General features: G+C 39.7%; 4 protein-coding genes and 1 pseudogene across 16 annotated transcripts; 1 reads left to right on the top strand and 4 right to left on the bottom strand.

The window, feature by feature from the left end:
- Positions 1-22,345: 22,345 nt before the first annotated feature.
- On the bottom strand, positions 22,346-43,167 carry ANKEF1 (ankyrin repeat and EF-hand domain containing 1). Its single transcript, XM_026012257.2, has 9 exons — positions 42,806-43,167; positions 36,770-36,969; positions 35,798-35,947; positions 34,625-34,748; positions 30,292-31,114; positions 29,131-29,357; positions 27,775-27,938; positions 26,230-26,367; positions 22,346-25,396 (listed from the first exon to the last, which is right to left on the bottom strand). The coding sequence occupies exons 1-9, from the start codon at positions 43,149-43,151 to the stop codon at positions 25,238-25,240; spliced, it is 2,331 nt and encodes a 776-aa protein (XP_025868042.1). The 5' UTR covers positions 43,152-43,167; the 3' UTR covers positions 22,346-25,237.
- A 143,052-nt stretch (positions 43,168-186,219) lies between these two features.
- On the top strand, positions 186,220-462,740 carry PAK5 (p21 (RAC1) activated kinase 5). Of its 3 annotated transcripts, XM_072736385.1 has the most exons (11): positions 186,276-186,699; positions 222,646-222,801; positions 305,015-305,159; positions 362,407-362,619; positions 419,432-420,217; positions 436,824-437,315; positions 439,422-439,555; positions 443,924-444,050; positions 456,186-456,311; positions 458,179-458,313; positions 460,512-461,043. In XM_072736385.1, the coding sequence occupies exons 4-11, from the start codon at positions 362,416-362,418 to the stop codon at positions 460,665-460,667; spliced, it is 2,160 nt and encodes a 719-aa protein (XP_072592486.1). In that variant the 5' UTR covers positions 186,276-186,699; positions 222,646-222,801; positions 305,015-305,159; positions 362,407-362,415; the 3' UTR covers positions 460,668-461,043. The 3 variants fall into 3 exon arrangements, with proteins under 3 accessions (XP_025868069.1, XP_072592486.1, XP_072592485.1); XM_026012284.2 differs by lacking the exon at positions 222,646-222,801 and having other exon boundaries at positions 186,220-186,699; positions 460,512-462,740; XM_072736384.1 differs by lacking the exons at positions 186,276-186,699; positions 222,646-222,801 and adding an exon at positions 232,410-232,918.
- A 6,979-nt stretch (positions 462,741-469,719) lies between these two features.
- On the bottom strand, positions 469,720-485,126 carry LAMP5 (lysosomal associated membrane protein family member 5). Its single transcript, XM_026012285.2, has 6 exons — positions 484,295-485,126; positions 483,570-483,742; positions 483,065-483,196; positions 482,822-482,927; positions 481,211-481,399; positions 469,720-470,588 (listed from the first exon to the last, which is right to left on the bottom strand). The coding sequence occupies exons 1-6, from the start codon at positions 484,356-484,358 to the stop codon at positions 470,410-470,412; spliced, it is 843 nt and encodes a 280-aa protein (XP_025868070.1). The 5' UTR covers positions 484,359-485,126; the 3' UTR covers positions 469,720-470,409.
- Positions 485,127-540,786: 55,660 nt separating this feature from the next.
- Positions 540,787-955,012, bottom strand: PLCB4 (phospholipase C beta 4). 11 transcript variants are annotated; one of them, XM_072736376.1, is made up of 42 exons: positions 954,921-955,012; positions 952,513-952,586; positions 952,320-952,432; positions 947,619-947,774; positions 793,801-793,858; positions 710,892-710,990; positions 681,330-681,410; positions 680,447-680,506; positions 679,033-679,176; positions 650,996-651,075; positions 648,425-648,478; positions 641,330-641,411; positions 640,038-640,138; positions 639,341-639,398; positions 632,449-632,557; positions 627,898-628,108; positions 626,783-626,876; positions 624,666-624,745; positions 624,009-624,093; positions 620,969-621,059; positions 618,952-619,047; positions 613,578-613,678; positions 609,389-609,424; positions 606,722-606,863; positions 606,013-606,097; positions 605,566-605,690; positions 603,641-603,692; positions 595,720-595,822; positions 594,008-594,172; positions 591,535-591,739; positions 577,326-577,414; positions 576,573-576,723; positions 571,535-571,584; positions 571,333-571,398; positions 560,206-560,321; positions 558,860-558,935; positions 556,776-556,951; positions 553,537-553,638; positions 548,031-548,088; positions 547,518-547,604; positions 544,455-544,491; positions 540,787-542,311 (listed from the first exon to the last, which is right to left on the bottom strand). In XM_072736376.1, exons 6-42 carry the CDS (start codon positions 710,973-710,975, stop codon positions 542,223-542,225), a joined length of 3,621 nt encoding a protein of 1,206 aa, XP_072592477.1. In that variant the 5' UTR covers positions 710,976-710,990; positions 793,801-793,858; positions 947,619-947,774; positions 952,320-952,432; positions 952,513-952,586; positions 954,921-955,012; the 3' UTR covers positions 540,787-542,222. The 11 variants fall into 11 exon arrangements, with proteins under 11 accessions (XP_072592477.1, XP_072592478.1, XP_072592475.1 ...); XM_072736377.1 differs by lacking the exons at positions 952,320-952,432; positions 952,513-952,586; positions 954,921-955,012 and adding exons at positions 802,732-802,778; positions 953,573-953,638; XM_072736374.1 differs by lacking the exons at positions 952,320-952,432; positions 952,513-952,586; positions 954,921-955,012 and adding an exon at positions 953,573-953,729.
- Positions 955,013-955,079: 67 nt separating this feature from the next.
- Positions 955,080-1,070,604, bottom strand: LOC140595261 (immunity-related GTPase family M protein 1-like; annotated as a pseudogene).
- Positions 1,070,605-1,077,177: the final 6,573 nt, after the last annotated feature.

Genomic DNA, 1,077,177 nt, shown 5'->3' with positions numbered 1-1,077,177 from the left:
CAGTGTAGCCATCCTTTCTGGAGGTTCTAGAAGAGAATCTGTTTTCTTCTGTCTCTACCAGCTTCTAGAAGCCAGCCACATTCCTTTTGGCCCCTTTATCCATCTTCAAAGCCAGCAAGATTACACATCTTTGGCCATTCTTCTGTAGTCATATTTCCCTCTGAATGCAGCAGGGAAAGTTTGTATGATTTTAAGGATCCATGTAATTAGGTTGGACCTACCCAGATAATCAGGATAATGCCACATCTCAAGAACCTTAATTTAATCACATCTGCAAATCCCCTTTTTGCTATGCAGGGTAACATATCCACAGGTCCTGGGGATTAGGATGTGGACATTTTGAGAGAAAGGCCCATTATTCTGGCTACTATGATAATTTATAATAGAAGATACACTCCATCTGTTAAACCAACGGCTCTCTCCATCTATCTAGCACGGATGTAAACCCCTTCATTTAGCATGCTATTTTTCTGAGAAGGCAACATTTTTATGCATGTTCAAGTCTATAGCAGTGAGGGTGTTCCTCATCTGATTATGCATAGCTGAGCAGGAAACTTGCTATACATTTTTACAATAGAATGCAATGAAAATTTTACCAGTTCGCTAAGATGGTTCTCATCAGGACAGCCAGGCAGGTCTCAAATTAAAGTTATGACAGAGCTGCCTTGCAGATATTTCTCCCAATGAAGAGACAAGCATCACTTGCTCTAATTGTTGCTTTGCTGTCGCAAAATCATTTTGCGATAATGACAGACTAACACAGTTCTATGAGATATTACACTTTGTACTAGTTGCAGAGATTCTGCTGAAAATAGGTCAGTTTCTTAAGAAGTAAAATTTTGCTGAACTGGTTAGTTGTCTAGAAACTGGGGCTTGGAACTAATTATTAGAAAATGCTCATGTTCACTGACCTATGAGGAGCAAGCCTTCCTTCCCAAGCAGATCAGCTTCTCTTTAAGGAGAGAGGTAATGAAATTCAGAACTTTGCAAAGAGATCACAAGTAGACATTTGATTAAGCAAACAAGATAAAGCAAAGTTGGTAGATAATCATGAAAACAGTTCTTGTCAAGTCTTTCCACATTTCACTGAGCAATTGCATTCCTCCAGCAAACAAAGGAATAACACATTAAATGTTCAAGAAGTTGAATTGTGAATATTCAAGCTGCTCTTCCAGTTTATCAGAGGTTAACTGCTTTTTTTCCTGTCATCCTTTTGTAGGGCTTTTGTATGCTTTGTTTCTGAAAAGTGATTTCAGGAGCTAGAAATTGTTTAGAAACTTAAGATATGAGAAAGGGGACATTTCTCTGACTTCATAGCTCAAGTCAAACATTGTTCATGAATTTAGCAAAACATCTAATCATAGTTATTTTTTTTCCTGGCTGATTTTTCTTTTTCTTGGACTAGTGCAAACCAAGACAAGTAGGGGTATTGTTATTGGGCTGCGAAGACCAATAGGTCTTCCCATCCCAAATTGAGCTGGCAAGTTGTGGGCAGCTGTATTGTCGGCACCTGCTTTCTCTAGGCCCAGCTGTAGGCTGTGAACTTCACAACTGCCCCCAGGATGCAGCGTTCTTGGTTTTAAACTCATTCTCATGCAGCCTCCCTTTTATGGATGCTTCCACTTTTGAGGTTTGCAGAGTTGAGTCTTCTATTCTCCCAGTCTTGAGAAATTCAACCCTGTCCCTGGCCTGGCTTCTCTGCAAGGGAGAAGGTAAAAATTGCCTTTTCATTTATTCCATAAATATTTATTCAGTTTCATCTTAGATTAGGTTCACTCAAAAGTAGACCCAGAAAGAAGATAAAGCAAGCAGTTTTTTTGGGAGGTGATCACAGGAAACACTTAGTAGGGAAGTGGGGAATGAGATAGGAAGGGAAGGCAATGATAAAGACTGCATTACCGGGATGCCTGAGTGGCTCAGTGGTTAGGTGTCTGCCTTGGGCCCAGGGTGTGATCCTGGAGTCCCGGGATTGAGTCCCACATCGGGCTCCCAGCATGGAGCCTGCTTCTTTCTCTGCCTACATCTCTTTCTCTCTCTGTCTCTTATGAATAAATAAAATCTTTATATAAAAAAAAAAACTGCATTACCAAGTTAAGTTACCACTATGGGCAACTGGAGCCCAAGCCCACTGGGGAACTCTGGGAGCCATGTAGAAGACCCAGAGTTGATCTGTCTAGGACAGGGGAGCTGGGCTGTATATCCACCAGTCCCTAAGGATTGTTGGTGGAGGCCTACCAGTAATTAATTTCCCAGACTGTCAGTCAACTGTGCTGAGGCCAGAGTGGCTTTCTGCTGTTTGGAAGAAAGCCCTCTGGCAAAGAGATGCAGATACTGGCAGTTGGAAGTAGAGCAAACTCACATTGTAGTGGTAAAATTTGAGACAATAAGACAAACAACTTTGTGTTTCAGCCTGAGTAAGGCATTGAAATAAGTGTTGGAGAAAAGGCTAATCTACTCCAACTGGCATGTTAAGCAGGAGCAGCTATGTTTTGCTGTGTGCTCAGAATGATGCAAGGTGCTGTAGAGGAAGCAGCAAAAGTAGGAGGCATGGTCTCTCCCTGATTCTGAGGTGCTTATCAAATAGCGAAGATAGCCCTGACTTCATTATTTAATCTGGGCAAATGAGCAAAATATAATGCTGCTATAGGTGTTAGGGTAGGATGGGAAAAACTTCATGGAGAAAGCAAGAAATAAAGGAAGGAAAGTGTTTGCAGAAACAGAGACAAAGCCCGTATAGCTGGAGGAACTGAAAAAAAAAATTCAGCATGGAGACAAAGTTAGCCTAGCGTGTTGATAGTGAACAAGCCCATGTGATTGGAGTAGATGAGACCTATTCAAGAGTGAGAATCTTCATGCTGTAGGACAGGGCCATCCTGAGAGGTTTGAAGGCAGAACAAAAAAAGTCTTGGCTTACTATTTTCCTAGAGATGTCTGTCATTGCCTTAAGCCTATAATCCCATGTGAAAAAGTCCACCCATGCCACAGTACTGCTGAAGAAGTGGCTGTGTCTCAGAAGAGGACCCTGCTTCCACAGTTGCATCTGATTGAGATGGGGAAGACATCTGACCTCAGGTGGGCTAATTAGATTCTGGTGTTTGGGTTTTGGGGTTTTGTTTTGTTTTGTTTTTCCCTGGTATTTGACATTTGGACCTAAGGCAGTAAGAGTTCGAATAAGCTGGTTTTCTGTAGAATGAGGGCAAGTGTTTTTGTTTCCTTAGTAAGCCACAGCCATGTACAAACAATTACATTAAAGCTTCACAGGAAATACTGAACTGCAGCAAAATGAGTTTATGCATTGAGAGAATCAGAGAAGGGAGGAGAGCATGTGGCCCCCAAATTTACAGATAACTTTCTAATCCCCAAACCCCAAGGCATGGTATATTTCTGTAAACTTCCCATTCAAACTAATTAGAGTGGGTTTCTCCTCCATGGAAATCAAGGACCCTTGACTAAGACAAAATGGTAGCCATTAATTTGCATATTGCCAGTGCTCCAACTCTTTAGTCCTAAGAGTTGACCTCCTAGCTGGTGATCCACAGAAGAAAACCTTGAGATGAGAATCATGTGCAAATGGTTTCTTAAAGGAGAGCTCCAGGGAGACCATAAAGAAATAGAGGAAGCAAGGGGGGAGGGAATGAAGTCAAGCAGGGTGTGGATTCAGACTAAGTTGGTGGAGCCTGCAGGAGGTGCTGCAGTGGAAGTCAGGTCTCAGGTTTGCTTTCGTCCTTAACCCCAGGCAAGGGTGGTGTTTTCACTCTGCCCTGTCCCAAGGATGCATTTAGGCAAGACCCTTGCCCTCAACTTCTCTGTAGCCTAGTAGCCGGAGATGAACTTGCAAAACACATAGGCAACTAGAAAAATGGCTTCCAGGTGGTAGAGGAAATCTAGACCCAAAGGAAGTTCTCTGCAAACAGTGAATGCTTTAACATCTGTGTGCCCCACCTTCACCCACCCCAAATAGAGAACCAAAGAACAGCATAAGTGTGGCTGATTCCTCCCGGGTACTTTCAGGTTTTCCCTCTAGAAAGCAGGATTTCCTGAAAGATGACTGTTGAAGGAATGTGATAAGGATCAGCCAGAGCCCAGTGTACACTCACAGCCTTGACCCAAGAAGAGAGAAAAGTAAATATTAAACCCAACATCAATAAGACTGCTGTGTGCTTTTCATTTCCTCTTTTCCCTAAAGGCATGTTTGCTCTTTCAAAGACTAGGAACATACTGTTTTAAAAAAAATAAACAGGGTCAGGCTGCCAAGAAAGCAGTGGGCATTTGCTTGCAGTAGTGGGGTTTTTACCCAACGTGACCTCTATGTAGGGTGGGAATTGTCGAAGTATGGACCAGAATTTATGAGGCTTTCAGGAGTCTTAAAGGCTCAAACTGTAAAATGTTGAGAGCTTTTTCTTTATTATGAGCAAATGATACACCATATATCACTTTATTTTTTTATATATAAGCAAGTGCTATATACTAGTAAACTACTATATGAAGAATCCACTATTACTAAACTTTGGAATTCATATATTTTAGGTAGTACACTATTGAAGTTTACTGAAAACAGTAATTCAGGATTCCAGTGAAAGTCAGCTTCCACTAAGTATTTCACAGCTGCACACAGGTGGATAGAAGGAATTCCCACAAGGCTTGGGGAAACCCTGAGAAGTCCTCCCCAGTGGGATCATCTATAGCTCTTACTTGGAGCAATGCTTGCTTCTTAATCATTAGCTGTTGTTGGCTCAAACTCCTCTTAATCTACTTTCTTTAGCATTTGGCTCATTTTCTCGTGTTGTTCTCCCCAGAAGTAGAGTGTGAGATAAGGGTATAAGTGCAAGTAGTTTATATGGAGAGTGGTCCTAGGAACCACTCAGAGGTGAAGGTGAGTAAGGAGGTAAGACAAGGAAAGGAGGAAAAGCCATCAAAAGTGTGTTAATGAGCAGAATTAACCATGGTGGGCAGCAGGAGCTCGAGCCTTTGGGGGCTTTGGAGAGATTTTGCATGACATGCCTCAAAGTTGCTCTACCAGAGAGGTGAGGATTGGGGTATTTACCCAACACTTCCCACTGGCCAGGTCTTAAGAGCTACTTCTGGAGGCATCAACTCACAGATACTTCCAGCCTTCCTTGCACACTGGATCATCCTCCTGCAGCCAGAGAAAGCCCTTAGGGAGAGTTGCAGATGGTTTATTAGAGACTGTTCCATGAAAATAACAATCAGAAGAGAGGGCCAGCAGAAGCTGGGCAGGGCACAGGTGTACTATCAATGAATGCATATTTCAATGAACAGAATTTGGGGCGGATAGTTTTCTAATAATTTCACTTTGAAACACCTGTGCTTTGCATTCCAAAGAACTATGTAAGCCCACATTGCTTAGTAGTCATGGAGAACTTTATGTAAGGATATAATTTTAATGTTGACCTTGGAGGATGGGAAGAAGCTAGACATATGAAGAAGGGAGCATGGTCCTAAAATCTTGGGCATTAGTTTGTCCATTCAATTTTTGAGTGTAGAACATGGAGATTTATTTTTTTTTATTTTTTAAAGGTTTTATTTATTTATTCATGAGAGACAGAGAGAGAGGGAGAGGGAGAGACAGAGACACAGGCAGAGGGAGAAGCAGGCTCCATGCAGGGAGCCCAACGTGGGACTCGATCCTGGGTCTCCAGGATCAGGCTCTGGGCTGAAGGTGGCGTTAAACCGGGGAGCCACCCGGGCTGCATGGAGATTTAAATCCTAGATTGCTTGAAGAGTGATTCTTAGCAATCCTGTTCTCATTCAGAATGAAATTGTTTTGTTTGTCTCCTGCAGGATAAAATTTCAGATTTTTCATTTGATCCCATTTTAACATTGTGCTTCGCATTTCTCTATGCCCACCCATTAGTCACATTTGCCAATTCCATTTTCACCAATCACTGCTTTGACAGTTTCCATCTTCCATCCTAGGTTTCTCTAATCTAGTTTCTTTTTTGTTTTTTTAAGATTTTATTTATTTATGAGAAAGAGAGAGAGAGAGAGAGAGAGAGAGAGGCAGAGACACAGGCAGAGGGAGAAGCAGGGAGCCTGATGTGGGACTTGATCCTGGGTCCCCAGGATCAGGCCCTGGGCTGAAGGCAGCGCTAAACCGCTGACCTACCCGGGCCGCCCTCTAATCTAGTTTCTTTCTTTCTTTTTTTTTTTCTAATCTAGTTTCTTAGAAAAAAAAATCTCATTGGAGACACACAAATTCTCAATCTACTCTAAAACATTGGTGGGAATGATAATTCAGATACCTGGGACTGGACTTGCCCCAATTTGTCTGGTTATAAACTTTCCCACTTTGTCTTGCCCCTCAGCCCAAAGGTAATTCCGTATGTCTCAGATACTAATCTTGAAGTTTTTCCTAGGTTCTTGACACTCTGTGAGTAATTGCAGGGCATTGAAAAGGACTTAAATGAGAAAGAAAGTCTTCCCCAAAGACCTTGTGCCACAGATTTTTTTCTTGCAATGGGAGTCACTGTCAAATTGCCTGAGTCACACATCTTTTCTTTCCAGTGTAACACACTCCCAAGGGACTTGTGGCTTCATCCTGAGCAAATTCAGTCAGCAGTGTTAGAGGGAATACTAAAAACTTCAAAGAATTACGAATCCAGCTCAGACCTCAGTTCCTAAAAGATTTCCTGAAATCTTCCAGGTAGAGACAGCATTACTTGTCATCAGACAATGGAGTGTCCCCTTCCATCGTATTCCACCATTGATGGCATTGCCCTTCCTTGGGCTTTCTCTGATGATTCTGACTTTTGAAAAAATCATAATCTCCAATACACATAATGTGTATTTGGACTTGTCACCCTCTCTGCACATGATGGTTTTCTACTTTATCACACTGTGATGAATTTCCTTTGATGGAAAACTGTTTTTACATACTATTATGGATTATTTCCATCAACTTTTCTTTCATTAAAAAAGCTTTACAATGAGAATAGACACTTGTACTCTGTAATTTGATTCAATTTTCAATAGCCCTTTACTGTGACCTATTTTTTTCCGTATCTAGACATAGAGTTAGCTCTCAATTAAGGTTGAATGAATAAAACATTTTCTTCTTTATAAGATCCAACCTAGTCAAGCTGTATGCAGACTTCAAATATATGTGTTTAAGGAATTCTAGGTATCTGGGTTTCTGACCTTATATCTGAAATCTCATACCAACTTCATTGACTTTGTTTATGTGGTACTGGAGAACAGGAAAGAAAAAAAGTAATACATAAGCATATCTTTACGTAACTACAACAAGAAAAAAAAATCCTCACCTCAAAGCTGCAAACCAGTATTTTAATCCACCTAAAACCTCTCCTCCTGTGGTTTTTCAGCCCTCTTAAAAAAAATACTTCCAGTGATGGCAAGCTCATTATCCTCCTCAAGGCAATTCAAACAACTTTCAGTTTAAAGAAAAGTATTCGGGGGCCAAATTACAGACAGTTGTAAGTGCTGTGCTAAAATATTTGGATAGCTTTCTGTGTTGGTCATCTTAATTAAGGGAACTCTGCAAAATAAACCACATTACCAACCCACATGGGAAAAGAAAACAATTTATATTGAACCTCAATGTCTCCTGACATCTGTGAAATCCTCATCCCCTAACCAACGTATTTGTTTATCCAGCAAATGTGTACCCATTTGGGTCACCATCTCATTAATGTACTATGAATGACTATGATTCAGTAACTGTATTGAATAGCTTTACTCTCCTTTCAACCTGAAGCTCCAATAAAATCATCCTGACATAAAGGAGTATCTTTCTAGTTCTGCAGTGGTCACATTGCTCTAGAAGGGTCTTTGAGGTAACCAACCCAAGCCATTTGTTCTCCATATGTGATCTAGCACAGGTTCCTTGTGTTCTGATTTCAATTATAGTCAACATCTAAGGTTGATCCCCAAGGGGCACATGAAGGGGTATGGGATACCCTAAGCTTCTTTGACAACCCCAGTAGTCACTGTCACAGCTGCCTTCACACAGGCCCTCTCCATTTCTAGTCTGAACAGTATCATAGTTTATTGTGCCCCCTCACCATCCCCCCTTGCCAGGTCTCTCATCCCTTCCTACTAGAATGCACTCTCTTACATGCACACCTGATCATGTCATCTTAATTTTTTGCCTCCTTGCCATCTGCATAAAATTCAGACTCCTTACTATGAAAATACAAAGTTGATGCTAACTTCTCCCTTCTTGATCTATCTTCCAACCTTGTGGGGTTAACTTTGTTCTTGGGTAGAATATGCTCCCTGCTGGTTCTCTTCCTCCCAGTCTTTGGCTACACCCATCCCTCAGAGCAAATCCCTACTGCATAGCTTCCAGGAAGCTGGTTTTCCCTCACATTTCCTTCCCCAGCAGGATAGGTTTATGCTCCACTGCATCTTGAGCTTATCTCAAATGCTAGCACTAATCACTCTGTATTGAAATAATTTCCTACACTACATCTTCCCCAAACCTGGAGTTTTTTGGTAAGAACAGGCTGGGTTTATCTTGTAACATCAGGATGTAACATAGTGTAGTTGCCTCATATTGTGAATTCATGATGAATGCAGGTGCTCCAACTAAGAAGTGAATAAATGTTCAGCACACTGGAAAATCTAATCATGCTGCTGAAGACGGTTCTATGGAATATACCTTTTGATTGAACTCTGAAGTAGCTAGGTAATGATTGCTTTTATTGGAAGCACTAAAATATTAATAGTAGTGATCTCGGGTAGTTTTACCCTGGATGATGTCTTTGTCTTAATTTTTATATTCCCCAAATTCTGTATAAGGAGCCAAATGGATTACATTTATAACTAGAAACAAAGGTTAAGAAACATTGTATGTTATATTGCATTTGCATTTACCTTTATGGCAAATGTGTGCAGAGCAAAAAGACTGGAATAAAGTCCTTAAGGGGTGATCAGTGGTTTTCTCTAGAGTTGGATAAGAGGTGACTTTTTTTCTTTTTCCTTCTAATTTGCCTTTTTCCTGTATGAGTATGTATTCCTTTTATAATAAAAAAGTTATATTTAAGTATTTAAAAATTAAAGAACATGATTTAATAATTGGAATAGTCAAATAATCAAACCACCTTCTATCAAGAGATTACTGAACTTACTCAAATCATATTTATTGTCAAGCCACTTAGTTATTCTGAGAACCCATGGAAAACAACATACATACAAGAATCTATCATTTAAAATGGAAAAATATAACTCTACAAATTATAAAACTAAAAAATTTGTCTTAGACTTTTTGGAAGTTAAGTGTATCATTGGACTGGGAAGAGAACCTAAGTCCAGTTGTGAATTATAGAGTTGGTTTTTAATGGAATGTAACTATTTCTGTTGCCAAATCTATTATCCTTTGGTACATGATATACCAGAGATTAAAGTTCCATATATTTAGTAAAATATTAGTAAAAAATTAGTAAAAATTTAGTAAAAATTTACTGTGAAGCAGTAAAAATAGCTTTAGTCATAATTTATTCAGGTGCATATTTATAAGTAGAGCATAAATATTTGAGAAAAAAGCAAAGAGAAAGGTAGAAACCAACATTATTTTAGAATTTCTTTTTATTTTCTTCTTTAAATCCGTATGCTTTGCATTTATTATAAGTTAAAACTAAACACTCCTTTGCTATTTATCAAACAAGACTTCTCTCAATTGCATTTGGTGAGAGTGGAGTAAAAATCAGTTGATTATGGTTATTTATTGAAAAGGAGATTAGATATTAGTTTTTAGCCATTATGAGTTATCTTAAAGTTCTTGAATATTATCAATTATCAATCAATTATATTATTAATTATTGATAATGAATTGAAAATATGATTTACAAACTCATCAATAATTTTCATGAATGATTAAATGTCAAAGTAGACACTTCTAAAGTGTCCTCTAATCCGAGGCCTGAGAATGCTGTCCTTAGAGCTACACAAATGCTAATACTTAGACACGGAAGGCCAGCAATGATTGAGCAATGGGAACATGGATGTACTTAGTACTTCATAGTGGGCTGGGTAATATTTATTGTCCCACTGTGTCCTCAACACAATTCTATGAAGAAAGTCTATTAGAGTAGTCAACACCTTGTAATCTTAGCTGCTTATAACCTACCATGACAGAACCTCTTTCTGTCATGTCCATTGACAGGCAGTTCTGGACCTTGCTCTGTGTGTCCTGGGCTGACAGAAGAGCCAGCAGCAAAGGGAAGTGGAGCTTAAAGACTCTCAAGCCTCCGACTCAAATTGCAGCCTGGCCATGACAAACATCACTTATGCTCACAACTCATTGTTCACCACTAGTTGTCCGGAACCACCCAACCATAAGAGGGCAGGACAGGAAGTACAGTCCTACAGTGTGTGGGGACAGTCAGGAAATATTGGTGAATAGTACTAGCCACTACTACAGTGAGTGAATGTCACTAGTTTACACACGAGGAAACAATCTGCGAGAGGTCAGTTTGCCAAGTCATATAGCTAGTAAGTGAAAGGGCTGAGATGCTATTAAGGAATTAAGTGTGAATTCCAAGCCTACCCATTCTATGCCATCTAGAAAGACATAGATATATTAGAAGTTGAACAGAGATTAGCAGGTATCTCACTGGTCTCACTTTTGTGAACTCTGAAATCCCTTAGCTATACTTCCGGCTGCCTGCCTCAAAAGCTGGAGACTAAAAATAGTGACTTTTTTTTTTTAAGATTTTATTTATTCATGAGAGACACACACAGAGAGAGGCAGAGACACAGGCAGAGAGAAGCAGGCTCCACGCAGGGAGCCTGATGTGGGACTCGATCCTGGGACTTCAGGACCACGCCCTGGGCCGAAGGCAGGCGCTAAACCGCTGAGCTATCCAGGGATCCCCGTGACTTTTTTTTTTTTTTTTTAAATCAGAGCTGAATTCCTTATGCTAATGTTCTGGCCCATGGAGTTCTTGGGTAATTTATTGACTATCAGGAGCAATGTGACTTGCAATGACTTGGAAGATGTTGTTAGCAAGATAAAGCCAAATAACCCTCAGAAGAGTCAATACTATCCATCCAATTTGCTTCCGTGATGTGTGTTTTTCATTAAGATGACTTACAGACAGGGCTGTTGCTTGCACAGGAGCATAGGAGCACAGGAGCACAGTTCATATAGTACCCTGTGGTCCTGGCATAGGGTTGTGCAATGCATTGTTCAAAAAACATCTGTCCTCCTCCAGGGCACATGTCCTACTTTCCCTCCGATTTCAGCCCCTCTCCTCCATGGCGTTTCACCTCTTATTAAGTAGGTGTTAGAAGGGAGGAAATTATCAGTAAAGCATTGAGAAGTCTATACAAATTTTGCCTTCCTGTTGAGGGAGGGCTTAGCCAATGAAAGTTCTTTCTGTCATTTCCCTTTTAGCATTTGACAACTTGTGACTTTCAGCACCTGCTGTAGATGGTGCAGCACCAAGCAAAAACACATTCACATTGCTTCTACATAATCTCCAGGAAGTGATCTCCACCTAGGCTGCACAAGAATACCCCGGGTGTTTTCAGAAAATCCCCTTGCCCTTTTCCCCACCCTTGGGATCTGATTTGATTGGCCTGGGATAGGGCCATGGATAGTTTACAAAGCTTCTCAGGTGGCTTTAATAGTAGCCTCTGTTGAGAATCACTGACGTAAGAAATAGTTAAAAAGTATTCTGAGGGATCCCTGGGTGGCGCAGCGGTTTGGCGCCTGCCTTTGGCCCAGGGCGCGATCCTGGAGACCCGGGATCGAATCCCACGTCGGGCTCCCGGTGCATGGGGCCTGCTTCTCCCTCTGCCTGTGTCTCTGCCTCTCTCTCTCTCTCTCTCTGTGTGACTATCATAAATAAAAAAAAGTATTCTGAGACAAGGTTACTACTACGAAGTTCAACTTCCTAGACGACTGTACATTGGAGAACTATAACAGTGCTCTGTGAAAACAGCAAAGAAAGATGAACTGTAATAGATTTGATTACTGCACCTACCAATTTGGTGTCTGGCCCACAATTTTGCCGAAGCTCATTAGTACAGCCACATTGCCAAATATGTTAGATCACTGGTTCTCTCTCTTTTTTAAAGATTTTACTTATTTATTCGTGATAGAAAGAGAGAGAGAGAGAGAGAGAGAGAGAGAGAGAGAGAGAGAGAGAGAGGCAGAGACATAGGCAGAGGGAGAAGAAGGCTCCATACAGGAAGCCCGACGTGGGACCCAATCCCGGGACTCCAGGACCACGCCCTGGGCCAAAGGCAGGCACTAAACTGCTGAGCCACCCAGGGGTCCCCAGATCACTGGTTCTCAACTTTGTACTTAATGGTGGTTGTGAAAAGCTTTTAAAATTCAGACACCCTGTCCCTACCCAAGCCCAATTAAAGCAGAGGCTTTCTGGGTAGAGGACAGGTATGTTTTGTTTTGTTTTGTCTTTAAATGTTCTCTCGCTGATTCCAAAATGCAGCCAAAGTCAGGAACTACTAGTTACTTTTAGTCAATATTGTACTAAACTTCATAGCAACTTTTTAAAATTGGCTCTTCCTTCATGGGAACCAGTTACCTTGGCTTCCATGACTCCACACTCTCCTGTGTTCTTCTTTTCTTCCAATTTCTCTATTTTACGATGTCACTAAACATAACACCTCCCAAACAGGACCCTTGATCTCAGATATGTACTTTTTGATGCCTTCTTTGCTCTCCTATGCAATGCAATATCTCCAGTTGTATAAGCCAGAAATCTGGGAGGTGATTTCAGTGCTGTCACTCCTCAGACCTCACCCACAAATCCAGGCCTTAGTCATATCCCATCTTGTCTACCTCCAAACACACTTCAAAGCCACCCTCTTCTCTATGCCTCCCTAACTGCTTTAGGCATTTCTTGTCGCATCTTGTTGCCCTAAAACCTAGTGCCTTCAAGTGTCCACCTCAGTGCCCGACACTTGACGGGATGAGCACTGGGTGTTTTTCTGTATGTTGGTAAATTGAACACCAATAAAAATTAATTAAAAAAAAATAAATAAAACCTAGTGCCTTAAAACCATGAATGTTTTATATTGCATACAGCTTCTGTTGGTCAAGAATAAAGGAATGGCTTACCTGGATGATTCTGGCTAGGGGTCTCTCATGAGACCAACATGAGATATTGGCCAGGGCGGCAGTCTTCTGAAAGCTTGACTAGCACTGGAAGATTGGCTTCCAATGTGGCACACTCACATGGCTGGAGGGTTTGTGCCAGTAGGTGGTGGGAAGCTTCAGTTCCTTCCCACATGGAACTCTCCACAGGGCTGCTTGAGTGTTCTCAGGACATAGAAGTTAGATACCTCCAAAGTGAGTAATCCATAAGAGAGCAAACAGGAGCCTGCAGTGTTTCTTTTGGCTGATTTTTAGTAGTCACACACCATCATTTTTGTATGGTCTTATTGGTTACCCAGATTAACTCTGTTTAATGTTCTAAGGAACCACACCAGCACGTGAAAACTGGGAGGAAGCGGATCGTGGGGACTGATTTGGAGACTGGCTAACACAACTGCCAATACTCTAAGCTGTGCTACAATCATTTCTCACCAATAATATTAAAATACCCTGACTGATCACTTATAACTTTGTCATTTCAGCGTTTTCTATAAAGCAGCCATAATGATGTTTTTCCCCCCCACAATGACCTTTTAATAGAGAGAATTGGATCATGTCATCTGTCTGCTTGCACCCTTTAAATGCCATTATATTGAACTTAGAAAGTCACACTCCTTACTCTTCTCTGCAAGTCCTCAACATCTGATTCTAGCTTCTCTTTCAACCTCATCCTCCACTCTCTCCCCTCCACCACTGTCTTTGTTCAAGGCCATTCTGGTCTTCCTTGGAGCGTGCTCCTTACCAAGCCAGGCTCTCTCTCACTTCAGAGACTTTGAGGTGATTTCTTGTGTACAGTTTGTCTCCCTCGCTCTCCTTTCAATCTGGCAGCTGCCGCTCATTCTTTAGGTCTTAGATACTTTCTCAGAGAAGACCCCTGGGCCTTCCAATCTAAAACTTCACCCAGTTACATTCATCACAATTCATAATGATACTTTGTGTTTACTTACTGTCTTTACCCATCATGGCAGCAGGTGCCAAGGGAGCAGTGAGTGAGCTTTGTTCAGATTCTACACCAGGTGCCTAGAATGCTGACAGGAAACTAGAAGATCCTTAATATTTACTGCAAGCAACGAATGAACGAATGACTTATAGTCTTTAAGTGAAGATTCCACTTGAACTCCCCCAGTTTCAATTTGTGTTTCTCTTAAGCTTTGCCATCAATTCCAATGCTAGAGGTGAGAAAATAGAGCTGGGAAAACCAGACACAAACAGAGAAGTTTAGATAAAAATGAAAACTATTCTCTCTTTATTCTGGTAATACTTTTTCCTCTAAAGCCTGAAAAGGATTAACCTTTTTGGACTATTGATTTTTAAAAATGGTGCAGAAAAGATTTAAGAACATTCTGCTCTATTCAAAATGATTTCTATAAGTAGAAAAGGTGATCTAGAAAAGCCCCAAACCAATTACCGCATTTGAATCGATAAGTACATTTTATATTTTTTTTTGTCAGACACTTCTCACCAAATGGCTTAGAGAATATCATCTGTTCTTGTTTTTTTGTGCATTCCTACTCACACATATCAAATGAGGAAAAGCCCAAGGCGAGGTGCTCACATTTGCATCATAAAACACGTGGCACATTTAGAAATTGGCACTATAAGAGTAACTTTCATGCTGCAGAACACATTTATCTGCTGATGTGTGGTCTAGGAAGTGTTTTTATCCTACCAGTTCTGCCTCCCACCCTACCCTCCAAAAAAGAAACACTCTTTTTTTTAATATATAAAGATTTTATTTATTTATTCATAAGAGACACACAGAGAGAGGCAGAGACATAGGCGGAGGGAGAAGCAGGCTCCATGCAGGGAGTTCATTGTGGGATTTGATTCCAGGACCCCGGGGTTACACCCTGGGCAAAAGGCAGCCTCTCAACCACTGAGCCACCTAGGCATTCCCAAAAAGGAAACACTCTTGCAAAGTCATTTGTAAAGGGGTTTTTGAAACCCCTTGCGCACTGCTAATGTGCAATTCCTTCATTTTTTCAGAATGATTGACAATTTCTACGCATATTGGAGCCTGGGGTAGAGTTGAGACTCAAATAGAAGCATGGTGGAGTAAGGGGAGCCCTTGACCAGAGGGCACTGATTTAGAAGACTTGTTTCAGACACATACATAGCTGTGTTAGGAGTGGCAGAGGGGAGGGCTAATATAGTCCAGTAGAAAGAAACAGGGAAACACCAAGAAACAGATGCAGGAACTCGGTAGTGTAACAGGGATGGATTAGCATAAGAATAAACCTCTCTACAGGGGACCAGGCACTAAGGAAGTAGTACATGCATGATTTTCAGTTGCTTACCAAGACTAATTTTAAAATAATTTAAGTGTATATTACCTTACATTTTTGATATGGCAGGAAAATCCCTTCAGGGATTTATAAAGCAACCATATGGATTTGGGTAAGTATTTGATTCCTATTTAATTCTGCTGATTCTCCCCTTACCCTAGGAATTTCCTTGATTTTAGTAACACCACAGTCGCTGGCACTTTTCAAAATGCTTGAAGGGCAGCCCTTTTGTACTAGGGCCCATAACACAAACCAACTTAATCAAAAGAGAAAGTGATGGCCCATGAAGCTTAGGACCTCCAGGGGTAGACCCAGAGAGACTGCACATAACACTTGAAGTGTGTCTCCTTCCTGGGCTTGGGGGCAATCACTCTCCAGTTCCCCTGCTCCTTCAGCTCTACTTAAATTTACATGAGCTCCAATCTCAGACAGAATGTGCATGTACCACGGCACAGAGGTCCACCCACGGCACCAGGCTCACAACCTGTCAGAATCTCAAGTGAAGAGGTAGTCTTTCCCAATCAGGTCAGTAAAAACCCTGGTTGGGTTTTCAATGGATCTGGTTTGGGCCTCTTTCTCCACCCAGTTTCTCTTTCTGTTCTCATTAGACTGCCTTCCTTTCATCTCTTGGAACAAGTCTGCCCTGCAAAATGCTATTCGTTCCATCAGACTCTTCTCTTCCATCAGGGCCAACTTAATTCCCCATCCTTCAGATCTCAGCTAAAATGCCATTTCATTGGTGTGAAGTAATCTGATGTTGTAGTGAGTTTCTACATTGTCTCAGGATAGGGTACCTTGCAGCTATACAAGGCTAGCACTATGCTGATCTCCTGGGATGCGTCTGATAATGAGAAAACATGACATCTAGGACTTTATAATGTATGGTTTAAAATTCAAAATTCCTCTGGAAGCAACCTGTATTAACTTAACTAGACTTTCTAGGATGTATAGATTGATAGTTTGCATCTGTTTTTAACAGGTCATACAGTCTTCCTGCATTTTCATATGCCTAGTGGTACAAAAGACCCTTCAACAAACATGTATCTGGGCCCATGGTTCTTTTTCTTTTCTTTTTTTTTTTTTAAGATTTTATGTATTTGAGAGAGAGAGAGAGAGAGAGAGAGAGTACAAGTGGGAGTGAGTGGCAGAAGCAGAGGGAGCAGACTTCCTGTTGAGCAGGGATCCTAATGCAGGATCCCAAGATCATAACCTGAGCTTAAGGCAGATGCTTTAACTGATTGAGCCTCCCAGGCGCCCCTGGGCCCAGTTATATTGATAGTATATAATCTGAAAATGAAGTGTATCCTATCCTAAGTAACTAAGAAAGGCCCTGGGGGTGGAGGGGTGGTATGCCTGGAATCTTAAAGCCATATATTATTGCCTATGCTCTGTCTTGCTATTATCATACCCTTTACCTGTATTAAAACCTACCATCAGCATTGGTGAGGATGTAGAGAAAGGGGAACCCTCTTGAACTGTTGATGGGAATGCAAACTGGTGCAGCCACTCTGGGAAACTATATGGAAGATCCTCAAAAAGTTAAAAACAGAACTACCCTATGATCCAGCAGTCACAGTACCAGGTATTCCCTCAAAGAATAAAAAAATACTAATTCAAAGGGATACCTGTATCTCAAAGTTTATAGCAGCATTATCTACAATAGCCAAATATGGAAATAGCCCAAGTATCCATAGATTAATGAATAAAGTTGTGACGTATATCAACAATGGGATATTAGCCATTAAAAAATGAAATCTTGCCATTTGCAATGACATGGGTAGATCTAGAGAGTATTATGCTAAGCAAAATAAGATAGCCAGAGAAAGACAAATACCATATGATTTCACTCATGTGGAATTTAAGAAACAAAACAAATGAGCAAAGGGGGGAAAAAGAAAATCAAACCAAGAAACAGACTCAATTATAGAGAACAAACTGATGGTTATCAGAGGGGAGGGGGATGGGTGGATGGGTGAAAGAGGTGACTGGCATTAAGAGTACACTTATAGTGGTGAACACTGAGTAATGTAGAGAATTGTTGAATCACTATATTGTATACCCAAAACTAATATTACACTGTATGTTAACTAACTGGAATTTAAATGAAAAAAGAAAACCTTACATGAGTATATGCTGTGGAATCTTGTCTTATGATAATTATCCAAACTTGTGTGATTATCAAATATGTATTTTGTGGTTATTCTATTAAAACATGTCTCTGCTACCAGACTGTAAGCTCTACAAGGCAGGAGCTATGCCTGATTTTGCATTTTATTTTCTCCTCACATGTTTGATACGTGGCGAGTCAGGATTCAACCAGGGAAACAGAAAACCACTTTGAGTACTATCGGAGGGGAAGTTAATGTAAGGATTTGGTGGTGCAGTTGATAGAAGTTGGGTAGCTACTAGGACACAAGAAGGCAGTCCAGATATTAACAAGCTGGCATCCCCAAGCTGGGGGGACAGGAGGAGGTGGTGATACCACCAGAACCCAGGAACCAGTTTCACCTGGTGGGACCTGGAACCTTGGTGGGGTGGTGAGGGGGGAGCTAGTGCCACAGGGAGACAGATACATCTATTGCATGGGAGCTACCCAAGGCAAACAGAGAAATTTCTCTTATTCCTTTCTTTTCCAATCTTTTATGAGTGTCTGCCTTTGCCTAAATCCATCTGGAAGCCAGGTGATGCAGAAACCTGGGCATCTCTCCCTGATAGACCACGTGGGGAAAGCAAGAACAGCTCCAGGATTGTCAATATCAGTGCTCAATAAATATATGCTGAATGAATATGACCAAATTGTGTGCAGAGAAAGTGTTGCTGGTTGATTCAAAATTCTAGTGGTGCAGTCTTGAAAAGTCGAGATCTACAACAAAAATGCACATTTTACAGAGAACAGAGCTCTCCCATGGAGGGCAGAATCTGGAGACACATAGTCTGCCTGGCTGTGGTCATGTCATGATAATTCTATTCTGACCAATCCTCCTTCTGGCTGACACTCTTCTTTCTTTAGTTGTGCAATATGTTGCTTTAGCTTGGGATCCATTTAAACTTGTCAGGAATACTTTTTCTATTGCTCATTACATTCTTTCTGTCTTAATTTCATTACTTAATTTTTGTGAGGGAATTCTTATTTTTCTTATTTCCAACTTCCTTAAGAGAGGAGCATCATGTTGGAGCTTCCATGCCTCAACAACAAAGAACATAATATCATCCCAGGTTTAAAGACATACATGGATATGTCAAATCATCTTATAAAAAAGTCACTAAACCTATGGAAATCAAATCATCTTTTATGTATTAGTTCTTCAAAGTCTTATTATTGAAGATAAAAGGGAAAGGCCATCATTATTAATCCTGAATACACACACACACACACACACACACACATATGCATCACATAATACTCAACTATTTATCCGGTATAAAAAAATTCTCCAGTGAGTTCCAGACTATTAACAGAATATTCAGTTCTTCTTTGCCCAGATAAAATTCATGATGTAGTAACAATTACCTAAAGATCTAAGAATGTTAGCATGAGCTTATCTGATGTGCACAGATGCCTCATCTGCCTTCATTTATAAATTCCCCCCAGGATCCAAATATTTGGAAAATAATAACACAGTTCAGATGACTATTTACTTCAAACTTATAACTGCATGTAGAAAGCATCTAAATTCTTCACTTTCTTTCTTGTTATATCACCTTCCTCAAAAACAAACTACAGCCTGAGTGGTTCTCTTGGGCACTTTCATGGCTACATAAGGAATATGCTAAACTGTGAATTCAATAAAAATTGCTAAATTAACTGCACTAGGAGTGATTCACTTGTACCAATTAGACATGACCTTATTCTGAGCATCCTCTGTCTCTCATGGTTATAATTTTCAATGATTGATAATGCTCAACTCAAGCTTGAAGAAACAAATTATTTTCTCCTTTTACATAGCCGCTGAACTGGTTCTCGTTGCTGTACTTACTCATTCTTTATCCTATGGGAATGATTTCAACAAGTTTGAAAGTTTGTAAAAGTTACATTTTTTTTTAAAAGAGCTTGTCATACAAAATGAACCTCAAGAAGTCACCATCAAAAACTTTACACCCCAACTTTGCACCCATAAATGTGTCCCTTGTAACAGATGCTACCAGATTGCCCTTATCAGCTGGCACACCCTTTGCTCTATGGCTGTGGCTGGCAGCTCAGAGCTACCTCCTCTAAAGGACTGCCTTTGGCTGACCTTAGCCAGCTTGTCTCTGTGAGGTTTCTGCCCCCCCAGGAGGCCGGCCAATGACTGATGCAGGGTAGACACAACAGCCAGCCTCCTTCCCTTGGGCAGGGCAACCCCTGTGGTACAATTCATCCTCCATGGCTCCCTGTGGAATCAGACAGACTCTGACTTTCTTTTCCTAATGTCCTCTCCCTGCTTTATCCTGGCATCTCTCAGGCCCAGTCCCCGCTAGGAGCACTCCTGCAATAAAGCATTTACACAAGAGTTTCTATCTCAAGCTCTATTTCTACGGAGCTCAAACTAAAACTCCATTTTAATAACCTATTTTGATTCTAGAAGAAGTTGGTTTGGCTCTAGAAACAAAAAAAAAAGTCAATGTTTGGGCCACTAGAATTAGTATGGCTGGAATTAGTAACTATTTTCATAGCAAATGGACAATGTTCCTTCACCCAATGTTTCTCTATTAGAAACTAGATGAAGAAAATGTCTATGTGTTTAAATCATTTCAACTGACAGTCTGAAGGTTATTCTGCTTCAACAAACCTTTACTCTTCTGATTCTCTAGGTTGGATCTTCATCCCTGTGACTTCTTTTGGTTTACCTTGCCCCTAGAGACTGGAAGAAGGTAAAAAAACAAGTCATTTATTGAGCACTGACTGTGTAGACACAAAAGTAGAAACCTTACACGTGTAACTTCATTTGAGTCTCATGGCGGTTTGTTGAGGGGCAGATTATTATCCCTACTTCATAGAGGATGACCTTGGGATTCAAAGACCATTTGTAACTTGATCCATGTATATGCAGCTAGTAAATGGTAGAGTGAGGATTCAAATCCAAGTCTGCTGACTACAAAAGCCACATTCCTAACCAATTTACACAGTGTCAATTTAAAGATAAGAACAAGCATAGAAGAGAGTATTTCCTTCTAAACTTAAGCATCTACATCTACATTTCTGCATCACTGTTGGTGTCTCTTTTCCCATACTGTACCCACCCTCAGCTTCTGCATGCTTCCTAACCAGCAGTTCCCACATGACCCACAATTCAACTCATTGAATTGCTGTTGAGCACTGGAATAGCCTTACCAGTACCCCCAAGGCTGGTTATTAACAGATGTAGGAATCTAAAAGCTCAGTCCTTTTTGCCTGTTCTCTATAGCTCCCCATGGGTTAAAATGAAGCTGGGGCTTCACCAGTAAACTTATCCTTATCTGGCCTCTTTAACTTCTCTGTTTTGTTTACCTTTGCACCCCAACTGGTTTCCTCAGTTGCATTTTATCAACAAATCATCTGCTCCTGAATTCCTGGCTCAGTGTCTCCTTCTGAGTGAATCATAACTGAGTCAATATACATAAAGGAATAAAACGGGCAAATACTAATAAAATTACCTTGGCATTCTGGACTTCTGGAGGAACTTGTTTTGTTTTCCCAAGAAATAATTTTGTTGTTAATTGAAAAGTAATACACACTCATTGTTAAAAAGGATAAAAATATAAATTAAGACAATAAAAGTCCATTCAGAATTCTAAAGCCCAGAAAAACTACTATTTGAGTGTTGCATATTTACATGTCTGAGATTACTATACATACCATTTATACTGTTTTTTTAAAGATTTTATTTATTGGAGCACGTGAGTGCACAAATGGGGAGAGGGGTTAAGGAGGAAGGAGAGAGAGAAGCAGACTCCCCACTGAGCACAGAGCCTGACTTGGGGCTCAATCCCAGGACCCTGGGATCATGACCTGAACCGAACCCAAATGCCTAACTGACTGAGCCACCCCCAGTGCCCCTATACTGTTTTTTTTAAATTTCTTTGACATGTTGTTTTTATGCCAATAAAATTTCCTTTACAAAATATTTTTTAAGCTTACATAGTGTTCTGTACTATAATTTTTGGGGGTGGGACCAAGCCCTCAGGTGATGTTGCTGGTCCATGGACCACTCTTTGATTAGTACTGATGGCATTATAGGGCCATCAAAGAACTCTGGCTTTGATCTGTTTGGGTTTAGTGTTAAACGTGAAATAAACTTGGACACTTGAATGTTCTCTCAAACAATTTCCATTCAGACATGTTGTTGAGCCATTTAAATGAATATAAACATATTTGGGAAAGATAATGAAAGAACTTGACATTAATACTTCCTCTCAGTGTACATTTGTAAAGGGCTGAAGGTGATCACAGAAGACCACTATATGCAACTAGCACTGAGGAAGTGTTGTATTCACTAGGGTTACAGCAGAAAGTTAGACCCTTTGAAAGTCTGCAATACCAACTTGTTCCTGAATAAAACCATGGGTAAGGCATTTCTCACCATATTTAAGAAATAAAATGTCCAATTATTTGTGGAAACAATCTGTCTTGTTCTCAGGAGCTGCCTTGAAGGGGCTTCCACTAGCCAAATCAGGGAAAATTTGAGCATCAAAATAACGTTAATAAAGGCTGATAACTCATTTATTCTAAAAAAAAAAAGGAATACATGGGTCCATACTGATTTAAATATATGAGTTAACGGGGAAGAAGAAATAGCTCTGCCCCAAAGTAGAGAGCCAACTAAGAAATGTAGAACGAATGATGAAACTAGAAAATCATGACAGCTATTACCATAATAACTACTTTTAGGCAAAAATCATGAATGTTAAAACTAGGTGAAAATTATGGGGGTAACAGAATGTCTATATAGTTTTATAGGTTCTATTCATAAGATACTAAGTGCAAAGGAAAAAATAATTTTACAATAAAGAAATACCACTTTACCAGATGGATACCACTTTGACCAAGAGATTAAAGTTCACAAACTTCACATCAGATATCAACATCGCATGCCTCCTGATACAATGTACTGAAAAGGGCATAATCTCACATCTGTGGTATCCTGCCTAAAATGTATCACTTGAAACTATCTTGAGGAAATATAAGACATCAAAATTGAAGGACATTTTACAAAATAACTGACATATATTCTTCTAATGTATCAAAGTCATAAAAAAAAAGGATTGAGGAACTGTTTCAAGTTAAAGAGATAGATGGGACAACTATGTAGCTGGTGATCTGGGATTTTCTTTTGCTATAAAGGATATTTTTGGGACAAATAGCAAAATATGAACAAGGTCTATAGACTAATTAATTCAAATATTAATTTCCTAATTTTGACAGGTATAATATGACTTTGTAAAAGAATCTTTGTTTTTTGGAGATATGTACTGATGTCTTTAAGGTAAGGGACAACTTATCTTTAACTGACACTCAAGTAGTTCAGAAAAAAATCACACACACACACATATATGGAGAGAAACAAAGAGGTAAGCCATGCGATTAACATGTAGGTAATCTGGGCGAAGAATATAGAGGAATTCTTTGTAAAATTCTTGCATCTTTTCTGTACATTTGATGTTAACTCAAAACTTTAAAATGATTAAGAATAAGCATCTACATACAAAACTCATCAAACAAACAAAGTTTAGTTCTAATAGCGAACCTCCAGGCTCCATACTACAAAACTTGTAAGGAACTCCAACTTCAGCCTGCCTCAAGGGAAGGTGACCTGGTTAGCTTCTCTCTCACTCATCCAGCCTCCCCCCATCCCCACCCCACCCGCTAGCTCCATTAAAGGTTCTTCCACAAGTGGAAAGTGACGGAGGGGATAAAGTAAAGGGCTTTTGTCATATATGGCTGATAGGGTTGTAACCTAGAGTTGATGCTCTATGGGAAGGCAATGTACTAAAATGAACTCTTTCTGTCAATGGGGCTTTTGCGGGTATTTTTGAAGCTCTTGCCCAGCACTCACTGCATTTCCTACCGTGGGTTATGCCTCACCTAGCTTTTTACTCAGTAGTCCACCTCCAGTGATGGTTAGTTTTATGTCTCAATTTGGCTACATTATAGTTCTCAGTTATTCAGCCAAACACTAATTGTAGGTATTGCTATGAAGGAGCTGTGCAGATGCAATTAACATCTACAATTAGTGGACTTAACTAAAGGATATTATCCTCCATAATCTGGGTGAGACTGATCCTCTCAGTTGAAAGGCTTTAAGAGCCCAACTGAGGTTTCCCTGAAGAAGAAGAGATTTCACTTATGAACTGCAGGGACAGCTTTCAACTAAGAGTTTCCAGCCTGGACTTCCTGATGGCCTGCTCTACCAGTCCTCACAATCATGTAAGTCAGCTCCTTGCAATAAATCCTATCTATTATCTATCTATCTATCATCTATCTATCTATCTATCTATCTATCTATCTATCTATCTATCTATCATCTATCATCTATCTATCTATCTATCATCTATCATCTATTACCTATCTATCTACACTACTGGTTCTATTTCTCTTGTAGAATCCTGACATATCTCTTTTCCAGGTATAAGGCCCCTGGTCCAGGTCCCAATGGATAACTGTAAAGTTTCATGGTGAGTCTTTTAAATCCTGCCCTCTTTATCCCTTGCCCCCTCCCCACCCAGGCACTTGCCTTGAGAAAAAGCCACATATGGTGTCTGGTCATTCTTTATCATATATACATTATTTGGCATCTGGACATTTTGCTCGAAGTTTCAGCTAGTGTATGAATACCATTTAAAACTGTTTCTCAATTGCACGAGACCCTAGGCACATCCCTTCTTTCTGGGGAAATGCTTATTTTATAGTAAACAGATGATAAGGGAATGCACTTTTGCAGTATTTGCTAGGGGGACTCAGAATTATAACTAGTACTGTAGCTGTTATCTTAGTTTGGGTCCTTCCAGAAGGAACCTTGATACAAGGGTTTAGGTATATGTATTTCAGAGGTGATCTTCAGATAAAGACCCGAAGGTATGAGAGAAATGTAGGAGGATGGGGGAGGGAAGGCAGCCGATGGGAAGGGAATATTATCAAACTACCACTGTGGCCAATGTGATCTTAACCTCTCAGGGGAACCTCTAGGAACAAGCACTTCCAAACAATCCAACCAGAGCAGTAGGTTGCTGGGGAGTTAATACACAGCATCTGTCCACTCATTGGTTGAGAGCTGCTTCCTCCAGGAGGCTCCTATTCTCAGGAACTTGGGTCCTACTGTACAAAGTTTAAGTGTCAGAGGCAGCCTTCCAGCATTTGGAAGTCAGGCCTGCTTCAAACCCAAAGCTGAGGAGAAAGGGGGAGAATGCTGACAGCATCTACCAGAGGTGTTAAAGTTTCTTTGACTCCAGGTGTCTAGTACATCCCAGTATCTAGTACATGTGTTGTGTAAAAAACAAACTCCTTCCCTAATGTATTACAACTACTTCTCTTCCCTACTATTAAATTTTTTTCATCAATTTCCACTAGAATTATATCTTTATCAAACATAATGATGTACATCCTGTAAATTTTTTGACAATAATGCTATGTTTATGAACAAATTGCCATTTATTCCATGACATCCTTAAAGAAGATGAGTGGGTTTGTCCAGAATTATATGTAATTCATTGCAAAATAGAATACACATTCTCTAGACAGCTTAGAACATTTATAGTTGTTAGAGCAAAAACAAATATTTGGTTACAAATTCTTAATTTGCCAATTGCTTTGGCTTTGATGGAAATACCAACTTTCTCTCAAGTCTGGTCCCCGGGCCTCAAAACGTTGATCCCAAGAAGCAACTGCTGTGATTTAGGTCTTGAAGGTGGCTTCTATGGCTTTAGCTTTTTCTGTGATGTTCTTCTGAAAGGGCATCATGAAGTCTTCAAAGTCCACCTCATAACTGAACCTCTCTCGCAGCAACTCCCTTTTCCTGATCAGCTCTGCTGTTGTGGCTTCAGGACTCCAGGTCTTAAATAAACCACCATATTCAGAGCAGACATGAGTAGGAGAGCCAGCAAACATGCCAGTATCCAGACAATGTCCAGTATGGTTAATTTAAAACTGTCAAATTTACTTCTAAAACAATATAACTTATGTTTTCCTCTTATGTGACATCAAGTGGTTATATGGGCATCACTATTTCTGATGGTGACTAGTTGGATGACTAAAATGCTTTTCAATTACCTCTGATGATCCTCTGCTATTCATTTTTAGAATGTCAAAACAAGGAAGCGATGGAGTTAGAAGATCATTTAGGTGTGCCACCTTTATGTCTTATGGGGAAGTCCTAAGAAAATTATTCTCATAGTAGAAGGTAGAGGGGACTGGTGGTCTCTTATTCAGCATGGTTTGATGGGCATTGGTAAGGCCACACTTGTTCTCCAAAGATGTCTCCAACTCCTTAATTGTGGATATTTTAGGAAGCTACTGAATTAATCCAGTGTTGCTTAGTATGAAACTCCCAAGTGAGATGGTAGTAAGGGTACAAAGAGGAAGGTTAAGGTCTGAGAAGTACCAAGAAAATATATCTATAGACCTTGGTGACCAAATGGCTATAGGGAATGGCATTGATCAAAAAATAATTTAGTTTTTCAAGGACAATTAAAATGTCACTATAGAAATGGTGACAAGGAAAGTAGATATTGGAAGCTAAACAAGTTGGATTACTTGAGTCAAGGTAGCAGGACCTGGCAAAAGGATACCTTTAAATTATCTTTGGACATTTGTTTGGGTGCTCTGCATAAGAAGTATTTGGAAAATGATATGAGTTTATACCATAAAGATCTTTCCAAAGTACTTACCCTCCGTGGAATAAATGTGATATCCACTTTCTTGGTATGACCACTGGTAATCAATGAATTGAGATAAACCACATTGTCTTTACGTTTTTTCTTTTCTTCTGATACAGTTGGCACAGTATAAACTGATACAAGTGGTTCCTGGAAGTGAGACAAAAGAAAAAACAACTCTATCAATTGTAAAAACCTATATATACTTTCTAATGTTATTTTTTGCTCTATAAAGATAAGAATAAAAATGTTACCAAACAGGGACACCTGGGTGGCTCAGTTGCCTAAGCGTCTGCCTTTGGCTCAATTCATGTTCCCAGAGTCTCAGGACTGAGCCCCACATGGGGCTCCCTATGCAGGGATAGTCTGCTTCTCCCTCTGCTCCTCCCCCTGCCTATGCTCTCTCTCTCTTGCTCACACTCTCAAATAAATAAATAAAATCTCTTTTAAAAATGTTACCATATAAATTAAAATTTGAAAAATTAGAATATTATTTTAACTTTGGACAGGGAAAGATAACTAGTTTGCTTTGTTTAACTCTTATGTAATTAGTAGTATCAGTGACAGATCATATAAGTCTCCAAGATGTCCATCCTTGACGTATGGCCATTTGACTAATTAGAAGAATTAAATTATCCTACTAAAAAGATAATGACATATGTAGTAGAAGCTTAGCCAACTGATCTTCCTTTACCTCTGGCCATCCTTATTCCTGTCTTCCATGTTTATTACTCTCTACTGATTTTGTTCTCCATGTTTGTTACAATCCCTTCACCCTCTCCACTTCCTACCACCTACATTTCTCCAACCCTTTCCAACTTGATAACGTTAGGGCTTTTCCTTTTTGAATTTCATACCTGTCCTCTCTCTGCCAAGAATCTCCAGGGATCCTCTGTTTCCCTAAAAGAAGCTTCTAGCCTAAAAATGCACTCAGGTGTCCTTGCTAATGACAATGTCTTGGTCTCTCAGTAAATTCCCTGGGAAAAACCTCAACCTTCTGCTGGTAGTTTAGAAGTACCACATCACTCCAGATTACCAGGAACAGTCACTTTGGCACCTTTAAAACTTCCTAGAGTCATTCTGCAGGATATCTAAGTCATAACTGGCCCGATATCCCCAGGGTTCAGTGGTAGTTATTAAAATTCCTTAGAAGGGGGTTAAGGTGGGTCATGAAAGATTGAGACCAAAACTAAGGAAAATGGTGCTTTGCTTCATTCCTCTTACCCCCCTTCCCTGTCTGGGCCACCTCACAAAATCTGTATGACTCAGAATCCAATATATACATATCCAATACCAATTCCTTTTTCAATGTTCTAATTGTATTCAGCTGACCCAAATTGGCTTTTACATGGATTCTATTTGCAATGAGCATTTTTTAGACTTTTCAGTAGCAGGAATTTCTTTGCAGAACTTTTTTTCAAAGTACTACATAATAGTGCTGAATATATGGATTGCATATTATTTTGTCCATGTTGTGTAGCATAGTGATGCTGCACTACTCCCAACAAGTTTTTAAGGAGTTCCAGTTACTAATGGGTAGTTGATCACTTTTCTTACCTCTTCTTTCTTAATTTCAAGGCCTTCGCTCTTCACTTTAGGAGGTGGCTTGCCTTTCAGTTTTTGATTTTCTGCTGGTTTTGGCAAGTTATCCAACTTTTCTTGAATCAAACTAATTATTCTATAGTCAGCGTATGCCTTTGCAATATCCATGGCGGTATGTCCTGTTGAAGACATAAGTTCAGAGTTGCAATACACAGACTGATAATAAAGAATGCAGAAAAACCTCAGCATATCAGCCCTCAGCATGAGGTAGCAAGGGTGATTACTACAGTCAATAGTTATGTTCAGATACCCTCTAAGGTGGACCAAGCTCTGAAATCTCATAATTTAAAGTACCATTTACTGGCAATACAACTTTTTCTTGTTAATTTTTTGAGCATGTTTCTTGAAAAGTGGGTAGGAAATATTGGTAGAATCTTTACATTTGAATATTTGACTGATGGTTCTCTTCCCGTCTTGCACACATTTCCTTTTGTGTGACAATTATCCTCCCCTTTCCCTGATATGAGGAGGTATATCCAAAAAAGCCTGGGGAAGCAGATGGCTAGGTATTATGACACCTGTAATATCCTCAGGCAGGCCTGAAACAATACTACCAGTGACTCAGAGGAATCCTGAAGCAGCCAGAAATGTTAATGCTCTCTTCTCATCAAAAGGAAGCAATGGCTTCCACTATAAGAAAATGATACCTCCAAGAAATGAGGTAAAATATTTATTCAAATGTTATTTATTTTTCAGTTCATGATATTTATGACTTAAGAAAGGCTTCCCATCTACTTCCTAGAGAGAGCCTCAAACTCCTAGGAATTACTTTGTTTAGCTTTAGAGAAAATCCAAATTCTACAGCCTTTAAACTCTGCTACCTCCTCCAAACTTCCAGTTATGACAGTGATAACTCAAGGTATAGTCTGGAAACTGGTGCAAGCTCACAAACTAATGCTTCCTGAGCCACAGTGAAATAACTACAGAAATTAAGACTGGGCGTTTAGAAATTTTTAGATGGATTTGATAGAAGAATCTTCTGTCACTTTAATCTAGGGATTTAAAAAAAACCTTGTATTTCGTTCCCCCCCCCACACTGTATTTTCTAGTAAATCACTTTTTATTGAGCTTTACAAAAGTCTCCATCCATGACAGATTGTAAACATAACATAAAGGACTGGTGCTTTCACACCAGTGATTTGTGAGGCTCTGTGTATAAAACCAACTTTTACAACCATCAACTTAGGCTTGTATTTGCAATAGTGACTTGTGGGGGAAATGCAGCCTTACAAGAATAGAATCAGAAGAGTTTTGGAATCTAACATAAATTATCCTCTTCTGACTCTAGCTATTGATAATGCAAACACTCACCCTTTCTATTTTCCAGCTGGAAGTTAGCCCCAATATCAAGGAGGTATTTTACAGTATCCAGTCTACAGCTCTCGATGGCTCTAGTTAAAGGAGTGGAATTGTTGATTGAGAGAGCATCTATCACTGCTCCGGATTTAACAAGAAGCTCAACGATGTCTTGTTGGCCTGCATGGCATGCAAAATGAAGTGGAGTCCACAGGAAATTATCTGTTGCATTAACATTAGCCCTATAAAACAAGATAGATGCACAAGCTAAAAATAGGGGTTGTTCTAAGCACCAGAGGATGAAAATGCAAAGCAAAATTTCATATTAGTTTTTCAACTTTAAACAGGGAAGTTCTGAGTAAATATTAGTCCTTTTTAAAAATTCACCATCCAAAAGTTCAAATTCTCATTAATTGCTTTATACTCCCTCTCGATAATATACAAATCTGAATGTTTCTTTGACCCTAACCAATATAGTAATAACAATAATATCTTTTATCAAATATGCAATTGCTCATTTAATCTTCAAAAAAATCTGCAAGCTGAATCCTATTAGAGCCCCCCCTATAAAAACGAGAAAGGTGAGACACAAAAAAGAAACTTATCCCAGGTTATTCAGTTATGGTAGAAGAATTAAACCTGAGTATTTACTTTAGATTACAAAGTTAAATAAAAATGTCATGCTTTGATATTTTGAAGGAAAAGACTGCTCCTTTTGGAGGAGGGAATGAGACCTGTCCTTAGTCATCGTGGCCACTACACCTCTTGTTTGAATTTGTTAGGATCCCTCCCCCCCCACAACACAGGAGACAGATTAAAAAGCAACACATAAAATGAATAAGTTCTAGAGATCTACTATACAATATTGTGACTATAATTAACATTGTACACTTATAATCTGTTAAGAGGGTGGATCATGTTATCTGTTACTATCACATAAAAAAATTCTTTTGGTAATTTAAAATAAAAAGCAACCCCACACCATATAGGTAAATCTCTAGGTAAAGCAACTTCATGCATAGTTGTTATTGACAAACTATGTGTACACCCATTCCCAGGTTTCTGTTACCCCACCTTCCCATACAAGATCTCTCTGTAATCCAGATGTCAGGAATGAAACACTTTGTTTGTCCTAGAATTCTGGAGTTGGATGTGAACTCAACCAAGAAAACATACCCTTTTTCAAGAAGAAACTTGACCGTGTCTATGTTTCCACTAGCACATGCAGTCATCAGTGGTGTTTTGTAATAATTATCCTTCATATCCACAGGTATTCCTGATTCAAATGCCTTTTTCAGAGAAGCCAGATCTCCCGCCTTGGTGATGAAATTAATATTTGAAAATACTTTCCCTGGGTCATCAATGTACCAAGCGGAGTCATCCTGAATGGGATGTTCTGGTGGCCGGTCTCGGTTAAACCGATTGCAATCCGTTACATTCTTGTAGGTTTCGATCATGTAATAGGGCGGCCCCCCGTCACTCCGGCGGGGAAATACGTGGTCGGGGATGATGCAGATGGGGAGGGGTAAAACAAGCTTGCCTTTCCTTACCTTTTTAGCCATTCCTTTTTTTTTCTTCTTAGGCCCATAGGATCCCAAGACATAAGACTTACTTAAGTACCTGGTTCCTTTAAAGAAATCATTAATATTGACCCCACCTCCCCGTACTTTTTCATGAAATTGAGCTATTGTAGCCAGCTGTTCGGAGGTCACAAATTCTTGCCTCTCCTCTAGCGTCAACACGAAATCCTCCTTGCTGACTGTCCCATCGCCTCTGTCCACAAACGAAAAGGCTTCCCGAAGGAAAGTCTCATGTTCTAGCGACCAGTCATGAAGTCTAAGGGCCCAGAGTGGATTTGGATTTTTGGCTCCTGGCCATGCCAGCTTAGCAGCAGTTCGCTCAGCCCGCCAGATTTCTTTGCTTGCTGCTTTGAAGCCACCTTCCCTGGCCACAGTCCTGGGTGTTTTGTGGTCTAAGTTTTTCCATTTCAGGTCACATCCTAAAACATGAAGCATCAGTGCTTAGGCATCTGCAGGGCTCTACAAATGACACTCATGAAACCATGTTCCTAATTTTGAACTACTGGTCAAAAGTTTATCCCTAAATTATTTGTATATAGAGATGAGCACATTTAGCTATTATAATTACAAAATTAAACTGTGATTTTTTTTTCTGAAAGCTTTACTTTGGTGAATTCTAAGGGAAATATGTTTCCAATTTACATTCTCTGTCCCTAAAGGATTAGGACATTAATCGCCATAGATACTTGAAGTAAATTTCATATTGGGGTACTGGCTAAGGAGACTTCATGCCGAACAGAAAAAGAGTAAGGGTGGTATTTGAATTTGGAAAGAAGCTGAGTTCAGACAGCTTATCAGGCCCTTAGGAACTCAGAATGCTGAATACCTGCTTCTTTTTGAATGATTATGACTATAAATCTGTGTACAATCTCAAACTCTATTTATCTGTATTCTCCATGCAATCAATGTAATTTATATTGATCTGCTGTTTTTGTGATAGGTCGTGTGAACAACCTGACAGAGGAAAAAGTAATTTGTTCATCAAATCTGAATGGATTCCAGTATGATGTTTGTGCAAATTAGGCACTAAAATTCATTTTCCTTCTTGGTCCCTTCCTTAAAATGACGACACCAACGGTTATGTAAGTTTTCCCCAAATAAATAAGCTTCTCTGAGTGCATTGGGGAGTCTACTTAGTGCCACTAGGTAGTCGTGCTGTCTGGAAGTGTCTTGAGACATTAAAAATCCATTATGTAGATAAGCAAGTCAGACTATGAAGAAACTCTTTCTAGCATTTTGAATCCAAAAGAAGGCTTTTCTGTTGCTTTGCCAACATCATATAATCAAAAAAGATTGCTACTCAATCAGTATGTCTAGCAACCAAAATCTATAGGCATCTGCATGCAAAAATAAAACATGCCCCTCCAATACTTTATAGTTTTATTCCTTGTCAAAAAGAAAATGAGTCACACCAGTGCTTTTTCAAGATTATTACTTCTTTTGGCATTGTCAAAATTTAAAATCTGTATTAAAGACTGATAATTTTACTAGTGGTAGAAGACTTCAAAAAGAGTATTAGGACAATAAGGATTAAAAAATGCCCATATTGAAAAGTTTTAAGAAAAGAGACTTATTGAAAAGGGGACCCGAGACTGGTCTCAATAGTATAATTCCATAGCGATCTCTAGAATGCTACTTTTACTTAGCATTTTTGCTTATTCAAGGTGTCTAGGTGTTCCCAAGCCACGCCTTCTATATTCATCTCTAAGGATCAAAGGATTTTAAAGCTATTTTATCTTGCCTCCTCCTGCTCCCACTTTTCTCTGAGTTAGAAATCTTTATGTGGGGGCACCTGAGTGGCTCATTGGTTGAGCGTGTGTGCCTTTAGCTCAGATCATGATCCTGGGATCCTGGGATGGAGTCCCACATTAGGCTCCCTGGGGGGAGCCTGCTTCGCCCACTGCCTATGTCTCTGTCTCTCTCTCTGTGTCTTTCATGAATAAATAAATACAATCTTAAAAAAAATAAAACCTTTATGTGGATAGAAGAGTGCAACATCCCAGTTTAAAGATCTAAAGGCATTTTGCCTTGGGGCTTTTTGTCTTCTCCTTTATAATTAGTAAAAATTAAGATCCATTCATTCCCTTTGTGATTTAGGATCCTTTGTGGTCAAAGGTACTCCCCTTACAGCTGGTGTGCTGCTGCAGAACACCAGTAGCCAAAGGCCCTTGAGAAAGAGAAGTTTCACAGGGGTGCTTCTCTAGAATTGCTCCAAACTCTGTTTCTGCCCTTGGACATGGCACTTGCACTGTAAATTGCACCAGGAACAGGACCAGGGGTAAAAGAGGAAAATACTGAAGAAGATAGTTTAATGTAGGAACAGAATCCAGCCTTCACATTTAAGTACAGAAGACACTAAACCCAGGGAGTTTACTCAGAAATGAGAATTTCATTGCTAATGCATTGTTGTTGCTGTCTGATTGCCTTAGATCTAAGATTCAAAAGGTGGACATATAACTGGTTAACACTTCTGCTATGGCACTGGGTCACCCACATAAGATCTAATGGAGTGGTTATACTTCCAAACATGCTACAGAACTTAGAATGCTTTTGGACACTTCTTTTAGAAACATGATCCAGTCTTATGACTGCCAGGAAGATGATACTTTTTTGCACGACTGGGCAAGGCCTTTGTCGTGGTCCAAGCTCTGGCCAAATGTGCTTCCCAGTTTGCTTTCTGTGACTATTTCCCAGGAGTACATAAATAATAGAGTATGTTTCTGGTGATGTTTGTCCCAACATTAAAGCAGTCAACATGTTAAAGTTGAAGAAACTTGTCTTAATCTGGGTAGATCTTTACTTTTTACAAATATGAAATGTTAAAAATGAAATGTCAGAATAAATTGCTGATAGTGACAGATTTGAAAACAAGATTGATGAGACAACTTACTGGGGCAAAAGCATGACTTGATATATTTTCTTTTATTAAAAGTGTTTATTCTTGGGGGGATGGAGGGAGAATATGAGCTTTTATAAGTTCATAAAATCAATGATTACACTATTAGTTATGCAGGCACATTAGTCCTATTTATATTAGTGGGTACAGTATAGGATCTTTAGGTCCCAGGGACTTCTAAAATTCTCTGCCTGTGTAGAGGACTGAGAAACAAAGCACTTTGCTCTATTCTAGAGTCATAGGATAGACTCTAAGTTTTGGCCTATTTTTCAAACTGGAAAAAAAGAAAAAAACACTACCATAAAGTTCAGCAGAATGCAGTTCCACTTCTAACAAAACATTAAAAACTTTTAATATACAGCCAGTAAGCATGTAATTAACACCAAATTGATCCATAAACTTCATTAGCTAATATTACCATTTTAAGGAATACATTAAGCTATACATACATACTTTATATGCTGAAATTAATACCTAGAAACTACAGGGAAATCTAAACTATTACTTACATTTCAAATATTCCATGAAAATTTTTATTTTATTTCATATTTCTCCCTAAAGTATTTTCTCCCAATTTCAAAGTATTTAGAAAAGTTATCCTTTGCACTTGACACAATTAAACATTTTAAAAATAAAATAACTAGGGATTCAGACTAAAAGGCATGGTTTTAAAAAGAAAAGACATGGTTTTTAGTGTTTGTCCTTCAGATTAAAGTTGACATTTTTAAAAGGCTTTTAATAACTATAAGCATTTTAATTAGTTGACCCATGAATCGTCCTGTTTAGATTTTTAACAATGACCTAAAAATATTTGAGAAAATAAGTTTTCATCACTTTAAGATCAGATTCATGATTTGACAGAAGGTAGAGTAAGAAAAAGTTTTCAATTTTCTTTCTACATGTATAACTAAGATTAGTCTATTGAAAAAGATAAGCAACTGACAAGTGATAGGCCTTGATTCATGGGTAACTCATGTTGTAGATGAACACAGAATTTAAGCATGTTAGGTATAAAATTGCTAGACAATTTTACCTCGCTGAGCTATGTATTTACAGCAATCTGCAAAACCACCCATGGCAGCATAATGAAGTGGTGTGTTCCCATTCATTGCAATCAGCCCCATGTCTCCGTTGTAAGCAAAAAGAAGCTTCAATATCTGTAAAATAAATAGTAGATATTGTAGAGGAATAGCAAGGTACATTTATTGAGTGAAGGCTGGCATCTAAACCTGTTTTCCAATAGTTGCTTAGGCTACATGTGGCTATTTAAAATTAAATTGAATTAAATAGAAAACAATTTTAAAAAATCCAATTCCTTAGTTTCACTAGCTATATTTAAAATACTGAAAATCCACATGTGGCTACAGTTTTATACAGCACAGATATACAACTTTTCCACCATTGCCAAAAGTTTTATCAAATACTGTTGATCAAATTTAGAAAATTCTATACTCAGCTGGGGCACGCATCTTGGTGAATTCTAACAATTCTAGAAAGTATCGGCCTATAGGAAACATCAACAGGGAAGCAAATTCTTTACCAAATGTGACTTCTATTATATGTGTATTTTTATTACAGGGAAGAGACTCAATGACAAAAACAAAGATAATTGTTAAAACTCAGAAAATTGAGTCAATACATTTTAGATGTAAATCAGAATTTAAAAAAAATCAGATAGCATTGATTCCTATCTCATTTCTGCAACATCACTACATCTATGAGATATCTCTTTGCTGGTATAATCAGATAACTGGAATACTTGAGAGTTTAAAATTGAGATGAGTCATTAGATGCACGCAAAAAATCAGGGAGATAAGAGTATGTTGGAATTGTTCTCCCCACAATTCAATTTTGCCATATTTTGAAGATTCTAATAAGTAATGGAGGCATAAAATAAAGTAGTCTTCATTGGCAAAATTTTTAAATTGCTATAGTTAAGAATACAGAAAAACATTATTAGTAATATTAAATGAATAAACTTGGCAAACAGATAAAACTGAATAAAGAGCTACAAAATGTTTTTAAAAATAATATTTGGTTTAAAATATAATTTTAGAATTGTTCAGGGAAATCAAAATGGTAACTTGGAAAAATTCTTAGTGTAATCCATGTATTTAAAAATTTTGAAGAAAGGGAAGAAATGGGGTGAGCAACAAATTTTAAAGTAAAGAGCAAAAAAAAAAAAAAATAAAGAGCAGATTATTACATCAAAAAAGCCTCCTTTGGCAGCAAAATGTGCAGCACGTTGTCTGTCATTGTCAAAGGCATTCACTTCACCTCCTCTTTCCAATATCCCTCGAACTAGTTCTATCACTCCTTCTCTTGATGCTTCCATTAAAGCCGTTCGACCTGTGGACTGGATGGGAAACAGATCAAACGCTGGTTAAACCTATCATCTTAAACAATACGTTTGGTATAAATATGACCTGAATCTATTTGGCCCCAGATTCATACTAGCATGTTTAATTCTCTACATCTTTATTTTACATAGCAAATAGGAAAAATGAAATCGGCATAGAGGTCAATATAGAGAGTTCCAATATCAGAGTCAAGGGTATACCAGATGTCCCCGTGAAAAAGATCAGGCTAAAAAGTGTTTTTTTTTTTTTTTTTTTTTGCAAAGAAAGTAGAACAAAAGGGAGAAAAGAGGGTAAAATATATGTTAAAATTAGGTTATAGGTGTTTTCTAATGAGAAAAAAATTGATTTCTATTGTCTGGAAATGCCTATTAAATAATTAGAAAACTCAATAAAATGGGCCAAATGAGGAGAGGTAGCAAAATGGATAAAGGAAATAGCAGAACTACATATTTTCCTTCCAAAAAGATACATTTTTATTAGGTATCAGTGATAGCTTTTCTATTTCCTTTAATGATCTTTTACCATTATGCATAATAAACACCAATTTTCCAAATGTAATTAGAATTAATAAGGAAATATTAATTAGGAAATATTAATTAGGAAATAGACTGTTAATTTCCTATTAATTAGGAAATAGACTGTAGAATCTCGGCAATATAAAGATAATGGGAGTATATCATCTTAAAAACATTTTGAATAGAAATGAACAGGCTATAAGTTAACAGGATAATTTTACCATATTTAAATGCTAAAATTACACTACTAAAACACTATAACTGAAAAAAAAAGGAATATTATAATCACAGGAATAGTCATACTGAGTTTATAGCATTTGGATTGGCTCCTTTTTCCAAAAATGTCAGACATGTCTCTTTAACATCATGTGCTTCTTCACAAGCTCTAAGAAATATTGGTTTTCCTTCATAGGTAGAGTTGTTGACATCTGCACCATGTTCCAGGGCAATCAATGCACAGCGATAATGCCGCTTAGTAGGTAAAATGCAGTAAAACAAAATACCTGTAGAAAAATAGAATTCCAAAGAGAGCTTAATTAATAGTGTCTATATATTTGAACCAGATAGCAAAGAAAAACAAATAATTTTGAAATTCATAATTGCCTAATTGAAGGTGGCCAAGCAGAGGTGTAGCTGCCTTACTTTTCCTTCTGAAACCAACTGAGACAGAGGGAAAAATAGTCAACCTCTGATAGAAAACAGTCACAATCACAATGTGATAGGACCTGATTCAGGGAAGAATGTGAGTGTTGATGTGAGCCCCTGTCAACCGGGTATTTGGCATCTTGCAGTCTGTATCCCACATATAGGACTGTGTGTGCCAGAGGGCTATTGGTGGGTTGCTTTGTGCCCTCTGAAACTGCAGAGTGACAAAAGAGATGGTACTGAATGATTAAATGTGCAGACCGCTATGTTTATAAGAAGCAGACTGTCAGCCACATGCAGAAGAATGAAACTGGACCGTTCTTACACCATACACAAAGATAAACTCAAAATGATTGAAAGATCTAAATATGAGACAAGAATCCATCAAAATACTAGAGGAGGACACAGGAAGAAACCTTTTTGAACTGGGCCACAGCAACTTCCTGTAAGACACATCTATGAAGGCAAGGGAAACAAAGGCAAAAATGAACTATTAGGACTTCATCAAGATAAAAAGATTCTGCACAGCAAAAGAAACAGTTAACAAAACTAAGAGACAACCTACAGAGTGGGAGAAGATATTTGCAATTGACATATCAGATAAAGGGCTGTAACCAAGATCTATAAAGAACTTCTCAAACTCAACACCCAAGAAACAAACAATCCAGTCATGAAATGGACAGAAGACATGAACAGACATTTCCCCGAAGAAGACCTACACATGGCCAACAAGCACATGAAAAAATGCTCCACATCATTTGCCATCAGGGAAATACAAATCAAAACCACAATGAGATCCCACCTCACACCAGTTAGAATGGCAAAAATTAACAAGACAGGGAACAACAAATGTTAGAGAGGATGTGGAGAAAGGGGAACCCTTCTGCATTGTTGGTAGGAATGCAAACTGGTGCAGCCACTCTGGAAAACAGTGTAGAGGTTCCTCAAGAAGTTAAAAATAGAGCTATCCTATGATCCAGCAATTGTACTACTGGGTATTTACCCCAAAGATACTGATGTAGTGAAACCATGGGACACCTGCGCCCCAATGTTTATAGCAGCAATGTCCACAATAGCCAGACTGTGGAAGGAACCTCGGTGTCCGTCGAAAGATGAATGGATTAAGAAGATGTGGTCTATATATGCAATAGAATATTACTCAGCCATCAGAAAGGGCAAATACTTACCATTTGCTTCAACTTAGATGGAACTGGAGGGTACTATGCTGAGTGAAATAAGTTCGTCAGAGAAGGACAATCATCATATGGTTTCACTCATATGTGGGATATAAGAAATAGTGAAAGGGACTATAAGGGAAAGGAGGGAAACTGAGCAGGGAAAATTAGAGAGGAAGACAAACCATGAGAGATTCCTAACTCTGGGAAACAAACAAAGGGTTGTGGAAGGGGAGGAAGATAGGGGATGGGTAACTGCGTAATGGGCACTAAGGAGGGCATTTGATGGGATGAGCACTGGCAAACTGAATTTAAATAAAAAAATTTTTTAAAAAAGAGGCTGTCAGTATAGCAGCATTAAGAAGAAAAAGTAGATGACAAAGGGCTCTGCCATTTTGGCAACTCATTTTGTTCCAATGAAGAGAGGAAAATGCCAAATCTCCCCACCTAGGAACTCTGACATACAGGCCCTCCACATAATCCATGTAAAAAATGTACTACAAATCAGGGGTATTATGTAATCTGAGCAAACAACAGTCAAACCTCAAACTGACTTTGTAATGACCTCACCCTAAATAGAGGCTTCATTCAAAGAGGAATAGTAATCACCAAGAAAACCAGCATATTACCAATGAAAAACACAGATACTATAAGAAAGAAACCTGATAATAAATGCTAGGCAAAAAGTACATGTTAGAACAACTATATGCACGAAACAACTATATGCATGAAAATTATTGACTGACCTATTTCTATTAGAGCAAAGAAGTTAAATATAACTTTTTTCTAAAACAAAAGTGCAAAGATAGACCAGGAGTAAAAGCAGGGCTGTTAGGACAATAGAAGATAAATAGAAGAAAAAGATGAAATTAAGCCAGCTGAATTTAGGAAAGAAATGGTAGAGGAAAAAATAAAACCACCAAAGAAAGGAAAGTCAAGCTGGAGAAAGGAGAGCAAAACCATGGTCTCAGGCATGGAGGAAAAACTCTAAAAACTAAGGAAAATGGTGGAAGAGCTGAAATGGTCTAGAGAGGCAAAAAAAAGTTAACATGTATGTATAATTGGCATTCAATAATAAAACACCATGTAGAACAGAAAAAAATGTAGAGATATAATAGAAGAAAACTTTCTTGAAGCAAAAACTTGAATTTGAAGATTGAAAAAGCATAATGGGGTCTCAAAAAAAAAATACATGGATTAAGAACAGTCATCAAGGCATGGTAAAGCAAGGTAGAGGACTTGTCCCGCGAACGTCTGGGTAACCATTCAAGTCATCTAAGGAGAAAAAGTCAAGCCAGCCTCCAGATTTTGCCATGGCAACATTCAATGTTAGAAAATAAATAAAGGATCTCTACAGTATTTCTTAAGAAAACAGGGAGTTTTTTGTATCTATCAAGCTGATTGTTCATATATAAAAGCAGCAGACATGTAAATTTAAGGATGCAAAAGGTTATTGTACTAATCTCTTCTTTCATCACAAAATGTTAAGAATACCATGTAAAGTGCTAATTCAATAAACAAAGGTTTATGTATATGGATATGAAAAGCTATCAAACTTGCCATTAAAATAACCAAAAAGAGTTCTCTCCCCAAGAAAAAAATCTGTAACTATATATGGTGACAGGTGTTAACTAGACTTATTGTGATGATCATTTTGCAATCCATACAAATATGAAATTATGTGTACACCTGAAACTGATTATACCTCAATTTTAAAAAATTAATCAGTAAACAATAAAAATAAATAATACTACCATTCTAACAACCAAAAAATAAAAGAACTAAAAGCAGACCATTAACCTTAGAAAACATGACACACACACACAACAAAATAAAGAGCATATGGACCATATAGGAAAATATTTTCATATGTATTTGTTTATATATTTATATATGTTAAATATATTTTACCTTAATTATATAAAAATAAATGACCATTCTGTAGCCAAACCTTTGGGCCATCTAAATAAATATAAATTGTAAGTAATTCTACCATTAAAAGCCACAATTTATATAAAAGCAAAATCTATATTTCATATAAACTGATATATCTAAAATAGGGTTACTCAGAACAGTTAAAAATGGAAATATGGCCAAGGACATGGTTGCAAATAGAAATTCAAAGACCCAAACAAGTCATAGTAGGCAACAGTGGACCAAAACAACAACCAACAACAAGGTCACCTGGAGAATACCAGTTGAGGCTGAATTCATTAGAAAAGACCCTAAAGTACTTGGGAAATGGATATTTATAATGAGGCATGTGCAACTCACAGTTGAAGTCTATCTGGACTGACTCTTTAGGCCACAAGAACATTAATTAACATTCTAAAACTGAAGCAAAAAAGAGGGCAAAGATGGTAGACCGTAGAATTCGCATACTGCATTGAGGACTGGGTATGTATTCCTATAAATGGGAGAACCAATGGAATGGGTGCTGTTAGCAGCTAGTCTAGCTTACCCCTTAAAGAGAACAGACAACACTCTTCTGTTCTCCAGAATAGACAGACACGAATTAATCCCCCAGGACAACATACAGGAAAGAGCTTCTTGTTTTAGAGATTTACCTTTTCCATGTTCTGCAAAATTGTTCAAAAGCACAGTTTAGCCTAGAGTATGTCCCACATCCTTCTAAAGATCCAGTAAGTATTTTAACCATTTAAATCTTGGCTTATCCTTTAGGAACAATGTGCGGTGAGTCATATATCAATCCCTGGAAAATAGGATGTTAATGGCAGAAAGGACTGTGGAATAAGCAAAGCAATGGGGCTAGTGGCAGCCAAAACTGAGAGCTGTGCAAGGCGAGCTAGATTTGTTGATGTGGGGAAGTCAGGGCTCTCGGTGCAATAAGCATTACCATGGGTTATATAGAATCAAGTCTCTATGGGGCAGTACTAACAAGGTGGTTATGCATGTTACAAGATTTATATTTGTTCCAAGTTTTATATTTTTAATTCTTCCTATGTGATTTATCAGATTGTTTTCTCATACATTCATCTCCCAGGACCTTGATAGGTTTAATATTAATTTGAAAGAGCTTAGAAATTAACCATATGGCTGTTGCATTTGCTACAAGAATTCACTTGATCTTGTTTCTAATTTTACTTGCTTAGTTTTAATTTTACAATTTTAGAATTTTATGATATAATATTTCTCAACTTTTTTTAGATTATATTTGATTCAAATTCCAGAAGACAAACCATTCACCACTACAGTTTCTCCAAAGTATTTTTTTTTTTTTACAAAATTCCAGGTATATAATATTCCATAAGGAAAAACTATTTCAAGTGTCATAGACAAATGGATAATGTCACTGTCTTTAGTCTGTCTGACAAATGTGAAATCAACATGTCTCTGTTTTATTTAATGTTTCTCTAACAAATTTGACAGTAGAACCAATTTTGCATGTAACGCTTATCAACATCCCAGTGATTCAGTGGCCCATGGAACACGCTTTGGGAAATGATATGCTATAGTTTTGAGAGGCTTCTTTTTTTTTCTTTTTCAGAATTTAACATTTTAAAACACATTTGACCCCTGAATACATCTGACATTCATTTCATTACGCAACACTATTAAGTAATTAAATGAATGTTCCTTTTCTTGTCCTCAGGTTCTATTGTTTTAAGAAAGTCACTTATCAAATACCAAGTCTGAAGAGAGTTACAAAAGCAGATTTTGTTCCTCTCAGAAAACATTAACACTAAAAAATGGAATTTATTTCTCCAGCACAGGACTGATGTTAGTGGCTTTGTATTTGAAGCAACTCCTTGGAACAACTGATTAAATTTACCAATTTATTTTAAGACTGGTGGTAATTTTCATGAGGCTGTGTCAAGTCCTTCTGGAACCTTGAGTTATTTGGGCAAGAAACTCCCAAACATGGTACTAAGATGAGATTAGGGAGAATAGAGTGAAGTAGGGTAGTTTCACCTGAAAGAGCATGGAAATGCCATGTCTCCAGTTTCAAGTGCTATTTCCAAATACATTTCAACTGACCCTAAAAAAATTGGATTTTATGCCAGAATTCACCTTAGCCCTTCCAGTTCCCAACTACAACCCCTTTCTACAGCAGACTGCTATTGAAAGGGGACAAAAATCCTTTTGGAGTACAGATCTAGTACTATTTGAAGTTCTAAAGTATAAAAAGGAATAAGAAATACTCTCCCTCATCTTTTGTTCTAAACAAGAAATTTTATATTTTATAATCGGTGATCATGAATCATGAATTTGGTAATACCAAATTTATCATGCTAAAAATTCTCCACATTTTGAAAAACCACCAAACACAGATTAATCTAACTCTAATTTTCTTTTTAAGCGAGTAAACTCTCAGCACCTAAGACCATTTTCAAATTATAAGGAGATGGGGTCCTTAGGTATAGCAGTGAGAACCTGGCTTTTCACTTAAACTCATGACTAATTCACTTCTAAAGTTGGAAAGCAAAAAAGTCCACTTTATTGATTTCTGGCTACAAAGTGGATTGCACCTGCCAGGTGGAATCTTGGGTTTTCTTACCTTTTCCTTCATTATCAACCTTAGTCATGTCAGCCTTTGCCTTGGCTAATATTTCCAGGGACAACTCATGACCTAGTTCTGCAGCCCTCATTGTCGGAGTACAGCCCATCTTGTCTTGCACATCAGGGTGAGCACCAAGGCTAAGAAGAAAGCTGACCATATCGATGTCATTGGAAACAGAGGCCAGGTGCAGAGCACTGTGTCCATTGATGGGGTCTGTGAAATTGATTAGTTCAGGGTATCCAAGCCTGATCAGCTTTTCTATCTGCTTCGTGTCTTTGTTCCGAACACACTGAAGGACTTTGTAGATTTGCAAGTTCTCGAGTCTCTTGTCTGCTAAAGCCATACTCGACCCCTTCTTGAAAATGCTTTTCTAGACCAAAACTAAAACTATAGCAGCAAAAACAAAAAACAGAAACATACAACTCCAAGTTAATTTTGTCATCTTTTGTGGGGGCTAAATAATATCAAGTCTTCCCTGAGACACTGTTTCTTATGTTATTACTGCAAGTTATTGCAACCGATTTTATGAAAAGGATAAATTACACATAAATACAGAGAATTATTCAGCTAGCATAAAGTTAAATATTTCAAAATAAATCTTTCATCATAATTAATATTAGCCTTGGCAATGCAGCTTTCTTGTTAATTTCTTGTTTCATTTAATCCCCCTTCCTTGACACAGCCTATTTTAGCCATGAAGGTAGGGCTAACAAAAGTGCCAAGGTAAGAATTTGAGCTCCCCACTCTATGGCTCTGTACCAGCATGTCCTCCCAACATAGAGACCATACAGGCTTTAGTAGTTAACAAATGTTATAAAGAGCATGTGGAATTTTGAGGTGCTCATTATAAGTAAGAATCTACTGGGCTTGGTGAGACACCAAATGTGATGGATGATTACTGTGTCATCTAGCACACGAATGAGGTTAGGTAAATGATCGAGAGACAACTGTAATTCTCCTAGATAACCCCACTGTTAATTGTGATGAACATTCTAATATGTAATTTTATGTCCCTCTGCCAATGGAAAAACAATCTTTTGAATTGAGTAGTAGGTAATACTAGGTATGCCCAGCTTGCTTTTTTTTTCCCTCACTTTTTCTGGGAAAGGTACCCCATTTACATATTGGGAATCCATTCCAGATCCTGCAGTCATGCTATCCTAGGCCAAATCATTGCCACAGACTTCTAATTTGTCTCACTGCTTCCACAACTGGCCCCTAAGGTCTATTCTCTGCTCAGTCCTCAGAAGAATATTTTTAAAATGTAGATCAGATAAAGTCAAGCAAGCTTCAGCCCCAAAATTTTGGATAGGGCTGCCTCTTCTATCCCCTGTGGTAGGAATGGGTCTGAGACTGAGGCTTCACCAGTGTGAGTGACTTCTCTCCCCGAGGTGCAGTGAATTTCTCAAGCATGTGCTCAGGAAAGACATGAGCCAGTCAGCATTCTAGGAGATGCTTCTGCTAGAACTATATGGAAGACTGCTGTGTGCTGAGGCAGTTAAGCAGCAGGATGAGGGCCGCGGCTACATGAGCTGCCGTGTTGGCTGTCAGGGAGAGTGCCTATTACAGAGCCGGAGACCGAGGGCAGAGGTTGCCCTCAGGACATGCCCTCCCCACCCCTCTTAATTTAGTATAAGCTAGTCAGCTGAGTTTCTGTTGTTTGCAATTGAAAAGGTTCCATCTTACTACAAAATCTCAAACTACATCACGTTCTCTCCCACAAACATGCTCCCTCACCTACATCCCCTGTGGCAGTGAGCTGCACTGGGGACCGCCTGCTCCTCTTAACTGTGTCTCTCTAGGCAACCACAGCATCTCCGTTGCCTAGTCCCCTCCTCCCTCACCACCCACTCTTCATTCTCCTTTTCTGGCTCCCCTCTTCTGTCAGAAGCCTAACTGTTGGGGTGCTCAGGGCTCAGCCCTCAGGACTCTTCTCTATTCTCACACACCGTCCCAATGGTCTCATCTTGTCTCATGACCTTCATCCCAATGTGAGGCGTCTGGTTGCTCAATCTCAGATTCACAGACATCTCCGACTCTCCGCAGAGCTTCACAGTGATGTCTCTACCTGTTGACACTTCATTTTCACATGGACCTCTAATAGCCATTCAAAATGTAACATGTCCGGAGCAGGACAGCTGATAGCACCCTGACTTTCTCCAGTTTTCCCCACTTTTGATTTTGGCATCACCATCCATGAGTCTACTCAGATGAAAATACTAGAAGTTATTCTTCATCCTTTCTTTCCCCATAGATCCCCTACTCTTTAAATCCATCAGCAAATCCTGTAACTCTACCTTCAGAATATAGCCTGACACCAGCTGCCAGTGGTGCTGTCCTAGGCCAAATCCTTGCCACAGGCTCTAGGTTGTCTCACTGCTTCTTCAGCAATCCCCCAGAGCCCCTTCTTTATTCAGTCCCCAGAGAAATCTTTTTAAAATGTAGATCAGACAACTCCACCTCCAACATTTTAGTATAACTATTTTTGAATGTAAAGAAAAGTTGAATATCCATTTATCTACCACTGAGATCCTATTGTTAATGCTTTACTTGCTTTATCACACCTCTACCCATCCCTCTGTCTATCCACACTCATCCATCTTATTTTTTGATCCATTTCAAAGTAAATTGCAGGCCTATTCCAGCACACAATATCCTTAGCTGGGGTTCGATATTTGCTTACAGTTCTTTTTTTCCCTTTGTCTTTTGAATATATAGTGAAATTACAAGAATTAAGTGTACCATTCCATGAGTTTTGACAAATGCACATATCTATGTAATCCAAACTCCTATCAGGATATAGAATACTACTTTCATGCCAGAAACTTCTCCCCAAACTTTAAAAAGTAGTTCAAGGGACACCTGGCTGGGCTCAATGGTTGAACATCTGCCTTTGGCTCAGGTTGTGATCCCGGGTTCCTGGGATCAAGTCCCACATCAGGATCCCCACAGGGAGCCTGCTTCTCCCTCTGCCTATGCTTCTGCCTCTCTCTGTGTGTTTCTCATGAATAAATAAATAAAATCTTAAAGAAAAAAAAGCAGTTCAATAGCTTTTCGTTGTAATCAGAATAAATCCAAACACCTCATGATGATCTTGTAAGAACATTTTCTCTGCCCTTGATCTTTACTCCAAACACCCTTGATAAGGTGATCTCCAGCCACACTGGCCATATTTCTGTTTATGGAGCAGAAGTACATTCCTGCCTCTGCACCTTCTTGTTCCCTCTGCCTGGAGTGTTCTTTGCCCTGAAACCAACAGGTTGGCACTTCTCACCATTCAAACTGCAGCCACCATGTCACTTCATCCCTTTTTTTTCCTTCATAATGAAGTGAAACATTAGTGTATGTTACATTTCTATAGATCTCTAGATACTGATATATTCAATTTATGTATTGTGTGACTTCCCCACAGTTCCCCTTCATAGAGCAGAAGCTTTTTTTTTATTATAATGACCAAATTATTTCTCCATCACCCAGAACCTGGCTCATGCAAGGTATTCAAGTAACGGTTGCTCAATAAATGATGACTGAAAAGTATAAGATTGAGGAGCAGAAGGAACCAAAGAAAATGCCCAGAAAAGGACAAGGTTTCTGGCTTGAGCAACTGGCTACCTGTGTCTGAGATGGGGAGCTCAAGATGCAGTCCAGATTGGTCAGAGAGTTTAGACGGTTATGCGTGGGACATGCTGAGTCAGAATCCACAAGGCAGTAGGGTACAAAATTCAAGATAGAGAGAGATCTGAGCCTGGCCTATGGGGGCACTGGAGGTTTTAGTGGCTGCAGAGAAGCCTGAGAAGGGCCTGAGAAGTCAAGGAGGAGAGCATGGTAAGCGAGAAGAGTGACTACCACTGTCAAATGCACATTGCTGCCTCGTCCTTTTCTTTCCACTTGTCTGCCTGCTGGCTTTTCTTTGTGTTTCCTCCTTTGCCCCTGGGACGTCAGTCATCACATGGCCTGTGGCTTCAATGCCCTGTTTGCTGTAGCCCCTCTCTTCCCTTCTAATCTGTTTATAACATGTGATGGACTAGGAAACCAGATAACACAGCTGGTTAGAACTATGGTGTAAATAGGCTCCCACTGAGTCCTGAGCTGCCCCACGTCACTTGGCCTCCGCTGCACGTCTGGGTGATATTTACTTTAGCAGCTGTGTATGGTTTGTTCTGTTATTACCAGCCATATTCTAGGTGGGTGCCGTGTCATACTGCATACATAGGCACAATATACGCAACAGGATGTCGTGCTTCCAAATAGCTCATTGACTCTCCTGAATCTATGTCACCTCACTTGTGTGAATAGAGACGTCCTAATCAGGGACTTGACCCCAACAAAGAATTAGCAGCATGCGGCATCGTCCAGGCAAACTATAATGATGAATTCCACAGTCCACGGGCCAGTTCTACAGTGTGCACTCTTCCAGCTAAAGCCCTGAAGGGCTGGGGAGCGAGTGGTGCCCTGTGCTGATCTTCACAACCTGCTGCCAAGACTGACCAAGAGCCTCGCCCCACTGGAGGAAATAACAAAAGTCCTGCCCTCCAGTTCTGGCCTCTTCAGTTCGTTTATTTATTAGTTTTAGAGGTAGAATTTAGTGATTCATCACTTATATATAACACTTGCATAAAACAATTGCCCTCCTAATGCCCAACACCCAGTTACCCCATCCCTCCACCTTCTCCTCTCCAGCAACTCTGTTCCCTATAGTGAAAGAGTCTCTTATGGTTTGCCAACCCCCCCCCCCCCTGGTTTTTATCTTTATTTTTCTTTCCCTTCCTCTATGTTCATCTGTTTTGTTTCTTAAATTCTGCATATGAGTGAAATCATATGATGTTTGTCTTTCTCAGACTGACTTATTTTACTTAGCATAATACACTCTAGTTCTGGCTTCCTCAAAAAATTGTGTAACATCTCTGATCTTCGGGGGGGAGGGTTCATCATATATACACATGCTCCACTATGTATACTTTACCTTTGTTTGGCCCTGGAGCCACCTTGTCATACCCCCATCAGATCATCTGTATAGACAGTCTCAAAAGACTGTGGAATCGAACAGGATTTCTTGACCCAAGGTCAATGTTTGGGTCTGAAACCTCTAAAATTATTTGACAATCTGCAGTGTGTGTGTGTGTGTGTCCAGGTCCATTTTCCTCCTGTGGGGGATCCACAGAACTTATCAACTTCTCCAAGGAATCGTTATACAAGGGTGGTTTGCTAGAAAGAGGAATGAAGGGAGCCACGCTTGGAACAGTGGTGAGTGTGGGACTGCAGGCAAGGAGATCTGGTTGTTGGTGATTCCTTCCTTCTCTGTGTCATTTATACAAACTGGTTGTATAAATCTGGACATATTATCTACATGGTTTGTGCCTCAGTCTCTTTATCTGTGAAATGGAAATGACAGTACCCACTCCATGGGGCTTGTAAAGAGGAAATGAGACAATCTTAGTAAAATATTTAGCAAAGTCCTTTAACACAGGCTGGTTATGAATAAATCAAATTTCTGTGGGTTTCAACTCTGCCATAAGCCACGGTGTCTATTTCAGTTTTATTTATTTTAAAGACTGTATTTGAGAGAGAGCAGAGCGAGCAAGAGGGAGGGAGAGAGAGGAGGAGCAGGCGGGAGGGGCAGAGGGAGAGGGACAGCAGACTCCCCCACGGAGCAGAGCTTCAGATGGGCTCTGTCCCAGGACCCTGAGATCATGACCTGAGCCTAATGCAGACACTTCAGCAACTGGGCCACCAGGCGCCCCTGTCCCTTTCAGTGTTAAGTCTCAGAAAAACCCGCAGGGGAGGGAGGTTAAGAACTAATTTCAAGGGAAAGGCCAGGTGGGCAGGGAGCAAGATGCCAGGCTCACCTCCTAGTCGTGGGGGTGATCAGGAGCGGCGGATGGCCAGGCACCCCCGCCCCTCGGCCTGCGGGGGCGCCGGGCAGCCCCAGCCCTAGGTCTCTGCCACCCGGCGTGGGCCCCGGCCGCGACCTCGGGCTCCGGGAGCCCGGCCTGGGCGCCCAGGCGTGAATGGTGTCTCCGCGGGCAGAGCAGGCGAGCGGGCGCGCGGGGCAGCAGGGAGCGGGTGTGTGTGTCCATGGGCCCCGGTCCGCCGTGGCGAGCTCGCCGCCAGGGGGGCGCAGGGGGCGGCGTGGGAGCCTCCGGGACCGGGCGATTGTGAGCTGCTGCCACGCCCGCCCCGCCCCGCTGCCCGGGCAACCGCTCGGGGGCGCGGCGCGGCGGGGGTGGCGCCGCCAGGTGGTGCCCGCCAGGTGGTGCCCGCCAGGTGGTGCCCGCCAGGTGGTGCCCGCCAGGTGGTGCCCGCGGGAGGCGCTGCGCTCCGACGCCGCGGGCCGGGCGGGCGCGGGCTCCCCAGTCCTCCCGTCCGCAGCCTCTTCTCCCACCCCCTACCCTCCTACTAAAAAGCATTTAATCCGAAACGTAGGCCTCCTATAGTGAAACCAACCAACCAATTGATTACAATATAGAACACAATCATTTTAAAAGTAAAGTTAAATGAAAAATACATTGTACAATAAAAAGAAAAAAATCTACTTGTCGGAGACAACTGCTGTAGGTTCTTGTCGATCTTCCCAGAATTTTTCTTTGTATACTCTAAAATTAATATAGGCTCAAACATACTTATGCAATGGTATAAGTGTATGCAAATCAATGTAGCAAAAGGGAGCAAATCTATCAAGGAGACCACTTTATTTCAGGGCCTGCAGGTGTGAGCTAACATCCCAACCCCCAACACACACTTTTCTTGCAGGCCAATTCTGAAAGCTTTTGTTTATGTGAGTGCAAAGCCTGTATGCTTTTAAAAGTAACGTGCAAAAAGAAAAAAATAAATAAATAAATAAAAGTAACGTGCAATAGCTTCCGATTAGACACAATAGTTCTCTCATTCCAATCTATTCTATTTTCTATCCAGAGATTGTGTTTGAAAATATAATTAAAGACTATTTCATGAACGCAAAGGAATATACTATATGACATGTGGAAAGTACGAAGGAACAAAACAAACCATGGCTAAAGAAGTTTGCTTCCACTGCTGGATTCCCTGTACATTTCTTCTCCATATCGCGACCTCCCACTCCTGTCCCCATAGGTAACCACTATTTTGAAATTGGGATTTATCACCTCCTTGCCCTTTAAAAATATGTTGCTTCATATGAATGCTTCCCTTAAGAATGTGTATTTAGTATTGCATATTTTGAGAATTTATAAAAGTGGAGTAGAAAGGTATGTATCATTTTGACTTTTTTTTGTTCCAACATCTTATTTTTGAAATATACCTTTTTTTTATGTTTGATTATAGCTCTTTTTTTTTCAAAGATTTTATTTATTTAGACACAGGCAGAGGGAGAAGCAGGCTCCATGCAGGGAGCCCAACGTGGGACTCAATTCTGAGACTCCAGGACCACGCCCCGGCCAAAGGTAGGCGCTAAACCGCTGAGCCACCCAGGGATCCCCATAGCTCTTTTAGCTTAATAGCTGTATACTATCCTATTGTATTGCCATTCCTATCTCTTTTGAATCAACTCTATATTGATGAACATTTGCGATTTATCCGATAATTGGTATTATAAGGAATGCTGCCATGATCATCTTTTGTACGTGTCTACAGATGCATGAATTCAAGAGTTTTTCTATATGCCTAGAAGTGAAATTTCTGGGTCATAGGTTATTTATAACATCAAGATAATGTTGACTTGTTTTCAAACAAGTTCTCCATCAGACTCTCCATCAGCAGTGTGTCTAGGCCAAAACTTAGTTTCATCATCCTAAACTTTCTGCCAATCTAGTGAGTGTAAATTGGTATTTCATGATTTTATTATGCATGATCTGATTAATAACTGTTAGTCTGAGAGCTTGATTTTTTGGAAATATTTGACTTTAACTTTACTAGCAAGTGACACTATTCACCCTTACCTATTTATCACATAACTCTCTTGGGTATTTTAGCAGGATCGGTGTAAACTGCACTTGAATTTATCAGAACTCTGGTGCAAATATTGAGTAACTGTAGGGTAGACATTTGTTAGTTGAATGAAATCTGGGAGATAACTAGCCTGACTCACTGTCCTCACTTGGTTTGGGGACATTTTTTCCCCCTGAAGGGATATGCTCTGAGTTTCACAAAAATGCCTTTTGTTTTTATGAGCAAGTAACTGAAAAGTAGCTTCTCAATGATAATCCTATTTGATTTCAGACTTTTTGCAGTCTAAGGAGGCTAGGTAAACTGAGCTACAACCAGAGCTGCTTCCTGTTAATGAGGGGACAGGCGTAGCATGGGTGAAATGTTAGAGGTCCTGCAGATTGGTAAATAGACACAAACTTTCCCCTCTTTCACCAGAAGTCTTCAAACCACTGAAATTCTTAACTTGAACTTTGTTTATATTTTTGCTTTTAGCCATTTGGCAGTGGAGTCATCCAAACTTGAGTAACAGGAAAAATGAGAGTAAAGGGAGATAATAATCCTACTGCTTGAAATAAAGCTAACCGACTATGAGACAGACTAATACTGGCTAAGTTCTCTGCCAGTGATCTTTATCTGGGATTCAATTAAATTTTATCTTTAAGTCACCACTCTGCAAAGTGATTATACACTTAGTACTTCTTATGTAGTCCCAGACATTCCGTAAAATGGTAAATAAAGTGATTCTATTGAATTACTTCCCACATCTTTTAAAAATTGTCCTTAAAATCCACTAATAAATTGCATCAATTACCAGAGCCCTTGAATTCTTATTTACTTGCCTGAAAGGCCAGCCACAGAGTAGTTGTTCCATAACAATACTATATTAATTAATTTAAATGTGGAAATAATTGAAATATGAGTTAGTAACTGGTGTGGTATACCAGTGGATGATGGTATATTTAACCGGAGATAAAATCTGTTAAATTGTAATGGATCTTTTCATAAAATTGAGGCAAAGTTCATAGAGCTTATTGTTGTTACCTTTTCAAATATACTTACAAAATGCATCTTTTATATTGCCCATGTGTTAGTGTTTTCTCCTTCTAAAAATAAATCTTTCGGGGTGCCTTCAAATTATGGGGGAGACTGTTTACTATTTGTACTGCACATTGACTTAAAGCTTTATGTATTATACAAGTAAATGATGGATTGCTAACATATTTAGTTGTTTCTTTCCAAAAGAGAAATAAAAACATGTCAAAAAGCTTTGAAATGGAAAATAAATTCTTTGACAACACAGAGTACTGCTTTCTACATTCATTAAGGATTTGCATAGCTTCTTTTATATCATAACAATTATGAAACACCTCTTGAAGGAATGAATGTCAAGCAGGAATAGAAAAGTCTGTGGATAAATGTATTCATATCAGGATCTTTACTTTTCTCTGGCCTAGGGCAAGGCTTTCTAAGATCATAGAGAAAAATGTTTGTGAACCTGAAATAAACACCTCAAAACTTCTCTTGTCCCTGAGCATTTTTCATATTTGTAGGCCACTGCTATATTATTCAGATTTCTTAAGTACTTGTTTATTTTTAAATTTTGTATAAATCTAATTCTTAAATTATATTAAACCTCTCACAGTATATTTTTATCAAGTTCTTCTATTTCTAGTAATTTTCACTGCCATACTGTGTGAGCATATAGATTTATGACATATCTCTTCCTAGTTTTGCTTTTTAGTATCATGCAATGTGTCTCCTTTTCTTAGGGGGTGTCCATAACCTTTCATTCCTCCTTGTCTAATAATCTTTTTGTTTGCCATCTGTCCAATGTTTTATTTTTAAACTCTCATTATCAATTTACAGATATGTTTCTGTAAATGCTATATAGCTAGCTTTTTCTATTATTATACCTAATCTATCTGTCTTTTGATGAAAGAATGGAATATATTGACATTTAATGTAACAAGGGATATGCTTCATTTTAGTCTCTTAATCCTATTGTTTATTATATCATTTTCTCTGTTATAACCATTTTTTCCTTATTTTTCTGGTTGGCTCAAATTCCTCCTTATTAACTTTGGAAATCTGATGAACTTTTCCATCTCATTAATAATCATCTTGCATTTTCAGGTGCTAATATTCCAGTTTTTTCATTTTTTTATAAAAATAAGATAACTCTTCCCCACTTATTTCCGGATGCTCTGTTCACTCAACGCTTTTCCCATTCTCCTTTCCTGAAATACTCTTCTACGTTTCCCTAAATACTCTTCTACTCCTGGATCTTGGGGATGTCACATTTCTCCACATCTCTCTAATGAGTTGGCACCAACTGTTGAGTTTGGCCAAAATAACTTAGAACTTCTAATTCCAGGTATTTATTATGTTATCACTGGCAGTATGCATCTTCCATGTCAATGTGTATGACACTTTTCTAGGCAATCTAACTTTTTTCATTGAAAGGCAGTTTCACATTGTAGTATGAACTTGGGCATGCGAGTCAGACTCCTGGGCTTGTGTCTCAGTACCTCTGCCTTCTAACTACATAAATTTGGGGAAGTTAAATAACTTTTTTGTGCCTCAGTGTGGAAATAATACCATTGTGGTGAGTTAAAATGTCCACACATTCTTTGATCCTCCCCTCAAATAAATAGTCTAATTCTAACCCCCCCCCCCACCTGCATACGTGCTGGATTTTGTCTCTTGCTTCTAGTGACTAGAATAAAGTGGTAGTGACATTATGTGACATCTGAGATGAGATCATAAAAGACATTGTGGCCTCTGAATCTCTCTGTCTCTCACAATGTTTGCTGGCTTCTCAGGGGGAAGCCAGCTGCCATGTCACAAGGACACTCAGGTAGCCCAATGGAGAGACCCATGTGATGAGGAGTTGAAGCCTCCAGCCAACAGTCATGTGAGTAAAGTCATCTAGGAAGTAGACCCTTCTGCTAAAGTCAAACCTTCAGATGCCGACAGCCGTGGCTGACATTCTGACTCCATCCTCAAGAAAACCCTTGAGCCAGCACACTATTCCCAGATTTGTGACCCATGGAAAGTGTAAAATCATGACTGTTGTGTTAAGGTGCTAAATTTAGGGGTACTTTGTTATATAGCAAAAGATAACTAATGCATCCAGTTCCCAGAATTGAGATGAGGAATGAGTAAGACAGAGCATGTAAAGAACTTCACTATTATTTTTATTATCTGACCCAGCAAGTTGTGTTGAAAGATTCTTTCCTAATCACTTTCTCCTTTTCATCTCCCTCTCTTGACATTTCTGTCTGAGTCTTTTGTTTTTAGTTAGAGTTGTGTCTCCAGAATTTTCCATAGCTGGGTACATAAATGCTAGATTTTTCTGAATCTTTGCATATCTTTGCAAATATTTTTAGTGTACCCTGACAGATATTTTAATGTACCTTAGTTGTGTATTGAATTTCTGGGGTAGGCCTTTTTCTGTCAGCACTCTGTAATGTTATACCCTACCTTCTAGCTGCTGCTCCATTTCCCTCTAGTGAATAATTATTCTACTCCTGTCTAGCGGATGATGTCTGTCAATAGTTTTTCCTTTTTGCTTTGCAAATCAGTTGTTATTTCTTTCCTCCAGGTTTTGAATATTTCCCTTTGTTATTTAAATTTTGGAATATAACCAGGGTGTGTTTAGGTTGGTATCTTTTCTTACCAATTCTGCAAAGAAGTTCAGGAACCTTGGGGATCTCTGGGTGGCTCAGCGGTTTGGCACCTGCCTTTGGCCCAGGGCATGACCCTGGAGTCCCGGGATCAAGTCCCACAACAGGCTTCCTGCATGGAGCCTGCTTCTCCTCTCTGTGTCTCTGCCTCTCTCTCTGTGTGTCTCTCATGAATAAATAAATAAAATCTTTTTTAAAAAAAGAAGTCAGGAACCTCTTTCAATATGCGAACTTGGGTGTTCAGCCCAGATTAAGTGTTATTTTATTGATTGTTTAATTATTGCCTTTAGTTTCTCTGAACCCAGAAAAGCCTAGAACTGGTTAGGCAGTGCTTTTAAAATTTTAAAATGCATAAGAGTTATCCAAGGATCTTGTTAAGATGCAGATTCTGATTTACAGTATGTGAAAGGCAAGTACTTGTTAGCTAAGGGAGTCAGGCACTTCTGTGGCAAGAGATAAGTCAGTACTAAAACAATATGTGCATAAAGTTACTTATGATATGCATTGGAGACATGGGGCTTTTTTCTCTTTCAAGACCATCCCATGACCCAGATGACTCATGGCTAGGATAAGCAGGGACTGCCACAAAACGATTGACTTGTTTCTATCCCATTCCCACCTATGACACAGGAGGTATCAACAGGAAATAAGGGAGAGAGAAATATTCTGGGGGAGGCAGAGTTTAGGGAAGTTAGTTTGGTGCCTGAACACATCCTAAATCCAAATGGATCAGTCAGAGTAGACAGAGGCCTGAACGTAAAACTTTTGAAGTGTTCGTGTATGCCAGACCATGTAGATGGTACCTCCTCCTCATCTGGAGATGAAGGAAGGCAAGGGTCTTCAGGAAGGATCTGAGCCAACAGGATAGGCTGGGATCTCAAAGTAAGCAGTCACTCATCCCCTCTTCACTCTCCTAAGCTCTTGGAGGGCAGAAAATTTGACCTCACAAGTTTCTGCCTTTCCAAATGGGAGATTTCTGAGCTGAGGAGCAGGAGTTGTGGGCTACTTCGATGGTGGTGCAATGGAACAATGGGAAAGACCCTCAGAGGGAGTGTGAGAGATTTATGAGTTCCAAATGAAGATGCAGCCAAGATAAGGCTAAATGGAGGTCTAGAAAATCATGTCCACCAGTTATGTTGAAACCAGCATGTCAGTAATAATTTAAAAATCAGACACCCCTGGAGCTCCAGGGTGGCTTATCAGTTAAGCACCTGACTCTTGATATCAGCTCCCATTTTGATCTCAAAGTTCTGAATTCAAGCCCCATGTTGGGCTCCATTCTGGGTATGAAGCTTACTTTAAGAAAAAAGAAATCAGACTTCTCTATCTGCCCAGCACCTGGGCAGGACCAGCTGATGACTCCATCAGTAGAAGATAGCATAGTCCAGCTGTGTCCACAAAGGTCATCATCACTCATTCAAACAGATTCTCTTTTTTCCATTTCCTCCCCTCTCTCTCCAACCAGCATATATCAGGGATGGACAATGTGCTAATTCTGATAATACTTGGATTTCGTTCACTAGTTGCTTATGACTGTTATAACAGGATTAGACAGAAAAACCTAGATTAGATTGTTGAATAGGAAAACATTTAATTTCGCCATCACTAAGTGAAAATGAGGACTTTATTTACAAAGGATATGATTGATTAAAGACAGGGTGATCATGTGTAAATGGTTTGACTGGGACAAGCTAGTTTACACCTTGTATTCAGGTTTCATTGTTAGGAGGTACCGCAACCATTAGACCATGAAGGGACTGGGTGGTGGGCACTGAGGGGGGAACTTGATGGGATGAGCACTGGGTGTTATTCTGTATGTTGGCAAATTGAACACCAATAAAAAATATATTTATTATTAAAAAAAAAAAAAAAAAGACCAGGAAGGGGATGAGCCTCGCGATAATAGCCAACCGGTTAAGATTGGCAGAGCAAATTCCAAGAACTTGGAGGCTTTACTTAACTTGAATTAACTTGGACCAGCTCTCTCTGACTTCATACTAAGTGAGATAAAAATTGCCTATATTTTTAAGCTATCTTGAGGTGAGCATCTTCTTATAGACAAAAACCTCATGACACAGCATCCTTTTGGTACTGAATAAAATGCTCATCGATGATGCATTTATTAAATAAATCTTTTGATGTCTATCTTTTCCATATATATGATAATACATATGATCTGAATATCTATCTAGAAGTTTTGGCTGGTCTGAAATATACAATTACTATAGGCCCTATATTAATTGATGGTTATTCCTTTTCAACCTTCTTTTACTATTCCATATGGCAGAGTAAATCTGCATTGTTATGTCAATTAAACAAAACATAGCAGTCAAATCAGGAAGTTACTCTTCATTGTACATATATATCAGTAATGGAAAAAGCCAAAACCTTTCTCTCTTATTTAAAACTTCTCAGTGGGGCTACTGGGTGGCTCAGCAGTTGAGCATCTGCCTTTGGCTCAGGTGGTGATCCTGGGATCGAGTCCCACATCAGACTGCTGGTGAGGAGCCTGCTTCTCTCTCTGCCTGTATCTCTGCCTCTCTCTGTGTCTGTCATGAATAAATGAATGGGATCTTTAAAAAATAAATAAATAAATAATAAATAAATAAATAAATAAATAAATAAATAAATAAATATCTCTAGAAAAGCAGTTAAGATAAGCTAGTACAATTCTAAAATAATTTGTGGGGATCCCTGAGTGGCGCAGCGGTTTGGCGCCTGCCTTTGGCCCAGGGCGCGATCCTGGAGACCCGGGATCGAATCCCACGTCGGGCTCCCGGTGCATGGAGCCTGCTTCTCCCTCTGCCTGTGTCTCTGCCTCTCTCTCTCTCTCTCTGTGTGTGACTATTATAAAAATAAATAAATAGGATTAAAAAAAATAAAATAAAATAAAATAAAATAATTTGTGTACAGGATACACCAGACTATAGGGATGTACCTACAAAAAATATAGGCACAACTGTTCTAGAAATTAGATCTTTGTGAAAAAAACTTAAATGATTGACTAACTCAAGCTGATTAGATATTTTTATTAAATTCCTCCTTAACCAGAGCTTATTTACATGGCTGCAATAATTAAAATATAATACATATTCAAATCAGTAATTGAATTTGTTAAAAGAACATGCTCAACTCAGTGAAGACCTTTGAATAAATAGAATTCAAGTCCCATGTTTTCATACTTCATAACACTTGCTTCCTCTTAATTTAATGATTGCCATTAAATTGTCTTATAAGATTTTATTTTAAATTCCTTTCATGCTATTCATAAACTCAGATATATGTGAGTACAAGGGTCATTTAGGTGTAACTGTGGACTGAGAATTTGTTAACTGCACTTGAGATCAGAAATATTCTAGAGACAGTCTGATGAGTTTTGCATATTCTCATATTGCCCACTCCCTTGTCCAGCTTTGCCAGTAAGACCCATGACATTTTCATGTCATACGACCAAGCAGTGAAATGATGGTTGCATTGAGAATTTTGTTTGTTTTTCTGTGCTAAGTTCTTAGAAGTTTAAAATAACTCATGTTCAAAACAGTGAAGGAAGTCTTTATAAAACACTTTGGAAAGTATTGGAGGTTGCTATTCTCAGTATATTAATGATTTAAAGTGTCTTTCAGACATTTTAGGAAGACCATTTAGGAAAAAAATATAAATATTAAACTCCTATTATGTTAAACTGTTAACATTTTTTTTCTCTTCAATTCCTTTGAAATTATCTTTACGCATCTGGTGATACAGAAAGAAGAATCCAAGAGAGTAACATAACAGAGCAATATAAATTTGTGTCCCAGTTCCTATCAGCTGCATCCTTATTCATATCTAAAAGAGATCCAGCCATGACACAAAGCCATTACAGTGGTTAAGGGTGGTGGCCAACAATAAAATCAAGATTTTGGTCTTCATTGCATTATCATTTAACTTTCATTGGCATCACAGCAATTCACTCATCATTCATTTTTTCTAGGGAATTTTGAATAATTGAAAATTTTATTTTATTTTATTTTTTAATAATTGAAAATTTTAGACATGAAGTTCTGTGCACAAGGATATTTATTCATTGACTCACTCATTTTACAAATCATTATTAAGTACCTATCATGTGTCAGACACTGTTTTCGACACTAAGGATACAGCAGTGAACAAAAGAAATGCCTTCTCTATTCTCACAGAGTTCATAAACATGCAACAAAAACACATATGTCAGGAAATGATAGGTGCTGTGAAGAGAAGTAAACTGTGGTAGAGGTTACATAGAGTGCTGGGTGGACATATTAGTTTATATGGGTGGCCAGAAGTCAAACTATAAAACTTTTAGCAAAAATATAGGAATGAATCTCCATGACCTTGGATTAGACAATGGTTCCTTACATGTAACATCTAAGTACACCTAAAGTACAAGCACTCAAAGAAAAAATAAATGTTTTAATAAAATAAAAATTTGTTAATCAAAGGACACTATTGAGAAAGTGAAAAGGCAGCCCATACAATGGGAGAAAATATTTGCAAATATATGTCGGATAATGTTATAGAACCCACAATATATAAAGAACTCCTACAATTCAACAATAAAAGACAAGTGAGCCAATTTAAAAATGGCCAAAGGATTTGAATTTTCTTCTCCAAAGGAGATCTACAAATGGCCAAGAAGCCCATGAAAAAAAGTTCAGCAGCAATATCTAGTGGAAATGGAAGGAGTTAAGGTAATAAATCCAAGAGAAATTGGACGCTGAAGATAGCACCACAAGAGGCAGGACTGAGGATAAGATTACATTTTTTTTTACCTTAAAAATAAGCATAATGGGGGTGACTTGGTCAGTTAGGCAACCAAATCTCAATTTCCACTAGGCCATGATCCAGGTGGGGGCTGGTGCATGACATAGAGCCCCACCACAAGGGGCTCAGCAGAGACTCTGCTTAGAATTCTCTCTCTCTCGTCCACCTCCTCCCCCTCCTGCTGCTCATGCATGTGCACTCCTCTAAAATAAATAAATCTTAGAAAAAAAGTAAGAGCGTAACAGAAAAACTAGAAGTAGGGTCCAGTCAATAGACACAATGGATGTGCTGCTTCTGGTTGCCCACACAACAGGAGCCCTTTCCTCCTTCTAATGATATCTGATGAGGAAACCCTCATGCAAATAATGAATAATTAGAGGTGGAGTCACACTAGGTCCAGGGAACTACCTTTGGAAAAGACAAAAATTGGGATTGATGTGACAGGCTGTGAAAGAGATGGATTTGACTTCCATGTGAAAGCAGGAAGTTGAGGCCACTCCAGTCTGGTGATGGGGAATTAACTAGGTGGCTACCTCCTATTGTCTCTGCGCTACACTGTGCAAGTTCACCTGGGAATGTAGAATCCAGACAGCTTGGGTTTGGCTGGCTCTCCGCTCAGAAAGGGGAAACATTGATTTTTGATGTGAGAAGAAAAAGCACAATTCACAAAATTCACCCTTCATTTCTTAAAATATGTAAACACTCACTTTTTTTGCTTTCATTATGTTACTGAAAAATTCAAGTTTTAACACTTCACCTCTTTTTTTTTTTTTTACTGTTGTGAAAGGATAATTTTCACAAATTATCTTTTCTATTTGAAAATACTTCCAAATACTTTTCACATATTAGGAAAGAAATTTAAATAAAATTTTTTACTTTTTAAACCATTTCTTTTTCAGTGATTAAAGCAAAAATGAAAATACTTAACTTTTTACAACACTGGTTCTCAAATTTGCCTGTACACAAGGATCTGGGGATCTTGTTACAGATTTTGCTGGTCTATGTGAAGCCTAAGATTCTGGAATTTTTAAAAAATGATTTTATTTATTTGACAGAGCACAAGCAGGGGGAGTAGCAGAAGGAGAGGGAGAAGCAGGCTCCCTGCTCAGCAGGGGCATGATCCCTGGACCCCTGGATTAGGCCCTGTGCTGAAGGCAGACGCTCAACCAACTGAGCCACCCAGGTGCCTTAAGATTCTGGATTTCTACCTAGCTCCCAGGTAATGTCATTGCTGCTGGTCCAAGGATCTCACTTTGAGTAGCAAGACTTTAATTCATTACATAAATGATAATTTGGTAGTTGAATGTTAACCAAATATAATATATTAATATAATTTTTTGTTTCTTTTCCATTTGTGGAAACAGTTTTTGTCAGATTTCCTTTCACAAATCATACTATTGTAATGCATAGTTATAAAAAATGGACTATTTATAGAAATAGATGGAATAAAAGTAAAAAGTCATCTTCATTCTCCACTTTTCTCCCCTTAGTCTCTCTCCTCTGTTGATAATAAATGCTTTGGTATAATAAACACTTCATATACATAAATAAAAACAAATGGAAGTAATATAACGAATACTTTGGTATTTATTGAGAACTTTTATAATGCCATAATAATGCTGCATAATAAGTTCACCCCAAAATTCAGCAGTTTACAACAGTAAGCATCCGTCCGCATGCTTGAGTTCTCAGGTAGACTGCTCTTGTCTCATCTACAATAAGCTTGGCGAGGCAGCTTTACTCCAGGTGTTCATGATGGAAGCTCCCGGCTGGGATTGGGGTCCAGTCAGCTCCCAGGTGGAAGGAGAAGGAGGAGTGGCAGTTACTGAGGTATGTTTTTCTCATGGAGGATCACAGCTGTCAAGAAGACAAGCCCAACATTCAGGTTTATGTCATGGCTGTTGACATCATTTAAAGCAATCTATGTGGCCAAGCGCAGATCAGAAGGAGGGACTCTCTTCATTCACTCTAAGGCTATGACAGAGGTGGGTAAAGAAAATGAAGAATCTGGGGAACTTTTAATGTATGAAGCCACTGAAAACATTTCCTTTGTAGCCTCTCTCTTGTGCTCTGCAGTCTTCCACCCACGGTGAAATCCAGCAAATCCACAGCAAGCTGTATACATTGTCATTGAGCTTTTCCAACAAAGCATTCGGTGGACAAAAGAAAGGTTAAGCCCCTTCTGATTTTTGAGTGACTCCACGTTGGTCTGGTCCAGAGCAATGATTAGTACAAGAGGAACACCCCCGACCTTCATCATCACCATTAGGTTTCCACATGTTCACATAGGAACAGACCCCAGTGGTTGGTATTTAACAGGGGTTGGTGAGGTCCTTGGTTTCTTGGCCAGAGCAATAAACATGTTGGTTTCTTTCCCAATTACTGGTTTTAGTAATAGCAAAGGGGATTTTTCTTAAGGAGATTCAATGCTGTTTTGAAGTTTTTTTTCTGCAAAATTTAATAATCTCAGTGTCAAAGCTAATTTTAATTCCTTCTGACCCTATACTAATGAACTGTTCTTTCCATCTAGATGATGCCACCAGGAGGTTGTTGCTGTTATTTTTCTACTTGTTTGGATATTTTGCCCTTTGCAACATCATCTCAGAGAGCATGGTATATGCCCACCCCCTCCACCTCAACCACCCACAATTTCCTGCTTGCTTTCTCTGCCTGAAGGGCTTCTTAGTACTAGGGGAGCTTGCTCTGCCTTTGTACAGGGCAGCTTGGAACTACAGTGGGCTCATGAAGAATTGGAGCCAGTGCCTAGACACCCCAGCTTCCCTGTCACTCAGTGCAGCAAAGTCCCAGAAAAACTGGATGTCAAAAATGTGCTCATGTACACATCCTCATTGGCCTCCTTTCTTTCCCTCCCTCCCCACTCACAGAAATTCCTGGGGTCTTGTATCCCAAGAATGGACTGCTTGCCCATACCCTTTCCTCAGGGTCACCTTTTTGGAGCAATCCCAACTAAGGTTATGAGCAGAAAAAGCTGAGAGCTTTCCCTAAAACTCAGAGTACCTAAAGCAATAAAGTAATTTAATTAATGAGCACATTAAAAATGGCTGGTAGATGGCATTGCTCTATCAGAGCTGGCAAGTTGAAATAAGTAGCAACTAAATATAAAAAACCTAAATAGGAAAAAAAATACCACCTAGGTGTTAGTCTGTGTCTGAAGCATAGAAAAGGTGGAGTTTCATTCGCAGTGTCCCTGATGCTTTGCCTGGCTTCATCCACTCCCCAAGTAGTTTCTCTCTCTGGCTACTCCTTGGTCTTCATGCCCTTTTCTCTGACTTTTGTTCCGAAGGGATTGGTATGATTCTGTGCTCATTATTGCCAGGCCACACGGATTTGCATTAGACTCACGTGCTTCTATGAGCTAGTGTTGGCCACCTCTTGTGCCCTAGATCACATCCTCTTTACCCTCCTTTTTACAGCAACCAGCTTGGTGAAGGGGTCACCTGCTAGCACCTTATATCAGTGGCAGCACCTATCTCTTGCTTTCTGCTCTGGAGCTTTGTTTTTGCCATGTCTTGATACCTTCTGGAAACCATTCAGCTATTCTGAAGCAGGTACAATCCTGGAAGTCCCAGGTCATGAACACTACTCCCTTACACCCCTGTCCCCATAACTCTTGACCAATGGGAAAAGACAGCTGATGGATAGTTTCTCCTTGTCCTTCTGGTGGACAACTCTGAGGTGTATTCTCCACATTTTCTCAGAGCGCCCCCTGGAGGATGGAGCCCCAGTTGCCCTGGGTAATGTTTAGCCTGAAGACATATTTGCCTTGTGGTACTCTTTGAAGTCTCCCAATCCAGTTCCCTGGGATGGAACTTCCCAAAGTAAACTTCTTGGATACACACTCTTGTATCTAGCTCAGCTTCCTGGAGAATCTGGTGCCGGTTAGGTCCACATTCCAGGATGCCAAGCTTCCCTTGTTTCTCCTCTCCCAATGGCTCCTCTGACACTTTCCCAACCCAGCTGCTCTTCTGACACTGTCAGAGTCTCCTCTTCACTCCCCATTAACAACAGTGGGAACTAGAATTCTGCTTCTGATTAACTACTCTTGGGGAGTTAACCATCAGTAAGACATGAACAAATCTTTAAGACTCTAACTTCTGCTCCTTTCTACTGAATTTTTGAGAACTCTGATAAGTTCATTCCTCAGCTGGTGGTCCTCCATCATTAATTTTCACCTTTCTGTGGAATATAGGGCATTTCTCCCTGTAGCTGTAGATTTCATTGGTATTTATTGATTCAGACACGTGGTTATTAAGAATCACAGCACTTGAATTGGCACTGTTGACAACACGGAGCAGCTGAGATGCAGTTGCTAAAGCTTATGGATAATCTAAGGATGAAGTAGGAAAAACAGCAAATAACCAAAGCATATAAAACAGAGAATGTGATCTGTGACAAGTACAATATTGAGAGGGCGTGATGGGCAAAGTGTAAGGAAGCATGGACTTGACACTGGTCTCCAGTGGGGCAGTGAAGGATGCCCAACTTGGCCCAGGCTGAGACCAGCAAAAGCAATGGTCAGTTTTGCCATGATAGCAAATATGTTCATGTTTGGTTGGCAAAGGCATTTTGAAGAAACGTTTTTCAATTTCATTCTTGAATATTTTGGCAGCTCTAGGTATTTCAAGCTCCAAAGGCATTTTGACAAGTTTCAGTACCCTATTGGTGAATAGCATGCTTATCCTCTCCAAGGTTGAGTTTTTACTGCTCTCAAATCCATCTTTTCTGCATCTGTACTGTCGTAAGACCCTTCCGCATTTTTGAAGTATTAGAACTCTTCATGCCTCTTGGGTATTTTTGCTTGTTTATGAGAATTTCCTTCTTATTCACGTGTAGATGGCAGTTTGAATGACCTAGAAAGAACAAAACATTAAAAATAATGATTACATAATTCATGCGATCCCTAATTATGTTTTATTTTCTAAGAGCTACAGTTGCTGTATTATTCATAAGTCTGTTCCCATATTATTTATGTCACACAAATAGGATGTTCGTTAGCTTAAAACAAGCAAATTCTGTGTATTTCTTTACATTAAAAAAGTGGATATCAAGGTATGTTAACCATTTCTTGTGTGGGTCTATAAAATGAGGAACTAAAGTGGTTGAAATCTGAAGCCTTCCTGACTCAGAGTGTGGTCTTCAGAGGCCAGTAACAGCAACATCACCTCCCAGCTTTTAGAAATGCAGGGTTCTGGGCCCCTCCCCACAACTACTGATCCGAAATCTGCATTTGAGCAAGATGTCCAGTGATTTATGAGCATTTTAAAATTTGAAAATGCCTGATCTGTTTTTTAGAGCTATATTTCTGCATGGTTTAAGAGCTAAATTTGGCCTTAATTGCAACTATATCTGACACATGGGACACTCTCTAGAAACCTGATGACCATGGTACTTGGGTTTTAGAATATATCAACATATTTTGAAATATTAATTTCTAATAAAAATATTTTTGCTTCTGTTTAAAAAAAGATTTATTTATTTTAGAGAAAGAGAGTGTGAGCGGGAGGAAGAGAGAGAGAAAGAGAGAGAAAGAAGCAGACTCCCTGCTAATCATGGAGCCTTATGTGAGGCTCGATCCCACCACTCTGAAATCACAACCTGAGCTGAAACCAAGTCAGATGCTTAACCGACTGAGCCATCCAGGCATCCCTATTTTTGCTCCTTCTAAAACAAACCAGCTTATAGACTTACAGGACCTTTCATTACTATGGTCCATTTTCTATTCCTCTAATCATTTGTGTACTGATAGGGAAGAGTTTTGGATTTTAGAAACTTAGAACCACTATAATGGTCACATATTTGGTATATCTCTTGGAGAGTAAAAACATTTTTCAAATGATAAATGTCCAATATTCAGTGATGCTCAACCATATATAGAATGTTTTAAACTCTTTTTTAAATTTATTTTTATTTATTTATTTTTTTAAGATTTAAAAAAATTATTCATTAGAAACTCAGAGAGAGAGGCAGAGACATAGGCAGAGGGAGAAGCAGGCGCCTCACAGGGAGCCCAATGCGGGACTGTATCCCAGGACCCTGGGATCACGGCTTGTGCCAAAGGCAGACACTCAACTGCTGAGACCCCAGGCATCCCTAAACTGTTTTTTCAAAGATAGACTTTTTTCCTACCCGTCAGATTGAATAATGAATGGCATCATTGCTCCAGGATTTGGGAAGGGAAGCCAGCCTGATGTACAACTGGACTTCCCTTGTTCTTCCCTCCTCCCCTCAACTTCATTACCCTAAAGCCTAGAACATTATTCTGCTTTATTTATATGGCTTTCATTTTTATTTTGTAGCATGAGTTACATTGACTTTTTTACTAGAGAACTTTACTAGATCTTTGTCACTCAAGTTTTCACCTGCTTTATAATTGATACATCCCGAGGATCACTTTTCTAATACTTTTACTATAATGTAGTACCACCTCAGCCCTATTTAAAAATATTTGTACCTAATGTCAAAAGCCTTTTTCCAATTAACTAAAAGTAAAACTTATGTACAAAAGGATTGCTTGTAAATATGCATGTAAATAGTTCTGTTAATAACCCACTGTTTTACATTTGGTACATCTGTGTCTGCTAATACAGTTAGCTTTCTCACTTTTCTGCTTGTTTGTTCAGTCTGGATTAAAATTAGACTTTGAAAATAAAATTTAAATAGTTTTGATTCCTTTTTTAAAAAAAAGGATATGGATTGACATGAACATTTTGGAGGACATATCTACTAACTTTTCAGGGGGCATACATTCTAACCAAAAAGTTACACTTTACAGATTTGCTCTACAGATATATTCTCATATGTTTGCAAAGAAATACATACAAGAATGTGCAATGAACCATTTATATAAACATGAAAGCTGGAGTTACCTAAATGTCTATCATCACTAAGAAATAATTTAATAAATTGCAACATGTTCATAGTGAAATATTATGTAGCTATTAAAGAGGAAGAGATAAGCTGGAGTCTAAGATATATATAATTATATTCAGATACATATGGAGATTACAGACACAGATTAGATGAGCTATAGATATAGGTCTTTGAATATAAAATGCTCATAAGAATAAACACCAAGCTGTTCACAGCGGCTGCCTCTGGGAAGTGGTATGCAGGAGGATGGAGGACTTTTTATTTTGCAGTTTATCTACTGTTTGATTTTTTTAAATCAAAATAAATGTATAACTTAAAAATAATTATGGTTTTTCTTTTGAATGTCTTCCTCTTAGCCAAAAGAAGAAAATTATGCACAGCTAGATGAAGATAGACTTATAAATTTCAGAATCTGTATGCAATCCAAAGAAATTAAAAATAGAAAAAAATTCAAGAGTTGCTCAAGAAAGACTTCTCAGCAATTCTCAGCTGTAGAGTTTCTGAGAAATATCTGAATTCTGTGTTAATATGTTTTCCATTACTAGATTAAGGTATTTTGGAATATAAGCAACATTAAACTCACAAGTAACTTTTCTTTTTTTCTGATATTCATTTTTTATTATTTTATTTTACTTTGTTTCCTCACATTTGTATTTAAATTCTCGTTAAAATACAGTGCAATACTGGTTTCAGGAGTAGAATTCAGTGTTTCATCACTTTCATAGAACATCCACTGCTCATCACAAGTGCCTTCCTTAATGCCCATCACCCATCTAGCCCATCCCCCGCTCACCTCCCTCTATCAACCCTCAGTTCGTTCTCTATAATTAAGAGTCTCTTATGGCTTATCTCTTTCTCTCTCTTTTTTTAAATTTTTATTTCCCTTCCCCTATGCTCATCTGTTTTGCTTAATTTCCAAATATGAGTAAAATGATATGGTATTTGTCTTTCTCTGACTGACTCATTTTGCTTAGCATAATACACTCTAGCTCTATCCATGTTGTTGCAGACAGCAAGATTTCATTCTTTTTGATGGCTGAGTAATATTCCATTGTATGTATATGTACCACATCTTCTTAACCATTCATGGACATCTGGGCTCTTTCCATAGTCTGGCTATTGTTGATAATGCTGCTATAAACATTGAGGTGCATGTATTCTTTCTAATCTGTATTTTTTTCTAATCCTTTGGGTAGTAGTAGTACAATTGCTGGGTTGTGGGGTAATTCTATTTTTAACTTTTTGAGGAAACTCCACATTGTTTTCCAGAGTGGCTGTCCCAGTTTGCATTGCCACCAACAGTGCAAGAGGGTTCCCCTTTTTCCACATCCTCTCCAACACCTGTTGTTTCTTGTGTTGTTAATTTCAGCCATTCAGATAGATGCGAGGAGATATCTCACTATGGTTTTGATTTGTATCTCTCTGATGATGAGTGATGTTGACTTTTCAAAATGTGAAGTAAAATGACATCATTCTCCACTTACCAAGTTGGCAAAACATTTGCCAATATTAAAAAGATTGCTAATGTTCAGCAATCATAAGTAGGTATACACATAATGACTTGGGAAGAAACACATTTTTAAGTAGAACAACCAAGTTTAATTTGATATATGTAGCCTAATGCCATTTTGTAAGTACATAATGTATTTCAGAATAAGCATAAGAGAAAGTTGGGAAGAGCAAATATTAAGCTCTTGACAATGGCTATCTCAAAGGAAGCCTTTGATTTGAAGAACCTTTTGACTTTTTCCTTTCATAAAACTTTGTTTTTAATGTGAGAATATGGTAGGCCTTTTTCCTCCCAAATATTTTCAAATTTTAAAGATTTTATTTTATTTATTTGAGAGAGAGAGGAAGTGAGTGTGAGTGAGTGGGGGAAGGGGCAGAGGGACAAATAGAGTCCCCACTGAGTGGGGATCCTGACTCAGGGGTGGATCCCAGGACCCTGAGATCATGACCTTACTGAAGTCAGATGCTTAACCAGCTGAGCCACTCAGGCTCCCCCAAATATTTTCAAATTTAAAAAAAATGTAAAGAGAACTAATGAAATTGATTTACTTTGTCTACATCTTTGTAGTTATAACTCTTCCAGAGTTTTCAATCTCCGTTTAAGAATAACACAAAAAAGTTTTCTCCTTATAATGAGGCTTGGGAAAGACCTAAGGGGTGAAGTAGAAGGGGTGAAGTAGAAGTAGAAGGGGTTTATATAAGGTGCTTTCCAAACTGGGGACAAAGAAGTGCAGGGAATTTTATCCCATATTCTCAGTTCATTTCATCCTAATGGTATTTTGAAGGGAAAAAAAAACATTGAGAGAAGGGATATGATAGTGTGTTTTCCATAACACAAAGGGCATAAATTTTAAGTAAAAAAAAAAAAATCCTATCTTAAAGTGTTCTGTGGTGCTTTTTTGAGGGTTCTATGTATGTTTTTCTAAGAGCTCTGATTTTAAGAAGGGAAAAGAGGCAATGAGAACACTGAGCCAGTATCATGATTCTAGTAATTTTTATTGAAAAGTAGAGTCTCTTAAGATTGAAATAATTCTAGGACAATTTCACCTTTTTTTTTCTTTTTGATGAAAACTTTTTTTTCATTGTAGTTGACACACAATGTTACATTAGTATCAGGTGTACAACATAGTGATTCAACAAATCTATATTATGTTCACCACAAGTAGCTACCCCCTGTAGCTACTTTATCCTATTACAGCACCACTGACTGTATTTCCTGTGCATTTTTATCCTCATGACATTTTTACCCCTTAAAGCATCTAATAGGGGTGCCTGGGTGCCTCAGTGGGTTAAACTCCTGCCTTCGGTTGAGGTTATGATCCTTCCTCCCTCCCTCCCTCCCTCCCTCCCTCCCTCCCTCCCTCCCTCCCTCCCTCCCTCCCTTCCTTCCTTCCTTCCTTCCTTCCTTCCTTCCTTCCTTCCTTCCTTCCTTCCTTCCTTCCCTCAGAGTGCGAACAAGCAGGGGAAAGCAGCAGCCAGAAGGAGAGGGAGAAGCAAGCTCCCTGCTGGGAGCCTGACATGGTGCTCCATCTCAGGATCCTGGGATCATGACCTGAGCGAAGGCAGACGTTTAACTAATTGAGCCACCCAGGTGCCCCTTGTAAGGAATTTCTTATTCTTCTTGGGTATCAAGGAAAGCTTTATTAGTGATCATGGCAGACAAACAGATCACCTTGGGGTAGTAGGATTCATTCTTCTCAAACACCGAAAGCTGCTCTTTCATTACATATTAGGAATCCAAATATAGTCATACGTATTCATGTGCTAGATAAAAGAAGGAGTGAACTGGCATATTTAAAACCATGGCTCTCTTCAATCAAACCTAATTGGAAAATCTAACTAATAATCATAATAGAGAACAATTACTGCCTCTGGAAAGATAATCACCTTGATGTATTAAAACTATTTTAATTGACTAAAATTTGGAGTAGACCTAGCAGAGCCAAGTACCATTACCATTACTGCAGTGCAAAATTGAGCACGTGGATCAAAATTTAATGTGTGAATACATTTCCGTTTGTTCTAAAAATACTTAAGTACTTAATTTGTAAGCATTTATCTTAACATTTAAAAAAAATCTCTAATATTTCAGAGACTGCAGATTCCTGCCCTGGACCTTTGAAGAGCTTGTGATTTAATAGGAGGAGACAGGACTACAAATAGTCATAATATAAAATTAGTGCTATGCTTACAGATGTGAGGAAATAATAGGAACTCTTGGCAATGGTGGTTTATTTTGCCTGGAGTTACTAGGAAAACCTTCACTAATAATGGCGATCTCTTAGTTTAAACTTAAAGCTTTTTTTCTAAGTTTGAACCTGGTTTGGAGTTTACCAACTAAAGAAGAGAGGAAATGAACAAGTAAATGTTCTGCTCATGAAAAATAGCAAGAGGAAAGGCAGGGAAGAATTAACACTCATTGTGAAATGGGAACTAAGATACAAATCCTATATTGTTCTTCAGTGTCAAGTGACTGACAGGCCATATGGTATCTATTTCGCTTGTTTAAAATGTACTTCCAAATGGAAGAAACAAAATATTGTATTTCAACTGCTTACTTTTTTTTTTTTTTAATAAGTGAGGAACCTACTCTTACTATTTTCCCGTTGTCCTGGAGGTATCAAAGAGGTTTTGCATCCGCGACTATCCTACTGGTATAATATGCGTGTCCCAAAACAGGAGCACCAAATCAAATCATATTAACTATCAATTATGTTAAACAGATCTCATTCAGATATCTGTGTTTTGTCTCTTTCAAGCTTCTCTTCCTTAAATTTGAACTTCTTTAATATTAATATCACACCCTCAATTTTTTTAATGTTTTGTTGGTCTGGATTTGTTCATCCCTTCTATTATCTGCATTTTGTACATGTATCTGTTGTCCTACCTGTCATAATTTTTTATTCATTTTAATGTATATGATGACATTTTGAGAGAAAAGTTATATTCAGACTTAATTCTGTCTCCTTGACATCTTTTCTGCTTTCATTACTATGAGATCAACTGAGCCAGCCTTTAAATCTGCAAAATGATATTCATTTTACTAAACTTTTCCTTTCTTTTTTTTGGAGGGGGGATCCAGACTCTTCACTTTTTGAAATTACTTAGTTACTTCTTTCCCAGTAGCATCATCAGGTTTTTTGTAGCCTCGGTTAGCATCATCAGGTTTTTTGTAGCCTCGGTTATGGGACAAAACAAATCACACAGGAGTTTCTGTGAAAGTAGGATTAAACCAAGGAATTCTCTTCAAAACTACAAAATCAATGTGCATTTGAGCAAATCTAGCAAGAAAATAGTTTCTGCGGAAAAAAACACCACCAAAAATAAACAAAAATAAAAACAAAATCATAAAACATTTAGATCTTCTAAGAAACTGCATTCTCCACATGACTTAGAGCAGCCCAAAACTAGTTCCTAAAGAATAATAAGTATTTACTGCTCAAAGGTTTAGGAGCGAGTGGGGCAGGTCTTCTGGTCTCATCGGACTCCTTTACACATCTGTGGTCATGTGTGGATGAGATAGATCGGCTCTCTCACATGTTTGGGGGGTGCCGGCTATAGGCTGGACTAGTATGGCTTCAGCTAGGACAGATGGGCTCTTCCTCTGGCAGCCTGGCAGGGGCTTTTTCGCAAGGTGCTGGCAGTACTCCCGAGAGAGTGTGGAGTGGGAGGTCCCTTGACAACCAGACTAGGAACTGGCTCCCTCTCACTTCTGACGCGTTCCATTAGCCTAACGAAGTCCAAAGGCCAGCCCCCATTCAAGAAGTGGGAAAACAGACCTAGCCACCTTCTGATGGTGGGTGTAAAGTCCCAGGGCAAAGAGCATGAAGGCTTGAAGAATTGAAACACAGTAGCCAGTGAGATGTTACTCCTGGGAATTAAAATCCTTTTGCATTCACCTCCTCTACTTCATGCACCTCAGGCTTTCTTAGGAGCTTGAGCATTCTTCATGAAAAGGAAGACTAAAAAAATAATAATAATAAATTTAATAAAATAAATAAAAGGAAGACTATTTCATCATGTTTTAAAAATGGAAAGAAGCCTATGGTGCAGCAATTCGTTTGGAGGCTCTTAAAATGTATTATCTTATGTCCTGATATCAGCATTTCTACTTTGAAGTTTTGAGATTTTCTTAATTCTGAGAGTAGCAAAAATGTTTACATGGCAACTTAAAAACTTTGCAAGCGTCTGTGCTTTTCATACTAAAGGAATAGAAGAAAATTAATATTTATTCATATATTGGTGTTTATAAAACACTAGTTTAAGTAAGATGGATTTTATGCAGCTGATGGGTTTCATTATAATCATGTCCATTTTCAGGAGTTGTGTTTTTTTTCCCCTGAATGATTAATTTACTTATCTGAGATTTGTAAGCATATAAATGATTCCCTGATTCCATGAAAGTTATGTTTATATTATTTTTCTTATTCATGCTGTAAGCAGTCTCCAGTTAAATAAACCTGGCTGTGAAGAGCATAACCCTTAGGAATAAAGAGCCTTTCCAAATATATTTGTCTAAATTCGGCAGACCTGTTTCAGATACACGAATCTTGTTCTAAAAGAAATCTGTGATTTGCCCCTTTTGAACTTGTCAAGAACCAACAATGACTTGAAATCATAGTATTTCATAGAGATGTTATTTGGTAAAACTGCTAGAGGTTGAAACTGGAGATGAAAAGAAAATATCCAGAATGTATGCATCAGTCACACATTTTCTTGTTCAACAAACCATTCACACTAAAAAAGACAAAAACAAAACCATTCACATGTAAAGTGAAATGGGAAATTCTGACAATTCTTAAATACTTAAATAAGAAAGTGCTTGATTAGGTTTTAGTAAGGCTTGAGTTATATATTGGAATAATTATCATTTTTAAAAAAGATTTATTTGAGAGAGGAGAGAGCATGAACAGGGGGAGGGGCAAAGAGAGAAGCAGGCTGAGCAGGGAACCTGAAGCAGGGCTTGATCCCAAGACCCAGAAATCATTACTGCATCAAAGTCAGATGCTCAGCCAACTGAGCCACCTAGGTGCTCTGGAATAATTATCATTTTTAATAAAAAACAGAAAAATCACTTGCTTCAATGTTATCTCTTTTGTGGTCAATACACAATTAGGTGATATTCACACACCTAACACAATTAGGTGTTAGGTGATATTCTGAAGTAGAAATTTTGAAACCAGTATGGTATCCCATATTATTAAAGCCAAAGTTAAATAATTTGCAATTGGTCATCTTTATTATAATCTATTTCTGTGGTGGTCTCAAAGAATTAATCAATACAAGGTGCTATTTAGCTATTTTTTTGCTCTGCTCTTAATGACACCTTACTATAAGTAAATTGAAATTGAGTAAATAAACACAGTGGAAGAGAATTAAAGCCCAAAGAGATTGTAGTCTAGACAAACTATAAACAAGGATATGTATTTTATGGTTAATGTTTTGAACTATATTTTCATATTTTATCTCATTTAATCAACATAGTAACCTATTTGTCAGTTTGGGCAATTTTACTAAGTAAACCATGGACTTATGAGTTTACGTGACTTGCGCAAGTTCAGAGCCAGTCTATGATAGGTAGACCAGGATGTTGCCTGGCCCAAAGCTCCTGTTCTACCAAGACAGAACTGATATTTGGCCTTATCTGTGTACACTTGTCAGGGAGCTGAGCCACCAGCAGTGATGATGGAGGCTGAGGAAGGAGTTCAGAGGACACAAGAGGGAATACTTTCCAGCCTTGAGAAACTGCCACAAAAAGGGCAGCTACAGCTTCTACACACTTTTTTCCAGCAAATAGCCCCAATTTCTTTTTAACTGGAATCATGGAAAATCGCAGAAAGTAGCCTGTGGATTTCAACTCCTATATTTAACTTCACTCTGGCAATGTTAATTCTGCATTTTATTTCACAGCAAAGAAGGACCAATGAATAATATGGATAATGCTATTGATTATAAAAATTTTATTCTATTTTATATCTTATGGGTATCTTCAATTATTATTCAACAAATACTCATCCCTCTCATGACCTCCATGGAAAAAGGAGTACACTTCTTTGTCCCACTGGTATCATGTGACTTTCTTAGGCCATAGAAATATGACTCAACATGACAGTGTGCGAACTCCCATCTATACCTTAGTGTCCCCAAGTGTCCCTCTGTCCTTCTTAAGATCATGATTCAAGTAGCTGCCAGTCCAAGGAGGATGAGAGACATGTGGGCCAGACATGGACCCAAGCTGCAACCTAAAGCCCAGCCTACAATGTATAACCAGCTGTTATACATGGTATATACATGTATACCAGCTGAATCTCAGCCAACCTTCAGTGGGATAATTGGTGATAAGTGGTTAGGAGGCTAAGACTGCCAGATTATGATATTCACATACTCTCCTTCAGGGGAGTAGGAGCTACAGAAAGTCTTCAAGTACCCACATTAGGTTTTACCAAGATTGCTCTGGCAGCAATGTGTGGACAAAGACTTCAAATGGAGTTTATTCCTATAGTTCCTCCCCCAGAAGAGGCAGGGAAAAAAACCATGATTTCAATTTGATGCCAAGATCTTTATTTTTTATTTAATTTTTAATTTTTTAGAGAGGGGGGTTTGGCAAGGGGAGAGGGAGAGAGAGAGAATCCTAAGCAAACTCCATGCTCAGCACAAAACCTGATGTGGGGCTCAATCCCCTAAACCTGAGATCATAACCTTAGCCAAAATTAAGATTTGTTTGCTTAACTGATGGGGCCACTCAGGATCCTCTAATCCCAAGACTTTTAGCTGCATTAGCAATGTGAGGAATGCTACAGCTATGTGAAGAACTTAGGGTAGGACATTTGCATGATGGCTTGATATCCAAAGGAAATAATGAACCCAGAACCTCTGAGAATATAGTTGTCACCTAGTCTGAGTGTCTTGAATAAGAACAATTACATAGTAAATATTCTCTAATTGTTTATTTTCTGTTGTTCTCACTTGATCTGTATTGATAAGAGCCTTCAAAAGAGGCCTTCATTAATTGTTGTTAATTAGTTAATTGTTGTACTTTCTCAAAAGTATTTGAATGGCCTTTCTAAGAATTAACTACATCTGAGCATCGAGTGAATTATTGACTTATCTTGTTCAAGACTGAAAGCAAATGTAATAAATGCTGTTGAAACCTGTTATGAATTGTTTTCAATTTGCCTAAGAACCTACAGTACTTATTCGTAGAACTTCCATGGTGGGGCCTACCAGTATTAGACTCTTCATCATGAGGAGCTAGTTAATCAATGGGGGAGACCCCATGTTTATTAGTGCCAAGAACAAACCAATGATCACTGGTTAATAAAGATAATTGAGTAGTGGAGAGCTTAGATTATTTTTTTCTGGCCCAGTCAATTCTGGCCATACATCACAACCACCTGGGGATATTTAAAAAACAAAACCAAGCAAATCTACCCATATTGGAGCTTTACTCAGACCAAAGAATGATTATTTTTTAAAAGCTCTCTGGGTGATTTTACTGTGCAGCCAGAGTTGAGACAAGGCATGTATGTTTTATGCAATTTTTAAAAAGCCAAATAGTCTGGAAAGTTTACCTATACAAAATGCCCCATGAAGAACATCATCTCCTATAGCCTAGTTTTTACAGCCAGGCTCTAAAAAAAAAAAAGAAAAAAAAGAAGCCAAAACCAAAAACCCCAGTTTAGTTTGTGCACCATTATATATATTGATTCAGAAACTAATATGATTTTGCCAATATTACAGTTCATTTACTTCTTTTTTAAATTTTTATTTATTTTTTAGATTTTATTTATTTATTCATGAGAGACACCCAGAGAGAGGCAGAGACATAGGCAGAGGAAGAAGCAGGCTCCCTGCGGGGAGCCTGATGAGGGATCTCGCCCTAAGCCAAAGGCAAACGTTCAACCGTTGAGCCACCCAGGTGCCCCACAATTCATTTACTTTTTGTTTTTTGTTTTTTGTTTTTTTTTTTTCATTTACTTTTTTATTATTATTTTCAATTGTGGTAAAATACACATAAAATTTACCATTCTAACCATTTTTAAGTGTGCAGTTCAGTATCGTTAAGGACATTCACATTGTTTTGCAATCATAACCACCATCCATTTCTAGAACTCTTTTAAGATTGTGAAACTAGAACTCTGTGCTCTTCATTTTTCCCCTCCCTCCAGTCCCTGGCAACCACTATTCCACTTTCTGTCCCTTTAAGTTTGACAATTCTAGGTACCTTATGTTCCCTTTAAATTTGACAATTCTAGGTACCTTATGTAAGTGGAATATTACCATATTTGTCCTTTTGTTAACAGGTTTATTTCACATAATATCCTCAAGGTCCATCCATGTCGCAGCACCTGTGAGAATTTCCTTTTTTTATAAGGCTGAATAATATTCCACTGTATATACACACTACGTTTTGTTTATCTATTCATCTGTCAATGGACAATTCTACCCTTCAGCCTTGTGAGTAATGCTGCTATGACCATGGATGTCTAAATATCTTTCCAAGATCCTGCTTTCAATTTTGCAGGATGTAATAGCCAGAAGTTGAATTGTTGGATCATGTGGTAATTTTTTTTTTTTTTACTTCTTTGGGGAACTACCATGTTGTTTTCAATGGTGCCCAAGGGGTCCAATTTCTCCACATCTCTACTAACACTTTGTTTCTTTTTTTTCCTTTTTTAAAGATTTTATTTTTATTTATTCATGAGAGAGCGAGAGAGAGAGAGGCAGAGACACAGGCAGAGGGAGAAGCAGGCTCCATGCAGGGAGCCCAAGTGGGACTCGATCCAGGGTCTCCAGGATCCCGCCCTGGGCTGCAGGCGGTGCTAAACCGCTGAGCCACCGTGGCTGCCCTAACACTTTGTTTCTTTCTGGTTTTCAATAGTAGCCATTCTAGTGAGCGTGAGGTGGTATCTCACTGCAGTTTTGATTTGCATTTCCCTAATAATTAGTGAGATTGGGCATCGTTTCATGTGCTTGTTGACTACATATCTCTTCTTTGGAGAAATGTCTATGCAAGTCCTTTGTTCACTTTATAAATAGGTTGTTTTGTTGTTGGTGATGGTGGTGAGTTGTAAATGTTCCTATGTGTTTTGGATATTAACATTTTATCAGATACATAATTTGCAAATATCTTCTCCCATCTCATGGGTTGCTTTTTCAATCTGTTGTTTGTATTCTTTGATGCACAGAAGTTTTTAAATTTTGATGCAGTCCAGTTTATCTATTTTTACTCTTTTGTCTCTGCTTTTGGCACCATATTCAAGAAATCGTTGCTAAACAATCCATTTACTTTTAGCAACGTCTGTCTTCTAAGGCACAGAGATGATTTACAATGCAAATCAATTGGATAACCTGGATTAATTTGCTCATTCAAAACACAGGCTTTTAAAAATGAATAAATTAAAATTTGGGAACTTTGTGCTTTTACTGAAACTTTAACTTTTGAAAATGCATTAAATCTTATTTAAGTAATTGATTACTTTGCATGAGTTTTCTAATTCATGTCAAGCTTATAGATTCTTTTAAATTGGAACATAATAGGACCCCATACATCAAAGTTTACACATTACATCTTTGTTTTTTCAAATTGTCTATTACAGTGAGTAGCAATAAGCATCTACTCAATAAACTATTACAATAATAAAATATAGCTCAGGAGTGGCAATTAATATTATTTATACAAGTATTTATTTTGTGGATGAATTATTTGAGATCCTGAAGGAAAAGTAATGTATGTGATCAGTATAGGATACAAAAAAGATGCCTTGCTTGCGGATATGACAGGAATGCACAGATTTAGAAGTTTGGGCAGCCTGTCTGAATTAATGGGATAATTGATGCCTGTAGGATGCAGGTGTGCATGTGATGTCACCCTTTAATTATGAGCAGGTGGTGCAACAGGAACATCGGGATAAATTTTGGGTCCGTAAGAAAACTTATTTCAGGAGTTTTTTCCTCAGTTCCATAAATGTTCCAAAAAACTGTCACCATGTCCCTTGGTGGTTCTCACATCTCATGCATCCCCTGGGTATTGGCAAGACATTTTGAGATGCTAAGAGATACTCTGTGCAAGTTGCCATCTTGGTTGACCACATTTCATATTTCGAACTCATGCTATTATATAAAGTTTACAGTATTATAGCCCTGAAGAAGCCTTCCAAGTCATGGGGTTCACATTCTCCTCAGATTGGGATACAGAGGCCTAAGGAGGCAGTGACTGGACACAAACTACCAATAAGGAGAGTGGTCAAGATCCTATTTGGGCTCCCAGATTCAAAAACTTAGTATCATTAGAAATGTCACCAAGAGCAGAAACAAAAAAGAGATAATGCATTCCAGGAAAGCATTCCAAAACCTAAAGTCCCTCCTTGTCTTGCAGCTTCTGAAAGCTTGCTCTCCCTCAGCCATCCACAAAGCCAGAATATCTTTGACTTCTAACCTTCTAACTGCCCCAGCCTAATAAAGCCACAGGGATCCTGACCACGAGGACTCCCCCTCACCAGCCTTACATAGGCTCTAGCTGGTCTCTGTGTCATCAGAAACCGAATGGCTGGACCTTGTCCCAACTTCCTCCACTTTTAGCTATCTTTGATAAAGGGGCTTCCTTCTCCAAAGATTAGTCTGCTTGGGGCAGCCCAGGTGGCTCAGCGGTTTAGTGCTGTCTTCAGCCCATGGCATGATCCTAGAGTCCTGGGATCGAGTCCCACGTCAGGCTCCCTGCATGAAGCTTGCTTTGCCCTCTGCCTGTGTCTCTGCCTCTCCTCTCTCTCTCTCTCTCTCTCTCTCTCTCATGAATAAGTAAATAAATAAAATCTTTTTTAAAAAAAAAAGATTAGTCTGCCTGAAGTGTTGCTGTTTCTGAACTCACACACTCAAAAATTGTATTGACAAGTTTGCCAATTTTCCAAAACGTTCAAATTCATCTGACCTTCTAAATAACAACATCCACTGGAAAATTATTGGACATCTGGAGAGTCATCTGGGGTTGAATTACATTTTTGATGTGCTGTGAAATTGGGTCAGCGCATTAGAATTACATTTTAATAGTTATGAGTGCACTAATAAAATGCTGCTCTTTGGTGCAAATTGGCAACTCTCCCAGACTTCAGGAAGCTTCGAAGAAATGAAGTTCAAAATTCTTGATTAACAAATATGTACAAGAAGTCAGAAAAGACAAATTAAGAATCTTCTATTAAAGTACATAATAAACCCTGGATTTATTTTACAAGTTATGATTGTAAATGGGGCCTATTTGCATTGCAAAGGGCAATGTTGTTCAATGGTATGAGTAGCAATAGAAAATCAGGAGGGAAGCTCCTTTTTCCTCTTAGGATTTGTTGTTCCAGTGAAGGTATTGTACTTAATCAACTATTTTCTAGACTATTAATACAGTAAAAATAGGACACAGAGATGGAAGTTGTAGGGGCTCACAATTCTACTGGATGTTATAAAGAACTTAACAATGGGATGTCTTGTGCATCTCATGAAAAATGTTTAAGCAGAAGTTAAACAGCCATATTTCAGGGATATTTCAGAATATATTTCTTAATTGGATGAGAAGTGTATTCAAAGACTTTCAAGGTCCTTATGAATTTTAAGACTGCGCTGCTACATTCTATAAAATAAAGGTAAAAGGAGCCCTCGCTGAATCGCTGGTAAATAATATGACTTAGAAATGAAGTCTCACTTAACAGCATTTAGAATTTACCTAAACTAAAGCTAAGTTTCTGGAATCCACATAGTCGCTAATGGATAGTTATGGCATTGGATGCAAAAAAGACCTCAAGGGAGCTGCTTCAGCCTGGCAAGACATGCACACCCAACACCCTACGGGGCCAATAGGTATCTGAAGACACCTGTAAGGCAGGTGTGCAGTGGAGACGGAGGGCAAGCCTCAAGATATTCAAAATGTAAGGCACTTTTGGTTTCTTTTCTTATCAAATCATTACCATTGACCTAATCCTTTATGTTAGGAACACATAGAAGATAAGAAAACTCTGGGACAAATAGCAGAGACCATACCATGCAAGAAATCTTTGTTGGGGTACAAACTGTGGCTCATTACCCCTTAATGCTAGCACAGTAGAGTGTAGAAGTTTCTTAGCTATCCAAAAGCTCTATGAGGAAAAATTGTATGTTCAACTTGGTGCCCTTTGGTTTAATCACATTCAAGGTTCACATGTCATGGCCTTTCTCTCCGTCCCCGTGCTCTCCTTCCTCATTCCTGCTCCTTAGTCCGTCCCTATGATCTCTGACTTCAGGCAATGTCTCATACTCAGGACCACTTCTTCTGCCTCCTTTGAATCAAAATTGACATAAGCTGTGGTCTCATCCTTCTATGTCTTCCAGATAAGGAAGTGAATTAATACTTAAAGACAAATATATACACACTCTGCATATATTTTTCATGATATTTCACAATAGTTGAATTTTCTTAGAATTGAAAAAACATTAAACAAGATAATGCCTCTGTGGTTGTAAATTGAATGCAGGTGGGCAACAGTTAGAGGCAAAGGTTCAAAGTGTGGTCTGGAGGTACACCACATCCCACCAGATAGGTTACCAAAGCTACATCTGTATATAAAATTGGAAACTATGTACTGGAGAATTATTTTAAAATCCCTTGCTACAGTCTGTACTCCTTCAACAAAATGTATCAATTTCTTAAGTGGATTAGTTATTGTACTTTTGAACAAACACCATGACTGAAATATGGGTAACTTTATTAAACTAAAGTCAATTCATTGTTTTCTAAAAGTTTTAGTATTTTTTTCTTTCTTCGTGCATTTATTTTTAATTTTGTTCCCATTCCTTTTCTTTTCCCTTTATTGATTAGGAATTTTATCTATTTAATGGTACAACTTGATGTTTTATGTGTAGTATATATTTATAATAATGTAATAATAATATAATTACATATTTAGTATATACTTAAGGTGTATAACCTGATGTTTTGATATACACATGTGGAGTAATCACCGCAATCAAGCTAGTTAACACATCACCTCATGTAATTATTTTCCTTCTGTTTTATGAGTGTGTGTATATGTGGCAAGCATGCTTAAGATCAATTAAAAGTTTAAATATTTTTTGTTCATGGGACTAAGGAGTTCATTTAAGTCATCTTACTTATAGACTAAAATGATTTTTTAGTTTGTTGAGAGGAAATACTTTAAAAAGTTTAGACGTCAAAAGTCCACAAGTCAATGGAGATGAAATATGAAGACAGGGCTTGGTTTTTAAGAAGCTGCAATCATGGTGGCTAAAATTGAATCAATTTACTACAGTCTTCTGCAAAGTAGCCAGATATTTTTCCTGAGAAAATAAGTCTGCATGCCGTATACTATATGGATTTACACCATAAACACCCAAACATGGACCACCTATGGTGACCATTTATCTGACAAAAACTAGGACAAAATTGATCCATTTACTGGACCAAAGCAGTAAAATGGAAAAAGCAACCCAGAATTCCAAATGAGCCTAGTTTCAGAGTTTGGAGCATTATCATTACACTGCCATGACTTTTTTCCCCTTAAAATCTCTAGTGTTCCAGGGCACCAAAGAAAGAAAAAGAGTAAGTCTCCTTTCTGCCATCTCACATATTTCAAGTACTGCTTTTCCCCCCAAGGACCATTTTGAAAATACACTGTCCACTTGAGGACAGCCACCTGGAGTCAAGGAAAGAACACATAAATAGAAAGAACAGCCTTTTTCCCAAACTTCCTTTTCTACCAAGCCTTTTAGCTAAACTGTTAGAGAAGACTTAAATGAAAGTTTCAAGTACTTTTGACCTTTGGCTAACCAATTCTTGGGAGAGAAAATAACACAGGTAGAGATCCCTGATTTGCTGGGTGAGACTTTCAGCTGAAAACAAAAATTGTTTGTAGTCCTTATAGAGGCTGCTGACTCCATTTTTGAAAAATGGAGGGCAGTGATAAGAAGCACTGGTTTTCCTCCTCTTACCTCAAACATCCATGTTACTTGTATGACCTCATTCACAAATAGGATAATTAAAATGGACGTGACACACGATCACCTTAAAAATAACCTCATACAGGGCAGCCCCGGTGGCTCAGCGGTTTCATGCCACCTTCGGCCTGGGGTGTGATCCTGGAGACCTGGGATCAAGTCCCATGTCAGGCTCCCTGCATGGAGTCTGCTTCTCCCTCTGCCTGTGTCTCTGCCTCTCTCTCTCTCTCTCTCTCTGTGTGTGTGTGTGTGTGTCTCTCATGAATAAATAAAATCTTAAAAAAAATAACCTCATACAAAAAAATAACCTCATAAAGAAGAAAAGATGCTGGTTGACCCAAATTCACTAAGGAATAAGGTGTAATATTGTATACAAGTTTCTTTTATTTAAAAAGAGGTATCACTCAGTGATGGTAAATCCAGAATTAATGGGACCAGAAGTTTATCTAACTTGGAGGACAAGATGTCTTTAGAAAAATACCTCTCAGTTGGGTGGGTGCCGTGTTCTGGTAGGTCCGGTTGCACACCTCCTCCACCATAGAGGGCTCCTCGCTCTCTAGCAGACAAAAACACACTCCTTGGGCCTCTTCTCTTGCAGCCAGAAAATAGGTGGGGAGCATTCCAGACCTGACTCTCCATGTTGCCTGCAAATGCCTTCCCAGGAGCACTGCTGGAATCTGGCACCTGGATTCTTCCCTTGCTGAAGTCACAGTTTTTATCCATCCCTTTGAAAATATAGAAGAGGACAGAGATGAATATACCTGTAGTTGCTATTAGGGAAAGAGCATAGAGGATACCAAAAATGGCCAAAGCAAGTGTAAGATCCACCATGAAAATGACCAGCTTGGCCAACATGTCCACATTTCTCCTCATTCACAGAAGATATTTAAAACTTCCCAAAGGCTCCCACTATGCAATTGTGTCTTTGTAAGCTGTGGGCAGGGAAAAGGACATTTCTAAACATGCTAAAGTGTGTTGTAATTCCTCCAAGCGTCTACCAGGAGGGCCGTATAGTGAAACTTTGATTTCCCAACTGGCATGAAACAGTGACTAAAGGTAAAGTGTGGGCTATTGCTTCACCATGAATACTCCAGTGGAGAAAAGTACAGGGATTTATTTTATTCCCTTAACTGTGTAACTGAGTCACTTGGATTGTCATTTCCAAAGAATAGGAACACACTAATGTGCATTTACAACTTGTAAGGCTATGGTAGAAGTTTGACGTTATTTGGGAAATTAAAATATGCCAATAAAGTATGAAAGGAGAATAACGCCATTTTCAAACATGCAAAGACTCAGTTTACCTCTCCTGCATGTGTTTGAAAAAAAATTCATTAGAGGGTATAGTCCAATAAAATATTTCCTTTTTAAAAGGGGGAATTTGTGGCATATTAAAAAACTGGGAATTTAACCAACAAAGCAATGGAATTAAATCCTAGAATCATAACCACCTTCTTGTATTAAATGGCATGATTAAAAACTGTGATGATCTAAAAACAAAATAACCAGGATATTTCTTAGTTAACGAGGTAAATGAAAGATAATAAGAGAATCCAAGAAAATATATAAAGTTGAATGATGATGATACTGTATCTTCAAATGAAGCTAACTAAGCTGAAATGTGCTTTTTTTTTAAAGAAAAAAAAGATTTTATTTATTGATTTGAGAGGAAGAACATGAGTAGGGGGAGGTGCAGAGGGAGAGGGTAAAGCAGATTCCCCACTGAGCAGAGAACTGATGCAGGATTGATCTCAGGACCCTGAGATCATGACCTGAACAGAAGGCAGATGCTTAACCAACTAAGACACCAGGTGCCCCAAAATGTGCTTTTTAAAAGATTGTATTTATCTAATTTAGACAGAGGGAGAGAGAGAGAGAGAGAGAGAGAAAGAGAGAGAGAATGCACACTTGTGCAAGAGTGGGGAGAAGCAGAGGGAGAGGGAATCTCAAGTGCACTCCCTGCTGAATGTGGAGCCTGATTTGGGGCTCAATCAATCTCATGAGGCACCCAGGTGGCTCATTTGGTTGAGCATCCAACTCTTGACCTTGGCTCAGGTCATGATCTCAGGGTGGTTTCTGCAGATAAGATTAAACAATAAACGTAAAATAATGTTGATAATGGCATTTTGACGTTTAATACAGGTATGTGTAGCTTAAATAATACACACATGATCTAATTTAACAGAGAGAGAGACCTGGTTGTGCTTTTTCATTTTACTGAAAAAGCTTGTCCTCAACTAAAAGAACCAACAAAGAAATTCAAAATCAAACACCTTTAAATATTATTCCATAAATTCAACCTCCTGACTTTACAAAGCTTCTAGAGAAGTAGGTCAGGGGAAAAATTCAAATTTTCTATTGTAATTACAATTAAAAGACAGTTAATTTTAAAGGAATATTTAATAAAACTGAATGTGTATATTCAAATGAATGTGTATTATTTAATGAATGTGTATATTCAAAATTTCTCAGACACATTATTTATATAAAGTTAAATTAATTTTAGTATTAATAGAAAAAAACACAAGTTTAGACTTTCCTTCCTGATAGAGAGTATGTTTTTAGAGGACACACTAGGGAGGGAGTTTCTCTGTTTCCCTTAAAAATTTGTTCTATCAAAAATTCCTGTAAATTTTTCAGAGGTGGCAGAAACATAACATCAGTACAAACCAATTATCCTTTTGAATCATTGCTTTTAAATTTTCTCCATTGTACGATTTTACAAAAGAGAAATATATCCTACTTTCACTTTTAATTGTCTTTAATTTCCCATTAGAACATCATTCCTTTGGCTAAAATATTGGGTTTTTTATTGATAGTTGATGCACTGGCCTATGCTAACATATAATTTCCTGTCAGTGAGGTATTAAGATCTGCTGAAAAAATTGTAATAAAAATAATTCATTCTAAAGAATAGGTTTTGATAGGAAAAGGGAAAATGAGGTATTAGAGATTTAATGAGAGAGGTTTTAACAAAGGAAGCAATCCAGAAATGGTTGGGTTTTGAGAAAATTATAGCAAACCTCATCTACTTTGTAGGCTTAAAATTCAAGGTGCCTGCTAGTGCGAGACCCTGAGGTCATAAATTGGGATAGTAGCCTTTCATGACCCTTGGTGTGAAACCTGGGATGATTTTAAATGTAAACTGATCTCAGGCTCAAGACTATACGGATATGGGAAATTCACTCATCCAACACTAGGATCTTGGGTTTGTGTCCTAAAGTAGATTTATGTAAAAATCAGTAGACCTAAACAAAAGTTATGGTGGATAACACTGCTTTAATACATAAAAAGGTTTGCTGACATACATTTCTATTGATGGATAGGTTTCTTTCTTTGTGCAAATGAGATCTTCGTTTGGACTGCCAAACATCACACTCAACTCTTCATCCTAAAGTGCCCCCCAAATATATTTCCAATAATTTAAAATACATTTTAATTCAGCAGCAATCAAGGTTTCAGTCGATTTAAAACTACTGCCGTGACTCCTGAAGCAAAATTATACATTTAATATCTCTTGCCTTTCAGATCAGCAAATCCCAGAAGACTTGCTATAAATCTCTCGGCTTCCATCCCGTAATGACTTGGGCAGAAACATTCTGAATTAAACGATGCTGTGACGTGATTTATGTACATCTGGACTTTCAACCCAATGGCTTCCCAGCACTCTATCAATCTTTATAAAGTCCTGGCAATGTACTTGAAAAGAATTGCAATGCAGTGAGTTAAAAGCGAGGCCTGGATTTTTGCCAATGTGACAAGATAAGAAGCTGTGTGACCTGGCCCATGCTGTGAAGCTGGTGCGGGAGAAATGATTGCACTTTGGGCTCAGAAGCCCCCTGAGCTCTGCTGCTTGCCCTCTCCAGTCAACTGCCACAGCTTGAAATGACTACTGCCGGGAAAGGTTAGGAGAAACTTCAACGCTGGGGCTTCTTTAATATTTCTTTCATGACATTAAGTTGAAGCTGCTGGAGCATGGCTTGCATTTTAACCCTGTTAATTTATTCAGATTGGTGCCTTCCTAAACCTATACAATATAATTCAGCAAGCCTACGGATTGTATTATTGTTCCCAGTATAAGGTAACTCTTACTCCCTATAAGGGGATTAAACCTTCCAGGCCCATGGACAGCAGGCTTGACTATGTGACTTGGTTTGGCTAATGAAATGTAGTCAGAAATGCTAGATGAGCATTGCGAGCAAAAGCTCTATGAGCTGTTGTGGTATTTCACCATCATTCTTTTCCCAGAGGCAGGTCCCAGATGGAGGCTGCTCATTCAACCTGAGTGGGCTCCAGATGAAAGAGCCCAAGCCAACCTATGATTGACATATAAAATGAGCAAGAAGAAAATTCTGTTTTAAGATATTGAGGTTTGATGGTAGTAGGTGCCTTTTGTTACTGTAGCATAACTCAGTCTAAGCTGAGTGATAAAATCAGTATCCTTTATAGAAACTATAATAACCTACCAAACATGAATAAACCAAAAAAGCTCAGCAAACTTTTGGCCAATAAGAGTGTTGTCTTATTTCTTATGATTTGGATTTCTGTACTCCCAGTATATCCTTTTTATTTGTCCTTTGAAAAATATTGGAGATTGGGCTTGTTGCTTTCAGGAATGCTAGATGCCTGCACCCAAAGGGATCTCTCACTTTCCCTTTTTCTTGACAGAATGGAGGTAGGTCTGGACTCTTTAAGTCCAGAGATCTCTCTCTCTCTTACCATTTACCCCCTGATGGCAGCAGTATGCCAGTCACAGTAAACTTCTCAAGTGAAAGCTGATGTCTGGAAAAATTCCTGGGAGAACAGGATAACTCAAATTACTGATCAAGTGCAGAGAAGTATCTGTGGTAGACCAGCTAGACTGGTACAGACTAGGGAAGATGTAATTTTTGGCAAGTCTAGGGTTGTCCAAATCAAAATGGAATGTAATTTGAGGAAGGCCACAAATCATGAAGACCTTAGTTCTAAATTCAGTACCATCTTTAATAACTTATAAACTTCAATGCTTTTTTTATCCCTAAAAATAATGATTGAATGATTGCACAAGTCAGCTTGACTGGGTTTTAATTCCAGGAATGCCAATTACTAGTTGTAAATGCTTGGGAAGCTACTTAAACTTTTCTGTGCTTAAATGGGTTCTGTCAGGAAAGGAGGACAATAATATGACCTATCTCATATGGTCATTGCGAGGATTATACGTGTTAATAGATGCAAAATGCTGAAATAGTTCTATAAGTATTCAATTATTTAAGCTAACTTCATTAGCTACCTTGCTTATCTCTAAAGGCTATAAGACTATGAGTTGCCTAAAAAGAACTTTATGAAATTTATAAAGCATTATTTTTGTTGTTTCTTATTTTTCACCTTGCTGTACAACATGACTATTTTTTTGTTGATTGTGATTCTTTGAGGGATAGCGATAATTTAGGATGCTTACTAGATTCATTCATGAGGCCAGTATTTTCTTGTGAGACCACTGGAGTAAAAAACAATTTGTATCCACAAATCAGTCTTAAAATGCATGCCAAATGTGGTAGAATTTCCACAATTTGGTTGATTATTTGTGTCAAATATTTATCCCAAGGTGACTTCCTTTCTGCACCTGGGCCTCTATTCAAACCATGAAGACTGATTTCAGAAAACTAACGTTAAGATGATGAATCCTATCACAAAGGAAGAAAGAAAAAAATCCATTCTCTGTGCATAACTCAGTGCTGGAAAGATTCTTTACAATTTATTAACCACCTACATTGCCCTCTTTCTCTCCCCATGGCTACTGCTCCTTTTGAGAACTATTCCAAATTTTACAAGACTTTACTGAAACTTGTCTGTCATTTTATTTTGGGAAGTTAAGGAATTATTTCATTCTAGTCCACCCCCTCGCCCCCCCACCCCAATTACTGTGGAATCATTCTACCAAAAGTTGTAGAAATCAGATGCCTCCAACCTGGAGCTTCCCACTTTCCTCTATTTTTATTTATTTATTTTTATTTATTTATTTTACTTTCCTCTATTTTTAAAGACCTCTGTCACAGTGTGTATTTACTTCTGCATGTGGGTTAAGATGTCTTTTCAAGCTAGGTGAGAAATGTCAGAGGTCTATTGAAATAGATATCCTTCCTTACAACAAATGTATGAAATGGACATGGCATTGGCTTGGGACACAAAAATTGAATACTTCAACTCAATGAGTTAATGATAAAGTGATGGTTCAAGCTCAAACAGGAAGTATGAGGAAATGATAATGCCACCTCTTGAAGAATTCAGAAACTGGGGGTGTGTTCTTTTCCTGTCTTCTTTCTGGTATTTTTCCCAGAGCATATTCTTCCTTTTGTCTTTTTTGGGGCATTCCACATAGCAATAGCACCACCTATTGACCTATTCCATCTGCTCACTTGCTGTCCTGAAGATTTTGCTAACTGCTCCCCTGACAGGTAAGAAGAATTCAGCTTATGGTTTCACTGTTACCATCCGACTCGACTCTTGTTTTCTACTAAGCAGCTTTCTTCTACAGCAGCTTTGCGGTTAGTTCAATAGCTCATGGCTATTAAAAAGAAATTTTAAGATATGCCATTTCTTAGCTCCTAGACTTTTTCAAAATTTTAAATTGTATAAGTACCATAAGTAACAGATTCTTCCATCTTTCTCTTACAGTCAGTATAGTGTGAATAAATGAGCCATCCCAGGAGGCATATAAAGTTAACTGCTTAATAACGCTGGCTAATTAACCCAATTCAGCTTTACGTCTTTAACCTCAAGTATTATTTCGGCTTGTAAGAACAGACATAATAGACTTCAAGTTATGAGTTCCTATTAACTTCTTGTGTAAATGGATCTAGAGAGTGTCCTAGGTGTGTGTGTGTGTGTGTGTGTGTGTGTGTGTGTGTGTGTGTGTGATCTTGGAAGAGAATCTTGGAAGAGCCTTATAAATAGATTACTCATGAGGGTAAAGATCCTGCTTGCAGAGGGCATGGAAATTCTCTTTTATTCCTATCTTTGCTGAATTGTGAAATCAATTGACCAGACTAAAAATAAGTCAAGATTGTTTTAAAGTTGGATGTAAAGATCTCCTGACCAAGACTGACTTCTAAAGAAATAATTAAAGTGAGTTCTTACAGTCTCACCACAGCTTCCTGATGTTTGGCTACATATAAACAAATGTCTTGCACATAAGAAGGAACTGATAAATATTTGAAAAACAAGGGAAGAGAAGAAGGGATAAGTACAAGGACTATCAGACCATAGTGCATGAACGTCAAGCCCAAAGTGGAGCCTGAGAAGGGTATCCATGTGTGTATGATGTCCTGAAGGAGACCCCTTAGGAAAAACACGTAATGAAAGGGATGAAGTAAGATAGCAAGGATGTGACCTTACATAAGGTCTAGTCTCACCTCCACCCTATGGCTGAACTCTGGAGTATAAGCCACATCACAAATGGGTATCCCCATATTGGTCAGTCATTGGCTGTATGTTTGTCCCTAGTTGCTTAGGGGTAGACTATAACTTCCTGGCAATAAATCTCTTCTAAGAGTTGAGGGCACTTCTCTGGAGAGGGAGCAGCTGGTAACCTTTAGTACATTAGTATCTAATATTCATAGCACCTAAGAAATGGGCACTCTGTTTCCTCTGGGGCATCCAGGTAAAGGCCTTCTGGGTGGGACTCTAAAAGTGTACTTCCACACTGCACCCTTTTGGTTTTAGTTTTATGTTCAAATGCATTCAAGTTCACCATCAGTCATTTTAACTTTCCTGTTGCAAGCTAGGTCCTTTATTTCTATTCAACTCTGAATTGATTGGACTTCATCGTCAGGAATTTCCTTTTCCCAAACAGAATTTATGGGCATGATGGCTTGTATATTTGGAATGTTTTGTCTTTACGCTTGAAGGATAATTTAGGGGGTATGAAATTCTTGAGTCTCACTTTTTTCTTCTCAGCTTTTCATTAATACTACTTTAGCCTTCTGTTATTATTTCCAAAGAAAAGTATGAGGTAAACTAACTTTTCTTTTGTATGTCACTTACCTTTCCTGCCTGTGATTCCCATGTGATTTTTTTAATCCTTAAACTTCTGAAATTTCACCAGGATATATGTTGGTGTCTATGGTAGACAGAGTAGTGCTTCCCACTCCCACCCCAGAAGATGACCACATCCTAGTTCCTGGAACTTGTTATATTACATGGAAAAGGACCTAAGTAAATGCAGTTAAGAATTTTGAGATAATGAGATTATCCTAGATTATCCAAGCGAGTCCGATTTAATCACAAGAGTCCTTTAAAACATCAGAGAGAATGTGTGAGGATGGAAACTGAGTCAGAAATGTGAAATCACTGCACTGCTGGCTTTGAAAATGAAAGAAGGAGGGATCCCTGGGTGGTGCAGCGGTTTAGCGCCTGCCTTTGGCCCAGGGCGCGATCCTGGAGACTGGGGATCGAGTCCCACGTCGGACTGGGTGCATGGAGCCTGCTTCTCCCTCTGCCTGTGTTTCTGCCTGTGTGTGTGTGTGTGTGTGTGTGTGTGACTATCATAAAAAATTAAAAAAAAAAAGAAAATGAAAGAAGGGGCTATGCATCAAGTAATTCAGGCATCTTCTAAAAGCTGGAAAAGGCAAGGAAATGATTTTTCCCTACAGTGTTCAGAAGGAATGCAGGCCTATAGACACCTTAATTTAGGTCAGTGAAGCCCATTTTGGACATCTGACTTCCAAAACTGTAAGATAATAAGTTTGTGTTGTTTTAAGCTGCTAAGTTTGGGATAATTTGTTACAGCAGCCATAGGAAACTAATACAGTGTCAACCATTACTTCATCTCCTTTGTATGTCTTCCATATCTATCACCTCTTCCTACATTCCTTTTCTTTCCTTTTTTTTTTTTTTTAAGATTTTATCTATTTATTCATGAAAGACACAGAGAGAGGCAGAGGGAGAAGCAGGCTCCCGGCCAGGAACCTGATGTGGGACTTGGTCTCAGGACCCCGGGATCATGCCCTGAATAGAATCAGGCACCCACTGGGCCACCCACATGTCCCCACAACAATCATTTTCTTTGTTCGTTTTCATTTTGTTTTGTATGATATTCTCAAAACTGACCATTGCAATCCCAATCACATTTTTAGTAGGGATGTTTCAATGTTTGTTACTATTCATATTCCCTTTGTTTCAATAATGCTTTCATATTTCTATTCCATTTTTTCCTTTGACTTGACCAACTAATTTTTCATTTCCTTCTGTTGTCTTGCAACATCCCTGAACTTGTGCACATTTTGATTCCAGGCTGTTTTTTCTTTTTCTTTGTCCTTTCTTTCTTTTTTGAGTCATCATGGTGCATGTCACTTCTTTTAAAATATGGAGAACTATATGTATCCCTGGGATTCCCTTTGTGAGATATTTTTCTTCATCTACTTTTTTACTTTGTTCTTTCCCACCCTCATTTTGATTTGGTAATATCTGCCAAGAGGTGTCACACTTTGTTAAAATAACACTTGTTAAGTGGAGCACAGGGTGCCAGTGGCAAGCTGCTCAACAACAGGCCACAAGAGAAATAGAAATAGAGAAGTTTGTTACTCATAGGCCCTGGAGAAAGAGCAAAGCTTGCTTCTAGGAGTCTCACGTGGTGAGGTCAAGGTAGGGTGCAAAAGTGAGGCAAGATATGGGGCACACACCTTTATTAGGGTCCATAGATGGGCTGATTTAGGTTTTCCAGGCTAAGGCTGGATTGGTTAATTCAAATCCAAACAGCAGGGTTTTATCTAAGGGGCACAGAAAGCATACTGGTACTGGGAGGCAAGGCCAACTGTAGATCACAAGGATTATGGGAAAATCACATCATGAACTTACATTTGCTTGTAATAACTCTGAAGATTACTATCTAGCATGTACTTGCATGAGGGGCTAGTATCCGTTTAAGGTCGCTGCAGGCCACCTGACCAAACAAAATAGATGCTGAGGTAGCAATGCCCTGGAGTAACCTAGCTAAACTCTGTGAACAGATCTCAAGCTGGTCCCTAACTCTCATTTTGAATAGAGACAGCTATCTGACGGATAATACTATGGCGGGGGGCGGGGTGTGAGGAAGAAATAAATGCTCTGGGACAATCTGTGGTTCTACCAAGATCTGTTATTTTCAGCATCCTCTCAAAAAATATGTTTGTCCTTGGGCCTTACAAGTGTATCCCACAACTAAATACCTGAAATCCAATTTCTCATTAGAAATCCACACTCTCTCTCTTCCTTTAGCATTGCAAGGAGAAGTCTTGCATATGGTATCACCACTGTGGTAATGTATTGCCATTTTAGTGCAGATTTGATAGTTTGGGGTATTATATTTCTTAGTCTGATTTGAGGTTGTAGCTCCTTTTTTAAAAGTTTGTTTATTTAAAGTAATCTCTGGGGGACCTGGGTCACTCAGTGGTTGAGCATCTGCCTTTGGTTCAGGTCGAGTTCCCAGGGTCCTAGAATCAAGTCCTGCATCAGGCTCCCCACAGGGAGCCTGCTTCTCCCTCTGCCTATTCTCTGTCTCTCTCTCTCTCTCATGAATAAATAAATAAAATCTTAAAAAAAAAAGAAAAAAGAAAGTAATCTCTACACACAATATCGGGCTTGAATTCGTGAACCTGAGATCAAGAGTTGCATACTCTTCTGACTGAGCCAGTCAAGCACCCTCCCTCTTTTTTTTAACATTAAAAAAAATAGGTATATAATTCACATATCATAAAATTCATCCTTTTAAAGTATAAAACCCACTGTGGTTGGGTTATTTATTTTTTTTTTTGTATATTCATGATATTGTATAGTCAGCACAACTATCTAATTCCAGAGTATATTATTCCCCCACTCAAAGAAACTTTATACCTGTTAGCAGTCACTCCCAATTAGACTTCCTCCCCCAAGTCCCTGAAAACCACTACTCGACTGTCTATATGGATTTGCTTATTCTGGACATTTCACAGAAGTGGAATATTACAGTATGTGATTTTCTATGGCTTCTTTCACTTCACATGTTTTCATGGATTATTCATGCTGCAACATGAATCGGTACTTTATCTTTATTGCCAAATAATACTTCATTGTGTGGATATACCACATGTTATTACTTCACTCATTTTCTGATGGACATCTGGATTGTTTCCACTTTTTGGCTGTTATGAATAGTGATGCTATGAACTTAGCAAACTTTTGTATAGATATGTTTTTAATTTTGCAGTGTACTTTTTTTATTTTTACGGATGGAAACTTTCCCTCTCTGTTAGTCTTTTTCTGGTGTGTTTCAAGAGAGAAGTGAGATGAAAATGCTTTTACTGTTCCATTCTTAATTAGAAATACTCATCTAAACTACAGTTATGAAAACTAAGGTCCAAAAACTTACATAAATTGCTCAGCGGCACCAGACTGTTAACAACAGAGCCCAGAATAGAGGTTTTCTTGACTTTTTCAGGGAGCTTTATTCCCATTTTCCCTTATGTTTCCATAATACCTTGATTCCTTTTTTTCCCTGAAATTCTTTGGTTAGCTATTGCTGCATAATAAAATGCCTCAATGATATTCATATAAAACATCAGCCATTTATCAAGTCTCGTGAGCCTTCAGGTCAACTGAGTGGTTTTGCTGATTTGAGCTGGACGTGGTGGGGCTCCCTCATTCATCTTAGTCAGCTGCTGGTTTGTGAGGTGGTTTATTGATCGTTGCTATATTCTTTGACACATTGGGGATCTTGGCTGGGATAATTTATCACTGTTCCTCATGGCCTCTCATCCTCCAGTGCACTAGCCTAGACTTGGTCTCATGGGAAACTCAGGGTTCCATAAGAGAGAAAAAAACACACAAGTTTTCTTGAGGCTCAGACCCTGCATACTATAATTCTCCTGGCCCAACGAAGTCAGAAGGTCAGATCCAGATTCAAAGGTGAAAGTAATAGCTTCCACCTCACCCTGGGAAGAGTTGTAAGCTCACACTGGGAGGGGTGTGGATTTGGGGGGTGGAGGGCAGCAGGGGTTAGGGGGTGGGGAATCAGGGCCATTTTGCAATCACTCTACCGCAATCTTGTACTAAGAATTACCTTTTAATGCTTATATAAAAGTTGACAAGGAAGTAACAGAAAATAGTTCAGAGAAATACAAAATTAACACTGGGTATAAACTTCTTACTGGAGTAAAATACCTATTCAGGGCTTTCTACAAACCTTCTCTTCTAGACGAACCAGTATGCCTGCTGTCTTCAAATATACCCCCTCAGTCTTCTGACCTATACCCCTGTTCTGGTGGTGACTGATCTACGGCATGGCCTTTTTGCCTTTCCAAATTTTTCCCATGCTTCGAGTCTGGCTTCAGACTCTCATTAGCATCCAGAGCATTCCTCTCATAACACATTCATATAATAAATTTACTTGTCTGCCCACCATATCCTGTCCCACTGGACTGAAAACTCCTTGAGAACAGAGGTTTTGCCTAATGCAACTTTGAATCATCTAGCCCAGTGCCTAGCACATAGAAACAGTGTAACAAATGTTTGTGGAATTTATAAACTAATGTGCCCCCTTCAGCACATTGTGATTTTCTCCTGTGAGAAACCTTTCAAACCTATGATGAATTGTCTTTATCATTCACTGCATACTTTTCCTTTTGTGATATATTCTATATATGTATGTATACATACATATATATATATACATACACAAACACACATATATCTTTATGTATATATACACATATGAATACATATGCATACACACATATTTTTATGTCTTATGTGGTTAATTATTCTATTGCTGTTTAGCCTAATTAACCACCTCATCATAAATAATACTTTAAAAAAAGATTTTATTTATTTATTTGAAAGAGAGAGAGAGTTAGAGAGAGAAGGAAACCACAAGTAGGGGGGAGCAGCAGAGGGAGAAGGAGGAGCAGACTGCCCGCTGAACAGGGAGCCTGATGTGAGGCTCCATGTGGGGCTCCATCCCATGAGACCATGACCTGATCTGAAGGCAGATGCTTAACTGACTGAGCAACCCAGGTGCCCCATCATAAATAATACTTTTTTATTAAAGTATAGTTTTTTAAAAATTTTATTTATTTATTCATGAGACAGAGAGAGAGAGGCAGAGACACAGGCAGAGGGAGAAGCAGGCTCCATTCAGGGAGCCCGCATGGGACTCGATCCCGGGTCTCCAGGATCACACCCTAGGCCGAAGGTGGCACTAAACCGCTGAGCCACCGGGGCTGCCCTATTAAAGTACAGTTGACATGCAATATCTTATTAGTCTTAGGTGTACAACATAATGATTCAACATTCACATACATTATAAAATGTTAAGTCTAGTTGCCATCCGTCACCATACAGTTATTACAATATTATTGACTGTATTCTCTAATGTTACTGCCTACCAATCAGTAAGGATACATAAGCCCTTGCAAGATAAGTAAATTGTGGATCAGAGAGCTTAAGACACTTGCTCAAACTTCACTGCTAGGTAGTGGTGGCACTAGATTTCAATTCTAGGTCTATTGAATGTGAAGCTATTATATATTTTCATTAAAACTCTTCAAAGTATTTGCCTTACAACTAGAAGTTTGTACCTCTTGATTTGCGGTTATAAGATAAATACATTTTGGAAGTGTAATGTACAACATGATGACTATAGTTAACATTGCTGTATGGTACATTTGAAAATTGTTTCAGAGATTAAACCCTAAAAGTTGTTATCACAAGATAAAGATTTGTAACTATATGAGGTGATGGATGTTACTAAATTTGTGGTAATCATTTTGCAGTATATGGATGACAAGTTACCACACTGTACTTCTTAAACTTATACAATGATTATGTCAATTATATCTCAATGGAACTATAAGAAAAAAATCCCAATACTATGGACTATATTCCCTATGCTGTACTTTATGTCTCTGTGATTTATTTATATTATAACTAACTCTAATTCTCCATTTATATTCAACTTTTTCTAAAAATAATTTGAGATGACATGCTTTTCAAAGATACAAAATAGGTCATTATGAGTAAATATTGAAAAGAATGGAGGAACCATTTTAGGGTAGGAACATTTCAGAAACCTGACATATTTCAGTTGCTTTAGCAATTATGTCAAATAAAAGCAAAACTAGAAACCTCATTTTCAGAGAAACTTTTAGGAGGAGTTTATATGGCTTCTTACATGAGGAATATCACAGAATATAATAGATGTCATGTATAAATGTGGCTTTGTAGCATAGGCAGAAATGTGTTTCACATGACTATTTATCATACTGACCTTCAATTTAGCCTAAAGTATTAAACCATAGCTTAATGACAGCTTTTCTGTGGAGAGCGAGGCCACTTTAGGAGGGTGTGTTTCTGGGGTATACCAACTCAACATAATGATAGGGTTTTAAGAATATAAGCTAAGAAGGAATTTCAAGTTCTTGAAAAATTTGCCCTCAAGTTTCTGTTATGTTGCTCGGTATTGGAAGGTTTCTAAGATAAACATACTTGACACTGGACTCCCTAAAACATGCCAGAAATATAGGTTTTGAACACTAATTAAAATGTGATCTGCAATAAAGTTTAGATACAGATTGCCAGGAGGTAATCTTGATATATTTTTATGAAAACAAATTTCATGATGAGGCTCACCATAGAATACAAGAGAGTCAAGAAAATGTTTCCAAAGTATATCTAACCAAGTATATCTTCTCTCATGTCTAACTCACATATTCATTAAGATAAATGTTTATTCCATATATTGAATTCATCTATATTTTCCATAATTTAATAATGTAATCAATGAATCCATGTTGAAAGCAGGAATGAAGGCATCAGGAGGTACGATTTTGCCAAAATGGGGCTATTGTTGATGGTAGAGATCTATGGAACTAGGAAGATAAATGTGTTGGCTATTTTTTTATTCCCCATCCATTCTCAGCTTTCCCCCCTCTGCTCTGTGTCTCAAGAGGCTGATCATTCTGGATTACATTAGCTGTTTCTCTTGTCAGTTTGTCCTTCCCTGAATTTGACCAATGGGAAGCTCTGCCAGAGATCATGGGGAGAAAAGCGCTGAGAATGTTTTTTTTTCCCTACTCTCTCTTGTCCTTAGTTTTTCATTTCTGGAAATGGCTGAGTCCAACAATAATTACAGGGACTACTCATCTTCCATGGCTCCATCATAACATCTTCAATGCCCCACATCCTTTCAAACCTATGGATGATGGCAGCTTCTCATTGTTACCAGTTTCTGTATGCTTCATCCTTCCTTGTTGCTTCTTTTAATGCTGCCCATACCTCTGTAAATAGTCTTTTTGTTGAATCATTTGGAAAAATGTGCTGTGTCCTTGTAGAATACTGATTAAAATAGTAGGAAGTATTATACTATAGTAGGAGGTATTATACTATAATCAAATAGGAGTTTGCAATAGATTATTTGTAAGCAAAGGGAAATGGCAATGAAGTTAGATATTAAGATTATGTAATCTTGTTGTCTATATATATACTGAGGGTAGATCTCAGAATATTTGCTTGACCACCATAGAGGTAAGATGTGAGTGGAAGGCAAGACTGAGGTATTGCAATGAAAAAATTGGTGAAAATAAAGATGCAAGTCAGCCCCAACATGGGTGTGAGCCAGTGTGTGTGTGTGTGTGTGTGTCTGGGTGTGTGTGTCTGGGTGTCTGGGTGTCTGTGTATGTGTGTGAATCAGATTAGGTGAAGGGGCTGGAAAATCTGGATATTTGTTTTCCCATAGAATATGTGAGAAAACGCTGAATTTTAATGTAGAAATCATGATAAGAAATCATATTAAGCACTTTTTAAATTTCATAATTTGTGGTAAGAGATTAAATGATATAGGTTCAGGGAGAATTAACTGGCAAGATGGTGGCTACAAGGAAGAAGCTTGTTTTTTTCAGCAGCCAGAATGTAACCTACTTTTTCGTCTCTCCCTGGACCTTCCACTACCAAGCCTATCCAGACAACACTTAGAAGAACTATAAAGCAGACAGATTTTTCCTTGTAACTCTGCAAATTAATCTTCATAGAGTGATTTAATCAACAGATCAAATTAACTTAGGGGTACAGAAAAGGGTCTTAACCTAAAACCACCAGCAACTCTTTGACAGAGTTCAGATTTTTTCTCTGTGGTCTGCTTTCCCTCCTCATTAATATTCTTTCCTTCCCTGATGTTACAAGAAAGCCCCAACACTGTTTTTGGGCCAGAGAGGACAACCAGTAATTTTATTTTATCTGTTGTGAAGGGCTGTGGTGGACAGCCTAAGGACACAGAGCTGAGGTTGAATTTAGCCTCTGCCTTACTTGCTATGAGTTCTTGAGCAAATTACTTAACTTCTCAGAGTTTCAGTTCATCATCAGAAAAATGCAAGATTACACTCTAGTGTGAGAAGATATATAATTCACATGTAATAAACACTGCCCCCTTCTGAGCCTCCCTTACCTCATCAGGATAATTCTGATTCCTTTGGATCGTTGACTAGGAGTAAATGGGATAATATATGTGAGCTTCCAGGCACTCTCAATGTACATTCATCTTAACTGTTCCACCAACACTTGACTGTGGTCAAGAATGACAGGGGACAGGCCATTAGAGAAGACAGCAGTGGGAGGGGAGCCTCTTGCCTAATGAAATTGAGTATAGTAAGCCAACCAGACTAAGTGACATTTCATTTGGCCCTTAAAAAGTAAAAAAGTCTTACAAGTGGACATAGGTAAAAGTGTAGGTAGAAAGATGGAGAACATATTTCAAACTGACTACAACCCAGGGTTCTTTTTGAGAAATAGTAACGGAGATATCTGGGGATGATGGATAAAGCCAATCTGTGGGTGGTGAATTTGAATATAAGGCAAATATAGGATTTTCTTCAAAAGAAAGGACTATGGAAAGCTCTTAAGAAGTTCAAAGGTATGACTATGTTAGATCTAGACAGGAAGTCAGATGTGAAAAAGGATCATATGGACTTGACATTTTGAATGAAATCACTCAGCTCATTTATTGAAATGGAGGAAGGGGTAATAATTCTGATGGCATGTATCTGAGTCTCATAAACACAAGTAGGATGGGTGGGGTGGGTGGGGGTAGAGGAAAGATTATTTTGCCAACTATTGTATCCTCAAAGCAGCGTGGAAAGGGACATTGGAGTGACTTACCAATATGTCACAGAAAACATTCTATAGGTTGCTTTGTAGGTTATTTTCCTGTTGCCTATCTTCTTCTTCTCCAGCCAAATCCATTTTCTTCCTTCTCCATTCTTGCTATGTGCTCTAAGAGAAGGGGTTATGATTCCTATGGACTTCCTAGCCCAGACTCCATTATTTTCTGGCTTTTGGTTAGATTTTGGAGACAGCAGTAGACGCATGATGGTAGAAGAAAACGAAAAGTCAGAGTAGCCATTCTTCTGGCTCCCTCCCTAATTTTGCTTCATTTGTGGCAATGGTTGCCAATATGCCTCTACACTCATTAGGCTCCTCCCTTTGACCCTTTAGGCCTAGATCCAAGGTGACAACAACTCCCTACCATTGCTAGCCCTCTGGACACTGTAACCTCCCTGTGGGTTCCCTTAGCCCCACCTACACCCCTGTAAGCAGTCTGTTTATTAAGATAGCTTGAACAGGGGTACCTGGTGGCTCAGTCAGTTGAGCATCTGCCTTCAGCTCAGGTCATGATCTCAGGGTCCTGGGATCAAGCCCTGTATCAGGGTCTCTGCTCAAGAGGAAATCTGCTTCTCCGTCTCCCTCTGCCTGTTAACTCCCTGCTTGTAATCTCTCTCCCTCTCTCTGTAAATAAGTAAGTAAAATATTTTTTAAAAAATAGAATAAAATCTCTTGAACAATTGCCATTGGGTTATATTTCCCAGCAGGATCTTGGCTGATACAGTTGCTAATCCCTGATCTGCAATTTCCCCTGAAACACCACCCTGATTAACAAGATTTGAGAAAGCCTTCAGGGCCTTCTGTATCCTCCCACTGGCATTAGTGCCAGGACATTCAGCTATCTAAGAGATTTCGCATTTAGCACCAATTATTCCTACTCATTCTCACTTCCTCTGGTCTTGGCTGGTTTAGTCAATGGTTCCACCATTCACCCTTGTTCAAAGCTGAAGAAATCATTTTTGATTATTCTATTTCTCCCAACTCCCACAGCCTGGCCAGCCTATCGCTGATCCTGTCACTTATGTCTCCAAAGTATGTCTGTATCTGCCCATTTCTCCTCATCTCCACAGCTAACAATTTAGCCTGAGCCCCCATCATCTCTAAACTGGATGGTTTCAATGGCCTCTTCATGGTTCTCCCTACTTCTTCCTTCCGAGTCATTTTTCACCTCACAGTCAGAGTGACATATTTAACAAGTAAATCAGACTATATTACTCCCCTGTAACCACCAAAGCCTTATATTGCTCTTAGATTAATGTCAAAGCCCTAGCATGTTCCTGTGACATCTCTTCTCTCCTTGGTCAGGATGGCTACTCTGACTTTTCTTTTTCTTCTACCATCATGTGTCTACTGCTGTCTCCAGAATCTAACCAAAAGCCAGAAAATAATGGAGTCTGGGCTAGGAAGTCCATAGGAATCATAACCCCTTCCCCTAGGGCACATAGCAAGAATGGAAAAGGAAGAAAATGGATTTGGCTGGAGAAGAAGAAGATAGGCAACAGGAAAAAAACTACAAAAATAACCTCCTTGCCTTTTTATTACTGGGATGCAACCATTCAGGGGTTCAGTCCTTCCTTAGAACATTCCATGCTTGTGTTTTCAGGACGTTTGCACTTGCAGCTTTTTCCTCCAAAATCATCACCTACAGTTTATGCATGGTTGGTTCCTTCTTGTCATTCAAATCTCCATTTAAATGCCACCTCCTAAGGGAGTCTCTCCTGATCACACACTATAAATTACCACTCCTTCACTGTTACTATCACATTATGTATTTATTTTCTTTATTGTCTTGAATCTCATGGATGCTTTCTGAAATTTCTTTGTTCTTTCATTAGTTTATTTCCAGCCTCCTTCAGTTCTTCTGCAATAAAACCTCCAAGGGAGCTGAGGGTTTTGTCTAATTCACCATTGTATTAATAGGACCTAGAAGAGGACCCAACCATAATAAATGACCTACCAATATTAGTTGAATGAGGGAATGAGCCAAACAGTCTACAAGTTAGGTGGAGAAAGGGGGAAAAAAAGCAAAGAGATAGCATTTTCATTTATTTGGTGGGGAAAAATTGCTAAAACCAAGCTTGGCAAAATGTTGAAAAAAGTGAAACTTTCAAGCATTGCTCTGAGGATGTCAAATGGTACACCCATTTTAGATAGCAATTTTGCAGCATAAAATTGAAAATGTGGTTAACATTTGACTCATTTGACTCAGGAATTCCACTTATAAGAAGCCACATTACCTTGCATATTTGTACAAGCAGATGTTAGGAGAATGTTTTTATATTTTCATGTTCACAGAAAAATTAAGCCCCTTTAAATGGAGGAATAAATAAAATGTGACACATTTACTACACAGCAGCCAAAAGGAGTGCCTGTTATGTATATGTGTGTAGATGTATAAATATATAAAATTCAGGTGGTATCTCCAAAACATAGTTTAAAGTAAAAAGAGTAAACATGCACTTTTTCATCATTTACGTAGATAAAACACACATATATTCTATTCTACTTTTTGTTCATGGAGTGGAAAGAAGCCCACCAGTGACTATTGTTGGCTTTGGGGAGGGGGTTAGGGAATGGGACTAGGGGATCTCTGATGAAAAGGGAATGTGTAATGTTTTATTTGTTTCCTAGAGTAAACATAACCAAATATTAACAATTGCTAATTCTGAATGATGACCATATGAGTGTTTTGTCCTATTTTAAAAATCATATTCAGTAACTTTTAATTTGTAAAATTAAAAGAATAACAGATAACAAAACTGAAGTCAACTATTTGGTAATGGAAGCAGATTAAAAAAATAAGAAAAATAAAAAAAAAAAAAGAAAAGTGCAAGAGTTGAGTCAGACTGCTGACTGGGCACTGAAGGTGGGCAGAAAGGGGATGCTATTAGGATCTGATCCCTTTCACTTTCTGCACCAGTGCACCCATCACCCTCTGCTGCAGGAGTTGGCTGCAAACAGCTCATGGTTGTCCTCTCTTCTCGACAAATGCATCATGCTGCAGTCCCTGAGCTATGCTGCAGGACACCTGAGGTCCAGGTTTACTCGGTGGTTCCACTCTTCTCACGGCCTATGTGAATGGCTATTGGTATGACAGTTGGTATGTTCCTGGTATTTTTATCTCAAATATTTTACTGTCTTCCAGCAGTTAAGACAATATCTATGCACCTTTCATGAAAAAGAAAAAAACCTAACCCAGTGAGTTTAGGGTGTGTGTATGTACAGAATTGGACTAAAAGTGGTTTAGAATAATTCAAAATAAATCCTAAACCCAAGAAGGTATTCTTATATCCCTCATTTTATCATATGTCACCATCTGATCTCAATTGGCTGAGCTCCTTAATATGAAACAAACACACCATTCCACACTTAGAACAATAAAAGTACAGACTGCCAAGAACCAAGAGATGTCAGCACACTCAATGGTGTGAATTTATTCCTAAAATTGGACAGGAATTCCCTGATTATCCATGGACAGAAGATCTGAAATCTAAAAAGGAGCTGGGCCCTGCATATGAGGGAAGCTGAGTGTACCACACAGCAGAGAAGGCTACACCTGCCAGAGACACACACTGCTGCCTACATCATGATGCCAAGGGCAGGCCCAGCACACTTGTATCCAAGTAGACAAAAGCTATGTCCAAAGGTTCCTCATCTTGCTTCCTAGGAAACCATAGTAGCAAGAAGTCCTTACCACTGCTCAGATTTGTGGTTATTTTTATATGGTTTAAAGAACTAGACAAAATTGGATGGGATTCCCAGTTTCCCCGTTGGTCAGCCAATGGGGCCATGAGTAAATTACATTACTTCTCTGGCCTTCCATTTCTTTGTATGTAGAATGGGGTTACTATAAGTTTTCAATGAAATAATGCATTACAAGAGTCTATATTAAGCACAAAGTCAAGGTTAGTGTCTTTTCCCTGAGCTTACATGGGCATGGCTTGGCCTTGATGACAACACCTGTTGCTTTTCTGGCCAGGGCCTACCTTATTGCCTCCCCAAATGGTCTGTAGACAATGCATGGGTTCTCAGCAGAGTGTCCTATACTTCTACACCCATGAGGGTTCTAGATTTGTACATGTTGCCAAAATCCTTCACTACCCTGAAATGTAGTATGACTAGGAACAGAGGCTGAAGTGAAGCTACAGTCTGTTTTTTTGGTGCCATCCCAAAACATTTCATCTCCTAAAGTTTTTTTTTTTTTAAACATATGTGTTACACCATTTGAGAGCTTGTAGTTGCCTTTATCTTTCATCTATATATAAAGCAGCACAATCACTGTAGCTTATCCCCAGCAGAGGTTGGAAATAATGTCTTGGAAGGAAATCCAATTCCCTTTGCTTTCTCAGCCCATTCCAGCACAGCTGCATGTTTGCCTGATATCAAACATTTAGTGGCAAACAAACTGGTAGATGTTATCTCATGTAATTTCAGGATATTGCTTCATTAGTGGAGCAATGGAAATTGACTGTTTCTTTCTCGATATCTCACACACACTCTTACCCCAAGTTTATTTTTTTTCTTTCTGTTTACTGCTTTGCTGGAAATGTTTTGACATTTCAACTTCCTAGCAAAAATGGGTGATTGAGTATACACATTTGCTTTCCTTCTCTCCAAAGCTTTATTCATATGAAAGTAAAGCAATTTTTTAAAAAAAGAATAAGACCCACAAAGGACAGGAAAAGCAACTACTTGGATGTTGGAATCTGGGAAATGGATGAATGAGAAGAACCTGATTTAGCAAACTAAAGAAAGCTACATTATAAATCTCTAGTTGAGACAGGTGAGAACCAATCCAATTAATGATCAGTGTTGTGACTTCTGGAAATAGGAATAAGGATAGGGCCAGGATAGGTGATTGGTTGAAGGTCTCTTAATGAGATTTGATCTAAGATCCTATTGTCTACTCCGTGTAGCTGAGCAGTTGCCCCTTTGCAACCTGGTAACATACAAGGTGAGTCATAGGAGTGTGCAATTGAGAGGTCTCTGGATTGGAGGGCTCTAGGCACAGTTGGGAATGGGGTAAATATCACAGTGAAAGCAGCAAGGTTCAGGTCTTTGCCTGGCATTTGCAGAACCCATGGGAACCATGGCTCCTGGTGTACTCTCCCTTTTCTTCCCATCTTGGTCCCTTGCCTCACTGTCAAGGCTTCAAATGAGCACCTTTGGAGACCCAGCCCTTCTGTTCAAGCTCTATCAAATCCCCACAAACTCTCACTCCTTGTCCATGCCTTGGTTTCAGGAGAATATACACTGGTGGGTAGAATTATTCACCATAAGGAGGATAGATTGATACAAGAGGCCTATATAGTCCCTGCAGCAAGCTGGAGGTCATTTGGGCAGAAATATTGAAGCATGGTCTAGAAATGAGGGGAGAATCCCCTAACCATGGAGAAGGGCATTCCAGGGAAGGGCATTCCAGAGAAGGGCCAGAGCAGAGTCCTTTAAAAAATATATAAAGTGATCAACTGTCTCATACTGATTTTAGCACTGAAAGCCTTGTATCTTGGGAAACTCCTTAGTCCTAGGAAAACCATGATGGCTGTCACCCTACCGGGCTCAAGAGTAGTACTATATTTGCATACATAACTCTGAGACCCCTTAGCCCTCTTTTCCCATTTGGTTTTCAGAGTGCTGGCAGCAAAGCCCATGTTTTCCAGGCAGGAAATTAGAATTCTTCTGGGGAATCTTATCCATCCAAGAAGTAAAAGCTAAAGACTCTGACATTAATGATTCTCCTTGGGAACTCCCTTAGATGCTTCTACAGTAAAGTCCAGAGTTGACAAAGCCCATCCACTAGTTCAGAGCATCCCATCAACTTTTCAGTGGCCTATGCTTAGATATAAGCAGACAGCCAAGGATCACCAGACATTCAGGAAATCCTTGGCATGAGAGATTAAGACCAAAATAAACAGAGAAAACAACTACTTAGAAGGAAAGATATGCCAAGAGGAGAAATTTTAAAGCATATACATTAATATATTCAGAATCCAGAGGCAGATGTTGTATTCATGGGCAAAAGAACAGGATATTATAACAAGAAAGCTCAGATAATAAAAAGACCTCTTAGAAATTGAAATGTGAGAACATATATAAGAACTCCATTTAAGTATTGGAAAATAAAGTTGAGCATATATTCACAAAAGGAAGAATAAAAAGACAGATATGTATAGTAAGAGAGAAAAATAAAGAGGGCCGCATGCAGCCCAAGGTGTGATCCTGGAGACCCAGGATCGAGTCCCTAGTTGGAGCCTGCTTCTCCCTCTGCCTGTGTCTCTGCCTCTCTTTGTGGGTCTCTCATGAATAAATAAATAAAATCTTTAAAAAAAAAAGAAAAAGAAAAAAGAGAAAGCTAGAGTACTGATCCAGCTCTAAAAATTAAAAAGAAGTAGGAATTTCAGACAGTGATATCAGGGAAGCAGAGAGTATGAAAACATAATTCAACAAATTCCCCAGAATGAAGGGACACAAATTTCTAAGTTAAATAAACTCAGCAAGTGCCAAGTATAATGGATGAAAATATTCCTATGCCAAGATACAGGAGATACATCACAGGCATGGGACAAAAAGAAGGCACTACATGAGAAAAGAAGTCGCAATTAAAGACTAAAAGTTGAGAAGGGTCCTGAACTTCTCATGATGAATGCTAGAAGCTATAGATAACACTTGAAGCTACAGACAACAGAAACATGCCTTCAAAATTCGAAAAGAAATTTATTTTCAACCTAGAATTATGTACCTTGGTAACATGTCATTCAATGTGAGGACAGAATATTTTCAGACACATATGATCTCCAAAATTTTTCTTCAAGCGACTATTGGAGGATGTGTACCATCAAGGCTAATAAATAAGCTAAGAAAAAAAAAGATAGGGACAACTGTCCCATTGAAAGGATGTCAGAAGGTTTTGGGGGAAATTTATTTGAGATAATGAAATTACTGGATAATGACATATCTGAATTTTTTTATTTATTTAATTTTTAAAGTAAACTCAACACCCAATGTGGAGTTTGAACAGATGACCTGAAGATCAAGAGTTGCATGCTCTACTGTTTGAGCTGGCCATGTGCCTCAGTATAGCTGAACATCTAAAAAGGAGATATAAGTAATTAGCAGAGTATTCAGGTTGGTTTGCTAAAAAAAATATTACATGGAGAATTAAGGAAACAAACAGAACACGATTATTATTTATAAAAAAACAAAAGTTGCAAGAAATGAAAAGTAATTATATTACATGGATCAGCTGTCAATAGCACATGCACAACAAATACATATTGTTCTAGCCCAAATTGGGATATAACTATCCTAAGAAGATGGGGAAAGGGAAAAAGTGCATTTGGTGGGGGATAAGGGAGTGGGAAGATGCAGGAGAGGTCATGCAAAGTTATCTTTTCCATAATAGAGAGAAAATAGATAATGCCCAAGAGTGAAAATTAAGAGGGAATAAACATAAGCATGCAATTTTAAGTAATAATGATGCCTAAACCAAAACAAATAGAAAAGTTTTGAAATACTTATGTGTTGCATGGGCACAGTGCCTGCAAGGATATAGGGGACTGGTGTTTTTGATGATAAACATTGGGAAAATACTCTTTCAACCATGTACATGTATAACTTCATGCAATCACCCCCTTAAAAGAAAAGACACATTAAAGAATTCTAAGTTATAAATTAGCTTCTTTGGGGCACCTGGGTGGCTCAGTGGTTGAGCATCTGCCTTTGGCTCGGGTCATGATCTCTGAGTCCTGGGATGGGGTCCTGCATCAGGCTCCCCTCAGGGAGCCTGTTTCTCCCTCTGCCTCTCTGTGTCCGTCTCTCATGAATACATAAATAAAATCCTAACAAAATAAACTAGCTTCTTCTTTATTTTTTTCTATTAACTTTTTTATGCAACCATTTAAATATTTTTTGTTTAAATGGATTCAATGGTAGGGGTACCTAAGTAGTGTAGTAGGTTAAGCATCCAACTCTCAGGTTTGGCTCAAGTCATGATCTTGGGGTCCTGAAATCAAGCCCCATATTGGCCTTTATGCTCAGCATGGAGTCTGCTTAAGATTCTCTCTCCCTCTCTCTCTGCCCTGCCCCCATGAGTGCATGCTTTCTTTCTCTCTCTCTAAAAGTAAATAAATAAAACTTATTAAAAAATGAACTCAATGGTATTGACCAAAATAACTGACAGATGACCACAGTGGTACTGTTTTAGCTTTAGGTTATATGTAGTTTATTAAATTGAAAGGAATCCAATGTAGTTGTTTTAGTTTTTCATTAGAGAAAGTACAACATTTTTATTTATTTATTTATTTTTTAAATTTATTTATGATAGTCACACACACAGGGGGGGGGGGAGAGGCAGAGACACAGGCAGAGGGAGAAGCAGGCTCCATGCTGGGAGCCCGACGTGGGATTCGATCCCGGGTCCCCAGGATCGCACCCTGGGCCAAAGGCAGGTGCTGAACCACTGTGCCACCCAGGGATCCCGAAAGTACAACATTTTTAAATGAAGTGTGAAGTTTAAATAGCTTTGTGTTCATGAGCTGAATAAAGTGAAAATTTTATTTATTTAGAATTATAGGAAAATTTGATCTTTTAATTAATTGAACATTTAGATTTTATAAGTGTAGTAGACTGATTTTGAAAATGCACTGATTCTTCACCTTTCCTATAAGTATTCTCTATATAATGTGACTTTGTAGCAATTTCAATTGATGAGTGCAGTCTTTCTCTGTCTTGGAATTCAGGCTAGTCTTGTGATTTGCTTGGTCAATGAATGTTGTGGAAGTGATGGTCTGCTAGCTTGTAAGGAGCTTTGTGTATGTACACACTTTCTCTTGGACTCCTACCACTTCCAAAAAAACTGCCATGAAAGACCAGACTATTTGGTTGAAAAATGTAACATAGATGAGAACTCTGTTGTCTTAGCCAAGGCCATGTTAAAAGGGCCTACATCCAAGCTATGTGAGGGAGCCTGGCTTAGGTCAGCATAGATGTCAACCAACCAACCAACCAACAGTTAACTGTAGAGACAAGAGTGAAACCAGCTGAGGTCAAAACTGCCCTGTTCACCTGAGACCTCATGAACAACAACAACAAAAAAGTTTGTTTAGCCACTAAATCTGGGATAGGTTTGTTACACAGTACTAGCTAACTAGTATACACTATCAGCTGTCAACTTGTACCATAAATGAATATTCAACTTTCAAAGAATTGGGATTTAAGGGTTTGTTTTTTTAAATAGTATCTTTATGAAGAAAATGTCATATGCTCTCTAAGCAGGGAAAGTAATCTTGACAGGAAAGCATTTGTTCTGCTTTCCTGAGTATAGAGGCACCATCAGGAATAGCAGCCAGAAAGAGCAGCCAGTGTATGATTCTACTCTTGTCTAATGCAGTTGCCCTGCATATAGAGAAAAGATAATTGCTTTAGTGTTGGAGAGAGGTTAATAAGACTAGCTCCTTAAAGGGCAAGAATAGAAATAAACCTGAATGGTGAGTGTCCAATTTGGGAAGCCCATGAAAGAGCAGGGATTAAGATTCAATTTTTATTTGTTTTATATGGGATGTAAAATATCACACTTTAACCCACCCAATTTATGGTTCCTATGAACTTTTAGCAAAATCTATAATGCTTGCTCGTGTTTTTTTTTGTGACTGGGCACTATATAAACAATTGGAAGGTGTTGCAAATTTTGAACCCAGATTATTAGCAATGGGCTGGTGGGATGGTGGGGGAGGGCATTTTGAAAGGACCCAGAAATCAGATTCAGTGGTATCCTTCAAATTGAAATTCCCCCCAAATAAGGCTATATTAGGGGAGAACTTGGGGTGCCTGGGTAACTCAGTCAGTTAAGCATCTGACTCTTGATTTCAGCTCAGGTCATGATCTCAGGGTTGTGAGATTGATCCCACGTCAGGCTCTGCAGTGAGTGTGGGGTCTGCCTAAGATTTTCTTTCTCCCTCTCCCTCTGCCACTCCCCATCCAATGCACAAGTGCTCTTCCTATCCTATTTCTCAAAAAAAAGAGAGAATTTATAGACATATTTTGTAGTGGTCTGAACCAATTTTACCCAGACTGTTAAGGGAAGGGAGCCCAACTAATGTCTCAATTGCATAAGACAGCATACAAAGTTGTGGGGTACATTAGAAAATACAGAAGTTAAACATACCTATATTATAGGACCCAATAATGTGACTCCCAAGTATTTACTTAAATGCAATGAACACTTGTACTCACACAAAAACCTATACTTGCATGTTTATAAGTTATCATGTTCATAGTCACCCCAAACTGGAAAACAACTCAAATGTCCTTCAACTAGAGTTGGCAAACAAATGGTGCTGTATCTATAAAATGGAATACTAGGGCACCTGGGTGGCTCAGTTGGTTAAGTGTCTGACTCTTGATTTCAGCTGAGGTCATGATCTCAGGTCATGAGATCAAGCCCTGCCTGGGGCTCTGTGCTGAGAATGGAGCCTGCTTAAGATTCTCTCTCTCTCTCCATCTGACACCTTTGCCCCAATTTGTGCTCTCTTCCTTTAAAAAGTAAATAAATAAAAATAAAATGGAATACCAGTCAGCAATAAAAAACTAATTGCTGAAATATGCAACAACAGAGATAAATCTTAAATGCATTATATTACATGGAAGAAGCCAGATTCAGAAAGCCACTGTATGATTCCATTTATATGACACTTTTGCAAAAACAAACTATGGGACAGAAAATAGATTTGTGGTTGCCAGGAGCTAGGGATGTATGTATGTATGTATGTATGGGTTGACTACAAAGGGGCGTAGAGGAATTTTTTGAGGGAAGGAAGTGCCCTACATCTTGATCATGATGGTGGTTACATGACTGCATACATTTATCAAAACTTGTAGAATTTATACAACAAAGGGAGATTTAGATCTTAGTTTTAAAAATGGAAAAAGTGTTCCAGAATTGGTATGTTAGCCTAAAAGGGTTTTTAATCTACTTTTGACAGTAGGTACTATTATTATTATAAAATTATTACTGATAGAAGTGTAACAGAGCTAAAATCTCCTTGAAGGCTACAGATATGAACTGATAAAGCAGGAAAGGATTTCCAAACCACAAATGCTTAAGGAATCTTAAAAGTATTAGTTGGATCTAAGCTGGCTCTAAATGAAGAGTGGGAATTAGGTAAATGGAAAAAAGGAGGATAGTGAGTAAAATTCAATTTTATTCTTGTGACTGTGGTAGTCATTACTGTTGATAAAATCTAATGCCACAGGCAGTGTGACATCCTCCCTTGCCCAACCTCCTTTGCCTAAAACAATCCTCCAGAATGGTCTCCACAATATAGAGGACCCCAAGCTCACTGCTTCTTTCCACATCTATGTGATTCAAGACTAACTTCATTTAAAGGCATCCATTTGCAAAGATCATGTGGGAAATGTTCAAAATCAGGTTCAAAGTGACATAACTTGAGACTTTGGGAATTAAGACTTGCTTTTACCTTGAGATTTCCCTCAAAATAATAAAAGGATAAAAGTTAGGGGAGATTAAGAAATGGATTCATAATCATCAAATCAAGATGGATCAAGTTTTGTTTGCCTAAGATGACTATCAGTTGCAAAGGAGGAAAAATATGTATTTTAGTTAACAATAATTTCTAGAGAATGTGTTTATTTATATGAAGAATTCCAGGGGACTAAATGAAATTCTATTTGGGAATAATATGTTGTTTTTGTTTTAAACTCTCCATTTGTTATGATAATGATCTGTCTCCAATAGACAAATTGTATTTCTACCTAGTTCAGAGATTAATTTATTAAGATGGTTCCTACCCAAGGCTTATACGTATGAGTGTAAGTTCCAGTGAATCTTAGACTTTAAATGGTTTGGACAGCTCTTCTAATCAGCTTCAGAGTAAAGATTTGTACAAAACAGAAGTTGATATAGCTCCTTGAAAATATAGTCTCAGTTTGGGTTTGGCCTCCTGGGCTTTGATGAGAGTGGGACATTTGCCTATAATGATAATGGCCAATGTCATTTCAACAGTGATGTCTAGTATTGGTGACTTAAGGGACCAAATGCACCCCACCCCAAAGTTGCATTATATGATTTTCATTCTCATTAAATACTCAGGGCCAAAAATAAAACACAGGGAGTTGTGAGGAAATCAGGCAGCTTACTTAGAGCAAAAATAAGTGCAGACTTATTAGCCCTTTTTATTATTAATTTTAAATGTCTATTATTTATTATTAATTTAAAGGTCATGTTTACTTTTTTAGGTCAAGGAGTAGCCAAAATAATTGCACATTTCACTGGGGGATTTGTATTTTTGCCCTTTTTGGTAAAGTTCTGACCATGTATTATCAGATCAGAATTTAGTAGCAGCATTTACTGCTATTGCCAATTGGAAACAGAGCACTAAAATGGGCAAAGTGTGCCATGTGGGCAGGCCCTTGGAAGGGTATCAAGGTTAATTAATTTAAGTTGAAAGTTTTGATGATTATCAAGCAGGCAAAACTCAGAAGATTTCATAGTCAAGTTTTTAGGCCTCTAGGATATTCTATGAAGATAATGTTGGAAATTATTGTTGACAGCATTTTGGAATGAGGATTTTAAGAAATGGTATAACAATTGGAGTAAATGTTGACAGCGTTTTCCTTGGTGCATCATGCATTTTTTAAGTTACAAGAGCATTGTTGTAACTTGTAAAATATTCAATGTAAACAATGTAAAAATATGCAGGGTAAAAACCAAAGTCTCCCTCTCCCTTGTCTCCTTATCTTGAAGTACTCATTAACTATGTAGTGTATATTCTTCCAGAATCTTTCCTCTTTCACACACACACATACATACACACACCACCACACACACCATATCAGCAATGTAAATACTACTGAGATATTTTTGTAGAGAAATAGAGATGAATAGATTACATACATTTTATTTTTTTTAAATACAGTCTCTTTCTGACTATTCAGCTTGCTTTTATAGTTACTAATTTTTGTGAGACTTTCCCATGACAGTCCTTGTAAATACAGTTCTCAAAAAATCTGTATAAGATTCTATAACCTGATTGTACAATATAAGTATTTCCCTTCTGATGAACATTTAGATTATTTTTTAGTTACCTGATATCAAATCATGATACAATGAACTTTTTATATATACCTCTTTGTGCAAATTCAGGTATTTCTAAAGGACAGATTACTGGATGAAGAACTGTTGGGTCAAAAGATATTAAATATTGATTGATACACAGAGGAAGACATAGACATGGCCAACATGCACATGAGAAAAACTCTGCATCACTTGCCATCAGGGAAATACAAATCAAAACCACAATGAGATACCACCTCACACCAGTGAGAATGGGGAAAATTAACAAGGCAGGAAACCACAAATGTTGGAGAGGATGCAGAGAAAAGGGAACACTTTTACACTGTTGATGGGAATGTGAAATGGTGCAGCCACTCTAGAAAACTGTGTGGAGGTTCCTCAAAGAGTTAAAAATAAACCTGCCCTACGACCCAGCAATTGCACTGTTGGGGATTTACCCCAAAGATTCAGATGCAATGAAACGCCGGGACACCTGCACCCCGATGTTTCTAGCAGCAATGTCCACAAAAGCCAAACTGTGGAAGGAGCCTCGGTGTCCATCAAAAGATGAATGGATAAAGAAGATGTGGTCTATGTATACAATGGAATATTCCTCAGCCATTAGAAACGACAAATAGAAACGACATCCACGTTGCTTCAACGTGGATGGAGCTGGAGGGTATTATGCTGAGTGAAGTAAGTCAATCGGAGAAGGACAAACATTATATGTTCTCATTCATTTGGGGAATATAAACAATAGTGAAAGGGAATATAAAGGAAGGGAGAAGAAATGTGTGGGAAATATCAGGAAGGGAGACAGAACATAAAGACTCCTAACTCTGGGAAATGAACTAGGGGTGGTGGAAGGGAAGGAGGGCGGGGGGTGAGGGAGAATGGGTGACGGGCACTGAGGGGGGCACTTGACGGGATGAGCACTGGGTGTTATTCTGTATGTTGGTAAATTGAGCACCAATAAAAAAATAAATTTATTTTAAAAAATAAAAATAAAAATAAATATTGATTGATAATAACAAATTGACCTCTATAAAAGGAAAGGAAAAAAATTTATACAAACTTACTCTCATCAGAGTTCCATAGGTTAATGAGAGTTCCTTCCTGTCAATATTAAATACTACTTTTTATTTCAGTCAATCTGATTTTGTTTAAACTATGTAAAGTTCTCCCCTAATTGCTAGTGAAAAGAAACATTCTTTTATAGTATAGAAGTTGTTTTTTTTTCTGTGAATTACTTTTAGTAATCAGTTCATCATCCTTTTCTTATTGATTCATAGGAACTCTTTGCATAGCAGAGATTGTGGTAGACACTCTGAGTTGACTCACTTAACTTTCATTCCAGCCTACTTCTGGCATACAAAAATAGAAAAGTCAAAACAGCTATCCCAGGTTTTCCTTAAACTTTAGTACTGAACATAAGTTAGGAGCCACACGTCAGATGTACTTGCAGAGTAATTTGTTCATAAAAGAGGGAAGAAGCAGGGCCCAGGACACTTATTTTGCAAATGTGATTTGTGGTGGAGGTGGTATGATTTTCAAATCAATGGCTGTAGTGTAAACATTCTAATCTATATCCAGCTTTTTGGGAACAGGCTGTCAGAAAGAAGGAAGGGAAGATAATCTGCCTGCCACTTTCATCTCCTCTCTCTTATTGGTCCAAGGGTGCTCCATTGGGCATTAATACCCATGCATTTCTGGATTGTATTGCACTGTCCTCCTGGCAGACACCCCAGGGAAGCTGAAGCTCATGAAAATAAAGATGAGAGCAGCACGCTGGGTGTGGCCAGACTGCAAAGATGGCCTTAATACTCTACTTGGTCTTATACCCATACACTTTGCAATTCTTCTCATTAAGTGGTAGAACTTATTTCGACATGCTTTGCATCTGGGCTTGCCTTTTTAACTTGCTTTAGCCTACAGAATGTGCCACTTCTGAGCTTAGACTGCGAGAAGACTTGCTTTCTTCTGCTCTCTCTCTCTCTCTTTAGACCCTTGTCTCTCGATGTAAACAAACCAAGACTAGCCTGGTGGCTGATGACCCAACCATCCCCATTTTGTGCCAGCCAACAGCTGGCCAAATACAAGAAGTTAAGCCACCTAGTTGATCTACTGCTGGCTGCATGTGCATATGGATGGATGCCTGGCCAAGATATGAATAACCATTCAACTAGCCTAAATTGCTGACCCACTGAATTAAGAGCTAAATATATAACAGTTGTTTTAGGCTACTAAGCTCTGGGATAGCTTTTATGCAGCAATAAATATCTACTTTATGCAGCAATAACTGATAGAGTGAGCTCATTAACTGAGTGAGTAGATCATACTTATGGAATCAAAACTTGAAAAGGTTCATATTTTCATACTCTAAGATTGGAACTTGCTTATGACATTGTATCTTGGACTGAAAGGTGTTGTTACAAATCAGTTTTCTAATTAGTCAAGTTCTAACATAAGGAGTTTTAAAAAACTTTCTTTTAGAAGTAATATATGATACTGGCAAGCAGCCTTGATTGCTTTTTGTACTGAAAATGTGTTAATAAAATGTTCCCTTGTTTTTCTGTACTGAAAAAGTGTTAATAAAATGTTCCCTTGTTTTTCATTAATTATTACTTAATTTCCTGTGCATTGGGGTGGATTGTTTTTTATAACAATAAAACCTGCTGGAAATGTTTGCTTAGATCTGTCATCAAAAACAATGGACATATGTTACTTGTTTTATGGGCAGAGAGGTATTATCCCCATCTCCAGGAATAACACTCTTATATAAATAATTATGATTGCTTTTATTAGCTCTAACATAGTTCTAATGGTAGCATAACTAGGAATTTGGATCATAATTGATTCAGTATTTTCAGAAAATGGTCAAAAGTTTTCCTTTTGCCTTAGAACTATGTGATAAAGTCAGTGCTTTTGACCCCTGGCTAGAGGAAATGAGGACTAAGTGTGTCAAGACCCAATGGAGGACACAAACGAGACAACTAAAATGTTCTTTCTAATTAGCTCTAGGTAAGCAGTTAAAGGCAGAAAAGAAATGCTATAAGCAGCTACTCAGAAATGTCAGTATCAGAGAGAAGTTCTATGTTTTCACCTCATAATAAAACAAAATATTTAAATGGATTTTTTAACTCAGCCTCAAAAATGGGAACAAATTACATCTAAGTGTTTACATCTCTTTAAATCTTGTTCCAATTCCAGGTCTCTCGATCTATTAATATTTGGAGCCAAGCAGTTCTGTGCTGTAGGGCCTATCCTATGCATCGTTGGATGTTCAGCAGCATCCCTGACCTCTACCTGCTGGATGCCAGTGTAACACAGTGTGACTCACTGTACAGGGTGACAACCAGGAATGTCTGACACATTGTCAGATATCCCCTAGGACACAAAGCGCCTCTAGTTCAGAATCACTGCTCCAAATCAATATCTTTTTGTGGTCTCTAGAGTTATTTATGGTTCTTTGAGGCTACTTTAGAAAGCAATGAGAGAACCAAGTGAGAGAGACTCCAGATTCCCCAATCCTACTTCAACCAGAGAAACTCTGGTTTTGCTCTGGTTTTGTTTAGTAAGTCATGTTTTATTGTACAATTTGTCTGAAAATAAATTGATGCTAACTCAAAAAATTTTAAATACCTATAAATATAGAATAATATTAGTATAAAGATTCAGGTATTAGCTACTAAAAATCACCTTTATAAAAAGAGTATTTGAAAAGCATGCAAAGTCCATTATATTCTACAGTGCTGGTTATGCACCTTATGAGAAAATTTGGGGCCTCTACATCATAACCCAAGTTTATGGCAACAACATTATCTGTAGTCAGCGTCTCCAGGGAGACATAGCAATCCCTTAAGATTTTGAGTCATGATTCCCATTCTGAAAAGGAATGTCACTGTTCACAAAATTGGCTAATCAAGAGAGGATGGAGGGTATGAAGAACCCACAACTGCTACCTACTGTGTGTTACTGGTAAAAAAAACCTCAAACATGCTCTCTTGTATGATTTAGAAGAATTAAAATACTAGTTTTACAATGAAATTCAGTCTTATTTTAGCCACAAAACCTCTTTTCCAAATGAAATTTTATACAAAATCTTAATATATAAAACAGATAAAAGAGAAGTTTTATTTCACTAAGCTTAATACTTCTAATTAGAAATAGTGAAAGGGACCAAAAGGGAAGGGGAAGAACTGAGTAGGGAAAAATTAGAGAGGAAGACAAACCATGAGAGACTCCTAACTCTGGGAAACAAAGGGTTGCAGAAGGGGAGGTGGGGGGGGGGGATGAGGTAATTGGGTGATCGACGTTAAGGAGGGCACATGATGTGATGAGCACTGGGTGTTACACTGCATGTTGGCAAATTGAATTTAAATATAAATAAATGAAAGAAAAGTTTACAAAGTAAAGCTGAAAATCATAATTCCAGAAGCTCAGCCAGGAACTTAACCTGAGCACAATCTTGGAAGATTAAGTTCTCACAGAAATACAGACATGAATGGTCTGTATGAATATTTATGCACCTATATGATAGCTACAGTCATTACAAGGCACTACATATGGAATGGGCCAGTCTATTCTGTCACAATTGCACACCCATAATCTCTACATGTATACTTGACTTTCTACCAAGGTTCACAACGACTTTTTTGTGAATTTTCCTATTGCAATACTGAGGGATATTCCCAGGAAAGCACATATAATTAGTCGACCACCATTTATTTAGTGCTGTGTGTATTTGGATAATAACTGATCCCTAGCTGGGAATATTATTTCTGGTTATAAAATCAACCTTTGTTCTTTATAATCAGAGTAACAAAACTAAAATTATTTCTGAGTGCCTGATTGTTGTCATTGTTATTGAGGTATAATTTACATAAGATGAAACACAGTTCTTAAGTGTTCAATTCAATGAGTTCTGACAATTGCATAGGGCTGTGTAATCACCACCCAAAACTAGATATAGGATATTGTCATCACCCCCAGAAATTTCTCTTGTGCCCCTTTCTAGTCAAATTCTTTTCTAGAAGCAACCTCTTTTTGAATTTCATCACCAAAGATTAGTTTTGACTGCTCTAGACTTCACATAAGTGGAATTATACAGTACACAGTTAACCCTTGAAAAACATTGCTTTGAAATACCTGGGTCCACTTATATGCAGATTTTTTTCAGTGTATATAGTACAGTACTATAAATGTATTTTCTTTTTTTATGATTCTCTTAACAGTTTTTTCTTTAACTTACTTCCTGGTAAGAGTACAGTATAGAATACATATAACATACAAAATACATGTTAGTTGACTTTCATTACCACTAAGGCTTCTGGGCAACATAAGCTACTAGTTATGGTTTTAGGGAGTTAAAATTATACATGGATTTCTGACCTTGCAGGTTGGTGACTCTAATCCCCGTATTGTTCAAGGGTCAACTGTGTCTTCTTTTGGTCCATTTCTTCCCCTTGTTTCAATGGCTATAAAATTTATCTGTGTTGTTAAGTGTATCAGTAATTGGTTCCTTTCTATTACTAAATAGTATTGCAAAGCTCCATGAATCCTTAAAAGATTATTTTCATATACTTCTTTGTGTGTTCACAGGATACTTTTTGAGCACCAAATGTGGAAAATCTCACCAAAGTGGATTTTTTGAGCAATTTTCATTCAGATATAGTCTTCATATGACAAACACCCATTTGAAATTAATCTAGCATGGAGAATGGGCCTTTGCTTTTAATTTGCTTTTGTTTTTCTAAAAGCATTTCAAAATCATGATTTTAAAAAAAATACAGACAGAAAACCTGTGCTTGTGGCTCAGTGGTAAACATTCTAGCAATTTACCACTGTCCTGCTAGCACGATCATCAGCTTTTAAGGCAATTAGGCTGTGTAAAAATAATCAACATAAAAGAAAAGAGCTAAATTCACAGCAGTTGGTCTTCAAAAGCATGTCACTTTTGCATGACACAAATGATGTGGGCTTAATGTGATGTGCCTAATGAGAAAAATTCTACCTCCTTGAATTTGGGGACAAAAATTATTTTGATACATCACTTGGGACTGCTATAAATTTTTTAGTGATAAAATGTGATAAAACCACATCAGTTTATAGGAACTGCATATTATTCTGGGGATAAGTACTTAATCCAAACATTGATGTTGGCAATGCCCACCTGTTTAAATAGGTCTCTAGGAATGTTCATTTTAAGTCAGTTGCTCCACAAAAATTTCTTGGTGACCTGCTACATTCCTGGCCCAAAGCCCACTACAAGTCAATAAAGGTCAATGAGTCATGGTTAGTGATATATATCTGTAAATTTATTACACTTTTAGATTTATTTTTCTTCTGCTCAACTACTGAGACCTTATTGGAATAATTAAACTAAATAAAAAGCAGAGGTCCAAGAGAAATTTAGCATATGCTCCTTCTCTTTTATAATTTCTGCTTGCTTGGTTTTCCAAGGACTCTGTGCTAACACAATGTATGGGAGTGTATATAAAAGAAGCACATTGCTTTTCTCTGAATAACAGCATAAAGAAAGATTCCTGGAGATGTAGTTAGGAAAAACAAATGTTGGTAGAGAAGCACAGGTTTTGCAAGTTGGGGGAAATTGGAGTAAGTTATTTCTAAAGCTTTCTCTCACTCTTACAAACTAAGATTTCTCTTCATCTGGAGAGTTGGAGAGACCAATAAGGGCACATATGTCTAATTTTAATAATCAGAAAATGAAACCATCAGGTACATTGTCTAAAGTTAACTGGAGCTGAAAGACAAATCTCTGCATAGTCTGATTCCCATTTTTGTTTTACCCTGAGAACATATGTTTAATTCATTGAATTCTTTTTTTTTTCATTGAATTCTTAATTATAAATTAAAACGTACTATTTCTCTACAGATCTAAACATTTGAGGGTTTCTGTGTAATTGTCATCTTAGCAAAAAATACTGTCCTTTTCCCAAATTCTTAATCTCTATATTGTTTATCTGTCTACCTAGGTGGATATATGATAGATAGGCAGATAAGATAAGCCATTTGTATTAATTAATTACCAAGCCATTACAGAATCTAGTGGCTTGATAGCAATCATTTATTATTTATCAGGAGTGGCCTGGACGGTTTTGAGGATTAAGACCTAGGCTCAGCAGTGCTCACTCATGAGTGTGTGATCTGGTGTGAGTCATCTAGGTGGTTTGGTGATCTTAGCTGGAATTTCTCACGTATCTGGACCTTGGCCATACTGAGACAACTCAGCTTTGTTCCACATGTTTCTCATCCTCCAGCTTGCTGCCACAGGCATGTGCTCACAGGGAAGGCAGGGAACCATGAGTGAGAGTAGAAATGTGCAAATGCTTTTTCAAGCCTTTTCTTGCCGTATGCTTGCTAATGTCCAAAAGCAAGTCACATCACCAAGCCTAAGGTCAGTGTGTAAAGACATTACCAAAGTGGTGGGTAGAGGAGAGAGTAAGAAAATTATCTGTGAACCTCAGTGGAGAAACTCAGCCTGAAAGAATTCCTATAGAGAGCAAGATAGACAAACAAATACCCTAAACAAGGAGTTTGCTTAGTTATTCCCTTAGCCCAGAAGGCTCCTGTTTGGTTTCTCTCATTCTTTCAGTCTCAATTTAAATGTCCTTTCTTGAAAACATCTTAACTCATCATTATATGTAACTAGACATTCTTCCTACCTTATAGTTTTCTGTCACAGCATCCCTTCACACTTATCACTAGCTATCAGTAATTATATAATAATAATAATAAATAATAAATAATAATAATAATAATATTTACTTTCCCACTTTATATCCTACCACTGACTTCTGTCTCCCTCACTACAATTTCAATTCCAGTGAGGCTGGGCTGGCTTTACCAGCTCATAAGAACCAACTGTTACATTCCCAGGGATTCTGTGAACCAGTTGACAACATGTTGGTCACTTGAAATCAACCATAGCAGTAATATTTACTCCATAGAAATTGGCATAGCCCACAAAACAGATCTTTGTTGTGGGGAGAGGAGCATAAGCACTGGTCATGCTTCCCATGAAAGCAGTAGCTTGTCTGTCTCTTTCCTCATTTCTTCAGCATATAACGTATAACCTTTCCATATTAGCACTCAATAAATATTTGTTAAACAAGAGAATGAATTGACCATTAATAGACAAGTAAGTGAATAAAGGAATGAATGCCATATAGCCAACTGGCAGAAAATGGATCTAGATCACAAGCTTTCAGATTCTTCATCCTCAGAGGACTCTGATAATCCTGCAACACTGAAAATCTCCACCTACCTGACACTAAAGTGGGTTTCAATTTGCCCCAGTGCAGCCTTCCATGTCTGTAATTATAACCTCATTTTCCCCAGAACTTGGCCTTAAATATATGGGTGATATAAGTTGTATTCACTTAACTACCTCAACTACCCTCCTGCCCCCTCTAATGCCATAATATATGATGATGTATGTTCTGCTCACTCTGCCCTATAGCCTAGGTAACTTCTGGATTCCTTATGATTTACTCTCATCCTCTGGGGACTATTTAAGTTCACATTTCTACAGGAGACTCAAGACCTAACAATCTCCTAAATACATCTTGAATTCTTTCATCCTTTCAAACTCCCCTGCCACCACCATCACCACCCCTCCCCCTGCCACTGATCTCACCTCATCCACTAGGGATCCCTTCCATCCACTCACTACTTTGGAGCCAGACTGATCACACACTCCTAACTGCTACCCTGACTCCCGCTCACCCCCACCCCACTTATATTTCTTTAGATTTCTTATACTTCCTCTTACTCTTAGGATAAAGTCAGCTCTCTCTAAGATAGCCAGCAAAGCCTGCATCTCTTGACTGCCACCTAGCTAGTTTGTAGATCTTTTTTTTTTTAAGATTTTATTTACTTATTCATCACACACACACACACACACAGAGAGAGAGAGAGAGAGAGAGAGAGAGAGAGAGAGAGAAGCAGGCTTCATGCAGGGAGCCTGATGTGGGACTCGATCTGGGGACTCCAGGATCACGCCCTGGGCCAAAGGCATGCACTAAACCGCTGAGCCACCCAAGGATCCCTAGTTTGTAGATCTTGAACTGGGCTCATTTTGTTCTAGTCCTTGGAGCCTTCTTTTAGGCTCATATCTTGTCACTCTCTCTCCCCTCAGAGGCTTTTTGTTCATGCTATTCTCTCTTTGTTTAATCCTTTTCCACTTTGGTCCAGATTTTCCTTCTGCAATCTGGATCCTTTAGTTTACCTGCTTACTGCTTCTGGGGGAGCTTTTGGCATCTAAAAAATTATCAGATGTCTTCCTGCTCCTCTAGTCTTAACTGTGGCTAATTGTGTATGACTCCCTCTGCTTACCACTTCCACCCCCCAGTTTGGTTAATGGAACTGTGAGTGACTCTCTTTGTCTCCTAGGCCAGAAATCTGTCAGTCATTTTAGAGCCTTCCCTCACCATCTCTTCTCAAAGCTAATCGGTTATTAAGAGCTGTCCATTTTAATCCTTGAAAAGCTCTTTAATAGAGCTCTTCCACCACCACTGTTACTGTCTTCGTTCTGGTTCTTATCTCTCACGTTGACTACTGCAATATCCTCCTAACACGACCTTCCTCTCCCTCAACTTAAACTTCATCCAGTCCATGCCCTATTCAGCAGGGAAAGTGATCTTCTATTGTGCATCTGGTCACCGTATTCCCCTCTACATTCTTTTAATGATATTTGATTGTTGCAGTCATTTTAAAACTCTGTTTTATTTTGTCAGTTATAGGGAGGCAGACTTTTCATTTTTGGTAGTTTCTGAAGAAAGTGGTAAATAAAAGGAATTAATGATCTTTTAAATGTTTGGGAGAAAATACTTATAAAATTGGTTAGACATTTAGACATGGATTGTTTTTGAAATCTTTGACAATCAATTCAATTTCTTTAAACTGTATTGGTTCATTTAGTTTCTGTCTACATTGATTATATTTGCAGTTGCTCTCCTAAAAATTTGTTTATTCCACCTAGTATTCAAATTAATAGACAAAGAGTAGTTCATAATATTCTTTTTTATTTTAAATTTCTTTTGCATGTATAGTCTTTCTCCTTTATGGTATGGATTTGTTTTTTGCAAATTCTCCCCCTCCAGTCCGTCTTGTCAGGAATCTATCTTTTTTTTTTTTTTTTTAAGATTTTATTTATTCATGAGAGACAAGGAGAGACAGGCAGAGACACAGGCAGATGGAGAAGCAGGCTCTCCATTGAGAGGTACTCAATGAGGTATTCCATTGAGTACCGGATGTGGTACTCAATCCTCGGACCTGGGATCACTCTCTGAGCCAGGCAGACACTCAACCTCTGAGCCACCCAGGTGTACTGGAATCTATCTTTCTTATGAAGCTTTTCAAAGAGCTAGCTTTTGGTTTCACTTAATTATTGCCATTTGCTATTATCTCTATGTTCACAATTTCATAGGTTTCTGCCATTATTTTAATATTTCCTTTGTCTTTGTTTTATTAGATTTGCTCTCCTTTTTTTCTTTAAAATATTCTTTATTTGCATGCTTAGCTAACTTTTTTTTAACCCTTTTTGTTTCTTGATGTATATATTAAAGCCATACATTTTCTTTTTTTTTTTTAATTAACTTTTATTGGTGTTCAATTTACCAACATACAGAAAAACACCCAGTGCTCATCCCGTCAAGTGTCCACCTCAGTGCCCGTCACCCACTCCCCTCCAACACCCGCCCTCCTCCCCTTCCACCACCCCTAGTTCGTTTCCCCGAGTTAGGAGTCTTTATGTTCTGTCTCCCTTCCTGATATTTCCCAACATTTCTTTTCCCTTCCTTTATATTCCCTTTCACTATTATTCATATTCCCCAAATGAATGAGAACATACACTGTTTGTCCTTCTCCGATTGACTTATTTCACTCAGCATAATACCCTCCAGCTCCATCCACGTTGAAGCAAATGGTGGGTATTTGTCGTTTCTAATTGCTGAGTAATATTCCATTGTATACATAAACCACATCTTCTTTATCCATTCATCTTTCGATGGACACCGAGGCTCCTTCCACAGTTTGGCTATTGTGGCCATTGCTGATAGAAACATCGGGGTGCAGGTGTCCCGACGTTTCATTGCATCTGAATCTTTGGGGTAAATCCCCAACAGTGCAATTGCTGGGTCGTAGGGCAGGTCTATTTTTAACTCTTTGAGGAACCTCCACACAGTTTTCCAGAGTGGCTGCACCAGTTCACATTCCCACCAACAGTGCAAGAGGGTTCCCTTTTCTCTGCATCCTCCCCAACATTTGTGGTTTCCTGCCTTGTTAATTTTCCCCATTCTCACTGGTGTGAGGTGGTATCTCATTGTGGTTTTGATTTGTATTTCCCTGATGGCAAGTGATGCAGAGCATTTTCTCATGTGCTTGTTGGCCATGTCTATGTCTTCCTCTGTGAGATTTCTCTTCATGTCTTTTGCCCATTTCAGGATTGGATTGTTTGTTTCTTTGCTGTTGAGTTTAATAAGTTCTTTATAGATTTTGGAAACTAGCCCTTTATCTGATACGTCATATGCAAATATCTTCTCCCATTCTGTAGGTTGTCTTTTAGTTTTGTTGACTGTATCCTTTGCTGTGCAAAAGCTTCTTATCTTGATGAAGTCCCAATAGTTCATTTTTGCTTTTGTTTCTTTTGCCTTTGTGGATGTATCTTGCAAGAAGTTACTGTGGCCAAGTTCAAAAAGGGTGTTGCCTGTGTTCTCCTCTAGGATTTTGATGGAATCTTGTCTCACATTTAGATCTCTCATCCATTTTGAGTTTATCTTTGTGTATGGTGAAAGAGAGTGGTCCAGTTTCATTCTTCTGCATGTGGATGTCCAATTTTCCCAGCACCATTTATTGAAGAGACTGTCTTTCTTCCAATGGATAGTCTTTCCTCCTTTATCGAATATTAGGTGACCGTACATTTCAGGGTCCACTTCTGGGTTCTCTATTCTGTTCCATTGATCTATGTGTCTGTTTTTGTGCCAGTACCACACTGTCTTGATGACCACAGCTTTGTAGTACAGCCTGAAATCTGGCATTGTGATGCCCCCAGCTATGGTTTTCTTTTTTAAAATTCCCCTGGCTATTTGGGGTCTTTTCTGATTCCACACAAATCTTAAAATAATTTGTTCTAACTCTCTGAAGAAAGTCCATGGTATTTTGATAGGGATTGCATTAAACGTGTAAATTGCCCTGGGTAACATTGACATTTTTACAATATTAATTCTGCCAATCCATGAGCAAGGAATATTTTTCCATCTCTTTGTGTCTTCCTCAATTTCTTTCAGAAGTGTTCTATAGTTTTTAGGGTATAGATCTTTTACCTCTTTGGTTAGGTTTATTCCTAGGTATCTTATGTTTTTGGGTGCAGTTGTAAATGGGATTGACTCCTTAATTTCTCTTTCTTCAGTCTCATTGTTAGTGTATAGAAATGCCATTGATTTCTGGGCATTGATTTTGTATCCTGCCACGCTACCAAATTGCTGTATGAGCTCTAGCAATCCTGGGGTGGAGGCTTTTGGGTTTTCTATGTAGAGTATCATGTCATCGGCGAAGAGGGAGAGTTTGACTTCTTCTTTGCCAATTTGAATGCCTTTAATGTCTTTTTGTTGTCTGATTGCTGAGGCGAGGACTTCCAGAACGATGTTGAACAGCAGTGGTGAGAGTGGACATCCCTGTCTTGTTCCTGATCTTAGGGGAAAGGCTCCCAGTGCTTCCCCATTGAGAATGATATTTGCTGTGGGCTTTTCGTAAATGGCTTTTAAGATGTCGAGGAAAGTTCCCTCTATCCCAACACTCTGAAGGGTTTTGATCAGGAATGGATGCTGTATTTTGTCAAATGCTTTCTCTGCATCTAATGAGAGGATCATATGGTTCTTGGTTTTTCTCTTGCTGATATGATGAATCACATTGATGGTTTTACGAGTGTTGAACCAGCCTTGTGTCCCAGGGATAAATCCTACTTGGTCATGGTGAATAATTTTCTTGATGTATTGTTGGATCCTATTGGCTAGTATCTTGTTGAGAATTTTTGCGTCCATGTTCATCAGGGATATTGGTCTGTAATTCTCCTTTTTGGTGGGGTCTTTGTCTGGTTTCGGAATTAAGGTGATGCTGGCCTCATAGAACGAATTTGGAAGTACTCCATCTCTTTCTATCTTTCCAAACAGCTTTAGTAGAATAGGTATGATTTCTTCTTTAAACGTTTGATAGAATTCCCCTGGGAAGCCATCTGGCCCTGGACTCTTGTGTCTCGGGAGGTTTTTGATGACTGCTTCAATTTCCTCCCTGGTTATTGGCCTGTTCAGGTTTTCTATTTCTTCCTGCTCCAGTTTTGGTAGTTTGTGGCTTTCCAGGAATGCGTCCATTTCTTCTAGATTTCCTAATTTATTGGCGTACAGCTGTTCATAATATGTTTTTAAAATCGTTTGTATTTCCTTGGTGTTGGTAGTGATGTCCCCTTTCTCATTCATGATTTTATTAATTTGAGTCTTCTCTCTCTTCTTTTTAATAAGGTTGGCTAATGGTTTATCTATCTTATTAATTCTTTCAAAGAACCAACTCCTGGTTCTGTTGATCTGTTCCACAGTTCTTTTGGTCTCAATATCATTGAGTTCTGCTCGAATTTTAATTAACTGTCTTCTTCTGCTGGGGGTGGGGTCTATTTGTTGCTTTTTCTCTAGTTCCTTTATGTGTAAGGTGAGCTTTTGAATTTGAGATCTTTCCAGTTTTTGAATGGATGCTTGTATTGCGATGTATTTCCCCCTCAGGACTGTAAAGCCATACATTTTCTTCCAGGTACTGCTTTTATATCCCTTAGAATTGATGTGTGGTATAAAAAAGAAAACTCTATTTCACTCTTTACCACACATACTTTCTGACACCAAATGTGTGGCTTTTTTTCTCTGAGTATTCTATGATTTAATTCAATTCTGACACTACTTGGAGACAGCATTGGATGCACCAAGAGTGTCCTACCCTCTCTCTGCTACGTTGGATGCCAGTCACAGGTCTAGATCTCCCATACTTCTGACTGACTGGCTATAAATTCAGCTTTCCTATAACACCCCTCTCGTGTTTATTTGCTTGAAGAGCTTACATAACTCAAAACTTTACTTGCTATTAACCATTTGTTATAAAAGCATACATCTCAGGAAGAGCCAAATGGAAGTGATACATGGGGGAAGGCATGGAGAAAGAGCTGTAGAACTTCCATACCCTTCCTCAGGGCTCCACTCCCAGAACTTCCACAAGTTTACCAACCTGGAATGTCTCTAAATTCCTTCTTTAGGATTTTTATAGAGGCTTTGTTACATAGCCATGATTGATTAGATCACTGGTCTTTGGAGATTAGGTCACCTCCAGTCCCAAGTAGGGCTGAAAGTTCCAATCCTCTAATCATGTGGCCAGTTCCCTTGGCAACTGGCCCCCATCCTGAGGTTATCCTGGAGCCCCCAGTCACTAGTAACCTCATTAGATGCTTGTGACTCTGGAGATTCCAAGTGTTTTAAGGAAACAGAGTCAGAGGCCAAATATATAGTTCTTATTATGTTACAGGTGTTTCATTTCCATCTGTTTATAAATGCTTTTTAATTCAATTGTATTGCAGAGTAGGGACATGGGAGTTTATGACCTGACCTCTTAAATCCCTGAATAATGTCAAAGAAGGAATTCCTCTTGAGGCAAATTCCATGAGAACAAAGCAAAAAGATCATAAGAAATAAGAAAATCCAAAATACCAACTTCTTTCATGTGTTTAAATGTAAATCATGCCTACTCTCAATCCTCATCCCTAGAAAAGAGAAGAGAAGAACCTTTGAGTGAAGGACGACATTTCAGTGATTCTAATTCATTTAAACATGAACTAGACTGTTTTCTGGGAATATCATCTTGTTCTGGGTACAAATCAGAGGCAAAATTTTGTGAGACTTCTTTTACATTTGTTGTAGTTAAATAAGAGAATTAAAACCTATTTTATCAAATGATATCATTATCTATTTATCTTGATTACAGTAACCTTATCTAGTTTCATCTTATAAATGTCACATTGTTTTCCTTGCAATTAAAAGAATTGAATTATGTGCTGGTTGTCAGATCAATTTGTTTTCAGCAGTTTAGCTATCCTTTTAAATTTAATACATAGAGATAGTTTGATCATGATATCTAATGAAATTTAAGAAATTCTTTCTAATTTGTAATACCTGAGTCTTATTTCATTATTCTCAAAAACAGACCACCAGAATATAACACACACACATGCACCCATACACATAAACATGAATTTCAAAGAAATATATGCTATCATACTCCTTGCTTCACAAATAATTTATAGTTTAGCTAATGTTAAATAATTACAAATTAAGAAATGAGAAGCAGGCTATTGACTTATCTTGTTTTTATAATTTACCACAAAATTAATAAATTTTGTATCATGGTTTCAGTAATACGCCTTACCTGATGCATTGTGTAAGATGGTTATTTTGAAATGCATCATAACATATCTATTTGTATGGAAAAATAATGTCATACTTTTTTTCTTACATATAAGATGGCTTTGGCTGATGAATTTAAAAATGAAGCTTGGCTTTGTCAATGAGGTTACACAGGGAACTTTTTCATGATTTGATTTGTAACTGAGATTTTGATAAAAAGGAAAAATGTATGTAAGGCATAAAATGCATTAAGACATTTTATAAAATATTTCATTCAAAAAGATATATAGAAATTAGCAATATTTTGATTTCCCAAAACTTTTAAAAATATATCTCTAGTTGAAAGAGTAATAAGCTTAGTTAATAGGATCAAGACAGTGTGGTACTGGCACAAAAACAGACACATAGATCAATGGAACAGAATAGAGAACCCAGAAGTGGACCCTGAACTTTATGGTCAACTAATATTCGATAAAGGAGGAAAGACTATCCATTGGAAGAAAGACAGTCTCTTCAATAAATGGTGCTGGGAAAATTGGACATCCACATGCAGAAGAATGAAACTAGACCACTCTCTTTCAACATACACAAAGATAAACTCAAAATGGATGAAAGATCTAAATGTGAGACAAGATTCCATCAAAATCCTAGAGGAGAACACAGGCAACACCCTTTTTGATCTCAGCCACAGTAACTTCTTGCAAGATACATCCACGAAGGCAAAAGGATTTGATTATTCTTGGTAAAGCCTTTTTGGTATCCCTCCCCAAAATTGAGATACTAAACAATGCTAGTGAATGGGATAGAAATCCTTTTGCAAGGGGATTTCAGTCATGGACTTTCAGCAAAATTAAATGAGGGGTTTGTCTGGTTCATGGCTAATAGCTGATAATTAAAAGATTTTTTTATGAAAGATCATAATGTGACCTTGTCATGTATTTGGAAAGTTCAAATAACTGAACACAATTGCCATAACAAAATTCCTTTCAATCCTGTGTACTTATCTATGAGAACAAGCTTTCACAGTGTTCATATTTATAAAAAAAGAATAGAAAGAGAAACCATGATTAGATACATGTCCTTTGAGCAATAAAAAAATATTTGTATTCTTCATAAATAACCACAAATATATAAATTGAGAAAAAGTCACTTTCATCTCATTAAAGAGATGCACTTAGAAAAACTTTGTTTTTATGTTTAATGCTTACTTATTAAAATTTATTATAGGTGATGCTTTTATCAATAACCAATAATTGCAATGTTATTTGACACATTTTAAAACATATTAACCTTTATGGTCATTGGGAATAGAAAAGAATTTCAATTTATTATACATATTTTTAGTGCTTAGAAAAATATAGAAAGATAAATAAAATTTTTCAAATATAAACAAATTACCTTTGGATAAAATCATGCAGGCAGACCATAATAAAGATTTGATTTCAAGTAATAAAAGAAATAACGTAAATTTTCTATCACTGGAGAATTTCTTCTTTTTAATGGATGATGCTAAATTTTAAATTGCCATTTGTATTTAGATTCCTTTCAATAGTTTAAAGTATGATGTAATGGTATTATTATCTCATTGGACTTAAAATTTGAGAGGGGATCTTTTATTTTTCACAATTAGCTTTGGAATATGGCAACAAAACACTTCAAGGCCATTGTGCTGGGATGTCACTTGAAGAGAAACAGTCTCATGTGTTGGCAGCACCAGGTCATATGGCATCTCAGTCACAATAGAGTAGAGATGTTTTGAACCTGGGCCATGGTAAAAGTCCAAGCAAATATCTCAGAATAAACATTTGTCATAGTAGCTGCCAGCACACCTAAACTCTCATCTCAATTTTCAATGTTCTCCTAATGAAACTCCAAGTTCCTGAAATTCATGCCTCCTGCTATCAAAGAAAATTATGCAAAACTTTGCCTTTTTGGTATCCTGGTATTTATTCTTTAACAAGCCTGCTTGAAGTTCACCCGATGTTCTAGGGAAGTGCATCCAATTGAACATTCTGTGATGACGGAAGTGTTCTATATCTGAGTTGTTTAATACGTAGCCAGTAGCCCCATGTGTCTATTGTATATTTGAAATATATGCAACTAAGGAACCTAATTTTTGGGATGCCGTGGGTGGGTCAGTGGTTGAGCGTCTGCCTTGGGTTCAGGTCGTGATCCCGGGATCCTGGGATCCTTCCCCACAGGAAGCCTGCTTCTCTCTCTGCTCATGTCTCTGCCTCTCTCTCTGTCTCTCATGAATAAATAAATAAAATCTTTCTTTTTTAAAAAAGGAACCTAATTTTTAACATTGTGTAAGTTTAAATAATTTCATTTCAAATTAAAGAGCCACATGTGACTTGGCCACCATCTTGGACATAGCAACTTTGGCATAAGGTACCTTTGTTTGATTTACTATTTACCAATGATTAGGGCCGAGACTCTCCAAAGTTAAATGTTAACTTCTAAAAGACTGGTAAGTGGTAAGTGATTCTGTCCTGTCCCATAAAACAGCTTTATTGCCCTGTAGCATGTTAACCAGTTTTGTATTTAATTAACAATCTCATTTCAACAATTTTTCTCTTACTGACAGTACATGCTTCAGCATTTTGAACTCTCCTTTGAACCAGCTTTACCATCCTGTTAGTACTGCCATTAATGAGTTTCTGCTATTAATTGACATATATTCCCTATATATATATATTTGTGAGAATGTAGTGCTTTTGAAGTTTTTGAAAATTATATTCTTATGTTGCTTCTCATCTGACTTCATTTACTATTTGAGTTCATCTATCCTTAGATTTTGTTCCTGGATTTGATCCAGAAGTACCCACCAATTAGTTAGCTCTGTCTCCAAACCCAATTCTTATTTGTATTTGTTAAAGGAAAGAATATGAATGTCAGACAGACTGGCATAAGATCCCAGCTCTGCTACTTGTATCACTACATAAACTGGACAAAACTATTATGATAAAAATAATAAGAATTACCTAATAAGGTTGCTGTGAGAAACAAATGAGCCATCATAGTAATAAGCTCAGTATAGTGCTGAGCAATAGTCAGGGTTCAATTAAAACTAATAGCTTCACTTGGTTTGGTGTCTAGTCCTACTTTTTCTATATTTGTTGGCATTTACCCCTGCAAGGTCCTGCACTCTGGAGATTTTTGCTGTATGACATTCACTGAAGTCATTGTTGTGGGTTTAGTTTTGTCCCCTACCCCTGCCAAATTCTTATGTTAAAGTCATACCCCCTACCCCCATACTTCCAAATGTGACTGTATTTGGAGACAGGTCTTTAAAAAGGTAATTAAGTTAAAATGAGGCCATGAGGGTGGGCCCTAATTCAACATGAGTGGTCTTATAAGAAGAGATTAGGGCATAGATATGTACAGAGAGGGAAGACCACAGGAAGACATAGGGAGAAGACAGTCATCTAGAAGCCAAGGAAAGGCCTCAGAAGAAACCAGTCCTATTGACACCTTGATCTTGGACTTCCAGCTTTCAGAACTATGAGAAGGTAAATTTCTGTTACTTAAGCCACCCAGTCTGTGATAATTTAGTACAGCTGCCCTAGCAAACAAATACAACCATTTAAAAATTAAACATCTATTACCTCAATTAAAGTACAGAAGCCCCATAAGAAGAAAATTACTTCGGATCCCTGGGTGGCTTAGCAGTTTAGTAGTTGCCTTCAGCCCAGGGCATGATCCCGGAATCCCTGGATTGAGTCCCACATCAGGCTCCCTGTGTGGAGCTTGCTTCTCCCTCTGCCTGTGTCTCTGCCTCTCTCTCTCTCTCTCTCTCTGTGTGTCTCTCATGAATAAATAAATAAAATCTTTGAAAAAAAAGAAGAAAATTACTTTAATCTTTAGTTAGTCATTAACACTTTAGCATGAATTAAAGCCAAACGTTGGGGTGAGAAATTAGGGACACAAAACTGGAGACTTTGATATCTAAAGAGTTAATGAGGAACTACCATTTGATTAGGGGAAGAGTCAAAGAGAGGGAGAAGGGATGTGAACACCAAGTATATACATTTGTAATAAATATGGGCTGGCCCAGCATATCAACTCAACTGATGGATTTTTATAGGAAACTATTACATGAGTTAACTATAGCTAAGTAAAACTCTCCAAAATTTGGTAGCTTAAAACAATAGCTCTTTATTATTTCTACTGTGTCCACAGATTAGCTAGTTGGTTCTGATAATCTGGGTTAGGTCCTTCATGACAACCTGATCTACTGTTTGATTAGTGTGAGGCCAACTGATCTAGAATGGCTTTGACCTAGAAAATTCAACTCTCTTTCTTATGGTCTCTCGTCTTTTGGCAAGTTAGCTCAGGCTTGCTCTCAGGGTGGTAGCCAGGATCTAAGAGTAAATGGAATAAAAGCAAAGCCTCTTGAGGCCCATGCTCAGAACTGGTACAATATTATTTTTGCCTCATTGTATTGGTCAATGTCAACCCCAGGGCCAGCCCAGAGTCATTAGGTGGAGAAATCTCTTGGTAGGAGGAATGGCAAAGTTGCCTTAGAAAGGAAGTGGATTTAGGAAGGCACAGAGAATTTGAACCATTTCTATACAGTAGTCCCTTTTATACACACAGTTTTGTTTTGTTTTTCAGTTTCAGTCACCCATGGTCAACCATGAGCCAGAAGCAGATGATCCTCTTGTCAATGGTATAATGCTTTCACATTGTCAGCATCATTTGCCTTATTTCAACTCATCATATAGGCATTTTATTGTCAAATATCACAAAAAGAGGGTGAGTACAGTATAATAAGATATTTTGAAAGAGAGCCACATTCACATAACGTTTATTATAGTATATTGTTATGATTGTTCTATTTTATTAGTTTTGCTGTTAATCTCTTACTCTCTCAAATTTATAAATTAAACTATATCATAGGTATATATGTATAGGAAGAAACAGCCTGAATAGGATTCAGTACTATCCATGGTTTCAGGCATCCACCAGGGGTCTTAGAATGTATATCTCTATAATATGCTAAACTGTAAGCCCAGTATATATTCTATCTTGATGTTTCTGGAACTTTTGTACTTAACCTTTTGCATCAGTGCCTTCTCAGGATATCTTTATATATCGTCAGAGCAAAATGTGCATCAAAAGATGCAGAATGTGGAAAATGAACAATTACATGGGTTGAATTCTCATTCTTTTTGGTGTTCACCTAACACAAACAGTTATTTTAAGTAGAAAATAATCACAAGAGTCAGTTTCTGCTCTCAGAGCTCCTATGATATTAATAAATGGACCATTCAGATATCCAAATGTACTGTGCCTCCAGGGAATCTATTTGTGCATGGTTCCCTCCTACACGCTGCGCAGCGCACTATCTCCCATCACTGTCCCTCCTTCCTCTTCCCTCAGAGGTGGCCTCCTTTTTCCAGGACACTAAGTGTTCCCTTTGAACAGCACTCACATCTTCTCTGAGACTTTGCACCTTCTGTTACTTAACAATGATCAAAGTGTTATATGAGGTGATCAGCAATTATAGAATAAAAGGTACACATTTTCAAAATCAAAAATATTCAAAATTCATATCACTGTTTTCAAATGATATAACTTTATGCCTACAACAAATAAGAAACTCAGCCAAAATCACTAACAGCCTTATTCAGAAAGCTCAGTAAAATGGATAGATACATGATAAACATATACAAAATGTATGTGGTGTGTGTATATTCATTCCACTTCTGGTTGGACACTCCTCTCCATCAAATTTTCATAGACATTAGAAACTATTATTTATCAATGTATTCAATACTATTTTGTAGTCAATGGTTATATTCATTATTTAATTTTGGCATCTTAATGCATCCCAGACTATGAAAATTTAATTAGCGTCCTGTTACATATACGTGAGGTCTTGTCAATATTTCTAATATGATCTTAGGATTGATGGTTCACATACACATATTCATGACTATTATGATTTCAGTATAAAACAACATTGTTTCATTCTATAATTTTTACTGTTAATTCTACTTTCCAGATATTAAAATTGCATTGTTAGCTTTTGTCAATATATATTTATCCACCTATTTGCATTCACTAACACAAGGATACAACACTGCTATCCTTAGTAAATATCTTAATTCTGGATTAAAGGGGAAAAATCACCTCCTCAATAGATAATTACATTTTGGTAACTTAATTTTTAAAATTTTAACTTTAACTTTTTAAAAATGTATTTATTCTTTTTTGTGTGTATTTTTTATTGGAGTTCGATTTGCCGACATATAGTATAACACCCAGTGCTCATCCCATCAAGTGCCCTCCTTAGTGCCTGTGACCCAGTCACCCTATCCTCCCACCCACCTCCCCTTCCACTACCCTTTCTTTGTTTCCCATAGTTAGGAGTCTCTCATGTTTTGTCACTCTCTCTAATTTTTCCCACTCATTTTCTCTTCTTTCCCCTATAATCCCTTTCACTATTTTTTATATTCCCTGTATGAGTGAAACCATATAATGATTGTCTTTCTCCGATTGACTTACTTCACTCAGCATAATACCCTCCAGTTCTATCCATGTCGAAGTAAATGGTGGGTATGCATCCTTTCTGGTGGCTGAGTAATATTCCATTGTATATATAGACCACATTTTCTTTTTTAAAAAAAAGAAAATTATTTTATAGTCATTGAAAAATAAGAAACAGAGCTCATGAGGCTCCTAGAATTTAAGTCTCAAGTGAATAAAGTACAATGTGAAGAAGACATCCAGCTGGCCAACAAACACATGAAAAGATGCTCAGCATCACTCATTATTAGGAAAATGGAAATCAAAACTACAATGAGATATTACCTCACACCTTTCAGAATGGCTAAAATTAACAACACAGGAAACAACAGGTGTAGAGAATGTGGAGAAAGGATAACCCTCTTGCACTGCTGGCAGGAATGCAAACTGGGGCAGCCACTCTGGAAAACAGTATGAAGGTTCCTCAAAAACTAAAAATAGAACTACCTTATGACCCAGCAATTGCGCTACTAAGTAATTACCCAAAGGATACAAAAATACTGATTCGAAAGGATATATGCACCCTGATGTTAATAGCAGCATTATCTACAATAGCCAAACTATGGAAAGAGCCCACATGTCCATGAATGGACAAAGAAGATGTGGTATATATATATAATGGAATATTACTCAGCCATCAAAAGAATGAAATCTTGCTGTTTGCAATGCATTGGATGTAGCTAGAGAGTATTATGCTAAGCTAAATGAGTCAGTCAGAGACATAAATACTGTATGATTTCACTCATGTGGAATTTAAAGGACAAAACAAACAAACATGAGTGTGTGTGTGTGGAGGGGGGGGGGGGACCAAGAAACAGATTCTTAACAAGAGAACAAACTGATGTCCACCTGAGGAGAGGTGGGTGGAGGGATGGGTTAAATAGATGATGGGGATTAATTAAGGAGGGTACTTGTGATGAGCACCAGGTATTGTATGTAAGTGCTGAATCACTAAATTATACATCTGAAACTAAGGTAATACTGTATGTTAACTGGAATTTTTTTTTAAATTTTTATTTATTTATGATAGTCACACAGAGAGAGAGAGAGAGAGGCAGAGACATAGGTAGAGGGAGAAGCAGGCTCCATGCACCAGGAGCCCGACGTGGGATTCGATCCCAGGTCTCCAGGATCACGCCCTGGGCCAAAGGCAGGCGCTAAACCGCTGCGCCATCCAGGGATCCCTGTTAACTGGAATTTAAGTAAAAACTTGGGGGCAAAAAGCAATTAGGAAAGTTATCCAGCAGAGGAAAACAAGAGGCCTCCTGAAAATGTGGAAATTGAGCTAAGAAGTACTTGAAAGGTGATTTATTGAAAGAGATTATTTGAATCTATGTGAACTAAGAGACAAATAATATAGAAGCAAATCCAGAATAGCCATGGCATGTGTCAGGTGTGGAGAGTGATTTCAGCCAAGGTTGGCCTGAAACAATAGATCTAAGATAATGCAAGCTACATTCCTCAGAGACCACCAGCCAGGTCTGATTTTCATGAAGGGCCACATGAGTCAATAATTAATAGTACTTATGAGAAATCATTCATTGTCCATTTTCTTCAGGAGAGTATTCCTTTCCATGAAGAGATGAGGATAACAAATATAGCACAATTGATGTATAGGACTTTAAAAATACCTTAAGATAAATAAAAATTGTTAAATATGAATAGAAAATTAAAGTAGTGAATACTTTTTTGGGGGGAGGTGGTTAAAAATCAGGATATGAAATAAAGATTTCCCTGAGGAAGAGAGCACATAAATGTTCTGACTGGAATCTTTAAAATTGTGTCAAATAGTAAATGAAATGTTGCTAGAAAGTGTCCTTGTTTTGGGAAACTTAGTAAATATAAAACATAAAAGCAAACTCATGAAGGAAACAAAAGTAAACAGAACAAGGCACTGGAAATATCCAACAAATACTTTCAAGGGATCTAATAAAAATTTCAAAGGGAAAAAAACCTTAATGGAGCAAAATTCAGCAAAGAGAAGAGGAAGTCTGTCTTCTGGCAGGCTCTAGAGAAAGAAAAAAATCAAGACCTAAGGAGAGCACAGTTATGCCAGAAAGCAGAAAATCAGAATGAAACTTTGCTGAGAGAACCAATCAAATTAGTTTGCTACAAAATTCAGAAAGACCTCGAGAAAACTCTTGTTTACAAAAAAAATGAATTTGAGGTTTTGAATAATTGCATTGGGCAGCTGAAATAATGGGTAAATCACCAGAGTGAGAAGATAAAATAAATCAGAGATGACAGATGATATATATCTCCTGGATATAATCTTTGTTAACAATGGCTGGAAAAGATTGAGGCCATTTCCTATCCAAACTGAGTGATGAGGTGTCAACCGGGCATGGGCTGGAAGAACAAATAAAGAACATGAGATTTGTTCACTGAGTTGAGGAAAGTCCTTCTAGAAAATGAATGCAAAACCTTGCAGCACAGTGTAAGAATCCTGAAGACACAAAAAGAGATGGCTCTGTAAAATAAGCTGATTTACAAAGAGGAACATGGGAAAAGAAAGAGCAAAAGATATCAACTGCAGAGGAGATGAAAACGTACAGGCAGAGAATTCAAGAAATGGAAGAGGAATTACAGAAAACAGAAATGACATATGTAACTCACAATAAGAAAGCCGTCACTGCTTAAGATCAAAAGTAGGGGGCACCTGGCTGCCTCAGTTGGTACAGTGTGTAACTCTTGATCTCAGGGTTGCAGGTTCGAGACCTACATTGGGTATGGAGCCTCCTTCAAAACAAAACAAAACAAAACAAAACCCTAAATTAATACCAGTATATAAAAAGAAGAATGTTCCAAAAACCAGAGACTTTAAAACCAAATCCAGGAATACTTGGACCTGAAACAGCCCAAAAGAACTAAATTAGTGGGCAAACTATATTGTGCATCTGGATGGTTTATTGAAACAAAGATGGCTAGATCCCATCCCTGAGTTTCTGATTCAGTAGATCTAAGGGGAGGCCTGAAAATTTGCTCAAGCAAGTCCTCTGGTTATGGTGATGCCATTGGTCTGAGGACTATGATTTGAGAACCACTGCTTTCAGCAAATTCTGGTTGCATATTAGAATTACCTTGGCTCCTCATAGACCTATTCAATCAGAATCTCTGTGGGAGGGGGAGGCGCTCAGAAATTGTTATTTTTTGAAGCATTTCAGATGATTCCAACACAATCAAGTTTGAGAACTACTGCAGTTACTCAAGGTGGTTCTTTTTGACCAGTTCATGGAAACTTGCAGGATATCACCTCTCATCCCTAGTGAGAGTGTTTTCACCTTTGCTGTCTTTCTTTTCTCTTAACAGAAGAGGTTTGTTCAGAAATGAACAAATCCAATGCAGGGGCCTCTAACAAGTCTTAGGGAGTAATCTGGTTTATCAGTGGAATAGTAACTACCTCTGTTTATGTTCTGATAAAGCTTCATTGAGAAACCCAAGGAGCCACTCTGATGATAGTTTGTGAGTATTATTATGGTGCCAGAGGCTGCCATGTGGCCTTCTGCCCTCATCACTTCCAAAGAGGAGAATGCTCACCACTCTTTGGTCTATTCAGACCTCTACCTGAAGCCTGGAGACTTCAGCTGCTTTCATTCTTCCTTCCATCTCTAGCTTGTCCAGACCTCAGTAAATTACTTGGCTTTTCCCAGAATAAGAAACTTACCTTCTGACTCCGTGAGGATAGGCTTGGGCATTCAAGTTTTAAAATGTTCAGACTCTCTTGGTTCATGAAAGAGCATCTTATCTAGTCCCAGATCAACACTTTATCCCTGAACCAAATCCAAGCAGCTCTCTATCTCTAGCCTTTGCAAGATCTTTGTCAGCTTCAGGTGTATTAGTGCCTCTACGATGTGCATGTACACACACACACATACACACAGTGCAGAAGACAAGTCTTAGACTTCTCTTAGGCTTTTGTGTAGGAAAATGAATGGACAATTTAAACATTTCACTTGATTCAAAATCCTATTTTTTTATTTTTATTGAGATAAAATTTATGGATAAAGAAATGCAGTTTCTTCAGTGTTAATTTCAACAAGTTTTGACAAATGTAACATCACACAAATAGAATATTTGCATCACCTTAGAAAGCTCCTTTATGTCTCCTTTCAGTCAGTCCCATAAACAACCTCTGTCCTGATCTCTATCAGCACATACTAATGTCCATTCTTGAATTTCGTATAAATAAAAGCCCATAGTAGGTCTTTGTTTGTGTCTATCTTTGTTTTGCTCAGTGTAATGACTGTGAGATTCATTCACACTGTTGTGTTTCACAAGTTTATTCTTTTGTGTTCCTGAGTAATATTTCATTATTTGAAAATAACATAATTATTTTATCCATTTCCATGTTGATAGACATTCGAGCTATTTTCAGATTTTGGCTATTTTCAATAAAGCTCTATGAAGATTCTTGCACAAATATTTTTGTGGCTATATGTTTTTATTTCTCTTGGGTGCATTTTCTCCCAGAAGGGCAATTACTGTATCATAACCATAAGTGTCTAACTTTTCAAAAAAAAAGTATTTATTTATTTATTTATTTAAGAGAGAGACAGAGAGCGAGAGAGAGAGAGAGAGTGTGTGTGTGTGTGTGTGTGTGTGAAGAGAGGGAGGGGCAGAAGGAGAGGGAGAGAAATCCTCAGACTCCAAGCTGAGTGTAGAGCCTGACACAGTGCTCTATCCCAGGAACCTAAAACCACTACATGTGCTGAAATCAAAAGTCAGACATTTGACTGGTTGAGCCACTTAGATGCCCTATAAGTGCTTAGCTTTATAAAATACCTTTTTTTGAGGATAATTATAGCATTTTACACTCTGAACAGTGATGTATGAGCATTCTAGTAGCTCTGTATCCTCATTAGCATACTAGTGTGCTATTTTTAACCATACTAGTGGGCTATTTTTGCAGATTTTTTTCCCAATATATACTGACTTGAAATTGTCCATTTTTGAGCCAAGTTATTTAATTTTGAGGTTTGTAATGTTTTTAAAGTTTCCTATGGGTGGAAATCATCTTTTGAGTTTCAGTCTCCTATAAATCTGATTGGACTAGTTTATTTTTAATTATTTACATCATGTAATTTTAAATAAGTTACAATGTTATGGAAATAAATACATTTTAAATAAAAGTTTTGAAATCATCTGAAAAGTAAATTGGGCTGGAAGAGAAATTTGGAATATGGAGTGTGGGTGGCCTTGTTTTAAGGTTAGAACTTAAGTAGCAAACAGAAGAAAAACTAAATAAGAGATGGTTATGATATTCTAGATCAGTGTTTAATAAACCACTATTCTGAAAATAACTTGCAGGTTTTCCATGAGCATTTAGCACACAATTCTAGTATAGGTTCTTCTGTGTCAAAACAAAATGAAATATTCTTAAGTAGACTAATACTCAAATTGCTTCCATTTGATTTTGCAATATACTTTTTTAATTTTCTTTTATTATTGTACTTTTTTATTAAGTTTTTTGGAGTGATGTAAATTTAAAGCCTTTTTTCATAGGTGTTTTGAATAAAATAATTGCTAAAAATATTTGAGAAAAACTTGTACGAAAAAAAAGAAAAAAAAAGAGAAAAACTTGTATGTATAATCAACAGCAGTGATCCTCAAATTCAATGGGTATGAAAGCTTGGTAAAAATACAAAGCCCCAGGCCTCCTGTCCTCTTCAGGAAACTTGGTTCTTCAGGTGATTCTGAGACCCACCAAAGTTTAAGAACAATGGCTTTACAGCACTTTCTAGCACAAGGCAGGCCACATTGAAAGAAAAAAATAGGACTTAATTTTGGTGTAGTTGTCAGCAGCGACCAAAAGGTGGCTCACTGGATCACAACACTGGTTAGGAAACCAAGTTCATTTGCAAGGCATTTCCAGAGAAATCAGTAGTACGTGGAAGTAAATACTACAGTTATATCTCTAGAATAATTCAAATGCCCTTCTTCTTTAATATCTTTTAAGGTGTGAGGCTTCTAGACAAATTTATAGGAACTTCCATTCTTGCATCTGAAAATATTTAGACTTCATGTTAAGCTGCATTTTTGCTCAAGAAAGATTCAGCAAGATAAAATGATAAAATGATCAAGAAAAAGCTCCACCCATTATACAGCACTTGACTTCACCAAAAGGTCAGGAGGTGATTCATTCTGCTCTGGTTTCTTACTAGGGCAGATATCTTTAAAGGTTCAGGTTGGGAATTACGTCAAAGATAAAAAGTCTGCCTCTTAGGCCTAGTTTTAATTACTGCTGATCAATTGCTGTGATTCTGGCTGCAAAGCTGGCTTGCTTTGACTTTACTGGGAGGAAAAAACCATGCTGGGTGGAATTGTACAGAGTGTTCTTTCTGGGTGACAGCTAGTCAGGGATTACTACTTCACTTAAATGTTCGCAGTCAAGGTGACACATTCCAAAGCAGGCAGTGATTTCCCAGATCTGTGCTTATTGGTAGAGTTTAAATGCCCAACTCAACTTCTAATTGTTCCTTGTGCTCACAATTTTCAAATAACAGGTTCCAAATAAGCCCAAGGAATATACTTCATTTTTTCACTAATCATTGGTAAACATTCATCAAATGCTGCTCTGTGCTGGATAATGAGTAAGATCTGATAATTAAAACATCAAGGATATTGTTCAGACTTGGAGCCAGACACGTGGTTAACTTTCTATAGTTGTGTGATGCTCATACACCTGCAACTGATGCTTGAATGCCTGCTGTTTTCAATGTTACACCCTTGTTGCCCAGAACAATGACCGGACCATGGCACCTACTTAATATTTTCTCAAATTAAAGCTAATATGTTGATTGAAGTTACCACAGCTACTAAGAGAGCCTGATGGACAATTACTTAAGTCAATGGGGGAGAAAAATCTTTGGTGAACTTCCTTTGGGTTATTTCCTTTTTTGGGTATGCTTACCAGGAATCTGTACATTTGGGGTTTTATAGTTTTATAGTGTACATCTGGCATCACTTTGCTCACTTTCCCTCAGCACTCAGTTCTATGCCACAGGCAATTTTCCTGGAACACCTAAGACTTACCACTTGAGGGCTTTTCCCTTGAAGTATATCCAATTGCTGCCAAAAGTCACCCCTCAAAGCAGCCTTCAACAAGTGATTTCCAGGAATTGGTGGATAAACACCCCCGCTTCCTGGCTTTATAGATGAGATAACTGAAGTTTTATTTTTTAAAAAGATTTATTTCAGAGAGACAGAGGGCACATGCATACATGGGGGCATGCAGAGGGAGAGAAAGAGAATCTTAAGCAGACTCCCCTCTGAGTGTGGAGACACAAGGTTTGATATCACGACCCTGAGATCATGACATGATCTGAAATCAAGAATAAAACGCTCACCTCGCTGAGCCACCCAGGCATCCCATGAAGATTTTCTACACTGTCAGAGTTCCTCAGTGTGCTGGAGTCTTTCTAATTGCCCACAGCAGTAGCTGTCTTGATAAGGTACCTTTTACTGGATTCTTCCCATTCTCTGTCTCACTTTTCTTTCTCCTATAGCTTATTCCTGGCATCAACTCCCAAATAAAACACACTCAAGTCCTTATCTTAGGGTCTGCTTCTGCGAGAACTCAATTCAAGGATAAATATGAGCTGTCCAGATGCAGATGAGTCACAGGTGGGGAGAAGTGTTGGTGACATGTGAACAAACATGGAAGCATAAGGAAATCTGACACTGAGGAGTTACAATGGATGGAATATAGGGTGCAAGGGCTAGAAATTATGAGAATGGATCCTGTGTGCTAATTTTAAATATCTGCATTTTACTTGGAAGGCAGTGGGGATCCACTAAAATATTTTCAAAAGGAGGGGATGGGAACAGGTTATGGCCTAGCTGGGAGATACCAGGGTATCTGCAAGCATGAATGACGCTTCAGGAGTGAATGGAATAAGCCAGGACAAGGGGGACAACTTTTAAAAGTTGATAAAAATTAGGGCAGCCTGGGTGGCTCAGCCGTTTAGCACTGCCTTCAGCCCAGGGTGTGATCCTGGAGACAAGAGATCAAGTCCCACATCAGGCTCCCTGCATGGAGCCTGCTTCCCCCTCTGCCTGTGTCTCTGCCTCTCTCTCTCTCTCTCTCTCTCTCTCTCTTTTTGTCTCTTATGAGTAAATAAATAAAAAATCTTTTTAAAAACAGAAGTTGATAAAAATTAGAAAGTCCTCCACATCCAAATGCACATCAACACGCACATCAACTTTTGCTAAGTTCACAGACCCCCTTTGAAGCATAGCCATGGACTTCCTCAAGGTTTTCCGAAGAGTGGTGAAAGATATTGAGTGAGAAGACAAAAGGGTTAAGGAACTGAGGCCTTGAGAACAATAACATTAAATATAGACAGGAATAAAGAATGTAGAATAAGAAGCTGTCACTGGTTTGGGAAATAACTCAAAGCAGAGCTGTATAGGGAAAAAACAAAAGATGCTCTTGGTCAAGCTACTTTTGACCAGCAGTAGATGACAGAGCGTATCACCCTCTAGTTCTTCCTATAGTGGTTGTTCACTCAAACAAGAAAAAGTGTTAATCATCAATCAGGAAATACTTCACAGCAGAAGATACAAATCAAAGGCTCCCACATGAAATTCAGCTAATAAATGTAGTGCATGGCTCTGACAGTGTTAATTGTTTGGCTTTCTTTCAGTTAGTCCTCAACATTTAAAAATAAATTTCAAGGTGCCTGGGTGGCTCAGTGGTTGAGCATCTGCCTTTGGCTCAGGTCATGATCCTGGGGTCCCTGGGATTGAGTCTGTCTGCCTGTGTCTCTGCCTCTCTGTGTCTCTCATGAATAAATAAAATCTTTGAAAAAAATAAAGAAATTTTTAGATTATCTTGAAAAAAGTCAAAACATCTAGACTAGCATATGTATATATGAAAATCCTGGTTGTCAGGCGTACAACACCAAAAGGGTCTCAAGGCACTATTGTGTTTTGATCACGAAATTCAGAGGTCTATCCTCTCCTGATATGCCATTATTCACTCATGAGTTGGGTCAATTATTCAAGGAATAATATAATCATTCATATCTCTCAGGAGTGGAACAGGAAAGCTTGAGCACTAAAGGAAAATGAAAAAGGAATTGTGAGAGAATACTACAACACAAGGCAAGCAGGGAGATTTCCTGGATAAAAAAAAAAAAAGAAAGGGGAATGTGGATGCTTTTAGATCACCACTGCCAGTCTGGTGTACTCATGGGCCAGCACTCTGGTATCCCAGCTTCTCTAACTATTGGTTGCTTATGGCTCACAGCTACATAGAAATGCCCTTAGTAAATGAGGTGCTTTCTATGGGAGGTTATAAACCTTTTTCCTGGGAGAAAAGGGACTTCCTACAGCTAACAATTGATAGGCACAGGAGTTCAAAAGACTAAGTAGCAGAGATACAACTCACGCTCCTGAACTCCCTATGGTATCAGACTGAGACCTGATTCCAGCTAAGACCATGTCTTTGCTTATTTCCACAATCCCCACCCCTCATTCTAATCCTTTTTTCCTGAGAACTCTTCTACAATCACCTACTCCTGAATCTATTCCCTCAGGCTCAGAGTTCCAGGGAATTCTGACCAACATACAACACAAAGACTGACAAAACATTTATTGCTAATTTGTCTCCTCAACAGAGAATAGCAAAATATCAGCCTGGTAGGGTACAATCAGATTTTGCAAAATTAGATCAGGGTAAAATGATATAGAAATGGCCCTTCATGATTTGTATATTTAACACTTCAGCTCAGAATTCAATTTGTAGTTCTCTTTAGAGGCAATGGTATACGATCCTAGAGATATCCACATTTCCACACTGGAGATGAGATGTTATTAACTTTAATTCAAATGATAAACATTGCCAGTCACCACAGGCTTTTGAGGGACTTCCTGTAACTGATGACAGGAAGGTTGTTTTCTGCTGGTTTGTGCTAGGCAGATGGATTTCCCTGCTAGAACAAAGCCTAGGACTGTTAATTTCTTATCTCTAGAAAATGCTTGACCTACAGATCATCTGGATTCTTATTTATTCAGTGGATGAGAACAAAGAAATTGAGATGGAAAAAGCTACAAGATCATTTCTTTAAACAGGAAGGACAGTCTTCCTGCCCTTTTGCAAAAATGTTAAGCACAAAAATGTGCCTCATTATCTTTCCTTCTACTGCTTTCAAATCTTCTCCTACTTCTTTTTCCATGTCCTCTTACTTTTCAGACCACATAATACTGAGAGCAATGTTATGTCTTGCATTTAAAGAAGCATGAGATCAATTAGGGTTAGGAAATAAGGAATATCGATCTTTTGACCAAATATCAGGAATACCTTATCTATTCTGGCTCTCATTTTTTATGTTCTTGCACATCTGGGGGTAGGCACCCACACTTCCATGCACACTCATTATTCACTTATTCAATTCTCTTCTCCAAGGTAGTTTAATAAGGTACAATCCCATTTGAGGATGGAAGGAGTCGGGCTCCTAAGGGAATGACATCACATTCATAGCAGGAAAAGAAAAGAATAAGCAAGCCAGTTATTGACCATATGGGGTAACAAATGCTTACGCAAGTCCACGGAAAGTTTTTCGAGTCCACGAAAGTTTTTCGAGTCCACGGAAAGTTTCGAATAATCTAGAACATTTTCAGAAATGTATCACTACTCTGTCACCAGGATATATATTCATTTTCAAACTAAAAACGTATGTGGACAGCCATATATGAAAAACAAATGTTCATTGATTTGCTCTTTTATCCATTTCAGGTAGCTACCCCAGTCCTCACAACACTATCCCCTTTAACTACCCGACTTACCATTGGCTTGTTTATTATTTGCCCTCTCTCCATATCCTCCTCCATCCCATAAGATTACAAACACCATAATTTCAGGACTATTGTCTATTTTGTTCACCCTTCTGTGCCCAGCAACTAACTGATCCCTGGCATATTATAGATGCTTAATAAATATTTGCCAAGTGAATATTCACAGGATATTTGCAACTTTAGATGAATGAATTGCAAATGGGAAAAGTGTGGAGTACAAAAATACTAATAAATAAAAAAAGGATCTTGACAAGCAGTTCCAATATTTAAGAAATAACTTATGGCATTTTCTAATTGTTTAGGTGATGCTTTCCATCTGCCAGATCTTCAAGGAACTCCAGGGAAGGGTTATTTTAGTACAGAAAACACACAGGTTTTTTTCTTTAGAAGATGTTCACTCTTGTAACCAAACTAAGCAGATCATATAAAGTACATATCATGCAGTTCAGCACAGAGGGTAGGAAGAAAATAGAAAATGTCTGATACTTAGTAAATATTTCATTGTTAACTGATGCAGTTGTTCTTGTTACTGTTTTTGACCTCCAAGAGTATAATATTTTCTAGGGGAGATAAGTCAAGCATGGGAAATGCACAAATGATGGTGAAATCCAGTAGAGTATATCTCTAAATCAGTAGGGCTGATGAATATAATAGGTGCAAGTAGGGACCTTGGAGTTGGGGGGGGATTTTAGCTATGCGCTGTGAAGTCAGTGAGGTATAAAAAGAAAGAGAAATTAGGTGCCCTAAAATTTCTTCCAAAGTACTTTTTTACAAAAACCTTTTTATGCTTGTAACTTAGTTTGCTGAGAACAATGCACTAACATGTTGCCATTGGTAGGAGTCATATTTTCATTTCAAAGCAGCTAGCAGCCACTTTGTAGAAATTCACCCAAATGGAGAATTTCTTTATGGAAAGTAGTCATTGGAATAATTCTATGATTAAGAACCATAATGAACAGCTGTGAGATACCCTTACTCTTACAGATGATCTATCTAAAGCTAGACTGGGGTTACTCATGTGGTCCATGGACCAGCATAATCAGTAATACCAGATAGGCTGTTAGAAGTGCAGATTCTCAGGCTCCACCCCAGACTTGCTGAGTCAAATTTTGCATTTTATCAGGATCCCTTGGTGATTTGTATGCTCTCAGTTTGAGAATTACTGTTGTACAACATACTCCTGCTCTCATGAAGTTTATATTTGGAGAGAAATAAAGCATAAACCCATTAAAATGAGCAAAACAATGAAGACACACATTTCAAGTGATTCCAGAATAACAAAGATTTTTACATCAAACCTATCCAGACATTAAAACTGTGCCAACTCTGAGATAATTTCATGAAGACAGCCATTGTTTGTTTGTCTAACATCCCCAAATTTTGTAAGAGGTTCACCATCTCCTTCTGGCAACTTCTGGCACTTATTCCATCCACATTGTTCTCATGTTGTAATCAAGAAAATCTTTTTATCTTATATAAGTCAGCCCATAGCCCTGTTCATTACATTCTGGGAGAAGCAGGTCTTTTGGAAAACAATCATTGATTATCAACAGAAGTACCAGGTTCCTGTTGGTGGCTCCTGCTTCTTTTATTAGCATTGTCCTCAATCAGAATTACCACACCCTTTCCTTGCCCCAGAATTTGAGAAAAAGTGTTGAGTTATCAAAGGAGACTCACAGTCATAGATCTTACCCAATAGCCAAGCTTACTAAGTCAAAGGAAGCAGGAAGTCACCAGTCACTGGTGAAACATTCATTTCTTGGAGGAATCTGAATCACTGAGATGCAGATCCCCAAAAGATCACTATTGTCTCTCATTTCACTGAATTTTGGTTTCATATTTAATTGAGAAGACTCTTCTGAGCAATGTATATGGAGATACTGAGCAATATATATGGAGATACTACTCACACAAAGAGACTCACTTCCATCTTCAAAAAGCCCATTTTAGTTTAGTAGTTTTGCCAGTTTTGTGAACAAGAGAGACCACGTATATATCATGGGAAAAAAATCATAGGTAAGGGCTTCCTGGTATTGTTCCACCAATAAACAACATTAGTATCTTTACGGGGAGGTCTTGTCTTCGAGTTCTTACCATGTTTAATGGAGATTTGACTGAATTCATTATTTCTGGGTATCTCTGCTAAGAAGGGAATCGGTTACTGGCCTGCTGTTCTTTCCTGTCCATTAACAAAGCTGTTTGAACTCCTGTATATTCCATTTATCATAGCCAGATTTGTCAGTAATCTAAGCTAGAAATCATCAAGCTATCCTCAGCTCTATCTCCTCCTTCATCCACATCCAACAAATAACTATGACCTATATCCGGTATCACTCTTGAATCCATTTCTTTTTTTCACTGTCACTGTAGTTTAAACCCTGATAATTTTTTTGGCTAATTATTGTGATTTCTTGGCTTGTCTGTCTATGTCTAGTCTCATCCTCTTCAAATTTACTGTCAAAATGGTTTTCCAAGTGATCCTTCTAAAATATACATCTGGTAAACTATTCAACAGCTTCAATTCAACAGCTGACCACAATAATTTGTTTTTATGTATCATGAGGTCAACGATAAGCTGATCTCAGCTGGGCTTTCTCATATATTTGTGTGTCAGTCAAAGGTGCTTCTCTAGGCTAGCTTGACTAAGATAGCTTAGTTGGAGCACCTTCATTCCACTTGTCTCTCAATCTCCCCCTGGAATCCATAGGCTGATCGGAACATCTCTTTATAGCAATGGTAGCAGCACAAAAGCACAAGTCCTATTATGCAAATCCATTCTGTACCCCTGCTTGTATTATGTCCACTCATTTCTCAGAGTTAAAGGATATGACAGGGAACTGCCCCCATGAAGTCATATCAAAAAGCATATACATATATGAAAAGGTGTATATTGGGGCTAATAATTAATCTAACCCTGTTCATTATCTTTTAATTGCCAAAGGATAAAACCCAGACATTATGGTTACATGGTCACCACACATGAAAACTAGGTCATTTCCATTTTTCCTTTCAGATGGTTAACTATTCTTTCCTGAGAGCTGCTTCTCTCTCTGACTAGGTATATATGTCTAATTCTTAATACATATTTGTGTAGTGTATTTGCATTGTGGTCTCAACAAGACTAGGAACTTTTTGAGAACATTATTATGTTTCATTTATCATTATATCCCCAGACTCTAGTATGGGCCTGGGCTTTGAAGTTGCTTAACAAATCTTCGTTGAGTTGAATTCAGTAGAAGTGAGAGTACATCACCTAGAGTCTGAACACAGTTCATCTTTTACACAATATTTCTAGTAGTTCTGAAAAATTCAGCCAGGTACCTGAGTTCCTGATAAGATTCCTGAGGAGCAAACCCCAGACTCTGGGAGGTTGACTTATAATAGGAAGGCAGATTCTCAGAGAAACATGAAAATCAGACAGTTTGCAATAATAAGGAACAACATGAGATTCAATAGTAGGCAACTGGGGTGGAAATTGGAAATCTAGCCTCAAGAAAATGTTGCAGAGGCCCAGCATCATTCAGAGTTAGAGCAGGAAGGATTTGATTCTAAGTGCCAGAGAGTTGTGAACACTTTAAATATTTCTTTCTGAGGTCAAAATTGGTTCTAAAGGACTGACAGTGGGTCAAATGACCCTATTTCTGAGAAGAAAAGGCAAGTGGGGAAGACAAACTGATCATTTTCTGGCAATTCTTAGAGCCATGCTATTTATTAACCTTGTCATCCACAATAACATATGGTCTAGTGCCAGGAAATAAAATCAGAATCACAAAGTAATAAAGATGTTTGACTGGATGCTGAATGAATGTCTTGTTGGCCTAGGGGTGAAATATGATCTACATGACATAGTGTGCCAATTAGGTGTTATAGAAAAGGAAAAATAGAACTTACAATAAAAGAGTTTTTCTGCACACACATACACCCCCCAAATACCCCTCAAAAGAATTTTGATAAGATAGCATACGGTAATATGACCAGTTGGGCCTAAATAGTATGTGCAAAAGCAGAAAAGAAATAAAAGGGCTTATCAAACATCATTTAAAGAGTCCAACTTAATCAGTATCTTAAAATTATAAAAATGGAGGAGAATAAGTCTCAATATAAGCAAACTGCCAATGTTGGTAATTTCTCATAATTAACAAAACAAACATTACAGTCTTATTTATAAAATATATCTGTTACAATACTTAACCAGTTCTGTCCTATTTTTTAACGCACTTCTAGTGGCATTCTTACTTCTTTAGGCATAATAAGGGATAGGAAGCTAGCTGCTTTCTTAGAATAGATTAATGTATTTAGATTATTAGAAGATTATTAAATCTTCCTTGTGAGAAAGTAGTTTTTATAAGGGACAAGAGAAGTAATTCACATGTATTTTATAACTACAGTGTTGTAAACATTGGTCTACATGCTTCACTAATTTTGTTTCCTTGTAAGCTGCCTTATTTTTTTTTTAAGATTTTACTTATTTATTTATTTGAGAGAGAGAGAGAGAGACAGAGAGAGAGATAACGAGAGAGAGCAGGAGCAGGGTGGAGAGAGAGAAGCAAACTCCCCACTGAACAGGGATCATGACCTGAGTTGAAGGCAGACACTTAACCAATTGAGCCACCCAGGCGCCTCTTAAATAATCTTATTTTATTGAGAAAATCTGAAGTGCTTTTTGAAATTCACTTTTACAAATAAAATAATTACCTGTTTCAAAATGTGTAGCTCCCCAGAAAAGGTGGCTCTTCTGTTTATTCTATATACAAAAAAAAAAAAAACAAAACCCTATAAAATCTCCTATAAAAAATTAGATCCTTCTTTGCCCTTATGGTCTAACATCAACTATAATGTGGATATAGGAATTAACATAATCTATAGGGAAAGTAACATGTGATACAGATTAAGATCTATGCAATTTCAGAAAAGCAAAATATTTCTAGCATTGGTCTAAAGGTTGATTTCATGGGCTGAAGGAAAATTACATTGAGACTTAAAGAATGGGTTAGATATGGACGTAAAGCAAACACTTCATTCAAAGCTGAGGGAATATATATGTAGATATGTCCACTGAAAGGAGCTAAAAGCAATGACAACCAAGTAGCAATGAGCACACCCAGTGCCCATATATTGGTTTCTAAATACCACTCTTCAATAAAAGGAACCAGGGAACCAGGGCTCCTTATAAAAGTGGTTGATTCCGGGGCCGAAGCAGGGAAAATATAAGATTCCTGGGCCGCAAGCCCAAATCCTCAGAATATCTTATAGTGTATAAAAGTAAGAAAGTGCTTGAAAAAAGATGAGTCATTTTAAAAGGGTACAGAAGTCACCTGGATAAGAAACTAATGGCCAAAGCATAAACTGATATGATAATATTTCATGATAACTCATAAAATAAATACCCATGAGTCCATGCTAAATATATAACTAAATGGGGGAACACAGCTTTTCCTTATAATTATAATTCATACTATGATATTATTAAAATATTAATATATATTATACAACAGTATTAATATATATGAAAAATAAGATATATTAACATAACTTAATATTATAATTAATACATGTAAAAGGAATGAGGGAAATACAAACTTATCATTAGGCAAAACCATAGTAATAATTGCTGGAGGCATAACCCACCAATGGATGCTAACATTAATGGGTGAATTTTTGAGGAGAAACAGGATTTTTACATAGTCTCAAAATATCTCCTGCAAGACAGTCATTAAAGAGGAGAAAATAGGAACTGCATGTAGAGAACAATTTGAATAGACACATCTTATACACAAAGATTTACAGAAACATTGTTTAGTAACACAAAAACGTGGGGCGGGGGGGGGGGATACTCTGAATGCCCAAAGAGAAAGAAGGCATAACTTGAGATAAATCAATCCCCCAAAATATTATGCAACAATCCTATGGATGAATCTTAGGGACCTACTAGTGAGTGAAAAAAGTAAGTCTCTGAAGACCACATAGAACACAATACTCTTCTGTAAAAGTCTAAGAACAATTAAACTAATCAATATGTTGCTTAAACATATACATTTTTTATAAATCCATATAAATGTTTAAAATTTATGTAAGTTATCAATGCAGAATTTAGAATTGGGGTTCCTTTTGGGGAGGAGGAGGATAGGAGAGGGAAGAAGCACATGCATAGATGCAAATGTTTGTTAATTTCTAGTTATTGAATTGAGTGAAGGAGCCAAGATTGTTCATTATGTCATCTGAAAGTAAGTGAATAATAGATAGATGATAAATAAATAAAAGAGGACTGTGTATGGATTGGTGATAGCATATCAAGAATTATGATTGGGGCGGCTACACGGTGCAGGTGGTTGGATGTCTGACTCTTGATTTCGGCCTGGGTTGTGATCTCAGGGTCGTGAGATCAAGCTCCCTTTTGTGCTCCCCACTTAGCAGAGAATCTGCTTGAAACTTTCTTTCCCTCTCTCTCTGCCTCATCCCCATGTACTCATATGCTCACTCTCTCTAAAATAATTAAGTAAATCTTTTTTAAAAAAGAATTATGATTATGCTAAATCCCATCCTGAGTACCTGAGGTCAAATTAAAATAAAAAGCTAATGAGTATACACAGTGGGAAAATATTCTCATGTTTATCATTAGTAACCCCACTACATACATGTACTGGAAGTCATCAGCCAATGCCTCTTTCTCCAATCTTTATTTAAAGACATAATAAAGATCTTTATTCCTGACAGACTAGCCCTAAGCACTGAATAAGGTAATAGAGTGATTCTGAAACTTAGTATATTTGGGTTTTTAATTTTTTTAGCTTATAGATGATATTATCATGGCCTTCTAAATTGCTACTGCTGATAGATTGTATTCTACTTGGCTTGAAAGGCTTTTTCCCCTTTATTCTAACAATTACCTTTATCTTCCACTCTTCTTTAGGAATGTCTCAAAGAAAAAAAAAATAAAAGGAATGTCTAAATGACATTGAGATCCTTTCATTACTGCATACCCTCTGTTTTGTTTGAGCTGCATTTGATTTTGCAATGTAGTTTCTCAACTCTCATCACCATCCTGTATCCACTTAACTCAGCTTCTCCCCTCTGGCTTCTTCCTTTTCAGTCAAAACCAATTTTATGGCCCTAATTCCTGTGCTTCCTGAAACCCAGAGTAAAGTAAAAAGACGAAAGAGGGAGGAGAGGGGAGGAAGGGTAAGGAAGGAAGAGGGAAGAAAGAATTAATCTCTCTGGCAAAAATGTGGCCCTTGGAGACGCTAGACTAGAGGCAGGAAGATTGGTTTGGTAGATACAGTTTTAATCCATGCAAGAAGAGATTCCAGCTTGGCCCTCATCAGTAGTATAGATGGGAACTATGGAACTTAATACCTCATAGCTGGAGGGGATGAGGGAATGCAGATACCTAGGCCCTGCTACTCAAACTGTGGCCCCTGGATCAGCACTCATAAATCTCACCTTGTAGCTTGGTAGAGCTATAGACTCTTGGGCCCAGCCCAGACCTCCTAAATCAGAAGCTGCATTTTGATAATATTAAGGTTAGAGAAGCACAGCACTTGGATGACTCTCAGGGCTATGGTTTGGGTGACTTGATGGATGGTGGTGTCATTTGCAAGATAGGGCAGGGCTGAGATAGGATGAGTCAGAGGAACACTTCATGGCCAGCACTGAAATGAGAGTATGACATGGCAGGAAAGGCTTTCATCTGAGCCGAGAACAATAGCAATGTGAAGCTTAGTGGAATTACGAGTCTACATTTTCACCTGGAATGCTGAGATAACATGTGCATCTGTCTTCACATTCATAGCAATCACATGGTGAATGGTATGGATGCTCCCATCCTTCACCAGCAGCCTTTGTTAAGAATTTCAAGGGCAGCCCCGGTGGCGCAGCGGTTTAGCACCGCCTGAAGCCCGGGGTGTGATCCTGGAGTCCCGGGATCGAGTCCCACGTCAGGCTTCCTGCATGGAGCCTGCTTCTCCCTCTGCCTGTGTCTCTGCCTCTCTCTCTCTGAATAAATAAATCTTAAAAAAAAAAAAAAAAGAATTTCAAGAATAGCACTGGAAATTGTTTTCTATCTCAGCCACAGCTGCCTCTGATGGAGAGTGGCCTGGCTATTGTCTAAATGAGGCCCAAGTGTGAATGGTAAAGCCCATGATTATGAAAGTCTTCAGGTTTTTGCAGAGCTCGGCCAAAGTGAATGTCACAGGTGAGTTCTCAGGTTAGTAACTTAGAGCCCTGACCATACTTGAGAATCAAGGTTATTGTTTTGTTTTGCTTTTCTGAATATCTGAATATCATCCATACAAGTGAATGATTTTCTGAATATCATCCATACAAGTATATTAATTTGAAATGTGTTTTTTTTTCCAAAAACCAAGTAAAATAGGTGTGGGTGATTCAGTTAAGTTTCTAACTTTTGATTTCAGCTTAGGTCATGATCTTAGGGTAGCAAGATAGAGCCCTGTGTTGGGCTGTATGCTGGGGGTGAAGCCTGCTTAAGATTTTATTCTTAAAAAAAAAAAAAAAAAAAAAGATTTTATTCTTTTCCCTCTGCCCTTCCCCCCTCTATACAAAATCCAAACAAACAAAAAACCCCAAGTAAAACAACTTAGCATTAGCTAATTTTCCTATATTTCTATTTTTATTTTTATTTTTGGTTACCTTTCTGAAAGATTTTCTAACCTTCCAGTATGTTTTTATATTTTGGCATTCATAGTTTTTGAAAAAAATCACAAAATCTCCTTTTTTGCCCTTCTTTTTTTTCTTTTTCATGGTATTTCTTTCCTTTACTACAAGTGTACATTTTCTTCTTCATCTGAGGGATGATAGCTTTCATTTTAAGGGTTTTTTTGTTTGCTTTGCTTTTTTCTCTTTCCCTCACTGTTTTTCTCTACTCCTTGGCTCCTTTTTTCTATATATCTGTTCAACTCTTCCCCCTGCCTTTTCCCTTTCATCTAAAAGTGTTTCTTCAAATATCCTTTATTTTTTATTTAAGAGAGGCATTAAGAAGGAATGTGGGGGTGGGGATTTTGCACCATATATAGGTCTTGAAATATGGCCATCTGTTTCTCAACTCCAGCCTTTCACCTCTTATTTATTTATGTATTTATTTATTTATGTATTTATTTATTTGTTTATTTATTTTTAATTGGTCACCATTCCTTCTGATATACTGTACTGGTGCCTCCAAACCCGGAATCTTCAATGTTCCACAGAGTGGATCAGCTTTCTTGTTGCTGCTCTATTCTCCTCCCCAGCTGAGTCAGCTGTCCCTTCAGGGACCTTCCCTTCACTAAATAGCAGGGGACATTACTCACCTGGGAATATCTCTTCTCCTGGTCTCTCTTCTTATGGGTTTTGGTTTAAAAAAACATACCTGTATTTTATCTTATGAAGTTTCAGGAAGTAGAGGAAAGAAATGCATATGGTCATGTTGAAATCAAAAGTTCTGGACTTTAACATTTAAAGAAGCAAATGTAGAGAAGACATCAAAACAAATGAGCCTCATTGTCCCAAGGAGGGACAAGAAGAGGGTGACTGCTCTCAGCCTTGGGCTAATAAAATCCCACTTAAGACGTAATTGTCTACCTCTGTATATTACAAGTCAGACTTATATTTTAAATCTGTTTGTATGTATTTATATAATTTTTATTATGAAATTAAAAGCCATAGTTTTGACAGATATTAAAGGAATCCTAGCATTTTGGCAACATAGCTGCAAAAGAGAGATAGGAGAAGGGGGAATCCAAATTTCAGGCATCATGAAGTTCAAGGGTGTTTTGAGCTACCATTTCCATCCAGAGGACTTCATGCAGACAGGCGGGACATTGCATTGTGAGATATTCAGCAAAAAGGCATTATCCATAGACCATAGGCTAGCAAGGAAAATCCCTTTGGTTCTAGGGATCGGGCTCCTCATCACCAGATCCCGATCCAAGAGCAGGTCACTGCCAAGCCCTTCAGTTGGGGACCAAAAGAGGGAGGTGCAAGGCATAAACAGTAGACTAAGGTTTGGGTAAAGTGGCTAGAAGGACCTAGTGCTGTGGGCTGGGCCACCATAGAATGAGTGCTGGCCGAATTGGAGTGGGGACATTGGAGTGGTTCACTTCCTCCAGTATACTTCCTCAATTCCAACCTCTCCCCAGAGTTTTCTTACCAGATATATCAGTTTTCTCACTTCCATCAAGAGAAGTATGGCATACTTTAAGTTCCCTTTCTGAATCTTTCTTTCAGGTACAAGACATCAATGATTCCAGTTCTGAGGGTCCAAAGATAAGAGTTTTTTAATTGAGTAGGTGGGGTGTTAGAAACTAGTTCTCAAAATATGAGGACCTTTGAAACATGCAGAGAGATCAGCCCTTCTTGATGTTAAGGAAAATACAACTCTAACCACATGGCTAAAGCTGTAGCTTATTCCTATCATTGTACTGCCAGCCAATCTAAATCATCTGACACTTTCAAATGATTGTTGGGCTTGAGTCAGAGACTAATTACCTTGTGGTGTAAAATCAGAAATGAGTTTCTAGAAACTCAAACTTCTAGCTTCCAAAAAGCTAACGTTTAGTCCCTCCAAAACATCATAATATTTTCCACAGCTTTCTAGCTGACACCTCTGCCATGTCTGACATTTTAACTACTCACATTCCACACTTGATAGTTTAAATTGGCTACTTGTCCAAGTTGTCCCCAGATAAAATTTCACTGAGGAAATTTTATTTCAGTAAATTAGTGGACTTTTTAAATATTTATATTGTTTTCATGTTATGAAAATGAGTCAGGAGTGAACCTAATGTAAAGCATGTGGCATGATGGACATTTTCTTTTCTTTCTTTCTTTCTTTTTTTTTTTTTTTTTTGAGAGAGAGCCTGAATGGTAGTAGAAGAGGGGCAAAGGGAGAGGTGGAGAGAGAATCTTAAGCAGGCTCCATGCTCAGTGTGGATGCAGGGGCTTGATCTCACAACACTGAGATCATGATTTGAGCGGAAATCAAGAGTTGGACACTTAACTGACTGAGCCACCCAGGTGCCTCAGCATGATGGCCATTTAGACATCATACACTGTAGAAAGGGTGAGGCATAAGCACAGAGCCCACCACAGGCTCAATCAAGAGTATCATATACTATACCAAAAGGAGACTTTGGGCCCTGGGGATGGAGGGAAGTGGGGGGAGGGGGCAGGGCACAATAAAGTTCCTCTCTCCATTACATCACAGTTACTCCAGAGCAGCAAGGCTGGCTTGTGAATTTATATTACAGAGGTGAAAAAAATCAATATAATCAAGGAAAGTGATAACATATTATGCCTCTGGTAAAAAGCCAGTTGCTTTAAATATGGTCTCCATGAAAAGTACATTCTGTGAATCATGATTATTACCATGTATTGGTTGTGTGCTGAGCTCTTTGTATTTGCCATTTATAATCCTCAAATCATACCAAAGCATATGGACTATATTATTTCTTTTATATAAATAAAAATAAAAATTTATTAAAAGCTAAGAAAACTTCCCAAGGGCATCCATGCAGTAAGTAGTAGAGTTAAATTTGACTTCAAATTTAACTCCAACTCCAAAGTTTACTTTCTAGCCATGGGCCACATTGTCTCTTTGAAGGATAGCATGATGACAACTAATTGTATGAGCAACAGTCCACCATCAACTCTTCTCTCAAAGATGCCTAAAATTTGCTTCCCTTTGAACTTGTTACTGCTTAATTTATATCAATATCAAACCCTGCCCTGTTCAAATTGGGACAACCACGAGTCCACCCATAAGTATTAGGATTTTGCCAAGGCTTGCCCTAATGTAAAAAAAGGAAGAAGAAGAAAGAAAAAAATCCCATCTAAGTCAGTATTAAATTTGTTACCTTTCAATTAAATTGAGTTTGAGTTTTCTCCCTACTAACATGCTGGGAGGAAGTGTGGTATGTAAGATAGAACTGTACAGTTCTGGCACCTAATCCTAACTCAGTCAATTACTAGCTAAGCTTGCCTTAGGCAAATCACTTAACTCTGGGTTTTTATTTTCTCATCTGTAAAAATATTATAATAATACCTTCAATCTTGTATATGCATAATAGATTGCTATTATTGGCCATTATTACTTTTTAGTAAACTTAATTTTTTAATTCTGTTTTTTTTTTTTTTTTTTTTTTTACCAGGAAAAGTGATCTTTTACCATAGTGGGCCTCAGTCTATGTACGTTGACATTTCCATAGAATTTTTAAAGGTCTTGTAAAGTACCCTATATTTAAGCAAAGCTAAAGCAAGTTTTAGCAAAGTGTGGCTTTCCACAATTTATGACACCCTGCAGTAACCCTGTAACATAGGCCAAAATAATAACATATTGTCAATATGACATATTCTCAAGTACTAGTAACTGTGTTGTGCTAAAACATTTCAATTCTCTGTCTTCTATGTAAAACCAATGGCTTTCAATCACACAGGCATCTGTTGGCTACTTACCATATGAAAAGTCTCAGACTACATATTTTGAAGAACACAATCATGAACAAAATGGGGGTTAGGAGGTGTCCCTATTCTCAAGAAGTTTAAAATCTAGTGAGAGAAAAGGGCTAGGCTCATATGATAAAGTACAGATATGTTATGCTGTGTAGTAGAGCTGTGTGTTGACAGAAGCTCTAGGAGCACAGAATGGATGTAGACTTATTCCAAAAGAAGATGATCATAAATTCTTTTATAGATCGCATTGTGTTGGCTTTGGGCCTTGAAAAATTGATGGAGATTGCCCAGGCCAGGTATTTAAAAACAATTAGAATAAGGCTGATATTTGGTACAAACTGGTAAGCTTGTTTGCAACAAATTCAGATTTAATTCCTTGGCTGTTATATTTAGTTGATGTCCACTTCAGGTTTAAATAGCTCAAGTAGTATCCCTGAGAATCAGTCTTTATTCATGGCTACCTTTCTAGTACCTAGACACACAGTAAATGTTTAGAAGGAATGCCTGTAGCTAAGAGTGTGCTTCAGTAATCTTGAGTGTCCTTTATAACCAGCATCTGAGGTATCTATGTGAACTAGAGACTATTGAAACACTGGCAAGATTCATTGGCATCAGGAAAGAGATATTCCGATTCCACCCTGAAAAGCTTTTACTTTATTCCATAGCATAGGGTAATGTTGAAGTGGTTTTTGGAGGAAGAAATTACATCGTTATTGCTTACATTTCAAGAAGTTTACTCTGGAAGTTATAAGAGTATAAATCGGAGGCACAGCATCATGATTTGGGGGAGCAGAGGGTAGGTAAACAATAGTAGATCATTCCCACTTCCTAAAAGAGAAATAATGAAGGGACAAATAACACCATGGGATTAGAAAGAAGGTTTAAGACACAGTACAGAAATATTCTCTCCAGAATTCAGTATCAGAATTAAGGGCCTGAAGCCATCCATGCCATCAATTTACCATTATGACTATTACTTTTTGTGGTTATTAGCAACCAAATATCCTTCCAACTTATTGAATATCCCCAAATAAGTATAATATAGATCTTAATTCACACCATGGAAGATAAAGAGGTAAGCATTCTCCTTCTTCACTCTCTGGCACCTAGGACAGGATCATGCTACCTGATTTGGGACAATGGAATGCTCTCATCCAGGATTTTGAAAAAATCCAGACCATTTGCCATGGCAGCTGTGGGACTGAGAGCTGGAAGTTCAATGAGAGGTATCTGGTGCTCAACAATGGTGCCTGAAAAAGAGCCACATGATGCAGCCTTAGTTGCATCCCTAACCACCTAGCTCCTTTTGATTACTGTTCATTTTCCAAAATTGGCTCTCCAGAACTTTTGTTGATTACAAAAGCTAACAAATATATTTCCAAACCTTTCTTTATTAAACTTAAGGTAGTCAAAGTTGTTGGTTTCCACCACGATCTGTGGTCGGCCATACTAATAAGGCAGCCCACACTATCCTGCCCTCTTTCAAACTGTCAGTATTGCAAATGCAAGCTCTTGGGTAAAACAGCTATTTCTCCAGAGCAGCTGATGTCGACTAGGCAAGAAGCATCATCATGATATAATTAATGAAATGTCCATTTACATATTTACCTTAGTCAATTTTCATTTTCAAATCAGAGCTTACTGTGAAAATGAAGGGAAACCTCATGGTGTCTGGAGGCCAGAAGGGGGAGCTCTCATGCCGTACCATTTGAGATCAATCACAGGAAAAATTGTTAATTACAGACCCCAAAGAGAAGAATCCTCAACAGGAAAGAATCACCAATGACAGGCCCCAACAGGGCAAAATGTACATTGCATCTCCTACAAGAAACCAACTACTTCAGCAACTTAGCCATTGAGAAACCATCATTACCCTGAACTCTTCCTTTTTTCCGATGGACTTTTGTTCAAAATAGCCCTTCCCAATTTCCTTCTTCTCCATAAAATAACATTTCTCTCCTTTGCTTTTTAGACTTGCCTGAGGTTTTGCCATAGGTTGTATGTCCTGAATTGCAATTCTCTACTATTCCAAGTAAACCCATTTTGGGCTGGTAAAATAAATTTTATTTTTAAGCTTTATTTAACTCAAAGGAATTGCTCATTCAACAAACATTTATTGAATTCTTACTATGGATTAAGTTGCTTAGGTCCCATGAATAAAAAAAGACAAATAAGATATCATCCCTTCTTTTCAGGAGCTCAGAACATCCACTAGAAGCTTAGATATGACCAGGTAATGGTAAGACCTTCTCCAGGTGCCAAGATGGTGCTACCCTCAGAGAACTCAGAATGTACCAGGAAAGCTAACCGTTCCATAGGGTCTAGAAGGATGAGTCTAGAATGATGAGTGTAACTAATCATTTACTAATGTAAGTAATGTAACTAATCATCATTTATCATGTTGAGCACTGAGTAATGTATAGATTTACTGAATCACTATATTGTGCATCTGAAAGTAATATAACTGGAATTAAATTTTTTTCCAGATATATAAGAAGCAATGTAAATATTCATGAGTTTAAGAACATACTTTAGAAGAAATAAACTTTTGAGTCATATACATGTGACCATTCACTCACTACTTGCTCATTGATTTTAAATTTCAGTTTCCTGATGTTTAAGTTGGTGATTTCTGGAGGGATTCTTTATTCAATGAGAATTAAATGAGAAAGCACAGAGGAAGTACCTGAGATGATGGAGATATTCACCAAATATTAGTTCTTTTCCTTTGTTATTGTTATGTTTATTTTAAGAACATTTTTCACCCACGTTGTTCTAGTAGATTCATGAAGCCCACTGCTATTAAAGAAAATGGTTTTTTCCCTGTTAAATCAATGTAATACACTACCTTAAATTTTAAAAAATGATTGTTTATATAGGAGAACACATAGTAGAACTAGTAACTAAAAAATTATTGAAGCAGCTTGTTGAAGAGGAGGACAGGGAAATGCTGGAAAGGTCCTTCTTACAATTACCAAAGACAGGAATGACACATCATCTACTCTCCGAATTTCTAGTTATTGTACCTTTCAACCAGAATTTCCATTAGGTTCTTTTTTTATAATTTCTGTCTCTTAATTGATATTTTCTATTTGAGGCAGCATTGTCATTATACCTTTTTTCCTGCTTAATCATGATTTCCATCCGTTCTTTGAACATCTTTATAATGGCTATTTTGAAGTTTTTGTTAAATTCAATATCTGGTTGCTCCCTAAACTATTTTCAGTTGCTTGTTCTTTTTCCAGTGCATGGGTCATACACTCCTGTTTCTTTGCATGTCTTGTGACATTTTGCTGGAAAATGGATGCTTTCGACAGTATATTGTAGTCACTCTGGGTACTTCTCCCCACCTCTACCCCCACTCCCACATATTCCAGGGCTTGTTATTATTATTTGCTTGTTTATTTGTTTAGTAACTGGATGGGGTATTTTTGTGGAGTGTATTTCTCCCACACAGTGTGAAGCCTCTGATGATGAATCATGATCTGATGATCTGATCATGGTGGGGCAGGGGGTGCTTAGTTAAGTCAGTAGTCACCAAAGTCACCCTAAGAGCATAGAGATATTCTCTTTGGCTGTGTCTTTCCCTGACAACACCCAGCAGTTAAGAGCCACTGATTTGGAGGCCAATTGCTCCATTGTTTACAACATGTCCTAAACTCTACAAATAAATACCATCAAATTTAGGCTCCTTTGAAAAGACAGTTTCTAAAGTCAGTGTTTTAGATTTGTTCTAACCCCAGGAGGGATTCTAGTTCTCTCTAGCAAACTACTTCAATACAGTTGAATCTGTATTTCCAATGAATCTACCATCTCCTTCTGATTACCTTTCAGCACAACTTCTGTTTTTGAGAGCACCCTAAGGTTTGAACTGTCTCCGCACTCTACTGCAAATGAAGTCCATTCTTTTGTGAAGAGACAAGGAGCTATCTATTTTAAGGCCTGTTTTGTTCCCCAAGCAACAACTGGGACTATGGAACTGGGGGTGGGGACTCATACCTCTGCTTTAGGAACCAAACCCTAGGTAAGAGGAAGAGGCAGATGTTTCAGGCCATCTCAGCTTGACTCTCCTGGCATGGAACCATGGCCCTGCAAGCTGAGGCAGAGGACCTCAGCATTCTCAGAGGTGCTGTGCCCAGTAGAGCCTGGGACCTCCCTCCCATCAGTGGGGGCTGGCGGATGAGGGACCCCCACCTCTTGGGTAAACTCTCCTAGAATTTAGTCTTAGCAACAAGTAGCTGGGGGTAGGGTGAGGAACACCAAAGCCTATCCCTCCTAGTAAGATAGGCCTGGAGTAGGAACAAGGGGACCCTGTGTTTTGGCTGCACTGAACTGGAAGACAAAGAGGGAAAAGTCTTGGTCCAAATACCACAGACTCTCACTGTTCTTAACTAAACTTGGTAGATATTTTTAAACAGTTATTTCTTCATTTGTTATATGACCTTATCATTTCTAGAGACTTTAAATGTCCATCTATTTTTTAAATTAAAAATATTTATTTATATATATTTTTAATAAAGATTTTTATTTATTTATTCATGAGAGAAAGAGAGAGAGAGAGAGAGAGAGGGGCAGACTCCATGCAGGGATCCTGACATGGGACTCGATCCCAGGTCTCCAGGATCACGCCCTGGGCTGAAGGCGGCACTAAACTGCTGAGCCACCTGGGCTGCCCAAAATATTTATTCATTTATTATTATTCCACCCCTCCACCCCACTGCTCAGAGCAGATCCATTGAGTTTCTCAACTCTCAGCTGTCATGATGAAAAATTAATGCCTTTTAATCTAATACTTTCTAAATTCAACTTTGATATCAAGACTGTGATTTCTGTTTCCAACTTCATTTCATATTAACTTTCTCCCTCTTTTGCCCAATTTCTTTGTTATTCTGTTTTAGATCTGTCTTGTATATTATGCAGATTGTTGAATTTTGTTTCTTGATCCTAATATATGATCTTTTATTTTTTAAATTTCTTTTTTATTTTCAAAGCCTAGCACCATACCTAGTGCTCATTACATATCTGTGGAAGGAAGATTGTTTTTCTCCTGAGGCATACATGGTGAGAGTCCTCCCAGGACTCCTGGGAAAAGCTCCAGGATTTGCCAGAATCCTGTATCATTCCTGCCAGAAGCTGTTTAGAAATCATCAATTTCATAAAAAATACCATCTTTATTGATGGTATAAATGACATACCACAAATGGCCCATATCTAAAGGGCATAACATGAAAGTATCCTGGTATGTGGATACCAGGAAACAGTCTCTATAGTCAAAGTGTAACCAGGGCACAAAGCCCAATTTCACAGGGGCTGCAGGGGTTCCACACAGACCAGGTTCATCCATTTGCCACTGACAAAATCTAAAGAGAGAGATGAATGGAGGTGAAATGAGAAATATATATTTTGATGAGACCAACACCAGGAAGACAGTAGACCAATGTCTCAAAGACTGTCTCCAAAGTGCTGAAAATATTTCTAAGTTCATATGAGGAAAATGTAGAATAAATGTTGGTGGGCCCATGCAGGTGGGCAGAAAGATTAGATTGATCATTGTCTTGGGGTCAATCTTGCTAACATCAGGACAATTCTTACTGCTTCAGGGGGTTGCCATTATGTGATGCTTTGCCCACTGTCTTTTTTTTTTTTTTTTTTTTTTGCCTGAGTTAAGAGATAAGCTGGAAAAAAGAACTTAATCAGTTAGAAAGTACAGCCCAAGGTCAAAATGGAAGTGGTTGAAGTCCTCCTTCAAAGATATCCTCTCCATCATCCCCAAAGATTTCCGGGTGCCCCTTATGATTCTTTGTGTTCCTTCCCCAAACAAAGCATACCTTCTGTCTTCATGCAGCTTGGTCTAGTGCTTTTTGACCACGATACTGCATATATCGAATCCAATTGAAGGAAAACTTCATCAGAGACAGAGACAGGCTCCTTCAGTGTCTCATGCTATAACTGCTTTATCCTCTTAGTCCAATGACTTTTGTAAAGGATATGGGATGTATCTTCCAATGACCTTGTGTAGTGCTGGTTAAAACAAATAATGGAATTGTTCAAATTAGTCCTAGGAAAACCAAATCTCATGCATGTGATCTTACTACTTGTTGAGCGGCAACTCTTCGTCTCTTTTGACTTTTCCATATTTTAACATTTCTTTTCATATTCATCTGCATGATTCTTTGAAAGATAATTTTTTGATGGGGATGAAAAGGGGAAAAGAGGAACCTTGCTAGGTACTGTCAGCTGCTCACTCTACTTCTCTGAAGACTCCAAAATTAATATATTTTTAAAAATCTTCCAGAACGTATTTCCCAGAAGCATTGTGCCTGGCTAAACTTGCCTAGCTGGGATAACAGATGTTAATTTGTTTATCAAGACTAATGTAGAAATCTAAGTATATTTTTCATAGAATAGCCCATTCAGATGACACATTTAATTAGTCCAAATAGAGTCCATGTTTTATTTTTATCTGACTATTTTACCTAATACATTTTGGATATGCTCAAATATTATGTCATAGGATATATTTTTTTAAGATTTTACTTATTCATTCATGAGAGACACAGAGAGAGAGGCAGAGACGCAGGCAGAAGGAGAAACAGGCTCCACACACGGAGCCCAAAGTGGGACTTGATCCCAGGTCCCCAGGATCACACCCTGGGCAGAAGGCGGTGCTAAACGCTGAGCCACCCGGGGTTCCCAGATATTTTTTAAATGCAAAGGGAAATGTATACAATATCTCCATTGAATCAAAACTTCTCTATTGTGTTTAGCTAATTTCAAATCTTGGTGGGAGTGGAGGAGGAAATTAATATTTGAATTTATTAAGAGCACAGATTTGGAATGACACTGTCGGGGATTGAGTGACTACTGTGCTTATTAGCTGTGTGATTTTGGGCACTTGGGTACTTAACATCTCTTAGGGATGACTTCATCTTTTTATTTTATTTTATTTTTAAAATTTATTTATTTTGAGAGAGAGACAGAGAGAGGAAGGGCAGAGGGAGAGAATCTCAAGCAGACTCACTGCTCAGCATGGAGCCCCACACAGAGCTCAGTACCATGACCCTGAGATCATGACCTGAGCTGAAACCAAGAATCACAAGGTTAACTGACTGAGCCACCCAAATGCCCCAGAATGATTTCATCTTTGAAATGGATATAATAATATCTACACACAGGGTAACAGTGAAAATTAAGTGAGGCAATTTATAATGCTTATAACAGTATTTGGACAATAGTAAGTGCTGTTTATGAATAATGAAAATACTACTTGAAATGAATGTTTCCTTGATATCATGATTCATAAAGCAAGCCATGGTCATATATTTGAATTTGAAATTTGGCCTTGAAAATATGAACATTCAGGGATCCCTGGGTAGCTCAGTGGTTTAGCGCCTGCCTTTGACCTAGGGCGTGATCCTGGAATCCCGGGATCGAGTCCCACATCGGGCTCCCGGCATGGAACCTGCTTCTCCCTCTGCCTGTGTCTCTGCCTCTCTCTCTCTCTCGCTCTCTCTCTCTTTCTTTCTCTGTCTCTCATGAATGAATAAATAAAATATTTAAAAAAAGAAAATATGAACATTCAAATATGATTTTATATTTTACACTATCCTTGAATATTTTCTATCATTTAATTTTTAAGATTTATTTATTTGAGAGAGAGAGCAGGAGAGGATGCAGAGGGAGAGGGAGAGAATCTCAAGCAGACTCTCCACTGAGCACAAAGTCCTAAGCAGTGTTCAGTCCCACAACCCTGAGATCATGACCTGAGCAGAAATCCAGAGTCAGATGCTTAACCAGCTAAGCTACCTAGGCACACACCCTCCCTTTTTTAAAGCACTTTAGCCAAAATAATAGCTCTAAAACCAGGCAGCAAAGGTTGAAAATAGCTCAAGACTATTTAAGGGAAGCTCTGTCCAAGACTATTGAGTGAGAAAAACATAAATTCATTGTTTCACCTCATTCTTCAGAACACTTGTTACTCAAGTAAACTCAGCTTTGTGTCAGAAGCTTTTGCTTCAGGTGGTTCTACTTTTCCTTTGTATTTCTTATCCCAGTGCATACACGTAAAGGGGAGTCTGTAATCATCTGTTAACTGAAGTAGAAAAATACTTCCTCTACCATGCTTCTATGCTCCTTGATTCCCAGTATCCTTGAGCCCAATGTGGCTGTGAGGGAGCAGGTGGGAGAGGAGGGGCCATGACGGAGGAAGTGGGACAGTCCTGAGCATGAACCTGAGCTTTTTACTTCCTGCGATTTTGATGCTCTGGAAATGGTCCCTAGTTCCTGAGGAACTGTGCCTATAAAATGCTGTGATAGCCAAAATCACAAGTGCTCACCAAAGTTACTGTTCTTTCCTTTGGTGTTACATCGCCCTGTCTCTCTTTGGACTAGCAGCAGTCATGTGATGAGTTCTGACCAATGGCATGTGAATAGAGGGCAGGAGTGCCATGTCTAGTCCTCATCCATAAGGTAACTGGGACTCCTAATACTCATCTTATTTTTCCCATCTACTGACTGAACGAGAACTGACTTCCAGGACGCTGATGGAAGATACACATGGAAAGAGCTTAGATCCCTTCAGTGACTAATTAGATGTCTAATCTATTTTAAATAATGCCATGGCCATATTGTGGCTATAAAGGAGATCCTACACAAGTCCACTGCTAGATAAAATTATGAAGGCAATTTTTTCCTCTGATTCTCTATTCCTCTTTCAATACCCTCCTCCTTTTGATGATAATAATTAATATTGATTGAGTGTTCAACATATATCAGACATTATACTAATTTCCATACTAATTATAGGTATTGTCTCATTTAATCTCCCTATCAACCCTATGCAGTATAATCTATTATTAATCTCACTTCACAGTTGAGGAAATGAAGCACAGAGAGGTGAAGCTACAGTTCCCTAGGAGACAATGGAATCAAGATTTAACTCACACCTAATCGCTAAACTGTACAACTTCCAAATACATTCTAGCTGTCCTGTTTCCTCAGATGCACATAACCCTCTACAAAAATTTTCCCAGATGACTTATCAAACGCATTTTCTCCTTTTTTATGCCCTTCAAAGCACCTTATTCTAAATTCTGTCTCTTTGGACATCTAATATGTCAGGAAAGTAATATATTGATTAAAATTTTATTATTAAGGACTCTCTATGTTGAAGGATCAGTATTAACTGTAATGGGCACAAGAAAATGTACAGGACTTGGCACTTGATGTCCAAAGGATTTCAGTTTCTTCATCAGCGGGCCACCCTACCCTGAACTGGAATCCAGAATGTTAGAAAGTCCCAGGGTAAGGTTTGAAGTATCTTTGACCCATTACACTGAAATGTAGTATAAATCATATCCAAAAGTAGTAGAGACATGTGTCTGCAGGACTGCAGAGGTGGAGGGTCAGTGGTGAACAGAGTGTCAGGAGCATATATGATGAAGTATATGAGAATTAGAAAGCAGGAGGTGGGAGAACAGGAATATGGGAGCAGAAATAGGTGGGTCTGGCATAATTGCAGAAATGAATCCCTAAACATACTGTGCATTTTTACCATCTCCTATGTGATGGATCTGGGATCACTTCCAGGAGATAGAACAGGCTGAAGTATGAAAAGATGTCACATAATTATCATACTTATGCATAGGAAAAGTAATAAAAAATGTAGGGGTTCAGATAATGTAGTCTGAGGGATAAATGTCTCTGCCTGAAGGACACCTGGAAAGATTGTGTGAAGGAGGTCATTATGATGTTAGTTAGGCTTTTCTGAATGTATAGGATTGGGAATGTGGATAGTGGAGAAAGGGCAAAGGAAGCACCATATAGGCAATGGAACCTGCATAAGCAAGGGCATGGATGTAACAAAGCTCAAGATGTGCTGGAGAAACAGCAAGCTGTTAAATTTTCAAGACAGCATAAGTTGCACAGGGGTAGGTAGCACGGAGAGACAAAGGTGAGAAGCCACACGGAGGAAGAGTTCACAGGTGCCCACAATCATAGACCTAGGAGATCTGGAGTGATAGTGGAACCTATTCAAGCAGAATTCCCACCTGAGATGATTTAGAGAAAGTAGGAAAAAGACCACGGGCAGAAGAAAGCTTTGGAAGAAGTGTATCAGAAAAAGGACCTAGAGATGAAAGGCTCTGAAGCAGCAGAACGAAAACAGCAAAGGAGATTTTCAACAAGCAGTGGGGTGGGAAGAAGATGAATTGCCAAGTGCTGACTGGCACGCCCTCACAAAGCCATCAGTCACCACCTATCAGGGCACTGGAGCTGCCCATGAGCTGGGTATAGAAGATTATAAGCCAGACTTCTTATATACAACTTCTTCTAAGGCAAGAGGGATTAATAAATAAATGAGGAGGAGGATGTGGAGGTGTGGATGGAGGTTATAATTCTCCAGAGAAGCACTTAGATGCTCCGAGGAGTAACGAGAGAGAGAGAGAGAGAGAGAGAGAGAGAGAGAGAGAGAAGATAAATTTTGAATCTAGGGGACATTTGAGCAGGTTTCTAATCCAGAGAATGAGGGAATGATGAGAGTAAGCTTAACATGCAGGAGGACACTAGGAAAAAACAATTGATGGAGGGAGAAGGGGGAATGGTAGGAGGAGAGAATGGTGCATTATTCTAGAAATTCCTTTGGTGGAGCATGAAAATGAGGGAAGCCAAAATCAGTGATTTTGAACTTAATAAAGTTGGATATCAGGTTATCTTCAAAGAAGAGAGGGTGAGGATGGAGGCCCAAGAGAGTGGAAAGTTTGGCATAGGGATCTATGAGGAATGTCTATAAAGATTGTGCTAGATTTTAATCCATCAAGTAAAAAGTGCTTATAGAGCATCTAGTCTATGCCCAATGGTACCTTAGATATTATATTTTCACTTTCCAAAGTGCTGGTGGTTACTACCAACTTGGCAATATCAGCAAAAGTTATAAAATGTGTTCTCTATTCCATAATAGAAGTAACTAATAAAAATAAGGAGTAATTTGGAATTAGGTCTTTAAGGCACTCCATTTGCTTTCTCTTTCCAGTTTAAGACCAAAGCACTGACAGCTCCATTTGAGCATTTTTAAGTCAACATTATTTATAGCACTCTTTTGCTGTAACCTATATTTCATATGTTTGGCTCTGAGTCCATCTTAGCTTTTCATCACAACTTTCTAAGAATCATGTGTGGCTTTACACTTAATAAATTACTGTCTCATAAAAAAGATAAAGTTATGGGTGTGGAAGGTTACAGAAACTACCATTTTAACTTGAAGTTTGAAGAATTATAGACTCAAAACATGGCAATGAAAGAAGACTGAGAAATGGACCAGTAATTGAAAAGAACAAAAGCATCAGGATGGAGAAAATGCACAGAGAAATGCATTTTGACATCTTAAAGGAGGGAATTCAAGGGCAGCAGACACTGTCCATGTTCCTCTGGTTTCCATTCAGCCTTTCTTATGCCAACACAAGCTGATGTCTTATTGAGAAAGCCTGAGGTTTCCTCTGGATTCCAGAGCATTATTGACTAGAGCATAGGACAGGCCATAAGTGCCATGAATTAATGCTGTAGGACTGTCCTTCAACCAATAATGGATAGAGCTTGACACGTAAATTCCAGATTCCTCATCTTCCAGATAGGACAAATCAGAGGCACAGTCTACCCATCTCTGAGAGATCCCCCGCAGGAGGAGCCTCAGATGCCCATAGTGCTAACCTGTTCCTCAATAATGTATTTCTTTCCTCACCTTTCTTATTTTCTTCTTCCTTACTCATTTTCCACATTTGCTTTCCCAACACAATAACTTGCATTCAAATCCTTGCTTCTGGTAGAATTGAGCCTAACACAGAGAGTGCAACCAAATTCCTCTGCAGAAGAGGAAAAAAATAGAATACCTCAACATAGCCTCTACCTTCCCTGTTAAATCTAGTCCACATCCACTAAAATCACCATCTATCTACCCAATTCCCCAAAATAGGAACCTAAAAAGTATCTTTGAAAATTCCTCCTCCTCATAACTTCTATTCAAATCATCAAATTCTGTAGGTTTATATCATAAATCTGTTTCAAATTCACTTGTCTCCATTTTAGTTCTCACAGCCCGAGGCCCAGCTACCTCATTTCCCACTTAGACTTTTGTACCAGCTTCCTAACTGGTCTGTGTCCTCCAATCTGTGGTCCTCCTCCAATCCATTCTCCACTTACATCCCGAGGTGAACTTCTCAAAGACAAATCTGATTTTTCACATCCCACACACTGCTTATAACTCCTCAATGGATACTACAGACTGTTTATAATCCCTGTGTTCATATGTGAAATCTTAATGCCCAATGTGCTAATATTTGGAAGTGGGGTGTTTGGGAGGTGGTTAGGTTATGAAGATGGAGTCCTCATGAATGGAATTAGTGCCCTTATAAAAGAGACCCCAGAGAGCTCCTTCAACTCTTCTACCATGTTGGACACAGTGAGAAGACAGCTGTCTATTTTTACTAGTAAGTGGATCTCACTAGATACCAAACTTGCCAGTCCCTTGATCTTAGACTTCCTATATTCCAAAACTATGAGAAATAAATGTCTGTTGTTTTTAAGCCTCTTAGTTTATGGTATTTGATTACAGCAGCCTGAGCTGACTAAGGCAATGGATTTTCATCTCTCTTGCATTACAGTTAGCACTCCTGCAAGATTTTACATGATCTGAACTCTCCCCCATCTCCCCCATCTCCCACATCTCTGGTCTCACCTTAAAGCATACTCCTCTTGTTTTCAATTTTCCAGCCACTCAAACTTCCTCTCTTTTTCAGAAGTTTTTATTTTAATTCCAGCTAGTCAACATACAGTGTTATATTAGTTTCAGGTGTACAATATAGTGATCCAGCAGTTCATTATAATGTCCAGCAGTACATTACCTGGTGCTCATGATGACAGTTACATCCTTAATTCTCATCATCTATTTCACCCATCCCACCATCCAGCCTTACATTCAATCCTCCAAATGTCTTGCTCCCTTGCACCATGGGATGTTTGTAATTACAGTTTTGTCTTCCTAGAAAAATCCTCTGCAATCTTCTTCTCACCTAACCTCTTGCCTAGTTAAGTTAATCTTCAGATTTCAGATCCAAAGTCATTTTCTCTAAAATTTTCCCAAACATGCCTTATTAGATTCAATCTTTCTATTATAGACTGTTCTAGAACTATGTAATTCAATGTTCACTTTTCCTTATTTTAGTTTTTATATTTATAACACTGGTTGTTTGATGAAAGTTGGTCTTGCTTATGCTCTATCCTCTACAATGCCAACAATTGGGTCTTTTTTGGATCAATTTTCTATTTCTAGTTCCTAGTAAAACTGCTCATTTTGCAGAATGAATGAAAGAAGAGATGAGTCAAGGATATATGTGTGATGACTTTGCATATATCACTGTAGAAGTAGATGTGTTTTTGTGGGAATAAGGAGCATAGCTTTTGAAGGAACAGAAAAGGACACATAAGAAGGAATCTTGAGTTTAGCCTTCATCTAAGAAAGAGTTGCCTTTTTGCCCTAATAGCAGAAAAATTAGAGAGCAGAAACATGTAGTAAATCAAGTCTGCTTACACCTCTGACTTTCTCCAGCAAAATGATAACAGGATAAAAATAAAGCAGATTATTTACTACTAAGGATGGTGCATGTAGCAAATTAGAAGCCTGAGGGTGTATAGGATGTTGGGAGATGATCATTCTTGTATGGGTCATTAAGGCATCCTCAAGGTGTCTTATTTTCTCTTTCCCCCTTCCATAGAAGAGATCTCTCCTTGGCATAAAATTGTCCTCAATGTATGTTTTCAGAATTGCTCTATATTAACAGGAGAACGTTTTGTTGAACATGGAAGCATTTTTCTGGGAAGACCTGGAGATATTGAAACCGTCTCCAGAGGCTTCACAAAATTGAATGACCTAATAAAAATTCTTCATTTCTATAGGGTGGATGGAAGACCAGGGAGAAACTATTGTGGAGAAGAGAGACCCTGGCAGTGGATGATGGTCCAGAGGGGTGAAATGTGGAGGGGACCAGCAAAAAAGTATGAACAAAATATACAACCTAATGTCCACCTCAGATGGATGCTGGAGCTGATTAGTGACTTGATGAGAAAAATTCAGTTTTTTACCAAGCTTCAGCCTCTGTGGTGTTTTGTTTTGTTTTGTTTGTGAACACCTAATAATGCCTTTTTTAAAAAAAATGCCATTATCCCATGCCTCTCTGTACTTGAAATTTAGGGACAAAACCAGGGGGCTACATGAATCTTTACAATTTTGTCAAATATGTAAACAAATTCAAATGTGGCCCTTGTACAGCCTGGGAAGGCAGTTTCAAAAGAAAGATTAAGACCTTGATGAAATGAATGGGGATCTAATATGGACATAAGCTTCTTGGGAGAAGGGAACTTACAGTAGATGAAGAGGTTCTTTCTGTACGACTTGGAGAGAACTAATTTGGAGACCTCAGGAAAACTGCAGTAGGCTGAAACCTGTTTGGTAAGTCTAGAATGTAAGGTGAAGACAGAAGTCAAGGAAACAGGAACAAAGTGACTAATATTAAAGATGATGAAGGTAAAAGCAGATGATAATGAGATCTAGTGAAGGAAAAAAATGTTAACTAGGTCCTGAGGACTGCTGTAAATATAGTTTGGGGTACATGCTGATGAAGATTTGGGAAAGGAGATAATCACAAATAGGTGAGACCAATTTAATTTAACATATGATTTAATAACACATTATATGTTACTAACACATATTAGTATATGAGAACTAATGTACAAATGAGAAAGTTCATTTGCTTTATTTGGCATAATTCACTTAAGCAAATAATTATTGCTTCTCATGAACATACATTTATTTTCAAGGTGTCTACAAATGAGCCTTTAATGAATTGCTTCAGAACCTTTTCAGACACCAAAGTCATGCTGGCTGGTCTCTCCTTATTTTCCAAATTTAAAAAAGGAAAGGACTGAGAATATTTAAGAAATGTTCTCTCCTGGAATGGAGAATGCACAACCATAACAGATCCGAAGCTAAACCATAAGAAAAAAATGATCTTCCACGTCTCCAGTACTGTTATTCTTACAAAGAACACTAGTGATGGGTTACAAGAGAGAGAACAGCTCGTTGTCATGTGGTACACAACTCCATCTGCTGTCCTTTAGCGAACGTCCAGATGGATTCCATTTCTGGTCTCTGGAAAGGCGAGGCCAATCAATATAAAAAAGCTGCCTTTGATTATCCATCACAAATTACCCAAGGAGAATCACAATTTTTTGGTTTCTACCCATCATTCTTGTCAAGAGGCTCACGGTTTTATTTTTACCCATGAAATACGCTTCCGAATTTATGAACAATAGCAACCCCAACCTTCTGTTTTTCCTGGCCTTTCTTTCTTATGGTGACCAGGAAGTCTGGCTTGAAAATGTCTCTTTCTTGTCAATATCTTTCACTCAGTTTTCTGAGGGACTATTTATGCTTTCAGGAAGTATGGGGCATTAAAAGGTTTATATTACTATGGTTTAAAAAGTACCTCAGATTCAGGAGTCAAATAAATAGCTTGAACTGAAATATCATTCTAATGAGAAATGAGACCTATTGAAGCAGATTTATGTTTGAGAATTTTCCCCCATATGCTCATTGTACTTATGTCATCTCCTTTTCACACAGTTTAAGTGGTATGACCATCGCTATAACGTGTTGCTGGTATCAAAAAAGGATTCTCTGTAAGATACTAACACACACACACACACACACACACACGCACGCACGCTCCTTGGAATAGGTCCATGCTGTTTGCAGACTATATTTTGATTGAACATATACATTTTTAAGTTAATAAGTTTTTGACCTAAGTATGAATTCAGGAGTCATCTAAGGAAAACTGGTTTTCTCTTAAGTCTAAATAATCACTGGTTTAAGCTGCAACTTTCTGCTAGAAGTTATTTATGCTTTAAATTTTTAAGAATCCACACTTCCTATTTTTGAATTTGTGAGGGGGAGAGTGAGAGTTGTCCTGAATATCTCTTTCCCCACTTCTTCAGTAGTAAAGCTTCCATTTCATTTGGGCATGTGGCCACTTGGAATAAAGGTCTTTTCCCAGCCTCCCTTGCAACTAGCTCTGGTCATATGGTCGAGCTCTTGGCAATGGGACATAAGCAGAGGTAGGATGTGCAACTTCTAGGAAGTGCACTGCATCTCTTTTATAAACCTTCCTCCTTTCTTTAGGCAGCAGTGAGAGACTGGAGTGGCTAAAGTGCCAACTGCCATGGAAGACAGATAACTTTGGGAATAGAAGCCATGCCTAACAGGGCAGCAAGATAGCAATCGCTCGGATCTCTCACTTTAACCCTGGGTTGACAGACTTCTTGAATCAGACATCTTGAATGTGAGGGCAAAATAAATTGCTATTTTTATATCCTTATTATTTTGGGCTCTTATTCATAGCCTATTATATGTTTTAAAAATTGGATAGTGTCCTACTAAGGAAAGATTCTAGCAGATGTCATTTCCAGTTAAGATCCAAGTACTGATATGTATAATTGCAATAGAAATTTTTAAGAAAAAGAATTATGTAGTCAAGATCTTTTTACGTGAAGACCAAAAGACAATGAAATTTTGTGCATATTTTATCCTTTATGATTTATTTTCTTTTTCAAGTTCCTCTTTAGTATTCTACCTAGTGAAATAAAACTTACATAACTCAGTACCAAAAAATCTGACTTCCAACTCCCAGCACCCTGTACTTTTGCTGAGTGCTTGATCTGGCAACGGAACTTGTTCTTCCTGAGGATGGACAGGCTGGATGAGTTGGGAGAAGTAACACACATACCCCCAACTCAGCAGCAGCCCTGAGCCAATGACTGAAAGGAGATCATTTATAAATACTGCAGCTGCTTTGCCCTACCATGTGGATTAACTTAAAGGCATTTGTTCTACGCTGGTTTCTAGAGTTTCCCTCCAGGATTGAGATCCAGTTATCTAGAGTGGTAACCAGCTTGATAGCATATCCTTTATTGGCTGCTTGTTGTTGTTGTTTCTGCCTCACTTCTCTATTCTTCTACCAGTGTTTTCTGTGTTCATATCCTAAATACATGATATACACACACATCCTTATTTCAGGGACTGTTTTTAGGGCATTGGAACCAAGAAATAATATTTGCATATGGTGTGAGTGGCAGTAAAAACATAATATAAACACGGACATGACATAATTGCAAAGTAGGCCTAGAGTATCTTTCCCCTTCCTTACTTTCCAGTCCTCAGTAGTAGAATAGAGTAAGGCTTTAATACACCCCTATAAAAACTGGTTAGTAAAAAATGTGCTTGGAAAATATAATCCTAAAACACTGGGAAGAGTATATTCCCACATCCTTTAAATAATTCAGTTGAATTAGCTCAGGGTGAAAGCAAGCTACATTAATTTCTCTAAGAAGAGTATAAACAGGAATCATTGTGCTTATTATTTCCCTCCAATATCTACAAAGTGTCCAAGTACATAGCAGTTAATTGTAAATATTTGTTGAGTAAAAATATGGTAGGGGGGAATTGGAGTAAAGTTAGCAGATCTGTTGGTCAAACACACCATTAGGGATAGACAGGCAAACCACTGAGTTGGAGAAGTACATATTAGCAATACATAGCCCATAAAGGATTTCAATTCAGAGTATACAAAAAAATAAAATTAAATATAAAAGCACAACCCCACAGAAAAAATGGTGAAAATTATCTTCATATGTTATATCTCATTGGCTAATAAACATGTGACAATGTGCTCAGCTTCATTAGTTGTCAGAATAATGTAAATTAAAACATTTTGCAATGCCATGTCTTCTAACTAGACTGGTTTAAAATGAAAAGAGAAACACAATGCCAAGTATTGAGGAAGATGTGAAGCAGTTGGAATTCTAATATACTCCTGCCAGAAGGATAAACTGGTACAGCTGGTTTGGAAAAACTCTCTGGCAATATCTACCAAAGCTCAACATACATATTCCCTGTGACTCAACAGCTCCACTCTTGAGTATATAACTGACTGAAGTGCATACACATGCTCATCCAAGGACAGGAGTCAAAATATACATAGCAACAATGCTGATAATATCCCCAAACTTGGAACAACCCAGATGCCTATCCACAGAGGCTTGAAAACATAAATTGGGGTACAGTCAATGGATTATTCTGAGGCAATAAAAATGAGTGAATTATAATTGCATATACTATATGCATGACTCTCACAAATATAATATTTGAATGAAAAAATCTCAATATAAAAGAATGCAGACTGTATGATTCCAAATATGTATAGTTCAGAAACAGGCACAATTACTTTATGCTGCTAGAAGCCAGGATGGTAGTTATTCTTGGGGGACATACTAATTTTAAGGGGGCAAGAAGGGGACTTCTTCAGAGGTGCTAGCTGTCTCCGTTGTCCTATGATCATCCACTAGTTTGGAAATTTACTGGAAGGACTGTATGACTCAACATAAAGTTACAGTCATGGTTTAAGATTTATTCCAGCAAAGGCTACAGTACATATAGGCAAAATACATATTGGCAAAGACTGGAGAAAAAAATACATATAGACAAAGACTAGAGACGTCAAATGGACTTTCTTGAATGTCCTCTGTAGGGAATGCATGAGTGCATCTCCTTCTCCAGTTGTGAAGTATAAGGACATTTATGAGACTCTCATGTCCGGGAAAGTTGGCTTGCATGTTAGGGTCCAAAGTTCTTAAATAGAGTTGGTCATATCCCTGTCAAATGACTAACTATGGAGCAAACCCTAAATCATCCCTGCAGTGCTTAGTATTAAGCACTATACTTCTACTATACTTCTGGGGGCTGGGCAACAAGTTCTTCCTTGAACGAGGAGGTAGATGACACATCACACATCCACCTCATCAAAATTGTGCTTTGGAATCACTCAGCCTTCAGAGACTTAGGCTTCACTCTGAATTGGTAGACATGAAATAAAACCAGACACTTACATTAAATAAGCTTCTCAGGTGATTTGATGCATGGAAGTTTGTCATTATTCTTTTAGAAAGTCATTCAAAACCCTCGAGTGAAGACTCTGGGCCAGGCCTATGTCCTTTGCTTGTAGGGCATCTTTCCTCCCTCAAAGTATCTTCCTCATGACAACACCATGAAAAAAGCAGAGCTGAAGTCTGTATTTTTCAGGAAAGGAAACTAGTTTAGAAAGTTTAAGTGACATGCTCAAGGTCAAGTAGCTGCTAAATATCACCGAGGCTCATATTCTTCCATTCTCCAAGCTTCCCCATCCCATCTCTCTCCTTCTCTCTTTTTTATCTTTACTTAATCTCCTTCTCTCTCATACATTTAAACTTTACTTGTGTATAACTTATTTTTCTTAAAATGAAATGAATGCCCTCATTATCCTTAGAAACTTTTCTAATGTTATATTAGTGGCCCTTCTTATAAAAATGAAAGCATGTCCCTGTCATGGCAATAATAGATTTCCCCCTACAGTTTATTCAGCATAGATGGTCACATGGTGCCGACTTTGATCTTGGCAATAGCTTTTCCTTTAACTCACAAAACCAGATACTGAAAAGAAACTGCAACGCTCTCTCATCTGTTTGCTCTGAACAAATCCCTCCTAGATCTTTACAAGACAGAATCGGGTTTTCCAGAAAAAGGAGAGCCTATTAAATTCTCCTCCAAGAGGCAACATAGGCTTTAGGTGGCATCAGCAAGGATGTGTCTTAAATAAAAAAGCAAGTTAAAATGAAGATGGGGTGGGTTTAGTGGGCAAAGAACCTGGTTTTGTTTTTGGTGGATTTTTGTGTTTTTGTGTATTTATTTATTTATTTATTTATTTATTTATTTATTTATTTTGGAGCAAGCACGTGGTGCCTCCTTGAAATCTCTGATCAACTCTCTGATCCTGTCTAAACCACTAGGTCTGTGCAACACAAAGAAAGGTGGCCAATAATCCCTCCAAAAGAACCTATGCTGCTCTTTACACTGACAACTTTGCTAAATGACAAGCGAGTTTATAATCTTTTATCACCTAGAATGGCCCAGGGACCATGACTAAGTTCCTGTAGATTGCTGTAGATATGCTTCTGGTAGATGAGATTGTACTTTATTTTCAACGCTTGCACTCTTCAACCTCAGTACTAAACAATGGTTTATAAAGGCATTAAGGGATAGCCTTTACATCGTGCTGTTGATGACAATGTTTCTCTTACAGAAAAAAACAAAACAAAACAAAACAAAACCCAGGCATTGATATTCATTGGCATGCTAGGATTTTAGCAAGATGGAAGCAATTATGCACACTTGTGTATGAGCAATTTACACAAGCAAAGGCCTTAATTACTTGGCTGTCAGGCTTTGTACTTTCTGAGTATATATAATATATAAGCAGTGAATATTTTAATTTTCCAAATTCTGGCATCTCATTCAGAATTTGTAAACTTGTTCTGAAGTGAAGTTCGACCTAAATCATTCAAAGGGATTTCATACAAATTTCACTGAAACCCATGACCTTACACGGTACACGGGTTTCCCTTTCAGAAAGAGGATAGTGCTCACTAAATTGAATAAAGTAATTTACTGTTGCTTAAGGCCACTGGCACCTACAGCTCAATCCCACAGAACTTCAGCTGTACGTTTTCACCAATAAAAATCCATTTTTTCTCCACTGATGTACAATCCCATCATTATTATAAATGAAATTCCCATATAGATTTGGGTTTATTTCTGAACTCTTCTGTTGATGTTTATTTCATGTGCTTATCCCACAATGTTTTCATTTGTGTTTCCTTCAGGCCAGAAAAAAAGAAGAAAGGTCTCTGAGTATTTGTCAATGCAGACTCCTCTTGTAGAATCATGCTCCGTGTGTTTTCTCTCGCTCTATTCCTGCTTTTCTTCACACATCTCTCCAGCCACTGCTTTTATTTTGTAGCCACTTTGTCCATCTACTGCTCCCACACTGGTGTTTGCCTGAGATCAATTCTTTGACCATTCTCACTCAATATAGTTTTCTCAGCTGTGTCTCTCTTTTGAGCTGATACCCAAACCAGTGTGTCATCTGCCCTTCCTCTTGGAGCCTCAGATTTATTCTTCTTACAGACTACTTGACTTTGCCAAGTCCTGGGGGATTCTTAGTCTCTTCAATCTCAACACATCTAAAAAGTCAAGCCACATATCTTCTGCTCCAAACCCATTCTTTGTGTTTCATTAACTATCTTAGCCAAGAGTACCACCATCCAGGAAGTTATCCCAGTCAACTGCCTGGAAACCATCTCAATTACTTGTTAGCCCTTATCACCTACATCCATTTGGATACAACATCCTTCTACTTCTACTTTTTCAGTGTTTATTGGGTCTCTTTCCTTGTTCCCACTCTTACTTCCACAGGGCCATATTTGAGCCTTTGATTATTCCTCTCAGAAGCTATACCAATGACTCCCCACAGAGTCTTGCTCTGTTCCAAGGCATTGCTGTGAGAATGGTATTTTAAAGATGCCAACATAATTAGGTCATCTGTTTTGTTTTATTTTGTTTTTATTGTGGTAAAAGATACGCAACATAAAATTTACCATTTTATTCATTTTTAAGTGTTGCAGTTCAGCGGCATTAAGTACATTTATCTTCTTTTGCAACCATAACCACTCTCCACATCTGGAAATTTTTTCTTATCTCAAACTGGAACTCTGTATTCACTAAATAATAGCTACACCCCTCCTTCCCGCTGCTGCCCGTTCCTTCTCTCAGCCCTACAGAACACTGTTCTATTTTCTGTTTCTATGAATTTATTTTCCTCATATAAGTGGAAGCACATACTTTTTGTGCTTTTGTGTTCGGTTTACTTGCAGTGTCTTCAAAGTTCACCTGTATTGTAGCACATACCCATGTTTCATTCTTTTTAAGGAATAGTATTCTATTGTGAGTATATATCATATTCTGTTTTCCCATTCATCTGTCAATGGATGTTTATTTTCCATCTCTTGACTATTGTAAACAATGCTGTTGGGATTATTGGTATAAACATATCTGATTAAGTCCCTGTTTTCAATTCTTTGGGCATATACCCAGAAGTGGAATTGCCAAGTCCTATAGTAATTTGATGTTTAATTTTCTGAAGAACTGCCATACTGATTTCCACAGTGGTTATACCATTTTCCATTCATATCAGTTCACAAAGGTTCCAATTTCTCCATGTCCTTGCCAACACATGTTTCTGTATTTTTTTACACACATACATACTTATTTATTTATTTATTTATTTATTTGTTTGTTTATTTATTGCTATCCTAATGGGTGTGAGGTAGCATTTCACTCTGGTTTGGACTGTGATATTGAGTGTCTTTTCATGTATTTGTTGGCCATCTGTATATCTTCTTTGGACAAATCTATTCAAGTCCTTCATTTTTAAGTTGGGTTGTTTGGTTTTTTGTTGTTGAGTTTTAGGGGTTCTTATATATTCTGCATAGTAATCTTTAACATATGTATATGCAAATATTTTCTCCTGTTCCATGGGTTACCTTTTACTCTGTTGATCATGTCCCTTGCATAGATGATTTTAACTTTGATGGAGTCTCACTGACTTTTCTTTTGTTATCTGTGTTTTTGGTGTCATATGTAAGAAATCAGTGCCATATTGAACCTCATGATAATTTTTCCCCATGTTATCCTGTAAAAGTTTTATAGTTTTTAGCTCTTATATAGATTTTTGACCTATTTTAAGATTAATTTCTGTATATGGTATAAGGTAAGTGTCCAACTTCATTCTTTTGTGAGTGGATGGATATCCATCCTAGTCTCCCTAATACCATTTGAAAAGATTGTTCTTACTTCATTAAATGGTCTTGGCAACCATGCCAAAAATCATTTGACCTTATATGTGAGGGTTTATTTCTGGGCTCTCTATTCTATTCCATTGGACTTTATATCTGTCTTTATGGGAGTACCATACTGTTTCGATTACTGCAGCTTTGTAGTAAGTTTTGAAATCAGGAAGTGTGAGTCCTCTAGCTTTGTTCTTCTTTTATAAGATTGTTTTGGCCGTTTGGGTCCTCCATGAGATTCCATATGAAATTAAGGATAAATTTTAGTTTTTGTCTCAAGGGAATAGTGGCCTTGTAAAATAAGTTAGGGATTATTTTCTCCTCTTCCATTTTCTAAAGGAGATTGTGTGAAAGAGGTATTAATTCATTTTCCTATGTTTGGTAAGTTTCTCCAATGAAACATCTGGGTCTGGAGATTTCTTTCAGACGTTTTAAATTATGAATTCAATTTTTATTGATGATTACATTAATAAAATATTAATTTTTTAGGACTATTCTGATTATGTATTTCATCGCAGTTGAGTTTTTGTTAGTGTGTGGTATTGAGACATTGTCCATTTCTTGTAAGTTGTTGAATATATGAGTAATAAAGATGTTCGAAGTATTTGTTATCCTTTTAATGGCTATAAAATCTATAGTTATTGTAGAGGCCACTTTAGGCAAACAGGCTTGAGTGATAGACTATAGAAAGGCCCAATGTGACCACCTGGCTGAATACAAACAGGCTCATCAGGCAACCCACCTGAAACTATCCATAGACCCTAACTAGCCAATGGACTACTAACTAACCAACAACTAGGCACAGTTACCTAAAAGGGAAAGTTCCGTATGTTGCCATACCTCTTCATTTTCCCCTTTAAAAAAAGCCCCACCCACTGCTTCACAGCAGACAGCCTCTCCCCTTTCGCCCTGCCCACTGTTCTCTTGTGGTGTATTTAACAAACTTCTGTCTCCTTTGTTCTGCCTCAGGTAATCCTTTCACTGACCATGTCACCAGCCTCCACAGGATCTTTGCCCCACATTTGAGTCCCGCATCCCATGGGGAGACACACCCCATTTAGGACACCACAGTCCTATTCCCTATTTTATTCCCAATACTGGTGATTTGTGTTTTCCCTTGTTTTTTGTCTAAATGAGTCATTTTAATCCAAGCTGATTTTAATGATCTATTTTCATTCAATTTGTATATTTTGTAAGTTTTACTATGTCATAGAAAGGCATTATTTTTTGAAATTTTTTGAAAATAATGATTTATTTTAAATATATATATACAGTCATTAAAAATTTCAAGTCATTCTGAAAAATGTAGAGAAGAGAGTAAATAATCAACCAAAATCTTTCCATCGGAAGTATCCCTTGGTTTATAATATTCTAAAAATCTTCCTCTAAAGAGAAAAATAAAAGTATAAGTTTATAATGAAAATAAACTGAAAGGTATACTTTTTGATATATGGGTTGTACCACTCATTTTATTTTAAAACTGAATTATATTTAATTTTACTAAAATTTAAAAATAAAAGGAAAAGAAATGAAAATGTTCCTGCAATGTTTTCAAAACTTCAGAAAAAATGTTAATTTCACAGAAATAAAAAGTTCTTTTCATAAGAGAAATGAGTTTCTAAACTATTTCTTTAGAGATAAGGGAAAAAGACTGTGAAAAAACACAATGAGATCAGAGGTGGGATTTTGTAAGAAAGATATGTATATCTTACATATATATATATATATCAGGTGTATATGCAACATGTAAACTATGTGCTTCAATATTAATAATACTCATTGACCTCTTGCTGAGGAAAATGAGGAAACCATTGTATGTAAACCTTCTCATAATTCCCCTCTTTTTATCTGCAGAATTTAGTACATTACACAAAAACATTTATATTGTCAAGGTTTATAAAATTTGTTTTGTTTTAAAGCTCCCAAACACATAGATTTTAGTCTCAATTTTATTTAAAAATAGATATAATTATCATTATCACATTTGACCATGGCTTCACCATTCTTAATATTTGTTTTTTAAATTTATCTCTTGGTTGGGTGAATGCCATGGTCAAACAGAATTTGTTTTTAAAGGTTTAAGTGTGCCATATACCCTGATTTGTTATTTGTATGAGAACAGTTAATTGCTGTCTTGAAAAGCTGAAGAACAGCCTGGCTCGGCAAAACAGACATCCTTGGGTCACTGTTTCTTTCTCTCAGAACATTCCCCTAGGCATTGTATGATGCCATGAAGCAATCTAAATGCAGCCTGATTTTCTTTTCTTGTATGTAAATTGCCTTTTCTGCCTGGATGCACCAAAGATTATTTGTCTTTGAAATGCTATACCTTCAGTAGAATATATTTCAACTGTGTCCTTTTGTTCAGAAGATTTAAGACTCTATTTCAAGAAATTAGCTTCTATCATATCTTTGATTAATTTTTCAGTTCCATTTTATTCTCCTTTTCTTTTCCTGGGTTTTTACAGCACAGCACAGTGGTTGGTATGCTGATAAATGAAAACAAACAAAAACCTCTGATATGTACTGTTTGTCAGTTTATGTGCTGTAAAAATTCCCACAGTGGTTGATTTCAAGCTACCAATGTTGATACCAAAAATGGAATTAGGAGCTCTTGCAAACTGGTGCAAGCCCTTATATGTACATGTGTTGGATCTCCTTTGTTTGACTTCCATATGATTTTCCTACAATTGGTTTTATATCTTTTTTTTTTTTTTTTGGAAGCTAAGTTTTATCATTGGGTTTCAGTTGTGTTTAGTCTTATTTCCTATGCTTTTACCTTTAGAGCTATTTAATGCTTCTCTCCCCACTCCTGCTCTAAAACTCTACCAGAGTCTCTTTCATTTCTGGTCACATTGTTTCTTCTTTAAGTCCTTATATTTCTTTAAAAAAATTTTTTTGGGGTCAGATCATATAATCTTTAACTTTTTAGAACTTTGGAGAATTTTTCACCTGATCTTTTGTTCTGTTTCCTGGGGGTAATTCTCCTTCAGGTGCATTTTTCTCTTATACTTTTTGTTTATTTTCCTTGAAACATTCTGTTTCTGCCCTGGGTTCTGCACTTTTCTTGTTTTCTGAGCAAGTGACCTGTTTCTTTCTGGAGTCCATGCTGGTTCCTTCATAATTGTGATTAATCTTTGAGGGATTCTAGCTATTTGCTAATGAATAGTACGGATGAGGGGGAAAGTAAGCTGGAGTAGTCTGAACCTTGACTCTAGGGTGTGGTCTTAAATGGCCCTCTCAAACAATCTACCAAATTCTTTATCCCTCATGTACCTCTTTTCACAGCTTTGTGTGTGTGTGTGTGTGTGTGTGTGTGTATTAATAAGGTTGGTTGAGATTATTTTCTCATGAAATATTCACTACTATGTAGCTTTATTATGTTAGAAAATACATACTTCTAGTACTATTTAACTGCTGTCTCCCCCTCCCAAATTATAAAGCACAAATACAGATTTTGGCAGTGGATAAAATCATGTCTTAAATGTTAGCTTAAGAGATCATAATTAATCATTTCACATACAAAAAAATATATGGAGCCAGATAACTAAATAGAAAAATGTACTCCTGGGGTGCCTGGGCGGCTCAGTCAGTTAAGTGTCTGATTATTGATTTTGGCTCATGTAATGATCTCATGAGTCAAAGGACTGAGCTCAGAATCTGGATCTGTGTTCAGTGTGGAGTCTGCTTGATATTCTCTCTCTGTCTGCTTCTCCTGCTGGCAATCACACTTTCTCTCTCTCTCTCTCTCTCTCTCTCTCTCAAATAAATACATCTTAAAAAAGAGAGAGAAAGAAAGAAAATGTACTCTTGTTGGAGCTTCCTGAGTGAAATCTGAAACTGGTCCCCAGGCACAGAGGGCAAGGGGAGAATGAAGAAAGAGGCCACTCCAGATTGGTAGGTGACAATTTTAATAAGCAAGGGAATCTATATGTGAGGCTTGTCTTAGGTGGTGCAACATGAGCGGCTCTTCACACCTACTCACCAGAATCTTAGAAGTTTACAGAGGCCTTAACTGGGTTAAGTCACATATTCAGCAGGTGGACCTGAGAATACATTACCCTCTAAGGTTGTGTCCTTGAAACTGGCTCTTACGGTGGGAATGGTGGGCCAAATGTACATTGCCAGGACAGGGGAGAGTGTGAGGAGAGGTGAGACCTGATTGCCCAGGTCCAGATTGTGGGTCAACCAAAAGTTACATCCTCTCAATGACCAACTCCAACAACTCACAATTGCTGATTATAGGTTATTTTACAAATTTTAAATCTCTGAGCCATGGGGAAAGTCTATTACTTATTTTAGTGTAAAGTTTTTTAATCCCTCTGACAAATTGGTGCAGTCCTACTTTGTGTATTCAAAAGTGCCATATTTGATGAATACATTCGTGTGGTGGACAAACTGACGTTCTACCCAGATCTTCCTTAAGTGAAGGACCTGTTACTCTAGCTGCAGGGACAACTGCTGGCAGATGGCTTTCAGATGTTCTCTCCTTCGGGGACTGCCTTAGCTTAAGAGAGCTGCCTCATTTCAAGTTCGTGCCTATTCCAATGCAGCCAAATGATTAATGTTAGTGTATAAAGGACTAGACAACTCGAATCAACTCGAGACAACTAAAGGATGATCCTTGCTCCAGAGCTCCCTGGAGGGCTGGCCAAGACTGCCATTGGCCCACACATGTTAGTTCTTAATCAACACCCTGCCTGCTAAACTCTTAAGACATGATATTATATGAAAAGAACCCCCCTAGGACTTAATGCAATGCAGTGTGTGCAGAAATAGCATTATTATTCATTTATAAAGTTTACCTTGCCTAACTCCTAAATGAATTTGAGGCAAATAACAATAATCATAGTATTAAACCGGTTGAAACAGCCACACAAATGCAAACTTTATGCTTAACAAGTAAGACTTCTTCCCTGTGATTAAAGTTCAGTATTTCAAAATTCTAATTGAATACCAATCACAAATGAACAACACCTCTATATTTTCTAGCTCTTGCATCTGTGCAAGCACACATACAAGAAGGTCACAAAAAATAGAAAATATTTATGCAAATAATGATGGGAGAGGGGGTGGGAGTGGTGGGGGTAGAGTTAGGGCTATGTGTGTGGCTTAGAGAATAAAGAGGTAGACTTAGAGACTCCTATTCCTTTAAACAGAAAAATAAGGCATGATTTACCAGGACATATTTTACTTTTATACACAGGAGTATTGAGGGAGAAAAGTAATTATCCATTTATCCTATGGCTTCTGTTTTGATACCACAGCTACTACATGGAAGGTCCTGAATGAATGGAAAACAAGCAAGAGAGAAATGATAAATATTATACCATTAACTCTAAAACTGTTTAGAGTTATTGAGTATAATAGGGTATTGATGGATACAAACCCTTCTTTTTAATCTGCTATGCAGTTATGGAATCAGATACCATATCATTAGCTCACGAAAATATTGTTGGGTTAGCTAAGGACAGACAAGGGTAGAACTTCTTCATTTCCAAGGTTGGAAACTCATGACTGATTTTGTGAATGTCTTTCTCACTATGGCATGGACAGTGAATATTCTTGACAATGCCTGGAGCCTTCAGAGGCTGGGAAGAGAGTGGACAACTAGAGGATTTAATATAAACCACAAGGTATCATTGCAAGCTTCAGCCCAAACATTACTCATTCATCAGAAAGCCTTGTCATCTCTCAGTATATAAACGTCCTCCTCTTGTCACAATCTGCCAGTCTTCTTAACGGGGCTAGCCCAACCTTACCATGGCACGTGTAATAAATTCATCACTTGGATGCCTAGTCTGACTTTCTGTCCCAGGTCAGGAAAGGCAGGGGACAGCCAAGGGAGGCTGGTTTGGACTCGAGCAGAGCAGCTCATGTAGCAGCTAGTTTGCTAGCCAACCAGCAAAATGAGCATGGGGAGGTCCAGGAACTCATATTCCCCTGTCAAATTCTAAATCAGAAAGTAGCCAGTTTGTGCTGGATGCTCAGAGCCTAGCCCTAGTGTGATTTCTTCCAGGGCGGCACAGCAACCCAGTTGTGTGTGTGTGTATGTGTGTGTACGTGTGTGTAGAGTAGGGACCTTCCCTCCCTAGCCACCACACCGTCTGTAGGCAGGAGGGGCCTCCGTGGATGCCACAGACCATTTCTGGGCTGGCTTATTGAAGGATGGCCACACAGAGGTCATAGGGGGTGTTCTCTAGATTCTTGTCACTTAGCCCGCACAGGGGACCAGTGGCAACAACATCACCTGGAGGCTTATTTAGCTTGCAGAATCTGAGGCACCTGGGCAGACCCACGACTACGAATATGCCTTTTAATGCTCCGGCACATTGAAGTTTGGGAAGCCAGGTCCAGGTGGTAGCAAGGCGGTTAGCGGAAGGATCTGCCTCTCGGCCCCGCCTCCTCCCCCTCGGCTCTCCCCCCGGGTAAGGCGCAGCCCGCATTGGTCCTGCACAGATTTCTGCGAACCTGGAGCGCGCGTGGAGGGGCCGTGCGGGAGCTGCGTTGGCGCGGGCGGCGGCGAGGGCTGCGTTCCCCGGCTCGGGGCTCCGCGGCGTGGAGACCCTCCCCGTCCCCTCCCCTCCCCCAGCCCCCCGCAGCTGCCGCTGCCGCTGCCTGCCTCCCGCCGGCTGCCGCGAAAACCCGGAGCAGCTGCGTGCGCTCGTGGAAAGTCCTCCGAGGGGCGAAGCCGGGCAGCTGGGCATGCTCAGTAGCTGGCGAGGCTTGGGTGGAGAGTAGGGAGCCGCGGCTCTGCCTGTCCCCCTCCCTCTGGCCCGCGCCTCCTTGCCCCTAGCCGGCCCGTAGTAGTTGCCCGGCGTGGCTCGCGGGGACCGGGAACATGGCGCTGCGGGCGATGTAGCGGCGGCGGAGGGGGAGCGGAGAGGGCGCCGCCAGGTAGGCGGGCGGGACGCGGCGCGGGGGGGGCGCTGGCGGGGATGCGCGCGGCCGGGACCGGGCATCGCGCTCCCCCGCGGAGGCTGCGGAGCGGGCGTCTGACAGCGCGCGGTTGTGCACCGCCTGGGAGACGCCGGGGCTGGACCGGCGGGCTGCGGGGAGGGATGGGGACCGCCCCCCCCCCCGTCGCTGCTCCCCAGCCTGGGCTCTCCGCGGGTCAAATAAAGGATGGGTCCTTTATACGGGGTGACAGGGCGTGGGGGCACCCCTGGCTGCCAGCCCTGGGACTGTGCCGGCCCCCGGACCGCTGGCCAGCGCCGCACCGGCTCTTTGTGTGCACGGCCGCGCTCGCCCGGGGCGCCAGGGTGCCTGCTTCGCCCCGGCAGTGTGGCACGTATTGCCAGGGCACGGTTTCCCTGTGGGTTTGTCTCTTGGCAGGTGTGGACTGGAAGATGCGCTAGCGGAGCCTTCATGGGGCTGTGTTCTCCTTTGTTACTTGCCTTGGTGCGTGTGTATACGTGTGCGCGCGTGTGCGCGTGGCGGGTGGCGGGTGGCGGTGGGGAGAGAACTTCTCCTGGGCACGGGCGTGGGCAGAGCGTGGAGGAGGATCTGGGTCCCAAACTCTGGTCAAAATCGCGTGTGATGTTGGCCTCCCGGAGGGTAAACTTGAAAAGTCCAGAAATCGTCTGTGCCCCGTTTGGAGGAGAAGCGTGTTTGCCCTCCCGGAACCCGTGTGTGTGTGGCTGGAGCTTGAACCATGGGACGCCAGTTAATTCAACATTAGGTATCGGTTAAGGGAATTTGAAGCATTGGGGCTGTCTGTGGTGGGTGGTGGTTGTTGTTGTTTGTTTTGGGGTCAAATTAATAAATAGAGAAGTTGGCAGTGAGCCAGAGGAAAGTGCCATCCTTAATAGCTGGTGACAGGTTGGAAGGCTAAATACACTTTTGGGGAAATTGAGAAACCTGGCATTGCACAAGGTTCGACCAAGAAATAGCCATTGGCTCACAGGTAACTCAGAATACCCGAGCACATCCCATTTTTCTTCTGGGGTTTGACGGTATGTACACACAATCTCTCTCACCTGAGTCCAGATGGACAAGACAGTCTAGAAAAGCCCCTCCTACACTAGAATTTTATGAAACTTGACACCCCAGAATAACAACTCTGCCACCTTATATTTCTATATCTGTTACATTCAGCAGCACAACTCACTGAGTTAGGGAGGGAAGGTAAATTTAGAATGTGCTTTTATTTTTTACTTCATAATTTAAAGGATGGACATCTGTGACTATGAAGGTTTGAGACACTTTCCTCCATACTTAGAGTATTTATTCACATGGCCTCCTAAGGTGGCAAGAATGAGTCAGTATCATCAAAATGAAATGGGGAGTGCTTGAGGAAAATGAATTTTAGTAAACGAAAGCCATAAATGTCTAATCTGATGGTAATACCTTGACTTGGAATACATATGTGCAAAGCAGAAGCACTGCTAATGGAAGCAATAGAGTTGATGGCAAGTTTATTGATAGCATTGATCTTAGAATAAGATTTTTGTGTTCCTCTGGGAATGGGTAAAGATCGATTATACTAGGTGCCTGCAACTCGGTATTTTGTTAATAAATGTGAATTTTAGTTGCAGGCATTGAAAACAGTTTGGCAGCTCCTCTCCTTTGTCAGAGTTTGCTTCAATGCTGCAGGTGTACGAGGCAGGTGTTCTGGGACGTGGTATCCTCTTGGTGATGAGACAGCTGAGTTTGGGCTCTGACTTCTCCGTTCTTAGCTTTGTGATCTTGGGCAAGCTATTTAACTTTATAGAGCCTCCGTTTCTCCCATGTAAAACAACCCCGGGAATAGAGAGACTTGCCTAAATGGCCGGGTGTGTGGATTATTCATAATAGAAACCACCAGGAAAATGGTGGTGGCCATTAGAAGAGGAAGGGAAATGGTATTTATTGAACCTCTACTGTGTGCCCTGTGTTCTGTTACGCCCAAACAAGTAATCTAACTCTCTAAGCCCAATTAGTTTCCTAGGGCTGCTGTAAGAAATTGTCAAAAACCAGGTGGCTAAAAACAAAATTTGTTCTCTCCCGGTTCTGGAGGCTTGATCTCCTTAATCAAGGTGTAGACAAGGCCATGCTCCCCCTGAGGCCTCTAGGGAAGAATCCTTTTTTGCCGTTTTCAGCCTGTGGTGGCCCCAGGTGTTCCTTGGTTTGTGGCAACTTCTCTCCAGTTTCTGCCTCCATCTTCACATGGCAAAGTTCCCTTCTTAAAAGGACACCATTCCTATGAATTTAGGGTGCATTGTAATCTAGTATGGCCTCAACTTGATTATATCTGCAAAAATCCTATTTCCAAATAAGGTCACATTTATAGGTTTTGGTTAGGCATGAATTTTTGGAGGACACTATTTAGTCCAGTGCATCAACATCTCTGTGATCTGTATTTCATGACATGATAATTTCAGCATATGAATAGAAGGTCAAGATGGAGTATTATGGGTTGTGGAAAGACTTTAAAGGTTATTGAATCCAGCTAACATGTATGGGGTTTCCCATCCTGGTAGGGAAGAGCAGCATTCGAAGGTACCAGACAAATGTCACTTATCTGGACATCCCCCAGATGACCCAGGATCTCAGTCTCCTATAGGCTACCTAACCTGACACACCCTGTCCCAAATGTGTTCATTAATGTTGCCTCCTCCCTTTTTGCTACGCCACCAACACAATGCAAACAAATAACAGAAGATCAAATTGAACAAGAAAAATGACAGGAGAAACAAGAACATCCCAATCTGAACACCTTTCTGATCTTTCTAATCTTGGTAAATGGCACCACTGTTCATGGAATTGCTTTTACCAGAGACTCGAGAATCGTCTTTGACACCTTCATTTCCTGTGCCCTCTATATCCCAAATCATCACAAAGTTACATAAACTTTGTCTTCTACATGTATATATCTTGATAAATTCTTCTTTCAATCCCTACCACCACACGATCAAACCTCAGGTCATCATCTCTCCCCTGGATCACTAGTGTAACTTTCCAGCAAGATCCGGAGCTCCTTGCTTGGCACCTCCAATCATTCTTCTAGAGCAGATAAGATCATGTCAATTCCTTGCATAAAATACATTCACATACCTGGGACAGGTTCCAGAGACTGTCTGAGTCTTGGGTACTTGGCCAGACTTATGTTAGTCACACCCTCTTGCTGCTGTTAACATGGTCTCCTGTCTGTTGAGTATCACAAGCACTTCCCCTATACTTTTTCAGTACAAACTATATTCATCCTTTGGGCACCCTTGCTCTCCTTTTCCCAGCAGCCTCATTCTCCTTATCGCCTTTCTAATTTGCTTCTATAGCACTCACCTTAATTTGCAATTTCCTATTTATTTGTTTGGCTATTTGTTAAATGTCTGTAAACTGATGGCCATTTTTTTTTTGTGTCTTGCATGTAGAAGATGCTCAATAATGGCAAATGAGTGAAGGAATGAATACTCTTACAGCATTTTTCTGTGCCAACTTAAAGATCTGATTTTTTAGAAACTTTTTTTTTTTTTTACTAACTTGTATAAAAAGAGCAACTCATTCTGACTTCAAAAAAGGAGTATTCTTGGCTTTAACAAGTGCATCTTCTAAGAATTGGTTTTAAGCAAGCAGTTAAGAATTGAGTCAAAATATTTTCTGGCAACTGAGGTTTTTGTAAAAACCCATCAGTCAGTCAACAAACATTTCACACGTGTATATTGGACTTTTATACTTGCATGCTAGGCCTTAGGGGGACAATGGAGAGCTAGACTTTTAGCCTTCCAGAGATTAATCATAAATAATAATGTGTAATAATAACATTATTTATTGAGCTGTTACATTCCAGCTTCTCCTCAGTCCCTACCTATCCCTACTCATTCATTACTAGATAGTCCTCCAATCTCTCCCAGTAACACAGAACCCAAATCAGATGCTCAATAAATACTTCATGAATTAATAATTAGTAGATACTATTATCCTGATCTTTTAAAATAGGAGACTTAAGCTTATCTGTGGAAGAAAGGAATCTGCTCATATACAGAAGAGCATGCAGTTGTTTTTTTTTTTTAATATATCCAGGTGGGCTCTGTTCTACTTTTAAAATCATCCTGCCTATTGTCTCTGGGGTTACAATAAGAGACAAATTGCTCTTTACACAAGAGCAAGTTCCTGGTGTGTTTCTTTGTCTTTCATAGTTGTCACAATTCTTAATCAGCAGCTGAATTGTTTTTGACCTGTTTAATCCAAGTGAGAAGTGACTGAATGTCTCCTTCAGAGCATTTTTGGGTAGTTTTGAAAACAAGACTGAGTACCCTGGAGAAAAGAATGTGGCTCAGCGCAGGAATACAGGGTTACATTTTGAATTTCTGGGATGGCCTCAATTTCATGTAATTTTATTTCATGAAAAGTGCTTTTTTAAAGTAAATAACAACATTTAATGAGTATCTTTAACTTTTCACCTAAGTAACAAAAAATGTGTCTTGATTTTGTTTAAAAGTGATACACAACCAAGTCATCTAAAACCTGAAGGAACTAGGAGCTATTTCAGTAAGATGGTTGGGTATAAACTACATGTTGAAACATCAGTGGCTACCCCCCAAAATGCCTGTTTTCACCAACTACAAAATACAATAGGAAGTGATTTTGCTTATAAATCCCACAAAAATATAAATTCAAGAAAAATAGAAAGTGTATGTAAAATACTTGGGGATAATAAGAAACATCTAAAGACTTGTTTAGAAAGCTGTAAAATTTTACTCAAACACATAAAATAAGAAATGAACAAATGAAAACATACTATTCTTGGAGTAGAAAAATATTATGAAATAGTTATTTTTCCACAATCAATCATAGAGTTTTATTGCTTTGGGAGTTGGGAAAACTTGACAAAATGGTTCTAACATCAACCCACAAGAATTATAGGACTATAGTCAAGAAAATTGTGCTAAAGAATATATATGTGGTGGCGGCAGGTTGCCCTCACAGAAATAAAAATCTGGTCATCGAACTATATTATAGCAGTGTAGTACTGGTGTGAGAATCAATAGATAGCTCACCGGAATGGAGTAGCCTGGAGACAGGCTCAGGTAGTTTGGGGAAACAGAAGTGTGATGGATAAAGCATTTTGATACAGAAGTATTAGACAAAACCAAGGCACTACACCAAGTATGTAGAAAACCTGCAACTAGGAACCTCTGTTTACACTAGTCACCAGACTGAATTCCAAATACATTGGGAAGTTTATCTGCCAGGTGAGACACAAAGCTAGAAGAAAATCTTTGACAATTAATGCAAAGAATCAGAGCAAAAGATAGCCTTGAATATATTTTAGACTTCGTATGCAAAAATATACAGTTTAAGGCAGAAAATAATCATGGAGAAAAATACTGACAGCAAGCATGACAGAACAGTTAATAGAATAATTGCACTGAAGAATTCTTGCGTATCAGTAAATAGAAAATAACACCCAATAGAATTGTCCAATTATCTGAATAAATGATTTGAAAGGATGAAATAAAAAGGCTAATACACATATTTAGTACTCTTACTATTAACCACAGAAATGCAAATTAAAACAAAAATGAGATGCCATGTCTCATGTATTAAACAACATATATGTCTGTGTGTGTATATGTATGTTTATATACATCTGTATATGTATCAATACAAATACTCAGTACCAGCAGGGATGCAATGAGAAGGACATTTTCATCACTGTCAGTGGGAGAATAACATGGTACAACGTTCCTGGAGGACAGTTTTAAAAGCTTTTGACAACTATTTTCAAAGTTCAAATTATTTGGCACAGTCATTTCTCTGGATGTTAATTTTAGTTTTTGCTGAGGAATTAGTGCAGGCAAAAACAACAAAAATACCCTTTAGAACTGAAAGTTGGGAGCTGGTTAAGGGTATTTTTTTTAAGTTATTTATTTATTTATTTATTTATTTATTTATTTAATTATTTAATTTATTCATGACATACACAGAGAGAGGTAGAGACACAGGCAGAGGGAGAAGCAGGCCCCATGTAAGGAGCCCAATGTGGGACTTGATCCCAGGATTCCAAGATTGTGTCCTGGGATGAAGGCAGGTGCTTAAACCACTGAGCCACCCCGGCTGCCCATGGTTAAAGGTGTTTTAAGGTCCCCCAAACAATTATGGAGATATTAAAAGTGATCATTTCAAAGATCATGTAATTATATGGAACAACTTGAGTGTTAAGTGGAAATAAGCAAGTGCACAATAGTACATGTTTTGTGAAATGGAAGTATCCTATAGGTACATAAAAATGGGAACAAAAACAAAGGCCATGTCTGGATAGTAGAAATATGACTTTGCTTTTCTCTTTTTGTGATTTCTCTTTTTTAAACCTTTCTGAATTAAAAAATTTTTTTAGTCAATAGCATTGTCTCATGAATCAGAAAAAAAAAACATTCTTTTACAAATATGGTAGTGATACGCATTCAGGTTATAATTATTCATTTATGTAACACACATTCATTGATTATCTCTGTGTCAGGAGCTCTGCCAAGTGTATTAGCAATGACTCTTAGTTTGCATGCAAATGAAACTGTCTAACTTGAGCAAAAAAGAATTTACTAGAAGGTTATCAGATAGCTAAGAGAATTGCCAAGAATGGGGGTGCTGACAAAAAACAACAACCAAAAAAACAGGCTTGGAAGCAAACCAGAACCTAGCCAGCTCCAGGCTCTAAATATCAGGTGCTTAGAGAAACAGGGTCCAGCCAAGAGCAGGCTGCTTGTTGCTAGGCCATGGTCTGCCAGTAGTTTATACCTGGGATCGCCTCCTCCTCCCCTCCCAACCTCCTGGGCATCAGGCACCTAGATTAGCAGGTCTGCTGCCCCCTTTCTGAACAAAGAAACAAGAAAGATGGGTGACAACCCTCCAAAACAAAAAGACAGAACTAAAATGCCCATTACCCGAGGACTTGTAGGCCAGCGGGTTGAATAGCAGCCAGCTCTCCTCCTCCTCAGGGAGCATCTGAGATGCAGAATCATAGTTACCACAAGGTTCATGGTACAGTGTGTGTGGTGGTCTTTACCCAGGAGATGCTGTTTTCTCCTATAGTCAGCAGTGACATGTCTGGAAGAGCAGGCTTTCAGACTTGATCTTTGTGTACTGGCAGGATTTTAAGGGGAGGTCCCGTTCTCAGGTAAGGTAAGAAGCAGCAAAGGGATTATCCAAAAACAGTTTAGCAGAAGCAAGAACTATAGTTTGGAAATGGATGGGACACCAGCTCAAGTCTAAGCCTGTTTTTATTCTAACTTCTCTTACATTTAGCGAGTCTTGTAGTGATGTGTGAGTTTGGTCCACCATGAAAACTGTGGTCTCGGTTCCAATAGCTTGGTACATAATTCCAAACCTCCATAGAGAAGTTGGTATTCTTTCCATGGTTCTTGTCATAAATAGGAAATGTCTGTGGTTACCTGGGTAATCTAATGCTCAGTTTCATGTTGCTTTTATAATTATAAACTCTTCCCTGAGGAAAGACTTGGAAATGAAAGGGAAAAGAAGGAAATTGTTCTTTAGTTGTTCTAAAAAACAGGATCTAGGAAATCTTAAATTACCAGGAGGGGCCCCCACTCTGAGCACTACCCTACAAAGAGCTCAGCTACTCTATCCCACCAGCCTCTGTGCAACTTTACAGCCACACCCCTCTGTTCCAATCACAGACTTCCTGGACTTTCCTGCTCAAAAGGCTCCTGGGCCCAAGGGTGGCTGAGGAGACTGTTCATGGGGAGTGTGGATGGAGCTTGGACAGATCGATAGTGTTGGTGCTAGAGGTTAGGTAGAAAGAGCCAAGAGGGCCAGGTAGGAGGCTGATTCTCCTTACTTTGCTGGGTTCTGGAATTCAAAAGATCTGAGTTTTTTAAAAAGCTTTTATTCATTTGAGAGAGGGAGAGAGAACACAAGGAGGGGGGGCAAAGGGAGAGGGAGAAGCAGACTCCCCACTGAGCAGGGAGCCTGACATGGGGCTGGATCCCAGGATCTTGAGATCATGACCTGAGCCAAAGACAGACACTTAACCAAATCAGCCACTCAGGGGCCCCAAGAGATCTGAATTTAAACCTGGCTTCTACGTTGTTTTGAAGGCGTATTTGTCAAGCTAGGCGGGTAGAACATATTTAACAATTTTTATCTTGATTTATCATATTTAAATGTATTATAATTAAGACTCCATTTGTGCTCCTACTCCCTCAAATGTTAGGATTGGGCATGCTCAGTTAAGTCTTTTAGAAAGGTGGTACTCAGTTGTTCACACACACACACAATTAGCTACTTGTGCAATAGTATAGATCAAAAGAAAAGTGGATTGCACTCCTGTGATTATAGCTAATATATTGAACAAGATGCATTAAATCCTCACCCCAGTATTTCACCTGTGTATCTTAATTAATCTTCATAATAGCTCCATAAAATAGGTCATTCAAGGCAAAATACCATGCAGTTAGGTAGGGTAATGAAGAGGAGTCAAACTCTGGCTCTTTGAAATCTGATGTCAGTAGATAAGAAAAGTTTTGTTTGGAGTCCTTGAACCTTCAATAATTTACAAATCACTGGATTAATCAACCCATTCTGACTCTCCAATCCTCTGATTCAGCATTTCTGTTCGTGCAAATTTCCCCATGAAAAGGGAAAAGTAAATGCCGTGATGGCCTCCCTGTGTTCAGTATTATGATTAACCAAATGATCAAAAGCAAAAATCAATATCTGGTTGCTGTGTAAGAGACACATTTAATTTACATCTTAAAACAGATGTCAGGGGATTCCTTTTGCCAGTTTTCAAAGGAATTGCCAATTACCATCATTAGTGATGAAGGTAAATTAGCAATGAAGAATACCTTTGTTTTTCGTATGAAGCACTGGTTCGTAACCCCAAGCCTCCATTTTCCCCCGCTGTCCAGCTGAATCAAGAGGACTCTATCCAAGTTCCATCACTCTTTTAAAAACAAGTTATAGGAGGGAAAGAATGGGCATGAGCTCCCTCACACCTTCAGTCCCAAATATAAACTCTATGATAGATTCAACACAATCACTTTTCAAATTCAAGGTTGACATCCTATTTAAGAAACTCTTTTTTAGCTGTTTTCTGGAAAGAACTTGATCCCTTTGCTTTGAAGGGTGGTCATTTGAGTCATGCAAATAGATATTTGTAGAGTACACTGATTTTTCAAACTAAGTTGTTCTCAGTCATTAGCTGGGTTGCCCACCTGCCTAATTTAGTTGCGCTGCCTGACCCAGGAAAAGAATTTCCAAGGAGGGAAGAGTAGAAGACTTCATTTGTTTAAAAAATTCTTCCCCCAAAGTAGAGACAGTTGCTACGTGGGTATGATTTAATTTCTAAAAATATAAACACTGATGGGAGGGGATGGTGGTTAAAGGGAAAAAACTCTTAAATGTAGAGTTTTCTTGTCTAGGTTTCAGAGACATGGAAACAAATAATAAAAGGAAATTTCCAATAATATTTGAGTAACAGCCATTCATGACTTGAGTTAAATAGTAGTTTGTTTTACCCCTTCACATCCAAAGAGTACCTAAATTTAATCAACCTTCTTGCATTTCCCCCTCCCTATCCCCACTGCCATAGCATCTCTCAGTTAGACCTTGTATCAGCCTCTTACCTGTTTTGTCTTCACTCCCACCTCAAAAGGAGCATCTGATTATCACCATCTCATTGAAAACTTACTGCCCAGCTTCTGCTTCCCGACCCTACCTCCTACCCCCAAATCTTTCACCTGATTTTCAGTTGCCCTTAAAGCAATCATCACACTGTTGTATAGATGTTTTCTTACTTGGTTCCCTTCTTGCACTAGACTGAGAACTCTTCTAAAGCAAGTAACTTGTCTCTTAGTGTTTGTATCCCCAGCACCAAGCTTTATGCGTATGTATGTCAGGTCTTTAATAAATGTTTGTAGGAGGAAAAAATGTTTGTGGGTAAATGCCTGTTACTTAGGCTAAAAAATGAGTCTAGATGCAGAAAAGGTAATGTCATGGTTTAAAATTCTAGATTGGGACCTAGCAATGGTCTAATCCATTTCCTTCACTAATATTAGCATAGAACTCCCCCCCCCACTACTTTCTATAAATGAAAAACATGTGGAAGGAAAGATTAATACTCTGTTTCTGGTTAGAGACAAATTCTCAAATTGGATATGGGTATAAAGTAGACCTTATAAATACATTGAAAAGAAAGTAATGAAGCAATCTGTAAACTAAGAGCCAGAAATAGAATAAATAGACTGTGCTTCTTAAAAAATAGTAAGAAAAATTATTTGATTTCTAGATGCAACTTACACTTCTCTGATGTCTCAAACCTGGTGTGAATATGCATGGTCAATGATGCTTAAATATTAGTTGGTTTTTATATGGAAAGCTGGGGTTTTATTTACTTCTGCTCTGTTGTTTGGTACCACGTGTTTCCATAGTAACAGATGCACTATAAAATGAGAAAAACCTGGAAGGCTTGGGAAGGAAATGAATCAAAATAAGTGGTTTGAGTAAGGGGTCCCCCAGTGTGGGGCTGGGGTCTCATCAGGCTTCTGGTCTCAGATACTTGTGGCAGGATGCCCAGAAAGAGAGGATTCTAGGGTAATAACTGGAAAGGATTTTAAAGGCAGTGTATGTAGATACACCGCAATGGCAGTTACTATGTTGACTTCAGCTTGGATTCCCGCGGAAGGTACCTGGATTGCCATATTAGCAGTCTACACTGGTTGAAAGAAACACTCAATACCCAGAGTCCACTAATAAAGAATCAGAGAACAATTTTACTATCTGTGAAATATAGTTGAGGTGTCCTTTTAAAGCTGGAAAGTGTAGGAGAACACTGTGAATTAGGTACTAACATTTGACTGCCATTTTAGAGCAGAGTCTTGTGGCCTAGATGTGTTCTGTTTGGCACACATAGTGTGAAATTTCCCCTAAAAATTCAGGTTTTTTTCTCTTATAAAAATGATATACACACAAATACAAAATTTGCCAGTATTGTGTTCCCTTATGGCATCCGTCCATTGTGCTGAGTAACAGCTGTCTCCATCATCGACAGGTAATGGAGGCTTCACTTTGTCACAATTTCCATTACTCCCTGTAGGATCCCATCAGGCCATTTTAATTGTTTATGTTGCCCTCTTGTCCCTTGAAGCCTTTGAATTAGTCATTTTTGGATTATAGGAGAGGATTGCTTTATGGTTTTGAACCATTATTATACAATGTTCCTTCTTAATCTCATTTCCTGAAAATATAAGCCGATTTATTCAATAATTTAAATATCAGGCAAATAAGATTTCAGAAAGATACATTTTTTTTAGAATGCTATCCTAGGGGAAAAATATTGATTTAAGCCTTCTTACATATTTGGTGGGAATATTTGCATAGTTAGGCTTCAGCACCTCAAATTCTTCAGTATTTTTGCAATACTGGATAATTATTAAAAACTTCCTCATGTATTCCATTTGAATTAAACCAAAATAGAAAAGGAAATCATAGGGTCTGGAGCTTCCTGGAGGTAGGGATTATCAAAACTCAGAAGAAAGAAGAATGCTATCATATTTCATATGATACTATCATCTGGAAAATATAAAACATTCAGAATGCAAATATGCCCACAGAAGTGAAGTAGAACCTTATAAATGATGTGCACTCTATAGAATAGCTGGAAGAATCTCAAAATCAATATTGGAATCACCCAGGGCGACTGAGAATAATGATATCACTGTACCTTACTAAAAAAAGTAATGAAAAACAAATGAGATAGAAAATTCCAGAGTTGTCCCTAGAGTTACTATTTGTTCGAGATAGGAGAGAGAGCAAAGACTTTAGAAAGCTTCCCAGGCAGCCTGAGTGGCTCAGCGGTTTAGCGCCGCCTTCAGCCCAGGGCCTGATCCTGGAGACCCTGATTGAGTCCCACGTCGGGCTCCCTGCATGGGGCCTGCTTCTCCCTCAGCCTGTCTCTGCCTCTCTCTGTCTCTATCTCTCATGAATAAATAAATAAATACAATTAAAAAAAAAAAGCAGTTTCCCAGTTCTTTTTAGACCTCAACTTGATTTTAAACACAGAGCACAGCCTGCCTGTTGAAGGGGGTTTTCTTTCCTAGGTAAACCTGGGTGTGCAAGGACTGTCGATGTCACTATAAAACAAAACCTTTGGTTCTAAGTTAATTACTTAACTGGTAGGATTAAAATAAAAATAACTGGATCTTTCAGGGTTGTGCCTGCTTGCTTCTGCTTTGTTTTTGCTTTTGGACAGTTTAGATAAAAAATAGGATTAAAGGATAAAAATTTAAAAATAGGAATAAAATAGATAATATAGTGACCATTCGTAACCAGTCCTTCATTTATTCAACAGACATGCATAGAGTACTGCTGCGTTTACTAGGGAGGCACTTCAAGGAACATAAGATAAAAATCCCTCCTCTGCAGGGAGAGGTAGTAAACAATAAATCTAAGAAATGGAATGTTGGAAAGTGATCAGAGCTTTAAAAAAGAGTGGGATCAAGGGGTTAGGAAGTGGGTGAGATGGTGACAGGAAAGGGTGCAGTTTAAATAGGGGGTCAAGGGGCACGTGTGTGGCTCAATCAGTTAAGCGTCTGCCTTCAACTCAGGTCATGATATCAGGGTCTTGGGATTGATCTCTGTGTCAGGCTCTGTTCAGGGGGGAGTCTGCTTCTCCCTTTCCCCTCTGCTCATTCTCTCTTTTGTGCTCTCATGCTCGCATGCTCTCTCTCTCTCAAACAAATAGATAAAATCTTAAAAAAAAAAAAATAGAGGGGTCAGGATATACCTTGTTGAGAAGGTGACATTGAAGAAGGGGAGATCTAACCATGTAGATCTATCTTGTAAGGTACATGGGAAAACATCCCAATGGAGAGAACCCAGTGCACAGGCTCCAAGGTGCAATGCCTAGCTTGTGGGGGGAAGTGCAGGGAAGCCAGTGTGGCTGGAACAAAGTGAAGGAGGGATCAGAGCCAGCAGGGCCTGACAGGCAAAAGTTAACTAAACCTTAGCCTTTTCTTTGAGCAAGATGGGGAGCCAGTGGAGAGGTTTGGGGAGAGGATAGGATCTGGTCAACAGGAATCTCTTCGGCTTCCCTGTTGAGAAGGGGAAAGTATGAAAGTGGGGACACTGATCAGGGGAACATTGTGATAATTCAGATGAGAGAGATGGTGCTGTGACCAGACCATAAAAGTGGTGAGTTGTGACCCAATTTTTAAATATTTTGAAGGTAGTGTTTCCTCAGGATTAATTATGGATTATGAGACGAAAGGAGGAATGACTCCAGAGTTTTTGACCTCAGCAACTAGGAGAATGAGATTGTCTTCACCTAAGAAAGAGAGGACTGTGGGAGAAGAAAGTTTATGGAGGTAAATTAGTTTAAACAGTGGGTATCTACTTCTGCTGGAAATGTTGAGTAGTTTGTGAGTCTGGGATTAAGGAGAAAAGTCTGGGCTGGAGGTAGAGATGAGACCTCACCAAAGCAAGTGAGTTTAGATATTGAAGGAATCCAAAGGCTGAATCTTGGGAAGTTCCCAATGAAGAGTTTGGATACAAGAGGTGGATCCAGCAGAGCCAGCTACTCTAGGATCTACCCCATCACATATGCGGTGGTTGACTGGGTACACTTTGGGGTGATGGGACTGACTGGGTTACATGACCCTGATCCTCAGCAGGCTACCCTCAGCCTGTTCACAGGGCACCTGAGCAGAGATCCAAGGGAAAAGGGAAGCACACAGGCATTTTAAGGCCCAGACCAGGAGAAGGTACACTGTAGGCACATTCTCTTGGTCAAAGCAGATGTCAAGGCCAGCCCAGATTTAAGGGTTAGAGAAGAAGACTCTACTTAAAGTTACTGCACAATTACATTGCAAAGATTGTGGACACAGAGGTGGAGGTTAGGGCCATTTTGCAGTGTATTCCAGTTTGCATAAGATTGACCTCTTGACCTCTTGGAAAAACTCTCAAAATTTTTCATTTGGAAATAGAATTTTAGTTTTGGGTCAAAACTCAACGTTGTTCTTGAGCTCCTGAGGATACTATTACTGCAGTCCTGCTAATTCTTTAGATTTTTCTTAGTGAAAATTGCTTTTCACACAATTATATGTTGATAAAATTTGAACTAGTGTTCTGTCTCCTGGGGTTTTAATAATTCCCAGGATGAAATTATGGCACATAGTAGGTGCTCAAGAAGCTATTTATTTCATAAAAAGAAAAGCTATACTTCAGAGTTAGAACAATGATATTTACCATAACAGATTATTTAAGCACTTGTTATTTGCCAGATATTGTTATATGCATTATGTGCACTATCTTATTAAAACTTTCCAATTGGGTTATAAATTAGGTGCTGTCATTGGCAGAGTCCCCATCCAGTAGCAGATCTTCTCCCGCAAGCATAAAAGATTAAGGCAAAAAGTATTTTCTCAAGTTCTAAAACCTAATTCCTCTGACCTCTATTTTAGGTTGGGATTCTCCACGCCCCCCAAAAAAGCCGACCTTGAGCCACCAAGGATTCAGGAGCAAGTAGTTTATTTGGAAAGTTACAGGAACACCATTAGGAGAGAAGGGGAAGTAACGTAAGGAAGGAAAAAGCTACCAAAATTGGAATTTACTACTGGTGGAACTGGAAATGGTGTATAACTCATGCTTCAGAATTATTCTATCCAAAAAGGAAGAGCTGAGATATCCATACACCAAATCCCATCTGTAACTGGTTGAAGACTGTACCCAGGGGATGTTAGTTCATCTGTATTTCCAACCTTCCATGGTTTGGAAAAGCTCCTAGGAACACAGATACAGGTAGTTGCAAGTCAGACATATGGGTGGCATTAACAAGGGTTGACATATCCATACCTGTTTCTTCCTTAGCGTATGCCTACAGAACTTCAGAGGTCATTGTTTTTTTTTTTTTTTATTAAAAAAACAAAACCAAACCAAAACTGAGTGTATTGATTGCGCTCTCTATTAACATAGACAAGGACACTACATGTATAATGGGTAAAAGGACGTTGAACCAGAGGTAAGTTACACTCATGGTCATTCCAAATGAATGCAGTAATATAACTATTGGTGTTGACTTGGGGTCTTAGATAATTAAGCATGCAGTTGTTAAATGTATCTGATATTGAAAAATGGGACAGAAGTAAGGCTACAATTGACCTTGTGACAAAACAGTATAAAATATTCCCCAGGAGTAAATCATTTACCCATGTAATGCAATTGCATTCTTGTCAGGCACTGGTAGACCAGTTGGTAAGCCATCTCCTCCAAGGCATTAATGGAACTCTGTGTCCCAAATAATGTATTTCATGCCATGGTCATTTTTTAGTGACGGGTAACAGGAAAGCAGAGAGACTTCAGAGAAAATATAATAAAAGTCGTGTCTATTGGCATGAATAATAAAAATGGTCTTGAGTCTGGGCCTGGCTAAGAACTCCAAACCAAAAATAATTTTGCATAGAGCAAGAAGGGAGCGAAACACATATGCTGAGGGCAGAGAGACAAGGCTTAGTCATATTTATATATGGATATACAGTAGACATTGGTGCATTTTAACTGGGGATTGAAATGTACTTAATCAGCAAGAAATGAGGAATGGGTATTGGGCAGGCAGTTAGAGCCTACAGTGTAGTTTCAGAGAAATAACCCAGATGGTTCCCTTGAGAATTATCAGTTGAAGTGGTTTGGGATTCTAGGGAAAGTGTTTTAAGATTGACCATCTGCCTCAGATGGTGTGGTATAAGAAGGGGGAACCAAAGTTGATGTGGTCATATCAGGCTTAGCAGGTCCCAAATCATTGTGCTTTTAAAATAATATCTGTTAAGCCTTGGATTTTTGAAGTATGGTTTTAAAAAACTCATCATCATCAGTATAGCAAGGAGCCCTCTAGGTTTGCTTTTTTCTCCCCACCCCCACCATCAGAAGCACCTTGGCAGCTGGAAGTTCCCACCAGGAATGGCAGAAACATGTAGAGTCCTTTTGTAATTTCTGGTGTGCCTAAAGGGATAAGGAGGAGAAATCTGAAGAGCGCTATCAGGGCCAGAGGAAGAGAGGTCCTCAGTGGCTTTGGACCATCAACATTGAGCCCTTCTTTATCGTCTTTGGTTGCTCTAACTGTTGAACCCCTGAGGATTATAGTTTCACCCTTCCCTATTCAGAACTTTAGCATTTACCATTCCGTTCCTTTATATTTAGGACATCTGTGTTGTAAAAAACTTCAGGGATACCATTCACATCTGGTCTGTATGAATGGTGCCTCCTGGTGGTGTAGTCCACAGCCTGAAGGGCCACCTGCAGTGACAACACTTAGAATGTCATTAGTTGGATTGAAACTTTGTGGAGTGGATCACCATGCCTTGTAATCCTGTGTTTTCTATTCCCCTTCCTTCTCCCTCCCTGTGGACTATAACGAGGCTTGAGAGAAGGTAGATCTTAATTATTTATAATAAAGCCTCTCACATGGCATCCTCTGTGTTGAGTTGTTCAATACATCTTTATAAAATACATGAATGAGAATAATGCCGTGACTTGTGCGGCTTGATGAGGTGTTGGGCTCCATGCGGAAGTATTTTGCAAGTTGACGTTGCTTAATCCAATCAGCATCTGTGTTGGGTGTTTTCAAGAATTGGTCATTGATATTGTGGAGAGGTGAATTCAGAGGGCTCCTGAAGGAGTAGCCACGATGACTGTTCTAGAAGAGGAGTAAAGGACAGGATAGGATAGTTTCAGGGCAGCTTGGTGGTAGGAAGCTGAAAGTTCCTGTTCGGAGCCTTCTCTTTTTATCTTTGAAGATGGAGGCAAAGTTACCTGCTCATTTTGAGGAGGAAGGGTGTGGTGGTCTTGGCAGTGGCAATGGCAGTTTTAAGGAAAGTGGAGAAAGTATGTACTGGTCCTTGCAGAAGTTTGGAGAGACTTAGATGCTCAGAGGCCCTGGCATTTCTGTGTATTTCCACCAATTTTTAATGAAACCATGGCTGTAAGTGAAAACCCCAAGTATACATATTCTTTGTATCTACCAAAAAAAATGAGATTGGCCCACTTAATTAGAATCTAAAAGAAATCACAGAGGCTTTGTGTACCGAGGGGAAATTTGAATTTTGTCAAATGCATTTAAAGAAAATAAGTATTATTTCCACTTCTGTTGATTCATTTTCATGAAAGGTGGTATAATGAGGGGGAAATACTGAATGGACTCCCTATAGGCTGAAGTTGTATTTTGCAGCCTGATGCTATGGGAAGCACAGACTGAGTGTCCTCAACCAGATTCTTTTCTTGAAAAAGGCTCAACTCAAAGAGATTGAGCTCAAAGTGTACCAAGCAAAGTAGGATTCCACCAACCTGAAATGTCCAGGGATACATCTGGATCAGGAGCTCAGAGGTATGATCATGGTGCCATTTCTTGCCATTTCCCAGCTGAATGTGTTTCTGGATGGGCTTCATTCTCAAATAGGTTCTCCTACTTTTTTTCTGGCAAGATGGGCCCCTACAACTCTAGGTTTAGATCCCACAAATGTTAAAATCCAGAAAATCCTTGCCAGCCTAAGAATTCCAACAAAATCTTGGGATTGGATTTCTGTGTTACTTTTGTGGGTCACATGAAAGTGCCTCTTTCTAGTCTCATTACTTGGGGGATGTATTGCCCTTTGACCCCACTTGAGCCCAAACCTGTCCCCAGAGTCAGAGGTCAGAGTGGAGTTATTTCCTCCTGAACTGCCTGGACCATGGATTGGCAGGTAGAGAGGATTCGTAAGGAATATCAAGATGTTGTTATCAGAAGCAGGGAGCAATGGATGTAGTCATGAAAAAAAATTTCCTTAGAATGGATAAAAGTAAAATTGACCATTGTAATTCTATTCCCTACAAAGTTTTCTGGCCCAGTGAAATTTCTCTGGTCACATGATTTTGGCAGCTCTAATTTATTGGACTGATTGTATTTGAAAATGTCTATTTTTCCTGGAAATGAATTAACAGCTTCCAAAGACACTATACATAGATTCTTTTTCCTCATCCTCTTGTGATCTTCGCTTTTTATCTTTGTGTCCTAATTTTGCCATTGTACTGCTGCTTCTATTTTGGAACCTTGGTAAGAAATAGATTTGTGTGCATATACTGGTTTAGTATGAAATTAAAATGAAAATTCATTTGCATATTCAGAACCTAACTTAATGGGAATAAAATCAGTGATAATTGGAACCTGTTTCTCAGGGAAATGAACATATGTGGGTTAGTGGGAAAATAACGTCCTACCAAACTATGATGCCATGTAGGCACCCAAGTTCTCAACCTCTCCTGATATTTTGTCTTTGGTTTTATCCTGTTCTGTATATTTTATCTCCATGATTTAAGTGATTTGCTATCGCAATGCCCTGTGTAGCTTCGTGTTTGGTTAGATCTGTTCTACTCTTGGACGGGACAAATTGGAAAGCACCTTTGGTAATTATTCTGTTATTATTTAGTTGAAATGATGTCCAGTACCATTGTTTGTATTATTTCTACTGTCCTCTTGCCAGCCTATGTTATATTTTAACAGTGTACACCTACCATTATGTTGGTTTTGGATGTCTGTGCATTTTTGAGAAAATGGCAAACTTAGTATCCCTTGTAGTGATTGCATTCAGCCCCACTGAACCCATAATGTTTTCAGTCTTTTCCATGGAGCGTTGTCAGATATATGTACTTTATGTTAAATTCATCTCTTATTCAGAGATTAAACATCAGTGGTCTTCAGAATATCAGGTCTGTGCAAATCTTTAGGTATATTCGCTTTCCTTGATGTGGTGTGTGTTGTTGGTTCTTGCAGATAGCTTTCTATAAAACTGCTGTTAGCTGCTGTTCCCAGGTTGATGGATTGGCAGTTCCAGGTCCCTCTCTTTCCTTTCCCTTTCCCTTCTTTTGAGTTGCCTTCTTGGAAAATCTGTATGTCTATTTTCTCCTCCAGAAAAGAGAATATGAGGTCCTCTTCCCAGGAAAAAAACATTCTTCCCATGGGACAATTTTCCTCCAGACCAAAGAACAGAGAGAACATTGAATAGAAAAGTGTTTGACGGGATTATTCATTCTGAATTTGCATTTCTTCATTTTTCATTTCTTCATTTTGTTTTTCTTTTCAAAAGATTCTGCAGCCTTTAATTTTCACAACAGAAGCAATTGAATATTTGTTTTGGAAATGGCAGCTGAATTTTTATGAGACAAAGGTAAGCTGATGACCTTAGCTGCTCTGTGACCCTGTGGGGAGGAAGGTTCCGCTCCTGGAGTCTGGTTGTGTCTGGCATTCACCTGGTTCAACTTTATTAATTCAGAATTGACAGTTGGGGAATCTGATATAAATCGTAGGGGCTAATGTGCTGTGTATCTCTGTACCTGCCATGACAGTTAACTAAGCAAAACCTCACTATTACAAAGGCATTTTGAATAGGGGAAGACATTGGATCCTGAGTTTGGCACATGTGGGTTCCAGGACCTGTTGGGACAATTGCAGACTATGGAAATTGACCCAATTTATTAGTTACTCTGAGCATTGATTTCCTAAGCATCAAAAAAAAATGTGACTATTAGGTAACTCATTAGGGCATTAAGGTTGCTGTGGGTTAGCAGCATCCCTGACCTCAAATGTGATTCTGACCTCCTTCTACACATTTCTTCCCCACCATATGAAATTATCTCTTTCAGTGATCTGTTTATCATTTATTACTGTTATTTTTTTACTTTATTTTATTTTATTATTATGCTCCTCCTTCATCATTAAAACCTCTTCCTCACAAGATCAAGGACTCTGTCTATTGTGTTTAGCCATTTATCACCAGGGCCTGGAACATATTTGAGGACCAGTAAATATGTGTTGACTGAATGAAAAAAAAAAACATGCTTGGCACTGCACAGGCACTCAATAAATGTACATTGTCATTTGCTGATACCTGAGGCTCTTCTGTGTGTAGTCTTGAAAGTCTTTCATTTGGATATGTTTTTTTTGAGTGTACAGATTTAAAACTATACCAAGAGCTTTAAGCTTTAGTGGTTTTGAGATCCCACTTCTGCCACAAACTGTTATTATGTTGAATGCCCTTATGTGTATATTGTTAAATTCATATTAAACCATGATTTTGCTTCAATAAAAGAAATACCAGAGAAGTTAAGAGAATTGGTTCAGTTACATGTGGTTAGTAGCAGGTACAAGATGAGTGTTCAGATATCCTGTCTCCTAGTATTGTCCCTTTACTTCATGTCTATATAGTACTAGTTCTAATAGAATAATAAAACCAGCAATAATAATGGGAATGGCAGTCAACCTTTATTTCGCTCTTCACTGTGGCCGATGTGATGCTCACAGTAACCCCCAGAGGTTGATACTGTAGTAATCCCCATATTTCAGATGGCGAAACTGAGGCTTTAGAGAATTTACTTACCCAAGGTTACGCTGCCACTTCTGAACCCAGTCATATTCCTGCAGAGCCCGCCTTCATAACCACAAAGCCATACTGACCCCAGAGTGCCAGTTCCCATAATTGAGAACTTTTATTAAAGCAGAATGACCTTCGCTCTTCAATTACTCCATACCTGCAGTTCCACTATAGTGTGACTTTTGAGTTCCCCCAAATGGTGCAGTATTTTCTGCTTTACAAGAGCAGTCTTTGCATTGTGCTGTGAGAAGCTGGGGGTTTGGCCTGAAGGAAGGGAAAACCAGAGAAGTAACTCTGGTTTGAGTTGTTTGAGAGTCAGGCAATAACTGTCACCTGGCATGTGAAATAGAAGTGTATTGGATTGTATTTTCCCCAGAGTAGGTTGGTGGGATTAAATTTAGTTACCATTTTAGTAGGCAGAAGAAAGGAAAAATTTCCACATAGTAGAGGAAAAAAAGAATTGCTACAGTAGGCCTTTAATCATAATAAGGACTTCATGTGAATCACTAGAGGCCATAGTAAGAACAGATTATCCAGAGCACAAAGAATCAGAATAGGACCATGATAAAATTATACCTGAACAGTGATTTGGCATATGGAAATAATTATTGTTCTGTGTAGGACTTGAGGATGGTCTGCTTTTGGGGATGGAGCAATGAGTATGTGCTCAAGCTGAGTGTGTGATTTTGGAGAGTGGCTCCAGGTGAGAGGGGATGGCCCAGTAGCATCACCTGGACCCTCATAGTGCCTTTCTTCCCAAGAACCTTTAAGCATTCTGCAAATGGATTTCAGTTTTTCACTCTATGAATTCCCAAGAAATGGTGGCAGGTAATCATATTTCTGTTTTCAGTGCAGATGTTAAACCAGATTTATATGGCTAACAGTATGGATAGCAAAAGTACTGCACGACTTCCAGGTGGCCACCCTCGTGCCATTACTATCGCCTTGCACAGGCGCTCAAAACATGGAGTTGGAGGGATTCTGAGTCCAAAAGGGATTCAGAGCAGTGAGATTTTGAATGGAAGATGTTTTAGTAGGAACTTACATTTTTACTTTGTATACCTAAACAGTGACAGAATCACAAGCTTTTGCAAGGTAAACTAAAAATCCTAACTGATAAAGTAACAGTGTGATATTTTACTGGCAACTTTTCTATAACGCTTTCTAAAACAAGAGTGCATCTTGTAATTCCTGCTATCTTAAATTCAATGAAATATGTTAATATTAACCATTAGCAAAGGAATTATCATTCTCATTGTTATGTAGTATTTCATTGTATGGCTTATACCACAATCTGTTTAGTTTACTGTCTATGGGCATTTGGCTGGTTTTCAGTTTGGGAGTATTACAAAGAGTGCTGCTGTGACATTCCTGAATATATATATATATATATATATATATATATATATATATATATATGGCATCATGGGAATTGGTCTTAATTCTATTAGAAATGTGTGGTATGTGCTTTTTTTTTTTTGATATGTACTTATTTAAACTTTTCTGTCTAGCTCTACCTCTATTAAAAAGTAATCTTAGGAAAGTAAAGAACTTGCCTAGAGTTTGTCTTGTTTGTGGTTATTTCTGAGCTTTATTGAGAGATAATTGTCATATGATAATCTGCATATTTAAATTTTATGATTTGGGTTTTGATCTATGTGTATACCTATGAAACCATTGCCACAGTCAAGATAATGAACAAAAACCCCAAAAGTTTGTTTGTTCCTTACAATCTCTTCTCTCTTATCTCCTGTCCCAGACAACCACTGACTTGATATCACTATATGTTTGCATTTTTTAGAATTTCATAGAAATTGGACCATAAATCTTTGTTTCTTGCAGCATAGTTATTTTGAGATTCATCTTGCATGTATCAGTAGATTTTTATTCATGAGTACTATTTTATTGTATGGGTTTACTACAGTTTGTTCATTCATCTGTTGATGGGCACTTGAGTTGATTCCACTTTCTGTCGCTTAAATAATGCTGCTAGGAACATTGATGTACGTAAGCTTTCATGCATGTGCTTTCACTTCCCTTGGGTACGTAGCTAGGAGTGAAATGGCTGAATCATACAGTGGGTGACTGCTTAATTCTATAAGAAACTGTCAGCCTATTCTCTGTGTAAGAGTTCTAGTTGCTTCCTATCCTTTCCAGCACTTTGATCTGTTTTTTTTTTCATTTTAGCTAATCTAGTGGGAGTGGCAGGATCTTGTAGTTTAATTCACATTTCCTTAATAACTGATGATGTTGAGCATCCATTTATGTATTACTTGCCATTTGTCTTATTTAGTGAAGTATCTGTTAAAATTTCTTGTTCCTTTTTAAAATCTTTCTTGTTAAAGATATTAAGAAGCTTTTAAAAATATACTTGACATAAAAGGCTTTGGCTAGATAGATATTTTACAAATATTTTGTCCCAGACTGTGGCTTGCCATTTCATTTTTATAACAGTGTCTTTTGTTTTCTACTGTTATGAGAAACTAGAACAGTGGTTGGCACATGTTGGTGCTCAAAAGTTGTTCCTTGGAAAGCAGACTTAGTGAAAGGTGGTCCCCTTGCAAGCATCTCAGATTCCAGATCAGGTTTGACCAAGCGAGGGCTCCTGATCTGAATCCTATAGATTACACATATAGGCATGTGTAGTATATAATGTAATATATTTACTTGAAGGAATTTTTGACATAATAATAATAATAGCTAACATGTTCTTCGGACTCTGTGCTAAGCCCTGGTCTAAGCACTGTTATTCATTAAAAAAAAAAGAAGTAAGAGAGAGAAATTATAGCCCCTATTATGAAAAGAAGGAATCTAAGGTTGATGGAGATGAAGACCTGTTGTCCAAAGTCACGAAGAGGGAAGCTGGTGAAGATAGCATTGGCAAGCTATCCTGGCTCCTTAGTTCACAGAGGGCAGATGTGTGGAAGGCATAAAGGTAATTAGAGGGAACATCATGATTTTTCTGTGATACCACTTGGCATTGTTTTACTGGCTGTGTGAGCCATATACTTTTATTTTTTGAAGGGTACTTAAAGGTAATATTGTAAAACGGTTACATGCACTCAGGAGTTGGACTACTTAATTTCAAGACATAGACATGTAGGTACAAGATGGTCTAAACTTCTTGTGGAGACCAGTTAGGATGACTGTGGCTGCTATGACATTACCCATCAGCCCCTGGTCTTAGGGGCACCACTGCGTTCTCTTAACAGTCTGTGTTGTTAGACCTGATACTGCAGATTACAAGAGGTTTTCACTGTGCCAGCATTGGATTGATTGGCCTGCTTTTTAATGTTTCAGGTTTAGATTTAATGTACTAGATTGTTCTTTATTAGTAAAATAAAAAGCCTTTTATCTCTCCTTTTACCCTAAGTTATCAGAATACATTTGTTGGGGACAAGAAAAAAGAGGGTATGTGTTTCAGTAGCATTTAGGAGTTGCTGGGTGGTCTTTGGTAAGTCTCATCAAAAGGAAAACTGGGTAGGATTAGTATGTTTCAAGAAATCACATTTGATCAGATTTGGAGGGAGATTAATTTGTGAGGAGGAGATCATTGGCCAGTACTTTGTAAACAGTCTGGTGTTCATTTTACTTAATTTAAATATTCCAGTCATTAAAAATATTCAAGTAGTGCTTAGGCAGCACAGAATGTATGAAAATGTGCAGCAAATCATGCTATCTATATATGCTGTTATACTTCTTCCATTGCTGATGTGGTTACCAGATGTCTTTTGTGAACTGACTTGAATAGGGTTTCCTTATCACTGGAGTTATTTGAAGACATTTCCTGAAAGTCTCTGACTGTGTATGTGCAGTGTGTATATAGTGAAACTTTGCAAAGTTTTCATTTGTGTGTCTCAAGAAGTGGTGAAACCTGACCTTGCCAGTCTTTATTGGTCTATATTAAGAAACTTATTCTTCATTTGAGTAATAGCAAGTAGAGTACATTTTGCAAAAATAGGGTTTTTTTTTTGAAATTCTATTTATTTATTCATGAGAGACCCAGAGAGAAGGCAGAAACCTAGGCAGAAGGAGAAGCAGACTCCCTGCAGTGAGCCATATGTGGGACTTAACCCTGGAAACCTGGGATCACGCCCTGAGCTGAAGGCAAACACTGAAACATTGAGCCACCCTAGTCTTAACAGCTAATGTCAAAGTATTATTTCAAGTTTGGTATCACAGAGTTGGAATTATAAATTGTAGTGTCTAGAGATGTCAGAAAAGCAAATGTCTGCCAAATTAAGTTTAGTTGAATACTACCTTTAATATGTTCATGGTTTGTGTTGCTGATATTTGTGTCTTTCTAGAGAAATAGCTGTCAATTTGGGCTACGTGCTAAAGTCATCTGGGGAATTTTAACATCGCTGACATCTGGGCCCCATGCCAAGTGATTTTGGTTTAATTGATCTGTGGAATGACTAGGACATTAGGATTTTTTAAAGTCTTTTTTTACTTAAAAAAATCTTAATTCCAATGTAGTTAACATACGGTGTTATATTAGTTTCAGGTGTACAATAATATAGTGATTCAACAATTCTGTACATTACTCAGTGTTCATCATGAATACCCCATCACCTATTTCACCCATCCCTCATCTACCTCCATATCTTTGGTAACCATCTCTGTAGTTAAGAGTCTGTTTTTTGATTTGTCTCTTTCCAGGTTTTCTTTGTTTGTTTTCTTTGTTTTGTTTCTTAAATTCCACATATGAGTGAAATCATATGGTATTTGTCTTTCTCTGATTTATTTCACTTAACATTCTATCCCAGATTCATTCATGCTGTTGGAAATGGCAAGATTTCATTCTGTTTTATGGCTGAGTAATATTCCACTGTGTGCGTATACCACATCTTCTTTATCCATTCATCGATGGACACTTGGGCTGCTTCCATAATTTGTCTATTGTAAATAATATTTCAATAAACATAGGAGTGCATATATCTTTTCAAATTCGCGTTTTTGTATTCTTTGAGTAAATACCCAGCAGTGGAATTACTGGATTATATGGTAATTCTATTCTTAATTTTTTGAGAAACCTCCATATTGTTTTGCACAATAGCTGTACCAGTTTGTATTCCTACCAACAGTGCACAAGAGTTCCTTTCTCTACACATCCTTACCAACATTTGTTGATTTTTGTGTTTTTAGTTTTAGCCATTTTGGCAGGTATGAGGTGATATCTCATTGTGGTTTTGATTTGCGTTTCCCTGATGATGAGTGATGTTAAGCATCTTTTCATGTACCTGATGGCCATCTGTATGTCTTCTTTGGAGAAATGTCTGTTCATGTCTTCTGTCCATTTTTTAATTGGGTTATTTTTCCATGTTGAGTTGTAGAAATCTTTTATATATTTTGGATAGTAACTTTTTAAAAAAATTTTATTAATTTATTTGAGAGAGAGAAAGAGGGAGAACATGAGCAGAACATGAGCAGAGAGAGAGGGAGAAGCAGACTCCCTGCTAAGCAGGGATCCTGACACGGGGCTCAATTCCAGAACCCCAAGATCATGACCTGAGCTAAAGGCAGACACTTTTGAATCACCCAGGCACCCCAGATAGTAACTCTTTATCAGATATGTCACATGCAAGTATCTTCTCCTGTTCAGTTGCTTGACTTTTTAGTTTTGTTGATTGTTTCCTTTGCAGTGCAGAAGCTTTTATTTTGATCTAGTCCCAATAGTTTATTTTTGCTTTTGTTTCCCTTGCTTCAGGAGACATATGTAGAAAAATGTTGCTATGGCTGATGTCAGAGAAGTAACTGCCAGTGCTCTCTTACAGGATTTTTATGGTTTCAGATCTCACATTTAGGTCTTTAATCCATCTTGAGTTTATTTTTGTGTATGGTGTCAGAAAGTGGTCCAGTTCCATTGTTTTGCAATGCAGCTGTCCAGTTTTCCTAATGCCATTTGTTGAAGAGATTTTTTTTCTATTGCATATTCTTGTCTCCTTTGTTGTAGATTAATTGACCATATATTCAAAGGCTTATTTCTCTGCTCTTTAGGCTGTTCTATTGGTCTCTTTGTTTTTGTGCTGGTACCATACTGTTTAGATTACCACAGCTTTGTAGTATATCTTGATACTTGGGATTGTGATACCTCCAGTTTTGTTCTTTTTCAAAATTGCTTTGGCCGTTCACGGTCTTCTGTGGTTCCATACAAATTTCAGGATCATTTATTCTAGTTCTGTGAAAAATGGTGTTGGTATTTTGATAGGGATTGCATTAAATCTGTAGATTGCTTTGGGCTGTTTGGACATTTTAACAATATTCTGTAAATCTATGAGCATGAAACATCTTTCCATTTGTGTCATCTTTAATTTCTCTCATCAATATTTTATCGTTTTCAGAGTACAGATCTTTTACATCCATGGTTAAATGTATTCCTAGGTATTATTTTTGGTGCAATTCTAAATGAGATTATATTCTCTTTCTGTTATTTCATAATTAGTGTATAGAAATGCAACAGATTTCTACATATTGATCTTGTATCCTACAATCTTATTGAATTATCAAGTCTAGAAACTTTTTTGGAGTCTTTTGGGTTTTCTCTATTTAGTATCATGTAGTCTACAAATAGTGAAAGTTTACTTCTTTCTTACAACTTGGATGGATGCCTTTTAATATTTTTTTCTTGTCTGATTGCTATGACTAGCTATGACTTCCTTTCACAACTATGAATAAAAGTTGTGAATGTGGACATCCTTGTAGGACATCAGGATTTTTGAAAGCCCCCCAGGTGCAGAGGAGATATAGAACTATTGACCAAAAGATAGAGGAAGCAATGAGGGGCATCTGTGACCATGGACTTAACTCTGACTAACAAAGGTAAGATGATGAAATGAAGCTAGTGAGTCTTGGGAGGAAGTCATTTTAGTGTTGGCAGGTAGAGCTTCAGTGTTAGGAAAATGCTTACAGAACAGAAAGTCTGAGTAAAGATAAATAGGATCTGGTGGCCAGAGGGTTTACAAACTTTGGTAATTCAGGAGGATGAAGAGGCTTCCTCAGAATAAAATTCTGACCTTGCAGCCTTTCAAGCAATGTTCTGTAAAAGATAGTTCTTATAACATAACATTATGATGTCACGTAGTTCACAAACTTAAAAATTGTTATTTATGTATTTATATAATACATAACTAAACAAAAGAGGCACGTTAAACTTGTGAATTTATTTGCAGTAGGTTAGGATAACTTTTTTAAGTGAGTTAATTTAAAATGGATTTAAACAAAATTATAATTTCATAGATGTTATAAATAAGGAATGTGGGATGTGAATAAATTTAAAAACATTTGAGAAATATTAAGTCAGCAAAGACAATGCAACTTTTTAAAAAACTGGCATCCTGAGCTCAGAGTTTTGAAGGAACAGTGCTTACAAATGTGAAGGGACCAAAAAACAATGACAACATCACGCCATGAACCCTCAAGAACATTTTTCATGTGGTCTATAGATGGCACAGTGTGGGTTTCAAAAATGCAAAGCCAATAATTTAAAAGCTTGAAGAAATGATGTGTGAAAAGAAACACCAGGAAGGCATAGGCCTACTTCTGAAGAGGCAGATGGTAGAAGGTAGAGATGACAGGTGAAATCAAGACTATATTCAAGTCAAAACTATTCAAGTCTGATTTTAATATCAAGTAAAATGAACTAGAACCAAACTTAAGCACAACATAGATTAGACAAAGATAGGATCCAGTCACATACCCAACTAAATCCCTCATGGTAGGAGAAAGCAAGTTTTTACCTGCATGATCATTTAGTTGTCTCACCTGTTCCTTTCCTGTCTAAAATCAGATATTTGTGGTTTCTTGTTCCTATTTCCCCTCTCCTGTTTTTTTAAATTTATTTAAATTTAATTTATTTAACATATACCATATTAGTAGTTTCGGGGGGTAGAATATAGTGATTCATCAGTCCCCTTTAACACCCAATGTTCATTCCATCACACACCCTCCTTAAGGCCTATCATCCAGTTACCCCATTCCCCTGCCCCCTCTTCCCTCCAGCAACTCTGTTTCCTATAGTTAAGAGTCTCTTAGAGTTTACCTACCTCTCTGTTTTTGTCTTATTTTTCCTTCCCCTTCCCTGTGTTCATCTGTTTTGTATCCTAAATTCCACATATGAGTAAAATCATATGGTATGTCTTTATCTGACTGACTTATTTCACTTAGCATAATACCCTCTAGTTCCATCCATGTCATTGCAAGTAAGATTTCATTCTTTTTGTTGGCTGAGTAATATTCCATTGTGTGTGGAACACACACACACACACACACACACAACACATCTTCTTTATCCTTTCATCTGTTGATGGACACCTGGGCTCTTTCCATAGCTTGGATATTGTGGACATTGCTGCTATAAACATTGGGGTGCAAGTGACCCTTGTAATCACTATGTTTGTATTTTTTTGATAAATACCTAGTAGTACAATTTCTAGGCCATAGTATAGTTCTATTTTTAACTTTTGAGGAACCTCCATACTGTTTTCCAGAGTGGTTCCACTAGTTTGCATTCCTGCCAGCAGTGTAAGAGGGTTCCCTTTTCTCTGCATTCTTGCCCAGGCATGAACATACATTTCTCCAAAGAAGACATAATATGACCAACAGATACATGAAAAACTACTCAACATCCTGTGGCATCAGGAAAATAGAAATCAAAATCACAATGAGATACCCTCATGCTGATCAGAATGGCTAAAATTAACACCTCTTTTCTATTATTTTAAACATAGGGCTGTCCCCTAAACCCAGAATCTTTGTCATTATCCTTATGAGGATGCCAAAAACATATGACATTTTTGGATGGCCTCAACAGATAAGTAGTAAGAGTTTTTACTCTAACTGAATTGTTCAGCAAAATGACCTGGCCATTTTTCATGGTCTGTTTACCTTTCCAGAATCTCTGAGTTGATTGATCTGGTGTGAGGCCTTGCTATCTGCACTTTTATGAAAATATTGTAGGTGTATCTGGTGCATACCAAAGGTTTACAGTGTTGGTTGAAAGCTTGGAAGTGATGGTGATGAGGTTTCCCAAACTGGTCAACATGCATATCTCCCTTCTGGGAGCATCTTTTAAATAAAATTATCACAACTGATATTGACATCTAATATAATGGGGATAATATAATGTTCCCCATATACCCACTAGCAGCATTAAAAGTAAAATATAACTAATATAAAAAAAATATATAACTAATATAATTGAAATCCTGCTGTGTACTAGTCCCCAATTATATTGCCTTCTCTCCCCTAGAAATAATCACTTCTGGTTTCTTTTTAATTAGCAGGTTTATTGAGATATAATTAATATTCAGTACAATTGAAGTATACAATTCAGTGATATTCAGATTTGTGTTAGCATTTCCATAATCAGCTTTAGACCATTCTCATCCCCCTTTAAGAAACCTAGTAATCATTAACAGTCCATTCCCTTCTTTCCTGCATTTCACCAAACTCTAAGCCCTAGGCTATCACCAATCTCCTGTCTGTCTATATGGATTTACCTATTTTGGACGTTTTATATAAATAGGATCATCTAGTTGTGGTACTTTAGTGATTAGCCTTTTTTCCCACTTAGCATAATGTTTTTCATGTTTTTAAGGTTCATCCGTGTTTATACCATCTATCAGTATTCTATTTCTTTTTTGTGACTAAAAGATTGTTGTGTGGCTACACCACATTTTGCTTATTCATTCATCAGTTGATGGACATTTGAGTTGTTTTCACTTTTTGGCTATTGTAAATAATGAAGCCTCTGTCAATACTTGAGCACAATTTTTATGCAAACGTGTTTTCCATTCTCTTAGGTATATACCTAAAATGGAATTGTTAGGTTCTTTTGGTCACTGTGTGTTTTGAAAAACTGCCGATTTTCCAAAGTCCGGTACCATTTTACATTACCATAAGAGATGCAGTTTCTGCATGTCTTTGTCACTTGCTATGATCTGTTTGATTCAAGCCATCCTAGGTGGTGTGAAGTGGTATCTCATTTTGTGATTTTCATTTCCCTGGTGAGTAATGATGTGGAACATTTTTTTCATGTGCTTATTGGCCATTTGTATGTCTTCTTTGAAAAAATGTATTTTTAAATTGAACTACTTGGGAACTCTTATAACCCAATAATAAAAATAAAAATTATTGAAAAGAGTTCTTATGTTCTGGATACTACACCATTATCGGATATATGATTTGTAGATATTTTTCCTATGCATTGTCTTTTCACCCTCTTAATAGTGTCCTTTGCACAAAAGTTTTTAATTTTGGTGGAGTCAACTTTATCTGTTCTTTGGTTGCTTGTTTCCTATCTATGATACTATTGCCAAATAACCTGAGATAATGCAGATTACCCTGTATGTTTTCTTCTATGAGTTTTGTAGTTTTAGCTCTTGTATTTAGGTCTTGATCCATGTTTGGTTAAATTTTGCAAGTGGTGTTGAGGTAGTATGGTCAGATTCATTCTTTTGAATGTAGTTGTCTCAGCGTTATTTGTTGAAAATACCATTCTTTCCTTCATTGAACTGTCATAGCAATTTCCTGGGTATACTCAATTGAAATCAGGATCTTGAGAAGACACCTACACTCCTGTGTTCATTGTAGCATTATTTACAATAGCAAAGACATGGAAACAACAACCTACGTATCCATCAACAGATGAGTGGATTAAGAAAATGTAGTATATATACACAATGGAATATTATTCCACCTCAAAAAGAAGGAATTATGCCATTTACTACAACATGGTTGAACTTAGAAAACATGCTAAGTGAAGTAAGCTAGACACAGGAAAACAAATACTATATTATGCCAGTTATATCAGAAATCTACAATAGTCAGACTGTTATTTTTTTTAAGACTTATTTATTTTAGAAAGCTAGAGACAGCATGCTCAGGTACACAGGCAAGCTGGGGGAGGGGCAGAGGGAAAGAAACAGACTCCCCACTGAGTGGGGAGCCATTCATGGGGCTTGATTTCACAACCCTGGAATGACAACCTGAGCTAAAATCAAGAGTCAGAGGCTTAACCAACTGAGCTATCCAGATGCCCCCACAAAAGTCAGACTCTTAGAAGCAGAGTAGGATGGGGTTACAGGGGACCAGGGGGAGGAGGACTTGAGGTATTGGTGGTAGGATATAGTGTTACCTGTGCAAGACTAGCAAGTCCTAAGGATCTGCTGTATAGTAGAGTTTAATTGATAGTGTTGTCCTGCATACTTAAGAATTTGAAAGGGTAGATGTTGTACTAAATGTTAAAAAAAAAAAAAAAAAGGAGAGGAAACTTCTAGAGGTGATGATTGAGGTATGACATTGTATATGGTGGTGGTATCAAGAGTATATACCTCAGAATAATCAAGATATATATATTAAGTATGTACAGTATTTCAATATGTCAATAATGACTCAATTAAAAAAAACCCTCTGACCTGCCAAGATATGATTTTTAAGAAAAAAAAAAGGAATTGACCATAGATACATGTTTTTGGTTTTTATGGACTTTCATTTCTATTTCATTGACATATATATCTATCCTTTGCCTGGTTTAAAAGATTACCTAAAGTGCTTACTTAATATATCTTTGTGGCTGGTGCCTGAAAATTGAATAAGTATGAGAAGGTGCTTGGAAATCTATATTTTATATAAGTACCACCAGATGACTATGGAGTCAAGATTGAGAAACATAGTGCTTCTCAAAACTCAATGAACATACGACTCACTAGGGCTTTTGTTAAATGGAGATTGTGATGCAGCGAATCTGGGTTGGGGTCTGAGAGTCTGCCTTTCTAACAAGTACCCAGGATGGGATGTTGCTGCTGGGCTAGGAGGTCTCCTGCAATAGCCATGACCCAGGCCTTTCAGGTGGGCTTCGAAGATATTAGGCTTCATCAGATATTTGAAATTTCTCCTGAATTAGTCTTTGCCTTTATTTTAATACTGATGATGTGATGAACTTCTCTAGTTGGTATATGATGTCTTCCATGTCAGATTTGGAAGATGGTTTTTGAAAAGGCTTTAGGACTTCATCTTGGCATGTAGAAGACCTGTGGAGCCAGGAATGCCTAATTGCTAAAGGGATTTATTAGTTTCTGAACAACGTTCTGACCATAATGTTCCCATTTATTTTAATTTTACCTTTTCCCGGAAGATATCTATTGGCAGGTTATTTTTCTCTTACAGTTGATACTTGAATGCAGATAAAATATTGCAGCCTGTTTGTCTAATATATTGGTTTAGATAAGTCACTGGTGATGGGTTACATCAGCTTTTCCAACATCCTCTTGATCTGCCCTTATTTCAGAGATATGTTTTGAAGGCTAATGTATTATTAGAATTTTCCCAATTTTTTCTTTTCTAACTCTTTGCCTTCAGTGAGTCATCCTAATTGTTGGGATGTTGAATATCTCATATTCATGTAAGGAGAATTTATCCCTTTCCTCTCTGAGAAACTGCTGTTTCTCAAGTACTTTGGTGAGGCTGGCACTTTACAGTCCTCAAATGTGTGCTGGGATGTGCCCTTGCATATCATTTCATGCTAATCTGGGCTCAGTGCAGTAAGTGGTCATTGATTTGACCTGGTAAAGGGGCTTTGTCATTTCAGGCAACTGCAGCTGTTTATTCTGGATGTCAATTTCTAATAAACTCACATTTTAAAAATGAGCTCTTTTTGTGTGGTGTTAGTGTTCATAACAGTGGCAGTGTTCCGAGTTATAAGCACTGGTTTTGTTGTTGTTTATTGTCTTGTCCTTCGTTGTTTTCTAAATGCTTCAGGAAGCTTTGGTACTCTTCAAATAAGTGTCTTTAGGATTCATGGTGATCTTCTGATTTGAAGTTGTCTTGGTGGACCTACCTTTAGTGGCTCTGTCTTGAGGAGGAATGGATTAGAATGTATATTTTTCTTCCTTAATTCTTACTAAACTGTTTTTAATATAAGTAATGCACGCACATGTTTAAAATGTCAAATAGCTCAGAAGTGAATAAAATGACAATTAACTGTTCCCCTTCTGAGCCCATCCCTCTTTTTGGTTTCTGCTTTGTTTTAAACACTGTTCTGACTCCATTCTCTCTTGGCTGATACAGAATCTCTTCAACCCTTACTAGGGTGGGGCGGGGATGGGGAGGAAGATGGAGAATTTGGAGCAATTATTTCATCTCTAACGCTTCTCTTCCCACTCGTCACCAATTCTCAGGCTCTCCACCACTTCCCAGGGTTATATGTTTCTCCTTCATGACCTTAAAATATATGCTTAAATCCTATACCTTTTTCAAAGCTCTGAGTTTTAAAAAATTATTTTTGAATAGGAAATACATTCATATGATTCAAAATCAAAACATAAAAATTTACACAATCCAGGTTCCTTCTCCCCCTCCCCCAGCCCACCCCATTTTCAGAGTTACTTCCCCCAGTAGGTAAGTGACGTTAACAATTTCTGGGCTACTCTTCTAGATGCTTTCAATGCACATGAAAGATATGGGTATATCCTAGCTCTTCCACCATATTTACAGTGCTGTCCACATGAAGTGTTTTTCATAAGCTACTTTAGGTCCTCTTGGGCTCACTTGTCTCTCCTTCCAGTCACTGCTATGGCCACTCATTGTGGTCTTCAGCTATTGTCCCATGCATCTAGCCTGGCCCCACCTCATGTTGTGCATGAGCCACATGCCTTTTGCCTTCCTTGTTGATACCCAAAGCATGAGACTCTGTGAGATTGCATTTATTGCACACAAACACACACCCCAGAAATATGGGCAATGAATGCCCCATTGTGCTAATCTTTGCTAGGTGGGGAACAAAAGCCAGTTGAAAAAATATTCTACCGCCAGAATGACTGTCCTGAGCAGAATTTTTTAATGGCTTCTCAGAGGATGGCTCTACAAGATCAAGCGAAATTAGTCCCCATTAGTGGTGACTAGCATTGTAAAGCATTTTTGTATTGACTCTTTACTTTCCTGTTTTAGTTTCTGCATCGCTCACTCTCCCTTCCTGAGATGGCACTCCCTGATAAAGTAGCAATGCACAAACCTTTGCCTGAGGCCTTCCTCCTCTGTGGTATTTTGGTGGCCTTCAGTTTGAGTTACTTTGATACATGGAATTAACCTTAATTTATCACTAGCTATTTAGAATTGAGATACTATAGTTTACACTGGCCTTTCCTACAACTAGTCTGAGTTAATAAGAGTTTATTTATACTTAAATGTTGAATTATAAGTCTTGCCATTATCACATTTAATTAAAATAGAATTTGAAATTATAATGGGGATGGAGAGCAGAAGAAAATTTTATTTTTTCTAGCCAGCAGAAGTAGTTTACCTGCTTATGTGTTATACATACACAAGTACATACTTAAAATCTACCTTGTGTTCTCAGGGAGCTGAGTTTCAGAGATATTTTCAAGTGATAAACTCTTTAAGAAGCTTTGTCCAAAAATTTGCTACCTCTTTAAGGACAGAAGAAAATCTTCATTCAGAATATACCAGGATATTATTGTGAGATACATGGGGTGTGCTAATTATCATCTTCAGCAAATAAAAAATTTTAATAATGACACTAGCAGAGTTTGAAAATTTGAGACTTTTTATGGACAAGAAGACAAGGAGGAATTAGTTGCATGCTATGCCTAATATTTTCCCCCATGGCAAATAAATGTGTCTAGCTAGCGTCCCTTTTCTCCTTGCAGGTTGCAGTGAAGGGAGGAGTGACCCACTAAATTATTCTCAGCCATGACCTGAAAATCTTCTTGATAGGGGTTATATATAAGGTTTTCATGATTTGTTTTCCCATTGGGACTATAGTAATATTGAAGTAGGAATTCTCTATTCATGTTTTCTTTCTTTGCTGATTCTGTATCTTACTGTAAAGATAAAAGTTTATGTGCTAAGTGGTTATGTAACTATACTATTGTAAGAACACTTCTCAAATTCTCCTACAGTCTTTGAATTTTTAGAATGTATCTTTATTTTCATGTGCTGTTCAGTTTCTGCAATGAATTTTGCCACTCCTACTGGTGTCTGTCCTTTCTGGAGCTGGAAGTATGATCTAGAATCAAACTCCTTTAAAAAAAAAAATCAAACTCCTTAATGGAGGGAGTTGTGTAGATGAGAGAGGCCAGTTATGTCTGTGATGTTGATTTTGTGTCTTTAGGAAAACAGGTTCATAGTAGGTTGACATGTGTGACTTAGATTCACTTCTTAGAAGGTGGAAGTAGAGATAGCAGAGGTTTTTAGGCCATAATCAGTCATTTTGCCAGCCTTGGAGATGTTGGAAGTAAATCTATTAGAAGAACCACTGTGAACTGCATCATGATAAATTCAGATTCTGAGTCTGGTATTACACATTTGCTTCTTACTAGCTGGTCATATTTATCATTCTGTCAAAACTAGTCCTACTGCAAGAGTACTAGAAGTAGAAAGTCTCTGAGTGTATTTTTCATACTATCTCATAGGCACAAAGTTCAAATAGATGTTAAGATTCACAATAAACAGTTACTAATTTAAATATAAACTTTTTTTTTTTTTTAATTAGAGGGAGAGAGAGAGAAAGGCGAAGGGAGAAGGGGGAGAGAGAATCTTAAGCAGGCTCCACACCCAGCAAGAAGCCTGACTCGGGGCTCAAGCTCACAACCCTGAGATCATGACCTGAGCCACAATCAAGAGACATTTAACTGACTGAGCCACTCAGGTACCCTAAATAAGCTTTTTTGATAGTAGTTGGATAATAATGTTTACAAAATGAAAGTGACCTTTATCTCCTTGCTTACAGCTAAATGAGAAACTCAGATTGTTTGGCTGGGGAACAGGTGCTGTTTGAAATTTAAATAACAGATAAGGTGAATTTATGTCTACAAAAATGCAGTTTGAGATTTATGGTGCTTTGAGGGCTCCAAAGTTTGAGAAGAAGGTAGAGAATCTTGTTCTAGATCTTTACTAATACCATTCAACCTGAGCTGAAAACCTAGAGGATTAGGAAAGATGGTTCTGTTTTATTAGGAAGTATTTTTATAGGCCATAATAGAAGTTGTGTCCTTATAAATTTTACCTTTGAATCTTTTAAAAAGATTTATTATGATGAAGTCTATGCTGTCTTCCATTTGTAAATTATTCATGTATTTCTTTATGGGTGCCATGCTGGTCTCTTTTTCTACATTCTCTCCACAGAAATCTATATTTTAGGCCAAATATTCCCCAAACATCCAACTATACCTTATGTTCGGTGGTCTTGGGAAGGAATTTTGTCATTATGGTAGAGTTTTAGATTATAAATCTCTTCCAAAGTGTGATACCCAGAACTGAATAGGAAGACCCCTAGGAATTTTCCTGGGACAGAACTGAATGGGAATATTGCTGGAATTGAACAGGAAACACATTCCTATTAATGGAGCCATACCATACTCTGGACATATAGCCTGTTCCACCTCACTCTCCTTTGGTTCTTTTCTTCTATATTTCTGTGAGGTACCTCCCCATACTGTTCTTGTACATTTCATTTTGGGGACATAAGTGCAATAAAAAGCAACAGCAACACAGAAATAACAACCAAGAGATAACTCCTTCACTATTTAAATGGATATGAATTAAAAAAGAATTTTTCACCTGAAACTAATATAACATTGTTAATTATACTTCAATAAAAAAAAATTGTTGGGTTGGCATACAGCGCAAGGGGCATTTTTTTTTTTTCTCTGTGGACAGGTATATAGAGTTTTTGGAGGGCTATTGTCTAATATGTATCACAATTTAAAATTTAAAATAAGAATGATATGTTTTAAGTATTTATCTAAAAAGGGCCCAAGTATTTATAAAGGATGCCTTCGCGGATTATCTACTTTTTATTCTGTGGATCATCAGTATAATTACTCTTGCAGATGCATTTTAATTATTTTGTGCTCTCTTCTTCCTTTGCATTCACATGGCAAAAAAAAAAAAAAAAAAAGAGAGAGAGAGAGAAAATAAAGGAAAAAAGAGCTTTTCCTAGATTAGTGGTTCCCAAATTCTCCAGTGCATCAGAATTACCTGGAAGGCATAGTAACAGATGGCTGGGCTCCACCCCCAGGCATTCTGACGCAAGTAGGTCTGGGGTGGGGCTGGGTATTTGCATTTCATAACTTATCAGGTGAGGCTAGTGGTGCTTGTCTGGGTGGCACATTTTGAGAAACACTGCCCTAGGTGAACCCTGTATAAATGTTAACTTGACAGAATCATGGCTGGAAGATAGCTGTCACTACAAATTAATAAGCCCCAACTAAAATGGAAGCAAAGCACTAGCTGGAGAATCTACCAAGCTTCCTTTTCCAGTGCCTACAAAGAATTCAGCATCTTGCTCTCCCCCTACAGACTTGCCTCTTCTTATAGGCACCTAAGTACATGCACTTGAGGCTGACTCACCTCATGCTTTCTTGAGAAAATAGAGACCATCCGAAAGAAGATTCTTGGCATCTTATCACAAATCCACACACCAGCTGGTGTCTGAATCCCATTTTCTCCTTCATCCATCCTCTTCACTGGAGGAAGTCAAAGATAAGCCCTGTACTTTGAATCCTATCCTTTCTAACTTTTTCCAGATTTCATTGTTTGCTTGGTTGCTCTCCTCTTGCCATATTGGATTACTCCCATTCATGCCCAGTGACTCCTCATGTTACAATTATACACACAACAACAACAGTTTTGACCTTATAACTCCTACTGTTACTCTATTGTTAAGCAGATTTTAACGTGAAACTTCTAAGAATTGTCTTCATATACATCCTCCTACCTTCCAATAACTAGGAAACTCATTACAATCTAGTTTTGCCCCCAAAGTGCCACTGAACCAGATTTCCCTGCGGTCTCCCTCTCACTGACTTCTAGTTCTCTTTTGTGTAGCATTTGAGTTAACCTGCTGTCTTCACCAGAGCAACCTTCTCCAAACGGTCTCTACCGGTTGTGTTACTGCTGTCAACCCACTTATCCTACACAGTCCAGTTTGTTTCTCTGTGGATGACAACCAAACATTCATAAGTTGAGGAATCATTTCTATGTAGCATAGAACTGTGTGCTGAAATCCAGACTCTCATGCACATGTAATTGGCACCTTCAGTTGGTTGTCTAATAAAGAAACAAAAGTGATATATCCGAAGTAGAACTCTACATTTTCCCCCAACCCTATTTCCCTTTTTCTTCTGTTTCAGAAAAAGGTATCTTCCTGTTGCTCACAGCCCAGCCACTGTCCTTTGAGAATTCCGCATCTCCTCTGCTCTTATCCATACCCCAAACTGTGACTTCAAAAATGATCTTCCACGCCTTTCCCCATCCATTGCCCCTACTCTGGACCAAACCCCACCACTATCTGTTTGCTTCCTATAATAACCTGCAACAATTCCCTGTGCACACTTTCCCACAGCAGTTAGAGGGATCTTCTAAAAATGCAACTCAAATCCTGTCACTCCCTCACTAATTGCTCCTACGTAGTTTTCTGTAACATTTGGAAAAGAATTAAAACTTTTTTAGCATCCTGTAAGATCCACCCATTTTCTCCCCTCTCCAGCTCAGCCTTGGTCTATATTCTCTATACTGTAGCCATGTTTACTGTCTTTCCTGGAAACAAGATCTCTCACTGGGCTCTTTGCATTAGCTGTTGTCTGTGCTTAGGTGCCCCTCATACCTTTGCAGTGGACTTAATTTTCATCTTGCTGGTTACATCCTCAGAGAGACCTTCCTGCCTGTCCGTTATCACATCACTTCCTTTTGATTTTTTTTTTCTCTCTCCTCCTCCCTCATGGTACCAGTTAAGGTTGGGAAGGATAGGTTCGTTTTTGTTTTCTTGTTGTCACTCTCCTCTTGTTAACTTTGTGAAGTTAGAGATCCAAGGTGTTTTGTGAACATCTCAGTCTCCAGAGTTGGGTTCATGGCATGGCATGTGAGTGCTTAATAAGTCTTTGTTGCAAGCCCGGATAATGTTTATTCCAGTCTTGTTTTTAACAGCAAAAAATCTGGTCACCACAAGAAATTCCATCAATTTAATAGTGAAGTTATAGGACAATTCATATGAAGCCTTTGTGTAAAAAAAAAAAAAAAAGTAAATTTGCATGTGGATATGGGAGACCTATTTAAGCAATGTGAAGTGGAACAAGTACACTGTTAAACATCCTATAGCATATATACCATTTGTTGTTAAATGTAGCTCCATATTGATATCTGCATGTGTATTTCTCTATCTCTTTCTGTGTGAGTTTCCAGGATTTCTACTGGGATTTCTTCCAGGGAATGGCAATATGGAGTGAAAAGAATTTCTTATTTCATCTCTTTTTTGGACTATTAGATATTTAAATTTTTATAATTTACAAATGGTCCTTTTATAATATCCTAGTTTTAGAACAGAGATTTTTAAATGGATTACAGAAGTGTACAGATACTATATTCATTCAGTCTGCAAATACTTATTCACCATCTATGTTCCAGGCACTTCCATACAGTAGAAATCCATTTCCCCCCCATAATTGGGTATCTGAAAAATAAGGAAAATATTTTGAGTGTTTATCTCTGAGGGTGGTGGAATTGTGGTTGGATTTCATTGTGCCTTCTTCAAATTTTTGATGGTAAACACCATCAAGGTTGTAATCCAGTTATTTTTAGAGGCATTTAAATGCTTGTGAGGGAAAACATTCATTAATCATTTTAGAACCATTTACTTGGCCAGGTGCATCCTTTTTGATGGAAAAAAATCATAGATTGTATAAATATCTTTGGTGTAGATACGGTTATAAAATATGTGTAGTACTTACAGCTTAGAAAATTTATAAATATGCAGTGGTTCCCAGTAGGAAACATGAAACTCAATCTTGCTTTTTTTTTTTTTTTTGCCTGGAGACTGATTTAACAGGCCTGGTGACACGTTCATCTTGGAAAATGAGTACCCAAGGGAGAGTCAGGATCTTCTGTTAATTGCTAATATTTGTAACACACACCTGAGGGTATTTATGGAAGCCACATCTTGAATCCAGAAGGGCAAAGCTCTCTGGGTGGTGGAAGCTGAGTTATATGTAGAATGGATGCAGTGGGGGCCTGGGGATGAAGGGAATGTAAATGGGGGGAAAAGATAAAAATGTGCAGTAGGAAAGGGAAAGCCTGTGGAATGGGAGCCAGAAGGAAAGCCAACCAGGGAGCCTCCTCATAGACTAAAGTTGTGGTTCTTCTTTTATTGAAATATGTAACTTGGTGGTAAAAAAAAAAAAAAAAAGACAAGTATCAGATTTGGAGACTCTTGCCTTAATGGAAGATGAAATATTCTCTTTCTGCAAGTGTCATTGTGACCAACTTCTCAAAAACACGCAAGCACAACGTGTCCACATTTCTTTTCTAGTTCCTCCATCTTCTCATTTACAGTGACATTTTGATGCATTTTACTTTAACCACACTCTCCCAAGGTCACACTGGGGTCCTGCCATGACTGGAAACCCCACTACCTTTAGCATCATGGTTGCATGTGTCCTGCTCTGTGCCTCCTATCCTGGTCACCTGCTATATATTCCCATAAGAGACATTTCTGCTTCATCAAGACCTCTGGTCTGCTAATCTATTTTTCTTTCTATTCTGCAGTCCTGTCCTGTTTGTCTTTATTACATATACAGAGAGATTCAATGATTTACATCCACATCTTTTCATCTCCCTCAACTTTTGTGCCCTTTTCTCCATCTGCAACTTCTCGTAATTCTAGAATTCTGAGTCTGCTTTCTTGCCAGCTTAAACTGACACAGGTCAGTACATAGGTACTTCTAGGTAACCTATTGGTGTAGGTACCAATAGGTACTCACAGGTTATTTGGTACCAGCACAGACTAATGCACTTTATAAAAAATCATTTTTATCTTGGTATACATATCTAATGGAATATTACTCAGCCATTAGAAACGATGAATACCCACCATTTGCTTCGACGTGGGTGGAACTGGAGGGTATTATGCTGAGTGAAGTAAGTCAGTTGGAGAAGGACAGTCATTTTATGGTTTCACTCATACAGGGCATATAAAAAAGTGAAAGGGATTATAGGGGAAAGGAGAAAAAATGAGTGGGAAATATCAGTGAGGGTGACAGAACATGAGAGACTCCTAACTCTGGGAAATGAACAAGGGAAGGGGAGGTCAGCGGGGGGATGGGGTGACTGGGTGATGGGCACTGAGGGGGGAACTTGACGGGATGAGCACTGCGTGTTATGCTATATGTTGGCAAATCAAACGCCAATAAAAATATACAAAAAAATCTTTTTCAAACACTTGTTTACTCATTTGTTTCATGTTTTTGCTGCCAAAGATTGATAATCACAAGGTTAGGATAATAGTTCATATCCCCAGGAAGTTAGCCCGTTATAAACTGTAGAATAAGTACTCAAATATTTGCTGAATAAATGATTGAAGTTAGCCTTAATGAAAGTACTGAAAAGCAGAGAGAGCAGCCACCGATTGGATAGGATTCATAAACTCTTCTGCCAAAGGGACAAAATGGCATCCTCATGGTACTCAGACATTGATGAGGCACTGGTACAAGTATTTAAGAAACCTTCCCCCTAAGTTTCCAAGGTACTCCTGATGCAACAGAGTGAGCTTGATTTAGTCCTGTTCTCTAATCTAGCAATCTGATTACCTGTCTGCTAATTCTCTGCCAGCATGTTTGATTGATTGAGTCATACCCTGCTTGATTCCAACTTTGACTTGATCTGAGGTTGGTTAATTATATCTCCTGTAACTGACGAATCTCTCACATAGTCTCACATTCTGAAAATACTGCATTGCTGGGATTACTACTATAATATGTAGTAAAATATAAATGGGTTGTCAGTCATCCCTGAAATGGTAATATCTTCTCTAGCTTTCTATTCAAACATGTTTATCTGTGCTTGTTTATTGGGGGTCTGTTATTAGGCATTCTCAAAAAGATTGTCTCTGTTTACGTTTCTTGAAAATTAAATTGGAGATGTGTTCAGATATGTGTCTGCCAGAAATTACCATACCACTTAAGAAGTTCCTGGCAATTCTTGGATACATTTTCATGGGAAAATAACCCCTGGTACCATTCATAGGATGAGGAATATAATAACTGCAAGCAGCACTTCTGAAAGGCACTTGACTCAGCTCTGTTGTAGACCTATTGTGACTTGGTAACAAAAGATGTCATTTCAGTTCAGGGTCCAGGACCAGAGATCTTATTCTCTCTGATTACCAAGCTGTGTTTCCTCTGTAGATATGGTATTTGGTATTCTGTGACTTTCTCATTACTTAAAATGGATCCTTTAAATGTTCAACATCTCCTCATGTATTTTCCTGCCAACAAAAAGCTGTCAGAAATGTTGTCTTCTTTTCATAAATCATTCACTCATTTTTAAACCTGTCCTTCTAATAAGTACAACATGTATTGCATGCAGTGGGAGGATTCAGAATAGTCATCAAACTCAGTCCTGCCCCTCAAGCTGCTTGTGGTCTGACAAGGGAGCTAGGCAGATAAAGAACAATAACATGATAGAGATTCTGAGCTAGAGTATACTTGTCCCTGCCAAATACCCCTGACCCTTGAAGGGTTTGCAGGCAGAAGCAGCTTTATAAACTTGTATCAAGTCCTTGAAGATAAACTTTCACCAAACAATACCAGTAGAACCAGCAGCTTGAGCAAAACCATGGAAGTGTGACCCAGTTGGTAGGGTAGGGTCCCTGGAAAAGTTGCTTTTATGAGGCCTGTGGCTCATCCACAAAATGCCCTTTTAAAAGGACTCTTTCTTTGCTTCATCTCCAGCTCATAGATAGTGTTTGTATTATATAAAGCAGATTTGAGCAAAGTAATTGTAAGAGTGGTTTGGTCTAAGCACCAATGTCTTGTTTGAAGCTATAATTTTTAAAAGGATTGATGATTTGGGGCATTTGGGTGACTCAGTTGGTTAGCGTCTGTCTGACTATTGATCTCCACTCAGGTTGATCTCAGATTGTGAGTTCAGCCCTTGTTGGGCTCCATGCTCCCTTTTAAAAAAAGGATTAATGGGTTGTTTTTACCTGTTTATACCATCCCCTGAATGTTGTGATGCTTTGCCAGTCTGTTTTACAGGTGGGCAAAGAGACTTGATGGCCAGAGAGAAGTGGGGCTGGTTATTTGAAAATCCCATGTGTGTGAAGTGGTGAGGACCAGAGGGTGTGAATGGGGCACACCCCTGCCTTTGTTGGCATACATCAGAAAGACACTGACTCCAAAATGATTGGAGGTTTTTCTCTGGGTGATTAAGTGGTGGATCACTCACTAAACTACTCATGGATGAGAAGATGGAGCATCTTTGTGAAGACATAGCAAGAGTTCAGTTGTAGACAGATGTGTGGATTTGAGGTGCCTAAAGGCTTGCTGATGGACCTGTCCAGGAAGCAGGGAATTTAGAGTATATATCTAGGGCTTAGAGGTGACGTATGGATTAAAAATTAGGGTTTTTAGGATCTATAAGGGAGTTGTGACTAATGGCAGCAAACATATACAATAGAGCAAGGAGAGAAAGATGCCAAATATTGGATGCTATTCCTGTGTAAAGGGAAGGCAAAAGAAATAGGCCTGGAAAGGTGATCTCATGAAGGAGGTGCAAAAACAGGAGGGGAAGGTCAGGGAAGACAGGTAATGCAACCCACACATTTCCAGTTCTGCAGAGAGGCAAGGAAAGAGGAGGACCAGATCCCACCCTTTTGGTAAATAGAGAATCACAATCAACCTTTGTTGTAAGAGAAGTATCAAGGGGGCAGTGGCACGGGGTGATACAGAATGAGATGTCTCCAGAGAATGCTGCACTTTTATGGAGCTTGATGATAAAGGGGAGGAAAAGCGAAATAATGACCAGAGGGGGCAATGACAGGATAGGGATTTGGAGAAAATCGTAAATGCCATTTATAACATAAAAAGGAGTTGAGCGGGATAGTGCCAATGGCCTATCCCTTTACCTGGGTGGCTCTGCATATCTGATTAGAAGCTGCCCTGAGGCCCTAGAGGGTGGCATTATTTCCCATTACATGTTTAGACACCTTAAGTTTTTCTTTTTTTCTCTTAGCCTGATTGGATCGGAGACCAACTGTGAAGTAGTGGAAGGTTATTTTCAGAACTAGTCTCTCCCCTTTCCTCATCTTTGATCCAAGATCAGACTATAAAATAGAACTCTTCACAGGTGGCTTATTTTAGCAGCCATTCTCCCTGTGGGTAATGTTCTCACCTCAAGCCTTCTGTCCTCCCTCTCACTCATGTCCTGGAATATGCTTCTTGCTCCCCTTTCTTCCTCTTCCCACACTTCACCTCAAAATAAGAACTTCTCTTGCCATTTGCTCTGTGACAGCAAACCAGTCTGATAAATTGTTTTGTGCAAGGTGCTGTGGCTTAATAATGGTGTGACATGGCTCATGCCTTAACCTTGGATCCCAAAAACTTGAACCAAAGCAGTTGGTTGCAGGAATTTCAAACACAATAGCAGGGCCCATATAGGAACTTTTGGGGGTGCAGTTTGCTTTGCCTCAGCAGGCTTTTTGGCTATCATGGATTGCTATTTGGCAATTGGGATAGAGAGTTTTGCTGGGGAAGAAGGTTCCTTAAGTTGAATTCTCTGACAGCTCTTGCAACTTCTTAAGGCTGATGCTTACTCATTTGCTTGCATGTTGGGTATGGAGGTACCCCCCTCCTTCCCTGATTTGCATAGCATCTTTTTGTAAACTCATGTGGTTAAGATTATGGGGAAATGAGCCATTTAGTCTTGTTGATATCATTCCTGGGGAAGTTTTTGATTCATGATAGCCTATATGGTCCTCAGGAGGAGGAGGAGGTTAAAAGTCTCTGGAGGTTCAGGGAAAGGAGATGCTTTATTTCAGCCTTTCCCGGAGCCTCCGCAAGAAATTCAGGAGACACTTCCTTTGGCTTTCCCTTAGAAATCCTGTCTTCTCAATCTTTTCCAGACCACCATACATGGTACCAGGAATTCAGGGTGGTGTTAGCAACATCCACTAAATGGGGTGAACCCTTCTTGGCCTGGAGAGGTCAAGCTTGTGTTGTTATTGAAGTCACCTTGAGTGTTAACTCCAGATGGTGAAACAGTTAAAACTTCATTTAAGTGATGTTTAATGAAAAACAGAAAAGAAAATCTTAAAGGAAACTTTCTTCTTCCTATTGGAAGAATTGAAAGCTAAGTAAGTTCTTAAACTTTAGAGGGTAAGTGCTCACACCTTTAATGCCTAATATTTCACTGGAATTGGGAGGGCATCTGGTGTGTATTCTGAAGGGAAGAGCAGTTTGATAGCCATCTGTCCTCAGGAAGTGCAGCCTTGGCAGCAAGATGAAGCAAAAATGACACCTGCCTGGATTGAGAGTCATGAATTAGGTGTAGCTTCCGTCACATAGAGAGCTCTGTAAAGAGAGAAGACAGCACACCCAGTAGAGATCTTACAGAAATTTTCAGAGTACTTGAATGAACTTGAATGTTCAGATGTGTTTGAATAACCAAGGGCCTGACTTGGTGGCACTGAACACATACTTCTATAAATAATTAATTCAGCCCAATTTTTATACTGACGAGTTCTAATATAGCTCAGCTGCAAATGCTCTTAAGGCTTTCTCGTGGCCTTATTCTGACAGGTGCATCACCTTTTGGAGGCCATGCTCTGATAGTTGCACCTAAGTGAATAGATGGAGAGATCTCTGAGGACAGGGTCTAGGTCTTTATTCACTTGTATATCCTCATATATCTCAAGCTTGTGTTTGATGCCTATTGGAAGCTCTAACACCTGAAATTCACCTGCACGGCTGTGTTCCCTTGCTACCTAGCTCAAGGTAAGTTTTATACCTCAGGTTTAACTGCACTTCTGTTTGCTTTGTGGTGGTGAGACAACTCTAGGATTAAGCCGAATCTTGGAACCTCTTTGATTTTTATCACATGAAGAATATGATGGAGGACTTCAGGTGATGGATGGAGTCATGCACAAATTAGTCTAAATATCTAATTTCCACAGAGATAAAAGCATGTCAGTGACTTAGATATGAGCAGAGATTATGAAGGCAAGACACTTTGTATGATGCTTTGGCTTTTTTGCAAGGTAATAACCATGTTTATGTGTGTGCTGCATCTGCCAAGCCTGCCTTTGAGTAGAAGAACGTTAGCCTTCTCTTGGTTCTCATGTTGGTGGCCAGCACATAATGCTTCTCTCCCCTGTTGTGATCACATTTCTCCCGCTGGGATTTTAACACAGCTGAAACAGGTTGGTGCTTCCGGATTTGGGTGGTGGTGCGGAAGGATTGCACTCTGACCTTGATTTAAAGCTTGCCTGTTTCACTCCTATATGGAATTTAAGAAAGGAAACAAATGAACAGAGGGGAAGGGAAGGAAAAATAAGATGAAAACAGAGAGGGAGGCAAACTGTGAGAGACTCTTAACTGTAGAAAATAAACTGAGGGTTGGGGGAGGGGAGTGGGTTGGGGAGGTGGGGTAACTGGGTGATGGGCATTAAGGAGGGCACTGAATGGAATGAGCACTGAGTGTTGTATGCAACTGATGAATCAGTTCAATCTCTGAAACTAATAATACACTGTTCATTAAATTGAACTTAAATAAAACATTTTTTAAAATAAAGCTTGTCTGGGTCTGCAATGTGTCTTGACAAGCTTTTTGGAAATCTGTCAGGGTGAGGTTTCAGTGAAGAGACCAGGTATCTACTAGGACAAAAGGCTAAGCTGTGATAGATCCCTGTCTTTTTATTGGAGGCATATCTTCTGAAGTTCCTTCATTGAGATTCCTTTGTAATTCTCAGTATAATGTATTCCAGAGTTTCTGCTTATTAGCATCGGATTTGTTGCTGTACCCCGATGATTAAACCTGTTATTACATCACTGGTACAAGATCACATTCAATGAAATCAATGCTTCCTTTAATTTATGTCTGTTTAGAGAAAACAAAGAAAATACTGTAGTTTTTCATTTTCGTAAATAGCCTTGGCTTTGGTTTTTCCAGTGGTGTTTGTACCCACACACAGCGATACGCCAGAGCCAACTAATTTTCAGCCATTATTATAAATGAATCAAACATACAATTACATTTTATTTAAAAAGTAATAAACACTTAAAACCTCACCACTTCCTTATTATTTTACTATGTTCCACTATTTATGTTCTTGCAGTTTTTAAGTCTGTTGTATGTATAGGGAAAAGCTTAGGTACATAATGGTGTGTTACTGCATAGTTGTGCTTAGCATCAGGTTTTTTTTTTTTTTTTTTTTTTGAGAACAAGTTATAAAACATTCACTGGCATGGCACTGGGAACTTACACTCTTACTGTTATATGTCACACAAATCCTTTCCATAACCATGCAGAGTAGGTGTCAGTTTGTTTTGTACATGAGGAAATGGAGACTCAAGAGTCTAAGAAACTTGTCCAGGGGAACTACTCCCATGCTACAACTCTCCTAACTCTCACAAATGTAAAGTAAGCAAGCACAGGGAATGGTGAGGGAAGACTTGCAGCTGTGCTGAAACAAAAGTAAAGAAGAGAGATCTGAAGGAAATACAGGAGGTAGAGATGGGGGAGGGGAGAAAAGAGGGAGGCATGGAAAGAGCGAGGTACAGCCAATGCAAAGGTCAAGAAGTGGGATTGTGCTTGCTGTTTTTAAGTGCAACCAGGGTGCTCTTGAGGGCTGGAACAGGGAGAGGGAGGGGGAAAATTTGAAGAGGTGATAAAAGTAGATTAGATCACTAACCAACTTTATGAAACCAAATAACTTACCTCTTTATGCTTTAGTTTTCTGATCTGTAGTATGGATCTCTTCATGCTTACAGTAAGAATAAACTGATGGTAAAATCTGTGAATTCAGTGGGTTTTTAGATAGTTTACTATTAATAATGCTAAGTCACCACTGTGCTTCTATCAGTAATTTTTTTCTTTTGACTTAAAATTATTATTCCTTAAGATCCTATTTTTCTTGCTATCTTTGGCAGCTATATAATGAATGGTTTGGAAATACTTAGATATACCCCTTAAAACTAGTACCTCTTAGCCTAGTTAAAGCTGTGTAAAATCCACAGGGCAACGTAGCTTAAATCCATCTTGGATTACTAGGGCCTTTTTAAAAAATATTTTATTTATTTATTTGACAGAAAGCATGTGCACAAGTAGGTGCAGTGGCAGGCAGAGGGAGAGGGAGAAGCAGACTCCCTGTTAAGCAGGGAGCCCAATATGAGGCTCAATCCCAGGATCTCAGGATCATGACCTGAGTCAAAGGCAGATGCATAACCAACTGGGCCACCCTGGTGCCCCACTAGGGCCTGTCTTTAGCCATGATAGAATCACAACAAGATGCTCTGTGACACTTTTCAAATGGCCAGTCACATGGATCATATAATACTAAAAAAAAAAAAAAAAAAAAAAAAAAAAAAAGGATCCTGTATTTTGAAAATCTAGGTCTTCTGATTTTTTACCAGTCATTCATTATCCATAAAATAGTTTACCTATTTCTCTTATCCACATACTGATATGTAGGTATATCTTATAGTTAATAAGTTAATAAAGGTACAACATAAACATAATAGGCTTCTGTGGCTTTGGCAGTGTTCTGTTTCTTCTTACATGAGTATGTTCAATTTATCAAAATTGAGCAGGCTGTATGTTTTGTGCACTTTCCTATATGTGTGTGTTATACTGCAGTTTTCAAAAATATTTATTTTAGAGTGAGATAGTGTGTGAAGGAGGGGGGGATAGGGGGAAAGGAAGATAATTTTCAAGCAGACTTCCCACTGAGCACAGAGCCCAACAGGTGGTCCATCTCACAACCCTGAGATCATGACCTGAGCCTAAACCAAGAGTCTAGCGCTTAACCAACTGAGCCACTTGGGTGCCCCTGTTATACTGTAATTTAAAAAAAAATTCTTAAAGAATGAGTAGGGTTTCAACAGAGAGGAACATATTTGCTCTACTGGACCACAAAAGCAAGACACAAAATGAAATGAGGATAGGGTTAGAATGGACATGACATTCATGTGTCACAGCAAGGGGATGGATCGTTGCACAGTATGTAAATGTTCATTGGGCACTTATTATGTCCCTGCTGGAAGACCATGTGGGATGGGTACCCTAAAATAATTTACAACCCACATCTCTTTTGCCTATCCTTCTTTATCAAAGTTAGAAAGCTCAAATACTCCATTTCTTAACCTTTCCAGCTAGGCTCAGCAATCTGAAGTTGTTGAACAGGTATCAGCCTTTTAAAAATGGAGAGACTCACTGCACATACCTTCTAATCCCTCTGTCTTTTGTTTTTTCTTCATCCTGCTGAAATAGGCAGTAGTGTCAGCTGTTTTCACCTGTGACATGACAAGCTTCAGGAAAGAGGACTATGTACTGAGAATGGAGGGTGCACAGATAGGAGGAGTGAAGTCCTCTGGACCAGTGCTTCTCATGGATTGGCCAGTCTGACTGTCAGACCCCATGGGTCAGGGATGTGTGGGTCAGTCTATTTTAGGACACTGTCTTTCTGACCTTGAGGCTGCCCCAAAAGTTGCCCTTTGGAAATTGACACCTTAGTACGCAGACATGTTACTTTTTCTAACAATCATCTAGGTGTTTGTTTTGACATTACTGAACATAGGCTTACAAGCAAGAAAATGTGATCAAGTTAACCCAAGTTTTGTTGATCTCCCAACTTTTTGAAGGCCCTGGTAGAAGGTTTTTACTGATTCAAACGCTTTTCTCTCCTACTCCTTGGATTTCCCCTTCCTTCTTCCAAGATGGTAATCTTATGTCCTCTTAATCGTGGAGCAATTCTGTATAATGAAACATTTGCAACATTTCCATAACTGGAGAGGATATTTTATCTTTACTTGGAGACTTGATAATTTTCCAAGGAGATATACTCAGAGGGAAATGGAAAGACTGGAAAAGAATTTGATAAACTTGGAAAGTTGACAGAACAGATGCTGTGATTTTTTTTTTCAGTTGAGCTAGCACATTTTATCACAGCCATTTTGAAGCTGAGCATTAAAATTCTTTGCTTGCTGTCATTCATCACTAAACTTTTTGTTTGCAGTTTGTTCTAATCATGCAAGTCATATGTGACCATACAAAGGCATGGTAATAATTTAAATAATGTAAATGTAGTTATATGATAATTTGTCAACTTTAAGTAGAAAAATGGATTCAATCTGCTTAATAATTATGGATGGTTTTTTTACATCCTTTCCTAGGATACTGTTAAGGTCATGACTTCTTATAATCATAGGATACAGACTGGAAAAATATTTAGGGATTATGATATTTACTAAAGCTACATATAAGTTGATAGAGGTGTTTTGAAAGCCAGAAGGTACAATGTAAGTATAGGAGAATCTACTACAATATGAAGAGGTATTGCAGTCATTGGAAAGGGAGTATTGTATTAAAATGAGAATGTTTTTCACTTGAAACTAAACCACATTTAATTCTATTTAACATGAATTTGACCAATCTCTTCCCTTTCTTCGTTTGTAAAGAGTGAGTGAGTTTAGATTAGATGGATTATCAGATTCCATGCAATGGTTGGCTTATGAGTCTTATAGTTGCCTCCTTGCTTTTTTGCTGGTGGTCCTGCCTTCTACTTGGCATCAGATGTAGTCCCTCTGTGGCTCATGTCTCTGTGTCCCTCCAATCTACTCACCCTGGCATCTTGTATTAACACCAAACTTACTGCAAAACCAGAGCTCTGACCTCACCTATTCCTACCTGATCTTGGAATTTGCGTCTCCAGATGGGCCCTACATTTTACCGGTATATTCAGAGTATGTCTTTTCTTCTCATCCTCAACCCATATATATACCATTAGATCTTCCCACAAATTGCCTTTCCCCTCAGGCAACTGGCCTCTTGAGAGGCTTTCTTCCAAACATCTTGAAATGTCTGTGCATTCTCCCATTTGGCTTCAGGCAAAACTTTTTCTCACCTGCCCTTCTCCTAGGTCTCCATCAGCAGCCAAGTTCTTCCTGAAAGCGAAAAAATAGCCCCAAACCCAACAAAATATTTTAAGCCTCTGTCCATCAGACTTCTGAAGATTCTTCATCACTCTCTCTCTCGACTCTCCCCCTTACCATTCCCTTGTGGTTTTCTTCACCCTTTGAGATTTTTGTCTGCCTTTTTCCATGGGCTGTTCTCTCCCTCTATAATCATGTCCAGCCTTGTGGTTCTCCATCATCACAATACTTGTCATTCAGTCTGTTCTCCAACTCCATCCTCTTACCTGAGCAGCAAAGCTGCATTTCCGTCTTGTGCTAGATTATCTGGGTTATTATCTTAAAAATATACCCCAAACTATTTATAACCCCCATCACCTTTGAAGCCACTCTCCCATTCTTTATCCTGTAAGATAGACAGTAACAGGCCCAAAGCCAAAAATTAAACAAGCTTCTGTATAATACTATAGAAATATAAGATCAGGAATAGTCCTTTTAATAAGAGTTTAAGCCAGTAAAAAAACCTTTATTATCTATATTCTTTGTTATGTAAGATTCATGTCGTTGGTCATGTCATTGTAGATTATTGAGAGGATACTAGCACCTGCTGTTTAATTTGTTTTTTATCTTTTCATGTGATTTAAATTATGATTTCACTGTAGAATTGTAGTTGATTGATATACCCCATAGCTTGTCAAAGTTTTACATTATGAAAAATTTGATTCATGCATTGATGGGCAATTGGGATAGTTAGAAGAATTTTACAGATGGAAGATTCTTAGCATGATTAAATCTATTAAGGAGATGAAAGTTCTTTTGGCCTTCAGAATCTTCAAGAGCATCATGTTAAATGAGACCCAGCCAAAAGAATATTTCTAACTCTTCTTTCTGACTTTAAAGTTCACATTGTATTGTGAATTAAAAATTAAGTCCTAGAGTTAATGAACTTAGACTTGGGTTTTAGAGATTCATATGTGATATTTTTTAACCTATAAAATAAATATCATTAGTCTACATTTCAACACAATGTTCTATGACATATCTTGGTAGGACAAGAAAAAAAATAGACTCCTTTCCTGCAGGCAAAGATAACCTTCTTGAGAGTTAATAATAGAATCCAAGATGTTGAGATGGAGCGGTTCTCAGCATTTCTAGCACCTTGCTTAAAATGGGTGAATCAGAAATTCAGAGTATTACACAATGTGTAGAGTCAGAAATGGAAGGACAGAGTGCCTGAATTCATACGTGAGAGTGGGGTAGGAACAAGCAAATATTATGGACTTGGAATAACTATAAATATGTATACATATGTCTAATGATACTTTAGTTGGTATATTAATTGATATTATGTCAGTACTATAATTTGTTCCATTTTGCAGTTTGGAAAAAGGAAAAAAGACAACTATGCATATTCTCTAGTTAGTTTTGGAAATATGTATGTATTTGACAATGGTTAGGGATCTCCTCTGGGACAGTATAGTCATCATAGCAGTTAGCACAGTGTAATTCATTCTCTGATTTATAGTCAGGCTTTCTGCTGGACTCAAATTCCTCTTGGAGCAAGTGCTGTGCCTTCATTTCTGTATCTATGATGCCCAGTGCAAAATGAGTTCCCAGGAAAGACTTGTTTAATGAATGAATGAGAATGAGCCAGAAGTTGGAGTCTCCAGTGTCTCTCCTCCTATCATGCTGCTATATGTTTTACATAAGAGGTAAGGGAGGATGCTCTCAAAGAATTGCCTGCCACCCATACATCATTGACTTTAAAGTACTTGCACTTTTACGTTTTAACATCCCTAAAATCAAGATATATCATACAGTCAATGGCATGTCATAGTTTTGTGTATCATAGCAGGATAATGGTATGATTCACAACTGATGGTATCTGAGATTCAGTGAAGTACATTATGTTGCAATTTGGTCAGGGCTATAAAATGAGAATAAGGTAAGAGGCCTTGGGTGGGCTGGATTGGAGTGGTTGGGGGAAGGGAGGTTGCAGTATTAAATAGGATGGTCAGGGTGGGCATCATTGAGAAGAAGAGATTTAAGAAAGACTACAAAGAGGTAAGAAAAGGAACATGTGGGTATCTGTAGGACGAATGTTCTGGGAAAAAGGGACAGATGGTACAAAGGCACAAGTGCACCTGATATCCTGACACCCAAGGAATTGATCAGGAAGCAACTGTGGCCACAGCAAGAGGGAGATTAGTGTAGGAGATGATGTCAGAGATGGGGTGGGAGTGGGAAGTGGTTTTGTATGGTTCTGAAGTCATTGACTTTTGCTCTGGTGACATATGGGGCCCATGCAGTGTTTTGAGCAGAAGCTTGACATGATTTGAATTATGTTTATTTCTTAAAGCTTATTGTGCCTGTTGGCTGAAAGCAGAGTATATAGGGACAGGGAAGAGATTAAGAGATCTGTCCTAAGACTTTGACACTGATCTGGGGGAGAGAGGATGGTGGCTCAGGACAGGTAGTGACCATGGAGGATGCGAGAAGTAGTAGTTGGAATCTGGCTATTTTACGAAGATGAAGACAGGAGACCCTCTCTCCCCCAAGGGATTACATGCTGATGTGAGAGGACAGTGTCAAGGATAATGCCAAGATTCTTGGCACAAGAAACCTCAGTAAGGATGGCTGTGGATAGAATGAGTTTGGGAGAAAAGATCAAGAGCCCAGATTTGGACACGTTGGATTTGAGTTGTGTCTCAGACACCTGATGGCAAGTGATGATGAGACTGTTTGATAGTAATATATTTCCATGCTGGGAAAGAGGTCTGATCTTGGTAACTGTTAACTTAGTGCATACTGATGTAAGCAAATATAATGTGTGGTATCTGCTATAATTTATTTGCTCCTTGAGGCTCCAGAGCAAGCAAAGACAGCATCCTCTCAACTGTATACTCTCTTGATCAGATAGTCTTCTCTGGGGGAGCTGTCACAATTAGACCTGTCCCACAAAAGCTTTTCTAAAATGTCTCCTTCCATTTATTTACACCTTGTTTTAGACTGTCCTTTCCTATCAATGATAATTCACAAGGGATCACACGTACCTTTCTCTCAGGCCTGCCCACTTCTGTTCCTCACATTCATAATTGAGGCAGTGATGGGATCTATTTTGAAATGTAGCCAATTAAGATTTAATACACCAAAAAAGAGGTCTTTTACCCCACACTACTATACGGCGATATTTGTATCAGCAATAGCTGCCAGCTTAAAAATTAAATGGACAATATACAGTTTTTCTTTATTGCAGAGGATGCTATAATAGGCACTGTCCATTTCATGAAAAAAAAAGAGACAAAGTCTGAGACCTCTGTCAATAAAGGAAATATAACCCTCATCATGATAGTAGATAAGTAAAGGTACAAGCACATTAGGTTTATGGTGATCAATGAGAAGATTAAGTCTTAACTTACTCCATGACTATAACCTTTAAAGCACATGATATATGGATAGAACACACTTATAGGAAGTTAAATCTCTATATGCTTAACATTCAAATGGTTATAGCATATAAAAAGCTTATTCAGAGGAAGCTACTGTTCAATATTTGTACAGTTTAGATGCGCAGTCTCCAAGGGGTTATGTGTGAACTAGATGATATAAGGGGTGTGGAAAGAAAATAACTAAGATGTGTAGTTGTAGAAACAGATTTTAACAAAAATACAGAAATTTTTCTAAAATTTGAAGTATAGATTAGCACTAAGACAAATATGGTCTAAATAAATGTAGATTATATTGATGGATATGCCCAATTGTATTTGACTGATTATGTATATGGCATAAATGTCTCAGCATCCTCTAGGACCTAGATAACATTTGCTTTTGACTGAGAGAATATTTTATATTCAAACTGGAAATAGAGTTAGTAGCAGAATAAGTAAATGTTGCTTTGAATATCAAAGCTGAAGAAGCATGAAGTGATTTTTTTTCTTGTTTTGGCAAATATTAACCTAACTTTCTAAATTGCACCCTGTTATATCCTACTTCTTTCTGTTCTATCTTTGACTTTCCTGATATGATTCAGTGTTTGAGGAAAATGAACCGGAGGTGAAGAGAGTTCTGAAAAAGATTAATGTGTATTTTTCATCTGATTTTGTCCCATACTAATAGCAACTCACTAGGAGCTGCCTTTTCCCCATGAGCCTAGAGAATTCATTTTTGGCCTGGACTCCAGACCTTGCAGAAAACATGCCTGGTGATATCAGTAGCTCCACGAGAGATTCTCTTAGAAATGTTGCTCTTGAGAGTTGGAAGTTTAGTTTCATATGATAAAACATGAATCTATGATATAATATATATGTTAGAAATGGATATCCAGTATAAATTCTTATATATGTTATTTTTATTCAGAACTTATGCTTTTTTCTTTGAACTATTAATAAAGAGCATATTTTTAGTTAAGGTGCATTGTTACATTTCCCCTTTGCTGCTAATTGAAAAACCAAGGTCTTCAATAAATGATCTACTAACAATGCTATTTAAATATTTTTAGTTATAATAGTGGAATGGCTTTCAGAGGCTATAATTAAAAGGTGGGTGTATATGTGTTTAAATATAAAAGGTGGGAAAATATATAAGGGAGGGACTTTCCACCCTTTCCGCCACTAATATCAAGTTTTTAGAACTGACAGGAAGAATTATAATCTATTAATTGAATGCAATACTAATCAAGATGCTAATGTATTTTGTGAACTATAAAATCTAGTTCCAGGATGTAGCTGGAAAAGAAAATGCTCCCAAAACAAAGCAAAGGAAAAAATGTGAAAAAATGAATACTGAAGGTTTACCCAGCCAGATACCAAAATTTGCTATAATAGTTTTAAAGGGGAAGTATAAATAAACTTTATTGTTTAGGGATATGTGTATTATATAAAATGTGTATATATATATATATATATATATATACACACATATATATACTTATATATGGCATAAATATGTATGTGTGTGTGTGAATGGTTATCTGAAAGTTCACTTTATACTATTCATTAAACTGTACCTATGTATGGATTGCCCTTTTCTGTGTTATTTTGTATTTCACAATAGAAAAAGAATATGGCCTAGACAAATATATCAGTGGGAAGCATTGATAGTTTAGAAACAGACTCATATTTATATGAGAATTTAGTGTGGGTAGCATTTCCATTTAGAGAAGGTAAACAATTAAATCGGACCATGTATAAAGATGATCTGTTTTATTGTGTATACTAGAATAAAAGTCAAAGAACTAGGTTTAGAAAAAAGATAGAAGTATTAAAAAATAACATTGGAGGAGTGCCTGGCTGGCTCAATTGGCAGAGCAGGTGACACTTGATCTATGGATTGTGAATTTGAGCCCCATGTTGGGTATAGAGATTCCTTAGGAAAAAAATAACCCTGGAGAACCTGTTCAGAATCATGGTAAGTTACACTCCTGAGGCATAGGAGATGTTAAGAAAGACACAAAACCCCAAATCAGTAAATTAAAAATTAACCCATTTACAGTTCTTATGGTTAATGTTGTAGTTAAAAGTTTTAGATTTATATATTTTTTAAACTTTTTTTATTTTATTTTATTTATTTATGATAGGCACACAGTGAGAGAGAGAGAGAGGCAGAGACACAGGCAGAGGGAGAAGCAGGCTCCATGCACCGGGAGCCCGACGTGGGATTCGATCCCGGGTCTCCAGGATCGCGCCCTGGGCCAAAGGCAGGCGCTAAACCACTGTGCCACCCAGGGATCCCAAAGTTTTAGATTTATAAATGAATAGACATTGTTAAAGGAGTTTTACCATACTAATAATACACTAGCCAGAAATTCTTTCATCTTCATACTCACAGAGCTTCACGGAAACCTTACCCCAGGGCTCAGCCTTCTCAGCCCTTGTTACGATGCAGGAAATGCTCTTCCTTCTCGATCCCACAATTTGTGCTCCAGATTGCACATCCTCAGCTTGGTAATTTCCTCCTTTTACACTGGTTTTTCTCCTCATACACTGTATGTATGCGCTGATACCGCTCATCTCAAAGGAGCAAGTGAGACAACACTGCCAACAATGGTCCTCCTCTTCCAGCTTAGCTTCCTGCTATTTCTGTTGTCCTTCCTCCTTGAGATTTAGGAAGATCCATGCGTACAGTTATTTTGCTTTTTTCTATTCATTTACTCTTTATTTTACTCTAATTGGGCCTTGGTTTACAATTACTGTAACCAATCTTGTCAAGGGAACCAGCTACCTCATGCTGCCAAATCCAGAGAATAATTCTCTTTTCTCATCCTTTGTGTTTCAAGTGAAATATGAAACCCACAGAAGATGCCTCCTGTGTCCACCATACCTAAAATAGCACTAGCACCTTTGTTTTTTACTTCCTGGCACATCTTATACTATGGGCTTATAATGAATGGATCTTTATTTGTCTATTTAATTACTCTATGACAAATTACCCCCAAACTTATTGCTTTATTTTTTTATTTTTTTATAATAAATTTATTTTTTATTGGTGTTCAATTTGCCAACGTACAGAATAACACCCAGTGCTCATCCTGTCAAGTGCCCCTCTCAGTGCCTGTCACCCATTCACCCCCAACCCCTGACCTCCTCCCCTTCCACCACCCCTAGTTCATTTCCCAGAGTTAGGAGTCTTTATGTTCTGTCTCCCTTCCTGATATTTCCTACCCATTTCTTCTCCCTTCCATTCCTTTTCACTATTACCCACCATTTGCTTCAACGTGGATGGAACTGGAGGGTATTATGCTGAGTGAAATGAGTCAATCGGAGAAGTCAAACAAACATTATATGTTCTCATTAATTTGGGGAATATAAATATAAACTTATTGCTTTAAATCGACAAATGTTTCTCATCTCATGGTTTCTGTGTATCAGGAATTCAGGAGGAACTTAACTGGATATCTCTGGTTCTGGCTCCTCTTGAGATTAAATTCAGAGTATTCTTTTTTTTTAAATTTTTTTTTAATTTTTATTTATTTATGATAGTCACAGAGAGATAGAGAGGCAGAGACACAGGCAGAGGGAGAAGCAGGCTCCATGCACCGGGAGCCCGACGTGGGATTCGATCCCGGGTCTCCAGGATCACGCCCTGGGCCAAAGGCAGGCGCCAAACCGCTACGCCACCCAGGGATCCCCAAATTCAGAGTATTCTTAACTAGGGCTACAGTCTCTTCCGAAGATGTTGACTGGGGTTTAGGGGCCTGCTTTCAAGCTCACTACCATGGCTATCGTCAGGAGGTCCCCATTACTCACCACATGGGCCTCTCTATAGGGCTACTCGAGTGTTCTCATCACAGATAGCTGCTTTCTCCCAGAGCAAACCAAGAATACATGGAGGTAAACATCTATCGAATGAGTAAATGGATGGATGTCATTCTAGGCAGAAAAAATGTAGGCTGTGGAGTTATGTAGACTAGGGATGAAATTCTGCTTCCACCTTTTATTGACTCTGAACTTTGAGCATATTAATTTCTATGAGCCTCAGTTTTGTCACCTACATTCTATTAATACCTATTTCGCAGTGATACTATGAGGACGAAATGAGATTGCATATGCAAAGCAGCACCTTAAGTGTTCAGTACAAAGTAAGCATTCAAATGTTAGTTTACCTGATTTCCCCCCATCTTTCCATTTTTCCCATTTTTAACAATAACCATTTCTTTACTATGTAAAGTCAGAATTTTAAATGTAACTCTTCTCATGATGAATGGCTTATGTTCAGTTTTGGAAGAAAAATCAATTTACGTTACATTGGAGGAACTTTAGCATGAATGCACAATCTCTACCTCTCTATTAGGTGCCCCCAAGAGAATTCTAATCTGTACATAGGGAGAACAATGAACAAATGTGTCAGATGGACAGTTTTTTAGTATAGGGAACACAGCTATAATTAGACCTGATATTCTGTCTGAAAGAAGCAGATGTGATAATACTTGTACCTGAAGGAAAATCAAAGGATTCATCTGTAGTTACACCATTTATTCCTGTGTGAAATGACAGCAGGGTGAATTTGGGAAATTATTTAGTGGAGGGGAAATGAGGTCATGATACTCTGTGCATGGGAGGGTACTGTTCAACAACTTTGATGGAATCCCAAACTGCAACAGACTTTCACCCAAGCTGTCCTGAAACTTGACAACATATGAGTGAGTCTACTGATGCTGTTCTTTTTTTTTTTATCAAAAGAAATCTTGTTTGTAATTTACATTAATGAAAGGCAGAGATCTAAATTTTATGGTTCTGAGTTTTGTATAGATATGTACAACCCATACCCCAATTAAGATAGGACATTCTATACCCTAAAATATTTTTATTCCCCTTTCTAGTCACACACTATAACTCCCAAGGTAACTCCTGGTCTGATTTCTATCATCACTTAATTTAGCCTGTTCTAGAAAGTGTGCACTGCCACACCTCTATTATAATGCCTTTGAGGTCCATTGTTGCATATTATCAGTAGTTCCTTTTCTTTTTGAAAATAGTATCCCACAGTTTGTTGATCCATTCATCTGTTGATCAGTTGGGTTGTTTCTGATTTTTTGCTGTTATGAATAAAGGCTCCACGAACTATTTTGCATATCTTTTCTTTGGGGGTAAATGCTGAGGAATGTAATTGGTGGGTAATAAGGTTGGTGTTTAAATTGGTAAGGAACAACCGAGCTATTAGAAGTGGTTGTGCCATTTATGCTCCCAGCTGGGTCAGAGCTGTTCATTTGCTCTACATCTTCCTAAAATTTGACGTTGACTGTCATTTCACTTTGAGGCATTCTGGTAGGTGTGAGGTGGTATGCACAATCTCTTCTACTTAGGTTACATGCATCATGGCTTTTGCTTTAGTTTCACAAAAGAGATGTTGGGCTTTGTTTGCTTTGTTCCCCAAGCTCTTCTGGTCAGACACTATCTAGTTGTGGCAATGAGAGAATAAAATAATAAAAAAGTATTGTGAGAATCAAGTATTCGAAGCAATTAACCAAAGATACCTTGGGGCTCCAGCTCTGCTGTCTGTTATTGCCATAGTGGCTGTTAGAATGTTAACGTCTCTATTGTCTCTTCTGGTGTCCACTAACTTGGCTCCTTCCCACCTTCTGCCATTGTTTCCCACATGCTTTTATTTTGTTTCTTTCTCTCTTCTTTTCCGCCTACTCCCTAGCCACATTAACTCAATGTGTAATCTTTTTCACTCATAAGACCAATTTTGAGAAATGTGACCTCTGGCCAAATGGGAGAAAGCAGTAACATAATTTACAGAATAACGCACACTGTCTAATGCTTACGAAGAATTGAAAGAGGAAAAAATACAAGGACAAGCCACGTCTCTTTCTGTTGTTGCATGCTGTAGTTCTTTGGGCAAAGCCAGCTCATCTTCCAGACAGATCCTCATGGGCGGCCTTCCTATCTTGTTGAATTCACCTTTGCCCTTATTTAATTTTCAAGGGTGAGGAATCAGTTTTCTCAGCATGCTGACTTCTCTTAGCTTGAGTTTTTCCTGAAGACCATTGAGGAAACATTGTCAGGTGTACCTGAGTTTTCTCACCAAAGGGTGTGGAAGTTGAGATATTTATCAACACCTTCTTGGCTTGAGGGTTGCTGTTGGGCTGTTAATTCCCTGGCCTTGCACACAGGCTGAGCACCGTGTCGACCCTCCAGCCAAGAGATGCAGGAATGCCTTGGCATGTGAGGAAATTCTCTGCTGATGCCTCCAGTGTGTACCCAGGGGCTGTGCATGGGCACTGAGCTTTCTTCTCAAACACCAAGCACATTAGCCATGTTTATCAAGTACAGAGACTAATGTATAAAAAGTAATAGTGATTTTTTTATTAATATTCAATGAGAAACATAACCACCAGGAATTTGGTGTCATCTGACAATGACAGCCTCTTTTAGTGGTCATATCCTGGTGAGAAGCCAGGTTGTCTTCACAAACAGATTGGGGATGTCAGAGTTGATAACATGAGCTTCTTGGCTGGTATCATTGAGCTCTGTAGAGCAATGGTGTCCATCTCCAAGTCCCTCCCAGGGAGGAACAGCCTTGGAGACTCCTGCAAAACCCTCTTTCTTGGATCTGATTCTGTTTTTCTACTTTTACTATAGAATACACTTTGCTGACCACTCTCCTCTTCCTAACCGTGCAGTTCCTCAGCCATAAACATTAGATTTATAATCATAATCCATGTATACTTCCCCAAGCTCACCTTAATTTCATTCTTGGAGTCACCAGTAATCTCTTAGTCACAGCCCCAGATGGCTGCTCTTCTCTGTAACTTTTGGCTTCTTTGTCATCTCCTAACTAAGATAAACGTCAGTTTTGGATTCTTTGCTGTTCAGCTAGTTTCCTGCAAATATTTTCTTGACAAAATTTAGAGAGTTAGTTAGAAGCAATAGTTTTTTTTTTTTTTAAATCATTGATACCTGTTCATTCTAGCAGAGTGGAAAGAACTCTGGAGGTCATTAGGTTGAACAATGTGGAAGTGGCAATATTTAGCCACTTTTGACTTATAAGATATCAGTTTCATATGGGCCAGTTGATAGAAAGACGCTTCCTTTTAAAAACTGAGTCAAGATGTCTGTGTTATATCTATGTGGCTTTTATGTGCCCCCCATCTATTTGGGTCTTATTTACCCATCTGTAAAATGGGTTTGGTTAGAAAAATTCTAAGGAGCTTTCCAACAGCAGCAGTCTCTAGTTTTATGAATCCTGGGGAGATGGCAAGGCTCCAGGAAAAGGGTCACTACCATGACTACCACATGGAAATCCTGCTTCAAGGATGTTTTTATTTCTTGTTATCTTCTTTATATCTACAATCTTAGAGAGGAACATGTTTTTTCAGGTATATGTTTATGCCTAGGAGTTCTCCCCTGTCCTTTTCTCATGTCTTCTTACGGGACAGTTTTACCTTTCCCTCACTGCTCTAGTCTGAGCTTTATGTTCCCACAGCAGACTCAAGCAATAGGGGACTATCTCCACTGTTTATCCTTGACCCCTTGCTTCTCCATTTATGCTAATATGAAAGTCCTGTGTGGCAGTGAGGATACTCTCTTGAGAGACCTTGTTCCCTGTAGTGGCTCCATTCCAATAATTCTTCAGTCCCTCTGTGACCTGGAATCCACTGATGCTACCACCTTTACACCATTCCTCATCCCCCTCATCCCATTTATCTCTGCCATGTTCCAGCTCAGATTCTAGTCCCCGACATAATAACTACTCCCTTGCCTATGTGTGGCACATATTGCCCCTTTCTCCTTTTCACCTGGCCAAAGTCTAGCCCTGATTCCTTTTAACTCTTGACTCATTACCTATACTTGCCCATCTAAACACAGCTGGAGAAAAATCTACCACTGTGTTGGCTGGTTTCCCTTTCTATTCATGGCTACAAACCACTCAGGGGCCCTTTGAGTGGCTGGGTAGTCTGATCATATTTCCCACATCCATTTAGTCTCTTGTTGGCTTAGGTAATTGTTCCATATCTTCTCTTCTGTCTCATTTGCACTTCTCTTCTGTCTCATTTCCACTGATACTTTTCTTGTTTCATGAAGAAAACAGCAGCCTCTGTGAATAGAATGTCCCCTCACCCCCACCATCACACTACAGACCTTCCCTCTGCACCCATGGTCTCTGCCTTTGTTCCCTTTTCTCTGAATGAACTGAGTGCTCCTGCCAGGATCAGGGTCACACCCTCCACTTAGGAAGTGGAATGCCATGCTTTCTTGCTTGTTCTCACAACTCTTCCCTCTCTCCCGGATCATTGGGTTTACCTTTCTGTATCACCCACATATATGTATACTTTTCCCTTTTAAAAAGAATTTCTGGAATTTCCAGCTATCACTCCATTTTGTGATCCTCTTTAAGACCAAATTCCTCAGTAGAATCATTCACACATTTCTGTAATAATATCATTCCACGGTCTCCCCATTCTGTAATCTTTCATCAGCTACTACTGATTTCTTTGTACCATTTTTAGTTTTTTTTTAAATTTTTATTTATTTATGAGAGAGAGAGAGAGAGAGAGAGAGGCAGAGACACAGGCAGAGGGAGAAGCAGGCTCCATGCACTGGGAGCCCGACGTGGGACTCGATCCCGGGTCTCCAGGATCGGGCCAAAGGCAGGCGCCAAACCACTGCGCCACCCAGGGATCCCCCCATTTTTAGTTTTTAAAGAGCTTATCTCTTTAGAAATATTTCATCTCCATTCCAGAGACTACATCACATGGGGGAATGGCTGGTTGGTAGTTTAAAACAGAGAAAAAGCAGCTAAATATTTTAGAGAAAAGTGAAACCATTCCATTCCATCACCTTTGTTGAAGCATTTCAATTTACTCTGTACCTTGGATGTGCTCTCTCTAGCCTGCAGCTGAGCTGAAGGCACATTAAGTTTGTGTAACTGGGCTTGAAGGAAAGCTTGGAGACCATTTGTTCTCTTCAATCTCTTTGGTTTGCAACTGTCAGATTCAATTTTGAGGGGAAGAGTCCAGAGCGTCATTGAAAGTTAGGAAAAGGGAAGAGCTATAGCCCAATCTGATAGATTATGTCAAAGTCAAAGTCTTCACCCTGTAGCAGTTGTAGCAAAGAAGTATTTTTAGCACTGATAGCTGAGAGGTAGAGCATGTCACTGGGATACCTGTGTATTGATGCAGACTGGCAGGGATACAGACCAATTACTAGAATCTCTGCCTTGTATTTTGATGGAATGTTTTATTCCATGGGCAGACTTCTCAGGCAAGATTTGCCATACTGTTGATGAGAAAGGTAAGCTTCATATTCACACACTTGGAGATATGTCCTGCTTCAGTGTTAGTGTATTCATGCCGTGGTTCAAGTCATGCCCTGTCTGCCTGTATTTTCACTCATCTAACAAATGGTAATTGTGCTACATTTGTTATGCTGTGCTTCTGATTAGTCAGAGGCTCAGGCCTAATAAGGTATAGCTCTCTTTTCTTGATTTGTTAAAAGGCATGCTTGTCACTGGATTATTTTGAAAATGTTTAAAAATTGCAGATAGAGGGAATTCTGGGTAAGTGTCAGTAGTCTGGAAGGCATAGTTTATTATATTTTACAATCCTCTTACAAACACGGGGCAATTAGATAGCAAAGCTGGAAACCCACAGACAATGGTTAGAACAAAGCCAGGTGACAAGATGTCCCCTTGAATCCCAGGAACAGGTAGGACAGACAGACCCTAGTGCCACAAGACCTGGCTGGTAACTGTGTGTGGCAGGAAGAAGTAAGGTGAAGCATCTGGGGGACTGAAGGGGTTGCAGAAGAGGGAAATCCAGAATTAGACGGGAGGTATCCAGTGGAAAGCTTGAATATTGCCTGGAAATGTGGGTTCCTTCTTCATTCATTTTTTTTTAAAAAAGCACTTACTGATTGTCCATACTGTGCCAGGCACAGTTTCAGACATCAGAGAGGTCAGGTCAAACCAAATGGAAAATCGCTCTCTATTCTTGTTTATTCTTATATAGAGCTTATGTTCCAGAAGAGAAACCTACAGACAAATATGATTTTGGAGACAAAGATATGCTGAAGAAAATAAAAGGGCAATGGGAAGGAAATAGGTGACAGAGGTGAGGAAATTCTGATATTACAGAATAAATATTTTTTAAGGAATTCCATTTACATTGGAGTTGACAGGTGAGTGAATGTAACTTAGGGAACCCAATTTAAAAAAAACCAGAATTATCAGGAAAACCTTTGCTATGGTCTGAATGTGTCCCCAAAAGTCATATGTTGACATCATGACCCCCAAAAGTGATAGTATTAGGAGGTGGGGCCTTTGCAAGGTGCTAAATCATGAGGGTGAAGCCCTCATAAATGGGATTCGTGCCTTTATAAAAGAGGCTCCGGAGAGATCTCCAGTGCTTTCCACCATGTGAGGATACTGTGAGAAGATGCCAGTTTATGAACCAGGAAGAGGGCCCTCTCCAAAACATGACCATGCTGGTGACTTGATCTTGGGCTTCCTAGGCGTCAGAACTATGAGTAATAAATCTGTTGTTTGTATCCCACCCAGTCTGTGATATTTTATTACAGCAGCCCTCATGGACTAAGACAGGCCATTTGATTGTTTGATACAGTGTTGAAAATGATTAACTTATATAGGTTAATCATTCTGCTCTGCAGTCATGACAACAAACATTCCTTATCGAATGCCAAAGGCTGCCTTCATCTAAAATCAGAATCAATAATTTTGATAACATACTTATCCTAGGCTAAAAAACAATGATACTATTTCCAAAACAAGAGATCCAGAGGAACTTCTAAGATTGGTGCAGTGATTCAACCTTGTCGTTAGTGATCCAGCTTTGCTACCCACAGGATGTTAAGCTGGCGGCCATAGTTCTGGACATCCAGGTCTCACATAGCCATGTCTTAATGTAAGGAGGAGAAATAAAGTCTGTCCCATCTCTTTTTTCTCTCTTGTCGCTTCTCTTTCTCTCTTAAAACAATTATTTTATTGAAGTATATTATTCATACAGAAAAGTGTGTGTATCCTAAATATACAGCTTGTTATCTTTTCACAAACTAAACACATCTGATATACAACACTCAGATCAAGAAACAGATGATAATTAGCACCCAAGAAGTCTCTCATAAGCCCTTTTTCTATTTCTACATTCTCCAATTGTAACTGGTTGTATAATATTAAATTCCTAACAATACAGATAAATTTGCCTGTTTTGAACTTTAAATAGAACCACATACTATGTACTGTCTTGTGTTGCCTTTTTCACTCATTGTGTTTGTGAGATTCACAGGAATTTTTTTTGTGTACAGTTGTAAATTGCTTTCATTGCTTTATAGTACTCTATTGTCTATTCTGTTGATGAGTATTTGAATAGTAACCAGTTTTGTTGTGAGTAGTGCTGCAATGAACATTCTAGTACATATTTCTTGGTTGTATGCCTGTATTTCTTTTGGATATACTGTATAGACTATTTCATTTTTATTATTTATTTATCTTTAAATATTTTACTTATTTATTTGACAGGACAAGCAAGGGAGCAGCAGAGGGAGAGGAATAAGCAGGCTCTCTGTTGAACAGGGAGCCCAATATGGGACTTGATCCTAGGACCCTGGGATCATGACCTGAGCCAAAGGCAGACACTTAACCGATTAAACCACCCAGGTGCACCAACTGTTTCATTTTTAGTAGGGAGACAAGTCTTTCTTGATGTTCTGTATTCTATTTCCTTTTAAGCTTTATTGGTAAATATTGAGTCATATGTCCATCTCCTATTTGCGGCAGAACCAGAGAAAGAAAGTAGCCAGTCATGTGCCATTAAATCTTCAACAACCAGCCCTCTCTGTATGAAGATTTGGGAAGTGGGGCTGACTTGTAGCATTTGCCAGTTGCTTTGATGTAAATGCTTCCACCGTGGCCAATATCAAGGTACCAATGTTACATCAACCAGCTTACAAAGCAGCTCTCCTAAACTAGTACAGGCCAGCTTCTAATACCACTAGGTCTCATTTTTGTTCATTAAAGTTTGGCTCTGCCAGAAAAAAAGAGGACAGGGGAAGAGTGGAGAAGTTTCTTCTGTAGGTAACTAGTGTTTTCGCATTAATGATTGAGTTATTATCATGGATAAATTAATAAAACACCATTCTCTTCCAAAGGTTGTTCTTGTAAAATTCTGACTGTTGGTTAAAACGGGCTTTTAAAGATGTTAGGATAGACTAGACTTATGCTGTGGTTATAACCCAAAATACAGCAGCTCAACACATAGGTTGTTTCTTACTCATGCCCCATCCTCTGTAGTTAAGCAACCCTCCAGAGCTGCTGTTCTCAATGCCATGATTCAGTGGCCTGGATGACTCCTGGGTTAGGACTCCTCATTTCAACACTCAGGCTCCAAGGTCATTGCTGAGCAAGGGAGAGAGGCAATGGCTATGCATGGATTTGTAGGAAGAGCTTCTGTTCAGATGTGACTTATTACTTCCCCTCAGAGGTCATTGGCTAGAACTGGTTATCTGGTCCCTTTGGGAGGACATATGGGATATTTGATGCACTGTAAATTCTGTCTGCCACAGAGAATGTCTACATAGGGCCATTCGTTTTGGTTTTGCTTGTTAAGGCTTATTTTAAAACCTTTATGTTTATTTCCATTCTTGAATTTGTCTGAGTTATTTAAGAAAATAACTGAAGCTGAACTCACAGAATTATCCACTAGTAATGCATTTTCTCAGAAAATAGAAGAGAGAAGAAACTATTAAACAATAGTAGGATCAATTGTAAGGAACGTTTTCTTTTTTTTAGATTATTTATTTATTTATTCATGAGAGCCAGAGAGAGAGAGAGAGAGAAAGAGAGGGGGCGGAGGCAGAGACACAGGCAGAGGGAGAAGCAGGCTCCATGCAGGAAGCCTGATGTGGGACTCGATCCTGGGTCTCTGGGATCACGCCCTGGTCTGAAGGCAGGCACTAAACTGTTGAGCCACCCAGGCTGCCCCGGAATATTTTCTATATACAAGTAACAGGCATTTGTGTTGGACTCTCTCTCCAGTGTATAGAATGCTTGAGGCATAATACTTATTTTGTAAATACCATAGTCATCTAGGCAAGTCATCAGCGGTTGTTAAAACCACTGGGTTAAAGGTTGTTTGGCAAGGGAAATATTCATATAGTCTTAAAAGTGTCATCCACAGATTATTTATTACTTACAATGGGGGAAAGTACAATTAAAATGGAGAGACTGAGTAAGACATTGCCTTTTCCAAGTGATCAAATTTAATATTGTCAGTAATGTGTCACAGTGAAACTATGTGCCCCATAAGATGCATTGAGAAAGGATGTAACGTCATTTATGCAGAATTCATGCCAAAATTTAAGGTAATCATGAGGGTAAAATTGGGTGGACTAAATTGAGGACCATCCTTGAAAAAATTCAGTTACAATGAATGTCCATGTCAGAGGGACACCCAGGTGGCTCAGTCCGTTAAGCGTCTGACTCTGTCTTGGCCCGGGTCTCAATCTCAGGGTTGTAAGTTCAAGCCCTATGTTGGGCTCCATGCTGGGTGTGGAGCCTACTTAATTAAAAAAAAATATATGTATAAAAGTCAGTGCCACAAAGCCAACATATTGATATAGATTAAAGGCATCTCAAGAATCATTGTGATCATATGCAGTGTGTGGTTTTGGATTGGATTCTGAAAAAGTGAAGCTATAAAGGACGTTATTGGGACAATCTGGAGATTTAGATTACAGACTAAATAATAGATAATATTGTATCAATGTTAAATTTCCAAATTCGATCAGTATATTGTGGTTACATGGGAGAATGACTTTGGTCTTAGGAGAAATGTGCTGAATATTCATGAGTGAAGTGTCATATATACAAATAGCTTTCAAATGATTCCCCTAAAAGGATATGCATATATTTATATACATAAGTATGTGTAATTGTGTAACAGCACACACAAATGTAGAGATAGGGAGACAAATGGGAAGAAAAGGCAAATATGGCAACTTTTTAACTTTTGGCTCACGTAGGTGAAGATTATATAAGCCTGGATCTTCTACTCTTGCAACTTTTCTATGGTTATGAAATTTTTCAAAATAAAAAGAATTAAGAAAATACTGTTGCTCCCATTTATTCTGAAGTTTCACAACTCAATTCATTCTCTAATATTTGGGCCAAATCTTAATGGGATCAACTCCACTATGTTTAACCTATACTTATCTGGTAAGAACTGAGCTTTAAGAGGAAGGATTCTTAGCAATCTACACCTTACCCTGAATATCTGTGGAACAAGGGTAAGAGCCCACCCAGAGAAAATGTCATGTGTTCGGATTAATATGGCATCATGACTGGAAATGAGGATTAGTTTTCTATAAGAAACAATGACATCAGGAAGAGTAAAACTAGAGATAATTTCCCCTTTATCACTTTTGTCAGTTTAAATTGTGGTATTACCCACAATTGGCAGCGGGGGCGGGGGGGGACGTTGTTTAATTCTTGAATAACAGTGGTGATACTTGATATGCTTACGTTGTGAGGAAAATGAGTTAGCATAATCTGGTGCTAAATGAATAAACTGTCTTTTTACAACAGGCCCTGTAATTTTGTGAGAAGAGTATCAATGTCAGTTGAACCGATACAGATGATGAACTTCAAAAAGAAGCAGAATTCAGATAAATATGTATTTTCTCTAAAATAAAAAAACTTGAAATTCTGTGCTGGGAACTTCTGGGAGCATTCTGTGAGAAAGAGGTTGATGGATTTGTAGAAGCAATATTGATACCATGCCTTTTATGAGTCCAAATCCAAATGGGAGAACAGCAGATTTGTGTGGGATAGTTTTGCTCAGAACTGAAAACAAGAGTCATTTTTTTCGGTTGTTCAAGGTAATCGTTAAAGCCTCAATCCTGGACCTTCTTGTGAATAGCATGGAGAAACAAATGATGATGTTTTAAGATGTTTTCATTATTTTGTCATTGCCTTAAAAGTCTGAAATGAGCTTTTTAACCTTCCCTTTTTTAATTTAGTTTTTGTTTTTGTTTGGTTTGGTTCTACTTTTTGAAATACATTGAGAACAAAGCATTATTTGTGGTAAATATGTCTCATAGGGCTGGAACACTCTGGCTGCCACAGCTTCTCCTAAAACCACGTGGGAAAGGCATCCACACTGTTAGATTTAATTACAAATATTTAAATACCTTTCAGTACAAGCCCTGGATAAAATGAGGGCAGAGGGACACAATATGGAGTTGTGCACTTACCTAAAAGTTTTTATTTGATGAAATGGCTCATAGATAGATGTTGAATAGAGAATAACATGGTTGGTGTATATTATGACCTGCATGTAACCTTAGATGTGGAGCTTAAAGTAGTCTCTTGGTGTTTTATAAGATCCTCTTCTCCAGGACCCAATAGCATTCTGTCACCAGGCAACATTGTACTTCTGCCTGCAGGGTATCATTCCCAGCTGTGTCTGAGTAAATATTATGACAGCACTAATTATGGGGTTCATGGAAGTCATATGCATGGTACTGGAAGCACCTCCTTTCTGGGTGTTGTTCAGTGGGCATCATCTGCACTCCAGGTGCGGCATTGTGGAGAGCAGTTACTCAAATTGAGGTCCATAAGCCCGCAGCAGCAGCAGCAGCAGCAGCATCACCTGGGGGCTTATTAGAGATGCTAGCTCTGGGCCCCACCTACTGACTCAAAACCCTGGGAGTGGGGCTCAGAAAGGTGTGTTTTAACAAGCTCTCTCTGGGTAATTCTGTGAAGTCTAAGAACCTTAGATTTCCAATAGGTGTGAGACAACAGACATATGACTTTACACTTCTCTGAAGAAAGTCATGAAAATCATGTTTGTTTACCCTGCAAACAAGAGTTGTTGTGAGAAACTCAAGTGAATAAACACTTATCTATAAGATGTGATAAGAAATAGGTTCTTACAAATGGAAATGTGCTACAAAGTAATTTCCTTAAAACATGGCATTATTGAAAAGAGTAATATAAAGAGGCAAAGCTAGATTTTGCAGCATCTAGCATAACTACTATATACTTAAGATTAAAAAAAAAATTTCTTGTTACATTGTGGGACATGGTAAGTGAGATCTTCCTCATTTGAGTTTCTTCATATAATGGCTCCTTCTTTCTCATTAAGAGTTCTTAAGGAACTGAACAAAGATTACATTAGTATATAACTCCTCAAGGGACTCTGTTGTGTCTAGAATCACAAAGCGTTCAAACCCTTTTGGAAAGCAGATGTTGAACTAAACTCAGTCCTAGAACCTGTTTCTATGTTGATAAAAGCTTTGCTGCCTTTCTTTTCCTTAGACATGTCCCCTGAGCAAATGTCAAAGACAATTCGTGGATAAGGGAGCCTGTTGACTGGACTGAGGCGTTTCTTGCCCTTATTGTGGAGGGGGTTTCTCCTGAGTGGGCAGGAGAAACTTCTCTGTTGTTTTTAATTCCCCAAATTTAGTAGTGTGCTGGTAAATGTTAGCTAACTGCTGTGCAGGGGTTGGGGAGGTAGTCCTGGATTGTACCATTGGCTAATTTTGGTGATAGTAATACTCCCACTGTGGCCAATTTCAGGCTAACCAACAATGATGTCACTGGAATGGAGCTGGGACAGCCGGCTGTCACTGTCCTGTGCCAGCTGGCCTGAGCATACTACTGCCTAAAGTACATGCTTCCCAGCACTCTGAGATTGAAGGAGGTGAGAATTGAGTTAGCCCTTGGTGGATGTGGGTAGGAGAGGAGGAATCACTTTTGGTTCACAGGCTTGGCCTGTGGGGAGAGAGACAGATCTACTGGTTTTCAGTAGATGAGAAAATATATTTGTGTGTTTAAGCCAACTCCTTTCCATGCTAATGTGTTAGCCCCTATGTTAGGGGAGCTTTAAAATGTTGGATTCTAGGGTGGCTGCTTCAGAAAACCCCAAAAAGATTCTGTGTTTCTATTAATGTAGTGAGTTCCAACATAAAGTGTAAGGCTAGGAAGAACTTCACACCTCAGATTTTCAGATAAATGACTAGCAACGACCCTTATTCCCAGCTAAGGCTGCCCCAAGAAAAAAAGGCATGTGCGTGAACAGTTCTTCATTGTTCTAGAAGGCTATTGCGTATGTATATTTGCTCTTGTAGGAACGAATAAGAGAGTCTGCAGTCCAAATTAAGACTTGGAAATAGTTTCCAGGGCAGCATAATTTTTGAAGCAAACTCCTCCTCCTCAAAGAATCATGTTTATATACCAAGAGCAGCAAATGTACATATTTACTTTTGTTAGTACCTGAGTAACCAAGGTATTTAGAGAGAAGAGGAAAGGACTTCAAATAAATGTTTAACAACAGACCAGCGTAAAGGAAATCAGTAGAACTGGGTGGTAAGAATGCTCTTGGAAGGCCTAGAATGTGGAAGGTTTGTTTTATAAGTCTATTGTTCACTTACACAGTTCTTGAAATAAGGCCATTTTATGGGGGGGGGGGAATGATGGGGTACCTGACCTACAGATCTATGTTGAAGTATGACAAAACTCTTTGTTGAATCTCAGCATTTCTGAACTTTGTATCTCCCAAAAGTCAGAACTTTCCAAACAGAATCAAAGAGAACAGAGCTATAAAAATCTTAATGAGTGAGTTGAGTGGAAATCAATAAAATATCTAGGATAAAAACAATTCCATATTAGATTTGTTGAAATTTAATGTTTATGTTTTTGTTTCATATTCGTATTTTTTAAATCTTGTCTTGGATAAAGCAGGACAATAAGTGTTGTAGGAGAAGATTATTACTACACTTGCACGTAAAATGAGTTAGGCTTATGAAGGGTTGGATTTGGAACTCCTGGGCAGATTAAAAGGTATGGGAATGTGTCTACAAGGTTTGTTGTGTCTTCTGTATTGCTGAGGTTTGTGTTCATCCAGATACAGACTTTAACATAAGTATAATTTCTTGGGAAAGAATCCCAGGAAATATCTGGATGAGTAGAAGTTAGGGAAGGGAAATAATTCAGTGAAGATATGTTATCAAATGAGTTGCCCCTATGAGCAGCTGGTACTCAGTCCTGCTGGAGGTTTCAATGAAACAGGTAGAACATGCCTCTGAATTGTCCCAAATGAAAAAGCAAGAAAACTGGTGTATTTATTCAGCTCACTTTCTGCCACTGGTTGAAGGTGGCTTCCAGAGTCTTTATTTGAAATTCCCATCTTGCTTCAGCCTGATAGAAGCTCTCTGGACAGAAAGTTCCATGGATTTGTAGTAAGGATTTGTCACTACACAGAGGCAGGACATTCCTTAGTGCAGCAATGTCCAAAAAAGTTGAATGGAGCCATTAATGTGAGTTACCTACGTAATTTTGAATTTTCTAAGAGCCAGGTAAGTAACCCTGGTGAAATTATTTTAATATAGATTTTAGGCTTGTACATCCAAAACCTTATTTCAACCTGTAGACAACATAAATATTATTGAGATATGTTATTTTTTTGCCCCAAATCTTTGAAATTTGGCATGCATTTTACCTTGACAGCATAGCTTACATCTCAGTTCACACTAATTACTTTTCTAGTGCTCACATGGGGCTAGTGGCTACTGTGTTGAATAGTGCATTTCTAGGGGAATGGATTGGTGCTTGACTCACTTTTTACTGCATTTGGGGGGAATGTGTCAGTTATTCTCTAAGCAACCCCCAAAATTAATTCTACTCAGTACACCAGGGAGCCAAATACTTAAATTGAGTTTTTTGGCCCAACTAATGATTTACTTTCTCAACTGGATTATATCCCTCTGATTTCTCAAGATACATACCCTAGGAAATGCAGTCTTCTGTTTATTTTACAGAAATATTTTGATTTATCAACATTTTGAAAACTTTAACATTTTTAATGTCTTTGAAAATTAACATTTTTAATGCTACTGTTCTCGTTAATATATCAGTGTAGAATTTTACTAGTAAAAATTGGTGCTCATTTACCTTTTGCTTTCTCCCTCCACCAGCCAAATATTTGTGGAACACCTTCTTTGGGTCATGCATAAGTTAGGCCATGTGGCCTTTCAGTGAAGAGATAAAAGGCCTGCCTTCACGGAGCTTACCATTTGGTAAGGAAGGCATAGTAAACAGAATACTATATAAATAAGTTCCATGAAGAACGGAGTCCTTGTTTTGTTTTTTGGGTGGGTTTTTTTTTTAAGTCATTAGAATTTTAGAGTAGTTTTAGGTTCACAGCAAATTTTTTTTTAAGATTTGAGAGAGCGAGAGCTAAAAAGAGAGAGGGAAAGAGCCTGAGCAGGGGGAGGGGCAGAAGGAGAAGCAGACTCCCTGCTTAGCAGGGAGTCCAATGGTGAGGGGAAAGGAATTCAGGACCCTGGATCATGACCCAGCTGAAGGCAGATGCTTAACTGACTGAGTCACCAAGGCACCCCTGGTTCACAGCAAAATTAAGAGGATGGTGCAGAGATGTGTATGAACCTTCTACCCCCTCATATGCGCAGTCTCCCCACCATCAACCTCCCTCACTAGAGTGTACGTTTGTTACAGTTAGTGAACCTGCAGTGACACATCCATAATCACCCAAAGTCCATACTTTGTTAAAAGGAACAGGTCTTAGCAAATGGTTTTTACAGGGTGTTACTAAGCTTTATCTTATTTAAATCAAATGCCATGTGTAAAACTCAAGTATCATACGTAATAATAAGTTGGATAGTGGTTATTTAAAATCCTCTTAAAAGAGTATTTTCAGAACTTGTCACCTTGCAGTTCCTTTTACTTAGAGCCCTGGTTTAGATTCTTTGAACTAATTTACAGGGAACTTTTAGGGACTCACCTATACTGTAAAATGAGTTTCAGTAAGTCTGTTTAGGAGGACATTTACACTGCCAAATTTTGCATCCATTTGTGCCTAGTCTATGGGGATTCAAGTATCTTGCTTTCCCTGGGCTGTCAGATGCATGGCTGAATCACTTTTGTGCCATCTTTCTGACCTAAACCTTAGAGGACTTTGAAAAGTAGCTGCCAGCAGGGCAGGTCAAAGACTTTGTATTTCCATATTTCCAGTTGAGCCCTAAGAGGTATTTGAGTTGCTAATGTGAACAAGGCTATGGTTTCTCTATTAATTAAGGTCATTTTATTCGTTGGGTGAAATGTGAAAGCTTTTAATAATTTAAAGATGTTTTCAAGCATAATCGACTTTTAAGGTTTCAGATGCTAAAGAAAAAATGATAACTAAAGCATTGGCACTTGGAAAGGTTTTACTGCAGCTGATTACATATGCAGGGTATTTCTGGAGTTATGCTAGGAAGATTCCTTCAGTAGGATTTAACAGGCTGAGCATAATAGAATGTTTTATTACATAATAATTGTCTTTAATGGGCGTGGGCATTTCATTTGGCTACTGCAATCTAGCTAATGTAACTCTAATCGAAAAGATTGCATTTACTTTTAAATATCTTTAACACATCAGACTGGGTCAGTGGATTCAGTATTGGAGATCATCTGTTTTGTTTTCATAGATCTCATTTTCCAGGATGTATCACTTTCTGAAGCTTCTTTAAAAGTCATTTCCCAATAGACAAAGGTAGCAGGTTGGATTCCTTTCTATATATCTGCTAAGTTTTTCAATGGTTGTGAGCAAAATAGAAAAGGATGCTGGCTACCTTAAGCAAAAGAAGACTTCCTAGAAAGAGAAGGATTAAGAGAATTGATAGAAGGCCTGAGCCTCAGGCTTTGCAGACAGTCAGGAGCCAAAGGGTACAACAAGGATAACTTAGGTTGGGGTTTCTAGAACCTGAGATGGAGATTTTTGTACACATGACTTATGGAGGGAATGCTTTATGGAGAAAATTGTAAGGGAGTGAGGAAAACAGAAGTTTCCCTGAGGAAGGGAAGCAAAAAATGAGGGTTCAGGTGAAGTCTAGCTTGAGCTGGCTTCCACAAGGAGCTCTGGAGCTTTTCATCAGAGAATAAATAGTTCCACATCCTGGTATAGTGCCAGTGTCTTGTGCTCCTCTGTCACTGGCTATGGATTGCTTCTAGAAGGAGCATAGCCTCCCAGGCAGCCATGTCCTGGTGAAGTAGCTCTCTGGAGGAGGGGAGAAATAGATTTAGAGAATTGTCCAGTTTCCATGATATCCATACTCTTATCATCACTACTTTTAGGCTACCAGGGTGACGATACTGGATGTCAAGCTGGGGAGAAAGGTGAGCCAAAGCGTGCACGACAAGCTCTTATGAGCCAGTATGAGCTGGATCTAGCAAATTACTGTTCCCAGGCATCTCCTGGAGAGGGACTAGTTGTGTGTCAAGGGCAGTTCTTTGGAGAAAGAGGCAGTTGTAAGCTGATAGCAGTTGGGGATAGGTGCACTGGTCCACAAAAGGTCTGAGAAACATCTAGAGGCTGATGCAACATAGGGAACATGGAAAGCCTGACACCGCAGGAATAGGAAGGCCAGCAGGCCTGCCCCTCTTGCTGCTGCTTTCACTGCTTCCTTAGCAATCCACTCACTGCCATTGTGTCACAAACTGAAAATGCAAAGTCTTCAGAGGTATAAAATGGTCCTGCTTAAGGCACATGCCCCCCTGTGGTTCCACCCAGAAAGTATGAGAAAAGATGTAGCCTACTGTCTTTCAGTAGCAGAGGGAAGCATTCACTTTCACCAAGAGACCATGACTGGGGGGAATGGTGATTCCCAGAGAGGAGGCTGGGGAACTCTTACCAGTGGGAAATGGAGGCTGCTTAGCATCAATGGTAAGGTTTACTACAGGTGGAGGGGAAGTTGGCATAATTATAACAAAAGGAACTAACGTTTATCATTTTTTACTTAATGCCCATACTTATTTGCTGGTAACTGTTTTTAGCTATTCCATTTAGGGTGATAGAAATTGTTGGTTGCCTGCTTCTCTACGAAGCCTTTCTCCTAAACTTCTTCTTTGATGGCAGTATCCTACTATCATCATCCTAACTTTAAGAAGCTAAAAAATGCCATGTAGTGGCCCTGATTGGAGGTCTTTAGGGAGGTGAACTTTCTGGGAAAGATTTGTCCCTTATAAAGTAGGTGGGTAAAGGGAAACTCCCAACACCTTTTCTTCCTGCTTTGAATGAAGTCATATAAGAACCTGGTGCTTGGAGCTGTGGTAGCATCATGTAATGAGTGGAAAGGCAAGAAAAGCACAGAAAAGCTGACTGGTAACCATGATGTGATACTGTTAGATGAATCTGAAACCACTCATTTTTGTTATTACACAGACCTTATACATTCCTATTATTCTTTTATTTGGGGGTTCATTTATAATATGTTATTTCGCAGTATCTTATGAAGGATATATTATTTTTAAAGATTTATTTGAGAGAGGGATAGCATGTGTGTGAGTGGGGGGAGGGGCAGAAGGAGTGAATTTTCTAGCCACTCCCTGATGAGCACAGAGCCTAATATGTAGCTCTATCACATGATCCATGAGATCATGACCTGAACCTAAGCCAAGAATATGAAGTTCAACTGACAGAGCCAACCAGGCTACCCTGTAAGGCATATATTCTTACTCTGATTTCACATAGAGGGAAACTGAGGCAAAAATTGTTAAATAACTTGATCTGAGGCATGACAAAAGTTCAGACTTTTCTGTCTGACTCCAGGGTCTGCAGGTCTTCCTCTGTACCAGACTACTTTCTTAAATATTAACAACACTTCCCACTGACATGTTCAGTATAGTAAGACCTCTGTTTTTTCTTTTTTTTCCTGCTTTGTCCTTATGGCATCCCTGCTGGTTATATATTGAAACCTGAGTTATCCAAAAATCAGTCTTGTAGAGCTATCAGGCTGATGGTGAGGATCACATCTCTATAGGAAGAAAACCATCTATGACAATAGGGAAACAACCCATGAATATCAAATTCCATTAGAATAGCTCCAAACGAAGAGTGTGAACAACCATTTCCAACTGAGGCCTGGGTCAACTGTGATCTACATGGGAAAGGTCTACTTCATGAGAGTTCCCAGTTGTAGTGTAGGGAGGCCTTCACTGCGCAGTGCTTCTCAGAATTTATGGCTAACATGAGAGAAGTACTGGTACATGATGGTAAAACTCTCACTTAGAGAAAACTCAATACTCCAGAATGTCAAACTACTCATACTCAGTGATGCCAGCATTCTCAAAATTTCCTGTACCTGGATACTAATATCATAACTGCTATTGTTCCTTCTTTGAGTTTTGCTCTTGATTATGTCTTCATTACAGACTAAAGATTTTCCCTTTTTATGGTAGTCCTGATGATTTAGTTACTCCCTCTAAACACATACTAAAATGTGTTTAAATATAAAATAAACCTTTTAGATAATATATTGGTGATAGGACAGTTGTTAATAGAAAAATGAAACGACATGAAAGCATTGTCAAGCATGTTATTAAAACTTCTTTGGCTAGAACTTGAGTCATGCTGAGAGGGTATCCAAAGGATGTCATTGTTTTTATGTGCTCATTCCCTCACCAGCAGATGGTTCTGTGCTCCCTCACACCCCACATACCCTTAAGTTGTGAAAGTTAATGAAAATCTAACTTTTCCTTAATCCCTTTTGTTCATTTTACTTGAATCAATGGTGGGATTAAACTGAGACAACATTCTAAGACTTCATGACATAACTGGCAATTTTCTTTGGTGACTATGTTGGGTCCCACATGAATATTGATAGAAAAGATCAAACACTAAACATATCTATTTTCTAGACATTATGCTGGGTAGACCATGCCAAGAGAACCTAATAAATGGAGTTGTTCTCTTTTGGTTATATAGTGTCAGAGTTGGGGTGGCCATCAATCATATTCTGTATTTGTAGATAAGTAAATTGTGGGGCAGAAGTTTAAGTAACCTTGAACACAAGGGCAAATTATGGTCTGAGTGCTCACCTCTGTTGTCCTGTCATGATCCCTCTTCTACAATAGTCGTAGGTGAGTACCTGTTTGGGATGATGTTTTTAAAGGTCTTAGAAAACTACAAAAAAATGTGGAATGCTTGTCATAAAATTGTTTCATTGGAATTTCTCTTGTGGAGTATCACCTTTCATAAAAGGGGCAGGAGAAGCAGTTGAGTATGTAAAATGTCCTTAGTAAAATAAGAGGTAGATGACTATGTTAATTGACACCTAGAATTAAAAAATATTCTGTGAAATGTGATAAGTAAACTCCTGCATTCTTACTTGGCATTATTAGTTAATGTGAAATTTAAAGAATAGGAATTTCTCATCACTTTCCCAATTGGTCATATATCTTAATATAAAGCCACCCTCCAAAGATATATATGCTTGAGTCACGTAACCTTTCTCTGATTATAGTAAATATTACCTTAGGCCTGCCCAAAGAATAAGAAAATGTCACCAAACTTTCTTGAGTCTGTTGCTGTACTTACATAAATTATGTAGTGTCAACATTATACCCGATTCTTGGCTTTTCCATTGTAACAGTACATTTTTTGCTGGGTAATACACTATACCTCAAAACTTACTGATTTGAAATAATGAGCTTTTATTTAGCTCATTGGTCTGTGGGTGTTCTGGGTAGTTATGCAGTTCTAGGCTGGATTTGGTTGTGTTCTGCTGGTTGGCTTCTGTGGTGGGGGGGGTCAGGTGGAGATCAGCTTGGGTTTGGCTGATCCATGGTTTGGGATTTCGGGATGCCAAGGGCCTTTTTCCTTTTTTTGGATTATTTATTCATGAAAGACAGAAAGAGACAGAGGCAGAGGGAGGAGCAGGCTCCCTGCGGCAGAGCCCAATGAGGGACTTGATCCCAGGACCTGGGATCATGTCCTGAGCCAAAGGCAGATGCTCAACCACTGAGCCACCCAGGTGCCCCCCAAGGGCCTTTTTCCGTGCAATATTTCCTATTCCAGAAGACTAGTCTTAGCATGTTTTCATAGTAGCAACAAGGTTCTAGAAAAGAGTAGAAGCTACAAAACTTTTTGAAACCTTGCCTTAGAATTGGCTAGGGTGTTGCTTCTGCCTCATTCAGTTGACAGAAGCAAGTTACATGTCCAAGCCCTGATTCATGGGGTGATGAAATAGATTCCATCTCCTGGCAGGAGGAGGTGCAAGGTCCTGTGACAACAGGATGAATTAATTGGTGGTTATTTTTGCAGTCTGCTGCATGCTGATTCCCTGATTTAACAGTCAGTAATCATTATTTATTCGACACTAAAATATTTTTTACAGAGAGCATGTGTGAGCATGGGGGAGGGGCAGAGGGAAAGAGGGAATCTTAAGTGGGATGGGGCTTGATCCCATGACACTGAGATCATGACCTGAACCAAAATCAAGAGTTGAATGCTTAACCGACTGAGCCACCCAGGCACCCCTCACTAAAATACTTTAAAAATTCGTCTCTCACCGCAACTGATCCAAGCCACCATCTCACCTGTCTGACCACAATAACTCCCTGACCTACCTCCCTACCTCCACTTTGGGCTATCTCTAATCTGTTTTCCACACATCAAGCATGGTGACCTTTTAAAAATATAAATCAATTCTTGCCTCTTGTCACCCATAGAACAATCTGTACTCTTTTCCTTGGCCCAAAATATCCCATAGTGACCTGGCTTCGATCCAGCTGCAACCTTCTTTGCCTCCTATGAAGTCCTGGAGCATATCATACCCATTCTGTCTCAGGGACTTTGTAATCACTGGACCTTCCCCCTGCTGTATTCCTTTCCAGCTTTTCATAGGACTTCTTTCTTCTTGCACCCACATCCTCAGCCACCTGGGTCAAATAGGATTCTTCTGATTACTTTCCATCATATTGCTTTGTGTACTTTCTTGATAATCCTGTTTGATTTGTTAATTTACATGTTTATTACTTATCTCTTCCACCAAAATGTGTGCTTCGTAAAGTCAAAGACAGTATCTGATTTTACACATCACTGTATATAGTAGTCACTTATTAAATGTTCATTGATTTCCTACAGAGCAAACCTTACATGAAAGTTTTACTAAATAATAAAATTAAGTAATACTTGTAACCTTCCTTTTAAAATGTGTTTTATTTTCCAGATTTTTATGGCAACATACCCAGTGACACATCACAAAGATTGATCATGACAAATGATCTTTTATTTTGGAAATAGAATTGGGATGGTCCAAAGAATTACAAGTGGATGCATCTGATGCTTCATATATATAGTGATGACATTTACAGAAGAAACATATTAGTACCTTGCTTAATACAACACAGGTAAACATTTTCAGAGAGGAGTCTTTGTCAGATAAAGGCCTCAGTAGTCAGAGCCTGGTTTTCCAAAAGGAGAAGAGAGCTCTCTGAAATTGAATTTTATTCGTGCTTCAGAGAGAAATGAAATCTCTCCATCATGAAAAATGAGTATCAGGTGCTTTTGATTTGCTTTGATCAGCTGCTAATCAGAAGAGATGAAGAAAGAGATGCAAGTTAATGAAGAAGCCAGACATTTGATAGGCAGTTGTGTTGCAGGAGGGTTTATGGTTGTTAATTAGATGATGGCCTTGGGAAATCCACTGTGAGAGGGAGAGATGGAGGAGGAAGTGGTATATTACACAGCCTCTCCCTAGGTCATCCCGTCTTGAAGTGTTTATGCGAAAATGCTTTGAGTCACTTAAACTACATTTTGAATGAGACACACCTGGCATTTTGAAGATGCCAGAGGACCTTTTTATAGGTCCTCTATATGTTAGTAATGATTCACATCTATACCTTGGTAATTAGTCATTTCCTCTCTTAGCATGAATAGTTTGGAAACACATTGCAGTGTACATTTGTAATTCAGGATGGCTGCCAAATATCCACAATCCCTTTTCTAGCTGGGAGAATTCCTTCCTTTTGGAGTCTGTTGATGCCAGAGAAGCCAGACACTTAGTTTCCCAGCCTCCTTTGCAGCGAGGGCATCTGCATGTGGCTTAGGTTTGGGTTTAGGTGATCAGATAAACATGGCCTAGACTATGAGGAAAGCAGAGCAGGAAAGAATTCATTTTCTTGGTGGAAGTGGTGGCAGTTGAGGTCATAGGGCCGGGAGGAACAATGATTAGTGCAGATGCTGGTGGCATTACAAATTATGAGACAACACATACATGCCCTCACTGGGCAGACTGGAATTCAAGCCATGGTCCATGTTAGGCTCCTTTGCCTCTCCTTGGTTCTTTCCTCAGGCTTTACAGCAATGTTACATGTTTCCTATTACTATCCTTTTGATAAATTCTTTTACTCTTTAGTAAAACAGGGTCACTTTTTGTTGCTTATACATAAGAGCCATGACCAGCTCCCTCTAATTAATAATGCTTATGAGGCAGTAATTAGTTATATTTCATTAAATATATTGCCCCTTATATGGTAAACACAATTATATGTTAGTGTGGCCAAGTACCACCCAAATATTGAGAATTTTATTTGGGAAGATTTAAAAGTTTGGTTTCATTGGTTTCTAGGTTCTTTATTAATTAAATCATAACCATAATTTTAAAATTAGGACACTTTAAGTCAATGTTATGCTTCACTCTTGAAAAAGATGTCACTTTCTTCTGAAAATAGTTTCATTAAATAGAATTAGTCTATTTAACAATTTTCTGTGGAGTCTGATCATTCTCATTTTATGTTTTAGGAGATATCAGGGAGGCAAACGTTTGCTGCTGCCACAAAGAGAGTAATTACCTTTGGTAAAAAGTTTGAGCAGAAGCTTATAAAGATTAATATATATTTAATACTTGAAGATCTATGTGGCTCGATAACTATTTAAAATATTTTATTGGAAACTTGCTAAAACCAAGAATTATGAAGCACTAGAGAGTAAGAACTGAATAATGTTTGTGTAATTCCTCTTTGCAAAACAGCTCTTAAGAATTTATAGTCTAAGGGGACACCTGGGTGGCTCAGTAGTTGAGCATCTGTCTTTGGCTTGGATCATGATCCTGGGGTCCTGAGATGGAGTCCTGCATCAGGCTCCCTGCAGGGACCCTGCTTCTCCCTCTGCCTATGTCTCTGCCTCTCTCTCTGGGCCTCTCATGAATAAATAAAATCTTTCTTAAAAATTAAAAAAAAAAAGAATTTATAGTCTAAGGCACTGGTACTCAAAGTCTGGTCCACAGACCTGTGCTGTCTGCATACTATGACTGGTTAAACAGTGAAATGTGAAATTTCTGCCAGAACATCATTCAGTACACTGTTCAGTCCAGCTGATGTTTTGCATAAGAACTTCTTGAAGGAAACAGTGATTTGATTTGTATCCTTGTGCAAGTTCCTTATCTTGTCATTGATCATAACAAAAAGTTTGTATACTGGCCACTTTGAGTAGCAGCAGTAATTGAGTGATAATAGATACGACAAAAAACAATAACTAGTGATTACATCAACCTGTGGAACAGCAAAATACGATTTTACATTAATGTTCATTTCAAAACAAATATTTAAATCAAGTACTTAATTTTTTTTAAGACTTTTTATTTTTCCATGAGAGTGAGAGAGAGAGAGAGAGACAGAGAGACAGAGACACAGGCAGAGGGAGAAGCAGGCTCCATGCAGGGAGCCTGACATGGGACTCCATCCCAGGTTTCCAGGATCATGCCCTGGCCGAAGGCAGTGCTAAACCACTGAGCCATCCAGGCTGCCCTCAAGTACTTATTTTAAGACCCTATTATCCTCTTTTTATAAGCGAACTTTGGACAAGTGCTAAATGCAAAACAGTACTCTGGATTTTGTTGAGTTTACAGAAACATCTGAGATAATCATGATCATCAGGATTTTTCCAACCTTATAAGCAGGAAAAGAGAGAAAAATGGTTGTATATGTTTCAAATACCAGATATGGTGAATGCTCAAGGCTGTTTTTAATAAGAATTATAGCCCATTAGAAAGGTCTACATAGTATCTTAAATAAATATTGGGTAAGTTGATTGTTAACATTTTTACCTCAAATATGTGTGCGTGTGTGTATGTATGAATTGGTAGCTCTTAAGAGATTAAAAAAAAAAAAAAACTATTTGCCCCAGGGCACCTGATGGCTCAGTGGGTTAAATGTCTGACTCTTGATTTCAGCTCAGGTCTTGATCTCAGGGTCATGAGATTATGCCCTATATCTGGTTCCATGCTGAGCATGGAGCCTGTTTAAGATTTTCTCCCCCTCCCCCTCCCCCTCCCGGCCCTGCTTGCATGCCTCCTCTCTCTCTCTCAAAAAACTAAAACAAAAACCAAAACTTTTGCCCCTGGAGGAGTATTTATAGATAAAAATAATGATAATAGTAAAGTAAGACATTGGCTTTTTTGTTAATAAAGAGTTATTTTCTAATATTTACCCATCATTCTTTCAAATAAAGCACCAGATCTAAAAATAAAAAATATTTTTTATCATTATTAAACTAGAAACAGCCAAAATTCACCTGTGGTATTATATTGGAGGTTAGAAGAGTGGTTATGTACATCTGAAATTAACCATAATTCAATTTTTAAAAAAGAGGGGTTGTGTTTGGAGAATCTTGTCAGGAAGAAGGCACAAGAAACTTTGAGCTGCTGAAAATGTTCTAGGTCTGTGCTATGCAATATGGCAGCCAGAGCCACTGTGGCTATTTAAATGTAATTTAAATAAAGTTACAAGTTAAATTCCTCAGCAGTACTGGCCACATTTGATGTGCTCAGTGACATGGTGGACAATAGCTAATGAATGGGGCAGTACAGAATTATATTTCTTTACAGAACTTTTCTATCATTGTAGAAATTCCTATTGGACAGTGCTGTGTTCGATGTGGGTCTGGGTTGTTGCTTGAGTGTACAAATATTGAGTGTCAATATTCGTCAAGTCTTACACTTAAGACTTACTGTAGTAAGTTATACATCAATGTGAGAAGTATATAAAGAAAAAATCAGACATTTGTCTCTATTGGCTTTTTCAGTCCAGCTCAAGAGATGTCTGTGCCATTTCCGAATACTGAGAAGTCTGGGCAGGGACTTAGTTGAAATAGATAAGATGTACTTCCAAGACCTATACCACTAGGTACCCTCCGTGGAGCTAGGTGACCCTCTATGAAGCATGTGTCAAAGGTGTATGGGGCAGGGCAAAGGCTGCCTCAGATCTACCAGCCTAAAAGGGGGATCCTGGGACACCTTAAGAATAATAACAGTCTTTGGAATATCATTACCAGAGGAGATCTTATTCTCTGCATGGGAGATGGAAAAGTTGTTGAAACACTTTTTACTAATGTTGGGTTTGCTGTTAGTCATTTTAAAACCTTGCTTTTATGATGGAGACATTCTTCTCATCACTCATGTCTATGGCGGGTGGGTGGTGCTGGGGCAACAATTAATGAGAAAATAGTATATAAATTAGATTAACGGTTTCTTTTTTCTAGTGGTTTTTATATGAACACTTCCTCCTTTTATTTTTTCTTTTCATATTTTGAGGATGTCAGCAGGGTTAGATCACTTTTCTGGTTTTCTTTCTTTCTTTTTTTTCTTTTTCTTTTCTTTTCTTTTTTTTTTTTTTTAACTTTTCTGGTTTTCTATTCATTTAAAACCCTATTATTCAAGATGTATTCTGGTAAGCAGCAGCATTGATATCACCTGGAGTTTGGTAAAATGCAGATTGTTGGGCCCTCTCCCAGACCTAAAAGCCAGAGCCTGTATCTCAAAAGGAGATTCCTGTGTACCTTGTCATTCAGAAAAAGCACTGTGTAAGAGTCTAAAATTAATGGGTGAAAATAATCAGAGGCACCCAGAATATTTCATTAACTAAACTACTATATTAGGTTGATTGTTTTGTAGTCCATTAGCCAAGATGAGTTATAGCTATTAAATTGACCATCTAATGTCAGCTAAATTTAACAGCTGTAAAAGGTTCTTTCCTTCTTGTGGGATTTTTCATCTTACAGAGAAACTGAGTACCCTATGTTGTAGTCCATCTTCTAATAGGCATGTGAGATGTCATATGTATTTTATATAATAAAAGTGAAAAGTGCTTTTTTATGTAGTGTCATTCACAGTGAAAAATGACATATAAAAAGATAAGTGCACCATTTTAAGCCTTTAACTAAGGCAATGGCAATTTACTAAGATGGCAATTTAATAAGAAATAACTATACTGACAGCTTTCTATTAATCTCTGAAATTGAAAGAAGAAAAAGAATGAATAACCCCAAGTGTGAGATAATTAATTTTACTTATAGTTAGCTTTATGTAATGTATGTTCTGCTTACTTTTGACAAGGGATGACTTCATTTCAAATCAAGTACTCAGGATGTATCAGAAAACCTGACTTGACAGGAACAAAGCTTCCTCAGTTGGGAAGTTTCCTCTCTACACCCATTCACCTGCTGTTGGAACTTCTTTAGTAACTCCCATCATAGGCAAATAAACTGTGCATCCCCCAAGAGGCTTCACATCTTAGTCAGAATGAACTTATTTTGCTTAAATCACAAACATGGACAGTAAAAGTTGATATTGAGCATGACATGGAAACAAAATAAGAACCAATGTTGAGTGCTGTGGGTGTACCAACTGCTGAACCTAAACGCAGGATCAGCAGAGGCCTCAGTCACAACAGAGATAACTTTGAACTTGTATGGAACATCATTCAGGACTGTCATCCTACCACATGGCCCTCATAAGGGGGAACGAGTGCTGCCAGAATATCGCTTGTCATCAGGGAGATAGCCAAAATGGTCTGCCAGTCTTCTGTACAATCCATAATCCACCTCTGTCTATCCATCTGGTCCACCAGCATGAACCTGATTTTTTTTTCCGCCAAACTCTTAATTTGTTCATATTTCTTTAACCCAATCATTGTACATATTTTGAATGCCCATGAAGTGGGCATGTACAGAGAGGATGCCAGTGTAATCAGAAAAGCCCCTGCTTGTAATGAGCTTACATGGTTTAGCTCCTACATAGCCTAACTCTTATAGACCACAGACTTTAGAGCACAGGCCAGTGTTGCCAGTTAAGTGAGCTAATAACAAAAGTCATTTGTCCCAGAAGAACCCATATTGTTTTCTCAGGGTTTTTATTTAATGAACCACTTTAGGGCATTTTTAGGATATGTATCATTAGTTTCCTATGATTGCTCTAACCAATTACCACAAACTTGTTGGCTGAAAACAGCAGAGATCTGTTCTCTCACAGTTTAGAAGGCCAGACATCTGAAATCACTATCAATGGGTTGAAATAGAAGTATCACTAGGGACACACTCTCTCCTGAGGACTTGTCCCTTGCCTCTTCTAGCTTCTGGTGACTGCCAGTACTTTTTGACTTGTGCCCACATCACTCCAGTCTTCAAATCTCTCTCTTCACATTGTCCTCTCCTCTGTGTCTTTCTCTCCCTCTGCCCACTCCCACCCCCTAATGTGATGGCTAATTCAGGATAATCTCCCCATCTTAAAACCCTGAATTTAGTCACATCTGATCATTTCTCAGCCTTCTTCAGACTTCAGGGACTTAGGAGCTTCCCCTTTAAAATGTTTATTAAAGAGCAGACACTGTCTAGCATGTTCCACAAAGGAGCATGGGTGTTACCTAACATCAGGTGTTACTAATAATTAATGAAGTATATGAGCAAAGAAAGCATAAGCACAATCTCAGCATTCCAACGTCTGTCTTTGAAGGGGTCTGGAACCTCTGACACAGCTTCTATTTTTATGTACTAGGATGCATTTTGGTTTAGGAGTAACTGGTAATATGGCCTGAAAGTGTGATACAACTTAGTTCAGGCAAAGCCATTTAGATTTAGGGCTTCTCATTTTCTCATACTTGATTAGTTACATAGGTAGAGAGTCTATGACTAATGTCCATTCCATGGAAGGCTGTACCCCATAAATCCAAAAATTCTGGGTTAATTTTTTGAAGCAATTTAGGCAGACCAGGAATGACCTGCTAAAAACTTAGATAAGAAACTCTGGGTTATCTTCCTGCTAGTAAATCCCAGCACAGTATTTACAAGAAGTTCTGGTTTTGTTAAGATCAGCACTTCCTAGGGCAAGCGGTGGGAGGAACATCCTAGGGAGGGAGGGAAAGAGGGAGGAGTGATATACCCGCAGTTAGTTTTTTTCTCCCATACATGAATTATGGTTTAGATGTACAGAATATTCACTTTTGAAACCTTACTATTTGGAGACCAAGTATGAAAATAAATCCAGAAAATTATTTTCTTAGGTCCATCCTGAAATGACTTCACTGGTGTATTTTCTACAACAAGAGTATAGTGAATGGGAACTATTTAAAAATAAGGGTTGTAGACATTATGTCTGAACAAAATTTAGTATATTTGCTTATACTCAGGTTACCTCAGAGACTTTAAGAAAATGATCATCAGTGTGTGTAATTTATTTATGGGATATTTAGATGCCTTTATTGTGTGAGATTAAAAACAATTAAAAATCTACTTGCATCTGATGAATGAGAGAATTACTTGGATAAAATAATGGAGCTCCTATTTTTATTTATGGGCAGATCTACTTTAATTTCAGTTAACCTTTGTTATGGAGACAATAATAAGAGTAGGATGATTCTCTTTCACTTTGATTTTGGCTTTTGCATTGAAGAAACAGTGTATACTTGGCACCTGATATTTACACTGCCATCTGTCTGTTGGTTTTCTTGCTGAGAACAGATTCACAGTAATGTGTGGGGAGGAAATCATTATCAGAATCTTTTCTAAGAAGGTCAGCTCTGTGTGGTATCTGAATGCCCTTGGGCAATGAGGGTTGAAGACCACATTGCTCTATTCAGCTTTCCTTGCTCTCTGCCTTAGGATGACCTGCTCATCACAAGACCACGGATGGTTGGTCTCCAACTTCTCTTTAGATCTTGTTAAGGTAGGGTTTAAAGGAAGGACAAAAGGGCAAGATCTCTGAGTAGCAACTTTTAGTATTTGACTTGACGTTTTTCAAAGTATCACTCTCAGGAGAAGAAAGAAGGAGGATGTTTTTCTCTGCTGGATCACTGGAATCCTACTTAGTGTTGCTTGAAAAAATGGGTCTCAGAGATTGTGTGCAACACCTCAAGAGACTCCCAGGTTTTAACTAGTTGCCTTATCATTCCCCTAACAGAGACCTTTGCCCTTAGCAACTGTGCTCATGATAGAGCCTGACATTTTGTAGAGCACCTTAGGGTTTTAAAAGCATTTTTATAAATGTTAGCACATTTTCTCCTGGAATAACCCTCTGAGGTAATCTGGGCAGGTACTAATCTTCAATTTATAGATGAGAAAATGGAAGCTAAGAGAAGTCAAGCAAATTGCCCAAAGTCATGTCATTCTTAATCAACAGAATGGAGGTTGGAGCTTATTCCTGCAGGAACTTAATCCAAAAGTCTTACTGTTAACCATGATAGATATACTCACATTCCTTCAGGGGCCTTGTGGATAACAATTGAGTGACATTGGGTGGGGGAAAAATGGTATGCTCACAGGTGATCTAAAGGAGTGTGAATAATTTTATAGGGTATGGTACTGTCAATCTTCTTTCCTTCTTTTCTTCCTCTATTCACCATCAGCAATATTGGAGGCTTCCTGGGTCTCATGCAGCCAGACATTTGTCACTCCTGTCTTTCAACTTTGCAGGCAGTGTGAATGTAAGTGATGGTTACCCGGGAGGGGACCTTGTGTAAATAAGGTTGACTAGAGGCTGATTGCCAGTAGTGTTTGGCAGTATAGTATGTGATAGGTAGATCTAAAGTGACAAGGAAAAACTTTTGACAGGTGAGCCCAAGACCTTCTGTTGTTTCAAATACAGAAATCTGAGCTCTATAGGATCTGAAAGGCCATCTAGTTAAACTCGCATTTCAAGCATTTCAAAATGTGTGGGTCTTAGAGTGGTTTTCTACTATCACAATAATGCCTCATAACAAACACAAATCATCAGTGGCATAGTGCAATAAATGTTTATTGCTCACGGGGCTTGGATGAGCCAGGGGTCAACTATGCAGCTTTAATGATCTCAACTGGCTGTTGGTTGATCTGGGCGAGCCTCAGCTGGGAAGAGCAGGGCCGCTCAGCCCTGCTACATCTGTCTTTCATCTTTCAGCACTCACCCAGGCACATTCTCAAGGTGGGGCAGTCGTGTTGCCAGAACACTAGAGGGAGCTGACAAGGTCTCTCAGGACCTAACCTTGGAGTAGTCAACTGTTGCTCTGTTGGACAAAACAGGTCACCTGGGTAGAGAAATACACCTTACTGTTCTGGGAGCAACTCCAAAGTCAAATGGCAAAAGGTATGGGTCCAAGAAGGGTAATTACTATATAATGGAGGTGTTATTACATCTTTCAATCCCAGTTACATAACAGTTTAGGAATAGAAATAGGATAGAGCCAGGCCGTTACCCTACCCCCCGCACTAATACCTTCCACTTTGTTTCCAGAGAATCTCAATTTGTCTTAGACATGCCCCTCACCCCAAAGAAACACCAGGTATTTAGAGCCTTGGGTTTGCTACCAGGCTTCCTTCTAATTCCCCAGTTTGTGCTGTGGTTTTGTTTTCTGCCAACACTACCCTAATCCCTGCCACAGTAGAGAACACTCTTAATTAAGGTGTTCACTGATAAAGTCCAGTGGTGGCTCCAACATTTTTACCACCAAAGAACATTTATGATTTCTTTTTCCTGTAGTCTCCATGTTTGGAAATTACTCTGTAGCAGAGTTCTTAACAATTATTTTTCCCTTTAAAAATATGGAGCATATACAAACTGCCAAATAGAGCTTCTGGTTGGCATGAGCTACTGAACTGAGCCAAAGCTAGACAAAAATAAAGACTGTCACTGCTTCAGCCAGCTTGGACCTGTACTTCATGGCTAAATGCCCAAGTGTGGTCAGGCCTCTTGGTTTTCATTTCTGTCTTCACTGATTTCAGGTTGAGAGTCATAGTGGCGAGGTACGCTTCTGTCTTGAGCATTTTCTCATAACTGGACCTCTCTGAAGACAGAAGACCCTTCCCTTCTCTCAGCCCCTCAGTCTACAGTTTTCTCAAATGAGGCATGGGACCTTGATTACTCAAAAGATAATTATTCAGTCTCAGTCACAAAGGTCATTAGTCTGCCTTCTAACAAGTCAAGGCAGAGGTACAGTTTCATATTAAAAACTGATGTCATTTAGTTCTGGGAAAAGACTTTAAAAGAATCAGGAGAAAGGGTAGGATAAATTAAAAAGAGCGCTCTTTTGGGCAGGTAATTTAGTTCATGTGTTTCTGAATTTCTGGCGATTTAAAATTCAACTTGCATAAAATATGCTGAGTGGTTTTTAGAAGTTTCAGCAATTGCAATTTACTGCTGTACTTCACATGCATGAATTGTGTTCCAAATGCATGCAAGTTGCCTTTTATCTCTCTATCATGGGAAAGGTCAAATATGGAGATCATTTTACACAGCTGGAATATTTGATTCTTTGTATGACTGTAGCCAAGTAGAGAAGTCAATGAGCATTTCGAAAATAGTTGCAAGCTGTGATTTAAAAAGAGAAAAAAACCTCGTGTCGATCCAACTGGGGGAAGACGAATTTTTCAGTGTGGTGTGGCATCATGATATTTGAAGGACTTTGCACATATTATGGAACATTGCAAATAGTGGGTAAAGTACGTAAGGCATTTTTGAGGGAGAGAGCAATTCCCATATGCTTTTGAAAGTTTATCACTCCTTAATTAAGATACAGGACTGAGAAAAGTGTGTCTAATAGAACTTTTTGCTTTGATAGAGATGTTTCACTTAAAATTTTTCCTCCAAAACATGTATCCATTGTATAATGTATGTAAGGTTATCATATTTTAGTTCAGAGAAGCAGAATTTTTTTTCTTTAAGATTATGAGCTGAACAAGGTACAAATTTGGTGTTATGACACATACAGTGGAGGAATAATGGCTTCTCCTTTTTATACTCCTGCATGGCTGCTCCTGTACTGTATCTGACCATGTAAACACTATCCTTTTCAAACTTACTAATGCAGTTGACCCTTAAACAATGAAAATTCTAATTGTGTAGGCCTTTTTATATGTAGATTTTCAAAAAAGATTTATTCACTCATTTTAGTGAGGCAGTGTGCCCAAATGGGGAAGCAGAGAAAGGGAGAGAGGTCTATTCCATTTTATTCCCAATCAGACTCCCTGCAGAGTGTGGAGCCAGATGCAGGGCTCAACCCCAAGACCCTGAGATCAGATGATGACCTGAGACTAATTCAAGAGCCAGCCACCCAACTGCCTGAGCCACCCAGGTGCCCTATATATGCAGATTTTTTGATAAATTTGATGCAGTACAGTAAATGAATTTTTTATTTTCTTTCTCTTTTCTCTAGCTTACTTTTAAGAATATAGTATATATTACATATAACATACAAGATGTGTTATTTGACTGTTAGTCAACATGAGCTGTTCAGGGGTCAGTTGTAATTATGTAAGATACATCATATCTGTTCTTTTTTAATTTAAACACAATAAATCTTTCCTCCTCCTTAATATAAACATAGCACATCATTTCATTATTTGTTCATGATGCACCAGCTCCTGGTACAATCCAAAGGCAAGGAAATGTACTTGCTTTTTATATTCTTAAATGTATTTCAGATTTAACCAGAATTCTTAGTAGCATTATAGATTTCTTTTGGATTATATCAAATACGTAGAAAGAGATTACTTTTTTTTTTTTTTTATATATATAGAGGAGGCTCTATGCCCAGCACAGAGCCCAATGTGGTGCTTGAACTCATGACCCCGGGGTCAAGACCTGACCTGAAGTCAAGAGACCAATGCTTAACTGACAGAGCCATCCAGGTGCCCAGGAAGAGATTATTTTTTATCTTTATCTTCATCATTTACTATATGGACATTAATGTAACATGTTAATTGGACTAAATTGGGAATCATGCCACATTTTGAGTTTTGAGTAATTCCACATGATCTTCTAACTCATCTCTGGCACAAAATATAGCAACATTTAAAATCACTTGCAAGACAGTCTATTATTGTTGGGTTTCTGACTGATTGGAATCTTTTATATCTACACTGACAATACAGTAGCCATTAACCTTATAAGGTTATCAAGCTTGTGTATGTGGCTAGTACAACTGAGGAGCTAAATACTCCTTTAAAAAAACAGGGTGCCTGGGTGGCTCAGTTAAGCATCTGCCTTCAGGTCAGGTCATGATCTCAGAGTCCTGGGATCAAGCGCCATGTCAGGCTCACTGCTCAGCAAGTCAGCTTCTCCCCTCCATTTGCCCACCCGCTCCCCACTCTGCTCTTGTTCTCTCTTCTCTCAAATAATAGAATAAAATCTTAAAAGAAAAAAACAGCTTTATTGACATGCAAATAAATGCCCTTACTTAAAGCATGCAATTTGGTACATGTTGACATATGAATGCAACCATGAAACCATCAACATTAATCAAGACAGTGAACATTTCCATCATCCCCAAAATTTTCTTGTGGCCTTTCTCAATCTCTCATTGCCCACCCTATCCAACCTCTGTCCCCAGGCAACCATGAATTTTATTGTGTCACCATATATTAAATTGCATTTCCTAGAGTTTTATATAAATGTAATCATGTATGTATGTATACTTTTTTGGTCTGGCTTCTTTCATCATTATTCTGAGATTCATCCATGTTGTAGCATGTATCAAGAGTCTATTCCATTTTATGGTTAGACAGCAGTGTATATAGTATGTATATACCACAGGTGGTTCATACATTCACCTATTGATGGACATTTGGGTTGTTTCTAGGTGGTGGTTGTTGGGGAAGGGGTTATTTGGTATTTTGTTTTGTTTTTGTCTGTTACCAATAAAGCTCCTATGAACATAAATGCACAAGCCTTTATGTGGACTTATGCTTTGATTTCTCTTGAGTAAATACCTAAGCATGAAATGGCTAGAACATAATAGTAGACATATGTTTAACATTTTAAGAAACTGCCAAAATGTTTTCCAAAGTGCTTACAACATATTACATTCACTGAAGAATGTGTAAGACTCTTTTTTTCCACATCCTTACCAACACTTGGTATGGTTAATCTTTTAATTATAGCAATTCTAGGGGGAATGTAGTGATACCACATGGTGTTTTATGTTTTCCTAATGACTAGTGCTATTGAACATATTTTATATGAATGCTTATCAGTATGTAGTATATTCCTGAAATCTGTTCAAGTCTTTTGCCCATTTTTTGATTGGATTCATTGGTTTTTCAAGATTATTATTATATTTGAATATTCTTTGGATATTCTCAATACAAGCTTTTTATCAGATTTACAGTTTTAAAATAAGTTTCTCAGTCTTTGGCTTTTGCCTTTTCATTCTCTTAACAATGTCCTTTGAAGAATAAAAGTACTTAACTTTGAAGCTTAATTTTTCAAAATTCTTTTTAATGTTGTATCTAAGAAATCTCTGCTTATCTATGACTACTAAGATTATCTTGTGTTTTCTCCTAGAAGTTTTCTAGTTTTAGGTTTTATTTAGGTCTTTGATCCATTCTGAGTTACCTTTTTATGTGGTAATAAGTATGACTGAAGTTCATGTTTTTGCAAATGGGTATGTAATTGTTGCAATCACAGTTGTTGAAAATACTTTCTCTACTGCATTGCCTCCCCATCTTTGTTGAAAATCAGTAGTCCATATATCTGTGGTTCTACTTCTGGACTCTATTCTGTCTATTGATCTGTTTGTCTTAACTTCAACACTACACTACCTTGATTACTTATTCCTCTAACTGTTGTTTTTTCAGCCTTGTTTCAGCTATTCTAGGTTGTTTGAATTTCAGTATTTTTAGAATCAATTTGTCATTTTCTTTTTAAGATTTTATTTATTTTATTCATGAGAGACAGAGAGAGAGAGAGGCAGGCAGAGACCCAGGCAGAGGGAGAAGCAGGCCCCATGCAGGGAGCCTGATGTGGGACTCAATCCCAGTACTCCAGGATCGCACCCTGGGTCAAAGGCAGGTGTTAAACCACTGAGCCACCAGGGATCCCAATTTGTCCATTTTCTATTAAAAAAAGAAGCCACCTGGGATTCTGATTGTCATTGCATTTCATCAATAGTTCAAATTGGGGAGAACTGATCTTGTAACAATAGGACTTGAGACTTAGGAGCAAGATATATTTCTCCACTTACTTAGGTCTTTAATTTTTCTTGGTAATCTTCTAAGCTTACAGTTTAGTTTTGTCACATTTATTCTTAATTATTTCATAGTTTTTAATGCTATCTTAAATGACATTTAAAAATTTTGTTTGCTGCACAGCCCTGGTGGCTTAGCGGTTTAGTGCTGCCTCCAGCCTGGGACGTGATCCTGGAGACCTGGGATCGAGTCCCACGTCAGGCTCCCTATATGGAGCCTGCTCTAACCTCTGCCTGTCTCTCTCTCTCTCTCTCTCTCTCTCTCTCTCTCTCTCTGTCTCTAATAAATAAATAAAATCTTAAAACTTAAATGAATAAAAATTTCATTTTCCACTATTTGTTGCTAGTATATAGAAATACAATATATCTTAATATATTCTTCAGTTTTGATAAATTAATGTATATTATGTAGATTCCAGTAGACCACTTTTATGAATAAAGATGGTTTTACTTCTTATTTCTCAATATGGATGCCTTTTATTTTGTTTTCTTGCCTTATTACCCTAACTAGACTCTCCAGAATGATGTTGATTAAATGTGGTAAGAGTAGATGTTCTCGTCTTATTCTTCATCTGAGGGGAAAAAGAAGTCTTCTTATTATATATAATATTAGCTCTGTTTTTTACAAATGTCCTTTATCAAGATAGGTAATTCCCTTGTATTTCAAGTTTGCTAAGATTTTTCATCAGTAATGAATGTAGAATTTTTGTTAATGCTTTTTCTACATCTATTGAGAATAGAATCTTTTGGCTTGTTAATATATGAATTACAGAGGTGCCTGGGTAGCTTAGTCGGTTGAGTATTGGACTCTTGGTTTTAGCTCAGATCATGATCTCATGGGTTGTCGGATTGAGCCTCTTACCCCCCCTCTCCTCTCCCTCTCCTCCTCCCCCCCCATTGGCTCCTCACTCAGTGAGGTGTCTGCTTAAAAGATTCTCTCCCTCTGCTCCTCTCCCTGCTCTTGCACTCTCACATGCATGCTCGCTCTCTCTAAAAATTTTTGAAAAAAATATGTGAATTATATTAGTTTTTCAAATGTAAACCAACTTTGCTCTTCTGAATTAAATCCTATTTGTTCACAATGTATTATCTATTTTATACACTGTTAGATTCATCTGAAATTTTTATTAGAATTTGCACATCTGTGTTCATGATGATTTTGGTATGTAGTTGTCTTTTATTATAAAGTATCTTTTTTGTTTTGGAAACAGAGTGATGTTTACTTAATATAATGAGTTGGACAGGATTCCTTCATTTCAATTTTGTGGATAAGTTTGTGTAGAATTGGTATTATTTCTTTAAGTGATTGAAAAAGTTCACCAGTGAAGTTATCTAGGCTCAGAGTTTTCTTTGTTGGAGGGTTTTAAATTAACAAAGTCAATTTCCCTAATAGCTATGGTATGGTTATTGAGTGAACTTTGGTAGTTTGTGTCTTTCATGGAATTTGTTCTTTTGTCCAAGTTCAAAAATTCATTGTCATAAGGTTCAGAACATTTTGTATCCTTCAAATGTTTGTAAAATCTGTAGTGATGCCCTATCATTTTTGAAACTGGTAAATAAAAAGTCACAATTGATAAATCATGTCCCCTCTCTTTTTCCTGCTCAGTCTTCCTATCAATTTTATTAATCTTATTAAGAACCAGGTTTATATTTCATTGATTTTTTCCATTGTTTTTTGCTGTTTACAGTGATTGACTTTTACAGTGATTTTTTTTTATTATTTACTTTCTTCTACTTTGAGTTTGTTATTCTTTACCTACTTTGTTAAGGTGGAAGCTGAGGTTATCAATTTGATCTTTCTTAAGTTCTCTTATAATTTAGTGCTATATATTTTCCCTTAGGTACTATTATTGTGATATCCCACTAGTGTTTATATTATATCCCACAATTTTATATGTGTACCTATAAAATCACATGTATATATAATTTTATTTACTTCTAAATACTTTCTCATTTCTCTTTTGATCTCTTCTTTGACCCATGGTTTATTTAGAATTGCATTATTTAGTCTCCAAATACATGGAATTTTCCAAAGATTTTTCTGTTACTGCTTCTAATTCCATTATAGTCAGTGTACTTGGTATGAATCTTTTTTTTTATGAGTCATGCTTTGTACTGAATCCTTTTAAACTAATTGAAACTAATTTTATGGCCCAGAACATAGTCCGTTTTGATAAGCATTCTGTGTTTTTGTCAAGAATGTTTATTCTGCTTCAACCAACAAGGTTGAGTATTCTATAAATGTTAATTAGGTCAAATTGGTTGTTAGTGTTGTTCAAGTCTTCTGTAGGCTTACTAAGTTACCTTTATGAAGATAGCATTGAGTCTCTAACAATAATTATAGATTTGTGTATTTCTCCTTACAGCTTTATCAGCTTTTGCTTCATATATTTTGAAACTGTGTTTAGATGTATAAATATTCAATATTGTCAGGTCTTGATGAATTTTCCCTTTTATTGTTACAATATGACCATTTTTAATCTTGGTAATATTCTTTGCTCTGAAGTCTACTTTCTGTGGTATTAATATAGCACTTTAGCTTTCTTTTGATTAGTTTTAGCATATCTATTTCTAGTCTTTACATTTGTCTATTTATCTGTAAAATGTGTTCCTTGTAGGCAGCATATAGTTGGATCTTTTTTATCCAGTCTGATGCCTCTGCCTTTTAATAGAGTATTTAGACTATTTACATTTAATGTGGTTATTGATATGGTTAAGTCTGATGCCTCTTGCTATTTCTTTTCTATTTGTCCCAGGGATTTGGGGGAGACGGGTTCTCAGAATATTTTTATTTGATTTTTAATGATGTAAACTTTTTTAGATAGAAAATTCTAGATTGACAGTTTTTCTTTCAGTACTTTAAGGATTGTATTCCACTATGATCTTGTTTATATAGTTCCTAATGAGAAATATGTCACACTTATCCTAGTTTTTCTGTACATAAGTATCTTTTTTTCCACTGGCTTCTGCTAAGATTTTCTCTGTATCACTGTGTTTGAGCAATATAAGTGCCCCTTGGCTGGCCAAAGGTATAGCCCAAATATTCTGTTTAGACTCTAGATCAATCAAATATTGCCATCAGAATTGAGACTTCATCTAGATGTCCCTAGAGTTGCCTTTTAGTGTAGCTGGTTTGGAGGGTCAGTAGATTTCAGGTATAGTTAAATACACAAGTAGAGTGCCTGCATACTTGTGTGTGTGTGTGTGTGTGTGTGTTTGTTTACTTTGTGTGTGTATGTTTGCATTTTATTGAGGTTTTTAAATCTGTTGATGTATAGTTTTTCACTATCCCTCCCTTCTTCTTCCCTTGCTGTCTCTCATTTCTGGTATTTCCTGCTGAAAACGCCAGCTGCTTTGCTCTCTTTGGTCCTACAGCTTAGGGAGTGTGCTGGTCCTCTCTTGGCTTCCCCCTCCCTGCACCACAGCCCGGAAACTTACTCTTGGTTTTCTGATGTGAAAAAAATCAAAATATGTAGAACCAATTGGTAGGGTCATTTTGAAGAATGAGATTGTATCTATAAAGCACAGAGGTAACAGGTACTCAATAAATATGAATTCTTTTTCTTTTATATAGTATTATATATCTCATAAATTTTTCTCAAGAATAATTTTGAGGAATGGCAGTTCACTCACCACTCCCAGGGCAGCCCATGGGGAAGCCTGTTTCTCCTATTCATTCTTCCATGGCCCTTGGATCTGATAACATCTTTTCTCATAAGCTTGTTTGCCCCACTATGGTTACCTCTATTCTATGTTCATTTGTCAAAACACTTCTAACCCTAAAAAAAAATTCCTAGCAGACTTTACTAAAGATTCACAGAAAGAAATTATAGCGGACAATGAGAGAGAACTTTAAATTTAATGTTAGTTATTAATATTTTAGACACGTCAAATGTTCTTAGCCATGGGGGAATTCTCAGTGGCTGTGTGCTTACAGTATTGGTCTCAACTTTGTTATCTTTTGTCTTGGAGTTTCTTCTCCCACTTCTATCCCCTGCTTTCTATGTGTGTTTCTCTGTGTGTGAATGCATGTGCATATGTGGATGCCTATTTTATGTCTTTCTCCCTTTTCTTTCTCCTTATATCTCTCTCTTTAGGTCTTATTGTCCTTCCTGTCTCCCACCTTCATTCTCTATTAGACTTTATGTCTCTGTTTGTCTCCCTACTTCTCCTCTGTTCTCTCTAATTTATCCAGTTGCCTACTCACTTCTTCGAAATTCCTTTTACTCTTCCATGGGGGCCAAACTAGCTCTCCGCCTTATCCCATCAACACTGTAGGCCTTCTTTGTGTATATGCACATTTAGGATAGTGCTTTTGCTCAGCAAAGATCCAAAAATTTCTTCAGGTTTCCATCCTCTCTAATGCAAAAATGTGTCCTAAACTTTGCAGTTATAGCTTTTTTTAAGCATAATTGAGATCAGCTTCCTAGGCAGGGTGCCCACAATTATGTTAAAGGGAGACATTCCCCTATTATAGTAGGAGTCTAATAGAAGCTTCCTAAATTACTTTAGGGATTACTTTTGGTCACTGATTCAAAAATTGTTGCAACTAGTTTGTTGTCTCTCAAAGAAGATAGTTCTGTTGGTCTCTTTAGCACAGTGGTTTGCTGCTGGGCAGAAGGTCAGTGTTGATGAAGTGGGTGGGGAACTTCTTGAGTTCTTGCCAGTCTTTCAAATAGATCATTGTGTCAGAAACTAAAATAGGCAATGTTCTATTCTCTGTCTCAACATCCATATTCATTGCCTTTGTAGCATTGATCCCAGTATGTAATTATGAATTTATCTGTTGACTTGATTGTAAACTATCTTCTCTACTAAAATATTACTTCTTAGAGGCCAGAAGATCATGTCTGCTTCATCCACAATTCACTGTCTGGTCCTAAACCCAATGTTTGCCCTTTTAAGTACTTGACAAACATTTATTGTTGAATCTAAAGATTCATCTGAGAAAGTAGATTCTTTCAGGCACAAGGTAAAGCCCACTAAAATATGACCAAAATGTTATGTTTATCAGCCAGTAGCAATGCTACTAGTGAGAGCGAAGAGAGAAGATGGTGTCTTTTCCTAATAATTCTGTGTTAGGGTTATAAATAAGTAGACTGGTAGTGTATGTTTCTATGAATCCCCATCTTTTCTTAAGAGAGCAGTACAGAGCTCTGAGCTAACTAGAAAAAAGACTGTATAGACAGAGATCTTACTGTATGGGTTGAGGGGGATGGAGTGAGAGAAAATGGACAGAAGACCATTGAAAGATAAACCTCAGATCAGAGTGCCCCTGAATTCCATACAACCTTTGAGTAGACAGCTGTGGAGGAGAAGGGAATGGTGTGGGTATATATGTGCCAAGTGGAATTATTAGCTCTGTTAAGAGAGTCAGATCTACAAGAGAGCTCACATGAGCTTATTATAACACTAAGACTTGTCAGTAATGATTATACTAGCATAAGCATGGAAGAATATAGACTAAAATGTCAGTAGTGACTTAGGTGCTGGGATTCTGAGTGATTTTTTTTTTTACTGTTTTGTGCTTTTAATATGTTTTTCCAATTTTTCTACAATGAACACATAAATAGATAATTTTTTTAAATGTCTAAATTTGCCATTTATATTTGGTGCCAATTATTTGTTTCACAATATCTGGAATGCAAATTAAAATCTACTCTGAGGGACACCTGGGTGACTCAGAGGTTGAGCATCTGCCTTTGGCTCAGGAAGTGATCCTGGAGTCCCAGGATCGAGTCCCACATTGGGTTTCCTGCATGGAGCCTGCTTCTCCCTCTGCCTATGTCTCTGCCTCTCTCTCTCTCTCTCTCTCTCTCTCTGTCTCATGAATAAATAAATAAAATCTTTAAATAATAAAAAAATAAAACATGAAATAAAATCTACTCTGAAAAGCACACAGTGTTACTGAGTTACCAGGTAATTTGACAGTCTTGATGCTTGCAATGTTTCATTGATGTTAGAGTACTTAAGCTGTTTAAAAATAAATGCCTTTACTTAAAAAAATTTTAGAAAGATTTTTCATTTTCTGTACAGGACTTATTTTTACTTGGAGGCATTATGGCTTTTTGACATGCAACCAGACCTCTATGCCTTATATTTGATCTACTGGATATATATATCATTTTAATGAACTAATTTGACTCTGAAAAAAAAAATATTCCCATGTCTGTTTTTAGTGTAGATAAATCTGATCTAAAGGCTAATAATTGGATTGGAGGCTATGATTATAATATTGTGCTATTAGTTTTGATGTTTTATATTAACTTCAGGCTTCCTGTATTTTATTATCCATGTTGCAGTATATAAATAAATGGGTTTCATTATTTGCTTGGGATATTTCACTAAAGTTGAATGGGTTTTATTTTGGCATTCTTTAATGTCCCAATAATTTATCTACCTGCAAAGAATCTGCTTTGAAATGAGTGTATTTAAAAACTAAAATAAAAACCCCAGCTAGTTGGTGTTAACTTTTGAATTGCTAATATAATTTCTATCAATTTTTTCTTGGAAAATTCATTTACCCATTGTATTTGAAATATTCTTCTCTAGTTACTGTCATTCTTTAGATTTTTTAATGATCACAGTAAATCACAGTGACTACTGAGAGTTTTAAATATGGCTACTACAAATTGAGAGATACTATAACCACAAAATTGGGAGACTATCCCAAAATACACACTGGATTTCAAAGACTGATTTGAAAAAAAAAAGTGAAAATATTTATTAATGCTGAAATTATATTTTAGCTATATTTAAGTAAAATGCATTGTAAAAATTAATTTCACCTGTTTCTTTTTACCTTTTTAATGCAGCTATTAGGAAATTTAAAGTTACATTTGTGACACATGTTTGTAGGTCACATTATGTTTCTATTGGGCAGTGCTATTTTAGAGCCTACTTCTTCACCAAGAAGACAGGTTCTACCAAAATATGTTGGTGAAATGAATGCCATAGGACCTGGAAAAATGGTGTCCAAGTTCTCTGCCATCATGTTAGTATCCACGGGGAACTCTTTGAATTGCATCTTGCTATATGTTGCAGCACAGGAATTCTCCTTGTTCTGACTTTGAGGTATTTTTTTCAAGAGACTTTTCCTATCAGTCATTGACATACATGAATCTGACTTACACTGGATAAGGCTGAGTCCCTGTACACTAGATAAAGGGTTGGCACAGAAAACTAGCTGACAAGAATACGAACTCAGCAATCAAGAACTCAGTGAAATAGATGGTCACTTGCTAGGGCTAATAGTGGTTGTTGGTACCTGTAGTTTAGTGCCGAAGTCCATGTATATTCGTTCAAATGGAGTCAGCATACCATGTCAGAACACATCCACAGTATTTTTTTTTTCAGATTTTAAGAGATTTTCTGTTTTGCAAAGGAACATAAAACACTTAGAGCCTAAGACACTTCTGAGCATGCTTATATATTTTTTTTGTTTATGTTTTTTGTCATGCAGAAAGAAATGATAAATGCCTAAGTTTAAAACATGGGCTTAATATTCTTGTGTTTCTCATGTACCTGAGATAATATGAAAGAGTAAAGGTCTGCATAAGAGAATGTGTCTATTAATTTTTTTCTGAAAACATAGCAGTAGAATACCAGTTACAAACTGAAGCATCTTTTTGGTGGTAATTTTAGCTAGAAACAGCTGTTGGGTTTAAAATAGTAAATATAGGGCAGCCCCGGTGGCACAGTGGCTTAGCACCACCTGCAGCCCAGGGCGTGATCATGGAGACCCTGCATCGAGTCCCGCGTAGGGCTCTCTGCATGGAGCCTGCTTCTCCCTCTGCCTGTGTCTCTGCTACTCTCTCTCTCTGTATCTCTATGAATGAATAAATAAATAAAATAAAATAGTAAATATAAAAGGATAAAATTCTACTTTTCATTAGTAATATAATTAATTGCTCCTGTTATTTTAATTGATAGGTTGTCACTTCTTGTATAAAGATTTCTTTTTTTTAAGATTTTATTTATTTATGAGAGACAGGCGGAGGCAGAGAGAGAGAGAGAGAGAAGCAGGCTCCCGACGAGCAGGGAACCCCATGTGGAACTCAGTCCCAGGACCCTGGGATCATGACCTGATCCAAAGGCAGATGCTTAACTAAATGAGCCAACAAGGTGCCCTTACTTATCTTTTTAAAAATTGTTTGTTTGCTTGTTTATTTAAGAGAGAGAGAGAGAGCATGAGCACAAGTAGGGAGGAGAAGCAGACTCCCCTCCTGTGCAGGGAGCCTGATGCAGAGCTCAATCCCAGGACTCTGGAATCATGACTTGAGCTGGAGGCAGATGCTAAACCAGCTGAGCCACCCAGGCACCCATATTTATTTATTCTAGAAAGAGAGAGAGGGAACATGAACAGGGGGACAGGTAGAGGGTGAGGGAGAGAATCTTTAGTGGACTCTGAACTGAGAGTAGATCCTGACGTAGGGCTGGATCCCAGGACCCTGAGATCATGACCTGAGCCAAAATTGAGTTGATGCTTAACTGACTGAGGCACCCAGGTGCCCCACTTCTTGTATATTTTAAATAATCACTATGCTAATAATTACTTTAAGTCTATTATAATTTACACATAGCTAATTAATTTACATGTACATTTTTACAACAATTAGGACAATGTGCTTAGTGTTTATTTGAAATTTGGAATTCTTTTGGTAGATAGTCCTATGTACATATGTTAAAAGAAATTGTAGCCTGGATTTTCTTTTCTTTTTTCTTTCTTTCTTTTTTTTTTTTTTTGTAAGAATATTTGAAGGCAGATTGGTACTGCTCTTTTCCAGGAGAAATCTTTTCTCTCTAAAGGGATTTCATTGAACTTCCAGTAGCACTTGTCAACATAGGGAGGCTGACATGAATTTTAGTAAGTTTCAAATGCTCTAAAAAAACAACATCATTTCAGTTATTTCTTTTGTTTCCCATGAGTATTTTTGCAGTTGTCCTGAGCCACAGGCTACCAGCTCAGGTGGTTTGGGGTATGGTATGAGTTTTATAAAGCAAAATATATAATTATCCTCAAATATGCTCCCTTCAAAAAATCCACTAAATTAAGTGAGCCTCAAATATAAAGAGAGACCAAAAGATCCTCTTTCTTCCTCTTTTTAAAAAACGTGGCTGTAAAATAGAAGTCACACATTCAAGTGCCATAGGGACAAGGAAGGTAACATAAATGGATGACAAATGATGCATGGGAATTGTAGAAAAGTAGACAGCTCATGCCCCTTATGTATCAATTAGGAATTCTATTTGGTGGCAAGAAAGACAGATTGAAAATAAACTGATTGACAGTTTAGTCAAGATGGCTTTTTTCTCTTATAAAAGTGCTGGGTCACCTGGCTGCTTCAGTCAGTAGAACATGCAGCTCTTGATCTTGGGGTCATGAGTTCAAGCCCCACATTGGGGATAGAGTTTACTTTAAAAAAAAAATGACCTCAGGCTAGAAGCCTCTCAGGCCACAGTGGTAACTTCATGGTTATCAGAGATGTAGGTTTTATATGAGGCCACTAACACCACATAGCAGACTATCCCAAACTCACTGTATAGATCAACTGGGAGAAATTCTGGTCTTGGTTTCACCTGCATCTGCAGTCAGCATTGGGTTCAGTAAGTAGCTCTGTTCATCTTGATTTGGTTCTCTTCTATGTTAGGGGGCTTACCTCTGGAATGTCCTAAGCTAGGACAAATGGGTCCCACCTTACATGACCTCTCACCATTCTCTAGCACGGGATATTTCATATTTCAGTGGAAGGTTTTCAAGAGACAGTAGGGCCACTCAGGGCCTGTTGAGATCTAGGTTCAGAACCGATTCTCTGGTACTTCTGCCACATTCTCTTGACCATATCAGGTAATAAGGCCAGCCCAGGTTAAACATATTGGGAGACAGTTTCTACTTCTTGATAGGAGATGTTGTTGCAAAGGGTATGAATACCAAGATGCATGAAAAATTTGGTCACAATAAATCTACCATAAGCTTCTGTTTTTGAGCTCTACTTGAAGTAGCGATGGATCCATAACTGCTTTTTTTACCTCATGGTCAAAAAACAGTTACTTAAACTTGATTTTCCAGGCAAGAGGCAGTAGAAAGAGGGGAGTGCAAAACAGTACTCTAATGAGGGTTCCTTAAAGTCTCACTGAAATACTTATGCTTATTATTATTGACCAGCCTTGGCTATCATAGAGATTAGGAAAGATGGTCTTTAACTGACACCTTGTACCATACAAAATTAGAGTTCCAGTGTCATGGAAGCCAATAGTGAGTCCATAACCAGCAGTATCTGACACATTAACCACAGGTCCCAACTTTCATTTTACTTTGATTGTTGGACTTTATGAAATGTCCTGGCTTAAAACAAAAAACAAAACAAAACAAACCTTACATAGACATTTGATGTGAAATTTTCTGAATTTTATATGTTAGCATTTAATTCAAATATTTTTGAATTATTGTTTTGAAATTGTAGATGTTGAGAAAGGTTGCAAAGATAATACAAAGAGTTTCTGTCTACCTTTCATCCCTAATGCTAACATTTTTTGTAACTATAGTACAATTACCAAAAATAGGAATTTAAAAATGATGTAAAACTATAAGCCAGAAGTTAGCAAGCTTTTTCTGTAAAAGGCCAGATAATATTTGCCACATTTTAGGTATCTGCCACTACTGCTTAACTGCCATTGCACAAAACCAAAACCAAAACAGACAGTATGTGAACATATGAGAGTATCTGTGTTCCAATAAAACTTTATTTATAAAAATAGGTAGCAGACCAGATCTGGCTCACGGCCTGTAATTTGTCAACTACTATAAAGTAAACTTACAAACGTTATTTGATTTCATCAGTTTTCCCATTGATATCCTTTTTCTGTTTAAGGTCCCAAATTACAGTTAGTTGTCATGTCTTTGTCTCCTCCAAAGGAAGTCAGTTGTTCACTACTTCCTTTCATGAACTTGACAATTGAAGTCTAATAGTCTATTATTTTGTAGAATATCTCTCAATTTTGATTTTTCTGATGGTTTCTTATAATTAGATATGCATGAATGCACGTGTGTGTATATGCATGGGTTAGTATGCATACATGCATTTCCTAGCTCTGTCCACAGAGAGAGCCTAAAGTCAATGACCTCTTAGCAAAAAAAACATACCTAGCATTCAGATCTTGATTTCTTAACACGGTTTAACAATAAAAGAAACCAGGGCTCTTTGCAAAAGTAATTGATCCCATGCCTGGGGCAGGGAAAATATGAGTACTGTCCAAAATATTTGTGTTGTTAAAAAGTAACACTCTCAAAAGAACAATAGCATGTCCACAGGCCACGTGAACCAACCTGACAGCGTTCCAAATGGACAAAACTGGGATAATTTGAGCAACCAAATACATAATGAGAGTTTTGAATTATAACGCATAGAGAAAAAAATCCCCAAGGACATGCGGATATAAATAAATAATTGAATAGAATGAAGGGTCAGTTCTCCTTTAGGGAAGAATTCCAATTAAATAAATGGAATTAAATAAATTCCTATGTCAGAGAAGAAAGAACATTACCATTAGGCAAATACCCCAGTAATCATTGTGGCAGATACAATCCACTGACAGATGCTAAAGTTAATGGGCTGAAGTTTGTGGAGAACAGGGTTTTTTTGTGTGTGTCTTTTTTTTTTTTCCCCCACACTCCTTTCCGTTCTTTTATTTTTGTAGTTAACTCTCTGGAGGTGGCTAGTGGGGATTGTGGGGAGCTGGTGGGGAGGGGCCCCTCCCGGGCAGGGCCTGGGGGTATGGTTATTGCTCTGAGCTCCCTGTCCCCAGGGGGCCTGTGTGGGGAGGGTGTCAGGACTGGAGCAGGCCAAGGTGAGACACATCTGCACAAACACGCAGGTCACAGCGCGGCAGGGGCGGGGTGGTGGCAGGCTGGAAAGACTGGGTGCCATATTGCACTTTGGGAGTAGGGCCAGGCGGGGACCCTTCTCAAACTGAAGCCCAGTCACAAAGTATCTATCTGCTTAAGGTATTTACTGATTACAGAGGGGGAGAAATAGTAACCTTTTACTACATGGCAGATACCACCTTAACCAAATGATCAAAAATCCTTATGCGTTTTTCTTTCAGTCGAATAATCAAAGTTCTATTCATATTTTTCTTTGCTTAAAAAAATTTCTGTATTCCACTTTGTCATGCATTTGATTAATTTCAATTTCACTTAGAATCAGTTATCTTTATCAGGATTTCAATTTGACACACACTACCCAGCTGAATTCCAGAAGTGAAATTGCTGTGTATAGCCATTACAAAGACAGACGGGGTCACCAAAGTTACTGCTTTTTAACTGTGACATTTATAATTTGATTGAACTGATAATCCTGCTTTGTATACATTTTAGTTAACTTTTTAAATTTAAACTTTGAGCAATCATATTAAGGAAAAGTAGCCAATGGCCCAGCAAACAAGACCTGTAAATCTAAAGATCCATGAGTTTTAGAAGGAGTGCCAGTGGATACAAAATTAAGTGGAAATAATCCACAACAAATTGCAAAGTTAAAAAGCTAACAATGGAAACATCACACAATATATATTTTTTTAGTAGACTGCCTATTCCACCTCTGTAATACCGTGAGCCATGTACATTTTGGCTGAAGTGCTTTATCTCTTTACCTTTAAATATAAAAATTATTTTGAGGGGTGCCTGGGTAGCTCAGTTGGTTAACTGTCTGCCTTTAGCTCAGATCATGATCCCAAGGTCCTGAGATGGAGCCTCATGTTGGGCTCCCTGCTCAGAGGGGTATCTGCTTGTCCTCTTCCTCTGTCCCACCCCCCACCTTGTGCTTTTTTTCTCTCAAATAGATAAAATCTTCAAAAAATAAATACATATACAAATTTTTGAAATATATTTTTGTAGTACAAATAGAAACATAATGCAGCCCTTCTGTCAAGATATCTGAGATTTATTTTACATAAATACACTTTAGAAAAGTGTATTCTAGCATATGGCTTCTCAGTAATAACATATAAACTTTATTTGAAATTATCAAACTTTGGAAAATATTTATCACATTTTTTAATACAGAAGGCCTAAGATTCCAATGTCTTTGAAGTTTGCTTGTGCAATACTAATCTTAAATACCCTTTGATGAACTGCATCACCACTTACTCAATTATGTCTTCCTTGTTATAACTGTGATAGGTTTTATCTTCTCTTCATAATCTTCATTTGTGTAAAATCTGGAAGAATTTCAGTGTTTTTCCAGTATTCACATGATTAATCCTTCTTTATTGAATTATCAAACAAGAACCAAAGTCTGAAAATTTTTTTTTTAGTACCAGAGGCTTCTTCAATGTCAGAATGATTTTTGTTGACTTAGTTCAATTGTTTGTCTCATATTCTTTTAATTTTTTCCTTAGTTTTCCTCCATTCTTTAATAAATATAATGACATAAAAAGCTACCTTTCTTATACAACTGAAGCAGAGAGTGTTAACATTCCACTTGTTTTAATGATACCTTGAAAACAACATACCAGATTGCAGTTAGATGGTATGTTCAAACCTTATCAACTTTCTAAACAAAAATTTGGTGAATCTTTGAAAGTACATTTTAGTGTATGAAGTGTTGTACCCATGTTGCAGAGCTTAAGAAGCTTTCTAAAAGGCAAGTTTCCTCCATGCACATCCAGAACTGTACGGAACACTTATGCTGCAATGTGCTTTCAAGTCCTGCGTCTCTGTGATGTGATGCTGGGTCAGGCAGTACATGGAGGTGTTGAAGAATTCCTGAAAGCCATTGGTGCATTGAGATGGCCAACAAAAACTGAACTTTAATGGAAATTTACTGCAAAACTCATGAATATAGCCCACTAATTACAAACCAAATGCATCCTCAGCTCAAGATCCCCCTTAGCTAGAACCCCAAAATAACCATCACCACCGCAACACATAGAAAAGTGTAATGTAGGAAGTTGAAATGTAAAGAGACAGCTGTCTTAACCTGCTACTGTTAAAATATCTTACTTTTGTATGTTTTGTGAAAATACAACCATGTGAACATATTGCTAAAGTCCGTTTCAGGGTCTTGACGTCCATAAACAATTGAATGGCCTTGAGCCTTTAGTTTCATGATACATTTGTCTCTGTTCCTTATTGTGCAGGAAAGTTACTAAAAGCCAAGTCAACGAGGGTATTGATGACAAATTAGTAGTTGAATGTTGGCAATCCAGAGAAATCCTAAAATGCTCTAAAATCTTACACTTGAGAGAAATATCTTGAATTTAACAATAATTGTTAAAATATACTCCATATTTAAAAACTTAATAAACTTCCCTAACCAATAAATTTTTAAAAACCTAATTTCAGTCACTCAGGCTGGGCCTTTCTTGGGATGGGCCTATACAAGTGAGGGAGTCTGGATTTTATGGTTTGTTCATTATTTATGATTCAGTTTTTGTTACTAATTTCCTACCGCATTCTATTTGTAACACACAAGCAGTTTAGAATATAAGAACAGGATCTAACACCCACAGGCTCTTTGGATGGCCTGGGATGAAGTGTATTTCTCATATTTGAGTAAAGGAGGAACATCCTGTGTCATCCATATATTGTCATGAAAATGCTGTATGACAACCAGCCACAGTTATTTACATGTCCATTAGGTTCACAACTCTGCAAGGTTCAGTTGATCTGAGCTAGGTTGCTTATACATCTTGGATCAACTATAGGTTGACCATGGCTCCATTAGTAGTCAGCTGGACTTGGATATGTTTGTCAGGTATCTGTTAACTCATCTAGGATGGCTTTGGCTGGGGTGATCAGGGCCATGCTGTTTCTCTCCTTATGTCTCTTTTCTGCATCTAGCTATCCTGGACATGTTTGCATGGTAATGGAAGACACGCAAGAAAAGTCAGAATGCACAAGTCATTGAAAATACAAGAAGGCTGCTAATATCCCATTGGCCAAATCAAGTCACATAGCCAAACCAGGGAGAGAGGGAGGGACCTAAAATGTTACTTGGTGAAAAGCATGGATACAGTGAATGACAAAGAATTTGGGCCATCTTTTGCAATGAAATCTTTTATGTGTCAAACTAAACCCTTGATTTTCTTGACCAACACATGGCTGTAGTCTGAATGTTTGTGTCCTCTACACAAAGCATGTGTTGAAATGTGTAGGGCTTTGGGGAGGTCATTAGGTTGTGAGGGTAGAGCCCTCATGAATGGGATTAGTGTGCTTATACAAGAGATCTTACAGAGCTCCTCGCCCCTTCTACCATGTGAAAATGCAACCCAGAAAAGCATCATCACCCAGCCATGCTGCCATCCTGATCTCAGACTTCCAGCTTGTGTAACTGTGAGAAATAAATTTCTGTTGTATATAAGCCATCCAGGCTGTGATATTTTGTCATAATAATTCAAATGAACAACAGCACCATTTAAATCTGCTCCTCTCCAAATGCCTCCCAGCTTAGTAAGTGGCACTCCTGTCCACCTGGCTCAGGCTGAAGTACCTTTTCTGGCACTATAGCCAGCCCATCAATGGGTCATCTGTAGTTTCAAAATGTATCTAAAATCAGATTACTTTTCCATGTCTCTCCTATCATTTTTTGCCTGTACTACAAATAGCCTCTTAATTAATATTTCAACTTTGCCCTCGTGTTGTGTTTCCACTACATCTGTGAATAGTTTTAGAATGTAAATTAGATCATGCCATCTTCTGCTCAAAGCTCTCCAATGGCTTATCCATCAGATTTACAATAAAATGCAAAATCTTAACCATGGCCTATTAGGCATCCACAGTCTGGTTAATGGCTACTTGCTCTTGCCTTATTTTTATACCATTCTTTCCTCACTGGCTCCACTGTAGCCACATGGACCTTCAGTGTTATTCCATGAACATTCATGACCTCAGGACATTTGCATATGCTATCTCCCTAGCATGGAATACTATTGATCTCACTGTCTATTACTCAAATGAATATTGATGAGTATCAAACTCACTTTATTCAAGTTTCTGTTCCAGTGTCACCTCTTGGGAGTTTTTTTCTTGATCTCCTTTTCTAGTAACTTTCTGTCATTCTCATTCCTGCTCAACTTTTTTTCTTTCTCCATAACATGTGTTACTAGTGGATATTATAATGTGTATTTGTTGAATGAAAAAAAAAATAACAAAGGATGATGTAGAATAAAGCTCTAGGAGCATTACACCTAACATGAAGATATTCCTAAAATGGTACGTGGGAGAACTGATAGATAGCATGGGGAAACTTTACTGTTAACAAAGCAATGTCTGCTACTTCTGGCCATTTAAAATGTGTAGTTTGTTATAATAGCTAATAGCCACCTTTACCTGGAAAGTTTTTGATCATTCTCTCTTTTCTGGAATATATCTGTAAGAGTATATGAAAAATATAGGGGCACCAGGGTGCCTAAGTCAGTTAAGCCTCTGCCCTTGGCTCAGGTCATGATCCCAGGGTCCTGGTATCAAGCCCTGTATGGAGCTCCGTACTCAGCAGGGAGTCTGCTTCTCCCTCTCCCTCTGCTCCTCCCACACCACTTATGTTCTCTCTCATTCTCTCTCAAATAAATCAATACAATCTTTTAAAAAATGTAGAGGTAAATATGAATTGTTTAACAGCAAGCTTAATGTTCATTGGCTGTATCCTTACTTCCTGCTAGTTTTAACTTCAGACCTTGGGGTGCTCTGGTATGCTAGGAAAATTTGCATAACTGTGGAATAAGGGCAGTATCTTCAGCTGGGCCAAAGGAAGAGGAGGCTTTTTTTTTTAAACATACATATTTAACTTTATTTTGTCATCATTTAAAGCTTGATTTTATAAAACATAAAAAAAAATTAAGAGTTCTGTATCACAGGAATTTAAACAGTGGCAATATACATAGCTTTGTAGGTTCAAGTTCTACAACAAATTAAAATCAAATAATTGGAAATGTTTTCAATATGGAAAATATACAAATGAAATAAATGGCAGAGACCTGTTATGAGCAATGTTTCATTACTTGCAGATTATCATTAGATAATTTCAGAATCTAAACAAAGACTCTCAATATTCAGATTTCTGTTGCTGTATTTTACATTTAATATCTCCCTACCTATATTCCAGAGTCAAAGTCCTTGACCAAAAGGTCTGATTTAAGAAGGCATTTAGTTTTATGGCAAAAGTTATCCATCTACAGTTACCACTTTCAAGGAATTGACAACAATGCTGATGTGATCTGCTAGTTCCCTTTTGAATAATGTGCAATAATTTATGCCAACCCTGTATAAAGTCATACAGGTAACAAAAAAATGGGACAATTATGCACAGTTCAATAGATGTATAATGTTAAGTTTTCCCAGTCTAAAAATTAACCAGTAATACAAAATTATCAACTATAGTTGAAAGTTGACTTCTTTGGCTGTCTCAGGAAGACTGGGAGCCAGTTTTTAACATCGTGTTTGGTTTTACTTGTCAAAATGAAATTCACATGACATAAAGTTAACCATTTTAAAGTAGACAAGTTACTGGCATTTAATATATGTAAAGTTATACAACTGCCACATCCATCTAGCTCCAAAATATTTCCACCATTTGAAAATAAAACCCTGTACCCATGAAGCAGTTCTCTTCATAACCGTGACCCCCAAGTCCCTAGTTAGCATCCATCTGCTTTCTCTTTATGTGGATTTACCTATTTTGGATATTTCATATGAGTAGAGTCATACCACATGTGACTGTGTCTGGCTTCTTTCACTTGTGTGTGTTTGAGGTTCATCCACACTATAGCATGGAGCATACTTCATTCTTTTTTATGCCTGAATTATACTCTGTTGTATAAAAATGCCATATTCTATTTATCCATTCATTTGTTGATGGATATTTGTATTGTTTCTACCTTTCAGCTCCTGTAAATAATGTTGCTATAAACATCCCTGTACCAGAATATTTGAGTGTTGGTTTTCACTTCTTTTGGGTAGATAGGTAGATACCTAGGAGTGGAATCACAAGGTGACCATGATGACAATATACTGTTTTAAAATGCATAAAGTAAAATACCTAGGGTCATAAAGGAAGCTAATTATGTTGACATAAAGTTACCAGAACATCAAATAAATGTGTTACAGTGATCTGTGTTACTTGATTTAGAAATATAATGTCTAATGGCAGACCTAATAACTGCCGTATATTTGTGGTAGCAATGAGTGCAAGTGATGTTTCAAGGTGTTTGCAGCAATTACAACATGATACGAAAGGCTTATGTGTTTCAATCACAGCTCCTTAGGATATTCCTGAGTTTTGTTGCCTGTTAAAGCCTAATGAAAATAGGTAATTTCTCATCCAAATTCATGGAACCTTTAAAACCTAAGTGATCCCAGGGACTTGAAGTGAAGACCCCCAGTTAAGAACCCCAGCTTTAGACAGGGAAGTGGTTATAAACTGGGGTTCCTTGGTGGCCCCTTCTTTCTGTATCTCTCTCTTCCCACTCTTTCCCCATGTCATCATCTTGCTTAGGAAATCTTAGCAGGATCATCTTGGACAGTTTGGATCCATTGAAGTGGAAGCTAGAGAATCCTCATAATTCCATTATCATCAAGTTTTGAGCTGTTATCCTGTTTTCTGTATCAGATTAATGTTTATATAACTCAGACACCTAAGAATTAAAATAACTCTTCTAATGTTGTATAGTACTTCTGAGTATCTAAAGGTCTTACATGTGTATCTTCTCATTTAACCGTCTGAAAGCTATGTAATTGTGTGTGTCATTACCAGGAATGTGAGATGAGGAATCCCAGATATCATATGATTTAGTCAATCAAGTTTGAAAAGCAAGTGGTCACCATTGGAGCTAGAACTTGGGGCATCTTGCAAATAAAAATTCAAAGTGCCTTTTCTATTCAACTAGAAAACCAATATATCCAAACTTAATTGTTTACTTGGTTGTTAGCATAAATAAATAGTTACGCCTCAAATAAAAGCCAACACAGAAACTGCTCTTGCAGATGAAAGAAACATTAACATGAGAATACTATTACAGTTCAGTCCTGAAAAGCTCAGTCCTTCCATTGTCTCAGGGGAAGTGTTTTACAGCTACGGGCCAGACATTCAAACAAGATACTTTCCTGTAGGAAAGGATGAGATTAGTTTTAGAAAATTAGGCTTCATTATTCCCTGAAAAGAAAAACAAAATAGTGCTCAATCCATATTAGAGGAAATCCAAAGAGAGCAAACAGTTCTGTAGGCTCCCTAGAAGTTTCCCTAGAGGGGATTCCATGCACTTGTCAAGTGCATAAATAATTACTGAAAAAAAAAATGCAGTCCCATATGTCACAGTTACCTTGCCTTGAATGAAAGAAAATCTGTTTTTCAGTGGATGAGGCTTTCTTCTCCCCCCAAAGTTATGTATTCAAATTTATTGGGTTGCTATTTGTTCGCTCCCAAGGAGCAGAACACCCCTTATTCCAACAGTGAAGAAAGAGGAAGGGATGCTGAGCTCTGGCTATAAATATTTTATTATATAGAGACACAGAGATCACAGAGGGGCAGATGAGTAGCAGAAAACAAATGTGATGTTGTTTGCAAGTCCTCAGAGGAGGTTTATATTAAACTGTCTCTGCCAGCTTGTTTTCTGCTTGGCTTTTACACTGTCAAACCTGGTAATGAAACCATTTTGTGTATCTAGGGTTTTCCCATTAGATGAGGAGTGCTACATCTAGTTGAAAGTATAGAATTATCCACATTATAAAGTATACACAAAGAAAAAGCTATTTTAAAATGGCACAGTGATGAAGATATATTTTCAAGGATAGTCCGTATTAATTTGATTTTAGAAAGATTCTATCCTAGTTAAAAAAAAATAGGTTAAGAAATAAATTATGGGTTTTCTCCATACAATCTTATTACAGTCTTACATACAGTTTTCTCCATACAGTCTTATTTTCTCTTACCCAAATGCCTCAGAGTTGTTGGAAGACTTTGACCTGATGCTATTTAGCATCTTTCATGATTTCATAATCCATTGGACTTCATTTGCTCAGAACTCACTATTAGAAATTCTCTTAGAGAAAAAAAAGTCTTTTTTTTTTTTTTAACATAATAGCGCAGACCATATATGAAACCTGCCACTCACATGTTCAAATTTCTAGGTACAAGGAGAAGTGGATAAAAGAGTGAATAATGGAACAAACATTCTATGGGGTTCATTTCATCCTGGATCTAAATTACCTGAAATGATCTGCATCTGCATAAGTGCTGATGGGGTTCATTTCATTCATCCTGGATCTAAACTACCTGAAATGATCTGCATAAGTGCTCTTATTCTTGAATGAGAGGAGTAAACAAAGTAAACAAGGTACAAGAAGTATTTGTACTAATATAGTTGATAGCAAATCTTCTGTTTTATATAAAATAGAATTTTAGAGTTTTGTTTTTTTGTTTTTTTTTTTAGTAATTGGCAGGTAGGCCAAAAGTATACCCGTTCTCTGAGTCAGGTGCCATTTGAGTGAAGTTTTTTTTGTTTGATCTCATGGTCAAGAAGCCCAATATGAAGGGGCCATATTAAATCTATGAATCTATGAAAATGAAATATACAAAATGGCATAGAATTATGGGTGAAAAACTTAGTTATGCTTCTTTGGGTCCATCTCTATTTTTATAACACACACACATTTAGAGATGCTTATTTTGCTGATAAGAAAAAGTGTGGGTAAACTATAACTTGTTTTGTTTTGTTTTTTTACAAAACCAGTGGCAGGTCACTGATTTTTGGTTTTAACAGCTAAATTCTGTTGTCTGAAATGCTGCTTGGGTTGGTTTTGTACTTAACAAAAACCAGAATTAGCATTATTTACTATTCACTATTGGCCAGGTACTTTACATAGGACATTTTCACTTTATCTTGAGGATCCCTTTGTGTTACAGAAAACTGCATCCATCTCCATTTTTTCAGATGCATAAATAAACCTGAGGAATGATGGATTGGCCCAAACTGTGCAGCTAGTACAAGCTGAAGCCAACTCTGTTGGTTCCAAGGTCAACCCCCTTCCTCTTGAAGTTTGGAAATATTAAATTTAATTGGCATCAGTACCTCATGTTAGGATGTAAATTATCAGCAGGTTCAGAGTATTGTCGCTGTTATCTTAACATAGTCTACTGAGCATTCAGATTGCTTTTTCTAGGTCAATAGTGGCAATTATGGCTGTATAGAGATAAATAGATAAAGATTTCTTAGTAGCATGTGTAAAGAAAAAGAAATTTGAGAGGAGAATTTTAGTGATGATCAGGGCATATATTAAATTTATGGCATCTGGGCACCTGGGTGGCTCAGCTGGCTAAGAGTCTGCCTTTGGCTCAGGCCATGATATCAGGGTCCTGGGATTGAGCCCAAGTTGGGCTCTCTGCTCTGGGGAGCCTGCTTCATCCTCTGTCTGCTTGCCCCTCCTCCTGCTTGTGGTCGGTCTCATTCTCTCTGTCAAATAAATAAATAAAATCTTTAAAAAAATTTCTGGCATCTGATGTTTTTTATTAATTTGGTTATTATATAAATAGAAAAATAAAAATAATGCTAATTACAAAATAAAGTGTAAAACCAAAATACTGGTTAAGTATAGAGAACACATAATGTAATGGTACTAATAAAGTATAAAAATAAGATGCATTTATTTTGTTTTACTTTTCTGGATCAAGGTCTTTTTGTTGTAAAATATATTGAATTATTATTATGTAAGAGACCCATATGGCTATGTCAGTCTTGAAATTGCATTTGCTGACAAGGTGGCTTATCTTCTGTTACTCTGAAATATATGAAGAGACTATCACAAGACTGTAAAAGGAAGTTTTGTCTACTTATGTTTTAGCTGATTTTGGACTAAATTAAAAGCCTGTTAAAACAAGAGAAGCATTCAAGAACTGAGCTTTCAGAATCATCTAGGATTTCCCTTTATCTATGCAAGACATTTATTTTTAGCAAGTTCTGATCTTAGCAATGGTAGTTTAAAACATAGGGCAAGCTTTTAAGAAGATGATTTTACAAGCAAATTACTTTCCATGAACTACAAATAAATCAAGTTTAAATTTAATCAGTTTTTAATATTAAGAAGTAAACTTAATGGGAAAAATCCTTGCAACAGCTTTTAAACATAAATCCCTGTTCCTAAGGAAGTCTTAAGCATTTTTTGAATGCACAGGAAGGTCGAAACTTAAAGTGTGATACCTCCATTTTTTTATGTCACAGAATACTGGCATTATTACAGAAAATACAAGTATACTGAGTATGTACATTGTGTACCTACAGTTAACTGATGCATATAATGAAATAAAAGCAGGTATTTCTTATTATTCAAGGAGAAAAATGGAGCCGTCTTCTGGAAACAGTTTGGGTTGTCCCATAATGGATAAGGTAGACTGTCAACCTATAATTATTTTCAGGGACGTTTTCTTTGGACTTGTCTGAAAATTGGATGAGTGGTGATTAATATCAGGAAGAAGAAAAGAACTAGGACCTGGGATTTGTCCTTTTAATAGGCTGGAAGAGAATAACTGCTTTCAATTTTTGGATCTTTTATGAAGCATATGAAATCTATGTTTAGTCTCTTTGTACCCTATCAGTAGTATCTATTATTTACTCATTTAAATGACAGTGCTGTGCTGGACCATAAGCAAGGCTAGAAACTTACAGATCCGTATATAACTTTGAATCAGCCAGTGTATATATAGCCAATCTTTATTATTCATGGGTTTTATATTTGCAAATCTACCATCTCGTGTATTTTTCTATTTCTATGCCTTTGCTTGTGGTTCCACTGTTTGAAATGACCTCCCAGCAGAGTACTGAAGTGCTGTCTAGTATTCCTCAGTATGATGTGCCTCATGGAAAAAATACATGGTCTCTGGCAATTTTCATTCAGGTGTAAGTTCTGATGCTGTTGGCTAACTTGAATGTTAATGAATCAACTATATACATTAAATGTGTCATAAAACTATAAAACAATCTTCTGTGTTGATTGATGAGCATGTTTTGAGGTCAGAGACTTGCAGAATTCTAGATTTCTTGTAGGAGCAATGGGTTCAGTATTTGCTAATTTGGTGTTTGCAGCTACTTTATATAACATGACTACTGCAAATAATGAGAATCAGCTCTATGAAACATGCAATTGCTAGAGAGTGGCCTCAGCCCCAGAGAGTCAGAGACCAAGGGTACAGTTCCTTCTTCCATAGAGCTCACTACTTGTTGAAGAGCTGGACTCACAGTGGACCAGTGTGAGAAATTGCTATGACAGATGCAGGCAAGGTGCTAAGGGAAGCCTAACACTGATTGGGTGGGGGAGGGGAGCCCAGGGAATCACAGGTCAGTAGCTGAATGCCTGAGAAAATGAAACAGTAGAGAAAGGATGTGAGGCATGTACAGAAATGTGAAATAAATGAGATTTATTTTTAAATGGAGCATAATGTTGGTGGGTTTCTGACGCATGTTGATACCATGTTGTTACAGAAATATACTGTGGCAAAAATGCTTCCACCTCTTGCCAAAATGAACACTGAAGAAAAATGAACACTGAAGAACTCCAACATAAAGTTGCAGAACAGAAATAGCCAACTCCTCTGGAGTCTGATTCATCCATAGCCATCAAAAAAAGGTAGGAGAATGAATTATGTTACAGTTTTGCTCTTTTAAATTTTGTTTTAAATCATGTACACAGACATATGCACAGTGGAATACTATTCAGCCACAAAAAGGGAAGTCTTGTCATTCGAGACAACATAGATAGACCTTGAGAGCATTGTGCTAAGTAAAATAAGTCACATGGAGAAAGACCAATATGGTATGATCTGATTTACATGTGGAATAAGTTACAGATTGTGTTTAAATTTGAGCTAAAAGTTACATAGAACACATTGCTGGTTGCTAGAAGTGGAGAGAGGATGGGGAATCAATGGAATGATGGTAGTCAAAAGATACAAACTTTCAGTTATAAGATAAGTCATGGGGATGTACTGTGTGGTAAGGTGACCATAGTTAACAATACTGTATTGTGTACTGGAAAATTGCTAAGAGAGTAGATCTTACAAGTTCTCATCACAAGAAAAACATTTATAACTATGTGAGGTGATGGATATTAAGTAGACTCCTTGTGGTGGTCATTTTACAATAGATACAAATACCAGATCCTGTTGTATACCAGAGACTAATGATACATGTCAAGTGTATCTCAATAAAAAATATGTAGGAGTGCCTGGGTGGCTCAGTTGGTTAAGCACCTGCCTTTGGCTTGGTCATGATACTGGGGTCCTAGGATTGAGCTATCCGCATTGGGCTCCCTGCTCAGTGGGGAGTCTACTTCTCCCTCTGCTTCTGCCCCTATCCCCCCTCTGCTCATGCTCGTGTTCACCTACTCTTGTGCACTTTCAAATAAGTAATCTTAAAAAAAAAAAAAAAAAAAAAAACTAGGGATCCCTGGGTGGCGCAGTGGTTTGGCACCTGTCTTTGGCCCAGGGCGCAATCCTGGAGACCGGGGTCGAATCCCACGTCGGGCTCCCGGTGCATGGAGCCTGCTTCTCCCTCTGCCTATGTCTCTGCCTCTCTCTCTCTCTCTCTCTCTCTCTCTCTCTGTGTGTGTGTGTGTGACTATCATAAATAAATAAAAATTAAAAAAAAACTAAAAATATGTCATAGTAAAAAAAGAAGAGTACATTTATCCAACATATATTCACTGAGTGGCTTCTACATGTCTGCAAACTGTTCTAGATGCTAGGGATGTGGTAGTTACAGAAAAGGAAAAGGGTATGGCCTTGAGGGAACTGACATTCTGGTTGGAGGAAATCAGTAAGTAATGCTTACTTAGGAAACTAACAGCTGTTCATAGCATAGGCAAACACAGTGAACAGCATAACAAAGTGCGGGGCTACTTTATTTGAGGTGTCAGAGCAGACTGCTCAGAGAATCTTGGCTTGAGCATTGAATGATGGAAGAGAGTCAGTTGAGATAAAACCTTGCATGTGCCATGAACCAGGATCTAGACAGATATGCTCAAGGCTCAGAAAGCAGGTATGCATTGCTTAGATTTGGAGAAGCATGAGATAGACAAAGTTGGAGAGACTTTTCAGAAAAGTGTCTGGATTGTACTCCTATGAAGATAGAAGTTATTGGTGAGTTATTAGCAGAGGAGTGAGTTTATATTACAGTTTTAAAAGGCCTTGCTGTTATGTTTAGCTAAGGGCTCAGTAATAGTGGAAAACAGAGTGCCATCACCTAAGCAAGAGATGGTGAATTGGCTTAGGGACATGGCTTTGGGGATAAATAGATTTAAAATATATTTGGGGTCTGCTTCAGCTATATTAAACTAGATGACCAGCAATATTGTTTATGAATCCCCAGACGTAATTCTAGGTTCCATATGAAGGGTATGCTTATTTGTATTTAAACATATAGTTGTCAAGTGGTACTTTTTTTTTTTTTTTTTCAGTTTCAAAGAGGAGTTTATGATGTGTTTGTTTGTGGCCTGGTTCTGAAACTCAGAGGAGGTTGATGTCAAGTTGTGAAAAAAAAATTACACCCTGAAAGCTCAGGTTCTCTAGACAGGTTATCTCATAACACTTGGAGACATGAGCCTTCCAGATGCTTGTGCAAATTCTCTCTGGTTCCTAGCAGGGTTCCTGAATTCTGAAAATGTTGTTACTCCCATCAAGGAGAGGCTGCCTGTGTGACGGGTGCCCTTCAAGATAAGAAACCAATGCATTTTTTAAGGACTAGTGGTTTAAGTCACTCAGGCATGACTTCAAGACTAGAACTTTATACTGGATTGCTCCTAGATGGAACATTGAAGCAGAAACTAAAATACAGCGTAAAGCTGATGTTACATGAAGACAAGAATATGTGGCTTTAAGCAATGTTTGCCAGAGAATCTAATGCTCTCTGGAGGTGAGGGCTTCATGTCTTGTGGTGAGTGAGCATGTGCAAAGCCACAGGAAAGGAAGAGAGGATGAAGAATTGTGCAATGACCTTGGCAGGTAGGTCCAAGAAGCCAACAACCACTTTTGGAGCATGGACTAACCTCAAAGCCTATCTTCAGAAAAATTTTTGTAATAATTCAGGCAAACAGTATTTTGAGAGCTTCAGCAAAGTACAGAGCTCTGCCTTCCGGTACTTACAACTTTCTGAAACGGTTTTAAAATTGGGGTCATGAAAACCCTTCCTTTCTCCACCCTAAACCCTTCTCAGAAATCGTCATCAGAAAACAGTCCCAGTGCAGCAATTATACAGTGTCAGGTAATGGAAAAGATTGTTGAGACTCCACAAGGCATAGAGGCTGTAATAAAACAAAAGGAGGGGTACAGCAGAAGGAAGAAAGCCCAGCAAGTATTGGTGGGGACCAAAACTTCTAGGTGCAACTCTCAGGGTCCTTTCTCCACTACACACGATGCCCTTAGTCTTTAGATCATGAACCACCAAGATACATGTGTGACACTTTGGTCTCCGGGGAGCCAAGAATCAAGCTTACTGAGGAGAATTTTATACCCTACAGCTCAGGTAGCTAAAAGCAGGCTTTGTGAACAGGTAAACAGGTGTAAACCATCAATCCATTCAGTTTCAATAAACAGCATAGACAGGCTAGCACAGTATACCTTTGGGGGGAGTTTTGGACTTCCAACATCACATTATAAATAACTGGGTATTATATTTCACTTCAGTCTTGGCCAAGAATCAATACTATGGTTCCAGGTACCCTTTGCATAAGCACAGAACTACCCAAGATCAATTGCAAGTTAACCCTATCCTGATGTACTTAGAGAATTGAACCATGATGAAATATCCACAAAAACCTTAAGGTGGTATACCACATTCTGTGTTTGGTCTCATCATCCACTGGGCTTGATACAACTCTTTGATTACCTGGAGAGATCTTTACAAGGTTATGCTTTCAAATGGAGTCAAGGTTCCTGAAAAAGTAATTGTATTTTGAGGTAATAAGGGTAAAATAAAACAGAAAGATTAGTAGTTGATTTAGGTTGATTTCCCGGGAATCAAATAGGGAGACAAAAAATTCTGGATAGTGGGATTTATTTGGAAAGTGATGCCAGTATACCTTTGTAGGGAAATGGGGATGTGGGGTGAGGAAGAGAAGGAAAACAGAAAAAGTACCTTATCATTACTATGATCAAGAGGAGCAAGATCCCATTGGGCAATACTGGGATAAAGTATAGAACATGCCTTGGATTTATTCTAACCAAGCAAAAGGGAATCAGCTACCTTTTCCCATTTGTCTTGATGGAAGACTGCTCCCCTGGATGGAAGTGGAGGGTATTAATTCCCTGGCATCTGTGGCTTGCCATAGATGTGGGCCAGGGGGACTCCAGCAGCCAGAGGAAGCCTCAGGCAAAGAACCCCAGGTGTTTGCCATTGGAAGCCACCATCAGATCAGCATCCAGAGAAATAATAAATACCAAGAGGATATGAATGGAGCATTGATAGTTTCTGCTATAAGAAGTGACAACAACAATGATGCTCATGATCATATTAGTAGAGCTATCATTTATCGAGTATGAAGCTGTGTACCATAATAAATGCATTATATACATTTTACCATTTAATTCTTATTTGTTCAAAAAGTCACTCAGTACCAGATGCGGGGAAGAGGAAATATGTATTTTATCACTACAATTCTGTGGCATATATATATAATCCTAGTCTTCCATATATAGATGAACAGATAAAGTTGAGCAAGGTTAACCAAATTTCTGGAGTAACCCATATAGGGTATAGAGGTAGGATTCATATTCTGGTCTTCCTCCAAAACCATCCCTTGGGCATCACTGTAATCCTTAATTAGTTAATTAATTATTTTTCTGATACCCATTTATTTGAAAGTTGGCAGGAGCCATTTAGATTTAGGGATACAAAAATATTTCCCATGTTCTCAAGGAGAGCAGGAAGAAAAAGACAAGAAAACATGTAGTATAATAAGAACCATATGGAAGTGTGTTATTGCTATTAAGTAGGATCAAGAAAGGGTATCGCTTGTTGCTGCATAACAATCCTACGACTTAGTGGCTGAACAAAATAAGTATTCTGCTGAGTCTGTGGGTGAGTTGAAGAGTTCTGATGTGGGCCAGGTTTAGCTGGTCTTAGGTAGTTCAGTCATTTATCTGCAATCAGCTACCATTGACTGGGGACTGGCTAGTCTAAGATGCTGTCTCTCACACACCTGGTAATTGATTGAATGTAGCTGGATCATTTCTCCAGTGGCTAGCCTGGACTTATTCCCATGGTGGCTCCAGAGGTTTGAGAGTGAATGATAGTGTGCAAGGCTTCCTGAGGCTGAGGCTCAGAACAGTCACTTCTGCTGCATTATATAGCCCAGAGCAAATCACAAGACCAGCCCAGATGTAGAAATAGACTCCCTCTCTTGGTGGGAGGACTTTGAGGTCACATGGCAAAAGGGCATTGACACAGGAAGGAGAGAGATCTACCAAGAAGAGAAACATCTGTATTAAAGCTTACAGGGTGAGTAGGTATTCCCCAGACAAATAAAGTAGGAAGTAGATTTGAGGCAAGGAGTATGTGTTTGTAGCCCCATAATGAAGGCATATAGATAGTGTTGAGGGAAAGGGACAAGCACCAGGAGAGAGAGCAGTATTAAGGAATAGAGGTATGTAAATGTACCAGAATTCAGGAAAATAAAAGTTAATTTGCAGGAAGAATAATGTTTAAGAAAAAATGTTAGGCAAATGGGAAGACGAACAAAGTCAGGTTAATGAGCGGAGGGATGGGTGGTTGTCCAGGTTGCTGTAGCATTAGAGCTAATGAAATCATAAGATTTCCTCTTAGGAAGTGATTTGTATGATTGATATTTATTTCAGAAAAGGAGGGAGGGGGGGGGAGGGAGGAAGGGAGGAAGGAAATACCTTGATAGGGAAAGAGGTGAGGTTGAGAGAAGACCTGGATGCCAGGACAGCTGCGGATATGACTCCATATCCGTATGCACCTTATGGCTTCAGAGAGGAAGGGTGACGTATGCACGTATGCACCTTATGGCTTCAGAGAGGAAGGGCGATGATGTAGATTACGGGATAGAAACTTTTTCTGTGATGCACCTTCCATAAGTGTACTGAGTGGGTTTTTGCTGAAACCCACAAAATAAAAGATCCCCAAAATAAAGGATTTTTGGATTATGGTCCCAAAGTGAAATACCAAGGCTCCAGATTCTCACAAGGACAAGTTTCTTGAGTAGGTTTCTGAGGCAGCTGACATCAGGGATGTATTTAGAAAGAGCTGTGTCCATGTATGTTTCCACTGGGATGTATGTGTGAAATGGTAATTTTCAGTTCATGGGTTTTTCACTTTGAGACTGAATTGTGTGAATTAAATAGAAGCCTTATTCTAGTTTTCCTAAGTGACTTCAATAGTTCTCCTGGGTCTGTGTTTTAGTGTGGTGCTCTTCTAAGCCACCACGTGCAACAAATTTTAGTATGAGTCTTCACAGGCTGATATCAGATAGCATCACCAGCTCTTTGGAGGCAGAATGGGAACTAGACAATGGAAATAAATGCTGGCCAGAACTCATGGGGCCAAAATACCCACCCCGGTCAGCTTTGGGAATGTATTGTATTCACTCTTGTCTTGCACATATGTTGGTAATTATTTGCTACTATTTCTAAAAAGTGAGATAAAGATTATCTTTTTTTAGGGATCCCTGGGTGGCGCAGCAGTTTGGCGCCTGCCTTTGGCCCAGGGCGCGATCCTGGAGACCCGGGATCGAATCCCACGTCGGGCTCCTGGTGCATGGAGCCTGCTTCTTCCTCTGCCTGTGTCTCTGCCTCTCTCTCTCTCTCTGTGTGACTATCATAAAAAATAAAAAAAAAAAATTAAAATAAAAAAAAAAGATTATCTTTTTTTAAATAAAAAGGGTAAAATAACATAGCCAAAAGAAAATAAATAACATAGTTAAATCTGACATCAAAGATACAAAATCCAATGGACACTCTCTGAGGACCTAATTATTACTAATTTTTCTTTGGGGATCAGTGTCTCCCCATTCCATCTCCTCACCTACCCTCCAGAGTTTACCACTATCCTAAATTTGCATCTACCATTTACTGTTATTTTGGTTAAAAAAAAAAAGGCCCAAATGTGAATATATTCCTATGTAATGTGCTATTAATTTTTGCTTCCTTTTGAACTTTATAATATTTTGTAGTCTAAAGATTTGCTCATTTCCCAGAACATAAATGTTTCTAAGGTTCATCCATGTTGTTACATGTAACTACAGTTTTGTTTCACAACTAAGTAATATTGCATCATGCGAACATATCACAATTCTTCTGTAGATCAATGTTTCTATTTTCATTTTCTGCATTTTCTACTGTAAGCAGTAATACTACAATCATTTTTATATGTCTCCTAGCATATGTGTATGTTTTGCAGGGCTATCCACATAGAAGCAAAATGCTAGAATATACAGTGTACAGGAAACCACCCATCCTAGGTTGCCTGGAACTGCATGGTTTCTCAAGATGGAGTATTTTCAGGGCTAAAACCAGGAATGATGTCATGCAGATTGGCATGAGAGGTTGCCTTAAAGATACACATGTTCAACTTTACAACATAATACTAACTCTTTCCTAAAGAGTTGGTAGCAAGTTATACTCCCAACTTGCAATAAATGAAAATTACCCTGAAACTCATTCTCTCTATGCATGGTGTTCTCGATGTCTTAATTTTTGTTGGTCAGTTGAGTGTGAAATGGTATTTTACCATGATTTGAGTTCTCTCATTACAGTGGAGTTCATTATTTTTTCATGTTTTGTTCTCCATTTGTGTTTTCTCTTCTGTGAAATATATTCCATATCTTTTGTCTTTTTCTGCTAAGTAGTCTTGTCAAATACATCTTATGCACTTCTTTGGATTCTCTTAGCTTTACCATCACCTAGAATAAGGTTTATCAATAGAAGCAGTAATGACATTTGGACTGAATGATTATTGTTGTAGGGAACTTCCTGTGCATTGTAGTATGTTAGTATTATACTTGGCCTCTACCCACTAGATGCCAATAGTTCCTTCTGGCTGTGACAGTAATAAAAATCTACACAGACACACACACACACAAATATCTAGTGAGATGTCATTCTGGGGGACAGAATTATACCTCGCAGACAACCACTGACCTAGATTTTAGCAGCTTGCTCCTATGAGACAGAAGAGGAAGCAAGGCAGATAAATTCCCTCTCCATTTCTCTGATGCCCTCTTCCAGGGCATATGTCCCTGCACAGCATGTTTAAAGGTGTTCTATGTCACTTCACAGTTGCCTTTGCTGCGCTACTGGGTGTGCTTCTTCATAGTTCATGGTAATGTAGTGGTCAGAGCAGTAACATTACCTTGTCTTCTTCCTATCCTTCCCTGCCCCATTTTCTTTCTCTTCTTTCTCCTACCTTGGGATTGCATGTTCCAATTAAAGCATTAGCACTTAGTGCTTGTCTCAGGTTAGTTTCTTAGGGAAACTAAGCTAAAATAAGTGGCTGTAGAAAGGGATACCCTGTGGATAGATTTTGGAATTGGATTACAAGCAATAGGGACCATATTTGTTGTGGCAAATTGGTATGAAAATAAACCCTGGCATGTAGCAGCATTACAATTATTGAAGCTTTCACATGTAGTAAATTGAAATAAGACTTACATGGAGGGTCAAGCGTTGGGAGATTTAGCAACTGCAGCATACAGTAACTAGTAGATCAGTGGTGGGTATATGGATTGTCCAGCAGGGTGACTACTTTTGACCTGCAAAAAGGGAATGTTAGGCTGAGGGCGGTTAATTGCCAACTTAATGCAAGCTCTGGAAGCCAGAGGGCATCTCTGGCAGCTTTACAGGAGACTTCTCTGTGGCCGTTGCAGGGCAGACTCTGATGAAGTTTGGCAGAGCTTCAGAGGAGACTACACAGCTTTGTAGGATCTCCTGTTTCAAACTCAGGGCCCCAAGAAGGATGCTAAGATGGAACGAGTTCATTGAGGTCAATGACCTTGACAACCTTGAACTCCTAAATGCCCCTAAACTGTCTTGGAAGACAGGAACAATCCCTCCTCCCTTGACAAAGAACAGCCACACTAACCTGATGGCTGTGCCAGAATTTTATCTGAAGGAGGTGCCTCATAAGACCATTCTCGTTCTCATTAAAATTTTTCTCAGCCACTTCTCATTGCTTCAAGCTGCTAATGAGTATAGTCTCAGCAGAAGGAGTATCAGCCCTTCTTCAGGAAGAAAGAGCCCACCCACTGAAAAATTGAAGTACCTGGCTAACAGGTGCTGTTAGAACCAAGGAAACCTGCGTGGGAGCCAACCTTGAGTGTATAGGGGAAGGGAGGGTGAAACCCACATGGAAGCTGGGATAGCAAGGATTTATTGGTATGAGAGCACTCACACATAACTCAAGATTTAATCTTTTTTTGAAAAAGATTTTATTTATTTGAGAGAGTGAGCACGAACATGAGCTGGAGGAGGGACAGAGGGACGGGGAGAGGGAGAAGTAGACACCCCACTGAACAGGGAGCCAGGCTTGGGCTCAATCCTAGGACCCTGATATCATGACCTGAGCCACATGAAGATGCTTAACTGACTGAGCTACCCTGGCACCTCAAGATTTAATCTTTTGTAAAAGACACTTGAAGTTGGCCCTGGCAGTTTTCTTAGGATGGATCTTTGAAGCCTTTATGCTATGATGGCTTGTAGAAAGTGAGGAGGAAATTGCCTAGTATCTTTGATAGTTTTGTTAAAGCGTCAGATGGCTCAGGGAAGATGAATGTCAAGCTGGTTTTAGGTACAATCTGAGAACCTATCACTTGACTATGTGTTTAACTGACCAGAAGGGCCCGGAGGGTACTCCCTTCACAAAGGCAGTAAGATATTCCCTGGAGAAGAGGTCTGGCATCTTTGAGAATCTCTTTGAAAGCTGCCATCTGTGGCCTGAGTCGATGTTCAAAGATGCTGTCTAGGAGTTGAGTTTCCTAATATTACTGAGAGAATGGGACCCAGAACAGCACAGTTGAGTAGCTGCACTTACTGTTAGAGGTGAGTGGACTTAACTGCCATAGGGAAGCACAATTAAAATGCCTATTCAAGTACCTTGAACCATAGGAATCTAACAGTGACCATAAGAGCATGGAAGTGTTGGGGATAAAATAATTGGACAGCTGATGGGGATGTTGTGTAATTTAGATAATCAGAAAAAAGTCAAGAGCTTATAAATCATGGAATACCATGGTCCTTTACCAATTTTCCACATCTAAGTTCATAGATGGCAAAGAGATTACGTCAGCTCATGTGCTCCTCTTCCATTTTTCTTTTTTTTTTACATTTTAGATATAGTTATTTTGTATTTAGCTGCTCCTTCTATACATGAAGTGCAAAGGATGCAGAAAAACAGTTCTTTTGTCAGCTGTTATCCTTGGTGGTGTTTTTCTTCTTGGGATAGGGAATGTTTGATTATTGATATTAATATATGGGAATCCACAGGGCCTGAATGGGGATGTTTTTCTCTGGAGAATATTGCTTTGCTTCCTCTAAGAGTCAGACAACTTTGTTCCTTTTCCAAAGTTCCATTCTGGGTTCTGTCTCTCAGGTTTGACTGCCCTGCCTTGCTTTCAAAGGGATGAGAGTTGGCCTCCAGATTGGTGGTGTTATTGCCATGTTCCCTTAGGACTATCCTGCCTTTTTCATTACTCTTTCTGTAGATTCTTGTGGTGCTTTTCTCTGTCCTTTGTTTTGGCAGGGCAGGGAGTGGTCAGATATTTCCTTTAGTGTCTGGTGAGCCTAGCAAAACTTACCATTTAAAAAAATGTAACCAGGATATATTTGTAGTTTAGCATAAGGAATCTTCAGATTATCCAGAATGCATACTGACAAAATAAAATAACATTGGCTCCCTACTAGTGTCTTTGGCACCATGAGAATATATGAATGCAGTTAGCTACTGCCCAGTGCACTCATCATAATGGATTGAGTTTGGTCCAGGAAGTATTTAGCTGAATGGATCAGAGGGGCTGTTTTTCTCATCTGTTGTCAAATATCCTGCTCACATGGTTAACAGATGTTGATCAGAAGCCTAGGCTTGTGGGTGTATATCCTGAGTGAGGTTTCTCCCATCAGAAGAAGCAAGCTCAGCTGGCTCTGCTCTCCATATTCCTTCTGATGCATTTAGCACACAGATTCAATGTATTCTGAGCTGTCCCTCTGATTTCATCCATTTCTTGGAAGCAGGTTAGTATAACAGTACTTTTTAGAAAGATTTCCACAAATTTTGAAGTTGAACATGTACAAAGACAAAATTTTAACTCTCTAGAACACTCTCATCTTTGGAATTGCCAAATCTCTGTACTCTAAATGAGACAAATGTGGATGAACTTGACTTTCAGGATATAGGGTAGAGGCTCTCATGCCTACAGAGACCAGGCAGTGTAAGAAACAATAGGTAGTGGTAGTCACTGTGCAAACAGGAGCATGTGTGCCTATCTAAATACAGTGGAACCTACTTTACTCTGTTATTTCTCTATGGCAGTGAGGCCTCAGGTCTACCATATTCCATTTTTTTAGGAGAAGCTTGAAAGCTGGAGTTTTCTGATATGAAATCGCCCAATTTTTGACCACTGGTTTATAAAAAACAAAAATATGCTAACAATGAAGAATCTGATTATGTAGGAGGAAAAAAACATTTGTAGGCAACCTACAAATGCAATCTAGCCTGCGGACAAGTTCAAATAAACAACATGTAGCTCAAGATTGACCAGTTTCATAAAGTAAATCCTATCTGCATGGCAATTTGATTATTTTGTGTCAAAGAAAATAAGTATTCCTTCTTCTTTATTTTTGTTTTTGCTTGCTTGATATTTTGCTTGGGATTTTCCCCCCTTTGACAAAACTTAAAAGCCCAACGGATTATATATCAATTAAAGTTGCACATGCATTACACACATGGCAAAAATTCTGCATGTGTGTAACATGGAAACACTTAGAATCTTGATAAAGCTACACTATGACTCAGCAATAGCCCCCTAGATTTATATCCAAGGAAAATTAGTGTATCATAATAGTCAAGAACTGGAACTAAGCCAAATGTTTAACAATAGAAGAATGATAAATAAATCTTGATTTAATCATTCAGTGGAAGAGCATACAACAATAAAAAGAACACACAATTGATAGACACAACAACATGATGAATCTTACTGGTACTATATTGAGCAAAAGAAGCCAGATACACAAAAAGGATGTATGTGTGATTCCATTTAAATACAGTTCAAGAACAGATGAAACAAATCTGTGGTGATAGAACTCAAAAAACTACTTCATGGGGACACACAGGAGCCTTGTAGGGTGCTTGTGATGTCTATCCCATCCAGGGAGTGGTTTTGTGGCCACAAACAATTGAAATGTCTGTTTTCTATATGCAATAAAAGTAAGTGACTAAAATGGGCAGCAGTGGTTGATTCATTGAGTTCACATTCTAGTCTTGGCAGCTCAGGGATGACCACTGAGTTACGTGAAATAGGTTTTCAGGTATCTCCATCTGCCTAGATGTTTGAGGACTGGGTGCTTTCAGATTAATTCTCTCCATTGCCCTCCAACCTGAGATGTCTCCATGGCAAATACACATATACAGAGGTGAAGGCTGTCTGCTTCCCCATGTGGTGTGGTAGTTTTTCCAGGTTCCCCATCTGTGAAGTGTGAGTTCCTTTAGTCATAATAGAAATTCAGAGTTTTCTATAAAACTTGGTAAACTGGCAAGAGTAGTATCTTTAGGGGCATTACTTGTATATTGTCACCTGCAGCAACCTAGTGTCTGCACACTTAAAAAAAAAAACCATAGCAGAATAACCCTGCTCCCTTCACTCACAAGCTTAATGTTTCCTTAAAATTCCCTGAGACATAGACTTGGGGGAAAAAATATACACCTCAGTCTTTCTCTACTACTAGAAATTCATTACCACACAGATTGTTTCTAATGCTCCTGGAAGGGACTGATAAATGCAGCTCTGGAAGGAAGCAATGGGAATGGCCTAAAAGAGCTCCCAGTCTATTTTGCCCAACATTTCCACTTTTGATTGGACAGTGGGCCAAGGAGAGAGTCTGTAGAAACCCGAGAAATAACTGAAAAAGTGCAACCACATGCTGAGCCCTTCAGCCAGGAGAGGGCTCTAGTGGTATAGGCAAGACTGTATTCCAAGTTGTTTGTTGTAGTTTATTGCTTGTATGGCATGAAGTGTGAGAGCCTGAGAGTTGATTGGAGTCCAGGGCATGCAGAGAAGGGTGCTGTGCAACCAGAGCTAGACGTTGATGCTCCTGCTGCTGTTCCTAAAGGTGTTGTTCCTAATGGAAAGTTCCAATTATATCAGCATGTGATGCTCAAAACATAAATTGACTCAGAATCTCTCTAAAGCACTTCACTTGCTTATCTGTAACATAAAGACAGGGAAAATTTAAAAATTATCTTTGTAAAAAAATAAAATAAAAATTATCTTTGTGTCTATTTCCTTTTTTTTTTAATTTTAAAGACAAATTAAATTTCATTACAGGAAGCTTCCTGGGAAATTTGGCATTTTATTCCATGACATTTTTGTTTGGCAAAGCAAAAGGTACCTGGACTTGGGAGTCAGGTAACCTGAGTCATTTTTAGCTGCACCCCTTACAGGCCACAACAGTCTCAAGCTCACTTTTTCACCTTTCTTGAGTGCTGAGTGAAGCGAAGTCAAAACACCTAGTCCCTATTCTTTGAGTTTGGTATGAAAGAAAATAAAAGGCACCCTAGAAAGTGTAAAGAGGCGAATGGAAGGTGTGATCCTTTTTACCCTTAAGACTTAGAAAGCATTCCAAATGACATGTCTGCAAACATTCTGTAGATGAGTTCTCTTTGATTCTTGCAACTAATATTTTCATTTTTATTGGAAAAGGATGTGAATGTCTTAAGGTGTGGAAGGATAACTAAAAAGCATGTATTTTAATGGAGGGAAAGAAACTGTCAAGTTTTAATATAAAATCCTGACTGTATTCTAATTTCTGTCTTTTGCTGGCTGGCCAAATTGTATTAACTCCACCGTTTATTTTATTTCTAAATAAAATAAACGCATTTTATTCTAAACGTGTTTTATTTCTAAAACAGGAAAACCAGTATCTACCACCTTGATCTACTTAAGAGGAGTGTTGTAAATACCGAAGGAAATCACATGTGTGCAAAGGCTTTAAAATTACAAAGTAAGAAAGCATGTTGATGAGGGTTTCCACCACTTTTTCCTATTTTTCTCAGGAAGGTTTCTAAGCAATATGTTGAGGGATCAGAGAAGATTGATCAAGCCAGCCATCCCACCTGCTGTACTATTTGAATTTTTTTCCTCTCTTATAAATCCAAATAAATATAGTAACTAGCAAAGACATTGCATGGGTCAAATTCATTACAATGGTCCAACAGTTCTAAAATCATGGCCTATTATCTAGAAGTCAAAGACACTTTATGGCCAATGTTTTATTGTATCAATGTTGGCTATAACTTGAAAAAAAAAACATTTTTTTGTCCAAACCAGGACTGGCTTGAGAGAAAAAAATGGAGAGCAGTTTCATAGTTACACCAGGATAACAGTAGTGAAATAGGGGACTGTTCTGGTATCCCTCTCAAAATTATTGGAAAGGTTCCCCTTTAAGTCAAATCATAATTATGCCTGATATATTCTAAGTATTCAGCTAGCTGTAGGGAAGATTTAAAAAACCACAATAACAACAGTCCCAACTAAGTGTACAGCATGATTCTAGTTTTCCAGAAGCCAGAGTCTATATGAGAAAGCTTATAGAATGCAGTGATGCAGAAGGAATGAATGAAAGAAATCATGTTAGCAAGTGTTGGATAGAATACAGTAGAAGTTTGAAGCTTAGACAGGAGTGTGGAGGCTTAGACAACCTTGAGGTTCTGGGGAGCCTGTCTGGGAAGGGAAGACTTTAACAGCATTGAGGGGACTGGTGGGATCTCAGTAGATGTGGAGAAAGCAGAGTGGGTGGCATTGCAGGTGAGAACAGCCTGCCAAACACCAAAATGGATTGGTTTCCTGGCTGTGTGCAGAAGGCAGAGAGAAAGCGGTTATAAAGAAATAGTAAAAGGATAAAATTTATTTTTTTGACAAATATTTATTGAGCATCTGTATTATGAGCAGTGTCGTCAACGTTAGGGATTCAGTAGTAAACCACGTAAAATCCTTACCCTTAGGGAGTTTGCAGTCTAAAATATTTTAAGAACTGTCCTTAAAATTCTCTTTTATGAGGACTTCTCATAATCCTATATGAACTTTTAGATAGGAGGAAGTCTTTTGGAAATAAGGGGAATGCAGTTTGAAAAGATTAAAGCAGGAACGCCTAGATGGATCAGCCATTTGAGCATTCGCCTTTGACTCAAGTCCTTGATCACAGGATCCAGGATCAAGTCCTGCATCAGGCTCCTTGCGGGAAGCATGCTTCTCCCTCTGTCTATGTCTCTGCCTCTCTCTCTCTCTCTCTCTCTCTCTATCTATCTCTCTGTGTGTCTCATGAATAAATAAATCTTTTTTTAAAAAAAAGATTAAAGAAGAATGATTCAGCTCATTTTGTGTTAAAATTATGAGGGAATCCCACTAACTGAGCTAACTGGTCTTCCTAAACCAGAATCTGAGACATGGAGAGGGGTTTATCAAGCATCCATCCATTCATTTAACAAACAATTATTTGAGAACCTACTGGGTGCCTGGCACTGTTCTATGAGCTGGGGTTACCACAGTCAGAAGCCTGGGCAAAGCTCCCTGCCTTTAAGGAAACATCAATCTAATAAAGTTGGGTCTTCCAAGATCATATATCCCAAGCCAGAGGAATGAATATTAAAAAATCATAAAGGTTCTTCAAGCATCTCTTTACATATTCACTTTATTCATACAGAGCTAATAAGGGGGAAAGTAGTTATTTGATTTTCTCTATGATACAATATTCTTGCTCTGGTTATTACTATGTAGGCCCAGGTCTTCTGCAAATTTAATAGATGCCTCTGGCAATTGGCAATCATCAGCAAACAAAAAATTTTCTTCCGTATATCTGCCATGGAGACTAGTAGACCATATGTCATGCAATGAGAGGTCTCATTTGGAATATGCGAGATGATAGCCTAAGAGGTTATACAGCCCCTAGAAACACTTCTGCTTCGGATAAGACAGTATATTTAATGTTGTAATACAAAATACCCTTTTTATTTGACTTTCTTAGAATAACAATTAATAAGATAATATTCAGTAGAAGATTCCTTCAAGAGATACTTGGCCATCTCTTTACCTTAATGTAGCTATTGGATCAGTTTCTCCTGAGTTTTCTTTAGATCCTTGGAGTTGCTAAGAACTGTGGTCCTTCAGAAGCAAAGGCTAAGAGGTGACTGAACTCTTCTTTGAATCCATTTGGACCCCCTTTGTAATTCACATAAATCAGTTATAGATGAATTGTAAATCTAAGCTTAGGAGAATATACTCACCACTTTGGTGGAAGCAAAGACTATTAAAACAGGGCACAGAGAGTAATAACTACAATGAAAAGATGTCCAAATTGGACTAATTAAAATTAAGTACATGTTTTTCAAAAGAATTACTAAGAGAATGAAAAACAGAGGGATGTCTGGGTGGCTCAGTGGTTGAGCGTCTGCTTTTGATTTGGGTCATGATCTCAGGGTCCTGGGATTGAGTCCTGCATCAGCCTCCCCCACAGAGAGCCTGCTTCTCCCTCTGCCTATGTCTCTGCCTCTCTCTGTGTATCTCATGAATAAATAAATAAAATCTTTTAAAAAGAGAGTGAAAACATAGTGTCATAGTGTGAAGAAATATTTCAACATATATATACAAGAAAAGATTTTTATCCAGAATTCATGAAGAATTCCATCAAAGCAGTAAGAAAAAGGGATAGAATCCAATAAGAAAATGAGCAAGGGACTTGACCAGATATTTCATTAAAGAGAAACTCCAAATGACCAGTGTATATGAAGGATGCTCAGACTCATTAATCATTATGGTAATGCAAAATTAAACCACAGTGAGATGCCATTATACAATAAAATGAAAAACGGATAGCTATAATGAAAAAAATGGACAACAAGTGGATTGAAGATATGAGCAATTGATAAGGTGCTGATAGGAATATGAATTGTGGAACCACTTGGGGAAGCTGATGGGGACTATCTACCAGAGCCAAATAGACATATAATCTTGACCCAGCAGTTCTCCCATGTACTTATATACCCAATGGTAGCATTGCATGTGTGTTCACCAAAAGACAAAGACTGGAACATTCATAGCAGCATGATTTCTGATAGTTCCAAATGTCCATCAACATGAGAGAGAACTTGTAAATTATGGTATAGTCATGCAGTGAAATACTACACAGCAATGAGAAAGAATACAGCATCATGAATTAATCACATGGACAAACTGCTGAATCAAAAACATTTGACCTAAAAAAATACATGCTGTGTGATTCTATGTATATAAAGTTCAAAATCAAGCAGAACCAGTTTCTGTTTGGAGTAGTCAGGATAATGGTCTTTCTTTGGTAGGATGCCTGGGTCCTCAGCGGTTGAGCATCTGTGTTTGTCTCAGGGCCTGATCCCGGAGTCCTGGGATTGAGTCCAGCATTGGGCTCCCTGCATGGAGCCTGCTTCTCCCTCTGCCTATGCCTATGCCTCTGCCTGTATGTGTGTGTGTGTGTGTGTGTGTGTCATGAATAAATAAATAAAATCTTTAAAAAATAAATAAATAAAATGCTTTAACAGAGAAGTCAAAATCCACAGCTGCCCTCCAAAGGTAATTTACCTCTTTAAAATACAGTTATAGTTTGTATTGGACATCTTAAAACTCTAAGTTGTAATTGACTTACTGAAATTGTTCAAGAAGAATTTTGGAACTATTGATCCATTTTATTTATCCTAAATTCCTCATTAAACAGATTACTGGAAATCAGAAATATAATAACCAATCAAGTATAGAAGTTTAAAGTTTAAGAAGTGTATTCTATATTCAATTTGATATCATGTAGCTGATAGAGATTTTACATGATTCAACATGTCTTAAAAAATATACAGAACCTTGATAGCAAGCATGTTCTATAGATTATAGGATTTGAAAAGTCCTGTATAATTCCAAAGATTTATAACAATCACACATTTATACAGCTGTCATCCAGGTATTTGCATCAGATTAAAATAATAAATTATATAGAGGCATTAATTTAGAAAATATAATTTGTTCAATAGCACCTTCATAAGTGTACGAATGTATTCTTCACTGAAAGAATGCTGGTTTTAATGCGCATTTTTATAAAGTACTAATGAACTAAAATGATATGGCTCAAACTCATTTGATCAAATGTATTTTTAGTTTTAGTATATGAGTTTATGATTGCAATGAAGTAACATAGTATCTATGCATGACTATTTTGAAATGCTACATTACTGATAAATTTCCACTAATTAAATGTGTTTATATGCCTCTGAGTTAGAAATGACGTTTATTACTGTTCTTGGGCTTTATTAAGGTTGCACATTGGGGCTTGTGTGGGTGAGAAAGGTAGAGACACAGGGAGGGAAAGATGGAAACAGAGAAGTAAGGCAAGGGGAGGGAAAGAATGGAGGAAGAGAAACTTACTATAATTAATCGAACTTATTTCTGCATTGACTTCCTCATTTGGTGGAATTAAAAAGTCAAATCAATTTCTCCTTGGCATACTGTGTTTCAGAGCATCACTCTAAATGAAGGTCTTATCTCGCTTTTGGGTTATCAAGAATAGTATCAGATTTATAAAAAATGAGGCATCTATCTCCTGTCTGAAAAGGGAATACCAATTACCTTCACAAATGGTCAATTACATTCTCTCATCATAAATGGCTTATTTATCATTCATGGGACCAGATGTTAATTTACTCAAATTGGATGGTACATAGAATAAAATAAAATATAATATTGATCTATGATATGCTAGTTGGGAGTAACTAGCATTGCTACTTTATATACTTGATTTTATTAAGTTCTGTTAGAAAATCCAAGGGATAGACTTGTGTGTGTGCGGGGGGGGGGGGGGTTGTGTTAGTGGGGAGAAGGAGGAGGCATTTCCTTGTTTTGTTTTGTTGGGATGAAAAACTATTCCAAGACTTGCCTGTGAGGTTTATATGGCTAGCAAACTGGTATTAATCCACATAAAACTTGCACTCTTTCCAGGATAACATCCAGCCCTCCAGGTATACAGTTTTGTCATTACCACTCCTAAATCTTTTAAAATGCCATTAATTGTGTATTTTCAAAGTTTGTTAAGTATATATATATATTTTTTTTTTTTTGTTAAGTATATATTTTATAACTACATAAAAAAGGAATCATGTTTGTGTGAAAGTGAGTAATAATGAATTTCCAGTGTGCTTCTCCTTTCTAAAATAGCTAATTGAATGAAGCTGAATCATCTACTTCAAAAAATCGCTGAGTTGGAGTTCTTAGCATCAGATAACTTAATTTAAATCATATGGAAGTTTATCCATGGAATAAAACATAGCCTAACTCCCAATAAATAAAATCATGATTAACCCTTAGATAAATTCCTATACATACAGTAACAAAGATGGATGGATACTTAACACTTCTAGATCCTGTTCTAGGAGTGTATGTGCATTTTAATATAGAAGATGTAATACAAATAAGCAACTTAATATGAATGCAACAATGATCTTTAACTTCCTTGTTGCTTTCATACAATAAATGTGGCTTTGGTATTTCTTGTCATTAATGTCAAATTAGAAGCAATACTGGACCAGCAGGTCCTGTTGTGATTTTTTATTCCACATGAAATGTTTATTTACTTTTTTGTTTTTGTAAAGTTTCTATTTAAATTATAGTTAGCATACAGTGTAATATTAGTTTCATGTATATAATTTAGCGATTCAGCAACTTATATACAATACCTGGTGCTCATCACAACACATTCATTCCCTAATCCCCATCATCTGTTTAATATCCACCCCCTATCTCCCCTCTGGTGACCATCAATTTCTTCTCTATAGTTAGGAGTCTGTTTCTTGATTTGCCTCTTTTTTTTCCTCTATGATCATTTGCTTAAATTCCACATACGAGTGCAATTTATATGAAATTTTTAAGATATGCCCAAGAATTATATTAGAATGAGCAATTACTAAATGTTAATTCTCTGAAAGAGAGGATGTATATAATCAGAGTTTGAACAGTGAGTGATGTCTGTACCTGAGCTGGTACAGTGATCTCTGTGCATAAGGATTTAAATTTGTTCCTGATAGTAAAGTAGGCTTAGCCAGTTTAGGAGATGATAGAGAAGGGACTAGCAATTTGTTTCAAGGTAAGACACAATGAAGACTTGTGACCACAAGATCTTATGGAAACAAATTGTTGCTTTTAAATCAAAGGTTAGGGCACCTGGGTGGCTCAGTGGTTGAGCGTCTGCCTTGGACTCAAGTCATGATCTTGGGATCAAGTCCCATATCAGGCTCCCTGTGGGGAGCCTGCTTCTCTCTCTGCCTCTTTCTGTGTGTCTCTCATGAATAATTAAATAAAATCTTAAAAAAAAATTAAAGGTCAAAATGACTAACCCCCAATAAGTGTTTACAAAAAATAAAATATCTTAAACTGCAGACTGAATATGAGATGCTTTTGAGAGGAAATAAGTATTGTTCCATAATGAAATAATGGATGGTATTCTTTGAATATAAAGAATATTAGAGGATCAGGTACTTGTGGTTTCGTTTTTTTTTTCCTTATAAGACATAGAATAAGATTTGTGACTTAATTTGTGTGAATCTTAATTATTAAAATTAGATGACCCTTATATCTGAGAGTGGCTAGACATCTATGTTGTCTTCTTAGACATTTTTTTTGGAGGGAGGGAGTAAGTGTGAGCACATGAGCATGCACAGGTGCAAGCATTGGGGGAGGGGCAGAGGAAGAAAGAGAATCTCAAGCAGGCTCCACCCTCAGCAGGGAACCTGATGTGGGGATTGATCTCACTGACTTGATATGACCTGAGCCCAAATCGAGAGTCGGACACTTAACCAATTGAGCCACCAAGGCACCCTGTTTTCTCAGATTTTTTTTTTGTCAGAGCTAGGACAGAAAGGACAAGGACCATGCATTACTTAGAGTGGTCGTAGAAAAATAGTGCTTTTTTCCCATTTATACTCTACCAATTCAGGCCATTTGGTCACCGTATTACTGATTGGATGGGAGGTTGAGAATGCAACCATAGGTCCTTTTCTTTCCAGACAGGCTATGATTTGGGTGCCAGAGTTGTTTTGGGGATGACTTTTCACTCCCCCAAACAGCATTTCTTCTGTACTCTTTTCCTTTCCTCACCCTTTCCCACCCCAACTGGGTATTCTCAGTAACCAAGTGCAGCCATTCGTTCGTACAAATGTTATCAGGTTTATGTAACTCAGTGGGTTTTCTCTTGGTGGTTCGTACGGGCCCCATGTATTTGAAACCTCTACGAGTACATCTCTTCTTAGGCATGCCTGAGCCTATGTTTCTGTGATGCAGCTCTAAGACACACAGATGTGTTGTCACCCTGACTGTATCCCTTTGGCTTTCTCTGGCTGCCCAACCTGTATGTGTGACCTGTATGTGTCTGCAGACAGAAGTGGGGAATAACTAATTCCCCCAGGGGCGTCTCTCAGCCATCTTGCCCCAGCCAGTGGTAGACAAGAGCCAATGTATAAAAATTGCAGCTTCCTAGCTTCTGGCTGGGATGTAGGGAACAGGGGTGGTAGAGAACCCTGAAGCTCTTTATATGGTCTTCCAGTGTCCAGTAGGATTGAGACTTAGCTGCCCACAGCAGTAACTTGTTCATTAACTTAGCTTGTGTCGGTGCCTTCCTTTCCCTGAAACATTTCCCTACTTCCCGGCCATTGTTTCTTGGGACTACCTCACAGCTCAACTACTTGCACTCAAAGCTCTGCTATAGGCTCTGCCTACTGGGGGAATCCAACCAAGGGCAATATATTTTTCCTTTCAAAAATGCCATACCAATGTTGTGGTCAGAAGGTAATTCTCTTTGGGAATTAGTGGTCCACAGCATTGAGCAGCGACCACAAATCCCCAGTGTTAGGGTGAAGAGAGCGATCAGATTTGCCATTGTTAGTTAGCCTGCCCTCCACGGGTCTCTGGCTGCTCCTGTGATTCCTCCTGCCATGACCACAGCTTTCCTTTGTCTTTCTGACCAGTGGCAGACTATTGGCAGTGTTTCTATCAACTGAATTAAGTGAGTTATTTGTAAATAGCCTCTTATTTATATGATATTTAGCTGACTTACTGGACAAAGCTGGGCAGTTTTATGAGGGTGGTGTCAGGTGTGCTTTTTCAAAGCTCTAGAATAGAGCATCTTGTTCTCAAAGAAGAATATTACCTGTAGGCATCTGTATGTGAGGGTTCCTGAAAGCTCTTACAGTGCACAGGTCAGTTTAGCAATCATGTAGAAATGGCTGAGAAGCTCAGATGTGTTCTAGTTGTCATTACACAGGACTATAAATACACATATGTGTCTACCTATGAATTCACAGATTACCTAAGAGGGATATGGCTCTTAAACTCTCCTCACCCTAAATTCTAGTGTACTTCAAACCCCACAGTAACAATTATGGATAAAGACTTAGAATAAGGTCTTGGATAAAGACTTAGAATCTCAATAATCCATCTATCTTGTTTGAGTTAACCAGTGATAGCTTTCTCCAAGCCAGTTTGCAAGATGCCTCTTGCTTATTGGAAGTTTCATTGCTAGGTTCCAAGTCATTAAACGCTTGAAGCATGAAAGCTGGGGAAAGGACTAATTGTTGGTTTGGTGAAGTTGCAAGGGAGATTAGGGAACCCAAGAGAGTTCGACTGCCAGATATAGACACAAAGGAAGAAGAGGGGTATAGAAGGAGAAACAATTAAGAGTCTGTGTGAAATCAATTGAGTGCCCATCTGCCATTGAACTTCACGGTAACACTGATTACAGGTAATTGGTATTTGGCTGAGTAGATAATTAGGCTGGCCGCAGAAATGAAAGGAAGCAACCGACTGCTGAATTCATCCTGCATCCCGATTTCCTCCTCTTTCTGCAGCAGGGTTTGAGGAGCACAATGTGGCAGACAACCTCCCACATCTTCTGCAGAGGGGAGGGTGTTTACAGAGCAGTGACACCTCCTGACTCAGGAGACAAATGAAGCAGTACCTGAGAAGAGAAATATTCAACTATAGACCTTAATTATAAGAAACAAAGGCAATAAAGGCCCATGGTTCTTTGGGAACAGTTTGAAATATCACTTTGATGTAAATGTAATTGTTAGGGTGAGAGGATTGTTTTCTAATGATTCAGAATGCACATCTGCAATAATGGGATTGAATCCTCATTGCCACTGCGCCTCCAGTGCTGGGGCTGTGTCTTCACCGACACTGCTGAACTTTACACACGGAAGACTCTCATCAATTGGCTATCATCACTTTTGTAGGACTGACCCAAAAAGAGGATGAGTTAAAATTCAGGTAGCACTCATTTTTGATAGGCAAAATTGTGTCTTTGTATGTTAACACATTTAACACCAAAGCTGGGTGGTTTTTTGCAAGGAGGCAAGAAGATCTAAGGTTGAAATCTTTCAGAGCCCCTAACTCGCTCCTCATTCCTATCTGTGTGTAAACTCTGTGTGCTTCTACACCCCCCGCCGCCCCGTGTGTTGGAAGGAACTACCAAAGTTTCCCAGACTCTGCCTGCACCTGACTTTGCTGGGAGACTAAGAGGAAAGGGCCATCAGCACCTGGGAAGAAACCCCAAGCAGACTGCCCTTGGGTAGTCTCAACTTTACTTTTAAGAAGTTGCTGAAGTTCATAGAGAACTCTCTTCATCTCCTAAATGACACACGTGTACACAGAAGAAGAAAAGAATCTCAACAAAACCTCTCACTTGCTCACAGAAGAAATCCAATTTGGAAATAGAAAAAAAGCAAGAGAATCTGCCATCTGCTAACTCTGTATTTTCACCCATCCCTTACCCTTGGTTTCCACCACGGCTATGCTCCAGCCAGTTTTAGACTACTTCCACCACCTGCCTCAAAGGTATCAGCCTCTCTCTAACCTTGGTGTCTATTTCAATGTTCGGGGCATCCTTATTCCAGTTTCTGTCCCACCCTAGCACCCCCCAGCATCCTCTCAGTCCGCTTATCCCCCATCTCAGCTCAGAGACTTCTTTGAACGATCCCTCAATTCCAGAACATCATCTCCTCCTCTCCCTCACCCCCTCCTCTCTTTCTCTCTCTCTCTCACACACACACACCACACACACACACACACACACACTCCAGTCTTCTTTTCATGCAAGCACTTGTCACATTCCACTATAATTATCTTGTTTGTCTACTTGTGAAGACAAAGACCCTTTAAGGTACTTCGATATATTCTCAGTGCTGGGAGCATAGTGAACACAACATAAGTGATAAATGGATAAATAAATATGCCTTAGTAACCCAGAAATGCACATGGTCATACCCAGAGCCAGAGTCTACAGCATTTGAAATTAACCACATATATATATTTATATGTCTAGCCCCATACTGTGGAAAACACAAAACCTGGGGAAACCCTCAATCAATATCCAGAGTAGCCCTTAGATGGTGAGAATCATGGAAAGTAGTATTTTTAGTATGCACTGGAGGAAATCAGAACTCAAAATGACATGGTAAAATGGGTAGTGTCAGAATGAAACCCATATGGAAAAGCACAAGGAATCATGGTTGGGGAGAAGTAGTTTACAAGTGAGATAGAAAATTATCAAGTGTCATTTGATAATATCCAAGAGGGGTGATGGACCGAAGCTTCCCTAAAAGGAGAATCTTGACAGTATGTAGACTTGATGTATGCAGTAGCTGGTCTCTGAGTACCACCCGCATACCCTGAGCCCTCCCGTTGGCTCCCAGCTACCAATTTGTGCAGCTCTAGTGCTGAAGGTCCTTTTCCATCCTGAGTGAAGCTGTACAGCCTAAGGCCAAGGTAGGCTGGCTGTTCCAGTGAATTAACACTCCCAGGAGTGGCTCCCCTCCCGTTGACCTAGGCAAGATAGTACTGAGACCTGTTTTCTACCCTTTCTCAGAGTTCCCGGGCAGGAAGGAGCCTCCATCACACAGTGTTGTCACTGGCTAATTCATTCACTTAGCCTTAATTAGCCATCTTTGTTTTCCCGTATAAATTCCCTAAAACTGATACCTGTAGTTTCCAAATTAACTTGCATTCAATCCTGGCCTCAGCATCTGCCTCAGGATCTAACTTCACAAATGTATCAGGGTGTAGGTAAGAAAGAACCCACCCCACGTGGTTCAAATGAAGAGACTTCAATGCCAGAGATGCCTGCAGAGCTGTGGCAGGTTCAAGGAAGCAAACAAAATACAGTAGGGCCCCTTGGGACCAAGAACAGCAGGAAGCCTTTTCTGTCCCTAGGCCTAATGAAATAAGGAGCTTAAGTGTTTTTCCAGGCATTGCCATTATGGAAAGATGCAGCTGCTTCCAGAGACAAGGTGCCAAAGGAAGAAGGGATAAGGGAAGAAATACCCCAACCTGCATTGCTTCCTGCCCTTGTGTCATCTGCCAGTGCCGCCCCAGTGGCCAAACCCGTCTGGACATCAGTCACCAGGGAAATCTGGGCCACATAGTTCACATGGGTCAGCCTGTGAGGCCACAGAGAAGAGCAAATATTGGATTTGGCAGAGCACACAAAGAATAAAGAGCCCATATGGTACTCCCCCTATCACATTAGAGTTTTGGCTCCTGCTGGTACCACATCAGATTATAGATTCTTTTACTAAAGAACTTGGAGAGCCTGTCTTAGCCACTATAGAGGCGATTAAAAAGTTAAAGCATTAAGACCTATTAAGAAAAAAAATCAAGGCTCATTTAGCTCAAAGAAAAGAAGTCTGAAGGATCAATTAATATTGTTCATTGCATGTAGCAATGCTTTGCTAAATCAAGAAGATGGGTTCCAACATAGTAGACTTTTTAATCAGAAACTTCGAGGGCAGGGATGGAAATAATACAGGCAGAATGGGGCCTCACTTCAGAACATAGATGATGCAATTGACAGATGAAAGGATCAGAGAATAAGTAGCAGCAGAAGTAGCATCAACAGCTGACATTTACTGAGTGCTTGCTATGGGCTAGACACTATGCTGTGAGCACCCTAAGTGTTACCTCTTGAAATCTGTAAAACTACCCAATTACAAAGCCATTTCCTTTGAATGAGTTTGATGGGGCTGCTATAAACAAGTATCACAGATTAGCTGGCTTAAACAGAAGTTTATTGACTCTTAGTTCTGGAAGCTACAAGTGTCCAAGATGAAGGTGTGGGTAGGGTTGGCTCTCTTCTGAGAGCTTTAAGGGAAAAAGCTGTCCCATGCCTTTCCCCCTAGCTTCTAGTAGTTTGCTGGCAATCTTTGGCATTCCTCGGCTTGTGGGTCTCTTCCTTCATTTCACTGGTGTTTTCTGTGTGTGTTTGTCCCCTTTCTGGAAAGATACCAGTCATATTGGATTTGGCCAATGCCATTGTGACCCCATTTAAGTTTATCTGAAACAACCTTATTCAAAGAAGGTCATGCTCTGAAGCATGGGAGGTTAGGATTTAAATATAAGAATTGAGGGAGGTCACAGTTGAGCCCATAACCATTGTCAGATGAGTCTGTGAGAATTTAAGCAACATAAACTTTATCCCAACTAGAAAATCCCTTAAGGGTATCCAGTGTGCTTAAAAAAAAAAAAAAAAAAGTCAGTAAAACAGAACCAGTATTCTGTAAAGGCAAGGACAGAGTTGGACTGAGATTAGAGGTATTAGGACCAAGCCGTGCTCAAGAAGGAAAGAGATTAAATGTTGGGCTGGGAGGAGAGCATTGTGTCTGCAGATCCTGAGAGGTTGGAGCTGGCAGGAATTCCTAAAAGAAGGAAGAGAGTCAGGGTAGAACTTCTGTACAGTAGCTCTTCCAAGAGGGAGGGGCATCTGCCATGGTGACCGTGCTCCATCCCCATCCCAAAGGCCCCACATTGCCATTAGATCTGCCTTTGAGCCAGCTACTAGTCTTAAGAAAATCTTGCACCTATTTACTGGAACAGGGGAACAGCAATACTTCAAGCTAAGAGGCTTAAGAAAGCAAATGCATGATTGAAGAAACACTTTGCAAGAATGGGTTTAATTAGTTTGGTCATTTGTTTTTGATGGAGGTAGAGTACAGAGATTTATTTATAGAAGGCAAGAGAGGCCATTGAGGATGTGGTAAGAACATCCTGGGAGGAGGGAAAAGAGGGTCAGCATGTCACCATAACAAACCAATATGCCCAAATTTTTCATGATAAAGAAAACCGGAACATTATCAATAGCTTTCTTTCTGCACATTTTCAAACCTTCAACACTGCCCATTCTTGCAGACTTCCATACCTTTCTGACTTTCATGTCTTCAGTGCTTTCTGAGATAGTCTGATTTTAGGTAAATCACTGTAATAAACAGGTTCAAAACTCAGTGGTTTAATGCAAGAGGTGTTCATTCTTCATTTCCCAGCTTAACACACAGGAGTTCTGGCCCAGCAACCTTCCACATACTCATTCAGGAACCAGAATCCTCAGGGAATTTCCCAGAGTCACATGATTCATGCAAGTGGCAAACCCCAGGATCTGAACATGGGCTGTTTCCAGAGAGTACCTATGCTCTTAACAAGCTCCAGATCCTGATTCTGCTTTCTCTAGAGTGATAACTAGATAACTTCTGTAACAAAAAGTCCTAATTCCCAGTGGCTTAGCACAATAAAATGTATTTCCCATTTGCTTTATATTGAACTGTGAAGTCCTGCTTGGCAGCTTTCCTCATGCTCCATCAGGGACTTGCACTGTTTCTGTCTTATGGTTCCACTTCTACTCAACTAGTGAATGAGGAAAAAGAACTGAGAATCCCTCAAGGGAGTTTTATGAGTCATGCGTGGAGGTGGGATAAATCACCAGATTTCATTGATCTGAACTTCATCACATGACCACACCTAACTGCAAGGGTGGCTGGGAAGTATAATTTAATGGTGTGCCCAGGAGAAAATGGAAACAGTTTCCACCACAACTGCCTATCTCGGACCAAGGCATCTGTACAATAAAAAAGGGAAGGAGGTAGAAGATGGGACCCCTCCCCGCCAGGTTTCACAACAGTAGAAATCTTACTTAACTTCAACGGTCCTGCGTTAATAGAAACTGCATTGCAACAGCAAGCACAGGCAGCTTTACTTTCCAAGATTTCTGAAAAATAGAAATTACCTTCAACATGGATGATCTAGTTTATAGGAACTTCATTCCCAAGAGAATGGCTAATTGAGGTCTCACCCTATGTAAAAAATAGAGTTATTCAATGTGTGAGACATGTATTTTTCCATTCCTTCTGAGTACAGAACCAGAGGCAGGAGCCTAAATTGCAACATGAGGTATTTTTGGTTAAATAGAAGTTTGAGACAGAGACAGAGAGAGAATATGAATTTGTGACTGTTTGAACAGAATTCCTCTGTAGGTTTGTGAAATCTCCTCTGGAGGTTTCTAATGAACAGTGTAGGATCGCAACACTCTCTCAAGAGTATCAGCCAGCCTCTTAGTACTCGAGTGTTCTGAGATTGCAGTTTACTTAAGTGTGAAGTTTTAAAGCCTGGTACCTTAACGTCTGGAAGGATTAGAGAAAATGCTAAACCTGCAGCAGCTTTCACAGAATCCATAAAGCTCCCTTCTAGAGCTTGAACGCAATTAGGATTTTTGATCCATGGATCCTTCCGTGTATAGAATGTTATCATTCCAGTGGGTGAAAAGCTGTTCTCAAGATGGTAGCCACCTCTTTGCCTCCTGCTAAGGCAATATGTAGTGATAGACTTCCCTTCTTAAATCTGTGTAAGAACCTCAAAAACACAGGTGGCACAGACTGGGGGGGCTTACCTCAGTGGTTCCCATTTGTTCAGGACCTTGAGTCCTCAAGTCTTCGTAGCCCTGATATTGAAGTTTTAATTCCCCAGACTAATAAGATGACTGTACCCTCGGTTTGGCATCTCAGCCTTTTGGCAACTGCTTTGTGCGTGGCTTTGGAGGTTTCCGTTCTGTCATTTTTCTGCATCAGTAAATGCCTTGAGGGGAAATGAAACTCAGAATGTCACCTCCTATACCTCCCTTCTCTCCAGCAGCCTGGTCTTTCAAGTTCTGGCTGCCTTAGTATCTTTCTGGTGCCTATGAATAGAATTTCAAAAATTGTCAAGCTTTGTTAGTTATTTTAGGTGGAAGAGTTTGTACTCTACCCTTTTCAAAGATGAAAAACATGTTTTTGAGGGTATATTTTAATAGTGGAATTCTAGCCACAGGGAAAGGTAAAAATGCTTATGATAAGGGAAACTTGCTTGAGATTTTCCAATCACAACCTGTCACTGACCAAGAATTCTACTTACCTGCCTAGCATTCATGGCTCCAATTTGCTTATGCACCTCGAAAAGAAATGCATGAAATAAAACTCTATAAACAAACAAAAAGCCACGAAATAGTCATATGCTCTATGACTTATTTTATATCATTTACTAAGTGCCGTTAGTATGCCAGGCAAAAGACCATATGCATATTGGTTATTAAAATTGACACCAGGGATCCCTGGGTGGCGCAGTGGTTTAGCGTCTGCCTTCAGCCTGGGGCATGATCCTAGAGTCCCAGGATCGAGTCCCATGTCAGGCTCCCTGCATGGAGCCTGCTTCTCCCTCTGCCTGTGTCTCTGCCTCTCTCTCTCTCTCTCTGTGTCTGTCATGAATAAATAAATAAAATCTTTAAAAATAATAAAAAATAAAATTGACACCATCCGCTTTCTTTGATCCTGGAAATTTTGTTAATTTTTCCGTTCAACATTTCTGTGCATAAGGCTTTGGTAACAAAGAGTAGGGTGGAATCTACACTCTGCTAACTTACCAGCTGTGTGACTGTGTCCTATTTCTCTGTGTTTCATTCAACCTTTTCATCTGGAACATAGGGGTAATGCTGTGCTATTATAGGATCAAATAATACAATTATAAAATGTGCTTGGGTTTCTCCTCCCCATAGTTCTCAGAGCATTTAAAATAGGTGGCTCAGGGCTGAGAAACTGAAATCCAGCAGAAAGTATATCTAGGAGCTTACAAAACTAGGAGCTTTTAGCAGTCTCAGTTTCTTGGGGCCTGACTGATAAAATAAGGGTTCTAGGTACAGCAGGAAAAAGGGGCTCAATAAACAAGAGGACTCCAGCCCAGGATTGTGGAAATGAGGCACACTAGTTACAGACTAGCCATTTAAGCATACACTCTAAAAGCAGCATAGAGCAAGCTTGGTGCCAGACATAATTCACTTTTTCTTGCCTATTGTAACTACCTGCCATAAGAAAGTAATACTTCAGTGTAAAAAGAAAATGTCAGCGAGAGTTTCAAATTAGTACCATTTTCTTATCCATTGTTAAGCATTTAATAAAATTTTACCAGAAATGCTAAGAATAGGAATAAATGATTAAAAAATACAAGAAACAAAACAGGTAGTAGAAACAGCACCCAGTTATTGGTGTTGTTTTATATGGACTTTAACACAGTGGTGATCAATATGCTCAAGAACAGAGATATTCCAGTGGAGAACATCTTTTGAAAACTGAAATCTGATGGAAGACTCACTCAGAGATTATGTAATTGACTAAAAGAATGACTAAAATTAACAACTCGGTAAAAGGGTTTACATTTAATTTAACAGATGAAATAGAAGGCATAACTAATGAACTAGAGCATAGGTCAATAGAAAATCCCTACGCTATACCACAGAAATGAAAATGGTTGACACCTATAGAAAAGAACATGAATTCAGGCTGGAAATTATAAGAAGTTAATATGCCAGCTATCGTTCCCAACCAATAAAACAGTGGGGATTGCTGCACAAATGTATGACTTTCCATGGGTGGCTCAGCTGATTATGCATCTGGCTCTTGATTTTAACTCAGGTTATGATCTCAGAGTCATGAGATTGAGCCCTGTGTTGGGTTCCACACTACGGGTGGAGTGGAGCTTGCTTGAGTTTCTCTCTCTCCCTCTGCCCTGAGAAGCTCCCCACTCATATATGTGTGCATGCTCTCTCTCTTTCTAAAACAAAATAAATTAAAAATAAGTAAATATATAATTTTACCCCTCAGGTAGGACAACTCTGGGGTGGATTCTCCACACCTCCAAGGATCCTCATCAGGATGGAACCCCAGTGGCTCCTGGCATAATAATTTACTTGAAAACACCCTCTGCTGGCTGCTTTTTTCTTTCCATCCATTCCCTCACACATGCTCTCCATGCCTCCTGAGGATACCCCCCAAATAAAAGATTTGGACTCAAACTCTTGTCTAAGGGGGCCTGCTTTGAGAACCCAAACTAAGACAGCACCCATCTGTGCTTCCTAATATAGTAGTAACCAACTTAATTACAATTGCCCATTTCCTCTGGGAACTCTTTAACTGCAGGGACTCTGCCTTTGCCTCTGTATCCTAGGCCATGGCATGGCACATGCTACAGATGAAGTGTTCAACAGTGCTCAGTAGCAGTTGTCATGTTGATGAGTGAAGCTTGATTACAAGCCCATCCTCCATGCTCAAGGCAGGGCTGCCGGAACAGACCACACAGACTGGGTTTTAAAAAGAGAATAGAAAGACTTCTGAACTCCTAGAAGGACAGGCCTGGATTACATGCTGCAGGGAATATCCTCCATCTGTGTAATGGGATGTCAAAAGGGCCCTGGGGGCTTAGGAGATGCACATGGAACCTTCGCGGAAGAAGGGCAAGGCTGATGACAGGGATGTCAAGGTTTTGGAAATGGGCTTTTTCCTATCACACTTTTGCCTGGAGCCAGCCTTGCTTATAACATGAAAAGGTGCTTTGTTACATTGGGATTTTATTTGCAATCAATCGGTAATTTGATTTTAAAGGAAACCGTGACCAAAAAATAATAAATTAATAAAAGAAACAGTGATGTTGGGAAATGAAAGCACTGCCCTATACTCAGAAATTGTCACTGAGAGCCAGTGTGTTACTCTGCTGTTGTGCCCTCTTTGGAATGCTTTCTTAATCTGGCATCCCTGGGAAAGTAGCTCTTCCTTTATTCCTTTAGCATCTTTGGAGGTTGGCAATGTGACAATTGCTATGCCAATAGTTGGGAGGTGAAAAAAAATGGTACTTATCGTCTAGAGAACAGGCCTAAATGGTAGAGACAGACATACAGACTCAGAAAATGCTGAAGGCTGAAGATAAGGAAAGCCCAAAGGAGAGAGATTCAAACTATGCTTGGTAACTTAAGGCTTCGTCACACTTATTCTTCCCAAACCACTATTCAGGGGCACATTTTCCAACAGAGTTGAAGATCTCAAGCAAGGAGCTATGACATCAAGACATGAGGTCGTGAAAAGACCAGAGGATGTTTTGGGAAGAATATGCATCTTGTTATAGCAGAAGCATGAAGTAGGTAGAAAGAATCCATACCAACTGGACTGGAATGAGGTTTTTACCTTTTGTTTATACTACAGGTGGCAATCTGGTGAGGTCCGTGGGCCCTTCTCAGAGCAATTTCAATTATATTGAGCTTATACTCATCAAAACATTGAAAAAACCTTCATTTAACTGTGATTCCCACGATTGAAAGCATCACTCTTAGTGGCACTATTACCACGACTATGGTATGTTGCTACATCCATAATTTAAGGGAATAATCAGTTTCTATTAATGGTTAATAGTAATAAAATTATGAGTTTTCCCATCCAGCCCTTCAGGATTAGGTTAAGAACCCATGGGTGAGAAATTGGCTGGTGTTCAAAAGAGTTCAGACTTTTTAATCTACAAGCACATGAGAGCCAGTGAGTGTTTACAAGGGTGGGATTGTGGTGATCAACATTGTTTTAGAAAGAAGCATGGTCATACAGGCCTCTTAATGCATTCCTGTGTAGGGTTGCCCTCTGTGGCAGGGGTGCAGGCCCAAGCTCCCAATCATTCAAACTGTAACTGGAAATAAGAGGCAATGCTACCAAGGGTCACCTCAGCACTCTTCTGTTCCTTCCAGCAGGTGCAGAGTGCTGAGCTGGGGGTGGAGTGCAGAAACCAGGGTATGAATATGATGCATCTCATTAGAATGCCAAAGTCAGTGAGATTTGTCAGAGGATAGAGTTCAAGTGTGAAGGAAAAACTGAGCTTTGTATTAATGCAGAATATAGTATCAAGTGAAAGGCAATATTCTTACTTTGTAAAATGAAAGAGAAGGTGCCCCTCTTCCCCTTGTGCAGAAAAAATTACCCATCTGGTGTGCCCCTAAGGTGTGGCTTCATTGTTTTAGGAAGATACATTTGTTTTCCTCTGACTTTAGGTATTCTTCAGTGGTAAAATATTAGAGCCCCTGAACCACCAGCCAACAGCCATTTGGACACACTCTTCTCTCATTTTATTGTTAGAATAACAGTTATATATTTCATACCAAAAATTCATCACCTGAAAGTAAATATGTATGCAGCATATAAAATATAAAAACATATAGGCATTTTGAATATCACCCAATGTGGAAAACTGTAAACCAAATTATGAGAGTTGATTGACACAATTTCTTTTGCCCTCTGGGGAACAATTCATCACCAATCAGAGTGATTTTATATCAAATAAAAGACTGTATTTCATATATATGTACATATTTATATGTCTATACATATACCGACCTGCCCTTTCCATATTCTCTTAAGTCTTTTATTTGTTGCTTTTGAAAGAATTTTCATACTGAAAAGAAATGTAAGAATTCATAACAGTTTTTTTTCTCCATGTCTCTTTCCTAACCATGTTTTCCAGCAAAGCTAAAATGGAAACCACCTGCTTTTCTTTCTTGTTTGTTAAAAAATGACATCAGTAATGTAAACACCATTCTGAGGAATAGGGATCCCCCTTATTTGGGGGAGGTGGACAGTAATCATAGTTTATTAGGCCTTTCAAAAATAAGTTATAAAATTTAAAAATTATTATGTTGTGATATTGTATATATTCACAAAAAAAACAATGTGTATTGATCTGGTTTGAGTAATTCATATATTGCCTAAAGCCATTGTTTCATTGTCTTGCTTTCCTGATTTACAATTATAGCTATGCTGCAAGCAAGTGTTATAGAATTGGAAAATAAACATTTCTCATAACAAGTTGTCACCAAATAGCCTTGTGACTTACAAAATAAGCAGCGAGACACATGGTATTAGTTGACTGATTTATTAGCCATAAACATTTTGGATGGCTGTGTACCTCCCTTCTTTAAAAACATTCCTTTCTCTGGTACATTTTAATTTAAAAAATATGAACTGAATGAGAAAGAAATGAATATTGGTAATGATTATTATTAACCTATTTAGAGTTTTATTCATTCATTCACTATTATGACCAAATGTTGAGCAAATCTTTAAAAGTATACCCACCATGTCATGCTTTTTCCTAAGTGCCATTGGTCCTATTTGCTCTTTCAATTCCACATTGAATCTTGTCACTGCCAAATGTGATAACCTCTCATTTTCTTTTTCTTGCATTAGAGAAAGGTGTCTCTGCTTCTGTGGGTGTTCCACTGGACTGTTTTTGTTGTTTTTCCAAGTTTTTATTTAAATTCCATTTAACATACAACATACAATACTTATTTCAGGAGTAGAATTTAGTGATTCATCACTTCCATATAACACCTGGTGCTCATTAGAAGTGCTCTCCTTAATACCCATCACCTGTTTAACCCATCCCCCCTCCAACCTCCCCTCCAGTCACCATCAGTTCTCTATCATTAAGAGTCTGTTTCTTGGTTTGCTACTCTTTTTAGCACCTCTATGTTCATTCGTTTTGTTTCTTAAATTCCACATATGAGTGAAATCCTATAGTATTTGTCTTTCTCTGACTGATTTTGCTTAGCATAATACTCTCCAGCTCCATTCTACTGGACTGGTATGAACTTTGTCCTCTCTGTATTTTATTTTTTATTACTTGTATTCAGTTCTGCCTACTTAAGAATCTCCCAGGATCTCCATATCCTCAATCATTCTCAATCTGAGGAAATTCCTTTGCTTGGTTCGGTACTTAAAATTTTTAGATGTACCATTTTCTCCAGGAACTGGAGTTCCTTTTTAAGAAGTGTGTGGTGGATGTGGCAAGTGCCCTATGTGGGTCTCCATGTCCTCTTACTGGGCCTGTGTACCATCCCTGAGCTGTAATGAGTGCTGGCTGCCATAGCTCACAGCTGGCCCCCTGGATGCAGAAATGTTTTCAGCCAATGGGAACTTCTCCACCCAGGAAGCTATACTCATAAGCAATGACAGACACAACAGTACAAAATGTTGATCCCCTTGCCTGTGAGGCAGCTAGTGTTCCAGAGCTCCCCACTGGGATTAGGCTGAGACCACACTCCCAACTGAGACACATCCTTGCTCAGCTTGCCTACCCTGCTTCCCTGAGATCAGATGTTCAGTAACTAAATCATAAGCATCCACCAAATCCCTGCTTCAGGCTCTGCTTTTAAGAAGCCAACTTAAGAGGAGAAGAATCATGCCAGGTTTTGCCAGACCAGGGGGTGTCCTAGTCTCTTCCACATGACTCTCTATGAAGAGAGTATTCAAATAACAGATTCAATTAAGATTCCAGTGGCAAATAGGTTTTTTTAAAAATGGAGATCTTCTGTGATTTTCCTAGTCTGTGCATTTAATATTGTTTCTAGTCACTAGCTGTTACACTGGCTCTAATTGTTTTGCATCTCTTAAAATGAAGGGAGTATCTGCCTGCAGGTGGTACAGTCTATGAAGTACTTTATAAGAATTAAGTCCTATGAAAAACTAAAGAAGTGAAAGCACTAACAAAACTAAGAAGAGTCTCTCCAACATTAATACAAAATAAGATTCTGATAGCAGACATTACTCAGCAGCAACACCTAGTGAGGCAAGACCCTCAAAGAGAGACCTATAAGAAAAAAACAGCCCTCTCTATGAAGCACATGTCTTCCTCTAGGATTGATCCAGGTTCATCAACTATAGGACCATGGAGTCCCAAGTTCTTATTGTTTTAGTGATGGATTCAATCCATGTAAGTGTGTCACATCTATGTATCTTAGTAAACGGAGACTTTCTCAGATTCAGCTTAGCTCAGGGAAGAAGGTGATTAGTTCTTCTTAGAATTGTGTATCTCAGGAATATGTTAAACAGTGATCCCAGTAAAAACAGATTTTTGGAACTAGTCCTGCCTGTCAGGAGCTGAGGCAGCTCTGTCCTTCCTTTAACAAGACTGTGCCATTCTCATTCTATTTCTTCTTCCATGTAGCTTTTCTTCGCTCATAATTCCAGTTTACATGGTGCCATGAGGCTGCACAGATCCTTCCATAGTACAACAAATCATATTGCAGTGCTTTCACCCCATTTGCATGTTAACTAGCGGAATTTTCCAGAGTTCTGATTGTGAATCCATGTCTCTGATGAGACCGGTTTAACTTTTCTCACCAATTTTAAGTTACTAATTAGCCAGCTTATGAATGAATGGAACTGGGGTCAGCAGCCTTCCCGGGAGTGCTGGGGGAAGTCCTGTAGTAGACCACAATTAGGTTCCTATTCGGTAGGATGTGAATGGAGACAAATTGCCCAGAGGGGGTCTGCGGGCATTAGTGTCCCATAAAATCAGTAATACAGTACACCGATTGGCAAGTAGAAGTTAGAAAGGAATTTTCAACTTGATGGTTGTAACAACAGATACTTGGAGAAGTTAGGAGGCAGATCAACTCAAAGTCAGATGGTAAATTATAAGGGAATTATTCGTATTATTAACTTCCCCTAAAATACCCTATAAAGTCCTTGTCTTTAGAGATGTACTGTCCAGTGTAGTAATTACCAGCTACATGTAGCTTTTGAAATTTGATAGAATTAAATATAATTAGGGGACGCTTGGGTGGTTCACTCGGTTAAGCATCTGACTCTTGGTTTCAACTCAGGTCATTATCTCAGGGTCCTGGGTTCAAGTCTCACTTTGGGCTCTGTGCTCAGCAGAGAGTCAGCTTGAGGATTCTCTCTCTCTCCTCACCCCACGCCTGGTCCTCTGCCCTTTCCCCATACACAGGTGTTCTCTCTTCCTCTCTCTCTCAAATAAATAAATCTTTTTTTAAAAATTTAAATAAAAAGCTAATTTCCTCGTTTGCACAAGCATATTTCCAATGCTCAAAAGCTGAGGTGGCATATATATCATTATAGAAGGTTTTGAACAGCCCTTTTAAAAAAAAGTTATTTCCTTTATTTAAGGGAAGAGATTTGAGAGGTTCATTTCTTTTGAGTTCTTTTTCTCTTTTCCAATAAATATGATAACAAACACATTTTGAACCCCTTTTGTGGAAACACATTAAAGATAAGGTGTCAGTTTCTTTCCATCTGTTATAATAGGAAGGACAATTGGCGTTTTATAATTATTTTAAATATAATAGGATGTCAAACACACTAAAAAACATTCTGTGTCTGTCCCTCCATGTTAAGATTTTTTTCCTGCCCATGTAAATCTTCCTTTTGTGTGGAGAATAGTTTTTGCACAGAAATGAATAGATAGAAGAAGAGGTGGAAATTGTTCTTTGAGTCTATATCTTAGCAAAAGGACCTCATGGGTATTTCTATAACTATCCCTATCTAATACAGCAGCTATGTTCCTGCATCCTTTATAGAGTGAGCTGTTTCTGCTCAAGAGTTACCAAAGGTAGACCATGATTCAAGAACCATCTGTTTGTATTTATACTCAATTTATTTATGTGGACAGAGTTAAGAAAGAAAAGAAAGAAAAGGAAAAGGAAAGGAAAGGAAAAAAGGAAACTCACTACTATAATTTTGGGATGGATAAATTTTTAACTTTTGCTTTTTAGAATGTACTAAGTGTCTGTTATGTGCCAGTATTTTGCATATATTAGATAAAATAACCAGAAGTACTGACCTATATCAGGTATACAATAAATGTTAAGTGTATACACGGATTGCATTTCCAGTGACATTGGGTAAATATAATTTGGAGTAAAAAATGTCATGTCCACATTTTGAAAATTGATATATTAGTTTTAAGGCTGCCTTCAAAAGCTGAATTAACCCATAATGTATGACCATTTCTACCATTGCTTCTATAAGAACATATGGTTCTTTCTTCTTCACTCTGATTCTTTTCCTTTCTTCTTTTGTTTGTTTTTCCTTCCTTCGACAAATTCTACATTCAAAGAATAAGAACAGAGTTCTTGCTAATCTCGATTTCTGCAGGGTATAGTTGATTTTCTTGGAAGAATCAGGAGTTCAATAACAGGAGCAGGGTCCATTTTAAACTCAGAGCTACTTTTACAAGAACTTACACTTGTATGTGTTTTTTTTTTTTCCTCTTAGGGTAAATTTTTAAAAATTGAAAATAGCTATTTCTCCAATTCTGGCACCAAACCAAAATGACTGATTCTCCTCTCAAACCACAGTAGAGACACCCCAGCTTGGATGTTGCTTAGATGACACATAAAGTTCTTCCTTTCCTTGGGAATAATGAAATCCCTTCTTTGACATACCTTCTTATAAACGCACAAGACGGGATTTATTCAGTTTATAACCAAGAAGAGACAAGAGGAAGGAAGACATTTAATATGATTGCACCTAAATATAGAAGAAAAGGCATATGTGAACCACTTAAAAATAAGACAACCACCTAAAAATGGAAGAAAGAAAACTTAGTTTCTCTGAGATATTTTTAAAAGTATACTAGTTATATATTTTAAAATGCCATGTTTATGGATAAATATGTAAAAATTAAAAATAGGATATAAATAGTAATCTGAGTTCAGAAGAACCTATCCTAAATATACTTAAATAAATATAAAATAATAACCAAATCACTTTTTTACCACTAAAACATGGATAAGGCCTTCCAGTAGATATATCCTTTGTATGTCTTAAAGGTGTGTCATACATGTATTACAACATGTATATTACAATCGTAACCATACTTACACCAAATGCCTTTTGTTATAGAAATTTCCACTGACTTCCACAATTTGCACCAGGTTGAATTTTGTATTCCATGATATGTCAAAAATGTCTCTTGGGCGCCTGGCTGCCTCAGTTGGAGCAATGTGAAACTCTTGATCTTGGGGAAGTGAGTTTCAGCTCCATGCTGTGTGTGGAGATTACATTAAAAATAAATAAATAAATAAATAAATAAATAAATAAATAAATAAATAAATAAATAAATAAATAAAATTCTAAAATAAAAATTTTAAATAAATAAAATTCTAAAATTAAAAATAAATAAAAATAAAAATAATTCTAAAATTAAAAATAAATAAAAAATAAATAAATAAAATTCTAAAAATTCTCTTATGCTGCAATCCAAGGAAGGGACCTCTCTTGAGTATCCTGTGGCTGTTGGGCTCAGACAAGCCACTGGAGGAGTCTGTGCTGGTCTGCAGGAGGCCCCGGCTGGGGGCCTACTCCAGTAGAGTGTCCATTATGTAAACAGACCTTCTTTTTCATTTCTGCATTCTGCATTTTGTGTCTTAGATGCAGCAACCTCAAACAGAATTAACAAAATTGAAAGTACCTTAATAAATTTTCCCAATAGGATGGAGATCATTACATTGTCAAGTAAATGGCGCTCTCATGTCCAGAAACAGCTAATGCAGCTTCTAAAAGGTGCTTTTGGTTATTGGTTGGAGCGAGACACTAATGAAAATGTACAAAATGTGTTCTCACTCTCAGTGTTAAGCTCTAGTAAAGTTCATGGGTTCACTTTGCAAGTGACCAATTACCTTTTTACTGATCTATCCATTGACTCCCCTTATCCTGACCATTTTTCCTGGTCATAAGCAAGGGCAGGAGAGAAAGAGTGAATGGCTCGGCCCCCATGATATGCCATCTTGCTGAAGGCACATATGTAAATGCAACATTATATTATTATTCCAGCCATGGAGGATTTACATTCAGCCAGGAATTGAGGTTACTTAGGGAGGTGGTCGTGCCTGCAGTTAATTGTGGGCTACATTTTTGTCCTATAAAATAACTTGACTTTTGAATAGCAGATACCCCATGATGACTACCCAGTTGTTCCACAAGTTATACTGCCAAGTTATAGATGCCTCTGTGTGCCCATATTTTGGAGACTGTTTTTTTAGTAAAATAATTTGACATTTATGGGTTAGGGCTTTGTGTCAGTGAATATTTTTCTGATTTTTAAATACCCTTTAGCCTTGTATTTATGATGCTCTGATATATAACATGAAGCTGGAGGCCATGAACCATTTTCTAAAAACAACAAACCATCATCCATGCATGATTACTGTCTTTCATACAGCCAAGGATACAGGATGGGTATGTAAGAGTGTGGGAGAAATAATTAAAAACAATAGTCACAACAAATACTCCTTTGGTTCTTTGAAAAAATGAAATGATTTGCCATAATATTTAAAGGTTATCTGGCAAATTTCCATTGTCTGGCCGAAGTGGTGGTTTCTGGATAGACATTATACCATAATATTGCCATTTTCTAACCATTTTTTACATACATCTTATTAATTTTCAAAGTCCCAATTCCCAAAGCATCAAGGGATCATAAAATTTTAAAGCTAGTTGAGATCATTGGAGGCCTGATTTACAGTAGGAAACCATTAGAGGTTGAAGAATTTCTTGTGATCACTTTGTTCACATGGAAAAGAGGGTGTCCATGCACTGAACCCTTTGGAAAGATAAGGGGAAATGCTGAGCTTTACATTTGGATTGAGGCTTTGTACCTTGGTTAGGATCTACAGGTTCTCTCTTTCAAGCCTTGCTCATGTGAGATCACTGAGTCTCAGAGTTCTGACATGTTTTCTGGAACTCTTTCCCATCATATAGTGTAAGCTTGATGGCAGGGACTTACCTGCCTGTGTCTGACCTGTTATTTGCAAAGCCTCCTATTATAGGATAAAGAATGCATTCATTTATATCTGGCTTTCCTCAGTCAGCATTATGTTTGCGAAATTCAACTGAGTATTTCTCTATAGTTCCTTCTTTTGCTCTATAGCATTCCACTATAAGAACTCAGCACAATGTATGCATTCTACTACTGATGGCTTATATGGATACTTTCCAGGTTGGGGCTCGTGAGCAAGTAGGCCATGAAAGCCAGCTGCCTGTAGAAAAGTAGAAGTGTAAAGTAATAACGTCATATGCTCTTTTCATTCAAAGAGCTCCCCTCCTAAATACTGAGGAAACTTACTTTAAAACTGCCCCCGTCAGGGCACGTGGGTGGCTCAGTCGGTTAACCATCTGCCTGCAGCTCAGGTCATGATCTTGGGGTCCTGGGATGGAGCCCTGTGTCCATGGGACTCCCTGCTCAGCAAGGAGTCTGCCTTTCCCCGCTTCCTTGCCTCTCCCCTTTGCTTGTGTGCACTCCCATGTGCACATGCGCTCTTTCTCTCAAATAAATAAATAAAATCTTTAAAAAACAAAAACGAAAAACAAAAAAACATCTGCCCCTCTAAGTGGTATTCTGAGTTCCCTATCTCTACTCCAGAGTTCATAGAAAGCCTAGACATGGGTTCCACAGTGCAGCCCTGCCTTACATTTTCTTTTCTTTGTTTCTTTCTCTTATTTTGTTGTTGCTGTTGAACGTGGGTTTATATAGCATCTTTAAAAAAAATTATCATCAATGTATAGTTGACATACAGTGTTCTGTTAATTCCAAGTGTACAACATAGTGATTTGACAAGTCTGTACTTTACTCAGTGCTCACCATGGTAAGTGTTGTCACCATCTGTCACCATATGACGTTATTACAATATTACTCTGTTTTCTTTGCTATACTTTTCATCCCCGTGACTTATTTGTTTTATAACTGGATGTTTATGCCTCCTAATCCCCTTCACCTATTTTGCCTTCTCTTTTCAAGGAAAGGGCAATCTTTGCTGAGTTTACATATTTTATGATTCTGACATTATAGAAAGTGGGAACAATAAACCCTGTTTCCATTTGAAAAGAGCCAGAAATCCCACCATTCTCTGCAACAAACCTCCCCAAATTAAACAGTAGCATTCAGTTTGAGAGGAAAATGCATTTTGGCATTTTTTCAAAGATTTGAATTTCAAAAGGTTATTATTATGCATAACAGAGACAGGGAAATGACAATACTATTTAAATAACCCTCTCTAGAAACTTCACATTAAGTACATTTTAGACACAGTTTCAAGATGCAGAAATTAGGAGTTCCTATTCTGGCAATACTTTCTTCCTCCAGGTTATTTTACAGGGCCCACTAGCCACTGCCTGGTAGGATTACTTCATAGGAACACAAAACGTCTAGATTAAAATCAGGGTTTGGTGAAAACAAAACATTACTCCAGACCACCACAGATTTTACCATTGCAGTGGTTTTGCCTTTATCAATTTATACGTGTAAAAGAGCAAAATTTCCATCCACTGTCATATATCAGAGAAGAGTCCATCTCTTACAACAGGCAATAATTTTATTAGCAACTGCATTGGTCATCTTCTTTAGGTCATCTTCTTCTACTGAAACTTGGCGTAGTGGCTGTGATCACTATTGCCACTACTTCATATTTGTGTGTCCCTCTTTGACTCACTAAATATAATGTTAAAACCATACATTAAAAGCCAGGAGAGTTAAATATGGGCCCGATATGTGCTCAAGAACCTGAGACAATGAATTCGTTCTGATTCTCTGCTCTCTCCTGTTTGATAGGAGGCTAATGCTATTTGCTGACAGTATAGTGTTGATATAAGAAAAAAAAATGACATAGATGTTAGGGTAATGCTCGCTGTTAGAATGGCTAAGCCCTAGAGTTTTATTAGTTCAGTTGAGATTTTATTTCTCTCTTGCTTGAAGTCCAGTGCAGGTACTCCTGGTCAACAGGAGGATCTCTCCCATGCAACAGTCCAGGGACCCAAGTCTCTTCTACCTTGAAATTTTACCACCTCCTTGCACTTCATCTTTGCCTACATCCAGCCAACATGAAAGCCCTGTGTTAGAACTGTTTGACTTGACTTCTGCACACGTTCCATTGGCCAGGCCAAATCACATGACAATATCTGACTGAAAAAGGAGTTGGGCCTGTAGTCCCAGTCTGGGCACACACTTTCTAGGGTGAACTCCATGAAACTGAAGGGCCACCATGTGAAATCTTTATGCATTATGAAACATTTGGTTGATGTTGCCATTAACATTTTAAGTACTGTTCTCTATAGTACTGTAATTTCATACCAGCATCCCATAGTCACACTGAATATCACCATGTCATCTTACAAAAGAATGACCGAGGAGTGATCATGGCAGGAAATATGGTTGCTGTTAATATCCAGTGCATGGTACACTCCACTGCCAATATTTTGCTATGAGTCAACAAATGGTTCCCTATTGGGTAGAAACCAAACTATACTAAATCTTAGATTACCATGTATAGAAAAGTTTCTCTGCTACAGTGATTCCAGTGTCACAGTGAAGGAAACCTGACAATAAACCCAGCCTTTCATTGCAGTGTATTGATATCAGAGGGACATCCTCTTTTCCAGGACCAGCCACTGTCCACAGAGGCAAAAAAGAGGCCCACAGAGGCCATGCTATGGAGGCAGGTCCTTCATGACCATCTCCTCACCACACTGTCATTTGAAGTCTAGGAAAATGATTATACCTGTAAAACTTACAATCAGATAATCATATCCTAACCCAAATCAAATACTGCTTCAAATCAAGTCACCAAATATTCAGATCACCTCCCATTCCACTCAGAGGGAAAAAAAAACATACACAGCCACAAACCAAAGTTCTGCAGTGGTGGCTGATACCATAAGTCACTGCATACTCAATCTTGAGTGTGCCTCAGAAATCATTTGGAGAGCTTGATAAAATACAGACATATGGATCTTATCCCTTCAAAGTTTGCTGGCTCAGTAGGCCTGGCATGGGGTGCCAAAATTTGCATTTTTGACAAACTACCCATCGATGCTGATGCTGCAGGTCTGGGGACTGTACCTAAAGAACACTGCCCTATGCTGACTTCTTCTTCATCCCTTTCCTCATGTGTCTTTGTCCCCTTGCTCACCATTCTCTAACTCACCAGCCACCTTGCTATTTCAGGAAGGCACAGCCACATACCCAGTCCTGTGCATTTGGTGTTGCTTCAGTCTAGAGTTCTTTGCCCAGATATTCCTATGGTTTATATCCTTTAATGCCTTCAGATACTTGCCCAAATAGCACCTTCTTAGGGACACCTTCTCTTCTCTGACCACACAGTTGAAAATTTCTACTCCCTTGCTCCACCACTCACTATCTGCCCTTCCCTGCCCTTCTTTCATTTCCCCTGGTCTTATCACCTTCTAATACATGATGTAATTTACCTATTTATTTGTTGTTTTTCTCTCCTGTTGGGAGAGAGATGAACCCCTTAGGGTGGCAGGGATCTTCATCTCTGCATTGAGTCTTCAGCACCTAGAACAGTGCCTCACCTTTAGTAGGTGCTCAGTAAAATATTTGTCGAAAGACGGAGTGAACACCAAGGAAAGAAAAAATGGAAAGATGAGATAATCTTGCTCTGCAACCAATTTAGCATGGAATGCAAATCACATCTCACTCACACACAGCCAGCTTGCTGTACAGTTTACAGCATCTCTGCCTTATTGTATAATTCTGAAAGTCTTTAGCATACCGGTTACCTTTATTCCCCTGTAACCAGTATTGTCCTCAGGCACTTTGGGGGTTTTAAAGCCATAGGAGACAGACATTACATGAGATACTCTGGAATGGTCTTGTAGTAGGAGTGTCTTCAGGTTTGGAAGGGAGTTATGATCTCACAGGCTAATTATTGTTTTTGCTGCTATTATTGGACATCTCAGGTGGTCTGGCTTGGGCTGCATGCACCAAGCCCATTCCAGCCCTTCCCCTTGGCATGCTTGCTCTCATGGAGAAGCAAATGTGATGAGGAGAGCCAGAAGCTACAGATTACACCTTAAAGCAGGAGTTTCTATGCATGGAAACTTGAGTGTAAAGCTGACACACCATCAGGAGTACAGTTCTTGTTCAGAATGTTGGATTGTTTGAAGACAGAGCAATATCCAATAATTTTAAGTGCTTCAGATCTCAGAGTAGGTGCTCTGTGAGGTTTTCAAATAATTGGTAAAATAACAATAACTAACTTTTGGAAATAAGACTGGGCCCATTGCTTTGCCCAAGTGAACCCATATTCTCACCAGGAGATGGTGTCAGCATATGACCCTCAGATGAGAAAAAGCAAAATTAGGGAAGTGTGGATGTGACCCATATGACCAATCTAAATAAAGCATAATTCAGGTTACTTAAGGTTATTAAGGTTATTTTGCTCAGTGTGAAATTCCAATGCATCAAATTTTATATCTTAGAGACTGAAGGAAAGAAAGCAGTCTTTAATGTTGTTAAATTTGACAGTGTTTCCAATTATGATTTATGAAAGATCTGATTTTGATTGCCAGCTCCTGTATATGTGCAAATACAATCCTATTTTCAATCACCTGGGAAGTTTGAGAATTACATGGTAAGACCAGCTACTGTGTATCTCATCATTTCTGTTGCAAAGACTTCTAAAATCTTTATACCCCTCTGGGACTTTAGAGGCCTTTGTACCTGTTTCCAAGGCATGTGCATTGATGCAGTAGCCTTTGTAAGAGAGGGTTGGGATCTTAGTGTGCTATTCTGAATAGGTGAGTGCTAGAAATTAGAGCATTCCACTGCCAGCTCTCAGATTTATGCCGGAGCTCGCTTACATGAGCTTATTTTCATAAGAGATGCCAATTGTGCACATCTTTTAAAAATCCCTTATTCAGCAATGTTGCATTGGTAGCTTGAAATCAACCATGGTTGGGAATATTTGCACCACAGAAATTGACAAACACTGCAATCAGGGCTTGGTTACCCCCTTCCCAAAGCCAACTGTTAAACATTTGCCAGCATACACTCTTACTAATTGTGGTAGATTATAGACCTGGTCCTAAATCACTGCCTCTCCCTGTGACCATACCCTTTGTAATACAACTTTGCAACTCCATTCTTAAAAAGGTAGACTCTTTTCCCCATACTCTGAATCTGGGCTGGACTTAGGATTTGGATTGGTTATAGAACATAGTGGAACAAACCATGTGCCTATTTCTTGCCTAGGTCTCAAAAGGCTTCATTTCTTTCTCTTGTAACTCTGACACCACTATAATATGCCTATGCTATCCTGCTGAAAGACTAGAGTCCATGTGGCCATCATAGGCCAGTAGCTCTTCAGCCAACTCACAGCTGACTGCAGAACACCTGAGTGAGCACAAGCGAGACCAGAGGAACCACCTGCCTGAGCTCAGCACACATTGCCAGCCCTGTATTGTGACCTATATAAATGGCTAAGTCACTAACCATTGGATGGTTTGTTATTATAGCAAAAGCTAACTGGTAAACTAATCTGAAAATTTCCAGTAAGTTTTAAGCAAACAGTCATCAGTGGTATTGCTAGAATTAATATATGAGCCATTGTCTATTTGGGGAAAACTGTTCCACTTAGAATCACTTTGGAAAAACTTTCTACCTGCTAAACTCAGTTTTCTACCTGTTACTCTCAGAAAGTTGGTGAGGATATTTGGGCATTGGTATCATTGAGGTGGAATAAAAAGGGAAACTAGAGAATCTGGCGCCACCTAGGCAATGGCTGTTTCAAGAAGGTGAGCCACCTTCATCAGTACTGCCTAGCCCAAATGGGCTGCTTCTGTTTCTTGAAAAGGCAAGGCAAGTCCTTTTCTCTTTTGGGGCCATTATCCTTGGTCTTCCTTTTGCCAGAAAGGCCCCCAAAGGTGTTTCTTTTGTCATGTCTCAACTTTGCAAGACCTACACCTTTTTATCCATCCATATTCTTATCTTACCTAAGCATTCTTCACCAATATCCATATCACAAGAGCCACACAATTACTTTCCTCAAAGTTACTCTGTCACAGCTCTGTTCAATAGAAATATGATGCAAGGGGCACCTGTGTGGCTCATCAGTTAAGCATCTGTTGATGTCAGCCTAGGTCTTGATTTCAGGGTTGTGAGTCCAAGCCTCACTTTGAACTCCACAAGAGAGGAAAGGGGCCCCAACCATTGAAAAGGCAGATGCAGTTGGGTTAGGGCTCAGGTGAGAAAATCAGGCATGAGGCACAATCACAAGTGTATGTGCAATAGAAATGAGGACCAGATACAAGAATAATTTTTTTTACTGACCCAACATGCTCTGAAGTTTTTCTGGAGGGGGAAGCACCTACGGGAACACAATGACTATCTCATGGGTGATGTCCAGGAGACACAGCAATAAAAGAATCTGAGGAAGGAAAAACATGACATTTATGTCTTTTCAGATGCAATAATAATTTGTCTGAGAAAATAACTTTATTTTTAGATTGAACCATCCCGTTTTTTTATATATTTTCCCCTGAATCACAAATATATGATCCATGTTATATTTTACCTGAAAGCAACATAACATAAGCCCAATCCTGAAACTATGACAAATGTGTGTCTGATCGTTGGCCTCTCAACATGGGGATGATAGGGTTGGATGCCATCCCCTCTGCAGTACAATTTCTCAAACAACCATCCTTCTTCTACCAATGACCAGCCAGTCATTAAACCTAAATTATCAGAACATGGCAAGGTATTTCTGAAGTCCTTAAGTATCCATTATTATATTTACCAAGTTCTTCAAAATAGCACTGAGACTAAGAAAAGAAAAATCTTTTCATGAGAGAGTCGATGAGGAAAGAATCATTTTTGAGATGTACATTAAAGGTACCATATTTAATTCTGTGGTATTTAAGTATCCAGCTGTCAGTCTAGCTCAAAACCTTAATAGTCCAGTAATTACATTGACTCCTCACTTCAGCTGTAGGACTTGCAAGCATACCTCCAAGTAGTTGTCAATGCTAGAGATTAGACCAATACCATTTTGATGGTAAGGAGAGATAAGAACAAAAGATTATCTAGTAGATTGGCTCATACTCTGCTCATCTTGTCCCTACCTCATCCCCTCTTCACCACTGTCCTTCTCTGCTACTTCCCCTATACAGGTCAAAGCTCCTGAAACATATTTATACTATTATCTGTTTGGTTTTTTTTGTACTTTTTGGGTTTTGTTCTATATATAACTTAAAATTCACCATTGTAGTCATTTTTAAGTATAGAGAGTTCAGTGGCATTAAATACATGCACATTCTTATGCAACCATCACCTCCATCCATCTTCAGGACCTTTTCATCTTCCCATGCTGAATCTGGATACCATTAAATAATAAGTCCCCATTCCTCTTCCCTCCCAGCCTCTGGCAGCCACCATTCTACTTTTTGTCCCTATGAATTTAACTACTTTAAGGTACCTTATGTAAGTGGAATCCTACAATATTTGTCTTTTATGTCTGGCTTATTTCATTTAGCGTAATGTCTTCAAGTTTCATCCACAGTATATCATGTATCTGAAGTATCTTTTTAATAATTTGAATACATGAGAAAAACAATAGCTTGTGAACTTGTACCCTGTGGCCTAAAGTCCATTCAGAACCTCTTATGAGGGCAGCCTGGGTGGCTCAGCGGTTTAGCGCTGCCTTCAGCCCAGGGCCTGATCCTGGAGACCTGGGATTGAGTCCCGCATTGGGCTCCCTGCATGGAGCCTGCTTCTCTCTCTGCCTGTGCCTCTGCCTCTCTCTCTGTCCCTCATGAATAAATAAATAAAAACTAAAAAAGGAAAATAAAAAAAAAACCTCTTATGAGCATGCCAACATTTTGGAAACTGCAGATGCTCCCCGTAAATATACTACTATTCTTACTGACTCTTCAAACTCTACAAATTAATAAAGAATGGCAGAAGTGGTACAAAAAATTAACATTACCAGGCATGTGTGTGTGTGTGTGTGTGTATATATATGTGTGTGTGTATGTGTTGTGTGTATATATATATATGCCAGACACACACACATATAATATACATATACCAGACATATATATACAAATACTTATATATATTACTTATATATTGCATATATATGTACATATATATGTATGTATGTTATATATACATACACATGCATATATGTTATATTTATTAAACTTTGAGCAAGAAAGTTGAAAATAGGATTCATGGTCCTGAAACTGACATTTTGCTCTAAAAATATTGAAAAGAATCAAATGTTAGAGGCAATTTTCTGGGCCAGTAAGCATGCTTGAATCAGGTAGAGGTTTAAAACCTACCTACAAGGTCACTTCATTTCCTACCTAAACAGGAATGTTCTTAGAAATTCTTCCCTACATGCCTGTGATATTTAGTATTATGTGACAACTTGACTGGAGGAAGGGATGCTCAGATAGCTGGTGAAGTGTTTGTGGGTGTATCTGTGAGGCTGTTTCTGGAAGAAATTAGCATTTGAATAATCAAACTGAATATAGCAGATGACCACTCTCCAAGGTTGGTGGGCACCATCCAATTCCTTGAGGACCCAAACAGGAAAAAAGAAAAGAAAAGAAAAAAAGGAAGAGGGAATTCACTCCCTCCCTGCTTGAGCTGAGACATCCCTTGGACATTGGTGCTGCTGCTCTTATGTTTTCAAATTCAGACTAGGACTTACATCATATGAGCCCCTGGTTCTGAGACCCATGGACTCAGACTGAATTCCACCACTAGCTTTCCCCCAACTTATAGACAAGCAAACCATGAAACATTTTGGCTGATATAACCAGATTAGCCAATTCTTATAATAAATCTCCTCTTATAAGGGCACCTGAGTGGCTCAGTGGTTGAGTGTCTGCCTTTGGCTCAGGTTGTGATCTCGGGGTCTTGGGATCTAGTTCCACATCAGGTTCCCTACAGGGAGCCTGCTTCTCCCTCTGCCTATGTCTCTGCCTCTCTCTGTGGGTCTCTCATGAATAAATAAATAAAATCTTAAAATATGAATCTCCTCTTATATACATCTATATAAATCCTATTGGCTCTGTTTCTCAGAAGAACCCTGATCAATACAATGCTTATACTATAAGCTGTAGGCAATATGCGCTAAGAGATCTCCTAGAGAAGCAAGAAATGGGGGATTCCAGTTTATGTCAGATGTGGTTTCTTTACATGTTTCCATCTGCTCATCCACTTGTAAGTGTGCAGTTCAACAATCAGAGGAGATATTTCTTTTCCATGCTTCAGGGCACTTTTAGTGAATGTAGCCACCACAAAATTAAGCAGGCTTTTCCAGTACTCAAAAACCTTAGCAAGTAATGTAGAACAGTGGAAACAAGAGTAAAAGGGCTCTGGATTCAAACACCCTAATGAATACTTCTTATGTATGAACTGCCACTTCTCAGGCAAAATGAGAATTTGAGTACACTGGTACCATTTGTAAACTCAAGCTGTCATTTGTGTATTTCTCAAGAGCTAGCAGCTTCTTCAGTCATTCATGGGTGGCTCCTCTCCATATTTCAAAATGCTGGTTTGGAAGCCCCCATTTTACTGTTACCCCTGTAAGTCTCTTTTTCTGAACATGAACCCAAAGGATGGATTTTTAACATTTTATTTGGATATGTTTGGTTACATGTTAATTTAACAAGTGTGTCTTCTGTTAGTTTAAAAATATTTTGGGAAAGAAATATACCACATATGGTTTAGAAAAAAGTATAAGAAATCTAGTGATTGCCTGACCCAACCTCTGTGATAACCCCAAGTTCTGCTTACCAGAGGCCATCATGACATTCCTTCCATTTTAGTCATTTGTTTTGTTTTAGTTTTAGGGTTTTTTTTAAGATTTTATTTTTAAATAATGTATATACCCAATGTGGGGTTTGAACTTAACAGCCCTGAGATCCAGTTGCATGCTCTACTGACTGAACCAGCCAGACACCCCTCAGTTTTTTTATATATAGCCAAAAATATATGTATGCAGCTATAGCAATTTTAGGCATCTCCATCCTTGTATTTTCTGCTCTGTAGATAGAATTTAGCTCTATTACATAATCTGCCCACCTCCCTTATTTTCCCAATATAATTTTTCTGGCTATTTTTGGTTATATATGCAAATGGTCCTTATATTTTGTGATCTTCATCATTGCTTATTGGTAAGCCAAGACTTACATTAAGATTATCTTTTCTTTCCATTCCAGTTTTTGGTTTTCCCAAAGTTTCTTGTTGTCTTTCTCTTCTTTTTTAATGGCTTCTTTATAAATAATTTATTTTGTGAAGAGCTTATTATCTTGCAAGGTGACATGTATTTTTGTTTATCTCCACATTCCCTGCTACTTTGTGATGTCACGCAGGGTTTGGGAGAGTCCCTCAGCCTGTATATGTACCCCAGGCTTTACCAGATACACAGTTACTGGTTTTGCCTAAAATTCACCTTAAATGACAGTAATCACATACTGATAATGGAGTAGGACTTTGCAATCAAACATGGCCCATACAAGCCAAATCTGAAATTAGGATATATTTGGATTTCTCTCCATTTCTGCCACTTCCTAACTGTGGTACACATGGTTTAACTCTCAAAGTTTTAATACCTGCACTTGTAAAATAATGTAATACCTCACAGAGTTGTTGGAATATAAGAGAATGACTATTCTGCTTAGCCTAGATAATGTGTGATTCCAGGAAATACTCATCTCACATTACCTACTATTGCTTGTGCTGATGTTTTTAAAGGACTTCTTCCAGTGCCTTCTCATTTAGTAATTCTAATTACTCCAGAAGCAAGGCAAATCTGGAGTCATCTTCATTTAGCCAGGAGGACTCTATTTCTGGCTACCAGGGACATAGGGCATGCCACATAGTAGAAATGGGGACAGGTCTGGAATTCAAGGCAGCAAGTATAAAGCAGAGTATACAAGCCTGTTCTCAGGATGTGGACGGCTTAGGCTTGCATCCCATTTCAGCTGCTTCTTACCTCGGTGAACTTGGGAACTCCTTAACCTCACTGAGACTATTTCCTTATCTGTATGGTGGGAATAATAATAGTCCTTACAACATAAATTACTGTGAAGAGAATACATGAGTTTTTACGGACAGAACAGTGTCTGACACAGTTAATCCTAGATAAGTATACTTGAAGCAGCATTTTTTGGTCCCTAGTGAGGTGCTATGCCACCACACCAGCCTGACACCAATGATCCCAGGTGCCCTTCACTTGTTTGCCAGTCCTTTGAATCTCTCCTCATTATCCCAGCTAATAAACCCCAAAATGGAGATGCCACATACAAGAGCTTTTAGGCTAGGCATGTGCTTATTAAAGCAGCACTAAGGTGGGGCAGAGAGCTGTGGTGTTGCTAAAAGCAGCTCGAGGGCTGAGATGACAGTGAAGCTGTCAGAGTATTGCTTTGGAGTCTGGGAATTTGGATTTCCTTCTGCTTCTTCTGTAACACAGCTTCCATACGAGAACATGTGGTGACCAAACCATCCGTCAAAGCAGTGTTGTTTGCTCTGAATTTTGCAAGAAACTTTCAGAAACAGGAATTCTGGAGTCTGTTTACTCTCTTCCTCTAGGAGTTTAACTACACAGTAGCATAGAAGTAGTCCCACAAAGGAAATGTATATAACCCATTGTTTCCCAAATTTACTTGACTCACGAACCATCCTTCATCCTGCAAATTTTTCACCTTTCAGAGAGCTGGTGTCCTCAGGAACACACTTTGGTTAATGTGTACTTAACCTAGCAGGTGAGCACTCACATGTGTGTTTAATAGTGAAAAAGTGATTAGGAAATAGTAGTTATTAAGTCTTGAAATGTCTAATTTAAAAACCTGTAGCAGGGGTGCCTGCGTGGCTCAGTCAGTTAAGTGTCTGGCTTTCGGTTTCAGTTCACGTCATGATCTCAGGGTCATGAGACTGAGCCCCCACATCAGGGTCCATACTCAGTGGGGATTCTGCTTGAGATTCTCTCTTGCTGTCTCCTTTTGCCCCTCCCTAAAATAAATGGATCTTTTTTTTTAAATTAAAAAACATGTAGCAAAATTTTCTATGCTGAATAATATCTACCAAAACATTTTGGAAGTTGGTCTGCTGGAACTGTAGAGCAGAATGAGGCATTCTGTGCCCTTACTTGCCATGGACGTGAAGCAGCAGTTGTCTTGTTTTCTATGTGAGGTCTTGTCCTACGTCCCAGCGGCCCTTTGGCCCTTGCTCAGTGGCAGAGTTCTGCTTAGTCAGAGAAAGGGTCTTTCTTGGAGAGACATGATAGGACCTCCAACTTTCCAGAATCTCATAGTTACCTTATTAGAGCTCACCATCCCCCATGCATATCTCTAGGGCAACAAGCTTCCTAAGAAGGACAAGGGTGGGGATGTCTGGTAACACACAGGGCAACGTTGCATTGTCTAGTGATTAAAAAGCAGGTGTTTTAAGGTTCTGAATCTCCAGCTTTGCCATTTTCTAACTTCTTAGCTTCTGTCTCTCCATGGAGATGTGATAATAACACCTTCTGCACAGAGCAGAGTTAACATAGCAGGCCTGAGCATATCTTAGAAAAACCAATTTACAAGGTTGGCCCTTGGGTGGCATCTGGGAGCTTGGATTTCAGGAGGATTCCCACCTCTCCCTGATAAGAATGGTTATGTGACTAAACTGTTTATGCAAACAATATTGTTTATGCTGAACCCCTACTTTTCATCTGGAGTCAGAAATTTTGGCATGGGCCAGGCAAAGAGTACCTATGTGACTAACACTCAATAAAATCCTCAGACATTGAGTCTATAACAAGCTTACCTGATAGACAGCATTTTTCATGTATTGTCACAATTCACTGCTAGACGAATTAATCACATCCTGTGTGAGTCCACAGGGAGAGGACCCCTGAAAGCTTATGCCTTGGTTCCTCCAGACTTGCCCAAGTGCCTTTTTCCTTTGCTGATTATGCATATATTCACTATATTAAATCACAGATGGAGTGCAACTGTATGCTAAGCTTCGGTGAGTTCTTCTAGCAAATGAAACTTCATAGTGGTCTTGAAACATCTACCTCCTGCCCTCATTGCCAACATAGGGTTATTGTGAGTTTTAAGTGTGAGTAGACACAATGGATCTTGAACACTATGCCAGCTATAGGCTAAGCCTGGACACATCAGAGAGAAGAAACCAGATCTTGGATTTTTACAAGAGTCCCCTACCAAATATGTCTCTGCTTTATGGTGTAAAAAGCATCAGGACTCTTTCACCTGAGTGTGAGATTCCTCACTGCTGTCAGAGCAAATGGCCATCTCTAATGAATTATCAGCATACACTATAGAGGTTCTCTCTCTACATTTAGTCAAACGTGACCTTCACAGAAACGTTGCTTGAAAATATAGGACTTTTTAATTTTCCTTTCTGGTTCCTTCCTTTATAACTCATTAACTCAGACTTATTAGATGTGTAGCACTGTATATATAAGCATTTAAATTACAGTTGTATAGTATCACAGGATTCAGTGTCGATAAATTCAGCCACAGGTTTCCTCTCCACAACTGCCTTATTTTAGAACAAGAACAATATTCATTCATTGATATTTTCTTTTTTACATTTTCATTTGAATGGCATGGCAACCACTGGGACATGCACAGTCAGGAAGGGAATAGTAAAACATTTCTATTCTGGTGCTAAATATATTTGACCTAGCATTTTCAGTGCTTGTTCATGTATGAATCCATGCAAAAGAATTATTCTCATGTGATTTTTCTAATAAAATTGCTACCTTGACTTTTAAAAATGGTCATAAAGTTTATTAAAACATCAAGGGGACTCAGCCAACACATGACCAAATTATATTTTCAAATTATTTTTGTTTTTGGTAAATAACACCAAGAGATAGTATATGTATGTATGTATATATGTGTGTGTGTGTGTGTGTGTGTGCATATATATATATATATATATATACACACCCACTGACTTATTTGGCATAATTTCCTGGCCACTGAAACCTTCCAGGCCTTTATCCAGCCAGAGAGTGGCATCAAAATCAAGATTCCTCTGAATTAATGCAATTGTATAACAGCTAATGTAGTTACACAGATTGGACATTATTACTTAAGACTTTGAAGCAGCTAAAGTAGAAAGAGAAAAATGATGGGCATCTGAAGATAAAAGGTATAGGATGATAAACAGGTCTTTGCTATTAGCATTTTCTGTGCCAAAATTTACTCCACTATGTAATGACTTAGAGTGACAGCTATTTATTGTATTCTGATTCTGAAGATGAGAACTTTGGGTCTAGCTTACCCGCATGGTTCTTCTGCTGGTTTTGACTGGCTCATCTGGTAAATAGCCACTGGTCAGCTACATGGCCCTGCTACCAGGGTTGATAGTTGTTGGGCTGATGGGTGGCTGGACCACATGGTGTGTCATCCTCCAGCAGGATGGCCTGGCCTTGTTCTCAAGCTGACTGCTGGTTCCAAGTGCAGCAAGAGAGCAAGGCCAACATACAAGATCATTTCATGCTTGTGTCATGGTTTCTTTTGACCCATTGGTGACAGTAAATTACATATTCAGGCCCACAGTCATTTGAGAGAGACCCACTCAGGGGCATGGATGCTGGGCGGTGTAAAACATCTGGGGGCCATTGCTGTGATCCTCTACCACAGCTGGACTCCTTTAATTATTTACATTTTACTTGGGTGTTCTCAAATGTTTAAAATCAGCTGACTAATATTTATTAACCATGTTATAGTAAGGTACTTGAAGATTTTTTTTTTAATTGTGTTATGCTCTCCGAAGGAGAGAACACATCAAGGTGTTTTGAGCCCCTTGTTATCTTTTATTGATTTTTGTTTATTACCTTATATTAGTTTTCCAAATTAGTCTGAAGTAACAAGCAGGATGGATGGGAAAATGGGTTTTGATAGTGTCTGGGGAGTTAAAGCTGTGAAGAATCTGATCACTGTCAAGAGAATACATATCCATCCAGTGATGTGGTCTAAATGTGTCCCTCCAAAGCCCGTATGTTGAGCTAACCCTCAAGGGGATAGCATTAGGAAGTGGGGCCTTTGGGAGATGACCAGGTCATGAAAGTAGAATCTCATGAATGGAATGAGCATCATTATTAGAAGAGGCCAGCGAGAGCTCCCTTTTCCCTTCAAACATGGGAAGTTCCAGCAAAAAGACAGCACCATCCAGCACTGTCTAGGTACTCACTAGACACCAAACCTGCCAGAGCCTTGATCTTGGAATTTCCAGAATCCAGAACTATAAAAAAGAACTCTTGTTTATAAACCACCCAGTCCTGGGTATTTTGTTATGACAGCCCCATAAACTAGTAGACCTCAGCAGAGGATGGAATAGCAACTTGAGAAAACTTGAAGGCAGCAGGAAGACTCTCTTTGCCAAGCAGTGATAACTGGTTAAAAGGTGAAACAGTTAAAAGGGAGAGGGCAAGGGAAGATGTTATCTATGGAGCTCCTACCCCAGGTACTGGTCACTGAATAAATGTATTGTGCTTGTGATTTTAGTCCATCAGCAAATATTTCTTGAGCCCTACTATCCCAGGCACTGGCCCACAGTAGTGAACAAGCCAACAGTATCCCTTCTCTGGTGGATCTTCCATTCTAGTAGGCAACACAGACAGCAAGCATGCCGTTACGCCTAATTAACTGACAGCAAGTGGATATGTGCTGAGAAAAATATGTATATAGAGCTGTACAAGTATATCACCCACCCCTTCAAGCCTAAGGGCTGAGATGAGGCTTCTCCACCAAAGCAACATCAAAGCCAAACCATTTTCATGTATAGTACCTGCAGCAGTGTTGTCAGGATTTCCCTAATGATCATGATTGTCCTACTCACAATAAATTGAGAGAGGGAAAAGCAGTCACACCCAAGATCATAGTGAGTAGGTGAATCAGCCTGGGATTCAAATCCAGGTGGTCTTACTGTTTTCAATACCATGAAGCAACACAGTGACTATTTTACTTATTTTCTAGAGGTATCCTGGTCACAGACATGTTTTAATTAGGTAAACTATTATTGTTTCAAAGAGGCAAAATACATTGTACAAAATCCTAAATATAAAAGTGGCTTTGTCCCCCTGCCGGCTCCCTTCTCTCCTCTGCAGGCAATGCCAGTCAAGTTTCCTGTGTATTTGTTCACAGATCTATTTAATATTTGCAGTGCTTACTTTGTGCCAGGTGCTTTTCAGAGTGTTTTACAAATGTTTACTTATTTAATCCTAATAATAATTGTATGTGGTGAATATGATTATTAACCTCACTTTTCATATATCTATTTGTCCGAAGGTTTTTAGATTTTAAGTGCACACCAAACTTTGATGTGCTTCTCCCTGTGCATTAGTCAGTTTTTGCTTTGCTAATACCACATAACAAGTCAGGAATCTTAGTGGCTTAATTATAAACATTGTTTTCTTAGAGTCACCTGTGGCTCAGCTGGGCATGGCTCCAGACTAGAGGTTGGATTTGGGTCTGCTTCATGCATCTCTCCTTCCAGGATCCAGGCTGAGGGAGTATCATCCACAAAACAGATCTTCTTGCCAAGTGGCAGAAACACAAGGAGGCAAGTGGAAACACACAGTATCTTCCAAACCCTCCACCCTGGGCTGTACAGTCCATACTAAAGCAGGTCACATAGCCAAATCCAAAATCAGTGGGGCAGGGAACTATATTCCGCATGGTAAGTTCAAGGAGAAAAATTAGGAATGAAATATCTAATTTACATATCCTGAAAATCCAACTTTCATCTTTTGAAGCTGATACATAGAGGAATAATTGAAAATATAGAAGTACAAATGAATAATTTTCCTATAGTCTTCTGTCATCAAGATCTAAACAGCAATCTCTTTTCTGTTTGCATTTCCCAGGTTTGCATCATGTTTGGAAAGAAAAAGAAAAAGATTGAAATATCTGGTCCCTCTAACTTTGAACACAGGGTTCATACTGGCTTTGATCCACAAGAACAGAAGTTTACGGGCCTCCCCCAGCAGTGGCACAGCCTGTTAGCAGACACGGCCAACAGGCCGAAGCCCATGGTAGACCCCTCCTGCATCACACCCATCCAGCTGGCGCCTATGAAGGTATGGCGAGGATTCTGTCTTAAGTTGGCTCAAGAAGCATGTTCTCTCCCTTGATGCAGTGCACCATCTTTACAGGCAAGCTAGAAAAATGCCTAAATCATGCACTTGTTTTTAAATATCCAGTGATGATCTGCACTTCTTCTTCAATGATTATAATGTTCACCACTTATTGTAAATTGCAGCACATGAAAAGGAACCTCAGCTTTCAAGTGTGAGATTTTTTTTAAAAAATCAAACACATAAAATGCAATCACAAAGTAGAAAAGTCTCATTTCTACTTTAAAATGGTGTTTGCTAGTCTTTTTACTGAAGAATATTATTTACCCCCTCTGGTAAGTGTTGGCGATAATCTCTGATTAAATAGGCAACCTTTACATGTTTTGCATTTGCCCTCAGATGCTCATTACATTAGCTCATTACATTAGCAGACATCTGAGCTATGAATACCTTTTTCTGTGTAAACATGAATATTGACTACATTGTATTTAAGTGTTTAGGCAAAACAAAAGTGGTTGCATTTTTAGAGAATTCAAAGAAAGATGCCTAGCTGATAAGTTACAGGAAAGTCTTATAAAAAATATCATGTGAACTTAGAATTGTGATTCCATCATTCATGCATAGTCTTGGTCAATCTATTCTGGTTTTGTCCTGTTTTGTTTTCTATTCTGGTATTGAACAGGTAGGTGTGTTCAACCCAAAGATAATTACAAATTCTTCTCTGTTATTTTGTGAATTTGATTTTCTGATAAGATTCTGAAGCTTTTCAGGCCAGCTAAAATGTAGAATACTCAAAAGATGGGTATTTGAGAAGATATATCCTTAGGGACAAAAAGGAACCCCCGATTTAAAGCAGGTATTGATTCATATTTATTAGAAACTGACCAATTAACCAATTCTGCTTGACATTAGGCAATATACTATTATTGAATAGGGTTTTCTCCTAAGAGAAGGCTAATTCTTCACTAATGAGTAAATAATATGGTGGGCAATATCTAATAAGAAGTTGAGATTAGAAAGAATTTGCTTTTTATTTATGTTTATTTTTCTCCTATCCCAAGTTTTTATAAAACTCAGACAATGGAATGTGTATTGTGCCCAGAAAAATTCTCTGCCATTGATCCTCATGGTGAAGGAAAAATGCCCAAGTAAAGCACAATTAATGAGTGTGGTTATCATTTGATGAGGAACATTCTAGAAGGAGCCAGAGTCTTAGTGTAGCATCCTAGCTAAAGGCCCAGGACATGTGCTGTCTCATTAGAGAGTGTGTTTATTATTGGATAAGGACAGAGATCGTTTATTCACTCATCTAGGTGGTTCTTCACTCATCTAGCAGGTCCTGGCTGGCACTGAAGGAGGAAGCTCCTATCTCAGTGATAATCCACCACGCTTGGTGGATGTAGGACTTAACAGGACTTCTAATTTACTTCTTCCATTTGACAGAAGGGCTGGCTCATTATCCTCCCTGACAGAATTTGTCAGCCCCATCATGAGTCAGAGCAAGGTTTCCTAACTGCCGAGCTCCTGAGCCCCAGGATTCTCATATTCACTGTATGGGCTTTCTAGCCCTGATGCCCCAAAAGTGAACCTCCAGCCTGTAGGAAATGAAAATATGTGTTATAGACACTTGAATACAAACCACAAGATGACTAGAAAATACATCTTCAGTATAGACCTACGCCTAAATTTTGCCTGTGAGAAAGAAAATAAATACAGGTGAGGAGTGATAAAACGATAGTCAGTGAGGTTGAATTTTTCCCAGAAAGAGTAGAGTTAATCAAACGCTTTTTAACTGAAGGATACCCAATAAATCCATACTTGATACTCTCACCAACTCATTTGGATTGATCTTCTCCTCCAGATCCTATGAGTGAAATTAGCACTATTGGACCATATCAGTGGTCCAAGAGAATCCTGCTGACTCCACCAGCCTCTCTAGAATAAGGAAAATAAAAGGCTCAAGAGGCCAAAGTATGCCATGTGGTTTGGATGATCCCACATTTTGGAAATGCCTCCTCTGGAGAAGTCTTCCCTATTTTTAACATATTATAAATCATGCAGAATATATTTCACAAGTCAGAACAATCCTTGAAATAAGCTCTGAAGGAATTGGCAAAGGAGTGAAAGGAGTTGTGCAGACTTAAAACCATTTTGACAAAATTATTTAAAGTAGAATCAACAATTTTAATTTCTTCAGGTTGTCCTTTAAAGGGGACAAAGAAAAATAAGAGATCATGACATGAAATCAGTAAATGGGAGAAGCCTATAAGTGCCTTGTGTTATGGCAAAGTGCTGTTTCTCAGGCATCTGTTAGTCAGCTTCAGGCGGGCTGGTTCTGAATGGAAATTCACCATTGTAATGAACTCTTCTCTGATTAGAATTTCAACTGTTCCTATTCAGAATTTTCTTTAAATTGCATGTCACTCTTACCAGGACACCCTCGTTCTATGTAATTTATTGAGGTCAGTGTTTCTCAAACAATATAGTCCATAAAAGTCACCTGGAGGGCTCGATCGAACAAGATTTCTGGGCCCATCCCCAGAGTTTATGATTCAGCAGGACTAGGATGGGGTCAGAAATTTGCATTTCTAATAAGTTACCAGGTGATGCTGATGCTGCTGGTCTGGAAACCACACTTTGAGAACTTTGATTTAGGCAATTATAAAGGACTGTATCCACGTACACTATAATCAATACAGGTTGATGCTGGCCAGGATTTCCAAACACTCAGAAATGTAACCAGAAACCACAGGTTAGTTCAGACTTGTGTCAAAAGTTAAAGTTCATGTACTTAAGCCAAAAGCATGTAGGCAAACTGATAAAACTTAACACTTAGAGGTGGAGAGTGCAGGAAGATCCTTTAAAACACTTGGCAAGTATCTTCAAGAAACTCCTTTTCCCATCTAACATCATTCTGTCCACAAAACATCATAAGCAATATTACCAAAAGTACTTCCAAATTAGATGCATTTATAAAATGGCAGGTCGAAGGGTCACGTTGTTCTTGGCCCTTGCTTCTCAGACTCGGGCTTTCATCAGAATCTTTTGAGGAGTTTGTTACAACCCAGACTCCTCAGCCCCAACCTAGAGATTCAGATTCAGTAGGGTCTGGGGTGGACCTAGTGGGTTTTGTATTTAACAAGCCTTCAGATGAAGCTGATGCTCCTGAGTAGGAGGGAGGGGCACAATATTAAAAAGTCTTTGTAACTTCTACCTAAAGTAAACAGAGCATATTTTAATATTTGCTTCATGGTTTTTTTCAGTTTCAAGTAGAGGTATAGAAATAATAGTATTTGGCATGTTGAAATTTTATTAAATTATGTCATATAATATTCTTCAACTTGCTTTTTTGCCTATCATTGTTTTGAGATTAATTTCTAAATAAACTCATTTTCTACATATCAATATGATTTGAGTTTGTTGGGATTTTTTTCTTTTTCTTTTTCTTTTTTTTTTTTTTTTTTGTTTATCCATTTCTCTACTAAGGGATACTGGCAAATGCTTGCTATTTATAAATAATATTGTCATAAACATCCATGTTCATGTCTCCTTGGGTACATGATGAGAAGTTTTCTTGTAGCAGTTCTCAAAATGTGGTCTAAATTCCTCTCTTGAAGGGAATCTACAAAATCAAACCTATTTTCATACTACTAAGGGGTCATTTGCATTTTCTGCTCTCACTCTCTCCTAAGTATACAATGGAGTTTCCTAGAAGCTACATGATGTGTCTTGACATCATTGGTCTGAAAACTATGTGCTTTATATTCTTATGCTTAAGATGTTTCTCAATTTTAATGTCAAATACAGTAAACATTGATATATAAAACATAAACCAAAGTATTTTGGAGTCTGTCCTCAATAATTATAAGAGATTCTTGAGATCAAAGAGTTGAGAACCACTGTGTTTGGACAGACATCAAATTTTATTATATGTGTCCCTACAATTTGCTCCTCACACTCTACTGATGGTTTGGGGGTGGGTTTTTTTTTAAATAGAGATTTTTGTCTTCTCTAGCTGACTGATACTCTTCTTGTCTCTCTATCCATCTCAGATTATTCAATGTAATGCTCCCTCCAGTTTAGTGTCACAATATAATTTGTCTAAACCAAGAATTTCAACATCAGTGAAAATCCCTACATCCTTGCTCACCATCCCCTTCTCTAATTTATCTTTCATCAAATCCTTTCTGACAGTCTGCTTTTTATCTTTTCAAGTTTGAAGATACACAGAAAATCCCAAAGCGAAATTGCTATGCCTGGGTTTGCTTTGTCTTTGTCATCTTTGGTGTTTTATAGTCTTCTGAAGTGAGGTTCTTCTTCCTCATTTACCCCCTACCCTTGGCCATCACATCAAAAACCACCTTACTCTCAGAAACAGGGAAAATCAAGAATGGTAAATGCTCAGGTCTGGACACCCTGTTCTTGAGGACTTGTGCCACTGTTTTGTATTCTCCCCTAGTAGAGCTTGTGTAGAAAGCTCATCAAAGAATGCTTCCAACATGATTACTCTGTAATTCTCCACTCTCTTTTCATGATTCACAATTTCACATTCAGGATTTATGTCTTTAGAGCCATGTCATCCTTAGTTTAGTTCTGTTTCCATGGGATTCACCATTTCCTTGAAGAGTTTTGTGTCAACTTTCTTGAAATACAAGGCAACTCTCTGACATTTTCTGGCATTTATTTCCTTTTGACACAAGGGAATAGTGTCTCCCAAGGATCCTTCTCATTTCCACATCACTGATGGGCTCTTTCTCACTGGTCAGAATTAAATTTGGAGGGATAATTTCTTTTAGTGCCACCTCCACCTTCTGAGAGTTGTAACAGAGGGGTTCATACTGGACATCAGATGGTTGTGCTCTTACCTGGATGATACCTGCAGCAATTCTGAGAGCTGAAGGCTGCCCCATCATGACTTCTTTGGCCCTCATGCCTGTTTCATGTCTTCTAACATGAAAGCCTCATATGCCATCAGCTGTACTGAGTGGCTCTGGCCCTTTTATTTTCATCCCAATATTTTCCACTGGATGCCCTCTTAAAGCTCATAGATTCCCCATAATTCTCTTCTTAAGTCCCTGTTACTGTACATTTTCTTCCTTTTAGATCTGTTTCTAATAAAATATATTATTGAACATAGAAGCACCTTTCTTACAAAATGAAATTCAATGCCCTGGTGTTCACCCAGCTGGACACTTAGAAATGGAAACAGGAGAGCCCAAGGAGTCAGCACACTGGAATAAAGGTCCGGGATCTGCCAATTCACAAACTGCGTGGCTTTAGATAAGTGGCTTATAGACCTCTTTGAAAAGAAGTCTCTTTATCTGTAAAATGAGGGTGCTAACATTTCTCTTTCAAGCTTATATGGCCAGATCCTAATTGTCTAGGAACTTTCGTGGGTGAAGAAGAATACATTCTGTTGTTTGAACATTAGATTAATAATGTCATAAAGTTACAGATCTGTTATGCATGTTTTTTTAGAAAAATATCCCTTACTATTAAATTAATTCTGTCAGTCAAATTATATATTTAGATATTCATCAAATCTCCCAAGAATTCCAAGAAAATCAAGTTTTCTTGGTTGCTTCAACCATAAACACTTTTTAAAAAAAGAGTAAATGCACATAAACGAAACAGTAAATAACATAAGATAAAAACAGGGAAGCAAACCATAAGAAACTCTTAACTATAGGGAATAAACCAAGGGTTGCTGGAGAGGAGGTGGGGGGGACGATGGGTAAGTGGGTGATGGGCATTAAGGAAGACACTAGTTGTGTTGACAACTGAGTATTGTATGCAAGGGATGAATTACTAAATTTTACCCCTAATACTAATACTGCACCATATGTTAGCTAACCTGAATTTAAATAGAATCTCAAAAGAGAAAAAAAGACATAAAATATCACAAGATCATGAAATGTATTGTTAACACCAATACTTGAGCTTCCTATAAAAAATATTGATAGTGCCATTATTAAGAATATACCCAGTATTGTCAACCTTTGTTTATTAACTCAAAGCCAGTTCTGAGATCTGTATCTTTAAAGACAACAGGATGCAGAAAATTTTACATTAATTCACTCATTCATTCATTTATTGAATGCTCACTCTGTGCCAGGCATTATTCTAGGTGAGGAGTTGCCTATGTGAATAAGAAGCACCAGGTGCCTAGTCTGGGGAGCTTGAATTTTCATGGGAAGCAGGTAATAATCATTTAAATAAGTAAACAACATAGTCTCAGTAGCAGTAAATGTGATGAATATCAAACATAATAATATAAAGGAACTGAGGATTTGGGGAAGCTATTTGGAGTCTTTGAGTAGAGTCCTTTTGGGAAGGTATCAAGTGAACCAGGAGAAGCCCAGAAGGATAGAAATTCACAGATGGAAGGAAAAACCAGTGCAAAGGCCCTGTGGTGGGAACAAGCATAGAGATTTTAAAGGGCAAACAGATTCCCATGGGGCTGGAGCACAGTGATTCAAGGAGAAGAATGGGAGTTGTGGTCAGATGGGTAACAGAGTCTGGATGGTTTAGGGCTTTTGAAAGCCACAGTCAGGAGTTTGCCATTGGTTAAACCACCATGCATGAAGGACTCCAGTCTCAGATCAAGAAATTGTTCTATTATGAGATGAATTGATTTGTTTAAAAGTCAGATCCAATTTAAAGTGTGCCAACTCTACTGATTTGATAGGCCATCCAGCAGATTTTAGGGACATTATTAATTAAATGACTGTGAAGAGTTGAGATTCAGAGAGTCCTTCTGACCATATGATTGTGTCAAACCTTCCTAGAGAAGAAATTGTGTGTTCTAAAGATTTATTTTTTTTGAAAAGGGAAATGTTATCAGAAAATGAAATCTGGGGATGCCTGCCTGGCTCAGTGGTTGAGCATCTGCCTTCAGCCCAGGGCATGATCCTGAAATCCTGGGATTGAGTCCCACGTCAGGCTCCCTGGAGGGAGCCTGCTTGTTTCTCTCTCTGCCTCTCTCTCTGTCTCTCTCTCTCATGAATAAATAAATAAAATCTTTAAAAAAAAATTTAAAAAGACAATGAAATCTTTTGGGCAGATTACCTGTATTTTAAAGCTTCTCATCAAAATCACCACCTGCAAAGACCTACAGCAGTGTCTTGACTGAAACCAAGGCATTTACTAGGAGAATGGGTTATTAATCCTTTGCTGAAGTTATCACTAGTTTCTCCACACTTGCAAAAACAGTGAGGACAACAATTCTGGTTCCTTTTGCATTCTAGAATTCCTCCTTCCATTTTCAGTATACTTACTCAGCCTTCCTACAGCCACAGAGACTGTGGAAAAAATCATCACACTGGCTTGCCTAAAGTCAGGGGATTTGGGCACGATATACCCTTTGTTCCAAAGGAGTAGACAAAGCCAAGACCAAAACCAAATGTATTGTATGCCTTCATTTCTATAATCCAGTCATTTCTGGAAGCTTTTAAAAGCAGTTTTCCCTTGTATCAATGAGGTTAGTACTTGATGAATCCCATGCCTACCCCCGTCAAAAAAGTAAAACCCGTCATTAACCACTTATAAGTACTGGTACCTATTTCTTCTTTTACTGCAGTGTTTTACTGAAGCTACCTTAACATTACCTTTACAAGGTGGAGCAGCCATAAACGCAGATGGCCTAGTTGTTACTCTAGAAACAGCAAAGCCTGATGTTTTCCAAGGAGAGGGATCCCTTGAAGGAAAGCGATCACCACCGGTACTCACCCCTTCTTTCCTAAAGGAGGAAATTAGCCTCGCTCCTCTTCCAGGCCTCTGGGTTGTTCTTCTCACACCCAGGCAATTCTGTAACCACAACCAAGAGGATCCCACACCTGCAAATCACTGAAACAAAGCACAAAATGACTGGACTTCCCTATTCTGTGATCCTGGAACTTGGGAGATGGATTCTAGGCTTCCAGTTAAGATTGGACCACTGAGACCTCATGAAAGAATGGTCACAGTCACTCCCTCTCAAGAGTTTAGTATCTGCAGTCACCCTCAAGACCAAGGTAGACATAAATAGAATGTACCATTTATTAAATAATTGTCAATAGTGGGTTGTATTAGAAAGTAATCTATGACTAATGGATGGTTAGGTCTATTCCTGAATGGCTCCGCATGTTTGCCAGCATCCCTGCAGTGACTGGTCTCCTCTAAGTCTGGAGGGAAGGTAGAGCAGCTCCCACATAGTGACAGGATACAGGCAGGGGTTCTGTGTCCACCTCATTGTGATTATTTGATCCCAGGACTAGTGCTGTAGCAGATGCTGGTGTGAGGCAAAGCAGGCATCAAACTTATGGTAATCTGTGGATTTTGCAGAAATATCCTAAGAAACAGTCTGGACCTTTACTAAACACTGGAGACGTTTGTACAGAGTACAAAATCTTTAATATTATTTTGTGATGATCTCATAATAACCATTGAATAGTTTGAATTCAGTTGTGTAGATGATGGAACCAGTTGTATAGATAAAGAAACTCATGTTCTACTCCAAGTGGGTGCTGAGCCCCATCCTTGTTTCCAGGCAGATTTGTGGGTGGTTGGTGGGTGAAGCCTCTCAGTTTGGGAGTCTGGGTTGAAGACAAGGAGAAAGAGACAGGGCCAAGACTGTAGGCCAGGGTGGCTGGGGCATTACCTGGCCTGGATAAAAGGAGAGTCTGGATTCAGGGTCAAATTTGACAGGGCTAGAGATCATGGGGAGATGAGAAGCCCTGGGGGAGGCATCAAGGAGACCTGAGGGATGGGGGACTACAAATCCTTCAGTCCAACCTCTAAAGTGTTAGAGAATCCCGCCCACAGGCAGCGTGAGAGGTAACATTTCCTTCTCTTGCATTGGGAATCAGAGGGAGTTCGTTAATTTAGAGATGCTGAGTTCATTCCTCAAACCAGTGCTCCAGAATTTAGGCCAACGTTTTGGACTCCCTGAGAGGTCAGAGAGAATTACCTCTTTCTTGGAGAGGACTGTGATTGATCAATTTGTAAAATCCACCCAATTTCTAAGTCAAACATGATGCTAATATCAGAGACTCAGCTGCATTTGACTGTCCCATACCCTTTTTCTCTTCCTCCTCTACTCTTATTTCCAAATGGGTTAATGATTACTTTGCATACCCCTCACCTCCAAGGTATTTGCTTTTGATAAGAGGACCATAACAAAAGACAATAATTCCAAGGAGAGAACCTTATAATGCAGTATCAGGTGAGTAGAGTAGTGAGCCAGAGAAATTTTCTAGTTTGTTTGTGTTCAAGTAGCACAGGAAAGATTGATTGGCCTAGAGGAGGTTGGGGAAAAAAAAAAAAAAACCAACAACCACAAAAAACAAACAAAAAACAAAACAAATCAAAAACATGAGAAAACAAACCATAATCAGAGATGTCAGTGATTGATCATGGCTCTGATCAAGCACGGCACATGTTGCATAGGTGCTTCACATAGACCATCTGTGGTGAACTGAATTATTAAATTCAGTTCTTCATTCCTCTTGCCACAGCCTCATGGAGGACTAGGTAGTCCTACATGCCTTGATTTTGGATTTGCCCATGTGACTTGCTTTGGCCAATCAGGGAATGTGAACAAAGGCTTGAAAGGTACAACTTAGCATTGCCTTTGTGCTTTTGCCATCACCGTAAGAAGTACATGCCTTGGGTAGCTGGGGGAAGCCAGAAGAGGTAACAGCACATGGAGCAGAATCACCCTTAATCTCTACAGCTTGAAGGGGTTACTCCAGCCCCAGACACACTGTATGACACCAAGTGTGGAGTGGTTTGTCACACAGCATTATTGGACAACTGATAATACTGTCTCACTTGGCCTTCATACCAGCTTTTCAAATGAGTGGTTTTTACTCATTTAGGTGAGGAAAGCAAGACTCATCAAGGCTAAAGAACTTGCTAAAGGTCCCACAGCTAGCCCAGATTCAAACCCCAAACCTGTCAGACCCAAAACCCATGCTGTAACCACCACACAACCCTGCCTCCTGATGATAAGGGTGTGTTTAGGCATGAACAGGTGTTGCAGGCATAAATGATGCTAAGTCAAAAAATTACCTCCTTCATATTTAGTCCTTGCCATTTCACCTAACAGATGATGCCTCTGAGACCCAGGTAGGTAAGTGATTTTTCCAAGGTCACAGAACAGGTTAATTCTAGATGACAGATATTGTTTTTGAGTAGAAGTGATGCTTATGATTCAAGCATTTAGAGAGCCTAGATACAGCCCACAAACTAGCACTGCCTTGAGAATCTGAAAGGCTATCATTTAAATGCCTGCCTCCTTGTGATTTCTCATTACTGCCACAGACTCTACTTTCTAGTTGCAGAGTACTCAGTGCCCTTTGCAGGGTCTTTAATTCACAAAGTTTATCAGGTGATTTAGGCAGAATACTCAAACAGGAAATGTCAGTATGAGTGTGCACCAAGAAGCAAATGAGTACGCATCCAGATGTGTGCCTCTCACTCTCTCCAGGACAGCCTTGCTACTCCGTGAGCTGATCATGTCGAGGTCAAACCATGGAACCCTCTGATCACAAGCCTCTCTCTCCAGACTTGTGTTGGTTTCCCATTGAGTGACCTACTCTCCACTCCTGACGGCTGAACTCAACAAATGAGGGTGGTTGTGCTTTGATAACTGAAAAATTCTATATAAAGGAAGATGATAGTCTCAGGAATGCCTTATTTGCCCCAGCTCTTCTCGCCTGGCAGAGGTGACCTAACTGAAAATAATCCTTCTAACTCAAAAGAAAAAAGCATGTGGCTCTCTGTAACTCCCACACATGCTTGGAACTTGAAAGATTTAATTTTATCTCTCATTTAACATCTTCTAGAAATTGGGGCACTGAAATGGCAGCTGCAGGCTTCTTTGGGGACATGTCAAATTCTACAGTTTTTCTCATTCTGTTAAGTCATTTTAAATGGAACAATTATATCGCTGACTCTATTTAAACCAGTGATAAAGCAGTTTATCAATGCTTGGATCATTTCTAAGCAGCATACCACTATCCAACTTATTGGATCTACTACTGTTATCTATAAGGTTAAGATTTCAATAAGAAAGCTGTGCCCAAGTTGGTACTAGTCTAAGTGTTTTTTGTCATGACACAATCTATCACCTGTGGAACATCTTTGTATTAGCTTTCTCTTGCTGCATAACAAATTACCACAAACATAATCACTTAAAAGAACAGACATTTATTCTCTCTGTTTTTGTGTCTGGATTCCAGGACATGACTGAACTGGGCTCTCTGCTCAAGCTTTTACAAGGCTGCTGTCAGGAGGTCAGCAGGGCTTCACTGCCATCTGGAGGCTTAACTAGGCAAGAATCTACTTGCGAGCTCATTGAGGCTGTTGGCAAAAATCATCTCTGTATTTATAGAACTCATGGCAGCGTGTTTCTTCAAAGACAACAGGAGAGCAGAGCTACTTTGCTTGCAATCTTATGTATATATCATAAAATAATCATGAGGCTGTATCCCTCCCTGTTGCCATATCATGTAACATCACCATGGGAGTGACATTCCATCATCTTTGCCATATAATATAGCACAGCTGTGGAAGTGACATCTGATTCCCTTTGCCATGTTATGTTGGTTACAAGCAAGCCACAGGTCCTGTCCACACTCACAGAGAAGTAATTAGACAAAGGTATGAGCACCAAGAGGTTGGAATCATTGGTTGTGAGGGGGTCACCCTGGGATTCATCCACTTTGGTCCCCAATATCCCTCCCACATGTAGAGTGCATTCACCCTGGCCCTAGTTCTCAAAGTCTTTTCCCATTATAGTGTCATCTAAAGTTAGCATGGGATAGTGCTTTATCCAAAGCACTTGGGTGCAATCTATTAAGTACAGCTACTGGGGCTGGATTCTTCTCCAGGTGTGGACTTCTGAAACTAAAAGACATCTATGCACATTCCGCTCCCCCCCCCCAACCCGCCCTCTGCCTCCCAACTTATGATGGTGGCAAAGGATAATAGCTATAGACATCCCAGTTCAAACAGGGGAAATGAAAGTTAGAAGGAATCACTGGCCCAAAGCTGTTCTGAAATCCAGCCTAGCAAATGTTGGGAGTTCTTTGATTAGGTTTTAAGTCTTTGAGATAATCCTCTGTGGCTCAACTCCACCCATGAAAGCCTGTGTTTCAACAGAAACATTTTATCAAGCCTGCCTTCTCCTGCCAGTAGAATTTAGGGAGTCTGAAAATCCCCTTTTCTGTTATTTATTTGACCCTTGGTCCAAGCTAGCAGTATTTCTATAGAAATAGTTTCTCAAGAACTTTGTAGACTCTGTATGGATTTCACTGTGGTTCGCTCCATTCAACAAAAACTCTATCCACAGATATTTTTAAGATAAACCCTCCTATACTTTGGCCTCCTGCTAAGATGGCTGAGGGACAGTGCCTTTAAGCTCCCTAGAGGTTCTCTGGTTTGATTGAGATCTGTGGGCCATACCTTTAATTTCTCTACAAGGCTCTTTGTGTGATTGCATATTCTGACCTTTGGGTTTTCTCTGTTTTTAACAGAGTTCTATAGATATATTTCAGCCTTTTCTCTGGAGAATGCTTTTCCAGGAGTCCAGCTCTGCACTTTTTCTCTTTGCCATCTAGAGAGGCTTAGAACTTTTTAAGACCCGGGATTCTGGTTCCTTTTTTTTTTTTTTTTAAGTTCTTTTCTCTTGCATTTTACTGTAAGTGGAAAGACTTCAGGCAGCACCTTTCTCACTTTTCTTGGAAATCTCCTTTAATCTGTCACCAAGTTTATCACCTACAGCTTCTGCTTTCCACATAACTCCAGAAGACGATTTTATCAAACTTTCTGCCACTGCATAACAAGTTTCCAGTTTCTTCAGTTTCCAGTAACATTTTTCACTTGCCCCTGAGCCCTCATAGTCAGCATCCCCAAAGCCCAGATTCCTACTAAGAGTCCGTTCGTGGCAGTTCAGACTTTACCTACCACATTCCTCAAAGTTCCCCCAACCTCCCCTCATTTTCTGGTTACAAACCCAATGTGTTATTATGGACTGAACTGTGTCCTACCAAAATCCTTACTTTGAAGCCCTGCCACTGTTGAGTGCATATGGAGATGGGGCCTTTAAGGATGACATTAAGGATAAATGAGGTCATAAGGGTGGGCCCTGATCTAATAGGACTAGTATCCATGTAAGGAGAGGAAGAGACTCCAGGGGCATGCAGGCAAAGAGGGAAGGACCAGGTGAGGGCACAGAAGGAGGTCATCTGCAAGCTGAAGACAGAGGCTTCAGAAGAAAGAACCATGCTAACACCTTGAGCTCTGATTTCTAGCCTCCAGAACTGTGAGAAATAAATTTCTGTTGTTTAAGCCTCTTCATCTGTGGTGCTTGTCATGGCAGCCCAAAGTAAACTGATACACATATTTTTAAGTATTTGTTACAGCAGCACCCTAATTCCAGGTACCAAAATCTGCATTAGTTTTGTATTGCTGTGTAATAAATTACTATGAACTCAACAGCTTAAAATAACACATATTTATTAACATCCTCCCAGTTTTCATAGGTCAGGAGCTGGGCACAGCTTAGCTGGATCCTATGCTCAGTGTCTCCTAAGATGGAGATCAAGGTGTCAGCTGGGCTGCTGTCTCATCTGAGGGCCCAACTAGGGAAGTGTCTGCTTTAAAGCCCATGTAGGCTGTTGGCAGAATTCATTTCCTTGTGGCTCTGATGGGAATGGAGTACCCAGACCACTAAAGAAGAAAAGTCAGGAAAGGGTGTTAAGGAACAGGTAACTGCTGTGGGCACCTGGGCTCTGGGGATGGCCTGAGAGTCTCTGTAGAACACACCTCAAAGCTGCCCCATCGAGGAAGCTAAGGCAACTCTCCACCAACTTTAATCCCAAGTTTAATCTTGGATTTTGCAAACAAACAGTCATATATTCATGCCTAGTGGAAGGATACCCCTAATTAAGGAAATTTACAAAGAGGAAGTGACAGTGCCTTGCTTAAGAGCCTTCTGGGGGCCAGACTATCCAAAATCATTCCAAAATCTTGGTTCTACCAATTCCACATATTTGACCTTGTACAAATTCCCCAACTCTCTGAGTTTGTTTCCTCATCTGTTACAAGTGGGTATAATAGCACTCCCTCATAGGTCTAGTGTGAAGATTCAGCAGTCTAATAGATTTAAAATATTAGCAGACAATAAAGTGAAACAAACTCAATTATCACAAGTACAGAGTATAATGAAAATTGCCCCCCCCTTTTTTTTCGAGGACAGCAATGTTTGTTTTCCGTCACAGTTCATAAAGACTATATGTCTCAATGTTATAGGTAACTCTGTAGGGTATTGAAAAGGTGAATTCTCAGGTGTTGGTCAGGTTTTTTTCAAGATATATTTATTTATTTGAGGGGGAAGGGGAAGAGGAAGAAAGAGAAAACTCAAGAAGACTCCCCATTGAGCACAGAGCCAATGTGGGGATCGATCCCATGACCCAGGAGAGATCATGACCTGAGCTGAAACAAGGATTGGTCAGTTTTAACAGCAAAACACCCCATACATTTCTGTCTCACTCATGGGTGCTTTCAAGTATGAGTTTCCTCAAGGCATGTTTCCAGTGCTGCCAGCCATTCTTTTCCCATGAAGCAAGAACCAGAGAAGTACAGGACCCAGCAGCACCATCTGCACATCGGGAAGCGCCACTTCCCCATCCAATCAGGAACAGCATCTTTGTCAGACCTGCTGGCCCTCAGGCTGGGAAGCCCCAGAAACTGAAAACCCCAAGCTACATTCACTTCTTGAAAGCTGCAGGGGTAGGAAATGCGCATTTTCTAACAGCTCTGGGTAGAGATGTAGGCAGAAACAGGTTTCTTCAAACTCTCAGTGCCCTAAAGCCAGATCCCAAATACGTGGAGCAGGAAGCAGAAGTTTAGCAGAGTGCAGTGAAAACTTCTCCCAAAATTAAATTCTCTGGTATGTTTAACAGATATTTTTATTCCTAGAAGCAAATGTTCCCCTTTAGGGAGTCATTTTTAATAACCTTTAATTTTTTACAGCATATGAGAGTAATAGCTGTTTACATTAGTAAATATAGAAAACTATGGAGAAGGAAGACCCAGTATAATTTCCACAGCCCACTGTTTAATTTTGATATATTTTTGTTTTTATTTTTTTAAAGATTTATTTTATTTTTAAGTATTTTTATTTATTTATTCGTGAGAATACACAGAGAGGAGAGAGAGGCAGAGAGACAGGCAGAGGGAGAAGCAGGCTCCATGCAGGGAGCCCGACATGGGACCCGATCCCGGGTCTCCAGGATCACGCCCTGGACTGAAGACAGCACTAAACTGCTGAGCCACCCGGGCTGCCCATAATTTTGATGTATTTTTCCATTTAAACACATTCTCCAAAGAGAAAGACTGATTACAATGCTTTTGCAGTTTTTATTTCACTTTTTCACCGACTGCAGCAGTTCCCGAACTTTCTTCATTGATGGCACCCCCTCAGGGGTTATCAGTTTTGTCACAACATCACCTAGTAAAAAGAAATACCCATTCCATTTATTAAGTAGTGTTGTGCCCAAGATTGCGAATCCAAGAAACCACCGAGGAGGTGACACCGATGCAAACACACGAGGGTTTATTTACAAGCTCGAGCTTGGGTCCAAGTATACTCCACACAGCAGAGCAGGGGCTTGGACCCCGAGGTTAAGAGGCCTAGCAGTTTTAGAGGGGCCAGTTGCAAATGAGATTGTAACACACACAGGAAGTTGCATAGTCATGTGGGTCCGCACACAGGTGGCCAATTGAATTACAATTTACCCTATAGTGACCATTTGAACTAGCCTATCACTCTGGTCAGAATTGGTGCGCAGGTTTGGTGGGCAAAAGGCGGGGTTTACATTCTTTGGCGGTTAGGGGTTCCGCATTACTATATGAGCCGGGTTTTTTTTAATAATAAATTTATTTTTTATTGGTGTTCAATTTGCCAACATACAGAATAACACCCAGTGCTCATCCCATCAAGTGCCCCCCTCAGTGCCCGTCACCCATTCACCCCCACCCCCCGACCTCCTCCCCTTCCACCACCCCTAGTTCGTTTCCCAGAGTTAGGAGTCTTTATGTTCTGTCTCCCTTTCTGATATTTCCTACCCATTTCTTCTCCCTTCCCTTATATTCCCTTTCACTATTATTTATATTCCCCAAATGAATGAGAACATACAATGTTTGTCCTTCTCTGATTGACTTACTTCACTCAGCATAATACCTTCCAGTTCCATCCACGTTGAAGCAAAGGGTGTGCTCAGCAGCTTGACTAGAGTGGGGGAGCGCCTTAAGCAATAAGCAGGTCATGTGGGGGTTATACATGAGATGGCGGGTGTAGCACAAAATGGAGTTGTCCAGGGGTAGGGGATTTTTGTTAAATTCCTTGGGTCCCACAGTTCAATCCAAACAACTTATTAAGTAAAAATAGCACATTTAAATTGAGATTTAAAAAAATTCATGTAACTCTTGGGGCACCTGGATGGCTCAGTTGGTTAAGTGTCTGCCTTTGGCTCAGATCATGATCTCAGAGTCCTGGGATCAAGTCTCACCGTGGTGCTCCCTGCTCAGCAGGGAGTCATCTCTTCCTCTGTGTCCCCCATCCTGCTCACTCTTCTCTCTCTCTTTCTCTATCTCAAACAAAAACTTCTAAAAATAAAAGTAAATTGATGTAATTCTTAAAACACTCATGAAATGTGCAAATCTGTTGGGCACACATGACTTCTTCAACCATGGAACCAGGTTGGATACTGCACCCTCATTTCCTGTTCCACATTGATTTTCACACAGAACTTACTTTTTTGACATGACAACTGCCAGAGACACAGTCATCTGGCATTCAATGCTGTCATCAAAAGGCATAGAGAGGAATCAAATGTAGAAATGAATTACCTGGAGCTAGTGATTTGCAAGGCTTCGGACAGGCTAGATCTTGCTATTTCCTTCAAAAGTTTAAAATATCCTGTCACACTTTGTGAGTTCATGGCAATCTTCTGGGGTATCTTGGCATACAGTTTGGGAACCATGAAATATATTGTTATATTCTCTGCAACATTATTTTTAGTGGCCACATTAGGATGGACATACCATGATTTAAACACCTTTCTGTTGTTGGAAATTTATGCTGATTCCTAGTTCATTTGCTACTGATAAATTCATTGCCCTCAAAAGGGTAAGAAGTTCCATTCTTTTATGTAAAAATAGGCTTTCTGAACACAGTTTCTACCCATAGCCATTCTGCTATACTCTCACCTTGCAGAATCAGAACCCAATTAATCCAATTAGCCAGCCACACCTGCAGCCTTGAACACTTTGATTTTCCACCTTTCACATCCTATATCTTCTTGGCTTTGTCAGTGATTCAGCTTTAGGAACAATGAGCTTATAACAGGAAACATTTTTTAACCCATCAGCAATGCTTCCAATTTTCAAGTTAATGAATAAAAATAAAGCCAAGGAATTGACAGGACTTTGTAAATTAGCAACAGCCGGAGAGAACTCATCCTGGAACCCAGGGGGGGAAAAATGCAGACAAGTAAAAATAATTGTAAAATTCCTCAAACCCTGACTTTTTTTTCTAATTTTGTTTATTTATTAGGGAGACAGAGCATGAGCTGGGGGTTGGAGGAGGCAGATGGAAAGGGAGAAGTGGACACCCCACTGAGCAGGGAGCCCAACTTGGGGATCAATCCTAGGACCCTGAGATCATGACCTGAGCTGAAGGTAACCACTTAACTGACTGAGCCACCCAGATGCCCCCAAACTCTGACTTTTGATAACTTTACACTGAAAACCTAGGAGGGTTTCACTCATTGGTGAGTTTAGCTCATCAAGGAAAGATATCAGCGTGCTACTCAGCATGTTGCTTCTCCCCATGGAGCAGTGTTTTAGACAAAGATTTAGGTTTGGAATTAGCTCTTAAGAAGACATCCCTTCCCTGTGCTGGGTTAACATTCTCTCAGCTCTAAACTACATCTTCCTGCCTTTTAGGGTTGTCATGTGGATTAAGTCAAACAAGAAAGAAGTTCAAGGAATGCTTCCTGGGTGGCCCAGTGGTTAGTATCTGCCTTCAGCTCAGGGCGTGATCCCAGAGTCCCTGGATGGAGTCCCATGTTGGGCTCCCCACAGGAAGCCTGCTTCTCCCTCTGCCTATGTCCCTGCCTCTCTCTCTTTGTATCTTTCATGAATAAAAAAATCTTAAAAAAAGAGAGAGCTCTCTGTAAACTAAGGTGGTGGTGGAGGTGATAATAGAGGTGATTAGTCATAGTGGGGAGGGGGTACAGTAGAAATAATCTTTTTTTTAACCTTCAAGAAAGGCTACCTGTAGATGGAAAAGGCCCACACTTGTCTTATGCCCACTTAGAAAATTCCATTGTCCATAAACCAATGTGCCTATGGAGTATGCTTGCTCCTCCCAAATTTGCAGGTAACAGGTTCACAGGTCAGTTTTCTCTGTAGGATACGAACTCTGGGGTACAGGGCTGGGGCTAATAGTACTTATTCATTTGAATAGAAATGACCTAAGCTGGGCCTTCCTCTGCAAGGGTAGGTATTGTTATCCTTGTATTACAGACCAGTTATCTGGGGCTCAGAGAATGCAAGAGACTTGCCAAACGTGACACAGCTATCAAATGGTAGAGCTGGAATATACTCCCACCCAGCACATGAGATGCCAGGGCCTTTCCAGGCAGCAAAGCTGTGTTTAAGATGGATAGTAGTTGCTGAGGGTATAGCAGCTTTAATAGCATATCACAAGACAGGGATGTGAGGAGAAAACCAACCTTAATTTCAAGTAAATAGATAACTTGGAAGAAACTGTGTATCTCTGTAATATATCCCTATCTTAAGCATTGCAGGAAAAACCTCCCTGTAAACACCTTCCAAGTGTTCAAATTCCATTGTTTTCTAATTTATTCACCGCAGCAATACCTTTGTCAGGCATTCAGCATTTATTTGTTCTGCAAGCTAGGCTCTGTGCTGGCACTTGCTGAGATGTGAAATGTGTATGTCCGTGACTGAGATATTGATAACCAAGAGAGGTTAAAATTTTTATAGGAGTGGACCAAATTTGAATTTCCTGATACAATCCTCCTATGCCTTATTTATTTTTATAGCAAAAATTCTCTATCTATGCCAAATTATGAGAGAGAGATGTAAGTCTCTGTCTAGGATTGTGATTTTTAATGTGTCCCCTATAATCTTTCATTCTCTAAAGTTGGACCTTAGATGCAGCTTTGAATTAAAAATTTCCTTGACTTGGAAGGTGGGAGGGATAGGTTAAATGGCTGATGAGCAGCAAAGAGGGCAACTTGTAATGAGCACTGGATGTTATACATGAGTGATGAATCACTAAAGTCTACTCGTGAAACTAATATTACCCTGTATGTTAACTAACTGGAATTTAAAGAAAAACTTGAAACTATGATAGATAGATGATAGATAGATAGATAGATAGATAGATAGATAGATAGATAGATGATAGATAGATAGATTGATTGATTATTTCCTGGTCTGTAGAGCATATTATCACCCTAGAGTAGAACTGCTGGATCATAGGTATATATACCCTTAGTGAGTACTGCCTCATGGTGCTCCAGAATGAGGATACCAGTATATCCCACCAGTAAAGCACAGGAGTACACATCTCCCTACAGTCTTTTTTTAAAAGATTTATTTATTTATTTGAGAAAGAGGGTGGAGAGAGGGCATAGGGAGACAGAGAGAATCCCAACCAGACTCCCTGGAGCTTGATCCCAAGACTCTGAGATCATGACCTGAGCTAAAATCAAGAGTTGGTCGCTTAACCAATTGAGCCACCCAGGCGCCCTTCCCCATTTTTCAGTTTCATTAATGGATTCTCCCCCTTTTCTATGCTCTTGGAATCACATACCTCCTTCCTTACTATTATATTTTCTAAGCAAAATCCTGACTAATTCTCCCCAGTGAGATGCACTGGATCCCTCCCAAAAGATGCCGTGTTTCCTCTGTATCTCCCACTCTAATAGAAATTTCCATTTCCTTTTCCACTCCTTATGGATACCTTTATTTTCCTGCTACCTCCCAAACTCTTAAATTTTGATGGAATTATTTGACATTTCTAGCACAAAACTGTAATTGGGATTTCACTCATATTATTCCAAGATTCCTTATTTAGCCATTTTGCTATACACCATGCCTAGAGAGTTGTCTTTATCTGTCAGAATTAATACATAGAGAGACACAGAGAGACAGACAGACTGCATGCTGGGTGCATTGCTCAAGTTCTCCTGTGCTTCTCATGTTTATCTCATCTCATGTCAGTGTTCTGTGATATTGTTATCCAATAGAACTTTCTATGATGATGGAGATGTCTTGTTTATGTACTTGCCAGGACAGTAGCCACTAGCAACCTGGAGCTCTGGAAATGTGGCAAGTATAACTCAGGAATTAAATTGTTAATTTGATTCAAGTTTATTCAATTTAAATTTACAATTAAAATAGCCATATATGGCTAGTGGCTGCCCAATTGAATAAGACAAATATAGATAATTTGTTTGGATAGAATCCTGACTTTAGTATTATCTCTAAGATGAGTATATGAATGTTTGGCTTTCTTTCTTTTTAAAAAAATTTATTAATTTATTTAAGTCCTCTCTATGCCCATCATAAGGCTTGAACTCACAACCCCATGATTAAGAATCACATGCTCTTCTGACTGAGCCAGCCAGATGCCCTTGTTTCTCTTTCTTAATCCTAACATATGATCATGTATACGTTTGGTTTCGGTTTTGCTGAAGTACGGGCTCCTCAGGCCCTTTCTGTCAGCTTGGGCGTCCTAGAACCTGAGATGGGATTCTTGTGCAAGGAATTAATCCAAGGGAAGTTCTCAGGAGAAAACCGTGGCAATGCGAGAAGCCAGACAGGGCAGTAGGAAGAGCTGGGCAAAGACATGGCATCCTGAGGTCCAGCTGCAGCCCAGACCCATGAGAGCTCTAGAGTGTCAACAGCTCCACAGGGGATTATCGCATGTTGGGGTAAGGACTCTGACCTTTACTCTCACTTACCAGTTGTTGGTTGCAAATCACCCCAAAGAAGGGCATAACTTCCTAGGCCATGCTGGGTGAGGGTGTGAGCCCCTTTCCAGAACACTGTTCCCAGAAGAGGGGAACTGTTCGCCACCAGCACTCAGCCTCTGGTAAAGGGGACATGGTCAGGCACCATGTTCTTTAAACTTTAGCAGATAAGCCCATTGACATTCTCATTATTTTTCTCTTCCTAGAAGTATATGTTATTCTTAGAGTTAAGGAATTTCAAGGTTTGCTGAGGTGGTCTTTTTGTTTTTTAATCAGTTCTGCCTTGAACTCAGGGAACCTTTTTAACCTGCATACTCAGGTCTTTCTTTAGCTTAGGGAAATGGCTGCCTATGATTTGTCAAACTATGTCCTCTGTCAGTTCCATTTTATTCATTTCTCACTGCTATTATTTTGCACATTAAGTCTCTTTTTTCTCATCATGATTTTCATCTCTTCGTGTTTTTGCACAAGTTTCTTTCACTTGTCAAGCTCTGTTTTATGTGACAGCAGCTGACCATCCTCTCTTTCAGTCTGCATGTTGAATTATCTCCTTCCAGATGCACTCTTGGTGCCATGCTTGAGTCATCAGAGATGCTCTGCTCATCACATGGAAGTTGTCATCTCTCACAGTCACTCTGTTTTGCTGGGTGTGAGTTTAATTTGCTGTTAGTGAACATCTTCTCTCTCTGGCTGTTGGGAATATATATATTTTACACACACACACACACACACACACACACACATTCATATACCAGTTCAGTGATACCCAAGTCTGACTATTTTCTTTCCAAATGGCAGTGGTCCCACCATTAGAGGCAAGCAAAGTGGACTCTTCCTTGGGACTAATGGTCGGATGCAGGTGTGCGGACAGATCCCCACAGAGACACCTGGGGAAAGCTACTTCCACAGTTTTTTTGTGTCCCCTAGCCTCAAGGGCAAATATTGCATATTTCTATTTTGTGTCAGCTCTTGAAGGCCAGGAAGACCATCCTTTTTTTTTTTTTAAGATTTTATTTATTTATTCATGAGAGACACACACACACACACACACACACACACAGAGGCAGAGACACAGGCAGAGGGTGAAGCAGGCTCCATGCAGGGAGCCCGACGTGGGACTCCATCCCAAGTCTCCAAGATCACCTGAGCTAAAGACAGCGCTAAACTGCCGAGCCACCAGGCTGCCCATCAGGAAAACCATCCTGACAAAGCCCACCTTTGTCTGGGTCCACATGTGGCTGTAGGCCGTGTTCTTTCTGAGATCTGCTCCTGCTTTCTACTCATACACAGCCAGGCCTCGGGCTCTCTCCCAGCCCAAGGGAACTAAGTCCACTAGCTTCCTCTGTTTGGATGTCCTCCTCACTCAAGGCTGACTAATGTCCATTTGCCCATAGTTCCACAAGTCTTTTGGTGGAGAGAAGTAGACACACTGGAATTGAAAATGGAGAAGAGGGATCCCTGGGTGGCGCAGTGGTTTGGCGCCTGCCTTTGGCCCAGGGCGTGATCCTGGAGACCCGGGATCGAATCCCACATCAGGCTCCCGGTGCATGGAGCCTGCTTCTCCCTCTGCCTGTGTCTCTGCCTCTCTCTCTTTCTTTCTCTCTCTCTCTCTCTCTCTCTCTCTCTCTCCTCTCTGTGTATTCTCATGCATAAATAAATAAAATCTTTAAAAAAAATAAAAAAAGAAAGAAAATGGAGAGGAAAGAAGTGATGTTTTGGATTATCATGGTTCCAGAATACTCCTTGTACCTTCTATGATCCATCTGAAGAGACCTGTATTCAAAATAACATTCTTCTATTTCAAGTCACTTGTTTTTTCAACAAATACTGCCAGAGGCCAGGCTCACTGCTATGTGCTGGGGTCACAGCAGTGAATAACTCAGGCATAAGTCCTTCCTTCTGGGAACATTTACTCCCGAGGGGAAATAATTATAGATGTGACCCAGAGACATAATTGTCGAGTGTTGTGAAGGGGCATATAAAGGGTATGGTGAAATGGTGGTGAGTCCTAGCTTACATTTCCACTTTCAGTACCCACATAGTTGTCACAACAAAATCTCCTGCCATGTTAGCTGTACTCTAAAGATGTCAGTTTCCTTCTATTTCATCCCTGCACATTACATAAGAAGTGTACCTGAAGAAAGGTGGCCAAGATGATGGGGATTCCAGAGTGGAGGCAATTTGACAACTGGTTGAGAACACTGACTCCAAAGACAAAAAGACTCCAAAGTCTGTCAAAGACTCCAGGGAGGGAGGTACACAATGGCTTTCTTCCATCACTGAGAGGCTGCCCTATGGGAGTGGAATTCAGGATCCTCTAGGAATCCCTAGGGAGGAGAACCAAAAGAGCTAAGTGCAGAAAGCACAGAGAGGCACCAGTATGCATGCTCTCTCAGTTGAGCAGGACTGGGACACAGTGTGCATTCTCTAGCAATGGAAAGGACCATCTGGGAATGTAGTGAGATCCTCATCATTCGAAAGTTTCCAACTGTACACATAAGAGACACCTGGACACAGCAGTGGAGTAGGAGTAAAACTAGGGACTGGAGTGGAGAATTGTGCCTGGCAATTTAGTATCTGAGAGGGAGGAATATTGAGAGGAGGGAGAAGGGAGTCGGAGATGTGAGAAATGAGGCTGTGGTTTGGCAGCTGTGTCTCCTTCAAGGAGAAGTCAGCCAAGAATGGAGTTCATTGTTCACTTCTCTCTTGTCAAGTCCTAGGTGACATCTGTGGTTCCTAAGATTGAATACAGCCATGACTTTTTTTTTCTTCCAAACTTCTCTTTCTTCTGTTTTCCTCTCTGGTCTGCCAACAGTAAAGCAACAATAAAGAGAAGAGCCTTATCTCTGCTCAAAACCTTCAGTCGTAAACCATATGCCATGTTATAAATATATTCATTTATCTGAGCTTTGTTTAATTTGCTTGTACATTCTACTTTTAGAAACGTGCCTGTCACCAAGCAGGTGCTCAATAAATATTTGATGATTGAATTGGTACATTCCAGCCCATAATAGTTTGTCATATGTATTAACATATGCCTCAGCAGTAACACTGGGCAGGAGATCTCAACAAAGCAAACTCTACAGTCACATGGAATGGAACCGTGTTCCTTCAATCTGATTATAATGCAGTAGGCTGAGAAAATTTGGGAGGTACTTGATTTTTTTTTATGTTTATGTACATAAAGTAATGCTAAACTTTATACATTGGGCATTTACCTCCTCTGTTAAAGCTATATTTACTCTTTTACCTACAGCTTTGCTCTCAATGGGGGTCAACTAGCACTGTTATTTCCTTAAAGCATGCTGCCATCTACTGGAGTCAGGGCCACTTTACAAGCCTATCCATCTTTCATGTACTTATAAAAAGTTTTTTTGGTTTTTGTTTTTAAGATTTTATTTATTTATTCATGAGAGGCACAGAGAGAGGAAGAGACACAGGCAGAGGGAGAATCAGGCAGGAGCCCAATGCAGGACTCGATTGCAGGACCCCAGGATCACAACCTGAGCCAAAGATAGACACTCTACCACTGAGCCACCCAGGTGCCCCTAAAAGGGTTTGTTGTTGTTGTTGTTACATTAATATTAGCCTAATTGCAGGTTGAAACAGTTACGTGATTTCTTTTGATAGCTATAACTCTTTATTCTATGATGTGTCTTTGATTTCAGGATACAATTTAGGGTTTAATGATTTCAGATGCTCAACAGTAAAACTCATTTAAGTTTTTTACTTTTTGTTTTCCCTGATTTGGTAGAAAAGCCATTGAAACAAGAGTCAGGATTCTTGAGTCCTTATCTCCTCCTAGCAAAATGAGTAAATCTCAGGCTCTGTTTCTTCACTTTTCAATTAAGGGTTTAATGGTGTCTGCCATTTCTAAAGGCAGCTCATGGCAGCCCCTCAGCCAACTGTATAGAAAAATCATTGGGGGCACTTGATGGAATGAGCATGGGGTGTTATGCTATATGTTGGCAAATTGAACTCCAATTAAAAAAAATATGTAAAAAAAAATGAAAATAAAAAATTGAAGTGAAAAAAAAAAAAGAAAAATCATTGGGAAGAATTACTTATACAACTTCCCAGGGTCTAATCCCTGGAGTTCTCAAAGAACCTCTAAACTAACGGGTTTCTTTCCCTGGATTCCAGCTTTAAATTCTGACTTGGTCAAGAAAGAAAAAAATGCAAAGATGCCACCTAGTGTCCCTGAAGAGTTTGTACAGCTGCACACTCAGAATTAACTGGATACAGCAGTGGCTGGCACCCTATGTTTTTTATGTTGCAACATCAGATATGGACATATTGAAACTTTAACTTGTCAGTGATTTCTTTATAAAGGCAATCGAATTTGCATTTAATTAGGGAAGCCAATGCTGGCATGAGATAAGCAAATGTTATCCCATCAACTCACTTGGAGTATAATTGATGTTCATCTCTCTTTTGATTTATGAACTGGCCTTTTTTTTTAATTCAGTTATGCCTCTCAGCTTTGTTGTGCCTGGAATCCTACACAACAATCCAACCTCAGTCCAGCTTTTTGCTGTTACCTATAGTTTCACACAACTCTGGGAAGACTGAAGTGAAAGACTGAGAAGACAGGGCTTTGGCAGAGGAGAAGGATGATTCCTTACTCTCCATTCTTAGTGGCAATGAGCAACAGATGGCTGAGGAATTCAACAGTACTTGACCTCCATCCACCACCCACCCTGGATTTCTATCCTCAGGTTCTGACTGCCCACAGAAAGCTAACATTATCAGGTTCCTCGAGAGGGAGGCATATGGTCACCTGCACCACTACCCCCATCACCCCAGAGCCATGCTTCCCACACAGGCCAGGAGCCTCCCCAGTCCTGGAAACTTGTTAGGCGCAGATTCTCAGGTCCAACGCCAGACTTGCTGGTTCAGAATCTGCATCTGAACAAGATGTTTAGGCAATGCAGGTGCGCATTAAAGTCCCATCATGGAGGACACAAAGGTTTTAACCAAGAGAACTCCGTTTCCCTTCCCAACATGCTGCTTCCTTTGCTGTGTCCCCAAGAATATAAACAGGCCTGGAAGGATGAGCATCTGGTAGATCTGGCTTTGGCATCAGGATTGGCCACTTACCGCCCATATGATTTGGGCTAGCCCCTTTATCTCTCTCTCTCTCTCTGCTTCTAGTTCCCCACTGTAAGGTGGGAGTTCTGGTACATACTTCAAGAAATGTGAAGGGCTGACCTGTATAAAGTGCTGGCATCATGCTTGCCTCATAGCCATCCCTGATAAATATTCTCTTCCTTCTATACCTACCCACCCCTGCTTCAGTTGAAAATATAGTTGAGGATAGTGTCAGCATTGCTTTGCGTGAGCCAGCCATGTGGGTGAGCATCTTGTATGTCTCCGCCCACCTTGCAACCTCTGACTGCAATTACAGACAACTGCCCAGCCCATAACCTTCCCAAACTCCCAACCCACACAATTACGAACAATTAGTAAAACAGTTGTTTTTATGCAGCAACAGTAATTGTAACACACTTTGATTTTTTTTTTTCGTTCCTTTAACGAAGGACCCACACTAGGAGTCAACAAGCTATGACTTACTGGCCAAATCTAGCCTGCCATCTGTGTGGGGAGTTGGGGGGTTATTGTTGTCATTGTTTAATGGACCTTTATTTTTTATTTTTTGCATTTTTAGGTTCATAGCAAAACTGAGCTGAAGGAATAGAGATTTCTCATACATCCCATTCCCCTCTCACATAGAATCAGCCTCCCCAGCTATCAGCATCTCCCACCAGAGTGCTTCCTTTGTTCAGTCCATGAACCTACACTGACATGCTGTTGCCACCCCAAATCCATAGTTTACATTAGGGTTCACACTTAGTGTTGTAGATTCTGTGGATTTTGACAAATGTACAGTGATATATTTCCATCATTATTGTACCCTGTAGAATAATTCCACTGCCCTAAAATTCTCTTCATTCCATCTATTCATTCTCTCCTCTTCCTGAACCTCTGGCAACAACTGATCCTCTTACTGTCTCCATAGTTTGACCTTTTTCAGAATGTCATGTAACTGGAATCGTATGTAGCCTTTTCAGGCTGCCCTCCTTCATTAATAATGTGCATTTAAGATTCCTCCATGTTTTCTCATGGTTTGATAGCTCACTTCCTTTTAGTGCTAAAGAATACTTTATTGCGGGGCACCTGAGTGGCTCAGTGCATGATCCCAGGGTCCTGGGATCTAGTCCCATATTGGGCTCCCTGCAGGGTACCTACTTTTCCTTCCACCTGTGTCCTTGTGTCTTTCATGAATAAATAAATAAGTAAAATCCTTAATAAGGATATGTGACCCATTTTTTTAATTGAGTTGTTTTCTTGTTGAATTTTAAAACGTTTTGTATGTTTTGGCTAACAGTTCTATATCAGATGTATATTTTGCAAATATTTTCTCCCAATCTGTGGCTTGTCTTATTCTCTTGAGAGTGACTTTCACAAAGCGGAAGTTTTTAATTGTAATGAAGTCCAGCTTATCGATTATCTCTTTCATAAAATAGTGCCTTTGGTATTATGTCTAAAAAGTCATCATCACATGTAAGGTCATCTAGAGTTTCACTTATGTTATCTTCTAGGAATTTCATGGTTTTGCATTTTATGTTTAGATCTATGATACCTCATGAGTTAATTTTTTGAAGAGTATAAAGTCTTTGTCTAGATTTTTTTTTTCCTATGGATGTCCACTTGTCTCAGCACCATTTGTTGAAGTGACTGTCTTTGCTTCCTTGTATTCTCTTTTGTCAAAGATCAGTTGACTATTTTTGTGGGGGGTCTATTTCTAGACTTCCTGTTCCATTGGTGTATCAACCATTCTGCCAATACCACACTGTCTTCCTTATGATAGTTTTATATTTAGTCTTGAAGTCAGACAGTGCCAGTCCCCTGGCTTTGTCCTCCTGCAAGTTGTGTTGACTGTTCAGTATTTTTTGCCTCTCCGTGTAAACTCAAAACTGAAGTAGTTTGCCAATACCCACAAAACAGCTTGTTGGGATAATTTTGATTGGGATGACACTGAATCTATATAGATCAAGTTGGGAAGAATAGACATCTTGGCAAAATTGAGTTTTCCCATCCATGAACATGGAATATTTCTCCATTTATCCTTCTTTTTTCCACCAGAGTTTTCCTTATATAGGTTTAGTACATATTTTGTTAGATTTATACCTAGGCATTTCACTTTAGGGGATGGTAGTATAAATGGTATTGTATTTTTAATCTTAAATGCCATTTATTTATTGCTGGTATATAGGAAAGTGATCAACTTTTGTTTATTAACCTTGCATCCTGCAATCTTACTGTAATCACTTATTCCAGAGGGGTTTTTTTTTATTGTTGTTGATTCTTTTGGATTTTCTGCACAATCATGTCATCTGTGAAAAAGACAGTTTTATTTCTTCCTTCTCAAACAGTTTGCCTTTTATTTCTTTTTCTTAGCCTATTGCATTAACTGGGGCTTCCAGTAAGATACCTAACAAAGTGGTAAGAGGGGACATCCTTGCCTTATTTCTGATACCAGCAGGCAAGCTTTTATTTTCTCACCGTTAAGTAAGAAGTTAGCTTCAGATTTTTTTTAGACATTCTTTACTAAGTTGAGGAAGTGCCTCCTATTCTTAGTTTGCTGAGTTTTGATTACGAATGGGGGCTTGATCTTACCAAATGCTTTTTCTTTTTTTTTCCAAATGCTTTTTCTATATCTGTTGATGTGATGGATTACAGTAATTGATTTTTGAATGTTGAACCAGCCTTACATAGCTGGGATAAACCTGTGAGCATGTTGTTTAGTTCCCTTTATACATTGTTGGATTCAGTTTGCTAATATTTTCTTAAGGACTTTTGCATCTGTGTTCATGGGACATATTGGTCTATGGTTTTCTTTTCTCATGGTATCATTGTCTGGTTTGGGTATTAGAGCAATGCCAGCCTTGTAGAATGGATGAGGAAGTATTCCCTTTGCTTCTACCATCTAGAAAATGTTGTAAAAATTTGGTATAATTCCGTCCTTAAGTGTTAGGCTCTGGGAGGGGAAAAAAAAAAACAATAATTTGGGCTCTGCCAAGATCGTCTCTCTTGAGGGCAAGCCTTGTTAAGAAGAGTGCTCTGGTATATTTCAAAATGGTTCATTTTCCTCCTGCTACTGCTGGAAGCACAAGGGCATATTTTTTTCATATTCACTGTGAAAACTAGGTTGAGCTCCTGGTGGTAAAACTCACAAAAGTGTGGAGCCCCCACCCATGACTGGGTCCTTATGAAGTTTTTAACTCTCAGACTTATCCAGACGGAGTCTCCAGGAATTTGTCAATGACAGATGAGGCTTTCCCACCCTGGTTCTTGTTCCAGAAGGGGTTTCTGTTATGGTCAGTTGTGATTCTCCGTATCTGCCTGTCTTTCCAACTTAGTGACCTCATGCCTCTGGGAGAGTTAAGGAGACTTGTTGATTTTTCAGTTTGTTCAGCTTTTTCACTTGTTCTTGGGACAGAGTGGCAACTTCCAAGCTTCTTACATGCTGGACCAGAAACTGGAAGTCTGATTTTTGTGAACAAAGTTTTATTGGATCATAGCCACACTTGTTCATGGCCATATTCTCTATGGCTGCTTTAGTGCTACCATGGCAGAGCTGAGGAGCTGTCACAAAGACTGTGTGGCTCACAACGCCAAAAATACTTACCATGTGGATATTTACAGAAAAATTTTGCTGACTCCTATCCTAAGTGATAGGGATCTAATGGTGTGTAAAATGAAGTTCCTGATTTTGTGGAGTTTATATCTTAGTGAGGGAGAAATGGTTTATATCTTAGTGAGGGAGGAAAAATGAAGAATAGGAAAGTAATAGGCAGAGTAGTATGGGAAGATAAGGGGACATTTCTGCAGAGATGGGAATGGAGCAAGGGTGCAAGTCTGGGGGTAGCTGGGAAATGTGCTTTCCAGACAGGGATGACAGGTGTTGTTCAGTGGTGTGTGCTCAGAGAAGCAGCTGGCCTGCAGCCCAATGAGAGCCAGGAGGACATGTAGCAGGGGACCGCCAGAGCCCAGAGGTCAGGCCTCAGTGAAAAGTTTGGATCTGGATGTTTGCTGTCCATTGTGCTTCAGAGTTTAATTAACTCATACCAATGAGGCATTTTCCATAATGGACCAGACAGCTTTTGCCTGAGGGGTTGGTTGGAGGGTCATGGTGGCAGATTGACATTGTTCATACTTGTTTAAAGAATTTTAAAAGAACAGGGCTGTCTCAGATGGGGTTGCCTGGAAGGGGACCTTATGGCACAAATTGCTTGTGCAAAGCATTTTCCAAAGACATGCTCCCTGGAAAACTGGTAAGAAGGTGAAAGAAACAGGCAGGGAGAGAAGGCAGAAAGGAGCTAAGAAATGGGCAGCTTCTGAAAAATTTCCAGCCTCAGCCCAATCCCATGGGGAGTTCTGGAGCATAGATCACTCCTTAGAGTTTATTCCCACTTGAGACGAGGCAAGGCAAGGCATGGGGCTTCACACTCCCACCATGAGCAGAGCAGTTGGAGCAGATCGGCTGAAGATAGCCCAGGAACGAATGGGGTGTAGCATGAACTCCCACGCACCACTGCTGTCTGTCGATGCAGACAGAGCGGCCCCAACAGCCCCAGGGTAGGCCCTCAAAGATCACTCGTAGGAACAGTGTTAGCAGCAAGCAAAGCACACAGGAGCCAGGGAGGGGACCCATGGGAATGGTAAAAGAGACCCACATCGATCCAAGCAGATTATCCACAGCGTTTGCTACAAAGACCAAAGGGGAATTTACAGAAAGAAAGAGGAAATACCTTGGGGTCCTGTAAATATGCCAGCACCTTGTATTTACCTCTTTGAAATTCAAATATCAGGCACATCTCCTGTATTATATTCAGTTAAAGATAGGAAACATAGGCTTCCACATGTGACAAACCCACTGCACTGTGGAGCTGGCTCTCTGGTCAGGGAATGGCACCACAGCACCAGCTCCACCCCATGCCCAGCAATTTTGTTGGAGAAAGCCAGAAAATACAGTGGAGACAGCTAGTAGTGCAGCCCCTGTGTGCTGCCCGTGTCTACCTTGGGGAGCCTCTAAGGGAGCCCTTTATTTTTTTATATTTTAAAGATTTATTTATTTATTCATGATAGAGGCAGAGGAGGGAGAAGCAGGCCCCATGCCCGGGACTCCAGGATCGCGTCGTGGGCCAAAGGCAGGTGCCAAACTGCTGAGCCACCCAGAGATCCCCTAAGGGAAGTCTTTAATAAGAGTTTGATTATCTGTAAGGTGCAGGCTGATTCTTCCATTCCTCTAGTGATCTCCATAGCAGCTAATCTGGTTCTGAATACGTTCAATGCAAAAACAGTGGTGGGCTGTGTTAGCCAGTTAAACACAATGAGTTTTGGTACAGGAATTTTATCTTTATCACCAAGATACTTTAATAATAGACCTTTTAAAAAGCATCTTAAATACTTCCAGTTGCTTTTATCTATTTTCAACACCAGAGGGCAGAGTTGAGTCTTTTTGAACTCTGCTCGATGTGGTTCTTAGAAAACAATACTTGGGTTTAATTTAAAAACCAAAACCAAACCAAACCAAAAAACCTACTACACTTATCTACCTCAAGAGAAAATTAGCAGTCTGCATTTCACTTCTTCCACTGTCAGTTGCTGATTGCAAACCTTTTCTGGGCTGGCTTTCAAAGGGTTAATGTCCATCTGCCCTATCTGTGTTTCTTTTTACTCAGTTAGGGATAGTTTTTGAGGATTGACTTGAATTTCAAACACAAAGCTATTCCTTTCTGTGTTAAAGACTAACCAGTTAATATTTGGGCCACAGTTTCCAAACTCCTAGAATAGAAAATGTGTCATTTTTAATGTGTTCTTATTTTGCTAGTATAAAATCTTTCAGTAAAGCATGCACAGTGGCCAAATGTCCTGTGGTGAAAAGCCCTGGTGCCCTTCCCTCTAAAGGTTTTGAGTGCTGGTGGCTGAGGGTTGGTCTCAGAGCTCAAGGATGATGAGTTCATCCTTGTACTCCCTCACGATAAGGGAAAAGGAATGGTTTGCCTGCTGAGTTCCAGTTGCTGTCTTTGCCCGGAAAATATCATTGTTTTCGTGCTTATGCTTTGCTCATGGCTTGGACATGTGGCACCTGTGCAGGATTAAACTGTGGTGTCTCTGATTCTTGTCAATCTGGAAGGTGATGCCCTAGGTCAGTTGCTTAGGGTGGCACAAATGGACTCCAGTTATAGGTAACCTCTTCATTTGACTCATTCTCATGGCTCAGCCTGAAGGCCAGTGAGTCAGCTGGCAAATGAGAGTCATTGGTCTGTCAGGTATCTTGTCATTCCTAGGGAGACTACAGAGTGCAATCGACTGCCTCCCCTGCAGCACTCTCCACCCTGCTCCTCACCTTTCATCCCATTATCATGATGTTGCCAGAACCCTGTCACACAAAGCCTTGTGTCTAGCTGCAAAGAGAACCCTTTTTCCCATCCTGGGGAGGGGATTGAGTTCATACTTTCAGATAAGGGGCATAAGTTGGTAAAGAGGTATCATTAATTTGCTAAATTTGCAGGTGTTTTGCTTATCCTCCATCCCACTGAATATCCTCCATTACTAGAGTCTTCCTTTTCTCCTCTTTCATTCTTGTGTCTGTTACCAGATGAAGGAGCAGCAGCTGGACAGTTTAATTTATTAGAGTTGTCAGGAGCAATCTACCACCGATAATAGAACACTGTAGAAGTGGACTTGTCCAGCAAAGCAGATTTAATCTGAATGATTCAAATAGTGTTTCAACAGCTTCCTATAAGTTAATTCATTTTAGACTTTCCCCTATTCATCTTGTTTTAATTTGAGAATATGTACACATTACATACATACTTCTCTTTTAAAAATACCCTGTCTGGTTTTGCAGAGAAGATATTTGATATTTAAAATACTTTTCTCATGATTTTGAAAATGATATTGAAAATCAAACAGAAAGACATTTGTGGGATCCAGGGGTATCTAAGCACCTTGTCCCACATAGAAAACCTTAAGGCTTGATGATCTGTTTAGATCCATCCCAGGAAGGAACCCTTCCACTTCGTGTTCTTGGACTGCTTGGCTGTCCTCCGAGCTTTACTCCTTGATTCCTCCACTTAAACTGGCCATGTGGGTTTGACTGAGTAGAGACTCATACTTAACCTTCTCCAAACCTCTATTTCCTTATGTCCTAATGTGAATGATAATTATGCCCATCTTACAGAGTTACGGATGGATTAGATATGACAGTATATGTAAAACACAGCTCTTAGGAGATAAAGTACTTTGCTTTTCTAACATTAGCAATGGGACTGTGTTGGCTAAGGTATGGAATCTGTAGCCAGATGCCTGGGTTCAGCTCCCCAGCTTTTGTATTCACTGGCTCAGGCCTCAGTTTCCACATCTATAAAATGGCAATTAATGCTAGGACAGACCTCATTGAGTTGTTTTGAAAATTAAATACAGACAGAAAAACAGACAGAGAAAACTTCAACAATGCATAGCACATCAAACACACTGTAATGTTATCCATAGATCTAGAAAAACAACTTGAATCCAAAAGCTGTTTGGAAACAGGAAGATGGATTCCAGACCGTTTGGCCTGACTAATCTACAGGAGACACATTAGCTGGTCAAGAAGAACAATGCAAGAAAAGACAGTCCTGAATTTTCCCCCGGGGGCAGAAGCCCTGAGTGAATTGGACACTAGCTGGGGAGAGGCTCAAACCCTTATGTGCCAGGATTTGCTGATTCTCTGATGAAAGTAGGGCAGAGCTTGAACCCTTTGGGAAACAAGATGGCATAAGTAGAAGGGATTCTCAGAAGTAGGAGAAGAAGATAGATGAGGTGGAGTTGGCAGAGATTAAGAAAATGGATCACCGCCTCCTCCTCCCACCACGTAATGCTGCCTGGTGCTTCCATGTCCTTCCTCACCACCACAAGGCACTTCCCAGAAGAGGCCAAAGGTTGGACTGTTCCCTGAGAGCTCCATTAACCCAGAAAGCCATTGTGTCACAGGACAGGTAGCTTGTAGGTGATTTGGCTGCTTTTCTGTCTAGAGGCATCTATGATCTTTCCTCTTCAGGCCCCCGTACCTACCAGCTTGCTATGCTCTCTGATACTTCTGTGTTGAAAGTGGTCCCACCCAGCTTCCTGGGTTTTGTGCCAAGGCAAAATGAGGCAAAATAAATCAACTTGGCTTTCCCATCAAAGCCACCTCTGTCTCAACCATCTGTGACTCAGAGGAATAGGAACCAAAATGCATGACTGATGATGCATTTTATTTTTGTTTTGTTTGTTGCTTGCTTTGTGTTTTTTGTTTGTTTGTTTGTTTTGTGTTGTTTTTCAGTTAGAGACTAGAGTAAGCAAATGCATATTTTTGCCTGAAAACACTCAATGACATATACATTCAGGCAAGATGAAGAATTGGAATCTTGGATTAAGTTCAAATTATTCCCTAAGAGAAAACCCAACTTCACTTGATGGAGGGTCCTTTCTGCATTTTGCTCAGATGCTGTTGTCACGTTTGGCTGATTTAGAGCAGCTCTTTCAAATGTCACACGTAAACCAAGCTTTTTACTAGCTACCAGTCTAGCATGCAAAGTCCTGCAATGCAAAACAGAAAGAATAGAATGAATCACAAAAGGAACATTTAGATTCTTAGGACCTGAGTGCCAAATCAGCCTGAAGCTCTGTCCATAAATATGACTAATATATGGCAGGTGAGCATCTGTACTAGACACATCCCAGACACCAGAAGGCTCTGCTCTCCTGAGTACAAGTGGGCCATTCATGTGCATTGTTATTACCTACATCGTGTATTAGGGAAGTTATAAGCATGTGCTATGAATTCAGACAGCCACGTGCAGAAGAATGAAACTAGACCATTCCCTTACACCATACATTCTTGGATTTTCATCCTGACTTCACTACTTTACTAGATAAATCTGGTTGTAAAAATGCTGTATAACAAACCTATTACCTCAACAGGTAATGGCTTAGAACAACAAATATTTTTCTTTCTCATGGGTCTGCAGGTTGATAGGGCCATTCTACTTCAAGCTTCAGGGCAGCTGAAACTGGCTACTGGGTTTAGGTTGGGTTTAAGTTTGCTCTGGATGCCTCTTGGAATGACTTTTGGATAAGCAACTACCCAGATCATGTTCTTCTGAGCAAAGATGGCAAGAATGCAAAGAGCCAAGCCAAACCAGGCAAGCACATAAAAGCCTCTACTTGTGTCCATTCACCAACATTCCAGTGGCCAAAGCAAGATAAGTGGCCCAGCTCAACGCCAACTGGGAGGAACTAAAATGTCACGTGCAAAGAGTGGGATATCTAATCATTACAGGGAGGGGTGAAGAATTGCAGCAGCATTTCAGTCTACTACAACCGTTAACAAGCTATAGAACCTTGAATAATCTTATAACTTTTCTTTTCTCATTCATAACTGAAGCTTAATAATACTTACCTCCTAGAGCTGTTGGAAAGTGTAAAAGGAAGAGACAGAGGGTAGCACATAGTGAGTGATTCATAAAAGGTGCCTTACGTAATGAATCCACACTTTCCAATTTGGACTCTTTTTCTCCTAATGAGGACATCATATTTGTTGTTCTAAGCCATCCCACCAATAGCACCTACCTCCCCCAATTCCTAAATACTTGGTCTTCTCTCACTTCCAGGACTGATTCAAATTATTATACTCATGCATGAGGTTAGGATAGTATGCTGTCTCTGCAGACTCTCCCTTGTATGTAGCCTGCAGGAAAGGTAGATTGCAATGCAGATACTAGCTTTGTGATTATGATTGAAGCCCCCTTTACTAATGAAGCCTCTGACAGTACACACCTCTGCCTCATCCCCCAGCTTAAATATGAGAGAGAGCTCTGCAGAGCTGCTATTGACCCTGCCTGCTCCAGGGAGAATTACTTGCACATACTCCTCATCAGCCAGCATTGGGTCAGTGAAACTGCTGACTGTGGAAGCCCTGTGGAAGCCATGCAGACAGGAAGACTGTCCAGAAAAAGAAGGAGAAAGGCCCTGGAGCCATGCATGTGCCCTAACCCTTCTCCATTATCCCCCATCAGATAAGTCACATCCAGACAAGTGAGTGGACTTGATAGAGGCAAGATAGAACAAAAGCATCACACCAGTGGAAGACCCTCCATGGAAACACAAAACATGAAGACAAGGAAGAAACTGTTGCCCTGTTTGTTAGTTTTGAAAGAGAGCACACATGAGAGAGGCCAAGTGTGTATGAGAGAGAGTGCAAGCAGACTAAGAGGAAGGGAGAAAACTTCAAGCAGGCTCCACACCTACCATGGAGCCCCACATGGGACTCAATCTCATGACCCTGAGATCAGAACCCAAGCCGAGATCAGGACCTGAGCCAAAATCAGGAGTCAGACACCCAACCGACTGAGCCACCTGGGAGCCCCCTTACAACCTGTTTTGCAAATGAGGAAGGTTACCCCCTTGGTAGGAGCTTTCTAGCTGGCAGAGGAATCTATAGGGTTAAAGTCACTGGCATGGCTTAATATAAATAAGGGATCAGCCAGCTATTGTCACAAATAAGGTTGTACAGGAAGCACTCTGAAGCAAAAAAGCTTAAAACACACTCAAAACTACAAAAAAAAATTCTGAAAGAAATTAAAGACATAAATAAATGGAAAGACATCCTATAGGGTGGATTGGAAGTCTGTTAAGATGGCAGTACTTCTCAAAGCAATCTACAGATCCAGTGTACTCCCCATCAAAATCTCAACAGCCCTTTTTTGTAGAAGTAGAAAAAAGACATATACTAGGGGCACCTGGGAGGCTCAGTCACATAAGCATCCAACTCCTGATTTCAGCTCAGGGCATGATCTCAGGGTTGTGAGATGGAGCCCTGTATGGGGCTCTGCAATGGGTGTGGAGCCTGCTTAAGATTCTCTCTCCTGGGACACCTGGGTGACCCAGCAGTTGAGCATCTGCCTTCAGCTCAGGGAGTGATCCCAGGTCTGGAATCGAGTCCCACATCCGGCTCCCTTTGGAGAGACTGCTTCTCCCTCTGCCTATGTCTCTGTGTCTCTCATGAATCTATAAATAAAATATTTTTAAAAAAAGATTCTTTCCTCCCGCTGCCCCTCCCCCATCATGCACAAGCTCACTCTCTCTCAAAAACAAAAACAAAAACAAAAACAAAACAAAATAAATGCATCCTAATATTCATATGGAATCTCAAGGACCCTGAATAGCCAAAACATTCTTCAAAAAGAACAAAGTTGGAGGATTCACATGTTCTGATCTCAAACCTTAAGCAACAATAAAAACCAAAGTAGTGTGCTGCTGGTGTTATTGTAAACATCTAGATCAATGGAACCGAATACGGAGTCCAGAAACATACCCTTATATATATTATGGTCAAATGATGTTTTACAGGGTGCCAAGACTATACGCTAGAGAAAGGACAATATTTTCAACAAATGGTGTTGAGAAAATTGGATACACATACAAAAGAATGAATTTGGATCCTTACCTTTTACTACATATGGATATTAACTCAAAATGAATCAAAGACCTAAACATAAGAGCAAACAACTATAAAACCCTCAGAAGAAAACATAGGAGAAAAGCTTCATGACATGGATTTAATAATGATTTCTTGGACAGGATGCCAAAAGTATAGGCATCAAAAAATAAATGAATTGGATTTTGTCATAATTTAAAATTTTGTACATCAAAAGACATTATCAAGAAAGTGAAAACACAACATAAAGACTCCTAACTCTGGGAAACGAACTAGGGGTCCATGGAAGGGGAGGAGGGTGCTGGGTGGGGGTGAATGGGTGACGGGCACTGAGGGGGGCACTTGACGGGATGAGCACTGGGTGCTATTCTATATGTTGGCAAATTGAACACCAATAAAAAATTTATTTAAAAAAAAAGAAAGTGAAAATACAAACCACAGAATGGGAGAAAATATTTGTGAGCACTGGGTGTTATTCTGTATGTTGGCAAATTGAACACCAATAAAAAATTTATTATTAAAAAAAAAGAATGTGAAAATACAAACCACAGAATGGGAGAAAATATTTGCAAATCAAGGATCAGATAAGGCATTAGCATCCAGAATATATAAAGAACTTCCACAGCTCAACAGCAGACAACTCAGTTGAATAGTAGGCAAAGGACTTAAGTGGACATCTCCAAAGAAGATATGTAAAAACCCAATAAGCACTTGCAAAAGATGCTCAACGTCACCAGTCACTGGGGAAATACAAATAAAAATCATAATGAGATACTGCTTCATATCCATTAGGATGGCTATTAAATATGTAGAGATATAGATAGCTAGATAAATATTTTTAATTAAAATAGTGGTTTTGAGGATATAGAGAAATTGGAACCTTCATGGATGGCTGGTGAGAATGTAAAATGGTACAGCTGCTGTAAAGAACAATGTGATTGTTTCTCAGAAGTTAAAAATGAGACTTATCATATGCTCCAACAGTGCTACTTATCACTATATACCCAGAAGAATTGAAAGCAGGGACTCAAATAGATACTTGTACACCAAAATGTTCACAGCATTATTCACAATAGCCAAAAGATGATCCATCAACAGATGAATGGGTAAACAAAATGTGGTCTTTACATATAAAAGAATATTATTCAGCCTTAAAAAAGAAGTAAGTTTTGACACATGGTACAACATGGATGAGCCTTGAAACCATGCTAAGTGAAATAAGCCAGACACAAAAAGGCCACATATTATATGATTCTACTTATATGGGGGACCCAGAATAGGCAGTTTCATAGAGATAGGAAATAGGTTAGAGGTTACCAGGATCCAGGTGGAGGGAGGGGGAGTTATTTTTTTTAACAGGTACCGTTTCCATTTAGGATGATGAAAAAAGTTCTGGAAATGGTGATGGTTGAACAATAGGGTGTACATAATGCCACTGAATTATGCACATTTGAACAGAGTTTAAAAGGTAAATTTATATCCTGTTTTATCACAGTACTTTTTTAAAGAGCTTGCAACCATAAGTGTTTGCTCCTCACAATTCTGCAAGTTAGCACTTTGGCTGCGCTCAACTGGCAGTTCTTCTAGTCTCATCTGGACTCACTCATGGGTCTATAGTCAGCTGCTGAGGGCGCTGGGGACTGACTGGCCTATGATGGCCTCAGCTGGGATCCCCTCTCAGAGCTCCTCGAGTCTCTCACCATTTCCCAAGCTAACTCAGGCAACTGGGCAGTGCCACAACTGGGCAGTCTCTAGAAATGCAGACTCGAATAGACAGGGCATCACTTTGGCTGCATTCTATTGGCCAGAGCAAGTCATGGGGTCAGGGCCAGCCTCAGCCAGGGGATGGGAGGAGCTGCAGGGTCTCATTGCAAAGGACCTGGATACAGACAGGAGGGGAGAATTGGCAACATTTTTGCATCCATGTACCATACTTTGACCTTGTTAATAGAGAATGGTGTCAGGACACCAAATGGTTTGTGACTGGATGGGCTCCTGTATCTAATCTAAGACTTGTTAGCAGCAGAGGGGCAGTACTTGTTCTAGGAATTTAAAAGTGTAGGAAAGTATACACAGACTCCACCTAGTGCCCATCATATTCTCTCCCAGACATTAAGTACCTCTCAGATTGTTTTTTCAATCAAACCAGCTACTTGCAGAGTTAGTACTTTTTTAAAAGATTTTATTTATTTATTCATGAGAGACACATAGAGAGAGGCAGAGACATAGGCAGGGGCAGAAGCAGGTTCCCTTTGGGGAGCCTGACGTGGGACTTGATCCCAGGACTCTGGGATCACGACCTGAGCCAAAGGCAGACGCTCAATCACTGAGCCACCCAGGTGCCCTGAGTTGGTGCTTTGTAGGAGCTGTAACTTTTTGGAGAAGTGGAGACATGGAGAGGGTCTTCAAGACAGTAGAAGTTTGGAGCCTGAAGGGAGCCACGAAGATCAACTCAGCAGAGGTGGGATCCAGAGACCCAGCAAGGTAAACAGGCACTTAATGAAGCCTTCAGAGCTGCCAACAACAAAACTTGGACTAGAGCTCACAATCCGGTGCTCTCTCTATGACACCGTGGTGATCTTTTCCTTGCAGTATGCAAATTCCAGCTCAGCCACCCGAGGAACTTGATTCCCTTCTTTGGGACCTTGCAACTGATAGTGCCCCGCAGACCAGCCCCATCAGCCTCACCTGAGAGCTGGTTAGAAATTTAGAATCTTGTGCCCCACACCAGACCTGCTGAATAAGAGTCTGCAAATTAATAAGATACCTGGGATATCTGCATGAATGGTAGTGCCAATGATGCATTTCCCCAGGACACTGGTTTTCAACATTGACTATTCATTGGAATCACCTGGGAGAGGTTTAAAACCATTCATGCCTGGGCTCCACCTCAGAAATTCTTATTTATTTGTACCGTCTGAGCATAAGGGTTTTTGACAACTCCTTAAGCCACTATTTCTCCATAACCCACCTCTAATATGCTGGCAGCTTTTTATTATATTTTCCTTCTGTGCAATGGACCAGTATTTTCTGAATGAGTGAAAAAAACTTCCAGAAGACCCTCACTGATGACCTTGTTCTAGTGTCCTGGATAGGATTCAGGGACTTATAAATCGCTGACAATTATTTAAATGTGTTTTTGTAAGAAAGGAAGGTCAAACAGGGGAACTGGTAATTGAGAGGAGTTAAAAAAAAAAAACTACTTTGTTCCCAGAAAAAGGATTGGCACTAATATACAGAGAAAATCCCAGATGATAACAATTCGGCAAGTTATATATACAATAAATGATGAAGGTCCCAGAAAAATATACCTCATGGAAGAGAGAAAAGACAATAAAAAAGAAGACAAATGTGCTAACTTGACACCTGAATATAATAGTTAAGCTAGGAATTTGATTTTTTCCCAGCTTCCTAGGAACCCAGTAGCTACAAAGTTTTTATCTACAGAAAAGGGGAGTGGGGAAAAGTCTTTCCTGCAAGAAAGCAAAGCTTTCTAACTCTAATTTGTAAATAAAAGTTCCATGAGGTCTTTCTGTGGGGAAACGGAATGACATTAGTGAACTGTGTCTTCAAGAAGGTTCCTAGGGAAAAAGCAGGGCTGGATTTCATGCATCTTACAACATCTTGTTGTTGTTAAATCTCTTCATAATGTGAAACACAATGGATAGAAAAGGGAAAAATGTTTGGGTCTCTTCTGATGTGTGTGTGTGTCCAGCTTCATCTAAGCTGTAAATCAGAGAATGGGAGTTGTAAAACCCCTTTACATTTGTCCAGGGAGCTGGCATCCCACTTAGAAGAGAGAAGTGGATTATTATCTCTCTGTGCTGGTGCAAGGGCTCTTGCTGGTCTGTTAATATCCTTGAGTGAGGGGACAGGATTATCCAGTACACTCTTCACACGTCTGCATTCTAGCCTTAAGTGTGCCCTTGGGGATTGTTGGAACACAGTCATAATGGGATAAATACGCTCTCACATCAGAGTTCTAGAACAGGTTCTAGGGACGTGATACCTCAGAGCTCGCCTTTGAGTTATGCCCCAGTTGTCTTCCCCTTTCTGTTTGAGAGTGTGTCTTCCCCTTTCTTTTTAAATATAGAACAAAGAAATGACCCTATTAATCTGGAGTTCAAGGATTAAGAAATATTTTGTCTTTGATTATATATATATATATATAGACACACACACACATATATATACACACATAAACACACACCGAAACATGTGCATGATAAATTTATGTGTCTGTGTGCATTAAGTGTGTGTTCCTCATAAAGAATTGACTGATGTTCAAACTCTATTGAACTGAAATCATTTCAGTTGTGAAAACGGGACTTGAGGCAAGTGAAACCAGTGCTGCTCAGACTTTAATGTATGTATGAATTCCCTGGACATTTTGTCAAAATGGAAATTCTGACTCAGTAGTTCTGGATGAAGGGGCTGAGGATCTGCAGCCCAAAAAGGCATGCAGGTTAGTCCCAGGCTGTCAGTCTACAACCACACTTTGAGAAGCAGGGGGAAAACGTTCCCAAACTTGGCTGCATGTCGGACTCACCTGGGAAGCCTTAGAAATTACTGACACCTGGAGCTACCACCAAAGATATAATTGGTGTAGGGAGAGACTTGGCCTTATAAGTGTGCAGAAACTCTCGCAGGTGACTCTGGTGGGCGACTATGGCTCAGAGCCACTGCCTGTGAAGCTGCCAGGTAAAGCAGAGCCTCTCACTGCCTCAGCTGTTCGAAAACCTCACAGTGCACTCAAACCTTTTGTGGAGTTGCAAAGAGATAAAAGCTTTTAAATGTAAACAGTCTTATATCCTGAATAGATAGAAAGATAGTCAGATGGAGAGACAGATATCTTTGGGGGAAGGGGGATCTCATTTTGCAACAGACAAGAGGAACTACATAATTCTGTCCTGTACATAGCTCGTATAAATCAAAGATGTGAGGCGTTAGCACCTCTGCTGTGCAGAAGGAAAGCCTCACAGACTTTCTGCTCTGAGCCAAGTTAGCAGGGAGAGAGGCACTAGGCTCCACTAATGGGAAAGGTGAAGAAATTAAGGAATGAAAGCAGCCTCCCATCTTGTAATAGTATTATTTCTTTCACATTTGCTAAGTTCCTAAAATATTCTGTGTGCAGTCTCATATCCTTGATTAGATTTGCTTCCTTGCTGACTCAGTCACCCTCTCAAATCCATGCCCACAACTTGTTCTTCTCCTTGCCACAGACCTCCAGTCTTCCAGTGCTGCTGCATTATGCTTACCTGTCAGCCCCCTTCTTGATTAATTGCCCTCCATCTTAAACTCCCTAATTCATCCACATGGTAGCACTTACTGACCCTACCTGCCAACACCTGGCAAACACTGATTCTGGGATATATCTAGTGTCCCACTTTTGCAGAAGCTGCCCTCAAAGTGCTACATAGTTTGCTGGAAAAAAACAGCAACTGCTTGGTTTGGTGCCTCCCCAGTATATTTTAACAAAAGAAAAATTTACATAAAAGACATCATAAATGTCCAGCTTTCTAGATTTTTACATATGCACACACTCATGGGACCGCAACCTGGATGAAGATACAGAAATTTTCATCACCCAGAAAATTCACTTGGGCCTCTCTTCCTAGTGAACATCCTTCCCCTGGAGGTAACCATCATCACTCTGACTTCAATCACTAAAGGGAAATAAGTGACTAATAGCTAGGAATGTTCAGTAAAGCTGACCTTAATATTTAATGGACTTTGAAGTTCAATGTTCCTGAAACTTTTGGAATATTTAGAGCCCAGCTTTTCTCTACTTTTTTTTCCATGGCGGGCATAATTTTTTCTTGCCATCTAAGACCAGTCAGTCCATCTCTGAAATATTAAGTACATAATTACAATATCAACTTTATACTCTAAAATGTTATTTAAGTGCCTAGCCATTTTATTTCCAGATTAGTAAGTTTCTTAACATTTATTATGCCTTGAAGAGATCTTTTTCGTGTTTGTTAAAATTGCTTGAAATGTCAGGTGGAAAAAAAAATTAAGCTTCAGACACTCAGAGGTAAATTTTTTTACCAGATTTAAAATAAATATGCCTTGTGCATCTTTATATAGTCTATAAGAAAGCAAAAATTTTTGACATTTAGCATTGCATAGTAGCAGTATTTCAAGAATTGTGTAATTAGTTGGTTTGTTTCTACAGGGGGAGGGTAGCAACTGATGTGTAGACCACACATTTTGTTAGCTATTAATTTTTAAATGTCAGAATCTTTAGCAAATGCAATGTAACAAGATGTCTCCTTTGTTATGGTGACAGAATTTTGAAGTTGTTATAAAGGCTAATTATCCCAAAGAGCAATCAACTTGTTTTTCCCCCAGTTCCCATAATTCTGAGTTTTAAACATCTTTCCTTAAGAAAGTTTGTTTCTTTTATTTTTAATAATTTTTTAAAATTTTATTGGGGGAGGCAGAGGAGAAGGAAGAGAGAGCATCCTAAGCAGGCTCCATGCCCAGCACAGAGCCCAACGCAGGGCTCAATCTCACAACCCTGATCATGACCTGAGCCGAAATCAAGAGTTGGACACTTAACCGACTGAGCCCCTCAGGTGCCCCCAGAAGGCTTGTCTCTGGAAATATTTTATATTACCATGCCTTGGTGTTTATGCTCCTTTCATTGTATCACAGAGGGGGTGGGGCTTGTTCCTGCATGCTTTGCTTCCTTTCCCACACTCTCAGAGGTTAAATTGAAGAGGCTGAGGGGCTCTGCTGTGAGTTTCATACATATCGAGAGGCAGTACTCTACCAGCTGAGTGACACTGGGCGAATTTCTTGGCCTCTCTGAGCCTCATTTCCCTTCTTTGTATAGGGGTAATAATGCCATCTATCTCAGGGTCTTGTAAAGGTTAAATATGGGGATAACACTTCTAATGGTCTTGGGCACACTGTGTTTAGATCAATGTTAATGACTAGAAGCTTTTTGAAGGTGATTCATGGAATATTGGCAGTCATTTCATTGATCTCACAAATTATTTAAAGCTTAGATCCTGTATGGAGGATGCTCAGCTCTTGTCTATGGCATCAGACCTGTGATACCTAACATTGAACAAGAACCCAAGCAACTTGCATCCCAGATTGCTGTTGCTTGAGAATTCCTTTGAGAACAGGATATGATATCTTATTTTAGTTGATTAACTTGGCCCACAAACAAAATAGCTTCAGGAGTGGACAACCTGTGTTTCATGTCCTCTTCTGCCATAGAATCACAGATTATAAATGAGCTAAGTCTTTTTTTTTTTTTTTTTTTTTTTGGTCCCAAGTGACCCTATCCCACTGACACACAGCATTATCAGCTCACCAGGAGGTTTTGTTTTGTTTTGTTTTGTTTTGTTTTTGCTTTTTGATGCAGCCCATAAATCAAATACTAGAACAGTTCTCCCCCAAAATGAGACCAGGACAACTGGTGACAGTCTAGTTCAAGAGTCAGCAGACTTTTTCTGTGAAGGGCCATGGACCATGTGGTTTATCTGTCTATTGTGGTCCAAAAGCAGCCATATACCATACATAAATGCATGTGGCTGTGTTCTAGTAAAACTTATATACAAAAACAGACTTGATTTGGCCCATAGACTGTAGCCTGGCATCTTCCACTTGATTTTTTTAAGACTTTATTTATTTATTTATTTATTTATTTATTTATTTATTTATTTATTCATGAGAGACAGAGACAAGAAGAAACATAGGCAGAGGGAAAAGTAGGCTCCCTGTGGGGAGCCTGATGCAGGACTCAATCCCAGGACCCCAGAATCACCATCTGAGCCAAAGGCAGATGCTCAACCTCTAAGCCACCAGATGCCCCATCATCTCCCACTTTTAGAGCAATGCTGTCCAATAGAAATATAATGCAAGCCAATATTTATATATTAAAGTAATATATTAAAACATGAATTTTTAAGGACTTTTAAAAGAAACAAATCTTAAAATAGTAAGGGACAGATATCTTACAAATAACTTAAATTTGCTAAAGCAACCTGGTATGTAATAGCTTAAGATTTTTTTGAAGGGTGATGGAAAACTGCAGAGTTGCCAAAATGCCCATTTTTGACTGACTTTTTTATAGTCTATATAAATAAGACCAAAATTCTAACCATGAAGCGATGCCAATTTCAAATAATTTTAGCCATAAAAAAACTAAAAGCAACTCAGAGATAAGTTTTGGCCATGCCCCTGTTGGTACTTCATGTTGATTCATCCTTTATGGGCAAAAGTAGAGTGGTTCAATTATTAGCACCACCTAAGAGAAGCCTGCTACCCCAGGAGTCATGTCTAATCAATTTCTACTCATACAAATGCCTTGTTCTCTGGCCACAGTAAGATTACCATCCCTAGCCATATGCTCACAAGCCTTTCCTCCCCTGGCAGTCTGGTTCACCTGCCCTGGTATAAATGGCTCCTAGCTGTATTGACTCCTCTTCTGCATCTCCCTGCTCTGGGCAGCATGGAGGAAAGGGGCATATGGATGAATCAGGGCTAGCTGATGTAGGATGGCTCATCTCGGATCTTCTAGCAGGCCAGTCCAAGCTTGTTCATATAGGAGAGGCAGGGAGCAGAGAGGGCAAGCAGCTGACAGGCTTCTTACAGCCCAGACTAAGAATTGGTATACTCTTGCTTCTGTCCATGCTCTTTTGTCTAAGCCAGCCACATGGCCATCTCAGAGTGAAGGGTGGAAACACTGAAAAGAAAATCTTTTATTTTTTTAACTTAAATTCTATTAGCCAACATATAGTACATCATCAGTTTCGGATGTAGTGGTCAGTAATTTATAAGTTGCGTATACCGGTGCATCTTTATATACTCGGTATATCATCACATCACGTGTCCTCCTTAATGTCCATCTCTTCTATATTAAATTCTTATACTTGTCCTTAAACTTTCCATGTGCTATAGTCACATCTTAGACTGGGTCCCTCAAAAGTAGAGGTGAGACAGGCTTGTATGTAAATTTATCTTGGAAAATGAGGTCAAGTTTCATAATTCCCATTGCTTCCCTTGGAAACCCTAGAGCTGGTATGCGTGTCCCACTCCCCACGCCCAATGCCAGTTCCAGAGTCTGCATAGGCACACATAATAGGAACACTAAGATCAAATCTGTCCCTACTTACTCTCTTTAATTCCCGGTCTGCTTTCTAATTCTGGACTCACTATAATCATTATATTAGTTAAGGTAATTCCAGCTTCTGTAACTTATTAATAACCCTTACATCTTAGTAAATAAGCTCAACAAAATAGAGGTTTATTTCACACTTACTATCCAATGTGGCTTTTCCTAACCAGAGCATGGTAGCCCGTGTGGTCATTCAGCAATGCACATTCTTCCATGTAGCTCTGGCCTCCTTTGGCAACTAAGAAGAGCCCGCCAGGTCTTCTCCATTCAGCAGGCAGACAGAATAAAGAGAAGAAAAGGCATTCCTTTGTAGCTTTGGCCCAGAAGGGATGCCGATCACATCCTGCTCACATTCTGTGGGTGAGAAGTGGTCCCATGGTCTGTCTAGATCAAAGGGTGCTGAGAGACATGGTCCTGGCCGGGAACAGCTTTGTAGTAATACCTTTACACATGGAAGGGGAGTACATATCTTTGGTGGCCATTTAGCATATCTGCTACATCAGTCAAGCATACTGATATCCATGCCCATTGGTTTGTGAGAAGGGGACACTGTCTGTCTTCATTTTTAATTTCTTATTGTGAAATTATGTCTAAAAAGGTGCACTGGATGCCTCTTGTGTCCCATCTCACATATCTTAGGCAGCCTTATGTCCTCTAGCCATTGCCAAAGCAATGCCAAAGCTCTCCTCAGTTGGCACCACTTAACCTTTGCTAGTGGATATGGTGGTGTCTTCACCACCACCTTGTGGGGACGCACACGGGAGTCCTCTTAGCCATTCTCACACAGAAGATGGAAACAAGTCGATTAGTCCATCCATCTTCATTCCTTTGAGAGGTCAGATCTGAGGCTTCAGAGCTCCTCAGGAGAAGCGAGCCCCAGTTGTCCACAGATAGCCAGCTTGATAACACACCCTTGACTTCACTTCCTTTCCTCTGTTTCACCCCCTTACTATTCCTAACCTCATTTTGCAAAATAGACTACTCATGTGTGAGCCTTTGCCTCGACTCTGCTTTTGAGGAACCCATGAATGTACCACATGAAAAATTTAAAGAGTAATACTAAATTCTTATATGTACTACCCAAGTTAAGAAATAGAAGGTGGACTGCTGTCTCATCTCCAAGTACTCCCTGTACTTAAGAATGATTTTTTGATTCAGTAAATCAATAAATTAATGAACAGAGATACTTCCTTAGATCTTATTGCTACCTAGACCATGAATCAGAAAACAGCAAATGAGTAATAGTTAAGGTCCCAGCTAGAATACTCAGACTCAAACCAACTTGAAACACATCCATGAACCATTTCTATTACCTCTGGGTAAACTGACTTCCATTGACTTCAGCCTGACTGCCTCACATTCTAAGCAGCAAGAACCAGGGCTGTAAACTAATTGCATTTGCTTTGCCAGATTAACAATAACTAGAAAGTCACCCTGAGGGATTATCCTTGTGTGGAACTGGTCACTACATGTGTTGGATTCCCTGTGCTTAAAGAGGCAGTTAATGAGGAATCTTGCTTTTTACTAAATTCAAAAAATCCTTCTTAGATACATTGTACTTTATTATAATTGGTGCAGAACATGACAGTTTTAGTTAGTAAAGGAATCGGCTTATTTGGATTCTATATGATCATTACATATTTACTGAGATCTTAATGACTAGAAATCCTCGCCACTGCTGCCACTTTGAATTGTCCTGCCCTGATTCTCATATTTTCCAGGAATATGAGATTGTAACTATTCACCCAATTAGCCCCGCCCCCCATGGGTACCAAAAAAAAAAGATGTATGTAGAAAGCTGAAAGAAAATAGAAGATCCCGGGTCTTCTGATGTGAGGAAATCCAGCTGAGAATTAGCATTTCTTGCCATAAGGATTCAAGTGTGTCAGATCTGTCTGTTGTTGTTATGTACACAGCTGTTCTCAGCCACATCCCATAATAAAAACAAAGGAACTCGTTCTCTACAAACAGGGTGGGAATTCGGATAAATTGTTAAAAGTAGGTACTTTCTGAGAGACTCCTGGTTTGTTCTTGAGTCATGGGAATATTTAGCTTATTGACCTCCGGAGAAGTGTTTACCCAGAACGACGAAATGGAACACATTCTTGAAGAGGATAGAAGACAATGTTTTTTAAAAAGAAATGCAAGGTCTCATTAGGGCAAAGCTGTTAATTACACACTTCATTATTGTCAAGGTTAATACAGTCTGTGAGAGCAGAGGCCCTTTTTCATCTCTTCCTCGGAACAAGGGGAGACAGCTGTTCTCAGGGACAGATCCATTATAGCTTATCACCGGCCGGCAGCCTGGGGAGGGAGCACCATGAAATATGGCCGCTGTCACCAAGAAGGCAGACACCGAGCTGGGCCAGGCACAGTGGAAAAACAATGAGAACCAGGGTGTCAAACTCAAATAGATTGGGTTGCATTGATTTTTAATGCCTGGCTGTTTCGAAGCATGAAATTTGCCGATACTCTTGCAGTTATTATATTATTGATCGCTAAAGCTGCACAATCTTGCTTTCTTAAACGTCAGACACTGACAGCCATAAATAGTGGTTCTTACATTTTGAAGCCTGGTTAAACCATGTTGTAAAACTCTGCATGTTTGAATTTCATTATTGTTGTTTTGCTGTTATGATTCCTTAAAGTAAAACCTGTGTCAGGGAAACAAATACTACCTCAGTTCTAGTTGGACTGGTCTTTCTGATTAAATGAGGTTATTAAACCCTTCTTTTTTTTCTATTCTTTTTAGGGTGGTCAACAATTTCTTTTAAATAGATATTTATATTTTGTAAGCTCCTGCTTGTTAACAGCGATTTAATAGTTTTCATTGACAGGGAGAAAAGCATGTGCTTCCTTTAAGTGTGATACATTTATACCATCTGTAAACATCTCCAAATGTTAAAAAGGAGATTCGGGGAAAGAAAGACCATGTACTATATAGCCTGCTAGAGTATCTTTGGGTTTTTGCTTGCTTGCTTGCTTATTTATTTATTTAGGATTTTTGGTTTTGCTATGGATAAAATTTTCTTCTTTTCAAATATCCACATCACACCTTCACTTCTATGTACTTAAGTTTTATTCATCAGTATACCCTAATACTAAGATCATGATGCTATAGAAACTGGTGTACCAAAATAGTGAAATCTATTATTCATTTTGGTTAAACATTAGAAATACTTCACCTTCACAGGGAATGGGAAAATGTTGAACAGTGTAGCTCCTAGTAGCCAACTATAACATCAAATAATTTTAACACAATATATATGTGTAATGCTAGATATGTGTACTTACATATATAATATTATCTAGATGTAAAATATATTTAACACTATACTATATATTTAATAAAATACATATGTGTGTATGTATATATACATATATACATACATATGTATATACATATATGTGTATACATATATACATATCTGTGTGTGTATACACATATATATACATACACACACATATGTAATCCTGAATCCTATTAAACTGAAAAGTATATGCCAGTCAAATGTTTTTTATTATGAAAGTACCCTAGTTGTGGAAAATCTGGAAAATACACTAATCCCAGTGAGTACACAGTGTGAACAGAGCAGCAACATTATCATTGCCTGGGAGTTCGTTCAAGATGTAGAGTCTCAGCCCTTTCCTCAGATCTTTCCAATGCGAATTTCTCTTTAACAGGATCTGCAGGTGATTATATGCACATTAAGATCTGAGAAGAAAAATAAAAAAGGATCTGAGAAGTACGGGTCTAAAATATATAGTATTCTTAATCTTCCCATCTATTGATGGCCAGTGTCGCCACTTTACTGTATTTCTATTAACCTTACTCTTCTGTACATATCTTTAAATATGTTTAAATAATTGAAGTCTAATTTTGCTAATTTTTATTATTCAGACATTACATTTTTAAGAAAGATACCAGTCGAGTGCTGATCATGACTTGAAAGTATTCCATTTTTTTACATCTATTAGGAATATTTAGGGGATCCCTGGGTGGCGCAGCGGTTTGGCGCCTGCCTTTGGCCCAGGGCGCGATCCTGGAGACCCGGGATCGAATCCCACATCAGGCTCCCGGTGCATGGAGCCTGCTTCTCCCTCCGCCTGTGTCTCTGCCTCTCTCTCTCTCTCTCTGTGACTATCATAAATAAATAAAAAATTAAAAAAAAAAAAAAAAAAAAAGGAATATTTATTTGACATATATAACAATTGTAGTTAATTGAAGATACATCTTTAAACTCAAAAAACATTGTGTTTTGTATCTAAAGTTACTAATAATAATTTTTAAAAGTATAGAACAGGGCAGCCTGGGTGGCTCAGTGGTTTAGCACCACCTTCGGCCCAGGGTGTGATCCTGGAGACCTGGGATTGAGTTCCACGTAGGGCTCCCTGCATAGAGCCTCCTTCTCCTTCTGCCTGTGTCTCTGCCTCTCTCTCTCTCCCTCTCGCTTTCACTCTGTGTGTGTGTGTGTCTCATGAATAAGTAAATAAAATCTTTTTAAAAAATAAAAGTATAGAACATCAATTATTCCATTGTATAAAGTTGAGATTTATCCTGTTATTTGCAAGTTTTTCCCCTAAATTATCAACCTAACTTAAAAGTACATTTTAACTTATAAAATAGCTAAATATCTACCATTTGTTAGTACTTACTGTATTCCAGAAATTATGCCAACTGATTTACACATATTATTCAATCACATTAACCCAATGAGGCAAAGATTTATTCTTGCCATTTTATGGGTTAAGAAACCATGGCTTTAAAAGGTTAGGTAACTTAACCACTATCACACAGCTGGTAAGTGCTTTGAGCCTGATTCAAAACAAGGATTAAAAAATAATACTTTGTTTTTTAAAAGTGTTTCTTATTCAATAAAAGTCTTCCTTTTTCTTTTAATTAGCATTTAGCTCAGCACATAGTAATAGAATATTTCTTCTTTTGTATTAACAAATATATAGAATTCTGTTTACTGAGTTAACTGCTATAATTTTAAAGGTAAACTGAACATACGTCTCTGGGTATCCAATAATAAGTGCATGGAAACAGCAGACCCCCCAACTCTGAAGTCACAGATTAATTCATGTATTGGAACACTGACCCCCTAATCTCCCAGAAAAATCTAAATGAGCTTACTTGGGGGACAAAACTGTGAAATAGTTCTTTATGATTGTTTTTTCATTTTCCAAATGTAAGATATTTATAGCATATTGAGAGAAAAAAAGCGCTCTCTCAAACAGAACTTCATTATGTTATTAGTCATTTAAAAAAATGCTTGCTGATACTGTGGATATAGACATATTATAGATCTCGGTTACAGCTTTAACTGTTATTGTATGGATAGGTGGGTGGGTGGGTGAGTGGATGGATGGTTGGATGGACACATTGATAGGTCATAGACATCTAAATTCCTTTCTCTCAGTATTCCCCAGAAACAAAGTGACTGAGTCTCAAGTCTGCACATTTCAGCTCATTAATGAAATGGGAAGAGTTTTAGCGAGAAAACAGGAAGATTTAAAGGACTCAGCAGTTTCAAAGGAAGTATTCAATAATGCTCTGATCACAAAAGAATCACACAGGAAAGGAATTTTTTCCTTCTAAATATCCGTGTCCTGGTAATGAATTTCTAAGACTAATAGTCCAGCCCAATCAAAGCTATTTATTAATTTTCTGAAGATGATATAATTTTCTGAAGATGGTACAATATTCTGAAGATGATTTTAATTTTCTGAATAAAAATGCCACAGAACAAGTGATCGAAATGCCAGTTTAATATGGGCTGAGGACTCTTTCTTCTGTTATCACAGTTATCCACATATCCCCAAAGATGGTGGAATCTTAACATACTCCGATCATCTGTGCCTCCATCAATTGAGTAAGTGATGAGCTGGTAACACCTCTTTTTTTGGCCATCTGAGTCCATCTATTACTTCCTCCTGGACTTAGCTCATGATTTTCCTCTTCCTGAAAACTTATCAGGATTTTTAGTCTGTTCTTCTCTCATCTTTTCTTTATAAACTTCACATTTTAACTTGCCTTTATCAACGAGTTGTATTTAGTGCTCTTCACGCATTTCAGATTTACAAATGTGTGTCCACTGGAATGGAGTGCATACATTGGTATGTTTCAAAACTGCTACATAATCCCTCCCTCTGTCAGCCTCTACAATTCCTGGAGGCAACTGGAGGGGTATCACTAGATATCAAACGATAGTATCTTTTTTTATAAATTGGAGACTAGGTAATGGAAAAAAAGGATGAAACTAAATCACATAGCAAATGTGGCTAAAATTAAGACCAGAACTATTAGCACCACTTAATACTATTTTCTTAAAAATCTGTACAAAACATGGGGTGCCTGGGTGTCTCAGGTGAGCATCCGACTCTTGATTTCGGCTCAGGTCATGATGTCGTGTCATGGGATCAAGCCCATGTTGGACTTCCCACTCATCAGGAAGTCTGCTTAGGATTCTCTCTCTCTTTTTCCCTTTTCCCCTCACCCCCTCTCATGCTTTCTCTCTCTCTCTTTCTCTCTCTCTGCCCTTCTATCTCTCTCTCTTTCTCTTGTTCTTTCTCAAATAAGTCTTTTTTTTTAAATTTGTACAAAGGATTATTGAAGAGAGGAGGCCAGCTGTTAAATACACAGAAAGTAACAGTACCTATGTTTAAGAGCTTGAAGAGTACCTGAGCAAATAGGGAAATGGTAAGTAGGTAAGAGGCAACTGAAATGCAGTAGGAAGCTTCTCAGACAGACTTGAGGATGAGTTACTAGCACTCAAACTTAGTGAATCAAAAGATGTCCATTCCTTCCTTTCCTCTCCCCAGTTCTTACTCGTCCCTGTCCAAGGTGTTGTTTCTCCCAAGTTCATCTGCTGGGATGGGCATGGATATTGTTGCCCTGAGAAGAGGTCCTGATGTATATATGATAGGTGATTCTTTTTCTCTCGAGGGGATGCTCACACAGAACATCACCTATCTGGACAATCAATCCATATATACCCCTCCCACACACATAATCATAACACTCCATATACTGGAATACTATTCAGTGATTTTTAAAGAAGAATGGCGGCAAATAGGCTATTAATTCACAGAACAACCTAGATTAACCTCAAATACATTATCTAAATGAAAGAAGCCAGACCAAAAGGCTCTGGACTGTTTGATTCCATTCCTAGGTTATTTGGAAAAGGCAGAACTATACGGATAGAAAACAGATCAGCAGTATATCAGAGGTTTGGAGAAGAGGCAGTATCCGACCAGGGAAAGCCCAGGAGAGGGCAAGTATAGACCTAATCTGTATGGCCCTGTAATGGTGAATATATGATGCTTTGTATTTGTCAATACCCATAGAACTTTCCAGCACAAAGAGTAATTTTTTAAGCTAACCAAATCAGAGGATCTCAGGATGGAGTACAAACTGTGACAGAAGAATTTAACTATTACACATGTGTGAGATAATCTCATAGAAGGGGGCAGGGGTAGGGGGTGGACACTAACCTAAGTAACTTTTTAAAACAGGGCTTTCTTTGAATGGAAACTGTAAGCCCTAAGTCCAAAACACCATACTAAACACTGTACTCTAGCTGGCAATGTTGTTTGCCATGGTGATGTGGGGTAATAATTCTAAAACTGCTATATTTGTACCCTCAGATTGAATAACCAAAATAATGGCAGATGGGGGGATCCAGGTTTTTCACCATTTTTTTTCACCAACAAATACAGGGAAAGCTAGAATGAACCAGGTGAGACTGGATTAGATTCAGAGACAATAGTACAAATTCATGTTTAGCTTAATATAGGAACAGATGGATAGTTATATTTACAGATGTGTGTGCATACTAAGGGAAGTGTATGTACATGTATTGCCTGGCTCTGTTCGTGAGGGGCTCTATTCGCTGGAAGCAGTGACACCCCAGTAACAGTGAGCATACCCGGCATCCAGATATTAGTTTCTAATTTTAGTTTCTAATATCATTAGCCAGTTAAAGGAACCAGGCCCCTTGGAGACATGGTTGATTTTAGGGCAAGGGCAGGGAATTTACAAGATGAACCTGGAGTCTCTTGTAGTGTCAAAAAGTAAGGACGGGCTTAAAAAATAAGAGGATGGAGGCTTATGAAAGGGACAGAGCAGCCAGTATGAAAGAACTCTAGGTAGCTAAAGCTAGAACAAACAGTTAGAGAAACAAAACAAAAACATAGTTTGGGATTACAATCCAAAGTATGAAATAAACACCCATGATTCTATCCATACTGACACAACTAAATGACTGAATAAGTAAATAGAATATGCAAGTCTCCTGTGCAGAAGAATTCTGTATACTCTATGTAGGTGCCCCCTCTCCTGGAAGTAGAATGGTTTACTTCTAAGGATACGGTTTGGAAAGCAACAAAGGAAGGGAGGAAGGGGAGTGTAACTTTGTAGTGCGGAAACCTGGTGAGCACAACCTGGGTCAGGTGACCAAAGTCAGCATCATCAGTAATAAGCCACTGATGATGATAGGCATGCTGGATATGATGGGATAAAATTGGTACCTTAATCTGTGATCTGCCCCTACCCCCCAAACCAATAACCTCAGTTTAACCATGAGAAAAACATCAGACATTCCCAGTTGAGGGACATTCTGCAGAACCCCTGACCACTGCTCCTTAAAACTATTAAAGTCATCCAAAACAAGGAAAGTCTGAGAAACTATCACAGACCAGAGGAGATTAAGGAGACGTGAAAAATAAGTATGAGGTATCCTGGATGGAACCCAGGAACACTGGGGGGGGGGGCAATGAAATTAACATAAACTGTGAAGTTTAGTTAATAGCGCAAGATATTGACAAGACAGTAAGGGATAGATGAGAGCTCTATATAGTCTCCTTGCAATCCATTAATCTAAAACCATTCCAAAATTAAAAGTTTATTTAAAAGAAAGGGTTATAGGCCAAAAGTCTTAGTCCAGGACTGATTGGGTGGAAAAAAACAAAACCTTGTCTTTCATCATAGATACTTCGGGAAGTACTGATGTATAAAGCATATGCTCTAGGACAATTTGACTTGTTCCTCTAGTTTGAAATCCTCTATTATACTGAGATGGTTTTGAACTCCTTTGCTACTTGCTCAAATGTATTTTTCTCTTAAAATCCTGGAAGTATGAAGTCACAACACTTTGTTCTTTGTTCTTTTATCCACCCCCATCATATTTTGCTGCAAACCTTGTCATTGTCAAGGCACAGCTGACTGGCTTTGTAAGTGGTTTGTGATTTCTTTCTGTTCCTAGTATTCCAGTGTTATTTAGGTTCGTTAAAGGGAACATTTGGGCTTGGCAGTTTGTGTCACTAAGATTCAAGTATAACCACATCAATTACTAAGCCATCCACACGTCAGCGATGATGATACGAAAGTGTGGCTCTAGCAAGCATTATAGTTAGATGCTTAATGAGAATATCATATGTGATCACAAATAAAATCTCACAAGTAATCTTCATGCTGTTCCTTACTTACAGTTCAGAAAGTGGCTCTTCCAGAAAATCTGATAACTTCAGTTTTCATATGTATTTCATAAAAGGGTTAAAAAAAAAAAGTGTGTGCCCATTTCTGGGAATGTTAATATTCAAGTTACCGCGTTTACTGGCTTTGCAAATAATCTGGATAAGGAATATAAAAGTAATAAATATGCTTTTTCTAACCAGTTTTAGACTTAAAATTATAATTAGCTTATTGTTAGATGGTTAGGGTTTATTATTTAAGGAGGGGTAGGAGTGAGGAGGAGGTTTCACTTAACCTGGTAAATAAGACAGTGATTGCTTGTATAGTCTTCTAAATGGCTTTTGATGTTTAATTGATCTCTCTGTTGAGATAGGTAAAAGAAATTTTGCAATTTTCAATTATGTAATATTTAGCTTATTTCACCACTGAAATCAGTCAACAGGTTTTTTTGGTTTTTTGGGTTTTTTTTTTTTTTTAATCACTTTTTAGAGTATGTTCCTAGGGTCTTTTCTCCTTGTGGTTGAAATTAGATGGAGTTGGGGTGGGATTCCAACATCAACTTGAGAGCATGAAATGTTTTCTTTAAATGGCATTCCTTTTACTATTCCCAGACAATCGTTAGAGGAAATAAACCGTGCAAGGAAACCTCCATCAACGGCCTGCTGGAGGACTTTGACAACATCTCCGTGACTCGCTCCAACTCCCTACGGAAGGAAAGTCCGCCCACCCCAGACCAGGGGGCCTCCAGCCACGGTCAAGGCCATCGTGAAGAAAATGGCTTTATCACCTTCTCACAGTATTCCAGCGAATCCGATACCACTGCTGACTACACAACTGAGAAGTATCGAGAAAAGAGTCTCTATGGTGATGACCTGGATCCATTTTATAAGGGCAGCCATATGGCCAAGCAAAATGGGCATGTCATGAAGACAAAACATGGGGAGGCCCACTATCCTGAGATGAAGCCTTGGAAATCTGATCTTGCCAGATTTCCCCTTGATTATCACACACACTTGGACTCCCTGAGCAAACCAAGTGAATACAGCGACCTCAAGTGGGAGTACCAGAGAGCCTCAAGCAGCTCCCCTCTAGATTATCCGTTCCAATTCACGCCTTCTAGAACTGCGGGGACCAGTGGGTGCTCCAAGGAGAGTCTGGTGTTCAGTGAAAGTGAGTGGGGACCCAGCCTGGATGACTATGATAGGAGGCCAAAGTCGTCCTACCTGAATCAGACCAGCCCTCAGCCCACCATGCGGCAGAGGTCCAGATCAGGCTCGGGGCTCCAGGAACCCATGATGCCCTTCGGAGCAAGTGCATTTAAAACCCACCCCCAAGGACACTCATACAACTCCTACACCTACCCTCGCTTGTCCGAGCCCACAATGTGCATTCCAAAGGTAATGTTCACTGCCTCCTTCCCTCCCATGGGCAGGCACCTCACAAAGGTGGTGCTAGCATGACCTTCTCACAGAGTCAGATTCTAAGGTGAAGGTTTGCCTTTTAAGTGAGAATCCATATTGAAACCCTACCTGATTTCCACGCACCAGCCCCAAGGGCAGAGGATATAGGGCAAGGAACATATATTCATTAAAATCAAAGTCTTTGGAGATCTCCTCGAGGGTTTCTGATTAAAAGGCAAAAAAAAAGTTTATTTGAAAGATATCCTGATATACTACTAATAAATATTGTGTGCTCCTATTAGACTAAGTCCTCTTTTAAGGAGCATACGATTATAAACCATTAGATGGACTAATATTGTAGTTCCCACTTTCTGGCAAAGTTTATAAGGATCTGTTGAAAAGGAAAAAATAAAGTCAGGATTATCATGGTAAGTTTTTAATAAAGTTCATTTTTAAAAATTTAATAATTTTTAATAATTTTATAATTGTTAAAAATTTTAATTTAATAATTTTATAATTTTTAATAAATTTTAATTTAATAACCATTCTAACAGGTATGGGGTTGTATCTCATTGTGGTTTTGATTTTCCCTGATGTTGAGTCATGTCTAGAACCTTTCCATGTATCTGTTGACCATTTGTATATCATCTTTAGAAAAATGTATATTCAGGTTCTTTGTCCAAATTTTGATTGGGTTATTTGGGATTTTTTTTTTTTTTGCTATTGAGTTGTATGAGTTCCTTATAAATATTTTTAACCCCTTATCAGATATGTGGTTTGCAGATATTCTCTCCCATCCCATCAGTGTCTTTTCATTTTGCTAACGTTTCCCTTCATTGTGCAGAAGCTTTTTATTTTGATGTAGTCCCACTTTATTTTTGTTATTATTGCCTTTCAGTGTCAAATACAAAAAAGTCATTGCCCAGACCAATGCCAAGGAACTTACCCCTATTTTTCTTCTAGGAATTTTATGGCTTCAGGTCTTACATTCAAATCTTTAATGCATTTTGAATTAATTTTTGTGTATGGTATAAGACAGGGGTTCAGTTTCATTCTTTTACACCTGCCTGTCCAATTTTCACAGCACCATATATTGAAGACTGTCCTTTCCTCATTTGTATATTCTTGGCTGTTTTGTAAAAAATTGACTGAATCTATATATATTTCTGGTTTGTGATCTGTTCTATCGATCTGTGAGCCTGCTTTTTTGCCAGTACCATACTATGTTGACCACTATAGCTTTGTAATATAGTTTGAAATTAGGAATCTTTGTTCTTCTTTATCAGGATTGCTTTGGCTATTTAGGGTCATATATGATATTTTGTATGTGATATATTTGAACACTTATGGTCAGAAGCTCTTTAGGTCAAGATCACAAAGTTCCATCCAGAGGCAATAATGTTGCAGCCCTGGGGCCATACTTGGCTTCTTGACCTGTTGAGTCCACCAAGTAGTCATTTTCAACTTCTGAAAAATCAAGATATTTCACTTAAAATCTTCAACTTCTGGGTTTTAGGATTCTCTTTTTAAAAATGGGATGATCTGGGCAGCCCCAGTGGCCCAGCAGTTTGGCGCTGCCTTCAGCCCAGGGTGTGATCCTGGAGACCCGGGATCGAGTCCCACATCAGGATCCCTGCATGAAGCCTTCTCCCTCTACCTGTGTCTCTGCCTCTCTGTCTGTCATGAATAAATAAAAATAAAATCTTAAAAAAAAAGGGATGATCTGATACCCCTAGGCCCACATTTTCACATAGCATTGGAAATGGAATTGGCTGGAGACAAAGGCTGCCCCATTAGAGGGGATAGGCCCTGCCCAGGCCACTTCATTCATTCTGCCCATTAGCCTAATCCCTAGAGGCATTTGAGGATTTAATATAACTCCCCAGGAACCCCTGCCCACTCATTTCATGGAAGGAGAAACTAAGGTCCAGAAAGTCACATGGCGCACTTAAGGTTTCATAGTTTGTTGGTTGTAAAACAAGGATAAAATCCAGTCTGATATTTCTCCTAGTCCCATATTTTTCCCTTTATGTGGGCATATGTTACTTATGAAGTTCAACTGTATTTGCCAGTAAAACCCATGAGAGGCTACTCTAGGCTAAAGAGAGGAATAGGAAGAGGATGGAGAGAGGGGATAATTCATTCCATTCATTCTAGCTTCATTCCTCCCTAGATCCCTCTTCCTACAGACTTCCAAATATAAGGCAAAGCAGACCTGCTCTGAAATCTGGTTTTGTTAAGCCCAGAAACAATGCAGAAATCTATTGTGGCTCAGAAAAAAATAATAACATATTTACCCTTGGGAACTTTTTTTTTAAGGATTTTATTATTTATTTGAAACAGAAAGAGAGAGACCATGAGCAGGATGGTGGGAATGGGAGGCAGAGGGAGAGAGAGAAGCAGACTCCCTGTCATATGGGGCTTGGACCCTGAGAACACGACCTAAGCCAAAGGCAGACACTTAACTAGCTGAGCCACCCAGGCACTCCTGCCCTTGGGAACTTGTACCAGGAAGTTTTTCAGCCCTTAAAATAAAGGCCTCCAGAGGAGCAAGCTGCTATTCCATTTCATAGGAGACCCGTGAGAAGTTCACAAGCAGGTTTTCTAGGAGAGTAGGAGGTGGGAAGCATGTTAGTAATTAAAACGTTTACTTGATTAAAAATATAACATCTCTCTAAAAAGATTTAGGTGCCTGTGCCTTTAGAACTGTATTCTAGGGCAGCCCTGATAGCTCATGGTATAGCGCTGCCTTCAGCCCAAGGCATGATCCTGGAGACCTGGGATCGAGTCCCACATCAGGCTCCCTGCATGGAGCCTGCTTCTCCCTCTGCCTGTGTCTCTGCCTCTCTCTCTCTGTGTGTGTGTGTGTGTGTGTGTCTCTCATGAATAAATAAATAAAATCTTAAAAATAAAAAAAGATGATGATGATGATGATAATAATAATAATAATAATAATAATAATAATAAAAGATAATAATAAAAGAACCGTACTCTAAAATATTCTCCAATCACATTTGGATTTCCTGCCAAGGGAAGAAATAAAGATCATGACTCAGATAATTTGTCTTTGCCTCATGGAAAGTCCTAGAGGCTGGTGGGTAATGTTCACATCTCAATAATAAGAGAAAAGCATGAAATTTGTGTGGGTCTCCAGGCAGAGCAAAAATGAGAAGGAGAGATGTATGTATGTGAGAGATACAGGGAGACAGACACCGGGTTTATATTTTGGCTTGAAGGAGATAAAATACTGTTAGTCCACAGAAAAAACTCCTCCAGTGTTATCTACTTACCTAATTTTCATGTTGACATGACAGGAATCAAGGATGTTATAAATCTATAGGTATGGAGTCTGTCTCCCTACTTTTAAATGTTTTTGGCTGGGGCTGGGCAGATAAAACCTTGAGGGAAAAATAAAGTCAAACAAAATCCATTCACAGCACACAACTATAAAAACAGCCTGATGTGGAGAGAATGCTTTCCACCCTCCCCTGCAGACAGGTCTGCTTTACAAGGAGGGAAACTGCCTAGAAATAGTGTCACCATGCACCTAGTTTTGCACCTTCCTGTGCTCTCCAGGGAACAAGCAGCTGCCAGCTCGTGTATGTGAGTGCTGACCCAGCAATCCATCCCTTGCTCTGGCTCCCTGTGTCATCACACAGTTCACTAAGCACTCGCTGTGTGCCAGACTCATGGGTTGCCTCTTTGAGCCTCTCAGTCCTGTAAGGAAGGAATTCTTGCCTGTTTTGTGCGTATGAGGAACCTGGGGCTCTGAGGGGCTCAGTAATAACCAGGTGAGTCAGCTGAGCTCATAGCCGGGCTGGGGTCCAGCTCTCTGGTCTCAACCCCTTTGCCAGACATTGGAGACAGCCCCAGAGGCCCAGGAATAGCTTCTGCAGGCACCAAGCCTTCAACTTGCCTTCTTATAAGCTCCTTTAACTACATAGAGCCATGAAGTTCCCATGGGTAGCATGGTTCCTGTCACACTCAATAGCAGGGTTTTTAGCCTTGATGCTGTGGACATTCTGGGCCTGATAGTACTCTATCACGGAGGGACGTCCTGTGCACTGAGGATGGTTAGCTGCATCCCTGGCTTCTACCACTAAGTGCCAATAGCATCCCTTCCTGTGACATCCAAGATATTTCCAGACACCATCAAATGACCTATGGGGCAGCAGGGAGCAAAATCAGCTCCAGTTGAGAACCACTGTTCCATAGCTAACTATTTCTCAATAGTTTTGGGCATTCAGTGGTGTAGGACCTAGAGGTAAACTGCCTGGGTTTGAGTCCTGACATTACCACTTATAACTGGGTGAGTCAATTGCTTGACTCTGCTTCTCTATATATAAAATAGGGATAATCATGTTGTGTGAGGGTTAAATAAGTTAGTAATTAACAGGAGCCTAATTATGAATACACATAGTCTACACATTAATCTGTATGTGTAGCATGTGGACAGGAGACAGCTGTGATGTGAATCAAAGGGTTGCTATGTGCAGGCAGTGTGCAAGCATTACCTGATTTAGCCCTCATGGGAATTCTGGAAGACTTCAAGATCATCTCCCTTTTACAGTGAGAAAGCCAAGATTCAGAGGCTAACTCCTTACAGACATCCCAAGGATATGAAGGCAAACAGTTGGGTCAGGATCCAAAATTAGGTCCATCTTACTCCAAAATCTATATATTCCGGATCATTCCTATTTTTCACAGAAGAAAGCCACAGAACAGAAAGATGGATGTGAGGCCTTGGGGCCCAGATATGCACACTGCAGGCAGCCCTAACTTTCTGGTGAGAAATAGGTGATTAGTCACAGAGGGTTTTGGGTTACACAGGGAATGTAGTTTATTCTCTCTGTTCTCAGTAGGGTTGAATCCTCTGAGAAGCTCCTTAACCTCAACAGACTATGATTTGTGGATAAAAAGCGGGGATCACAGTCCAAAGGAAGGCATTAAAGACTAAAGATCCCTGAGACTCTCATACACCCTCACTCTGCTTTGAATGATCATCATATTCTGTTTTACAAATGACCATCCAGATCTTCTTACCCATAAGAGAGACATTTAAGAGCACAAGTTCTAGAATCCAGCTCCCTAGACTCCAGCTCCCTAGATTTGTGCCCTCACTGGCTATATGATCTTGTCTGTGCCTCAGTTCCTTCCTTTATAAAGTAGAATGTTTCCATAACCTACTTTGACCGTATTCTATGGATTTAAAAAGATGAGTAAACATAAAGGAGTTCTCACAGGGCAGGCACTCAATATTAGCCCCTGTTCCCTGGAATATTTCTGGTTGGAGACCATGTCACCATATCTGCTAACGCCAGCCATAGAAACATCTTCTCTGGATAATCTTTTACATATTTTCAAAATATGGGGACAAGCTCCATGTGACTTCACCCTCATGGCCATTCTGTGCAGCCTAACGTACAGCTGTCCTCACCTCAGAGATGCAGGTCACAGAAGGCTAGATTGTGGGACATCCTCAAGGCCCGGCAACCCCTGAGTGACTGAGCTAACCTGAGGACCCCAGTCCGGCCATGCTGCTGCTTGCTCTGCCCTCTAGAATGGACATGAAAGTCTCAGACTTCCCGTAGAGGCCAGATGTGAAGAGAACATAATACCTAACAGTATTCAAGCAAAAAGCATCGTCCATGACTGCATCTGTAGTTATGATGGTTCTTGCCAACCAACCCCTCCACATTACCTTCACCATCTCCTCTGCACCAGGCAGCAAAGTGACCGGTGTGTAGCCCAAACAGATGACATATTAAGGAGTTCTGAGTGAAGATAGAGGGTGTAAGAGAAACTGGCATGATTCCCCAGATCTTTTGCCTGGGATTTTCAGTGCAATGGTTTTTCATTGCTTAGCTGTCACTTGCTTTCCCTAGAAGGAAAAAGCAGTCGAGACTGTGCTCAGTCTTCCTGCACCAATATCTGAATGACTCACTGTTCTTTATGGCACTTGCCAACCTAGATTCAGCCAAGGTCTAGGAGCAAAACTGCAGCTCCTTATCTACTGAGGATCCCAGCTGAACACTTTCAGAGATCCCCAAGCCCTGATGGGTAACAAAATGACAATGCTTGTGAAATCTTACAAGCTGCAACAAAAATCATAGGTCTGGGGGAGGGAGAGGGGAAGAGGTGCTAATCATGTAATATAATGGTAGATATTATTTTGATTTTTTTTTTGGCATATAGACTCTTATAGGATGTTCATTAAGGTTCATGAAACATCCAAAGAGGTGATTCAGAACAACATCTCCAATGTCCATCCTTCAGATGGAGACTTCACGTGTCCTTTGCATATGAATGGATAAATCTTCCCATGAATATTCCTGTGGTTCAAAGTAAACTGTGTTTTAGTCATTATGAGTGAGTTTTCTATTACCAAATTAAAATGAAATTAGTCTGACCTGGCAATATCTGTCCCCGCTGTCTTGGAGGCTCTGACATACCTGAACTATATTCTGCAGCAGGGATCCAATCCCCAGAGGTACAGACACCCCTCTCCTCCCCACCCCTGCAGATGCAGGTGGTGGCAGATCTCAGGTCAGAGTGATCTGCTCTTGAACAGAAGATGTGTTCTTTGAGTTTGGAGCAACAATTCCAGAGGGGGAAGGAGAGCCTATAAAGTACCTGTATGCTTGAGCCTGCTGATTGAGCGCAGACTTATTCATTTCTTTAACTTGGCTTTGCCTACTTGTACAGGTGATAAGCCACTTGTCCAAACTCTCTGTGTCCGTTTGCTGTATATTTTATAAGGCAAACAAACACACAACTCATCCAATTTCACCGCATAAGGTATTAGTTCCTACGTGCCTAACTAGGAATCCAGTGTCACGGTTTGGGAGATTTCCTTGCAAAACACTAAAGAAGGTGAATGGCTCTCTGCTACATACAGTTTACAAATCCAGCGAGTGTCTGAATATCCAGAACTTAACCTACCTCCTAAGTCCCCTGCATTAGAACCTTACGCAGACACCTTGATTCTTTAGGTCCCAGGAGGGCCTGCTCATGACCCCTGTTCCTTGGCAGTGAGAGCGTGTGCTTGCTGCCTCTCTTACCAAAATTGAACAGCAGCTCATGTTGTGCGCTGTGTCCCTTTGTCATCTGCGAAATAGGGCCACTCCATTTTGTAAATGAAAATAAGTAATTCGGAGGAAACTGACCGTGACTGGGCATTTGTGGAAGCCTTGCCTCAAGCAGGAGCAGCGGCTACGATTTTATTAGGATGCAGTAACCTACCCCCACCTGAGGGGAGGTGGGGAACAGCCCCCATCGGTGGCATTCCTGCCCGTGGCAGGGAGAATTGCCATGGCAAAACCCAACCAGAGGGACACAGGAGAGTAAATACATGTTCAAGTCACGGGATTTAATGAAACCCTTTCTCCTAATTGCCAGCCTCTAAAATGTCCCTACAGAGAAAGTGAGTTATTCTCTCTGGAATTCTCATAGGTGCTCATTTTCCTTCCCCAAAGCCGAGGCTGGTCCTCTTACATTTCCCTTTGAGTCAAGTAAGGACAATTTAAGATGTCCTTTCCGTGCTCAGATAATAGAGGCCTGTGATTCACTTTTATCCCACATTTGATTTATGTACAACGAACAACACCCAATCTGGCTTTTTTTTTTTTTCAGATGAGCAGTCTCTGCTTTATTGTACTCCGAAAAGGTGTATTGGAGCATCTCGCTGGCTCACTGCAGCCAGCCGCCCCCCATCCCTTGTAGCTCTGTGGGAAGTAGAAGGGGAGACTGTCCATCTTTCACAGAGCGTTCTGCGGTCCCCATTCTTTGGGCGCGCGCACACACGCACACCCAGTCCACCACGATCTAGCCGCAGCCTCCCTGTCACCAGTACAGACGACCACGGTGACAAATAGATGCTGCGGCAGGATTTTTTTTTTTCCTCCCCTTTCTCCCGCCCTCCCCCCACCAAACCTTTTTTTTTTTTTTTTTCCAGCCTTGGCATAAAATGGTCAAATGATGTTCTACTGCAGAATTCAATTTCACAGTTCAGTTAGGTCCTTGATTACACTGCCAAATTCAGATTAATGTGCATTTAACGAACATGGATCAGGGGAATTCTGGCTGGCAGCCAGCTGTAATCGGAGCAATTGATAGCTGTGTGCAGTTTTATGCCCGTGCACCCCAGCGTACCACTGGTGAAATTGATTGATTAAATGAATTCATTGCTATAATTATTTATAATTTTGATACATCGCAGGCCTGTGTCTGACCCCATCCTTGGAGACATTGTACCCATTGTGGAAGGGTAGTCCAGCTGAGTTGTTAGCCCGGGATTATTTTTTTCCCATATAATATAGCCTTTTGTTTGTTTTGTGCACTGATTTTTTGGTTTGAGTTGAGACCTGAAAAGCACATTCCTTTAAGAATTCATTTGTATGGTATATTAAAGGGCAACTAAAATGGAAACCCTCCTATGAATGTACGTTATCAACCATTTCAAAGGGGGAGGAAACCAAGACTGCTTTAGATGTTCTTTCAGTATTTTTAAATACTCCTGTAGAGAGAATTCTTTTTCAGAATGTATTTGATTTTTCAATGACAATTAGTGGGCCCGTAGAACTGCCACTATGCAGTTTGGCAGGCTGAGTGATAATTTGCAAAAATGGTCAAGTCTTCTCTTTTCACATTTTGCCATATGGAAATCCCCTTAAAAATATGTAGTTTATGATCTCATTTCTGTGAAGTTAACTCTTTCACAAAATCCCAGGACCATTCTCTTGGGAGGGGCGGGAAGAAAGCCGAAAGGTTTTCACCAGAAATGATGTTTCATCATTTTCCTTCTTGCACAGTGGCTTTCCCACCCATGCTCCCTCCCGGTCCTGTCCTGTGTCATGCCCTTGCAATAAGGTCTTCAAAGGTAAACTGCATTCATAGATCTTTTGTGTGGTGAGAGGGACATTGGATTTGCTCATTAAATACTTGTACCTCTTACTGGCCCAATTCCACTGCTTTGTGGTTTTGCTAAATGATTAACCCCTACATCTCTCTCAAGATGCTATACTCCGAAGGTAATCTTTTTTTTTTTTTTTTCTAGAATAGTTTGTAAGTCAGGTTGTAAAAAAGATCACACAGGTCAAGCTTTACTCCTTTGAAAGTCTTGCTTACATGAGCGAACGTGTGTGTCTGTGCAAAACAATATACATGAACAAATTCATCAGATTTTTTCACCCACTTCCAAATATAGGATATTGGAAAGATGACTTAGAGTAGGACAGTGAAATAATTATAACAGTTTAGGGGCCAGGAGGCCTTGTTAGAGAAGAAAGGTTGGGCTTGCTTTCTTCTCCACGAAAGAAAGGACGTTATTGTATCTGAACACAAAGTTCTGGTCTGGCCAATGCAAAAATGAAAGCGATGAATTCTGTACATAGATGATCAGCTCATTTTGCCATGATGGTTTTTTCTTTGTTGTGTATTTTGAGCTGATTTCTCTAAAGCACGACTGTTCAAACAAAACGACTTAATTTTCCTTCACCTCCCCCCTCTCCAGCCAGGCATTATCATTCATCACTTTCTAGCCCTTGCATTTCTTGTATCCTGCTTCCAGTTGGCCAGACATTGACATCTGAGCCCCCAGAGAAACACCCTAACCAGTCTTTTGCTCTGTAGTTGTCTTTCCTTACTGTGCCCACCTCTGTCCTGACCATGTCTACCTTCTTATCATTGAAGTATATCTCTAAGACATATCAAAGGGCCAAGTTCTAAAGTGACATTATCTGGATTTAATCCCAACTCTGCCTCTTAATAGCTCTGGGAGCTCTGCATGAGCTATTTTAACTCTCTGTGCCTCCGTCTCCTTATCTGTAAAATGGAATAGTCATGAGCCCTGTCTTATGTAACTTGAGATTCAAATGCATTCACAAATATAAAGTGCTTAGAACAGTCCCTAGCAAATGGAAAGAACTCATCAAATGTCAAATATCATTAACATTCATATATATTATTCCTACAAAGATAGACTCCTAACAGAGTAGTTGGTTAATGTCAGGGCCCTACATTGGCTCCCACTGACATACTCCTGCATTATCTTGAGGAGTGAGTGCCCTAGCCTTGATTATACAGACTGGGGAGGTGACAACTGATGGTAGAAATGCCAAGGCAGGTAAGAAAGCAGGCCTGTGGTGCCAGTGTGCCTCGACCTGGGATATCTAGACACCCTCCTGAGAATGAATGACTGACCTGAACAGAAGAACAGGTTGTACAGTTCACTTGGGGGTACGTGGCCATTCGCCTTGGATTGCTGGTAGGGGGCAGTTCCACCTCCCTGAAACTCCATTTTATCAACAATAAATTGCCCCCTTCTTGACTCTCAGAAGAAGAAGGAGGCTGCCACAAATATGTAGGCTAGCAGTGCCATAATGGAACCCACAGTTGGGTTGTTAAGACCCAACTGAGGGCTGTAGGTCAGTAACATAGTGCCCCTGAACAGGGTCACTCATGCACTTCTCCTTCCCAAAGTGAGCTATTTGTCTGTCTGCCGCCATCTCCTTGAACGGACGGAAGCCCAGAGGGCGGACCATGTGTTCTCTCACTGGGGGCAGTCAGTTCCCCTCCCAAGAGTGCACCTCAAGTATGGTTCCCAAAATTGTCTCTTGTGAGAGTAGCTGCTCCTCATCCATCACGTTTTTTGAGTCTGTGCCTCTTACTGGCTGCCACGAAAAACAATAGCATGATTTTGTCTCGAAGACCTGATTTCAAAGACGTTTATCTCCCTGTGAACAACTCAGCCTCCCCTCTCTGACTGGAAATGGTCCCATTCGTGCAGGCAAGCCTCCCTTTCTTTATGCCACACGTTAGCTGTGGAGAGGAGACTCTGATAATGCTGCTGACAGTCGATAAAGAAGAAAAGTGGCCTGATGCAGCGTGAAGCAGTTTGTGATTCCTACTGGATACAGCTTTTTTATTTTTAATATATCTTCAGAGATCAGTTATACATGCTTGTGGGGAAGGAATTCAATTTTGCTTAAAGTATAGGAACAAATCCTCCACAGAAGACACCGGGGGATGATGCCATGTGATAGTTCCCAGGACATACTTTGAAAAATAAAAGGCATAGACCCCACTTCCTTCACATTCTAGCCTTGTAATTAGCCTGGACCTGGCTAATCTCAAACTTAATTTAAGGGAAGAACCCAGTTGTTTAATTTACACTGACATTTCATCCCCTCTCCCCACATCACATAAACACACCAGTGTTCCCTGTGTGTAGCACAAATCCAGGGGCTTAGCAAAAAATCAGTGACTTCAATACAGCATTTCAAATATAATGCAGTGCTTGATATAATTAAAAGCATCTTTTCTGATTGTTTAAAAGGTTAATGTTTAGGAATACATATGCTGCCAGTACATGATCTTAAACAAATGCTAGCTGGTTGGGCTTTTTTTTTCTTAATATTTTACTATTTATTTTCTATCGCATTCTTACTCTAAGGACTTTCTATAATGATACCAGCATCTAGAATGTATTGGTCAGTCACTATGCAATCTTTTGATGTGTATTCAGTCCTTTAGAGCTCATAGTGACCTAAAAAAGTAGTTATTATTGTTAGAGCCCTCATTTTACAGGAGAGAAAAACAAAAGCACAGGTGTTTAAATAACTTGCCCAATGTCACACAACTGATAAATGGCAGATAAGGTCTTTGAACCAAGAGTTTATTTTCTTAGATACTAGGGTGCTCTAAGTTGCCACTGTTTAGCTTCATAAAAGCCCTACAAGAAAGGTATTTATGATTACTATTTTACAGACAAGGAAACTGAGGTTCAGAGAGGCTTTGTGATTTGACAAAGCCATCAGAATCTGAATTGAACCCTAAGTATGTCCCTCAGAAGCATATGTTCTCTTACTGTACAACAAGGATAGAGCCCTGGCTTCACAGTACCTGGTTCCTGCTGGTTGGTGCAGGGCTGTCTGAATGGTGGACTCACCAGAGTAGATGATGGTGTTCTCAAGACTAGGAAGGGCTACACTTCTGGATATGCACAGGCCAAAACTGTCATCTGGGAGCCAATGAACAGTGCAGAAGAAGTGAGAATGGTGCCATGCTAGCAGTGCCACTCTATGGCAGCTCTTGCTGCCAGACTTGTGGAATAGACATTTGTTCATGCTGTGTGATAGGGCAGGAGCTTGGAACACCTGCCGCCTTCTAGATGGTCACCATGTGGCCATGTTCAATGAGCAATATGCCCCATCCTACTTCACTTCTCTATGGCATCTGATATGAGTTATTACTCCTTCCTTCTTGAAATGCTTTTCTCCCTTGGCTTCAGGAACCCCTAGTCCCTTACTTTCTTTCCAACATCCCTGGTCACTTCTCTGCTCCTTTATGCAACAGCCTTCTGCTATTTCTGGTCTCTGAATGTTAGGGTCCTTGGACCTTCTCTTACACATGCAACATCAAGGCTTTTAATACCAACTAATGAAATTACTCTCACCAATGACTCTCAGGTGCATGTCATGAGCTTCAGCTCTTCCCTGTACTCAAAACATATCTAAGTCACCTCAGCAATGTTTCTGCTTGGTTGCCTAATAGTTCTCCCAAACTTAACATGGCCATGCCATAATTCTTGGTTTCCCTCACATGATAGTTACCTATTCTGAGTAACAAACTATCACAAAACTTAACAACTTAATACAATGATAAACATTTATTATCTCACATAATTTCTGGGGCTCAATTTTTTGTGACTAAATTAGCTGGATGATTCTGGCCTTGAGACTCTCGTGAGGTTGTAGTCAAGATGTCAGCCAGGGCTAGTCATCTGAAGGCTTGACTGGGGCCAGATGATTATTTCTAGGATGGTTCACATGGCTGTTGATGGAAGGCCTCAGTTTCTGACTCTTGGCAGGAGGTTTTGCACTTGAATGTCTCTATAGAATTCTTGAGCGTCCTCATGACATGACAGCAGGAGGCCAGAGCAAGTGATCCGGGAGAAAAGACAGTGGAGCCACAATATCTTTTTTAGTCTCAGAAGGCACTTGCTTTCACTTCTATTGTATTCTTTTGATCACACAGATGAGCCTGGTACAGTGTAAGAGGGGACTATACAAGGATCCTCAGGCATCTTGGATAGAGGCTGATTACCACACTTCACAAGCCTACCCCTGCCCCTCTGCTCCTTATATCATTAAATGGCTTGTTGCCCAAGTCATAACCTTTGGCTCTTTTCTTTCACATTTTAATCCAGTCCATCAGCAAAACATGTTAGCTCTATCTTCAGAACCTACCCTGCATCCCAGCATTTGTCATCCCAACTATAGCACCCATTCTAATCTCAACTTACATTGACCACAATAAGCTAACTGGCATCCCTGTTTCCACCTGTGCCACAAAGGTCTCTTCTCCTCTAGCTCCCAGAGATCAACATCAAGCTCATATCTCTCTTCTCTCCTCAGCAAACTCCAGGGGTTCCCATTTCACTCAGAGTGACTGCCAGTGTCCTTGCCATGACCTACAGGATCATCCCTCTGACTACTTTTCTGACCATCTTTCCAAACCAACACCCCTCCATGCCAGAGGAGCCTCTCTTCTATTCTTAAAGCCTCTATTTGCCTAGAATCCTATGTGTGCTGTGCCCTCTGCCCAGACTACCCCTCCCCACATAGATGTTAGGCCTATTCCCTCATGTCAGCCAGATTTCTGCTCAAATGGCACCCCCATAGAGAGACCTTCCTTGGGACGCTTGGGTGGCTCAGTGGTTGAGCATCTGCCTTTGGCTCAGGAAGTGATCCTGGGGTCCGAGGATCGAGTCCCGCATTGGGCTCCCTGTGAGGAGGCTGTTCCTCCCTCTGCCTGTGTGTCTGCCTCTCTATGTGTGTCTCTATGAATAAATAAATAAAAATCTTTTTTAAAAAAAGAGAGAGAACTTCCTTGACAACCACATCCAAGATGGCATCTCATTAATCTTAAACCCTTTGCTCTATTTTCCTTCATATCTCTGTTACTACTGGCTGCATACTGTACATTTATTGGTTTTCTTGTTTATTGTGTGTCTCCCTCTCTAGAATGTAAACCCCAGAAGGGCAGAAATACCATCATTTTTTATTATTGCTGGACCTTCCCATGGCACCTGAAAAGGTGCCTATCACATAATAGTGGCTCAAAAATTAACTTGTGGACAAAACAAATTCATGAGTATACTACATGGGAGCAATGGATTTCCTTCACCCAATAGAACTTTCTGCAATGATGGAGATGTTGTATATCTATGCTGTCCAATGTGATGGCTATTGGATACTTAAAATGGGACTTCTATGATGAAGGAATTGAGTTAATTTAATTTTTTATTGATTTCAGTTAAGTAGCTACATGTGGTCAGTACCCGCCATACTAGAGTAGATCTAGATCCTTAGATGGGGTATGGGGGCATGTACATGTCATTTCATGTACATCCCAGGAGAGTGTAGAGATTTCCCAGGGTGCTGTGTTAAGAAGGAGCCTGAAGTCCAATAAAAAATCTTTTTTGAGCACTTTTGGGGTACCCAGCACTGTGTCATCATCAGGATATCACACAAGGGTGCAGTGATTGATTAGTGTATTCTGTCCTGGGCAAGGAGGTGAAGACGTTATGAAGTGGTATATTTACCATACCTGCTGACCTAAGTTGTTCCAGAGCTAGTCAGAGGTCCTCCCTGATTCCTCCCAGGGAGTGATTGCTGGAATGTACACCTAGTGTTGTACAAAACTCCCGCTGACTTCCCCCATCCCTCCTCTTTCTGCTGTCCCTATTCTCCACTGAGTTCCCTGAATCTAGTCTTCAAAACTAAAGTAGAATGTTCTTTGCTGGAATCCTTTTTTGGGATGATCAAATTCCCTTTCACACACACACTCCTGCAAAATTTGACAACTCTCAATTATATTTCTGCTTATTTGGTGAGAACATTGCATGTGTTTACCATATGGTCCATACTGAAAAGCTGCTTAGCAGAGCCATATTTTCCCTTTTACATATATCTGCTAGGTTATGCATGTGGATAATACATATCCCCCTTCTAGTATATGAATTCACAAACATGGGGAAAGGCATTCTGCCCCTGAAATTTCTTACTGAAGACTAACATCCTTTAATGACAAATGGGATCTTTTATTCCTGCAAAGGAAAACAGAGCCTATACACCAAGTACACCTTGGATAAGGCAGATTTTTTTTTTTTTGCATAAGGCACTTTTTAATTAAAACTCTCCCTGTGTTTCACATGAGTGGGAGAAGGCCCTTTCCTAGGAGCAGTGGGTATAATTGGTGCCCCAACCATATCCCTTCATCGCGTATTGTTTCTGTCTGCCATCATAAAGCAGTAGTTTTCAGCCAAGAGCAATTTTGCCCATATTCTGGGAATATTTAGCAACATCTCAAGAAACACTTTTGGTCATAACTGGCACAAGTGGCTGCTACTGGCATCTAGTAGGTAGAATCTAGTGATGCTGCTAAACATCCTGCAACACACAGGACAGTTGGCCACATCAGAGAATTATCTAGCCCCCAAAATCAGTGGTGCCAATGCTGAGAAATTCTGGTCTAAAAGCTTTCTCTATCCGCTGGAGGCTAGTCAGCCCAGGATATGGCAGATCAGGAGTGCCAGGAAATTAATATTCATGGAAGCAGATATTAAACAGTGTTTTGAAGGGATCTGGTGCATAAATACTTCATCTTTTGGGCCCTCAGATGGGATAACTTCAAGGTATATGCTTAATATAGTCTCCCAGGGTACAGAGTTAGCTGGTGGGATTAGATTCCAATTGCTTCATTGGTAACTTGCTGTGCATATTGGGGCTTACCAAAGAGATGACCAGTAGGGGGTGTGTTTGTGTACACAGAGAGAGTCTCTTTATGGATGACATCAGTCTTTTCATGTAAAGCCTTCATCTGATTGGATGCAGCCCACCCACTTCATGGAGAGCAATCTGCTTTGCTCAAAATCTACTGATTTAAATGTTAAACACATCTTAAAAAAAATACCTTCCCAGAATATTATTGACCAAACAACCAGATACCATAGCCTAGCCAAGTTAACACATAAAATTAACCATCACACTCTATGACTTGCCCTTTATTGATTTTCCGCTTCCTTGTTTCACCTCATAACTCCTGGGATCACCTCCCACCAGTTGCATTTTTTTTTTTTAAAGTTTCTTTTTTTTTTTAATTTTTTTTTTTTTTTTTAATTTATGATAGAGAGAGAGAGGCAGAGACACAGGCAGAGGGAGAAGCAGGCTCCATGCACCGGGGGCCCGACGTGGGATTCGATCCCGAGTCTTCAGGATCGTGCCCTGGGCCAAAGGAAGGCGCTAAACCGCTGTGCCACCCAGGGATCCCCCACCAGTTGCATTTAAATTCAGGTCTCATCGTCTGCTTCTGGGGATTTGAGTAGAGAAAGGGGAAGAAATAGACTAAATAGGGAGGTTGTAGGGTAGGTAAAGGATGGAAGCAGGAGCCATCTGGGACCTCACAAGGTAAGCATCACCCACAACTATGTTGTGTATGGTCCTCTTCATTCAGGCCAGCTACAGGTTGATTCAATTGGCTCACTGACTGCAGCGTTCAGATCTAGCATGTGATATTTCTCCATCTGTGTCTGTCTTCCCAGGTGGATTATGATCGAGCACAGATGGTCCTCAGCCCTCCGCTGTCAGGGTCTGACACCTACCCCAGGGGCCCCGCCAAACTACCTCAAAGTCAAAGCAAAGCGGGCTATTCCTCAAGCAGCCACCAGTACCCATCTGGGTACCACAAAGCCACCCTGTACCACCACCCCTCCCTGCAGACCAGTTCACAGTACATCTCTACAGCTTCTTACCTGAGCTCTCTGAGTATCTCATCCAGCACCTACCCCCCACCCAGCTGGGGCTCCTCTTCAGACCAGCAGCCCTCCAGGGTGTCCCATGAACAGTTTCGGGCTGCTTTGCAGTTGGTGGTCAGCCCAGGAGACCCCAGGGAATACTTGGACAACTTTATCAAAATCGGAGAAGGGTCAACCGGCATTGTATGCATTGCAACTGAGAAACACACAGGGAAACAAGTCGCAGTGAAGAAGATGGACCTCCGAAAGCAACAGAGACGAGAACTGCTTTTTAATGAGGTAGATGGTGTGTTTGGATCACTCTTTCTCTCCCAAGTAACATGTATTTCCCCATTTCAAAAATATTACATGTACAGCTCAGAACATCAGAAAGCACTGACAATAGAAATACAAAAATAATGTTCCCATAATCCTTCCTTCTGGACTTGGTCTGTATGTGTACAGCTGCTACTTTTATAAAGTACTTCATACAAATCAACCACTGTGCTAAGCTCTGATATGGCTTGATTCACACAACAAACCTGTGAGACAGACATTATCAAGCCCAGGGTCATACACCAGGTCGATGGCAGAGCTGGGATTTGAATTCTAGCAGATTCCAGAGCCTTATGCTACACTGTCTACATGGGTATATATACATTTTGTTACATGGTTGTGATACCATGTATACCCTCTGTAGCCATTATTTTTAATCTCAATAAACAGAAGTTGGTTTACCAATGGATTATCACTCTTGAGGAACTTTAAGATACATTTTCTAACTATAGGAATAATGAATTCTTCCTGTGGAAAATATGGAAGATAGAGAAAATATCCCAAAATCTTACAACCAAAAAATAGCCTACATTAATATTTCAGGAGTTTCCTTCTATATTTTTTTCTCTTTAGAAAAAGTAATATGTAATACTGGCTTCCAGAAAGTTTGTAACAGTAAAGACCCTCACTGATAGACCTGTATCATCCTCACTAGCACTGGATACTGTCATGTTATCTCTGTTAATCTGATAGACATGAACAAATCTTCCTGCTTTAATTAACACTATTATTACCAGTGAGGGTGAATTTATTTTCATGTTTATAGGCCATTTTTACTTCTTCATTGAACCATATGTCCTTTGCATAGTTTCCAATTAGGACGGTAGCATTTGTCTTATTGATAAATGAGAGCTCTTGATATGTTAAGGAATTAACCATTTTCTGTGTGTTTGTTGCAATGTTTTTCTACTTCCTTATTTGCCTTTTACACTTATTACTTGAGACCTCTAAAATGCACATAAGGGGGAAAACATGAGCACCTATGTCTAGGAACATAAAACATTTTGGAGTAATATTAATCTATTGATTTTATGAGAGTTTAGGGAAGAGAGATGGATTTTTGCAGATGGAAAGTTTAGGTCTTAAGGATAGTAAATCAGGATTCCATTGTTAGATAATATGTCAGTCTCTAGCAAAGGATGTACCACTCACATCTCCTGACAGACATTATAAAAATGCAATCAGGTGTGACTTTGGATCCTTCTTCTATGGAGGCTCATATGAAGCCACATACATCTCCAGCCCTCATGGGAGTTCATTTTTTCCCTATGTTCCACATCTTGTAGAGAGCCCACTCACCAGGTGAGTGGGCTTCAGCTTGTCACTTCCATGATACTGACTTCTGGAACTTAATTCCAAATCACAAGACCAAAACAGGACAATATAATGTAGATTACTTAGTGATTTATTAATTAAAACTAAGTCTGAAAATGTTACCAGAAGCAGCCACAGGGCAGCAATTCTTGGAAGCTGTCTCTGGTAATTAAGTTCAAGTTAGCCTGAATCATATTTGCTTTTACCTTCAAGACCTATCCTTTGTATTCAGCCCAAACCTCTCTCACACTCAACCCAGACCTTCTCCCAAGATGTTAAGTTACCCTGATGTGACCCTATTCCTACTGTTTACTTCATTTACTTGTGAGACCTACTCATCATTTACCACTTAGGGTTGGTGATCTTTTGCCAGGTTATACAATGGTAGAGTATGGATCGTGCATTCTAAAGGAGACCCTTAAGAATATCTGATCATATCCCCCCACCCCAGAACGGTCAACAAAACTCCCTCTTGTGAGTACAGACCTTGCCAGGGTTTTGCCTATTTCCACTCTCATTATTCCCAAACCCAGTGCCTGGTTGCTCTGCCATTTTCTCTGAATTGACTAACTCGATTCCTTTTATTGCTGCTAGCTACCCTCAATACTGTCTTTTTATCTGTAGTAGACTCCTGAATAAGTCCCTCCCAAATCAATATTTCTTAATCAATTGTACTCATAGCACAGATGTGGCCACAGAAGGACAGGAAGCCAAATTTCACATCACAAGTCAAAAAGCATCTTTCCATTTGCCCAGGTTGTTATAATGCGAGATTACCACCATGACAATGTGGTTGACATGTACAACAGCTACCTTGTCGGCGATGAGCTCTGGGTGGTCATGGAATTTCTAGAAGGCGGTGCCTTGACAGACATTGTCACTCATACCAGGTATGTCTCTTCATTATCCAGACAAATAATTCCAGCGCTTATTATTCTTCTCCAGGGTAAAGCCTCAATGACTATATCTATGAACTCTTTATAAATTGTAAGCCTTTTGAAGTCAGGGGATATCAGGACCCTTTTTCTTTATATTCCCTAAGTGCCTATTGTAATATCATGTATATATAGGTCGTTCATTTAATTAACATTCTCCTTGCCCTCCAGAAATGCATTAATACTTAATTATTTTAAGTCAGCCAGCTGATGACAAATGGATTTTTGGTCCCAAATAGTAAAATTTCCCATTCCTACACATTTTCCTAAGAGTGAATTATATTCTGAATTGCCTTGCTATTGCTCTATGGTGATGCCACCAAGGGTACCTGGATAAGGAAGAGGCTAATGGAACATAAGTCAAAGTTTTATGTCATAATAAGAAACCTACATAATTGAAATTCTTTAATTCGGTTTTTAAATAGTCTTACAAGTAACAACAGTTAATTATCATTATTAATTTTGTTACTTGCTTCCCTGATGTGTCAGCTGTGGTCATTTGCTTAAGTGTGTTTTTTTTTAATTTTTTAAAATATTTATTTATTCATGAAGATACACAGAGAGAGGCAGAGACAGACAGAGGGAGAAGCAGGCTCCTCGCAGGGAACCTGATGAGGAACTTGATCACGCCCTGAGCTGAAGGCAGATGCTCAACCACTGAGCCACCCAGGTGTCCCTCCTTAAGTGTTTATTGATGACCTTTTATGTACCAGGCTCTTTCCTGAGTGCTGGGGACACATAAGATAAAGACACAAAAACGATTAAAGTCTCAAATATATTCCCTCAAGGATGTCACAATTAGAAATACATAGATTATAATGCCTGTGCAGAATTAGAAAGAGGTATATAAGTAGCAGAGAGGAGTATCTGAATATCTCTAACAGGGAAAGTAAAGAAAGATTTCCAATAAAAGGTGATAACCAAAATGAATTTTGAGAGATGCATAGGAGTTTACTAAGAAGGCAAGTAGGAGGAAAGAACATTGAAGGCAGGCAAAGTGTGTGCTAAGACAGTGTTCTTTACATTTTAATATGCATACAGATTACCTGTGGATCTTAGTAAAATGCATATCCTGATTCAACAGGAAAGAGTATGATGCTCTATTCTAACAAGCTCCCAGATGACACCAGTGCTCCTGGTTCATGGTCCACCGTGGAGAAGCAAGTTTCTAAGGAACAGACATATTTTTAAAATGTTACATTTTGAAAACTTTAAATTTGCTCTTGGTAGTAAATACATTTCCAAAGGATTGGGAGATGATTGTCAAGAAGTAGACGCACTGGACGTTAGCTGATATCACTGAAATGGCACCTAAATCACAAGTAAATTCAAGTGAACAATAAGGGGAAAGCAAGATAGCAAGAAGGCATGGGGAAGCACTGAGGGATAGAATATGCTGCTGTTTCTCCACTGAAATCAGGCGATGTTTCGATCATGACCCCCTATAGCTCTCAGTCTATAATAAACTATCTAAAAACAAAAGAACACGAGGGAAGACACCTGTATGTTTATCACCAACATTTCAGATGGCAGATCCCTGTTGGTATAGCCATAGGACACCCCCCCTCAAATACATAAGATCATCTTAACTTATAGAAACAAATATACAGAGGAAACCTAAGCATAAGACAAATGTGACTTACATCTAAAACAATTATTACAAATATATCCAAGGGAGAGGATTCTTTTTCCTATCCCAGGGAGCTTCAGATAGCTACACGTGTCTCTCTGGAGCTCTTTTCTTGTCAAGGTTGTTTTCAATTTTTATTGTGTGTCAGTAGATCCACTTAAGAGCTAGCCTCTCTGGGATCCATTGTGTTCTCTAAATCTCTTCATCCAGTTTTGTCAATAATTTCCTATGAAAGGCAGAGAGCTCCAGAGAGTGGGGAGAAATTGTATGCCACTGGGCAGCCCGGGTGGCTCAGCAGTTTAGCACCGCCTTCAGTCCAGGTCGTGATCCTGGACACTCGGAATTGAGTCCCATGTCGGGCTCCCTGCATGGAGCTGGCTTCTCCCTCTGCCTGTGTCTCTGCCTCTCTCTTGTGTCTCTCATGAATAAATAAATAAAATCTTTTTTTTTTTAAAGAAAGAAATTGTATGCCAAGGAGCACTGAATATTTAGGACTTGAAATCCTTTGAATCTTAAATTTAGAATTTAATCATTCAGAGTTTCATATAGTAGATATTCAATAAATGCTTTATTGAGTGATTGATTAATAAAACAACCCTTTACTACTCCAAGTGTGGTCTGGAGAATAGTAGAATCAACATCATCTAGAAGCTTGTTAGAAACACAGAATAAGGCTCTACCCAGACCAACCACACACAAGGTAGCCAGGTGCTCAGACATTTCCTATGCATACCAAAAGTTTGACCCCAACCTAGCATCTTGTTTAATTTACCCTACTGATTTCCAGGAAACAGAGAGTTCTAGAAGACAAAAGAAAGGGCTAAGCACTTCAAACATTAACTCATGTAACCTTTACACACCTCTACATAACAGAGCCAGGACTTGAATTTGGAGTTGACTCCAGAACTGAGGAATCTTTATCCCAATTCAGGCTTCCTTTCTGCAGAAGTAGGAAAGGGCAGTCTTTCTATAGTGGTTCCCGTATGTTTGAAAGCCATTGAATTCAGAATAAGCAGTATTTGTCCCATATGACAGTTAAAGGTGATTTTTCAGTCAATGATGGGGGCTCAGATTCCAGTAACATTTGTTGATATTGACCTGTAAATAATCTTTATGTCTGCTTCAAACAACTTGAATCTTGTAGAATCCAAGAAAAAAAACAATTTTATTTAAAAAAAAAGATTCTTGCTCCTGAATTATTTTTTAAGGTATATTTGAGCTTATCCCTGCTGACAATGCTCTAAACCTCTGAGGGCTCTGCTGTGGGCAGATGTGAGAGTTGTCATCTATTGTTTTCACAATCCAGCACAATGACCAGCCCACCCACACAAAACTGAGAACACAGAAGTTGTAGGTTTCCACTCTCAGATAAGAACATTTCTTCTTGCCTGACTTAGTAGGAGATCGATGCATTGCTAGAAGAAGCCTCTTTGAAGAGAAGGAATACCCATCCAACTTATAATTTCAACATTCTCCTAATTGGCCACCTCCTTGGATGCTACTTTGAATCCTAATTTTACTCAGTCACAGTTTGCTGGAATCAACAAGACTGATACAAATTCAGGGCTGCCCATTTCCTTGTCCAGCTGAGCTTGGAGTTCCCTGGGATTATTTTCCAACACAGTCCTTGGAATTTGGGCTGTGGTCAGTTACACCCTCTGTCTCTCCCAACAGTCTCCTCTGTTTGCATAACAGTTTGTTTTAGGAGCTCTTTCGCATTTGCTAGCCGGCTTGGACCTCTCTCATTGTCTCTGTGAGAAGGAGGAATTTTTTTATACCCAGATGAGTTAGGCTTCTGTGGGTTCTTTTGAGGGTACTGATGTCCAAATAATTCTTCCCACCTAGGTTCTTCAATGGCTTAAAAGCCATTCATATGACACACTGTACTGGTGATGTGATACAGGGAGACAGCAGGAGTCTGAATTCAAAAAGAGGTGGAGTTGGAATCATGGTCTGATCACTTTCTTAGCTGTGTAGCCACGGGCAGGCCATGTGACCTCAGTCTCCTGTGAAGCCAGATCCCTTTTTTCCGAAGGGTACAGCCATGAAATGAGGGAGCACATATCCACTGCTGTGCTTGCCTTTCTCATTCCCATGGTCCATTTGTTCAAGAATCATTCATTCACACTTAGCTATTAGTAACTAACTAAGTCCAGTTTTCCTCTTGATGGAAGGATGTAGGGCAACATCCAGTCCTAGAGGCAGGGCTAATCCTACGGGATCTTAAAGATCTAAAGACAAAGTTGTCCAAATCCAACCTTGAAGAGGATGTTCCCATTTCCAAGATGAGGATGAGGAAGTTAAAAGGGTTTGCTCAAGGTCACCTATCAGGCATCCTTGGAGCCTTGGCTCTATTCAGTGCACTCTCTCTAGGACCCTGGAAGTTTATCAATACCTAAGGAATTACCCATGAGAGTCTAAGGAAGTGCATTTGCATTAATGACCCAAAAGCTAGCAAATAGGGGTCTCTTTCCTTTGGCTTGTGGTTGGCCCCTGTCATCCTCAGTGCCAACCCTTAGGTTCTAGGAGTCAGATCCTAAGACTTCTTTGACCTTGCCTGTAGATTTTTCAGACATGGGCTGAAGAACATGGACCTGTTCACTGGAACCCAAGGGAGCAACCTTACCTCTCTTGATCATTTCAAAGATATCCTTAAACCTGTCTTTGCTCCTGACGTGTTATTTCCTTTCTAGAATGAATGAAGAACAGATAGCTACCGTCTGTCTGTCAGTTCTGAGAGCTCTCTCCTACCTTCACAATCAAGGAGTGATTCACAGGGACATAAAGAGTGACTCCATCCTCCTGACAAGTGATGGCCGGGTAAGATTCCATGTTTGACCTCTCCATGGCTTCCCTTGTCACTTTGTCTGTCATGGGCATTGTCCTCCTTAGAACACTTTCTCATAATTGTAAGTTTCCTTGGTCACAAGTCACCCACTACCCTTCCCAGAAGGCTTACCAAGAAGGAAATTACCATCCTCTGTGTCATCCTGTTATGATTATCTGTGATCTGAATTTGATGAATGACTTTCCACTTTAACAAAGAGTGTAAGAAGTAATAGAAACTTCCATGTTCTCATTTTTGTTGGAGAAGAGATGAGTTTTCCAGGGCTTTGTCCACACTGTCCATGGAGTTGTGCATGTCTGCAATATTTCTCAGCATTTCTGCAGGAAAGAGAAAACAAACTCCAGTGGACCACTCAAGGAGAGTTTAATAAAGGTGTGGGCAGATGTAGACATGTCATAAGGAAGAGTACCTGAGGATTAGTGTGGCACTCTAGAATGGAGTGCAACTCTTACTACCCCATGCCTGAGAAGGTAAGGCAGGAAACTGGCTACTTGAATCTGAAAATAGAGATTATTGTCTAAAGAGGGATGCCTGGCAGGAACTCTGATCTTCAGTGGAAGACAGACCACAGTGAAGCTGCAGTATGGGACCGGAAGGATAAATACCTAAGCCTTACTCCATCCCTTCCTTCCAGTCTCCCTTTGGTGCTCCCCATTGGCTGAGCCCAATAAGAAGCCATCAGTGCAGTCAACACAGCTTGGCATCCCAGGGCTCAGAGAAGGGAGGAGAATAGATCTGGAAAGGCAAACAAAAGATATTTATCACACTAGCTCATCCCCAGGCCCAACACTGCATTTCCCATCACTGCAGCCTGCTCAAGTGATTCTGCTGAAACTCATCAACCACACCAGGTTACAAAAGAATATGGAATACAATAGCCAAGGAAATAATGAGTTGATATTTCAAGGCAGTCTTAGTTAGATGGAAGATTTTTGAAGATTTTTACCATCTAGGCCCTTTAAATCTCCCTGAAACTCCTAACAGAGGAAATGGCGCTGGCATGCAGGAAGTCAGCTGTCCCATTGATAACCTGTCTTTTACAACCCAGCAACCTCAGCCATGTGGAAAATATTCATGTCACAGCAGAATTGCCTAGGAACAATCAGAAGACAGATAAAATAAACTGCCCAAGCACTTTGGCCTTTCTTCTTTTGTTTTAAAGAGATTGTCAATTCTATTGTGGAAAATCAGAAAAGTATAAAGGATAAAATAAAGATCACCCCTCATATATCTCCCATTCTCTCCATATTTCCCTATATACACACTTGCAAACTTGGAATTATTTTTAATGGGTATTTTTAAGTCCTGCTTTTTGCATTACTCTGGCTGAATTTCTTTCTTTCCTTTTTTTTTTTTTTTAAGAGAGTATGGGAGGATGCATCAGTCAGCTTTTGCTACATAACAAACCACTCTATACTGGCTTAAAATAACAACCATGTACTAGCTCACAGTGTTGTGAGTGAGCGTTTGGGCTGACCTCTGCTGGAACGCTTGTCTCTGCTCCATGTGGCATCAGCTGAGCTCACTCTTGCATTTGTGGTCATCATACCGTTGATGGCCTCACTCTTTTGCCCGGTGCTTTGCCATGTGCCCCTCATCTCCTAGCAGACTATCCCAGGCCTGTTCCCATGGTGCCTATGGCAAGGTTCCTCAGAGCAGCAAGAGAGGCAAACTCCACTGCCCAGTTTTTAACCTTCCTGATACCTTGTTTTTTAATATCCCTTTGTCCAAAGTAAGTCATACAGTCAAGCCTAGATGCAAGGGATGGGGAAATAGATTCTACTTCTTGATAAGAGAAGATGCAGAGTCACACTGCAAAGGGATATGGGTGCGGGGAGGGGAAGGATATGTGGCCATGTTGCACATTCTTCCAGAAAGTAGGGGAGCTATGGGAAAAGGATTGGGATCATCCACTGACCTGACTCAAGAGAATACTTAGGCAAGATTCCCTGACTTCAGAACATAATTTGCAAAGCACTGAACTGGTCCACAAATTGGCCCTGAGGACTGGTGCTTGCAGAAAAAAGAAAAAGATAAAGCAGGGCAGTTTCAAGGCAGATTTTTCTCCCTTATTTCTGGGGATTGATGAGAAAGGCTTCCTTGCTGCAAGTACATGTCAGATGTCAAAATCAGGCCCAAGATTAAGATAACTCATTGTTTAATCAGCTTAAAGGCCTCCCCTCCCCACAATGTACAAAAAGTTATTTAATCATTCAGTGTCATTCTCAAGGGCAGAACCTATGCTTCAAACATTTCCTGAATTTCCATATACCTGACAAAGAGTTCACAGGGGCTCTTCCTTCCATAAATATTCACTAAATGTCTACTGTTATGCCAGGAACAGTTCTAGGTCCTGAGGATGAACACAGCAACACCCCTGCTTTCATTAAGCTTAATTGGGGCATGGAGGTGGGATAAATAGATGAATAAAATCAGCTCCAGACAGGCTGTGATAAGCTCTAAGTTTTCTATAATAGATTTAAGCAGAGTAAGGATATGGTGGAAAGTGATGGACGGTGAGATCAGAGAAGGCCCCTTTGAGGTGATGATGTGACAGCAGAGACTGAGAGAGTGAGTCCTATGGCTGTCAGGGATCAGAGTGTTCCAGACAAGAACACTCAGTGTTGCAGGCAGCACCAAGATCATGTGGCTCTTGGCCATGTTGCCCAGAGTAGGCTTATTCACATTTCAGAACAGCACAGTGGGCTTCTTCAGTTTCTATAGAGAAAGGAAACTTTTTTTTTTTTAAGAATGAGAGCAGAGACATGGTGTGGCTACTTTAAAAAAATTTTGTACTAATCTATTTTGTACTAATTTAGTAGAGCATGAAGTTTTATAGTGGAGTAGATCTCCTCATTTATTTGTTGTCATTGTAACAAATCACTCCCACACTTAGGGTCTAAGTCAAAAGTCACTGTAGGGTTCTTCATGGCTCTGAAGGTTGGCTGGGCTCACCTAGCCAGGGCTGCTCTGACTTGTAGGCTAGATGATGCATCTAGAAGTCTTCCTCACTTACATACTGGAGGAGTGAATGCTGGCTAGTGGCTGGGCATTCAGCTGAGAGGTCAACCAGAACACCTATGATGTGACCTCTCCATGTGGCCTTCCTCTCAGAATGGAGGCTGGATTCCAAGAGCAAATATCCCAAGGTAGAAGCGCATGGCATTTTTATGATCTAACCTTGAAGTCTCATGATGCCAGTTCCACTGTACGTATAGCCCTTCCAGTTCAGGAGGAAGGAATGTAAAACCTTCGGTGGGAGAGGAAGATTGACTTATGATCAGAGGAGCTCATTAGCTGAGGAATATTTTCTTGGCTTTTTCTGGAAAAATATTGTTTGTTACACAAGCTGTACTGATTTTTCTTCTTGTTGGGAGATGTGCAGCATCATTAACCCTTAGAGAAATACAAATTGAAACTAGGAGGTATCACTTCACATCTGTCAGCATGGCCAAAATGAAAAGTAGCAATAACACCACTTACTCATACACTGCTGGTGGGAATGTGAAATAGTACAGCCACTCTGAAGAAGAGTTCCTTTCAAAACTAAAAATTGCATGTTGTTGGTCAACAATTTCATTCTTAGGCATATATTCCAGAAAAATGGAAACTTATTTGCACACATACATTTGTAGCCATTTCATTTATAATAGCCCAGAACTAGAAACTACCTGAGTGTCCTTCAAAAGGTGAGTGGTTAAACTAAGTGGGAGGTCTTTGTACCATGCAATAACACTCAGAAAAAAAATTGTGTGGAGTGGAAAAGAGTCAATCTTGAAAAGATACATGCCACACAATTCAATGAGGGAATGCAGGGTGAATGTAAAAGGGTAGCATGAGGAGTCTTATGGTGATGGGACAGTTGGGAACCTTTTTTAAAAGACATCTATTTATTTATTTTAGAGAGAGAATGTGTGCACATGAGCAGGGGAGGGGCAGAGGAAGAGAAAGAATTTCGAGCAGACTCTCCACTGAACTTGAAGCTGACACAAGGCTTGATCTCACAACCCTAAGATCATGACCTGAACTGAAATCAAGAGCTGAACGCTTAACCAACAGAGCCACGCAGGTGCCCCAAGGAACAGTTGGCTATCTTGATTGTGGTGGTGGTTACTCAAGGCTACAGTGTGATACAATTGCAAAGTGTATACACACACTTAAACACAACACACATAAATGGGTTCATGTAGAAATGATTAAATCTGAACAAGATCTATGGACTATACCAACATCAGTTTCTTGGTGTTGATATAAGATACACTCTAGTTGTATAAGATACCATTAGGAAAGACTGAATGCACATTTCTTTGCAACTTCCTATGAATCTAAATTATTTCAAAATTTAAAAAAACTAAAAGAGACAGTGAATTGCTTAGGGATTTTTAAAAGGATAAATCCTGAGGCAGCTGGGTGGCTCAGTCTGGTAAGCATCTGCCTTCCAGTTCAGGTCATGATCCCAGAGTCCTAGGATTGAGCCCCACATTGGGCTCCCTGCTCAGTGGGGAGTCTCTCCCCTGCCCCTCACCTCTGCTCTTGCTCTCTCACTCTCACTATCAAATAAATAAATAAAATACTTAAAAGAAAAGATAAATCCTTGTGGTGCCTGGGTAGCTCAGTCTGTTAAGCATCTGACTCTTGATCTCGACTCAGGTCTCAATCTCAGGGTTGTGAGTTCAAGCCCCAGCATGGAACCTACTTTAAAAAAGGGGGGTGGGGATAAATCCTTTGTGGCCGCTTCAAAGACTAGAAGGGAGATTGTTTGCTTTCAGAGTAAATTGTTCATTGTTTGTCTATAGCAGAAATAATCTCTAATGAGTCACTAATCCATGTTAAGCAGAGGGGGTATGTGGTATTTAGAGTTCGAAAGGGAAAAGTAAATAGCATGTCATAGAGTGGTTGCAAGAATTACATAAAGTCATTCTTGTGTGAAACCAGGAGAAGTAACCCAGGTATAAATTAGATGCTCAGAGAAGGTGATCCCCGACCCTTGCAATTAAGGGTTGCATAAATTCATCTATGATCTTTCCTCGGCCTGAGGTTTGCATTTGAGAGATGATACTTAGGAGCCACTAGACAGTGAGTGAATTAACTTTTATCAAATTCATTGGCTAGAATGGAAACCAAAACCATGATCTATTAAGCCCAGTGCCTGTATTGAAAAGGGAAATACACAGTGATTGTTGTGGTCCTTTTTTTTTTTTTTAACTAAAAATTGCCATAATTTAAGAATCAGGAAATGTCACATAAAATTTCAGATCCCTTCTTCCTTTAAAAAATCAAAGTATCTGGGGTGCTTGGGTGGCTCAGTCAGTTGAGTGTCTGCCTTCCGCTCAGGTCATGATCCCAGGGTCTTGGGATAGGACCCCACATCAGGCTCCCCACTCAGTGTGGAGTCTGCTTGCCCCTCTGACCCTCCCCCTACTCGTGTTCTCTCTTGCAAGCTCTCTCTCTCAATAAGTGAATAAAATCTTTAAAAGAAATCAATGTACCTGACAACACTGTGCCTGAATTCACATATGCTGGTAATGGAGGTAGTGTGGGGAGGATGCTGTTGAGGCCGCACCCATACCTTCACCGGACTTCCTCCTTTGGTGCTCATAGCTCCACCTCCCAGTGCTGCCACTGGCATCTCTTTTCCTGGGGACTTTGTCCAGCCATGCATTCCGTTCTTCCAGAACAGAGCAGGCTAGAAATTCCAGGGAATTAACATTCATGCTCCCTAGGGGCAGCCCAGGATCAAGTGAGGGGAGTTGCTGTATAAGTACCCCAGCTTTCTTGCCCTTGGGTAGACTAGCTCTGAGGCACATGTTCTACCCAATATCCCAGACTTCCTCATCAGGAGTAAGCTCTGGTTCCTACATTGCTGACTAATCCTTGACTAGCTGCCTTCCCTGCACTACTCTATATTCTCATTTCACTACCAGTTGCCTTTTTCTCCTCAATAAATGATTTGCACTGAGTCTTTGTCTTGCCATGTCCTCCGAGGGAGAGGGGCCCAGGCACAGTGTAATGTGTTTGTGCCCTCTCTTTCACAGGATTGCAAATGAGGGTAAAGGATAGATATGGGGCCATAGATGGTGACCAGGGCTTCATGACTGTTCCACACTCCCTTTTCCTGGACCCTGACAGCTAGAGGTCAGTGTCTCTTTACCAAGGACATGTACCTCTAGTTTTCCATTGTCTCCACATGGTCTGTTAAATTCACTGATAATTTTTCTGGCACTCTTAGGCATTTGTATGTTTTTGTCTCCCAAATAACTAGAATTTTCCAATTAGAGGAAGACCTGAAGATTACCTCCAGAAGCTCTTCGTAAATGAAGAGAGACATGAGTATGTTACATAGCTTGCTTAAATTCATTCCTTTCCCACGGTGTCTGAGATGACCCCAGACTCTATGCCTTTTCCTTTCCCTGCTATTCCACACAGGTGGCTTTTCCTCTGCAGGCAGTTCAGCCTACAAGTCAGGAGACCAGGTCTGAGTCCTCCTCTCTACTGTCCTCCTACTGTTGTACAGTCTTAGGCAAGTTCCCACCCTGTCCCACTCTGTCAAGTGGTAGAGGAGCTGGCTGGGGCCTCCATACCAGTGCAGCTTCACAACTCTGACGTCCTCCCTCCTCTCTTCAGTTTAGCAGCTGAAGAAGTGGGCTTTACGCTGGAGACATCTTTATCAGTCTGGCCCCTTCTCTTACCTCTTTCCATTCCTGGGTCATTGCTCTTCTTAAAACAGAAGTTCTCAAACTGGAATGAACATGGAAACCAATGGAGACCTTAGCCAAAAAAACAAATTCCAGGATCGCTCCCCAGAGATTCTGATTCCAGCCAGACTGGGTAATACCCCAAAGCCTGCATCTCTCCCAGATTCCCAGGGGATGCCGATGCTACACACTTTGAATATCATTACCTCATTACCTGGGAGCCAGGCACAAAAACAGCCATCTTTTTGCCTTGGCAAAAACCTGAAGCAGATGCATGAATTCTTTAGAGTGTATGCAATTTACAAAATGAGGGTTTTACCTTCTCTCTTAAACCTGTAGCTATCTTGTGAATACATCCCCCCCACCCCCGCCTCTCCTCCACCACCCACGTTTTTGTGCGGCCCCTGATTCCTAGCCAGGATCCACTGTGATGAATAGGATCACAGCTTTAAAGAGCCGCTTTGAGCTCTAAGCTCTAATTTCTGGCCCCTGGGGAACAAGCTGCATTGCTTGCTGTTAAGAGATTGGCAGTGTGTTAGTTGCAGTTCTCTTAACCTAACTGCATTAGTGAGACAAAGTATTTCCTAATCCACTATGTGGTACAGTTCTATCTGAAATAAGGCTCAGCTTAGAGTCTGTGTGATTTGAAGACCTGCCTATAGTGCTTTATTATACTCAGTACTTGAGTTCTCATTATCTACTTGTAGATTTGTTTGGACGAGTGTTGTGTGCAATTATGTTCTTTTAGAGAATTGTCTTTTATGTCCTTGAATGAGTAAAAAATTCAAGTAAAACCACTTCCACGTCTACAAAAGAAGAACAGACGTAGCTTCCCGTGTTGAGTTTCAGTTTTTCATTTTACATATTGTCAGGAAATAATTATTAGTCTGGCAGGTTTGGGGTCTTTTTTATGTCTGGAAAAAGAAAGCCACACTAGAAGTGTTGAAATTAAAAACTGCCAATGCCAAAATGCTGATACATTCACCTGCTTAATTTAGGTTTTTAAAATTTACAGGCAAAAAAAAAATGTTTTGGCAAAATTGTTCCTCCTTCACTGCGTAGTAGGGTTACGAATTTACTCACACTAGAGCTCTGGAGATAACCACTAACATATAGACACACAATTATAGTTTTCCCATTTTTAAAAACTGATCTAGACTTCTTCACAAAGTTCACCTGACTAAAAAGACAAAGCAAAACAAAAAGCAGCTCTTAACTCAATCTATTATATTTAGTCTACTTAAATAAACATTGTCTATTAAAGTTCAACCACGTTATTTTTTTAAATTTTATTTATTTATTCAGGAGAGACACAGAGAGAGGCAGAGACATAGGTAGAGGAAGAAGCAAGCTCCCTGTGAGGAACCTGGTGCAGAACTTGATCCTAGGACCCCAGGATCATGACCTGAGCCAAAGATAGACGCTCAACTCCTGAGCGACCCAGGAGCCCCACAACCACATTAATGTAAGCTTTAACTGATACCTTTAGAACCTCAATCTTTCAGATTTGGCTCCCATCCACTCCCTCTTCTCATTTCCCAGCCCTCTCTTTCTCAAGGAGTCTAGAATAAGGGACAAATGTGACTTCTGGGAACTCAAGGTGAAGGATATAAGACCCATCTTCTTGTTTCTCTCTGCTCCCTGCCTTGGCATAACTGGCCTCTTCTGCTACAAGGACTGGTGACCACTGATGATTAACAGGTCCCACAGCTGCTGGGCTTTTTGGGAAAGTGCCTCTGCAGCATTTCACAACTTCAGCCTCCTGTTTCAAGTCTTGAAAGCCATCCTGAGACTCCTCATGCCAACCATAGGCTTGTGCCAGGCACTTTTCCATTCCTTCATTGAGATCCAGAGGAGTTCCTGGACCCCTGCACAACAGACAAAGACCATGGAAGCCAGTAACATTGCCTCAAGTTTCCTGCCACCCACTCTGTTGTGCCATCTCTTCAGGAGGCCACATTTGGCATAACCAAGGCTGATATTCAGCCAGCATTCAGTAGTATATCCATACCCATTATTGAAATATTACAATCTTTTCATTCTTGTTGGTTAATAGCCACTGTTTCAAGTCATTGGAGTATCCCCCATTATAATAGCTCTTTACTGGGATGCCCTTGCCTCATTAAAGATGGTAAAGCCCCCAGGGATCACTCCAGCACACAGCTCAACTTCGTGTCTAGACTCCAATTGGTCTAGATGATTCTGGTTATTAAATACTTAGAATATTACCTCTGAACACAGATGCATGTGGCTGTTCATTTCCCTTGTTTGGGGATATTTACTACTTAGGTATTTCTGAAGGCCACCACCATCTGCTTGGAGTGGCGGAAGTGATGTATAATAGGGTTGGCACCTGCCATAACCAAATGGCTGCTCTTTGTCTTCTCCTGCAAATAATCTCAGGCTAAAAGGAATGAACTATAGGATTTTAGCTTCCCTGAATTGTAGACTCCTTTTACAATAGGACAACAAGGATTATGGACCAGCTACTAAGGCCCCAAGGCTCTCTTCTTTATACCACATGAGAAATCTATGATCTTACATATCTGGGTTTGATTCTTGACATGCCAAAGCAGTTGAGAAAATCATCTCTCCAGTAAACCAGCTTTCTCTAGCATTCCATCTGGAGCAATCTAATTTCTTCCCACCCCAAGCCACACCACCACTAACCTTGGCCTGATTAGAGAGGAGATCATGAACAACGAAATAGAAAAAGACACAAATAATTTCCAATACATTACCCCTATTTCATCTGTCTTCCAACTTTGATTCTAAAGCAGCTATCCTCAGTTAAGTTAATAATGGTTTCAGAAAGAGTACCAATATGTCCTCTACCACATGATCCACTATGATATATGTATGTGTCATTATAAAATAAAATACATCTAGTAACATGTGTTTTTTGGGTATCTACTGTTTTCCCAGCTCTTAAGGAATACAATGAGGCTTCACAATGAGGACTGTCATTTCTAGCTGGAGGAACAAAATCAGCATCTGAAAATAGTTCAAGATTGAATGAGTGCTAAATTCTCTCACATTTGGGGAGGGGAGAGATCAATATGGGCTCCTGAGAAAAATTCTGGAAGAAGTGAGAAGTAACCAGGGCCTTGAAGTATGAATTTCATATTCTTGAATTAAGAATTGAATATACTTTCCCACTAAGACTAGGAAGTAGACAAAGATGTTCCCCTTCACCTCTCCTTTTCAATATCTTACTAGAAGTACTAACATATGCAGTAATTCAAGGAAAGGAACAATAAAAGTTATACATATTGGGAAGGAAGAAATACAACTGTCTCTCTTCACAGATGACATGATCATCAATGTAGAAAACTCAAGAATTAACAAGAAAAACTAAAACAACTTACAAGTATAACAAGGTTAAAGGATATATGGTTTTATACAGAAGTCCATCATTTTGCTATATCGTAGTGGCGAGTGAATGGAATTTGAAATTAAAAACACACCTCCACTTACACTAATACCTTAAAATATTTAGGTATAAGTCTAACAAAACATACTGGATTTATACGAGGGAAACTACGAAACAGTGATGGCTAAAATGAAAGGACTAAATGAAGAGATACTCAATGTTTGTGGATAGGAAGACTCAATATTGCCAAAATGTAATTTCTTCCCAACTCAATCTATAGATTCAGTACAATCCCAGTCAAAATCCAAGCAAATTATTTTGTCGACAAAATGATTAGAAAGTATATAGGGAGAGGCAAAAGACCAACACATATTAAAGAAGAGCAAAGTCATGCAAGACTACCACTGCTTGACTTTAGGACTTAACGGGAAAACTATAGTCATTGAAACAATGTGGTATTGGCAAAAGAAAAGACAAATGGGCCAGTGGCACCAAGTAGCCCAGAAATAGACCCACATAAATTGAGTCAACTGATCTTTGGCAAGGGAGCAAACGCAATACAATGAATCTAAGATAGTCTTTTTAACAAATGGTGCTGGAACAACTGGATATACATCTGCAAAAAATTCATCTAGACACAGACTTTATGCCTTTCATAAAAATCAACTCCATGTGGAGTACCCAGAGTACCCCAGCAAGAACATATAAAGAGGTGAGGATAAAGACCCCAAACCCTGAGAAGCCCAGTATTTAAGGTGCAGGCAGCAGAGAAAGAGCCAGAGAAAAAGACTGAAAAAAGTTCAGGGAGTTCTGAAGAGAATTAAGGGAGAATTTGTGCTGTAGAGACTATATCTTTAATCTATGGAAATTTTTATTTTTAAATGCCCATTCTGAACCATTATTTTCTTTGAGTGTATTGTTTCATCACCAGCAACCCCAAGTGGCAGTCCTCTTCAATGAGGCCATCTGAAGTTCAGATGAAGTTGTCATGAACCAGAATCATGGCCCCCAGAAATAAACTGAATCCTGGTCATCTGGGGTAAATAAACCCACAGTAAACTTAATGGTGCAGTAGGTTCTTAATAGTAATCTTAAAAGCTCTGTGCAAGAGTTTTCAGGGTTTTTTTTTCCTTTTTGATGACATCCAAGATAAATAACATATATATACACTGGGTTAGTAGGATGGCCACTTTAAACCCCTAGTAACCAAGTGCTAATACCAAGTTTCTACACTCATATTTTTACCTACACTGATGTTCACATTAGCAAATTCAGTTTGTCATGAGCAAAGGAGGAAAACAAAAAGAAGAGCCCAAACTTAAAAGTGATATCTCAGCATTCTATATAATGGGGTCTTGCATTAATTCAAATACAGAAATGGGGCAGATCATTTTAATCATCTCATGGTACTTAGAAATCCAAATGTGTTCAATGCAAAACAACCTAAACAGCAACAGTATATATAAAACTCTCATTAAGAATAGCAATTTACTGGGGTACCTGGGTGGCTCAGTCGGTTATGCATCCGATTCTTTTTTCTTTTTTTTTTTTTTTTTTAGCATTTGATTCTTTTCTCTCTTTTTTTTTCTTTTCTTTCTTTCTTTTTTTTTTTTTTTTTTTTAAACATCTGATTCTTAATCACAGTTCAGGTCTTGTTCTCAGGGTCATGAGTTCAAGCCTTGTGCTGGGCTCCAAACTGAGCATGGAGCCTACTTTAAAAAACCAGCAATTTATTTATACCAAACCATCATCTGTATATTAAATTAAAGTTGTGGGTTTGAATTTTAACAAATTTGTTGTTTGGAGTGTAATTTGTAACTTTTTTTGGTTTCACATTTGCAAGTGAACCCTGGTGGAGCCATGGGAGGTTTCTTCATTAAAATGGATCATCCCTTTCCAATAAAAAAAGGTCTGACAACCACCAATATTTCCAAGGCCTGTCCATGAGACTGTTTTGTTTTGAATTTGAAAGTCTATTCCTCCATCTGGAAGCTGATATTTTTAGATTGTTAACTTTGTTGTATTTCTTTCCCTTTCAGATAAAGTTATCTGACTTTGGTTTCTGTGCTCAAGTTTCTAAAGAGGTGCCAAAAAGGAAATCACTGGTTGGCACTCCCTACTGGATGGCACCCGAGGTGATTTCGAGGCTACCTTATGGGACAGAGGTAAGGGGGTGACAGTCATTGTTTGGGAGTGGCTGGACAGGCTCAAGGGTGTATTGGTTCTGAGAAAGTTAATGACCACAGATCGTGGATGATGAGTTTGACTCCATATTTCACTCCCATTGTTAGACTTGTCACAGAGTAGGTTGTGGCAGGGGACTGCCACAATATTGATCCAGAGGCATTTACTGAGGCCCTAAACATACATTGGGGGTGGGAGGGAATCAGGCAAACTCTGATCCCACCACCCTCAGTGGCAGCATACTCAAAGCAAGGCAATGCAACTTGAAAAGTGGCTAGAGATGCACAGATGAGCGGGTATCATGATTCAAAGGATAGAGGCTCAGAGAAACTCTGCAAAATAGAGGTAGTATTTGGCTGAGTAGTAATGTTTTCCCATGGAAAAAGTAAGATACGAATATTGTATTTTAAAATAAGGCCCAAGTTCTGTTTCCCTTGGAAAAGAACCAATTGTTTATAATCTATTAAGAGATAAGCTTTGGGTATGTGAAAATGAGAGGCCGGAAGGAGTGGAAGAAAGGCCTTCTAGAGAGGGAGTGTGTGGTGTGAGCGAGCGCTGCGGCAGCAGGCAAGTCCACACGCACCACCGCGAGGAGCTCGTTCCGGCCGGGCACACAGCGTTTCCACACATTATGGTGCAGAAGGTGATTCTAAGCGAGGAGAAGCATGAAGAAGTGGCATAGGCCAGTGGACTAAGGGTATTGGCATAAGTGAAGGCAGACTCTGCTCTCTTTGCCTTGTTTACTTGCCCTTGAAGAAGTACTCGACTTGGTTTTCTCCCAGTGGTCCCAAGAGCATAAATTCTCTGTGAAGATCACAGCAAGGGTTAGAGCAGGCCCGCAGCTGGGAAGAGGTGTGAGGAGGCTGTGAAGGGGAAGCGCCCTGAGGGGACTTTACAGACCAGCTCTGCCTTCTCATTGTCCTGACTGCCTGTTCTTTACTCAAAAAGAATTTCTTGTTGTCTCCTTCTTTTCTTTTCTCTGTTCCTTGAAAATGGTTCTATAAAGCAGGGTTTTGCACATGCTGCTTCAAAATGATAAAATGCAAAGGAAAGAGCCGCAGCAGCGCAGCATAGGGAAGGAAGAATTGTTTTTAAAAATCAAATTGGGGACCCCTGGGTGGCTCAGTCAGTTAAGCGCCTGCCTTGGCTCAGGTCCAGATCCCGGGTCTTGGGTCTTGGGGCAGAGCCCTGCATGGGGCTTGCTGCTTAGTGGGGAGTCTGCTTCTCCCTCTCCCTCTGCCCCTTGCTCATGCTATCTCACTCTTTCTCTCTACCTCAAATAAATAAAGGAAAATCTCTAAAAAAATAAAATTATAAATAAAGGGATCAGCATATATGGTGTTATGCAATGTAGCAGTGTGTTATGAGTATGTCAAATGCCTTTTTCATGGTTTAAATACAACTGTCTTCTCTATGTTCAAAACATAAAACTGTGGGTGTTTTTCTCATCTGCCCTTAGGTAGGTAATCACCAAATTTGGCAATTAAAAAAAAAAAAAAGAAGAAGAAGAAGTTCTAAACTCCAGAATGCTAAGATTGTCCTGTGTACCTAAATGGCAGAAATCTCACTGAAGTTGTCTTTAAAAGGCAAATGAATATGCTGTATATTAATTAAATTGAGTTTAAATAAAATAAAACATAAAATAACAATTTTTTAAAAAGCAGATGAAGACCATTAGCAAAAACTTGGTAACTCGGCAGTTCACTCTAAATCTATTGGCATTATAAACCTTCAAAGTTTACAAATATCATATTAATTTATAAGTGGGTGTGAATCTGTTGGGTCCCCTGGACACACATTTCAGAATGTTCTCCTTGCCTGAGATAACCACTGGATTGTGCCTGACAGGTGGACATCTGGTCCCTTGGGATCATGGTGATAGAAATGATCGATGGCGAACCCCCCTACTTCAATGAGCCTCCCCTCCAGGCAATGCGGAGGATTCGGGACAGTTTACCTCCAAGAGTGAAGGACCTACACAAGGTGAGAAGCAGTATCTATTGCTGAAGTTCAAAATCATTCTTAGATTTTTTGCAGTCTTTCTGTAGCTTCAAAGAATGGTATCATATCCAGGAGTAGATCCTGGTTTATGGGAATGGACTTTGGAATTAGAATCACTTGGATTCAAATCTCTGCTCTTCCTATTCACTCAATGGGCAAAGGACTCAGCCTCTCCATCTCTGGAGTTTGTCTGTAAAATGGGATGCAACTGGGTCCTCTGTTGAAGGGTTGGCTAGAAGAGTCAATCAGACAAGATTTACCTTACTCCAAGAGAATTACCTCGACGAGCACTGGGGACTATTCTAATTACTGGGGATATTGCAGCAAAAGACATCAGATTTCCTGACTCTCATAGAGCTTGTGTTCTAGTTGGGTTGGGGAGGCAGATGGTAAACTACCAACAAATGGATAAACAAAATCATTTCAGAGAATGGACTATGCTATGAAGCAAATCACACATTGTAATGCAATGGAGTATGCAAGAGAGTGGATTGGAAGTTTGTTTAGGTTGAAGGGTGAAAGAAGCCCTTCTGGGGACAGAGTATCTGAACTGGACTAGGAATACAAGGAAGGAGTAAGGTACGCAAAGATCTGGGAGACAAACGTCTGAGGCAGAGGAAACAATAGATGCAAAGGCCTTCTGCCAAGATGAAAAGCTTCTGTGGCTAGCAAAGTGAGCCAGGGGAAAAGGCAAGACATGTCAGAGGGGTAGGCAGGGGCTAGATTGTACAGGGCAATGAAGGGCATGATTAAGGGACCAAGTAAGATCTTTCCTGTTTTCCAAGGATTTCCACGTAAAGTCAAGCTCAGGAAATAATGGTGCCGAGTCAAAGAACCACCACCCTGGGAACTGCTGGTGGGAGTGAAGGGAGAGGGCTTACTGGGAGGGAGTAGCCATTTCCACAGGATCATATAAACACTGACACCACACATACCTCCCCTCTCTCTGCGTTATAGCATTGAGAGGAAGTGAGGCTGCCTTTTAGGGGAGAATTACCCTCTCCCCTCACCCCTAAATCTTAGAGAAGAACACCAGTAGAATCACTCCTATAGTTGTGTGACCTTGCAAGAAGACAGGGACTGCTTGAACTGAACAGATTAAAACTTTAACATCATTGGACTAAGTTTAGATAATTAAAAGTGAGTAAAAAAGCATGGTATCAAAATAGTCTCACACCCAATAGAGATGGTGTGTTGCTCTTCCAAGTCACATACAAGAGCAGCCTTAATCCTAATGGTCAGAAACTAGACACTAAGGTTGTTTTCCAAATAGATAAATTATATGTGGTACAATGTAACAGTGAGTGCACACAGCAATGAAAAGATTAAAGCTTTTACTACACATATCAGAGATGAAGCCCACAGACATGATGTTGAGTGAAAGAAGCCAGACAGAAAAGAATTGACAGTATATGAGTCCATTTATGTAAAAGACAAAAGATACAAAATTCATTTATGCTACTAGAAGTCAGGTGAGTGGTGACCCTTTGTAGGGAGATGTGTATTAACAGGAAGGGGGCCCGAGGTAACCCCCTGCAATGGCAGAAATGTTCTGTATTGTGATGGGTCTGGAGAGTAAATAGGTGTAAATATGTATACTATGTAAGACATACACTTAATAGTTATGAATTTGAATGTATGTAAGATATACTTCAAAAAGTAAATTACAAGAAATTACAGGAAAACATGGTATCTGTGTCAGATATCCTTACAGAACTTTGTTTGTTTTCAAGAAGGGGGAGTCCACAAAGCCTAGATGGTTGCTATCGTTATAAAAATAAAAATATTCCATGTTTGTACCATACTTCATCAGATGTGTGTGCCTGGTGCCTATAAATAGTAAGCACTTCATAATGCAATTCTTCCCATTATTTAATTTAGCAAATCAATTGTCATTTTTCATTGCCCTATCATTAGCTCCTATTATTTCAAACCTGAAGAAGGTAAAAAAGTGCTCGCTTCAATAGCACGTACACTGAAGAAAGTAAAGAAAACAGCATATGTTAATAAAGTCAGCACCTGCTTTTGCTTCCATAACTTCTTTCTTCTCAAGCTGACTTTCCAGAATTTTATGTTGTTTGATAGAATGACTTAACTGAGAAGTGGCCAGAAAACCACTTTAGGGAAACTGGGTTGGGTTTCTGTGTTAGTCCTCAGGCTGGGATCTTGTGTTCTCACAGGTTTCTTCAGTGCTCCGGGGATTCCTAGACCTGATGCTGGTGAGGGAACCCTCACAAAGAGCCACAGCCCAGGAACTCCTTGGACATCCATTCTTGAAACTGGCAGGTCCGCCATCTTGCATCGTTCCCCTCATGAGACAATACAGACACCACTGAGCAGAGGATTCAAATAGGTGGAAGAGCTAGATGAGGACATGAGAATAATTCAGGAGAATATGAAGAACATGAAAAAAGGCCTGTGTACTCTAACCAGCTGGCCGGTGGGACAATGTGATGACAGGCAGGGTTCAACAGACCAGGGCATCTTCTTGTGTCTTAAACAGGCATCTCTCCACTGACAGCTGGCGTGGTCATTTGGAACATGGCTTTAATAAGTCATTATTATATTTTTCAGCCCTTCGTCCAGCAAATCAGAGAAGGACTCAGTACAAACTCCGTTACGACATATCCTAGCCACATGCAGGGTAACGCATAGGATTTTCTATATTGAAAGAATACTTTTCTGGCAAAAAAAAAAAAAAAAAGAAAGAAAGGAAAACAAAAAGCACTTTTTTCTTAATGGTAGCAGTGTAATGTATTTTGCAATGAATTTGTAATTTTTCTGTACTATAGTTTTGATAATTTATAGTACTTTGATGTCACGTAGCCATAGTATCAGTTGAAGTAATACTTGTTTACTAGCAAGAGTTTGAACAAAGCCTTTCCTACTTTTTTATCCCTTTCAGAGAACCAACGATTCTTTAGGAACTTTGAATACTGAATGACTCTCAATCACCGTCAGCTTTAGTAGAATATCTTTCTTATCTTAACAAGTGTCTTATGTGTTGGAGGAAGAATTAAGAGTGATGGTGATAGAGGTGCAGATTTCATTTATCCAACCAAAAATAATAAAATTTGAGCCACAGGAGACCACCAAACTACTCCTTAAGATAAAGCTAAATATTCAGAAAAATCAAATTTTCCTTCAAGGCTATTCACAGGCCAGTGAGGTTTGCACAGTGAGGCGTTCCCCACAGTGCCCTTTCTCAAATGGGTATGACGTCTCCGTGTGGCCAAATTTCCCATCAAGGGAACCGTTTCAGCACTAGGATCATTGGACTCAGTTCCCCAAATTGAATGTGTAAGTAAGACTGTGAGAATTCCAGTCTCACCAAGGGAAAGGAGAGAGAACAGGGCAAGATGTTTGGTTTTGTTTGTCATTGTTTTTAAAACTGTTTGCTAGCACACCAAACTCTTGTCTGTATTTACCTTCGTACCACAGTATTAATTGCTATTGTTCATGTATTGTGCTGGAAGTCAGAACTGACTCTAGAGGATGAATTAGGAAGGGGTGTTTTACCAGGTGTGCTCTGACTTCAGTTGTGACCATGTTATAATGTGTTTCCGACATAGGGGAGTTGTGCTGCTGACTAGGTCTTCTTGAATGTTGATAAAAATGAATGACTACTACAATACATTTTGTGTTGCTTGTTGGATGAATTTGCATGTTAACTGTAGGCCAATATAGATTTGCCTTTAAAAACTCTGGAAGAGCTACATAGTCATCATTAGTTTCAATTAATTATGCATCAGAAAAAAGCCATTTGTTACCAAACTGGAAAACCGGAGGCTTTTCTTAATGATGTTACATACTGTAACAAATAGGAATTTAAATCTGTGAAAATGCTCTCTGGTTACTCTAAGCATAATTAAGAATTTTTGTAATTAATAGGTTGCTAATTATTTATTATAGCTAAAAAGGAAAAAAAAAAGGCATAAAATGACCTTCTACAGATTAGATTTTCAGTTTTTCCCCCAAACTGGAAATGTCTCACCATGAATGGGATCTATAATTTTGTTTCATAAAACACAACAAATCAATGTTTTATGTAAAATATTGAAATATTAATATAAATATGTATGAATAAAAATTTAAATGCAGAAAATGACCGTCCTAAAAGTTCATGGAACAGATTGTATTAATTTAACCAGGACTATGTAGAAGTAGAAAGCAAAAGAAAATCTTTTTTTAATGAGAACAAATATTAAAAACCATTGCAGAAAATTGTGGATTTTGGATTCCAAACATTTTCAACAGTGTAATGGAAATTTTTCTGTAATTTTCTTATCACTGGGTATTTTATAAATATTCATTGAGTTTACCAAAAGTTACTGTAGCTTAAAAGGTTTTGTGAGCACTAACTATTGGCAGAAACTGCACTTGCAAATAAAAATAAATGTTTGCCTTTTTCCCATTGTGTTATTAGAAAATCCAGTGATTTCCTGAATTTATTTTATTGAGTAACCAAGAATGGTTTCCTTATGACTTTGGGGAATGCAAATGGGTTAGAATAAAGTTAGATGTAACATCATAATGACATGAACTAAAGATAAATATTCCCATCCCCAGAGGTCACAAACAGTGTAAGACTGTGGCAAAGGTACCACAACTGATTTTTTAAAATTACTAAATTCTGGAAAGCCACATGCAAGGAAAGCCAGATTGATAACTGAAGACTCCCACTTCACTTCCCTGTTTCAAAGATGCTGAACTGGTCGGAAGACTTTTGCCAACAAAAGACATTAAAAGGAGATTATTCTGGATTAGAGCAGGTGTAGTGAAGGCTCTCTGGTAAGACTGGAAGACAGTATTGGGTGTCTCCTCTTTTGGGGGGACCAGGGAGTCATTAACATTTATCCCATGATGTTGAGAGTGATGCTTGTATATCAACAGTTCATTTCTTGGGGTGTGTAGGTGGCTCAGTAAATTAAGCATCTGATTCTTGATTTCAGCTTAGGTCATGATCTCAAGGTCATGGGATCAAGCCCCATGTTGGGCTCTGTGCTCAACTCAGAGTCTGCTTGACATCTTCCCCTTCCTTCCCCTGCTTTCTCTCTCTCTCTCTCTCTCTCTCTCTCTCAGATAGATAAATAAAATCTTTTTTTAAAAGAGTTCGTTTCTTAACCTGGAAATTTCAGAGGGTGGAAACCCTCAGGAAATAGCCTGAGAAAGCAGGCCAAGAAAGGATGGGCCATGTGCCAGGGAAGAGAAAGATGGAAGCATCCCCCACCCCCCACCCCAGGCAGGAAGTCACTGCAGGACATGGAAGAAGACACCAGGTCCCTTTGTGATGGGCCACGGAGAGGGAAAAGGGAACAGGTCAAACCACTTAGCCAAGTAATGAGATGCCTAACTATGAAAGTGCATTGGAGGCATGCACCACAGGGGAACTAAAGGGAAATAAGGCAACTTTTCTGCTGGGGGAAAGGGTCAGGATGGAGCTGAACCTTACTCTAAAATCTACATGTACCATCTATAACTAAGACCACTCTCCATAGCAGAGGTTGTAGCCTTAAGACTGACACAAATGACATTCAGGCATCTCCCCTTCTTCCCACAGCATCTTTAAGGCAGCGGACTGCAGCCAGCTCTTTCCTGGACCCTCCCTTCCTGGTTGCTCCCCATATATTTGGGCCATATGTTAGTGTGAGACCCCCATGGCTTGGGGGAAGAAGAAAAAAAAGGGTAAGAATGCATACCATGTCTCCTGCCACTACCTATCTACTGCTGTCTCTTAGCCCAAGCAAAAGAGAAGGGAGTAATTTTGAATTAGAATGAGATTGATTTTTTTAATGGATTAGACAGATGGAATCAGACTGAGTTATGGTTGTATCCCCATTACCCACTGGGAAGAACCCACTCAGTAGCAATTACTGAAAAAATAAAATCATTCCACGAAGTTAACAACTCAATGAATTCAGATTCTTTGGTCAAACCAGTCAAATGAATAGCACTGTGTCATCAAAGAAACGGTAATGAGATTCCAGGCATAGAAAAAATCAATTCAGTCTGAAGCAGGTACAAAATGTACAAGCAGGAGCAGTTCTGTGTAAGTGACACGATGTAGTACAAATCCAAATTGTTCATGAAAGTCGGCCAACTTGAGCCTTCACATGTGTGCATTTTCAGTTGTATTTCCAGGTCAAATAAATATATTACCTTAGTGTGGATTCTGTCAAAAGGAGAAACTAAGAGACTTAGATACAAGTATTTTGTTTGGGAGGTGATCCCAGAAAGCTCACTCCACATGGCCGAGGGAGAGGTGAGAATGAAGAAGGGAGAAAAAAATTTTTCAAAAGTCCTTTTTAAGGAACGGCTTATAATGGGGGGGGGGGGGGGGAGGCTGGTAACTGGGGCTTGGCCCCACTGAAGACTTTCTGGGAAAAACACTGTAGGATTGTCCTCTTAGGGGTGAAGATACTTGGTTATTTATCCACCATCTCCTATGCCTCATTGGTTCAGAGTTGCTCCAAGGACATCAGCTCTTAAACGACTATCTTGCCTTGTATACGGACAAAGTTTGTTCCCTTTGGCAAAGAGAAGGTGAGGATGGGAAGCCTATATAGAAACTGTCAGCAAATGGCCTCCAAGAAGGGCTGAGGGAATTTGGGCGAGACCCTGACAATATCTCCTACGTAAATAGATCTGATGGAGGACAAAATGAGAAGCATTGGATTGCCAATTTCTGGATCAAAATACACTGTTTTAAAAACAAAGGGACTCCTTATCTTGAAAGGTTTGCCCAAATGCTTTGGTAAGTGTGTCTCATCATTGTCATTGAAAAAATTTGAAGCTAAAAAAGACTCCAAGATCTTATATGATCCATCTTAACTGAACTAACAAGTCTCCCCAAGTTAGGCAATGTCTGTACCTAACTAGACCACACACACACACACACACACACACACACACACACACACAGACTTCAGCTCTTAGGGCAGAGATTTTTACCTATTTTATTCACTCGTGTGTCCTTATCACCCAGACCAGGGTCCAGAAAACCCATGGCCAGTCAGTGCTAACAAATACTTGTTATGTCATTGGTTGTAGGAGTCTTTGTGAATCCTTCCCCAGCAGGCAACCTGACAAGCTCCGTCACTTTATTTTTTATTTTTTGAGATAATTGACATATTAAGTTTCAGGTGTACAACATGATTTGCTATATGTATATGTTGTGAAATGATAAGTCTAGTTAACATCTATTAACACACATACTTACAATTTTTTCCTTATGAAAACTTTGAAGACTTATGTGTGGCAACATTCAAATATGTAATACAGTATTATTAATCATAATTACCATGCTGCACATTATCTTACAGGACTTATTTATTTTATAAAAATAAAGTCTGTACCTTTTAACTCCTTTATCCATTTCACACACCCCGTATCCCCTACCTCTGGCAACCACCAATCTGTTCTCTATGTCTATCATCTTGGGATTTTTTTTTTTAACTCCACAGATGAGTTTTTGTCTTTCTCAGTCTGATGTATTTCACTAAGCATAATGACTCCATCCATGTTGTCTCAAAAGGCAGGATTTCCTCCCTTTATTTGGCTGAGAATGGTGTGTGTGTGTGTGTGTGTGTGTGTGTGACACATTACATTTCCTTTATCCATTCACCTATTGTTGGACACTTAGGTAATTTCTGGACGTTGACTATTGTAAATAATGCTGCAATGAACATGGCAGTGCAGGCATCTTTTCAAGTTATTGTTTTTATTTCCTTGGGACAGACAAGTAGGATTTCTGGATCATATGGTATTTCAATTTTAATTTTTTGAGGAATGTCTGTAGTCTTTTACATAGTGGTTACACCAATTTACATTCCCACCAACAGTGCACAAGAGTTTCCTTCACATCTTTGCCAACACTTTTTATTTCTTATCTTTTGGTAATAGCCATTCTAACGGGTGTGAGGTGATACAAATGTCACTTTACCTGACAACTGAAATAGCCATTAGCCCTGGAGTTTTTAGTCTAATTTTGTACCCTGGACCCTCTTGGCTGTGGCCTCTTCAGGAAACTGTCATTAAACGCATAAAGTAAGATACAGAGGGAACCAACTGAAGTATAGTTATCAAAATATTTTAATTTTGTAGTTATAATGTATTAAATAAAAAATCCTGTGATTGGGTCTAATAACTATTATAATTTCAAAGTAATGAGTATTTGTGATTTTTTGAGGTATCTCCAACAGGTGTAATGCGGTGATTTCTACTGATGACACAGTTCTTGCTTTTATACTATAGTAGTTTGGTGCCTATGTTCATAATTGAAGGAAATGCCACCTTTCCTTTGAGGTTGGTAAAAACTAAAGGTGTAATTTTTTCCCATCCCAGTCCATGGACTCTGATATCTCCCCCACCCCTATAAATTAACACCTCCCCCCCACCCAGCAGTGGTTTACTGGACAGGGTGGGGGGAGGGGAGTCCCTGCATAGAAACATACTTTGAATTCATAATAAACTGGTGTGGAAAACTGTGGATGCCAGGTTAAAAATCCCTGCTTCAGTACCTTTGGCTCTTTTCTGAACTCGGATGGCAGGTGAACTTTGAATGCGCACGCTAAGAACTGGGCTGGAAAACATGTCATTAATACTAGCTTTTATGGAGCATTTCCAGTGTGCCAGGTATTGTGCTAAGGACTTAAATGTACTGTCATGAATCTTCAAATAACTTTGCAAGGATCGAGGCATAAGCTGCATTTTCAGATGAGAGAGCCAGAGAAGCCCTATAATGTGGCTAATGTTGCAGGTAGGCTGAAAGCAAAGGCTTTTTCAGCAGTTCTCATACTGCTGCATCAAAATTAACTGGGAAGCATAGTAAAATTAGAGATTCTAGGTCTCACCAGAGATCCCCTATTGATCTGGGATGATGATTTTCTTTCTTTTTTTTTTTTTAAAGATTGATGTTTTTCTTTTTTTTTTTTTTAAGATTTTATATATTTATTTGAGAGAGAAGCAAAGCACAAGCTGAGGGAGGGGCAGAGGCAGAGAGGGAGCAGACACCCCGCTGAGCGGAGACCCTGATCAGGGCTCCATCCCAGGACCCTGAAATCATGACCTGAGCTGAAGTCAGATGCTTAACTGACTGAGCCACCCAGGTATCACTAGAACTGACGTTTTTCCAATGCCCCCCTGGGATGCCTCTGATGTACACTGGTTGCAAACTGCACTTGGAGACACGCTGATGATTTAAAGCTACATCTGCCTGGTTCTGATCACTCAGGTGTTTATTCTAGGGAAGTGTTTTGTGCCCAGTGCCAGCTTGGACCACCTCCCCAGTGAAACACCCCCTCATGAGCACACAGCATGCTACCTCCAGCAGACACTGTTGGTCTCTCCTACCACCTCCCCCCAACCCATTTCCCCATTCTCCCACCCCTACCAGGCTTTGCCAAGTCTTTGTTAACAGAAAGATTGAACAATTAGTGAGAAGAGAGTGATTATAGTTTAGAGGGTTTTCTCAGGTTGAAGAGAGTCTCCCCTACCCCCTGAGGCAGCCTCACGGGGGAGCTACTTCCTGAGAATGGGGGAGTCTTGCAAAGAAAGACACTCAGAATTTAAATCAAACTCCCCCTCCTTCTCAAAGAAATCTGCATATTGTTCATCTGGCCTGGCTTTTCCAGGCAGGCAGACCAGCAACCAGACACAGCATCCTTTTGTGCCTGAAGGCATTTGGGTTTAAAACTGCAGTAAAAAAGAAGATGACAGTTAAGGGGGTAATTGAGCATCTGGGGTTTCTCTGTTTTCTCTCTCTTCTCTGAGCTTGAGAAGCAATGTGGATACATGAGCCACCATCTCAGCTTGCTCCAGGTAGAGGGGCAACCATGAAATGCACAACAGGAATGGCCATGAAAGGAGCCCAGGCTGAAATCCAGGGCTGAGTCCATCCCTCTGGACACCTTGTGTTCTCCACCCAGAGATCACTGCACCTGCAAGGCTCTCCTCTATTCTGCTTAGTTGACAAGATAAAGGCAGGACTCAGAGAAATAAGGTGAAGTTCAAAGAAATTAGGCTGAGCTAGAGACCTAATTTTAGGACAACTAGATAAAGATCCTGTGATTAATAGCAATAATTGTCATGATAATGGAGCTTTATACATACTGCAGGTGGAAAAACCACTGAGATTTGAGAATTAAGAAAGCTGGATTCTAGAAAGATTTCACTGAGCAGCTTAAACACAGAGATGTGGCCATGTGACAACACTGTAAAAGGAGCCAGGACACTTGTTCTTTTTAAAACCACCTGTGTCTAAGTGTATCATCAGTCCTACCCCATAGATTCTAAGTTGTCAGTTTACTACTGTATACTCAGCACAGAGACTACACTCAGAAAGTGTTTAAGACCTATTTGTTGAATAGATGAGTGAATGACAATTCCCAAATTAATCAAGAGTCCTCTGTTTTATGAAGGGTAGTGTTTAAAAGACACAAATTTACTTTTATAAAAGTATACTAAGGAATTAAGTATTCAGAAATACAAGTCCGGTCTAAAAATGTTCTCTGAAGCGGTTACAGAGAGCAAGGGTAATTTATTGATACACCCAAGTGTCCATTTCTTCCCAAATTCTTGGGTGGTTCCAAATACATATGAAGTTTTTTTAAAAAAAATATATGAGATGCTACAAAAGGAGTTTGTCAAGTTTGAGGCATGGGCGGGGGGACAAATGGCGGCTGATATGAGGTATCTCCTTTTCCTTGTGCAATGTGCAACTGTCTTCCTTCCTGGTACCAGGCAGACACTGAGGAAAGATCATGCAGGAAAGACTGACAGGGCAATAAACAAACAGGTGATAGAACAGCAATTGGTCCATACCCATCAAGATTTGCTGGGATGATTTGCTGGGATGATGAACTTCTCAGAATGCACTATTTCAGCAGCTGAATACTTGGGGAGATGAACTCAGGAGTTGCCCCTCATATGATGGAGCTCATATGGAGGGTGGGGACAGAAGGATTTCCCCTACTCCTACTTAGATTTTTCAGAACTACTACTTAGAAAGTGAGTGAAATTTAAACTATGTACATTTCTCCAGAAGTTTCAGCAAATTATATTTTACTTCAAATACAACTCAACCTAGGCTACTATGTTCAGACAAGCTTTTTAATCTGTAGTGAAATAACAAACTCAAGACCAGGAAGCATCAGAAGCAATATTAGACCAGATGTTCAAGGGATGCCATGACTAAAACTATTATTTGCCAAAATAAATCCACGTTTTTTTCACCTGGAAAAACCAACCTCCCTCTTATGGCTTCCCTGCCTTTTCTTTGCTTTCCTCTTGCAGAAAATGAAAATCCATCTTCACCATTCCCCTCTCTTCTCCGGATGCCAAAGAAACTATTTTAGTTTTGTCTTCTTGTTTCAAGAAAGCAGCCAAATGTTAGACAGTAGTGTGTTTTAATTCATTTTGAAAAACAAACTCACATGATTGATTCTTCAGGTCCCCTCACTTGGACCCAACATACTATGAAGTCCAAACAGCTCTGCATAGTTACATTAAACGGGTTCTGTGCTGCAAAGTCACTGGGTACAGGTAGCAGTGAAACATTCCCAAGACAATCACTAGACATGCAGAATGCCAGCCAAAAGCATGGATCACTTTCAGGGGTCTTGCCTTAGGGAGCATGAGGCTGTATTTTGTGTGCATTGACAACTGTATAAGGTAGGCCAAGGGAGCAAAGCACCCCTTATTTCTCTGAACCTAAAGGGGTGTCTTTCCAAAAGAAGTGTCTTTCCATCCCTAAACTTTGGAGCCAGATACTCCTCTGAGTTGTATGTGTTGCTCCTTGGAGAGTCAAAGCCAGGCCACCATGAGCGTGAAAGCTGGCTGACTCCTCCCTCCTCATTCCCCAGCATGGAGAGAACATCTGCCATTCACCCCATGAATCCAAAAGAATCCCCCCTTCCCTAGGTTTAAGCATGGACGCAGGCCAAGCAAGCCTTGGACACCCAGGCCTGTTGCATTGTAGCTATGTTGGTATATCCCATGTACAAGGTGGAAAAGTGCTTTTGTTTCTCTACCTGATCCAGCTGGGGGAGGGGGTCTTGGGGGCTGGCTGCCTAATGGCCCCTAGCCCATGTGCTTATACTGGGATCGATCCCTAGGGATCTGAACCTGGTTGGCAGTCATTTTGTGGTGGATGTGGTAAATCGCCAGTGTCACCACAATGACAAGGCCTAAGATGAGCCCCAAAATCAGGGGCAAGGTTTCCTCCAACTGCTCCCGCTCATCCACTGGACACTTATGCTCTGAAATGGGAAAGAAGAAAGAAATCAGCTCCTGTCCAATATTTTCAATCCTAAGTCCTCCTATCAAAACTAAAAGGGAATTGGAAGTGAGAAGATTTCTCAACCAACATTTGAGGAGACTCTTTTTTTAAGAAATGAGGTTTCCCCAATCAACCATGAGAATGCATCACTTAATACCTCTGCACAAGGTAAAATTAAAATTAAAATTAAAATGCACGCATTCAACAAGGCAACATTCAATCATTGGATTCCTGGCAGGTGCCAACAAAATGACCAGGTGCTTGATTTTAATTCTCAGAATTTCAGCATTAAACACAACCATCATCATTTTTATTGCTGGTTTAATTTTTTAACTTTCTATTGAAGTTTGTACACATAGAGAACTACACACAATCTACAATTTTCAAAAAGACTGAGAAGATCAAGTGTTGGTAACGACACGGAGCCATCAGAACTCTTACACATAGTCGGTGGAAGATGGTACAACCACTTTATAGAACTTAACAATAGCTTCTAACAAAAGGAAATGTACACTTACCTTGTAACCCAGCATTCCAATCCTAGGTATTTACTTAAGAATAATGAAAATATGTGGATACACAAAGACTCGGCATAAATGTTCATGGAAACTTTATCCACAATAGCCTCAAACTGGAAACAACCCAAATGCCCATCAAAGTGGAATGGAAAAACAAACCAGTCTGTTCATACAATGGAATATTAATCAATAATAAAAAGGAATGAACTATGGCTACATGTAACAAAATGGATGAATCTCAAAAACATTCTGTTGAGTGAAAACTCTAAGACCCATATTCTAAGTGTACATATCATATGATTCCATTTATATGATGTTCAAAAACAGGTAAGTCTATGACAATTGAAATTTAAAAAGTGTTTACATACAGGGAACAGGAAACGGAACTTGCGTGTGACGGAAATATCCTATATTTTGATCTAGGTAAGGGTTACATGGTGGCAAGTAGGGGTAAAAATGTATCAAGCTAAATATTTTTTTTTCAAGCTAAATATTTTAGATTTGTGTGTTTTAAGATTTGTAAATTATACTACAATTAAAAAAAAAGTACAGAACTTGATGAATTTTCAGAAATGAACATCCCACACAACCAGCACTTTGATCAAGAAAGAAAATGTCACCAGAACATTGGTGCTGATTCCATTTTGCATTCTTACCCTCAAGACATTTTAATAGCCCTACACCTCTATTTTCACCTACAACCAGATAAACAATTTTGGGGAAACCTGGTGGTCACACAGTTTGTAGACCAGAGCAGAACTGCATTCCTAAAGGGGTGCCTGGGTGGCCCAGTTGGTTAAGCAGCTGATTCTTGATTTCAGCTCACGATTTCAGGGTCCTGGGATCAAGCCCCATATTAGACTCCATGCTCAGTAGGGGGTCTGCTTGAAGATTCTCTCTCTCCTTTTGCCTCTGCCCCCACCCTCCACCTCTAAAATAAATAAACAAATCTTTTAAAAACTGCATTCCTTAAAACCAGATATTTGCTCAGGTTCCTTTGCCCCTTGTGGGTAACTGGTGGCCTTTTCACTGAACTTATGAGCAATAACTAGAGAAAACAGGCTTAGATAGCTCTTCATAAAGACTAAGTTTCTAAGTTGGAGTGGCCCAGTAAACATTTATTGAGCACTAGATGTGTGCCAGCCTCCTCCAGAATCCATGTTGGCATAGTCCTTCCTTCCATCTCTCCTCAGACCAGCAGAAAGGAGGATAAGGTCAGAGCCCTAAGTCTTTTCTAAAGTAGAACCTGGAAGATTGCAGGCAAACATACAGCTTTTTAAAAGCGGTATACTTAACACGCCTGATTTCTAAATTAACTTTCAGCTGTAATCACAGGTTGTCTCATTTAATCCCCATGACAATCTTATTAGATAAATACTGATATTATACCCATTTTACTCATAAGGTAGAGTGAAGCTAAGTAATTTGCCCAGAGGAAATGAAGCCCCAACCTAAATTCCAATAGCCTGACTTAACAGTACTGTCAGGGTGGCACTTAACAGACATGGGCTAGGGGTAGAGCTAGTTAGGGTCATGTCAGGAGCAGACCAGAGCAACTGACATTTAAAGGCTACACAATCACAAGGCAGGCAGGAAGGAGGGCTTCTGGGCCCTGTGGCTCTGCGTACTGCTCATGAAAATTCAACGAGGTACATGTTTATTACTAAGTAGGAAGGTACTTTCAGAGGGGATGGATATGTTAACTTTTCTGGATTGTACTAATGGCTTCATAGGTGTATTCCTAAGTCAATATTTATCATTATACACTTAAATATGTGCAGTTTTTTGTATTTTAATTATAACCTGAATAAAACCATTTAAAATAAATAAGTAAACATACACATACATATATTCCCTAGCTGAGAAGATATATTTTTTTTTTACAAAGAAGATTTTTAAAAAGATATTTTGGCAAATTTAGGGAAATGTTAAGGATCTATTATTAGCACTAAACTTTGCCTTTCTCCTTATTACAACCAGAGGGCTAAAAAGAATTAGTAGAGGACTTTTCTTTTTCACTATTTGATTCAATTATAATGAGTCCCACACTTTGAGCATCAGCCTGCAGCCCAGTATACCAACTGATTTCCCTGGGGAAAACTTGTTGTTGTTACAAGATGCGCCAGAGCCAGCTGTTGTCCCAGAACCCCATACCCAGGTTGGTTTCCCCCTCATGATACCACCATTGCCTCTTTAAAGAGAAAAACTAGTGCAAATGGGGTTTCCTGGTGTAGGGATTTTCTTAACAACAAAGGCTATTTGTTGGGGGTGGGGTAGTCCTGTAGGAAGAAGCCCTTAACCCTTGGGATTTGATGGTATCTCAGCAGTGTCAGCACTAAGGTGAACCAAAGAATACCCAGCTGCTGTCAGAGAATAGCTTAGTGTTTGGGAAAAACACCCACACATCAGAATTGGTGTCAGAATCATACTGTCCTTAAGTACTATATTTAAATGGATAATAAATTTGGTATAGTTATAACTATAATATTTTAATTTTAATAACTAGAATACCATTGTGGTTTACTTCTTTTTGTTTTATTTTTAATTCTAGTATAGTTAGCATACAGTCTTATATTAGTTTCAGTGTACAATAGAGTGACTCAACAATTCTATACATTACTAAGTGTTCATCACTACAAATGCATCCTTAAATCCCTATCCCCTACTTCCCCCATTCTCCCACCTACCTCCTCTGGTCACCATTGGTTTGTTCTCTATAGCTAAGAGTATGTTTTTTTGGTTTGTCTTTTTTGTTGTTGTTGTTATTGTTCATTTGTTTTATCTCTTAAATTCCACATATGAGTGACATCATATGGTATATGTCTTTCTCTGACTGATTTATTTCACTTAGCATTATAATTGTGGTTTACTTCTTAAGAATATTTTTTTTGTTGCCTTAAGACAAGACCTGAACTAAGCACACCACAGAAGGGGGTATATTAAACTATTAACATGTCAAAAATAATAGTCAGGGGGAAAATAAGGGGATATAAAAATATGAGAAATAATGAATCCCCATCTTCATCCACCCACATCCACTAAGTGGTCAAATAAGTAATTAGTGAGTCTACCATCCCTTACCCACCATTCCAAAATCCACAGAGCTCTGGAAATCCAAAGTACTCTGTATTACTCATTTGGCAGCAAAACTTGACTTGAACTAATATCAGGATGCTCATGAGTCTCATTCATCCTACTTAGCATGAAGATTCACATATTTCACTGCAGGGAACAGATATATTAATTTATTTGATTACAGGGGCTGCCCTGACTCCTCTGGGGTTTTCCATAATATATGGACTATGCACTGTATTGTCTTCCTAAAGTCTAAAATATCCTGAAGTCTGACACCCATCTGTCCTCAAGGGTTTTTATGAGCCCATAGACGTTCACACACTCCACTTTCAGGCTCAAGCTAGTGTTTTCAAACTCTGCCTCTGATCCAGAGGGGAAAAATGTTTTATATTATAACTCAGAACATACATTTACACACATAATTAAAACCAAAGTCTCACAAGATAAGACCTATCCTGACCTTGTGCATTTAACAGTTCCTCCACACCAGTCTATTCTCTTTCACTTAAAAAGTGCTCACCATGACCCACTATGGCAGAAGGTGCCATCTTTTTAATACCAATAATGATGAAACCATCATTCTTTCTAGTATCATGGTTACAAATGCAGAAAAATAAAGCACGTAGATAGAACTACAAAGGAAAGAGATTACGCTGAAATTCAGCTACTAAAATATTTTTAAATAAGTTGGGAGAAAGTAATACATGTACTCCTTTATTAGTACATATACTGGCTGAGATTGCAAAGTAATAAGAAGTACCACTGTCACTTTGCAAGATCTGTGCAAACGAATGTCGGATAAAATACCTATTATTTCTGTTGGTGATAAAGTCACCGCTAATTATTAATTATTACCAATTACACTGTGAGTTGTTCTTTTCACTTATAATTGAAGGGAATGTTAAAAGTTAGAAATTGTTGAAAATAAAGATGCAAATTTTTCCCATTAAAATTCACACAATCCCAGAATCCTATCCACAACCCATTTGGACCCTAGGGTTAAGATCCTATACAATGATTATACAACCCACAGAGTCTAAAACAAGGAAGGCCCTAGATTTCTGCCTGGGAAAAGAACCTAGTTTGGCTTAGCCCATGCTTAAGCTGGTTTTGGATGCTCAGAGACCCCTAACTCCCTGTTTACCTCCACAAGGCTTGGGATCCCTCATGCCTCCACCCTGGCTGGGCTCAGGGTTCTAAGTGCACAAAACAGAAGCCTAGGGAGGATGGCCTATGGCTGGAAAAGACAACAACCAGTCTAGTATAGTCATTGGAAAGAATCAGATGAAGATAGATCAGACAACAGAGGGGTAATCTGTTGCCAGCTACCATGGCCAAACAAGGTTCCCTCAACCATAAATCCAATGCCCCCACCAAAATCCTGATTCATCTTAGGTTCTGTTTTTTGGTTGATGTTTTATTTTCTTGTTCATTTGTTTGATGACCATCATTCTTTTGTGTGTGTGATAGTTTAAAGACCACCTCAATGTTGTATTTACTCCCAGAGGCTGACCAACTACAAGAGCTGTTCATTGTACCCCAAGGAACAGCACTGAGATAAGCAATGGGCAAAAAGGCAAGCTGCCTGCTTTCTCAAGCTCTCTTAGCAGCACAGACTGTTCCTGTTTGAGGAGAGGGCAAGTCTTTTGCTGGCTGGGCTTCTTCCATTCTGAGAGGGCAGCTGGTGGGAGGAGCTTACTCCTCTTCCCATTTTCTCTGGACTGGCTCTAAACTCCTGTAACCTCAGCAAAATGTATTTTGTATACAGAGAAACTGTTAGCATGAGTGGGCTGTGGAGACCTCTGGCTGGAGACAAGCAGATACTCTCACAAAGATGTAAGCACTAGCAATAATAAATAAATAAATAAGGACGTCTGGGTGGCTCAGCAGTTGAGCTCTGCCTTCCGCTCAGGGTGTGATCCTGGAGTCCTGGGATCAAGTCCCACATTAGGCTCCCTGCGAGGAGCCTGCTTCTCTCTCTGCCTATGTCTCTGTCTCTCTCTATGTGTCTCTCATGAATCAATAAATAAAATCTTTGGGGAAAAAAAGAAAAATAAATAAATAACATAATAAAAGCAATTACTGATAGATGCCACTATGTGTCAGGCACATGGCAAGCACAAGGAAGAGTTGTCTAAACTCTTTCTCACTGCTCTGTAATCTCTCCGATGGCAGGGAAAGTTCATGTATCCCAGTACCTAGGTGCAGCAGACCCAGACAGTGTCTTACACCTTGGCATTCACCATTCCCACATATTCCAGCGGGTTTTGCGTACAAGGCAGGTTAGAAGTCTTAGAGAGTCAACACCTCTCCTTTACCCAGCAGCCATCAATGGTGGATGGGAATTGGTGGGTAAATGCCATTTTCCCACCTCTCAGGCCAGATACTCCGAGGTGTTTCTATACTCCTAGTGTGAGCCCCAAGTGCCCACAATGTGAACCTGCTCACTAATGCTCCTTTACTGGTTGCCTTGTCTTCCTATCTCACCTCCCCAACCCCCTACCAGTGCATTCTAGAATCACCTCCTAAATAAACTGCTTGCACTTACATGGTTGCATAGGATCTGCTCCTGGGGGAACGCAGCCTGAAACACTATGTTCCAGGACAGTACCTTGAACACTGAATTCTACAAATGGCTAGCTACCTGACCCTACACTAGGGCTCCACTTTCCAGCCCTCGACACAGTTCTTAGCAGGGCTCATTAACAGGATTATCCACTCCACCCCCCCCCCCCCCAGATGCTTACCAAGGAGATCCTGAGGAGCAACTATCCAGGGTGACAGGTTTCTTGGCTGGTAGGTGCTAAGTAAAGCACAGGTCTGCACAATGCTCTGGATCAGCATCAGGTAAGCCTTCCTGTACTTGAGGCATGGCAGCTAGCCACAGAATGCTCTACTGGGGGCTGGTGTACAGAGCAAGGTAAGGCATGTTCACTTCCACTAAAACACAGATCTGGGTAAAACACTGATCGTGTTGCATCTCCCAGTTATGCTGTTAGGAACACCAATAAAAGGCCCATGAATTCAGGGGAACTGACAATCTTGGTAAAGACGCCTCCTGCATTCACATGTTTATTAGAGTTGCTTGGTAGGAGCAGCTGAGGCTCTGAGAAGCTAAGAGCATAGGATCTGGTACCCAAAGACAGGCTCCTGCCTCAGCCCTGGCAGCCACCAGGAGGGCGGACTTCACGAATAACTTGGCTTCTCTGAGCCTCAGTTTCTCCACAGTAACCTGGGATCTCAGTACCTTCTCTACAAACTTGTTTGTTTGCTTGCTTATTATTCTCTCTTGAGAACTGAAAAGGGACCAGCCTATATGTGGTAACTTCTAAACGCCTTTTAAACCTGAATCTTCAATAAAGGGGAACAGAAACACCCTTTGTGTTCTGTTGTTTCTTACATAATTACCCATACATAAAAGTTGCCTTTCATTCAAGCCATTAAAATTCTCAGGCTGATTTTTTGCCTATCAATGATGTAATCCTCCTCATCCCATCACAGCCAGAAAACTCCTGGGGTGCTCAAAGGGATACACTACACGGATTTAACTGTGGACGGACACGTTAATCAACCCCAACTGGGAAAACCGGAGGTGCCTTGAACTACAGGGTGGTAGTTGCCATGAAAGTGTATTTGGTTACAGAAATGAGCCAAAGTAGCCTCTGTGTATTGGCCCTAGGTGGTTTATTTCTTCACTGCAGGCTGAGACCATTAGCTCGAAAGCCTGCCATGCCAAACTCAAATTTTTACACATCTAGTTATTTAAAAACCAGCCCAAACAAGTACATCTTTAGCTATTTAGAGCCTGCCTGCTTTGCATACCAAACCTCACCCAACAGCTGTTACCCATTGATAAGATAGAGCCTTATAGGTATAAGGCCTCAGCTTCTGCTGCCCCCGCAGAGCTTTCTGACCCAGAGACTTCTTATCCTGCTGCTGAGCCATATAACCTAGACACGTAAGCTCCCTCCTCCATACTCCTCTCTTCATCAGGAGGTCCTCTGCCCTCCTCCCTTTCTGGATGGTGGTCCCCATAAGCCTCCCTCTGGACAGTCTCATGCTCCAGGCAACTTCCCCTCTCACACAACCCTGTCCAAGTACCACCAAATTAAGCTTGTGTGTTATTGCCTCTCAAGGTCATATCTTTTCCTTGATCAGCTCAAGATCCCTCAAACCCCCTACAGTGTTCCACAGCATCACCAGGGAGCTTGCTAGAAATGGAACATCTTGGGCTCCACCCCCAGACCTACTGAACCAGAGTCTGCATGTTAACAAGATCACCAGAGCTGTGCACAATGCAGCTGAAGATTCCTGTGCATTCTGCAGTTGGAGACATGCTGGGCTAAGAGACTTCTGTTGAGGATCAGTGTAGTTGCTGAGTTCAATGCACTAAAGGGATTTATGTGATAAAGACATCAACCCCCATTTGAGCTGCTTTCAGTCCCATGAGTATCCAGTAATCCATTTCACTGACCCTTCCTTGCTTTTCTCAGAATCTATTAAGCAGGCAGGTGTGAAAATTCAGACTGCCAGTGTGGCCCCCTTACCGGTCCTTCATTGGAACCCCTTTTGCTGTAAGTCCTGCACACGTGAGCCAACCACACGTACATACCCCTGCAGTGGGCATGCATATATATGACAAGATACTGCTGCTTCCCCCACGCAGATAGAGGCAATGCATCAGAGCTTCCTGAGGTTCTATTTTGGGGGTGAAGGGGGGGCAAGAGCCAAGTCCCAAAAAAGCACCCCAAAAGGAATCTTTTGGATTCCATCAAATCAAATAAAATAATCTCTTACAAAACACAGTGGGGGTCAGGTGCTGAGAGGCATAGAAAGGAGGAGCCAGGAACAAAAGAGCCCCTGCTACACAAAGGCAAATAGATCCAGTGAGTGATTCTGAATGAGGCTTGCCTCCTCCCAGGAGTAGGAGCTTTGAGCCCCAGGGCACCATACAGGAGGGAACATCCTAATTATTACCCAGAAAAGCCTGGGTGAGACAAGTACAATTTGCTCTTGCTTAATATATCTGCATTTAGAAAGTTCTACATGCTTACAAACTCTCTAAGTCTACCCAGCAACCATGCCCATCCATCTAGATCTGAAAGTGGATAAAAACTGTTTTTCAAACAAAAGATGCCCATTAAGTCCATGCCATGAACTTCACTGATTTTCAGGAAAATAGCTCTGGCCCTTACTCAGGACTCTTTTATTCTCACTTTGTATAGGATCCTAAACATTGAGATTTGGTTTCTCAGTCTGTAAATGAATATAAGCAATAATGTAGAAATAACCCAGAATGAATTAAGATGAGGTTGTGCTAGGACCTAGTAAAAGCAGCCATTGATAGCCTGGTAGCACCAATAAGTAAGGAAGTGCCTAAGAACAGCTGACTAGTAAAAAACAAAGAGTAATTAGAGACCATGAAAAGTCCCCTTATAAACTCAAAGGAATCTATGGTAGGGGCCCTGGAGACTGATTCTACACAGTCCAATGTGTTTCTCGTGAATTCCCAGTCATCAGTAATCATAGCTCAATTACGTTTAATTATAGTTAATATTTTCCGTTTAAGAAAGACACTGTTACATTTTACAAATACTTTTTATATTCAAACATTTTCAAAAAATGCTAAGTTCTTGATACCTAGAGTTTAGTTTCAATATTCTGGAAGATCTATTCAAATGGAATAGCCTATTCTTCCCTAAGTTTGTAGATGTAAGTGTTGTATTGACTTAGTAAATATATTAAATTCTGATTCATCTGGCATTCAAGCATTTCGGATTCTCTGTTAGTTGTGTCCACAACTTCTGAATATCAACTCGGCCAAAGTTCACTGGGCATCTACAGCATGCCAAGCATTGTATTAGGTGCTAGAAATGCAAAGATGAAAAAAGAAGTAGGCTCTTCTGTCAAAGACCTTTTAACTTAAATAATCCTAGTGGGGGTGGGGTAGATTCTATTCACTATAGTTTGAGTTGAAAGATGAATTTTATGAAACCTGGATTCCCTGGGAAATGATTTGTGTATAACACAGATGGCGATTCCCTGATAGTCTGTTCATTCCAGTAGTTGTCTTCACCTGGGGATCCCCAGCCCAAAGCAAGACATCTAGAAAGCAACCAGAATCTCTCATTTCTTAACAACCTTCTCCAGACCAGAAAGGACAAGTGCATTGAAAAATTTACTTACCCTCCACGTGCCCAGTGTAAATGGGTGCTAGACTCAAAAAAATTGCAGAAATACAGACTGCCCTTACACCCAACCTGTGCTGGGCTGCTGAGAACCAAGAGTATGTGGACCTCCTGAATCTGCCCAGCTATATCCTGCCTGACCCCCTTTCAGAGACCAGCACAGACTGGGAAGAGCCTTTCTCAACACCACAGAGGGAAAAGATTACGGGACCCTTGCTTCCCCAGAATTTCAATGGTGTTTCTGCCCACAAAGGTGAGTGCTGGAGGGAGGCAGGTCTTCATGAGTCTCTCTGTGACCTGCACATGTGTGCATGCCCGCACGCCCGCGCACGCGCATACACACACACACAAACATTCTAGCCTCACTAAAACTTAGACTCACAGGGCTAGAACCTATAGCTTCAAGTGCTGAACGGAGGAACTGAGGCCCATAGAAGCAGAGGCCCTCCTGCAATCCACGGCTCCGTAGATAAGTACTTGAGATTTTTAGCTGCCTTTTCATTGGGAAATTGGCATCAAAATTACGTACAGGTTTTCCAAATGAATTTTGTTACCTCTTTGGCAAGGAGAGGAAAGGAAAGATGAAAAAATGAAGGGAGAGTGGCAGCAGCAAGGAAAGGAAACAGGAGAGAAAAGAATGGAGCGAAGAAGGAACCACTGGGAAAAGTTGATACTGTTCCTAAAATGCTACAGTGAGAAGAAGTATCCTGTCAGCCTAAAGAAAATACAAGTGGTAACAGCCTGGGACCCTGGCAGGTGCCCTTCTCCATCCACCCTGAAGTCAGCCTTCGCTCAGAACCCTTCCTCTCACTGCAACCTACCTTCACTGAAGACAAAATCAGAGATGATGTCAAAAGGCTGGATGTGGACTGCGGATAGAATCATGGTGACTGTCTTCTGTGGATCGCTGGAGGCTAGTGAAATGGACTGCTGAGCTTGACACTCATAGGACTTCCCAGCTGGGGTGACCAAGGCAGAGAGGCGATGTGAGTTGGCTGTGTGCTTCCCAGCTGCAAGGAAGGCCCAAAGCAACCGTTAGGACCCTCTTTCTGGAAGAATCCTAATCTCCTAATCTTCTGTGCCAGAGAGCTGGCTCCTGCCTCTCAACTCCAGACACCTTTTTGATCCTCTGTGTTGCTGGGGCTCTGCAAATGGCATCAAGTGGTGACAAACGGCAAGTACACCCATTCTTTGGTAAGCAGGGGCTCCTTAGACATTGATCTGAAATTTCATGTCTGGAAAAGGAGAATGATACCTAAAACTCCAACCTTTTTTTTTTTTTTTTTTTTTACTATATAAAACCTGACAATGAAGATTCCAAAGAAACAGTGACTTGATCTTCCACATCTCACACTAGACTACACGTAATAAAATTTCTTCCTCAACAAAGCAGGGCTGATTGCTGGTGCCCTCGCCAGATGCCCTAATAGAGTTTTTTTTTTTTTTTTGGAGGTTTCCCCCTTTTTTCTCCTTTTCTGGCACATGTTTGCATGGGTTTTTCTTCTTTTCTTTTTTGGGGGGAGGGGGGGAAGGCATCTAATTTAACTGGAAGTAGTACTTGACTATGGATTTTGATGAAGAGAAAAAAATGCTCTTCTTACTGCAATGATAAAAAGAGGTAGAAAGGGCGAACTGCCATGAACGTTCTTTCATGTGCTCAATAAAAATCTCTTCCTAACACAGGTACTAAGGTGATGGAGAGCCTCATCAGGAGATCAGACGGTTTACTAAATAAATAAGTTAGGTAATTAATTTAAGTGTGGTCTTTCGTGGTGTCTGCACATGTGAACATTCTTATTTGGGGAATGGCTGTTGTTCTTGCCACGATATTTCTGGAGGATCTGGGTGAGCCGTTGGAGTGATGGGCAGGGAAAGATTAATAAATTAGGACAAGGTTCAGGATCCGCTCTGGGGTGGCTGCCGTCGATGACTGAGGATTGAGTGCGAGCCTTGGGACCAGGAGCAGAAAGAGCCCGGAGGCCAGCAAACCCTGAGCGAGGAGGAGGCGCGCTGACCCTTTCACGTTTCTGCTCCTGAGATGAAAACCCGGGGTGCAGGGGGGAAACACCGCTTTGCCTTTCTCCGTGCTTCTTTAAAGGACAAATCATAAGAGCCGGTGGTGAAGCAGCCAGGGGGTGACAGGCCCGAGGGAGGTCGCATCCAGAATCGGGCTCGGGTGGTGGCCGGTCCTTAAGGCCCCGCGTTGCTGGCGCAGCGACAAGGCCCAAGGTCCCGCGGACGCACCGCGGCTGCCGCTTCCCCTACCCCGGCGAGAAAGCCCGCGGCGGGCTGGCCTGGGAGCGCAGAGCCAGGCAGGATCCGGTTTCCATCAAACGTCCGAATTTCCCGAGGAATTGGGTCTCCACGCCCGCGCTCTCTGCAGCGCCCGCGGTCCCGCAGGCTCCCTCCCCAGCCCTGAGGCCTCTACTCACCACTGACTGCGTCTTTAAAATGGGTCTTCTCCGAGGAGTCGTAGACGAACTGGACTTTGCTCAGCCTCCACGTCGCCTCCGGTCCCTTGGACGCGTTGTGACTTTCCTGCCGAGCGGGGGAGGCGCGCGTCACTCGCCCCCACGGCTTCTGGGCGAGGAACCCGGGGGGCGGCCCCCGCCCGCCCCCGCCCGCCCCCGCCCCGAGGCCGCGCCGCCCCTGCGCGCCCGCCCGCTCGGGGTTACCTTTACGAACAGCATTTTGAGCGCATACGCGCGATCCACCCAGAACACCTGCAGCTCCGACTCGTTGTGGCCACAGTGGCCCTTCACCTCAGCTCCCCGGGTCAGCGAGATATCGGCCTGTTCCGTGATCAGCTGGGAACACAGACGCCCCGCACCCCCTCAGCGAGCCCGGCCTCCGTGGGGGCTGTAAAGGGCGGCGCGTCCAAACTCTGGGCTGCACGCCTGGGCGCTCCGTTGCGCGCGCGCTCCCAGGTCCGGGGACATGCGGTTAGATGCTCTACGTGCAGACCCGGCCGTTAGGGAAGCCGAGAAAGGGGGGTTACTTTCAAAGCAGGCAGGGCGAGCAGAGGCGTTACAAGCTGACACCCCCATGCAGCATTCGGGAGCAGCCTGCAGGGGCGCAGAGGGGAAGGCAGGCGGCCCAGGTCTTCACGGGGCCTTGCCGGGAGGGTGCCCTTCGCCCCTGGAGCCCTAGGAGCAAGCCGGGAGGGAAAAGGTTCCTTACATCGACATAATTGCTGGCCCACACATCATAAGGGACAATAAATTTGGCTGCGAACTCGGCCATGAGACACGTCGTCCCATTTTCCCGCACCACAAATATATCTTTTTCAGGGTTAGTGGAAAGGCCTGAGAGATTTTCCACTTCTTGTTCTGCCGTAATTCGAGCCATTGTATCTGCGGAAAGACAAACCAAAAAAAAAAAAAAAAAAATCCTATGGTTTCCGGCCTCAGTGAGCCCACGCGTCGTGGGCGCAAGGGTGGAGAGACCGTGGCCTGCGGGCTTTGGGCTGATAAAGTTCCTGGCCGGCGGCTGTGCGCTCTGCGAGCCCTTTCTCCAACCTGGCGCCGACAATTTCAACTCCACTGCTATGAATTAATTTTTATAATAAAAATAAAAATTTTAAAATTTGAATCGTTACTGTTTTGTCAGCCGGCTGGCCTTTTTCTTCACCTTAGGCTCTTAAACCCAATCTTTGTTGCCAGTGCTCTGACCCCCACGAAGCAGGCTCGCGGAGCCTTGTGTCTGGGATGTGCCGTACAGGTGTGTGGCCCTCTGGGGAATTCCCTGCCACCGGCGGGAAGGGCCTCCACCCCGCCCCCTAAGAAGAAAGAAAATAGCAAAACGTAAGGGCCACATTTTGACCTTAAGCTACTGGCTTTACTCTGCCGGTTCTGTCCTCAGCAAATAGTGCACTGTGCCCTCGCGGTCGCCCAGGCGCTACTCACAGAACAGCATCAGGAGAACTCTCAGCCTGTAGACGCTGGGAAAGGCTCTTCCTCGGAGATCCATGCTCGCCGTGCAGCGAAGGAGGCCAGATGTGCTGCTGCAGAGGCCGCCCGAGAGGGAATCCCTCAAAGTCGCCGCTGGAGTGAGCCGGGGTGAGCGAGGGGCGGGGGCGCCGTGCGGGCGGCGGGGGGCGGGGGAGCGCGTGTTCCCTGCGCGCCGGCGGAGACTTGGCGGCGGGGGTTCCGCACCGACCGGGGCCGCCCAGCGCCCGGCGGCTCACTGCGGAGGAACCGACCGCGAGTGAGGGAGGTGAGGGAGCTGTCCGCGGCTGCGAGTGCTGAAAGGGACCGGTGGTGTTGGAGGAGATTGTTGTGGCTCGGCTGGTGCAGACAGCCAATGGGATGTTGGGGGGCTAAAATTTTCCCTGAGTCTGTTTCCTGTTCTGCAATCGCATCTGCAGAGATGACTCTGTCCGGAAAAACTTAACAGCACTCTCAGACTTATTCAATATCCCTGCCAGGTACAGTTATTAGGTGGTGTAGATATCACATCCCTAGAGTCCGGGCTTCTGAAAATGCATCTGGTTGCTGAAAGAAAACGGGAGAGCACAAATTGTTGCTGCTTTGAGGGAGGAGGAGTAGGCAGAAATAGAGAAGGAAAATGCTATGGCAACAGTTTCCTGCATTTGGAGACATCCCCTTCTCTCCCCTGCTCTCAATGAGCTAATGGGTTTAAAGTTAAATTGACGCCTCCCTAAATGGGGCCGTCAGTCAGTGCAGTAATTCAGGCTTATTTTCTGTTAGTACTGCTCTCTGATTGCATGAGGGCTCTAAACTCTGGGGTCACCGAACCCTCATTATACTGTGACTTTTATGGCAAGAGGCATGTAAGTGAACCTGAAGTTTGGAGGGTTATCGAGGGTCTCTTAGGACAGCAATGTTACATAGTTATATAAACATACACACACACAGATATTACTCTACAGCCTCTAGTGGGACGAAAAAATAAATACTACTGGGCTAATTCCAATATTTACATAAAACGGTAGCTTGCTTTTTAAATTTTTTTTTGCTTTGTACGTCAGAATGCAGCCTTTTCAGCAGTAAGCATGCTGTCCTCATCGATCATATTGATGTCCAAATATTTCCTGTCTTATAGGCTGTTGGAATATGTGAATAATCAGTAATATAATGTCACAAAATAAACAATGTCACCTTAAGGGAGAAATTGCAAAATATGTTCACATGCGTTGCCACATTTGAGCCTCCTTACCATGTTAGAAGGTAGACATGGGAAGATATGCCTTATTGTGGTTGTACATTCCCAAAACTGAGGCTCAAAAAAATTAAATGACCTTCCCAAATGTCACATGGTCAGTTAGAATTAAAATAGAAAAATCACATGCTTTAACTTCATAGGGATCATCTTCATTTTTCCTTATATAATATTTTTGACTCCAAAATATACCATATTTTCATTTGCATAAAATCTTTATTCACTGACCAAATAACAAGCTGAAATCCCAAATCTCTAATTAGATCAATAGCAATTCAAGCTATGAAGTAATATTTAAATTGATAGCATATTTTATATCTTTATTTTTATCTGTTATTTTGTATTTCATTCAAGCATTTCTCAAGGACTTCACATAAATGTTTATAAACAGAAGAACTGATGCCAAATTGTGATTGCTAAAGTCAATTATTATTGGTTATGATTGGAATTTGCAAAATCTACATGGCTTACAGTTTGTCATGTTAACAATTGCTGTAACATATTTTCCTGCAGTACTGTAAAAAATTTAAAAACAATGATTCATATGTAATGAAGCATTTATATTCTCTGTCCCTCCATCTTTTCCTTCAGTACTTTAATGAGGAAAGAAATGGATAGATTTTAGCCTAGAATTCACTATTTATTGCTTTTATTCCCTTGTGCAGATTTATCATTTTCCTCAACTAAAAAACTGGAATAATACCTCAGGGGATGGCCGGTTAGGCCAAGTGAGACAGTAAGTGTAACATCATTCAAAACAAAAGATTAATTTATTCGTAAACATTAACTGAATACCAACTATTTGCAGTATGCTTGGTGCTCTGGGAATCCAAAGATAAACAAATACCATTATACAAATAGAAGAGATGTCTGTAAAAGATTATGACAATTTCTCTTGTGATACATTGTTGCAGATGTTCCCATTTATAGGTTATTAAAAGATCAACTGAATTAATTGATGATTATCTACTTTAATAAGAAAATATAGATGAGAAATAACATGGATCATTAATCTTAAGTTGTTATAGTTGATTATTGATTTCATTATAAATCAAATGGTGGTTCCTTTGAAATGCTTTCTTTTCACACCTGACATAAATGATCTCTTTGTTGACACCACAGACTACTAGAATGAATTCAAAGAAAAAAGGAAGCAGTTTTAACTCTTTTCTTCCTAGGAGGATTATCCTCAAAACAGAATTAAACTTCCTTTTAGGTGTTTAATTTTAAAGATAGCTTACAAAGACCCCTGAACATATTAAGCTATCCTCAGTGATTCTTATGTTGCAATAAGCATTGGATCATTTTCCCTACAGCTTTTATCTACGTTAATTAAATAAACTTCTAGTAATCCTTTATTTTTTAAAGATTTATTTATTTATTTCAGGGGGGGAGGGTGGAGCATGAGAAGGAGGGGCAGAGGGAGAGGGAGAGAGAATCTCAAGCAGACTCCACACAGAGCCCAACACAGAACTTGATCCCAGGCCTTTGAGATCAGGACCTGAGCCAAAACCAAGAGTCAGATGCTAAGCAACCACCCAGGTGCCCCTCTAACCATCCTTTTAAAAACTTCACTTCTTTGAAATCAGCAAAGAGCTGATAAAGGAGTAAATTTTACCATTAGATAATATTTTAAGATAGTAACAACATTTTTCAAAATTTGCTCCATTCTTCATTTATTGAATGGGAGAGAAGGTAGGAGAAACTGACATAAACAGGGACACTCGTGTGGATAATGGTGGTGTCATTTCCCTCATTGCTGCTGGAGGTCAAAACAAAATATCAGGAGAAAATGTGATCCAAGTATGTTGCCTTTGGAACTTTCTCTAGATTTTTTTATGTCCCTTCAAAGGATTCTTTTCAATTCATGTATTTCCTTATTGAATTAGCCTTAATGAACTTCATGCTATTGAGTGGTTACTATTTCATAGAAGTGGAAGCAAAGGGCCCAGTGTATATAGACCTTTCAGTTTGAGTGAGAGAAAATAGGAAGATACATGAAGATGTAGGGTTGCCTGGCATAAGGTGGGCATAGATGTTTAGGGAAAGATTAAGACAGCCATTGCAACTGACCAAAGGAGGCCTCTTGGAGAAGGTGGGTGTTAAAAAACATGGACATACTGACCTGGGGGAGACAGACAAGAAAGAGCAATGCCAACAGAAGAAATTTATATTAAATAGGAAAGCCAGTACAAAGATGTATCTCTTCATCCGTCCATGTTTATCAATCTGTGATAAAGAAGAAATTAGGTCCATTACGCTATGCAGTTTATAGACTACATAGCACTACTTAACTTCTTTATTTGATAATATGCTCTACATATGATATATGGAAAAAATGGCATATGCAAACCTTACCCTAAATAAAATTAAGTATTCAAATTGTTAGGTATAACTCTTTATATTTGGTCACACAAACAACCGACTTGTATCTGTAGATCAAACAACAAAATTACAAAAATCAGGAAAAATGGATAGAAACCATATTTATTAGCTTCAAAAGAGGAAAGCTAGGCTTGTTGTAGTTGAAATTTGGCTTGTTGATATCTCATTCCACCTTACAGTGAAATGTAAAAATATACTCTGGTTCTGTTGTCCCCGACCCTTCCAAAACACACACACACACACACACACACACACACACACACAGAAAGCACACGTGGATGGGATAATTTAACTAAAAGAAGGGATAATTTAACTAAACAGTACACCTCTACATAGAGGTTAAGCCCAAAATTACTACTTACCCAAACCATTTCTTGTGTTCAGCTTATCACTGAACACTTACTTCATTTAATTTACTTACCGCCTTTGAATACCTTTGAAACCCTTCCTAGGATAGAAACCCTTTGGGGATAGGAACTGAAAAATAAGTGTACACAAGAATATTTGCATAAGTTTCCAAATCCTAGAATAGTTGGAAAGAATCAGAAAATTCAGTTTGAGGTCTGATGCACTCAACTTGCAGGATCTTCATAAAATTTTCTTCATCCTTTCATTTCCTTGGTCTCAAATGCACCTACTTTAATGAAGCAAGAGCTGTTTCTGCAATGAGGGTAACTAGTGGAAGAGGCAAGGCACCAGAATAATGGTCCTTTCATTGGCCAACGATGTTTACGCTAAGTACTTAGGAAATATCCTTTTATGGTTTCATTTAGAATAAATGCCTTCACGTAGGAGAGAACAAGACGGACAAAGTCCATAAAACAAACCTCCAATAAGCAGATGGTAAGGCCTGGTAGTCATTCCAGAAAAAGTTCAGTCACAAATGAGGCAGTAATTAGTTAACTATTTTTAAACTTCTTTTAAGTTAGTTGCCACTAAGCTCCAGCTGTTAGGCCTTGGAGTACAGTCCTCTCTGCTTTCCTAGTGAGGAAAATCTTGACTTGGAGGCAGTGAACTTTTCTGCAAAGGACGAGAATCAACTGAGAATTAAAAAAAAAATTCTTTTAAGAAGTTTTTCTCTCCAAGAAATAACAACTACCTCATTAGGCCTAAGGTTAGGTGAACTGTGGCTCATTTAAAATAGTTTGCTACCTGAATTCTGTGATAATGTGATTCCTTAACATCTCCTTTATCATGTGTTACAGGAGTTCCTGGTCCCCAGTTAACTACTCTTTTAATTGCCTATTTGACCTTGTCTGCATATTCACTTGAAGATGTGATGGGACTGAGCATAATTTATATTAATTGCCTTTGGGAGGGGACAACGAGAGTGGGGTGGCCAGTCTGTTGTGCTTTGAGGGAAGCTTGGAGTTCTGGAATGCCCTCCGGTGTTCTGCTGTTGTAAGGTTGGGATGTGTCTGTGACTGTTTTTGTGAAAACACTGTACAGATGCTCTGGGAACCAATAAAGGGAAAGAGGAAGGAGTCTTCAGTGTATTGCAAAGGAGCTGGGAATGGCAGTCCAGGAAGCAATATGTTAGTTATTACTGGCGACAACTTTGGTGAGTAGCTTCACGGCTCTCATCATCAAAATGTCTTTCCTAAAGGATCCCTCCAGGTCTAAATACAATGTTTCTATGAGTGACCTTAGTTGGGAGGTGATCTGCGCGAGTCCTTTGGGGGAAAACATGCTGGCAATTCATTATTAAAACATCCCGTCTCCACACGAAATAAGTGTGCGCTGCTCAGGACTCATGGACTGTGACCTGTGCTGTTACCTTTGGGTGGCACCGACGTAGGTGGGCAGGTTGCACAGGGCTTGGAGTTTCGCAGGGTGCGCAGGCTGCAGATTCCAGGCCTGGAAGCTTCTGCCCCAGCGAAAGGAGACGCGCGCCGAGCGCCCAGCCGCCTGCAGCCAGAGCTGCCAACGACCTCGACCTGAGAAAGACATTGGCGCCTGGCCCTTGGGTTGGACTCCTGGCACGTTGGCGTTGGCGCAGCTGCTGCAGGTGTAGACAGGGGACAGAAAACCCCTGCCCAGTTGTAAAGGGGAGATGCACACCGGCTGGACAGCGAGGGACCGGGGATCTCTCACTCACAAGGGTGCTGCGGTTGAGCAAGTTCGGCCAGGGCGACGGGACCCGTGGGGTCTTTTGTGTTTGGGCGTCGAGGGTAGTCAGGACTAGAAAAACGAGGAAGTCCCTAGCTGAGAGCGAGTCCCTGGCTCCCTCCCGGCCTTCTTCGGGGCTCCCCTGCCGCTGAGGTCTCGGCAGTCCCAGTGATGGGGGGAGGCCGGCGGGGGTGAGCCCCGGGCGCTCCTGGTCCCTCCGCATCCCGAGCCGAGCGGAGAGACTCGGCTGGGGCGGGGCAGGCGGGCGGAGTAGCGGGCTGGACCTGAGGGGGCGGGAGGAGACCGGGTCACCGAGGCAACGCTTCTCTCCCTTTCTGCCTCCCCAAGCCGCAGGGAAAGGCCCCCGCGGGGCCGCAGCGGCCCGGCTCCCGGAGCGGAGCTGGGAGGACGCGCGCTCCAGGGCCCTGGCGCTCGGGGAAGCGCGCGCAGCTCGGGCTTCGGACAGCCCCGGGACCCGCGCAGGCTTCCCGGACCGAGGGCACAGTCTTCTGGGAGGCGACCGAGGCTGAGACCGCAGAGAAGCCTGGAAGGGTGGGCAGGCGGCGGAGGGGCGCGCGCCCTTGGGGGGAGCGGCCTGGAGCCGGCAGGGTCCGGACTGGGAAGGCGAAGGCGAGACGGTGAACGGACTCACAGGGCCCAGGGTTGTGAGCTGAGGGTATTGGGCCGCTTGAAAAGAAAAAAAAAAAAAAGTCGATCAATCAATCAACTTGGGGAAGCGGGTGGGAGCAGAGGGCGCTCCCACCCTGGGTCCGGGGCTGCAGGTCCAGGCCACCTGCGGGACGCGGGACCCGCCCCTGCGCGGCCCCGGAGGCGGCCTGTCCCGGTCTCTCTCCCCTTCGGTGGCCGGGGCCGGCCGGGAACTCCGGGAGGCCCCACTCCAGTCCCCTCAAAATAAAAATAGCGTTAAATCCTGGGCAGTGACACTAGAAATGTCAACGTCAGCCTTCACACTTGACTCCATGGTCATTTTTTAACTCAAAGCCAATGTGGGGGTGCCCCAGCCTTGCTCTGCCTGTGGCACCCCCAGGCCTCCCGCCCCCGATCTGGCTGTCAGGGGCTTCCCCGCCGGCTGCCCAGGCGGCACCCTGGGTGCAGTCCCCCCTCCAAATCGGTGTCCCCCCCGGACGTTCTTTGTGTTTCTAATTCTCCCCGCGCCGTTTTATTTTTTTCTTTCAGTTGTCTGAGAACTGAGTCGGTCTATGGGGGTTGCAGTCCCCGCCTCGCTCACAGCCTCGGGGATCCCAAGCCAAGCAAATGGGCCTTGAGCCCGGAGCCCGGAGCCCGGAGCCCGGAGCCGCCGTCCACGTTCGCCGCCTCCGTCCCCGGAGGTCGGGAGCCGCGGTGGCCGCCGCGCGGGTACTCCCGGGTGACTGGAGCGCACAGATGGGGGACGCCTGGGGCCCGCGCTCCCCGCCTGCTGATGGATCGTCTCATTTCCCGACTTGATGGGCCGGAACCCGGGCTGGCGGGCCGGGCCGGGAGGGGTGCGCGCGGGGACCCAGCCGGTGGGCCCGGGGCGGGGGCGGGGGGGGGCTCTGGCCGCTGCACCCGGTTGGGGAGCGAGGGTGCCCTGGGCGGATCCCGCCCTGCCGCATCCTCCACCCCCGCACTGCCCCCCCCGTACCCCTTCCTCCGCTCTCTGCCGCGTCGGGGTCCCGGAGGACCGGGGCTCCCCGCACCCGCCTCCCTCCGCCCGCACCGCGCTGTCGGCGCCTCTCCCTCTCCCGCGGGAGGCCGCGGGGACCGCGCTCCCAAGGACCCTTCGAGGGACCGACAGCCCCTCACCCGGGTCCATCCGAAGGCGGCTCCTGGCCTCGGCCTGGGAACTCCGGAGGGAGGCGGCGGGACCGCGCGGGGGCGGGGCGGGGAGGGCCGCTGTGCCAGGTAAACTGCGCCCTGAGACGCTTGCATCGCGCCTTGGGGGGGCCCAGTCTGTCCACCCTGTCCCCTCCCCTCGTCCACAGTTTAGGCAGGCGTGGGAGGGGGCCAGAAGCTCGGGAAGCCAGGCTTGGGGAGAGGAGGGCGGTTGATCGCTGCCCAGGGATGGCTGGGCTCCCTGCTCAGGCCATTAGCCTGGGTTGGTTTTTGTTTTTGTTTTTGTTTTCCTTTCAGCTTCCCAGAATTTCGGAACCCAGACCTGTGCTCCAGGTGTTCATCCCAGGCTGGCTGGGGCTTGTTTGGCGCTCAGGGCATCAGGCCTGGCATCTCAGGAATCCCCATTCTGGGAGTGTATTTGGGCTAAGTATCCTGGCCCACTCCCCACCTGCTAAGAAAGTGCGCACCCCTACCGCCACATTCCGGCCAGGAAGGGGCCACAGGGGTCAGGGGATCCAGGTAGTGCACTGTCCAAACGCTAAAGTGTGGTCTGTGGACCAGTAGCATCACCTTCACCTGGATACTGCAGAAGCACAGGCCCCACCCATCCCCTGCATTAGAACCTGTATTTAAAAAGGTCACCTAGGGGACTTGGGTACCCTGCAGTTGGTTGGAGAAGCCCTGGCCTCACTGATAGAGGCTGAGCTACTGCTAATGCATCCCACGTTGTGTGTCCCAGCTTCATCTTCATCATCTGTCAAATGGGACATGTTTCTGAGGTTCCCAAGGAACTCTTCAGCACCCCAGAAACCACTTCAGGCCAATGACATTAAAATCTCTAGTTGCTGGAGCCTGGCAGGAATGCAGCTCTAAGTGTCTCCAGATGATTCTAATAGCCCCGAGGAACAAGTGTAGAAATAACCCCCTTCGCAGATGAGTTGAGATAGGCCTGGGCCCTGTACAACACTGTGAGTACAGTGGTTAACACTCGGGGCTCTATAGCCAGATTCACCCTGGCCCCAGCAGAGGGGGCCTCGAGACAGCTAATGAATCTTGCTGTGCCTCAGTTTCCTTATCTGTTAAATTGAGTTGATAATAATGCCCTACCACAAAAGGTATGGTTCAGATTTAGAACCAAACATGTAGAATCAAATTCAGTAAATCATAGTTTACAATGCCACATTTGTCAATCTCTCATTTTAAGCTGACAGTCTACTTACTTACCTCTCCCCTCTGCCTCAAGCAGTCCTCTTCCAGGGTACAGTGACTTGGTTTTGCTTCAATATTCATGTCTATTTTTCAACATTTTATTTTATTTATTGGAGTTCAATTTGCCAACAAATATATAACACCCAGTGCTCATCCTGTCAAGTGCCCCCCTCAGTGCCTGTCACCCAGTCATCCCATCCTCCTGCCCACCTCCCCTGCTGTAACCCCTTGTTCATTTCCCAGAGTTAGGAGTCTCATGTTTTGTCACCCCTTCTAATTTTTCCCACCATTTTCTCTCCTTCCCCCTATAATCACTTTCACTATTTTTTATATTCCCCATATGAGTGCCCATATGAGTGAAATCAACATTTTATTATTTTTTAAATATTTTCTTTATTAATTCATGAGACACAGAGAGAGAGGCAGAGACACAGGCAGAGGGAGAAGCAGGCTCCATACAGGGAAGCCCTACGTGGGACTGGATCCTGGGACTCCAGGATCACGCCCTGGGCTGAAGGCGGCGCTAAACCGCTGAGCCACCTGGGCTGCCTGAAATCACCATTTTAAAAGTGAGGGGTGGCTCAGCGGTTGAGCGTCTGCCTTTGGCTCAGAGCTTGATCCCAGATTCAAGGGATCGAGTCTCACATCGGGTTCCTTGCATGGAGCCTCCCTCTGCCTGTGTCTCTGCTTCTCTCTTTCTCTGTGTCTTTCATGAATAGATAAATAAGATCTTTTTTAAAAATTTTAAATGTGAATCTTAAAAAAAAACCAAACATTTTAAATGTGAAAACAATTATTTCAAATGGCCTAGCAATTTAGTAAACCTGATCCTCTTTGCACTGGCAAAGTGTGCTTCTAGCTCGGTGGCTCACCATGGCAGCAACTGAATAAAAATACCTGGAGGGCTTGTTAGGACACAGATGGCAGGGCTCCACCCAGAGATTCTGATTCTGTAGGTCTGGGAAGGGGCCGAACAATTGTATATCTAACAAGTTCCCAAGTAGTGCTGAGAGGACCACACTCTGTGAAGCACAGTGCAGATGAATGGTCTGCCCTGAGCATGGTAGAAATCTCAGCTGCGGCGCTGGCCATAGAAATATACTGCAAAATATAATTGCAATTTTAAATATTCTGGTAGGCACATTTTATTTTTAAATTGTTATTTATTTATTTTCTCTTGAAATATATTTGGCATATAACCTTGTGTAAATTTAGGGGGTACAGTATGTTAGTCTGATACATTTAAATAGTGTGCTATGACTGCATTTGTAGCAATAGTTAGCACTTCCGTCACCTCATATAATTATCATTTTGTTTTTTATGGTGTGAATGGTTAAGATCTACTCCCACAGCAAGTTTAATGATCATGATACAGTATTATTGTCTATATATTGTACACTGGATCTTGAGGACTTATTTATTGGCTAGCTGAAAGTTTGTACCCCCAAACAATATCTCTACCAGTAAATGGTAATTACCATTTTACTATGTTTTTGAGTCTAGTAGCCACATTTTATTTTATTTTATTTTTTAAAGATTTATATATTTATTTTAAAGAGAGAATCTCAAGCAAACTCCACAGTGGACACAGAACCTGACTTGGGGCCTGATTCCATGACCCTGAGATCACGACCTGAATGGAACCCAAGAGTTGGATGCTTGACTGTGTCACCAAGGCACCCCCACATTTTAAAAAGTAACAAAGGGGGCACCTGGGTGGCTCAGTCAAGTGTCTTCCTTCAGCTCAGGTCATGATCTCGGTGTCCTGGAATCGAGCCCCTCATTGGGCTCCCTGCTCAGTGAGGAGTCTGCTTCTCCCTCTCCCTTTGTCCCTCCCCTCACTCATGCGTGTTCTCTCTAATAAATAAAATCTTTAAAAAATAAAATAAAAGGAAAAGGATAGAATTAATTTTAAGAATATATTTTATTTTACAGGATATATCCAGAATTATCAATATTTCAACATTGAACCAGTAACAAATACTGATGAGCTACTTTATATTTTGTATTAAATGTAAATGTACTTTGTATTTTCGTATTAAATGTTTGAAATCTAGAGAGGAGCCTGGTGCCAATGACATATAGTGTATCTGTTCTCTTTAAATCTTGTCATGGAATGGGCCAAGAAGGCATTAAAAGTGATTTTGAGGGACGACCTGGGTGGCTCTGTGGTTGAGCATCTGCCTTTGGCTCAGGGCATGATCCCGGGGTCCTGGGATTAAGTCCTGTATCAGGCTCCCTGCAGGGAGACTGCTTCTCCCTCTGCCCGTGTGTCTCTGCCTCTCTCTATGTGTCTCTCATGAATAAATAAATAAAATCTTTTAAAAAATTTATGACTTGTCTTTGGCATAAATGTTTGATTCCTGGAATGTTCACTTTCGCAACTTCTTGGCCCTTGTCAAAATCACATTCATTCATTCATTCATTCATTCATTCCTCAAGGGGAGCTCGATATGGAACTTGATCCCAGGTTTCTGGGACCATGCCCTGAGACAAAGGCAGATGCTCAACCACTGAGCCACCCAGGTTCCGCTAGTAATGAAACTATTTTAAAGAATCACAGGTTGGCATAGCTGGAAGTTGCTGCAGAGAATTTCTGCAGCCAAATTATTGTTCCAGTGAGGAAAGCTAAGCCCAGGAAAGCTAGTGCCCGGCACAGCTCCCCTGCTCCCAGTGTTGATATCCCCAGCAGTAAGGGTGAAAATAGGGCCCCAGAACTTGTGTGCTTGGCAATACTCCTCATCCTTACCTCCTCCTCCACACTCACCGCCTCATAATCACCATATGCCTGGAAGCCACCAAGACTATTCTCATGTGATCTTTATCTCTATCAACATCAGACACCCAAGGATGCTAGCCCCCAAGCCGCTGCTAATATGGCTCTGAAAATCTCCTACTGACGTCATCTCCTGCCTTCACCCCATCTTCTCAAACTCACTATCAGTTATCAGCATTTCCCCTAAATCCTCAAGTTCTCTGAAAATTCCCCTCACTTGCTTGCTCTTAGATCTGGATCTCATATGAGGACACTGCTCTCTGTGCACCCCTCTCAAGAAAGTTGTCACCTCCCAAACTCCCCACATTAGGTAATAAGGTGGGTGTGAGTCCTCTTTGCTGCTCATTGTTGTTTTCCCAGACAATTCACTTCTTCTTCTCTAACCCCCAACTCCCTCAGCTTTGAATTTGATGCCATCAGACTGTAACTCCAACTATGCTTTCTTATACCACCATGCACTGGTACCCCTCCCCCATCCCCAAACCTGGAGCACGTCTCATTCTCTGAATGTGTTAGCTACTGACTCACTGGCACTCTCAGTCATCCCTTCTTCTTTTTGGTGGCTTCAGTGACCATCAAGATGATGTTCTAACACCAAAGCCACTAGTTCCTTTTCTTTTCTTTCTTTTTTTTTTTTTTAACAGAGAGTGAGTGAGCAAGAGAAAGAACATGAGCAGGGAGAGAAGCAGACTCCTCACTTAGCAGGAAGCCTGACGCGGGCTCAGTCCTGGGACTCCAGGGTCATGACCTGAGCCTAAGGCAGACACTTAACTGACTGAGCCACCCAAGCACCCCAAGCCTCTAGTTCCTCAATCTCCTCTCCACCAATAGTCTTACCTTATATCCTATCCACTTAACCCACATTCTAATTTCCTTCTAGTCATTGCTCCATTTCTCTGCTTCGTGTCATAGCACAGCTCTTTGAAATAATAATAATAATAATAATAATAATAATAATAATAATAATAATTGTCTACACTAACTTTCTCCACATTCTCTCTTCTTATTCTCTTGAACCCACTTCAATTGGATTCTTATTTCCACAGTCCACTGAGGCTGGTCTCGTTGAGGGGTAATGGTCTTTCGATTTGTCAACTAGGTTAGGTTATTCAATCAAACAGCAGTCTAGGTGTTGCTGTGAAATATTTTGTAGGTGTGATTAAAGTTCATAATCAGTTGATGTTAAGTAAGGGAGATATTTTAGATTATCAGTGGGCCTCATCCAGACAGTTGAAGAACATAAGGCTTCCCTGAAGAGACTAAATCTGCCTGTGGACACAAGCTTTAGCCCATGCCTGAGAGTTACAGCCTATCTCTCCTGATGACCTTGCCCTGTGGAATTCAGACCTGCCTATCCAGCCCTCACAATTGCATAAATCAATTCCTTCTAACAGGTCTCTTAATGTGTATCTTCTACTACTTTTGCATCTGATTGAATCCTGATATATGAGGTCATTCATGGTTCCCAAGCCGCCAAATCCAATGGTAAAAATTTTCAGGTCTTACTTGACCTATCAGCAAAATGTGACACGGATCACTTCCTCCTCCTGGAAGCATTGGCTTCCAGAGCACTGACCTATTCTGGTGAATCTTGTGGATTTATGGCTTCTTCACAGTTTCCTCTGGTGGTTACTACTCATCTGTCTTGACTTTTAAGGTTGGAATGCCTCAAACTTATTCTCTTCTCTCCCTACACTTACATCATTCCATTTTGTTTCTTTAAATGGAATATGTATGTTATGAACCCAGATGTTCAGCTCAAGTATGTCAAATGCCTATTCAGCATCTCCACCTAACACGAGGAAGCATATCCAATCTAACATGTCCACGGTAGTTAATTTTATGTATCAACTTGGCTAGGCTATGCTGCCCAGATGTTTGATCAAACACCAGATTGAGTGTTGTGGTAAAGGTATGTTTTAAAGATGTGATTAACATTTGTATCACTATACTTTGAATAAAGCAGATTATTCTCATAATGTGGCAAAGCTTTATTCAATCTCTTGAAAGCCATAAGAGAAATGACTGAGGTCCCCTGAGGAAGAAGGGGTCCTGCCTCCAGACTACCTTCAGACTTGAGCTGCAAAATCAACTCTCCTTGGATCTCCAGCCTGCCTACCTGCCCTGCAAATTTCAGTTTTGCCAGCATCCATGGTTGTCCAAGCCAATTCTTTAAAATAAATCTCTTTATATATACACACACACACTCTACTTCTTCTGTTTCTTTGGAGAACCTGGGCTATTATGGGGTGGAAAACCAAACTCCTAATTTCCTTCATCCCCTGCCCCTAAGTCTCTGCTTCCTCTCAACCTTCCCCACTACAGTTGGCAGCAAACCCGGTTGCTCAGACACCATATCCAATTCATCAGCAAATCCTGCCATCTCTCCCTTCAAACTAGACTTATGATCTGATCACTTCTCACCATTTTCATTGCTATCTCCCTGGTCTCTTCCACCATTACCTCTTATCTAGATAAAAACTTCTTACTTAGCTCCCTGTTTCTATCTTGCCCCTTCCATAGCTTTTACTTAGAGTGTAAATAAAACCATGTCACTCCCTTCTCAAAACTCTGCAGTTTTTCTGTTTCATTTGGATGATTTTCATCCAAAGCAAAGCCTATAAGGCTCTATATGACATGGGCCTTATTGTCTCTTCTGCAATCCCTCGACCTTCTCACTCTGGCTACATTCTGGACATTCTCCTGCCTCAGGCCCTTTGCCTTACTGATCCCTCTGCTGGAAATGTTCATCAGTAAGGATGAAGTTTTTCTGTAAAAAATGGAAAACCCAAAATAACTGTGGCTTAGACATGATAGTAGCATATTTCTATCAAAGAAAAGTCTGGGGGTCATGGGTCCAGGGCTGGTAGGCTATTCTATGATCTCAGAGCCTTAGGTTTCTCTGACCTGGAAAGGATTTCATTCTTAGACCCCCTCATGGTCTGACCAGCAAGAAGGAGCAAAAGGTATGGGAAGAAATGGGTCAAAAGAGAGACAACTGGTATCTTTTAAGGAAGGTTTGCTAAAACTTCCTCTGTACACTTCCTCTGACATTCCATTGCCCAGAATATAATCACATGGTCATACCTGACTTCAAAGGAGCCTGGGAAGTGTATTTATTCCGAGGAGCCATGAACCTATTGAAGATTCAGAAGAAGATGAACAGAAGGATATTGAGACGAATGTCTGCAGTCCCTATCTCAGAATCTATTAAGAAGACAAAGATGAGGTGCCCAGTGGCTCAGTCAGGTAAGTGTCTGACTCTTGATTTCAGCTCAGGTCATAATCTCTGGGTCCTGAGATCGAGCCTCACATCTAGTTCCATGCTAGGTGTGAAGCCAGCTTAAGATAGTATTTCCTCTACCCCTTCTCCCATTGTACTCACTTTCTCTCTTTCCCTCAAAAACAACACAAAACAAAAAAGACAAAAAGATGCCCTGTGTGGCTTGCCAAGAGTAGTATGAAATTAGATTGGAGAGATAGGTAGGTGTGGAAGATTATTTCTAAAGGTGTTTGCCAAAAGTTCCTCCCATTCTTGAACATTTATGTCACTAATCAAAAGGCAGGTCCTTCCCTTGAGTCTGGGCTGCCCTTGTGACTTGCTTTGATCAATAGAATGTGGTGGAAGTGATGTTATGTATTTTGGCTCAGATTTTAAGAATACTGGTAGCTTCCTTTTCTTCCTTTTGAGATTCAACTTCCAGGAAAAGACACTTGAACTTGCCCACTAATGCTGCTGAGGGACCATGTGGAGAGGGAGACTGCCATCTTGGCTGAGACACCAGGTATGTGAGTAAAGCCACATTGGATATTTCAGCCCCAGATGGGTTCCCAACCAAACGCATCCATACAAGTGATCCCAGCCTATACCAAATGGAGCAGAGAACTGACGAGCTGTTCTTTTGCTGAACATCATGAAATGTAATAAATTGTTGCTTCAAGCACTAAGTTTCAGAAAGATTTGTTATGCAACAGTAGGTAACTCAAATAGCAGAAGCCAGATCGTATAAAGGTTTATAGGCTCAAGAAAAGTGTTTGGCTTTTATATTTAGTGCAGAGGTAAGCATTAGAGGACTTAATTTTATTTAAATATTTTATTTATTAGAGTGGAGTGGGGCAGGGTGGAGACGCAGAGGAAGAAGGAGAAGCAGACTCTCCCTGAGCAGAGAGCCCAACACGGGGCTCAATTTGAGGACCCTGAGATTATTATCTTAACCAAAGGCAGAGGTTTAACCAACTAAGCCACTCAGGTGTCCATGCGTTAGAGGATTTTAAATAGATCAATTACATGATCTGATTTCTATTACAAGAAGGTTACTCTGCTACTGTTTGGAGCAAGGGTTGTAGGGGCTCAAGATGGATGAAAATGAAACCAGGAAGCTGCTTCAATTGTCAAAGTGAGAGATGGCCGGTGAAGGTGGCTATGACCAGGACAATTAACCCAGTAGGCTTGAGAAGTGGTTCCATTATAGAAATATTTTAGAGGAAGAGCCAATAATACTTATTTATTGATTAGACCAAGGGACTAGAGAAAGAGAGAAGGATTATTTTTAGATTTTTTTAACCTGAGGATGGGTAGAGCTGTATTACTTTGACCTGTCCCTTAGTTCCGGGTTCACTTTCTCATATATGAGCAAAATTTAGTGAACCCAAATATTTGACTTTCACATTGGGAAGTAAATTTTAAAAAGCACCTTGTCCTTGAGATAGAGTCTCATGACTTTCTTGGCACCTGAAATGTACATGTAGTGGGCCTGGGATGATTAATGGACAAGATTGTGCATGACCCACTTACGGGCTGTTTCTTCCATTATAAACTCTTTGAAATATGGAAGTCTGGCTGGATTTCATTTCAGTTGGAAATAGTACCATTCTTTGTCTTTTTTTAAATCATAAAATAAGACCAAACAACCCCTCCCCTAAGCCCTATGACCTATTCATATTTCTAGATATTTTGTTATTAAAATATAGTGCCTATTATAGCACCTGTGTACCTGTTTATTAAAATATTCGTGATGGGAAAAAAGATAAATAAAAAAGATTAGCTCTCATTGGTTTTGGTGATCAACTCTGATCATTCAAGAATAACTTACTGTGGAATATTCATGGTTTTGTTGGTTACATGTCTCACCAGTAGGCAGTAAATGAGGAAAGAGGGAGCAACCTTCTTAATACTTCTCCTGATTGACTAATCCAATAAGCAGAAGTCAAGACTCATCTTTTTGCATGACATCAAAGAGTTTGATATCTAATAGGGAAATTAAGACACATACACAAGGCATTCAGCACACTCTGGCCACTGGAAGTACCTTTTCTTTATTTTTTTTAAAATTGAAATAAATCGTAGTATATGTGCTGCTGAAGCGGGCATGAAATTGAAACAAACCTAACTTGAATCTCCTTTCCCAATCCCATTAACTCTCCAAGCCTGAGGACAAGGCCCGTGTAGCAGACACTCTTGGCGCTCTTCTCCTACATGTGTGGTTTCCCTGCAGCATGGGGAAGCTTGTTAATGCTTCATGCCTCAAGCACCTGTAGCTCCTTCCCACGGGCTTTCTCCAGCTGGAGGAGCTTGCTCAGCCTAGGGGCAGGTAGAAGTGCTCTGAGGTTATTAATCCGAAAAAGAACTCTCATTTTGTGAGAGGTGAAAATTGGAGGAAACATACCCGTTGTCTTCGCCTCAGTGGAACAATTCTTTTTTTTATTTTTACTTTTTGTATTTTTTTTTATTGGAGTTCAATTTGCCAACATATAGTATAACAGTGCTCATCCTGTCAAGTGCCCCCCTCAGTGCCCGTCACCCAGTCACCCCATGCCCCCCCGCCGCCTACTTCCCTTTCCCTTACTCTTTGTTCATCTTCGATGGGACAATTCTGAGGTGAGTTCTGCATTTCCTTTACAAAGTACCCCAGGGGATTGAGTCCCAGTTGCCAATAGCAGTAACCACCCACCCCCAGAATTATATTTTATTGTTCTATATTCCTACCCCAAAGCGTCATTATGTTTTCTGGTGTCACCTCCCCAAAAATGCTTGTACCTGAATTCTTGTCTGAGGGTTTGCTTTTTGCAGAACACACACTTAGACATCCGGTGTCGCTTGATTGTCTTCTTCCCCCTCTTTAGAATAATGCAAAGACACTGTGAGGCCCTGGGGGGTAGGGGAGGGGCCCACTTCTCAGGTCCAGAGGCCACTGCTACCACTATTCCTCATTCCAGCCACATGGACTGTGCTCTGTGTCTAAGGCAGCCTTAACTCTTGGCAGCCTCCTTCCTTCTGTAGAGTCTTGTGAAGCGGTTGAGTAGCCTTTCTGTCTGAGGTTCTACGGCTGCCCAGGTGCTGGGTTTCAGAAAGCAGTGTGTTTGAGGACTCCAAAAGCCCTTTATGGCTTCCTCTATCCAATAGCTGGAAAGGTAGATTCTTACCACTCTACTCAACTCTGAGAGCACTTCCATCCCCTTCCCTCCCAGCTTAAGTGGGCTGGATCAAGGGCCTGGCAAACATTCTCTGTAAAGGACAAGATAGTAAATATTTTAGACTTTGTGGGTCATTCAGTCTCTGTCACAACTATTTAGCCTTCCAACTGTAACATGACAGCAAACATAGGTCATAAAGAGATGGATGAGTGTACCTGTGTTTCAATGTAACTTTAGTTATGGACACTGAAATTTGAATTTTATATAATTTTTATGAGTCAAAAATGGTTGTATTTAATTTTTTATCTCTTTAGAAATATAAAAACTATTTTTAGCTCTTGGGCCATGCAAAAGCAGGCAGTAGACAGAATTTGGCCAGTGGGGCATAGATGCTGATCCATAGGCTAGACTTTCAAAAGCAGAGTCCTATTTAGATTCTATTATGCTGCTGAACTTCTTTTTGATTGGTATTATTTAAATCAAATCTAGTGTCAGGGATGCATTCAATCTATCAACTCTGAACATATTACCAACAAATAAATCCTTCTAGGACAAGGATAATATCCCTATGCATTTTCCCTATAGTACCTTGTGTGATGTCAACATAAACTGATTTATAATAGCACCAAAAGCAGGGAGCTTATTATTTGTTCTTTACTCTGCTTTGGGACTCCATTGTTTCCTCATTTGAAGAAGAAACGATAAAACCCACACTATTGGGTTGCCATAACAATTAAACGACATTATGTCTGTGGTGATGCTTTGTTAATTGTTATTGTAAAATGTCAGGTGGTGTTGTGATCCTGGCTCATAGGTATATGATCTCTCACAGGGTGGTGGTTCTGTAGAGAACAGAAATTTAGAGGCTGAGGGATAGATGGATTCTATTCTTTGATCTCCTACCGTAGAGTTTTGTGGCCTTGGATTCAAGAATTACTCCGTCTGTACAATGGTGATAATGTTCTCGACTTGCCTGTAACATGGGAGTTAAATGCAAGAGATTGCCAAATGCTATAACCATGTAAGATTTAACTTTGACATTTGGGGTCTGTGCTAAGAGGGTGTGTATATTGACATGTAGTTACGCAGTAATCTGAGATGGCAATCAATATTCCTACCCCTTGTATACGTACTTTGTATAATCCCTTCTTTCTGAGTGTGGGCAGGGCTGCATATGATGAATTTCACTTCCTTGATTAGGTTATATTATGTTAGAAAGTTGAAAGAAGTTTGCAAATATAATTAAGGTACCAAACCAGTTGACTTTGAGTTTATCAAAATTGAGATGATTCCAGACTACCTGAGCTAATCAGATGAGTCCCTAAGAGGGACTGGCCCTTCCTGGAAGAAGAGGGATACAAGAGATATTCTGCTGCTGGCCTTGTAAAAGTAAGCTGCCATGTTTAAAAGAGGACCTACATATAGGGCCATGTAGCAAGGAACTGTCGGTAGCTTCTAGGAGCTGAGAACAGCCAGCCAGGAATGGGGATCTCAGCCCTATAACTGCAAGGAACTGTATTCTACAAACAACTCCCTCAATTGGAAAAGGGTCCTGAGCTTCAGATAAGAACATAACTTGGTTGACCCTTGATTTCAGCCAGGTTAGACTCTGTGCAGAGGACCCAGCCATTCTGCCCAGATTTCTGATCTATAAAACTGTGAAATAATAAGTGGGTTTACAATAAATTGGTGCCAATTTGTTATGCAGAAATATAGACTAATACAATGCGAACTTACCCTCTAAATGGGATGATGAGAGAAAAGCATGTAAAAGATAAAAGTCTAACTGCTGTGGTCTGGGTTATAGGTTATGTATTCTACTCTGAGAAGGTCAGAATGAGGGAGGGTGTGGTGAGATGGGATCTTCATGCAGGGAAGATTCCTGAGGTCTGCCTTCCCTGCATGAAAGGAAGAGGAGGTGGGGTTTCCTTGGAGAATGTGGGATAGAACATGGGAATTTTTTTACCTCCATATAGTATGAGGCCATAAAGACAAAGGAGAGAGTTTTAAGAACCAGGTTATATTCACTATGTCAAGCACTGTTGAAAACTTTTGATGAGCATGTAAATGAGACTATTTGGCTAGGTGGAGGTCATTCATATTTTGAGCAATGTCATTGGGCACAACGGGAGTTTCAAAAGTGAGTTTACCTTCACACTAAGGATGAACTGATATTCAACAAGAGTGCCAAGACAATTGAACTTAGATAGAATAGTCTTTTCCACAAATGGTGCTGGGATAACTGAATATCTATATAGAAAAGAATGGAGTTAGACCCACATTTCACATCACACACAAAAATGAATTAAAAATGGATCAAGAACCTAAATGTAAGGGCTGAAACTATACAACTCCTAAAAGAAAAGAGGCATAAATCTTTTTTAAAAAAACTTTATTCATTTATTCATGAGAGACACAGAGAGGCAGAGACATAGGCAGAGAGAAAAGCAGGCTCCCCACAGGGAGCCTGATGCAGGATTCGATCCCAGAAATCCAGGATCATGCCTTGAACCTAAGGCAGAAGCTCAACCACAGAACCATCCAGGCATCCCAAGAGGCATAAATCTTAATGACCTTGAGGTAAGCAATGGTTTCTTCTGGTACGATACCAAAAGCACAAACAACAAAATAAATAGGTAAATTAGATTTCATCAAAATTATATCCTTTGGCACGTCAAAGACATCATCAGATATGTGAAAAGACAACTCAGAATGGGAAGGTAGTTTTACAAATCATATATATCTGATAAGGGATTTGTATTTCAGATGTATAAAATTCCACTAATTCAATAATTAAAAGGCAAATAACACAATTTAAAAATGGGCAAAAGCTCTGAGTAGATATTTCTTCAAAGAAGGTAAACAAATGGCGAATAAGCACATGAAAAGATACTTTATATTAAACATCAGGGAAATGCAAATCAAAATCACAATGAGTTAACACCACACACATGCTAGGATGGCTAGAATCAGAAAGAGATAATACCAAGTATTGACAAAGATGTGGAGAGACCAGGGCCCTTGTGCATTACTGGTTGGAATGTAAAATAATACAGCCACTTTGGGAAGCAATCTGGCAGTTCCTCAAAGGTTAAACGCAGAGTTACCATATCACTTAGTGATTCCACTGCTGTGTATGTACCCAGGAGAAATGAAAACATCTGTCCACACAAAAAGTGTACCTGAATGTCCATAGGAGCATCATTCATAATGGCCCCAAATTGGAAACAACACAAATGTCTGTCACCTGCTAAACTGATAAATAAAATACAGTATCTTCCTTTGACGTTTGGTAAATTGAAAAAAATTGCAATTTACCTCTCTGAAGGCATCTCATGAATATTATTAAAAATCTCACTGAAGTAAACTTTGTTAATAGATCATTAGCAGTATATCAACCTAGTACATTTTTTCAATAATTTAAAATTATGTCTTCATACACCATGCAAAAATAAGGAAGTGACAGGGTTTAAACATTCCTAAAAGGATTTATAGACATTCTGTATTACTGAGAAGTAAAATGTTCAGTCAGAAAGGCAATAAACACTTTAAAAATATCACTCATTGAACACTTATGATATGCCCAGAACTGTATGCTGTTTGCATTTAAAATCTCATTTAATTCTGACAGCAGCCCTCTGAGGTAGGTGGTGTTATGCCCTTTCTACATATGGAGGTTCAAATTCAGTGAGGTTAATTAAATAGTGTGCTCAAAGTCTACAGCGGGTGAATATTGGAGTTAGGATTTAACCCCTAGTCAGTGTGATCCCACAGCAGACTGTCCTTGGCCACAGTGATCTCTACACGCAGAAGGTTATGCCTATCTTAGCTGAGTGCAGCTTTACCCATTTCCACTTGGCTCAACACTATTATTGAAGTTTGCTGGAAAGTCCTGCTGAACTTTTTATGTCCAATTTATTTATCTTGCAGTTTTCTTTTCAGTCTGACAGCTGCCCATAGGTAGATCTTTTTGTTTTTTGTTTTTTTTTTTAATTAATTTTTATTGGTGTTCAATTTACCAACATACAGAAAAACACCCAGTGCTCATCCCGTCAAGTGTCCACCTCAGTGCCCGTCACCCATTCCCCTCCAACACCCGCCCTCCTCCCCCCTTCCACCACCCCTAGTTCGTTTCCCCGAGTTAGGAGTCTTTATGTTCTGTCTCCCTTCCTGATATTTCCCAACATTTCTTCTCCCTTCCTTTATATTCCCTTTCACTATTATTTATATTCCCCAAATGAATGAGAACATACACTGCTTGTCCTTCTCCGATTGACTTATTTCACTCAGCATAATACCCTCCAGTTCCATCCACGTTGAAGCAAATGGTGGGTATTTGTCGTTTCTAATCGCTGAGTAATATTCCATTGTGTACATAAACCACATCTTCTTTATCCATTCATCTTTCGATGGACACCGAGGCTCCTTCCACAGTTTGGCTATTGTGGCCATTGCTGATAGAAACATCGGGGTGCAGGTGTCCCGATGTTTCGTTGCATCTGAATCTTTGGGGTAAATCCCCAACAGTGCAATTGCTGGGTCGTAGGGCAGGTCTATTTTTAACTCTTTGAGGAACCTCCACACAGTTTTCCAGAGTGGCTGCACCAGTTCACATTCCCACCAACAGTGTAAGAGGGTTCCCTTTTCTCCGCATCCTCTCCAACATTTGTGGTTTCCTGCCTTGTTAATTTTCCCCATTCTCACTGGTGTGAGGTGGTATCTCATTGTGGTTTTGATTTGTATTTCCCTGATGGCAAGTGATGCAGAGCATTTTCTCATGTGCATGTTGGCCATGTCCATGTCTTCCTCTGTGAGATTTCTCTTCATGTCTTTTGCCCATTTCATGATTGGATTGTTTGTTTCTTTGGAGTTGAGTTTAATAAGTTCTTTATAGATTTTGGAAACTAGCCCTTTATCTGATATGTCGTTTGCAAATATCCTCTCCCATTCTGTAGGTTGTCTTTTAGTTTTTTTGACTGTATCCTTTGCTGTGCAAAAGCTTCTTATCTTGATGAAGTCCCAATAGTTCATTTTTGCTTTTGTTTCTTTTGCCTTTGTGGATGTATCTTGCAAGAAGTTACTGTGGCCAAGTTCAAAAAGGGTGTTGCCTGTGTTCTCCTCTAGGATTTTGATGGACTCTTGTCTCACATTTAGATCTCTCATCCATTTTGAGTTTATCTTTGTGTATGGTGAAAGAGAGTGGTCCAGTTTCATTCTTCTGCATGTGGATGTCCAATTTTCCCAACACCATTTATTGAAGAGACTGTCTTTCTTCCAATGGATAGTCTTTCCTCCTTTATTGAATATTAGATGACCATACATTTCAGGGTCCACTTCTGGGTTCTCTATTCTGTTCCATTGATCTATGTGTCTATTTTTGTGCCAGTACCACACTGTCTTGATGACCACAGCTTTGTAGTACAACCTGAAATCTGGCATTGTGATGCCCCCAGCTATGGTTTTCTTTTTTAAAATTCCCCTGGCTATTCGGGGTCTTTTCTGATTCCACACAAATCTTAAAATAATTTGTTCTAACTCTCTGAAGAAAGTCCATGGTATTTTGATAGGGATTGCATTAAACGTGTAAATTGCCCTGGGTAACATTGACATTTTCACAATATTAATTCTGCCAATCCATGAGCATGGAATATTTTTCCATCTCTTTGTGTCTTCCTCAATTTCTTTCAGAAGTGTTCTATAGTTTTTAGGGTATAGATCCTTCACCTCCTTGGTAAGGTTTATTCCTAGGTATCTTATGCTTTCGGGTGCAATTGTAAATGGGATTGACTCCTTAATTTCTCTTTCTTCAGTCTCATTGTTAGTGTATAGAAATGCCATTGATTTCTGGGCATTGATTTTGTATCCTGCCACGCTACCAAATTGCTGTATGAGTTCTAGCAATCTTGGGGTGGAGGCTTTTGGGTTTTCTATGTAGAGTATCATGTCATCGGCGAAGAGGGAGAGTTTGACTTCTTCTTTGCCAATTTGAATGCCTTTAATGTCTTTTTGTTGTCTGATTGCTGAGGCGAGGACTTCCAGAACTATGTTGAACAGCAGTGGTGAGAGTGGACATCCCTGTCTTGTTCCTGATCTTAGGGGAAAGGCTCCCAGTGCTTCCCCATTGAGAATTATATTTGCTGTGGGCTTTTCGTAAATGGCTTTTAAGATGTCGAGGAAAGTTCCCTCTATCCCAACACTCTGAAGTGTTTTGATCAGGAATGGATGCTGTATTTTGTCAAATGCTTTCTCTGCATCCAATGAGAGGATCATATGGTTCTTGGTTTTTCTCTTGCTGATATGATGAATCACATTGATGGTTTTACGAGTGTTGAACCAGCCTTGTGTCCCAGGGATAAATCCTACTTGGTCATGGTGAATAATTTTCTTAATGTGTTGTTGGATCCTATTGGCTAGTATCTTGTTGAGAATTTTTGCATCCATGTTCATCAGGGATATTGGTCTGTAATTCTCCTTTTTGGTGGGGTCTTTGTCTGGTTTTGGAATTAAGGTGATGCTGGCCTCATAGAACGAATTTGGCAGTACTCCATCTCTTTCTATCTTTCCAAACAGCTTTAGTAGAATAGGTATGATTTCTTCTTTAAACGTTTGATAGAATTCCCCTGGGAAGCCATCTGGCCCTGGAGTCTTGTGTCTCGGGAGGTTTTTGATGACTGCTTCAATTTCCTCCCTGGTTATTGGCCTGTTCAGGTTTTCTATTTCTTCCTGCTCCAGTTTTGGTAGTTTGTGGCTTTCCAGGAATGCATCCATTTCTTCTAGATTTCCTAATTTATTGGCATACAGCTGTTCATAATATGTTTTTAGAATCGTTTGTATTTCCTTGGTGTTGGTAGTGATCTCTCCTTTCTCATTCATGATTTTATTAATTTGAGTCTTCTCTCTCTTCTTTTTAATAAGGTTGGCTAATGGTTTATCTATCTTATTAATTCTTTCAAAGAACCAACTCCTGGTTCTGTTGATCTGTTCCACGGTTCTTTTGGTCTCGATATCATTTAGTTCTGCTCAAATTTTAATTAACTGTCTTCTTCTGCTGGGGGTGGGGTCCATTTGTTGCTTTTTCTCTAGTTCCTTTATGTGTAAGGTGAGCTTTTGAATTTGAGTTCTTTCCAGTTTTTGAATGGATGCTTGTATTGCGATGTATTTCCCCCTCAGGACTGCTTTTGCTGCGTCCCAAAGATTTTGAACGGTTGTATCTTCATTCTCATTAGTTTCCATGAATCTTCTCAATTCTTCCTTAATTTCCTGGTTGACCTTTTCATCTTTTAGCAGGATGGTCCTTAACCTCCATGTGTTTGTGGTCCTTCCAAACTTCTTGTTGTGATTAAGTTCTAATTTCAAGGCATTATGGTCTGAGAATATACAGGGGACTATCCCGATCTTTTGGTATCGGTTCAGACCCGATTTGTGACCCAGTATGTGGTCTATTCTGGAGAAAGTTCCATGTGCACTTGAGAAGAATGTGTATTCAGTTGAGTTTGGATGTAAAGTTCTGTAGATATCTGTGAAATCCATCTGGTCCAGTGTATCATTTAAAGCTCTCGTTTCTTTGGATATGTTGTGCTTAGAAGACCTATCTAGTATAGAAAGAGCTAGATTGAAATCACCAAGTATAAGTGTATTATTATCAAAGTATTTCTTCAGTTTGGTTATTAATTGGTTTAAATATTTGGCAGCTCCCACATTTGGGGCATATATATTGAGAATTGTTAAGTCTTCTTGTTGGATAGATCCTTTGAGTATGAGATAGTGTCCCTCTTCATCTCTCACTATAGTCTTCAGGGTAAATTTTAATTTATCTGATATAAGGATGGCTACCCCTGCTTTCTTTTGAGGACCATTTGAATGGTAAATGGTTCTCCAACCTTTTATTTTCAGGTTGTAGGTGTCCTTCTGTCTAAAATGAGTCTCTTGTAGACAGCAAATAGATGGGTCCTGCTTTTTAATCCAGTCTGAAACCCTGCGCCTTTTGATGGGGTCATTAAGCCCATTCACGTTCAGAGTTACTATTGATAGATATGAGTTTAGTGTCATCATATCTATTCAGTCCTTGTTTTTGTGGATTGTTCCACTGAACTTCTTCTTAAAGGGGAGTTTTAAGAGTCCCCCTTAAAATTTCTTGCAGAGCTGGTTTGGAGGTTACATATTCTTTCAGTTCCTGCCTGTCTTGGAAGCTCTTTATCTCTCCTTCCATTTTGAATGAAAGCCTTGCTGGATAGAGTATTCTTGGTTGCATGTTCTTCTCATTTAGGACCCTGAATCTATCCTGCCAGCCCTTTCTGGCCTGCCAGGTCTCTGTGGAGAGGTCTGCTGTTACCCTAATATTCCTCCCCATAAAAGTCAGGGACTTTTTTTCTCTTGCTGCTTTAAGGATCTTCTCCTTATCTTTGGAATTTGCAAGCTTCACTATTAGATGTCGAGGTGTTGATCGGGTTTTGTTGATTTTAGGGGGGGATCTCTCTATTTCCTGGATCTGAATGCCTCTTTCCCTTCCCAGATTCGGAAAGTTTTCAGCTAGGATTTGTTCAAATACATATTCTGGCCCTCTGTCCCTTTCGGCGCCCTCGGGAACCCCAATTAAACGTAGGTTTTTCTTCCTCAGGCTGTCATTTATTTCCCTTAATCTATCCTCATGGTCTTTTAATTGCCTGTCTCTTTTTTCCTCAGTTTCCCTCTTTGCCATCAGCTTGTCTTCTATGTCACTCACTCGTTCTTCCACCTCGTCAAGCCTCGTCGTTAGGACTTCTAGCTTGGATTGTATCTCATTTAATTGATTTTTAATTTCTGCCTGATTGGATCTAAATTCTGCAGTCATGAAGTCTCTTGAGTCCTTTATGGTTTTTTCTAGAGCCACCAGTAGCTGTATAATAGTGCTTCTGAATTGGCTTTCTGACATTGAATTGTAATCCATATTTTGTAAGTCTGTGGGAGAGAGGGCTGTTTGTGATTCTTTTTTTTGAGGTGAGGTTTTCCTTCTAGTCATTTTGCTCAGTGCAGAGTGGCCAAAAACAAGTTGTATTGGGAAAAGGAGAAAAAGAGAGAGAAGGAAAGAAAAGAGAAAAAGAAAAAAGAGAAAGAAGAAAAAAAAGGGGGGGGGGAAGAGAAGAAAAAGAAAGAAAGGAGAAAAAAGAAAAAAAAGGGGGGGTGGGGGACGCAATCAGAAATCAAGAAGAAAGAGAGAAAAGAAAAAAAAAAGCACAAAACAAAAAAAAAAAAAAAAAAAAAAACACGGGGGAGTATCTTCCGATTCTGTGTTCTTTAAGTCCCTTGACTTCCCTTGGAACTTGTCCCTCTAGCTGGTCTTCTGGGGGAGGGGCCTGCTGTGCTGATTCTCAGGTGTTAGCACTTGGGGGAGCTGCTCTGCCCCTGCCTGGTGCAGGGCTCAGTGGGGGTTGTTCACCTCGTGAGGCCCCGGGAGGAAGCCACAGTGGCGGGGCAGCTCTGGGACCCTGAAGTCAGCCCCCGCAGTATCTCCGGGGCTCTCCGTCTGCAGGGCCTGGAGGCTCCCAGGCGGGGCCGCTGATCTGCTCAGTTCCAGGCAGGAGCGTCCTTGCTGTCCTGGGCCCTCCCGGCCTCTGCCTGTCCCGGGGGGAGGCCGGATCCTGGGCTGTGTCCCGGCGCCCTGTGCTCCGGGGCCTGCGCTGTTGGATTCGCGCTCCCGGCGGTGCAGCCTCCTCCGCAGAGCCGCCGCCCTAGCCCCTCCGAGCTGTTCCCGGAGTCGCGCCGCCCCCTCCGGGCTGAGCTTCTTCCTCCGCCCGAGCCGCCGCCGCTGAGCTGTTCCCGGAGCCGCGCAGCCCCCTCCGCGGAGCCGCCGCCCGAGCCCCTCCGAGCTGCTCCGGGGCCCGCCGCGCGCTGCAGCCCTTAGGGAGCTCGGCGCACTCTCCGGGGCGCAGTTCCTCTGTTACTGTCCCAGGGAGCCCGAGGGCGTCCCCGCCTTTCTGGGGATCCTGCTCCAATTCCCCGGGAGGCCTTTCCCCCGGGAAGGTCGGTGCAGCTCCTGCTCCTCCGGGACGGGGCTCTCCTGTCCTGGGGACACTCGCCCCGGCCTCAGCCCGGCTCCTCGCGGGGCCCCTCCCCCTTGGAGGTCTTTTGTGTCTTTATTTCTTTTTCCCCGTCTTCCTACCTGATAGAAGCGCGAACTCTTCTCACTGTAGCATTCCAGCTGGTCTCTCTTTAAATCTCAGGCCGAATTCGTAGATTTTCAGGATGATTTGAATATTTTCTAGGTAATTTGTTGAGGACAAGTGACTTGGAGACCCTACTCCTCCGCCATCTTGCCCCTCCTCCCCTAGGTAGATCTTTTTACTCCTCTCCTTATGTTTATCCTTCCCTGTCCCTTGCCAGTTTTTCTCTTAATGACTCTTTATTTGTTCATATCATTTTCTGTTGCTAACTTGGAGAGTTGGCCTGGAAAAAGCCAGAAGGGAGGAAGAAGAGGGTATACTCTTCATCTAAGAATTCTTCTCTTGCCTCTCCTCACTCAGCACAAGCTTTCCTGTTCTTTCTTGTATGAGAGGTGTGGAGAAAGGCCTGTTGACTTAATTTTACACTGAAAACTCTCTTTAACAATGATGCCACTTAGCTGGTTTCCACTTGTGCAACAGGCTTCAGAGATAAGTTTTGCTGCTTTGGCATAATGCCTTCTGATCTTCTGAATGTACGTATGTGGGTTTTTTCATACTTCTTTACATTTTAATATTTTCCCAATTTGCTTTATACTGTGAGCATACATCTACTTTCCTATATATTTTTTAAAACATGGTTTTAATTGATATACATATATGCAGCAAAGTATACAGATTTTAACCATACAGCCTGATAAGTGTTTACATATTTAAACACCAATGTAACCCCCACCTAACTCATAGCTAAAACTAGAAGTTCTCAAAATCTTTGGTCTCAGGACCTTTTCACTCCCTTAAATTGTTAAGAAACCCAGAGTTTTGCTTCTGTGAGTTCTTTTTTTGTCCGTATTGCTATGTTAGAAACTGAAACAAATTTCTAAATGTCGAGCAATTCAATAAAAATAACAATGATAAACCCATCACATTAGCATAGAACTAGCATATTATTAAATATTGTATTTTTATGAAAAATGTGTATATTTTCTAAAAACTTGTGAGAAGACTGGCATTGTTGCAAATCTCTTTAATTCTGGCTTCATAGAATTCTTTTTCTTCAGTCTGTTGTGATACGTCATTTTCATGGTATATGAAGAAAATATACCCATAGAGATGGACTTGAGACCAGAAGACCTCAGAGTCCCCCTGAAAGGCACTTGGAGACATGTTGGTGCACAAAGGGGTCTGTGGTGTATGGTCAGAGAACTAGCTCTATAGACCATTCCCCTTCCTAGTGAGGAGACCACTATTCTGATCCTCCTTCTTCAAGATTAGCATCACCTTTTCTTAATCTTCATGTTCCCAAGGCTTGGCTGGATCAGCTAGCTATCACTCTATAACAGACCATCTTAAAACTCAGTGACTCAAAATAACATTTTTTTGCCATTTTTCATGAGTTTATGGGTTGGCTGGGTGGGTCCACCAGTCTGAGAAAGGCTTGTTTGGTCTTAGATGCATGCTCATGCATCAGCTGTCAGCTGGTGACATGGAGGAGATGACAATATTCCAGAGTTTTCCCTGCCTATCCGGGCCACCCTGCACTTTTTCTCATGGCAGTGGCAGAGATCAGAGAGAAGAAAAAAAAATGTGCCTCTGCTTGTGTCAAGTTTGCTGCTGTTCCACTGCCCAAAGCAAATGACATTGCAAAGCCCAGGGTAGGTGCAGGAGGCCATTACCAAAGGACTTGCACACAGAAAATCGTGAAAAATTGGGGGCCATTAATGCAATTCATCTACCATACTGGCATGGCCTGAAAGTATAATTATAGATAATATTTTTTAAGTGTTAAACATTAGTTTAACACTAGTAAAACACAAGTTGAAAGTAGAGGGCACAACAATAGTCTTATAATAAATATATGTATTTTTTCCCTTTTAGGATGTATGTACCAATTCTGCTTTTTATTTTTTAAATTTAAATTCCAGTATAATTAACATACAGTGTTACGTTAGTTTCAGGAGTGCAGTATCATTGTTTGCCAATTTTACTTTACTCAGTGCTCATCACAAAATGTGTATTCTTAATCTCCCACCCCAGGAACCATCAGTTTGTTCTCTATAGGTACGAGTCTGTTTTTTGGTTTGTTTCTTTTTTCTTTGTTCATTTGTTTTGTTTCTTAAATTCCACATACGAGTGAAATCATGTAGTATTGTCTTTCTCTGACTTATTTCACTTAGCATTCTGCCCTTAGATCCATCCATGTTTTGGAAATAGCAAGATTTCATTCCTTTTTATGGCTGAGTTTATTCCATTGTGTATATATGCCACATCTTCTTAATCCATTCATTTAAATATGGACACTGGGGCTGCTTCCATAATTTGGCTATTGTAAATAATGCTGCTATAAACATAGGGGAGCATATATCTTTTTAAATTCATGTTTTCATGTTCTATGGGTAAATACTAGGAGAGGAATTACTGGATCATATGGTAATTACGTTTTTAATTTTTTGAGGAACCTCCATACTGTTTTTCACAGTGACTTGTTTTTTGCAGTTTGCATTCCTACCAACAATGCATTAGGGTTTCTTTTTTCCCATATCCTCACCAACACTTGATTTTTTTCTGGTTTTGATTTTAGCTATTCTGAGGTGATTTTAGCATGAGGTGATACCTCATTTGATTTTGATTTGCATTTCCCTAATTATGAGTAATTGAGCATCTTTTCATGTGTCTGGTGGCCATCTGTAGGTCTTTGGAAAATGTTTTTTCATGTCTTCTGCCCATTTTAAAAATGGATTATTTGTTTTTTTGGTGTTGAGTTATATAACTTCTTTATATATTTTAGATACTAACCCTTATCAGATATGTCATTTATAAATTGTCAATCCAAAATGAACAAACTCCTTTTTAATTTTAAAAAGAAAGGAAAAGAATTTTATTTGAACCCAAGTTAGGACAGCTGCCTGAATACAGTTTTCAGTCTCTCTCTCTCTTTCTCTCTCTCTCTCCCACACACACACACATGAGTGCTCTGGGGTAAGGAACATTTGGTACAGGGTTATTATATATGTTTTTACATAAAGAGTTACAGATCATCACAACATAAGACATTCCAGAAAATTACAAATCATCATGACATAAGACATTCCAGAAAATTACAAACTTTATCTTCTGCTTCTAGTATGTGTAAGGTTGCAGGCTTCAGAGGTATGGGAACTTAGTTTTTTACTCTCATTTTTAGTTTGAAATGTTGCTTTTAGGTTATTTGCTAATGAAGCAGATGGACAATATGTACTAGGGGACAAAAATTGAGCCCATGCTTTGAAGTTTGGCTAAGTCATTCTTACCGTGGTAAAAGTTAAAGTATGGCTTCCCTGGGAGCCATAGGAGAAGGGCCCACAAATATTAAAAGTTGAAAACTTCCTTTATCATTTCTCCCTTTTAATTAATAATCTTTCCACAGGGGCGCCTTGGTGGCTCAGTCAGTTGAGCCTCCAACTCTTGGTTTTGACTCTGGTCATGTGGGATCAAGTCCTGCATCTGGGTTGACAGCACAGAGTCTGCTTTCTGTCTTTCTCCCCCTGCTTGTACTCCCTCTTTCTCTAAAATAAATAGATAATAGATAGATAGATAGATAGATGATAGATAGATAGATAGATAGATAGATAGATAGATAGATGATAGATAGACTTTCTTCAGAGAGCAGTGATGATCAATGTTTTGTTTTTATGTTCCTCGGTGCCAAGGTAAGTGGTTTGTCTGCCTTGGGTCCATCAAGTCCCTTGTTGTTAGCTATGAATATTTATACCATTCTAGGGTTCCTCACTGGGGGGAAACTTATTGTAACATAAGTGACGGGAAGCTTAAAAGTGATATATGTTCTCTATTAAATCCAACTGGTGGGCGGGGGGTTGGGGTGACTGGGTGATGGGCACTGAGGGGGACACTTGATGGGATGAGCACTGGGTGTTATGCTATATGTTGGCAAATTGAACTCCAATAAAAAGAAATGATTTCTGGCAGAAAAATAAATAAAAATCAATCAATCAATCCAACTGCTGAGCAAGTAAGTTTGTGTGCTTGGCTTAGGTTGTCTGGTTTTGCATTTGGTAAAGCTTTTATAACAAAGATACATGTTCCGTAAAATAATTCCAGTAAGTCCATTTTGGAGGAACTAATGTGATGTTGGAATAGACTTGGGAGAAAAAAAATCCAAAGAATCCTTTACATACATCTTGATAAAGGGGTAGGGAAATTTATGATTATTTGTGAGGAAAGATGAAGCATGTGCATTAAACAAGCATAGATGCACTATATATCACATATTCATTTTGCGATGGAGACCTAACATTGGAGCAATGCTAAATTCAGTCCTTGACATCAGGAGGTTATCTTAGGACAAGAAGGAGGGACTATGGGCATGCTTTAAGAGCTGGTATAACCTGGATAGTGTCTTAGGCTTGGTTGTCTCAGTAAGGAATGCAGGGCCTTGCTTATTCATAGGCTAGAGTCCTATCAGTCGACCTCGAGTCTCCACGATCACACCCTGGGCTAAAGGCGGCGTTAAACCGCTGAGCCACCGCGGGTGCCCTTTTTTGCTAGTTTCAATGTCATTAACCTTATGGGGCACAGTTTTAATCCCCCTCCGAGTTATGATCATCCCTCAATCTCAAAGAATAGGGATTATGACCACTCTGGCTACTTCCTTATTTCCTTGAGTGAGGTAGGCTTTGGGTAAAGAGCAGCTTTTGTAAATCTTGATTATAGCATTCCTGTGTGCAAGGCTAGGCAGAAGTTCTCAACCTGTGGGTCACAGCAGCAAGGGAAATGGAAGCAACATGGAGTCAGACATGCTGAGATATTTCCTGGTAGAATTTCCCATTATCAATCCTTTATCCCATTTCTCTGGAACATGGGCAGAGATCTGTCTTCTGTAACTGCTTGGAGTTGATTTGACATGGTGCAGGATGCAACTTTTGGTCTCTTTTTCTAATGGAAGGAGTATCCAAGATAGTTCCATATCTGAGAACTTGGATATTTTCCTATATAGTTTAGTAGTATACAACATCATGAATTTTATCCCCAGTGTATTCTAAGGAATAGTAACAGTATAATCACACTCAATTCTCTCATTTCTTCTCAAATTAATCTGATATCCATGGGTTTCCAGGACAATAGATCAGTAAACCAGTCCCACCCACCTTGGAAAAGGAAGGTATGGTGGTCAAGGGCTTCTTGTAGCCAAGTGGCTTGCTGCCCGACTTTTATCTACATGGATTCTTATTCCCAGAAGGAGTTAATACAGGTGCAGCAGGTAGTGTCAGTCATCATATAGACTCTGCCTTGTTCAGGAGGTAATTAGGTAATAATAAGAGGCATTTCTATGGAAACAAAAGAAAAACACAGGTTAATGTTTGGAGTAGATTATAAACCCAGTGAGTCTCAAGTGCTGCCAGTGAGAAAATTTTTGGATGTCAGGCTGGAAGTATCCTCAGATGGAATGGGAGCAGGCAATGTCAACCTGATGAATTTTTCTGGTTTGTAGTTCAGATGTCTCTGGTGATCTTTCGAATGGCTCACAGGGCAACAGGCACTAAGATTGTCTGCTATTGTGGCAATTTCTCAGAAGTTTATCTCAAGTTGTCTAGTTTCAGTTTGCAAGGCTTCTGGATAAAGGGCAATTTTAGTTATTTTTTAAAAAGATTATTTATTTATTTATTTATTTATTTATTTATTTATTTATTTATTCATGAGAGACAGAGAGAGAGAGACAGAGACAGAGAGAGGCAGAGACACAGGCAGAGGGAGAAGCAGGCTCCATGCAGGGAGCCCGAGGTGGGACTCGATTCTGGGTCTCTTTGGATGATCCATCCAATTTGGATGACTTTTATTTCTTTTTCTTGTCTAATTTGTTTGTTGCCTTTTGTTTCCTTCGCTGTGCAGAATCTTTTCATTCAGATATAGACCCAATAGGTTATTTAGCATTTTTTTAAGTAATTAAAGACCTGATAAAACAAATATGGATTTGCTTTCTTTATCATTTTCCAGCAGTCTTGATTATATTTGGCAGAATTTTAACTCCTAGAAATTTCGGTCTTCAGTGCAAACTAAGTAGTAACTAATTCTGATCTACTACCCAATAGTTTTTTTGAAGGGCAAATCTATGAATATATTTCATAATTTCTAGAAATGTCTTTTTTTTCATAGTATAATTTCCAATAAAGCATAAAACATGTTTACTAACAGACCCAGGTATCTTTAGTTTCTTTTTAATAAGTCACCAGAAGATAAATATATATTTAGTAATTAATGTTTCAGTACTTTATCTTATTTGGAAAAGAGTTAGATATCTGATTAATTCAACCCAATTTATCATTTAACATAGCAAAATATCAAGGTTTGGAGTCACTAAAGATTTTGGAAGCTATTCAAAAGTTTGTCTGTAAACCTTTTTATTTTGACCTACTTGTTCTTAATAGTTATCCATGAAAACTTTGAGGCAGACAAAATCAACTATCATTCTAAGTCATTTCTCTTTTTCTTTTCTTTTACATTCCAATATAGTTAACATAGAGTGTTATACTATTTTCAGGTGTACAATATAGTGATTCAACACTTCCACATGACAGCCGTGCTCATCACAAGTGCATCCTTAATCCCCATCACCGATCACACCCATCCCCTCATACTCTTTCCCTATAGTTAAGTGTCTGTTACTTGCTTTGTCTCTCTTTTTCCCTTTGGTAATTTTGTTTGTTTCTTAAATACCACACATGAGTAAGGTCATTTGTCTTTGACTGACTTTTTTGCTTAGCATTCTACTCTCTATCTCTACCCATGTTGTTGCACATGGCAAGATTTCATTTTTTATGGCTTCCATATCTTGGCTATTGTAAATAATGCTGCTATAAAAAGAGAGGTGTGTATATCTCTTTGAATTAGTGTTTTTGTATTTTGGGGGGTAAATATCCGAAAGTGTGATTACTGGATCATAGAGTAGTTCTCTTTTTAGCATTTTGAGGAGACTGCATACTATTTTTCACAGTGGCTGCACCAGTATGCATTCCCAACTGTGTATAGGGTTCCTTTTTCTCCACATCTTTGCCAACATTTGTTTCTCATGCTTTTTATTTTAGCCATTCTGACAGGTGTGAAGTGATATCTCATTGTAGGTTTGCATTTCCCTGATGATGAGTGATGTTGAGCATCTTTTTTTTTAAAGATTTTATTTATTTATTCGTGAGTCACACACACACACACAGAAAGAGAGAGAGAGAGAGAGAGAGAGAGAGAGAGAGGCAGAGACACAGGCAGAGGGAGAAGCAGGCTCCATGCAGGCAGCTCAATGTGGGACTCGATCCCGGGACTCCAGGATCACGCCCTGGGCTGAAGGTGGCACTAAACCGCTGAGCCACCCGGGCTGCCCATGTTGAGAATCTTCTCATGTGTCTGTTGGCCATCTGGATGTCATCTTTAGAGAAATGTCTGCTCCTGTCTTCTGCCCATTTTTAAATTGGTTCATTTGTTTTCTGGGTATTGAGTTGTATAAATTCTTTATATATTACCTTTATTAGATATGTCATTTGCAAATATCTTCTCCCAGTTAGTGGTTGCCTTTTGTTTCCTTCGCTGTGCAGAATCTTTTCATTCAGATATAGACCCAACAGGTTATTGTTGTTTTTGTTTCCCTTGCCTCAGGAGACCTATCTAGAAAAATGTTGCTATGGCCAATGTCAGAAAAATTACTGCTTGTGTTATCTTCTAGGATTTTTATGACTTCAGGTCTCATATTTAGATCTTTAATCTATATTGAATTTATTTTTTAAAAGACTTTATTCACGAGGGACACAAGGAGAGAGGCAGAGACATAAGCAGAGGGAGAAGCAGGCTCCCCTGCAGGGAGCCTGATGCGGGACTTGATCCCAGGACCTGGGGATCATGACCTGAGCCAAAGGTAGATGCTCAACCACTAAGCTACCCAGGTGCCCCTATTTTGAATTTATTTTTGTGTATGATAAAAGAAAATGGTCCAGTTTAATTCTTTTGCATGTATCTGTCCAGTTTTCCCAACACCATTTGCTAAAGAGACTGTCTTTTTCCCAGTGGATAGTCTTTCCTGCTTTGTCAAAGGTTAATTGACCATTTAATTGTGGGTTTATTTCTGAGTTTTTTACTCGGTTCCATTGACCTATGTGTCTATTTTTGTGCCAGTACATATTGTTTTGTTACTATAGCTTTGTAATATAACTTGAAGTCTGTAATTGTGACACCTCCATATTTGCTTTTCTTTTACAAAATTGCTTTGGCTGTTCAGGGTCTTTTGTAGTTCCAAATAAATTTTAGTATTTTTTGTTTTAGGTCTGTGAAAAATGCATTGATATTTTTATAGGGATTGCATTTAATCTTTAAATTGCTTTGGGTAGTAAGGACATATTTTTTTAAGATTTTATTTATTTATTCATGAGAGACACAGCGAGAGAGAGAGAGAGAGAGAGAGAGAGAGGCAGAGACACAGGCAGAGAGAGAAGCAGGCTCCATGCAGGGAGCCTGATGTGGGACTCAATCCTGGGTCTCCAGGATCACGCCCGGGGCTACAGGTGGCGCTAAACTGCTGAGCTATTGGGGCTGCTTGGGTAGTAAGGACATTTTAACAATATTTTTTCTTCCAATCCATAAGCATTGAATGTCATTCCATTTCTTTGTGTCATCTTCAATTTCTTTCATCAGTGCTTTCATCAGTTTCAGGGTATGGATATTTCATCTTCTTGGCTAAGTTTATTCCTAGGTAATTTGTGATTTTTGGTGCAATCACAAATGGGATTGTTTTCTTAATTTCTCTTTCTGCTCTTTCATTATTAGTGTATAGAAATGTAACAGATTTCTGCACATTGGTTTTATATCCTGTAACTTTGCTGAATTTATTTACCAGTTCTAGAAGTTTTTGGATGGAGTCTTTAGGGCTCTCTATATGCAGTGTCATGTCATCTGTAAGTAGCGAAAGTTTTACTTCTTTACCAATTTGGATGACTTTTATTTCCTTTTCTTGTCTAATTGCTATGGCTAGAACTTCCAGTACTATGTTGAATAAAAATGGTAAGAATAGACATCCTTGTCTTGTTCCTGGCCTTAGTGGAAAAGCTCTCAGTTTTTCCCATATGAGTATAATATTCACTGTGGGTTTTTCATAGATGACCTTTATTACATTGAGATATGTTCCCTCTAAACTTATTTTGTTGAAAGCTTTTATAATGACTAGATGTTGAAGGTTGTCAAGTGCTTTCTCTGCATCTATTGAAATGATAATCTGCTTTTTATTCTTTCTTGTATTGCTGTGATGAATCATGTTGATTGACTTCTGAATATTGGATCACCCTTGCGTCCTGGGAATAAAACCCACTTGATTGTGTGAATGATTTTCTTAATGTGTTGCTGGATATCATTTGCTACTATTTTGTTGAGGATTTTTGCATCTATGTTCATCAGAGATAGTGGCCTGATCTCTGATAAAAGGGGAACATTTTTTTTTTGTGGTGTCCTTATCTGGTTTTGGTGTCAAGGTGATACTCCTCTTTACAGAATAAATTTGGAAGCTTTCTTTCCTCTTCTATTTTTGGAATACTTTGAGAAGAATAATTATTAACTGTACTTTAAATGTTTGGTAGAATTCATGTGTGAATCTGTCTGGTCCTGGACTTTTGTTTGTTGGGAGTGTTTTTGATTACTGATTCAATTTCATTGCAGATAAGAAGTCTGTTCAAATTTTCTATTTCTTAAAAAAAAAAAAATTTTCTATCTCTTCCTGATTCAGTTTTGGGATGTTATAGGTATAGGAATTTATCAATTTCTTCTAGGTTGTTCAGTTTGTTTCCAAATAATTTTTCATAATATTCTCTTATAACCCTTTGTATTTATGTGATGTAGGTTATTATTTCTCTTCTTTCATTTCTGAATTTCAGTTGTCTTTTATAAGTATGGCTAAAGGTTTATCAATCTTATTGATCTTTTCAAAGAACCAGCTCCTGGTTTTATTGATCTGCTCTATTGTGGGTTTTGTGTGTGTGTGTGTGTGTGTGTATGTGTGTTTCTTTTTTTATTTGTTTGTTTCTGTTTTCTTCATTTCTGCTTGATCCTTATTTCTTTCCTTCTATTGGGTTTGAGTTTTATTTGTCCTTTTTCTTGCTCCTTCAGATGTGAGGGTAGGTTGTTTATTTAAGGTTTTTCTTGTGTCTTGAGGTAAGCCTGTATTGCTATAAAATTGCCACTTAGGACAACTTTTGCCATACCCAAGAGACTTTGAACTGTTGTGTTTTCATTTTCATTTGTCTCCATGTATTTTTTGCTTTCCCCTTTGATTTCTTGGTTGACCCATTCTTTGTTTGGTAGAAGGTTATTTAATCTTCATGTATTTGTGTTCTTTCCAGATGTGTGTGTGTGTGTGTGTGTGTGTGTGTGTGTGTGTGTGTGGTTGATTTCTAGTTTCATAGTGTTGTGGTCAGAAAGATGCATGGTATGACTTCAATGTTTTGAATTTGTGGAGATGTGTTTTGTGGCTTAATATGTGATCTAATTTGGAAGATGTTCCAGGTGCACTTGAAAAGAATGTGTATTCCACTGTTTTAGGATGGGATGACCAGAATATATCTGTTAGATTCATCTGGTCCTATGTGTTATTCACAGCCACTGTTTTCTTATTGATTTTCTGCTTGGATTACCTATTCACTGATGTAAGTGGGGTGTTAAAGTTTCCTACTATTAGTGTATTAATATTGATTACTTCCTTTATGTTTGTTATTAGTTGCTTTCTGTATTTGTGTGCTCCCAAGCTGGATAAATATTTACAATTGTTATATCTTCTTGTTGGAATGTTTATGATTCCTTTATGATTATGTAGAGTCCTTTGTCTCTTGTTACAGTCTTTATTTTATTTTTTATTTTATTTTTAAAAAGATTTTATTTATTTATTCATGAGAGAGAGAGAGAGAGAGAGAGAGAGGCAGAGACACAGGCAGAGGGAGAAGCAGGCTCCATGCAGGGAGTCTGATATGGGACTCGATCCCTCAGCTCCGGGATCACTCCCTGAGCCAAAGGCAGACGCTTAACCGCTGAGCCACCCAGGCATCCCTACAGTCTTTCTTTTAAAGTCTATTTTGTCTGATATATGTTTTTTACCCCTGCTTTCTTTTCACTTCCATTTGCATGATAAATGCTTTTCCATACCTTCATTTTCCTTTTTCATGTATCTTTAGGTCTGAACCGAGTCTCTTGTGGGCAGCATATAGGTGGGTCATATATTTTTTTTATTCATTCCATCACCCTATGTCTCTTGATTACAATGTTTAGTCCATTTACTGAAAGTAAATGTTTCAAGGTAATTATCGATAGCTATATACCTATTGGCATTTTCTTGTTTTATGGTGGTTTTGGTAGTTCAATCATTCATTCGTTTGTTTTTTCTTTCTTTTTTTCTTTTCTAATGGTTTGCTGGCTTTCTTTATTGATACACTTGGACTCCTTTCTCCTTATTTTTTTTTTTGTATATCTACTACCGGTTTTTTGATTTGTGGTTACCATTAGGTTAATATATAGCATCTTCTGCATATAGCAGTCTATACTATGATGATTGCTTCAATTTGAACCCATTCTGAAAGCACTAAATTTTTATTCCTCTATCTCCTCCCTAAATTTTAGATACATGGTGTCATACTTTATATCCTATTATTTTGTGAAGCCCTTGACGATTTTTATAGATATACTTAATTTTGGTGCTCTTGTGCTTCCTTCTTTTCTTACTCCTGCTTATGGTCTTTCCTTTTCATTCAAACAGTCCCCTTTAACCAGGTGGTGATAAATTCTTTAAGTTTTGTTTGTCTGGGAAACTCTTTATTTCTCCTTCTATTATGAATGATAACCTTACTGGCTAGCATCTTCTTAGTATATCAAGAAAGAAAGCTGATAACCAACGGAGTTTCTCTTTTATGTAATGTTTTCTTTTCTCTTGTTGCTTTCAAAATTCTCTCTTTATTCCCACTTTTGGCCATTTTAATTACTTTGTGTCTTGGTGTGGACCTACTTGGGTTGATTTTGTTGTGGGCTTTCTGTGCTTCCTGGATCAGGAATTCTGTTTCCTTCCCCAGATTAAGGAGTTTTTCAGCTATTATTTCTTCAAATAAATGTTCTGCCCCCAAGGCTCTCATCTCTTTCTGGGATTCCTATATTGCAAACCTACATTTGATGCTATCACTGAATTCTCTAAATCTATTTTCATATTTTATTATTTGTTTATCTTTCTCTTATTCAGCTTGATGTATTCCATTACTCTGTTGTTCAGGTCGCTGATTCATTCTTTTGCTTTATCTAGTCTACTGTTTATTCTCTCAAGTATATTTTCTTTTCAGTTATTGAGTTCTTCATCTCTATTCTTTTTTATGTTTTATTTGTCTTTGTTGGGAGTCTCACTGAAGTCCTCCACTATTTTTTGAAGTCCAGTAAGTATCTTTATGACCATTACTTTACATTCTCTACCAAGCATATTACTTATCTCTGTTGTGTTTACCTCTCTTGGTGTGATTTTGTCCTGTTCTTTCATTTTGGACATATTCCTGTGTCTCCTCACTTTATCTAATGTCTGTTTCTCTGTGTATATTTTTATGCTTTGTTCTTGCTCTTGGAAATAGCAGTCCTATGAAGAAAAGACCTGTTCATCAGAACTTGGTTCTCCTATGTGTGTTGCATGCACCTTACTATTGTGGCTGAGCTGGATTTGCCTTCAGCCCTGTCATTTCCAATGGCTCTCTTTGACGGTTGTGGACAGAGTTTGTTCCTTTTATTTTATTTTTTATTTTTTATTTTTTATTTTTATTTTTTGAGTTTGTTCCTTTTATTGTCTAGCTAGTCTGGGGCCATTTTGGTCTTGAGTTGAGTCAAATCAGGCATTTCCCAGAGCTGAGGAAGAACCAAATTGCAGGGCACTTTCCTTGTGTTCTCTGAGAAGCTTTTGTTGGTGAGTGGGACCTGAAGGCAGACCATATGTCTGCCCCCAGCCCACTGCTGGGCTGTAGTCAAATTGGTGGTTTGGCTTTATTCTCTCCCTGGGACAAGAGTCACTTTGTGTTGATGCTTGCTCCTGTAGGTGCTGCTTGCACATTGCCATGCTTGTGGCACACTTTGGTGGGACATCTGTCACAGGTGTTTTGGAAGGGGAAGGGTGTGCAATGCTAGCAAGGTCCATACAGTTTGGCTTCAGAAGGGACCCACAGCCCTGGGAAAATTGCTGAGGCCAGGATAGAAGGAGTGGATCCCCAGAAGAGTGCAGGGAAGTTGTTAACAAGCTAGGTGAGTGTTTCTGCTGCTCTCATCCCCAGTCATCTTAGAGAAGTCTTTCAAAGATCCCTGCCCCTCTAGCACATGCTCTGAGATTAGTAAATTAATCTTCCCATACACTCTAGACACTTTTCAAACTGCCATTTCTATGCTGTGTCTCAGTAGGGGCTGTTTGTTGTGCTCTCTTTAAGGGCAGGGACTCTGTTTTCTCTCTTCCTCTGGCTCTCTGACACCTGAGCCCACTGATTCTTAAAGTTTCTGGTGTTAAGCCCCACAGATTTTAAGAACTTTTGAAGTTCCCTCTTGTTTTCAAAGCCAAATGCTATGCGGATTTGTCTTCCCAGAGTGGGTCTCCTATGTCTGAGGTGCCTGGCATAAGAGTTTGCTCTTCTTTCCTTTTTGTGTCTGCAGTGTCTTCCCCTATTGCAGACAGTCCTGTGGGTCCAGTTAGCTACTCACTGTGTCTCTGCCCTTCCTATTTTTTAACTTGGCTTCTTCTTTACATTTAGCTGTGGAGAGTCTGTTCTCCCAGTCTTTGGGTCATTTTCTGGGCTGCTTGTACTGATATGGGTGTTTTCTAGTTGTATCTGTGGGATGAAGTGAGCCTAGGATCCTCCTACATGTCTTCCCCTTCCCACACATCTAGTGAATATTTGATCAATGAATAAAGTTAGTTCAATGCCAAAGTTGTGATCAAAATAACTAGTCATGTGGTAGTCAAAGTCTGTAGATGAATTTATAATATAGTGTCACAGTGTTTAATATGCTGTATTATAGACACAAAACCAAACACATATATCCATTTTTTTTTCCTAAGGAAAAGTAAAAGATAAAGTATAAAAAGTTGTACGTGAATTTTGAGAAAATTAAATATATACGTTGCTTGAAAGGAATAAATAATTATTTTGATGGACCAGTATAGCATTTCCTCATTCAAATTTTGTGATATCAATATTCAAAACAACCAAGGATCTTTTAACTTCTGTTTTGTGTAATTAGGTATACAATATTAAATTAGCTTCCTTAAGAAAATTTTTCTAAATTTTCTCTTGGTGGAAACTTGAAAGGATATCAAAAATTTTCAGGATGGAATAGCTTTGGGACTGTTCCTCACCCTGTATTTCTAAGAAAGTAACTCAAGGAGAGGAGAAGAGGAAATATGCCACTTATGGAGATAAGCACAGCCACCTATTATTTTTCTTTTGATGTAAAAAAAATGATGCTGCTATTTTTAACCGTCTCCCTGTTCCCTCCCCTAATACTTTTTCATTATTCTAACCTATGGAGCAGAACGCTTTTCATGAAATATTATTAAAGAAATGGCTCATAAAAATTCATCCCAGAGGCACTACCTAGAATTCATTATGATATTAAAGATGCCATTATTAAGGTTTGTGTTTGGGATTCTGTTAAATGCCAAGCATCAAGAACAAGCTGTAGAAAAGTGTGGTCTTCTCTCAGATATACAGAAGTGATGGTGAAGAAGAGGCTAACATGAGATGTTTCCTCTTCACTCTCCATGATCACACTTATTGTTGATGTGTCTGGGGAGTGCCTGTTGGCCATTGTGATAGTCATATTGTTTGGAAAGGATGCTAACAGTGAGACTTGAGGAAAATTATTTTCTTGAAATTGAGAAGACAACTCACAAGAAAGCTTGTTTCATTCCTTCATTCTGGTTTTCAAAGACACTGCCCATCTAAGAGGCCACACAGAGATAGTTACAGATCTTTTATTCTGTCTCAAAGAACATAATTTAAATAGTCCTTTTATAGCTCTAGTTTACACAAAGCAAATAAACAAAACCCCAAAAGAAATTAGACTGGGCTAATGGAAATGCTATATATTTAAATAATTTTTAAAGTATCAATGGATAAATTCAGAAGGTATAAATTCAGAAGCTTTTAAAGTGTAAATGGATAAATTCAGAAAGTTATTTCTTGGGGGAATGAAAGAGCTTTTAGAAGTAGCATTTTTTTGGATGTGGATTATTAAGGATTGATAAAACATCATTATGTGATGTAGTTAGAAGAGATGTGTGCTCTGTATATGTGAACAGAGAACAGTGATAAATGCAAATTGACTAGGTGGCCAGATAGGCTGGGGCCAGAAACTGTTGACACCAGTAATTTCAACATTATTCTTTAGGTAGTGGGTAGGAATTCAACATTTATGAGCAGAGAGCTGTCATTTGGGGAGATTAGTCTTTGTATAGAGGGATCTGAAGGCCACAGAAATTCAATTTCACAGAAATTTAGTAGAAGTTACTAAAATTAAGGAATAAAAGAAATTTTAAGGGGGGCAACAGAAGCTTCCAAGACGGTAAAATTAAAAGGTTTTATCAACAGATTGAATGTGAGAACAAATGAAATGGAGAACATGATGGATCCATGGATTAGTACCATGTGTTTGTAAAATAGGGAGGACAGGTAGAGGAAGGGTCACTTTTTTTTTCTTTTTTTAATTACACACAATGTGTATGTGAGCCTTTTTTTTTAAGCTCTGAAAATCTGAAAGGAAGAACCAGTGCTTAGTAGAAGAAAGGTCAAGGCTGAAGTTAGGGACTTGAGATTATATGCAGAGAAGTAGAAATTGAAGGCATATGATCCCATAAGACAACTAAGGGAAAATACATATAGAAAGGATCCTCTGAATAAGATAGTGAAAGATTTTGTTTCCCTTATGTTGGAGGTGGTGCTGGTAATATTTTAAGATTGAAGCAATGATGGGTTGGTTTCACATGCATTTTCATTTCTGAAACCGCACTGTATTTCAAGATTATTAAATTTTACATTCTGAACTTTATAATTAGGAAAAGAGAACAGGAATATATTTCTGTCTATTTACATAGAAATATTTCCAAAATACAGTAAATTCCAAAAATAAATTCCAAAACAGTATCTACAGTATGAACCATTTATATAAACATCTCATCTCAAAAAAACATGAAACAATACTCCATATTTGTGTATATAATTTTCATTTGTGTGATCAAAAACAAATATATTTCACTTCACTTATAGAGTAATTCAGGAAGCTTTAGCCATTTCTATGTCAGAGAATTCTTATTGGGCCAATATTTTCTTACTTCTAGTTTTAGGCTGACAAAATTAAATGGAGACATTTTCTCAGTGTTAGATCTAATCCAATAGAAATGACTTGGCTATAGAATTTTGCCTCTTTAAATTTAGTTATTTTGTTTCATAAAGCATTAATTACATCTATGTATTAATACTATACAATAGTAATAGATATACTACATATATACCATACATATACAGTATATGCATATATCATACAGTACATATATATTATACAGTACACACACACACACACACACACACACACACACATATACACACATCATATATATGCTCTGTTTAATTCCAGCAGAGTTAACATACAGTGTTCTATTGTTACATTAGCTTAAGGTATACAATATAGTGAATCACAAATTCTATACATTACTCAGTGTTCATCACAATAAGTGTACTCTTAATCCCCTTCACCTATTTCACCCATCATTTCACCCCCCTCCCCTCTGGTAACCATCAGTTTGTTCTTTACAATAAAGAATCTTTTTTCTGGTTTGTCTCTTTTTTTCTTTGTTCATTTGTTTCTTAAATTCCACATATGAGTGAACTCATATGGTATTCATCTTTCTCTGAATGACTTATTTCACTTAGCATTCTACCCTCTAGATCCATCTATGTTTTGCAAATGGCAAGCTTTCATTCCTTTTTATAGCTGTTATTCTTAATCTTAGAATAATGTTCCATCATATATATATGTCTCTCTATATATCATATATATATATGTGTCTATATGATACACACACACACACACACACACACATATCCCACATCCATCTCTTTTATCCATTCATCTATTGAGGACACTGGGGCTGCTTCCATAATCTGGCTATTGTAAATAATGTTGCAATAAACATAGGGGTGTATCTATCTTTTTGAATTCATGTTCTCATATTCTTTGGGTAAATACCCAGGAGAGGAATTACTGGATCATAGGGTAATTCTATTTTTAACTTTTGAGGACCCTCCATTTTGTTTTCCACAGTGGCTGCACCAGTTTGCTTTCCTACCAATAGGACACAAGGATTTCTTCTTCTCTACCCTTTACCAATGTTTGTTGTTTCTTGTGTTTTTAGCCATTCTGATAGTTGTCAGGTGCTATCTCATTGTGGTTTTGATTTGTATTTCCCTGTTGATGAGGGCTGTTGAGCATCTTTTCATGTCTGTTGGCCATCTATAAATCTTTGGAGAAATATCTGTTTATATCTTCTGACCACTTATTAATTGTATTATTTGTGGGGGTGTTTTGTGTGAGTTGTAGAAATTCTTTAATATTTTGGATGCTAGCCCTTTATTGGATATGCCATTCGCAAATATCTTCTCCCACTTGAGTTTTGTTGATTTTTTCTTTCGCTGTGCAGAAGCTTTTTATTTTGATGTAGTCTCAATAGCTTATTTTTGGTTTATTCCCCTTGTCTCAGGAGACATATCTAGAAAAATGTTGCTATGGCCAATGGCAGGGAAATTACTGCCAGTGCTCTCTTACAGGATTTTTATGGTTTCAGTTCTCACATTTAGGTCTTCAATCCGTTTTGAGTTCATTTTTGTGTATGGTGTCAGAAAGTGGTCTGGTTTCATTCTTTTCCATGCAGCTGTTCAGTTTTCTCAACATAATTTGTTGAAGAGACCTTTTCCCATTGTATATTCTTGCCTCCTTTGTCAAAGATTAATTGACCATATAATCATGGGTTTATTTCCGGGCTCTCTGTTCTGTTCTGTTGGTCTATGTGCCTCTTTTTATGCCAATACCATACTGTTTTGATTACTACATTGTAGTGTAACTTGAAATCTGGAATTGTGATACCTTCAGGTTTTTTTTCTTTTCCCAGATTGTTTTAGCTATTCAGGGTCTTTTGTGATTCCATACAAATGTTAGGATGTTGTAGTTCTGTGAAGGATGCTATTACTATTTTGATAGGGATTGCATTAAATCTGTAGATTGCTTTGGTTAGTATGGACACTTTAACAATATTTATTCTTCTAGTCCATGAGCATGGAATATCCTCCCATTTGTGTTGTGTGCAACACAGTGTTTTACAGTTTTCGTCAGTGTTTTGTGGTTTTCAGAGTACATATTTTTCATCTCCTTTGTTGAGTTTATTCCTAGGTATTCTATTATTTTTGATGCAATTTTAAATGGGATTATTTTCTTAATTTCTCTTTCTGCTGCTTCATTATTAGTGTATAGAAAGGCAACAGATTTCTGCACATTGATTTTTGTATTCTGCAATCTTACTAAACTCACTTATCAGTTCTAGTAGTTTTTTGGTGGAGTGTGGGGTTTTCTGTATATGGTATCATGTCATCTGCAAATAGTGACAGTTTTACTTCTTTGTTACCAATTTGGATGCTTTTCATTTTTCTTTCTTGTCTGACTTCTGTGGCTAGGACTTCCAGTACCATGTCGAATAAAAATGGTGAGAATAGACATCCTTGTCTTATTCCTGATCTTAGTGGGAAAGCTCCCAGGTTCTCACCATTGAGTATTATGTTAGTTGTGTGTGTGTGTGTGTGTGTGTGTGTGTGTGTGTGTGTGTGTTTAAATATATGGCTTTTACTAGGTTGAGATATGTTCCCTCAAAACCTACTTTGTTGAGGGTTTTTATCATGAATGGTTGATGTACTTTGCAAAGTGCTTTTCTTGCATCTATTGAAATGATTATATGCTTTTTTACCCTTTCTCTTATTGCTGTGATGTATCACGTTGATTGATTTGTGAATATTGAATAGCCCTTGCATTTCAGGAATGAATTTCACCTGATGGTGATGAATGATTTTTTTAAACGTATTGTTGGATTGGTTTGCTAATATTTTTTGAGGATTTTTGCATGTATGTTCAGAGATGTTGGCCTGTATTTCTCGCTTTTTTCTCTTTCTTTCTTTCTTTCTTTCTTTCTTTCTTTCTTTCTTTTTTTTCTTTTCTTCTTCTTTCTTCTTCTTCTTCTTCTTCTTCTTCTTCTTCTTCTTCTTCTTCTTCTTCTTCTTCTTCTTCTTCTTCTTCTTCTTCTTCTTCTTCTTCTTCTTCTTCTTCTTCTTCTTCTTCTTCTTCTTCTTCTTCTTCTTCTTCTTCTTCTTCTTCTTCTTCTTCTTCTTCTTCTTCTTCTTCTTCTTCTTCTTCTTCTTCTTCTTCTTCTTTCTTCTTCTTTCTTCTTCTTCTTCTTCTTCTTCTTTCTTCTTCTTCTTCTTCTTCTTCTTCTTCTTCTTCTTCTTCTTCTTTTCTTCTCCTTCTCCTCCTTCTTCTTCCTTCTTTTCTTCTTCTTCTTCTTCTTCTTCTTCTTCTTCTTCTTCTTCTTCTTCTTCTTCTTCTTCTTCTTCTTCTCTTCTTCTTCAGTATCTTTATCTGGTATTGGTATCAGGGTAATGCTGGCCTCATAGAATGAATTAGGAAGCTTCCTTTCCCCCTATCCCTCCCTTCCCCTTTCCTTCCCTCCTCCTCTTCCTCCTCTTCTTTGAATAGTTTCAGAAAAATAGATATTAACTCTTCTCTAAATGTTCCATAAAATTCATGAAGCTGTTTGGTTTTTGTTTGTTGGGAGTTTTTTGTTGTTGTTGTTTATTCTTTTAAAGAAGTTTGTTTGTTTATTCATTTATTTATTTATTTAACTGAGAGAGAGAGGGAGAGACCTAGCACAGAGAGAGAGTGAGTGGAAGAAGCAGACTCCTCACTGAGCAGGGAGCCCAATGCAGGGGTTGATCCCAGTACCACCTAAGCCAAAGGCAGACACTTAACCAATAAGCCACCCAGGTGCCCCATGTTGGGAGTGTCTTTGATTACTGATTCAATTTCATTGCTTCTAATAGATCTGTTCAAATTTTCTATTTCTTCCTGATTCAGTTTTGGGACATTATTGGTATAGGAATTTATCAATTTCTTCTAGGTTGTCCAGAAGATTTTTGACATATAATTTTCACAATATTCCCGTATAGTTCTTTGTATTTCTGTGATGTGTATTATTATTTATCTTATTTCATTTTTTAAATCTTATTTATTTATTTATTTATTTATTTATTTATTTATTTATTCATGAGAGACACACACAGAGAGAGAGAGGCACAGACACAGGCAGAGGGAGAAACAGGCTCCATTCCATGCAGGGAGCCTGAGGTGGGACTCGATCCCTGATCTCCAGGACCACACCCAGGACTGAAGTTGGCGCTAAGCCACTGAGCCACCCGGGCTGCCCTCTTATTTCATTTTTTTTTAATTAATTTTTATTGGTGTTCAATTTACCAACATACAGAAAAACACCCAGTGCTCATCCCGTCAAGTGTCCACCTCAGTGCCCGTCACCCATTCCCCTCCAACACCCGCCCTCCTCCCCTTCCACCACCCCTAGTTCGTTTCCCCGAGTTAGGAGTCTTTATGTTCTGTCTCCCTTCCTGATCTTTCCCAACATTTCTTTTCCCTTCCTTTATATTCCCTTTCACTATTATTCATATTCCCCAAATGAATGAGAACATACACTGTTTGTCCTTCTCCGATTGACTTATTTCACTCAGCATAATACCCTCCAGTTCTTATTTCATTTTTTAATTTGAGTTGTCTTTTGTGTGTGTGTGTGAGTCTGGCTAAAGGTTTATCAGTTTTGTTGATCTTTTCAAAGAACCGGCTCCTGGTTTTATTGATCTGCTCTATTGTGTGTTTTTATTTTGTTTTGTTTGTTTCTGTTTCCTTCATTTCTGCTTTAATCTTTATTTCTTTCCTTCTGTTGGGTTTGGATTTTATTTGTTCTTTTTCTCACTCCTTCAGATGTGAGGGTAGGTTGTTTGAGGCTTTTCTTGTGTCCTGAGGTAGACCTGTATTGCTATAAACTTGCCACTTTTTAATGTTTTTTTACAATTTTATTTATTCATGAGAGACACACAGAGAGGCAGAGGCATAGGCAGAGAGCGGAGAAGCAGGTTCCGTGCAGGAACCCAATGTGGGTACTCGATCCTGGAACTCCAGGATCACGTCCTGAGTTGAAGGCAGATGTTCAACCGCTGAGCCACCCAAGTGTCCCTAAACTTGCCACTTAGAACAACTTTTGCTGTATCCCAAAGACTTTGCACTGTTGTGTTTTCATTTTCATTTGTCTCCATGTATTTTTTGCTTTCCCCTTTGATTTCTTGGTTGACCCATTCTTTGTTTGGTAGCAGGTTATTTAATCTTCATGTATTTGTGTTCTTTCCAGATTTTCTTGTGGTTGATTTCTAGTTTCATAGTGTTGTGGTCAGAAAGATGCAAGGTGTGACTTCAGTCTTTTTCAATTTGTTGAGACTTGTTATTGTGGCCTAATGTGCAGTCAATCCTGGAGAACATTCCATGTACACTTGGAAAGAATGTGTATTCCATTGTTTTAGGATGGGATGATCTGAATATATGTTAGATTCATCTGGTCCTATGTGTCATTCAAAGCCATTATTCCACTGTTTCCTTATTGATTTTCTATTTGGATTTCCTATCCATTGTTGTAAGTGGGGGTTAAAATTCCCTACTATTATTATATTACTATCTATTACTTCCTTTATGTTTATTATTAGCTGCTTTATATTTGGGTGCTCCCCAGACTGGGAGCATAATGCTGAGTACATAAATATTTACAATTGTTGTATCTTCTTATTGGATTATAGTATCCTTTTATGTCTCTTGTTATAATCTTCATTTTAAAGTCTATTTTGTATGATATATTTTTTCATCTCTACTTTCTTTTTACTTCCATTTGCATGATAAGTGCTTTTTTATCTCATTTTCAATCTTTGTGTATTTTTAGATCTGAACTGAATCTCTTGTGGGCAGCATATAGGTGGGTCTTTTTTTTTTTTTTTTATCCATTCCATTACCCTATGTATCTTGATTACAGTGTTTAGTCCACTTTTTTTCAAGGTAATTATTGATAGGTATGTACTTATTGCAATTTTGTTACTTCTTTTATGGTGATTTTTGTAGTTCTTCTCTGTTTCTTTTTTTCTTTTCTCATGGTTTGCTGGCTTTCTTTATTGATATACTTGGACTCCTTTCTCCTTATTTTTGGTATATCTACTACTTGTTTTTTGATTTGTGGTTACCATTAGGTTTATATATAGCATCTTCCACATATAGCAGTCTATATTAATTTGATGGTTGCTTCAATTTGAACCCATTCTGAAAACACTAAATTTTTATTCCTCTGTCTCCTCCCTAAATTTTAGATACATGGTGTCATACTTTATATCCTATTATTTCGTGAAGCCCTTGACTGATTTTTATAGATATACTTAATTTTGGTGCTCTTGTGCTTCCTTCGTTTCTTACTCCTGCTTATGGTCTTTCCTTTTCACTCAAAGAGTCCCCTTTAACTAGGTGGTGAATGAATTCTTTAAGTTTTGTTTGTCTGGAAATTTTTCCCCCCTCTTTTGGAGAGAGAGTGAGAGCACACAAGCAAAGGGGTAGGGCAGAGGGAGAGAGAGAATCTTAGGCAGGGTCTACTCCCAGCATGGAGCCTGATGAGGGGTTAAATTTCTTGACCCTAAGATCATGACCTGAGCTGAAATTAAGAGTTGGACACCTAACTGACTGAGTCACCCAGGTGCCCCTGTCTGGGAAACTCTTTATTTCTTCTTCCATTCTGAGTGGTAACGTTGTTGGCTCTGATATTCTTGCTTGTAGGTTTTTTTTCTTTCTGCACTTTGAACATATCATGCTACTCTGATACTTCTGGCCTGCAAACTTTCTCCTGAAAAGTCAGTTGATAAATTTATGGTGTTTCTCTTGTATGTAGTGTTTTCTTTTCTCTCAGTACCTTTAACGTTCTCTCTTTATCCCTACTTTTGGCCATTTTAGTTACTCTGTGTCTTGGTGTGGACCTGCTTGGGTTGATTTTACTAAGGGCTTTCTGTGCCTCTGGGATCTGGATTTCTGTTTCCTTTCCTAGATTAGGGACGTTTTCAGCTGTTATTTCTTTAAATAAGTTTCCTTCCCCCTTTTCTCTCTCTTCATGTGGGATTCTTATAATATGAATGTCATTACACTTGATGCTGTCAATGGGTTCTCGCTTTTTTAAAAAAGATTTTTTTATTTTTTCATGAGAGACACACAGAGGCAGAGGCAGACGGAGAAGCAGGCTCTCTGCAGGGAGCCTGATGCAGCACTCAATCCCAGGACCCTGGGGATCATGACGTGAGCCAAAGGCAGACACTCAACCACTGACCCACCCAAGTGTCCCCTCAATGAGTTCTCTTAATCTATTTTCATTTACTATTATTTTTTCTCTTTCTCCTGTACAACTTGATTGCATTCTATTACCCTGTCCTCCAAGTCACTAATCTGTTCTTTTTTGTTCTCTAATCTAGTATTCATTTCCTCTAGTGTATTTTTAATTTCAGTTATTATTTCTTCACCTCTGATTCTTTTTTTTTTAAGTTTTCTTTCTCTTTGGGGGTCTCACTGAGTCCTCCATGATTTTTTCAATCTAGTGTCTTTATGTTCACTACTTTACATTATCTACCAATCATATTACTTATCTGTTTTGTTTAGCTCTTTTGGTATGACTTTGTCCTATTCTTTTTTTTTAATATTTTATTTATTTATTCATGAGACACACACACACAGAGAGAGAGAGAGAGAGAGAGAGAGAGAGAGAGAGACAAAGACACAGGCAGAGGGAGAAGCAGGCTCCAGGCAGGGAGCCTGACGTGGGACTTGATCCTGGGTCTCCAGGATCAGGCCCTGGCCTGAAAACAGCGCTAAACCACCGAGCCACCCGGGCTGCCCTGTTCTGTTCTTTCATTTGGGACATATTCCTCTATGTCCTCAATTTGTCTAGTTGTTTGTTTCTATGTGTTAGGAAAGTCTCTTGCTCCTGAAAGTATTGGCCTTATGAAGAAGCGGTCCCATAGTGCCTTGTAGTGCAATGTCCCATTTATCAGAACCCAGCACTTTAGGTATTTCCCTCTATGTATTGTGTGTGCACTACTATTGTGGCTGAGCCACCTTTGCCTTCAGTCTGGTCATCTACAGCGGTTCTCATTGCCTGTTTTAAGCAGGGTTTATTCCCTGTGTTGTTAGTGGGGCAGTCTGGTGCTGACTTGGACTTGAATTTAGTCAGACCAGGCATTTGCCAAAGCTGTGGTAGATCTGAACTGCTGGGCACTTTCCTTTTGTTGTCCCCTGAGAGGCTTTTGTTTGTGGGCAGGGCCTCCAGTCAAACCAGATGCCTACGCCCTGTCCATTGCTGCGGTTGCAGTCAGACTGGTATGTGTGGTTGTCTTCCCCTCTCCCTAATGCAGGAGTCACTTCAAGTGGTGCTTGCCCTGTCAGGTGTGCTTGTACACTGCTATGCTTGTCGCTCCACTTTGGATGGGCTCTGGCCACAGGTGTCTGGGAGGGAGTGGGTCTGCAAGAGAATGTGGGGTGGAGTGCATGGGTGCACGTTTTGTGGGGGGTCTTCTGTGGGCACAGATCTGGGATCAATGCCTGGCTGGAGGAGACATGTCTGTAACAGAACACAGGGGTGAAACTCACTGTTAGCAAGCTAGGTTGGGTGTTGGCACTGTGCTGATGCTTGTAGGTGGTTTTGTGTTTATGCTGGGGGATGCGGGAGGGATAGGGTGTCTGCCAGCTCCTTTTTTTTTTTTTTTTTAAGATTTTAAGATTTATTCATGAGAGAGAGAGAGAGAGAGAGAAAGAGAGAGAGAATGAGAGGGGCAGAGACACAGGCAGAGGGAGAAGCAGGCTCTGTGGAGGAGCCCAATGTGGGACTCGCTCCTGGGTCTCCAGGATCACACCCTTCCTGGGCCGAAGGTGGTGCTAAACTGCTGAGCCACAGGGAGGCACTGCCAGCTCCTTTTAAGGTTAAGTCTCCTGTAGACCCCTGCTCCTTCAGCACATGCTCTGAGATTAATAAGCAAATTTATAAGCAAATAAGCTTATAAGCAAATAAACAAAGTGTTTGCCAAATTGCTGTTTCTATTCTGGGTCTCAGCCAGGCTATTTGTTCTGCTGTCTCTTTAATGGTGGGAGTTCTGCTTCCTCTCACCCTCCCAGGTCTTCCAGAGCAGAACCCTCTGATTTTTTTTTTTATTCCAAGTGTTAAGCCCCACTAATTATAAGAACTCCCGACATCAGGCCCCCTGGTTTTAAAAGTTAAATGTTATGGGGATTTGTCTTCTCTGTGAGAGATCTGCATACCTGAAGTGCTTGATAATAGGGTCTGCCTCTCTACACCTGTGGTATTCCTCCCTCCCACAGACTGTCCCATGGGTCTATTTAGCTCCAGATCACACCTCTGCTCTTCCTACCTTCTCTACATTTTGCTGTGAATAATCTCTTCTGCTAATCTTTGGGTCATTTTCTGGGTTATTTACATTCATGTAGGTATTACCTAGTTGTATCCAGGGGACGAGGCAAGCTTAGGATCTTCTACTCTACCATCTTCCCTAGAAACCCAATTTTTCTTTTTTTTTTTTAATTGCTTTTGAAGGAAACTCACTAGTAAATTACAATCTCAATCGCAGAGGTGTCTTTTGGTTTTCTGATATAATGTTCCTCTTATATCTTGTCTTTATGTTGTCTGATTGCTGAGGCGAGGACTTCCAGTACTATGTTGAACAGCAGTGGTGAGAGTGGACATCCCTGTCTTGTTCCTGATCTTAGGGGAAAGGCTCCCAGTGCTTCCCCATTGAGAATGATATTTGCTGTGGGCTTTTCGTAGATGGCTTTTAAGATGCTGGGGAATGTTCCGTCTATCCCTACACTCTGAAGGGTTTTGATCAGGAATGGATGCTGTATTTTGTCAAATGCTTTCTCTGCATCTAATGAGAGGATCATATGGTTCTTGGTTTTTCTCTTGCTGATATGATGAATCACATTGATTGTTTTACGAGTGTTGAACCAGCCTTGTGTCCCGGGGATAAATCCTACTTGGTCATGGTGAATAATCTTCTTAATGTATTGTTGGATCCTATTGGCTAGTATCTTGTTGAGAATTTTTGCATCATGTTCATCAGGGATATTGGTAATTCTCCTTCTTGGTGGGGTCTTTGTCTGGTTTTGGAATTAAGGTGATGTTGGCCTCATAGAACGAATTTGGAAGTACTCCATCTCTTTCTATCTTTCCAGACAGTTTTAATACTTGCTTCCCCCTAGTCCCCAACCCTCAAGTCTTTGGATTTGATTAGCCTGTATAATATTTTTGAAATAATATTTCATGGATTCTAAGATACACATATTTTCACATTTTAACATCTTTGAAATTGAGGTGTCTTATAATCATAGGATAATATGTCCTTGTTTAATTGGCAGCATGTTTTCATTCTCTGTCGTATATAAAATAATGGTGTGTTTTAATCAATGGGGTCTTAGATCTGATGAACTATAATGCTTCCCAATGGGTTTCCCTATTTTGGCACACCCCCCCCCATGAAGTCTTTTATCTTTTCAAAAGGGGAAAAATAATCTGCTTAGGAAGGAGGAGTACAGTCTTTGGGCATTCCAGTCAGGAATAGGCATTTCCATAACCTTTCTGGGTTGAGGAGAAAGACAAGGAATTGAGACTCTAGCATCCTGATCCCCAGGTTGAGCAGAAAGTCCTGCTAGGTGGGAGAAGAAAGATGTAGGCTTGGGGCCCGATATAAAGCAGGCTTGCTTTTTGCTTCTTGGCGGCATTGATCTAACAAACTGCAAGCCTCCTGGAGAAACCTCCTGACATTGGAACATGGTGCAAGTAGCTGACAAATGGGCAAAGGACTTAAGGACTTAAAGGAATGGACTGGAGTTAGCACTTCTAGTTCCCCACACTCCACGAAGATCAAGACGTTTCTGCATATCCTAGAAGAATGCTGAAATAAACTGGGTCCAGGGTACAAACTTGACTGAGCAGAGATCTCGAGCCACTGGGAAGGACCCATTTTGCAAGGCTGCAACACAAGGTAGTTAGGACTGTCACCCAGATGCTCCTCCCCACTGCCACCTGGGCAAAGAAGTAGGGAGACCTGGAGCTGGGATGCTCATAAGGGACTTGACTTTGAAGTAATTGAAAATGCCTCCTAAAATGCCTCTGTGGCAATACTTAGATGTTTTTTAAACTGGAAAAGATTGAATTACTTTAATTGGCAAGATTTTGTTTCCTTCAGAAGCAAGAATGCAGAATTTGAGTGAAATGCAAATTTACAATTTAAGGTAAAATATCATTTTGTTGAACATCTGAGCTGTGTACATTTTAATCTCACTATGTTGGGATCTTTTGGGGTGGGGGTAAGCTATCTCACATACCAAAAGTAGTCTGGGATAAAGAAAAAACTGGTTCTGGATTTAACACTGGAAAATAGAAATATTTATCATGGTGTAAAAGGATGAAAAGGTAGAGAAGAGCAGAGAAATGGGAAAAGTGGGAGCACCTCTCAGAAGCAAAGGAAAGAGGAGACAATTGCTGAATTCAGTGAAGGCCACAGGATGGTGAGCTGAGCTCTTGTTAGAAGATCTTTGATTTGATGAGGAGCCATTCAGAATTCTTGAGAATAGGCCATCCCAATGTGCTATTTACATTTTTAAAGATTCTTTTATATTTAGAGAGCGAGTGAGCTAGAGTAGGGGGAAGGGACAGAGGGAGAGAGAGAATCTCAAGCACTGAGTATGAAGCTTGATCTCCTGATCCTGAGACCATGACCTAAACCAAAACCCAAGAGTCAGACGCTAAATGGACTGAGCCACCCAGGTACCCCAATGTGGTGCTATTTTAATAGCCAGAGTTTTCCATGGGATGTTAGTGCTGAAAGATAATGTAGTTTAACCCCATGGTCCTACAGATAAGCAAATAAGAAACCAGAGACCTTTCACAGAAACCAGTTCAAATGATAAATGAGGAAAAAAAACCCAAATATATTACATTTGGGAGTCAGCTAGAATCAGCCTGTTTTGTGTCACTTGGGGGAAAAAGTGCATTGGGGCATGAATAAGCCTCCTTGGGAAATAATAAAGAGATCATTTATGAAATAGGCAAAAAGTTTGCTGGAAAGCATATACTCTGACAGTTGTGAAATGTGTTTTAATTTTTTATTAGAGAAGTTGGAAGTTTAATTTCAATATTGATGGTAACATAATTTTCTCTGCTTTGTTCAGAGGAACACACAGAATCAATTTGTACAAGCATATACAATTCAGTTGGTGTTTTGTGTCCTAAAATCAGTAATCTGATTAGTTCTAGACTACCAAATTTCCATGCGCTCCTCCTGGCTTTGGCCGCATGGCTCAATTCCCCGCGGAATACTTTTTCATGCACTGTCTGCAACACAACTACAGCAGGCTTAAGGACCATGCAGATTAACACTGTAGCAAATTGTTTTGATATTTAACAGACGTAAAAAGGTTATTTCCTGATATGAAATTCTGAAAATCTGCATAAATATTTTTGTGTAAAATTAAATTAGTTATGTATTTTTTTGAAACTAGAACTCGAAGTATCAAGAATGCCCACATAATTCATATACACATATATATAGACTTTTTCATTATGCTAAAAGTCTTGATAGTCAAATTATACTCTGTGCCATACATTTATTTAGCCAGTATTTATTTGGCATTATGTTAACTGTATCTGTACGGATTAGTCTTAATTGGTGCTTGTGTATCATGCAAACACAGTTCTAGTATTCCTGTTTACTAATCTTGTCATGTGGCAATACTTAGATGATTTTGCTCTATAACAGTGTGAATTAGGAGTATAAATACTTTATACACGGTCACATTTACAAACGTTTGCCAATAACCACTTCACAATCTTTATGGTGTAATAGTGTATTATGTCTGGAATCGGCAGAAGCAATTCCTATAAAGCAGTATCAGATGTAAACTGTCTTACGTGTGCCTAACAGAGTTCTCCCTGGAGCACTGATGAGTTTTGGCACAGGTACAAGTTCTATTTTCTTATTCTAATAATTTCCACAACTTTTACAGGGAATTAGCTTCTTATGGCATGGCAGAGACATGGCACTTACTGATGAGGTAATTTAGATGTGTAGAAAAATTCTGCAAAATTATTTGGCTAGCAGACTGCCACTTCTGCTGATGAATTTGTAGACAGAGTTTTTTTTTCTAGTGCATGCACTTGCTATTAAATCACTAATGCACTATTTTTGCTGCAGCTCAAACATGTCCTAATGCATCACAGAGCAGAGTTGTTTACACCAAGCTCATTGACTTGTGATGGTATTTTTTAGCAAAACATGTTTAAGTTGTAATATTCAATGGTTAAACTCTGCCTCACTGGGATAGTAATTTTGGTGGAGTTAAAGCTACTTTTGGTTGGCCAAAGAAATTCAATACTCAAAATGTTAAATAGAAGTATGTAAATCTCTGTGGTTTTGGGTAACATCTTGTCTATACAAAAAGGAAACCCAAAAGACAACAGCTGTCTTGCATGAAATCTGTGTTGGGATGGTTGGGGGTGATCTTATGATGCTGTGTGGTTTTGCTGCTTCAGTTTGCATTTTGAAGTTTCACACTACTGTTGCTGGTCTGCGGTCCATCTCGGCTTCCAATTTCACCATCTGCTGCATCTCCTTCGCCTGTAACATCAGAAATGTGGCCTTACATGTTGAAATCCTCTCCTGAAGGCATGCAGCCACCCCACACTCTCTTCTCCCCTTAATCTGATGCTATCACTACATCCCTCCTACTCAAAGTGAGGGCCATGGACCATGAGCGTCATCAGCACTGCCTGGGATCTTGGGAGAAATGCACAATCCTGGACTCCACCCCAGACTTACTGCATCAGAATGTGCATTTTAACAAGATCCCAAAGACACTTTTATGCCCATTAAAGTTTGTGAAGGACTAGTTTTACATAGTGCCAGGAAAACCATTTGAAAAGAGGCTAAACCAGTCACTCAGTGTTTAGACTATGTCACGTCAAACCATTTGGTTTAGTTTCTACAGGTGGACATGTTGCCTTGACTGTATGTAATTTGAACTTTTAGGTTAAGTGTTGCCTATGGACAATATTTCCCCCAAAGAGCCCGAAATTTAATTAATTCCCTAAGAATCTGACTGATGGAGTTTAGGTGGGAGCATATCACATTGGTTTGGCTGGGGTAGCTTGCAAGTAGAACATTACAGGAATATGTACAGTTCTTAGAATCCTGCTGCCCCAACATTAGCCCTACGAGCTGTCACTTCTTGGGGTAATTTTTTATGGGTTTCCCCAGGAAGTAATTCATAAGATTGAGTTCACCATGGCTCAAGACTGTCACTGAGAAAACTAGGTGGTTTGGGAGGTAGAAAGGAATCAGAGGGTGAGGAGGTGAGGAGGGTGGGGAAGACTGGTGACAAATCAATTGGCTTCTTTCAACATTTATTTTCCAACTAGAGTCTGGATGCTTGAGCCCAATCCAATGCATGTATCTTTTGAAGGAAAAATAAAGCATCCTTTTCCTCTTTTTGTGACATACCACTGTTAAATAAAGACATTTAAGAATGGAAACATGATATATAAAGATATAACTTAGAGGAGGATTCTGAAGTACTGATGTTACTGCTCATGTCTGCTTAGGTATTCCAACCAAATGGAAGATCAGTAGGGGGGCTGACTCAAATCTGAAGATCATCCTATGAGCTTCTAGAGGCCCTGTTACAAAACTAGTTTCACCGTGGACATATAGTAATTTCCTTATTATTTTCATATTATGGCTTTGAATTTCCCTTTGGCAAAGATGAATATAGTAATACAAAAGGATTCTATTTTTCTGCTCAAATATGAGATGGATGGTTCCCTCTACCTAGATATTTTTCTATGCCTGAAGTTTACTAATACTCTGAGAGAAATGAGAAATGGAGAAAAATATACAAACATGAAACTATGACACAAACGGTATTCGTAAGAGATGACAGTGAAACAGTATCCGCACTGCAAAGTAAATACTTTTATGTTCAATAAATAGTAATAAGATTCCCTATACTTGTCCCTACTTAGCATTTAAATACAATACTGAACGCAGTTAAAAAGGAAGAATCATATGCTATTACAGGACTATTCTTAGAGCCAGGTTCTCAGATGACCAGGGTGACCATTCATTCCCATTTGCTGGGTACAGTTCCAGTTTATGCCTGTAGTCCTGGCAATTATGAGTATCACGTACTTTCACTCTCAAATTCAGATAATAATTTACATGGTCACCTTACTAATGAGAGGTGATTAGGGTCCTTGACAGACCACATCTAGCAGAAAGCATGGCAAGAGTCACTGTACAGTGACACTGTATAATGTTTCTGTATGCAGACCATAACTCTCATTAAAAAGCACCAATGAACTTTGAGTAGGTGCTTTACAAATTAATTGCAGTCATATTAATGCTTGTGAAAGGTCTGACTTTGTGACCCAGTCTTAGCTGTGGTGGGTCCAAATGACAGTCATGTATCACTGTTCTTGATGCCTGGGGATATCTTCATTAGCATGACTTGAGTTTTTCCTAGGTCTGCAGTAGGAAACGCTGGCTAAGACACCCTCAGAAAAAATTCTCTAAAGATTTTGGGCATTTCAGTTTGAATATTATATCAGAAATCCAAGCATGAAATTATCAAGCTTTTAAATCCAAACCCTTGAGATACTAATTAGTTATGACCAGATGTGAATCATAAATGGAGAGTGCGCCAAGCATACTAACAGAGCTGAGAAGGAAAGCAATGTCTTGCTTATCAGAGTTTTGGTCCTACCTTGTGTTTGGGACACTGCATGGCAGGATTTCAATAGCTGTTTGTACAAAAATAGTAATGTCAAAATTGAGTCATACATATAAAACAAAGAAAATAAATGAATACTGAAGTGAATTTGAAAAATGAATGCAAAACCATATACAGAAAAGCAAAAAGCTAATAATAAAACATGTATACACCCATCAGTGACGAACTCCCCCCAAGATTGATCTCAAAAAAAAAAAAAAAAAAGAAAAGAAAAGAAAAGAACAAAACAAACAACCAATGCCTAGGAGCCCAGACTGTGCTTTTTCTCCTGCAGGAGTGAGTGGGGAACCCTCCCTTCAGCAAGAACACTCACTTCTCTTTATTAAATGATAGGACTGATGATAAAAATCAACTTTTAAAGCTTGGGTGTGATGGTAATGGAGTTGTTAATGTCTGAAATGATACATGTCAGGATGGATGACATATTGGTGGCTAGGAGGTCTCTGGGAAAATTTAGTAGAAAACAAACCCCCAACCTTTGGAGTTTTAAATGAAAAATCAGATGACCAAGTAAGCAAGGCCATTAGGTGGCTTAAAAAGAGCACATGAGGTTAGGATTCAGAATCGGGGACAAATTCTATTAAAACTTGAGTTGTTTCTGCTAGTTCCCTCAACGCTGGTCTAGCTAATTAAGTAGATCCTTGGGGAGATGAGGTAAGCTCCTGGGAGTAGGGTCACAAGGATGCAGTAAAAAGCCTTAAAGAGATATTATGTATGAATGTTAAAATTAATTTATCTCTGGCTTAGCAAAAGAAAATAGTCTTTGGGTTTAATAAGGGTTTGGGAGACTTATAAAAAATTAGGATTGTCTGGAAATAGGAAACTTTTCTGCCGATGAAATGTTTAATTGGTTATCAAGGGAGCTTTCCTACCTGATTCCAGATCTTGCCCATTGTGAGGGAAGAAAGGCAGTCACTGTGTCTTTTGCATCTATGCCTGCTACAGGGTTGTAACACACTGAGTAACTAAGAGCTCTCTGACCTTTAAATTCCAAACAAGACAAAACCATTCTAGACAGATCTGGGACTGAATTTGTTATTGAACAGCCCATGTTTTTGTAAAGCAAGGCTTAACATGAAAATTCAAGTCCAAATTCTACCTCTGCTAGAAGCATCAATAGGATATTGTGTATTTCTTTTCATTGACTCTCATTAAATCTGCATCAAATCTCAAGTATTCTCATGATCTGTGCTTTCCTAAGCTTCTGTGACTCGAAGTATCAGTTGTGGGTGGTAGATGTTGCTTATGACATATTGATAGGCATTATGTGAATTTTTGGAACAAAAAGCTACTATCCTCCCAATATACCCAATCAGTCCAGTGATCACTTATCCAATATATTTTAATGCAAGAAATCTGATGTGGTTTGAATTCTCCATGTATTTAGGATAAAAGCTCAAAGTGATTTTTGTAGGTAGTTTGGCTCTGAAATTAAAAAAAAAAACAGTAGGTAAGTGTATTCTCTAGCTCTGATATTCATTATTGTAGTAATGAGTAATTTTTAGCACATTTATATTCTTTAGTCAAACTTGTTGCTAAGCAACACAGTAATTTCTAAGTAGTTTCTTAATTTAGTTAACTGAAACATAACGGTACCTTACCTTCACTGTGCCTTCTGAGAGGCATCCTTACCCCACCCAGCCCTGAATCACTGAAGTGGATCCTAACGCTTTGGAGATGGTGGTTTTACCTTTCTTCATACTCCCATTTGGCCCATGGAAACACTTCTGAGAAGTGCTTTACGAGCAAAAACATAAGCTAGGTAACTTGTACCAGAACATGATGTATCTATGAGATGGTCAAATGAACTGGACCCATAGGACAATAAACATTTATTGTCCTCCTTGAGGATCTGTGGACTATTCATGAATAGAAGCATTTAGCTGAGAAGGAAATGTGAAACATAACTCAGAAGTATGCTGATGAATAAAATCTTCTGTCTCCCAAAAAGTAACAAATTTGAAACTGCAAGTTGGATTTGTTACCCAAGCACAATACAAAAAAGATTTTATGGTTTGGTTTTGCTTTCTTGAAGATACATTTTAGTGTAATTCCAACTAAAGTAGTTTCCAACAGGAGCCATTTACTCTGAGAAATATACCTTAAAGAGGATTGGTTTATAGATGGAGGAGATAGGAAAAACCAATGTAGTATGTACCTCATCAAACCCACTTCACAGTTTCTAGATGGAAGTAGGTTATCTAGATATAAAAACTTCTAAATCAGCTATATCTAAAAACTGAAATTTGAACTGAGGCAGACTGAAATCTAAACTGCTCTGCAGGGTCATTTTGCCTTATAAGCTAGAGGTATGGCCATCAAATTGAAATACTTGGATGGTCAATGGCCTGTATAGCCCATTTGGGAAGGAGCCCACCTGTACTATAGCTCTTGGTGTTGCTATCTAAAAGCCGACAGCTAACGAAAGAGCTGGATTTTGGACAAGCTATCTGTGTTGCCTTCTTAGTGTTTTGCCTTGCTGGGGAAGAAAACAAAATTATGGTATCCACTGGTGTTCAGTGGTTTGTAGAGTTTGGGCAGCTCCTTTCTGGGGGGTCCCACTTGAAGGCTCTGAGACAGTTTTATACTTTCACTTTTAGATTGAAGTGGAAAAGAGGTGGTTTCTCACATTTGCTTTTGAACATAGCAAATGTTTAAACTTGCTTGCCCCTAGGCTGCATATTCTAAAGCTGTAACTGAAAATGGAGAAATAATTTGTAACCTTTGTTTTCTCCTCTCAGGGACATCATTCTTAGAGTCAGCACAATCTATTCAAATGATGACTTTGAGGGTTACTTCCCTTGCTTCCCGCCCCGCCCTGCCATGGTTACATTCCTTTTCCACTTCCAAAAAGAATTCTTTGTCTTGTTTGATGAAATGGGGGAAAATAGAGTAAAAGGCACACATTTTTTTCTAGCCACCTTTCCACACCACTACTCAGGCTACCAGCTTTAGCAGAAGGGTCCCTGCTGGCTTGGCATCTGCCTCCCAAAGTGAGGTGGCTATGTCTTTTTTTAGGCCTTTTAGATAAGATACCTGCTCATTCTGTTTCTCTAGGAACTCTAGGTGTTCAAGCTGGACTTTTTTCAACTGATCCATTTCTTTGGACTGTTTCATTGCAAGCTGTAAAACAGAAAAATTCTGATAAACTTTGGGTTGCAATCTGAAAATTTATGGATGGGGTATGATTGTTAAGTCAACAATTTAACCAAGGGAGATATTTATTACAGAATCATGAAAAATAATCTGAAAACTAAAAGAGTTTATACCCATAATTAGTACTGGGAAGATCTTCCCTGTTAAATCTTCTCAGAATATAATAGATTATTTATGCACAATTAAAGCTTGGCTTCCTTTTCCATATAAAATGGTGCCAGATTAATATCTTAAAGATTTTAGTGTTAGATTATTTAGCTCTCTGGGAGCAGGCAAGAGAAGCTAGAAAGTTTAATGTACAGAAAAATCAAATTAGGCAAATTAGCCAGAAGAGGTCTGATATCTAAGCATGAGTTATTGTTTACACTGCCAAGAAAATTATAAAATACTTACTCTCTTTCTTTCTTCCAGAAACTTTTTGGTGTTGCTGCTATTTAACTCCCTGACTCGCCTAAAATAACAGGTACAAATAATAGTTGGCATGACATCGAATAGAATCAACATAATATTAAATGAGAAAGTGCTATATTCCATTTAATTCTCTGGATGGGATTATCACTTTATCCAAATTTTTGCAGAATTTTAAAACACATAATGTACACAGAAAAATACAAACATCTTTGTACCCAAAACTCAGATTAGTCAATACTGATGTTTTGCCATGCTTGACTCATATTTTTGTCAAATAAATAAATAATTTTTAAAGGGAGAGAGAGAGAGAATGTGAGCACAAGCAGGCAGAGCAGCAGAGGGAGAGAAGCAGACTTCCCACTGAACAGGGAGCCGACATGGGGCTCCAGCCTAGTACCCTGAATCATGACCTGAGCCTAAGGCAGATGCTTAACTGACTGAGCCACCTCGGTGTCCTGCTTGTCTCATATTTTTAAAGGAAACAAAGTGTTACATATATACTTACAGCCCCTTTTGTATTTTTCCTTATTTCATTTCCCTCCTTTCTTTTTTCTTTTCTCCTCTCCTCTTCTCTTTCCAGACATAACCACTATTTTGAATTTGGTGTGGAACTTCCCATCCATGTTTTAATATTTTTATTCCATATGGATGTATCCATTTGCAATACATACAAGTGCTTCTCACACTTTCAGGTGCTTACAAATCAAATGGATATACTGTTAAAACACAGATTGCTGGACCCACACATAGAGGTAGCTAAAGTGATATTTAGAGAGAGAATTACAGCCTAGGTGTATATAACCTTTTTTTTTTTTTTTTTTTTTGAGAGAGAGAGTGAGTACAAATGGGGTGGGGAGAAGAGGCAGAGGGAGAGAGAGAATCTAAAGCAGGCTCCATGCCCAATGTGGAGGTCTATGTGAGGCTCAATCTCACAACTCTGAGATCTTGACCTTAGCTGAAATCAAGAGTCAGACGTTTAACACATAGAGGGTCTGATTCATGGGTCTGGAGTGGGGCCTGAGACTCTGCATTTCTAACAAGCTCCCAAGTGATGCTACTGGTCTGTATTGTTCTTTGTGTTTTCTAAATTTACCTAAGTGGTAACCTATTCTGGGCTTTTTCCTTTAATTTATTATTTAGCCCAAGTTTTAGAGATATATCTATGTTTCAAACTCTTCCATTACTTTCATCTGCTGTATGGATTTTTCCATTTTTGAAGAGAATATATTCCAGTTTGCCATTAATGACAAATAGGTTCTTTCCAAACAATGCTCAAAGACCTGGTGCATAGGGCCCTGCAATGCTTGACACCCTATCTATTGACTAAATAAATGTGGGGCATATCTTCCTGTACATATGAGCCCAAAGATTTCTCTAAGGTATACACCTAGATTTGCATGTTGGTAGGGAAATGAATAGTTTCATCTTTACCCCAGAGCACTGGACCTTATTTGCACTCACAACCAATGTCCGAATGCTACCTTTTCTTCATATCTTTGTCCTCAATTGATACCGTCAGACACTTACTTTTTTTTGTCAATTAGTTTTGTGAAATGACATCATTACCAGTGAGGCCAGAGTGCTTTCCATGACTGAATAGACCTACAACTGATTGAATTTCTCTAATAGCTATAAGTCTGTTCAGGTTTTCTCCTTCCTTTCAGTCTGTTTTGGACACTGATAGTTTTCTAGGCAATTGTCCATTCCACATAAGTGTCCAAACTCACTGGTCATATTGTCTTTACTTTCAAAAATGTTGATTATATCTGCAGTAATTTCTCCTTTTTATACCTAATATTACTAACTTGTGTTCTTCTGCTTCTGGCTCAGTCTTGCTGGAGGTTCACTGATTTTATTTTTTTCAAATAATAAGCTTTTTTTGCTAATATTCTTTTCTACTTCAATACTTTCTGCTTTTATATTTCTCCTTATCTGAGATCTTTGGGTTCACTCTGTATTTCTAATTTTATAGTCTCTTGAGTGTTTAATTAATTAGTTTGCATTAATTTTATAATGTATATACAGTTAGAGGCACCTGGGTGGTTCAGTCAGTTAAACGTCTGACTCTTGATTTCAGCTAAGGTCAAGATCTCAGAGTTGTGAGATTGAGCCTCACATAGAGCTCCACATTGGGCATGGAGCCTGCTTTAGATTCTCTCTCTCCCTCTGCCTCTTCTCCCCACCCCATTTGTACTCACTCTCTCTCTCAAAAAAAAAAAAAAAAAAAAAAAAAAGGTTATATACACCTAGGCTGTAATTCTCACTCTAAATATCACTTTAGCTACCTTCTTTTTTTTAAGGTGAAAACATTTATGAGCCACTCTCTTTAGTATCTTTCAAGTATATAATACAGTACTGTTAACTATAGTCAATATTAGATCTCTGGAACTTACTCCTCTTGTAACTGGAAGTTTGTCCCCTTTAACTAACATTTTCCCATTTCTCCACCTTCTTAACTCCTGGAAACATCATTTTACTCTGTTACTATGAGCTTGGCTCTTTTTTTAGATTCCACATATAAGTGACATCATGAAGTATTTGTCTTTCTCTGGTTTACTGCACTTAGCATTATGCCCTCAAGGTCCATCCATGTTGCCACAAATGCCAAGATTTCCTTCTTTTTTAATGGCTAGATAAAATTGTTCTGTGTGTGTAGGCACATGCGGATGTAAAAATCACATTTTCTTTATCCATTCATCCATTGATGGGCACTGAGGTTATTTCCATGTCTTGGCTATTTGAATAATGCTGCAATGAACAAGGGGGTACAGATACTGCTTTGGTATAGTAATTTCATTTCCTTCAGATACATACCCAGAAGTGGAGTTGTAAGATTGTATGGTATTTCTGTGTTAATTTTTTTTAACTATTTTATTTATTTATTCATGAGACACACAGAGAGAGAGAAAGGCAGAGACACAGGTAGAGGGAGAAGCAGGCTCCATGCAGAGAGAGTGATGTGGGACTTGATCCCGGGACTCTTGGATCACGCCCTGGGCCGAAGGCAGCGCTAAACTGCTGAGACACTTGGGCTGCCCTCTGTTGTTAATTTTTAAAGGAACTTCCAGATTGTTTTTTATAGTGGCTGTCCCAATTTACATGGCTCCAAAAGAGCAGAAAGATCCTCTTTTCTCCACATCCTACCAGCATTTGTTCTTTCTTATCTTTTTGGAAAACAGCCCTTCTAACAGGTATGAGGTTTTATTTTATTGTGGTTTTGATCTGCATCTCCCGATGATTAGTGATATTGAACCCTTTTCATGTGCCTCTTGGGCATCTGTATGTTTTCTTTGAAAAAATGTCTACTCAGGTCCTCTGCCCACTTTAAATTCAGATTCTTTTGTTGTTATTGAGTTGTGTGAGTCCTTATACATATTTGAATATTAATCCCTGATACATGGTTTACAAGTATTTTTTCCCATTCCGTAGGTTGCCTCTTCATTTTGTTGATTGTTTTGCTGTGTGCTTTAGCTACCTTCTACACATTGATAGACAGTACTTGCATTGTTGGTCAGTTTTAAATATTGCATAATTTCTGTTGAAATGTCTTCCTTGACTCAGGAATAGAATTGTTTGTCAGCTTCCATATGTCTTTCTAAGCTATCTGATTATAAAGTTTTTATTTTAATTCTCGGTACTTCATTAAAGTGGACACATAATGTGCGTGTGTAGAAGGTAACCATTCTGCACAGAGAAATTATTTTAAAAACCAGCCATTTGTAGATGTTTTAGAACCACCTACCACTGGAAACAAAGTCAAACAAAAAAATTAAAAACTTGGTCAATATCAGTAACTCAGAGTTTAAGATAATACAACCTCGACTGGGCTGAAGTTCACTTTGTAACATACTTGAAAGAAATGATAAAGAGCTGTTTAATGATGAGCACATTTATCCTACTGAATTCTATATTATACTTTAGGCAATCTAAAATAGTTCAAATGGAGGTTTTATCATGGCTGGAATATTCTACGTTTTTGAGCTAAACCAGATAATGTCAATTCCACATATATAAGGCCCTTAAAACAAAGTTCCTTGTCTGAGAATAAATAAATAAGAACAACAGGATGGTGCAAAGATTAAATGGAGTAATAATTTCCCTAGATGCTCCACATTGATTGGGAAATTTTTTAAGCAACATTTTAAAGAGTCAATTCATTTCCATTTCCAATAGTAATTGAGATGTGCTTTAAAAAGTCAATGAAATTGAGGTAGTTGGACAGCAATTCTTGCCATGTTCAAAATAAAGAAAACACATCAGGTATCCAATGAGCATCCATCCATAAAAGACCATGTAGTACAGGTACTTTCCTTTGCAGCTACAAAGTTCTGCAGCAGCTCAGCCTACAGCTAAGGGAGAGTGGAATGCCTTGAAGCCCTAAACGTGCTCAGGTCTCAGTCCTTTTTTTTTTTTTTTTTTAAAGATTTATTTATTTATTCATTCAGAGAGTGCAAGAGAGAGGCAGAGACATAGGCAGAGGGAGAAGCAGGCTCCATGCAGGAAGCCCGATGTGGGACTCGATCCCGGGACGCCAGGACTGCAGGCGGCGCCAAACCGCTGCGCCACCGGGGCTGCCCAGGTCTCAGTCCTAAGACTAATCTTCACTTGGCTCACTGGGAATCAAGTGCTCTTAACTCCCTCTCTTGGGTAACATGACTCCTGATGTCCTCTCAAATCTACTTTACTGTCTTTGCCTAAAGGGTTTGCACCTAGAACCTTCTCTGGAGGTCACACAAACTTTTCCCCAGTCCCAGGATGTGACTAACACAGAAATACAAAAGCTAGATACCATTGGTTCAAAGAGATCAGTGGTGCAGCTTACCCTGTAGAGCTTGGGATCAGGCTGAAGGACTCACTGTAGCTGAGACCAACATACCCTTACTCCGCCACTGCTTGGGACCCTTCCTGCTTTCCCTACTCTTCTTCTCTGAAGATCCCTTCCTCAGTAAATCACACACAACCAAATTCCTGTTTTAGTCTGTTTCTAAAATAAATAAATAAATAAATACCCCAACCTAAGATAAGGTCAAACAAGCAAAACTGAGTGGGGGCTTTTGAGATGACCCCTGGCATCAAGGACAGCACAAGGCAGAACAAAGGCAGAAGACTGACCATCTACAGGCTACTATTTAGAACCATCCCATCCAGAATATCCAGTATGGATCCTCACTGGGGCAGAACCAGTGAGATGCTTGTGGGAGGACCCAATGGAATGTGGGAAGGATATTTTGCCATATTTTATACAATTTTGTTTGGAGGTGAGCATACATATATTGAATGTACATTTATCTGCCTTGTGGTAGTAAACAATCAGAAGACAAGTGTTCTATAGCAACAACAATAAAGCTCCATAGCAGTTATAATAGCAGAATTCTTAGCCAATACTCACAAGGATTTTGAGTACACATATGTATACACACATAAATGCTGTTGAGTTTATGCCTCCCCACCAGTGCTACCTCCCCAGAGCGAGTATTCTCAGGCTTACCTTTCCCGTTCTGCTTTGTTCTTGATAGATTTATCTTGGCTGATGGCTTTGCTGTTTTCCATAGAAATCTTAGCCTGGTGTGCTCGCATTTCCTTGCTTTCCCTAAATATTAAAAGGAAACAAATGGGAGCAGGGATAAATGGGGAGTTAATGTTTACTGGGGACAGAATTTCAATGTAGGGGAGATGAGAAAGTCCTGGAGATGGATGGTGCTGATGAATGCACAACAGTATGAATGTGCTGACTGCCACATACTTTTAAACACAGTAAAAATGGCAAATTTTATGTTATAGTTAAATACGCATAATAAAAAAAGTAAATAAATTCTACGTGTAACAACAAGACTAGGTTCACTTTTCTGTTTTTCATTTTTGAGCTCATCGAGTTATTCTGTATACTGTGAAAAGGTGAGAAAGAGCCCCAATCCATGATAAGTGGAAGTGGGTCACCTACTGGGGAAGTAATAATGATGAACTGGGATGAAGAGACATTATGTTTGTCCATAAAAATATAAAGATCTTCCAGCTTTGCCCTACATTTCTTGGAATCAGATGGCCTGGAAGAGAGACAGAGTATATCCTGACCCTCACAAGTGATCTTCATGTTTTCTGACACCTCATGGGAATGAAGGGGACAGGGTAGTTTCAGATAAGCATGGGAAGGAGGGAAAAAAGGATGTTTACATAAGGCTCCCGATCCCTGCATGTGCTAGAATGTCTGTGCACATGAGGAAGAGTCATAGATCATTTATGTGTATATTAAAGGGATATATTTTATTTTATTTATTTTTAAATATTTTATTTATTTATTCATGAGAGACAGAAAGAGAGAGGCAGAGACATAGGCAGAGGGAGGAGCAGGCTCCATGCAAGGAGCCCGATGTAGGACTTGATCCCAGGACTCCAGGATCACACTCTAGGCCAAAGGCAGATGCTAATCCACTGAGCCACCCAGGCATCCCAAAAGTATACATTTTAGAACACTGAAATGAATGTGATTAACAAAGAATTTTTTCTGGAACCTATAGGGTCTCCTTGAAATCATTCCTGGAAATGAGTGACCAAGGAGTCAGGTGTTCTAAGTACTGTCTGCATTCTATCAAAAGTGATGGACAACACCAAGCCTACAGAGGCAGGAATATGCATAGAAACTCCTAGCCAAAGAAAATGGCTCTCAAATTGTTAAGTTCATGTCAGTAAACTGACCATTTCTGTATCCATTCATTCAATAAGCGCTTCTCAGTGACCAAATGTGGCTGACTAGTCTTAGGGGGTAAGATTTTTTTAAAAAGATTTTATTCATTTATGGGATCCCTGGGTGGCGCAGCGGTTTGGCGCCTGCCTTTGGCCCAGGGCGCGATCCTGGAGACCCAGGATCGAATCCCACGTCGGGCTCCCGGTGCATGGAGCCTGCTTCTCCCTCTGCCTATGTCTCTGCCTCTCTCTCTCTCTCTCTCTCTCTCTCTGTGACTATCATAAAAATAAAAAAAATTAAAAAAAATTAAAAAAATAAAAAGATTTTATTCATTTATTCATGAGAGACAGAGAGGCAGAGACACAGGCAGAGGGAGAAGCAGACTCCCCACAGGGAGCCCAATGCGGGACTCAATCTCAGGACCCGGGGATCATGACCTGAGCTGAAGGATCATGACATCTAACCACAGAGCCACCTAGGTGCCCCAAGGGCAAGATTTCTTTTTAACAAAGAGCAACAGCTATGATGATGAGGAAGATACAACCACAGGGTGCTTGAGAAAAAGCCTAAACGCTGCTGTTACTTGGAAAAATGCCCCTGCAGAACATTCATTTTTTAAGGTAAATTAGTAATTAAGTTATGCTCTCTTTAAATAACTTCCTAAGCCATGCAAGAATTAGTTTACCTTTTTCCCTTTTGAACAATGCCTACCGTTGAGGGCTATCTTTTTTCTTTATTCAATGACAAGAAAGATAAGAGAGGAGTGTCTTATCCTATGAAATTTCTCTAAGTAAGGCTACATGCCTACAATCAGGTCTGCTTACCACTCTTTGACTACTGCTGCAGTACCATTCTGTGTACTGAATCAAGAGCATCTCGCAGGGAAAAAAAAGGAAAGACAACTCCTAATCTTATACAACTTGACAGAATGCTTTAAAATGGAAAGGGTATAGACCACAACCCTCCAGGAAACCTAAGCACAGAAAATTCATTCCTTTGCCTTGAATGAGAATCAGCAATGATGGCAAAAACAGTTCTCGTTCTTACTGCCGGATCTATCACTTCAAAACAAGGTTGGGAATTCATGGAACACACCCAGATAATTTATGCAGTTAACATTTGAAAACTTTTTTGTGGGCAGCCCAGGTGGCTCAGCGGTTTAGCGCCACCTTCAGTCCAAGCGGTGATCCTGGAGACCTGGGATGGAGTCCCATGTCAGGCTTCCTGCGTGAAGCCTGCTTCTCCCTCTGCCTGTGTCTCTGCCTTTCTCTCTCTGGGTCTCTCATGAATAAATAAATAAAATCTTTTTTTTTTTTTAAAGAAAACCTTTTTGTTTGCTTTGTTTGTATAATGCTTCTATTTTCTACTCTTTTGTGCGTATCAATAGACCCTAACAGTGGCATAGAGTAGGCATGAAGGGAGAAGCAGGGGGCTGTAACAAAGCTGTGATAAAAGGAGTTAACTGACATTCATCAACTCTCTTCTGATGGGGGCAGGGGCAGGGTGGGGTGCAGCTCATCATTTGCAGTATTTTAAATGTAATATTCAGTTTGCAGACACTGGAGGAAACCCACATAAACTGATACTTTATTGCTGTTTCTTGATTAAGCCTACCTTCTCAAATTCCTAGAAGTCCTAATAATGTGAAGAAGGGTCTCACCATGTTTGGCCATTGAGTGATCAGATCCAATCTGATCTAAGAGCTTAACTGGCTAGTCTTTGTCTCCCTCTGTGTCTTCTCTTCCTAAAAGGCTCCAGACCATTTTCCAAAGCCCAGAGTTGGCCCTACTGCTGTGAAGCCTCTGTGACCACTCTGGAGGCAGCAAGCTCTTTTGGGCTGCACTGCTTTTGAGGATGCATCATATACTATGTGTAATTCAACTTAGTTTTTCATGTGAGTGTTAATACCTTGCCAATACTTGTAAGCACTTTGAGGCCACTGCTATGGTTCATGTTGCTCACCTCAGCTATATGACACGATATGTGTAACAGCTCAGTTTTAATACAAAATTAGGAGTTCCCTCTGGAGAAGGCACATTGCCTACCTGTCATGGGACAGTTTCAGCTGCTGGGTCTGCTGCTCATGGGCACTGATCAGTAGCTTTCTCAGGAGCTCACACTGCTGGCTAAGGTGCAGGTCCCGGATTTCTTGCTCCTCAGCACTGTGGGTGTTGATCATTTCTGACCACTCCTTTGTGTGCTGGGCCACTATCTCTTTGACCTGTGTGGGAAAAGGGACAGTGGCACTCAGAACTCTCAGAGATCAGGTATGAAGTGAAAACACAGTATCAGTCATGCATTTCAAATTCCACCCACCAATTTAGTTGGTGAATCAACAGATACTACAACCTGCAAAAAATATGTATTAATCCATGGGAATCAGGAAGTCATAAGTTATTAAAATGATTGATTGCTTTGGCTCTAAATACTCAGCTGTCACCTGTGACTTCACTGCCTAACTTGTTTGTGTTACCTTCTGCCCAGGCTCTGGACTCCTTTTCTGATTCTAACAGATTCTCCTCATCTCCTCATGCTTTTCCAGCTTCATATCCACAAGCCCACAGGTCTGAGGAGAGCTCTAGGTTCTCTTATCTCTGGATTGTGACTCAGTGTGTCAACCCTAATGGATGTGGGGGTAGAAAGTCTTCCCATCCCCATATCCATTGCTCTTTGCAGTGTGGTTTTGTACCTTCCCTCATCAAGAGCTAGAAGTCCATTTCCCCACCTCCTTGAATCTGGCTTATCTTGTGACTTGCTTTAGCCATGAGACAATAGCAAATGTGGTGCAAGAAGAGTCTCCCTCTTTCACTCTCTGGAGCCCCACTGCTACCTTCTGAAAGAGCCTATGCTAGCCTGTTGGAGGATGAGAAGTCATGTAGAAAAAAGCAAGCACAGCCAGCTAATGACTAGATATGAGTTATAGCCATCTATCCCAGCTGAATGCAGACGCATGAGTGAGCCTATTCAGAATCCGTAGAGCTACCCAAGTGAGTATAGCCCAAATTCTGACCCCCTGAATTTTAAGTTAATAATTGGTAGGTGTCTTGAGTCACTAAATTTTAACATGGCTTACTGTGCAGCTAAAGCTAACTGGTATCATTGCCAACGTTTCTACTTTCCTATTTGTGCAAAGCTTCTAGAAATCATGGCCTGTTCATATACATTAATTCTAGAATGGACACAAAATACAGAACACTGAGGAGAACCTTAGTTTGAATAGCTTGGCTGGCCCATGCAGGCAGCAGGGCCACCGGGCTAGATGACAGAGTTGCATGTAGACATCTGGAGGCTGGCTGGTTTGACGAAAGGCTAGAGTTGGGAATTTTAAGAGTATTCCCCCTCTTTTATAACTATTACTGCTTGAAGAGTTATTTGTGTTCTTGACTGGAACTTAGTGCTCAGTTCTCCAAATGTCCGAAAACTAGTAAGTATCCCAAGTTCCAATTTTCTTGTGTTTTGGGGGAAATAGGAGTAATTGGGCTCATCTCCCTAGAATGTATTCTCTTGATTTTTTTTTTCCAATTCTAAACTTCCAACACAAAGTTAGAATGGAAGAAGTATCAAAGATTTACTCAATCCACAAGTTGGGTGGTTTTTTGTTACATGTTTCATGTTACCTCTCTAGAGAAGCATGCTCTGTATTATTCGTTTGTTTGTTTAATTATTTATTTAAGATTTTATCTATTTATTCACAAGAGAGAGAGAGAGAGAGACAGGCAAAGGGAGAAGCAGGCTCCATGCAGGGAGCCTGACGTTAGGCTCCATCCCAGGTCTCCAGGATCAGGCCCCGGGCTGAAGGCAGCACTAAACTGCTGAGCCATCTGGGCTGCCCACGTTCTGTATTTTATATAGTATTTCCTCTTAGACAATGTGCTGTTTCACTTCATACCCCTAAGGCAGACAACATGGACAGACTGTATGCATATTTCTACAGATGAAGGAAGAGATGCTCCAGAAAATGCCTCTTCTCAAAGCCAGTGAGTCTCGAACAAATGTGAATGCCGAGATCCCTTGATTTCCCAGACTAGACCCAAGTTATTATTATTTCTGATTTACATCAGGTAGGGCTTCTAAAAAATTAGAAAGTATCTTTTGCAAGTTCCTGCTGTAAAAATAGGCATTTTCTTACCTTAGATTTGTGATCTGATGTCAGTGTCTGAATTTTAATTTCTGTTTCTTTTTTCATTTCGAGACAATTACTTCCCCTGAAAATGGAAAATCATCAGTGTGTGCCAGATGTTAGATATCTTCCCATTCCCATGGGCCCTTGCTCCAAAGCTTTCTAATGAAGACAATTTGTTCATCAAACATGGGTTGCCATGGCTCATTGGGCAACATCAGTATTTCTAGTAATAGATGTATACCTTAGAAAACATCCACATCATGATTACTCAATTCAACCACTATACAAAGAGACACTGTAGATCAAATAATGATTTCATTGTTAAGGGTCTGTTGTCAGAGTTTCCATTTTGGTTCCTGCTTTTCTTTAGGGTAATTTTTCAGTTATTCAATAAAATATCATTGGTGATAATAACTAGAAAAGAGGTCCTCAGCCTTGAAGCAAATTTTTAAATTCTTTCTGGTTATAAAGCCAGATTTTTGTCTTTTACACATGCCAGCAAGGCAGAAAATAGCATTTCTTGGCATCATAGGGCAATTTTTGCTTCTTATTCTATTGTGAGTAGGAAATACATACAAGGCAATTTCCCAGCAACCATTACTGCTTTTTTCTGTGATTATTTTTCCCTTTTGGATTATCTGTAGCATTGCTGAAACCAGAACAGGTCCTGAGCTTCTGTCTTCAGCATATATCCTCTGATGTATTATGGCCTAACTTAGAATGCTTCATTATATTTTTGAGAATGTCTCTGAAAGAAGCAGTATTCTAAAAATGCTAGGACCCTCATCAGATCTATTACTTCGCAAGGGCTGGCACCAAGTATGCTCTCCCTTTAGTCAGTTATTTGGTGAGCTTGTGGCATCACAAAAACATCCCCCTGGCTTAATGCTAGACAAAATATTTTCTGGTAATGCAATGATAAGTTTCATTTAAGTCTTATCTGTTGGCATAAGCTAAAGATTCTTGCAATATTAAAAATCTCTGTAATATTACAAATCAAGATATTATTTATTTTCTGGCTATGCAAAAGGATTTATGTAATTTCAAAATTTCCCAACTTTAGCTTGTCCTTCCTTTTCTCCTCATTCACCTTGAAGATACCTGAATGAAAAACACATGTGAGACATAGTTATGGTGTCACCAACCAATGGCTGTCGAACTGGAATAAATCTCTTTTCCATTTCATTCCCTGCCTTCAGTTGAATGAGTTGCTTATTTCCAAGAAAACTTTTTAATGATGAAAACACAATCAAGACTAAGTTCTTCCTTGGCCTAAGCAGTCAATCGAACTGTGGGGAAAGACAAAATATAAAAAGGCAGACAGCTTCCAGAAGGAAATAAAGAGCCATTACCCCTTCTTCTTCATCGCCTTCTCTAGGATTTTCTCATGTGTCGACTTCTCTTTGTCATACTGTGCCACAATTTTGTCAACTTGTGTGCAGTGCAACTTCTGCATGGTGCTGTGTTCCTGAATAAGAAGAATCTGCAGTTACATGTTGAGTTCTTCTAGTGTGGCTAATAAACTTAACCTATGTTGGGCTGGAATGGTTTTCACCAGCTTTCCCAGAATCTTGGGTTTAGAAATCTAGGAGTAACCGCTACTGATAAGTGGAAGTATTTCCAATCTCCCACCCAACACAGGAGTTTCTTGTATGAGGGACACCCTAACAATGGAGTGTCTAGCCTCAGCCTAAAGAACATACCCACCCAAAAGGCATCTCTGCCCACTACTGGGCAACACCAATCATTCCAAAGTCCTCTCTTCTATACATACATGTTTTCCACAGAACTTTTACCCAACCATCTTTGTTCTGTTTGAGACACATAATTAGTCCACAGCCTCTTCCACACATTGGTTCTCAAACACCCAATACGTATTTTCTCTCTTCCACATGCTAAGTGTAACTATTCACATGTGACATTGCTTCTAAACACCCAGGGCATTTTTGGAAGGTGTTAAATACCACCATTAAACAGTGAGAATTGCCAGTGGAGTTGTCGCTGTCAGCTGACTTCAAATCCACATCACGTGGTATTTTCACTGGCCTCCTCATCTAGGTACATTCATGAGGATGACACAGTGTCCAGGAGCTGTGGCCTTCAGCTTTATAGATGTTTAAAATATTTCCCCTTCTGCTTCACATAATTAGGAAATTGGGGCTGCAACACTTTGAAAATAAGTATTTTTCTATAAACATTCTTTCCTTCTGATAATTTGATCACAGCCAGTAACTTCTCTGAAGTCAGATTTCTTTAGCTTCTTACCTGGCCAATGTGGGGATTGCCAGGGCAAATCCATATAATCAGGAATACACTTGCTGCTATATCATAGCCTTAGTCTTGAGAAACTAGAGGAATGGGATGGTGTTGAAGATGGGAAGGGATGGATGTTTTTCAGACTGTATTTCCTTTTCCTTATTTTTTTAAAGTGAGTAACTTAAAGTCTAGCCTACCTTAGGAAAACTTTCTTTTTAAGGAAACCTAGTTTATGAACATATTTAAAAGATTTCATAAAATATAAATGAGGAAGGTATATTTAATTTTACCAAGATTTCCTTAATGTCCCAGGGCTGTTAGTTGATTAACATAGGGCTTGATCTATATACTTTGTTTATATATGTATTTTTCAGAAAAATGTTGGTGCAAATGTATCCAGATTCTTGTTCAGTTGGATAAATGCCTTTGGGAGACATTGTGGAGAAGGATGGTGCTGGTGGGGAGATTCTCAGAATAGGAACTGACAATGGGGACAATAGGGTGGTCAAAGGTGATACTATCTTGCTGTGGACTTGGGGGTCAGGGAGTCATATGTAACAGTATCTTATTTAATTTGTGGTAGGGACACCTCATTAATCTAGCCACATTACCAATATACATGCACTTTCTATTATAAACACATTTCAGCCAGAGATTTTGCAATGTGGTATTGGGTTAAGGACATGGGCTCTTCAGTCTCAAATTCTGGGGCAACTCACCTAGCCTCCCAATCTGTTCATCTTTTTAACTGGGATAGTGACACCTAGTTCACCAGGTTGTTAGGACTAAAAGTTAACATGATATTAATCATATTTCAAATGCCTGCTACACCTTATTCAAAATATAGTAACATGTTCATATTATTCAATATCCAGGATAGTATACAGAAAGTGACTTGGAATAAGGGAGAGCAAGTAGAATGATTAAATTAATAAACCTTTGCTCTACACTGAATCAACTGCCTCAGGAGTCAACATGTTAATGTATCCTTATTTGAATGGATTTAATCACTCTTGTATGTTGTGGACATAAACAAACCTACTAAAATGCTTTACTAATAGTCTTCCTTTTAAGATTTAAAGACATCGTGCCTACCCAGCACATGTGTTAATTTTCCTGGGCAAATAAATAAGGGGCCTCTATGCAAGTGCAGATTCAAACATATTAGAATCTTTCCTGTGTAATCTCTCTACTTTCCTGTTTCTCTCTAGTTTTTAAGGAAGGGTGGAGAAGATTGTTCTTTAAATATCCTAGTGCAGCACAAGAAAAGGTGAGGCTTTGAGTCTCGGAAGTACGTTGACAGACTATTTCTTATAGAAATATTCTGGTGAATCTTATTAACCCAATTAGAAACGAGGAATGAAGCTGTTTTTGCCAGAAAGGCATTCATGATGGATTCCAGTAGGTAAGACATGCTCTACAAAGGCAGGGCAAGTCTATTCACCACTACATGGCATAAAATTTGCACTCAATAAATATTTGTTATACACATGAAAAAACATCAAGGGAATAGCAGGAGGATTTGGATTCTGGTCTGAGCTCAGTCAATAATTAGCCAAATGGCCTTGTGAAGCTTATATAAATCTTTCCAGCCCTCACTTTCTTTCTTAGAAAACTGAACAAGATCCATTTGCCCAATCTAACTCATGGATTGGTTATTTTTTTTTAAGATTTTATTTATTTATTCATGAGAGACAGAGAGAGAGGCAGAGACACAGGCAGAGGGAGAAGCAGGCTCCATGCAGGGAGTCAGACGTGGGACTGGATCCCGGGGCCCCAGGATTACACCATGGGCTGAAGGCAGCGCTAAACTGTTGAGCCACCCAGGCTGCCCTCATGGTTTGGTTATGAGCTGTAAAGTTACCTAGTATATGCAGGAATCATATGGGAAATTAGAAGCACATTGAATCAAAATGATTGCTGTTAATACAAATAATAAGAAAGCTGGTCTTAAAAAAAATTCTCTGTGTTTCTCTACGTGCTTAAAACTATTCCTGTGTGGTAAGAAGTGGTCACTGAAGTATTTTGGGAAAATCTGGTTTCCAGACTCACTTTTCCCTTCACAAAGGCATGGGCTCCTACTTATTTGATGGTGGTGAAGCCTCAGCTTCCTGAAGTGTAAAACAGAGGAGCCAGAAAATGATCTTTCAGTCCATTTTAACTCAGAAAAAGATTATCATTGGTTTTATTCTTTGGCCCTTAATTCAACCGTGAGACATTACGGAAGAGGCACACATTTTTTTTTTTTTAATTCATTAAGGTCAAGAGTACCCAAATTGGATGTGTGGACTGAAAAGTCAATCTAAGTTGGGATATTTTGGGGGAAAATACATGTACAGCTTTTAGCAGAATTTATAGGTCTCTTATTGGAGGTAAGAGTAAATTAAGCTTCTTTTGGAGAAATTGCTGCTGCAATTCATTCTTGTGACTGATGGGACAGTGGGCGTGAATGACTGTACCACAGATATGGCTGAATAATTGGAGCAAGTCATGTTTGCTCAGCATGTAACTCTAAGGTCACCAGTAAGCTGCCTCTGTGGGTGGTTGCTGTGTTTCTTCCTAACAGAGTTGTGGGTCTGGCATTGAGGTCTTACCATTAATTATAATTGATGAGTTTAACAGCAGCCTTGATGTTATCAGCTAAATTGCTTATATAGCAAAGAAGAAATTTTCCATTAGTAGCTTTACTGAAATGCCAAATGTTAGTCAGTTTCTCAGGCATTGAATTTGACTCATCTGATGGTGATGCTGCAAAACGGTTGCCCCAGGGATGCATCTAGCCTATGAATTTAAGATTTCTCCCCCCTCTACATGGTGTTTTGAAAGAAGACTGAATTAGGGACTAATATTTAAAGATCTGGAAGTTCATGCAAGATTTTATGAGTCCTCTTTTGAGAATGAAGTTGGCCCAAGGACTCTCAAGGCACCAATGGTGGGGAACTAAGTCTGATTTGCCTTTTGAATGGGAATGAATGCCCTTCTGCTTTCTGTATCTGTCCAACTTCCATCATTTACTTCTCGTTTGGTCCCCTATAGACACTTAAGTTGTAATTATTCTTCTAATATTTTATTGGGGATACTTACTTAACTTTGGGTTTTATTTGCTCTAAGGATTTGACCACATCAGACAACCTAAAAGTATGCCCATTTCTTACTGAAAGAATAAAGAATCCTAGTCTGGTCTTGGTGAGTCATGCATTAGGGAAGATTACTCTTGCTTAGTTCTGCTTTTGCTATGTCTCATCTAATGGACACTTGAAAACTATTCCCCTAGTTTCCATTCAAATTGAAGAAGTGGTTCTAGAAAAGGAGAGATGCATAGAAGTCTAATTGCCAGCTGTACTCACAGGGTCAAAAGAAACAGCCATTGACCACTGCCAAAAGCCAAAACCTAGGCATGTTAACTAGTATCCTAATCTCATTTTGGGCTCAAATGGTCATTACTCCTGACTTTTCTGCTTAGTATCCTAAAAGTAGCTCACACACCTATTTCTATGTCTCTCTTGCAGATGGCAGATCCTCATACACCACAACTTCTCCTCCATACTATAGCTAACCTTCAAGTTTGAAAATAAGATTTCTTTTGTGCAATACGTTTGTGTCTTAAGCCACTGGGATTTAGCTCTTGGATTCTCTGCTTCCCTATAGGTCTCAGAAGTGGCACTATTTACCTGATATGTGAGAGTTGGGAGTGCCCTGTAGTCTTAATATGGACTAAATATGACTCTGCTCTTGGTTGCCAACTGCCAAGGTTGATGCCATGGATGCTGTTGTTGGGAGGGTACAGCCTGGGCCATGTTCCCTCCTCAGTAGGTTACTTTATAACCCAAGGCCTTAGGGTGGCAAATCTTAGCCCTATCTTAGGTGGCTTCAAAATTGTTAAAAAGGTGTGGTATCACAGAAAGGCTGGGGGGTATTTATTCTCATTATTGTGTGACAGCGGGTCAAAAACTGTTTTTTAAAGATCTATATAGCTTGCAGGCAATTAGAGGGGCTTGCACTAAGGCAAGAGACATTAGAGAATACCAAATAAATGAATGAAGGAAAGGAGTTGAAATGTATGCAGGAAAGGAGTTCACTTAAATTTATTTCCCAGACCTCTTCTTTGAGATTATAACTAAGTCGCAGATATAAGAATATGCGTTTTTTGCCAAGCCTCCAGCTCCTGGTCCAAGGGTCATATTTTGAAAAAACAGTCCCAAAGGAAGCCAAAATATTTGTGCCCTGATGGAATCATGATTGCTTTTAAAAACCTTTTACTAAGACCACCAAGAAAATATGAGAAAGAAAACCTGATGTGGGAAAACTCAGAGGTAACACAGTAGAGTGTTAAGAATGTGAATTTCACTACTGGGTATTTACCCAAAGAAAACACTAACTCTAAAAGATATATGGTCCTCTGTAGTTACAATAGCCAAGATGTGGAAGCAACGTAAGTGTCCATTGATAGGTAAATGGATATAGACAAGGACAAAGACACACACACACACACACACACACACACACACACACACACACTTACATAAAATGGGATATTATGCAGCCATAAAGAAGGATGAGATCATGCCATTTGCAACAACATGGATGGACCTGGAGAATATTATGCTAAGTATTTCACTTATTTCAAGTGAAATTCATTTATTTCAAGACTTATTTGTCTTATTTCAAGACAAATACCATATGATTTCACTCATATGCAGGACCTAAAAAACCCAAAACAAATGAATAAACAAAAAGCAGAATCAGAGCTATAAATATAGACTGACGGCTGTCAGAGGGGACAGGAGTTGGGCGAAATGGGTGAAGGGGAGTGGGAGATATAGGCTTCCAGTTATGGAATGAAAATGTCACAGGAATAAAAAGCGTAGCATAAGGAATATAGTCAATGGTATTTTAACAGCATCACATGGTGGCAGATGCAGCTATACTTGTGAGCACAGCCCAGTGTGTAAACTTGTCAAATCCCTATGTTGCACATCTGGAACCAATTTAACATTGTGAAAAAAAAATTTAACATTGTGTATCAAATATACTAAAAAAAAATGCTTGAGTTCTGGAGTTAGAATTTTGATTCACCTGACTCCACCGTTTAAAACCTAGGTGATTTAGTCAAGGTGTATTCTTTTAAAGTATAAATTATCTCATCTGACAAATGGTCAATGGTTTGCAAAAATGGCCACAATTCTTTCTCTGCATCCACTCTCTCTATCCCCCTACTTCGTAATGTGACTTTGTGGCTCCTCTTGTCAGGAAGTAGAGTCCTCAGCCCTTAAATCTGGATCATCCTTATGAGTTGCTTTACCAGGAAAATGAGGCGGAAGTGATTATGTGCCATTCTGAGCTAAGGCCTCAACAAACTTTGTATGTTTCTGCTTGGTCTCTTGAAACCCCTACCAAGTGAATAACTAGCCTGTATGTAGATAAGAGGCCACATAGAGCACTGAGAAATGGCTCAGCAGAGCTCTAAGTGAGCCAGTGCCACCAGACCTCAACCTGGCCATGACAGTAGATGCAGGAGCCCAGCTGAACCACTGAGCCTAACTAACCTGGCCCAAACTGCCAACCCACAAAATCATGAGCTAATAAATGGCTGCTATTTTAAGTCACTACATTTGAGGGTAGTTTGTTATTCAGAAAAGTAGGGCTATCCAGAACTCCTACCTGACACAATATAATTATAGTGCTCTTTTACATAATTGTTACAAGAATACCTAAGCACTTAAATAAACTTAAATATATATTAGCTAGTTTTACCATTTTACAAGTATTTACAGAAAAATCAATGTTACGATAAACAAGTTCAAATGGACATGAGGCAGGAAGTGTGTCCAATGTTAAGAAATACACATCCCTCCCCGCTCCTTCAATGGTTTTTCCTTTTTCAAAAGTTTTAAAGATAAGTGTGTGTGCAGAGTAGGCCTCAGTATATATTAGGCAAGTAAACATTCATCTAAATCCTTCATCTTAGGAGGTAGTTCAGATGAGACCATGGAAAATATTAGGGAAATATTAAAGACTGAAAAGTTACAGAAAGTTTATAGATAGGAAGCTCTAATTATTGGAAATTATTTGTGAAACCTTGGACAATTAAAATAGATGAAATGCATTTTTAATACATGGTGATAATGTGGTGAATTGTAAAAGGTGTGTGTTAGACCTAAGCAAATGAGGCTCGTTACCAGCATTAACTAGTTATATCACTCTAGTATAGGGACTCATCTCTCTGAATTTCATTTCATACATTTCTAGAATGTGGACAGTGTTACTTAAGCTTCAGGGATATTGTGAAGAGTTGAGAATGTACATAAAATGTGTAACACATGGGCACCTGGGTGGCTCAGTCGGTTAAGCATCCAGCTCTTGATTTCAGCTCAGGTCATGAACTCAGGGTTGTGGGATCAAGCCCAAATCAGGCTCTGCTCTGGGCTTGGAGCCTGCTCAAGATTCTCTCTCTCTCCCTCTGTCACTCTTTCCCCCAAAATGTGCAACACAAAACCGTCACTCAATAAATATTAGCCATATTGGTAGATTTACATAAAACCACTATAGAGCTACCCTATGACCCAGTAATTGCACTACTAGGTATTTATCCAAAGGATACAAACATAGCGATCCCAGGGGGCACCTGCACCCCAATGTCTATAGCAGCAATGCCCACAATAGCCAAACTATGGAAAGAGTCCAGATGTTGAGAGATGAATGGATAAAGAAGACGTGGTGTGTATGTATGTATATATATATATATATATATATATATATATATATACATACATACATACAATGGAGTATTAATCAAACATCAAAAATGAAATCTTATATGTGCAATGATGTGGACGGAACTAGAGGGTATTATGCTAAGTGAGATAAGTCAATCAGAGAAAGATAATTATCATATGATTTCACTCATATGTGGAATTTACTAAACAAAACAGAGGATCATAGGGGAAGGGAAGGAAAAATAAAATAAGACAAAAACAGAGGGAGACAAATCTAAGAGATTCTTAATTCTAGGAAACAAACTGAGGGATACTGGAGGGGAGATAGGTGAAGGGATGAGGTAACTGGGTGATGGGCATTAAGGAGGGCACTTCAAGTAATGAGCACTGGATGTTGTATGCAACTGATGGAATCACTGAACTCTACCTCTGAAACTAATAGTACACTATATACTAATTAATTGAATTTAGAAAAAAGAGAAACAGGAAAAAAAACACTATAGAATTCAGAATTCATAAATTATACTGCCAAAGCAATCTGAATAAAGTGGGCCCCCTGTGTATTTAATGTGGGAGAAGTGATTCATTCGTAAGCTCATAATCACACACTGGTAACGTGAACTTCTGCAGTGCATGAAGGTATGAAAAACAAGCAGTGAAATGCATTGCCCTGCTCAGAAATACTTCTGAAAAGTAACAGGCAAGCATGGCGCATTTTACTGTGGCAATTTTCTCTGCTGCTTGACCTAAGGAATTTCGAACACTTCCTCCAAAAAACACACCCTAAAGCTGTTATGAAAGTCCACACAAATTCAGATAGTTGGATTTAGGGAGATTTAAAATCTCCTTGTAGGTACTGGTGCTCCCATAACATGAGGCTCCAAGAAACTCGCTTGTGTTTTACAAATGAATGCAACATAGGTTCTCTCAGCCATCTGGGGTTTACTGGTTATTAAACAACATGAAGGTGCCCCTGCCAACAAGCATGATGAAATGAGAGTGACTGAATGAAGTGCAGTGATGTCTGAGGCAGAGGGGAAGATCTACCAAGGTCAGCTCTAAACTGTGTCACAGAAAAATAATTTTCCACCTATTAATGGTCTGTTTCTGTCCCTTCTCCAAATTTGTATGTGGAAGCCCTCATTCCCCCTGTAATGGAATTTGGAGGTGGGGCCTCTGTGAGGGGAGTAGGTCATGAGGGTAGAGCCCTCACAGATGGGATTAGTGCCCTTATTAGAAGAGACATGAGAGAAATGATAGCTCTCTCCACCACGTGAGGACATAGCAAGGAGGTCCTTTGAAATCCAGTAAGGGGCTGTCACCAAGCACTGAATCTGCTGCACTTTGACTTTGGGACATATAGCCTCCCGACTCTGAGAAATAAGTGTTTGTTGTTTAAGCCACCTGGGCTATGCCAGTTTGCTACAGTGGCCCAAGTGGATGTCTACACTGCCTTTATCACTTTTCTGATCAGGAAGCTGGGTCTGTTTGCCAACCTGACTCAGCTTGGACTCAAAGGTTCAGACAAGGAAGACAATAGACGACTCTGCAACTCTGCTCTGTAGTATGTATGTAGGTCAAGTTCGAAAGAATTGAGGGGCACCTTTCTTGATAGCTGTGCAGGTAACCAGTGTACTGACATCATCCCAACTAGAGGATGTTATGAACATCCTATGTGCTAACACTGCATTTGATGCAACGGGGGGAACTTGTTTACTTAACCAAAGCATCTGACATCCTTCAAAGAATAATGCAGTAACAGTATGGGTGCTAGACACAGATGGGTTTGGGTTCAAATTCTGGCATGGTTGCTTTCCAAGGTAGAGACAGTAGTTCAACTGCTTAACCTCCCTAATTTTTAATTTCTTAATTTCACATGCAAAATGGAGACTTAAATACAACTTGCCTTCTCGGGTGGAGTAGTAAATGAGACAAGAAATGTAAAGTGCTGAGCATAGCATCTGGAAAATACTGAGCATGCAAACATTCTAGCTGCTGCTATTGTTATTTTCATAGTTGGTCAGAGTATATGCTCTTTCTTTGTGCCTGAAGGAAGCATTTAAAGAGGGTGGGGTCAAAAGCTGGAAGTTTCCAAGGAGCCCACAGGCCACAGAAATGCCTGCCTCAGTAACAGAGATCCAAGTTAGATGGAAGGAAGATCTGGGGGATGATGTCTTGCCATGGGGGACCAAGTCCATCCCTGATAATCAAAGTCAGGTAAGTTAGTGTCTTTCGATATTCTAGGTTGCTACCAATGACCAACACAATTGAAAGCACTACTTTAAGCAGCTCTGTCTCCCAACAGTGTCACACTTCTAAAAATCTGTGTCAAGTGTCCCCTAAGAGCAACGAAAAAGAATTCCATTAAATGGACTTATTCATGAAATTTAGGAGCAAATAGTCTATGGAGTGACCTCTAGGATCAGCAAGTCCACTAAGCTATCAGTTCAATAATACAGGGAATATTACTAGGCTAAGATGAGGCCGAATTTCTCAAAGGAGCACAAACTGTTAAATCCAGGCCATGAGCTTTGCATGTGAATATCTGGAGTGACTCAGAGATACATCACTCAACTCTGGCTCTGCAGGACATGCCTTAGATTGAGGTCTGAGTCAGAGTACAAAGATGTGGAATGCAAGAGTAATTTAAAGGAACTCAGAAGTCCTTTGAGAAATTAAGTTTCTCTTGCTTTCCGTTGCCCTTAACGGATGAACACACCCATTACCCTTCCGGCCCCAGTGGTTGTTGTGATCCATCTTGGGAAGGAAAGAGGTATTATGTTCTCCTCCTTTCTCCATGGGGAGTGATGGGTAACAGGATGATGTCTGAGTGTGGTGAAGTCTTCAACCCACATGAGAACTCCTGAGGCCAGCTGCTGCTGTTCCCTTGAATTCACAACCAGCTCTTAGAATTTCTCACAATCATTGTCAAAAAAAACCCTCTTCTTATGGGCGATAGGGAAAAACAACTCTATTTCAGAAGTAGGCCACTGAGCAGAGTTTACATAACGAGGAAAGTGAGAAGAGCACTCTCTCCAGGAGCTGTGGGTGAGAAGTTCAGAGCTGGCTAGTACCTCCCTCCATGCACAGGATCCCAGGGGATCTAGATGTCTCTAGGCTAACTGAGGCTATGAGTTGGTCTTAAGGAGTCTGGGTATGGCCCACTATTTTAGATAAAGTCCAATTATTAAGTAATTTTAAATAGATGAAGCTTTTTACCCATTTGAAGCTTTTGGAATAACTGTTGGAAATGCAGATTACAAATCAGTGACAGCCCATCCCAAATGGATTCTGGTTTTAAATTTCATTTCCAATCAGTTAAAATGAAGGTACTATTATCCAGTTGGCTGCTGTCAGTTTCTAAGCCATGTTTTTGCCTATGAAGAATCCACTGGTCCGTTATACAGAATAATAGCTTGAGGTTTTCATCAGAGAGCTAAAAGTAGAAAACAAATAAGCAAAAAAAATGACACACACACATATGTACACACATTCAATCAACTGTACCTTCGCATGTTTCTTCTTTAAAGAATTTAGCTCCTTCTGTTGCTTCTTTAAGTGCTTCAGGTAAGCCTGTGTAAGAAACAAAGAGGGTCCCAAATCAATTTTTTGTAGCCACAATGAATACATCTGGTGAGAAACAAAAATATGTTGGTTTCACCAATACGTGTAATACAAGAGTGCTTGCAAAATGATTGAGCAGTTTTACCTTCATCTGCTTTAAATCTTCTATCCTCACTTGAGGGATAAGTTCGATACCTTAAAAAAAATTAAATCACTGTGTGTATTAAAAATTAGAGAGAATAACTGATAATACAAAATTCACCATTTTGAAATCTCATCTAAAGACTTTGAAGCACTTTATATGTAATGCTATGGATATAAGCATCCTAATTTCTTACTACAAAGCAATTAACCAGACACTTAATTGGTGTGCTTATTGTCTTCGGTTCCTTACGAGCAGAGCCTGAGGTGGGGTTCTGTGTGCACAAGACTCACTGAGGGAAGGCTCTCAGGAGAAACCCCCAAGGGAGTGAGAGAGGCAGAACAGAGCAGAGGAAGAAGGCAGGGTGCATTTCTAGCTGAAATCCAACCTGAGCCTGACCCTGCAGGAGCTCTTTAGCATAAATGGCCATCCAAAGTTGCTCTACCTTGAGGTAAGGAGACTGGGCTTTTGTAACCTCATAACAGTCACCCAAGGGCTTCATAGGTTGTACAAAACCTTCTAGGCATTTCCAGGGCAATGGAACTGTCCACAGTCTGAGGACAATCCTCCGAGAAAGTTCCAGCTATTGTTTGCAATCAGCCAAATACACACAGCAGCTGGGGCAGGAGGTGTCAACCCAAAAAGGAGATCTGACCAGGCACCACAGCATCTATTAACAGTACTTTCATCTTTATGTTTCAGGGTATATCATATCAGTCAACTACCTCCCTCCTCATCGTCATCAAGGAACCAAAAAAAAAGAAAACAACCCACATTATCTTCCCTCAGTTTCCTTTACCAAATTTAATTTTTAAGCAATATGCTATTGGGCACAGCCATGCCTTCAACATACAGGAAATCCTGAAATCAAACCACTGTATAACATGATACTGTCATGGGGACCCAGAGTAACATACTAAATTATCCTGCTACTGGATACTGATGCTAGGCCAGGTGTCGTCATGGCAACCAGAGTTGTAGAAGAATCCCCAAACACTTTCTGTTTGACTACAGATTTTCATCTTAGACAAAAAAAATAAAAAATAAAAAGAATAAAAAAATGAAGGCGTGGTCTGTACTATAATAGATTTCCATTAGAATCCTCAAAGCTAGGTATGAGATAGTCAAGAAAGATAGCCACTGAGTCCCAGGCTTTTGTTTTTCAGTTTTGTTCATTTTAAGAAGAGGTGCACAGCCAGTATGAGGGTAGAAAGGTGGGAAAAGGAGTCGTGACTAAGAGAAAACATAAACACTATGTGATCTATAACATTCATGATAGGGCACCCAGGGAACATAGGCTTGATCTCTCAAGGCTGATGTCACAAGCCAACTCCCTGCTTCACTCTAGCCAATGAGAGGCACTGTAGGGTAGAGATATGAATCCTTGTCTGTAAAATGAACAGAGAACTGGGATGCATGCAAGGTCCTCCAGAGAGCTAGCAAATGTTAAGAGTTAACCCAGTCCCAGAAAACTTCTTTTTTGGTCTTGGTTAAAGTACATCTTGACCAACAAGAACGCACGAAAACATCAACTTTTGTTTTGCATTTTTTGAGAAAGATAGAATAATTTGTAAAAAATTTTAGTTCTTAGAAATGATTTAACTAGGAAACACCCACACTCTGCAGAAGAGGAATTGGTACATGCTCAGTTCCCTCTGTTGAGCCTACAGAAGTGTGTCTGATAGAACTATCAGCAACAGTGGCAACGGTCTATAATGGCCTCGAGGAGTCCAATGGATAGTTACTAGCTATGTGTGGCTCTTGGCACCTGAAAGGTAGCCAGTGCACCTGCAGAGTTCAAGTGCTCATTTTAAAGTTGAAATTTACAAAGCCACATGTGGAAGTAGGCTTAATTAAGTACTACATATTGGGCTCCAAAGACTTTGGCTAAATGAAGTTTCACTATGTAAAGTTTCTGTTCTTATCAACAAGAGCTCAAAAATAACTTGTTTGCTCTGAAGTCATAATTTGGAGACTAAGTTGGAGATTGAAAAAAAGTAAAGAAAACTAAAGATCTGAGAGAGACAGAGGAAGAGTGAGAGCGAGCACGAGTGGGGTGAGGGGCAGAGGGAGAAGCAAACTCATTGCTGAGCTGGGAGCCTGATGCAGGGCTTGATACCAGGACTCCAGGATCATGACCTCAGCTGTAGGTAGACGTGTAACCAACAGCCACTCAGGTACCCCAAGTTTAGTTTTCTTAATTCCTTATTCCTCAGTTTAAAAAGATAATCAAGCAGCATTGGTGCAGTTATTGCTGTTGGGCTGCATGTCTAAGAGAAACCATTTAGAACTTTCTTACCTCCACGGATACGGGCAGCATTTGCTATACCCATTCACCTAGCTTTCTCTACATCAGCCCACTCTGACCTCCACCTGTGAGCACCTGCATTTCCTTCCCTGAGGAAATTACCTAAGGCCTCTCCCTCTAAAACATGCTTTACCACCCTTCTGTCAATCTAGAATCACAGGGGAATTTATCCCTCCTACAGGAGCTCTCCAAAAGGCTTAGTTGAAGTAGATGTTCTCCTGCCTCTGAGTTGTGTATCCAACACCAGCCCTCAGGATATTCCCAAGAGCACTGAGCTCCAGGTGCCTGGATGGAACTTGGAAACACTCTGATCACTGGCCACCTTCTCTTCCTTGTGCTCCTTCCCCAAGCCCCTACCTGTATCCATTGTACTCCCCAAATAAACTACTTTTATTTGAAACCTTGTCTCAGGGTCGGCTTTAGGATGACCCAAATTAAGACAGTTCTCTAGAAGGAAGCTTGCCTTCTCAAATGACAAGTCTTCCCACAAAGGCCACCGGAGTAGTTTATTTTCTGACTCCCTAGACCTCCAACTCCCCAGTTCATAGACAGGAGTGGGAAGAACACCTACAAACTTCCCTCTTGCACTTCCCTGCCATGCTCCTTAAAGCTACGATGCAAAAGAACAGGCCCCTCACTTAGACCAGGTTCTTTTGAGCCTGGTTACCTCCACATGTGTCCCTCTAAATTGTACATTCATCTTCTCATGGACGACAGCATCCGGTAATGGTTTTCCCATGTAGGCATTCCCAAGCATCCAACAGGGTGATTCAATATCCATGGGAAGAATCCATTTTATTACTTCCTATTCAAGTCAGACCTATGTTTCAAGGCTCAGCTCAATAGGGATCTCATCTATAAGGCTTCTGTGGGACACTTGCTGGAAGGCATGCCCTCCCCCCCTCCTGTTCTTAGGGTCAGCTCTCATTGACCACTGCCTGGCCTGGCTATTGTACAAAGCCTGTCCTACATTACCCTTCTAGCCACATGAGATCCTTGAAGGGGTGAAGGCAGTTCTCATAGAACTTGGTACTGTCACTTAGAGTAGGCTTCCAATTTTTCTAAATAAAAGGCCAAAGGAAATAGCACGTAGACTCTCTTTCTCAGGGTGTCTCTTGATACTGGACTTGGCTTCCTCCAATGCAATATTTGGAACCAAAGGTGAAGCCTTTCTCAATCCAAACATGTTCCTTTCTAGAACTAGGATAACTTTTGTCTTCTGTAAGCTGGTCACACTGAAGTTTTTCAGGCCACTTAACTCATGGTAATTACTAATGTCTTTATGTACTAGCGGGCATGATGGTTTAAACAGAACAAGAACTTTACACAAAAACTCTCCCATTTTCTACGTCTATCTTTGTTTGAATGGCTAATGTGACTAATGACCAGTGCTGGAATGGAATACCCAAAGCCTTGTATCATGAGCTTGCTCATGTCTCCAGGGAGGAAGAGACAAACAGCTGCAGGCAAAGTACAATTTGGGCTACTTCTGTGCAGTCTCATTTTCTAATTTGTTTCACAAAGCTGCATGCACACTTAGTATCCTACTAAATTACTATGCTGCCTTGGTTTAGAAAAGCCTGTCATTTCTTACCTTAAACTGCAGCACTGTGTGTACTTAAGTGTACAAACAACTTGATTCACTAACATCAAGGGCACTGAATTCACATATAAATGGGAAATATACGTACTGAGTAGAAAACCATTAGAAAAAAAGAGAAATTTTTATCAAAGTAAGAAGAGTGAATTTGGTAAATGATTCATAATCGAGGAGGATATTCAAAATGTTTAATTGGGGATCCCTGGGTGGTGCAGCGGTTTGGCGCCTGCCTTTGGCCCAGGGCGCGATCCTGGAGACCCGGGATCGAGTCCCACATCGGGCTCCCGGTGCATGGAGCCTGCTTCTCCCTCTGCCTGTGTCTCTGCCTCTCTCTCTCTCTGACTATCGTAAAAAAAAAACAAAAAAACAAAAAACAAAAACAAAAACAAAACAAAAAAAAAACAAAATGTTTAATTGCCAGTGTGGGATGGGCACCATTCAATCAGGATGAATGCCTGGCCAGTAAGCATGGAAGTCAACTTTAAATAAGCAATATAGTTCTGCCCCTGCACACCAGCTGAATATTAGCACATGGAACACATAATTCTTCATGATGACACCTCGTAGGATACCTTGTTTCATCCTTAGGTAACCATATAGAATTGGCCTTCAAACATCCATCTGATAAATTTACAAAGAATCATGGATGCTAAATGTCTGCTCATGCAGACAATTTGTCAAGAAGGGAATCTAGAAATATATGAACAATGATGATACTGTTGGTTCATGAGCCCACTGCCTGTCCAGATTAGTGCCTATAGTGGTATCCAGAAGACTGTGGGGATATCCAGAAGACTGGATGGTATCCAGAAGACTTGGAAGAAGTTACTGTGTGGAAGTTCTTTTCATTAAGGAGACTGAATTTAAACATTTTCTAAAACCATGGATATTGTACCCAGTGCCCCAAGGGAACCTAGCAGGGGATCTAGCAGATGACAAAAATGTTGACTCCCTGTTAAACACTCAGAGAAATTCAGCAGTTTGTCCAATCTATAAGAAAACATGTCGTTATTGAGTCTTGCAGGGCAGTGAAAATTGACTGAATTAGCAATTTTAAATAACTTTATAAAAGACTCTTCAAAAAGAGTCTAAAATTGTAGAACAGATAAGGAGCTCAATCAGCTCCCCTTTACCTTTCTTGGCTTCCACACCAGACCCCATGGCTGCTGTGGTGGTTGGTCTGAGCTCGGAGCTGCTCTGTGGGGTCACATTTGCTTTGGCAGTGTTGGCTTTTCCTTTCTTGTCATTCTTAGAAGTATCGCTGGGCACATCTGCTATGTCACTCTGGAGCAGAAATGTTTATATTAACCTAAATGAAAGCCACCTCACATTCAACTGTCTTGCACTTTCTCTATTTTACTGAGTCCAGTTTGAACCACTCAATATATCCTCTACAAGTCTCTTAATGGATCATTGCCTGGCAGGAGAAAAGATTACATGGTTTTCTCAGGCTGAGGCAAAAGATGAAGCCAAGGAAAAAAGATGCAACTATTTTACATGAAGGATATGGTACAGGGAGCTTTAAAAACAAAGAACAAACAAGTATGCGTGAAAATGGGAGAAGGCTGGATGCAAGATTGGTAAACAACAAAGAAACATAAATCTCAATTTCACTAATTCACTGAATTGGGTTAGCTAGTATTTTAGTGTATCACAAAAGCATCCTGTATCTTAAACATTCCTAAAAGCACTAGGATTTCCATTTCATTTATTAAACATGCTATACTTTTACAGACACTTGAAACTATTTTGTTAAATTGATAAATTCAATTTCAAAAACACTCTTCAAGTTTGCTATATCCATTTGTTACTTTGTCTTGCTCTTGTAATCACTGACCACTGAGCTTCCCCAATGTGGCTCTCTTTAGTCAACCATTGCTACTTACAGTTTCAATGCCCATAGCTCTCATTTGGTCTGCTCTCTTTTCTGTAATGGAAAGAAATTTCTTTGGATCTGATAAAGCATCCACAATATCTGGAAAAAAAAAAAAAAAGGTCAGGTGGCTTTGATTCTCTGTTTTACCGTTAAGAGCCAAGAAAATTCAGCTAACAAACAATTCATACTACTGGATCCCCGTTATGTCTTCTGTTAAGTACTTGCTCCTAGGACATATAACAAAGCTAGGAAAGCACAGCCTTTTACAGAAAACAAGAAATAAGTAGGGCAAGGATCAAAGGCCAGATGACTTTCTCCTATTTTCTCTTTGGTTTTTGCCCAAATAAAGATGACAGGGTAGCAGAATAAGGCAAGTGAATTGTCTTGGGTTCTTGACTATTTACTTGTGTGACTTCGAGCAGGCTGATTCATGTTCCCAGTTGAGTTTCTTCATCTGAAAGTTAGGGTTGGTACCACCCACTCTGAAGGGGTGCGATGAGTACTCAATGAGATGATAAATGTAAACAGTACTTGTAACAGTAGACACAGCTGGTATCTAAGTCTTAGTTTTAGCTAAGAAGGCTAATACATATTTAAAGCCAATTTTGGTTCCATGATAGCAGAAATGTAGTAATTCCTCCAACATACTCTCAGCTACCCCTTGTAGTTAAAAAGGTAAAATTTCATGTTTGTATAATGTCATTTGAAGAGCCCAATGGGTACTTTCCAGCAGAATCTCTCATAATTTTGCATTATTTACCAATACTATAGAAGTAATATTTATTCTCATCACCTTAAAACAGTAGTTAATTTACAATTTTCAAAAACTCTATGTATATTGGGGATCCCTGGGTGGCTCAGCAGTTTGGCGCCTGCCTTTGGCCCAGGGTATGATCCTGGAGTCCCGGGATCGAGTCCCACGTCAGGCTCCCGGCATGGAGCCTGTTTCTCCCTCCTCCTGTGTCTCTGCCTCTCTCTCTCTCTATGTCTATCGTAAATAAATAAATAAATCTTTAAAAAAAAACTCTATGTATGTTAATTTCCTCCAGTAAAATCACCATCCTAATTACAGTCTTAAGATGATTTTCTCAGTTGACAGTTTTTCCTTTTATAATAGAAAATAATACAAGCATATAATACACATTCAAACATATAAAATGTAAAAATCTCCTCTCCTGCCAATCCTTTTTTTTTTTTTATCTCTCCTGCCAATCCTATACATAGTATATACTGTTATTCATTTCTTGTAGCCCTATTTAAAAATAAAACAAAACAACAATTCCAAATGGGTTCACAGTTTTCTGCATCTATTTTTTATTTTAAACTTTACATATTGGGATCCCTGGGTGGCGCAGCGGTTTGGCGCCTGCCTTTGGCCCAGGGCGCGATCCTGGAGACCCGGGATCGAATCCCACGTCGGGCTCCCGGTGCATGGAGCCTGCTTCTCCCTCTGCCTGTGTCTCTGCCTCTCTCTCTCTCTCTCTCTCTCTATCTCTCTGTGACTATCATAAATAAATAAAAAATTTAAAAAAAAAATAAACTTTACATATCTTGGAGACACTTCTTTATCAGCAACGTAGATCTACCACATTACTTTTAAGGGCTGCTTAAATATTCCATTTTCAGAATGGTTATAATTTCTTTAACAGTGTTCCCTATTAAGAGACTGTTAGATTACTTCTAGTACTTTGTTATTATAAAGAGTACTGTAGTGAAGATCCTGGAATGTTTAAATCTCAGAGCAGGCATCTTCAGTGTCCATAGCTTGATGCCTAGAGGTTAGAATGGTGTATAAGGGTATTTGTCCTATCAGTACTAGTATTGCCAAGTTGCCCTCCAAGGAAGTTTCATCAATTTATTTTCTCCTCCAGGGGTGTATGAGAAGGTCTGGATCTAGTTACTACTTATGTCCCTAAGAACTCCTTGTCTCCTAAAGGGGAATGTGACCAAATTAGCTCTTAAATCTTGCTTAGGAAAAATGACAGATAATCATTTTTTGGAAGTCAAATTCTAAGAATATATTTACCTACTTTAAGTCTAAATTATGAACATTTTCAGGCATATGCAAAAGTAGAGAAAAAAGTAAAATAACCCTCCATATACAGATGAAGCCCTAACAGTTATTAATAGTCTGCTACATTTCCTTTATCTGCCATCCTCCCCTTTTTTCTTTCTTTCTTTCTTCTCTCTGCTGACACATTTTGAGGCAAATTCCAGACATTATAACATTTCTTTCCTAGTTACTTCCCTATGCATCTCTAAAGAAGGACATTTTCTTTCATAACCAACCATACCAGCATCGTATCCAACAAAGTTGGCAGTAATTCCTTACTAAGAACATAATGAATGGCCCATCTTAATATTAGTTTCCCCTATTTACAATTGATTTGTTTGAATCAAGATATAAAGCCCATACTTGGGTCTCTGATAATGATGTCTCCTAAATTCACTTTAATCTAGAGTAGTCTCTGCTACTATTTATTTTTCATAATGCATAGATTTGTGGAGAAGACAGATCAGGTAAAATGTCTCAATCCTGAATATCAACGCTTCCTTGTTGTGTCATTTAGGCTTGAATTTTCTCTTTTTGTAAGAATACTCCAGGGGAGATCCTGTGACACGGATCTCCGTGTCATGTGGGTCACGTGGAAGCAGAAACAGCCTGGTTGCCCCACTTGTCCTGGTGCTAAACTCACTGTGTTGGCTCTGAACTTTCACTCAATCTGTGTCTGACTCCTAGAGGCCTCCTCCTTACACTTGTACACACTGTGCCCACTGAACCCCCTGCCCTTCCCTGGAGAAGACCTACCTGGTGTAAGCTTCCCTGCACTCTCCCACGTTGGATATGCTTTGCCTTGGCTTCCCACTGCATAGCTCAGTCAATGAGCCACAGTGCTGGCTTGTTAGGAAACAAGTACTTGCTTATCTTTAATGATATATAATCAGTTTGCAGGTCTGCAATGTATGGCATTTTTGGGTGGTTACTGGTAGTCCTTTTAGTAGGAATAACAGATAACACTTTAATCACTTCCAGCCGATTATAAAACCAATTAAGCAAGATCTTAAAGTGTGAAATTACCTGTTAATCCTTCTATTTTTTTAATAATAAATTTATTTTTTATTGGTGTTCAATTTGCTAACATACAGAATAACATCCAGTACTCATCCCATCAAGTGCCCCCCTCAGTGCCCGCCACCCAGTCACCCCCACCCCCGCCCTCCTCCCCTTCCACCACCCCTAGTTCGTTTCCCAGAGTTAGGAGACTTCCATGTTCTGTCTCCCTTTCTGATATTTCCCACACATCTCTTCTCCCTTCCCCTCTATTCCCCTTCACTATTATTTATATTCCCCAAATGAATGAGACCATATAATGTTTGTCCTTCTCCGATTGACTTATTTCACTCAGCATAATACCCTCCAGTTCCATACACGTCAAAGCAAATGGTGGGTATTTGTCATTTCTAATCTGTTAATCCTTCTAAACTAACAAAGCTACTTTCATTTCTGTATACTCTTGTGTCATTTTTTCCACACAAATACATATTTTATATGGTTTACTTAAAATTATATAATCTTTTTTTTCACTTTCATTTGGTTATCCCCATATAGTTTTAAAATTTACTTTTATTGAATGATAACATTCCATTGAGTTCATGTACCAAACTATTCTCTACTGCTAGATATTTAGATGAACTTTCAATTTTTTTATAAAAGATGACTTTGTAAGAAATATATTAATGCAAAAAAATATATCATTTCCTTTATCAGAAAATTTGTGGTTCAGATACATAAGATAGCAACTTATATACTTGAGCATTACTAACAAAATTTGTTCTTGATAAGCTTTAAAATAGTTATCTAAGAATAATTAATGGAAGGGATGAGTATTAAGAAAATATAGCAGAATTATGAGAGTAGACTAAGTTGAGTAATGCCTTTCAAAATTCATGACCACCCAGGACCTCAGAACATGACCTGATTTATTTATTTATTTATTTTAATTTTATTTATTTATTTATTTATTTTTAATAAATTTATTTTTTATTGGTGTTCAAATTGCCAACATACAGAATAACACCCAGTGCTCATCCCATCAAGTGCCCCCCTCAGTGCCCGTCACCCATTCACCCCCACCCCCCGCCCTCCTCCCCTTCCACCACCCCTAGTTCATTTCCCAGAGTTAGGAGTCTTTATGTTCTGTCTCCCTTTCTGGTATTTCCCACACATTTCTTCTCCCTTCCCTTATATTCCCTTTCACTATTATTTATATTCCCCAAATGGATGAGAACATACACTGTTTGTCCTTCTCCGATTGACTTTCTTCACTCAGCATAATACCCTCCAGTTCCATCCACATTGAAGCAAATGGTGGGTATTTGTCATTTCTAATGGCTGAGTAATATTCCATTGTATACATAAGTCACATCTTCTTTATCCATCATCTTTCGATGGACACCGAGGCTCCTTCCACAGTCTGGCTATTGTGGACATTGCTACTATAAACATCGGGGTGCAGGTGTCCCGGCGTTTCATTGCATCTGCATCTTTGGGGTAAATCTCCAACAGTGCAATTGCTGGGTCACAGGGCAGATCTATGTTTAACTCTTTGAGGAACCTCCACACAGTTTTCCAGAGTGGCTGCACCAGTTCACATTCCCACCAACAGTGTAAGAGGGTTCCCTTTTCTCCGCATCCTCTTCAACATTTGTGGTTTCCTGCCTTGTTAATTTTCCCCATTCTCACTGGTGTGAGGTGGTATCTCATTGTGGTTTTGATTTGTATTTCCCTGATGGCAAGTGATGCAGAGCATTTTCTCATGTGCATGTTGGCCATGTCTGTATGACCTGATTTATGAGTAGGGTCTTCGCGTATGCAATTAGTTAAGGATTGAGATTGCACTGGACTTGGTTGGGTAGGCTCTAAATCCAAGATTGTAAGATGAGGAGAGGACACCCAGAGACTAAGAGGAAAAAGGCTAGGGGATGACAAAGACAGAGAATGGAATAATGCAGCTACAAGTCAAGTAATGCTAAGGACTGCCAGGAGCCACCAGGAGCTAGTAAAGGCAAGGAAGGATTTCTCCAAGAGCTGCCAAATCTATGATTTTAAGCTTCTAGTCTCCAGAACTGTCAGAAAATAATTTTCTGTTGTTTTTCTGTTTCTGTTTCTTCCAGTTTGCAGTACATTTTTTTTCCAGTTTGTGGTAAATTTGATTACCAATGGTAATTGAGAAAAAAATTTTTTCTTTTTTGTTTGTTTCTTTAAGGAGATGGAAGTTTATTGAATACACTGCAAGGGAGTAGCAGGCAAAACAGCAAAGGAGAGGCTGTGCCATGAGGCGGTAGTGAGGGGCCACAGTTACAGGGCAGAGTGAGGAGGTATGGGAATGTATGGAATATCCCCCCTTTTTTGGTAACTGTCCCTGGTTGTGAGTAGCCCATTGGTTAGTTAGGGCCAATAGCTATTTTGAGGTAGGTTACTTAATAATGAGACTGTTTGTATCAGGTGGGGGCCCTTTTTGCCTTGCTCAAGGCTACACTGCTCAAGTATGTTACCTAAAAGCGGCCTCTACATTATTCCTGACAGATTGACAGTGACAAATCTTTGGTATTTGGGTGGAGGTCTCCTCTTTAGTAGCTTCTTCCTACTGTTTGAGGGGCAGAGAGATGTCCCTACCCATGGATCAACATTGGTGGTCAGTTGGGAATTTACATGTAGGAATTGCGAAAGGCAGAGGCAGCCAAATCCAAGGTAGATTATATATACAAATTTCCCTAAATAGGAAGGATCATCTGTCTGCTTGAAATTATTGCAGCGAAGGAATCTTTTCTTGGGCATATCTTTCAAATAAAGTAGGCTTTCTCATTGTTAACAAGAAGCATCCATCAGCCCCTGGAGACCTCTCAAGGACCCACCATAGTTTGATCAAAGAATACACTGAATCTCAGAGTATTCTTCTTATTTCTTGTAGCAATATCTTGGTTCCACCCTTGAGGGTTGATTCTGCACAAGTCTGACCGAGAATATAGGTGCTCAATATGACATTTCAGGGGGATCCTCCTGTGTATTGGAGGAACGCTCTGGCTAGTTATAGTCCATGTAGTTCTGTATTCCACAGGACAACCCCGTGTGGCAAGAATAAAGTTTATATGCTGATCAATATTGACTCATGTGCTAGGCGTGTCTAGAACAGACCACACTGACCTCCTAACAGGGTAGTGACCTGTGCACACAAGCCTCTGATTCTACAGAACCCCCAGGATGAGCTGAAACTTCTTGGATGCCTGGAGGCCATAGCACAGACTCTGGAAACTTTCTTTTTAAAAAAGGAACCAATCTGCCTTTTCCCATTTTCTTCTTTCTTCTGGACTTAACAGAAGTTTTACTTATTTGTACTTAAAAAAAAAAATCTATTTCTAGGTTTAGCACCATTTCCAAAAGTTTGGACGCTCCTGGTGAACACTTTCCATGTATATTCGTTTTTTTCTCCTCCTTCGCTCCTACCATTCCTTCCTTCCTCGTTTTCATACAGAGTTGAAAGCATCACTTTAAGAATCCCCCAAAACTGAAAAGATCATAGCAATCCCTCAGTACAGACTTCCAGATACTTTTCAGGGAGCTCTGTCTTTTGTTTGCTTCTTTAACTGTTGCTTTTCAAGACATTTCATTTGGGTGCCTTGGTAGTGAGCACCAACCGTGGCACCTAGATGGCTTGGATCCGTGTGCTCACTCTTGGCTCTGGTTCTCTCCTGTTCTCCACTCTAACCTTTCTATTTTATCAAGAGGTAAAGCCAGCAGAAAAATATATGTTCCCCTAATAGCTACAAATTGATGCTAATAAAGATCAACAAATCCCCTAATTATGATTTTAGATGAGGTCTTTTGGCTTCCACCAAATGATTAAGCATTTCCCAAACTGCTTTTCTAGAATGTGAAAAGATACACTAGGTGTGGTGGGGTAAAGATCCTGTGGTAAAACTGGGAAATGCTTATGTGTTCCCCTCATCTCTGGATCTGCAGTACATCCCAAGGAATGCAATCAGGAGCCTGTTTCAATTCTCCAAGCCAGGCAACTCCTGAAGTTATTTCACTATAACCAATCCTGCCCCCCTTCTCTGGAGCTTTTCTCCTTGGTGTTCTTACCAGCATTTTCTGTAGTTCAAAGGAAGCCATCAAAATAGATACCACTGCAAATGCAAATCAACTTTTCAACAAATATTTGATAGAATAAAGAGTCTTAGCATCCACAAAGGAGAGGACAAAAATGGACCGACTTAAAAACGTGGCAGGACATCCTGAGATCACAGCCCAGGAATGGCATCTTAATTAATGATGCTCCTCCTGGAGGATTACATGATGCAAGGATCAGCCCACTCTCTTTCCAGAAGGTTTGGAAAACAACCCTGCGAAGATGTTGGGCAGGGAGAACGAGAAACACCCACCTCCAGCCCCCATGATGTATCTTTAATTATAAAGCAGGCGGAAAGGGGAACTGGCAAATAAACAAAGGGCCACTTCATCTTTGCCTGAATTAAATAGCCTAGGTGCACAACAGGAAACAAAACCTCCAGCTACAGAAGCAGTGAAGAGCACAGCTCAAGGAACCGATGCTTAGCAGCTCACGCAACCCATCTTGGAGCGGCATTTAAATATAACGCCAATGGGCTAGGTATTCTGGAAGCATGGCATCAACTCTATTTGTTCTCCTTACCACTCGGTGATAATAAAAGATATATAAATGATCAAACCCATCAAAAGTAACAGTGGGTGGGCCAAGAGAAATTCTAACACTCATTTGATTGCCATCTGCTTTGGAACTGCTTCCCATCACCAGCAGCAGCAGCTCGCAGTGATAAAGCCCCTGCAACGGGTAAGTGCTGATGTCCTCAGCATTTGCGCCTACAGATAAGGCAGCAAAGACAACCCCAGGACTCTGGGGCTCACAGGATTTGACAAAGGAAATGTCATCTTAGCACCCAACCTAGCACTTCTCTTTCATGTAGGAGTGTGGGGGTAAACAAGAGAGCTGTTTTATGCCATGTTCAGTAGAAAAATGATACTGAAGAAATGAAAGTCCTTTTAATCCATTCCTAGTCATCTGTTTCCAATGTCACCATTTTTTTTTAATGTGCAAGTTTAGTTTCTGATAGTTGAAACATCATCTATCTCCTTCAGCCCAGAAATGTTTTACAACTACTGGGCTTAGGAACAGAACCATTTGTGGAGAGTGCTCAGAAGTGCCACCAGCCTTCTTTGCTCTGTTTTCTTGTGTGTTGGGAGTTTTTATTCTACAGCAATGTGGAGGAGAAGCAGTTGCACTAAAATCCCCTGCCTCCTGATATGGCAAGGAAAGAAAATGGGGAACTGACAGGAGACAAGCTGGGTCAGGGTAGAAAATACTGGATCTAACCCAAATCATGTTGGGAGGGAACTGGGCAGCCCAGAGTTCAAAGCTTCTAAAGATCACCATATGCAAGAAGGTAAAAATAGTTATGGCAATTGTAAAACTACCAAACGTTCTCCATCAGGAGGGATTTCTCATCCTCTGGTGACCTCACAGCACAGAACCCCAATAAATAAGAGACCCAAAGCTCCTGCCAATGCCCAAGCCCTTCCTAAGGAATTGTCTTAACTTGGAAAAGCCTTTTAGGAACATTTTTCTTGTTTCTATAAAATGATGCCACCCACCTGATGTGACTGAGATTTAAAATACATTTAAAAATCATATAGAACATTGAGTTGCTGATGCTTAAAGAAAATCATGGTAAAATTACTAATGCATTAGAACTCTGAAACTTTCTAGTAGGCACAGAATTAAAAGATTTTTCTTATGATGATGAATTGCTTATGACAAAACAGTTTACTTTGGCAAAGTAAAGGGTAAAGTTGGAAAGAAGAAAACAGAAACAATGGATTTTTCTTGAGTTTGCTACAAATAAATACAAATGAAAAAAAGTTAGTGGAAGGATTGCTGTGGTCAGACACTGCTCCTAAGCTGTGGGGCTCAACCAGTGTCCTCATATATCTGCTAAGTGACCTCAACGAAACAGCATCCTGTCAGGCCAAGAAAAATAGACAGTGTTTGAATCCTCAATCATTACCTTCATAGAAGTTTATCTAGACATTGCGATATATTTGAGACTACTTTGGAAATTATGAGAGAGAGAGAGGGAGAGAGAGAGAGAAAGAGAGAGAGAGGACTTTGGAGTAAATTAAGATTTGAATTAAACAATTACTTAAAAAAAGAAATAACTCAATTAAAAAAAAAAACAAAAAATAATTAAAAAAAAAAAAACCCACAAAGGGTACTAGAGAGTACTCTTCAGGAAAAGGAATATAAGTGACCAAGAAACACATGAAATGGGCTTGAGCTGACTCATAATTGTAAATATACAAATTAAAACAATGAGATACCACTTTTACTGCCATTACTGAAAAAAAAAAAAAAGGGGAGAACTTTTTAGAATCCAGAATTGGCCATGGTGAATCAGAGTAGGTAGTCTCATAGATAATGGGTGGGAGTACGTACTGATCCAACCCAAAGGGCTGGATAAAGAGAGAGGGGTATATACACATACTGGAATAGCATACAACATTTAACAATAATTTAAAAGCCTCATATGCATTGTCAGGAATGTTCTCCAAGATATAGTTGTAAATAAAGCAAAGCTTAGAACAGTATTATATTATCTTTTGGAGTTAAATTGAAAAGGAAATATATATGTGATACATACACATATACATATACCCTGTACATTTGTGGATATGCATATTTATTACACATATACAGATATGCTTTATGTTTTATAATCTTATGCTATTTTAAGACACTCATGTCTTTCTTTTATTTAAAATGTTATCAAAGAACTATCTAGGTAGCAGGATAATTTTATTTTATTTTTTCTAAATTCAAAATAAAACATATATATATATAAACTCTTTTTGCTATATTCATATAACACAGTTATTATAGAAAAATAGGGCAAATACAATTTTTAAAAATTGCCAGAGGTTACATATGCTTACCTAAATGATCCAGAAGTAATAAGTAGAGTCCTGCCATATGGGATAGTGTGTTCCCTGTGATATTCCTGGAAGTTGTCCAATGCAGCGGGTCAGCTCCACTAAATCCTCACCCCCCATTCAAAGAGATAACTACTCCTAAAGGTGGGTTTATATCCTACCAGAATTTTTTGTCTACTTTATGTGTATGTATAAACAGATAACTAAGGGTCTTCATGTAATAATGGGATCTTTGCAACTTACTTTTTCTCTTCATAATAAATCACTGTCATCTTTCTATTATGAACACTGAGATCCAAGTCATTATTTTTAATAGATGCATGGTCTTCCACAGAATGGCCTTCCATGTTTAACCAATCTCTGATAGACTGAGGTTGTTTCTGACTTTTTTATGCAAATAATGCTGTGTGAAACTATAGCATGGATTTTTTAAAAAAATTGTTCACTTTTAGCTATCTGATTAAAAGACACATAATTCCTATGTTAAGTATTTGGTGAATTTTAAAAGTTGAGATTTCATTAGCTTAGTCAGGCATAAGAGATCTTACTTCTGTAATTAATCTAAACTTGTGAAGTGATTTTAGACAAACTGACCCACCTGAAAGCTAAGAAAATATAATTTACCAAATTACTTAGTGTCCTGAAAATGTGAGTATTTTAAGATGCCAAAACTATTCAACAAGAAGAGCATACCTCTCTTGCTAAGTAACACTAGCTTTTCAGGATGCATCCTCAAACATGGACCAGAACTTTTGAGTTTTAGCATCATATACTCTGTGTTTCAGCTTTCTCAGAATAAGTAAATAAGTTCAGCACTTTTGTTATCAAGGCCTTGGCCTGGCTGCTTCCCTGTCTAGAGAGAATACTAGTTTACTTCTCTGCTGTGAGTCATCTTTCAAGGTTCAAATAGCCACGTCCCCCTCAACCCCATTCTGATTAAGCACTTCTTTGTTAAATGCTCTAAACACCCTCTGGGGTACTACCCTATGGGCACTTATAAAATCAATTATATAAATTACACTTATTTATGTAAATGCACATTTGTACATGTGTACAGGGTTGGAAAACTCTTGAGGATAAGCATAGATGACTTTTTCAACTTTGTAACTCTTACCCATAGAGTAGGTACTAAATAAGAATTGGCTACATCTTTTCCTTTGAGAAAAACATTTTAAATCAATATACTAAGAAATTGTTTTTACTGATTGAACTAGTATATGTTAACAAAAGTTATATCTCATACACTGCTGATAGGTTATTTGGCAATCTGTATCTAAAGCTTTAAATATACATACAACTCCTTCCACTTCAAAGATTTCATTTTCAGGAAATGATCATGATCAGCTCTACATTTAGGGTTCCCAGGCACAATACTTTTTATAAGAAAAAAATGGAAATGACTTCAATGTTTATCAATAACTAAACTGTGGATAATACATAAAATGGAATCCCATGCAGATAATAAAAATATTCTCTGTCAAGAGGAAATAAACTCTCAGAAGTAATGAGTCCAAAAGTCTATGTACTGTAAGATCCATTTAATTAAAATAGAAATGAAGTTGGAAGTAAAGGGACCAATATGGCAACAGAGCTCTCTCTGGGTGGTGAATTTAAGGATGACCCTTTTATTATTTGTGTTGGGAGAATCTCTTTCTGATACATATATTCTCTATTGTGCCCTTTTTAAAATTAAAGATTGTTTTAATTTGAGAGAGGTTGCATGTGAGCAAGCATGTGCACATGTGAGCAGGGGGAGGAGTGAAGGAGGAGAAGGGGAGGAAGACGGGGGGAGAAAGAATCTTAAGCAGACTCTAGGCTGAGTGAGGAGCCCAAGCTGGGGCTCAGTCTCACAACCCTGAAATCATGACTTGAGCCTAAACCAAGAGTTGGCTGCTTAACCGATGAGCTGCTCAGATGCCCCTATTTTACCTTTTATAGAATAAAACCTACTAAACATATTTGTGGAATGAATAAATCCATATTATCTTTCTTCAGCCATATAAAAATCTGAGCTATGTAGCAACAATTTACTTTTTCTTCCCTAGAAAATGCTGGCATGCAAGACTGCAGAGTTTCATTTTGAACTTCTTCCTATAGAATCAACATAGTCTATCAATGTTCTAGGGAGCAGGGGCTCTATAGATTTCCTACTCTGCTGGCTCAGCATATAATTGTTCAGATCTGAATGTGGGAGATTAGTTATGCAGATGGAACAAGGACAACACACTGTATAAGTCAAGAGGCCATAAAGAAAATCAGAAAGTTAGAAAAAGACGGTTCTCATATTCTTATATTGTTCTCCTAAGGGAAGTCCCTTACGTAAATCCTTGGTTTCTTTACATTCAAAAGAAATGACTGAAAATTTTGAATAAACAGTCTTTGAAAATCAAATTTCGGTTAAGACATCAACTGCGGAATCCCATCCATGATAACACAGTATAGAAATTTCAAAGGCTTCTGATAAAAAGTCATTACAGTGATACATTAGGAAAAAAATACATAAGACTATTTTTAAAGAGATTCATCTCTTTATGTAAAAATATATGAGACTATTTTAAAGAGATTAAGCAGAATCAATACATACACAAATAACAACATTAGGAATGAGCTGCCCTATAAATACAGACATTTCTTCAGCACAGACCTACATGCACCCACTTTCCTTCTCTACAACTTCCAGGCTCTATGGAGAGTGCTTGGCATGAAGAAGGAACTCAACAAATTAGTTCTTTCCCTTTCTTATTCCAACTGCCCATTTCCCTGGACTAAATTAGAGTATTCCATTTGAAAACTAACCCATGCAGAGAGAAAACCTGTATATCTTCCACAATATTTGTTTATACAGCCATTTCTAAAATGCATTAGGTATTATGCACTGCCTACTTGCTAAGCTCAAGTATGTGGAACATGGTGTAATTCATTCCAAGCATCTGCTGATGCTTGGAAAGACATAGTACAGGTCTCCTGTCTCTTTATTATCCACTTAACCAGCCCTACAGCACCCCACCCAGACTCTTTTATGTGCTCTTCTATCAGCTACAGTATGTTCTGGCTTCTAATATAGGCTTCCTTTTTAAATGAAAGGCAGAGGCGGAGGAGGAGGAGTGAGTCTTTACTCTGAATTTGGTAACTGCAAAAATCCTCATGGTTCACACTCTTCTTAAATCTGCAATCTGGTTGTTAAAGGTGAGGGTTAGAGAAAATCTGCCCTCCAGAGATACAAGCATTATTTCAAAAACCCCCATGAAATAACCCCACATTCCCCAAACAAAACTGTGATGTGTTCCAGCATACTACAGAAATTTTATCTGTATTGATAGCACATATACATCTGTGCACACATTTTTCAGCCTTGCTATGTCATGTACTATAATGATGAGCACTTCACAAGAATGCTATGAGGGAGGGAGTAGGAGTATCTTTACAGGGCAGGGAATGAGAATTTGAGAGGTTGTCACTGTCCCAAGGTCATCCAGCCAGGAAGGAGTAGAATTAGAATTTCCACCCTTGGTTAATTTGACACAATCATTCTGTTTCCTTAGGAGAATACAGAGGATCTCGGTCTTCCTTTAAATGTTTTTGGCTTAATTAAGGGTTATAAAAAGTCAATATATTTGGATGTAAGAAAAATCCTATGATTTGGTTCAGGTTTTGGTTTCTCCCATTGATTACCTTAGTAAAACCAAAGGTAGTCTTCTGTGGATGGAGGACTGGGATGTGTGTGTGTGTGTGTGTGTGTGTGTGTGTGTGTGTGTGTGTGTGTGTGTGTGTGTGTGTGTATGTGTGTGAAAACGAACTCTTTAGAGGATTTGGAAGAAAATCGAGGCATGTTGATATTTGAGTTCAATTTAAACTAAAAATTTTAGTTCAATTTAAATAAAATAAATATGGTTCCATATTACTTATGTCTTTCTCTCCCTTTGGATGATGGTGTAAGTAAATCCTTCACAAACATATTTGTAAAAATTGATAAATGATATAAAATTACAGTATTTTAAAATAAGAAAGAATCTTACAGATAATCCAACCTTGCCCTTTCATTTCTTCCTAGAAAACCTGAAGTTACTATCTATCCTTGATTTCTTCAAGGCTACAAGGATGGCAGCATGGATAGGAACAGACTTTTTTTTAACCATTGGTAAAATATTTTATAATCCTATAACTTAGGACTTCTGTACTCACATGTTTAACTTACCTCCAAATCCATCAGGCACATATGTTTTAAGAACAATATTGCAGAAAATTGTTGGCAGTGATAATGGTTTATTTCCCTCGTTTCGAAGGGAAATGTGTCGATAGCCTGCTTGGAGGCCATCCAGCGGAAGAATCCTCTGGCCTATCAGCCTATTGTTGTCGTCATAAACTGCTATTCTCAAGACTGCCAGGTCAGGGAGGATAACCTGCAAACAAAGAATGGTAGCTCTCATGGGTATTGTGGGAAGCAGCTTCCAAGAGGCCCAACTCTAGGAATCTGAACCATATCCACACTGTTCTTAAATATGCCTTGATGGTAAAAAGAAGCCCATGATTAAGTTTGCATTCCTAAAGGATACTGTGCAAGCTGTAGTGTCCAAGCCATTGAGAAAGCAATTGAACAGGCTTCCTGGAAATCATCTCATCAAAAATTTTAGATGAAACATATGTGAAAGATTACTGGTCCAACCCTTGTGATCTTTCCACATCCCCATGCATAGAATGGACAAGCAAAAGGAGACACTGAGAGATCAAGTGACTTCCCTTAATCTCTTAGATCGAGACAGCTGGGCCTGGAATTGGGGCTCTTGCCTTTGAATCCCGTGGTCTGCCTCCTACTTGGGCTGCTTCTGACATCTAGCTCTGTCTGTCTTTAAGAATATGGAAAGTATCTTGAAGAAATGCTTTGTGTATAAAGGACAATGTATGTAGAAATTTGGATTCTTCCTTTTTCTTGCACTCCTCAGTTTTTAATATTTTGGGATATTAGATAGAGTGAGATGGGGCACTTACAAAGGTTAATATATACTCAAGACATCTACTTTTGCCATCTTCAAAATGAGTAAGTAGACATAAAATCTGAGCTCAGGAAGCAGAATTCTGATTCAGATATCAAATAGCAACATGACAAAAGAAAATCCAATGTTTTAAATCAAGAAGGACTACTCATTGGCTAAGAATAACCAAGACATCTTGGCTAATCTGAGTACTGTATCTAAAACTAGACAATGGATCAGTTGCCTATTTATGCCTAGAGGTTATAATTTAATCCAATTTTGTGAAGATGAAGAGGAGAAATCAAGCTAAAATTCATTCAACTTTATTTACTCTATTGTTTCTCATTGGTATAAGGGAGTTTGCCTTGTGAGACTAGTACAAAGAACAAAAATATTAAAAACAAGAGAGAATAAAAAGTGAAAGCACTCGGTACCAATGAAAAGCAATTTAACTTCTGAACAACAGTAAAGGATGCAGAACTAGCATCTTGTTTCTGGGGCTAGTAATACTATACGTAAAACCAAGTTTGATGTCTCCTTATTCAATGAAAACAAAGAATGTCTGAAGTCAACTTGCTGAATTTCTAGAAATGTGTCTAGGGATTATTCATTCTGCCAAAGAACACCGGCTATATATATATTAAAAAAAAAAAAAAAACCTAGGAGGGGGAAGGCCCATGACAGCTATGTATGCAATTTACATCCTACCCTGACCGAAGGAGAGAAGGTTGCAGTGTGGGTTGCATGGATAACGGTGCTCACATTACAGGGAGAGCCTTAATCTCACATTGGCTTATTTCATTGAATTACTGATCTTCTGTAATCTGGTTTCTGTAAACCAGTTAGTCTATTCTGAAACTGTTAATCCTCATTTTTGTTAAGATAAGAAGCCAATTATCTGTGTTGTAGGACATACAAATGGAGCAGAAACACCAGGAAACCTGTGGTGGCTAATGCATCAGCAAGAAACTATTTTGGTTAGGCTAACAGAGCAAGTGAGAGAGAAAAATAGCTGTATCGGGAGACAGCACTACCAATGCATGGATTTTTTTTTTAATACATCTTATGCTGACAAAAGAGAAACAAAGGGAAAAATGATTACAAGATTTAAAACTGAATCATTACAGAGTGTGATTGTGATTGGTCTTGAGATCAAGATACAATATTAGGAAAAATCCCCTCCACTGCTCCCTCCCCTCACCAACCCAAAATAGCACAAGAAGCACAGACTGGAGGGATGGCAACACGTACCAGACATTCTAGAGGCACAGGACAATACCAACTAATCTATTTAAGGACATTTATTGGTCTTAGTTTTGGGTGCACCATCCTACCTGTCCTCTTGGCTAAAGGAGCACTGTAAGTTACCAGCTGCTGCCAGGGCAGAAAAGAACTCTCCAGTGTATGATGATGTCTACCAGTGAGGACACAGTCTAAGGAGATTGCACACTTGGAATGTAAGCATTGCCACACAGAAGGTGGGCTCCTAGCGGGAGGAATGGAGAACCAAATGGACAAGGAGATAAACGGAGTAAAAATCGTAAGACATCTAAAGTACTTATCTATTGGAAGAAGAGAAAAAGAAGACATTTTGAGTTATATAATTGCCCCTATATCATGTAGTGTCTATGCTGTCTTTGTATTAACATGTGGCCTGTAGGTTAGCTGAGCAAGTCTGACGCGTTGAAAATGCCCTACCTTCCGAAACACAAATGATTCTTCGTTGTAAACTGGATTGAGTCCATTGTTCATCACCATGCGAGTTCGGAATTCCTTACGGATAGTGTCGGTGGGCAACCCATACATATCCACTTCTACGTACGTACCAATCTTCTTATCTGATAAAAACTGACCTGATATGACCTGCAGCAACACAGAAATATAGTGAGAGAGAAGTCAAGTCTGTGTAATGGTCAAGAGCAATGAATAATCTGGAAGTAAGAAATCTTTGGTTTATCTTCAGAAATTTTAATTATCAGTGGAAATAATGTATTCATTCCTTACTCAATTAAAAAATTAGTGAGCAACTACTCTATGCCAAAAAAAAAAAAAACTGCTCAAGATAGAGGTTCTGCCTTTGACAACTGTCTATAAAAAGAAGAAAAAAATGATGAATCCTGTAATACAAAGAAATAATGTCCACAGCAGCTTAATTCCACTGAAATGCCCACATCTATGAAACAAAGTGATGGGTTGGAATATGTCCCATTACAGCTCTGAAGTTCTGCCTTCCCATACATTACTTAATTCTTTTATAAGTCTTGGAAAGAGATGCACTGAAGAAAAAAGCAGTGCTACTATTTGCCTATTGGGTGTTATCCCTTACCAATATTAACATTGGTCAGTGCTATGTATTTGTAAAGACCAGCATTAAATTCCACCTATTATAAAGCCATGGACAGACTATTTTTCATTTACTTTCCAAAGGACTATAGCCATTTAGCAGGGATTTTCCATATATTGAATAGATCACAATTTTGAAAGTTTTTCAATGTAAAATTTGACAAACAATAAACTGTATATTTTAAAGAATACAATAAGGTCAGTTTTGACCTATGTGCACATCTGTGAAACTGTTACAATTTTCACTTTTTCAGAATGTTGGGTAATTAGAACCATATAGTATGTAGTATTTTTTTAAGATTTTATTTCTTTATTCATGAGAGACACAGAGAAAGAGAGGCAGAGACATAGGCAGAGGGAGAAGGAGGCTCCCTGTGAGGAGACCGATGCAGAACTTGATCCCAGGACCCTGGGATCACAACCTGAGCCGAAGGCAGAGGCTCAGCCATTGAGCCACCCAGGTGTCCCAGTATGTAGTATTTTTATTTGCTTCTTTCACTTAGTAATATGCATGCAAGTTTCCTCTATGTGTTTTCATGACTTGATAGCTTACTTCTTCTCAGTACTGAATAATACCCCATTGTCTGGATGTACCATAGTTTATGTGTATCCAATCACCTATGGAAGGATATCTTGGTTGTCCTTTTTGGCGTAATTTTTGGCAATTACAAATAAAGCTACTATAAACATTTCTGTGTAGGTTTTTGTATGGATGTAAGTTTTCAATTCATTTGGGTAAATACCCAGGAGCACGATTGCTGGATTATAGGATAAGAGAATGCTTCCAAAGTGGTTGCACCATTTTGCATTTCCTCCAGCAATGAATCCTATTGCTCCACATCCTCTACTAGGCACTTTTTTTGATCTGGTGTCTTCTGTTGAAAGTAGCTAATGGTTTTACTAGTGAACAAAACGTATCCTTAGGGAAAAGAAGGAGAATCCCAAAGTTGAGAGCAACACATGGATTGTATAGAGTGACATTAAATATTTCAATGTGATTCCTTAAGGCTTTTCCAGGACCATTTGCACACACATTTTTACAATTCTGTGACAAGCAGGGGCCCTACCTGCACTGAGCAAGTGGCTGCAATAACCCCATCGACAGGCGTTTCAGAAAACGGATCAAAGGTTCGATCAGGCCGTCTCATGAAATCTGGTTTGAGGAGGTACCTGGTAGGACAAAAGCAAAGAAAGAGTTTATTAGTTGCATTTACAATGACTAAAACCCTCATGCTTCAGGACATGAGGTACTCCCTTCCCCACCATCTCTACTTTAGGAGCTAGGCTTTTAGGCAGGGAATTCTAAGATTCCCTGAAGAAACTTTTCCTTTCCTAATCTGAAGAGAAGACAGAAAAGAAGGATGTTTTTAGATTTCAGGCTCAGTGACATCTAGAGTTTCCTAATACTATTATATTCTCTCGAAGTTTTTTATGCTATGGATCTCTTTAGATAATTACTCTTATATGTACAAAATAAAATACAAAAAAAACCCAATGAAAAACCATTTATATGAGCTATAGTTATTAAAATATGGAGAGTACATGATATTCTACTTTGTGTTTTAATTACTGCATTGAATTATGAGATAGGATGACAAGTTAATAACTGTAACTTCAAAGTACTGATATGCATAAAAATATTTTGTGAGATCTATAACAGTAACACTGTTAATATTAATGTAGATTGTTTTCTATGTTCACAGTCAAAAGAACCATGAAATTTCAGTTAGAGGCAGGTAAACATAAAGATGTAATTATTTCCCTATTTCTGGCCAGTGCAATTAGGCAAGAAAATGAAATAAAAGGTATCTATGGAAAGAAATAAGTAAAACTTCTTGTCACAGAGGACATGATCTTGTACATAGAATCTATTTAAGGAATCTACCCTAGGGAATCTACTAAAAAAATGATCAGGGGGCGCCTGGGTGGCTGTCAGTTGAAAGTCCAACTCTTGGTTTGGCTCAGGTCATGATCTCATGGGTCGTAAGACTGAACCTGCACTGGGCTCCATGCTCAGTGAGGAGTCGCTTGAATACTCTTTCCCTCTGCCCCTCAGCCCCTCATATGCTTTCTTTCTAAAATAAATGGAGAAATCTTTAAAAAAAAAAGATCAGAACTAGTAAATGAATTCAGCAAGGCTGCAGGACACAAAACCAATATACAAAAATCAATTTTATTTTTATATACCAGCAATGAAAAATCCAAAAGTGAAATTAAGAAGATTCCATTTATGATAGCACAAAAAAGAATAAAATACTTAGGAATAAATATAACAAAGTAAGTGCATATACTTTGAAAACTACAAAACACTGTTTAAAGATATTGAAGATCTAAGTAAATGGAAAGACATCTTGTGTTCATGGATCAGAAGACAATATGGTTAAGGTGGCACCAATTCACCAAATTGATATACTGATTCAATCCCTATCCAAATACCAACTGGCTTCTTTAGAAATTGACATGCTGGGATCCCTGGGTGGCGCAGCGGTTTGGCGCCTGCCTTTGGCCCAGGGCACGATCCTGGAGGCCCGGGATCGAATCCCATATCGGGCTCCCGGTGCATGGAGCCTGCTTCTCCCTCTGCCTGTGTCTCTGCCTGCCTCTCTCTCTCTCTCTCTCTCTCTCTCTCTCATAAATAAATAAATAAATAAATAAATAAATAAATAAATAAATAAATAAATATTAAAAAAAAAAAAGAAATTGACATGCTGATCCTAAAACTCAAGGACCAAGAATAGCCCAACCACCCTTAAGCAAGAAAAACAAAAGTTGAAAGTTTCGTAATTCTCAATTTCAAAACTTTCTACAAAGCAACAGTAATCAAGGCAGTACACTTGATTGGTGTAAGGATGCACATATAAATCAATGAGATAGAAATGGGAGTCTATAAATAAATTCATTTATCTTTGATCAGTTGGTTTTTGACAAGGATGCCAAGATTTTTCAATGGGAGAAAGAATATTCTTTTAAACAAATGTTGCTAGGACAACTGTAATGGCCACATGCAAAAGAATAAAATTAGCCCCTTCTCTCACCCATATACAAAAATTAACTCCAGATGAATCAAAGACTTAAATATAAGAACCAAAATGGTAAAATTCTTAGAAGAAAAAGTAAGGATAAATCTTCACGACTTGGCAATGGGTCTTAGACATAGCATCAAAAGCACAAGCAACATGAGAAAAAAGATAAATTTGGCCTTATCATAAAACTTGTGCACTTCAAAAGTCACTATCAAGACAGTGAATATACAAGCCACAGAATTGGGAGAAAGTATTTGCAAATCATAACTATCTGATAAGAGGTTTGTGTCTACAATATATCAAAAACAAATAACCCAGTTAAAAAATGGGCAGGTGATCTGAATACACATTTCTCCAAAAAAGAGAAACAAATGGCTGATAGGGACATGAAAAGATGTTTACTTAGAATCATTAGTTACCAGGGATAACTGATAACTAATTTTGATTTGATAAGCAAATCAAAATCACAATGAGATGTTACACACACATTAGGATGGCTATAGTAAAAAAGTCAAATAGTTAAGTGTCGACAAGGACATAGAAAAATTGGAACCCTCATACATTGTCGGTGGGAGTGTAAAATGACACAGCACATTATAAGATAGTCTGGAAGTTCCTCAAACAGCTAAACAGAGTTGCCAAATGACCCAGTAATTCCACTCTTAGTATATACCCAAGAAAAATGAAAACATGTCTACACAAAAACTTGTATGTGAATATTATAACAGCATTATTTATAACCAAAAGACAGAAACAATCCAAATGCCTATTGATAGATGAATGGATATATATAATATGTAGCATATCTATACAATGGGAACTTACTCAACAATAGAAGAAAATGAAGTACTGGTATCTGCTACAACATAAACCTTGAAGACATAATGCTAAGTGAAAGAAGACAGTCCCAAAAGACATATGCATGAATCCATTTCTATAAAATGTGCAGTATAGACAAATATAAAGAGAGAGAGTAGACAGCAGTTGCTTACATCTGGGAATAGAGATCAGGGGATCCTGGGAGGTAAGAGCACAAGGGTAGGAGTTTTCTTTTTGAGGTAAGGAAAATATTTTGAAATTGACCTAACTACACAAATGTCTGCCCCTTATGCCCTTTTGTTTTTTTTTTTTTTTTTGCCCTTTTGTTATAGTCACATAATTACACCTCACCCAGATTCCATAACCCCCCAGTTTGAACTTGTATCAGACAATTTGATCTCTCCAAGAAAAATTATTTTTGTTACAAAGAACTATAACCAAAGAGAAATTCCATACTAATATGAGCAGCAGGTAAGGGATGATAAAAGCACTTTCCCCAAAACTATAGGTTTAGTTTTAAGTGTAAAAGAATCAAAATTAGAGGGATCAAATCTTTCCCATTCTTTAAAAGCATAACTTTTACTGATTTTAACTCTAGATGATATCAAATTTATTATCTTTTAAAATCCAACCTAAAAGGATTCTGAGGTGTGATATTTCTCCTTAAGGAAAGATTCCAAGTCACATTTTTGTGGTTTTCACAAAGTTGTCATTTGTTGCTATCTTCTACGTTCCAACAAAAAAGTGTTAAAGAAAATAACGCCACCTTCGACTTAGAGATGTAATCATCAATGAAGAACCTCCAAGGGACAACAATGATTTTTAAATCAAGGATATAGAGAGTTTTCAGAATTGCTCAAATATTAAAGGTGATTTTGAACTTTCCCCTGTCTCCAAGAGAATGCAACCCTAAATGTTAGTTTAAAAGCTGTCTAACTGCACAAAAGAGATGGTTTCCTGTGTTTACAGAGTTTTTGATTTGGGCCTTTTTTTGTGGCTAGTGTTAGCCACTGGAAAACATGATGATAGAGCAAAAGTTGAAGCCCTAGGATGGTAAGGAGATGAGAAACTACAATATTACACATACTACTTCCAGGAGAGCCTATCAGCATCAGACATTAGCTCCAAGGGGAGATAACAGGTGATGGTTCTGGCTGTCACAGGACAGGGAACATTTGGAATGAGGGATTCTGCATCCTGAGAGCAACAGGGGCAGTAGTTTCCTGGAGACTCAGTACTCTCCATTCCCCAGAGCCATTTCTGAAGGCACCTTTCTCAACAAAAATACAAAATTGTGATACTGATGATTTCCTAGTGCCAAAAACATTCTTCCATGTTCCCTGCTTCCATATCTACTTAGAAAACTAATCTCTGAGAGAGTAAACTGATCCAAAATAAGAAATGCCAGGAGCAAAGGGTAAGAAAATGGAGTCTAATTCTCCAAAGCAGGCAACCTTTGGTGTAACGTATTCATTTTATGTACTTAAAAAATAAAAGAGAGCATGTAGAAGTTTGAAAGGGCCACGAGGTAAGCCCTGGCCTGGGGCTGACCCTAGCTAGCTTGTCTTCAAGGTGTGTCTGTTCTGGCCTGTGGTGGCCTGCAATGCAGCAGAGGCTGTCACTCACTAGTGGCTGTGTAGGTCCAGGGATCCCCAGGCACCAATGGGACCTGTGTCCCATAGGGCTCTCTGCTTGGTTTAATGCTCTTGCAGCCACCATCTTGAAATTCTTAATCTGTGAACAAGGAGGACTTCATTTTCATTTTGCATTGGGCCCCACAAACTATGTAGCTGGTTCTGCCAGGTGTTTTTTGGCACAGAAAATAAATTCATTCTAAGAATCCAAGTCTGTGTGGTGGGCATGGGCATAAGCCAAAGCCAATGACAAGTGAAGGGACCTAAGGATTTTCTGTGGCCTTGGAAAGCAAGGGAGGAAGAGAAGGGTCTTCAGCTAGATGGGTGGACAGGAGCCATAAGAATCAGAGGGTGGGGTCATAAGGAAGGACAACCTATTTCATCACACCCAACGTGGCATCAATTGTTCAATAATCCATTATCTTCTTTACCAACAAGAAAGCAAAATGCCTGACTATAAGATGTCATAGAATTCAAGACATGTTCCAATCTGAGAAAGTTTTTTTTTAATCTTTTATTTATTTTTTTTACGATTTATTCATTCATTAGAGAGAGAGAGAGAGAGAGAGAGAGAGGCAGAGACACAGGCCGAGGGAGAAGCAGGCTCCTCACAGGGAGCCGGATGTGGTACTTAATCCGGGATCCTGGGATCATGCTGTGAGCTGAAGGCAGATGCTCAACGACTGAGCCACCCAGGCATCCCTAATCTGAGAAAGTTCTACAAAAAGTGTGCATCCTTGAATCCTACTAGTTTGGTATTGACCAATCCCAATTTCCTCTGAAAGCCTGCAGACTTGAAAAATGAACTTGCTCTATTTTGTTTCATTAGAAATTATAGAAATGCCACATTTTTACACTTTTGCTCATTTTTAAAATGAGTCTATCATAAACTACTGCTCACTTTCCTACTAAAAAACACACTTACTGAGCCCAATGGCACAGCCTCCCAAGAGATCAGCCCAGAGAGCAGACAGGAAATTCCAGAAAGGTTCCCAATGTTTCATTAGTGTTGATGGATTCAGAGGGTGTCCATGTGCTTTGCACACTGATGTTCTCCATAAAGCAGCTACTGCTTGTCACCCTAAGCCTAAAAGGTACAGAATGCCTCTTTACAGAAGCCCAGTCTTCAGACACACCATCAAGGAGTTTTTAACAAGTCCCTGCAGATGAGTAGGAGAACCACAAGGGCAAGGTAGTGAAAGCCAGAGCTTCATGGATGCCCTCACTCCCCAGGAATGCATCCGGTGAGCCAGCCCTGTGACTACCAGCTATGACCACTCCATCACGGAAGAGCCGAGAAACAGACAACTGAGAAGATTTCTTCCCTCTTTCTTGTCAGTGATGACCTTTGCCTCTGGGTGGGCAAACGGGAAGCCTGAGGGAATGATGACACATGACTGAATGCTACGGTCAATGCATCTCCAAGTTGGGCTGCCAAACTCAACAATCCTATTTTTCTAGCCCCTCTGACAGGACTTAGGTTTTTGGTCACATCACTCAAACACTTCAGCACAGAGTTCAGGCTAGAGGAGCACTGCCCTTGTCTGTGAATGCATTCTGAAAATAAACAGTGGTGCATAAAAGGAGACACTGAGGGGTGCCTGGGTAGCTCAGTGGTTGAGCATCTGCCTTTGGCTCAGGGCATGATCCCAAAGAATCCTTCCTGGGATCGAGTCACGCATCAGGATCTCCAAGAGGAGCCTGCTTCTCCCTCTGCCTATGTCTCTGCCTCTCTCTCTCTGTATCCATCACGAATAAATAAAATCTAAAAAAAAAGAGAGACACTGATCATGTGAACCGGGGTGAAACAGAAAATCCTGCAAAGAAATGGAGCATACAGGTACAACTCCTGTTAGGACCTCTCTATCTGGAGACTGTTCCTCTCCCTGTGAAAGTATGGGCCATCGGACAGCTGAGGCAAAAAAGGGAAAACTTTAGTGTCATGGGGCCACAAGGAAGGTTCCTAGGAGGGAGCCCCGCCAGGGCTGATGTATCTGGTATGAACCATGAGGGCCCTAGCTGCCTCCCTGAACTCTGTAAAGGCCCAATTTGGACAAAGCATTTAATGATTCTTGCCTGGCTTCTGTGTGTGATCCACCATGAGGTCCTAAGCTTTTCTTAAACCTCCCTGTGCACAGAAATTTGCAGTTTATGAAGTACCTTCAGATACACTCCTTTTTGTCCTTCCTGGGCTGCCACCACAAACCCAATGTGATGAATTTTGTGGTCTTCATTTCATGGAGCACAAGATGGTGGCCCAGAATCTACCACAGATGCCAGGCAACTAGAGCTAGGGTGGAGGAGCTAGGGTTCAAAGCTGGGCTTTAGCCTGGAGCTTTTAGCCCCACACCACCACCACCCCGTGCAGCCTCAGCTTGCCCCTGGGGGCCCATCCATCAATCTCCTGGTTAGGAACGTCATGCATTAAACAACAACAGAGCTTTAAAAAAATTCTACAATGTGTATATTGTGGTTTCCTTCTGAATTGCATCATTTTTATTTCTTTCTGTAACTGACATTTAACGTATTGGTTTAAGGTATATGATTTTAATTTCTTTCAAAGCACACAGGAGAGGAAAATATGTACGTGCCAGCTATGCATGTGGTGGTTTACTCATGGGTGTAGACGAACTGGCAGAGAACCATCTGGCAGGCAGGAAGAGGTGTGGGTATGCACTCTGAACCCACGGCTGCTGAAAAATGTTATCTTGATTGGCTGGTTTTAGTGATAAAAATGAGGTATTCAACTAGAGAGGCCAAGAATTTCCCGACAGTAGTATTATGGATGGGATGGCTCTCCATTGGATTAATTTAGGGGCATGGGAACAGATGCAGGGATGAAAAACATGGCTACACAGTTTTTTCCTCTATAGAATTTAACTTCACAGTTTCATTTAACCTTTCAGTGTTCTACACTATGAAATTAGGGAATTAACATTTCCTATTTCACTCCTTGGTTCACAGATTTTAAAGAATGACAGTTAAGTAAACTAGAACAATATTCAGAGCATTATTTCTTGATAACTGCTATTTACAAGACATGCAAAAGAATCAAGACAGGACAAAGTTTTCTTCCTAGGTGTATTAAATTCAAATCGACACCCACAACTTCATTATATGTTAAATCAACTTCCTTCCTCTATTTCTTAGGCAAAATAACATATATTTAATATCTATGTTTCCAGTTAATGTCCAAATGAGCAGGAATCATCTATCATACCTATACAAACTTCCACTCTTAAATTTAAAGCCAGAGAATTAAACTTTAGAGTGTGTATTATAAACTGCTTAACTTGTGGCTGATTTTTTAAAAAAAATCTGCTTAGTAAACTGGGCAGATGAAGAATGTATACTTGCAAATATAATCTATCTAGGGATTTCAATTATTTCTATCCCATCCCTCAAACTCAGCTTAAATTGAGCAGCCCCTAATTAAAAATGACACAGTTTCAATATAGCTGTAGTATGGAGTTCAGGAACAAGACGACAACAGTTTAAATCACATTACTCACCCACATGATCCATTATACTCAAATTTTCCCTGATTCAATTGCATCGCTAAATCTGTCAAGAGACAAAAATAATTTAGCATCTCATCTTCCTGGACAAAGAAAACCATGATGGGTGATTTTAAACAATGGAAATCAGATACTGATCCGAGGCCAAAAGGTCCTTTTTAACATTACAAGGTACTTCTGGGTCTGTTGAGAGCACACAACTTTCTTCCCTGTTGAAATCATGTTGTGTTTAAGTTAAACATAAAATATATTTTCATAGAGATGCTTAGAATTGCTTTAAAAATTGGATTCAATATATGGGTCAAATGATTGTTCAATTAGTGTTGAGTATAGATGTTCAACTGGGAAGAATGCACCTTATGATCACAGATTAAGGTAGGCTAGGGATATCCAGTAGGGTCATAGGAGTACAAACTTGATTAAAAACACTAAATAAAATAAAATTAGTAGCTTGCTCCTACTTTTAGACTTAGGGAGAATTCTTCTAGTGGAGACTACACTGGCAGGGCATGCTTATGATTTTTCTCTAGCAAGTGGACACAATCTTCTCTTTTCTCATTTACAAAAAAAAAAAAAAAGAAAGAAAAAGCTGATGGATTTTTTTCTTTCTTCAACATGTTGTGATTGATCCTAACATTACAGAAAAAAACATAAGCTGACCTAGTGAATGAACTGGTTTAGAATCATTTAACCCATATAATGGACTCACTGACAACTGCAAATACAAATACAAGTTGAACCCTCTCTCTCTCTCTCTCTCTCTCTTTTTAAAGTAAAATTAGCAATACTCTTGTATTTGGTCTCTGATAGAAACACTATGGGATTGTGCCGGTACCTGGTCATAGTTTAGTATAGCAAGGACTAATGGAGATGCTGTGTAGACAATTGACTCCAGCTTCTGGTCCCTGAGAAGGTGCCACCAAGGGGAGGGAAGCACAGTCAAGACCACATTCATGGCAAAGGGATGGAAGTCAAAAGACCTTTTAATCAGTCCAAATAATAGGGAACAAGGTGGAGAGAAACTCTCAAAACAGGGTGGATGGACTAGAGAAGAAAAATGTTCCCAAATCAGGAAAGATAGGAGGTATGCCCTCATATAGCAAAGGACTGAACAATAAAAGGTTTTTGTTTTGCTTTGTTTTACCATTTTTAAGGACCAGGCTATGGAATTAACCACAGCACATGAATACTTCTTACCTCTTTTAGGTAAACAACTAGAAACCTAGTAATTTTTTAAAAATCTCTAATCTTAAAGTTGTAATCCTAAGCTCTTAACAGACTTTAAAAGCTTAAAAAATTGTTTATGCATTTAAAAAATTTACTTCTCTCCTTCCAGGGAAGGGAAAAATATAATATATTGGAAACTTGCCTTTGAATACACTTTGGAGGACAGTTACAGATTAGTGGCTCTACGAATATATAAATCCTTACACACTGTCTTAGTGGAGTCTGCTCTAGCATATTCTGTACCTTTATGGTGACATGCCACTGCATTATTGATATCTGCTGAATGTTAACAGTGGGAAGGGTACTTTCTAAAGGAGAAATGAGTCATAGTTACTGTACAGAGATACTCAAATTTTTCTCATTTAATTTGGTCTCTGGAAATGAAGATAAGTATGCTCCAAAGAAGAAGAAAAATTAGAAATATTGTGGAAAAGGGGACAATGTTTGGCAAATTAGCTGTGGTATTTATGAAAGGAAATTCAATTTAAATCAAAATATTTTGTCTTCTACCCTTTTTATGGCTCTATTTTTGGTGTTTCATATCTCACCATTACATAAATCCAACATCACATTGTTTTGCCATATGTCTGCTTCCTTTAAAAAATGCCCACAGCCAACTGATGGCAACTGTTTGGCACCACCCTGTCAAAGTGTTCTCTTGGAATTTGAGGTCACTGGACATCAGTTCGTACCTGGGGTTTGATAGTTCAGCGAAACCATCTGGCAGCCAGCATTCCAGAAAATTTGAGGCATGTAATTACTGGAATCAACCCGGCCTCCCTTGGGGTAAATGCGACTCATTTGCCGTTTGTTATAACTGTGTAACTTATTAAGGAGAACAGAAAAAAAAGAGTATTCCAGAAGCAATAAATAAACATAAAGTAGACCAATAATGACACACAGATAACATAAATAAATTTCACATTTTTAAGTGATGCTTGGGAGAAAAACCACAGTTCACTGTGTAGACTATAAAAACAATTCACATTTGTGCAGATTTTCAGTTGCTGTGGTCTTTCACACATACTATTTTATTAGCACTACAACCACAACGATCTATCAGCCATTTATCTGTTTTAGAGACTTCTGCCAACCCCAACATGCACCTGCCATTCATTCCATTTACTACATAAGGATACTTCACAAATTCAATTGCATGTGTCTTCAAGTAGCCTAGACCAACGGACTCATTAAAAGAAGACATGTTATAATGAATATTGCGCTCTGTAAAGAAAAATAAAGATGCACTCAGAAATGCTCCCATCCAACCTCGAGGAAAGACAAGCAATAAACATAATCACATCCTGAATCACAAGGTTTTGGAGGCAGATGTTTCATTATCTTATCAGTATCTCCTACTTTCATTAACATCTTGTGGATAGGACAGCTGACTTAAATAGTGATGGATTAAATTTGGAGTCATTAAACAAATTATGTGTAATGTCTCACACAGCCACCCCTGAAATATGTACACTTGATGACGATGGTGGCTTCTCCAGCCCAAAAATGATTATGAAAGTTTAAAAATACTGCAGTACAGTTTTGGAGGGCTGTTTTTGATGAAAAGATGTCTTATGAAAATACACTGAATGCAAGAAGCAATATCAAGCTCTCCTAGTGCTACGAAATCCACAGTATCTCAGAGCCACCTTGTGGATGATGAAGGGAATGACAAGGGAATGTCACTGCATGCCAAGGACACGAGACTACACGTATGGTCTGTGACACTAAAAAAGGCTGAGGGAGAGCTGCCCCAATGCCAAGAAAAATGGTGAGAAGTCAGATTACAGCTCATCAGCATAATAAAAGCAGACTAAAAAGGCAATAGAATTTAACCTTTGGTGTTACCTTCAGCCACATGGAAACCTTGAAACTTTACAGGCTGTGCATAGTTGATCATTGTAGACAAATATGGATGGATATTAGTGGTAGCACCTACATACTTATATGATGCCATCCATGCCTGCTCATCTTCTACAGTAACCAGGCCCTACAAGCACAATGAAAGGAATATGCACGTTGAGGACCTCGGTGGGACAGATAGATACATGCTACAGACATCCTCACTAAAGATGATTTTTGCATACAAATAGAAAGATAAAGACCTTTTCTTTCTCAAATGTGCTACAAGATAATTTTAGAAGTTCATCTCTGGGGTGTGTGCCTAGCTCAGTCAGTAGAGCATGTGACTCTTGATCTCAGAGGGTCATTACTTGAGCCCCACATCAGGCATGGAGTCTACATAAAGGAAAAAAGAAGTTCATGTCTATCATAGCCCCTAATAATAGAAAAGGAGATAATAATAAAATATAAGGCTAGTCTTACATTTTTTTAAAAGATTTCCAGAGGATTTTAAAACAGTCAAAAAAGTAAATGGAAGTTCGCAGCAATCTATGAAATATATATAGCAGGTATTATCATTTATAATTTCACAAATTGTGGCATAAGGTGGAAAAACAGCTTCCATGTGTATCAGAATCCCCTGGAGGGCTTGGTCAAACATAAATTCCTGTACTTCATCATCAGCATTTCCGGTGAAGTGAGTCTGAGGTGAGGCCCAAGTATTTCCATTTCCATTAGCTCCTAAGTGCTAATGATGTGGCTGGTCTGGGGACCACACTTTGCTTAATACAGGTCTAGAATTTAAGCCACATATGTAAGTAGTTTATGGTACATTTTTAAAAAGCTTATTCTGAAACCAATCTGCTAACCCCCTACATAGGATATGTCAAAATTGCATTATTTTACAAAAAGGAAAATAGAAAACAAATTATTTTGGTTTATTTCTTGGTAAATCAGAACAAAATAAACAACAAAAATAATACTTCCAAAAACAATCAACATTTTGCTGAGAGCTTTGAAAACCCGATGAAGACTTACTTCATCGGAAAACTCTGAGGATGAGGTCCAGGAATTTATGCTTTAACAAGCCTTCCAGGGGATTCTGATTCACATGGAAGTTGTTTTTCCATTTTATGGCATGACTTCCTGCATAGACTGATATAGGCGGATGAACTGCTTAGTCCATATTGAATCAATTTGTTAGTTAAAAAAATGGTCAGACTGTCTTATCTGATGACTTAACAATCTGAGCATTCTAAATCATCAAGCTGACTCCACCAATAAAAAAGAAACCTGAGATAAACAATCAGATAATAAAATTTATTTTTATTTTTAATCATTCCTTTATATGTCCCGTCCACCCAAATAAGGGCAGAGGCCATGTTTGAGTCCTTTCTCGGGTGTTAGTAACACCAGGACCACATATAGGGCATTACACGCTGAATTCCGGGATGCACCACTTCATTACTGCCAGTAACCAGGTGGAGTAAGGATTAGAGTTCCACCCACTGACTGGGGCCTTGAGGATTAAAACAATGTAGTCACAGTTACTTAGTTAATACATAGCAGGGACTAAACATCAACGTCTGCTTTGTTGACCTCAATACTTTATGAAATTCTAGAAGAGAAGTTCATGAACATCATGGGAGGGATTGAGATCAGACTTACCATTACTATTCCAAACTTACTATTTAGACAGTAAGAATATAGGGTCTCACTCCAAATAAGATAGGGCCCCACAGACAGCCAGACATAATGTTCTGAAGCTCTGAAGTATGGGAATCAAATTACAAGGCAAATTTCTGTGATTGCCACCAGTCTTGCTATTGTAATAAACCGTTCACATTTACTCAATAAAACAAACCACTGTGGTATCATGAAGAATGTCCAAGAGGACAAAAGAAACTAAAAATGTAACTTTACTTATAATAAAGTCGATATCTATTAACATCAAATAAAAGTCCTAGAATGTATGCAGTGCAAAATTAACCAATGATCCTATAAAATGCAAGTGTAGGGCAGTCCCGGTGGCTTAGCGGTTTAGCGCCACCTTCGGCCCAGGGCATGATCCTGGAGACTGGGGATTGAGTCCCACATCGGGCTCCCTGCATGGAGCCTGCTTCTCCCTCTGCCTGTCTGTCTGTCCGTCTGTCTCTCTCTCTGTGTCTCTAATAAATAAATAAAATCTTTAATAAAATAAAATAAAATAAAATAAAATAAAATAAAATAAAATAAATGCCAGTGTAGTCAGAAACAAGATCATCTTTCTAGTATGCTAGAACATCTGATGACCTAGTAGGTCACTTTTAATTTCAAATTCAATGTGTTGATGATTATGTGCTCCTATAGGAATGAAATCTCTAATGCCAACTAAGTGCCTGACTGCACTAAACACTTGTTTTGAGGAAAATCATCCTATTCACCTGCCCTAGTTTTGTGATTTTTATCAGGAATTAATCATTTCATCACTGTGAATAATTCTTTCTTTTGAAGACTGTCATAGTTAGATGCATTAAGCATCTAAATATTATAAACAGTAACCTTGACATTCCATGGCATGAGGCAGGGAGTGGGAGATAGAGTTGACCATATTTAGTACAAACTGTTCAGTATTAGAGGGCCACATACAGTATTTTGTAATAAAAAAATTGCACAAGGAAATTATTTTCTTACCTTTTTGTTGATTTCATGTTCAAGGTCATCCGACGCCTAAATTAGAGAAAGATAATTATTTGTTTACTTCTCTAAAGGGCAAAATTCCAAATTTACTAGTCATACATATGTAAATATTTAAATAAACATATGTAAGCTTATTATTCTATTTATTTGTGAAGCTGGAAAACTATTGATGACATAAAGCCATCGGCAAAATAAGTACTGGAAAGATACAACAGCCTGTTTTACATACTAGAAAAACAAATCTTAATAGTATTTCCCTCCTTTGTTTGTAGTATTTGTCTATTTAGAGGTTTCCTTATATTAGCTAAATTATTTAGTCATGGAGTTTAGGAAATAATTTGATGTGGCAATTTCTCCTGATATGTAAAGGGCGGCAAGTACGAATGGTTAATTCAACACTTGTGTGGGTACTGATAAAGGCTTTATGTGGTTAAAGTACCATCAAGGTAGGCACTGAGTCTTAGTAGGCATCTAAGAATCTCAAAGTAGTGGCAATACTCCCTATCAGAAGAGGGAGGGTGTAATCAAAATGTTCCTTTGGCTTTTTTGCTCTTTAAACACTTTCCCATTTTCCTACTACCAAATAAGCACCTACCTGCATTTTCACCCACCATCTTCAATGATTAAATAACCCTGCTCCCATCAAAGACCACACCTTCATATCACCATGATACCATCTACCCTCACCTTCTCAGGGAACTCAAAGGCAGTTATATTCCTTCTCTCTCTTGCAAGACTAATCTCTCTCTTTCTATGGCACCATTTCCAAGAGTTTGCAAACACACTCCAGATTCATTCGTTCTGCAAATAACACTCCCTTGACTCCTCAGGTTGCTGTTAGCCACCAGCCTGTACCTCACTTCCCTTTACAGCAAAACTTCTCAAAAAATATAGTCTCTACTTATTCACATCTGCTTCAGTGGCGTCCACCACATCATTGAAACTTCTCTTTTCAGTAGTGAAAGGGACCATAAAGAAAGGAGGGGAAACTGAATAGGGAAAAATTAGAGAGGAAGACAAACCATGAAAGACTCCTAATTCTGGGAAACAAATGGGTGCAGAAGGGGAGGTAGGTGGGGGGATGGGTAACTGGGTAATGGGCAGTAAGGAGGGCACGTAATGTGATGAGCACTAGGTGTTATACACTATGTTGGCAAACAAACATTATATGTTCTCATTCATTTGGGGAATATAAATAATAGTGAAAGGGAATAGAAGGGAAGGGAGAAGAAATGGGTAGGAAATATCAGAAAGGGAGACAGAACATGAAGACTCCTAACTCTGGGAAACGAACTAGGGGTGGTGGAAGGGGAGGTGGGTGGGGGGTGGGGGTGAATGGGTGACGGGCACCGAGGGGGGCACTTGACGGGATGAGCACTGGGTGTTATTCTGTATGTTGGCAAATTGAACACCAATAAAAAGTAAATTTATTATTAAATTAATTAATTAATTTAAAAAAAAAAAACCTTCTCTTTTCAAGGTCACCAATGACTCCATATTAAATAGATACTTTGAGTCTTCGTAATGAATTAATCAACAGTAGTCAAAAACCAACTACTTTACCAGGGGCTAGGAGGTGGAAGAAATGAGGAGATGTCGGTCAAAGGGGACAAAATTCTAGTTACAAGAGTAGTTTGTTCTGCGGATCTAACAAACAGCATGGTGGCTATAGTTAACAACATTTTCTTGTATATATATATTTTTAAAGATTTTGTTTATTTACTCATGAGAGACACAGAGAGAGGGAGGCAGAGACACAGGCAGAGGGAGAAGCAGGCTCCATGCAGGGAGCCCGACGTGGGACTCGATACCGGGTCTCCAGGATCACACCCTGGGCTAAAGGCAGGCGCTAAACCGTTGAGCCGCCCAGGCTGTCCTTTCTTGTATATTTGAAAGTTACTAAGAGAACAGATCTTAAATGTTCTTACCACACACACACACAATAATGTGAAGCGATAGATATGTTCACTAACCTTATTGTGACAATCATTTCAAAGTGCATACAGGTATCAACTCATCACATGTACACTTTTAACTTACACAATGTTATGTGTCAATTATATTTCAATTAATCTGGAGGGGAAGAAAACCTCCTCTCTCTTCTCTTCTTACCTTTCTCTGTTCTCTTGGCTTTCTTGATCTCATTGATTTCCCTCCTACTTCTCAGGCCATACCTTACTTTTCTTCTCTGGCTTATCTTCTCTGCCTCTTCCCATGGATCATCTCATTTATTTCCATGGCTTCAAATCCTATCTCCTGAACTCTCAGTTCTCCCTCCAGCCACACCTCTTCACTAGTTCTAGATATAGGAGTTGACAATGCTAAGAACAATGGTGAAGATGAAAATGATAATATAGCGGCAATAATGAATGCCTTCATGGGAATGACTGCGTGCTACGCACCACGGGAAGCTCTTTACATGCCCTAAACCCATCAACTTTTCACAACAGGCCAATGAAATAGGTGTTATCATCTTCATTTTGCAGCTGAGAAAATCCAGGAGCTGGGAACTTTGGTAACTTACCTGAGGTAACACAGGCAGGAAATGGAACACAGCACCGGGGTCAATGCTACAGGCACCTAGGTGGCACTGCCCCTGGAGTGTCTCACAGACCTCCAAGATCTCGCCCCACTTGAAACACTGAGTTCTTTCTCTTTAAGTCTTCCCCAGTGTCCACCCTGCTCCTCAGACTCAGAGAGTCATCTTGCTTCCTCTCTCCCCCTCATTGCCCACATTCAGTCCATCAGCAAGTTTTTTGTTTTTCCTCAGTAGACCTTGTATCCACTCAGTCCTGTCTCTACTGTCTGGTTTAAGCCTTAGGGGTCTGGCTGAGTGCAACAGCCTGGTCTACCTCCTCTTCCTGTGTCCACTCTTTCTCCCTTCTAACTAGTCTCCATACAGTAACTGTAGTGGTTTCTGAAGAACTCCTATCAGGCTGCACTGCCCTCTTTAAACATTTTCAGTGGCTTCAGATTCTATTTAAATTACCATTTGAGTTTCTCATAGTAGCTCCCGAATCTTGCCTCATCTAGTTCCTACTGGCTTGTATGATCTCATCTTGTTCCCCTCTGCCCCTCACTGGATCCACTCTATTTAGTGTCTCAATTGTCTTATCAGAAAAATGGGGCCCTTCCTCTACTTCTGTGCAAGGCTGGTTCCTCTTTACCTTTGTGGTTCTGGTTTCCCTATTCCCTCAACCTTGCTACTCTCTATTTTAGCACTCATTTTTAGTTTCATGATAGTACTTATCACAAATTGTAATTACATAATCAGTGGTTTGTTGTCTGTTTCCTATTCCCTTCTGATAAACTCCCATCGGAGAAGGACAAACATTATATGGTCTCATTCATTTGGGGAATATAAATAATAGTGAAAGGGAATAGAAGGGAAGGGAGAAGAAATGGGTAGGAAATAACAGAAAGGAAGACAGTACATGAAGACTCCTAACTCTGGGAAACGAACTAGGGGTGGTGGAAGGGGAGGAAGGCGGGGGGTGGGGGTGAATGGGTGACGGGCACTGAGGGGGGCACTTGACGGGATGAGCACTGGGTGTTATTCTGTATGTTGGCAAATTGAACACCAATAAAAAATAAATTTATTATTAAAAAAAATAAACTCCCATCAGACTATAAGCTCCATGAGAGCAGAAACCAATCGTGTTTTGACCTTTCTGGGTTGTTATGGCCTAGACTATGCCTAGCCCCTAGCAGGTATATAACAATTATTTTTCATGGATGAATAGTCAGATGGATGGAAATACTTTCATGTTTATTCTACATTAGGAGGGAGAGGAGATATCTAACTTGTAGGACTGGTTTTCTAATGAGGGGCTTGCTTGGGATGCTCAGGTAGGCCATTTTGCTAATGACTTCAACATGTTAACCTTTGTCACCAGGCTGTTGTTGTTGTCTCCCTGTTCATCAATTATAATGCAATAAATGATATTACTTAAAGGATACTAAATAGGTGGTGGTCAATACTGGGCATGGCTAATGAGCAACTCAATGTCCTAACAATATCGTACATATCTTGCATTAAGATATTGATCCTGGTCACCCAATGTAGAAGGGCAATTATAGGCTACTTTATTTTCTTGTGGATGTCACATTTTAAAAATTTCACAACTAATAGCTGCTACCTCTTCTTGACAGTCATGAAAAAGAGGGGCACCAAGCCTCTGACCTTCTTGACACTATTTGCAACAGCCTCCTTGTGACCCAAGTCATCAGCAGAAAGTTCATTTCCAAATTTGTATTCAGGGTGAGCTTCCTCCTCTTGGTCAGCTGTGTGAAAGACAAAAGGAAAACCCATGAAACTAAATTACTGCCAGTCAGTCAGATCTTCTTCATAACCTTGGGTGGAGTGTAAACTCTTCCAAAGAAGTTACATGAAAAGTGGGAATATTTAAATATGCAAATTTATTCAAATAAAACTCTCACTAAACTCTTACCTATTCAAGGCCAAGGAGCACATCTCATTAGCTGTTATTTCTCTCACGTCCAGCATGATATTTGCCATGGGCATGCATGATGCTTACTGCATTTTTCTTAAGTGAATGATTATTTCCATCCCATTACACTAACTGTAAAAATTAAAGTCTCAAGCACTCAGGAATATCTATGACTTACAAAGGGTGTTCTGATCTTCCCTGGGACTTAGGGAAAACCAAGGAAGATATAAGAAAAGGAAAATACACTTGATAATTTCTAAAAACAGACTGTTTATTTGAATATTATGGATATAGTGACTTGCAGCTGGGTGTGTTGTGACATAAAAGAGAAAGAACTTGGAAGGACTGTACTACACCTGTAAACCTCCTGTCAAAGCTGGCTTAGGTTTAACAGACTAGAATCATTCCTTGGGCTTATGCTAACTGGGAGGCTGGAAGTGGGTGCTAAATAAAGCTGATGCCCCAGGAGCATGGCCTAAGCTGAGAAATGAGGCAGAGAAGCACTCAGTCCACCAGTCCAGAAAGTGACAAGAACTCTGTCCTCCCAAGGCTGTCAGTGGAAAAAGAATCATCCACAGAAAAATGAACCACATGCTGGTGTGAGATCTAGATTCCCACGATCCTCATTCTGAAAAAGCTCCCAGGTTAGGGATTTTTCCCCCAAGCTTTCCAGCATTAGGAGAAACCCACAGGGCTCAGGACAAGGCCAGCACTGTAACCACACAGAGCATGAGGGACTCCTCCTGGAAAAATAGTGAAATAATTTCTGAGTATAGACTCCCAAGAGTAGGAAGAAGACCCATAAGAATTGGAGATTTTTTTTTTAAGATTTTATTTATTCATGAGAGACACACACAGAGAGGCCGAGACATAGGCAGAAGGAAAAGCAGGTTCCTCTCAGGGAGCCTGATGTAGGACTCGATCCCAGGAACCTGGGATCACGTCCTGAGCCAAAGGCAGACACTCAATCACTGAACCACCTAGGCGTCCCTGGAGATTTTTTTTTAAGCTTGTTTAAAATGTGCAAAGAACTCAAGAACAAGAATCAATGAAAAGCTATTTCATCAGTTCTCAGATGCATTTTTTTTCACATATTAAAATTTCTGGTATTGTAACACGTTTTTCAATCAATGGTATTTTACAGCGAATAGGAAGCAGCATCTTTCTTTCTTAGTCTTCCAACTGATGGTATCTTAGATTTGGAACTTCTTAAGGGATTGCTTTTTTGCAAAGTGTTATTCCAGATGTGGAAAAAACTGAGGCAAGACTGACAGACACCCTCCCATTTTGGAACTGGTATTCTGATGAGTGGATGAGTGGAGGCAGAGGATTACAAAGAGAAAAGAGCAGGTCATATCGGCCTTTGGCAGGAAAAAAAAAAGATTTATGGAGCTGGAATAAGTCTTTTAAAAAATCTAGAGATAAGGAGACAGATTCAGAGATATGATTTACAAATCTGAGGTCACAGAGTAAGTATGGACCTAGATTTCTCTAGATTCTTAGCATGACACCGAGATTCCATGACTACTGGATTTCTATGACCCACAGTGTATAACCAAGATTTTGAAACTTCCTACTATTACTATCAGATTTTCATTTCATATATCTCTTAGTCTAACCTGGCCAGCCAGGTATAAACTACTTGAAGTCAAGGAATGTGTCCCAAACAAATCATAAAGACTTGATATTTTAAAAAGTATGAGGAGAGGCACCTGGCTGGCTCAGTCTGTTAAGCATCCGACTCTTTGTTTAGGCTCAGGTCATGATCTTGGGGCCCTAAGATCAAGCCCCACATTGGGCTTCACACTCAGCCAGAAGTCTGCTTGTCCCTCTCCCTCTGCTCTTCCCTCCCTGCCCCCTCTCTTGAAATAATAAATTTTAAAAAGAAAAAGAGTTGTATGAATGAATGTTACCATCTCTTGATTGTGCAAGGATGCACAGACATAACCACAACCACATGCAGTTTTGGCATTCCCTATGTTTGTCACACAGTCCTGGAAGCCATGTGTCCTTCTGAAGAGAAATCCTGCCTAATGAATGGGCACACACTTTCATTGACTAAGGGCCTTTGCTATTTCCTACAGCCTCCAGGCAGGGCTACCCTTTTGAGCTATGCTTGGTTTCCTCTTGCCTGCTGTGTTGGAGTATTTAAATTAGAGACTCTAGCCATTCATGTACATAGGATCATACTGTGACACTAGGGTAATTACAGCCAACTGGTTGATCAGAATTAAGCCAGGCATCACTGAGGGAACCTAAGCATCATGTATAACTGGTGTAGCAGAAACCTGTATACCCTTAAAGAGAAATTCAAGTGGATGATTTTGCCCTCGCAGCTAATTTTCTATATGTATGCTATCCCACATGATTATTTCTGTTCACACTGAATAACATGGGAGCCACCAAAGCCAAATATTTTGTAGGAATACTGAACATAAAAGGTGGGAAAGTACCCTGAAGGAATGATAAATGGAATCATACTGACCCTCATTTTTCATTACTGTGTGTTCAGGAAATTTCACACTTTTGACCTCCATCAGTCACATTTTTTCCTCTAAAATTTTTTTTAAACAATTTTGCATATTAGTGTTCTCTTCATATTCCTGTATATTAGAAGGGCAGGACTGTAAGGTACAAAAGGTCTTGAACCTGAAGTCAGGCAATTCTGGGATTGAATCTTAGTACCACTGCTCACTAGCTGTAGGGTCATGTGACTGCATTACCTCCCTAAGCTTCAGCTTCCTTATCCAAAGACTGCATGTAATGGTACCTATTTAATTGGGTAGAACAAAGATTAGATAAGGCAGTGATGTAAACTGCTACATTCACAGCTGGTACAACAACGGTGGTTGACATTCATATTATTTTTATTTTCCTTGTTAATTTATTCCATTATTCTTCAGTTTGTTTTACTGGATTGTAGGATCTAGTAATGTCTTAAAGGTTCCTGACTACCATCTATAAAACATAACTGGAGTTAAGGAACTGATTTTACATAACATTCATCTTTTCAAATTTTTAGAACTATTTTCTTGACTTTTTCAAATAACATTCCTTTCAATATTTTACTTCTTTTTTTAAAGATTTTATTTATTCATGAGAGACACAGAGAGAGAGAGAGACAGAGACAGAGACAGAGACACAGGCAGAGGGAGAAGCAGGCTCCATGCAGGGAGACCGATGTGGGACTCGATCCCGGGACTCTAGGATCATGCCCTGGGCCAAAGGCAGGCGCCAAACCACTGAGCCACCCAGGTGTCCCCTCAATATTTTACTCTTAAATCATGTTTAGGTTTATTATTTGCAAAAAAATATTAAATAAATGTAATAGGCATCAGGTTTGATAGCATTTTCCAAAGACAGTTGCAAGAATATCCATTCTAGAATGTGATCTTGCCACTTAACCACCCCCTCGAAACTGGGCGGGCCTTAATTTTGCTTTGATGAACAAAATATATATGCAATGATAATAGGCCAGTTCTGGGCATAGTTTTCTTTTTTTTTTTTTTTCGTGGAAAATATCTATTTAATTTCACATGAAATATAAATAATATACATTTGAAATAGTTTAGCAGCTTCCACTTTTTGACTCTTGGAACACTGGCTCTCAGGGTGCTCCATCTAGAAACTTGGCCACCATGCTATGAAAAGCCCAAACCACATGGAAAGAACACATGGGGTGCTCTGGTCTTCAGACGTTGCTTGAGTTCCCCAAAACAACTGCCAGCCACAGGAGTGGGCCATCTTGGACAACCAGCCCAACCAAACCTTCGGATGACTCTAGCTCCAGATGTCATCTGCCTACAAATGCCTAAGAAACTTAAGGGAGAAGCACTAGCGTGAGCACAGATGCCCCCCAGAACTATGAGAGAAAGTAATAAAGTGTTATTTTAAGTCTTTAGATTTGGGGGGTTGTTGTTACAAAGCAATAGATAATTTTAATAGTCATCAATTAAATAATTCCAGATATCTTTGCCCTCCTAGACACTCACTGCCATATATGACATATGAAAATGCATCATTATGTCTGTTTTCCTGGGAGTAGAGTTGAACCCCTGGTTTGGACATGCAACACACACCATCACTGTGAAGTCTGTTCCATAGTAAGATATCTTTATTAAGCCATCCTTATTATTGAGCTTAGTTAATTCTCACAGCTTTCAGGTTTTCACTTATAGTATCAATCTTTCCTAAAATCTACTCATATATTTCAGATGTTCATAAAATAAGCGAAGAGTGTTTCTGTAAGTATTTCAAAATTATTTGGCCCCAAACCACTACATAAATCCAAGGCACTGCCCAACCAATAGGCACACAATGTAAGGCCAAGTCATTGTGCTAATCAATTTTCATACCACATAATGGAAAAATAATTTTCTAAAAACACTGCAAACCTTTCAAATGACTCATTTAAAACCAAACATATAGCTGTGGCTATATGGCTCAAATAAAATAGAAGCTAGTAGTAAATACTCAAATATTATAAGCAAGGCTGCCTTTTCTAAAATTATCTACTTATATTGGTAATTCTGGTGAGCTGGTTATTTGAAAGAATTTGAAAATTTAATACTGGGTCCCTACTCAAGTTACTTTCCTTGTAACTTGCCTTACTACTATTATAATTAAAACACTGAAGTTTATGTTTCTGTTTATAGGAAGAGATTGCAAAATGCTATTTTTATTCCAATCCCTTGCCTTTTATAGCAAGGATTCTCTGGCTCTGAATTTTTGCTGAGCAGCTGAATGCACAACAGGAAGGGAGATGACTAAGCCACAAAAATCTAGTGCCCAGGTAAACTGGAAGGAACATTTGAAAAAATACCAAAAAATACCCAAAGATTAAACGTCTGGTGCATGGATACACACTTGACTATTAAGAATTAAACCATCACATTATATAAAAGGATCCATGAAGATAAATTCATGTTTTTCTTATTTTAGAAAGTATTTTTGTGGGGTGCCTGGCTGGTTCAGTTGGAAGAGCATGTGACTCTTGATCTCGGGCTCATGAGTTCAAGCCCCATGGTGGGTATAAAGAGTACTTAAATCAACTTTGTTTTAAAAAGTAGTTTTTGTGACATGTAAATTAAAAGAAAACCAACTCACCACTTTCTATTTCTTCTTCATTATCATCCTCTAGGATGCTAACTGGGGCAGCAGATTCTCCAGCTTCCATCATGCTTTTCAAAGCCTCGAGCTGTTCTGTTATTCAAAACAAACAGGAAATATCAGTGAGGGTGACAAAACATGAGAGACACCTAACTCTGGGAAATGAACAAGGGGTGGTGGAAGGGGGGGTTGGCGGGGGGTTGGGGTGACTGGGTGATGGGCACTGAGGGGGGGCACTTGGCAGGATGAGCACTGGGTGTTATGCTATATGTTGGCAAATTGAACTCCAATAAAAAAATTTAAAAAAAAACAGGAAGGAGATGGTGACAGATGCTAGATCACCTGCAAAGCCTGAGTCCTCAGATCACCACTGAGAAGGGAATGTATCGCCTAGGTTCCTACTGGCTACATTCCTCACCCAGCTACTGTCTCACCTGGACCTGCTGGCCAGACTTCTTACATGATGCGCAACCACCACACTGTCTACACTTGATGAAGAACTACGGGCGAGCATGGGTGAAATGCCCAAAAGTTCTGGTCCTAAGCCTGAGATGAAGGCTCAGTTACTGAGGAGAATATAAGGCTTGGTGACAAAGGCCCATGGTTTGGAGAATAATGATGTTAAAATGACAGAAAAGGGACATGCACACAGGAGATGTGACAAAACTTCAGGAAAAATATCTGCAACTTATAGACTTGAGACTATTATCCTCCTGTATAAAAAGTTCTTGTAAGTCAGCAAGACAGATGAAATAATTTTGAAAATGGGAAAACATATAGAAGCACATTATAAATAATGATACGTAAAGAAACTAGTTACCAAAAACATAAATATCAAAAAAACTAAAGTCTCATTTTCCTTCCACCAGTCAGGCACACATTCATACAAGATGGCCAAGAGCCAGCAGTAAGAATATAACTAGCATTCTCATACATTTTGGTGAGAGTGTAAATTGGTATGATTTTTCTGAAAGACAATATAACAAGATGTATCACAATATAAACTGTGTATGTGCTTTGGCCAACCAACTCCAATTGCACCAACTAGGAGAAGCTGTGTAAATGTACAAAATGAACAATGACACATGTTTATTGTTGTTTTTACAGTAATGAAAACCCATCAATTTGGGACTGGTTAAACGGTAGCATATCTCACATAAATTCTGCATAGTGTTTTGTACATTATCAGTAAAGTTAGTATATAGTAACTTTAGTAGGAGTGTAAATACACTCCATTGGTTGAATTAAAGGTAATAAAAATCAGTATATTTTACATGATCCCAGTTTTATAAAAATGTGTTATGTTTAAACATGTATCTATAGTACTTGTATCTCTGTGTAAAATTCAGTGCTGTTTTATTATTTTCTTTTATTTTTCTTTGTTTTCATCTTACCATGGTATTATTGTTTTTGTAATAAAGGATAATTTCTATAATTTAAAATCTAGAATACCTAGGTTTTGTAAAAACACAATGCAATCATACCAATATTGAATGCTACCAATTCACTGAATTAAGAGACTGGCTGAAAGAAAATATTTTCAAAGACCATCTCCAAGGAGAATATAGGGGAGATAGCTATATAAAATCATTTCTCTCTTTCCACACATAGACACATTCACATATTCACCCAGGACCCCTAGTTATGTATATCTCACAGAGGCAAACTGCAAAGGGAAAGCCATTAAGAGGACTTTAGAGCATGTCAAATGATAAGACGCTAGTTCCTTCTATCTTGATAAATTCTAAAATTCCTCTTCCACTTTCTTCTCATCTTGCCTTGGGATCATTCCAAATCCTGCATCCTTATGAATATATGAATATGCTTTCTCAATGCAGGAACCTACACTTAAATGTCAATGTGGCCCCTTAGCTCTGAAAAGTATACACAATACTTCTATGTTCCCTTTGTCTCCCAAATCAGTGGTTTTAAAATAGATTTCACTCTAGACTGCTTAATTGTCCACACACACAATGAGTGTATGCTTCATCACTGGTGTGTGTCTTTGACTTACTTTTTTCAACCTCAGGTTTCAGCCGTTTATTTTTGATGAGTATTTTTCTTTTGAGGTCATTGGGGGATGGTAAGGGCCTGCCTGGTTCAAGCTAGAGATAAACAGAAAAGGCTGAATTAATGATGTGCTTGTCCAGTTTCATTCCCAGCCCAGGGTGAGCGAGGAGGCCTGTTACACAGCCCAGCATCCACTAGGTGGCAGTCCGCAGTTTTATGTTGTCATTCCCCGACCCCAATCAGCCTACTCCATGCAACTTCACCTTAGACTGTAAACTTGACACCCACAGTCTCCCAGGGACAAGCAGAGGCACTCCACTTTCCCCAGCGGGAGCTGGGTCTGATGTGGGGTGCTGCTGCTGGGGGAAGGGGCTCCTGCTCAACTTCAGGTCTTGCTCTGCTTATGTATCAGGTAAAGTACAAGAGATCATCATGATAGCTGGGGTCAGAACTGCTTTCCCAGGCAGGAGGCCAGTGCTCCTCTGATCCTCCCATGCGTCGGGCTGTATTAGGAAGCCTGTTTGCTCAGCAGGCTGATATAACCCCCATGCTTGGGATTATGGTTTTGTAGTTTCAGTAAGAGAATCAAGAAGGTGAGTGGTCAATTACTGAAACCTGATCCCTACTGTGGTTTTGTCTGCTTGGATTTATGTCTGCAAAGGCAGCGTCCTTTCTTCTATCACCTCCGACTCATACAACTGTGCTGTATCTGGTCACCCATTCCCCACGCCTTCAAGTACACACCTACCCACCCTTCCACTCATCCATTTCTTCCATGCACCCATTCACTTTTTCAAAAGTAAACTTTATACCACTTATTACATGGAAGGCACCATGCATTCCTAGGTCTGTGTTGCCTCAAACAAAGCTCTTTGCCAAAATTCTGCTTCCTTCTGAAGCCTTCTGTAACTGCTCCATTCCCCAGTGATCTCTCTTGAATCTGGATATCTCTAGTAAGTTTTCAATAGGTCACAGGCCATCTTGTTTTGAAGCGATGGTTTTACCTTTGCGTTATGTGTCTCCCCAACTGCCCCCCCTTAAGACTGAAAGCTTTGCACTTCAGGGAGGTCTTACTGCCACGTGGATCTACCTACACCCCCCACAACACTTTTCATGTATGTGTGTATCACTCTATAAAGAATACAGCCATCTTTCCACAGAAGCAAGCACAAGCACCTTAACCCAATCAGAAAAGTAAACAGAGGGCCTAGGTAAAACAAAAATAAAATTAAAAACAAACAAACAAACAAAAACCAGGGCCAGGCACCTGGGTGGCTCAGTGGTTGAGCATCTATCTGCCTTTGGCTCAGGTTGTGATCCCAAGGTCCTGGGATCTAGATCCGCATCAGCCTCCTTGCAAGGAGTCTGCTTCTCCCTCTGCCTGTGTCTCTACCTCTCTGTGTCTCTCATAAATAAATAAATAAAATTTTAAACAAAACCAAAAACAAAAAGACAAAACCAGGACCCCATTTCTTAGTTTGGATTCCCTCAGAATCAGTGTCTAAGAATGTGAATATACCCGGGGTTTATTTGGGCAGCAGCGTCAGAAATGTCCATCGGGGGTGGGAAAGTGAGAAAAAGAAGGCAAGCAGCCAACCCCAAGGGGGTGTTATCAGGCAAGTTATCACCCAGGGGGCCGGCATGTGGTCCTGCTGGGGAGCCTGGCTGCCTGGGCAGGACATGTGTGTTGGTGCCGGGCCTCCTGAGGAGTGAGGGAGCCAGCAGCGGGGAGGGGATGTCAGTTCTCTGGCACTTCTGGCCTGTCTTTCACATATGGGCAGAGCAGGCTCCAGTGACCAGAGCACCTCCCCTCACAGGGAAAGCTGCAGGTGCCAGCAGCAGAATGTCAGGCCAGGTGCAGGGAGAACAGGGAGTACTGCGCAGACAGGGGCAGGGAGCGTGTGGCATGGCCTCTGCAGGCTAAAGACAGAGAGTGGGTGCAAAGGATGCAAATATCCTTGTGCCCTAATTTTTTCCCCAGTTTTGTTTGTTTTTGTTTTTACTACCACAGAGTACTTTATACTTAATCCCATGAGCTCTCTTACTACTCATATCATCTTGTGATGGTGGATCTTTACAGCTTGGAGGTTATGGATCCTTGCAAAAACGTGATGAACTCTCTGGAATAATTATATGCCAAAAAAAATTGTACGCAATGAGAATGAGGTCACAGACCTCACAAAGCCTATCTATGGGCCACAGGTTAGAAGTTCTTTGCTTTATGAAGCAATTAACAGGTGTAAAAATGAAGCACAAAAAATGTATGTATAACATTTTTTGAGTATTTTTAAAGATTTTATTTATTTCTTTTAGAAAGAGTGAGTGGGTGTGTGCACAAGCACAGGGAGGTGCAGAGGGGAAGGGAGAAGGAGGGGGATAGAATCTCAAGCCAACTCTGCACTGAGCACAGAGCTTGATAGGGTCCTCAGTCTCACAACCCCAAGATCACAACCTGAGCCAAAACCAAGAATCAGGGTCTACTCAACCCACTGAGCCACCCAGGCGCCACTCCCCACCAAATATTTGTTTTGTTGGGACTTCGGAGCTTGAACTCAAGACTCTTGTGACTTCAATTTAGGGGACTTCTCACAGCAATGGGATCCTATGGGTGCTAACCCTATGTACACATTTAATTCACCTGGAGGGCTTTTTAAAAAACACCACACTCAGGCCTTACCCAGAACAATTAACTCAATCTCTAAGTGGGGCCCTGGCAAAGGTTTTTTAAAGATGCTAGATGATTCTATCATGCAACCAAGTTGAGAACAACTGCTGAATATAGACTCTTGGCCAGTGGGCATTTTATAAAATTTTAGGACAGAGATCTCAAAAATCAAGACCTCAAGACCTTCCAAATTAAACTGAACCAGATGTTTATTTTATGTCTTTCTCTACACATCTGTCTGAAGCACAAAAGCTTTCCATACCAATGAATTTAAATAAATATGAAGGTCTTTAGTCCTCTAGCACTACTTGACCCTTTAGAAATGAATTTCAAAACAAATCCATTCAGGTTAGAAATATGGTTTGCTAAAAATACATACTGGATGTGATTCAAGTGCTTGTTTCAACAGGAGATCCCCAAATAGATCTTCACAATATTTGGACATCTTGTACTGTTGATATTTGCTGGAGAAAGAGAGAGAGAGAACTGGCATTTGTAAATTCAAACATCCATTAACTGTCCAAGAATAAGAAACATCCATTCCTAGGTGATTAAAAACTCCCACTCTGTAAAATCTACACTTGTCCCCTGGATGCTAACTAAGCGAGATGCTGTTACATACCACAGACTTTAACTGGTATGGTAAAAAGTATATTTTGCCCCCCAAATTAAGAGCTGGTAAACAGAATAAAAATGGCTCTAAAAAAATGGCTCTCAAGCTCATCAAGTCTGATTTCAAATCTACTGCCATATCTTCCAACTCAGTGGAACTTCAAGCAAGGTATCTTGATCCCTCACCTTTTGTTTAGAGGAATCATCTCTAATACATATAAAGAGGACTTGTTTTTTTTCCTTTTCTTTTTTTTTTTTTTTGGAGGTGAGAGGGGGTAGTGATTTGGGATTTTTTTCCCCTTTCTTTTTTGTGTAAGACCAAGTGTCCTTGCCATTTCCCAAAACTATTCAGCTATTTAAAAAGATGTACAGCACCAGTGGGGAATGAATAGTAGCTACTTAGAGTTAGAACACATCATTATACCTGCAGTGATTTTCAAAGGAGAGAATTACAGGATATTCGGATGTGACAAATGCAGTTTCCTTGATGGCTTGAATAACATCCTTTAAAGATAAAAAGTGTTAATGAGAGAAAAGAGAAAAAAAAACAAATTAAGCCACCTGAAGCCATTCCAAGACTATTAATTTCAGAAAGTGAATTCTGGCAATTAAGACTTGGAGAAGCCATTCACCTTGATACTTTTACAGGTGGAGTCCCCCTGTGGCTGGACTCAAGTGCAGTTAATGGTTGATGACAATTTTTTTTTTTCAAAGCTATCTCGGACTTCTCCAAAATTATGGTGCTATTAACTGACAAGAAATTTCATCTAAATGGCATGCTGGCTCCTTGCTCCATTACCTGGTAAGACAGGTTCAAAGCTCATCTTTCTTGTTCAAGAGCAGGTGAAGTTTTGGCTATTTTCATTAATTTGATGAAACTGAATTATTGTCTCTTATTAGCCTGATGAATCTTGAGGATGGGAGGTAACCAGAGAGGGGTTTCTCCTTGATCAAGCAACATGTGAGGTCAAACAGGAGGTGTTCTGGATGTCCCTCTCTGAACCAAAAGCTTGGCCATTTGAAACAACCTTTGATTGAGTTGAGAATGTCCTTCCCTCAGACAGCTGGCCTTGCTCTCTGCTTCGCTTTAGAAAGCATGATTTCAAACCAATGTTTCTAAAACTGGAGCATATTTGGTAAAAATCCCCAAATTCTTACTGGCTTATAGTTAACCACAGGGAAAATGCCACCATTCAATTAAATGGAAAAACATTTTACAATAGTCATCTAGGGAATTCCATTTGAAACAATTATGCCTTGGGTTAGATAATCCTAGAGTATTTTAGTGAGCACTTTCATGGCTAAGGTGGTCCTTTAATTATTCTTGCTTAAAGTTTCTTCCCAGGTGAAAATGCCTGAGACCTTGACTGTCCACTTGAGCTGACCAAGAAATACTCCTGGAGAGAAATTTTTGCTCTGTTCATGGGTTCTCCTTTGTTCACCTCCAGGCTGAGAGGACTTGGCCTTCGTTTCAGGTAAACTTCCTTATTAGTCTCCTTAATTCTCTAAAGAGGACATCAACCTTTCCTGTCAGCTTGGTTGGCTGTGCAAACTCATGGCTTCCCACTTTAATACTCTTGATACTGCTCAGGGAGTGCAATTCTTTCTCAGGGAACATAATCTTGAATTATTGCTACTCAAAATTCACTAACATCTGGCTAAGAGAAATGGTACGCATGGAGTGTTATGGGTATAGGGCCTAGGCATCTGTTTTTACAAATACCTCTGGTGATTTTCCACATGTAGGCAGAACAATTGCTTTAGATGTTGCAATAACTATTCTAAATTACACCAAACTGACAGAGACAGATGTATCTGAATATTGTCCAACCGCAGAATTTCATTTTTTGACTTGTCTTTTGGCAGGATATCATTGGAGCATAGTGAAGAGCATTGTAAGAAACCAACCTCCAAACTACATAAAGATCACCAAAAGGCCATTACTTGAAATGCCTGTTTATAAAACTGTAGATGCCTCTCTTTGAGGATCCTTGGGGAAAAGTCTTCTCTCTAGCACCAGGACTGCAAATAACTATGCTTCTTTGGACCAAAGGCCCTATTTCTATTTTATAAATCTTGTGAATCATCGTATTTCCTCCCTCCTTGTGCTGAATTCTAGAAAGTTTGGAGCCCATTTATGGCATGGCTTGACAGTTTATAGGACTTCTTATAGAGCATTCATAAACTCTAACCTCACTAAACTTAGCTTCTTACTCTTACGGGTGCTATTAATAATCTATTTTATTTTCTGTATTCTATTTATCTTTTTATGCCAATTTGAAGTCCTTCAGAAATAGTGTACATTGAGCATGAAAACAAAAGATTGTTTCTAAACAGTCTTAAGAGTCAGGGGGAGTCTGGCAGAGAAACCTCATTATATAGCACTGTCACCATTTGAAAGCAGCAGAGTTAAAAAAAGATGGTGCTATTATAAGTGGAAAAAACATGTTTCTTGACTTTCAGAAAATGAATAATTTGTTTTCTCCACTTCATCTATCTCTACAATAGTTCAGAAAAAGACTATGGCTATTTTGAACTTACCTTAAAAAGGATATCTGTACACATAGCTTTTCCATGAGTTATTATTGGTTCTTGGTCTTCACCTTTTCCGTCCCAACAGTCAAGTTCAACACATCTAGGCACACAGTGAAATTGCAATATTGAACCCCTTACAATAAAATAGTGTATGTGCAAATTAAAAGAAGAGATACCAAAATAAGTTGTTGTTCTTTTTTTACAGAAACAGAACATGGATTAAATAACATGATTATTTCATGGAGTATGCAAGTTAAAATCATATTATATTCTTTACCATGTTGATGTCATCAAAAAGGGACTGTCAGAGATAAAGACAGACTTAAGAGATATAACAACCAGTGAGGTTCTGAATGAAATTCCAGTCATGACAAAGCTACAATGAAGGAAATCTGGGGGCAACTGGTAACATCTGAATATGGGTTGGGTTTGATGATGTTAAAGAATAAGTTTTAAAATTTTGTTAGGTGAATAAATAAATAAATAAATAAATAGACAGACAGATAAAACTTTGTTAGGTGAAATGATGTTACTTTGACCATAAAAGAAAATGTTCTCATTGTGTCAAGTATTCAGAGACAGAAGTAGTGATGTCATTTCTTTAGAGTCTCTCCATACACAAAAAATAGTTATTAAAAAATAAGGTACTGGTTATTGACAACCAAGAAAAAATATCATGTAGCTACATTTCTTATTTTTCACAAGAAAACCATTTTCAATAATCTTTATTCTCAGAGAATGACATTTTAGAACTTTTAACATTAAGTAGAGCCACATTTGCCAATGCTTCAGATCACTAAGAGACTTAGCACTTTAAGAGATTTTAACTTCTTAAAAACATTTTTTTTTTTTTGTAATTTAGAGGGGGGATATCTAAAAATGTATAGTAAAAAATGTCTTTTGGTCCTTAGGAGGATTCTAGAACTTTCTGGGGCAGAGATCTTCTGTTCTTTTTCAAAGGTTACATGACCAGTATAATCAATTAAAGAAGACAAATGTCCTTTTCATTCTGAATACTACTTCCTGTTTCTTTTAGAGAAAAGCCAATTAAATTGAAGGGCATCATATACAAAAATTTAAAAAAATAAAAAAATAAATAAAAGCTGTCCTGAGTTTCTGACCTGCAACCAGCCAGGAGAACCTGTCTGTACATTTCTACTGAAGATTTCCCACCAAACTGTCGGCCAGTGAGATAGGTGTTATGTGAAGAACTGATGAAGTAGTGGGCCAGAGGGTGGTCCATTTCTTGGTAAAGTTCTAAACGATCCAGGAAGACTGGGGCATTTTCATCTGACATCAGATATCTGCAAAACCCATCACTTGATATGAGGCCTAGGGGGAAAAAGAGCAGTTAGTAGACATGTGGCTCTGGAAATACACAACTCACATTTTCTTCATGAAAGTTGAGGCAGCTTCATCAAAGTAAAGACTACTTCTCAGTCTCTTCCCCAAAGACCTTCATCCTTCAGAACTTGAACAAAACAACAGAGCTGCACATTCTAAGTAACCTAATGCATTCCACAAGAAAGCAGAGCACCACCTTTCTTAAGTAGGATGGCTGAAGCCCATGATTCCCTAAGCTCAGAAGCACAACTCCAGGAGCTGTGGTGACCAGGGATCAAGGGAACCTTTGTCGGTTCTGCTTCTACCACTCACTCCTTATGTTCTGGGGTCTCAACCTTCTCTTCTCTCAAATGGGGAGAAATACTGGCCACACTTGCTTTCCAGGACTGAAATGACAAAGAAGAATATAGACGAGAGGGGCTCTTTAAAAAGTGGAAAACAGGGGAGTCTGGGTGGCTCAGTTGGTTAAGCATCCAACTCTTGATCTCAGGTCAGGTCTTGATCTCTGTGTCATGAGTTTGAGCCCTGTGTTGGGCTCAAGAGGAAAACACAACTGTAGGGTGCTATCGTTCTCACTGGAATGGAGAAGGAGTTAGCAGCCATGCTGGGTTTAAACAATTCATTTCTCCTATTTTATCTATGAAACAGGATATGGGACTGTGAGAAGAATATTCAGTAGTCATTGAAATATGGCCCCAAGAGCCCTTTCTAGTAGGGCAGGTCCCTTGTGGTCTTCTCAGGGGAAATGATCAATTATTTCTACATCTCCTACCCTGTCAACCATCGACCACCTCAGGTTTCTGTTTTTATTTAAGCATTTGCAAGTTATGAACTGATTTAAAACTTATTTTAAAAAGTACAGATGATAGCATAATAAATAACTCAGGACCTAAACCACAGCTTTGTAATATTTTACCTTATTTGCTTTACATTTTTTAGAGGAATACATAACTACAGATGTCTTTGCAGCACCCTGTGTTCCCACCCTCCATTCTCTTGCAGTCCCTCTTTCTACTTCCTTGTAGACGTCCACTTCCTAACTTTTTGTATTTAACATTCTCGAAATGGCTTTGTAACTCTACTACACATGTCCTTATCCAAACAATAGGTAAATATTAATATTTAAAAGCTTTTATATAAAAAAAAAATAAAAGCTTTTATAAAAGATATACCACTATTTGCATACACAACTTGCTATTTTTACATTTCCTTAGAACTTATTCAGTTAATATAAATAGCTCTTGTTCATTTATTTTTCCCTGAATATAGTAGAACATATAGTGGTAGTAAGTAGTACTGCAGAATGTAGAGTGGGTTCATCTATGAATACACCAATTTATTGTTCATTATTCTGTTGATGTGTATTTAGGTAATTTCTAATTATAACTAAACATACTACAATAAAAATCTGTGCACCTATCTCCTTGGGCACACACATCCATGCTAAAAGCAAATACTTTTTAAGGCACTGAGACAGATGACATGATGGAAGAAACAGATAAGCCCTTCCTTCATGAAACATATTATGGGAAAGAGAGTAAATAAATTAGCAAATAAATAAAAGTGTAATGTAACATCATGAAAGTGCTAGAAGGAAATAGAAAGCAGGGAATGAAGGCGATAAAGAATGACCAGGATGCTGTGTTAGATACATGGCCAGCAAAAGCCCTTCTCAGGCGGTCACATTCATGAGTAGGGAGAGTGCCATATGCACATCTGGGGAAGGCCATCCCAGATAGATGGATCAGCAAATGCAAAGTCCTTGACACAGGAGTGTGTGACCAAGGGGAGAAGTAGCTAGAAATGAGGCTGGAGAGGAAGCCAAAAGCTCTACCAGTTGAACTTAAGTCTTTGCTAAGTACTGTATGTAGGGAAGCCTTTGGAAGGTTCTGAAGGGTCTAATAACATGGTTAGAATTAGTTTTTAAAGCTTTAGTCTGGCTGCTATATGGAGCATAAACTGTAAGGCACTGAGTAGAAAGAAGGAGACTAGTTAGAAGTCATTGGCATTGTCCAGGAAGACATGATGTAGGTAGGCTTGGATAGTGTGATGAAGGTAGAGACGGTGAAAAGTGATTTATTCAGGACTCATTCTGAGAACAGATCTGGTAGGTTTTGCTGATGCATCAGAAATGATGTGAAAGAATGGAAGCAAGCCAAGGAAGATTCCAAGAATTTTGGCTTGAAAATCTGGGTAATAGGGACGCGTGGGTGGCTCAGCAGTTGAGCATCTGCCTTCAGCTCAGGGCGTGGTCCCAATCCAGGGATAGAGTCCTTCATCAGGCTCCCTGTGAGGAGCCTGCTTCTCCTTCTGCCTGTGTCTCTGCCTCTCTCTCTGTGTCTCTCATGAATAAATAAATAAAATCTTAAGAAAAAGTAAATAAAGAAAGAAAATCTGGATGAAAAATGGTACCATTTTCCTCACTGAGAAGGGAACAGGTCTGGGTCAGGGATTATCAAAATATGCTGTACATACACACTTGAAATGCCCATTCAGTATTCAAGTGGAGAGTTCTACTGCAGGTCTATAGTTGAAGTTAGAGGTTAGGAGTGGAATATTTGAAAGTCATGTGTGTAGAAGAAATTTAAAGCCACTGGCCTGGGTGAGTGCACTTCCTCTGACATCCAGAGCTGGGAACAATACAGGAGATTCTCTGGGGTACATACCTGGAGGTGAAAAGGCTGGGCTGCAGGAGAGGCATATTTTCCACTTTTCCAATTATTGCCAAAATATTCATCAAGATGGTTGGTTGTACCGATTAAGCTCCACCCCGGAAATTTATAGGAATGCCTTTTGCACCACATTCTCACCCCACTTGATAATGGCAGACTTTGAAATTTCTGTCATTTGTGAAATGGTGAAGCTATGATTTTTAGATGTGTCAAGGTAATTTTATAGACTTTAGGAACTGGAAGGACTTTAGAAATAATGAAAGACACACCTCTGTCATAACATTTATCATACTGCCAATGGACTGCTGAGCATTGTCCCTCAACAGATCACAACTGTCTTACTTACTTTTGAATCTCCAGCACTGGGCACAGTGTTTGGCACCCGTCAGCTCTCTATAAACTTAATAAAATGAACGCAGGGGAGCGAAATACTAGTTGAAAGACGAACTCTGCTGTGTTACAAGCAAGGAAACTGAGGCCCAGGAATATAGTCCCTTGCCCAAGGTCACACAGTGACAGGATGGCAACAAGAATCAAATCAAATACTGCAAAGTACTATATTACCTATCAAGCCACTCCTCTGTTCACTTTAATCCCATGCAATGTGGAATAAATAACAATACTCAGAATATTTGTAGAGAGATAAATAAGGAAGCAATCTTGCTGAAAGTAGGTAGTTGGGGCCTTAGCAGGAAGTGTAACTGAACATCTTTTTGACCTGGAAAAATATCAAGGATGGGTCATGTGGTGTGGCAGGCCAGTACATGTAGACACAGGTTTTATGTGGGTCCATAGATTATATAAACCTCTCAGCCACATTCAATGAGATACAAAGAAAGAAATCAGAAACTAGAGGCCATGATACCCATGGGCACATAGAAGAGACAGAACCCAAACCTGAACCTCCCTTCAACTCTTTACTGGGACACAAGGGTGAGGCTGCAGCTCAGGTATCTCTTCCCAGGACTTCCTGTCCAATTATAGCATCATCACCTGTCCCATCCTTTGCAGGTGCCTCCCACTGCTTTGAGACTGACCTGAAATTTCCTCTCCATGCCTTTCCATTGTCAAATATTGGAATGGACAGCACACTGTTTCCAATATATCACTGAAAGAGGCAAATGTTCAGAAGCCCCAATAACTCGCTATATTGATTCCTATTTAATTTCCTATCAGTTGCATTTATATTCCATAACAGAAGTCCAATGATGGGAAGGCTCATCAGGTCATGTATTAAAATTTGCTTGGCAAAACAAAGGGGAGAAAAAGAAGGCACAAACTTTTATAAGACATGAAATTCCTTTGAAGATTGCAAACAGACTGGGCATTTTTGCAGTTTGAGCATCATGCAATAGTAAAGGTTGAATATAAGAGTACAATGGGGAAAATATCATTATAATGTGTTTAATAATACAGGAAATTTAACATTCCACCTCAGGCAACATGGGCAAATTCTGATGTAAGGTAAAATTTATACTAGCTTAGAACAGGAAAAACAAAACAAAAAAACAGTCCATTAAAACTCCCTGGCTCTAGGGAACTCCAAAGCAATTAAAGATGCCTTTAACTAAAAATCCAAGAACGTTCAAAGAAAGTTGCATATAGTCTTTGCTTTTTCATTAATAAAGAAAATTATCTTTTTTTCAATTTTATTACCTTTTTTCTTCAAATCTTCATCAGGCTCATACATCTCGATGATCTGCATTGCCCTTTTTGCATCATAAAATGGGAATAAAATTTCATTCAGTCGAGGGTCTCGCTGATGCTATGATGAGAAAATAACCCCATTTAGGTTGACATTTCTCACCCTTGGGGCATTATATATCACTAAAGTACATAATTTCTAAAATAAAGTATATTTAAAGGATCACATTTATAGTTACAAAGATAGGATTTCACTGTCCTACTCTCTTTCTCCCTAAAATATACTTCAAAAGAGTCCATCTTTGGGAGTGCTTTGTTGGTTTCCCTCACTGAACTGGAGAGAGAATACAGAATATACTTTTTTTTCCCTCCAAAAGCTAAAGGATACATAAAATGGTGTGCAATGTCAATTGTGCTGTCTTCTAGTTCCCATACCATAGGTGAGAAGTTTGGCATAAAAATCTATAAAAGGTAAAAAATCTTTGGCAGAGGGAAAAAAAAAAAAAAAGAAAAACAAAAGCAAAAACCAAAAACCAAAAAAAAAAAAAAAAAAAACCCCAAATAACTCAAATAGTTAATATACTAACTGAAGTGCCAAAAACGAAAAACAATAGTAACAAAAACAAAAAAATCCCTAAGGTTAAAACAGGCAAACATCTTTTCATTTGTATTATATATATTTTTTACATAGATTTTTACATAGAAAAGATTTCTTAGGCAGTCTGCAGGCTTCATTTTCTTGAGTAAATATTTATCAAATCACACCAATTGTAATGATGATGACAATCAGCACAAGAATATGTAAAAATTATCGACAATATGAAAATCTGTACTTGATTATCAGTAGTGCAGAAAGTCTTTTTCACTATGAAAAAGTAAATTTCTTTGGTTTGCTCCTCTGGGGAGGAGGAGTCCATGAATAAGGCACTTAGGAAGCTGGTGATGCCATTCTTTTCAAATCAGCACCTGGATGCTCATGGTACTATGAGAGGGACCAGGAGCAATGCTATTTCTGCAGTTCTGCCATCCAAACTTCACAGCAGTGGTGAAAAAAAATCCAATTTACTAACTCAGCTACAATCTTGTGTGTGTGTGTGTGTGTGTGTGTGTGCGCATGTGTGTGTGTCTATATCTGGAGGCAGTGGTCCATGAAACTTCCTTAATGTTCACCGTGAATTAGACCCTGGTCATTCATCAAATCTATAACTTCTATGGAAATAATGGCAGATAAGAAGGTGTGAGCAAAACCTGGTCAACAGGTAGAACCTTGGCAACAATTCTTTACCCAAATATATGCACAGACGTTGAAAAAGAGTACTGAGAAGTGTTTAAGAAACAGTTGTTAAAGGTTCATATGGATTTCCCTTCCCCATTTGTTTGAAATGAGAGTCTGAAAAGTGGGTAGCACAGAATGAATGCCTTTGGCCAATGCAACACGCACGATGTAATTTCCTCAAGCACTTGTGGCCTAGCCTATGCAGGTCCGCCCACCTCTTCACCCACGTAAGAGTGTTAATTCATAAGGAATTGTTATCTTTTTGTCAGTTTATCCCAATGAAGCATGCTTCTGTTGTAATCTAAGAAATTACAGCTCACAACAGCTCACGTCCATGCATGTGCTAGAGCACATATTAACAACAGGCCTTGAAACCATAAAAAAACAACTCATGGAGTTATGCAGAGAGAAACCGTGAGGTGGACCATGGAATGCCAGGCACGTGAAGGCATGCTACAATGTTGTTTATGAAATGGATGGGCATCATGCAACTCTAGAGCCCACTATTCAAGGGGACGACAAGCACCCCCCCGCCCCCCCGTAAGAATGCATCATTCCAAAGAAACAAACAAATTAACAAACGAACAAAAAACTCTTTCTAGGCACATTTCTTCACCCATCTCTGTAAAATACTATCATGGAAGAAGATGGATATGGTAGGAAAAGGTCCTCTTTAGACCCCATTGCAGTTATGTTCATGGTTGGCCACTGTATTTTCCTTCCTTATTAAAAGTAGGCCTTTTTGATTTAAAGATATACTTGCTGGTAAGAATCTAGGACCCATGGAGATAATGGGGAAAATCCATATGAATTAAAAAAGTGAGAGAAAGAAGAGATTAAGCTGCAGAGGGAAGAAGAGATTAAATCAGGTAAAGGAGGGGGAAGCTAGATGCTCTGATGTGCTCTTTATATGCATATATATATATATGCATGTGAGCCCAGTGTGACTTATAATGTAATCTGTTGATGGCAGCAGTGGCATCTCCCACACCTGGATATTAAAATGCAGATTCTCAGGCCCCACTAAAGACCTACCAGATCTGATTCTCTGGGGTGGAACCCATGAATCTGTGTTTAAGCAAGCTTTCCAGGTGATTCTGATGTGTTCAAGTTTAAGAAAACACTGCTCTAACATGTAAAAGTATGCACTTTGCAAATCAGTAAAAGAACAAAAACAAAAACAAAACAACCAACCAAGCAAACCCCAAAACCTAAGTCCTGCAAGGACAGAACGCTAAATGTTTGAGATGTCCTAGTTAAAGTCCATTAATGTTTAGTCCCAGGGCATGATATTCACTAGAACATCCTGCCTATCAGAAGCAAAAGCCAGGAAAACAAGTCCTAAAATGGATGTATCATAATCTCCTAATTGTACATTTGCAGCAAATAAGCATTAAAAGCAGACAGTATGAAACTGCATTTGTCTTTGCATCACTCCACCAGATTAGCATAACCTTTGCTTCACTAAAATTTTCATGTTTCAAAAAGGAAGCACAGTACAATCTGGATAATCCAAAAGTAAGGAAGCAGATAATAAGATTTGCATCAGAGTCACAAAACTATAATTTTTACATGAAAAAAAAAAAAACAAGAGAAAAAGGATAGCTTCCAGGTGACCTCAGAGTAATAAGGTTGCAGAAGGGTCCCACATGGATGTAAGCACAGTGGGGCAAATGTCTCATAACTCTGAGGGATCACTGGTTTTCAGTGGGGAAGCAATGTACCTATGACATTCCCCGCTGGATGTCCAGAGCTTTGTAAAGTGAGATCTAAACAGCTTCTGAAAATAGGTCACAGAACTGTACCCACATGAATGAAGAGACAATGGCCATTATCCATTATTATGTCCTTACTCTTATTGAGAAGAGGCATCAACTGACTTTAACCCTAAGAATGGGAGATATGTTGGCAAAAAATATTCAGAAGAAATATAAAGAAGATAAAGGAATAATTTGCAAGAGTAGGCTAACCTGTAAGACTAAATACCTCCTTCTCTTTCTATGTCTATGTATTAAAAAATAAAGATATTATAAATGGAAAAAGATAGGCCCTTTCCTATATTCACCTGCAAAATAAAATAAATAAATAAATAGGTCTAACCCTAATGTGATCATATAATGTGTGTGAGGTGGGGAGAGATCACTAGCAACAAGAAAATAAAGCAAATTCTGGATTATTCTAAGACCTTTCTCCTCTTTTTCTCCCCTTGATCTATCTCTCCAGCCCTCCATGCATTTCCCAATTCTGTGGGCCCTCCCCCTCAGTTATCACTGTGAGAGAATGAAGCTAAAACTGAAATCAATTTAGCTTCTCAGTGGAAATGGGGAAAGAAATTAACTGAGGCCCAGGGACATTAAGTAGCCCCACCACAGACAGAGAACCGAGTTGAAGGCAATTGTCTAACCACATGGCAGCTCACAGTGAGTGCTTCTACTAGCTTCCCAGACTCTGGTTTACTATTTTCATAAAACAGGAAGAAGACAAGTTTCGCTTGGTCCACTGATGAGACAAAAAGGCATAGCTGTGGCAAAATTTTAGATCCAAGTGGTGGATTTCCATGAGTAAATCCATTATGGAGAATAACAGAAGGTATATGATGCTGTCACATTCTTCCCATCCACACTAAGTATTCCAAGGAGAAATGCAGGTAATCCAGTAGGACAGTGTTTCACAAACTTTAATGCGTAGCTCAGTCACCTGGAGATGTCATTAAATGTAGATAGATTCCCAGTCAGTAGGTCTAGAGTGAGACCCAAGATTCTACATTTCTAACAAGTTCCCACAGAATGCTGATGCTGCTGGTCCATGGTCACACTTTGGGGAGCAATGAATAAAGAGATACTGAGAAGCAGATGAGCAGCAGGTCTAAAGCTACTAGTGAAAAGCTAGTAAGTGTTGATGACATGGATAGGAAGGAGGTGGTACAAATTCCTACATGGTGACCAAGATAGTAAATGGCCAGTAGTCTCTCCTCTCACTCCAGCTTCCTGAAGATAGACATAAGTATACTGAACATAAAATTTAACCTAAAGAGTAAGAAGATTTCCAAGCTGGGAAGTGGTAGGAGGCAGCATGACTTTTTTTCCCTATTACTTATTCTAACATGTTAATGTTTGTGTACATGTGTCTATTGATTTTTGCTTCAATTATTTTTCTGGTTACTTTGCTTAACTTTCATTCAAAGAGTTCTTCAGTCAATAGTTTTTGAGAGTTAGAGTATTCAATCATCATCTGCAAATGATCGATGAGTAGGACCTTGTCCCTTTGTATTCACGAGACTCATTTACTTTTCCTGCCTTATTGCATAATCTAGGCTTCTAACACAATGTTGAACTCTAGGTTGCTGACATTATGTAGCTAAGGCATTTTGCAAACGTTTAGATCTAAGCTTTTGGAGCCATACACCTTTACATTGCAATGCCAGCTTCCTTCTCAAGTGAACACTGTCTCCTTTCATTATGGGCTTCAAAGGTGCTATGCCTAAAGCGTCTTCTGCTTTTGGAGAAGGAGAAGAGCCACTGTAGGACTTAAAAGAGAGAGTACAGGAGCTGGAAGAATGTTTTCTAAGTTTGACTAACTTCTTCAAGGATGCACTCAGATTTCTATCTAGTCTTTCCAATTCAGTTTGCTATGACAGAAAAGGGAGAGATTCAGGCAAGTTGATGAAAAGTAAAGGTGTACACTTTCCTGGACCATCTTGCAGTCTCTATGATCTAAAGAAATCAAGAATCACACTGATTCCATCTGTCCCACCCCGGAAGTAAAGATGCTTCCTTACCATGAATGAGAAGCCAAGCAGAAAATATAAAAGCAAATGAGTGCTATTGGCCATTGTGATAATGATGTATAAAAGCTATCAAATAATAAGTATTTGAAGAAATAATTTGGATGGCAGAGCCAGAGTATGGGTGATTGTATCTTTTAAAAATTAAATGTTATGTCGTAGACTTATAAAAATAAATTATAAGTGATAATTGGGTAGGTTTACAAAAACAACCCATAAGAGGAAAGGCACGGGATAAGAGCCCATGAACACCAGATCTAGCCTCAAGACTTCAGAATTATTTCTCTATTTCATGGTGACATATATAGTAAGATCTCTGTCATGCTTAATAGATGCTTGGGTGCCAGCTTCATCTCAGAGTGTGCAAGAGACCTTGTTTTTAGGAAGTAGCAAACTAACAATGTAGATTTTTCTCTGTACCTCCCAAGGGTCTTCCCTCTTTAGTAAAAAGCAGATTTTCCTGCCCATCTCACCAAAATTTAAGATAATCAGTGACCCCAAATGCATGAAGAAGCTGAAGAAAATAAAACAATAAATCTTAAAAATAAAGAAGAAGAGTAGGAAGGAGTCAAGGAAACAAAGTAAGGCAACTTAACTTCTGAGTAATGGTGCCACTGGAATGTGGATAATATCTGGGTAAAGATTATAAACATAGTATTCGCATGACCAAAAACTAGTGGGGTGGAAAACTTGAAATGTTTTCAAGTAAAATAAATACTGTATTGTACTGAAAGGTTTATTAAAAGTGAAGGCATCTGTGCTGATAAATGGAGTCGCTGGTCTTCCCTGCATAAGGGCTTTTAGGCTCTCATTATTATAGCTTTGTAAGGGCTTTGGCAAAGATGTGATTTGTTCCTACAAACTGGCAAATCATATCTCCCTGTTGCCTATTCTTTGGGGCAATGCCTCATGTGTAGGATAATACTCTCTTCAAATGTTTTCTCTTGGTATGGTATAACAGTTAAATTATATTAAAAATTGTTTTGAAACAAAAATATATTGTCAATTCCACTAATGTGTTAGAAAAAAAGTAAATTTCCCATTTTGGATTAGCAAGAGCTTCAATGGGTTTCATTGAACAGAACACTCTTTTGTGTGTGTAAAGAGAAAAAAGTAAATTTTAGTTGTAACAAAAGTTGCAAACTTGATGTGTTCGAAAATATTTTTCTCTTGTGTGTAAGCAAATGTTGTCAACCACTTTTGGTTGTTGAGTGGATCATATTCTAAAATGAGCCCTAAGCTTGTTATAAAAATAAAATGTAAAAATTTATCCTTCAATCTAATTGGCCTAATGTGTACTGTATTTTCACCCAGGAACTCCACTGTTGTGCTTGTTGTCAAAATATTCTCTTGGAACCTACACATTGTTCTTACATGCAATCCATTAAAAGACAAAAAATAAAGTTTCCCAGTCCATGCAAAAGTATGAGAAAAAGTTAGCAATGGAGAATCCAACATAGTATGGTAATTTCAATCCATTCTCTATTTAATGAGATCAATAGGAGAGAAAAAAATTACCTTAAATATCATCTTGCAAAAACATAGACACATTTAATTAAATGGATATATTATAAAATTCACACGCACACATAGAACCAGAGCTATACATCACAGCAAGAAAACCAACAAAAAAAAAGCAGTGTGCAAAGCCAATGTGTAGGAAGTGCATGAACACACAGGAGCAGCAGCTGATTTTTGCACCTGGTAAAGAAAGCCATATGGAAAGATCAGCAGGTCAGAAGCAAAGCAAGTAGGGCATATGATGCGGGCATGCAATGGGGAACACTGGAAGAGGCAAGCCACTGCACACAGACTTTATGGAGTTAATGTATGAAAAAGCTTACTTCATTTAGAAAGCTCACTAATTGGTCTACCGTTAAATAATCAGTTTTGTCTCCATTGCTGAAAAGAAATTTATTAGAAAAAGTAAGTTTTTGTATATGATGCTACAGTAGGTACGATTTACATGTTGACATTTGTTGATGATAATGCTAAACTTATCTTCTAACCCTGAAGTAGTGGTGCATTCTTAAAATGGCCAGAGACTGTACGAAAAACAAAAACAAAAACAAAAACAAAAAAAAAAACAACCCAACAACAAGAGAAAGAAAACACTCCCGCTAGCTCACAGAACATGTCTGCAATTCTCTAGTTTATGAAAAGCCATTATTTTAAATACAACATGTAAGTCATCCATTTGAAATAACTGGGATGAATGAACTTTTCAACAACATAATAACATTCCAAATCGAATCTAGTTAGTTCACATAATGGGTTAATACCTAAAGGAGCAGGTTAAAATTATAGGTAGTTAGTAAAGCCAATGCAAGGGGGAAAAAATTGTTCCAGGTGCTGCCATTAATTTTTGTAAAAGTTTCTCGAAAACTCCGAGTGAACTTTTACAGTGATAAACTAAGGGGTGAAAATATAACCCTAGCTACATAATCCTAGAGACTCTCAACCTACTATATTAAAGCATTATGACAAAAATGTTTTAAAAATCTAAAATGACAACAATATGACATTTTAAGTAGAACTTACATTTTTTTAAAAAGATCCTCTATATCTGTCCGAGGACAAATCTTTTGTGTCAGTTCGTAGAACTTCTCATAAGTAAATGCTGCAGGCTCAATTTCATCATTCTGTAAAGAGCAAAGAGTCTCATAACACATGCAACATTGTTCTCCTTGGAGGGAAAGAATCGACAGGATCATGAAGCAAAGCAATGACTACTGGTGATCCCAGGGCCCCCATTTCGGCTTCTTACTGATAGAAGCCAGAAGGCCAATTCCAGCTGTAGCCAGGCCATCCTGCCAGCACACAGCACGTGTAAATGGGTGTTTCTGGTTACCATGCAGCCAGGACTTGTGTGTTCAAACACTGACTACAGCTGGGTTTGCTCTGGGAAACACCCCGTAAAATAAATATAAAGAAACATTTCCTCTTTCTCTCCTTGAGGGAGAAAAGCAAGTGCCTGCCTAAAGGATGCTGAATAAATCAAACCTAGTGTTTACTTATGCTCATCTTGTGAATTTTCACAAGATCACATGAAGGGGCTCAGGATGACCACATACAATTTTACTTTTCACACTGAAGTTTGTATTTCAAATTGGATTTGTTAAAGTAGTAACAGGCCTAAATATTTTTTTGTAGTCAATAAGTTAATTTCAATTATCCTAGGTCCAAAGGGCCAGGCACACAAATGGTTTGTGTAGGGAGGGGTGCTTTATAAAATATCTCACAGCCATCTTGAAGAACAGGATTTATTAGCCAATTATTCAGGCTCACACTGTGTTTGGTCAAGGCAAGGTGGATGGGCTTCTCTAAAATAAGCTTTCTGGGGGTGCCTGGGCATTCAGCCAGCTGGGCATCTGACTCATGACTTTGGTTCAGATCATGATTTTAGAGTCATGAGATCAAGCCCAGCATCTGGCTCTGTGCTGGGCATGGAGCCTGCTTGAGATTCTCTCTCCCTCTGCACGCCACCCCCACTCCCCCACTTTCTCTCTCTCTCTCTCAAAAAATAAGATAAAATAAACCTTCCACAAGCTGTGTAAAAGAGCAAACTGGCTATCATTTCCTTTCCCTAATAAAGTTGATAAAAACATTGTGAAGTACATTATTTGAATTTAAGAACATTTAGTTTAAAATGCTCAGAAAATAAAAGACAGGAAGGCAGGAGAAGAAGAAGGAAAAGTTATCTGTACTTTATGAGATTGAATCCAGTTTTGAATCAAAATGACAGCAGTTTAGAATAAATAATCTGGCTTATTACGTATGAGAACATAAATAGACAAAGTCATTTAGAAACACATGATTAAATGAATAGATACCTTTCCACTGGGAAGACCTAACTCCTTGAGTGCTTGAAAGATCACTTTTTCTGTTTTCCCCGATGCAAACGTTCTAGTAATACTAGGGCAGAAAAGAAAACAAACAAACAAAAAGTCAAGTTATTGTTGATTCTGTTTTCTCTGAGGCAAAACTCCCAAGTAATACTCAGATGGTAGGATGGCAGGGAGAGAAAGGGAAAGGAAGTAGAATTTAGTTTTCATTTCTAGGTATTTTTTTATTTCCCTAACTAGCTCCTGCAATATTCCTCTGGTTATACTCGAGAGGCAACTTGATTCTCAGATGACTGTCCCCCTGGGTGGACACAAGAAGCCCTGGAGATCCTGCTGGACAAAAACAATGATACACTTTGATCCTACCAAATAACTTTCTCTGGAAAAAGGAACATAGCAGATGGGACAGGTCTAGAATAAAACCTCATGTTGACACTATCTAGGCTTGGGGGGAAAAAAAAAGGTTCCTCAGAGTTCAGCCTCTGCCTAAAATGGCTCTTTATAGCTTGTTTTCATACTTACTACAGCTGACATCCAACATCAGACATATTTTTTAAAATTTTAAAAAGATTTTACTTATTTACTTGAGAGATAAATAGAGAGGAGCATGAATGGGGGTGCTTAGAGGGAGAGGGAGAAGCAGACTCCTTGCTGAGGGGAGCCCTACATAGGGCTCAATCTTAGGACCCTGAGATCATGATCTGAGCCAAAGTAAGATGCTTAACCAACTGAGCCACCCAGGTGCCCTTAAATTTTTCTTGAGCTAACTAAGCACCCTCGAGCTACTCTGAAATGCCAGCTACAACAAAGATTAGGGAGTTGATGAAGAAAGGGGTAGATGAGGTGGGAAGGGGAGCTAGGGGAACATTTGCTCAATGTTTCAATAGAATCTTGGTACTACCCTGACACACGGCATTTCTGAATAATGGTGTTCCCTTTATCTTGTATGGTGTGCATCAAGGCTGCTAAAATGAGTACTACCTTAATAAGCATATTTCCTGCTTATGATAAATACACTGGTGACACGCAGAATGACCTATTGAGAGGAGCTGGTGTCCTAGAATCATGTTGGTCCTGAGCTGTGCCTTAGCCAACCAAAGGAACCTTCATTCATTCTGTGGCTGGAAGCCTAGGTAATCTATCACTGTAATAACTGAAACTCTAATTTCAAAAGTCCAGCCTCGACCTGAGGATAGAGCCGTTTCATGTGGGAAGCGTAGCCTTCTCCATGAGCACAAGGGGCTTTGTAACAGCACCTCCCAACACGCAACCCTGTCATGCGCTCGTTATTCATGTTAAGTGGAGGCCAGCTCCAACTGTAAGCACGGAGAGCCAATTATTCTTGATGAGTGGGAGAAAGCACCTCTACAACTGCAGAGTATAACTTCCCCAAATAGATTGGGAAGAACTAACTTTAAGTCAAGGAATTGTTATGTGTTCATTCAAAGCTTTATGGTTTTATACTTGGTCCAAGAATACTCTTGAGAAGTACATTTTTAAGGGCACTTTACACAGTGGCATTCAATTCTATGGAGGCCCAAAGATTCCCTTGAACAAATCTATGGATGTGGTTGCACATACGTGTTTGACATTAAGTAAACCAGTTTCCAGTGTAGAGGGTGTTATGTTCACATTTTCCCACTTCCCTAGAGTTCACAGAATTTGTATACACTAAATTGGTTTGAGAAGCAATTTATCTGACCTTTATAAAACAGGGGAAAGTAGTTATTCAGTGTTCTCTCTCTCTCTCTCTCTCTTTTTTTTTAAATTATGTGTTAGTGTGAGAGCTACAGGTGCCAGCATCCCCACATTTGGGATGCCTGGCAGAAGGAAACTGCTTGCCTAGCAATCTCAGGGGTATCTCGGCAAACCTGAGCTTTGGTTAGGTTTGGAGAGGCATGAGAAATGAGATGAGAACTGATGGATGTGGTCATGAATGTAGCAGGTACAGGGCCTGAGCCCTTCTGGTGAAACAGTAGCAGGGTGTGGGGTAGAGGGAAAGGATGGAAGGGAGGAAGAGAAGAGTGTATAGGAACAGAAGTTTTTGGCTAAGAGCTTGCTGAAGTGCCAAGAAAGAAACAGGGAGTAGGAGGAGGAGATGCAAGCATTTGCTTGCATGGGGTGGGGGGAGCAAATAAAGAGATGGAGAGAGAAAGAAAAAAAATAGGGTGTCCAGTGCCAGGAGAGAGGAAAATCCCCGTAGGAATATATCAGTGAAAGCAGAGTCAGAGCCCAACAACATGATTGTGCAAAAAACAGAGGCAAGAGGTGGCATTATGGCCAGAGGAGTTTGTTCTCTGGCCCCTCCTTCCTGAGGGGGCTTGGGTTGGGCAATGTCACTGCAGGTTTGCCCACCTCATTCTCAAGGAGACCAAGCCCAGGATGGAAAATAGGAGAAAGGAAGTTGAGTAAGAGTAAGGCCATTGCCCTGGTCTATCTAACAAAGTGCCTTTATTGCCTTTGCTCCAGACAGCTATCAGACAGCTTGGGCCTTAAAATGGATTCCCTTAGGGGGGTTGTGAGGCAAAGGGGAGTTCTTGGGAGTTTCCAGTTAGAGGCCCAGAAGAATGCCCTTTAACAGGGTCCTGAGAGAAACACATTTATCAAAGCCTGGGGAGATTTTAGACACCTTCATAGGCATATCATGGGAGACTACTTATAAAGGACAGTGATTTATTCAACTCTCTATATACAGCCCCATGCCTGCAGGGTATAGGGTAGAACTCAATGAGTTTTTATTGGATCAAAATAAACCACCTTCCCCTAAAGAAATGCTATGAAAGCAAATACCCTTGAGTGAAGCCCAATCCTTCTGGAGTCCTGGTTCAATTCCATGTTCCTATAGACTTTATAGGTAACTAAGAGAGCAATGATGCTAGACACCAAGTAGGTCTCATTCTTTCCTTGCCCTCAATAGGCCTATGATCCATTCGGTGGTTTTAACACCAACTTCTGAATCACTCATGGAGGAATCAGGCAGTGATGCCTCAGGAGAGTCCTATCCCCTCTGTAGACAAACCAAGCTTTTGGGATGTAGATGGATTACATAGGAGCTGGGCTGCCATGCTCATACCTGAAGCTCTCAGCTTTCTTTAATACAATGGCCTCCTTTAAGACTACTCCCAACCAGAGCCTGCAATTATTGTCTGGCTACCATATCCCAACTCTCTAGCCACTGGTTTCAACTCCAGTTTACAAGGGAGGAAATGGCAAGGAAAGAGTGACTTTCAAACTTTGGTCTGGGTGGAAAGATAAATGGAGTGCGAGTTTGGAAGTTTGAGAGAAAGGGAGTCTGCATAAGACTATATACATGGAAAGGAAAAAGGGAGGTAAAGACTAAGACTTTCTTCATTAATCATCCCTGAAACTTCCTGGATATTAAATTTCAGCTAATACTCAAGAGCAGGGGCCATTCCCAAGCTATGTAATGACTATGAAGCCAGATCCCTTTAAACAGTATGTGCACAATACTAATAGTTTCCATTTTAAGAACTCCAGAATGATAGTGATGAAATGACATTTTAAAAGTGTTTACTCTTAATATCCATTAAAACATTCAGAACAATTTCCACCTAGCTCTTGGCAAGCTCATCTACCAGGAGATTCATCCGCTTTCCTCTGGCTTGGTATCAATTCTCCATCAACTCTGAACAAACTGCCCCCAAATCACAGATGTCTTGTGTCAAACACCTGTTAATACTGGCAGGCACCAAAGAGTTTATGTCAAGGAGAACTAAAGAAAATGACAAAAGGATGGTAATAATTTTGTATGTGAACATACCGATAAGGATCTTTGAAACCATGAAAGACTTCTAAGCTTGTCTAACAATGGCTTGATTAGAATACATATAAATGAAACCAAAATTGCCAGTTAGACGTGCTTTGCTTTGATTGCAATCTATGTGTTTTTACTTTGTCTATTGCCTGAACCTTATCTTGGAAGAAAAAGGACAGTAAGGTATGTAAAAACAGATCCGACATAAATTTCTATTCTCCACACTGCTGTCTGTGTTAAGTTTGGACTTATTACTTCAATATAGATTTTAAAGAAAAATATACTGTATGTTGGGTAGTAGCTGTAGGATGCTAGGATATATTAAAATAGTTGTCCTGCCATTGCTCAATAGAACAAAGGATTTACAAAAAAATAAGGATCACTGTAAAGTATCTTTGCCAATAATTATCAGTCAAGGGTTTTAACAAGGTGTTTTTGGCTTTTGTTTTTTTTAAAAGCTCTACCTTTTTTTTTTCTAAAGCAGACATAATGTTGATTTGCTAGAAAGCTAATAAAAAAGAGAATCCTACATCCAGATCTATAAAGACCACAACAAATGCATGAGGTCTATAACTTGGTAAGCCCTCAATAAAAAGTTAAGCAAAAATACTGCCCATGGTCGTCTTCTTTATGATTTGTATGCTTTCAATTTTCTCATTGATATTTAATTCTGTCATATGGATTATGTTTTTTTTTAAATATTTTATTTATTCATGAGACACACACACACACACACACACACACACACACACACACACACAGAGGCAGAGACACAGGCAGAGGGAGAAGCAGGCTCCATGCAGGGAGCCCAATGCAGGACTTGATCCTGGGACTCCAGGATCACAACCTGAGCTGAAGGCAGATGCTCAACCGCTGAGCCACCCAGGCGTCCCTGTCATATGGATTATTACAGAGCATGGAATTAAGAAAAATGATGACTTCTAGGACAATTCTGTTAAAGATTTTATGTATTTGGGCAGCCAGGGTGGCTCAGTGGTTTAGCGCCACCTTCAGCCCAAGGCCTGATCCTGGAGACCCAGGAACAAGTCCCACGTTGGGCTCCCTGCATGGAGCCTGCTTGCTCCCTCTGCCTGTGTCTCTGCCTCTCATTCATTCTCTCTCTCTCCCTTTCATTAATAAATAAAATCTAAAAAAAAAAAAAAAAGATTTTATGTATTTGAGAGCAAGAGAGCACAAGCAGGGAGAAAGGCCAGGGGAAAGGGAGAAGCAGGCTCCCCACTGAGCAGGGAGCCTAAGGTGGGGCTCAATCCCAAGACCCTGGGATCATGACCTGTGCTGAAGGCAGATGCTTAACTGACTGAACCACCCAGGTGCTCCTAGGACAATTCTATTAAATGTGAAAAGAATAATTTTGAGAGAGTATGAAGATAATCTCCTAGGGATACAGAATGAAGTTTCAAGGCAGAATGAAGTGACTTGGCAGAAAGGAAGGTGTAGAAAAGTCAGAAATGGTTCAATGTGATCAGCATGCCACTGCTCAAATGCATTTGCTCAAATGCTATCAGTTGGTGACCTGTTTGCCTCATCTCTGGAAAATAAACAGTTCTTCTTTCTTTTTCTTTTTCTTTTTTCTTTTTTCTTTTTTTTTTAAGATAAACAGTTCTAAGACAAGATTCTACTCAGTAGCTCTGGATTTTGTTTGCAGTTGGCCTCTTCACTAAAGTGGTATGCAGATAGAAGTCAACAGGAATCAAAGTCTGGAGAATTCTAGAAGACTGGGTTGGTATCCAGGAAACCCATGATTAATTCAGACCATGGGCTTAGGCTCATGAATCCAAACACACTCCTGGTTTCATGTGGACAGCTGACCCTCTGAGACCCACTCCAGCTTATGGAATTTCCATGAAGCACTTACACAAACACCAGCCAAAAAGATACTGGAGAGTTTGGTAAAGAATTCCTATTACTACCATCTCAAGATGTCCCCACAGACCACTAGCAAATCCTAACACCAGAAATGGAATAGAGAAGCAGAAAAGTGGGAAGCATGGGGAATCCTCAGAGGGTGAAACATATCAGCTTAGTATTAAAGAAGGCATGTTGGAAGGGTGTCTGGGTAGTTCAGTTGGTTAAGTGCCTGACTCTTGATTTTGGCTCAGGTTATGATCTCAGCATCCTGGGATCAAGCTCTGAGTAGCCTCCCTGCTCAGTGGGGAGTCTGTTTCATGATCCTCTCTCTCCCTCTGCTCAACTGTGCTCTAAAACAAATAGAACTGGGGATCCCTGGGTGGCTTAGCAGTTTAGTGCCTGCCTTTGGCCCAGGGTGTGATCCTGGAGTCCCGGGATCAAGTCCCACGTCGGGCTCCCAGCATGGAGCCTGCTTCTCCCTCTGCCTGTGTCTCTGCCTCTCTCTCTCTCTCTCTCTCTCTCTCTCTCTCTGTCTATCATGAATAAATAAATAAAATCTTAAAAAAAACAAATAAAACAAATAGAATTAAAAAAAGACACATAGAAGACAAATCTGGTTCATGTTTTCTTCATTCTTTTCTTTTTTTAAAAGATTTATTTATTTTATCTCTAAAATAATGCGCATGAGCAGGGGAAGGGGCGGGGGCAGAGGGAGAGAGAGAGAGAATTTTAAGCAGGATCCATGCTCAGCATAGATCTCTCTCAGATCAAGACCTGAGCAGAAATCAAGAGTCAGACGCTTAACTGACTGAGCTACCCAGGTACCCTTGTTTTCTTCATTCTTAATTCCATTCAAGCTTTATTGCCATTTTTTTTTTCATTGTCACTGTTACCTTGGGCAGAGCAAGGAGAAAAAGTGATAGCTCAGAAGAGTGTATGGTGCCATGGACAGTACACCCAGAGATGAAGTGCCAAGAAGCCAAAGGAATTCACCTGCTCTGCCCACCAGGGAACAGCAAGGTCCAGAATGAGCACCTCTAGACTAGGTACCACACTTTCAAAGACACAGTCTATACACTCCTACTACAGGTGCACAATACAAACTTCTTTAATTTTAGCTAATTTTTGCTCATGGCAACTAGATGAAATACATCAAAATCCTAAAAACCCACTTATTTGAGGATTAAAAGAATACTGCTGCATTTCTAGATGTTCTTCATCAAGGCAGTGCTAATGCTACCAATTCTGAGTAAAAATGCAACTTTACATCCACAAGGGATTTTTACAAACTGAACACGGCATTTGATAGAGTGATTTAAACTAAGCTTCCAGAAATATCTTTAGTGAAAGCAATTAACAAGTACTTGTAAAGGGCTCTTTCTTTGGTATCACAAGAGTCGATTCAGGGTATGGAATACAGGCAGAAATGATCGACTTACCTCCTGACTGGAATTTTACCATTTGTGTTGGTCATAAATGCCAATTTCATCCAGCTGGAAAACAATAGTAACAATACTGTTTTAATGTTTCTTAGGAGGAACACTTCAAACCAGTTAAGAACATTAAAAGAAAGTTCATTCAAACAAAGAACATTTATTCTGAAAACAGGCAATCATAGAATGTGAGATGAATTTATGGTTGTCAGATTTAGCAAATACAAATCCAAGACTCTCGGTTAAATTTGAATTTAACTGAAAAATATCGTTTTTTTTTACAAGTATGTTCCAAATGCTGCACTGGATATGCTTACACGAAAAAACTATTACTTATCTGAAATTTAAATTTAACTGAGAGTTCTACCCTTTTGTCCTAGCAACCTAGATGAATTAGAAAATTGGGTGCTTACACTAGGCAAAACAAATTGCAGGTACTTCTTTGGTGACTGGTCTCATCTTTGATTATTGCTCTTTAATAATCTTTACTGAGGTGGTAAGAAATGCAACTGCATGGTGACACCAGCCAGTCTTGTCCTGAGGACCCATGGGGACTCCCATCCCTGTTCCCACTGCAGCAAAGCAGAGATTGAATGACCACCTTCCTTAAATTCCAAGAGTAAGAGAAGTTCATAAACTGAAACTGATGATAAGCAACTCGTTACTTTCCACAGGCTTTCCAGAGACACAGGGACCCAGAACATTTATTTGTACTTTGGGACTAGGGCTGTTCTTAGCCAAACTCACATTCTAATTGTTTCCAGCCAATAATATTCTAACAACAAGAAGAACGTGACAATTTGGTAAAGTTTCTGCCTTATGGCAATTTCCTAGAAGCACAAGTGACTCCTTTGGAAGGGATATTTTCAAAGACAACAGGAGTGAAGGAAGCAGAAAGCACAGAGAGAAGTCACACAAAGTTGTGGTTTCTGCTGGTGCTTTAGCCCGACGCCAGGGAGAGCTCTGGAGTGCGACGTGCACCAGACTGGGTGGCATGGAGCCTGGCTTTTTGTATCCTGTTCCAGCCCATTATGAGCCCAGGGCTTCTCACCAGGAAGAGGAAGGAGTATAGTCTCCTAGGCACAGAGACTCCCCTGCAGCAGGGGGTAATTCTCTGCAGAAGTGGGCAGGTGTGACCTCTTGATGAACTAAACCTCATGGCAGCTGGTGGATGGGTGAATACCAGCTCTATACGGGGATCTCAGCAGGACATCAATGGGACAGTTAAGATCTGGTGTCCAATATGGATATTGGGGTCTCTCAGATATAAGTGGGCATTCTCAAAGTCTCAGATCCTCTGGGATTCTATGAATGCTCAAAATGTAATGTCAAATATCCATTTTTGCCCTTTATTTTTAAGAAAACATGACAGAGCAACTGTAGAGGAAAAGAAGAAGCAGCTGCACAACAAACAGGTATTTACAAGAGTAGCTATCCCCTACTAAGATGATGGAATGGAAATTGGAGGGATGGCATAATGATCAACATCACTAATATTGAATGAAGGGGGACTAGGAGCCAGGCACTGGGCTGGTGTTCTCCAGGACCTCATAATATCTGTGCAGTAATCTTGTGAAATGAGTTATGGTCACCTTCTCCATTCACAGGTAAGAACAGTAACATACAAGGCTAAGAACTTGCCAAGCGTCACCTAACCACTAAGTAGGTGGCCAAGCCGGGATTATAGTCAAGAGCTCATATCTTAAAGCACTTGCCAAAGGGACCAACAGTAAGGGTGAAAGTACCCCAAGGGCTGACCTTCCGTCCTACTGCTTGACAGTCCAAGCAATCACAGCCTTGGTGCTGGGCCTGGTTGCGAGGGCAGGTTTATTCCTGTAATTTTTCAGCATTGCTCCCTTCTGTACCTATAACCACCTGCCAATGACCCTGTGATGGCAAGCAGCTCCATTCCTCCACTGATTGCTGCCTTTTAAACAGGGTGGGATTTCTCCTTGAGTAAACTTCATGTCACCTTGATGGGATAACTTGGGAAGGGTTAAAAATCTACTCCTGTAGTATCCCTCTGGATTTTGAATCCTGTGAGCTGGAGTAAGGCCAATACATTTGGATTCCTAACTGGGTGCTAAACAGTCCCTGGGGCCAGTGCTCCTTCTCGACCCTAGAAATGGGTGCTCTTGTAAGAGCTTCTCTTGGCCACACTCCTCAATTCTCAGTTTCACACAACAGAGGCTCCAGCTACAACAGCAGTACCCAACTATGGCCCTAGGCATGGAGAACTCTATCAGCACTCAGCCTGGGGCCTACAATCCAGAGGATACTGAGGTTACAGCATCCACCACCAACCATTCCTTTCATACCAGTTTTGGGCTATGGCATTCATTGGCTATGGGTTTTCAGACATGCCCTGCCAAGTAGCATGAAGGGTACAGGTGTGTATGGGGAACTTCCTCTCCAAGGTCAGGAGCATGGAGGGGAAGGCACGGAATGTGGTGCCTGGCCGTGTGTGTGTGTGTGTGTGTGTGTGTGTGTGTGTGTGTGTTTTAAGCCTTCATCTCCTAAATCTGACCTTTCACTTTTTAACAGCCAAAGACAAAGAGTGATGTAAATAAAACTCACTGTTTCTTGAGGCAGGTCATTGGACTAACATTGTTGGCTCTGAAGTTATGTATGATTGATCTCAATCCTTCTACCCATTGCTGAAAGAGAAAGAAAAGACATTCCTGATGAGCAAAACCATGGATGCTAAAAATGGTGGTTTTCATTAGATAGCCTGTGTCCATTCTAAGAATAATCTAAACTCTTCTTTTATCTCCTCCCTGTCACAGAGTGATCTTCATTTTGCACACCATGCTTTCTTCTTTAATAAACAGCTTTCATTCTTTCCATGAAGATAAATGTAACATCTAGAGCATCATTAAGTACTGGGCTGTCACAATGGAATGCTGCCCACTGACTGACTTGTTAAACCTTCTATTTGCAGCCTGTTTAAGTAGAAATCCTTTTCCAGCCACTGGCCATCTTCATTATTTCTAAGCAACATTACCCAAAATGTGATGACATACTTAGCTATTCCCATTTTAGAGGATGAATGCATTCGGGGTTCATCAGTTTTATTGTGTGATTCTATTTCAGCCTAAGAATTTGTTATGTATCTCACCTGTCTGGGATTTCCAGCAGAGCCCTAAAAAAAAGCATGCACTGATTGCCAGGGTATCCAGAGCAAACAGCGAGCGCTTACATAATTTCTGTATAAGGACTTGGACCTCAGCTTTAGTTCATACCAGCACTCCACGGATTTACAAGGAAAAGTGAAGGAAGACTGTACATGGCAGTAAAAGAATTTGGGTCTCGTAAGGACATTCTACTAGCAAAGGGTGGCCCGTGAATAAAGGCCAACTCTGCCCTTGAGTCCAATAACTGATGCCAACGAATGCCATACCAAGTTGCTTAAATAAAGAATCATACTCTTGGCAACAGGCTTTGTAGCAAATTGATACTGGGGGATTAAAACAGAGCAGGGGCCTCCACAAAACCCAGAACTTTACCTTCTTTGGTTTATAGTCTGCCTGCTGTAAATCTATGCTGAGGAAGGGAAAATATTTGGGGATAGATCGTAGAACATATGTATATTTTATCTGCATTGCCCAGTACGGTAGCCACTAGCCACATGTGGCTATTGAAATGTAAACTGAACAAAAGTAAAATTCAGTGCCTCCATTTCACTAATCATATTTCAAGCGCTCGAAAGCCAGCATGGGGCTAGTGTCTACCACACTGGACAGAGCAAATACAGAACAACTCCATCAGTACAGGTTCTATCAGACAGCGCTGCACAGTATCACCAGGTTTAACACGGTCTAGTGACTGAGTCACTGCAATGGCGAGAGGTAAAGATGGAGTTCTGTAGAGTGTCTGTGGTTTTAACTTATGGTGATAAAATGCAAATAACATTACATTTATCATCTGAACCATTTTGAAGTCAACAGTTCAGTGACATTAAGTGATATTCACATTATTGTACAACCTTCACCAGCACCTTTCTCCAGAATTCTTTTAGTCTTGCAAAACTGAAACTGTCCCCATTACACAACATCCCTCCCCCAACCCCCCGCATTCTAGCAACCACCATTCTACTTCTATCTCTATGAATCTGCCTATTCTAGGTTCTTCATAAAAATAGAATCATACAGTATTTGCCCTTTGACAAATTTGACTGGCTTATTTCACATGGCATAATGTCCTCAAGTCTCAGCCAGGTCACAGCATGTGTCAGAATTTCCTTCTTTTTAAAAGTTGAATAATATTCCTATAACCACATTTGGCTTACTCATTCATCTGTTGATGGACACCTGGTTTGCTATATGATTAATGGTGGCTATTGTGATTGATGCTTCTATGAATATGAGTGTATGAGTATCTCTTCAAGTTGCTGCCTTCAATTATTTTGGGTATATACCCCGAGATAAAATTACTGGATTATATGGTAATTCTATTTTTAATTTTTTGAGGACCCACCATTTTGTTTCCCATGGTAGCTGTGTCATTTTACATTCCCACCAACAGTGCACATGGGCTCCAATGTCTCCATGTCCTTGTCGATACTTGTTCTCTTCTGTTTTGTTTTCGTTTTGGAAAGAGTCATCTTAATGGATGTGAGTCTGAGAGTTTTGGCTTTCCTCTTTATGCTCTGGTCATACCTAACAGTTTTCTGAAGGAGGACTTAAGAGCCAGAAGAGGTAAATTTCCTACCGCAACTAGAAAAGGCCATTTGCTGAGGACCATAAATAGCATGGAAAGCCTCCTGATGGTGACACCAGGATTCAGAGGGAGGAGGAATAAAAGCAATAGTAGCATTAAAGACATGCTTTATTATTTTCATCATCAGCCTTGACTTCCTCTGTCAGGCTAAATATGGGACTGTAATTCCCTGTGGGGACCATCAGATATCCTGTTGTTGGCCTAACAAACCACAGGCTCACACAGAGTTTCCCAAGAGGAGACAGAAAAACATAAATAATTAGGCTGGCATTCACTGGACAGCATTTTCTCAACCTGAAGGCTTGTTACGTGTTCCAAAACACGAAACAGAGTCCATGGTTTCCTAGGGCAAAGAAACTGGGCAATTTCTGAGACTGTTCACTGGCTTTTTATGAGCACTCTGATTTAGTTGTTTCTAAAAATAAATTACAGAGATACCAGGCTTTGAGGAGGTTTAAACAACTCATCTATCTTTTGAAATACAATGCTGGTGAAGAATCCTGTTTATTGTGACAGAAAGGTCTCCAGGAGTGACCTCTGAGGTCACCACTCCAGTGACAGAACTCATGCTTTACTTAGTAGGAAATGCCATTGGAATCATTACAGGCCCCAAAGGGCACCAGGACGAGGAGGTTGTTGCTTTTTCTTTGTGATGATGAAAGTGAGGGTCAGGGGCCTTGCCCAAGATCACAGAGCAGCTGGCACATGGCTGAGAGGCAGGAAGAACCCTGATGTTTCCCTTCCTTTGGGCTTGTTCACACATCTCCCTCCATGACATGGAAAAGCCCCACAGGGCTTTCTACTGTCTTCCAGGTAATGGATACCTAGCATATTAACGCCCAGAGACTTTAGGAAATATGTTAAGCATTTTGTTTTGTTGTTTCTAACAAAGTAGATGAAATGCCAGCAGGTGTCAGTAGAGCCTTAGAGTTTAGCTGAAAAGTTGTACTGGGGTGAATAGATGCATATGAACTTCATTGAATGCTTCCAGATTAAGAGAAGCAAACAAAACAAAACAAAAAGCAAAAAACACTGACTTAGATATATTTTCTTGAATTGCTGAAAATAAGCACATATGTTAACAGTCTACATAATGCCCCAAAAGGTATGTCTTCAAGCGCAGGGCTGCATGTTTCTAGAAGGATCGTTCTAGAGTACACTCATTGGCTCAGTGGTGACATGTTCATGATAGGATTCCAATTACACTGAGTGCCTCACTCTGGTCCAGTCGTCCTGAGTGGGCTCAAGCAGCCTGGATGTAGGGAAAACAGCCCAAAGGATCAGTTCGATTCAGACGTCTAAATCAGCAGTTTCTACACTTCCCCAGTAGCTTCTTCTCTTCATTTTCTAATCTTTTCCAATTCTACTTTAAAGCTTATGTCAGACCTTCCAAGGAGAAGGGTGAGAAAGGTCCTTTCAGGGACTCTGTGGCCAAGCTGGATGGTTTAGGGAAAAAGGAAGGAGGAGGAGAAACTGCCTCTAATTTCCCCCTAGTGACTTACAACCTCTCCTCTGGGACTCCTTGTTCTCACCATGCAGGCAGGCATCATTGCCATTTTCCAGGCAAATGGAAATGTTTGTCTCCTCACCCTTTACCTGTCTCCTCTGTCCCTGGGACACTGGGACCATTATGGACAAAACAATCCCTTTCCCAATGAAAAAGGCAGCACAGGCGGCACAGACATAACAAAACTAAACAAACAAACAAAAAGTGTATTTGCACAGGGAGTATACTTCTCTTTATCCCTTTAAAAACATCTGGGAGGGTTATTATTTTTTTTTAAGGTTGTGAAAGAAGTATTTTGAATGTCCTTTGCAGAAAATGTAAGGCAAAAAAGTATACAAAAAGAAGTAAACATCCCCCCACCCCACCAATCCCATTACTGACATTAAGAGCTAGCCACTGACATTTTGATATTTGAGTTTTTAGCTTTTTTTTACACAGACATAACTTTGTCATCCTAAAATAACTAGTCCCACTGCTTGCCAGTCAGCACCACCTCAGGTAGACTTGTTCTTTAAACTCAATCTTATCTCTAGATTTTGTTCCAGAAGCATCCTTTTCAATCTTTACTCAAAACAGCATGTTGTCAAAGCAACAAATAACACAGGCCCTGTGATACTCTCTAAGTATGCCACATACTTTTTTCTCCAAAGGGAAGACTCAGTGTCATCCCCCATCTTCTGGTGTGTGATGCTTTGTTCTCAAGGAGGATACTGGCAGAAGTGGTGGAGTCCCCTTAACTAAGTCTGTTCTGGGACACCTGGGTGGCTCAGCAGTTGAGCATCTGCCTTTGGCTCAGGTCATGATCCTGGGATCCTGGGATCAAGTCCCACATCAGGCTCCCTATAGGGAACCTGCTTCTCCCTCTGCCTATGTCTCTGCCTCTCTGTCTTCTCATGAATAAATAAATAAAATCTTTAAAAAAAAACAAAAATGAAGTCTGCTCTAAGTTAACTGCAGACTTTTTAAGCAGAGTGTAGTCCAGGGACTAGCAGCATCACCTGGGGAGTGTTAAAATTAAAAGGCAAATCATCAGGCCCTATCTACAAAATCTGTCTCTAGGGCTGGGGAAGAGAAACCTGTGTGTCGGTGAGCTTTCCAAATAGTTCTTTTGCAAATTCACATATAAAAGCACTGTTCTGAACCCAAGCCACTCAGTAAAAAGTTTAGTTCCTAGAACAAGAGCATCAACATGTCCAGATGGCTGGTTAGAACTGCAGAATCTCAGGTCTCATCTCACCCAGACCCACTGAATCAGAATTTTCATTTAATAAGATCCTGGGGTGACTCATAGGCACATTTCAGTTTGAGAAGCACAGGTCTAGAAGAGGGGTCCTTCCCCACCTGGATATTTACTTCCATTGCCCTCCTAGAGAGATCTAGTTTCCTAGATCTCTGGGAGCAGAGATTTCTCCGGGAAATCTTTGGTTTCCTATGGGAGCCGATGGTTTCCTACAGGGTCCTGGGCTGGGATATCTGGTCTTCTAGAAAGGATCTTGGGAAGAGCTCTCCATTCCTGATTTACTTTGTTTTTGTCAGATACCTACCTACCTGGGCTGAACAAATCTGCATTCACTAGAATGGAAATTGTAACCTACACACTTTGATTCAAATGCTTGCAAGGGGGGGGGGCAAGATGGTGGAGGAGTGGGGGTCCTCAACTCACTGGGTCCCACCAAATACCTGAATAACTTTCAAACCATCCTGAAAACCTACAAATTCGACCTGAGATTTAAAGAGAGAACAGCTGGAATGCTATAGAGAGAAGGGTTTTCGCTTCTAACAAGAAGTTTATTCTTGACTCAGCCCGCTCACACAGCTACTCTGTACTGAGCAAAATGACTAGAAAGAAGAACTCACCACAAAAGAATGAGAAACAGTACTCTCAACCACAGAGTTACAGAATTTGGATTACAGTTCAATGTCAGAAAGCCAATTCAGAAGCACAATTATAAAGCTACTGGTGGCTCTGGAAAAAAAGCATAAAGGAATCAAGAGACTTCATGACTTCAGAATTTAGATCAGGCCAAAATTAAAAATCAATTAAATGAGATGCAATCCAAATGGGAAGTCATAACAATGAGGGTTAATGAGGTAGAAGAAAGAGTGAGTGACATAGAAAACAAGTTGATGGCAAGGAAGGAAGATGAGGAAGAAAGAGAAAAACAATTAAAAGACCATGAGGAAAAGTTAAGGGAAATAAATGATAGTCTCAGAAGAAAAATCCATGTTTAATTGGGGTTCCAGAGAACGCCGAGAGGAACAGAGGGCCAGAAAGCATATTTGAACAAATCATAGCTGAGAACTTCCCTAATTTGGGGAGGGAAACAGGCATTCAGATCCAGGAGATAGAGAGGTCCCCCCAAATCAATAAAAACCGTTCAACACCTCGACATTTAATAGTGAAATTTGCAAATTCCAAAGACAAAGAGAAAATCCTTAAAGCAGCAAGAGACAAGAGATCCCTAATTTATATGGGGAGAAATATTAGATTAACAGAAGACCTCTCCACAGAGACCTGGCAGGCCAGAAAGGGCTGGCAGGATATATTCAGGGTCCTAAATGAGAAGAACATGCAGCTAAGAATACTTTATCCAGCAAGGCTCTCATTCAGAATAGAAGGAGAGATAAAGAGCTTCCAAGATAGGCAGAAACTGAAAGAATATGTGACCACCAAACCAGCTCTGCAAGAAATATTAAGGGGGACTCTGTAAAACAAAGAGGAAGCCCAAAGAAATAATCCACAAAAATAGGGACTGAATAGGTATTATGATGACAATACATTCGTATCTTTCAATAGTAACTCTGAACATGAATGGGCTAAATGATCCCATCAAAGACGCAGGGTTTCAGACTGGATAAAAAAACAAGACCCATCTATTTGCTGTCTACAAGAGACTCATTTTAGACCTAAGGACACCTATAGCTTGAAAATGAAAGGTTGGAGAACAATTTACCATTCAAATAGTTCTCAAAAGAAAGCTAGGGTAGCCATCCTCATATCAGATAAATTAAAGTTTATCCCAAAGACTGTAGTAAGAGATGAAGAGGGACACTATATAACACTTAAAGTGTCTATCCAACAAGAAGATCTAACAATCATGAATATTTATGCCCCTAATGTGGGAGCTGCCAAGTATATTAATCAATCAATAACCAAAGACATACTTAAACATAATAAAACTCTAACTTTAGGATACTTCAACATGGCACTTTCTGCAAATGACAGTTATTTTTTTTTTAAGATTTTATTTATTTATTCGTGAGACACAGAGTGACAGAGAGGCAGAGACATAGGCAGAGGGAGAAGCAGGCTCCATGCAGGGGGCCTGATGTGGGACTTGATCTCAGGACTCCAGGATCACACCCTGAGCCAAAGGCAGATGGTTAACAACTGAGCCACCCAGGTGTCCCCTGACAGATCTTCTAAGTACAACATCACCAAAGAAACAAGAGCTTTAAATGATACACTGGACCAAATGGATTTCATAGATCTATACAGAACTTTGCATCCAAATGCAACTGAATATACATTCTTCTCAAGCACACATGGAACTTTCTCCAGAATAGACCACATACTGAGTAACAAATCTCTCAACCAATACTGAAAGATTAGGATTGTCCCCTGCATATTTTCAGACCATAATGCTTTGACACTAGAACTCAATCGCAAGAAATTTGGAAGAAACTTAAACACGTGGAGGTTAAAGACCATCCTGCTAAAAGATGAATGGGTCAACCAGGAAATTAGAGAAGAATTAAAAAAATTCATGGAAACTAAAGAAAATGAAGATAGAGCTGTTCAATATCTATGGGATATAGTAAAAGCAGTTCTGAGAGGGAAATACATCTCAATACAAGTATCCCTCAAAAAATTGGAAAAATCTCAAATACACAAGCTAACCTCGTACCTAAAGGAACTGGAGAATGAACAGCGTAAAACCTACACCAAGCAGAAGAAGAGAGTTAATAAAGATTCGAGCAGAACTCAATAAAATAGAGACCAGAACTATAGAAGAGATCAACAAAACCAGGAGTTGGTTCTTTGAAAGAATTAATAAAATACATAAGCCATTAGCCAGCCTTATTAAAAACAAAGAAGACTCAAATTAATAAAATCATGAATGAAAAAAGTAGAGATCACAACCAATACCAAGGGAATACAAACTTTTAAAAAAACATATTATGAGCCAATTAATTAGGCAATCTAGAAGAAATGGACGCATTTCTGGAAAACCACAACCTACCAAAACTGGAACAGGCAGAAATATAAAACCTGAACAGGCCGATGACCAGGGGGGAAACTGAAGCAGTCATCAAAAACCTCCCAAGACACAAAAGTCCAGAGCCAGATGGCTTCCCAGGGGAATTCTATTAAATGTTTAAAGAAGAAACAATACCTATTCTACTAAAGCTGTTTGGAAAGATAGAAAGAGACAGAATACTTCCAAACTCGTTCTATAAGCCCAGCATCACCTTGATTCCAAAACCAAAGACCCCACCAAAAAGGAGAATTATAGACCAATATCCCTGATGAACACAGATGTGAAAATTCTCAACAAGATACTAGCCAATAGTATCCAACAGTACATTAAAAGATTATTCACCATGACCAAGTTGGATTTATCCCGAGGATGCAAGGCTGATTCAACACTCGTAAAACAATCAACGTGACAGATCATATCAACAAGAGAAAAACCAAGAACCATATGATCCTCTCAATAAATGCAGAGAAAGCATTTGACAAAATACAGCATCCATTCCTGGATCAAAACTCTTCAGAATGCAGGGATGGAGGGAACATTCCTCAGCATTTTTTTTTTTAAATTCATGAGAGACACAGAAAGAGAGAGAGAGGCAGAAGCAGGCTCCATGCAGGGAGCCCGATGTGATACTCGATCCCAGGGCTACAGGACCACGCCCTGGGTTGAAGGCAGTGCTGAACCGCTGAGCCACCTGGGCTGCCCCATTCCTCAGCATCTTAAAAGCCATCTATGAAAAGCCCACAGCAAATATCATTCTCAATGGGGAAACACTGGGAGCCTTTCCCCTAAGATCAGGAACAAGACAGGGATGTCCACTCTCACTACTGCTATTCAACATAGTACTAGAAGTCCTAGCCTCAGCAATCAGGCAACAGAAATAAATAAAAGACATTCAAATTGGCAAAGAAGAAATCAAACTGTCCCTCTTCACAGATGACATGATACTGTCTATAGAGAACCCAAAATACTCTGCCCCAAGATTGCTAGAACTCATACAGCAATTCAGCAATGTGGCAGGATACAAAATCAATGCCCAGAAATCAGTGGCATTTCTATACAATAACAATGAAACTGAAGAAAGATAAATTAAGGAGTCAATCCCATTTACCGTTGCACCCAAAAGCGTAAGCTACCTAGGAATAAACTTAACCAAAAAGGTAAAGGATCTATACCCTATAAACTACAGAACATTTCTGAAAGAAATTGAGGAAGACACAAAAAGAAGGAAAAATATTCCATGCTCAGGTATCAGAAGAATTAATATTGTGAAAATGTTTATGCTACCCAGAGCAATTTACACATTCAATGCAATTCCTATCAAAATACCATGGACTTTCTTCAGAGAGTTGAAACAAGATTTGTGTGGAATCAAAAAAGACCCTGAATAGCCAAAAAAGAAAACCAGAGCCAGGGGCATCACAATGCCAGATTTCAAGTAGTACTACAAAGCTGTGATCATCAAGACAGTGTCGTACTAGCACAAAAACAGACACATAGATCAATGGAACAGAACAGAGAACCCAGAAATGGGCCCTCAACTCTATGGTCAACTAATATTTGACAAAGTCCAGAAAAGACTATTTACTGGAAAAAGGACAGTCTCTTCAATAAATGGTGCTGGTAAAATTGGACAGCCACATGCAGAAGAATGAAACTAGACCATTCTCTTACACCATACACAAAGATTAACTCAAAATGGATGAAAGATCTAAATGTGAGGCAAGATTCCATCAAAATCCTAGAGGAGTGCACAGGCAACACCCTTTTTAAACATGGCCACAGCAACTTCTTGCAAGATACATCTATGAAGGCAAGAGAAACAAAAGCAAAAATGAACTATTGGGACTTAATCAGGATGAAAAGCTTCTGCACAGCAAAAGAAACAGTCAACAAAACTAAAAGACAACCTACAAAATGGGAGAAGATGTTTGCAAATGACATAGCAGATAAAGGCCTAGTATCCAAAATCTATAAAGAACTTATTAAATTCCACACCCAAGAAACAATCCTATCATGAAATGGGCAAAAGACATGAACAGAAATTTCACCAAAGAAGACATAGACATGGCCAACAAGCACATGAGAAAATGCTCCGCATCACTTGCCATCAGGGAAATACAAATCAAAACCACCATGAGATCCCACCTCACACCAGTAAGAATGGGGAAAATTAACAAGACAGGAAACAACAAATGTTGGAGAGGATGTGGAGAAAGGGGAACCCTCTGGCACTGTTGGTGGGAATGTGAACTGGTGCAGCCGCTCTGGAAAACTGTGTGGAGGTTCCTCAAAGAGTTAAACCTTACAATCCAGCAATTGCACTGCTGGGGATTTGCCCCAAAGATACAGATGCAGTGAAACGGCAGGACACCTGCACCCCAATGTTTATAGCAGCAAGGTCCACAATAGCCAAACTGTGGAAGGATCCTTGGTGTCCATTGACAGATTAATTGATAAAGAAGATGTGGTCTATGTATAAAATGGAATATTACTCAGCCATCAGAAACAATGAATACCCACCATTTCCTTCGATGTGGATGGAACTGGAGGGTATTATACTGAGTGAAGTAAGTCAATCGGAGAAGGACAAACATTATATGGTTTCACTCACATGGGGAATATAAAAAATAGTGAAAGGGATTAAAGGGGAAAGGAGAGAAAATGAGTGGGAAATATCAGAGAGGGAGACAGAACATGAGAGACTCCTAACTCTGGGAAAGGAACAAGGGGTAGTGGAAGGGGAGGTGGGTGGAGGGTGGGGGTGACTGGGTGATAGGCACTGAGGGGGGCACTTGACAGGATGAGTACTGGGTGTTATACTATACTATATGTTGGCAAATCGAACTCCAATAAAAAAAATATACAGGGGAAGCCTGGGTGGCTCAGCAGTTTAGCACCGCCTTCAGCCCAGGGCGTGATCCCGGAGACCTGGGATCAAGTCCCACATCGGGCTCCCTGCATGGAGCCTGCTTCTCCCTTTGCCTGTGTCTCTGCCTCTCTCTCTGTGTCTCTCATGAATAAATAAAATCTTAAAAAAAAACACGTATATATATATATACAAAAAAACTGCTTGCATGTGGAAACAAGAGGAGGCATGATGCTGCAGAGACTGACTTTCACCTTCCCTATGTCTGTGCTGTGCAAATAATCAGTGGATGGCACCATCTAAGATGTTTAAAATATGGGACCTTCTCGTTACCTGTTACATAAACCCTGATCTATGCAGAGTTTTGGTGTTTGGTTCAAGTTAATGGGGGTAAGAAAAAGTCAAGGCCTATCTCAGTTGGCAATTCTCAACGTGGCTCATTGCTCTAACAGTTAACTGGTTGTCATTTGCTTAAACAACATAAAGCAGGAATTTATGCAATCTGAAATACAGCTTTGTTTCCTTTGTACTGTGAGTTCTGGTATAAGACTCATTTTCATTGATGGGGTTCAGGGCAGGCCACCCCAGAGTGTGCCTCTTTGGCATGTGGATTATTTTAAACTGAATACATTCGAGGCCTAATAAACTCAAGAAGAGCTTTCTACCTCTCTCTTAACTGCCTAAAAGAATTTAGATAGAGGCCTGTACCAGGAAGAGAGCTATTACCAAAGATAACTATTTTTCTTTCTCTTTAAAACAAGATAGTCTTCTCCATGGGGCAGGACATCATTTGTTTCCAAATATTTGTCCTTCCCATCTTCCTGCAAATTGTCTTCCTTGCCTTTAGCCCCAGATCCTTACCCTCTTCTCCTTAGGTCAGGATGGCATGTACACCTAATTACCTGACTGCCAGAGAGCCTTTCCTGTCTTGTGGGGCTCCTGTATACACGTAAATAGATTTTTCTCCCGTTAATCTCTCTCTTATTAGAGGTGGGTGTCTCAGCCAAGAACCCAGAAGGGTAGAGAGAAATTCATTTTTCCTCCCATAAAACCATGCACTAGAGGGACACTCTGAAGCTTTTCAAGATTTCCACAGGATTTAATGCTGCAGTAAGACAAGACTGCAAGGTGCTTAGAATGTAAAATTGCAACATTTCACAAATCTCCAGATGAATAATCAGAATGGAGTAACTATATCTTTATATTAAACTAGACACTTGGTTTTCAGGAAGGCATTTGAGCTTCAGAGAGGCTTATCAGACTGTAGAGGCAATGCAGGTAGAACCCTATGTGTTTTCTCTTACACATAAGAGAGTCTATACATATAAGGGTCTATACATATAAGGTGAGTCAAATGATTTCAGTTGTTAGGATAAGATATTAGCTGCCATTAAATCGTCAGCACTTAACTTCGAAGACAGACCAAGTGAAAGACACTTCCAGCTGGTAAACTATTATCAGAATACTATGTGGATATTACTTAGGGGTCAGATTAATAGTTCCCAGAGCTTGTTTTACCCTGGAACCCCCCGCTCCAGGGAAGTTTATAAGACATTTCAGAAGCTTGGATGCCTCTCCTGGAGATTCTCATTCACAATCTGAGCACAGTTGGACCATCAATCTATCTTTTAGACACTGTCGATAATTCAAATGTGAATCTACAGCTTAGAGCCACTGAACCAGACCATGTGTGCTACATTTGGTTTAGGCCAGTGTTTTTCAAACTTTAACATGTATTGCGTCACTTGGGAATTTTGTTAAAGTACAGGTTTAGATTCAATGAGTCTAGTGTCTGTGCTAAGGAGTCTGCATTTCTTACCATCTTCCAAGAGATGCAATATGGGCTAGCTTGACTTCTGTGCTCTGTTCACACAAGAGTGGCAGTGTTTGTACATTATTTCTGGAAAAATCACATACCTTGTATACCATTAAGAAGTTCCACCAATGAAAAAGCAGCTCTACTCTCCATTATGCCAGCTTTTCTCAAGTGGTCCCCCGATCAGCAGCACAAGCATCCTAAAGGAGTTTATTTGAAATGCCAACTCTCAGGCCCCACCTATAATCTACAGATTCAGCCACTCTTGGGGATGGGGCCCAGAAATCTGCATTTTAACAGGCCCAACAGATGATTCTAATGCAACAATTACATTATGCTAGTATCAGAGCATCTGGTACTCATCATGGATAAAGATAATTGAAGAGCATGTGGAGGTGGCCTCAGGAGGATAGGCTTGTCTGGTTTTGTTTTTAAACAATTTAATTGAGGTACAATTTATATATAATGAATGGCCTATGAGCTTTTGATTCAAAGTTTTCAAATGCTAACTAAGCATCCTTTGGGTGAGTACTGCCAATGGAGACACATCGAATTTTAAATCATCATTCCCCTGTTTTGGATTAAATTCACATACACATCCCTGTGTGTGCTGAAGTATCATAAAGAAAGTTACAGGCATGACAAAAGCAGAGCAGCAGCCAGAAGGAGGCTGGCTAAAAGGATTTCCACAGACACAGCAAATTCAGTTGCTGGTGATGTTCCAGGATCTTAGTAGGCAGCAGGAGATGGCCCTGCAGGAGCCAGTTAGAAATAACAGCTCCCTTGGATTGCGAGAGAGGTGCAAGCACAGAATCTGGACAGGCCGGGCCTGGAAGCCTGGGCTTTAGGAAGAACACTTAATTAGATAACTGGTGCAGAAATCAGATGGGGGCCTGTTTCCCAGAACTAGGGTACTCATGCCACCACTGGTCCAGGGATCAGGCATGAACACCAGAGCTGCAGTCAACAAAGCATCAGGACTAACTACAGGCCAAGTGTCTGTGTTCCTAAAGTCTTGTTCCCAGTAGAGTTTGTCCCAGGGCTAAGGTAGGGCCTGGCCCAGGGAATGACCCAGGGATTACCAAACCCCAAGGGCAGAAGCAGGAGAGTAGAGAGGCTAATGATTTAGGCAGGACTTGACAAAAAACAAAATAAAAATTCACACCAAAAAAAAAAAATAAAATAAGAAAAATAAAAATTCACATTTTTACCCTTCAAATACGCTCATCTAGGATGCTGAATCCTCTCTAAGATTAAATGGGAGCAGATCTACCAATGTTTGTTTATCACAGACCAACTTCTACATCACGTTAAGAAGAAAAAAAATAAAACAATTTTCCCTTTTATGTCAACGACTCCAGGTGATCTCCTAAGGGGAGAGAAATGGAGGTCGAAGAGCATCAGTCACAAGGATATATCCATGACAATACTGGAAACTCCCTCCTGGCCTGGGACAGAAGGCAAACAGGCAGACAATGACAGCATTGAGAGCAAGAACAAACCAGGCAGAGAAACCTGAAAGCCACCACAATTGTTACCTAGAGAGAGGAAGAGTGCAAGATAGAGGCTGAAGAGTCTCATGTACAATAAAGGAATTCCACTTGCAATCCCAGATACAAGCCAGTTGATAAACCCAGAATGAAAGGGGAAATTAGGGAGCCCATGATGACCAATAGTGAACTACTAAAACTGGGGCCCAATCATGGGGATTTTGCAGAAAGAAATCCAAGGTCAGTAGAGTGAACAACTCAAAAGAGTGATCACAAAAGCCCTTGGGAAGTCAATAAGAATTCTGATAAAATTTTCAAATCTCCAAGAACCTAGAGAGGAGAGAAGAAAAAAGGAGGAGCAACCAAGGCCCTTTTTTTTTCCTGAGATGGTATGAGTGTCTTCCAGAAAAATAGAATTTTTTTCATTTGCTGTTCTCTGCCCTTGAGAAAAGCTGATCAAGGTAAAAGGAGGAATGTATTAAGTTCCATCTGGTTCTTAAATCACCTTCAGAGCATTGGGAGTGAGTATCTGGGCAGGAAATAAGGGGTCATAGATGAGAGTATGTGTGGCTGTGTGTGAAAGATAAATCTGGCTGGGCCTGTATAATATTTATGCTTTCCTAGTCAAGATTAGTTTAGTCACTTATAGACAGTCAAAACAACCTGTCAGCCTGGCTGGTTATCTTGACAACGGTAGGTAGGTCAAAAAGAACTTCTAAATAGTCATAAGAAATGAGAGAACACTGTGCTGTTCTGGGTCATCATTCAGAAGCCCAAGTGTCAAATTCTCCTACCAAACGGGTTTCTGTTCATTATCACTCCAAGAGACAACTTTTGAATTACCTAAGCCTGCTTTTATCAATACCCTATAAAAATGCCCTATTGCATCCATAGCACCTTGTCTCAAGTAAGCACATCCTATGCCAGATATCTACTCCAATAAATAGACTGTTGAAGGGAATCAAGATACACAACCCCCCAAATATGACGCTCTAGTATAAAAATTATTTTGAGCCGAAGGCATCTGAATTTCTGAAATCCCTTAGCTTACTAAAAAAGCAGGGCCTACCTAAAAGAACCCCACTGTCATGAATCCCTACTTAGGAGCAGCTCTAAATTTCCCTTCTGGAAGACGAAAAGTTGGCTCCACACACAGAAATTGTCACAAAATTCTCATGTCTATCTATTCTCCTAAGGACCCATTTAACGCTCCTAAAAATCATTTGCTATCCTAGAAGTGGTCTTTTGCTTCCTTTCTTTCCCTTAATAAGAGGATATACAAACTCCCAAATAGCCCTGATCCTAGGAGTATTTACTTCCCTCTGTGAGGCTCCATGTACATAAAATTAAAAATTAATAAATTTGCATGCCTTTTCTCTGCAAATTGGTCTCTTGTCAGTTTATTTTGCAGATCCAGCTGAAGAGACATGAAGAAGAAAATGAAGTACATCTATACATTCAGAATACATTAATGCCTTATGTTCACTTGTGCTTACAGACTTTGAATGATTAACACGATGTTCTTTCCTGACCCAGGTTAACAGAGCAGCTCTGTTCCTACAAACTGCAGAACTCATTCAAAACCAAAATGAGATATTTGCTTTATTTTATGTGACATTTTTTGGGAACTGCATGGAGAAGTCTAAAATAACTGAAGAATTTTAAGATTTTAAGAAAACCAAGAGCATTCTGTTCTATGCCAGTCAGAAGCCAGCTTTGTCAAAGTGCATTTTGGGGCTCAACTGTCAAATCTGCAAAATCCTGGTGGTAAGAGAAGTATAAACAGTTGGTACATTAAAAGGTATTCATGAAGTTGTTTCTCTGGTGGATGCCTGTACTTATAATCCCTAACATCACATTCCTCCTGACATGTGCCAGCTAATGACACTGGCAAATTAAGCCCTGCCAAAATGAATACTATCTTACCATGCAGAGGCCCTGTGATAAATATAATCAATCAAGGAGCCTCTGGCAAACCAGGCCTGGAGTTATCAGCCTGTAGCGCTCATCACCTCAAATCTAGAGGTATTCCCATAAACTAAATAGGACTTTCAATAAAGGATACTAAAAATACCTAAATCAGTGTGTTTCAGTTTCATTGCCTTTCTATCCTTTATGGAAGAGTTTCCCAACCTTCCCAGGTGACAAGAAAGGTGGTGATGGGGGTGGGGAGGGGGGGAGAAATATGGCAGCAAGAAAAAGGAATAAAATAATATGTATGTAAAGATAAATCAACGAATGTCTAGATTATGCTGCTTTCATATTTCTGGAAAATGTTGGGCCAAGAATGCCTCTATGACATTGTTTGTTGACTTTTTCCTGCAAAGCAGTAGTTCTGGAAGAGTTTCATTTCTGTAACTTCAATAGGCAAAAATAAGGAAATTAAAAGAAAAAAAAGTTTGGAAAATAGCTGAATACCACTCTTCCCTTGCCACCTGTGTGGAGATTCATACCAGAATAGTAGTGCTTCATGGAATGCTACAGTAAAGAAACCTAACAAGGCTTTCTCATGCCTTGTTGTTGTTGACCAGACACCCTCCTTTAAATAATAGGCTCTTGTGACTAATGTATTTTGCAGACCACCAATTTGGGAAGTGCTACTTTATGATTTCAGCTCCCACAGATAAGGACATTAACTTTAACCTCAAAGTACGGTAAAATCTTACAATGTTCAGGGGGAAGTTGTTGGTTGGATGTAAAATGAATTCAATGCCTGGCTTCAAGATACCAGTGCTGCCGCTTACTGGCTGTGTGACATTGGACAAGTTACTCAACCTCTCTGGAACTATTTCTTCCACTGTAAAATGATAATAACTATGCCCATCCCAGACGATTGTTCTAACAATTAGATCATATATGTCAAGCATTTTGCACATTATCCTGTATTCAGTATAAACTAAAAACTTCCACTGGTACTGCTCTTAATATTAATTATCGGGGATCATCAGCCAACATTTCTATAAAGGGCCAGAAAATAAGTAGGTTTTAAGAAGGCCACATATGATGCTGTGTCATATGGTTTTTATGTTTTGTTAACAACTCTTTAAAAAGGTAAAAGCAGTTCTTAGTTCATTGGCCATACCAGCTCAGGCTGATGATGGCTGGGTTTGGGCTCCAGGCTGCACTTTGCAAGCCCCCAACTGTGATCATTAAACTTGCTCCAGATCATAGTGCTCAGAGGTGGCAAGGTCTCATATGTGAGGTGAAGTTCCTACCCATCTCCTCATGCATCTTATTCTTTCAAGATCAGAAAACATACAAACACGTATAGGCTTGTTTTACACATATACTATGTTCACAATGGCAACTTCTACCAGCAGTGAAAACTGGAGCTATGTGGTAAGTAGAGAAGCAATTTAAAGCTAGTGACAGTTTTCTCTCCCAGGGGCCAAAGGGTGAAATCCAAACTTCATATTATGCTTCTGGAGCAATTAGAGTAACTCATTTTGCATTCCCTTGGTGGAGTCATTTGATAACACTCACAATTAGGGCAAAATGAGCTGCTCTCGGCTAGGCCTAGAGCATAGAGGCTCTTCTTAGGAAACCTGTCAAGCTGATGAAACACAACAGTGAGAGCTTGAGAGGCCCCTGCAATGAAAACCTGTCCCTCACGAAGTCCCTGCATTCTGCACAGAGGCACCTAGGGGGTTGGAAGGTTTCTAAGGAAACGCTGGTAACACCAAGAAAACCCACCTCAGAAATCATAGAGGTTTACCATCTTAAAGACCAAGAAAATGTACATGATAAAAATGTTATATGATAAAATACAGTACATTAAACTCTATAAACAGTATGAGCCCAACTATGTATAAAAGTAATTGTGTGAATTAAAAAGACACGCTGGGGTGGCTGTAGGGAGTGGGGAACGGGGTTTCCTTTGTGGGAAGGATGATACATTCTAGAACTAGACAGAGGAGGTTGTTGTTTAACACTGTGCTCTACTAAATTGTCCAGTCACTTTAAAGTGGTTCATTTTACACTATGTGAATTTCACTTCAGGAAAAAAAAAAAAAAGACATGGAGGATGGGGTAATACACTCTTTGGGGAAGGGTTATTTTCTTTTTACTCTTCTGCACTTTGTAGTAGAATGTAGTAGAAGTACTTGTTTTACATGAGCAATCCTCCTCCTGTGTTCAGGAAACACCAGTGAACTGTATAAAAACGCATAGTCCATGCAAATGTGTATAATGACTTTGCCAGTGTGCTCAGTGTTGCTGCAGAGGAGGGCTCTAAGCTATAGCTCAAAGCTTCTTCCCCACTTTGCTCCTCCCACAACTCCAAGGAAACCTCACTGATTCAGATGAGAAGACTCCCTAAAAGGACAATAAAACCTGCGTTAGCTCCGACTCCCGGTTCCTGAACATACACTTTGACAAGGAGGTTTACTTTTAAGTAAGTTTGATGCTGTGAGAAATGACGGTAAAAATCCACCCTTGACTAGTAATTAGAGGATTTCAGAAGAAAACATATAGGTGTTTTTATTTATTTTTAATTTTTCTTAAAATTTGAGAGAGCGTGAGCACATACATGTGTGAGCGGGAGTGGGGCAGAGGCAGAAAGGGGAGGGGGAAGCAGACCCCCTGCTGATCAGGGGGCCCTACACAGGGCTTAGTCCCACTGCCTATGGGATCATGAGCTAAGCCCAAACCAAGAAAGAGTTGGGGGCTTAACCAACTGAGTCACCTTGCACCCCAAAGAGAGATGTTTTTAGAATGCCAAGAGGCTAAAGATGCAGACACAGGGACATCCAGGCCAGGGCTGGTCCACAGAGAAGTCCCAAGAGCTCTTAACTACTGAGTGAGCTCCTCTGAATTGCAGGATCCATGGCATATACACTCTTAGAGAACATATTTTAAACCAATTCACGGTCCCTTCCCCACTCTGTCTCAAAGTAACCAGGCCCTCACTTTCTGATAACCATATCATCACACTGGCAGTTAATTAGACTTAAAATCTAGTCTTCACCTTAGCTTCTCTAACCTCACCCAGGAACAAACCCTCTTGATTCCATATTCAGAGGTTTCTCAGGTCTTTCCTCCACATGTCACTGGTTACCACCCAAAACAACTGATTTTCTTGAATTATATCTCAGTACTTCTCAAACTGTAATGTGCAAAGTACCTACCAGACCTTGTTCAAATGTGGATTCTGATTCATCAGGTCTGGGGCAGGGCCTGAGATTCTGTTCTCACAAGTTCCCAGCTGATGCTGCTACTGCTGATCCAGACAAGACTTTGAGGAGCGATGCTCTCAGCCACATGTTATTACCATGTATTGATCTTAGAATATAAAGACTGTGTTGCATCCCTCCTACAACACAAGGCATGACTTTCTGTTACCTCTCTAGAATCTTCAGGATGGACTCTACGTCAAGTATCTTGCTTGGCACTCCCAGTAGGGCATAGGTTTAGCCTGATTTTCCAATTTCCCAATCAGAAGTGTCCACTCCAGTCTCCACACTGGATCTGCCATTGCAGGGACAATAATTTCTGCTTTAAATCTTCTCATGTGCTAATCCCCATGTGCACAGCCTTCTGTCTTCTGGTGGACTGCACACTGTAGATATCACTGTAACAGAACCAGTAGGCCTTCCCTCCGCTGGGAGCAAAGTCCTGACTCTTTTTTAAATTTTTTTTTTTAATTTTTTATTTATTTATGATAGTCACAGAGAGAGAGAGAGAGGCAGAGACACAGGCGGAGGGAGAAGCAGGCTCCATGCACCGGGAGCCTGATGTGGGATTCGATCCCGGGTCTCCAGGATCGCGCCCTGGGCCAAAGGCAGGCGCCAAACCGCTGCGCCACCCAGGGATCCCAGTCCTGACTCTTTTATGGAAATACTCTCCCACCCCCCTCCCCTGCTCCCCAACCACAGAACCTCCTATCTTAGCAGTTTGAGGAATGGCTTTGGAGATGGTAATATGACCCACATTAGGCTAGGGACTTCTACTTAAATACAAGTGTCCTCCAAAGCAACTAATCTGTATCCTCCTTGGCATCTAGTATACTTTTTCTTGAAACAGATTTCTAAGCTCTTAGAGGATAAAATAACCTCAAAGTCACTTGGTAAAACTCCCTACTTTTATAAATGAGAACAAAAAAGCCTATGTAGTAAAAATGATTTATCCAACCTAAGAATTCATCAAAAAGTAATTCTTGGATGAGTAGCTGGATAGAAGAAGGTAAAAAGGGGGAAAAAAAAGATGGGCATCTTCATTTAAAATGTCAATGAAGTGAACACACTAGGTAAATATTAGCATTCATCTTAGTGTAAGTACATTCATATTGTATGCTGGCTGAGGTCTAGAGCTAAGGTTCTCAATGAGCGACAGACAGATCTGTCACTGGTACACATGGTTTTTAAAAAAATGAGTATGTTTGTCAACATTTTAACATCAGGAGATTTCATGTAAAAAAAAAATCCGGATGTCTAGAATCTTATGGAAAAAACACTACCATCTTTAACCATCTAGCAACCTTAAGAGCCATATTCTGACATAGTTGGAAAATTGTCTGGAAATAGGTAGATGCTGCCCTCCACCCCCGGAGGGTATATTTACCCTCCAACTTGTTACTGTCTATACCTTCCCTTATTTGTCCTCACCTGGACCTCCTTCATTATTCACATCATCTTCCTGGCTTCTGTAGGCACCTGAATTTGCAACCTGTGGTCTAAAGGAACTTGGTAGCATGTAGATAAATAACTAAGTTCAGGGATGACAAAGTGCCACCATGGATGAGACACTGAAGTACTGAGTTCTAGAACAGATGGTCTTTAAAAGTAGAATGAGAACCGAGGGAACAAGAGAGATAGAAGGGGGTCATGGGAGGCCCAAGGAGACAAGTGTCATCCACTCCACAGATAAGCCAAATGAACGCAGCCCTCCTTCCAAAGGCAGAGAGAGAATGATATTTTCAGCAATAAGACAAACGAACCACATTATCTTCATGTGCAAGAAGAAAACACCTAGATGGGATGAGGCACTTAAAGCTTACAACACACACCCACTCATTTGCTGATTCACCGCTCACAGCTCTGTCCTGAAAAAAAAAAAAATTCCTAAACTGGCCCTCACTGCTTCACTTCACATATTCATAAGCCTCAAAAAACATGGAGGTGATGGGGCAAAAAACTTTAACCAATCAGTAAATCAGGGCTTGGATGATAGGAAGCTGAGATTTACAAGTTACCACTTTAGCATCCAGTAGGCATTGGCTCAGGTGAGCCTGGGCAGCAGACCAGGGAGCTGGTGTAAGTTCTTCAAGAGAAGCGGGATATAAACACTCCTCATTGAGCTTCTCCACAGGGCAGTGCTTCTCACAGTTGTGTGTGCATCAGAAGCACCAGAGGGCTCATGAAAGCATGAGGTTACTTGATTCAGTAGGGCTGGGGCAGGGCCTGAGAATCTGTATCACTAATTCAGTTCCCAGGTACTGCCTGAGCTGCTAGTCTGGGGATTACACTTTGAGTACCACGAGCATATATAATACAATTAAAACTCCATGTTCAGGGATCCCTGGGTGGCGCAGTGGTTTGGCGCCTGCCTTTGGCCCAGGGCACGATCCTGGAGACCCGGGATTGAATCCCACATCAGGCTCCCGGTGCATGGAGCCTGCTTCTCCCTCCACCTGTGTCTCTGCCTCTCTCTCTCTCTCTCTGTGACTATCATAAATAAATAAAAATTTTTTAAAAAAAACTCCATGTTCAAAGAAACAGCATTTTAACAGGGTGTGCTCTGAAACAAGGCTATTGCTAGGGTCACAGGTGCTAATTCATTTTAATGGTGCTTTCTGTGTTCTTACTTGTGAATACTAAATCAATGGCTAGGCTAGTATAATCCATAGGTCTATAGATTAACCTGTTTGCTGTATTCAATCAATTTGATAAAAATTTAAGTTCACAGTCATTGTGAATTTTCAACTAAGTCCATTTGTACACTAGGCAACAGGACCCAAACTTCATCCTGCATCAGAATCACCTGACAGGGGCACCTGGGTGGCTCACTGGTTGAGAATCTGCTTTTGGCTCAGGTCGTGATCCTGGGGTCCCAGGACTGAGTCCCACATAGGGCTTCCCAGAGGGAGCTTGCTTCTCCCTCTGCCTCTCTCTCTGTGTTTCTCATGAATAAATAAATAAAGTCTTTTAAAAAAATCACCTGGGAGCTTAGTTTAAAATAGATTCCTGGGCTTGGCCCCAGAATTTCAGATTTCTTGGGTTGGGGGAAACTGCATTTTTTAGAGGCTCCCAGGTAAGGCCAGTGGTCTAATCCCTCTGAGAAGCTCTGTGTTTGGGAGGAGAAAAGCTAGGTGAGAGGAGGGAGGTTCTACAGGGCTTTTCCCACGGAAGTTTGTAGTTAGCCCTTCCACTTAACATAATTCAAGTTCAGCAAAGTGGTTTTGTCATGCAATCCAGTCTACTAAAATAAGATTTTATTATCTGTAATAAACTACCTGACTTTATCTTTTTTGTATACAAAAGAGAACACATAACATTTTTATAGTTTAATTTCTATGGTACTTATTCGTGGGCTTATTTGAGGACTTGGTTACAAAGCATAATTTATAGAGTTTGCCAAATATTTACAACCTGCATGAAGCATAATGAGCAGTCTGGAAATTGTCTAAATTCAGTCCAAATCTTTGCATTTTGAACCTCATAAAAACAGCTTATTTTTGTAATCAAAGGAAAATTCAACTTAGTATAAAATAACACACTTATTTTTGGGGATTTTAAATGAGGGCTGCATTTCCATCTTATGTACAGTGACTCTGTGATTTCAGTTTGCTGTGCAGTGCCAGCTGTAACTTAATGAAAGACATCTGAACTCCCTTCAACAAGCCAGAGACAAATTCCTTCCAAGCTGGTTGCATTCCGAGAGAGAAAAAATACAGAAGAGAAACCGAGTTGCTTTTCTAACTAAGGAACACAGTTATAATGTTCTGTGTTATTTACAAAGAGATGAGGATGATCCAGGAAAAAAAAAAAAACGCTTTATTACAGCTCAGAAAAAAACTGGACGATACCATTTTCTTGCGACTGCTTTTATCCACAGGCATTTTAAGCGACCTATCAGATTCACCTGTTACCCAAAGGCACATATGTTAGAGGAAGAAGTGGCCAACAGTTTGTTAGCCATTCCTTTTAACAGAGGGGTTTTTTGTTTTGTTTTGTTTTTTGTTTTTTGTTTTTTAAGAAAGGAAAAAAGCTAAATTTTCTAACTGAAGAACAGGAGGGATTAAGGCAAACATTAAATAATGATCTAAATTGGAAAGAGGAAAGACACCAGGTTAAAACCTCCAGTCTGTTGTGGGTTCTCAGTGACAGTCCCCATGTATATCCTGCAAAGGGACTCTAAAAATAACACTGTGGAATCCCAGACCTTTTAAGTATAAATGCATCCCATTTTCTCAGGCTTCTTGTCATCAAATTTTCTCAGGCTTCTTGTCTTTCGTAACTTCTCTTACAACCAAACTGGCGGTACAAAACTGGAGGTGTTTAGCAATCAGGATTATACACATTTATCACACAGGTTAGAATTTATTGATTCTGTCAATATAAAGACCTCAGTAAAGTGGGAATTTATTGAGCACCTACTAAATGTTGGGCACTGACATTCCTAGATATTGGGGATGTAGCAGTGAACAGGACATTGCCCTCATCAGCAGAGGAAGAGAATAATGAATAAATGGTATATAGTGATCAATGCTATGAAGACAGTACAGCAGGATAAGGAGTGAGGGAGACCCATGGAGTGGCAAGATGGGGAGCTGAGGCCATATTCCAGCAGAGACATGAGAAATGTGAGTGAGAAAGCAGTGCATGTAACTGGGGGAAGAGTGTGTTCAGGCAAAAGGAACAGCAAATGCAAAGTCCCTGGAGCTGGAGGGAAATACAAAAGACGAGAGAGGAAGAGAAGGACAGAAAGGAAAAAGTAGTGCGGATGGCTTCTTACAGGGTAAGTCTTGGAGTGTTGTGATCTGAATCACATTTTCAAAGCATCCCTCCAGCTGCTATTTTGAGGAAAGACTCAAAGGGGGCAGGGCCAAGGCAGAGAACCCAGTGAGGGGAGATGGCCTGGGGCACACTGTAGTGATGGCGGTGGTGAGAAGCAGCTAGATCCTTGGGACAAGGGTGTTTGTAATAGGCGGACGTGGGAAGCAAGGAAGGCATCTGTGGTCTCAGCAGCTTGTGAGGACAGTGGGTGAAGGCTGAAAGGTCTAGATTTGGATTTGGATGTAAGTTGACGATACCATTCGGCATTTATTTTGTAGGGCAGAACGGATGTAGAACGGAGTACAAATCTTCCTTTTTTTAAGATTTTATTTATTCACGAGAGACACAGAGCGAGAGCAAGAGAGGCAGAGACACAGGCAGAGGGAGAAGCAGGCTCCATGCAGGGAGCCCGATGTGGGACTTGATCCCAGGTCTCCAGGATCACGCCCTAGGCTGAAGGTGGCACTAAACCACTGAGCCACCTGTGCTGCCCTGAGCTCAGATCTTCCAATGAGGTACAGCACAAGGCAAGTTCTTGCCTCTTTAAGCAGAGAAGGCAGCTCAAGGAAATACAAGCCGAGCTACAAGATGTTTTCTATACCGGTGTCCTCTTTTATTGAAGAAAAGCACAATCATATTTTTGCAGTCACATGTGCTGGAAAATATTTTCTATTTATTTGAAACCTCAACTCTGAGAAACTCAGATACTATGCAAACTTAAAATATCCACTTGAAATAAAGAGAAAAAAATAACAGAGAATCCCATGGGGAAAAAGGAAGAACAAAGTAAAATGGCTTTGGCTCAAAGTCAGGAAAGGTTCCTCCTCCCTGTGAAAGCTGATTCTCTATGGAGAGTATATAAAGCTGAAAGTTGGCCCATTAGCCTGGATGAAAAGTTTGGTAAAGTAGTTTTTGTTTGGTTGTTTGTTTTTCAGAATGGTCAGGTCCTAAGTGTTGTAAGAGTCCAGAAATTAAAAACAGACTCAAGAATCTCAGAGGATAAATACTCCTAAACAAGTTCTATACTAGAAACTCTCTCAGGCAGCCTGGGTGGCTCAGCGGTTTAGCGCCACCTTCAGCCCAGGGCCTGATCCTGGAGACCCGGATCGAGTCCCATGTCAGGCTCCCGGGATGGAGCCTGCTTCTCCCTCTGCCTCTCTCTCTCTCTCTTTCTCTCTGTATCTCTCATGAATTAATTTTTTTTTTTAAAGAAATTCTCTCGATTTATCTCTCCCTGGTCAGACTAGTACCTGCCAGATGTTCACAAAACAAGCAAAAACCCCTGATCAGGGAATGCTAAACTCTCACAGTTACTAAGCTAACATCCAATATGTTGGACCCTTTGTTCTCACTTTGCATGATTACTATGAGTTACTTGTTTATTTCCAAACCTGTTTATGTTCATTGTAATGTAAAAATTATATGAACCAGAGCATGTGCATGGCTCAGTTAACCAACTGGAGTGCCCAACTCCAGATTTCTGCTCAGGTCATGATCCCAGAGTCCTGGGATCGAGACTCACATCAGGCTGTGCACTGGGCATGAAGTCTGCCCAAGATTCTCTCTCTTCCTCTTCCTCTGCCCCTCATCCTGCTTGTACACTCTCTCTCTCAAGGAAATAAATAAATGAAATGGACTATGATTGATAGCAATCAAACCAGGGAAAGCAAAAACATGGGATTTATTGATTTGAGCCGTCTTCCTAGGACTGTGCTTGCTCAGGGCATTAGGTGGGGTGGGCGGTAGTATCACATGGAATGCCACGAAGCCTGAATGTCAGGCCAGACTCTGGCCCAGCCTGATTTGTAGTCGTAAGTTCTTTTAACTCTTTGGCCTCTCCCTACTCATCTGATGTGGTAGGAAGTGCTTCTTAAACTCCATTTCCTGTTCTAACATTCTGTGGCTCTGTGATCATCAGAGCTAACACTCACTAAAAAGCCTTCTGTACTAAGCACTTTCCATGTACTAACTCATGCAATCCTCATGAAAATCCTAAAAGCAGATACTTTGGTATTACTCCCATTTTACAGATGAAAGAAAATGAGGCACGGAGGAGTAAGCTGTGTGTCTATGCCATACAGCTGCTAGCGAACAGCAAGGATTTGAGCCTTGGCAACCTGGTCCCAAAGCCCAAGCCTACAACAAGTCATACCGTCTGCAATATGACAAGCTGACAAAAGCCAGAAAACACAGGTCTGCAAAACTGTCTTTTTGCAAAATTTTGGGCAGCCCAAGATCTGTATCTGATTAACAAATCTTTTTATGAGTGGTCAGCATGGACTTCTGGGATTAAATGTTGCTATGGCAAACAGCCACTAAAAACGACCTCTGTGGCAAATATGCAGGCGTGAACTACAGAAAACAGGAACAATACACATTTAGATCAGAAGGGTTCTCTTAAGAAACCATTCAAACTGGTGTTGATCTAAGCAAAATCATAAAAGAACTTGAAGGCTTTGCAATTTCTGTTCTCCCAAAGCAAGATAACTTGTAATAACAGCACAAAACCAGCAAAACCATTACAAGACAGAAATGTAGGCTCTCCTGTGATGTGGAACATCCATTCCTGGCTCTAAATCCTAAGTACGGGAGCATCTTGGACTTCACGCACATCTGAGCCATCTATGGCAGGGGGCAGGAAGGGTCTGGTTAAAAGAACGAAGATTGTGGATCTATAGGTCTGTGTCGACCTGATACTCTAAAGTATAAGGAGCTCCTAGGTGAGGCTGTGTTGCTGGAATGTGGACCATATTTTGTGAGTTGTGGTAAAGAGCCTACAGGGTTTCAAGAGACTACAGAACTCATTTCTGCCACCAGTTAGCTGTGGGCCAGGTTTAAGTCTTCTATGCTTGGATTTGTCAGATGATCTTATCTGTATGTTCTCAGTCTAGCTGTAAAACCCGATATCTGCAACAACGGTTTTCTCATTCAACCCTACACTGAGTTTCTTCTGTTAGGATTAAAATGGGAAAATAAAATGCCTTCCTACCCCCCCAAACCCATGTCTCTGCAACAGGAGAATCAAGGCTAAGCCCTCCTCACATCTATTACAGAAGGATACTTAGAACTTGCAGAAAAGTGATTTATTTTTGAGGCTTTCTACTTTGGCCAAAATCACTTTGAAACTCATTAGCCAGGGCAATGGTATACTGGATATGGTATTAAAAGATGGATCATGCCCCCATTCTTTAATAACTTCTAGGGATGTAGCGGGGGTGGAGCTTGGATAGCTTTATCATCTAGACTTGCAGTGTCTAATATGGTAGCCATTAACCATATGTAGCTATTGAGCTCTTCAGATACAGCTCGGCTGAATTAAAAACCCACACGAGATTTTGAAGGCTTACTATAAAAAGGATGTAAAATATGTCATTAAAAATTTTATAATTACTATAAGTAAAAATGACAGTATTAGGGGTATACTGTGAATAAACTATTTTATCAAAATTAATTTCACCTGTTCCTCTTACTCTTTAAATGTGCCTGCTAGAAAAATTTCAATGATATCTGTGGCTTGATTTATATTTCTACTGGACAGTGCTGATCTAGTCCTTTGCTATTCAAACCGTGGTTCTCAGAACAGCAGCATGGGCATCAGCTAGGAACCTGTGAGGGAGAATTTTGTCCTCATCTCAGACCTACTGAAACAGAATGTACATTTTAACAAAATCCAAGGTGATTACTATGTACATTCTAGTACAGCAGGTGCTGGGCTAGTTTCTCCTACAACTTATCGACAGAAGTACCTGGACTTTTGGTTTACTTAAGTGATGTACTAAAAGAGTTTTGTGCTTGCTGAATTTTCTACAACATTTCAGCTAGACAATGGAAATATATTTTTTAAGTTAAAATTATTACTATACAGCTTTAATATATATATGAAAATAATACATAAAATACTATGCACACCACATATATACACATGGGGAGTAAGGAAGGGAGGTTCTTTTCACCGAGGCTACCTTAGTTACTTCTGGATTCTCAGCCACCATGTATGTGAAACTGATGTTCACCAGATCTGTGCCACTGCAGACACAAACTATCCGCCCTTCCAGATCATTCTCTGACTTTCCAACAGCCTCAAGAGCGGCCAAGATTTTGGGATCCTGTATAGAAGTACACAAATAGGAAAAAATTGTTAGATCACAGAGCATGGAGGAAACATGCTCAATTGATGTTAAAATACACAGAAGGACAAATGTTTTCTTTCTGATCTAAAAATGCCCTGATATCTAGCATTATTCTAAAACTTGTAGAGGTAAAACTTGTAATGCTACATTACTACTTGAACTCATGTGGTAAGAAAAGTATTATAATATTATTGATTCAGAAAACTAGGTGTGAGGGTCTTTCTTCAGGTGCTTTGTTGTAATTATTGGAGGACCTGGAAGATGCTAATGGAATGAAAAGGCTCTGACTGGGTCCTGCCTAGGCCCCAAAGATCCAAAGCAGCTGTCAGCAGAGGACAGTCACTAGTATCTCATGCAAATAAACACAGACACTGCCACAGCCAGCCACCAAGGGCTATCAAAAAAATAAGATTAAGGCTTTCAAGTAACCTGGACACAAAGAGTATGTTCATCTCTAGAAGCCATGACATCTTCATTTGGAACGAAGAGAGTGTATGTTTACCATAATTATCAAATAAAATAGCATCTTTGTCCTCCAGAAGAACTCAGGAGGAAATGCCAACATAGTTACACAGGAATTTTAGCTAACGTAAAAGAGGACAGCTTTTGAAAAAGACAAACAAAATGATTCACATAATTTTGTTTTTGACATCTAAAAACCTGCAGAGCTATTATGAAAATGGGAATAAATACAATGCTTTAATATTCTAGAAAAAGGCCAGCTTTTAAATTCCTCACATCACTATGTAAACAGCTTCCTATTCAAACAAATCAATCACTGTGAAGAAGATGGATTTATATGCTCTGTCATCTTTTCTCTCAGAGGCAGACTGAGCCTCCAAGGTGAGCCCACGTCTGCATGCACAGGTGCATAAATATGGAGCTAGCCATGTCGTTTAAATTTCCACATTAACCACAGACCAGAAGTGACTCATTGTTTGTTTTAAAAAATGGCAGCAGAGGGAGGGGGGCCTTGATGAATTCATTTCTGAGTTAAGGAAACTGTTTCTATGATGGAGGTATCATGCAAGCATCTTCTCTTCGAAAGGGGAATAGTGTTTCTAATGTAACTAAACATAATGCAATCCAAACCATCCAATGGATATAGATGAAAAGATTTCTAAATTGTTCTTCATTCCAGCTGATGAGTTTGGGGCAGTAAAAAAGGTTACATTGCATTCCAGAAACCTTTTCCAACCTAAGTAAATCTGTGTTTAGAAGAAAAGCAAACATCAATCACAGGTACCTTTGGGGTGGCTCCCAATCGAATACTGTTGATGAGGGAGCATTCTAGCACTTGTCCTTCCTGAAAAGAGATAATGTAATACAGCAGTGAGCTGAAATCCTGCCAGACCTATGGCACAGATGAGGTATGTGATGACGAAGGCAATGCCAATGACAGTAAGGGAGAGAAGGAGTGAAAAACAAAGGACAGTCATTGCAATACCCAATGATCAGAAATGGTCAAGACCCCACACATTCCATTTCAAATATACTCATATATATGGATGCAAGTCTGAATAATTACTTATGTTTATAAAGTGCTGTTACCTTTATGCATATAATATTGTTATTAGTGTATGTATCTCATTAAATATATGTGTGTACATGCAATATTAAGTGGGTATAATGCTTTTATAGAATTCCAATTCTACTTTTTAAAATTCAGTTCAAAGATCCATTTAATGTGTGCACTGTGCTGTGTATTGAGTAAAGTCCTGGGGTGTAACAAGATGAACATGCTCTTAATGCACCTCTGAAACTCAGCTTGAAAATCTCTTCTTCTAGGAAACCTTCCTGATTCTCAAGATTAAATCAGATCTGCCTGTTTTAAACTCTTGTAACAACCTAACCTTCTCTTAACAACACTCAATGACTTGTACCTTTTATTTATTTATTTTTTGATGCCTGCTTCTTCTCCTAGACTGAATCTATGAGGTCTAGAATACTGTACTTGATCACAACCGTATCCCCCAATGCCTGCCACATGGAAGCATATTTTTAAAACCTTGAATAAATAAGCAAGTGTAGGGTTCATGCCCTCAAGAGGCCTTCTGTCTACTTGTTGAGAAATAAAATGGTTTAAATCAAAGAGCAGGAAAGGACAATTCACGGTTCCTGTACTATACCTTGCCTTCACTCCTCCAGGTCAGAAAGAAGCCAAATTCATCCACTTTGAAGAGGCAGTTGGGTTCAAACACAAAGGATTCCTGTTAAAAAGAAATGTGTTGATATGAATGACTCACCCCATTTTGAATCTAATAAAAATGCAAATATCTTTTAGCCTGTAAAAGAGGGAAAATGAGAAATCATCCTTTTGCATCCTAAATCTAATGACCACATTTCCTATTATATTACAGAATATTTTCATCTTGAAAACTCTTTGCATTCAGTTTTGTATTGAAAGACTGATCAACTTTATGCAGCATCTGCCTCTAGAGTAGCTTTAAATATAAAACACACTGATGCCTTGTAGGTCATTGAGAAGAAAGTTTCTCTAAGGCCTTGGAAGAAGAGCTCCAGGAGAGAGAGAGACTTCCAGATTCCAGCCAACTGGTCTTCCTCCACAAAAGAGCAACTGTTATCTGTATTTAATATAATGCAAAATATCAGGAGATAATTTTTTTAAGTCACTGATTTTTTTTTGTCTCACTTATCATTCAGATGTTTACTCAGAAAACTTCTAAGATTTTTGTTTTTACATCCAATCTCATTTGGTGTCCTATAAACCAGGACTTGAGCAGGATTTTGAGCTATGCAAAGTATAGTCCTTGGACCAGCAGCACCGGTATCATATGGGAACTTGACTGAACTGCAGAGTCCAGTGCTCCTGCCCAGATGGACCAAATCAGAGTCTCCAGAAGTAGGGCCCAGAAATATGCATTCCAACAACCCATCTAGGTGATTCTAATGCACACTAAAGTTTGAGAACCACTGCTGTACACTTTGACATGAAAAATTCTGTTGAAACTTACAGAATCAAAATTTGAATAAATAAGGATGTTGGGGGATGCCTGGGTGGCTCAGCAGTTGAGCGTCTGCCTTTGACCCAGGATGTGATCCCGGAGTCCCAGGATCGAGTCCCACATTGGGCTCCCTGCGTGGAGCCTGCTTCTCCCTCTGCCTGTGTCTCTGCCTCTCTCTGTGTGTGTCTCTCATGAATAAATGAATAAAATCTTAAAAAAAAAAAAAGAAGGAATGTTAGCCCCCACAGGGGCTCAGGGCAGCTATGCTGTACTTGCCAAAGAATTCCCGGTCTTTAGCAAGAAAGCACCATTGTGACTATGAGCACCAGGAAAATTCTGCATCAATGAAAGAAAAAGGGTATTTAGGAAATGAACCCAGATACCCTCTGCCCTCTGGACTGCTTTGTACCAAGACTTGGTACCCATGTGTCAATAAATCCCCATGTCTTTCTCATAATGTAAAGAAGTAGTCCTCCTAGATAATTATAGTGCCAACAAAAGGGAACTTGTCTGCCACATGTGTATCAGGGTAGTGACTTACAACAAATAAAGAGTAACTATAGGATTAAGACTTTAAGGGTCATTCAGACTCTTAGTTTCACCCATCAAAACATATCTTTCTAAATTTCAGGGAAACAGAAACATTTATTAAGGTAAAGCCAATGTCAAGATACTGGGCCACCATAAAGTGTCAGAATCTAGGGTCCTTGAACAAAGCTAGCCTTCAAATTTGTCTGGGTAGTCTCCTGACAGGTGAAGAATATCATACACATTTCAACTCCATATCAGGCACATGCTAAGCACTGCAGACATAGCAATGAAAAATACAAAGAATGGGAACATGGTATGATCTTTGTCTTTGGAATCAAGACCCAGTTCCACTATTTATTTTTTATCATCTCCTCAAAGGCCCCTTTCTAAGCCTCAGAATCCTTATCTAATAAATAAAAGTATTAAACATATCTTTCAGGCTCATAGAAATTAAGTGAGTTGATAAGTGTAAAGTACTTGGCACACAGTTATAATTCAGCAAGTGGTAGCTACTATCAGTAATGTATGGTTCAAATTTACATTTGTGGTAGCAAATTACTAACAACATAACATCACCAATATTTGACCCACAAAGATGGCACTTTTGGATGGTTCAACTTTTTTGAAAAGTCTTCACCCAGGCAAAAGCTTACACTCTAGATGGGTCTCAGAGAATGGGTAGGAGTTATCCAGGTGAAGCAGCATGCTGAGCAGAGGGAACAGAATTTGCTGCTTGTAGGCTTGACCAGACACTGGGAACTTCTGAGGAGATGGTGTGGTTAGAACATCTCAAGGGAGTAGCAGCAGATGAGACTGGACACATAAATAGGGCCAGATCAGAAGGCTGTTATATGCCATGCAAAACGTATTAAACTTGACCAAAAGGCTGTAGGGAGTCTTGTATCATTACTGATTGAGAAACAAGAATCACTAATTAAAATATGAGAATTAACACGTTTTAGACTACTTCCCAAGCAGTATCTTAACATTAGTACAGATTTCTTGTGCACAACATTCAAAAGTCTGCCCTAAAATGGCATTTAGAGAGTAGACCCACAATGAATCAACTACCATCGTTATTTATTTATGTGTACCCTACCCTTTTCCAAATAAGGATTTGAAATGATCCATGAAATATACATGATAAGTAAGAATGGTTTTACAACTTATTTTGAGGTGGAACTTTCAGTTCCTTGGCTTCCTTAACTGCAATGATTTTTTTTTTCTCTCTTTCTTTGTCAGTTATGAAGTACCCCTGGAGCTTATCACCACCACCCTGGTATTTCAATTTCTAATGTCCCAATCTTGGACATTAGATCACTTGATCCCTCTAGTCCCTACCTCTACAGTACCTATTCTCCTACATCCATTTGACTTCTTTACAACTTCCTAATTGTCAACCTTGCTGATCATTCACTATCCACCAGACTTCTTCCTCCTTTTCCTTCCACTGTTGTCTAGCTAATTTCCATAACCCAATATTACAATCACAGACACCTTCAATCCCCATGTTTCATTTCTGTTTTCTTAGTCACAGAACCAAGTCCATCTTATCCATATTTTATTGCCGAATTTGATGAAGAAAATCACAGAACTGGTTTCTCAGGCTTTAGCTGATATTCAAGATCACAAACTTCACATGAATAGTCAACAATGACTTCCAAACTTAAAATTATTTCTTAAAGAAGTTTCCCACTCTACAAAAGGCCTATTTCGTGGCTTCTCAAACTCCTTGGGTGCCAGCAATTACTGTCTTCACTGGGTAAAAAAATCCATAAAATAAGAATCTCTCTCTCTTCCCTCCCAATAAAACATTCTTTCTCCCAATAGGGGTCAATCCCCCCTCCACCATTTCTGCTCCAGATGCAATCCTCTTTCACTCACACAAGGACTACAGTCTTTATCAACACCCAACACACATCAACTTTCCTTTTCTCTACTAGATCATTCCTAGTAGGACACACATTTTAGTTGTTCCCACTGCCTCTGTCACTTACTACCTTATGTTTCTGATCCCCTTTAGAGCATATCTTGAAAAGTTTGTCCATATTCACTGCCTCTCTACTATCTCTCTTCCATACTATCTTTGACCAATTCCATCTGCCGTCTTTTCCTGTCACCCTCTGTTACTTTTTCAGCCAGGTTTACCATGGCTATCATGGTGCCAAATGTAGCACACACATTCTTTTTTCCCATCTGATTTGATCTCTGAGCATCAGACCAGTCCCTCCTTGGAAGACTCTCCAATCTTTGGTTGCATATCATTTCTTTAGTCTCTTTTTCTTCTATCCTCAACTTCTACATATTTTCCAGGACTTGGTTCTGAGAATTCTCATTGCCAATATGTTCCCAGATTTCCATTAACCCCCCCTGATTTCAATACCATCTATTTCTTGGTAACTCCCAAATTTACAAGAGTAGCCCTATTTCTCTCTGAGTTCGGAACTTTACTTGACATCTCCACTCAGATGTCTCCAAATTAAAATGCCTACAACTGAATGCTTTATTTCTTACCCTCTCTCCAAGCCTTTCCAGCATGAGACTTTAAGTTCAATAAATGTTCCCAGTACCTACCAATTTATTGAAAACTAAGTCATCCTTGACTTTCTCCTCTCACTTCCATTAATGAATCTCCTTCATACTCATATATATCCATTTTACTCCATCTTACCATCATTTTGGTCCAAACCATCATCATTATGTCCAAGGACTGATCTTCCCACTTCAATTCTTTCTTCCCACAGCAGCCAGATTAACTCTTTGAACGTTTCATCAGTTCATTAAAACCATTCAATGGATTCCTGCATTATTCAGGATAAAATCCTACTCCTTACCAAAGGCCCTAGACAAGCTGGGTTCTTCAGACTGTATATGTTGCCACTTTCCACTGCTTTCCTTTTTCATCATTATAGCCATGGAAATTCTTTTCCTTGAACTCCTCAAGTTCCTCCCAGGCCTTTGTACCTGCAGCCTCTCCTGCCCAGAAATCCCTTCCTACTGCCCGTAGCATAATTGGCTCCTCTGTATCCTGCAGGCCTCACCTTAATGAACTTGTCTTCAGAGGGGGCTTTCTCTATATTTTTTAAAAGGTCTCTCACATTTTATTCTCTATTACAGTACCTTATTTCTTTGCTTGCACCAATTGCGATCTGCAATTATTTTTATTTCTTTGTGTATTGATTTATTGTATGGCTTTCACACCAAAGTATAACCTCCACTAGGGCAGAGCACTTGAGATGTTCTGGTTCACATCTGCATTCCAAGTACCTAGCACATCAATGGCACCCCAAAACTAAATTCACGCACTAAAAAAATAAATGAACATGTGATATCCTGTTTCAAATAAAGTATTTTTCAGTAGGCCAATCTATAAAACAGATAAACAAGAAATTATTCAAGTTGAGGGGGTTGTTTGTAGCAAGCCTGGAACCCATCAGGGTCAGTCCTTGGAAGGCTGCCATGAACAGAAGTACAAATACAAGGACACTGCATTGAATCCAGTCCACATTGTCTGCCTGGCAGAGGGGCTGTTTTAAATTCAGACAAGCTCATCTCAAAGTTTGGGTGTGGTTTTGAGGCACACCCTGGGAATTCCCACTGGACCAGGAGTGCTGTTTGAGTGTCCTTCAAAGAAATCATTTTCAAAACAGGATAAGAAGTATGGGCAAGGGGAAAAAAAATAAGATAGAAAAGTAAAATAAGCTCAAAATAAGAGAGCTCCAGAAAGGCATGTCATAAGATCCTAAAGTTAAAATAGGATACCAATTTGGCTCTGGGCTCACTAGCAAGAAAAGCAAAAAGGGAAAAAAGATATCATTGACCAGAAACCCATAGAGTTCACAGATAAAAACACATTGGTTGTTAGGAAAGGCAGTAGCCAAAGAGAAATTCTCTGTGGGAGCTCCAAGAAGCCCTGGCCAAATGCTAAAGATGAGGTTCCCAACAAAGCCCACAATAACGTTGTCCATTCTGACCACAAGATTCTTGGACTAAACATATTCAAACTACAGAGATCAAATCTGAGGAGTGTGTGGCAATTAGCTGAAAAGAAAGGAAACACTATCTATTTAGGTTTCTCTCCACTCCCGAGAACACACAGAAGGACCCAGCCCTCAGGGTGAGTAATGCACACAATCTCCTTTTTTCCTACCGGCAGTGTTAAATTTCAGATGGATACCTACTGACCACAACCTGGGTGGCAGCCCATGACCTGGCTGAGGCAGTAATATCCTCAGTCCCCTCCAGACTGGGTGGGGCATGGCAGGGGAGATCATCAGAGGAAGCTGGCTTCTTTTTCCTTTGCATATCCACTTATTTTGCAGCTAACAAATGGTAACAGGATTCTCTAGTAAGGAAACAAACCATAGCAGAACTTCCTCAAGGGAGCTCAGAATTTCGGTTCTCAGAAGACTGTTCAAATTCACCACAGTCACACTTTGAGTTCAAGGACTGGTGGACTCTGCCAGCCTAAGGTGCTCACTCTCTCCTCAGGCCACTGGGAGAGACAGGATGAAGGACACAGCAACTCCTTTTGTGATACTATGGACAAGCTGGGGACCAAGGCGGGGCATGTTGTTTGAGAGGCAAGAAGGATCACTTCTGGTGGAATCACTATAGCTAGAAACTTTCTCTGCCTCAGTGATTCTTGCTGTGAGAGGCTTGTGCCATGATGCGCTTCCCGAGGCACTTCCCTCATTCCATCAAGGATAGAGTCTATTTAAAAGCTTTGTGTCTCAACATTATTTTTAGCTTCTTTTCCCCACTTAATGCATGCCACTTAACATGATTCAATATTATGGCCTATCTTTCAGAGTCAAGTCACTTTCAAGATGACATAGATTAGGGGCGCCTGGGTGGCTCAGCTGGTTAAGCATTTACATTCGGCTCAGGTCATGATCTCAGGGTCCTGGGATTGAGCCTTGTGTCAGGCTCCCTGATCAGCAGGGAGTCTGCTTCTCTCCCTCTCCCTCTGACCCTCTGCCCACTTGTACACACACACACTTTCTCTCAAATAAATAAAACCTTTAAAACTGTGACATAGATTAAAATAGTTTTCCTTTGTTTCAAATTTAAAAGTCTTTTGGTTAAACAAAATTTAAGTCCATTTCCTCTTAAAAGGAATGGCAGAGATCTGGGCAGGCTGAGTACTCTGAAGGGAGGCAGGTATTTGGGCGGGGTTTCTACATAACAGGTGGTTCAGTTTATTTTACTTGTGTTCTTTCTCACCTTTGCTCTTCTGCCCTCTTTCCCACCATCATTACCCACGTGAAATGCTACATCTTTCTACTGTGGGGTCTGTACCATCAAACAGGGAATGGTCAAGTCTTTACCACAAGCTAGGGATAGGGATTTTTAGATTGGCTAATTGGTGCGTTAACTCCACTTTATTTAAACATTAGCTGTTCAGGGGCTCTTCTATGCTTGTGACTGGATAGATAAATTGGGAGTCACAGAGGAGTGAAATGGGCAAGGCCATTCACATTCCAGCGGGTGTCCTCTGTCTTCTGAGACAGCGGATCCTCATAAGAGGTGCTGCAGCTCCAATGCCAGCCTCCCTGCCAGGCATCTGCTGAAGAATCATGGGGGTGCTGTCTGACCTCACCAAGCTTCACTTTTTCCACCTAGAAACTGAAAACATGGACACCAACCTCACAGGGCTCTCAAAATTGAGAAAGCCTATGTGCTAGGACAAGGCAAGTGCTGAATAAATTATAGTAGCTATTAGAAAACAGTGTACTATTTAATTTGGGGCTATGTAGTGAGACATTTCACAAATATGATCTCATTTAAAATATCTGCCAACTCTGCAAGGTTTTAGACTAGATCAACATTGCCCAATAGATTTGCTATAATGATGCAAATGTGCCAGATGGGCACAGCCCAACATGGCAGCCATGAAACACTTGAAATGTAGCTAGTGCAACAAAGGTGAATTTTTCATTTTAATTCATTTTCATTTAAAAAGCCACAGGTGCGGGACACCTGGGTGGCTCAGCGACTGAGCACCTGCCTTTGGCTCAGGGTGTGATCTCGGAGTCCTGGGATCGAGTCCCACATCAGGCTCCCTGCATGGAGCCTGCTTCTCCCTCTGCCTCTGCCTCTGTCTTTCTGTGTCTCTCATGAATAAATAAATAATTTTTTTAAAAGTCTCTTATAAAAAAATAAATAGCCACAGGTGATTAGTGGTTACCATATTGGGCAGTGTGGTTATAGAGATAAGGGGAATATTTTTCAGAGAAGCATAAATTCTTTAAAATCACAGTTGATAAGTTACAGACCTGGGATGCAAGCTGGTTTCTTGGATTCCAAAGCCTGTGCCTATTCAACTTTGTCAACACTGACCAAAAAGGTCCCCGTCTGGCTAACACCAAAGGATTTCTAAATGATCAGTAAATGAACACTGCTTTTGTAGGCTCCACCTTTGGGGAAACATGGTGCCCACTGTCCTTGTTATTTGGTTTGTTAAGAACCAAAGGGAAAGGGGTGTCTGCCTTCGGCTCAGATCATGATCTCAGGGTCCTGGGACGGAGTCTCGTGTAGGGCTCCCTGCTCAGTGGGGAGTCTGCTTCTCCCTCTGCCTCTGCCCCTTTTCCCACTCATGCTTTTTCTCTCTAATAAATAAAATAAAATCCTAAAAAAAAAAAAAAAAAGAACTCATGGGAAGAAAAACGACTTCATTAAGGTTGGAGAGAGACAGTGACATATGAGTTAGGGAAAGGCCACTAGGGGATCTTATCAAATATCGATAAAGTTATAAACCACTACCACAAGAACAGATGAGCTTGGGAGTGGCCTTCGGCTGGGGACACAGGTGGAGTCTGGGATAGTTAACCAAGAGCTCCCGCTTTCTATCAGATCCTGGAATCTCAGAGTCTAAGTGATGCCACTTGGCCTATTTATTTCAGCTCTTTATTCCAGAGGAATTGACTAAGCTTTGTAGCCAGCAGTAGCAGATCCTTTCTGATTCTGCATAAACACTTACTCTCTCAGAACTTTTTTTTTTTTTAACTTTTTCAAGTTGGAACTAAAGCCCTTGGTGATGACATTTTGTCATCCAAATGACTTCTAGACTGCTGTAGCAGATGGGTCCTTAAGTTGTTTTTATCCTCATGGGTCTAGTTTCCCCTTGGAAGGATCCAGAAAGTTTGTTCCATTTGTTAATCTTCCTTCTAATCTATGAACCCCATGAGATGATGGGCTCTGGGCTTCTGAGTTCACATTCTAAACAGGGAAGAGGAGCAGGAGGACATTGGTCATGGCTGCCCCATCAAGGACCCCTGTTATATGCTATTACCTTGTGAAGAGATCTGTCAGATAACATAAGAGCACTCGCAGCTTTTGTGTTCCTTTCTGTGACCTTTGATTCTTTGGACGGAAACCCCTACTGGGTTGTTTAAATTTAATAAAAATAAAAATAAAAAATTTAATAATAAATTAAATAAAAAATTTAAATTTATTAAATTTAAATAATTTAATAAATTTAGAGACCTTTGCTCCTCTATCTAATGTTCAGCCAGAAATCAAGAGGGATATGCAGTTTAGTATCCCAAAAAGTGTCAGTAGCACCTAATACCCAAAGCTCTCCTTCTGTGCCACTGTGCCAGCTGTGACTAACAGAGATGCACAGCGCTTACTGAGTACCCAGCAATGCTCCATGCACTTTGTACACATCAACTTACCTCCCAACATCCCTACAAGGGAGGTACCTTTCTTATTCCTGTTTTATAGAGAGACCATCAAAACACAGAAATGAAGCATCTTGCCCAGTATGGTATAGCTGGCAGGGCAGAGTGGGATTGTTGGCTCCACCAAATCACACACTTAAGTCATCTGCTTCGAGATCAGTGAGAGTCATATTGTTGGGGATGGGCCCAGGCAACTGCTCACCAGTCTCACCTGGAGGCTCCACTGTTCTCCTGGACACTGTATACCAGTAACCATCTCTAGGGTTAGAAGGGCACAGGAGGCTTCTTTGGTTTAATTACCACATTTATTTTTTTTAAAGATTTTATTTATTCATGAGAGACACACAGAGACAGGCAGAGATACAGGCAGAGGGAGAAATAGGCTCCTTGCAGTGAGCCTGATGCAGGACTTGATCCCAGGACCTTGGGATCACCATCTGAGCCAAAGGCAGATGCTCAACTGCTGTGCCACCCAGGTGCCCTTTACCTCATTTCTTGAGGCCTCCCTGTGACTCCCCCCAGCTGCACAGACTATATTTATTACCAGGTTGTCACAAAGGGAGGTTTTCCACTGCTCACATCATGTCAGAATGTGTTCTAGGTTTCTAAAACCAAATAAAAAGGGTTTTCCCAATATTTTGCTTTCCTTGCAATCTAGTGGACATGGTGATCCCTATGACTGTCCTTCCTGCATTGCATTGGCCACCAGGATCACAAGCAGCAGCTCTGCAGCTCACTTATTTCAACTTCATGGAACATTTTTGCTCCCCAAAGGGTGGCTGCCTGCTAATTTTTTCCCCTCACGCCAGCCTAAATCTCTGTTCCATTCATTTTATCTCGTGGTACCTATTTCTACATTATAGCTTACTTTGCAATGCAGAAGAAACATGTGTAAATAAGCAGAAAAACCAGTCCAGGAACACCAGAAACTACTGGGCATTTTACATTGGTTTTCGAGTCAGATGGAACAGATCCAACTGTGGCTGGAGACTTACAAACTTATTTGAGCTCTACTTCTTCATCTCCAAAAACAGAGATAACAACCAAAAATAATTGCTCTATCTCATGGGTTACCTCTGGGCATTGAGTACTTGATGCATAATCTGAACCCAGTAAATTATTACTGATTGTTAATTACCCAATAATAGTAATTATTACTAATGCTGCCAGTTTTGACTATGACTAATCATCCAAGAACAAAGGAGGTTAGTACACCATCCCTACTCTATGGATGAGTAAACTGATCCAAACTGAGGTTAGCAGGTTGCCTAAAAGGACACAGATGATAAGCAGCAGAGCTACATCCACAGTGTGACAAGAAGAGCATTTCTGTTAGGTGGATCCTTACAATAAGCAACAGTACCCCTGTGTGCTAAGTTCCCAGAATGCACATCTGGGAGTCTCAGCAAGGAGGAAATCCAGAGTTTGTAAATTACCATTGTACTAGACTCAGTGAAATTTTGGTTTTTGCACAAGGGGCTCAGGTTGTGTTTGTTCTCTGCCCAAGCCCACCTCAGTATAAATCAGGCACAGAGGCTCAGCCCTCAGAACACAGGGTTAGCTTCCACCCTCTTGGTGGGCCATGAGTGGCATGAGAAGATAATGCCAGGCTTGGGAGCCCCCGCCCTGCACCTCCCTGACAGGGCAGATCACATTCTCAGATGGTGAGAGGGCGATCCAGGGAATCATTTGGCAAACTTCACAACGTGCTAGAGACCTGCTGTCTATCTTGGCTTCTAAATGCCACAGAAACAAATGAAAATTTCTCCTCCTCCAAAACCAATTGTGAGCACATAATTTGCTCATTTCGGCAAGAGGGATACAGTGAACCTTATACTGGTATCAAGTAGAAAGTTTTAATCTACTCATTTCATAAATAAAGATTATCATTAACTTTCCAAGTGACCTGGCTTGGAAGGATCGATGAAGGATACTGACAAGCAGCAAGGGCGGGGGGCGGGGGGCACAACATCTTCCCTGATTTTTCATGTTATATTATTTTTTAAAAACCCTGAACTTTGGGATCCCTGGGTGGCGCAGCAGTTTAGCGCCTGCCTTTGGCCCAGGGCGCGATCCTGGAGACCCGGGATCGAATCCCACATCGGGTTCCCAGTGCATGGAGCCTGCTTCTCCCTCTGCCTGTGTCTCTGCCTCGCTCTCTCTCTCTGTGACTATCATAAATAAATAGTTAAAAAAAAAAACCCTGAACTTTGGCCTGATGATACTTATTATTAATAAGAATTTGTGGTCAGCTCGAGTAGGGTTTGAATTTGGGAGGTGGAAGGAGCATGTGCATGGATGAGCCACCTACGGGAGTCAAGCTCTGTTTCTGACTGCTTAAAGTATGACCATGAGTGGTTAGGAACTCCCACACCCCCTGTAACTTCCATTAAGTCTCTGGGACTAAATTTTTAAGGTCTGTTAGTTTGAGATGTCAGATTCTTTGCCTCTGTCCTTCTCCCTCCCTGAAGCATCTCTGATGTGGGTATTCTTTTTTTCTTGAGATTTTTAAAAATGTGTTTATTTAAGAGAAAGAGCTTGAGCAGGGAGAAGGCGAGAGGGAGAGGGAGAAGCAGACTCCTTGATGAGCAGGGAGCCCAACTAGGGGCTTGATCCCAGGACCCTGAGATCATGACCCGAGCTGAAGGCAGATGCTTAACCAACTGAACTACTCAGGAGCCCTGATGTGGGTATTCTGAGGCCAAATCTGAATGCTCAGGCTCTGAGAGAGCTCTTGTGTTGTGGCAGGACACAGACAGGCTTCCTGATTATTGCCATGGAACACCTGAAGCAATTAGTCCCAGGACATTCGGCAACTACTTCTCAGCTTGCAGAGAGAAGAACAGTCAACAAAACATGCTTTTAGGAGGAGTGGGTGGTCCCTGAAAGTAACTTCCCTGGACAAGAAAACTGTCATGTTCCTCCAAACTTAGCAACTTGGGAGTCTTAGCAACTAAAAAAAGGAGAAATTAAAGAAGACCAACTTACTCAAGAGCCAGGGAGGGAAATAACTCTTTATAAAAAATATTTATAACAAATATTAAAATAAAAAATGTCCCCATCCTCTTTCTTCTCACCCCCCCCACCCGCAAGATTCTCTCCCTAGATCAAACTTTAGTCAGGCTCTTCTGAATCTTCTTCCCAACTAGACCTTGATGTCTGGATTTCCATGTCTATCTTTGCATTGTTCGATTTTAACAGGAATCCTGCTAAATTGGTTTAGCCAGAATCTCCCTCAATATCTGAGCACCTTTATCAGGTGCCTCAACCTCCACTATCTCCAGGTGACCCTCACCTGCTCTTTGGCTATAAATCCCCCTTTCCTCTTTGTATTCAGAAGTGAGCCCAACCTCTCCCCAAATACTGTATACCCCCCATTGTAGTGGTCTCTTGATCACAGTCTGCCCTTTCATTCTTCAACAAGAGCCCGGAATGACTTTTTCTTTAATACCCACCCCACCCCCCATAATTCTAAGGACAATAGGAGATATGCTTTGCAGATAGGGTTGAAGCATGACCACAAGCTGGAAAATCCCTTTCGGTAAAGCACTTCTAATTAAATCACAATTTGTTCCAGAATAATAAACTGCACTGAGCAAATGATTAGAAATATAGTGACACAGGGGGTGCTTGGGTGCCTCAGTTGGTTAAGTGTCTGACTCTTGGTTTCAGTTCAGGTAATGATCTCAGGGTCATGGGATAGAGCCTTGTGTCAGGCTCCTTGCTGAGCATGGAGCCTGCATGAGATTTTCTCTCTTTCTCCCTCTGGCCCTCCCCCTACGCACTGCTCACTTGATCTCTCAAAAAAAAAAAAAAAAAAAAAGAGAGAGAGAGAGAGAGAGAAGAAAAGAAAGAGAAAGAAATATCATGAATAAGCAGGTCAAGGAAAAGTGTTTTAAGCTATTGCTATCTGGAGATGACAGTCCACATTGAACAGAGTCATTAAAAGGAAATCTCAAATGACTTCCAAGACACTGCCCTCCAAATGTACGCATTTCCTACTTAAATAATTCAGCTTTTTAAAATGCCTATCTTTACCCTAGCTGCATGCTAGGTCACTCCCTTCCACTTCTGTCTTCTGAAATAGCTTATTTTTGGGCCTCAAAGATATTGTCCCTTAGGGCCAATCCTGGCTCTATCACTTTTTATTGTCCAAAAGATGTGCAGAAAAAAAAAAAAAAAAAAAACAAAAGATGTGCAGAAATTACAGGAACATGCACACAAGGGCCACTGCTGTCACCTCGTGAATTCTGCATTGAGTGCAGAGCTATAGAAGATGGCAGTTCTGAAGGCTTAGAGCGTGATTGTTCTCCACCGAAGTGGCACTGCTGCATCAGGGGAAGGGGAGAGGATGCAGGAACAGGCAGGGAGAGACCTCAAACCATGAAGCAGGACTAAGATCCCAGAGAGGAGAGGCAAGAGGAAGGGTCTCTACCAGGTGGATGGGACTCCAGGGGCAAGGAGTGCCCACCAGCTTCATCTGGGGCAGACAAGGGCCAGCTCTAGAATCTCTGCCACTGGCTGAAAACTCTAGCATTAATGCCATAAGGGTGCTGAAGCCATGGCAGCTGGAGGCCATCTTCTGACCACAGGGCTCGTGGCAGGGTCCACTGGAAGGAGATGTAAGTGGCAAACCTCCACGGCTGCCCCAGATGGGATCTCTTGCTAAACTCTCCAGATCCCCCTGCAAAAGGACCTCCAGTGGCAGTTCTTTGGTATCCTTAAAATTCTTTAAAAATTAGGAACCATTTAAGGGCACCTAGGTGCCTCAGTTAGTTAAGCATTTACCTTCGGCTCAGGTCATTATCCCAAGGTCCAGGGATGGAGCCCCACATCGGACTCCGTGCTCAGTGGAAAGTCTGCTTCTCCCTCTCTCCCCTGCTCCTGCTGTCTCTCACGCTCTCTCTCTTTCTCTCTCTCAAATAAATAAAATCTTCAAAAAAAAATTAGGAACCATTTAAATAACAAAAAAATCTGAGTCTTAGATATGTCACTAAGGAATCAATCACTGGATTACGGCAGGTGCTTATTAGTATCTGTTGGGTGATAAATGATTTCCCGGCTGGAGATATAGCAATAAATAAAAACAAAGGATCTGCTCTCACAGCTTATATTCTAGGGGGAATTTTGACAGTGAACAAAAAACAATATATCAAGAATTGATAAATGTGAAGGTAAAAATATCTAAAACAGTAAGGGTAATATGTGTATGCTGGAGGGGGGGTTGCTGATGAAATAGGAGGAAGAGTAGTCCAGAGAGGGAACTGCAAGTGCAAAGGCCCTGAGGTTTAAATGTGCCAGGTATTTTCAGGGAATATCAATGGGACACTAGAGTGAAGGGTCACATAGGGGGCTTGTAGGCCATAGGAAGGAGTTTGGAAATTATTTGAAATGAGATAGAAAGCCCCTGAAAGTTTAAACTAGAATAGAGGTATACTTTAACTTACACTCTAAAAATATCCATCTTAATTATTTCTCATAATGGCTCTGTGAAATAGGTACTATCATCCCCATCTTTCAGACAAGGAAACTATGATTTAGTGCTCAGTGGGGTTAAGACTGGCTTACAGTCCCATTTACTGAGTTGCAAAGCCAAAGTTAAAGGCATTTCTGTTTAACGCCAAACCCACGCCCTTAACTATGTGTTTTTCAAACACCTCAAGAAAGAGCTCTCTGGCAAAGATTTTTACCCTAAATACCACTTAGTACAAAACCTTTCTTTATCTGTAAATAATATCCTGGCAACTTTGATTTTGGGGAGTATCCAAAAACTAGGCTCTTTTTTGCATTTCACCAGTTAGAAGGATTATCTGCCCTTTTAGGTACCTGGGAGAAGAGAATCCATAGCAGAAGAGCACTAGAGGTGCCAGCAAGACTGTCCTCAGAGTAGCTTCTTAGTGGAAAGAGCATGTTGGCCTCAAAGCCTGGGAAGCCATATTGGTTCAGCCAATACACTACGTTACATGCTTTTGACAAGGTACCATTTCACAGCAATTGCTTACTATTTATGGCTTTTGAGAGTGAGTAGTTTAAAAACATATGCTTATTAGTCTATCAATATGAAGTATTATAAGACAGGCTTCCCTGCTGAGGATATTTTACGTCTATTTTCATTGATTGAAAGAAAATATTATGTTCTTTCTTTCCATATAATACATTTTACCTAGCTTTTTTCCCCTTAAAAAATTAGTGACTAAAAAAATACTGGTTAATACTTTTCCATCCTTAAAGGCTGATCTTCATTGATTATAAGATACAGGTATTAGCATTCTGAGGGGCATTTATTTGCTGTGAGGGGCAAATATATGAAAAATAAATTCTATCCTCATTTCCTTAAAAGAATCAAATTAAGAATTCCTGGATATAGTAATACAATTATTATGGTCTGAAATAGATAAAGCAAATAGGTTACTAAAAAAGTTAAGTAGCTCCCATTGCTAACTGTATGTGTATATTTAAATATCATACCTATCTTCAAAAAACTGTGTAGGAGAAAAAAATGTTTTGGGGCTCAGTCAGTTAAGTGTCTGCCTTTGGCTCTGGTCAGGATGGGATGGAGCCTAGGTCTGGCTGCCTGCTCAGTAGGGAGTCTGCTTCTCCCTCTGCCCCTCCCCCCCACTCACGCGCGTGTGCGCATGTGTTCTCTCTCTCTCTCTCTCTCTCTCTCTCTCTCTCGTAAATAAATAAAATATTTTTTAAAAAAGTTTTCCTTAATCCTCTTAGGGTCCCTGTCTGGGTCTGAAAATTAAACTGAGAAAGATCAGCAAAAGAAAAGCATACAAATTAATTAAATATATGTTATATGTATAATAAAAAGAACCACAGGCCCCAAATGAAGTCACTTATGTTAAGGTCCCATGTAAGCAAACCAAGACTTAATACCTAAACTGCAGTTTCAACCTCACATGTGACCTGTAAACAGCCAACCTAGAGTTTCTTGGTGTGCATTAGGAATTACTCCACTGACAGACCCCCTCTGTTCCCCTTAGGAAGGCAACTTTGCCTGAAACAATGCATTCTTTGCTAATAATTCCTTCTCCGTTCCCTCTCTGCCTTCAAAAACCTTTCCCTACCTGCAGCTCAACAGAGCTCTTATATTTTCTGGATGGACAGATGGGATGCTACCCAATTCATGAACTGTTTAATAAAGCCAATTCAATCTTTACATTTACTTGGATGAATTCTGTTTTTTAACATGTGACATGGGAGTCAACATAAGAAAATGAAGACTAGGAAAAAATAGTTAAACCTAAGTATTTTTGTGTTAGGTTTGATGAACAGTCATGTAGAAATATTTCTACAGTCATTTAGAAATAGGGCTATAAGGTTAAATATAATATAAGGTCAAGGGCTATAAGGTTAAATATAGTACACTGGGGGTTCTCAGGAAGTCCTATTTGTTCAGATTCTTCTCAGAGTACCTATTCTGTTGGAGATAAGGATGCTTCTTTCTCCAGGTATAGAGAGGCACCCTCTCACAGGTGGGTTTTTTATGACCTGCTTTGGGAGTGGGCGGAAGAAAAGGAATGATTCCAAATGAAATTTCAAACTCCTCCGCCTTAAAATATTCAACATATCAAGACGCCATATTTTGAATCGCATCATTTGCAAATGGCAGACACTTCAAGGTCCCAAGTCATAATACAGGTAGCTGTGATTCATGTGTGTTCTCTTTATCAATACGTCAGTTCTGGAGACAGTCTCCGTTGGTCACTACATGTTGAATAGTAGGCAATTCGTTAATTGATTTAGGCTTCTCTTTCCTCTATAACGTGGAAAATAATCTCATTTAATCCTTACCACCATCTGAGGGTTTAAAGAGATGACTGATGTCAAGTGCTCAGCACACTGAACAGTAAAATATTCAACTCCTCTGGAAAAAAGAAAAGTTTCTTTTATTGAACAGTTCCCCCTCTTTATCTGCATTGCTTGGTTGGGGGAGATCAGCTGTAAAGAACTTTGAATGCATTTAAATTTTTTTCCTCTTAGGAAATCCCAAACTCCCTGACTTGGTCTATGCCTCGTGCTTCTCAAACTCGAGCTGCATAGTCAGAACCACCCCGGAGAACTCTTAAAACAGGGACTGCTGGAACCTCACCCTCAGAGTTTCTGATTTGGTAGGTCTGGGGTGGGGCCTGAGACTCTGCATTTCTAACAAGTGCTCCTGATGCTGCTGGTGCTCCTGGCCAAGGACCACACTTTGAGAACCGGGGCAGGCTGGCATATGGAATCTTTCCTCTCAGTTGTGAGCAGCTGTTCTGCCTTGGGTGACATGTTTACCCATCATTGGCCTTGGTTCTGCAATCTGTAAAAGGAGGCTAGAGACCCACCTAACAACGGGCCTCTTCTGAGGTTTCAATGAAACAATGTTTGTTCAGCATTTACACAGTAACAGCATTTGTAGAGCACCTAGTAAAGGCTCATCTTGGCCCTGGCACACATTTCTAGTGTAAGACCTAAAATGCACGCTCCCTAAAAATTACCAAAATCAGTAAACAGTGAAAACATTTCCTCATAATTTTTAGGAACGGGGCATTCATTCACATGAAGTGGAGTTTAAAGAAACATAGTTGTATTACCCAAGAAAGGACTTTAAAATGATTCACTTTTAACATATGCTGTATACTTCACTTGACTGTTCATTTGTTTACCCTTGAACGAACTCTATTAATTCAATGGCTAGACCATAGCATCAACAGAGAGCAACCCCAAAGAGAATACTCCAAAGGAAATGCAGCCCGGATGTCCTTCAGGTCTCTTCACCATCAGCCTGGAGATCCACAAGGCTGTACGCATTCATCCTCATGAAAAGGATGCCCTGGCCACTGTGCACCTGCTCACTGGCAGTCACAGACATGGCTTGAAGAAGCAAATATTGAGCATTTTCCTATTTACACTTCAGGTTGAATAGAAACAACAAAGAACTAGCACCTAAGCAGCTTCTCAGCCCCTATATTTTAATTTATTGGCTCATTATTTATATACTTTCTTTATATATTGTTTCCTTCTGATTCCACATGCTCCTTGTAAATCTACACTACCTGAGATTTCCTAGTCTAGTTTCCTAGTGGATGCATTTCACACGTCTTCTGAGAATAAGCCATCCTTCTGGCACCTGTGAATAGCATGAATCTCAAGTCATAGGGTCTTCCATGAGACTGACTCAGACACTATTTCATGGGTGAGATGTTTCTGTTCCTCCAGGGAATAGAGTTATCTTCTACCTTTGTGAAGAAACAAAGAAAAGCAAACCCAAAGAAACTTCCCAGAGAGGGAAAAGCATAAAAATGAAAAGAGTAATAAGCAAAAACAAACCAACAAAAAAACTGGAACATCTTATAGGGAAGAAAGATCAAAGTGCTCAGTGGCACAGGAAAGCTGATATAATTTTAGAGGTAAAAGGAAAAGAAGTGGAGAATGACTAACCTGAAAATAAAATAATACATTTGTTAAGGGCAAAAATGATGAGCTAAAAGTAACTGCTTAAAGCTGAATGCATCATTACCACCCAAACTCACATGTTATTTCTTTTTTTTTTTTAAGATTTTATTTATTTATTCATGAGAGACACAGAGAGAGGCAGAGACACAGGCAGAGAGAGAAACAGGCTCCTCGCAGGGAGCCTGATGTGGGACTCGATCCCAGGATTCCAGGACCACGACCTGAGCCAAAGGCAGAGGCTCAACCACTGACCCACCCAGGTGCTCCCATGTTATTTATTTCTGTTCAACTTTATTTGTCTTCTGAGCAAGGTATCTGCTAACTAGAGCCTGTGGGTCAAATCCAGTGTGCCCATTTTCAAAAATAAAATTTTATTAGAACATAGCCCATTAATTCAATTATGTTTTATCGATGTTCTGTGACTGTTTTTGTGCCACAAAGTTGAGTATTTGTAACAGAGACCGTGTGGCTTGTAAAACCTGATAAAGTCTCTAGTCCTTTACAGAAAAAGCATGTTGACTGCTGCTCTAAGCTTTTAACCATGGGATGATAAAGAGTACATAAAAAGTACCTAAGAAAACTGGTTGACTGCAAAGACGGCCCAATCCTTCACACCTCCGTGCATCCACACCCCTTGCAGCATGACTTACAGCTTCTCCCAACAAGAGGTGGAGTGTATGGGCCGGTCTTGTGACTTGCTTTAGGCCTAGAGAATGCAGCAGAAATACGGCTGACCCCAAGAGACAACAAGCCTCGCGTGCTGACAGAAGGATGACAGAGCAGGTGGACCAGAGAGAAGGTCTTGCTAAGGCCACTGATATCAGCCAGCCCCCAGTCGGCCCTGCTGAGCCCCACCTGATGGCTGACCCACAGATCCATGGACTATATAAATGGTTGCTATCTTTAACTATTTGGGATTGGAATATATCTCCCAAATATGCCACTTGGGCATATGGATCATGGTGAATTGAAAATAACTGAGAATCAACAGATGCAGAAAGAGGCCTCCTCGAAGCTTCCCTTGTCTGATTAAAAGTAGAAACTTTTGAGAAATGAATGAGGGTGACCATAAATCCCCTCTCCAGAGAATTTTATGGGCATGAAGATAGAAAGCTGGCACCAAGATGAGTCTGCACAAACAAACCTTACTAAGATAACCTCTATCAGTTCATTAGTTTCCCCATACATATATATCTACCTTCCCACAATTTACTGCCCCTAGAAACCCAAATCCCCTTTTCCTTTTGTCATTTCTCTACAATTTATCATATTTTGTTAAAATGGTATATAAGCTTCTGAGTCTACCCATTTCTTTGGGTTTTCACCTTCCTGTGAAGCTCCTGTGCCCATAAAAATATTAATATCAATAAAACTTGTATGCCTTTTCTCCTGTTTATTTCACTTTTGTTAGCTTATTTTTGCAAGCCTGAGTCACTGAACCTAAGAAAGCAGAGAAAAGCATTCCTCTGCTATGCCACCTAAGCTTTAGTGTGGTATGTTACACAGCAAAACTTGATAAAATTATTGACCCAAACCTGATCCTTTTAAGCCTCTGTCTTTTCACATTCCTAACTCATGCCTTTCTTCCCTTTCAGGCCTCATTGCTCCTTCCAGGTTTTATGTCCTATCTCCTAGCAGGACTTCAAATCAGGCTCACTCTTGCTCTCCTTGCCATCCTGTAACTTTACATGCTGGTCAATCAAGCCCAACCTCTGGTTATTCCTCCTTGGGGCAGCTATCTTTTATAGTTCCATTACTTTCAGACTTCTTCATCTCCAAATCCTTGGATAGATCTATACTTAGCACTCTGGAAAACATCTCATTTCATATACATGTTTTCATTGCTCTAATCAAGGCACATTCTTCTTTTTCAAGGGCAGCTCATACACTCAAGCAGAGAGTGACAGAGGGTGGGTCAGTACAATCTGTGATTCTGAAGTTGCTCTTTTAAACTTACCCACAGGGAAAGGAGCAGATATGCATCAGGATCTATGCAATGAAAACCTGGGATTATCCCAGACTTCTGTTAATCAAGCCCTCACCCTTCATTAAGGTAGAAAATGAAAGGGGGGACAGGCTTATGCCATTTACTGGCAGGAACATTAGAAGTCTGAGTATTTATGTCAAGAGTTTGCATTGGTATCTCTTGAGTTATTGGCTGAACATTTTACTCTGGATGAACACTGGGACACAACAAAACAGACACGGTTTCAACCATGGTAGGGCCTTTGCTCTGAAGACACATCCACACTTCCGTGGGTGACTCATACACTCCCACTAGGAATCTCTGGCACTAATATACTGACACGCTTGAAGCAAAATGGATGCTCACTCACACGGGTGAAAGGACTTGCTCAAGGTTGTAACTTGCAAATATCTGGGTTAAGGCTCAAACCAGAGTCTTCTGCCTTCACTCCCACTTACTTCCTAGATTTTTTCAAACCACACAGGTTTCTCATGCTTCAGGCTGGATGGCAACAAGCTCTAAGCTTTGGGAATTTGAAAGCACAGTAATATTATTAGAAATGTTGTTTTAAAATCTGGTCTTGGGGCATCTGGATGGGTCCATCGATAGAACATGTGACTCTTGATGTCAGGGTCAGGAGTTCAAGCCCCAGTTGGGCATAGAGCCAACTTAAAAAGAATACATGAATTTAGAAAAAAAAATTAAATCTGATCTAGAGGAAGGAACACGCCTGGGTGTTTTCTGCAAAAACCTGGCTGATGTTAGGTCATGCAGCTTTGAGTTGTTTCTGTGTTCAGGCCAACTGATTAAGTGCCCAGGTACCTGTCCTTAACTTTCTTATCCTGTGAAGAGGAAGTCAGATGGCTGTGATGACAAGAAGGGCACCTGAAGGCAGGCAGATAGATACAGAACTGCAAAATCATTTTAGACAGACCCACCTTAACATCTCTACTGTAGCACAGAGACGGTAAGAATTGCCTAGAGAAATATAGTAAGAGAAAGGAGTAAGACTCCAGCTCACCTTCCTTAAATTAAATTCCTGGTGTTCTCCAACCATGCTCTCATATCTTCTACCTGCACTTTGCCTTTCTCTGCCCCCCTAAACCATCTTCTACAGAATCACCAAAGTAGCTGTCTCTACAATGTAACTCAGAACATGTCAGTCTCTGCTGAAATGGCTTCCCATAACAACCAGAAAGAAATCCAAGCTCCTTGTTCTGGCTCTACACCACTTATTCTCCTACTTGATTGTGCATCCATTTGTTCATCCTCTTGGATAGTCATGTTTTTCAATTCCCTTTCTGCTCAGCTTATTTTTAACTAAAACTTAGGCGATTTCTATTATAAGAAAAATGTTTCTTAGGTACTACAGAGATAGGATGACAAATGCTGTTCATTTCAGGAAGAGGAACAACCTTAGTGCATCCATAAATGTAGTCCTCTGGTGCTCTCTCTACCTCCATCAGAGCTCACCCCAGCATCCGTGCCAGAACTCCCAACCTCACTTTGCATTCCTCATTCTTTCACCTTCTACACCTACTGGGTCAGAAAATCCTCTAATTCATTCCCATGCCCAGCTTCTCCCCTTATGTCCCTAGTGTCTGAATGTCCATTGGGTCCTTCAATCCCACCTTTACTCTCCCAGACTATTCACACAACTAACCTAGCCATATCCACTTTCTAGTTATCCTTCAGACCCTACTTTTCCTGCTGAAAAGCCCATCAAAATCTCTGATGACTTCTAGGATCTGGTGCCAACACCTTGGGCTGGAAAGGAAAGCCATTTATGGTGTGGACATTGCCCATCTGTAGCTTCAGCTCTTACCCTCCACCACCCTTCCCTCTGCCCCAGCTGGATAAGTCACTCTCCCCTGTTCCACACTCGTGACTTGCTCCAGCTGTGGGCTCACTCCTCATATCAGCTGTGCTTTGATCAGCTGGTTGGACCTTCCATCAAGACTCAGCCCAAAGGGGGCCTTCTCTCCGAGGCATCCCAGGCCAGCCACTCATATCTGACACCCCTTTCAACCTTCTCACACCACAAGGAACATGACCCACCACCTTCCTCATCACATCTTGACTTTGGGGAAAGCAGAGCAGTGAGGGTGGCAGAGCATCCAGGCCACATACTGGGTTTTGAAATGAGATGTCTGGACTTAATTTGTTGGATAAGGAAGTGATATCAACACATTTTTGGTTTTGCTTTAAACGTCCAATTCTAGTGGGAATGGGAATTTGAAGAAAGTGAAATTTGTGACAGGGCAAGCAATTCGTGAACTAACAGCTACGAGGCACATGGAGTAATAGGTTTCTTAGGATAAAAATTCAGAAATTACACTCCGTTGACTCATTTCCCTGTATTTTTTCCACTCCTCCAGCTCCAAATTTGAAATTGTATTATTTTTGGATTTGTGATTGGCAATTTTAGGCTTTAAATAATAGGTGGTCCATGTACCATCAACCAACCAGAAATACTTGCCACTGAGAATGTTAACTTTCTGATCCTTCCTCCAGTTCCCCAACCATTTCTACTTTGCAACACCTTCTTGTACTCCCCCTACACATGAGGAAAATTAATTTTTTATTTGGTTTTGTCACTAATCATTAAATGCTCTACCTTTTAGAAAAGTTGAAAGACTAGGGGCACCTGAGTGGCTCAGTTGGTTAAGTGTCTGCCTTTGGCTCAGGTCATGATCCCAGGGTCCTAGGATTGAGCCCTGAGTCAGGCTCCCCAGCTCAGTGGAGAGTCTGTGTCTCCCTCCCCCGCTGCTGCTTCCCTCCACCCCCACCATTTGTGCTTGCTCTCTTTCATGCATGGTCTTTTTCAAATAAATAAATCTTTAAAACAAAAAGAAAAGTTGAAAGACTAATAAATATTATGATTATTATTACCATCATGATGACTCTGTAAGCATCCTTCACTGCAAATACAAGTAGTCTGCAAAATTCTACTTCTACTCTGAGACTAATGTCCTAACTCTGTAGGTACAATTCAGTTTAAATGATCCAAAACTTGAGAAGAAGATAAAAAATGGGCATATATATTCTTGACACTATAAGGGAGCACTGTCTAAAAGGCCAAACAAGGGGTATTTATTTCATTAGAAGAATGTACTTTTGTTCAACCTACTAGTTGCAATCTTTTAGGGCCCAGATTCTTTGCAGTTAGCTAGATAAGTTCCAACTATTTTGTGTTCCACAGAGATGCATGTGATTTGTGTCTGGTAGAAAAGACAACCATAGGAGTTACTGTTTTATTGTCTTACTGGACAGTAACCCATTTTGTATCTAATTGACAAAACTTGGGTCAGCTTTCCCCCAACCTGACTATACATAGTTGACCCTTGAACAGCATGGGTCCATTTATATGTGGATTTTTTTTCTTTTTCTTTTTTTTTTATAAGCTCAGTACAGTACTGTAAATGTATCTTCCTTAGGATTTTTCCTAATAACACTTTCTTTCCTATAGCTCCCTTGATCATAAGAATACAGTAGATGATACATATAGCACACGAAATACATGTTAATCAACTGTTATTTTAATAAGGTTTCTGGTCAACCATGGGCCATTAGTGGTTAAGTTTTGGGGGGAGCCAAAAGTGATATGTGGATTGTTTACTGTGCCAAGGTCAGGGCCCCAAACTCTGGGTTGTTCAAGGGTCCACTGAATCACTCTCTTTCTCCAATGCTCTTGGAAGCAGCTTTACCACCCTGCCTGTGTCCTCACTGAGGGGTTAAATAAATCTTGAAGCCAAAATACTTTCTATGAGGGTTGTGTTTTTAGGGTTTTTTTTTTTTTTTTTGAAAATTATATTTAGAAAATTCTTCACTTCCCTGATGAACAGCCTGGGGTGTGTAGGCTGTCTGGGCCTTTTGGAGATTCACTGCATGGCCCTCCATTTGATTTCTGAGCTGCCCTGGAAAGAGGCCAATGTTAGCTAGTCCCAGTAGGCCCTACTTTAGGTTAGTACTGATTGTGCTCTTTGATATCCACAGCGTCTGGTAACTGCAATGACTGTTTCCCTTGTCCTGGCAGCAGCTGGAAGCACCAACCAATTCCACAGAAGTGTGTGTTGGGAGAGAGGGTAGGGAGGCAGAGGGTGGAAGGGGCTAGTATAAAAGACCAAGGTTTTGCAAGAAAAGGGGACTCTACCCTAGCAGCTGGTCTCAGCTACAATCAAGTCCCATGGGTGAGAAAAAAAGGGTGGCCTCTACCTGGGGATCTGGGATGTGGGAAGGATGGGGGCCTGAGGTGAGTCATCTCTAAAACACTTAAATCTCTGCTCTGGCTGCAATCATGAAGAAATGGCTGAAGTGAACCGTAGATTCCAACCACGTGAATGAAGAACTCCTTCTCTTGTGTTGAGAGAGGAAGATGGCATTTTAACATCTGGTTGTGGTTTGAGCTTGTTGTCTAGAACTGTGCAGCCCAATAAGATAGGTACTAGTCATGTGTAGCTAGGTCAGCTTACATTAAAATTAATTAAAATTAAAAGCCCTGTTCCCAAGGGTGACTGGGTGATTCAGTGGTTGAGTGTCTGCCTGTGGCTCAGGTCATGATCCCAGGGTCAAGTCCCACATCAACTCCCCACAGGGAGCCTGCTTCTCCCTCTGCCTATGTCTCTACCTCTCTCATGAATAAGTAAATAAAATCTTAAAAACAAAAACAAAAACCCAATTCCCTCCATCCCATCAGGCACATTTCAAGTGCTGGACAGCCACATGTGGTAATGAGAGACATGAGGACTGACCATCTTCATCATGCAACTGCTCTTCTGGTGACCACCAATCTAGAAGGATTATGCAAGATTATGCAAAAGTAAAGGTCTCAGGAGAGTTTGGCTCCCTTTTTACCTCAAACTCTCACTTCCAAAGTGCTCAGGATGAGAAGGTACTAAAATTTTGTTTGCTTGTTTGGCTTGAAAGAAAAAAAATTAAAAACTTTTTTTTTTTTTTTAAATTTGGAGAAAAGGCATGTGGAAAAGAGGAAATGGGTGATTTGGAAAAGGACTCTGAGGAGGAGATTTTTAAAAGTAAGGAAGAGAAACTAGAACATGCCTCCTAGTGGAGGAGAGGGGCAAAAGGAGAAGACAGTGACAGATACTCCCTGGCCAGGCTGGCTAAGAAAATTTGTTTGGTACAATCTCTGACATTTTTTTTTAATATTTATTTATTTATTCATGAGAGACACAGAGAGAAAGGTAGAAACATAGGCATAAAGAGAATCAGGCTCCCTTTGGGGAGCCTGATGCGGGACTCGATCCCAGGGCACTAGGATCACAACCTGAGGCAAAGACATACACTCAACCACTGAGCCACCCAGGCGTCCCAATCTCTGAACTTTAACCTTGAAGTGAGTCCAGTTGTGTGCTCTAACCCCCCTTTGCTACCACCAAATCTTATGTGGAAGTCTATTTTGTACAATATTCTTGTTCTTGGGATTTGATGATATATACAAAAGATTCAGAGAGCAAAACAAACCAGAGCAGGGAACAGTCCTGGGAATAGAGAGGTATGAAGACACTGAGGATATGAACCATCAGCAACAAAGTGTCAGCAGGTAGGAATTCTAGGAAAGACTGGGGTGGGCCCGGCATCACCAGGGGATAAGGCCTTCAGCCTTTTAATAAGTAATCAAAAGAAAGCCAGGAGATTCTTTGAGCTGGAGACATTTGGGTTGCGTGTGTTTAAAAAGTACTGCTATTTCTTGCCTCTGCAAGAGAAAAATCTCTGCTTTAAAGGCTGAGCAAGTAACAAGCATCCCTTAGGAAACAAAATACATTTTGCATTTCAAGAACTTATAAGTCGAGTTAGATAAAAAGCAGCAGACTTACACAGTGGCATGGGGAGAGCATCACGGACTACAATGCAGGCTGCTATGTTACACAGTCTCTAAAAATTTGGCCTACCTCAAAAGAAATACAGAAATAATAAAATAGTGCTTAAATGCAGTTGCACTTATTTCTTGCCATTTCTTGGCAAAAATAGCAAATACTTTTAAAATAGTGACTAGCAAACACTTCTTTTTTTCTGACCTAGTACCTGCTCACTCTCAGCTTGACACCCTTCCCCACCCCTGCCTTCTTTAGACATGTAGGTGGAACATAATTTAATATTTGGGTGATCCCTCAGGTCCTCATGATAATGGTAGTTGTCATATGGTGCTGAAGGCATTTATGCCACTTCACAAATGGTCCCTTTGCTATATAGTGCTTTTGGGATGTTCCAGTTGTGTTCCTCTCGCTTGCTATCAACTCATTTCCCATGGCTGTTCACACAGACAGTAGAAACAACCCTTTTCTGCTTGCATTCTGTTGCCCTCAATATTTCAGTAGCCGTGGCTCCAAAGAACTGAATCTTACATGATTGGGGAAAGGTAATTAAAAGTAGTTACGGTCCAATTTCTAACACTGTGACTTTCTTGTTTGAGACGTTGTGATGAAGAGAGGCATCGATTTCATGAAGTGAAAACTTGTTTTGCTGAAAATCCTGATAAGATATCACTTAAAGCTGAAAGCCAAGCTGGGTTACATTTAATATTTGTTCAAGATTTTGACTATTACCTCATTTGCAGAGGAACCTGGGAGAAAAAGCAATTGCCTTTAGAAGCCCACGTAAATCAGTGTTTTCTACATATGAGTTGTGATGATTAACAGCTAAAGAAAATCATCCTGAGAAATAAAAATAATCTCTAGTTCATCAAATCACATGTCACTTGATAAAGCATAAAAATAGTACTTTTCTCCTCTAATGTGTTTCTTCTTATATGACAACAGTCAAGATACTCAGCCAGTGATTATATTCAATCTCTTCAAAATGACCTTCTCTGAATTATTAGAAGCCATGCCATATTTTTACATAATCCTATAGACTTCCAGTGCTTGGGATGCTGACTGAAGAAACTGCCAATTGAGGGCACTCTAGCAGATGCAGGGAGTGATGCCCCACTAGCTCAAAATCAAGGGCAAAGGTCATTATCTTGGTGACTCTAATATCTAACCTGGATATGGCTTACCTGGGAGAAATGCTTATAAGTGCTTCTAGAAAAGCCAGTCCTTGTCCTTCTTTGCCACTCTGGGTAAAGTGGATAAAAGTTGTCAATTTCAATAACTTATACTTTGTATTAAGCCTAAACTCTATCAAACTGTTGATATTGGTCATTTTTTATCCAAAAAATAAAAACTGTAACACGATTTACCGATTTACCCTGATATTTTAAACCTGTTGAGGTTCAGATCCGCATACAGATCTCAAAGATTATCAAGTACTCTCATCCTTTCACTTGCTGAGAGAAGGAACAAACAAACCAGACCAAGTTGGAAACAATTCTAGCTAAAATCCTCTGTAATGCCACATCCACAGTAAGTCTGGCAGTTGCAGGCATCCTGCTGGTCTAGAGAGAAAAAGGAAAGTAAAATATGGTATTTGCCCTCATGAAACTCAAAATACAGTAGGAGACATAAAAATAGTAAATAAAATGTGAATGCAATGTACTATGTACAAGGATAGGTTAGTGGTGGCACAAAGCAGTTATTAATTCTTATTGAATGGGTCAAGGATGATATCAAAGAGGTGACTTCCCATCTGGATTTTGAAAGATGAGTAGGAGTTCACCGTCAAACTTGGAGGAACAAGTGCATTTTAGGAAAAGAGAGCAGCATACATAAACCATGTAACAGAATAGTACCTTGAGGGAATTACCAGGGGATTTTTATGGCTGAAGTAGAGACTATGTGTAGGAAACTGGTGGGAAGAGAGTCTGTGGAGTTAGGTAGGAGCCAGATTAAGGAAGACCTTGTATTTCACTTTATCCCACAATAGGGAGTCATGGAAGTATTTGAAATAGAGAAAAAAAAATTCTGATTTTTATTTTCAAAAGATTACAGTCACAGCTCTGAATGAGAGAGAAAAAAAAAAAGAACAAACAGAAAAAGAGTAAGAGAAAATTGCCAAAGAATTAATAGTGGTAGCCTCCAGGAGCGGAATATTTTCTATGTCTTCTCATAGCAGAACAGGGTTAGCTGTTCCTTCCAAGAAGGAGTCAAGTTTGTCCTATAAATAGCTGTTACTTCAATATTTTAATTCAATACAAGAATAGTGACCACACTGAGGCCCATCCTTTGCCTTTCTCAATTTTGTTTACTTACAAAGCAACTACGCAGTATAAATCTAGAGGGTATTAGGATACACATTTTGGAAAAACCAAGTCTACAAGTACAGAGTCACGTCAGCCCAGAGACCAGAGACCTCATGAAAAGCCCTGACAATCTGAACCTCTGAGTGGGTCACCACAGTCAGCCACCACATACATTCCAGTGACTTTAAGGGAAACCAATTCCAACTTTAGATGAAATCTTAACAAGTTTTAGGTTTCCCTTTGACTCACAGGCAACAGTCTCCCCACCCTCTCTTCCCCAATTCACCTCAACTTCAAGTACAACCTAAGAAAAGCAATGCATTTACAATGCTGATGAGGCTTCAAGCATCAACCCAAACTGTCTGAACAGATTGGTGGCCCCAAGCCCCCGCTTCTATATAAAGTCTGGAGCCACAGCCACCTTGCAAGGGCACAAACAATAAGTAATCGAAACAGGAGCATCCAAAACTTTGATCCAACTGTTCTGTGCAAATGGAACAAGCAAAGCAAGTGACTAGCGCAAAGTCCAATCACTATTCCATTTATAACAAATACAAAGTTCTATGTAGAAAGTCTGCCAAAAGCACTTCATTAGGCAAAAACTGTTACTACATGAAACCCATCTGTAAAACCAGGGTAATAATAGCAATGACCTTATAAGGTTGTTGTGAAGAATTAAACAAATAATGCACACAAGTGCTTAGAAGATTGTCTGGCATACAGTGAGCACTCAATAATTATAGCATCATTATCATGATTATATCTGGCACATGGTAAGTGCTCAATAAATTACAGTATCATTATCATTTTTATTTTATCTCATAGCTTGCCTCTTTCCAACTATTCCAACTTATTAATCTCAAAGATGTTCTTACTTATGTCAAAGAGTATTTACTCAATATTGTAATTAAAATGAAATAATTAGAAGAATGTTTTGAGAGAAAAGATTAATAATGCTTCTTTACCTCTTCATATCTGTCAAAAATGGCTCCTTCTTGCAAAAAGGAAGGAACTTCCTTCTGCCAATTAAATTCATAAGGTTTGGCCATTATTATATGCAAGACCTAAAATGAAAAAGAATATCTTATTAGTGTACAAAATTTTAAAACAAGCAAAGCTCAAAGGTTAATCATTTTATATTTATGCGTTTGCAAAAGCTCTTCTTCATATGCATAGAATAAGCCCATAAATTGTCTCTTTCTTCCTCTTTCCTTCATCTGATTCCAACTTCCCTCCTTGTCTCTGAACCTGGGGAAATACCATTGGCCCTTGAGTAACACAGGTTTCAACTGTATGGGTCCATTTATACGAGGATTTTTTTTTAAAATAAATACAGACAGTACTTAAAAATATTTTATCTTTCTTAGGATTTTCTTAACATTTTCTTTTATCTGGCTTACTTTATTGCCGGAATACAATATATACTACATATACAAAATATGTGTTAACTAACTGTTTATGTTATTGATAAGGTTTCTGGTCAAAAGTAGGTTATTAGTAGTTAAGTTTTGGCAGAGTAGAAAGTTGTGTGTGAATTTCTGACCACGTGGAAAGCTGGAACCCCTAACTCCCACATTGTTCAAGGGCCAACTATAATATCTACAAAGAGGTGATCAACCCGAGGTAATCATTTGGAAAAATTCCCCTCCCTCTTCAAATCATACAAAATAATAAGATATATATTTTAATCTGATGGCATTAGAGAAAAGAAACCACAAACCTGACCCTATTTATAGGAGAGGCCTCTGCAAAGGGTGGGTAGTTCTGCAAGCCTATACTATGAGCTTGAAGGTAGACGCATGAACAGAGGAGCCCATTGGATGAGGGGTTGCAGAATCAAGTAGGAGAAGCTGAAATTCTCTATTGCTCCTGATTCTTTCAATAGCCCTCTCACCCCTTCCTCACTTGAGCCACTTGGGGAAGTAAAGAATGTCTGCTTTCTAATATGGGCAGCATGTGTGACACTGAAAGAGAGCCCAGGCATTCTTCAGGGTGACTGTTTGCACTTAGGAAGAAGTGGGCACTCCTACCCACACTTCTTAGCATTACACACCATGATGTACCTGTAGTAAGTTGCAAGCAGGACATCTTAAATGAAAAGTGCAGCATCTGACCAAGAATCACTAAATACTTAAGCAATGTCAAGAACATGGAAGATGGACACCAAACCCAGTAAGTAGAACTGACACCCTAGAAAATAGAGTTAACAGGACAGACAGAACTTGGCTTTGGCTTAAGTACAGCAGATAATTGCAGGAGGAAAAGTATATTCAGTTCTAACAACATAATTAGTCTAGAAATTTAAAAAAGATTGTTGAAATCAAACTCTTAACAGGTAAGCTGAATTATAAAGAGAATTAAGATGAAATGCTGAGCCCAGAGATTCTCCAGAAGGCAACACAAAAGGCAAGCACAATGGGAAAATTTAGAGAGCTGGAAAATGAAAGCTGGAGGTTCAACCACCACCCAAAAGAACAGCTTCTTCTATTAAAAGGAGAGAGAGCAGAGCCAATGGAGGGACTAATCAAAGCAATGTGAAAGAACACTTCTGAACTGTGAATATTTGCATATTCAGATGAGTCTTTTTTGATGTATATTTTTATTGGAGTTCGATTTGCCAACATATAGTATAACACCCAGTGCTCATTCCATCAAGTGCCTCCCTCGGTGCCCATCACCCAGTCACCCCATCCCCCCCACTACCCCTTGTTTGTTTCCCAGAGTTAAGAGTCTTCAGTGTGAATATCTGAGTCCTCAGTTGAAAAAAGTCCATTGATGTGGGGCACCTGGGTGGCTCAGTCTGCCTTTAGCTCAGGGTGTGATCCTGGGATCCTGGGATCCCATCCCAAATCAGGCTCCCCACAGAAAGCCTCCCTCTGCCTGTGTCTCTGCCTCTCTGTGGGTCTCTCATGAATAAATAAATAAAATCTTAAAGAAAAAAAAAGTCCATTGATGCAAGCAGTATAAAGGCGAGGGGATAGACAAATACCTAAACATACCTTTGGCGGACACTGAAAACAACAGCTATGAAGAGAAGTCACAAAATTCCTCAGAGATACACAGAAAGAAGACAATTCAGAGGCGAGTGACAAGCACACAGAAATCAGGCAACTGTCCGTAATATGGCAACCTCAAAGGTATGAGGGACAAAAGTTTGGAACTTGAAATTGTGTCCAATCAAATCAGCTTAATTTTTAGGAGAAAATGGACTTGCAAGATAGCAGAAAGATTTAATGACCTACTCTGAAAGAGTTAAGGTATTATATGATCTGTCAAGAAGAAAAATAAATGTAGAGAAAGGATATGGGAAGTAATGTGGAGACAATGAGAGAAGAAAAAAAGGGAAAGTTTACTTATTATGCAAAAAAAGGATAAACTATAATAATCTTGCTCCCAAATTCCTGATTATATCACTACAGAGGTTATAGCAACTGAAGTGGTCAGGGGTGGGGGTAGGGTGGGGGGAAGTATGGACCAAAGGGAGATAAACCATTTTGGGAACAGAATATCAGTATTTAAGACTCTAGACATTAGCAGAAAAATACACATTTAAGATTTTTCTATAGGTAATTAAAAATGGAAAGTAAAACTTGCATATTATTAGAAGGGAAAAGAGAACAAAGAAACATGAGTCTCCTTTAAAAAGAAAACAGATGTAGGGAAGGAAGGGGAAACAAACACACTATAAACACAAAACACAAGATAAAATGACAACGTATCCCTAGCTATAATACATATGAATTGGTTAAATTCACTTATAAAAACAAAGAGGTTTTGACATTAGGTAACATTATGGTTGTTTGCCAGAAATATTTATAAAATAAAAATAATACAGGAATTTTGAAAATGAAGGGATGAAAAAATGATCTAACAGCCACATACTAGGAAGGAAAGAAAGCAGGTGTCCACAGTAACATATCAGCCAAAACAGATTCAGAGAAAACAGCAAGAGACAGTGATAAATCATATTAGGAAAAGCGATGATCACAATGATTTAACAGTCATTAACATTAAAGCATGTGAGTACGTAGCGTCAGGACATATACTGAAAAACTGGTAAAATACAAAGAAATTTGACAAAGTCACAAGTACATTAGGAGACAATGAATGATTCTCAGAAATTAATGGAATTAGACCACAATGTAAGAATATTGAGGATTTGAATATTACACTTACTAGTTTAATCAAAACAATTTAAATGACTCAATTCAAGTATGTTACTGAATTCAGACATGCCCCTCCCTCTCTCTTTACATATATATACAGATACAACATATATATGAGTCCTGAATGTAATAGATAATATATAGCTATCTATTATTATATGTGTTCTTCATCCCCTCTTTGTACTCCAGCTACTCCACACATATAACAATCTCAGAATCTAATCATAATTGGGCCATAGAGGAAACCTTAGCATTTTTTCAAAAGGCAGAAATTAGGGTGGTCATGTTCATTGGCCACAACTAGGCCAACTTACAAATTGAGAGAGTGCATTTTTTTTTTAAGATTTTATTTATTTATTCGTGAGAGACACACAGAGAGAGGCAGAGACATAGGCAGAGGGAGAAGCAGGCTCCATGCAGGGAGCCGGATGTGGGACTTGATCCCGGGACTCCAGGATCACCTTCTGGGCCAAAGGCAGATGCTCAACCACTGAGCCACCCAGGTGCCCCCTTTTTTCTAATTTTTTAAAAAGATTTTATTCATTCATGAGAGACACAGAGAAAGAAAGGCAGACATAGGCAGAGGAAGAGGGAGAAGCAGGCCTCATGCAAGGAAGCCAATGTGGGACTTGATCTCAGGAACCCGGGATCATGCCCTGAGCCAAAGGCAGATGCTCAACCACTGAGCCATCCAGGCATCCCTGAGAGAGTGCATTAAATCTATACACATACAAATTAAACATGAACATACATAGACTTCTAAATTGTTATGCAGTAAAGCAGAATAGTCAAAGCAAAAATTATAAACTTCTCAGAAATGAAAGGTAGACGCATTATACAATAAATATGTAATATACAGAAAAATTGTCTTAAAAATGATTAGTAAAAGTTAATTGCTTTCTGAATATTCACATATGAGATAAACATTTGGCAAGTACTGGGGAGACCGAAGGATGGGGAAGGAAAGGATGAGGGAGTATAAACTCACAATGTACATGATGACAAGGGAATGTAATTACAAAAGAAGAAAAACATGTGACTGAATACTATGTGTAACTTTAACCAAAATATCTGAACACCTAAATGAAGTGGATAGGTTTTTCAAAGTTAAAATAAATTTGACTCAAAAAAGGAAAATACTTAAACTGGTAAGTGACCTTGGAAGAAATTGTAAAAACAATAAAAGATTAGACCCAGATAGGTTTATGCGTGAGTTCTACTACATGTTCAAAGGAAAGGCAAATCCTACATACCTAACATTTTTCCCAGGACATAGGAAAGAAGTAAGTTACTACCTGACTCATTTCACAAGTCTCATGATTGGGTCCTGACAAGGACACTATAAGGTAGGTTAACAAAACACCACCCAAACCTAGAGTTCAATTCTCACAGAGAAAAAATTCTAGCTAGAATATGAACAAATCCATCCTAGAAAGTGGCTAAAAGAAGAATTTGGGGTGTTTCATCACTGAAAGCAGATCAGTGTGATTCACTACCTAAAGAGATTAAGGAGAAAAGTCTAGCACATGCATATCCTGGCATACTTTACAAAATGAAGTCAACCTGAATATGAAAGGTCTCTAACATATACCTTTAAATAAAAATAGGAAAACACAATGGTATGAAATATGAACAGTGTGATAGCATTTACCTAATACACGGCTACAGAATAAGAACGGTATAACACCACCTACATAAATACACACCTAAGACAAATCTATATACTTCTCTAGGTACATTTATGTGTATATAAATAAATTATTAAAACATCTGGAAATGTATGGGGCACCTGGGTGACCCAGTTGGTTAAGCGTCCAACTCTTGATCTTGGCTCAGGTCATGATCTCGGGGTCGTGAGATCAATCCTCATGTCATGCCCCTTGCTGCTGAGCATGAAGCCTGCTTGGGGTTCTCTCTCTTCCTCTGCCCTTCCCCTAGCTCATGTGCTTATGCTGTCACTCAAAAAAAATTGGAAATTTATGACCCTTATCTATTTCTGGGGAGGAAAAAAAGATTGGAGCTAAAAGTCAAGGTATCTTTAGTGTTATCTCTGTAATGCATGTTTCTATATTCTTGCACTTACATGCTGTAAATAGAAAAGAATGTAAATTTCAAAAAGGAAAAAAAATGCTGAAATTCTACAGATAGGCAGATGCATTCTTTTTTAGTCCCAAATGACTTAAAACAGAATGCATTAAGTCATGTTTCAAGGTAGCTTCCTCACAACGGCCACCACTGCTGTTTGAAGGAGGAACTACTCCATTGATCAGGCTAAAAGCTGAGAAAGCGGCACAAAGGGCATTCCAACCAGCCCAACTGAGGTAGGAAGCAACCCTCCATGAATCAGCACCACGCCTTCCCATGGAGAGCCAAGATGAGCCAGGTGGCAGACAGTGGGAGAAGGGAGAGGTGCTTCTTCCCAGTCCATGTGTCTGTATCCCCAGTAAGGACTGTAATTGGGTCTTCCTTCTTCCTTCTCTCTGTTTTTATCAGTTTGTCTTTCTCTGTGTCTCTCCAGGTCTTTTTCTCTGTATTGGACAGACAGACAAATACACACAGTCCCCTCACCTAAGGTGGCTTAGAAACAAGCTTCTGATAGCAGGATGTGCATTCATGCTATCTATGTCACAAAACAGATCTACCGAGCAAAATAGAGTTGCAGACCCCCTCAGGCTGTCACGGATGTGTTATTTCGTGATCTGTAATGAGAATAACCAGCTACAGGGAGCTAAGTGACAACACTGAAGACAGATGACAAAATCACACAGTGGCCTCCCTGGTTGACCAGACTTCAGAAATCAGTGGGCCATACATCTCTCCTTTGTAGAACTTTGTGTTCTGTGATCTTTTCACTCCTGCCAACCATCCCTTTTAACATCTCCCTTTGTTTTTATTTTAAAGAAAATAGCGACGACAGGCTTCTGATAAGAAATGCTCATATTGGAAATGAAAGCTTCTCTCAATCTGCATCATCTTTCATTGGTTTAACTGGTTCTCCCAGGATCTTTTCGGCAAAGGACACACAACATAGTCCTCAGTACATGATGTCTCTTAGATTTCACTACTATCTTTACCACTAAAATATTTACCTTGAGCTCGGGTACGAATTTCATCACAGCGGTCTCATTATGGGAAGGACTTTGTTGGGGGGGTTAATGGGAAGAGGGTACTTACTTCTGACCTCTGAAGAGACTTGCAGCGGAGTTAGTAGCTCATTGCATAGCTTACTTTTTAGAGCTTCACGGTTCCAAACAAGGTAGGAGATTATTTTCACAAAATGATCCTCGTATACCCTGAATCTCCCAAACCTTTAAACTGGCATGTGGAGGTTGTTCTTTGCACTCCCTCTGAAATATTGTCCTGGGCCTTGTATCAGGAGCAGCGGCTGGCTTACTTTATGTAGATGGTACAACTATGACCTACACTCAGAAATGCTGGCCCAGCCTTCACAGCAGTTTGATCTAGGTAATTGATTTTAAAATGGGAACAAATTGATTTTAAAATGGGAACACGTCGCAGTTCAACGGATTCCAAAGAAAGTTAAAGGGACAGTTACTTATTTTAAAAGGCAAGAGGTGGGTAGTAGCCACTCTATGACTATGTCCTGTTTGCAATTATCTCAAAGCTCCACATAGCAGCTGATTAAAAAAGAAAGAAAGAAAAAAAATGAAATGAAATGAAAACGCTTTCTCTGTACCATGCCAAAGCCTCCTCTTCTTAAATTCTCTGACTTACCTACTAACCAAGGCCTCACTCACTTCCGCAAGACACCTCAGGGTTCAATTGCTTCCTCCACCTCCCGAGCACCCACCATTCCCCCCACCCCCCACCTCTCCCTACAGAGCCCACAGGAAAGGTCCTCCTTCTCCTTGAGGGACACAGGAAGTGAAGGAGAATTTACACAAAGAATGGACCTGTAACTGGGCACCTTTGTCCAGAGTAAACACAGGAGTGAGCAGCTACTGGAAGGAGGCCAGTGGGCTTTTAAATAGTCTCATTGTTTCTCAATTCTTATGCAACTGGAATGGATTAGCTATTGCACTGGCTGCAGAGGAAAACCTACCCACTGGGGAGCTTGGCAGGGAGGGGATAAGGAAAGGAGGGGAGTCCTAGAATGCCTTACTTCATGGCAAGTGGCAAAAAGTGCCTTCTAAAGACAACGATGAGAAACTGAAAGTGTCAGTACAAGGTCAACCTGGGACCTCAGACAGGCTAATGGAGACCAAATCTCAGATGCTCAAGGTAAGACATGCACATTACGCATGAAGACAGTCTTCTATCCATTCATCCATTCAGGTGAGGAGAACTGAGGAAGAACAGTTCTTTATTTGTTGCCCTATCCACCCTGCATCTTTAAATCTGCTTTCTTGTCTCCCTGGCTGGACCTACTACCTACAGTCTTCAAGACTTACAGAAGACTTAGTCTTCAAGAACTTACAAGCCTACCTATCTTAGACACAGTGGATCAATAATGGAGTCAACTCTGCCCATTCCCCCACGACCTCCCCAGTTTAGTCAAAACTTTGGTAAAGAAATTTTTGTTTCTGGACACATGCCTTGTGTTCTGGTAGAGAATGAACAGGGAGAAATCAGGTATATTTAAGGTCCTGGGTACGGTAGGCTGAATAGTGCCCCCCCCCCCCCCTGCAATGATACCCACATCCTAATCTCTAAAATCTGAGTGTTACCCTTACATAGCAAAAAAAATTTTTACAGATGTGATTAAGGTAAAGATCTCAAGATGGGGAGATTATCTTGGATTATCCAAATGGGGCCTCAATGCCATCATCCTAAGTGTCCTCATAAAAAGGAGGCAGAGGGGGGATTTGACACAGAAGAAGATGAAGCAATGGGACTACAGAGGCAGGGACTGGAGAGAAGCCACCACAAGCCAAGAAGTGCTGGCAGCCTCAAGGAGTTGAAAGAGTCAAGGGATGGACTCTCCCCTCTTGCCTGGAGGGAAGTGGCCCCACAAACACCTTCATTTCAAACTGCTGGCCTCTAGAACTGTGAGAGAATGAAGCTCTGTTGTTTTCAGCCACAAGTTTATAGCAATTTTTTGTGGCAGTCTGAGGAAACGAAGATTTCTACAATATATCTTTCCCAGGATCCAACTGTCTTTTAATAATTTTGCACCTCCATAATAAATACAAACTTTAAGTATACCTTGTAGCTTCCCCCAAACCAACCAAGACAGTAGCCATTTTTTGTTTCTATTTGTGAACAAATAAATCCATTTGAAAAATCGCTTGCTTCTACATGGTAACATATAGCTCTCAAGCAAACAAAAATGCACCATGGCTCACATATGAATTTTTTAGTGTAACTTTTATCTTCAACCTAACAAAAAATGTTCCAGAAAAAAATAATCCCTTCCCTATCCAACCATACAAATCCCATTAAACCAAATAACCCATGACCTTAAGTGACCCCATGATGAGAACAACTAAGGTTGTTTTCCAGAAGAACACAGAGGGTTGGAATAAAATTTCCACTGACTTAATGTGAATTAGTTGATTATCAAGCACATTTCAACATCTTGCTCTTCACAGCCTTTAAATAAGATACCTTTATATTTCTAAAAACAGATGGACAGCTATATTGGATCACCCAGAGCTTTTGAATAAATGGCTTCTCTTCAATGTAGACTCTAACTTGACACTGATATATTGCATCATTAATGACAGTTTTCCCCATCTACTAAAAATACCTCCTCTTTCATCAAGCCATTAAGTAGCCTTTTCCAAAAGCACATAAAGGGTGCAGGATAATGTAAATGATAATAGGCAATGCTGTTCAATACTTGGGGGTTAGGGCATTCTTATACCATTTGGCAAAAAAGAAATTTTCAACCCATTTCTATAGCCTTGAAACATCCATACTCTGATCTAGTAATTCTACCAGTAAGATTTTTCCTACGTAAAGGCATACAAAATCTATGGACAAAGACATTATCATGCTATATAATTGTTGTGTGTGAAGTCTCCTCGTGTACAGTCAAGATTTTAAATCTTGAAAAGGAGAACATTTTAGATTTATTAGTTTCTTCCTCCTCTACTCTTGCCAGGAGTTCTGGTGGAAAATGTGGACATTATTTAAAAATCGATTTATATGATAAAAATATATATTCCTGAATATATAAATTACAGTCACTATAAGTATTTTAAAACACACAGAAAGTATTAGAATATCACCTCAAATTCTATCACTGAGGTATAGCTACTACTTGCATTTTGGTTTATGTTTTGCTAATCTTTTTCTTATTAAAAAATGTGTATATAAGCTAACTATATATATACAAAACATCCAGAAGATGCTTGATTATCAGAGATATTTAGGACCAGCTTAATTTGAATATAATGAATAATCACTGACATATAATACAATATGTAATGACCAATCTGCAAAGAAATTAGAATATGATGAAGAATATAATTTTCCAAGAAAAGAACTGGTATGTTTCAAAAGATTGTTTGGATATTGGTTTTTTGCATATAATAATTGTCTTGGAAAGGGCATCTGAATTCATGTGCCAGCTTCCCAAGAGCCTCTTAAATCCAGTGAGTGCTGAAGCTGTATTAAAAGTAGTTGTCTATCTGATGCCTGGGTGGCTCAGTTGGTTAAGCTTCTGACTCCTGGTTTTGCCTCAGGTCATGATCCTGGGGTCCTGGGATCGGAGTCCCTCATTGGGCTCCCTGCTCAGTGGGGAGTCTGATTCTCCCTCTCCCTCCATCCTTTCCTTTGTTCGTGCTCATGCTCTCTCTCAAATATATAACGTCTTTTTAAAAAATCAGAAGAAAAGGTATTTGTCTATGACTGGGGGTCTCTGACTTGATGATGTCTTGCTACTCACCTCTTTCTGGAGTTAATTTCCACTGAAGGACTCCAGCAGACACCCAGCTTAAGGAGCAATACTGGTGGAAGAAGCTGAGAGAAGTGGGGGCCTATCTACTTACAATGTCCTCTGTGGTGTCCTAGTCCAAATGTTTGGTGTGAATCCCTGGGTTACAGTACTTTGATCTTTCAGAAACCAAAGATATAATTTGCATATTAATGATTTTATAGTCGTGGGTTACAGACATGACATCTAAAAATAATTTTTTGTTCGGTAGGATGTAAGATAAATTGACTTTTAGAATGTGAAAATACATAGTGTGTGGTAGAAACGTGGAAAAGGGGATATGTAAATTAATTTCATGTAACAACAAATCTATTTTAGCAGGACTTTTTTCATATTATAAAAATTCTGCAAAGTAAAAGCATTTTACTTCTTCTGTATCTCTGAAATAGAGTACCTATTTTTACTAAGGGGTTACAGCAAACAGCAAAAGTTGTTTTATTACTACTGAGTATGTAAGATAAATAGATTTAATTTCATCTGCCTTGAAAATTCTAACAGTCCTGAGAAACCAAACAGGCAAACCTGAAATACTTGTAAACAAGGACTGGGCTTTTTTTTTTTTTTTTCCTCTCCCTCTCTCGTATGGAAGAACCATCACTATTTTCAAGGCCAGAATATATGGTGGTATGTATAGTTTTACAGCACAGAAACAACTTCTCCCTTAGTAGCAAGTTATTAGCTACACACAAAAATGTTTGGAGAGAGTTCAGCCCTTCTCATTCCCACAATAAGAGCTCTGATAAGGTCTGAGGAATAGAAAACAAAATGGCAACATGACAGAATAAGTATATTAAGTACATAAAGATGGAGCTCAAACATAAATTATATAAATCGTGGTCTCTCTTGGATCTTGTTTCAGGGTGTTTCTGATTATGCAAAGATTGCAGCCTGTAGCTTTTTCCTTGGAGAGCCGAAGGGTTCCAGCATGGGGACTATGTGTATGGGGTCTTGGACTGACCTCTTTCTCAATCTTAGTTTCTTCTTAACTAGAACGTTCTTTGAGCTACTGTTGATAATATCTGGATAACGTGGGGAGACTCAAGTCGTTTGGGGACTCAAGGCAGGAGCACAGGGGAAAGGCCAGAAAAGGCTTATGTTGCGTGGGCTTGCCTTAGATCAGTGGTTCTCAAAGTGTGGTACCTAGACAGTAAACATCATCGGGGAATTTATCACGAATGCAACAATTCAGGCTCCACACCCAGACCTCTGAATCAGCAACTGGGGTGAGACCCATAACTCCATGGTGTGTCCAGCAGGCCGGGTGATTCTGATGTCAGGTAAAGTTTGAGAATAATAGCTTTGGATCAAGTCTTCCTCAAAAGAAAAAGGAAAAAGAATTTAAAAAAAAAAGAGGAAGGAAAAAGGATCTTTTGATCTTCATCTATGGCCTGGACTAGCTTACGGGGATCTGCTAGGCACTTGGGACTAAAGCTCAGGTGTGAAATAAAGACAGTCCATTTGTCTAGAATGTGCACTTGTTTCAGGAAGGCTATGGAAAATCAAGGATATGGAAATTCTGTGTCCTGATACTTACTCCCTACCACGATCAAGAGTAGATACCAAGGTGGCCCCAAGCAAATGAATGATTTCCTCAACCAGTTCTTTCAAGCTTTATCCTTAAGGGTTAAGGCTGAAGAAACCAGTGAAGGGTGACATGTGACTTGAAGAAAGCAAACAAAGGGTGGCAGAACCAAAAACCCAACATACTATTTAATCTACAATGTAGACAGTGCAGTCACTTACCAAGTAACTTTTAGCACTTCCTACTTCCGGCCCAGACCTTTATGGTCCCTGATAACTATGAATGTTAGTATTTCTCCTAAGAACTCAGAAACAAATTGAGGAAATAAAGATTCACCCAGCAAACTCAATCTTTAAAAGGTTGCAATTAAACAAAACTGCTGAGGAGAAAGATCACATTAAAACATGAAGGTTCTAGAAGAAACATGCCCTAAATGGCAGTGAAAAGCAGCGTCATCCCAAAAGATGCTCAAAAAATATCACTTTGCTATTTGCATTCCTCTCTGGATTTATTCAATTTGACTTACTGTCCCAAATACATGGAGCATTTTGCATTTTTCTCTTCCTTATCCATTCCTGAACCTCTCCTTTTAAACTTGGTTAGTTCTGCTTATCCTCTAGGTATCAGCAAGAGAAACTTTAGATACCACTCCTGTATCTTCACTTCAACACTCTGTACTTCAAACCTTTGTAGAGCTCACCCTGCTAGGTTGTAAGCATTGCTGTTTACCTGTATCTCCTCTATAGGAGGAACTCTGGGAAGGCTAGTTTTGTTTGCCATTACAGATCTCCTTTGACTTATAAACCCACCCTAAGTTGAAAATATCATAAGTGGAAAATGCATTTAATATACTCAATCTACTGAACATCACAGCTTAGTCCAGCCTACCTTAGACATGCCCAGAACACTTAATATTAGCCTACAGTCAGGCAAAACCATCTAACATAAAGCCTATTTGATAACAAAGTGTTGAATATCACATGTGATTTATTGAGCACTGTATTAAAAGTGAAAAACAGAACATTTGTATGGGACAGAATGGTTCTGAGTTTATTGGTTGTTTACCCTCATGATTGCATGGTTGCCTGGGAGCATGCCACTACCCAGCAGAACAAAAAAGCATTATTTGCATAGCACTAGCCCAGGAAAAGAGCAAAATTCAAAATTTGTAGTACAGTTTCTACTAAATGCATATCACTTTGATACCACTGTAAAGTAGAAAAATCCTAAGTTGAACCATCCTAAGTTGGGGACCATCTATAGTGGGCACTCAGTAAATATAGGAAGAATGAATGAATGCTCTGTGCAGGAGCTTCCAACCAAGCCAAAAAATAGCCAAGAACAATAAACTCTTCTCTTGTCACCCAAATGTACGTCAATACCATTTCTGTGTGCACCTGCCCTTTCCTTAAAGATCCTTAAATGCTGTTCCCAGGTTCCTGTTCCCCAACTCACACCCTGCTGCCTTCCTGGTCCCTGCACTCCTTGGTGCCTGGCTGGAACTCAGCCTATAGAATGAGTCTCCACTCCTCATCTGGTTCTGTAGTAGGTTTGTCCTATGAATCACTTCTTGGCTAACTGTACATCCCAATCCCCATCATGCTGGGTCCAGCCCTTAAGCTCAGACTTCTGACTATGGAATCCCCTTGAGGATGACTCAGATTGGCACGTGGGTCCTCAAAGGTGGGAACATACCCTAGGCATGTCCTCATGGAGTGTGTGGTTTTCTTTTCCATAGGGACTGCCTCTTTAGAGCAGACCTACTGGAATGCTCCTAAGTTGCCCAGCCCTCCATACTTTGTCCTTCATTTGCCCTTAGACTGGCTCTACCACAATTATCAGGCAAAGCATCACCATCATGAATCACACATGTCAAGAGAGAAAGTGATCTTCAGATGCTTGATTTTGCCTTAATTATCTGAATATTTCAAAGGAAAAATTTTTATTTTATCTTTGCTTAAATAATCTAACTGAATGTTGCCTTAGGCATATGTATGGGATAAGTCTGATGACTACAAGAAAGGACTTCACAAAAACAGGGTAACTGCTTTGGACTAGGAGCAGGCACAAATTCAAGGGCTTGAGAAATCCTTTATTTTAAAAACGATTTTCTTATTAAAATAAACACACAGAGACAACGGACTCTTAAATTTAATCAAGATTCCTGATATTTAAGTGTTCTCCAAGCAAATTTATAAATAGGTCTTTGCTATTATTACACAGGAATCATAAGAAGAGGATAAAGTATAAGACCGCATATTGGAACTGAGTCCAGACCATAAAAGGAGAAAATATTTTTCCTTAGGTTTTGAGCTAAAAGGTATCCACATTTAACACTTTTAATATGTTTATACACACAGTGGTACCACACAACCTGAAAATAACCTGTGGCCAGAGATGCAATCTAAATAAACTCAAATCTCACATAAATTTAATGATCTCCTTACATGTTCAAAATTGTTCCATCTCCATTCTTGAAATGTCTAAACTAAGGATAGAGATTGAAATTGTCAAGATAGCGAGGAAAAAGTGACTTGGAATTTAAGGTTTTACAAGGTTGATATTTTTTTCCATTTGTGCAAATGCTTTAAAAAAATCCACAAACCTTTCTTCCTTGTTTTTTTGCAACTTTTATACCATTTCTCTGAAAGGGAAAAGCAGCAAAATCTTTACCCTCATTTCATTTGTTAAAGAAATGTTATCTTTTCAGGGGTTTTTTGTTTATTTTTTCAAGATGTTGCATTATAATTAACCATTACCTTCAACAAGGCAGAGAATTTACTGGGCATTGGCTTATGTCAGTGAGGGTACATAAAAACTAGGTGTATAAACTATGGGGTGCCTGGCTGGCTCAGTCAGTAGAGCATGCCATTCTTGATCTCAGGGTTGTGAGTTTGAGCCCTACAATGAGTGTAGAGATTACTAAAAAAAAAAAAACAAACTAAAAAAAAAAAAAAAAAAACCTAGATGTACATATTAGAACATACACTGTCTTTGGCTTTGTCTGATAGACCGGCAGGCAACTGAACATTTCATGTTTCACTGTCATTTGCCTAAGAAATACCAGCACCGATGTTCATACTCTTTGAAACAGATCTTACAATGGACATTAGAAAAGTGAATTATAATGATCCAAGTTTTATGGTTAAGTAATTTGGCCACATCCTAAAAAAAAAAAAAAAGAATTGGTCTGACTTTAATTATATATTGCATTGTTTCCACAATGAATATTAAACTAACAGGATCTGTACAGTCTGCTGGAATGGAAGGGGGAGTCCAATAGGAGATAGATGACCTGGATTCCAATCCCAGCTCTGTCCCAACTAGCTGTGGTGTCCTTGAGAAAGACCCTTAAGCTCTAAGAGCCTTAGTTTCCTAGTCTGTAAAAATCAGAGGCCAAAATAGTAATTTTTCTGATCCCTTCTAGCTCTAGTTGGTTTGATTAAACATTATTTGGGCTTCAAATAAATGTAGATGTTATTTAAAAACCCTATATGCCCTTCCTGAAATATATTTTATTTCTTAAAATTAAAGCCACATTCAGATGGCTCCAAGGAAGATTAAAAACAATGGGTTCCTATTGTGTATTGAAGAGCAGCTGACAAGGTAATGACACTGTGACATTTCTACAACAGCTCTTCAGTAGCAAAGCAGACTTTCAACATGCCAAATGCTTGCCCAATTCTGGTAAGGTCAACAGCCTTCAAATAATTGTTCCTTTCATATGATGTGTGCTTTTACTGGATTATTTTAAAAATGTGTTTGCTTCCATTGCTTATATAGAAACTGAAAAACATCCCTCACTCTCACATAGCCCGGAGGCATTGGGAAGGATGGATATCAGAGGTCAGAGAAGTCGGATGTGAAACAATTCCCAAGGGTTCATGTCGTATTTTATTTTAGCAAATGTCTCCAATTTCTAATTCAAGCCATATCAACAGGCTGGGAAAAAGAGCAAAAACAGAGCTTCTTGAATGAAATTCCCGGCCCCTTTGTTAGACAAACCCTTGGATCCCCCGGCCGGTGTCAGTACTAACAAGAAAAATTGCTGAAAATTGCCTGGGTCCTTGTGTCTGCAATCAATTATTTTGTATCTTGAGGGGTAAAGTTTGACCCAGCATATTTTAAAATGCTACAAGATTGCAGGCAAGTTTCAAAGACACCAGGAAGAAGTCAATGGCCTGACCCAGGGAACTAGGAAAATGACATTCTCATTAAGAGAGAGAAGGAGACTTCCAGAAGGGATGAGGAATGAACATGGCTCCTGTTAACCACTCAGCTCTGAACACAGGTGCCAGGAGCTAATGCCACAGAGCACATGGCTCTCACAGTAAGGGCACCTGACATCTATGTGATAGTTACATTTTACCAAGTATTTTCACAAACTCTCTTTAAGTAGAAAATCATAACTCAATGGCAAAATGTGGCAAATGTGGCAAAATTTTCACAAACTCTCTTTAAGTAGAAAATCATAACTCAATGGCAGCCTCAGAAAGTTTAGACTCCCTCAAATTATGGTAAGAACTAGCACTTAAGCCTTTTGATTTTAAACTCTGACCTCAGTCCTTATGATGAAAATTCTTTAAATTAAGGAAAACAGGGATCCCTGGGTGGCGCAGCGGTTTGGCGCCTGCCTTTGGCCCAGGGCGTGATCCTGGAGACCCGGGATCGAGTCCCACGTCGGGCTCCTGGTGCATGGAGCCTGCTTCTCCCTGTGTCTCTGCCTCTCTCTCTCTCTCTCTCTCTCTCTCTCTGTGACTATCATAAATAAATAAAAAAATTAAAAAAAAATTAAGGAAAACAGGGATGCTTCGGTGGCTCAGTGGTTGAGCATCTGCCTTTGGCTCAGGTCATGATTCTGGGGTCCTGGGACTGAGTCTTGCATGAGGCTCCCTGGAGGAAGCCTGCTTCTACCTTCTGCCTGTGTCTCTGCCTCTCTCTATGGCTCAAATAAATAAATAAATAAATAAAATCTTATTAAAAACTCAGTGAAACAGTATAAAAATAGGGCCTCCAATGAAAATGAGAGAAATCTGTTTTTTCTTAGGATTGCATTCAAGCTGTTTTAATAAAAAGTAGTTCAACCACAAATAAGGACAGCCTTCTTAGGAAATGCCTGAATTACTCTCCATATCCAATTTCTCACTGCTAACTCACCCGACAGAGATCCTGCTTACCCCAACTTCCAAATCAGGAGGTATTTTATAGTATTCAAAAGAAAACTAATTTCAAGTTCCTTTAATTTATTTTTAAATGCTTTCATAATTTTCACTCTACAAGGGTCACTCTATCTTTAATTCTTAGCTCTGTTTTTAGAGCCTTCTAAGTGTGACAGAGAAAACTCAGTTTTATCAAAACTTCAGGATCTAACCACTTAGCCCATGGCGTTCATTGGCCTACAATGTTATTTTGAAATACATGTGATGGACATTTTAACAAAATTAATGTGGCTTCTTATATTTAATTCCGATGAAAGCACAAGGCATGATACAGATTTCTATTTTTCCTCTGCTCTAACTGAAACCAACCCTTGAGGTAAAACAGAAAAGGAAATAGGATTCAATTATGGCCATCACATGAATGAGTTAAATCAGATTTTGTGGACAAAACATCTACTGAAGTTTTAAAAACAGGAAAGCTTATCATTAAGGCATATTTTGGCCATCCAAGTCACATGCTCCCATGGCCAATTTTCTTTAAATCAGGGACGCCTAGGTGGCTCAGGGGTTGAGCCTCTGCCTTTGGCTCTGAGCATGATCCCAGGATTGAGTCTCACATTAGGCTCCCCACAGGGAGCCTGCTTCTCCCTCTGCCTATGTCTCTGCCTCTCTCTCTCTCTCTCTCTGTGTGTGTGTGTCTCTCATGAATAAAATCTTACAAAAAATAAAATCATAAAAATAAGCTGTACTCATCACCATTTCCTATCAATTCACTATAAATATTTTAAAATATGGAATCTACCTCAAATATTCTTTTTTAAATAAGAAATTTATTTTTTATTGGTGTTCAATTTGCCAACATACAGAATAACACCCAGTGCTCAGCCCATCAAGTGCCCCCCTCAGTGCCTGTCACCCATTCACCCCCACCCCCCGCCCTCCTCCCCTTCCACCACCCCTAGTTCGTTTCCCAGAGTTAGGAGTCTTCATGTTCTGTCTCCCTTTCTGATATTTCCTACCCATTTCTTCTCCCTTCCCTTTTATTCCCTTTCACTATTATTTATATTCCCCAAATGAATGAGACCATATAATGTTTGTCCTTCTCCGATTGACTTATTTCACTCAGCATAATACCCTCCAGTTCCATCCACGTTGAAGCAAATGGTATTTGTCATTTCCAATGGCTGAGTAATATTCCATTGTATACATAAACCACATCTTCTTTATCCATTCATCTTTTGATGGACCTTAAATATTCTGTTCAAAATGACTTTTTGAGAAGCTAGGCCCTTAAGTCTTTAAATTCAATATCCTTATCTTGCTCCTGATGTTTGTTTCTAAACTTCTCCAGAATTTAACTCCTACTTTCACCCTGTACCCAGCTGACCCTTTTCTCACATGGACCTATTCCTTTTTTTTTTTTTTTTGTCCTCCATCTTTGTTTGCTTCCATTCTCCCTCCTGTGGTGATCCTGTGGTATCACCATTCATGTCTCCTCTCCAGAATTCCACTCATGTTCAACTGCCTCCTAAGACATCTCTACCCATGCTCCCAGCACTGCAGATGTACATGTATGTTCCAACTGAGCTCACTGCTATTAAGTGATTGCTTCGAAGAATCGGTCAACTATCAAGATGCATGTAAAAGTAATCAACACAAAAATCTTCATGGAGATTTAAAAAAAATAAAAAGAAATACAGAACTAAGTTTTTTAAAATTGGCTTAAGAAACAACAGGTATTGGTGAGGCTGAGGAGAAAAAGGAACCCTCATGCACAGTTGTTAAGAATGGAAACTGGTGCAGCCCCTGTGGAAAACAGTTAAAAACAGTACTACCTTACAATCCAGTAATTGCACTACTGGGTATTTATGCAAAGAATACAAAAACACTAATTCAAAAGGATATATGTACCCCTATGTTTACAAAAGCATTTTTTACAATAGGGAAGCAGCTTGAGTCTATCCATTGATGAGAGTGGATAAAGACGATGTGGTATAGATATACAATGGAACATTACTCAGCCACAAAAAAGAATGAAATCTTGCCTTTTGCAATGACATAGGTGGAGCTACAGAGTATAATGCTAAGCAAAATAAGTCAGTCAGAAAAAGACAAATACATGATTTCACTCATCTGTGGAACTTAAGAAACAAAACAGATGAGCAAAAGTGGAAAAATGGAGAGAGACAAACCAAGAAACAGACTCTTAACTATAGAGAACAAATTGATGGTGACCAGAGGGGAGGTGCATGGGAGTATGGGGGAAACAGGTGATGAGAATCAAGGAGGGTACTCATCGTGATGAGCACCAAGTGATATAGGGAATTGCTGAATCACTACTTTGTACACCTGAAACATAACACTGTATATTAAAGAACTGGAATTAAAATAAAAACTGGCTTTTTTATATGAAAACCATCTGAATTTTCATGAACTATGGTAACGGAATGAGCTAATGGTAAAAAGGTTCTTGTTTATACCCAACTGCGGTCTTGGGGAAGACAAGAGATTGATGAAGGAATGGAACCATCTCAGCAAACTCTCTAAGATCCCACATCGCTTTACAGTATTTTGTAAACTCTGTGCCACAATCTTAAGAAGCATATCAACAAAACAGACAGCTGATGACAGAAGTCACACCATTTAAGCAACAATTAACTAAAGAAGTTTCTGGGGATTTCAGAGTTGATCTGACCTCTTCTTATAACTGAGTGGGAACAGAAGGCAAGAACTGGTGAACTGGTTGGAGTCCCCACAGCCCTCCTGGTGGAGCTGGGAAAGAACAATATCCTTGAGCTACTGGTCCAATACACATGCCATCCCCATTCTGACAGTCACACATATTGAAACTCACTCATACAGAAGAGGGAATAATATAGACATTTTGTGTTCATTCAGAGAAAAAACTGCATACCAAAGATTAGTGATCTTCAGAATGTAGACTTTAAATCAACAACAGGAAAATTATTTAAAAATGAAAATTGTGAATTTTTCGATTTCAGTAGCTGCTTCTCATCACTTAAGGACAGAGATGTTCCTCTGTTCTCCGAAGTTATAAAAGGATTGTCATATTGGCTGAGATGGGAATAAATGGCCCTCTAATGACTTTTCAGAAAATAGAGGAGGGTTCATCCATCTCTAGATCTTATCAGCCTCTTTCCAGATTCCTCTGACCCAAAGTAGTCTAAACATTCTCTCAACTGCAAGAATGTAGTGAAAAACTTTTTTGATGTTTATCCTGTGCAGGAATATTAATTAAAATTCAGGGCACCTGGCTGGCTCAGTCAGTGGAGCATGTGACTCTTGATCTCAGGGTTGTCAGTTCAAGCCCCAGGTTAGGTATAGAGTTTGCTTTAAAAAATCTTTAAAAAAATTTCAAGTAATAAACAGACGCAGGGACGCCTGGGTAGCTCGGCGGTTGAGTGCCTCCCCTTTGGCCAGTGCACGATCCTGGAGTTCCAGAATCGTGTCCCACATCGGGCTCCCTGCATGGAGCCTGCTTCTCCCTCTGCTTGTGTCTCTGCTGCTCTGTCTTATGTCTCTCATGAATACATAAATAAAATCCTTAAAAAGAATCTCAAAAATAAAATAAAATAAAATAAACAGATGCAGAATGATTCACTGTTTGGGAAACATTTGTCCAGGTTTGTACTGTATTTGCAAATAGTCTTGCAACTAATAAAAAGCACAACTTTCTACTCCTTAAACAGTCATCATATTGTCTTTGATTTGTGAACTTGAAAGAGTCTTGCGAGAGTCAAGCCATCAAAAAGACCACAGAAAGCAGTTTAGAAAACAATGATTCATGCTGACTACATTTATTAAGATTTTTTTCCACCCTAAGCCAGAACAAAACAGAAAAAAATTCAAAGTTATGGGTTTCAGATTTTGGTCACTTTTGGTCATTTGTATGCCAGTCTCTGGGAAACAAAGAATGTCAACTTCAGGATACCAGCCAACATGTAAATTTTGGGAAGTTGCAGTTTGTTTGCCAAACATCCATCACTTTAATTTTATAAACTGGATATGGTATTCTTACTCAACACTTGTCATAAGCCATTGTATACTGCTTTGCTGCCAAGCAGCTGCTACGTGCCACCCTCAAACCATATTTTCAATGTTAAATACCTGAAACATATGGTATTTTCTATCCTGTTAACTTCTTTAGAACAGCATGGAGACTATGAGAATTATCAAGACAACTGGCACGTCAGTGGCAGTTAAATGACACTGGTGCAGAGGGAAAACAGCTCTTTGAAAATTCTGTGTCTGTTCTCTAGTTTAAATTATTCAAATTACTGTTTGGCTTAAGGGAAAGAAAAACACAAGGGATCGGAAGAAATGAGATATAAGATAAACCATGAAATGCAGATAAGTCGTGCATACTCTCATTCCAGAAAGTACCCGTCTCTGCTGCAGTTTATATCACAAAGTAATTTTATTAAGGTTTTATGGAAAGGTCGCTATTGCATTTCTGTAATATTAAAAACTATTTTAGCATACAGAAATCCCACATGAGCCTGCAATATTAGTCCAAAACTAAGTTTATTAGGATTTTGGCATGGCTCAATATTAACGTTCTCCAAATGTTACACCATTTCAAATCAGATAAACAGTGCGATATAAAACTGTGGTTCATAAAAATAAAATCAAGAAAATAGCATCGTTACATATTAGCCCCTAAAGACTAAACATATTCTCAAACTGTGAGGCAGCTTATCAAAAGCTGTGCATTGGCACTGTCATTTCACAAAGGAATCAGCTACCAACACAGTTAAGGTCTGCGTAATATTTATTGAAGTAAGCTTACAGTAACTCTTTGTGCTTCGTGTTTTTTTAAAATAGAAAATGAGTTTGTGAAAAATACAATATCTTCATGCTGGTTGCTTTTACCACACAGAAAGTCAAGGCTCACTCTTCAGCATTGTCCCATGTGCAGCCATATGACAAAAGGCTGTTTTAAGTTAAATAATTGCTTTTTTTTTTTATCTATAACCTACAGTTAAGTTGGGTTTTACTAAAATTACATAAGTACAGTATTTAGATTTGGTAAAAAAAAAAAAAAACCCACCTTTTTGAGAATCTAAATTATAATAAAGGTAATACATAAATTTGGGACTCATTGCTAGCAGGATTTTACCTCATAAATTGACTAATTGACTATAATTAATCCCAAAAGATATAATCTATTTGTCCCTGATCTATTTATTTCTGGTAGAAGGAAGTATTTCCACACCTGTCCAAATATCATTATATACATTTTCATAGATACTGATGGTTTGCTATCACAGAGTCAACCTTGAAAGTAGATTTTTCACATAGGGATCAAGGTGAAAAAATCTGTTTAATGTTGGAGGAAAGGGAGAAAAAAGGTCATAGGATAGAGATGTACATTGTCCCTCTCTCCCATACCTCTCCCCAACCCCATATAATTCTGAAAGCCTTTGGTTCTCTATCCTTTGCATATAGAGCTCTTCCCTGCATGAGTATCTGCATGGCTCTCTACATGCAGATCACTGCCCACATGTCACCATACTTGAGAGACCCCTCCTGGCCACTCATTTATCAAACAGCATATCACCTCTCCCACCACCTGGAGCTCTCCCTTTGCCTGTTCTATTTTTCTACATAAGATACATCAACATCTGATATCTATTATTTTATATGTTTTGTTTTCCATACCCCTCCAGCAAGGAGAAACTTTACATATCTTCTCTGCTGTATTTATGTCATATAAAATACGTGTGACACAAAGCTGGTGTTCAATATGTACTTGTGTACAATGAATAAATGCCTCCCTCTTCTGACTTTTCTGCAATGAAGGAATTAACAGAGGGATCCATACACAGGCTGGTCTGATATGTTGGTGACTCTATGTTGGAGACTCTAAGAGAGTAAACAATTAAATGGGAAATTAACAATTACAACACAAAAGGAATAAACAAGTGCACTGGGGTTAAATATATCCTTCTGCCTCTTCCCCAAGGGAATATCTGTTAGTTATTTTACTGTGCCCCTGATTGACTAGACACAATCTAGAATTTAATAGTAGGTAAGGCATAGGCCCCACACTTAGAAACCCAATCCAGCTGAAAGCGGTAGGTAGATAATTCCACAGAAGCAGCAAAATATTTTACAGGAATCTAGAGACAGGAAAGATGACCTCTACCCATCATTTTGCTTCTAAAAACAAAAACCACTTCATACAACCTTCTGCCTTCCCTCAAATCCCTATCATTAGAAGACCTCCAATCCCTGAGAGCCTAAAGATGGAAATTCTTGGTGTACGTGATTATGAGGACTCTCAAAGGCTTGAATGGATTTTTATTGAGTAAATAAAGTAAGGTCTAACTATCATTTGAGACAATGTAACACCTAATTGCACAAAAGGTTTTACTATTCATCCCCAGTACGGGGCCACATGACTATTTCCAGCCAATGGCCTCTGACCAAAGATGAGGTGTGACCTCTTGGGGCTAAAACATATGCTACTCCTTCTCCAGGAACCACAGACTATTTGCAAAAAAATGGTCAATGATGAAAAAAAAAATGGTCAATGATGTCTTCCCCTCCCTATATCATGCCCCTTGGCAATGTGACCCTGTAGTTTCTCCCATCAGGAAGTGGAGATGATTTTGCTACATGGATCTTGGATCTGGGTTTGGCCCGTGACTTGGCTTTGTCACATATAAGACACATGGAAAACCATGTACAGCACTTGTAAATTGGGGCTTTCTTTCTTGTTTCTCTTTGGAACTCTGAGACTACCATGTTAAAAGACTGAGAAAGCCTGCTGGAAGAGGAGAGGCCACATGGAGAGAAGTCTCCATCAAACCAGTTATCCTGGCTGAGACCCTAAACACAAGATCAAGGCCATCCTAGATCATCTAGTGCCAGCTGAGCCAGTCCAGACTTGAAAAATCCCCAAAGGAATACACAGAATTGTGAAAAATCACACAACTGTTCTGTAAATCCACAAAGTTTTGAGGTGGTTTGTTACATGGCAAATGCTAACTGCTACACCTGCCAAACAAGGATGAGTGGGTTGAGAGTTCTCTATATGGCTCTTGTGCTAAGTGCACATTCTGGTTATGTTATGTGAACACTGCTATTAAAAAGGATTAAGAAGATCTAGGGAAGAATTAAGAGAATTCAGAAAAAAAGAACAAACAGAAACTAGCAAAACAATCCCACGTGTGAGTATGGGAGAATAATAAAACCCAAGTCAGCTACCTACAACTATTTAAAGCAAGGACTTAAAACTACAATATCACTTTGCTGGAAGACAGTAATTATTAGGAGCACAAATCTGTCCACTTGACTGTGGACAACTTGACAGAGAGGTTTGTATCTTATCTTCGAATCTCTGCCACCTGCTTCTCCAAACCCTGTACCTAGCAGTGACTGGTATTTTATTAGACAATTAGAGACTCTTAGAGGAGGAGGGAGAGTAGAATGAGGAAAGAAAGGACTCTGTTATGCAATGTGATAACAAAGTGTGAGTCTACACCTTACTCCACATCTCCTTTCATGTCAGGCCTTGCGTTCTCCCCAGTTATTCTGATTTATGGCTCCCATTCTATTCACAGGAATAAGTAAGGCAAAAATTACGTGATAAATAATAATCATGAAGGCTCCAAGTCAGGGCATCTGGGTGTGTTTTATAGCAGGGACTGTATAATAGCCATTGACGATATTTAGCTGTATATTTTACTTGTATTTATCTCAAATGACTGATATTTGTAAACTGGCACCCAAATAACTCAAGTAGTTATATAATATTTACTGAAATTTGAGTGTTTAATGCTTCAATATTTTTATTTCCAATTAAGCTAAATAAGGAGTATTAGCCATCTAATGACAAAAGTTTTCTTGGGGACCCTAAATTTAACTCATTGTCAATTTAATTTTACAAAATCAGCCCCACATTTCCAACTACACAGAGATTATCATTTTAAGTATAAGAACCTACACTTTTTGAGTGAACTTATGTAATAAGATATTATGTGATAAACATAAAAGCAAAACATTTTAGAGTTCAGTTTAGAGGTCTATTTAGCTTCATGCTTCAGTTGCCTTACTTTGACTCTCCCAGGCTGGAGTGTGTTTTCATTCTATCATTCCAACCTAATATACCATGAATTGTTTTGGCTGTGCTAATGTGCCTAGCCTACAGACCTGACTCATAGCCAGAAAAATACTATTTCAAATTTTTTTCTTTTACATGCAGAATATCACTTGAATAATCCACAGATTATTAACAGTCACATTTCATTTCCTGCTGTGTTCTAAAATCTTCTCACTTCTCATCCATATCAATACTCTGTGGGATAGGTGCTACTATTGTGTCTGCTTTATGAATACAAAAACTAAGGTCTGGGGCAATTAAGTCATTTGTTCAAAGTCACAGAGCTGTCCTATGATGAAGCCAATGTCTGAATGAAGACTGCCTTATCTCAGAGTGGAGAATTCTCTCTTCTCTCAAAAAATTAATAGAATGGTTCTCTAAAAAAGTGAAGTTTCTAAGGAAGTGAAGCATGATTTAAGATGGGAAATTCCAAAGAAACCTTCAAAGCATATCTATTATGTAAAATGTGGTATACCTTTTGTTTTTCTTTTTTTTTGGGGGGGGGGGAATCTCATGGAACAGATGTTTCTTTGCCTTAAGCTAACAGTCTCCTTCCTGTCTCCTCCCTTTGCCAAACCGTAACACGAGCAGGGCTTCAGGCACTGTTAATATGAATATATATATCCAGCCTATAGAACCACATTTCTGATATACCCCATCTGCTCGGATTTAATAGCTGGATTTACTGAAGCATGCTCCATGAGGACTTATGTCTCCCACCAGTTCAATGATTTTCTCTTAGAGTGAACTTTCATGAGGGAAGTTGGGGCCAAAGCTAAGAAGAGCCAATGAAGAACAGGCCAGACTCGTAGTATACAACTAACAAGTCAAAAACACGGGTATTTGGTAACATTAAAAATCCAAATGAAGTATGCATGAGTATTCTTCTCCTTTTGATTCCTGAGGAGAATGCTTTTCTGCTTCTTAACCCCAACTAACGGGATGAGAAATCTACTGAAATTAGGGCAGCATCTCACCTCTCTCCTTGCCCCCCACATCACACCAGTGTATTCCATCTTTCAGGTCAAAGAAGGGAGCAGAACATACACGCCTTTTGATAGGTCTTCCTGTCTCCTTGTCCCAACCTGGGAATCCAATGTATAGAGCCAATGTTTTGGTCCAATTTCCCCTGGGAAATGGGAGTAACCAAATGGCCCTGGGCGTGAAAGTCATTGATTCTCCTTCTTGGGGGCCCACTCAGACCAAACCTTTCAGGGTAAATGCCCTAATGGTTAATTAATCTTTACCCTCAGAAACTCCACAGTCCCCTCTTCTAGTCAGAGGGCTGATTTTTGTGTCTGTGAGTTTCTTGGTTCCTTCTGGCTCCTAGCAACCAAACAAGTCAGTTGCCATCTCAGCCTATTATAAGTATCTTGGCTTTGCCATCTGCAAAATACAAAAGGGGCCAGCTAGCCAACAGCCAGTCTATTTGTAGTGGAAAACATGGAACACCCTAAATCTCCAACAATAGGGTGAGGTAAAGTCAACTATGACAAAGCCACACAACGGAACCATACAAGGCCATAAGAGGTTACGGTTTCAAAGAGCTTTTAATAACATGGGTAAATGCTGGCATTTTAAACAAAACAGTAGAATATAATACATGATTTCAACTATTCAAAAAGATGCATGCAAGCGAAATGCAAAAATTTTAAAAAATACTCAAGTGTTAGTTGATTTCAGTTCGGTGAAGGTTTCTTGCCAAGTTTTTTCTTCTTGTAATTTTATATATATATATAAATATATATATATATATATATATATTTACGTTTTATTTGCTTATTCACCAGAGATACAGAGAGTGGCAGAGACATAGGCAGAAGGAGAAGCAGGCTCCCTGAGGGAGCCCAATGTGGGATCCCAGGATCACGACCTGAGCCAAAGGCAGACACTCAACCACTGAACCACCCAGGAGTCCCTTATATATTAAATTTTTTAATGATCACATCTAACTTGCACTTTTAAAAAATACTTCAACCTCCCTAGGAGATTTTTAACCTGATGATGAGCTCTTGGAAGCTGCCAAGTAAGACACCTACTGAGATCTCTGACGTAGCTTTCCTATCTCCACTTTAGCTTAATTGCTTGCTAGTCACTCTTCTCTGTACTGTCTTCCCCATTATTCTGCCTCAAGTGAAGCCATGTCCACCTATCTCTCCATCTTACAATCCTATCTATCAAAATCTGGCTCAAATGTCATTTCCTCCTCCAGATGCTCTCACATTCTCTCTTCCCTTCAACCCACAGCCCTTTATATGCAATCCTCTCAGGCAATGAACCTCTCCATCTAGCACTAGAATCATTTCAACCTCATATCTAAGCCTGAAGAAATGTTAAGACACACAGGGAAAGAAATTCATCTTTGTATACCCCATTCAACGTCTCACCTGTAGAACCACTCAATATTTACAGATAAAGGAATAAAGAGGAAACAAAGAGGAAAAAGAATAAATTAGTAAGCAAAGTATTTAGTTTTAGGTTTTATTTTATAATCTGTCCTTAGAGATGACTTTCCCACTGTCTTGCCAGATGCCAAACCCAAATTTTGGTGCCCACAATTCCATAAAGTTATCCACCATCTTGCCTACCTAAAGCTGCCCAGCATGCAACTCATCTGTGTTAACATGCAACCACCAAGGAAGACATTACAATAAAACTTTTAACTAGATGGAGAACTCCATAGGGCAGGACCTATGAATCTTTCTTTCTTTGTGTTCTCCTGGAACACAGTAAATTCTTAATATGTGCTTGTTAAACAAATGAAAAGGAATGAATGAGCGAATGAACAGTCCTTGCCTGAGACTACAGTCATGCACACATGGATGAGGTTCATTTTGCATGTCAGTTGTCAATAAAAAACCCATAGCAGGGCAGCCCAGGTGGCTTCAGCCTGGGGCATGATCATGGAGACCCAGGATCGAGTCTCACGTCAGGCTCCCTGCATGGAGCCTGCTTCTCCCTCTGCCTGTGTCTCTGCCTCTGTGTGTGTGTGTGTGTCTCTCATGAATAAATAAATAAAATCTTTAAAAAAAAGGAAAGAAAACCCATTGCAATGATCACATTAGATGATAATGGAACCCCCTCCTCCTCTCTGCTAGCTGGGAGAGCCTATGTATCTCCTCAAGCTGCATGATGCAGGCATCAGTATCTAACTGTTAAGTTCCTGTTATGATATAGGTAAGTGCATGCAGAGAACTGAGCATAGTGCCCAGTAACAAGCAGAGCATGCCATGAAAGGGAGTCATAAATGTTATGGGAAAGCCTGTTAGAATAACCATGGATGAATTAGTAAGCAAACACCTTTGCTCAAACATTTCCTAGCATGCCATTTTGGAACTTTATAAATATAGTTACTGTACTTATCTCAAGTAAAAGTACTTGCAAACTTTGAATAACTCAGTTTCTGGGTGTCCTGTGTAAGCAATGTACACCCTCATGTACGATTCAGTTCTCATAAATCAAACCCTGCCTGGAAATCTTGCCAATGGAATATCAATACCAACTGATTTTCAATTTGACTGCAATAAAATACACTGGCCTAGGAATGGCAAACACCTTCCTTGACTCACAGAATTCTAAGTAGACAGGAGAACAGCACTGACAAGTATGACTCTTAGGGTTCACAAGCCACCCCTCCTACCTACCCTGAGTTGAGAAGTATGGTTGTAACCAGGAGATTGCCTCCAGCTGGAATTCTGCTTGCCCTGACCTTAAGCAAGTTTTTCTGTTCTCAGTGTCCAGATCACCAAGAAAACAAGATGGAAACATTTGCTCCGAGTGTCTTGTGAGATTTAATTGAATAAAAATAGCATAAAGTTACCTTCTAAGGCAATCATGCAGGCCTATGCTAGAACAGTGGTACTGTTCCTGATTTGTTTATTTTAAGGAAAAAAAATCACATACACAGAGGAAAATCATGAACAGAAAAGAATTTTCGGAAAATAGTTTTATTTTATTTTTCAAAACAGTGGTGCCTGGCCTGTGTGCCTTCTACACAGGCAGGCTGTCCACATAGCATATGGGGCCCTTGACAGGGACCATTACCCTCCCTCCCTCCCTCCCTCCCTCCCTTCCTTCCTTCCTCCCTCTCTCCCTCCCTCCCTCCGTTCCCTCCCTCCTTCCCTCCCTCCCTTCCTCCCTTCCTTCCTTCCCCCTCTGCAGTGAATGGTGTCCTAAAGAAAATGAGTATCCTAAGACCGTTTAGAGAATTGGTCTCACCCCAGCAAAGGGCCTCCCCTGACCCTCATCAACTATTAACAATCTAACCAGCAGTGGCCCTTTTTGTAACTACAGTGCAAAGTTAACCATTGATACCCTAGTAATTGGACCACTGTGGGAAATTTGGAATCAGAGGGCAGATGGTTTCATAGTGTCCGTCTTTCATCTGTTTTTGCCCTAACTATAAACCACAGCCGGGAAACTGCTGGGGTTGAGACCCAGAACTCAGTACTCTTGTATAGCTCAGGAAAAGAAAGCAAGTGGCTCTTTTTAGAAAAATCAAATTGTTGTTCACCAACCAGAACAGCGAAGTTCTCTTTTCTTCTGTTTTGTTCAGGCCTGTCTGGCTTATCTATAGAAACAGCTCACGCTTTTCAAAAACTGGGCTGAGTGGTCATTCAATATTATGTTGCTAAGTAGTCCTTTCTAGGTTAAACATGTTTACGCCGCATAAAGGCTGAAGCTTTACTCAACTGGTTACATCCCGTGACTAACAGAGTGAATCTATCCCTTCCCATGTGTGGAAGAAAGAGGACAGTCACATGATGGGATCCAGTTGAGAAGTTGGACTATAGAAGCTGGGTCGATGGCTTCTCAGGCTTTACCCTCCATCCTGATCATGAGCCTGTTAAAATGAGTGGTCCTACTCAGCAGGTCTGGGGTAAGGACTAAGGTGTACATTTCTAACAAGTCAAGTCACCTTGTGATTTCCATGCTACAGGTTCATATATTGAGTAGCACAGAATTGGGATGGGGATCTTATTTTCTTGGATTGCTCCTTATCAGAGGACCTCAACTGTGGCCAGTGAGCTAGTGGCAGGAATAATGTGTGTAGTAAGATGGGAAGAAAGAATGAGGCCCAGAATTGAAACCGAGCCATGCTGGAGTTTGGGCTCTACCAACTGATAGCCACATGACCTTGGGCAACAACCTCAATCTCAATTCTTTGTTTTGTAAAATGAGACAAATGATCCTTCCCTCACAAAGCATAGAGAATGAAAGATACAAATACGTATATGGAAGTGTGATTCTAATAGGGACTTGGGACCTACTGCTGACAGATCAGCAAAATCCATGTATTCCTCCTCTTTTGGGGGCCATACACAACTACATTTACCTGCCTCCCTTGCAGTAAGCTAGGGCTGTGTAGATAGCCCTGGTCTGTGGAATGAGAGTGGCAGCGATGAGTATCACACCTAGGCATGCTCATAAAATCCTCCCACACACATTCATTCTTCTCTGCAATTTGCCTCTTCTAGGTGGACAGTATCCCCTGGGGGAACTTGGAAGCTAGATATTAAAGATGCCAGAGCTCTCATCAGTTTCCATCCCTGAATAACTAGAAACACACAGCAGCCCCGCCAACTGCTTCACCTGCTTCGTTCTGCTAGATGAGCAAAACAGCACATGTACTGCACATGAGCCATTACATATTCGTGGCTCTCTTTATTAAAAGCAGCTAGCCAACCTATGCAGTATCTTCCCCTTCTTCTTCCTTCCCTTCTTCCTCTCCCCCGCCTCCCCTATTGTGCCCTCCCCTCTGCTAGTCCCAAGTGTCTCCTAAATTACAGTGTATTGGTTAAAAGCATAAACTTTGAGATGGAAACATTAGGTCCAAAATCATTTCTATACTTTCCTTCTAACAGAATTGGACAAAGGCGGTTAGATAAATTTCCCAACCTCACTTTCAACTCTGGAAGAAACAAGCTTATCATTGCTAACCTCTTGGGAAGATCACATAAGATAATGTACGGAAAACCATGAGCACTTTACTTGGACCAAGTAAGCACTCCATAAATAGCAATCTTTCTTTTGTTCTTCTATTTTTTCTGCTTTATTTTATTCTCATATGAATAGGGTCCCATTTTATAATATACCACCTGCTTCCTTCCTGCCCCCTGCCCAGGTAATGCTGTATCATAAGGAATATCATAAATCATTGTCCATGTGGTTGACATCAGTATTACCCAGTATGGTACAATTCTAAAAGAGCATTACATTCAAAGAGTTCCAAACTAGAAAAAATTTTAAGCACAGTGAGCATGGTTCTCTTTCTCACACATGGATGAACAAATATGACAAAGCTAAAATGGGGAAGGAGGAACAGAAACAGGTAATTAGCACCGAGTTTTAAAACTTTACACAGGTAGGGAATTTACCATTTGCAAACCGGATTGTACAGAAAGAGCAAGACAGTTAATGAAGGACATTTATGTGACACAATTATTTTCATACTGGAGAAACAGATAAAACCTATCAGCCAGGAGAGAAGCCCTCAAAAGGATTACATTCTATTGTCTGAGTATTCCAGAAACAAAGCGTGGAACAAAAGCACAAGGCATGGCTTTCATAGGACAAATGCTGTGTTTCTTGAATGCTATGGGATGTTTAAGGATAAAATTCTCCACTATAAAAATGCATTGCCCAAGGTTGCTGGAAATAAGTTTGTTGTTCCCAAATAAACACATCAAGGTTCATATAAGCACACAATTTCAAACATGTTTACGTGCATAAAAATAGAATAAAATCCAAATCTGATTATGTGGAGGTAAAAAACAAGTTCAGTCTTTACACTTCAGGAGTGTAGCATCCATGATGCTGGAGAAGACTCACAGAATCCCTTTCACCTTGCCGGTGCATTTCATTCTCTTTCTGATGGCAAATTAGAGGAATCAGCACTGCCATTCCTTAGAGACTGCACGCATACAAAGTTTACTGAAAGAATGTGCCACGAGTAATATGAACTCAAGGACCTACGGCATTGTAAAGGAAAGCCAAACGGGCCAGCAGTGCACAGAGAACTATGCACATCATTCCTCTGACATTGAACTTGCCTTTCTCTTTCTATAGGGAAATGAAGCAGTGAGAATAATCAAATGCTGCTGGCTTGAGCAGAAACTGTGAAATTCACACTTTTAAGCTTTAAAAAATACTATATATGCAACTGTGTCCTCTCACTCTTCTCAGTTGTCCACTCCATCAGGTATGAAGTCTCTCTCACCGATTCTACCCCTCGGACCTCCCTGGAGCTGGCCCCCTTTTTATGCCCCAGGCTGAGTCTCCATCACTCCCTTTTCTGAGCTGTAGCAAGGTCTCCTAGTTTTTCTCTATACACCGTCTTCTGACTTGCCCTTTCCACCATTATCTGCACAGAAGCCTAACTATGCTAAAAATGCAACTTTTATCATGTCACCTGATTAAAACCCTTAAATGGCTCTCTATCATCTATGAAATGAAAATTCATTTAATAACATGGTTTAACAAAGACTTAAATAATCTGGCTCACACGTCATACCTGTATCATCCACCCCAAACTCACACACATTCCCCAGCTACGATGATCAATGCTGTATATGGTGTACCATCCAAACAGAATACTCCTACAGCCTTCACCTCCTCCTTCACTTGGCTAACTCTACCCATCATCCAAGACTGCACACAGATACCATTGACTCTGGCAAGCCTTCTTTAACCCCCATTGGAGGTCTCCCTCCTGTTTCTCTTACCCTACCAGTATACTTCAGTACTACAACTATGGGTGCTGGAATCAGACTGCCTGGATTCAAATCCCATGGATTCAAATCCCAGCTACACCTTTTATAGTTGCGTGATTTTCAGGAAGTTACTTAACCTCTCTGTGCCTTAGTTTCCTCATTTGTAAAATGGAGACAGTCACTATGCTTACTTCAGTAGTGCCATTTTGAGATTAAATGAGATCATATAGAAATGGCTTAGAAGAGGGTCTGACATCTAATTATTGCTCAACAAATGTTAGGCAGAAGTAATCATAAAAGTGGTAGTAGAACCATTCTATGTTCCATCTACAGGTCCTTCACTGTTGATTATATGTTTTGCAAAACTAGATCTATTATTATCCCTCCTCCATCATACTTGACCCATGTCCAACACTTAATACATTATTCTTTAGTAAATATTTTCTAACTAAGGATTCAAACCAAAGATTTACATCTTCTAGAAGAGTTTTAAGACTCCCCTGAGTTATATGTGTAAATTTCCTCCAATACAACTTTAAAATCTTTTCCACAAAAAAACTAGAAATATTTGCTGTTGGGGCACCCTGGGTGGCTCAATCGGTTAAGCGTCTGACTCTTGGTTTCGGCTCAGGTTATGGTCTGAGGATTGTGAGATCGAGCCAGGCTCTATGCTCAGCACAATCTGCCTGAAGATTCTGCCCCTTGCCCCTCCTCGCATTTGTGCTCCACACGCACTCTCTTCTCAGATAAATAAATAAATCTTTGGGGGAAAAAAAAACTATCTGCTGTGTATCAGACACTGTACTAGGTACCAAAAGAAGCAAAATGAAAAGAGAAAAATAATTCTTGTAACCAGAAGCTCACAAGTCCATTGCTGCTGGTGAATAAACTTGATGACCTACCTTTTCATTAGAACAAAGAGCAAGTTGACCTTGCCTAATATCAACCAAGACCATCTTTTGATTTTAAGGGTATGCTCACCATAAAATATATCACAGCTACTCACCCTTGGGACCAGAACACCCAAAAACAGTTTTATTAATAGCCTTCAGAGCAGAGATCCTATAGTTTATTTGCTTTGCAAAGAACCACCTAGCAAATAAACAACTTGTCACAATGAAATGTACTGAGAAAGTGCAGAAACAACGTTGTCCAGGATAATAATTAATATGGGGTTGGGGGAGGGGGCCTGATAGCCTAGGTTGGTGACTTAGCACTTTATAAAGCACTTTATTGTAATAATTGGAACAGTGAATAAGGCATCAGTAATGCACCATCTTGGATTTCTGTTTGTCAATCAACATCATCGTTAGCAGAGACATTTTTTTAATGTACTAAAGCACCTATAAAGCTTAAGGTATAAGGCCCTGCTCTTAGTTTCATCAAATTATTTTCAAAAGAGAAGATGTGGTTTATGTATACAATGGAATATTACTCAGCAATTAGAAACGACAAATACCCACCATTTGCTTCAACGTGGATGGAACTGGAGGGTATTATGCTGAGTGAAATAAGTCAGTCGGAGAAGGACAAACAGTGTATGTTCTCATTCATTTGGGGAATATGAATAATAGTGAAAGGGAATATAAAGGAAGGGAGAAGAAATGTTGGGAAATATCAGGAAGGGAGACAGAACATAAAGACTCCTAACTCGGGGAAACGAACTAGGGGTGGTGGAGGGGGAGGAGGGCGGGTGTTGGAGGGGAATGGGTGACGGGCACTGAGGTGGACACTTGACGGGATGAGCACTGGGTGTTTTTCTGTATGTTAGTAAATTGAACACCAATAAAAATTAATTAAAAAAAAATTATTTTCAAAAGATACAGCAGAACCTCATTGCAGCAAAGTTTTGTTAAGATTTTTATACAGCAGGAGGTCAAAACATGTCCCCCTCAAATCTAATAAGCACACACTCTAAAAGCCTCAACTGATCCACGAAGCCTGGACATTAAATGCATCTTCCGACTTCAGGCACAGGTTCTGTAAAGAACTGTTCTATGTCTGTATTTGGGTAATCCTTCTTGGAAGAACCTCAGTGTTTCTAATCAGCCATCTCACTGGTCCACAAACATTTTATGCAGATGTATTATTTACTCATACCTCACACTGTTCAAAAATGATTTGTGGAAGTTATCTGGATAATCAGGTATATACTTATATGTATACAAAATAGTGCTGACAAAGTTAATGTCTTCTAAATGACATCAGGCTTATATGCAAAGAAAAGCCAAAACTCAGTGGTGAAAAGCATGGACTTTGTTACCAGGCAGCCCTGGGTTCAAATTCTTGATGAGCTACATGAATTTTGGGTTAAGTACCTAACTTCTTTCAACCTCAGCTTTTTTTTTTACCTATTAAATGTTGATAGTAGGTAGTAATCTCCCTGGTAAGGTTATGAGACAGTGACTAGAATGTACAGGATGTCTGGGGTATAGTAAATATAAGCACACTTCTTGGTTTCTTCACCCCTGAATGCTCAGCTGAGCCTAAGAAAGTATAATGCTTTCAGGGTTCAAATAAGATATAAAATAGACGACGAAGAGATTTGACATAAGGAATGATCACAGAACCCTTCAGAAAGGAGATGGAGGATAAGTTCTTAAACTAAGAATCCAAAGCTTGTTAATTGCATTCTGCTAAGTCCATTGGGAACCTTATACTGGATGATGCAACCTTTTCTTTTTCTAAGATGTTGGCTGACAGTGCTTTCTCCTACTGTAAATGATAAACCGATTTCTACAGTGAATCATCAAAATATGCTGAAATCTGTCTAGAGGAAAGGCTCTCTTGAATAGAGCCAAAAATGTTTCCCCTTTTTTTGTGATGGAAATTTCGGCGGCCCTGCTGGACTTTCCGTTTTAATCTGGCACCAATCAAGAGATAATTCACTTAAAAAGTATTTCATCTTTTGGGAAACTCATTGAGGTGCTATGAATAGGCACTTGCTACATTGTAGGTACTCAGTCTAAATGTTAGAATGGAAAGAATAGAAAAAGTTCCATTTCTTGAGATTTGTCTAATGATCCTGCTCCTATTCAGGAATCATAATTAGACTATAACCTGATTGTCAATAAAGAACACTTAGTTTGAGGTCACCCAGGAAAGGGAAGACATTTGCCTTCTTCCTTTCTTTATTATGAGTAAGAGACAAAGTGAGATTCATAATATCCATGCTATTTTTAAAAATACAGAGATTTTGAATAAAGGGAAATATGTGATACTATAAAAAGTCATGAACAGCATGTGTATACAATGGAATACAACTCAGCAATAAAAAGAAAGGTAGAGATATACAAGCTATAAGATAGATGAAACTCACATGTATTGTGTGTATGGCAGATTCAATATACGTTGTATGATTTTATTCTAGGTCATTCTAGAAAAGGAAACCTATTAAGTATGGAGAAGAGATCAGTGGTTGACAGGGGTTCAGGGTGTAGAAAGGACTTGACTACCAACAGGCAGCAGAGTTTTCTAGAGTGTCAGAACTACTGTATACCCTAATTAAGTCAGTAATTAAGGACTCCATACATTTGTCAAAACTCATATGATTTATAGAAAAATGTAAATTTTCTGTAAATTTAAACATAAGTTTCTAAGAAGAAAATACACTTTTTAATGAGCTTAATCTTAACACAATTTTAAACTTAGTAGAGAGGTGGGTTTCTCTTGAACAAAAAAGGATTTCATTAATAAAATCCCAGGAGAACCTACTTCTTCCCCCACCTTTACTGGGTTTAATTAACAATAAAAATTGTATAAATTTAAGGTATACAACATGATGTTTGGTTATAGGGATATACTGTGACATGATCACCACAAGCAAGCTAATTAATATTATCTATCACCTTACATAGTTAACATTTCTTGTGTGTAGTAAGAACATTTAGGATCTACTCTCAGCAACTTCTAAGTATATAATAATGTTATTAACGGTATTTGCCATGCAGTACATTAAATATCCAAAATTTATTCACCCTACATAACGGAAATTTTGTACTCCTTTGACCAACATCTCTCCATTTTCCCTAGCCCCTGGCAACCACCATTCTACTCCTTGTTTCTAGGAGTTTGGCTTTTTTGGATTCTACATATAAGTGAGGTCATGTAATATATATTTCCATGTTGTCACAAATGGCAGGATTTCCTTATTGTTTAAGGGTGAATAATATTTTTTTTGTGTGTATGCATGTGTGTACACAAATACATACACATACGTACACCATGTCTTCTTTATTCACTCATGCGTTGACATTCCCACATCTTGGCCTTTATGAATAAGACTGCAATAAACATAGGAGTGCAGATAATGGAGATACTGACTTCATGTCTTTTGGATTTATACCCAGAAGGAGGATTGTGGAATCATATGGTAGGCCTATTTTTAATTTTTTGAGGAAGAAGGAGAATCATTTCTTAAAACTTCAGTATAGACTGGGGATGGTCTCTATATGCTTCCATTCTACCCCTTCCTTAGTTGGGGAAGCCAGCTCAATGCTAAATGTTCAAGACTCCTTTGCAGATGGGTTCTAATAAGAACTGGAACCAGTTAGAAGCACTTAAATATCTGAAGGGCAGTGACCATCTTCCTGCCATTGATGCTCCTGGTAAGCAAAGTTTAAAAGAGGTCTTTGAGTTACAGCAGCAATGGCAATGGTGGCATGCCCCTGTACTCATCAGTCCAGGGATGGCCAAGCCATTCCTCAGTCTCTAGCTATTCAAAGCCATTCTGTAAGTACCTAATTCCCTGCACTAAATCCTTTTCTACTTGAAACACCTAAAGTGTTTTTTTTTTTCCCCTGCCATGATCTCTGTTGATATAAATTTGGTTTATTTATAAAATGGCCCCATGTTTGGACGCCTGGGTGGCTCAGTGGCTGGGTGTCTGCCTTCGGCTCAGGGCATGATTTCGGGATCTGGAATCGAGTCCCACATCCAGCTCCCCGAGGGGGGCCTGCTTCTCCCTCTGCCTATGTCTCTGCCTCTCCATGTGTCTCTCATGAATAAATAAATAAATCTTAAAAAAATGACCCCATGGCATGATCCTTAAAGATAGGATTACTATGGAAGTTCCAGAAAAATCCCATTTAAATTCAGCAATATGTGGCCGAAGTGCAGCTACTTTGTGTCTTCTAGATTTTTTCAGTACTACTCTGTCCTTCCTGACTATGTTGGAATGATGACATGTTAGTTTAACAAATTATCTTTTATTGGCGACAGCTCCAGACTGTTAACCCACAGTAACCTAGCAGAAAAAGACTCTATTTTCCAGATATCTTAAAGTCTCAAATTGAGTCTGTTAATTCTGGTTGGTCAGATCCAGGTATTTTGTCCAGCTCCAAGCCATTCCATCCCTAGTTATGACAGGTTAAAGCCCAGGTCACTACCATTACTGATGAATAAAGCCAGAATATAAACATTTCATCTACTGATCAACTGTTAGCCTATTCTTCATGGCTTTTCTGTTGTTCATTACTTGAGGGGTTTAAATGCATCTCTCCTTCTCTGTTAACAACTAAACACATTAGTTAAGCCTCAAGTGTTATAGACTTGTTTAAAGAAAAACTCCCCATGAGACTTGGCAAACATAGCCTGAAGCATTAGGAAGAAGCCTCATTTTTAGATGTCTAGGGACAGAGCTACCTGCACTGTTACACTCTAGGGACAGTCTCTGAGCAAATTCAATATACCCACTTACCTTGCTCAAATGCTGAAACAAGCACAGCACTTTGGACAGACAAGGTATGTGACAATGTTCAAAAGAGAAATGCATCAGTGAGGATAAGAGTCATGGATGGATGGTTGAAAATGCCTTGTGCAGGGGGTGCACAGTACATTTTTATTGAAGGAATGAATTAAGATATGTATTTTGGGCTTTGTAGGAGTAAGAGAAGTTTGGCTTGAGCAATTAGATGCTTTCCTAGAGGAGGGGTTCCTTATGGGCAGTGGATTGTGGTTCTTTGTCCCTTCACATCTTCTCCCTTTTTATTGATACGAGTGCCTGATGTTCTTGAAATCCTCCCTCTCTTACTCTTAATTCCTGAGGTTCCAGTAATAAGGGCTCCAGGAGGAAAGCCTGTGACCAGGGGTAGGGATATGACTCTCCTGACTAGGGATGGAATACTTGGATCTGAACAGCTAGAATTAACAAGCTCAATTCTGAGACTTTATTTGAAATACCTGGAAAGTAGAGTCTGTCTTATGCGAGGTTCGATGGTATAGGGCATCAGTGCAGAGCTATCAATGATAGACATGTGAAGCCAGAGAAGCATCCAAACAGAGCAGAAGGCATATCAGAGAGACAGAAGCCACGTACAATCATGCCAAGAGAGACCCTGGAGCCTTTTCAGGCTAGGTGAACCAAAAAGTTATATCCTTTTTCTTAACATTCCTAAAGTCAACATACTAGTTTTTTGTTTTTTGTTGGTTTTTGTTGGTTTATTTTTGTTATCAAAAGACCCCTTACTGAAACATTAACCTTCAGCCTAAAATGTATATCTTTTCATATTTTCATGCATCTGGAACAGAGGTTCTTTGGCTTTCATGGGATGATCCAATGAGTTTTAATTCCTCAAAATCTCAAGAACCTCTTTTCTAGAGAGAATACCTCAAAAATTGATGAAAAATTGTCCTCCTGTGGCACTCTTGTTTTAAAAAAATAAAAGAAAAACTTGACCAATTTCTTCCTCTAAATAGAAAAAGTAGATATGGACTAACCACAGAAAAGGGGGAAAAAAAGGATATAATTAACATGGAAGACCAGGTTTTTAAGATCTTTATAGCTCTAGGAATGTTTTTTCTTCCCCCAAAGGCACTCTCTCAAATCATATCAAACATACTAAACAGGCACCCATAGCAAGTGTAGTTTATATACAGTACATGAGGATGATCTAAGATACAGTTGATACAATGTCATAGTTGATTAAAGAGTTCATGAACTACTTTATTTGGGAGATAGTTAATGAAACAGTTTGTCATTTTAATGTTCTCATTTTCATTTAATGTTTTGGAGCCAGTAAAATTTTTTCAGAACTCACATTTTTTTAAAGAAGGCTGAAAATAGGTTTTGGGAACCTAGGAACTATGATCAGAGCAGATGATTAAAAAGGATTATTTTTCTAAGTTGCTACATAAGAATATGCACACAGTGTGCTGTGTTCCCTCTCCATCTATTTCATGCTAAATTTGCCTTGTTCCAATCCTGATATTCCTGAACTGCTCATGCTTACCCTAAGGAGGCCACTGCCCAGGGCTGATTCTTCTCTGTTGTTAGCGTAGAAAGTTACACTGCTGGAATGAATGGATTCTTTAATGAATTTTTCCTTTTAAAAAGAAATTCAGCAATGCTAATCTTCTAATTTATCCTTTTATTGAGACTGATACAGACATACAGACATAGCAATGAATCAAAACAAAAAACCAAAACAATCCAGGAATACTCTACACCCATCCATCTATATTTTTTCCACCTATATGAAAGAATTAGGCCAGAGAGCAGAAAAAAACTAGTTAAGAAATTATTTTCAAGTAGTATAGGAATTCAGACTGAAATGGTAGTTTCAAAAGCGGGGGAAAAAAATGAAGAAAAAAGTAAAAGTGTAACTTTCCTCAAGGAAGAATGGAAAGAAAGGCTGAAAAGCCTCAAACATGTAAAATACAATGACAACAATAGCTACCAACTATTAAATTGAAGAAAGAGCACTTAGATTTTTTTTTTTTTTTGGGATTTTACTACAGATGTGTGGGTGGAAAAGATTATTGAAAGGTATATAATTAATATTATGAAGGTAAGGGAAAGCTGAAATTATGGTCTTAACATCTTTATCCAGAGCAATGCTGCTCAGATTTTAAACCTGCAAATAAATTACCAGAAGATCTTATGCAAAAAATTTTAAAATAAATAAGTTTTTAAAAATTACAGATTCTGATCCAGTATGAAGGTGGGATCTAAATTCTGCAAATCCCATAAATTCTCAGGTGATATGATACTGATGGTCAGGAGACCCTATTTTGATAGCAAGGCTCTATATTTCAGTATATTTTGCAGATTCCCCTTCAATTTGAATCAGCTTGCCAACATATGTAATATTTCTTATTTTTAAACAGTGTTAAAAACTCAAGGGTGCCTGGGTGGCTCAGTCTGTTAAGCATCTGCCTTCAGCTTAGGTCATGATCTCAGGGTCCTGGCATGGAGACCCACATTGGCTCCCCGCTCAGTGGGGAGCCTGTTTCTCCCTCTCCCTCTGCCCTCCCCTGTGCTTATTCTCTCTCTTTCAAATAAATAAATAAAATATTTTAAACAAAGAAGTTCATGCTCATCGGGGCAATTTCCCTTCACTGTAAGTAAAAAGAATACTTTTCCACTTTTTTTCCAAGTAGTATTTTTAGGACAGTGGCCCCATTCCCTCAGCTTCCATATGTGTGGGGAAGGGCTTGGAGTCGGCAGCTCAAGTGGCCTGTAATGGACATGCTGCCGGCCCAGGAACCAGGCATGCTGACTCACTGTCAGCATCTATCTATAATCCTGATGGAAACTTCTGTACTAATGAGGCCAACGGAAAATCTGTAGCATCAGAGAATCATCAAGTATTGGGGCTTCAGAAGACCTGAGGTTATTTCCCAAAGTCCTCATTTGAAAGTCAAAGTGCCTGCCTTACCAGAGAGATGGAGTATCTTACCTGGGATAGCAGAACTGGTTAAAGAAGCACAATGAGGACCAGAACTCCATTCTTTTATTGCTACTCCAGGACTCTTGCTCCTACACCACATCAGTGTTTCTTCATCTTTTTCAAATATGCTTGAATCACTTATGGATTCCTGATGACTTACCAATCAACACACATTTTAGTCATTTTTTCAGTTGTCCTGTAACTACTGAATTTGATTCTCCCTGGCTAGTGGGCCAGAATCTGCATTTTGCCAAGCAAACTTACAAACACCCACCTTATGGGACTGTTTGAGAAACAGGCTAATTAAGATGACAGTTCTCAACCTTGGTTATACATTAAAATGTATAGGGAGAAGAGAGGCTTAAAATTCCCCATGCATGGGCTGCAAGCAAACAATTGCAATGGACTCTCTGGAGCTGGGGCTCATGCCTCAGCAGTGGTCAGAAGTCCCCAGTGATTCCAGTGTACAGCCGAGTATGGGGCACAGTACTTGAAAAATTCCAAATACTCCGTATTTCTATCCAAAGAAAAGAGGAGGTGAGCGGAGGAATGGGGTGACTGGGTGACAGGCACTGAGGGGGGTACTTGATGGGATGAGCACTGGGTGTTATATGTTGTTAAATCGAACTCCAATAAAAAAATTACAAAAAAAAAAAAGAAAAGAAGTTAAATGTCTAGACAAAATGATACCTTGTTTTAACGAATATAGAACCATGGTCGCCTAGGATACCGAAGGTATTAGAGCACTTGGCTCTAGCAATTCTGATCTGATTCAGTCAACACATTTCTATTCCAACAAAATGTGAACTGATAAGAGGTCTGAATTCATGTCAGAAGGGTCTCACCGTCCTCATGCCTTCTGGTTGTCCAGAGAATTAGAAATTCTTATCATTTCCATCACTTCTGACAGTTACAAAGTAAGAATTTTTATAAGATAAGAATTTATATGGACTTTCTGGTCAAGCCACTGAATAGCCAATGCTCCCCCACAAATGAGCAGATTGGTTTAATAGTAATGGCAGGTTATAGGGATCATATTAGTTCTCAGGGCTCTTTAAGGGGTAAATAACAGAAACTACAGGAAGACAGAAGTTTTGCAAAATAGAGTGCCTGAAGCTCATCTTCCTAGATTTCAAAGTCTGAAATACGAAAGGTGTGGATCTCTGTATTGCTGCCAAGGTGTTCTACCCAGTGAATTTCTTGAGCTATCTGTGTTCCAAACCAATAACCAATAACCCAGTAATCTCTCTATAACCAAAAGTTGTTGGTTTAGTTCACAAAGAGCTCAAGCTTTATAAAAAGATGTCCTTCTAAAGAATTTAAAGACTTGCAGAGTTGGACATAAGACGAGTTATATAGTGATTTAATACATAAGTGACATTTATTAACCTCAAGATAATGACTATCTAATTAAAAGCAAGTTCAGTGATACTTCTGTTTTGGCAATGATTTTAGCATCTTTATTGCTTTTCCTTCCTTTTCATCCTCTCACCTGTCACCCCTGGGTGCCAACCCACAACAGGATACATTATGGCTGCTGCATCACACACAGGGATCTCTCTCCGTCCTCATCCTGGACCCTGAATTTCTAGAAGAAATATCTTCAAAAGGTCCATATCCAACAGTGGCTGGCAGCTTCCTGTGAACAATCTGTGACCTTCTTCAAGTCATTTAAAAGGAGCCTTCATTTCCTCATGGAATATCAGGCAGTGTCAACTCTTCAAACCCTTAAAATAATTAAGATTCTGTTCATTTCAATATACTTCCTTCTTCCCTATCTCCTTCCCCCTTGTTATGCTTATGTACCAAGTGAAAAGAAACCCTGCCTAGTCTTCCATCACTCCTCCTTATGCAGGAGACTCCTATCCCCCCCTATGGGAGACAAGTGGCCAGCTCAGGAAGGCATCAGGAGCTCTCTACTCTCCCACTAACCTCACTACCTATTTGAGCCTCCCATCTTGTCTTACCACACTCTTATTATAATCTTTGCAAATGTCTCTGATCTTCCACTTTAAAAATAATTTAGTGGTTCTCCTCCGATGACACCAGCTCCTGGATCCCTGTACTATAAAGACCGTTCCTTCCCCCATCCCCTGGCTACTCTATTCATCCATGTGATCTCAGAAGACATTATTTTATACCCTCCCCCACTGTTTCTATAACCACAACCACATCCCATCTATCATGACGTATATTAGACTTGGCAGAGGTAGAATTCACCTAGATGAGTCATTAGGTAAACAACCCGGCAAAGATGAACTTAACAACCTCTGCTTCCTTGAAGCAAGAACAGAATCTAGATTCATTTTTGTCCTAAGATCCAAGGTTATAGCTCCATGCCAGACTGCATTAATGAAGTCTCTGCTTTTTCAACTACTGGTGGGTACAGAAATACGTAACCATCAAAGGATGTGTCCTTTAAGGTTTCCACTCAAGTATGTGTCCTTGGACATGTCTTCCACATCTACAGGGAAGACTTCCATTTACCTACAATTAAAAGCTTAGAAAATCATTATTGATTATGAGAAGGTAAACATTTCATCATCCTTCTACTTATGCTATCAATTACACACACAGACTCAAGTAAAGGAATAAATATGTTCATCCCGACTCTTAGAATATTTTCATTGATTTCTCGAAAAGGATCTATTTCAAAGTCATTAAAACTATGCTTATGAAGAATATTCAATGCCATGAAGAAGCACTCCTGACATAATATCCTTCAGGAAAAAACAGCACATACCAAAGTTTTAAAATATCATTTATGAATATGTATGTCTGGAAATACTAGGAATAAATACAACAAAACATCATTGTTTATGTCAGATGTTAGGCTCACAGTAACTACTTCATTTTTTCTTTGTAATTTTATGAATTTTAAGGAAATCTTTTCCATGCATGTGGACATCTATAACTAGAGTAAAAGTAAACATTACCTACATATCTATGGTCTACAGTCAGCAATTTAAAAAAAATTTTTTTTTAAGATTTAATTTATTTATTCATGAGAGACACAGAGAGAGAGGGGGGCAAAGACACAGGCAGAGGGAGAAGCAGGCCATATGCAGGGAGCCTGATGTGGGACTTGATCCCGGGTCTCCAGGATCAGACCCTGGGCTGAAGGCAGCGCTAAACCGCTTAACCACCTGGGCTGCCCTACCGTCAGCAAATTAAACTGATCCATGTATCTCCTTTATTTTGACTATCCTACTGAAAATATAGCTCATTACATTAATGCGATTTGCTCAGATGCTTCTTTAATTATGTATTGTAAATGAACAAACGAGCATTGGCAGAAGGTCTTGCCTAAGCCTGAAGACATGAGGAAAGAATCAAGGTGAGGGTGGTTTTGAAAGTGGTTAATGCTTGCCTCCGACTAATATATTTGGAATGAGAAAGAAGAAAAACAATGGCTTTAACACTTTCTTGTGTAAGTGACCCTCCTTTCTAAAAAAATTTCTAAAGATAGTGTTTTCTACCTGCTAAGGCAATGTGCTTTGCTTTAAGAAAGTTAGAATATACTTAAATTATGATTTTACTTCTTTAATATTTTGTTTTGGAAAATACAGAAAATGTTCAAAGCTAAGGAAATAATATCACTCTACAATCATCTTTCTCTGAAAATTTATAAGCCCATCATATGAAATCCTCTCCTTTTGTCTGCCAGACTTCTGAGATAAGCAATGTGACCAGTAATTGTATATGCACCTGTTCATGTGCATACATGCAAACATCATGTATATATGCTTGGCAGTACATGTATATGCACATGCATAATTATAAAATAGATATACAAAATATATGCTTTCCATAACCTAACCAGCTTTAGATAGTTCTTTGCAGTGTATGTTTTTAAGAATACACAGAGCACATTTCATAAAGGGAACCACTAAATCCAATGGCAGACACATTTTAAAATTTAATATTGCCAGGTTACACAAACACAAACTATAGAAGATACCCTCCACTTAAAAACTTTCTTTAAAAGTGACTGTGAGGCAGCGGTTTAGCGCTGCCTGCAGCCCAGGGTGTGATCCTGGAGACCCTGGATTGAGTCCCATGTCAGGCTCTCTGCATGGAGCCTGCTTCTCCCTCTGCCTGTGTCTCTGCCTCTCTCTCTCTGTCTCTATGAATAAATAAATAAAATCTTTTAAAAAAAGTGATTGTGATTATTTTTAATATTACGAAGTAAGAAAAATAAAAACTAAAACAACCCCCTGGAGTGGGAGGGAAGAGTGCCTTCAAAGTCAATGGGGAATTGCATTTCCTTAAGCTGGTGGTGATTAAGAGTGCTATCTTGTTGTTCCTCACACTTTCACATGCTTTACAAATATCCTTTTGAAAGTGCTCAATATTTAGTAAAAACAATTTTCTAAGATACCTACAAGTATAAAACAAAAGCCTTCCCTTCCCATTGCACTCAGGCCATTGCCGTGATGTATCAGTTCTGATTTCAATTTCTCTAGTGTACCTCCCTATCTCCAAAGCAGGGGCTGTTCAACAGAAGTATGGTGTGAGCCACATATGGAATTTAAAGTGTCCTAATAATCACAGTAAAGATTTAAAAAATGGTAAAATTAGGGGCACCTGGCTTAGATGGTAGAGAATGCAATTCAATCTCAGAGTCCTGAATTCAAGCTCCATGCTGGGCAAGGAGCCTACTTAAATAAATATTAAAAACTAATGCTAAAATTAATTTTAGCAATATATATTTCACCAAATACATCTCAAATTATCAGTTCAACATAAAACTATTACGAAAATTGTAGAGGTATTTTACATTCCTTTTTATTAATTATTTAGAATCTGATGCATATATATTTACACTTACAGTACATCTCAATTTGCACAAGCCAGTGGCTCCATAACCCTACATGGTCAGTAGCTACTGGACTGGAGAGTACACATTTAGATAATACGCTCAGACCCTTATTTCTTTGTCAACTTAAAAATCATCATTTGACCCCACAGTATGCCTTTCCCTTTTTTCCTTCACTCCATCACTGCTACTGTTGTTTCAATATTTCATTTCTCAAATAACCTTTAGACTCTTGTATTTAAACTCCTCCCCACCCCCTCCCTTCTATCTGGTTTTCTCTTTGTTTAGGGAGGAAACTAGCCTCTGTTACTCCATTATGGCTGGAATTGGAAAACTGATCCTTTATTATTAAATCATTTTAAACCTTTCTTTCTTAATTCACCAAATGAAGTGGTCTTATCTCCCCCTCCCTGTAAAATGAGAGATTAGGGTTCCTCTATTTCTCTCCTGCTCTCTTTCCTCTTCTGTTTGCCAACTTTTTCCCCACAACTATTACAATGTCACCAAAATGCAGACCATTCCATTTCTGGTCACTTATGAAAGAGTTTTTGGTGATCCTCTTATCCAGGCACCTCTAAGAACCAAGAACCATTTGGATTAAAAACTGGGTTTCTCAATACACTTTTTAAAATTATGGTAGGTGAAGGTCTAATGCTCATTATTTTGGGGTTATGCTTTATCTGACAGATAAAGGCTCATGATTATACCATATCCATAATGGATACATTGAAATAGATCCTAGAATTAATTCAGTATCACAGAACTTAATTGAAGAAAAAAGTAATTTCACTTAAAGTCTAAAAAAAAAAAATCAATAATCTATTCATTTCCTACTATTCCCATGTATACCATTTTAGGATGTTCCACTAAAACAAAAAGACATTTAAAATTCTGTAGGTACCTCTACCTTTTTGTATTACGGTAGTCTATGCCGAAGAAAGAACACGTAGGTGCCCAACAGGGAACAGAATAAATACCACTTCAGAGGGGAAGACAAGAATCCCAAGATACACAAGGAAAAATTAAAATGGTCTCTGGGAGCTTATTTAATTGCTTTTCTCTCAAACTTGTATCAGAGTTATCTCTTAAGAAAATTCCTAGGTAACTGTTCTCTCTTCAGGTTACTCTGAACTCACCAGTGCCCTTCCAAGAAGCCTTGTTCTGATGTGCATTCCCCTGTTCAGAACAGACTTGCTTATAAAGCTGAATATGCAGGGTGCCTTCCACTGATTCCACCTTCACCCTTTCCTCAACCTTGCTAACCCACTCACCAAGGGTCGTATCTGAACAAAGTCCTCCAAAGCTAAAATCAGTAGAATATATTTCTGAAGTGATTGCATATGTATGTTACATAACATTTACATAAGAATGTGAATAATGAGATTTAATTTTCCAACTCAGATGGAAAATACTGCTTACACTGGAGATACTTAAAAAGAGATGCTGCCCTTGGGAGAAAACTATACAATGTTAAATATCTGTAATGAAATGTAACAGCTACGGAACAAGACCAGATGCCTCAGCAGATGGTCCAACTTGACCCCCCCTCCCCAACATCCTTTCTCCTGACTTCAGTGGGTGATGAAAATGACCCAATTAAAAATACCTGCTTCCTGAGGCTTCCTTAAAATGAGTGGTAGCCTTGTGACCCTGCTTAATCCAGTGAAAGGTATGTTGAGATTTGCCACTGGTAAGTTTCTTTTGCTTTCTGCTGGGAGTACGCATGTGACACCTGGAGGCACAGCACATATCTTGTAACCATGAGGTAATGAGCTTCAGGAAGCAAACTTTTCAACTAAGGATGGTGGAGAAAGAATCGGTCAGAGATCCCTGAGGAATGACTTAGCTTCTGAACCAGCCCTGAACTACCATCTCTGAGCTTGTTATGTGGGGAAAAACATGAGCATATGTGTTTGAATACTTTCTGGAGTATAGAACTCATTCCTGACAAATACACTGGCAGTATCTGAATTTTAAATCTCCAATCATCTGTATACAAGGTTTTAATGCTTGACTAAAATGGAGAGGACTTTCTCCTCTATAAAATTTCCTCAAACTTTTAGATACAAGCCCATTGATTCCTTACCTGCTTGAGGTCGGACAGGCTTCAATTTCAGAAAGGTAACATGGTGCATACATTATACATGATGCATTAGCCCCAACAGATCTACGCATTTAGTCCAACGGTTAGTTGTCAAATTACGGCCAGAGGGCCAAGACTGCCTGCTACCTATGTCTATAAATAAAGTTTTATTGGAAGACAGTGATTCCTTCAATCACATATTGGCTCTAACTGCTTTTCTGCAAACTACAATGGTGGAGTTGAGTAGTTGCCACAAAGACAGTATGGTCCAGTAAAATAGAAGTTTGCTGATTCCAAATACAGCCATGTTTATGCTGTGAAAGCTATGGCTATTCACTCTAAGTGTAATAAATAAAGATTACATATATCCTTCTATTGGTTCAGGCATAATTGTGCCAGGAAGTTTCTGCCAAATTTATAGAAAAACTAAGTTTTCAAAGCTATAATATTTTTAGAATTAGAGAAAAAGGAACCAAGTTTCTATAGTCCAGAGAAAAGAGAAGCAGTTCACTAGGCTGGTCTAACCCATGTGGGGGTGGTTCCAACTCACTAAAATCCCAGAATGGTGCCTGAGGGCTGTAGGAAATAAAGAAACAGCATATTGCAGTGAAGAAAATACCAGCTGATGAGTAAGAAGAATGATTTCTAATCCTACATTCCGGGGACTTGGGGTATGTGTTGCTCTTCTCTGAGTCTCTGTTTTCAAATCTATCAAATGGGACCAAAATATTACCAACTCTGTCTCGGGCACAGAGGATAATGAAATTATTTGTGACAACACTATGAACACGGCAAGGCACAACATATGCATCTGCTAGGTATACTGCTGCATAAATGAGGTCTACTTTATTATATATGCAGGCATAAATACAAAGAGAACTAGATTTTAAGTGAAAATTTTATTAGATATAACGTATTTTATTAGATATAACGTGTCTTTAATTATTAGCCTTTCCCCTCTTACTCAATGTGTTTGATTATGGAAGAGTCAAAATTTTTCTGGCTCTCCGTAATGTCATGTAGTTCCTCCTATTTCTTAATCTTAAATTCTAGGAAGTTGACATTATACTTTTAACATTCTTCTATTCTACACATAATTTGAGTCATGTAAACCATATTTTTCAGGGAGCTTCACTGAATAGTTATTGGACCACCTCTAACAAATATCTAAAAATTTTATGGGGACTACCATATTCATTTTATGGAAACAGAGTATTTGAGAATATTTATGTGAATGTGATAGAATTTAAAATGAGACATTTTTAATCCTATGTTACAATTTTTTTAAAGATTTTATTTTAAGTAATCTTACACCCAGTGTGGGGCCTGAACTTACAACCCTGATATCAAGAATCACATGTTCTATCAACCATGCCAGCCAGGTGCCTTATCCTCTGCATATTACAACTTTAAATGTCAAAAATAAGATTTTTCTAACCTGAAACATTTTTTATCATAGAATCTACACAGTTAAGATAATGATTTAAGTTTTAGAAGTAACATGAAAAGATGATTTTGTTGGCTCCTGTATTTTTTTTTTTTTTTGGCTCCTGTATTTTTCTAAATGCTCAGTCTTCACACACTTGTTTATATAACTTAGACTAAAAACATTCATATTTAATGATTTCCAGAAACTGACAGGCTTCACCTAAAATCTAGTTCTCTTTTAATAAAATATGTAGTTGGTTTTTGTTTATCATACAGCCTATACACAGCCTAAATGTCACATGGCCAAAGTTTCAGAGAAGTCTTTTTATTAGATTTGACAACAGTTACTCATCACAGAACTGTATCCTGCACAGAAACTGCTCTACCAAGGAGCAGGTTATGTTTCCAAAGGCTGTTTAGGTCAGTACCCTTGTTCTAGAGTCCAAGGGAGCATCTTTCAGAGCTGGGCAATTCAAAACTTGTTTTCATTTGGCTCTGTTGGCATTGGTGCGAACCTCTCAGGTGAAGATTCCTAGTAAAGGAGCACTTATTTTTTTCCCAAATGTGTCCTGCTAAAGTCCCCTCCTCAGAAGAGAAACTTTCTAACAGAGGCATGTGGATATATAATCCTGTGTTCTATAGTATATGCACATTTAATCTCCAGGAACCCAGAGGATTGCACATGAGCAGCTTACAAAGCACTCAAATATGATCATACAACTCACATTCAGTTTGAGCTTATAGACTTAGAGCTGCTTTAAATGAGCAGACTTCATTGCCCACCTTATCTGAGCTCCATTTCAGAGACGAGGTAAAACATAATACGCAAAACAAGGGTAGAATTATGAACACCTGAAGGCAATTAATTCTGGGCATGCCATTGGGGAAGTGTAAGAACTAAAGAAAGGCCATTGTCTATGAAGCATGGATGCGGAGCTAATGAATAACAAGACAACAAAGAAGTGAGATGCATTTTCACTGGAACTAGAGCAGGGATGAGGAGGTAGATCAAATGGCAGGCATTGATGGCCTTCCAGATCGGCTCTGAGTATGATTAGCATGGAGCAAGAATCCTAAGTCCTACCCAAAAGAACAAAGGAGATAATCAATGGTGAAAAGGCTGACAATGAAACAGAGGAAAAGAGTCAGTGGTTGAACAGAGAAAGGAGTCTAAGAAAGTGTAACCCATGTGAGTGTAGCAGAATAAAGAATACTGATGCTTGGACCCCACCAGAGTCTGATTCCAAGGTTCTGGGGTTGGGTGTAAGCATCAGTATTTTCTTAAGTCTCCACACTCATTCTAAATCATAGCCCAAGTTAGGAACATCCTAGACTAATGTTGTTCAAACTTTATGCACATTAAATAAAAATACAGCTATTTATTGACTAGACCTAGGGTGAGACCCCAAATTCAGTTGTTCTCAGATGATATTGTTATTGCTAGTCCTTGGACCATATTCTGGGTAGTGAGGGTGTCTAGTCCTACACTGTCTACTGTGACAGCAACTGGCTACATGTGGCTGCTGAGCACTTGAAATGTGACCGGTGAATCTGAAACCTGATTATTGGAAAATAATGATAGATGAAGCAATTTGGGCATGTTAATACTTTTTTAATTGTGACTTTTGTGAGATCCAAATACAGACCAAGTATTTCCGATAAACATTTAGCATCCACGTTGAAATGTGGCAAAGCATAATGACTTGATTTCAAAGACTTAGTATGAAACCAAGAATATAAAATATCTTATTGGCAATTTTTGTATTTGGTTACATGTGAATATGATAATGGTCTAGATGGATTGTGTCATATAAAATATGCTATTCAAATTAACTTTGGCTGTTGTTTCTTTTTTAAAATATGGCTACCAAAAATTTTTAGTTTTTTTTTTTTTAAGATTTTATTTATTTGCTCATGAGAGACACAGACAGAGAAGGAGAGACATAGGCAGAGGGAGAAGTAGCCTCCTGTGGGAGCCTGATGTGGGACTCAATCCCAGGATCCTGGGATCATGACCTGAGCTAAAGGCAGACACTCAACCACTGACCCACCCAGGCACCCAAGAAATTTTTTTTAATAAAATTTTAAATTGTATATGAGGCTAGCATATTTCTTTTAGATGGTACTTGTTAAGACTAAAAGCAATTGAGGCTTTCCTATTAAATAGTATTGGTCTAATGGGTGGTCTAACTCCTTAATTGGTCTATGTGACTCACACTAAGCTGATGAGAACTATAGGGAAGTCTCCCTTAATAAAAAGAGAAAACTACAAAAGAAAAAAGCCCTTTACACCCACTCCTTCCAGCTGTATTTAATTACAGTTAGAAGAAGACAGAACACATGGAGCTTTGGCAGCCATTTTGCCACCAGGAGGAAACAAGACCCCCAAGTTCTGGATGCCCAGTAGAGTTCCAATCAAAATAGGATGCTCTACCTCTGAATCTCTTATTAGGACATTTTTTACCTAATGATTCGAATCAATGCTTCTTAAATGTTGTTATGCATATAAATTACCTAAGGATCTTGTTACAATGCAGATTCTCTTTCAGCAAATCTAGGGTGGGGCTGGAAATTCTGAAGTACTAACAAGCTCCCAAATGCTATCTATGTAGTTGATATAAGCTCTATACTTTGATTCACAAGGGTTCCAACCAAAAACACTTAGGTTCTTTAGTACTAACTGCTGAAAACATTCCTAGTGGACACAGAAGGCAAAGCCAATCTTGGCCCATTAGCTCCTCCATTTGCACACTGTGATTGGTAGCATAATCATGATTGACCAACTGGGAACCCAGGACCTAGGAATCTGTCCCTTTCCAAAAGAAAAGTAGCTATTATGGGATGCAGGGCAGAAGGCAACGGTTCTGTGGTCTTTGTTAAAAAAAAAAAAAAATTGGAAAGGCTAGAGTAAAAAGTCAAAACATTTCTCTACTACTTGATTTTGTATGGTCACTACTAATCTAGTACATGTTTTAATTTTTAAAGTATTGTTAATTACAGACTTGATTACAAAATACTTTTCACAAGCAATTATCACTGGATTAATGTGGCATGGAACACATTTTGTGAAATGTTGTGTTATTTAGATCATGAATTAGTAGAAAACATCAAGGCCAATAAAATGTTTGCATAGTACTAAAATGTTTAAGAACCATGGAGCTTGGACTGAAGTAATCTAGATTCAAATTACTCACTGTGTTGCACACATCACATACCGTGTGATGGACAAGTCACTTACACTCTGTGAGCTGAATTCTTCACCCATAAGAGAGAAGAAAATAACACCTGCCCACATCACTAAACTATGGTAAAGATAGTATGTGCTCACACTTCTCAAAATGACACTTGTATTTGGAACAGAGTTAAATTTTTTCAATATATATTTAGAGCTACACAAATACATCATGGAGAATAACTCACACGCAGTCTAAAGATAACACCTGGGAGAAACTCTTGGCTTTCTGATCCTCTTAGGGAAATCATTCACTTCCCTCTGCTTTTAAGTGTACTTATAGAAAAACTGTATGTATTTAGAAATGCTTTAAAGTTAAAAAGCTCTGAGTTTGAGGGACAGCTTATGGGTACCACTTAGCAAGTGTGGGTGAGCTACTCAGCTGGTCTCTCCACAGGGTGTCCATCCCCCAGTGTGACCATTATTTGCCAAAGTTTGCAGATTCAGATATGAGAGGGTAGGGCACCCAGAGTTCAGAAAGCTTCGAAGAACTGACCCATGTTGAAAAGGCCAAGACACTGAAGGCTTTTTTTAATGCCAAAATATTAATACATGGTGAGAAAGATTATAGTAATTCTATTAAGTGGATAATAGGCTTTCACCAGTGACATTATTTGCTTAGACAGAATGGCCCACGTGAAACTGTTCCCCTGGGGGTAATACTTATGATTATCTTTCCACATTTGCCTATTTCCATTTTCTATATTTCCTTAGTGGACCTTCCTCCCTCCTAACATGTCTTTGAATAAACTTTGTATGGAATCACTCATTTTTTCTAAATATATTCACCTGGTTCTTTTAGTGTCTCTATATACCATAGAGAGCATAAATAAGACGTGGCCATGTCCATTTTTTAACTTAAAAAAATATATTATATACAATACATATATATAATATACATATAATATACATATAATATACATACTATAAACATATAATACACACATAATACAAATACACACACATATACACACACATATAAATAAATAAAGGATGTATGTGAACAACAGCATGTTGAAAGACTGATCACTAAAACCTTATGTAAAGCACACAAATCATTTCTGGTTTAGGGAACACACAAGGCATTAGAGCAGCCCTCTGAGGATGCCTTGCCTAGGGCCCAGACTTGTGACTACTTTGTGCTACATGGCAAAGGTGAATTAAGAATGCAGATGGCAGGAAGACTGCTGATCTGCTGATCTTAAAACAAAGATTATCCTGGATCCTCCAGGGAGACCCAATGTCATCACAAAGGTCTTTCAAGGGGGAAGAAAGTGGCAGAGGATAAGAAGCAGGAGATGACATTGCAAGAAAGACTTCACAGGCCACTGATAGTTTTAGAGATGGAAGGGTCCACAAGCCAACATTAACCTCTAGAAACTGAAAAAGGCAACAACAAAGCAGATCATCCCCTACAGCCTTCAGATAGGAATGCAGCCCTGTCAACACCTTGATGTTAGCCCAGTGAAACTCATTTCATATTTCTGACCTCCAGACCTGTATTAAATGAGTGTTGTTTTAAGCCACTGACTTTGTTGTGATTTTCTATAGCTGCGATGAGAAACGGGATAGTTATGAAGGAAGCAGCCTTAAGTTGGGCCTTAAGGAATTTTTTTTTTTTTTTATGATAGTCACACAGAGAGAGAGAGAGAGAGAGAGAGAGAGAGAGAGGCAGAGACATAGGCAGAGGGAGAAGCAGGCTCCATGCACCGGGAGCCCGACGTGGGATTCAACCCTGGGTCTCCAGGATCGTGCCCTGGGCCAAAGGCAGGCGCTTAACCGCTGCGCCACCCAGGGATCCCTTAAGGAATTTTTTTAAGAAGACTGATTTGAGGGAGAGAGAGAGACAGAGACAGAGAGAGAAAACATAAGCATGGGATGGGGCTGAGGAAGAGAGAGAGAATCCTCAAGCCGAATCCCTGCTGAGCGCAGAGCCCAAAATGGGGCTTGGGGGCTCGATCCCAGGACCCTGAGATCATGACCTGAGCTGAAACCAAGAGTCGGGTGCTTAACCAACTGAGCCACCCAGGTGCCCCAGGGCCTTAAGAAATTTGAAGACATAGCTGTGATATTCAAATTTAAAATAAATGTATAGTTTTAATGTGTGAAGGATTCACTAGATCAGATTTAATTTTTTCATCCAAGACAAAAAACAAAAATAACACAAACTCTTTATGTCATTTTTACTAAATCTCACATAAAAGGCAGCCTCTCTTACACTCTAGTGATATATACAAGAGATGCCAAAATTAACAAAGAACTAAATACTGCTCTGAGAACTTCAAGTGATTACTGCATTTATGCCAAATCTTAGAAACTATCTCTTTATTCCACCCGTACCAACAAACTATTTAAGTTAAGGTGGTGTATTAAAAGATTTCCAAATTTGGTGTTGTTAGTCTCAACCAAATTTGGTATTAGCCTCAAAGTACAGAAGATTTAGATGGCTTGAAAGACAGAAAAATGTAAATATCAATCACGTAAAGAATTGCCAGTGTTCAGATAAACACCATGCTATGTGAATTCCAATCATTGTGTATGTGTTGTGTATATACACCTGCATACAGAAGTTTTGCGTATGTAACTATATGTAACAAATATTGTGTATGTGTGTGTATGCATATATACTACATACAGACACAGTAATGGATAAAGATATAGAGATATATAATTAGGCATTCATCTTTCATCTTATATTCATAATTAATACAGCTAACAGGTGACTGAGCCAATTAGAGACATCATCCACAACACTGCAGTTTTCAGTGTTAAAAGAACTCCTGCACTGATCCAGCCTGACCCATAGACAAATACCACGGTGCTGTAAACCAGTGTCTTGTACAATGAAGGAATGTATTATGATTTTTTTTAATGGGCTTCTTTTAAGGAATGAATAAAAAATGTTTGTATATAATTTCTCTTGGAAGGGAATGGAAGCTGCACTAACAACATGCTCCTCAGTTTACATAAGCTCACAGAACTCGGACCACAGTACGATGTCTGGTAGGGGAAATGCCATCACCTCGGGCCTGGAGCATCCACCTCCCTAGCAACTTCAAGGAGGCTCAGAATGTGCTCTACCATAATCACTCTATTCTGCAGTTTGTTTCAGATGAGGAGTTACCCTAAGCCCCTTGGGAAGTAGAAAAACAAGCTTCTCAAGTAATTATCAAAGATGCTTATTCTTAGAACACAGTATATGCAACCAACTGGTTGATCCAGTAACCACTACGGAGATATTCAACTAAACAACTCAATTCTACCAAATAACTACCCAGGAGAATTAAAAACAGAAATGTGTTCAAGTGGGGATATGGGCCACAAGTTATAGCTGTTTTAAAGGCCTCTTAAAAGTTCCCACCATGTGGGAGGGGATATGCAAGAGTTATTTTCCATCTGCCTTTGGAGAAGGCCACGTTATTATTCAAAAAGGTTTTACACAATGCCTACAAAATCTTGGGCGCTCTGTTATGCATGCAAATGTTCTGAAGTTTCTTGCTGACCTATAACTCCACAAAGTACTTCAAAACATTTAGCCATGACAAACTACATAGAAACTAGTTTTAGAGCTTTTTCTAAAACAAGCTTTCCAGGCCCCTGTCCTGGGGCCTAGAGAATTCAAGGGGCTGGGGGGGTTTCCACAAACCAAGATAGGACAAAGTTTCATCTTTGTTTACACTGGTTTCTCATTAAAATCTAGAGTTTTCTTCAGTTATGGACGTAGGCAACAAACCGCAATAGTGTTAGCGGGCTTTGTCATTCTGTCATCAGTAGAGCCAGAGATATTTGAATATCATATTATAGTTGTTTAAGTACCTTGAAATCCTGTGTACTGTCATCACTACCTTGAAATTATAATAGCTAATAGGCCTACTATGAAATATTATTTTACGCATTAAAGATGAATACCTATTATTACAATATCACAATTCACAGCTGTAGTGCAATAGAGCTGATTTTGTTTTGGCAATCCTACGTTACTTTATGCATTAATAATAAGTATTAATCTGCAAAGAATCCACAGGTTTCCCAAATGCCAAATGGGCTAATGACGCAAAAAATACTAAGACTTGCCTGACCTAGAACAACCAATCAATTCGCCCAATCAATTTCAAATTCAGGCAAATTGAATGGGATCCTATATGAAAAGACAAGGCAGTTAGAAGTATTTTCCTTTTTAACCTATGTATTCACTCATACAGCAGATACTAAATATCTTCAAAATCCCATGGCAGGTCATGTGGGAGATACAAAGAAAGGAAAAGTAAACACATTCTCAAGGAGACCAAAGCCTCACAGAAAGAAATGACACAGACAACTGTACATAGATAACTTTTCTACAAGAGTATCAAGTGTTGGATTGAAGAACATTTGCAATTGAACATCACTGAGTGTGTTTAGCCAGAGGTGACTTGAATGGAGATTTTTTCTTTAGAAAACTAATCTGGTACAGCAGTCTGTACAGTGGGCTGGAGGAAGATTTAGATTATCAAGAAAAGGACTATAATAATAAGTAGCCAGACTAATTTAATATACATTATATATCATCATGCAATTACTTATATATTGTATTATGCATACATAAATGCATGTTGGACCATGCAATGATTTAAAATAGTGTTTTCAACAGCTCTGTAACATAAGAAAATGTTTTGTCACGTTAAGTGAAAATGTACCATATAAAATTATGAGCATATGTGAATTATTGCAGTAATGTCTTTGATTCTTTCTACCTCCCTATATCCACACCTGTGTTGTTTCCTGTGTGTGCCAGGACAAATTAATAAAACTGAGTAACTTAAAACAACAGAAATGTATTCTCTCACAGTGCTGGAGGTCAGAAGTCTGAAATCAAGGCGTTGGCCAGGCCACATCTCCTACAGAGCTAAGGATGATTCCATTTCTTGTCAATTCCCCCTTCTATTGGTTGAGGCATTGGTTGGCTTGAGGCCCTATCAGCCCAATCTCTTCCCCTGCCTTTATATCACCTCCTCTTGGCGGGGGAGTGGAGGGGTTGTCGCTTGCAAACTCTGCCTATCTCTTATAAAGAAAGATTCAGAGCCCACCTTGATAAAAATCCAGGATAAACACTTCCTCATCAAATCTTTAATTTAATCATACATTTTGTATTTTGCTACATATGGTAACATTCACAGGTTTCGGGGATCTGACATAGACTTCTAGGGTCATTTTTTGTCTAAATACAAGGCTCTTTGTCATGTGATTCAGTGGCTCTTCCCATCAAGAGGTGGTCAGTTGCTTCATCCCTAAATCTGAACTGACCTCAGGACTTGCTCTAGCCAATAGAACACAGCAGAAATGATCTTGTGCCAATTCCTAACCTAGATTTCAAGATACCTTACCACTTCCAGTCTCTCTGCCAATAACAAGGAAATGTTTAGCTAGACTTAATTTGCATTATGTATTAGCATGCAAAAAACTTGCCTCACCATGTGAACAGACCTAGATGATGAAAAGCATGTGGCCTAGCCAGCACATCCTCAGCCTACAGCTGGCAAACTCCCAGAGGTCTGAGGCAGGCCATCCTTGACCAGACAGCTACCCGACAACAAACAAAGCAGCCAATGCAGACACATGAGCAAGCCCAGCGGAGATCAATCAAACCACATCCACTTAGTCAGAGCTGCCTAGTGCACCACGACTCAGGAATAATACATGCTTAATGTTTTAATCTACTGACATGGACACCATAGTATATTTTCTTTATTGAAAAAAAAAATGTCCACTACCACATACTATCAGAATTTGAGTCCTGGAAAACTCTATATTATTTGGTAAATTCAAAAGGGAACTTCAGTTAAAGAACAAGTTTAAATTTTTCAACAAAATAACAACATGGGAGTATACCTAAACACTCCTTTTACTGACTTACTAAATACAGTTTGACAAAACCATTTTTCTAACAAGGCCATGAGAGGATTCAGTCATGTATAGATTTAAATCACATCAGGTATGTGGCCATTATTACAATTTTTTTTTCTCTTTAGGAGTACAGAAAGAAAATCAGCTGCTTTTTAGGGCACCTGGGTGGCTCAGTCGGTTAAGTGTCTGCCTTGGGTTCAGGTCATGATCCCAGGGCCATGGATCCAGCCCCACATCAGGCTCCCTGCTCAGTGGGGAGTCTGCTTCTCCTTCTCCCTCTCCCTCTGCCCCTTACCCTGCCGGTGTGCATTCTCTCTCTCCCCCAAATATTTTTTTTTTAAAAAGGAAAATCAGCTGCTTTTCATATTCAAAATTAAGTTGCCAAACATAACTAATCTGAATTGGATCCATAATTCTGATAAAAACTAGTCGTCAGATTAAAATTTTTCCATGACTAAATCTTCGTCCTTACTAGCAGAACTGAACTGATTTAGAGTTCAAGTTTCTCAAAAATATTTTGGAAATGTCATTATGTTCTCTGTGACATTATATGGCATTCTTTTACAGCTTTTTAATTGAATTCAATTTGTAATGGGAAATGAAACCTAACTCTCTTGAGGAGTTTCTGAAAGATGTGGGAAAGGAGGAGAAATGATTCAGGACTTAACATGCAGCACTGTTGCGGAACACTATCCCTGAGATTTGAAGCCGACATTTCAATATTTGTGGTCACAGAGAGGGGCAAAACATCACTGCTCACAAGGGAAATGCCTTTCTTACAACAATGAATTGACCCTTCAATGCCAGCATTTGGTTAAAATAACCTCTGAATATCCAGCATAGGGACATTCAAGTCCTTAATAATGTAAAGTAACATTTAATGAGGGCTCACTATGTTCCACACATAGCTCTTACATTTACATAAACAAGTTCAACGAAGCTTCACAACAACTCACAAGACATTAACTAATAGTTCCCATTTTACAGATGAGAAAGCTGAGGTATTAAGTAACTACCATAAATTCACATAGCTGAGAAGTGGCAGAGCTGGGATTTGAACCCACACAATCCAGTTCTAAAGCATCCTCTTAACAACTGTCTTATTACCTTTCCTTCACGTCCATGTTCTGAAAAAACCAAACTTCCAGATAAACTCTAAGAGTTTTAAAAACCAAAACAGTGAAAACACTACAATTTTTTTTAAAAGATGCAAAATTGCAAATTCAAATAATCTTAAGAGAAGTCACAAAGGACGTGGAGAAGTAATCTGCTCCAGTTCTCTGTTGGCAAATGCTTCTCTAAACCTCTCCTTCACAAACACAGGCCGGAGAAAAGGCTGTACTACAATTGCATGAAATTTCCAAATGCATTTGACTACCACCAAGAATCACAAAATCACTCAAGAACCCCAAATGAAGTCATTCATTGACAAGAAGTCTTGCCTCTTCCTAGAAATTTCTTCTGGGTTACTTTGAGCATCCATAAAGAACAACTCAGCAGCATTCCCTTTAAATAGAATCCTCCTAATTCATAATCCCACCAGTGTCCTGCTCTCTGGGTTCACTGAGACCATTTCTTTCACCTTCCTTTCTAAAATTTCTATCCTAATTATCTTGACTGTTCTTCTTTGAACCTCCTACATTTTTTCTAGGCTTCTTTTTAAGGGCTGCCAGAGAAAATAGATGACAGGTAAAACACCGGATGCTGCTAGTCTAAGGACCACACTTGGACAACCAGTACTCTTAATTCCCTAAAATATGGGGAAGGAGCAACCCCTCAGGTCTACAATAGCTCTGGCTAAATTACACAAGCCCAGAGGAGAACATGTGAGTCTCATCTCTGCACTGTGAGCATTCAAATCCTCTGCCTCAACGTTTCTAGGAAACCGGAAAATGCCTGACTGAAGAAAACCCAGCCACTACTCACTTTGGATTAGATTCCCCGAGATGGAAAGAACCTCTTTAAGGCTCAAATGATTTATTGTCCTGAGGCAACCTTGTGAAGGAACATAGGAAGCCATCCCTTTGTTTTCATCTGCCTCTATGAAAACCTGTCCCGAGCCCCCAACGAGGAGCCTGGAGAGGGCTCTATCCTAATTTACCTCCTTAAAAGCAGATCTCTTCATAGTGACTATTTGTTTTATTCTCTGACCTTTCTCCAACCTATGAGCCCTGGTGAATCTCCCAGACCTAGGAACCTGACCAAGTAACGGTCTGGTCCCCAGGCCCAATATTTGGTCCAAGAGCGTGAGGCAGATTGCTTTGATGCCTGAAATTAACAGTCTGTATCCTTTTCCATTTTCCTGTAGCTCCGAAGTCTCTGAAATCTGACTTGGGATTTGTTTTGGCCAACAGAATGAACCAGGAATGACACATACCAATTCTGAGTCTAGCCCTTCAAGGGGCCGTGCATGCTTCTGCTCCTTCCCCTCAACCTGGCTCAGCCACGATGAACCAAGGCCAGGCTAACCAGACAGAGCATGAGAGACTATACTGAACAAAGCGAAGGCGTCCCATCTGAAGTCATAGAAGATTCGCCAGCCCAGAACTGACCCATTAGCTGATCACAAATACAAGAGAAAGTCCAAATGAGCTGAGGCCAAACTAGCTAAAATGCCCAGCTGGCCCATAAATTTGTGACCAAAAATAATTTATTGTTATTAATAACAAGTTAGTAAATTTGTTATTGTTATAAACCAAGGTTTTAGGGTGATGATTATGCAACATTATTGTGGCCAGAGGTAATTGGTAAATAGTCTGATAATCTGGTCATGCTTCACCTCAGCTCTGATTCTCAAGATTCTTCCCTGCCTGGCTCCTACTAAGACTTGCTCTCTAGGGAAGGAGCTATCCTCATTTTGGTCTCTCTAGGTTATGCCCTAAGCTTAATGCCTTTCATTTCCATTGGTACCCTGGGCATATAGTCCTTGAATGTATCTGCTGATTCACCACACAACTATCCTGAACTGGACAATCCTAATTAGGGCTGGTCAATACTAATTACAGTTCTCTTATTTCCATTTCTTTTATGCTTGACCAACTTTGTTTCCCATTCTGCTTTTGGCTTACTGGTTTCTCTTATGGAGTTTTGAGGATATGTGTGCATGTGTACGCTCTTGCATGCTGTCAGTGTTTTACCATCAAAGAAATAAGAGAATAAGTGATAGGCTTATTCGCCAACCCCTGCTTCTCCGAACCAAGAAATACAAAGAAGATGTACGAATGGGCAAGAGAAAAGGGGAAGGAGGGTAGAGGGAACAGTATTTATCCCACTCATAAATTTGTTACTCATATCAAAGAAATCAGAAAAGCCTTCCCCATTCAAGTGAGTAGTTCTTTTGTAGTCAAACAATAAAACTAATTCCACCAGAAATTTTTCCTCCTTTTCACTTACTTACTATTTTACTCTTATTTCAAAGAAAACTAATACCTAAATATTTCTTACACTAATACTATCTTTCATAGTATAATCTTAAGAAAAACAAGCATATGGAGGAAGGAATGTAACTGATTCAATGGGCTAAGATTCAAATAAGATTTCTGCAACTCAAATAATTCAATTTTTTGCTACCCTGGGGAACAGGGCAACAAAGTTTTGCTTCAGGCCATAGGCCACCAGAGCAGACAACAGAAGTATAATGCAAGTGGCTATGATTGTTGGACTGAACTCATGTGCTTATCTCCCCTTCTTCCCTCTCTGTCTCCCCCAGAGATTCTCCCGAGCATCCCCCCGCCCCCCACAGTGAAAGCAAAGGAATAAAGATGACTGACTGCTAGCCAAAGAGGAGAGAGTCCAGAGTAAACAGAATTAGAAGACAGAGACAAAAAAGGAGGCAAAATTGTGCTGAGATCAGAGTAGGCAAAGTTGTAGCTTAGAATATGGCAGGTGGGGATCTCAATAGGCATGGCTTGGGGTTGGCTAGAGCAGAGGCCAAGAGCAAGAATTAAGCTTAGTTGTAGCACAAAAGACTTAAACATGGTTGCATAAAAGACAAATGCTAAAGGCTGAGGGTACAAAGTCATTTACAACAAACTGGTATTACAGAGAGAAAGGAAGACAAAACTGGCAGAAGGTGAACAGAGGGAAACAACATGGTTAAGGAAATGAAGAGACATACTTAACACTCCATACCATGCCTCCATTAAAATCAAGTTTGTAATGAAATATATAATGACATGAGAATGACATATAGATCATGATCTAAGGTGTGAAAAAAGAACAAAGGAAATGCTCTGATATTTGACAATGTAAAAGCAGGAGGACTATTCAGACAAATTGAAACCACAGAACGTTCCAGGAAAGGACAGTGGATCAAACACCACTACCCTATGTGGTGGGCAAGTCAAAAGACTTTCAAATGTTGGAGGAAACAGAAACAGAGGTTCAAGAATGCTAAATAAACTAACACAGGCCACTAACAGAAGGAGGGTATACAGCCATGTAATTCTCAAAAAGGAAGAAAGAAAAGAATCAAAGTGGTCATTTATAGGAGTTAAATCCTTATTTTTTTTTTTTTTTACGATTTTATTTATTTATTCATGAGAGACGGAGGGAGGGAGGGAGGGAGGGAGGAAGGGAGGGAGGGGGGAGAGAGAGAGAGGGAGAGAGAGAGAGAAGCAAAGGGAGAAGCAGGCTCTATGAAGGGAGCGTGATGTGGGACTCAATCCTGGGACTCCAGGATCACAGTGTGTGCTGAAGGCAGGCACTAAACCGCTGAGCCACCCAGGGATCCCTAAATCCTTATTTATTAAATCAACAGCTAATGTTCAAAATGGACTAAATGCTGAAGGATGAGGTATATTTCAGGTTATAGCTATAACCAACATAAGATTTAAATCTAGAGATGGTTACAGTGATTGCTTGCAAAGCACTGGAGGGTTGTGGTGTAGGAAGTGATCCATTTTGTCTTTTTTGCTATGTTGGTTTTTTTTTTACATATGGATATATTACTCTTATGAAAAATGAAATTTAAATGTTACACTCTCCCTACTGAATTATTCAACACAGATGACCCAGTTGTGAATTCAGACGCACAAGGAGGGCATTTTTGAGATAAGTCAGAAAGTCCCTCAAAAATGACCTTTGTTTGAGCAACATGGTTATAGCAAGGAAAAAGCTCTCTAAGAGCCCCAGTTGCAAGGAACTGCTGACAGTTGCATTTTCCTTTTATGCCCTGGAAAATCACAGAGACAGGTATTATGGTATCACAATCAGTTGGGGCGGCAGACGCCAATAATGTGGTGTTGCCTGGAGACAGCGTCATAATAGAAAGGGCCTCGAGGGTAAGATCCGATTTGGAAATGAAAGGCTGGGCTGCTTCCCAGTGCTCTCCTGCTCTGGGCTGAAGGATAACTATGCCTAACATAAGGACAACCTCCTGGGGTGTCCAGACCATCTCCTCCTCCACAGTGCCTGCACAGCACTCTGTATTCATCAACCAGGCAATTCCTTGGGCTGTCAAGACAGAACTACATTGATTTTCAGAAACCACCTTTGTGGGCCATGAGGGGTTTTGCTTGCGGTCAAGTGACAGCAAAACACCTTCACAGTTGAATATAAAAATAAATATACGTTGATGCTGTATCCACAGACTGTTAGTCCATCCTGCAATATCCTGACCCCACCCCACCCCGCCTAACCCCTCAGCACCATGGATTCCAATGCAGCTGCCACCTGGACCACTCCAGGAGCCTCCACATGACAGGGCAAGATCATCATTTCCTTATTCCCAAACCCCCAGACCCTGCTTCCAGCCCCTCAACCAATCCAAATGTCTGAACCCACAATGGACTTCTACATGATTATTCACAGTTTTGCTCCCTTTAGGCTGTTCCATCGCTTTCCTGATAAACTTTGTCTCATCACTGCACACTGTTGTGTGTCCCTAAGAGTGCTTGGAGCAATACTAATGCCTCTATTAGTTCTTATGAAAAATGCTAAGAGAAGAAAAGGATCCCACGGAAAAACAATTTGCAAAACACAATATACCATAACTCCCTTTGGGAGAGTCACAATTTACATTAGAATACGGTGGGTTCTGGGAATACTGTGGTAAAGAAAAGCATCTAAGTTTGTTTAATTCAGCATGTCACCTCTGCACAAAACAATTATTAACACCACTCAGAATTCCTCTTTTGTTGAGCACACTTTGGCAACATGGGTTTGTGATCTCAGGAGTGGCGGTGTAATGTGGTGCTTCTCAAACCTGAGTGTGCATAAGGACCACCTGGAAGGCTTATGGAAAAACCCAGAATGTTGAGGCTTATCCCAAAGATTCTGAGGCCCATACCCCAGTATTCAGCATGATGGAGGCCCCAGATTCAGCATGATGCCCCTGGCCTCTTTAACAATACCACGACTGACATATTTCTCCAGGAAAAAATCCAAACTCCTTAGCACAATATTCAAGTTCCTTCTTATTGTAATCAGACACTCTTCACCTTCCTTTTCTCCTGTTACTTCCCTTTGGTTATCATATGCTGGAGCCACAAGAACTACCTTCTTCATCCTATATCCTAATTGTCCTTTCCTGCCTCTGTTACCCGCCTCTGCTCAAACGCTTCAATCTTCAAAAGTCCAGAACAAACTGATGCCTGGTGGGCTTGGCATGACCTTCTTTATATAGTTTAGAATGTCCTATCCTGATTTGCTATTGCTTATTTGCGTTGCTTAACTTCTATTGTAGTCAAGAAGCTGTAGGAAGGCATATTCTGTCTGACTTATGTTTGTTTATAGATAAAATCTGGCAGACTGCTTTGTAGCCCGTAAGGGCTCAGAAAGCACTTGATAAGGAAATAAATACATGGCTAGCAAAAGCAGCTGATCCAAATAAATCCTTATTAACCCCAAATTTGCAAGATGGGTGTGTAAATCTGCTCTGGTTAAATGAACTCTGTTAAATTCAGTGAAAATCCACTAAGTACATCTTAGAAATTAGGCCACCTCAAACGGTTTTGTAGATTGTTTACTGCACAACATGAGCAGCTGCACCTGGTGACCCAGGTTAGAAATCCGAGAAAATGACCCCCAAACACACAGAGGTAATAAAGGCTATGGAGAGAGAGAGAAAGAGAGAGAGAGAGAGAGAGAGAGAGAGACTGTGTGTGTGTGTGCGTGCGCACTCAAATATACACACATATCTTGATCTGTGAAGCAGTAATATACACATATAAAGTCATGAACTAAGACATACATCTCCCAGTACATAAACTATGCTCCAATAAATAAAACACAGTGAAGAAAAGTGAGAAAAAATAAAGCATATAGTAGAGAAAAGACTGTGTTTAAAAGTTCTTATTTTGTCTTTTTTCATCCGTTCTCTCAAGACCTGGGAGAGAGTTACCCCATTCCACAATCTGTATATTTGTGACACAGTAATAATATCAGCAAGGGATTATTTAGGGAAGTAACTAGAAGCAAAACTATCACATAGGCATCATGATGGCATATGTGGGGTAATACATAACAAGAGCAATCTGTACACTGGTGGGTAAATAAAAGTATTTCAGTTGTCCTCTCTCATGAAAGAACTTATTGTTTCTTCCGGACCAAGTTTTATCCAAAGTCTTATCACCTAAGCCACCTTTGGAGGAAAGTGCATTCAGTAGTTGATCTCATCAGACTTGCTGGTTTCCATAGAAACTCCTGGAGAACACTCCTGCTTGTCTGGACTAAGTGCCTCTCCCATCAATTCCAAATGAGTCCAGGAAAGCCCTGTCTTGGCGCCTGCCATCTCTCAGCCCTGCTCTGTTGCAGAAGAACAGAAGAGCACTTAAGTCCGCATCTGCTAGCCTTATCAGAAGAGCTGTCTCCATTACGGACACACAAAATGAAAGATTAAACACTGCCTTGTCCAATTAGCCTTGGTCTAAATAGGTTGTTCCCTGTAGGAGTCTTGTAAAAAATGTTCCTGGGGTTCATATTTGAAAAAAAAATAAAAAGCAAAACCAAAAGAAAAATGCCTGGATACTACAAAAGGAACCCTGTGTCCTATCAATTTATATCATTACATAATTACCAAAAGACTTTGAGGGTAATGTCTTTATGCTGGAAGGTTATTCTTTTCTTGCTGTGGGAAAGAGGAAGGGAGGAGCAGTAAGAATTTTAGGCCTTGGAAGGAAGGTCATTTAAATATTCTTAGTTTTATCTACAGCACCTGCTCAGATAACCAGGTTCTCCTGTGCAAACATTAAGATATCAAGAAACAAAATTAATCTGCCATATAAGAAGTCAGGAAAGCTGTTACTCTTAGAGAAGGGACAGTGACTGGAAGAGGTGATGAAGGGGAGCTCCTGGAATAGTGGAATATCTTACTTCTGTATCAGGTTACCTGGGTGCATTCACTTCATTCAAATCCAATGGGTTGGGGCACCTGGGTGGCACAGTTGGTTAAGTGTTCCCTTCTTGGTGTCGGCTTGGGTCCTGATCTTGGGGTCATGAGATCCAGTCGAGCTCCACAGTCAGTGCAGTCTGCTCGAGATTCTCCCTCTCCCTCTGTCCCTCCTGTTCCTGCCTGCTTTCTCTCTCTCTAAAACAAATAATCCTTAAAAAAAAATCTAATGAGCTGTACACTTAGATTTGTGCAGTTTTCTACTTGCACGTTAGTTACACTTCAATAAAGAGATTTTATAACTAAAAAAGGAACAGACAAAGCAAGACATCTAGGCAATGGATAGATCTGGCCTGGAATAGATAAAGGCAATCAGAGCCTGCTACGTTTCCTGCTGAACTAAACCGGAAAGGTAAGTTAATAACATGATCCAGACTACCCCTGAAAGATGCCAAAAACAGTGACTGTGGAGCCCAAATTATATTCCTTCTTCAATAAGTGTGTCCATGAAGTGTGTCTAGCCCGAGCCTTTCTTCCCCACTGAATGATGTAAAACAACTGGTGTTTGTAGGAGGCATTTACGGGATTATCTGCCCAACAACCCACCTCTACAGCTGGGAATTTGGCCAGCCGTGGACGGCTGGTTCTGCAAAAGCCTCGGGATCAGGGTTAGTCCATTTATCATCTTCGTAGGGATTTTGAAAACAGGATAGGAAAAGAGGTTCATCCTTCTGGATGCCTGAGGCTATAATATGTCTAGTTTGTTGCCTGTCAGAAGTCATGTTTTCCACCAAAGGGAGAAGAAATCTGGTCTATACAAATAGAGTACATTTATATCATTTTCAGCCAAGAAGGTCTTAGATCTATTATATTTTTTTCTACAAAATTGGAATCAATACATTTTAACACTTCTGGCCTAACAGAAGTAAAGATGCCTGATTTGCTCACCTCCAGTGATATCTTCATCCACCCAACAACTTCAGTCATGCATGCTCATGGGCATTTGCTTGACCCTGAAATTATGCCTATAAAAACCTCATGCCAGCATCCCTTCCCTGCCCAATCACTGGTTATCTTCTCTACCATTATAACTCCCAAGCCCAACAATGCCCAATCTCACTGAGACCCGTGACTCATATGCTGTATCACTCTTTTACTACCCATCACAGTCATCAGACCTCCCTGCCCTCATTACCACCCCAAACGCACTGACCATCATGCTTTACAGCCATTCTCCCTCTTCCCCCACCTCCAGCCTCTCCCTCCCTCATACTTCCCTTGGCCAATTCCTCAATGTGGCAACAGCTAATTCTCTGTCTACTAAGCAACTGTGGTCATATAGTTAAACTAAGCTGGAGAAAAAAAAAATCCACAGCCCAACTGACCAATCTTCACTTTAAACTGAAGCCTGTGACCCTCAAATGAACACTCCAAGACTATCTAATAGTCCCTTCTTTAGTATGTTTACTCTTATATTCTTTTAAAATATGCTCTCTTCAAAACCTCCAGCCTCCCTTTCCTGTGCCCCTTCTCAGTAACACTGGCCCAAACCCGACCTAAGTGTGTCAACATAAGCAGACTTCTCCAAAGAGAATTCTCCCCTCCTGTCAACATCCTCAGTGACCTCTCCATTGTGAAATTCAATAGTCATCTTTCTTTTCCCATCAACCATCTCAACAGCTTTGACACCATTAAAAATGTTCTCTTCTCCTGGTGACAGCAATTCCATACTCTCCTAGTTATTCTTGCTCTCACCAGCCACTTGTTCTCAATAATGACCTCTTTTGCTCTGTTTATTAACCTTCACACATGTTGGTGACCCAGGGCTCTTCTCTCTATATGCTCTCTTCCTAGGTTATATCTCATATGGTCCAATGCTCTAAATACCGTTGCTCACCTTTCCATCTCCAGCTCTCATATATCCAACTGGTCCAGACTCCTATATCGAATGGCTTGTTTGACATTCCCACTCAAATACTAAGCATCTTAAAGTCTAAAGTAGAACACTTGATTTTTCAAAATAAAATCTGTATTTTTTTTCCTCTGGTCTTTTCTGTATCCGTAAATTTCCTATCATAAACCCAAATGATTCCTCATCTATAAATCCACCTGAATCATCTACCCCACCCTAATCAGCCTCTGTCAACTGATCTCATTTTATTTTCTTAATGCTTATCACTATATGAAATTGTCTTGTCCTTCTATTTGTTTACCTCATTATCTACTTCCCTCTCCTAGAAAACCACCCTCTATAAGATCGGGGGGGACAAGTCTCACTGCTCTCTTCCAAGTGCTTAGTGATGGTACACTGCAGGCACCAGATAAATATTTGCTGAATGAATAAGTCAGACACAAAATACAAAAAATATAATAATAACAAATGACCATTTGGAAAACACTAATGAAGAAGGAACTATAAAGTTTTTCTGAGTCAGCATCATTATCCTTTAATAGTAAAACATTAAAAAGATTAAATCTGAAACTCATTTCTAAATTACCCAAACAAAACTAAAATGAGATACATTTTAGTCACTCCAAGCAGACTGTAATTTGGCTAAGAAGCAAAACAAAATCTGTTTTCATTTTAGCATCACCAGCGTTTGACAACATAAATCACTGTCTCTAGCACTCTGGGGCATGAATGACATCTGCGAATTAATAAACCCTTTGATGCTAAAAGAAAACAAGTTGCTCTAAGTTACATCCAAGTATTGAATCTAAATAAACATATGACAAACATTTTTCTCACAGTTTTATCTTTTAAACAATCAGAGAGCAAACAGACCAAAACAGGTTCTGCATGACTAGATTGGACACTTCCAAATAATTTTAAGGGACTGTTTTTGTCCTGTTCTTATTTACTTCCTCCAGAACTTGTGTACTACATGTGGAACACTTACCCATTTTTAAAATACTCTGGTTTTCAAAGAATAGGATTTGATTGATGTGAATGTATTATCTATGAACCGTTAACTTGATCTTTACTCTCCTTTGCACCACATCAAAAATTGAAAATGATCTGTTAACTTTACCCAGCTGTCACTCCCATACTTCCACTATGTAAGTGACGTGTCCCCAATTCCAGTTAAAGAATTTTCCAAACTTGATTTTAATGAAAAAGATGTTGGCTTAGTCACTTGAGCCAAGTCAACAATACGACAATATGATGAGATTCTAAACATTTACTTGCTTGTTCTTGCCCACTGTTTCCAACAATGGACAATTTAGAGACAGATATGTGTGACAAACTTCATCTAATTGTAGCTTCTAGAAAGTGTTTAGACACCTTTAATCTTTCCAAATCTATGTCCCCTCTTGATGATCCTAAAACTCTTACATTGCCCTGATAAATATATTTTATGAGCAATTTGTCCAAAAGAGCTAAATTTATTAAGGTATATGTTATACAAAATAAAATGAACCCTTGTAACTAGTACCACAAACAAGATACTGGAAGCTTTTCCATCAATTCATAAGTTCCTTTGGGCCCCCCCTGCCAACCCCAACCCCATCCCCACACTCTACCCTAGACACACACCAGCCACAAGCAAACGCTGATCTGCATTCTGTCATTACAGATTAGATTTTCTTGTTCTAGAACATCCTATAAATAACACTGCATGTACCCTTTTTATGTATCATTTACTTTCACTCAACAGAGTGTTTTTGAGGTTCATCTCAGTTGTTGTTTGTACCAATAATTTGTTCCTTTTCATTGCTAAGCAGTTTTCCATTGTAGGCACATGTCAATTTGTTTATCCATCACCTGTTGGTGGATATTTGGTTATTCCCAATCCTTGCCATTATGACTAAAGCTGCTATGAACATTCATTTACCAGTCTTTCTAAGGACGTAAGTTTACATTCTCTCAGGAAGAAAACTTAGGAGTGAAATTGCTAAAGTCACACTCTAAGTGTATGTATAACTTTCAAGGAATCTGCCAAATAATTCTATGGAAATTCACTAAATATAGGTTTACTTTTGCTTTCCAGATATATAACTTTAATATTGGAATTTTCACTCTACATACCAATTTCCTTTCTCTGCCCCAAAAGATGCTCCCATGTTTTTCTTAATCTCTATGGATATTCAGTGTACTGAAGTCATCCCACAGGAGGTTAAGACACTGCTGCTGTACATAGAGTTGTTTTGTTTTAAATATGAGATACTAAACTAATTAAAGGAAAGAGTCCCTTAATGGACCCCCATGTGGTATGACTAGTAGATTCTAAGAGGGTTTCTATGAAGCATATTCTCCCATATAAGATGTCAGAATAGAATCTGCTCAATCCTCCCTATAGAAGACCTCAAGGATCCTGTTTCTCCTGCTACAGCTTCATGGGGCCGATCTCTATAAGAGCTGAAGGTTTCCAATAGACTATTTTATTTCCAGAGTATTTAGTATTCTAAGTACCATAAGGGAAGAAAACTGAGCCCTCCTTCAGCATTCTTCCAACTAGAATCTGTCTCAGTGATTTGTCTAGACCAGGCCATGCAGGAATGACAGATACCCATGGCTAACATAAATGTTCTGATTAAATTATTCACCCCAATTTGGGAATAAAGAACCACCACTCACTCATAAATAAATGCACCTGCAACTCCTTTCCAGATTCTTATTTTCTAATTCATGAGCATATGCCAAGTCGATTATGAATTTAAAATAAAATGGACCACACAACTTTTAGAGACAGATAATCCTGTCTCAATGCCATTCACCTGAAAGGGTCTACACTTTCCCTCCTCTTGAATCTGGGCTGGCCTGTGACTTGCCTTGGTGAACACAATATGGCAGAAATGATGGGTGTGCTTTTGCACACACTCACTCTCTCCCCCTTGCTCTCTCGTACCATGTGAACAAGCCCATGCCAGCCTGCTTAGAAGGCAAGAGACAAGAGGAGGAGAAATAAGCAATTGGCTAGGACCATCCTAGACCAGCCAGTCCTCAATATACTGAGCAGCTCATCACAGATACTTAAGTGAGCCCAACAAAGATCAGTAGAACTTTCCAGCCAAGGCCAGTCCACATTGCCAACCCATGCAATTGTGAGCTAAATAAATGGCCACAGGTTTAAGCCATTACATTTGGGGGCAGGGGACATAATACAGCATAAGCTAAGTGACACACTGATCACTAGGGAGATAGCTTCTTTCCCATTAACAATGCATAGATTCCCCTCCCACAACTTTTGCTGTTCCTCATGGCCCTGACCTTTTATCTACTTTCCTGGTTCTAATGTCTTACTTAATATCTATGCCTTCCTCTACACACCTATGCTAGTTGTCATGGGCTGAACTGTGTCTCCTCAAAATTCTTATGTTGAAGCTTTAACTCCCAGTTACTTAAGAATATGATTGGATTTGGAGACAAGGCCTTTAAAGAGGTGATTAAATTAGAATGAGGTCATTAGGGTAAGCACTAATCCAATCTGGCTGGTGCCCTTATAAAGAAGAGGAAATTTAGACACACAGACATCAGGGCTGTGCATGCACAGAGAAAAGTCTATGTGAAGAGATAGCAAGACAGTGGCCAACTGCAAGCCAAAGACAAAAAGCCTCATGAGAAACCACACCTGATGACACTTTCTAGCCTCCAGAACTGTGAGAAAATAAATTTGTTATTCAAGCCACCGAGTTGGTGACATTTTGCTATAGCCACTCTAGACAACTAATATACTGCTTGCAAGGAGGAAAATATGAAGTTTTCCAGTTTTTCCCCCTTATAATTACTCTGATAATTCCTTTCCTAAGCTTCAAAAACAGTTTTAAATACAAAGAATCGTATTTGTTGTAAAAAAAAAAAAAAAAAAAAAAAAAGATTTTTAATGTATATTAAAGCTACCAAATAAAGTACAAAAAATAAGCTCACTTTTTGGGAAAAGGAAGTTACCTCCTACACTCTCATGGTAGGCCCTGCATCCTTCACCTGAAATCCATGTCTTGCTGTCTTGTCTCATTTGTCTAATACTTGTTCCTGCATAGTTAACTTGGGTTTTTCACTCAGTGCTCTAAATCACAGTTCATTAATACATATACATGTATACACATAAACACACATGTAGCTGCTACTAACTCTTACTCTAATGAGGGGCAAGCAGAAAAACACATGCCTGTATCTCTTACCTTCCCATTGTGAAGTGTCTAGGGGTTAAAACAGCTTTCTCCCGCCCTCCAGGAGCAATCACTCAGCTTCTATTAGATGAGGACTTTAAGGGCCATCTGGAAATGCTTAAAAAGCAGTGGCTGAGGATTCACAGATAAAGAGTTATTTCCAAAAGGAAAATCCCATATATTCTCAAAGGAATGGACCAGAGGTCAAACATGCTAGAAACAAATGTGAATCATCCCAGCAACGGATCCCTGAGCTGTCTTTCCACCTTCTAACTTCTTCCTGATTGTGATGCCTGTGTCAGAGCTTTCCTCTATAGGCGAGGTTTTTTTTTTATTTGTTTATATAATTAAAGATCATGACGGATACAATTAAACATATGCGCAAACCAGAAAACAATCTCTAGTTATCACAACAAATAGGAGATTGTACATTTTCTTTTTTTCCCTAAAGGCTAACCTGGAATTCTAACGAGCAACTTTAACCCAACAGCCTGTGTACTGGGTTTGCTCTGAATACCACCAATGCAGTTCTTGTCATTAGGGAGTGACTGTAAGCCAGGAAACCCTTATGGATTATATACCATTTCTGTAATAAACCTCCATGAAACTACATGACTATTCACTGGGTTAGTGCTTTGTCTGGAGGTACAATATTCCAATTCAAGAATCACTGCAGGATGAAACAATAATAAAAGAGGCGGAGCCCCAAATAGACAAAACAATACTGGGGAACAAAAAACAAGGTTGAAAGACTCCTATTTTGTGAATTCCAAACGTACTACAAAGATACAGAAATCCAAACAAGGTGGCACTGGCATAAGGACAGGCATATAGAACAACAGAATAGAATGGAGATTCAAAGAAATAAACTCCCACATCATGGCCAACAGACCATCAGGAATGCCATTTGATTTCACTCACATGGAATTTAAGAAACAAAAAACAAACAAACAAAGGGGGAAAAAGAGAGACAAACCGAAAAAACAGACACTTAACTGTAGGGAACAAACTGATGGATACCAGAGGGGATGGGTAGGGAGATGGAGGCAATAACTGACAGGGATTAAGAGGACACTTATCGTGAGGAGCACTGAGTGATGTAGATAGAGAATTGATGAATCACTATCTTGTATGCCTGAAACTACTCTAACAGTGGATACTTGAAGAAGCAGAAATACTGTAAAACATGAAAAGAAAATAGTCAATCTAGACATGGTCTTCCTAACTGAAGAGCAGCATCTGTACATAGTCTGGAATCCACAGGAACATCACTTTACAGAGCCCCAGAGGGCAGAGCACCCCTAGGAAGCAGAAGAGAGGACAACATGGTACCTGCAGCTCCTCAAAGCTGGTCTTTTACAGACTGCTTATTTCTTTACTTTTTTTATGGACAAAAGAGCACAGGGCTGCAGAAGGGTAGAAAGAAGCCAGCCAGTTAAACTAGCAATTGGTTTGGAGCTTCAGCAATATCCATGGGAAAGGAAAACATGAAGGAAAACACTGAGTATAATAAGAGGTCCCATATATGCACCATCGCGTTCTCAGCAGCAGCTTATAGGAACATCTCCTGCATTCTCCAGATGGGAAAACAAGACCTCAGGCTTCAGAGCTCCCATTCTTACTCCCACACTGTAAGGCATGCAGCCAGGTGAGAAATTAGGGAAGTCACCAGGAGCATCATCTGGTTTTAAAGTAAACTGATCATTGCTTAGGGGTATGGGTTTGACTTCTATTTTCCTATGAATTCCACAGAGACTCTCTGACATATCTCCAATGAGAAACTGTACTGCACCTACCCAAATTCAATAATTCAAGGAATAAAAACAAAAAACAAACAAACAAAAGCCAAAAACAACCATGACTGTCACATGAGCTTCTTGCTGCTTATTTTTTTCTGAGTATGGCCTTCTCTGGGCTACCTGAACGCTCACTGTGAAACCACACATCCTCTGGTAAAACAGGAAGGGTCAGGAGATCCTGTCAGCGTTTTTCACCAACAAAGCCACTGAGTCCTCTTCAAACTGCTCTCCTCCTGCTTTTGTGACACCGATTCCCCACCAAGGGCCACAAAATATGGCAAGAAATGAAGTATCTGATCTGTGAGGAGGTTATGGCCCAAGGTCACAGGCTGGTTCCTCTCCTGGAGTGGGGGATGGGGAGGGCGGTGGTTAGTTTAGCCCTCAGGCTTCAGTAGGTTGCCCTTTCCCACCTGAGCACAGCAGACAAGATGCCTGCTCCTCTTTTATTTCAGAAAAGCAGGTAAGGACTTTCCAAACGTAACCATTTCCACTGGGCTTTTGCCATGGTGCGGTTATATCACAAAAAATTACAAAGACCAGAGAGCTAGAATTTATTTTTCCTCCCTTTTCCAGAAACAGAACAAAGCAACTATTTCCATTCAGCAGGGGGGGGGGGGGGGGGGGGGTCCATATTTCAGGCCTGGAAAACACCCTAGATGCCCAACTCAAAATGGGTGTCTGCAACATTGAGGGGGGAGTTCTCAGTGTCTCCACCACACATGGGCCCTGGGGAAATGACACACAGAAACACATTTATTATCATAATGACTTCAGTAGCACCATTCACACAAGCTACGTGCGAAAAGCCCAAAGAAACCGAGAAATACAAGGACAATCATTAAAATTTTCTATACAGGACTCTTAGGCATTTTCTAGTAGTTTCTTCCAATCTTTTGGAAAACAAGCTGGAAGAAACAACTTCGCTAACACCATAAACTTTTAGAACCTTGCACTGAAACTTTTTTTTTTGGGGGGGGGGGAGGGGTTGAAAAACAGGACAAGCCTTAAGCACCTACTAGAGCATAAAACAGACTTTTTTTTCTTTCAAGTGTATCCCACTACAAATTTATGGTTAATACTTTGCTTCTCTGTTTTTTATTAAAGTATAGTTGACTCTAACATTTAAAAATTTTAAAAAGCTATAAGTTTCTTCTTCTTGGGGTTTTTGTTGGTTCTGTTATGGTTTTTTTGTTTTTGTTTTTGTTTTTGTTTTTTACTGTTAACAACTATATTCCTACCACCTAGCTTTTTTGAACAGCTGGCTTTTATCCATCCATCTGTCCATCCATCCATCTATCCATCCATCCACTCCTCTTTTAAAAGTTAAGTCACAGAATTCATTACACTTCATCCCTAAAACGTTACACTGCTGGCATTTTAATCTTTTCTAGTTGAAGGCTGTGACTTCACAAGAGGAAGGAGGGAAAGGAAGTCAAAGTCCATTATGCACCCAATTTAAAGTTCCACACTCAGATAAATTTGAGATTCTGGCAAGGGACAGAGATCTTCCTGGGTTTCACAGGAAAGTACAGAGTGCTGACCTCAGCAACTGTTAAGTAAGTTATCTTACCAAAGTGATGGTGTTGGTCCCACACCCATCTTCCCTCTTTCTAACCCTCTTGTGAAAAGCAGCCCCTGTTGGCCACAGAAACCAAGAAATAAGCAACAGACAGCCATCCCAGAAACGGAAAGATGGTGAGAAAAATCCTGTGGTTGGCCAAGGTAGAGAATTCTCTCTTCTGAGGAGGACATCCATGGGTGGTAAGGGTGTGCCCTTTTGGTAAGAAGAGTAAAGGATTAGATAATTCTTCCTTTCCTATGTTTTTGCTCTTCTCTTTCATCTTGCAATTCTCCCATAAATCAGAAAACAGAGAAAAACATTTGAGGCTGGGGTATGCCCACCACTTGGAATGAACTCTAACAGTCAAGACTAAGTGAAGATAATGAAAATGAAAGACCAGGGCTGGCCACTCACTGCCCACGCAGTAGACTTTAGATTTTTCTTAAGGCAGCCCAGTCCAGCTGACTAGGTAAGAAAAGGTGAGAGAGCCACTGTGCAGAAATGTGCTCAGGAATGAATGGTCTGTTCATGTTAGAGCATTCCCAGAGCATCCACAGGGACCAAGGTAGGTACAGCAGTGACACAGGAGAGAGCCCCTGGGGCAAAAGGTATTTCCAACATTCTCTTCACACAATGTGATTCTAACAGTCCTTCCACGGAGAGGTGGGCTTTGAAGTCTCTTCCCCTTTAAAATTTGAAAGGTTTAGGGGCACCTGGGTGGCTCAGTCAGTTAAATGTCTGTCTGCAGTTCAGGTCATGATACCAGGGTCCTGGGATCAAGCCCTGAGTCAGGCTCCCTCCTTAGCAGGGAGTCTGCTTCTCCCTCTCTCCCCACCAACCCTCCACACCTCACTTGTGCTCTCCCTCAAATAAATAAAACCTTAAAACAAAAAAACTGGGCAGGTTTACAATTCACCTATAACCAAATAATTTGATGGAAATGATGCAACATGACTTCTATGGTCAAGTCATAAAATAATGCTGCTTCCACTCTGTCAGCTGGATTATCAACCAGAGCCCATGTAAGCAGTCCAGCTGCCCTGAAGCCACCGTGCTGTGAGGAGGCCCATGGTTGCCTAGGAAGAAATACCATCTGGAGAAATCCTGAGTCTATTTTGAAAGAGGGGCAAGTCAACCATGAGCTACTCCAGCCTCTTGTTCTTTCTGATTCAAAGGCCATTAGAATGTAACCACTAGAATGACCCCAAGCCAGAAGCGCCCAATGGAGCCCTACCAAAACTCCTGACCCACAGAAGAAGTGAGAGGTGAGGAATGCCTGGGTGGCTCAGTGGTTGAACATCTGCCTTCAGCCCAGGGCGTGATCTTGGGGTCCTGGGATTGAGTTCCACATCAGGCTCCCTGCGAGGAGCTTGCTTCTCCTATGCCTCTACCTCTCTCTCTGTCTCTCATGAATAAATAAAATCTTTAAAAAAAAAAGTGATGGGTAAAAAGGTGATCACTGTTATTTCAAGCCATGGCATTCTGAAGTGATTTCTTTCACAATGATCAGTAACTAAAATAGAAATCCAGAATACAAACTGAATCATGAGGAAACCTTAATTCACTTGGAAAATCCAAGTTTTTGAACCTGGTATCAATATAGCCACTACCTGCCTTTCTTATCGTGTATTTAGTACTCCAGCCTCTTCAGTTTATATGCATGTACCCGAAGTTTTCTAGAACCTTCTCCCTAACACACACACTATATACATATACACACTTTTCCATTACCTAAAAAGCCTTTCCTTTCCTTTTTGAAATCTTCCTATATATTACTCTTCATTCATGATCCACTTTCCTCCAAAAAGTCACCCTAGGATTCTGCACTCTTAAAAGTTATCAGTGACATCTTAGCTGCCAAACTCAATCATTTTATTTATTTTGAGAGAGAGAATGTGTCTGCTCTCAAGAGCATGGAGGAAGGGCAGAGGGAGAGCAAGAGAATCTTAAGCAGGCTCCATGCCCAGCACAGAGCCCAATGTGGGGTGCAATCTCATAACTTGAACCAAAATCAAGAGCTGCACAACTTAACTGACTGAGCCACCCAGGCGCCCCCAACCCAATCATTTTAATCAATCTGTGAGTGCAGGGCATTAGGTTAATCCCTGGATCATCAAAAACAGATCAGCTCACTTTCCTTGGAAAACTATGTCGCCTCATATTTTTAACAGAGTCAGCATTCCTGAATCTCCCAGCTTGGTAACAAAGTCTTATCTCAAAAGAAGTAGGCCTCTTACCAGAGTTTTTCTATAACTTTCTGAATTTGCACAGCACCACTAGCCAAATGTGGCTTTTGAGGACTTGAAATATGGCTGGTCTGAACTGAGATTTAAGTATAAAACATACACCAGATGAAAGAAATGTAAAATCTTATTAATAATGTTTATATTAATTAAATGTTAAAATAATAATTAGGATGTCCTAGGCTAAATAGATTATTAAAATTAATTTCAACTATAATCTTGGACTTCCCAGCCTCTGCCTCAGGCTGCTATAACAACCAATTCCTTTTTACTTTTTTAATGAGGCTACAAGAAAAATTGGAATTATATATGCTGCTCACATGATATTTCAATTGGATCGCACTTCTGTGCTCTACTAAATTGAAGGCGCCCAAGGAAACACCATCTATATTTGCCTAAAAAGTTTGTGACAAAAAAATACTCTTAAAGGCACAGGTGAAATATTAGGTAATACAATTAAAACAGATGGTTAAAAGGATGAAAAATAACAGAATTAGTATGTATGCTTGGAAATACTACTACCAAGAGTAATTGTCAATCATACAATATCCTTGCCTCCTTTTTCAGGGCACTAAAATATTTATTCAAGATGACATTCATCTAAGGAAGCTTTGAGATTTCAGATTTTATTTAACTTTAATATACATAGAAATTTTTAGTCACTGAAAATTGCCTATGTATCTCTCCATACTGTATTCTCTTTAGGACTTAGATATTGGAAACAGCAGATTATTACCTTCTCTATAGAAGACAGTGCATTTAAAGTGCTTCTGAGGGTGCCTGGGTGGCTCAGTCAGTTAAGTGTTTGCCATCAGCTCAGGTCATGATCCCAAGATCCTGGGATCAAGCCCTGCATCGGACTCCCTGCTCAGCAAGGAGTCTGCTTCTCCCTCTCCCTCTGTTCCTCCCCACTGCTTGTGCTCTTTCTCTCAAATTAATAAATAAGTAATGTTAAAAAAATAAAATAAAGTGCTTTTGAAAGTGCAGAAGACTTGTCCCAGGAAATGTTTGAAAGCCTAAGAGATGAAAAGTGGGTCTTTGGGAGTGAGAGAATGACATGGCATGCTGCTAGGTAGAATAGATAATCCACTGTCCTGTCTAGATACCACTGGGTCCCTTTTCACTGTCCTGTGTGCCCATCTTTCAGCTTATATGTGCTTTGCTTCTAAGTGATGGCACTTGCAAGTTTCTTCAGAGGAACACCCCTTAACTACTGAAGCTGCTTTGCCCGAAGACGCAAAGAACCAAAAAGCTCCCATGTTCACAGCCAATGGTTGATGCTGGGATGGCAAGCCCAAGCTCCTTGGGCTGGGGCAGAAGGAAGAGGTTCTCAGGGGCAATTATGCTCCAGAGCACTCCTCCAAGATCAGGGCTGAGGAAAGGACTTTGCTCGAGTTATCCCCCTCCTTGGTTCTTCCCTCTCCTTCTTGTTTCTCCCGGGAGCACTGCCTTAATAAGACACTTGTGCAAAAATCCCTCATCTCAAGTTTGCTTCTGGGGAGCTCAGCTCAAGAATCTTGTCATGCATGAATGGGCTCTAAGAAAACATGAAAACAGATTTTTGTTGTACCAGGAATAAAAGCTTCTATGTATAATACTTAAGGGTTGAAAATAACCACACTACCCACAATTTAGTAAGAATCATCTTTGCTCCTAAAGAGGACTGTAGCAATGCTAGAATGCAAGTCTCAGGTCTAAAAAAAGATGCTAACGCTGGCCAATATATATATGGCCAGCATCAGCATATATCTATATGCACATAGATATGTATATGCATATATATGTGTATATATACACACGCACGCACACACACATATATATATATATGGCTGTCACTATATATCTATACCTACAGCTCTAGGTGTGAGAGAAGTTAGAAGAGCATGTAAGTCTCCAAAGTAGAGGTAAAAAGAAAGAGAAGTCAACATTAAAGTTAGTGAGCTTCATATCTGGTGTTGTAAATTCTGTATATAATCAATATTTAATAAAAATGATAAAAATCTTTCAGAAAGCAAGCAGCCCCAAATTTAGGTAAATCTTCCAAACTGTAATACTGCAGGAGAGAAGGTATCAAAAGGTTGTTTTCTTTCTGTCCATGAAACTTGAAGACCACCTTTGGTTTGACCAGACATAAATTCCTCTTTATCAAGAGTTATCCTGAAGCTAGAAATATAATGGCAAGGATAATTAATCCAAGAGTAGTCATTTGGTCTCTATATAAATATTTTCTATTTTAGGAGTTTATGCCTAACACTGATAAAAAGCCAAGTTGAATGCGACATAAGTAAGCAAGAATATATACACCTTGTGCCATTACAGGCATTAAAACATATCCTGAATGCCCACTGTGCATGCAACAGGCCGACAACATTTAGAACCCATGCGCAAAGATACTCATGATGGGAATCATGGAGAAATAAAGCAGGTGTTCAAGACAAAACCAGAAGAATGCCAGCTCCCAGGTTTAGAGGTTTCCAATTTTAAACATGGGAAGACATTATACAAGACTAAGATTTCAATTCAATGTAAAAAAAAAACCCCAAAACAAAAAGCCTCAGAGTACAAGATTCCCAACAACTGAATGTTGCAAGAGCTCAACTATTTTTTAATAGAGGATGAAGGGAAATAAGAGAAGAAATTCTCTCTTTGGGAGGAGGGTAAGACTGAGGTAGGGATGATCAAAACCTGGTGACATGTGGGGCCCTGATTCAATCAGATCCTATGTGAGGTGGAAATGGAAAAAGAGCCCACAGACCACATTAGCGGTCTTAGAACCAGAGTCCATTCAAAGCTTTTATAAAACCAAGTACATGGCATTTATACCACTTCATAGAAACTTCTTCTTGGAACTTAAAATATTTAACAAACAACTTCTAAGCTGTTTTTTTAAACTTTTGAATCAAGTGTTTATTTTCACTAAGCACATAATTCTTCACGTATAATAAGCTGATGAAAATTATTTTTAAGAATAACAACTATTATGCAGAGACAGTGAGCAGTCCAGAAAAATGTAATAAAGGCTAAAAAGCAGATGTCATGTCTACACTGATTTAAAGTCCCTGGAGAATTATTTTGCCACCCCCTACCCCAACACTGGTTTGCCTGCTAAAACATGGTTTATGAGTCACCCGTGGGAAGCAGTAAAATACAGTGCCCTTGACTAAAAATAGGTAGGGACATTCAATAATAAATCTACTTTCCTGATATTCTTGTGTCACCATGAAATACTGATCACTTAGAGAAGTGTGATTCTTCTCTCCCCACACAGAAAGGCTAGAAGAAAATCAGCCACAAACTCCATTAGAAGATAACATGGTATGTAACAGGACTTGCAACATTATGGGAAAAAATAACATTGATTTTAAATGCCTAGAGTCTGGAGTTCACCTATCAGGATAAATAGTAAAATTGGTTATCTTTTTTATAACTATAAAGTGACTTCTCATCTGTTGAAGAAATAATACATAGTCCAAGTGTTTCCCTTATAATGGCAATCAGAAAACAGGAATTTGATTGAGAGGTCAGAAGAGAACACTCTGTCATAGTCACCATGATCCTGGCTCTAGAATAAAGTATTGGCAAGTTATAGTTTATAAATAAAGAATTGGCCATATAAAGATATGTCTGGCTCCCGTTTCAGAATATCTTTGAAAATTTGTAAAATGGAACTCTAAAAGGCACTGGGAGAATTTATTTCTGTCATCTCTACAGGTAGTTTCCCACAAAATGGACAGTGGGTTCTAGCTGACAATGAACACAGTTGTGATTTTTTTCCCCACACCTGTGGGAATCTTCTTAAACAATACTTATCTAAGACTGAACACAAGTCATACACTACTCCTCAGAAAGAACTGCAGAAAACTTAAACACTATCTGCTTTGCTCACTAAATGGAGGCAATCCTACCAGACAGCAAGTAGAAAATCTAGTAAAGGGTAAAGTGGAATGAATGAACTAGAACCTGGAAAATACCAGAGGATTAACATTCCACTGCATGAAGTATCTATGAATCCGTTTTGAGAGGCACCTCAGATAGGACATCAGTAGAAATCAAGGGGGATTCACTTTACACATGGAAAGCTCCAGAACCCCACAATTAGAAACTCTACCACAGTGTGCAGAATACTCACCAGGTAGCTCTGGATGGGCTGCGAGTGATGTCCACTTAGTTAAACTCACAGCACCGACCTGTGAAGCAAGCAGACACAGGCCAGAGAAAAATCAATGTGAAAGACCTTTATGACTCTCATGTAAAAAAAAAAAACAAACAAACAAACAAAAAAACAGCTTTTTTGCACATCAAAATCAGAATCCATAACATTTAAGAAAAAACACATCAGAAAGGCGCATTAATATTTTAGTAACACTAGTTTCCAAATGAACAAAGCCACAAAGTCATCAAATCAGAAAGATCACTGCTATGCCAGCCTACAGGGCTTATACACCCTTTTTACTAAGCTGCTGATCTACTATCAAGATAATTAAGGAGCAATTGAACAGAGCCATCTAAGACCTTTTAGAATATAATGATCTGTTTCTGACAGACAGTAAAATGTCCTTAGATGCACTGTAATTCTAAGAAAAAAAATCTGTTCAACAAAGCAGTGCTAAACACTAAAGATTTACAATGGATTTCCACCTATCCACCAAAAAAATGCATGTTTTATTGCATGTTTTTTGTCTTTGTTACTTAATAAGTTATTTATGTAGATTCAGGATTTGACATTGGGTTTCTGGTTCGGTGGAAATTTAAATTTTGAGATCTTTCCAAGATGGGGTTGGCAGGGAATGGGGGTGGGGGGAGGGAGTTCCAGGTGGTATCAGGAGGACACAAAAGTTAAGAGGAAGTCCATCTGCATTTGAGAAGAATAGAGGCAGAAAATTTGGCAGTTGAGACACGGGAAAATGAGGTCTGTACAATTTAAACTGGGATACTGTGAACATCATCAATGATGTATAGAGATTTCTACAGTAGGTTCTGAGATAGGATGATACATCCACAGTGCAAAACTATGCCATTAAAAGAAGCAAATGAACTTGGATGTATACGGACAGATGTAGAAAAAAAAATCAGGGGATCCCTGGGTGGCGCAGCGGTTTGGCGCCTGCCTTTGGCCCAGGGCGCGATCCTGGAGACCCGGGATCGAATCCCACGTCGGGCTCCCGGTGCATGGAGCCTGCTTCTCCCTCTGCCTATGTCTCTGCCTCTCTCTCTCTCTCTGTATGACTATCATAAATAAATAATAAAAAAAAAAAGTTTAAACAATGTGTTTAAAAAAGAAAAAAGAAAAAAGAAAAAAAAATCAGGTCATAGTATTAATTTTTAAAAACTCTAGTAGAGTAATAAGTGTACTATGACCCCACTGTGTTAAAATAAACCTCACTAGTTTATGTATAAACATTGTTAGATGCAGAGAATATACCTGGAGGTATAACAAACAAGTGTGGCTGCCTCTGGAGAGTTGGTACTAAAGAGAAGTGAAAAAGAAAGAAAGGAAGCATCTAGGTGGCTCAGTTGGTTAAGCCTCAGACTCTTGGTTCCAGCTCAGGTCAGGATCTCAGGGTCCTCTGAGCCCCCATATCAGCTATCCTCAATGCAAAGTCGGCCTGTCCTCCTCTCTCCCCCTCTGCTCCTCCTCTTTCCCCTACCCTTGCACACCTGTGCACTCTCTCTCAAATAAAATCTTTAAAAAGACAAAAAAAAAAAAAAAAAGAAAAGGACCTTTGCATTTTATTTTTTAAGATTTTATTTATTTATTTGAGGGAAGGAGTGAGCAAGAGACAGAGAGCACAAGCAGGGGGAGGGGCCAAGAAAGAGGGAGAAGTAATGCTCCCCTGAGTGCTCCACTGAGAGGGGAGCACAACCGTGGGGTTTAATCTCAGGACCATGAGCCAAAGGCAGATACTTAACCAACTGAGCCATCCAGGTGCCCCATACCTTTGAATTTTAATCTAATATTTCACCATTATATAATTTCTTACCATGAAGTCTATTATTTTTATAATTGAAACTGAAAAAGAACCCAATTCATCCCTCTCTATAGAAAGAAACATTCCATTTAAATACACAGAATTAGAGAATATCCAGTATCATGTGCACATACTTACTGATTTAGTGAATATTTACTATGACCCAGGCTCTAAGCACGGATTGTATTATCATATTTAATCCACATAAAAACTCTAAAATGTATATACTGTGATTATTCCCATTTTACAGAAAACTGAGAAGTGACTCTTCAGAAATCACACAGAGCTGGCATTTACCCCAGGTACCTTGACCCATGTTTAGCATCCATGGTACTGATTCCTCCACAGCACTTACCCTATTTTCATATTACATTTATATTTGTAATGAACTATTGTAAGAAAGTATTGAAAACCATCATGGATTGCCCCAATGCCTAGCACAGTGCCTAGTATCTAGTGTGCTCAGTAAATCCTGAACAGGTAAATAATTAGGTGTCCCATCTATAGCTGGGAAATTGAACTACACAACTATGCCTCCTGGGACTATCAAACAAGCTGAGTTCTTTTTGACTTTTTGACTAATAACTCTACTGTTTAATGTTCCTCATCCTGAGAAACCACTTGCCACCCTATAACAAAAGACTTGAAGACTAGAAATGTTTTCCTTTGCCTTCTCTAATTCTCTGGTCACTACCCAGCATAAAACTAATCCATCATTCCATAAACCTTTCTAATTCTGTGCATGGCTAGGATACTGCTACATTTGAGAAAGCCGATGATGACATACTTAACTACAAAGAAGTAAAATGGTATAAACAGTTTGTCATAAACTGTTTAGCTATTGGCATATGGCAGATGAACTACTATAACTGACTTGGTGTTGCAGTCATACGAATTAAGGCATCAACTTACTGCCTTGTTCATCCTAATATTACTGCAGATGTTAAAGTATATAAATGGGTCCTTGATAAAGGAAAGACTGTGTGTGCAAGTGAGTGTGTATAAGTCTCCAGATGTCTGTGTTTATATGTCTTTGTACAAGCTTTGGTCTTTCAAAAGTGGAATCTTTTTCTGTAACATAGAAGAAACCTAATAAACAGACAGAGTCCTCAAATCCTAGAATCCTACTGGTGCTAATAAAAGCTGGTTTTCATTCAACAAGGGTGCCAAAACTATTCAATGTGGAAAGAATCTACTCAGCAAATGTGCTGGAACGACTGGATATCCACATGCAAAGGAATGAAGGTAGGCTCCTACCTCACACCATACACAAATATTAGCTCAAAATGGGTCACATGTAAATATAAGAACTAAAACTATAAAACTCTTAGGAGTAAATATAAGAGTAAATCTTTGTGATGGTTAGGCAATGGTTTCATAGATATGGCACCAAAAGCACAAACAATGAAATAAATGATTTGACTTCATCAAATTAAAAGTCTTTGTGCTTCAAAGGTCACAGTCAAAAAAGAGAAAGGACAACTTACACGATGGGAAAAGATTTTTTGCAAATCATTTATCTAATAAAGGACTTGTATCCAGAGTATGTTAAGAACCATTACATTAACAAAAAGACAAATAACTCAGTTTAAAAGTGGGTAAGTGATCTAAATAAATATTTCTCAAAAAAGATACACAAATACAGGGAGAGATGCTCAATCACCAGAGAAATGCAAGCTAAAATCACTATATTACTTCACACCCACTAGAATAATTATAATCAGAAGACACATTATAACAAGCATTGGTGAGAATTCAGAGAAATCAGAATGCTCATACATTGCTTGTGGGAATAAAGTGGTGCAGCCACTTTGAAAGCAGTCTAGCAGTTCCTCAAATGGTTAAACATAAAATTACCATATGGCTCACTAACTCCACTCCTAGGCATGCACCCAAGAGTAATAAAAGCATATGTCCATATAAAAAAATTACATGCGCTTTTTCATAGCAGCATTATTTATAATAGCCAAAAAGTAGGAATAATCCTAATGTCCGTCAAGTGATGGATGGATACACAAAATATCGGTGGAATACCAGGGCATTTTACTCAACAAAAGAAAGCAATGTGAAGATGTCTGATATCATGGATATTACTTTAGAAAGCATCATACTGAATGAAAGAAGTCAGTCACAAAGACCACACGTTCTAGGATTCTATCTATATGAAATGTCCTATTCTAGGCAAATCCACAGAGATAGAGAGCAGATTAGCAGGTGTGTAGGCCTGGAGGGGCACTGAAGACAGGGAAGGACTGCTCGTGGGTGCAAGCGATGGAAGTGTTCTAAGATTAAACCACGGCAATGGTTGCACAACTCTGAATATACCAAAAACCACTGAATTGCACATTTTATGTGGGTGAACTTTATGGGACATAAATTGTATTTCACTAAAGTGGTTTATTAAAAGGCTGCCTCTCAGTGCATCTGCCCGTGAATATTAGTTGGCTTCTTTCAAAAATGACAAAGCACTTATTCACACTCTTCAAAGAAACCCAGTAAGTGGTGAATATTTCCACTTCCAGAAGATTAGCTGTCGTAATTCTCCACAGGATTTCTTGTGATGGGAAATACACACAATCATTTCTACCCTCACTAAAGAGGAGCACATGCATGGGACTGCTTCTAAACCATAACAAAGGACCAACATCTTCCCACAAACCACCAGTAAGGACAGATGCCACAGTGTTGACGATATGGTTTTATTTCAAAGCAACAGGGGAGCTGTCGCCAAGGCTGAAGTTTCTAGTTCTCAGTAAAGGAGGAAGAAATTTAGAAAACTTCGAGTTGACATTGCCAGACCAGTTTTCGCACATCTATGTACTGAACACAAAAGGACTGGCATTTAATACTCTCCTGAAGATATTCAATATTGAGATTTTTGTTTTCAAATGAAGAATGACCGAGTAAGACTGAATCAACACAGCAGCTTTTCACTCTGATCTGCTATTGAACATGAAAATGATTGTTTTGTAAGCAATGTTTGAGAAGAGTCATGTGAGTTTGTGCAGCATAAGAAACCATCTGAAACCTTCGTTGCTTAAATCAATAACTATTGTGGTTCACAGAGTGACCTCAAGCTTGCAAGAATGGCAAGAGATCAGGACCTAACATACAAGCACTTTCCAAGCCTCTGCAGTGTCTGATGTGCTAATTTAGCTTTGGGCAAAACTAGTCACATAGTCAAGCTCACATTTAAAAGATGTAGAAAATAACATCACCTTTTGGTGGGACAGGGCACCCTAGTGCTCTACAAGGGCATGGGTACAGGGAGGGGTAGACTTTGTGGCCATTTTTACAATCTGCTACAGTATCGTATCCCAACATGGAACACACTGCCATTGCAGCTTACATGTAAAATACTGATAACTTACAATGGTACATGGGGAGATAAGATATGGTACATGTTTATTAGCACTTGTCTTCTCTTTATGGAAAAGTGTGTCATTTTTCTATTGAAGTATATCACTATAAATACACTTTCATAGCTATTTACCACCGTTATGTTATCATTTGGCCACACAGTTGCTGTTTTGTTTGGTTTTTTACCAGTTATATTTTCTTTATGAGCAAATATATTTAAATGGAAAGGATGAGTAACAAGTTCAGGTCAAAGTTTTGGCCAAACCCATAAAAGTGACTCATGAATAACCCAAGTATAGAACCCTGTTGGGTAAGGCAATATTTCTCAAACTTTAATATGTATACAAATCACCAAGGTATGTGCATGAAATGCAGATTCTGTTTGGGATAGGTCTGAGGTGGGACCAGAGATTCTACAACTCTAACAAGCTCTCAGCTGATGCTCATGGTTCCCAAACATGCTCAGAGCAGCAAGCAAGTAGAAGAAGGGCAAAGGCCGGACCATCAGAAAAAGCTATGGGCAACCTTTACCAGCTGTATGGTCTTAAGCACTGACCTCATCTCTCAGAAACCATCTCCTCCTCTGTAAAATGCAGGTCGTGTTAGGACGCACCTTGGAAGTCTGGGTCAGGATGAAAGGAGATGAAACACACACTAGGTACCTAGTGCCAGCCAGACAGAAGGGCCCAATACTGGCTTTGTCTTCTTTCATAGTTAACGACTTCCCAAATAGTCCTTGAATGCGACTATAGGTTAAGAAAGGTAAACGGGCAGGCCAAAAAGACACTGCGTTAGCCCCCAGGGGTACCATGTCACAACACTAAAAGTAACTGGATTTTAGAAACATGTATCGTCAATGCAATCACATTTGATATTTTTTTGCATATATGGATTAGGTTTGTCTCTTCAGAGTCACCCAATAAACATTTATTGAGCACCCACTGTGTCCCAAACCCTGCTCCTGGCTCTGAGGACAGGACAGTGAACAAAAACAAAACTCCAGGTCCTTACTGAGCTCACACTCTCTAGTTCTCTGTCTCCCCAAAATAAACTCACTCTTCTAGGCTGTACTGGGAAGGCTACCATGGGCCTGATCTGTCTACATACATGTTTAAATGATCACCTTGGGAACCTGTGAGGTTTTAGCTGGTTGCCAACATTTAAAAATGGGTGATTTCATATAAATCTCTGGAGCCCCAGCTTCTCTTGGCAATCTGGAAGATAAAGCATCACAGACTCAGGGTGCTGTGGGTAAGCCAGCTGCAGCTGAGAGGCAACTGTGCCTTCAGAGAAGGCCTGGGTTCCCGTTCCCCACGGGCCCCCACCACCACCCATCTCTTCCACCCAGACAACTCCCTCACCTATGTTCTCCTGCTGAGTTCGTGAGCCCTAAATTAAAGGCCTACTCAGCAACATGTATAAGCTTGGAAGGAAGGGGATTCCACCTCCCTGTTCTGCATATTCTTCCTTTAGCATCACGCAACAAATGTCCTACAAGACAGCAACTTAACCATTTGTTTGCCCCTCGGTGAGTCTACAACTCCCACTTTGAGAAACCACTCTAAACTCTGCCCAGAAAAGTTAACAGCTCCTGTCATTTACTGTGGCTCATCAGCCTTAAAATTATAACTGGGGACTCTTTATAGGACATTATGAGTTATTTTTGGATTTTTTTCCCTAAATAATGATAATGGTTTGCAATTACCCACCTACATTCTTTTGCCTGGTTGCCCCTGTATACCAGTTTTCTAGGACTGCAGAACAAACCACCACAAACTCCATGGCTTCGAACAACACATATTTATTAGCTCTTAGTACTGGGGGCCAAAAATCTGGCACAGTTGCTGGGTTCTCTGTTCAGAGTCTCACAAGGCTAAACTCAAGGTGCCTTCAAGGCTTTCTTTCTGGAGGCTGAGGAATAACTGGCTTCCAAACTCAGTCAGGTTGCTAGTCAATTTTATTTTCTTATAGTCATAGCATTGTGGATTTACTTCCTTATTGGCTATCAGCTGAGGTATACTGTCAGGTCCTAGATGCCACCTCCACTCCTTGCACTCCTTGCAACCTGGCCCCCACCATCTTCAAAGCCAGAGATGGAGAATCTCCCTCATTTGGAATCCTCCTCTCTTTGAATCTTGCTTCAGTCCTTTATAGAGGCTTAGCTGATTAGGGCAGGCCCACCAAGGTTAAGCTCTCATTCTTAAAGCCAACTGTGTGATGCAACATAACCTAACCAGAGAAGTGACATGGTTCCAGCCCTGGGGATTAGATAGGGCACACACACCAGTAGTTTGGTGCAGTGGGCCATGTTAGAATTCTGCTTCCTACATCTAGTAATTGAGAGCATGCATTTGTCTCCACATGTGGTTTTCTTCGCAGGCTGGGAGCTGAGGTCATGTCACAAAAGAAGCTAACTGGCCAACAGAGAATATATGAAAGTTAAAACCAGAGTGTATATTTAATGACTCTTACATTCATTGTCAAAGTAGTTAAGGTTCTTAGAATTCCACTATCTAACCCCAAGAATGTATGAACGCACCAAATTCCAAATCTACACAAGTTTCTCCCCATTCACTTAAACTGAACCGTTCTGAAATTAAGTATCTAGAATATTGACATTCTAGGAAGAGGAGGAGGAAAAAACGAAGCTGAAAAACAAGCACAGACTTAGTACCTAGAAGGACCAAAAAAAAAAAAAAAGTTTTAAAAGATAAGTGTCCAAAATAATGCCATGGACTGAAATTTTTTTAATTAAATTAGGTTATGTTTTCTACATGATGTCAACAAATTTAACTGCTTTTTCACTCAACAGACTTGATTACTTGTTAGTTTCACAGAGGCAACATATACAAAACCTCGCTAAAGGAAAAGGATAATTAAAAGCATGCTTAATATATTTACAAGCACAGCACATATTAGTTTTATTTTTACAGGAGAAACTAAGAAATCTCCCTTTGAAAACACATTAGGTTAAAGAACACTGGCAGATTAAGAACAGATGATAGTATTACCAATTAATGAGAAATTACTATGTCCAGGTATTACTCAGTGCTTTGTGTGTATCAACTCATTAAATCTCACCAAACTCTATAGGTAGAAACTTTTTACTGAAGAGGACACCAAGGCACAGGGTGCTTACATCCCTTATTTAGAGGCATGTGGTAAGTGAGCAGGGCTTCAAACCCTGATGATCTAGCTCGAGCACCATTACTTTTAAGAGCTGCATCTGCCTTTGACACATCAGTGCTTCCAGTGTTGTGAGACAGGGGCACTTTCTGCACCTACTATGCAGCAGAGGTGGTGGCTAAGTACACATGCACTGCACTCAGGTCAGGCTCACGGCCGTGGCCAAGGGACAACTGTGCATCACCACCCCACCAAGGGGTGCATCTCTATCATTTGCATAAAGACACCCTATATACCAGTAGCAGCCTTCTACAAGGAAAGCTATAAAATAACTCATTCTGCTACTGCCTAGATCTTTATTTGAAAGGGAGAGAGGGTGAGGAGAAAGGAAAAAATATAATCCTTCTTTACTCCTTCCAAATCCACCGTTTTCCACTACTCTGCATTCTGAAATTCAGAGGTTATGAAAAGACAGAACAAAGCAAAAGCTAACACCATAAGCAAAGAAGAAAATCCACTGGCTCTCTTTCTGTTTGTTGAGAAGAAAGTGAGCTTTCCTCTAGGTCATGAGAAAGGAAAAGATCTATAGGTAAACAATCTCATACTTTTTCCATCAACTTCCATCCAGCCACCAGCAGCACAGATCGATCCCCTAAAAAAAAACAAAAAAAAAAAAAAAAAAAAAAAAACATGCTTAGCAGTTGTAGTAATAGGTCACCTGGAGGTGGAGCTGGGGTGAGGGACACAATGTTCCATCTTGATATTTGCATTAATGGTATGTTCCTTTTTTAAAAAATATTTTATTTATTGATTGATGAGGGACACAGAGAGAGAGGAGAGACATAGGCTGAGGGAGAAGCAAGCTCCCTGTAGGGAACCCCATGTGCGACTCAATCCCATGACCTCAGGATCACGACCTAAGCTAAAGGCAGACACTCAACCACTGAGCCACCCAGGTGCCCCAAAGATATGTTTCCATTCAAGATTGCTATCCACAAATAGGTTGGATGGACCAAGTCAGTTGGCATTTATTCCAAGTTCTTTCCTGAACCTTGCAAGCATGACCAAGGGCTGTTACCATAAGAGGGCCCTCTGTGCGAGGAGCAAGAGACTAGAACTATATACTTCACTTGGTCCGCTCTGTGGTTCTCCTATGATTTCCAGCTCAGCTCCAGTGTCCTGGTGGTAGTCACGGAGCAGAAGATACAGAAATACAAATTTAATTATAACTATATATTTTGTGTCCTTAAAAATGTCTCTTATGTTCTCTGTATTTGTAATATATTTAATATTATTAGATATGCATTTTTTATATTATATATCAACACAAATTTTGTTAGAGAAGCCTCCCTTAAATATGATGCTTTGCGATGTTGTTTGTTGCGGATCTTGGTCTTTACATGGTTTTATTTGTTCGAATTTCTCATGCTACCTAACTTGCCTAACTTGCCACGCACCACAGCCAGGGTACTTAAATACGTTCATGATGGGATACAACCCTTATATGTGTTGGGCTACCTGTGGTCATCAGTGAGCCACAGAACATTCAGGCAGGGTCTCAGTTTCAGAAACCTGGATATATGCCAAGCCAGGTAATTATTCTCTGCCTACCTAATTTCCCCAGGCAATTTAACTGAAAATGGTATTATCCGTCACCTCAGTTCTAATCGGCTCTGAAGTGCCCCTGTGTCCTGCTTCTTCCCTCCATTATAAGCTAACTGAGCTGGTTTCTTTTTGAAGCTTAAGTTGGAAAAAAAAGTTTCTGAATCTCTCTAGGGGAAAAATATCAGATAAATATGAGCCATTTAATTAGTTGCAAACCAGTATACTGAATAGTGTTGGCAGAAATTGCAAGACACCCCTCCTTGCTGCCTACCCTTATGAAAAGTCTCTTTTATAGAAAGAAGTACAAAGGGCTTACTTACTGAAAAACTGACCAAGGGAAAAAAAAGTGGGAGGAGGGGAACGTGAGAGACCTTAAGAGGATTTTACTCTACTGAAATAATTTTAAAAGGCACTGTTCCGTTGTTCGTTTCCAAATAAGCTGATTTAGAGTGAGCAGAACAAAATATAGCATTTGACAGAGGAATGCCTGAAACTCAAAGAACATGCAACAGAAATGTGCTTTCCGATGGCTTCTGACAAACATGAATTTATACCAGTGCTCTCCAACAGAAATACAACAAAAGCCATAAAAGTGAGTTACACATGTAATTTTGAACTTTCTAGTAGTGATGTTTAAAAAGTAAGAAACAGGGCACCTGGGTGGCTCAGATCATGATCCCAGAGGGTCCTTGGATTTAGTCCTGTATAGGGCTCCCTGCTCATCAGGAAATCTGCTTCTCCCTTGCCTTCTACCTCTGCCCCTCCTGCCAGCTCATGCTCTCTCTCGCTCTCTTGCTCTCAAATAAATAAATAAAATATTTTAAAAAAGAAGAATCAAAAGACTTGAAGAATTATCATCATCATCAAAGACTACTACTCTGCAGTAAAAGTAAAGAACTGATAACAACTTGAATGGATCTCAAGAGAATTTTGCTTAGTGAAAAAAGCTAACTTCAAAAGGTCACATGCTATAGGAGACTCTCATTAACAGTATTTGTGAAATGACAAAAGTATACAGATGGAGAACAGATTAGTGATTCCCAGGAATTGGGGGGCGGGGGGAGAAAGGAAGGAAGCGGCTATAACTGTGAAAGCTTAGCACAGAAAATCCTTGTGATGGAATTCTATATTTTGACTGTGGTAGTGGTCATATGTATCTATACTGGTGATTAACCTGCACGGAATTACACACACACACATCCACACACACATGCAGAAAGCTGATAAAATACGAATAAGGTCAGTGGATTCTATCAATGTCCATTTCATAGTTGGGATATTATACTATAGTTTTGGAAGATGGTACCAGTGAGGAAAACTGGCTAAAGAGTCCAGATGATCTCTCTGAATTATATTTTACAACTGCATATGAATCTACAATAAGCTGAAAATTAAAAGTTAAAACAGTGAGTTTTAATAATACACTTAACTCTATATTGCAGAATTTTCTCACATAATTGATTTACATTTAATCGATATAAAAATGGAGATTTTTTTTTTTAGTTCTAAACTCTTTGAATGCCAGTGCATAGTTTACCTGGAACAGCACACTTCAATTCAACTAGCCGCATTTCAAGTGTTTGATGGCCACACGTGGGCTGTGAGCCCCAATACTGGATAGCCCAAAATACCTTAAACTAAGCCTAATATCCATTTCCCAGTCTGTCAAGTGGCACATTCTCACATGAAATATCTTTGCTTTTTGGATGTCTCTTAAAGAACAGGTTCATCATGAAACCCTTAGAGCTTGAACAATCACTGAAAAATACGACCTGACTAGGAGAGAAATTTTCATCAATGGTATCAACCTGAATTTGTTTTGGACCACAGTTCCACAACAAAAATAAAAGTCCCTATAAAAGAGACATTTAGCAGCTTCTGCAAAATAATTCCTAAGAGGAGTTTCAAGAGCTGTGGTACACAACTCTGAGATCAAGACTGGAGCTAAGATCAAGAGTCAGACGCTTCACCGAACTGAGCCCCCGCCAGGCGTCCCTCAAGAATTAAGATTGTTAACTATTTTTTTGAAACTTTGTGTTTTTTTTCTGTTCGCTCTGCTTTCCTACTTTTCCTTGGTGATTAGAATCATTAAAATGAGAAGGTCTTGTGAGTTTGTTCTTCAGAGCCATGGAACTGTGAGATGCCATCTTCCTCCCCAGGTAGTCATGGAGGAGAAAGAAACAATGTGTAACGGCAGCTTTGAAAAAATACATAAAACTAGGCCAAGTCTCTTGGGACTCTGAAAAGTAAAACAATGAGCAGACCTGGTTCTCAGACCAGGTCTGACAAAAAGCTCAGGGCTCAATCTCAAAAGACCAGTGCCATCTCCATCCACCATTGAAAGTGGGAAAGCAATAAGAAATCACTATTCCCAAATGGAGCCTTTGTGAGTATAAAGAGAGCAGGTTATGGAATGAGAGAGACCGATCTTTGAGAATACAAGACAATTAACCTCTCTTGGACCTACTTTCCTGGTTTGTCAAGCAGCAAAATTATCTGCCTCAGTCATTGTTGTGAAGTTAAATGGAATAATACCCAAAAAGTGCCTACCACATTCCTGCAATCCCAAATGGGTGTTCAATACGGTCCATTCCCACTGTTTCTATACTCAAAGAACTATCCATCAGGAGAAAATGATCTGTGCAAAGTAAACCAAGTATAGTAACATCAGAAACTCAAGAACTGTTGCTCTCGAGTAATGCCAAGGAGAAAAAATGTCATTTTAGTCTACTGTGATTTGCTTCTAATCTGTTAATAGGAAGCTAGTTTCATAATCAAGCTAGGTTTATAGCACTCCTGTGACTGCTGTACAGGAACAGGTACACTTAAGGCACAAGCCCCAAGATAATCTAAAAAATGGAAACTGGGCTGGTTTTGCCAGAGCATCAAGACTTCAAGAATTTTTATATATTCACGTTCTTCACAAACATACAATGTATCTTTCAGGCAGCAAGTGAGAATAGAAAAAAAAGAGTATGGTATAGCTTAGAAGAAGCACTCAATGCCTGAAGTGCTCTTGTTAGGAATTATAGAACTTTGAGGATGGTATTTATTTTTGTCAGATAGTTTTTGGCCACATACAACCGATCACCCATCTGTTCCAGGAGAAATCACATTGTGAGCTGGCCCACTGGTGCCAGTATACAGGGATGCAGCGATAACTTGGTTTTTATTGATATGGCTAAACTCTGCAAACTCTTCAAAACCCAGAACACAGCTGCCAATATCAGATGGGTACCATACTGAATAGAAGGACTCCAAATGTACCACTTGGGAGTAATCTGTATGGACAAAAGCCTGCTCTAATTTTGTTTCCTGATCACCTCACTCTGATTTTATGAAGAAACTAAAGGAGACAATTTATCTACAATGCTAATATGTGGGACAAGATCCCAGATTTTACCAGTATTATCACTACTGTGCTAGGAGGGTCCCTCTGAGGATATGAAACATTTTCTAAGAGGATATGCAGACATTTTCTGCAGTTGCTACTCTGACATCAGAGTCAAAGTCCATCATCCTACAAATACAACTTGAAGCTGAACAGGGTCTCTCTGGAAAGCCATAGCAACTGAAGTAAAATGAAATGAGAAACTAAGACTTAGATGTGTCACCCACCTAAGATGTTCAGGCATGACCAACGCCTAGGTTCAGAGACATAACTGATTTTAATAATGAAAAAAAAATTCCCAGCTCTAGTTCTAAATGTTCTATAGGAAGATCGTGAATTTACTTCCTCCCACAGACAAACTAAATCTATAAACAGAACAATTTCCTCATGAAAAAACCCTAAAAACTTGTAGAGTGACCCCTTCCCATGCGGCAAATGAGAGGAAAACCATGCTTACGTGGGTAGAACAGGCTGACACACCCCTCCACTATATATCCCACCCCCCTGGTGGCAGTACACAGTCAGGATAGAACTCAAAACCTTCTTCTGCCTGAGGAGCACGGGGTTCATACCCCTACACTGAGCAAGCCAACACTGAAGACCAGCACCTGAGAAATGAGCCCCCAAAATGTCTGGCTTCAAGAATAGGGTGCATGGGGATCCCTGGGTGGTGCAGTGGTTTAGCGCCTGCCTTTGGCCCAGGGCGTGATCCTGGAGACCCGGGATCGAATCCCACATCAGGCTCCCGGTGCATGGAGCCTGCTTCTCCCTCTGGCTGTGTCTCTGCCTCTGTGTGTGTGTGTGTGTGTGTGTGTGTGTGTGTGTGTGTGTGTGTGACTATCATAAACAAATAAATTTTTAAAAAATTAAAAAAAAAAGAATAGGGCTCATGGCTCACAGGAACCCCAAGAGAATGGTGAACCAAAGATCACTCTTAAAGGGCCTATGGGCAGACTCCCTATTCACCCACCAGGACCCAGCACAGAAGCAGCCCATGGAAAATTGCCCCGACTTCATGCCAAAGAGACTCATTTCCTAAGTTTAAAGCATTGGTCTGAGGGGTAGGGGCCTGCTGAAATACTTTCCAAAGTCAAAGGTTGATGGCTGCCATCTTTCTACTTTCCATCTGCATGCTAAAGCCAACAGGCACCATCATGTTTGGTTTTGTCTCCTTTCCAGCAGGTGTCATATTTACACTCTAGCAGATAAGTACCATTTGCAAGGTGTCCCTCTATAGGGAAGGGATTGGCAGGGGGAATTATCCTTTGTCCTTTTTTCTTATTTTTTTCTTTTTTAATTCTTTTTCCATCTTATTGTCAGGTGTCATCTTTTTGCAATCAGCCTTTGCCTCACATCAGCCCTACAGTGTCATCTTCCCGCTCTCCCTCTCCTGCACACCAGAGTGCCAGGAGCACCCAGAGGGGAGCTTCTACACATGTCTGGTGCCCCGGTTTTTATGTCTGGTGGCCTGGTTTTTGCAACTGCTGCCCAGGGGACACCCCTTGATTGCCTGGCTCTGGAGGCCGGTGGGGGGGGGGGCTTACATTATGGGTCCCATGGGAATATAACAATCAGAAAAACAGTTTCAGGCAGAATATAGCCCCTAGGGCACTGCGCAGACAGTGGACTGAAACACAGCCCAGCCTTCTGGGAAAGGGGCCTACTTTCTTATCCTGGAGCTCTGGCTTGAGGGTCAGGCTTCTGGTTTGGTGCACTTCTAGGAGCTTACCGAAGAGCTCCCAGGAACACAGGCTGATAGATGCCATCTTTGTAGGCTTTCTCTACCTTGCTCCAATTTGCTGGTATCTTCTAGAAAGGAGCTTATATCCTTGTCTGGCACCTTGATTTTAGCAGCTGCTACCAGGGACCACCTCTGTATCACCGAGCTCGGGTGACCAGCAGGTTTATAATCCCGGGTCCCATAGGGCTAAACCTAAGAAAGAATGAGTCCTTCAACAGCTACCACATGCAGGGCACAGCAAGGGACAAGAGATCCAGGAGCTCAGTGCTTCTGTGAAGGAGGACTATTAGTTTACCATCATGGCTTTGGCCAGACAGATGAGCTTCTAATTAAACATGAGCCTAAGGGCTGACTGAAATATTCCCTGAGGTTTGGGAAAGCAGGCACTATCTGTGCACTTTCCCTCCACCATTGTCCAGAGCATGAGTGTTTCTAGGAAAGGAGCTGTTATACGTTATATATGTTACCCCAATTTTTATAGCTGGTGCCCTGGTTTTTACAGCTGCTTGCCAGGGGATAGCCCTTGGTCACCTAGCTCTGGAGCCAAAGGCACTTACATTCCTGGGTCCCACAGGACTATAATAAGAGACCATTCTTGGCAGGCCACCACCCACAGGGCACCACAGAGAAAACAGAATGCAACATCTCCTGCCTTACTATGAAAGAGGCCTACTTGCTAGTCTTGGCACTCCAGCCTTGGAGGCAGGATTCAGGTTTGGCATTCATCTCGAGGCTACAGAGCTGCTCTCAGGTAACACAGGCTAGGGGGTGTGATATTTATTCTCTTCCTCCACTCACTACAGCTTCCTAGTATCTCACAGAAAGGAGTGTATATCTGCACCTGGAGCCCTGATTTTTGCAACTGGGTACACCTGGGTGCCCAGGATACACCTTCAAATTGCCTGCTTGGGGACCGTAGGACTTATACTGACAGCCACAAAGGACTGTACGTATTTGCATTCTTTAATAGCTGTGGCTTAAGAGTCTGGCTTCAGGTGCTGACTGACCTTCTCTCCTTTGGGACAGTGACTAACCTTGGGACATACTCAACTACTGAGAGCTCTTAAAAATAAAATAGGTTCCTTGGACAATCACAAAAATTTGAGAGACAACCAAGAACTAAAGCGAGGTTGAACAGTAAGTTTCATATGTGACACAAGGCCAACCCTTCAAGATCAGGAGAAGTGACTGTATCATTTACCATATAGAAACTAATACAGAGAGTCAAGCAAAATGAGGAAGCAGGGGACTATGCTCCAAATAAAATGAACACAAAACCTCAGGAAAAAAAAAACCTTCTTAATGAAATGGATAAGTAATTTACCTAATAAAGAGTAAAGATGCTCACCAACCTTGAGAAAAAAAAGAGAGATGAACACACCAATAACATAACAAAGAGACAGAAAATATGACAAGATTCTAAACACAAGCCATAGAACTGAAGAATACAATAACTAAACCAAAAAATACACTAGAGGAGTTCAATAGCATATCAGATAAGGCAGAAGAAAGGATCAGTAAAACAGGGCAGAGTAATTTACCCAATGAGAACAGGAAAAAAAAAAAGCAACCTGTCTTATAGTTTAAGGAATTTAGAGGACAACATCAAATGGCCCAACATTCACACCAAGGGGTCTCAGAAAGAGGAGAGAGAGAGAAAGGAGCAGGAAGCCTTTCTGAAGAAATAATGACTGAAAACTTCCCAACTTTGGTAAGAAAACAGATATCCAGATCTAGAAAGCCCACAAACACAAAAAATGATAAAGCCAAAGAGACCAACACCAAGACATGCTATAATGAAAACGTTAAAGACAAGGAGACAATCTTACAAGCAGCAGGAGGAAAACCACATGTTATGTACAAGGGAAACCCCATAAGTTCATCAGCAAATTTTTCAGTAGAAATGCTGCAAGAGAGAAGAGAGTGGCATAATGTATTCCAAGTGCTAAAAGAAAATAAACACTTATAAAGGTAGGATGAAGGTTAAAAGATAAAAGTAGTAAAAATAATTATAACTATGATACTGAGCGGAGGGATACACAAGATAAAAAATATAAAATATGATATCAAAAACAAACATGACCAGAGGAGAGTAAAAATGGAGAGTTTTAGAGTGTGTTATTGACTTAAAAAGAATTTCTAAATATAAGTTGTAACATATAAGCCTCAAGGTAACCAAAACAAAACCTATAGTAAATACAGACACACACAAAAAGAGAAAAGAATCTATGCACACCACTAAAATAGTCATCAAACCATGAAGGAAGAGCACACAAGACAACAAATGGAACAGAGAAACTAATTACAAAACAGCCAGAAAACAATTAACAGAACTGTGGTAGGTACACACCTATCAATAATTACCTTAAATGTTAATGGACTAAATTCTCCAATAAAAAGACAAAGTGACTGAATGGATAAAAGACACAAAATTATGCTGCCTACAAGAGACTCACTTTAGATATAGGGACACACATAGAACAAAAATGAAGGTATTCCAATACAAATGGAAACCAAAAGAAAGTTGGGGTAACCATATTTATTAGCAGACAAAATAGATTTTAAAACAAACACTGTAATAAGAGAAAAGGAAGGGCATTACATAATGACAAAGGGGTCAATCCAACAAGAGGATATAACATTTGTAAATATTTATGTACTCAACACAGAAGCTCTAAATATATAAAGCAAATCTTAACAGACATAAAGGAAGAAAAATATAGCAATAAAATAACAGTAGGAGACATTAACACCCCACTCAGGTCAATGGACAAATAATCCAAACAGAAAAGTCAATAAGGAAACATCAGCTTTAAATGACCTGTCAGACCAGATAGCCTTAACAGATATATACAGGATATTCCATCCCAAAGCAATAGAATACATATTTTTCTCAAGTACACATGGAACATTCTTCTCCAGGCTGGATCATTTGTACTACAAGACAGGTAATGAGAAATTTAAGTAGACTGAAATCACATTAAGCATCTTTTCTCATCACAATGGTATACAAGGAAACAAAAACTCACAAATATGTGGAGACTAAAACAACATGCCACTGAACAACCAGTGGATCAACAAAGAAATCAAAGTGAAACCAAAAAGTACTGTGAGACAAAAACAAAACAAAACAAAAAAACAGAAGTACAACATATCAAAGCTTATGGGATACAGCAAAAGCAGTGCTAAGAGGAAAGTTCACAGCAATAATTATGCCCTCCTTACTAAGCATGAAAAGTCTCAAACAGCCTAACTATATACATGAAGGAACTCGAAAAATAAGAAAACTTAAAATTAAAAGGAAATTGAAAAAAATCAACACAGAAATAAATGAAACAGGGACTGAAAATACAATAGAAAAGATTGACGAAACCAAGAGCTGGTTCTTTGAAAAGATAAACAAAATTGATCAACCTTTAGCTAGACCCTCCAAGAAAAAAAACAGAGTGCTCAAGTAAGTAAAATCAGAAACAAAAGTAGAGACAACACAACTAATACCACAGAAATACAGAGGATCGTAAAAGACTACCACAAACAATTATATGCCAACAAACTGGACAACGTGGAAGAAATGGGTATGTTCCTAAAAGCATACAAGCATGCAAGACTGAATCAGGATGAAAAAGAAAATCTGAACAGACCAATTAACTCCTAAGGAAATTGAGTTCATCATTTTTTAAAACTCCCTACAAGCACACATCTGGGACTAGACAGCTTCACTGGTCAATCTACCTAAATTCAAAGAATACCAATTCTTTCCAAAGTCTTCCAAAAAAATAAAAGAGGAAGGAACACTTCCAAACTCTTTTTATTAACCTAGCACTACCATAGAAAGACAGCATTAAAAAGGAAAGTGACAGTCCAATATCCAAGCAACATAGATACAAACTCAACAAATTATTAGCAAACTGAGTTCACAAATAAATTAAAAAGATCATACACCATGATCAAGTAGGATTTAAGTGTGCAAGGATGGTTCAGCATCCACAATTCAATCAACGTGATATACCACATTAACAGAATGAAGGATAAAGATATGATCATCTCAATAGATACAGAAAAAGCATTTGACAAAATACAACTTCCATTTAGGATTAAAAAAAAACTCAACAAAGTAAGTATAGAGGAAACGTGCCTCAACATAATAAAGGCCCACAGCTAACACCCTACTAATTCTAAGACAATGTTGTCTGTTGGTGGGAACGTAAATTAGCACAGCCACTATGGGATGCAGTATGGAGGCTTCTCAAAGTATTAAAAATATAACTACCATATGATCCAGCAATTCCACTGCTGGGTATTTATCTGAAGAAAATAGAAACACTAATTCAAAAAGATATATGCACTCCCGTGTTCATAGCAGCATTATTTATAATAGCCAAGCTATACCTTTAAGTCAGCAATGTATTATTACATTCCTTTTGGATATAAAGCAACAAGCCCGAACAATTAAGTGAATTCACAGAGTTATAACATGAAGATGACTTTCTCTTTATAGAAGAAATGTTCTTTCTGCAAGCTTGCATATACGTCCCTACTACCTACAAATGATACATCAATAATGACAGATTCCCAGGTTGCATGGCTGGCTCAGTTGGTAGAGCAGCAATTTTTGTTTTTTGTTTTTTTTTTTTTTTAATTTTTTTTTTATTTTTATTTATTTATGATAGTCACAGAGAGAGAGAGAGAGAGAGAGGCAGAGACACAGGCAGAGGGAGAAGCAGGCTCCATGCACCGGGAGCCCGACACGGGACTCGATCCCGGGTCTCCAGGATCGCGCCCTGGGCCAAAGGCAGGCGCCAAACCGCTGCGCCACCCAGGGATCCCGAGCAGCAATTTTTGATCTTGGGGTTGTGAGTTTGAGTCCCACATAGGGTTATAGAGATTACTTTAAGAAGTAAAAATTTGGGATGTCTGGGTGGCTCAGTGGTTTGGAGCATGCCTTCAGCCCAGGACGTGATCCTGGGTCCAAGGATCAAGTCCCACATTGGGCTCCCTGCATGGAGCCTGCTTCTCCCTCCGCCTATGTCTCTGCCTCTCTCTCTCTTTTAGTATCTCTCATGAATAAGTAAATAAAATCTTTTTTAAAAAAAGTAAAAATTTAAGGAAAAATTAAGACTGACAATTAACAATAGGAAGTAACTCCCTAATCCATAACTTTCATTAGTGCAAAAATTCATGAATTATTGACAATTAAACATGTGTTATATATAATTATATATACATACCATACACAAACTGATACATTTATTATAAAGGTTAGTCTTATCAAGCACATTGATAATTTAAATTTGATCACGAAAGGAATACTTAATATTTTAGAAACAAGATACTCAAAACTATACCAATGACATGACACATTTGCATAAATTAAAGATCTGATTACAAATGTTAGTTGTTCCAAGGAAGATCCCTATTTTTCAAAATTGTGAGTCTGTCCAATTACTGTTTGTACTTTAACGAAATATACGGTTTACAATTTTAACCATGCCTTATTTTTACCACTTTATTGTAATATTTATGTGTCATCTTCTGTTAAAGATCATATTATGCATTCCCTATCTATTCCCATAGATGTAACAGGAAATTAAATGTCTTCCATGAAAAATAGTTGCTTCATCCACTCAGCAACTATTTATTGCATCCCTAGCAAACCAGGGGTCAGGTGGCAGGTTCTATTTTAGATACGAACCTCAGGAGGGACTCTTTAATGACGCAGCACATAAGCAAAGACCTGAGAGAAATGACAGAGTAAGCCTTGTGAAGACCTGGAAGAAGAGGATTCCAGTAGGAAGAGATAGAGGTGCAAGAGCCCTAAAAGGAGTGTTTTACAAGGTTGAGGTGATCTATGCAGCTAGAGCATAGCAGAGTGAGCAAGAGGACACTAGAAGGAAATGAAATCTGAAAAAGGCAGCCAGATCATGCAAAGACATTGACAGAATCTGATTCTCAGTTAAATGGAAAGCAACTAGAGTGTTTTAAGCATCAGAGTTATGTAGTTCGAACTACATTTTCAAGGATGCATGCTTTGCTATTTAGAGGACTGTGTAGGAGGCCAAGGGTGAAGCAGAGAAGCTAATTAACAGGATGCTACCAGAGCTGAGAGGAGTGATGACATTGGCTTGGTCAACAATGGTGACAGCTGACACTGGGAAAAGTGGTCAATTTGATACATATTTTGTTGTTTTTTACGATTTTACTTATTTATTCGTGAGAGACACAGAGAGAGAGAGAGGCAGAGACACAGGCGGAGGGAGAAGCAGGCTCTATGCAAGGAGCCCGACCTGGGACTCAATCCCCAGTCTCCAGGATCATGCCCTGGGCTGAAGGAGGTGCTAAACCACTGAGCCACCTGGGCTGCCCTCGATACATATTTTGAATGTAGAGGTCACAGGGTTGGCTGATGGGTTGCACACGGAGTGTAAAAAATGGAAATGCCTTGGAAGTTGAAAATTAACCTCAAAAAGTTCAACAAAAGGCACCTGGGTGGCTCAGTCAGTTCAGCGTTAAGCTCTTGATTTCAGGTCAGGTCATGATCTCAGGGTCCTGGGATGGAGCCTTGCAGTGGGCTCCCTGCACAGCAGAGTCAGCCAGATTTTCTCCCTCTTCCTTTGCCCCTCCCCCTGGCTTGCGTGTGCTCTCTCTTTCCCAAAATGAATAAACCTATAAAAAATGTTAAACAAAATCATTTAGTCTGAAAAACAATGAATGGTTTCATTTCAACAAGGATCCTTAAGAAACAAACTGTACTGACTAGCTGGCATTGGATTTTTGAGAACCAAGAGTGAAGGTAAAAAAGACTGTCATTTCCAACAGCTAACTTTTGGAACACTTGCTGCCATCAGCCACTGCAGGGGAGTCATTGAGAATTCCAAATAAAGCTCAAAATCAGAATACCATTCTTTCTCTTCAGCCCTCAGTGATGCTTGTGTAATATATTCCATATCAGCTATTGTAGCTGAGTTTGGCAGGAATTATGCAGAAAAGTAGATTAACAACAGATAAACAAGATGACTGAAATGTAAATAGATGAAGATTAATGCAGTGGAGCGTGAGAACCACCATCCAGGAAGAGATAAAATTCAAAATAGTAAATTATAATTCCAGAAGTTTCATATACTCTATCAATTAACTAAATTAAGAGAAATCTGGATGACCTGGAGTTTATTTTTTCGACCTGGAGTTTAGAATACAATATTTTTTTCCGTTTCTCCCAGGAAGGGAAGGATACTGTTAAGATTAAAACTACATATGTGAAAAAATAAAAAATAAAAAATAAAAAAAATAAAACTACATATGTGGGGCTCAGTTGGTTTCTGCTTAGGTCGCGATATTAGGGTTCTGAGATCAACCCCAACTCTAGGCCCACACTCAGTGAGGAGTTGGGCTGAAGATTCTCTTCCTTTTCCGCTTCCTCTCTCTCTTTGCCCCATACCCTTCTTTCCCACTCCTCCTCTCTTCACACACTATCTAAAATAAAAATCTCAAAAAGATTAAGATAACCTAATGCTTCAAGACTGAGAGTAATGATTTTAAAGAAATTCAGGATGGTTTTGAAGGAGAGAGGCTGAAATTGTAAATGACACTGGACAACCTTCCCTTAGACTTCACTGTCCCCACCACTTGAGATCCAAGAGTGAGAAGCAGTCAGCGTTATACTAACATGGTCCTCAGGACTCCACCAGAGATAGGGGACGTTGAAAAAGCTAATGTGGAGCCAAGTACTCATCATACTGACCTTTAGGGTTAGTCTCTTTACCCTATACAGTGTTTTCATACCTTACAGTGTTTAATAAATTCTTACTGAATGAAACTTTCCACCACCGTTACCCTGGAAAAGCCTTAGGATGTGAGTAATACACTTGAGCAGAGTAGGAAAGTAAACTCCTCCATTTTACAATCCTTTACCAAGACAGGCCCAATGTACTTCCCTAGTTAGGATTCTGGCCATTTGTCAAGGTGACTTAGTGTTATAATCCAGAAACCTACAGCATTAAAAGGAAAAAAAAAAAAAAAAGAAAAATTACTTTGGAATTTCCTAAGAAAGTACTCAACATTTAGTGACGCTTGAATCACTAAACTATACACACCTGAAACTCATGTTACACTGTAAATTAACTGAGATTTAATTTTTTTTTTAATATTTTTTTAAAGGAAAAAATATTTAGGGCCACTTATGAGTAGAGTCCCACCAGTAATACATGTTCTTGCCACCCACGCCCCAAACAGCAGAGCCCAACAATGCCTAAGCACCTTTGAAATACTAAAAGGTCTCCCCTGGGGGCAGCCCAGGTGGCTCAGCGGTTTAGTGCCACCTTCAGCCCAGGGCAGGATACTGGAGACCCAGGACGGAGTCCCACATCAGGCTCCCTTCATGGAGCCTGCTTCTCCCTCTGCCTCTGCCTGTGTCTCTGTCTCTGTGTGTGTCTCTCTCTCTGTCATGAATAAATAAAATCTTAAAAATAAATAAACAAATAAATAAATACAAATAAAAGCTCTCCCATGAAATTACCAGCCACAGGATATCCCTGTCAACTCTAAGTATTTGCCAAAGGTTGAATGAGGCTGAAAACATCCCTCTACTGTTTCCATAGATGGCCTTCAAGAAAAAGATATGGCATATTAAATCAAAACTCAGAAACACAGGGAAGTGCTGGGGAAAGCATTCACAATCCATTCTTCAATCCCAATTTATCGACATGCCATCCCTTCTACTGTCCATGATGAGAGTACAATGTTCATCATTCCCATCTCCAGAGCTGAGACAATCGAAGGACAAATGACTGACCAAAAATATTCCATTAATATGACTATTCAAGCCATATCACAGTATTCATTTCAAGTTGAGAACCATAACTCTATTTAATAGCACAAAGCCCTACACTTATCTGCATCTTATGAGCCATTAGTCAGGAGACTGAAGCAGCTGGCTAAATCATCTTGCCCCCTCTCCTCTCACTTAGTTATGCTGCGGAAATAGGATTGCAGGTCGCTTTCAAGAACTCCCTGACAACTTAGCACCAGAAAGAATAATCTTACTTTGCTGATTCCCTGTATTCCATGAAGAAAGACCACTGACAATTGTGATAACACTTAATTGATATAAAACTACCTTCTTTTTTCTATTTTTACAGTAAGATCAATGTTGAGCAAACGTGCACCATGTAACTTTTCTTTTGTTTCAATATTCTCTTACCCAATTCCTTTCTGTGTGTTTCAGAAACAAACACCTTTCAATAAAACACTGGCTCTTAGATAATAGTTATCAAATGCTGACATAGAACAGTGTTAAGAAAAATCTGAATGTAAATGATGTAAACGCTGAGACTGTATATGGGAAGGCTTAATGTGTTTGCCATAAAAATACGATTAATTTGCAAAGAGTGTTCCTTTTGCTGAGAAAGGACAACATAACTCCAATCAGGAAGCTCCTGACTGGAAAACAAAGTTTTGTTTTGTTCCTGTTTTGAGACTGGGGAGTTTGAGGATTTAAACCTCTCCAGTTAATTCCCGTATGGGTCTCTCAGTGCAGTCTAGACCAGCAATACCCAATAGGAATAAAATTCGAGAGGCGCCTGGATAGCTCAGTTGGTTAGGTGGTCTCCCCTCTGCTCAGGTCATGATCCTGGGGTCCTGAATTGAGCCTCACATCAGGCTCCCTGCTCACTGGAGAGGTTGCTTCTCCCTCTCCCTCTGCCCCTACCTGCCGCCCACCCCTTGTGCGTGAAGGCACACACACATGCAAGCATGCACACTGCACTCTTTCTCTCTCTCTCTACTCAAATCTTTAAAAATGCAAACCATGTGTAATTTTAAATTTTCTAGTTAAAAAGAAAAAACAGATGAAATTTTAATATTTTATGCCAATGTACCCCAAAATATCATTTTAACAAGTGTTCCATGTACAATTATTAATACACATTTTTATACTAAATCTTTGAAATCCAACACATATTTTACACTTGCAAGCACACCTCAGTTTGAACTGGCCATGTATTGAGTGCTCAAAGCCACACACAGTGAATGGCTCCCATATTAGCACAAATGTCAGAGCAGGTCCTAGAGAAAATCTGGAATAGATTACTAGATAGTAAGTGGGTTCTGAGTGGCAATCACAATCTCTCTATTACAAAGTGATTGGAAGTGAAACAACTGGGGAGGCTCACATAGTTGCTGGCCCAGAAGCACCTAGGAATTCTGTACATTCTCAGAATTTAACTCTCTTCTGATCATTATAGACCCAGGCATTTCACTCATAACTACAATGTGCAAAGGGCTCAAAAATTAATCTGTCATATTTGGGAAAAATATTAGTTTACTGGTTGTTCTCCTATGCCAAGCATCTTGCTTTCTTGACATTGTGTATTCTCTACGACCTTTTATTTTTATTCCTATACTCAACTGATGAAATTTAAATTTATATTCAATTCAGAACTCCAGCTCTCATCTTGAAATGGAATCATGAACTATAGCTCAGGAATCTTTTCTTTTCTTTTTCAGGAATCCTTTCTAAGATAACTCTTCCACCTACTGAAAAGTTATATACCAAGTATTCTCCTAGACACTTCGTGAACATTGTCTCCAACCCACTGTAGGGAGAGGCATTATTGCCTTCATTACAGTAAACCAATAATAGAAGGATAACAATCTGCTCAAAGTCACAGGACCAGAACTGTCTAGTCCTCAAGTCCATAACCTTCTATAGCCCTTCTTTGCCTTGATTTAATAATCACAGCCAATGTCCTTGTATTCCTAAATTGCCCATCCCAATGAAAGCATCTTTGTATAGGCTTGAATTCTGAACACTATTCCTACTATCTTCCTCTGGGAACAGAAACCAGCAAGAAAATAAGAACCATCTGTCATTACTGAGCTCACAGGAAGCAGAGGAAAAACTTTTCTCCATCCAGAGTCCAAGATAAAGAAATTCACTGAGTACCACCTACACTACACAATCCTCCCACCCAGGTGTCCATTTATATGCCCGACAGTCATTTTAATTGCAAATCTGAGGTCACCCCTGATAATAAGGCCCTCTACTTCCATTCTCAGGGAACTCTTGTCCCCAAAGTCATTAGTGCAAACTTACTTCAATTGCTTTGGACTCTGTCTGCACATACATTTCTCTGTAGGGACTGCTGCTATTCCAAGCTTCTGCTCCCTTTGCTTGGATGGTTGCTAAGGAGAAGAGAGCGCTGCCTTTGTAATTATTACCAGAAATTCTTCTGTAATCTCCACCGGTCCATTCCTTAAAATCAAAGGTCCCATACTGCTTAAAAGTGTAATCTCTGTTTTTGCATCCCTGAGCAAGGCCCAGTAGCTTCCATTTGATTTCATAAGCAATAGGTGCCCTCTACTCTGAATGTAAATCAATTACTTGAGGAACGTTCCCCTGGATAACTGTAGGTCTGGGCAGAAAAGCAGCAGTTTAGATGTTCTCCAACCAGACTTAAAAAAAAAAAAAAATTCAAGCACTTCCCCCTTTACCACATCTATCCATTTCACCTGCTCCTGAGAAGACAGGTGCTCTACAGTCACATTTGTATGAAAAAGATTTTCAGCATCAGAAAAACGTTCAGGCTGACTTACCTCTTACCTCTAAAGTCTTTTTTCCAAAGCAGTCAGTCTGTCCCCCAGGAATAGCCTGGCCCCACAGTCAAGCAAGATGGGTCCCAAAGCAAAGTATTTAAGACTCAGTTCCTCTAAGGATGCTCCTGGACCAACAGCATCAGCACCATCTGGAAGCTTGTTAGGAATGCAAAAGCTGCACTTTCACTGTGCCAGGTGACTTGTATCCACATTAAAGTATGAGAAGCACGGCCCAAGACACAGCTGAAAAGAATCTGACTTAATGATTTTATAAATAGCTGATGCAAACTGCAATTGTTCATTTCATTCCCATTATGCTAGCAATTGTTTGCTTTGTATTTATTTTTATTTTTTAAAAAGACTTATTTATTTGAGAATGAAAGAGAGAGTATGAGGAGGAGGAAGGGCAGAGGGAGAAGGAGAAGCAGACTCCCCTCCAAGTGGGGAGCCAGATGTGGGACTCAATCCCAGGACGCTGGGATCATGTCCTGAGCTGAAGGCAGATGCTTAACCAACTGAGCCACCCAGGTGCCCCATGTTTTTCATCTGTTTTTCTAACCTAGCATTGGACTGAAAATTAAGAGAGTTCCTACAGAAAAACCAACTTTCTTTATGTGGTCCTAGAATCTTGCCATCTCTTCATTTATTGAAGTTCAAGTTTATACTCTGTGACCCTGTATGCACAGAGAGACACTAAGGACTAAAAGATTTTTGCAAATGAACTTTAGAGCAATGCATGAAATAACTGCAAAACAAACAAACATGGTCTCATAATTATCCCTATGCATTTTCCATTTATGAACACTGCAAATTCTATTAGGAGGACTTATGAGAGATACAGTTTTATTAAATAACTATCAATTTGTGTGGAAAGAAATGAGAAAATATGTGGATATTAAGCTATATGAAACTATGTTTTACAGAAAAATATACTGAAACCTTCCTGAGGTCATCCTTTAGTGGTTTTGTAGTACAGGTATATTTATAAAACTTATTTTAATAATAATGCCTGCACAGTATCAGACTAATTTTGGAGCCATTTTATCATAAATTTCATTATGAGCAATGCTCTTCATGCTTTTCCAACAAATAAGAATCATTTTTTTCTAACGTGAAAATTTACATTTTACTTGACAATCTTACAGTTGTGGCAGTTATATTTTTCACTTATCTGTTTAAAAACACAAAGACATACCAAGTTAACAATGATCATACTAAGAAGAGTAATATAAAGCTTCCATTTTTTAAAAAGTAATTCCTATTTAAGGACACTTTCCCATACTTTAGGGGAAAATCTAATTTTGTTTTTGAAAATTTTAATATTCTGATTAAAGGTCTATGAATGAAAAATCCTAGGATATGGATGAAAAAATGCCATAGTATTTTAAGAAGAAATTGTCAAGAACCCCAGCAATCAAATGACCAAATAGTATCTCAAAGCAAGAAAGTTTTCAGAAAACCAAACTCCCAAAGATCACAATGTATTTTCATCTTTTGTCTATTAGGTATTCTTTATGATCCTAGAATTCTATTTTTCTTGATGGATGCCTCTCATTCTTGAAAAGAGAAAAAGACATTCCTCATTCCTTTTTGTTTCAAAAAAAAGAAAAAGCACACAAAACTGCACAATGCCAAAATCCCAAATATATTCTGATTCTATGCTCTTTTGTCTCTGAGTTTCCAGTTGAAAGCCTCATTTCTGGCAGCTGCCATTTTATCACACTGGATAAAGAGTGGAAAGTGCCTCGTGTTATGGCGCTATGAGCAGGTCAACTGGCCTCTGGCCCTTCCTCCCTCTCTCTCCACGGGGAGAAGAAACAGAATGATGCACCCATGGGGTCTACCAAGCTGTCTCAGTGAGCCTCAGCAAGAAGGGTGTCCAGAGTGTGAACTCCACAAAGGCAAGGCCCACACTTGTGGAATCCCAGGGCCTGGCATGACCACTCTGTTTATGGAACATCCTAGGCCTTCCCCTGGAGGCATCTTGTACAATTCCACTCCACCATGGTCCCATTGGCTCCCTTGTAGCCTAAGCAGGAGCATTGCCCTGCATCCTTCCCAGCCCAAGTGCTCAAGAGAAGGCAAAGCTGGCAGAGCAGGGAAAACCATGGCAGTGCCTTTGTCTGATGCTGCTCCTAAGTCAGATACTAGTAATTCACAGCCTCCATAGTCTGTGATACAGAGAGCCAATGGAGCTGACCTTCTGTGAGAAGAGGATGAGGAATTCGGTTGTGTAAATCCTTTTGCTACAAACAAAAATCTCAAAATCTTGGCTGCAATGCACTGAAAGATAAAAGTGAGAAAAGCAGCTCACACATAAATGTTCCAGTGAAATCTTCAAATCCTGCAGTAACCATGTGCCGGATCACAGCAAGGGTATAAGTGGGTGTCAGGGAAGCAGTAAAGAGCAGAGGTGCTGGAAAGGGAACAGCTGACTGAGGTGATGGGAAGAAATGAAAGCTAGGTAGCCCTGAGAAGGGAGAAGGGGACCCATGATCATGAAGGGGGCTGAGAGGCAGGGCCCCTCAGAGCCAACAAAAATCAAGAGCCATGGCCTAAAGCAGGAACATGGTAGCACACCTGGATACAGGTGCTTGGGCTGGGTGTGTACACCATCATCCTAATAGAGCACAGTCAGATTGTCCTTTCAAGAAACTAACTCTAGACCCTTGAACTCTGAATTCCAATCAAGCAGCAGCATCTCCCTGCTTCTCTCTACTCCCTGCCCAGTCTATTCTCCACCCAGAAAGGACTATCCTTTTCAAGATTTAAATCTGATCACATCATTCCTCTGCTCAGAATTCTCCAAGAGATTCCTGATACACTCTGAATACAACCTAAAGTCCCTACCCTGGTCCCCGGGGACCCTATTTATCTCACCTTTCACCCTACTCCCCTTTGATTATCTCACCCCATCCAAAATAGCCTCCATGCTCTTCCTCAAACTACCTCATGTGCTGCTGTGTGGAGTCCTCGACCGACTGCTCCCTCTGCCTGGGATATCCACACAATTCTCAAACTTCATTCAAGTCTCTGCTCCAATGTGAGGAAGGCCTCCCTCTAGAAACCTATCCAAAATGGCAGCCTCACCTCTGATATGCTTCATCCCCGCACCCCCAGCACCCACCCACCTTATGCTCACCCACAGCCTCTTCCTCCAAGTGCTTGGGACTCTTTGCCTAAAACCTTTCTTTGGGAAAAACAAAACAACCTTTCTTTGGCCAAGAGCTATGTTCATCCCTGCGCAGAGGGGCAGGCCAAAAATGCCCAAGGGGTGGCCCTCGGCCAAAGACAGGTGGTGCTTAGTGGGTAAACAACCAACATCAAAGTCCTTCTATGGGATGATCCCAAGGCCTGTTCTACACTCTTCCAGTGGTTTCCTGTAGGATTGCAAGCTGGCTGCCCACAGAGGCAATCTACCGTTTACTGGATTCCTTCATTTCTTTGTCTCACTTCCTTACCCTCCTGCCAGTATTTCAAGGGATCACTTCCCCCAATAAATCACTTGCACTCAAATCTTTTGCATAGGATCAGCTTTGGGGGAACTCAAATTCAAGCTTTTAACCATCCCCTCCTCCTAACATAGTAACCAGCACACAGTAGGTGCTTAATAAATATTTGTTGAATGAATAAACTGCCATAGTTAATCTTCACTTTGGTAATGCTGCTGATCAAGAAACATCCTGTGTCCCAAGTTTATTTTACAAATGGATGATTACCCTTTGTTTCAGCTAGAACACAGACTCTGAGAAGGACCTAGATCCCACATAGCTTCCTTTTGAACAACTCAGTACTAAGTATGATAGCCATTCCTCTACTGAAAGGGCCCACCATCCAGAAACATGTGTTTTGCCTAAAGTCAAAGGATACTCCAACTCTCAAACCCTAAACTGTAGCATGTAAAGAAGCACAAGATTAGCATTATAGGTTGTTCTTGAATGCCCTCCAGATGCAAAATCCTTACAACTTTGTGGCCTTTCCCTGGAAGCTAGGATGTCAAGGACAGGGGCCAGCTCTTGGGACCAGGACCAGCTACATAATTTGCAGGATCCACTGCCAAAGGAAAACATGGGGCCCTTTGTTATGAAGAATTTCAAGACAGTGACAACAGAGCAGTAAACTAAACACAGAGCCCTTCTGAGTCTGGGCTCTGTGCAAGGCCACAGGTCATACACCCACGAAGCTGGTCCTGGCAAGGACTCATCAAGGATAAACTCTTAGAGACCTCCTAAGCCTTCTCCCTTGGCATTGATGATTCTCACAGAAAGGAGAAACAGCAGTGGTTTGTTTCAGGTTCAGCTACAGCAAGACTACATGACTTGTAACAGCAGAGAGGCCTGTGGGCAGTTCACATCACCTTTGACTTCCCAAACACCCAAGGAATCCATCATGGTGCACAGCTGCTCAGTGCCTGCTCCATGGTTCAAACTACTGACAACTCCTGGGCTGCAACAACCCTGTTGAGTCCCATGTTTTTTGCTTGTTTGTTTGTTTGAGTCCCACAGTTTAAATGCACAATTATATAACACAAGAAAAAGAGAACCTGCTTTTAAATTACAGAGGATGCAAAAGATCTCAGGATCTAGTTCGAGAAAATCCATTCAGAGTCATCACTCAGGGTCTGATGGGTACATAGCAAAGAAGGTCAGAAGGGTCTGCTAGAAAAACGAAAGGGGTACAAAGAGCTTGCTAATATCATACCTAGACTTTAGGGACACATATACTGGAGAGAATGTGCAGATCAAAGTAATACCAGGACACATCTGTGACTAGGGCAGATCTATACAAATATATCCAAGATGGGAAAATTGTGTAACAGCACCCATGCCTATGAGAGGCTTAATATCTTTTAGGAGAGGAAGAGAAGCAGTCTACTAATATGCACTGTAGATCCCCGAAAGGACCGAGCACATGCTTCCAAGCACAACTGACCACAGAACCCTCGATGAGCCAGGCAACTGGTAGGGTTCAACAGGATAGACTTGACAAAACGGTTACTTAGACCCAATCAACCACAAACCATATTTCCTGATATGGCAGGTGGCTTTACTATATACACAATCGTTTCTAAAGTTTGTTTTTTGTCCTGTACCAAATGCAAAAGAAATGACCATCTCCATTTGAAATGTTAGCATTTAGCAGAACTTCACTTCATGAAAAATTGCTGAATTAACTTCTGCAGGGCATACAATGCTATATAGTTTCATGTTGGGGATTTCTGGAACCATACAAAAGTACTTTAAAGTGTATCGAGGAGCTAGGGATCAGCAGACAGACCTTTCAGGATTAAAATTTTGTTCTTGTTCTGCAGAGATTGTGTGACTTTGTACAGTCAACTAACCTTCATACGCTTCAGTCTCCTTGTAAAATGAGAGAGTACTCACCTCCCAGGAGTATTGTGAGGGAGAAATCAGAGGACGATCAACGTTCTCAAAATGCCATATGTTCGAGCCAAACTCTAGATGTCCCCCTGAAACCACTGTCTCACCTGCAAGCTGTGCTCAGGCCCTCGTCCTTATAGGTTATTTTGACTTTGCTTTGACACTTGATATCCAGTCTGTCACAAACCCAGGAAGCTCTTCATTACAAACATCCCAAATCTGATCACTCCTCACCAACCCCAGCCCACCGCAGTCTTGGTTCCAGGTGCATGCACATCCCTCCTGAGCTTTTGCCAATTCCCTCCTGGGCTTCCTTCTCTTTCTTGTGTCCCTAATTCAATTTATTCTCAACATCCATGCCAAGGAACAGTGTCCTTACTTTGGTCTAAAGCATTGGTTCTCAGCTCGGGTGTGACTTTGCACCTTAGAGCACATTTGGCAATGTCCGGGGACATTTTTAGTTGTCACCCTTGGAAGGCGGGGGATGCTACTGGCATCTAGTAGGTAGAGTCCAGGGATGCTGTTAAACAGCCTACAAGGCACAAGACAGCCCCCACAGTGAAGAATTATTCAGCCTGCAATGTCAGCAGTGCTAAGCAGAGAAATGCTTAAGGGATAGAAGTGGTCTGAACTCCCTCCACCTCCACCAATACATCTAGTCCTCTTCCCCCATGCTCCCTGCTGCAGAGCAGGATCCTTGCTGCTCCTGCACAGGATAAGCCACTCCCACACACTGCCTAGAATGTTCTTCCTATAGATATCCTCAGGTCTCATTTTTTCCTGCCTTCAGGCCTCCACCAATCATCTTGGTTTAAGTTGCAGCTCCTCTCACTCCTGCTCAGCACTATCTTCCCCCTTTTCTCCAGAGCACATACCACCCAGCACACCTGTCATCATACTTTGGCTTCTTTTACCTCCTGGAATGCAAGCTTCATAAGGTGGGAACTCTTGATGGATTTATCCATATTACATACTTGGCACATAGCAAGGACTCAGTAAATATTTGCTAAAATGAATGAGTGATGGTGTCCATCAAAAGATGAATGGGTAAAGAAGATGTGGTATATGCATACAATGGAATATTACTCAGTCATTAGAAATGACAAATACCCACCATTTGCTTCAACGTGGATGGAACTGGAGGGTATTATGTTGAGTGAAATAAGTCAATCGGAAAAGGACAAACATTATATAGTCTCATTCATTTGGGGAATATAAAAATCAGTGAAAGGGAATAAAGGGAAAAGGAGAGAAAATGAGTGAAAATATCAGTGAGGATGACAAAACATGAGAGACACCTAACTCTGGGAAACGAACAAGGGGTAGTGGAAAGGGAGGTGGGCGGGGGGTTGGGGTGACTGGGTGACGGGCACTGAGGGGGACACTTGGTAGGATGAACACTGGGTGTTATGCTAAATGTTGGCAAATTGAACTCCAATAAAAAATTTTAAAAAAATGAATGAGTAAATGTATGGCTATTACCTTTTGGGGGTACTTCACTGCACCTGGGAAAAAGCTTTCTGACTGGGTGGAGAAAAGTATGTATTTCATCTTATTACTGAAGGCTGTATTCAGAACCTGTTTTTCATCAAAACAGAGTTCTGAGAATAATTCCCAAACAGAACCCCTCATGCTATCATGACAGATGAGTGGAGGGTAATAAAGGGAGCCTAGACCACCCACCCTTGAAACTTCCTTCAGTTACAATTCATAGATATGAAGGATTAAATTAGTTGATGTCTATGGCAACTATAGTCTTCCAAACTAATATCAGTGTGTGTTGTTGGAAAAATTGTAACTGTACTCCTCAAAGGTAAAGGGATAGAAAAACTCTAAATCAGGACAGTTCTAGAAATCCTAGACCAACCAATGTTTTTATGCCCAGAATACCTCCAATCAGCAACATTCCAGGATTCTATGAAATACCATACATAGCAAGGCATTACTCAGGGGCCCAGGAATTATAAAGCACACAAAGTTCTTGCCTTCAGAGTGCTACAGTAGGCATGAAGGTGAAGATGGTTGTATGGCTGACCTGAAGCACACGACCACCCACAGTAGGCTCATGAGTTTCAGTGTTACAAGAGAAACACAGAAAATGTAACTGCAGTCCTCCACAGATGATGGGAACGAGGAGGGCATGGACGGGGTGGTGGCCCTGGTGTTTCCTGGGGAGTGAGCAGGGGGAGGCCAGGCCTGTGTTTTGGAAGTAGGGACTCGTCCCATTTGGATGGAACACAGGCCACCTGTAAGGAAGTGGCAGGAAGCAAGCAAAGATCACTGAGGCCAGTGCACAGAGGGCAACTGGCTCCTGTTGGCTTGGAAAGGACAGGCAGATGGCTAAACACCAAGGTCAGAGGCAGCTGGGCTCGGTTCCTTTCCTGGGTTTCCCTGTACCTTCCTGGAAGGCAGAACATCTGGAAGGAAAGGAATGGATCTAGATAAACAGGCTGGGAAAGAAAGCAGAAGTTAACTAAATAATCCCAGCTAGATGGAGAAGGAACCTGGCAGAGGGAAGAGAGCTGGTGGATGCAGAGAGGGACCAGACTGTCCCAAGGGAAGGAGGGGAGAAGCAGCTGTGAGTCTGCCTGTGCTTTCCCACACCCAGAAGGCACACACATAGACAGGAAGGCAAGAAAGGGAGTTAAGTGCCACCATGACCTCAGGACTATTCAAGCCATTTTATAACATTACAATGCCCAACATTTCCATTCGGTTTATCAGGTAGTTTCAGAGAAGTAGAATCAAAGGTACGGGATTATTTTCCACAGATGTTAGAATGGCCCTTTCCCAAAAAGGGCCTCACTCCAATCCTCTGAAACCTCAGAGGACCATGTGGAAGTTCCTAGATTGTGTTGGCAGAGGCTAATCTCTCATTGACAGAATCATCTAGAATGGGTTAGAACAAATACATAAAAAAAAAAAAAAAAACTTTCAAAAAAAAAAAAAACTTTCTTTTGACTCATCTCACTAGTGGATATGTAAAATAGGAAGTCTAAAGCCACCCCCCCCCCAAAAAAAAATAGGAATTGGCTAGAAGACTCGTAAAAGCTGATTTTTAAAAAGAAGTACTTGTAGTCAAGGGGTGGTAAGGTCCCACCCATCACCCTTTGCCAGCCTTCATTTATTTAACAGACATTTGCTGAGCCTCTGCTTAGAGTCAGGCACCTTCAAGGTGCTTGCGCTACCTCAGTAAACAACAAAGCCTGCCCTCAGGGTAACACACATTCTAGAGAAAGAGAAAGTAAACACATAAAACCAATACATTGCTAAGGTATAGAAGTGAGAAATGTTAATGTTAAGTGCCATGGAAGAAGGAAAAAGGTAGACACAGAATGGGGGTTAATAAAAGGTACTTGGGCTTGGAGGTGAAGGCACCAGCCCGGAAATGAGGGGGGAAGAAGGGTGCATTTGTGACAGAGGAAAGCAGTCTAGGCAAAAATCCTTCTCAGAGGACCACAGGCCTGCATGTTCAATGAACAGCCTGATGCCAGCATGGCCGAGCTGAGGGAACTAGGGAGGGGGTGATGGAAGTAACAAAGAGGTCAGGTCACATGGGCTTGGGAGGATCCCAACTTGACCCACTGGAGAAAGCGAGAGAAGGGTCAGACCCTGGCTGCTGAGAGGAGAACAGACTGACAGGAGTGGGGGTGCAGGAGGCCAATAGGCTAGGTGAGGAAGAGCAATACCTACACCAGGGGGGCAGCAGTGGAAGTGGTAGGAAGGCGGATCCATTCTGAAGGTAGAGCAGAGATTTACCAACAGACCATGGGCAGATGAGGGAGAGGAAGAAGTCCAGGCTGATTCTAGGAACAAAACTCTGCAACACGCCCTTGTTAAATTTCGGCATAACACCCCTAAAGAGCTCTAGAAAGGATTCTCAAACACTAACTTGCAATGTAGCACCTGCTATTTATTTAAGAGAACATTCCAGTGCAGGAAGTGTATAGTCAAAGCAAGTTTACGGTCCTTAAATTTCACCTATGCCTGGTTCTGTTCCAACAGAAAAACCGCAGCGGTCTATAGTGAGTAAGCATTACATAAATTAACATGCATCAAGTGCCAAGGTACTGGTTCTGCTAACAAACACAGGCACATACAGGTATGTGTCATATATATGTAACAATTCATAAAAGTACCTTACAGCACGTAATTCATTCCAGAGCATCAATGTTTCATTGCCTTGAAAGTCAACTTTTAGTTGCATAAAAATGTTTCATAATCATAAAAAAAAGAGTCAAGGTTGTTTTTTTTTTTTTAAATCAACAGGATACTGAATTATGACCCTCAAATGCTTTCTTTTGATGCTGACTTAAATTTTAAGACAACATAAAACCCGTGGTCCTTGCAATGTTATTGATCGGAATTATTTTTAGAACTAAAACTACAAATGGCTTCCCAAAGACAGCCCATTCAAGGACATCAGGACATGGTATCCACCACACCAGCGTATTTCACCTGGAACTTCAACCGAAGTGCTAAGATGAAGAAAACATTTCACAGGAAAACAAAAAACACCAAAACAAAACACCTTGAGCTCATTCTGAGCCAAATAAGGCAATGTACTCAAATAGGAAAAACTGAACAGAAATAAAGTCAGTAAGACAAAGGGTGCTGATTACTTTTCCTTTTTTTTTTTCCATTGCCATAATATCAGTGTGATCTTCTGAGCAAGGATTACCCTCCAAAATCACTGCAGTAGGTACCAGAAGTTTAAGCGTCTTTGCATGGAATAGAATGCCTTCTACCATCAATTCATCCCTTCTCTGAAAGTTCTCATCTTCTAGTATGTTCCAGATGCTTTAGAGTTTTGAAATTAATTTTGCCTCTTTTAAAGGAAACCCAGGAAAAGAAAATCTGAATTTGCAAAAATGACAGGGCAGGGAAGGCAGTTCTTGTTGAAGTGGATTCTTCAGTCTATTAATACATCCACTACAGAGTAATAGCTTTATAGATTAAACTACTTGTATCTAGATAAAAGACCAAGGGTATAAATATATTAAGATGAACCATATGAAATCACTACTATTCAATCAGTTTGACCAACAAAAACATCAATTTTATGTGGCTCAGCCTACGACTCACGAGTGATGTTTCAGAATGTCCAAAATTAAGATATTTCTCAAAAGCACCCATGAACAAGAAAGTGAGATTCCATTTTCCCTAATCTGATTTGCATTCAACTTTAAACATCTGCATATGATATTTTGAAAAGCCATAAGAAACCCTTCAAACAGTATTCATCACTCTCTAATTGCAATTATAAACAAGAAAAACTTAAAAATAATGATCATTTAGATTAGACCCAAATTCTTATCTAAATAACTTTCTCGATGTTATGTTCGATGGTCCCTTTTGATGCTGCTCTAAAACTCAACTTGAAAATCCTGAAGCTCTTTCTTATCCCTTACCTGTGGTCACAGGAAAAAGTTTCTACTTCCTCTGGAGTATCACAGCTCCTGTGACCCGCTTTACCTTGTTTCAGAGATGTCTCCCCTATCTTATTCTGGAGGACCCCCACTCGTCCCTTCATTATTTTACTCCCCCACCCCCACCACAGCACTAACTGAAGGAGAAAAAAGACAAGGAAAATTCTTCCTGTCCCTGCATCATCAGAAATGGGCTCAGTGAGCCAATGTGTGGTCACCTCGTTATACTCAGGGGTTTCTCAGGGCACAAACAACAGCATATTTTCATGGGGTGGGTGAGCCTCCAGCTCACTGGGCTGTAAGAGGCACCTAGACTGGAACTAGAGACCAGTTGTGTTTGGGCAATATCCTTCAGGGGCAAGAGGGGGTTTGAACCTTATTCTCACCGTGGTTTAACTGACACACACAGATTTTTCCTGGTCTTGCTATGAGGCAGAGCACTCTGACTCCCTGCCACCAACCCCCCCCACACACACACACACAAAGAAAGAGGTATTGGGTTCTCAAGTCCCAACTGAGCGAAAGCATCCAGTCCCAGTAAGCATATTCTTCCCTATAAATACAATTTGAAGTGAGCAATTAAATGTAACTCCAACTGAATAGTATTTTAATTTCCCTTCACAGGGGCCCCCAAACTGTTCCCCCAAAAATGCCTCAGAATACAGACCAGACTGAGGTGAGATAGTTGAGCCAGAAGAGCTGCACAGGTCAAGCACCTTATGGCCCATCAGCAGAGGGACAGGGGTTTCAGCTCTAGGTGACCAACTAACTGGTCCTGCTTTGAAAACTGAAAATCCCAAGTCCAGGAGCCCCTCCATTCCAGGCTCATTCCCTGGGCTAGTACAGGTTAGCTCCATTGTCTCAATCTGAACCTCTGCCAGAAGCTCCTGTCACTGGTTATTAGTCAAGACAGTAAATTTTCCAAGTATATACTCAACAAATACCACTATCACATCTTCTGTAATAACCCACGGGGTGCAGAGGCACAATCTGGGGTTAGACTCATGGATGACTGGGTAAATTCCCACCAGCTTTCACTTTTGGACAATAAAGGAAAAACAAGCCTCCCCAAGTACTTCTGCTGGCCTTATATAGTTTCCAGCCCAGCCAATTCAAGGAGTCCCAAGTGACTGCTATCACAAGGATGAGAAAGAACTTTTAACCTATTACTTGCACCAAGCATGTTGCCCAAAGCTGAATGGCATTTAGTCTCGAGAAATACCTCTTCAACAAGTTAGTTGTTGCTGTAAACTATTACAACTAGTGATCAATTGGTTTACACAAAATGTACTTATTAAACATTTACCCTGGGCAGGGCTAGGAGATGCTACGGATAAAGAACAAAACAGGCACCCTTCCTCCTGCCTCCCTCCCCACACCTTCCTCATGGCTGTTCTTAAAATCAGTTACTTATTCTGCCCTTCTTCTCAAAATCACTTCAGGGTGTGAGCCCAAGATTTGAAAGTAATTCCCAAGTCCCACTATTATTGGATACTCATCTCCTTCTTACAGAAACAAAAACAAAAACCCAAGGAATGGGTTTATCTTTTTTGGGATACTGTATTAGTGTTATACTAAAGAAAACTCTATAGAACAGTTTCATTTTCTTTCCTAGTGGGACTCTTATGAACTGAATGTTTATGTTCCCTAAAATTTATATACTGAAGCCCTAACCCCCAAAGTGATGGTATCTGGAGGTGGGCCTCTTGAGATACAATCAGAGTTAGATTAGGTCACGAGAACAGGGCCTCTCAATGGGATTCATGACCTCGTGAAGAAGAGGAGACCCAGGGTTTGTTCCTCTACACACACACACACACACCAAGGAAAGGCCATATGAAGACATGGAAAGAAGATGTGCCCCTGCAAACCAGGAGGAGGTGCATCAGTAGACATTGAATCTGCCCCACCTTAGTCTTGGACTCCCCTATCTCCAGAACTGTGAGTTATAAATGTGTGTTGTTCAAGCCACCCAGGCTCCAATATCTTGTTAGAACAGCCAGAAAGAAAAAAAAAAAAAAAAAAAAGAACAGCCAGAAAGGGCTAAAACAGAGACCCAGAAAGTGCACAGAAAAAATACTGTACTAAATAGTCTCCAAGGAAACACTTGTGATTGTTGTAGGTTATGGAGACTTATTCTGAGATACACCTTGAATGGTGATCGATACAGCAAGAACAGACAATGTTCATCCCCGAGTCCCCTAGGACAGATGTCCCATGACACTGGCAGTCTGTTTGCAGACATTAAGTGGATCATTCTCCCGTGGCTACATTTTTGATCATCTATTCAAAGTTTGGTCACGGTCATAATTTCCAAAGGACTCTTCCCAACAACACAATCAGGCACTACATCTGGGCCCTGCAGCTACAGGGCTCATTAAGTGGACTTAACCATTTCCAGTCTCACCACAGTCTGGCAAGCCCAGATCTAGACAACAAGTTCAAGGGCATTTGTTCAATTACTGCTCAAGTTCTTAAATAATTGTTAAAGTTTTCTAGGGTATAAGGGCAAAAGCTGATTCAGATGGAATCATAGTTCTAACTCCCTGTCAATGAGATAAAGGTAAGAAATCTATGGTATTTTTCCTGGAGAAAGTGCATTTGAGAGTCCTTGAATGGGTGAGGATAGGTGTGAATGTGATCTTTAGCCAGGAGAGCTGACAACACTAAAGTATAGCTCACATGACACAAGTAACTGTAGTCCACCCCTCAGGATAGCAAGAGAGCCCATCTCTGTGTTCAGGACAGCAGTTATATTAGGAATTATACTTTTCCTCCCTCTGTGGAAGGGGATTTTTGGTTGGGGCAGTACTCATGCTAAACTGGGATATTGCAAAAGGTGGCCCTCAAAGGCTGACTTTGGCGTGCATCCTTCCCTACTGCTCTCCTATACAATCCTATTCTATACCTAACAAACAGCCCCACCTGCAGATTCCAGACAGTAGCACCAGCTTTATAATGCAACAGTTCTCCATCAAGGAGCAGATTCTCCTCGTGAGATTAAAAATCTCTGAGCAAGGAGCACCAGTGCTCATGAAAGGAATGCTTTCAACCTCCCCAGATTACATTATGTAATAATCCATAGTGATGCCAGAACACAGAGATTTTTATGATGGTGGCTATCTGGCCCCCAAACTACTTAGGACAGCACATGCCTCTGTTCAGAAACTTCCGTTTCACTCACCTTGATGCTAAATGAGTGATTTCAGCATAAATATTCTAGGGTATATGTTGATTGATGTCTAACATTTAGCAATACTGCATTTCTAAACAAGGCCCTGGAAGCCTACACTCACATTTTGTAGCGAATGCTAGGTTCCTTTGTTCACCGATAATTCTTGCATGTGCTGCTCCCTATTTTCCTCATCCTAACCAGAGAGAAGTGTACTGGGTAGTGATGTGTTCTGTTTTATCTAAGGCAAATAACTTCAAAATTTTCAAGTTGAAGGGTGCCTGAGGTCATCTATTCCGAACCCTAATTTTGAGGAAAGGGACAATGAAGTATAGAAAACTGAAATGAGTAAGCTTCAAATAAAGTGCTCTTTCATAACTATGTTCTCTCACTTGCTAAAGTACTCAAAAATGCTAGAATGTCCGCAACCCTAGACTGCTAACTTCTGGCACATCTAAATCAACAGCTCATGAAGAAATATGCATTCCTCAGTGAAAAACCTGGGCAAACCAGCTGTATTCATTTTCTATTGCTCCCATAATAAAACCCACAATCCTAGAGGCTTAAAACACAAATTCATTATCTTAAAGTTCCATAGGTCAGAAGAATCATATGGGTCTCATGGAGCTAAAATCCAGGTGCCCACAGGGCTGCTGTCCTTTCCGCAGAGCCCAGGGGGAAAATCTGTTTCCTTGCTATACCCAGCTCCTAGAGATCAGGCACATTCCTTGGCTCCTGGCTCCCTTCCTACATCTTTGAAGCCTGCAATGTTAATTCCCAAGTTCCTTTCATACTTTGGATTTCTCCTGCCAGGTCTTCTAATGTTCCAGTTCACTTACTCTCAACTTGTGTTCTCTCTAGTTCTGAAGACAGTTAAGGTTCTCCACTTTTAAGGACCGATAATTAGATTGTGCACACCTGGATTATCCAGGCTAATCTAGCCATCTCAAGGCCTTTATCCTTCACCATTATCAGCAACGTCCTTTTTGCTATAAAGTAAAATTTACAAATTCTAGAAATTAAGACTTAGATATGTTGGTGGGGAGGCATTATCCTACCTCCCACATCTGCCTGCCCTTCTGACTCTCACATCCTTAAATGGCCTCACAATGTATCTGGTGACCAGGTCAGAAACTGGGGAGACATGCCTAGGTTAATCCCACCTATTTATACTCCACATCCAGTTAGTGGCTAACTCCCATGTACTCCAAAATCCTAACTGTGTCATGTACTGGTGCCTGTTCTCTATAGTCTGCTGTGCCCAAGTCTGAGGGCTCACTGAATTCTTTACTTCTTTTCCTTTATCTGAGACCAGCCTCATTTTTTCCAGTTTTATTTATACTGTCCTTCAAAGGCCATGTGCTTCAGTCAAGATGCTCCAGCACCCAGGTCCAGGGGATAAGTCTCGACTGGTCTAAAAGAGCTACAGTAACCCATGAACACTTTGCCATTTGACACGAGCATAACACACAGACCTTAAGTCACTGAGTTAATCTACAGAGGAGTCACTCTACCTTCAGATTTCTTGTTGGGGGACATAATTATTTTGATATTTAAGCCAAACTGGAGTTTTCTCCTACTTGCTGTTAAAACATCCTAATGGTGCATCACTCACTAAAGTGACTGTGAAATTCTATTCATTGTTTTATTCTTTCCTAGTCTCTCATTACTTCCAACATTTGCACTGCACCCTCCCCATCTTCACTTGGAAGCAAAACACCTCCTCTTCAAAGCCATCAATCTTGTCAAGTATTCCCCTATTCAAACTGTTCCCATGATGTCTATTACTTCTGACCTTTTAGAACAATCTAGAAAGAACTGTGTACCCAAAAGTCAATTTTAAGTTAATATTTTATTTTTTTCATCATACATTCAAAAGAGTTGCTAATGGTTAAATTTCAGGCATGCTGTCAATGTTGACGTTTTAAGTAAAATGGTTGTTATATCACTTAAACCCGTAAGAATCTAAACCCAATGTGAATGGATACTTACGATTTCCTATTTAAAAATAACTTCTTTAACATTCATGTTTTATCATTCCCTTTTCACATTTCCATTTTACTACCCCTGCGAGTTTTATCCTAATGAGTAGATCTTTATGATTCCACCTGTTTTATTGACTAAGTATCATACAACCTTACACCAAAAATAGGCATATCATTTAGAACTTTTAGTTTACTTTGAATTAGCCCCTAAGGACGAGATCATTTCTTCTGAGTTATACATTTACTAGTAAACAACTGGAAAAAAACGTCCACGTAAGTATCATATTTAATAATTGGCCAAAATGTTAAGAGTAAACTTTATTTGAAATGAATCTGATATGATGCATAGAGCTTTAAAAAATAAACCCACACATTCATGAGTATTCCTTAATGCTAAGATAACTAAAGTTTAGCATCGATTTTATTCCAACTTTTCATATTTCTATACAGAAAGGCTGATAAATCCTTTTAGCCCAAATAGAGGAGTGTAAGAGTTTAATAGCACTTAAATCTCTAAACTCCTTTGGAGCTTCAAGCCAAAGACCATGATCTATTATCAAACTTATTTTTAATTACCCATCATCTGATGATCCAAATAGGTCTTTGACTCTGTCATAAGAAAAGTGTCCTCAGGGCACCTGGGTTGCTCAGGGATTGAGCACCTGCCTTTGGTTCAGGTCGTGATCCTGGAGTCCTGGGATGTAGTCTCACATCAGGCTTTCAGCAGGGAGCCTGCTTCTCTCTCTGCCTATGTCTCTGCCTCTCTGTCTCTCATGAATAAATAAATAAAATCTTTTTTAAAAAAGAAGTGTCCTCAGGTTTAGCACTTGGGATGTTTCACATTCCAGGACAATGTATGACAGGACAATGTACAATATTAAAATTATGGGAAGATGAGAGGAATGCTGTCCTTCAGTAAAAAGGGAGAAAAGTAAGCAAATGCATTCTCTGGCAGATCAATTTTAGGAAAGAGGACATATACAGCTAAAAATCTGGACAGCTATTCCCTTAAAAGTCTCTAAGGCCTTGAATGTATCCCATTAGAGTATCTTCGTCTATGGCCAAAGGTACACCTAAAGTCATTTGGAAAATGGCTGACCTATAGGAAAAATCATAATGTCTCTGCATAGAACACAGCAACTTTCATAACTGGATGCAGGCTCATGTCCCATCACCCTTATCCTTCTACACCTGCTTGAGAAACTCAATTACGTATGTTGGTTCTAAGTTTGCTTTCAAGAGGAACATGTGTCAAAAAGACTTCCTCCCATCACTACACTTTGACCTCTAGCCTGCTGCTATTTAAGTCACAAGAGATGACTCACTGAAATTTATCCCAGCACCTTGCCCCTGGCTCAGGCCAGTCCCAGGGACTCCATTCACTGTGTGACATAAATTAACAGCAGCAATAGCTTAACTAGTCATCATATGTTTAGGATAAAAGTCTGTACAAACCAACCACCATCAGTTTTATTCCCACTCTCTGAAAACTATTCAACAATTCCAGCATTTCATATATACAGATGGAATTCTTTTCATTACTCTATTGTTCTGTTCCACCCCTAACTGCTATTCCTGAAGCTTTCCTCAATTTCCCCCTCCCCATGTCAGCCACAGAATGAGTCACTCTCCTCCCTTAAAGCATGCTGCTTTTACTTCTATTGGATATTATTCACTTCTGCTCAGTGCCATGATGACAAGTGTGTAAATCTGGTTTCCCTGTCTCCATTGTGGCTGCATCCACTGGTTCCATTCTATTTTGATCCCCAGGTCCTGACCACCGCTCCTTGAAAATCTCTTTTCTCGCTGCCAGTCCATTCTTCCTATTCCTTGTAGGATCGTTCTTCCTCAGTTTCCTTCATCTGCACTTTCTTGCCCACTGTTTATTTTGTAGGTCCTTGCACCCTGCATCATGCAGTACTGGAGGTCTCAGCTATCCCAAAGTAAGATAACACCAAACTCCTGTGACAGTTACCTTTTCACAAGTCGGAGGTAAAAAAATGATCATTTTCTTGTGTTAGAGTTGCTATTATTTTTCTAAAGCTTGCCACTTAACAGTCAATAGTAATAACCAACAAATGACAGAAGTAAATAAATATTGAGGAAAAACAGAAATCAATCACTTATACGTAGCTTAAGGTTTGTGTATACATGCTCATGGGTTAGAATTTTATATGCTATATAAAATACTTACTAGCAAAGCTGGTGTTCATATGAAACACATCCATATTTCTAGATGCACATATATGCACATACACTTATACACATATGTGTACAGTAAATATAATTTACACATTAGGCAGCAACACAAAATTAAATTCCTATTTGTCTGACATCCAGCATGTAAAAGTGGCCTAGGGGGAACACTAAGATATTGCTGGTGGGCATACAAAATAGCTCAACCACTTGGGAAGCCAGTTTCTCATGCAGCTGAACCTGCACAGGACCTGGCCATTCCATCCTTAGACATTCACCCAAAAGAAGAGCATGTCCACACAAAGACCTGTCATGAACGTTCACAGCACCTTTGACACGCTGCAACTGGAAAAATATGTATCTCCTTCAACAGATTAATAAACTAGGATTCATCCACACTGTTAACATCCAGCAATTTAAAAAGAACTACTTGTACATATAACGTGTCAGAATCTCAGAAATGTCATGAAAAAAAAAAAAAAAAGAAACTAGATGAAAAGAATAGGATTCCTTTTGTAAGAAATGCTAGAAAAAGAAAAAAAAATCCATAGTGACAGAAAGCAAGCCAGTGGTCTCCTGGAGGCAAGAAGGTGAGAGGCATGGATTGTAAAAGGACCCAAACAAGCGTTTTGGGGTGACAGAAGGTTCTATATAATGACTGTGGTAATGGCTAGACTGGTACACACATTGGTCAAGATTCATTGAGACACACAATAGACACTAATAACAGATGCATGTTATTGCATGTAAATTATAGTTCATGGGCAGCCCAGGTGGCTCAGAGGTTTAGCGCCGCCTTCAGCCCAGGGCGTGATCCTGGGGACCCGGGATCGAGTCCCATGTCAGACTCCCTGCATGGAGCCTGCTTCTCCCTCTGCCTGTGTCTCTGCCTGCCTGTTTCTCTCTCTCTCTCTCTCTCTCTCTCTCTCTGTCATGAATAAATAAAATCTTTTAAATAAATAAATTAATTAATTATAGTTCATTAACATTAAGTGGCCCTGCAGATTTTTCACCAAATTTGGAGACAAGTTTTATGGGTGGCCTGACCTGCCATGGACACAGGCTTACACGGTAGACATAAAATTTACTTCGAATGACTTTGTAGGGGCAGATAGAGAGAATTTTTTTTCTTTTACATGGAGTAACTTGGTGATTCATTTTAAAGGTTTCAGGGAGTTAAAACATCAACCTTTATGGAAACTGCCATACTTTGAAAGATGGGAAGTGAGCCTATCTGAAAAGATTTAATTGGTGGGTTCCAAAAAGGAGATCTCTGCTTATATTGGTACAACCTAAGCTTTAAGCCCTGTGGATAGACTCTCCAAGTAAGAACTATTTCTTCCAGATACCAATCCACAGGTTACTATTTCCAAGGTGAAACAAAGGGACTTTGGATGGTATACCAGAATTGTAAATATTCTCAGTGAACATAGTTTATTGGAAGTGATAGCCCTGGAAACTGGGAGGAGTGAATGTGTAAAATGATCTAGAAAGGAGAGGGAGTCATCCTTCTCCCCCACTCCCTGGGCTGACAATACAATATACCAAGGGATCTTCAACTTGATTTTTGTATCAGAATCTCTTGGAGAGCTTGTTAGAACACAGACTTCTGGGCCCCATCCCAAGGAGCCCAGAAGGTCTGAGTAGGTCTGGAGTAGACTGATCCAGTAGGTCTGGAGTAGACTCTGGGGATTTACATTTCTATCAAGTTCCTAGGTGATTCTAATGCTGCTGGCCTGGGAAGCACACTTTGAAAACCACTGCCATGTGTTCCAACCTTTTGGACCAGTGTTAAAATTCTTTAATCCCCTTACCAATGAGTTAAGTAAAGAGAGGTCTGATTAACTGATTTCTGTAGCTGTACTATCAGCCTTAACAACAGTAAGAAAGGTCAAAAAAGGAAAAATTTCACAATTCTTGGAGAAGATGGGACAAATTGTTCCTGCTTCAGATACATTTGTATATGGATGAGTTTTTCATCAATTCTTAGGTTACTAAGCAGCTTGTTTGTAACATTAATTTTGCCACTCTCTTATCAGTAAAAGCGGATATTATACTAGGTTCTGCTGATAAATGGCAGTGTTGAAAGTTCCAAATGTATATCATTTTCTATTGTCATATGAAAAAGACAAAGATACAGGAATTGTGAGGGAGGGGCCAGAGGGTGAAAAGAAACTACATGAAAAGGTGGCAACACAAGGAAAAACACAAATCACAACAGAACCAGAAATTCTGGGGGAAAAAAAAAACTAGAGTTTGAGAGATTAATAGTCAAGGGACCAGGGAGGGGAGAAATGCCTTCATGAGTGGGAAGTGTACTCTTCAGATGAAAAGAAAACCACGGTGTCAAAAGCACCTAAGATATAATATCAGGAAAAATAAAAACAGAAGAAAAGTCAAGCTGAGAGAGAAGGAAGGGCTATTTCAAAATCACTGAACATTTAGAAAATATAAAGCGAAGTATACAGAAGATAAACCAGTAACAGTGATTCATGAACAGAGGGGGAAAGGATCAATTTTGAAAATATTTTCATCTTATTTGTTGGATAAATATCCAACTCCAAGTTAATGGAAATCAATTGTAGTTGTCCAACACTTCAGAAGCAACAGCCTGAAGGGGGTCAGCTGTGTTCCTAGGGAAGGTAGGGGAGCCTGGGGTGCGATAGGCCAAATCATGCCTCCATAAAGATGCCCACATCCTAGTTCCTGGAGGCTGTGAGTATGTTACTTACTGGTAACAAGGACTTTAGAGACAGGTTTAAGTTATGGATCTTGAGATGCAAGGGTTCAATGTCATCACAAAGAGTTTTTTCGTTTTTTGTTTTTTGTTTTTTTTTTTAAGATTTTATTCATTTATTTGAGAGCAAAAGAGAGCACTACTGAGGAAAGGGGCAGAGGGAGAATCAGACTCCCTGCTAAGCAGGGAGCCTGAGGTGGGGCTCAATCCCAGGATCATGACCTGAGCCAAAGGCAGACAGATGTTTAACCAACTGAGCCACCCAGGCACCTCGCAAAGAGGGTTCTTATAAATGGTGAAGTAAGCAGTAGAATCAAAGAAAGAGACTAGATAATACAAGCATAGGTCAGAGTGACACAGCCATGAGCTACAGACTGTGAGCAGCCTCCAGAAGCTTGACTAGGTCATAGGTAATGAACAGGTCCTCTCCGAGAGTCTTGAGAAACAACACAGCCCCGCAGACCTATTAGATTTCCGATTCCCCAGAAATTTGTGTTGTTTTAAGCCACTAACCCATGCCAGTTTGTTACAGCAGCAGAAAGAAACTAATACAAAAATCTGGAGGCAGAGTTGAACTAGAGAGAACATGCCTCCTCTAACAGAGAACACAAGTCCCAGTTTTGCCAGGTTCCCCAATTTGTTAGGACACATGGAAAATCTGTTGGCATACAGTTAGCAACTAGTAACACAGTGTGGGGCAAAGTATGACCTTGAAATTGACTGTCTTTTGGGGGGGGGCAGGGGGGGTATGGGATATATCCAATCATGCAACATAGCTACACAAAAAATGGATAAACCAAGTGACCATGTTTTCTGGCTGAGAGCTACATTCTAGACCCTGACCATATCAAAGCCTGCCCAAGCAGAATTCAGCTGTTAAAAGAACCCTTCTAGAGAGTGTTCACCCATGAGTTGGAGGGGAGAGGTAGAAACAGGGAGAGAACTCTTCAGCAGCCCAATGCGGGGCTCAGTCTCAGGACCCGGAGGTCATGATGGGAGCTAAAATCAAAAGTCAGACACTTAACCAACTGAGGTAACCACCCAGGCACACCAGAATCCCTCTGTTTCTGACCAGAATCCACAACGCAAAAGTGTGGTCCATTCTCTGCTCACAAGTCATTCAGAAGCTGAAATTCAGAGTGTTAGCTTCTTCTTACATTCTAGATAATCAGTGGGGCCTATCTGCTCTATGGAGTCATTCTGGAAAATAAAATTACTTTAGAGAAACAACTTGGTCTTTGCAGATGAAAGGAGTTATTAAAGGGAGCAATGTTTAGACTATTACTGAACTATGGCCAGCTACATGGTAATAACCTAAAATCGAAGATAAAAAGAAACAAAATGCCAAATGATTTTGCCTCAAAGTAATCTTTCTGTTAGTTCTACTTTGGTAGAAGGGGGGAGGGGAATGGAGCTAATCACATTCAAAGAGACAAGTGGCCTCTTAATATTCAGACAATCAGCCAAAAGTATTTGAGCGAAGGCTTTCCAAAACACTAAACAAAAAAGGTAGAAAGTGTAAAAGAAATGTTAAGGAGGGCTTTTGTACAGAGCAATATATAATGTCACTGGGAAGACAAGGCTAACAGAGAATAATTAATAGTCTTTATGTGCCCTGAAGAATGATGCCAATAGGTCTGTAAGTCCATACAAGAGGTACTCAAGAAAGGGAGGGACAGGCAGACATTTGAGGGGAGTGAGAAAAGCTTCATGCTGAACCGTCAGAGAAGAGGTAAGATTGCATGTATAAAAAGGGTTAAGATATCCCACTCCACATAAATGGGTTTGGTGACTTCTCTCAACCTAGAATCTTACATTTTTCATTGAAGCTGAAAATATAATAAAAATCTGCACCCATGGTAGCCTTCTGTTATAAGATAAACATATAATAAATGTAAGAGCTCTGCAGGATTGGAGAAAAGATAACTCATATTTCTATTTCATGGGAGCTTGTTATTATTAGAAGCAGAAATTTCCCCCACCATCTCCATCCCACAATTCTCTACTTTGTTACACGTTTGTACAAATAAATGCAGAGGATATACACATACACACACAAGCACGCAAGTCTCTGGTGCCTCCAATTATATCATAAAATACCAAAGTAGAAGTCTCAAACTCTTGTAACCCAGTAGAAAGCTGCTCTGATTTATAACCTGAACTTATTTTTCTTAAAACATGGTTCTGAGTTATTTTATCAGAACTGACTTCAAGTGTTTGCAAAAATTACTCCTTTCATCTGAGAAGCAACAATAAACTAAGTGGCTTGGAAAATATAGTAAATATGCATGTAGAGATGGTTTCTTCTGGCCTATAGGTAGTTGACTTTATATATAGTCAGTCTCTGGTTTACATTTTTAAATAGATAACTGTTGAGTATTTGTTCAGTTTGGTTCTAAGGGTCATATACTGTGCTTTAAAAACCACTGGGGTATTTTCTTACATTCCTTTCTAAGCAAGAAAACAAACTTCCTATCAATGATGTGCCTTTAAAAAATAAAATAAATGATGTACCTTTAAAAAATCAATATAAATTTCTACCAAGTATTCTGGGTCAAGACTGTAAAAAAAAAAAAAAAAGCTTCTGGGCGCTTACCACATAATATCTATAACTCTAAGTTTTGTTTTTGTTTTTGTTTTTTTTTTAATCATGAGAGGCAGAGACACAGGCAGAGGGAGAAGCAGGCTCCATGCAGGGAGCCCGATGTGGGACTCGATCCCAGGTCTCCAGGATCAGGCCCTGGGCTGAAGGCGGCACAAAACCGCTGAGCCACCGGGGCTGCCCTATAACTCTGAGTTATATTCTGGGTATTTATTGCTAAAAGTAGCTGAATCAACCCACTGCTTATAGCTCAGTATTCACTGAAAAAGCAAGATATGCCTAAATGTAAGTAACAGTTGAAGGACCTACATGGACTTTCAGAACATGAATTACATGTTCAAGTGTGTTAAAATGACTAACATGAAGGAAAAAAATAAGAAGTGGGAGTTTTAAGGCACTCTGAAAGAACTCAATTTGAGTACTTTAAAGCCCCTGAACAACTTTATGAACTCACTCATTTTGACCATATCCTTTCGGCTAGGCTACTTTCCTGCTAGATATTAAAACACTGCTTCTTTGTGACCAAAGACATTGTGGGGCATTGTTTGCTTTCTAGTTACAGGTCATTCCGAGAACCTGCATTTTGAGCAAATTGCTGTCTGGAGAGTGGAGGTTTACACAGTTCTGCGTATCCACCTCAAGATGGATCTAAATCAGTCCCATCCTTAGTGAAGTATTGAGGGTAAAATGGACACAAACTATTGCACACCAAAGTGGAATGTCATGAATTAAGATAACCCTGGGAACAAAGCTTTCTGTTCCAGATACAAGCTTCCAGTTATGGAATGAATAAGTCATGGGGATGAAAGGTAGAGCATAGGGAATATAGTCAGTGATACTGTAATAGCTCTGTATGGTGACAGATGGTGACTACACTTATGGTGAGCACAGCATAATGTACACAGAAGTTGAATCATTATGTTGTAAACTTGAAACTAACATACTATTGTGTCAGCTATATTCAAATTTAAAATAAAAACACATCTAGATTTTTTTAAAAGTGTGAATCAATGTATATTCACCTCATAATTTCGTCTGGTATATATTCTCAAGTAAGATCTTCACAGCAAATAGCTGGCCACAGAAATGACGTGTGTTGGCCTAAAGAACCTCTTAGAATATGGTTATCTCCAGATCTCCACGTCTCAAAGTATATGATCTCACCCATCATCTTGTAAAATGTTAGAAGAATCAACCAAGTCATTGGCAAGCAACCCGTGCAAAAAGCAGATATTCTGAGTTACTGTTAAAAGTTTAATTTTTGTCAGAACTAAGAACAAACAAATTAGATGTTAGCTTGTTAGAAAGTGTTATACAGGGATGCCTGGATGGCTCAGTGATTGAGCATCTGCCTTCAGCTCAGGTCATGACCCCGGAGTCCTGCATTGTGCTCCCCACAGGGAGCCTGCTTCTCCCTCTGCCTGTGTCTCTGCCTCTGTGTCTCTGCCTCTCTCTGTGTCTCTCATGAATAAATAAATAAAATCTTGAAAAAAAAAGAAAAAAAATGTTGTACAATCTGTGTACTTCAAAGTATGGAGAATATCTTGTATGAATAAAATTGATCCAAGTGAATCTGATAAAATAAACGGATCAGAAATCACTCATTTGTGATCAATGAGTTCTTTTGAAGGGGAAGATCCACAAAAGCACATAAAAGCTGAGAAGAGGCCACGAGGAAACCTTCTCAGATGACAGGAATGTTCTGTATCTTGCCAGGGACTGATTTACACAGGGCTATCCATTTGCCAAAGCTCAACTTACATATAACTAAGGATGTGTATGGCTCATTATATAAATTTTATATTAAAAAAATACTGAACTCTAGTTAAAACAAGCCTGTGTAAATATGCAAACTTATGCTTTTGGTTTATTTTTAAATGCATCAAAAATAAGATAGGAAAGAGAAAGGTGGATGGAAATGCGAGGATCTAAAGTATTAAGGGTGGAATCTAGGTGGTGAACATAGCCGTACATTGTAAAACTCAAATTACCATTGAGATTTCCGTTAAGAACACTGAAGAAAATATAATGGAAAGGAATCACTGAAGAATACAAAGTAGCACACTACCACCCCCACTGCCCACTTTCTTCAAGAGTTTACAAGGTATCTAGGACACAGGAAGAATATTTAAGTTGAAACTTCAAAGCACAAATCTAACAAGCTGAGATATGGAAGGTGTTTTTCAACACACATACACACACACACACACACACACACACACACACAGCACCTGGGTCTCTCAGTCAGTGGAATGCGCAAGTCTTGATCCCAGATTGTGAGTTCGCACCCCATTAGGCATCGGGATTAGTTAAAAATTTTTAAAAATAATTAAAAAAATAAAATCAGTGAGCCGAAGTAGGGCATGAGATGCTGTCAGAAGACTGTGGTGCAAACACCAGTCCAACCCAACGCAATAAAAGACTCCGGACAGGTGGGAAGTGACAGCTGACAAAGGAACAGATGAAGCCTTGGTGGCAGTGGCAAAGCAGAGGGAGACTTGCACTGGAGAGGCAAGTGGCAGGGCTGCCCGAGACAGGGAGTCTCGGGAGAAAAGGGCTATGGCAGCTCGTCAGAGGTTACAATGTCAATGTCACACATTCCTTCCAGAGAAAACAGCAGGTCCCACATCATCAGTTACATCATCTGTGAAGGGGCCAATGTCTACAAATAGTCAATCCACCTCAATCACATTCTGTTATTTGCTTTGCAAACTGATTGCTTGGTATTGACTAGACAATGTCCATTAAGTTAAAAAAAAAATCTACCTGAGCCAGTATTTGATACCGTGTAGCTCCTCACTGGACAAAGTGTGGTTCCTGAACTAGCAGTACCAGCAGCCCCTGGGGGCTCATTAGAAATGCAGAAGCTCAGGCCTCATCCCACCCCTGCTGCATTAGAATAATTTACTGTTTAACTCAATCATAATTCATATTCACATCCAAGTGTGAGAAGCAGAGAGTGATTTTACAATCTGCAGACCAAGCCTCAATAACTTAACTCCTCAATAGCAGCTTTAACTTTAGACAGAGAAGGGACAGTTGCACACAAACAGGTGAGCAATAGTAAGCCCTGGACACCTGTCTACCATAAGCACCTTCCCCCCAACAACTGCTACCTCCTTGTACCACTTCAGCCTACCTTCCACCTATTCAGGAGAACTGCTCCCAAGCCTGAAGCCCCCCAAAGTCTATCAAAATAAAACACGGTTGAGCTGGTTTTGAACATGTTGGAAAGTTTCATCTTCTTCAGCAGGTCTAGTAATATTCTGTGTACCTTTGGTGAGTGGATCACTTTGCATGTAATTGCTGCTTAATATAAAAAGCATATAAAATGTTTTCTCCAACAGGTAACTAACGAAAGAGTTCTCCGCCACTGTCTTGTTTCCACCCTGAGACAGCTGTAAGAGTTCAATCCCCTTAAAAATAGTCACAGAATGTCACAATTTATTCATGTATACATCTGTCTAAACTAAGTTTATTTTAATGATGTTTTGTTTACTTCTAGCATCATAACACAGACGTTCATGCTCAAGTATCTGTGGCTAGTCACAGTTCACACAAAACTATAAGTTTTACCTTTTTCATAATGACAGGTCTTTAAAGATACTAAAATTCCTGACAAAACAGAGTACACAAACGTGAAATATTCTTCTAAAGCTATCTGAAGCCAGTTTTTTTGTGTGTGTTAACTACAAGTTTCATATTCTAGCATCATTTGTCTATGAATACATGCATTCAGTTTTTAAAAAGACCACCACCAAATGCACAAACCAAAACCTAAATTATTAATTTCCATTCATTATTTCAGGAAATAATTTTATATACTGTCTCATTAACTTTCTAAGACCATGAGTAAGTACAGTTCCAATAAGTAAAAAGTAGATTTTCATGCACTTTTAGGAAAAGACTTTTAAAAATAATCACTTTGCCTATTTAATACAGTTGAACCCAAAAAAGTGGCAATCAAAACATCATATTGAAAGAGGTCCTATAATTTTATTGCTAATTACAAAAAATGAAAGTGAATTATTTTGTAACAATTTATGCGTGTGGGAAAAAATGTTTAACACTGTGTGTATTGCATCATATTGAGGTATTCACAGAAAATATTTAAGAGACTTCTTACATTTTTTGCTAGACCTTATTTTTTAAGTTCATAACAAAACTGGATAAACGGCACAGATTTCTCATATGCCCCCTACCTCCACATATGTCATTTTAAAAACAAATTTGCAAAATGCTAAGTGCCACACACACACAAATCCTACCAGCCAATAAAATCATGTGATAAATGCCTTACTGAAAAATCTATTTGAGTTACAGTGAGGTTTAGGGACATTTTAAAAGACATTAAATCTGTATCTAATGCCAGAATCACCACAAAACAGTGTCTAATTTACTCTGCCTTAATTTTGTCTTGAGTTTCTCCCTTATTAGAAAATCTTTTTTAAAAAATCAATAATGGATAAATCAAACAACCTTCATAAAAAAATTTGAGTGGTCAAAGAAACTTAAAGCAGAAGTATTTTCTTTTCTACCACTACCCCTCCAGGAAGCACACAAGTAAAATTGTGACAGCCCTCCTCCAAGCTATAAAACAAAAAACCAAACTTACCAAAACTAATCCCCTTCATAAATCTTAACTGCCACTCATAAAGTTGAAAGTATGTTCTCTTACCTGAAAAGGAGTGAGTAGGATTTAAACCTCACCCCGTCAGAAATAGACTCTTGAGACCATGCCTGATGCAGGCTCAGAACTGCAGGGGCACCCACAGTTCTTGGATAAACTCACTCTTTCAGAAGGGGAGGAGGGGGCAAGAGATGGGATGAGCGAGCTCACGCAGCCAGCAAATGTAACAAGACTGGTCCTTTAGGCAGAGCCCCACCCCTTGGCCACAAAGAGAGAGGTTGGGCCAACAGTGCCCACAGCCACAACAAAATATCCAGACAGAGCAGCCGACAGAGACTCTTTTCACCATTCTAAGCAGAACAATAAATACAAGCAAATGCTTTTTATAGGCGTCTTGCCGAGTAACTGCCCAGAAATGAGTAAGAGGTCCTGCACACAAGTATCACTGGATCAGAGGTTGGGGTTTATCAACAGTTAGAATAAAATTTGAAACCTACACCTGAGCTCTTCCTTAAAACAAAGGCCACAAAAAATTCAAGATATACATGTAAAGGAAAGCCAAACAGAACGTCCACAATTCAGGAAATGTAATAACTTCTGTGCTGCTGAGAATCTTTGTTTCCACTTTCCCTTCTGGCTGCCACTTTTGCCTATTTATCTCCTTTATAATCCCTTCAGGGTTCAAGAAAGGAAATAAAACTTTTTAAACTTTCAAGTTACCAGTAATGGTGATATAAATAAAAATATTTAAAGTTAGATCCGGGGATTATCTCCCTTGCACAGATAGTGAAATAGACTTTTGTTTTCTAAATAGATCAAGAGGATTTTAACTCTACATCAAATTAAGACACTAACACATACTTACACATATGTGATTTACCCATCCATGAGTGGCAGTAAAAAAAAATATATTAAAAAAAATCAGCTTTTGCCAAAATGTGCCAGAGAACTAAGATGTTTCACAAAACAAGGCTCCAGGGTTAAGTTTCAGGATGGTCAACCTACATGAATGTCACCAGAATCCTTAAACTGCAGGATTTTTCTGAGTTTTTATTATGTTCATATTCAATCTATTATAATTTTGTGCATTGTTTCCCAAACTTATTTAATCATGAAATCCTTTGAGAGCCATTCAGAGAGAACTGTATCTCATGAGACAAATTTGGGAAATGCTAATAACTAGATTCCACTTGCCAAGCTTTAAGCAACAAACCTGACATTGTGATTAGTTTCCAAAGCACTTAGAAAAGTCACTCAATTATTAGGCTTCCCATCTAGCTCAACTCGAACTACAGCTCTGAAATTACAATGGGATCCATTTATAGATTATTCAATGGTAATGGTAAGGCTAAGCCTGCTTTCTAAATGAAAGTATGTGGAATGGAAGCACACTATCCGTGTATTTAAGAGATATCTATATTCTTTGAATTATGAAGGAAAAAGGAGGCAGAGAATTATATCTATCCTCAAGGGGCTGGACATTTTGCTTTGTACCTTGTAGTCATGATAGTAAGCATGCAGGTGCACCATAGTTACCTGCCTGCCCTCAAAAGTTCAATGTCAGACCTCAGAGATTAACAATCAGCCAATATAGCTTACAGAGAGCACCCTCCCAAAACCCTGACACAAAGCCAGGAGTAACCATTAAAAACACCACCCAAATGCAATACCAATATATGAACTCCAAAGCTCTGGGCAAATGCAAACATAGACCATGCAATTATGGTATCTCAAGATGTTCTTTCAGCCACTATTTACTGTAGCAAAAAACAGAGAGATAACAGTAAACACCGTTTACCATGAAGAACACCCAACTGTCTCATTATAATAAATGGATATAGGCTGAAATGTCCTAACAATTGTGAAAGTAACACAGATTTTAAAAGTTCAGACCACGGGGATCCCTGGGTGGCTCAGCGGTTTAGTGCCTGCCTTCGGCCCAGGGCATGATCCTAGAGACCCAGGGTTGAGTCCCGCATCAGGCTCCCTGCATGGAGCCTGTTTCTCCCTCTGCCTGTGTCTCTGCCTCTCTCTCTCTCTCTCTCTCTCTCTCTCTCTCTCTCTGTGTGTGTGTCTCTCTCATGAATAAATAAAATGTTTAAAAAAAAAAAGTTCAGCCCACAGAAAGCATAAAATTAAAAGTAAAAACTCCCTCTACCTTTTATATTAATTACAACTGCTGAGTTTTACTGTATATTTGCCTGTGATCACTTTTAGATGACTCATATTCAAAATACAGTTTCCTTCTAATGAGTGAGTTTATCCCATCTAAATTATGGCTTCTAACAACCAGGTGATCTGAACTCTATTATTTCATTTTGTTAAGCTTCCTAGTTTGATATTTTCTTTTGCTGTTTTTTTTTGCAACAGAGTTTAAATATGAAACGAAGCCAAACAACCAGGTTTACAGAATGTAATGAAAAGGTTATAAATCTTCTCACCAAACACACACACACACACACACACACACACACACACACACAAATAGTAACTATGAGAGGTGATGAAGGTGTTAACTGCCATTATTATGGTAGTCATTGCGCAATACTTATCCAGATCATCATAGGGACCTTAAACTTACACAATGGTATACGTCAATTATGACTCAATAAAGTGGAAAATAAATACAGCCCTACTAAATAAATATAGCCATAAAAACTGTGGATAGATATATGAAATGTGTAGGACGATCGCTATAGCCTAATTTCAATAACTTCCAACACCTTTAACCTCTCCACATTCCCCTTTTATGTTCAACTGACCAGTGTAGTAACAAAAACATACAAGAGGGGGGAAATGGTGTACACTTTGAATATAAGTGTGTACACTTTAAACTTATATTATGTGTCCCTTAGATCTCAATAAAGCTGAAAATAAATCCATATAAGGTAGAGTAACTATATAAAAAGAAAATCATAACTCTTAATATAAAAATAGCAAATAATATCATTAAGATATTGGATGAAAAGAGGAGAACAAGTAGGATTGCTTCCTTAAATGTTCATACTTAGGAGTCAACAGGTACTGTGTAAGGGTAGTAAGTCAATGAGTATAGGACTTTGTTATTATTCTAAACTATAATAATTACACAAAAAAGGAAAAGACACAATGCTATACACTTACATTATAGAAAGAAAAAGAACCCCAAAATAAAATAAAAGACAGAGGAAACTGCTTAGCCCAAGACACAAAACCTCAAAGTCAAAGACTGTGGGGTGACCCACCTTCAACCTCTCGTTCCTCTGCCTGGCTTCACAGAGCCTCTGCCAGCTGGGGCTCTAGGCGAGTGATGCTTGGAGATAACAGTAAACACCGTTGAATTTGCTCCAACCATCACCAAATTTGCAGACTTGCTTCCAAACCTTAACATTTGGGGGCTAGCCCCTTCCTACTTTCAGCAAAGATTTCCCCCCTACTTTTCCATACAGGGTTTCATCCCCACAGTTCCAGTTAAAGAGAATGGAAACTTTCACTCCACTTCCTTTAACAGAAACCCCTGCCTCCCAACATGCTCCAAGTTTCTAATTACTTTCTCTCCTCTTCAGTTTTTCTGCCTCTGGCAGCCTCCCACCAAGTACCTCTTCCCTTTCTAATTCCTTGATGCTAAAAATCAGTGGTGTGCTGAGCCAGGCTGCACTGCCAGCAGGACACAACCATGGGTCTCTCTTCCCAGGTCCCATCTGGTATAGGCACCTCCCTCCCCTCATCCCCCACCCCAGGAGGCCCAGTCCCCAAACAGCACAAACTAAATCTTCTCCCCCTTCCTCTCCTCAGAGCCAGGGGTTAAGTGTTGACCAGCACACTATGAGAAAGGCCTGCCAATTTAAGAAACAGCTCTTTTTTTTTTTTTTTTTAAGAACTGTATATAAAGGAAGAACTGTATTAATGAGAACAAGACAAGGTTTCTATTCGGGCTCTTCTTAATTAGTTGATAAAGACAGCTTTACCTATTTGACATGGCCAGATAAGCTGCCTAAACAAGACAGAACGGTGTTGCTATAATATTATAAAACCAGTGAACATGAATAAAGGCTGTGTTTCCAGAGTAAATGGCATCCTTTCCTTTCCAATTCCCTTTAGTATACTTATACAGCATCTTTCCCCGTAGTAGTTCTAAGCTGTACATGAAGGCTATTTTTTTTTGACTCTTAGTACCAAGGAATTTAAGGAAGTATCAGCATATTCATTTTCTAAGACATGATAAACAAGAAAACTTTCAGGTTCTGGCGGATCTGCCTCTTTCCTTTCTCCTTCCTCTCCCTCAAATCCCAAAAACACACAAAAATCATGCTTTTTACTTCTTATCCCCAAAAGTCTTGATTAAAATGACTAAGCTTTTTCATAGTGCCCTTGATCCTTTCGGCCTTGCTAAAGATTGAATTTAAAGCCAATACCTCAGTATACTCAAGGTAAGTCAACTCCTTGTTCCAGGGAACAAAGGACAAATTAGCAGACCTGATTATTTTAAAGCAGGGTAAGGACATTCTAACAAACACCGCCCATTTAGTCTGGCTAGATCAACAGCCTAGTGAATCATGAAACAAACAAAAAAAAGAGACAAAAGTAAAATACTCTTTGAGAAAATAAAGTATCATATGAACTTATATACTCACCCTATTTCTCTAATTCTTCATTCAACAGCTTTCATTGTATCACTATAAATGTACTCTATCAAGATTATCAGTATTACTGAATATTACCGGTAAAAAGTAGAATAGTTATGTTTAAAGTTAGGACATTCCACAAACAAAAACACTTCTTAAGTTCATTTGTCTATATATCTTATCCTACTCCAAGAAAAAAAATAAAAAGCACTGCCAGATATTATTCAAGAGACAGAACTTCATTTTTGTCTATTTAGAGCCAATAAAAAACAATTAATTTCACAGACTATAACTTGTGAACCAGACCTCCCTACCATCATGGACCTGATGTTGGTAACTAAACAGCTCCTGGATTTTAAGGTAAGCTGGGTAGCATGAAATGGTAGGTAAGAGCATCAGGCTAGAACTGGATACACCTGGGTTGGCATCAGAGCTCTTTGATTTTGGACACATTACTTAGCCTCCCTATAGCTCTACTTTCCCCATCTCTAAAATAGGGGAAAAAAATACCCGCCTCACAAGATCACTGGCAATTTTAAAATGAGAAAATCTACATTAAACACGTAGCATATCATCTGGTACATACATAGGAAGCACTAACTACATTGGGATAATAACTCATCACTGTCACTATCTAGTATTATTGCTTTTGCACAGCATGCCAACCTCTCAGCTGCCTCAAATATACAATAGTTTAGACCAGAACTTCTCAAACTTTCACAGGCACACAAAGCACCCCGGGATTCTCTTAAAAATGCAGACTGTGATTCAGGTTTACCGTGGGGCCTGAGACTCTATAGTTCTAGCCAGCTCCCAGGTGATGCAGATGACGCTGGTCCAAGGACCACACTTTGAGTATTTAGGATTTGAACCACCTGAATATTCCCAACCACCACTTACCTACTTTACACAAACACAGATACCCAGGCATAGCTGGCTAAAATGCAAAACACTGAATCCATAATCCAATATCACCTTCCCTGCAAAAATAGAACTTTTTAAAAATGGGAAAAGCTATGAACCACTCAGGATAATTGCTAAATATAGAATACAATTATAAGAAAGGCAAGGGATGCTTAACCCGGGGGAAGAACACGGGTTTTTGAACCAGGCCTGGGTCCAAGCTCTAGATGCACTGTACATACTAGCTGTTAACATGGCTTTGGATTAATTACAGAACTCCTTATAAACTTCAATTTCCTTATCTGTAAAATGGGGATAATAGTATCTATAAAATATAAGACCTCTCAAATTAACAGTTGTCTCAAAAATAATTACTATTTAAGTATATCCCATGGCCTGACATACAGTAGTTGCTAAGAATATGTCAACTGCCTTTCTGCTTGCAAAAGCACTTTTAATTACTTGCTAATATAACTCTGGCTTGCTTTCTTTCACTCAACTTGGGCCTTTTCCCTCTCTAGAACACTATCTGAAGACCTGCCACTACTAAAAGTCTTTTTCATGCTATTTCAAGCTGCCAGCATTATAATTTCCCAAGAGAAAGAACCTTATTTCCTAGTATGTTCTACTAATCCTCAAGACCTAGTCTGGAAGAAACCTATCTGTTTTCCACATGGCTTCTCTCTATTCTAAATCCTCGCAGGCTCTTTTCTCTTGCACAGGCACAAAAGAGAAGTCCTGGCCATCTTTTCCTCTGTCCCTATAACTATCTTTTTCAATCAGGGAAACTTATGGTGGGAAACCAGCCACTCACTTCAAGGTAACTCTCTGTATTCTCTTTTAGTTCCAAAACCAGAAATTGATTCTTCTTCTTAAGCTATGAAACACACACATACACACACACACACACACACACACACACACACCTCACACCCTCCCCCTGTGGTTTTTCTGTGGTTTCCTGTCACCAGGTAAAAATGATATGATGCCAAAACCATAATTTGCCCAGTTTCGCTCACTGATTCGTCACATTTACTGAGTGCCTGACATGTGCCTCCTGCTATGTCCCATGCCAAGTATATACCGATGTTTAAGAGACATGACCCACGCCCCTGAAGATTTAACTATCCTGACCTTCACTAATCTTATTCCTAAAACCAGGCCAAACTTCCAGAACCCAGGGCAGAGTAGGACAACTACAGTCTGCATCTAAATAAACCTCAGCAAAACTGTTAGAGATCAGCTCTGGTCAAAATCTACTAATGAAATGCATCAGGGCACCACCAGAAGAAATCTACAAATAAAAGCGGCCTCTACTAGACCACTAAACAGTGGCCAATCCTGCCCACCACATGGTCTTGGCTGGAATGGAGTGGTGGCACTTTGGAGACACAAATCCCACAGCAATGTTACTGTGAAAAGATGTTCCCACGATCCGCTCACCTCTTCTCTCTGACCATGAGCACCTAAAGAGGCTAAAATCTATCAGAAGCTTTCCAAAATTCACTGGCACACCAAACACAAACATTTCACCAGCCACATAAGCCATGTTTAGTATCTTGATGCCTATTTGTGGCTACAATACTTAATATTTATAATATTTTAAAATAGGGAGTGCCTGGGTGGCTCAGTCTGTTAAATGTCCAACTCTTGGTTTTGGCTCAGGTCATGGTCTCAGGGTCATGAAATTGAGCCCCACATCAGGGTCTGTGCCTCAGCTTGGAATCTGCTTGAGATTCTCTCCCTCACTACTCCCCCACTTACCTGTCAAATAAATAAAATAAAATCTTTTTAAAAATAAAAATAAGATAAAATAGAAAACAGGGGTGCTGGGCAAGAGGAAATCAATTTTTCCCCATCTTCAAGTCTGTTAACACTTTTGTCAAGCTGAGTTCTATCCATTACAAGGCTCATGGTATACAGAAGAGGCATGCTAACAGAATCATCTTGATTAAGAATTCATGTAATGTAAAGAGCATCAGAAAAATGTAATCAAAATATATGGAAATTATGTGATCAGATCATCAGCAAAAACTTCAGATGCAGATTAATTTATTGTTCACATTGATGAATCTAATTATGTCTATGAATTGCTTTTACAGAGGCCTGTGAACAAAAAGAAGCTCCCTCTTCATTATATGAAAACACACTAAGCCTCCTCATTTATGTTAAACTGGGAGATGAAAAGATACCTTTTACTTTTCTAACCACCATCAAATATAATAATCCTGTAATAATCATGGAGAGTACATGTACAAAGGGACCATCTTCTTGGTAACAGACAAGGGGGCATTATTCCCAAAGATCTTCCAAGAGATATTTGAAAGAGGCCCAGGGGCACCTGGGTCGCTCAGTGTTTCAGCATCTACCTTTGGTCCAGGTCATGATCCTGGGATCCTGGGATCGATTCCCACATCAGGCTCCCTACATGGAGCCTGCTTCTCCCTCTGCCTATGTCTCTGCCTATGTCTCTCTTATTCTCATGAATAAATAAATAAAATATTTTTTAAAAAATGAAAGAGGCCCAAAGTTCTCTGATATTCCAAGCCAACAGGTATGTCAAGGATGAAGCAAGGCTCAATTTAGGGCCATTTTCTAAGTAGCCTGGTTTAAAATCCAGGGGTAACTACACCTTCTACTACAGATAACAACTTAGGTAAAAAGTATCCAATGGCCTTTCTACAAAGCAATCTTCATGAAACACCGTCTAGGAGCCAGATGAATACTTCAGGGTTAATAATCCAGACAATAGCTTTACTTGGACTGGCTGAAGTAATAGAGCCTGAATTCACTTCAACATTCCTCTGCTTCACATTCCCCAAGTTAATTCTGAAGATGGTACATCTTCATGTTTTAACTTTTTAAACTCAGCTTTATGTCCAATGTGGGGCTTGAATTCAGGACCCTAAGATCGAGAGTCACATGCTGTACTGACTGAGCCAGCCAGGCACCCCAACATCTTCATCTTTTAGCTAAGTGTTCCAGAGTATAGGAGCTGCTGCAATGGCAAACTGCAAGATAATTTTAGGGGATATGCAGATTGAGCCTGGAATGACACAGAACCTCCCAGCAGGAAAGGTAGATACCTCTCCATTCCCTTCTTTCTTTCTCAATGAAGTGAGCTCTAGCTCCCCATCCATCTGATCTCTCTCTCAGTCTCTATCTCTGAATAAAGCCAGGCAGGCCTCTGACTCAGGGGTTTTGGCAGGCATTGGCATGTACTTAGGATTGAATGACACTATTTGGTTTTCATTTTTTAACTTTTATTGGATACTTCTACTATTCGTGGCACATCATAGTTTTCCATTTAAGGTAGTAATCTACTGTTTTCTTTTTAAATATACTTATCTGTGGCCAAAAAAGGTGAAAATTATGCAATAATAGAGGTGGAATACAATCATGGCACAAGACATGAATGACTGATCCGTGGGAAACACTGCAGAGTATAGATTAAAATGGTCTTTTTTTTTTTCTTTTAAGGTTTTATTTATTTATTCATGATAGACATAGAGAGAGAGAGAGGCAGACACAGACAGAGGGAGAAGCGGGCTCCATGCAGGGAGCCGACGCGGGACTCAATCCCGGGACTCCAGGATTGTGCCCTGGACCAAAGGCAGGTGCCAAACCGCTGAGCCACCCAAGGATCCCCAAGATGGTCTGAGTTTGAATAGAAGCTTCACAACTAATTTTGCTGTGTGACTTTAGGCGAGTTACTTAAGATCTCTGTGCCTTGGTTTCCTCATTTGTAAAAGAGAGGTAATAATAGTAGCTACTTCTGAGTGTTATCATGAGGATAAAGGGGTTATTACTGGTAAAGCACTAAATTGTTACCTAGCATAAAGTAAGAATTCCGTATAGATTACCTATTACAGTATTTTATAAATATATCTAAGTAAGTAATATATTCAAACTTGATCCTCTGGTCTGTGAATTACAAAGTAAAGAGACTTCTTCATGGTCTCCTGTATAGGGGGAAAAAAAAGCCTCTTCTGTTTTGTTTTATTTCAATTAAGAACACAGCCAACTTAAGTGTTTTTTGTTGTTTTTTTTTTGTTTGTTTGTTTTGGTTTGTTTTGGTTTTGGTTTTGTTTTTTAAGATTTTATTTATTGGGCAGCCCTGGTGGCTCAGTGGTTTAGCACCGCCTTCAGCCCGGGATGTGATCCCGGAGACCCAGGATCGAGTCCCACGTCAGGCTCCCTGCATGGAGCCTGTTTCTCTCCCCACCTATGTCTCTGCCTCTCTGTTTCTCTGTGTGCCTCTCATGAATAAATAAATAAAATCTTAAAAAAATATATTTATTTATTCATAAAGACAGAGAGAGAGAGGCAGAGACACAGGCGGAGAGAGAAGCAGGCTCCATGCAGGGAGCCCAACGTGGGACTTGATCCCGGGTCTCTGGGATCACGCCCTGGGCCGAAGGTGGCACTAAACCGCTGAGCCACCTGGGCTGCCCCCGAGGAGTGTTTTAAACCCATGTGATCCTCTGGAAGGCAGAAAATTAAGTGCACTACCTTGAATTCTATTATAATTTCCTTTCCTCTCTACTTAAAAAAATCCCAGTATTTTAATTACTAAGAGTTTAAAATGAGGCTACCATTCCTTATCCATATGACACCAACTAAAATGTATTTACAACCAGGCATGTAGTTCCTTCAACATTTTAACACTCTGCCAGATTCATGTAGCATCTCAAAAATTGCTGTTTTTTTGATACTGCTGTAGTAAATGACTTTTTGTTTAAATTGTGGCCACCTTACATGCAATGGATTTTTAACAATCTGCTTGAATGTTGCTATGGTCTGAATGTTTGTACCCCCTCAATACTCATAAAATCCTAACCCCCAAAGATGATGAGATTAGGAGGTGGGGACTTCAGCAAGTGCTTAGGTCATGAGGCCAGAGCCCCCATGGATGCAATTAGTGTTCTTATCAAAGAGGCTCCAGAGAGCTCTCTAGCCCCTTCAATCCTGGGAGGGCATAAGCAGATGTCTGAGATCCAGAAGAGGGCCCTCACTCCACCATGCAGGCTTCCAAACTCCAGAACTGTGAGAAGTAAACGTTTGCTGTTTCTAAGCCACACTTATGGCTTAAAACCCATAAGTCTGTACTGTTTTGTTATAGCCCAAATAGATAAAGACAAAAAAGCAAGCAGGCATCACTTATTTCTCTTTCCCTTCTTATGATTTTCTCTCTACTTGGTCCAGGGGGTTCCCTCCCTTTTGTTCATCTAGTTTAGTGGGACCACCTTGAGTGAATCATAGAATGTACAGGGGGGATCACTCTGTATCAATGTCATATACGTTCTTTGCCCCCACTCCAGTATAATGGGCTTTTTTTTTTAAGATTTTATTTATTTATTGATGAGAGACACACAGAGAGAGGCAGAGACATAGGCAGAGGGAGAAGCAGGCTCCCTAAGGGGAGCCTGATACAGAACCCAATCCCAGCGCCCTGGGATCACGACCTGAGCCGAAGGCAGATGCTCAACCAGTGAGCCACCCAGATGTCCCTAATGTGCCCTTTGGATTGAAGAAGAGAAGAGAGTACTGCTCGGTGATCCTGGATTAGTGATCCACATGGTTCAGCCAAGCTCCTAAAGGCGAATTCACTCTCTGTGTCTAATAGGGCTTCCTGAACAATAAACTTTAATTGTCCCATCGAATCCCACAAATTATCATCTCTGCTAGAACCCAACTCGAAAAGAAGAAGAGACAACCCTGTATCTAATGTGGAGGAAAATGGTGAACAATGAAATTAATGATGATTGCAAATGTAACCTTCACGATGCACAGAGACCAGTAATCCCTCCAAGAACAGATAATACAATCTGATTGCTTCTGAATGTCAAATGTACCTGCAAGAAATAGCTATGTAAATTTCCAGGGCCGGCTCTGTACGGAGTCCAAAGCTAATTTTTAAAATCTCAGTCATTGTTCCCATCTCTCTCAATTCTGTCAAAATTAGACCTTTACTTCTTTCATTTTTTTAAGTGACTAGGTACACACACTTCTGAGGAATTTCTTTAGCCTGACTTTGCGACAGCCAGGGACACTGGGGACAAACCTCAGGTCTGTGAGACCCTGGCATGTTACTTAACCCTTTTGTGCCTTAGGTACACCACCTATGAATGGGATGAGAGCACTCTACCTCACAGGTTTGTTGAAAACTGTACCCAACATTGGGGCACCTGGGTGGCTCAGGGGTTGAGTGTCTGCCTTTGGCTCCGGGGTTGAGTGTCTGCCTTTGGCTCAGGTCGTGATCCCGGAGTCCTTGGATCAAAGCTCGCATTGGGCTTCCCACAGGGAGTCTGCTTCTCCCTCTGCCTATGTCTCTGCCTCTCTGTGTCTCTCACGAATAAGTAAAATCTTAAAAAAGAAAGAAAGAAAGAAAGAAAGAAAGAAAGAAAGAAAGAAAGAAAGAAAGAAAGAAAGAAAGAAAACTGTACCCAATATATGGTTACTGGCATGTCAATGTTAGGTATAGGAGTCATGGTCATATGTGATCTTTACATGACTTCCTGAATGCCCTGATATGGGTATATGCCCATACCATATGCCCTGTTTAGGATGAGAAGATTGTACATTTCAGAGGGCCATAACAAGTGCAATATTTCAGAGCTTTATCAGCCAAGATATAGCATCAGATCTTCTCCTTGCACTACCTAAAACAAACTGTAGATTAAAAACAAAAGTACCTGTGGGTAGGTGGCTGAAGGGGCACTGAAAACAAATACAGAAAGGTCTTCCTAACAAGTATCATAATTTTTTAAAGTGTTGATAATATATCCTGACATTCCACTGAACTCATGAATAGAACCCTTTTACAAAAAAAAAAAAAAAAAAGAACCCTTTTACAGACTAAAATAAGGGGAATTGACCAATAAACAGTCACCATTTATTAAGTTTGCTATGGGCTGTCTCAAACCACTCTCTCCTTACTTGTGACTTCTTTCTTATCCATATTGTTTTTACTAGTCTTGACGAAAATGAGAAGAGCAAGTGGGCATGACTAAGTCATGGTCCATTAGACTACATTTATGTCACATGTTATACTCCCTGATGGTCTAGCTACAGAGCACACAGCAAATGGGGGTATACTGCTGTCCCAAAGAACAGCAAGTGATGTCACAGAGCCCATCTACACAAAAGTCTGGGTGCTCAAATAAATGTGGGAAATGTTGCTCTAGCTCTACATCCTGCTAAAGATCTCACACAGGACACGGCACATGGTAGTTGATCAATATTTGAATGATATGGAGTTAGCATGCTTATCTGAACATTTTTCCTCTAGTAAAGGGGACCAGAGTGAAGCACATTCAGGAACTCTCTATTCTGATGAACATGAGCTCACTGAAGACTCTGCAGATTATTAGGATAACACACCAATAAAATTCACCTGTGCATGCTTAACTCTAACATGTCTAAAGTCGTGGCCAAGGCAGTAGTGTTACCATCCCGAATGTTGTAAAACTCCTGATGATTAGTCACTATCCATCCTCTGTTCCATTAATAAGACAGACTCAAGTGTGCTCAACTGAAGATTACATGTTCAGGCTCTCTTGCAGCGAGGTGCGACTATGTGACCAAGTGCAGGCCAATAAAGCACAAACGCAAGTGCCATTTGAACTTCGAGGAAGGCTGCAGAAATGGAGGGGGTCACCTCTCAACTGAGAAGGCTCCTTTCTTCTCACTAATTCCCTTTTGCTGCACATGTGGGCTGCAGACATGAGAACCCAAACTAAACTGGCCCTGAGTGACCTTGAAAAGGGAAGCCACAGGACTAGGACAGTGGGACAAAAAGATAGGAATCTGGGCTCCCGATCACAGCAGGAAACCATGGAGGGCCTAACTGAATTTCTCTGCCATGAATGTTCCATCTTAAGTCATTGCTGTTTTAAATTTTCCTGTTATAAATAATCAAAACTAATCCTGATACATGAAACAAATGGGGCTCCTTGGAACACATTTTTAGGAATCCCTGACCTTACAGCTTCCCAGACTTCTCAGTACTACTTACTCTATTTTGAAAAATTAGCTTTTAAAAAGAAAAGGAGGCACTGCTTTAATTTAGATATAAAAAAATAGTGACGTAATTCACTATTCCCCAACAATGATGAACACCCACTTACCTAAACGCCCACTTTCCTTGTGGGGCTTTAGTGGATTATACTAACCATTTCCCAATAAAGAGCAGAAAGCCAAATATTAGGAAGCGGAAACTGCCGGATGAATTCCATCCTTGCACGTGCACCTCCCTTACCACACCACTTAGCGAATGAAAACGTACCTGACTTCCCATCTTGACTCTTCCTTGTGGCCTCTCTTTAAACAGCCAATTATAGAGAAATTTATTTGTTTAGGCTTATTCCTCAGGGAAATCCAGGAATTAAATCACTTCGCCAACAAGGCCAGGAAAACAAATCATTTGTGTTGTGGCTGAGCCATAAGGCTCACATCATAAACACAAGCAGAGGCTGCACAGCTTTGCTCTCACAAAGCCATTTGGGAGAAGATTTTTATGGCAGCAGCTGAAATGTTTCTACCAAAACAACACCTACACTTCGCTAGAGTTATTTTCAGAGGGGAAGGTTTCCCCTACTGCTGCTTAAATCATCGCAATGTTTAGTTAAAAGCGTAGGTTCGCATGAGTCTGGGGCTGCAGCCCCAAGGGGGGAATCTTAGCTGCCGCTTCCTGGCTGGGTGACCTAGGGCAGCCGTCTGAACCTCGCTGAGCTCAGGTCCTCCGCAGGAATCTGAGCACTCTTGAGAGCTGCCCAGGGAACTGTTAAGATATGCTTAGCACAGTGGCTACATAATGACTGTTCCAAAAATTGGGGCTGTCTTCTCTCATCGTATTTGGTTTTAAATGCCTTGAATAGCTTAAGGAATAAAGATATAAGGACCTAGGGGAGCCATATTTAAAGATACTCTATCGACATTACCGTATTGGTATACCTGTGGTAGCTGTACGTGGAGAAGCCACAGAACACGGTTTACCCACAGCCCATTTACATAGCGCTTCCTGGACCTCCTAGGACAGTCACAGCAAGGAAGTCAGTTCAAACCCTGAATAGCTAAGGGTGCCTGGATGGCTCAGTTGGTTAAGCATCTGCCTTGGGCTCAGGCCATGATCCTGGGGATCAGGGATGGAGCCCAGCATCAAGCAGAGTATCAAGCTCCGTGCTCAGCAGGGAGTCTGCTTCTCCCTCTCCCTCTGCTCTTTCCCCCTGCTTGTGCTCTTACACAGTCTCTTGCTCTCAAATTTTTAAAATCTTAAAAAAAAAACAAAACAAAACAAAACTGGGCAGCCCAGGTGGCTCAGCGGTTTAGCGCCACCATCCGCCCAGGGTGTGATCCTGGAGTCCTGGAATTGAGTCCCAAGTCGGGCTCCCTGCATGGAGCCTGCTTCTGTCTCTGCCTGTGTCTCTGCCTCTTTCTCTGTGCCTCTCATGAATGAATAAGTAAAATCTTAAAAAAAAAAAAACATGAATAGCTAAACTAGACAACACAGTCCATTTACTGGCTCTATTTAACCTATTAATAATGATAAATAAATATTGTTGAGCATCTCCCAGGTACTGGACACCCAGCAACCCACTTTTTTTTTTTTTTTTAAGATTTTAAAAATCTTAAACCCCACCGGGCTGCCCAGCAACCCACTTTTCATGGAGTAACTGTCTTTTCACATTTATACACCAGGAGAAGAACCACAGACACTGTGATAATGAGACCCCAATTTAGGACGAAACAACTGAGTTCAATGCTGCTGCCAATCCTGCAGGCAGAATGCAGGTAACTGCCCTCAGCTGAAGAAAGTTTTTCCACCTAAGATCAAGCTCCCACCCTGCAGCTGCCTTCAGTGGCCGACATCAGTGCATAAAGGCCCAACCAGCTTTAAAGCTCCCTCAGGGTTTGACTAAGGCTTCTGTTAAGACGGCCTTGCAGCTCAACTGCCCCCCCCCGCCCCCCCCCCACCCCCCCACCCCCCCCCCCCCCGTCATCCTCCCTTTCCCCTTCTTAGGTGTTGATCTTAAGAGAAGGCATGGGGCCTGTAATTACTTTGATTCAGATGAAAACAGTGAGTCTCAGAGAGGTTGAGAGGTTTGCCCACAGTCACACAGCCAATGATCGCAAAGGCTGGGATTGGAACCCAGTCATTCTGATGCCAGAGCCTAGGTTCTAAATCACTCTGTTCTACGGCTCATTCGAGTTTGCACTTTCATGTCCCATAAAATAAGCTACTCAGGTTGGCTGCTGTCCTCACAGTAGACTGCAAGAAGCAAATTAGGATGAGAGAGAGTTGCGGGAGAAGGCAACTTTAATAAACTTAGGAAAGACAACCAGGAAACAGAAACCAAGGACTGGTTACAGAATGACAGAATGGCTAAGGGGCCACAGAGGGGGCACAGAGGGTCCACGGAGGGGCCAGGGAGCAGCAACTGTGAACTGCTAGCTTGTGTAGGTCAGAAGGATGTGGAAGGAAGCAGGGTTTTTAGAGCCCAGAGATTTGGGCCAACTGGTAAGATTAGAACAGCTGCCCAGGCTGTTCAGGTGGGGGCAGGTGGAGGCAGAAGCTATGAAGGAGACACAGCTGTTTCTGGAGTTACCGAAGAAACACAGAGAAACAGGGACCTCCCTTTGGTCACCAGACAGCCAGGAAGCCCGGGGAACTATGTAGTTCCCTCGAACATGGAGCAGAACCAGAGATGGTCCAGGAGTGCATCTAAAAGCAAGTCTGCATTTAGGCAGCCCGGAGATACAGCTGATCCAACTGGCAACAAGGAGCAGAGAGAAACACTCTGAAAATAAAATGCAAGAATTAAGGTCAATCTGTCAAAACCTAGTTTAAAGGCACATTGTCCTGCACCCTCAGCAACCCCCAAGCAAACAATAACAATAATGACCTGCCTGTGTGGCCCTTTACAAGCCATGTCACTTTATTACTGCACAGTTCAATCACTGTGGCCTGAAAGAATGAGGCGGAGATGTTTTGCTGACTCTGTTTAGTAAACCAGGGAAATATATGTAATATTCTGAAAGTATTTCCATCATAAAAATAGCAAATTTACTGGACAGCGTTTAAATGGATAGAATTTCACAATCAAGATTTTACTTATGTAGAACAAATTGTTACCCACCACTGTGAGCTAAATTAGGTGTTAATGTAGCTCCTATTCTGCAAGGCTAGATACGCCTTCACTATTTTATCTACTGTTTGACAAAGTAGGAGCTAGAACACAAATTCTTTTCTCTCTTCTCAAAAGTCCTCTGCTGACTCCTCTGATGCAACAGAAATTCTCAGGGGAAGGGAAGAGGGGTAGAGGAGAGAGAAAATTCTGAAGATGAAAACACACTACCAAGAATCTTCAGCAGCAGATACTAACATTGGAGTGACACAACAACAATTGGCATGGCCCCCGTGCAAATTTATGAAGCATTCCATATTTTGCCTTTCTTGTCTAATGTTCACAGATGGGAAAAAAATCTGATTAGTGAAATGATTTATCCAATCAAGGGCCCCTTCCCACTTCAAACTTTTCCTTCAAAAAAAAAAAAAAAAGGTTCCCAGTGACAATATTCAGCAACCATTGTTTATTCACTTTGACCTTCCAAAGACCTCTAACATCTATTTTCAAAGTTATTTATATTCCAGTCCCTTCAGAAGGAATGTGATTTGTTCATATATAAAGGTTATGAATAAATTTCAGTCCCACCCAATCCCATTCTGCCTCACCACCTCCCCTAAACAAAGCTACTTTGAGGTAATTAAAACCCAAACAGCTTGACAGAAGATTTAGGTTTGAGACTTGGTTTTGCTCTAGGAAGCTGTGTGGACTCACTGGTCAACAAACCTCTCTGGGCCTCCGTCTCCTCATTGCCAACATGACGCTACCAGAACTAGTTAATGTCCACAATCCTTGCAGCTCTGAAACGACTCCACAGAAAGATAATAAAAGTCCTGTGCAGAACCAAATGAACTCTTTGTCACTTGACATGGCATGGACATCTGCTGGTGAGATTCCTTATCGAAATTAAAAAGTACAATCTGTGGCCATGGCATAGAGAAAAGAATCTGACCTCATTCCTTGCTCTCTGTTGACTGTGATCTCACCCAGCAATTCTCAAGCTGGGTTCTCAGGTAGTCTGATTGCAAAAAGAGTCCAATTATTCTCCCTCCTGCATCTATGCCTTCTACCATTTACCCTTTGAGTGCCTTCTCACTCTGGGACCAGTCGTGTGACTTTTTTTGGGTCAACAAGATATTAACAAACATCATACAAGCAACTGCCTGAAAAGTGCATGCTTTATTGGGCTTGTTCTCATTCTTGCTCCTTTGTCACAGCCAGGAGAACATGCTAGGTCTAGTATGCTTAAGGATGAGAGACAGAGGTAGCAGCGATGGGTCACCCCAGTCTCCCTAAAGCCATCCTTAGATCAGCTGACAGCCCTGAGCCCCAGACATGGGAGCAACCCGAGCTAAGATCAGAGGGGCTATCTGCCCAACCCATAGCTGACCACACACAGGTGAGCCCCCAGCCTGTAAGCTAAGTCTGTTTTTACTGTGTTCCACTGAGGTTTTATATTTTGTAGTTCCTTGTTAACACAACTTTATTGTGGCAGTAGAGGAGTGATGCAAATTCCTTGGAGTATCAGCCAGACTATAACGACTATTTCTAGAACAAAGGTTTTTAGTGGTAAAACAAGTGTGGGGTACACTGCATACCTTAACTTTATATTAGAGGTTCACAACACACATTAATGTTTTTAAGGCCCTAAGACGTCCCACAGTTAATAAACGTATATAACTTTGTCTAATTCGTTTCCCCCAATGTATTTTACTATAGACTGCCAACTATGATGCGCTAAAAAAAAATATCCTCCAGTCTTAGATCCCACGCCTGTGTTGAGCTCCTATCCCACCTTCTTGCTCTTTAGGCCATGTATTTTTATCGTCTCTTCCAAGTCAGTTAAAGAACATTTCCAAAATAAACAAAATCAACAAGACAAAAACCTAAAGGTAATTAGGTTTTATTTATGAAATCTTTTATTAAAATCATGAAAGCTTTTATTATTTATATCCAAAGTCCAATGAGAAATGAAGAAGAATGTTCCAAAAATATCTGAAACCCATAGACAGCCTTAGTTTAATATCAACTTTCCCATGAATAAAACCGTAATAAGAGCTTACGGCTGACTTGCCATTGAACATTCTTCAGAGGCTCCCCATTGCCATCTTCCTATCATAGTTCACAGGACTGTGATAATCAGGGCCGTGATTCCCTCTTCTTCTACCCTTCCTCCCCTCTATCTCCTTCCTTTCTTACCCCTACACTCTTGGGTATACATAGTATCCATGAACTACTTTCAATTCCATCACATGGGCCATGAGCTAGAGCTCTGAAAGTTTCCAGAGTTTGGTGCCATTTAATGTGAACTTGAAGTATGCAGCTTCAAAATAATACAGCAGCAATAATATGGTCTCACATTAGTTTGAATCAATGTTAAATCCATGCAAAACTCTCCATTCTTGGAGAGTTGTCCCTTGGAAGCTGTGGACCTAGGAAAGGCTAAACTGTTTACGGAGTGGCCACAGGGTGGCGCCACATTAGCTGATGAATGGAAATACCCACCATCTTTTGTCAGCATTATTCTTGAATTATAGAAGTTCTGAATATCAAACACTTCAGAAACACAACTCTCACATAAAATGTGACCTCTAGAACATGGAGTTTCTTCTGCTGGAAACTCCTCCTTACCCCTCACCACACCCAAGCCCAAATACAGAGTTCATCCAGCTAACTTCAATTCATCCTTCATGCACCCATGGAGACAATACTTCTTCCTGGAAACTTTCCTCGAAACACCCAAGAAGAGATTGTAAGACCATCCCACAATAGAATTTACCTGATTTTATATAAATGCCTATCACTTGGTCTATATTCCTTCATGAGAAAGATCCTAGATTATTCCACGTTAGATCCAGAGCCCAAAACAAAGCCTGGTTCATAGATGATCACTGAATATAGGATGGGCTCACGTGTGAGGAAATCAACAAGTAGGATGGGCCACTGAATACAAAAGACTGATTTTTGCTGTATCATCTCCCATCCTCTCCTCTGCCTGACATCAAGGAAAGATCATTACAAACACTAGGCTACAGCTGAGGAAAAAAGATAAAAAGAACTTTGATCACCATTATTAGCTGGATAAGACTGATGATTATGAATTCAGAATCAATGTAGATCCACATTTTTGGAAGTGAAGGCAACTGTCAAAAATATAAAAGATAAACAGAAAAAAAAAAGTAGGGTACAGTAGTGCCTTTCTCTTCCTAATCAGAGAAAATCTGAAGACACAACTTTGATTTTTTGGAGATAAACAGTTTAATTCTCTTACTGAACATGAAGGATTCACTCCAAGAGTTGTGCTATATGATGAATGTGACCTTTACAATGTAGCAAAGATGTAGGAGAGCTTCTTTAGAGTTCCACGGGGTCAGATTTCCTGCTTCCCATCATAAAAATCACCCCTGAAATTTTTCTCACTCACTTTCACCTTGGACATCAAGTTCATGATCCTAGTTAGTCCATGAGGTGTCCTCTTTAATGGGACAGAAATGGGTGCAAACACAGATAAGACACTTTGAAACCAAAAAAATAAAAAATAAAAAAGCCTTGTCTCTGATGTTTCTTCTCACCTGGCTTTTGACTCCAGACCAAACACCCCCTATACATCTGGCACTTTCAGGCAAAGTTGGCAAATAGCTGTGCCACCGATTTCTGCCAATTGACACCATGTTATAGTCTCAGGGAAGGTCACATGGATGATCTTTTGGCTGTGTGTGTCCTCTGGCCTTTCATTTTATTTGAACTTTCTTTTGACTCCTTATAGACACTGTATTTGAAAACAAGGGATGTACAGTATTGTCACAAGCTAGAAAAATCCAAAACAATTTTCCATGGATTGTTTTAACCCTAAATTTAAGCAAAGCCATAATCTGCTGCTCATGTTTTTCAATTTCCTTTGTGCTCTATTTCCCTACTGTCTGAACTCCCTTAAGTGTAAATAAGAACATGGTCATTTAGTTGGTCATACACAGCATCAAGAGTGGCAAAACAAACACCATAGTTGGGCAGCCTGAGTGGCTCAGTGGTTGAGCGTCTGCCTTTGGCTCAGGTCATGATCCTGGGGTCCTGGGATCAAGTCATGCATTGAGGTCCCTGTGAGGAGCCAGCTTCTCCCTCTGTCTATGTCTCTGCCTCTCTCTCCATATCTCTCATGAACAAATAAATAAAATCTTTAAAAAAAGAAAAAGAAAGAAACACCATAGTTGGTTCTCGCAAATCTTAACCTTAAAGATGTGGTAACAGCCCAGCTTCTGGGGGGCAGATTTGTCCTTTGGCATTTTGTTAAACTTCCAACAATTCATTTCTGCTTCCTACAGCCTGTTTTCCTGTATGCATTCTTTTAAAAGACATCCGCATCCCCTGGTAAGAGATGAAAGTGATACCAAATAAAACAAAAAGTGAACTTCAGAGGGACTTTTCAAATAAATGCTCCCATATAAGGAGTAATTTCTTTACTTTGTTCTTCCTTCTCTCTCTTAAACCCCCCTAAATTAACTCACAGAAGGCTGTTTCTTCTTCTTCTTCTTTTTTTATATATTTATTCATGAGAGACAGAGCGAGAGGGGCAGAGACACAGGCAGAGAGAGAAGCAGGCTCCATGCAGGGAGCCTGACATGAGACTTGATCCTGGGACTCCAGGATCACGGCCTGTGCCAAAGGCAAGCACTAAACTGCTGAGCCACCCAGGGATCCCCTTCTTCTTCTTCTTCTTTTTTTTTTTTAACAACAAATACCCACCAGGTAACCAAATCAAGATCCCTCTCGCAGAAGGGAGCCCAGGCAGCTGCTTCCCAGAAACCACGAACCATCACCACCAGGACTCCCAGAAGACACAACTGAATCCACCCTGTGTTGCTTGCCAGTGCTGTTCCTTAATTGGCCATGAATACGATCAGCCCCAGCAATTTCTGCGCCCTGTATAGCATAATCTCCTAAAACATCAGCAGAGAGTTTAAGGGCCAAATTTTTAAATAGCATCCAATTAATAATTGTAGTAATAATGAAAGAAATGCCAAACTGCTATGTGAATTCTAAAGCCCAGAGTGGAAGCTCAGCTAAATGAAGCAAAACTGTTCTTCTATGCCCCTCCCCCCTTCACAGGGGGGCATGTTCCATCTAGCAGGGGGGATTTCTGGAGCAAGACCATGCAAAATGTTAGGATTTCATATCTCAGGTTGTATGCACTTTTCCAGCATTTACTGAGCATCAGTTGACCATCCCTGGATATAAAGATGAAAATTCTTGACAACTGGTCTCAAGAAAGACACAATTCTATTCAAAAACAGAAACTGCTGGGACGCCTGGGTGGCTCAGTGGTTGAGCATCTGCCTTTGGCTCAGGTCATGATCCTGAGGTCCTAGGATCGAGTCCTGCATCAGGCTCACTGCAGGGAGCCTTGCTTTTCCCTCCGCCTATGTGTCTGCCTCTCTCTCTGTGTCTCTCATGAATAAACAAATAAAATCTTAAAAAAAAAAATAGAACCTGCTACCAAAATTTTTTACTTGCTTAACAAATGATTACTGAGTACGTGACACTGTTACAGGTACTGAGAATGCCATGGTAAACAGTTATGGGACAGAAATCCCTACTCTCATGCAACTTTCATTCTGGAGGGGTAGACCCCAAAAAAGTATACAGTCTGGACATCAGGAGATATGGAAGGCCCCAGAGGAAAGAGGACGTAATTCACAGGAGGTGGTGACATTAAACAGGAGGGTAAAGGAAGGCCCCAGATGGCGAAGATTTGAAGAAGATAAGAGAATAAGTCCCATGGAAACTGAGAAGAACAGCTTTCCAGGTCAAAGGAGGACAGACAAAAGCCCTGGGATGGTGTGTCTAGCACGTGTGCGAAGCAGCTGGTGAGGGTGACCAGCACGGAGTGAACAAGGGAGCATAGTTAACATGACGTCAGAGATAAAAAGGAAGGGATCATGCGAGCCCTTGAAGGCCCTGCTAAGGGCTGCAGCCTATGCTTCTAATGAGACAGGGAGCCACTGGTGGCTAGAGGCAGAACAACATGACCTGACTTCAATTAAGGGGATCACCTGGGGCACCTGGGGGGCTCGAAAGGTTAATCATCTGACTCTTGGTTAAGGCTCAGGTCATGATCTCAGGGTCGTGGGACTGAGCCTTGTGTCGGGCTCTGTGTTTAGCAGAGAGTCTGCTTAAAGATTCTCTTCTCTCTCCCTTTCCCCCTACCCCTCCCTCCACTTGCTTGCTCACTCTCTTTCTCTCAAAAATAAATAATTATTTTAAAAAGGAAATAAAAAGAGGCTCATCTGGGCTGCTGTCTTGAGAAGAGACTGTAGGTGGGCAGGGACAGAAGCAAGGAGAGCAGCCCGACGTCTACGGCACAGTCCAGGTGACGGAGGACAGTGACTGCAGCAGCAGTAGTGATGAAGGTAACACAAACGGATTAAATTTCAGATAGGTCTTTGAATCCCGAACAGAATTTACGGGTGAACTGGGTTTCAGTATTTGAATATAAAGGGCTTTTATTTTCTGAATTAAAATGCCCAAACTCCACATTTGTGTTCACTGTGTTTATTTAATCCAACAGGTTCTGATGATGTGTGAATTTACATCTCCAGCCTTTAGCTTTCAGTGGACCCACAGTTACCTGCCACTGCTTCTAAGACACTTCACTTCTCCGGTCCACTCAGCCTAAGCATGACCATCTAGTCCCAGCCTCGGGATTGATGATCATGAAACTAGTCTTCCATTCACGCAGGGCCAGCGTCCCTTTGTTTCTTCCATTGGTGTCTTCCCGACTCTGAGTCCAGATTGGAAACTCTACCTCTGCTTCCTCTGATCCTATTCTCTGTACCTCCCTCCCTCCCTCTCAGTTCCCACTGCCACCTTTCTGCTGCTGACCCCTACAATATCCCAGACAGTCTTGCTGGCTCCAACTTCTCCCTCGCCCAAACCACCCAGCCAACTGTCATCAAAATAATACTCTGCAGCTACAGGTTTTAGGATGGGACTTCCCCTACCTCCAAGGGTCTCTCCCAATGACGATGGAGATCTCTCCATGGCCCTCCCTTCTCTGACCTCTCAGCCCTATTCTGTAGGCATCCACTACATCTAGAATGTGAAAGCGTTTTTTGTTGTTTTTTTTTAAGATTTTATTTATTTATTAGACACAGAGAGAGAGAACACAAAAGCAGGAGGAGCGCCAGGGAGAGAGAGAGGGAGAGGGAGAAGCAGGTTCCCTGCAAACGCAGGGCTCAATCCCAGGACCCCTGGATAATGACCTAAGCCGAAGAAAGATGCTTAACCAACTGAGCCACCCAGGTGCCCCTGAAAGGGCATTCTTTCTCATTCTCTCACTTTAAATTTTACATGTGGGGACTTCCCCAGCTTTCCCTCTTTTCTGTGCCATCTTTCTTAAATCTTCTCGTTCATGAAGACTAGTTCAAATTCTGGCCTCTCTATAAAAACGCTCCTAACTACTCCAGCCCCAATCCAGGTCCTATTACAGCTCTTTTGTTAGGACCTCATGTCTTAGATACATGCCCTATCTCCTTGGTAGAGGTAAACTTCAAGGTCATACACCATGCTGTACTTGTTTTTACACCTCCATGGATATACATATATAGTGTTCAATACATATTTGCTGAATTAAATTATTTCAGTGAAATAAATTAACTGAGACAATATTCCCCTTATCTCAATCTCTGAAGATAAGGAATTGAAAACGCCTAGAATTCCAAGGATACAGAATCTTGGGGGAAAAAGCATCTGCTATTTCTTACTCTCTCTGTTTCTCTCTGCCATTTTGATCCTTAATCTAACTTTTTCTTAGGTAGTGGTGCCACAGAAGAACGGACAGGAAGTTATGGCTGGGGTTATCTCATGGAGATTATGCTCACAGGCACATCATATCCCAAGCTATAATCCAACCAATCTTTGACTTATAATCAAACAAGTTCCTGGCTTCACAGGAGAGTAAACAGGAATGGAATGAGTAGTTCTGGTCCTAGTCACAAAGTATGGCCATCACTGAGATCACTGGGTATAGAACTAGGGTCACATGATGGTAGAATCAAAAAGTGAATGAAGGTGGCATTTAATCTGGAATTTAGGGTCTATATCTGGGCAGGAATTCCTGCTAAATCTCAGGACACTACCACGTAGCCTCTACCAATCTGTTAAGGATAGGACTTCACTGACTTATAAATTGCCACTACAGGGGGCCATCCTTACAGTCCCCAAAACAGGCTACTCTCAGCTTCTCTCACCAAGAGAAAGCTTCTCTCCCTTTAATCTTTACTTCTTCAAGCTCACCAGCTCCCATTTTTCTTTAAAATTTTATTTATTTATTCCTGAGAGAGGCAGAGGGAGAAGCAGGCTCCCTGGGGGAAGCCTGATGCAAGACTCGATCCCAGGACTCCAGGATCATGACCTGAGCCAAAGGCAGACACTCAACTACTAAGCCATCCAGGTGCCTACCAGCTCCCATTTTAATTCATGCCAACAAGTATTTGCCACGACCTAATATGAGCCATGCACAGCCACTGCCACCCTGAGGAAGACAGACACATTTCTTTGCCTTCTGTAGTCTACCATGGGAGGCAGATGGTGATCAAGTAGCCACACAGGCATAAAATCACAAACTACGCTTAGTGCAATGAAGGAAACAGAGATGGAACAGGCAATGAGATTTAATCAAAAGGGTTCCATGCTCCCCTGAGGAAGTGATACTTGAGCTGAGATTGGAAGAGTAAGCTAAAAGCTAAATGACAGATGGGAGGAGAGAAGAGAGACTTCTTGTTATAGAAACATGAAAGGACATGGGGGCAGGAGAGAGAGTGGTGCCTGGAGTAACTTAAAAAAAAAACACAAAAACAAAAAGTCAAAGCACGGAGAGAATGGCTCAAGAAGTTGGAAGGCAGAAGGTAGTTTACGCAGAGCTTTGTGGAACATACAAAGACATCTCTAGCCTCAGAGAAATGGGCAGAGATGCCCCTCTGAAAGTTCCTTCAAACCCTCAGTGTCTAGATGTTCTCTACTCATCTGCCACTGCCTACTCTGACCACAGTTCCTTTGTGAAAACCGATCCCACCCTGGCCCCTCTAAGACAATCCCTACCTACTAGCCTACGGCTTGGCCCTCTCAATCGCAGGTGACTGGACCACTAGCAACCAATATATGTGTTTCTTGGGTGCATCTGAACTTTGGAACCTTTGAACTTGGGAGCTCTGAAGACACAGACAATGCCACAGCCGATTGGTGATGAACACAGAACTAGAAGTTTCCATGTACAGTGAGGGCTGAAGGACATGTTGGTCATGTTGGTCATGTTGGCCATGTGAAAAATATCTTTGTAAGTGTAAATTATCACCCTTCCCATTTACAGGTCAAGTCTATTGCCCTCTCAGGGAAGCTGGCCCTGTGACTGTTAGGACCAACAGAGTGCTACGGGAACAGTCGTTGGGGATTTTTGAGGCCTGGCCTGAAGGGCACTGACAACTTCCACTTTTGCACATTTGTCATGCTCCCTCTTGAAAGCCAGTCCCCCTGCTGCGAGAAGCCCAAGGCGGAAAGCAGGGGCTACAGAAGAGAACTAAGGTGCTCCAGTTGGCATGTTGGCTGAACTCCCTCCTTAGAGCTGACACCCACTACCTACCCTGTGAGAGAGTCACCTTGAGTGTTCTAGTTCACATACGAGCCCCCAATAACTGCAACCCCAGCCAACCACCATGCCACGCTCAGAGGAAGAACTGCTCAGGAGAGCCCACCCAGCCCTGGAGTCTGAGGGATACCAAGCGGTGGTTGGTGTTTGAAGCCAGGAAGTTTGAGGGTAGCTGTTACAAAGCAAGAGATAACTGAAACAGAAATTGAGGAAGATAGCAAATAGGATTAGGTCAATCGGAGAAGGACAAACAGTGTATGTTCTCATTCATTTGGGGAATATAAATAATAGTGAAAGGGAATATAAAGGAAGGGAGAAGAAATGTGTGGGAAATATCAGGAAGGAGACAGAACATAAAGACTCCTAACTCTGGGAAACGAACTAGGGGTGGTGAAAGGGGAGAAGGGCGGGGGGTGGGGGGGAATGGGTGACGGGCACTGAGGGGGACACTTGACGGGATGAGCACTGGGTGTTTTTCTGTATGTTGGTAAATTGAACACCAATAAAAATTAATTTATTAAAAAAAAGGATTAGGAAAGAATAAAGCAGATACACATAGAAAAGCAGAGATGCAGCACTGTGTGACAGGGAGTTCAAGCTCAATTCTGGGCCTTCCCTCCTGAGTGGAGGACTTTATTCCTCACTCTGTAATTCACAAACCTCAATTTATTGACAATAAAATTACCTTTAACACGACCAGCTTAAAGGCTTTCTGTCCACAAAGGTTTGCACTATAATGTCCATGTATTTTAGTCCCCATTTTGCTCATGCCTCTGTAAAGGAATTCTTGTTTATCAGCTTCCAACTTAGTAAGTGGCACTCAGAAATGCACTGTGTAGTACTGGTAAATCTTTACCAATTACCTGCCTTGGGGTATCAAATTACTGACCCCTAAAACTTTAGAGACTAGAATAATTGGAAGAAATAAAGTTCAAGCAATCTCTTACGGCCAAGGTATCAGATACATTCTATTGAACAGGTGATTGTGGAATACAGGTGCTAATATAATCATTAGTAACTGAAAAGGCAATCCTTCCTATTTCCAAGTAACCCATCATATTTCCATAATTTAAGTTACTCTAAAGCAATGCAAGGTAATTTCATAGTGATACACTTGGTGTAAGTACACACAAATCTGAGAAAAGGCACAGATTAATAGAAGATACCAATGGGTCTGTCTCCCTATTTTGAGACATTCATGAATTAAAAACACATAATGCTCAGAGTTTAGAACATGTGCTCCTTGAAGTCTAGCAAGATTTTTTTTTTAAGATTGTATTTATTTATTCATGAGAAACACAGAGAGAGGCAGAGACACAGGCAGGGGGTGAGGCAGGCTCCCTCTGGGAGCCTGATGCAGGACTTGATCCCAGAATTCTGGGATCATGACCTGAGCCAAAGGCAGACGCTCAACCACTGAGCTACCCCGGTGCCCCTAGATTCTAAAAGATATTATCCTCGTTTTGTTCTGTCTTCATCCTTAATATTTTTAGAGTGTATGTGCTATGATGAGTTTTAAGGATTAGATGACTACTCTATCCCTTGGCCTCAAGTCCAGGCACTTCTCCAAAGGCCACCAGCATTTGGCCAAATAATCGTATGCCTCACTGACTGTCCAACCCACCAGGAAATTCCACACCTCCTTTCATACTATTCCTCCTCTTCTCCCTCTTCTCCCCCTGGTAAGCTCACTATCATCCTTCAAGAGCCAGCTCAATGTCACTTGCTCTATGAAGTATTATCTGACACACACCAACCTCTCTGCTTTTCCTCAATCAACTTAACTACACCCTCATTTAGATTCACGTGATACTCTGTATATGCCTGTGATATTTAAAATATTTATCGTAATTATTTGTTTGAACTTCTATTTTCCCAACTACATTGTGATTTCCTTGAAAGCAGTGATGAAATACTATTCATTATTAACTCTATGGTGCTTAGCAAAGTGCCTGAATCACGAGAGGCTCTCTGTAAATATGTACAGAGTGAGTGCCTTCTGTCACTAGAGTGCCTTATTCTAAACAGCCTGAAATGCCTTTCACACCAGCTTTTTTTTTTCAAACTCTCAAAAAAAATGGATTATAACCCATTAGAGAGATGAGAAATACAAGGAATTAAGAGGAAAAGATGTACTTATCTAAAATTAGAATACAGAGAAAAATCTCTGAAATTTCCAGATGGACAGATCCATTTCACTCTTCTGTTTCTTTGAATTACATCTTACTCCATCTTATAGAGTCAAACACATTACAATTAACTGCATACATGCTCATAATACAGTAGAACTTCTAAGTTTCAATTCACTCCTCAAACAGAGCTACCCATAGAGTAGACCAAAAAAAATAAAGATGATTAATTACAACCTAAGGCACCCCTCCAAAAGTGTCTTCTCTAATAAGTACCCCTTCTTTTGTTAATGTATCCTACATGCTGAGTGTCCTTAGGGCTCAAGTACAATTTACACTTCATTATCTTATATCTTCATAACGTCTCTAGCTGTTTCATCTTACCCAATTCTGTCTAGAGAGCAAAGTCTTCAAAGATGGTGTCTCAGTCAGGGTCCTAGCGAGGAACAGATGGAATACTCACAGGAGACAAGTGATGGTGTGTAATAAGGGATTATTTACCAGCCACAGCAGGGTTTAGGGAAGACAACCAGGGAATATGAAGTGCCCATGGCCTGAAGGGGCACAAGGACAAAGCTACAAGGACCCAGAAAAAGTACAGTAGCTCTAAGAGAGGGCTGCCTGACTTACTGTGCCTCCCTGGAGGGGATCAATCATCTGCTGAGTGGCAAGAGAAGACCCAGAGGAGGAAGCAGACTGACCTCAGGGTCCTCCTCCCCCCAGTTCCCTGTCCCGTGAATGGGGCTGGAAGCCAGAGGGCAGGGAAACCCATCCCCTAAGGCAACATGCGACACCCCTTCCAGGTGGGACAAGGGCAGGCTGCAGAGTGGATCTGGAGGCAGCAAACAGGGGAGAGCCCACACCCACAGAATCATCTGGGTACTTAATTCTCAGCCCCCTCCTTCCTGAACTATGTCATTATTAGTCCAGAGAGAAAGAAGAAGAGTGAGCCAAGACGTGGTGGCTGATGGAATCACATGGTGTGCAGGAACATTCCACATACATCCATTTTCATGTCATTCTGAGCATGCAGGAGTCACCTCTCCACATTTTCTCAGCTCTCCATCCCCAACCACACCCAAGAGGCCTTGCTGCAGGAAGTGCCTAGGAGAAAGACCTCCAGGAAAAATCCTCCAACCATGACCAAAGAGTCAGGAAATAAGCAGAGCAGCTCCTCACCCCTCCAGCAGACTACTGTGAAGCACATTCTACAGTCTCCAGAAGACAGCACCCCAGTAGACAGGAGCCTCAGTTGCCCTGGGTGGAATCAGCCTGTCAGCACAGTTGACATGGGCTGCATTTCCTTCCTTATCTCAGTGCCCCACTGCCCTCACGGGCACTTCCAGGGGCAACATCCAGAGTTAGCTACTTGCACTCCAGCCCTTGTCTCAGGCCAGCTCCAACCTCAGACCACGTGTGAGTAATAACCCACACATCTGACAATGGACCCATCATGAAGAACATGTACAAGTCACGTGCATGTGTCTGTGTGTGTGATACAATCCCTGTCTGCTTTTTCTCTGCACCAGAGTAAAAAGTCCATTGAACTTAAAGTAAAAAAGTGTGACTTCTAAGGCTCCAACTTGGCTTTGACCTTGTTCTGGGAAGCTCAGAAATAACGACCTCCCCAGGTCTCCATCTCCTCATCTGTCAAAGGAACTCAAATAAAGACCACTAGTTTCTTGCCCAACTCTCAAGTTTGCTAAAGATTTTTAGCAAAGAAAGGGATATAAATCATGAGGCCCAGTCCTTGAACAGACACAAAATTCCCTTCTTTGGAGTATTTTCTTACACTTAGGGAATTCACAAAAAGCCAAAAGTACTTTTGCATCATCATAAAGAAAATAATTTTCAGAAATTAAAAATTTAACCTATCAACCAAATAGCTATTAGATATTATTTTAACCAAATTTCCTTGATCTGATAGCATACACGTATCATCAATTATTTCAAAACTCCCAAGTCTTGTATAAACATCTCTTGAGAGCTCCCTTAATCCATTGCAGGATATACTTATAAAAACACCAAGACTGGAAATTTCTTATAAATTAATACCTCAGGGGCACCTGGGTGGCTCAGTCAGTTAAGCATCTGCTTTCAGCTCAGGTCATGACCCCGGGACCCTGGGATGGAGCCCCAAGTAGGGCTCTCTGCACTGCGGTGAATCTGCCTCTCCCTCTGCCTTTGCCCTACACCCTCTCCTTGAGCTCTCTTTCTCCATTCTCTCTCTCTCAAAGAAATAAAAATCTTTTTAAAAATTAAATTAAGTCGGGATGCCTTAATTTAAGGCGGTTCAGCGGTTAAGTGCCTGCCTTCAGCTCAGGATGTGATCCTGGAGTCCCGGGATTGAGTCCCATGTCGGGCTCCCTGCATGGACCCTGCTTTTCCTTTTGCCTCTCTCTCTCTCTGTGTGTGTGTGTGTGTGTGTGTGTCTGTGTGTGTCTGTGTGTGTGTGTGTGTGTGTCTCTCATGAATAAAAAATAAAATCTTAAAAAAAAAAAACTAAGTAAGTAATACCTCAGAAAATAGAGGCTAGCTTTGTAGACCTACTTCTGCTATGACTTCATTTGTCTCCTTGGGCAAATGATTTCATGTCCTCATCCCCCCCACACCCAGCAGCATCGCCAAGAGAGCTGAGCCTAGGGCATTCCATACACAATAATCAACTGACAAAATTAAAGAATGGCGGTGAACTTCAGTTTTATTAAACAGAAGAAGAGGAATGGGAGGGTTGTATTATCTATACCATCTTGACAATCTCTTCCTACCTGCACCTTCTCTCTTGAAATGAAACAGAATATAGTGACCTAAAACTCTGCAGCTCCAAATAACTATATCCCCCTCTCTCGAGAGCTACTGCCTCTGCCCAGCATGGCCCTCCTAGAGCAGAGCTGACCTATTCACAGTGGCAGAAGCCACTGGATCCTGAACTTCCATAAATGGGTTCTTAAAAAAGAAAAAAAAAACCCACAATTCAGTCCTGGACATGTACTGCCATGGAATGAATGAGGTCCATGTTCCTAGTCCTCATATTTAAAGTAATGGCAAAAATCATTCCAACCACCAGCCATCAGTAAAGACCACTCTGACAGGTGACCAAGACCACGTCTCAGAACTATTTGGAAACGTATGACAAGCAAACAAAAAGCTGTGGAAGGAAAGGGAGAGAGCAGAGGACATGGAAGGGGAACATGGTAAGAAGGTATTCAAAAGCTTTTTTACTTCTCTTTCTTGACTAGCATATTAGTAACAAATTGGAATAGTTGTTAGCATATCATAGCAAATATACTATTACATCTGTAATAAAAATGAAAAAATCTGAAAGAACCATGAGCCCCTGAGAAGGAATATCTGAGACTATACAACTTTTTCTCTTAGGCACAAAGAATTCAAAGTGTATACATACTGGAAACAGGAGAAGCAGGACAGGAGCCAAGAGTAAAGTTCTAATTTTGTATCTTTGTGGGCAAACTATCAAAAAAAATGGTTTCCTTCCAATTTCCTCTAACATGAAGAATGGTCAGCTGCTTCTCTATGATAGTTCATCTGAGTTTCAAGGTCAAGACGGAGGAAGAAAGAAGAAAACGAGGCTATACAATGTAATAACTAATTAAAAAGTTAGTTATTAAATTATCTTATAGCAGTTATAAATTTCAACAGTTATAAATACAAATTTGTTATTTCCGCTTAAATGACAAAATTGTTAGGAAATATTAAATTACCAAGGAGGAAAATATTTGATGACTTTGGAAAGGTTAGCATGAATAGCTATAATGGACCCAACTGTCTTCATTGGTTGTTCTAAAAGTTGGGTGCATAACAATTATCTGGGAAATTTTTAAAACTACTGAAGCCCACAACATACCCAAGGCTAGTTATATCGACATTATCAGGGGCCAGACAACCAACAAGAGTATTTTTGAAGCTGCCCAGGTGACATTGATATGTACAACACTTCGAGATCAAGTGGCCTACATTATGCTAAGTTAATGTTAATGTAACTTGAGGCCAAAGGTAGTGCCCTGAACTAGTGCTTAGCTTCTCAAAACCCTCCCTGACCTAGTCCTTACAGATGGCCCCCTGGTACACAAAGCTTCATTCCACCCCCACCCCCACGCCTCACCTGCCGCCTGAGGCTGCCTCTCTATCCCTTCAAGCCTACCAAGGACTGGACACTGATGCCAGGTATAGGGCTTAAGAAACAAAAGAACACCAGGAAGTGCAGTGACATTACAATTGTGTGTGGTGGGGAGAAATGTTGTCCACAGTGCCTTTCTTTGCAGTTAAGAATCACCCACTCGCAAAGAAAATTCACTGAGGGTAGGCCAAGCAATGCTATCAAAGCAGGCAGTTTCAGCCTCCTTTTCTGCTGGTCTTATTCAATCATTCATTCATTTACTCAAATATTTACTAGCCAGGTGGCTTATCCTAAGCTCACCCCAAGCTCACAGCTTATAGGGAAAGCAGATCAGAAGTAACTGCCATTCAGTGTAATTAGGAAAGTGGAAGTAGGTATAGGCACAGTGATAAAATACACAGAGAATAATTACCTCTGGGGAAAGGGTTTTCCAGGCTATGGAAATTTTGCATAAGCAAAGGTTTTTCCAGGCCACGGAAATTTTGCATAAGCAAAGAGCCACAAAGATGAGACAGTACAATAACGGGAAGCTGTCTGCATATGGAAAACACATGCTAGGGATGAGGTCTGAGGTCAGAAATGTGAGGTCAGAAAGGGCAGAACAGCTAGGAGTTTGGGCCTTACCCCAGAGCCAGGTTTCTCAACAGTGGAGCTTACTGACATTCTGCACTGGATAATTCCTAATTTGGGGGAGGCCATCTGTGCATTGTGGGATGTTTGGCAGCATCCTTGGTTTCAATTCCCTAGACAACACCAGCACCTCACCCCCCTAATACAGGCACTAATGTCTCCAGACATTGTCAGATGTTCTTGGGAGAAAAGTCACCCCTCTTGGAACCACTGTCCTGGAGGCAGTCTAGACCTGTTGAGCAGACAAAGTCAGAATCTGATAGCAGTGTGGGGTGTGCAGCGGAGTGTTGAAGCATCACAGACCATCAACCCAGGACAAGAATCTGCATATCTGTGTGCATGCCCCCTACCACTTTCACAAGGGTATCAGGGAGTCTACATTCAACAATTAGCTCTAGTTTACTAATTTATACACTAGCCTTTCAAAGAAGAATCAGGTGAAGTTTTTTATTACACTATCTTTACAACATAATAATTTCCCAGGGTGCCTGGATGGCTCAGTGGTTGAGCATCTGCCTTTGGTTCAGGTCGTGACCCCAGGGTCCTGGGATTGAATCCCACATCGGGCTCCCCACAGGGAGCCTGCTTCTCCCTCTGTCTATGTCTCTGCCTCTCTCTGTCTCTCTCATGAAGAAATAAATACAATCTTAAAAAAAATAAAACAAATAATAAATTAATTTAAAAAATTAAAACTTCCCAAAGTTGGCCTCTAGGTGGTGGGATTCTGGTTAACTGCTCTTCTATTTCTATTTTGCAGTATCTTCTACAATCTGAACAAATAAAAGAGCAACTACTTTTCTAGATACCTTCCTTAGGTATTCCTCTGTGAAAATAAAAGACCATATGCATGACACTCAGTTGCAAAGGCGGAAGCAATGATCCCACAATGTGCATACACACAATCTCTCTCCCACCCTTGCTCATTGTGCTTTCAATTATTACGGTATTATAAAATGCAGTTTTCCATGAACCCAAACATGCACAAGGGTATCTTTGCAGAACATTCCCTTTTGCACAGATCTTTTTTTTAAATAAATATTTTATTTGTCCATTCATGAGAGACACAAAGAGAGGCAGAGACAAAGGCAGAAGGAGAAGCAGGCTCCCTGTGGGGAACCCGATGCAGGACTCAATCCCAGGACCCAGGACCATGCCCTGAGCCGAAGGCAGATGATCAACCACTGAGCCACCCGGGCATCCCTTGCATAGACCTTTTAAAGTAAAGCATGGTTTCAATTATTTACTGCTGTGTAACTAACCACTATAAAACTTGATGACAAAAAAGAACAATCATGGATTATTTCTCAAAATTCACTGGGTTGGCTGGGCTCAGCTGGGCAGTTCTATTCCACATGTGTAGCTAACGTCACTCAACAGGCTACATTCAGCTGGGAGCTCGACCAGGCGAGAACATCCAAGATGGCCTCACATCCTTTGGGTCTTTCTCCACATGGCTGATCATTTAACAGTATAGTCTAAGCTTTTATAAAGAACCAAGGCTGGTTCCCTAGTAGCATTCCCAGAGGACAAGCCCTCATATGCCTCAAAGCCTCTGCTTTGCAACATGCTTGCTAACACCCCATTTACCAAAGCACATTATGGCCCAGTCTGGAATCAATAATTGCAGCCAAATCTAGAGTCTAGACAAAGGCATAAGTGTTAGGAAGCAGAGTTCACTGGGGCCACCAAGGTAATAGTCTATCATAGTTGGAACAGGGTTTCCTTGTAAACCATGTCCTTTAACACATACCTTTTGAACTAAACATCAACAGATTAAAACCCAAGAATTACAGATCTGAAACAACCCATACCAACTTACAACTAAAGCTACCACACACTTTCATGCCTTAGGCCAGCTCTTAGTACACAAATAGAAATAATCAATCTCATATTTCCTAATGGAAAATGCATTACAGAAAAAAAAAATCCTATTTTTCCCTAAAGGACAGAAATGAAAGATTCCCTAATTCCCTCACTATTGTCTAGATACATTTGAAGATGAAGATTTCATGATGAAAAGACATTCACCAAATTAAGACAAACTCATCCAAATCTACTCTCGATTCCCTTCTTTCCAATCTTGTCCAGTGAACATACCTCCTTTGAAGAGCTAAGTACAATCCTATCAAATTATGCTTCAAAGTTTTCATGCATTGAAGACTAAGAAAAATCACACACCAGTTCTCATATGTAAAATAATAATTTGCTTTAGTTTAATTAGAAGTTCACTTCAAAGTTATGTTTTAATGCATACTATGTATTATTTTATTATTTTACACATGGATTATGAAAATGTATTCTCTAGCAGGAAAAGTCATCTCCATTATGATAACCCTATAGCAGAGAAATAGACACAACCCTCAGAGTAGCAGGCATGCCTGGGGAAATATAGAGTATCCATATGAATGGGTATATCTTATGGGTGGGTGCCTTCAGACGTGACCAATGAGGAGGTCCTTCCTGGTTCCAATATCATAAATGAAGGATGCCCAGACCAGGGTGATCTAAGCCTGGGTTTGCTCCTAAATGAATCTGACACATAGGAAACAACAATGAGTTTTAAAACCTAATTTGCACCACTCATTCTTAAGAGAAATTTCAGAAGATGTGGAACTAGCAGAAAATCTGTTTAATAAAAATTACAAATAAAAAAAGTACTTGTAGGCCATTTTCAAATAGTTCTAATCAATATTTCTGGTGAATCGGGTACAAAAACAGTATCTAGCATTCCACTTGGCTCAATATATATTTGTCAAATGAATAAAACATAACCTACTGGGAAAATGGCATTGGAAACTAGATCAATGGTTTTCCACAGGTTCTTGGTAAACAGAAGAAGGGCAGTAAATGTGGAGGAAGCGAGGAGCTGACTACTGCTTTATACCTTGAGCTTTCACATGTATAAAAGTCACTTCTGCTATTAAAAAAAATCTACTGCTACTCATCTATCTCAATATCCTTGTTCTATGAACAAAAAAATGAGACCTAGAACAATGAAATAACCCAACCTAGGCCAGACAGAAAGAATGGCAGGGTCACAACTAGACCTCAGGTCCAGAGAGAAATACAGGCATATACGTCAGTCCTCAATATTTGCAAATTCACCAACTCATCAAAATTTATCTGTAATTGCTAAATCAATACATGTAGTACTTTGGTGGCCTTTACTGGACATGTATACAGAAAGGCAAAAAATTTGAACTACTGATGCACAGGATCCTGCTGCTGTCACACAAAGTTCTGCTCTGCCTTCTGGTTTCAGTTCTCACACTGTAAACAAGTATCCTTTTCAAAATCTATTTAGTTTAGTTCCACATTTTATCACAATTTTGTGATTTTTGTTGGTTATTTCACTGTTTAAAATTAGGGTCCCCCACCTTAGTGACGAAGTGCTAGTCTAGTGAAGTCTATTATTCCTAAGTGCAAGGCTGTGATGTGCCTTGCAGAGAAAATACATGTGTTAGCTAAGCATCATTCAGGCATGAGTCATAGTGCTGCTGGCCATGAGTTCAACGGGAATGAATCACCAATACATATTAAATAAGCTGTTTTTGTAAAAAAAAAAAAAAAAACAGAAACATACATGAAACAAGGTTATATATTGATGGGTTGATGAAGCTGTTGTGACCAGAGGTTCACAGGAATCCATTCCTGTTATGTCTACTAGGAGCAATGACTCAGTATTCACTAATTCAGTGTTCATCAAGACTTAATAGTACATAACTACTGGGAACAATGAGATCAACTGTATATAACTTACACCTCTTTAGTTTGTTGTTATTGAGAGCACTGAAAACAGGGCACTAGTACCCGTGAACCAGACATCAATAAACACCCTCGAGCACCTTGGTTTTTCTCATAACCAGTGACATGAGCTTCACCAACTATATGAGGATTTTCAAATTTTTTCATTTATTTGCAAATATTCTAGTTTTATGAGGACTGTTACCTAATTTGCTAAATATAAAACAGCAAAGGAACCATCTACAAGTCACCTAGTCTAAGGGCTACTAAACTGAGTTCTATGACCACAAAAGTTCACAGATATAACCCGATATTTCATAAACTGAAATGGGAAAAACAATTACATTGTTATTTTTACTAAGCCCTCCCTGAAGTATGGTATTTCCTCTAGTTAAAAATATAAATCACAAACCACAATAGTACTGATTGCACCTGTGACTTGGTTTTGATGGAAATTCCAGATACTTTATCATATTAGAATTATTGAAGTTATTGCAAAATGTCATTTGTACTCACCAATAATTAGAAATTATCATAGTTACATTACCTAATGTTAGTAAGATGTACATATCATTATGCCACACATTTACTATTTTTATATCTGTATTTCAATATAATGGTTTCCTTTGCAGTTATGTGTATTTTATTTTACACATTTAAAAAATTATTTAGAGAAGGGGTCCACAGAGTCTTCACCAGACTGCCAAAAAGGTCCATAAGTACTCTGAAGCACTTCTCTTATCCCACAGATAAAGAAACATGAACTAGAAAAGGAAAGTAGCCTTTGATGGTCCTATTACTGGTTAGAAGCAAACCCAAGCCTGAAGCCTCACAATACCCAACATGGATGGGGCTCTAGGAGCTGTGCTGAGATGCTTAGCTATTCATCTAAGTATAAAAACTGGGGCACCTTAGTCCCCAAAGCTTGGCCAGTGGATAAGTCAGCCCTAAGATTGTGTATCAGTATGAAGGCAGAAGCATGTACTCTTAGCGGGAATGGTGAGGATTTTACAATGCACCCAACAGTCCTCCCTGGCCAATCCAAGATTCAGATCCCATCTCCTGGGTAATCACTGTTGCCTCACCCCACTTGAAGCAGAATCATGTGGTTGGGAGCCAGTGTCTCTGGTGGCACTGTGTGTCATTTAGCTGGCTGGCAAAGAACAAAGGAGCAGGATCACATTTCTGTCACCCCATCACCCCACAAGCATCCTGTGCACCAGCCACAACAAATTAACTGCCGTACACCAAACATGCAGAGCTCTTTCCAGCGTTCTCACACAGTTTCCTCTGCTTACAATGGCCCTCCTGCCTGTTCTCCCTGGCAAAGCCCTCTTGTCCTTTGATACTCAGTGACATGTCATCTTCTTCCTCTATCTTTGTCAGGTAATCAGACTTGTCTCAGTACTGGACTGTGAGTTTTGTGAAGATGGGCAGGGATAGTACCTGGGCTAGAGGAAAGAAGGCCGAGCATCTATTATATGCAAAAAAATAGATAATAACAGTGATAACAAAGTTAACAGTTATTGAGCATTTAATATCCACCTCACACTGTTCTAGGCAATTTATATATATTGTCTCATTTGATCTTCCAGACAGTAGGTACAATTACAATCCTAATTTCCCAGATGAGGAAACTGAAGCATAGCGAGATTAAGTAAATTGCCTAAGGTCACACAGACAGGAAGGAATATATCAGGAATCTAAATGGAGGCACCCTGATCCAGAGACTTAATATGCCTTTAACCACTGACTGCACCATAAAGAGCCAATCTAATTCCTTCATTCACTAGGTAAGGAAGTTATAGGTCACCGAGATTAGGCAATATCTTACTACAGAGGACCCAAGATTAGAATCAGAGCTCGACTTCCAGGATGCTGCCTCTTAGTTTAGTTTGGATTTTTGTTTAGCATGAGACAGGACAGAAGGGGAGGGAGGAAGGGAAAAGTTTCATACATCAGTGAGTTGAATGGTTTATAAATCAAGTGACTGGTCAATAGATGAATAGAAAGATTAACAGGTAAGTAGAAAGAACTGATCACTTTCAGGTATCTCCAGCACAAAACAGATCTGGCTCACAGTAAATAATGTCACCGATTGCTCCTTGAGCCAAAAACAAAAATCAAGATGTACCACTATTACCACCCTTGAGTATCCTGAATTTTATAATCCCACACGATGCTGCTTGCTGGCCAGAAGGCCCACTGCTGAAGGAAAGGCAAGAGGCTGAGAAAGGGTGAGTTTCCTTCCCAGGAACCCTCAGAGATTCCTTTCACAAAGAAGAGAGGATTTTATTTTTCTGTCTAAATTAGCCCTCCTGGGGATCCCTGGGTGGTGCAGTGGTTTAGCGCCTGCCTTTGGCCCAGGGCGCGATTCTGGAGACCCCGGATCGAATCCCACGTCGGGCTCCCGGTGCATGGAGCCTGCTTCTCCCTCTGCCTACGTCTCTGCCTCTCTCTCTCTCTCTCTCTCTCTCTCTCTCTCTCTGTGTGACTATCATAAATAAATAAAAATTAAAAAAAATAAAAATAAAAATAAATTAGCCCTCCTGTATTTCAACAGGCATCGTGAATATGATGCTCTGTGTTCAGACAGAGAAATGACTAAGTTTGCTTTGCTTGATTTTATGTTAATTTCTTGCTGACCTGATCATAACTACAATTGATCCTACTAGGAAACAGATGATTTCTTTCCAGATAGTGGCCATTGTGCAATGTCAACAAAGATTTCTGACTTGAGACCAGCTAAATTTGCTCCTGACCTAGGGAACTAAACTATCACGTGCAAATATCTTTCATGGTTTCATGGGAAAACAATTCAAACACAGAAAACATCTGCTGAGACACTCTTTCAACCACTGTTAAGACAGTGACATTATGGTCTATTTTCTGTAGCTGAAACTGCTTTCTACTTTGAAAGTTATTTATTTGCTGTAAACTGGCTAGACGACACATCAATTAGAGTAATTTATCTTTGAAACTGAAATAGGAAGATGGAAGTGGACATTCTGAAGTATACATGCATCTTCTTCCTACCAATCTACTGGGCTGTCACACAGATGGCTAAAGATTTATTGTCGGTTGAAGGTGGTGCTGGTTAGCTGCAATCCTCAGAAATGTACGTATTTTCCCCTTATCATTGCTAGTCCAGCACTTACTCTCTGTGGTTTTACAGTAGCTGCCTTAAGTAGGGTTGGTCTGTGAAGGCTCTAACGAGGTACATTAACAGATCCCAAATATTAGTGAAAGTTCACACCTCGCAAGGAGTCAGACTCCCCAAAGACACTGAAGCAGAGCTCTGACTTAGATAACTGGCTGCATTTTCATTTTGAGCCAGCAATTTCTTTAAGATTTACTTATTTATTCTTGAGAGTCAGACACACACAGAGAGAGGCAGAGACATAGGCAGAGGGAGAAGCAGGTTCCTTGCAGGGAGCCCAATGCAGGACTCAATCCCGGATCCTGGGATCATGCCCTGAGTCAAAGGAAGACATTTAACCATTTAACCGCTGAGCCACCCAGGTGTCCCTAAGTAGCAATTTCTGGTAAAAGAATTTTAATATGTTTTTCAAACTTGTTACTAAATACATTTTTATATTAAAAATACAATACACAGAGAATGTCAAAATGAGCCAAAAATAACAAACTAGATACAACTAAGAAGAGTCCCAGAGGCTAAACATGGTAGCAAAAGAAAGAAACAAGCATCTATATATAGAAAAGGACTGTCTTAACCAACAAGAAATCTACTTGCTTGTAGAACTGTTTTTCTTCTTTCTTTGGAATCTAGCTCCATGTACGGTAATTACATCAGGGGACAGTGTTGTTAAGATAGTCAAGGGGCAAAAGGGAGCTTTGAAAATATATTTCCTGTTTAAGATGTTACAAAAGCAAGGTTCAAATGCTGATGTGAACAGATTTGATTTTCTTCTGGAAAATCCAGCTGGAAGAGGTGAAAAGGCAACTGTACATAACTAAGAATCTACCTCAAGGGCATCCCTGGGTGGCTCAGGGGTTTAGCGCCTACCTTCGGCCCAGGGTGTGATCCTGGAGTCCCGGGATCGAGTCCCACATTGGACTCCCTGCAGGGAGCCTGCTTCTCCCTCTGCTTTTGTCTCTGCCTCTCTCTCTCTCTTTCTCTCATGTATGAATAAATAAAAAATCTAAAAGAAGAAAAAAAAAGAATCTACCTCAAATATCCAAATCTGTGTAGCTCTCAAACTAGAGAATATTCCTAGATATAAAAAGGTCACCACAGGGTGCCTTTTCAACACTGTTCAGTTTGGGTTCTTTCTGAGGCATACTCTAAGTCAAAGATTTGAGAATAAGGAGATTATTTTGGGAGGTGATCACAGGAAGATAGTAGAAGAGTGGACAAATGAGACAGGAAAGCCAGTGCAGGGTATGCTATCAAGCCAAATTATCACCGTGGATGACTGGGGCCTAACCCCACTGGGGAACTTTAGGAGAAGGTGGAGACACATTTTCCAGTTGTCTCGTTCAAGAGCAAGGGAATTGGGGTACTTGAACATGGACTCCTTCTCAACACACATGCCTATCGATGGATGAATGGAGAAGCCAAATGTGGTGTACACGCACACTGGAATATTATGTAGCCTTAAAAAGAAAGGAAATTCTGACAGACTACAATGTGATGAACCTTGAGCTTCATTAAGTGAAGTGAAATAAGCCAGCCAAAAAAGGACAACTACTATATGATTCCACCTACATAAGGAACCTAGAGTTATCAACTTCATAGAGACAGAAAACAGAATGGTGGTTGCCAGGAGGCAGGGAAGAGGCAGGAATAGAAAGTAATTGTTTAATGGATACAGAGTTTCAGTTTTGCAAACATAAAAATTCTGGAAATGAGGGGCACCTTGGTGACTTAGTGAGGGGAGTGACTCTTGATTTCGGCTCAGGTCATGATCACAGGGTCCTAAGATGGAGCTGAGTCAGGCTCCTTGCTTGTCAGGGAGTCTGCTTGGTCTTATCTCTCTCCCTCTCTCCCTCTCCCTCTCCCTCTGCCCCTCCTCCCTCAATAAATAAATAAACCTTAAAAAAAAAAGTTCTAGAAATGAATGGTGGAGATGGTTACACGACATGTGAATATACCAAATGCCCCTGAACTACATATTTAAAATGGTTAAATGGTAAATTTCATCGTATGTGTATTTTACAATTTTTTCAAAAGGTAAGTGCCCAAGGTGATATGGGTAGAGCCCCTACAGTATATTTATTCTAATAACTACCTCAAAGATAGGTATTCAAACCCACCCACTGTCATAGGGATCTAATAAAGCAAAAAATACTCAAAGACAATTATCAATAGGGATTTGGGGAGGGGGACTATCCTAGATAAAAAATAAATTTATTTGCTTTTTTCTGAGTATATATGATCACAGTTAAAAACGTAGCAGATAGGTAACAAGAAGAAAATCTAAGTCATCTATAATCTGATCACAGGGGTGTCTCTCTCAGGATGCGCAGCATGGAGAAAGGACAGATCTGGAAATCAGACAGCTCCCAACCTCAGCTGCCAGTGGGCTCGTGTGGCTGGCAATGCTGGGCTGCTGACTCTTGATCCCACTCTCCCCACTGGTAAACAACAGACTCTGTGCCAATGTCTCTGAACACCTTACTACTCAAGGTCAGTGGCCCAGCAGCACCCGCATTTCCTGGGAGCTTGTCAGACACACAGTCCCAGGCCTTACCCCAAACCTGCTAAATCAGAATCTGCATTTTCACATTTGGGGTGAAATGCAGGCAACTTGGGTGTGCTGCAAAGTTTAAGAAGCACTGCTCTAACACAGACCTTCCACTTCTACCTTTGATTTCTGAAAAGCACCAGAGCTGCTAAACCTCTAGTGCCCTCGTGTTAAAATTTCCACCTTCTCTTGCAGAAAACAACCTCCCTGTCTAGCTTTCAAATGAGGTAATCCAGGATCTGGCACAGAGCTGATGTTAGGTAAATGTGGGCCAACATTGCTAGCATTAGTATAACACAGAATGTCACCTGAAAGAAAACCCATGGAAGGTGACAGTAAATTAGAAATTTTTCATCCAAAATAATAAATTCTATTTTATTTTCCCCAAAAAGAAAAATTTATCATAAGGCGAGCTGAAAAAAATAAGATGGCTTTTTCCCCAAGCCTGAATGCTTCTTTTGTAACACAGTTCAATATTCTTAGAATTTTTTTCAGACCTGAAAAAAAGTAAATGAAACGACATGTTGAAACTTGCACTGACCCTCTTGCATTGTCAAGGCTGCTGGTTTGTTGTGCTTAATGTCTTTTTTTTTTTTCTTCTTTGTAAGCAACAAATAGGACTCTGTTAGCTTGTGCAATGATGCAATTATAAGTGCATTAGCCCTCTCACCCACAAAAAGAATCTGATTTCAGAAACAAAAAATAAAAGTCCCCACTCAAGTAATAGGCTATCACAGTAGAGTTCTTTAAATTCGGGGAAAACTCTCTACTTTTGCTTAGACTTGAAACTTTGAAAATATGGAGGGAAGGGGTATGGGGAATAGAAAACTGAGCTGTGAATAAGCCACAGAACATTTTAAATCTTAAAGACACATATCAAAAGCCTTCACACATGATTCTTCTTCACTCCAGTAATTCTACTTCTATAAAATTATCCTAAGATGAGCAAAAATGCTTATCTTCAGTGAATAAATATTCTGCAAAGCCTTGCTTGTAACAGCAATGTTTTTAAAGAAGAAAATTAGTTTATGATATGGGACTAGTTAAACCTTTCACTCATATACAAGCAGAGTGTGCCATTCAGAATGTACTTTTTAAGAAGTACATTTAATGATCAGACACATGCATACCCCAGACCTTCGTCCTCTTTCTTGTTACAAATTTTCTTCACAGCGCTCACCACCATCAGGGCTATAGTGACCTGTTGGCTCCCATCTTCCCCAACTAAAAGAAAACTTGAAGCAAAAGGGGAATGTTCTGTTCACTTCTGAGCCCCCAATGCCTCACAGGGTACCTGGCAAGTAGTAGACAAGTAACAAACATGAATTGAGAAATAAACAAAGGATCGGATATAAGCATATGAGCTCAAGTATATACACAGACACAAGCAAATGTAAGACATTCCCAAAATTATTAAGTGTTATGGCTAGGTGGTGAAAATACACACGCTTTTATTTTATTCTTTATGTTAATCCTTGTTTCTACATTTTATACCATGAACTTCTTCTAAAAAAAAAAGATATAACCCCTTTTCTCATATGCATATGTGCCTGAGTGTGCATGTGTGTATATGTGTGTATTTTCACACTTATATTTGGTTACCTAAGAAGAATATCCTTTATTCCCCCAAACTGCCAAGTTATACAATGGAAAAAAAAAAAAAAAGAAACACAGTAACTCTCCACTTCAGGTGAACAAATGAAATATGGGACAAGTGGTTTAAAAAAATCAACACCATGAATCCATTCTTGTTTCTCATCATACGCACTTTCCTTAAGTCACGTGCTGTGTATATTGCCAGATACAATAATCCTTAATAAAGTCTTCTTATTTAGTAAATAATTAGTTGCTTAGTTCTAGAAATTATGTTATTTTTGCAAATGTGGTGAAAAATGAAAATTTCATAGGTATCACAATAGGTGTCCTATTGTTTTATTTTTATTATAGTAAAACTAGACATTGCTCCAGAAGGCAGCAAAACTGGATCACAGTGTTCTCACTGGTCTGAAAGGAGAATTGCCATCAAGAGACATACCTGGCAAATGAATAAAATCAAGAGCATTAGAAGCATTCAGACAGTATCCCTTGAAATAAGTTAAACAGGCCAGCCTTAACATTATAAAGTGCCTATTCAGGGAGGTTTAAAATGTAATGAACAGGGGCACCTGGGTGGCTCATTGCTTGAGTGTCTGCCTTCAGATCAGGGCGTGATCCCAGGGTCCTGGGATCGAATTCCGCATTGGGCCCCCTACATGGAGCCTGTATCTCCCTCTGCCTATGTCTTTGCCTCTCTCTCCCTCTCTCTCCCTCTCTCTCTCTCTCTCTGTGTCTCTCATGAATAAATAAAATCATTTAAAAAAATTTTTTAATCTAATGAACAGATTTCCTAGGCAATCTTCAATGTTTCTATTTTATAATCTTATTAAGTAATATAAAACTTCGTACTTAATAAACTTAAAAATCCAATTCAGTGTATATAAAAAATTGTTCAATTATAAAGATGATACTTGTCAGCTGGCACTGTAAAACAATTCATAGAAAAGGATGATACATGCAAAATAGGCCTCCATGTGAAGCAGAATGTGACATTAATGTTGTGCTTCTAAAACAGGCTCAGGAATCCTTCTCCCTAGGGAAGTGTTAAGGGAGTTTATGAACTGGTCAAGACCTCAAAATCCCCTTTGGTCCTTAGGTACCTGAGATCCCCACAAGCTCACTCTCAGCCTTTTTTCCTCTTAACCTTTGCTTACTTCCTGAATATCCCTTTTCATATGGTAACATATCAAACAACTATTCTGAAAAATGTTTTGTTTCTTTGCCTTAATTCATCACCCTGTGATGTTCAACATTGAAAAAAGTATAATTTATTTTTGTAATTTTTTTTCACTCTAGACAAGAGGTTGGCAAGCTATACCTAAGAGGTTGACAAACTAGCCCATGGACCAAATCCAGCCTGCCATCCATTTTTACAGCGCCCTGACCTAAGATTGGTTTTTACATATTTATAGGGTTGGAAATAATCAAAAGAAGAATATTATTTCATAATACAAGATAATTATATGAATTCAAATCTTGGTGTTCATGAACACAGTTTTCTTGGAATACAGCCACGTCCATTCATTAAGGCACTATGGCTGCTATGGCTGTGTTTGGAGGGTGGCAATAGAAAGGATTAAGTCGACAGGTCAAAAATACTTTCTGGCCCATTTCTAGAAATGGCTGCCAACTCCTGCTATAGTTTACGTGATAGCAACATATAACATAGATTTTTAGATTTCTGAGTTATACTGCTTCCTGTATCCTGTTTGAAAAGAAATGTGATAATCCACATAGGAAAACCTATATATCATCTCTGCATTATCATCTACCTACCTACCGACTTACACACCTATTTTCATACAAGCTAGGATGAAACATCTGGAAGTGTACTTATCAAACTGCTAACAATGTTACTTCTAGGGTGAAATTAAATAAAATGTTTACTTTTTACTCACTCATGTAATTTTACTCCTGCAAGCAGGTACCCCTTTTGTGTTAAAAACAATGTAAAAAAGAAATAAAATTCAAGAACTTTTCACATACCAAATACTGACCTTTCAGAACAAGATAAAATTAAATAGTTGATATGTCAAAAAAATTAGATTTCCAAGAATTTCTTAATAGCATGATCATTTAGAATTGGTGCATTCAAAGCAAAGTGCATCTTTAACCATGAAAAAATGTAAAATGTTACCCAGTTATGTTGTATTAATAAAAATAAAAGCCAAAAAAAAAAGAAAAGCCATAGTGAAGTATTTTAAAAGCACACAGACTTTGAAAAGCCAAATATTATTCAGAAACTACTGATAAACAAGTAATGCAGAATATACATTAAGAGATTGTAGCTTCCCTGAGTCACCTAAAAAGACAATGTACATTTCACTATCTCCAATTTCCACCTTTCTCACTGCAATGTACTGGTTGAAATTAATTCATTCCATGCTTAATAAAGAAATACTCGTCATAACTCTTGGTTGAAAAAAAAGCATTTTTCCCCAAATATACTGTAAGAAACATAAAAATTGTAAAACCATATGCTCAAGTGCACATTTTTACTGTTTCTTATTTTTAAGTGGAAACTAAAATCTTCCAGAGACCAGACAGTGCATCCAGACAGGGGCATGATGCAGTATAGGCTCGATGAACCACCACATTTATAATTCAATTCCTGCACATTTATAAATGTTGGCTTTTAAATTGTAAGCCCAATAGCCCCTTTAACTACACTTAGATGCACAATAATTGACAGCTCATTACGACAAGTGGTCTCAGGAGTGAAGTATCATAGCTAATGGTCTGTAAATGCTTTAGTCTCCAAACTTGGGCCAACATTAAGGCAAGCAAAACTGGGGCTTCCTTTAAATGCACTTGATTGTAAATGCCTCGATGATATAACATTACTCAAAATTAATCTTGCTATTTCTAATGTCTGAAATACTGCTTATTTAAATCAAGAAGAGTACACACCTAATTAATTTTATGTTTTCTTTAAATGCACTGTATGAAATGCACTGCAATGCAACAATTTCTAAGTATCCAAATCTTGAAGAGAGGCAGATATGATTGTAAAGCAACAGAGTGAAAATACCTAAATAGCCAGTAATGGGACATTCCTGAAATGTTATATAGTTCTTCACCATTTAAAAGTATGCAACTATTAAAAGCCATGTCTAAAACAGAATTATGTAGGAAATCATCACAATACAATGTTAAGAGATAAAAAGCAGGATAAGAATTAAATGCCAATATAATGCTAATCTTATAAAAAATACAATCTATGTGATGGAGATAACCTTATATTATAGTGACTTTTCTGTGTGTGCATAGGTGGTGGAACAAAGGGATTTTCAATTTTATGCTTTTCTGGGTATTCCAGGTTATCTATAAAAAGCACCATTTTTACAAGGAGAAACATTTTAATAAAAATATTGTTCCTTTGTCTTTATTCTTGTTGGCATACATATACATCAAAAATTACCACTAATGATTAAACCAGCGAGTCTCCCCACAATTGGAGAAATTAAAATGTACTCCATGATTAATTTTATCTTTAAAAAAAAAAAAAAAATTTTATCTTTAAGTGCAAACACATACCAAGAGAAATGTGTAACAAATAACAATTCTATGCAAAGTCCGAGGAAAAAAAAAAACAAGGTAACAATTAAAACTACAGTATTTTCTATTATTTTCATGTTTTAGATGTAACAAACCCAGTGTCAGAAATGAACCTTAAAAGTGGTCAATTTAATACACATAACCGGAAAAAGGAGCAATACCATAATCATAAGCGTGGCTTTTTTAAGACTAACGTCCCTCACCCATATTTATCATGGCTACCTGTGTTGGGCACATTTTATTCAAAACTGCATTAAAGTACTGTATCCACTGAAGACCAATCTTTGCCTTTCACAGGAAAAGCAAACAACTCTCCCTAAGGAATTTCAGAATATTCTAGCAGCAATATTGTAACACCTTTACAACAGGTGTTCAATAACTATCCTGCTTGTCTTAAGAAATTACAAACAGACCAGTTCCCACATTGAGGCCAGACATAAGCTGGCCCAGGCCTTGGGGACTAGCTTCCTGACCAACACTGTTTAAAGCTAAAAGAAAGAGGGTCACCTAGGTGGCTCAGCAGTTGAGCATCTGCCTTCAGCTCAGGGCCTGATCCCGGGGTTCGGGATTGAGTTCCGCATGGGGCTCCTCGCAGGGAGCCTGCTTCTCCCTCTGCCTGTGTCTCTTCCTCTCTCTCTCTTTGTCTCTCATGAATAAATAAGTAAAATCTTAGGGAAAAAAAAATAAAGCTAAAGGGGAAGAGAACCAGCAGCTCAGAGAAACCCTTCATGGAAGTGATGAGAAACTAGGGCAAAAAACAGAGAGCAGGTGGAGCCACACAGAAGAGGAGCCCAGAGCCCTGCGGAGAAGCCAGGAGTCAGGAAAGAACAGTCTGATCATTGTGAGTGGTGGTTACTGAGCGGGGAGTTAAAGGGCAAAAACAGCAAAGGGCAGTTAAAGAAAGAAAGGGAAAAAATAGGGACCTGGAAATGTGCCAACACCAAGGACTGTGGAAGTTAAAGAAGCATCTGTCCACTTGTCAAGAGAAGGGCAAGTGCTCAAGGGCTCCCTGGAACTGTGAGGGATACAAAAGCAGGATGGTGCCATTCTACCTTCTAGAATCAACTGGCAGGGTCTCCAATGATGGGTGGATGAATGACCACAAAGGGAAAAGCCTGAGGACTTGCAGAGCGGCCTTAAAGCCAGAAGACTGGGGGATCCCTGGGTGGTGCAGCGGTTTGGCGCCTGCCTTCGGCCCAGGGCGCGATCCTGGAGACCCGGGATCGAATCCCACGTCAGGCTCCCGGTGCATGGAGCCTGCTTCTCCCTCTGCCTGTGTCTCTGCCTCTCTCTCTCTCTCTCACTGTGTGCCTATCATAAATAAATAAAAATTAAAAAATAAAATAAAATAAAATAAAGCCAGAAGACTGGGCAGCCCAGGTGGCTCAGTAGTTTAGTACCACCTTCAGCCCGGGGTATGATCCTGGGCACCTGGGATAGAGTCCCATGTCGGGCTCCCTGCATGGAGCCTGCTTCTCCCTCTGCCTCTCTCTCTCTCTCTCATGAATAAATAAATAAAATCTTAAAAAAAAAAAAAGAGCCAGAAGACCATCAAGATAGGCAAGGCCATGGAGTGAGGGCAGGCCAGGGCTAGTGTGAACCAGGCTCCAGGGAAGCAGCACTGGAGCTGAAGCGTGATGGGTTCATACAGATGAGGCCCCGCACTGCTCAGGTGGGGGGCAGAGGTGTGAGGGGAAGCACACAGTAACAAGGCACCTGGTTTTCTTAGGGGCTGCAGCATTTGAGGAAGGCAGCAAAGGTGATGAGGGAGGTAGAGGCAGCACAACACACAGGAGCCTGACTACTCAGTTAAGGAAGTTTGATTTTATTCCCCAAGCAATGAGAAATCAGGAGAGATGGCAACAGAGGGCTAGGATACCCGACTGGCGCCCAGAGACGCCGCTGACCACAGGTGAGCCTGGTACCCGGTGGGGGGAGGGGGCAGGAGGATGCAGGAAACCAGTCAGGAGGCAAATGAAACTCTGTAAGAAAGGAGTAACAGTAATATTGACCCTGAAAATGGAACCAAGAGGACGGGCGTAAGAGAGATTTCAGGACTGGAATGGAGAGCAACTGATGGTTTACTGGCTATGAGGAGGGCAAGGAAAAGAGATGGCACAGGATTCTGGGTGGGAGAGAGGTTTAGAAAAGGAACATGTCAAGGCAGTTCAGATGAAATGAACAGTGAATAAGATATGCACAGAAGGCCTTGAATCCCCCCTAAACCGTCCCTTTTTTTAAACTCCAAGGTGGCTGGCTGCACATAGCAGGCCCTCAGGAAAGCACAGCACTCAGTCAGCTTCCTGGCTTCCAGGATACACATCAGCCTTCCCAGAAGGGGGGGGGGGGCTAGCGGGGGCACCCTTCCTTGGGCAGCACCCACGGCTCTGCTACTGGGACAGAACCACCAACACAGACACCAGCCACAGAAGGCCTTCCACGGCAGAAGCCTTCCAGGGCACAAGCCTTCCAGGGCAGGCTGCTGAGGGAAAGGGGAGCGGCCAGGTCATGTGTCTGACTGGCTGGCATCACTGTACTCCCTACAGTATCTGCAAACACACCCAGGGCTTCTTAGAGGTTCATCATCTGATCTCCCTAATAGGCTGTCATGTGCTGAAAGATTAAGAAAAAGAATTCTTACATTGCCTAAGGCAGCAGCGTGGTTTGTGTTTTAAAAAACTGGTTCGGTGGCAAAGAAATCTCCTCAGGAAACACTACAAGATGAGCTATAAAACGTATAAAACGTACTGCACTGAGTAAACACTAGCAGATGGATGCCAACGAATCTTTAATTATCTTCAACTCATTATGCAGACATTAACCTTGACAAATTAATAAAGGTGAACTAATAAACTTGTGGGCTTACATAATTTAAATAGTTCCAAATCACAGAGAATATATATGAATAAATGTTGATAAAAGCATTTAAATAGGCTCCTTTTCATCCTTCTTATATCTAACTGGTAAAATAGCTACTGAGTGACAAGGGTTTTGTGGGTGTTTTCCCCCCTTTTCTCTTTTTACTCTGTAAGGGAGACCAAGATAGGTTCCAGGCTATTAAACTATTTGTGATGTACAAGTCATCATCATAATTGGGGGCACACTTTCTTTTGACCTTTACAAAACTTTCATTTCCCAAATGTGACAGATAAGAAGTGCTTTTATAGCACCAATAATGATTTTTTCCTATGGGAACTTGCCAATTATAAGTTGAAAAAGGAGGAAAGACCATATCGGATATACATTTAGAATCTCAAAGCACCTCAAATATAGATGAAATACTGAAGAATCATGCGTAAAGTATAGTTCTGGGAGTTAAGAATTTAATCTGTGGGAATACATATTAAAACGAGTGCTGGGGCAACTATCTACTCCCCTTAGCACCTTCACATAATGCTAAGTGCCCATAAAATGTGTTCGATCAAAAGTGACTAGATGGTTGGCAATTGCATCTGCAACTAGTAGTCTAAATTTTTAAATATTAATAACAGTTAGACTGGGGAAATGTGATCCACACTGCACAAAGCTGTTTCAGTAACACAGCCTACAGCACAGTGAGGCAGCAAGTTCTTATCAATTCACCAGATATCAGACATCCTGAGGACTTTATCGTATTTTTCTCATGTTGTCAGTGCCCAGTAGGGATGCTTAGCACACGACGACTTTTAGAAAGGTGACTCTTAACTGAAACCATTCGGATACCACAATAGCATTCTGAGAAAGGATCAGTGCCACCTGTGTGCTTTTCTCTAACAATACATCACCTTTTATGGGAACTTGATTTCACTCTTCAATGGACTCTGCCTTTCATAGCCTAGACACATGAAAGTTAAATTCATTCATTCATTCACTTGTTCATCCATTCAGCAAATATTTCTTGATTTCTTCTTCTAAGGCATTTCTCCAGCCCTACACTACCCCACATGGTAGTGAGCAGCCACATGTGAGTGAGCACCTGAAATGTGGCTACTCCAAACTGACTTGGGCCTATGTGTCACTTACACACCAAAATTTTTTTTAAGTTTATTTATTTATTCATGAGACAGAGATAGAGAGAGGCAGAGACAAAGGCAGAGAGAGAGAAGCAGGCTCCTGCAGGGAGCCCGATGTGGGACTCGATCCCGGGACCCTGGGACCACGACCTGAGCCAAAGGCAGATGTTCAACCACTGAGCCACCCAGGTGCCCACACACCAAATTTTCAAGGCGTAATCTGAAAACAAAACAAAACCAAAACCAAAAATATCTCCATAATTTTTATGTTGATTACATGTGTAAATAATACTATTTTAGATATATTGGGCTAAAAAGCCTTAGTTATATTAATTTGACCTTTCCCATGTTGCTTTTTTAATAGGCTACTAGAAAATTTAGTATATAATGATAACCAAGACTTGAGATGAAGCCTTGTTTTCAAGGACCTGACATTTTAGGAGAAGAAGCCCATGGTAAACAAAGGAATAAGTAGTAAGGAATATTATGTAATCTTAGACACTGAATGTTGTAAGATGGGGTAAGAAGACAAGAGTGACCAAAATGGGATATTTTAGGTAGGGTGGACTTGGAAGTCTTCTCTGGGGAGATGACATCTGAGCAGGAAACATGAATGATAAGAAGAGGTAGGCATACAAAGGTTTGGACAGTGTTGTGGGCTGGGGGACCTGCAAGTGCAAAGGCCCCAAGGTGAAATGAGGCATGCAAGTTTGTACAACAGCAAAAAGGCCAGTGTGTCCAGGACACAGTGGGAACAGGCAGATAGGGGCCAGAGCACAGAAGTCCTGGTGGAAAGGTTAGGTCCACTGACTACATAAACTCCATATAATTCAAGTCAAAATTCCTTTGGGATTTCTCATGGAACTTGTCAAGCAGTTTCTTTAAACTCATGTCTTAAGTACAGGGACCAAGAATAGCTAAGATCTTGACCTATCAAATACCAAAAGTTACTATGGCTTCATAGCCAGGGCTAAGACCAGGGGGACACAAGTGAGATTCTTAGTGCCTTATAGCAAACACCCAGTATGTTCTGTGTTCTGAGCACCCTGCCTGCTGCCATCTAGAAATGTGGGACTGACATTAGGATAGATGAAACAGGGACGCCTGGGTGGCTCAGTGGCTGAGTGTCTGCCTTTGGCTCAGGTAGTGATCCCAGAGTCCTGGGATTGAGTCCCGCATTGGGCTCCCTACATAGAGCCTGCTTCTCCTATGTCTCTGCCTCTGTCTCTGTCTCTCTCTCTCTGTCTCTCATGAATAAATAAATAAAATCTTTAAAAAAAAAAAAAGAATAGATGAAACAAAACTAGTGCAGTAATAGCAGGCAGCTAAAATGGATCCAGCCATCTAGAGTTTTAGAATGGACAACACTATGTGGGTGCATGTATGCAAACACACATCTATAAAGACTATAATTATACACACACACACACACAAACACACACACTATGCATGTATTTTATATGTGGGCACCTATGCCTGTGTGCACTTGTGAATGTAAACATATACAAATGTATACATATATGTATACATAAATATTTGTGTATATAACTATGTATACATGTGGGTGAATGTGTATATACACATGTACATATATACACACATCTATAAAGGACACATACGTGAAGCAAGAGTATAAAATATGAATGGAAAGGAAAAATAGCACCCCAAGGGGAGGAGCTACTTCTTGGGAGTGAGAGAAACCGTGTAGTGAGGGGAATAGGGTATTAATATACTCAGAATTTTTTATTCTTTTTTTTTAAGATTTTATTTATTCATGAGAGACACACAGAGAGAGGCAGAGACACAGGCAGAGGGAAAAGCAGGTTTCCTTTGGGCAGCCTGATGTGGGACTCGATCCCAGGATCACGACCTGATCCTAAGACAGACGCTCAACCACAGAGGAAATAATTCCTAAAGGAAATAATTCCTTTAATTATTTTTAATAAAAGTCTTGAAGCCATACATAAACACACACATAAGTGGAGCACAACATCATAAATGCTAATTTTGTAAGTGAGGAATGATACAAAATTATGTATTCTCATTTTTAACCATGCATGTATGTGCTCCAAACAGGGCACTGAAAATGCCCTAAAATGAGAGTGCTTACGATTCTCCAACCTTTTGTTACATTACTTTAAAAGTGGTATTTAAAAAAATAATAATAATAATAAATAAATAAAAGTGGTATTTAGGGACACCTGGGTGGCTCAGTGGTTGAGCATCTGCCTTCGGCTCAGGGCATGATCCCGGAGTCCCAGGATCAAGTCCCATTATCGGGCTTCCTGCATGGAGCCTGCTTCTCCCTCTGCCTATGTCTTTGCCTCTCTCTGTGTGTCTCTCAAAAATAAATAAATAAAATTTAAAAAAAGATAAGCGGTATTTAATATTTAGTAAAGAAAGCATATTACAAATCAGGAAAAGACTGAATTTGGAGGCCACCATTATACTTACAATGTGTAATTTAGGATAGACTTTTATGAGTGCTGAACAGCACCATGTTACCTGCAAGTACTCACTAGGATTAAGAGAAACTAGCCTGTCAATAAATCGAATAACTGAATAAATTCATGAATTATACCAAATTTACATTTTAATTATACTATAAGAAACTGAAAGTCTTCTCTTATTCAGAAAGCACTATAGTGTGGAGGCATTATTATTATTAAATAAGACAGAATTTAAGAGAGTCGTATATGCACTATACCTGGAAATATTTACCTCAATAAAAAATAAAACTTCATATTTCACTTCAGTTTATTTGAGAACCAACAACACCACTGTGCTCTCAAATTGTTGAGGACTTAAAAATGGATAAAATGAAATTTATGGAAATTCTCAAATGGTCTGTAGATTCATTTTCTTGAATAGGAACTAACCCTTGGAATAAGGTTCCCTATTCAAAACAAGGAAGTAACTAGAAGAGAAAAATAGAAAAAGCCCTTCACCTTTGGTCAAGCAAAACAGATCCACAGCAGATACTACTTGCAGAACAAATGCCTCAGAGACACATGAGTAAGGGAGGGACAGTCCGGCCAGTTACTGTGTGAAGTTCGGTCATGGGGTGGATTCATGCCGATCAGCCACAGCCACAGCCACAGGCTGGTGTCACAGCTCCCCTTCTCTGGGCAACAGAATTCATATGCAGGCCCTTAACCGTGACAGTGGTCAAGGCCATCAGAAGGAAGAGTGTCCTTTTACAGCAAGCAGTGTGCTGGGGCTCGGACAGGAAGAAATGTTATCACCAGGCTTCTTAGAAGCTATGTTAATTCTCCCCGGGTGCCACACAACCATTCCAGTGGCTGCCTTTAACTGGGGAACAGGCTGTTAAAACAATCTGGGAGGGATCCTGGTGACATAAGGCAAAGACCCTGCCCCCCACGAGGCCTTCGCCACCCAGGACAGTGAAATTCTTACCAGCCACTGCTCTATGCCACTCTCCTCCGTGATGCACAAACAGAACTTGATATCCTTCCTCCCCTAACCAATCTCCAAAGAGTCTCATCACTCATTTCCTTGCTGAAGAGGAGAAGGGGGAGGGCTGTGATCTGGAAACAAGCCTCAATTTTCAGAGTTAGCACTTAACTCTTAGTGTGGCGAGTTATCATTCCCCTCCTGACATGCTCTGTACTCATCCTCACCTCTAACCCTCTCCTGGGCTGCTTCTTTCACATTCTGACTTCTCCTTCAAACGCTACTCAAAGCAGCCACTGCCTAGCTCAAAGTTCAGCCCTGTGGTTCTCCTCCTTATTCTGTGCTGTGTTTTCTCTGTGATATCCATCCAAACACCTTTTCCAGCATGGTCCTGTGTCAAGCCTGAATTATCTTGCTAGAAATGTGCACCTCCAACAGGACTGTGTCCCTCCAGATCAGACAACGCATCTTCAGCAGAAATCACACTGTGAGCTGAATTCAGGTCCTGCCCTTCTACCCTGCTGCATGCCACATGATGCTGCTGGGTATATACACCTAACTCAATTTGTTTGCCATTTTATTAACAGGGACACACAACAACTAGATTGACACATTAATACCCTACGGGTAATGACCCCGGGGCACTGAATCAAATGTTCAGAAGCAAATGGAAGTTTAATTATGGTTGGAATTATTTTAGCAACTTGGTGTATTAGATTATTTAGCAATTTAGCAACTTATTAGAAAACAAAATTCAGTATTTTAACAATTCTGTTATTAGGAAATAATCCACAAAAGTAAAGTGTCTCTAGTAATATGTGATCTTCCCCCAATATAACTGTTCCCTTTATTTCCTGACCAAGATAAAGCTGTTTGTTTCAATGTTCCACCTATCACACATCTAGAAAAAAATAAAAGTATATACACTTTGCAAGGAGGGGAGAAAGCAACCTTAGAATGGAGAGGACATCCTGCCTGTACAACCAGAATGCAAAGGCAAAGTTTCCTTTCCCAGTCGCCATAGGTCCTCAAAGAATGTTCTCTTGGGGGGCTGCCAGTGTTTTGTGTTGTTATCTGAGGAAACATTTTGGGAGGTGCCCATGAGCTAAAGCAGCAGAGGACTGCAACTCTGAAGCATTTCAGGCATTTTAATTTTTATTACAATTTAAACTATGGGAGCACTGCCCTCAGAAAAAAGACGACTTGATCAAACTTTTTTCCACTTCGATGAGCCCATTAATTTTTCTTCTAAGTGTAAGCTGTTGGATAGCATCTTGACACTCACATGAATGATGTTCAAGGCACACAGGACCAGCACTGCCTGCCCCTGACATCACTGCATCCCAAACCTTACAATGTCTCACGTTAGCTGCTTGAGGGAACTGGCAGGAGGGTTTTCAGCAGTCAATTCTCTCGGTGAGGCTTGTCTTGGTGGCAAGGGGAAAACCTTATACTTAGTGCCTTAAGAAGCTGAATTTAGAGAAAGTGAGAGAGAGGAGGAGGAGGAGGAGGAGGAGGAGGAGGAGGAGGAGGAGGAGATCGTTATAATTATAGCAAGAGATTTTGCATGCAAATTCAGTTTTCCTTGAGGAAATTTGCATACTCTCTATAAGGAGTCCCCATTCCAAAAGGACACCTAATGCTTTTCAGCTTTGGTCTTTCAAAGCAATCCACTTGTCCAGGAATTGCATAGGGGAACAGTCCATGAATGTGTTCCAGGCCTGGCCCAGATATGCTGTTTATAAAAGGAAGGGCTTTACAACGTAGTTTAAAACAGTTAAAAGGTGCACTGTCCATGCCAAACAAAATGATGGTCATCAATCAGACTGAGGCAACCAATAAAGAGTAAGGCATCTATTTCAACAGGTCTCCAAAACTTCACTAAACCCTTGTTCATAAGATAAACACATTTTGAAAGATAAATGTTTCTCCTTAGATTCTTAAATTTCCAAGTAGATGATAAAAAAATGGTCATAAAAACCGATGACTAAATGCTCAGATTCAAGAATATATTTTTGTGATAAGAAATAAAAAGGTGAAAGGAACACTCACAATGAAGAACTGTTTTTAATTTGATCTAAATTCTAGGCAAATATACGTCCAGCCTTTCATTGTAGAAAAATATTTTAGATAATCAACCATGAAGGAAGGATGCCAGTAATATTTCCCACTCACAGGTTTTAAGAAACACTAAATGCACATTTCTACTTCATAGTGGAAAAAATATTCTGGGAAGGCAATAAATATTCTAGATCAACGTCATCATTGCTGTATAGAAAAAAAATTCAATATGTGGGAGTTCCTTGGAGCAGTCTATTCTTCTGGAAGAGGCTATTTTTACAATACAATAAATAAAACACTCTATTCCTAAATGAATTGCCCACCAACAGGAGAAAAATAGCCATTTGCATTAGAAGCAGCCTATTTTTGTCAGGCCTTTAAAAGCCAACAGCAGTGACTTTGGCGAATGTGAATCCACAAGCTTCAACAGCAGTTGTCCAAAATTAAAGGTCTATTGGAACAGGTGGGTAAAAGGCAGAAACAAAATGAATGTAAACATTTCATACCTCAGCACTGTTCAAGATGATCGCAAAGGGCTGAAAATCATCTGTCACCTGGGTCAGGCCCCAGCTGAATACACAGAACTTTTATAAATGGACCATTTTGAAAAATAAGAAAAAGGGAAAGAGATTTTTATAAATATATTTTTTAAGTGCACAACGTTCATAATATGTTAAGTGGAAAAAGTGGGTCGCAAAAGCATGAGAACTTGATTTTACAAATCTAACAAGAACAAAATGCGATCTGCATTGCTGTCTGTAGGACACGCCTGGGCAGCATTAGCAGGTGCGCTGCCAAAGCAGGTCTGCGTCTACCAGTGCTTTCAGAGTTAGAGCAGACATCCCTCCTAGGTGGCAGGGAGTCCTGAGAAGGTCCAGCCCTGAAGAGGGCATCTGTGACAAAGCTGAGTCTAACATTACTCAACCTGGCATTTACCAAACATGTGTGACCACGGAAAGCCTCCCCGCCCCCCCAGAACACCCCTTAACATTCTTACCAGCTCCTCTTTGGAAACAGTGTATTAAACCAGTAACATAAGGCATACAGGTGAATACCAATAGTGGGGAATCTGTGGTTTGTAGGATTTCGGATTATAATAATTTTCCAAATTTTCTCTAATACACACATATTACTTTCATCATTTAGGGAAAAATGTAGTTTTAGGATGACAAAAGTGCCACACTTTTCAACTTTATTTTAAACTATTCATTGATGAAAAGTGCATTTGGTATTTCAAATGTCAATACACCAACTTGGAGAAGACTAGAAAGGTCTGGCAATCTCTGGATTGCCACGTGTAGACCAGCTATAAAAGAAATGTGGTCAGCTTAAATACCATTCTCAGATTCCGGGTGTCCTACGAATATAAATGAAGCAAGGAGTCCAGCCCTGGCAAAAGATGAAGAGAAACCTTTCTGCCTCTCTAATTTCCTGTTTATACTCTGAGATGCCAACCATTACTTGCAGACTTTGTGAGAAATTTTAAATGTGCAGAGATAATCTAAATACTGTTCAGTGTCTTTTATTTTCCCCCACAAACGAGAGTGTAAATAGAAGAGAAATCATAGCTTGAGAGCTATTTCTATGTGTCTGAGACCAATGCCTGTATGGATGGAAGGTTTAAATCCCATGTTTCAAAGATCCAAGTTTTGCTGAAATAAATGCTCATCAGTATAAATGTTCTTTTTGATGAAAGGTATGTTGTCCCTCTTTTCAACTATAATTTTTATTGCAAATTAAAAAAAAATACAACTCCAAACCAAATAGTTGAGAGACTGTATGTTATCCTTGACAGTGCTTTCATTTTCCGTGCTGGATTTCAGAATATTCCACAAATTAATGCACTGAATAAAGAGTTGAGTTCTGTTGAGTAAGATATCCATTTATTAATAATAGAAAAACTGCTAAGTTTCTCTGTTGAAACTTGTCCACGAACTTGAATAATGGATGCCCAGAACATAAAAACTGGAAGAAAGAGGTGAATCTGCCCCTCCACACCCATCACTGTGACCTAATTTGGATAAGTAGCCCATGAAGGTCACTGCTAGTTAGAGTGACACAAAGCCAGATGACAGCCTCCAGTAGACAAAGGTTGAAAAGCCATAACTGAAACTTCCCTGAGTTAATTAAGACAATGACCACATCTCAGCTCTGGCAAGAACACAGAGATAATATTTATATGAGAATGAACTTACTCCATCTGTGCCTGGCACACAAATCTTTCCCTTTGCTGTATTAGGCTTACACTTTAACTGGTTCTGCCTGTTTTCCAAATAACTCTTGGCTGATGCCAGGAAAAAAACCTCCTGTTATTTTATCTGAACTTAGCTTTCGTAATTTGATAAGCGGTAGAATATGTGTATTGTGTGTTTGGGAGGGGGGAGAGATGTGTTCAAAATGTTTATTCAAGCAGCAATCATTTTAGCTCACTACCAAAAAAAAATCATTTTATTTCCCAAACTTCTGCATTCAGACCTCACCTGAACTCCCTGCATGTGAAATGATGAGATTTTCCTTTCTAAATAGATAAACTAGAAAAAATCATAAAGTTTTAACACTTGTATCAACATTTTCTAAAAAAGGTCACCAAAAATGTGATAGCTTTTAATCAAATCAATGCCTAGAGTATAAACTCTGGCACAACTGCTATGACTCTTTCAGAGGCAGCATCTCACGGACATTTACTGTATTAGGTCCTCAAAGACACAAATTCACTCCTCTGTCTTGAAGGGGCTCACAGTATATATATACTGCGTTAAGTGTTAGGAAAACTATTCAGCTCTAAAGAATGTATACATGTTCAAGTCTATTCAGGCTAAAGCTTTTGTTCAAAGCAGATACCACGTTTCTCATATTTTATTCCTAGAGACTCATTAAACTTTATCTTCTTCAAGCACCAGTGATCCTCCTGGGTTTTCCACGTTTTTCCTTTTCTCTCTCTCTCCCTCCCTTCTCCCTCTATCTCCTTCTTTCCTTCTTTCCCTCTCTCTCTCTCTCTCTCCTTCTCTCCCTCTCTTTAAATTCACTTCACTTTTTCACTGGGCCTTTCCCTGGATGTTCCCCTGTAACGTGAATATTTTCTGCTAAAGTATAATCCAAGTTTTTGGCCAGCTGCATCTGCATCAACCAGCTTTATAATTAATTTACACTCTCTGACAGGACATGGAAAAACTGTCTTTCAGTAATTTTAGTTTCTTTTTCTTCCCTTCCTTTTTGGCTGCTATATTCAATTTTAATGGCAGGGTGTATATTTGACATTCTTAACAAAGAAATAAGAAGACACTGTTCCTCCTGAATTCTTAAAATGACAATAATTAGTATCTTCATCCTCATCATCTCCATGCTTCACAATTCACATGCCAGTAAGGAATCCAAGCTGGCATATCCCAGTGGTCAGACTTTCATCTGAGCTCTCTGTTCAAACTTCAGCCTCTTCCTTGGCAGCCCTCTGATTACTTCTCTTGCCTTGCAACACTTGTTGGTTGGCTTCCAAGATACCCCCATGCCCTTGGTTTTTCTCCTACTTCATGAATCTCTCCCCGATTGCTAATATTGATCCTTTCTCATCTCCCTGCCCTTAAGGGTGAGTGGCCTTGGGCTCAGTCCTCAGACCTCTTAGCTTTCCACATGCATTCATGTCTTTGGTGACCTCACCCAGACTCACACCTCCCATATTTAGACATCTCCAGCCCAGACTTCTCCCCGAATTCCAGACCCTTGTATCCAACCATCCACAGGACTGACCTTCACTTGGATGTCTAATGGGAGTCTCAAATTTAACACATCCCAAACCAACCAATCTCTGGTGATGTAGTCTTCCCCCTTCTAGTAAACAGCAATTCTACCCCTCCAGGTGCCCAGGCCCCAAACCTTAGATCCGCCCTTACCACCTCCCCCCTTCTCATACCCTACATGGAATCCCTGAGCAGCTTCTACTGACTCTCCCTTTAAACCACTTCTACCCTTCTCACCTTTATCCAAATTAGTATCATCCATGTCCTCCCTAGCTGTCATGATAACCTACCATCTGATTTTCCTCCTTCTGGACTAGCCCCCTTACAGTCTATTCTCGATTCAGCAGCCAAAGTAAGTGTTTGAAAGTATAAGCATCATCATATCACTCCTAGGTTCAAATAACCCCAGAGACTCCCCATTTCACTCAGAGTAGGAACCAAAGTCTTCACAGGGGCCCAAAGACCCTTCACAGTCTCCCCTACCACTTCTTCCCTGGTGTCCCCATACTCCAGCTCAATCCAGCCACAGGGGCCTCCTTGCTCTTTCTCACACACGAGGCTCACTTCTGTGTTAGAGTGCTTGCATCTGCCACCCACCCCCAACAGCCTGGAGGTCTCCCCAAAGACAGCTGCATGTTTCCATCTCAGCAACTTAGAGTCTTGACTCAAAGACCACCTTCTCAGGGAGGCATTCTCTGCCCATCCTTCCAAAACCTACAGCGCCCCCAATGCTCCCTTATTCCCCTTCACTGCTTGATCTTTCTCTGTAATAGGGATCGGTATCAATATATTATTATTTTGATAGTTTATTTTTGTGTCTTCCCTATGGGAATGTAAGCATCCAGCTGAGTTTAGAACTTTTTTTATCCACTTGTGAAGCCCCAGCTCCTAGCATAGTGCCATTCCTTAGGTAGGAATGTAATCAGTAAATTTTTAAATGGATGAAAAAATGTTCCTCTATGCCCTATTCTTTTTTATTAAGAAAAGGTCATGATAATCTTTCCACATAAATAAATACACATCTAATATGAAGGGCTAGGGGCAAATTTGCCCATGAGTGGGTAATAGTTGAAATCAGGTGATGGTTATATGGGGATTCATTATATTAGTCTTTATATATATTATTTATTTATTTATTTATTTATTTATTTATTTGAATTTTCTACAGTAAAAAATTTTAATATATAACATTTGCCTACTTATTTATAATGACTATAGAGTATTCCAGTCTGATTGTACCATCATTAGTTAACCATTACTGTAGTGAAGAATATTTGGATTCCATCTTTTTCTGTATAACAGAAAGGGATAGAATAATCTTACACAATTTTTCTAATCATAGCCTTACAATAAATTCCAAGAAATAGAGGAGTTTGCCTGATTAAAATCTTATACATAATGCCGATCATTCCTTCAGAAATTTTGATCCAAAATATACTCCCATTAGTACATGAAAGTAGCACTTCTCAAAGCGTGGTCCACAAAATGGTGCCAGACCACAAATGATTCATAACTGACCCACAACAAGATAGGTTCAGAAGCTGAGAGTGAACATCTAGAAACTTTCACAGAGCGGCACCTGGGGGGCTCAGTGGTTGAGCACCTATCTGTCTTTGGCTCAGGTTGTGATCCCAAAGTCTGGGATCCAGTCCCGCATTGAGCTTGCCACAGAGAGCCTGCTTCTTTCTCCCTCTGCCTGTGTCTGTGCCTCTCTGTGTCTCTCGTGAATAAATAAAATCTTAAAAAAAAAAAACTTTCACTGCAATTTGACAGAATTTCATATCTGATGAACGTTTGATAGAAATACATAGAAATATATTTGAGATTTTACTTTATATATTTTTCATTGTCTTTTTCTGGCTATTTATTTTTACTGTATTTTACAAGTGTATCATCACCCAAAATCAGACTGAGGAATATGGTCCTTCACCTCAGTTTGTGAAAAATTGCATCGTAGTACTTGCTTCCCCACACCATCCCCAACTGTAGACATATTTTGTTTTGTTTTTATTTTTATCAGGACACCTGGGTGGCTCAGTGGTTGAGCGTCTGCCTTCGGCTCGGGGAGAGATCCCAGGGTCCTGGGATCAAGTTCCACATTAGGTTCTCTGCGAGGAGACTGCTTCTCCCTCTGCCTATATCTCTGCCTCTCTCTGTGTGTGTCTCTCATGTTTTTATTTTTATCATTTCAGTTACAGAGATCTACCACTATTGACTTAATTTGTATTTTATGGTGTTTGCTGGCCCTGTACTATTTTATGAATTACCTGTTTATATTTTCTCCTTATAATTCTATTAATATCCATCTTATTGATGAAACTGTGAGAGCTTATTGTAAAGCACTTTGTACATTAGGGACATCAGCTCTTTGTTGATCCTATATCATGCAAACAAGTTTCAATCTTTCAAACAAGTTCAGATGGTTTTCCCCTATACTAAAATAACAAAGATTTAAAATGTAGTAATTTCTTCTTTTGAACCTTTCCTTTGAGTTTTCTACTTAAATATGTCCTTCCCACCACAAGATTGTAAAAACATTGACTCATATGTTATGCACATACATTTATAGCTTACCTTGTTACATTTATAAGTTTTATCCTCTAGAATTATTTTTGCATGAGTTGTCTGGTAGGGATTCGGCTCCATTTTTCCAGATGACTAGGTAGGTGTCCCAACACCTTTTACTGAATAATTTATCTTTTTCCTTCCAATCTGAAATGCTAACCCTATCTCATCCTATATATACTACTACAGACTCTATATTTTATTCATCAATATATTCTTGTACCAATACCTCTACCTCTATTCAACCATCATTAACTTACATTATTCTTTAGTATTTGAGGTGGCAAAGGTCCTTTGATAAATATTTCTTATCATTCTGGGATGGTTTTATAGGTTCATTCTTCCATGTAAATTCAGAATCATTTTGGGGTTCCCCAGTTTTGATAGGGATTGTATCAAATTTGTGCTTTAGTTGAGCAAAAACCTATAATTTTATATTACTGTACTGAGTCTTACTTTCCAAGAACAAACTATCCCTCTCCATTTATTTGAAATTCATTTTATGTCCTACAATTCTTCTTAGTACTGTGGGACCCAGGAAATTTAACAAAAATCCCCTACCCCTGGACAAACAGAGCAGGACTAACTCCATTTTGTGCTGCACCCGCCACCTCCTGTATGACCCCCACATGACCTGCTTATTGCTTAAGGCGCTGCCCCACCCTAGTCAAGCCACTGGGCACACCCTTACCAGAAATCGGCTCTTCACAATGTAACCCTGCCTTGTGCCCTGCCAAAAGTGCCAATTCTGACCAAAGTAATAGGCCAGTTCAAATGGATACTTCAGGGTAAAATGTTATTCAATTGGCCACCTGCGCGTGGACCAACATGACTGTGCAACTTTCTGTGTATGTTACAATCCCATTGGCCACTGGCCCCTATAAAGCTGCTATGCCTCTTAGCCTCGGGGTCCAAGTCCCTGTTCCGCTGTGTTGGGTATACTTGGATCCAAGCTCAAGCTTGTAAATAAACCCTCGTGTGTTTGCATTGGTGTCAGCTCCTTGGTGGTTTCTCAGATTTGCAATCTTGGGCACAACAGAACCTCAGACGTCTAGATAAGTTGCTCCCTATCTCCATACAGTGACATTGTAATTATAAGTGAAATCTTTTTTTCAATAATACTTGCTAACAGTCATGTTATAATTAAGTCATCAATCTATTTTTACTTATTTTGTAGCCAACCAGCAACCTTAATCAACAATCACAGTGCTTCCAATAGATTTTCATATGAGTCTAAGCATACTCTGTAATTCCATTCATATTCTCTGTTCGTGCTTAAAAAAAAAAAGAAAAAGAAAGCACTATTACATATATCTCAAAACGCTGGTGCAACTGAAGATTAATATTACATAAAAATATTAAGCTCCTCTGAGGAACATAAAACCTACTAGAGTATATAAAACACATATACAGGCAAATATCCTTGTATAAGATAGCAACTGAGGGGAATCCAAAAGGGCACAGTGGGAGAATACATGAGAATACATAAGGACACACTATAGAATAATGGAGAGCTCAAAGAAATCTTTGTGAGAAGGCAGCATTTATTCTAAGCACTAAATGTCAGGATGTGAAAAGATCAGAGGGATGATATTCTAGAAAGGGAAAAAAAAAATACGATCAAAGGCAAAAGGAGAAAAAGTCCAAAGTTTGGCTGGAGCACAGGGAGTGCTAAAGGGTGATAAATGGATCATTCTGAATGCAAGATGAATTTACTTATTTGGTAGATGATGGTGAGCTATGGCATGAATGGAGCTATGCTGTAGGAAGATAAATTTGGAGGCAGAATGCAAACATGGGGCAATTTTGGGGTGAGAAGAACTGATGCAGAGAGACTATGGTAGTTTTAAAACAGTGGCCCAAAATTCTATGACATGCCTCTGGTTGAGAGGTGGGGTTATATCCCCTCCCCTTGAATGTGAACTTTGTAACTGCTTGATGGTTAGAATCCAGCAGAAGTTACCCTGGGCCAGTTCTCAGGCCCAAACCTTAAGAACCTGATACCTTTCTGGGGAACCCTCATGTACTATTGGTGGGAATGGAAACTGGTGCAGCCACTCTGGAAAACAGCATGGAGGTTCCTCAAGAAGTTACAAAAAGAACTACCCTACCACCCAGCAATTACACCACTAGATATTTACCAAAAGGTTACAAAAATACTTATTCCAAAGGATACATACATAATGTTTATAGCAGCATTATCTACAACAGCCCAATTATGGAAACAGCCCAGATGTCCATCACCTGATGAAGGGATAAAGAAGATGTGGTACATACCCCCAATGGAATATTACTTAGCCATAAAAAGAATGAATTCTTGCCATTTACAGTGACACAGATGGAGCTAGAGTATACTACACCAAGTGAAATAAGTCAGTCAGAGAAAGACAAATCCCATATGATTTCACTTATATGTGGAATTTAAGAAACAAAATAAATAAGCAAAAGGGAGGAAAAAAAGAGAGGAAGAGGCAAACTAAGAAGTCAATTCTTAACTATAGAGAACAAACTGATGGTGACCAGAGGGGAGGTGGGTGAGGGGATGGGAGAAATAGGTGATGGGGTTTAAGGAGGGCACTTGTCAGGAGTATACTGGTCATGTATGGAAGTCCTGAATCATTATATGGTACAACTGAAATTAATATTGCACTGTATGTTAACTAACTGGAACTTAAATAAAATCTTTAAAAAGAAGAAAATGACCTCTTTCACATCATATCTCTTGGGATAGTCACACTTGCAACTTAGCCACCATGCTCTAAGGAAGCCCAAATAGTCCATGGCAAGTCCACATGGGGATAATCTGAGGTTTCTGGTCCTTAGTTCCCAGTCGACAGACAGCTAGCTCCACTTGCCAGGCATCTGAGTGAATCATTACAGAAGTAGATCCTCCAGCACCCAGTAAAATACCCAAGCAGATGCCACCAGGAGCACAGCCAAGCCCTTTCTGTGGAACACTGTCCTAACAGCATATTCAATGTTGCTGTTGTTTTAAGGACTTAGTTTTGGGTGGTTTGTTGCACAGCAACAGTAACTAGGACAGAGACCAATTTAGAGGCTCTCACAATAGTTCAGATCAATAGCATGAATAACAACTGGAAAAGTGACCATGAGAAAGGGGTAAGCACAGGATGCCAGTGCTACTTTTGAAGATACAATCAATGGGGAGATGGTAGCCTAAAATTAAAATTTAGCCCCCGAGTTAGTTAAGAATTAAGAATTAGACAGGTAGGGGTGCCTGGGTGGCTCAGTCCGCTATGTATCTGCCTTTGGCTTGGGTCATGATCCCGGGGTCCTGGGTTCGAGCCTCGCATTGGGCACCCTGCTCAGTGGGGAGTCTGCTTCTCCCTTTGCCCCTCCCTTTGTCCACTTGTGCTCTTTCTCTGGCTCTCAGTCTTTCTCAAATAAATAAATAAAATCTTTAAAAAAAAGAATTAGTCTGGTTGAAAGTATTATTTACTAATATTCTAGAATTGCATATTGTGGTGAACTAGAACATGTTAAAGCTAACAGTTAGCTATTTCCTGCCACTACCCACCCCCCAAGTATACTCTCCAGTGAAAGAGTATACTTTCCTGCCACATTGATATTAAGCTTGGCCATGCAGTTTGCTTTATCAGTAGCATGCGAGCCTGAAGTGATCATGGGTCAACTTCAAGTGTAGACTTTTAGAGACACAGCAAGTTTCTACTTGGTCTTCATACTTCTGCCATAACAGAAGATGGCCTGTGCAAGTCTCAGGAGAGAGACTCAGGAGCAACCCTGAACCCAACTTGGAGCCAAGCCTAGTGGAGCTTAGCCTAGGCCATTCAAATTCCAGGCAACCTACAGGCACACAGGTAAAAAACACTTACTGTAATAAACAACATAATATAAATGATAAGTTACCGCAATAAATAAACACTTCTTGTTACAGGTCACCGATGTCTTATACAGAAGTTATTGTGTCTGACAAATATATTCACTAACATCTGAGAATTGTCCACCATCTCATCTCAAATGTAAAGATCAAAATCTTAAATTACCAACAAATAGGGACGTGGGAGAAAGATAGGTAGAGACATGTATTGATATTTCAAATGCTTCCATTTGGGTCATTAGGTGATACAGCTTCTGTATATAAAACCAAATGAGAATATTCTTTTTTTTAATTTTTTATTTATTTATGATAGTCACACACAGAGAGAGAGAGAGAGAGAGAGAGGCAGAGACATAGGCAGAGGGAGAAGCAGGCTCCATGCACCAGGAGCCTGACGTGGGATTCGATCCCGGGTCTCCAAGATCGCGCCCTGGGCCAAAGGCAGGCACCAAACCACTGCGCCACCCAGGGATCCCCAAAAGAGAATATTCTTAATAATAGTTACACATTTTTTTTTTTCTCAGCTTTGCTTTCTTACTACAACCACAACTCACTGGATGGGGAGGTTTCTGGTACAAAGTAGTACATGTGACAAAAGGAGATAATTTAAAGATAGACTTCAGGGCATTAGTATACAACAGAAGTTCTCAAAGTTCTCTGTGTCTCTAACGTTGAAGTTCTCTAACGGCATTTCAGAGGGGCCAGGAGATCTAAACTATTTTCATAATGATAGTAAGATCTGATTTGCCTCAGGTGCCTAGGTGGCTCAGTCTGCCTTCAGCTCAGGTCATGATCTTGGGGTCCTGAAATCAGACCCTGCATTGGGCTTCCTGCTCAAGGGAGAGCCTGCTTTCCCATCTCCCTCTGCCTGCCATTCCCCCTGCCTGTGCATTCTGTCAAATAAATAAAACCTTTAACAAAAAAAAAAAAAAAAAAAGACCTGATTTGCCTTTTTTCACTCTCATTCTCTCACAAGTTGGAGATTTATAGAGGCTTCATCATGTTTGAAATCTCACTGGACTGACTACAGAAGCAAATGAGCGAATCCAGATATCTTCTATGAAGCCAGAAATTAGATATCTGCCAAAATACCAAACAGTGCTGATCTTCCTTGCAAATTTATTTTGTTTTAGAAAAAAATGGTAATTTTTCATTTTAAAACTAGGTGTTTATGTTGATATATGATGGGTTTATTACTTACTTCAAATGAATTAATACATAAATATTTGAAGTGTCCTTATTGTCCTCTTTTATATAGCAAATATTTATGAGATAAGCCACATAAGTAAAGCCATTTAAGACTCAATTTTTACGAGTATAAAGGGGTTTAAGACCAAGAAGTTCAAGATACACTGCATACTATGGCACAAAGTATGCACACTGAGGTGTTAAAAAGTACAGTGTGGGGGAACACCTGGGTGGCTCAGTAGTTGAGTGTCTGCCTAAGTAAGGCTCAGGTCATGATCTGGGTTCCTGGGATCGAGTTTCACATCAAGCTTCCCACGGATAGCCTACATCTCCCTCAGCCTATGACTCTACTCTGCCTCTCTCTGTGTGTCTCTCATGAAGAAATAAATAAAATATATTTTTAAAAAGTACCGTGGGGAAGCACATGTGAAGAAGAGTGGTAGCAGTAGGGACGAGTTTGTGGGGTTCCTACAAGAACAGTCTTAGACTTAAATATTATCATCTTTGTAATTTAGGTAGAAATGACAGTCACATGGCTCTTCTGTGCAAACTTTGTACTTTACTCATAATAATCTTGTTGAACAGTGCCTTTAAACAGTAAGGAATATAGCAGGAGACATTAAATCATCTGTCACAGGTTACAGTGTGGAGACAAAAAATGTCTTCTATTTTGTTCAAGTTGCAACATACCGCCTCTAAGATGCTCTAACATTATTAAGAGAAAAAATGGCCATGTACTAAGTCAACAAAAATGAACTGTTAACATAAGTGGTTATTTGTGTTTATTAAGCACTTTTCCCCCAAGGACTCAAAACATTTCAAATATATTAGCATGCATAAAACCTCTATTAATAACCTCACCAGTGCACAGTTGCTATTTCCACATTTTAGAAGAGGAAAATGTTATTAGCTAATACACAGTAAACTACAAAACAGAAACATTGAGCCCCTAATACTTCATCTCTGACAGCCAATCACTCACACATCATGCCTAACACAAAATGGAGACTCTCTTGAACCACCACATTTGAGACTTTTTAATGAGCATCATATGCTTTCTTCTGCTATTTGAATCTAAAATAATTTCCCTGTAAGCCTGGCAAATTCTTTCTAATAAGACTATCAAAGATTTTCTACACATTTAAGAACCAAAATTAGTCACTGAAGTTGAATACTCAGGTGCCACAATCTCCATGGCTAAGAAGTCACTCATGATGCTGAATCTACATTTTACAAAACTGGCCAACTGTTTCTCCAATGAGACATCAAGCTCTCCTCTAAGTCTGAGGTCTATTGGTAGGCAATATGAGGCAATGTAGGGAAATAGATGCCTTAGCTTTTTCCACGGCCTCACTGTGGCTTTGTATATAACCCATGCCAACTGTGGAGAGGCAGGTTCCAGATTAAGGGCAACTAGAAAGAGAATGTCAGTTAATAACTGCTAAGAAGAAATGATGAGATTTATGTGCTGAATAAGGGTATACAAGAGTAATGTCAGCTTTCATAACAAATAGATCCAAAAATACATAAAGGCTCAGCACAATAGAAGTTTAATTTTCTCTTTCTCACTCTCACCTCTCTCATGTTCACGCAATTTATGCTCCCTCTTCTATTGCAGAGTTATTACTGAGAAAGACTGCAAATACTGCCATCAAAGATGTTCTATTCAGGGGATCCCTGGGTGGCGCAGTGGTTTAGCGCCTGCCTTTGGCCCAGGGCGCGATCCTGGAGACCCGGGATCGAGTCCCACGTCGGGCTCCCGGTGCATGGAGCCTGCTTCTCCCTCTGCCTGTGTCTCTGCCTCTCTCTCTCTCTCTCTGTGACTATCATAAATAAATTTTAAAAAAAATTAAAAAAAAAAGATGTTCTATTCAAGGGGCATCTGGCTGGCTCAGCTGGAAGAGTATGCAACTCTTGATCTCAGGGTGGTGAGTTCGAGCCCTACATTGGATACAGAGTTCATTTAAATAAGTAAAAACTTAAAAAAAAGATTTTCTATTCAAGAATATGTGGGTGCTCCCAGCTGGGAAAGAGCCTTCCTCCATGCAACAATGTAGACCTGGTTTCTTCAATCCTGTCTCCCCACCATCTACTATGGTTCATGGTCATCTAGATCCAAGCAGAGGAAGAAGGAAGGCAGATCATGGGGCTTGGAAGTCTTGCCCCATATCTGACACACATGATGACACAGGTGGTCACAGAACTACTGTGTGCATCAAAGTGGGGAAGCAGCACACAGGAAGAACAGATTATATGCTCAAACAGAACATACAACAATGTGCCACAGTCTACTGATTCTGGAAAACAAATAAAACAGGCCAAACTAGCTGGCAAGAATCAAAAATGATGTCATTGTTTACAGGCAACAATTTTAATTAGATTCTCAGTGTAAGAAACAGAATTATAAACACCAATCTCTACCAAAAAAATATAAAAATGAGTTGTCCCATTACTGATCCAAAGTAGGGTATCCATAATTCTTATATATGTATTCTTTAATTTACAAATAATGAAAATATTTCTTTCCATAAAAGAATATCAGAGTATCTTACTTGTGTTATAGCTAATTTTAGGAATCACTGATTTCTGCTTCTTTTGATGTGCTTTTGTTATCCTGTTATTATGATTTCATGTAGAGGAGGATGTCAGTTGGAAGAAGTGAAGCTACTCTCAGCTACTTACATATGCAGGAAAACGGTTTTCCTTAGTATTTCTCTTTTGTTCACCAGGGCCGACATTGTTACACCTACCACCAAAGCCACAGGTCTTGGTCACTACATCTGGCTGTGTCCACAGCCCCCAATGCTGCTGCTGCACTAGTGATGGGCAAAATTCTAATGACCTTTGAGTTATCACTCCAAAGGCACAGTGCCACATTTGCCAGACCTTAAGTCCTGTGATCCTTCTAGCTGGCAGATGTCAGGAAAAACACAAATGTGAGTGTTTCCATTTGGAAAATTAAGAGGAACAGGGTACTCTCATCTACCCAGCTTCATACAGTGATAGATTCCCCCAAAATTCAGGAAAAGGATTTAGATGGTAGGCAACCCAAATGGTGACAAAGGCCTACCATAAATACAATAAAATGTTAATAAATCAAATGCACGTAGACCCCTGCCACTTGTCACAGGACAGGGCCTGTCTTGAAAGAGAGAATTGGAAGATTCTGGGGAAAACAATTTTCTTTTCCACTCATGCTCTAGGGAACTCATGTTCATAAAGTCCCCCGTGTTTCTATGAGGCAAACCAGGCTTTGCCTTCTCCGTACAATGCCAGGACCTCAGGGGCATAATACTAAAAATATAGACAATCATCCCCAGCACTGCCTATAAAACTTTCTGTGATGGTGGAAATGTTCTATGTGCTGTTCAGGATATAGACTCTTGCCACATGTGGCCATTAAGCACCTGAATTGTAGCTATTGTTAATGATGAACTCAATTTTAATTTTCTTAATTAAAATTCAGCTTTGAATAGCCACACGTAGCTTCTGACTCTCATACTGGACAGTGCAAGACCAGCCTTTCTGGTGGTATCTAATCAATCCATGGCCCCAAGTAACCTGATCTTATATCAAAAAAAAAAAAAAAAGAAATTTGGGTATTTCTTTCCCATACTATTGAAGAACATTCTGGCTCTGTTGTAGTTAGATCATGGGCTCAATCCTAATGTGATATAGATACATACTTTCACTATGTTCTAGAATAACAGCTCTCAATGTCTCTGATTATGGTGACCGATTTTTTTATAAATTTATTTTTATTGGTGTTCAATTTGCCAACATATAGAATAACACCCAGGGATCCCTGGGTGGCGCAGCAGTTTAGCGCCTGCCTTTGGCCCAGGGCGCGATCCTGGAGACCGGGATCGAATCCCACGTCGGGTTCCCGGTGCATGGAGCCTGCTTCTCCCTCTGCCTGTGTCTCTGCCTCTCTCTCTCTCTCTCTCTGTGTGTGTGACTATCATAAATAAATAAAAATTGTTTAAAAAAAAAAAAGAAAGAAAGAAAATGAGCTCTTTTTAAAAAAAAAAAAAAAAAGAATAACACCCAGTGCTCATCCCGTCAAGTGCCCACCTCAGTGCCCGTCACCCAGTCCCCCCCACCCCCCGCTCACCTCCCCTTCCACCACCCCTAGTTCGTTTCCCAGAGTTAGGAAAGGGAGACAGAACATGAAAGACTCCTAACTCTGGGTGACCCATTTTTAATGTCAAAACAATTCATTAACCATTTATAGTAGTGATGCTTTAACTCCTATTAAGAAAATCCAATAGAGTAAATAGCTCTTAAGTTAGTAAGACTTTATATTCATGCATATTTCCTCATAACAGTAGCAGTTACACAGAGTTGTCAAATATACATAAATAGTGGAGATAGTATTTTTTTAAATATGTGAGCAATCCTTGATATTATGATGGATTTTAGGACGTCTTACAATACCCCACAGTTTCCTGGGTTCCATGACTCACATAGGTTAGCAGCCCTCTTCTAAAGATGCATCCTAAGTGGCCAGTAGATCCGTGATGTTATGCTGCACAAATGAGGATATTTGTTTACATGAGGGGCTTTGGATTGGTACTGGAGAAAAGAGAAAAAGCAACTTTCCTAATGTTTGCAAGTCAATATTTTTAAAGATTTTATTTATTTATTCATGACAGAGAGAAAGAGGCAGAGACATAGGCAGAGGGAGAAGCAGGGTCCCCATGGGGAGCCTGATGTAGGACTCTATCCCAGGACCCTGGAATCACACCCTGAGCTGAAGGCAGATGCTCAACCACTGAGCCAGCCAGCCATCTCAACATGTCAAATTTTTTCAGTGTATATCTGATAACAGATATATAACATAGATTATTTATGCTGAAGTTAAGTCCAATTATCATGTCAGCTTCAAAGAAGATCAAAGTCTAACAATCTGGATTTCCTACAAGTGTATTGTTACAACCCAACAGGTATATGATGTTCATCAGCTATATTCCTATCATTATTTTGTCAAAAAGTATGCTCATTCCCTGTTCTCTGTGTCAACCTGGAAGCCAAAATCTGAAGAAATAATGTGAGGAAAAAGAACTATAGCAAGCATTTACTGAGCGGTTCCCAGGCTGGAGCTGGCCATGTTCTGGACAAGTTCATTTTAAGCTGGAGGTAGAAAGTCCTTTTGTGAAGCAGACGGAAGAATGAAGAAAGACTCCATCAACATTACAAACCTTGATTATGAAATGGGGAAGAATGTTTCTACACCATAACCTCTCTGCCCAGAAATGACTGAAGAGCTAAAATCTTAAAATTTGAGAGGGCACAGAAAGGACAGTAGAAGGATAATGTCAGGTTTGACCTCTGCAACCCTGAAACATCAACATCCCAAAATCTCTGAGGAGTCCTGTGGTTTGGGGTGACAGCCCCATTGGACCCCACCATAACACTCATGTATGCAAGGACCTCTTGGGACACACTGCTCTCCTGAGAATCAAAGTCCTCAAGAGCAGCTCTTAGAGCAGGAGGGGCGGCAGAGGCCGGCCCACGTTACAGAGTAAAAGGTATTAATGAAAACAAATGCAACTGCTAGGCTCAGAGCTCAGTCCACAAAATCAAGAAACTTCTTAGAGATTCTACAGGAACCTCCATCAACTAAGAAGGCCCGCAACTTTGATAGAGCTGCAAAGTATGAAGATGCATAATGTAAATTATTTATTCTGCAGTTAAGCCCAATTATCATTAGAGCTTCAAAGAAGAGCAAGATCTAACAAAATATCGTGCAAACCACAGTCCATGCTCCAAAAAAGAAAGGTCATAGAAAAAAACATAAGATGTGACAACTTGATCCATAGACCATTTTATACTTCCAAGCTCCCTGGGCTTCCTAGAACAAAGTCACCCACTGGGGGGGGGGGGGGGGGGGGAGGAATATATTACATCAAGATAGGCTGAAATTGTGCTTGCTTCGGCAGCACATATACTAAGATAGGCTGAAACTAATCTACTTCAATTTTTTTTAAATGAGAGACATTCACTTATTACACTTCACATGCATTAACTGCTATAGACATCAACAATTTGCTCAAAATAGTCATGCTTTAAAAAGACTGGGAAATTCAATATTGAATTTAAAAAGCTGAATTGAGGTTTTAATTCAATGCACAATAGCATGCATTAGCAGCATAAAAATTGCTTTTTGATTCAGTAGTCTTGGGTTGTAATTTACTCAAGATAATTTTTTTAAATGTCACAAATTAATTCTAAAAAGCATATATGCCTAACTTTTTAAGAGAGATCACATTTCAGAATTTCATACTGTAGAGTAACCATCTTTTCCTGTGGCAGTGGAAAAAAAGAAAAGCTATCTGCTAATAACAGAAAGTAGCGAAGGGGAGTTTTTTTGTTTGTTTTTTTAGCGAAGGTGAGCTTTAAAGACCACCGCACTCTTATTTCCTCATGTGATGGCTTCACTTATATTAAACATATGGAAATGTCCGAAGTTAGACTTAAAATATTTCTTAATTCCTGTCTCGATGAAATATTTTTAAGATTTTTATTCTAAAAATTTGAATTCTAAGGAACAAATGAACAAAATCAAATGGAAACAGATGAAAATAAATAGGAATTTCTCAGAATTAGAATTGAAGCATTTACTTCCATCCATCCCAATGATATACACTCAATACTTTCATTCCATGAAGTAAAGAAATAAAATTTCGCTCCCGTTTCCATTTTTCCAGGGGCAGGGGGCGGGAACGAGGTGAAGAAGTTGTAACAGCTTGTGTAGGTACCAGAAGGTAACAGAACTATAAGCAGCTGTTAACTTCGGTTGTATATTTTTTTTGTCCTAGCTAATTAGGCATATTTATGAGCTCAATTTTTCTTGGCTAAGACTTTTGGACCAAGAAAAATGTATAAAGGAAAATATATCAAAATAATATTTCTCTGATTGTATTTTACATTTAGTTTTCAATAAATAATTGACACAGAAACTTGCCAGACCCTAATAATTACTAAATGTGACAAAATTACTTGTCATATATTAAATTATCCTAATATTTTAAATTTATATACTCAAGCATGAATAAGGAAGTAAATGGTTTATAGTTTAATATAAGCTAAACATCCACTCCTATAAACAGTTTCTACCAAATCTAATTAAAACAGCCAACAGAATAGTGTCCACAAGAATATAATTGTGACTCTGACCCCGAATTGTTAGATTCCGCATGTAAAGTAATTTAACTTCCAGCGGGGATAATGATGTGTGGATTGAAAAACAATCACATTTCCTAACCCAAAAGAACACCAAGAATTTGAACCGACTGCCAATGCATTAATTCATGGAGACCACACTCCGGAGTAAATGGAATCTCTTTCACACACACACACACACACACACACACACAATCAGATGGGGATTCCCTAGATTAACTTGTGCTCGCTACACTAGCTACCTTCTTTTCAGACAATAAAAACTCTCTTTAATTTTAAAATAAACTTAAAGAAATTCTCCCAGCATCTTACTGAAAGGCATGTGAATCCTACCACCACAGTCATACCTGCATATTGCCTTCCTGAGTACAACTGTCTTGGTTGCACTTAGCCTCAGAACTTCTCTCCTTCAAAGCAACACCAATTCCCTACATGGACTCCCTAAAGTCAGCCAGCATCTGGGGCCTTGTCTCTCCTGCTTCTCTTTACACTAGAGCCACATCACTTTGGCTCTCTCACTCCCAATACAGTACAGTTAGGGTAACAGCCGCCCATTATGTTTTCTGAAATCACAACAACAATGAAAAGAAGCCAAGATAAACTGATGGCTGATTCAGAAACAGGGTTCAACATGCACATGCTGAGCCAAATCATAATCTATGGCCCAGTAACAACTGGTACCTGGCTTCTCACAGATCTTCAGTTTAAAACGGACTAGCCAGGAATAAGACGATGTCTAGGATTTGCCTTCTAATAATCTAGGCAGGGTTGTGGACGAGGAGAGGTAACAGATGAAACAAGTGTCAGTAAGTTTGTTGTAGTTTAATGAAGGATGCATGAAAGCTCACTGTAATATCTGCTTTACTTTTAGATCATATTTAAAACTTCCCATGACAAAAAGTTAATAAGATGGTCATCCAATGAAAGTTGTGTGTGAGAATACAATGGAGAGCGAAATGTACAGATCATAAATAGCACAACCTTCCTGTTTTCCAAATACGTTTCAACCAAATCTGTTTCAACCAAAATGGGAAATAACTAGGGAAATAAGCAAAAAATAATAATAATAATTAAATATCACACTAGTAAAAAGGAACAGCCTACAGTTATGGTTTTACAAATGAAGTAAAAATGGCCTTAAAGCTCTCTTTCAGCATTTCAAACACCAAATAACAAGTATGGGGGCACTTGGGTGGCTCAGCAGTTGAGCGTCTGCCTTCAGCTCACGGCACAATCTTAGGGTCCTGGGTTCGAGTCCCACATCAGGCTCCCTGCAAGGAGCCCACTTCTCCCTCTGCCTATGTCTCTGCCTCTCTCTCTCTGTGTCTCTCATGAATGAATGAATGAATAAATAAAATCTTTTTAAAAAGAATGAGTATGTATTTACCTACTTATATTTTTACTATTCCAAGTATGCCTGCTTTAAATTAAGTGGTAAAAATACAGAAACACTGCTTTTCCCCTGAGTGTCAGAAATTGTTGGTCACTAAATATGCCCTTGATTACTAAAAGCAGGGAAATGAATGACCTATAATTAGTATCAATGTGATCTATTCCATGAACTAAAATCTTCATAAATAAGAGATCCAAGAGGAAATCATTTTTAAAAAGGGGGGGAGCACCAGGATGGCTCAGTTAAGCATCCGACTCTTGGTTTTGACTCAGATTGTGGTCTCTGGGTCATAAGATCAAACCCCACAGCAGGTGCTCAATGCAGAGTCCTGTAGAGTTTCTCTCTCTCTCCCTCTGCTCCTCCCTGCTGCACTCTCTCTTAAATAAATAAATAAGTAATAAATAAATAAATAAATAAATAAATCTTTTTTTTTTATTTTTTTTTAATAAATAAATCTTTAAAAGAGAGAGAGCCTTTATTGGTGAAAATTGGGATCACAGATATAGATTACCAGATCTGCAACCCAGTTATGTAGCAGAGTATCTGTCACTGGGGAATAGCCAAAAGATAGGCACTCTCAAGATTATACCACTAATTTAGCTAGAATTTGAAAGAAATGGGTAGGGGTCACAGGAGGCTAATGCCCAGCTTTCACAATAAGCAGAGAAAGTCACATACCAAGTAAAATCATCCTCGCAGCCTCAGAATTTGACTTACTGACCCCTACCAGACACCACAATTGGAAATCTTGACACTGGACATAAATTAAATAGTGAGATTTATGTCACAGTTTAGGGAAAGAACATGTGTAAAACTTTGCCAAGCCTTCTTCACAGATAAACAGAGCAAGAACAAGCCTTGGTTCCCTCTGAAGAGAACACCACAAGACCAATACCAAATCCTACCATGAGATTTGATCATTTTTTTTAACAAGTAGCTGATGGTTTTTCTATTTTCTTTTTCAAGTTTTCCTGGCCTAAAACAATCTGTTTCCTTTCCAATAAAGAATGCCAAATTCTGAAAAGGAAATTTATCTGACTTAATGGACAAGCACATAAAAGCTTATGGGAAAACCAGAGCAACTCGGCCTTGTGAGGCCGGCTTCCAGATTTATCGGCAAAAGGATCAAGGGTTAGAGCAGGGAGCATGTGGGTAATAATTATGAACGAGCTGCTTGATGGAGGTCAGCGAAACAAAATTCAGTTGTTTTCAATTTGAAAATCACAGCCCCAGTGGTTTACTGCATGAGCTAAGAGAACCTTCCATCAGCTTACATCCATACTCAGGTATTTTTCATATTTTATTAAATTGGGAATGGCATTTAATTATGCATTTAATAAATATTTGTCAAATAAATGCATTAATGAGGTGGCAAGTGATGCTCACCAAATCATGAAATCTGAACCTAAGGTTGTTAGAAATCACAAAAATAAAATCCTCAGATACAGCAGTCATGGCTGTTTGTCTAACCAACACACATAAGCTTGATTTCCTTGTAGGTGGGCAATATGCCACGCAAAACTCCCTTGCAGCTAGGGATTAGCCATGTGACACAGCTCTGACTGATGAGATGCAAGAGAAAGGGCTCTGAGAAAGTCTGTTCTCACATCATGAACACATTCTGTTTCCTCTTTCCTGGGAATAGCTACTGGGGGGTGTAGAGACAGAACTGCAAGAACAAAAGGCAGACAAAAAGAGTGGAAAGAAAGACATTAAAACCTGGTTCTCCAGTGGCACTGCTGAGATGCTACACATACCACCACCACCACCCCCCCAGTTACTTGGGTTCCTAAACTTGCATTTCATGTTAGGAGTGACAAACCTCTGCTAGTTCAAATTGCTGTTTTCTATAATTCACAGCCAAAAATATTCTAACGCCAGATCTGATTTACCTGCACACCCCGGGCTGTGTTCTTCATGCTGCTCCTATTTCCACTGAGGTATGCTCCACCATCCAATGACACAGTCACATAACTATCACTGACTCATCAACAGTTTCCACTCACCAAGAGCATGCCTCCCACTAAAAGGCCAACAAGCTTGAGGGTGAGCAGTCATGAGGAAAGCCATCAGCAAAGGCCCTGTCATTCTATCAAGCCACATGGTGCTCTCCTATGGACGACCACACTCTCCTGTTAGGGATGCAAAAGAAAATGATGCCAAAAAAGAGAGCAATCTGTTCCAGTGATCAAGAAATGGAAAATCTTCTACCTTATGACTCACTTCAAAATCTGTATGTCTCAACAAAGAAAAGGAAATATTTAGAGGTATGGCTAAATTCAATGTCAGAAATGAAACATCCCCCTTCCCCCTGACAAAAAAAAAAAAAGAAAGAAAGAAAAAGAAAGTAAGAAAAGAAAACAAGAACAGGAGGGCTCAAGGGCTATCCTGTGTCCTGGACCAGATGCTCCTACTCTGTGCTTCCACAGGGCCTTAGCAATGTACCTTTTGTGGAACTTAAAATTCTAGTCATTCCTCTCATATATTTATTTCTCTTGATAAAACATGAATTCTGGGCAGCTGGGTGGCTCAGTGGTTGAGCATCTGCCTTCAGCTCAGGGAGCAATACCGGGGTCCTAGGACGGAGTCCCACATCAGGCTCCCCATGAGAAGCCTGTTTCTCCCTCTGCCTTTGTCTCTGCCTCTCTCGTGAATAAATAAATAAAATCTTTTAAAAAAAAACTCATAAGTTCCTAGAGCTGAGGAAAGCTGGCATGTCACAAGAACTGGCAAATGCCAAAAGAATGAATGAGCAAAACAACATATAGATCAATTTTCCAAAAGACTTTATGAAAAGTACACCATCCTCATTTTAAAAATCTGTATCATTTCTACAAATATAATAAGTTGTATAAACTGTTCAGCTGACCCAACATAATGTATTTAATTGTCAAATGTCTTGAGAAATTGTCAAATGTCTAGAGAAGTGTCAAATTTCTAGAAAAACTGTCAAATGTCAACATTTAAGAAGCACTTATTATTAGCCCAGTGATGTGTTAGGCACTTTGCATGCAGTATTTCATAATCTTCACACAGACATCCCCCCACCCCCTCCCAGTGAGTTACTTACCTTTTAGTTGGGGAAGAATTCAGAGGGAGCTAAGGAGCTCACCTAAGGTCATGCATCTGGTAAGAGGCAGACTTGCTATTCAAACCCAAAAAGGTCAGCTGTCACTTTTCTGCTATACCATGCTGCTTCGTCATTTTCGTCTTTACCAAAATATTGTTTATCAGCTATACATATTAGCCAAAGTAACAGTCACAAGAACCTCCAGTTTATGGCCTCAAAAGCATATGCAGGGTGAGAGTTCACTGTAACCTAAAGCACAGTTACATCTTGTCCATGTCAGAAATCAGACATGGTCTGGCATGACACAGACAGTGACCTTCTCTACCTCATCTCATAGCTGCAAGGAATAACATAATGTCCACATACCTACAGCATATTAAAAGCAAGCCTTTAGGGGATCCCTGGGTGGCGCAGCAGTTTAGTGCCTGCCTTTGGCTCAGGGCGCGATCCTGGAGACCTGGGATCGAGTCCCACGTCGGGCTCCCGGTGCATGGAGCCTGCTTCTCCCTCTGCCTATGTCTCTGCCTCTCTCTCTCTCTCTTTCTCTCTCTGTGTGACTATCATAAATTAAAAAAAAAAAAAGCAAGCCATTATATACTTAACCTAGAAATGATGCAAGTAACCCATGAGTCTTATGGCTTCAGTTTCTCTCAAAAATCAATAGCTCCCCATCCCTACCCACAGAGGGCATACATATGCACTATACTTCCTATGCCACGTTTACAGATCATCTAGCCCCAAGACCTTAAAGACTGGCCAATGGGCTTACAAAATAAAACCTACTGTTTCTGTGCCTACACCATATCAGATCTACTGAAGCAGTTAAAATAATAGACCTGCTTGAGCCTAAAGGGGAAAAAAATCTACTGCAGAAAGAATTTTTTTAAAAATGGGTGCATTTTGTGATAGACTCCTAACACTTTTCATTGAATAAATAATTTCTCCTTGAAGTTGATGAAATTTAGTGAAAATATTTATCCAGTAAACATCTTAATGAAATAAACTGTTATGACTCCAATTTAACAACTTCATAAATTCTGATGGAGAAGAAATACTCACCACCCCCGAAACATTTGGCAATTACTTTTACACAATATGTGCAGTCTATGATGTACGTGCACAGATGGAAAAGTGAACCACAATGTATTAGCCTAAATATGAGCTTCTCTGTTCTGCCATTTCAGGTTAACATTTCCAGTGATTTTTAAACAATACGGAGTATTTGGCAAGCCATGATTTCTCTCAGGACAGCTAGCTAATATCCATTTTTTTAAAAAACTTGAATTGAGATAGTTATTATGTGTTAAACCACCTTTCCATTTTCTCCTCCCTCTTTTCATAACTATAGATTAGTTATCTATATTTTAAATTTTTTGGATATACAGATCTTTGGGGGGAAAATCATGATTTAGTATAAGCATGCTGAATCTTCTACCAAATAACAGTTAAATTCTCTTTAAGAAGATAAAATAGCCTTTTTTTAAGCTGTCCCCTTTCAATTCTTTCTCCTGATACAGAAAAATACAGTATTCTCAATTAAATAACCCCATAGCACTCATTGTTTTTCTTCTATAAAGTTATTTTTTAAAGCATTCACTCTTCATCAAAGGCTAATGATTTTAAAGACAAGCTTTGTAATGAAAGAAACAGGATAATGAAGTACTTTACAAAGGCAGTGTCCGGTAATAATTAAAGTAGAACTCTGTGCATAACTTCTTTTAAATATCTGGCTTAAAACTCCAAGCCTTCTATCAAATTAGGACTCCTTTATGAATGCTTATCTTTCTTAATGTATACTCCCCCCCACCAAAATTGGCCAAAAGTATTTACATTCCCCCTTGCATCTGACCCCACAATCAGACAGACACTGCCCCATTTACCAAATGAAATATTGAGGTCTGCCTTAGATTAACGGCCATAAGCATTTCCAATGCTAGAACTAAACACAGGCATAAGTGTTAAAATACCTCTTTTCTTATGCACCAGCTCACTTTCCTTATTTTTTTAATATTTTATTTATTTATTCATGAGAGAGACAGAGAGAGAGGCAGAGACATAGGCAGAGGGAGAAACAGGCTCTAATGCGGGACTCCATCCCAAGAATCCGGGATCACACCCTGAGCCAAAGGCGGATGCTCAACCACTGCACCACCCAAGCATCCCTCCTCATTTCTTTTTCTGTATCTTAAAGTAATTTTTAACAATTGACTAAGGCTCAGAAAATTACATCAAAATCTACTCTACAAATAAAGTTTGAAAGTATATTTAGCAGATGTCTGATTATATTGGACATAGTCTTGGTATAGCTTCCCACATATAAAGTCTCGCCATGAAACAGAATTCTTATTAGTCTTTAACAGAAAAGTATGTGAACTGATTAAATATAGATCAAAAGAAGTTCTACCATGAAAGGACCGATTTCTTTATAACTTGTGGGAAAAAAAAGTATCAATAAACAAAAAGCAATCTGGTGTTTCTCATTCTGGCCTATAATGGTTATCTGTTTATGATGAGATTAAGAGCATTTTGCTGCTTTCTTTGTGCTTTTCAGTTATTTTCCACTATTTTTAGCATGATCATGTATTACTTTTTATAAGTTCCAAGGTTATTTTTTAAGCATTAGACACCACCGTTTTAGACCTTTTTATTCAGATAAGCCACTATTGTGTAATAAATTAGAGATGTCAATATATTTAAAAAATATGCTGGTAATTAATTCCAGTCAAAATTAAATCCATACCTTTAAGATGACTATTTATCATATCATCACCTATAGGATCTAGTACAGAGCATATTAAATGTCTTAAGACTATTTTCTACTTTAAGACAAGCTAGTCAATTAACTGATATATACATTTTACATTCATCTGTATCTTCTCCAAAAATTAGGAAAATTACCTGTTTCTTGTTCCAAACCCTTCTCCTTTATGCTATTCACTCTTTACCAACTACTAAAATATATTTGGGGTAACTTCATCATATGCCATTGTTCTCTCTGATAGCTATATCAGGACCATAAATACATGTATTTATGTGTGTACATATACATTAAATAAACATATTTACCTATACATACAGATTTACATATGCATTATGTATATACATGCATAATACATACATATTATATATAAAATATATAAATATATATATGATCTAAACTGTTTAGAGATTTCCATCAGAGGTACCTGTCAACTTAGCTTCAGGTTTCATCTGCCTTGGCCAACCTAACTCATTATGAGACATTAATGAAAGAAATTAAAGATGACACAAATGGAAAAGTATACCATGCTCATAGACTGCAAGAATTAATATCACTAAAATATCTATACTACCCAAAGCAATCTACAGATTCAAGGTAACCACCATCAAAATACCAACAGCATTTTTCACAGAACTAGAAAAAAATAATCCTAAAATTTGTATGGAATCACAAAAGACCTCAAACAGCCAAAGCAATCTTCAGAAAGAACAAAGCTGGAGCTATCACAATCCCAGATTTCATAATATACTACAAAGCCTTAGTAATCAAAACAGTATGGTACTGGCACAAAAAGAGATATATTGATCAATGGGAGAAAAAAAAAACAGAAAGCCCAGAAATAAACTTACATGTATATGGTTAATTAATCTATGACAAAGGAAGCAAAAATACAGAATAGGGGAAAGATAGTCTTTTCAATAAATGGTGTTGGGAAAACTGGACAGCTACATGCAAAAGAATGAAATCAGACTACTTTCTGATACCATATACAGAAATAAACTCAAAATGGATTAACACACTTAAATATGAGACCTGAAACCATAAAACTCCTGAAAGCAAATGTAGGCAGTAATCTGTTAAATAGCACCCTTAGCAATATGTTTATGGCTATGTCCCCTCAGGCCAGGAGAATAAAAGTAAATTGTTGGGACTCCACCAAAATAAAAAGTTTTGGGCAGCACAGGAAGCCATCACCAAAACTAAAAGGTAACATTAGTTTCAAATTATATTTTTTCCACTTATGTGACCAATTGTTTAACCAAATTAGCAGAGTGTTACCTCATTCCTCTTACCATATTGGTCATCCTTACTTTTCCCAAAGACCAATATCCTATAATCATCGTGAGTAAATATATTACGCATTTATTTTACACTAAGTATTTCTCATTACATTGAAGGGAGAAGATTATAAAGTGCGGTAGTTCACAAGTTATAAATGTAGCTGAAAGTATAACACATATCTGTGCATTTTGCTACAGAGCCAGTAATTTCTAAATTCTTTTAAACAGAAGTGTAAGAGGAAGTCTCTTACTGTTTCAAATTTTAGCTAGGGTCTCAATGCTAAAGACAGTAGGTGATGAGTTCCCTCCACATGACCACAGGACAACCTGCTAACGCATGGCTGAACCAGTCCTGAGGTCAACTCCAGGAGTCTATACATGAGAGGAACCTGTAGAAGACACTTCTTCAGAGGGAATTCTCAGGAATAAAGGGTGATTCCCTTTCCTTCCCTCTCGCTCAGTTCACACCAACTGCCTACAACAACCCCTCCACACTCTGGCTACCTGAAGGCAGGGAGGCTGATATCCTACCCCCTGGCTGGATGCTTCCTCTGGGCAGAAACTTGCAGCCCGTTCTGTGGGGCATGTGTGAGGTTAGAGCAAAGAGCTTGGCTGATGCTGCTTTCAATAGCAAAGCAAGGCAACAGAGTCTCAGTAAAAGAGAAAATGGGCTATACTTCAGGGTTTGATGGCGCCAACATGTGAGTTTTCCTGTACGCCAAATGGAAATCAGAGGGTAGTGAGGTTTGAGTGATCCTAAAAGATCTCCACCCAAGTAGGCTTCCTGGGATGCTCCAGTGGTAAACCATGGGAAGACAGGAGCCCAAGATCATAAGTGATTACCCAGGAGTTGCACTGCCCACGTCCAGTAATGGCATGGTGCCAATGAACCTGCATGGGGTCTCCAAAACAAACAAAGAAAAAAACCATCAGGATGTGTTTGAGGATGAGCTGGCCATGAAAACAAATGGCACCAGCTAACAGTCTTTTTTTTTAAGATTAATTTATTTATTTTTAGAGAAAGAGAAAGAACGAATCGGGGTAGGGGTACCGGGAGAGAGAGAATCTCAAGCAAACTCCCTGCATAAAAAGGAGCTCGATGCTGAGGCCAGTCTCAAGACCCTGAGATCACGACCTGAGCTGAAATCAAGAATCAGACACTTAGGGCATCTGGGTGGCTCAGTTGGTTAAGCATCTGCCTTTGGAGCAGATCATGATCCCAGGGTCCTGGGATTGAGCCCTGTATAGAACTGCCTGCTCAACAGGAAGCCTGCTTCTCCTTTATCCACTCCCCCTGCTTGTGCTCTCTCTCTCTCTCTCTCTCTCTCTCTCTCTCTCTCTCTCTCTCTCTCTCAAATAAATAAATAAATAAATAAATAAATAAATAAATAAAATCTTTTTTAAAAAAGAGCCTGACACTTAACCAACTGAGCCAACCAGGCACCTGTAAGTATAACAGTCTTAACTCCCCTTCTGCCCCCTGACAACTCTGGAGGAGCCTGAGACCCTGGGTAGGAGGAAGAGCAAGAGGAGAATTAAACCAGAAATGACCTTTTCTTCCTCACTGATGATCACTAAGCAACCAGTCACATCTGAGGATGGAAAAGGGGAAAAGCTATGCACTGAATGGGAAAATGGAAGTTTTGATTCATATTATAACACATTTTTCTAACATTCAAAAATGAGATTGTTCTGATACTTTACAATGACTCAACAACTATGGAAGCTGCCAAAAATATCATCCAACATCAAGGTGGGAAAAGAATAAAACTACTTTCTGTTTGTGTCTAAGTGTGACCCACTCAACAAACCAGTTACACTAATAAGTATCCAACCTGTACAAGACTTTTTTTCTCATAAACTTAAATTAGAAAACGGAGAAGATACAAAAAATCAAAATGCAAATGTAATACACCTCTTTAAACTTTATCTCCTAAATATAAACATATCGACAGCTTCTTCTAATGTAATGGACTAAACACTCCAGTCAAATGGCAGACTGTCAGAATAGATAAAAACAACGATAATGATAATAAAGTAAGAATCGACTAGATTTGCCGAACAAAGAGAAACACTTTAAATAGAAACACACAAGTAAGTCAGGAGAAAGGAAAAAGTTACACCATGCATTCAAACAGTAAGCAAATGACAGCTGAACTGGCTATATTAAGACAAACAGATTTTAACACAAGAGGTCTCACTAGAGACAAAGACACTTCCCAATGATTAACAGTAAATGTGAAAGTTCTATAAGTGTTAAGTCCTTCACTTATGAGATAAGGAAAGTGAGACAGGTGACTTGCTCAAGGACACTAAGTCAGCTAGGGGAATGGCCAGCCACAAGCCCCTTTTCCCAATTCCCTTTTCTGAGCCTTCTTCCTATAACCAGTACCTTTAATCTGAACTCCTTCAACATGAAAACAACCAGCCTACTTGGATGAAACCATCAACTCAGTGGCTACACAAAGACAGTCTTGGAAAGTGGACCACATGGAATGGGAAAGGAAGCTGGATCATGAGCAGGGTTTGGCTCCAGACTCAAGCACTGCAACTTGCTGGTTAGTACTGTAGCCCTGAACACATTTATTTAAATGGATCTCAGTTTCCTTATCTACAGAATGGGGATATTACTGCCTATTTCACAGGATTGATGTAAAAAAGAAAATGAAGAAGAGGTCAGTAACTTGCCTCCAGTATACTCAGCTAGTCAGTGACAAAGTTAGAGCTCCACAATACACACACACACACACACACACACACACCATGTTGTTAAACTGTCTCCCAGAGGAGTTATGCTCAAATGGAAGTACCTGGTGGACTGCCTGACCTTCACTAAGCACTTGAAAAACGTTGGTTTACTTTTTATACATTGATATTACACTTTGTAGAGAATAACTTTGGAAAGGTAATTTCCAGGTGGAATACTCAGTTGTAAAATATATCCTTTCCAATCTAGATAAATTGAATTTCAGGGACACCTGGGTGGCTCAGCAGTTGAGTGCCTTCAGCTCAGGGTGTGATCCTAGAGTCCCAGGATCAAGTCCCGGGATTAAGTCCCACATGGGTCTCTCCCCAGAGAGCCTGACTCTCCCTCTGCCTGTGTCTCTGCCTCTCTCTGTGTCTCTCATGAATAAATAAATAAAATCTTTAAGAAATAAACAAAAATACAATGAATTTCAGATAATCACTTTTTCTTCTTTCATGTTGGCTTTGCCTGACTCTTCATAAAGTCATATGGTCTAAAAAAAAAAAAAAAAGTCATATGGTCTAAGTGAGTAAAGCAGACAGGGTAAAAATTTCAATGATAATTTAATTCAAGTCACCTCTTATACTATAAAATGAGTCATCCAACAGACACATTTTGTAACATTCCTCCGAAAAAAAAGTTTAAACATATCATTTTGTTCATAGGAAGATACAGGCAGCCCGGGGTAGCTCAGTGGTTTAGCGCTGCCTTCAGCCCAGGGCCTGATCCTGGAGACCCAGGATTGAGTCCTACATCAGGCTCCCTGCATGGAGCCTGCTTCTCCCTCTGCCTGTGTCTCTGCCTCTCTCTCTCTCTCTTTCTCTCTTTCTGTGTCTCTCATGAATAAATAAACAAAATCTTTAAAAAAAATAAAAAGGAATAAAGAGACATTCCTCTAGATGTTATGATTATAATAACCAAAGAATCACAGCCCCAAGATCATAACCTCAACCTTCAGCTTGGTGAAGGATTCTTCAGAAAATCAACTCTTTCTTGTGGGTAAGTCTGTGCTGTACAAGCCAATTCCTATATAAAATGCTCAAGTACCCTGACAATTTTTCTGGATTCTTTCTGTTGTGTAACTGAGGACATTATAGGAACAGGTATTTACGACCACACTGGGTTTTATGTTTTCAGAGTCTAGTCAATGTTCCAAAATGTCAAGGTTATAGTCAAGGTCAATATATTTTCAACCCAGAAAAGTGGGTGTCTGCAAGGTAGATAGATGCTCACTGTGCTGCCTCATATAACCACAAGAAATTTAAGAGTAAGACAAAACTTGATAATTAATGTTAAAAAATGCATTGCTTAGCTACCAATTTTAGAAACAGCAGAGTGCATACAAATCCAAAATAGGACACACAAAACCATGAAATAAGGAAGAGAAGTATTATAACAGCATATGGTCAGTGTCTCCATCTTACAAATTCATTTTAGAACATATTTAAGAGCCTACTATGTGTTAGCTACTGCACAAATATAATTTAAAATTGCAAATGAGTTATGATTGCTTGAAAGAGCCAAAGGACTCAAAATTCATGTGTTCCAATACATTCAGATGAGTTCGTGTAGTCATTGAAATTTCATGCACCTACCAAAAGGAGTCAAGACATGTTATTACGTTGACCCTATTCAATTGTACCTATATCAGCTTCTAAGTAGAATATTCTAAAGAAAACACATATCTCAGCTGTCAAATTTCTGTGTGACTTAACTAAGAAAACAGCACTATACTGTCTAAAAAGCACCAAATCAAGCAAAACATTTTATTGCATTTCATCAAAGTCCACATAATTTATTCTTCACACAAAAGAATATTAGAAAAGCAAAGCAACAACTACCTAAAAAGAAATCAAAATATTTCCTTGAAAAAAAATAAAATATTTCCTTGACTGCTTAAAAGGTCAGTTAGAAGTTAAAATCAAAGAAAGAAGGACCAAAGGACCATTTTCATTTTGTTTAAAAAAACTTACCCCAGGACTTAGATTGATAGCAGTGAATTCAGTAAGTACACAGTACTTATCAAATTGTAAATTAGGCAGTGATTCAAGTTCCTAATTATGGGAAATGATTTAAGCTCATTTAACATGAAATGTTTCAACTCTAAGACTCCTTAAAGAAGAATGTTAAACCCATACAGAAAAGAGAGGAACAGGGTAGCCCTGGTGGCGCAGCGGTTTAGCACCGCCTGCAGCCCAGGGTGTGATCCTGGAGACCTGGGATCAAGTCCCACGTCGGGCTTCCTGCACGGAGCCTGCTTCTCCCTCTGCCTGTGTCTCTGCCTTTCTCTTGCTCTCTCTGAATGAATAAATAAATAAATCTTTAAAAACAAAAAAAGAAAAGAAAAGAGAGGAACAGACTAGAGGCAATATATGATTTATCTAAATCCCTGCTTATGAACAAGTAGACATGAAAATCCAAGGATAACAAAGCCCCCGTAAACTAAACCAACCTAATACAAAATCACCCTGTGAAATTAGGAAATACACATTCAAATACCAAAATTATTATTTTGCAATGATAAAAGAGCATAGATTTTTTTGAGTCATCATTCTAATCTAACCATTCTGTTTTCCTAAATATTTCCAAGTACAGTTGACCCTTGAACAACAGGGGTTTGAACTGCGCAGGTCCACTGATCTGTGGATTTTTTTCAATAGATATGATATAGGACTATAAATGTATTTTCTCTTACTTATGATTTCCTTAATAACATGTTCTTTTCTCTAGCTTTCTTTATTGTAAGCATACAGTATATAATTCATATACAAAATATGTCAATCAACTATCAGTGTTATCAGTAAGGCTCCTGGTCAACAAAATAGGCTATTAGTAAAGGTTCCCAGAAGCCAAAATTATATGCAAATTCTCCACTGCTCAGGCAGTTGGTACCTCCAACCGCCCCCTTCTTGTTCAAGGGCAAGCCATGCCTTCTTTTCTATAATTTATTCTACAAACAACTATAAAGTGCAAATATTGTGCTATGAAGGAGGAAACCGAAACTGGCAATCTTGCCTAAGGAAGCTCAGGGTGTGTGTGCCCATATACATGTGTGTGTATGTACGTATGCATGCTTGTGCACGTGTGTGTATGCATGCATGAGCATCTGTGGGGGGGGACAGGACAGTGGAAGTTCAAGTAACAAAGTATAGTGTCACAAAGTGCTAATAGGGACAGCATTCATAAAAAAGGAAACAGTAGAACTAATCAATCATTAAACTTATTTTGTTAAACTCATATTTGTTTTGGTTCCTTGGTCACTCGGACTGCTTTCAGCTGCAAGTAAAAGAAACCTCACCATACTAGTTGGCTAGGGTTGCCATACAAAATACCCAGGCAGGGTTGTTTAAACACATGTTTTTTTCTCCTAGTTCTGGAGGCTAAGAGTCAAGATCAAGGTGCTGATGGGGCTGTTTTCTGTAAAGTCTCCTTGGCATGAAAATATCCACCTCTCATTGTGTCCTCACATGGCCTTTCTTCTGTACACACACATCCCTGGTTTCTCTCTTACATCCTGATAGCCTCTTCCTATATGAACCCTGGTCAGACTGGACTAAGTGCCAACCGAATAGCCTCATTTTAAACTTCTCTCTTTAAAGGCCTTATCTCCAAATATAGTCACGTGCTGTTAGTGGGTGTTAGGGCTTTAATATATGAATTCTGGAGGGACACAATTCAGTCTATAACACCCATCAAAGCGACTTAATCCATATTCTTCTCAGTTAACAAGAAACTCATAGGTAAGTTGATTAGGACTGGTAAAGCCATTCAAATAAGTCATCAAGAAACTAGGTGCCTTCTACTCCCCATTCTGCCACCCTTGGTGTGTGCTCTCACTGTCACAACCACAAGATGGCATCTGCAAGTCTAAGCATCATGTCCAGATTCCAGGAAGGAAAGGAAGAAATCAGGAAGGAAAAGCCTATCCAAAGATGTATGCCCATACCCTGCTGGCCAGAACTGGGTAAGCAGTTCTGGCTGCAGAGGAGGCCAAAGAGGGGAGTATGTTTAAATGGACCCATGGCTACCCTGAACGAGAATCAGTTCCATCAGACAGGAGGGGAGGAGAACACAGCTTGCTGACCAGAGATGTAGCCGTATGGATGCAGGTCGCCTTTAGCTGGAAGCCTGTCTGTACCACTGATCAACCACATGACCTTGAGTAAATACTTTAATCACTCAGTTCTCAAAGGTGGTAATTACACCTAACCTGCAGAATCACTGAGAGAATTAAATAGGGTTGCATTCATTTGTCAGGCCCAGGCACACTGTCTAAGCCTAAAGGACGTTGGATTTGCGGCCTGGTCTTAAAAGTGTCCTGGGATATCACAACATTCTGAGTATCACAAAGCCACCCTGTAATGAGTCATAACTATCAAAGAACTGACTCCATTTCTTTACACGGTGCCTTCTGACCTATCCTGGTCCATGGCAGGGCCTGAGAGCCTACAGTCCCTGTGTGTGTGGAAGGGGCAGGGGAGGGGGCATGCTACTTTCTGAGGGTCGCGCACCTTACTTGAGGGTAGGAAGCACTGATTCACTAGCACTCTGTTCCTTGCATCATAGCCCCCCTGCAATCAAACGGCCGCTTCCAGGAATTTTTCTTGAAATCACAGTCCCTATTGAGCAGTGAGGTGTAACTTTCAGGTAGTGTGTGCCTTCGACCTCTCCAACAAAGCCAAGAGAGAACCAGGTTCGGTAAAAAGTGCAACCTTTGCAGAAGGTTTTTAAGCGGCATTTGTTGCTCTTAATTGAGGAGTGGATTCTTCCCGGTTATCAATCTTAATGCAAATCCCAGTGGCCTGCCACATCTATCGGTTCAAGGTGAGAAAATGAAAATGACCATGTGACAGAAGGGTATAGGAGAGCTTGCTTCAAGCTCAGTCACTTTCAGGAGTGGTATTAATACCCAGATCATCTGAGCTTTCAAATTCCCTCCTTTCCCTCCAGTAGCTACCAAGAAATCTCTGTATGTTACTTATGGCAGATGGGAGAGCAACTTTTAACTAGTTACTTTGAAATTCTTTCAAAGGGAATAAAAAATAGACAGAATGAGGCCATCCTTAAGGTTTTCAGAGGGCCCCACAGGTCCAAAAAGGCTAAATAAAAGGGAATATTCCCTCTCTGTATTTGCAAAGTGCTATTATGAAATCTCCTCTCGGCAGCTGCAATAACTATACAGCAATCCTTCTAAACACTGTCCCCATTCAAATTTGAACGAGGATATATCTAATAATTAGCACACTTAGCCAGCACTTTTTCAACACAAAGCTAAAGGAAATTTGCTAAATCAAAAAGATGCCAATTATAAAGAAGACACAACTGACACCCCAAGCTTGGGGGGGAGGGTAGCATGGTTAAGACCATCAGAGCCGCTATTTTCATGTGATTCAAACCAACATCATGAATAAAATGCTCCCTCCTGACTTGGGAACTCCAAAAGATGCTCTCTTAAAAACAATATTCAGCAGAATATTTTCCTTCAATTAATTAATAGCTCTCCTCTCTCTCTCCCTCTCTCTCACACAGAGATATATTCACAAGCCATTCTGAAAGTAAAATGCTACAAAAAAATAAATACAAAGCATTTTAGATTACCAAGAGTCCCACTTAATAAAAACAATCTGATTAAATAAATGCTTTTTTTCCTGTGAATTTCTAGCCAAGTTTGAAACAAAAAGAAAAAAAGAAACGAAAAAGCTGCTCTGATTCGGAGATCTAACATACTGTAAGAAAAATAAGCATAACTTGATTAAAATCTAACTCGTAAAAAAAAAAAAATGTGAGAGCGTGCCCAGCAGGAAAGCAGGAATAAATGATAAACCACCTTCAGGAAAATGTCTCCTTTGCTTCTGTTATACTATTAATTAGTATCAGAACTTCTGTTAACAGAATTAATGAACACAGAGTTTTCAAATTACTGATCATCTTTCCAAATTGATCACTGTGCTACTTCTCAGAGGCCAGAATAAATAATCACGGAATACTTTTTCCCTCCATAGTAAGTCTGCAGATGGTTTCATTTATTTAACATGGCACTTCTTCTGCTTAGTCATCAGATTGCTTCCCTAATTTGCCCAATCTGCAGACTCTGCGATCATGGCATTTAGTTGTTCAATCATTTAAGAGACATTGATTTAGTCTTCTCATGTGCATCAGAGTCTTCCCTTCCCTAAGGAAGTCATGCTGTGGCTCAAATTTGCAAACCATGCAACAGGAGGACCTAGGTGGAGCATCCAACCTGGGGCTGAAACCTACGCAGGTTTTGCAGGGAAGATGACAGCTGTGGGAGATATGTAAAGGCCTGCAGGATTCAGCCAGTTGCAGAAGGAGGTTGGGTGCAAAGTCAGCAAAGGCACAGTAGCCACGGACCTTATGTTCTTGGAACTTTAATATAGCTTAGAATAGGTGATGTAAATAAAAGCATTAAAACTTCACTGTTGAGGTCCGGCCATGGAATGGCTTGTATCTGGCAAATTAAGGAAACAGAATTAAGTCCTGAAAGCAATAGGGAGCTGTTGAAGCATTTTAGAGGTAACACTATAAAAAGATTTATTTTGTGCAAATTACTTTAGCTGAGTAAGGAGAATGGAATAAAGCGGCAGAACGTAAGTTTTTTTAAAGATTTTATTTATTTAGATAAAGAAAGTGTGGGGGCTAGCAGGGGGAGGGGCAGAGGGAGAGAGAATCACAAGCAGACTTGAGCACTGAGCCAGATTTGAAGCTCAAGCCCATGACCCTAAGATCATGACCAGAGCTGAAACCAAGAATCACCAGGTGCCCTAAGAAGTTAGTTTATAGAGTAGCTGTGTAGGGGCACCTGGGTGACTCAGTCAGTTAAGCCTCTACCTTGGGCTCAGGTCATCAAATCAGGGTCCTGAGATCGAGCCCCACATTGGGGTCCCTGCTCAGTGGTGAGTGCGCTTCTCCCTCTTCCCTCTGTGATCTCTTTCACTCTCGCTTTCTCTCAAATAAATAAAATATTTAAAAAGATAAAGTAGCCATTTATCTATCTCTTCCAGTAAACTGTAAACCACTGAGGGCAAGAGCTGCAACTCACTCGCTGTTATGAGTACCTGATACTCATTAAATAGCCAGTGGGGGGGGGGGGGGGGGAATGAATAGCCAGCAGAACACGTGAATGAGGGATGTATGAGAGAACAGGGAAGTTGACTGAAACATCACAGGAACAATCAAGGCCCAGAGTATTGAGAACAAATCTTAGGCAGTGGCTACAGGAATAGAGAGGAATAGACAGAAATGCAAGACATTCCTGGGCTAAACAGATCAGTGTTGTGTTTAATGAAGATTTAGAACCCAGGGTGGGGCACTGATTTGGATAAAGCTGAGGACTTCTCATTTGGATACATTGATTTGAAAGAATCCACAGGACTTGAACTGTAGGCTATCCAGCAGACAACAGGATATAAGTGGATCTCAGACAAGAGGTCAGGGATATTGGAGTTATCAGTAAATAGATTGTAAATATGATAGAAGTGGATGAGTTATCTTGTACAGAAAGCAAACAGAGTGAGATGAGTCAAGGGCAATGTAGAGACCCCCAGAGAATACCACTTTATGGGCTGGGTGGTGGACCAGATGTTTAGGAAGCTCTGCCTCTAATATATGAAAATCCTATAGGATGGACAAGCAGGCCCTTGCAAACAGGGACATCAGGAGCCTGTAAGGTAACAGCAAAAATGAACTAGTTTAGTGCAATTCCTTCCAGTGGACAAAGTGTTGCAACTTCCCCAGATTCACCAACTCAAGGAATTTGTGCAGCAGCAATTACTAATATCTTAGTTTCTTACACTGTAATATTTAGAGGTAAGAAGAAATGAACACTGATATTCCTTTCAGCAGTATGATTTTATGATTCTAATCAAGTTTCACTGCTTGTTCATTCAGAACAAGTACACAAGCCGAACAGAGCAGTCTTTTCATCTTTTCAAACAACAGGGCCACAAAAATGAGAAAATAAACGAGCCCAAAATCTCAGAGTCTTACTGCCATGTTGAACAAATGGGAAAATAAAGCTTGTTCATTTCCATTCAGGAATGCTAATGATTCCATAAAATTGACTCCTTTGAAGGAAAATCACTGCTAATCACCTTAATTTCCTCCTAGTCTCTTCCCTTGGGTACCTGACATTTTAAATAAAATATTTTCATAAAATATTAAAAGCAAAGGAATTATATCTTAGATATCCAGCTCCATATTGACAGACTTTACGAATCCCTCTGTCTCAGCTGTCTAGAGCTTATACTCTTAAATCTTCAGATAAACACATCAAGTTTCCTGTTCTATGTATATCCCAAGAAACACAAAATGAACCAACAATTAAAAAAATAAGTTTCCCTAAAGCCCACAAATCTTACTGATACCAGCCATGTGGTTTTGTAGAACATTCCTGCCTTCAACTTAAATTTAATTACTGTAACTGTTTTCTCCTTTGTCCCCCAAACCAGACTTTCCACCCTGGCTTGACCTCTGACACCTCTCTGGATGGCAGGTGGGTAGAGTCTGCCATTTGCCTCCCCAGACCCATCTGCCAACCTCTCCAGCTTCCCATCCCCTCCTATGCCCTTTGGATTCTGTCTGGATTCAGCTAATGGAAGACACTGGCCAGAAGTTTGGGAGGCAAGGGAAGAGTGAGGGAGGCATATTTATTCCTCTACTGTCTCCCTGCAGGCACATTACAGATGGACTGTGCCTCCCTTACAAAAGGACACAGCTCTGGCCAGCAGCCCTTCCTGCTCCTCCACTCAGAGCAAGAACAGCTCCTTATTACTGCTAGGTCTTGCAGCACCCACCTGGTTGTGTTACCTACACCTTCCCAAACCTTCCAAAGGGTCCCTTTATTAAACCTTCCTAAGAGGACTCAGTTTACACATGCCATCTGTTGCTTGGCAGGCCCTGAATGACGTGGGGTTAAAGGGTGAGGCCCTCCGCTGTGGCTCTTGCAGACACTATCAAAGGAAATTGTCTGTATACTGTAAATCGTTGTAAAATTTCCACAAGCAAAAACCTAGTACACACTTTCTTGAATAGCAAGGTTTTGATGCCAAAGAAATATAACTGAATCTTACCATATTTCTACAATTCAGCGTGCTGTAAAAATAAACATGCAGAAGGCATACAATCAGAATCTGAATGTCACTGCCAAACCTAACCAGAATTCTTCTTAAAACTGGGTATCTGGAGAAACATGAAAGAACCAGATTCATCTTTGAAAACAGAAACATTTATTTGCCTGCCCTTTATCCACATCAAGATTATTAAACCTGATACAGTGATACTTTAAGGTGATCCCCAATATTTCAAGGGATGGCACAAAACTCTAAAAAGTATTAACAATTCACTTCATATTATAGGTAACAACTACATTTACTTAGGTTGTGACTTCTGGAAAAAGTTAAGAATTGGTGACCTAGATTTCTGTATTTTTCCCAATATCTCTCAAAATGAAAATAAAGAGGAATTCCTAATGTATATAGCCCTCTGTCTATATATCATTCCTAAATATTACGAAAATTACCTTCTGGTATCTAATAAATAATAAACTCAACAAAATAACATTATCTATGAACCTTATAATTCTCTAAGTAAAAAGTAAATGAGATTCTTAAGTAAGTACTTAAAAGTTGACAGCTATAAATACACCTGGACAGAATTTTTAGCAGTGAAATTAACTTGATTTTCCCAGGTCAAAATCAACCTCAGTTAGCTGTGCAGTCCCTCACTTCTTTGACCATACATCCAAGGGTGTTTATGACATGTTCCTGCTGTGAGAAATCTAAAATTCCAGAGCTATCCAAACTGATCAGAATACAGATTTTCCATTCTGAGTCTGCAAGGTATCTTTTTACTAAAGAGTTTTTAAACTCATCTCTTAATTGAGAAATTCCTTTTGATGAAGTATTGTATCTTCAAGAAATTTAAGGACATAGACTATTTCTCAATCATTTCCTGGTGCACTGTATATAACTGAAATCCAACTGAATTAATGAAACAGTGTAACAATGTGGGGCATGCTTCAATTATAGAATATGTTCATAATTTAAGGTTCCACGAGATAGAAATTCCTTGGAGGCCTTTCTTAAAGTCAATTTGGCAGTGCTCTCTCAAAATGGAAAATGTGCATACCCTTTTGACCAATTATTTCTATTTCTAGGAATTTAGCTACAAGACAATCTCCCACATGTATACAAAGACCTATGTAAAAAGATCTCAAATCCTTCATTGTGTAACCGTGAAAACAGGTGAATGGTTAAATAAACTACAGTACTCATAGGACCAAAGTTTCTATAATGTTAGAAAGAAATAGATTACCAGCACACTGGACATAGAAACAGCTCAAAGACATACCCTAAGTAAAACAAAAGCAAATCGCAGGAAAATGTATGCAAAATAATATTGTTTATATAGTAAGAAAAAGACATGTATATGTAATTCACGTATAAATGCACAAAAATGGGAGAGAGGCACTCTAAGCTATTTCCAATTGTGATATTTGGGGATGGGCACAGGTGGGTAAGAGTATTTTACATTTTGGTTTTCTGTATTTCTGCATTATCATTTGGATTGGAACATATTAACGTATCACATACATCATTTTAAAAGCAAATGAAAACAAAAAATTAACAGAAATTCTAGAGGGGAGGGTGCCTGGGTGGTTCAGTCAGTTAAGCATCTGCCATCGGCACAGGTCATGATCCCAGGGTCCAGGAATGGAGCCCTGAATTCTTAGGGTTCCACGCTCAGTGGGGAGTCTTCTCCCTCTGCCCCTCTCCCCTGCTCATGTTCTCTCCTGCTCATTCTCTCTCAAATAAATAAATAAAATCTTTTAAAAAAAAAAGATAAATAAATAAACAAACAAACAAACAAATAAAAGAAATTCTAGAGGCGGTTTGATTTGTCCAATGACAGTGCATTAGCAGATATGAGAGAAACCCACCTCGAAGGGACTTCAGTCTCATTTGATTGCTTGTGATCACTCATTTAAGAACCAAAAGGAAAATGAGGGCTGTTAAGTAGATTGCACCTTGAAACACTAACCTACAGAAACAGATCTACATTCTGCATTTACAGGATAAATATGGCAACTACCAAATAGCAGGGAGAGTATTTTGGGACTGGTTAGAGTCCAAGACAGTAATATACACAAAAGAACCCGCATGTCCCCACAAAGTCATCCATTTCTCCATACTGAGATGTTCTTATTTAAAAGAGCACCATGAAATACGAGAGAAAACATCTTGCCCCCTCAACTTTGTATGTTTGCTAACATCTTAGAAAAATGAGCCAGAAGAAAAACAGGCAGAAATTCAGAATCTCAAATCTGTGTCCACTGGAAATAAATGACCACAGCAGCCTTTGTAAGAAATTTAACGGGAAAAAAAAATGCCTGAACAAAAAAGATGCCATGCTTACATCAAGATGAAACTACAGTTCTGGCAATTTCTAGTACACAGTCTAGTACACAATTTCTAGTACACAGTGTTTCCGAGCACAATTGACAAAAGACTCAAAATGGGAGCTGATGGGCTGAATTCATTCCACAGGTTTTGTTTGGCCACCCTGTAGGCTGACGTGTTTAATTTTAATTTATTTCTAAAGCATTTTCAAATGAGGTCTCACACTTAAAAATAAATCTGAAGGGGCCCCTGGGTGACTCAGTCGGTTCGGCCTCTGCCTTCGGCTCAAGTCATGATCTCAGATCCTGGGATCAAGCCCTGTATCAGGCTTCCTTGCTCAGTGGAGAGACTGCTTCTCCATCTCCCTCTACCCCACCCCCCCCAACTCGTGCTCTCTTTCACTCTAATAAAAAAATGAAACCTTTAAAAAATAAAATAAAAAATAAATCTGGATTTTTATACTTCTCTTAAAATGGTAGATGCACTGGCGACTCTGTGCCCGATACCTGCCTGGCAGAAATGATGGGTCCCTATAACCACGTCCCCAACCCCCAAATTCCCGAAGATCTAACACCTGGGCAGCGCACTTTGCTTACCTGGCCCTCAGAAAAGTCAGAATGTGCCACACCCTGAGGGAAACCATGAGGCACCTCACCAGGTAAAAGCTGGCCCTGCAGAACACTAGAATTCCTTTTTAGGCTACCCCAGAGTAGCATTTAGTAATCTCCCTCTCTGATTTGTGGCCCATGCACCTGCGGAGACAAAAGCATGTAAGATTAGATGAGGACACGTGGCTTGATGCTCAACTTCCTATTTCAATTACACTTTCACAGCAGGATTGCCAGAACTTTCTCTGTTCTACGTCAGCCCAGTCACTTAAAATAACGGTCACGAAACTTATTGCGACAAATCTTTCAGGAGTATGTACCTCACTGGCAGGTGACACAGAGTAGTGGTTAGAAGTTGGCATTCTGGCGTCCATCTACCTGGGTTTGCATCCCTCCTCTAAATTTAACTTCACCTTTCTAAGCCCCAGTTTCCCCAAATGTAAAATAGACTATTAGTAACCACCAGAGAAAGGATTCAATGACATGGCACAGTCCCATTGCTTGACAAATGTCTATTGTTCTGTTACTGCTATTGCTATTACTATGTGAAGTGCAGCCACTGAAGCCCCCATGGGAAAACAGGAGCCACCAAGCCTCCTAAACATCAGAGATCTCCAAATGATGCTAGTGGATGCCTCTCTCCTTCCAGGCCTAAATGGCTTACTGTGGTCTTTTTTAAAAGCCTGGTGGGAGACACAGATGCCCTGGGGAAAGCATCTGGCTCACTGAGTCTGCAGCCCCGCAGTCACAGAATCTGAGGCAGATAAGGCTGAGTTAATGTTAGGTCCTCCTGTCCAACTGCAGTCACAGGGTTAGGCAAGTCCAGAGGAAGATCTGGAACTTCACAGCAGCACAAAAAGGTGACCAGAACTTTCTATACTTGCAGGAGGGCAGAGCAAATATTCCTTGTTATAAATTCTGGGGTGTTAATTTTAAGATTTTATTTCAGAGAGAGGGAGACATTGTACACATGAGCTGTGGGCGGCGGGGGTGGGTGGTGGTGAGGAACAGGGAGAGGCAGAGTCCCTGCTGAGCAGGGAGCCTGGTGTGGGGCTTGATCTCAGGACTCTAAGATCATGACCTGAGCCAAAGGCAGATATTTAACCGACTAAGCCACCCAGGTACCCCTTGTTACAAGTTTTACAGGAACTGATTCAGCCTATGGGGGTAAGTCAATGGCATCTGCCTCTACAGAGAAGGAGAGGGTGAGCAATAATACTAGCACTATTAGGAGAAGGACGAATAGCAGTTGTATCAACAGCAACAGTAACACAATATCCAGCATCTGGCACAGTACAGGGCTGTGCACTCTTGCCCTATGGAGCTATTCTCCTTGTTTTACAGATGGCAAGTTACGCAGGATCATACAGTTAATACGTGACATAATTGAGATTTGAACTCAGGTCTGCCTGACTCCATCACCTGAGGGTCTTAGCAACTTTATATGGCCGAAAGCAAACCCACAGTGCCACCCCCCACTTAGCCCCTAGCTGCCTCGAAGACAAAGTGTTTCTAGAGCAGCTGTTCTTTACCTTCAGTGGGTCAAGACCTCACCCGTGCCAAGTCTGGTGAATCATATAGACCCTTATGAGCATAATATTTTTAAATGCATAAAATTAAGTGCAAATGAAACCAATTAAATTGTAATATATTTATCAAAATATTTTTTTAAAAAACTGGGCACACCCTAATAATGCACATGCTTCTTTTTCAACCCATTAAATGCTAAGATCCAGAGTGACAATACTTGGCCTAATTGTCATTTGGAAGTAAATGCAAATAAAGACATGATTCATTTACCTGCTATATTCATGGACCCACCAAATTCCATCCTCAGACCATTTCAGGGTGGACCTGAGATGAAGAACTCTTGGTCTGGAGGAGAGCATGAGATGTCAAGTATAAATCTAACAGTCCGTAGTCTCTGCTCTCTGGATGAGTTGCTTATAATTAATGACTTCAAGTTACTTTCTTCCTTTTGTTCTAAAAAAACAGCTACTTCAGTCCTGTCTGGGAGCCAAAAACACCCTTTAACTGCTCCGGAGGAAAAGAATGCCTTAAGGGCAATGTATCTTAAAGCAATGATTTGCCTGGCCTGAGGGTAGCATGGTAGCTACAGGTAGAATTTCCCAACCCTTGGCAAGCCAAAGGATCACAGGAGAAGAGCTATGAAGGAGACTCCCAGTCAAGAGGATAGCAGTCAAGTTGTATGTGACCTTCTCAAGGAAGGTTTTATAGGTAGTAGGCTAGGGAGGGGTTTGGAGAAGAACTTTCTTCTGATTTCTGTCCCTTTCAACTATTTTGATTCCTCAAAGAAAAGGAAAGAAAAAGTAGATGGAGTTCATGCAGAGAAAAACAGAAACTGCTGACCATTCATCCTCTTGCACAGTTGGATCTTCCAGCAGAGATCTGGAAGGTAGGGCTTTAGTGCCTTCACCTCGTCTATGAACTTGGGTTACACCTTGAGCGTATGAAAAGCACCCAAAGGCATGAGCTTCCAGCCAAACTTTTACAAAGTGGGATTTGCAAAGTTGCTGCAATTGAGAGAAATTGGCCTTGAGGATAAAAGTGACTAGAGGTGATTTTTTTTTTTTTTTTTAAGCAGGCTGAATTCTGATGAGGGCAATAGAGACTTCTCACTCATCTACTCAGTGATGCATTATCACTCAACTATATTTCCACTGGGGTGAAGGAAACCACCCATTTTTATATTTGGTTAGGTAAAGAATCACAGCCTCTGAATGTGCTAGACCTTCATGTCATATTAAGGTATAACGAGATAAACAATACTACACCTTGAAGAAGTATTTCTACTTTAAGGGGGAAGAAGACTTTATCAAAAGAGAAACTATAACACAGAAAAACAAATACTAAGGAATGGAGGAAAGACCTATGCAAGGTTATTAGATTTCCCGACGATTGCAGGGGAGTCGAAAAATACAGAATGGACAGTACTGAGAACTACGCAGTGTCCTTGAAAACACAGTGAACGTCTGAACACCACCAACAAAACTACAGGAAGTCACTGCTGCCCACCATAAGCAATGAAAAGCTGTATCTATTTCTCGATAGGTGGATGAATCTTTTTGGCAGACATTTATATGGCCTACAAGTTCACATTACGAGGTGAAAAGCACCTATTTTAGAAACTTCAGTCTGGACATGAAATACCAAGTGTGATCATTAAGCGTTTCCATTAGTCCTTGACCTCATTCTGCATATAAAACGCAGAAGTTCTTGGTTTTACAAGACTTACTGTGATAGCCAGTTTAATAAAAACCTGGGTCATGAGTGCTAATAAACACGCTGTTTCATCCTTACAAGTGGTCTTTACAAATGATGATAATCTAGCCACAATCTGCTATGTAAATTTAAATTTCAAAGAATATTTTTACTTCCCCGAAAATATTTGAGTTCACTAGGGCATTTGTGGAGAATAGGATAAATACATCATCTTTCTTTCCTATGACTATATTAAGTGCTGTGACACAAAGAGGTAAAATTTTTCTCAATGTAAGTTTTTAAAATTTTAAAAATCAATAAACTCAGCAGCTAATTAACAGCATATTTTTAAAGATAATCCACAAAAGTTACTTGTTAATTGTGATATTTGAGAGTGCTGGTTACATCTGAAATTTTGAGGATGGAAATGCAACACAAAATCCAGAAGCTGACCTCACTTCTAGCACATCCGTTCACAAATTACCACGCCAATTTGATCGGTTCAAGGAGAATAACACAGCAGCACTGAAAGTCAATTTTACCTCAATTTTAACTTCCAGGGTGGGTTAGGGATTGCTAGGCAAACACATATCAATTCTTAATAAACATAACTGGCCCCTGATGTCAAAATCAGTGTACATTAGGGCAAAGACAGTTGGCTATATTCTTGGGAAAGATAAAATAGGGCGAAAGGCACTTGCTAGGTCTCTGCTGGAGATGAAATCGCTCAAAGTGATAGACATTTTTAAAGTCCATTTCTGCAAAAAGCTTTTTGGTAATCCTTACCACTTTTTAAACTTCCATAGTTCGCTACCTCATAGACAAAAATATGCTACCCTCAAGATTCTGGAGCACAGAAGTAGTTTAATATCATTCACATTTTCAGGCGCACAAATATAAAACTCAGAAGACAGTATTTGAGAACAAAGCTCTTCTGTGTGGGTGTGCATTTGTAAAATAAAGGTAGCACTATTCCGACAGATAGAAATGTGTATCCAGTGATCAAATGGAGTCTTAGAAATTCTGTTTTGACAGTTACTTGTAAAATAGCATTTCAAAAGCCATTAATTCAAATATGGGTGGTGATATCATCAATGCTAAATCAAAACGAAATTCAGATGGTTGGGTAATAACATTTGGAGGGATGTGTAATTGGTAACCTACTAGAGGGTACCTTTAACCATGCTATTAATATGTCACATGCAAAGGGTTACTGGCTCTGGCAGCAAAAGTCTCATGGAATAAAAAAATGCCAATAAAAAAATGTTCTTCCACTTACGAAGTGAATTTCTATGAAAACAGGTGTTCTCCCAAGATGGCAAACATTTATTGAACTTCTACAGTTCAAAACGACAATGACATAATATATTAAAACACCAGCGGAGAACTATGCAAGAGTGTCCTATGAAAAACAGCATTCTAGATTACATAACACAGATAATGGCAGATTAAACTACACACCCCTACCCAGCTTGATTTCTGCGCTTCTGCTCTATTACTTAGGGCACTGAAGTCTGAAGAGTACACATCAGGTTCTCAGTTCAACCACATATTTTTGAAACCAAGAGTCCTGAAAAAAACTAAAAGGATAAAATATTTTACACACACACAAACACACACAGTTTTTCCTGAGAACACAGTTCCTTAGACACTTTCTTACCCTCTTCATAGATGGCCCAGGTGAAGTCACCAGTTGCTTTTCCTGGTCATGTTTACTTTGTGACTCTGATTTTCCTTTAAAGAGGAAACTCAATTCAATTTTATATATTATTGAGCTGCCTATGTTTGAATGACATTTTTTGCTAACCTAACAGAATCATCAAACAGCTATCCTCACACGCTTGTAAGTTAATTTATAATTCACCCTGTGTCACATTTACGGTTAAAAAAAAAAAAAAGTGACCTTACATTAATGGTTTGACCGAAATTAAATTTCAAACACCTGGGTTTATAAACAATAGACTCACAAGAGTTAAAAAAGAGTAGGTGGTTATGTCTCAAATACATGCGTAAGTTTGAAAATATAATGGGCGTTTGTATTTTCTCTAGAAAAGTGCTAGTTGATGAGAGTTTTAGGATTCTAGATAAAGGGGCACTTAGAAACAACCGAAGATTGGTGACTTCCACGATTTCCACACTTCTGTACAGCACTGCCTACAAAATCTACAGCCAGAAGTACTGTACTATATAAACAGGGTCTAATTAGTTAAGGAAAAGGCAACTTTAAAATTCTGAAAACAAGACCACCTTTAATCTCCATCGTGTATCCGCTTTTAGGAGGCCCGAGCACTGCGCCCATCGAGTGCTGGCCTGTCAGTGTTGTTTTAAGTGGAAACGGTCAATCACTTCCACGACCTCCCCAGAAGAGTAAGAAGATCCACATGCACACACATTCACATGCTGTGCACGGCGCCAACTATTTCCAACCAAAATAATCATATACACGTCGAGCCGAGCTATTTCCAGGCAGCAGCAGGGACGCCTGGCCAGGGTCTGAGGAAAGCCAGTGGGCGACGACCCCAGGGCGGGGGGCGCGTGGACCCCCCGCTCCCGCGCGCCGCGCCTCGCAGCCCGCACCTGCCCCGCTCCCCGGCAGGCGTCCGGGTGCGCGCGCGTCCGGGACGCACCGCCGGGAGCAAACCAACCCCGCGGGCCGGGCCGGGCCGGCGGGCGGGCCGGCGGCAGCATCCTCGGGCGGGACCCGAAATGCCTTCTCCTACCTGTCACTTTGCCGGGCGCTGCTGCCGGGGATGCGGCCGCGGCCGCCGCCTGGAGACCCCGTGTGTGCGCGCGCGGGTGTGCGCGCGGGTGTGAGCCAGAGCTTGTTTGCGGTGCGGCTCGGCTCACTCCCTGCTCCCCGCGCCCGCGCCCGCCCCCGCCCCCTCCCCCCACCCCGACCGGCCGCCGAGCCCCTCGCGGCGCGCCCGGCCCCGCCCCCGCCGGCCCCCGCCCGCCGCCCGCCGCCCGCCGCCCGCCTCCCCGCGCGGAGCCTCACCTCGGCCGAGGGCGGGGGTCTCCGCGGGCGCAGCTCGCCGAACCCGCGGGGCAGCGCCGGCCCGCTCGGCCCGCCCGCCCGCCCGCCCGCGGGGCTCGGCGTGTGCCCGGCCCGGGTCCCGCGGCCCCTTCGAGGCCGGCCGCTGCCTCCGCCCCAGCCCCGAGTCTCCCTCCGCGCTCGCCGCCCGGCTCCGGAGCCCGAGCTGTCGCCTCGCAGCCCCAACCTGCCCAGGCTACGGAGCATGCCCAGTGCGGCGCGCCCGGGCTGGGCTGGGGGTGGGCAGGGCAGGGCCGGCCGCCGGCTGCCGCGGGCGGCGGGCGGGGAGGGGGCGCGGGCGGGCCGGGGGCGCAGCCCGGCGGCGGGGGCGGGGGGCCCGGGGGGCGCGGGCGGCGCGGGGAGGCGGTGGGGGGGCGGTGGGGGGGGCGTCCGGGGCAGCCCCGGGCCGCGCTCCTCGGGGGTCTCCCCGGCCGCCCGCCGCAGCCCCGGCGCCGCGGCCCGTGCCGGTGCCGGGGTCCGGGTGCGCGCGGGGCGGCGCGGGGCGCAGACCCGGGGCAGGGGAGTGGCTGCCGGTCGGCCGGCGCCGGGCGCGGGAGAGGAGAGGTGGGGGGGGACGAAGGGGCTCGGGGCTGGCGAGAGCTGGGACCCCGCGGGGCGGGCGGGGGGGGTATTTGATTACATTTTGCTTTATGAACACGTAAGCGCTCACAGGGCTTCGGGCACTATTCTCCACGCTTTTTATCGTGTGATCCTTGAAACAATCTTCCAAAGCAAGTACTACTGTCACCTTTTTTATTTTCTCTCTCTCTCTCTCTCTCTCTCTCTCTCTCTCGAGGCTTAAACTGAGCCACCGAGAGATCAAGTGGTTCCGAAAAGTCCCCCCCCAAGTGCAACCCCAGAGACGCAGACCCCCAGACTTCGGTCCCTGGAACGCTGCCCCAGCCGGCTCCCGGCTCCCGGCTCCCGGCTGCCCCTGCCCCTGCCCCTCGGCGGCCCCACGGCGGCCCCACGGCGGCCCCACGGCGGCCCCCAGCGAACCCGGCGCCCTCGCACTCGGAGGCTAGCGGCGCGGACACCAGCATCGCTCTTTGTGTGGACCCTCGACGCGCCGCTCCAGAGCTCCCGGGAGGGCTCCCTCCTCCCCCAGGCCACTCCGCCTCCTCCTCCCGGCCGGCGGCCGCCAAAACCCGGAGACGTGGCACCTGCGCATTGGGGACCGGGGCCACGCTCGCAGCTCAACTGGGCATGCTCAGCCGCCTAAGCCGGTCCGGCTGGCCGGGAGGAGACGGGGAGCCCGGCCGCGCGTGCAGTGTGGGCAAAGGACGGGGGATGTGCGGGCCTTGATGGGCAGAAGCAGTTGTGGAGGCCAAAGGCCCGCTCCTCCGGCACGTCCTGGCCTTTTCCAGGCTGGGCTAAAAGGGGGTGGGGGGTGTGATCCAAAGTTTACCAGCTGGGCACGGTCAAGTGGGAGGGGGCCCAGCGCCCACTGACAACACTCCCCAGCTCAATTGCTAAGCTGCAATTTTAGCTGAGCCCTTAAACAAGCTCCTAAGTTAGCTGAGCCCGTCTGCCTGTGTGGAAGCCAAGACAAATAGCCTAAACCAAGTTTCCCAGCCACACTGGAAAGGAAGGCAAGATCCAGGGAAAAGCTGGGTGGCTCTTCACTGTTGAGGGGTCCTGAAGATGTGGTCATGTTGAGTAATGCCAGGGTACTCCAGCAGCTCTGAAACTGCAATGTGTACACAAGTCTCAGGAGATCTGTTTAAAGAATTCAAAATTCAAATTCTTTCTTTGATTCGGCAGTTCTGGGGTGGGACCTTGAGGCTGTGCCTTTCTGACTAGCTCCCAGGTCATCCTGGTGTTGCTAGTTTTCAGAGCACACTGAGTAGAAAAAGGTTAGGGCAGTATTTTAGGCCAGCTCTCTATTTTTATTTATGTAAACTAAGGTTCGGTAAGGCAAAGCAATTTGCCACAGGTCACACAACCAATACGTAGTGTAGCTAGTTTCAAACCCAGTACTCCAGAACATCCTGTGTTTGTGTTCCTATATTCCCCACGTATCACCCGTAGACAGATGAGCTAGTAGCTGTCATCTGTGTGTCTTCACCATTTCCACAGTGGAATTTAATTTACTATATGTACACCTAAACATACTGTATCAGCCTCCTCTGTATAAAGTCACACCAAAATGTAGTAGCTGTAGTAGCTTAAAACAACCATTTATTAGCTCACAATTCTGTGAGTCAGCTGTTTGGGCTGGAATCAACAGAGCAGTTCTGCTGCTTTCCACTGGGTTCACTTATGCTGTTGCAGAGGTGTAAAGCTTGGAGCTTCATCTGATGGCTGGGATGAAAGGATTGTCTTTCTGGATGGCATCTTCATATGGTGAGCTTCTGGTTTTCAGCAGCAAGGGAGGGCAAGCCCCAATTTACAATAGCATTTCCTTTTGCTGATGTCAGACTGACCAAAGAAAGCTGCATAGCCATGTCTGGGTGTAAAGCATGGGAAAAAATAACAAACTTCACTTTCTTATGGAAGGGGATGCAAAATAGAGTTTGTTTTTCCAATCTACCACATATACCAACTTCCATAAAACTAGCCCTTTTGCACTAGAATTTGCTCAAAGTTTTATAGATTAAGCCCATCTTTACCTTTGCATGTTGGTAAACCAAACCGTAGCAACATTTATTGTTAGGCTGTCAATCTGATAGTGAGTTTATTAAGGAATCTTAGCTCAGTGGGGTATAAATATTAAATGTTCAAAATTTTTTCAAAGTACTAAGTTCAACTCAATTCTGTAAAAGTTCCTTTTCCCTCCCTTTAATGCCATCTTAGATAGTCATTCACCTGACAAAAATTTCTGAGACTTTTTTTTTTAAGATTGTATTTATTTATTCATGAGAGACAGGCAGAGGGAGAAGCAGGCTCCATGCAGGGAGCCTGACGTGGGACTCGATCCCGGGTCTCCAGGATCACATCCTGGGCTGAAGGCGGCGCTAAACCGCTGAGCCACTTGGGCTACCCAAGACTTTTTTTGAAACATTTATGTATTTATTTTTAGAGAGACCGACAGAGCACTGCATGCAGTGGGGAGGGGCGGAGGGAGAGAGAATCTCAAGCAGATACCCACAGAGTGAGGAGCCCCACACAGGGCTCCATTTCACAACTGTGAGATCATGACCTGAGCCAAAATCAGGAGTCAGATGCTTAGCCGACTGAGCCACCCAGGTGCCTCCATTTCTGAGGCACTTTTTATATGTGTCAGGCACTATGCTTTGCCCAGGATACCAAGGACCACAGAAGAGGCAAAAATCATTTCCCCTATGAAGCCTAAATACTATCAGAGGGGATAAACAATAAAAAGCATATTATATTAAAAAGATATAACATCAAGTAGTGTTGAGAGCCAGGATGGAAGGGAAAAGCAAAAGCTTCATGAGGCAGATAGGAGGGGCTGCCAATTTAGATAGGGGTCAGAGACAGTCTCCCTGAGGATGTGGCATTGAGTGGAGACCTAAATGAAGAGAAAGGTGTGAATATCTAGGGAAGAGTGTTTTTAGCAGAGGGAACAGCAAAAGCCCTGAGATGAGAATATGATTGCCACATTCAAGAAACAGAAAGGAGGCCAGACTGACAGGGCAAGGCATAGAATGAATGGAATTGGGGTCACAGAGGCAGCAGGGGGCCAGGCCATGTAAGGCCACAGAAAGGACTTTGGGCTTCAGTCCAAGTGTGAGATGAACCCATTGGAAGATGTCAAGCAGAATCAGAACATGATCTTATCAGTGGTTTTGAGAGCTCACATTGAGATTGCCTGAAGAGGCAAGAGTTCAAAAAGTGAGCCCAGTAAAAGGACACAGCAGCAGTTCTGCTTGGGCAGAGTTTATCATCTTCAGCATTAAAACCCAGACTATGTTAAATATTCAACTTTAGGCTCAGTTTAAATCCAGTCTTCTCTCTGCCCCATTGCAGGCTGTAGCTGGATCCATTGTGCCTTGAAATAGAAGGTGGTGATACAGGATCTGGTCCTTAAACACTTTTATGCCACCTGCTTTTCAAAGTCTATGTGGTCCTGCATGTTGAGTTGGAAGGAGGAAGAAGGAAATCAATGAACGTATCTACTGTTGACTTATGGCCATTTGATCCTCTCTCAGTTCACTGTGGCTGCTTTACTGTCAAAAACACCAGTGACCCTATGGCAGGTGTCCCATTGCCTGTTCTCTGCCATGACAGATCCCCACCCTCCCAGCACTGCTCCTTTTATTCCAAGCCCATAATGCTCTCCATGGTGGCCTACCCCAGTGCATCTTACTGCTGGGGCTCACATGGCAGGCAAGCATCCTACTATTTGGGCCACTGATAAGAAAGTTAAGCCCCGCAGCCTTCTAGCACCCACTGGAGAAAATAGCCCATCTGAGGCAGGTTAAAAGATTGATAGGGAAGGAGATGGGTAAGGTAGAGTTAATTTTGCCATAAGGAGGATACCTAGGTCTAATTATAGGGGCTTTCTCTATAATGTAAGTTATAGAACTCCTCTGTGTAGTCAACTGCTTGTTCTGCTTATCAGTTCCAGGGCAACATCTTGTTATGGACATTAACATTCACCAGAAGAAAGGCCAAAGCAAACTGTCAGTGCATCCAGGCCCTTACATTTTTATAAAGTCTTATTTGTTATTGTAGCTTTATAGGAAAGGAGGACAGGAGATAATCAGAACCTTCAGGTTAATAGGCCCAACTGCGTTTGCAAAAGATCACATTGTATTCTTTTTAGAGAAAGGGCAGTGCATCTCTTGTCCTGATTTAAAGTGATACATTAATCACTGCTTCCACCTAGCTTTTTACATGCTGTACTTTGTAAATGAAAAGATCACCACTGGCCCATTTGTCCAGTTTGCCTTAATGAGGGACATATAGCTTTGAAAAGTGGGCAGCACAAGGACCAGCCTGACATGGGTTCTCTTGGCCCAAGGGCATCTCCTCCCTAACCTGTGTCTCATTCCACTATGTGCTGAAGGAAAAAACAATCTGTTTGAGGCACTGAGAACCAAAAAGAATGAAAATGAAGACAATCATCCCAGGATGGGGTTTATGTAGAATATAATGGCTGTTGCCAAAAACAAAAAACAAAAAACAAACAAAAACAAATCCCACTGAATTTTTTGTTAAATCAACCTTTGATTGTATTCTAAAGAGAGAATAGAAAGAAAAGCCAAAACAAAAGAGGAGAGTCTTACTCCATTCCAAACAATTTAGTTTAAGAATGGAATTTTCTAAGTGTGAGCCAGGCTTAGAATATGACTACACTGCAGAAGTTCAAAGTGCTGTGTGATGGTGACGACGATGATGATTGTTATTATGAAGGTGTAACATATATGCAATAAAGCATGAAAATCCTCAGTGGGAGCTGAAGGACTTTTCACTTCTAGAAAACTACTACGTGACCACCACCCAGATCAGGATATTTTCAACATTCCAAAAATTCGCTCATGTTCCTTCCTAGGCAGTATCATACACACACGACCACCACCACCACCACAAGTAATCACTATTCTAACACCATAGAATTGTTTTCCCTGTTTTTGAGCTTCATATAAATGGAAACAGGTAGAATGTACCTTTTGGGTCTGGTTACTTTCCTTCATTATTATGTGTTTGTGATTGATCCATGTTTGCAGCTGGTTACTAGTGTTTATACTTTTTTATTGCTCTAAATTATATCATTGTATGAATATACCAGAATGTATGCATCTTATCTATTGGGACGGGAAATTTTTGTGGGTTTTAAAATTGCACTCCAGGGTCTTTGAAAATTGGTCCCATATTCCCATCCTACTTCTTCTTATTCCCTATTACTATTACAATAGAGTGTATTAAGTACTCAATACGTGTGTTAATTGGTTATTCTGTGAAAATAAAGGTGATTCTTTGTCATGGTAAACTCCTAAGTGTTTTATGCAAAAAGCACAGTAAAATTATGTGATATTACTGGATTATAAAAGGAGGATTTTTTTCCCAAATAATTCAAATGGTAAATTATTTTTTTCTGATGCCAAAACATTTGTAATCACTTCCTTGAAGTGATGAATACGTGCTGCTAAATGTAAATTAGAAAGCCTCAAACATGGATGTCAGCATTTAACCTACAGGAAATGATTTACAAATGAGAACACTGTTCCTACTTACCTGATGTTTATGGCAAGATTACATAAAATGAAATGAGAGCATATGGAAAATATACACACTACTTAATGAGGCTGTTAAACTGCTGGCCTAATTGCATGGTTTTATATTTCTCTCCACTCTTTAAATGTGAACAGATCAGTTTTGTAAATACAATGATTTGTTCCTACCATCTCTGTTATGGTGCAATAAGATTAGGAAAATACACTAATTTATAATATAAATATCAATTGCACATTCAGCAAGACTCAATGTTCTTTTCTTTCCTTCACTGACTCCGTGTGGTTGGAATCACAACAAAAGTACAGTTTAGTTATATTTATGTTCCTGTCTCAGGAAGCCCCAAATTTTCATCTACAAAAAATGAATTCCTTAGACTTTTTTTTTCAATCGTTTTTGCCATTGTGATTCATGCTGGTTAAGGTGACAGTCATGGATTTTTACCATTTCCACCTAGAAGCGACTTAGAGGATCATGTGATCCAATCACTTCAACTAATTGATGAATATTTTAAGTCTCAGAGAGGCTGTGTGGCTTGCTCAGGTTGAATGCCCAGCTGGTGGCATGCTCCAACCCCAACTTCCATTTCAGAACTTGTAGGCACATCAGTTGAACAAAATCCAGTCAGAGAACAAAGACAAGTTTAATTGAATATTGACAGAAATCTGTAAAGCCTAGAATTTACCTCTTGGCAAAATGTTTTTTTTCTCCTCGTATTTTATAAATGTTTCCTCAAAGAAGTTTCCCTTTCTAAACTTTGTAAAAGGAGCTGACAAATGCACTAACACTGAATTAATGAGAAGACTGAGTTTCTGGCACTCACATGAGCTTCTGATACTAATGAAAGTACTACCTAAGATTTAGGCAGGGCTACCCCTCGCCGTAGGGCTGGTTGTCCACTGCGCAAGGACACAGCGGCAGTAGAGCAAGTATGAGGCTGAGATAGATCCTTTTTCAAGCCTTCTCCCTGGAACTGAGCTGTATCTACCCTCAGAGAAGGGATACACATGTTCCTAATTTGCGGAAGGTCCTGGTATAAACCAGACCCTAGATGTTGTATATGCAGCAGCCAGACACCCCTTACATATATAGTATCCTGCCAGAAAAGCTGATTTGCAGACAAATAATCAACAACAAAAGATTTGTGTGATATTTGTGCTTCCTTCTGCCCCAATCCTATTTCAAAATAGTGTCTATGCAACCAGAAATGAGTGTGTCCATCATGGCTGGTTCACGTAGGGCTTTATTCCTTCCCAGCTTCATGGTGATGACAAGAGTATCAGATAGAGCAGATGCCAATGCACAGGCTTATTTCACTGCCGCTCATGTCTTATCTGCTAACATCTCAGGTGCCCCGAGCAAGTCACTGGGTTGGGTCTAGTGTCTGGGGACAGGGCAAAGTGACCCACATGTGGTGGAAAGGTGTGGCAAAGGGTCAAGGTGAATCATTGAGGTGAATAATTGAGGACGTGGTTGACATCCACCACCCTGCATTATCCAACTTGGAGTTCTTAAGGGCAGGGAACATTTCTAATTTAACTTCTAATCCCCAGGGCTCAACCTGGTGCTTGGAACACAATGAGGTAATAACAAATATTTTTTTTTAGAACTAAAAATGAATGGCCCTGCAATCCATATATTATATTTATATTTATATTTATATTTATATTTATATTTATATTTATATTTATATTTATATTTATATTTATATCTATATATCTTAAATCAGAATGCCTGGGTGGCTCAGCGGTTGAACCCCTGCCTTCAGCCCAGGGCGTGATCTTGGAGACCTCGGATCGAGTCCCACATCCGGTTCCCAGCATGGAGCCTACTTCTCTCTCTGCCTGAGTCTCTGCCTCTCTCTCTCTGTGTCTCTTGTGAATAAATAAATTTAAAAAGCTGAAAAAAAAATCTCTTAAATCATTCCTCTTTCCATTCTAGACTCAGGACTAAAGACTAAACCCTCCAGAGAAATTAACACTTTTACTTTTCCCCCAAGCACCTTGTACATTTCTATGTTATAGCACTTGCCTCATTGTTTTAGAGTTCTCCCTTTGTCTGTTTCTCCTGTAAGAAGTGTCAAACTCCTTGAAGGGCAAAATCAGGATTCCAACTCATTTTTTTTCTTGCCAAAGATATAACCATATATATTTTAAAATATGTGGCACATACACAAGATTCAAAATTCAAAAGCCATGAAAAGGATATGCAGTGAAAAGCAAGGACTGCCTCCCACCCCAAATTCAAGTACAGAGAAGAGCTCATTCTATTCCAGTGCCTTATTTACTCTGCCTGTGAGTCTTAACCATACCAATTTACAACACATGTTCTTTCCATTTCTTATGCACTAATCTGCTTTTCAAACTTAATCTACTTTAGAAGTAATATCTACACATGTAAAGCAGCCTTAATCTTTGTAAAAGCCTCATATCATTTCATTGTATGGATGTGCCAAAATTTATGGTACCTATAGGATTGATTACTACTCCTTGCTATGAGCAAAAATGAAAGTAATAAGTTTCCACTTCCTTCACAATCCTCTTCCTCTTTGCTATCCAAAATTTTAGTTGTTTACATTATTTTGTTAGTGTTTATGTTTATAGTTTCAAATATATCTTCACTTCTAACGCTTGCTTTATTTGGTGTCTGATAGTATCTTTGACATCTGGCAGTAAAGTTTATCTGGATAACTATACCCCTTTCCACATTCTCTCCTTCCTTTCCTGAATGTTGCTTATATTATTCCTACATTTTCAGGGTTCAATTGGCATTCGATTCAGTCTTAGTCTTACAAGTAAATGGATTCACTGAAATAGGTTTACATTTTCCCCTTTCAAGCCGATAAAAAAGGCAGCTCCAGGACTACTCTCCAATGCAGAGTCTCTCTTCCTCTCTCTCCTGCTCTAAGAGACTGCTTCCTACAAATGTATGTATTTGTGTGAATCTTCATCAACCCCAGCTCTCTGGTAACAAACGTGGCCCAGGGAAGCTCTCACCACCTGCTGATAATCCTCCTTCTCCGTTTTCAAAACAAAAATTATATCTCAATTTTAAAAAATACCCTCTCATGTGGGCCATCTGCTCTGGGGAGCTGTCCTCTACTGCCTATCTTAGATCTACTTCGGGGTAGGGGGAGTCTTCTTAACATTTCCTGTATCCCTATTTGATCTGCATTGGATGTGGCAGCCCTTAGTTACATATTTATTAAGGGTTATGGAGTCATGTTTATTTTTCTTGTTTTGGGGAGATTTGCAACAGGAAGAGGACATAGCATTTTCTTTACCAGGACATTTTAAAATGGGAAAGAACACACCATTACATCTGTTGAGTAAGGCAGTCAGATAGACCTGAGCAGGAGATGGAGGAAAGAGGATGACAGATAGACAATTTTCAGGGACCACCCAGTATCCACCCAGAGATGGGTCCCTCTCCCTTAGACCAATCCCATTTGCAGTTTAGCACAAACTGATGAGCTGAAGATATGGGCTCTGAGGATAGCCCCTACTTTAGAACATGCGCACTTAAGAAAGACTGCATCTGCTAATAACCCCGAGGTTATTATAGTATTTTTATAATGCCATTGCTTATTATAGTATCTTTATAATACCATTTGTTTATTATAGTGTCTTTATAATACCATTTGCATTGAGGTTTGGGTCCCTCCACATTGGTTTGCCCTTAGGCACTAGTGGAAGAGGACTAACACAAACTTGTACAAAAAGGTTGGAGGGGAGGATCCAGCAGCCTGGGTGGCTTGGTGGTTGAGCATCTGCCTTCAGCTCAGGCCATGATCCCAGGACCCTGGGATCAAGTCCCGCATTGGGCTCCCCACCAGGAGCCTGCTTCTCCCTCTGCCTGTGTCTCGCCTCTCTCTTCTTTCTGTGTGTTTCTCATAAATAAATAAATAAAATCTTTAAAAAAAAAAACGGTTAGTGGGGAGAAAACCAAGGGATCCAAGGGTGGGAAGAAGACCAAGTAAACCGTCATAAAAGGACACAATAAGATACTTGTGCTGCCACCAATTGTGGGGTGAGCCTGCTCCCCTGTCTTTTGAGTGTACTAAGGCTCTTTTGCTAAAGGAAAAACCTTTGCTACTTTAACTCTCTATTGAATTCTCTATTGAATTAACTCTCCACTGAATTCTTTCCTTCCAGAAAACAAGAACCGAGGAATTCCACAATCCACCCCAGGTAACACTTCCAATCTTATAACTCATTTTTTCTCTTAATTTCTAGAGTCTATTATGTTATGTTCTTAATAAATACTTGTTAAAACAAAAAGAAAAGAAGAAGGTATATTAGTTTCCTATTGCTGTTGTTACATCTTATAAATGTAGTGGTTTAAAACAACATACATTCATTATCTCAGAGTTCTGAAGGTTAGAAGTCTGAAATGGGTTAAAATCCAGGTACTAGGAGAGCTGTATTAGCCTCCAGGGAATCTGGGGGAGATCCAACTTGGCTATTTGAGGTCCCAGAAGGAGCTCACCTTCCTGGGCTCATGGCCTCTTTCCTCTATCCTCAAAGCTCACCAAAGGGTCAAGCACTTTATATGGGGCATCACTATGACTTCCTTTCCTTTCTCCCTTTTTCACTTTTAAGGAAATTTGTGATTACATTGGGCCCACATAACATCATCTAGAATAATGTAGGTGATCTGGAATATTCTCCTGTATCTCAAAATCCTTAATTTAATCACATCTGCAACATCCCTTTTGCCATGTAAAGAAAATATTCAGAGGTTCTGAAGATTAAAACAGGGGCATCTTTTGGGGAGAGGGCATCATTCTGTTTACCATAGAGGGAGAAAGGGAGTGATGGAAAAAGTCAGTTACCTGTTCTTATGCAAATTTAATTCTATACTGTAATAGGTTCTATTTGACATTCACAGGCTTTAAATTTTCACAGTGTTCAAGCACCTGGCCTGTCTGTGAGATAAGTGAAAATCTTGTGCTTTTCTGCATGAGGTTGAAAAGTACATTGTGATTCATATAAACAAATAGATATCCTGATTAATTTTGTTTTTAGGAGAAATAAAGTATATGATTTAAAACATATTGTTTGAAAAGCCTAATAAAGCATTTCCTAGATGACTCAGTTACCAACATAGTAAATAGTATGAGGTCAAATGTAAATGTAAAATTAAGGTTAAGTAGAAAATAGTATATATAGTTTAAATATAAACATGAAATATAAATTAAAATATGCCATTAAGTGGATAGAAAGGCAGATAGATATAAAAAAGAAAATGATAAATAAACCTTGAGAATAAATAAGGAAAATAAGGAAATGCTTCAAATATGTATGATGATGAAAAGAGGCATTTCTAAACTTGTATTTTGACATCTGAATTTATCATCAGAAATAAGATGAAACATATGGGAAACTTTTGGTACAGAGACTGAACAAAAATCTTAACACAAGTGACAGTCAGAAATTGTGCAAATGAAAACATCTAGTATCTAGCTGTAAAATATATTTCAAGAGGCAAACTACTGATTACAACTTGGATTAACTACCTGACATGTTATCTAAATAAATACATTTATTATTCTAAAAAAGAGAATGAAGAATAGTTCTGAGAATCACCATATAGATTACTGAAAATCCCAAAGCAAATCATTTCTTTGAAATGGCTTATAGCACGTGGAAAAGGTTCTTAGTTTTGCTTGGATTCTATTTGAATTATCAGTAGCTTCTGTGCTGCTTTCTAAAAGTGTTCCTCTTGCTCCCAGAATGCAGATCTAGAAGTTTGGGGGTGATATGTGGGATAGATAACATCTAATTTTCCATTGCTCCTCACTATTTTCAATACTACACTCAGGGTTTTTTTTTTTTTTTTTTTTAAGGAAGCAGTGACTCTAGTCTCATCTGTTTAATGGCCTGAACAGCTTTGAGCGCATTTTTCTTTTGCCTACATTAGTGTCATTTCCATGAGGGCACAACAACACTTTCTCAGTGAGCCAGACCCCACTGATTATGAACATTAAGTCTGAGTTGATTCAGCCTGTGGGCTACATTTAGAAAAATAAGAATAAATAGAAGCAGAAATGAGGTAAGTAGATTCAAGTAGGTACAGACAAGGGACCCACTAGAGCAATGGAGTTTTCCAGATGCCCTTTTGGTGAATTTAGTTAACGATCGTCAAGGTAGCTTTTCTCTTTCCAGTTTCTCTATAACTTTTTTTTTTTAATAGAACACTGCTCCAAATCACTTTTATTTTTTCCTAATTACAAGAGGAATGCATGATTACTGTAAATAATATGGAAAATGGAGAAAAATACAAAGAAAAACACCACAAATCATCTGTAATCCTGCCATCTTGAAATAACCACTATTCCTTCTCTGACACCATTTGTGCTCTTACCCTGCCTTATATTTTGTTCATAGTCTTGTTATATCATTATGATGATGACTGCTGCTGCTACTGATACTATTACTACTACTACCATTACTACTACTACTACTACTACTACTACTACTACTACTTTACATATTGCCTCACTTCCTTAATTGAATGTAAAGTCCATGAAGACAGGGGATTTGTCTCCCTGAGCACCAGAGCAAGACTCAATAAATATTTATTAGCTTAATAAATATTTTTGACATGAATAAATGCACCCTTTGGTGTATCATCTTCCAGTCATTTAAAAAAAATACATACATGAATTACATTTATAAAGCATTATTTTTGTTAATTTCATTGTTTTCTAAATTTTAATTCCAGTATAGTGAACATAATGGTGTTATACTAATTTCAGATGTTCTCTCCATAGTTTTGTTGGTATCAGGAAACCAAACCATATTGGTTCTTTATTATGCTCAGACTGATGCTGAGCTCTATGGAGGCAGTGCAGAGCATGCCTCAACAAGACTTTATTCTCAAGGGAAACTTTATCTACATATAATATTGTTTGATTTATTATTATTATTTGTAATCCCCGGCATAAAACCACAGTGTCTTTTTTTCCATTTACACAAATTTCTTCCTTGCACACCTCCCTAATCTCAGGCAGGACAATCTTCAGGAATCCTAAACTCACGGAGTTTACTCCCACCCCATTCTGCTGAGGGTCCCTCAAATGAATGCCCTTTCCCCTCCCAACTGCTCTTTCACATTTTTCTCAGTCTCTCTCTTTTATTTTTAAAGATTTTATTTATTTATTTATGGTAGACATAGAGACACACACAGAGAGAGAGGCAGAGACACAGGCAGAGGGAGAAGCAGGCTCCATGACGGGAGCCCAAGGTGGGACTCGATCCCGGGACTCCAGGATCACGCCCCGGGCCAAAGGCAGGCACTGAGCCACCCAGGGATCCCCTCTCTGTTTTTTTTTTTTTCATACAACCAGACGCTGCTGGCTGGATGGTGCTAGAGTCAAGCTCACCTGGACCTCTTTCCAGCTATACACACGGAGAGGGAGATAGATATAGATATGTAAAGAGATTTGTCATAAGAAATTGACTTACATGGCTATAGAGACTGAGAAGTCCCATGATCTGCAGTCAGCAAGCTGGAGACCCAATGTGTGCTATAGTCTGATTCACAAGGTCTGAGAACCAGGAGAAATGACAGGATGAGTGACAGTCTGAAAGCCAGCAGGCAGGCTTGAGACCCAAGCTGATGTTTCAGTTTGAGCTTGAAGGCCAGAGAACACTCAGCTCAAGGGATCAGGCAGTGGGAGCTCCTACTTACACAGCCTTTTTGTTCCATTCAGGTCTTCAAGTGACTGGATGAGTCCCTCCCATTTTAAGGAGGGCAATCTGCTCTATTCAGTCTATATTAACCATTCAAAGGTTAATCTTATCCAGAGACACTCTCACAGGAACATCCAGAATAATGTTTGGCCAAATGTCTGGGTATTTCACGGCCTAGTCAAGTTAACACATAAAATTAACAATTATAAGGGCTTATTAGCATTGTACCTGGCATCCATAAAAAATCAGTGAATGCTAACTCAGGAGCCTTTTGGACTACTTCTAGTTCTCATGATCTCTTTCTCCCTCTGAGGCATGTCTTCCTCTTTAAGGTTTTAGTGGTAGTGCTGTAAAGGAATGATACCATATGGCACATGCTGGACTGTAATATGTTTTATTGACTGTTTATGTCCATTTTACTTTGCCACATATGTTGGGGAGAAAAAAAATTGTTGGCACCTTCAGTTGCTGAATGAGTAAGGAGAACTGGGGCTTTTCCTTTCCTGCCATGAGAGAATGAAGATGGGATCTTGTCCCATATCAAAACAAGGGAAAGAAGATGCTCTGAAAAAACTATTAGGAAAATTTGGGTTTGACCATTAGAAGGGAGGGCTGGCATCTCATTAGTCATCTAGTTGGGTGACTGGGCTATAAATCCTATAGCCCCAGTGGGAAGCCCCACTTAACTAGAGGAAGTTTGGGGGAGAGCTTGAGATATAGCTCTGGAGTTTGGGAGACTGAATGGATATTAAGCGTTGTTTCCTGCTTCTCATGTGGAGATAGATATCTGTGACAAGAACCTAATGTGTGTGGGAAGGGAGCCAGGTAGGAAAGGACTGTAGTGTAGTACAGTGATAAGAAAATTGGGCAATCTTGGGGCACCTGGATGGCTCAGTTGGTTGAGCATCTGCCTTGGGCACAGGTCATGATCCCAGGGTCCTGGGATCAAGCCCCACATCGGGCTCTCTGCTCAGTGGGGAGCCTGCTTCTCTCTCTCCCTCTGCTCTTCCTCCCTGCTTGTGCTCACACTTTGTCTTGTCAAATAAATAAAATCTTTAAAAAAAAAGAAAATAGGGCAATCTTCAGCATACTCCATCCTCTGAGACTCTTAGAGGGCACAACAAAAGTTTAGTCATGAGAGACACACAGAGAGAGGCAGAGACATAGGCAGAGACAGAAGCAGGCTCCCTGCAGGGAGCCCAATGTGGGACTCAATCCCAGGACCCTGGACTTGCGACCTGAGCCAAAGGCAGATGCTCAACCACTGAGCCAGGCATCCCAGTAACTCTGGTCCCTGGTTAATCTGCTAAAAGTTTAAGGATCTAAATAAACATTGAAATATACTAGGATAATTCATCTTTGTAATGCAATCACTGATCACTGCTCATTAATTAATTATTATTCGTTTTAGTTTTCATTTTTGTGTGCCCATAAATTTCTTAAGAACCTCCTGGTACTTAGAAACCCAGGACCAGGAAAACAGGGTCAGTCCCTAAAGATTTGGGCAATTTCCCATGCAAGTATCCAAAGCAGTCCACTTTTTAAAAGTGTGCCTCTGAATTCAAAAGAGAAAAAAGCCTCTCTAAAGGGATAGCTTCTCCTGAATATGCTTTTTCAGCTGTTCGTAGCCTTGAAAGATGTACACCCGAGAAGGCCACATAAAAAGCAAATGTTATGGTTAAAAAAAAAAAAGGACAGGGACAGACAATATACAGAAGACATAAGTAAGGGGAAAATGTTCAGCTTCACTTGTGGTTACTAAATAAATATAAAAATTGTGGTGCCTGGTGGCTTAGTTGGTTAAGCATCTGCTCAGGTCATGATCCAAAAGTCCTGAGGTACAGCCCCACATCAGGCTCCCTGCTCAGTGGGAAGTCTGCTTCTGCTTCTCCCTCTACCCCTTCCCCTGATCATGTTCTCTCTCTCTCTCAAATAAATACAATCTTAGAAATATGTGTGTAAACATTTAAAACAAGATAGTACCTTTCAATCATTGAATCAGTGAAGATATTTTCAAATAACCATACTGAGGGATGCCTGGGTGGCTCATTCAACTAAGTGCCCAACTCTTGATTTCGGTTCAGGTCATGATCTTGGGGTCGTGGAACTGAGCCCCAGGTCAAGTTCTGTCCTGGGTGTGGAGCCTGCTTGGGATTCTCTCTCTCCCTCTCCCTCTGCCCCTTCTCACCCTTACCACTTGTTCTGTTGCTCTCCTCTGGCCCCCCAAAACAATTCAAATGAGCATACTGAATGCAGATGAAACACTCTAACCTGGCTGGGGGAGTATACATATTCCTGACAATAATTTGCAATACTTATGCACTCTGTCACAGTAAGTTCACCAATAGTGGCCTCTTCAAAATATATCACTAGTTCTGAAAACAATGACTTATATACTAAAATACTCATTTCAATGAATAATGATTTCTGAAAAATTAAAAAAAAAACTGTGATCAACATAAACATCCAATCATAGAAGCATGGTTTCATGCAATTAGAACAGCATGGATTCTTTGAAAAAGCTAGACTTTTGAAGTTTCTGACCTTGAATTCACATCCCAGCTGTAAAACCTTGGGCAAAACAGTCTCTCTGAACACCGGTTTCTCACCTGAAGAACAGGAACAATAATGCCTAAGATTCATGAATGCTGTATGACAAAGATTTAAAAACAACAACAACTACTTTATCCATTTGCTTTTCTTAAGCAGGCACATTTCAGTGTTCTAGAGCTATACTGTCTCAGACAGTAGCACTAGCCACATATAACTATTTAGATCATTTATCAAAAACAAATGCAATCTAAAATTAATTCCTTAGTTGCACTAGCTACATTTCAAACTTTCAGCAGCTGTATGTTGATGGTGGCTACTATACAGAACACTGTGTGGATATAAACATTTTGTTATCTCAGTAGGTTGTTTTAGACACCATTATTCAAGAGCCTTTCTGTATTTAAACTATAAAAGCTCATTGAAAAATTTTTAAATTTTTTATTTATTTGTTCATGAGAGAGACAGAGAGAGAGAGAGAGAGGTAGAAACACAGGCAGAGGGAGAAGCAGGCTCTGTGCAGGGAGCCTGATGCGGGACTTGATCCCGGGACCCCAGGATCATGCCCCAGGCTGAAGGCAGGCGCCAAACCGCTGAGCCACCCAGGGATCCCCTAAAAACTCATTGAAAATACTGAAACAAGAGAATATAGTAGTAAATGACAAGAATTCTTCTAATGTAGATAAAACATATGCACTTGTGCACATTTTTAGGCATCTGTATTTTGACGATATGCTTTGACTTCTAAAAATTATTCCTAAAATTTAGTTAGGAAAAAATTATAAATTCAATTAGAGCAGAAGAATGATCACATTACAACCACGAAGACATAAATGTGATTATAAAACTTTCATTGCTTCTCACTTGAATTTCCTCATTTGTCTTAAGTTGTATTAGACACAGTCACCTCTTGATTTTTCATTTTTCAGTCAATTCTTGAAGAAGTTATTGACGAATTAGTCAGAATTAACTTGGCTTAAAATATCTCGCTTCTTACTGGACATATTGCTCTGCTTGCACGATTCTATGAATTAAGTTCCTCAATTAATATAGAATTTTCATGTCTTCTCAGGGAATAGAATAGATAGAATGGGAAAGATTTTTCAATAATAAGGATATTTGGTGTGGACTATATTTGGATGCCTTCTTCCATGTGATTGACACATGCCATACTGGCGGTTTGTGTGTGTGTGTGTGTGTGTGTGTGTGTGTGAAGTATCCCCCCCAATCAAAAATATTCTTAGACATAAAAGAATACCATGATAATTCAATTCTTGATTATTCCATTTCACTTCTCTCATGGATCTGTTAGATTAAAATCATATTTTTATAGTTTTTAATACATTTAATACATATTACGAGGTTTACTTTAAAATTCTCAAAAAATAAAAATAACGAAAATCTCAACATTAAAAGGTTGAGAGTAGAAATTCATTTCTAGAGAAAGTGAAAATTTACTTCTCTTTCTTGTTTGTTTTAGGTATGTGAAGCAGATTAGGGCATGGGTGTTATAAGAGCCTTTGTTTCTTTTTCTTTTGTTAATATCATTATTATTTTTATTACTTATTTTTCCTATTCACCCAAATAATTTTCTGATCACAAGCAGAACACAGCACACGTAGATGTGTAAGTAAATGAAATTTGGTTCTTTTTATATCAATGCAGATCAAGAGCATTTCTTAACCTACCAATTTTATACAGTCAACCAAGCCTTGAGATCCACACTTAAGCATTTGGTCTACTCCTCCTGGACATGTGCTTGGTCTGTCTTCTCTTCCCTTTGTCCACTCATGTCTTGCATCCTCACATGTCTAGATTCATCTCCAGGTCTTCCATACTAGAGACCAGAGACACTGGCTTGGGACCCTTAAGTAGTTTGGTTTTTTAAAGACTTACTTACCTGAGTTTGAATTTGGCTCGGGATCTTTCTAGTACACTTGACCTGAAGAAACACTTCAATTCTTGATAACTTACTCGTCTATTACAGGGGTATAATGAGCACCTTGTTTGTGGATTGATTTGAGAATTAAATTAAAAATAAAGTACTCAGTATGGTTCTTGGCACCTATGAGAGAACTCAATCACAGCTGTGATGATAAGCCTTTCTTCACCACTCATTTCCGCCAGGCTATCATCATCCTACTGATTTGACTTCCCAATGATTCTGATTCTAGGAAGCAGGTGTGCTGACAGTGCATAAAATATTATGCACAGTAGAAAGGTCTGCCTTTCATCATACTCTTGTGAGTTTGAGACCTATCATTCAGTCCTTTGAGACTAATCTATTTCATGAACCAGCAAAACTGAATTTCTGGGGAACTCCGGGTGGCTCAGAGGTTTAGTGCCGCCTTCAGCCCAGGGCGTGATCCTGGAGACCCAGGATCGAGTCCCATGTCAGGCTTCCTGCATGGAGCCTGCTTCTCCCTCTGCCTGTGTCTCTGCCTCTCTCTCTGTCTCTGTGTCTCTCATGAATAAATAAATAAAATTTAAAAAAACAACTGAATTTCTGGAAATGCGCACTTAGGACCAGCCCCTAAAATGACCAAATAAGACACTCACTATACTCTCAAGCAACCTTATTAGAGAAACCCACTCTCCTGAGTTGTGATAGTTACAGTGGACACAATAGCCAGTTTTATGATTCATTATATCCATCATCTTGTGTGCTCAGTGTCCTTCACATGCTGACTGGTTTTCAACATAAAGATGCATCCACGTTTACTATGAATTCTTTTGCTTTACAAATATTCTATATCACTCCATTGCAGAAATAACTCAGTAAGAGTTAAATCTCAAACAGCCAAGCAGAACAAACAAAAATACCCCCACCAAGGTTGAAAGAAATACCTGGAATCATTATTCACACTAAATACTCTGGACAAAACTGTGAAACAAAATTTCCCCCTCCTTGTGTCCTTTCCCTGTATCCATAGCCATCTTTCAGACCCTATTACTTTTCCATCTGGTGATCATGCTGCTTCTACCTTTTACCAACCCCTGTCAAAGATTGCTTTAAGGGGGGGAAAAATCCAATAACCTCATTCACAATTAAGATGTAAATTAGCAATTCCCTGCAAGACTTAATAGGGTCTCTCCCATGGGGAATTTATATTTTAATGTGAACTAGAGGACCACATCTATAAAAATATAATTTCAGGGATCAGAAAGTGAAGTACAGAAGGTCATTCAAGGAGGCTGTAGGCATTTCTTGCACCTACATGTGTGATATCCTAAAGAGTGGAGCACAGCAAGGTCTGTGAGGAGCAGCCAGGGGCTGAGGCACAACCCAGGGATGTTTCGGGGTAAGGCAGGGTAAACTGGGAGGATGGGATGGGAAGGTTCATTGGCAGGTGGAAGTCAGTGGTCTGGCTCTTCTAAGGATTGGCATAAGAGAGGCCCAGCAAGACAATACCAAAGGAACTCTTGGAAGATGAGAAGGAATCTGGCAACAGGCAACATTGGGGTTGCCCCTGAAGCTTTGGGGTTTAAGACCGGTTCAATGTTTCAGAGGACCGGGGTGAAAAATTCTGAAGTCACATGCCAGAAATATGGGGGTACCAGCCAGGAAACCAGAGTCAGGAGTCACCATTGTCCTGGTAGTACCTGGGAACTTAGTGATACATCCTCCCAATTTCATGGCTCCAGTGTTAATTCAAAAACAGTTTGTCTTCAGCCCAAAGTATTTGAGAACAAGTAGACCATGGCTTTGGCCTGATACTTACTTGTTTCCTTTGCCACATACTCCAGGCTCATCCATTCTCCAAGTCTGACCTCCACGTGCTTCCCAACTCTGGATTTTTTCCTGGTGTATGGTTCTGGAAACTGAGCTTCCTGAGCTCTGCACTTTTGCTTCTTCTTGTTCCAGTCTCCCATTCCTGTTCCTCACTAACTGACTTTGCTCTCTGCTCCACATGTGGCACTCCTTCCAGCTTTTCAGACACCTTCCGTTGGAGTAATTTCTGTTGCACACAGAATAATGAAGAGATGCTTCTGGTAGTGTCCAAACCATTTTCCTCCTCCCAAGTCAAACTTAGCCTACTTTGTCTTAATTACCATTATTGGACATCCTAAACAAACTTGCTGTATGAAGAACCTTCATCATGCCTGGCAATGAAAAGATGTGAAGAAGAGGTCTGTCTAACAGCTTGGGCCTTTCACTACTTAGAAGAAAATCAGCTGCAGTGTCCCAAATCCACTGGTCCAATCAACATCTTCCACTGGTTCAGGGCCTATGCCAGATGCCATGGGTCTTTCTGGATGAAGAAAAAAATTTGGGGAAGACTCTGAGGTTTTATTTGTTTTGTTTTGTTTTTAATTCTATTAGTTTTTTAATGCAATAATGCTGCCATAATAAACAGTCTTCAAATCTCAAGGACTTAGAGGAATACACATTTTTCAGTCAGATGTCTCTCCTGGAGCCTGCTGGAACAGCTTCAGACTGTAGAATGGGTTTAGATCTGCTCCACATATCAGATTGTTCTAGAACCCAGACTGAAGGAATGGAGAGGACTCGGGGGATATTGTTCTCATGACAAATTACAGGACAAGAAAGTGAGCCAAACAAGAGTAGCATATTCAAAACCCTTGAACAGACTTGGTATAGATTATATCTTTTCATATTCCATTGGCCAAAGTATGGTGAAGCTCAAAGTCAGTAAGGTAAAAAGTAGTATTCCCTCCCCATAGTGAACCAAGGCATGACCACAGAGCAAAGATAGAATTGTGGAAAAACAATACAATCTATAACACTGGCCTAGATAGTAATAACAAAAAAAAATGCTAAAAGGAAGGCAAGGAGAAGGACAAAGAAGAGGAGAGGTATAAATCTTTGGTTGAATGCTTTCTTTGGGCTAGCCAATGGACCAAGCACTCTTATGCATTATCTCATCATCCTACTGACAAATCTCAAAAGCAAATGTCTTTTTATCTTTTACTTGATAGATGAGGAACCTTAGGGACACAGAGACTGAATCAACTAGTAACAACAGAGACAAAAATAAAGATGAGTTCATAATTATTAGGCATGACATCAATTTTGAAACTTTCAAATACAAATAGTAGAAAATTAAAATGAATTCATTTCAGTGATGCCATCAATTACTGGGCAAAAAGTCCAGAGGTAGGAGACTCTGTCCTATTATTCGTGGCACGTGGATATTGCTCACCAATTGTTACCAACATGTCAGCATACAGCAATCCCAGGCTTCACATGCAAATGACAACTTCTAAAACCTCCCTCTCATGTATCCCATGGTTAAAGTCCCTACAAAACCCTTCCCTTCATATCGTGTTAGCCAGAATTTTATCATATATCTATGCCTAAATCAATCACTTGACAAAAGGGAAATGAGTCAAATTAACTTAGGCAAATTATGATTCACCACCCCTTAGACTTAGGAGAATCATGTTCTGTAATAGATGTGGCCCTCTGAAGTAGGCAAAAAAAATGGAATTCTGGTTAATGAGGGAGAAAGGGAAGCAAGGCTGTTGGGTAGGCACTCAAAATGTCTGTCACCATCTCTTACTATGTGGCAGATTGCTTAAATCAACTCAACACATACTCTCCATGACTGTGATTTATAAGCTGTTATTAGCCTCAAATTTTACATTTCATTCTGAAAGCTAGAGTAAATTCTCCAAAATCATTCAACTAACAAACAGCAGAGCCAAATTTTAACCCTGCATCAAAATTAGCTTTCAGGGATCCCTGAGTGGCTCAGTGGTTCAGCACCTGCCTTCAGCCCAAGGGCATGATTCTGGAGTCCTGAGATCAAGTCCCACATCAGGCTCCCTGCATGGAACCTGCTTCTCCCTCTACGTGTGTCTCTGCCTCTCTCTCTCTCTCTCTGTCTCTCATGAATAAATAAATAAAATCTTTTTAAAAAATTAGCTTTCAAAGCCAGAGCTCCTTTTTTTTTGGCTGGTTTCTATTAAATGGTTTCTATTTAAAAAAAACTTCCAGCTTTATCTAGATAAAATTGACATATAGCATTGTATAAATTTGAGGTGTACAACATGATGATTTGGTACATTTACATATTGTGAAATGATTACCACAATGGGGTTAGTTAACATCTCCATTGTTTCACATAATTACTATTTTTTCCTCTGGCAAGAATAACATCTACTCTCTTAGCAATTTTCAAGTATATAATATAATATTTTAACCATAGTCATCATGCTGCACATTAAAACCAAGATCTTTTCATCTTATAACCCCAAGTCTGTATCCTTTCATCAACATCTCCCCATTTCCTACAAATTTGGACTGGTTTTCTGCACATGCTCACTAGCTATCTGCCAAAGGTCTCTCTCTCACTGCTGATATTGGGAGTGAGCCCAGAGAGGTGATCAAAGAGAGTGTGTATGCGTGAGGTAGAAGGAGTCCTGAGGCCATGGGGCAGTTGAGGGGTCCTGAGGGTGAAGTGCTTCCAGCAGCTCATAGGTGGGCTTCTTGATGGAGTCCATGATGCAGTTAGTAGAATTTGTATCCCTTTAATACCCTCTGAGAGTCTTATCTGCTGCTCTTCCAGCCACTCCCTGCCCCCAATCATGATTCAGTACTCCCTATGGGGTGACATATAAATGGGCCTCTTTGGCAGCATCCTGCATAACTGGGGAAGCTGGGCACTCACTCATATTCTCTCACTGTTTCCCTTCCCCAGGGGAAAATCACAGGCTGAGAGGATCTCTCTTGACCCTGAGCCATGCCACCTGGGGAGGGCTGATGCTGGTGAAGGCAAATTATTCTTCTTACCCTTTCCCATGGATCCAATCCTATATATATATCCTATATATATATATATATATATATATATATATATATATATCCTATATATATATTTTTTTTCTTCTCCAACAGCATGCTAGAACTTCTCCAGTGGAAACCTGGATTTCCGCAGAGACTCTCTCTCATCTGTGGGTGATTTTCTGGGTTGGTACTTTTCAGGAACTCCTGTACCATGGCCAAGAGGGGCTGAAGCTTGTTCATAGGTCACTGCAGAGTCCACAGCTGAGAGCAACATATCTATGGCTATGACCCGATGCACAGGTGGGTGAGACTCCTCCTCATATTGGCATATTGTGCTGGAGCCCACGTCTCCCATGAACCCATGAAGGCACTGTTGTCTGTGGATGGATGCCAAATCTTTGTTGTTGGGGTTGGGACACAAACGCAGAATGTCTTATTCTTCCACGTTGCTGATGTCACTCCTTCCACCAATCATTTCTCCCAAAGTTATAGCTCTAAACCAAAGTCTAGACATTGATGCTTTATGTCAGTTGTAGGATATATATCTTTTTAAATTTTATTATCTCTGAAGTCAGAATTCAACTAATAACCAAAGACATGTTAAAGATTCCCCATCAGTGTTTTCCCCCTCAAAGGTGCATAAAATAGCATAACAAAATATTTTGAAATCAAAGGCATAATTATAAGAAGATATTAGACCTCCAGGTCAAGATAATGTTTCAAAAAGTGATACCAAATTGCCTAGCCTATGTCTCCAAATACCAGTGCCCTGATTTATTAGTACTAGGAATTTGGGGGAGAATTTCCAGAGGCCTCTTGTCCCTGGTTGATGGGGCATGGGGAAGCCCAGACACAAGTAACAGTTATATATTCTAATGACATATTCTTCCTTTTATGAGTCCTTACCTCAGATGACATCCTCTCATGGATAGCTGTCTCTTACTTTATACCATCCCCTGAAAACCCATGGGGGAATAAGGCAGGAGCTATGCCCATACCTGCTGTCCCCAGCTGGCCTCACCAGCCTTAAGACTATGTTGCTTTTATTTAGAACTTAACCTGGGGATCCCTGGGTGGCTCAGCAGTTTAGCGCCTGCCTTTAGCCCAGGGCACAATCCTGGAGTCCCGGGATCGAGTCCCGTGTTGGGCTCCCGGCATGAAGCCTGCTTCTCCCTCTACCTGTGTCTCTGCATCTCTCTCTATGTCTATCATGAATAAATAAATAAATAAAATCTTAAAAAAAAAAGAACCTAACCCTGATCAGGACATAAGTACAATCTGTCCATCTAGTGAGTACACCAGCAAAGACACCTATTGCCACCATGTTTCTGCCACTTGCTTAACACGAGAGAAGACTTGTATCCCATCTATATAAAAGACTTGTATCCCATCTTTCTATATAAAAGTCTTCTCTGTCCATGAAAGACTTGTTTTGTACATCTTGAGAGGTAGGATGGAGGCAGTTTCAATTGAAATAAAAAGGAAAAGGTAGACATGAAATATGAAGGGGCCTCATCTTAGATGATGCCTCATCTCAGATTCTCTTGACACAGAGTCTGAAATGTTCTCAGGAGAGCACCTCAGGATAACCTTCAGGGTAGCACCAGGAAAGGAGCCAGATAGGATTAGGGTTACCAAAAGTCTAGACTCAGCCTGATCTTATGGGGAACTCTGGGGCATGACTGTCACCACAGAGGTGTTCTTCCTTAAAGCATGGGGTCTGGGATGCCTGAGTGGCTCAGTGGATTAAGCATCTGATTCTTGATTTTGGCTCAGGTCATGATCTCAGGGTCATGAGATCAAGTCCCCACCTCAGGCTCTATGCTGAGTGTGGAGCCTTCTTAAGATTTCCTCTCCCTCTACCCTTCCCTTGCCCCCCACAGATGCATGCGCTCTCTTAAAAAAAACAAAACAAAACAAAACATGAGGTCTGGACTTCAATACCATTTTCTTAGGGACTGATTGGGGTTCCCTCCAGCAAAGGCACAGCTTCCCAGGCTATTCCAGGTAAAGTGGCTCCTACAGGCCAAGGGCATGTGTTCATCCATGAACCGTGGATGGCATTTGCATCATTTGGGCATTTGGGTGGAGGGCAAAGATCATTAATAAAGGAAGAATTTTGATGATATTTAGTGGCATATTGGCTATTTTTTAAATGAGCTTATTGTGTTTACATTTCCTGTTTTTATTTATCTATACACAAATGCATGTATTTTAAAACTATACACAAAAAAAGAGTGAAAAAGACTTACTTGCTTCAAACTGAACTTAAAGCTGCCTTTTCTCTTCTTTTTCATACTCGTAGGGATATTACAGATGAATTTCTAGGACTTGATGATAAGCTACATCAGGAGAGCAGTCAAGCATTTCACCAAGGCTGTATATATCAAGACTCAATTCAACTTGCTTGAGAGAAGAGAGACCTTGCTGGCTCCAGTTTTTAGAAAGGATGGATTAAAAATATATATATATATTGATTTATTTATTCATGAGACACACACAGAGAGAGGCAGAGACATAGGCAGAGGAAGAAGAAGGCTCCCCATGGGAAGCCTGATGTGGTACTTGATTCCCAGGACCTTGGGATCACAACCTGAGCCAAGGGCAGATGCTCAGCCACTGAGCCACCCAGATGCTCCTAGAAAGGATGGATTTGGAGCTAACCTGTAAGGTGACTGATGGAGGACTCCAAACAAACTCAGTACTTTGACACAGATTTTCTCTGTGCATGAGAATACTTTCCTTAGTCTGTGGATGGGGTGGAAGGGAATAGTGTTGGATAGACAACTCTAGGCTTAAACTAGCTGATGACCTTAGAATTTATTTTTTTTATTTTTTTTATTTTTTTAATTGGTGTTCAATTTACCAACATACAGAATAACACCCAGTGCTCAACCCGTCAAGTGCCCCCCTCAGTGCCCGTCACCCAGTCACCCCCACTCCCTGCCCTCCTCCCCTTCCACCACCTCTAGTTCATTTCCCAGAGTTAGGAGTCTTTATGTTCTGTCTCCTTTTCTGATATTTCCCACACATTTCTTCTCCCTTCCCTTATATTCCTTTTCACTATTATTTATATTCCCCAAATGAATGAGAACATATAATGTTTGTCCTTCTCCGATTGACTTGCTTCACTCAGCATAATACCCTCCAGTTCCATCCACGTTGAAGCAAATGGTGGGTATTTGTCGTTTCTAATGGCTGAATAATATTCCATAGTATACATAAACCACATCTTCTTTATCCATTCATCTTTCGATGGACACCGAGGCTCCTTCCAGTTTGGCTATTGTGGACATTGCTGCTAGAAACATTGGGGTGCAGGTGTCCTGCCACTTCACTGCATCTGTATCTTTGGGGTAAATCCCCAACAGTGCAATTGCTGGGTCGTAGGGCAGGTCTATTTTTCACTCTTTGAGGAACCTCCACACAGTTTTCCAGAGTGGCTGCACCAGTTCACATTCCCACCAACAGTGCAAGAGGGTTCCCTTTTCTCTGCATCCTCCCCAACATTTGTGGTTTCCTGCCTTGTTAATTTTCCCCATTCTCACTGGTGTGAGGTGGTATCTCATTGTGGTTTTGATTTGTATTTCCCTGATGGCAAGTGATGCAGAGCATTTTCTCATGTGCTTGTTGGCCATGTCTATGTCTTCCTCTGTGAGATTTCTCTTCATGTCTTTTGCCCATTTCAGGATTGGATTGTTTGTTTCTTTGCTGTTGAGTTTAATAAGTTCTTTATAGATTTTGGAAACTAGCCCTTTATCTGATACGTCATATGCAAATATCTTCTCCCATTCTGTAGGTTGTCTTTTAGTTTTGTTGACTGTATCCTTTGCTGTGCAAAAGCTTCTTATCTTGATGAAGTCCCAATAGTTCATTTTTGCTTTTGTTTCTTTTGCCTTTGTGGATGTATCTTGCAAGAAATTACTGTGGCCGAGTTCAAAAAGGGTGTTGCCTCTGTTCTCCTCTAGGATTTTGATGGAATCTTGTCTCACATTTAGATCTTTCATCCATTTTGAGTTTATCTTTGTGTATGGTGAAAGGGAGTGGTCTAGTTTCATTCTTCTGCATGTGGATGTCCAATTTTCCCAGCACCATTTATTGAAGAGACTGTCTTTCTTCCAATGGATAGTCTTTCCTCCTTTATCGAATATTAGTTGACCATAAAGTTGAGGGTCCACTTCTGGGTTCTCTCTTCTGTTCCATTGATCTATGTGTCTGTTTTTGTGCCAGTACCACGCTGCCTTGATGACCACAGTGTTGTTAGTACAACCTGAAATCTGGCATTGTGATGCCCCCAGATATGGTTTTCTTTTTTAAAATTCCCCTGGCTATTCCGGGTCTTTTCTGATTCCACACAAATCTTAAAATAATTTGTTCTAACTCTCTGAAGAAAGTCCATGGTATTTTGATAGGGATTGCATTAAACATGTATATTGCCCTGGGTAACATTGACATTTTCACAATATTAATTCTGCCAATCCATGAGCATGGAATATTTTTCCATCTCTTTGTGTCTTCCTCAATTTCTTTCAGAAGTGTTCTATAGTTTTTAGGGTATAGATCCTTTACCTCTTTGGTTAGGTTTATTCCTAGGTATCTTATGCTTTTGGGTACAATTGTAAATTGCATTGACTCCTTAATTTCTCTTTCTTCAGTCTCATTGTTAGTGTATAGAAATGCCATTGATTTCTGGGCATTGATTTTGTATCCTGTCACGCTACCAAACTGCTGTATGAGTTCTAGCACTCTTGGGGTGGAGTTTTTTGGGTTTTCTATGTAGAGTATCATGTCATCGGTGAAGAGGGAGAGTTTGACTTCTTCTTTGCCAATTTGAATGCCTTTAATGTCTTTTTGTTGTCTGATTGCTGAGGCTAGGACTTCCAGTACTATGTTGAATAGCAGTGGTGAGAGTGGACATCCCTGTCTTGTTCCTGATCTTAGGGGAAAGGCTCCCAGTGCTTCCCCATTGAGAATGATATTTGCTGTGGGCTTTTCGTAGATGGCTTTTAAGATGTTGAGGAATGTTCCCTCTATCCCTACACTCTGAAGAGTTTTGATCAGAAATGGATGCTGTATTTTGTCAAATGCTTTCTCTGCATCTAATGAGAGGATCATATGGTTCTTGGTTTTTCTCTTGCTGATATGATGAATCACATTGATTGTTTTACTGGTGTTGAACCAGCCTTGTGTCCTGGGGATAAATCCTACTTGGTCATGGTGAATAATTTTCTTAATGTACTGTTGGAGCCTATTGGCTAGTATCTTGTTGAGAATTTTTGCATCCATGTTCATCAGGGATATTGGTCTGTAATTCTCCTTTTTGGTGGGGTCTTTGTCTGGTTTTGGAATTAAGGTGATGCTGGCCTCATAGAACGAATTTGGAAGTACTCCATCTCTTTCTATCTTTCCAAACAGCTTTAGGAGAATAGGTATGGTTTCTTCTTTAAAAGTTTGATAGAATTTCCCTGGGAAGCCATCAGGCCCTGGACTTTTGTGTCTTGGGAGGTTTTTGTTGACTGCTTCAATTTCCTCCCTGGTTATTGGCCTGTTCAGGTTTTCTATTTCTTCCTGTTCCAGTTTTGGTAGTTTGTGGCTTTCCAGGAAGGTGTCCATTTTTTTCTAGATTGCCTAATTTATTGGCGTATAGCTGTTCATAATATGTTTTTAAAATCGTTTGTATTTCCTTGGTGTTGGTAGTGATCTCTCCTTTCTCATTCATTATTTTATTAATTTGAGTCTTCTCTCTCTTCTTTTTAATAAGGCTGGCTAATGGTTTATCTATCTTATTAATTCTTTCAAAGAACCAACTCCTGGTTCTGTTGATCTGTTCCACAGTTCTTCTGGTCTCGGTTTCGTTGAGTTCTGCTCGAATCTTTATTAACTCTCTTCTTCTCCTGGGTGTAGGATGTATTTGCTGTTTTTTCTCTAGCTCCTTTATGGGTAAGGTTAGCTTTTGTATTTGAGTTCTTTCCAGTTTTTGAATGGATGCTTGTATTGCGATGTATTTCCCCCTTAGGACTGCTTTTGCTGCATCCCAAAGATTTTGAACGGTTGTATCTTCATTCTCATTAGTTTCCATGAATCTTTTTAATTCTTCTCTAATTTCCTGGTTGACCCTTTCATCTTTTAGCAGGATGGTCCTTAACCTCCATATGTTTGAGGTCCTTCCAAACTTCTTGTTGTGATTTAGTTCTAATTTCAAGGCATTATGGTCTGAGAGTATGCAGGAGACGATACCAATCTTTTGGTATCAGTTCAGACCCAATTTGTGACCCAGTATGTAATCTATTCTGGAGAAAGTTCCATGTGCACTTGAGAAGAATGTGTATTCAGCTGAGTTTGGATGTAAAGTTCTGTAAATATCTGTGAAATCCATCTGGTCCAGTGTATCATTTAAAGCTCTCGTTTCTTTGGAGATGTTGTGATTAGAAGACCTATCGAGTATAGAAAGAGCTACCTTGAAATCACCAAGTATAAGTGTATTATTATCTAAGTATTTCTTCACGTTGGTTATTAATTGATTTATATATTTGGCAGCTCCCACATTCGGGGCATACAAACTGAGGATTGTTAAGTCCTCTTGTTGGATAGATCCTTTAAGTATGAGATAGTGTGCCTCTTCATCTCTCACTACAGTCTTCAGGGTCAATTTTAGTTTACCTGATATAAGGATGGCTATACCTGCTTTCTTTTGAGGACCATTCGAATGGTAAATGGTTCTCCAACCTTTTATTTTCAGGCTGTAGGTGTCCTTCATCTCTCACTACAGTCTTCAGGGTCAATTTTAGTTTACCTGATATAAGGATGGCTACCCCTGCTTTCTTTTGAGGACCATTCAAATGGTAAATGGTTCTCCAACCTTTTATTTTCAGGCTGTAGGTGTCCTTCTGTCTAAAATGAGTCTCTTGTAGACAGCAACTAGATGGGTCCTGCTTTTTTATCCAGTCTGAAACCCTGCGCCTTTTGATGGGGTCATTAAGCCCATTCACGTTCAGAGTTACTATTGAAAGATATGAGCTTAGTGTCATCATGTTATCTCTTCAGTCCTTGTTTTTGTGGATTGTTCCACTGGACTTCTTCTTAAAGGGGAATTTTAAGAGTCCCCCTTAAAATTTCTTGCAGAGCTGTTTTAGAGGTCACATATTCTTTCAGTTCCTGCCTGTCTTGGAAGCTCTTTATCTCTCCTTCCATTCCAAATGAGAGCCTTGCTGGATAAAGTATTCTTGGTTGCATGTTCTTCTCATTTGGGACCCTGAATATATCCTGCCAGCCCTTTCTGGTCTGCCAGGTCTCTGTGGAGAGGTCTGCTGTTACCCTAATACTCTTCCCCATAAAAGTCAGGGATTTTTTGTCTCTTGCTGCTTTAAGGATCTTCTCTTTATCTTTGGAATTTACAAGCTTAACTATTAAATGTTGAGGTGTTGAACGGTTTTTATTGATTTTGGGGGGGGGATCTCTCTATTTCCTGTATCTGAATGCCTGTTTCCCTTCCCAAATTAGGAAAGTTTTCAGCTAGGATTTGTTCAAATACATATTCTGGCCCTCTGTCCCTTTCAGCACCCTCGGGAACCCCAATTAAACGTAGGTTTTTCTTCCTCAGACTGTCGTTTATTTCCCTTAATCTATCTTCATGGTCTTTTAATTGTTTGTCTCTTTTTTCCTCAGTTTCCCTCTTTGCCATCAACTTGTCTTCTATGTCACTCACTCGTTCTTCCACCTCATTAACCCTCGTCGTTAGGACTTCTAGTTTGGATTGCATCTCATTCAATTGATTTTTAATTTCTGCCTGATTGGCTTTAAATTCTGCAGTCATGAAGTCTCTTGATTCCTTTATGCTTTTTTTCTAGAGTCCCCAGTAGCTGTATAATAGTGCTTCTGAATTGGCTTTCTGACATTGAATTGTAATCCAGATTTTGTAACTCTGTGGGAGAGAGGACTGTTTCTGATTCTTTCCTTTGAGGTGACGTTTTCCTTCTAGTCACTTTGCTCAGTGCAGAGTGGCCAAAAGCAAGTTGCATTGGGAAAAGGAGAAAAAGAGAGGAGAGAAAGAAGGAAAGAAGAGAGAAAAAGAAAAAAGAAAAAAGGAAGAAAAAAGGAAAAAAGAAAAAGAAAAAAAGAAAGAAAGGAAAAAAGGGTGGGTGAAGGAAATCAAAAAGAAAAACAAAACAAAACAAAACAACAACAACAACAACAACAACAACAAAAAACCATGGGGGAGTATCCTCTGATTCTGTATACTTTAAGTCCCTTGACTTCCCCTGGAACTGGTCCGTCTAGCTGGTCTTCTGGGGGAGGGGCCTGTTGTGCTGATTTTCAGGTGTTAGCACTGGGGGAGCTGCTCTGCCCCCTGCCTGGTGCAGGGCTCAGTGGGGGTTGTTCACCCCCTGAGGCCCCAGGAGGAACAACCCCAGTGGCGGGGCCAGCTCTGCAGCCCTGGAGTCAGCTCCCGCAGTAGCTCCGGGGGTCTCCGTCTGCAGGGCCTGGGGGCTCCGGGGCGGGGCCTCTGATCTGCTCAGCTGGGGCAGGAGCGTCCTTGGGGCCCTGGGCCCTCTCGGCCTCTGCCTGTCCCGGGGGAGGCCGGATCCTGGGCTGTGTCCCGGCGCCCTGTGCTCCGGGGCCTGCGCTGTTGGATCCGCGCTCCCGCCCCGCAGCCCCCTCCGCGGAGCCGCCGCCCGAGCCCCTCCGAGCTGCTCCGGGTCCCGCCGTGCGCGCTGCAGCCCTTAGGGAGCTCGGCGCACTCTCCCGGGGCGCAGGTGCCTGTTAGTGTCCCCGGGAGCCCGAGGGCATCCCCGCCCTCCTGGGTCCTGCTCTAACTCCCTGCAGGCCCCTTTCCGCCCGGGAAGGTTGGTGCAGCTCCTGCTTCTCCGGGTCGGGGCTCTCCTGTCCTGGGGACACTCGCCCCGGCCTCAGCCCGGCTCCTCGCGGGGCCCCTCCCCCTTGGAGGCCTTTTGTGTCTTTAGTTCTTTTCCCCCGTCTTCCGACCTCGATAGAAGCGCGAATTCTTCTCACTGTAGCATTCCAGCTATTTTCTCTTTAAATCTCAGGCCGAATTCATAGATTTTCAGGATAATTTGAAGGTTTTCTAGGTAATTTGGTGGGGACAGGTGACTTGGGGACCCTACTCCTCAGCCATCTTGCCCCTCCTCCTGACCTTATAATTTAAAGGAGACTTCCTACACTCTATTTTAGTATATCTAAATCCTAGGGAAGAACTCTGATTGGCTGCCTCAGGTCACTTGTTCACCACTTGGACCAATCACTGTGAGTGGGGTATGTGGCGCCGACTACTATGGATTGACAAATATCTTTCTCATTTACATCCTGACACAGAGCCAAGTTTCCTTTCCCAACCTCCTATGCAGGTGATGTGGCCATATGTCTGTGCTCTGAATAATGGAATGTGGGAGGAGGTAATGGGTGTCACTTTAGGTTTTGCCTATGAACACCTCATGCCCAGTCATTCACACACCCTCTCTTTTCCTATATGCTAACCAAATGGAGGAGACCACGCTGCAGACTCTGAGACCAAGAGGATGATGAAGGCCCAAGACAGAAGAAGTCTAGATCCCTCAATGATTGTTTGGAAGGCTGCCTACTCTCCAGAAACATTCGCTCCCGCTCTTGCTTGAGCAAGAAATCAATTTGTTTGTGTGAAGACACTGCAATTTGGGGGGTTATATGTAACAACATGCAGTGTTTCTTGCTATAACTAACACAGAGTACCATAAAGAGCCAAATTCTAAGAATTACTGCCCTACGGAAAGTGAATGGAAGAGTTGGCATGTTTGTGCGTTGGCAACTGCAGATGGATTTTTGCTAGATATTAGAAGATCACTATAGACTTAGGCAAGAAATGGCTGGCTTCAAAGAAAATATCAAAAGAATTCAAAAGAATCTCTGTTACAGGGTTGAACCCTCAAATAGTAATGGATGGAACTTAAAAGACTTTGAGAAAGTTCCAGGAGGACTTCATGATTGAATAAAGCAATTCAGCCAGAGTCAAGGAGGACATATGTGGCTTTACCTTCCTCCTATCTGAGCCCATTGCTTCACATGTCCTCAAAGTGGTTGCCATTAGCTACAGAGAATTAGGTGGGGGCTAGGGCATAACCTAACAAAAACCAGATTTGAGATCTATGTTTAGGATCAGAACTATGTAATGACGTGAGCGTACTAAATTTTTTAAGCCATGCAATGCCAAAGAAACTGTGAGCCAGGACTGAAAAAGTTAGACTTATTTGAACTTTAAAATAATCTTCAGTCTGTTTCCTTCATTAGATTTTAGAATACATGAAAACAGGGACCTTTTTGGCCTGTGTCATTAAACCATAGTACCCAAGTTCTCACTGCATCATAGAGCCTCACACAGAGTATAAGCTTAGTAAATATGTGCTGGGAAAAATGAAATAAAACAATACAACCTTCAGAGAGCTGAACGTTATACCAGCTAGAATCTGGCTATGAAGATTGTGTATATCCAGCAAAAGTATACTTGCTGTACACCCTAGATATGGCCATGGAGGCTTCTGGACAAGACAGAGACACCTTGAGTGCAGATCATGGGTCTTGGAAGCAAGGACAAGGCAGTTGCTCCCAGACAGGAGAATCAGAATGTATCAAGATACTCCCCCCTGCCTTAGAGTACTTGTGGGAAAAGGGAGTCCACAGTGTCTGCTTAGCAGGATCTCAAAATTCTTATGTGTGTCTCTCTCATCATTACCTTCTAGGAACAGAAGGTTTATTTGGTCTCTGCTGGATCGTTGTGTAGTGTGTGTTATGGGAGTTTGCAGATAATTTGTCTTTTCAGATAATAGGTCACCGGGCTTTCAGGAGCCACATCTGAATGTGGTTGTCTCTACCATTACCTGTGATCCTCAAATTGGGCTAGGTATAGGAAATGGGTGGAGCTTTGAATTGTCTCACTTGGAGAAAGGATATGTTATTGTGTGGGGAAAAAATAGGTAATATTTGAGCACTAAAAAGAATGAACTGTGAGTTCACCAATCCATTTCCTCTTTTTTTCAGGACTCATGGATGGCCTGCATTTCCCAGGCTCCTTTGAAGTAAAGTGTGGCCATAGGACTGGAATGTAATTGTCTTAATTTACACTGCTGTAACAAAGTGCTATAGACTGTAGCTTATAAGCAGCAGACATTTATTTCTAATCATTCTGGATGTTGCAAGTCTGAGATCAGGGTGTCAGCATGATTGGATTCTGGTGGAAACCCTCTTCCAGGTTATAGACTGTTGACTTCTCTCAAGTCCTCATATGGCAGAAGGAGAGCGAGCTAGCTCTCTGGCCTCTTCTTATAAAGGCACTAATCCCACTCATGAGGGCTTTACCCTCATGGCCCAAATATCTCCCAAAGACCCCACTTCCAAATACCATCCAGTTGGGAGTTAGGTGTCTTTTTTACTTTTTTCTTTTTTTTTAATTTTTATTTATGATAGTCACACACACACACACACACAGAGAGAGAGGCAGAGACACAGGCAGAGGGAGAAGCAGGCTCCATGCACCGGGAGCCCGACGTGGGATTCGATCCCGGGTCTCCAGGAATCGTGCCCTGGGCCAAAGGCAGGCACCAAACCACTGCGCCACCCAGGGATCCCCTAGGTGTCTTTTAAAAAAAAAGATTTATTTATTTATTCATGAGAGACACGGAGAAAAGGAGATACATGCATGGGGAGAAGGAGGCTCCCTGTGCACAGCCTGATGTGGGACTTGATCCTAGGACCCTGGGGATCACGACCTGAGCTGAAGGCAGACGCTCAACCACTGAGCCACCCAGGCATCCAGGAGGTTAGGTTTCAACATATGAATTTAGGGCAATACAAACATTCTGTCTATAATAGTAGACAATAGAATGTTCATGGAAATTTTCAGGCTTAGAACATAAAGATTTCCCTATAGCAAAAGATTCTTCATGCTTTTTTGTGTGTATACTATGTGGAAGTTAATATGCTGGGCACCCCTCACAGTCACCTATTGAAAATGGCAGCACCTCCATCAGTATGAGCCTATGACTCACTGCATGAAGCACTTACCACCTGCTGATCACGGACTTTGGGTTTTATGAAAGAGAAATAATTTTTTACAGTGTTAAGCCACTGAAAAGTAGGGTTTGTTTGTTATAGCAACTAGGATGGCTGTAATTTATGCCCTTATTATTCTCCTTCAGAATTTTAAACTTTTGCTAATGTAAAAGCAATCCATCCCTGCCTTGGAATGCCCATTCAATAAGCAAACTAACAAAATCTACCAATTACCTCAAGGTCAAGTTCAAATTCTACCTCTTGCCTGAATCCTTCCCTAACAACTGAAAAAACAAAGACCTCTTATTTTTCATTTTTTTAAATTGCCTTATATTCATTTCCTCTGGCTTTAGTCAGTATCATTGGTCCAAAATCAGTATGTTGGCAGGGCTGTGCTCCCTCTGGAGGCTCTAGAAGAGAATCTGTTCCTTGCATCTTCAACCTTCTGGTGGCTGCTCTTTGCTTCATGGCCCCATCACTCCAGGTTTCAAGGCCAGCATCTTCAAATCACTCTCTGCTCTGTCTTCACCCTGCTTTCTCCTCTGTGTGAGGTTAATCCCTCTCTGCCTCCCTCTTATAACAATACTTGTGATTGTCTGCATGGCTTCTGTGGATAATCTAAACTAATCTCCCAATCTCAAAATGCTTAACTTTATTATAGCTGCAAATAATTTTTGTAGTTGTTATTTTTTGCCTACTGTATATACTTCTCATAGAACACATGTTGGAAGCTAACTTCACCTAGCTCAGAATTTATATATTGCTTTGTATTGATCTCGCTTCCTTATGTTTCCTATCATATGTAATGCTGATACCATTTAATAATTTATTCATTCAACAATTATCTGTTGACATGTCATGACAGATATGATGGGATCATAAAGGTGAGCAGTGGTTTATCATACCACTTTAAAGGAGTTCATAAGGTGATACACATATTACTATATAGATGATGGTAATGTGGTGTGATGCCAATAGGAAGCGAGTGAAAAGTACATTATGTAGTGGGGTGCATAACACAGACAATCCCAAGCTAAGACCTGAAAGAGCTACTCTGGTAAAGTGGGCAGGTAAGCAGGGGAAGAAAGTGGACAGGGTGAGTAGCATGTGCAAAGGCACTCAGGCTTCCAAGAGGATGTTTTGTACATGGAAGTGCAAATGCCTCCTGATTTAACCAGACTACATACAGAGTGAAGGGGCTGGGGGGTCACAGGAAATGGGGTCAGGAAGACAAACAGAGGCCAGATCGTGAAGGGAGACTCTTGTAAACCTTGGCAAGGATCTGGACCTTATCTCCAAAAGCAATGTGAGGGGTGGGTATCCGAAAGATTTTAAAGTGAGGATTAAGCAAGCAATCAGATTGGAGCTTTAGAGACCTCACTGTGGTGTGACTTAAAGGATGGGCTGGAGTTAAGCCATGGTGGTCTCAGAGCAGCTTCTCCTCTCTAGAGACTCCTGACTTATTTCAATATTAAAACCTTTCTTCAGTACTTCCTTTGGGCACTATTTTAAGTGGAATTAAAATTTTTCAGTACCAAATATGTTCAAATAGCAAGATACTTCTGTCATGGAAAAGCACTGGGCTGGAACTGAATTATCTATCAAGGAGATAAAATATCAGCACTGTCTAGTAGAGCCTCCTGTGATGATGGAAACACTCTACATCTGGTCTGTCCAACATTGAAGTCACTATGGAGGACTATGTTGTGGGCTGGCCCATTTACTGAGGAGTAGAAGGTAAGTCACAGCTAACTTTGATTTAAACTGTCCAATAAATAGGTAGACGTGAGTCTATGTACAAGTGTTTTTATTTTATTATGTGTTGCAAGGGAAGCAACAGAACAGGCTCAGATGCAGAGACAGTGGAGGAGGGCGTTTGGGAGAAGACCATGGGGCTTAGCTGGAAGTCAGGGTGGGGACCCAGATCCATAATTCAATCGGCAGACTGACAGGCTTCTTTATGACTCCTTAAAGCATGGAGATGTTTAATGTCCTGTCCATGTATGTTAACATCTTCTCTACAGTGGTTGCTCAGATGAAATGTCAGAATATGTGTAAACTGTAAAGCACTATACAAATTTTTGGTAGGTTTTAATTATTGTTTTTATATTCAAGTCTGATATTAAAAGATTCTTCCACTTGAATTCCTTTAGATTTCACTTTTATCATTCAATTTGAGATGTTCTGTGATTCTCCTTTGACCTATGGACTATTTATAAGTGTGTTATTTAATTTCCAAACATCTGAAGTTTTTCTGATATCTTAAGTTACTTATCTAATTCCATCATGGCCAGAGAACATATTCTGTAGGATTTCAAGCTCTTGAAATTTAAAGTGTTCTTTTCATGCCCCAGCATTTGGCCTGTCTTGATGAATCTACTGCTTGTACTTGAGAAGAATGTGTATTTAGCAGTCATTGGGTAAGATGGTTATAAATATCAATTAGGTCAACGTGGTTGATACAGACTCTTGTTTTAGAAAAAAAAATTAAATGCCCAATCATTTGAGGAATGGAAATTAGATATGGTAAATTCACACAGAAGACTATTTTATGTCCTGAATCCTTATGGACAATTTCACTCCAGATAGTCAAACTTAGAAAGTTCTTGAACAGCTCAACATTGTTCCTATCATGTTCCCTTCGGACAAATTCCCTGAGTGGATAAGGACTGGCAGTCACTGATGGTTAACTTTACACAAATTACAAGGTATTTATCATCAGAACTTCTGAAGCAACAGAGCACTTCAAGCCTCAGCTTTCCAAGTGTTTCCCTGGAGGGCTTTCCAAAGCTAGAGAGACCCAGGAATCTGGAAATAGTTATATTTTGCTCTTTTCATTATTGAAAACACAGAATATTGAATTAGCTAATTCCTCTGGGGATGAGAAAGCTGGAAGGTCTGAGCAATCTCTTACCTATGACTATTGTTTGGCTGTGAGGTATGGCTTCCATGTAAGCCAGGGGATGGCCTGATGTTCAAGGTTCAGTGTAAACAGAAATACAGGAAACATTCCTTTAAAACCAAATAGATTTTAATGTGAAGTGTGCATTTTATTAGTCAGAGTTTTTAGCTACAAGCGACAGAAATGAACTCTGCATGATTTGAATTCCCCAAATCAGGAATATTAGGTATTGCACATAAATGGGAGGAAGGATAAATAAATGGGATTCAAAAATGGACAGGAAACAAGGTGAGTCCAAGTTGAAGACTGTTGCACCATATCGTAGTTGCCATGGCAAGAGGAAATGAAAGCAGCAATGTTTTTTTTCTGTAGCTCCTCCTGAAAAGTCCTGGATAGGAGAATCTGAATAACCAAACCTGCTTGCAAATCTACCACCCAAACACCAGATAAAGGTGGAAAAAATTCATCTGGATTTTTTTTCCAGCCTCTAAAATGTTCTAGGTTTCACTAAGCCTCGTACAGGAAGACATACCTCCCAAATAGGAAAAGGATTCAGACAATAGCAAAGGAGATTAAATAATCCTTTCTCTCTGTCTTTATAATTGAATATAATCATGTCATAAGGCAAAAAGAAGGCATTTTTGTTTTGTTTCATATTTTGATTTGTAAAGGAAGGATAGAATGTTAGTTGCATGTTTAATCTGCACATTGGTCTGAACATCAGAGGAAAGGGTTTAGTACTGGATTCTTATAAATGAGCTGTGTGGTCTTGGTCAAGTCCCTATTTCCTGGAACCTTGGTTTTCTCACTTATAACTGAGGGAATTGGAGTAGATGAACACTAGATTACTTACCAAGACAGAAAATCTCTATCAGTACTATCCAATATAGATTTCTATGATCGTTGAAATGCTTTCCTTTTGATTTGTCCAAACATGGAAGCCACGTGGGACTTTTGAGTCCTTGAAGGATGGCTCATGAGACTAAAAAGCTTAATCTTCAATTTTAGCTAATTTTAACTGATTTAAATAGCCATAGGTGACTAGTGACTATTAGGTTAGACAATTCAACTCTAAATTATAAACCCTGTAAAAGCAGGGGCCATGTCTGCCTTGATGATTTATCAATTCTTGGGGCCCAGCACAGTGACTGGCTGAGTGTTTGGCAGGTGACAAGGATTCTTTTAAATATTTATTGGGCCACAAATGGGCCAGGCATCATGTGAGGTGTGGTTGTCAACGCGTGAACCCAACAGACATGAATCACTGTTCTCCTGATGTTTACATTCTACTGGGGAAAATACACAATAAAGATATGAGTATAATTTTTAGTATGTTGGTTGTTGGTAAGACTTAAGGGAGAAAATAAATCAGGAGGAGGATAAGGAGCATGTGGGCTGTAGCAGGGGAGTTGTTATTTAAATAGGGAGATCCAGCAATAAGAAGGTGACATTTAAGTAAGGACTAACTATGTAGTTATGTGGGCCAGCTCACTCTAGGCAAAGGTTCTAAGATGAGATCAGGCCTGGAATACTCCAGAAATTGCTAGAAGCCAGTGTGGCTTTGTTGTAGGAGAAACAGGTGGAAAGATAAGTCAGGAGGTTGAAAGAGTAATGTGGCCTATCAGAAGTGGGGGGGCAGGAGGTGGTCCCTGTAAAACCTGGTAAATTTTTTAAAGACTGATGGGAATTACTGGAGGTTTTTTTTTTTAATTTATTTTTATTTATTTAAAGATTTTATTTATTTAATCATGAGAGACAGAGAGACAGAGAGAGAGAGAGAGAGAGAGAGAGAGAGAGAGAGAGAGAGGCACAGCACAGGCAGAGGGAGAAGCAGGCTCCATCCAGGGAGCCCGACATGGGACTCGATCCCGGGTCCCCAGGATCAGGCCCCGGGCTGAGGGCAGCGCTAAACCGCTGAGCCACCGGGGGTGCCCTACTGGAGGTTTTTGAGTAGAGAACTGTGACATGATCTGATTTATGTTATCAAAGGATCACTCTGGCTGTCCTGTTAAGAGTGCTATAGGCCAAGGAAAGGTGTAGAAGGGCCACATAGGGAGAGATATTCCAAAGATCCAGGCAAGAGGTGGTGGTGACTTAGAACACAGTAGCAGGTGGTATGAGTGATCAAATTTTGATTTTAGAGGTAATGCCAACAGCATTAGCTAATTGATTGGCCATGGGCTATAAAAAAAAAGATGAAGCAAAGAGGACTGAAATTACTTTGGCTTATGCAACTGGACTAATGGGGTGGCTGTTCACTGAGCTGGGCAGGACTGTGGATGAGGCAGGTTGGATCACAGATCAGAAGTTCCACTGGCATCTGTTGAGTCCAAATCTGGAATGAGGAATGAAAGTGCTCTTTGAACCTTCCAGCTCCACAGATATAGGAGTCTGTCGTTAGACCAGAAGGTCCTTATGGGACCTAGAGAAACCTGGTGATCTGGATCTTGCTCCACTGCTGTGTCAAGATGTGGAGCTTCTCCCCAGTCACCTTCCCTCCTCCCAGAGCCCTCAGCTGTCTATAACTGCCCATTTCCCAAAGGGCAAAGAATCCATCTGTGGCTGGCCACTGTTTATTCTGCCTAAAGGAAGTTGTCTAGACAATGTTTCCCTCCTTGCTAATAAAGTTTTGCTTTATTTTTTTAAATGTAATTTTAAGGTGGTGAATTGTGTTTGTTCCCCAAGGTACTTATATTTCAAGACTAGAAACCATTACACAATTTTAAACACAACAAGAGAATTTCAAAATGTGTAAATCCTGAGGACAAACATGGCCTATTGTTAGGACATTTCAAAGTAAATTGGCCTTTTTTTCTACAAAAGTTTGCTCAAGACCAGAAATATGTGATATTAAAAGTAAATGCAATCAACTTCAAAATGCATAGGCATTTGGGCTAAAAAAATATAATTGAAAAAGTTTCTTTCTTTCTTTCTCCTTTTTTTTTTCTTCTTTCAGCCATGGAAAAGATTTTCTGGGGTTTAGAATCTTTCATTTATGAAAGTCTAGAAGTCTGGCATTTGCATGTTCTTGGGGTGATGCCAAGAAAATGAGATGTTTGTTATCTGATAAGACTGAAGGCCTCTTTGGTTTCCTAGGAGAGCACAGACTTGGAGACATGAGAGGACTACAGAAAGGTAACTGGAAAGGAAACCCCCATAGAATGACCACATTCTGCCAAGCTTTCTCTTGAGGAAGCAACTGCTGAGAGTTTGAGAACATTTGCTCAAAGATGTTCTGTTGATAAGTGTTGCATGGTAGAAAACTGCAGAAATTGGAAGCTGTCAGTCCATAAACACTATAGCTCAAGGTGGAATACAAGCTCATGTATCTAGAGGTCGTTTATTATCTAACCTGAACTACCCAGAACAGAGCCTAGAACCCAAGGTATAAAATGATCTCTGAAAAACCAAAATGATCATCACAAAATTCATAAACCAAGACTCACTTCTCTTCAGAAAATCTCCTCAGACCCTCTTTTAGTGGACACTTCTTTTGAGCCGTGTGCTCTAATAAGATTATTAGGTTCTAAAGTCTTCTGGAAATTCGAAAGAGCCATTTCAAGGGGGAAGTGGTTTCCTGGAGTTTCCTGAATTCTCAAAGTCTGATTCTGGGACCAACATGCTTTGCGGACTTGCTAGAAATGCAGAGCTCCTGTCTAACCCTTACCTGCTAGATTAGAAATTCTCGGGATGTCCAGCCATCTGTAGTTCAACAGGCCCTCCAGGTGATTCTGAAGCAAGTTCTAACTTTGCTTCCACTCTTCTGGAGGAAGCAAAGAGCAAAACTGATGACACGGGAAAGGACAGGAGAAAGTAAAGAAACAAACATAGGACTGAACAGACAGAGAGAAGTCTTAGGATCCAAGAAGCTTGCTTAAAGGCATGAAGAGGGGGCACATTTTAGTAAGAGGGGCCAGGATAAGTAAAGATTCACAGTCAAGAAATAATTGTATGGATGGGGATGATAGAGAAGATTCTAGAAAGGCAATGAGGGGATCATTACAGGCTATATAAAGAAGTTAGGCTTTTATTTTACTTTTAAGTAATTTGGAGCCACTAATTTTTTAGGTTGTAGAGTAAACGGTGAAAAAAGAAAAAAAAAAGTTTTGTAGTTGTAGGGAAGGTTTCAGTATCTAAAGATTTAATTTATCCAAAGATGTGGATTCAAAGAGGCATTATTATATTCAGTTAAATGGTGAATAATGCCCTGTGGATAACCCTAAAGTCATAGACACAGAGTTTTGCTGTAACAGGATCTGGTCTGACCAGTTGTGGTGTACCTGGAACTTTATTTTGAGACAGGAATCTTGGCAGAAAATGAAAACAGCCATGTTAACATTTCAGACTACCTTTCAGTGTTACATAAACATAACTGTATCTCTCCTCAAAAATATCTTCCCTGTCATTCTAACAATATTTCCACAACATAAAATTTGGTTTCCTACTTTCTCTTCACAACTCTGTGTTTTTGGTCACAATTTTGTTATTCAGACTAATAAATACTAAAACAAAATCACAATTTTCATATTCACACCAACCACAGTAGTATTTAGGCTATGGAGAACACTCTCTGGCTACTGGTCACTATTTCCTTTCACTTTCTTAAATTTTTTGCATTTTTTAAAAATGAATTCTGGAGACTGCCACAAAATTTATACCATATTGCCCTGCCAAGTAGAAAGCAGATGTCCAAATGTCCAAACAAGGTGTCCAAATGTCCTTCTGAGAACCACATTAAAATATATAATTCTGTGAACATTATATATTTGGTGCTTTAGGTTTAAATTATCAAGCAGTAAAAAACGCCAGATGACATCTTAGTGGCTTCAGGAAGTTAAATGCCAGCGTCAAAAGGAATCACATTATTTTCAGAGTCATGTTAATTTGAGGTAGACTGCTGTCGGGTTAAATGAACACCTGCCCTGCCACGCGTGAGAGAACCTGTACTTCAGCACCTATGAAATACAGCCTCTTGGAGTTTCTGGTTAGTGACTTGGCACCACTGACCTAATACAAAGAATCCACCTCTGAGGACCAGCAGGGTCTCAAATGTGTTTTTAGTTCTTGCTGGTACTAGTCTTTTTGCAATAAAAAAAGAAGATGCAAGCTATATTTGATGGCCTCTGCTAAAACTTCTAAAAGCATTCTTTAAAAATTTACAAAATGCTCTCTGCAGTTTTTCCTATCAATATGGTCTTTTGTTTATCACAAAATAGGATGTCTACTTGTATAACTGAAACAGATAACAAATACATTACTGGCATTTTTTTCAGTGTTGGTGTATAGCTGTTCAATGATAAGCAAAATTGTGTCTTTAAACAAGGTTGCATAGAGACATGATGGATGTTCCTTTCATAATGTAAAAAAGAGTATGTGTATGAGTTATGTTGGGGAAGAAATACCTTTTATATATGTATGTTATATAATATATAAATATATATATTATATCTTGGGGAAGATACATATATATATTAGGGAAGAATACCATACACACACACACACACACACACACACACAAATACATATACATATGCATATAAACTGGGTTTTGGCCTCACAGGTTAGCATGGTTTGAAATGACATTAAAATTCCCATGGATCCAGGGGCACCTGGATGGCTCAGCGGTTGAGTGTCTGCCTTTGGCTCAGGGCGTGATCCCAGGATCCAGGATCGAGTCCCTAATCAGGCCTCTTACAGGGACTCTGCTTCTCCTTCTACCTGTGTCTCTGCCTCTCTCTGGGTGTCTCTCATGAATAAATAAATAAAATATTTTTAAAAATTCCCATGGCTCTGGAATAATTCACTTGTGGACATACACACATACAAGTATTTCACAACTTAAAGGGTTATAGTCTAAAAATAGGGAAGAAGAACCTGGGTGGCTCAGTTAGTTGAGCAGCCAGCTCTTGATCTCACCTCAAGTCTTAATCTCAGGGTCCTGGACTTGGAGCCTACTTAAGAAAAATTGAAAATAAAAATAGGTAGGAAAAAATTCATTGCTATTTTGTAATCTTTACTATTTCTACATCCCTCTAAAATGAAAAGGTAATAGTTGTTAACTTTACTAAATCCAATTTAAAATGATGGGCACACATATGTTCAAAAAATTGTAACTTGTTTTTTAAATATATATGAAGAGAAGTGCCTGATTTGTGTGCTACTTTCCTTATCGAGACTTTTTTATTTCTCCAATACTTGCCACCCCTCAGCTTCTCTTCCACCAGTGTGAGTCTTATCTTTCTAGGATCTCTGACTGAAGGTCACCTCTTCCAAGAAGTCCTCCCTGAATTTCCTTCTACCAAAGAGTCTGAATCAAGAGCCTCTCCTTTGTACTCCTATGATATCCCCCTTTGACACTTAAAACTCTATTTTAATCTTTATTTTATCCATCCATCTTCCCTGGAAGACTGAGCTCCTTTAAGAGTTGCAAGGAAGTCATGTTTGCTATGGCATCTTCAGGGTTCAGCACAGTTGTTCGATTTAATTATCACATGAGTGAATTCCTATCTTATTAGGAGGTTTCATTTGGGCATTTTATACTATGGTCATTATGTGCAGGCATCCAAAAAAACGTCTGCTGAATAATCTACTAAATGTAGCAATTCATAATATTTGACTAATCTGTTTCACAAATTTACAATTAAACCTGTCAATATATCTATAGTGGTTAAAAGAAATACTCTGGAACCAGGATGCTGGGGTTCAAATCACAGTTCTGTGAGACCTTGAAAAATTTATGTAAACACTTCATGTCTCATTATCTCATGGACGGAAGATTGTTTTGAGAAGTTAATCAATTGCGGATGCCTGAGTGGCTCAGCGGTTGGGCGTCTGCCTTTGGCTCGGGGCGTGTTCCTGGTACCGGGATTGGTCCTGCATGGGGTCTTGCATGGGGTCCTTGCGAGGAGCCTGCTTCTTCCTCTGCCTGTGTCTCTGCTGCTCTTTGTGTCTCTCTCATGAATAAATAAATAAAATCTTTTTTTTAAAAAAGTTAATCAATTCATATGTGTGCAGGAATTAAAACAGTTCCTAGAACATAGTAAGCACTGCATAAGTGTATGCTGTTATATTTATTACTATTATTTGTTAAACAACTTAGTAACTAAAAAGGCAATTGCATAGATTTGGAGAAACTGGTTGTCTAAGTAGAGACATTAATGTCTTTATCAATTTTATTCTGAATCAGTTGCAACATAAAAATACAGACTCTGACATCAAATTTATGATCATTTTATAGTTCCTGTATACCAAAGGCATGTTTCCCTTAATTTCCTGCAACCATCTCAGCCCTCCCTAAGAATCCCCTTTATACTGAAAAGAATCTTAGGCTTTGACACAATTTGAGATTCAAACTTGACACAGGATCCACTGTCATTCTCTTGAGCCAGAGCACTGTGGGTTCTGAAGAAAGAGGACATTCTTTGTGTAATATCCTCAAATGAAAAAGTATCTTGTTTGAGTCCAGTATTGTAAGAATCTGGTCTATTATTATTATGCTGGACAAAGTATAAAGAGAGGGTTTTGCACACAGGTGATATCTACTTAATGCATGTTGTCTGTGTGTAAGACATTTTCCCTGCACTCTTTTTGGCTTGATATTCAAACAAGGAGATTGGAGATGGTTCATACAGCCAAACTGTCCATCTTCAAAATTTCCCTATGCATTCCTATCCTTAAAAACTTAGAGACCTCTGTAGCTTTGCTTTCAAAATTTATTCACCTTTATGTGTTGCCCATTGACAAACGTCTAAAAAACTGTCTCCTAATATAGGAGGATAGAAAATAACCTCTCTTCTATATCCAGTCATAGATGAAATGTAGTTCCTTCCTTGAGGAACTTGACAGGTAGATTGCCCATGAATTGATTACAAAAACAGCTACCTCCCTAAAACTTTCATCCCAGGGTAGTGACATTAATCTACTCGCTGTAGATTCGCCATTGTTCCCATTTGATACACTAAGAAAACAAAGGCAGGCAAAACAGGGACAGAGGGTTATTTTTTCAAACTCACAGAAAGAACTAGAGGCAGAGATGGGAAGGGGAGGGGAGTTCCCGGGGCTTTCCTTTGTTAAGTAACTCCCTTTGTTCTTCTACTTTGTCCATTTTCAATAGTGGTATTATTTTGGTCTGTACAAGTGGAACAAAACTTTAGCCAAAAAAGAAAAATAAGAAGCAAGCCTTGAAAATTGAGAAAAACCACTTGAAAATGGATTCCGCTTGGAGATACGAAGCTATAACCTTACCCAAAGTTTCTGGGCAAGACACAACAGAAGACCACTTAGAATCTTAAGCATCACTTGAGTCGAGAAGGCTTTGTAATCGATTCTTACAGGGCAGAATTCTAAAAATTAATGTGCTGTGGGCATACATTTTGTGCCAGGAAAATGAACATTTTAATGGAATTCTCGAAGACCTTATGAATGCAGGAAGAAGAGCTGCTGCCAGAAGAATGGGATACGATGAGAGTGCCAGCTTGGGCAACAACAATATTATCTAACAAAAAGCATAATGAAAACATCCTATAGGATGTTAATTGTGACCTTCAGATAACTTAGCTTATCTGCAGGCCTTAACTGGCCTGCAGATAAAATGGCCTTAACTGCAGGCCATTTTATCAAGGACACATTTTATTTGTGACTGTGGTCTCCACATGAGGCTCTCTGATTTACATTAATCCCTTCTTCCCGTACGTGTCTCATGGTTCAGAAGTCCAGTAGCTTTCATTTGCTTGGTTGTGGAGTCCCAGGATAATAATAGCTAACATTTATCAGGCACCATTTCTCAAGCAGTGGGCTGCATCTATGTGAATTTTCCAATTTTATGCTTATTACAAAAGTACTTTTAGAATTCCTGTTTTATGAGAAAATTGAGTACTACAGAGGACAAGCAGCTTGTCTAAGGTCTTGCACTTACAAAATAACATAGTAGTTTGGAAACCAAGTGGTTGGTCTATCCCCCCCACACACACAACAACAAAAAAAAGCTACAGCACTAACCTCTGGGCTACATGTCTCACAGCTATTACTTTAAATTAAATATACATAGTATTAAGTCAAGTCAAGTTTGTTTACAACAATTGCAGTTTGCTCCCAACAGCTAATTCTAATTTCTTCTACCTCATTTGTTTTATAGATAATTTCCGCTATGTTCTGAGATCGTGGTTAAAGATTTATGCTTTAAAATTGCCATTTACTGACCACCTACTGTGTCAGGCACTAGTCTGATGACCTATAAACTGCTCTCTATTTTTTTTTTTAAAGATTTTATTTATTTATTCGCAAGAGACACAGAGACACAGACAGGCAGAGACACAGGCAGAGGGAGAAGCAGGCTCCATGCAGGGAGCCGATGTGGGACTCAATCCCGGGTCTCCAGGATCACGCCCTGGGCTGAAGGCGGCACTAAACCGCTGAGCCACGTGGGCTGCCCTAAACTGCTCTGTATTACACCCACTCAACCTTAGTGTCATAAAACCACAACTGTTTGCTTTTTTTTCCCCAAAGATTTTATTTATTCATGAGAGACACAAAAAGAGAGAGAGGCAGAGACACAGGCAGAGGGAGAAACAGGCTCCATGCAGGGAGCCTGATGTGGGACTCGATTCTGGGACTGCAGGATCATGCCCTGGGCTAAAGGCAGGCGCTTAACTGCTGAGCCACGCAGGCGTCCCCACAACTGTTTTTTTAATCATGATCTCTCCTGGTTCTGGGGTTTGACTGGGCTCAGCCGGGTGGTTCTTTCTTCTTTCTTTCTTTTCTTTCTTCTTTCTTTCTTTCTTTCTTTCTTTCTTTCTTTCTTTCTTTCTTCCTTCCTTCCTTCCTTTCTTTCTTCTTTCTTTTCTTTCTTTTCTTCCTTCCTTCCTTCCTTCCTTCCTTCCTTTCTTCTTTCTTTCTTTCCTTCCTTCCTTCCTTCCTTCCTTCCTTCCTTCCTTCCTTCCTTCCTTTCTTAGATTTTAGTTATTTATTCATGAGAGACACACAGAGAGATAGGCAGAGACAGAGGCAGAGGGAGAAACAGGCTCCATGCAGGGAGCCCGACACAGGACTCCATCCCAGGATCACACTCTGGGCTGAAGGCAGGCACTAAACCACTGAGCCACTCAAGCATCCCATCAGCAGGGTGGTTCTTGATGGGAGCTGCTCATGTAGTGGCAGTCATATGGTGGCTGGACAATCAGGCTGACACCATGTCTGGAGTTCTTCCAAAAAATTCTGGGCTCAGGTGCCTGGTGTCTGGGATAGATAGAAGGATACAAATAGCTGTGGGCTGGTAGAGGTAGACCTCCCGCCTCTTTATCTTGGTGTGGTGTCTCCAACATGACAACTTGAGGCAGCCAGACTTCTTAGATGTGGTTGAGGGCCCCAAAGACCTGTGACCCAAGAGAACCTTGAAAGTCATGCAGGGTCACTTCTGCCACATTCTATTCATTAGAAGGGAGTCATAAAGTCTAGCCCATCTCCAGGGGAGGAAAACTAGTCTCCATCCCATGACAAGAAGAGCAAAAAGACTTGCAGACATGTTTTAAAACATGTCATGACATGACAGGCCCAGTCATAAACACTTTGCATAGTTCCTTTATTTAAATATCAAGTTATCAATGCAAAGTAGACATTATCTTCCTAGTACAGTGGAAGCATCAGACACTCAGCTAGGAAGTGATGGAACTCGGATTCAAACTCACATCTGTCTTAAGCCACAGCCCTTTCTCTTATCCACTGTACTCCTAGCGCTCTAGTCCAAAAAAGATATGAAGTTTCCAGGAGAATTAAAACAGAAAATTTAAGGATAAAAACAGGACCATTCCAGAGTAATAGAGTAAATCAATAGTATTGATTATTCATTCATTCAGCAAATATATATTAAATACCTACTATATGCCAGGCACTAGGAATATAAGGATATACATATAAGATCCAAGCAGAATAAGGATATAAGTTTCTGGGTGCATGCATCAGTATCAGAATATTTTTCACAGTCCTACTCTCATGGATATTAGTGTCTAGAGGAATTGGCATTTAACAGATAACCAAGACATAGCAAGGTTTTTTATAAGTCGTGATAAGTACTCAGAAGCAAGTGAACTTTGTGATGGATATTCCCTATTCCAGGTAGTTCTCAGTAATTGCCACCCACCCTCACATGGAAAATAATACAGCTCAGGACAGCCACAAACAGTGTCCATTGCACTGGTAATAGTGATAGGTCCAAGAAATTGACATCAGATTTAAGAAGGGTCCATTAGAATGCTTTCTGGAACTCACACATACATAGAGGAAAAGATGTTTTCTTTCTACTAGGGTTGCTAGGAGAATACCTATATGGAGCAATAGGTGGCCACATTTGAGGAAGCATATCTGGTCAAAGGTAAATTCATGCTGACACACTTGTAGGGTGGGGAAGAGAAGGGCACAAAACAGGCAAGAGAGAGATAGAAGAGAAGAGAAGGGGAAGAGGAGAGAGAGAACCCATGGAAGGCACCCACTGAACTTGGTTGGGTTCAAGGTGCCACTGCCTTCCCCAGAGCATGCTGTACTTCCTTTCAGACACTTATACTGCCACTGCCTGCCCTTTATGCAAAACCTACCCAAGCATGAGGTTCGAGAGGGTCTCTCTTGTCCACAATTTACCTGTATCCCCTGGTACAGAATCTGGGACATACTTGAATGAAGGGATGGCACATGAGTAAGTGGATGACTCAGGAAAGAAGAAAAAGACCCACAGAGAAAAGATTTGTTTTCCTCTATCTAACTACATGAAAAGAACACCTAGTGAAGCTGAGGAGTCAGGAATATTTTAACATTTTCATATTTAAAAAAAATTAATTCATATGGAGTTTCCTCACAAAATAAAAAAAAAAATAAAAATAGAACTATTACATGACCCAGCAGGCCCTTTTCCAGGTACACCTCCAAAGGGAATGAAAACAGGCCACTGAAGAGATATCTGCCTTCCCATGTTCCCTGCTGCATTATTCACAACAGCCAGGACAGGAAAACAACCTAAGTGTCCATCAGTGGATGAACAGATAAGGAAAATGTGGTATACATAACAGTGGAATATTAATCATGGGAAGAGGGAAATTCTGTCATTTGTGACAATATGATGGAAACTTGGGGACATTATGCTAAGTGAAATAAGCCAGACAGAGAATGACAAATACTGAATGGCAACATTTATATGTGGAATCTGGGGTAGGGGGAGTCAAAGTCATAGAAACGGAGAGTGGAGAAGTGGTTACCAGGGGCTGGGGGGTGGGAAGAAATAGGGAAAGAGGTTGGTAAAAGGGCACTAACTTTGACTTATAAGATGAATAAGGTCTGAGGCTCTAATGTAGAGCATGGTAACCACCATTGATAGCACTATATTGTATAATTGACGTTTGCTAAGAGAGCAGCACTTAATGTTCTTCCTCCCTAGCCACCCCAGAGGTAAATCTGTGAAGTGAGGGATGTGTTAATTATCTAGGTGGGGAGAGTCCTTTCATAATTCATATCAAATCACCATGATGTACACTTTAAATATCTTAGTTTTACATGTCAGTTACACCTTAATAAAGCTGAAAAGAAACATTAATTAAAAAAACCCTATGGTATTGATTCAATTTTTTTTAATTTTTTATTTATTTATGATAGTCACAGAGAGAGAGAGAGAGGCAGAGACACAGGCGGAGGGAGAAGCAGGCTCCATGCACCGGGAGCCCGATGTGGGATTCGATCCCGGGTCTCCAGGATCGCGCCCTGGGCCAAAGGCAGGCGCCAAACCGCTGCGCCACCCAGGGATCCCATATTGATTCAAATACTACATTCTCAACAGCATAGAAGAATCATAGAAGAAGCTGTAGTTTCTCTTCCACACGGGATGAATACAACTTAGACAATAAAATGAAATATCCCAAACCCTTCAAATGCATGCAAGTTTTAGGATCACTTCAATTTAAGGGAATGCAATGTTGACAGGTAGCACACAAAGTTTTGAAAAAATCAAGAGGTAGTTAAGACATTCATAATTCCTAGCTTTCAAGGCTTCAAGCCCATAAAAATAATGGAACTTCCTTCAGAATCAAATAACAACTTGAGTTAGTACAATCAGAGAAGACTCAGGAAGCTAAGGCCTCGGGACCAAAACATAACCAGATTGGATGTGTCTTCATGAAACCCCAGAGGTATAATTTAAAAATTACAGGGTTAATTTGCTTTTCTATAGCAAATGGTCCCTGAAAATGATGGTGTAATTTATCATCCAGGCAGGAGGATGAAAAGTTCCTGGTGGGTAGCCAGGCCTTGTCTAGTCTCATAAATTCTGGCATTGGGAGATTTCCTCCATCCCTCACAAGTTTATGGACACAGTAGATTTCCATGCTATCACCTTTCATTTTCAGTACTGGCAATCCAAGCCTTTTTATTAAAAAGAAATCAAAACAAACATAAAAGCCAATAAACACTAAGCAATAAAAACTCATAAAGAATCCAGACATAGGGGAAGTTAGCATCTACTGTTGCTGGTCATTATGTTCTAATGTCTTTCTTTTTTTCCACTCACCTCGGAAGAGCACCACCCCCAGCGTCCTTCCTCCCCTAACCCTTCCTAAAACAGCCTTCACTCATCCACACTAAAGGACAAATGACAATGAGTAATTAAAGGTGTTTCTTTTCCAGAGTGCCTTCGTGACATAAGAGAACAAAGCTTCAAGATAGAGCAATTTCTGATGGTGAAAATTTGAGCCCTAGTGAGAAGATAAAGGACCTATTTTGGGGCCTGACGGGTTTTTTCAGATACCTCTCTGGCATTATGGAAGAGTGGATTTTGCAAATCAGCCCAGAAGAAGAGGCTTGATAGGTATTCATATAATGGAGAATAATCTCTCTTCATTGATATATTCATCCTTTCATCCAAAATTTTTTTCCATTTTTCAACAAATACCTAGGTTTCATTCTTGATTTCCACCCCCCCTGGTGGATAAATTTCATAATGAAATAACCAGTGTACGTCTCTGTTTTCTCCTCTGTAAAATGAGGATAATAATGGTACTTACCTCACTGGGTATAGTGAAGGTGAATTAAGTTAATACACATAAAACTTGCAGACTGGATGCAAGGATTCTGTGTTCATATTAGTGAGTAACGACTGTGTGCCCATGACTCTGCCAAGTACTAGGTATATAGAGAAGGAAACCATGTTACTGGACTTGAATCTCTCCCAATCTAGTTGGAAAACACTCATGTTGACAATGACAAGAAGCAGGTTACCATGACAAAGGTTGAGGCTGAAAGCAAGGAAACTACATGGTGTCCATTGCAAGAGTCAATGACGGGAATGCCACAGGGCTGCACTAGAGCAATGAATAAAAAGAGAAAGCTTTAGTGGAGTAGAGGAGAGGATGGTTGTACCAGTCTTTGAGGAAGGAGAAAAATAAGACTGGGAAACGAACTGGGTGTAGGAGGTGAAAGAGATAAAGACCTAGATTGGCTTGAGGTTACTGTCTTGGACTGATTATGTGGAATGGTTACCCATAGATACAAATCAAGGAGGAAGAGGGGAGAGAGCTTCAGTTGTGGATACTTTGTGTCTGAGGTAGAGGTATTACCAAGGAATTGGATATACAGATCTGCAAGGTTTAGATTGATGACTGAGATTTAGGAATTATCAGCTGATGAGTAGGAGAGAAGACCATTGAATTAGATGAGGTGGCCTAAGGACCCATCCTTCACTTCCTAGGCATGCTACATGTGTCATTTTATTATATTATATTATATTATATTATATTTTATTTTATATCATTTTTGTTTTTTTTAAAAAATTTATTTCAATTCCATTTAATTAACACATAGTGTATTACTAGTTTTAGAAGTCGATTTATCAGTTGCATATAACACCCATTGCTCATTACTTCAAGTGCCCTTCTTAATGCCCATTACTCAGTTACCACATCCCCCAACCCATCTCCCTCCAGCAACCCTCAGGTTGTTTCCTAGAGTTGAATCTTGTTCAATTTGCCTCTCTGTGTTTTGTTTTTTTAATTTATTTTTTTATTGGAGTTCAATTTGCGAACATATAGCATATCTCCCAGTGCTCATCCCATCAAGTGCCCCCCTCAGTGCCCATCACCCAGTCACCCTTCCCCCCACCCACCTCCCTTTCTACCACCCCTTGTTCATTCCCCAGAGTTAGGTGTCTCTCATGTTCTGTCACCCTCTCTGATATTTCCCACTCATTTTCTCTCCTTTCCCTTTTATTCCCTTTCACTATTTTTTATATTCCCCAAATGAATGAGACCATATAATGTTTGTCCTTCTCCGATTGACTTGCTTCACTCAGCATAATACCCTCCAGTTCCATCCACGATGAAGCAAATGGTGGGTATCTGTTGTTTCTAATGGCTGAGTAATATTCCATTGTACACATAGACCACATCTTCTTTATCCCTTCATCCTTCAATGGACACCAAGTCTCCTTCCACAGTTTGGCTATTGTGGACATTGCTTCTATAAACATTGGGGTGCAGGTGTCCTGCCACTTCACTGCATCTGTATCTTTGGGGTAAATCCCCAACAGTGCAATTGCTGGGTTGTAGGGCAGATCTATTTTTAACTCTTTGAGGAACCTCCACACAGTTTTCCAGAGTGGCTGCACCAGTTCACATTCTCACCAACAGTGCAAGAGGGTTCCCCTTCCTCCACATCCTCTCCAACATTTCTGGTTTCCTGTCTTGTTAATTTCCCCCATTCTCACTGGTGTGAGGTGGTATCTCATTGTGGTTTTGATTTGTATTTCCCTGATGGCAAGTGATGCAGAGCATTTTCTCATGTGCATGTTGGCCATGTCTACGTCTTCCTCTGTGAAATTCCTATTCATATCTTTTGCCCATTTCATGATTGAATTGTTTGTTTCTTTGCTGTTGAGTTTAATAAGCTCTTTATAGATCTTGGATACTAGCCCTTTATCTGATATGTCATTTGCAAATACCTTCTTCCATTCTGTAGGTTGTCTTTTAGTTTTGTTGACTGTTTTTTTTGCTGTGCAGAAGCTTTTTATCTTAAGTCCCAATAATTAATTTTTGTTTTTGTTTCCTTTGCCTTCCTAGATATATCTTGCAAGATGTTGCTGTGACCAAGTTCAAAAAGGGTGTTGTCTGTGTTCTCCTCTAGGATTTTGATGGATTCTTGCCCCACATTTAGATCTTTCATTCATTTTGAGTGTATCTTTGTGTATGGTGCAAGAGAGTGGTCTAGTTTCATTCTTCTGCATGTGGATGTCCAATTTACCCAGCACCATTTATTGAAGAGACTGTCCTTTTTCCAAGGGATATTCTTTCCTGCTTTGTCGAATATTATTTGACCATAGAGTTGAGGGCCCATTTCTGGATTCCATATTCTGTTCCATTGATCTATGTGTCTGTTTTTGTGTCAGTACCACACTGTCTTGATGATCACAGCTTTGTAGTCCAGCCTGAAATCTGGCATTGTGATGCCCCCGGCTCTGGTTTTCTTTTTTAATATTCCCCTGGCTATTCCGGGTCTTTTCTGATTCCACACAAATCTTAGGATGATTTGTTCCAACTCTCTGAAGAAAATCCATAGTATTTTGATAGGGATTGCATTAAATGTGTAAATTGCTCTGGGTAGCATTGACATTTTTACAATGTTAATTCTTCCAATCCATGAGCATGGAATATTTTTCGATCTCTTTGTGTCTTCCTCAATTTCTTTCAGAAGTGTTCTGTAGTTTTTAGGGCATAGATCCTTTACCTCTTTGGTTAGGTTTATTCCTAGGTATCTTATGCTTTTGGGTGCAATTATAAATGGGATTGACTCCTTAATTTCTCTTTCTTCAGTCTTATTGTTAGTGTATAGAAATGCCACTGATTTCTGGGCATTGATTTTGTATCCTGCCACACTGCTAAATTGCTGTATGAGTTCTAGCAATCTTGGGGTGGAGTCTTTTGGGTTTTCTATGTACAGTATCATGTCATCTGCAAAGAGGGAGAGTTTGACTTCTTCTTTGTCAATTTGAATGCCTTTTACTTCTTTTACCTGTGTCATTTTAGTTGGTACTTACAACATCCCTGTCAGTTAAAGGCATTAGTTAGAACATGGCTTTAGCCATTTGTGATTGAGACTAAAAATCAGCACTGGCTTCAAGAAGATACTCGCTAATTTTTCTCTCAGGTTAAAAATCTGAACTGGATATAGAGGCTGTTTTCCATGTATGATGTTCCATGGTGTGAGGAATCCTTTCTTTTGTTGTTCTTCTCTGTCTGGACTCACTGCCATGCCTCCATCCAGCCAGCAGAAAGGGAAGCAGGAGGACAGAGGAGTGCATCCATCCCCTTAAATCTACAACCCAAGGTTGAATATGCCACATGCACTTACAGCCCATTGATAAGATTGAGTCTGTGTCAATAATCATCTCCATGGAAGGCTAGCCTTTCTTCCAGGTGGTGTAGCATGCTCTATAAAAGCAAGATTGAGGACAACTCATGTCCATCAGTAGGGAACATGTACTTCTATAGGAGTTCTGCACAGCCATAGGAAGCAACGAAGACTGGCTCTATGAACTTTTATGGAAGAATCTCTGGGATGAGAGGAAAAAAAGCCCAGTAGGGAAGAGTATGCTACTGTTTATCTAAGAAGGAGAAAGCATATAAATACACATAAACATTTGCTTTTATGAAAGAAACTGGAAGATGAGCTTTACAGTTTAAAAACTTGTGTCTTATATAGAAAAAGGAGGAACAGGGTGGACAACGGTAGAAGTTGATGTTTCTGCATATATTGTATGCTCATTTGGAACCTTGTAAATATTTTATGTAGTTATGAAAGAAAATTAAAACTTTAAAAACCAAAAATGAAACAAATAAATCAGGTTATAAATGCATCTGATCACATACCACCTCATTTGGAGCGACTTTAAAACATGTAAATTTGATAGTATTTTCCTGGTGAGCCATACCCTATGCATAAAAACAAAACTACAATAAAATATTATTCTCAATAATCATATATTGCTGGTGGTGTGGATGTTGTCATTCCGAGTCTATTTGTGGACAGTGAAAGAAAGCAATGGATAATTTTGTTGAATATCATTGAGAATCAGCATTTTTAGTTAGAATGAAAGAGCAGAAGAATATGAAAATCCATAAGGTCAAAAAATCTATAGTCCTGAATTTGATGTTTCAGTATGAATTTATGACATAGTTTCTTTAAAAAAAATAGATGACTCACACATGTACACAAATGTTTTCTAGATCTCTCCCTTGAAAAGGACTGAGTATGGTGACAAACTCAGTAACATAAACCCCCAGAGTCTTATCTCTAACTGCCTTTGCATTTAAGGGAGCAGGAAAAGCTTGTTCTGGGTCAAGGGCAGGAAATGTCCTCCATGTGCCTGGAACAAGGAAACTATCAACACTAGGAAGTGCATGTCAAACTCAAGAGTCACTGACCAAAAATGGGAAATTCAGACCACTAATAACGTTAGTAACTGTAATGGATCAAAACATGTCAATTAGCTCAAACCCTAAAATCAAATAGCAACAGAATCAAAACCACCTCTTTAGTCACCTTTAGAGTATGCTATGGAACAAATTATTTTGAAAACAAGTTATATGAACTCTATTTCAGGGTCAGTAAACAGTTGATTAAAGGAATCTTTTTATTTTTATTTATTTTTAGCTTTTATTTATTATTTAATTAATTTACTGATTTGAGAGAGGGAGCAAGAAAGAGCATGAACCATGGCAGAGGTGGGGAGGAAGGGGCAGAGGGAAAAGCAGATTCTCTGCTGAGCTGGGAGCTCATCATGGGGCTCATCCCAGGACCCTGAGATCATGACCTGAGCCAAAGGCAGACACTTAACTGACTGAATCACCCAGGGACAGGCACGGTAGGAAGTTTCTCATTTTAGATGTATTCTTGCTAACATAGTCTAGCTAACAAATAAAGGAGAAATAATAGAATCAGAATACTGCCATTTTGTAATCCCTAAAAATTATAGACATACTGATCTAGGCAATGATCATCAAGACTTCATAACATCATAAAGAACAGCAATGTATTGTGTGTTTACTGTTTGAAGTACGCATCCTCCCTGCGAAGTTCTCTTTTAAAAAACTCAAACCTATTTTTATTTAGACTTTAGATCTAACTACCAATTCGTAGGAAGCACAGGTAAGAGAGGAGCAGGTTTAACAATACCTACTTGATATTGATCATCAAAATCAAGACGAGGGGAAACCAGACAGGACAGAAGACCTGGTTGATTCAATTAAAACTTTGCAAGGTTTAAAAAAAGTCAAGGAGCAGATGATGTCAACCAAATTCAATGCATAACCTTTGCCTAGATCTTGATTTAAACAGGGTTAGGAAGCACTGAGGGAAAGTCAAACATAGAGTATTAGAAGATATAAACTATGATTACTTTTAAAATGTGATATATTAGACCAAAGTCCTCATCCTTTAGAAGGATACAAGGTTGTATTAATGACTAAAATGATGTAATAGATGGTCTTTCTGAGCTTGGCTTCAACATAAGAGAATGCGGTTGGGACGAGGAATGAAACCAGATCTGTCATGAATTGATAATTGTTAAATCTCTGTGATAGGTACCTAGGGGTTATTGTACTAATTTCTATTTTTTAGTACCTTTAAAGGTTGCTTTTAGGCAACACGCTTGAGCAATGGAGACCTCAGTAAGGTAGAAGGGCCCACAGTGACCACTGGGCTGAATGCAAACAGGCTTATAAGGCAACATACCTCAAAACATCCACAAGCCCCAGCTGACCAATGGGTACTTACACCTGGACAGGGATATCAAAAAAAGAAGGTTCTATACATCCCCATACCTCTTCACCTTCCCCCTTAACTCCAGCCCCTCACCACTGCCTCCTGGCCAACGCCGTCTACTCTGCTGTCCCGCCTGTTGCTCTCTTGCAGTATATTCGAAGACTTCTCCTTTGTTCTGCCTTGGGTGAATCCTTCACTGCCCGTGCCACTGGCCTCCACCCAATCAGGTCGCCCCAAGGTATATACCTAAAAATTTTAATATCAAAAAACTTTAATAAATTTTTGTGGAAGAGAGAGTACTGGCAGGAAACTAGCAGTTTCTACCATAGTGTGTGTATTCGTGTATATTCATTTTATGGAAGAAACGGTGACTTGGGAAAGAGAAATGAGTGTCATTCTAGGTTGATACCTGTAACGGGAAAATTTAGGAAAAGGAACACAGAAGGAGTCAAGAGAAGGAGGTGAGGAGCAAGTGAGAAGGTCAGGAGACAATGGCCTAAAAGACATTAAGTTAGGGGGCATTTGGAAAGGAAGGATCTCTATGCTCATAGAAATGAGCTGATTTCCTTAAGAAAGAAAATTCATGAGGCAAGAATTATCAAGAACCCACTGTTAAAGCTCACTGACCAAAGCCCCTCTGGAACATACCTAGAGCCCAATAAAGGGAGATTTATTTAGCTGGCTGCCACCAAGGAGAACACACCCTGAGAGACTGTGGGACCTCTAGTAAGAGGCAGTGGAAGGGGCTTCTTTTTTTTTTAATATTTTATTTATTTATTCATGAGACACACAGAGAGGCAGAGAGATAGGCGGAGGGAGAAGCAGGCTCCCTTTGGGGAACCCGATGCAGGACTCTGTCCCAGGACCCCAGGATCATGACCTGAGCCGAAGGCAGATGCTCAACCGCTGAGTCACACAGGTGCCCCTGTGGAAGAGGCTTCTTATAGGATTTGGGTTTACACTGGATGGTCCTAAAGCCAGTATAAGGAAATAGCCAGTTCTGAGTGGTTGTCATCCAAGCTGGGGTATCCGAATAGTTTTCCTCCAGGCGATGGGAAGGTTAAAGCAGGGCTGGATGTATCATTGGTAGTCAGGAGGGGGCCATGGTTCATTGTTTGCTGTGGGTGCCAGCTGGCCTTGCCTCTGTCCTGTTTATTTGCTGGGAGCACGGTTCACGCTCAGTGAGGAACATCGTGGCCTGGTGTGCAGGAGGACTGTTTTTCACTTTCTTAATACTTCGATGCAGAGCTTCATGCTGGAACTGCAAACCAGGTCAGCAAGGCGCTAGCTCCTAGAGTGTCCGTGTCGGCTTTGTCCTTCCAAGGCCACTTGGGTGTGTTGGGAGGACATCTCAGCATTTCACATGGTGAACGAACTTTAATTTTCCTCTTTAAGAAGAGCACATGCACACATCTTAAATGATAAGGGGGAAATGACAGAGACAAAAATGGTTTCCAAGTATGAACAAGCATAAATTTCACAGCCATAAAGTGGAATGAAAATCACCTAATCAATTACCCAGAAGAGTCCCACGTAGAAACGTAGAAATGATAGATAAACTGTTAAACAAAAAAGTTAAAAGGAGTCTCATTAATGGTTACAGCAATCTTGTTTTGGAAACTGTTAAAAGAAATCCAAATTGTAATGCCTTAATGCACTTCACACCATTAACTTTACATAAAGAGCAGCACCATCAAGAAATAAAAGAAACAATTCAACCGGCATTGCCTGCAGGATTATTTAAGAAAATCACCACTTAAAAACAAAAACCCTAGGTGCTTTTGCATTTATATATCAGTATTGCCTGTATCAAGCAATTTCAGCTGGAAGAAGAAAGACCAAAGTAATGAAAATAATTTTCCTCGATATTGTGGGTACGTGGGTGCAGCAGCTGGACATTTTTATCTCCTTAAGGAGAGATGTTTTTCAAGTCACTTTTTGTTCTCTACATCTTGGTAACCAGAATACTACTTTTATAAAGGCACTTTTGTTCCTGAATATGAAATGATTCTAGAAGCCCACTTCCAGAAAAGAGAGTCCCTCTTTTTCTGCTTGTCACTGTCGTGTGGACCTTGAAGTGAACTCTGCAGCAGGTGGGGGTGAAGGCAGATGCTAATACCAATCCTGGAGGAAGCAACATCCTTTCTAAGGACGAGGAGCTGCCCCTTGAGGCAGAGGCAGGAGAGAAGAGTGTGGAAACACGAAGAAAAGCAGAAGCAGAACCAAGATTGATCATACCTTCTATGAGGCAGACACTTCTCTAGGCACTTCTGACCCGCTAACCCCATTCATTCTTACAACACCCACCCTCCAAAGTTAGATGTTATCGCTTATAATTCAGTGGCAATATAAACAGAGGGAAGTTAAGTAACTTGCTCATCTGGTTTATGACTGAGACTGCTGGGAGTCTATAGCCTGAGTTGTCTGGGGGTTGGTGGGGAGGGGGTGGAGTGGATTGCAAACTCAGATTCCTAAAAGGAGCCAAATGGGTAACATGAAGGTGTGATTTGTGCAGGAGTTAGGTCCTGTGGCCAGGTGGAGAATGTTTGTCCCAACTAAAGGCATTCCATTAAAAAGAAAAAAGTTAAGCACAGTGCTGGTTTCCCAAAACCATGCTGGGTGCCTGCTGGCACACTTCAATTTAGTACCTGTGGATAATGCTGCTGATCCTATGTTTATTTCTTGTCATCCTTGTTCCCTTGCCATACGGTCCTTCCCAAGGCTGTTTCCTTCCTTTACCCACCCCTCCTGCCTCTCTCTCCAAAGGTTCATTCCCAACTAGGACAATTCCTTTTATTCCCTTAATCCACCAGAATGGCTGGGTTAGTTATAACTTGTTACTTATAATCCTCTTTTAACTTTACCGACATAAATAGTAGATTTTTAACTTGTCATAATAAAAAGCCAGTTTATTTAGAGTCTAAGTGATAGAGGATAGCCTAGGAATTCAAAACTAGTTCAGTGATTTTGTTTTGGAAAAATATAAGGGCTAGAGTGCACATGGCTTTCCCAAGTTCCTATAGGTTTCCCAAGGTCACTTGACTTTTTATTGACAAAACCAAAAGTTTTTTTTTTATTTATGATAGTCACAGAGAGAGAGAGAGAGAGAGAGAGAGAGGCAGAGACATAGGCAGAGGGAGAAGCAAGCTCCATGCACAGGGAGCCCGATGTGGGATTCGATCCCGGGTCTCCAGGATCACGCCCTGGGCCAAAGGTAGGCGCCAAACCACTGCACCACCCAGGGATCCTGACAAAACCAAAAGTTAAAGCTAGGTATCTTCATCCTTCCTGCAGAGCAGGAAAGGATTTCTCCACTCTCCTTTGTTCAGGTAACAGAAAATCCCTGCTCATTCATTTATAACAAGTAGGAAAAGGAGTTTGGGTACCACATATATAGGAAGAAGGGACAATATGTCAGATCTGTATAAAGCTTCATAGTTTAAAATCAGCTCATTTGCTCATCACAGGCTTAGGAAATGGAAAAAAAAATATTATTTCTACTTTACAGATGGAGAAACTGAGACTGAGAGAGTATGAGTTATTTTTCTAAAGTTACATCCTAGAAAAATTATAATGAGAAATCTAGTTTCGGACACTTAATATAATGCCCTATGTACTATGCCACTCTGTTTCTCTTTTTCATAGAGAAATCAATACTCACAGGACTTATTGCTGCTTCATTTGTTTTATTTACTTCTAATTTACTCTTTGCTAATTTATTTTATGATCATAAGAGCTACTCATTTTACTTATTGTAGTGTACTATCTCTCATGGACCTCCAACACTAGTATGTAAATAAGCCCAGGCCAGCTTACTAGAAGAGCAGTCATACGGAAGCTAGTCCCCTCTTATCTGCTGGGGCCATCCTAGACCAGCCTGCAGCCACATAGCTCCCAAATTTGTGACATAACCCAGCTAAGACAACACAACTGTCTCCTTGATTTGCAGTTGCCTATGGAAGCATAAGTGAGCCCAGCCAAGGCTACAAGTACACCCAGATGACCTGAAGACATAATAAATAATAAATATTTATTACCTTAAGATACTAAATTTGGGGTGCCTGGGTGGTGCAGTCAGTTGAGTGATCAGCTCTCGGTTTTGGCTCATATTTGATCTCAGGGTCATGAGATTGAAGCCTACAGTGGGTTCCATGCTCAGCAGTGAGTCTGCTTCAGATTCTCTCTCCCTCTGCCCCTTCTGCTCATGCTCTCTCTCTCTCTAAAATAAATAAATAAATAAATAAATAAATAAATTAATTAATTAATTAATTTAAAAAATGATACTGAATTTTGTGGTAGATTGTTATGCATTAGTAACTAACCGATATAATGCCTTATTGTAGGAGCTAATAGTACAGGTTTTTAAAAAAGATTTTATTTATTCATGAGAGACATGAGAGAAAGGCAGAGACATAGGTAGAGGGAGAAGCAGGCTCCATGAAGGAGCCCAATGTGGGACTCCATCCCTGGACCCAGGATCATGCCCTGGGCAGAAGGCAGGCCCTCAACCGCTGAGCCACCCAGGGATCCCAGTAATACAGGTTCGACACAGCAAAACCACCACCATTTCCACCAACTGCACAGTTGGTTTCAGACGATGGTGAATTTGGAATTTGGCTTGCAAACAAAAACTCTAAACTTCTCTTTCTTTTTTTAAGGTTCAGGACTGCTTGGCTGACTGAAGATTCTGCATAAAGTGAAAATATGAGAAATGTTGTTGCTAGAGCAATGCCAGTCATTTGGCAGACTATCATGAGACACAAAACCTATCTGGCTACTGATATATTGATAGATGGCAGTGGATTATTTTTAAAAATATCTGGTAATTTCACTAAAACAACTCTTGATTTCTGCCTGGAAGAAAATACATTCCATGTATTTCAAGGAATGTAAAAGTTCTGAAGGAATGGGACGAGAACATAGAGTGGAATATGTGTTACTACCATAAGCCATGAATTCTCATTTTGGTTGGTATTGCTACCATAGGAAGGAAATTGCTTCTTGGGGTGGGTGGTGAAAAAAATCTTAGATGTTATAAGGACTTGTCCTCCAGAAAGCTGTAATACATAAACACATACATAGTATATTTGTTTTATTAGAATTTTATTGGGGGATGGGAGGCGAGATTAATAGTTTTTTAAAAAGTCTAAAAGGTCTCCTTAGGAGAAGCAATAATTTTAAAAAAGTTGAGAAACACTGCTGTAAACAGAGGTCAATACCACATCGTCATGGTCAATAATTTTTTCATCATATCCCCTCATGTTGTTTATTTTTCTCTTAATTTATATCCTTTAACACTTCTGGCTTCTATTTTCCATTTTCATTCAAAATAAAATCCATCTCCCCTCCTTTCCGGAATAACTTCCAGGCTGGAATCATTACTAATATTTCCATCATCACCAGCATCATCAGTTATTTATTTTTTGTAAAGTGCCACTAGCAAACACTCTCTCTGGATAAATACATTCCATCTGCCACGGAGGTCTCTAGCCTTGTTACCATGGAGTCCCCTAAGGTACAAGTCCCTTATGCCTGGCTAATTTAGCAGCAGATGTTAGAGAAACCAACTGATTTGTGTACCTAGAAAAGGGGGTAAGAGAGCACTTTCATACTGTGGTCTACTGGGGAGGTGAGGATTTCTACTAGAATAACACTCTGGCCTCTCTCCACCTTCTTACCAATTTCCTCTCTGAGGAGGAGCGAAGACTCAACTCCAAGGCTCATACGTCCTACCAGCAGAGAGCATTCATTCTCATCTCTTTCATAATGTAAGTTTTTAAGGAGCTTGCTTCCATGGGGGAGGCTGGTGCTTCGGCAAGTATCTGTAAATCATATGTAAGTTTCAGTCAAAGAAGCCACGCTAGACAGCAGATAGAAGGCATTTTCTCCACGTAGTATTTTTTCAATCATAAAGTTAGATTTTGATCTCTGACTGATGCCTTCAACTATCAGTTGTCTCCTAATTTGGGCAGATACAAAGGTGGGGGCTAAACATTAGCTTCCTTAAATCCCCACATGAATTTTCCTTAGAAGAAGCTCTCCTAAAGTTGAGATAACAGTCTCAGGTCCAAGTTTTATATTTAGCCCTTTAATTAGACCATAGAATGGCTGGATTCCATAATTTATACCTCTTACATGGTTGACGCCATGTCCCATAAAAAGTTAAACTCATGAATTCATGGACCTTATTAGGATTGCCACAAATGAGTCAGATGTGACAATATTCTAAATAACTATACTGTTCATAATGTGAGAATCAAGGATGTTTAAACGGGAAGTTCAGTATTATCTTTTTTTATGTGTAATGCATCCAACAAATATGCATGCAGCACACATGATAAGCACTCTGCTGCCCTCCGCTCTGGCAGCAAGGGATGTCTGTACCTCACAATTCTAAATTATGAGACCCTAACAGACTTTTGCTGTGTAAACTCAGGAAAAACTTGCTTTCATAGGAAAAAAGTATAAACTTGGCTAGTATTTCTTTTTTTCCTTTTCCTGACTTAATTGTAGACATGATATCTGAAAGCACAGCATCCATCTTGCACCCACAAAAATAATAATAATAAGAGTGAAATGAAATTAATCATGAGCCAAGCATGTTAAGGCAGGAAGAGAAAGAGCCAGAATTCCTATTGACAATTGAATAATATCAATGAATCGAAGCCACTACATGCCTTCCTCTAGATTCATTCTTATTCTGAGGGGAGAGGGAACAAACCTTTATTTATGAAGGCTCTGCTAGTCAAGTGTTGTTCTTGCAGCCAGATGCTTTCCTAACATTCAATGCGCAACAGTGGATTAGACATACTCTGGCTTTGAAGCTGCTAATATTGTAGAGTCACCTTGGTGTAGGTGAAAAGCATTATGATGAAGGTCAATACGAGGAAGGATATAAATAGAAAATAGACCCCTAACATAGTCTAGATTGAGCTTTTGGATTAATAAAATCCAAAATAAAACCTGAAACTAAAAAGATGTTAGGTAAAGGACTAAGGGGACCAAAGCAACAATTAGAAACAACAGCAACAAGACAATAAAGTTAAAAGTGCAGAGAGGAGTAAAGCTAAATAAATATATAAAGATAACTAAGGATGAGATATGGGTCAAAGCAAACCTATCCTTTCCTGTCCACTCCCCACCCCACTCTGCTAAAATAATCTTGCTTAATTTTATGACAAGTGACAGAAGGGTATTAGCACCATCATATATTATAGACAGGGATTATGTTCGATCATTATTTATTTCCTACTGCCTTTATTTATTTATTTATTTATTTATTTATTTATTTATTATTTTAAGATTTTTATTTATTCATGAGAGGCAGAGAGAGAGACAGGCAGAGACACAGCAGAGGGACAAGTAGGCTCCCTGCAAGGAACCTGATGTGGGACTCCATCCTAGGACCCCAGGATCATGCCTGAGCCACCCAGGCATCCCTGGCCTCGCTTTTTATTTTTATTTAAAATTTTTTTTTATTGGAGTTCAATTTGCCAACATATAGCATAGCACCCAGTGCTCATCCCATCAAGTGCCCCCCTCAGTGCCCATCACCCAGTCACCCAAACACCCCACCCACTTCCCCTTCCACTACCCCTTGTTCATTTTCCAGAGTTAGGTGTTTCTCAGGTTTTGCCATCCTCACTGATATTTTCACTCATTTTCTCGCAATTCCCTTTATTCCCTTTCACTAATTTTTATATTCCCCAAATGAATGAGAACATATGATGTTTGTCCTTCTCCGATTGACTTACTTCACTCAGCATAATACCCTCCAGTTCCATCCACATTGAAGCAAATGGTGGGTATTTGTCATTTCTAATGGTTGAGTAATATTCCATTGTATACATAGACCACATCTTCTTTATCCATTCATCCTTTGATGGACACCGAGATCCTTCCACAGTTTGGTTATTGTGGACATTGCTGCTATAAACTTTGGGGAACAGGTGTCCCGGTGTTTCACTGCATCTGTATCTTTGGGGTAAATCCCCAGCAGTGCAATTGCTGGGTCATAGGGCAGATCTATTTTTAACTCTTTGAGGAACCTCTACACAGTTTTCCAGAGTGGCTGCACCAGTTCACATTCCCACCAACAGTGCAAGAGGGTACCCCTTTCTCCACATCCTCTCCAACATTTGTTGTTTCCTGTCTTGTTAATTTCCCCCATTCTCACTGGTGTGAGGTGGTATCTCATTGTGGTTTTGATTTGTATTTCTCTGATGGCCAGTGATGTGGAGCATTTTCTCATGTGCTTGTTGGCCATGTCTATGTCTTCCTCTGTGAGATTTCTGTTCATGTCTTTTGCCCATTTCAGGATTGGATTGTTTGTTTCTTTGCTGTTGAGTTTAATAAGTTCTTTATAGATCTTGGAAACTAGCCCTTTATCTGATAGGTCATTTGCAAATACCTTCTCCAATTCTGTAGGTTGTCTTTGAGTTTTGTTGACTGTTTCTTTTGCTGTGCAGAAGCTTCTTATCTTGATGAAGTCCCAATAGTTCATTTTTGCTTTTGTTTCTCTTGCCTCCGTGGATGTATCTTGCAAGACGTTGCTGTGGCCAAGTATAAAAAGGGTGTTGCCTGTGTTCTCCTCTAGGATTTTGATGGAAACTTGTCTCACATTTAGATCTTTCATTCATTTTGAGTTTATATTTGTGTATGGTGAAAGGGAGTGGTCTAGTTTCATTCTTCTGCATGTGGATGTCCAATTTTCCCAGCACCATTTCTTGAAGAGACTGTCTTTTTTTCCAGTGGATAGTCTTTCCTGCTTTGTCGAATATTAGTTGACCATAAAGTTGAGGGGCCATTTCTGGATTCTCTATTCTGTTCCATTGATCTATGTGTCTGTTTTTGTGCCAGTACCACACTGTCTTGATGAGCAAAGCTTTGTAGTATAACCTGAAATCTGGCATTGTGATGCTCCTGGTTCTGATTTTCTTTTTTAAAATTCCCCTGGCTATTCGGGGTCTTTTCTGATTCCACATAAATCTTAGGATGATTTGTTCCAACTCTCTGAAGAAAGTCCATGGTATTTTGATAGGGATTGCATTAAATGTGTAAATTGCTCTGGGTAGCATTGACATTTTCACAATATTAATTCTTCCAACCCATGAGCATGGAATGCAAGGCTGGTTCAACACTCATAAAGCAATCAATGTGATTGATCATATCAGCAAGAGAAAAAACAAGAACCATATGATCCTCTCAATAGATGCAGAGAAAGCATTTGACAAAATACAGCATCCATTCCTGATCAAAACTCTTCAGAGTGTTGGGATAGAGGAACATTCCTCAGCATCTTAAAAGCCATCTAAGAAAAGCCCACAGCAAATATCATTCTCAATGGGGAAACACTGGGAGCCTTTCCCCTAAGATCAGGAACAGGACAGGTATGTCCACTGTCACCACGGCTATTCAACATAGTACTAGAAGTCCTAGCCTTGCAATCAGGCAACAAAAAGAAATAAGAGGCATTCAAATTGGCAAAGAAGAAGTCAAACTCTCCCTCTTTGCAGATGACATGATACTGTACATAGAAAACCCAAAAGACTCCACCCCAAGATTGCTAGAACTCATACAGCAATTCAGCAGTGTGGCAGGATACAAAATCAATGCCCAGAAATCAGTGGCATTTCTATACACTAACAATAAGACTGAAGAAAGAGAAATTAAGGAGTTAATCCCATTTACAATTGCACCCAAAAGCATAAGATACCTAGGAATAAACCTAACCAAAGAGGTAAAGGATCTATGCCTTAAAAACTACAGAACACTTCTGGCCTCCCTTTTTAAAAAAGAAATTTACCTTCTTACATATACTGAAAAATTTTTTGTGATGATTTAACATAGAAATCTCATAAACTTTCCTTAATTTGTGCTGGGTATAATATGGAAACCAAGCTGTGTCTCAGATGCTTAATAAATATTCAATGTTGTCTGTTGAAAACATGTTTTGGACTCAAATCTGTGCTACATCTTCTTTGAAATTCTCCAAACTCTGTATGCTTTCATGGTCCAGTTCTCCTTCTCCCTTCAATGGTAGCTGAGTGAATCAAGAAGCTCATGGAAGATACTGGGAACTGGGCATTCTTGCTTGAAAAGAGAGAAGGAGGAAGCTAAAAGCATCCTGGTGAGCTGAACCAAACAACCCTAAAGCTAGGGGTGTCTGGAATGATCTCTCCTGCTTGATGATCCTCCTTTCAGTCACTATTTCAGTGACTGTAAGCATTATCTTCTACCTGCCCGTGATGGCTTAACAAACTTCCCTAAAACTTAGTGGCTTAAGACAACCACTACTTATTCAGCTCAGTGTATGGCAGGTCAGTTCTTAGTTCAGGTGTGGCTTATCTTGGTTGGGCTTGCTTGTGTTTTATGGTCAACAAGTGGGTTGGGACTGGCTATATTTTTGCTGATCTTAGTTGTTACAGCTAGGTAAACTGGGTCCTTTGTTTCTATGGCCTCTCATCCTCTAAGTTGATTTACATGGTACCTTAGGCTCCAAACACAACAAATGAATAGACATTAATTCATGAGCACCTTCCAAGTCTCTGTTCATGTCATGTTTGCTACTTGTCCCAAGGTCATATTTAAAAGCCTGAAGAAACAAAATCCTCTTAATGGGAGGAATGACAAAGATGTTGCATAAGGGCATAGCTACTAGGAGGGGCCATTTTTGGCAATTAGCCCATTACAGTTGTGCCTTCAAATCAATTGGGGATAATGGCTGATGCCTAGGCAGTACGCCAAGCCAATTACATCAGAATTTCTGGGAGTGGGACTTGGCCTCAGTGTTTATTTTTAGTTTTTATTTTTTGCCAATGGTCTAGGGTTCTGTCTCCAACTCTGGGATGCAAGTTTACAGAAAAGAATTAGGTTCCTTGAGAAACTTCTTTTGCAGTTGGTAAACTTTTCAATAATTCAGGACTTTTTGATATGCAAACCCTATTTTTATCCAGCTATCTTGGCAGGCCAATTCCGCTAAAACAGTTAAAATGGATTGGTCTTTGTGGATTGGAGTCTCTCAAAAGTTAGTGTGCTTCAGAATCACCTGCAGGGCTTATTGAACACAAATCTCTGAACCCCTCCCAAGAGATTCTGAATGAATAGGCCTGCTGTGGGGCTCAGGAACATGGATTTCTAAGAAGTTCCCTGGTGATGCTGCTGCTGTTGATCAGAGATGATATTTCAGGAAGCACTCATTTTGACCCGGCCTCCATTAGATATCGTGTATGATCACCTCGGTCTCATTGTCCAGTGGATGGCTGTGGTTATCACTGTGAGCAGAAGTGACTTTGCAATAAGTTAAAGTCTTTTATTCTAAGCATTTAGATACAGCCACAGAGTATGTAATCACTACCACAGGGTCTGATGGGCTGGGAGACTTTTCCAATTGTCTGAGAGACTTAAAGTGCCTCCATGGGACATTCACTTGGCTAAAAATCCAGCTCTCTACCCTTCCTTCCCAACTTTCTCTTAAATGATCAAAAAAAGATGAGGATTTGGAAGGGCAGCAGCAAAGAAGCCTGAAATCTTTAGTACTCAACAATAAAAGTCTGAGACTTTACAGCGAACTCATTCATCCAGCTAACAATCATCAGTCAGAACTCACAAAAGATTTCCGATGAATCCCTTGAAGTGTATGAACCTCCCTCTACCAACGGGGAAGGAGTGATAATAGAAAAAAAAATTACTTGCTCTTTCCTAGATAAGAGCAAATGTTTTTTAAGTGCAAGTTATTTGCAGCTCATGCCTTGATCATAAGGAACTGAACACTCTGGTTTATCCTGATAATGGAATAGAGAATGAAGAGGTTCTTATCGGCACTGTCCAGAAAATTATTTTCTATTCTTTAATGTAATCACATATCTATTTATAATCACATATCTGTTTATAAAAAACACACTCCATCTATATATTCCCATCTAATTCTAGGTAACATGAATTCAACAGTTTGTTAGACACACAGCCCACTCTCTGTGGGAATCTCCAAAGAGAAGGATGGTTTTATACAACATAGAAGCCATTGCTTGATACTATTTTTCTGCTCATAGTGACATTACCAGCTTTGCCAGAGCTTAGCGCTTAACTTTTACCCAGTCTAACCCGTGCTCAGCCTGGGCCACTCATCTTCCATTGATCTCTTAATAATTTTTAAATTTCCATTCCTTGGAGCTCCTACTTTTCCTATGTACCCCTCAATCTCCTGTGGTACTTTCTCTCTGTGATCAGTAAGGACATCCTTTTTCCTGAAGTCTTTTTCTTCTTATTAAAAAAATTATTTATTAATTTGAGAGAGAGAGGTATTGAGAGAGAGAGAACTTGAGCATGATCTAGAGGAAGAGGCAGAGGAAGAGGGAGAAGCAGATTCCCACTGAGCAGGAAGCCCAATGAGGGACTCAATCCCAGGGGCCTGAGATCACAACCTGAGCCAAAGGTAGACACTTAACCAACTGAGCCACTCAGGCACCCCCTAAATTCCTTCTCTGCTGAAACTATGGCCCTATAGCAGATATATTTGGTCCTCGAACCATATGGTTTTTTTTTTAGTTTTATCATTTAGCTCTCTCCCTCCATGTGCATACAGGAATGCCCTAGAAGCACCAAGTTCAAGAGCACACTCATGTAACAACAACAATTATTATCAGAGGAAACAGTGAATTCTCACTGGTCACCATGCTTTATATTGAATTAATATTTTTGGTCTAAGAGAAGTTATTGTTTGTATTTTATCGATGATGACATGAAGTACAGAGAGACTCCTACTTTCCTATTTACATCACCACTAAATCTAGCCCCCCTGCCTTTTTCTATATTCATGACCTGCCTAGTGTAGGCTACTGTCTCAGACTGTTCCTCAGTTAAGGAAACTTCTCTCAGTCAGCCTTGCTGATGTTACAGTGGAATGGTAGTGTGGTTTATTGACAGCTACCAGTAAGTTTAGTTAGAAGATGAAATATTTCTTTAAAGGTGAATATTACACAATCCCATGGAAGATGGTGACACAAGACAGGAGAAATCCCTGATGAACTCATAACGGAAGATGTAGATTTTGAAATTCTCAAATTCTCAAATCCAAATATCATCAGCTGCCACTCTGATTCCCATTATGGAGGGTTCCACCACAGTCAGCAGTTTACCTTTGTTTTTCTATTGGGCATTCTGATATCTTCTTGCATTTCCCCTTTGGTCATTCCACCTGTTTGCTCTGGAGATAGCTTACCAGGTTTAGTAATATCAGCTGGGACAAAACATCAGCTTATCTTCAAGTATTTAAGATTAGAGCAACAGAATGAAAGATCAAGTTCTTGGGCCCAGCAGCCCTCAGCAAGGCCAGGTTTAGCCTGATTTAATGTTTCTCTCTGTGGCACATCCCCTATTACCATTCAACCTTGCATACCATGTCCCTGTACAATTCCTCTCTGTAAGACTCTCAAATGTTTGCATATTTTTAGTTACAAAGTTTCAATCCAGACAGAATTTAAATGGTTTTCATGGTCACATTGGTTCACATATGCATAAGGAGATGTGTTTAGGTGCAGAGGTGGTAATGAGGGCAGTGGAAGGATGAGGGGGAATTAAAATGTTTACTCCTTCTTACTGTGGTATCTAAACCCCAGGGCTGCCACTACCAAAAGCCCAAAGGTGTTTTTTTTTTCCTTAAAATATGTCAGTCTAGGGGTGCCTGAGTGGGTAAGTCAGTTAAACATCTGACTTTGATTTGAGCCAGGTCATGATCTCAGGGTTGTGGGATGGAGCCTGGAGTTGGGCTCAGCTTTCAGAGAGTAGTCCACTTGAGGTTCTCTCACTCCCACTGCCTCTTGCCCCTGCACACACTCTTTCTCTCTTTCAAATAAATAAATAAAACTTAAAAAATATGTCAGTCCAATAACATGTATAAATAACACAGAAATTAAGCCAAATAATTAATAATATTGACATCATTGACTATGCACACTGGTTTTGTGTTGAATGGCCACTTGTAGGGGGAATGAATAAACAAACTGTGGATGAATAAATAAACAAATATGAGCCACACACTAACATGTTTATCTCAAGTTAACTTGGAGCTATTTGAATATTTGAATTTCACAGAAGCCACAATGCACAGAACTAAATACTGAGGTTGACAAAATTGTTTCAAGTGGGCTAAGTCAAAATTTAGCCAATGTCTTATTAGATAATACTTTGCAGGCTCTGGCTTTACCACACCTTTCTTTTCAGGATTTTAAATTCCACATTTCTTCTCTTTGTCCCAAGCAAAGTCATATGTGACTAACTGGAATATTTAATTTAAAAATTTAGTAATATTTTAAAATGTGTGTAGTCTGATAATATTTGTTTATTACTTGCAGAGTTAGCTCATTACTTTTACTGTCATTCCTGATGTATTTGAACTCATTTATTCCATTTCATTTTGCTCTATTTGACCTATTTTTAAAAGTATAGCTTTCTGTTCTCCTTTCTTATTTTTTGAATTGATTTTCACCAAATTCTATCTTTTTCTCTCTACTTAAAAATAATGAATATTCTTTTCTTGTAGAAAATACCCTGGGGTGGGAGTGCTGGATGATTCAGTTGATCGGGTTTCTAACTCTTGGTTTCGATTCAGGTTGTGATCTCAGGGACTGAACCCTGCTTTGGGCTCTGTGCTTAGCACGGAGTCTGCTTGGAACTCTCTCTCCCTCTCCCTTTGCCCCATGATTTCTCTCTCTCTCTAAAATAAATAAATCTTTAAAGAAAAAAGAAAAGAAAATACTTTGTAAAATTTAATATCAATATTTAACCTTGTAATAGTCTAAAATTAATATCAATATATTTACCTGCCTCCTGAAAAACACAATCATTTTAAGATACTTTAAATCTAATGACCTACCCAAATTATATGTAATATCCAGGATTCTGGGTCTATCTTGAGTTTTGTATTTATTTTGTTTATACTTTGAATATTTGTCTGGCCTTTTGCATATTTTATCCATTTTCCTTGCTCACAATCCCTTCTTGCATCTCAGATCTACCTTTCTAGAATAATTTGCTTTCTTCCTAAAGCAAATCCTGTGCTTCCATTCTTTAGAAGCTCTTTAGAAAGAAATCATTGTGAGTAGCCTCCTTCACTTTTGTGTCTGTCTCTATCTCTAGAAATATGACATGAGAGTGTATAATGAATATGTGTAAAGTGTAATATCAAAACTAATACCAACCCAGTTTAAGCCTTCCTAGTTTCTCTTTTTTTAAGCTTTCATTTAAATTCCAGTGCAGGTAATATACAGTGTAATATTAGTTTCAGGTATACAATATAGAGTCAGTACTTCCATACAATACCCAGTGCTCATGACAAGTGTACTCCTTCATCCCCCCAATCTATTTCACCCATCCTCCCCACTCACTTCTCTTCTGGTAACCATCAGTTTGTTCTCTATAGTCAAGAGTCTGGTTTTTTGTTTGTTTTTCTCTCTCTTTTTTCCCCTTTGCTCATTTGCTTCTTTCTTAAATCCCACATGTGAGTGAAATCATATGGCATTTGTCTTCTCTGACCTTTTTCACTCAGCATAATACTCTCTAGCTCCATCCATGTTGTTGCAAAAGGCAAGATTCTATATATATATATATATATATATATATATATATATATATATACATACATATATATATATATATCACATCTCTTTATCCCTTCATTAGTTGATGGACACTTGGGTTGTTTCTGTAATCTGGCTATTGTAGATAATGCTGCTATAAATATTGGGGTGCATGTATCCCCTTGAATTAGTACTTTTGTATTCTTTAGGTAAGTACCTAGGAGTGCAATTGCTTGGTCGTAGGGTAGTTCTAATTTTAACTTTTTGAGGAAATCATACTGTTTTCCAAAGTGGTTTCACCAGTTTGTATTTCTGCCAACAGTGCTGGAGAGTGCCCTTTTCTCCACATCCTTGCCAAAACCTGTTGTTTCTTAAGTTGTTGATCTTATTCATTCAAACAGATGTGAGTTGATAGCTCATTGCCCAGTTTCTCTTTGTCTTTAAAGTCTATATTTCGCCCTCATTCTTGAAAGATTTTTTTATTGAGTATAGAATTCTAGACTGACCAATATCTTCTCACATAAAAAAAATCCAATATAGTTAGCATACAGTGTTATATTAATTTCAGGTTTATAGTATAGTGATTCAACAAATTCCATATTATTACTCAGGGCTTATCAAGATATATCTTTTCACTTTGAAGGGATACATTTTTTTCTCTGCTCCATTGTTTTTTAGAAGAAATTGACTCTTTAAATTTTATTCCTTTGTAGGTAATGTACTTTTCCTTTCTGGCTGCTTTTAAGATATTTTCTTCTGTATTTACTAAAACATGTCTAGGTGCTAGGGATTTCTTGAATTTCATAAAATTTGATTAATTTTGGAGAACTATAGTCATTATCTCTCACATATTGTGTCTCTCCATCATTTGGTTTTCTCCTGAAACTGAGTATATGTGTATTGGAACTTCCCACTCTATCATCCACATCCCTTAGGCTCTCTTTTATAATTTGCATCCTTTTCTCTGTGAGTTGTATTTTATATAATTTCTTCAGATCTGACTCTTCAGCTGTGTCCAATCTGCTGTTTCATCTATTCATTAGATTTCAGATTATTTTTCAAATCTGCCTGATAAACATTGAGTCTCCTATTCCTTTATCATTATTTCAGTATCCCTTTGGATTTTTAAAAAATAATGATAAATTTATTTCCTATTTCATATATATTAATGTAAGCATGTGCTGTTTTTGTAGGTTTTATTCTGGTGATCTCTCAATCCTGCTTTGTTCATTAAAACCAAAGCTCTGGGATTCTGCTCCCTCCTGCTAAGTTAAAGACCTCATCACCTGAATTCAGATCTACCTGGTTAACCTTACCAGGTGCAGGACAAGAAGCCAGGATGGAAAGAGAGTATGGGATCATCCTTAGATTCTGTGTGATATTCCTGCCACACAGACAGAAAGCATAGTGGCAGTTATGACTAAGCTGAGGAGTGAAAGGACAGACAGGAGGACCAGTCATAGTTGGGTTTAACCAGATTAGTTAAAGACAGAAAATACAGATGATGTTTTGGGACACAGTGAAATGGACCCAAAAAAGATCAATACATGCCCCAAAGGGTTAGTTAATATTCCTCCTCTGGGGAGAGGCAAATGAGAAGTGAGAGGGAGTGGGGGGAAGTGAAGTGTTGGCAGAAATCTCCTCCTAAAAATGACTTATAGAGGACATTTTGGTTTCCCACAGCACAGTCTCTTGTTTCAACTCTGATTCCAGCGGCAGGTATTGTGGGTAGTTTCCTGTGAGCTCAGTCACTTTGCTAACATCATTGCACTGGGGACACAGTTGTGTCTAGCTTTCTGCTTTGGAGCCTTGTCTGAAGCCTCAGAAAACTGCTCAGCCTTTCAGCAAGATGGTATCACTCAACCTACAGGGAGGTGCAGCTGGTAGGGAATTTGGCTGTTTCTTTGGGAAACTCCCAGTGACAGTGTCTTTGGGTCGTTTTTCCTGGGCTGCTAATATTCCCTAAAGACCATCTTCTGCTTGCCCACAATCTGGTAGTGGATGTAGAAAGAAGGCAAAGTTCTCCATATTGAACACATGCTTATGTAATTTTCTGTTTGCAATTGGGGAATCAGCCACAGTGATTACAAAAATCTTCCATGTCCTCAACGATGTTCACAAAAACCATCCATGGCCAGAACAATCATTGAGCATTTTCCAGGTAGAAGTTGCAGCATCAGTCTGTGTTTCTGTGCATAATGCCAAGATATGGGTCCTGATTTTGCATGGCTGGCTGTTTCTTTTGAGCTTAGCTCATCCTCTAGAAAAATGCAGGACATTTATTATAATCATGGTGAAAGGAAGAATAGTTTAAATTCAGCCCAGATATATGTGAAAATAGCTTAGCAACATTTCTCTAGTGTCAAAATCAATTGCCAATTGTGCTTATGTTTAAGAAACTTTTTATTTTGAAAAATTCAAGTATTCAAAGAGTAGTACAAAGACCTTGTACTATTTAAGCTCACTAATTAACATTTTGCCACATTTGCTTCCCTTTACTGTCTCTATCTCTCATTCTGTATCTCTGTTTCTCTGTCTCCCTACTCTTTCTGCATCTATGTCTGAATGGATGTATGACTACACATACACAGACATATATATATTTGATGAACAGTTTGAGGGTAAGATGCTGACATCACCTCTATTCCTAAATATCTCTACACATATCTGTGCAGACATATGTATTATCTTACATAACCACAGTACAGTGATAAAAAATCAGGAAATTGAACATTGACATAATGTTGTTATCCAATATAGAACACATATTCAAATTTTAGGGCCTTATTGTCTTTAAAAGCAATATTTCTCCCCATCCAGAATCTATTATAAGATCAGGCATTTAATTTAATTTTTATATCTTTTTAGTCTACTTTAATCTGGAAAAAAATCATCAACCTTTTTTTTTTGGTCTCTCATGACATTGATATTTTTGAAGAGTACAGGCCACTTTTCATGTAATCTGCTGACATAAATAAATAGCTTTTAAAATAGCTGATCTCAGAATGGGTATACTTTAAATCTGTAGACACAATAGTGATTAGATTAAGTCAGTTTGTGGCTTGAATTTTACAAAACTCCTTCATCCTTTTGCTTCAAAGTACTCTGTACTATATGGGTATATATATAGTTCAATTAGGAGAAAATAATGAACTTAGGGCTTTGAGACACTCTCTGACATAATTGAGGTCAATCCTGTGATGCCACAGAGGTGTGGTTAGGAATCAATGGTCTATCGTGAAACACAGACCATACGGATTTTAGCACATTTGGCAGATCAATTATCTCAATAACTTATCCTAAGAAGCCATACATCTGGAAATAAATCATAAGGTAATATATGAAATTAAAATTGTATCAAGAAAATGTTTTTTTTGGATGCTAAAATCAAAGACTATTTGCTTGCATACTTAGAGAAGAAGATTGGTGATTCTATACAGTTCGCACGAACTATGATATATGGTAACCTACTTTTTATATGATTTCCCTTTAGAACTAAAATCCTAGTTATGATGAAGACAAAGGGTATTAATTATTAAAAAAAAGTTCCCATATCCAAAACACAGTAGGTAAGCTACGTTTATATATAGCAGCCCAGCTCCCTGAGCTTTACCATTGAGTATGTTCCAGTTGAGCCAAAGCTCCATCGTTGCAATGCCATTGAGGAACAATCTACAGAAGGATTTCCCCCTTAAGGGTTCTGATTTTCAGAACAAAATGAAGGACAAACATGAAACCAAAATGGATAAGGAAGACAAAGAACTGTCTGTGGTGCTTAATCTCTGGACCCCTACAGGTTAATGGACCGGGAAGCAGGGATGGTTGCAGTGGAGGGGAACAGGTAAGTTATATTTATTCTATTAGCCTTCAAGTGTGAAATTTCCTTATTTGTTCTGTGTTTTGTTTAAGTAATGTGATTAGAAAGGAATTTTTCAGACACAGATGATGTTTGCACATTTTAACTATTTCTACCCGACCCTCAGCCCACTCTACTTTCTTAGTTACATTATAGTAATTGCATTATAATTATGTAGAATTTCAGGATATTTCTGCTTTGCCTTAAAACTATGTTGATGACTGAAAGCTCTTCGTTGAGTGCCTCAGAATTTGTTTCAGTTGTTGGCACTAAAGTCAGCAATTGAATTATCAAAGTGTCTGGCAGACCTAGAGAATTAGAAATAATAATTTGCACAGTATTCCAGATCAAAGGAGGGAAGGAAACTGTTATTCACAGCCACTTCTCCAGGAGCATTATTATTCATTCTGGATTGAAGCCATAGGAAGATGCTGTATAACATATGTTTTTAGAATGTGTAATTTAACATGGGGTGTTGTCATAAAAAGGAAATTACAAAGTTGTATTTAGCTTGAGGTGTTCATATTAATATTTTTTACCCTTTCTTTTCTTCTTTTGAATGAAGTTGGCTGTCAATTAGGAGGGAAAGCATAGATATTTTTGTATTCTTGATTTAAATGGAAAATAGTGAAACTATTCCCAATAATTTAACATTTTTTAATGTACCACTTGCATGTGGAGACAGTGAACTCAAGTAAGTGACTGTGGTCACTTAAATGAATAATTCATTTAGTTATCTCATTCTTGCCCTTCTCTTTACAATTGTAATGGTATTATAGAAACTAAGATGTGACTTCTATCCAGTAGATTTAGCACCTCTGAGTGAACTAAAATACAAGTCATCTATAAAATATTTTTGATTTGTCTGTTCAAATGAAGGGATTAAAAAATGGAGGAACTAAAATTGCCCTTTTTTGAGAGACATTGGCAAATGAAACTCAGAAACACTGAAGGGTTTTCAGATATTTTACAGACACAACATCAATAACAGAAATTCCATAGCCTCCCTTTATTTCCCATTAAATGTTCTTATTTTTGGAGCACCTTTCTTCCTGTTACAGCAGCAGCATATAACTTAGAATGAGCTTTTTCCATGAGGTCTGAGAACTTAAGCTTATGAAAGTATTCATGCAACAAACCCTCAAAACTGCTCTCCTAGAGAGGGTGAGTGGTTGGTGAATTAAGAGCCAGGAAAAGAGCTGGAGGATTCGGTTTTCCAAATCTTTTTGTTGGGGACTCACTTTACTTATTTAAAATGCTTTCTTTCTTGATGATTTCCTTTCTTTTTTTCCCCACTAACCTCTTCTCTTCCGTACCTGCTATGTGATACTATGTTGACCATGTTCATGTATACACACATACACACACACAATGATGAAAGACATGGGCCAGCTGAGACTGGAGACTATTGTGGCTGTAACCCAATATCAAATGATAATGGAGAATGTGATTAAAGATCTCACCTGAAGTACATTTCTCCTAGTCCAGGGATTGGTCAACAACAGTCCACTTGTTAGAACCTACCCTATCTTCTCTTTCTTTCTCCTTTCTTTTCTTTCTTCTTTCTCTTTCTTTCTTTTCTTTCTTTCTTTCTTTTTTTTCTTTCTTTCTTCTTTCTTTCTTTCTTTCTTTTTTTTAAGTAAAGGCTTATTGGAATATAGCTTTACCCATTTATTTACATAGTCTGTGGCTGCTTTCAGGATACAGGGGATGGCAGAGTTGAATAGTGGTGACAGAGACCACATGGCCTGCAAAGCCTGAAATATTTATTTTCTGGCCCATTATGGAAAACAGTTGCTGACCCCTGCTAAAAGACAAAACATTATTTCACAAAGGGTGGTCCCAGACCAGCAGATCCAGCATCATCTAGAAATTTAATAGAATGCAAATTCTCCAGCCTCATCCCAAACGTAAGGAATAAAAGTATCCGAGGGTGGGGCTTACAATCTGTCTTTTAACAAACCCTTTGAATAATTGGGATGCTTTCTCAAGACTCTCCTGGGTCAGAGCATCCCAACCAGATGGTGTTAATGCATTTCAGGTGTGCTAACAATATTGTTCTATAGGCCATGGGTGGCATCATTTAGGATCACACAGAATCACAGTCTGGGGCAAAACGTAATTCAAATTGTGTTTTCGAAATTCATTTGAGCTGAACAGATAGAAGATGATGTTTTCCATACAGAATGAATTTTCTATCAATCTCAGAGATGATTTTAGAATGACCAAAAATAACATTCTGATAATACTTTATAGTTTACAAGGTGGTTCAGAGTGACCTCAAAGACATTTTCAGTTTGAAAGTGTTACTTTAAGATGATGCAGAAAATCTCAGGATAGAGGGCACTTATCTATGTGTATTGTGCTTGTGTGTATTTAACACCTTTGCTTTAAGACAAAGAAATATCTTGTAGGTGAGTTCAATAGAGAGATATACAAATGTATTTTTTGAGTATCCTTAATGCAAACCTATTGTGTCAAGCTTTAAACAAATACTATATGATATGAACATCTAGACTGGATAAATTAGCCCAGAGGATCATTTTGAAGATATTAAATCAGTAACTTACTTGAAGTATTAATATCCCAGATTGCACCTAAATAAAATTCCACTGACAAGAATCCACTGCAAGTCATGTTTTTAGAACATTTTTCTCTTGCTTTCAGCAAAACATGCCTGTAAGGGTAGCCCATTCATAACTGGTGAGTACATGCTTGAATGTCAACTAGTGAGTAATAAACAGTGGTCCACTGCCCATGCATCACAAAGATAAAGAATATTGACTTTCAGTGGTTTGCAGACTATGGCCAAAACAGAACACTGGCTTGGGGAATTGGGCCGGTAGCCTATTGACTCTAGGTCTTCAAATTCCTTTCTACAAATCTTTGTCCTGGAATTTAGACTGCTTCCAGGATCCCTAGAACTGTCTCAGATCAATTGGGTCCAGGATGCTTTGAAAATCCCCTGTGGTCTTTGTCTATCGAGGGATTTCCACCATGCTCAGAGTATTGCCCAATGAGTTGCTATTGATCCAGCTGGGCTTGAGATAATATTTGCACTGGCATGCCCTGCTAATCCCATCCTTGCCCACCAAATACACACATATACATACATGTCATGGAAGCACTTGGACACTTGGACCCCCAAAGCTTGTGCTGATATGAGGTTGTGTTATAGGCCCTCCATGGATTAAATTGATCAGACCTACTTTGAATCATTACATGGTTAGGCCAAGATAACAAATGGAGTTTGACCTTATCCCCTGACCCAAAACTCTTCTCACCACTGGGAAGAGCTTTGTGTGCATGCGTATCTGCCTCAGCTGGCATGCACCTTGTCGGGCCTAGGGGTAAATGCACTACCAGAGAAGTCTTCTGTAGAGAGGCAGCGAGAGGCCCACACTGGTCCTGTGTATCTACTTCTGGGCACCTAGGAACACAGGATGTGGTCTGAAAGTGGAGTTATGGACTCTGGTGGTCCTGTGCTCTAGGCCTAGGCTTCTTGCTTTGTGGGGAACAGTACAACTAGAAGAAGACTAGAACAGATCCACTGAAGCGGGGGATCTGGACAGAGGCCCATGTTGACCAAAGTCTAAAAGTGGCTCTAAATAGGTCTTCTCAACCTTCTCACATTGACATTGGTGGCCATGTAATTCTTTGTAGGGTGTGTGGCAGCATCCCCAGCCTCTACCCACTAGATGCCAGTAGCACCCCAACTGTGACACCAAAAATGTCTCTAGACGATTTCTGGCAGATGTGATCAAATGTCTACAGAGGACAGAATCGTCCCTGGTTGAGAACCACTGTTCCACACCAAATACCACTTAGTCCCAGCATGTATAGATCTTCCTTGATCAACTTAAAACCAGATCCTCCTTCATTGAGCCTTTAAAACAAGAATGAAATGCAAAGTTAAGGCAGCTCCTTTTACATTACATCCTGTATTATTAGTGTGCATAATAGTGGTTCGACGCCTTGTGAGATTTACTCACAATCACACTGGAAGGTAAAGTCAGAAATCCACATCCTTAAATTTTATCAGTCTGATATTGGGACCAAATCCATCAGGCAGATGGCTACTATTTCAGAATCAAACATCCAAGAAAAACTCATCTCATGTACTGATTCTATGAAATGCACACAATGAAACTACAGACTTTGATTCCATTAACTCAGAAGAAAATCTATTTGGTGCTATAAACCCAAAGTTGAGAATAGAAGGCAAATGTTGAGTAGAAGTGCTCCTTGCTAAAATACATCAAGAATAATGGACATTATATTCACTTCCAATGTCAACATATGTGTAAATCTCATAAATGTGGCTGCTTGAAATTATATTTCTATCATTCCCCCAAATAAAATAATATAAAAGTAATTAAATTACCTGCTTATTCCAAATCATCTAAATTTATATTGCTGAGTTTTGCTTGTCTTGTGTATGTGTGTGTGTGGGGGGGCATACATAGTAAAGAAATTTTGTTTCAATTAGGCAGGAAAATAGAGGAAATTATACAGGAATCCACCTGTGGGCCAAATCCAGCCAATTTCTGCTTTCTAAATAAAGTTTTATTAGAACACACTGACGCTCATTTATTTATATATTTTCTGTGACTACTTTCATAGTATAGCAGCCAACTTGAATAGTTATAACCAGCTGAGACCATATGGCCTGCAAAATTGAAAATATTGACTTGCTTTTTTCATGAATTGTTTTTTGACCTCTAATACAAGAGATGTAGACAGGAGTATGTCCCTTAAGAGAGCTGCCAAATATTTCAATGCATGCTTAAATTACTTCAAATTCCAGTCTCTTTTTTTGACTGTCCACTAAAGTTGAAGGGAGAGGATGTATTTCTCAACGACAGTCTGGATTCTTCTTAGCCTAAATGGTTGTCACAGAGGGGTCTTGGTTAAACTTACTGTTGTTCTGATAAAATTATCTCAACTCCAATTGTATCTCCTTAAATGACTAAAAAATGTATTGAAGTGTTGGAATGGGCTTGGAAATGAGCAATTTTCTTTCTCTCTTTTTCTTAAAAGCTTTCCTAATATTTGGACACTGCTCATACTTCTAATTAGTACATGAAATACTTTCAGCTGGGTTCTTTGGTGTTGCTCATGTGGAAGAATGGCAGGCAGCTATTTTGAGGACTACCATTTGTCACTAAGATGATTGTCCTGTTATTTGATTGCATTTGTATATTCTGATTTTTCTTTTCTGGTTCAGGGCAAGTCAGAGATAGAATTCCATTATGATGCCTTTGAGCACTTGTGTGTGTCTCCAGTCATCTCTAATAGTTTGTGAATGTTGTGCTTGAGAGGATTGAAGAACTCTAGGAAATATTTAAGAATTAAAAAAAAATCTTAGGGCCCTAGTCTTCTTCATAATAAATATTATATAATATTTATATATTATGGACATATGGCTCTAGTGTGCTTACTATATATATCATTACTGGTATTATAATATGTAATAAGACATTAAGTAGCCTTACTATATCTGTGTATGAGGGAATATGTGTAAACCTTATGTGTGAAGGTGTAAGAATGTATGTGCCTACCATACAGTGTGTGAGAAACAATAATGTATAAACAAAATTGAGGGTAGGAACTTGAAGGAGGAAACTGCCTGTCAAGGTCAGATATTCCTTGATGTAACTGAAATTGTTTATATTGACTTTGTTATCTCCATGCTGCTTAGAAAATGCTGATTGTGTAAAAACAAAACATTCTTTACTCTTTTGGCTTTTAACTTTTAGAAGCAGATTTCTTCTTTTCTTTTACATTTTATTCACTGGGTTTTCTCTTTGGTTCACTCCCCAAGGTGTGTTTGTTGCTTCCAATGCCAAATGTTCCTTCTCAGCTGTTTCAGTAGTGTCTCCTCCAGATCTTGCCTTTCGAGGCAGCATTCTTGTCCCCCAGCTGGAGATGACAGGATTCCGGCATCCCCACAAACACATCGTCTTTAGTTCTCAATCCCTTCTCTCTGTTGAGTTTTCCTCACTGAACCATAGCCAGCTTGTCCTAGGTCACAAGGAAAGCAGTTAGACCAGCCTAAACTCACCCCCTGAGATGGAAGTTTCCTGAAACACAAGCTGAATGTTGATGCCATCCTTGTTGCCCTTCTAGAGGAAACACCTCCCTTAGACCTCTAGCATAACTTTGTCACCTTGTTTGTTTAGCCTCTACTCAGCTCCCAGACTGTGAGCTGCCTGTGCAGAAGAACTATGTCTTGATTATCTTCCTATTCCCAAGGGGAGTGTCTCTGGACATAGTCAGTGACAAATGAATATTTATTGAGGGAAAAATGATAAAAAATTAATGTTTAAGCAGTTTATATCAGAGAGACAGCATAAGTAAACAGTGGATTCTGTTTCATGCCAATTGAACTGGCCCAATCTCTGATACTTAAATGTAACAGAGGTCATGGAATTTTATAGCCAGGGAGGAAACTTAAGTCATACACAGTCCAATCATCTCAGTTGACTGTTGAGAAGTGTGAGGCTCAGACAAGAAAGAGAAATAAAAAATGGCACCAGCTGTATGCCGGTCAGTGTTTTGCAATATCTAATCTTCATGGTAACCCCTTGCATACTCATTATTCACTCTGAGAAATAAGAGTGTACCATTAGAAGTCATGGCATGACAGGCTTCAAGTGACAAGCTCAAGGTCACAGACTGAGGAAGGCTGGTTCTGCTGAGCTTCAAAGCCATGCTCACTTCCTCACACCCTGTCAAGGCAGCCCCTGAGTACTATAATTTTGCATCGCCTGATACTGACCTAAATTCACATAATATCTAACTAGCCACTTACAAGAAATACATAGAAAGGGAGAGAACTACATTATAAGATATCATAAAGAAATCATCAGCCTTATCCCGGATTGGAGAAACCTGACAGGGCAAAAGGCCCTGCTTCTTCAACAATTAAATGACATTAAACCACCACCACCACCACCACCACCACCACCACCACCACCACCACCACCACCATAACAGGTAGGAGATGATTACAGAGAGGGACCTAAGGAGCATATTTTCCAAATGGGACCTTGGCGGCATCTTGATTCATGAACTAACTATAAAAAACAAACAAACAACAAACATCGAGAATCCTGGGGAATTTGAACATAAAAGGTTATAAGATGATATTTAGGACTATTGTGAAGTCTTTCTGATAAGAAACTATTATTTTGAGTATGTTTAAAAAATCCTGGTGGGTGAGAGATTCATACTCAATCGTGGGTGAAGAGATATATATCTGGGAATTATTTTAAAATATTCCAGATGAATTCATATACTACTTATTTAATTAAAAAGCATGATTTTAATAAAAACTATAATACCTAAGGCCATGAATTTGGTCTGGCTGTTGGAGCAGATATCAGTTCTCCTCTGGAGTGTTAGGTGAGATTAAAATTCCACATGTATACTTAGTATGACTCCATGTTAAAACAAAACCCAATTTCTCTAAGATCAGAGTGTATGCAGACTGACAAGCTCCCGTAGAGTTGAAATATTCCACTCCTTCACTAGGAACAGTCATAGTGACATAACAAGTTGGAAGCATTTCTTCAAACCAAAGCAAGGACATCTCTATCTTAACAGTCCTTGGGATTGGAAGCTCTGAAGTGAGCAACACTCAAGGGCAAAATAACAGCTAGTTTCAAGGATTTTTGAAAAGCTGAGGAATATATTAAATCACAGCTCTTTTATCTAAGTGCTGCCTGCAGTCCCTAAAAAACCCCATCCCTCTCTCGATACTTCTTTCAAAGAGTACCTGGAGAAAGAAAGGAAAGGACTCATCTTCTGCCGGCCTCTGCCCATAGAAGTCTTCTAGCTTCCCAGTTATCTGTTAAAAGTTAAAGATTTAAAGAAAGACAGGAATTGAGGGAAGGGAGACAAGACCTCCATGGTTAGAGGGGAGTCTAGAACTTTCTAGACTCAGGGTAAAAAAAAAGAAATCCCTAATTTCTGCACGAAGAACAACATTTTAGTCCTCTAAATACTGGTGCTTCTCTGTCTATAGTGTGTACACAAAATACCCTGGAGGTTTTGTTAAAATGTAGATTCTGATTCAGCTGGTCCAGGTGGAGCCTGAGATTCTGCATTTCTACCAAGCTCCCAGAAGATGTGCTGCTGCTGGTGGTGGTAGTCCACATTTTGAGTAGTGATCACCTGGTCACTTTTAGAGGTAGGATAGAATTTTCTTATCTTTTTCTAGGTCAGGTCTTTATTATGTAGCATTTGTTAAAACTAATCTGTTAGCCCACGTGAGTGCTGAGAGTGAGTCTAAAAGACTTAATGTTAAATAAATGGGGACCATTTGAAACCCAATAAATTATAAACCTTCTGAAAAGATTGGAGGAGGAAGTGGTGAATAGGGGATGGGGACAAACATTTCCTCTGTTCTGGGCTTTTTTCAGATATTTTTTTCATTCAAGCCTTACAGAACCCCTCTGAGTGAATGTTATTGTCCTCATTTTATAATAATAAGAAACTGAATCACCAGCTTAAAATCATCCAAAGCAAAAAGGGGGAAATTCTACAAGAAAAATGACCTAGTTTCTTAAAAAATAAATGGCATACAAAAAGAAAGAGGGGCAAGAACGGTCTCAGATGAGAAGAGACTGGAGAGACATACCAAGCAAATCCAGTATCAGGATCTTGCCTGGGACTCGAATGAACCCCCCAAAAACCTCCCATAAATAGCATTTTGAGACATTCAGTAAAATAGATCAGAGACTGATTCTGCATTAAGGAATTGTTACTGATTTTGTGAGGTGTGGTAATGTTACTGCAATTATGTCATAAAACAGTTCTTATCAGTCAGAGACTGACTGGTGAAATTATATCCTGTTTGAATTTGCTTTAAAATATTCCAGCAGGAAAAAAAAAAGTAGGAAAAGGTGAGGGTGGGTTGGGGGAGGAATAGAAGAAATTAGAATGGGGGGATGTGATAAATGTTATTTTTTAAAGCTTTATTAGGAACAGTTTTAGATTAATAGAAAATTTGGGCTATTTTCAGCACAGGGGGCCTGACTGCATATCCCCTTGCTTCCCCTCATATTTACATCTTGTATAACCATGGCACCATGATCATACCTGGACATTAATACTTATAGATCACTAGTAACTGACCTAATTTCTCGTCCCACCTTCTTCCAACTCAAGTTCTTTTTCTACTGCAGGTTTCAACCCTGAGTCCCCCAGGGCATTTAATTGTCCTGTCTCCTTAGTCTCCTTGAATCTGTAGCAGTCTCTCAGTCTGTCCTGTCTCTCATGCCCTTGACACTTGTGAAGAGTACTGATGAGTTATTTGGTAGAATGTTTTTTAATTTAGGCTTGCCTGATGTTTCCTCATGATTAGATTGAGATTACATTGATAATTATTGAAGCCAGGTGACATATATACCTATGTTTTAATTATATTGTCCTCCTGACTTTGGGATATGTTTGAAAGTTTCTATAGAAGTAAACATTTTTTTTACAAAGGAGAATAAGGTGACATCACTTCTTTACATTAATTGAGTTATTAGATGAGCATTTCTGGGATTAGAATCCAAATTTGTTTGATTAAAAAAAATCTGTGACTTTTATATTACAAAGAGTCGGATGCAAAATAAATTGATATTTAGTTGTTAAGGTTGTGTTCATGGGTGAGCCCTGTGAAAAATTTTTTGCTTCTTTGAAAATAATGAATGAAGCCCCAGTTAATGGGTACATACCACTAATGGATATATTAGGTCAAGATTGAATTGTCTTGCAGGATTGCTCATTATGTTATAAGAAACTAAAACCCACACAGGTTAACGAAAATGAATATTGAATATATGGAAAGGGGTGGGGAATGGAATTCAAAATCAAGAGAATAACAGACTTCCCATGGGACAAGATTTGAGAAAAATGAATCCATAGACATTCATTCTCTTTATATGTATTTCTCTATTTATCTGTCTATCTCTCTGGAAACTCATGAAATAGATGCTTTTCTTCTTCTCTTTGTGTGTCTGTTTCATTATTTTGCTTCTAGGTATAATCTTTTTTCATTTTATGTTTTTGTAAAATAGTATATGCCTGTTTCATATTGTGTCTGCAAGACCTTAGATACAGTGATTATTACCAGGAGATTTTTGCCTTAGATACAGTGATTATTACCAGGAGATTTTTGCCTTCTAGTTTTCATCATTCAAAATCCTTTGTCATATAATCCAGTTTTCCCCATCTTGTTGGTTAAATGGCCGGGCTAGTCTAATGAGCTGTGGCCACTGAAGGGTGGGCACTTATGGTACTCATAGTGATAGGAACCTGCTCCTTTAACTATAGCTAAAAATGAGATGAGTGGATGGTGAGGTCAGGCTAACATAAGAAGCAACAGGAAAAGTAATACCTCATTCCATAGAATTGGCCATTGATTAATTTTGTCCACTTTTTCTTGATTCTAAACTCTCAGAAGAGGTTGCAAATGCTGATTTCTTCGTTTTCACTGTTGCAGAAGGAAAAAAATAATCTATTAACACTAGGTGATGTACGTTCCTTGAAAGTCCACAATTTTCTATCCCAGAACAGACATGATACTAAGTTCTTTGGGTAGGATGGCACTATCTTTGTCCTTGAAGAGATCAGAAGTTAGTAGAAGAGATAGATGTGTAATTAAAAAAAAAAATTAATACCAAGGATGCTTGGGTGGCTCAGTTGGTTGAGTTTATGACTCTTGGTTTTGGTTCAGGTCATGACCTTGTCGTTTTGGGATCAAGCCCTGTGCTCACCCCCTCCTTGCATGCACATGCTCTCTCTGTCTCAAAGGAAAAAAAATCAATAAAAATGACAATACCATACAATTAATGCTGCAGTAGAAGTATATACAAGGTTCATGGGGATAACATAAAAGGAAATAATTAACCATGTCTGCAGAGGGTAGGATGAGAAAGTCTTCAGAAAAAAGGGGACATCAGACCTAGAATTTGAAGGCTGAGTTTGGAGATGGAACACTTTTTTAAAACGACACTTCTTGTATTATCAGGTCTCAGCCCATCATCTTGAATCTTTAAGGAGAACCAAGATGTAACCTTCCTCGTCTGCAGGAGCAGTGGGCTTGGTTATTCAGGGCTTTTCTAAATAAGCCATCTTAGCCTTTAAGGGTTAAGTTATGGGTATTCATATGTGCTCTGCTTTCCAGATTGCTGATTTGAAATTCACTGCTTGACTTCTGACAGTGTCTTCAGCCATGAGGCCGTCTTGGAGGGCATCACTGTGTTGTACAGTTTAGGGCTATTGTAAACAGGTTATCTGAGCAATCCCTACATTTGCAGTAGAAAGAAGGGCAGCGGGGTTTGAAGAAGACTGGTGATTTATCTCTCTCTCGCTTGCATTGTGAAATTTAAACGTGTAGGGTGGGAAGAGCTCTTTAATAATTAGGTAGTTTCACCAACTATGCTGGTGTTTGAAAAGCAGATACAAGAAGAGAGCTGGAAATGGAAAAGTGAAATGAGTGCATCTGAGCCGGTGAATTCTTTTTTTTTAATAATAAATTTATTTTTTATTGGTGTTCAATTTGCCAACATACAGAATAACACCCAGTGCTCATCCCGTCAAGTGCCCCCCCTCAGTACCCGTCACCCATTCACCCACACCCCCCACCCTCCTCCCCTTCCACCACCCCTAGTTCGTTTCCCAGAGTTAGGAGTCTTCATGTTCTGTCTCCCTTTCTGATATTTCCTACCCATTTCTTCTCCCTTCCCTTTTTATTTTATTTATTTATTTATTTATTTATTTATTTATTTATTTATGATAGTCACACACACACACAGAGAGAGAGAGGCAGAGACATAGGCAGAGGGAGAAGCAGGCTCCATGCACCGGGAGCCCGACGTGGGATTCGATCCGGGGTCTCCAGGATCACGCCCTGGGCCAAAGGCAGGCGCCAAACCGCTGCGCCACCCAGGGATCCCTCTCCCTTCCCTTTTATTCCCTTTCACTATTATTTATATTCCCCAAATGAATGAGAACATATAATGTTTGTCCTTCTCCAATTGACTTCCTTCACTCAGCATAATACCCTCCAGTTCCATCCAAGTTGAAGCAAATGGTGGGTATTTGTCATTTCTGATGGCTGAGTAATATTCCATTGTATACATAGACCACATCTTCTTTATCCATTCATCTTTTGATGGACACCGAGGCTCCTTCCACAGTTTGGCTATTGTGGACATTGCTGCTAGAAACATCGGGGTGCAGGTGTCCCGGCGTTTCATTGCATCTGTATCTTTGGGGTAAATCCCCAGCAGTGCAATTGCTGGGTCGTAGGGCAGATCTATCTTTAACTCTTTGAGGAACCTCCACACAGTTTTCCAGAGTGGCTGCACCAGTTCACATTCCCACCAACAGTGTAAGAAGGTTCCCTTTTCTCCGCATCCTCTCCAACATTTGTTGTTTCCTATCTTGTTAATTTTCCCCATTCTCACTGGTGTGAGGTGATATTTCATTGTGGTTTGGATTTGTATTTCCCTGATGGCAAGTGATGCAGAGCATTTTCTCATGTGCATGTTGGCCATGTCTATGTCCTCCTCTGTGAGATTTCTCTTCATGTCTTTTGCCCATTTCATGATTGGATTGTTTGTTTCTTTGGTGTTGAGTTTAATAAGTTCTTTATAGATCTTGGAAACTAGCCCTTTATCTGATATGTCATTTGCAAATATCCTCTCCCATTCTGTAGGTTGTCTTTTAGTTTTGTTGACTGTATCCTTTGCTGTGCAAAAGTTTCTTATCTTGATGAAGTCCCAATAGTTCATTTTTGCTTTTGTTTCTTTTGCCTTCGTGGATGTATCTTGCAAGAAGTTACTGTGGCCGAGTTCAAAAAGGGCGTTGCCTGTGTTCTCCTCTAGGATTTTGATGGAATCTTGTCTCACATTTAGATCTTTCATCCATTTTGAGTTTATATTTGTGTATGGTGAAAGGGAGTGGTCCAGTTTCATTCTTCTGCATGTGGATGTCCACTTTTCCCAGCACCATTTATTGAAGAGACTGTCTTTCTTCCAATGGATAGTCTTTCCTGCTTATCGAATATTAGTTGACCATAAAGTTGAGGGTCCACTTCTGGGTTCTCTATTCTGTTCCATTGATCTATGTGTCTGTTTTTGTGCCAGTACCACACTGTCTTGATGAGCACAGCTTTGTAGTACAACCTGAAATCTGGCATTGTGATGCCCCCAGCTATGGTTTTCTTTTTTAAAATTCCCCTGTGAGCTGGTGAATTCTAAGAACCAGAATGGTTGGCATGAATCTTTCATTGTGTCTCAAAGCCTCCATTTTAACCACCAGGCTGTTGAATTTCGGGGGTGGGGCGGGGGGAGGGGATGGATTTGGTTACTTACCAGGAGTGTTGGGTGGACATGTATGTATATATACACCAACTACTTTTTTTGTCAATCTGTGTGTAACCAGATGTCACAACATTTAGAATAACAATATGGGTAAAACACAGCTGGATTTATTTTAGAATAATGTAATGGCCACACTTCTTTCCCTGGAACATGCACAAGTGATGCCAGAAAAGTGTTAAACAAATTAAGTCAAAATTTAAAATGGGCCTGTCTATTTACTATCCTAGGATCCTTTGGCCATCTGGAACATACAATAAAAGGAAAGCCATTAGAAGGAAACTTCTGAAACATTGAAACGTCGTAGCTTAGTTTTGGAAAGCTTAAAAGAAGAGGACAGCAGAACCAGTTCCTCCTTGGACTGAAGTTTGTTTATTTTGCTTGTTTGAAATCAGAGCCAAAGGCCTAATGGTTTTGACTAGCTCTCTGCGTTTGTTTCTGACTTTTGGGCTGGGCCAGTTTCTGCAGATGAGACTTTGCAGATAGCAGAGGACTTTCCCCCTGGTTTTTAGGACCTTAAACATTTCTGGGAAATCATTCCTGAAATTATGTCTTCTCCAAGAAGCTGCCTCTGCGTCATGAGAAGAAAAAGCATTTTAAAATTTATAACCATTTACCGAGTTCCTGATGTGGGGAGGTAGGATCCTCGTGCTATGGAGTGGAAAATACCTGAGAGCAGTGGGCAAAAGAGAAACCCTTACCCTCAAAACAGCCTGTGCTCCACTCAGGGAGACAGTGTCTACCCAGGTCTCCCTCAAGGGAGACTTCCTCAAGGGAAAGGGAGAAGAGAAGGGTGATGTGGGAAACCCACCAGTTCAGCGATATTGAAACTAGGAACATCAGCATCAAGAATGATGCACTTACCCATCTTATCCTGGAGACATGGTTGAGCACAGAGAGCCTTCCCCAACCTGGGAGCAGACAACTCCAAGTGGAGTCCTGGGCATGCATTACATCTCCTCCTGCATTGTGTTCAGCAATGGAAGAACTTTAGGGCTTAGTGTACTGGCAGGACCCTTGCCTGTGATGGTGGTGGAAGGACTTCCAAGGTGTCTCTGCCAGAAAATTCTAGAGCTGGGATTAAAAATCCATACCTGGTTGACTTCAAATCCCACAGCTTGAGTGCTGACATAGATACAAATCAGCAAGGCATTTACCCTCTGGCCTCAGATTCTTCATTAGCAAAATAAGAGACTTGGAATCAGTTTCCAAATTCTCAACTTCTCTTCTTTGAAGCAATGGAATACTTCTCTCAAATAAAATATTACTCAAGCCTAGGACAGAAAACAGATCAAAGTAAAACTGCTTTGGTTGAAGCCAAAGTGGGAACTAGAGCCCTGACCTCCATTTCGCCCCAGAGGAGTCCTGCATATTCTGTTGCATTATTGTTCAGAAAATACTCCTTCTCCTTTACCCCTTCTGTAGGAGGGTCTACTTTACACCCTACTGATGAAGGGCTTGTCTTTGTGACTTGCTTTGGCCAAAGAAATAGATGTGACATCTTTCACACTCAAATTGAGCTCTCATAACCAGATGGCTTGGCCTTCTGCACTTCTGGCCTCTGTTGTGAGAAAAGTATGCTCTGAGAAGTCAGTGCTCCTGCAGCCTGGAAGGACAGACAGATAGAGCACATGTGCATTTGACTCTTAGCTTCACGCAGACTCTGTGGTCAGAGTGTTGACAGCATAGGTCTAATTGGTGAAGAAAAGTGGGGATCTGAGATATTAAATGAAAACACAACAAGCACAACCAAAACATAACCCTATACTTATTCCACTGATAGTGACACTGGTGCCAGCTAATGAAATAGTTTTTGCTGCTTAGATGCCTCATGTTGTTGTTTTCCTATTCTGTTTTTCAGCCTTGTTTCTGCAGAGTCTGGTGCGATTTATGAGCTTCCTTATATCACTCCAATAAATTCTTCATTCCTGAGTCATAAAGAGTTGGTTTCTGTAGCTTGCAACCAAAGATCCCTAACTGACACAGAGATAGCCACTGTTTCGGTCACTACAGTATCTATATCTGTATATTTGTATATACACGAAGAAGAGGAAGCTCAGAAATGAGGAAGGGTGGTCATCTTAGCTCATCTAGTTGGCAGTCTCACTCCAGCAAAGCTTGAAAAGCTCTCTACTGGGTCCTGTCCATGCTGTTTTTATCTCCATTACCAAGCCCTGTACCCTTTCCCGGCTGCTGTGACAGTTCACCTGCAATGGCTCACAGCTGTCTCTTCTCTAAAGCATGGCTTTGGGCCCTATGGGAGTGGCCTCACCCTCCCACCTCCAGCAGCCTGCCGACAGTACCTAACTGACAACGGGAGCCATGAGGCCAGCTTCTTGGTTTGACGTGGACCGACTCTGTGATGCTGTCCATGCTCCAGAGCTCCTGTGGGATCAGGCCCAATGTGAATCCCAGCTGTGTCCATATCCTTGCTCAGCTCTCCCCTCCACCCTATACCATGACCCTCATCTCCCTTCCTCTGAAAACACTTCCTCAATAAATCACAGGCTCTGGCATCCATGTTGCAGGTTCTCATTATAGGGAAACAAAACTAAGAGGCTTTCCCTCCCATTAGTCATGCTGCTTCTGTGGCTACAGCAATCTTTATGCTAAGTTCTCATTTTATAGTGACATCTTCAGGGCAGGGATGCCTGGGTGGTTTAGCGGTTGAGTGTCTGCTTTCGGCTCAGGGCATGATCCTAGGGTCCGGGATCGAGTCCCACATCCAGCTCCTTGTGGGGAGCCTGCTTCTCCCTCTGCCTGTGTCTCTGCTGCTCTCTCTCTCTCTCAAAATAAATAAGTAAATCTTTAAAAAAATAAAAAGAAATCTTCAGGGCAAAAGGGGATGGGGTATCATAGGGATGGCACAAAGTAATAGATATCTGCCTCACTGTTCTGATGGAAATATCTAGGCCAAGGAAAGGTGGCTTTTAGAAGACACAGTGGAGACCTGAGAAGGGGGTCATGCTTGTTCATTTAACGGGCAGTTTTGCTTCAGCAAAACTGGAAATGGTTCACTTGTTAGCAACTTTTGCACTTTGATGCCAAGGGGCTCCTATTATCTTGCCTCTGTGGGCTCAAATTTTTTCTCAAATACATCCTGGAAACCAGTCCCTCACTGGCATCTAAGAAGACCAGAAAGGGATCCTTTATATCTTATCTGCCACTTACAGTGCACCTACTGGATGCATCACTGTGCTCAGTATTAGAGATATAGCCATGACCCCAAGCCAGCCTTGCTCTGTGAAAGTTATGGTCTACTGGGACAAAGACTTTTTAGTTAAAAATTAAAGGATTCTTTGTTAACTTAAAATGAAAATAATGGCTTCCAATGAGAAGGACCAGTGACTGTATCCTGAGGGCTCTGTGGTTTTATATGGATTGCCATCTGTACCTGGGCCACAGCACACTGGAAGCCCCACTTGTTGCAGCCCATATAGATTTTCCAAAATATGGGCCCAAGGAAATGTATACATATAAGTATAGCCTTTTCTACTTAACATTTTAAAATTGAATATTTTAAAATTGAATATTCTAATATTTTACTTAGAATTTTTTTCTTTGGACACTCTTCCCAACAGCAGTGTCTTTGGACACGTATTCTGCTGCTAGAAATTCCTTTCTGGTTCTTTTCTGCTGTGTGAACTCTTTACTTAGCTTTCAAGAGTCATTTAGAATAGTACACACTCCGGGAACCTTCCAGTCGCACCTCAGTTTGCAAAGTGGAGCCTGGAACTTTTCTTTTCTTTTCTTTTCTTTTTTTCTTTTCTTTTCTTTTCTTTTCTTTTCTTTTCTTTTCTTTTCTTTTCTTTTCTTTTCTTTTCTTTTTTTTCTTTTCTTTTTTTCTTTTCTTTTCTTCTTCTTCTTTTTTTTTAAGATTTAACTTATTTATTTATTCATGAGAGACACAGAGGGAGAAGCAGAGACAGAGGCAGAGAGAAGCAGGCTCCTGTGGGGAGTCCGATATGGGACTAGATTCCAGGACACTGGGATCACGCCCTGAGCCGAAGGCAGATGCCCAACCACTGAGCCACCCAGGTGCCCCTGGCACCTGGAGCTTTCCTTTCTGTATGCGCCTTACTGTACAAATATACAATGAGCTTCTTCTATGCAACTATCAGCTTAGAGTACAGACACTCCATAATAATGAAGATTGATAATATTCATTGAGCCCTTACTACAAAATGCATACTGTCTCAAGATGGTTATGCTACCTCATTTAACTTCCTCAAACATTTTATTGTCCCTATGTTGCAAATAAGTCATGAAGCACAGGGAGGTTAAGTAACTTGTCTGAAGCCACATAGCTGGGAGAGGGCTAAAGTAGGTTTCCAACCATTCGGAGTGCCTGTCATGGCTTCCAAGTGAAGCTCTCTTATGCCTTTATTTATTTATTTATAAAAGATTTTATTTTTAAGTGATTTCTACATCCAATGTGGGGTGTGAACCCACAACCACAAGATGGAGTCAGATGCTCCAATGACTGAGCCAGCCAGGCCCTCTCCCCGAAATTCCAGCTCTTAATCTTACTAGGACTTCCTGGCCTGTAAGCCACACAACCCTGAGTCCAAAAATAGAATTCAGGGGGATCCTTATACAAGGATGGGAAAAACATCCCATCTTTGGGTAATTTCTACCTGAATTGTAGCACTTCCTTCAATTGTGAATGCAGGCAACAGCCACAGCAGTGTTTGCAGCAACTGGGCCTTTGTCGCTAGTAGACATCACAGACATTTTCTTATGGCATGAGAGTTGTGGCTGCTCTCTTGAAATATTGTTTACATTCTTCACTACCTAGTGATCATAGTAGTTATTATACCTACCACTACATGTTGTTATTTAAAGCCTTCATAAAATATAAATCATAAATCAGCTAAAAAATGATTAACTCTTTCAATAAATCATGTTTTTGCGTAATCCATGTTTCCTGAAATTTTATACAGTTAAAACATCATTCTGAATGAAGTACTGATATATGCTACAGCATTATTATTATTATTATATTGTTATTATTGAGAGATAGAGAGAGAGAGAGAGAAACTTGCACATATACACCTGGGAATTGGGGGGGCAGGTCAGACAGAAGGACAGAGAGAGAGAATCTTAAGCAGGCTGCACGCTCAGCTGGAAGCCCGATGTGGTGCTCCATCTTATGACCCTGAGAGATTGTGACCTGAGGTGAAATCAAGGGTTGGACTCCCAACTGACTGAGCTACTTAGGCACCCCTGCTACAGCATTATGTTAAATCAAAGTATCTACTCATTGAGGACTGCATATTGGGTGATTCCATTTATATGAAAAATCCAGAAGTGGCAAATCTGTAGAGGCAGAAAGCAAATTAGTCGGGGCCCAGGGCTGGGTTAAGGGAAGCTAGGTAGTAGTTACCAAATGGATATGTGGTTTCTTTTTAGAGTGAAGAAAAATGTCTTAAAATTAGATTACAGTGATGGTTGTACCACTCTATAATTACTAAAAGCTATGGAGTTGTACATTTTCAATGTTTGAACTTTATGGTATGGGAATTATATCTTGGTTAAAGTGTTTAAAAAAAACAGAGAAGGTGTTAGTTAGTAGGCTTCCCTGGGCTACTCTTGGGCACATTAGCACAAACACAAAGTTTACATTTTATTTTTATTTTTTAGAGATTTTATTTATTTATTCATGAGAGACACAGAGAGAGGCAGAGACATAGGCAGAGGGAGATGTAAGCTCCCTGTGGGGAGCCTGATGTGGGACTCGATCCCAGGACCCCAGGATAATGGCTTGAGCCAAAGGCAGAGGCTCAACCACTGAGCCACCCAGGTGCCCCAAACACAAAGTTTAGAATCCCTGCTTGTGGTTGTTCTTGATAAATATGAAGAGAGATTCTGATTTGAATGAAATATTAAAAAAAAAAGTAACGGCTAACTATTTTCAGTTTAAATACTGAATTTATATCATGAAATAAAGCAATATGGAACTGCTAGGAGGGAAAATTTTTCTGGATCATTTTCAGTGAACTCTAGTAAGAAAACAAGGGGCTTGGAGGTCAGCATTTGAGCCATTGCTCCTTATTCTGGGGTAATACATTTCCTTCCAAATTTTCCCATTAAGTCTCCATTCTCAGGAAACCCTATCACAGGAAACAGTAGCAGTAACTTGCTTTCACTTTCTGCTCCCCTGCCCCTGCACACCCCATAAAGATGCCTCTGTGATGAGTGCACAAAGTTCCTCCTCTGCCCCTCTCATGAAGCCTTCATCTTTGCCCACAGACAGCTCTCTTTTGGAGCCTGTCCACCAGGGTGGTTGGTGGTGAGACCTGAAGGACACATTGTTGTTTTTGGGGTGCCTTTGCTTCAGGTATTTCTCCCTGGAAGGCCCCACCTCCCCAGCGGGGGCCTTGCCTTTTCTACAAAGATTCTCTGATGACCAGATCCCACCTGCCATGTTGTGAATGGTGCCTTCCTCTCCTCTCACTGCTCATGGGGACCCCACAGTTCAGCATTGCAGCAGGGACAGTTGATGCCCTGCTGGGGCCTACTGCAGCTTTGGGGGACACCATTTTGAAAAAAAATGTGAGGATACTTGACACACAATGTTACACTAGATTCAGGTGTACAAGGTAGTGATTCGACGAGTTTATCCATCGTGCTGTGTGCCCCACAAGTGCAGCTGCAACCTGTCCACATACAACTTTACAGAACCTCGGACTGTGTTCCCTATGCTGTGCCTTTTATTTCTGAAACTTATTCATCCCATAAATGGAAGCCTGTATCTCCCACTCCTTGTCACACATTTTGCCAACGGGGGGACACTTTCTATTCATGCAGATAGCATCAAGCACTCACTACATTGTTGGTCTGAAGGGTTTCCTTGGCCAGAGAATGGTGTTCAGCATGGCTGTGCTCAGCCTGGATGAGCCAGGGATTCAACGAACCCAGGAACAATCTATAACCAATGACAGACAGGAGTTAGCGGATAAATACATTGTTTTATTCACGTCTGGGGGGATTATTCTGGGGTGTATTTCCAGAAGGATTGAGCTCTGGGTGTAAAAGTGGTTACCTGCTCAGCACTACACTATTGCCTTCATTCCCTGAATCACTCCATTGGCCCAACAAGCACTTGTGTTTATTGAAATCATCCTTCAAATAAATGTGTGGCATGCATATTCTTGTCTTAGGGTTTAACTTAGGGTGATTTTCACTTGGGCAGGCATGCATGAGGTATGGCTATAGCAGAGCTTTATTTATTTATTTTTAATAATGAATTTATTTTTTATTGGTGTTCACTTGCCAACATACAGAATAACACCCAGTGCTCATCCCATCAAGTGTCCCCCCTCAGTGCCTGTCACCCATTCACCCCCACCCCCCGCCCTCCTCCCTTTCCACCACTCCTAGTTCGTTTCCCAGAGTTAAGAGCTTTAAATATGATACACAGCAGAGGGACCTATCATGTAACAAGCCCAGGGCCAAGTAGATCCACTGGGAAGCAGGCTCCTCATTCCACTTCCTTTGCTGTTGCTAAGACATTTTTGGAGCTCTTCTTTTTGAACTACCTTCAGTGCCCACAGAATACTGGATTCAGATCTCCAGAAATTTTCATGTGCTGAATAAGCATTAATGGAAGTGATTTAAACTGCCAAAAGTTAACTCAGGCTAAGTCTAAGATGTAAGATTGATTCTGGTAGGAGACAGAACTCTCTTTCCTCCCACTGATCAAAATTCCAAAGGGGAATTCCAAGAATGTGTTATCCAATTCACAAGAGCCATGCAGCTGAGACAATCCAAATGTCCCTCAAGTGGTGAATGAATAAACAAATGTTGTCTAGCCATATAACAAAATATTATTCAGCCCCCAGAAAGAATACTGGTACATGCTACAACATGGATGAACTTTGAAAATGTTAAGTGAAAGCAGTCAGACACAAAAGCCACACACTATGATTCTCCTTATATGACCATCCAGAAGAGATAAATCCATAGAGAAAGAAAGCAGATTAATGGTTGCCAGAGAGTGGGTGGAGGTGGGAATGGGGGATGACTGCTTAACGGATGTGGGGTTTCCTTTCAGAGCAATGAAAATGTCTTGGAACTCCATAGAAATGATGGTTGTGTAATACCATGAATATACTAAATGCCACTGCTTTGTAGACTTTAAACTGATTAATGGTTGCTTTTATGTTATGTGAATTTTATGTCAATTAAGAAAAAGTATGTATTAAAGTATGTATTAGGCAGATGGTAATGCCCTTCTATTCTTTTCCTGTAGGTAGGGAAGGTATTTTAACTACTTGGGGAACTAAATATGAATCAGCTTTTGTCCTGAAGAGAAGGTATGGCACAGGCCACAGCGACAAGACTTCTGTGGCTGGATCAGAGGGGTTTGGGAAGCTGGAGCCATGAAGGGACACTCTGGGGGTTCAGGGCAGTGGTGGTTTACCACCTGAAAAGGAAGTGTTTCAAGATCTTAACGACTAGATAGTCTTTCTGAGCTATACTGGCTAAGCATCAGCTCTGACCACATGGGATGATTGGGAGACCGACCTCTGGGTTTGCTTAGTGAGATCTTCTTCACCTAAGAACAATTCCTCCTTCAGGCTCTATGGTCCAAAATGGGTGGGTTCAGCATGAATGACCCCACCAGCCACTTACCTGGCAGCCACCAGGCCCTGATGCCATTAGGGCAGGTACAATGGAGCAGGATGCTCACCTTTCCATTCTCATTCCCTTCCTACAGGCTGGGAAAAATCCATATTTTGGAACCTATGGAAGCACAGGTGGGAGGCTGGGCTCTACAGCCTCGCTATACAGGTCAGCCATGCGGGTGTCACTTGGGAGCTTCTCTGAAATGCAGAAATCTGGAACCAACCCCACTCCTGCTGAATCAGGACCCGTGGGTAATTTCTATGCACATTAAAATTTCAGAAGCTGAACTTTAAGAGACGGTGCCTTAGGATCTCTTCCTATTTTATCTAAAAAATGTAGGTTTATGTCTCCCCACACTTGCGGTTCTCTTACTGCCATAATTTGGCAAAAACATGTCTTAGATCTCTTTGGATACTGGCAGGGCTTTTCTGGACAGAACCAAACATAGCTCATAGAAAACCCAGGATTTCTTTAAAGTCTCTTGTTTCATCTTAGAAATTCATATGAATTTTGCACTCTATTTCATGGTATATTGATGTTAGCCTTGACATAAAATTGTTTGCTTATTACCTCCTGAATCTCTGAATAGAATCGAGGCTTCAAGTAAGTGCAGTGCATTTTTTTCCCCATGGCTCTGTATCTCTCAGAATCTTGTGCACACCATAGACTGAAAAGCAGATGTAAAGAGATTCAAGAGGTTTGTGATTCAACAGGAATACCACTGGCCATTTGAGTCTCCAATTATTAAGATAAGTGCATGGGTGCAGAAATATGATTAGAAGATCTTTCTTTGAATTCTCAACTCAGGGCACTGCGAAAAGGATAGAAACAAAAAATTGATGTGAGGTCTTCAACTAAAGTAGGAGGGATTTAAAATAGCTCCAGAAAAGATTTCTGGACTCAGTGACTATCTTAGGATGAGTTCTTCAAAGCCGAGCCTGAGACAAGGATTTGGGTGGGTATGATTTATTGAGGGGCTCTCAGGAGACAGAGAGTGAGGGAAGCAGGGCAGGGCTGGGAGCTGAGCAAGGATGTGGCTTTAGGGAAAGTGCAGCCTTGGCTTGATTCACAGGAAGCTCTGGAGCATGAGTCATACCACAGAGTTATCTCACTTGAAGCAGGAGTACTGGCATTTTGTTTCCCAGTGTCAGGCAGTCATTGGTGCATCTGGGCAGCCTGGTGTCTATTCATCCCAGAGCAATTCTCTGGAGAAAGGGACCTTCTTGGTCAGCAGCAAATCCTCATATCAGCCTTATTTGGAGATCTAGGTAGGCCACCACAGCCTACTACCCAAGATGGTATCTAACATTGCCATTGTCATAATGTCATTATTTCACTTAGAGATTGCATCCTGTTTGATTGAATATATATCACTGTCACTTTTTCTTTTAAACTGCTGCTGGGTCTGACCACTACGGACCTGGTTTCTGCTCCTGAAAACAATATTCCCAAAGGATCCTGGTGATTCCCACCCAATGCCTCACCCACTTGTCATCTCATTCAGGTGAAGTTCCTGGGGTGGTTCCCTTCCTTCCCACTTTTGATTTCTGTGTAGTCCTGCCCTAGCCACACCTATCAGTTCAGGAGAGCTTTTTCCTGAGCACAGAGGCCCAAGGAAATAACAAAAGAGCAGCCCTGGCCTTATCATTCTAGCTGATTATTTAAACAGCTGCCAGAGAGCTGCAGCTGCCTTGGCAAGAGTCCAGGGTAAAAAAAGGGAGTGAACCAACATCCAGTGAGCACAGTCACTGCCGTTACCATGCAGGAAGGCACCCTTGAGTGTCAAGTGGCCTTTAGACACGAGATTGCAATCATCTTGTAATCACCTGGAGTGACTGGGAGTTGGGGAAGGTGGCCTACTTTCAGACTGTGCAAAATCTGGCAATGGCTTCATTAATGCAAAACGTAATCAGGGTTCTTCTGTCAAAATTATCTGGAAGCAGACATAGTGCTTCTCTCTACTCATTCACTTCTGTCCCAGCCCATTCTCCTTTCTCTGTACCCTTTCCACTCCGCGGGCAGAGCGTATAGGTGCCATAACCAGTGGTGTATGCTCCACAAACAGAGCCTGAAACAGTCTAGGCAGAAGTGAGGAATTCAGAAATAATCCCTGAGAATCTATAGTAAAATTTACTCTGAATGCAATAATTTTTTAAAAGATTTTATTTATTTATTTATTTGCTTGTTTGTTTTTTTGTTTGTTTGTTTTATTCGTTCATGAGAGACACACACAGAGAGGCAGAGACATAGAGGGAAAGGCAGGCTCCCTGCGGAGAGCCCGATGTGGGACTTGATCCAAGGACCCTGGGACCATGACCCGAGCCAAAGGCAGATACTTAACCACTGAGCCACTCAGGCGTCCCCCAATGCAACAACTTTATTTTTTATTGTTCCAAGAACTAACTCTAAGTGAGAAAGAGTATGTTTGTCCTTTCTGGAAAGAGCAGTCTTTTAAAAAAAAAAAAAGATCATAGGGAGTTCCAGGTTCTTTGCTATGTTGACTAAAAACCAATAACACTTTGTCGGAGAGTTCTCTTCCTGTGCGGTCTCTCATGATTACTGCTTCAGAATATATTTGGGGAAGTCTTGGATTTTGAATCTGTCTGAGTTCTCCGTAGAAACAGAACCAATAGGACATAGATAGATGATAGATAGATAGATACTATGGAATTGGCTCATACAAATATGTTGGGTGAGAAGTCCAAGATCTCCAGTCGGCAAACTGGAAATTCAGGAAAGGTGATGGTACAGCTCCAGTCTGAGTGCAAGGGCCTGGCACCCAGGACAGCCAATGGTACCATTGTCAGCCCAAGTCTGAAGGCAGGAGAAGACCAATGACCCAGTTTGAAGACAATCAGACAAAGGGAGAGAATTCTTTCTTCCTCAGCTTTATATCCTATTCAGGCTCACCCACATTGGGAAAGCTATCTTCCTTATTCAGTCTACCAATTCAAATGCCAATTTCATCCAGAAATACCCTCACAGACACATCCAGAATAATGTTGAACCTAATATCTGGACACCCCATGACCAAGTCAAGTTGACACATTAAATTAACCATCACAGAACTATGACAAACCTCTCCCAGGTTTGAATACTCCAGGTTTGCTAGTAGTCAGCTCTGTCTTCCATAGACATAAAAATCCACCTCTTGGGGCCATAGTTTGTTCATCTCTTAAATGAATAGCTTGAATAAAGTAATCCAGGAGATTCCAACCATATGATTTAAAATTCATAAAAATGCACTCATGATCATATTTGAACTTTCTTTGAGATATAAAGGTTTGATCCTGCTTTATATTTGGAATTGTGTGTATTTATATAGAAGAGGGTCTGAAACTATGGTGGCAGAAAAAGTAAATTGCCTCTCAATAACTGTAATTTTAATCCAAGCAAAAGACTGTATTCCCAAACCTCTCTTCACTGTAAGTGACCAAAAACATAAGTGGGAACTGGTAAGTGGGACTTCTAGAAAAATTCCTTTGCAAGGATAGAAATAGGTAAAGTAGACCCTACTTTCTATTCCCCTTCCTCCTGCTTCTTACCTGGAACAGAGGTGAAATATCTGGAGTTCCAGCAGCCATTTTGAACCATGAAGACATCTTGAGATTGGAAACCACACACTAAAGATGGCAGAGCAGGGAAATAGAAAGAACCTAGATTTCATCTGACACCTCAGAGCCTTCATACTAGCCATGAATATCCACCTCTGAACTTCTTTTGTATGTTAGAGAAATGAACTTCCACCTTGTTTAAGTCACTATTATTTTGAAAGTCTTTAATAGGAGATGAATTTAATTTTGAACTGCTATCAGAGAAAGCCTAGCTTCTGATTTCCTCAAAATATATTTCTTAAACTTCAGCCTGTGTCAGAGATCTTGTTAAAACACAGAATCCTGGGTGCACCCAGGAGTAGAGTCAGATAATCCTCATTTCTAACAAATCTGATGCTGCTGACCCAGAGAACACACTTTGAGAACCACTGTCTCAGCACATCTCTAATCTATTTGGACAGAGTAAGAAACCTTTGCCTCTTGCAAAAGGATGTCACAACTTGGATTATAGAGTGTTAATGAAATGCTGTCTTATAAAATACATCTAAATTTTACTTCTGAACTCATAATGAGGGGTGCCTGGGTGGCTCAGTGGGTTAAGCATCTGACTTCGGCCCAGGTCATGGTCCCAGGGTCCTGGTATTGAGCCCCAGGGAGGGCTCCGTGCTCAGTGGAGAGTCTACTTGTCCCTCTCCCTCTCCTTCTGCCCCTCCTCCCACTTCTTGCTCTCTTTCTTGCTCTCAAATAAGTAAATAAAGTCTTTAGGAGAAAACAAACAAACATGCAAACAAACAAACAATTCATGATGAATGGCATCCTGGGAAGTTTTCATTTAAATGCATAGGAAATGGTGGGTCTTGTGTTCTTTCTCCAGAGCAAAGTGCTGAGCTACAGAGTTGACATCATTCGGCCTCTAAGTACATAGGCCAAGAAGTGGCTATAAGGAATGTTGTGGGTGTCGCCATTTTAAATGTGTGGTATTGCTGTTTTCTGTTGTCTCAAAGAAATGTCTGTTAATGTTTATCATAGTCTCAAATGCTCTCTTTATTGGTATCAAGATCTGGAACATGTTTTTTTTTCCTGCAGAGAGCTGAAGAAGATAAACAATCAGGCCGAATTTAACCCAGTGTTTTGGAAAAATCACCTCATGATGTCATTCAGCCTGAGGAAATGTCACTTTCCCAAGTCTCCTCAGGGCAGCACTTTGTCCCCTGCTTCCTGAATAGAACAGCGTGCCTGAGGAGATTTCCTTTTCCCTCTGTTCCGGTTCACCAGTGACAACTGGGTAACTCAGTAACCTGTGCAGAAATCTGTCAGTATGGCCCCCCGGGGGGGAGTGCTGCCTGCTGCAGCCCAGAGAGGCCTGTTTTCCTGAGAATGGCTTCCCAAGCTGAGCATTACACCAGCATTAGTCAAAAACGCCTTTCATGGTGATTGTGGCAGAAGTCCTGGCCTTTAAGATGGTGATTTTTGTGCTCAGATTTTTAAGGGGAAAGAAAAGCGTAAGCACAGGTGGATTCAGACCTCAGAATCCCTGGGCTTTCCAGCACCTTGTGCTGTCTCTTCAGACTTTTCCCAAGAGCACAGCTCCTTCCCTTCGGGCAGAACTAATCCCGCCCAGGTCTGAGCTCTGTGTATTTAACCTTTTGCTTCCACTCTTTTGCTCTCTGGCCACTTGGCACATACTAAGCGCTCAATAATAGCTGAGGAGGGCACGTGATGTGATGGGCACTAGGTGTTATACTATATGTTGGCAAATTGAATAAAAAAAATAGTTTGTGCAACAAATGTGTGGCAAATGTGCAGTGGGTGTGAATCAGCTATGGCAGCCTGAGGTAAGCAACTGGCCCACCTTTCTCTTCTTTTCTTCCTCTCTTCCTCTTATTTTTCCTTCTTTTCTTCATGGGATACTATGGGAGCTCCAAGTCACTTCTTTATTGAGATATAATTACACACATGAATAGGCAAATCTTGGGTGGGTAACCATCACCTGAATCCAGAGAAGAACATTTCTGTCACCCCAGAACATCCCCTCATGCCCCTTAATAGTCGCTTGCTATCCACTTCAACTCTCAGAAAAAAATCTCTGTTCTGATCTCTAGAACTATAGATTAGATTTCCTTATTTGTGAACTTCATATAAATGTCTGACTTCTTTCATACAGCATAGTGTTTTTGAGAGTCAAATGGCACCTTTTTTTTTTTTTTTTTGAGATTTTATTTATTCGTGAGAGGCACGCAAAGAGAGGCAGAGACATAGGCAGAGGGAGGAGCAGGCTCCCTTTGGGGACCCTGATGCAGGACTCGATCCCAGGATCCCAGGATCGCAACCTGAGCCAAAGGCAGACACTCAACCACTGAGCCACCCAGGTGTCCCGCACCTTTCTTAATTTTCTTAGAAAGCGAATTGCCTGACCTTGAGCCCCTGTGACATTGGGCTGCTGCACACTCATCTGTAAGGGCCCTCATGCCCAACCTCAGCTACAAGGTTATAACGAATCTGAAGTGGGGAGGAGAGAAGGCCTAAGGCACAGAAGCCTTTGGTGAGGACCCTCTCTTCTTTCCACATTGGTTGGCCCATTGTCTAAACCTACACAGTGCTCAGAAACAGAGCACTGGGAGCCCTACGATTCTGAGATGTGGGACCTCTGCTGAGGCCTCGGGCCTCCGTGCCTAGAGAACACTTCCTAGGTGCCCTCGCAGATGCTGCCTGCAGGTCCTGCCTCTCCTCAAGGCTCTATCTTGGATCCTCAGTAGTTGGGGCCTCCAGACCTCCGCTTGCTGTCCAGTCTAGGGGAATCTCCTCCCTCTTTCCCCCTTTCCTGTTCTCCCAATGCCAAGAATCTGCCTCTGTGTCCCTCTTCTTCCTTTTATAAAAGCCAGGAATGAGATTTTCTTCCAGTGGCTTTTCTATAGCCTGGCCTGGGCCTGAGAAAAAGGAACAGAAGGCCATCTCTGATGGGTACTCCTGCAAATATACCCCAGGACTTCACTTCAGCTGCTCTTTGACCTCTCAGACAAATGTCTAGTCCGTAATACATCATTCACTTTGGTGAGTTATTAAAGTCACTCCCTTGTGAGATATTTTAATTTCTGCTTCTTCATACTCACCTGGCAAAAAAAAAAAAAAAAAAAAAAAAAAAGTGAATGCCCCAACACAAAACCACCCTTTAAGCCAAATCCACACCGGAACCACAGAATTTTGTGAGGAAAATGCTGACTGGTCTTACCTCAAAGTTAAGGTCACAAAACTCAAATGAGTCTGGAATCCTTTAATATTTTCCAAGAGTGTTCAATTTCCTGATTTCAGAAACAACTCCTCCATATCTTTCTCTCCTCAAACTTCCTCCCCAATTCCCTCCACAGCGCCACACATCATACATCTCCACCCCCTCAGCCGATAACCTGCCTCAGATTCCTGTGAGAAAAAGGAAGCAGCCAACCACAACTCTAACATCTTGCTATTTCCAAATTTGCAAGGCACTGGCACCCACTCCCTTGGCCTCCTCCCCTCCTACCGAGAAGAGCTGACATCTTCTGGATTTCTTGTCTTCTTCCTTTCCTTAAAAACTTGACTCCTGAAATTGAGTCTTTTTTTTTTTTTTCTTTCTCCTGTATCATTAGTTTCTCCCTCTTTAGAGGTTTAGTCTCTTCAGCACACTGCTTCTTAACAAACCTGTTCTCCTGGAACTACTGTATTTGTAGTAGAGCTGTTATACCAAAGTACCACAAATGGGGTGGCTTCAAACAACAGAAATGTATTCTCACAGTTCTTGAGGACAAAAGTCTGAAATCAAAGTGTTAGGAAGGCTGCATTCCCTCCACAGGCTCTAGGGGAGGCTACTTCCTTGCCTCTTCCAGCTTCTGGCAGCCCTAGGTGTTTGTGGGCTTGTGGTAACATAACTAATCTCTGTCTTTCTGGTCACGTGGCATTCTCCCCTAGGGTGTGCCTATCCTTGTCTCTTCTCCTTTTCTTATGTTTTATTTTTAAACGTTTTAATTCCAGTATAATTAACATAGAGTATTATATTAGGTTCATGTGTACGTTATAGTGATTCAACAGCTCCATATATTACTCAGTGTTCATCATGATAAGTATATTCTTAATCTCTTTTACCCATCCCCCCACCACTTCCCCTCCTGTAACCATCTGTTGTTCCCTGTAGTTAAGAGTCTATTTTTTGGTTTGTCTTTTTTGCTCTGTTGGTTTGTTTTGTTTTTTAAGTTCCACATATGAGGGAAATCATATGGTTTTTGTCTTTCTCTCACTTACTTCACTTAGCATTCTACTTACTAGATCCATCCATGTTGCTCTAAATGGCAAGATTTCATTCTTTTTGATGGCTGAGTAATATTCCTCTGTGTGTGTGTGTGTGTGTGTGTGTGTGTGTGTACACCACACCTTTAATCATTCATCTATCGATGGACAGTGGGGTTGCTTCCATAATCTGGCTGTTATAAATAATGCTGCAGTAAACATAAGGTTGCATATCTTTTCAAATTTGTGTTTTCATGTTCTTTGGGTAAAATCTAGTAGTGAACTGACTGGATCATATGGTAATTCTATCTTTAATTTTTTGAGAAACCCCCATACTGCTTTCCAGTAGTGCACTGGCGTTCCTTTTTCTCCACATCCTCACCAACATCTATTGTTTCTTTTTCTGATTTTAGCCATTCTGACAAGAGTGAGGTGATATCTCGTTGTGGTTTTGATTTGCATTTCCTTGATAATTGTTGATGTGCATCTTTTCATGTGTCGGTTAGCCATCTGTGTGTCTTCTGTGGAGAAATGCATGCACATGTCTTCTGCCCATTTTTTAATAAGAATTTTTATTTATTCATTCATGAGAGACACACAGAGACATGAGAGAGATGCAAAGACACAGGCAGAGGGAGAAGTAGGCTCCCTGTAGGGAGCCTGATGTGGGACTCGATCCTAGGACCCCAGGATCATGACCTGAGCCAAAGACAGATGCTCAACCATTGAGCCACCCAGGCATCCCTCTTCTGCCCATTTTCAAACTGGATTATTTGGGTTTCCTTTTTTTTTTTTTTTTTTTTTGGTGTTGAGTTGCATATTTTTTTGTATATTTTGGATACTAACCCTTTATCAGATATATCATTTGAAAATATCTTCTTTCATTCAGTAGGTTGTCTTTTTGTTTCATTGATTATTCTTCCCCTTTTCCTTTTTTTTAAAAAGATTTTGTTTATTCATTTTTTTTTTTTTTAATGAGAGAGAGAGAGTGTGTGTGCACAATTTGGAGAGGAAGAGAGTCAATCTCAAGCAGATCCCATGCTGAGCACAGAGCCCAATGTGGAGCTCAATCTCACAATGCCAAGATCATGACCTGAGCTGAAATCAAGAGTTGGCTACTTAACTACTGAGACACCCAGTTTCCCTGTTCTTACTCTTCTTAAAAAGATACTAGTCATACTAGATTAAGAGCTCACCTTACTCCAATATGATCCCATCTTAACTAATTACATCTGCAAAATCCCATTTCCAAATAAATTCACATTCACAAGAATCAGGAGTTAGACTTCAATGTGACTTTCTGGAGGGCACAAGTCACCCCAAAATAATCACCTCTCTTCCTCTAGCCATTGCACAGTGTCTCTACAGTGTCTCCTTTTGTGGGAGAGTGGTTCATTGTATCCTCTCACTTAACTCACTTAACCTTCTCACACAATCCACATTTGCCCTGCATTCCGTGGATACTGCTCTTGTCAAGGCCACCAATGACCCCAGGTTGCCAAATGCAGCTGGCACTCCACTGATCTTGAACTTGACCTCTCAAAAAAAAAAAAAAAAAAAAGAACTTGACCTCTCAGCACCAGTGCACTATTGATAACTTGTTTCTCTGGTCTCCCATGCCATACCACCCTTTTGATCCTTGCTTCCCATCCTTGCCTCTACTTCCAAGCTTCTGCTGGCATTTTTTCTTCTGTTTTTTTTTTTTTTAAGTTTTTATTTATTTAAGTAATCTTTACATCCAACATGGGGCTGGAACTCAACCCAGAGATCTAGTGTTGCATGCTCTTCTGACTGAGCCAGCCAGGTGCCCCTGGCATCTTTTCTTCTTGACTCCTATAGGTTGAAACATTCTTCTTAGATGACCCGATCCATTCCCATGTTTACTTTTTTAAGATTTTGTCTATTTATTTGTCAGAGAGAGAGAACAAGCAGGGGGAGCAACAGAGGGAGAAGCATGCTCCCTGCTCAGCGGGAGCTGGATATGGGACTCGATCCCAGAGCTCTGGGATCATGACCTGAATGGAAGGCAGATGCTTAACCGACTGAGCCACCCAGACATCCCTCCTATATTTCTAAACCACCTCTATATCCATAGCCTAGTCTGTTTTCTGGACCTCTTGACTCACATATCCCACAGATTGTTTTACATGTCTACTTGGATTTGTAATAGACCTCTGAAACTTAACATGGTCAAACTAGAACTCTTTGATTTCCCTCTCTAACTAGTTCTTTCTCCATTCTTCAAAATAAAAGGTATTACCATTTACCCAGTTATTCACATGAAAAAATCTGGGTTTGAGATTTTTTTTTCTCTTGTGCCTCTCTCCCCAACAATCTCTCACCCACCCTCATGTTCGACATACTCCATCTTCACAGTTTATATCTTATTTGTCAACCTTTCTCTGGTCTGGAACAGCTGCCATCATCTCTCACCTGATGACTAACATAACCTCCTAACTGGTCTGCCTATTTCCAATTTTGTTTCTCAGAATTCACACTTCTTAAGGAAACCAGAGTAATTCTTTTAAGAGATGAAAATGTAGGGAATTCCCATGGCATTTGAGTGAAAGCTCATCCTCTCATTTGGCTTACAAAGCCTCTTGTAGTTTGGCCTGTCTCCTTGCTGGTCTTATCTTGTGTTTGTCTTTCCCTCATTCCTCATACTCCAAGTCTTTCAGCCTTTCTCTGTTCCTTGAAAGCTCCAAGTTTATTCCCTTTTTGGGTCTTTTGCACTAACTAGTCCTTCTGTCCAGAATGTTATTTTTCCCTGGTCTTTGGCTGGCTGTCTCTCTTCATTCAGACCTTAACCTAAATGTCAACTCCAGAAAAAGGTCAGATAAAGCAGCTGTGCAGACCCTAACTCATCCTATTGCCCCATCCTGCTTTTAAAACAACTCTCCTGTATCACTTACCACCAGCAATTTTTTATAGTTCATTTGTTCATCATTCATTCATTCATTCATCCATAATCTCTACCCTCCACTGGAATGTAAGGTCTGCTGTACAGCCTAGGAGAGCAGAGACCTTATCTGTTATGTTCACTCTGTGTACCTGAGATCTACTGCCACGATAAAGTTGCATGACAAATAGCCCCCAAAAACTTGTGTTAAACAAATAGCATTTATTCTCCATGCACATATTTGCATGTTAGCCATTTAGGCTACTCTTGGTGGTGCATTTCTCCTGGTCTCATTTGGGGTTACACATCTGACCTTTGGCTGCCTATCAGTTGGGATGATTCAAATAACTGGGCTAGCTTGCCTTGCTCATAAGCAGTGGTAAGGGTGCAACAGCGAGAACAGGCCCCAGTGAGCAAGTACTTTACAAGCTTCTCATTATGTCATGGCTGCTAATACCCCAGTGACCAAAGCAAGTCACACTAACAAATCCCAGGGAAAAAGCAGATGGCACTAGGAAGTTATATAGCAATAGACATGGACACAGGGGAAGGTGTAGTATTGAGACCACAAATATAATCAGTCTACCCCAATATGGTATCCCTAGCTCTTGCTATCCATATCTTGTTTAATGAATGAATGAATTATTCTGTCACAATGAACAAAAGAAAAACAATTAATGAGGAAAGACAACTCTGGCACATATAGTTGTAATACCACAGTCCCTATAAAGGATTCTCACCTGGGAGTTCCTGAATGGGTTTCAGAAGGCTGGAGAACCTCTGAAATAGTACATAATATCAGGAAAAGGTTGTCCTTCTGGGCAGACAGCAGCTCATAGTACAATCCAGGCCTCGCCCACTCCCCGGCTTAGGTGCCATTGTGCAGTCCATAAATCGTACAACCGTATGCAACAGTTCTGAGCACTCACGTTTGAAGATAATTCTGAGCCTTTCTCTTCTATCTTTAGTGTAGTTTACTGGCTTGACTAGGGCTGTGTCTGGGTGTTTGGATGTCCCCATCTGCCTACATTCAGTGTTGATTCTCACAAGTTGATCATTTCTTGCAATGTCTATTAGAGGAAGAGAATAGAAGCTCCTTCTGTCTGGAAAACACCCAGCCTCTTGGTGTGTCTCCTGGGGCAACTCCTTGTCAACTGCTATCTGGAAATCTACCTGCATCTTACTGTGGCTTTGGGGGGAAATTTTTCTTTAGACCCTGAACATGGATCAATTTGCTTCATCTTGAGAAGGCACCTTTGGACCAACACTAATTCAAAAAGAATCACCAAGATAGACACAACTGAGGTTACTGTAGGTAGCACCAATCAGACAAGGTGCACATTGGCCTCCCTAACTACCCCATCTGTTTAAAACATTTTTTTACACATTCAGAAAGTCTCTAAAATGACTGATCCTTGTTTGGATCAAGGAGAGTCTCATTCCTAGGAGGTAGTATGTAACCTATTTCTGTGGACATCATAAGTGATGTAAAGGGATTGTCTTCTCATTTATAATAAATATGTTTTGAAACCAACTATAATGTAGCTCTTTTCAAGTTCCAAAGGGAAGGAAATCCAAACCATAGTGATGGTACAAAAATGGATATCTCTATTGACTTGACAATATGTCTATCTTTTCCTGAAGTTTTAAAATTAAATTATATCATGGCATCCTTCTTTTAAAATATTTTCTTAATTTGTTTGGACACTCTAACTTCTCTTAATCACAAATAATCCACATCACAAAAAAGTGTAAATAAGTAAAAGGCAAGAAAAGGTAATATCACTGATAAACATACCAGTTAGATCAGTCATCTGATTTTATAGTATTAAATTTAGAGTTCACCTTCAGAGAAGAATATTTTTCTAGGTGGTTTTGGTCTCCCTGAGTTCCTTATGGCCCTTGAATAATAATGGATATTGATTATGCAGGCTGAATCTGGGAAGCTACAGAAAATAACTGTTTAAAATGTTAAATGAAGCAGCAAATGATGAATTACATTCTCCAGGGTCAAGTGGTGGATAATGTGTTTATGGAAAACTTTCTGTGAAAGAAGACTGGGGTGTTGCTAAGAAATGACTTCAAAGACATGGCAAGTCTATTAAAATCTCCAATGCTAATCCTGGGATTATCAACCTAAACCCTTTTAGATTATTGTAAGCATCCAGTGGCCTTGAATGCTTTGTCTGGAATTCTAATGTTGCTGATTATTGTGATTTGTTGTAGAACTGATGCAGAGTGATCTGAAATCAGAGAAAAAAATTATTGAGTTCCTCTGAACCACTATCTCACACTGTATGCCAAGATTAACTCAAAATGGATTAAAGACTTGCATGTAAAACATGCACGTATAAAACTAAAAGAAAATATAGATAGTAAACTCCTTGATATCGGTCTTGGCAATGAAGTTTTTGGATTTGTTACCAAAAGCAAAGATAACAAAAGCAAAAATAAACAAGTTGCCCTCATCAAACTAAATATAAAAAAACTTCTGCACAGCAAAGGAAACAATCAACAAAATGAAAAGGCAGCCTACTGAATGCGAGAAAATATCTGCAAATCATATATCTGATAAGGACTTAATATTCAAAATATATAAAGAACTCACACAACTCAATAGCAAAAAACCCCCAAACAATCTGATTAAAAAATGGGCAGAGGATCAGAATAGACATTTTTCCAAAGAAGACATACAAATGACCAACAGGTACATGAAAAAAAATGCTCAAAATCATTGATCATCAGGGAAATGCAAATCAAAACTGCAATGAGCAATCTCCTCACACCTGTTAAAATGGCTAAAATCATAAAGACAACAGATAACAGGTGCTGGCAAAGATGTGAAGAGAAAGGAGCCCCTGTACACTGTTGATGGGAATGTAAACTAGTGCAACCAGTATGGAAAACAGTAAAGAGTATATAAAATGTGGCATTAGCCATAAAAAATAATGAAATCTTGTCATTTGTTACAACATGCATGGGTCTTGGAGGTATCATGTTGTAGGAAGTAAGTCAGACAGAGAAAGACAAATACCATATGATCTCATTTACCTTTGGAATCTTAAAAGCAAAACAAGACAATCAAGCTCATAGATACAAAACACAGATACATGGTTGCCAGAGGTGGGGAGTGGATGGTGGCTGAAATGGATAAAGGGAGTCAAAAGGTACAAGTCTCTAGTTGTAAAATAAGTAAGTCATGAGGATGTCATGTGCTCAGAGTGACCATAGTTAACAATATAATACTGTAGATTTGAAAGTTGCCAAGAGAGTAAATCTTAAAAACAGTCATCATGAGAAAAAAAGTTCCATAACTATGTATGGTGATGGGTGTTAACTAGACTTACCTCAGCCATCATTTTGTAATGTATTCAAATCCTGAATCATTATGTTATACACCTGAAATTAATATAAGGATGTCTGCCAATTATACCTCAATAAAAATTGTTTAAAAATTATCAAGTTTCTGCTTCAAGATCCATTTCTGAAAAGAGCCATAAACAGTGCAGAAAATATTGATAGAGTTTGTCCCAGGAAAAGCTTCCTCCTTATTTCATTGCTCTAGAATTATAGGCCATTGCCAACAACAATCCATGTGACTGTTTCTTCAACAGAAATACTTGGTCCAAAAGCTATGCTATTTTCTGAGACAATTTTTCCAAGTGACATTACAATAATGTAATTAAAAGTTATTACAGAAAATCAATCTGCCCAGTTACTCTTACCTCTTCTAAACTCAGAACAATCTTCAGGACTGCTTGTTTCTAAGCCATGCCAGCAGACATTAAGAAATAGATTCTTACCGACTGGGGATTGGCAAAGGTTTTTCATAAAGGACTTGAGAGTAAATATTTTTGTCTTTCTGAGCCATATGGCCTCTGTCTCAGCTATTCAGCTCTACCTTTGTGGCCCCAAAGCAGCTGTGAAGATTATATAAAAGTGTGGATGATGTTGTACTCAAATTTAACTTGACCTAAACTGGGGCAGCCTCAGGCCTTATGCTATAAGCTGTAAACATTTCTTTCAGAGTCCCCCAAGGAAATGTGACCAACCTTGATGGGTTCTTTGCAGGGAGAGAGAGTTAGAGAATATCAAGATTGGAAAAGACAAAGGTAAAAGTTTTTGGACAAAAACCCCCAAAAAACATAAAACAAAAAACAAAGCCCCCAAACCAAACCAAACAAATAACAAAACAACCCCCCAAATATCAAAAAGTTATGCTGGCTTTATCGGAAAAACAATGACTTTGCAAACTTATGTTTTAATTCAAAGGAATATTTTTTTCGTCGAATGAACATTTATAGAGAATTGCAGTATATGTAGGAATTTAAAAATGAGTTGCTGTATTTGAGGGGGGTTCCTGACCTTTCATCTTCTCTTTTGCCCTCTCAGCAACTTCCTATTGTATTTCCAGAAAGTTCCAGGAACCCTTGAATGAAATTTAAAATCCACTGCTTCAGTATAGTAGAAGACACATCTTGCCTATCATTAGGGTTACAAAATTTAGCAAATAAAAATATGAGATGCCAAGTTAAATTTGAATTTCAGACCATCAACATAGACTTTTTAAGTATAAGCATGTCATATGCAGCATTTGGAACACACACACACTAAAAGTTACTCGGTGTGGATCTGAAATTCGAATTTGTCTGAGCATCCCTACATTTAGCTGGACACCCTACCACTACTTTTTAATTTAACCTCCTTGTGCCTCAATTTTCTCATCTGTAGAGTGGGGGGCATGATAGTACTTATATAGCAGGATTTTAAAAAATAAGTTAATTTTTGTAAAGTGAATAGAAAAGATCTTGGCACATAATGAGTGCTCTATTACTACCCACTTACTATTCCTATTATATTATTAGCTAATTATTTTTTACTAGTGGTATTGGTTCTAAATGGTTATCATAAGACTGAGTGATGTAATCCTTATGGACTGAGTTGTATTCACCCCCTTCAAATTCATAGGCGTTGAAGCTCTAACCCCCAAGGTGACTGCAGAGAGAAGGCCTTTACAGAAGTAATTAAGGTTAAATTATGTCATAAGGGTAGAATTCTAATGCAATATGATTGGCTTCCTTATAAGAAAGAGATGCAGGGAAAGAGGCACACAGAGAAAAGGACATGTGAGGATGTAGTGGCAATCTACAAGCCAAACATAAAGGTCTCAAGAGAAACCAAACCTGCTGACACTTTGGTCTTAGGCTTCCATCCTCCAGAACTGTGAGAAAATACATTTCTGTTGTTGAAGCCTCCCAGCCTGTGTACTTAGTTATGGCAGCCCTGGACAACTAATAGAGTAATCATGCACATGACTTTTTTTTTTTTCTGAACTCAGGAAGCTTATTTAATGATTTTAACAAATACTTTTTGAAGGAACAGTGCATTAGGATTGGGGCTAGGAAGATAGATGATTTTTAAAATTCCTTTTAAGGAACTAACACTTTTAGAAATAAAAGAAAATGTTCGGTTAATCTCTTCATTTCTATGGAGAAAAAGGGTATCCTACTGGGGGAGGACACTAAGGCAGCCTGATTTCCACTTGAGAACAAGCCTATTGGACCTATTATTGGACCTATTCCCATGCCAGTTTTCATTGGAGGAAAGGATCTCTCAGGATAGTCTTCATTTCCTTGATATCAAACTCAAGGAAGCATCTTTGCTACATTCCATTGAAAACAGAGGATGAGATATAGTCATCCAAGAATTGGATGGAGCTAGGACGGCTAAGAAATGCTTCCTGACTGAACAAGTCAGTCTCCCATTCACTTTATGGAGAGTGTACAGATCCAGGTACTTCATGACAGCCCTATACTCTTCCATGGGCATCCCCCATAATCTGGGCCACCTGCTAGAGAGAATCATCATTCATACCAAAAAACAAGTGATAGATGTTCAGACACTACTCCAAATCACCTTCATCCTGGATACCAAGGGTGTCTTGAAAACACTGTGAGGCTATTCTCTTCTGCAGGGAGGTAGCCTTGTCTTTAATGATCTTCTCATAAGTGGGACAAGTTTTTCAGAAGACATGGTGCTAGACATTAGAGAGATCCTTGTGCAAAGTGTCCTTAAGCTCTGAGAAGTCATGCAATAAGGGGTCAAGGCTAGAGACCAGAAATATGATGTGTTCACACACCCACTGCTTCTGGTGAGTTTCCAGAATATTCCTTGGATATTCTGCATGGGCTGTTCTTCCCAGAGGGCACTTGTGCTGAGGTCCCTGTCCAGCTTGGTCTAAATGATGTAAAACCTCTTCACAGGCCTTGGATGATTTTGGCAAGCTTCATAAGATTCATGCTGAACTATTTGGACACAATGATAATGAAGAGATCATACTGGCTAAGTGACATCTCCTCCAGATAGTTCTCCAGGCTTTGGGTGGCAGCCGTTATGCTGGGACTGGGGTAGGAGTTGGTGGATCCCACAATGTCACACTAGGAAAGTGGGAGGAGTAGCGAGTGTGAATCTGAGTAGTCCTCACCACCTCACTGAGAGCTGAGGTCTCCTCCTCATACCAAATTCCCCACAGTGTGTTGATGAAGGACAAAACAACGTTGCCAGAGTCCCCAGTCACAGCAATGCTCACTTGGGCACTGGATGAAGTCTCTAGGCTCTCTCTGACCACACAGACCACCTCTAGCTACTTCCCTTTCCTAAAGCCTTTTCAATATTCATGGGCCCCACCTTGTATAAAATGTACTGACCCATGTGGTATCACACAGCACAGGCGAAGCATGGAGATAATGGGATGTGAGATGACATGGCCAGCTACACCACACTGCTGAGCAGTGGAGGAACGTCACAGGACTTTTAAAATATATTTCCATGGCCAGAATCAAATAACTCAATTCATAAATTGAGTTATTGTTTTATTTATTAATTTACTTATTTATTTAAAAAAAATTAGAGGGTGGGGGAAGGGGCAGAGGGAGAGCAAGTGTCCGAGTGTGGAAACTGTTGTGGGGCTCGAACTCATGACCTGACCCAAAATCAAGAGTTGGCCGCTTAACCAACTGAGCCACCCAGGCGCTCCTAGATGTTCTTTTAAATGTGAGTTAAAAGTGATATTTTAATAAATTGATGTGCTGCTTCTTTTTATTAAACATACTCTGAAATATTTATTTTTGTACTCATTGAAGTTTTGTTCTTCTTTGACGTTTGTAACTCACTTGAAGTTTATTTTTGTAATAGTCTCATATTATAAAACCTCCCAATAGATGAAAATAAAGTATCTCAAGGAAGCCAGGCTTTGGCCAAAGTGATACAATTCTCATGTCCAGATAAAGTAACTTGTTTGCATCTTAAAATGCTGTTATTTCAAATTTTCTTTTCTTCTTCTTCCTCCTCATCTGTTGCTAGGATTCATGAACTAGTTAAAGAGCAGGCATTTACTTTTAGAATTTGGTGATGTTCATTATTCTAGCTAGACCAGGCAGTTAAATATAAAATACATCAATATTCAGTGTAAAGTGCCCATGACAGATTCTTGGAATTGACTCTCAATGTTGTTGAATATGTTCTTATGCTTTATTTCATATCAAGTTAACTTACTAGTTAATCCCTTTCATTGTTTTGTAAATTATTTGAGATCTAAATAATGTCCCACACCATGCAAAAATACAGATTTACTTTCTTCCTCCAAAAGACACTCATCCATGATTTGCTTCAAAATAATGAGGGAGTGAGGGGGAGTGAAGCAAGATTAGTAGTGCGATGACTGTTGTAGCTGCGTGATAGGGATTATTATGACATACTGTCTACTTTTGGCTATGTTTAAAATTTTCCATATTGTGGTAGATTTCCAATTCTTTATTCCTTTTAAGTAACAGGATTACATATGCCTGCCCTTGGCTGTTTGTACAGTACCTCCCACTCTGCTGGGCATAGTATGTGTCCCTTCTCCTCAGATATTGCACTCAGATCAAGGACATTCTTTGGCTAATGGCATGTGAGCAGACTTGACATAGGACATCTGAGCAGGGCCTTTAAATGTACTTGCATTTTTTGCATGGTTTGCCTTGGCCTCTTACATTCCCACCATCTGTCTTGAGAGGAGTGTGCTTTGGGTAGCTGTTGTTCCTTCATCCATAAGTCCCGTAAGGAAAAATGTAGAGAGGTGCCTGGGTGGCTCAGTTGGTTAAATGTCTGCCTTCAACTTGGGTCGTGGTCTCAGGGTCCTGGGATCATGTTGGGCTCTCTGCTCAGCAGGGAGTGTGCTTCTTCCTCTCTCTCTCTGTGCTCTCTCTCTCTCTCTCATATGCTCTCTCCCAAGAAAATAAATAAATCTTTGAAGAAGAAAAAGAAGAAGGAGGAAGAAGAGGAGGAGGAGCAGGAAGAGGAGGAGATAGAACAGACTCCAAGCTGATTCACAAATTGGAGTCTAGTCTAGCCTAGGTCAGTTCAGCTGAAAATAGCCAAACCACAGCCAAACAGCAGACTTGTGATAGTAAAATCAATGTTTGTTGTATTAAGCCACTGAAATTTTGGACTTGTTTGTTATGGAGCATTATCACCAGAGAAACCTGACTTATTATACACATAAGTAATTTTTCTAAATAAAGAAGAACACTATTAAAAATCTATTCTACATTGAGAATTGTATACTACATGGTAGGTTGGTATAATTAAGCTTGATTTCAGTGGTTGAGCTGGTTTCCTATCTAGAGTTCATCGGTATCCATTTAGCAAAATTTAAAGCTAGTAACTGATTCTACCATTGGCCCCAGGGGTCCTGCCCTATCCATAGCAACTGAGAGGGTGACTTAGGACTTACTAAGTTGCAGCTTTAAAAGCCAGAAACCCACTTAAGCTCTGCTGAAGAGCAGAAAGAATGCAGTGGGGATTCTCAGCAGAAACCAAGGGCAGGAGCTGATTCTTAGGAGGATAAGAATTTAAAGTTTGAACTAAAGTAAAGGCAGAGTCACCATGTATGGCTGTGAAAGTTGGTTTGTCTTTCATACCTTGGATATTATACATTTATGTGTTTATTACGACCATTTTCTGGCATATGACAATAGAGTGGCCTGCCCTATATTATAAAATGTTTCAATTAATGAAAGTAGAGTGTCTCAAGAGTGTGATCTTTTTTCGAAATCTTCAAAAGGCACCACATGGGCTTATAGGGATGTGGCAAGCTGGCTTCTCTCCTGGTCTTTTTCATTAACTGGATTTCTCTGATTGTACAGAATTTTTATTCTCTCCTAATTTCAACTTGTCTTTGGCACATCGTTTTAGGTCAAAGATAATTGACTGCGAGAAGCTTATATCCCTCCACTTCACCGTGAATGTCTTAGGTTAGATTCCCCCGAAGGCAGATTCTAAGACAAGGACTTGTGTACAAGCAGTTTATTTGGGAAGTAACTCCAGGAATGTGAGAGTAAAGGAGTTAGAATTCAAGACAAGGCAATAAGGGGAGTGTCAGCATGCAGATTCCTGCCGGTCACTTCCCTGGGGGCCCTCTATGGACCTGCAGAGTACATGTTTCAGGTTTGTTCCCGTTTATGTGTCAGCTTGACTAGACCACAGGATGTCCAAATTTTTGGTTAAACATCATTACTGGTGTGTCTGTCAGGGTGTTTCTGGAAGAGATTAACATTTGCATCAGTAGACCAAGTAAAGCAGGTTGCCTAGCCCATCGTGGATGGGCCTTTTCCACCCACCCATCCCTGAAGAGAACAAACAGGCAGAAGAAGGGAGAATTTGTTTTCTCTGCTTGACTGTGAGCTGGGATGGCAGTCATCTGCTCTCAACTGACACTTATAGGGCCCCTGGTTCTCAATCCTTGCACTCAGAGAGGAATTCAACCACTGACTCTCCTGGCTCTCTAGCTTGCAGACGGCACATTGTGGAACTTCTTAGCCTCCATGCTTGCATGAGTCAGTTCCTTATAATAAATAAATAAAACATCTATAAACATAAAAATAAAAACATATCTATATCTATATCTATATCTACATCTATATCTATATCTATCTATATTTCCTCTTGGTTTTGTTTCTCTGGAGAACCCTGTCGAATATACCCCAGGAAATGAAGAAGCTGAGGTGTTTATCTACTGATTTCAGGTTCTCATTGGTTGAGGGCTGCACCTGGGGGCATTAAATCCCCAACTTCCTCTCTGCATTGCAGGTGAGGTGAGCAAGTTTCTGAGGCAGTGAAGAAAGCCATTAAGCTGTTCAAAAGAGAGACCCATGTGCCTGTGTCAGGTGAGGAGCTGATGGCATGCTCAGGAACTGTCCCCACTGCAGCTGTAGATGACTCAGCACTGGGCTGAGGGTAGGTGGGTGGGAGCAAACAGCTGCTGTGATAATTATTTGACTGGACCCAGAGTGGATATAACTTGGACAAATATTCTTATACCCAGTGTTTCAAATGAGTTAACATTTAGGCTTTATATACTACCACCCGCAGAGTACATTTCAAGTCCTGAAAAAGAACTGAAAGGAGAACTGAAAGGTCAAAAAAATGAAACAACAGTATTTGTTCCCCTTGCTCTCCTCTCTTTCCCCGGTGCCCCTCTGCCTGGCAGGAGCAAGGAAACAGAATGCAGGTCTATGCAGGGGAGACACAGCTGGAAACCTCCTCCACACCCACACCCAAATGTGTGTTAGGATGGAGTAAACACATTATGAGATGTTTAGTCAGTGAAATGGGTTCCACTGGGCACCTGTCATGACATTCCTGTCTATTCATCATTGAAGCTGGGCTGCTATCCATCAACAGAGTCCAAAGATACTTTGAGAACTGTTTCTTGGTGTCCAGGTGAAGAGAACAGTGGGATGGGTCTGGGTCAGAATGGGGTTTGGCATTTCCCTGAAATGTCATTGCTGGGGTGAGGTGAGTGTTAGAAAGAAAGTGACAGGGAAGGAGCCCAAGTGGAGGAAGCTGAAGGCATAGTGTTATCAGAGGAAGTTAATGACCAGCCTAGGTCAAGCCAGACTAGAAGCCACGGAGTGGAATGTAGTGAGGATACTTGAAGGCACAGACGCAAAGGTGAACCCTTACTGAGTAGAAGGTACTCGGGGAATGCCTCTTACACATATTTCAGTACTGCCTCCTCCAGCCCTGTATGTCTCCTCCTTGAAGTTGATTAACTGATTACTTCAAGAACCTATACTTGGCCATAATTCTTTCAATTCTTCCTCCTTTTATTTTATTTTATTTTTTTTAAAGATTTTGTTCATTTATTTGAGAGTAAGAGGGTGAGAGTGAGAGAGAGCACAGTGGGGGTGGGGGCAGAGGAAGAGGGAGAAGCAGGCTCCCTGCTCCAAGCTCCCTGATGTGGGGCTTGATCCTGGGATCCTGTGAACATGACCTGAGCTCATGTGATCATGACCTGAGCTCAATCAACTGAGCTACCCAGGGTCCCCTCGGTTCTTCTTAGGAAGGTTCCTGCCCATGTGGATACAAATGTTTTGGAAGTGAGGTTATAGCCACATGCTCTGTGCAGAAACTTTCCAATCAAAACATTCAGTCAAGCCAGTTGATCAAGTCTGTCTGCAAGGTGGCAGAGTAAGCAGAAAGGACAAATATTGGTCTCCCTGATGAGACTGCTGACATGGAAGCCTGCAGCCAACTGGTTGGAAAGAAAGTTGTGTTTGAAGCACTTCTATTAGAATGCACCGGCCTTGCCCAAGTGAGGGGTTCTTAAGATCCGTTTATTATTCCAGGATCTGGGCTCTTTTGATTTCTTTATGATGTTATATCTGACATGCAACACTGCATAAATTTCAGGTGTACAACAGTGATTGGATAATTTTTGTTGCAATGTGTTTGCCATATAATGTTACCTAACACCTGCGTAGGGTCACATAATTATCATTTCTTTGATTTTAATTGGAAACAATTAAAATCTAGTCTCTTAGCAAGTTCAGTGTTTAAAGATACAATTTGTTGTCTAATCACTGTACTGTGTATTTGGTCTCCCAAGACTAGGCCCTGTTTTTAATATAAGAATAATTTATCTAAATTATTCACAACACCCCATAGACAGAAGTGCAAAAGTGGAGCAATTGTATGGATTCCACTTCTAGCTCCCAATCCAGGTGGCCCTAGGCCTCCCACTGTCTAACCTCTCTAGTTAGGAAGGAAACTGCTCTGCAAAGTAAGTCCACACTATGAATTCTACCTGTAATGGAATGTCTCAGTCAAAGTTCTCTTCTTTCTTCCTTTCTTTCTTTCTTTTTCTTTCTTCTTTCTCCCCTATTTATTTATCTGAGAGAAAAAGGAGAGGAGGGGCAGAGGGTCAGAGGGAGAGGGAGAAGCAGACTCCCCGCTGAACAGGGAGCCCAACTCAGGGCTCAATTCCAGGACCCTGGGATCATGACCCGAGCAGAAGGCAGATGTTTAACTGACTGAGCCACCCAGGTGCCCTGAATGAGTTAAATTTCTAAAAAGGCACTTTCCTCAAAGTCAAGATGGCAGAGCCTCAATTTCCTAATCTGTACAGTGGTTACCAATAAAGATATTACCTAGATCAGAAAACAACTTTGAAAGTTAAGTAAGTCAAAGGATTAGAAGACAAACAGAAAAGTCCAGAGTGCTGCAGGAGTTTGAGATCTTATGAGATCTCCTCAAAGTAGTCCTTTTGGAAGGCAGTATTTTCCCCACAAGTAATTTGCTAATCATGGAATTTCAAGAGCCTGGAAATAGGGCAACCCTAATTGTTTCTCAATTGTGCTATATACCTGAACTTGTCTGTTCCATCTTTGCTTATAGCTCAGTCTGATAATCTCATGGCTTAGAAGCCCACAGCGGTATTGATTTGCTCGTTAAGGCAAACCAACAGCTACACCAGCAATGTATTGGTCTGCTTCAGAACAGAAACCTGCACACTTTGAGTCCAGCAAACATGTTTTTAGCACACACTGTATGCCAGATATTATTCAGAGTTATTTGGGCTTGGAAGTCAGGGGTGGTTCTCAATGATCTTTCTTTTCTGGTTTACTGTAGGCTCCTACCAAATCTGTAGGAATAAAAGTGAGTCAGATAATGTCTCATCAGACTGTAGGCGAGAGAAGAGAAGATGAAGCAGAATGCAAGCATGGGCCAAGGTGGAGGAAATACCCCTCATTTCTGAGATCAGTCGACACTCCCTGCCACTGACCCCATAGAGGCGCTCCCAGCATGTGCCATTGTGCCCACCCAGCTCTCCACAGACTCTCTTCCTGGTATGGGTTTGATGGTAAATTTAGGTTAGCATCTCTGACAACTAGAGAAATATGAATTCACTTTCTGAGGTTTTGCTAAATCTTTCATTGCCACAACTGGAGTGTCCCACGA

Source organism: Vulpes vulpes, chromosome 14 (genome assembly GCF_048418805.1).
Source record: "Vulpes vulpes isolate BD-2025 chromosome 14, VulVul3, whole genome shotgun sequence".
Lineage (NCBI taxonomy): Eukaryota > Metazoa > Chordata > Mammalia > Carnivora > Canidae > Vulpes > Vulpes vulpes.
The sequence above is the reverse complement of the archived record's forward strand: the minus strand, read 5'-3'. Positions and strand labels throughout refer to the sequence as shown.

Excerpts from the sequence above, each read along its gene's own strand:
- ANKEF1 (XM_026012257.2), bottom strand. The coding sequence starts at position 43,151 with ATGGCTTTAGCAGACAAGAGACTCGAGAACTTGCAAATCTACAAAGTC. Across the intron at positions 36,970-42,805 it reads GGTTGATAATGAAGGAAAAG|GTATTTTGTTTTACTGCATT; the intron begins GTAAGAAAACCC and ends ATTTTTCTACAG. Across the intron at positions 26,368-27,774 it reads TTGAAATTAAGAAAGAAGAG|GAACCACTTGTATCAGTTTA; the intron begins GTAAGAAAAGTG and ends TCTCACTTCCAG.
- PAK5 (XM_026012284.2), top strand. The coding sequence starts at position 362,416 with ATGTTTGGAAAGAAAAAGAAAAAGATTGAAATATCTGGTCCCTCTAAC. Across the intron at positions 362,620-419,431 it reads TCCAGCTGGCGCCTATGAAG|ACAATCGTTAGAGGAAATAA; the intron begins GTATGGCGAGGA and ends TACTATTCCCAG. Across the intron at positions 439,556-443,923 it reads GACATTGTCACTCATACCAG|AATGAATGAAGAACAGATAG; the intron begins GTATGTCTCTTC and ends TTTCCTTTCTAG.
- LAMP5 (XM_026012285.2), bottom strand. The coding sequence starts at position 484,358 with ATGGATCTCCGAGGAAGAGCCTTTCCCAGCGTCTACAGGCTGAGAGTT. Across the intron at positions 483,743-484,294 it reads AGTTCTCCTGATGCTGTTCT|ATACAATGGCTCGAATTACG; the intron begins GTGAGTAGCGCC and ends GTCTTTCCGCAG. Across the intron at positions 482,928-483,064 it reads TCAAAATGCTGTTCGTAAAG|GAAAGTCACAACGCGTCCAA; the intron begins GTAACCCCGAGC and ends CCCGCTCGGCAG.
- PLCB4 (XM_072736376.1), bottom strand. The coding sequence starts at position 710,975 with ATGGCCAAACCTTATGAATTTAATTGGCAGAAGGAAGTTCCTTCCTTT. Across the intron at positions 680,507-681,329 it reads CCTGGAGGAGTGAAGGCAAG|GAAGGACAAGTGCTAGAATG; the intron begins GTATAGTACAGG and ends ATCTCTTTTCAG. Across the intron at positions 651,076-679,032 it reads AGAATCCAGAAGTAACTAAG|CAATGGGTAGAAGGATTGAG; the intron begins GTAGCCTCGGTG and ends TTTCTCTTTCAG.